General features: G+C 43.9%; 4 protein-coding genes, 2 long non-coding RNA genes and 2 pseudogenes across 19 annotated transcripts; 5 read left to right on the plus strand and 3 right to left on the minus strand.

Moving 5' to 3' along the window:
- Window positions 1–2,716: 2,716 nt before the first annotated feature.
- Window positions 2,717–175,360, minus strand: STRBP (spermatid perinuclear RNA binding protein). Of its 7 annotated transcripts, XR_012516672.1 has the most exons (19): window positions 175,195–175,360; window positions 79,676–79,844; window positions 74,235–74,455; window positions 68,614–68,779; window positions 64,847–64,991; window positions 55,910–56,001; window positions 55,260–55,355; window positions 53,986–54,097; window positions 53,221–53,318; window positions 52,897–53,008; window positions 41,879–41,971; window positions 40,957–41,156; window positions 33,546–33,704; window positions 30,049–30,183; window positions 29,706–29,846; window positions 25,864–25,987; window positions 21,246–21,290; window positions 15,244–16,256; window positions 2,717–14,207 (listed from the first exon to the last, which is right to left on the minus strand). XR_012516672.1 is itself a non-coding variant. In XM_039474645.2 (18 exons), the coding sequence occupies exons 2-18, from the start codon at window positions 79,676–79,678 to the stop codon at window positions 15,373–15,375; spliced, it is 1,947 nt and encodes a 648-aa protein (XP_039330579.1). In that variant the 5' UTR covers window positions 79,679–79,844; window positions 175,195–175,360; the 3' UTR covers window positions 2,717–15,372. The 7 variants fall into 7 exon arrangements, 6 of the variants coding, with proteins under 6 accessions (XP_039330579.1, XP_039330575.1, XP_039330577.1 ...); XM_039474645.2 differs by having other exon boundaries at window positions 2,717–15,377; XM_039474641.2 differs by having other exon boundaries at window positions 2,717–16,256.
- Window positions 175,361–197,142: 21,782 nt separating this feature from the next.
- LOC101030807 (NADH dehydrogenase [ubiquinone] 1 alpha subcomplex assembly factor 2 pseudogene) lies at window positions 197,143–197,790 on the minus strand (annotated as a pseudogene).
- Window positions 197,791–215,488: 17,698 nt separating this feature from the next.
- On the plus strand, window positions 215,489–232,779 carry LOC141583782 (uncharacterized). The gene is made up of 3 exons (XR_012516675.1): window positions 215,489–215,648; window positions 231,541–231,614; window positions 232,017–232,779. It is a non-coding gene; the product is annotated as an uncharacterized LOC141583782 (long non-coding RNA).
- Window positions 232,780–244,046: 11,267 nt separating this feature from the next.
- On the plus strand, window positions 244,047–259,642 carry LOC141583783 (uncharacterized). The gene is made up of 4 exons (XR_012516676.1): window positions 244,047–248,758; window positions 249,704–249,774; window positions 257,690–258,657; window positions 259,349–259,642. It is a non-coding gene; the product is annotated as an uncharacterized LOC141583783 (long non-coding RNA).
- A 687-nt stretch (window positions 259,643–260,329) lies between these two features.
- CRB2 (crumbs cell polarity complex component 2) lies at window positions 260,330–284,748 on the plus strand. 2 transcript variants are annotated; one of them, XM_039474806.2, is made up of 13 exons: window positions 260,330–260,482; window positions 267,445–267,768; window positions 270,416–270,611; window positions 270,730–270,869; window positions 271,812–271,997; window positions 272,187–272,300; window positions 274,694–275,566; window positions 275,656–276,164; window positions 276,751–276,916; window positions 277,707–278,493; window positions 279,332–279,448; window positions 279,971–280,097; window positions 281,550–284,748. In XM_039474806.2, exons 1-13 carry the CDS (start codon window positions 260,371–260,373, stop codon window positions 281,772–281,774), a joined length of 3,876 nt encoding a protein of 1,291 aa, XP_039330740.2. In that variant the 5' UTR covers window positions 260,330–260,370; the 3' UTR covers window positions 281,775–284,748. The 2 variants fall into 2 exon arrangements, with proteins under 2 accessions (XP_039330740.2, XP_074251419.1); XM_074395318.1 differs by having other exon boundaries at window positions 276,751–276,889.
- On the minus strand, window positions 284,123–830,344 carry DENND1A (DENN domain containing 1A). Of its 7 annotated transcripts, XM_039474807.2 has the most exons (24): window positions 830,101–830,186; window positions 773,751–773,821; window positions 683,393–683,436; window positions 659,591–659,640; window positions 647,976–648,095; window positions 571,980–572,049; window positions 566,478–566,558; window positions 562,115–562,168; window positions 546,935–547,045; window positions 526,077–526,177; window positions 505,148–505,193; window positions 479,996–480,097; window positions 455,105–455,230; window positions 360,567–360,671; window positions 360,124–360,211; window positions 357,609–357,649; window positions 355,180–355,251; window positions 353,582–353,638; window positions 342,867–342,998; window positions 314,447–314,500; window positions 307,848–307,936; window positions 292,377–292,505; window positions 288,042–288,300; window positions 284,123–287,039 (listed from the first exon to the last, which is right to left on the minus strand). In XM_039474807.2, the coding sequence occupies exons 1-24, from the start codon at window positions 830,115–830,117 to the stop codon at window positions 285,834–285,836; spliced, it is 3,225 nt and encodes a 1,074-aa protein (XP_039330741.1). In that variant the 5' UTR covers window positions 830,118–830,186; the 3' UTR covers window positions 284,123–285,833. The 7 variants fall into 7 exon arrangements, with proteins under 7 accessions (XP_039330741.1, XP_074251421.1, XP_039330742.1 ...); XM_074395320.1 differs by lacking the exon at window positions 659,591–659,640 and having other exon boundaries at window positions 830,101–830,344; XM_039474808.2 differs by lacking the exon at window positions 314,447–314,500.
- LOC101030491 (phosphatidylinositol-glycan biosynthesis class F protein pseudogene) lies at window positions 737,133–737,775 on the plus strand (annotated as a pseudogene).
- A 77,411-nt stretch (window positions 830,345–907,755) lies between the features above and the next one.
- Window positions 907,756–929,391, plus strand: LHX2 (LIM homeobox 2). The gene is made up of 5 exons (XM_003940644.4): window positions 907,756–908,614; window positions 910,083–910,285; window positions 911,222–911,625; window positions 917,217–917,422; window positions 928,501–929,391. Exons 1-5 carry the CDS (start codon window positions 908,495–908,497, stop codon window positions 928,786–928,788), a joined length of 1,221 nt encoding a protein of 406 aa, XP_003940693.1. The 5' UTR covers window positions 907,756–908,494; the 3' UTR covers window positions 928,789–929,391.
- Window positions 929,392–1,139,717: the final 210,326 nt, after the last annotated feature.

The following is a 1,139,717-nucleotide window of genomic DNA, read 5'->3' on the forward strand; positions in this document are numbered from 1 at the left end:
TGATTGATAGATGGTAGAATAAGGAATGGAGAACAGACTCACTGAAATTTGGTGAGTGAGGACACACACCAGGAGGATAAATTTAGCTGTCCATGTATAGATTTGAAATAGCCTGGGACTTGCGGGTTGGAGACACTGGCAATCTACAGCTGCTCAGTTGTTGGTTTGGCATCTCTAGCGCAGGGTGTCTGGAACTCGACATTGTTGATGGTTTGGCTGGTTGGTAACTTCTGTGCTGTGGGGTTCTGTCCTGTGTAATGCCAGCAGCATCCCTGGCCTCTACCCACTGGGTGCCAGTGCACATAACCCACTCCAGCTGGCACAACCAAAAATGTCTTTAGTTATTTTTTGCCCCTTGAGGGGGCAAAATCACCGTTGGTTGAGAACCATTGCTCAAGCAAGCCAAAGCTAGATAATGCACAGATTAAGCAAGGGCTAGATGGAGGACTAGGAGCCACCATTCAAGGAGCCGTAGAGAAGACATGGAGAATGGAGCACGGACGGCTAGAGAGGAGCAGTAGCTCCCTCAGGGTGGGGATGAGGGCAGGACTGGAAAAGCTTCATTGGATTTGGGAGCTGGAAGGTTGTTAGGAGAGTGGCCACCATAGTAGAGGCTAGAAGGGCAGGAGGCAGGGACAAGCAAGTAGAGAGAGATTTTAGGAAGCCTGGCTGTGAGGGAAGTGGGCAAGCAAGGCCAGTGGTCGGAGGGGACCATGGCAGGAAGAGCAGTTGTGCTGGGCCACTGGGACTGTGGTTCCAACCTTGGGCACCTGTTTTCCCTGACGGTGCCCTCAGGGCTGCTTACAAGGTCTGCAAGCGTGCACCACAGGCTGGGTGGACCTTAGGAGGCCTTGGCCGCAACCCAAGCTGATTGCCAGGGCCTTGGTAATTCTCAGTGGGGAGGCGGTGGCTCAGACCAAATGGCAAGAGCTGTCAGCCGCAAAGTCTCTGCGCCTCTTCTGAAGAAAGTCCCAGGGGCAGGGGCTGAGTAGTAAGAGGAGTGAAGAAGAGCCACAGGCTCCCCGAATAAGCCCAGAACACGACTCCCAGGTCTGCGCTCACTGAACAGTTGTTGTGAAAACCAGAGCCTATGCAAAGGGAAGCTCAGCGGGTGACGTGGGCCCCTTGTGGCCTCGGAGAGCCACTTCACTGCTCAGAGACGTGCCAGACTCCTCTGACACTGGGATTTAAATGCTCTTCTAAGATTCATTTGGGGCGTGATGAAAGAACAGAGCTGGAGCAGACAGACATGAGGACTGGGGCTGCCCAGAAGAGGCACTGAGCCACTCCCAGAACAACAACAGACGTGCACGCTGAGTTCTCTGCCCTCCCCATTTGGTAAGATTTGGTAGGTGAAGATACATGGGCTCGGAGACGGCTGGGATGTCGACTCGTACTTCTGTCAGTCGCCAGCAGGGTGGCTGCTTAAAGATGAGCATGGGAAGCAGCAGGTGGGTATGAACTGGCATAGCACTGTACTGCAAGCAACACACACACATATTCAGGGTGCGAGGCCAGGCCATGCGCTTGGGCGCACATCCATCTCACTCAGCCTTCCTGAGTTGTTCTCCTCATCTGTGCAGTGGATCCAGTGCCTGGCTCACCAAGGCTGCTGAGCTCTCCACTCTTCTGTGTTCTTCTCCCTCCAATTGTCAGAACACCCCCGAGTTAAGTGATGTTATTCCCAGATTTGAAAACGAAGGTGAAAGGCCTGCCCTGACCACACTATTGAGGAGTTCTGTCTTTCCTACCACACACTTTTCACCTTCTCCTCCAGGGCCCAAGGGCAAGAAAAGCAATGTTCCCTCCCTTGCTCTCCCCAGTTCCACCTCAACGACCTGTCTCCCGTGCAGCTGAGCCCTGTGGCAATTGTAAACAAGAAAGCCTGGCTGTCCCTCAAGCTCAGAAAGGCAAGCCTGGGAATGAGGTTGGGAACAGCAGAGGGCTGGCCCAGCCAGCTCTTCAGTCAATTCTTGGTTGTAGATTCGGCCTGATGATACACAGGGAGAAGGCGGAGCCCTGTGTTATAAAGTGAGGCAAAAACAGCGTCATTGCCCACACAGCTCTCCACTTACCTGGAGGCGGCAGCAGCAGCAGCCCCTGGCCTGATTCCCTGCCGGACCACTTTCCTGGGCTGCCGGACCTTTGTCCTCATCTGTCCAAGTGGGCTGGCACTACACTGGTCTTGAGCTCTCAGTTACTAGGGAAGCTCAACTGCAGGGGACCAGGCAGCAGGAGGAAGAGCATCATCTTTGGGTTTCAATGGCTGCCGCCCTCTAGAAGTTCAACACCCTTGGGCAGGGCCCCTTAACCCTGAGGCTCTGTTCCTGGATCTGTATTGTCTGGGTGTTACCACCCCCGGAACAGGTGTGACGATGAAGAGCGAGGTCAGCACTCACTGAGTAGGACATAACTTACCACTCACTGTGCCAGGCTGCCAAGGTCATGTTTCATGTTGAGGAAACTTTTCACACCACAGAGAAACAGGATTTTAAGGACCACAACAGGATCAAGAATTAGGCCCTGGCCCCACCCAAATCACTGTCCACTGTCAGGAGCCATCCACCCCACTTCGAGCATCCTCAGCCCTTCATCCCTTTGCACTGAACTAGAGCCTTATTAAGGGCCAGGAAAAAGCCTGCACTTGAACCTTTCACCAAAGCTGGATCCTTCATTTTACCAGAGTGTGTCCTACAGAGAACAGTCCATTACTGTGTGTGACAGAAGCATTTGTTTTTATTTATCCAAATGGGGAAAATGCAACATGTCAGGGCATTACACACAAACTGCAGCAGCCAGACAAGAGGGTCAGTCTATGGCAGAGTCCAACATACTCAGTGCGAAGGAGCCACAGTGTGGGTGCTGCCTGCAGGACTCGTGGCAGCAGGGTCCCTTTGGATGAAGGCCAGGCATTTCTGGGCGAGGCACTGATGACCATCCACATGTGCAGGCTGCTGCTTCAGTCACGCTGAAGGTTTAAAGTTCAGTCCTACATGTAATAATTGCCTCAGAGGGGAAGAACAGTCCATGGTGGTCACGGTTTCCAGTGTTTTTAAACATGATACACAAAGTTATTGCCAAGGACTTTTGCACTGCAAATTATACTATTTACACTCGAGTATTCAGAAAAACACAGTAAATAGATACATGATAGATATTGTAGATTTCTAAAAACTAACTTGGTCTTCACTAGACCAGAGTGAGCTACAGCCAGGAGTCCAATGTCATGTGTGTAACCGTGCAGTAGGGAAAGGTTTTCTATCCACGACTCTGCTCAGCCGCCTCCTGCCTCCCCCAACCCTTGGGGCTAAGGAAGGGCTGGGCTGAGCAGGGCTACCTTATTCTTTAGCGTGAGGGCTTCAGGTCCAGACTGGCTGCACCTCCCACCTCCTTCCCAGACAGACTTCTCCTTGGAGCATGCAAGAAGCAAGTCCTACAGGCTCCACTCCTGCAGGACCACTACAAGGCAGGTAAGCCAGGACACAAAGGCATGGGGCTGTAGGGCTAATGGCATGATGAACCTGACCCTAGGCCAGCCCCTTCCCAGCACCCCCTGCCACAGCACCCGTGGAAACAGGCCCATCAACCTCACTGTTCTTGAAAGTACAACTGCCCTAATTTATGGTTACCTCAGGAAACCTTTTGAAGAAGTGGCTGGGACCAACCAGCCACTGAGAGAGACCAAAGGTTCAGCACAACAGGCCAGACAGATGGTCTAGGATGAAAGGCCTGCGTCCAAAGATGCTTTGTGGAAAAAGGATAAACACTGCTAAGGGCTAAAGTATACACTGTCTGCCCAAGGAAAGGACAGAAGCAGGGAGCTCCCATGTGGACCAGCTTTCATTTTGCCTCCATAAGCCCCGGTATGCTAGAAAGGGCATCCACCTGGAGGCTGGAGACAGCTTCCCAGAGAGCCAGAGCTACTCTTGATTCCTGGGAGAAGGAGAAAGCAAGGCCCTCTGGTCGGATGCCTACAATTTGGCTCCCCAGTGGAGTTTCTAAAAATGAGCCCTCTTCCCCAGAAAAGGTACTAAATAGTAGCAAAGCATCTCCCACAGCCATGGTAAGTCCCATCCCTGAGAACCTGCCATATTAAGTGAGCTAAGGGAAAAGCAGTGCTCAGTACTAAGAAATGGGGGTGCAGAGTGAACGGAACCTGACTGCAACGCTGGCCTGAGCATGAAAAGTGATTGGGATAGGGAGAGGGGTGCGTCTAACGGCAGCACCTCTGGCCTACTGTCAGGGAAGAGAAGAGGTATTTTTGCAACCAGGCCTTGCCTGGCTACTTCCAAATCATACCTCATGTACTGGCTGCCATCATTACCTTGGGGGTCAGGGCTGCAGCCTGAGGGAGCCAGTGAAGCGGTGTTTGCACACCAGAAGGCTTGGTAAGTGACATCACTGTGCCTTGGAAATGCGTGTATCTGGATTGAGTGTCTTGCCACTGACCCACCACACCAAAATCCCTAAAGTGTGGAAAACAGGAGCTACCCAGAACAGAGGAAAGAGACTGGAAACCTAAAACACAACTTGTAAATTACGGGTGGAAAAGGAACTTCTTACTGCCTCCCTAGCTATCTTCAACTCCTATTCTTGATCCGTATCCATGAACAATTAAAATAATCTGGCTTGCAAAAACAGCAGAAATATTTAGGTTAGAGTCAAGAAAACTTTCTGACCATCATGTTTCCCTAAGCACAGACGGCAAAGCACCTGTGCCCATAGGTGGGGGCAGGGCTGGCTCTGGCAAGGCTCTTGACTGTAAGTAACTCCACTGCCTGACAGACAAGAGCCTTCCTATGAAGCTGCAGCTACTGCCCATGACTGGCTGCCACATGGAAGGCCACACCTGGCACCGCAGCCAGGGACAGCTGCATTCTCTTTACCGGATGTCCATCTGTGCCAGGCTCCAGTTTGTTAACTTTCCCTTCCATAAACCCAGAAACTCCTCTAGAATATACAAGGGGTGCTCCTTAGACCTGAGTAGTTCCACACCTACCATCAGAGCCTGACAGCACTCTATGCTCATAAGAGGAGAACCACGCAGCAAAATCAGAGAGGCACTTCCATATGAGAGGGAGCCCGACAAGTCTAAAGACAGCAGCCACTCCTCCTTCTGTATCCCTCACCTGATTCTCGGAGATGATCAAAACACAACTTCATTGAGAGTAAGTAGCACCCAGTTCCTTAAGTTTTCAGTGGCTTCCTGCCTCTCCAGGGCCTTCCAGGCTGGTCAGAGCACAACACACCTCCCTCCTGCCTTTCCCCACACCTGGCCCGACTGTGCTAGGGCAGCACTGCGGTCCTCACCTCCTGACTCGGTCCCAGAGGTCCAGAAACAAGGTTGGGCCTGTGAAAGGGGGGTCACAGTGCAGAGATGCCAGCCCAGGCCTGCTCCTGCCTCGTCAGCATCATGGGACAGCTGTGAAGCAGGCCACCACCTACCAGCTCAGGCAGGTGGGACAAGGACCTTCCCTTCTCTGAGCTGCATTGATCACCTACCCCACGGGGCTGCTGCAGAGGCACTTGTATAATGGGCCCTGCTTCTCCAGCCCAACCCGCCCCTTGACCACGCCCACTGTGCTGCTGCCACCGCACAGCAACAGTAGCCACTCCCAGCTTTTGTTCGCGTCAAACTGGCAGCAACTCACGTCCCTGACACCTCTCCAATGCTCTGAATGAATGGAAGCTCCCTTTGACGTGCCTAGAAACCCCTCTGAGAGGAAAGACTGGAGAGCAGACAGCACTATAAACATCCGTGGGTTTTTTCATCACCCAGCTACACTGAGCATTCCTCAGTGCAGCCACCATGTCTGATTCATCTCTGTCTCCCTACACCTGACGTCAGGCCCAGCCCAGAACAGCCTACCCCCAGCAGTAGTTGTTTCACCCTCCCTTAGTAGCTGGCAGCCTCTGGAGAGGAGAGGCCAGCATCTCTGAGGCCTGCTGGCCAAGGGCCCAAGGGCCCAAGGGCACGTACAAAGGAAGCAATCTGTTCCATAAAGCGTTCCCACCATGTGACTTGATTCGGAAGCAAGGGGCAGCCTGTCCTTGCCCCTTTACCTTCATATGCTGAGGAGGCCCCAAGCCAAACTTTGGAGACAGAAATGTTTCATTTATCCTGCCCTTGTAAGTGATCTTTAGGATAGCAGGAGAGAAAAAGCCTGAAGAAGGAAGATTCTGTCAAGCTCTGTCAGGTCAAAATAAAGATGGGGCACTCAATGCCCCAGTATAAGCCAGTGGTCAGAAAATCTGCCCAACTCTCTGGGCCTCTCTTTCCCACTTCAGTACCAAAAGTACCTTGACCAAAAAGTCCAGACTAAGCTGAAAGTATAATGTATAACCACAGACACGGTCCTCCACAGCCAGTGACATTTCTAATCAGCATTTGTGATCACATTACCCTCGTGAGCATAACTGTCTGATGGCTCCTTACTGCCCAGAGAATCCAGTCCACCCTCCTGGCCCTTTACCAGCGGACCCCATGTGCCTGTGTAACTATGCAGAAGTTCTCGTTGTCAGACACAGTCTCACCCGCTGCCTGGTCCTGTTTCCCTTCCTGGAGAACGCTGCCTACTCCTCTTCTAGAAGACCCTGCTCCAGAGCTGCCTGCCTTCAGGGCTTTCCTGACTCACCTCAGCCCTTCTCTTGAAGACCCTATCACCTTGGACTTCCCTGAGCCCTGTTCTGTATTATGCTCTTTAGCCACCTGCTCTCCTCTTTCAGTGTCCCACGTGTCACTCAAAACCCAAGTTTCATATGGGCAGGAACTACATTGTCCGGTGCATTGAGCCAGTGCTCACACAGAAGAGATTCTCAGGAAGCCTCTGTGGGGAGGTGGATCATGATGACGCCAAAAGGCAAGTCATCTCTAAGGGATTGGCAAAATACAGCCAGCTTCGGCAAAATGCCTCTTTGCAGGGGTTGGCAAGCTGCGGCCCTGTGTACGTGGAAGTGAAGCTCTATCAGAACACAGCCATGCTATCTATTCACACACTGCCTCTGGCTGCTTTTGTGCTACAATGGCAGGGCTAAGCAGTTGCAGCAGAGACCACATGCTCCATAAAGCCTGAAATGCTTACTATCTGGCCCTTTACAGAAAGGACTTGCAGACACAAGTCCTTTATATTTAAATTCCCATATAGTTTCACCTTTCACCTCTTTAGAGGTGAGATTTGTGTGGCCTGCTGAGTAAGAGTCAAGGCTGCTTGCAGCTAAGAGACACCTGGCCCTGGAGTTCTGGCCACCCAAAGGCTGACTGGATCTGTGTCCATAGCTGCCACCTGAGCCACAGTCCCCAGCAGCACTGTAGAAAACAGGTGCAGGAACCCACACTGGCCTTCAGTTCTCCCCGTCCATTTCGAAGCAAAGGTGGCAACACTGGGACAGACACAAAACAAATCCTCCAATCATCTCACAATTTAATGGTCTTTTCCCTCCCTTAAAAAACTTTGGAAGGAATGTCCACACCTTCACACGGGCTGAAGACTGTGTTCCACAGGTGCTGAATCCAACAAGCTCCAACCCTTGCTTAGCTTACAAATGGATTAACTTTTTGCCAAGCAGAAGGCCTCAGCATAAACGACCACCCGGTACCTGTGACTCCTGGCTGGAGACCCCAGCCCAGTGGAAACTCGGGGAAAGGATGAAGATGCTGACAGGTTACAAGTCCCTCCCCACTCACTGACTGAACAGAGACGCTTGAGCTCTCCAGCACAATGGAGTGTGACCTACAAAGCCCCCATTTCCTAGCCAGGTGGAGATGGCCCTCGCTCCATTCCACCTCCTCTGTGCCCTGTCAGTATCTTCCTCTATTCCCCTGTGCTTCCCCATCCTGGTCAGAGACACCATTGTTCTCTCCATTGCCCACCGAGCAGTGGTCCAGGAGAAGTACCCCAGCAGGTCCCCCTCCCCCAGATGGGCACGGTTGCTCCTTCTCCCAGGGTTGAGGGCCATCATCTTCCTGTCCCTACCCAGTCTGGCCAAGGAACCCAGCCTGTGAGGAGATGCCATTCCTGCCTCACCATCCCTCTGCTGCTGCAATCCATCAGCCTCCCTCATGCCTCGCCTGGCTGATGGCAACAGCATCTTCCTCATCAGTACTCCTGACTCTAGTCCTTGGCTCTCCAGCTGTCCCTATCGGCCCTCCGAACTCTCATCATCATGGACGATGGTAATCACTCAAGGACATAGCACCCAGGGCCTTTCAAGAAATGGCTGCAGATTGTTGTGTCCCACCTGCCACTTCACTCTGCTAACCACTTCAGTTTCCACAGCAAGGCCCTTCATGCTCTCCAAGTGGGCACACTCTCTCTGTGCACACCAGGCCTCTCCTGACTCCCCTCCTGGGCATCCCCCGTCTGTCTCAATGGGAAGCCTGTAACTCTTGGTAAGTTACTCAATAAGCACTTCTGTTCTGAGGCCTGGCTCCTCTCCTGCACTCGGTGGGAGACCTGGGAATGGGCCTGCCAGCCTCCAGCCCAGGGCCAGTAAGGAGCATCCCAAGCAGGGAGGGGGAGACCCACTGAAGCCTTTCTCCCTGCACAGAGGAGGACTCTCATTCTGTCCAAATCCCCTAAGCATCTTTCTCCCTCTCCCTGTACTCTCCATGATTTCACTTTCTACTCAGTTGTCTAAGCTGCAAATTTTGACATTTTCTCCAACTGCTCCTTCTCCCCCAACACAGAGCCTGGTAAAAAGCAGTAGGTGACAGTGAATGTTTTCTCAATAAATCTATGTGCCCAAGAAGGGAGACATGGTCTTGGCAGTGCCACCGACAACATCAGAGTTCATCCAAACTGACATTCCACAGAAGAAATTCCTCTTCGCCATCCACACAACTGGCTTCTTGCTTGAACATGCCCGTAACAGGGAGCTCCCATCACACCTCAGCTGCTCTCCCACGGCCACTTCCTCTGTCATTGCAGGAGGTGTATTTTGGCTCAAATTGCCCAATTGGCATCCCATAATTGTCTTTTACTCTTTGGAACCACATACAACAAATATAATCTCTTAAAAATACCTGACGGGAGTGCCCGTGTTCTCTCCAGGTGTCCTCTTCACCAGCCTCAACCTTCTGGTCCATCTCATTTCAAGGTGCTTTCAGCTTTCCTGAGTTCCCCAGGTGACCACTTCCACAGGTTTTTAACCTCCCAGATGATGCCTATCATATTCATTTAACATAGCCTCTGCAGGAATGAAGGATTTTAGAAAGCTGAGCAGCTTCCAAGACCACCTACATGACAGAAGCATCCTAGGAGATCCCAACACCAGCTTGCCCTGGAAAATGTGCTGCTGTGACGGTGACCCCGTGGGTTAGAGCCCATGTTTGAAGGCCGAGCCAGGAATGGAGGATGGGCAAAACCAAAACGTGGATGAGGCTGAACATAAAACACACACTCCAGCAGCACATCCCCCATCATCCTTCTGACCCCTGAGGAGCTCTCCAAACGGCAATCACTGAATTTGCACTTTATTATAGGGTTCGATTTCAGTATAAAATGATCATCTGTGGAAATTGACCACAACTGTTTCGCTGGCAAAAAAATACAAAACAAAACAAAACAAAAAAACAGGCTGCCTGTCCTAGGGCTGACCGGTTGGTCACCTTACCCAGGAGCACATAACAAAGGAACCAGAAGAAGAATGAGCCCAGAAAATCTGGATTTTGGAGGGCTGAGGAAGGATCAGGGAGATGTGAGTTGGTTTTTGCTTGTTTTGTTTCAAGGCACACAGGGGATAGCCCAGAATCCTGGAGGAAAGGTGAGCAGAACACATCACAGAGAGGAGAAGCCACTGCTGCCACCTGGGCTTGGAAGAGAGAGCAGACATTGGCTGGCACTAGCGACACAAACCACCTGCACAGAGCACAGCCTCAGCCTGCCTGAGCGCTGCCACTTACAGTGCTATAATTTGGGGCAAGTCACTTTAAGCATCTATTTCCTAATCTGTAAAAGGAGAAAATTTCTAATTCTACGGTTGTGGTGAAATTCAAAACTAATTCCTCAGAAAGGGCTACTGTTAACTCTAAAAACAGTCTAAGAAATGTTATTTCTTCTGGTGGTTAAAAACTAATTAGGAGCCACAATGTTTTGCCACAAACCAGCAGGGTGGTTTGGAAAGATCTCTGGGCTCCAGTCTCCCTGTCTGCAGAGTTGGAAAAACAGTCTATGCACCGCTGCTTCTCCAAGACCCACCAGTAAAGCAAGCCATGAAATGACAAGCGGGAAAGGACCTAAGAAAGTGCTGTGTTCTATGAATGCCAGGCGTTCATTCTCCCCGACACAGTCATGCTCTAGAACACAACCACCTCAGTTTTCAAAGGTTCCTTTCTCCCACTGCCTTCCAGGATTACAGGAGGGTGCACAGAAATATTGCCAACTGCCAAGAAAGAAGATGACCTGGGATGGGTGAGGAATACCTTTCCCTAAAAGGATCCTGTAGCCATCCCCACACCACCTCCCCACACCCCCACCCACACCTAAGCAGAGACCCACTTATCATTCATTAGCCAAGGAGATGGTAAAGTGGTTTACAGCAGCAGAATTTTCAGACAAGTTCAGCAGAGTGGTTCACAGGCAGCAATTAGAGACTCCAAAGCCATCCAAGCAGGGCTTACCGTACACAGGTCCAACTTCAAGGGAAGACAATGAACTTCAGGCTGTCAGCCTGCCCTGAGGCCTAATCCAAGGACTCATGGCCATGACAGCCGACCTCTGCAGTCTGCCACTGCCCCGTCTCTGCTGAGTACTTGGCCAGGGACACCTTCTTGCACTTACACCCCAAGCCTGGGCTGCTGCCCCTCTGTGCGCCTCTTCCTCGTACCCAAGTGAGCCAAAGCCTCAGCTGCCTGCCTTCAGAGTCTGGCTTAAGTCGTTGAAGACATCCTCATGACCTAGCTCAGGCCAGGCACAGACAAACACTCAGAAAAGATAAGCTAAGTGAAAAAACATAACCTCAGGATTTCACTGAAATTCAAAGAGAAAAATAAACTTTAAATAAAAATGCTTCCTCTGTTTATACAGATGCAACGCAGTTGTTCAGTCTATCTTTCCAATACATTAAATACTTCTTCACAATCAGTTTAAATGAAAATGTCCCTTTTTTAGGCCGGGTTATCTGATTGGAGTCATCTCAATTCAGATGGCTTGGCTTCCAGCAGAGCCCATCCTGTCAGCCCCAGCCTTTTAATCCATAGCATGATGGAACAGAAAAAGGCTTTAGAACAGAGCTAGGTTCCATTAATGTTTCTAGCACTTAACTTGGAGCATCAGTTTCTTTGGTAAAATAGGGATACTACTACTTCCAAGAAAGTAGTTGGAGAATTCAGAAGGATGTCCAAGTGCCTGGCAAATAAGATGCAAACACCGCTCTCTCTCCTTCCCCTTCCCTTCCTGCTGCTTCAATCTACTGCTGCCCCAAATGACCTAACTGAAGGCTACTATTCACCTCATTACTTGGCACATTTAGCTGACACTTGAAAGGAGAGACCTTTTGTCCAGTGCTGAAACTGCCTGGGCAAACGGCAGCTATCTTCACTCTGCCCACCAGGAGGATGGTACAGTTCATTTGAAGAAATGACAAAGTTCTGCCAAGACAGACCAAGACACTCCTCAGAATGAGTAATTAGAATGTTAACAACTGACCCATCAAAGCAAAGAAAAACAAGTCCTCCCTCAATGCTGGCTGAATGAGGCAAAGATTGCACCAAACAGCCTCCTGTGGGAAGAACGCACTAACTTTTGCCAGGGCATTAGCTATACAAATATTTCTTAGATTTAAGAAAAACGTCTTGACTACAATGCAAATCTTCTTTGCCTCCTTAAAGGTAACACTCAGTCCTTGACCACACACAGTTTGATAAGCTTAGAGCATCTGAGGGCTCAATCTATGTTCCCCACTTAGCTCACCTCTTACCAACAGCCAAGGGTGCATCTGCCCACCTGCAGAGGCTCCTGATCTTTGTAGACACACAAAGTAATGGAAGATGTACACTCTCTATTTAATGCAACAGCATCAGTTTCATCGTGTACCCATTTTCCTCTTATCCAAAAGCAACTTCCTAACTGTGTCCAGATAGGTGGATAAGTAAATGGACAAAGACAAAGATGAATAGATGGACAGACATGTTTTCTCTAAGATTAATAGGCAGAAGGGAGGCCTCATATGGTGACGAATGTAGATATTTTTCCCCTGAAAGTATCAAAGCAAACTAGAAGGGACAAGCTGTAGGAGTGCTTTTCAGAGAAGCATCCTAGTCGACAGTCTTTTAAGCACACCAATCAGTGTCCTCCTTTCCTTTCTGTGCTTTGTAGGAACTTGCTTTCTAACTACGAAACACTGTTAAGTCCCCAAGGTTAGATTCCGGAGACAGCTGTAACAAAACGCCTTTCTTTAAAATTACTGCACTGGGTGGACACTTGGACTCAGCAGGTGAATACTCTATGATCAGCCCTTGCACCCTTTAATCCCCCACAAAAAAACAAGTATTTACAAACCCTTGGCAGCAGTTTGGCTGGTAATTTAACGACTGTAACAGACACATGAGCAATTTCCTTAAGCTTGGATCTGCAACAGCCTCACCACACTAGCTCTCCCCAGGTCTTTGGGGGCTGTTTTTTGTCTAACCCCTAGATACCTGGAGTTCTCTCCCAAAGCCTGGTAGCAGCCAACACCTATCAGCACTAAGGAACCGACACAGCTCCACCCTGAGCCGACTGCACCTGCCTCTCAAACACCTGTCGGCACAGCCTTGCCCTCTCCACATTCATCCGCACCTCGGCCCACCACGGTAAGAACAGTCGACATTTACTGAGTACTCACTATGCACCAGGTACTGTTCAAAACACTTTATGTGTATTAACTCATCTAATTCCTGAGCCCCATGGGAATGTGCTGGAGAGAGAGAAATTCTTTGGCCCAGATTTCCACATGGTTTCTAGTCTCTATTTCTAGCTGTGCTGTAAAGCTTACATAACCTAATTTGCATTATAGTACTATTTTTAAAAACCTCCAAAGATTGCTGCTTCAAAGCATCAATGGAATCTGTTAGCTCCTACCTAAAATGATAATGTGGGAAAGGATATCTATTCTTACAACCAACTTAACTAGAATTCTTGACTTAAAACAGTCTTTCAGGAAGATGCTATTAACAAAGGAAGGGACTCATTCTTATATAAATACTAGCTCAGTGCTCTGTAAATAAGGGCTAGAGAGAAACACATCAACATTGAAACCCACCTCAGCAGTAGTTTCTGGCTCTGCAGTTGTTATTCATTTACCACCCATCCCCTTTCCAGAACTCCTAATAACACTGAGAAGTCTGTGGTCACTAGACAGCGTGGCATCAGACTGCAGAGAGTATGAGTTTGAAAACACACAACATTTCTCATTCTGGATGGTTCAGAGAGAGCCCCCACCCTCTCTCAGGAGGCACCGGCATAAGTTGAATGGGAATTAGGGGAAGACCATTCACAGAGCAGGTTGTTTTCAGCTTTAACTGCTATTAATGTCCCTGGTGTATAGGGCTCTAGAAATCTAATTGCTGGGTGGAGGCAGCGCAGGCAGCGGGGATCTCCTTAGTTCTTTCCCCTAAGTCACCACTGAAGATTTTCCTCCAGTTATTAATGAAATCTTTAAGAAACAGGGAAATAAGAGTGACACCTTCCTCATTTGTCATTAAAAAAATGTACTCAGTGTTTAACCACTTGGTCTGTTGCTATACTATAAAAACTACTTGAAAAGGACCGGAGTATTTGTTATTCATTTCATTACATTCACTTACTGGACAGAGGTCCATGAACATAAACCAGAGTAGGTTTCAGGCTCTCAAAACTGCCAGGGAAATATTTTAAATGAGTGAATTTCCAAGTCACACCTATTTTGATGATATCAGAGGGCCTACATTATTAAATAGTTTATAATTAAACTAATAACTAAGCTAATATTCTTTTTTGCCACAGTTAACAAAATATTTATTTCTCAAAGTAGGATATTTGTAATAGGCCCAATTCCAACAACAAGGAGACTCTCCGAATTAAAATGCTTCCACTGGTCACAGCCTCTGTTCACTCGTACCCAGAAGAGGACCTGGCACCTGATAGGCACCGGGCTGTTTCAGCAGGACTGGATTGTACTCAGTACTAGTCAGCTATGCCTCGTACAACCTTGTAAAGATGCCAAAGCCACATTCAATGTACATACAGATTCTGCATGGAAAAAACAAGAGTTGTTCCAGCAACTTTAAAGTGAGTAATCAAAAGAAACTGCTACTTAGAAACAAATAGGAAACATGAAATTCATTTTAATCTACATATATCATATACAGCCTTAGCACAGAACATCTAACACAATTAAAATGCATTTATGGGACATACCTAAATGAAGCAAATCTTTATTAAAATACCTGGCCTAACCCTCACATCTTTACATGAATGAACTCCATGATGGCTGAATAAGGTGGGAAATAAATAATCTACTACCTAACTTGGAAAAGACAGATGGATTGCTTTGTCTATTTGGTCTCTGTAGACTCGATATTCACCACCCCAAATCTTGCTAAAGATGGTTCTGCAAATAATTAGCTTAACCCAGTCAATTACGTACTTTTCCATAGTTACCATAATATTTTGTTTTTTGTTTTTTTCATTTTCTATTGCTTTTTTTTTATGGCTTCTTGCTGTTGTTGTATTAGGGCATACAACACAGATCAGAGACTTTCATTTCTCAGAGACGTTTCTCTCCTTGAGAAATTGGCACTTTGATCCTCAGCCTGTCTAACAGCTCACACATACTGAGCCTACCAGCACTGTTACCAACCTTGCTGCTTAGGAAATTCCACTGCTTTGGCCAAAAGAGTGCCCTGTCATTAAAATCTTCTTAGAGGAACTGTTCCTGTCACTGAATTCTTATATCTAAACAGGTATGTGTGTGTAATTTACATACATGTTATTCCCTAAGTTTCTACACACACACACACACACACACACACACACACAAAACACACACTCTCTCACTCTCTCTCTCTCTCATTCAGTGTAAGTGAAATGTCTCTGTTGAATAAAAGTAGTTACAAGGGTACTAAAACAAATGTTGAAAAATAACTACTTTACCTTTAGACCATACAATTTTTAAAGGTAATGTGATGACATATGACCTAAGAGATCAAATACATCATATATGATTGTCATATATGCATGTTGTGTTAATTATTTTTCTCTTTAATCAGAAAATAAAAGAGCTTACCTTTGTATACTGAGATCACAGCTTACAGTCACTATATCTCAGCCTATTTTATACAAGTGATATGGCTACGAAGGTCCGAGGAGAACGAGAATAAAGTGAGATAAACGTGCTGAAAACTGCTTAAAAGTATTAACCTGAAATACACAGAGGGTCCAACACCAGTTTTAAAAATACATTAACGAGGTATTCCCAGCTCTTCAATTAATTACGGTGGCTGATTCATGATTTTCAAACATTCACCCAAAATTTTAAAAAAGAAAAGAAAATGCCAATACCAGCAAAATCTATCGTGGTTGGTTCCCCAGGCTAACCATTTGAGAGAGACTACAAACACTCAGGAACTACGTAAACTCAGCTCCTCGCTTCACCACCCATGCACTTCACCTAGTCAGCATGAGGTATGTTGGAAATCTACTGGACCAATTACCTTGCACAAGAGATGGGGTACTCCTGCTGCCTGAAGAAACACAGGCTGCAGGCCACATCCCTGGCTAGGCGCCAGTCCCCATGCAGAGGATATGGCTTCAAGGAGGACCCCTATCTCTGAGAAGTTACAATAGTGCTAACTGACGCAGTCAGGAATGTAACTATTTATGTGCTAAAAAGTGTAAAAACTGTCAGAACATAGCACAGCTCACACACTAATTCTAAGCTCTACATTGATCTGTAAACTCCCTGACAAGAAACTATGCTACAAGGGGTTAAGTACAGATATTGCTAGGTTTCTAAAGGAAAAGTTTTAAAACAGACACCGTGGCTTTGAACAAAGTATTGCTCTTCTTTAAAATGATCAGTCATTGCTTTCAAAAAGAAGGTGTCAGAGTGGTGTATCTGAAAGCTGGATAGCCTCAGGGTGTCACATTACTCTTAAGACCAAGACACAGAAATTGCCATTTCAAGCCAGACAACCTGATGGTTCTAGAAGTCAGAGAAGAAATCTTGAGGGCCCAAGTGAATAATAAATGGTGCGACGCTCAGAGGCTGGCAATAGGGGCTGTCAATGAAAAAACCACCTACAGTGGAGAAAAGAGCAGAGAAGCAAAACTTTATGTTAATTTCAGGCAAATTCGTGAAGCCAAGAGCTTCATTTATATTTCTCTGCTCTTTCAGCTGTAAGTGGAATTTTCATTACAAAATGAAAGGGTGGGAAGGGCAACAGGTGGGGGGGGACACTTAATTCATTACAGAATTTAAACAGTTGAACTTGCATGGTTACCACTTCTAACAAAGGACTGACAGCTCGATTATTTTAGGTAAAGCAGAGAAATGTAAAAGTTTGCAGCAACTGGGCAGGTTTACAACATGGTTAGTAACTTCCAACAAACAACAAAATTTAAAAAAAAAAGACTTGGTAGAAACCATTTGAAATGACTGCCATCATGTTGGAAAACAGCACAGCTCCCTTTTCACCATTACAGAGGGCATGAGTTATGAAGCAGAGTCAGCTACTTCAAAAGAATTTTCTAATGAGAAATCTCTAGAGAGATTCCAACTTGGAATCCAAATTTGATGACCAATTTCAAATAACAATACAGCTGCAGCTGCCAATTAATAGTATTCCAAAGACAATGAAGACTACTGTAAATATTTAATTAATAAAAACTGGACACTACAGCCATGCTTTTTCTTCTCAGTGATGGCTCTGTTTCATCCATAGGTCAGCAAAACGCATCAATGAAACATGAAAACTCCCAGCTGAAATGGGCCCTCTTGTTTATGTCTAGCCACTAATGCACAGGATGAGAATGATAAGTTACAGCTATTTCCAGCAAGTGATGAGGTTTTATTAAAGTATCACCCACCACTAATAAAGACAAAAGACCAAGGACAAGAAACAAACTATGTATCTGAGCAGTGACACTAACATGTGTTGTATATTGCCTGTTTCACCTTTGTTTAGTGGTCCCAAAGAAATTTGGTACACAAATTTGCCGTATTTTGTGAAACCCATTCTCATGGATGGGTCCTGTCCAGTTAGTTCCCAAAAGCAGAATTTAATAGGGAAAAGGAAAGTGAATTCATACTAAAAACAGACATTTTAAAGACATGGTGCCTATAATATTGATAAGGGAGCACACTGTTGCTCCTTCATGGGGGTGAGTACCTTAATGAAACCATTTACCTTCTAGTAACATCATTGGCTTTCCAAACAAGGTGAGAATGCAAGTGGAGGACTTCGGTCTGCACCCTTTACAGAACAGCACAATGTTACTGACTGATCCATTTCCACCAGCATAATCAGGTGTCTTAAAAATAAATGCTGACCCATGGCTGAAACCTGTCACTTTTCACAGCAGCACTCAACAAGAACTGGGACAATTGAAGAGCAAGTTTTTATGGGGACCCTGTTGCTGCTTTAGATTCTGATGTAATTGAAGAGGAAAGGAGACCCTTCAATGAATCCCAGCAAAATTGCTAATCTTCTATCTGCATGAAAAAAGCCAGGGAGTGAACACAATATCTTACAGAGTGAAGAAGGCCACAAGAACAAGAGAGGGTGATTGATTGAGTAATTTATTATTTTTTTTAAAACTTGGAAATTCATAAACTAAAATAATCACATTCTCCTTCCCCATCTCTGGGTAGTGCCATCATTTGAATAAGCAATGCTCAAATAACAGAATAGAACCCTTATCATGGGGATGCCCTTGTACAACAGGAGTACAGAGGGCTTACAGAGTAAGTAGACTGGCTCAAACTAACCATCACCTTTGCTTTGTTTTAGCAGTTTGCTTACGAGTGAATGGGCTTCTAGGGCTAAGTTATTAGTTTTCAATTCCTTTTAATTTGATACCAAAACATATAAAAAATAATAAGCTAAAACAATATTCAAACCCATATTTTATTGGCTTTATTACACACTTCAATATTTACAAAGTTAAAGTTTAACTGAAAAGTCTCTATTGTATTAAAAAAAATAACTACAGCCCAAATTAAAGTGCCCTGGGGCAAATACATATCAATCAACTAAGAATCAGTGACTGCATCAGGAACCAGGCAGTACTCTGTGTTACAACAAAGCAGTTTATTTGTGATCAGTGTTTGAGACTCTATACATCCTTCACAAATTTAATTTTACATAATCTGATACGTCTCTTAAAACTTAAACTTTGAACTGCTAGACTTTTATTTCCCTATAACAGAAGGGCTGGTATAAGTTATTTTCCATAAATGAGGTACCGTTTTCACAGAACTGGTTTCATTTTTTTTTTTTTCAAGTTTTAGAGAACTAAATTTGCATTTGTTAAAATCAAAAAGTAGGAAAGATGTTCTTTACAAATAATTTTGATCAAGTATGTGTTCAAAGAAAGCAGGATAAAAAGGCTTTTTCTCTAACATTCTGTATTGTACGGTATTGTTGTTCAATAGGAATTAGCTTCTGTCATTTGCTAAAAGAATGAGTAGTGGGGAACAGGATATGTTGGAAATTTCATAACGGGCAACAGAACCATTCTCTTGGGTAAACCTACAGAGGAAAGAAACGGAGAGGACTCCAAATAAGTTTAATACTCGAATAAAAATTTCAGATAAAAAAAAATCTTACAGTAATTATCATTAACCTTTTCCAGATTAGTCAGTCAACATTATGCCAGTTTGCAAGAGGCCTGCAAATTGCTCACAGATGTATTTTGAAATTGCTCTTAATATTCTGATAAATAATATTTTTCACTCAAAATCAGATGGCTACATCTAGGAAGCAATTTCATTGAGTGAGCTGCCATGAATTCTAAAAATCAAAAGCAATGCTGTTGACTAATATTCTAAATTAACTGTAGAAATCTATATTAGTTCTCAATTTGGCATATCACATATTACAAGAGAAACAGGAGTTACCAAGATTGAAAGCACAGTTTTCTGTGCAGACCTCAGCTCCAACTGGAGCCATGACCAGGTGTTTTAACTTCTTAATGGCTATTGCCAATATTGGCGTGGCAAATCTGGAAAGATTAATCACTTTCTGAATTTGTAATTAATACGTTCTTGTGGCCTCACAAACTTCTGCATACTCAAACATGATTTGAAATCTGCTTCTATTAACTATTCTAGTATTTAACCTATGGAGAAATCACAAAGCAGCAACAGCAGGTATTCAAGAGCACCAGATGATCAGAGGGAAAATTACCCCACATGCAACAGCTTTACAAAGGCCAAAAGACATATTTACCTTACAGCCAAAATAAAGCATTGTTTTAGTAGGTTTGCATCACAGTAACATTTAAAAACCAAATCTTTTATGTGAAAAATGGGGGCATCAAATTTCACCAGCTTTGGAAGTCAGTTATATGGCACATGGAAGAGAGGAGCTTTCTTATGTGGGAGCTCAGAGACCACAAGGGTGAAAGTATAATGTTAAAGAAGGAAAGGGAGGAACAAGAGAGGAAAAAAAAGACCAAGGAAAAACATGAATGTTATTTAGAATCTAGATATAAAAGTGTTTTAAAAGGAAAATCAAGCTCTAGCAAACCTTTACTGAAGAATCTGAAACTCAGTGTATGTCTAAAGAAAGAGAGACTTAAAAACCTGCCCCAGGTGGCAGACTTTGGCACTTACATAAGACGTAGTACAGTGAGTCTAGTGAGCCAAAATGTATTTGGACAAACTGACCAGACCTAAGTCACAGAAAGGATGAGGTGGTCAAGATACCCAGAAGTCAGCTGAATAGTTAAAAGCAAATGGCCGAACCCAAAGGAACTAGAGAGTTTGAATAAAAAAGGAAATCTGGGCAAGCTTATTATTGCATTAGTCACCAATTCCTAGTTACCCCATATGGCTCCTGCTCAAAATATGGGGAAGCCTTGACCACACCTGAATGTGCCAGAGGACGTAAATGATATAGCTCCAGGCTCTGCACTTTGCTTAAAATAAAATCTGCTCCAAATGTTTGACCCTTGTAGCTTCCGATCTTTCTAGGATATAAACTATTTTAATGGGCAAAGTGGTGAAACTATTCACTTTCTACTTATGTCCACAGTTACGAAATCAGAGGCAGCTTCAGTTTAGCAGTGTTTTAGGAACACAATTTTTATCCAAACAAAAATGGCAAAGCAGATGTGTGAAGAGAAAAAGCACAACGTGAAGGCAGAGGACTTATGTAGAGGACTAATGCCAAAACTGGCAATAGAGGAAGGGCCTTTCCTTTCTGTGTGCATGCACACCCAGCCTAGGGCATGCTGACACACACACTCTTGCACACACACTCTCTCATGCTCTCTTCTTTCAAAGACACATCCTGCAGATGGCTGATTCTGTAACATGTAGCACCTGAGTAGAAAAAATGTCTAAGAGCATATCACTGACTCCAAACCTATTGCCTCCATTGCCACATAAACCTCATTCAAAAGTTATCCAAAGGGCCACTGGGATTCATTTATGCATTTGCTTTTATTTTTTATTTTAGAGGGGAGAAGAGAAACACATACAATATTCTAATATGTACTACAGACTTCCTTCAGTGAGCACTTAAGTAAGACTGCGCTGGTGAAACCCTCTATCACTTCCTCTGTAGGACCAATGATACCCATTTACTTCAACCCAGAAGCAAAGTTATGGAAAAGAATGAAGGTACAAATTTGAAGTGAGCAGTTCCTACTCTTGACTTAAATTACCCACAATTCACATGGTTCCAAACCAGAAACTTAAGTGTAGTGTTATAACTGGTAAGAAGCCAAGCTAGCAACTGGGTATGGCCCTTCAGTAGCCTTTGAATGGAGTGTCAGTTGGCTGTAAGAAGAACTACTTAAAATATTTAATTTCAATATGGTCAGAAACAGGCAATTAGAACAAGCAGTCCTTCAATCAGGCAAAGCAGAGAGAAGAGCAACTCCAACCAAACCAAGAACCACAAGGTTGTGGCATTTTCAAAGAGAATTTAAGTTGGGTCACTAGAATGAATTAAGTCTGAGATCCTCCGATTCATTTACAAAAACCCTATATACAAACTGTGCTTTGGATTGCTGTGACAGAGTCGCTAAGAGGAGATATCAGTAAGATGATGTACATACCATAGGCAGGGGCAGCTGTGCTGTAACCATATGGTGTTCCATAGCCTAGTGCAAAGAAGAAGAAGGCAGATCAGTCCAAGACCCAGGGCAATCATCACTGGCCCAATTCACAAGCACCACTTGCTCAGCATCCTGGGCCCTGAGGACTTCTTCTAGGTGCTGGATGAATGAGAACCACTGACAGAGTAGTGGTCCTAGTCTAGCCACTCACTGTGTGCCTACTTAAGATGTGGAAGCTCCTAACCAGGGCCTACAAGGCTCTCCTAGATATACCAGACTATTCTACATCTCTTTCTCACTGCACTTACCCACCCTCTATTATAACTATCAATTCCTTGTCTGTGTTTCCCACTAGAGTGGCAGAGACCTGGTCAACCTTGTCCATTGTTGCAACATCTGAACCTAGCAGAATGCATGAAATAAAATAGCCACTCACTAAATATTATTTGTTGAAGAAAAGAATGTTTAAAACCACTCCAGCTACCAATTTCTCAAAGTTGGCAAACAGAACTTTCCAAGTCTCGTTAGAAAGTAGTGACAGAGCAGGCTGAGGTCTCAATGGCCATTAAAAAGGGCACATGAGTCAGGTTGTGAGCCCAAGAGCAAGGTCTATGACTTGCTGATATTTCAATTTCCAGCCCAAGTACAGGGTGTCTCTGAAAATGCTTCTCGTGCCTATAAAAAAGGCTCATATTATTAAGTAAAAGCTAGCACAAAGAAGTTTTTATATCACATTAGTTTGGGCACTAATGTCTGATATGTCCTTAGATCCTTAATTTGAGTCACCATTTTCTTGTCTGTGAAGCTGGAAACCACCCAAGCTACTTTATAATGTCACTGTAGGGATTAGAAATATTATCTATGTTAACAGAAGCTGCAATCTTTACTTTCAGTAAAACAGCTTAGAAATAGGTAATATGTATATAAAAATCACTTGGGGCCAGGTGTGGTGGCTCATGCCGGTAATCCCAGCAATTTGGGAGGCTGTGGCGGGAGGACTGCTTGAGCCCAGGAGTTAAGAGACCAGCCTGGGCAATATAGTGAGACCCCATCTCTACCCCAAAAAAAAAAAAAAAAAATTTAGCTGGGCATGGTGATGGTGCATGCCTGTAGTCCCAGCTACTTAGGAGGCTGAGGTGGGAGGATCACTTGAGCCCAGGAGGTGGAGGCTGCAGTGAGCCATGATCACACCACATACTCCAGGCTGGGCAATAGAGAGACCACATCACGTCTCAATAATAATAATAATCACTTTTCATTTATAAATGAAAAAAAAATTTTAAGTAGAAAAAGAGCACAAAATCGCCATGGTAACTTTACACAGTACCCAAAACGAATGGAGCTTTTTCACATGACAACTCCATTTTTTGTAACCATTTCTGCTGTTCAGAATGATTTTGTTCCCTCCTTCGCTAGATGACCAACTGCAACTCACCCTTGAGAATAGGATCAAATACCACCTCCTCTAGGAAGTCTCCCAGGCTTGCTGTTCTCTCTTTTGCCCAAACCATATTACACTTGCATCCTATTGCATTGTGTTTATTCAATTATCTGGTCCTACCCCAAGTAGGGGCAGAGGCTACGTCTTCTTTGAATGCCCAGTTTTAAATCTCCTGTTTGAGACACTGCATTCAAATGTAAGCTGAAGAAGTAAACTGTTTCTAGGAACCAACTGAAACAGTTCTGAGGGATGAAAAATTTTTACTTTTTAATCTATAGTTAAGTCATATAACTCAGTCTGAGTGCTCACTAAGTCATATTCAAGAGGATACAATGTAGCTGAAATAAGCAGTAAGAATAGGAGATAGATCAGGGGCCAATAAATTAATGCTTTAAAAAGGGTAGCTATAAAATTTATTCCAGAAAACAGAAGCTGTTTGCCTAAGGCTGAAGTTCTAGGGATTATACCAAAACCACCTTAGGAGAAATGCGACTATAAGGTATTAACCAGGTCATAAATCAGGCCATTTGAGTTCTAATTCTGACTTCACCTTTTAGTAGCAAGTAATCTATAAATCGCACCTGTTATTTAACCTCTCTAAGCTTCAGCATCTATGTACAGTAACTGAGTTGCCAGGGGAATTTAATTAAATAATACATGTAAATATACTGACAATAGTCCCTGCTACACAGAATGTACTCTGCAAATGGTATATAACCTATTTATAATCTGAAAGGACCTAATCTGAATCTTCTTAGGCCATAAAATAACTTCATTTTTAATGGCTTCAGGAGATAGGCCTTTCAGAGAGGTCAATGCAATGACACAAGAGAGGAGTCACTATAGAGAAAAGCTTGGCAACCAGTAGCCATAAATGGTTCCTTTCATGATTACTGCCACTGGACCATAGCCACTTACCACTCTAGCAGGCAATAAATGGTCTACAGCGACAAGAGATGTGACCAGATTAAGCCCCAATGGAACACATCATCAAAGACAAGAAAGATGGTTCATCCCAATAACCTGCTAATTATTGTGAATGAAAGCTTTCCCCTTCCAATAATATAGTAAATAAGGTTAAAAATATTAAGTTTCAGTAGAAATAGTGAGACATATAGAAGACTGCCTTAATTTTAGACACAAACTATATCACACCATAAGAAATTCACAATCTTTTTCTTTTTCCCCCAAAAGGAAAAATCCTAGGAGTTAAAATATTCTTTAAACATCACTCTTCTTTCTATATATTAAATACATCAATTTTGCTCCCTTAATATTCTTCCCATCTATTCTCTTATCTCCTCCTATCTACTTCCCTGCCTCCAGCAGCAATACTACCAATGTCTCTTGCCTGCGTTAGTGGTCTTCAGTAGCCTTTTTTTAACCAAGGCATAATAGACGTACATAGTCCTGGGGTTTGTATGATAATTTAATGTACCCATGTAATTTATACGGATCAAATCAGTGAACTTAGGACACCCATCATTTTAAGTATTTGTCCTTCCTTTGTACTGGAACCACTTGAATTCTTCTCTTCTAGCTAGCTTGAAATGTACAATACATTACTGAAAGCTATATGCCTTCTAACTGATCTTGTCATGCCCACACCTATCCCTGCAATCTGTTCTTCACACTATAGAGAGACTAACTTTCAGAAATAAAGTCTGATCTTGTCACTGTTCTCCTTAGAACCCATCAAGACTTAAGTTAGGGTTCTAAGACCAAAATCCAAACAATGGCCTCCAGGTCTGAGACTGAGTCATCCATCCAGCTTTAATTCTCATAATTCCCCAGTTTCTCCACTTCTGCTACTCAATGCTCTCCACACTCCACATATTTTGGACTTTTGCTTTTTCAGTTAAGCCAAATTACCCAACAACAGCAACACAGGGTCTCTGCATATGCTGTTCCTTCAGTGTGCAGCACTCTCCCATCCCAGTTTCTTTGAGTTAACACCTATTCATTCTCCAATGCTCAATTCAAATGTCACTTCTGGGAAGTCTCCAGGGACACACTAAACTAGACCAGGTTCCTGTCACATGCTCTAATAGCAACATGTCCTTCTTTTTCATCACACTCATCTCAGTTTATCATTGTTTTTACTTGATTAATCTATGTCTCACCCTTCAGACTATAAGCTGCATGAGAACAAAATCCATGTCTGGTGTGTGCGAAAGCAGGCATACTCCTTGAGCAATTTACCTACTAGATTAGCTTCTAGAAGAATCATTCCAAAGCCACATCATAAAATTTCCCAAATGGCCTTGTCTAATTCTTTCTTAGCGGAAAGCACAAAGTGAACCCTTAGGGATGTTACCTAAAAAATAATGACTGGGTAAGACCCAATCTTCATGACAGTTCCATCTTGATCAGTATCTACAAGTGGTTTACTTGTCCAGTTAAAAGTACTATACTTTCAGTATTGTAAAGAACTTGATTTTTAACAAGACAGCTGGATAAGCTACTGTTAAAATGACCTAAGAATTAGAATGAAAGGCAGAGAGAAGGCATTCCCTCAAATCTTCTTTAAGAATGCAAACACCTACATTCAAATCCTTGCTCTGCTGTTTGTTTAGTGGTTGCTTTACCCCGAGCTAGTTCCTTCCTTGGAAAATAATTCCTACCTGATCAAACACTGTGAAGATCAAAAACAATTAAATAAAATTATTTACATGAAAATATTTAGTATATATAGTAAGCTCTGGATAGGTTTCTTTTTTTTTTTCCTTTCTGTACTTCTTTAGCCTTTGACAGTTCCCAAATATTAAGTTTAACAAACACTCATAATGCCAGGCTTCACCCTAATTAAGTAATCTCTTAGCAGTTTTTCTCTCCTGTTATACCCAACCTGTGATCTATGTCCTCAATGAATACACCCTCAGACATCCAAATTCTCAATCTATGGAACATCCTTTAATTCCCTGTCAAAATACAGTCCTACAACCAAATACAATACTGCTCATCTGTCATTTCCTTCCAGGAAGCCTCTACTCACTCAGCAGATTCCAGGAGAACACCTATGACATTCTGTAAATTCTCTGCTTTTAAATTTCTGTGTACACTCATGCCTGTGTTTTATTTCCAAAAACCCTGTACAACCTTAGAAAATGAAGGAGATGCTATTCTTTGAATTTTGGTCCAGAAAAGGCGGCCAATCTCTTGCAGTTTGTACTATACCTGGAGCTATGTAGCCAGGAGCAGCTGTCGCCCCAACAAAAGCTCCCCTTGTTAGAGTTCCTCTTCCTCTGCCCCGAACAGCTTGGACTGCTGCAGACACAGCTGTATTCACAACACCCTTTGCCTGTTAAAATAACACATTTTCATTACTGAATGAAATAAGAACCAGCTCATTTCTTCTTTCTATCATCTCTTCAATGCACAATTACTATGAGAAACTGTGAGCACGTGACTGAGATCATGAGCTATCTGTGATCTTGAACCTTCAATTTATCATAAGAAAAACAAAAGTGATACCTACCTTACAGAGATGTTCAGAGAATATGCGAAGAGCTTTTCACTTGAGGGTTATCCAGAAAGAGTTAATTTTCTACACCAAATTTCAGTAATCAATTTATATCCAAAGTAATTTTTAGGCCTTACTAAAGTAATAATAGGCACTTGATACCTAGGTTCCAAATCCACTGAATTATCTCCCAACAGGCAGAAAACATCCCAGCAACTAACTACATAGAATTAGCTGTGAATCTGAGTGGGGCTAGTTGGGGGAAAATTAAAGGGCTAAGACAGGAGGATCAAAAATGAGGAAGCCAGTTCCTGCTCTAAGTAACTGTAACCTCAGGAAGGTAGTATGATTTATTTGAGCCTGATTCCTCTGCTGTTTGTGTATGTATGTATCCATAAATATCTTTTCTTTTTTTTTTATTTGAGATGGATATTTGCTCTGTTGCCCAGGCTGGAGTGCAATGGCGCAATCTCAACTTACTGTAACCTCCACTTCCTAGATTCAAGCAATTCTCCTGCCTCAGTCTCCCAAGTAGAAGGGATTGCCAGTGCCCACCACCATGCCTGGCTAATTTTTGTATTTTTAGTAGAGACGGGGTTTTACTATGTTGGCCATGCTGGTCTTGAACTCCTGACCTCAAATGATCCACCCACCTCAGCTTCCCAAAGTGACGGAATTACAGGCATGAGCTGCCAAGTCCAGCCCGTTATTAAATACCACTTTGAAAGCCACTTCTTGACCAGACATAGTGGCTCATGCCTGTAATCCCAACACTTTGGGAGGCTGAGGAGGGGAGATCACCTGAGGTCAGGGGTTTTGAGACCAGCCTGACCAACATGGCAAAACCCGGTCTCTACTAAAAATATAAAAATTAGCCAGGCATGGTGGTGCACACCTGTAATCCCAACCACTGTTGGGGGGCTGAAGCAGGAGAATCACTTGAACCTGAAAGGCAAAGGTTGCACTGAGCCGAGATCACACCACTGCACTCCAGCCTGGGCAACAAAGTGAGACTCTGTCTCAAAAAAAAAAAAAAAGTCCCTTCTTGCTCTAAAATGCCATAGAAATCTTCCCACTAATTATAAAATGTTGAAAATGATACCCCCTTTGTTTTCTTTATATTAGAGTAGAAAGAACCACCGAGAGTTATCAAATGAGAATGATACCCACTTTGTTTTCCTTATTTTAGAGTAGAAGAAAACAACTGAGAGAACAGATACAAAATCATTCTAAAAGTACAACAGATAATACCAGGAGTAAGACTAAACAGGACTATTGAAAAAAATCCTTTCCCAAACTAAAATTTTAAGAAAATCAAAAGGTGTCTAGTTTCAAACTGAATATTACAGAAATGCAACAAAAACTTAAGCTACAAACAATTAAGATTCCCCACTATAACCAAGGTGCAAGGAATGCAGTACAGAGCCTCAAAGCATATGTATGATGAGGTCAACAGTGTCTAAGAAGCTGAAAGAGTCAGAATACACATACATTTATCTCACTTTGAAAAGGCATCATCCTTTATTCTTTCCAGGATAACCTCTATCTCTAGTATCAATGGGCAGGAGACAGTTTTAAGGTCCAATGTGTCATGCACAGGGACTGCCTTTTTTGTTTTTGTCTGAAATAAACCAACCCACATATCCAAAACAGACTGCTTCTTGACTGTTAAGCACACATTGAACACATGAGTTTTATAGATTTTAGTACAGAACATTTCTAAAAATGAGTGAACTTCATGTAGCTGCCTTTCTTTTTTTTATATTTTTTATTTTTGAGACGGAGTTTTGCTCTTGTTACCCAGGCTGGAGTGCAATGGCACAATCTTGGCTCACCGCAACCTCTGCCTCCTGGGTTCAGGCAATTCTCCTGCCTCAGCCTCCTGAGTAGCTGGAACTACAGGCACGCGCCACCACGCCCAGCTAATTTTTTGTATTTTTAGTAGAGACGGGGTTTCACCATGTTGACCAGGATGGTCTCCATCTCTTGACCTCATGATCCACCCGCCTCGGCCTCCCAAAGTGCTGGGATTACAGGCTTGAGCCACCGCGCCCGGCATCTTTCTTTTTTTTAACATGACTTAGTCAAGAGTAGTCAGGAAGCAACAATCTGGCAGTAGCAGAGTGATTCCACAGAAATCTAGCTCATGTCTAGTAGAAACAAACTTAATTGCCTAATAAATATTTGTACATGGGCTTTTTAAACACTAAAATTAACTGACCAAATATAAGGTATAATATGGCAGGAGGGGGAATCCACCATAAAACAGGGTAATAATCATCTTTCAGCTAATTCAGAACATACTTTGTTCTGTATTTACCAGATTTTAGAAAAGAAAATCTACTTGTTCTCAACATATATAGTTTAAAGGCTTTTAAAATTTTTTCATCTCAGTAAAAGTCAATTTTCTCTATCTTTTGGATCCTAGAATTTAAACCATGTTTAGTATAGCAAATACAAGAAATTTAAAAGAATACAAAACAAATTTCAAGATTGATACAATATGCAATAGTAAAATGTCCATAGCCTTTGAAAGAAGAACCTGGTTCTATAAGGAACCCCTACCATCAATTAGCTATGTTACCACAGGCAAGTATTCCAATTTCTTTGGGCCTTGTTTCCTTATCTGTAAAATAAGATCAATTCTACCCCCTTACAAAGGACTCAGCATATATAAAGAAATCTAAATATAATGTTTAATGTAGAATTAAAGAATCTAAGCTTCCTTTTATTAGTTTAAGCATTTTTAATGTGTTTCTATCACATAATATATTCAGATGTTATGTTATTATACCAGTACTCTCCATGAGGCACAATGTGTCTTATATTTACTTATGTAACTCTTTTTCCCTCACTATCAGGCATATGGTGTTTGCTTTTTGAATGCATAAATGAATAGATGGAAGAATTTCTTATCCACAAGCATGTAATTAGGGGGTCATCTTTTCTAAATACCTTGCTAAGATCCTGGACATTCAGGAACACTGACATTCCCAGTGTCAGTTATGAAGAGAAACAATATAGCACCAAATTTTATGTGGTCTGCAAAGGAAACCCAAAATAATACAAAAGGACAAAACTGCAAAGGAACTGAAAGAGCACCTGCAGACTCATGAAAGCAAAGCCCCAGGTACTCTTGGCAGCTTCCCTAAACTAAACTGCTTATACCCCATTAAGGTTCAAATCACCTCAAAACTTTACCTCATCAAGAATGACCTCAACCCTCCAAATAATGCAAATAGCCTCGTATATATTTATACATATACACACACACATATATACATATATATATACACGTATACATATATACACACATATATGTATACACACACACACACACACACACACACACACACACTTTGCTTAGAAAGACCGTAGAACAGGTAACCACTAATCAGATTTATATTATTCATGACCTAACCCAAAGCAAAGGTTGCCAAGTCCAAGGAAAATAAACAACTTCAGAAAAAGCTAAAATGGCACATGGACAGGAAAGAAAATTTAATTTCTGTAACATTTTTCACAGGTTCTGCAAAGGTTTAATGCTTACTCATACCTGAGGGATAATCTTCTTTTTCTTGTTATTTGCCGCATTAGGTCCAGAAAACAGCTTCTCCAAGGCAGCTAAAGCTGCACTCGCCTTGGCCACTTTCTTATTTGGACCTGCGCCTCTGAATTTCTGTCCATCTACTTCTACCTAAAATCAAGAATAACACCTTGCAATTATCCCATGCAATTCCTCTATTCCTTTTAATTTAAAGATATTATGACACAGAAAACACTGAGAATCAAACAGTGCCACAAGAACTAACTCAGTCTAAAACTTTTTAAAATATAAGTTCAGGATACCCTATGTCTTTGAGAAGAAAGATAAGGCTGGCTTGTATCTGGGTACACACCTCCATTACAAAGCGCTTGTCATGGCTTCCACCTGTTTCTGAGATGAGTTCATACTTGAGACCTCTTCTTTTTTCATTGAGCTCCATTACAGGGTTTTTGCCACTTGCTGTAAGAATAGGGCCCTGAGTTCTTACCTATAGGAGAAAGAGAATCTGAAGGTTCAATCAAGTAAGATTTTAGAATATTACATTTCTTATTAATACAATTATGCTAAGGAGGCTCAAAAATTCTACTTTAAAGAATAAGTCACCTCTGTACACGAATGGCAAAATATCATTAAAGCTGTAAAAACTCTACAAGCAGTAAAACACTGCGGTCATCTGGCAGCCTTTCTTCAAACCAGTATTCAAGATCAATGCAGCCTCACCACTATGGGCCACTCCAGGCTCTGCTCTGTAGTGTTCATCTAAGAATAACACTCTAAATTACTAACAAAGTTTAAATTCACATGATGCCTGACGGTTCATCATTTTTCCTCTTCAGGATTAGGAAGAACTAACTCTCAATTTGGGATGTGAGAGGGGGAAATGTTCCTATACACGTCTCAGTCACTCTGAACAGATTTAAGGGGACCTAAGGTGAAAACAGGCTATAGACTATAGATTCTGAAAATTTTAAATAACACTAAAAGCAGTCACTCCCTGCCCTAAAAGAGCTAGAGTGTAGTGGGAGGGACAGATAGCATTACTGCAAAATAATGTATGTTAGAGAGCAGATATACGCTATGGAAACACAGTAAAAAGGATCAGTTTCTAGGGCAATCAGGATAGTTTTCCTAGAAGTGACATGTAAGCCTGACCTTAAAGGGTTAAGTACCAGACCACCATTATGGGGAGGCAAGGGCGAAGGCCTTCTGGACAGAAGCAACAGCAATATAAAGGCCCAAGAGAGGAAAAGCACATTTGGGGAATGGCAAGTTCAGTCCGGCTGTATAAGAAAGTGAGGAGAGGAAGCTAGGGTATTAGAATCTAATTAGAAACACCACTAATGGCGCCAAATCCACACAGTACTTTGTACGCCAAGCAGACAAGCTTTGACTTAATTAGGGACAGTCAAGAGCCACTGGATGAGTTAAACGTGGAAACCATCATGACTAGACGTGTTATAGAAAAACCTCTCTAACAGTGGTAGAAATAACTGACTTGAGGAAGGATAAGACTAGAAGTAGTGAAGTAATTAATATGAGTGTGAAGGTGCAAATGAAAAGAGAGGCTAGCATCAAAAGGAAACAAATAAATCCACAAAATGCTACAACTATAATTTTGAGAAAGAAGAAACCAAAAGATAGAGCACTTTTTCAGATCAGAGATCATGTTTGTAATTCCACCATAGTAATTGCTCAAGAAATGCCGAACACACAAAATGAATGCCCAAAAGTGCTAAAAAATGTTCTTTTTTTGGAAACGGAGGCTTGCTCTGTCACCCAAGCTGGAGTGCAATGGTGCAATCTCGGCTCATTGCAACCTCCACCTCCCAGGTTCAAGCGATTCTCTCTGCCTCAGCCTCGTGAGTAGCTGAGATTACAGGCACCCGCCACCATGCCCAGCTAATTTTTGTATTTTTAGTAGAGATGGTTTTGTCATGTTGACCAGGCTGCTCTCAAACCTCTGACCTCAAGTGATCCACCTGCCTCAGCCTCCCACAGTGTTGGGATTACAGGTTTGAGCCACCACAGCGGCCCAAAGTATTAACTATTACTTATATAAAACTAATGAAAATCAGGATTCTCTTAGCAAAGTACTCTGTGCTGATTGGATAAGCAGTTGATGTTTCAGATGTGAAACATCAAAGGACAATTTTTAAGGAAAATTTTTAAAACATTTCTGGATCTTTGCAGTAAACATCTCTTCTTGATGAGTTTTTATAATTAAATTTCAAGGCAAATTTCTAGTCACTGTCATTAAAAGATGATGACTTTGGAAACTAGGTCTACAGTAATCATTCTATGCTTTCCAAACCTAAAATCATGTCTACAAAAATGAGTCGAGACATAAAAATATCTAAATTTTAATAAATTACTATTATTTTAAATGAAGAAATAAATAAGGGCCTTTCTTTTTTCTCCCTGCTTCCCCCCATTACTATAATGTACAGAAACAATGTATAGATGTAGTCACTATCAAAACTTTGTGTGTCAGTATGGCTGCTACTAGTGCAGCCCACACTGCTCTCTCCCTTCCTAATTATCTTTGTACTTAATGGTTTGGACCTCATAATTAATAAGCCTCTTTTTTCTTTTAGTATATTTATATAAACATTGTCAGCAAAACAACTCTTGACCTGTGACTACCACCTGTGAATGACCAGTACCTCTCAGCTAGCTATTACATCATCTGTCCTCCACAGCATCACACCAAGTGCCAAGTGTGGCTTTCTCGGGCTTCAGCCCCATCAATCCTGTCCATGCTGGCCCACTTGGCACTTCTTCAACATTTACTTTCACAACTTGAAGTCAACATACCTCTCTTCCTTCAGTCTAGAACGCTTTCTCTTCTACACATGGCAAAGCTCATCATCTGAAGCCTTGCGCACAGCGGACTCCGTTTGATTCTATATGATTGTGTAAGTGTATGTTTAAGAGTCTCGCAACCCCTTCATCCTTCAAGATTTGACATTATTATGTTCATTTTGCCATCACAGTGCTTGTCATATTATATTCTCATTTGTTATAAACATCTATTTTTGCCCTGTTAGCCTGGGAGCAGCTCCAGGTTCTGCACACAATTTCTGTAACACTTGGCATTAAGCAGGTATTAAAAGGGATTTATGAACTGAAAAAAACTAGCTTATTAATTAAGTCCTTAATAAATACTTATTCATACAAATGACAAAGTAAACCTTTTTTTTAATGTAAGCTCTTGCTGTTACTTTAAAGCTAATTTCCTTATATAGAATGCAGTAAACATAGAAACACAGGTTCCATGAACTCCCGTACTGTGTATACTCAGTACTTGGATTTCATCCCATTCTATTATATGTGATAAGTTAACAGGTCAGGACTTAATTAGAGTCTGAGGTACATACTGGGTCAGGGTATGCTTCCTTTAGGACTGGACCAACTAAACGATGACTCAGTGCACCCCACAGCTTAGCCCAAACTTCAAATACTCCCAAATTTCCTCCACTAGATCTTGTAGTTTTCCAGCCATCAGTTATAACAATGTTGATAGTCCTGGTGTATTATGAAAGACTGGAAGCAGCTTCCATGGCCAGCAATCAAGAAATACCAGTTAAATTAGGATATATTCATGTGTGGCACAGTTTACAGATATTTTTTAAGTGAAAAAATCAAGATATAAAACTGCATTAAAATATGACTGCCTTCATAAAGATTCATGAAAAAAACTGGATGGAAATAAACCAAAATAATAATGTCTGCCTCTGTAATGTACAGGTTTGTATATGCTTTTGTTTCTTATTTATACTCTTCCACATCTCTCAAATTTCCTACAATACACATATATATTACTTTTTTCTGAGAAAAAAATAAGTATACCTCTAAGGTACTGGAGGTTTCAGTTGTAGAATTTCCAGTATTATTGCTTGAGTTTGAAGACACTGTTTCATTTTTACTTTCATTATCTGATTTTTCATCGGAACTCATACATTCAATATCCGCATCAAAGCCTGTTGGATATCCCATTGCCTGCAATACCTGTTCAAATTACATTAAGATGCAGTTTTATTCAGACATGAGAAACCAGAGAAAAGACAAAATATTGAGAACAAAAGTTTCAAATTCATAGCGTGTGAACCATAAAACACCTTGCAGGAAGAGCAAGATGGTACTAAATCTGTAAGTTCTTTGTTAAATAGGGTATATACCTACCAGGGTAACACCATGGAAAAATGGGAAAACCTCAGGGTAATTGAGTTTAAACACGGATGACAAATATAAACCTGACACTACTCCTAGTTCATTTAATTTGGAGGTGAGAGGTAGAGAAAGTAACGGCACAGCTAGGTTCAAACCAATAGGATAAGGACAGAAGTAGCATACCGTAAAAAGTACAATGGTCTAGAAAGGAAAATATCTGAGAGTCTAATCCTGTATTTCTCCTCTGGCCCTCAACTTTCCAGTCCATAAAACATGAAAACTGCATGGGTTGACTTCAAAATTCTATGACTCAATCCATTAGGAGAAATTGCCCCAGAAATGCAATCAAGAAATTTTATGCCTTTGAACAAACTTGCCTGTCAATTACAAAATAATATCTAAAACTTTCTACTTTGCTTCCAATGTCAAACATAATCAAAACTTAAAAGATTCCGTCTCAGCCAGATGCAGTGGCTCACACCTGTAATCCCAGCACTTTGGGAGGCCAAGGCGGGTGGATCACTTGAGGTCAGGAGTTAGGGAACAGCCTGGCCAATATGGTAAAACCCAGTCTCTACTAAAGATACAAAAATTAGCTGGGTGTGATGGCACACACCTGTAATCCCAGCTACTTGGGATGCTGAGGTAGGAGAATCACTTGAATCTAGGAGGCAGAGATTGCAGTGAGCCGAGATTGCACCACTGCACACCAGCCTGGGCAACAGAGTAAGACTCAGTCTCAAAAAAGGAAAAAAAAAAAATGCAGTCTCTAGGTTTATTCTCTATACTAAGTAAGCCAGGAACAATTTCAGTCTTGTATTTCCATCCCTCTCTCTCAAGGGCTGATTACGGCTACCTCCAATGTTCAAACTTCTTCCACTTCCTATATTTTCACTTGATGTGTAGGATTTTTCTTACTTTTTTGAAATAAAGCTTTCAGAACAATGTGTATGTGTTTGTGTGTGACTGTGCACAGGCATGCTCGCACACCTCCGCACACGTGTGTGCCTTTTAATATCTGTCTGATTATATTGCTTTTCAGATGCTTACAAGAGAATATGTTCACTTTTTGTAAGCCTCTTTCAAAGGGCATTGATATAGCTTTGTCACTTACTAATTAAAGGTTTACATCAGAGGATATAGGGATAGATTCCTAAAGACCCCTGGATTTGTTTCTACTTTTAATTAAGTTGCTGAGATGTGACCGGGCGTGGTGGCTCATGCCTGTAATCCAAGCACTTTGGAGGCCAAGGCGGGCGGATCACCTGAGGTCGCAAGTTCAAGACCAGCCTGACCAACACGGTGAAACCCCGTTTTTATTTTTAAAATATAAAAATAAAAAATAAAAAATAAAAAAAGAAGTTGCTGAGATGTAAAAGCAACATATTTCTTTATAATAACTGTACATAATAAGTGTAAAATGGTTATGGTGGCTACACAAATGACAAGCCAGCCTTTATCAACAATCACATCTTGTATAAAGGATTTGCCAATGTAAGTAAAACTGTTATCCTAAACCAAAAAAACAAACCTACATAGAACTCTGCACCAGGAGAACTTGAAATTAATTCACACAATTCATATGGAGAACTTGGCATTCTTATCATAAATAAATGTCTTGAATTTACTTGGGAGTAAAGCCAAGAACCCTTTTTTAACATCTTAACTTCTAAAAGTGCTCAGGTAATACTTTACACTAAGAACATTAACATCATTTATTTACATCCTTATTAATATTTTATTTAAAAAAACACCTTTTCCACTGTCTGAGTCATGTAAATATGCTGTCCCTGAGAAATCTCATCTCAGATAATAGCTATCATTCCGAATTAACACTAGCTAACATAAGCTGCAAGTTAAAAGCCAAACATCACAAATAAGTTTGTTTATTCCATTAAAACTAAAGACATTCCTCTTTTCTCAACTTCACATAGACAATAAAAATAGTCTAATATAAATACTTAATATCACCTCTCGCCACTCTTTTCTCACATATCAGATTCACTTATTATTACAGTGACATATTTCAATATGTTTATAAATACTTTATATAAATGGTAGATTATATCTCAGGGAATACAGTGTCCAACACAGTGTAACCAAAAAATTAAAATTAAATCATTTTTAAGAACAGATATTCTGAGTATTTACTAGCATATGCTAAGAAGTCAAACAAGCAAACAGCTCTCAAACCTCTGCAACTGATAAAGATTCTCTTCTTAACTAAACTCTAGACAGGATCCTCTGAGCCATGTTTTTACCTAGGCCCCCATCCTTGGGCCTTGTCCTTAAAAGCCAAGTTGTATTAAGAATCCTGCTAAATTGGTTCAGCCAGAATCCCACACCTTCAATATCTAATCACCCTTAATCACCCTTGGTATCTGATCAAATCTTCTCATCCCGCACTGAAATGGTTTTTGTACCCACCCAAACCTCAAATTGTAATCCCCAGTGTTGGAGGTGGGGCCTGGTGGGAGGTGACTGGATCATAGGGGCAGTTTCTAATGGTTTAGCACCATCCCCTTAGTACTATCTCATGACAGAGTTCTACAGAGATCTGGTTGTTTAAAAGTATATGGCACCCCCTTGCGCTTTTCTCTTCCTCCTGCTCCGGCCACATAAGAAATGACTGCTTCCTCTTCCACCATGATTAAGTTTCCTGAAGCCTCCCTGGAAGTCTCTATGCTTCCTGTACAGCCTGCAGAATCGTAAGCCAATTAAACCTATTTCCTTATTACCCAGTCTGAGGTATTTCTTTGTAACAGTGCAAGAATGAACTAATACATCCATCACTGCCTGGATGGTATCTGATCACCCTAGCCTTCTCTGAGCAAAAATCCTAATAGGTCCGTTTAACCAGAAATACCCCTTCATCCTGATGTTTCCTCTTAGTAATTTTCCATCCACTGATCCATCCCTGTTCCTTGGCTACAAATCCTCACTTGTCCATACTGAACTCAGAATTGAGCCCAGTTCTATACTAAGGTCTCTTTCCCCTATTGCAGTAACAGTTCCTGAGTACATACTTTTTTTTACCGTTTAAACTGTCCCACTGTGGTTTTCTTTGACAGAACCAAGTTTGTCTGAAATCCATGTTAATATTAAAAAACTAGTATTCCAAAGAAAAATGAATTTCAAGTATCTGGCAAACAAATACAAACCTAATAAATTCATCAATGGAGCTAAAAAATCACAAGATAACTCATGAAAACAAGGTGACGGGGAAATCATCTGTGTGTAACCAGATCCCTTTCTTCCTGGAAGAGGGCTGAGGTTAAGAAAGGTTGAGACTGAGAAAGATGATACCCTCAAATACTAGGGGCCAAGAGTGAAAAGACAACACATGGCACTCTATATTATGGCTCTCTACTCTAAAAAAACTAACATTCATGGCTTCTGTATGATAGAGATCAGATTTCATCAGATTCTCAGGAAATCTGATGTCTCTAAGAACCTCTCCAAAGAGCCTTCCCTTCATCTTCATCCCCTTCTAGCTGAATTTTTCCCCAAAATGATGAAGATTATTTTCATGTAATATGATTATGACCCTAAAGGTATCCTTTGTGAGGGGTTGCCAGGATAAAAAAGTAGAAGAATAAAGGGAAGACTGGTCACTAATTCTCCATCACTTTAGGGTGCTTGCTGTCCTGCAGCCAGGCCAAGCTCATGTGAAAGGACTGATTTCTTCTTATTTTCTTTTGACTTGATTCTCTGGTGTGATTTGTCATAATAGATACAAAACCCTCACCATGCTATTAAGAACTAAAAGAATTTTGACCTACTTTCAAAAATACGTTAGACACAAAATTCTTTCTCAAACTCATTTATAAACAGAATGCGTAATATGGAATATAACCTTTACGGATAACAATTTGGCAACATATGCCTGGCATGTAATAAGAATTCCAGTGCACTTTTAAACAAATTAATGAATCAATAAAATGTGTTTACTTTTTGACCCAACAATTCCATCTCTAGAATATATCTATCTTAAAGGATCATCAGACAAGTTCAAAAAGATGTAAAGCAATAAAATGGAAGCATCTAAATCTAAAATGATTAGTTATATTATGATAATGTAACAGACCATCTGCTAATAATGAAATGTTAGATCATCACTAAAAATAAGAGCAATCTTTGAGTTAGCTATTTAAAAAATCATGATGAAGAGAGTATAGGCCAGGCACGGTGGCTCATGCCTGTAATCCCAGCACTTTGAGAGGCTGAGGTGGGCGGATTACCTGAGGTCAGGAGTTCGAGACCAGGCTGGCCAACATGGTGAAACCCTGTCTCTACTAAAAATGCAAAAATTAGCAGGGCATGGTGGCGTGTGCCTGTAATCCCAGCTACCCAGGAGACTGAGGCAGGAGAATTGCTGGAACCTGAGAGGCAGAAGCTGCAGTGAGCCAAGATCATGCCACTGCACTCCAGGCTGGGCAACAAAGCAAGACTCTGTCTCAAAAGTATGATCCTATTTTAAGTATATATATATTTTTACAGACATTAAGTAGGTTCACCATTCCTTATCTGAAACCCTTGGTGCCAGGTTGTTTTGAGAATTCATAATTTTTCAATTTTGAGAGCTAATACAATACATATGTCACATATTTTCCAAATTCCCAGTGGATTCTCAGGTGCTATCCCATGTTTATGCAAAAGAACATATAAAATAATAAAGACTAAAACTAGCCCCACATCAATTCAGGTTATGTTTTCCCACCCAGTGAATTTGTATCAAACTAAGGGAAATTTTTTTCATTTGTAATGCTTTCTGAATTTCAGAATCACTGGTTAAATAAGAAGTCTTGGAAGAATACATACCAAAATGTTAATGGTTATTATTTCTAGGTTTCAGAACTATGAACTTTTCCCCCTCATTTTCTAAACCATTTATAGCAAATACACATTATACATTTATAATAAGATTTACAAAGTCAAAAGCAACTTTTAAAAAACAAGACATAAAATAAAAATTCTGTGCAGACCTTAGGGAGAACAATCTGCCTCAAAATAGAAAGCAAGTTTTGGAATAAAGCTATCAAGTCATAAACCTGAGATGTGAGAGGCCTAGAAAAGACTGCAGGCCACTTGAGACTGACAGCTAGTAATAGGTTTTCATATCATAATAGCTGATAAACCAGATAAAGTCAGCAGAGACTTTCGAACCTTCAAAGCTAGTTTACTCCGATTCTTAATTTATTCTACCTGGATGAATCAAAAGTTTCGTTTATCCCATTTTCAAAAAAGGCAAATCTTAACTCTTCACAAATTTCAGATTTACTAGTTACTGCACATTCCACCCAAAATGTCACTCAAGGTAAATAAAAGTATGAAGGCTAACTACTCACCACACAAGTCACAAGAAGCTATTAACAATTTTATCAGATCCAGTGTCATTCACATTGTAACTGACATCTACATTTCTGAGATTTGTCAGGGAGCTTAGCTTAATCCCAAGCTTACACCCTCTCCATGTTTGCCAAAAGCTCAGGTGAATAAAACATAATATTTGGAATTAAAGACAAAAGCATACACAGTCCAACCAAGTTCCATTATATCATAAAAATATATCACTGCATCAAATAAAAACCAAATCTTGTCATACTGCAAAATTTGTCACTCTATTAACTTTCTCAAATTTTACTGAATTGCAATTTGCTATGAGGCCACTAGATTATGTTAAAGGTTATTGTAAGAAACAACCCACAAAATTTATCACTGCATCACAGATGCCTCTAAAGGAAAAAACCGATATCCTTGGTTTGTGAAGATCTACCCAAGGAGAAATGCCCACCTGATCAAAAACCACAACTGTGACTCTTATAACCAAATTCTTTCTGTTCTTAAGACATAGAGAATGAATTGTATATTTTACAAGCTTTTTGTGTCAGTTGCTACAGAACTTAGCTTAGCTCTAAACTTGTGACTCATTCTCAGTGTATGTGGTTATTAAACTATATATTTAGTCTTATTCGTGGATTCACTTTTCCCCTCATTGCTGGTTTTCTTTTTCTGCCTCATTTTAAATTCATATTCTTTCATCATACTTTAGATATACCTTTTTTAATGAAGACAGCATAAGTAATATATAGTGTTTGACATTTTTACAGCTTATTGTTTTCCTGCATGCATTTTCTGATCACTATTTGATGTTTAGATGCTTGTTTGTATATTTGTTGTCTATCTTCCCATCCTATACACACTAGAATGTAAGCTCCATGAGAACAGCAACTTTGTTTCATTAACTGCTATATCGCCAGTATCTAGGATGGTGTTCACATCTACATTAACAATACATATAAAATGGAATGACCATGAAAACAGACCAATTAAATCGTATGCCATACTGTTATATAAAAGAACTTTTCTTAAGTGAATCTCATCTTCAGTCTACATGATCTTTAACATTTTTGCATTAGCCTGCAAGAGGTCAAATGTACTTATAGAGAGATCCCATTACTTGGAAATATTCTACAAACCTACATGCATAATTGGTCCAATCCTGGACACTATTCCCTATGAAAATACTGTAAAAATAAAGAGGAAGCATCATATACAAAGATACTGATCAAATTTATTTATAATAGAAATAATCTGGAATAAGCAAACTATCCAATGATAGGAAAATGTTTAAACAAATAGTATACCCATAGCATATTCATCGAACATTCATTACAAATTATTTATGAAGATTTTCATAATGAGGAAAAACACTAATAAAACATTACATGAAAAAAGTCAGAAGATAAAATTACATATATACTGTGAGCTTATTTTTTTTAAAAAAAAGGCAAAATAGAAAATGATTGGAAATAAACCAATATACTATATATAAATACTAACGGTCTTTGCTTCAAAAATATTCAATTGGCATATTTTAATTTCTTTACTTCTTTCTGTATTTTCCAAATTTTGTATAATTATCACATATTATTTTACAACAAAAAAAAATTTTGTTATCCAGAGTGACAAAAGTCTATATATATTATCACTACTAAAATGTTGAAAAAATAATGTATTATAGGAAAAGAAGCATCTTATTTGGAACACAAAATTAAAAAAACATTGCAAAGTAAAACAAATACTGTACCTTCACTGCTACGTGAAGTTTTGCTGTTTTCTTGGATGGTCCTGAGGCTTCATATGTTGTGCCATCCACATCTACAGACATTGTGAAGACTGGGGCATGAACGGGGCCAGACTGAGATAAGAGCTTATACTGAAGCCCAGGCCTGATCTGATTTAGCCTCATTAGTGCATTCATAAGGTCTATTGCTTTACTATCCAGAACTGTTAAAGAAAGAAGAATGAGGTCAGAAATTAACTAGAAAGTCATTTTGCTTTAACTTCTGCATTTTCGGGGTTCCTAGTAACTAATGTAAATTTACCAGACTTTTAAAAAATGAGTATTTCAAAACACATAGCTTACCCTCATAATGCTAAAATTATTATGTTAACATCACTGTAAAAATAGTATGTATTATTGTAACTATACATTAATTTTCTCTTGTCAATATTAATGTATCATAAGCCAAAAAGCTTGGAAACAAAAAAGTTATTCAAACATCAACTGCTTAGTTAAGATCTAGTCTCAAAACTCTAATTCAAATCAATCAAATTCTTTACTTTTTGGCTGAGCAAGGTGGCTCATGCCTATAATCCCAGCACTTGGGAAGGCCGAGGCAGGTAGATTGCTTAAGCTCAGGAGTTCAAGGCCAGCCTGGGCAACTTGGCGAAATCCTATCTCTACCAAAAATACAAAAACTCAGCAGGGCATGGTGGCACGCACCTGTGATCCCTACTATTTCAGAAGGCTGAGGTTGAAGGATCACCGGAGCCAAGTAGGTGGAGACTGCAGTGAGCTGAGATTATTGTGCCACTGCAGTCCAGTCTGGGTGAGAGTGAGAACCTGTCTCAAAAAAAAAAAAAAAAAAACCTTTGTTTTTAATTTTTCTATCTGAGACTCTAAGTCCTCTCTAGTCTGCATCTGTAAGAATACAGGTTTTACACACTTTTCCTTAAGTTTCGTTTCATCTTCTTATTGGGGTCTTTATCGTCCCCTAATCCATCTTCAAACGGCCTCTTCAGAGCTGAAGACCCAGCACCTAAAAAAAAATTATGAGCAATTCATTATCAGTCAAAACAACAATCCTACTTACTGTACCACATGTATCTAACATGTTCAGGTCGGAAAATCTTAGGAATCACACCAAGGACCATACGACTTTTTCACTGATCAGTTAAATTACGGTATTTACAATCTAGAAAAGCAAATTTTTTTAAAGCAAATCTTGAAACAATATTTCACTTTTTATATTTATTTTTCCCATTAATTCATATATACACATCAAGATCTATGCCTATGCTATGGTCTGAATGTTTTCGTCCCCACCAAATTCAAATACTGAAACTTAATCCCCAGTGCAGTGGGATTAGGAGGGGGACAACTGGAAGGTGATTAGGTTATGAGGGTGGAGCCCTTATTAAATTAGTGCCCTTATAAGAGATGCCTGAAAGAGATTGTTTGTCCTTATAGCAGGCACTATCTATGAGGAATGAGCCCTCACGAGACAGCAAATCTGCTGAAGCCTTGATTTTGGACTTTCAAGCCTCCAGAACTGTGGGCAATAAACTTCTGTTGCTTATAAGTTACCCAGTCTAAGTCTGCTTTGTTATAGCAGCCACAGAGATGACATATATTCACATGTCATATGCATGAACAGAAGAAGTCTAGAAAGCTATATCGTATATCAAAATGTTAAAAAGTAGTTACTTCTGGCAGGATTAATTTTTACTTAATATCATTTCAAACATCTCTAAAATTCAACATTTATGACTTGCATAAACTTTAGAAGTCCCAGTGCTAAATCTTATGCTTAGAAATCTGATTATCAAACTATATTCTTCTGCCTCTTCAAATCCTATTCAAAATTTTATTTACAGTTCACCTCCTCTATAAAAAGTTCTCTCATATCAAAGAGTTTTTATGATATCAGAATGTAAAGTCTTATATCACTGCCTATTTCACATATTCTCGTGTGTCCTCAGTGCTCCTTGAAGGTCAAAGATATTTTCTCCTTGTCTTGTATCTTTCAAACTACCTTAACACAAGACTTAGAAGCAACATAACAGGCACTGAGCAAAAACGAACTAAACTGATTAATAATCAATTTCTTGGATACAGCAGCCAACAGTTTATAATGTTGTCAAGCAAATGACAGGAGCTTTGGGTCCAAGTTAAAAATTATTAGAGAAAAGTTCATCAACCTATCCAAGTACTTTAAAGATCTCTTTATGTCTTCACCTTAAAAATTAGTTGTTTTTCCCAAGGAAAATTATGCTCAAGATATTGATGCCACATGATTTCCCGATACTTCTAGTGAAAGCTTATAATAATAATGAGATTAACTACATATTTTCTGATCAAGATTTACTGTCCCTTGAGGTAAACACTGACTTCAGCATTTGCTTGGGTCAATATTTACCACTCAGGCCAATCAATCTTGATGTTCTCTTCAACAGAAGGCAATATTGGCTGAGTATTATATTTCATTTGTATTACATAAAGCTTTGAGTATGCCAGTCTCCCAGAATGCAGTCTATAAGAGATACAAGTGAAAAAGAACTATGTCTATTCAATCACTCTTCTGCTCATTAAGTTACATTAAAGGCAGCTCCTTGATTACCTGGAAATCACAAGCTAGCTTAAATGCACAGATCTATTCTCTAAATCCTCCAGCTACATAAATAGAGTTCCGTGGATTAAGTGTCATTCTATCATTCCAGCCATTGCAAAGGGGCTGTAAAATGTGGGGCTAATCATAATAAGCAGCCTAAGGGAAAAAATGGGCTTGCTTTACAAAAAACTGGTAGTTTTCAACTTTTATAATATCTAGTAATGTGAAGTGATAACTTCTGAGGCAACAATTTTTTAAAATAATATTTTAGTATTTGCCATATGCCTGACACTGTTAACACCTCACAGGTATTAACTTATTTAATCCTCATGAGCACCCTCATGAAACCATTACCTTTACTGTCCCCTTTATAAAGTCATTCATATATCCATTCAATAATGAACAATAAATATTAATTGAGCAATTTTATGTGCTAGACATATAGCAAGTAACTAAATTATCTCCCTTTTCTCAAAGAGCTTACACATAGTGGCTGAAACTAATTACAACATATACTATAGTAGTGAGTGTAAACAATTTATATGGCGTGCTCATCAGAAAGGTATCACTAATGAGGAGACCTTTTGAATGAAGACCTAAGAAAGTAGAAGACTGAACTATGCAATCATCTGGAGAAAGAATCCCAGGCAGAGAAAAATAAACAGCAATTACAAAAGTTTTTAAGGCAGAAACATGCTAAGAAATGATACAAAGGCCTGAACAGTTGGAGTGAAATGAACAAGAAGGTTCATGAAATGAACAAGAAGAAGGTGAGAAGAGCCTGGTTAGGTGAGGCAGTAGTTCTCAAGTCCCGGTGCCATTAATTGACAAAATATCAAGGGTCCACTTCCAGTATGAGAGAGTAAGTCAAAAAAGGCTTCCTGATTAGAGCAATTTGAAAAACTGGACAAACAAACAATAAATATCTGTTCCTGGACAATGAAGAATTTTAAAATCAAGATCTGGGAGATGAGCCAGGCACGGTGCCAAATGCCTATAGTCCCAGCTACTCCAGAGGCTGAGGCAGGAGGATTCATTGAGTCTAGGAGTTTCAGGCTAAAGTGGACTATGACTGTACCTGCAAATAGCCACTGGACTGCAGCCTGGGCAATATAGACAAGCCCTGTTTTTAAAAAAAAAAAAAAAAAAAAACAGATATGGGAGGTAAAAGAAATTATCTGCATTGTGGATCACATTAACACTAGGGGCATCTTCCGAATCCAGAAGAGGTCACTAAAAACTGAAGAGAGTAAGGTCAACAGGCTCCCAGGTCTCAAGGAGTCCAAAACTAAAGTTCAAGGTCCAAGCAGAGAAGGGATGGTGACCGCCCCCCCACCCCCGCACTCTGGGTTGGGCCTCTGAAATGTTATACTCAGGAAGTAAAATCAACTGGAAATAGCATGGCCCTCACAAGGATGAAAGCCAAGGTTCAAATTATAATTTGTTCTTTTTGAATTGGAGTCCCGCTCTGTTGCCCAGTCTGGAGTGCAATGGCACAATCTTGGCTCACTGCAATCTCTGACTCCCAAGTTGAAGCAAGTCTTTTAACTCAGCCTCCCAAGTAGCTGCAATTACCGGTGACCGCCACCATACCTGGCTAATTTTTTTTGTTGTTTTTAGTAGAGATGGGGTTTTGCCATGTTGGCCAGACTGGTCTTGAACTCCTGCCCTCAGGTGATCCACCCACCTTGGCCTCCCAAAGTGCTGGAATTACAGGCGTGAGCCACCATGCCGGGTCTCAAATTATCTTAATCCCTGACTGCACTCAAATGATCTAGGGCTGTCAATTCTGTTAGCCACCTCCCAGAAACATATAAATCCTCCCTGGAGGAAGATATCATTAATCTAGATTTTAAATTATCTATAATTTTACTTTAAAAATCCAGCACTCATAACCAGGCACATGAGAAGATATCATGATTAGAAATCAAGAGAAAGAGCAGACAATACAAACAGACCCAAAACAGACCCAGATGACAGGCCTTTCAAAAACAAACTTTCTTAAAAATAATTTCAGGCAGAAAATCTGAAACTATAAAAGAGCCAAAAATCCATAAATGAAAAATATAAACTGAAAACTGGCAGGCCTACAAGGGGAAATGGCAAATCCACAACAGATGGGAATTGACAGAGCTCTCTCAGTAATTAATAACAACATCTGAAAAACATACAATGAACAAATGACATGACCTAACATGAAAAAAAACATTATGACCCTAAACTGCAGAATATACATACTTTTTCATAGCAAAAAAAAAGAGCATATGCTGGGCCACAATATACTCAACAAATATCAAAGAACAGAAATCATACAATGCATGGATAGCAGAATAAGTAAAACTTCAAAAACAAAAGAGTTAACTACAAAATCTTCATTTGTCTGCAAATTAAGCAATAGCATCTAAAAATCCAACAGGTAAAAAAAAAATTAGGAATAAAAGAAAGTAAAAAATAGCTTTAACTAAATAAAAATAAAAATGCCCAAAGAATGTGATGTACATAAATCTGTGCTTAAAGAGAAATATACCATCTTAATAGCATATACAATAAGAGGCTGAAAAATCAATGAGGTATTCACCCAACTCATAAAGTTTAAAAACAAGAGCAGCAAATTAAACCCAAAGAAAGTCATAAGGAGGGAAAACTACAGATAAGAGCAGAAAACCAATAAAATAGAATACAAACATATAACAGAAGACAATGAACAAAGCCAAGTTAATTTTCCTGTAAAGATTAATAAAAATAGTAAGTCCCTAGGTGAGAGTCATTCGCAAAAAAAAAAAGGAAGGTACAAAATATAAAAAAGACATTACTACAGATACCACAAACAATAAAATGAGGACCTTATAAATTTTTTATTCCAAAATATTTTAAAATTTAGGTGAAATGGCCGGGCGCGGTGGCTCAAGCCTGTAATCCCAGCACTTTGGGAGGCCGAGGCGGGTGGATCACGAGGTCAAGAGATCGAGACCATCCTGGTCAACATGGTGAAACCCCGTCTCTACTAATGGTGCAAAAAATTAGCTGAGCATGGTGGCGCGTGCCTGTAATCCCAGCTACTCCGGAGGCTGAGGCAGGAGAATTGCCTGAACCCAGGAGGCGGAGGTTGCGGTGAGCCGAGATCGCGCCATTGCACTCCAGCCTGGGTAACAAGAGCGAAACTCCGTCTCAAAAAAAAAAAAAAAAAAATTTAGGTGAAATGGAAAAATTCTTAGAAAAGCACAGCTTACCAAAAGTGTCATAAAAAGATGGAAGTGTCATGCTTATTAAGGGAATCAGATCCATAATTTAAAATATTTCCATAAAGAAAACACATGCCAATGGCTTCACTGATGAATTCTTCCAACAGTTAAAGAAAAACTAACACCAAACATATTCAAACTTTTCCAAACAATAGAAAAAGAAGGAATATGTTGTAACTCACTTTATGAAGCCAGTATAACCTTGAAGTCAAAGCTTAACACAGGAGAATTGCTGGTCAATCTAACACACAAATACCTGCATTTTTGACTTGCCCACAAAAACCTACATGATTTTATACATACATATACACACACACACACACACACACACACACACATATATATATATACATGATTGTTCATAGAAACTTCACCTACAAAAAGCCAAAACTGGAAACTAAATGTCCTATAATAGGTAAATAGTTAAATAAACTTTAGCTCATTCACACCATGGAATAATACTAAACAAGAAGAAAGAACAAACTATTGATATATACAACTTGGATGGACCTTAAGGGCATTATGCTGAGTGGAGAAAAAAAATTGCAAAAGGTTCCTTATTGTAGAACTCCATTTATACAAAATCCCTGAAATGATAACATTATGCAGATAGAGAAATCTTAGTGGTTTCCAGGGATTAGGGATGGCTGAGAAGAGAGAAGCGGGTATGACTATACAGGGGAAGCATGAAGGAGATCTTAATGGTGTTGGAACAGTTCTGTATCTTGATTGTGGTAATGGCTACAGAAATCTACACATGTAATAAAATGGCATAAAACTTATACACACACATTGTATCACTCAGTTTCCTGGTTTTGATACTGTACTATAAAGTTACATAGATGTAGCCAAACGAGACCTCTCCTTATCATCTTAGCAACTACCTAGATGTAGCCAAATGAGACCTCTCCTTACCATCTTAGCAACTACCTATAAATCTGCAAGTATTTTAACATAAAAAGTTGCGGCAGGTGGGTGCGGGGGGGTGGTGTGCTGTTCATCACAAAAAGAATTGCTTCTTTGTGGAGTACAGATAGAGGGGCAAGAACAGAAGCAGGAAGACCAGATAGGTGACTGGAAGAATCCAGGTGAGAGATGATGGCAACTTAGATAAGGATGTTAGCAGTAAAGAACACACTCTTTTGTGTGCGAGATGGAGTTTCACTCTTGTTGCCCAGGCTGGACTGCAATGGCACAATCTCAGCTCACCGCAACCTCCACACCCTGGTTGAAGCAATTCTCCTGGCTCAGCCTCCCAAGTAGCTGGGATTACAGGCATGCGCTACCATGCCTGGCTAATTTTGTATTTTTAGTAGAGTCGGGGTTTCTTCATGCTGGTCAGTCTAGTCCTGAACTCCTGACCTCAGGTGATCCAATTTTTTATTTTTATTTTGAGACAGTCTCTCCCTCTGTCACCCAGGCTGGAGTGCAGTGGTGTGACCTCTGTTCACCATAATCTCTGCCTCCTGGATTCAAGCGATTCTTCTGCCTCAGCCTCCTGAGTAGTGGGGACTACAGGCACATGCCAACACGCCTGGCCAATTTTTGTTTTCAGTAGAGATGGGGTTTCGCCATGTTGGCCAGGTTGGTCTCAAACTCCTGGCCTCAAGTGATCTGCCCACCTCAGCCTCCCAAAGTTCTGGGATTATAGGCATGAGCTACCACCTGGCCTGGACACACTTTAAAAGTAAAAAGAATTTGCTGGTATTTGGGATATGGGTGAATGAAACAGAGGAATCAAGGGCAACCCAAAGAATCCTGGCTTGAGCAGAGAGTTTCCAATGACTGGGATAGAGTTAACTTTAGAAAGAGAAGAGCAAAGGCAGAGTAAGGGCAGAAGCTTAGATCTTAGACAGCTGAAGTTTGAGATGTCTGCTGGACATTCATGTAAAGATATTGAGGAGGCACTTTGATATTTGGGTCTGAGTTCAAGAGCTGGTAATCTGGGATGAAATATAAATTTGGGACAATCTTCAGTATAAAAAGGTATTTGAAGACAAGAGACTAAATGAGATCCCCTAAAACATCCATGTAAGTAAAGAGAAATAGTCTGAGGACTGAACCCAAGGACACTTTAATATTCAGAAGTCAGGAAGATAAGGAAGAACAAAGACAACTGAGGAGATGGCAAGAGAGCTAGAAGAACCAAGGAAGCTGATGACCTGGAAATCAAATGAAAAGTAGTATTTCATTTCAGAAAAAGTAGCAACAGCAAATGTTGCTGAGGATATAGGGAAACAGGAATTTTCACACACTGCTGGTGGGAGCGTAAACTGCTATGTGCGACCATTTACTAGGTTGTTTATGTATACCTTAGGAGGCACGCAGAAGAATGCTCATGGCAACATGGTAAGTAGTTATCAAAAACTAAAGAACCTAAATATCCTTCAAAAGTAGAATGAGCAAACTAGTTTATTCATAATGGGTACTATATACCTATTAAAATGAACTATAGCCATGTGCAACAACATAAATTAATCCCAAAGAATGCTGAACAGAAAGAAGCCAGTCACAAAAGATTAAACTTAGTACCCATTTCTAGAAAGTTCCAGGCAAACGCAAATTATTTAGGAAAGTATATACAGGTGGGAAATTAGTCAAGAAAATCTAGGAAATGATTATCAGAAAGTCAGAAATGGTACTTCTTGGTACAGGAAGGCAATGAGAAAGATAAATGATGGCTTCTGAGGCACTGATAAAGTTGTTTCTTAAACATGGCACTGATTTTATGGGTGTGTAAAAAATATTATTTTTTAAACTGTGTATTTTTTGTACTCTTCTATATATGTTCTACATCTCATTATAAAATAAATATGGGAGAGAAAAGCGTTCCTCTGTGTCAAATGTTGCTGAAAAGCTGGCTCAGATGAGGATTGAAAACTGACCAGTGAATGCAGTAATGTGAAGGTCACAAGAGATACTTCAGGCAACTGGTGAGGAAGAAAACCTGATTAGAACAGGTTCAACAAGAATTAAAAGGAAATGGAGAAAAGATAAAAAAGGCTGCTCTTTCCCAAAGTACTGCTTATAAAGCAGAGTAGAGAAATATAACTGTTGCAGGACCTATAAAATCAAGGGAGAGTTTGTTTTGGCTTTGTCTTTCAGATGGGAGATACTACAGCAGGTTTTTATGTTGATGAAAAGCATTCAGTAGACAGGGAGGAACTGACGCTGGTGAGAGAAGAGGTAATTGCTAGACTAATGTCCAGTGTTAGGCAAGAGGGGATATGATATAGTGGGTAAGTAAAAGGTCAGTCTTAAGAGGCGAGGCAGTTTCTACATAGGCAAGGGAGGGAAAAGCAAAGAATAGGAGTTGATGCAGTGGGGCTTGGAGACAGTGGTGAGTACATGTAGAAATTATCTAATTAATAATTATCTGAGAAAAGAGAAGCAAACAAGTTCATCAGGTGAGTAAACAGAGAATGAAGTGTGAAATGTAAGAAAATGTGAAACAGTTATACAGGAAAACTGGAGAAGTCTCGAACTTACAGGATCGCCAGGCAACACAAATAGTCCCCATTATATTAGTATCACAGACTTAAAGGAAGAATGCTCAAGATGGCTGTCCCTTTTTTTTCTCTCCAGCCATGTTCAGCAATCCAGTACAGACATAGAGAAGGTAGAGAGACAGATTTCCACTAGTTAGAATTTTGCCAGAAACAGAGAATCAAGGAAGTGAAGGTATATGCTAGGGAGTAATAACCAAGGATCATGTAGTACGAGCAGGGTAATGACAGAAGAGAGAACATGGGGAGGATGAAGAACTACACAAAGGTACTGGAATCAATGACAAGATTCGAGAATTGAAATAAGGGTAGGAGACTGAGTAATGACAAGAGATTGGAAAGTGGGATTCTTGAAAACATGATTATGGAAATAATACAGGTACAGTTACTGATGAAGACAAGAACTAGGCTATGTACATAGAATGAGTAATTAAGGTAAGGCAAAAGATAAAATATTTGTGAAAGAGGAAGTCACAGAACTGAGACACTGGAGTATGGAAAGAAATCATCTGAGATGAATATGGAAATCACCAAGAATAACAGGAAGTTAGGTGCTAAAAGTATGAAAGTATTAGAAAGATCATCGTATGGCCAAAACACAAAAAAATGGTAAAGTGACTTGCTCAGGTTATGTAGCTAGTAACTGACAGAACTAGAAAAGAAATATTGGCAGTCTGGTTCTATTTTGTGCTGTCAACTGACAAACCAGCAGTCCCAAACTTTGAGAAAGATCTTTAAAGTTAAAAAAAAAAGTCTAAGTCACATAACAGTAAACATACTTTTACTATCTAGTGAAGGTGAAAATATAAAACCAAAAGAGTGATTATGAATCTGGTGACCAGAATGAAACTTTCTGATACTAATCAAGAATATATATAAAATTTTTATTCAATTGTTCAATTCATAGATAGATGCTTGATGTCACATGGATATGTAAATCCCTTTCAATAATTTCTTCACCACTGAGTAAGCACTACTGGAAGAAAATGGCCTTCATTCCTCAAGTTATATTGAGCATTGGTTTATAATAATCATACAGTAGAATCTGGAGGATTCTTTCCCCTGAGGAGTTCACAGTGTGAGGCAATGATTCTCAAACTTTTTAGCTGAGGAGTACTTTACACTCTTAAAAATTACTGAGCACCCAAAGACTTATGCTTTGTGGGTAATATCTGTCAATATTGAGAATATTAAAAATAAAACAAAAAATATAAACACAAGAATATAGAAAACATTCCATTAGCCATCAGACCAATGATCTCATCACATGTCACATGTAGCCTCTGCAAAACTATACATTTCGGAAAGAAAGAGTGAAAAAGACAAACAAAAAAAACCTTTAATATTATTGTTACTATTAAACATTTTGACTTGTGAGACTCTCTGAAAGTCTTCGTCTAAATAAACAGATTGGACAACTGCACTATTTTTGTGATATACTAATTTCAGTTGTTAGAGGTAGGCGGCATTCCAGGTGAAGAACATCTGGTATTAAATATTCCACTTTCTAGTTTAACAGGAGAGAAAGAGGGGGAAATAAAATATTTTTTGAGGCCTAAAAAAAACAGTAAGTGGATTCACATTTGATTTCAGGCACCAAGTGAGGCACTGTAACCTGACAAGAGCCAATAAAATAAGAAAAAGGGTAATATCCCTAGTAAGAGAGATGAGTAAATTGCTTACAGCCCAAAACTAGAAGTAGTGAGGCAATGACTGGAACCCAGGCCATATTGACCCCCAAACCTACATTCTTTCCACAGAAACTCTGAATTCAACAGACTAATAAAAATGGAGATGATCCTGAATTTTCCAATATGCTTTTCTTCTCCTCTGTATTTTTGTTCTTTCTTTCTCAGGTTAGATAACATTTCCAAGCATGAGAAAGATCATCAAATTGATTAGTGATAGTGATAATGTCTCCTCCTAGCTTATGGTTGATTTCTTCTCCTTAGACCAGGAGTTTTCAAAGTATAGTCCCTGAGTCTATGCAATAATGAAATCTGGCCAAGATAGCCAAATGAATTAGTCACTAATGAGAAAACACGATTATGTTACATCAGCTGATGTTACCTGATGGGAAAAGAAGAGAAGAAAGTCAGTGTATTAGTCTGTTCTAGCTACTGTATTAGTTCATTCTCACGCTACTAATAAAGACATACCTGAGACTGGGTAATTTATAAAGGAAAGAGGTTTAATAGACACACAGTTCCACATGGCTCTCAGAAAACTTACAGTCATGGCAGAAGGGGAAGCAAACATATCCGTCTTCACATGGTAGCAGAAGGGTTGAGCAAAGTTGGACAAAAGCCTCTTATAAAACCATCAGATCCTGTGAGAACTCACTCACTAACATGAGAACACCATGGAAGTAACTGCCCCCATGATTCAATTACCTTCCACCGGGTCAGTCCCACAACATGTGGGTATTATAGGAACTAAATTCAACATGAGATTTGGGTGGGGACACTGCCAACCTGTATCACGGCTTATACATGACTTGGATACACAATTATTACGTTCCCTAAGTTGTAACAAGAGATGCATCCCACGACCATCTATATCAGTGCCAACCCCCAACCCTAGTAAAAAAAGCTTCCACACTCACCTTCTTTATCAGTAACTGACCAGGAATACTTCTGAAAAGGCTTACTAGATGGAAGGGGGTCCATCTCCAGCACTTTATAAATCTGGCCAAAGGCTGATAGTCTGAGTGCATGCTAAAGAACAAAGCATTATATTTAATCACATTTCAATAGCCATTCATAAAGCCCTTAGAACATCTAACTAAAAAGATACTCATAAATTTTGACATTGTAACAGCAGAAGTCCCTAACAACACACAAGAAAAAAAGTGTTGGAACACAATAATTGAGAAAATCAGGTTACATTCTCTTGCTAGGAAGTCAGAGTAATATGTTCAATCTTCTACCTGGGCACTGTGGGTAATATCTTCTTTTTGCTGGATGGTCATATAGCTCAGAGCATCTGTTGGGTCTCTCTCACAAGGATCATGAAGACCAGGACCTCCTTTGGCAAAGGAAAAACACAAGTATCATTTAGAACTGAGTTTAGAATTTGGTAAACTAAAACAAAAAGAGATGGTTGGGGAGAATGAAGAGAAAATAAAAAATAACTGAGGAACTAAGTTAAAAGTCTGCTCAGTTAAGTGGAGTAAAAAGGACACACTCTTATTTTCAACATGTTAGCACTTACATGTCCTTATTTTATACTAGAAGTCACTTGTATATCATCTAAGGCCAAAACTGAGTCTTACTCTGAGAATTTAGAAACAGCACAATGAATCAGCCCAAATCTTAAAAGGGATTACATATGGAAAATAAAACCAAATTTAATTTTTCCAAATTTAAAACCAGACTACAAACAGAATGAACTTTAAAAATTTTAACTAAACACCTGTCATTTCAAATTCAGAGTTCTAGGTAAAGCAAATTCAAAACAGACACAATATATTATTAGTGCCCTTTATGTTAGTACATATAAAACACAAATTATAACTATTGAAAAAGAGTTTTATGGCACTTTTCCAACACGCATTCTAGTTGTCAAAATTCCAAGCAAAAGAATTCCTATGCATCATTCTCCTTTGTAGAGGACAAACTTAGCATGTTATTTAGAAAAATAAACTAAAATGAGAGTTGCTGATCGTTCTGCTTCCAGAGTTTGAAACCCTTACCAGGAAGTAGTATTCCAGATGCCAAACACTCCATTACTCGTCTCAAGGCCTCCCCAGCGCCCAAAGGTCTATTACAAGTACCTATAGACTTTTCACATATAAGTTCTAGTGGCTAGAAGATATTAAATTACAAATTAGTACATGCACCAAGTGTTAAAAGGATTCCAGTTAAATGTGAGCTAACATTTCTATCTACAAGGGAGGCCAAAAAGTGAAACTCAATTTAACATTTAGGGCCCACTTAACATTTTCCCCATGATTATCAACTTTTACCCTGGGTGGAGTTTTTAAACCAAGCATTTAAGATAGTATTTTGAGAAAACATATTTATAACAAAAACTTTATATTTATTTACCCAAGAAGAATCACTAAAGAAACTATGGTCTAATTCATTTAACAAAGATTTAATAAGCCTTCACATAAGTTAGTAACACCTAATAACTAACCAGTGTACAAAACCCAGCTCACCTATCTCCCACTTAGGAAGCACACAAACCACAAATATTTCAAAAATAAGACTTCATTTCAGACAGCCTGCTTCAAAAGTATGACAGTTAGAATAAATAAAGGACCAAATCTTCATGTTCAATAAACTAAGAACTCACAATATTTTGTCAAAGTAATAATCGCTACATTCATTTATAAAATCACCTTTCATGGCTTTATTTAGATTGTTTTATAATGTCCTTAAGTTGTCTTGATTGGAGCAGGTATAAAAATTTCCAAGTCAATTTTCACACACACACACACACACACACACACACAATAAATGATATCCATACAGGGTTAAGTGTACTGCTTGCCTGACTTTTAATTATTAACATGAACTTAAATGTCTCCACTCAAAGAGAAAGCTACAGTGGTATAGGATCCTTATACTGGCCTATTGGGTAATTTTCACTGTAATGTAAGGGGGCACCTAAAGAGAAATGGGTCAGCCAAGGAGGCTTTTGCGAGCAGCAGGTGAGCAATAAGTGATTAACCGCCAGTACACAGTCAAGTGTAAGGACCACTCACTTCTAAAAGGTATAAAACCTTTTTGTCAGAAAAAAAAATTTCACACTCTGTCACATGAATACGATAAGGTAGAAGATACTGGTTATATGCACAAAAGAATTCATTTAAAAAGATGCTTTATTTTTTTGCATGGCAAACATAGGTAACACATGCCTTAGCTAACTTAGGAGATAGCCATTTTAAAGTAAATCTCATTTCTATAGAATTTTCTCTGCTGCACCTTCCAAATTTGCTTTTAGCCATATTTAAGTACTTACCCATCCTTTCAGTGGTGCCCATGTGGGGACTCTGTTGCACAAATCACGCAGAATGCGGAGGACAATTACACATGATTTTAATCCATTTGCCCTTGCCTAAAACAAACAAAATGATTCCAGATATCCCTATTGAGATCTATTATTCATTTTGGGCAGGTTCTTTCAAGTGAGTACGAAGTAGCAAATTATTCATCCGTTATCAAGCAAATGACAACAATAAAAAAAAAATCAAGTAATCAAAAGTAGTAAAATTACAGTTTAAAAAGGCAGATTTAAAAAAAAAAAAAGATTTTTAAAATAAAAGGACCATAATCTTAAAATTGGTTTCACAGTCTTATGGCAACCCCGCTTCAGGCAACTACCTAATTTGACTCTTAGTTTTTCTCACTCATGTTTGATTTTTATAAGCAACCCATCTGAACTTCAGAATACTAAGCTAAAAAGAATTATATGATAATAAAACATCATGAACTATAGTAGAAGCTATACTAGGCACTTATCTAAATTAACTCAGTTATTCCAACAACCAAGGTATGAGCTAGAAAGCATCCCTCATTTTATGTAGTACACGGAAACCAGTAAGTGACAGGTGTTCCAAATGAAACTTGCACAAGGATATAATAACAATAAGATAGTAACAAAAAGCCAACCTGAAACCATTTGGCATGTCGAAGAGACGCCAAGGCGTTCAGGCATTTCTGCCTGTCCAGTAAGTCCGGAGGATCTTTCATGGAAACATTTTCTAATGGTAAAATGGGATAAAGAGAGACAGATACAATTTGACCAAGGGATTCCTATCAAATTATCAAATAAAAAGAGTAACAACATTTGAGTGAACTAATAAGACTCCCAGAAAATTTCCTGATTTGACTGTGTTCTGTGTTGCTTTTTTAAAAAAATTATGTGCACTATGATTATTATTAAGTAAACAGTCATCAGAGTAGTTCTGCACACAAATACAATGAAGCATAAAAAATTCATTCAGTAAACAAATCATTGACAGCTGCCACTTACAATCTGGGATCTTATTAAGCATGTATAACATCACAGGGCACAAAATAAGTACATAGCACTTTTTCCTTTGGCAAGATGCAAAGAAGGGAAATCTGGGACCAATAGCAATGACAACTTTTTTAACAGAAGAAATTTGATCTCTGACTGAGAGATTCCAGGAAAACTGGAAATCTCTTATCTCTTACGTAATCAATGAGATATACTGAGAATATACTGAGCATGACCATTTTTTTTTACACTATAAACTCATTGAATAAAGATAACCATTAACAGAAACTTTATTCCATGATTGAAAATGTAAGTATCACTTCAGAATTCCCTATTCCAAACCAAAATTATTAAAACTAAAAACATAAAGTACAGTGAACTATATTTCAAGTTTTATATGCCTTTTTTAAATAAAAAGCAAACAAAGAATACTTATTATGGCTATTCAGCTTGCCTTAACAGTAATATAACACAGCCCACAAACACTTCTTCCCAGCATTATCATGATAATAACTGATTGGATTATGGTTGTCCATTTGTCTGGGCCAAATAATACAATGTATATATTTCTAAATGGGTGACAAGAGCACTGATACTTTTTGATTTCTTCAGTTATCAGAGGATCCTATTACAGTAATCAATGTTTATTCCTTTTTTTTATGAGACAGGTTCTTCCACTGTCACCCAGGCTGGGATACACTGGCACAATCTCACTGTAACCTCCTCCTCAGGCTCAAGCGATCCTCCCACCTCAGCCTCCTGAGTAGCTGGGACTACAGGCATGTGCCCTCATGCCCAGCTAATTTTTTTATAGATACGGGATCTCAGTATGTTACCCAGGCTGGTCTCAAACTCCTGGACTCAAGCAATCTACCTGCCTTGGCCTCCCAAAGTGCTGGGACTACAGACGTGAGCCACTATGCCCAGCCAGTATTTATTCTAACTGATGAAATGTCATTAACTAAAAAAAGGCATAATGCCAATAGAAAACATATTTACTAAAGGAAAAATTGTGGTTCTCTTTACTGGCCATGACCCTGTAAAGGCTGAAGTGCTACACACTTATTTTCTGACCAGGTGAGCTCTACAGCAGTTATTTGCATTGTAACAAAATCAGAATACATGTTTCATTACTCCCTTTTACCCATAAAATTGGAAGCCTCAAAAGGATTATTACTCTGGATTTATTTATAAACAAATGCACTATGGGTATTTATTTCATAGGTGATAAAGCTCCTGGACTTGCCCAATTTTGTCTTTATAGTGATCCAAGATAGACAAGTAGCACACTTTAATGTTTTTATGTCAAAATGCTTAACTGTGGTCAATACAAGCATCTGTGTAAAGCTCACATATCACATAAAACAAAGTACTGAAAATGAATGTTTAGAATCTCTTCAGAGTTAGACATGACAAAGGTTGACTGACTGCTGAATAATGTAATCCCAATAAACAGTATGGACCATATTTTTTTAAATGTCAATTTTTAAATGAATACAATGGCAAGCTAAATTTTATTCTATCATATTACCAAGCAGGAATGTCAGGAAGAGGAAGACAATGGAAGAGGGAAATGAGGCAGAGGATAGGAAAAGGCAAGGCAAGCCAAAATTCTTCTTGTATTTTCTAATACTTTCATCCAGGGATCAGAGCTTGTAATTAGCATCTTACTCTGATTATAATACATATATTTTTAATGGGAGACAATGGCAAAAAATAATAAATTACGTCATCCCAAAGTCAAATTATAACCACAAACTCTTATTTTAGAAAACTGCAACACCGGCTTGCTACAGACAGTCAACATTTGAAGACAATAGATTCTACGAAAAAGAGATGAAAGGGACAGGCACTGAACAGAAGACCTGCACCAGATTCCCTTTTTCATCATCACCAGAATGACCATGTTTCATCATGCTCTGATAGTCAGAAAGTCAAAAGATCCAAAATGGTTTCAGTATCAGGACGCAGAAAACAGTAGAGGAGATACAATTCATCTCATTTTATCTTTTTCCAAGTTCTTAATCTTAAAACAATATAAATTCATATGGTAATATAGTGCTATTTATAAGCACAGATTATCTATTTCCTTTATATAATTAATAACAAAGTTTTTTTTATATATTTTCATTCCTTTAAAAAAAACTTCACTTAACATGGCAACTGCAAAGCTGCTGCTGGGAAAACACTGCTACTCCTGGTAGCAGAATCTTAAGTTTAATATTTCTAAACTTTTATGAAGGTGTTTAAATTTTGAGGAGGATCAAAACTTGTCTAATAACACATCTTGGAGTTCTCAATTAGCAGCAATAGAACTGTCAGTCATCTCATTTTCTCCGACAGTGACCAGTGAAACAGGTAAGAAAAAGCAAGGGGAGGCAGGGGTTGGGGGGTGACAAAAATGCCAAACGCAAAGAAATATGGCTTTTTTTGTTGTCGTTGAGACAATCTCACTCTGTTGCTCAGCTGGAGAGCAGTGCCATGATCTCGGCTCACTGCAACCTCCACATCCTGGTTCAAGCGATTCTCCTTCCTCAAGCTCCTGAGTAGCTGGGACTACAGGTGCCCACCACCATGCCTGGCTAATTTTTTGTATTTTTAGTAAAGATGGAGTTTCACTATGTTGGCCAGACTGGTCTCAAACTCTGTACCTCAGGTGATCTGCCCGCCTTGGCTTCCCAAAGTGCTGCAATTACAGGCATGGGCCACCGAGCATGGCCAGGAATACAGCTTTTAAGAAAATGTATTATTCAGTAACCTAGCATCAGGGAATGAAGGTACATACAACATTCTGGCAATGAAAGCACTGGAAAGTCTATTATGCCTAACCATGCTCATTTGGTTAGAGGTTAAATCAGTGACCAGAATCACATCATACTGCAGGAAACGTCGGTCAGTTTCTCTCAATGCCTTACATGCAAGCTAACTATCTACCCCTGTTAACAAAACACTAGCCTGGAGATGGGGCCAGCAAACAAAACAAAACATGACGGCATTAAACAGGAGTTACACGTCTGGAACCTGGGCTCTTCAAAGTTAAAATAATTGAGCTCAGTATCATGAGGGGGCTCCTTGACAATCAGGATCAAACTGAGCTACTAAGTCTATGCTGACAGAATTTTCTAATTAGCCTAAGAATATTCTGACAGCCCCTTGTCTCTCAATTCCTTGAAACTTTATGGAGAGAAGACACGTCCCAAGCAAAAAACATGGGCACATAATAATATAAACAGGTAGGCTGGGCCCAGTGGCTCACAACTGTAATCCCAGCAGTTTGGGAGGCTGAGGCGGGTGGATCATGAGGTCAGGAGTTCAAGATCAGCCTGGCCAAGATGGTGAAACCCTGCCTCTACTAAAAATACAAAAATCAGCCAGGCATGGTGGCAAGAGCCTGTAATCCCAGCTACTCAGGAGACTGAGGCAGGGAACTGCTTGAACTCAAGAGATGAAGATTGCAGTGAGCCGAGATCATGCCACTGCACTCCAGCCTGGGTGACAGAATGAGACTCCATCTCAAAAAAAAAAAAAAAATACAGACAGACACACACACACACACACACACAAACAGGTAAGTGTAGCAATAAGGTAAAACAGAGAAAGAACTGTTCTCCTAATTTATGTGACTAATGTCACTTGATACGACTTTTCTTCAGTGGCAGTCAGCCACTGGAAAGACAGCGCCTAAAAGTCTGCCCTGGATTGGCCAGGCGCAGTAGCTCATGACTGTTAATCCCAGAACTTTGGGAGGCCAAGGCGGGAGGATCACAAGATCAAGAGATCAAGACCATCCTGGCCAACGAAGTGAAACCCCATCTCTACTAAAAGTATAAAAATTAGCTAGGTGTGGTGGTGTGCATCTTGTAGTCCCAGCTACTCGGGAGGCTGATGCAGGTAAATCGCTTGAATCCAGGAGGCAGAGGTTGCAGTGAGCCAAGATTGTGCCACTGCACTCCAGCCAGGCAAGAGAATGAGACTCCATCGTAAAAAAACAAACAAAAAAAATAACAATAAGTTTGCCCTGAATAATAAAGATCCAGAAGCTAGTGAAGGCAGGAAAATAAAGCCTCCTGCATCATTATACTCACAGCTGTGATGGCTATCCTGTAAAGCCTACTGCCTTGACCCTAGCAAGATATATGCTAGTGAATTTCTGCCAAGGAGACAGAGCTCACACTGGCACCAATATGAAGGGACTCTGTGAAGCCCTGAAAATCCACCCCATTACTGAGGAGAGAGGTTTGTCTTAAGTCTAAGCCACAGGGTCTCTGTAGTTTCCTTATCCGCCTGGTTTCAAACTGCATTATAAATAAGCAGATAATTTATCATCCACTTTAATAGCAAATATATTTCTAATTTAAAATCACAAGCACCAAAAGAAACTGAGACTGTGTGTGAAGCTCAGAATGACCAGATCAGCTTAACCACTTAGGCAGTAATCCTAGATAATAATGGGAAAGTAGACCACATATTAGAGGTAGAGTCAGGGGAGCTGAATAAAACGTGAGATTTTCCTCATTTACAAAACAGAGCAATTAGCTACCCCATAGGACCATGTGAGGGCTTTTAAGATAAATCATATATGAGGAAGTGCTTATCACATGGTTATAAATATATCTTAACAGAGATTAATCTCCAACATATATGTCTTGAACTATGAGATGCCCATTAATGCTTCTTACACACTGGAGAGTCCTAGTTAATCAGACAATATGATGACTCTGTTAATTCACTTAACAGATTAATAGAACTTTTAAAAAATCATCTACTATATATTAGGTACCCTTAGAGGTGCTAAGGATAAAGAACAGACAAAAAGACACCTGCCCTCAATGAATCATAAGCTATACAATATACCAGGTTTTTATTATTAGCACTGTATAAATCATTATACTGATTATAATACTACAAATCACTCAGTGATTAAGAGTTTAACTGTGCCTGAGTTGACTTCTTTGGACCTACCATGTGCACATTATTTTCACTGTTAAGAGTTTGAGTAGATGGGTTTGTGCTGTCAATCTTCAATAAGTTGACTACTACTATTTACTGAGCAACTACTATGTGCCAGTTATTGTACAAGTCACATTAAATTCTCTCAACCTCAAAACAACTTTCTAAGGTTTTTATAATTCACAATTTAAAATGAGGAAACCTACCCAAGGTCACACAGCAATAGCAACTAACAGAGTTAAGAGTCAAACCAGGCTAGGCTCAGCAGCTCACACCAGTAATCCTAGCAATGTGGGAGGCCAAAGTAGGAAAACTGCCTGAGCTCAAGAGTCTGACACCAGCCTGGGCAACATGGAAAACCTCGTCTCTACTAAGATACAAAAAATTAGCCAAGCATGGTGTCATGCGCCTATAGGCCCAGCTACTCAAAAGGCTGAGGCATGAGAATTGCTTGAACCCAGGAGGCGGAGGTTGCAGTGAGCTGAGATCATACCAGTACACTCCAGCCTGGGCAACAAAGCGAGACTGCCTCCAAAAAAAAACAAAAACAAAAACAAAAAAGCCAAACAAAAGACTGCTACACACCAAGATCTGTGCTTTTTCTCCTATGCCTTCGTTAGCAGGAAACATGTAGTAATGAGGAAATGGTTATTCTACAGGGCCTTCATGTAAGGGGTTAGAAAGCAGAAAGAAGACTGACAGCATAGGAGGAAACTTACCTATGAAACAGTTTGTAATACCAAAGAGATTCACTCTGTATTACGGCAATTTAAAATGTAAACCGTGATATGAAATGAGTAGGTAGTTAGATCCATTCTGCACAATCCTGAGGAAAAAGGTTTCATGCCCCAGTCCTCTGGTTCTGTCTGCTCCCAACCATGCTTTTTTTTTTTTCTTTTTTAGATTTTACTCAAATATGTGGCAAGTTAAGAGAGAGAAACAAAAGATGTGAGGTGTGTATGTATTGTGAACAGTTTGTTTGGGTAGGGGTAGGTGAAAGAAAGTTAAGATACTACAGGAAAATGTCTCCAAGAAAAAAGTTACAGTGGATTTTTTTTAACTTCGAGGAAAAAATGAGTATAAATTAAAAGAAAGAAAAAAGGGATAACTTTCAACCCCAGAAATTTCTGGAACCTGAATGAATCTTGTGCTTTTAACCCATGCAGTTAAGAAGAACTGCATCAAGGGGATGAGCAGCTGTCTAGTGTGAGAAAACAGAATGGTACAGCCCAGGTCTGAAATGCTCAATTATATACTAGATCCTCCAAGTTGCCCAGGAATGTGCAAGCCAGTAGCAAAGATCAAAAATTGTCTTTGACAAAACCCAGGTTAGACAAAATGAGCAAATTAGAAAAGATATCAAATGCGTCAACAGGATTGGGATGTTAAGGACAAGAGCAAAGCAAATCTTTCTGCCATTCAAAAGGAAAGGAAGTAAAACGTGTAAAACATTAGATCAAAGCCGATTCCTTCACCTTACCTGATCCCATATAATAGCTGATGAGAATCAGCTCATAGAGGTCTTTCGATCCTTTAGTAACTCAAACACCTTGAACAGAGACTATGACTCCCTTACTTTATTACAAAATCTATTCTATAATAGTATTCCAGCAAGGGTACAACATACTAAGAATGTTTTCAGCTTCTCTAAACAGAAGTTAAAGTTACAAAGGCAACAGACTAAGTTTAAAGGTATCACTGAAAGCTGTAACAAAATCTCACATAAGTACACAAAACCATAGGAATAAAGAATACTGATGTTCCCTTAATACTTTGAAAAAAGAAATTAAAGGGAGGCTGATAGATATAAGCAAACATGTAATTAACCTAGCCTTTAGCAACTTTAGTCTTTTTCTCATCTCACTATACTCAAATAATTTTTAATAATACCTATAATTACAACACTACTTAGAAATGGTTGGTTTTATACTAGAGGGTCAAGAAGAACACATCTTACCAGAATTAACATTTATGTTGACACTTCAGAAATCATTTTATAGTTCTACAGTTAATGATGAACTGTAAAGCTGTTAAAAAAATTAAGCCATTTAAGATTGGTTCTTCGGAGGTGCTAAAGATACTACATTACAGCAAAAAAAAATTTAATGCATAGGCATAAACTCCATTATAGACTGGATGCCCTCTGATTTTAAAATATGACTCATAAATATGTCTGGTTTGTATCTGCTGGATTATGATATAGCTGATTTTAGTTATCCCAAAAACATTTTTTTTAAAAAAGAGTCTAGCACTTTTATGTCATCCTATGAGTCATGTCTCTCAAAAATTAAAATTCCAATTTCACTGGTACCTTTTTCTCTACCCTTATCACTAAGTTAAAATAAATTAAGAAACTGACCAATATTTCTTGCAGCACAGGTATTTCAGATAAGGCAGTAAGCAATGGGACTTGTTGAAAGTCTAGTGACGAAAAATAGCAACAGAGAGTCTCCACTGGCCCAGAGAGGCTGTAAATTGTCATGACAGAGTGGCCAGTTGGTCAAAGGTTTGACACAGGAGAAATATCACCTGGCAAGTTTCAAGGGAAGGAGAGGCAGAAACAAGCTAACTTGACAGGATAAGAACACCAGAAAAAGCAGCACACCACAACTCCATCATGAACTTCTCAAAACTACTAATAACTGAATAGATTTCTCACTCTACTTTTATGAGGATGACATTGCCAAAGAGCAACTCTTCTTAACTTCAGAAGAAAGTTTAAAGCATGATTCTCACATAAATCATATTCAAAATGTTAACAGGGTCACAAACCCCCTAGAAAAAAATTTACTGAACATTATCCATTAAAAAAATTCAACCTTCCAATTTACATCCCTTACACTATAAAACAAATCTAGACACAGATGAGTACAAATCTTACAAGATAATATAGCTATTAGAAGTCAAGAGCAATATGATGCAAATAATTTTTTTTTTTTTTTTTTTTTTGAGGCAGAGTCTTGTTCTGTCTCCCAGGCTGGAGTGCAGCTCACTGCAACTTCCACTTCCTGGGTTCAAGCAATTCTTGTGTCTCAGCCTCCCAAGTAGATGGGATTAGAGGTACTCACCACTATGCCTGGATAATTTTTTTTGTGTTTCCCATAGAGACGGGGTTTCGCCAAGTTGGCCAGGTTGGTCTCAAACTCCTGGCCTCCAGCAACCCACCCACCACGCCCTCCCAAAGTGCTGAGATTACAGGCATGAGCCACCGTGCCCAGCAAGGATGCAAGTAATTTTGGAACAATGAGCAAATTTGAAAACAATTGTGTTTTGGACCATGTTTAATCCTGAAATCTGACCATTAAGCCAAAATACACAGAATTAAGTTGGCTGATACCAATAACTTAATGCAATACTAGACAAAGTAAAACAGAATACTAAATGACATAAAAATTAAAGCAGAGTTAAAATCAACATGACAAGCACAGGTTTTTGAATTAACATTTTATATTTTGAATTCATACATTTTTGCAAAATATACTAATTATGTAGAAACAAAACCATTTAAAATACTATTAAAGAGTGGCATAAAGCGAATGAAGGTTATTTCCTAAATCCATAAAACAGTTAACAAAGCTTTTATAAAAAGAAAACAAATAACAACAGCAAATATATACATATATACGCATGTGTACCTCCATCCTTCTTCTCCAATTCGTCCCTAATTAGAGGTGAGGTAAGTATCACCTTCAAAGTTAGAGTGGGCTCTTTTGTATTCCGAATTATAATAGATGCCTCATTTACACATTGTTCCACTTGATATTTCTCTTCTGTGAGTTTCTGAAAGTCACCAAAATTTCAAAATCACCCAGTTAGTTAGACTGAAACCGCGAAAGAAAAAAAAAAAAGAATGCCTGTACTAAGTTCTCAAATGTTATTAACTATTAATATTACTGTGCTCAAAAGGCAAAGAAAGCCTCTAACTAGTTCTTTATTGGGGATAACACTTTTCTCTCCTCCCAACTTACAAGAAGATCCTTTCTCCATTCTTTGAAAAGCAACTACAATGTCAACCATCTATGCAATTATGAAACAATATTTAAAACCATTCTAACATTTGAAAGTAAATTGCCAACAGCATCAGTATGTGATGAATGGTAAATTATTGTTCTTAAAATTATTACAGAGAAGTATTATGGTATAGAATAATAAATGGCTGGGACTGCTCTCCAAAACTGTATCTCTTTTAATACAATAGCCTAAACAGGAACTCCTACTTGCAAAAACCTTACAAATATAAGATGATGTAGCTTTTTAAAGATCACCAAATAAGTAGGAGTGAAAAAGTATCTCTGCACAGTCACTCACCAGTAGTAAACGATGAGTATAAACAAGTAACTTCCCCCCTTCTCTGACAACACGTCTCAGAGATCTTCCAATGCGACCTACCATTATGGGACAAGTCATCTGACATCTACAGGAAAATCTACATTGCTTCTTTTAACATACAACTTAAGTAGGGGCCTCCCACAAAATAATCATCTGATCAGATTTATATATTGTTATGCTTAATATATTATTATACATTAAATATAGTTACCAGGGCTTTTTTTCTTAGTAGTGAAATTTAGTATCTATTACCTGACATACAATAGCCAGGCTGAATGGAGACACTACCAGGTCCCTGCTCATCAGTATGTATTAAAAGACTTCAAAGTCACTTACATAAAAATAGCATTTTACCATTAAACAATCACAAAAAATTAGGAAAGGGAAAACTCATTATCCTACTTCTGAACAGAAGATGCCAAGGAAGGGAAAGGCCATACAGTAGATGAAAGAACCAGAATATAAAGAAACTGCAAAAAACAGCTCATATTCATTTTGCCACTAAAAGAGAATTAAAGATGTCTATCAAAGAATAAATCAAACTTCATTTTTCAATTATGCATGCAGATCACCATATGACACACCCAAAATAATAAACTTGACATGCATTTTGTACTAGACTAATTTTAAGTGATTTCTAGTTTTGGTCATCCTCCTCCTCCTTTGCTCAAAGAAGTACTAAAATCATCCTAGGAAAGAATATGAAGAGAAAAGGTGAAGTATAACTTCAGCTAATTAACGTACTTAGATAACTGAAAGATTTGCTATGTTAAGTGCTCAGGAAAAAGATTTTTGATCCGTAAGAAAATAATACCGTATCAGAGACTGGTTTTCCACAAACACCATGAAAACTGGGCAGGGTGGGGGCGAAGGGTGCTGGAGGGGAAAGGTTTAATTGTAAAAATCACACTTAAAATAATTTCATGAATATTATTAGTAACAATACATGTGCACACACGTGTATCTATGTGGGAATGTGTGTACATGTATATAATTTAATCAGAGATTAGTGTACAATCATCATCCCTATTTTACAAGAAAATGTACCTTTACCCAAACACAGATTTATTGTTGGAGAAATCTATTGGCTGTGTTAAACTGAAAGATAGTTCTCATAATATCCACCATTAGTCTTAAGAATTCACACCTCTTTTACCTTCTCTCAGACAGCATTTCAAAGACCTAAAGATATTTATATCATTTTTAGTCTTTTCTAGCCTAAAAAGTTTCAGTCTCCAAAAATTTGAGATGATCTGTATACCCTGTACTCTCTCCAGGGTAAACCCCTTAAATACTTGCTAACTAGACAGAGCCATTTTTAAATGCAGCACTCACAAATAAAGACCCTCACTCAAGAGAGAAACAATGTGGAGTTCACACAGTTGTGATCTGCGCAGAGAAAGCTCTAACAATGACTACAGCTTGGCCCAATCTTCTGTATCTTCAAAACAGGAGAGATGTGATAGATTTCCCGAATAAGATCCCTGATTTACTATAGCACTGGTTCTCAATCACTTTTCAACAATGCAACACCTGAGGATAAGCAATATGACTATTCTCATACGAAACAAGACTCATGAAAGGAACAGAAAGGGGGTGATGTGTGTGAAAAAGCCAGTAACATGTCTGACTCTGATAATTCTAGATTTGAGAGTAACAATGTTTACTATACTAAAAGCCGAAATACAGATTAAATTCTAAAACAACATAAAAATTGAAATGAGAACTTTATTAACATTCTAATAAGCTACCAGTATGGTTAGCCAGAAAGCCGATTAATGAGCTTTCCATTTTGCAAAGCTGTATTCCACATTTAATAGATAAAGCTGTATTTCACGCTCCTTCTCCAAATGATCACAAAAGGATTTTTTTATAAAGGGGGAAAGGTAAATAAATTTAACCCTACAAAAGGCCAGAAAACATTTCTCCATCAAAATCCAAAGTGGAAAAGCCAAGTATGTTCTGTCACTTTAAAAAACATATATTAAGACATATAATAAGACAGAATGGTAAAATAGTGTCCCCAAAATTAATATAGGAGAATGTGCCAATCAGTAACATATATTTGAGCATCAAGAATGGTATCAAAAAATCAGAGATGGTTTTGAGGGTCAGTTGGTGAATACGAAGGAAAATGATCCAGAAACAAAGCTAATAAAAACAAATTTAGAATTCATACATCTTGAAAAACATACCCCTTTTAAGATATACAAATAAAAGAAAGTAATTTTTAAAAAGTGAGTGGTGGTGGGGAGCACTCAACAATTCACAAGTTTGGACCTATAGGCCAACATCTATTTCTGTGGTGTGGATATGAAGACAAACTGATATGAAAGTATCAAAAGCTGTAATCTAATTAGACCACAGACAATATGCATCTGAAACTGAATGATGATCAGGGGTTCCCAATCAGTGATGCAATTAGTCCTTGGGGTAGGCTGGCAGGGGAGGTCCTAGAATGACCAGAATCCCAGAACAGTTACCTTCATCCCTGAGGAGCCTTCTGCCTTCAGCAGCATCCTCCAAGGAACATGCAAACATCAAATTTTTCTAAATGCACCCCAGTGTAAAAAAGGTTTGGAGACAAGGAATTAATAGTGATTTCCCATTAACAGAACAAATAGGTGACAAATTAACTGAGTCTTCAGTTTTAAAATTTCCTATCTATGAAAGTCTCTAGTTGATAAGAAAGTCTCTTAGTCTCTAGAAAGTATCTCGTCTAGGCTGTTTTCAATCATCCAATTATTTTCTGCATTACACCAACCCTTCCAAGAACTTTATAATCTTGAGCCCTAGTCTAGAAAAAATGAAGATTCTCAGCAAGATGTAACAGAAAAATTTAAGATGGTACCTTAATGGCCATCTTAATTTGGTAAATAAATATATCCTGAGTATAAATCACCAGAAGTTTGTTTTAACTGTGATGAATTAGTCATTGACCCAGAGTAGTAGTAGTCATTTTGTCTGTGTTTAGCCTTGCTATTAGCAATTCTTGTTAATAAATCTTTCAAAGTCAATGCCTATTTTCACCTTTTTACAAATTCGCCTAGAGGTGCAGTTAAAATGTACTCACCTGAATCTGAATAGGAAGATTATCTTTGACTGTATTTAACAGGGTCTCTGTGGGTTTGTCTTTGCACATTAAAACCAGCTCCAAGTCCATATCATCTTTAATCAGCAAGCCTTTTGCAACCAGGCCAATCCTCATTACACCACACAATGTCCGACCACCTTGATCCCTAAAAATAAAAGTCTGCATGATTACTTTCACAACCCACTTCCCAAACCATAACTTAATCATCATTTGGCTTCCTGAATATCCTTAAGAATTGATAAGGGAGTATGTAAATCCAGACATCCAAGCATCCACAAAATTAAGTCTCAGATTTGAGGCTTATAAAGTATCTATCTTCCCTCAAGGATTTAATGGGAAACATATTTCAGACTATAGATCTTTTAATTCTTTACTACACTTACATTGTTCAAGAAAATGCAAAAATACTGTATTCTCTTAAGTATTTTTTCAAATTGTTCTTTTTAAATTTCCTTCTGGCCAGGTGCAGTGGCTCATGCCTATAATCTCAACACTTTGGGAGGTAAAGGCAGGAGGATCATTTGAGCCCAGCAGTTGAAGACCAACCTGGGCAACATGGTAAGACCCTGTCACCACAAAAAATTTTTAAAAATTAGCCAAGTGTAGTAGCATGTACCTGTAGTCTCAGGCACTCAGGAAGCCAAGGAGAGAAGACTGTTTGAGCCCAGGACGTCGGGGCTGCACTGAACCATGTTTGCACCACTGCACTCCAGCCTGACTGACAGAATGAGACCCTGTCTCAAAAAATAAAATAAACTTCCTTCTGTTTTAGTAGTAATTAGGGAATTTGTGAGGGACATGAATACAATGGTATATTGAGAAAGAACATCAGTGTATAAATCTAAAATTTATAAGAATTCTACTAGTGGTGCCTGCTGACTCAGTATCCACAACAGTAAAATGACTACTGGATAGATGAGTTTCAAGTTCTTCCCAGCTATATCATTCTAAAGTTCCTCTCATTCTATATTAGCTTATGGGGAAAGCAGAAGAATGTAGTACAGAGCCGAGGAAGGAAAGAAAAACTGCCAGCATATGCATTCCAAATCCAGGAGTAGCTAGAAGAGCAAACACTCAAAGAACATCAAGTCATGAAAGGTGCATAAGAAAAATGCTCATCTATCCTTGGTTTTAATTCTAAAGGTTTCTTAATGGTTCATTTCCCTTAATCACAAGTGAAAATATTAACTAAGCTTAGCAGTCTTTCAACAAATAAGCAAGTGTTTGAGTATGGCAAACACATTACAGGAGTTACAGTCTCTCCTGCTCCTGAGGCTTACTCTGTAGTTAAGCAACAAAAGCAGTAACAGTTTAAGCACCCAGCTTAAAAGGGGAAGAGAAAGTAACATCTGAGCACAAACGGTGTCACATATTCTCATTTAAATCTCACAACAAGCCTCCATTTGGAAGACAAGAAATGTGAACCTCGGAAAAGTTAATTGTTCAAGTTCACCAAGAAAGTAAAATGGCAAAGCCTAGTTTCAAACCAAAGTTGTTTAGAACACTACATTCAGGTCCCTGACATTATATGACTGCTTCCGAAGTTCAGGAAAGGGAGAGGTCATATTAGAGAAGTAAAGCAAGGCAAACTGAAAGTCTAACTTCAGCAGAATCTTGATCTGCCTAGATGGGAAACGGTCATTCAAGCTATAAGCAAAGAATCAGCAGAGTTGGGGAAGAATCAGCATAGTTGAGAATAAAATGGGAAGGGAGAAGGGAGGGAAACAAATTGTGGCAGGGGAAACTAGAAAGGAAATTATAAATAATACAGCCATGAGTTCAGTGCCTGGCACACTTATAAAGACTCAATAAACACTAAGTCAATGAAAAACTATAAAGGTGGTACAAGTATAGAAATAAAAAACATTTTAAAGCAAGTGACCCAAGTGTAGGCAATTGTCTGATATTAACAATAGAGAATCAGTCATCTTTGATTCCTTCTTCCTCTGTATCCTTGTCCTCTTATTTCCAAACCTAATACTATAATGGTTTATAAATTCTCCCTCCATAATCACGATCAAACTATTGCCTGCAAATCAGTTTCTTCAGGCTTTTATTACCTCTCATGTAGACCACCTCAGTAACCTCCTCCTCACTAGCTTTTCTGACTGACCTCTGTCATCTCCAAAGTACTGTATCCAGCAACCAGAATAATCTTCCAAAGATGCTGATTGTATAACACTCTACCTACAATTTCCTCGATGTCCGACTGAACACCTGGACACTTACCATATTGGGAGGCAATTTAGAAAGCAGCATCGCTTCCTGGTTCAAATCCTGGCTCTGCTACTTACTCTGTGACACTGGACAAATTTCAAATAACTTGACTTCTTTTAAGCCTGCTTCCTCATTTGTAAAACAGGAATAATGCCTTTCTCACAGAGTGGTACTGAGAATACATTTAATACAAGTAATAAACTTTGGTCAGAGCCCAACAGATATTAATAGCTCAATAAACAAGTTATTATTCCTTAAACATTTATTATACTTTCTCATACCTATATTGTTGCTGAAATTTATTTTTTTCTTTCACTTTCACCACCTGCCAAAACCCTACCCATCCATCCGCTGAGCCTGTTCCAAGTGCTACCTCCTCGATAAAGCTTTTTCAGACTCCCAGAACCAGCACATCATCTTTGTCTGCTCTGTACTTTCACATTTTATTCACAGGACATTGAAGCATAGATGCTAAAAAAACTGGATCTGGAGTCAGAGAAATTTCAATATGAATCCTGGCTCAACCACACATATTTACTAAGTGGCCTTAAGCAAGTTAAAGTTTATGAATGATTCAGAGTCACTCTTTCTCATAAGCAAGTTTGGAGTACAGGAAATTTCACAAGTAAAACAGAAGTGGAGAAAAGCAGACAATAATATAGACTAGCAGATTTGTTGTAAGATACCAGAAAAAATACTGTGGTACAATAGTTGGCACTCAATAAATAGTAGCTATTATTAGCTCAGTTATTAAATTCTAAATCATAATTATGATATACTTGGTCTTATCAGCCTACAGGTAGAAGATAGCATGATTGCTGGGCGCGGTGGCGCAAGCCTGTAATCCCAGCACTTTGGGAGGCAGAGGCGGGTGGATCACGAGGTCAAGAGATCGAGACCATCCTGGTCAACATGGTGAAACCCCGTCTCTACTAAAAATACTAAAAATTAGCTGGGCATGGTGGCGGGTGCCTGTAATCCCAGCTACTCAGGAGGCTGAGGCAGGAGAATTGCCTGAACCCAGGAGGCGGAGGTTGCAGTGAGCCGAGATCGCGCCATTGCACTCCAGCCTGGGCAACAAGAGCGAAACTCCGTCTCAAAAAAAAAAAAAAAAAAAAAAAAAAAAAAAAAAAGAAGAAGAAGATAGCATGATTGAGCAGAAAATGAATTCCTAATTCAAACAATCATGAATTTGAATTACAAAACTGGAAGATGACAGTTATTGTAAAGCAAGCAACCCAATGTATTTGAATTTACTACATGTGAATTACTTAAAATTAAAAACAGAATTCTAACATTCCTAATAATACAAATTGTGGGACTTTGTATAAGTTATTTGACTTTTGAATCAGTTTTTTAAAAGGTAAAGTATTAAGTTAAAATAAGAGAACATAGGTAAAAGCTGCCTAACAGTGCCTGGCAATAGAAAACACTTAATTGCTTAATAAATACAAGCTACCCCCAACCCATTTCTGTGTCCTTCAGAGTGCTTAACACTCACCAGGCACACAACATATGTCCATTACCAGAACACAACTGGCCTTGGAAGACATGCCTGCCTCTGATGTAAGAAGAGAATCATTCTGTACTCCTTGAGTCCCACTATATGGGAAGGATCATAGGCAAGGGCTCAACCAGAAACTGTTCCACAAAATGGAAAGACTGTATATAAACAACCAAGAGCATCCACACCAGAACCATATTTAAAAATCCAGGCCCGGCATTGTGGCTCATGTCTGTAATCCCAGCACTCTGGGAGGCCAAGGCAGGAGGACTGCTTGAGGCCAGGAGTTTGAGACCAGACTGGGCAATGTGGCAAGACTCTGTGTCTCAAAAAAAAATTTTTTTTAATTAGCCAGGCATGGTGGTACACACCCATAGTCCTAGTTATTCAGGGGGCTAATGTAGCCCAGGATCACTGGAGCCCAGGAGTTCAAGGCTACAATAAGCTATGATCACACCCCTACACTCCAGCCTGGGCAACAGAGCACGCTTTCTCTAAAAAAAAATAAAAATAAAAATAAAACTTCAAACAAAAGTATGGAGCATATTATCCTGTAAAAGTCTTTAAATCACAGACCTCATCCAGTTAAGCAACTCTATAGGAGTGTTTTCCAAAACATTCCAGGCTTGAGAAGAAACAAAATTAGAAATTGTATTAAAAAGAAAATTTCACTGAAATATATACTTTAAACAAAAATAGCAAATCTTATATTACATATTTTACCATAATAAAAAAAGTTTTTAACATGACATAAACATGTAACAAAGTGCAATTTAAATCTGGAATACATGACTATTTAAGTTGCAGAAGAGCTGAGATACACACAGAACTAAATAATTAGATATTACTAATGAACATGAACTCCAAATCTAACAGTAACATTAGTACAGACATCATATATGACAACAATTACATGTCCGAGAACCTTCAAACTGACAAGACTATGACCAGACACAATGTATAAACTGCCTGTAAATAGCTAAAAAATTATTACACTCTTCAGCAATAAAACTGATTATCTTTCACCTGAAGATAAAAAAAGTTTATACTATCTTTCAGTGAAGAAAATCAATTTATCAATACTTTCCTACTGTTATTTATCTACTTACCACATTAATTTAAAAGTTAAAAGCTGAAGAAAAAATTCTGTAACCTCTTCCGTTTGCAAATTGTAGCCAAAGCAATGTTTTTAAATTTATTAATATAGTACAGTCAAACGAGCTCCATCTTTCAAATTTAGACACTTAATCCAATCACAGTGACAAATGCTCAAAACAATAACTTTAAGTTTAGCCTTGCATAAAAAGGTTAGTGATCTAACTCCAGGTACCATTTCAGTTTCACTAACCTATTACTGTCACAGCACTCAGAATATTCTACTATAACTGTTAAAGGGTATGGTTCCCATTAGACCTTTATCCAATCCACAAATATAAAATGAGCAATTACAGTATGCAGGAAACTGCTAAATTCCTGGGAATCGATGAAAATAGTACAGTCAAAAATACCATACAAGGATTTTTAAATGCCTTACAAAAATGATATTTTATGATCTCCCCAGAGACCAAAACACTATTTATTTCAAAATTTAGGAGGCTGAATCAACAAAGTAAAAAGATCATTAAAGGGCTTGGTGTTTTCTCAAAAGGGATCCTAAACAGGTCCATTATCTTTCTCTAGCTCTAATCTTTACTCTTTTCAAGGTTTCCTTTCAAATTTAACTCAGAAAATCTCCACATAACATTTACTTCCTTGGATATAGTCTCATATATGCATAAGACAAAATCCAAAAAACAATGTAACACAAACTCAATCCAGCAGGACCTTAGAGCTTTGCTGTGCACGTAGCACAGCAACCCAGAGGTCAGTCCACACTCACTTGGAATAGTTTTCTCCGGCCTCATCTTTCTTCACTTCTGTCTCACCCTCTGTTTTTGTGCCTTTATTTGTTTCATCCAACCAATCCGAGACATGTTTAAGAGCACATTCAACAGTAGATACCATATTCTGAACAGCTTCAAGTTCCTCCGGAGATGGATAGATTGTTGAATGTTTCACCATAACATGGCGATCATCATTAGCAAAAGATCGAATAGATCTCTGTTAGAAGAAGAATGAAAACAATGACTTCAACACAAGAAATACCACCTAAAAAGGATGATATACAAATATATCTTTAGCCAACCCACAGCACTGATTGTCTACTGTGAAACAGTTAATACTGAAACAACAACAAAAAAAAACGCTCAAGAGTAGGAAGTAAAACCCCATTCTGTTGAACTCTTCACCAGAAAACAAGAGATCTTTCATTCATGTTTTGGTAAGGTTCACCTTGGTCACTCTTGGCATTATTTATAATGTTATATCTTGGCCAGGCACGGTAGCACATGCCTGTAATTCCAGCACTTTGGGAGGCTGAGGTGGGCAGATCACTTGAGGTCAGGAGTTTGAGACCAGCCTGGCTGACATGGTAAAACCCCATCTCTACCAAAAATGCAAAAATTAGCCGGGTGTCATGGCATGCACCTGTAGTCCCAGCAACTGAGGAGGCTGAGGCAGCAGAATCACTTGAACCCAGGAGACAGAGGTGGCAGTGAGCCGAGATCACACCACTGCATCCCAGCCTGGGTGACAGTGGACTCCGTCTCTAAATAAACAAATGAATACAGTTATCTTTTAGCTGAATCTACACATTCTGAATACTACTTCAAAAAATGTCATCCACATCATGCATCATCTGCAAGAATCATACTTCTTAGCTTCCAGAGAGTCCCAGAAACGCAGGATTGTGAGTGACTCATAAACTGTCAAAGACTTCTAACCTTTCCAAACTACCCAAGATTTCTAACCTTAAAAAACTGAGATTTCAGGGCTGGGCATGGTGGCTCATGCTTACAATCCAGCACTTTGGGAAGCTGAGGTGGGAGGATTGCTGGAGGCCAGAAGTTGGGAGACCAGCCTGGGTAATACAGCAAGATCCAATCTCCCCAAAAAAAAAAAAAAAAAATTAGCTGGGCATGGTAGCGTGCACCTGTAGTCTTAGCTACTCAGGAGACTGATGCAGGAGGATCCTTAGAGCCCAGGAGTTCAAGGTTAAGTAAGCTACCATTGTGTCACTGCACTTCAACCTGGGCAACAGAATAAGACCCAGGTCTCTATTTAAATTTTAGAATTTGAGATTTCATAATACAGAATAATACAAAATAAAAAGTTATCTGTGAACACCATTAAGAAAACTATTAAAAACATTGCAATAGTGTTAACTATTTGACATTCAAACCTTTGGTGCAAGGCTTTAATTTTTTAAATAGATTAGTAGGAGACATTCCAAATACAGAGTGGGAAAAATTCACACTGTAAAATGAATCAAGCTAATTGACAAATATGTTCTCAATCAAAATCTCCTCAGGGTTAATTTACTTAAATCTCAACAAAAATCATTTTAAAGCTCATTTGGGAAAAAAAAAAAATCAATGAGAGTATCAAGAAATACTCTATAAAGATGGATGGGTGGTACCATTAACTAAAATGAAGTATCAACAGTGGAACAGACCAGCACCCAGAAAATGAATGAATTTCAAGAAAATTTAACAGAGTAGATCCTATACACTCATGAGTCACACATGAGTCATGATCCTATACACTCTGGAGTCCAAAAACCTTCAAATTTTTCCAAATTTACAAGTATCACAAGGACACTTGTACCAGTACATAGCAAAATGAACAAGAATAACTTAGTGAGTTTTCCATAAAGCCTAAAATATTCCATTTAAAAGCTGGTTATACTGTCTTTACTTACATGAAATTACGTGTTAGTACATGGTAAATATTTTGAAGTCCATCGCAAACTAAAACATTCTCAATTCTTTATGAACAGTCTTGCCTCTTTTTCTTGTTTGAATATCTATGTTTAAAAATCATATTTTTTTGGATAACAGTAAATTAACACTATAGTGTCAATGTCCTCTATAAAGCAAAGAAAACTTTAGTTGAAAAGGTAATGATGTGAAAACCTCAATCATTATATAAATATAGGCTAAAACAGATTCTAAAACCTTCTTTTTCTAAATAAAAATCACCTGTCTAGATTTCTTTCTTGCTCAACATCCACAACCAGTTTTCCAACTGGAGCGGTTTGCCATAAAGAAACAAATGTTTTTAAGCACTTCGTGAGATTTGTTCATATATCCCAAAATAAGTACTAGAAAACAAAAGAGCTGAAAAGTTGGAGATGCTAGGTTGTTTGCTAGGCTTATGTACTTGCTAAATTACCCAGTCCTGCACACTGACCACACCTGAGCAAAACTACATATTGCTACATTACATAAACATTTGTCACTTACCGCACAAATAATACAGACTGCCAATGTTAAATTCAAAAATGTTACATCTAACATTCTACTGGATGTGACAGGATAAGCATTATGAAACAAGAGTGACAGGAAAAATTGAAGAAATAGGTATAACCAAAAATAGAGAGAAATCTTATTTACTCAAATAAGCTCCAAACAGATTTTCTTTAAGTATTAAAAAAACAAATTAGACTCAGTGCTCATGCCTGTAATGCCAGCACTTTGCAAGGCTGAGTCCAAGGCTGGCGGATCATCAGAGGTCAAGCAGTTCAAGACCAGCCTGGCCAACATGGTGAAATCCCGTCTCTCCTAAAAATACAAAAATTAGACAAGTGTGGTGGTGTGTGCCTGTAGTCCCAGCTACTTGGGATGCTGAGGCAGGAGAATCACTTGAACCCAGGAGGTGGAGGTTGCAGTGAACCAAGATAGTGACACTGCACTCCAGCCTGGGCAACAGAGCAAGACTCTGTTTCAAAAATAAGGGCCAAGCACAGTGGCTGACACCTGTAATCCCAACACTTTGGGAGGCTCAGGTGGGCAGATCACAAGGTCAGGAATTCAAGATGACCAGCCTGACCAACATGGTGAAATCCTGTCTCTACTAAACGTACAAAAAAATTAGCCAGGTGTGGTGGCACATGCCTGTAATCCCAGCTACAAAACAGGCTCAGGCAGGAGAACTGCTTGAACCCGGGAGGCAGAGGTTACAGTGAGTCAAGATAGCACCACTACACTCTAGTCGGGGCGACACAGCGAGACTCCATCTTAAGTAAGTAAGTAAATAAATAAATAAATAAATCTGAAGAACTAGGCAGAAAGAGAAAATTCTCATTGCAATTGAAGATCTAAAGACCAAGTAACAAGAGAAACTGGAAAATATTCATCAATTAAATTATATAAAAGCATAAAATTTATACACCAGAAACTCTAAGCTGAATTTTAAAAGAATAAACTAAGGAAGACATCTTCATCCACTTTGATAAATAATAAAGCATTTCTTTTAGTCATAAGAACATGGAGACTATAAAAAATGAGCACAATCAGAGGCAAATAATTCACATGGTAAGATACAAAAGAATCAGTGTGGTTTTTTCACATTTCACCACCTAGCTAAAATGACAGGGAAAATCCCAAGTTAACATTTGTTCCTACCATCTAGATCTAAAATATTAGAATTTCTTCTCTAAGGAGCCAGCTGATTAAGTTATAATCCTTGGCACAAATATCTTAAAAGCAAGTAACATTTAAAGAAATACCAACAGGCTGGACACAGTACCTCATGCCTATGATTCCCAGCACTCTGAGAGGCTAAGGCAGCAGCAGGATTGCTTGAGCCCAGGAGTTCCAGATCAGCCTGGGCAACAAAGCAAAACCCTACCTCTACAAAAATTTAAAAACTTGCCAGATGTGGTGGCATGCGCCTATAGGCCCAGCTACCTGGGAGGCTCAAGCAGGAAGATCCTTTGAACCCAGGAATCGGAGTTTCCAGTGACCTATAATCATGTCACTGCGCTCCAGCCTGGGTGGCAGAGAAGACCCTGTCTCAACAACAACAAAAAAATCATAACACATCACCACCATCAGACTTGCTAAACAATATATTCCAGCCGGGCGCGGTGGCTCACGCCTGTGATTTCAGCACTTTGGAAGGCCGAGGCGGGTGGATCACAAGGTCAAGAGATCGAGACCATCCTGGTCAACATGGTGAAGTCCCGTCTCTACTAAAAATACAAAAAAATTAGCTGGGCATGGTGGCGCGTGCCTGTAATCCCAGCTACTCAGGAGGCTGAGGCAGGAGAATTGCCTGAACCCAGGAGGTGGAGGTTGCGGTGAGCCGAGATCACACCATTGCACTCCAGCCTGGGTTACAAGAGCAAAACTCCATCTCAAAAAAAAAAAAACCAAAAAACAAAACAACAACAAAAGCAATATATTCCAAACATACTGGGCTTTTTCTCTCATTTGTAATGTGTTTTTAAAACCTTGGCCAGCACAGTGGCTCATGCCTATAATCCCAGCAATTTGAGAGGCTGAGGCAGGTGCATCACCTGAGGTCAGGAGATCGAGACCAGCCTGACCAACATGGCAAAACCCTGTCTCTACTAAAAATACAAAAAAATGAACCAGGCATGATGGTAGGCACCTGTTATCCCAGCTACTCAGGAGGCTGAGGCAGGGAGACTCGCTTGCAGTGAGGCAAGGTGGCAATGAGCTGAGATCATGCCATTGTACTCCAGCCTGGGTGACAGGGGAAGACTTTGTCTTAAAAAAAAAAAGAAATGAAATGAAACCTTTTATTGCTTATACTTAGGAGAAAACCTCACACAACACCCTCCAGAACTAATAATACTAAAGGAGAAAAAATCCACACATTTTACCAATTAAAAGCCTAGGCACCAAAGATTATGACTTAATCTAACATCACGAATTCTATTTAAGTCTGACCTCTTCACAAAAAGCAAGGTTTCTTTGATTCTCATTTCAGTGTCCCTACTATACTCAGCACTTGACCCTATTATTTGAAAAATACGCGAAAGAGGTGACTTTTTCAGTTAAACATTTACACATTTTATAAACTTCAACATCATTCCTATTACTAATTAAAGGACTGATTCAGAATTAATTTCCATGAGAAAAAAAAACTGAACTTAAAGTAAAAAAACCTAGCTATTTGTATCAGTTAGCTAACGCCAGTTTTATTAGAAAATATTATTTATGAGCATTCCCTCCTTTGTTTTGATAATTCATGGCCTACAGGCTCATGGGGCCCTACCTTGTGGTTTATAGGGCTTATAATAAATCTGAATTCAGTTGCTTTGCTTAAATAGTAGAGTGCCATCTTTATCTAAAACACTAAAGCAAAAAATTTACACCATTGTTTTTCATTTGCCCTCACTGTTAACATTTCCAATTTTAAATTACTGGAGTCTTTTGTAAATAAATTATGAAAATGTCCACAATAACTTACCATGGTTTTCTATAGTATTTCAGCTTCTTTTTCCGATCCTTTCCCCTCTTTCTTGTCGTCTTCACTAGACACTGTTTTGTGTAACAATACCTCCTCATAAGCCTGAGTCCCCTGACAGCTAAGTGTCAATATAGCAAATATGTTTGAAGACTTGTTCTCTGGAACAAACCTGCAAGAGAAGAGGAAAATAACTTCAAAAATGCTTATTTACTATTAGCTTCCAATCTGAGTGTGTAGCCCATAAACACGTTCTTGATTAAAAACTTAAACTCAAAGAGGAAAATTTTCTCAGTTCAAACAAAAATCTAACATATTTCTTTGAAGGCCTGGGCCCAAGAGCCTAGGAGATATGGCCAGAAAACTAAGCCTCCTGGTAGCTACAATGTGGCAGCTGGCTGACTTGCACTCAGTGAGATAAATACATTTGCAAAGAGACTCAGTCAAGAAGCATAACCTGAAAGAGTAATACTACTACTAGCGGCAAAATGTTGCAATTAATCATCAGGTTTTCAACTAGAAATTGGCATTAGTCAGACCCATGTGAAAATTCAGTAAAGACACCTGAAAATATAACAATATCAATGAATGTTCCATGATGCTTTTACATTTGATACTGCCATTAAAAAGTACATGCTGGCATAATGATGTTCTTTAATTTTTTTTTTTTGGCCTAAAATTCAGATTTTTTTTTTTTTTTGCTTTATCCTTAACTCCCAAAAGACCCTATTTATCCCTGTGCCTGTATGCACTGCTACGCCAGACTCCTGAATATTCACTAAATCCTGACTTCATTACCCCTAGACGTCCCTCACTAAAATTCCACAGTATGTTTCTATCCAGAGGCCAATCATTGTTACCTATTTTGTTCCACCTTTATGAGATTTTATTCCAGAGTAAAAGTAAACTTTTCTGAGCATTGATTAAATACTTAGAAACCCAGCTACAAGAAAAAGAGAAAAAAAAATTTTTTTAAGAAGAGCTAACATCAAAATACAGCACACACTTTACGTGACAAGAGGACATAATTTACATACTACATATCTTATAAACTCACAAAGAAAATAACTTTCTCTTCACCTAAATATCTTTCCTTTAAATCAAATTTCCTTTAATAAGGAAACACCCTCACTACTGTCAATAACAGTTCTTAATATTATCAGTTATGCCAAGTAAGGTGACTCATGCTTGTAATCCCAGTGCTTTGGGAGGCCAAGACAGGAGGATGGCTTAAAGCCAGAAGTTTGAGACAAGACTAGGCAACAAAGCAAGACCTATCTCTTTAAAAATACTACTACCACTACTACTATTTAATAGAACAAGTTCTAATAAATTTTACTTACTTTATGATTACTTGTATCACATTAAGGAAGAAATGCACAAGTGCTACAATTCATGGGATCTTTTTGGACAACCAAAAAACAGGGATTCAAGTACGCTCCCACAGCAAGAGGTATCTCAAAAATGCTCTGGTCACTAAAATTATACCTTCCAAAGACCTTACTATATAAGTAAAGTCTTCAGCATCTCCCATTCCCAACCCTATTCCATTCTAAGGGACTCAACTATTTACTACTTAGCTGTGAATCCAGCAGCCAAAAAGCATTGCTATGTGTTCAGTCAATAACTGAAACAAAGTACACAAGCTTTCTTTGTATAAGTGAAGCCAGTTCATGACCAGCCTGGCCAATATGGTGAAAGCCTGTCTCTACTAAAAATAAAAAGCAGGATGTGGTGGTGGGTCCCTGTAATCCCAGCTACTTGGGAGGCTGAGGCAGGAGAATCGCTTGAACCCAGGAGGTGAAGGTTACAGGGAGCCGAGATCACTGGAATGCCACTGCACTCCAACCTGGGTGACAAAGCGAGACACCGTCTTTAAAAAAAAAAAAAAAAAAAAGTGGTGCCAGCCAGGCACAGTGGCTCATGCCTGTAATCCCAGCACTTTGAAAGCCTGCGGCTAGGAGGATCACTGGAGCCTAGGAGTTGAAGACAAGCCTGGGCAACACAGTGAAGCTCCATCTCTACCAAAATAAATTAGGTGGGCATAGTAGCACATGCCTGTAGTGCCAGCTGCTCAGGAGGCTGAGGTGGGGGGATCACTTGAACCCAGTAGGGTGAGGTTTCAGTAAGCCATGAACAATACACCACTGCACTCCAGCCTGAGTAACAGAGCAAGACCCTGTCTTAAAATAATTGAATAGACTGAAGGCAGAAAAAGAAGGAACAATGCTATGAGACAGCTTCAGATGCTGTGAGGAAATCATGGATCACCAATATAAAAAGTACAGCACTCTGCAGTCGTTTAGCATGGAGGGTAACTACCCTACCATCAAGAACCTCTGGGAACTTCAGAGTATGATAGCATAGTGTAATAACTCATGAAAAACAACAACAGCTCTATCTCTCTTCACTATATATTCTATTGGTGTTAAAAAACAAACTTAAAAATCATCTGACCAACTCTACCCTCATTTTACAAACGAAACAGAATAAAATATTTAAGGTTATATAGCAAAGTAAGGACAAGATATGATTTGGAACCTAAATTATAGACCAGTGCTTTTTCCTATTTATCAATCTGATTGAGAAAAATCCTAATTTATAATATATCTGGTTTACTCTAAACAGATACGGAGAAACTACAATCTTTTTTGAGAGTTTTTCTTTTTTAAAAAGAAAAAAAAAAGGTGAACAGATAAAATTCTGGTCTTAAAATTTTTTAAAAAACTAACTTTGTTCGTTAATAGCTATGTGACTTTAGAAGCTATGTGACTCAGAGAGTCACTTAATTTCCTTGGGTCTCTGTTTCTTTCATTTATAAAATGAGAAATAATTCCATTATTAATTAGTGGAATTACATGTATGGAGCTCAGACTTTGTGCTTGGCCCTGTTCTGTTTCATTTATTAACTCAACCCTCCTAACAATCTCAATTACTGTCTACAATGAACACATAAGGAAACTAAAGCATAAACAGATAACATAACCTAAATAAAATTATCATAAACAGTAAGAGTCAAGATTCATATCTAGACAATCCTCTTTAATATTGTTTTAGCTCTAAAGGACTTACATTTACTTTCAGGGACAAACTTTAGCTATTGCACAAAAAAAAAAAAAAAAAAAAAAAAATCTGTATGAATTACTAGGACCATAGAGCACCCAGGCTTTGGAGTCAAGTACCAGCTTTCCCACTTCCCTTATCTGAGCCACAGTTTTCTCATCCATGCAATGGAGTGATTAGTATCTACTTCAAACTAAATAGACATGTTATACAAAAATACCTAATAATATCTTACAAATAGTATACACTCAATAAATGGCTTCAAGGGGAAAAAAAACACACCTCAAATTTCCTAATGTCAGTAGAAACAATTTCTTTATACATGAGATATATGTATGTTTCTCTGAAAAAGATTAGAAAAATATTAACTATGCTCTCCTTCATAAGAAAATATTAACTATGTACCTCCTTCCTTATGCAGAAGGTAGTATTATATATAAAGGAATGCGTGTCACTTTTTAATTGAGCACCTTTTTTCAATTAATGGATATTATTGTCTAGAGCAGCTTTAGGTTTACAGAAAGGTTGAGTGGAAAGTGGAAAGAACTCCCATATACCTCTTCTCCCCAGCACCCACCACACATAGCTTCTCCTATTATTGACATATTGCCTTAGTGTGGCACATTTATTGCCACTGATAAACCAATGATGATACATTATTATTAAGTTCATCTTTTACATTAGGGTTCACTCTTTATACTGTACATTCTACAGACTTTTACAAATGACATGCATTTACCATTACAGTATCATACAAAACAGTTTAATGGCCCTGGGAATGCCCTGTGCTATTTGACCTATTTGACCCTCCTACCTTCCCCACCCTTGGTAACCACTAATTTTTTTCTCAGTCTATAATTTTACCTTTTTCAGAAATGTCATAGAGTTAGAATTATATATCATATGCAGCCTTTTGAGACTAGCTTCACTTAGCAATATGCATTTAAGGTTTCTCCATCATTTTCATGGCTTGATAGTTCTTTTTTTCTTCTTCTTCTTTTTTCCTTTTTTGAGACGAAGTCTTGCTGTCACCAGGCTGGAACGCAGTGAGCAATCTCGGCTTACTGTAACCTCCACCTCCTGGTTCAAGCAATTCTTCTCCCTCAGCCTCCCAAGTAGCTGAGACTACAGGCACGTGGCACCACGCCCAGCTAATTTTTGTATTTTTAGTAGAGACGGGGTTTCACCACGTTGGTCAGGAAGGTCTAGATCTCCTGACCTCATGATCTACCCGCCTCGGCCTCCCAAAGTGCTGGGATTACAGGCTTGAGACACCTCACCTGGCCGACAGCTCATTTCTTTTTATTGCTGAACAACATTCTATTGTACGGATATACCATAATTTATCCATTCACCTACTGAAGGATATCTTGATTCCAAATTTTGGCAATTACGAATAAATTCTTAAAAGCATTCATGTGCAGGTTTCTGTGTAGACATAAGTTTTCCAAGTTTTTGGGTAAATCTCTAACAACTTTGCTAGCTATATTCAAACTAGGAAACTTAGGTAGATATTTAGGGATTTTTTTTTCTCCTGAAATACAATGAAGAGAATGTAAAAATGCTTTTTTTTTTTTTGAGACAGTCTCTCTCTGTGGCCAGGTGCCAGGCTGGGGTGTAGTGGCGCAACCTTAGCTCACTGCAATCTCCGCCTCCTAGGTTCAAGCAATTCTCCTGCCTCTGCCTCTGCCTCCTGAATAGCTGGGACTACAGGCGTGCACCACCACACCCGGCTAATTTTTGTATTCTAGTAGAGACAGGGTTCCACCATGTTGGCCAGGATGGCCTTGATCTCTTGACTTTGTGATCCGCCTGCCTCAGCCTCCCAAAGTGCTGGGATTATAGGCATGAGCCACCTCACCCAGCAATACTTTAAAAATCCCAAGTAATGTTTTGCAAAGTTTGTCATAGAATCCAGTAAATTTACTCTCACAACAGTAACTGAATAGAAAACCTTCAATTTTGTTAAACTAATATAGGCCACGTCTCTAAAACAAGCTATGTCAAAATAAATAGTTTTTATTTCTTTATGAAAGAAACACCACACATCTACCGTATTAAAGATGGGCAAGAAAAGGTTAGAAAAAGACACCTCACTGGCTCTCCAAGAAGATCACTTTAAGATAAATTATGTGAGAATTACGAGTAAACACTTACTAATTGCCTATTAATTAGCATGTATATGCTGACTAGTATGGAGAATACAAAGAGGAATCAAATCAGAACACACTAAGGGGCCAGGCAAGGTGGCTCATGCCTGTAATCACAGCCCTTTGGTTGGCTGAAGCAGGCAGATCATTTGAGGTCAGGAGATCAAGACCAGCCTGGTCAACATGGTGAAACCTCGTCTCTACTAAAAATACCAAAATTAGCCAAACATGGTGGTGGCGTGACTGTAATCCCAGCCACTCAGGAGGCTGAGGCAGGAGAATCATTTGAACCCAGGAGGCAGAGGTTGCAGTGAGCCAAGATCGTGCCACTGTACTCCACCCTGGGCAACAAGAGAGAGACTTCATCTCAAAAACAAACAAATAACACTAAGGAAAGTAAGAGCAAACAGACATAAATCCAATACTCTCCCCAAATCCCTTCAAATATATTCAATTTTCTCTACATGGTGGCATTATTTCTATGCACTACTAATGTTAAAAGAAAACTGAATTTCAGTATTTTCTTCTGGAAGTTTCCTTTTATATTAATAGGCACATGAAAGAAGGTTAAGCTAATAAGCCTATCAATTACTTATCAATAGCTAATATAAAATTCTCGCCTAGTTCCAAACTCCAGCTATTCCTCCTTACCCAAAAATACCTATCATGATGGAAAAGCTCTACTTTACCATATCACTTGAAGGCTTGTAACAATGGGCAGAGGCCAAAAGGTCTTTTCTCAACTAACAGTATGTACAAAGAAGATGTGATGGCCATAATCTGAATCTAAAATATACTAAATGACCCAGCTAAGTTGAACCAGAATAGTTCCTGAATATTTACTGTCAGTGAGCAAAATGGAAAAGCTCTTATTGAGTAACCAATCAAAAGAGTGGTTAACAGAAAAACACATCCCTTCACTAAAATAAACAGTTATTTGCCCTTCCCAATCAATGGTACCTTATGTGACAAAACAACATTCAGCCAGACAGATGACTCACTTGGTCAATGAACCAAAAATTCAATGCATTTCAACAAGTACTTACTGAACACCTGTAATATCCCAGGCACTGTGCTAGGCACTTTGGCTACCAACAGTGAACAAAACAGACAAAAATCCTTGCCCTTGTGGTCTAAGTCCAAAAGAGGGAAACAATCAAAAAACAATAAACGTGCGCCGGGCGCGGTGGCTCAAGCCTGTAATCCCAGCACTTTGGGAGGCCGAGGCGGGTGGATCACGAGGTCGAGAGATCGAGACCATCCTGGTCAACATGGTGAAACCCCGTCTCTACTAAAAGTGCAAAAAATTAGCTGGGCATGGTGGCGCGTGCCTGTAATCCCAGCTACTCAGGAGGCTGAGGCAGGAGAATTGCCTGAGCCCAGGAGGCGGAGGTTGCGGTGAGCCGAGATCGCGCCATTGCACTCCAGCCTGGGTAACAAGGGCGAAACTCCGTCTCAAAAAAAAAAAAAAAAAAAAAAAAAACAATAAACGTAAAATTAGGGGAATTAAACAATATGTTAGAAGGTGTGAAATGCTTGGAAAAAAGAGCAAGCAAGTTGAGGAGGCAACAGAGTAAGCACAATGCAGTGGCAGTGCAATTTTAAACTGATGATCAAGGCTTCACTGCAAAGGTGGCACCTAAGCAAAGACTTGATAGGATGAACAGTTAGCTATGTAGATATGTATTAATTGAGCACTTCCAGCAGGGGAAAGAGCTAAAGCAGTGGCCCTAAGGGTGTGCCTGTGGAAGTAGAAGAATAGTAATAAGGAATCCAAAGTGGCTGCAGTGGGGTGGGCTGGAGAGGAGGACAGAGAGGACAGAAAGGTGGGGGTGAGGGGGCCAGACCATATATGGCAGAGGCTGGCAAACTTTCTTTTAAGTGCCAGATAGTAAATACATCAGGCTTTTCATGCCATAAGGTCTCTACTACTCAACTCTGCCTTTGTAGTGCAAATGTAGCCATAGGCAATCTGTGAACAAATGGGTGTGGCTCTGTTCCAATAAAACTTAATTACAGACACTGAAATTTCAATTACACATAATTTGCACTCAAAAATATCAATTTTGATATTTTTTAACCATTTAAAAATATAAAAACCATTCGTAGCTCACTGGTCATATAAAAACAGGTAATGGGCCCAATTTGGTCATGGGTCAATTTGTCAAGTCCTAATTGGAGGTCCTTCTGGTCACTTTAAAGACTGTAGCTTTTACTCTTGAGATGGGGAGCCCTTAGAGGGTTTTCAGCACAGAATGACAATATCTAAGTCGTATCTTCAAAAGATCACTATGGTTATTTTGAAATGCACTGTAAAAGAGTAGAAGGAAGGAGACCACTTAAAGAGGTTTAGTGATCATATTCTGGATATATTCTGAAGGTAAAGGCAACGGCATTTCTAGTAGATTGGATTTGGAGTGCGAAGGAATTGGAGGCATCGGGATTGCCTTCAAGGTTATTGGACAGAGCAACTGAGTGAAAGAAGGTGCCAGGGAAAGCAGGTTTTGGGAGTAAGATCAGAAATTCAGCTTTGGACATACTGACATCGAATTTAAGATATTTACTAGATAGCCAAGAAGGAAGCTGGATATGGACATAATGCTCATCAGAGAGGTTTGGATTAGGATATAAATATGGCAGTTTTCAGTAGTATGTGAAGCCACAAAATGGCCAAGGGAGTGGGTGTACCAATGAACACAAAAAAAGCAAAAGGAGAAGCACAACTATACTTAGAGAAGGAGTAACCTGAGAGATTGGAGGAAAATGAGACTGTGCTGTTTGGAAAGTCAAGTAAAGAAAACTTATAAAGGAGGCAAGATGTCTAAATTAAACACAAACTAAGGGCTGCGTGCAGTGGCACATGCCTATAGTCCCAGCTACTCATGAGGCTGAGGTGGGAGGATCATTTGAGCCCAGAAGTTCAGGGCCACACTAGCCAACACAGAGACTCTGTCTCGATTTTTAAAAAAGGAAGGGAAGATACAGCATAGGAACAGGAATCTTGTTTTAATACTACGGATATCTAATCATTTAAGGGTATTTACATATTTGGAAGTCTTGCATACTACTATGCAAAGTTCTTTTTCTATGTTTTACCATTTACGGGGATTTATCCTCTTCTACACTATACTATTTCCATTTCAGCCCATCATTGAGGAAAATTTTACCTTGAGAACATCAGACTCCTCTTCAAAACCTTTGATAACCATTAATTACCTAAGCAACTAGCATTCAGTGGCATCCAAGGTCCTTCACAATTTAACACTATCATAATTCCTGTCATTTCTCTCACCACCACAGCTCCAGTCAATATGGGAATAATGACTCTACCCCAGAACACCTTGCATTGTGCTACTGCTAAGCTTGAAGTTAAACAATTCCCTTACCTAGATTATGGACACCACACCATCATGATTTGTCCTTGTTCTATTCATCAAATGCCCATCTGAAATCTACCCCTCCATGAAGTCGTAATACTTGAGTTTATACAATTTCTTCCTCCTTTGGGCCATCCAGCACTTTTTCAGCTTCCTTTATATTTCTATTACTCAGTTTTAATGAAATGATTTACTATCATCTCCACAGTACCTAGTACATCATGCTGTACTTAGCAGATGCTCAATGTAATTTGAATTCAACCCTAAATTTATCTTTCCTTAGGATGCCATAATCACAGAATCTAAAGAGGTTCCATCCGAAAGGTCACCATCTCTTCCCATGTATTTCCATGGCAGTCATCACCACAGTGACTTACAGGGAATTACTGGCTCGTCCTCCATAAGCACAAATTCCATTACTTATTTGACTTACCCATCTTGGATTAATCTCCCAAACTCTATCCCATTCCTTCAGGACTTTAGTACTATACTTAGCTTACTGACACATACTCAACTTGACTTCTGGCATAAGTATTATAATTTTAATAACTACAGAGATGACCCTTCTAAAAGTCTGGCTTCTCCAGTCCTTGTATTCCTTTCCTCCAGTGTTCTCATCTTCTTTCCTATTTTAGACAAACATGCTCCAGTGGGACCTATAATCACTAAAGCTACCACCTTTCACAGTCCCTTATCCTTTTCCTGCCCTCATTTCTGTCCTTATCCAACTCAAATGATATGATCCATTATTTATCACTCACATCAGCAACTGCTTCTCTTTTCTTCTCCTGGAAAAACTCTAACCCTGTTTAAATCCAACCCTCTTGGCCATACAACACCATTAACCTTATACTATTAAATGTGGCTGAAAGAAAAAAAAAGTATCATATAATCATGCTAATTAGTCCTTTTCATGACTGTTAGCCTTATAAGGCCCAATAATCAATAGTTCTAAGGGAATCTGAAAATGTGAAGTCGAGGTTTTGGGGTTCGAAGAATGACTACTTTTTTTTTCTACTGTATTTGGGCTCGGGGTACATGTGCACATCCTGCATCCTGCAGGATTGTGGCACAGGTACATACATGCCATGGTGATTTGCTGTCTCCATCCCCCTCCACCCCCCATCACCTACATCAGGCATTTCTCTGGGTGTTATACCTCCCCATCCTCCTCACCCCCTCATTGCTGTCCCTCCCCTCCCCTCCCCTCCACTCCCCCACCTAGCCCTGTAAGTGTTGTTCCCTTCCCTGTATTTGTGTTCTTATTGTTCATCACCCACCTATGAGTGAAAACATGCAGTGTTTTGTTTTCTGTTCTTGTGTCAGTTTGCTGGAAATGATGGTTTCTAGATTCATCCATGTCTCTACAAAGGACACACAATTCATCATTTTTTAGTGCATATTATTCCATGGTGCATATCTGCCACATCTTTTTTGTCCAGTCTATCATCGATGGGCATTTGGGTTGGTTCCAGGTCTTTGCTACCGTAAACAGCGCCACAATGAACATATGTGTGCATGTGTCTTTATAATAAAACAATTTATAATCCTTTGGGTATATACCCAGTAATGGAATTGCTGGGTCAAATGGAATTTCTACTTCTAGATCCTTGAGGAATCGCCACACTGTCTTCCATAATGGTTGAACTAATTTACACTGCCACCAACAGTGTGAAAGTGTTCCTTTTTCTCTACATCCTCTCTAGCATCTATTGTCTCCAGATTTTTTAATGACAGCCATTCTAACTGAAGTGAAATGGTATCTCAGTGTGGTTTTCATTTGAATTTCTCTAATGACCAATGATGATGAGCATTTTTTCATGTTTCTTGGCCGCCCATTTGTCTTCTTTTGAAAAGTGTCTATTCATATCCTTTGCCCACTTTTGAATGGGTTGGTTTTTTTTTTTTCTTGTAAATCTACTTTAGTTCTTTGTAGATTCTGGATATTAACCCTTTGTCTGATGGGTAGATTGCAAAAAATTTTTCCCATTCTGTTGGTTGCCCGTTTACTCTAATGATTGTCTCTTTTGCTGTGCAGAAACTCTTAAGTTTAATTAGATCCCATTTATCTATTTTGGCTTTTGTTGCCATTGCTTTTGATGTTTTAGTCATGAAGTCCATTCCTGTGCCTGTGTCCTGAATGGTGTTGTCTAGGTTTTCTTTTAGGGTTTTTATGGTGTTAGTTCTTATGTTTAAATCTTTAATCTATCTGGAATTAATTTTTGCATAAGGTGTAAGGAAGAGGTCCAGTTTCATCTTCCTGCATATGGCTAGCCAGTTTTCTCGATGCCATTTATTAAACAGGGAATCCTTTCCCCATTGCTTCTTTTTGTCCAGTCTGTCAAAGATCAGATGGCTGTAGATGTGTGGTGTTGCTTCCAAGGCTTCTGTTCTATTCCATTGGTCTGTATCTCTGTTTTGGTATCAGTATCATGCTGTTTTGATTACTGTAGCCTTGTAGCATAGTTTGAAGCCAGGCAGCGTGATGTCTCCAACTTTGTTCTTTTTGCTTAGGATTTTCTTGGCTATGCTGGCTCTCTTTTGGTTCCATATGAAGTTTAAAGTGGTGTTCTCCAGTTCTGTGAAGAAAGTCAATGGTAGCTTGATGGGGATAGCATTGAATCTATAAATTACTTTGGGCAGTATGGCCATTTTCACAATATTGATTCTTCCTCACCATGAGCATGGAATGTTTTTCCGTCTGTTTGTGTCTTCCTCTATTTCCTTGATCAGTGGTTTCTAGGTCTCCTTGAAGAGATATTTTATGTCCTTTGTTAGTTGTATTCCTAGGTATTTTATTCTCTTTGCAGCAATTGTAAATGGGAGTTTGCTCATGATTTGGCTGTTTGTCTGTTATTGGTGTATAGGAATGCTTGTGATTTCTGCACACTGATTTTGTATCCCGAGACTTTGTCGAAGTTGCTTACCAGCTTAAGGAGGTTTTGGGCTGAGACAATGGGGTCTTCTAAATACACAATCAGTCATCTGCAAATAGGGACATTATGACTTCTTCTTTTCCTAACTGAATGCCCTTTATTTCTTTTTCTTGCCTAATTGCTCTGGCTAGAATTTCCAATATCATATTGAATAGGAGTGGTGAGAGAGGACATCCTTGTCTAGTGCCAGTTTTTAAAGGGAATGCTTCTAGTTTTTGCCCATTCAGTATGATATTGGCTGTGGGTTTCTCGTAAATAGCTTTTATTGTTTTGAGGTATGTTCCATCGATAGCTAGTTTATTGAAAGTTTTTAGCATAAAGGGCTGTTGAATTTTGTGGAAGGCCTTCGTGTGGTTTTTGTCTTTAGTTCTGTTTATGTGGTGAATCATGTTTATAGATTTGTGTATGTTGAACCAGCCTTGCATCCCTGGGATGAAGCCTACTTGATCATGGTGGATAAGCTTTTTGATGTGCTGTTGGATTCGGTTTGCCAGTATTTTATTGAAGATTTTTGCATCAATGTTCATCATGGCTATTGGCCTATAGTTTTCTTTTTTAGCTGTGTCTCTGACAGATTTTGGTATCAGGATGATGCTGGTCTCATGGAAAGAGTTAGGGAGGATTCCCTCTTTTTGTATTGTTTGGAATAGTTTCAACAGGAATGGTAACAGCTCCTCTTTGTATGTCTGGTAGAATTCGGCTGTGAACCCGTCTAGACCTGGACTTGTTTTGGTTGGTAGGCTATTAATCGCTGCCTCGACTTCAGACCTTGTTATTGGTCCATTCAGGGTTCCAACTTCTTCTTGGCTTAGTCTTGGGAGTGTGTAAGTGTCCAGGAATTTATCCATTTCTTCCACATTTACTGGTTTATGTGCATAGAGCTGTTTGTAGTAATCTCTGACGGTAGTTTGTATTTCCTAGGAATCAGTGGTGATCTCCTCTTTTTTTTTTTTTTATTGCATCTATTTGATTCTTCTCTATTTTGTTCTTTTCAAAAAAACCAGCTCCTGGATTTATTTTTTTTTAAGGTTTTTTTGTGTCTCTATCTCCTTCAGTTCTGTTCTGATCTTAGTTATTTCTTGTCTTCTGCTAGCTTTTGAGTTTTTTTTATCTTGCTCCTCTAGCTCTTTCAATTTTGATGATAGGGTGTTGATTTTAGAACATTTCTTGCTTCTCATGTTCACATTTATTGCTATAAATTTCCCTCTAGGCACTGCCTTAAATGTGTCCCATAGGATCTGGTACATTGTATCTTCATTCTCATTGGTTTCAAAGAACATTTTTATTTCTGCCTTCATTTCATTGTTCATCCATTTGTCATTCAGGAGCAAGTTCTTCAGTTTCCATGTCATTGTGCGGGTGTGAGTACTTTTCTTAATTCTGAGTTATAATTTCATTGCGCTGTGGTCTGAGAGACTGTTATGATTTCCGTTATTCTGCATTTGCTGAGGAGTGATTTACTTCCAATTATGTGGTCAGTTTCGGAGTTAAGTGCAATGTGGTGCTGAGAAGAATGTGTATTCTGTGAATTTGGGGTGGAGTGTCCTGTAAATGTCTATTAGGTTCACTTGCATTCAAGTCCTGGATATCCTTGTTGACTTTCTGTCTTGTTGATCTGTCCAATATTGTCAGTGGAGTGTTAAAGTCTCCCACTATTATTGTGCGGGAGTCTAAGTTTCCTTGCAGGTCATTAAGAACTTGCTTTATGTATCTGGGTGCTCCTGCATTGGGTGCACATATATTTAGGATAGTTAGCACTTCTTGTTGCATTGATCCTTTTACCATTATGTAATGCCCTTCTTTGTCCCTTTTGATCTTTGTTGGTTTAAAGTCCATTTTATCAGAGACTAGGATTGCTACCCCTGCTTTTGCTCTCCATTTGCTTGGTACATCTTCTTCCATCCCTTTATTTTGAGTCTGTGTGAGTCTTTGCATATCAGATGGGTCTCCTGAATACAGCACTCTGATGGGTCTTGACTTTTTATCCAGTTTGCCAGTCTGTGTCTTTTGACTGCAGCATTTAGGCCATTCACATTCAACATTAATACTGTTATGTTCAAATTTGATCCTACCATTTTGTTACTGGCTGGTTGTTTTGCCCATTAGTTGATGTGGCTTCCTCCTTGAGTCATTGTTCTTTACCATTTGATACGTTTTTGCAGTGGCTGGTACTGGTTGTCCCATTGCCTGTTTAGTACTTCCTTAACTCTTGTAAGGCAGGCTTTGTAGTGACAAACTCTCTCAGCAATTGCTTGTCTATAAAAGATTTTATTTCTCCTTCACTTATGAAGCTTAGTTTGGCAGGATATGAAATCCTGGGTTGAAGATTCTTTTCTTTAAGGATGTTGAATATTGGCCCCCACTCCCTTCTAGCTTGTAGGGTTTCTGCCGAGAGATCCGCTGTGACTCTGATGATCTTTCCCTTGTGGGTGACTCGACCTTTCTCTCTGGCTGCCCTTAGGATCTTTTCCTTCATTTCAACCCTGGTGAATCTGACAATTATGTGCCTTGGGGTAGCTCTTCTTGAGTAGTATCTCTGTGGTGTTCTCTGTATTTCCTGGATTTGAATGGTGGCCTGCCTTGTTAGGTTGGAAAAGTTCTCTTGGATAATATCTTCTTGGATTCATTCTCCCTGTCACATTCAGGTATGCTAATCAAGCATAGATTAGTCTTTTCAATAATCCCATCGTTCTTGGAGACTTTGGCCATTTTTTTCACTCTTTTTTCTCTCATCTTGCCTTCTCACTTTATTTTATTGATTTGATCTTCTATCTCTGATATCCTTTCTTCTGCTTGATCAATTTGGCTGCTGAAACTTGTGTATGCCTCACAAAGTTCTCGTACTGTGTTTTTAGCTCCATCAAGGCATTAATGTTCTTCTCTAAGCTGCTTATTCTAGTTAGCATTTCGTCTTTTTTTCAAGGTTCTTAGTTTCTTTGCATTGGGTTAGAAAATGGTCTTTTAACTCAGAGAAGTTTGTTATTACCCATCTTCTGATGCCTACTTCTGTCAATTCGTCAGATTCATTCTCGTTTTCTGTTCCCTTGATGAGGAGTTGTGATCCCTGGGAGGAGGAGAAGTGTTCTGTTCTTTGATAGTTTCATCCTTTTTGTGCTGTTTTTTTCCCATCTTCATGGATTTCTCTCTCTCTCTTTGATCTTTGAAGTTGGTGGTTTCAGGAGTCGTCTCTGAGTGGACTTTTTTTCTATTGAGGTTGGCTGTATCTTTTTTGGCCTGTAGAGGGCGATGCTGGGCTCTCTCAGGTTCAGTCAGGTTGTTGGGTGGGTGGTCCTTCCCTGAAGTTTGTTTGCAGGTGAGATTAGCCCCGCCTTCCCAATGGCTCCTCTCCCAGAGCTCGATCTTCCTGGTTGGGGTCAAACTGGTGGATTTGCTGCCAAGCTCTCTAGTGAGCGTTTCGGTTTGAGTTCTGTGGAAGTGAGACCTGCCAGGCCTTATGGTCTATTTCCCTGCTTTCAACTCTGCCTCCCTCTGTGGGATGGTCTGTCCCACTGGTGTTAGTCCAAACTGCCACCCAGGTCCGTGTGACAACTTGCCACACCCAGCAGGAGCCGCTGTTCATATCTGCATCAACAACCTACAGCGCCCCATGGTCTGGCAGGGCTCTTGTGGACTGTAGATTGTAGGAGGGATGAGGTAAGCACAGGATCTGAATCCGAGCACCAAGGGGGTGAAGTCTCCCGACCCTCCAAGCCGGCTGAACTCAGGTGGGGACATGCCCCCCTTCTTGATTTGCTCCCCCCCTCGGCAGGTCTCACCTGTGGCTTCTTCCCTGGGCTATTTTCAGTGCCCTGTCAGTCCCACAGAAACGAACCTGGCACCTCGTTTGGAATCATGGAGTCCTCTAGCCCTTTTTGTCTCATTCACTGGGAGCTGCATTCAGGTGTTGCCTCCTGACAGCCATCTTGGCACCCTCCCCCACTTACAGTCATTCTTAGGTAACCTGGCATTTGGTACCCTGGGATACTAAATATCCTGCAGTGTCCAAGATCTGTCCCACCTAAAGTGCATGTAGGAGCCTCAGTGAAAAAGTTAAATGTCGATTATCTTCCTCACTCTCCTACTGATTTTCTCATACTTCTCTTGTCTCTTCAAACATCTACATTCCTACCTCCTCACATTCAACAGGTCACCTTGCTTTCTACTTCATGCAAATTGCCAATCTTGCTGCATCTTTAACCATATATTCTTCCTTCCTGTTATTATCAATGAACTGCCCCCATTCCTATCTAATGCAAACTCTACTAGATCCCATCTCCTTTTGCCTCCTCAGGATATCACTCAATAATCATTCCCCCTTCTCTTTCTCCTGTATCATCGATTTTCCCCATTCTACTGGATCATTTCTATCAGCATTCCCAGATGTTGTAATAGCAACCATCTTTAAAAACAAAAAAGGAAAAAAAATTTAAAACCCTCCTTGACCTCTTGCTTTGCTACAGCTACTAGCCCAGTTCTCTGCTCTCATTTTGGAGTATAATTCAATTCACACTTTTGGTTTCCATTTCCTCTCCTTCCATTCTCTCTTAAACCCACCCCAATCAGCCTCTCATCCCAATGCTCCATTAAAACAGCTCTTGTCAAGGTCCCCTAGGATTTCTACGATATTTAACGCTACAAACAATTCTCAGTCCTTATCTTAGTTGATTTCTCAGCAACAGGTGAGAGAGTTGACTGTTCCCGACACTTCACTTCCATTGACTTCCATCCAAGACACCACTCTCTTAGTTCTCCTCTCCTCCTACTTTATAAATTACTCCACTGTAGACTGCAGTGAGCCGAGATCACGTCATTGCACTACAGCCTATGCAACAGTTTGAAACTCTATCTCAACAACTAATAAAAATAAAATAAACTATTCCATTGTATCATTTTCTTCTTTATCTCCACAACCTCTATATGCTTAAATGCCTCAAGACTCAGCCCTCAGACTTCATTTCTTCCATATCTTACCTTCAACATTCCCTTGACAATGTCATCTAGGTTTGAGACTTTAAATACCATCTATATACTGAGGACTCCCAAATTCATATAAACCTGAGTTCCAAATTCACATTCAAGCAAATAATCAACACATCCACTTGGATGTTTAATAAGCATCTTAAACTTAATGTGTCCAAACACACACACACACACACACACACACACACACACACACACACAACTTTGCTCCTCCCAGCCTTCCTTCCCTCAAGAGAAAGCCACTACTTCATCCCTTCGTTGTTCATGCCAAAAATCTGAAAGTCATCCCTAACTCCTTTCTTTCTTTCACACTTCACATCTGATCCAGCATCAAATCCTGTTACCTATACCTCACAACACTATCTAAAATCTGACCACTGGGAAGTCCTAGCTAGAACAATCAAATGAAATAAAGAGATTCAAATTGAAAAGAAGCCAAATTTTCCTTATTTGCACATAATATTACCAAAAAAACTATTCAAACTGATAAACAAATTCAGTAAAGCTGCAGGATATAAAATCAACATACAAAAAATCCGTAGCATTTCTATATGCCAACAGCAAATACTCTGCAAGAAATCAAGAAAATAACCCCATTTATAATGGCTATGAATAAAACTAAATACCTAGGAATAAACTTAACCAAAGAAGTGAAAGATCTCTACAATGAAAACTAGATGCAAGAAATTGAAGAGGACACAAAAAATTGAAAAGATATTCTATGTTCATGGATTGGAAACATCAATACTATTAAAATGTTCATGCCAACCAAAGCAATCTGCAGGTTCAATGTACTCTCTATTAAAATACTAATGACATTCTTCACAGAAACAGAAAAAAATAAAATTCTAACATTTATACAGTAACACAAAAGACCCAAACTAGCGAAAGCTATCCTGAGCAAAAAGAACAGAACTGGAGAAATCACATTATCTGACTTCAAATTATACTACAGAGCTGTTGTAACCAAAACAGGATGGTGCTCGCATAAAAACAAACACATGCTAGTATAAAAACAGACACAAAGACCAATGGAACAGAACAGAGAACCCAGAAGTAAATCTATAAATCTATAGTGAACTCATTTGTGACAAAGGTGCAAAAAACACACACTATGGAAAAAAAACAGTGTCTTCAATTAATGGTGCTGAGAAAATTGGATATCCATATGCAGAAGAATGAAATTAGACCGCTATCTCACATCACATACAAAAATCAAATCAAAGTGGATTAAAGAATTAAATCTAAAGCCTGATACTATGAAACTACTAAAAGGGGGCCGGGCGCGGTGGCTCAAGCCTGTAATCCCAGCACTTTGGGAGGCCGAGGCGGGTGGATCACGACGTCGAGAGATCGAGACCATCCCGGTCAACATGGTGAAACCCCGTCTCTACTAAAAATACAAAAAATTAGCTGGGCATGGTGGTGCATGCCTGTAATCCCAGCTACTCAGGAGGCTGAGGCAGGTGAATTGCCTGAACCCAGGAGGCGAAGGTTGCGGTGAGCCGAGATCACGCCATTGTACTCCAGCCTGGGTAACAAGAGCAAAACTCCGTCTCAAAAAAAAAAAAAAAAGAGGAGAGAGAGAGAGAAAACACTGGGGAAACTATCCAGGACACTGGACTGGGCAACACTGTATTGAGTAAATACCGCACAGCAAAGGCAACCAAGGCAAAAATGGACAAATGAGACCACATCAAGTTAAAAACTTCTGCACAGCAAAGGAAACAATCAACAAAGAGACAACCCAAAGAATGGAAGAAATCTGCAAATTATCCATCTCACCAGGGATTAATAACCAAAATATATAGGGAGCTCAAATAACTCAATAGGAAAAAAATCTAATAACCCAATTAAAGAATGGACCAAAAAAAATCTAAATAGGTATTTCTCAAAAGAAGGCATGCTAATGAGAAACATAAATCTATAGTGAACTCATTTGTGACAAAGGTGCAAAAAACACACACTATGGAAAAAAACAGTGTCTTCAATTAATGGTGCTGAGAAAATTGGTGTATAAAACAGTACTCAACATCACTGATCAGAGAAGTGCAAATCAAAACTATAATGAGATATAATCTTATCCCAGATAAAATGGCTTTTATCCAAAAGACAGGCAATAAGAAATGCTGGCAGGGACACAGAAAAGGAAACCCTTGTATTCTGTTGGTAGGAATGTTAATTAGTACAACCACTATGGAGAACAGTTTGAAGGATCCTAAAAAACTAAAAATGTAACTACCATATGGTTCAGCAATCTCACTGCTAGGTATATACCCAAAAGAAATCAGTAAATTGAAAAGGTAACTACATTCCCATGTTTACTGCAGCATTATTAACCATAGCCAAGATGTGGAAGCCACCTAAATGTCCATGAAGAGACAAATGGATAAAGTAAATGTGGTACATACACATAATGGAATAATATTCTGCCATAAAAAAAGAATGAGATCCTGTTATTTGCAACAGCATGGATGGAACTAGAAGTCACTATATCAAATGAAGTAACTCAGGCAAAGGAAAACAAACTTCAAATGTTCTTATTCATTTGTGGAAGCTAAAAATTAAAACAATTAAACTCAAGAAAATAGAGAGCAGAATGATGGTTATAGGAGACCAAGAGGGTGGGGAAGAAGTGGAGACGATTAATGCGTACAAAAAACATCGTTAAATAGAATGAAAACAATCTAGTATTTGATTAACACAACATGGTCATTACAGTTTTTTTTTTATTTCAATACTTTTTGGGGTACAAGTGGCTTCTGTTACATGGATGAATTATACAATAGTTAATTCTGAAATTTTAGTGCACCCATCACCCAAGTGGTGTTCACTGTACCTAAAGTGTAGTTTTGTTTGTTTTTAAATCCCTGACTGGCTCCCCTCCCACCATCCCCCTTCTGAGTCTTTAAAGTCCATTATATCACTCTGTATGCCTTTGGGTACTCACAGCTCAGCTTTCACTTATGGTTTCTGACTTTCCACTCCTGTGATACTTCACTTAGAATAATGACCTCCAGCTCCATACAAGTTGCTGCAAAACACATTATTTCCTTTTTTTGAATGGCTGGATAGCATTCTATGGTATATACACACCACATTTTATTTATGTATATATCTATGGTATATACACACCACATTAGTCGATGGGCACCTAGGTTGGTTCTACATCTTTGCAATTGTAAACTGTGCTGCTATACACATACACATGCAAGTGTCTTTTTCATATAATGACTTCTTTTCCTTTGGGTAGATACCCAGTATTGGGGTGGCTGGATCAAATGGTAAATCTACTTTTAGCTATTTGAAGAATCTCCATACTGTTTTCCAGAGGTTGTACTAATTTACATTCCCACCAGTAGTGTATAAGCTTCTCTTTTCCCCACAACCACAACATCATCTACTGGTTTGTTTTTTGTTTTTTTTTTGAGATGGAGTCAGTCTCACTCTGTGGCCCAGGCTGGAATGCAGCAGCGCAATCTCAGCTCACTGCAACCTCCACCTCCCAGTTGAAGTGATTCTCCTGCCTAAGCTTCCTGAGTAGCTGTGATTACAGGCACCTGCCACCATGTCCAGCTAATTTTTCTATTTTTAGTAGAGACACGGTTTCACCACGTTGGCCAGGCTTGTCTTGAACTCCTGACCTCAAGTGATTTGCTTGCCTCGGCCTCCGAAAGTGCTGGGATTACAGATGTGAGCCACCGTGCCCCCACCATTTTTTTTTTTTAATAATGACCATTCTAGCAGGAGTAAATTGGTATCTAATTGTGGCTTTAATTTCATGATTAGTGATGCTGGGCATTTTTTTCCTATGTATGCTGACCATTTGTATATTCTCTTTTCAGAAATGTCTATTCATGTCTTTTGCCTACTTTTTATTTTTAATTTTTTCTCAGTCTCACTCTGGCACCCAGGCTGAAGTACAATGGTGTGATCTCAGCACACTGCTATCTCCACTTTCTGGGTTCAAGCAAATCTCTCACCTCAGCCTCCCGAGTAACTGAGATTACAGGCACCCACCATCATGCCCAGCTAATTTTTTTTTTTTTTGTATTTTTTGTAGAGACAGGGTTTCACCATGTTGGCCAGGCTGGTCTTGAGCTCCCGAACTCCAGTGATTCACCTGCCTCAGCCTCCCAAAGTACTGGGACTACAGGTGTGAGCCTCGGCACCACAGCCTTTTGCCTACTTTTTAATGGGAGGTGGTTGATTATTTTTTTTTCCTTAAGTTTCTTATAGATTCCGGATACTTGTCCTTTGTTCGACGTGTAGTTTGCAAATATTTTTTCCTATTCTGTGGGTTGTCTGTTTACTCTTATTTCTTTTGCTGTGCAGAAGCTTTTTAATTTAATTAGGTCCCATTTATTTATTTTCATTTTTGTTGCATTTGCTTTTGGGGTCTTAGCCATTAAGTGTCTAGGCCAATGTCTAGAAGAGTTTTTCCAGCATTATCTTCGAGAATTTTTATGGCTTCAGGTCTTATATTTCAGTCCTTGATCCATCATGATTTTTGTATACAGTGAGAAATATAGTTTAATTCATCTATTACATGTGGCTTGCCAGTTTTCCCAGTATAATTTATTAAATAGTGTCCATTCCCCAATTTATGTTTATATATGCTTTATCAAAGATCAGTTGGCTGTACCTATCTGGCTTTATTTCTGGGTTCTCTATTCTGTTCCATTTGTCTATGTGCCCAGTTTTATACCTGCAACATATACTGTTTTGATAACTGTATCCTTGTAATACAGTTTGAAATTTGGTAATGTGATGCCTCCAGATTTGTTCTTTTTGCTTACAATGGCTTTGACTATGCAGGCTCTTTTTGGGTTCCATATGAATTTTAGGACTTTTTTCTAATTCTGTGAAAAATGATGTTGGTATTTTGATGGGAATTGCAATGAATCTGTAGATTCCTTTGGGAAGTATAGTCATTTTCAGAATAATGATTCTTCCAATCCATGAGCATGGGATGTGTTTCCATTTGTTTGTACAATTTACAATTTCTTTCAACAGTGCTATAGTTCTCCTTGTAGAGATCTTTCACCTCCTTACTTAGGTATATTCCCAGATATTTTATTTTATTTGCAGATGTTGTAAAAGGGACTGAATTACTGATTTGATTCTCAGCTTGATTGATGTTGGTATATAGCAGTGCTACTGATTTGTCTACACTGATTCTGTAACTTGAGACTTTACTGAATTTATCAAATCTAAGAGTCTATGATTTTCTAGGCATACAATCATATCTGCAACAGCAATAATTTGACTCTCTCTTTTCCAATCTGGATACCTTTTCTCTTGCCTAATTGCTCGGCCTAGTGCTTCCAGAACTGTGTTGAATAAGAGGTAAAAGTGAGGCATCCTTGTCTTGTTCCTGTTCTCAGGTGAAATGCTTTCAAATTTTCCCCATTCCATATGATGTTGGCTTTGAGTATGTGTCTAGATGGCTTTTATTATTCTGAGGTAGGTCTCTTCTACTCTCAACAGTTGGTTGACAGTTATCATAAAGTGTGTGCCGGATTTTGCATCTATTGAGATATGTTTTTTGTTTTAAATTCTGTTTATGTGCTGTATCACATTTACTAACTTGCATATGTTAAACCACTCCTGCTAGGTGAGTTTCTTGAAGACAGCAAATATTTGGATTCTGTGTCCGTTCTGCCATGAAACCCACTTGGTCATGACCAATTATCTTTTTGATGTGTTGTTGGATTCACTTAGCTAATATTTTGTTGAGGATTTTTGCATCTGTGTTCATCAGAAAAATTGGTCTGCAGTTTTCTTCTTTTGTTGTATCTTTTACTAGTTTTCTAATTGGGTTGATACTAGTTTTACAGAATGATCTAGGGAGGATTTCTTCCCTCAATCTTTTGGGAATAGTTTCAGTAGGATTGATACCAATTATTTGAATGTCTGGTAGAGTTCAGTTGTGAATCCATCTGGTCCTGGGCTTTTTTGTTGTTGCTGGCAATTTTTTAATTACTGATTCAATCTCACTGCTTGTTACTGGTCTGTTCAAGGTTTTACTTCTTCGTGATTTAATCTAGGAAGGTTGTTTCCAGGAATTTGTCCATTTCCTCTGGTTTTTCTAGTTTGTGCACATAAAGGTGTTCATAGTAGTCTCAAATGATCTCTTGTGTTTCTGTGGTGTCGACTGCAATGTCACCAGTTTCATTTCTAATTGAGTTTATTTGGGCCTTCTCTCTTCTTGATTAATCTAGCTATTGGTCTATTAATCTTATTTTTTCAAAGCAACAGCTTTTTGTTTCACTGATCTTCTGTACTTTTTGTGTGTTTCAATTTCATTTCGTTCTGCTCTGATCTTTGTTACTTCTTTTCTTCTAGCTTTAGGTTTAGTTTGTTCTTGTTTCTACAGTTCTTTGAGGTGTGACATTAGGTTGTCAATTTGTGCTCTTTCAGACTTTTTGATGTAGGCATTTAATGATATAAGCTTTTGTCAGCACTGATTTTGCTGTATCCCAAAGGTTTTGATAACTTGTCTCATTATTACCATTCAATTCAAAGAATTTTTAAATTTCCATTTTGGTTTCATTGTTAACCCAGATATCATTCAGGAGCAGAATATTTAATTCACATGTATTTGTATATTTTGAGGGTTCCTTTTTGAGTTGATTTCTAGTTTTATTCCACTGTGGTCTGCAGAGATATCCGATGTAATTTCGATTTTTTAAAACTTTATTGACATGTGCTTTGTGGCCTATCATGTCATCCATCTTGGACAATGTTCCACATGCTGATAAGTATATTCTGGCCAGGCATGGTGGCTCACATCTGTAATCCCAGTACTTTGTGAGGCCAAGGCAGGTGGATCACGAGATCAGTTCAAGACCAGCCTGGCCAAGATGGCAAAACCCCGCCTCTACTAAAAATACAAAAATTACCTAGGCATGGTGGCAGGCACCTGTAATCCAAGCTACTCAGGAGGCTGAGGCAAAGAACTGATTGAACCCAGGAGGCAGAGGTTGCAGTGAGGCAAGATCTTGCCACTGCACTCCAGCCTGGGTGACAGAGCAAGATTCTGTCTCGAAAAGAAAAAAAAAAGAATGTATATTCTGCAGATCTTAGGTAGAATGTTCTGTAAATATGTCCATTTGTTCTAGCATGTCATTTAAGTCCCTTGTTTCTCTGTTGACATTTAGTCTCAAAGATCTGTCTAGTGTTGCCAGTGGTGTACTGAAGTCTACCACTACTATTGTTTTGCTGTCTACCTCATTTCTTAGGTCCAGTAGTAATGGTTTTACAAATCTGGGAGCTCAGTGTTAGGTGCATTTAATTTTAGGATTGTAGTATCTTGTTGAATTGATCCTTTTATCATTATATTGTGACCATCTTTGTCTTTACGGTTGTTGCTTTGAAGTTTGTTTTGTCTAAGAATAGCTACTCCTGTTTGATTTTGGTTTCCATTTATGTGGAATACCTTTTTCAACTTTTTGAGTCTATATGACTCCTTCTGTGTTAGCTGAGTTTCTTGAAGACAGCAGATAATTGGATTCTGTATCCATTCTGCCATTCTGTATCTGTCAAGTGGAGCATTTAGGCCATTTACATTCAATGCTAACACTGAGATGAAGTATCATTCTCTTCATCATGTTGTTACCTAGTTTGTTTTTATTTTTATTTTTTCATTGTGTAATTGTTTTATAGGTTCTGAGTTTTAAGGTTTCTACTTTGGTGCATATCAGGCTTTTGTTTCAAGTTTTAGAACTCCTTTTAGCATGTCTTGTAGTGCTGGTTTGGTAGACTTCATTTCTCCTTAATTTACAAAACTTAGTTTTTGGGATAAAAAAAATCTTGGCTGATAGTTGTTCTGTTTAAAGAGGTTGAAGACAGGACCACAATCTCTTTTGGCTTTTAAGGTTTCTGCTGAGAAGTCTACTGTTAGTCTGACAGGTGTTCCTTTATAGGTTATCTGATGCTTTTGTCTTACTGGCTTTAGAATTCTTTCCTTCATCAGTCAACAATAATTTACTGTACATTTAAAAAAAAAAAAAGTATACTTGGAATGTGTTACACAAAGAAATGAGAAATGCTTAAAGTGATAGATGTCCCATTTACCCTGTGATTATCTACTGTATATCTATCAAAACATCACATCTACTCCATAAATATATACACCTACTATATATCCTTAAAAACTAAAAACTAAAATTTAAAAATCTAAAAAATAAATATAAATCCTGACCACTTTTAATCACCTCCACTATTATCAACCTGGTTGGAGCAACCACTATCTCTCACCTGGATTATACATTGCCTTCCAACTAGTCATCTTACTTTCTCACCTGAAAATAAACCCTTCCCCAGAGTTTATTCTCAGCAACAGCATCCAGAGTATTCCTGCTAAACTATATTAGCATCCAAGCATGATGGCTCACACCTGCAATCCCAACACTTTGGGAGGCTAAGATGGGAGGACTACTTGAGGCCAGGACTTCAAGACAGCCTGGGCAACATCACAAGACCCTGTCTCTACAAAAAATTTAGCCAGGCATGGTGGCATGAGCCTGTAGTCCTAGCTACTTGGGATGCTGAGGAAGGAGGATCACTGGAGCCCGGGAGTTTGAGGCTGCAGTGAGCTATAATCACTCCATTGCCAGCCTGGGCAACACAGCAAGACCCCATCCCTAAAAAAGAAAAAAATAAAATAAAATTTAATTAGGTAATGGCATTCCTTTGCTCAAAATCTTCCAATAGTTTCCTGTCTCTGAGTAAATACTGCATAATAAATAAAGCTATAAGGCCCTAATAATCTGATTCCCATTAACTTCTTGGCCTCAACCTCTCCCACTATTCCTCACTCACTGTGCAGTATTCACATTGGTATCCTTGCTGGGGCTCCCAGCTCAGAGCCTTTCCACTTGCTAGTTTACCCCCAATATCCACATCATTCCTTCTCTCACTTATTCAGATGTCTACTCAAACATGATCTTTTGAGCCTGTCTCTGACCACCCTACCTAAAATAGCAACCTCAGCCAGGCGCAGTGGCTCATGCCTCTAATCCTAGCACTTTGGGAGGTCAAGTCGGGTGGATCACCTAAGGTCAGGAGTTCATGACCAGACTGACCAATATGGCGAAACCCTTTCTCTACTAAAATTACAACAATTAGCCAGGCGTGGTGGTGTGCACCTGTAGTCCCAGTTACTCGGGAGGCTGAGGTAGGAGAATCACTTGAACCTGGGAGGCAGAGGTTGCACTGAGCCGAGATCGCGCCACTGCACTCTGGCCTGGGCGACAGAGCAAGTTTCTATTTCCAAAAAAAAAAGCAACCTCTCTCACAGCAGTCCCTCCCAAAGCATATCTGCTTTATTTTTCTGCATAGGACTTACCATTGGCACATGGTGTTACTCTGTTTTTCACCCTTAGAACAATGCCTGGCACAAAGGAGAAACACAAACGAATTTCTCAAAATATTTTCTCATACAGGATCCCAATCAATGCTCAAGTGATGATTGTGAAAAGTAGTAAAGAACAGATAAATTTCTTTTATAATCTTTTAAAATGTGAAAGCACAAATATTCAAAGATGTTAAATGATTTGTCTATAATCATACGGTGAAATGCTTGCAGAGCTAACTCTAGAATTGGGTTCCCAGTATCTTTTCCATTTCACATTACTGTCTCCACAAACAAATCAAAGACCAGGTAAATATATGATTTCACACAGTGATCTTTAAAAGCTCAACTTGCCATCTATTCCTTTAAACCACAATCAAACATGAAATAGCACCAGACTGGTACATGACTCCACAGCTATTTATTTTCCTCTCACTAAAAGGGAGTAATAGAGGTCATCAGACTATTTTTAGAATTTACAGATTTTGTGACAATTCTGAGCAAAAGGAAAAAGGGGTAATGTGCCATGAAACAGCTAAGCCAGTAATCCCAGCACTTTGAGAGGCTGAGGCAGGTGGATCACCTGAGGTCAGGAGTTCAAGACCAGCCTGGCCAACATGGCGAAACCTTGTCTCTATTAAAAATACAACAATCAGCCTAGTGTGATGGCAGACACCTATAATCCCAGCTACTCAGAAGGCTGAGGCAGGAGAATTGTTTGAAGCTGGGAGGCAGAGGTTGCAGTGAGCCGAGATCATGCCACTGCACTCCAGCCTGGGCAACAAGAGCAAAACTCCTTCTCAAAAAGAAAAAAAAAAAAGAATTCAAATATCCTCTGTCTTCCTCTGCCCACTGAAGCACACTTAACACTGAAGGGTAAACCAATACCTTGGTAAACAAGCTTAAAACAGTGTCTTTGATTCTCAAAAGACCTTCTGCTGCTGTTCTGTACAACAGAGCATGGCAAAACAAAACGAAACAAAACAAAACCCCTATCTGGAGAGAGAATGGACATTATTATTTCTCTTAATGAGGCAAGTTTGCAAAATGAACTTACAATCTGCAGTCTAGTTATAAGCAAGCAGTACTGTCAACAAATTACCAATTTTAAAACAAAAGTCATTTTGTTTTCACATTGGCAAAATAAACAGGTTTTAACCTTCAAAAATAAAAATACATAGATTCGCCAATATTGTGCCCATACAGGAAAATTTTCTTATATTAATTAAAAGTGCTAACAATTAGTAAGTACATTAGATCCTTCAGTAATATAGTAATTTAATTTCCAGGCTCTCACCAATACTCATTCTTCTCTTTCTGGCATCCTCTGCCACAGTTGGAAACTACATATCTAGGTCAGAAAAGACAAGTAGCTTTTCAGAATAATTCAGTATCTTTGGCTCAAGTGTTGATATTATAATTCAGCCCTTTCACAAATGCCTTTTAAAATAAAACCTGATGTAAATCACAAGATTAGTACTACTGATATTTATTAAAAACCACTGGAAAAAATCATTCTGAGGTAATGGACAAAAGAAGAATCTAAGATAGGCCATCCAATGTAATTGGTGTAAAACCAACAGATTGGGGTCAAAGGATCTGCATTAGAGTTCCAGCTCGACTCCTAACATGCTCGCCAATTGTGAACAAACCTCAATTTTGAGCCTCAATTCCATTGTTTATAAAGGAAAAGGGATGGACTATACCTAGAATACTTTTACTTTTTTAAGTCTACTTAAACAAGATTTTATGATACATGAGAAATCTACAAGTACATTTCGTATTAAATCAATTAAAACTATTCCTTGAAAGTGTATGTTTTTGCAATGTAATCATACTTTAAATATCTTAGATAAAAACTAAAAAATACAACTGGGGAAATTTGGACACTGAATATTTGACACTTGGGGATTATTTCTGGAGTGTGATAATGGCATTGTGTGAGTTTCATTTTGGAATAGGGAAGTCATACATTTTAGAGATATATACCAAACTACTTACAGATGAACCTATGTGAAACCTGAGATTAAAAAAATAGTAATAATCCAGTTGCAGGGTCAGGGAAGTAAAATACAATTGGTCACATGTTGATAAGTACTGAAAATGAATGACTGGGTTCTTTACAGTTCACTGGGGTTCTTGCTACTTATGTATGTCTGAACATTTCCATAAGGAGATTTTTAAAACAGAAATGAATTTATTAAGCATCTAAACAATCAACTTTCCATTGATCTGTAGCAAGATGAGATTTTCATGTCATATTTTCTTCAGGCACAGCATGTCTGCTTTGGAAAGTCCATTATATCTAACTGCATAAAACCAAAGCAGGTGAAACTGTAAAAGAATAAAAAAACAGCTCGAGGACAATTTAATAGTAACTGACAATGTCAAAGATGTGGATACCCTATAATAAACAATCCCACTTCTGGTTACAGCATCTAGAGTAACTTCAACAAAGAAACCCATTAAGACAGACAACACCAATATTTACTGTAGCACTGATGTTGTGCATAATCACAAAATACTGGAAATCTAAATGTCCATCAACAAGAGAATAACAATATACACTGCACAGTTTATGAATGACAGTGATCCATTTCATCATGTCTGAAGTCAAAAACAACGTTTGTTGGTGGGGGGAGCTAGTTGCAGAGTAACATAAAGTGATGCCTTGAATAGATGCTTGAAAAAAAATGTAATATTACATATAATTTATGGAGAGAGAGATAGACATACTGTTTTAGTGTAAAAAACATTCAAAGTAATAACAAAAAATTCTAGAGAGTGGTTACCTTTGGGAAAAGAAGGAACAGAACACATCAGGGAGGGATATACACATAATACATATCTCAGTTACGATTTCTTAGAGAAAAAAAATCTGAAACAAGTTTGGTAAAACATTAGAATATGAGAGAGTTATTTGTGGTGAATACACAGTTGTTTATCATATTCTATTTTGTCTATAAGCTTTTAACAATTTCTAATTTCAAAATATTTTTAAAATTATGTCCATGTGTAAGATATGTAAAAACAAAAGGAACTTTGCTCCTCTTTAGCAAGAAGCTACTTTAGCTTTGGTCTCAGCCTTCCAGTGCTAGCAAAATAAGTATTCAATGCAAACTAAATATTGATATTGAGCAGAATAGATAAGAAAGTGCTCCATCAAAGAAGATTATAAGGGGTTTTTTTGTTTGTTTGTTTTATTTGGTTTTTAAGTAGAATGAGACATATTCCAACACAGAACTATCTAGGGGAGTAAAGAAGACATTCAATGTGTTAGAGGGTGCTGGCTAAAGTCACTGTCACTATTACGAAGGCTGCAAAAAACACAAAAGAAGGTAATACTGCTCCAAACATTCTTTTTTTTTTTTTTTTTTTTGAGATGGGGTTTCGCTCTTGTTACCCAGGCTGGAGTGCAATGGCACGATCTCGGCTCACCGCAACCTCCACCTCCTGGGTTCAAGCAATTCTCCTGCCTCAGCCTTCCTAGTAGCTGGGACTACAGGCGTGCGCCACCATGCGCAGCTAATTTTTGTATTTTTAGTAGAGAAGGGGTTTCACCATGTTGACCAGGATGGTCTCGATCTCCTGACCTCGTGATCCACCCGCCTCGGCCTCCCAAAGTGCTGAGATTACAGGCGTCGGCCACTGCGCCCAGCCTGCTCCAAACATTCTAATTTTAAGTACAGTAATACTTTTGTTAGGACAGATCTATGTAAAGCCCAAGATACTTCCCAAGTCCTGTAACCTGGCAGAACTCAGCCTCCAAGTTCTGCCTTTCCTACGGATTTTGTCAGGATTTGCTCACAGACCTTAGCTAGTGCACAGTTAGTTGTTAGGAGGGTCCTAGAGTAGGACTTACTCTAGAGCAAGAGTCAGCAAACTTTTTCTTAAGGGCAAAGTAATAAACATTGTAGTCCTGTGGGCCACACCGTCTCTGTGGAAACTACTGACCTTTGTCAGAGGAGTACAAAAGCATCCATAAACAATATATACTTGAATGAGTATGACTATGATTTAATAGTAATGCTTATCCCAGCTTTACCACATGGGTTTTTCTAGTGTTTCATCCAGATGCCTGGGAGGTCTCTCAATTGTGGCCGGGACAAAGTTCTAACATCCCTTAGCCACGTTTTTCTAGTATTTGTTCCACTGCCAACCCTGTGGCAGCCACCTAATAAACCCTCCACAATTTTTCTGAATCATGGATAGCCCAACACTCTGAAAGAATTCATGAGAAACTCAAACACAAACATTTGGGAACCTCTCTTGTACAGCTTCCTCTTATCTGGTTCCCTTCCCCAAAGACTTTAGCTCTATCAAGTGTACCAAATTCCAACCTCTGCCTCCTCAGCATAGTTAAAGTGACCACACTCTGCTTGCACTCCAGCTCAGCAAACTGTCCTCAGGCAGAGAAAAGGAGTAATCACTTAGTTCTCATCATCAGTGTCAAGACTGCAATCTTGTGCTGCCTGTTGCCCAAAGCCTGAAAATGTTCACACATATGTTCTGTCGAGTTTCATAGTTGTTTATGGCAAGAAGGCTAGTCTAGAACTAGCTACCCATAATACTTACAAGTCTTAGTCAATAAACATTCTAGTTTCTACTATATATCAAGACCTTAGCTGGGGCACAGTTAAATCTGATGCTATCATGTAATCAAAAGAATATTATGGTGAGCATAACTAGCCATTTATTCATCCATCCAACCAACAAATACTTAATACAACAAATACCAGGAAAGGACTTAACTTTGTGTCTTCAAGCTTCAGTATCAACAACACAGCCTAAAGTGGGATGATAACCTGCCCAGCTAATTACATAGACTTGTGGTAAGAATTAAATAAAAAATGTAAAAGCATTTGATAAAGTACTACACAAATATGCTATTTTTGTGATGGCAACAATCGTACTCTTACTCGTAAAGCACAAGAAGTTCACTATGTATACTTTCCCAAAAGCAGAAACAGCATGTAAAGAGGATGGCTATAAAAGACTATGGGGTGTATGTGTGCATGTATGTGTGCACAGGCGTGCTGGTGAAGGTTTCCAGATTTCAAATCTGCTAGAGAACAGAGTGCATATATGGAAGGAACAAGAGATATGGGTATTTACCATACAAATGTTGATAAGCAGAATGAATAGAGGAACACTTAAGTGAAACACTTTTTTAAAGTTAAAATTAGAGTTTAGAAAAATTCATTTTTAAAACTGTTTTATTACAAAAATGTATATATTTCTTTAGGTTAAGCTTATAATACATGGTTTCATTTCTAATATTTTCAAGTTCAACAATAAAAATCATTTTCAAAATAAATAATAAATTTGTCTAGATAAACAACACAGGTCAGACACATTTTCTCACCAATGGTTGCTGTACCCAAAACCCAAAACACTACACACACACACACACACACACACACACACACACACACACACACATATATATATATATATATATATAGAGAGAGAGAGAGAGAGAGAGAGAGAGCGCGAGCGAGCAAGAGCAAGAGAGTGCGCGCTCAAGCACACCCATGAGCAAGGTTCCAAGAAAGGGTAAATCATTCAAGAAACATACAGGTTGCTGAGACTTTAGGGAAAAGTCATGGTAGCAGATCAGTGAACCTTATTCCGGTACTGGTATTCAAAAAATAAATGTGAATCTACCTTTTAACATAGGCTTATTTTCTATTTGGGGATTGGGAATGAGCAATTTGCAGTTACACATATTGATACATCTGAAATGCTTCCTATTCTTTCATTTTCTTAAACTATCTTATTCCTTTTCATCTATCCTACCATTGCAATCTCAAGCCTTTAAATAAGTGTCAGCTATAGTGTTAACAGACATTGGCCTACAAAATAAGAAAAAGAAAAGTCAATTATTTCTTAAAGACACAAAGTGTAACCATAAAATAAATCTTAGTGTACTAAAATCAAGAACTTTTGGTCATCAGAAAACATTGTGAAAACGGTGAAAAAACAAGTTACAAACAAGTTTTGAAATACATACATCCAACAAAAGACAGGCATCAAGAATATAAAAAGAAGTCTTAAAATCCAAAACAAAAGCACACACGCGTGCGCACACGCACACACACACAAGAAGGGGAAGAAAAAAGGGGAAAAAAAGCAAGAACAAGCATTTCACAGAAGGTAAAACACAAAACCAATAAAAATACAAGAAAAAGTATTATAGAAAATGATCAAGGCAAGCGGCTCAAGCCTGTAATCCCAGCATGTTGGGAGGCCGAGGCGGGTGGATCACGAGGTCAAGAGATCGAGACCATCCTGGTCAACATGGTGAAACCCTCTCTCTACTAAAAATAAAAAAATAAAAAAAATTTAGCTGGGCATGGTGGTGCATGCCTGTAATCCCAGATACTCAGGAGGCTGAGGCAGGAGAATTGCCTGAACCCAGGAGGTGGAGGTTGCGGTGAGCCGAGATCGCGCCATTGCACTCCAGCCTGGGTAACAAGCAAAACTCCGTCTCAAAAAAAAAAAAAAGAAAAGAAAATCATCAAGCAGGCTGGGCACAGGGGCTCACACCTGTAATCCCAGCACTTTGGGAGGTGGAGGCGGGTGGATCAAGGGGTCAGCAATTCAAGACCAGCCTGGCTAAGATGGTGAAACCCCATTTCTACTAAAAATACAAAAGATAGCCAGGTGCAGTGGTGGGTGCCTGTAATCCCAGCTAATTGGGAGGCTAAGGCAGGAGAATCAGTTGAAATGGGAGGCAGAGATTGCGGTGAGCCAAGATAGTGCCACTGCACTCTAGCCTGGGGGACAGAGCAAGACTTCATCTCAAAAAAAAAAAGAAATAAAACTAAAATATCATTTTACATCTATTCAAGTTCCAAAAAAAAATTAGAAGTCTGAAAATACCAAGAACTGGAAAGAATGTGGACCCACAGGGTCTTTTTTATGTATTGACAGTGGAAAAAAATGTTCAGTCTCATTCCACAAACTGAACAGTCCCATAACCTATTATGCAAGGATTTTACTCCTAGGTCTACACCAAGAGAAACTCACACATGTACAAACAAGAGACACATATTAGAATGTTCATAGCAAAACTGTTCACAATAGCAAAAACCTGGAAAAGGTGAAATGTCCATTTGCAGGTAAATGAACAAAGTATGTACATTAAGATAATAAATTATTCGACAAAGTGAATGAATTACAATGACATGCAACAATACGAATAAAATTTAGCATCACATTAAGTAAAAACACTATGCCCCAAAATGGTTAAATCACAGAATAATCTTTTTATAAAAATAAAACCAAAATAAAAAAGTATTCCTTCTAAGAATCCATAAAGATATGATAAAGTTAAAAATAGAAAGCAAGAGGATGACTACGAAATTCAGGCTTGAATTCTGTCAAGGGAAGGCATGGGGATAGGATGGTTGGGGAAACCTAGAGGTCATATATAGGTTATTATAATAAGTACCTACCTTTCCCCACCCCCCAATGGTGGATAAACAAGTGCTTATTGCATTTTTTAAAATAAAATAAAAACAGGCAAATGAGACTATGTCATAAACAAGGATTGTGACTAATCCATTATCTAATTCTGAATACATTAAATCCAATTCTTTAAAAAGCTTCTCAGCCTATATTAAATTTTTACTAAACTAAGTTTTGGTCTTCCCAACTGGAGAATAATTTGTTTAATTTAGGCCAAATCTGTTCAACTATAAACAATTGTTATACTATTTTCCTACTATGGATAACTTCAAAATACTAAATTGCTAATACAGTGTCCTCCTAATTTATCACATCAGAGTATAATTCATAGACTATAATTTGACTCATGGTATGTCCAATCTAACAGTATTAATGAAACTTCAACTTAATAAGTACTCAGCTTGCTACATACTAGAAAGAGAACAAAAACTTCCACAATCTATAGAAAATAATCTTTCTTTTTACAAGATGACTCTCACCTAACCTCTAAAACATAGACACCAACTCAAAAAAGAACCTTCTTACTCATGAATGACACTTTCAATCAACCCTTAGTAATTTTTCCAACCTTTTGCTCATGGAAAAAAAAAACTAAAATGCAAAACTTCTTAATACAGATTTTTCTAAGTTATTAGAAAACTCAACATTAGGATTTTCGTAACAACTAACTCAGCCACTTAATAAATAAATGCATGCATATATACTTAATACTTCAGAAGAAAGTAAGACCATAAAAAGAATTTGTTCTAATGAGTTTCAATTACCGTATTTTGTAATTTCCAATGTGTTACTTATAGAACTTTATATTCACCTACCTATAACAGGGGTTCATGAAGAAAACAGTATATATTACTAATTGATAAGCATTTTTCAAATGATTTTCATATGTAAAAAATGTCTGAATTTTTAGTGGAAAACAAACTTCAAACTTTAAAAAGTTGTGTATTTATTAGCTGCAAGGTTTTAAACTGTCCAACTATCTGGACAATACTGAATCCTCTAATCCTTGCCCCCCCACCCCCCGCGCCAAAAGAGAGAGAGAAAAATGGGACAGAACAACCAACACTAGTAATGATGTGACAAGTGGACTCAGTTTTTTAGTTGTTACTCATCTGTCAAACATTCTCAGATCTCTTTGGCTTTCCCAAGACAGGTCCTTCACATCACTATCAAGAATATTATCCCCAGATGGGCCGGGCGCGGTGGCTCAAGCCTGTAATCCCAGCACTTTGGGAGGCCGAGGCGGGTGGATCACGGAATCAAGAGATCGAGACCATCTTGGTCAACATGGTGAAACCCCGTCTCTACTAAAAAAAAAAAAGAAAAACACAAAAAATTAGCTGGGCATGGTGGCGTGTGCCTGTAATCCCAGCTATTCAGGAGGCTGAGGCAGGAGAATTGCCTGAACCCAGGAGGTGGAGGTTGCGGTGAGCCGAGATCGCGCCATTGCACTCCAGCCTGGGTAACAAGAGCGAAACTCCGTCTCAAAAAAAAAAAAAATATATATATATATATATATATATATATATATATAATCCCCAGATAAGGAGGATAAGAACACTGAAGGCAATCTAGAAATAGAGACATTTCCTACCAGGCAAGACATCAGTAAGTGAATAAATCTGAGTCTTAAATATACAAATACACATTCCCATACAGTGCTATACAAAGCAATTTCTATTAAGAATTAAGCAAAATAAATTATGCATCACAGACATTCCTGTGTGGTTCAAAATCTCAACACTGACAGATGAAGGGGCCAGACTCATAAAGTTAAAAAATTCTTACAAGATCATGCAACTAGCAAAGGCACAGATTAAATGCAAATTCAGGTCGGATGACTAGACTTCAGAGAAAATTGAAGAAAAAAATAGAACTATGTAAGGAGACCAGAGCTACAGTGTTGAAATATCCACTTGGCCATAAAGGTTTTTCCCTGACTCTGCAGATTCTGTTTCCTGAAATGTAATCATCACCTGCCTACGTGCTCCCCAAGGCTACAGTGAGGGTCCACTTACTAACAGTCATGGAAATAGTTCGAAAAGTACAGAGCCTTAAATAAACAGGAAAGATTACCCTTCCAACCTAATCAGTGTACTGAAACTCAAGGGGCAACAATACAATGCCATGAGCTTGTGACTGGTGTTTTCTCAGTCTGCAACAAACTCTGCAATTCAAGAACAATTCTGACTATATCGTAATTATTCAGAGTGTGTAACTGATAAATGGAAAAGTATAATCACCAGGTTTGTTTTTCAAAACTTGGTAACTTTATTCAAGAAGGCGAACAGAATCAACCAAATTCGGTTTCCAAAGGCCTCTCCACCAATCTCTACTAGTAATAACGACCAGGTACTCAGTTACACCTTTACATGAATTACTTCAGTCAATCCTCAAAAACCATCGGTGGAAGATACGATTATACCAACTGGACACAGGAAACAATAGTTTAGAGGAATTAAGTGAGTTACCTGAGATCAAGCAGCTAGTCTACAACAGAGATGGGATTAGAATTAGACTACCTGCACTGGGCATGGTGGTTCACACCTATAATCCCAGCACTTTGGGAAGCTCAGGCAAGTGGGTCACCTGAGGTCAGGAGTTTGAGACCAGCCTGGTAAACATGGTGAAACCCTGTCTCTACTAAATATACAAAAATTAGCCGGGCAGGGTGGTGCACACCTGTAGCCCCAGCTACTCAGGAGGCCAAGGAAGTAGAATTGCTTGAACCTGGGAAGATCTAGTGAGCCAAGATCACACCACTGCATTCCAGTCTGGGCAACAAAGCAAGACTCTGTCTCACCAAAAAAGAATCACTGAAAGTAAAACTACAGTTTGATCCAACAATCACACTACTTGGTATCTACCCAGAGAAAAAGAAGTCATTATATTAAAAAAAAAAAAATACGTGCACATGCATGTTTATAGCAGCACAATTCGCACTGTGGACCAACCCAAATGCCCATCAATCAATGAGTGGATAAACTTTGGTGTATACACACACGTGCGTGCGCATGATGGAATACTACTCAGCCATAAAAAGGAATGAATCAATAACATTCTCAACAACCTGGGACTGGACCATTATTCTAAGTGAAGTAACTGAAGAATGGAAAAACAAACATCACGTGTTCTCACTAGTAAGTGGGAGCTAAGCTATGATGATGCAAAGGCATAAGAATGATACAAATGGCCAGGCACGGTGGCTCAAGCCTGTAATCCCAGCACTTTGGGAGGCCGAGACGGGTGGATCACGAGGTCAAGAGATCGAGACCATCCTGGTCAACATGGTGAAACCCTGTCTCTACTAAAAATATAAAAAATTAGCTGGGCATGGTGGTGCGTGCCTGTAATCCCAGCTACTCAGGAGGCTGAGTCAGGAGAATTGCCCGAACCCAGGAGGCGGAGGTTGCGGTGAGCCGAGATCGTGCCATTGCACTCCAGCCTGGGTAACAAGAGCGAAACTCCGTCTCAAAAAAAAAAAAGAATGATACAAATGACTTTGGGAACTCAGGAAAGGCTGGGAGGGTGGTGAGGGATAAAGACTACAATTTGGGTTCAGTGTACACTGTTTGGGTGATGGGTGCACCAAAATCTTACAAATCACTGCTAAAGAACTCATGTAACCAAATACCACCTGTTACCCAAACATCTAAGGAAATATAAAAAAATTAATTAATAATTGAGAAAAAAAATCAAACCACCCGTCTACAGAGCTAAGACTCTTCATGACTCATTATGCTAACAAAGCTTCTGCAAAAAAATCCCATCCCGTGTAGGCGCGGTGGTTCACACCTGTAATCCCAGCATTTTGGGAGACCGCAGTGAGGAGATGGAGACCATCCTGGCTAATATGGTGAAACCCCGTCTCTACTAAAAATAGAAAAAATTAGCCAGCTGGTGGCGCAGCTGCTCCAGAGGCTGAGGCAGGAGAATCAGTTGAATCCAGTAGGCGGAGGTTGCAGTGGGCCGAGATTGCGCCACTGCACTCCGGCCTGGGCAACACAGCTCCATCTCAAAAAAAGAAAAAAAAAGCCCATCCCTCTCTTGAGAATCAGGTCAAAAGTTACCTCTCAAGAAAGCCTTCCCTCCTCCCATCCCAAGTGTAACATTAATTCTCCCTCCTTTTTGTTCTTAAAACAGTTTTATTTCCTCTTGGACACCTGTACCTACCTATATCATAGTCATACAAGTATGAATGAACAACTACGAAAATCTTAGTATTATGAATCTTCATATTTATGCACGTGTTTATATGTTTATGTGTACATATACGTATAAAATCCTGATTTTTTTAAAACAAAATTTTACTTTAGTCTCTGGGCATTTAAATTGCTTTGCATTATAGTTTCTGGTGTCCACATTTTTGCCCCTCTCATTAATAATCAGAGACCGTGGTACTGATACTGGTTCCACTGTTCCTGGGTTAGTGGTCTAAGGCAAGCATGCAACTAAGTCAGCGGAGCTGCCTCATGTCGAAGCCCAATTTCCTTTTTTATTTGTTTGTTTGTTAAAAGAGATGGGCTCTCACTGTCACCCAGGCTGGAGTGCAGTGACACAATCACAGCTTACTGTAGCCTTGAGCTCCTGGGCTCAAGCGATCCTCCCAACTCAACCTCCCAAAGTAGCTAGGACTACAGGCATGCACCACCATGCCTGGCTAATTGTTTATTTTATTGTAGGGACAGGGTCTCACTCTGTTGCCCAGGCTGGTTTCCAACTCCTGGGCTCAAGCAATCCTCCAGCTGCAGCCTCCCAAAGCACCAGAATTACAGGTATGACCCACTGTGCCCAGCCTGAAGCTCTTTACTTACATAGCCCACCCAATCATTAGAGCCACTGAGATCTAATTTTTTTTTTTTTTTTGAGATGGATTTTTCACTCTTGTTGCCCAGGCTGGAGTGCAATGACGCAATCTCAGCTCACAGCAACCTCCGCCTCCCGGGTTCAAGCGATTCTCCTGCCTCAGACTCCCGAGTAGCTGGGATTACAGGCATGTGTATGTACAGCTAATTTTTTATTTTTAGTAGAATTGGGGTTTCTCCATGTTGATCAGGCTGGTCTCGAACTCCCAACCTCAGGTGATCCTTCCACCTCAGGTTCCCAAATTGCTGGGACTACAGGTATGAGTCACCTCACCCTGCTTGATCTTAATTCTTAAAGCTGGGGTTAGGTTAAAGACCAGAGCCACGCCTATCTCATTTACTATTTGATTAACAAATATTTATCGCACACAAATTATAAAAATTCAATAAGGCCAGGCACACTGGCTCATGCCTGTAATCCCAACACTTTGGGAGGCCGAGGCAGGTGGATCACCTGAGGTCAAGAGTTTAAGACCACATGGCAAACATGATGAAACCCCGTCTCTACTAAAAATACAAAAATTAGCCAGGCATGGTGATGTGTGCCTTTTATTCTAGACAGTGAGGAGGCTGATGCAGGATAATCACTTGAACCCAGGAGGTGGAGGTTGCAGTGAGCCAAGATTGTGTCACTGCACTCCAGCCTGGGAGACAAAATTGAAACTGTGTCTCAATCAATCAATCAATTCAATAAATACAGTGTTGGTAATACCCTAAAACTCCATGAACAAAAAGGCTCTCAGCTTCCAAGTGAGATTCTGGATTCTTATCTTCTCAAAGCACAAAGTTAGGTCTACTCCTAATCGCTGATAACCGTTAAAGAAAGGATTTCAGAAATCTGATTTCCCACTATTCTGTTGAAAATTAGATTCAATCATGCTTACTCCATAACCTACTCACAGAAATAAGACGTTTAACCCTTGTAATGAAATTTTTCAAAATACCATTCTTAACATCTTAAACTTACCTCCACTCTTATCATGCATTCAACTTAAGACAGTGCCTTCTCCCTCAGGAAGCGTCCTCTGATCTTGACCTATATACCTCTACCCCTTCCCAATCCTTTCTCTAGCAGGGACTGAATTAAGCAGTCCTCCCATATCTCCCACTGCACTAGTTTTGCCTTATGTTTTACCACTTACTAGCTCTGTAACTACATGTTCCTAGAAGGCAGATACTGTGTTTTGCTCTCTGCTGTATATTCCTACTATATATCACAATGCCTAGATAGTAAGCTCTCAAATAGTTGTCAAGTGAATAATCAAATGTATAAATGAGTGATGACTCAATTATAATTCCTGGTACTTCCAGATGGGAATATATACAACTCCTCATCATTCGTCATAGTTGTAACACAGCTAGGGTAATAATTTACAACAGACAGTCTTGCAATAGAGATGTCTATCATACTCTATGCAAATATATGCCATGACCACAGTTACTGTGCTTACCACCCCTTAGTCACTGAGAAGCAAATCCAAGCTTATCAGAGGGTATATGAACTGAGGTCCTGACCACAATTCATTCTAAAGATGCTTTATTTCCAGATATTTTAATCCAGGAAACTACTCATATAAATAGCCAACAGTGCTACGGTATCATGTACGATTATATGTCCCATTTCTAAAACTGATTACCTTGGCAAGTGAGCCTTCATTTCTGATCTCCCATGTTCCATAGAGTGTATAAGACACTTCACATTAATTATCTAAATTAATATTTACATCAACTCTACAGGGTAAATGTGATACAATCAGTTTCCAATTTAAGGTTTACAAACTGAAACTCAGTTAAGTAACTTGTCCAAAAGCACACAAGGGCAAATATACAATTTGAATCCAAGTCCGTTAGGTGCCCGAACCTATGGTTCTCTACAATTTTAAGTGCCCTCAAGAAAAAGATACCTGCCTTATGTGCTTCACAAGATGCTATGAATCAACTAAAAAAATTGAGCTACAGTGTCAGGAAGAAATAATCACCCAGTAACTTCAAATCAGGCTTTCCATTTAGTATTATATATAAATAACAAACTCAACCCAAAATATAAAAGGAACTTCAAGAATCAAAACTGCCATAATGAATGAGTTACTGATGTTATCATGTGAAAATTTAAGTCACCATTACAAGTTGGGCTTTTTCAAAATGAAGTTATTCAAAATGATAGGGTAGAAGGATAATATGACCATCTGTTAACCAGGTGGTTAAAGGTTAGGAAAACAAACCAGAAAGAAAAAAAGTATCTTATTCCAAGAATAACAAACCATATGCAAAGATACTCCCTTGCCAATTTATAAGAAACACAAAGAATGTGAAAAAGAAATCAGAAAAACAATGAGACAACATTTAAAGGAATGTCTTTTTTAAGTTGTCAATTAAAACAAGGTACAAATCATTGGTAATTAGACCACAGAAGATCTGAAATACAACCTAAGAAAGAGTGCCATGTGTTTAGTTCCTCTGAAATTAAAAGCATGCCCATTTAAAGGCATATTCTCTCAGGAAATCATTCTGATCAATAGTCACCAGATAAAATTAAAACTCCCTTAAAACTATAATTAGCTACTAGATAGGTTATAGTTTAAAGCTAATTGATTTAATAAATTAGTGAATTATTCTAGTCTTAAACATATAAGTGACATCCATTCTTATTTCCCACTGTTCTTTACCGACAGTATTTGAAGACGCTGGCATTTTAGTATTGCAAATCCACACTGGCTTCTCAGCCACATATGTCTGCTTTTCAACTTCTTAAAGATTAATGAGCCTCCACTTAAACGCATTTCTAGCATGTCAGTCCTGATGCTTCAACAGCTTTATACAATTTCTCTTGGAATAAAATTTTAACAGAGAAGGCAGTCTTTTATTCTTCATACTTATGGTGGAAACTTAGCATCCTCACATTGCAAACAATTTCCTGAAGAAATCAAAACTCAACAATACTCATAGATAATGTTTCCAAATTTAGCACCCAGCACAATTTCTACATCTTTCCTATGGCAGCTTTACAGCTTCTGTCCATGACATACTGTCTTCCCTCTCTTCTTACTTACACACTCTTAACATAGAATGTTTTCTTTACTGTTGTTCACCATTATTTTTATAAATATAATGAGTTAGCTGATGAGTGGACTGAGAATGACATGTAATATGCAATCACAACAATGCAATGACAAAATAACCTAAATGAATTATACAGCTTATTTATACATTAAATATGACTTTTAAAGGACATAAATTTCCTATATGAGATGCAGGGGTGTGAAAATATAGTTTGGTTAGTAATTATCCCATATATATTCTACTGGTGACTGGAATTATGATTAGCCATGTGCCAGGCATGGGGTGAATACTAGCATACACAATCTAATTTAATAACAATAACAATGATAATAATAAAACACTGCCTAACATTTACATAGTGCTACTGTTCTAAGTACATGTCACGTATCATTTCATTTATCCTTGTAACAACCCTATAAAATAAGTACTATTATTTCCAATTCATGGATGAGGAAATAGAAAAATTTAACCCATAGTATAAATGAGGAAGTGACAAAGTCATAATTGAGATTTAGGTTGGAATATAAAATCAAGCCAAGCTCTTGCCCCGTAAATAATCACTGTATCACCCTATCCCTAAACAATTCTACAAGGGCTCCTTATTCCCTAAAAGAGAACAGGAGTTTACAATTTCCATAATGAGACACCACCTCACATACAATCTTATCATCAACAGTATTTATAAGCTTCAGCTGGAGCCAAATCGACCTTGCTGTCATTCCCCAAATCCATCATTCAGTCCCTGAGAAATGTGTCATTAAGCAATGTCATCACTGTGTGACATCACAGAGTATACTTACACAAACCTAGATGGTATAAGCTTCTATACACCTAGGTTATTATAGCCTTTTGCTTCTAGGCTACAAACCTGTACAGCAAGTTACTGTACTTAATACTGCTGTAGGCAGTTGTAACACAATCTAAAGGTATCCGCACACAGAAAAAGTACAGTAAAAATATGGTATTATAATCTCATGGGACCATCATTGTACATGCAGTCTGTCACTGAAACATCATTGTGTAGTGAATGACAATTTAAATTTGTGAGCTTAAATGTATACAATAAAGTATCCAACTAAAATGGCACGTAATTTGAGAAAAGGGTAAAGGAAGTTAAAGTATTCGAAGATGCAAACATTGCCAGTACTACCAGTTACGAATTAACAATAGACTACAACAAGTCAACAATGTATCATTGTATTTTCTAAGAAAACCACTAAAAGGACTGTATAACTAACTTCCAAATACCTAAGGAGAAAGCATGATGCATTTTTTAAAATACCCCAGCACAATGCCACTTCCTCTCAAAGTACGAAGTAGTAACTTTTCAAAAATGAAGAAGCCAAGACTTAGAAGGGTTAAGTGACTTCAAAGTTGTCCAGCTAGTACACAGGACTGGAATGTAAAATCAGGTCTGTCCAGCACCAAAATTTATATTATTTCCATGACATTATGTTAATTATTGGTGGAAAATGCAAAATGACCACGTTGACAATAAAATGGAGATAAGTTTTTCTTTTTTAAGATAGTGGAAAGAATAGAGAAAGAAAATAGCAAAGAATTTTTAAAAAGAGAAGAGGAGGTAAGCTGGGTGAAGTGTTGGGTCTCTCTGTCCTGCCTGTGTTTCAGTTCATAATCTCCTTTACCTTGGCTGTGGCTGGGACCCTCAACATGCTCCTGCTAAGGGGTGCCCGTTTCCTACCATGACTCCAGAGAGTCATTCCTCCCAAAGTCCCTCTGTGTCTCTCTGCCATCCCTCCCACATCCTGCCACTCACATCCTCCATGGGTGGCGGGAAAAGAGAGAACCGACATGCTCTTCACACTCTCTCAGTAACCAGTTAAGGTGTCCTCAGACAAGTCGCCTTGGGTCGCACTTTCCCCATTTGTAAAATGAGGGGTTGGATTAGATAATCTCTTAAGACCCTTCAGAGTCACAATTTATTATCAATTAACTTTTTTTTTTTTTTTTTTGAGACGGAGTTTCACTCTTGTTACCCAGGCTGGAGTGCAATGGCGCGATCTCGGCTCACCGCAACCTCCGCCTCCTGGGTTCAGGCAATTCTCCTGCCTCAGCCTCCTGAGTAGCTGGGATTACAGGCACGTGCCACCACACCCAGCTAATTTTTTGTATTTTTAGTAGAGACAGGGTTTCACCATGTTGACCAGGATGGTCTCGATCTCTCGACCTCGTGATCCACCCGCCTCGGCCTCCCAAAGTGCTGGGATTACAGGCTTGAGCCACCGCGCCCGGCCTCAATTAACTTTTAAAAAGCTACCTTTTATTTTGAAAACATAAAAACCCTCAGGAAAATTTAAAGAATATTACAATTAACACCCATGTACTCTTCACATAGGTTCATCAATAATGTTTTGCTACATTTGCTGTATCTCTGTTTTGTGAAACCATTTGAAAGTAAGTTGCAAACCTCTTGACTTCATCCCTAAATAAATAGTTAAGTGTCTTTAAGAATCTGGGCCAAGTGTTTTATAGAATGTTCCACATTCTGATTTATCTGATTGTTTCTTCATCTTTGGCAATGATTTAATCAAAGGTGATCTTACTGCATCAAGTCAGGGGGTACTTGATGCCAGCTCCTTGATCTTAAGTTTCAATCACTTCATTAAAGTGGTGAATACCAGATCTTCATATTGTAAAATTATTTCACCTTTATTAAGTAGAAAGTAATGTGTAAATCAATACTTTGAGACTGTGTAAATATTCTCTTCTCCCAACAATCTTTCACCTAATATTTATGGCATCCAGTGATCATCCCTACCTGAACCAGATTAGTTATGTGGGGTATACAAAAAGGTGATTTTCTTTTTTTTTTTTTTTTTTTTTTTGAGACGGAGTTTCGCTCTTGTTACCCAGGCTGGAGTGCAATGGCGTGATCTCGGCTCACTGCAACCTCCGCCTTCTGGGTTCAGGCAATTCTCCTGCCTCAGCCTCCTAAGTAGCTGGGATTACAGGCATGCACCACAATGCCCAGCTATTTTTTTTGTATTTTTAGTAGAGACGGGGTTTCACCATGTTGACCAAGATGGTCTCGATCTCTTGACCTCGTGATCCACCCGCCTCGGCCTCCCAAAGTGCTGGGATTACAGGCTTGAGCCACCGCGCCCGGCCTACAAAAAGGTGATTTTCTAAGTACATAATTCCTTTTACATTTATCACCAAGCAATCTTCTGCAAAGAAGATTTCACCTTTCTCTCTTTCTCTTCTCCCTTCCTACCCAACTCCTCCCTCTTTCCTTCTCTTTCTCACTATGGACTCATGGCAGTGTTTTGGGTTTTTTTCCCACTCAATGTCTATTACCATTTTGTAATGTTCAAGTTGTCCCAAATTTGGCCTGTGGTAGCCTTTACAAGTCAGTCCCTGTATTCTTCAGACATGTACCACTAGTCTTCAACAGCTCCCTTGCTTTTTGACATAACATGTTCCAGACTTGGCACTTTTCTGGTCCCACACCTGGAATCAGCCACTTCTCCAAGGTTCCTTTTAGTGACAAATGGAATAAAAAAACAATATATAGGTACTAGATATGCTCACCTCTGCTGGCTGTCATTGCTTCTAGGCCCTTTCAGTCAATGGAGCAAGTAAATATTTTTAAAACCATGAGTTCAACAAATTACTAATATCAGAAATAAAACAGAAGCCATCTCTATTGAACTGTTGGACATTAAAAAGATAATCAAGGAGTACTATGAGCAATTCTATGACCACTGTTTTATAACCTCAGTAAAATGTATCAATTCCTTGGCAAGGCATAATCTTCCCAAGGTCACACTAGAAACACAGATAACCTGAATAAGCCTATGCCTACTAAAGAAGTTGAATTAACATTAAGAATATTCCAAAAGGAGAAGGCACCAAACCCAGATGGTTTCTCTTATGAAATCTACCAAATATTAGGAATCACAACATACTTTTACAATATGATCCAAAAATTGTGCTTAGATATTTACCCAGTTGAGATCAAAAGTTAATATCCATACAAAACCTGCACAGGAATGTTTATGGCAGCTTTATTTATAATCACCAGAACTGGAAGCAAAAAAGACATCTTTCGAGGTGGATAAAAGAAAATCCATATGATAGCAATATTATTCAGTGATTTAATGGAGTTCACCGTCAAAGCATAAAAAAGACATAATGAGCAATTCTCATCTCTGATAAAATAGACTTTAAAGCAACAAAGATCAAAAGAGACAAAGAAGGACATTACATAATGGTAAAAGGATCACTGCAACAAGAAGAGCTAACGATCCTAAATATATACGCACCCAATACAGGAGCACCCAGATACATAAGGCAAGTTCTTAATGACTTACAAAGAGACTTAGACTCCCACACAATAATAGTGGGAGACTTTAACACCCCACTGTCAATATTAGACAGATCATCCAGACAGAAAATCAACAAGGATATCCAGGACCTGAATACAGACCTGGAACAAGCAAACCTAATAGACATTTACAGAACTCTCCACCCCAAATCCACAGAATATACATTCTTCTCAGCACCACATCACATCTACTCTAAAATTGACCACATAATTGGCAATAAATCACTCCTCAGCAAATGCAAAAGAACAGAAATCATAACAAACAGTCTCTCAGACCACAATGCAATCGAGTTAGAACTCAGAATGCAGAAACTAACTCAGAATCACACAGCTTCATGGAAACTGAACAACTTGCTCTTGAATGTTGACTGGATAAACAATGAAATGAAGGCAGAAATAAGGATGTTCTTAGAAACCAATGAGAACGAAGACACAACATACCAGAATCTCTGGGACACATTTAAAGCAGTCTCTAGAGGACAATATATAGCAATGAGTGCCCACATGAGAAGAAAGGAGAGGTCGAAAATTGACACCCTATCATCAAAATTGAAAGAGTTAGAGGAGCAAGATCAAAAAAACTCAAAACCTAGCAGAAGACAGGAAATATCTAAGATCAGAGCAGAACTGAAGGAAATAGAGACACAAAAAACTCTTCAAAAAATCAATAAATCCAGGAGCTGGTTTTTTTAAAAGATCAACAAAATAGACAGACCACTAGCCAGATTAATAAAAAAGAAAAGAGAGAATAACCAAATTGATGCAATAAAAAACGATAAAGGGGATATCACCACAGATTCCACAGAAATCCAAACCATCATCAGAGATTATTACAAACAACTCTATGCACATAAATTAGTAAACCTGGAAGAAATGGATAAATTCCTGGACACCTGCATCCTCCCAAGCCTAAACCTGGAAGAAGCCGAAACCCTGAATAGACCAATAACATGGTCTGAAGTCGAGGCAGCAATAAAGAGCCTACCACCCAAAAAAAGCCCAGGTCCAGATGGGTTCACAGCGGAATTCTACCAGACATACAAAGAGGAGCTGATACCATTCCTTCTGAAACTATTCCAGACAATCCAAAAAGAGGGAATCCTTCCCAAATCATTTTACGAGACAAACATCATCCTGATACCAAAACCCGGCAGAGACTCAACAAGAAAAGAAAATTTCAGGCCAATATCCATGATGAACATAGATGCAAAAATCTTCAATAAAATACTGGCAAACCGATTGCAACAGCATATCAAAAAGCTCATCCACCATGATCAAGTAGGATTCATCCCGGGGATGCAAGGCTGGTTCAACATACGCAAGTCCATAAACGTAATTCACCGCATAAACAGAACCAAAGACAAAAACCACATGATTATCTCAATTGATGCAGAGAAGGCTTTTGACAAAATTCAACAACCCTTTATACTAAAAACCCTCAATAAACTAGGTATTGATGGAACGTATCTCAAAACAATAAAAGCTATTTACGACAAACCCACAGCCAATATCATACTGAATGGGCAAAAACTGGAAGCATTCCCTTTGAAATCTGGCACTAGACAAGGATGCCCTCTCTCACCACTCCTATTCAATATAGTACTGGAAGTTCTAGCCAGAGCAATCAGGCAAGAAAAAGAAATAAAGGGTATTCAAATTGGAAAGGAGGAAATCAAATTGTCTCTATTTGCAGATGACATGATTGTATATCTGGAAGACCCCATCATCTCAGCCCAAAATCTCCTGAAACTGATAAACAACTTCAGCAAAGTCTCAGGATACAAAATCAACGTGCAAAAATCACAAGCATTCCTGTACACCAGTAATAGACTTCAAGAGAGCCAAATCAAGAACGAACTGCCATTCACAATTGCTACAAAGAGAATAAAGTACCTAGGAATACAACTAACAAGGAACGTAAAGGACCTCTTCAAGGAGAACTACAAGCCATTGCTCAATGAAATAAGAGAGGATACAAACAGATGGAGAAACATTCCATGTTCATGGTTAGGAAGAATCAACATCGTGAAAATGGCCATACTGCCCAAAGTAATTTACAGATTCAACGCTATTCCCATCAAGCTACCAATGACCTTCTTCACAGAACTGGAAAAAAACACCTTAAACTTCATATGGAACCAAAAGAGAGCCCGCATAGCCAAGTCAATTCTAAGCAAAAAGAACAAAGCAGGAGGCATCACACTACCGGACTTCAAACTATACTACAAGGCTACAGTAATCAAAACAGCATGGTACTGGTACCAAAACAGAGATATAGACCAATGGAACAGAACAGAGGCCTCACAGGAAATACAACATACCCACAACCATCTGATCTTCGACAAGCCTGACAAAAACAAGCAATGGGGAAAGGACTCCCTGTTTAATAAATGGTGTTGGGAAAACTGGCTAGCCATGTGCAGAAAGCAGAAACAGGACCCCTTCCTGACACCTTACACCAAACTTAACTCCAGATGGATTAAAGACTTAAACATCAGACCTAATACCATAAAAACCTTAGAGGAAAATCTAGGCAAAACCATTCAGGACATAGGTGCAGGCAAGGACTTCATGACCAAAACGCCAAAAGCAATGGCAACAAAAGCCAAAATAGACAAATGGGACCTAATCAAACTCCACAGCTTCTGCACGGCAAAAGAAACAGTCAGTAGAGTGAATCGGCAACCAACAGAATGGGAAAAAATTTTTGCAGCCTACCCATCTGACAAGGGGCTGATATCCAGAATTTACAAAGAACTAAAGCAGATCTACAAGAAAAAAAACAAACAAGCCCATTCAAAAATGGGCAAAGGACATGAACAGATACTTTACAAAAGAAGACATACAGGAGGCCAACAAACATATGAAAAAATGCTCATCATCACTGGTCATCAGAGAAATGCAAATCAAAACCACATTGAGATACCATCTCACACCAGTTAGAATGGCGATCATTAAAAAATCGGGAAACAACAGATGCTGGAGAGGATGTGGAGAAATAGGAACACTTTTACACTGTTGGTGGGAATGTAAATTAGTTCAACCATTGTGGAAGACAGTGTGGCGATTCCTCAAGGACCTAAAAATAGAAATCCCATTTGACCCAGCAATCCCATTACTGGGTATATATCCAAAGGATTATAAATCATTCTACTACAAGGACACGTGCACACGAATGTTCATTGCAGCACTGTTTACAATAGCAAAGACCTGGAACCAACCCAAATGCCCAACGATGATAGACTGGATAGGGAAAATGTGGTACATATACACCATGGAATATTACGCAGCCATCAAAAACGATGAGTTCACGTCCTTTGTAGGGACATGGATGAACCTGGAAACCATCATTCTCAGCAAACTGACACAAGAGCAGAAAATCAAACACCGTATATTCTCACTCATAGGCGGGTGTTGAACAATGAGAACACAAGGACACAGGGAGGGGAGCACTACACACTGGGGTGGGTTGGGGAAAATGGGGGAGGGGCGGGGGGTGGGGAAGTGGGAAGAGATAGCATGGGGAGAAATGACAGATACAGGTGAGGGGACGGAAGGCAGCAAACCACACTGCCATGTGTGTACCTATGCAACAATCTTGCATGTTCATCACATGTACCCCAAAACCTAAAATGCAATAAAATAAAATAAAATTAAATTAAAAAAAAAAAAAGACATAATGAAAGCAGCTCAGATAGGTAAGACAGACAGATGGATGAAATAAGTTCATAGAAGAAAGCTATGTACTATATCATTCCAATTATATGACATTCTGGATATGGCAACACTTAAGACAATAAAAACCAATAGTTGCCAAGATTTCTGGAGAAAGAGGATTAATAAATGAAAAAGGGATTGTTAGAGTATGAAAGTATTCTTTATGAGACCATAATGGTAACCATAACATTATAAATATTTCAAAATTCATACAACTGTATAACAGAGTGAACATTAGCAAATTATACTTTAAATAATAATGTATCAATATTTGCTCATTAATTTTAGCAAATGTGCCAACAGTAACGTAAAATGTTAATAATAGGTGGAATTATGAGGTGGGTGTGAGGAGACAAAATGATATGGGAACTTTGTGTATTACATGCTCAATTTTTATATCAATCTAAAACTCTCTAGTTAAAGAAATACATTAGTTTTTTAAAATAATAATATAGTACCACCATTTCAGGGAGATCTCTTTATGTAATGTTCAACAATCAGGTAATATCTAGACATTAGCTTAAAACATTACTATTAAATGTGAAGCAAAATTGGAACAAAAAAACACAAAAACATGAGTTAATATGGATAATTCTAATTCAATATTACAACTTTTTTATTAACCTCTTGGATTTTTTTTCCTCTTCCACTAAAAATCTTGATTCTTAGTATTTATTTACATTCATGAACGTGCTTTATAATTAACAGAAACTATGGGGAGCAGTTCAACATTTTGTGGGATAAGCTGTCAGAGGCAAGAAGCCACTTTATTAATGGTTTTTTGTTTCTGGCACAAGCAGAACCAATGGTGCTGGGGTAGAACAACAATAAAATAGAAGCAAAGAATAAGTAAGGTGCTCCAGAGATGCTATAGTTAGAAAAATTCCACATGGATTTACACTGGCAGCATCACACTACACAACATGTTTCAAAATTCTGAGTTCCACAAAACTCAAATGCCATAAAACAACACACACAGTAAATAAAAAAGAAAACATCCACCCATATTTATATGTTAGTTCTAATCTTTACAAGATGGAGCCCCATTTTATGAAGAAAATAAAAACTAAGAGATCAAGCTAACCAAATTCACACCCACTTATGCCTTGTCTAATCTGTCTCCTATCATGGGCCAAATCTTTGTTGTAACTATTTCCTAACAGCTGGACACACCTGTAAACAAAAACACAATTTTTCATTCACAGAACAAAACAGCTTTCATTAACGCTCTCCCAGTTCAGGAACTACACAGGTCTACCTATCACCTACTGAATCAGATTCCACCTGATTTAATTTAACCCTATCATCCATTGTTCCTATTACTTCTAATTCCAGTCAGACCAGTGAGTTCTCTGTTCCAAAAAATGCCAAGATTATTCCCACTCACAGACATACTCTTTATTCATCTTTTCACGCAACCTTCACTGAGCATTTACTTTGTGTTCTATGCCTGTACTTCGTACTAAGAGGATAAAGACAAAACATGAAATCCCACCTCAAAGAGTTAATAACATTATAGGAAAGAGATACTTGTAACTGATGAGGTAGACTCAAACAAGAATTATACTGGGGTACAAAATCCTACTGAAAACAGAGTAAGATGTCAAAAAGATGTGACCAATTGGAACTCATATGTACCGCCAGTAGTAGTGGAAAGTGAAAAAAAGATACTTAAGAAAACATTTCAGCAGTCACTCCTAAAGCTGAACATACACAAAATCCATGACCCATTAGTTTCACTCCATGTTACATACCTATAGAAATACATATAAGTGTGTGTGTGTAAACCAGAGGACATGCAAAAATGTTCACAGCAGTACTTACTTGTATTAGCCAAAAACTGGAAATAGCCCATGTATCCATCAATAGTACAATGGATAGTGTTAAACAATGAAACAACAGGAAATCAAAAAAAAAATGGGTTCACAAAAATTGAAAGAATCCATACACACACAATTTTGATTACATAAAGTTTGAAAACAGGTAAAACTAGTCAAAACCAATGATTACCTGGTTGTGCAGTAATGAAGACGAGGAAAGAGGAGAAGTTTCCAGGGTGCTGACAATGTTTTATTTCTTCTTCCGATACTGGTCAAAAGGATGAATTTGCCTCATAAAAATTCATGAAGCTACACACACTTGATTTATGTAGTTTGTTTTATACTTTAACAAAGATTTTACTTAAAAAAGACAGATGGGAAAAAGGAAAACAGAAAAGTAAACTAGCATTTATATTCTAGTAAGTTCCTAGACACCATGAAAATTATTCTATGTAATCACAACTACCTCTGGAGGTTGTGGTATACATGTGTTATTTCCTTTTTCAGCCCCACATCTGAATCCTCTTTCCTACGCTGGGGGAATCCCCTACCTTATGAGGTGGAGCCTACCTCCAGATGGTGATTCAAAAGCAAATGACTCAAAGCTCGGTCCTCAGAAAATCTATTCTGGCAAGTGAAAGCAGCAATCACAGCAACTCAGTCCAGTTTCCAGAGACAGTAATTCTACTTACAGTGTCTAGCACCCCCTGATGGTACTGGCAATTCAACCTCCAGTGTCTGTGCCTAGAATCTTGTTCCTGGATACATAACTTTCAGCCTATTTCTCCAGCCCTCCAATATTCATAAGTTCCTTTCCTAGACTCAATTTCTGTTGCTCGCAACTAAAAGTCTCGACTATTACCCCATTTGATAAATGTGAAAAAAGGCTAATCACTGTGAAAAACAGTATGGTGGTTTTTTTTATAAAGTTAAATTAACTTACCATACAACCCAGCATTCCTACACCCAAGGTATTTGCCCAAAAGAAATAAAAATGTTTACAGCAACTTTACTCATAATGGCCAAAAACTAGAAACAACCCAAAAATCCATCAACTGGTAAATGAATAAACTGTAGTAAATCCATACACTGGAATACTTCTGGGCAATAAAAAGAAATGAAATCCTGATAAATGCAACTATGTGACTGAATGTCAAAAGCATATAGGCTAAACGGAAGAGGTTTGACTAAAAATGAGTCACATTTAATGACTCCACATATATGACATTCTGGAAAAAGCAAAAATAGAAGGATAGAAATCAGATCAATGATTTCCAGAGGCAGAAGGTGAAGGGAGGGAACTGACTCCAAGGCACCGAAAGGAATGTTTTACAGTGATGCAAATGTAACGTGATGGTGATTACATGATTAAGTCTGTCAAAATTCATAGAACTGTGTACCCAAAAAGAATGTATTTCACTATATTCAAAGTATTTATCAATAAAAATGACTTTTGAAAAAGGACTCAAGAATGGCCAGAAATCTTGCTCGAGGTCACATGTATACTAAGAAACAGATTCAATCTCAGGTTCTAATGCAGATGCCCATGCCTTGAAGGTTAAAGAGATCTTGCTAAAGGCACAGAAAAGAGAAGCCTGGGAAAGATAAGAGAAACTAGGTCGTCCTTTTTGTTTATCAAAATTTTTCAAGGCCTGCCTCAGACCCTGACTTCTGCCATATAGCCATCCATTTACTTATTCCACAAATATTTATTGAAAGGTTACTATGTGCCACGCACTGGGACACTTAGGTTACATCTGTAAACAAAACAGAAATCCCTGCCCTCATAGAGCTTCAGTTTAGCGGTGGGGAGAGGGAGGGTCGGTTGGGGAGGAAGAACAATATATTACTGTCTTAGTCCATTGTATGCTATTATAACAGAATATCACAGACTGGGTAATTTATAATGAGTAAAAATATATTTGGCTCATGGTTCTGGAGTATTCAAAATCCAAGACTGAGGGGCCACATCCGGTGAGAGCCTTCTTGCAGTGTCAGAACATGGTGGAAGGCATCACAAGGGCAAGAGAGAACAAGAGATCTAACTCACAGCCTCAAGTTCTTTTATAATCAGCATTAATCCATTTGTGAGGGTAAATTCCTCATAATCTAAACACTTCCCATTAGGTCCCACCTCCCCAAGCTGCTGCATTGGCGATTAAGTTTCCAATACACGCTTTTTGGGGGAGACACTCAAACCATGGCAATCATAAACATAAGTCAATAATGTAGTCAATGTTAAGTGCTATGCAAAAATTTAAAAGAGCAGAAGATGAATCCAGAATGTGGGAAGAGCAAGTTACATAATTAAAGGTAACTAGGGTAAGCTTACTGAATATGGTAAGCTTTGAGGAAATTTGAAAATGGTAAAGAACATTTCCAGCAAAAAGAACATCAAGTGTAAAGGCCCTGAGTCTAACGCACACCTGTTTGAAGAACAGCAAGGAGGTGAATGTAGTGAGCCAAAGGATAACGACAGCAGGTGTGGTCAGAGAGGTAATAGGGTCAGATGAAGTAGGGCCTAGTTTGGCTGTTACTTAGTAAAGGGAGGCAGTGCAGGCTTTTGAGCAGAAAATGCAGATGATGTAACATATTTCTTCTTCTTCTTTTTTTTTTTTTTTTTGAGACAGAGTCTCACTCTGTCCCTCAGGCTGGAATGCAGTGGTGCAATCTCGGCTCACGGCAACCTCCGCCTCCCAGGTTCAAGCTATTCTCAAACCTTGGCCTCCCGAGTAGCTGGGATTACAGGCAGGCACCCCACACCAGGCTAATTTTTCTATTTTTCGTAGAGACAGGGTTTCACGACATTGGCCAGGCTGGTCTCAAACTCCCAACCTCAGGTCATCCACCCACCTTAGCCTCCCGAAGTGCTGGGATTACATGCATGAGCCACTGCATCCGGCCTGATCTGACATATTTCTAAAGGATTATTCTGGCTGTGTTGAGCTAGACTGTTGGAGATAAAGACACAGCAGAGGATCTAATTAGGAATTGATCCCAATGATCCTGGTGAGACATGATAATCACACCAGGATGATGGCAATAGCAGAGGTGGTAAGAAGTATTACAACACTGCAGATACTTTAAGGTGAGGTCAACAAGACTTCCCAACAGACTGGATATGGGATGTGAGAAAAGGTGTGCAAGTTAACTCCATGGGTTTTGGCCTAAACAACTGGAAGATGGTGTTACCTTGATCAGAGATGTAGACCAATGGGTGGCACATATTTTAAAAGAAAGAAAAGGAGTTTGGTTTTAGACATGTTCCATTTAAAATGTCTAACATCCTGGTGAGTAGGCAGCTGGATACATGGCTCAGAAGGACAAAAAGAAGATATCTCAGCTAGAGATATCAACTTGGGAGCCAGTTCAAGGACAGTACTTAAAGATTTCTAAGTCTAGATAAAGATCCCCAATGGACACTCCAATTTTTAAAGGTAACAAAGGAAACTGACAAGGACTGACCAATAAAATGTGGGAGGAGGTGGTGCACACAACATGCAGTATCCTAGAAGCCAAAAGTGAAAAAAGTGTATTAAGGAGGAATGAATAATTAATACTGTCAAATGCTGCACACAGGTCAAACAAAATGAGGACTGAGAACTGTTTAACTTTGGCACTTTGATGTTACCAATGACCTCGTCAAGGGCACTTTCAGTTGAGAAGTTTGAGAAATAGAGGAAAAACCTGATACAAGTTGGCTTAAGACAGAACAAGATGAAGAAACTGGAACTCTGATGGGAATGTAAAATGGTACAGTCATTTTTAAAAAACAACTTGGCAGTTCCTCAAAATGTTAAACACAGGGCTATCATATGACCGAGGAAGTCTACCCAAGACATGTACCCAAGATATCTGAAAAGATACACCCACACAAAAATCTGAACACAAATGTTCACAGTGGCATTTTTTGTAACAGCCAAAATGTAGAACCACATAAATGTCCATCAATTGATGAATGACCAAACAAAATGTGGCATATTCATAAATAGAACACTAGCCATTAAAAGGAATGAAACACTCATACATATTACAATGCATAAACCTTGAAAACATTATGCTAAGGGAAAGAAACTAATCACAAAAGACCACATATTGTATGATTCCATTTACATGAAATGTCCAGAATAGGCAAATTCATACAGACAGAAAGTAGATTAGTAGTTGCCAGGAACTGGAGGAAGACTGAAACAGAGTGATCGCTTAAGGGGTACAGAGTTTGTTTTACAATGATGAAAATGTTCTGGAATTAGACAGTGGTGAGGGATGCACAACTCTGTAAATACACTAAAAGCCACTGAGTTGTACATTTAAAATAGTGAATTTTCATCCATGTGAATTATACCTCAAGAAATACAAGAGGAATTATGGGAGGAAATAAATTAAAAACAGTTGAATATAGACTACTCCATCTGTATGTTTCATTACAAAGAAGGGCAAAGAAATGGAACAGTAGCTAGCAATAAAAGTGAGATCAAGTATTTTTAATGTAGGAAAAATAACATGTTTAAATGCTGATGAATGAGCCAATAAAAGACAAAATATTGATGATGCAAGAAAATCTGTAGGGGGATTCTGAGGGCAATATCCTTGAGTAGTTGATAGAGGATAATATCTAGTACACAAGTGAAGAGCTTGTCTTTGATGGAAGCACATATAGTTCATCTATGGTAAGAGGAATGAGGACAGAATGCACAAGTACATGCTCCAATTTTCTTAGTGAAGTAAGAAGCAAGGTCATCAGTTGAATGGGAGAGACAGTATTATGGATTTTAAAAGGAAAGGGTTGGGGTAACCAACAACTGTAACTAACAGAGTGACAGAGTGAATGGACTAGGTACAAATGATTGCCTAGGAGCATTAAGGATCTATCTGAGGTTCTTACGAATTTTTTTTTTTAAATAAGTAAGCTCATTCAGCATAGGGTACGTGGAAGCACGTGTTTTCCAGCTACATTCAGATGCAGAGATACAGACGCAGATTAGGAGGAGTCTCAGATTTAACCCAGGTTGTAAGTTTTGCCAGGTAAGCATGATTAAAGAGTGGGAACTGAGGTATACACCGAGGAGTTAGCATAATGACTACGAAATTTAAGCTGAGCAAGGAACTTCCAGGATATAAAGGATGATGAAAAAGCAGTAGGATCAACGGATCTAGGGTCCATGATCTGAAAGATGTCCATAGAAAACAAGATCGCTACATGAACAGAGCTCAAGAAAATGGGAGGCCAATGTGTTACAAGAATCATTCTTTATGCTGAAGCCCAAGAAATAATTCCAGTCTCTGAACAGCAACTGATTCTTATAATTATCACATAACTTGACATTCCATTGTCATTTACATAGCCTTCTCCAATTCAAACACTGGCAAACCTATTACAAGTCCCAAGCATTTTTGTCTATTTTATCTAGTACTTAACACATTTCCTAATACACTTCTTGGAAGATAGTAGGTGCTAATAAATACTTATTGACAGATACAGATACAGGACCCTGATGGGTTATAAAGCCAAGCAGTGAGGGAATGAAATGACAGACAAGTAAGCAATTGTCCTTTCCATATCACATATATCAGAGACGGTTGCTCACCATTTACAGTTATCTGCCTTCCAGACCACATCACTCAATTCATTTACCAACCCTGTCTTTCATACTTATTTTTCAGACACTGTAGTTGATAAAGGCAATCTAGGTTTCACTGCAAAAACTATACACCAATAATTAAAACTAGGTAAAACATGGCCATTTCAGGTAATCACAGGAAAGTTTGTTTTAAAGTTGCTTTAACTAAATAGCTTTTATCTTCTATATACTTTTTCAAGAACACATGTGCATCATTATTTTAACATAAAGCGTACATACTTTTTAATTTTTCTGGTATTAATGGAGGAAAGTACAAGGTACAATAATTGTATCCAAAACAAAAAGGTTAAACCTATATTGGGTTCTAAAGCAATTAAAAAATCCTCTTTACAGAACTCTGGTCAGTCACATAATGTAGGCAATAAGTGATCTTTTTGTAACCCAGTGGTTCTTCAATTCTGTATATTACAAGAAAAAGCACAGGGAGCTTTTTAAGCTAGATATGGTGTCCTCACACCCCTAGAAGTCAATGTAATTAATCTGGGGTGGGATCCAAGTTATCAGTATTTTTTTTTAGCTCTACAGTGATTTTAACATACAGTGAGGCTTGAGAACTACAGACCTAATCTAATCCCTTCACCTGTATCAGCAGCCCATACTCCTCTACTGCACTTTGAATTTTACTGCACTTCCAACTGCCTTCTACACATCTCCATATGGAGGGTTGCACGGACACTTCGAATATAAAAGTTGAATCCTAAAGTTAGCATCTTCTTTCCCAAACTTATTTTCTCTTGCTCCTTTTTGGTCTTTTAGATTGTGAAATACAACTTACAAATGGTAAAATGCCTAAAACATATAAACAATTTAATAATCCTTAAATGGTATCCTTGTTGTCATCAGCCAAATCAAGACATATGAGACTGCCAATACCACAGTCTCCCATATTTCTTACCTTGGCTAGTATACTAGTTAATCCAGTTATCCAGGTCAGGAGACCAGGGGACATCATCTTAAGATTCCTCCCCATCCCCTGACATCAAAGAAATCACAAGTACTAAAGATTTTACTACCTAATTATCTTCCCTCCTCTTTTTACTGCCTTTTTTTTTTTTCTAATCCAAAGCATTTTATTGCTTTTCAAAAAGGGAACTATACATGGTCAGTATGATGAGGGGATAGCTTACTCCTCCCTGACCTTGGTCACAGGCCGCCAAAAGGAAGGACTGCTGCAGCCCTCCAGTAGCCACTGCCATCTTCCTCATCACTGTCCTTATCTTTGGAGTCCACAACCCCGAGTGGCTCCTGAGTATAGACTCTGTCAAATTCCACACTGATAGCAACAATGACTGTTGCTATTAACAGTCATTTTCTTAGTCTAAGCTCTCAAAAGATTTTCTGCCTCTGCCCCACTTGCCTCCAGTTCATCTGGTGAAATGATCTCTTAAGGAAACAAATCTTGATTGTCACCTGCCTTCCCTGACTCCCCGTATCTTAACAAGATAGGGTTCTCCATAAACTGGCCTGGATCTGCCTCTCTCTCTGGTCTCTAATGAACCTACCCCACTTCCAAACTTACACAGCAAATGTACCAATCTCCTTACAGTTACCTAAACACACTAAGCCATTTCCTAACTTTCTCCTACTGTTCTTCTATAAGGAATATCCTTCCTTCCCATGGTTGTACTTGAATTCATCTTTCAAAACCCAACTTAGCCAGCCAGGTACAGTGGCTCACATCTGTAATTCCAGTACTTTGGGAGGCTGAGGCAGATGGATCACTTGAGGTCAGGAGTTCAAGACCAGCCTGGCTAACATAGTGAAACCTCATCTCTACTAAAATCACAAAAATTAGCCAGGCTTGGTGACACATGCCTAAAATTCCAGCTATTCGGGAGGCTGAAGCAGGGTAATTGTTTGAACCAGGAGGTGGAAGTTGCAGTGAGCCAAAATTATGCCACTGCACTCCAGCCTGGGTCACAGAGTGAGACTCCATCTCAAAAAAAATAAATAAATAAACAAAAAAAAAACCTTACCTAACAATTTCTCTAGGAAGCGGTCCCTACCCCACACTCCATCTATTTCTATGGCCTGCTCTTGTCTGTATCAGTATTTATCACAATTGTAGTTATAAGCCATTTTCAGTGTCAGCCCAGGTTACAACAGCCCCCTACTTGTTCTGGGAATTGTCTCTTCTCTCCCTCCTACTTCACTCCATCCACAAAAGTAGGCTTCCAGCAGCTCAGTCCTCAAGCAAGCTGAACCAGGGCGGGGCCCATCAGATTCTACTTCCCAGGTAGAAATGAAATTATCAGAGAAAACTAGTATGTCTGTGTGAGAATTATTAGATGTAAAATAAAAGCTCTAGGGACAGCCATGTTCTACCATTTGTACTAAAATGAGGAAAAAGCAGATCTTCAAAGAAAAAGAATGAAGTGGGCAGAATAAAACAGAGTTAGGAAAAAACAGTCCTGTGAGCCTTCTAGTTCTTGGTTCCAGCCGTTCCCAAAGCCCCACTGAAATCCTGCCCTCAGGTTCTGTAAGCAAGAGTTATTATCTGTAGAAGGCAGCTGATTCTTATTTGCAACTAAAAGCTCCAAATAAAACACTACTTTTTTAGACATCTCTTTTATTTCTCCTACTAGCACCAGGAAGGCAGAAACTGTCTTATTCATCTCTCTCTATCTGCAAAGACCCTGAAAACTGCCAGGTGTTCAAATTAATGACTGTCATTCATGGCACTGTAACAGTTATGCATTTTTATGTATGTAAATTTTTCCCTCCTTTTTAAAAACGGGTAAGCCGGGCGCGGGGGCTCATACCTGTAATCCCATCACTTTGAGAGGCCAAGGCGGTGGATCACAAGGTCAGAAGATCGAGACCATCCTGGCTAACAGGTGAAACCCTGTCTCTACTAAAAATACAAAAAATTAGCCGGGCATGGTGGCATGCACCTGTAGTCCCAGCTACTCAGGAAGCTGAGGCAGGACAATCACTTGAACCTGGGAAGCAGAGGTTGCAGTGAGTCCAAGATGGTGTCACTGCACTCCAGCCTGGGCAACAGAGCAAGACTTGTCTCAAAAAAAAAAAAAAAAAAAAAAGATGGGGTCTTGCTCTATCATCCATGCTGGGAGTACAATGGCATGATTATAGCTCGCAGCAGCCTAGTACTCCTGGGCTCAAGTGATCCTCTCACATCAGCTTCCCAAGTAGCTGAACTACAGAGGCACATACCACCACATCTGGCTAATTTATTTTTTTAGAGATGGGGATCTCACTATGTTGCCCAGCTGGTCTCAAACCCCTGGCATCAGGCAATCCTCCCACTTCAGCTACTCAAGAGTCACTAGGGTTACAGGCTTGAGCCACTATGCCTTGCTTAGGTGTATAAATTTTAACTTTCAGAAGCGTTAACAAGTATTGAACTCCAGCTAATTATATGCATGTCAAAATGTTCAGGGGGTAAACTGTAAGGACAGCTGCAGCTTATTTTGAAATGAAGCAAAAAGTAAGATGTAAAGAAGGCTGAATAATGGAGTGAATAGACGGATGTAAGATACAGTCAATAAAAGATCATGTTAACTGCAGAATCTAGGCTGCACTATATGTAGAATATATGGAGTTTCACTATACAAGTCTTTCAACTTTTTTGCATGTTTAAATATTTTCAAAATAAAATGGAGAAAAATGTAACAGCAATACATCTGCATTGACTTACATGGGAAAGTCTACATAAATAAACATGGTCACGTTAGCTCATTTCACTGTCTTCTGTCATGAAATGGGAGTTCAAAGAACTTTAATAATAGTTGACTCTCTTTTCATTGCACAGTATGTTTTCAAAGCGTTTTGTCTTTCCAGTTCACATGCTGCTTTTAAAGTGGCAACAGTGAGGCACAATTCAAATGTAAAACTAAATACTTCCAACTTCATGCCTCCTTTAAAACTAGTTTTAGAAAACATATTACAGTTAGATTGGATAATTCAAACCAGTTTTCTGTTACCAAGACTATTCATAAGACAAAAAAAAAAAAGAGCTGGCAGCTTTAAGACTGTTAAGTTTCTCTTCACAAGACAGAAAAACATGAGAATCACAGACTGCTAAAACTGGTCAAAAAGACTAATACTGTATAGAATTCTTACTTTCCAAAAAGAAAACTAAGACTCAAAGAGGTAAAGTATCCTGCCTAAGATAAGCGAGTAACTTTGTAACAAGGCTCAGACTCAAATCCTGGACTTACCACTAAAAATCCAGTATTCCCCCCATCCTAGTTTGTAGTCTTAAATCTTTTTTTTTTTAAGTAATAGTATATTAAGTGCCTAGTCACAACATAAACATTTTGTATTTGTTCAGACCGGAAGAGGTGTCTCATGCCTCTAATCCCAGCAGTTCGGGAGGCTGAGGGAAGCAGATCACTTGAGGTCAGTAGTTCAAGACCAGCCTGGCCAATATAGTGAAACCTCACCTCTACTAAAAATAAAAAAAATTAACTAGGCATGGGGGTATATGCCTGTGATCCCAGGTACTTGGGAGGCTGAGGCTGAAGACTTGCTTGAACTCAGGGGGCAGAGGTTGCAGTGAGCCTGGACAGACACCAGAGTGAGATTTCATCTCAAAATATATATACATATATATTGTATCTCTTCAACTGGCTTATTTTTTGCAGGGTGTACTGGGCATTTAGGTTATAAATACAAGTGAACACAGGAAACAAATTGCAACCAGTATTCAAATGACATACCTTGTAACTCACTGCAACTGAACTTCACTAAAATGACCTGAAAGTGTTGTTCCATCATTTTAGGCAGATAAAGATGCAATGACAGAATTTTAACAACACATTTGCCAGCATTCCTTGTCTGTGGTAGAAGGCAAAATTTTACATGTAACTTTTCTAAAAAGTAGGCAACACACAGCTACAGAAGCTGAAGGATAAGCCTTTTTTAATTCAGGGTTTGTTTGTTTTTTTCATCTTATATGTATATGTTTTTTCATCAGTATGCATATGTTAAAATAATGGATTACGGAGATACAGATAACTGTATTCTTGCAAAACCATTAAAAGAATGCTAGTCTCAATTAGACTTCACTGAATTTATGATACAGCCTGTTTTATTTCTATTGCTATTGTCAGGCAACTGGAAATCTAAGAATCTGGATGAATTAAGAGCCAATTTCAGCAAAAAAAGAAAACATTATCCCAGAGAAAACTGAAAATCTAGGTACAATCTGAAAGAACTAAGAGACAACTTTAGGGGGGAAAAAAGTTATCCCAGAGAGCTATTGGTCATTAACCACATGCAAAAAGAATGGTACTTCTTTGTCTGATCTCTTACTTTCATAGCAAAACTAAAGCTGTAAAGAATATCTAAAACGTATTTTATGGAAAATTAAATTCAAATCATGTTATTTCTATCTATTAAAATTCAGCTATACTAAAGTCGCTTCTTCTGAAATGATTTAGGAATACAGCACTCAGCAAAATACAGCTCCAAGAAAAATAATCAAAAATAAGAATACCAGAATGAGTTTGCTACCTATTATATTAAAATAGGAATATGTAAAAGGCTCCACCTTACTTTCTGATTAATAATCCATCTGCACAAATACTTATTATTTGCCATAGTGCACAGCTTCCAATCCCTAAAGCAGATAACGACAAACTGCAGCTAAACATGCACTCCCAAGAACATTTCAACATTGATGAAAACACTCAAAATACTGAGGAATGATACTTTACCTTCTGTCAGCAAGGAGAAAGGACTCCTCCAGCTGCTCCAAAGTAGAAATTGCTTCCAATTTCTTGAGTAGCATATAGTATAAAATAGTTTTACCACAGAGTACAGCAAATTATTGGTGAAATTATACGAACACTGTATTTCATAATACATGCTACTTATTTTTAAAAAATTAAGTGCCCCAATATATAATTTCTATTTTTATTTCCTATTTTATTTCTATTTCATTTGCTCACTTTACATGTCATTTTATCTACTGGAAGCCAAAGCTATCAAGTATAATTTCTAAAAAGAGTAAAACCTGTTACCCAGTATTTTATAAACTGATATATCTAAAACATGGTATCATTTATGAACATCATGATGACTGTGAGGCAATACAAGTTCTTAATGTATCTTCTGAATCTTCAAAATGAGATCAAATTATAAATAATTATCATCATATGATAGTAATTTGTCAGTATAGTATACTGGACATTGGTAGTATTAGACACCCTAAGAAAGGATACAAGAGTAGTGACTACAGCAAGTATAAAAACTGTTGGCTAGAATTTTCTACCAAAAAAAAAAAAAAAAGAAAATCAGTGGGCTATACAAACTTCACTGACTCTGAAGCCACAATGCCTGGATTTGAGTCCCAGCTCTTCAACTTTCTAGCTGGTTTCATTCAATGTTTAACCACCTATATCTCAATTTTCTCCTTTACAATGGGAATACCATCACTTACTTTATCTACTTACCTTTATAAGAAGCAACAGTTGGGGCCAGGTGCGGTGGCTCACGCTTGTAATCTCAGCACTTTGGGAGGCTGAGGCGGGCAGATCACTTGAGGTCAGGAGTTCAAGACCAGCCTGGACAACATGGTGAAACCCCGTCTCTACTAAAAATACAAAAATTAGCTAGGTGTGGTGTCACACACCTGTAATCCCAGCTACTAGGGAGGCTGAAGCAGGAGAATCCCTTGAACCCAGGAGGCAGAGGTTGCAGCAGTGAGCCAATATTGCACCACTGGACTCCAGCCTGGGGGACACAGCCAGATGCTGTCTCAAAAAAATTAAAAAAAAGAAGCAAGAGTTGAATGTGTGTAACAATACTTTGCAAACCTTAGCAGGGAGCTATTCTAACATTCCTACTGAAATCTCCAGTGTTACACCTGTGGCAGAGACTGCTAACTACCAAAATCCACTGTGTTTCTTCCAAATAACAGAGTTGTAGCTAGGACAAGGCTCTGACCTTTACATTCTGTAGCTTAAAATGCACTCCCAAGAACATTTCAACACTGATGAAATACTCAAAATAATACAGAATGACACCTTACCTCCCAGTGTCAGCAAAGAGAAAGGATGCTCCAATTCCCAATCCCCTGCAGCTAGATGAGGCAATGAGACTAAGCCTTCAGCAATGGAAGTGAGGAGAAATTGCATCTGTACAACTTTCACCACACTTGCTTAAGATAAAATTTCTTACTCTGTGGTTCCAACAAGAACAACCCTGAAAGCTGTGCATTCGCAATGGTACAGTCACCATTCACCTACATCCCTACATGCCTGCATAAAGGACAGCCACATGCTTATGTGGAACACCTGCCCTCGACCATTATGCACTGAATTCTGGGCTCTAATTCAGCAGCTGGGTTACTTAACTAATAAAATGGCAAACCCTTACATAGGGAGAAGGGTGCAACTATAAAATCCCAAACAGGAACAAGCTCTTAATGCTCTCACACAAGGTAACACATAAAAAATAAAGTCCTCAATAGGACAGAGTGTTCCAGAAAGGTGTTATCTGAGGGGACTGTAAAGCATAGTAGATAAGAGAATAGGACCTGAAGTCAGACCACCTGGGTTCAAATCCCTGCTCCTGTGTAAACCTGGGATTGGAACTTATCCTTTCTGTCTCATCTGTAAAATGAGAATAAAAGCAGGACTCACCTCACTTAATTGTTGTGATGTTTAAATGAAAACTCCACATTTTAAAGCTGCTTAGCAAAGTGCATAGCACACAGCACCCAGTAAATGTTAGCTTTTCTTATTTAAAATCTGGCCAAATGAGGTAGCTCATGCCTGTAATCCCAGCACTTTGGGAGGCCAAGGCAGGATTCCTTGACACCAGGAGTTCAAGACCAGCCTAGGCAACACAGCAAGACTACCGTTTCTAAAAAATACAGTAACACATGATACAGCACAATTTCACTGAGGTGATCATGTATCAATAAGGCTACTAGAATGCTATCAAAGATTCTCTACAACCTACTTAGTGGTGCAGTGTTCTAAAAGATATGTAATTAAACCTAGATTCCCTTAAAGGCAAACTAAGAGCCATCCAACTTTCAGTAACCAAGGAAGACAGCTACATAAAAGCAGCAAGACCTAGGGTTTACCTACATATAAAACCATTATAATGACTAAGAGAGAACAGTACATTGTACTAGGGCGCCCTAATTTCAGCACCGACTGTACAGGAACTCTGATAGCACTGTTTTTCAAAACAAAGAGTCATCCTAACATCCCACATATGCACATGAATTGATAAATAGTTAAGTTTCAAATAAGCTAAGATGAGAAGACGACTACCCAAAGAAATCTCAGAAATTTGCCCTGCCTTTTAACAATAAATCTTACAGCATGAAACAGAGCTTTATTATTTTTACACACAAAAGAGAAAAGTTGTAACAGAATTACAGTTAAGTATATAATAAAAACAACTTCTTTTTTTTTAAAGACACCTTCAAAATAAATTCTACATTAGAATGTCATCTGGGAGCAGGCACAAGTTCAATAAATTGTAGAGCAGGAAGATAAATTTGATTATAACATTACAAAAGTTTCAGAATGAGAATCTTTAAGTATTACTAAAGATTTCCTTCGCAGTGGCAGTAACATTTATGCTTCGCTGTGTCTAAAAATAAACAATACATAAAATAAACATCTTAATATGGAATGCCTATTGGGCTTTCCCTTTGTCTATCCAAATCTTAACCTTTTCTCATGGGCCACATTTAGACTTATTGCCAAAACAAAGGCCTGTCCCTATGACAAGCCTCTGCCGAACTGATTTGTACCTGATACCACAAATTTAGGACCAGGGCACAGAAGGTCTTGCATTTTCCCCAACTTCTTATGAATATGACTTATTACTGACAGCAAAAACTCCTGAAAGGCAAGGACTGTCATCTCTTTTTTCTATGTTATTCTTGTAACAGGAGCAGAGTAACAATATCACCTACAATTTACTAAATGTCTGGCACTAAGCTAGGAACTATACAAGTAAGTTTTAAAGGATAGTTATATTTAATAAATCCAAATTACTCAATGTAACACCAGAATTTATGAAATGTTCCTAAAATGATATCTGCAAACTAGCCCCCGACATAAGAACTAGTATATTACTATTACTGCTGAAACTATAAACAGTCTTATCTTTGTAGAAGACCTGTGAGGCAAGTACAGGAATGCCCCTAAAGGGATACAAGATCAAAGAAGACATGGATTCATCCAAGGCCACAAACTATTGAGTCCTCACTCAAACCAGGTCTTCTGACCAAAAAAGAGCCCATTTTCTTTCCACCATACCTTACTCAATTATGGCATTTGCTCTTCTCCTCTACCCACTAAGTCCTACTTATTCTTCAAGTTCAAACTCCTCCAAGAAATCCTTTCCAACAACCATAGCTTATTCTTTTTTACTTTTCTTTTCATCAAAATTCAATGAAAGCAAGGCCTGTATTTAACATTCCATTTATCTCCTCCAATTTAGCATTATGCTAGACCCGGAGTAGTTACTCAATCACTTAATATACTGTCTATTATGCTTTCTTGATGAAAACCATTAATTACATTGTTATGTATAAAAATGTTATTGTCTGCCCACCACACTAAAATCTACAGATCTTGCATTTTCTTTAATGTTATCAAGTCTATGAATTCAAGGAGGCAAACTAAAAGGAGACAGAAACACAGAGGACATGTTTTACTAACTTTTCACTAAAAGCAAATATCACTAGCTAATTTTCTCACAGAAAGTAGTTTCTATTATTTGTCTCCTCTTATCTTTCAACAGGACTGATATAATCAATGGACATCACAAAATTCTGGTTTCAGTGAAGGCACTGATAGAATTCTTTTTTTCTATATCCTTATCTTTCTATAACTTTAGTCACAAATATAATAAGAACATCAATGGCTACACCTTCCTAGGCTTTGTTGGCTCAGCCTTCGCCTCCTCCAGACCTCATAATGTGCCAGTGCTCCAAGGCTCTGTCCCAGGCCCCCTTCTCTTGTATCACATTGTCTTCTAAGCAGCCTCTCCCAGTTTCATGACTCTCTATAATATCTACATACAAATCACCACACTATGTTGACAATCCTGACCTCCACCTGTACTGCAAACTTGTATATCCAACTGATGGCAGACATCAGTTAAAACATAAAAGTGATTAAAACAGGAGTATCAACCAGGCACAGTCACACATGCCTATAATCTCAGCACTTCGGGAGGCTGAGGCAGGAGAATCCCTTGAGCCTAGGAGTTCAAGACCAGCCTGGGCAACATAGGGAGAACTTATCTCTTAAAAAAAAAAAAAAAAAAAAATATATATATATATATATATATATATATACACACACACACACACACACACACACATATATATATATATATATATATATATATATAATTAATTAGCTGGGTGTGGTGGTGTGCATGCCTATGATCCCAGCTACTCAAAAGGCTGAGGAAGGAGGATCATTTGAGCCCAGGAGCTCGAGGTTGCAGAGAGCCATGATCATGCCACGGCACTTCAGCCTGGGTAACAGAGTGAGACTTTGTCTCACCCCAACAAAAAAAAAATCAATTTTTTTTTCTCCAAAACATATCTTGTTCCTCTCCCAAGTCTTACTGATCTCACTGAATATCAATAATTATCCACCCAAGTTTTAAAAGGAAAAAGAAAATCTAGGCATTATCTTTGATTCCCTTTTCCTGTGGCCATGAAATACAGAACACATCCTGTTGACTCTACCTTGAAAATATATCCTGAATGCTTTTCTAGAATAATCATCTTTCACCTGGTCTGAAATAGCCCCCTAATTCATCTTCCTGCTTTTGTTCTGGCCCCTCTTGATACAGCAACCTTTTCACGCCCCTAATTGAAACATTCCAGTGGCTTCTCATCACCCTCAGAATAAAAATCATACTCCTTACCCTGGCTTACAAAGACCCAGCTGATCTGGCCCCTGCCTACCTCACCAACCTCATTTGTACTATTCTCCCTCTTGCTCATTATACTCCAGACACCCTGTACTCCTTTTTAGTTCCTTCCATACCCACTGTATCCCTAGCTGTTCCAGTAGCTGTTCCCTCTGCCTGGAATAGTCTCCCTTTTCTTCAAAAGTCTGGTTCTTTCTTGACATTCAGATCTCACCACTACAAACAAGATTTCTTCAGAGGCCTTTCCTGATCTAATCCATCAATTAACCACCCCACTATTTCAAGGTCAACCTGTTTCAATTATCTCCATAGCACTTAATTGATGTATATTGTTATTACTCATATATTATCTCTTCATCAGAATGTAAGGTCAATGAGTAGGGATCTTTACCACTGTATTCTGGTGCCTAAAACAGTGTCTGGCCCATAACAGAAATTCATAAAGATGTTAGTGAAAAACGTATGCATAAATGAATAGCCAGGCGTGGTGGCTCATGCCTGTAATCCCAGCACTTTGAGAGGCCAAGGTGGGCAGATCACTTGAGGCCAGGAGTTTGAGACCAGCCTGGCCAACACGGCGAAACCTCGTACTAAAAGTACAAAAATTAGCTGGGCATGGTGGCATGCACCTGTAGTCACAGCTACTTGGGAGGCTGAGGCAGGAGAATAACTTAACTTGGGAGGCAGAGGTTGCAGTGAGCAGGTATCGCACCACTGCTCTCCAACCTGGGTGACAGAGTGAGACACTGTCTGGAATAAACAAATAGAACTGAAATGAAATGAATCAACAGTTTCTTCCACTTCCACAGCTCTACTAAATGATGGTTTTTTAGCACCAAAAAGGGAGGGAGGGCTAAAAAGTTTAACATTTTGCTAATTACAAAGAACTCTCTCCATACAATTTAAGCAATTTTAATATTTTCTCTACAGAACTACTTCTTTCTAATCTCATTCTAATCTATTAAGATCCAATGGTAGATATACTCCATAGACGTCATTCTTCCCAAATTGATCTATAGATTTAACAAAATGTTTACCAAAATTTTTTACAGACATAGCCAAACTTATTCTAAAACTTATATGGAAAGACACAAGACCAAGCAAGAATAGCTAAAACAATTTTTTTAAAGAATAAAATGGGAGAAATCATTTTACCAAATTTAAAGACTAATTATATAGCTATAGTAATAAAGATTGTATGGTATTGGTAGAGAAACAGACACAGAGATCAATAGAGTAGAATAAAGAACCCAAAAATAGATCCACACAAACATGTCCAACTAATTTCTTAGAAAAGTGTATGAGCAATTAAATGGAAGAAGGATAGCCCTTTCAATAAATGCAGCTGGAGGAATTAGACATCCATAAGACCAAAAAAAAGAGCTTTCATCTAAACTTCACTACCAAAACCTGACCTGAAATTAATCACAGACTTAAAACTATAAAACTATGAGGAAAAAAAAAATTGGGGGGGCACAGGGCTAGTTGAAGAGTTCTTGGACTTGACACCAAAAACAAGATCCATAAAAGGAAAACCTGATAAACTGGACTTGATCAAAATTAATTTTGTTCCATGAAAGACACAATTAAGAGAATATAAAGACAAGCTACAGCCTAACTGCAAACCAAATACCCCATAAAGGACTTCCAACCAGAATATACAAAAAATCCTCAAAACTCAACAGCTTAAATAAAAATAAAAAAATAAGCAATCCAATTAGAAAATGGGCAAAAGACATGAATATTTCACTGAAAAGGACGGATGGCAAATAAGCATATGAAAACATGTTCAAAATCATTATCCAGAAACATGCAAAATAAATCACAAAGAAATATCACTACATATGTATCTGAATGGTTAAAATAAAAAATAATTCATTGCTGGGGGAAATATAAATCATACTTGGGAAAAATTTGGAAATTTCTTACAAGGCTAAGTATAATCTTAGTACACAATACAGGAATTGTGCTCCTAGATATTTATCTAAATGATCTGAAAACTTAAATCCATACAAAAGTCCACACAAATATTTATAGCAGCTCTGTTCATAATTTCCAAAATCTGGGAACAACTAAGATGTCTTTCAATAGGTGAATGGATAGCCAAATGTTGATACAATCACAGCTGAATACTGTGGTTCATCCGCTGTAGAATATTATTCAGCAATAAAGAGAGATGAAGGGAGAGCAAGAGACACCAAGCCATGTAAAGACATAGAGAAACCTTAATTGCATATTGCTTAGCAAAAGAAGCCAGTCTGAAAAAGCTAGATACTATATACTTTCAACTATATGACATTCTGGAAAAGGCAAAACTATGTTAATGGTAAAAGGATCAGTGGCTGCCAGGACTTGGGGGAAAAGGAGAGCTGAACAGGTAGATAACAGATTTTTAGGGCAGTAAAACTATTCTGCATGATACTGTAATGGTGGATACATGTCATTATACATTTGTTGTCAAAACCCACAGACCTGTACAAGTCACAGAATCCTAATATAAGCTATAGGCTAGTTAATAATAATGCATTAATATCACATTATTGTTCATCAATTTTCACAAATTTACCATGGTAATAGATATTAATAAAAGGGGAAAGTCATGAGGGAAGAAGGTGTATGGGAACTCTCTGAATTATCTGCCCAATTTTCTGTAAACCTAAAACTGCTCTAATGAAGTCTACCAATTTTTCTCAAAAAGTAGTAATTATGTCAAATGCTGGTAAACATGTAGGGAAACTAAATCACACATACACTGCTGGTGGAAATGTAAAACGATACAGCCACCCAGAAAAAGTACAGCAGTGTCTGAGAAAACTAAAAATGCATTTATCACATAACCCAGCAATTGTACTCTTGGACATTTATCCCAAAGAAATGAAAAATAATGACCACACAAAAGCCCGTCCACAAATGTTCACAGCAGCTTTATAGTAATAGCCAACATGGAAACAATCCAAATGTCCTTTAACAGGTGAATGATTAAACTGTAATACTTACCTACCTACCATGGAATACTACTTAACTATAAAAAGGAACAAACTACTGATACAGTCAACAGCTTAGACAGATCTCAAAGGAATTAGCCTGAGTGAAAAAGCCAAGCTGAAAAGTTTACATACAGTGTTATTTCATTTACATAACATTCTTGAAATGATAAAATTATAGAGATGGATTATTGAGTACATTATTTCCTACAGCAGTATGTGAATCTACAACTACATCAAAATAAAAAGTTTTATAAACTCCAAAGGTAAAGATATATTCTCTTAAATCAAATTATTTCCCCTTGAGTGGGCTAACAAATTTCCCAGAGCAGGAGTTCTCGGCCTCAGATGCACGCTGGAATTACTTCTAAAAATCCAGAGCTTAGGTAGCATACCAAACCAATTAAATGAGAATCCCTCAAGGTGAAATCCAAGCATCTGTATTTCTTTTAACTCTCAGGTAATTCTAATGTTCAATCAAGAATGAGAATCAGTATCCTCCAGAGCTAAAGAGTCTTTTTAAAAGCAAACCTTTACTAACATGCTAATAAGATTATTAACAGTTGTTAAGGATCTGGCTGTTAACAATTCACTAAAAGCCGCAAAAATTATTCCACTGATAAATGGAAACTTTAACCCAAACTTCACTCAGCTTACAGAAATAAAAAAATTTAGCCCAAAAAAGACAATAGTTCATTATGGTTTATTTTTAAATAATGTTCCTACTTGGCAATGGAATTTGAGTCTGAAATTGAATGGTAGGTTCATTTTTATCTGTGAAACTTCTGTAAGTACAAAAATGGAACTACTAATCTGGCTTTCCAAAATCTTTCAAGCAAAAAGGTCACCATACTCCATTTTAGATTTAATCTAAAATCAAAAGGAAAGATTTAAAATAACCTCATAACTTTCACAAATTTACCCACAGACAAATCATGAGAACAAGGTACAAAACATGAAACATTTTGAATGAAGTATTCTTTTCCAACTGCATGTGAAAAGGCGACATGGACAGCATCACAAAAACCTTAATTTAAAACTAAATGTCATACAAGAACACCCATATACACCCAAACAAACCCACATACCACATAATTCAACACATCCAGGCAGCAATAGCTAAATAATGGAATAGCACGAATACTGCAAGGCTTCTGGCAGACCAACGTGGAGTCGCTGACATTTCCTTTGCCTTTAACAGCACCTGTTACATTACTTATGTAGTTTTTGGTTTTTAGGTTTGTTTGGCGTTTCATCGGTGGTTGAGGTTATGAGATTCCAATTATACTGTATAAATTATTAACTTAAAACAGATTCTTGGCCCAGGAAAATTAAGTAAAACAACAATACTATAAAATGATAGACTTTCACAGTTGTGTATTGCTTAAAACATTAACGTGATAAGGCCGTTTTAAAATATGTATAATCTTTTTACAAGTTCAGAAGAACCACAAATTATGAAGCTACAAACCACCAGCTATTCAAAGGAAAATTGTAGCTTATAAAATACTGGCTGAGTGCCAACACAAATGAATTTTTTTCCCCTCAAACAAGTTTTGTAAGCCAAAATACTGTTTCAAAGGTGACTATAACCATTTCATTCAATCAAGTAGTAATGTTATTAAACAGTAAAGGTAAGTCAATTCTTGGTCTAAAACAACCTGTTTCAAAGGTGACTATAACCATTTTATTCAATCAAGTAGTAATGTTATTAAACAGTAAAGGTAAGTCAATTCTTGGTCTAAAACAACCTGTAAAAACCTACAAACTATTTCTCACCAATATAGTAAAATATCACCTTGAATGTGGAAATAGAGATCTCGAAAATGTTAATCCATTACTATTTTACCAAATTTAATCAGGCAAGTAATTAAATAACATCAATAATTTAAAAAAAAAAAAAAACTTTTGGAGTCCCAATACCAATCAATGAATTTATTATAAAAGGGGAGAATAGCCACCACCCAATGCCCCACCTCCCACAAAAGTCTGTCCCTTGAAAAACAGCAAAAACTCCTCCACAATTCAAAAATATTTTTTTTTCAACTTACTGCTCAAATGGAAAGGTAACAGAAGACAGAGAGGTGAATTCAAATCCCAGCTGTACTATTTCATTTTTATTTATTTTTATTTTATTTTTGAGACGGACTTTTGCTCGTCACCCAGGCTGGAGTGCAGTGGTGCGATCTTGGCTCACTACAACCTCCACCTCCTGGGTTCAAGCGATTCTACTGCCTCAGCCTCCTGAGTAGCTGGGGTTACAGGCACCTGCCACCATGTCCAGCTAATTTTTTGTATTTTTAGTAAAGATGGGGTTTTATCATATTAGCCAGGCTGGTCTTGAACTCCTGACCTCAAGTGATCCACCCGCCTCAGCCTCCCAAAGTGCAGGGATTACAGGTGTGAGCCACCGCACCCAGCCTCCCAGCTGTACCTTTAACTAGCAAGCACCTTGGGCAACTAATCAGTCCAGGCCTCAGTTTTCTCATTTATAAAATGGAAACACCATCACTCACCTTATGGTGAAACTGCTGTAAGGATCTAAAGATGGAATGTGTGTAAAATGCATACCACAATACCTGAACAGAGTAATAAGTGTCCCATAAATACAGGCCAGAATAGTTGAATTACTGCATTCAACAAATGGAGAAATCAGAATCTCTAAAATACACAGATTGAAAATTTAGATGTCATACATAAATATACCTAAAATACACAGACTGAGAATTTGGATGTCTTAAGTAACATAAGAGCTGAGTTGAAAAACTTGTAACAACAACGATAATAGTAGTTGCCATATGAGTGCCTTCTACTGTTAGCCACTTTATATTTTTTTTTAATCTTTATAATAATTCAGTAAAGGAACAACTAAGCACAAGGTATAAACAAGGTGTTTCAGGAAGCATTAAAACATTTCTACGAAGTCTTGAGTGGAGATCTTTACTCTGTATATGTATATATTTTTCCCCCAAAGCAAGTTATCTTGAATATTTCTATTCTATTCTAATGAGATATATTCCAATAAATGCAAGTAATATACTCCTATCTATGTGATCTTGGCATATTTAACTTAGTCTTTTCTCATCTATCAAATTAGCAATAACATATTTGTCCTACCCCTATTGTGTTGAATTTTTTTAACGCAAATAAAAGCCTGTGAAAAATACTGGAAACTACACAAACCTATACAAATAGGGTAACAATGTGAGAATAAAAATATAAATTACAACATAATTTTGTAGCCTAACACAATTATTCTATATTAATTCTCCAGTATAACCTGATGTAATATACCTGAATGAGCACTCCAATTTCCCATAATAAAGAATGGTTTCCGGCCGGGCGCGGTGGCTCAAGCCTGTAATCCCAGCACTTTGGGAGGCCGAGGCGGGTGGATCACGAGGTCGAGAGATCGAGACCATCCTGGTCAACATGGTGAAACCCCGTCTCTACTAAAAATACAAAAAATTAGCTGGGCATGGTGGTGCGTGCCTGTAATCCCAGCTACTCAGGAGGCTGAGGCAGGAGAATTGCCTGAACCCAGGAGGCGGAGGTTGCGGTGAGCCGAGATCCCGCCATTGCACTCCAGCCTGGGTAACAAGAGCAAAACTCCGTCTCAAAAAAAAAAAAAAAAAAAAAAAAAAAAATGGTTTCCTCTCTCCTCATATATCACCTTGTTATAGAGAACTTGCATTAGTCATGTTTTTACAAGATTATATGTCTTACTCCTTCAGCCAGACTATAAACTACTAAAGAGAAGGAACCCTTTTTCATAATTCATATCTTTAGCAGTACCTAATACACTGCTTTGTCTACAAAAAGCACTCAAATATTTAATGACCAATTCACCACATTTCAAAATTAGATAGCTCTTTTTTTTTTTTTTTTTTTTTTTATGAGAGGGAGTTTCGCTCTTGTTACCCAGGCTGGAGTGCAATGGCGCGATCTCGGCTCACCGCAACCTCTGCCTCCTGGGTTCAGGCAATTCTCCTGCCTCAGCCTCCTGAGTAGCTGGGATTACAGGCACGCGCCACCATGCCCAGCTAATTTTTTGTATTTTTGGTAGAGACGGGGTTTCACCATGTTGACCAGGATGGTCTCGATCTCTTGACCTCGTGATCCACCCGCCTCGGCCTCCCAAAGTGCTGGGATTACAGGCTTGAGCCACCGCGCCCGGCCTAGATAGCTCTTTACTTCAAGGAATAAGACGGTTTCTAAGACTAAGGCTTATATATAGCAATCCATTCCATAGTAATCTCCAGATTATCTATTATGAAGGCTGTAGACCAAGCCACGTGGCTCTTACCTGTAATCCCAACATTTTGGGAGGCTGAGACAGAAGGATTACTTATACTCAGGCATTCAAGACCACAGGTCACAGTGTGACCCCATCTCCACCCAAAAAATTTTTTTTTTAATTAGCCAGGCATGGTAGTGTGCACCTGTAGTCCCAGCTACTCGGGAGGCTGAGGCAGGAGGATCACTTGAGCCCAGGAGGTCAAGGCTGCAGTGAGCTGTGATCATGCCACGACACCCCAGCCTGGGCAACAGAGTCAGACCCTGTCTCAAAAAAATTCAAATGCACTTTGGAAGGCTGAGGCAAGAGGATCACTTGAAGCCAGGAGCTCGAGACCAGCCAGAGCAACATAGCAAGACTCCATCTGGACAAAAAGTTTAAAAATTAGCCAGGCATGATGGTGCATGCCTGTAGTCCTAGCCACCAAGGAGGCTGAGGTGGGAGGATCACTTGAGCCCAGGAGTTCAAGGCTTTTGCTAGGTATATATCTTCCTATAACTCCCACTATTTGCACCACTGCACTTTAGCCTGGGTGGCATAGCAAGACCCTGTCTCAAAATAAAAATTATTTTTAATTTAAAAAAATAAAGCTATAGTTGGCAAACCTGGTCATTCCTTGTGGTTACCACTTTTTCTAACTTTGCAATTCTCCAAGTGTGGTTTAGGGACCCCTGGAGGTCCTCAAGACCCCTTCAGGGGTCTGCAAAGCCAAAACTATTTTCCAAGTAGTATGAAGGCATTATGTGCCTTTTCCACTCTCATTCTTTGCAGAGTACAGAGTTTCCCAGAGGCTACGTAATGTTGAAGACGGAACATAATGAAATATGTCACATTTGGAAGATCAACATAATTCAATGATCAATATTTTCCAACAACCAATGCTTAATATTATAAAATCACATACAGACAAAAAAATCTAATCAAAATGCACAGGAGACCAATGGATTTTAATGTAACAGGATACAAAATGTTCACTGATCTAGTTTCAGATTCCATTGAGATACTACCCTTTGTCAAGTTCTAGCGTAGTATCAAAGAAGAATATCCAAAATTATCTTAAAAAGCTATTAAAATACTTCTCCCTTTTCCAGCTCTACATGTCTGTGTGAAGTCAGATTTTCTTCTTCATATACTCATCAAGAACATATTGAAACAGACAATGCAGAAGCAGCTATCAGAACCCAGTTGTCTTCTACTAAGCTAGGCATTAATAAGAATTACAAAAATGTAAAATAATGCTAGTCATCTCACTAATATTCTTTTGTCTTAGAAAACACATTTTTCACTAAAAATATATCACTTGGGTTAATATATAATAGGTTATTACCATTTTTAATCAATATTTAATTTATCAGATATAATTTCTGATAAATATAAACAGATACGACTCGCGTAAGTAAGAGATCATTGGGGTCCTCAATAATTTTTAAGATTGTAAAAAGGTCTGGAATTAAAAAAAAAAAAAAAAAAAACTTGAGAACTGCTGGCCTAACTAAATGTAGGTTGATTTGGTGTTCCCCGTGCTAGGTTTTCTATTCATTTCACTAGGAAAATGCAGACATTTCTCAGGAATGAACCATGTCAGCACTGTACAACTTGGAGCAGTGGTCACTAAGCTCTTAACAAATGTTTTGCACTCATCTTGCAGTGACCAATCCTCCTCCAATGAACAACAGATTTTCAGTGAAAGGCTTTGGCAAAAACATCAACCATTCTCTTTGATTCCCATTTCATAACAAGTAATCACTTAAACTATATGATCTGTTTTTAAAAAAAAAAAAAAAAAAAAAAAAAAAAAAAAAAAGCAGGGCTGGCTACAATGGCTAATACCTATAATCCCAGCACTTTGGGAGGCTGAAGCAGGAGGATGGCTTGTGTCCAGGAGTTCAAGACCAGCCTGGGCAAGATAACGAGACCCCATCTCTAAAAAATAAGTTTTTTTTAATTAGCCAGATCTGGTAATCCTGTAATCCTAGCTACTTGTGAGGATGAGGCAGGCAGATCACTTGAACTCTAAGAGTTCAAGGCTGCAGTGAGCCATGATCATACCACTACACTCCAGCCTGGGCAATGTAAAGATCTCTCTTCTCTCTCTCTCTCTCTCTCTCTCTCTCTCTCTCTCTCAGAGGAGGAGAAGAAGAAGAAAAATAGTACAAGAGAACAGACAGCACTTACTTACTGAGCCCATAGTAAATGCCAGGCTCTGTGCTATACTTACATTATTCCATAATCCTCAAGACCCCTCAAACTAACACAGAGCAGGAAACTGACTCGGATTTACTTGCCAAAGGTCACACAGTTAATAAATGGTAGAATCAGGACTCAAAATCAGGCCTGTATGACTCCAAAGTCCAGTGTTTTCTCCCCTTTACCAGGTTGCCTTCACAATACTAGACTGGAAATCAAACCTGTCACTTACTTTCTGTGTCCTTGAGCGAGTCACAACTTCCCTCCTTCAGCCAACTCTCATGTACAAGATACGACGGTTTGTATAGCTGATCTCCAAAGTCCCCTCCATAGCTAATATTCTTATATTACGATTCATCACAACCTCAACCCTACAGTTAGAATGTAAAAGGCCTTTTGTTATGTCTTGCTAAACAGAACAACAGAAACAATGCAATTAATGGGGAAATAATGAGTAAAATTAATAGGCTAAGATACGGCTTTTCATGCTTTAATATTAACAATCATCATCAAATACACTATAAGCATTTAGTAGGCATTATATACTTTTCATTCCATACAACAAATGCTTCCTTCTTTGACATAAGAATGGGCATTCGGCCAGCTGACATTTCTAAGGGTAGTAAGCACCTGTTAGCACACTACACAGGAATACCTAACTGAAAAGGATTGCTATAAGGGAGCATATTAGCTTACATAGCACCATCTATTTTTTAAGCTAAATTATACAATAACCAATAAAGGTATTTGCCAAGGATTTCTGAGAAAAAGGACAAGTTGCAGAAATGGTGAAAACTGACATATGGCACTTGAACATACAAACAAAACACAAATTCAAGAAGAAATGTGCTGATTGCAGGGCAGTATACAGATGAGGTTTTACTGTATTTGCACTGTGTTGATGTTGGCTAGGCTATCAAAATTTAGACTTCTTCCTATAACACCTACCATTTGAACACAATTCACTACGTGCCAGATACTGTGCTGAGCCCTTTGTAGACATCACTTCTAACTCTAGAGAGTTGTGAGATTACATACTCATTTTAAAAGAGGAAAGGTCTTACAGCTAGTAAGTGGCTAAGACTTGAAAACAAATCTGATTAACTCCAAAGCCTGTACTCTTTACAGCCCATTTTTGCTGGTTCCAGAGAGAATAAAATGTCACCTCTAGGTCAAAACAGAAAAGCAATGTGTAGTATTTGAGCCAAATTACAAGGGCATTTTTAAACTTTTAAATAAAAGTTTTTAAAAGCTTAAAATCCATTTGTGGAAGTACCTAGTATTTAAATATTAGCAAAAGTCACAAGGTCACTGTCAAAAATCCATACTTCTTTGGATAATTATCAATACACACACTCAAGACATTTGTAGATGGCTGCTATTGCTATACCTTATATTCTTATGCTCACATAACCTTAAAAAAACTTTGTCCAAAGTAGCCAGACAGCTATATTTTACATGATATCATCCTTTTTACCCAAAGCCAGCATATTGGAGCATATTACCCAGGGCCTATTACTGAAGGGAAGTAACATGATTCAGGCCAAAACACAGTAGAAAAATGACAAGGTTTATGAGGTGACTTACTAGGGGCTTTTAAAGGAATGACTGACAACTGGCCTTCCAAAAGTCATTTCAAGCTTTAAAAAAGTTAAAATAAAGCTTTTTAATAGGGGCAAAAATGTAATTACAGAGATCTTAAATACACACAATTTGAGTTATGCTTCGTTGGACCTGAATCACCACTTTCTAAAAGAATCTTAAAGTGGGAAATCAATTAAGTTCCAATACTGCTAAGACCAATCATTAACCACGCAAGCAAATCAATTTATGAATTTAAAATAAAATCATATAGACTCATTAAAAAAGAAGAAAGAAATGGATAATTTCTAAGAACAACTCTCAGAAGCTACATTTCTTCTAATTGTTTATGATAATGTCCCTAACAAGTTCCAAAGATTATTTCCTATCTTGTTTTTCCTCCACTGCATACAGATCACAGCGGGTCAGGAGGAAGTAGCAACTAACACACAGACACCAACAGGACTAACAAAGTCAAATACCTTTCCCTTACACACTGTACTGCTAAAAGAGTGCTGAATCCCTCAAACAAAATGATTCCTTCCATGTGTGGCTTTTTGCCCACTCATTCCCAAATTTAGTGACGAGAACACCCAACTTTTCAAGCCAAATAGATACGGATTTGAATCCCATATTTGCCACTTATCAGCTAAGTGATTCTAGAATTACTGAACAAGCCTTCATTTTCTCATCAGAAATACAGTAACCACTTTGAAAAGATAGTGTGAAGATTAACAATAATATGCATAATGCATGTCTGCTATCAGCATTATTATTCACTATGTGCCTGACACATTCTTTTTTTGACATTGCTGCTGTTTGTAATATATCACTATTAAACAACATAAGGATTCTCTTTGTTTCTCACTGGCAAATCAGAAGTAGGCAACAAAGTGCTAGGGGGGACCTCTAACACAAACTTGCCCTAGTCGACCTTACTTGTCACAGCAAAGATTTTTGTTTTAATTGCTTAAAAACTTTTCAAACTGCATAATGGGTATGGGATTTTATTTTGAAGTGATGAAAATGTTTTGGAACTACACAAAGTGGTGGTTGCTCAACATTGTGAATGAAATGTCACTGAGCTGTTCAGTTTAAAATGGTTAACTTTAAAAAAAAAAAAAAGTTCTGGGAAAAATGCCAGATATAGGTGAAGGGGAGGAAGGCAGCAAATCACGCTGCTACGTGTGTACCTATGCAACAATCTTCCATGTTCTTCACATGTACCCCAAAACCCCCCCAAAATATATATATTTTTTTTTTAAAGTTTTCAGAAGGAACGAAAGGAAAAAAATCTTAATTATTCCTATTGAACATTATTAGGTGTTAGTAATAACCAGTAACGACCAACCAAGTTGGTTAGTAACCAACTCAGCTACATTTATTAAGGTTTCCTGTTACACATTTCTAAACAGCAGCCTGACATGGAGAGAGCAGCCCAAGATTAAAAGTCAAGAAATCCACCTTTTGCCCAAACTCTGCCACTAGTTGGGTATGTGATTTTCGACTAGTGCCTTAACCTCTCTGGAAAAAAGCAAGACTAAAAGGATCTTGCAGGTTTCTCACAAGGGTAAGACCAAATTATTATTCTTAGCAAACCAATTATGTGAAATAAAATTGCCCAGATTTTTTTAAAAATTAACTACAATATATTACAAATCTGATAAACTAACAGCCATCACACCTCCAATGAGGTGAAAAATATAAATTATCTTAATAGGAAAACTTCTTCATTTCAGGACTGTTGGGTCCTACTGACTCCTTTTTTTTTTTTTGAGGCAGAGTTTCACTCTTGTTATCCAGGCTGGAGTGCAATGGCACGATCTCGGCTCACCACAAGCTCCGCCTCCTGGGTTCAGGCAATTCTCCTGCCTCAGCCTCCTGAGTAGCTGGGATTACAGGCATGCGCCACCATGCCCAGCTAATTTTTTGTATTTTTAGTAGAGACGGGGTTTCACCATGTTGACCAGGATGGTCTCGATCTCTTGACCTCGTGATCCACCTGCCTCGGCCTCCCAAAGTGCTAAGATTACAAGCTTGAGCCACCGCGCCCGGCCTACTGACTCCTATTTAATGGAAAACAAAAGGCTCTATAACGACAGTGCCAAAATCATATTCACTGACAATATTATCTAAGGGCAAAGAAAAAAGACTTAATAAAGATATGACTAATGTAGCAAGCTCAAGGTCACATTTCTAAACCTAGCTGGTGAACTGCAAGTTTTTAACAAACTCATGATGCCTTTTTCAACTATTAGAAATATGCATTAAGTATAAAAATGTAAATATCGGCCGGGCGCGGTGGCTCAAGCCTGTAATCCCAGCACTTTGGGAGGCCGAGGCGGGTGGATCACGAGGTCAAGAGATCGAGACCATCCTGATCAACATGGTGAAACCCCGTGTCTACTAAAAATACAAAACATTAGCTGGGCATGGTGGCGCATGCCTGTAATCCCAGCTACTCAGGAGGCTGAGGCAGGAGAATTGCCTGAACCCAGGAGGCGGAGGTTGTGGTGAGCCGAGATCGTGCCATTGCACTCCAGCCTGGGTAACAAGAGTGAAACTCTGTCTCAAAAAAAAAAAAAAAAAGTAAATATCATACATCATTAGCCTATAAATAAGTGTACACAATTATCAGTATCATTTTGCAAATAATTTCTTTTTATCTATAAATAATCTTTGGGTTAAAAACACCTCCTGCTACAAGGTTCTGAAAATGATATAAATCTAAAAGAATCTTACACTGTTCTTGAATCTGCCTGGCAGAGAAGCTATAGCCTCTGATACCTTCTGGTATTTTGTTAAGCATAGGTTGTTAAGGAAATGTTTTGGCAACTGACACCTTAACTACCATTAATTAGGTTAAAAGGCTTGTCCTCTTCCAATGTGGCTCTAGATCCTATGGGGAAAAACAGGAGTATGGCAAGATCATGCAAACCTTTTAATTCATATAAACACTGCCTTCATCTCAACAAGGTGATCAAGGTTTCTAGTTGGGAATGCTCATCTGCCCACCTGTTGTCTTCAAAGCGGTAAGAAAGGCACTGTGCTTAGATATCCATAGCCAATGAAACAGCAGTAAAGGAGAGTTCAAAGGATAACCTAAAGTTGTATCCTACTGAGAATCCATAGTGTTTTTACAACAAGAGCAACCTCTCTAACAAACTTATTGAAAAGGATTGAGCTACTTACAGAGGAAAAGAAAAATTCAGGTGCTGTACCAAAGTTTTCCAAATCAATTATCCAGATTTTGATGCCAGCAACAGATTTATCAACTGAGCCTTCTCTTTCTGGTAGTCAACAGATGCACATCCCTTCTAAAGAGATTACCAATTTTCTTTTTATCAGAATCATCATCAACTGTATAAAACCATCACACCTGCAAACTTTATATCAAAATTAAATGAACTTTTCCTCCTGATCTCACTTCTCTTGGGTTCCCTAATTATATTCAGGGAACCTCAACCTGCCAATAGGTTTGCCCATTACAAACCTAGTAATGTAAAACCTCTATTCACATGAGAAAACACAGGCTTGAAACCCTGTAGGTGTCAGACTTGTTTCTCAGCCCTCACATCCAGTAGCTACCAAGTTCCAAGAGTTCCAAGGCATCCTTTCTTTTTTTTTTTTTTTTTCTGGCTAGTCTTGCTCTGTTGCCTAGAGTGGAGTACAAGGACATGATCACAGCCCACTACATCTTCAACCTCAGGCCCCCAAGTAACTGGGACTACAGGCAAGCGCCACCACACCCAGCTACTTTTTTGCTGTAAAGACGTGGTCTCATTATGTTGTCCAAGTTGGTGTTGAACTCCTAAGCTCAAGTGATCCTCCTGCCTTGGTGTCCCAAAACGCTGAGATTATATATATACCTACTTCTACTACCTATGCCTATTTCTACTACCTTTATCACTTTTCCCCCAAATAATTACAATAGCATTTTAATCAGTGTACAGTAAGTTGTCACTTAATGTCCTTGATAGGTTCTTGGAAACTGTGACTTTAAGGAAAATAACATATAATAAAACCAATTCATCATAGGCTAATTGATATAAACAAGAGTTAAGGTCTTCTTGTCACAGAAACGTTAACAAACTTCTAAATAAAAACCAAAATGCCTCTAATGTTCAACACTGAAATAAATGTGAGCTATATATACACTTAAGAAAGGTTACTAAAAGACAAGATGACTACTCCATTATGCCAGTTTAAGATTGCAGGTGGCCAGAGCCTATCCTATCAGCTCAGAGCACAAGGTGGTTACCAATCCTGGACAGAACACCATTCCGTCTCAGTGCACGCTCACACACACACCCTCACTCACTCATCTTGGGACCATTTAGACAGACCAATTAACCTAAGCTGCATATCCTTCAGATATGGAGGAAACCAGAGTATCCAGAATAAACCCACACAGACATGGGAGAACATGAAAACTCCACACAGATCGTGGCTCCGGCTGGGAATTTATTTTTTTTCATCAGTTTTATAATAAAGCAGCATTGAATGAAAACATTATTCAAGAACCAGTTGTATTTATTTCAGTCTGTCTTTCCACATAAAATTGTCAAACTCATAAAGATAGTCCTGATAATGTCCTTCACTGGGACTTTCAAACAGAATAAAGCTTGAATTCCCTTATTCCTGCATTCAAATTCTTCGATCAGTAACTCCAACATTCCTCTTCAAAATTACACTCTACCAATTCCTTTCACAAAGCCTATCTTCAACAAAATGAACCACTTGTTATTTCCCAAATTCTGAGCATTCTTATTTTGCTAATGCTATTCCCTCCATATGGAATTCTTTTCCATTTTCTCATAATCCAGTTCTACTTGTTTTCCGTGCCTCATACTACATACTACAAACACCCTTGCTGAAGTTGCTCCATTATTCCCCTCCATTAGAAATAATTTCTTGCTCTTCTGAATTCTGGACCACTCTCTCTTAGGTATTTCCCTTTAAAAAAAATATATCATACTATCGAATGCCCTAATAAGACTGTAAGCTCATAAAAGTATAAAAAGTCAGGGTCTGGTCGGGCACAGTGGCTCAAACCTGTAATCACAGCACTTTGGGAGGCTGAGGCAGGCAGACCACATCAGAAGATCGAGAGCATCCTGGCAAACATGGTGAAACCCCATCTCTAAAATACAAAAAATTAACTGGGTGTGGTGGTGGGTACCTTAAGTCCCAGCTACTCGGGAAGCTGAGGCAGGGGAATTGCTGGAACCCAGGAGGCGGAGATTGCAGTGAGTGGAGATAGCACCACTGTACTCCAGTCTGGCGACAGAGCAAGACCTTGCATCTCAAAAAAAAAAAAAAAAGTCAGGGTCTATGACTGCTTTAGCTCTGGCTGGGCACAGTGGCCCATGCCTGTAATCCCAGGGCTTTGGGATACCCAGGCAGGAGGATGCTGAGCCCAGGCGTTCAAGACCAGTCTGGGCAACATAGCAAGACTCATCTCTACAAAATATTTTTATTTTTCCCGAGACCATCTTGCTCTGTCACCCAGGCTGGAGTGCAGTGGTGCAACCTTGGCTTACTGCAATCTTCACCTCCCAGGTTCACAGAATTCTCCTGCCTCAGCCTCCCGAGTAGCTGGGACTACAGGCGTGTGCCATCATGCCTGGTTAATTTTTGTATTTTTAGTACAGACAGGGTCTCGCTATGTTGGCCAGGCTGCTCTTGAACTCCTGACTTCGTGATCTGCTTGCCTCGGCCTTCCGAAGTGCTGGGATTATAGGTGTGAGCCACAGAGCCTGGCCTAAATTTTTTTTTTAATTAGCCAGGCGTGGTGACACATGTCTGTAGTCCTAGCTACTTAGCAGACTGAGGTGGGAGGATTGGTTGAGCCTAGGAGGTCAAGGCTGCAGTGAGCTCTGATCACGCCACTGTACTCCAGCCTGGGCAACAGAACAAGACCCTGCCTCAAAAAGAAAATTATATATATGTATATAATTTATATATAAAAGATATATATTTTATAATTTTATTTATAAAATTTTATTCATATATAATTATACAATTTATAAGAGTATATACAAACATATGTATATATTTGTATATCCCAATGCAACTAGCACAGTGCTTAATAAGGACTCCAGATGAATAAATTAATAAGGATACTCATGAAGAAAAACAAACACAGCAAAAAGACGACTTTAAGGTGCATAATATTCCAAAGAAAAAACGAAATTAAAACTTTAAAAAATTAAACCTTTTCCAAGTAATGGACTACAATTAATAAATCATTCAACAAATACTAAGGTTCCTACTAAATGCCAGGCACAGTTCTACCAGATGCTTGAAATCTACAGAAAACAAAACCAACAAAATCCTTGCTTTCATGGAGCTTATATCAAGTGGAGAAAAAAGGCAATAAATAATATAAGCAAAATATCACAAGTGAAATGGTTTTAAGTGGTATGTATGGAGCAAAAAAGGACGGGAAAGGCTGGATAGGGAGAACCAGAAATGGAGGAGCTGCCATTTTAATAGAGTGGTAAGAGAAAGCCTCACTGAAAATGAGAAATAAGATGGAGCCAAGCAAATGTCTGAAAAACTGCATTCTGGACAGGATAAACAATTGCAAAGGATCTGAAACAGAAATATGCCTAGTACATTAAAGAATCTGCAAAAAGACCATTGTGGCCAGAATGGAGTAAGCAAAAAGAAGAGTAAGAGAAGATGAGGTCAGACAGCAAAGACTTAGATCATGAAAGGACTTGATAGGACTTTGTGTTTTACGCTGAGCCAGATGGGGAATCACCAGAGGGTTTTAACTAGAGAAGACAAAATCTGACTTATCTTTATGTTACTGCATTAAGAATAGACTATAAGGAGGAAAGGGCAAAAAAAAAAGGTGGGGGAGCTACTGCAATAATTTGGAAACAGTGATGTAGGTTTACACCAGTGGAAGTGATGAGAAGCGGTCAGATTCTTGATATATTTTAAACAAAGCTGGTAAGATTTCCTAAGGGATCAGATGTGATGTGTGAAAACAGTCAAGAATGACTCCAGGTTTTGACCTGAGAAAACAGAAAGATGACGCTGATATTTACTGAGATATGAAAGATTATAAAAGGAGCAAGGGGAAGAGAAGACGGAGTCAGTTCAATTTGAAATAAGGATAAAAGATGTAAGAGGAGATGTCAGGTAGGCAGTAGCATATACAAATCCGGAGTTCCAGACTAGAGGTAAAAAATTGAGTCAGGCAGGCGCGACGGCTCATATCTGTAATCCCAGCACTTTGGGAGGCCAAGACGGGCGGATCACTTGAGGTCAGGAGTTCGAGACCAGCCTGGTGAAACCCCATCTCTACTAAAAACACAAAAAAATTAGCTGGGCATGGTGGCACGCCAGTAATCCCAGCTACTTGGGAGGCTGGGGCAGGAGAATCACTTGAACCCAGAAGGTGGAGGCTCAGTGAGCCAAGACTGTGCCATTGCACTCCAGCCTGGGCAACAAGAACAAAACTCTGACTCAAATAAAGAAAAAAAAAAAAAAAAAAAAAAAAAACAAGAAAATCTGACAGTCATCATCACGTGCATTTAAAGCCATGAAAATCAATGAGAACACCAAGGGAATGAGAATAAGAACAGAGATCCCATAGGGCAGTCTAATACTAAGAGGTAGATGTAATGAGGAAGAACCAAAAAAGAGACTATGAAGCCAAGTAGGTAGAAAAACCAGCAGTGTGGTATCCTAGAAACCAAAGCAGAAAGTGTTTCACTGAAGGAGGCACCCATTTGTGCCAAACGCTGCTAATAGGTCAAATAAGAATTAAACTTCGTAGTTTAGACATATGCAGTTTCAGAAGAGTGATAGGATTAAAAAGCTCACTAGAGTGATTTCAGAAGAGAACATGAGAACTAAAGATGAATAGAAGAAACAACTTTTTCAATAAGTTTTGCAGTAAAGGGGAGCAGAGAAATTGGGTAGCAGCTAAAAAAGGCACTGTGGTCAAGAAATGGTTGTCTAAAAAAAAAAGAGGAAATATAGTATCTATAAGTCAACTGGAATGAGCCAGTAGACAGGGGAATAACGATGCTGCAGGAGAGAGAGAGAGACATCATCTCAGCTGTTAATAGAATTTCACTAGAAGAGTCAAATTGCCCAATGAAGAGAAATTTCACTAGGCTTGTGGGCAATAATTCCAGAGTACTGTTACTCTCTGTGATACTAAAGAAGGGAGGAGAGCAGCCCATAATTCTAATTCACATGTCACAGGAGGCTCAGAAGAGAGGGTGGATCACTTGCCAAGAAACTTTTTGTTAGACATTTTATATGTTATTTCATTTAAGCACAAAATAACTTCATGAGGTATTATCTTTACGTTACAGATAAGAAACCAGAAGCTCAGAGAGAGTAAATAATATGCTTAACTCACAAAGCTGGTAAGTGGTTTTTAAGGGCTATGTTTTAAACCCAAGTCCTTCTGAGTATAAGATAAGGAATTATTGTTAATTTAGGGGGTTAAAATCATGTTGTGGTTATTTGGTTTTTTGGTTCTTATCAGTCAGAAATACATACTGAAGTATTTATGGAGCAAAGTATATGATGTCTAAGACTTGCTGTAAATTCTCTAGCAAAAAAAAAAATAGTAAAATGCAATTGTGAGTGAGGGATGAGCAGCAAAATGCTAATAACAGATGAAGCTGGTTGATGGATATATGGAAATTCATTATACTGTTTCCACTCATATACATCTGAAAAGTCCGTGATGAAAAATGAAAAACAAAAATCCAGGTCCTTTTGAGTCCATCACTTCAAAGCCTGCCCTTAATTTCTGCTCAATCCTTCCTTAAATATATATGTGTGTGTGTGTGTGTGTGTGTGTGTGTGTGTGTGTGTGTGTGTGTGTGTGTGTGTATGAATATATATACATGCTTTATAGCTTCTAAACAATTTTGTTTCTTTAATCTTCAATATAACTCTGTAAATTAGGAGTATTATTCCTGTTTCAGTCTTAAGGAGAGAGAGCTACAACTAGTAAATAGGATCAGATGTCACAGCTAAGTCTTTTAGTAACAAAAGCACTCTTCTAATACAGCAATTAAGGTTGCACACCAGGCACTGTGGGCCTACCCGTACTCCACACAGTACCAGTACTTTTTCTCAGATTCATTACTATCCCATAATCCTGGGACTCTGAGCTTCCTAGGAGGACTAAGCATTATCCCATTCAGTCCACAAAAAGACTCGTACTCAACAGCTTAATTAAAAGAGGCAGATTTCAAATTTGCTCAGCCATCAACCCTCCTTGCCAAATTCAGAAACTAACATGAATTTGACGTACAACTTCTGAGTGACCTGACAGTGTGCCAATTTCTGCTCTAAAGTGAACTACTTGTGCCTCCATTTCTCTAAATGTAATATTCCACCATACACCTACACTATACAGCTGTTACAGGGACCAAAGCTCAGGTATATGAACTCTGAGCTCTAGAAATAAAGGAACAAGAATACTGACCAACTTCGAAAGTCAATTTTGTATAATTCTACGACATTTACCACAAAACTGGCAGAACAAAAAAAAAAATCACAGTTAGTACTTATTTTTAAGATACCATGTTTTTAAAAGCATCATCACTATGTTTGGTATCTGTTCTTCTATGCTAACCTTGCCATTATAAGTTCATTCACAGCCGGGCGCGGTGGCTCAAGCCTGTAATCCCAGCACTTTGGGAGGCCAAGACGGGTGGATCAAAAGGTCAAGAGATCGAGACCATCCTGGTAAACATGGTGAAACACCGTCTCTACTAAAAATATAAAAATTAGCTGGGCATGGTGGCGCATGCCTGTAATCCCAGCTACTCAGGAGGCTGAGGCAGGAGAATTGCCTGAACCCAGGAGGCGGAGGTTGTGGTGAGCCGAGATCGCACCATTGCACTCCAGCCTGGGTAACAAGAGCAAAACTCTGTCTCAAAAAAAAATAAATAAATAAGTTCATTCACAACTTACTTCAAAAACAACCGAAAATATGCATACCAAAGGCTTGAGATGTTTATTCCCTCCAACTTTTAATCATCAAAACTGCAACATCTTTCCCCTCTAGTTCACTAGCTTTGCTGAGTTATTCAGTTATTTAACTAAAAAGTTATCCAGTATCCAAAACTTCACTAGGTTAAAATTTAGTTTGCCTAAGCTGAACAGAAGCCTATGATTAGATGCAGTGTTTAATGAGTTTCAGATTTAGTTGGAATTATAAACATCTTAAACATGAACTGCCAGCCAGGCGCAATGGCTCATACCTGTAATCCCAGCACTTTGGGAGGCTGAGGCGGGCAGATTACAAGGTCAGGAGTTTGAGACCAGCCTGGTCAACATGGTGAAACCTTGTCTCTACTAAAAATACAAAAAATTAGCTGGACGTGGTGGCGCGCGCCTGCAATCCCAGCTACTTGGGAGGCTGACGGAGGAGAATTGCTTAAACCCAGCAAGTGGAGGTTGGGGTGAGTGGAGATTGTGCCACTGCACTCCAGCCCGGGCGACAGAGCAAGACTCTGTCAAAAACAAACAAACAAACAAAAAAAAAAAACCACACCTTTGAGTCTAAATGTCAATTCATGTTTGCTGAATTAACTGGCAAAACAGGCTTAATAATGGCATACTGAAACAACCATGGTAAGAAAAAATCTAAATAGAGCCCTTTAGGACAATTACTAGTCACTATATGTCAACAGTACTACACTGGTTAAATTAAATTCATAAACAAAATGCTGACCTGCCCAATAGGATAGTGTGAAAAATCCTGGCACCTGGAAAACTGCAAAGAACAGGAAATTCTGCAGGTGCAGTAAGAAACTACATCTTACCCATGACCCAGAAATGCCTCAGAATTTATTACACAACCTGCTGCAGAATTCTCACTTTTCAAGTGGAAATGAACCATGAAGTCACACAATGCAAAGCTGTGATTTTATTATTGATGTTATCAACTGTACTCTTTCAAGTTATGCTAAAGTTAACTAAAGAAAGCAGATGTTTTATCAGCGTTAGTTATGTCAGAAGTTAAGAGAATTTGAATACCAAATAAATAAAATTTAGAACTGCTTCATTCACCCAGTCACATACACATATGGAGAGTCTATAGTGACGTAGGCACTATACTTCTCAAACAGGATACACTTAATGGACCCTTAGGACAAGAAACAATTCAAATCAGACATGAAAGTGACAAATCAGACCATTTGGTTACCTCACTATTCAATGCAAGAAGTAAAAGCTATATTAAAGATTAACACACCTCTCAGGCTCAAATCACCAAATTATCTATATCACCATTAATCTGGCCTTATTTACTTTATTTCTATTTTCACTGACACATAAAATAAACTTACATCTCTCAGTAAAGTTTTCTAAAACTAGACTCGATTAGCAAGCCTCTTAAAATTACCAGTCAGAAACAGTTTCTGCAGCTAAACAAATTTTGAAAAACCACCAATCTTTCAATAAAAGGATGTATGCAAAACAAATGAAAACAGAAAAGCAATAAAATGGGTAACAGTGTTCAAACACGTTACATAAGAAAGTGAACTATTAGAGTGGATCACCTCGCAAAGAAAGACCACTAACAGAGCTGGGTATTACCAAGCTCAAGGCAAAAAATGTGTAATAAAGTAACCTATGCTGAGGTAGGAGAATGGCTTAAGCCCCAGGAGTCCAAGTTCAGCCTGGGCAACACAGCAAGACCTGGAGACTTGGTCTGCACTAAAAGTAAAAAAAAAAATAGCCAGATGTGGTGCATGCCTGTAGTCACAGCTACTCAGCCACTCAGAATGCTAAGGCAAAAGGATCACCTGAGCTCAGGAGTTCCAGGTTACAATGAGCTATGACAACACCACTGCACTCCAGCCTGGGCCACAGAGCAAGAAGACCTTGTCTCTTCAAAAAAAAAAAAAAAAAGGCAATTTGCTATTTACCTTTTGCTGTGACAATCATGACCAGCATCTGGAAGGCTCTTTACAACTCATAAACCAAACACAACATTAAGAAAGCATTTAAAAATCATTCCCCCTCAAATAGAGCATAATCTGTCAATGCACATGGAAATACCAAATGATAGGTAATCATCTGATAACTAAAACTTGAAAAAGTATTCAACAAATCAGAACAAGGAAAGCTTGATGTCACTAGCAAACAGGATAGCTCTATTTTTCTGTTCCAGCCACTCAGACAGTAATCCATTTTCTGCAAAATAAATACGAAAATGTATTATCTTTATTATTTCTGATATAAGAATTGAATTCACTGAGCCAAAGAAGTACTCTGTCTCTGGAAATTCCTGCTTAGAAACAATCTTGGGCTATAGCTAGAACCCAGTGTCTCTCACAAGCTTCTGCTCAGGCTGAAGAATTCAAATCAGCACTAACACTTAGCTGAGAAATGGGAAAGGTAAGCAGAGAGCAAAGAATGAACAAATTTCAATTTGCAGACATCTCTGATATTCACGTAAGTTTCATCTCTATTCAACTTTCTCACAACAAATTAATCCACCTAATGGCAAATTATGAAGTACTAATTAATAGTTGACCAGTCTAAAAACCACAGGGGAGAAAAAAGGAACTAAAGAAATAACATCTATCCCCATATTTACGTAATTCTAGTCTTCTCAAAAGACTTAAACTTGTTTTATATAAGCCATCTTGATTCTCATGGGAGATGGATAGAGTCAGGTTTCTGGAGAAGAAACCAGCACAAAGGGATTAAATATCTTGTCCAGCTAGTCACCAGTGAAAACAAAACCAGAACCCAATTATTTAGCCTACAAAGCCTATATAACCTGCTTTTCTTGGTTCATAAACTTAGGATATCCAAAGTGCCTACAAATCATCCCAACTCATAGATCTTCACAGAACAAATATATGTAACACTTTGCTAGAATTGAGTATTCTGAGCAAGAAAGTACTGGGCACCCCAAGTCAGTAACATAAACTCACACAATGGACTTAAAAAATAAAAGGAAGAAACAATGGCTATGTTGGAGAGAATTTTCAAAGTTCACTCTATTCATCTTATATCCTATTGCTCAAATTCTCTGCCAAAAAGCAAATGAGATCAGACATGCTCCCAATAATTACATTGCATACATACATCAAATCTCAAAATACTAGAAGAGTTTCAGTTGAAGGCATATTATACTTTAACAATCTTTCCCTCCAAAAATAAAATCTTACAGCAATGCCTTCAGAGCATTATTTTGCTGCCATGACACACCTCAAATTTGCATTTTACAAATCATTAGCTTCCAGTTTTTTTTAAACATTTATATTTGGCCGGGTGCAGTGGCTCAAGCCTGTAATCCCAGCACTTTGGGAGGCCAAGGTGGGTGGATCACGAGGTCAAGAGATCGAGACCATCCTGGTCAACATGGTGAAACCCCGTCTCTACTAAAAATCCAAAAAAATTAGCTGGGCATGGGGGTGCATGCCTGTAATCCCAGCTACTCAGGAGGCTGAGGCAGGAGAATTGCCTGAACCCAGGGGGCAGAGGTTGCGGTGAGCTGAGATTACGCCATTGCACTCCAGCCTGGGTAACAAGAGCGAAACTCTGTCTCAAAAAAAAAAAAAAAAAAAAAAAAAAAAATTTATATTTACAGATTCTGATTAACGTTTGGTGTTCTGCTCCACCCTCATTATGTTTAGGCAAGATTCCCACTTCCACTCAAACTTATTATTTGAACATACAATGGCCAAAGATACTTCCTAAATTGACAAAAGAAAAACTAACCAACCCAGAAAGCTCCCGAGCTACCAAAGAGGACCTTTGATTTGAATCTACTAGATAACCACACTACAGGTTACGTGAAGCCCACGGAGCGATAACTGAAGTTATTTCTGCAACACAATGAAATTTATTTTTTAGCAAAATCTGTAAGACTTAATTTTCAACTGTCAAAAGGGAAGCTGTTTTCCAGGATTCTAGGAAACCTTGCTTACTGAAGCAGTCTCAAAGTAGTTTGCTTAATCCTTTCAAATCCCAAAGAATCTAACACCAGCCACAGAACACTGAATGAGACTTGCACTGAAATCAATGTCTGTGTTCAAACCCCTAAAGGTTACTTCCCATGTGTTTGGCAAGCTGAAGGCCATATGTCCGCCCAACCCCGTAAGTGTCTTTCCTCAATAAAGCTAACATTACACTCCCCAACTCAAATCAAGAATCCAAAGCCTCCAACTAAATTTTACTTGAACTATTCAGGAGAAAAAGTCAACAATCCAGAATCAGTTATTCATGCCTTTAAACAGTGTTAAGAGTCAAAAAGCTCCAATTCTGCCACTTTTAGGAGCTAGGTGGGCATTACTTCCGTCTGCTGGTAGCATGGGACTCAGATATTACATCACCCCATGCCTGAATACAGGCCCATTACCCAGAAAGCACCAGGGTATCTGAGACATTGCACCAAGGTATCCCTTTCTCCCTCTCTTATACATAGCCCTTGAATGCTACTGGCTGCTGGGCCTGCTCTCTTGCAGTTTCACAAAGACATCTGCCCTGCACCTGCTGCAAACCCATTTCCATTCACTCTCGGTGCACTCCTCACGACCCTGTGGAGCTCTTCTGTCCACTCATCAAACCAATAAGCTAGGATGATACCCACCACACACCTCTTCCAAATTTGGGCATGTGCACTCATTCCTCCTTCCCCCTCCCCGCTTCCTTATTTACTGGGTTCTGAAATTATAAGCAGGCTCGATGTTCTCTCTGACCCTAGGAGTATGAGCTTTCAGATACGACACTGGGTTTAATGTCCTCAATTTTCCATCAACATCATCCCAGGATCCAGGTTCCCCCACCTCACCCCTCAATCTCCATTTTCTCTTAGCATGGAATTTAATCCTTTCCATTTATTTTTCCAACTTCTGCACTCTGCCTGCCCTTCCTTATACTTTCAGTGACCTAAAAATTTTGGCCCCTTTCATCTCTTAATACTCAAGTGTTCCATTCTCTCCCCAGACTCCCACCCCTTGGATCTTCCATACTCTCTTAGGCAACCTGTCTTCCTGGCTCTCTTCAACTTAAACAGTCATTTCCTGCCCTAAACCTGGGTATCCTACTTCCCACCACTACCACCACCCCATTCGAATCCAGCACCTGTGTCTTTCTAGTTACAGACATGTCCACATACATCCCTACCTCGCCCTTCTCTTACTCCACTATAGGTACTAAGCATTCTTCTACATCCTCTACCCCAAAATAGTCTGTCTACTTTCCTTCTTTCTCTCTACCTCCCTTCTCACTATAGCACAAAATTCAGTGCCCCAAACCTGTGCTTCCCTCCCTCCACCTACTGTACTCCAGACCCGTCCACCTTCCCCTCCAGTCTATCCCGTTGTTCCCTTCTACTGATTTCCTTCTCACAGAGTCCCCTCCACCTTCCTCCTCCCCAACCTCTCCACATTTCCTGCCTCAGAAATCTTTCCATTTGTCCCCACACTTTACCTACCACTACAAGAACATTTCCCTTTCCCCACCCCCTTTTGCCCTCTACCTGACACACACTCCACGGCACCCCACACACCTGTCCCTCTCCCCCAGATCCTGCCCCTAATGTCCTCCAACACTTGCCAAGAGCCCCTGACCCTCCGTTCTACCCCAAAGTTCGCTCTCTGGCTGCTCCCACCTTCTTCCATACTGACTGCATGAAAATCCTCCATTTCACTCACTTCTACCGCTACCCCTTAAATGCCCCACACACCTCCAGCTCTTCATCACCAACATCCTTCGGCTGCTATCCCCACCTCTCTCTAAGCCCTCAAACTCAGTCTCTGCCCCCATCAACTTCCCCCTTGCACCCCATACTCCTCTTCCCTGAGCACCAGATACCTGCCTTTTTACCCTCACCTGTCAACCCCCTCCTCCCTCCCTGCGGTCTCCCCTATACACCTGAACACACACTCCCTCACACCCCTCGCAGGTCTTCTGGAGCCCCCAGGCCTACCCTTCATTTTCCCTACCAGCCCAGACACCTAGGCACCCTGCTCCCCTCTCTCCCTTTCAGGCGCTCCCTGCCGGCCCTCACTTCCCCCTGCCCCGACCCCCTCTCCTCCATCGTCCCCCTTCACGGGCGTCCCGGTGGCCTTCCCAACACCCGCCCCACTTCCTGCCCCTGGTACGCAGCGCTCCTTCCAGTCCGGCTCGAGTCCCCAGTCTTCTCCCTCCATTCCCACCCACTCGCCCGTGCCCTCCCCGAAGACCCCCTCACTCCCTCTTGAACTCCACACTATGGTGCCCCCCCACCGGCCGGAACGTCCTCCATCTCGCACGCGCCTGGCCCAGGGGGGCCCCCCAAACCTGCCCAAAGGCTGTCTTCCTCCATTGGGCCGGATCCCTCTGCACCCCTATTTACCCCCAAATGTGCCCACATCCTCCGCCTGCCCCCGAAGCCTCTCCCCCAGCTCCTTCCCTCGATGTCCTCCAACACCTGCCCCGAGCCCCGAGCCCTCCGTCCCGGCAGACCTCCCGGCGCCGCGTCCCCCCGCCCTGCCCACGCCCTCCCCTGCTCGGCCGGGACCCCGTCCCCGCGAAGGTGAGGAAGGCTGCCCGCTGCCCTTGCCCGAAGCGGCCGGGGCACCGCAGCGGCGGCGGCCGCGGCCACAATGCCGGAGCCGCGGGGCCGGGATTGCTCCCCGCTCTCCGCCTCGGCCGCCACCGCCGCCGCCGCCGCTGCTAAGGACGCACAACAAACAATGCGGGGCCCGGGCCGGCTCCGCCAACCGCCTCAACCGCCGCCTTAACCGCCGCCCGCCCGGGACGGCCCGCCGCGCAGGCGCCCGCCCCGCCGCCGGAGCCTACCCGCGCCGCCGCGCTCTGCCCGCGCCCGGTACCCGCTCCCGCTCCGCCGCCGCCGCCACCTCGCCCGCTCGCGTCCCTGGCTCCTCAGCCCAGCGGCGGCGGCTGCGGCGGCTGCTGCCCTGGTGGCGCTCGCGGCTCCGGTCTCCGCTTCGGCGGCGGCAGCGGCGGCGACGAGCACGTGACACCGCCGAGCGCGCCCATTGGCAGGGCTGGGGGGCGGGCCCCGCGGCTGCTGGGGAACGGAAACCCCGCCCCCTCGTTCGCCGCGCTCCCCCTCCACGCGCGCCCTGCCGCACCTGAGAGCTCCAGCCAGCGCCCGCCGCCGCCGTGCCGCGCCGCCGACTGCGCCAACTGCGCACCTGGGAGCGCGCAGGGAGCACTCGCGGCCAGCGGCCGCATGCACCTGCGAGCGGACGCTTACGTAAACTGCGTCCCCGCCTTCCTCCCGGCGCCGGGCCCCCTCCCGCTGCAGCACCTGAGCCCAGCTGCGCTAGCGGCGTAATTGCGGCGGAGCGTAGACGAGCTGCGCGGGGAGGCTAGCGAAATGCACGGAAACTTCGTAACTTCCGAACCTGGGAGCGGCTGCGAGCCGCCCGCCTCGGGACCCGCACCCCAATGCAGAATGCTCTCCAACCCCAGCAGCTACACAAACGGAGTAGGCGCCTCACTGCCTCTCGAGGTGGAAAGGCAGGCCAGTGGGCTTTGATTCGTGCCTCTGCCCACCTATTTGCTAGCTGCGTGACCTTGGCCAAGTTACAGAACCACTCTGAGCCTCAGTTTCCCCATCAGGGAAACTAGGTCAATAATTCCAATTTAGGAGCTGTTGGGGAGATGGCATAAGACAATAGGTGTGAATTCTCCTGGCACATGGCAGTCATTGAACAGAAGCTGCTACAATCACCTTCACACGCCCATAATGAACCTCCCTGGGATTGAGTTTGGGCCCAGGACCTCTCTGACCTCCTTATGGTTGGGTCAGACTTTGGCTGAACACCTACCAGTTCTGTGCCAGGGGAGGCGCTGGGGCAGAAATAAAGGTTCACTTTCTAACCTACAGTCACTGGCTGCCCAGCATTCTGCCGGCGGGTTCAGTCCCTACTGAGTACCTGCTGTATACTGGGTGCAGTGTCCGGTACTGGGATTCACTGGCAAATGAGACAATGCCCTTGCCTTAAGGCAATTCCTAGCCTGGGGCAGAAACGACCTGACCACTCAGTGCTGGGACAAATTGAGGAGGGACCTCCCACAACATCCCCCTTGGGGCCCGTTTCATCTTTTAACACACCAGGCTCAAATATTTTAATAGCTCTGTTTCATTCACAGAATAAAGTGTAAAACCCCAATTTCAACTGAAACCGCCTTGGCGATTTGGCCTTAAGCTTCAAGGGGCACGCCCTTCCCTTTGCCCCTCCTTCAGGCCAATTTGACCCTCCAGCCACACAGAACTACAGAACTGTTGTTTCCAGAGTATGCCCAGATGTGTGGTGGCCCTGAGTCTGCTGAGGCAGATGCCAGGCCACAAATCCCTTTCTGAACCCTCTCCCCACCTCTTACCACCCACATCTTCCTTGACCCTCCTGAAAAAATTGTGGGTATCCTTATCAATCAGCTCAGAGTATATTCTCTGGAGATCCTTGGCTGCCTCAGACACATGGTCTAAGCCAGGTGTCCCCAAACTACGGCCCCGAGGGCCGCATGCGGCCCCCTGAGGCCATTTATCCGGCCCACCTCAGCACTTCAGGAAGGGGCACCTCTTTCATTGGTGGTCAGTGAGAGGAACACAGTATGTGGCGGCCCTCCAGCGGTCTGAGGGACAGTGAACTGGCCCCCTGTGTAAAAAGTTTGGGGACGCCTGGTCTAAGCTCCCTCTGCTTGTACACAGTCCTGTTAAGCCATATGTTTTCTCGTGGCACTAGATTGTAATTGTTTAGCTGTCTGTCTCCTCCCTGGTCTCTAAGTCCCTTGAGGACAGGGTCATCTTCCTGCCTGAGTGTATTAAGGAAAACTACACATGCACACGAGATGAGATCATGGAAGCTGGGTTTTGCAGGATGCCCGTAAGTATCAGAGGGAGAAGAGGCATCCCAGTGTAAAGATCCAGGTTCACTGCACACTAGCTGTGTGATCAGTCTCTCTAGGTCTAAGTTTACTCAACTCTCAAGTGAGACTAATAGTATTGCATATTGTAGGGTTGTTAGAAGGATTCATTGCAACAATATATCTAAGGCACTCAGCAGGGTGTCCAGCACTTGGTTAAATTTTTAATTTTTTTTAAATAGAAGAACAGCATGGCATTAAGGATTCGATAGTATTTCTCGTTTCAATATCTTTATTACCTTTGTAACTCCAAACAGTGCTGACAAAAGCATGGAAATGATATAAAAGGAAAGAAAGTAAAAAGTTAGATCAGACGGGGCTCATTGCTGTAATCACAGCACTTTGGGAGGCCAAGGTGGGTGGATCACCTGAGGTCAGGAGTTCAAGACCAGCCTCGCCAACTGTGGCGAAACCCCATTTCTACTAAAAATACAAAAATTAGCCGGACATGGTGCAATCCCAGCTACTGGAGGGGCTGAGGCAGGAGAATCACTTAAACCCGGGGGTGCGGAGGTTGCAGTGAGCCGAGATCGCTCCATTGCACTCCAGCCTAGGCAACAAGAGCAAAAGTTCGTCTCAAAACAAAACAAAAAGTTAAAGTCCCTCTCCTTTCCTGCCCTTGACTCCACTCCCACTACTTCAATCCCAACTCCCATAATTTTTCATGTCCCACATTACATGTCCAAAGAAAGAAGAAAGTTACAGAAAATTATTTATCTGTAATGTGTTATGTTGGATTTTCCATACAAAAATATCACAAAGAATTAAACACCGCTATTGGTTATGCCTGGAAGATAGAAATTGGGCGTGGGGATGGAGGACTTAAAAATTTCCGCATTGTTTTAACTTTTTAAGAATATATACACAGATTTTAGTTTAGTTTTGTTTTGTTTCTGAGAAGGAGTCTTGCTGTGTCACCCAGGCTAAAGTGCAGTGATTTGATCTTGGCTCACCGCAACCTCTGCCTCCTGGGTTCAAGTGATTCTCCTGCCTCAGCTTCCTGAGTAGCTGAGATTACAGGTGCCCACCACCACACCTGGTTAATTTTTTATTTTAGTAGAGACGAGGGTTCACTATGTTAGTCAGGCTGATAAACTCCTGACCTCAGATGTTCCATCTGCCTCAGCCTCCGAAAGTGCTAGGATTACAGGCATGAGCCACTGTGCCCAGCCTGTTTTGTTTTGAGACAGAGTCTCGATCTGTCACCCAGGCTGGAGTGCAGAGGCACAATCTCATCTCACTGCAATCTCCGCCTCCTGGGTTCAAGCAATTCTCCTGCCCCAAGTTGCTGGGATTACAGGCATGCCCTATTATGCCAGTCTAATTATTTTGTATTTTTAGTAGAAATGGGCCAGGCTGGTCTTGAACTCCTGGTCTCAGGTGATTCTTCCACCTTGGCATCCCAAAGTGCCGAGGTTACAGGCAGGAGCCGCCGAGCGCAGCCCACACATAGATTTTTAACAATTTACTGAGTGGTGCAACATTAACATAAGTCAGTTTTAGAACATTTAGCATACCTTATGGATCCCCCATAAGACCCCTTATGCTCATTGTGTTAATCCCCGTTTCCACCCCTAGCCACAAGCAAACACCAGTCAACTTTCTGTCTCTATTTTTTGCTTTTTCTGTTATATTTGATAATTTTTTTTTTTTTTGAGACAAAGTTTCACTCTGTCACCCAGGCTGGAGGGCAGTGGCTCGAACTTGACTCACTGAAGCCTCCATCTCCCAGGTTCAAGCAATCCTTTCACCTCAGCCTCCCAAGTAGACTATAGGTGTGTGCCACTGTACCAGGTTAACTTTTTGTATTTTTTTTAGTAGAGAATGGGTTTCATCATGTTGCCCAGGCTGGTCTCAAACTCTGGGCTCAAGCAATCCTCCCTCCTCAGCCTCCCAAAGTGCTGCAACTACAGGTGTGAGCCTCCGCATAGGGCCTGGACATTTTTGTAAAAAATCAAATAGACCAGCAGGCTGCAGTGATTCACGCCTGTAATCCCAGCACTTTGGGAGGCTAAGGCAGGGGATCACCTGAGGTCAGAAGCTTGGGACGAGTCTGGCTAACACGGCGAAACCCTGTCCCTACTAAAAACACAAAAATTAGCCAGGTTCAGCCGGGCGCGTTGGCTCACACCTGTAATCCCAGCACTTTGGGAGGCCGAGGCGGGTGGATCAAAAGGTCAAGAGATCGAGACCATCCTGGTCAACATGGTGAAACCCCGTCTCTACTAAAAATACAAAAAATTAGCTGGGCATGGTGGCACATGCCTGTAATCCCAGCTACTCAGGAGGTTGAGGCAGGAGAATTGCCTGAACCCAGGAGGCGGAGGTTACGGTGAGCCAAGATCGCACCATTGCACTCCAGCCTGGGTAACAAGAGCAAAAAAACTCCATCTCAAAAAAAAGAAAAAAATTTAACGGCCGGGTGCGGTGGCTCAAGCCTGTAATCCCAGCACTTTGGGAGGCCGAGGCAGGTGGATCACGAGGTCAAGAGATCGAGACCATCCTGGTCAACATGGTGAAACCCCGTCTCAATTAAAAATACAAAAAATTAGCTGGGCATGGTGGCGCGTGCCTGTAATCCCAGCTACTCAGGAAGCTGAGGCAGGAGAATTGCCTGAACTCAGGAGCAGAGGTTGCGGTGAGCTGAGATCGTGCCATTGCACTCGAGCCTGGGTAACAAGAGTGAAACTCCGTCTCAAAAAAAAAAAAAAAATTAGCCAGGTGCAATGGCACATGCCTATAGTCCCAGCTATTCGGGAGGCTGAGACAGGAGAATCATTTCAACCCAGGAGGCAGTGGTTGCAGTGACCCAAGATCATGCCACTGCCCTCCAGCCTGGGTGACACAGCAAGACTCCATGTCAAAATAAATAAATATAAAATAGACCTTTTTAGCCTGGCACAGTGGTTCACTCCTATAATTCCAGCACTTTTGGATGCCAAGACAGATGGATGTCTTGAGGCCAGAAGTTTGAAACCAGCCTGGCCAACATAGTGAACCCCTGTCTCTTCTGAAAAATACGCAAATTAGCAGGGTTTGGTGGCACATGCCTGTAGTTCCAGCTACTAGGGAGGCTGAGGTGGGAGAATCACTTGAATCTAGGAGACAGAGGTTGAGGGAGCCAAGATCACATCACTGCACTCCAGCCTGGGTAACAGAAATCTCAAAAAGAAAAAAAGAAAAAAGCAAAGACCTTTCAGAAAAAAAGAATAAAGGCCAGGAGCAGTGGCTCATGCCTATAATCCCTGCACTTTGGGAGGCTGAGGCAGGCAGATCACCTGAGGTCAGGAGGTGGAGACCAGCCTGGCCAACACGGTGAAACCCCATCTCTACTAAAAATACAAAAATTAGCCAGGCATGGTGGCAGGCACATGTAATCCCAGCTACTTGGGAGGCTGAGACAAGAGAATCGCTTGAACCCAGGAGTTGGAGGTTGTAGTGAGCCACGAGCACAACATAGCACTCCAGTCTAGGCAACAAGGGCAAAACTCTGTTTCAAAAAAAGAAGAAAAAGAAAAAAGAGAAAAGTGTCACCTCCTAATCCCACCCAGTAATAATAACCCAACCTTTTCCTGTGCTTATATATTGTTCCAGCCTTTTCCTATGCATATATTTTTTACAAAGTGAGATTATTGTATGCCTTCTATTTTGATTATTTTCATTTAACATAAAATGAATGCACTTCTTTTTGTGTAACTAAATATTCTTCTGCATAATGTTGTATTTTAAGAAACATTTAGTTAAACCAAGTACCTATGTTGGGTATTTGGGTCCATTCCACTATTTTCACCGTTGTAAACAGGAGAAGGTAATAGACGTAAAGCTCTTGAGCTCAGTGTGCCTTGAAATCACACCTAAGTTCAAATACCAGCATCCCCTGTTTTATCCATTTATTGCACACATATTTACTGAAAATCTATTACATGCTAGTTCCTAGGAATACAAAAGCAAGCACACAGCTATTCTGCCCCAGCTGAAGGTGGACTCTGGTCTAACTCCCAGTCCAAGCCTCTTGGTCCCAAGCTACACTGCCCTCTATAGACAGCGCTTACCTTTGACTGGGCACGGTGGCTCATGCCTATAATCCCAGCACTTTGGGAGGCTGAGGTGGGTGGATCACCTGAGATCAGGAGTTTGAGACCAGCCTGGTCAAAATGGTGAAACACCATCTCTATTAAAAATAAAAGATTACCCAGGTATGGTAGCACTCTCCTGTAGTCCCAGCTACTCAGGAGGCTAAGGCAGGAGAATTGCTTGAACGCAGGAGGCAGTGAGGCAAGATTGTGCCACTGCACTCCAGCCTGGGCGACAGAGTGACTCCATTTCAAAAAAAAAAAAAAAGAAGAAGAAGGTGCTCCCCTTTAAAGAACTACACTGAAGGCCGGGCACCGTGGCTCACACCTTTAATCCCAGCACTTTGGGAGGCCAAGGTGGGTGGATCACTTGAGGTCCAGAGTTCAAGATCATCCTGGCCAACATGGTGAAACCCTGTCTCTACTAAAAATACAAAAATTTAGCCAGGGGTGGTGGTAGGCATCTGTAATCCCAGCTACTTGGGAGGCTGAGGCAGGAGAATCGCTTGAACCAGGGAGGCAGGTTGCAGTGAGCTGAGATCATGCCATTGCACTCCAGTCTGGGCAAAAAGAGTGAAACTACATCTCAAAAAAAAAAAAAAAAGAAAGAAAGAAAGAAAGAAAGAAACCACACCGAAACAGAGGCAGTAAACATCTGGAACTGTGCTATCCGCCCAACAGACACTAACCGAATATGGCTATTTAAATTTATAATTAATCAACATTTCAATAAAATTTGAAATTCAGCTGCACAAGGCATTTTATATATTCCATAGCTGTGTGTGGCCAGTGGCTATGGTACTGGATGGCACTGATATAAAACATTTTCATCACTGCAGGAAGTCCGATTGGTCAGCACTGACCTAGAGGAACGATAATTATATAGCAAGAGTCACAAAAAGAGTATCTTACCTGCGTATTATTTTCCAAAGCACCTGCCCTGGGATGCATAGACGTTGGTTTATTTATTCCCTACCCCTCCTCGAACTGTAGGCCAACTATATAGAAAGGAGCAGAAGACAAAAAAAATTGGCTAGTTGTGCTGTGGGTGAGGGGTAGTGTCATGGGGGATGTGACATTCCTCAACTTCCTGCCATCATGCCATCATTGCTTTTTTTTTTTTTTTTTTTTTTTTTTGAGACACAGTCTCACTTTGTTGCCCAGGCTAGACTGCTAGACTGCAGTGACACGAGCTCCGCTCACTGCAACCTCCACCTCCCAGGTTCAAGCAGTTCTCACCTAAGCTTCCTGAGTAGCTGGGATTACAGGCACCCGCCACCATGCCTGGCTAATTTATTTTTGTATTTTTAGTAGAGATGGGTTTTCACCACGTTGGCCAGGCTGGTCTTGAACTCCTGACCTCGTGATCCACCTGCCTTGGCCTCCCAAAGTGCTGGGATTACAGGTATGAACCACTGTGCCCAGCCTTCCTGCCATGATTTCTAAATCAACTTTCATCTCCAGTCATTCTGTCCTCCTTCCCTCCTTTTACTAAAACCAGCTCCTCTCAACAAAGGCCAGGTCCCTTCCCCAGTTCCTGGATGGCCTCCTTTCTGGCCCTCCAAGGAACTACACCTCCCAGTTTGTTCCTCTCTGGTATGGCCAGCCTCTCCCTCTCTACTGGATTATTTCTATTATTATTCTAACAGTCTCTTCCATTGTTTAACAAGTAAAAAGAAAGAAACAAGATATCCTGGTGATTCACCTGCACCGTACCATTTGAGAAGCATGGACCCAATTTCAGCAGGTACAGATGCCAATCGGAGCCTCAAATGCCATAGGAGAATTGCTGTTGCTGATCTGATGTTCTGAAATGATGAATAGCTCTTGGTAGGGTCTAAGCAAAACAAGATATAATCTTCATTTACTTTGCATAGTATTTACCTCTCTGGAGTATTAAAATCATGCCAGAATGTACTTTGTGTTTATATTAAAAATGGAGTTAGTTGTTAAGCTCACAAAATATGGGACTTTCACCCATATAAATGTCCAGTGGGACATTAAAAAGTCATGTGATATGAAGCTGGGTGCAGGGGCTCATGCCTGTAATCCCAGCACTTTGAGAGGCTGAGGTGGGTGAATCACTTGAGGTCAGGAGTTAGAGACCAGCCTGGCCAACATGGTGTAACCCTGTCCCTATGAAAAATACAAAAATTAGCAGGGCATGGTGGCCTGTAATCCCAGCTACTCGAGAGGCTGAGACAGGAGAATCGCTTGAACCTAGGAGGTGGAGGTTGCAGTGAGCCGAGATCACGCCACTGCACTTCCGCCTGAGTGACAGAGTGAGACTCCGTCTAAAATAAAATAAAATAAAAAATAAAAATAAGTACAGTAAATCATGCAATGCTGTCCATGCACTACATGATATCTAGCACCTCAGGCTTCTTCTCCCTCAATCAATTACCATTAGGATTACCCAACTCCACCGCAAAGCTCCCAGTGAAAACCATGGCTCTAGACCAGGCGTCCCCAAACTACGGCCCGCAGGCTGCATGCGGCCCCCTGAGGCCATTTATCCGGCCCCCGCCGCACTTCAGGAAGGGGCACCTCTTTCACTGGTGGTCAGTGAGAGGAGCACAGTATGTGGCGGCCCTCCAATGGTCTGAGGAACAGTGAACTGGCCCCCTGTGTAAAAAGTTTGGGGACGCCTGCTCTAGACTCTTATACAACAGCCTACTCAGGATCTACTTGGATGCCACATGCTATCAACTGTCCATAATTACCTAATCTTTCTCCTAAACCCCAAAACCATTTCTCCTACTTTTCCCATTTTCTTTCTTCTTCTTCTTTTTTTTTTTTTTCTGAGACAGAGTCTCACTCTGTCACCAGGCACCAGACTGGAGTGCAGTGACGCAACCTCAGCTCACTGCAACCTCCGCCTCCCGGGTTCAAGCAATTCTCCTGCCTCAGCCTCCCGAGTAGCTGGGACTACAGGCGCACGCCACCACTCCCAGCTAATTTTTTTTGTATTTTTAGTAGAGACAGGGTTTCACCATGTTGGCCAGGATGGTCTCAATCTCTTGACCTCGTGATCCACCTGCCTCCACCTCCCAAAGTGTTGGGATTACAGGTGTGAGCCACTGTGCCCGGCCATCTTTTCCCATTTTCAATTCCCTTATTGAGACTATTACAACTACTGATATTATAGGCTCTATGTGGGTAGAAATTTTTTTTATTTGTTCTTTTTGTATCCCTTAGAATAGTGCTGGGCATATAATAGTCACTTATTATATTTGTTGGATGAATATCCAGCAAAATTTCCCATTCCCCTTCATTGAGTAACAAACCCCAAAGCAATCTGGAAGGGGAGGAATCTACAAGAAGAGAGCACAGACACTTAGGCAGAAGCTCCTGCTTCCTACAGAATTTCTTCTAATATTCTTGATAATTCTATTGGCCCAAGAAATGAAATAGCCCAGAACTACTGCTTAAACTTTCCCACCAAAGTACTCTCACCTGACTGGGAAGACTGAGTCAGCCCCCACTGGAGGTCTGGAAATGAGGCCCAGATTCACCCAACTCAAGCATGAAATTTCTTTGAAGTCTAGCCAGGTGAGGTGGCTCATGCCTATGAATCCCAGCACTTTGGCAGATCACTTGAATCTAGGAGTTCAAGACCAGGCTGGCGAAAATGGCGAAACCCCATCTCTACTAAAAATACAAAAATTAGCTGGGTATGATGGCAATCACCTGTAATCCCATCTACTTGGGAGGCTGAGGCAGGAATAATTGCTTGAACCCAGGAGGCAGAGGTTGCAGTTAGCCAAGATCACACCACTGCGCTCCAGCCTGGGTGACAGATTTAAAAAAAAAAAAAAATCCTTTGAGGTCTCACATTTTATATTTAAAATTCATGCAAAATTTATCTTGTATTCCCATGTTTGTTTTAACATGAAAATAATGTTTTTAATTAGCACCCTTTAGGAGAAAAATTCAAAGCCTGTTTTCCCAACTCTTCAAGTAGAAATTCACACTCCAGGAAGATATTTCTTGTTTCTGCTGTGGCTCTGAGTAATTCCTGGCATACCACCACCTAGCTCTGGTGGTAATTGTACTAACAGCCAACATTTATTAAGCACTTATTATGTGCCAGGCAATATATTAAGCACTTAACATGCATTATGTCTTCAAACCTTGCAACAGTCCTATGAAGTAGGTACAATTTTTATCTTAATTTATAGATGAGAATACTAAGGCTCCAAGAAGGTAAGTAATTTGCACTACATCACTGAGCCGATAAGTGGAAGATGTGGGATTCAGCTCAGTGTTCTCAGTCACTGTGCTGCCGATTCCAGCTTGAACAGCAAGGTCCTAGACTTCTAGAACAAGAAGGGCTTAAGGCAGCAGGAAAGCCCTAAGAAATCATCCAGCCCCAGTATTTCACAGACCAGGCAAAGTGCTGAGGTGCCTATGGATTTCTTGGTGGACATATTTTCAGGGGTCCATGGGTGCTAAGAGAAGTTTCTAAGTGGGCGTCTTTGTTTCAATTACAATCTACAAATAATAATGAGTAGGAATCCCTGAGACAACCACCTCATCAACAATCCCTAGCATCCCAAATTTTAGTGATGATATTTGTGCAGTGATGCCCAGAGTGACAGAGTTTAACAGATGCAGATATCTCAGATTGGAGGCCAAATTTTCAAGGGTCAGTAAGAAATTGTTTCCTTTAAAACAGTGATTCTCGGCCAGGCACGGTGGCTCACGCCTGTAATCCCAGCACTTTGGGAGGCCGGGTCAGGCTTCATGAGGTCAAGAGATCAAGACCATCCTGGCCAACATGGTGAAACCTGCCTCTACTTAAAAATACCAAAATTAGCTGGGTGTGGTGGCATGCACCTATAGTCCCAGCTACTAGGGAGGCAGAGACAGAGAATTGCTTGGACCCAGGAGGTTGCAGTGAGCCAAGATCGCACCACTGCACTGCAGCCTGGCGCCTGACGACAGAGCAAGACTGTCTCAAACAAACAAACAAAAAACAGTGATTCTCAACAAGGTGTGATTTTGACCCCCTCTCACCAGCACATTTGGCAATCTCCAGACATTTTTAGTTGTAACGACTGGCAGCTGGGGGTAGGGGCCAGCAATGCTTCTGATCATCCTGCAATACACAGGACAGCTCCCCACAAAAAAAGGATCATCTGGCATGAAATGTCAATAGTGTGGGTGAAGTTGAAAAACCCAAACTTTAGGCCAGGCATGGTGGCTCACACCTGTAATTCCAGCACTTTGGAAGGCTGAAGCTGGCAGATCACGAGGTCAGGAGTTCGAGACCAGCCTAGCCAACATGTTGAAACCCTGTCTCTATTAAAAGTACAAAAATTAGCCAGGTGTGGTGGCACGTGCCTATAATCCCAGCTACTTTGGTGGCTGAGGCAGGGAATTGCTTGAACCCGGGAGGTGGAGGTTGCAGTGAGCCAAGATTGTGCCACTGCACTCCAGCCTGGGCTAAAGAGCGAGACTCTGTCTAAAAAAAAAAAAAAAAAAAAAAAAACACCTTTTTTAAAATAAGGCTTCTCTGAATGAACCTTGTTAGAGAGCTCTGACTTTGAAATCATGTAAATGATTCATGAAAATGTTTAAATCATTAAGTCATATAAATTTTTAAATAATCCCTACAATGAAAAACAAGCTAAAAACACAGATATATCTTTATATCAGGTTGATAACCTGACCATACAGAAACAAAGAATTACTCTAGTTGACTTTTAAACAAAGTATTTTGGCTCATATATCTTCAGTGGAATATGTTCTAAAGATAAAGGAAAAAAAACAACAAAGAAATCTTAAACTTCTTTCAATAGTCTTATTGCTAGTGCTGTGGTTTAAATATGCCCTGCCAAAAGTTCGCGTGTTAGAAACTTGGTCCTCAATGCAACAGTGTTGAGTAGTGTAACCTTTGGGAGGTGATTGGGTCATGGTGACTCTGCCTTTATGAATGGTGATATGGTTTGGCTGTGTCCCCACCCAAATCTCATCTTGAATTCCCACATGCTGTGGGAGGGACCTGATGAGAGGTAATTGAATCATGGGAGCAAGTCTTTCCCATGCTGTTCTCATGATAGTGAATAAATCTCAGAAGATCTGATGGTTCTATAAGGGGGAGTTTCTCTGCACAAGCTCTCTCTTTAACTGCTGCCATCCATGTAAAACGTGACTTGCTCCTTCTTGCCTTCTGCCACAATTGTGAAGCTTCCCCAGGCACACGGAACTGTAAGTCCATTAAACCCCTTTTTCCTGTATTAATTACCCATTCTTGGGTGTGTCTTTATCAGCAGCATGAAAATGGACTAATACTAATGGATTAACCCATTCATAGATTAATGAATGAATATATTAATGAGTTGTTGAGGAAGTGGGTTAATTATCACAAGAGTGGCTCTATTATAAAAGTCAGTTTGGCTGTCATAAGTCCCTGGCCACAGGATGCCCTTTACCACCTTGGGAATCTGCAGAGTCCCCAATAGTAAGAAGGACTTCAGCAGATACAGCTTCCTCACCTCAGACTTCCCAGCCTCCAGAACTGTAAGAAATAAATTTATCTTCTTTATAAGTTACTCAGTCTCAGGTATTCAGTGATAGCAATAGAAAATGGACCAAGACAGCTAGTAATAGTATTGATACCACTATTTTGAAGTATGTCAATTGTGGGAAAAAAATAATAATTTTATTAATGTTTCTAGGATCCAAGATTGTCAGGACAAGGGATACAAATGTGACCTCAAAGCAGCTAAGCATAAAACTTATCATCTTAAATTTGACTTAGAAATATCAGCACCACTTAGTAATTTTCCCCTTATTAAAAAATATATATATATCTCTAGCTCCATACACTTTAAAGGCCAAGAAGCAATAGCAACCCAGTAGCAATATGTACCCCCAGCAGGCACAGAGTGAAATCTCTAAATGCCATTCCACACAGAAATGGGCCAGGGCTTTTTGGAGAAATAGCTCATTACATATTCTCTTATACATAAAACGTATAAGAAGGCCGGGTGCAGTGTCTCACACCTGTAATTTCAGCACTTGAGGAAGCCAAAGCAGGTGGATTACCTCAGGTCAGGAGTTCGAGACCAGCCTGGCCAGCATGGTGAAACCCCATCTCTACTAAAAATATAAAAGTTAGATGGTCATGGTGGCAGGCACCTGTAATCCCAGCTACTTGGGAGGCTGAGGGAGGAGAATCACTTGAACATGGGAGGCAGAGGTGGCAGTGAGCCATGATCCGACCATTGTACTCCAGCCTGGGCAAAAAGAGTGACACTCTGTCAAAAAAAAAAAAAAAAAAAAAAGGGAAAGCAAGGAATTACCTTAGGAAAGGGCATTTAATACTCTCCTGGAAATTTAATAAAACCTGGAGGGTTTTCTAAGAGAAAAAAAAGTTAAGGATTTATCCCGCCTTCCATTATAAACTGTATTTCAAGGTAATATAGCTAAAACATCCAATGGACCACCTACATGTAGCTTCTTCATATGTCTTGAGCTTCTTACAGCAATAGCTGACAAACTGCTTAAACTAATCCCTAGGACTAGCCCTGTGTCACTTTCCCTAAGTTTTGTTGGTTGAAGTAGTCACAGACTCAGCCCAGATTCAAGGAGGGTAGAGGAACAGACTCAGTGAGGGAGTTCTATGCATGTACAGAAAAGGAAGGAACCGATGGTCCTTACAGAGAGGAGACAAGGTCTATAGACGTGTGGTGACAATTCTGAAGCACAGGGAGTTGCTTTTCCCCCTCTGTTCATTCCGCCTTTTAAACCTCTCTCAAATCTATTCTCTTGTCATCCCTCCCATCATTATCTCAGTCCAACTCCGGGAGAGTGATGTCCTCATCTCCCCTCGTTCTGTTATTGGCTAATTTTTGCAAACTCCCTGAGAGTTTTCCAGAAGGCCAGATAGCCCAGATAAAACGAGCAACTTTGTAAGGTGAAACTGCTCAGAGGCTCACTGAACACTGAAAGGAAAGAATTGCCAGGTCTTCTGATTCTGCTGCTGCTGGTCACTATGCTCCTTTGCAAAGCTCACTTCTTTAAAACAGGTCACAGAAATCGTCCTTGCTGGGTCCCAGTGAGTTTGAATTTCTTTAAAAATAGCTCGTTCTTCAAGTGCAAAAAATAACATCTGAGACGTTTGTTTAAGTGTGAAACACACCTTTGTCATGACTCAGTACAGGCTGAACGGAAGTTTATTAAACTTCCCCAAAAGAAAAATTTTCTCTTGAACTAAGAAGCCTGAGAGATGACAGCTTGGGAAATGGGAGGCAGGGGAGCAGAAAGAAGAAAAGAGGCAGGTGGAGCAGAGAGAAAACATGGAAGGTTCTTTCTCATCTCTGTGGCTTTCACACACTATTCTTTCCACCTTGAATGACCTTCCTCCTCTGGTGACCTTCCTCCTCTACCAAGCTTGATAATGTTCTTGTCTTCCTTGAAGCCTAATTTAAATGTCACCTCTGTGGAGCTTTCTCTGACCCCTCCAGGCAGAGTTTCTCACTGCCTCTTTGTTCTCAAAACACTTTGTACATGTCTTTATTATTAGCGCATCATATTGAAGTTGTCAGTTTGCAGGTCTGTCTCCCTGCCTAGGCTGTGAGCTTCTCACCAGCAGGGACACTGGGTGAGTCATCTGTGAACCCCTCCGCCTGGCACTGGGCCTGGCACAAGGAAAGCATTGGCAAAGGTTGTTGATAAGAGATGGTCTCCAGGCTCAGCGGGAGATGCTTTAAATCCTGAAGCGACTGCTTTCATCTCTCGTTCTACTTTCCAAAAGGTTTCTGACGCTCTCCACACCCTTCTACTGCCAAGTCTTTCAGTCTACCTGCCTCTGAACTCATATGCTGTGCCCTCACTCCTTTACAGTGGAAGAACTGTCCTCACGCTACCTAAGGCCAGCTGCTCCCTGTGTCCACCAGATCCCATGCCCTTTGTTCCTGCATTTGTCCTCCTTTCTCGTCCGTCATTGATAATTTACCCTTTCTATTTCCACCAATGTACAAATACTCTGTGCTTCTCCCAGTTAAACACAAGCACACACACACACACACACACACACACACACACACGAGCCTCATTTGTCTGTAATTATTCTATTCTCTGCTCAACCCACTCTACTCTGCCCACTCATTTAATCTTGTCAAGTTCGCCAGTGATTTCCATGTTGCCACCTCAAAACAGTCAGTTAGGTCTTGGCCTCAGCTTACCTGACTCAGTAGCTGTCAACACCATTAATCCCTCTCTGCTGGAAACAGTTTCTTCCTGGGTAACCAGGACTCCACAGCCCCTCCTCATCCACCTCACCGGCCACGCCTTCTCAGTCTCTGTGGCTGTGAAGGGGTCAGGTGATCCTCCCTGTCATCCCTACCTCTAATGTTGGAGTGCCCCAAGGTTCAGCCCCCAGACAGCCCCACTATCAAACTCACTCTCTGTGATCCATCCAGTCTCATGATTTGATATAACCATCAACAATACTCAAATTTCTATCTGCTTTCCCAATCTGAACTCCAGGCTCAGTGGCTAAGCGCTACTCAGCATCTTAACTTGGAGATCTAAAAAGCATCTCAAACTTGATACCAAACTTGTGATTCACTACTTCTTCACAAGAGTCCTCCATATCTTCGTAAAGGGCACCACAGTTCACCCAGTTGCTCAAGCCAAACGCTTTGAAATTCTCTTTAATCCTTTTTTTTTTTTTTTTTTTTTTTTCTTTTTTTTGAGACAGAGTCTTGCTCTGTTGCCCAGGCTAGAGTGCAGTGGCACGATCTTGGCTCCCTGCAACCTCCGCCTCCCAGGTTCAAGCTATTCTCTAGCTTCCCTGGTACCTGGGGTTATGTGTGTGCGCCACCACGCCAGGCTAATTTTTGTACTTTTAGTAGACATGGGGTTTTACCATGTTGACCAGGCTGGTCTTGAACTCCTGACCTTGGGTGATCTGCCTGCCTCGGCTTCCCAAAGTGCTGGGATTACAGGCATGAACCACCATGACTAGCCTCTTTAATCTTTTCTTCTCCACGCTCTACATTCAGTATTTCAGGAAATTCTACTGGTCTGCCTTCAAAATACACCTAGAATCTAATCTTCACTCACCACTTTCCCTGCTACAACTGTTGCCAAACAATAACCTCTTTTCTTTTCTTTTTTTTTTTTTGAGACAGGCTCTCACTCTGTTGTGCTTAGGCTGGAGTACAGTGGTGTGATCCCAGTTCACTGCAGTCTCGACCTCCTGGGCTCAAGCAATCTTGCCACCTCAGCCTCCTTAGTAGCTAAGACTACAAGCACATGTCACCACACCCAACTAATTTTTGTATCTTTTTGTAGAGATGGGGTTTCATCATGTTACCTGGCTAGTCTCGAACTCCTGACCTCACATGATCCACCCACCTTGGCCTCCCAAAGTGCTAGGATTACAGGCGTGAGCCACTACACTCAGCCTCAAACAATAACCACTTAATTGGTCTCGCTGCTTTCAATATTTTTCAACCCAGTCACTAGAATGTCTTTCAAAAGAAAGGATCAGGAGTGATCCCACAAACAATGTGCCAATGGCTTCTCCCTATAAAATGAAATAAAGTACAGAATCCTTATCATGGTCCCCCCCTGTTTCCTGCCTCTCCCACCTCATCATCTCTTACTCTCTCCCGTTCTCAGTGTGCCCCAACCACATGGAACTCCTTGCTGTTTCTCAAACAGGTGAAGCCCACTCCTGCCTCAGGGCCTTTGTACTTTGTTCTCTTTGCACTGAACATTGTTTTCTACGCAGGACTTTGGAGATTGGGAAAGAATGTTCAGGTCTTCACTCCTTCACTTCATTCAGGTTTTCGCTCAGATTCTACTTACTCAAAGAGGCCTTCGAGTAGAAACACCCCATCTAAAACAGCACTCTCTAATTCCTTAGCCTGCTTCATGTTTCTTCATAAGCATGTATGAATTTCACATTGTATGGTATATTGATTTGCTATTTATTTACTTATTTATTATTTTTGACATGGAGTCTTGCTCTTTCAACCAGGCTGGAGTGCAGTGGCGCCATCTTGGCTCACTGCAACCTCTGCCTCCTGGGTTCAAGAGTTCTCCTGCCTCAGACCCCTGAGTAGCTGGGATTACACGTGCACATCACCACGTGTAATCTGGCTAATTTTTGTATTTTTAGTAGAGACTGGGTTGCATGTTGGCCAAGCTGGCCTTGAACTCCTGACCTCAGGTGATCTGCCTGCCTCAGCCTCCCAAAGTGCTGGGATTATAGGCAAGAGCCACAGCACCCAGCCTTGATTTGCTTCTTATGCGTGTCTCATTCACCTCCTAGATCATTAGTACCACAAGAGCATTGTCATTTACAGCTTTCTCCCCAATGCCTAGAAAAGTGCCTGCTATCCAGGAGTCAATAAATACTTATTGAATGAATGACTACCTGAATATCTGACTGAATGAGTCCATGTCTTTCTTCTGTCCCTGCCCTAGGCCAGGCTTCAGCATCTTCCATCAGTGTAGTAGATCTCAAAATATGGCCAAAAATTCCTCCTACCAAATGCACATCCCTCTGCAATGTGACATTGCCTTACCTCCTATCCTGTAATCGCAACAGTTTGGGAGGCCAAGGCAGGTGGGTCGCTTGAGGCCAGGAGTCCAAGACCAGCCTGGTCAACATGACGAAACCTGTCTCTACTAAAAAAATTTTAAAATTAGCTGGGAGTGGTGGCACATGCCTGTAATCCTAGCTACACGGGAGGCTGAGGCAGGAGAATCGCTTGAACCTGGGAGGCAGAGGTTGCAGTGAGTGGAGATCACACCACTGTACTCCAGCCTGAGCCACAGAGCGAGACTGTCTCAAAAAAAAAGAAGTAGAGCTTATTTCCCTACCTACCCACTGAGTCTGGGCTGATCTTGTGATCTGCTCTAGCCAACAGAATGAAGCAGAAGTGATTATTACATGACTTCCAAGGAAATCCTTACAAATCCTTGGGCCACACCCAATGGCTCACACCTGTAATCTCAATAATTTGGAAAGCTAAGGTGGAAGGATTGCTTGAGCGCAGGAGTTTGAGACCTGCCTGCCCTACAAAAAATATTTAAAGATTAGCCAGGTGCCATATCATGCATCTACGGTCCCAGCTACTTGAGATCACTTGAGCCCAGGAGTTCAAGGCTGCAGTGAGCCATGATCACACCACTGGGCAATAGAGCAAGACCCGGCCTCAAAAATAAATAAGAGGCCAGGTGCAGTGGCTCATGCCTATAATCCCAGCACTTTGGGAGGCCGAGGCAGGTGCATCACTTGAAATCAGGAGTTTGGGACCAGCTTGGCCAGCATGATGAAACCCCATCTCCGCTAAAAACACAAAAATTAGCTGGACATGGTGGCTTGCACCTGTAATCCCAGCTACTTGAGAGGCTGAGGTAGGAGAATTGCTTGAACCCAGGAGGCATGAACCTGGGAGATTGCAGTAAGCTGAGATCATGCCACTGCGCTCTAGCCTAGGCCACAGAATAAGGCTCCATCTCAATTTTTAAAAAATTTAAAAATAAATAAGTAAATAAGAATCCATGCGATTTCTACCTCCTCTCTCTTAGAACACTGTTCTGAGTCCTCCATGCTGAGAAGAAGTCAAAGATGAAAGACTGTGCTTGAGAGGTGCAGCCATTGCCAGTGAGCCCAGCCCCCAGCCACTCCGCCAGCTGAAAGCAGCTGTCTGAGGAGCACAGAAGAGACCTTTAAGAGCTGCCCAGGCATTCCACAGAATGGTGAGAAACAATGAATCATTTTTTAAACCAGTTAGGCTTTGGGGCTGTTTTGTTTCACAGTAAAAATAACTGATACAATCTGGATAGCTGCAGTAGCCCCCACTCTAGCTTTTCTTTCTCCAATCTTACCAACTTCAGTGCACCACCACAGGTCACCAGAATGGTCATTCTAACTTGAACTCTCACTGGATTAAAAATTTTGCTAAAAATCTTCAGTGGCTCTCTTTTTTTTTTTTTTTTTTTTTAATTTTGTTTAGAGACAGGGTCTTGCTCTGTCTCCCAGGCTAGAGTGCAGTGGCGGGATTGGCTGGACTCAAGAAGTTGTTTTTGTTGAAATGGATGTCTCGCTATTTTGCCCAGGCTGAGCTTGAACTCTTGGCCTCAAGTGATTCTCCCACCTCAGCCTCTTGAGTGGCTGGGATTACAGGAAGTAGTTCCACATTTCATGTGATAACAGTGAGCCTCTGAATTGTAATGTATGAAACCTTCTGTGGCCCAGCCCCTGCAGACCTCTTCTGCCTCATCTTCCGTATCATGGTGCCCTCAGTGACTTAGGCCCCTATTGGGAGGAGCAATTTACCTGTGGAGCTTCAGAACATTCCACTTACTGGGCTCCACCCCCAGACACTCATTTAATTGGTCTGAAATGGGACCCGGGCAATGGTATTTTTTAAAAAGCTCCCCAGTGGATGCTAATATATAGCCAGGGTTGAGAACCATTCAGCTAGAGGATCCAAAAGTGTATTTTAAATTTGCTGATCTTGCCTTCAAGGAAATTCAAAAGCTTCAAGGAAAGATTAAATTATGCTGTGTGCCCTTTTAGCATTAAGTAAGCGATATTGTGTTCTAAGTTTTGGGAAATTGGTAATAGACACTATGAGAACATTGAAACATCAATTTATCAATATTTTATTTCCTCAATGTTAGACTCACCCTTTCCATAGTCTCATGTTTCTGAATCAGATTCTACCTTATTATTAAATGTGTGCATATAATGCTTCTTTATTTTATGAAAAACTAGTAATTTCACTAAAGGTGTTTCTTATTGCCAGCAGTGATCACAATTAAAAAAAAAAATCTTTCCGGGATGTGGCATATTTCCATGTGCAAAGTGCTGTAACTGCTTTGATCCCAATTGATCTTCCCATTAACCTGGTGAGGTGGAGCTTTTTCACTTCATTTTATGTACCGTAACTGCTACAACTTATTGAGCACTTACCACTGCTCTAAGTACTTTGCAAATACTACCTCAAAATACTATCTCATTTAAGCTCCACAGCAACCCAAAATGTGATCATATTTTATGCACAGGGAAGCTGAGGCCGAGATGTTAGGTCAGTTGCCTAGGGTCACAGTCACACAGCTGGGAGAGGATAGAGCTGTGTGACCATGGGGAAAGGACACTACCATCCTCAGGGACTCGGAGCATCCCATGGGGTAGTCAGGAGATAGTCCTTTCTTCTTGTTTCCCAGAATAAAGTTCAGATGTCTGTCTTTTTTTTTTTTCTTTTTGAAATGGAGTTTCACTCTGTTGCCAGGCTGAAGTGCAGTGGCATGATCTTGGCTCACTGCAACATCCACCTCCTGGGTTCAAGCAATTCTCCTGCCTCAGCCTCCTGAGTAGCTGGGACTACAGGCACGGGCCACCAGGCCCAGCTAATTTCTTGTATTTTTAGTAGAGACAGGGTTTCACTGTATTGGCCAGGATGGTCTCAATCTCCTGACCTTGTGCTCCGCCTGCCTCAGCCTCCCAAAGTGCTGGAATTACAGGCATGGAAAGTGCAGATGTCTTAAGATGGCATTTGAAGCCTTTTGCAATTCTTCTCAAACTTATATTGCAATGGTAATAAAAAAAAAACTCTGGCTGGGCACTTCAGGAGGCTGAGGCAGGAGAATTGCTGAAATGCGGGTGGCGGAGGTTTCAGTGAGCTGAGATCATGCCACCGCATTCCAGCCTGGTGACAGGGTGACTTCGTACCAAAAAAATAAACAAAAAAACAACAACAAAACCCATAACCCCATAATAAAGAAAGCTGAGAATAAGGATCTGAGTAATTAAGGGCGACGGCATGCCAGGCTCCTTGCACATATTATCTCTAATCCTCCTAACAACATGGTGTGAGGGGATTTGCAGGGGGCCTGGGTTTGTTGTGCTATTAAGCACCCCTCCCCTTCTTCTGGATTCTCTTCCAGGTATCATCCTCCAGGTCCCCATATTTTTGGTCTTAGCAGGGCTGTCAATCAAGGTGCCCTACTGTTCTCTGGGCAAGAGGTGTTTATCACAGTCTTCAGGGATTTGAACCTTGAATAGAACTATACGTCATCAGAAAAAAAAATGGGTAGAGTTGAATTATCCCAGGGACAAAGCCCTGACAATGATGGTAACAATGATATTTATTGGGAATTTACAAGGGTGAGTACCGTAAGTGTTGTACATATATTAATTCATTTCATCCTGCAAACAGTTCTTTCAAGGAGGCCCTGATATACTCCCTGTCTTCCCTATCTAACAGTGGAGCAATCGAGACAACAGAACAAGTTCAGGCAGGTTTATGGGCATAGCCAGATTTGAACATAGCCTGATGCGGAACCACTTGCTTCTGTAGTCACTCCGTGGCTTCTCAGCTAGACTTTTCTGCTGATTCTCTCCCTTGGGCCTTTTCTTTCTGACTCTAGTTCTTATCGTTTGTCCCTTTAATTCGGTCATCTACAACCCAGGCTTGTGATTAATCCCCTTCTTGACTCATGAGCCAGAGTAGGTTTCTGTTGCTGGTGACTATGAAACCCTAAATAATTAAAGTCTTATTATTGCCTGCTTGCAGGTGAGAGGTCTGAAGCTCTGGAGAGGTGAACAGTCAAAAATCACCAGCTACTAATAGTAATGATAAGAGTAATAATAATAATAGCAATGGTAATAATATTCATAACAGATAACTTTTATTTGAGTTACTTAGCTTTTAATGAGTCATTACTACAAGGCAGGCTCTGTGCTAGGGGATTTATATAAATTTTGTCATTTAAACTTCACAACAACCCTAGGAAGTAAAACTTTTCTTTCTTTTTTTTACAAGGCAATTCACTTTTGATTTATTTGTTAAAATAGTTACACTCACATACATGAAAAGATTTGACCATGATGCATTCATTGACTGGGGCTCTTGCCATCTTGTGGCATCCAGGATCCTGGCTGATAGGTTTTACCAGTGCTGCTGGGAGCCACTGAGGGTTCTTCCTTTCCCAAGTATGGAGCAGAGGCATGCCCTTTAATGTGAGTGTCAACTGGTGGAGTCAAGAGTTCTTCATTTGTCTCTTTACTAAGGAGTTTTTCTTTTTCATAAAACTCTTGGCTTTTTATTTTGATTTCTTCTCTGTATTTTTCATTCTTTAGTATTTCCTCCATAGTAGGTGGAGTCTTTCTTTTTCTTCTAATCCAAGCTTCCCATTCTGTTGGAATATCCCCTGATTCATAGTCTACTTCTTGCTTTTTTACTGCTTCTACAATTCTTTTCTCTCGAATAGTTTGTCCTCTCCAGTTCTTGTACCCTGCGATATAATAGTATTTGTTCCCGAACTGGTCCGTGCCCACGTGCTCCTTCACTTCCTTTGACAGCGACCTCCACAAGTAGCGGAACAAATCCTGAGACCAACCCATACCGTCTACCCAGATCCCAGCGCTGTCAGCTGCCGGAACCGCAGTAAGGGTCAGGAGGTAAAACTTTTCTAAATTGAGATATAATTTACTTACTAAAAAATTCACTCTGTGACAGTGGATTTTAGAATATTCACAGGATTGAGTAACCATCACCACTATTTAATTCCAGAATATTTTCATCACCCCATATAGGGCCCCATATAGAAATCCTGTGCCTGTTAATTAGCCTTCATTTTCCATTCTCCCCTCCCCCGACCCCTTGGCAACCATGAATCCACTTTCTGTTTCTATGGATTTGCTTATTCTGAACATTTTATATAAATGGAATTATAAAATACGTGGTCTTTTATGATTGTCCTTTTTCACTCAGAATAATGTTTTCAAGATTCATCCATGTTGTGTGTGTGTGTGTGTGTGTGTGTGTGTGTGTGTGTGTTTTCGAGACAGTCTCTTTCTGTCACCCAGGCTGGAGTGCAGTGGTGCAATGTTGGCTCACTGCAACCTCCCCTTCCCAGGTTCAAGCAATTCCCCTGCCTCTGCCTCCCAAGTAGCTGGGATTAAAGGTGCATGCCACCAACCCTGGTTACTTTTTTTTTTTTCTTTTTTTTCCACTAGAGACAGGGTTTCACTATGTTGGCCAGACTACTGGTCTTGAACTCCTGACCTCAGGCAATCTGCCCGCCTCGGCCTCCCAAAGTGCTGGGATTATAGGCATGAGTCACTGTGCCCAGCCTGTTTTTTTTTTTTTAATTGTAGCAAATTATATGAAGTATTCATCATTTTTACCATTTGTAAGTGTACAATTCTGCAGCATTAAACACATTCAAAATGTTATGTAACCATTACCACTATTCATACCCAAAACTTTTTCATAATCTCTAACATAAACTCGGCAACAATTAAACAGTAACTTCCCATCCCACCCTCCCCACTGCCCCTGGTAACATCTGTTACTATTTTGTGTCTCTAGGAAGTTGCCTATTAGTTTTTGTTTTTGTTTGAGATGGAATTTTGTTCTTTTTGCCCAGGCGGGAGTGCAGTGGCATGATTTTGGCGCACGGCAACCTCCACCTCCGGATTCAAGTGATCCTCCTGCCTCAGCCTCCAGAGTAGCTGGGTTTATAGGCACCCGCCACCATGCCTGGCTAATTTTGTATTTTTAGTAGAGACAGTTTCACCATGTTGGCCAGGCTGGTCTCAAACTCCTGACCTCAGGTGATCTACCCACTTCAGCCTCCCAACATGCTTAGGATTATGGGCATGAGCCACTGCGCCTGGCCAGAAGTTACCTATTTTAGGTACTTCACACAAGTGAAATCATACAATACTTGTATGTTCTTTGGGTTTGGTTTATTTCACTTCATATAATGTTTCAAGTTCTTTCCACATCGTAGCATGTGTCAAAATCTCATTCATTTTCGTGACTGAATAATATTCCATTGCATGCCTATGATGCATTTTGTTTATCCGCTCACCTGCTGACAGATGCATTGGTAATTTCCACATTTTGGCTGTTGTGACTAATGCTGCTGTGAACCACTGGTCACATTTATCTGTTCAGGTCCCTGATTTCTTTTCTTTTTTCTTTTTGAGATGGAGTTTCACTTTGTTGCCCAGGTTGGAGTGCAGTGGCATGATTTCAGCTCACTGCAACCTCTGCCTCCCAGGTTCAAGTGATTCTCCTGCCTCAGCCTCCCAAGTAGCTGGGACTATAGGCATGTACTACCATTCCCGGCTAATTTTTGTATTTTTAGTAGAGACAGGGTTTCACCAAGCTGGCCAGGCTGTTCTCAAACTCGTGACCTCATGATCCTCCCACCTTGGCCTCCCAGAACACTGGGATTACAGGTGTAAACCACCAATCCTGGCCGAGTCCCTGATTTTAATTCTTCTGGATATATGCCTAGGAGTGGAATTGCTGGGTCATATGGTAGCTCTATACTTAACTTCTGGAGGAACTGCCACACCCTCTTGTACAGCGGCTACATCAGTTTACATTCCTACCACCAATGCATGTGGGTTCTGTTTTTTTTTTTTTTTTGAGACTGAGTCTTGCTCTGTCACCCAAGCTGGAGAGCAGTGGTGTAATTGCGGCTCACCACAACTGCCGCTTCCCAGGTTCAAGTGATTCTCCTGCCTTAGCCTCCAGTGTAGCTGGGACTACAGGTGCCTGCCACCATGCCTAGCTTTTTTTTATTTTTATTTTTATTTTTATTTTTTGGGGTATTTTTAGTAGAGACAAGGTTTCATCATGTTGGCCAGGCTGGTCTTGAACTCCTGACCTCAGGTAATCCACCCGCCTCAGCTTCCCAAAGTGCTGGGATTTTAGGCATGAACCACTGCACCCAGCCAGCAATTCTTGTGTCTCAGCCCCCAAGTAGCTGAGACCACAGACACGTGCCACCACTCCTGGCTAATTTTTGTATTTTTTGGTAGAGTTGGGGTTTTACTATGTTGGTCAGGCTGATCTCGAACTCCTGACCTCAAGCAATCCACCTGCCTTGGCCTCCCAAAGTGCTGGGATTACAGGTGTGAGCCACCGTGCCTAGCCCCCATGAGGGTTCTGATTTCTCTACATGCTCACCACTATTTTTCCATTAAAAAAAAAAAATTGTAGCTGGCTAGGCGTGGTGGCTCATGCTTGTAATTCCAGCACCTTGGGAGGTTGAGATGGGCGGATTACAAGGTCAAGAGATTGAGACCATCTTGGCCAACATGGTGAAACCCTGTCTCTACTAAAAATACAAAAATTAGTTGGGTGTGGTGGTGTGTGCCTGTAGTCCCAGCTACTGGGAAGGCTGAGGCAGGAGAATCGCTTGAACCCGGGAGGTGGAGGTTGCAGTGAGCTGAGATCGTGCCACTGCACTCCAGCCTGGTGACAGAGTGAGACTTCGCCTCAAAAAAAAAAAAAAAATTATACCCATACCAATAGGTATAAGGTGGTATCTCATGGTGGTTTAAACAGACTTCATTCATTTTAATGGCTGGATAATATTTCATTGTATGTGTATGCCACATTCTCTTATTCATTCCTCAGTTGGTAGAGATCTGGGCTCTTCCCACCTTTTGGCTACTATAAATGATGCTGCTATTATGAGTGATTCATTTGAGGACAAGTTTTTGTGTGGGCCTGTGTTTTCAATTTTCTTGATACTATAACTAGAAGTAGGATTGCTGGGTCATGTGGTAACTCCATGTTTAACCTTTTGAGGAACTGGTTAGTACCATTTTTATCCTCATGTTTTACCTAAAGAAATGAGGCCCTGAGTAGTTAGGTCGCTCAGAGCTGCACAGCTAAAAAGTGCTCGCTGGGCTTTGAGTCTGGTTGGCTGTCTCAGGTGATCAAAAACAGACAACACAGTCCTCCCTGAGGAAAGCTGCACTTGTTCTAAAAACAATCACTAACAGTGTGGGATTTACCAGCAATTTCGACACCTGAATAATTAATGCTACTGTAACCCTCAGTAAAACAATTTAAAATTAAAACATTTTAATTTTTATTACCTTATAATTATTATTAGCTATTATTTATTGGCTGTCTGCTATGTTCCTAGTATTTTACACACTCTAAACCTTAAAACCTCTCTGAATCAGGGTGCCTGCCCTCTCCAAAAGATGAGACACCCATATTCAAGCTTGACTTCCAACTTTTGACTCCTTCCCTAAACTTGTTCAGATGCCATCTCCAAATTCTCTACAGGGAAGACTGGGGAGGCTTTGCAGTTAGACAGCCTCCAGGTTTGTGTCCTGCTCTGCCACTTAGGCAAGCAATGTAACCTCTCTGAGTCTCAATGTCCTCATGTGGAGACAACAATATTAACTATCTTATAAAGTTATCATTAGGTTACATGAGTCAGCACCATAAGAAATCCACAAATACTACTTTTAACAATAAGCTTGTAAAAACAAACAAAAACAAAAAAACACTACCCCTGCGCACATTTTACAGATGAGAAAACTGATCCTTGGCAGTTGATGTGATCTGTCCGTGGTCCTGAAGACAGAGGTGACAGTGGTGCTTTTTCATCTCTACTGTTTCTGCTACTGACTGGTTCATCCCTTGTTCTGCCCATTCCATTGTGGACAACACAAAACACCTAGGATTTCTCTATCCTATTCTCCTTACGAAAGTTGAGCAAGTACAACCCTCTGGGATCTCTACCAATTCCCTGTTCACATCCCCTTTCTCTCCACATCAGACTGTCTGCATCTCCCAGGACAGAACTCCTGCACCTCCCAGGAGCTCTGGCTGCAGCTTTAACTTTCAATACCTAGCAGCTGGGCATACTCCAGGAAGACACTGATGAATGGAAGCAGAGGCTTTCAGCTCAAATTCTGACCCCATCACTCAGGCAAATAGCTAATCCCCCTGATTGTCAGCTTCCTCAAATGTCAAGTGAGGACAATTGTTATACTTCACAGGATTGCTGTGAAGGTGTGAGAGTGTATGAAAAGTATCTGGTTCAGGTACCTGATGCAACATGGGTGCTCAGTAAATGCTCATTACCCTTTCATAGCCCTGTTCCCCTTGTGGGGTAGCAAGGAGAGTCTGAGGCTTCTGGAAGACAAAGCTCAAAGATGGAGTCCACTGGGCTAGGAAACAGCTTGGCAGCTGGAGTGAGAGCAAGGGAGGATTCAGGGGTGGCAGAGATCAAAGGCTAAATTATGCAGATTATTCCTTTGTTCCTTGTAGTTTGCACTTGCTTTGGTGCCTCCTGGGGTGTGAAGGAAGACAAGCTCACATCATATGCACACAGATACACAAAAGCACACAGGGACAAACATACACATGAACCTAAATGCACATGAAAATAAATGCTACCACAACACACACAAACACACATATGCATGCTCACAAGTGTGTGTATGCACTCTGAATGCAAGTTTATCTGTGTGTTCAGGCTTGAACATGTGTAAATGCACAATCACATGTGTTCATGCAATCACATATGCAAAAACATGTGTTCACAACCACTGGCTCACACAGGCATGCAGAAATGCTCATCCAGATGTGCACACTCCCTTTTCAAATCCCCAACTCTAAATAGAAGCATAAGGTGCAACATATGTGCCTCTCTGTTGTTAAGAGAGAGGAGGCTTTAGAAAGACAGTTTTGCAGAGAATGTAGAGAGATCGACAGGGATTTCATGCATTTCGGGAAAGGTTAAGAGGTGGAGTGTGTCCAATAGCAATAGCTGGAAGAAAGGGTACAGAGGATAAGATGGGTCTATTAGGGCAAGGGGATAACCTAAGCCATCCACTATCAACCTGAATCCACATTAACAAAAGGTTTATACCAAAGGCCACCAACCAACTGATCACCATACTAGTCGCAGTCAAATAAGGCCAATATGAACATGTAGCACCTCCAATAGGTCAAGCACTGTTTGAAGTCCTTTACACATATTAACTTATTTAATCCTCAACAATAATAAGGCATTTTTTTCAATTTTCAGACTGGGGAAACCGAGTCAGGGTACCTGCCCTCTCCAAAAGATGAGACACCCAGATTCAAGCTTGACTTCCAACTTTTGACTCCTTCCTTAAACTTGTTCAGATGCCATCTCCAGATTCTCTCCAGACTGGTCCCCTTCTCACTTCTGGAGTTTATATGGCTCTTTACTTGGTCTGTGACCAAGGGTCATTGTTCTCTGTCCATAGACTGAACATCCTCTGCCCTCACTCATTCATTCATCACCATGCTGTACCTCAATAATTTACCCATTCTCATGATTTATATTAGAGAAGGCTAAGAAGGTTTTGAGGGTTTGTGGATAGGGATAGGGGAGCTCAAGACCTGCCTTACTGGGCAAGTGACTTCTTTATACAGCTTTGTTGAAGTAAAATTAATATGCAATAAACTGCACATATATTGAATGTCTACAGTGTGATTTTTTTTTACATATGTATACATCCATAAAACCATCACCACAATCAAGTTAATAAGTATAACCATCGACCGGGCGCGGTGGCTCAAACCTGTAATCCCAGCACTTTGGGAGGCCGAGGCGGGTGGATCACAAGGTCAAGAGATCGAGACCATCCTGGTCAACATGGTGAAACCCCGTCTCTACTAAAAATACAAAAAATCAGCTGGGCATGGTGGCGTGTGCCTGTAATCCCAGCTACTCAGGAGGCTGAGGCAGGAGAATTGCCTGAACCCAGGAGGCGGAGATTGCGGTGAGCCGAGATCGTGCCATTGCACTCCAGCCTGGGTAACAAGAGTGAAACTCCGTCTCAAATAAATAAATAAATAAATAAATAAGTATAACCATCATCTCCAAGAGTTACTTTTAAGATGAAATATGAAGCAGAAGTGGGCAGGTGAAGGGGGAGCAGAAAAGGAAGACTATTTTAGGGAGAAGGGACCTAAGGCTCTGGGGCAAGAAAATGTAAATTTCAACTGAGAAACTGAAAGAAGCTCTGAATGCTAGAATGCAGTGTTGGGGCGGGGGTGGAACCAGGGAGAAGTGGGCTGAGTGATTTCAATGGGTCCTATCATGCCAGTCTGCACTGGGCCCAGCCCTTAGCCTCAGGCCAGCCCTTGTGGTCTAGGCCTCTTCCAGCCTCCCTATCCTGCTATGGAATAGCTGATCTGGTTGGGCTGGTACCCAGGATGCAGGCAAATGAAGTGTTTTTCCCATGGACCAAGAGAGTAGGGAAATTCTCAGTCATCAGGGAAGCTCTTATAGCCCACTCCTACAGGCGAATTCTGCAAAACCTCTAATAGCACTCACTTCTGAGTACTCAGTCAGCCTGTTAACTGGTGGGTTGCTTTTTTTTTTAAAAAAATCTCTATTTAAATGTTTTTATTGTCTTTTTTTTTTTTTTTTTTTTTTTTTTTTTTTGAGACAGGGTCTCACTTTGTCACGTAGGCTGAAGTGCAGTGGTGTGATCACAGCTTCCTGCAGCCTTGACCTCCAGGGCTCAAGAGATCCTCCCACCTTAGCCTTCCAAGTAGCTGGGACCACAGATGGTGCCACTACACCCAGTTAATTTTAAAAATTTTTTGTAGAGATAGAGTCTCCCTATGTTGCCCAGGCTGGTCTCAAACTCCTGGGCTCAGGCAATCTTCTCACCTCTGACTCCCAAAGTGCTGTGATTATGGGTGTGAGCCACCTTGCCTGTACTGAAATTGGTTTTGAGATGATTATTTTGAAGGCATTTTAAAATAGCAATAATCCTATCTAATCAGATATGACAAATATTAGCACTTAGGTGTATCTTGCAAATCTGTTTTGTATAGCTGATTATTCTCTCTTTCTCTGACTCTATACACATATGTTTATATATGTACCTGCATTTGGTATATATAAAAAAATGAATAGTTTTTAAAGGGATTACACCAAAAGCAAGTTTTTATCTATATTTTAAACTTTACTAATATATTATGCACATACTTACATATCCATAAGTATAATTCTGTAACATCAAACAACTTTTTTTTCCAGTGTATTAAGAAAATGCTGTGATAGATTTTCTTGCTCATATACCTGTACATAATTCCTTAGCTTTTTCCTTAATATATCTGAGGAATAGAATTACGAATCTTTAAAATAAACTTCATTGAGAAATTACACATTTTAATGCATTCTAATATAGATTGCCAAATCGCTTTTCAGAAAGTCTTAACAGAATTATACTCACATTTGCAGTATACAAATTGTTTTCTTACCATATTGTTGCTGGTACATATTGTGTACCAGCAGGTTTTCTTCTTCTAAAGTTCACAGGCTAAAACATAACATCACAACTCTGTTTTAATTTGCATTGTAATAATGAGCAAAGTTGTGCTTTTTTATGTTTTTGTTTTGTTTTGTTTCGTTTTTTTTTGAGACGGAGTTTTGCTCTTGTTACCCAGGCTGGAGTGCGATGGCGCGATCTCGGCTCACCGCAACCTCCGCCTTCTAGGTTCAGGCAATTCTCCTGCCTCAGCCTCCTGAGTAGCTGGGATTACAGGCACGTGCCACCATACCCAGCTAATATTTTTTGTATTTTTAGTAGAGACGGGGTTTCACCATGTTGACCAGGATGGTCTCCATCTCTTGACCTCGTGATCCACCCACCTTGGCCTCCCAAAGTGCTGGGATTACAGGCTTGAGCCACCGCATCCGGCCTCGTGCTTTTTATGTTTAATACCCATTTCTGTCATTTCTACAGTCATGGATTTCCTTTGCGTTTTTTAAACTTAAAAGATAATCTCATTGCTTTGTCTACCTATTAAAACACTGTATGTTCATTGCAGGAAATTTAGAAAATAACAATATAAGAAATAAAATTTAATCAGATACTCAGCCACACTGTAGATTCGTTTTTCAGAAAGAGATATTTAGAAACAGAAACCACATACTTAGAAAGTCAAAACAAGATTATGTTCTTTGTAGCTTTATAGACTGCTTTTAAATTATAGACCACGGCCGGGCGCGGTGGCTCACGCCTGTAATCCCAGCACTTTGGGAGGCCGAGGCGGGTGGATCACGAGGTCAAGAGATCGAGACCATCCTGGTCAACATGGTGAAACCCCATCTCTACTAAAAATACAAAAAACTAGCTGGGCGTGGTGGCGCGTGCCTGTAATCCCAGCTACTCAGGAGGCTGAGGCAGGAGAATTGCCTGAGCCCAGGAGGCGGAGGTTGTGGTGAGCCAAGATCACGCCATTGCACTCCAGCCTGGGTAAGAAGAGCGAAACTCCATCTCATTAAAAAAAAAAAAAAAAAATATATATATATATATATATATATATATATATATATATATATACACACACCAGTTACTTTCCTATGTATGCACAAATGCATTTATATCTTAATTTATGTGATAATTGTCCTAACTTGGGCATGTAGGTTTCTTCCAAGTTTTGCTTTGTTTTTGCCCACAAAAAACAGTAATAAACATCTTTATCCTCAATTTTTTTCATTTTTTACTATTATCCTCAGTAACTTCCTGGAAGTAACATTTCTATATAACAAGTCATGAAGAGGTTTTTCTTGAGGCTTTTGATATATATTGTCATACACTGTTCCAATGTACACAGCCATCACCGATTGGAAAAATGCCTGTTTTGTGGCATTCTTGCCAAGCTGGGTATCAAAATATTAGGTGAATTTGGCACCTCATTGTTATTTTCATGTTTGTTTCTTTGCTTACAATGAGCCTCACCTGTGTTTTCTGTTTCCAATCTAACTTGCAGCAGCAGGGAGTAAAGAAAGTACATTTTCTACGCCTGGCTTTTTGCTCCACCACTTGTCACAGAGCTGGGCAAAACATTTTAAAACCATGTTTGTTAGTTAATTAGAATTTTAAAATAATTTTAGTAAAGTTAATAGCTTTCACTAAAAACCTACCATTCATTTCTGCCTTCAGCTCTGCCCTCTCGTAAGTCACTCTCCACATATCATCAGAGTGATCTTTCCAAAACACGGAACTGATTGTTTCACCCCTCTGCCTACAACCTTCAGTGGCTCACTATCATCTACAGGACAAAATTCAAGCTCATCGTCCTGATATTTGAGGCCCTCGCGGTTTTGCCTCAACCTTCCTTTCCAGCCTCATCTCCTGTGGATGCCCCATACCTCCCCTTCCTGATGCCATGACTAATGTATTAAACACATCACTCCGACTTGCTGTTTTTCTTTCAGATATAAGGCCTTATTCACACTGTGCCCCTTGCCTAAAATACTTCTCTCTTCTTCACCTGGCAAAGGCTTTCTGAGCCTTTGAGATTCAGCTCAATGTCCACTTTTCTGCTTCCCCAAAGAGAGAGCACTTTGGTCCTGTCCCTGTGTCTCATAACACAATGTTCACACCTCGCCATCATTATTTGTGCGTGTTTCCAGCTCCTCCGCTACACTCTGAGTCCTTAAGGGCAGGAACATGGCGCTCACATTTACCTCCCCAGAGCATAGACTAGTGCCTGGCAGAGAGTTGGCACCTTAGAAAGGTTTGTTGTTGGAGAACTGTGTCTCGCAGATAATTTAATATTTGATTATAAAGCTCACACTCTGACACAAAAGCTGTCATTGAAGATGTATAAATTAAAACACAAAATTCCTCATCAAAATGTCTCCCAGGAATGGCTGGGTCAGAGCAGTTGGCTAGCTGCTAAGGTGTTTAATAAAACCCCAGTTAATTAACAAGAAAAAGATTCCTTTGTGGTTTGCCTCACAGTGGAGGGCAGCAAGAAGCTTATGATGAAGACAGGTCTGGGCTTCACTTCAGGTTTCCTTCAGAAATTTTAGGGTTAGAAGAGAAAACGGGAGATAGGGGCTGTTTTTTGACCCAGGCCAAGGCACTGAAGGGCTGCCCTCATTCCCCTGAGTCGGCAGTTCCCAGCCCTCCACACACTCTCGCCCTGATGCTGGGAGAATAAATTAGTGCAATCTCTTTGAAGAGCAATATAATAGTATGACAATGTGTACCCACTTTGACCTAGCATTCTACCGCTAGGAGCCAAGCTACAGAAACACCAGCTCAAATATACAAGGAAATGGGTATGATGATGTGTTGTTACTTCTTTGCTTGGGGTAAGATTAAATAATGCATGCTTATCTGACTACAGAATCCGACTACAGAATGGAAATGATAAAGAATAAGGTAGATTCATATGTTCTGAGATGAAAGACATATTCGAGACAGGATTCCATTTTGTAAAACAACAAAACTTTGTATATAAACACACACACACATACATACACAGTTTGCAAAGCTATCAAGAAAGATCTGGTAGGATACACATCTAACTTCTAGGGAAGACATTGTGAAAGAATCAAAGGAATACTTTGGTCATTTATTCTCACAACTATGGATTGTTTCAATTTTTACAAGCATTTATTAATTTTGAAGTTAAAGAGAAAATAAACAAAGCACTTTATAAAGCTGGTTCCCAACTACCTTATCTTTTCAATCTTGACTCACAAGGCTTCCAAATTGTGTTTTCTTTTTAAGCATATTCTACTATGTGGTTTGATTGTCACAACAGACCCATGATACATACCATTATTATCGTTTCCATTTTACATTTCAGGAACTTTGAATTCATGAATTCTGGTCTTTAATGTATCAAATTCATGATGAGAAAAGACCATAGCCAATGGCAGTACAAATGCTAAGAAAATAGCACCCTATATTCTGCTAGTAAGAGAATAAATCCATACAAGCTTTCTGGGGAGCAATTCGACAATAACGTATTAAGATTCTTTAAAATCTGCATATCCTTTATCCTAACATTCCTTTTCTAGAAATGTATCCCAAGGACATAATTAAGGATGTGCACAGAGTTTCAGCTACAAGGATATTCATTTAAGAAGATGCTTACAATACTGAAAAATTGGAAGCCACTTAAGTATCCAAGAATAGAAAATTACTTAAATAAACTATGTTCCATTCACACGAGAGAATACTATAAAATCATTAAGTAGTGGTGAAAAGGCATATTTAATGGCAGGGAACACAGTTCATGATACATTTTTAAAAGTAGGTCACAAACAGGCCTAGTGCAGTGGCACATGCCTATAATCCTAGTAATTTGGGAGGCCGAGGCAGGAGGATCACTTGAGCCCAGGCGTTTGAGGTTACAGTGAGCTATGATCATGGCACTGCACTCCGGCCTGGGTGATAAAGTAAAACTCTATCTCTGGCAAAAGAAAAAAAAAAGTAGGTCACAAACAGTCACATTATATGAGTCTATTTTTGTTTCTTTAAAAAAAAAAAAAGGCCAAGTGCAGTGACTCACGCCTGCAATCACAACACTTTGGGAGGCCGAGGTGGGCAGATCACTTGAGTTTGGGAGTTCAAGACCAGTCTAGCCAACATGGTGAAAACCTGTCTTTACCAAAAATACAAAAATTAGGCATGGTGGCACGTGTCTGTAATCCCAGCTACTCAGGAGGCTGTGGCAGGAGAATCCCTTGAACCCAGGAGGCAGAGGTTGCAGTGAGCCAAGATCACCCCCCTGCACTCTAGTCTGGGTGACAGAGAGATCCTGTTTCAAAAAAACGAAAACAAAACCAAAGCAAAGCAAGCAAAACAAAACCAAACAAAAAGAAAAACATAAGTAATATGTTTTTTTTAAAACATAGAAGAAAGCACACTCAAATCTTCGTACTAGTTACCCCTAGAGACTGAAAATATAGGAGACTGTTATTTTCATTTTCTCCTTTTCACAACTTCTTACTGTTAAATTTCTTACAATGAAAATGCATCCCTTTGAATAAGACAAAAATTGTATTGATGTTTTCAAGAAGATGCATCTTCTTGCTCCTCCCCCTGAAGCAAGTTTTGTAGTCTTGCCTATGTGCCTCCTTCCCTCTCAAATCAATGACCTACCCATGGCTACCTCAGCATGCTATAAAGCCAGCTCCTCCAGGAAGTCTGCCATGATCTCTGCTGGCTTCTGGGCTTCCTAGCTCACATTCAGCTATCTGTCTGTTTGCACGGTCACGTGATACTTACTGCCAAAGCCTGCTGGGACATGGCTTATCTGCCCAGGAAGCTTAAGGCATCCCCAAAGCGGCTGCTCAGTACGTTTCTTTAAATAGCTCTGGCTGCTTACAAAGCAGGTATTTGAGTGCCTAAAAGCCTTGCAGCCTTCAGAAACCCCTGCCTCTGGCGTTCACTGGAGACTTTCCCACTCAACTGGTTTCACTCTGTTCTTCATACTCAGCTTACAGAAGTGTTGGCTCTGTCCCAATGCTTCCCGCACTCTTGGCTCCCCTTGCCCTGACCACTGGTCTGCATGTGCTTGGAGTTCACTTTCTGGTTGCACTGATGCTCTGGGTGATAATCAAAGCCATCTCCCCCAGGCCCTCAAACCCTGTGCCACTCACCCACAGAAACACAGGGGATGATAAAAACCATAGCTCTTGTGTGCTAAGCACCTGCTATATGGTAGGCACTTTTCATGCCCATCTCCTTCACTCTGTAAAAACAATAACCACAGCTATCATTGAGTCCTTTTGCTGTGCCAGCTGCTGTACTCTTTATATGGGTCTGCATTTCTCAGAGAATGAAAGAGAGGCTCAGAGGGCTAAGTGAGTTGTCCCAGGTCACAGAGCTAGTAAGGAAGTGGTGGTACCTTGTTTCAAATCAACCCTTGTCTGACTGCCAGTCTCATGCCCCTAATTCCCACCCTGTGCTGCTTCTACAACCACCCTATGGGATAGGCAGAAAACATGAGAAAACTGGGTTTCAGCAAGGTTAGGTCTCAGTTCAAGGTCATTTTAACATAGCATCAGAGGGGCCTGAGAGCTTGCAGTGAAAAGATGCTGGTCTGGGTAAGGAACTGGGTGAACATGAAGGTCACAAGAAGGTGAGAGTCTGATGTGGGTGAGGAATGGGGCTAGGTCCTCCCCCTGGGAGGCTGGGATCCAAGGCTGGGCTCTAATTCTGGCAGGAGAAGCGCAGGCTGGGAAGGCAACTTCCCAGGGCTCCCCTCCACCCTAGAAACACTATCCACCCATCTGGGACAGTGTAGCCATTTAAATGATCATATCTGCCATTGTCCTTTGGCCTAGAGCTCAGGGACCACATGGGGTGTGTGTGCCAACAGGGGTGGAGGAGGGGACTCAGGGCCTCTGGTGTCTGGGAGGCTCAGATAGGCCAGGGTGGTCACCATTCATCTGCTGGACACTGGGCTGCCATGCTCAGGGGCAATGCCTCATACCATGTCTCATGTATCCAGAATGTAATTTAAAAAGTCCAGGTGCCTAAGGCAGCAAGGTGAATCTGGGCCCCTAAGTTCTTGGCTTAGGTCCTGGTTTGCCGCTGACTTGCCCTGGGGCTCCAGAGACATCATTTCTGTTTTGGCACTGTAATAGTCCCGCTGGGGCTGTGGAGCAGTGGTGTGTGGGAGTGTTTTGGGAAACAGAGTCAAGAGTAGCTGGTGTCAGCCGGACTTGGTAGCTGTGATCCCAGCACTTTGGGAAGCCATGGCAGGTGAATCACTTGAACCCAGAAGTTTGAGACCAGCGAGAACAACATGGCAAAACCCCATCTCTACAGAAAATACCAAAAATTAGCCAGGCATGTTGGCATGTGCCTATAGTCCCAGCTACTCTGGAGGCTGAGGCTGGAGGATTGCTGGAAGTCAAGAGGTTGAGGCTGCAGTGAGCTGTGATTGTGCCACTGCACACTGCAGCCTGGGTAATAGAGTAAGACCTTGTCTCAAAAAAAAAAAAAAAAAAAAAAAAGTAGGTGTGTGACTTTGGAAAACAGTCTGGCAGCTCATCTAAAAGTTAAACATGATATCACCATATGACCCAGCAGTTACACTCCCAGGTATACACCCAACAGAAATGAAAAGTATGCTCACACAAAAATTTTTACATGAATGTTCATAGCAGTATTATTCATAGAAATCAAAAAGTGGAAATAACCCAAATGACCATTAACCAATGAATTAACAAAACGTGGTATATCCATATACTAGAGTATTATTCAGCAGTAAAAAAAGAATGAAGTACTGATGAGTGTTATGACATGGAAGAATCTTGAAAACAGAAGCTAGGTACAATAGATCACACACTGTATGATTCCATTTTTATGAAATGTCCAGAATAGGTCAATCCATAGAGATGGAAAGTAGGAGCAGGGGAAATTGAGGGAAGGGACAGATAATGGGTACAAGGTTCTTTTGGGCTATTGAAAATGTTCTGGAAATAGTGGTGATGGTGCACAACCTTGCGAATAGAATAAAAACCACTGAATTGTATACTTTAAGGAAGAATTTAAGTGATAGGAGAATGTTTTGTTTTTTGTTTTTGAGACCAAGTCTCACTCTGTCACCCAGGATGGAGTGCAGTGGTGTGATCTCAGCTCACTGCAACCTCCGCCTCCTGGGTTCAAGCGATTCTCTTGCCTTTGTCTCCTGAGTAGCTGGGACTACAGGCACCTGTCACCACACTCGGCTAATTTTTGCATTTTAGTAGAAACAGGATTTCACCATGTTGGCCAAGCTGGTCCCGAACTCCTGACCACAAGTGATCTGCTCGCCTTGGCCTCCCAAAGTACTGGGAGAATGTTTTGTTTTGTTTTTCCCACACATCCCCACTGGGGAACCTGAAAATCCCAATCACAGGAGAATGTTTTTAAAAGAGAGAAGAGTGAGCATTTCCTTCTCCAGATTCCATGCTAAGCACTTCCTGTGTGCCTTATGTAATCCTCACATCAAGCCTAGAAGAGAAGAACTCTCATTTTGGCCTATTTCATAGCCGAGGACACTGAGGCAGGGGGAGGTTCAATAACTTGCCCAAGGTTGCACAGCTCTGATGCTTTGCACATGCAAGGTCAGCGTGGACGGCGTTGCACCTCCACTGAGACCACGTGGTACTTTGTACAAGCTTTTCATGTGGACAGTCTCCTGGTTCATCTCCTCCATCAGGCCATGCGGGCCTGGAGAGCAGATACCTTACTCAGTGACTCCCCATAACACAGCTCAAGGCCTGGCTCATAGAGATCTGTTGAATGGAAGGAGCACCGCACTCTTTGCCCTCTCGGCTGGTTTGCAGAGAAATCGACTTTTCACAAAAGCGCAGCATCCGCTGTGAAATCGTCAAGCTGCCAGAGGCTGCTTCACGCTCACCCTGAGGTTGCTGAGATGAGAGGCAAGAACCACCTCAAATCGAGACAAAATGCATTTGTGGTTTTGAAGGAAAGTCGTTAGAAGACAAAATCTGTCTTCCAAGGCCAAGGTTGCTCCAATTCCGTTTACTTAAAGTAGAAAGAAGACAATCCCTGCCCCGATGGGTCTGCGCTGGCTTGTAGGAAGGAGAGATTTTGCTGAGTATCCAACACTAACCGCAGGAGAGAGCAGAGGGGAGACAGTAGGAGCCAAAGCAAACATTCTGAAGTCAGAGATAATGGGAGAAGGTAAGAGGAAGAATAGGCTTGGAGGCCAAGAAGGAAGTGGGTCTGAAAGGAAGGGTGGGAAGGCAGGAAGTGTCCCAAGCACTTATGAGAAGACAGCCCTCCTGAGTCTGCAGGGGGGAGGTCTTGGAGGAGCCTGGGCTGGCTGAGCCAGGGCTGAGCTGAAGTTACAGAACCAGAGCAGGCCCGGCTGAGACTCCTCCGACAGCCTGTTCCCGGGCCTCCCTGATTTGGGCCTCGCCCTGCCCTGTCATCCTCCATTTGAGCCCAGAGTCCTTCCAACACACCAACTGTTCCTGTCCCAAAACCATTCCATGGCTCCCCACTGAGAAGCAGTCACAAGAGGCACTCCAGGCTTCAGAGTCCAAACGCAGCCTCAGGCCAGGGTGGTGGCACACACCTATAATCCTAGCACTTTGGGAGGCCGAGGCAGGAGAATTACATGAGGCTAAGAGGTCGAGACCTCTGTCTCTACTAAAAATACAAAAATTAGCCTGGCATGGTGGCACAAACCTGTAATCCCAGCTACTTAGGAGGCTGAAGCATGAGTATCACTTGAACCTGGGAGGCAGAGATTGCAGTGAGCCGAGATTACGCCGTTGCTCTCCAGCCGGGGCAACAGAGCGAGACCCTCCATTTGTCCTTTCAGCTTCCACTCCCTACTTCTCTCTGTGGCAATCCCCTAGGATCTCATGCACCAACCTTCTTATTTTTCCCCAAGTGAACTCCATCTTTCCTGTTTTTTCAGTATTTTCTCTTTGTCCCAGATATGTCTTGTCTCCTCCAACAGCTCCTTGTGGGACTATCTTCTCCACTTCTTTGAATCTCAGTGGCTAATCCGGGGCTGCCCATGGATGGATGCTCAGTAACCACCAGAAAAACAAATCCTGTAGCCAGAAGGATGGACTACAGAAGGATCCTGGACAACTGACCTGCCTAGTCCTCGCTTACAGAGCTTGATTTATTAGGCCGGGTTCACAGGTTTGCCCGGAAGCAGATCCTGGAAGAAGGATGGAGTCCAAACAGCCTGTCCCAGTTGGACGTTAACACAGAGTGCGCTCAAGGGTGGCCACGGTGCTGAGCCCCTGGGGCTCCATCCTGCTGGGGTCCTTCGGGAAATGGGAAGAAGCACAGCTTCCAGTTGTCCCACTGGGGGAGCAGAGGATGCTGAAGTATTTACCTCCCGTCTCCCACTCACTTGGCTCAGGGAAGTTCCTGGGGTGTTGACACCTGTGGCCTGCTCCTGGCTCAGGCTGAATGACACCTGCAGCGTGAGAGTCACAGATGCTCCCAGTAGGACCCCATGGGCAGGCTCCAGATGAGTGGGAGGGGATCAGGCAGGCCCTACTCTCCCAGCCTCTGTGCCTTTGCTGTGCTATTCCATCCCAGAACTGCTCTCTTCCAGTCTCTTCCCCACTAGCAGTGAGCTCCTATACCGCCGAGGCCAAACTAAACATTCTCCCTCTGGAAGGCTTCTCCTGACCACCCCAGAAGAGTTAGCGCCTCTCTCCTGCAGACGTCCACCAGAAGAAACAATCCAGTAGCCAGAAGGGTGGAACACAGAAGGATCCTGGGCAACAGACCTGGCTAGTCCATGCTTATAGAGCTTGATGTGTTAGGCTTCTTTTTTGGAAATTTTATTTTACCACTATTATTTTTGAGACAGGGTCTCATTCTGTCATCAGGTTGGAGTGCAGTGGCACCATCTTGGCTCACTGCAACCTCGACTTCCTGGGTTCCAGTGATCCTCCCACCTCACTCTTTTCCTCTTATCACTTTGTGCAGTGACTCTCACAACACCCACCCACTGTTATCACCTTGCAACTGTGGTCTTGTCTGCCTGCCTTCTGGACTAAGAACTCCGCAAGGGTGAGGTCTCCATCTGATTCACTCTGCCCCTAGCTGCAGCAGAGAGGTGTCCTGTGAGTAGCTGCATCGGGAACAGCTGAATGAATAACCAACAATAATACTATCTACTTGCTGGACTCTGAGCTAAGGTCTTCACACGTGACGCTTGTTTACTCTACTCAGACACTTACAAGGTAGGTGCTATTGTCATTGTCGACTTACAGATGAGGCGGTAGAAGCACAGAGGGCGAAAGGAACTTGCCCCAGCACCCCCAGCTCTAAGCAGCCAAGTAACAAATGATGAAGAGGCCCCTCCCAGTCCCGTGGGAGCGCCGTACTCACTGCGTGCAAGTCGAGGATAGGAGACTATCAGCTCTGACCATTGGCTCACGATGGCTCTTCAAAGCTGCTTTGGGCTAGGAAAGGATCTGCTGGATCTGCTGGGAGGATGTAGAGAAAGGAAGGTAAATGGGGCAGCAGAGAGGGAGGGTCCTGGAGCCTGCTCGCCTGTGAGCAGTGAGTCTGAGGAGCTGGGTGTGGGGCCCTGTGAGGAGCAACCAGGGGTGAAGTGTGGGATGAGGGGTGTTGGGCCACAGAGTCCCTTGGAAGGCAGGGGGGACAGTAAACCTTCCCAGCCACACAGCCCCTTCCAGAGTTCTTTTTTTTTTTTTTTTTTTTTTTTGAGACGGAGTCCTACTCTGTCACCCGGGCTGGAACGCGATGGTGTGATCTCGGCTCATTGCAACCGTGAAAAGGGGATAATGATCCTTTTCTCATAAAATGTGTTAAGGATGGAATGAAATATTTTTTTTGAGACAAAGTCTCACTTACTCTGTTGTAATGAACTCCGCCTCCCAGGTTCAAGTGATTCTCCTGCCTCAGCTTCCTGAGTAACTGGGATTACAGGCACCTGCCACCGTGGCTGGCTAATTTTTGTATTTTTACTGGAGACAGGGTTTCACCATGTTGGCCAGGCTGGTTTCAAACTGCTGACCTCAGGTGATCCGCCCACCTCAGCCTCCCAAAGTACTGGGATTACAGGCGTGAGCCACTGCGCCCAGCAGCCTTCCAGATTCCTAAGCAGTTTCTTACCCACAATCCCTTGTGCTGCTCACCTCACCCCAGCCCCAGTGGCATGGGAAGATGTGGATTAGATAAGTCTGTGCAAGCTCACAAGCCAGAGCTAGGACTTCAAATTAGGTCACTTGGTCTGACCCCAAGTGCAGTATTGTTTCCACTGCCTCGTAGCTCTCAGTCCAGCCAGGATGCACCTTGTGGGTCAGATCTTGCTTTCCTGGAGGGACATGTGGGATCATAGGGGAGAGAGAGCTAACATTAGTAGGTACCAGACAAATTTTATTCCATCCTTCCTGGGCGCAGAAGCTCATGCCTAATCCCAGCACTTTGGGAGGCCAAGGTGGGTAGATCACTAGAGGTCCGGAGTTGGAGACCAACCTGGCCAAAATGGTGAAACTCTGTCTCTACTAAAAATGCAAAAATTAGCTGGGCGTGATGATGTAGGCCTGTAATCCCAGCTACTCGGGAGGCTGATGCAGGAGACTCTCTTGAACCCAGGAGGCAGAGGTTGCAGTGAGCTAAGATCATGCCACTGCACTCCAGCCTGGGCAACAGAGTGAGTGAGACTCTGTCTCACCAAAAAAAAAAAAAAAAAATCATTTTGTCCTTACCACACATTATGAGAAAAGGATCATTGTCCCCTTTTAAGTACTTGGAGAACCTGAGGCCCAGAGAGGTTAAGCAACTCAGCCAAAGACACAGCAAGTGATTAGAGGGCAAGGATGGGCACCCAGTTTGAACAGGCCCCAGAGCATACAATCTAACAGGCAGATGGGAGAAGAGGGCATTGGAAGGATTCGTATATTAGGATTTTCCCAGTTGGATTTGGCAACTGCACAGTTTACCTACAATCTACTCACCTTGATGGAGTTCATACCTAGAGATCCCTCACCCTGAAGAACAGGAGACAGACTGCCCGAGAGACCCACAACTCACACAGTTCACCCAGGAGCAGGCATGAGGCACCCAGCCAAGGTCACAAATAAGAGGAGGGTGTCCATTGCTTCTGTGGCCACAGGCAACTAAGTGGACTAGCCACAAACAGTGGTCACCAAGGGTTATACCTTCAAGAGACAGGGAACCTCTGTCAGCTCCCGTTGAGACCCAGGGGTGGACTCAGAGGCTGAGCATGGAGTTCGTTAGCCTCCATCTAGATCCTGACTGTTTTATGAAATTTGATTTGGCCTCTGGGGAGAAACTAGCTGTGATCCAACAAGGGCAAAAGCACAGATGCAGGGGAAAAATACTGTCTCTTAAAATGCAAAAGCCTGAAGGTGCTTTCTGAAGATTGCAGTGAGATAAATTCAGTGGCAAAAGAGACATCCGTTCAGAAAGGAGAAAAAATTTGCAGGAATCACAGGGCAGGTTTAGGGAAGATGTTTTTGTAAGTAATATGAGACTAAGCTTGCAGGGACTGCTGAAGTTAGCTTGTAAGGAGAAGTGGAATTTTCCTTATTACATTGGGAAGATTTGGAATGAATAGAGAATCCACCATGCAGTTAGAGCGGAAGGCACATAGCAAGTACCAAAGGTATTTACAAATTAAAAACCAAAAGCTACAATTGTTTATGTCTTTGCAGTGTTTTCTAAACACATTCGTTTCCATGATATCATGTGATCTGTATGAACCGATTATGACAAAAGAATAGTAAACATTGCAACTTGTTTTAAAAAAGCGGCTTTAATGAGATATAATTCACAGACCATACAGTTCAACCATTCGAAGTGTGTAATTCACCAGATGTGGTGGCTCACACCTTTAATCCCAGCACTTTGGGAGGCCGAGGCAGGAGGATCACTTGAGGTCAGGAGTTTGAGACCAGCCTGGCCAACATAGTGAAACCCCATCTCTACTAAAAATGTAAAAATTAGCTGGGCGCCGGGCGCGGTGGCTCACACCTGTAATCCCAGCACTTTGGGAGGCCGAGGCGGGTGGATCACGAGGTCAAGAGATCGAGACCATCCTGGTCAACATGGCGAAACCCCGTCTCTATTAAAAATCCAAAAAAATTAGCTGGGCATGGTGGCACGTGCCTGTAATCCCAGCTACTCAGGAGGCTGAGGCAGGAGAATTGCCTGAACCCAGGAGGCGGAGGTTGCAGTGAGCCGAGATCGCGCCATTGCACTCCAGCCTGGGTAACAAGAGTGAAACTCCATCTCAAAAAAAAAAAAAAAAAAAAAAAAAATAGCTGGGCGTGGTAGCTGGTGCCTGTAATCCCAGCCACTCAGGAGCCTGAGGCAGGAAAATCGCTTGAGTCCGGAAGACAGAGGTTGCAGTGAGTCAAGATTGGGCCACTGCACTCCAGCCTGGGTGACAGAGCAAGACTCCATCTCTAAAACAAAACAAAACAAACAAACAAACAAAAAACAGTGTGTAAATTATTGAATTTTGGTATCACAATTCCCTCTTATCTATGGGGAATATATTCCAAGACCCTCAGTGTATGACTGAAACTGTAGCTAGCACTAGACTTACTGGTTCTGTTTTTTCCTCTATATACCTACCTAGACAAAGTTTAATTTCTCAATTAGGGATGGCAAGAGATGAATGACAGTAACTAATAATGAAAGAGAACAATTTTAACAATAAGCCAGCATCATTACCCTTGCACTTTGGTGGCATTATTAAGTAAAATAAGAGGTTACTTAAACACAAGCCCCACAGTATCCACACAGGCACTAAGAACTAAGGTGGTTATTAAGTGCCTTACAGGTGGGTGTTCAGACAGTATGAAGATGCTGGACAAAGGGATGAGTTGCATGCCAGGCGGAAGGGACTGAGAAGACACAGGATTTCATCATGCCACTCAGAATGGAATACAATTTAAAACTTAGGAATTGTTATTTTCTTTTTTTTTCTTTTTGAGATGGAATCTTGCTCTGTCACCCAGGCTGGAGTGCAGTGGTGCAATCTCAGCTCACTGCAACCTCCATCTCCTGGGTTCAAGGGATTCTCCTGCCTCAGCCTCCCGAGTACCTGGGCGCCTGCCACCACGCCCAGCTAATTTTTGTATTTTTAGTAGAGATAGGGTTTCACCTTATTGGTCAGGCTGGTCTTGAATTCCTCACCTCAGGTGACCCACCCACCTCGGCCTCCCAAAATGCTGGGATTACAGGTGTGAACCACCATGCCTGGCTGGAATTTTCTGTTTAATATTTTTGGGCCACAGGTGACTATGGGTAACTGAAACCACACAAAATAAGGTCACTTTCCTTGTTTTGTGTTTTCTTACACTCTTATTGCTCTTTGAGTATTTTTTTGTGGTGGCGGTGGGGGTGGACAGGATCTCCCTCTTTTACCCAGGCTGGAGTGCAGTGGTGCAATCACGACTCATGGCAGCCTCAACTTCCCAGGGTTAAGCAATCCTCCCACCTCAGCCTCCTGAGTAGCTGGGACTACAGGCAGGCACCACCAAACTCAACTAATTTAAAATTTTTTTTGTACAGATGGGGGTCTCACTTTGTTACCCAGGCTGGTCTCAAACTCCTGGCCTCAAGTGATCCTCCCACCTCAGCTTCCCGAAGTGCTGTGATTACAGATGTGAGCCACCATGCCCAGCCTCCCTGAACGTATTTTGTGTATATATTGTTTACTTGCCTATCTTAGGGGTTTACTTGCCAGACTGTGTTCACATCGTTGTTCTAATTTTGGAACATTTTCAAAAATGAACTCCGTACCCATTCGCAGTCATTCCCAATTTCCGCTTTTTCCCAGTGGCTGGCAAGCACAAATCTTCATTCTGTCTCTCTGGATTCACCTATTCTGGACATATTATATAAATGGAATCTTACAACATGTGGTATTATGGGTTGAATCGTGCCTCCCCCACCCCCACCAAATTTATAAATTGAAGTCTTAATGCCAGTATCTCGGAATGTGGTATTATTTGAAAACAGGGTTATCGCACATGCAATTAGTTGAAGAGAAGGTCATTAGAGTGAGCCTTAATCCAGCATGACTGGTGTCCTTATGCAAAGGGGAAACTTAGATACGAAGATACACACACAGGGAGAACATCATGTGAAGATGAAGGCAGAGACTGAGGTGATGCTTCTCTACGCCAAGGAATGCCAAAGATTGCCAGCAAACCACCAGATACCAGGCGTGAGTCATAGCACAGATTCTTGCTCACAGGCCTCAGGAGGAAGCAACTCTGTGGATACCTTGATCTTAGACTTCCAGCCTCCAGAACTGTGAGACAATAAATTTCTGCTGTTTGAGCCGCCCAGTTTGTGCTACTTTGTTATGGCAGCCCTAGGAAACTGATACATAATGTCTTTTGTGTCTGGCTTTTTTCAGTTAGCATAATGTTTTTTGTTTTACTTTTTTCTTTTCTTTTCTTTTTTTTTTTTTTTTTGTTTGAGATGCAGTCTTGCTCTGTGGCCCAGGCTGGAGTGTAGTGGTGCAATCTCAGCTCACTGCAACCTTCACCTCCCAGGTTCAAATGATTCTCCTGCCTCAGCCTCCTAAATAGCTGAGACTACAGGTATGCACCACCATGCCTGGCTAATTTTTGTATTTTTAGTAGAGACAGGGTTTTACAACATTGGTCAAGCCGGTCTTGAACTCCTGACCTCAGGTGATCAGCCCACCTCAGCTTCCCAAAGTGCTGGGATTACAGGCGTGAGCCACTGTGGCCAGCTGGCATAATGTTTGCAAGGCTCTTTTTCACTTAGCATAATGTTGTATCCTGTATTAGCACTTCATCCCTTTTTATAAAGGAATAATATTCCGTAACACCTTTTATGTATCCATTCATCTGTTAATGAACATTTAATTGGTTTCAGTTTTGGTTGATAATTTTAAAAGCCAGTTGTGCATGGTGGCTCATGCCCGTAATCCCAACACTTTGAGAGGTCGAGGCAGGAGGATTGCTTAAGCCCAGGAGTTCGAGGCTGCAGTGAGCTATGATTACATTATTGCACTCCAGCCTACACTCCCGCCTGGGTGACAGAGAGAGACCCTACTCTTCCCCCCAGAAAAAAAAGCTGCCGTGAACATTCACGTACAAGTGTTTTTTTTTTTTTTTTTGAGATGGAGTTTCGCTCTTGTTACCCAGGCTGGAGTGCAATGGCACGATCTCGGCTCACCGCAACCTCCGCCTCCTGGGTTCAGGCAATTCTCCTGCCTCAGCCTCCTGAGTAGCTGGGATTATAGGCACACGCCACCACGCCCAGCTAATTTTTTGTATTTTTAGTAGAGACGGGGTTTCACCATGTTGACCAGGATGGTCTCGATCTCTTGACCTCGTGATCCACCCGCCTCGGCCTCCCAAAGTGCTGGGATTACAGGCTTGAGCCACCGCGCCTGGCCACAAGTGTTTAAAAATTATTAGGGACAGGGTCTTGCTATGTTGTCCAGGCTGCTCTCATACTCCTAAGCTTAAGTAAGTGATCCTCCTGTTTAATCCCAGCCAAAGTGCTGGGATTACAGGTGAGAGCCACTGCACTTGGGCCACGTACAAGTTTTTGTTGTACATACATACGTTTACATGTCTCTTGGATATATACCCAAATTTTTGCTTTATAGGTGTGGAAACTGAGGCCCCAAGAGGTCACTTGCTCAAAGTTAGCACCTAGAACTTAAAAGAACTGTCCCTCTAACCTAAACGTGTTTGATTTTGAACTCAGAGGCCTTTCAACTATATCACACACACACACACACACACACACAGAGAGAGACACACACACTCATGTGCACACACATACACCAGCACCGTACAACCAACCCTCCTTAGAGCCCACTGCTTTGTCCAGAGTGCAAAAGTTCAAGAGAGGCAAACAGAAGTGGCATGATGCTAAGAGAGATAAACGAGGCTTCCAAAGAATAAATAAGTCAGAACATTGATTTGAATATTACCAAGGGATAGAGCAGAAACATTTAACGGAGTATAAAGAGGTTAGTGAAGAGCGCATGGCCCTAGCTTGGCCTAAGGAGCACGCACACCACTCCTATCGATTGCGATGAGATTTCTGGAAGTGAATGCACTTTACCAGAAAAATAGTACGCAAGTCAAAGCCATTGCTGTGGAGAGAGTTGCACTGGAAATCAGGACGTATCCCTGCTCACGGAAGGCTGTGACCACCCAGTTATTTACTCACGGGGGGTGGGGCAGCTTACATCAGGAAAGTTGCTTACTGTCAGGGTTAATACAGGAAGATTTGATTTCACCATTTCTGTGAGTGAGCCAGATCAGAAGCTATTCTGAGTGGCCTCAAAGGAAAAGCGCCAGAAATCATAAATAAAGAAGTCAAGCGCATCCATGGCCATATCAAATGTGACATTCCCGAAGAATGTGTGAACATGCTATCTTTCAGGCTGCTGATTCTTAAAAAGGGAAAAAGTCGAAAATACCTAAGTCCCAGGGAACAAGAGAAGCCTCTAGAGTGAAAACCTAAGCCGAGACAATGTAATTCAGGACGGAGAGAGAAGAGCAGTGTTTATCAAAGTGCGAGACTCAGACGTTCCTTGAACATGTCTTTATTTTTGACGGTCTCTGCGCCAGTCACTCTGTTTCCACGGTTTTCCAGCCCCTTGCTCTGCTTCAGTTTTTCTTACAGTCATATTTCGTACATGCTTATTGTCCCCCAGACACATTGTATACGTGTATTGTTTACTTGCATATTGTTTATCTCCTAGGCAGCAACTAAAACTTCTAGGACAAACCTGTTTCTTCTCGCTCACCTCACTTCCAGACGATGGTTCCAAGCTCCCAATTCCCCACCCTGGCTCTCCTTTGGGCTCTTTCCAATCCATTTTCCTGAAGCCAGGCATGTCATTTTCCTGTTCAAAGTCTTCAGGGTGTCCCCTGGCCTTTGGGACCTAGAGGGTGGCATGCTGAAAAGGGTCTGGGCTCCCCATTCTTGACTACCTGACATCAGGAGGTTCCAGATGAAAACATTTTTGACCCCCCTCTCTGGCTTAGGGGATTTGACATTTTTCCAGGAGATCTTACCGCTCAGGGTTGCTCTCCTGATTGCAGCATGACTCCCCTGGGTGAGAATGAAAGAAGGAAGGGAGGAAGGTAGGAAGGAAAGAAGGGAGGAAGGGAGGAAGGGAGGGAGGGAGGGAGGGAGGGAGGGAGAGAGCAATGGTTGAGGGGTAACTCTGGGCCAAGCAGACGCCACTGATGAGTTCCTTTACAGCAAGGAAGCTGGTGCACACCAGAGGGCTTGGGGCCGGCTGCAGTGACATGCTGCCACTAGATCTCTCCCAGCGCCTTGGGTTTTCTCTGCTTCTGTGGAGCTCACAGCTCACAGCTCACAGCAAGACCTAGGAGACAATATTCCATGGAATGGAATTCCCCACGAAATATTCATGTCATGAGGCATTTACCCAGCTCAAACGATGCCACAGAATGGTTGCATGTTATGCTCAAGGTCAGAATCAGTTTCCCTCTGGCATCACGGTGTGCTTGGTGAGGATATTAAAGAAAGCCTAAGCAAAACAGCTCCCAGGACCTGTTGCCACAGGTGATAGTTTCCTTTAGAGCCACTCCCCCGGTTCCAGGTGCTGGCCTTGTGCTCAGTCAGGGTTTGGTTGGTTATAAAATAGAAATTCACTGAACTCCCTGGGAGTGATCATCTGTTGTTTTTTGTCTATTTGGATTCTTTCCCCATCGTTCTGAAAATGGCCCTCTGATTTCTTTTTTTAAAGGATTCTTCACCCTATCTTGGCCTGTTTGGCTTAGGTGGGCCTGACCCCAGTCCTCAGATACAGGGGTAAATACAGGGATTGCATTAAGTCAAGGGGGGGTCACGTGACCCAGTCTGGGCCAATGACAGTCATCCCTGGGACCTTTTCTAGATGAGCCAATGAGTCAGCAGAAACCCTGGTCTGCAGAAGTGAGAAAAAGGAGAGCAGAAGTGGGAGATTGTATGGAGGAAGAGGAAGAGAGAGAGAAAGAGAGAGAGAAATGGAGGTAGAAGCAACCTTCTCATTCCTGTGACTTCTGGTTATTCTTTCTGTAGTAGGAGGCCATGACTTTCCTCTCTGCTTTATAATAACCTCCATTTTTACTTGAAATTCTCTATTAGTCAAGATTCATTCAATTTTTACATGACAGGAACTCAGATTAAATTAGTTTAAACAAGAAAAGGGGAACATATTGGTTCGTGTAATTGGAAAACTCAAGGGATGAATTCAGGTAAGGCTGGATCTAAGGCTTCAAATGATATCGCCAAGCTATTGTCTTTTAGCTGAATGCCATGGTGGCTCATGCCTGTAGTTCCAGGTACTTGGGAGACTGAGGCAGGGGGGTCACTTGAGCCCAGGAGTTCGAGGCTGAAAAGAGCTATGCTCTTACCACTGCACTCCAGTGTGAGCGACAGAGTGAGACCCTATCTAAAAACAAACAACAGCAACAAAGAAAGACACTTCTTTTTCTTTCTCTTTGTGTTGGCTTCATTATTTGTTAGGTTTTTCCCATGAGATAGAAAAGATGGTCTGCAGTAACCCCAGGCTTACCTAAAAACCCCTAAAAGACAGCATCTCTTTCCTAATAGTTTGGCAAAATCCAGGCTGAGTCCCCTGCTGTTGGTCATGGTTGTTTGATTTCAACCCTGTGGAGATGGGGGTTGGAAGGTAGAGAGAAAGAGGAAGGAAGGGCATGACATTTTTTTAGTGTCTACCAGTGTGAAGTCCCTGTCAAGCCCATTTACATGTGACAGAGCCCTTTTATAACCTCAATGAGGAGGGACAGTCCTGTGCAGTGAAACCTCCTGCCTCTGAGCTCTTCATGGGCTTTTAAAAAATAATATATATAAACTGGGCACGGGGGCACGGTGGCTCATGCCTGTAATCCCAGCACTGTGGGAGGCTGAGGTGGGTGGATCACAAGGTCAGGAATTCAAGACCAGCCTGGTTGACATGGTGAAACCCCGTCTCTGCTAAAAATACAAAAAATTAGCTGGGCGTGGTAGTGTGTGCCTATAATCCCAGCTGCTAGGGAGGCTGAGGCAGGAGAATCACTTGAACCTGGGAGCAGAGGTTGCGGTGAGCCAAGATCATGCCATTGCACTCCAGCCTGGGCAACAAGAGTGAAACTCTGTCTCAAAAAAATATATAGATAGATACATGTATACATATGAGATAAAATTATATATCCATAATATATAATTACTATATATATATATATATATATATATATATATATATATATAGAGAGAGAGAGAGAGAGAGAGAGAGAGAGAGAGGCAGGTCTCTCAATGTTGTCTAGGCTGGTCTCAAACTCCTGGCCTGAAGTGATTCTCCTGCCTTGGCCTCAAAAAGTGCTGGGATTACAGGTGTGAGTCACCACACCCTGCGTCTTCATGGGTTTGAATAGGCAAAGATGGGCAGGCCTTGGGAAAGGGTGTGGGAAGAATCTGGAGGGGTGAACTACACCAACAACAGCAGCCAACATGATGGAGCTGGCGCCCTGCTCAGTGTTCCTGTAGCTGTTTCATGAAATCCTCACCGCCAACCCTATTATCTTCAACTTTTATTATCCTCACTTGCAGATGCAATTAAGGTTCAGATAAGTTAGATATCTCTCCTTTGGTCACACAGCTGATAAAATGCAGAGTCAGGCTCTCAGTCAGGCCATGTGGGAGCAGACCCCCTGCCTTTGCTCTGGCACTGTCTTGCGTCTTGAGGGAGAAAGACGCACAAAAAAGAATGAAGGAAAAAGCCGAGTGGGCTGGGAGTTGTGGCCCCGTGGGAGGGGAAGGTGCCAGGGAAAACTTTCTGATGGGTGGGTTGACAAAATAACTTTATTTATTTATTTATTTTTTGAGATGGAGTCTCGCTCTGTCGCCCAGGCTGGAGTGCAGTGGTGCTATCTCGGTTCACTGCAACCTCTGCCTCCTGGGTTCAAACGATTCTCCTGCCTCCGCCTCCTGAGTAGCTGGGATTACAGGCACCCACCACAATGCCCAGCTCAGTTTTGTATTTTTAGTGGAGATGGGGTTTTTTTCATGTTAGCCCGGCTGGTCTCAAACTCCTGACCTCAGGTGATCTGCCCATGTTGGCCTCCTAAAGTGCTGGGATTACAGGTGTGGGCCACTATGCCCGGCCACAGAAGAACTTTTAAGTACAGGATTGGCCAGTGTTTGTTGGAAGGTATATAAATTGCAGCACTTGAAACCATCCCTCTGACCTTCCTAAATCTCTCTTTGCCTGCTTTATACACAAATACCTTCTGCTATGGGTTTCTGGTGGAATAGAGGATTGTGCTGGCTGAGTTCCACGTCTCAGAGCTGTGTCAAAATGAAACAGCAAGCCTGGGTCAGTGGCCCAAGCCAGACACTAAACGAATTTAGCAGAAGCCACAGCTCTGATGCAGAGGGGGGTGTGAAAATGAAAGCCATTCCAGAACTCTCTGAAATATTGGGGACAGTGTTTCACTTTCCACCGAGTGTGAAAAATGTATTTCAACTAGTATTTTTGAAATTGTCAAGGAAGGGAGGCCCCAGCTGACAAATAGATTACACAAAGATGCCAAACTGAGGCCCCAGACCCTGGGAACATCAGCTACCCCTCTACATCCCCATGCCTCCCCTTGGGCTGGAGTTGCAGGATAAAGACTCTAGGGTATGTTTGGCATTGGGTGGGCTGATGACGTATGTAAGAAAGAGGCCAGAGAGGGGCTTGGAGCCTTTGGATCTGTCTCTGACCCAGAGCAAAAACCTTCTGATCAGTACTGGGAAATGAGGACCGTCAGATGAACTTCTAAGGGAGAGTCCTTGATGCTGGCTCCCAGATCCTGGGCTGGCTTTGCTGCTGTGGGTGGAAGGGTCCCAGGACTTGGCGTGGAGCTTACTCTGAAGACAGGCCTCAACTGGCTCCTGTTCTAAGGAGAAGGGAAGAGAAGGGCCGGGAGCCAGGCAGAACTTGGCAAGGGACAGGCAGAAGGGAATGAGACCAGGCTGGTAAACTCTGATGAGGAGAAAGTCTGGAATGCTGGGCCTGGAATGGGAGGGTGGCACGGGCCTGGAGGGGCTGCCTCAGAGGTGGCTGGAGCAGCAGCCAGAGCCGGGAACAGGGAGACGGCAGGAAGCAGGGAGGTAAACTTGTCCCGCAGCCCACCTGGGCAGACTCAAAAGTCATTAGGTTCTCAGAGCAGCAGGCTTGGCGAGAGATGCATCTTGTCTGCTGCCGGAGGAGGGGTCTGGCCAGGAAGGCAGCCAGGAGCCTGATCTGGCAGCTGCGGGGCTCCTAGGTGAGTTCCTCGTTTTCCTCGCTTGCCTCGGTGTTGGCTTCTCCAAGGCTCTGTTTGTTCTCCTTGCTGCCGCTTCTCTCCCTCCCAGGCTTGAGGTGTCACCTGCATCCTGACAACTCCCAGAGTTCCAGCTTCTTCCCTGAGTTCTCTCCTGGGAGCCCTGATCTGGCATCCTTCACCCCGTGCTATGCCACAGACCCTCAAATTCAGGGGGTCCCAAACTAAGTTCTTCTGCCACCCTGGGGATAGGGAGCAAGAGGTGACAGGTGCTCCTTTCTTCATCCCCTACCCCCAACCCGCAAAGAGGAGAGCTACTCCCTAGGCCTCAAGCCCATGCCAAGCCAGTTTCCCAGGAATCCGACCCCACCCTTGGCCTCTTGCCTCCCTGCCTCCTGCACTCCTTCCTTTCTATCCAATCCAGGCTCTCCCTCTCAGCCGCCTTAGCCTCTCAGTGCTGTGAAGGCCAAGGCCCCTGCTCCCCAGGAAAACGCATTTGCAACCTCACTGCTTCAGGCCTGGCCCACGCAGCTGATGGAAGGTGAAGGGATCCTGAGATTTATTTGGCCTTGGAGGGAGAGGCCACCTCGAGCTTTAAGCCACCTAGGGAAGGCTTGACATGGGGCAGAGGACAGAAACCCAAACAACAGCACAGTGACCTGTTTCCTTCAGGACTCTCTTCCCTGCAGAAGTGGCTCCCTGGGGACTGCTCCAGGGGGAGCTGTGTCACTCTGGGGGCACAGAGTCTCAGGTGGCTCTCACTGGTGACCTCTGGAACAGAAGATTCCTATCAGGACCTCCCACGGTGCCTTTACACCAGCCTTGCCCACAGCATCTTCTCAGACACAGGGCTAGACATCCAGAAGTCAGGGAGTCATCCTAACTGTCCTCTCCTTTTTCCTGCCCCTCAACGTCTCCTCGATCACCAGACCTACTTCTCTGCTCCTGGTTCAGGTTCAGGTTCATGGCCTGGATATCAGCACAGGCCTCACTGGTTTCCCTGCCCTAGTTCTACCCTCCATGGGTGGTGACCTTCCAAAGCCTTAGTCTTAGTTTCACCACTCTCCTTCACATCTGACAGCTCCCTATTACCCAGAGAATCATATTCCAACTTCGTACACATCAAATTTTCTTGATGTGGTCTCCAGCTAAGTACACACAATGTGACAGTTAGTAGTGACTGGTCTCAGAGCCTGGTATTGAGGGCTGTGAGGCTGAATTAGGGTTCAGTGGAAAGGAGAATGCAGTGATCGATTAGTGATGCCTGCTATGGACACAGGGGTTGCAGAACTGCAAGGTTTTTGTCACCCTGTGCTAGTCACATTAAACTGTCTACATTTTCCCACCTGGAATCCAGCTGGAATCCTTCTACCCTTTCTCCATGGCTCAGGATTGAGGTATAAAGACCCATGTCTAAGGTTATTGCCACCATGAACTCACCATTCTCCCCCAAACTTGCCAAATATTTATACACGCTGTTCCCCCCACCAAGACTCCCTTCCACCTGTCCTCCACTGGTCAAATATCTCCTCATTTTTCTGTCCTTCTGATCACCTTGGGTGACCCCGTTTCTCAGTTGCCTGGGCTTGCACTGTGGTGCTAGCATTGCTAATAATCAATAATTATTAATAGCATCCCTTTCACTTTCACACAAGTCTCAGTTTGCACCCTAAACCATCCACACTTACCTGGATTCTAGCACACCCGATGCCAAAGACCCTCGTGTCATTTTCAGGTCTGTCTTGTCAGCACTCAGCCCAGTGTCTGGCACAGATGGGGTCATTGGAGTGGAGAGGAATTGAGCTGACAGGAAGAAAGAGAGAAAGCAGGCAGAAGGGTGAGGTGGGGAGACCCAGGGGCCCCAGCCAGGAGAGTGGAATAGTCAATGACAACGTCAGAGAAGAAACCAGGGCTTCCAATCAGGCCTGCAGATCACGCCTGGGAGCAGAGGGGCCGTGATAGAGACGCCGATGGGGTAGAACATAAACAATCTGATGAGGAAAGCCCAGACCTTGCTGGCCCACTCATGGCATCGGAAAGTAAGAGATCTAAAAATAAACCTGGCAGACAGAGAGGAAGTGGGCCCAGCCCGGGAGCAGCCCCATGCAGCCGCCTGCTAGCTCCCTGGGACCAGGCTCCGAGGGGGTCCTGGTGACGGGCCTGAAGCCTCAGGGTTTCCACACTTGCGGTTCTCACAGCGTGGAATGCACCTTTCCTGGGCACTTCCCCCAGCAAACTCCTCCTCCTGAAGACTTCAGCTTAAAGGACCCTTCTGGAAATCCTTCTCTGACTCTCATCCCCTCCCACCACCCACATCCTGGATGGCTCAGTCTTCCCTGTTATACTTCTTTCTTCCATGGTTCTGTCATTAGATCTTATGTGATCATCTGTCTAACGTTTACTGACCTCCTTTACACGACTTTGAGCAGAGGCTAAGAGCAGGGGCTTGAAATCCGATGCCGGGGCTCAAATTCTGCTCGGTTTACACAGGCTTTGAGACCTTGGACACCTCTTTGTACCTCTCTGTGCGTCATCTGTAAAATCTTTCCTTGTGTAAAGTGGAGATAACAGTCCAGGCACAGTGGCTCACACCTGTAATCCCAGCACTTTGGGAGGCCGAGGCAGACAGATCACTTGAGCCCAGGAGTTCAAGACCAGCCTGGGCAACCTGGTGAAACCCCATCTGTACTGAAAATTACAAAAATTAGCCAGACGTGATGGCACGTATCTGTGGTCCCAGCTACTCAGGAGGCTGAGGCTGGAGGATCACTTGAGACTGGGAGGTCAGTGCTGCAGTGAGTCATGACTGCATCACAGCACTCCAGCCTGGGCTACAGAGTGAGACCTCGTCTCAAAAAACTAATGGAGACAATGCCAGCAGCTGCCTGTCAGGGTTGTTGTAAGGACAGTGTGTGTTGAAGCACATGGGGTATTTAGAACCTGCCATCCCTGACACGCGGCAGGCCCTTTACTATCGGTGTTCAGTACTGCTATCACCTGAGCCCAGGGGCAAATCCATATTCTTAGACTGTCAAATGAATATGTCTTTATTTAGGCACTGCCTTGTTCCAAAAAAGACTTGAGGCCACAAGATGACATATGTCATTAAAAGCATTGTGTTTTTTTTTTTTTTTGAGACAGGGTCTTGCTCTGTCACCCAGGCTGGAGTGCAGTGGCACAATCATAGCTCACTTCAGCCTCAACCTCCTGGGCTCAAGTGATCCTCTCGCCTCAGCCTCCAGGTAGCTGGGACCACAGTCATGTGCCACCACATCCAGCTAATTTTAAAATATTTTTATAGAGATGGGGTCTTGCTATATTGCCGAGGCTAGTCTTGAACTCTTGAGCTCAAGCCATCCACCCACCTCAGCCTCCCAAAGTATGGGGATTACAGGCGTGAGCCACAATGCCCCGCTAGCACTGTGAATTGCAAAGCACATTTAAAAATCTAGTTGTTACCATCAACAGCCCTTGACTCTCCCCATGGATAGAGAGCCCTCCTCAGGATAGTCCGCCCTGACTGACACACACCTGTGTGGATGACTAGCTCCCTGCCTCCCAGAGTGTCTGTTTTTGTCTGGTGATAAGAAAAGTCTGAGTCTCAACTGCTGAGTCTCAACTGCTCAGGAGGCTGAGGCAGGAGAATAGCTTGAGCCTGGGAGATCGTGCCACTGCACTCCAGCCTGGGGAACAGAGACTCTGTCTCGAATTAAAAAAAAGAAAAAGAAAAGAAGCCTGGGTCTTGCAGAATGGGACTGGAACCCATCTGCCTCAGGTAATTTCCGGTGGCTGGTCCCCATTCTGCCCTCAGGGTCTCAGCCCTCTCAGCCCAGGATCTCCTCCAAGGGATTTGAGGACCAGGAGGCTCCAGACTTGGACTGATCTGTGAGTTGGGAAGGGGAGCGAGGGGCTGGGGCAGATGTGTGCGTGGCTGCTGGGGGGGTGCCCTGGCTGTCCGCCCCCGCCCAGGCTTCTGAGGGAAAGTTGGGGGTGTGAGGACAATGGGGCTGTGTTTTAGTTAAACCGTGGCTCTTGGTGAAATCCCAGGGAACCTGAATAATTGACAGTGTGGTCAGCAGCTGACCACTGACTTCCAGGCGTGGCAGAAATCGATCTGGTCAACATTGACTGCCCTGGCCCCGGGAGGCCTGGGGGTCAGAGGTGAAAAGTATTGCCCCATCCTGAGTTCTAATCAAACGGTGTGGTGCTGGAATTAGGTGGACTCACCTGTGCGACTCGAAGCTGCCCTGCTCCGAGCCTATTTTCTTCTGTCTTTTGCGTGGCTAGGAATCCGGTCCTCAGGAGGAGGCTGAATGGGAAAGAGCTGTGTGCATCGTAATGAGGGGAAGAGGATGAAGCTGGTTTGGGATGTGTCCGTGTCTAAGGGCCCACGGGGAAGCCTGGAGGCGAAGGTCCAGCCACTGGATAGCTGGGTCTGGAGCTGACAGGAAGCAGGTTAGGAATCCCATCTCTAAGTGGTCCCTGAAGCCACAGGAGTGAAGCTGTGCAGCATGGATGTAGAGCCAGGAGAGGACCCAGCACAGACACTGGGAGGCCGCCAAATTCTAAGGTACAGTTGCGGGCCCAGGAAGGGGAGACACACAGAGGGACAGAGGAGCCACTGGGAAGGAACAGTGTGGGTCAAAGTCAGAAGGTGGAAGGCAGCAGAAAGGTCAGGGAGAATCAGGACTGAAAAGGGTTGGCTGGACCCAGTCTTGGGGGGCTTCTCAGCAAGCCCCATGAGGGCAGTTTCAGGAGAGTTGTTGGGAGTATGGGAGGAGAACCGGGTGTTATCAATTGCAGGATTTCTAGGGGTGAGGAGACACAGGGAGCTTACAGGAACCCACATCTTCACTCCCATGGATGACACCCTGCATGAAGCTCTGGCCATTTTTTTGTTTTGTGCTTTTGAAACTGAGTCTTGCTCTGTTGCCCAGGCTGGAGTGCAGTGGCATGATCTCGGCTCACTGCAACGTCTGCCTCCCAGGTTCAAGCAATTCTCCTACCTCAGCCGCCTGAGTAGCTCAGATTACAGGCACCTGCCATCACATGCGGCTTTTTTTTTTTTTTTTGGAGATGGAGTTTCACTCTTGTTGCCCAGGCTGGAGTGCAACGGCGTGATCTCGGCTCACTGCAACCTCCGCCTTCTGGGTTCGAGCAATTCTGCCTCAGCCTCCTGGCTAACTGGGATTACAGGCGAGCACCACCACGCCCAGCTACTTTTGTATTTTTAGTAGAGGTTTCTCCATGTTGGTCAGGCTGGTCTCAAACTCCTGACCTCAGGTGATCTGCCTCCCTCGGCCTCCCAAAGTGCTGGGATTATAGGTGTGAGTCACCGCGCCCAGCCTCTTAGATCATATACATATTTGTAAGTTTAAAGAATATCTTTATGGCCCAAAGTGAATCTGCCAAGCTTTTTAGGCCACTCTGTCTGAATTTTGGTTGTTTCCCCAAAGGAGAATCTCCCCCACCACAACAGACAAAGTCTTACTCTGTCGCTCAGGCTAGAGTGCAGTGGCGTGATCTCGGCTCACTGCAACCTCTGCCTCCCAGGTTGAAGCAATTCTTTTGCTTCAGCCACCCCATTAGCTGGAATTACAAGTGCCTGCCACCATGCCCAGCTAATTTTTTTATTTTTAGTAGAGATGGGGTTTCACCATGTTGGCCAGGCTGGTCTTGAACTCCTGCCCTCATGATCCGCCCACCTCAGCCTCCCCAAGTGCTGGGATTACGGGTGTGAGCCACTGTGCCCAGCCTAGATCATATTTTTAAATGTATCAAATAAAATATCTAGCATCACATAGTAAACCAGTTACATTGGTTCTGTCCATAGTCCTCTTGAGGACTTTGAATATCGAAGGAGTGTGAAAAGACAGGCTAATTAGAGATTTGCTCAGACATCTCCTGGAGGAAGGTGGTGGGAGCAGGGACGGGGGGGCCTTTCCCTTGAGGGTGGAAGGTGTTGGACCTGTCTGGGTCTGGGGTGGCCCTGGGGGAAGCTGGTAGTGAAGGGAATGGGAGTGGGTTAGCTGCAAGACAAAGGTGATACCTGTCAGGGAGCTTGGCTGCTGGTCCGAAGCGGAGGCTCCAGCTAACCTGAAGGAGTGGTTTGGAAAAGTACCAGGTAGCTCATGCAATTGACCGAGAAACTGGAGAAACAGGCTTGACGAGAACCTAGAGGTGCCACCTGGGAGCTGGCTACCAGCCAGCTGGTCACTGTGGCCCCATCTGACACCTCCAGCCATGGAGATGACGGCCTTACAGTACTAGATATCCTTCTATGGCGGCAGCCTTTAAATGTCAGACTGACTCTGTGCCTCGATGTCACTCTACAAAGTCCTGGGAGGGCATGTCCAGCTGGCCAGACTAGGGGCTGCATGTCCATATTCTAGTCCCTGGACGCACAGATCTGTCCCAGGCAACTTCTGTGGAAAGAAGAGGGGGGTCCTTCCACAATCTTGGGATTCCCCTAATAGATGCTGGTCAGCCAAAGGGGTGAATGTCTGATGGTTGGTTCTGGGGTGTGTGTGTGTGTGTTTGTGTGTGTGTGAGAGAGAATGGGGGGGGGTATGTGTGTATACGTGTATATAGAGCCACGAGGGCTGACTCAGGCCTGTAATCCAAGCCAGGAGTTCGAACCAGCCTGGATGATATGGCAAAAACCCATTTCTACTAAAAATACAAAAATGAGCCAGGCGTGGCGGTGCATGCCTGTAATCCCAGCTACTTGGGTGGGTAAGGCATGAGAATCTCTTGAACCTGGGAGGTGGAGGTTGCAGTGAACCAAGATTGTGCTACTGCACTCTAGCCAGCCTAGGTGACAGAGTGAGACTCTGTCTAAAAAAAAAAACGTGTACATGTGTGTATGTGTGTGTGTGTGAACTAAGCTACGTCCTCTCTTGAGTGCCATTCTGTTGGGAGCCTAGGCCTATGGCATTATCTAATGACACAAAACTGAGGAGAGAGGCTCCCACCCTTCCCCTCAAAAAGGAAATACTGCTGGGCTTGAGACAGCGAATAGGAAGAATAGGACCTTTCAGGAATACAGGCAGTGCTCGACTTACAACCACGTCGGGACCGTCGTAACACGATTTGGTTGTAAGTTGAGTTGGCTATATGTACAGTTGAAATGGTGCACGCGGAGATGGTATTGCTGCCAGAAGCTGGTCCACACTGTCATACGCCCAGCTGGGCAACATTTTGCGCTGCCAGACGCGGAGCAGTCGTGGCTAGTGATTGTGGTCGTAAAGTCGAATGGTCGTAAGTTGCATACGTCATAAGTCGATCAATACCTGTAAAGCAGAACTTCCAGCTTGTTCTCTGCTGTCTTTTAGAAAACAGGACTGCTGGCTTCCTTTGGACTGACTTAGGAGGGACACTGGGAGTCTTGAACTCGTCCTGGCATGGGAGTTCTCTCTTGTGAGAAGCCAGTGGACTTCTGGTGATCAGTGGGATGGGGGTGTAGAAGATGATCCTTATTCTGAACCTCAAGTCGGGGGCATAAGTGACCGGTGTTTGCTGCTGCTCCCTCACCCCTACCTCCCACCACTGGACTGTGAGCTCTGGGAGGGCAGGCCTACAGTCTCATTCATCTCTGTCCATGCAGCTTCCAGCCCAGGCACTGAGACCTGGCCAGCTGTTCACCAGCCTTTCTCTTCCTCCTGGGCACACAGCCAGGCAACACCTCCTGGCTTCCTTGTGGCTTGGTATGACATGTGACTGAGGCTTTGACAAGTGGGATATGGACAGAGTCCATGGACCACTTCCGGGGCTGGCCCATAAAACCTTCAGTGTACAATCCTCCGAATTCTTCCCTCATCCAGACGAAAGCAGATGATTCTGAGTTCTAGGAAAAAGTGTCACCACAATAAGGAGGGAGCCTAGGTCCCTGAGTTACCTAGTGGAAGGCTCATTCACCAACCAGAAACTCTGTCCTATGAACAAGAAAAGTCTATCATGTCACTGGAATGAGGGTGTTTATCAGAGCAGCTAAGGTGATACTAATACACTCTGAAAATAGTTGCTGAACTGAGTTGTTTTATGATCCTGGATAAAGCACTGCCCTGTGTGGGCCTCAGTTTCCTCAATTATATGAGGCTAGACCAGGTAATCCCTAGGCATCTTTGCTCCTGGGAAAAGGAAGGATTTTAGCTGCACACACACACACTCACTCTCTCTCTCTCTCTCTCTCTCTCTCTCTCTCTCTCTCTCTCTCTCATACATACTCATGCTCTCACACACACTCCTGCAGTGGGGCTGTTTCCATAGGGACAGGTCCTGAAATGCCTTTCTGGATACAATTTCTCATGAGCACCCAAACAAGGACAGCGTTCTAGAACCTCGTTTCTAACAAATGTCAGTAAAACAAAAACACACGCTACAGACCCATAAAATGTGAAGACCAACTCCAGTGATAAAATATGTTCGTTTATACGTGTTTTTATAGCTTCCCAAATAATAAGAGCAACTGCGTTCTAATCGGATGCTTTTGTTAAATCGGTGTGCAGCGCCTCTACCTCCTTTTCATGCACAGAGCGCTGCAGGGAGAGAGGAAGTGGCAGGTTTTGTTATCATCTTGGGATCCTCTGGGACCAAAGGTCATCCTTGTTGCTGTTTTCCCAACTCCTTCAGGAATGCTGGAAAGAAGCATGCATCAGGGAAGGTAGGAACAGAAGAAGTTGTCAAAGACGCCGCTTCCCTGGCTTCTAGGACAGTTTCTCTTCGTATTCTAATGGGGGGAGAGATACCAGGGTGGCTGCAGAGAGGGGCTGGGGCTTAGTCAGGTAGGCTCTGGGATCACAGCAGGGGTTCACACATACGTGCCAGGCTCTGTTCTGGATGCTTTGGATATATAATACTGATATGAAAGAAAGAACTTCAGCTTTTATTTTAGATTCAGGAGGTACATGTGCAGGTTTGTTGCATGGGTATATTGACTAACTTGCCTAAACTTCATGATAACCTTTTCGTAGGTCCTCATTTTGCAGAGAGGGAAACTGAGGCATAGGGAGGTTGAGAACTTGGCCAAGGTCACACAGCCAGTGCAGAGCCACATTGGTGTTCTCACTTGGCCAGCTTTGTCTCCAGGTCTGCCTCTCTAGGCTAAGAGAAGGGTTGTTTTGTTTCGTTTGCTTGTTTTTTTGAGATGGAATCTCACTCTGTCACCCAGGCTGGAGTGCACTGGTGCAATCTCAGGTCACTGCAACCTCTGTCTCCTGGGTTCAATTGATTCTCCTGCCTCTGTCTCCTGAGTAGCTGGGATTACAGGCACACACCACCATGCCCAGCTAATTTGTTTAAAATATATTTTTTAATTAGAGATGAGGTTTTGCCATGTTGTCCAGGCTGGTCTCAAATTTCTGACCTTAGGTGATTCGCCCACCTCCGCCTCCCAAAGTGTTGAGATTAGAGGTGTAAGCCACCATGCCTGGCCTAAGAGAAGGGTTTAATCCATATCCTAAAAGCAGGAAGAGAGCAGCAAAGTGAACACAGACTGTATAGCTGTGGTCTGTGATTTTGCCCCACAGGTGACATTGGGCAACATCTGGAGACATGCTTGGTTGTCCCAAGTGGGGATGAGGTGCTACAGGCATCTGGTATATAGAGGCCAGGGATGCCACTAAATACCACACACTGCACAGAACAGCCCCCAGCACAAAGAATGCTCCAGCTCCACATGTCAATAACACAAGGTTGAGAAACTCTGCTCAGAGAGACCTGCAACCTCTGCCACTCTCCAGCTGTGTGACCCTGGGCAACTGCCCCACCTCTCTGAGCATCAGTGACTTTAGGAGAACATTGGGTATGGCAATCACGAGACAAAGCATGACACATAGGAAGCCCCCAATAAATACCAATAATGACTGTGTTGCTCTGATTCTTCCCTGACCTTCCTTATCTGTCACTCTGTCCCAGGCCCTGTCACATTGCTTGACCAAAAAAACAGAACCAAGCTCTTAACAGTGAACTTGGGAGAATTATGAGTTTATATTCCCCTGCTCCCTTCTAGCTGTGCCGACGTCTTCAGCTCCTCTAATTACTTATTTAAAGACTATCGATTCCTTGGGCTGCTGCTGGGAGGCCTCGCAGAATTGCATGTCTCACAAATAGCAAGAGAGCCATGGCCTAGCGACTGGGGCTGCAGCCTGACATAACCAGGCAGGGGGTTATTTTCGCCCGGGATGCTTGTGAAATATTCATGTGCTGATTTAAATACCGAGGATGTCAGAGCTGGAAAGGGCCAGAGAGAGCATATCGGCAGAGCTTGCCCTCATTGGGGTGGAGGCAGCTAGATGTGGGGAGGGCGCCTGGCAGAAGCAGGTTCAAGACGGATACCAAGGCCTCAGACTCAGTGTGTTGTGACCTTGGGCAGGTCACTTGCTCTTTCTGGGCCGTTGATTCCTCATCTGTAGTGAAAGGGGGTTGTGAGGCTGAAATGGGATGGATAGATAAGAATAACTCAGTATAGAGTGGGCCTGGAAAATGTAATTGCATTTGAAGTCAGCAAGCCTATCTGAGCCTGAATTTCCTCCTCTGGAAACTTCCTGGGGCTGATAAAGTTATATAAGATGACAGATGTGAACACTTTATACCAGGCGAAGTGATGGCTGACAAATGTTAAATGTGTTTAATTAGCATGTGTTTGTGCCCACCACGTTGCAGGTGTTGTGCTAAGTGCTTAAAAAAAAAAAAAAAAAAAAAAACAGGCAATAGCTTTCTGAAACTGGCAACATGCATGATGGGAGGTATTGTTATCTGAGTTCCAGTGGTGTGCTGGTAAACTGCTAGGGGGCAGGTGAGGGAGGGATTCCTGATTTGTAATGTTTGCCAATTTCCTTGGTGTAAATACTCCCACTATGGTTGATTTCAAGCTACCAATATGGTATCACTGAACACAGAATTGTGAAGAACCTGCACCAAAGGATCTCTGTCTTACAGAGGAGAAAATTGAGGTCTGAAGAGGTAGGCTGAGTACCTTGGCCCAGATAACTGGCTGAACCAGGTCTATCTGCCCCTAAGGCTCAACTCTTAACTACCTCCTAGGGTTGAGTCAAATGGGGTCGCTGAAGCTCAGAGATGGGAGTGACTTGGCCAAGGTCACACCTCAGGGTCGGCTAGAACTAGGAGAGGGCCACACCTACTTTCTCCCAGTTCGGTGTTCTTCCCATCAAGGGCTCAGGCCAATGTGGGGGCCACACATGCTCTCCCCTCCTACCCCAAGCTTGCTCGGGAAGGCAACGGAACCGCACTTTATAAAGCACCAACCCTAGGCTGGGCCCTGTGCCAGATAATTACATGACTTTCACTGATTACTTCCAGCCAACCCATGAGGCAGGAATTCTGATTGCTAATTAATGGAGGAAGAAGCCCAGGCTCAAATTGGTGAAGTGACTTTCCCAAGGCCACAGAGCGAGGACATGGTAAAATTCAAACCCACGTCTACAGTCACCCAAAGCCTCCACGCTATCCTCTGCACCGTCCAGCGCGCCCTCACCCCACCCACAGACTGCCTGACTCACAGAGGGCTTCAGGTGGAAAGCCTGCAGGCATTCATAGACCCATTTTTAAAAAAAACAAACAAAACCGTATCGTCCTCTGCCTCAGCATTAGTGATTTATTATTTATTTATTTGTTTGTTTGTTTGTTTAGAGCTAGCGTCTTGCTCTGTCACCCAGGCTGGAGTGCAGTGGCACAATCTCGGCTCACTGCAACCTCCGCCTCCTGGGTTCAAACAATTCTCTTGCCTCAGCCTCCTGAGTAGCTGAGATTACAGGCACACGCCACCATGCTTGGCTAATTTTTGTATTTTTAGTAGAGACGGGGTTTCACCATGTTAGCCAGGCTGGTCTCGAACCCCTGGCCCCAGGTAATCCACCTGCCTTGGCCTCCCAAAGTGCTGGGATTACAGGCATGAGCCACTGCACTCAGCCCTCAGTGATATATTTTAGAATCAACTATGATTTTTAAATAAATCAGTGATCAGGCCCCATACCATACCATTTGAACCAGAATCTCAGGGGAATCTGACCTCCAAGTGGCTCTGATATTCCAAAGCTTCCCAGGGGCTTCTGATGTGCAGCTGGTTTGGAGAACCACTGTCCTGTGTCCTACTCACCCTTGGTGACAATTGCCGATGGGAAAGCATCAGACTTGAGGGTGAAGAAGGATCCCCAAGTCCTAGTATGCACATGACCCTTGACAAGGCCAAAAATGTATTGGGTAGGTGGTCATTTCTGAGGCCTGAAATGGATACACATTAGTATTAGCCTCTTCCTAACTGTAAGCGGGGACCAAATCAGTTCCCTTGCCCAGAACTGACCTGAGCGCTGAGGGCACTGGACAACCACACGACTCTCCCCCAGCTCAAGAGTGTCTTTCCCTGTCATTTATCAATTGACTCACTGCGTGTTTCAGATCTGCCTCCTGGGGACCCTATACTGTATTGCATGGGTGTTGGGGAGGCACATAGCTGCCTCCCTCACGGGATGTACAGACTCATGGTTGTAACTAGACAAAGATTACTGTGCTCACCACAATTCCTGGGAAGAGAGGCTGCAGTGTAGACCCTCTCCCGTCTATGAAATCTATAGCAGAGGGTGCATTGCTCATGCCTGGTTTGTGATGGGCTCAAGGAGGAGTTGAGTTTTACACTGAGGTCAACATCTCACAGACAGAGACATGCATAGAGGAGAGTGTGGAAAACGGGTCTCAGGGGGTTTGCAGAAACAGCAGGGTTGGCAGGCTCTGGCTGGGTCCAGAGGCTTTTAATCTAGTCCTTGCAAGCATGAGGAAGCACCGGAAGGAGCTGTGTGTGGTATGATGGAGTACAATGAGGCTGTCAATGATTCCCTCGCCTGGGGAGGTGGGGGAATCATCGTGACCATTCATTGAGCTGTGCTCATGTGCCAGATTTTGTACCACGCAAGCCATATGCGTCATGTCTCAAGTCCTGGTAAACATTTTACAGTTTAAGAGACCATTATGCTCATTCTAGGGGTTAAGGAAATAGAGGCTCAGAGAGGTAGTGTGACCTCCCTAAAGACACACAGCTGGTATGTTGCACAGCCAGAAGTTTTTGTTTTGGGGGGTTTTTTTTGAGACAGGTTCTCACTCTGTAACCCAGGCTGGAATGCAGTGGTGTGATCTTGGCTCACAGCAACCTTCGTCTCCTGGGCTCAAGTGATCCTCCTGCCTTAGCCTCCAGAGTGGCTGGGACTATAGGAGCGTGCCACCATGCCCAACTAATTTTTAAATTCTTTTATAGAGACAGGGTTTTGCCATGTTGGCCAGGCTAGTCTTGAACTCCTGGGCTTAAGTGATCTGATCTGCCCGTCTCAGCCTCCCCAGATGCTGGGATTACAGGCGTAAGCCACCATGCCTGGCCAGAGCCAGGATTTGAACCCAAGTTTTTATGATTTGAAAACTCAGGCTCGTAGCCCCTACACTGTAGAAGCTGCCTTGGTGACTATTTCTCCCTTACTAGAAGGCCCTTATGCCTGCGGTTAGAGGAAGGGACAGAACTTGTGTGCGCACCAGGCCACCTAACAATGACATACACACAAGATGAGCATTCTCAACCCCACGTTATGGTGGAGGGACAGAAGTAAAGGAACTTGCCCAAGGTCATGGATGAGAAATAGCAGAACCGGGACTGGAGCCCAGGCTCTTTACAGCCCAGGGTCTTTGCCTGGCCTCACCTGCCTTCTGCCCCTGCTACTCCTTCCATGATGGGGGAGCAGACATCCCAGGCTGGGTCTCCAGAGCAGGCCCAAGTCTGGGCCTCAGGGCAAGGTCATTGGGAAGCCAAAGAGGGAAATCTTTAAATAGTGTCAGGTTAATTGCCTTTGCGGCAGAAGGAAGAATAAAAGGAAAGGCACGGAAGCAAGGAAGATGGAGCTGATTCCTGCTTAACTCACACCCTCCAGTTCGGCTGAGTCAGCGATGCAGGGAGGCCTCCCTGGCCTCAGCACAGAATTGCAGGAATCTGCAGATCTGCTGGAATTTCTCTGTACTGGCTGGCACGGGAGGTGCCGAGAGCAGAGGAAAACGACTGTTGTTTTTATCCTCCGGGGCTGGTTTCTTTCTCTTTCTCTCCCCGCTCCCACCCGGCTTCTTGCTCGTGTCTTTGAAAGGCCACTTGTCTCTGACTTGCGCAACACTCAACAGTCTAGAAAGCCCCTACAAAGAGCTCTTCGGTCCCCAAAGTGATTTATGATTTTGAAGTGCTTTTTGGATTATAAAAGGCTAACCTACAATAGCCTCCTTACTGCGGCAACATTTACAAAGTGCTTTGCAAGTCACAGTGCATTTTAGAGTTTGCAGCCTCCTTTGCAGCCAAAAGGTGTGCTTACCTCTCCAGAGGGGACTTCGGAGTTTGCAAACCAGGGTCACACCTCTTACTTTATTTAAACTGCAGAACAGCTCTGTGATAAAGGCTGATAATACCTACCACTCATATGGCACTCACAGTGTCCTAGATATTCTTATGAGCGCTTTACATATGTTCCCCCTTTCCATTGGTTCAACAACCCTGTAACGTTGCCGCTATTGTGATACTCATTTACAAACAAGGATGTTGAGGCACAGCCAGGTAAACCTTCTTGCCCAAGATCACTGGGCTGTTAAGGAATGTGTCACCATGCCTAGCTATTTTTTTTTCTTTTCTTCTTCTTTTTTTTTTTTTTTTTAATAGAGATGGAGTCTCCCTATGTGGCCCAGGCTGGTCTCAAACTTATTTACAGTAAGTGGAGCTTGGATTTGAGGCACTGATGTATGATAACATGAAGGCACGTTTTGTAACCATTTTTCAGATGAGAAAAACAGGCCTAGGGCCGTAGCCAGCTCTGTCCTGCTCCATGTGTGACCTCAGACTGGTCTTGACATGTCTCTTGGTCTCTTTTTTCCTTCTCTGCAGAATTGGAAGGATAAGCCCTGCCCTGCTCTCTTCTCAACTCTGAATAAATGTGAGGTGTGGGGGTGGTGATGGTGGCTGGAGGAGGCCAAGCCTGAGCACCTACCTTGGTCTTGCTGCCTGTGCCAAGGTCACTGTGTGTCAGGAGCCTTGCCTCAGTTTCCCCCTCTGGGGTCTGGCTCCACTCTGTACACAAGGGCACCTGGAGGCCTCCCCTGTGACGTCCCGTCTTACAGGTAGAGGGAGAGTAGGGAGATGGGGTGGTATGGAGCAAGGAACTTCTCAGAGGGCCCAGCTCTCATCTTCTGGGTACCTCTAGTGAGAGCCCAGAAAAGTCCAACTCCCCCAGCCACTGCTCAGATGGAGAAACTGAGACCCCAAAAGTGGAGGTGCTCACAGTCACTCAGAGAAGTGGAAGCAGAGGTGGGGCTAGAATTCATTTCCATGCCCTTCCTATGGCCTGTGCTGGGAGCGTGGATTCAGATCTGAGAAGATCTTAGACCACTTGTTCATCCTTTCATTCATTTGTTCATTCATTCACTCTTTCATTCAGCCAGTCAGTCAACAAACATTTCCTGAGTGTACACTCTGTGCCAGATGCTAGATTTAATAATTGTGGGTCTGACTGTGGTTCTTGCCCTCATGGAGTTTATAGTCTAGTACATGTGGCTGTTGAGCACTCGAAATGTAGCTACCCAAACTGAGATGTGTTACAAGTATGAAATACATGCTAGATTTTGAAGACTTAGTGTGGAAAAAAATTAAGATATCTCAACGTTTTTTTTGTTTGTTTGTTTGTTTGTTTTTTTGAGATGGAGCCTCGTTCTGTTGCTCAGGCTGGAGTGCAGCAGCACAATCTTGGCTCACTGCAGACTCTGCCTCCTAGGTTCAAGCAATTCTCTTGTCTCAGCCCCTGAGTAGCTGGGACTACAGGCACGTGCCACCAAACCCGGCTAATTTTGTATTTTTAGTAGAGATGGGGTTTTGCCACATTGGTTAGGCTGGTCTCGAACTCCTGACCTCAGGTGATCCACCCACCTTGGCCTCTCAAAATACTGGGATTACAGACATGAGCTACAGCGCCCAGCTATTGATAGTTTTCTATCTTGATTACATGTAGGAATATTTGGAGTATATTGGGTTAAACAAAACACTAGATTAATTTCTTCTGCATCTTTTTGCTTTCTTAAACATTGGTTACAGAGCATGGTGGTTCATGTCTATAATCCCAGCACTTTGAGAGGCTGAGGCAGGAGGATTGCTTGAGCCCAGGAGTTTGAGACAAACCTGGGCTACATAGGAAGACTCCATCTCTACTAAAAAAAAAAAAAAAATAAATAAATATATATATATATATATATATATATATATATATATATATACAAAAAATTAGGTGTGGTGGCAGATGACTGTAATCACAGCTACTCGGGAGGCTGAGGTGGGAGGATCACTTAAGCTGGGGAGTTTGAGACTGCAGTGAGCGGTGATTGTGCCACTGTACTCTAGCCCTGCTCATTCCTCCGAGAGGAGGTACCTTCTTCCTCTTGCCAGTGAGGAGGCCTCTCTGGGCCTGCCTGAGTAGACAAGTACTTTGGGGCACCACTCTGTGACTGTACCACCTGCACCAGGTCCTGATTCTGCCACACACCAGCTATGACCTGCCACCCACAATGACCCACATGACTACAACTGTGCTATGGGTCTTTTTTTTTTGGACACAGGGTCTTGCTCTGTCACCCAGGCTGGAGTGCAGTGGTACGATCACAGCTCACTGCAGCCTTGAAATCCTGGGCCCCAGCCATCCCCACACCTTAGGCTCCTGAGTATCTGGGACTATAGGTATGCTCCACTAAGCCCGGCTAATTTTTAAAACAATAGAGACAAGGTCTCACTTTGTTGCCCAGGCTGGTCTTGAACTCCTGGGCTGAAGCAGTCCTCCTGCCTCAGCCTTCCAAAGTGCTGGGATTACAGGCATGAGCCACTGTGCCAGCCTGTGCTGAGTTTTGCAGGGAGAGCCCTTGAGCGCATTAATGGCAGCATACAGCTAGCTAGTGGAGGAGGTGGCATTTGAGTGGAGGCCCCCAGGGTAAGGAGAAGCAGCTAGAGGGTAACAGCATGCGGGACAAAGGGAGCAGCAGATGCAGAGATCGGCCCTGCAGAGGCCCCGAGAGAAGTGGGTCAGCATGGCTGAGGCTCAGAGATCTGGGGCAATGGCAGGAGGTAGGCCCTGGTGGTGGGCAGAGGCCAGATCACAGGACCTCAAGGGCCACACTGAGGAGTTTGTTCTTTATCTGGAGGGCAGCTGGGAGCCATGGGAGGTGTGTAAGCAGAGGAGTGCCCGGAAGCCTCAAGCACTCTCTGGCCTTGCATAAGGATTGAGAGAGGCAGAGCCTGAAGCTGACTTTCTCTTCCTCCAAAGAGGTGGCCCCTGGCAGGGCTTGAACTCTCACCAGGTGGAGCTTGCTGGAACTCCAGCTCCACTGCTCCTTCCTTGTGTGGCTGTGTGACCTCGGCCAGATGACCTGCCTCTCTCTGCTTCGGTTTCCTTATCGGTAAAACAGGGATAACGGTAGTGATTCACTCGAGGGTTCTGGGAAGACTCAGTGACGTAACGCTTGCAAAGTGCTTGGCACAGAGTAGGTCCACGAATAGTCCCTTTTCCTTTTCCCTTCCCCACCCCACCTGTCAAACACCATGCCCCCGCTCCTCAGGCGGCAGGAAGCAGGATCGGAGGAACGTTTCTGCACCCGTCAGAGTATTTATAGCTGTATGCTGTCAGCCCGATGTTGTTTTTCGGTTGCATATATATTTTTACATTTTCCACCGTCACACATGGCTTCTCAGTGTGGTTGAGAAGCAGCGGGGGTGGAGGGTGGGGTGGATGGATGCAGAGAGTGGAGAGTGTGGGAGGTGGAGCCAGATGGCCCAGGACAGCACCGAGGGGCGGCTTGGGTCACTCCTCTCTCAGCTCAGAAGCCATCAATGGCTCCCTATTACCCTCTACCCACAGCCCAGGCTCTTTTGCTGTGGGTCCAGGCCCTCCCGAGAAGGCCCCTGCACGCCATAGCTGCCTTTCTCGCCACTATGGGTGTGCTCTACTAAGCCAGGCGAATTTTTTTAAAAATGGAGACAGGGTCTCACTTTGTTGCCCAGGCTGGTCTCGAACCCCTGGGCTTGAGCAGTCCGCCTGCCTTGGCCTCCCAAAGGGGCTCTCTTCACTCCCCGCATTCAGCCACTTTCTTCTCTGAGTGCATAATCCGGGGAAGGTGAACTGCTACTCACCAGCTGTGTGACCTCAAGCAAGTTTCTTTACCTTTCCGAGCCGAGATTTCCTTTCCTGTGAGATGGGAGCACTAATTCCAGCGTCCTGGAGCTGCCGCGAGGACTCAATGTACAAGCGCCTGCCAATGAATACATGGTAGCTATTATTAGGTGTGTTTCAGTTGCCTGTCTCCAGGCCTTTGCACAGGCTGTTCCCTCTGCCAGGAATCCCCAGGCCCCCTCTTCAGGGAGTCCTCCAGGCCCACTGCTCCCCCGCACCTCATCCCATCCTTTCTGGGAGGGGACTAGGAGAGTTCTTTGTACCAAAATTCTTTCTCCTCTAAAAATAGATTTCACACTCTTTGCTTATAAAAATAATCTGCACCCTCCCAGTACCAAGCCTGCCCGTGTTCCTGCTCTATCCTCACACAGTTCCCCGGGAAGTGGGGACCATGTCTTCATTCTACAGGTGTGGAAGTGGATTGGGGAAGGGAAGTGACTCATCCCAGATCTACCCTAAGCCAGACTTCAGACTCAAGGCCCCGCGGTTATTGCTACAGGCAGCCTGACATGGCCTCCCTCCGCTACACAAGGCAGGGTTCCCTTCAGAATCTGTCACATGGGCGATCACGCAACCCCACGGGCTGTTGTGAGGAAGCAGAGGGGCCCTGAACTAGATCCCATGGCTTGGTGCCCAGGGTACAGTCCCTTTACTCTTGGGTCACCGCTTCCAGTCTCAGAGGCCACCTAGACTCCTCTCTGCTCTCTGACCACCTCCTTCCAACTTGAGAGCCCAGGGTCCCCCATTCCCTGCCTGCCAGGGGCCAGGCCCTCGGAGCTGACAGTGTACCCCTACCCTGGCGCCTGAAGTGGGTGGAGCTGGCTATAGAGGTTACTGTTGCCAGGCAACCGTCTGGCAAAAAGTATCTGGCTCCCTGAGAGGAAAGAAAAAGGGGCCTTTCCCTGGGAGCTGGAGGGGAGCAAGGTAGCGATGGAAAGAAGGGTCTCCACGTCTTCTCCACCCGCCGGGGCCTACACCTCATCTTCATCCCTCCATCCCACTTCAACCTCTCACTTATGTATTTATTTAAGATGGAGTTTCGCTCTTGTTGCCCAGGCTGGAGTGCAGTGGCACAATCTCAGCTCACTGCAAACTCCACCTTCCAGGTTCAAGCAGTTTTTCTGCCTCAGCCTCCCAAGTAGCCGGGATTACCGGCACATGCCCCTATGGCTGCCTTATGTTTTGTAGTTAGTAGAGACAGGGTTTCACCATGTTGGTCAGGCTGGTCTCAAACTCCTGACCTTGGGTGATCCACTTGCCTCGGCCTCCCGAAGTGCTGGAATTACAGGCGTGAGCCACTGTGCCCGGCCTCGAGCACTCACTTATTTACTCACCTCTACTCTCATTCATACATTCATCCATTTCATCACTACGCTCACTTACTCCTTAATTAGCTTGTTAATTTATTTACCTGCTGCCTGGTGAATCACAGCTTGACCACTTACTAGCCTAGCCGCAGTTACCCATCTGTGAAATGGGAATAATGACCATACAGACCTCACAGGGCTGTGGTTGCACCACCATGGTGAGCACATTCTAAGTGTGTGTTCTCATGATGATGAGTTATTCTCAATATTTCCCAAGCACCAGTTCTGTGCCTGGTGTCACACGGGGCTCTGCAGTGAGGGAGGTAAATGAGGCCTCAGCTCAGGAGGAGAGACGGATGAGAGCACAGGTGCAGCCGGCATGGGCCTTGCCCATCACCTCCAGATTTCCTCCAATTGTTTCGTGGGCACATAGGGGAGTGTTCAGGGAGGGGGCTGTGGAGCCGGGCACATGGAATTGTATGCTGACCCTTTACTTGCTAATGCTGCACCCTCGGGTGACAGATTTAAACCCCTCTGACTTTGGTTTTTCCATCTTCAAAATGGGACCTGGGAGTAACCATCTTCCTGGATCTGGAGAGGATGCACTGAGTTCATGTCTGACCGTTCTGGGCACAGGTCAGCTTGCAATAGGGCAGCGATTATGGTTCCTGGGGCACAGTGGGAACTGAGCCTCCGCAGGGTGCCGTGAAATCCCTGAGGGCCGGGACCCAGTTTCTCCTCCTCGTTCTGTCTTTGCTCCACCTTCCTGGGTCTGCCTACTGCTATCCACCTCCAGCCGTATGCTCATGCCGTTCCGTCTTCCTGAAATAATCTTTCTCGTTATTTCTCCTAAAGCTCTAATATAGTTCTTGGAGGCTTCAGGCCCCAGCTGGGACGTCTCACAGAGTGAAACTGGGGTAGATTTTTAATAAACTCCTCATTTATCTCATGCTGCAGCCAAGGCCCCAAGACCCCGTCTCCTTTGAGGAGCCAAGTGGGCTGGCTGCAGCCTCCACAAGCGAGCTGACTCCTTAGGGGGCAGAATTTACCCTTTCTCACAGCCTCTGTCCCCTGAGGCCAAGCTTGTAGGGCCCATCTCTGCACATATTCTGCCCACGAGTGCCCTGGAGCCCAGATGACACTCCCAAGAGAGACAGTCCTTGCCACACCACTCATGACATTGAAGGCTGCTGCTCCCCAGTGCTTAGCGCATGGAGATGCATTCATTTTCTGTGAGCACGTTTATTTACTGTGTGGCTCCCCTGGCAGCCTGAACACTCTGCAAGGCCAGGCTCTGGCTCTGGTTTCCCACTCAGTCCCCAGCACCCAGCCCAGACCTGGTGCATAGGAGATGCTTGCCACACAGCTGCTGTGTGGGTGGACGGACGGATGCATGAAGAATCAGCGGTGTGGAGCACATGGGAAATCGCCTTTGTGCTTCCACAGGGAACAGCAGAGGCTGGGAGACCAAGAATCAGAAATTCTGGAGGTGAGTCTCAGCTCCATCAGCCCCGATCAGTGGGGACCCCTTTTTGGGGCTCAGTTTCCTCACTTTTGCCATGCCTACATAATAGTGCCTATCTTAAGGAGATGAGCATGAGCATCCAATGATATGAATTGGGAGACCACGAGGGGAATGATGGACTGCAGGAGGTTGGGGACGGGGCTGATCAGTTGCGCAGATTCGTGCACCACTCACTACCTTTCCCTTGACACCCCTGCTTCCCTAGGCAAGATGTAGGAACTTGGTGAACAGCTTGCTCAGGTGACAGAGGGGCCTGGACGCTCCTGATGGGTCTCTCTTTGGGAGGCGAGCCTCTGACTGATCCTGGATCCTATAGAAGTGCAGTATGGGCCAGAGGGCAAGTCACGTATGCCTCTGAGTCTTGACTTCCTAGTCTATAAAATGAGCGGGAATATAGGATGAGTGTGGTGGCTTATACCTGTAACCCTAGCACTTTGGGAGGCCAAGGTGGGAGGATCGCTTGAGCCTGGGAGTTTGAGAACAGCCTGGGACACATAGCGAGACCCTGTCTCTACAAAAAGTAATAAAACTGGTGCTGTGCGGTGGCTCATGCCTGTGTTCCCAGATACTCATGGGGCTGAGGCGGGAGGATCGCTTGAGCCTGGGAGTTAGAAGTTGCAGTGAACTGTGATCGCACCACTGCACTCCAGCCTGGGCAACGGAGCAAGACCCTGTCTCAAATACAATGTAACACAACACAATAATAAAGCACTGAAATATAATGAAATGGGTGATAATAGAACTCTATGGGGTGGTCCCAAGGAAACAGAGGGACCGGGAAGTAGACGCCATGGCTTGGTGCCCACAGCTATTACGATTTTTCTTGTCAGTCTTGGTAGACTTTGTTTCTTCCATAAAGAGGAACTATTTAGCTGTTTTTTTTTGTTTGTTTTTTTTTTTTTTTTAAAGAACTCTCTGTGAACCAAGACTCCGAGACTCGGACTTCCTGGCTGGCGGGTGATTCTGGCTTAGTTCTCAGTGTAAGTCAACCTTCTACCTCCCACGCAGCATCTCTTCATTCTGTGTCAAATGGCCTGCTGCTTTCCATGGGAGACCTGGGCTCAGCCTATGATCAGGATCAGGGCTCTGTCTGGGACGAGGATCTGAGCTTAGACTGGGACAGAAACGAGGCTCCGTCTATAAGTAATATTGAGGTTCAGTCTGCCTGGGAATGAAGAATCTGCGGATGGCCTGGGGTGGGCCTCATTCAGTGCCAGGATTGGACTCTGTGACAAGTATTTCAGCCTGGGTTCCTGGAAACAGACTCTGGACGCATGTGTGTTTCTTGGGGCATGCCCTTGGGAGATCCACCTGGAAGGAAGGAGCCAGGCTGGCTGGGCAGAAGGAGACTGAACCACCATGAGGCTGCAACTGAGGTTCCTATGAGGATCCCTGAGCTGATGATCCTCTGGAGTTTCCTAGTTGAGAAGGAGCCCCGGTTCTGCAGCCTCACATGGGTCTGGCACTGGCCACGGGCTGTCCCAGGCATGGGGCATAACCCAGTGAGGTAAGAGCAGTTCCAGCAGCTTGGCCCAAAGAGGGGCTCTGGAGCACAGAGTAGCCCCCACAACCCACCCCAGGCCTCGGGCTCACACTGAGGTCTCAGTCGGAAACTGATGTCCCCACAGGACAGGATCTTTGTCCCCAGCATCCAGCACAGGGCCTAGAGGGGCAGCATAAGCCTTCAACCTGCAAAGCGAGGAAGAAGAGGCAGTGTGAAATGGATCCCCATGCCCCATTGTGTGGGCCAGCCGCTTAGCCCCCCACCCAGGAGTTCAGAGAAGGCTGGCCACCTGCTTAAGGTCACACAGCTGCTCAGGGCAGAGCCAGGATTAGAACCCAGGACTGGCTGGGCCCAGAGCATATGGTCTCTCAGCAACACCGGACAGTGAGCTTATTAGAAAGCAAGAGCTGGGGGAAAGGAAAAGAAAGCCCCTCCTCCCAGTTCCCAGAGTGAAGCCCTGGAGCTGGGCCCACCAACTCTGGCCACCTCTGGCTAGCCCGCCAGGACCCACGCCCAGGGGAGGGAGCGGCATCTTGCGGGCGGGCAGCCTTTCTTGGGTAATGAGGCCCAGCCGGCGGTTTGCAGGCCTTACCATGTGAATAATTCATTTGCAACCAAGTCTGGGAATTAGAAACCCTTACTGGATGATTTATTTAACAGGGGCTGCTGCTGAGGAGAGGGGAGGAGGATTTTGAACCATAAAAGGGAAGTGCATGTCTTGTAGATTGATTCAGAGAGGCCCACAGACCCAGGTTTCAGTCCAGTTCTGCCTCCTACCAGCTGTGTGACCTTGAATAAGTGACTGGGCCTCTCTGTGCCTCTGTTTCCTTTGTTGCAAAATGGGGATAATAGAGTTGTTAAAAGGATTAAATGAGTTAGAACTTGGAGAGCACTTAGAATCATGCCTGGCTCATACTAAGTGGTCAGTAAATGTTTGTTGTATGAATAAATGAAAGCTTATATAAACAGGAGCTTAACGGAGCATGTACTTTGTAGCAGGCCCTGTTCTAAGAGCTTAACATGCATTTTCTCATAGCACTCATGTAAATTGGATATTATTATTACATCTATATTAGAGATGAGAAAATAGAAGCTCGAGCTGGAGCTCAGACAGCTGGTCCTGGCAAAGCAGGGATCTGAACCCAGCCAGGCCTCCCTGACTGCAGGGCCCATGCAGTTACCCATGCTCGCATATCACAGATCTGGTGTGCTGCCTAATACACACCTGGCTCTTATTTTAAGAAAAATGTCCCTTTCCCCCAAAGCGTTGCCACCTTCATCGTGGCATTTGATTCTATTAACAAACTGGACAGGTGGTCAGGGAGCGCGTGTCTCTCAGCTCAGGAAGCTGAGGCTCAGAGAAGGATGTGAATTGCTCAGTGTCCCACAGCCCCAGGTGGAAGCCAGGTCTCCCTGAGGCCTCCTAGCAATAATCACAATGTGTCTTATAAGAGCTCAACCCCGGGCGTGTCTGCTCACCCCGAGACTATACTCCTAAAAGGCAGGGGTGGTGTCTCAGTTTTGCCTGATTCACTAAAGGTCCTTATTAAATAGCAGAGGAAGGAAAGAAGGAAGGAAGGAAGAGAGGAAGGAAAAAGAGGAAGGAGGGAGAGAGGGAGGGAAGGAGGCGGGCTAATATAGCAGGTAAACTGTCTCTTTTCAGCTTTATGCTGCTCCTGCCATAGCAGCTCACACCCCCCAGTGGAACACGTGCTCACACACGCCTGTCTGGGGTGAGGTCAGTGTGCCCCCAAGCTGGGCTGCCTGGCACTTGCTGCGAATCGACCCTGGCTCTTCTGAAGGGCCAGGTGTCCTTGGCCTCCCACAGGAGGTGGCACCTCACCAGCTCAGCTTCCCAGACCTTTGCAGAGGGGGTGGTGGGTTCGCCAAGCCTCTTCCTGGATGTGAGCCCAGGGACATGGCAGTTCTGCCCCGTCTGCAGGCTGGTGGGCCTCCTGGGCTGTGAGGTGTGCTGCGTACACACGTGTTTGGGTGTTGGTGATTGCATAGGGGTCTGTGTGTCTGTGGATGTGGGACTGGTGTGTTTGTAGATGTGTACTAAGGATATTTTTGAGTCTTGTAGGTGTGTTGTGTATCTCTGCACATATTTGCATTTGTGTGTGGGGGGGTGTTCTGTGCGGGTGTCTGTAGATGGGCATTTAGATTTGGAGTGATCGGATAGGTGTGTGACTGTGTGTGTGTGTGTGAATGTGAATAAGTTTGTGTGTATCAGGGTGCTCTGGGGGGATTGTGGGGATGTACACACACATCTATCCAGACAAGCTTATGTCTGTGTGAGCTAGTCTGTGTGTGTTTATAGAATCTTGTATGTATGCAGATATTTGCATAATTGAGTTTGGGGAGCATTTCCTGTATGTGGTGTGTGTGTGTGTACTATGTGATGGGTGATGTGTGTGTGGTATGTGATGTGTGGTGTCTGTGGGAGTATGTGTGATACCTGTGGTTTGTATGGTATGTGATGTGTATGAATGATACGTATGTTGTGTATGATATGTATGATATGTAGGGATTGTGTGATATGTGTTGTGTATGTGTCCTGTGATGTGTGTAGCATGTGACCTATGTGCTTATATGATATGTGTGGTGTGTGATGTGTGAGGGTTGCATTGTGTGGTGTGCATATGTGGTGTGTGATGTGTGGGTATTCTGTGTTGATATATGTGTACATTGATGTGTGAGTCATGATGTGTGCAAGTGTGTATGTTGTGTATGTTAGGTGTGTGTTGTATGTGTATGGTGTGTGTGTGGGTTGTATGTAGTGTGTTGTGTATTGTATGTTATGTGTGTATTGGGGTGTGTATGAGGGTGTGTGGTGTGATGTGCGTAGGTGTGTGGCATATGATGTGCCTGTGTGGGTGTGCTGTGCTGTGTGCAGGTGTGTATATGATGTATGTCATATATGTTATGTGTATGTTGATGCATGTGTGTGTGATGTGTGATGTGTGGAGGGTGTGGTGTGTGCGTTGTATGTCATGTGATGTATGTGATGTGTTATGTATAATTGTGTGGTGTGATATGTGTGTGAGGGTGTGTTGCATATTATGTATATGTTGGTGTATGAGTGTGTAGTGTGTGGGTATATGTACATGATGTGTGTGCATTGTGTGATATGTGTATTGTGATGTGTACAGGTGTATGGTGTGTGATGTGTCTGTGGGTGTGTGTATGATATGCGCAGATGTGTGTTATGTGTGTGTTGTATGATGTATGTGTGTGTGATTGTGTTATATGTGTGGGTATATAATGCATAGGTGTGATACATGCGTGTGTGTGTTATGTGTTTTGTGTATGTGGTGTGATGTGTGGGGGTTGTATGTGTGCAGTGTGTGTATATTGTGTGATGTGTGTGTAGTGTATGTTGTGATGGTGTGTGCATGATGTATGTGTGATGTGTGTGTTGTGATGTATGTGGGTGTATAATGTGTAGGCGTGTGTGGCAACATGTACATGTGTGTGTTATGTGCGTATAATGTGTAGGCGTGTGTGGCAACATGTACATGTGTGTGTTATGTGCGTTTTGTGTGTGATGTGTGGGGGCTGTATGTGTGTAGTGTGTGTGTTGTGATGTATGTGTGTGGTGTGTGGTGTGTGTGGGAGTCTTGTGATATATGCAGGTGTGATATGTGTTGTATGTTATGTGTGGTATGTGATGTGCAGGGGTTGCATGTGTGTGGTATGTGTGTTGTGATGTATGTGGATGGTGGTGGTGGGGGAGGTGTGGACAGGCACGGCGTGTAGAGAGAGTGGTCCAAGCATGAAGATCGGAATCTTTGCCATGTGATGTCAGTCCGTGCCCCTCTCAAGCCTCAGTTTCCCTGTCTGGGCAGTGAGAGCCATGTTGGTCAAGGGGGCTTCCAGTTCGGGGCACTCAGCCCCACGGAGGAGGCAGCTTTCAGAGGGCTCTGCCAGCGTCTCGGGCATGTCTCCTGCAGGTTGTGAAGTCCTTTTGGCAGAATCTGGGCTTGGGCTTGCTATTTCCATCAGATTTAATAGGAAAAGGGTTTCCTGTTTCGGTGTCTCCATTTGTTATTCATTTCTTGTTTTTATAAAATGTTAAAAGATGGTGCCATTTGGACTCAAGTAGAAATGCCAGTCACTTTCTCTAAAATTGTCATCCTGCCGCTCCCTGCTCTGCAGCTGGGGTGATCCTTCCCAAGTGCCGAGCTGCCTGGACACCACCCTGCAGGGGTTCTTCCGAGGCTCCCCTGCTCTCCGGTGGTGGGGGACTCCCAGCAGCCCCTCCTCTCCAGCTGCTTCCCTGCTCTCTGCCCAGCAGCCACGCAGCTCTCCGTTCCCTTCCATGTCCCTGCCAGCCACCCCTGCCTCCAGGCCTTTGCCCAGGGACACTCCCTTGGCCTGGAATGCTGCTCTTCTCACTCCTGTCTCTCCCCTCATTTCCTCTGGCCAACTCCTCTCCATCCTTCCCCCCAGGATGCTCTGGGGAGGATCAGGCTGGAATTCCCTGTTCCCTGTCTGACTGTGAGCTCCCCAAAGATGGGGAATCTGGTTCTCCTAGTAACCCAGCACCTACCATGTTGCCCAGAGCACAGGAGGTAAAGAAACACTTGGCGAGTGAATGACTGTCTGAATGAATGGATGACATCCTGTCCAGCGTTAGCTCCTGTGGCTGGAAGACTGGAACCCAGAGGGTGATGGACTTTCCCAGTTCACCTTTAATCCTGCCGGATGTGTCTCCCATTCATACAGCAGGGAGCTGAGGCTGGAGGATCTCTTGAACCTGGGAGGTTGAACCTGCAGTGAGCCAAGATCGTGCCACTGCACTCCAGCTTGGGTGACAGCAAATACCCTGTTTCTAAAGAAAATTAAAAATTAAAAAATGTGGCAGCCATTCATGCTCTGGCCCCACCCACTAAGCTGCTTTACTCCCAACCCCCAACATTCCTGTAGTGGGGAGGGGAAGGTGTCTCAGGGTTATGCGGGGTTGGGGGGCGGCTCATGGGAAACCCCCCTTACCTCGGTTTTTGTAGGGAGGCTCAGGAAGGGGTTTGGAAGCGCTGCTGGTGCTCTTTCAGCTCAAAGTCCATTCTGTCCCACCTGGGGTGCTCTGGTCCCTGCGACCTTGGGTGCGTCGCTCCCCTTCTCTGTAGGGGCCGGGGGCAGGGGCAGGGTTAGAAGGGCACAGGCTGTCTGTACTTCTTGTCTGCAGCCCTAACTTCTGCCTCCACCTGCTCCCACCTCCAAAGGGCTCCTCTCCACTGCCAATTCGATGGCTGCAGGATGAGGTGGCCCAGAGACAGTGAAGACACTGAATTTGGGCCAGGCTCCAAGAGGAGCCCCAGGACCTACATCTGAAAGGTGCGCTGGGTTCTGTCCCCTTCCGGAGCGGGTGGAAACAGCTGGTTGGAAAGGGGAGCCTGCGCTTATCCTGGAGCTCCCTCTAGTGTCTGTAGAGGACCCTGCAGCCTGGTCTTCAGCCAGGGAAGACTGGGTTTGTCCTGGCCGCCCTCCCCAAGCCGTCTTGCCACTCCCACTCTACCCTCACTCCTGGGGGTTCCCCAAGCTGAGATCCTGGGGGCACACTATGGCTGTTTCCCGTTTTTTTCAACCAAATTCTACTGTTCCTAATGCTCAAATGCCCACTCCTGTTCTTCATCACTCCAGCCAACCCTGTCCTGATGTAGGCTTCCTGGCCTTTACCTGGATGATTTCCACGCGTGCACTTCTGCAGCGCAGCTCTCACACTCTTCACAGAGGGAACTTGGCCACATTCAAACCTGGCCCTGTCATTCCTCTGCTTTCACCTCTTCTATGGTTCCCCAGTGCCCTGAGGACACAGTCCGAATCCTCAGCACCTTACAAAGGCTGGGTCATCTGTCCTCTGCTGACCCACCAGCATCCTGACCCTGGGTAATGATGACCTGGCTGCATTTCCTGAAGGTACAGTGGGCTTTCTCACACCTGACTTTGGCCCGTGCTTGGTTTTTAGCCAGGTATGCTTTCTGCCTCTTCTCTACTGGGAAACTTTTTTTTTTTTTTTTTTTTTTTTTTTTTGAGACAGTCTTGCTGTCATCCAGGCTGGAGGGCAGTGGCATGATCCCAGCTCACTGCAACCTCTTCCTCCTGGGTTCAAGCGATTTTCCTGCCTCAGCCTCCACGAGTAGCTGGGACTACAGGTGCCTGCCACCACGCCAGGCTAGGCTATTTTTTTGGTATTTTTAGTAGAGAGGGGGTTTCACTGTGTTAGTCAGGATGGTCTCGATCTCCTGACCTTGTGATCCACCCACCTTGGCCTCCCAAAGTGTGGGATTACAGGCCTGAGCCGCTGCGCATGGCAGGAAACTCCTATTCTTACTCCACAGTGCTACCTGCCCTGGGCAATTGCCTTTTTGCAGCTGGCCTTCTTTTGGGGCTCCCACTGGGCTCTGAGCCAGCCCCTCCCTGCCTTGTCCTCAAGTCTGTCTATTCCTCTAGACATGAGCTCCCCAAGGGTAAGGGCTGAGTGATTCTCATCTGTGTGCTAATCACCTCCCATATGCCTGCCTTGCAATGGGTACAGATGTCTACACTGGTGACTAGAATAGGGCAGGATCAGTGCTGGGGGCATGAAGGGAAGCCCAAGGGTCTGTGAGAGCCTAAGCCTGGGGGTGGGGTGAGGAGCAGAGAAGTCTCTCTGAGGAAGTGATGCCATGGCTGGAGTCTTAAAGGATCAGTGTGGTGTCAAGAAGCATTCAATCAGGTGGGGGTGGGGCAGTCATTCCCGGAAGCAGACCCTGGGATCAAAGACTTGTCCGCAAAACCCAGCCACTGGCTGTGTGTGTGTGTGTGTGTGTGTGTGTGTGTGTGTGTGTGTGTGTCTGCTGTCTGTCTGTCTGTCTGTCTGTGTGTTTAGTAGGGGAAGAAGGAGAGACGCTGAGCGGTAGAGAGAGGCAGGCAGAGGAGCTGGGGACTGAGGATATTGATCTGTGTTTGTGCCGAGGGTTGAGTTATGAAGGGCTCTGGACATGAGCCTCAGGAATTGAGACTTGGCCTTTGTGCAACTGGGCGTCAACAGCTAAGAGACACCATTCGAGGTTTGAAAGAAATCCTTCTGGCAGTTGGTGTAGAGCCCAGGGTCTCCTGGGCATTGTTCTGGGCATTTGTGGAGGTGCTTTCAGTGATTATGATGATGGGGGGTGGCACTAATAGCAGTGAGTGGGTGGGGCCTGGGATGCCAGATGTCCCGTGATGTTGGGGACACTCCACATAGTGAAGGGTTGGCTCATGTGCCACTTGACTTTTGCATTTCCTGCCAGGCACATGTGCAGAGGGAAAACACCTGTTTGAAATTGTCCAAGATCAGAGCACATGTCTGGTTTGCATAGAAATAAAGAGCGTCTTTGCATGTTTTTTTTTTTTTTTTTTTTATAAAGACCGGATTTGCCAGAACTACACCTTCCATGCACATCGTAGGAAGATGGCACCTTATCTTGTTTGGAGCCTGACTCAGATTGGCCACCATTTTGAAAAACTACGAACTTCATGGCAAATCTTCTCATGGGACTTGAGAGGTGCACACTTCTCGTTGTTTTATTGTGTCTGCTAGCATAGTGTTGTCAACAGGAGTATTTACAATTTGAGATAATGAGTGGTGGCTCACACCTGTAGTCCCAGCACTTTGGAAGGCGGAGACAGGCATATCACGAAGTCAGGAGATCAAGACCATTCTGCCCAACATGGTGAAACCTCATCTCTACTAAAAATACAAAAATTAGCCAAGCATGGCGGTTCACGGCTGTAGTCCCAGCTACTCGGGAGGCTGAGGCAGGAGAATTGCTTGAATCCGGGAGATGGAGGTTGCAGTAAGCCGAGATTGCGGCACTGTAATCCAGCCTGGCGACAGAGAGAGACTCCATCTTAAAAAAAAAAAAAAAAAAAAAATCACTTTAAATTACTTTGGTTATGCATTAATTATTATTATTTTTTGAGACAACGTCTCACTCTGTCACCCAGGCTGGAGTGCGGTGGTGTGATCTCGGTTCACTGCAGCCTCTGCCTACTGGGTTCAAGGGGTTCTGCCTCAGGCTCCTGAGTAGCTGGGATTACAGGCACCCACCACGGCCCCCCTTCCATGCCCCCGGAAGTCGCAGGACACTTCTAGATCTGGCCACAAGGTGGAGCATGCAGCTGCAGGACTGCTGGGGGCCCGGCTGCTGAGGAGCGTGGACCTGGACCCAGTGACGTGTCTGTGCATCTAGAGACCCAGAGGGCTTCGGTTGACTTGCAGTGCTGCCCCCAGCCCCACACTGGGATTGCCTGGGTCTCTCAGGGATCACTGAGAAGCTGGATAAAGAGAGCTGGGACTGCCACGTCAGCCCACTGAAGCCTCTCTGTTTTACAGGTGAGGAGACTGAGGCCCAGAGAAGGAAGTCATGTGCTGAGGTCACTGACTAATCAGTGGCTGAGCTGGGCTTGAACCCAGATTTTTTGAGCTCTGGGGCCTCTGCTTTTCCTGTGGAGTAGAGAGGGGCTTCCACCTGGGGAGAGGGCCGTGTTGTATAGGAGAGGCAGGTGATTAAAGATGAACTGGGCAAGGTTAGGATCCCAGAAACCAAGGGGCAACCCCTGTCCCCGAGGGAATACGCCTTGAGGGCGGGGATGGGGCAGGGGCAGTGGATGAGGGGTCTCCCCAGGGCTTCTTCATTCCTTCCTGGGGTCCCTGGGGACTCAGGGCTGCAGCACATGCCCCGGGCTAGGGTATGGGCCAGGACCCTCATGATGTCCACTGCTCCCTCCCCTGCACTGTGGAGACCTTGCCCACCCCAGATCTCCTCAATGGCTCCTGCTGTCTTTCTAGGCTGTGCCCTCCCATGTCAGGGACACGTCCCAGAGCCCAGGACCTGGGTGGGCTGTTTCCACAGTGACTGAATAGGGAGGGACAATCAGACATGCATTGGCAGGGGCTGTTGGCTCATCTCAGGAAAGTCCCTTCTGCAAGAGGGTTCTCCCCCCACCGGAGCTGAGGGCAGTAGAAGAAAGGAATGTTGTTTTATGTGGTAGTGTCTCTGAGATGACCTGGATTCCTGAACCAGGTCCCTCTGAAGAACTCCTCCAGTCCACTCCAACAAGAGGCCGGCTGGAGAGCAAGCAAACATCGAGTGCAGCAGGAGACTCTAAAGTTAGACAACAAGAAGGACTTCCTGGCAGGGGACAGCCATGCTTGCTTGGTTAGAGCTGCTGTTCAGTGCAGTGAAGTTTCTGGAGTTGCAAGCAGCAGAGCCAGAGATCGAGGTCAAGTGGAAGAAAGCTGGGAAATGTTCCGTTTGGCTGCTGAGGGCTGGAGAGGGTTGGAGGGAGGCAGCGACCACGAGGTGCAGGGCTGAGGTGCCCAGGTCTGATCCTGAGGCCGATGGTGGGAGGAGCTGTGTTTGGCAGGGTGGGGCGGTGGAGGGGAGGGAACTGCAGGAGACACTGAGAGAGTGGCACGGACAGGAGCAGGAGGCCGGGGAGTGGGGAGGAGGCGTGGGGCTGCAGGCTGGGAGGTGCCTTGGTTCTGGGGGAATCCCTGGGGAGCAGCAGGTGGGTGAACATGCTGGATGGGAGGGGCTGCAGCTTCCCAGCAGAGCTGGAGTCTGGGAGGTGACTGGACTTGAAGGCCTGCTAGGGAGAGAGGCTGGGCTGGAGAGGTGGGGAGGGGGCAGTGGGGGGAGGAGATGACTACGGACTTGGGAGTAGCTGGCGTCACCTGGTGAGAAGACAGTCCTGAACAGCCCGTCAGAACAGAAATGGCTCCAAGGGGGCTGAGTGTGGGAGGAGAGTGGGGCTGGAGGTCAGGAGGGAGAGGCTGGGGGGTGCCCAGACCAGGTCGACCTCACAGGCTGAGGGGCTTGTGGACTTGGGGCTGAAGTCTAGGGACATCCACGAGGTGGAGCAGCCCAGGAGGCCTGGGTGGGAGGAGGAGGAGGAGGAGGAGGAGGAGTCGGCGGCAGTGGGGAGGGGAGGGAGGGGCCGGGCCTCTGTCCATGGCATTAGTGCTGGTTGGAGGGACGAGGGGGGTGCAGAGCCAGCCAGGCCGCCCGCCCGTTCCCACAGCGGCCGAGCGAAGCAGGCTGCCATGGCGCTGGCCAGGCCTGGGCCCCCGGCCCCCCAGCTCCTGGCCCCCCGGCCCCCGGCCCCTGTCCTGCTGCTGCTGCTGCTCTGGGTCCCTGCCCTTGCCCTCCTGGCTGGTGAGTTGGGGCCCACATCTGGGGGTGCTGGGGGAGGGTCTGTCCCCCAAGGCAGACACCCCAGGCCTTGGCTGCAGGAGCAGAGGGTGCGCTGGTCCGCGTGGGTGCAGGCCTGAGCTGTGGGGTGCACAGGAGTGCGTGGCTGTGGCCCCCAGACCGTGTGGAGCCCTATGGAGGTGAGCGTGTTCTGGGCTGTTTTGTGTTGAGGGGGATTGTAAGGTTTGGGGGTTGGGGACCGGGGCTGGATGTGATTTGCGGGAGCTGTTGCTGGTGAGGGATGGGGGTGTGTGTTTTGGAGGTGCTGGGTTGCATCCCGTAAAGGGCTGGGGCTGGGGGACTTCTGGGTTTCTAGGGGCTGAGTTTGGGGATTTGTAGATGGCGTAAGCCTCACCCCAGAGCCTGTTGTGAGTCCTGTGTTGGGTTGCGGGGCACAGGTGGTGGGTGTGTTGAAGTTGGGAGGTGGATGAGCTGTCTGTGGTGAGCTGGGAGTTGTGTCTGGGGAGCTGGGTGTAATGAGCTGTGTCCCATGCATGCTGTAGGGTATAAGTTGTGCAGGGTGGCTGAACTGGTCTTTGCTCTCAATATGAGGGGAGTGGGGTGGGGGTAGCAGATCCCAGCTCAGGTGACGAGGTGGAGAAGCGGGAGGGAGGCCCAGGGAGCTGGGTGCGGTGGCTTTGCTGCACTGGGGGCCGCTGGGATGCTCTGGGTCCTTGTGGGCTGCTGGGGCTTTGGGAACAAGCATGTGTCCCCTGCTGCCCCCTCCCCAGCATTCCAAAGCCAATCTGAAAGGGCTCCCTAAAGCCAGACCCCTTTCACCAAGCCCTTTTTACTTTTGTCCAAGCTCTCGGAGACTGGAATTCCTCCTGGGGGGTCTAAGGGAACGCTTGGTGTTAGTCACTATAGTTACGGGGGCGGGCCTGGGAGGTCCCCCGCCCCCACCTCCACAGGCTGGGGAGGGAGCCAAGGAGGGCCAGGGCTCCCCTGAGGCTGAGGGAGCCCTCCCTGCCCCAGAGCTCCTCAGGCTGCAGAGTGTGGGGGGACCAAGCCTCTCCTAGTCCCACCTGAGGCCCCTTGTGGTTCCCGCGCTTGCAAAGCTTTCATTTCCTGTCCTGTCTACGGGGCCCTGGGGAGGATGAGGACCCCATTTTCTAGTGAAGGAAACCAAGGCTCAGAGAGGGATGGGGAGTTATGAGCTGAGCTCCGCCGCCGACAGGTGACTTGGGCTCTGTGCGGGGGGGCAGTGGCGGAGGGGGTGGTGGCTGCTCCTCTCCGTTCTCTGCAAGCAAAACGTGTGAGATGGACCCGGGCTGTGTCCCCCACCCTGTGATACTCACACACCCACACTCCACACACCTGTGTGGCATGCCCAAGGGCACATGATGACAAAGGAACAGGTGCCACAGACACATGTGGATCTACCAGCACATGTACCTACACACACGCGCGCACACAAGGCATGTTCGTGCACACCGGTGTGCACGCCCATTGCGCGCATGTGTGGACATGTTGCATTCACACTCAGTGTGCAGCCACATGGGACTGGGAGGCACAGCGTGGATGTGGGCGGGGGGGGTGGGGGAGCTGTCTGGACACTGGCGTGTATGCTCATCCCATCAGCCCTGCTGGGGCATCCAGGACAGCCTTTCCTCTGCCACTTATGTGCTGGGGGCCCCATCCCTGGGGATTCCTAAACGCTGGCAGGAGCACTGCCTACATGACCATTTCTGCATGCTAGTGCCCTAGCCTGCCTGCCGGGAGGGGAGGGACCAGAGATTTTGTTACTTGAAAACCAATTTCCATCCCAGGGGGGATGGGGGCTTCTGGAGGCCCTGGGCCCCTGGCTCTGATGCCCTCCCCTGCCAGGCCCTGAGCTGGGCCCCTCCATCCCAGGCCCAACTTGCCACAAAGGCGCGGCTGGTTGCCATGGAGAGGACCAAGCATGCTGAAGGACAATGGGGCGTGTTGGGCTCTCATATCCACCCTCCCCTCCCCGAACACCCAGGGAGCCTGGCAGACAAAGAGGCAGTGAGTCCAGGCCCCAGGTCCGCCCCGTCCTCCAGCCAGAAAGGGGTGGGGGCCTGTGGGACAGGGACAGGCAGAGACAACCCAATGTCAGGATCTTTCGGACAGTGGGTGTTTGCCTCAAGTAAAGAACTGTTGGTAGATATGATCGGCCACTCCATGGCAGGCACTGTGCTACTAACAAGGTCTAACTGAATTCTCCCAGCAGCCTGTGAAGTCGGCTCTGATACCCTCGGTTTACACAGGAGGTAAATGAGGCCCAGAGACAGAGCCAGTCAGTCCCCGAGCCAGTGCTGCGATTTTGCAGTGTACTGTGCTGCTAGCCTAGGGAAAATCACGTCTCTTCTCTGTCTCTGTAAAACGAGGACAGAGGCCGGGCAAGGTGGCTCATGCCTGTATTCCCAGCACTTTGGGAGGCCAAGGTGGGTAGATCACCAGGTCAGGAGTTGGAGACTAGTCTGGCCAAGATGGTGAAACCCCGTCTCTACTAAAAATACAAAAATTAGCCAGGCGTGGTGGCAGGTGTGCCTGTAATCCCAGCTACTCGGGAGGCTGAGGCAGGAGAATTGCTTGAACCCAGGTGGCAGAGGTTTCAGTGAGCCGAGATTGCACCACTGCACTCTAGCCTGGGCGATAGAGGGAGACTGTCTCAAAAAACAAAAAAAAAACGAGGACAGACTGACTCACTCTGAGCTCAGGTACAAGGATTCCAAGAGAATGCAGCGAGTGGTCCCACACCAGGTTTTGGCATGGAAGCCCCAATTTCAAGGGAAATTTTAGATGGAAGCCCATTCATAGTGAGTAGTAAAATTTTTTTTTTTTTTTTTTTTTGAGATGGAGTTTCGCTCTTGTTACCCAGGCTGGAGTGCAATGGTGCGATCTCGGCTCACCGCAACCTCCACCTCCTGGGTTCAAGCAATTCTCCTGCCTCAGCCTCCTGACTAGCTGGGATTACAGGCAAGCGCCACCATGCCCAGCTACTTTTTTGTGTTTTTAGTAGAGACGGGGTTTCACCATGTTGACCAGGATGGTCTCCATCTCTCGACCTCGTGATCCACCCGCCTCGGCCTCCCAAAGTGCTGGGATAACAGGCGTGAGCCACCGCGCCCGGCTAAAATTGTTAAAAGTGTCCCGTTTGGGTGGCAGGTGGGGAACCCCCACCCCCCGCCTCCCCCTCACTCCAGGAGGTAACTCCCTGGAACTGTGCTCTGAGCCTGAGCTCAAGGGATCGTCAGCGCCAGGCACAGGGGAGGTGCTCCATCCCTGACAGCTATTGTTGCAATTGCTGTTATCAAAATTATGCCTTTTAACCTCAGAAGGTAAACATTTTTGAAAAACAGCATTCCAAATTTTTCTGCCTGAAAGAGTATTTTACCCTTTCCTGACGACTGAGTGTTTGCAAAGCCCCATCGTGTCTGTTATTCAGCCCTACCCATGTTGGGGGTAGAGCTTTGGGGCCCAGGGATCTTAGATGAAGAATTTCTTCCCTACGCTAGACACTCCCACACCTTATGAGAGCTTAGGTCGCTTCTCAGAAATATTTTCTTGATTTGCTGGGACAGGAAGCTTCCCCAGTAAAACGTTTTTTTGGTTGTTGTTGTTTGTGGTTTTTGTTTGTTTTTCATTTTTTTTTTTGAGAAAGGGTCACACTCAGTTGCCCTGGCTGGGGTGCAGTTGCAAAATCATAGCTCACTGTAGCCTCAACATCCTGGGCTCAAGTCTTCCTCCCACCTCAGCCTCCCAAGCAGCTGGGACTACAGGGTCCACCCCATGCTCGGCTTAGTTTTTTGTTTTGGTTTTTGTTTTTTTGTAGAGACGGAGTCTCACTCTGTCTGCCAGGTTGGTCTCGAGCGCCTGGCCTGAAGTGATCCTCCCACTTCAGCTTCCCAAAGTGCTGGGATTACAGGTGTGAGCTACCACACCTGGCTTTAGTAAAACACTTCTCCTCAGTTGTTGGCTGTTATAACCAGGCCCATTATAAGTGCATGAAAAGTAGGAGTTAGTAATCCCTGCGTGAGGCCCGAGACTCGTGGATTGCTAACAGCTGGGTTCTGGACAGACGGGGAAGACAGCCTGCTCTGCCCAGTCTGATATTGGAAACTGTATTCTTGTGAAAACCTTTAGAGATTTTTTTCCTGGGTGAGGCAGCTGAAATGTACTAAAATGACAATATGTGGGTGGCAATTTAGAGTTTGCAAAGTGGAGAAGTGTACCTCTGGGAAGTGGACATCAGGAGCTGATCTGATTGTTTGTTTCAACTTGGGCAAAATTATCAACCTCTTTGAGTTACAAAAACAGAAATTTTCTTAACAGTCGGCACCTTTTCTGATCTCAATCGAGTATAACAATGTAATAATAGGACGCGCAGCCCCAAGCACATAGTACACACTCAGTAAACAGCTGTGTCCTCCTGCCCTCCCCAGGACAGGGCACCAGGTCGAAGGGGAGGGGTGAGCGTCCGTTAATCCCTCCCTGCCAGGTCGGCCTAGGCAGCCTGAGGTCAGGAGGGATTTGTAAAGATAAGCACAGGCCCCTCGTTGCCCTGGCAACAGGCCCCGCCCCTCCAGCCTGGCCCAGAGACAGCCCCTCCTCCACCCTGCGGCCCTCCACACCCCACCCCTCCTTGCCTCTCCTGTCTGCCCTGGGCTATTCTGGCCTCCCAGGCTCACCCCTGGAAGACAGCGACAACCTGAGGTCAGCGGTTCCCACACCTAAAAGTGAAAGGAGTCCCCCAGGGACCTGGCTGCAATACAGATTGTCAGGCTCGGGGCCAGTGGTTCAAAATTTTGGGTCTGGAGTGGGCCCCAGGAATCTGTATTGTTCATATGGCCCCCAGTGATTCTGGGAAGCTTGGAGTGAGGCCCTGGGTTTGGATTCCAGCCTCCCTCGGGCTGTGGACTGTGAGGCTGCCTTTCCTGAGCTGTAAAACAGGGATCATAGTCCTATCCACCTTGGAGGGTAAATGCCAAGATCCGCTAGATGATGTAAGAAATACTGCTGTCCCTCCCAGGCAGGCCTGTGGCACTATTGCCTGCACCCCAGGACGGGCCGCTCCTTCTCTTCCTGTCTGGCTCTGAGTGGAGAGATTCCTTCCTCCTGTGGGGTTGGACTCTGTCTCCTGAGCTCTGTCATTTAGGGCCCATCTGTTCCCTGTTCCTGGGAACATCCCCTGTGACAAGGTGACTTCCCTGCCCCCAGTATCCTTTCCCGGGTGCTGCCTCCCTGGCGTGGTCCCAGCTGCTCTGAGATGGGGGGCAAAGCTTCAGATTGGATTGGGGCATCCCTCACACTGCACAGGTGAGGGGCAGTGCTCTATGGGGATTAAGTGAGGGGCCTGTTGGCACAGGCGCTGGCAGCCCGGGCCCTTTACCATGGGTTATGATTGCTGCGCCCTCCTGAGCAGTGCTGGCCACACTCAGTGCCAGCGCTGTGCCCGCATCACCTTGGTGGATCCTCTCAACACCTCCGTGAGGCGGGCACTTTTTGCATCCCAGATACAAACCAGGACTGCCTGATGCCTCAAACCTGTGCCCCTTCCTGAGGGAGCTGGAAGGATGCAGGTCGGGACGCAGGACAGCCCTGCCTGGAATGCAGATGACGCCTGAGAGGCTGCCAGCCTTATCTGGGGGGCTTCACCAGGGTGGGGGAGGGAAGGGTGTAGGGCCTGAGCTGTTCTGGGATCTGGTGAGTGTCTGGATGACAACCTGGGTGGGGGAGGGGCACACCTCTGAGAGCTCCAGGTGGGGGTGGGGGGAGAAACGGGGGCTGTACCTTCTCGAGGTTCTCCTCCCCCATCCCTACGGAATTCCTACCAAAAGCAGCCCTTGACTGCAGCCCTGAGGGGTTGAATCATTCAGCATTTGATTAGGGGGTTCTATTATCCCATTTTCAGACATAGTAACTTTCTGAGATGGAATTGAACTCAGGGCCGTTTCACTTCAAAGCCCAAGTTCTCACTCGGGCACTGTAGCGACAAGGCTCTCAGGAAGGCAGGAGGAGAGGAAGGGGGATGAGGATCTCTGGGCTTGGCTTCCAAGCCAGTTGGTGAGCCTCTGTCAGAGGGAGCTCCCATGCGGGACGCATCACAGCGTGTGGGAGAGGGGGCAGGTGTCCGTGAGCCACCTCAATACCTGCTCTGTACCACGTGACCTCAGCCAGGGTGGCCACTCAGGTGTTTGCTGATGGGGGATGAAATGAGGGCTGGGGGCCCTCTAGAAGTTCCCAGGCCAGTGGCTGGCAGGGAGTGGGTAGTGAGGTGGAGAAGGGGTAGGGATGAGACCAGCAGAACACATGATCCCTGCCTTTGAAGTTGTCCATCCGTCCTCCGGAGGTTGAGGTTGGGGCCATCTCCAGTTTCACCCAGGGATGGAGTTACAAGACCCCTGGCAGAAGAGGTGGAGGGGGCAGTGGGAGGAGCCTCACCATTTTGGGCCTCCTGGGATGGATGGGGCCTGCAGAAGGCAAACGCCAGGGGAGACCCTCTCCCAGGTGAAGCTGAAATAACCCAGACAGACCGTGAAGTCTGTCCCAGAGAACACCAACTGTGACCTCAGCAAGCCTTCACTTTCTTTCCTGGGCCTCCTTCTGCTGTCTGGTGCAGTGGGCATGACAGACCCCTTCTCAAAGGGGCACTGCAGGGATGAGACAGTGGAGGGACGCTCATGGGGTCAGGAGCCTCTGCCTGCTGATCCTGCCCAGCAGCCAGGCATCCCTGGTCCTATTTCTCTGCTATGTAGACTCTCCTAAAATTGCTCCCAGTTCTGGGTATAGACGTGTGCAGCTTACTGGGATCTGGCTTGCAGACCCCTGGCCCTCTGTCCATCCTGCAAATGGAGACACCTATGTTGCTTTAGGGGTCTGGGCTGGGCCTGAGAGGGGGGGGAGGAGATTGTCATTGTAACGTTTGCCCATCCTGCCCAGCCAGTTTCTTCTTTCCACAGGGACGGTGCCTTCAGAGCCCCCCAGTGCCTGTGCCTCAGACCCGTGCGCTCCAGGGACCGAGTGCCAGGCTACCGAAAGTGGTGGCTACACCTGTGGGCCCACAGAGCCCCGGGGCTGTGCCACCCAGCCATGCCACCATGGCGCTCTGTGTGTGCCCCAGGGTCCAGATCCTGATGGCTTCCGCTGCTACTGCGTGCCGGGTTTCCAGGGCCCACGCTGTGAGCTGGACATCGATGAGTGTGCATCTCGGCCATGCCACCACGGGGCCACCTGCCACAACCTGGCCGATCGCTATGAGTGCCATTGCCCCCTTGGCTATGCAGGTAACAGCCTGGGCTGCCATGGGAGTAGGTCTGTAATGTGGATCCGCCAGCTGCTCAGAGTGTAAACATCATGGCTTCAGCTTTGACTTAATGTAGGGACACCCCCAGGCATCCTGGCAGCTCTGGGGTATATTCACTCAGTCTGACTACAGAATTGATGCTTCGTGGGTTTACCTGGCAGCTTTGGGTGAGAGTATATAGGTGCGGGTGCTGGCACGGTGTGTGGCACATCTCAGGCACTCGATGTTATTTCAGTTCAGCCTAGAGTTCAGCTTGGCTCAGGGGGTGGAGGTACCCCTCAGGCATCTCTGGCAGTGTGGACTTGCCTGGTGTGGCTTTAATGTGGATGCCCAGATAGTCTTTCTAGCATTTACTGCAGGCCTGTGCCAAGCTGTCATGTAGACACATGACTGGCACCGTCAGCTCATTTGAACACTCCTGATGTGGTCTGGGATGCAATGTGGACCCCTGGCATCTGGTTTGGGGGAGAGTCTCCCCCAGAGTTCTAGCATAGAGACACCCACAGTCTCATACAAACTGTAGTGCAGATGCACCCCACGGATCACTGCTGTCTGGAGTGGGATAATATATATGTAAGTGCTCAGAAAAGTGAGCGGCATTGAGGGCCTTTTCCAGAGTATGGCCCATCCCAGGCCTACCCATGGCATGGTCTGAGCCGAGAGCATCCTGGAGCGCCTTCCTAGAGAGGCCTGAAGTCGGGAAGGAGGCTGCAGCTGGGGACAGGTCTGGGAGTGCAGCTAAGTCCAGGGCAGTCTAGACTCTGCAGTGTAGATACTCTGGATTCTACTTCAATCCTGAATTCAGACAACTGTACTCTGAGGGTAGAGGGCAGTTTGAAGTCACTTCAGAGCAAGGGGTACAGATTGGGGGGCTGAGTTCCAGGGCAGGGGCCTATAGTGAAGAAATGGCAGCTGAGGAAGAGATTTGGGAAGCCGGTCGCATGCATCCTTCTCCTCGTTCTGGTGTCTCAGTGTCTGGTCTGGGTGTATTAGCGTACATGCCAGTGCGGGCCACGTCCGTCCGTGTTTCCTAGTTTGAAGATCTGTTTTGCATCCGTAAAGATCTGCGGGTACCTGGGGCGCCTCTGCTGAGTGCATGCGTGAGGAACGTGTGGGTGTGGGGAATGTGTGTGTGTGAGCAGTGGGCTGTGTACCCGATGTGTGGCACTCGCATACTTCGGGGAACTCTTTCTGCGTAAGTTGTGGATGTGAGTTGGGGCAGCATCTGCCATGACTCATTCTCTCCTCTTTCCATTCCAAGCTGGGTGGGGGAGTTTGGGATTTCCAGCCGAGCCCTGACTCCCCCTGACACAGCGGGTGGGAGTGGGGATGGGGCGGGAGGAGGGAAGAGTCATGGGAAGGTGGGGTCCTGTTTTGTGCTCAATGAACTGAGAAGGGGGAGGATTCCAGCTGGTCTGCTGGGCCTCTGGGCCTGCCCTTGACCCAACCCACTTAGGGGGCAGGGCCCACTGGAGTCTACAGTGACCCTGAGCTCCAGGATGATCTCAGGTGGTGTATCTGAAACGCTGGGACTCCAGCTCCCTTCCTCTCCACCCTCACCCTGGGAGAGCCACTCAGCGGTCTTGACTTGCTGAGTGGTTCCCGGGACTCAGTACTTTCAGTTCTAAAACTAGGACAGTTCAGGGACACAAGGAGGAGTGATTAACCTCCTCCAGCATCTCTGGCCTCTCGAGGGTCTCAAAGCCATCAGCGTGGGCCTTTGAAAATGTAGGTAGGTCCAGGTGCGGTAGCTCATGCCTGTAATCCCAGCAATTTGTGAGGCCAAGGCGGGTGGATTGCTTGAGGCCAAGAGTTAAAGACCAGCCTGGCCAACATGGCAAAACCCCTTCTCTACAAAAAAAAAAAAAAAAAAAAAAAAAAAGAGCCGAGTGAGGTGGTGGGCACCTGTAATGTAATCCCAGCTGCTCTGGAGGCTGAGGCACAAGAATTGCTTGAACCTGCGAGGCGGAGATTGCATCACTGCACTCCCGCCGGGGAGACAGAACAAGACTCTGTCTCAAGAAAACAAAACAAACAAATAAAATGTAGGTAGGACCAAGTCACTCATCTGTCTGAAACTTTCAGGATGGACCCAGAGGTTACCTAGTCCTCAAGGCACTAACACCTCCCACTCGACTGGCCGCCTCTACCCTCTCCCTTGCTTCCCACCCTCCTAGCACCCCACCCTAGGGCATCGTAGCCCTTCCCTGAGCAGAACTTGCCTCCGGCTGCCTGCCGTCAGCTGCTGCCCACAGTCCCCTTTCTGAATCCTTCAAAAGCCTCTTCTTCCAGGAAGCCTTCCTTGAACAGAGCAGACCCCAGCTATTGCTTTCTCAGGACCCAACTCTTTTCCTTGTTGAACTTGGCAACTTCAAAACCCAGCTCATATATGTAATTACTGGCCCAATCCCCCCCATCTCCTGGCCTAGACTGCTGTGAGCCCCCTGAGGGCAGGGCTGTCGGTCTCATTTCTCTCCCTGCGGTGGCTAGCGCGACCCCGCCCCCACCACGCCCGGCGCTGAATGAATGAACCCACAAGTCTCTCTCTCCCAGTGGGCCTGGCTCCGCCTCTTCCGCCCTGCTCCAGGTGTCCATCCCACGCCCTGTGTGTCTCCGGCCCTGTCCAGGCGTGACCTGCGAGACGGAGGTGGACGAGTGCGCCTCGGCGCCCTGCCTGCACGGGGGCTCGTGTCTGGACGGTGTGGGCTCCTTCCGCTGTGTGTGCGCGCCAGGCTACGGGGGCGCCCGCTGCCACCTGGACCTCGATGAGTGCCAGAGCCAGCCGTGCGCGCACGGGGGCACGTGCCACGACCTGGTCAATGGGTGAGCGAGCGGCCGGGCAGGGGACTGGGGCGCCAGGTACCCGAGGGCGGGGAGGGCCGGAGGGCGTGGGGCTGAAGGGGCGTGTGCGCGCTCAGCTCCAGCCGCGTGCCCTCCTCAGGTTCCAGTGCGACTGCGCAGGCACCGGCTACGAGGGCGCGCACTGCGAGCAGGAGGTGCTGGAGTGCGCATCGGCGCCCTGCGCGCACAACGCTTCCTGTCTTGAGGGCCTCGGGAGCTTCCGCTGCCTCTGTTGGCCAGGTGTGTGCGTGCGCATGGCGGCGAGGCAGGTGTGTGTGTGCGTGGCCTGGGGTGGCGGGGAAGGTGTGTGCGCGCGCGCATGTGCATGGCCTGGGCCGGTGGGGTAGGTATTGCGTACATGTAGGTGGCCTGAGGTGGAGGAGAAGGCATGTGCGTGCGCGTGCATGGCCTGGGGTGGAGGGGAAGGTGTATGCGTGCGCGTGCGTGGCCTGGGGTGGAGGGGAAGGTGTGTGCGTGCACGTGCGTGGCCTGGGGTGGAAGGGAGGGTGTGTGCGTGCGCGTGCGTGGCCTGGGGTGGAGGGGAAGGTGTGTGCGTGTGCGGCCTGGGGTGGAGGGGAAGGTGTTTGCGTGCGCATGCGTGGCCTGGGGTGGAGGAAAGGTGTGTGCGTGCGCGTGGCGGAGAGGCAGGTGTGCGCGTGCGTGGCCTGGGGCGGAGGGAAGGTGTGTGCGTGCGCGTGCATGGCCTCAGGCAGCGGGTAGGTGTGTGCGTGCGCATGTGCGGCCTGGGGTGGCGCAGGTGTGCGGCTGTGCGCATGCGCGAGTGCCCGCTGGGCCCTTGGGACTAGAGTGTGTGTGACTGCAACCTGTCGGAGCCTCAGTTTCTTGATCTACAAAATAGGGCTGATTGTGGCGCCCGCTCCTAGGGTTGCTGCGGGGAGAGCGAAGGTGCAGTGCATGGGAAGCCCTTGGCACGGGCCTAACAGCTCCGAAGGGCTCAGTAACTAATACTAGTCACAGTAGTAAGACTAGTGATAGCAGCAGTAGGCCGCTGCTGTCGAAGGCTGCCATGGTCATCCCTGCCGCCCTCAGTGCGTCTCTCCCTCGCATTTGGTGGCTTATTCCGAGCTGTGGTCCCTAACTGGCCCCAGCTAGCCATGTGACAGTGAAGAGGTGCTGCCCGGTGACCCTGTGAGACCTGATGCCACGTATGTGTGCCCCCAGGCTACAGCGGTGAGCGATGCGAAGTGGACGAGGACGAGTGTGCAGCGAGCCCCTGCCGCCACGGGGGCCAGTGCCTGCAGCGCTCCGACCCGGCTCTCTACGGGGGCGTCCAGCCCGCCTTCCCTGGCGAATTCAGCTTCCGCCATGCCGCGGGCTTCCTCTGCCTCTGCCCTCCTGGCTTTGAGGGTGAGCCCCTGCTGGGGAAGCGGTCAGCCCGTGTTCAGGTGCCCCGGGAGGGATCTTGTTCCCCCTGCCATCCCACGCCCGACTCTGCCCTCTCTCTCGGCCTCAGTCTCCCTCACTATAGAATGGACCCTCTCAGCCCCTGCCTGGCTCTGAGGGTGCAGGTGGGACCCACAGCTGGGCCTCTTGCAGGAGCTGACTGCAGCGTGGAGGTGGACGAGTGTGCCTCACAGCCATGCCTCAATGGAGGCCGCTGCCAGGACCTGCCCAACGGCTTCCAGTGTCACTGCCCAGATGGCTATGCAGGTGTCTGGGGGTGGGGCGGACCCTGAGACTGTCAGAATTGGTGGTTCTTGGGCGAGAAGGTCCCTTCTGTCTGATGTGTGGATCGATGAGGTCAAGGAGATCAGGGAGGAGGAGGGCGTGGGGGCCCAGGTGACTGCTGAAGGTGGCTGAACTGGGACTCGCTTTGGAGGTGAGACTGGGGATCAGCAGTGTAGTCCTGGCAGCTGGGGCCTCAGTGGGCTGAGGTTGTCCTGGAGAATGTGGGGCAGGGGATGGGCAGAGAACCCTGCACACCTTCAGGGAAGATGAGGCGGTTTGGCCAGGACAGAGAAGGAAAGGGGAGCTACTGCAGAGAGTTGGGGGGCAGCATCCGTAAGAGGAGGACCCTGACTTTGGGAAGCTGGGGCCTGTCAGGCCCTGCCGTGGGCACATGCAGATGCACAGACACAGGACACTGGTGACTGTCCAACCGAGTGTCCCTGGCCCCTCTGGAATGCCTGTGATACCTCCTCCACATCTGCCCACATTCCTGCTGGGGCACACTGCCTCCTTTTCCTGGCAGGCTCCTGGGCACAGGCTCCTCCACCAAGGGAAAGAGTTGCTGATGATGCATCTTGCCCACCCTCACTCACCTAAAGATGGCGGGACTCAGTGTCCCCCATCCCTGAATGGCCGACACTCCTGGGTGTCCTGAAGGCCCATCCGCTGCCCCCATGGGCTGAGGTTCTCCAAGTCCCGCTCCAAGAACCACAGCCTCCTTGGTACCTAGTGCACGGAGGGTTCACATAGCATGCCTGGCCTCTGGGAAGCATTTGCTGTGCGTTTCATTTCTTCCTTGCCGCAGCCCCATGAGGCAGGGGTTTAAAACTCCATCTTACAGCTGAGAGCATGGGGGGTTGGGGGGGGGCGTCATCCCCTGGGTTCACCAGTGTCAGTGGGAACCCGGCTCACTTCCCAGTTGAGCTCAGCTGTTGGGTGACTGGGAGGGCAGACCTCTGAGGTCAGAGCCAGGGAGGGGGGACCCCAGCTGCAGGGCTGGGCTCTTTGCCCATCCTCCCTCCCTTTGGGCCCTGCTGGCCGTGGGGGAGGCCAGTGCCTGGCATTCCTGAGCCGGCTTTGAAGGAGGCAGCTGGGCCAGGCAGGGAGCTCTGCCCCCACGCCCAGCCTCAGTGCCCTCGCAGCACTCTCAACCTGTCTGGGGGCATGGCAATAGGGCTGGGGACTCTGTGGATCTTCCTGGGCCATCTGTGGCTCCTGGCAGGTATGGAGGATGGGGCCCTGGGCATGGAGAGGTTGGTGGGTGGCGACTCCTAGGAGGAGGTGTGTTTGTGAGCTGGTCAGGCTGGGCTTCAAACCCCGGTAGCCCCTCTGGGCCTGGGTTCCTCCAGCTGGAATGCAGCTCAAGCTGAACTATAGTTGGGCTATGGCTTCTTGACCCAAGGCGGGGCCTGAGCACCTGGAGGGAGGATGAGGCAGCCCCTTCACAGCCAGTGTGGGGGCCCTGGAGCCGAGGGACTGAGGGGTTGAGCCTGGGGTGGGGGGCTGCTCAGAGTGCCTCGGGTGTGTGCACCACCCCACCAGCTCCTCCATTTCATCACTCTGCCCATAAAAGCCATCCCATGCCCTTTGCTGGACACCAAGGACATATTCAGGTCACTGAAGGAGATCTCAGCTGAGTAAACAGATAGTTTTAATACGGGGTTCTGGGGAGTTGTGTCTGAGAGTGGAGAGTGATACTATAGTTTGAGGTTGGGAGTTAGGGGAAGCCTCTGGGCCCTTTGAGTTTGGGCTTTGCAGGATGAATAGGAGTCTGAAAGGAAGGGTAAGGGAGAGTGAAGCATTCCAAGGAGACAGAACAGTATGAACAAAGCCCCAGAGGCAGGACTTTCCAGGAAATGCTTGGAGGAAGGGGAAGTTCAAGGTCTTGGGAAGCAGGATTGAGGCTTGAGAGCCTGGTAGAACGCAGCCCATTTTGGGGTCTTAAATGTCAGGGTATGTGATGGGGCCTTAAGCAGTAGAGGAACCTAGCCAGGCGATGCTTTAGAAAGAGACCTCTGGCTACTGGTGGAGATGGATGGGAGAGGGCTTCTGAAGGGTGACAGACTGGAGGAGACGGGATGGGACGGTAGCCCAGAGAGCTGGTAAGGCTGGAGATGAGGGGAGGGGCGGAGAAAGGGGGCATTGGAGGATGTTTAGGAGATTAAATCCACAGGACCTGGGGACTCACCAGACATAGGAAGGGGCATCTTGGATTCTGGCCTACGGAGAACCTCAGGGGACTGTGAGAAATCCTTTGGGAATTGGTTTGGTTGATAGGTACTGAGGTCCCTATCATAAGAGGTATGTAAGTTCTGGGTCAATACTGTGGTTCTGGCCCCAGACATTGCTGAACCTTGGCTTGGTCTCCCCCGAAGGGCCAACATGTCAGGAAGATGTGGATGAATGCCTGTCGGATCCCTGCCTCCACGGCGGAACCTGCAGTGACACTGTGGCAGGCTATATCTGCTGGTGCCCAGAGACCTGGGGTGGGCGCGACTGTTCTGTGCAGCTCACTGGCTGCCAGGACCACACCTGCCCACTGGCTGCCACCTGCATCCCTATCTTTGAGTCTGGGGTCCACAGTTATGTCTGCAACTGCCCACCTGGTACCCATGGACCTTTCTGTGGCCAGAATACCACCTTCTCTGTGATGGCTGGGAGCCTCATTCGGGCATCCGTGCCAGCTGGTGGCCCCTTGGGTCTGGCACTGAGGTTTCGCACCACACTGCCCGCTGGTATCTTGGCTACTCGCAATGACACCAAGGAAAGCTTGGAGTTGGCATTGGTGGCAGCCACACTTCAGGCCACACTCTGGAGCCATGGCACCAATGTGCTTGTCCTGAGACTGCCGGACCTGGCCTTAAACGATGGGCATTGGCACCAGGTGGAGGTGGCGCTCCGCCCAGGGACCCTGGAGCTGCGACTCTGGCATGAGGGCTGCCCTGCTCGGCTCTGTGTGGCCTCTGGTCCTGTGGCCCTGGCTCCCACGGCTTCGGCAACCCCGCTGCCTGCCAGGATCTCCTCTGCCCGGCTGGGGGACGTGGCATTTGCAGGCTGCCTCCAGGACGTGCATGTGGATGGGCACCTCCTGCTGCCTGAGGATCTTGGCGAGAACGTCCTCCTGGGCTGCAAGCGCCGAGAGCAGTGCCAGCCTTTGCCTTGTGTCCACGGAGGGGCCTGCGTGGATCTGTGGACTCATTTCCGTTGCGACTGTCCACGGCCCTATAGGGGTCCCACATGTGGTGATGGTGAGGAGTGAGCCAGGTTGGGAAGGCAGCACCCAAAATCTGGCTCCCTCAGCCTGCAGGCCTCACACCGGCACCTTCTCTCCCTGTAGAGATTCCTGCCGCCACCTTTGGCTTGGGAGGCACCCCGAGCTCTGCCTCGTTTCTGCTTCAAGAGCTGCCAGGCCCCAACCTCACAGTGTCTTTCCTTCTCCGCACCCGGGAGCCTGCTGGCCTGTTGCTCCAGTTTGCCAATGACTCCACAGCTGGCCTGACAGTATTCCTGAGCGAGGGTCGGATCCGGGCCGAGGTGCCAGGCAGTCCTGCCATAGTGCTTCCTGGGCGCTGGGATGATGGGCTCCGCCACCTGGTGACGCTCAGCTTCGGGCCTGACCAGCTGCAGGACCTGGGGCAGCAGGTGCATGTGGGTGGGAGGCTCCTCGCTGCCGACAGCCAACCCTGGGGTGGGCCCTTCCGAGGCTGCCTCCAGGACCTGCAACTCGATGGCCACCGCCTCCCCTTCCTTCCTCTGCCACTGGACAACGTCAGCCAGCCCAGTGAGCTCGGTGGCAGGCAGTCCTGGAACCTCACTGCGGGCTGCGTCTCTGAGGACACATGCAGTGTAAGCGTCTAGGGGCGGGTCCTTTTCCCAGGATCTGTTCTGCGTCACCAGGGGTGCGTCTTTGCTGATGAGGAAACTGAGGCTTAAGAGGTGAAGTGACCTGCACAGGGTCCCACTACAGGAGGGTGGCAGGGCAGGATTTGCATTCACCCCCTCTCCAGCCCAGCTGCTCCTACCCTCTGGTGGTCCCCATGCCTCCTTCAGCCAGTCCTGGTCTGAGAGAGACACCCTGACCGAGATCGAGGGCTGCCTGAGCCTTTCTGCAAGAGTGTACTTGCGGGGACGGGGCCAATTCGGTTCCGTTTGATCAGGAACAGAATTCCACCAGCCCTGGGGTTGGAACAGCATGGGCAGGAACTCTGGTTCCTCTCTTTACTGGCTGGGTGACTCAGGCAAGTGGCTTTGCCTCACTGAGCCTCAGCTTTCTCATCTATAAAATGGGGATGCTAGTGACTTTCTCTCCACTCGTTTGTGAGGAGATACCACGTCTGTAGTAGGTGCTCAGTGGAGAAGCACTGCGAGGCTGGCTATGGTGGGTGATGCCAGCCGCAGTCCTGAGCCACCTCCCACCCTGCCTCTCCCACAGCCTGACCCCTGTTTCAATGGTGGGACTTGCCTTGTCACCTGGAATGACTTCTACTGTACCTGCCCTGCCAACTTCACAGGGCCCACATGTGCCCAGCAGCTGTGGTGTCCCGGCCAGCCCTGTCTCCCACCTGCCACGTGTGAGGAGGTCCCCGATGGCTTTGTGTGTGAGTGTGTGTCCTGGGCTGCTCCCGTGCTGGGCGGTGGACACCCAAGCTGGTTAGATGCCATCTGCACGCTCAGGGCTTGTCAGATATTAGTGGACCAGACATGCCAAGCCCCAGGGCAGTGTGACAGGGTCCCCAGAATGCAGAGGGACAGAGTACCTGCAGGAGGCAAGCCAGTGCTGGGCTTCAAGGCCAGACTCTGAGAGCCATGGGCAGGAAGGACGTTTCACTGAGGGGGCACAGCATGTGCAAAGTCCCTGAGATCAGCAAGAACAGCAGAAGTGCAAGGGGGCGAGCAGGAACGGGGGTGGGAAAGTTGACAGAGGCCGAGTGAGGCAGCTCTGACTTTATCGCCAAGGGCAGCGGGGAGCCTCCCAGGGTTTTCAGGAGAGGGGCATGACCAGATGTGCATTTTACAAAGATGACTTGGCTGCAGTGAAGGGCGAGCCTCCGTCCTGAGGTGGGGCAGCTTCACGGAGGAGGGAAGGGGCCAGATTCTGCCGGGAGTTGCTGTTGCTGGGCCTGTGGCCTGGAGGGTCGCCTGAGCATCGCGCCCTCCCTGGAATTGCCCCTCCGGGGGTAGGAAATACATTTGGGGTAGAAGTGAGGGTGGCGGGGGCGGCTGCAGTTTCCAGGATCCAGGATTACATGATAGGTGGGTGCGTGTGCCCCGACCCCCATGATGGGCCCCCAGTAAGTGGCTCGTCTGTCAATCGCTGGGGGAAGTGGAGAGGTAACGTTTGTGGAGAAGGTTGCGTGGGCGATTCCCTGAGGTTCCCTTTCTCCGCAGGTGTGGCCCAGACCACGTTCCGGGAGGGTCCCCCCGCCACGTTCAGCGGGCACAACGTGTCGTCGGGGCGTTCGCTTGGCAGCCTGTCGCTGGCCTTCCGCACGCGCGACCCCGAAGCCTGGCTGCTGCGCGCCGCAGCGGGCAACACGGCTGGATTGTGGTTGGCAGTGCGCAACGGCTCGCTGGTGGGCGGCGTCCGTGGAGGCCGCAGCCTGCCAGGCGCTGTGCTGCCCATGCCTGGGCTGCGCGTGGCCGACGGCGCTTGGCACCGTGTGCACCTGGCCATGGAGCGCCCGGCGGCCGCTGCCTCACGCTGGCTGCTGTGGCTGGACGGCGCGGCCACGCCGGTAGCACTGCGCGGCCTGGCAGGCGACCTGGGCTTCTTGCAGGGTCCAGGTGCCGCGCGTGTCTTGCTGGCTGAGAACTTCACCGGCTGCCTGGGCCGCGTGGCGCTGGGTGGCTTCCCCTTGCCCTTGGCGCGGCCCCGGCCAGGCGCAGCCCCCGGTGCCCGAGAGCACTTCATGGCCTGGCCTGGGGCTCCGGCCCCGATCCCTGGCTGCCGTGGCGCGCCGGTGTGTGCGCCCTCGCCCTGCCTGCACGGCGGCGCCTGCCGCGACCTCTTCGACGCCTTCGCCTGCGCCTGCGGCCCGGGCTGGGAGGGCCCACGCTGCGAGGCCCATGTCGACCCCTGTCACTCTGCGCCCTGCGCCCGCGGCCGCTGTCACACGCACTCTGACGGCCGTTTCGAGTGCCGCTGCCCGCCAGGCTTCGGGGGCCCTCGCTGCAGGTGGGACGGCGGGGCAGGAGGGCGGGCCCGCCGGTGACCAGGGCTGGGGTGGGCTGGGAACTCCCCCTGAGGCTGTGGAGGGGAAGAGAAGTCGCCAGGTCTGTGGAAGAGTCACTTCCCTTCCCTGATCCTCATGCCCTTATCTGTGACATGAGGAAGATGGTTTGATTTCATAAATTTCCCTATAAAACACAGATCAAAACACACCCAGTTAGCTTGGAATTTCAGATAAACAGCACTGTGGTCTGGGGCTGGGAGCTGCCTGCCTTACACGGAGGTTCATTCCTGTTGGTCTCGGGTTAGGGAACAGGGAAGGGGAGTCAGGCTGGAGGCAGGGGCCGTGCTGGAGGGAGGGGTCAGGCAGGAGGGTGGGGGGCCGTGTTGGAGGGCGGGGTGGGGGCAGGCTGGGGGGGAGGGGGTCAGACTGGAGGGGAGGGGCCAGGCTCGTGGGGAGGGGGTCAGGCTGGAAGGAGCCTGTCAGACTTTGGTGCTTCCCTTATTCACCTCATGGTGGCTCTCTGGGGAGCTCAGCGTGTGAAAGGGGATCTGGCTGGCCAGACCCCTCCCTCTCCCCTCAAGAATGTCCAGGTGTTGTGTTTAGGAGCTGCTTTTGTTCAGTCCTTGAATTTTGTCCTCAGAGTCCTCTGAGTCTCTGGAAAGTGAGTGACAGCCTTGTGTCCCTTCCCTCCCACCAGGGACCCCAATCCCATGACTGATAGAGGAGGGCCCTGAATTCCATGCCTGAGAACACAGGCTCAGGTGGCTCATGATCGCAGCAGCTGGGAGGGCAGGTCCCAGGCCTCCTGCACCCCACGCCAGCCTCTTACTCCCTCTCCAGGTTGCCTGTCCCATCCAAGGAGTGCAGCCTGAACGTCACCTGCCTCAACAGCAGCCAGTGTGAGGGTGGGTCTCCTGCTGCCAACTGCAGCTGCCTGGAGGGTCTTGCTGACCAGAGGTGGGTCTGGGGGCCTGGGAACTATGAGGCGGTCCAATGGGTGTGGAGGGCTGTTCCACCAGCCAGGGCGGGGCAGGGATCCTCGCCTACCCCCTCACCCCTCTCTGGGTATCACAGTCACCACTGTCACTTGAGTTTCCTTCCGTGTCTTCCAAGAGCATCCTTTATGATAGACCGCTGCTGGGCAGTGGTGATCTGGTGGCGGTTCTGTGTCGCACAGCCTCAACCCGCCTGTGGGACACTGTAAAAGTGCAGGTTCTGGGTCCTGCACACAGTGGCATCAGCTCCTGGGTACCTGCCTTCACACAGGCTTCCCCAGCACCCCGATGGGGTGTGAGTTCCTCTCAGTCACGGCTGCTCATGTGGCCACCTGGCAGGGCCCAGCTGGGCCGGAGTAGCATGTGGGGACAGTGGATGGATAAGCGCTGACGCTTGCTGAGGGTGGGGTGGGCAGCAGAGCAGCTGGGAGCACAAGAGGCAGCCATGGGGGGAGCCGCTTTCTCAGCCCCCTTCCCTCTCCAGGTGTCGGGTCCCCACCCTTCCCTGTGAAGCCAACCCCTGCTTGAATGGGGGCACCTGCCGAGCAGCTGGAGGGGCATCTGAATGTATCTGCAGCGCCAGGTTCTCCGGCCAGTTCTGTGAAGTGGTGGTGAGTGATGCCAGGGGTGATGGGCCATGGAAGTGACCCGCTGGGCCCTTGTCAAGATGCTGTGGGGAGCGGGGACACTGTAGCACCGTGGGACTATTCCTGGGCCACTGTTATGGAGGAGGCAGTGACAGGAGCCTCGGATCCCTTCCACACTCCCCACACAGGAGGTATTTCCACTCCAGGGAGAGCTTTGGGGGCTGCCACTATTGGTTGGTGAGAGCACAGAGCTCCTGGCCGGGTCAGGGGCTTCCCCAGAGTGCCCAGGGCAGTGGCAGTGAGGACAGATGGTCTCTGCCGATCCAACCAGGATTAAGGGCCCAGAGGATGTAGGCATTCTGGGACTTAGGTTGGTGAATCCAGGAGACTCTCATCTCCGGGGGTTTCTGAGCCAGTGTCCTGAGTGGGAAGGCACGGAGGGGCCTGGGAGTCTACTCCAGAGTAGGCTTGGCTGCTGTGCAGGCTGCCCCCGACTCCAGGGGCTCAGCCCAGGAGGGGCCTTGACAGACCAAGGCGGCAGGCTGTGAACCTCCCCACCACACCCCTTCCTGGGCTTGGAAGGGAAGCCTGGGGAGCAGCCTTGATCTCCACAGGCTTCTGGCAGCCTGGGTCATAAAACACAAATCCCCTCCACTTACTGGGAATGTTTCCTTTCAAGTTGAACTTTTACAGTCTCTGGCTTCCCCACCCAGCTACCTTCCAGGGCAGGGGGAGGAAATGGCTTTACAGCTCCTCCCCCAAAATGCCCAGGGGTGGAGGCTGGCAGGACCCACTCAGGACCAAGAGGAACTTTCCTCTCTAGTTTTGGAACCCAGGTCACAGCAGGATGAGAGGCCTGGAGGTACAGAGGGAGGCTGGTGAGTCTGAGACCCCATGTGCCTCCCGTGCCTCTGGAATCCTTAGATCCTGGGACTTCAGAGTCCCAGGCATGTAGAGGTTTTGATGGGGTGTCCTGGGAGCCTGTGACTGGAGACAGCAAGGAGGTTTGCTGCCCCCTCTCCCCAAGCTTGGGTTGAGGCTCGCAGGGACAAGCTGTCAGAGCAGCACCCCCCATCCCCCTGCCACCCCGAAGCAGCAGGCCAGCCCGGATTCTGACCTTGTTATTGTGGCAGGGGGGCCGCTCAGCCCACCCCTGCTCCTGTTTGTCAGACCTTTGCAGGCTTCTGTGAAACCCACGCACCATGCTTAGCTCCTGCTGGGTGTTCAGTAAATGTCTGTCTCTGTCCTTCTAGCCACAACTCCTTTGTTGTACAGGACTCCCCGAAGCAGTGGCTCTGACAGGTGGTTTCTGGCACTTGCCTGCATACTCCCGGGGCTGGGGGTCTCACCCCTCCCGGGGCAGCCTGCTCCTTGCTCTGATTTTCTCTGAACAATCCTTTTGGTGCCCTTTCTGCTCTGTAGCCCTGGGGCCTCCCCTTCTCTGTGACTTAGGCTTCGATGTTGTGTCTTTTGCAGAAAGGCCTGCCCCTGCCACTGCCATTCCCACTGCTGGAGGTGGCTGTGCCTGCAGCCTGTGCCTGCCTCCTCCTCCTCCTCCTGGGCCTCCTTTCAGGGATCCTTGCAGCCCGAAAGCGCCGCCAGTCCGAGGGCACCTATAGCCCAAGCCAGCAGGAGGTGGCCGGGGCCCGGCTGGAGATGGACAGTGTCCTCAAGGTGCCACCAGAGGAGAGGCTCATCTAGGCCAGCCTGGCGGCCGGTGCCAGCACCTGGAGATCCTGGATGGTTTCTACCAGGAGACCCAAGGAAGCTGCTTCCAGGGCTCGGGACATTGCTATGGAGCCTCCGCCTCTGCCCCGTCGTGGAGGGAGGACAAGTGGAGCAACTCAGGGAAGCAGAAGCCTAGAGAGGCCGTGGACTCCTCCCTCCCACCCACGGGGTGCCGCCTCGGCAGGTGTACGGCTGTGTGGGAGGGCACACGTGAGTGCACAGTGTGTTCAGGAGTGTATCCGGAGGAGTGTGTGTGTGTCTGGAGGAGTGTGTATCTGGAGGAGTGTATCTGGAGGAGTGTGTTCAGGAGTGTGTGCGTGTATCTGGAGGAGTGTGTGTGTGTGTCTGGAGGAGTGTGTACCTGGGCATGTTTGTCTGCAGATGCTAGTGTGCATCCTGACGGCTCCAGGTCATGTCTGCTGCTTTTGCTGTGTGTCCATGACTGTGTGATGGGCGTAGCTGGTCCCAGGTAGAGGCGGCTGCAGCATGGGGACAGCCATTCCAGCCCCGGGGCAGGGGCAGCTAAAGCTGCAGGTTCTCTAGGAAGGCAGGCCAGGGCTCCCGCCTCTTCCCCCGCCTCTGGGAGCTGCTCCTGCCGTGGAGGCAGCTGGAAGGTCAGGGAGGCCATAAGCAGAGGCCGATTGGGCTTCTGGCTCCTAGAACAAATATCCCCTCAGGCAGGTGTGTCTGCTAGAGCCAGAGCCAGTCATGCAAGGGAAGCACAGACCCACCCGCCCCCATGGCCAGGGCAGCACGAGGGAGCAGAGGAGGGGCTGCCCTGAGCTTCCCACCCTGCTGTGGTCATTTGTGACATGGGGAAGAAGCCACCCCCTGCCTACCTCACAGGGCTGTTGTGAGGATCAGAGACGATGGCAATGGGGAAAGAATGGACGTTGTCCCTCCCGTCTGATGGGAAGGACCTCCGGGTGTCTGTTTAGGTGTCTGAAGTGTCATCTCCCTGGCCAGAGTTGCGGGAAAGAGTGGATATGGGGCCTACTTGGGGTTTGGCAAGAAGGCTGGAGCCAGGGCTTAAGAATGACAGAGCAACGTTTCTTCACCAAGCAAGCCCCCCGCCGGCTCACCCGCCTACCTCTGGCTCTCCAGCCCTGGTCCTCCCTAGTGGCCTGGTGAGCTCATTCCTTCCTGTGATGACTGACTGCCTCTACACAGATTCTGTGAGAGGACTCAAAGGAAACCCTGGATTGCCTGCCGAGTAGAGGAGCTCAGCAAACACTGGCGCTGCCTCTGTGTCAGAGGCAGACCCAGGGGAGACTCTGCTGCTTGCTCCCAGCCCCTTCCCTGGCAATGCCCATCACATCGTGACCTCTGATCCCAGAAGGGCACCTGCCTGAGGGCCTGGCGCCTTCCAGCCTCGTGGACCTGGAGATGTGCCCTTTCGTCCTTCCTGCTTCCCAGGCAGGAGATCCGTTTACACTTTTGGGTCAACAGTCAGCTTTTCCTTTCAGTTTCAGCTGGTCCCAGAGGCATGGATGGCCAAGGTGGAGCCACGTGACCACTTGGGGGCACTGGGACATGGGACTGGGGAGTCAGCAGAGGCTGGGATGGAGAGGGGTTTGCCTGGTCCTTATCCCTGTAGGAGGTGGGACTGCCTTTCCCTGAACTTTCTCTATTACCCTTGGGAACCTGGGGAGGAAGCATCCGGTTCCGTGGCCTCAGCTAGTTCCTGGGTCAGTTATTGAGTCAGGGATTTGGAAAACCTGTGTCAGCTGCAACTCCTAGGATATGTAATGTGGTGGTCCACCATGCAGATGAAAACCAGCTGCCCCCTGTCCCCTTCCTAGCTCCTTTGGGTTCGGGTGCCTGTCGTTTTCGAGGGCAGTTCTGTGAAGAGGAGCGTGGTCAGATGATGGGCAAGTGGGGGAGGTGTGAGACTGGGTGTGTCCAGCCTCACTGGGGGGGGGTCGACTGCTCCACATCCCCCTCCACACACCAGCATTCAACAGAGGCACATTCCCAGGCTGTTCTCTTGCTAATGAGACCTGTGGGGCAACTGGCCAGGTGTCCCCTAGAAGTCTTTCCTGGCTCCTGGGTGCGCTCAACACCGTTGCAGGCCTGCAGCCTGTTCCGTGGCCCCAGCAGGGCTGAGCAGGCCTGTTGCCAGCCCAACCCCATGCCTGGTCTGTGAGGGGCAGGGCATGAGCTGGCTTGGAGCCCCAAGTGGGCACCGGGAGTTGGCTCCTTCCCTAACTAACTGCTCTGCGCCTGCCCCCGGCCTCTACGGGAGTGGGTGGCAAACATGGCTCAGGGCCCTTGTGGAGCCTTCCCTCCCCAAGAGCTTGAAGGACACGGGGATGCCAGCCTTTCCCCAAGATGATTTTATTGAATGCGCACACAAAGTTCATCCTTGGGTTTGCAAAGTCAGTCCCACAAGTGAAGAGAGTAGTGCTCGTGTGAACGTGGGGCACTCACCCTCAGGCTCCACCCTCCTTCCCGGGGGCCACCAGCACCTCTCCTCCTCCTCCTCCTCTGTCCTGTCCCGGATGAGGCCTAGGGAGTCTGCCCAGGGAGTGAAACTGGAATCTGTGCTGAAGTACCCAAGTGCCTGGGAGGTGCTGCCATGGCCCAGGAGTGACATGGCTTCCCCAGCAGCCAGAGCCCACCCCTGCGCCAGACAGGTTGTAGGTGACCCAGGATGGCCGCCAAGCCTCACCGACCATGTGCAGCAGTGGTGGCCTCTCACAGAGGGGGTCCCTGGGTGACAGAGACCTCCAGAGACCCCTCAGACACCCCTGGGGAGACTGTCTGACCCTTCAAAAATAGGAAATGAGAGCTTGGGTGGAAATGCTCACAATTTCCTGCATGTCTCAGATGGTTGTTTTCTTACATAGTCGGGCCGTACTTTAACTTGGTTTATGGAAATGAATCAATTTCATGATTCATCAAATCAATAAGGTAAAAAGGAAAAATAATAAAACATTCAATCTGACTTTGGTGACGTTGGCCTCAGGAATTTCTGCGCTGGCCTAGAGCTCTGCTCAGGTGGGGAGGGGCTGGCTTCCAGCCCTCCTCCTGGTTCCAGGAGGCAGAGGCCAAGTGTGTCCTTTCTCCCTGGTGAAGGGGCTTATGGCCACTGCCCAGTTCCAACCTAGGAAGGCGAGGCAGCTGTGCCTTCCACCTCAGTCTGAGGCATTGAGCTTGACCTTCGAGTTGAAATCTGGGTCACAGCTACCCAGCTTTGCCCACAAAGCCCCAGATGACAAGAGGCCGAGCCCCCAGCTTTGACAGTGATAGAGACCAGGAGAACCTGGAGGTACCAGAGTACCAGAGAGCTGGACAAGGGCTGGGGCTCCTTAAACACTAGGGTTCTTGGTTTCCTTCTACAAATCCAAGTTGCTGGTGCTCGCAGCCACCATGCAGGGTGGCTGGGGCTGTGTTTGGCCATCACAAGGCAGCCCAAGACTTCCTGGTCCCCAGATCCTACCAGGTCAGAATCAACAAGTTTTGGGGTGAAGACACAGGAAAGCACAAGTGTATATATTGCTAGAACAGTCTGGAAGTGCCCCACCAGTAAACCCTCCAGCTCGGGGGGAGTCCTACCTCCAACCCTGCAGTCGCCTGTATCTCGTGCAGATGAGCTCACACTGGAGCGTAACCCTGCCACCTGTGTCCGAGGAGGTGGGCATGCAGGGCCTGGTTGTGGTGGGGACAGGAGAGCTGGTCTTCGGAGCCTCTCGGGACACTTCCAGAGGGAAGGTGGGTAGGACTTGGTCTGGGGCAATGACTGGCCCAGCTGACCTCTTTAGTGCAAAACCCAATCAAGGGTGCCGAGGAGGGGCAACCGTGGGGTGGGATGGGCACCCAGGAACTGGGTGGATGCCCAGGCTGGAGCTGGTGCCATTCCCCAGGGCCAGACCTCAGAGTTGGGCAGTGTGGAGGGGAGAAGGGGGCAGCAGAGAGGGGTCCCATCTCTTCCCATCAGCAGAACCTGGGCAGAGAGTGGTGGGGAAGCCTCAGAAGTGCAGCTGTGGACGGACGTTCGGGCCTCGGCACATCCCCACCTCAGGGCCTGGCTCACTCGAAGGTCTCCCACTGCTTCCTGAGCTGCTCCACCGAGCCTGGGGCTGGGGCTGGGGCTGGACTCGGGCTCACGTCTTGCTTGGTTTTCAGTAACAGATCCTCAAAGGGGTCTCTGGCCTGCTGAGGAGCAGAGGGCCGCAATGCTGGCTCCAGACCTTGGGGAGGCCTGGGAGGCAGAAGTGGGGGGTCTCCAGGCCTCAGGGCCAGCCCCTGCTTGGCCTCAGCAGCCCTGGCACTTGAGCGGGCCAGGGGCAACGTTCGAATCCTTGATGGGGGGACTGCTGGAGGGCCCAGCGGCTGTAGGGGGCTGGTGTGCGTGCCCATGGGCATCTGGCCAAAGAGGTTGGGCATGGAGAGGGCGGAGAGGTTGGGCTGAGACCTGTGAGGGGCACAGAAGCCAGCACTGGACAGCAGGAGGCCAGATGCAAAAGCCGGCCCCAGGGAAGCCGGAGGGGCCCCGAAAGGCCCGGCTGGTGTGGAGACCAGGGGCAGGGTGGGTGGGGCCGCTGGCATGGATGGGACAAAGGGGTTGAGTGGTGGCTGTGGGAATGGATTGGGTGTCCCCGCAGGGGGGAAGGTGAATTGGGCGGTGAATGGGGTGGCTACATTCGGGGCAGTATGGCGTGGCGGGAGGGTGCTGCCTGACCAGGCTGTGCTCAGTGGGTCCAGGAGGGCAAGCAGCGCGTCACTGCTAGTGCCTGCAGCTCCGGGGCCGGGGCTGAGCGGCTGGAGCAGTTCAGTGGGGCCTTGGGGGACAACACGAGGGAGGAGCCCTGGGAACATGGCAGGGCTCAGGGCAGCTCGCCTGTCCCGATCTGTATGCAGCTGTTCTGAGAAGTCACCAAGTTCGGTGCCGGCAGCCTGGAGCTTGGCTGGGCGGGCAACAGGTGGTGGAGGCACAATACCCAGCTCTGGGGTCTTCCTGCCTTGGGGCCGGGGAATAGTGATGCTGCCCAGAGTAGGGGTGGGCACCTCCTCCTTGTCACTGGGGTTCAGGATGCTGTCCTGGTTCTGGGGCCTTCGAGGCAGGGCCAGGGAGTTCCCGAGTAGAGCCAAGGGCTTCTCAGGTGAGGCAGCTGGGGGCTTGCTGGGGATGGCCATGTCGTCCTGGCCCAGGCTCCAGAGCTTGTTGTACGGGTGGGCAAGCTTCAAGGCCACCGCCATCCCACGGCTCCTCTCGCTCCCGCCCAGGTCCAGCCTCTGTTGGGAGGGAAGGAAGTGGGCAGTGACCACAGGCTGAGTTGGGACATTTGTGTGCCCATTCCTATACCCTTCCTGTGTGCTGGGCCAAGACGTGTGACCCGTTAGCTCCTCAGACTTGGAGCAGCTGGGGGCACTCCCACATGTCACCAGCAGGGAACCCAGGTGTGCTGGAACTCCAAGCCCAGGCTCCTCACTGTGTGGCACAAAGGAACTCAAGAGGAAGCTCTCATCCCTTTACGCCAGTGGTGGTTGCCAAGGGGTTTTAGGAAAGGGACTCCAGCTACTGGCTGGCCCTTTTCACTTTTCAGATCACAGGCACCTGTGACCACCGGTAAGCTTGGGAGGGCAAGTGAGACTCAGGGCCTGGTAGAAGGCACCCTGGCTGGGGAGAAAGGAGGAGGCTGCGTTTGAGTCCTGGCTCTGCCACTTCCAAGCTGCACGGCCTGGGCGCCACTCCCCTTCTCTTGGCCCAGGGTCCTCGTTCCCAGCAGGCAACACTCATGAGTGACTGGAGCTCTGTGAACCCCACAGTGTGACCCAGTGATGCAAAGTTGAGAGCCCCCACTTGCAACTGAGAAACCTGAGGCATGGAGAGGGGATGTGACGGATTGGAAGTCATGCTGGAACTGGCACACTGACTTGCATTCGTAATGCAGAACCAAGAACTTTGATCCAAAGGCTGTGCCAAGGAGCTGTGGCAGGGATGGACCTAGTCCTAGTTCCAGCAGGGCTGCGGGGAGGGTGGCTGGCAGCACCTACCCCCTGTATGCTGCACAGAGTGGGGCAGGTTTCCATCTGGCTCCAGCGTCTTCTCCTACCATCACTGCTAGGGTGGTGTGGGCCCCGGCACCCGGGGAGGGCTTTGCAGTCAGACTGACCCTGAGCGTTGGCCAACGGCCTTGGAAAGTCACTGTTTCTCTGTTAGTCTTTTCCACTGTCACATGGGGGTCCCACCTCGAGTATAGACAGTGCCATCCCCCTCTCTTGCCCATGCCATACCTGATAGTCAAAGGTCCCTGGCTGCTCACTCAGGTCTTTGGGGGCACGAAGGTCCTCCAAGCTCTTGGCCTGGCCCAGTGGCTGCAGTGGGGCCTCCATATCCAGGTTGCTGAAGACGTCTTCCAGAAGGTCAATGCTGGCAGCCCGGTCAGGGGGAGCTGGGACAGGGCCCACGGGCTTCCGCACACGCTGTTCTGGACTCTCTGCCTCATCGCCTTCCGCACTGTCTGACTCCTTGAGTGTCCTATACGGCTGCGGCCTGCGGGGAGAGACAGCAGTCTGGCCCCTCCCATCCAGGCCTTCGGGGAGGAGCAGGCAGCCTCCAGCCCAAGCACATGGAGGCCTTGAGGGGTGCAGGGAGGAGCCTTCAGGACAGGAGAGTGTCCCAGGGTCTCCTTGAGGGCAGGAGTCTGGGAGGGTGCAAGGGTGCAAGCTGGGCATGCCAGTGGGCCTGGGGTTGGGAACAGGGGCATCGCTTTGGCTCTCAATTGCACTGAGGGGACTCATTTAGTGGCCCCCAAACTACTTTTCATAAAACTGGCTAGTGAGCTTGTGAGACATGCAGACAAGGTGGGAGGAACAGGCAGGACGGAGGGGGCTCCCGGGCTGGTGGATGGGCTTCTCTGTCTCCCACACCACTCCCCTGTGTGGTGACCTATCCATAGCCCCAGCTGGGCTCTGTGAACAGCTCATGGGGAACAGAGCTGGGGAAACTCCCCGGGGGGTAGCTGCCTACAGTGTCCCAGGGGGAACTTGTCTGGGCCTGAGCTTGTCCTGATAGCCTTAGTTTCAGCACTGGTCATGCCATTTCTTGCTGTGGGACCTATGGCAGGTCATTTAACTCTCTGAGCCTCAGGCACTCAGGGGTTGGTGGTGGTTACATGAGTGAATGCAGTGCCCAGCACACAGCAGACACGCAGAGGCTGGTGACAGCATCAATTGCCCTCCAGTGAGCATGGCTGTCACACAGGTTCTGTGCTAGCAGCTTTCTGTACTTTTACACATCAAAACCTTTCAGCCATTGGCCCGGCGTGGTGGCTTATGCCTGTAATCCCAGTGCTTTGGGAGGCAGAGGCAGGTGAATCACCTGAGGCCAGGAGTTCAAGACCAGCCTGGCCAACATGGTGAAACCCTGTCTCTACTAAAAATACAAAAATTAATGAGGTGTGGTGGTGCATGCCTGTAGTCCCAGCTACTCGGGAGGCTGAGGCAGGAGAATCACTTGAACTTGGGAGGCAGAGGGTGCAGTGAGTCCAGATCGCATCACTGCACTCCAGCCTGGGTGACAGGTGACAGAGCGAGACCTTGTTTGAAAACAAAAACAAAACAAAACAAAACAAAAAAGCACACCACTACCTTGCAGCTGATCCAAGCACAGGTCACAAAGGGTTCCACTTGCCTTCGGTCCCATGGACCTGAGTCCCAGGGCACCACTAGGTACATGGAGAGGCAGCGCCTGGGTCAACTCTGACCTGTAGTGGAGCCCCAGTCGGAGCTGCATCTTGCCTCTTCTAACCACAAGGCTGGGGCTGGTGGTGGCCCCAGGCCAGGCAGAGAAGGCGCCCATGGCACTGGTAAAGTAGGGCAAGGGCACCACCTGGCGGTCAAGAGTAGGCTCACACTGAAGGCTCACTGAAGAAACCAGGGTGGGGGACACAGGGGAGACTCATCAAACAGTCCCAGCGATGGGCAGGGACTCCATCAGAGTACTGTCTCGCTGAAGCAATGCAAGCAGTTCAGAAAGTAGGACTTGCACCCTACTTTATGGATGAGGACTGGAAGCTCAGAGCGTTACGTAACTCACCTATTCACACAGCACCCACAAGAGGTGGGAATGAAAGCCAACTTTGAGAGACTTCAGACGTCCCTCGCTCACCCTGACCAAGGAATTAGAGATGCTTTCATCAAGCTGAGCACAACCAAAAGGGTTAAGGTCAGTGTGCTTCTTGAACTGAAGGAAACAGTGTTCTTTTTAACCCATTTTGAGTTAGGATGGGCCAGTTTCTTTTCAAATACACACACACACACACACACACACACACACACACACACACACACACACACAGGCCTGTCCAGACCTCTGAGGTCATGGGCTATGGAAATAAGCTCTCACCATTATTTAAATAATTAAGGCATCGGTTAGTTCAAAGAGAATATGATGGAGCTGGGCCTTGGACTTGAACTGGTGGGCTCCTGGCTGGGAGCAGGGTGCCTTTTCCTAAAAGGTATTTTATGTTGACACATGGGTAGACATTTCTTATGCCAATGGTTCTACTTTTGTTTTAATTAGCAACAGAAATAATAACTAATACATTAAGACTATGATATCATAGACATTATTGCTTAGAAGACTAATTTTTAAAATGTTTAAAAAAATAGAAACAGATTTGATATACATCAAAAGTGACATGGAGGTGGGTGGATCACAAGGTCAAGAGATCGAGACCATCCTGGCCAACATGGTGAAACTCAATCTCTACTAAAAATACAAAAATTAGCTGGGCATGGTGTCCCAGCTACTCGGGAGGCTGAGGCCGGAGAATTGCTTGAACCTGGGAGGTGGAGGTTGCAGCAAGCCAAGATCATGCCACTGTACTCCAGCCTGGCACCTGGCAACAAAGCAAGACGTCTCAAAAAAAAAAAAAAAAAAAAGGGATGAGTGATGCTTGGATGTTGGATGACACCAGCTTAGGCCACTACTTTCTTCTTCTTTTTTTTTTTTTTTGAGACAGAGTTTCGCTCTTGTTACCCAAGCTGGAGTGCAATGGCGTGATCTCGGCTCACCGCAACCTCTGCCTCCTGGGTTCAGGCAATTCTCCTATGTCAGCCTCCTGAGTAGCTGGGATTACAGGCACACGCCACCATGCCCAGCTAATTTTTAGTATTTTTAGTAGAGACGGGGTTTCACCATGTTGACCAGGATGGTCTCGATCTCTTGACCTCGTGATCCACCCGCCTCGGCCTCCCAAAGTGCTGGGATTACAGGCTTGAGCCACCGCGCCTGGCTTTTTTTTTTTTTTTTTTTTTTTTTTTTTTAAGGCAGAGTCTCGCTCTGTCGCCCAGGCTGGAGTGCAGCAGAACAATCTGAGCTCACTGCAACCTTCACCTCCTGGGTTTAAATGATTCTCATGTCTCAGCCTCCTGAGTAGCTGAGATTACAGTGCATGCCACCACACCCAGCTAATTTTTGTATTTTCTTTTAGAGATGGGTTTGGCCAAGCTGGTCTCAAACTCCTAGCCTCAAGCGATCTGCCTGCCTCGGCCTCCCAAGTGCTGGGATTACAGGAGTGAGCCACTGCGCCCAGCAAGGCCGCTACTTTCCAAGTGAGGACATGGGAAAGAGAGTGATTTGCCTGGGTCCCCAGTGACCTGGTGACAGGAAAGGCTCAGGACCCTCTGACCCTGTGGGGTTGATGACAGGAGGCCAAGCAGTCTGGGGATTATAAGGTCCCCAGAGGAACCCACGAGTCACCCCAGGGAGAGGGACCTGATGCTGGGGTTTAGGAATGGAGAGGGTGCAGGGGACACAAGGGTGAGGTTGGGAAAGGCATCTCCTGTGCAGTGACCAAAATGATTGACATGCTCCCTGGAAGGTTGCTGTGGGCACCGTGGGCATCCAGCAAAGGGCAGTTTCCCTTCCCTTAAAGGCTCCCACTAAAAACACACAACCGTGTTAACAAGGGAGACAGACAAAAGCTCTCTCTCTGCTCAATCCCAGCTCTGAAACACTTGTGGGTGGAGGGGCAAGAGCGGATAAAGAAGGGAGGGCGGCAGCAGCTTAATTTTAGGGGTGCCTGGATGGTGGGTGAAGCTTTTAAAATCACTACTTGTATTTGGTATGAAGCTTAGGCTATAAATAATAATGATTAAAATTATCTTTTAAAAAGCCAGGCACATCAGAACACTTGGATATGCTGGCATTAATATACACATTTCATGAGGAACGTTTTCTTTCTTAACTTAGACTCTGACTCCCATCTCCATGGCTTTGCAAGACATGCTGAGCTAGAGACGGACTTGGAGATCAACAACCAGGCTAACTGCAGCCAGCAGTCCCAGCAGCAGCCAAGCACATTTTCCCCCTAAGGAAAGGGGACCAGTGCTCCCCTATCACCTCATCACTTCATTCTACTGTCACAGCCCCAGTAGGGTTGGCAGAACGGACACCCTGAGAGGTGGAGGTGGCTTCTACCCTGCATGTTGGCACCGGCAGGCAGCAGCTCCAGGTACCCCCACCCGACACAAAGGCAAGCAGCACCAGCCCCCCGCTTTCCCCATGCAGCCCCGCAGAGTCACCAAGCTGAGGTCAGGGAAATGGAAGAAGGAAGGAGAGACCATTCAAAGGGAGCGGAGAAGAAAAAGCTCTCGGTGAAGCCAGAGCTCGGGCCCTCTTCCCGCTGGCATTCATCGTCAGAGGAGTCTTCGGAGAGGAAGACCGCATAGTGTCGCAAGGGCTTTACCAGGCTGGGGCAGAAGAAGACAAAAGAGAAGAGAACAGGCAGTTAGGGGTGCCCTCAGAACTTCATGTGCAGGTGGGAAGCAGGGCTCTGGGCTCCACGCCTGGCCCTGCCTCCCTCTGCCAGCCTGAGGTGGGGGCTCCCATGTGAGGGCCTGATGGGTCCCCAGGAGAGCAAGCTGGTTTTAGACAGAAAAGAAACTAAATTTGCCATGTGTCCAGAGCCTTAAACTCATGATCCATCACATGGGTCCTAGTAATTCCACTTCCATTTGGTTAATCCTCAAAGTTAGCAAGGAGTCACAGCTGAAGATGTTCATCACTGCTGTTTATAATATTAAAACATGGAACACCCTACATTTTCAGCAACCACCATCTGACATAGGGGCTGCTTCTTGTCCTCCCATGAAAAGTAATGTTTATGAAGACAAAGGTAAAATGAGGCAGAACTGCAATCATGCCGCATTCGGTGTCATTGGCTGATGGAAAAACTCCCAGAAAAAAAACTGGAAAGGTACATGGTTAAATGTCAGTAACAGCCAGTGGAATTACGGGTGATTTCTTTCCCTCCTGCTTCTTTTTATTTTTCTGTGACTTACACAGTTTCTACAATGAGCATATCTACTTCAATAATCAGGAAGAAATAAAAAATAAAAAAGTTCAAGAAAAAAGTGAGCCATGTGGAAGCGCACTGGCGAGAAGGCCCTTTTCTGATTAGCGGCTACTCTCTGGAGCTTCCCTCAGATGTCTCTTCAGAGAGTCTTTTTCATCTGTGATGTGGAAATTAAATATTCATTGTTATAAAAAATGCATCTCCCTTGTCAGCCACCTGTGAGCCCTACCTCTATAAACACAAACACATACACAGCCTGGAGAAACGCCACGCCGGCCTCCTATGAATTATATACTGACCAAGGCCCACCAGAGGCTGTGTGCTCAGCAGAGGCGAGCTGGACCAGGCAAACCTGGGTTCAAATCCTGGCCTGTGTGCTGGAGAGTAGGTGTCTCTGTGCATCCCACCAAGAAGCGCTTTGAACCTGCTGGTATGAGCAGACCCAGGGGTGTTCCACGCCCCTGCCCCATTCTATGGGCTGGCTTGCTCTGAGTCAAGTGAAGTTTGGGGAGAATGCGGGGTGGTGGGGGGGGCTGGCGTGGCTACCTCCTCTCCCCTCATCCGCAGCCAAAACTGTCTCCCTTCTCTGCTTTCCGTCCTGGAATTCTTTTGAGGTTTTATTTCAGGAAAGGGCAATGTGCCCAAGGACATGAGAGCCACAGCAAGAGAGTGAATGGGAGACGGGGGCTGTGCGGGGGGGATGGGGCGAGTGACCTGTGCCTGGGCTTTGCTGCAATCTGCAGGGCTGGTACCAATCCCAGCAATTTCACATCAGAACCCCAACTTCCTCCCACCGACCTCAGAGGCTAGCCCGGCAAAGACTTTTGTCCTGGAACTGCAGTGGAGGTCGGGGCTCTGGAGGGGAGGCCACGAGCTCAGGCTTACACACAGGAGGAGGTGTGTCGCAGCACTGGGCTCTTCTCTGCTCCCAGGCTGCCCTGCTGGCTGTCAGGGGCAAGACACAACTCAGCCCTTCTGGGACTAGAGAGGGCTCTGGTCCGGGGGCATCTTCCCACCTCAGTGGAGAGGCCAGGAAGACCTGACTTGCAGGAATCTCAGGTCCAGGGCACCTGGCTCCTGCCACCTCCACAGCGAATAAGACAGAGCAGAAAGGCCACCCTCCACATGGCCACCAGTCTCTGAATCACAAACCCACAGTTGTTACTCTCCTGCTAAAACCTACAAATCTGTCATTCTGAATGGTGATCTTGCTGCAATTGGTGGCATGGTGAGTAAATCAACCTGCGGAGCAAAGGGTTAGGAACGATAATACGCAGGTATTTGCAGGGACTTGTTTCAAAGTTAGGGGGCGCCCACTCTCACTCTGTAGCACTGACTGTTCTCCTGAGCAGGTGAGAGGCTGAGGGTGGGCAGGCCGTGGGCTTCCGCCACACTCTGGGGAGCTGGTGGGATGCGCTGCTGAGTGGCCGTGCCAAGCCTGAGCTCCGAGCAGGGCAGTCTCCATGCTCTATGTCGGCCTCCCCTGCACTTGGGCTGTGCATAACATCTCTGCACACCAGGCCCTGAATATTCCACCCTCCCTGTCACCTTTGCTTGGAGCACTGACTGCTCTTCGGTGGTGAAGACTCAGTTTGATGGGTCTTTGAGGAAGCTCACTGGAGATCCAGCAGAGCTCTCTGGCTGTGCAGCTTAGCCCTTCACAGACACCGTTTAACCTCTTGCCATTCTGTTTCTGGGTCGAGTTCATCAAGGAAAGGGCCTGGCTTCTTGTTCTCTTTCTCCCCACCTGGGCTAGGGCATGAATGCCAGGGAGGTTTGCAAATGAATGAAAGCCAGCCTGCTGGGGGACCCCCACTTTACCATCTTCCTGGACTATACCACACTGTCTCCTTTCCCCAGACTGTGGCTGTTGCATAAAAGTGTTCTCTCTCTGGGCTCCCATCTGTGCTGAGATGCTAAGAGGTGAAGAATGGGACGATGTTTGAGGGTGAGCGTGTCGGGTGGGTAGGGGGAGGCAGGAAGTGTTTAAGACGATAATCAACAAGCAGGCACTGTGCTTTATAGAGGCCATTTCTACCCCTCACAAGAGCCTAAGAGGTGTCGCCATACTGATTTTCTAGAGGACGAGGCCTTCATGAGTCCACCCATCCATCTGTCCATCTGTGCACCCAACCAAGAGGCACTCAGAGCCTGGCTGTCGTGAGCAGACCCAGGCTAGCTGTGTACTGGGGCTTCACTGGTGAAGTGGTGAGTGGGGATTGCAGCCTGGACTGGCCACCCCCAGGGCCCTCGCCCTCCTATGAGTGGGGCTTGGCGTAGACACACAAGAGGGAACACCAGCCCCTGCTTGGGCCCAACTGAGGGAGCCTCTCATGCCCACCTTGAATGCCTTTCTGATGCCTATCCAAGCACGGGCCCCCGCCTCTGGATATGACGAGAACGCACAGATCACAGTTTGGCACGTTGGTCAAACGCCACTCAACCTGCCAGGAATTTCTGGTTTCACACCTAGGAGCGCAGAGCCTCTGTGCTGGGCTGCACCTTGGCTTCGTTAAATCGGGCTGCTGCAGTTCCGGCCACCGTCAGCATCCAGTGCCTCCCGCACTGCTGTGATGGTGGAGGGGGCTGGGAGTCCCCACCCTGGCAAGACTGTGGCAGGTGGGGGAAGAGAGGGAACCACAGTTTCCAGCTCACAAGCCACTTTCCTTCTCTACTTGGATGTACTGGCCAGGCCAGGCTGGTTGGGCAGTGGTTTTCCACAGGAGGCCCAGCTGTCTCCAGAATATACCACCTGTCTCTTGAAAGGGGTGGGGTGCACCCAGGTGAGAAGTTTGCCGTCTGATGTGGTCAGATCAGAGCTTTGTCAAGTCCAGGCCACATGGGATGATAACACTAGCAGTACTTACAAACCTTGGGCAAAATGCTGTCCATACATTTCTCATGAATTCTTTACTGCAACCCCATTTTGCAGACAAAGTAGCTAAGGCTCAGAGAAGGGGAGTCACTTGCCCGGGGTCACACAGCAGCTAAAGGTACAGCTGAGAAATGAATCTGGATTTGCCGACTTTCAACCACTATGGGATCTTTTCTCTTCAGTTTCCTGGGTAGGAAACAATGAAATAAGAGGTAAGGTATTTCCCCTTTGACTTTTAATGAAAGGTGAGGTTTCAAAATAAACTTATTTAAACTCAGCTGCCCATGTTCTCCCATGAAACATACAGTCAGATTATTTGCCGGAGATAAAGGATGAACCTTCGAAAACGTCCAGGCTTAAAGTTTTTGTTAGCTTAAGGCAGAATATGAAAAAAAAAAAAAAAAAAAAAAAAAAAGTACCTTTTCCCTCATTAACCCAATTCAGCTACTCCCCTGCAGTCTGCCACCCACCACTTGCCTGGATTTTATCACACACAAAGAGCTGTCTGTGAAAAGGCAGGTTGCCGTAAACTTGGCTGCCCGGCGAGGGCTGCTGGAGTCTTGGCACGGAAGAAAGGCTGGCCATCCGTCACAGATCAGACCCCATCATCCCCCATGGCTGCTCCCGCCTCTGCCCATCTCGTCTTGGCGCAGAGTTCCCATGCAGATGACTTCCCGAACCCCTTCTAATGTTTGGTTTAACGTGTCGCCGGTTAGCACGCGCATGTGACAGTGGTGACAGGCGAGGCTGTTCCTTTTTAAATACCATGTCAGAGACACGGTGTCAGGAAGTGGGGACGTGCTCCGTGCTCTCTGCCGTGCCGGGATCGCGCCGGCTTATTTTTTAATGAGGAAGATCTGCATCTCGGGAGTTTTTTTCATGTGTCACATCGCGTGGACAAATCAGCAGCACGTCACGCTGTCCCAAAATGAAATGCTGACAAATGTAGATATTTCAAATTTAATTGACATTTAAATGTACTTGAGATAAAGACGGGGAAAAATCAGCAAGGACTTGGTCTCCGGAGGTGGTGAAGGGGAGCTGGCGATTATTTTTGAAAGGATCACTTCACTCAGGCACAAAGGATCTTCACTTTGTAAATGTCTTGGCTGTCCCTGCGTCCCTCTGTCACGTGGCTCCGGGTGCTGATGAGCAGGGACAGGCCCCAGGGTGAGGCCAGGTCCTGCCTGTCCCCTGGCTGCCAGTTTGTCTAACCACCCACTACCCTTCCCTTTCCTAGACAGGCCAGCTTGGAAAAGTCCCTTCACCTCCCTGAACCTAACTTGCTTTTTTGTTTTTAAATTTTCTATTTCCTTAGGTTTTTGGGGAACAGGTGGTGTTTGGTTACATGAGTGAGTTCTTTGGTGGTGATCTGGGAGATTTTGGTGCACCCATCACCCGAGCAGGGTATACACGGAACTCAGTTTGTAGTCTTCTAGTCCTCATCCGCTTCCTACCCTTTCCCCCTGAAGCCTGACAGTCCGTTGTGTCATTCTTATGCCTTTGCATCCTCACAGCTTAGCTTCCACTTATGAGTGAGAACATATGATGTTTGGTTTTCCATTCCTGAGCTACTTCATTGAAAATAAGAGTCTCCAATCTGATACAGGTGGCTGTGAATGCCATTAATTCATTCCTTTTTACGGCTGAGTAGTATTCCATCGTATAGCTATACCACGGTTTGTCTACTTGCTGACTGATGGGCATTTGGGCTTTTTCCACATTTTTGCAACCTTATTTTCTTATCTGTAAAATGGAGAGTCTACAGCCCTCCTGAGAGTCTTATGGGAAAAGTTAAATGCAACTATTTGTAAAGGGCTTTGCATGGTGCTGAGCACATAGTGAATAATCCACTATTGTCCACATGCCACGTTCACCTGCTAACCAATAGATGATGGGCATCTGTATCCTGTGCAGGGTCTTTCCTAGGTGTTCAAGAATGAATAAGGCAGTCCCTACCTTCCCAGAACTTTCCAGGTATGGCGAGTGGTCCTCAGTTGGTCATAGCTCAGCACATTAGAATCATCTGGGAACCCTCACTCTCCTGCCAGAGATTCTACAACACAGAAATCTCTGTAGTTCCAGCGACTCAAGAGGCTGAGGTGGGAGGATCGCTTCAGCCTGGGAGTTCCAGGCCACCCTGGGCAACACAGCTAGACCATTTCTTAAAAAAAAAAAATAGAAGGTGGTTCTGAACCAAGACTGTGGGATCTCTGGGGTAAATAAGAGTGGTGCAGGCACCACAGAGGAAACTCTGGAATTGGACTGGAGCTTTTCTCTGAGTGACCCACGGTAAGAGCTAGGACTGTTCTCAGGGAGGAAGAACTGGCGACAGAGGAAGCTGCTGTAGGCAGGAACCTGTATGCTCAGTTGCAGGTGAGTATCTGCTTAAAAGCAACAACGATGAGAAGAATGACGATCCCCAGGGTGCTCTGCCTGTTCTGGCTGTCCAGTGAGTTGGTTTAGGGGAGGTGGGGGAGATGGGTGAGTGTGGACACCAGACCCTTCCTGCCCCACTGGGACTTGCTCTGCCAGAGGACAGCAGTAGGGATGTGCCTGGCTCAAGGGCTCTTGGACAAGGCTCCACTTGGGAGGTGATGTGGGAGCCGGACATTTTTTTTTTTTTTTTTTTTGAGGCGGAGTTTCGCTCTTGTTACCCAGGCTGGAGTGCAATGGCGCGATCTCGGCTCACCGCAACCTCCGCCTCCTGGGTTCAGGCAATTCTCCTGCCTCAGCCTCCTGAGTAGCTGGGATTACAGGCATGTGCCACCATGCCCAGCTAATTTTTTGTATTTTTAGTAGAGATGGGGTTTCACCATGTTGACCAGGATGGTCTCGATCTCTCAACCTCGTGATCCACCCGCCTCGGCCTCCCAAAGTGCTGGGATTACAGGCTTGAGCCACCGCGCCCGGCCCGAGCCGGACTTTTTATTATTTATTTATTTTTGGAGACAGTCTCACTCTGTCGCCCACGCTGGAGTGCAATGGTGTGATCTCGGCTCACTGCAACCTCCACCTCATGTGTTCATGTGATTCTTGTGCCTCAGCCTCCAGAGTAGCTGGGACTATAGGTTGTGCTGTCATGTCTGGGTAATTTTTTTTAATTTTAGTAGAGATAGGGTTTCACCATGTTGCCCAGGCTGGTCTTGAACTCCTGAACTCAGGCAATCCATCTGCCTTGGCCTCCCAAAGTGCAAGGATTACAGGCGTGAGCCACTGGCTGGAGCTGCAGGTTTAATCCTGAGTGTGGGAGAGGCGGCATGACCTGGAGGCATCTCTGAGAGGGGCAGGCACAGGGAACTTGATGTCGGGTGGGGAGTTCAGAGAAGAAGCTGAAGGTTGGCAGGGACCAGGCTGTGGAGGCCCCGGAGCCAGTGCAAGGATGAGAGGCAACATGCAAGTTTGGGGGTGGTGCAAAGCTTTGGAGTGGCAGCAGTCAAGCAGGAAGCATGCCTGGCTGCCCATCCCCCTCTCTTGGGTTGTGCCCTTCGCTTTTCCAGCCTCTATTCGTGCATCTATTTAATTACTTCTCAGTCTGTAGGTTCACTCCTTCCTGCTTTCAAAAATCATGAATGCCAATTTCACACATCCATACCCATGCCCCAGCATGCCCCAAGAAGCCCTTCCACGGCTGCTGGGTGGACAGTCACATAGGCATAGGCCTGAGCACAGGACGTGGGCTTCAGGCTCTGCGGTGGAGGGAAGATGGGGCTGGAGGTACCGCAGGGGCACTTTCCTCTGCAGGGAAGACACACTGTGCAGAACCCCTGCCGCTCATCCTGAGGACGGCCTCTGCATCCCAGAGCCCAGATCTAGAGACTGACTTCTGGGAACCGTGGCAGCAGTGGTGGAGAAGAAAGCAGTGGCTGTGGGACCTGGCTGCCCTGGGTGTACATCCTGGACTGAGGGCACATCATTCCACTGGGTACAGCTGTGGCTCCCTCATGGTTGAATGACCAGGCTACGAAGATTTTTGGGGGAGCAGAGAGTTCAACCAAAACAACACTTGTGAAATTAGTGGGCACAAAACAGGCACTGGAGAAATGGCAATGTGGCATCTGGAAGAGGCAGAGGTCTTGGGTGGGATGGTAAAGTCCTTCAGGGGTGACTGAAATCAGTCATGTCTTGAGGACGAGGCCCCTGTTCCTAAAGCATCCCCAAGGCTCAGTTTTCCAGCTGGAATTAACTCCCCCTGTGGTGACAGCTCCTGGGAAAAGTCCTTCCTTCCTAGTTGCCAGGCAGAAGTGGTGACATAGAAATGGGCCGTGTTGCTACAGATCCTTGGGGGATCCTGGGGACAGAGATGAGGTCTCCTTGGCACGTCCCGTTTTTCCGGGCTACGTTCAGGCTCCATGGCGGGCTTCAGGCTTGGTTTTGTCTCCAGGGCCCAGAATCCACTGTGTGTGGGGGGCTAGAGGAAGGGTCAGGCCAGAAGGCTCTAGCCCTGCTAATTGGGTCTGTGACCTTCTGCTCATGTGTTTGGACTGCTGGCTGCTCAGGGAGTGGGCCCTGGCAGCCTGCCAGGGGGTAGAGCCCAGACAGCTGCCCCTACCCCCTGGGGCCGAGGGCTCAGCTGGCATCTTGGAAACTGGCTCCTGGGGCTGAGCACAGTTCCTGGCTCTTAGATGGCTGGGGCTGCACTGGCAGCTTCATACGCACGTCCTAATCACACCCGGCACACAGTAGGTATTCTGTTTGCGGTTGTTACTGGACGCCCCTCCCCCGCTTCTCGGGTTCCTGACTGCAAACCACTCTGCCTTCACAGATTCCTTTGCTCATTCACCCAGGAAACATCTCTGAGCAGAGGTCTGGGCTTGGCTCTGGTCTGGGAGTTGGAGAGTCAAAGCGGAGGAGGAGCTCACAGACTACTGGTGTGCCTGGTGTGCGTGAGATGAAGAGAAAACTACAACATGGCAGGTCACTGCCAGATCAGGAGAAGTGCAAGGGACTGTGGGCATGGGAGGGAGGAGAGGGGGCCGGTCATGGCGGTGTCGGGGGTGTTGTAGTGCTGAGGCTTTGGCAGCCACCTCAGCAGGTAAGGCCGGACGGGAGGCCACACACCCGGCTCACTCAGGATGCCAGTGCCTCCTGTGGGCATTTTCCCCAGCCTTGCTCCTGGAGATGTTAACAGGCATCGTGGTAAGCGAAGAGGGCCAGGAGACATACCCAGAGCGTCCGGGCTGGTGCCTGGTGGGCCAGGACGCTGACTCAGGCCTGCTGGATGCCAAAGCTCTGCCCATGCACTAGGCCACCATCCAAGCGATGGGCCCACGCCTGCAGGGCAGCTGTGAGGCTGTGCAGGACGAACTGTGCTCTGCCCCTGTGTGAGCCACAGCTGGGAGCGACTGAACTGCTCAGGCTGTGCTGAGTCCGGGCCTGAGGAGGGCGAGGCCGCTGAATGGGCACAAGCCGCATGCCAGCTTCTGCCGGAGCATGGGTGCAAGCGTCCAAAGAGTCAACTGCAAAGTGTTCTGAGACCTGGGCTTCGGGAGGGGTTTTCTCACTAAATGCTTCTGGCAGCTTCTTCTGATCTTAATCTTCTGGGGCTTTGGTGCTGGGGTCACACAGTGTAATTCAGAGGATCAGACACTCCAATTCCTAGGCACCATGGGCTGGCCATTTGGGGCACACACTGTTTACGTAGCTGGCATGGCCTGCGGAAGTTTTTCTTGTCCAGAAGGAATTGGAGACATGTTTGAATGCCAGTCACGTGTTCCTCTCGGTCCCTCAGAACCAGATTTCTCGGAGTCCCGTTCTGGTGAGAGTACAAGGTGGTAGAATTCTTTTAGAAAGTTATTCAGCAATATGGAGCAGAAATCTGCTTATGTCTGGTTAAGGGTAAAGGCTTCTGGCATTAGAGAGGCATGTTTGAGGCTCAGCTCTGCTACTAACTAGCCGTGTGACCAAGGGCAGTGACAACCTCTTGAAGTCTCAGCTATTTCTATAAAATGGATCTCACAAGAGCTACCCCTACATGTTTCTTGTGAGGGTTAAATGAAATGGTGAATGTAAAGTGCTCAGCGTATTCCTTGTTAATGAGAGTTGTCGACAGTTCCATTTACTTCTCCGTTTTAAGACTCTCACTCTGTTGCCCAGGCTGGAGTACAGTGGCACGATCTCTGCTCCCTGGAACCTCTGTCTCCTGGGTTCAAGTGATTCTCCTGCCTCAGCCTCCCGAGTAGCTGAGATGACAAGTGTGTGCAACCATACATGGCTAATTTTTCTATGTTTAGTAGAGACGGGGTTTTGCCATGTTGGCCAGGCTGGTCTCGAACTCCTGACCTCAAGTGATCCATCCACTTCGGCCTTCCAAAGTGCTGGATACAAGCATGAGCCACCGTGCCTGGCCTAGAATAAGGATATTTACCCTGGCATTTTTCATATGAATGAAAAGCTGGAAAGAATCTAAAGATCCAGTATGAGGGCAATGGGTAAGCAGACATGAACATACACACAATGAGATCCTGTGCAGTCACAGACCACAGGTGTTACAGAGACACACGGAACACGTCCAAATGCCGGCATACCACAAGGAAGCTGCAGCTCTGTCAAAGACATGGAGGATGAAGACTGGGCGGGGAGCTACAGGAGCGCTAGGAAGCAGTGGAACGAGCTAATGGGATTCAGAACGAATGTGTCTCTTTCTCCTAGCCTTCCAGATTGTCTATCAGGCTACTGGGTAATTTTTACAAACCAAAAATTACCCAAAAAGAGCAGATTTTGCATGGATCTGGCCAGAGAGGTGAGCTGGGCGACAGCCGTGGGCCCTGGTGGCTGAGTCTGGACCCTTCTTACTTAGTACAGTGGAAGTTCAAATAACCAGGATGCAGCCATTCTAGACCCTCGTGTGACTGGAGGGTGTTCAGTGTCTCACCAGTTAGGAGGCAAGGCATGCATTGGAAAGAACCTGGCGCGGCACGCAGGTGGTCAGGAGGGGCCCCTCAGATCCACAACCACTGCAAGCCCCTCCCCCTGAAGACTCAGAAGACACCCTACATTTGGGCTGTGGAGATTAAACAGGAGGCACATGCATAGAACGGTCTCCTGCATACTCTCAGCAACTCTGTGAGGGCCAGTGCTCCAGCCCCTACTGCCGCCACCCAGAGGGAACAAATGACGCGCTGCCTGGCAGAGAGAAGAGCCCGGGGCTCAGTGTGTCACTCCCTGCCTTGGCTTTAGTCTGCACACAGCGTGCCATCCTGAGAGGCCCGGGGGCTCAGACCACAGTGCTGCCTTTCAGAGCCTGACATCAGCTCTTTATAAGCATCCAGTTGGATGGGCAATTCCCCTATACCTGGAAGGCCAGAAGGAAAATAACTTGGGGCCTGGCAGACATGTACACCCCGTGGAAACCGCCACGGCCCACTTTTTTGTTTCTTCTTTTTTTTTTGAGACAGGGTCTAGCTCTGTCCCCCAGGCTGGAGTGCAGCAGCATGATCTAGGCTCACTGAAAGCTCCACCTCCTGAGTTCAAGTGATTCTCCTGCCTCAGCCTCCCTGCTAACTGGAATTACAAGCATGAGCTACCACACCCAGCAATATTTTTGTATTTTTAGTAGAGATGGGATTTCACCATGTTGGCCAAGCTGGTCTTGAACTCCTGACCTCAAGTGATCCACCTGCCTTGGCCTCCCAAGGTGCTGGGATTACAGCTATGAGCCACCATGCCCGGCATTAATTAGGTTCTTAACGAAAAGCTTAGATAGCAGAGAAGAATGGACTAGGCCTCTGTCATCAGACAGCTGATCCTACCATTTTCGTGTCCTGAGAAACCCTGGGCAAATTATGGAAAGTCTCTCTGAGCCTCAGTTTCTCTATCTGTTCAATGGGAAAGTTACCACCTACCTTTGACAATCTTTTTTTTATTTTATTTTTTGAGATAGGGTCTTGCTCTGAGGCCCAGGCTGGAGTGCAGTGGCATGATCTCAGCTCACGGCAACCTTCAACTCCCCAGGCTCAAGGAACTCTCCTGCCTCAGCCTCCTGAGTAGCTGGGACTACAGGCGCACACTACCATGCCCAGCTAAGACCTTTGACAGTCTTAAGGGATGTTCAGTAAACGTCATTTCTCTCTTCTTCCTCAAGAAGGAACGCTCAGGCACCAGTTCACACAATTTCTTTGGCAGTAAGAAGACTGAATAGATCCAGTTCCCAATTCCGGCCTTCAGGGAGCCAGAGAGGAAGGCTGGCCTGATGGGCAGGCATCTCCATTTAGGATGTGGAGCTGTCTCTCTGGGCAAAACCAGACTAAAGATGGACCTTGAAGGGCTCCATTCCAAGGACAGCATCAGAGTGGCATGCAGAGAAGGAAATCAAGAATTCTGAATGCTGGCCTGGCCACTTTTCAACTGGGTGACCTTGGGAAGACTGGTCAAATTCCTGTTCTGAGCCTGAGCTCCCACTCTGGAAGAAGAAATGACTCGAGGCCCAAGAGGGTCTAGAAATCAATGGGTGCTCCACCGCGCCCCCTGCTGACTGGTGTCTAACCCACAGCCTCTCCTGTGGGATCCCTCCTACCCGGAGAGAAGCCACAGAGAAGCCCGGAGGTGTCCCATCAGCTGTGCTCTCAATAGTGATGGAAGTAGCCAGTACTTCCTGAAGAGATTTAGTAACTGAGTATTAGCTAAGTAATGTTACCTGAAAAGTAGAGGGAATATTTTCCCCAGAAACTGCTAACAGTCAGTTTTAAGGGGCTAGGAAACCCACTGTTAATCCAAAAAGAAAATTTGACATAGGAAAATTTCATTTTGGGAAAATGCAAGTCAATGCAAGAGTCAGCATGGGAAATCCCTTTTAAGGCCTCCTTTACAAAAATCTCACGTAGCTTCCGCCTAGTAGGTTTTCAAAGATATTTGCTGAATGCATGAATGGACAGATGGAACGACGGAGGGATGGACATCGGCTGGGAAGGAAGAAATGAACTTCACGGGTGGACTGGCCAGAGAGCTGCTGGCTGGTGCTTCTGGGCCCTGATGAGTCCCAGGATGCTCAGTGGCCCCAGGAGACAATCTAGCTCTTAATCAGCCCCATCTTGCTGCCCACAAAGCTGGTTATTTTATTTTATTTTTGAGACAGGGTCTCACCCTGCTGCTCAGGCTGAAGTGCAGTGGTGCGGTCTCAGCTCATGGCAGCCTCTGCCTCTGGGTTCAAGTGATTCTTCTGCTTCAGCCTCCCGAGTGTCTGAGATTACAGGGGTGCGCCACCACCCCCTGCTAATTTTTCTATTTTTAATAGAGACAGGGTTTCATCATGTTGTCCAGGCTGCTCTTGAATCCCTGACCTCAGGTGATCTGCCTGCCTTGGCTCCCTAAAGTGCTAGAATTACAGGCATGAGCCACCCCGCCTGGCCAAAGCTGGTTATTTAATGTGCAATTACAAGTGAGAGTTGAGGCAAGAAGTCTGGAGGACTGAATCTCTCCCCTCCACTTCAGACATCCTGCATCCCCTTCCGCCGCCCTGATCCTCTAAGTTTCTGAAGCACTTTGATATTCCCAGTGGAGATGAAGATCTGTGATTCAAGAAGACCCAGGCCAGATTAAAGGGCCAGGCACCAAGTCTGTGTGCCCAACACAGAATCACCACCCAACAAAGGCCCATTAGGATTGGGCCCCTGCTGCCGGCCTGTCTTCTCACATCTCTCAATACAATGCCAACAGATTGGTGGAGACGGTTTCCTCCCCCTCCCCCAAACAATATTTTATGAGGAGTCTGTTTTATTAAAATATTTTCCGCTGGATGCTTCCTGTGTTTCAAGAAGTTGGTCCTGCCAGCTGGAGCTGATGACAGTTAAGAAAAACACATCCAAGTGCTGTTGCGACATGGCATTTGGAAGGGGAGGAGCACCGTGGGGGGGTGGGGGAGGCAGCATGGGAAGAGACAGAGAAAAACAGTGGGTTGCACCAGAAATGCCACTGGCATTAAGGGAGAACAACCTCCCCTTCCTCGTTAAACAAATGTGAACAGAAACCCTTGGAATGATGTCCTGAAACCTGTCCCTCTATCTCCTTGTGGGCTGAGCTGCTGTGACGTACGGTCACAGAAAACCTGTCATTTGTTTTCTATTGCTGTTAGTTTGCCAACCACCAAACTGGCTCCCATGCTCCTGCTGGTTTATTTCAACCCCAAATATTTCCCAACAGAAGTAGAAAACAGGACATACTGAAACAAACAACAAACCAATCAACCCAACCAACAAACCTAAAAGCGATACTGACACAGTTCAGGTGATAAGTAGGAAAATGGGATTATCAGATACAGGCTCTTTGGCACACACTGTGGAGTCGGTTCCTCTGCCCAGCAGGGAAAAGCAACATTGTGAGTCAATGTGATGAGGAGTCCAGCCTCTCATCGGGAAATTGGCCACAAAATCGGTAATGCTTTTCTGTAGCATGTGGAGTATAGCTGCTGTTGAAATGGTGATTTTGTGTAATGCAGGAATGTTCTGGCTTACATCTCAATAACAACAGGCCTGTGACCCTGTATCCTGGTTCAGTGTCTAAAAGGTTTAGTCCAGTTTTAAAGAGGTGACTTTAAAGAAATGTGATAAATTTCATCCCCTTAAGGAGGCACTCAGGTGCCATGTAGCATTCTCTCCACAAGGGGGCAATCATAATCCATCCCTCAATGTTCCCACCAGGCTATTGTGCAGAGCAAAAGTTTAAAACTTACACCCAACTTCAGGAGTCCTCTCTTCCAAATATCTCATAACTGAGCATCCCTGTGTGCCATCACGTGCACACATACCACACACACAATTCCACGACTTTCTGGGCAAAGTCTGAGGGCTGTCTGGGTGGGCTGGTTCCTCAAAGACTGTATACCCTTATCAACCAGAGAATCCCAGAGCGCTGAAGTGAACTACAACTTAGGTTAGGCCCAGCTTGGCATTTGGAATCATTTTTTCCCTTCTCGTTCCAGTTCTGGCTAGGACCTGCCATGTCCCTTACGTTCTTTCCCTTAGACATTTTCTGAGAGCCAGCCAGACACGGGGGCCCTTTCCACCCAAAGAACTTCAGGATCCCTGGGGTGATTTTTCTGACTCCTCCAGCAATCCTAGACCAAGATGAACTCATGCATTTTTTCTAGGCATCACAGGAAGCCAGCGTGTCGCCACTGAGTTGCCTGGATAGAGATCAAGGGCTGCATGCCTTGCAGACAAAGGGGAGCAGCGCTACCGTCCGCAGATGGCTGTGGTCGGGACTCAGGGCTGTCGGCAGCCTTCTACCTCACTCTCTGCAGGCAGCTATATCTCAGGCCACTGCTTGTCTTTCTGCCTCATTCACCTCTTCTACCCCACACCTCCTGGGCAGGTGACTCTAGGCCAGTCCTACGGGAGGTGCTGGGCATAACACCCAGGGAGTTCCGTGCTGCAGGGAGGTGGGTAAGAAAAACCACAGTAACAAATGCTGCGGCACAGGTGGGCAAAGGGTCCTGGTGGGGCTTGGGCAGTGGATAAGGGCAGTCGTACACAGATCTCGGCCGTGGAGGCCTAGGAAGGTGGGTGGACCCAGTTCAACACTCGGCCTTCTTGACCAGGTTCTAACCCTCACCTAGTGACTCGGCTTCTTCAGCACAAGAGGCTTAGGACCTTCTTCTGAACCCAGCAAAGTACCCTTTGGACCCCAACACTCGAAATCCAGCCCAAGTGCCTCGCTCCCTGGACTCTGGGGCCTCCTGCTGGTGTGACAACCAGACCGAGTAAAAGATCAAGCCCTGCTCCCTGAATGACCCCTTTGTGAAACACCCGCTGGGGGCCCCAGGGAAGCCTCACAAAGGCCGGGGCTCCATGCTTGGGCTCCACAAAGTGCTGGCCCTGCAGACAGAGGGTTCTCGCAAACAGAGGGGGAGCGCAATGGGGCACTCACTGCTCAGGGCTGGGCACAGACGTCCTCCGGCCTTCCACTGTGATGTTGCTCTTTGGTCTCTTAACGACATGTGGACGAGGTGGGCGCACCTAGAGGGAGTACAGGGGGAGGCCCCCAAGAAGAAGTGAGTTGGAAAAGCCACACAGGAACATTCCGAAGACTTGAATAAACGTCACCCCCCCACAAAATGTTTAGGGATTTTCAAAGCTACAGGCTATACAAGGCTAGCCTATCATAGAAACATCACCATCTAATGGGCAGCAGATAGACGCATTAACTTTCCAGTTACTTCTGTGGCCTATTCAAATCAGAAAGGTGCTCCTGGAAAGCTCGGTTCTTCATCTGCAAGATGAGGATAGTTCCACTAGTCTCCTCAGAGGGCTGCAGTGAGGGTCCAATGACATGATGTCAACATAGGACCCGGAACAAAGAGGCCCCTTATCAGTGACAATTCCCTCCCATCTTCCTCTGACACCATAAGCTGGTTTTGTAGAAAGAAAGGGTTTCACTCAGACTAGTTTTTAGGGTACACATGCTTTGTTTGCTCTTTTTACAGCAGAATCACAGGGTGCTTATTTTCCTCTCTAAGAGAGGCATGAGAGAGTGGCAATACAAATCATCTCTCCGCCTCCCAGGCCGTCCCTGTGCCGCTCCTCCCGGCGGGGTTCAGCCTGGATGCTGCATATCTCATGTGGCCGTGCGCACTGTGGAGACCCACTGGGAGGTCTGCAGTGGGCACACCAGGAGGGACACAGCTTCCTAACCTCACAGCTGCTGCTGCAGAGGCGACATGGGTTTTTCTGACCTGCTGCCTCTGAAACCAAGATGAGGGCCCACAGAAAAAGATGCCTTCATCCCTCGATCCCCTGCCAGAACCTGTGATAGGGGTTAGGCTGCCCTTAGAAGGACACTCATTTGGTCCAATCAACATTACATGGCTTTAAATTTGGCACGGCCATCTCTGTACACTCCCAGTGCCAGAGAGGGACGGGTTGAGAAGCTACACTGAGAAAGTCTATTTCTGAATTTCAGTGCCAACAAAACCAACCAAGCCTACCAGGGCAGGGGGCTTGCTTTCTCTACGGATGGGATGCCACAATTGCTGACTTTCCAGGACAGACAGGGAAGGAGAGCAGTGCACACTCCATTTCCCGCCTGCCCTTTTTCCTGAACATCAAACCCCTCGCCCCCCAGAAGCTTGTGGGCGACACAGCACAGTGGCTTAGGAACACAGATTACAGAGCTGGCTGCATGAAAGGCAAGTCTTTATGCAGTCTCATCAAGCCCTCAGGTCTGCGCATGCCTGATCTAACCAAAGTTTTTCTTGTGGAGTGGCCAGTCTGATCTCAGACTGGTTTGGCAGATCAGGGATGTGGTAAACACCAAATGCATTCCACCAAACTGGCTGTCTTCGTCTATGGGGTGATTGTGAAGACCAGATACAGGGAGAGCCCTGCATGGGGTCCGGTACATAGTGGGGGCTCAATAAATGCGCATCCTGCTCCTCTGTGACCTGCGTGTCCCTTCCTATCAACAACAAAAGGAAGACGAGGCGGGGGTGTCTCTGGATTAGAAGATGAGTTTCAGGATTCTCGTCCCTGCCTAGCATTCTGCGGACTGCCTGGTGTGTCGCGGTCGCTCAGCAAGATTTTCAGAAACAAACGAATGCTGCTGCTTGGAATCTGAGAAGCGCGTAATGACGTTGCTAGTATCATCATTATTAGAACCGGGCCTGCTACACACTCGCATTTAGTCAACATGGGCTGAATAAACAAGTGGGTATCCCCGTACCCCCTCTAACTCTCAACTGCTTTCCCCAGCTCTGGCAGCTGGTAAGCAGGGTCACCTGGCTGGAATGATCCCCACCCCCAACTTCTCCCCACAAAAGGAGGGAGTGTGGGTTAGGGTGAAGGGGCAGTTCTGCCCCTGCCCCAGGGGCCCTGGGGCAGAGCTTTCAGGAAAGGTCAGACTTTAAGGTCTGTCAGCTCATCTTCGCACAGGGCTGCTCCTCGCTACAATAAAGGCGGGTTAAGAATGTGAACTTGTGGCTGAAATGGGGGGATTAAGTTTGTGGCAACTTCAACTGAACTTGCAACGTGGTGAAACATGGGGAAAAAGAACAACAGAGCTAATTAGACGAGCTGAGCTGTCAGAGTGCCGCTGAATGGCTCAGCGCCAACAAACAAAAGGAATGGGTTGGCAATCAGCGGGATCGGTGGAGGAGACTGCTTCATTAGGGATGATAAAACAGACAGAGCAGGGGGGGAGGGGCGGGGGTAGGGAGCACCGGAGCCACGGAGGCTGGGGAGGGAGAGAAAGACACGCCAGACCCAGAGGCGGTGGGTCACCAGCGCGGCTGCCGACCCTCCCGGAGTTACACACACCTGACTGGTGTGGACAAAGCCGGACATAAAATTACACTTGCAGACAGGACCATCCCGAGATACATTGAGGCCTCCAGACTTCCACGTACACAAATCTCACAAATACACACTCACAGAGGCACGCGCAAGAGGTGAAGGCACATGTATGAATCACACACGCGTACGCACACACACTCACACGGTGGCGGACCACAACCAGGCACATATACACACAGACAGAATGGTTTAATTAAGCCCAAATCACAGATGATACAGACAAGTCTCGTCAGATTTCAGCAACCACACCTGTCTTTCCGGGGTGCTTGGGAAGGGTGGGCACTGGGGATGAAGAACCCTGCAGGCACACAACAGTGACTGGCCCCACCGGCGTGAGGGTCCCAGCCGCGCCAGGGGAGAAAATGCTAAACAGAGATTTCCAGCTCTGTTCAAGGGGGACTGGAGGGGAAACTTGGGAAGCCAGCCAATTCCCCACTGGATTTAAAACCTGAGAAATCTAAGTCGGCAGGGTTAAATGTGTATTGAATACAAAAGCACTGAGTACATTTGATTTTAATGGTGAGCAAGAAATAATAAATACAGAGCTTATAAAGCGCTTCACAAGCAGGCTGACAGCAGCCTGCCTCTCCCTGGCAGGCCCCAACCCATGCCCCTTCGTCCATGAGACACTTGCATGGTTTTCTTCTGCTCTTTCCTTTTGCTTCTTTTTAAAAAGAAAACCCAAACCCTCGGGTAACATCTGAACTCCAGCCACAGGCGCCGGGCTACAAAGCTCCTTCCAGAAAGTCTGAATGGCTAGACCCTTCCCCACCCCTGCTACTCTGGGCCAACGGCTGCACTTCTGTATGGAACATTTGTGACTAAGGGACCCAGCAAAGGGTCCATGCTGGTGGCTGATGGCCCCTGACATGGGAAGTTGGTAGGCTGTACTCTTTGAGGCCCTCGCGCGCTTCCATATGCCAAGTCTCCCCAGTTCCCACCTAGTGTGTGGCAGTGTGCATTGGAAATGCTTGCCCCAGTGCGTGGAGAATCAGTGGTCCCTAGTGGCCCAGAAAGTACCAACCTTCTGTGACTCCCAAATTGGTCTCTTAGTGGTGTGGCTTGGCAGAAGAAGTTTGGGGAACATGCCAAGGACTGTGGTAGGCACTGTACATATACAACCTCATTACCCTTACCAGGTGGTACTGTTAAACCCATTTTACAGATGATGAAACTAAAGCTCAGAGAAGGTGAGGATCCTGCCTAAGGTCACATAGCCAGGAAGTGGCCAAGCTGTAATTCAAACCAGGGCAGGCCTCTCAGACTTCCAAGCCTAGGAGAGCTGGTCCTCCTAGGCCCCCCTGCCTCTTCAGCATGCCATCAAACCAGCAGGTCCAGCCATAGCTAGTGCCAGGCTAGTCACCTCCTGCATTAGCTCAGTGCCTGAGGCCACTGCTGCTCAGTGTCTCACAGCGTGTCTCCCCAAGTCCCCGGTTGCCAACGGATATGGCTGTCCACCCCTCCATCTGCACAGATCCCCCCACGAGTAAGACAACACGGAGTCCACTGTAGCTGTCTCCAATACTTGAATTTTTCTAAGGGGACTGATGCTTCCCTGAATCATGACTTCCAAAAGATTCCTTGCCTGCCTAGGATCCTGAGGCTCTGAGGGGAATTCTAAGGGCTATCTGCTGCTGACTTTGGCTTAAGGGCAGGCTGTTTGCTAGAAAACAAAGACAGACAGTGGAGAGAGGCAAGCTGGGCTCAAAGGCAGGACTGTCATCAGGCCTATCATCATCCCTGTGGTGTTGGCCATAAATTAGGGAGATAGCATCTGCCTGCTCTGGGCTGGACAAATGAGATAATCATCACACAAGTACCCAGCACAGTCCTAGGCACCATGAATGGTGCTCAATGAATATTCATTCTCTTCTCTTCTGTGTCTCTGCCAGACCTAATGTGGCACTGGAGATTCCACAGACATCTCAGCTGCTGCTGGTTATTTTTTTTCTTGACTGATTTTTTTTCTCCCCCAGCATTTTATATAGGTTGAACATCCCTAATCTGAAAATCCAAAATCTGAAACCCTCCAAAATCCCGGATTTTTTGAGCCCCAACATGATGCTCAAAGGAAATGGTCACTGGAGTATTCTGGATTTTGGATTAGGGGCAAATAACCAGGATGTAGCATGCAAATATTCCAAAATCCGAAACAAACTGAAACCTGAAACTTTTCTGGTCCCAATCAGAAGATGGAAGATCCAGAGAGCTTGGAATGCTGGCAAGACCATAGGTTCTAGAGTCCCGATGACCTTATTTGCACTTGAGGAACTTGGATTAAGTTACCAAGCATCAGTTTTCTCATTGCTAAACTGAGTGGTGACGATGCCTGCTTCACTGAACTATTGTGAGGCTCAGCTGGGATGAGGTACCTAAGAATGATTTGCGGACTGTAAAATCCTAGGCAAATGGTAGTTATTAATAAACTGGGCCATTCCTTAGAAGCTGTAGGATGTAAAAAAACCTGTTAAGAATAAGAACTGCTACTGTGTGCCAGGCACTGTGTGTGCTCTACAAATGTCATCCATTTTCCTTTTCACAAAACCCCTCTAGGAATGAGGGCACAGCCCAGGAGGTGAAATGAGACTCGGAGAGCTTCAGTGCTTGCCAGATGACACGACTTCAGCATTCAAGCCTACCTCTGTGGGCCTCCCAAATACGTGCTGTTCAGGACTGTACTGAAACTCTCACTAGTCACACAAGGTTCAGCCTAGAAGGGGCCTCCTGCCCCACAAAGCAGTTTCTTTTTGCTGCTTGTATCTTCCTTCCAGAGACAGTGAGCAGACATATTCTAGCTCCTTGCCAGCTGTGCTGATGGGGGTTTGGGCCAACCGCACTTTGATGGGGGATATGGGATGGATCCACTGTCATGTGTGGCTGGGAGTGTAGACTCACAGTGGTCATAGGGGAAGGCATCTAAGTCCCCCCAGCCTCCCTCCTAGCCCTCTAAGTCCCACCCACAGTAGGGAGAGGAGGGAAGGGGAAGGGGAAGGGAAACAGTGCCATGGAATGGCCAACATGCACCCAGAGAACAGCTACCCAGTGGATGCTGGGTGCATCTCCCAAGGTGAACAGACGCAGTTCACCTGGTCACCTACATGCCCCGGCCTCCTTGCCTTCACAAGATGGATTTGGATACGTGCACTGCAGAGGGCGGGAGGTTAGGACACTGGGTTGTAGGGTGCTCTTTGGTTGGCCACAGAGTGGTGGTCACACTGAACGGTAGATGGAGAAACTTCTCCCTTGGTAAACAGCCCTCACCAAAAGGTCCTGGCAGGTTTCCCACTTTCAAGGCACCTGCTAAAGTCCACATCCCTCAGCATGGCAGAAGTCTGACCTGCCAAGGAACATGACTCCACTGATGCTTAACATGGGACCCAGACCCAGTATTTTTCCATGGACGGATCTCTTTTTAAAAAACCATGGACGAATCTCTTGCCCTCCCACCCCATTCCCAATTGGTGGTGGGTTTATATTTTTTCCTGCTTCCTCATCCTTTTTTTTTTCTTTTCCCCTTTAAAGAGACAGGGTCTTGCTCTGTCACCCAGGCTGGAATGCAGTGGTACAATCATAACTCACCGTAGCCTCAACTTCCTGGGCTCAAGTGATCCTCCAATTTTAGCCTCCTGAGTAGCTAGGACTACAGGCGTGCACCACCACGCCCCTTACTTGGCACTTTACATGGGAAGGCGGATCTCCAAGGAAGGCCTGGCAGGGGAGCAGTACCTGTCTCCATAAGAGCTGCATACTCTCTGGACATAGCCTCCACCCGCAGGAAGGTACAAATGCATTTCCAGACCAAGATCTGGCAGGAAGGAGACCCCTGCCCCCAGACTTCTGCTTCCTTTGTGAGGAACAGGTGAGTGGAGGAAGGCTTTGAACCCCTTGCTCACCCTGTGAGACCTGCTCAGATGATGCACACGGCACACACACCACACAGTGGCCCCTTGCTACCTACAGCTCTGATCTGCAAGTCACCAAACTTATTCAGAAAAAAAGCGAGAGAAGCCCAGAAAATGCAAGCTCAAGTTCATGCCACACAGACAGGGAAGCTGAAAAACCCAATTCCCCGTTCTCTTTTGCCAGGCAGGAGGGTCCAAACTCCGGAGATTTAGTCAGGGTGAGGGAGGACGGCTCAGGCAGTGTTAGGTGGGGAGTGCGGAACCGCTGGCTACTCACGGGCCTCGAGCGCTGTATCTTGGGAGGCAGTCGGGTGGGACGGAGTCTCTGCAGCTGCATTAAAGTGGAAACTTAAAACATCAGGATACACTGAGAAGACTCAATGCATTTCCACACACTGCCTGGGGAAGGCACCCAGTCACCCGAGCCAGAGCCAGAGGGCCATCCTCGATGCCTCCCGCCTTGCCCCCACTGTCCACCTCTGAGGCCGGCTCCTCTGCCCATTCTTTCTTTCTAGCCTGTCTTCAGCCTACTGCAATCATCTCCTGACAAGGCCCCCAGCTCTGCCCTCCACCATGCTCCACACAGGCCGGGGGGCCTTCCCAGGTGCAATACGGCCACCCACAGCCTCTCTAGACCTCTCACGCCCCCTCCTGTCCTTGGGTGCCTGCTCAAGGCTTGGGGCTGACGCTGCATGTCCCTCAAGACCGGGACCCCACTGTGTCCCACACAGACCTTTCTCAACCTTCACCCATGCCCGCCCTGGGCAGACCCTTTAAGTAGCACTGGGCTCTCATGCCTTGTTTCCTGCCGCCCTCCGGGTGGAACGAGCTGCTCCAGCAGGACTGTGCGTGTCCTTCAAGAGCCGGTCAGGTTGGGTGCTGCCTTGACTTGCACTGCCTCCTTGTCTCCTGCTATGTGGGACTCAGCGTGGGGTCCCTCACCTGCTACCCCCACGGGACCTTTTACATGGCGGTCTCCAAGGGGGTTCATCCCTGTGCCTGCAGGCTGCGTGGGACTTGGGAAAAAATCTGCTCAATAACATCTGATGAACAAGTAAAATTTGTACAAAATGATTGGTTTTTGAAATCAGGATTTGAATCAAAACCTGTAGAGCACAGACTTCTCAGCTCTACGCTCAAACCCTTTATCTTGAAAGCCCAGCAGTGTCCTTTCAACAGCCTGCCCGTCTCCATGCTCTTGCAGGTGTGAGAGACAGGGAGGCCGAGTAAGGAGAGTAGAAATTCACGCGAGACCCAGGCCACGGGCCCGTAGCCATCCCCGGGAGGCTTCCGCTTGTTTCCTTCCCATTCCGTCACTCAGGTCACAGAGATACATCTTTAACTGGACAAAATCCAGACCTGCCCTGGCCAATATAAGAGCCAATGTCCCCAGCAGCCAGTCCATGCTAAGATGTGCTCTAAATCACAGTACTTTCGGAGGCCAAAGCAGGCAGATCACCTGAGGTCAGGAGTTCAAGACCAGCCTGGCCAACATGGTGAAATCCTGTCCCTAAAAAAATACAAAAATCAGCTGGGCATGACATGGGTGCCTGTAATCCCAGCTACTTGGGAGGTTGAGGCAGAAGACTCACGTAAACCTGGGAGATGGAGGTTGCAGTGAGTCAAGACTGTGCCATTGCACTCCAGCCTGGGCGACAGAGTAAGACTCCATTTCAAAAAAAAAAAAAAAAAAAAGTGCTCTAGGTGCAAAACACTGGACTTCAGAGACTTAGCACAAGGAGAGACTGTCAAATGCCACGGTAATAACTTTTAGATTACATGTTGAAATAATATTTTGGATATACTGGGTTAATTATATTAAAATCAATTTCATCTGTTTATGTTTCATATTCAGAATTCCACAGGTGACTCCTATAGGAAGCTCCCATGATGTTTTCCTCGGACAGTGCTGATTTAGGGCTTTACTGAGTGGGAGTGATACTTCAGATCTCAAATCTGCCTTATAACTTGCTTTCTGAACCTGCCCCACTGCTCCTGGAGGATAGGGCCTGTGTCCCAGTTGTCCGTGGGTCCCTGGGTCCCTGCACGGAACTTGCTGGGGCAGCCTGAGGGGAAAGCTGGCCTGGGGACTTGGTGGAGGGTTCCCTGGTGGCACATGGAGAACACGCAGGATAAAAATACACCCCGGCTTCTCAGATCCTATGTCATTAGCTGGGTGTGAGGGCCGACCCTCGCTTGGTGACCCTTCTTCAGCTGGCGGCTACCTGGGAGTTGGGGATGCTGCCTGGGAATGGGTAAGGCCGCCATGTTTTTCCCCTTCATGGCTTACAGGAAGTGTGTGAGGTAAAGGGGAACAGGCCCTCCTACCCATTCACACTGCTCATCAAGAGGAAGAGATGATGAGGGAAAGGGAAGCCCACACCCTCACAGGCACACAGGCTGCTATCCTCTGTTTGGACACCCCAATCTCCTATACTACTCTCCCCAGTACTGCTTCTCTTATGCTTGGTCTTTCTACTTCGGGGGACCAATTTCTCCAGTCCCACTGTCCTCACTGCTTGTCACCTCTGGCCTGGGCAATTTCCGCTCCTGCTAGGTGGCAGAGCAGCAGCGTGCTCATGAGGTGGCCTCTGGGGTCGGACGCTTTGGACAGAACCCCAGTTCTCCCATTAACTCCCTGGGTTACTCCAGGCCCACGATTTGACCATTCTGAGCCTTACTGTCCTTATCTGTAAAGTGCAGGTAACAGCAGCGCCTCCCCAGGTGGGCCGTTAGGAAGATTCAGTGAGCTGTGCACAGGGCCGCCACAGACATCAGCAACCATTCCCATCAGCAGGTTTCCGTGCCTCCAGCCTCTCCCTCTCCCATATTTGTTTCCAGAATGGACTTTAAAAATGCCCACGAATGCCCACCCAATCATGCCACTTGCCAGCTTAAATCACCTCAGTGGAAGGCTGGCATCTCGCAGGGTATCTGCTGAGAGACACCATCCTGGGAGACACTTTGTATGAAGGGAAAAAGGGAGGTTCCCCAGCCAGGCAAATCTGAGAAATGCCGTCTTCTTTCTCCTTTTGGGGATTCACAATGCCTGTTAGCATAGCAAGGGCTGGCGAGTCTTGTGAGAAAAGCACCCCCCCAAACCAGGCAAAAACCTATTAACTCTTTTATAAAAGTCCTATTTCCCAAATTTATGTGAACATAGACTTGCTTTCCCTATAACACCCATGAATGGAAGATGCCGTCTGGTGTTCAAAGCCCTCCAGAATCAGGGCCCCACATCCACCTCTGCAATCTCATCTCTGGTGAAACCCTGCCTCAGATCCACAGCACACCGACTCTTCGTTATCAGCTCGCACGTCTCTATTTGTCGTAGGGTCTAGTAGAGTACTTGATACCTAATAGGTGCCCAGCAAATTATTTTTGGCTTAAACTTCCTGGTACATGTAAAAACACACCAGAAGTCAGTTCTCCAGATTCTTCAACTAACTGATTTTCTTTTGGTTGTCGTTGGGAAGTGCTGGTTTTTTTTGCAACTGAATTGATAAATGGTGGGAAGAAAGCAGCCTCTGGACCACACCCAGCCTAGAAGCTAACAGAGTCAGCCGGGGGATGTAAAGATGCCAAGAAAGAGGAATGTGGTACAGATGTCCTGGCACGACCAGACAGAGAAAACAAAACCCAACCACAGCAACCAAGAGCAGGAAGACACGCTGCCCCTTCTGACGCTCGGGGAGGTTTCCCTGCGGGTTGTTGGCACGAAGGGACCCTGTCATTAGAGGAATCACACAGGGACAGAGGGCTGCACTCACGAATCCTGGGCTTGTTCTGATGCTGGAGCGTATCATGGGGACACCTGTGGGGTGGCTGCCAGCAAGAGAAAGGTGAACTCCCAGGGGATGTGCATTAAAGACTCCCCACCCCGGGACCTGGGGGAGGGCTGCACTAATTATCAGGATGCCCTGCCAGGAGTGTGCAGGCCCTGGGGACCAGAGCTGAGGCTGGGGACAGGTGAGCACCTGGATTGTCACCAGCAGATTAGATAGTGACCCCATGGGAAGCAGTCTCAGATTTTGGACGCTAGAGCATCTGATGTGTGCAGTGTCCTTCTGCTCCCACCACAGAGGCTCCAGGACCAGCTGGTTTGCTGAGTGACTTTGACAAGCAAGTGACTTCCCTGGGCCTCAGTGTCCTCATCTGTGAGCCCAGTTACCAGGACCCTGCTGCAGGGCCAGGGACACAGTGGACACACTGCCGGGGAGGCCTCTGCTTCCTAGACAGGGTGTAGCCATTGACCATGGTGGATGCACTTCAAACAAGCTGGGGTATCCCAAGCTGATGGAGGAAGAGGACTCTGGAGACCATTAAGCAGGCCTTAGTGGGTGAGTGGTGATAATTTGGGTGGGAAGATGGGGTAAGAAGATGAGTTAGGAAAGGATGAACTCAGAAAAGCACACCCTCTTCCAGAGAGTGGCCCCGGTGCTCCAGAAGCTGAAGCTGTCACTAGCTGAACATGGGGACCACAACAGTGTTGGGTGAGGCCTGAGAAGATGGCAGAGCTGGCCAGGACTCATGAAAGTTGTTTTGAGCCTGGAGCGGTTCGTCTCCCATCTGACTCGCTCTGCTTTTCTGCTTCCCCAGCACACAGCGTAGCGGTGGGCCCCTGAGCCTGCTCCTGTTTTACCCTGGTGCCCCTGGCCTCGCTAAGCGTCCTAGTGGCCACAGACAAGGGAACAGATTGGAGGGAGGTAAAGCGATCTGCTCAACGCCCCCAGCTGGTAATGGGCAGGGCTGGGAGCAGGTCTCAGGCTTCTTGACTGTGAATCCAGTGCTCTTTCCACCGTTGAAGGAAGCAAAGGTAAAACAGGAAAAACTTTAAAGTAGACGCAGCAGAGAATCCAAGAGATCTGGGCATCTTTGCATCGAGGTCACATTATATGTGATCCTCTGTCCCCTGGCCAGGTTGAAATGTGGCTACACAGACTGCTGTTTCTTAAGTCAGTTAAAAAAGACTGGGTCTTTGGCGATCTTTTGCTAAGGAGAGTTCAATTAGACAGTTCCTCTGGCACTTCCCGAGCTGCGGCATGGCAGGAGGGGTGGGAGGGCCAGCAGAGGCGGGAGAGGGCTGGAGGTTTCTTCAATGGTCAATGCAAAGTACCTGCCTTCCTGAAAAACAAGTCTGGTGGGGAAGCAGATTGACTCACAGAGTGGAAGGATTCCTCCTGTGTGTGTTTATGGAGCAAGCATTCGGGGGCCAGGACCAGGGGATTCAGAGTAAGAAACAGTCCTTGTCCTTAAGAACTGCATAGTCTGGTGGGATTCGACCTACACCACGGGAAAATATCTTTCTTAAGGAGAAAGAAATATTGGTGAGGTAAATCCCAAGAAACAGACTTTGGGTTAGAAATACATGGGTTCACTGACAGAACTGGCTCTGTCACTTTCTAGTTGAGTTCAGTATGGGCTCTGCCACTTAGGCGAGTTATTTAACCTCTGAAGTCTCAGTGAACTCTTCTGTAAAATGGAAATAACTCCCAGGTTACAAGCGCTGGTGTGAGGATGAGATGAGAGTACAGTGACAGCCGCATGAGGTTCTGGTCCGATATCCGGAGGATGAAATGGAACCACTCAATCTTCCCCATGGGACCCACAGGTCTTTCCACAAAAGTCCTGTGGACGTGAGGACCCTGCTTTTCCAAAGCTGTGGGCTGTCAGCAAGGTTCTGTTGAATGAGACTGGATTTTAATAATAATCTCTTCTATTTATATAATGTATTTTCCTTTCAAAGCATTTTAACTTCTCCTCTTTCTTTTGAACCTCACACTCCCTGGTGAGGCAAGTTAGAGAAGGATTATTTCCCTGTTACACAGCCAGGAAACAGGAGGCCCAGAGAGGTTAAGAGACTAGTATGAGGTCACACAGCTAGTAGCAAGAACTAAAACAAGCAGGTATTCTTAGCCCATTGTGCTATCCTTGTCAACTAAAATTTCCAAAGTCACCTGGAAGCCTTTCTGACATGTTTTTTCTAATCCTTGTTCCTTCTGAAGTTAGAATCTGTTGTTAGAGATCTGTGCTGTAGAGAAAAGGCTGATGACAGAGTAGCTGACACCTTCTCCTTCTTTCCTTATTTGAGCATCTCTCTGTGGTACCTTCCAAAGGAGGAATGTGATTTCATTTGTCCATTCATTTAACAAACAGTGTGTGGCGTCCCAGGCACAGGGGCGCGTGTCTGAACCAGACTCTGGTAGAGGGTGCTGTCACGCAAGTGGGACAGATGAAGGGCTCTTCCATGGGTTGGGGGTGGTAGGGAGTGAGGGAACAGCAGACAGGGATCCACAGTGGTCCAGCCAGCCAAGAGTAAGGCTAAATATGAGGACGGGGTCGGCCAGGACCTGGGAGGGGCTGGGGGAAGGTCAGATAATAGAGGGCCTTGAATGTCAGGCTGAGAATTGTGGATTTTCTTCTGAGCTCAGTGGGAAGGATATAATCAGAGACACAATAAGAGAAACCTTGACGTCCTTGGTATAGAAAACGCATTGGAGGAGCATGGGTGGGCTTCTAAGAACAGACACTCCCCTCCAATCACAGGAGCCTGCCCAGGCCTCCATATTGTCAACCCACTGGCCCCGGCCACAGCAGTGCTGGGAGATGTGAACACAAGAGAGGGTAAGACCGAACGCGTGATTGACACAGAAGTCCCAGAGAAGAGGGGACCTCTTTGGCCTTTGTTGGTCTCCGCCTGGCCCTCGGCATCTCTATCTGTCAGCTGTGTGGGCCAGGTGAGTATGCTCATTGGATATGAAACCGGGATTTATGAGGGCAGCATCTGATTTGCAGTTAATTTGTTGATGCAGCAAAACACATTGTTTCCAAAAGGTCAGGAGGGGAAGGCGTGTTGGAATATCAATTTAATTACCTGGGTGGCATGGCTGAGTGGGCGCTCTGCACGGGGATGTACGGTGGAAAATGCTCAACTGCCAGGTGGTGACTTGGGGGCAGACAGCGCAGTGTCTAGGGGAGGGGAGGTGGTGTCCCTGCTGCCTGGGAGCCAGCCTGCCTGTGCTGTGGGCAGAGCCAAGACACTTCCTGCTGCTGGCACTTCCAGGGCCGAGCAACTGCTGCAGACTCGCCAGTGCAAGCTTCCTCTGCAGGGAATGAGGGTTGCTACCCATTTCACAGATGAGAGGAAGCAAGAACTTGCCCAGGGTTGCAAAGGGCCGGTGGACGGCAGGCCTTTAGAAGAGGGCGAGCTCGTCTTGAGTGAGTTATGGGCTGGGGCAGGGGTACTTTGATGTTTGTGTACAGGGGCGAGGGCAGGCATTTGTTTTGGGAACGGACCCATGGATTCACTCAGACCCCAGTGAAGGGGATATCTGGAACTATCCCTTCAACATCCTTGTGCCGTCAGAATTAGCATCCCCACTTCACTGCTGGGACAGCAGGGCCACACAGAAGGTGAAACGGCAAAGTTGGCAGGAGACAGGCCAGATCCCAATCTGGGCATGAGATAGGTGAGGAGGTATAAGAGAACAGATGCTGGAGGCCACAGGGCCCAACCAGATTCGCTAAAGGCTCAGGGCTGTGCCTGCAAAGATCGGAGTGGGTGTGCCTGATGGCAGCTGGTGCATGACAGAACTAGCCTCTGAAGCTGGCCCGAAAGGGGGTCTCAGATTCTTTGTGTGAAATGTGCACTCTGAATTGTCTCTTCCCTGCCGGGTTCCTACCTGCCTCAATAGAGGAGGCCTCATCCCAGAGGGGGAAGCTGGATAGACCCTGGCATTTCTCAGTTCGTCCCAGTCAGATACACAGCTAGGGAATGGAGAGGGGAGAGAGCAAATTCACAATTAAACCCTGTTGCTGTTTAACAAGGAAAGTGTTCACCTGGTTAATTTCCTGGCTAGTAGCCACATCAATGCTCTGACCTGTGCATGAAAAAGACCCAGTTGGGAGGGGAAGACAAAGCTTTCTGTAGCTTTACAAAGGGCCTCTGGGCCGAGAGCAAGGCTCCTCTACTCTTTGGGACTGGAAATCTGCTATTATGCAAGGCATGGAAATAAAAGAGGGCTTCTTTTGATATGCCTCCAAAAAAGAGTGCATTGAAGCGTTATTTTTGTGGAGTGTCTCCTTTGAGATGCCCAATAAGCTCTCTCGCAGGCACAGCTCTTGCCTAGCCCCCAGCTCCCATGGCTGTCTCCGCTCCTCTCCGTCCACCCTGGACGAGGGCTGTGCTGCTTGTTGGGGAGGATCAAATGCCTGTCTCTGCTTCAGAGCTCCAGCCAGGGCAGCTGGAGAAGACCAGGCCCCGATGTCAGTAGTGTACAGCATGCTTCTTGCCTGAGCCACTCAGTGGGGCACTCAGAGGGGATGTGGCGACCCTGAGGCCTGAAGCATTTGCAGAGGTAGCAAGCTGTCACTCTAAAGGGATGTTCCTTGCAAGACGCTGCACAGGAAGCACTTCCACATTACGGCTGAGGAAGAGGTTTCCACGTGGTGAGAATCTACTCACATAGGGCGACAAGGACGTGTTACTTCAGGGAAAGGAAGGGAGGATGGGAGGGGCCGGGGGAATACTCAGGATATCCTAGTGGTCCTGCAGAGTCTCAGACAGAGGCTCCATTACGGGCGCCGTTCTGCAGGCAGGGAAATGGAGGCCTCTCGCCTAAAGGCACAGCACATTGGTAGGACGCACAGAGGTGGGGCTGGGCTTCACTCTCTGAATGGTGGGCTTCACTCTCGGGATGGTGGACTCCACAGTGAGGTTTCTGAGTGCCTCATGACTTGCCCTCTGGAGGTGCCACCTGTGAGGGGGATGAGGGGTGCTCAGGATCGAAGGGGGTCCTGGAAGAAAAGCCGCAGTACCTGCCGCAGCGTCTCACAGAGATGGTCTCCTGAGAGGGTGCGCTCAGGATTCAGGGGCTCACCAGTCCTGTCAACCACTCTCTCCGGCTGGGTTCGGGCACTCTCTTTGCTGTGAGTGAGTGCTGAGCTGAAAGACGTCTCAGACTGGTCCTGAAGAGCAGTGCATTCTTCCCCGATGTTGACAGGAGTAGTATTTTGTAGTGGTGCTGGTTAATTTGTAGTGGCATTTGTGGTTTGAAGCCTTGTCAAGATCCCTGATTACTTCCCGTGCAAGGAGCTTGGCTGACGGGGAAGTTCACATGCTGAACAAAGGCAGCGAGGCAGCTGTGAGGGAAGGCTGCGTGGGGGCCGGGTGACCCTAGCCGCTTGGGGGACAGAGGCGGGGGAGGGAGGAGGGCCAGCAGTGGGGCAGGGGGAGGGGAGCCCTTTGTTTTTAGTCGGGTGCAGGTGCACGGTCTGAATAGGTGGCATCCCATTGACGGCTGGAGGTCGGGTACCAGATGCGGCCGGTGCCTGGGCAGGGGCAGGGACCTTGCTGACATATGCCATTCTTTGCCCAGACAGAAGCAGGAGGCAGGGGCTTTGCTGCTGGGATGCATCTAGGATGGCATCGAGGTGCCTGGGTGACATTTCCAGGAGGTGGGGGACACGTGGTTAGATTAGAGGAGTGGCTTCCAGATGCTGGGGAGAGGGGCTCCTCTCTGGGGCCACTGTTTTCTGGCACTTGCTATGTACCAGGACCTGTGCTAGGAGATCTACATGCAAGGTCTCTATTGATCTCAGAAACCTGCAAGAAGGTGGAAGATGAAGAAACTGAGGCCATGTCACTCAGTGACTTGCCCAGGCCAGGCCTGACAGCTAACTGGTGGCAGAACCAGGAATGAAGCCCAAGTATGCCTGACTCCAAAGAAACCCATGCTCCTCCCATGAGACCTGACATACAAACAGCAGAAGGAAGATGTTAAAACACATCCCCTTGGGGTCGAGGAGTCTCTTCTCACTCCCTGGGGAGTCTACCCTCTGACGTCCTTTGAGTTTTTTGTCCTGCCAACTCTGTTCTGACCACACAGAAAGGGTTGTCTTTGCAGCCGCCTGTATTTCACGAGGCCCGTGTCCCTACTCGATGAGAATTTGCTCAGTACATTTAAGGGCCAGGGCCAGCTCAGCAAAACCAGGCTAATTTATCATCTCTGGAATGATGTCCACCCCAACAGGATGCAACAAGAAAATCAGAATCATTCTCCTGATTTTGCAGAGGTCCAGATAGGAGTGCGCAGCACCCTTTAGAAACGGAGGCTAGGACTCCTCTCCTAGGCCAGGCCGCCACGAGCCTCCAACTGTTCTCCCTGCCACTGGCAGCCCAGGGGAGCTGCTCCCGCCCCTGTCCGCAGCAGGCCATTCAAGACACGGTCCTTCCCCAAGTAAACCCCACCACAAACAGCCCTTTCTTTCCAGCCGGCCCCCATGGGCCATGGCCCTTCACAACACACGTGCTGAGCCTATAAGCCCTTCCCTCACTCGCCCACCTGACTGATTCCTGTTCATCCCTCGTGACTCTGTTCCCTTCCCCGAGAAGTCTTTCTCTTCCTGGCTCACAAAAATTGGGCACTCCAACCTCTGTCCCTCCCCTAAGAGGATGAGTCCTGAGGGTTCACATGTGGCTCCTGGCACAAGGCCTGGCATGTGGTCAAGTGTGAAGTAAAAGCCTGCTCAAGAGTGGGGAAGCAGCATCAAACTATCAGTGAAGCCACTGCCCAGTGTCTGAATAATGCCAGACCAGCCAGTCTTCCTCGTCCCCATCATTTGAGTTACTCTGTCCACAAGACTGGCAACATTTCTGCCATGCTTCTGAGCGGGAAAAACTCTCTACTTAAGAGGTTTCCTAGCCTAATGGGTTAAGCCCCAGGGCCATCCCCAAAAGCAAGAGACTTTTCGAGTGGAATGCAAACATGGAAGCAACGGGAAGCTTAGATATGAAATATCCCAAAATTTCCCTAGTGTGTCTGTTAAAGAAAGACAGTCAGGTTCACTAGACAGAGGGGGCTTTTTTTCCCCCTTCCCTCAGAACAAATGGATGGAGAACCTGGTTTTAAAATTCCTGGACCTTGGAATACATTTCTATCTGTGTCAAAGTCTACCCATCCACCGCCTCAGCAGAGTTTAAAATCCTAGCTAATAGGTTAACAACTGTTTTTCTTCAGCTTCAAATGAAGAATATCAGAAGGCTGGGGGAATATGCGGCTCTCCAATTTGTACGGACTGCACACAGCTCCCTGCAATGTGTGTTTGACAGGACTGACATTTTGTACCGCTGTGAGATGGGAAAACGTGTGACATTTTTATTCATGGTGGCGTACGCCCTTGTAATGATCAGCTCTGGTCGATGTGCTTACCGCAGCAGCCCCTGAGCCCTCGGAGAACAAACAGGAACCCAAGGTGCCAGCAGTTCGACTGCCTTATTAAACACCGCCAGGATCCTAACGAAGACCAACTGCTGGAAAATCTCACTGTCAAATCCTCAAGGACATTGTCAGCGCACAGCTAACTGCATATATTTTTCATTTAAAATACTGAAATCCAGCATTGTGCCATTACAACCGAGGGGAGGGGCGCCCACTCCAGCGGCCATTCTGTCAGCTGCTTCTTTGGCGCTCCAGATGCTAGAGCCAGATGCCCGGTGGAGTTCAGAGCTCAAAAAGGGGCGGCAGAGACAGGGCACTGACTTCCAGAAAGCCCAGCCTTGCCTTCAGGGTGAATGGCTGAAAGTTACAGGGCTCGGGTAAGAGTCCCCTGGAAAGGCAACTCACTGGCTCCCTTCGCAAGCCTAAGTCAATCTGCATAACGAGATCTCTTCCTCCCCCAGCCAGCCCTCTTCCTGGAGGTGCAACCCATTACGTCCTGCAACTTGGCGCTAATCAGCCTTCTGCTTGGCGGTAGACCTTAAGACATCTGCAGGAACACATGGCTGCGGTAGGTTTCACACCTTGGCAGAAAAGCTGTGTGTCAGGGTGCCCACCTGCAATCTCACCACTTGCCTCAGTTCAAAGGCCTCAAGGTCAGCGTGCAGGAGGACCCCCTCCCTGCGATGGTCATTTCTAATGCGGGTGCACACTGATGGATGGAAGCCAATCACTTGGCAGACCCTCGAAGCTTTCCGTGGTTGTTAAGCTAGGTGCTTTGGTTATGGCCGCACACACTTATGTATGGGATATATTTATTTTGTAAATATGCATTATTTATACAGTACCTCTATTTCCATACTCCAGCCCTGATGCGCCAAGACACACACTACTATTTATTTAGGGGTCCTTGGCATAACAGGCCTAACAAGAGGCCCGTGTGTGGTTCTTGCAAGTTTGCAACAAACCGTAAGTGGTTGGCTAAACAACGGGATGTTCTCCATCCATCACAGGCACAGGCTTGCATTTTAAGGGGCTGCCCATAAAGTTGGTTTAGCATAATATTGTACATCATCCTTGGTGGAAATGACCTGGGGGCTGAAGAGCTGGCAACCTGGAGGGAAGGAGCCATAACATTCCATACCCTAGGCTGAGGAGAGGGGGTGCAGTAAGTTATGGGTATTTTGGTGCTTACAGCACCCTCGGAGAGTATAAAAAGGAAGGTGGTTGGTAGACAGCCCCGGGGAAAATGCAAGCACAGTGAGGGTCGGGGGAGCTGTACCATCTTTTCTTCAAGCAGGCTGTTCTGCCCCTGAGGAGAAACTTCTACTCTGGGCTGCTGAAGGAGGTGTCCATCAACCCTGCAAACCCCAAGGGACATCCCTTCCTCATGGACTGCACTTCAAGCCTCACTGGAGAATGCCGGCTGGATGAAGAGAAACCGCCTGCGTCCAGCCCCGTGCCATTCTATGATGAACTCCATCGCTCCCATGCAGGAAAGCCGGCTACCTGCTGAGTTCTGTCCTTTGAGTCTCCTAAATGCCTCTCGGATCATTTTCTCATCTTCCCGCCATAAGCAGTGTCCCAGATCAGGCTCCTACCAGACCCGGCCTGAGCAATGTTCTTGGCATCATCAGTGGTCTCTTTGCCTCAACTACTTCCATTCCTTTCCACAGTGATCCAGCATAAATGTTCCCAGCTGCCATTTCCCTCAATACAACCTCTCATTGGCTCCAAGGCACCTGTGGGATAAAATTCAAGCTCCCCTACCCCTGAGAAGAGTCGGGAGAGCCCAGGTTCCAGCATCAGATAGGCCTGGTTTTTAATTCTTGCTCTGCCACTTACTGTGTGACCTTGGGCAAGGTGCTTAACCTCTCTGAGCATCAGCTATCTTGGGATCATCATAAATGCATCAGTCTTAGAGGGCTGTTGAGAAGATTAAGTGAGACAACACTTGTGAAGGGGCTTGGCTGAGACATAGGTGGTCTACATTGTAACGAAAACCCCTCAGTCCATCGAACCCCTTTTTACTCTCCATCTCTTGGTTAGTCCTTGCCCTCTCGTCCTCTGGGCACGGCCAGATTAATAATTTCCTTAGCCTGAAGGCACTGCCGGCTCTGCCAGGGCTAGGGACTGATGGTGGATGTGTGCGACAAGCAGCCTCTGGCACAGCACTCCTGCGGCCATGGGGCGGGGACTCCCCGCGCAGCCACAGACACAGAGCTGACTCTCTCAGAGGATGTTGCTTGTGGGATATAATTTATTTTCAATATTTTATGTTTTATTTCCTCTTCCCTACTGCGATAAACTCCCTACCTTTGGCACAGAAAATTCTAATCTGAGAAAATGTCTCCTCTGGCCTCGCTGAATCCAATTTCCTGCTCTTATCCTGTTGGGCTCAATATCTCCCTGGCAGGGAGCTGGATTCTGAGCAGCTCCGACACAGACCTTTAAAGAAGTGCTGTTTGTAGGCTCTGGTCAGCCCTTTGGCAGAGAAGCCCCGCTGTCACACTGCTGACGGAGGATCCTCGGGGGACTTAGGATCCTGTCTCTCACAACCCAGTGCCGCGTGCAGGGATTCTAAAGTGTGTGCAGGCGCCGCAGAACAAGAGCCACTGCCTTGCGCTGGGTTTCTTCTGCTCTGCTGACTGACTGGCTGGCCAAGGGCACAGGGAGTGAGCGGACCCAGCCTTGCCTCTTCCCCACTTCACTGCCTTTCCTGCCTGCACTCACTTACCACTTGGTCACTCCGTAAACTCATGGGGCAGCCTGTCTGTGCCAGGCCCTGTGAGGGTGCCAAGGATACAGAGAGGAGGCCAGTTCTGTCCTTTTCTGGGCACAGAGTGTAAACGTACCCCCAGCAAGTCAGCACAGGGACAGTGCTGACTCATATCAGCAAGGGAATGACAGGGCTTGGAGAAGTTGCGGGAGGGGTGGCTTGTCTAGGGAAGGGGGTGCTTGAGCAGGGCCCTGAAGGGTTGGGAGGATTTTGTCAGGTGGAATAGAGGAGGAAAATCACTCCTGGTCGCGGAGATGGTAGGGGCTGATTCATCTCTGGGTCCCCCAGTGCAGATGCCCATGAAGAGATGGTGAACAAATAAATATGAGGTACCAGGGACTAGAGAAGAAGGGACCCTGCCCAGGGCAGGGGCACTTGGCACAGTCTTGCAGGGTGAGCTGGAACTGCCAGGATTGGAGGATGGCAGGAATCTCCAGCCCAGAAGGCTCAGCTGTGGTCAGGGCGGGCTTGGTAGGGGGAAGATGGGGATTTCTGGCAGGGAGGGTCCTGGAGCCTGGGTATGGCCTCTTGATGATACAGGCAAACCAGTGATCAGGGAGAGAATCCTGGAGAGGCATCCACATTTGGGAGGCTGCAGGGCCAGCCTATCTCAACATGCACTGATGTTTTCTGATGCCCCCTGTGCCTCACAGACCAGTCGAGAAGAGAGACACCGGACCCCAGGGATATGAGGAATGTATGGGTACAGAGGGGTTGACACCTTGGTGGAACTGGGGTGCAGCTGGTTTGGGAAGTCCAAGGGCTGACTAAGACAGTCTAGCAGCTGAAGCTTGTGAAACAGGAGTGAGCTAGAAACAGAAACCTGGAGCTCCCAGAACAAAGGTACTGCTAGAAACCACAGGTAGAGCGCCTTGTGCCTCCTAAGGGAGTGTAGAGTTAGAGGCAGGGCAGAGCCAGGGAGGAGCTCCATCTAAGGGAAGGGAGGACTAAACATGCATCCTAGGTGCAAAGCCTAGCGCACACCTTCCTCTCTGGCTGGACTCTATACTTCAATCAATCAGCTGTGTTGCAGCCAGCCTAGTTTCTGTTCCTCTTCGTGTATTTTAGTTGAGCCTTTCTGGAGACCATAACTTGTGCCAAAGAAATGACTTAAAAGGTGAGAAATGTCTATTGCAACTAGCTTGAGAAAGCAAGTGGGGACTGCCTGGACCAGGCGCAGACCCTTAACATGAAATCAGCTGCCACCTCATGGCAGGACAGCCTGGAACAGCCACCTTGTTTAGCTTCTGTGATTTGGTTCTCTCTCCGCATCTTAGAAAGAAAAGCTCTCTGCCGAGTCTTTGAAGCAAGGGTGTTAACAGAACATTCCCTCTATTTTACGGTGATCTCCAGCAAGCTGGCCGCGAGGAGGTGACGGACACCTCCTGAGAATGCTGGTGGGGAGACCACCCCGAGGACCAAACTCGTTGGAGTTTAGAACAAACAAAAAGCGGACTTGGAGATGCCCTACTACATGTTCACACAAGCACAAATCTGGGCCTTTCAACACTACCAGATGGATTCTGTCCATCAGGATTAAGTTGAACCACTCACCACGAGAAAGTCAGAGCCCTCAAGTCAGGAACCGTGTCATTGCCATCTCTGCTTTCACAGATGTGGCACAGAGCAGGCATCAGTGATGATTTGCTGAATGAATGACCCAGGTTCTCAGTTTCTACCCTTCTCCTCTTTTAGCCCAGGGATTGCAGTGGACATTGTCACACTTGAGTCTCCAGAAGCTATCACAGGCAGCTGCAGACAGCTGTGCCCACCCCTATACCCTGGATCCTGCCTCCTTGGTCTGCCATGCACTAACCTGCCATTTCTCTTCTGTCCCTCCTCTAGCTGGTGCTCTGGTTCAGGTCTGACCTTGACTCTTAGCCCTGCATGCTCTCTTGGTTTTAGAATCCCCACAGCTCTGAGTATGAACCATTCTCTGCTGTGAGACAAGTGGATAAAGAGCTGAGACAGTGTCTCCTGTTTGGCTTCTATGCACATTATCAACTTGATCTGCTCTCCCTTCTTTTGGTAATGGCCCCAATTTCCTTTTCAGGAATGACCCCTGAGGTATGTGCTTCAGGTAGGGCCCTACCTGAGGCACACAGAAACCCTTGGCCTCAATAATTGGTTCCGATGGACTTATGATCAAAGTCCAGCAAGTAAATGCCATGCCTTGCGTGGGATTTACTAGGAAGTCACAGTCACTTTCCTGTTGGTCTTGCACCTGGAAGGATTGCAGGCCATAGCAGAAGAGGCAAGGCAATAAACAAAGCAGAAAACCGGGGTCTAGGCTGGGCACAGTGGCTCATGCCTATAATCCCAGCACTTTGGAAGGCTGAGGAAGGCGGATCACTTGAGCTCAGGAGTTCGAGACCAGCCTGGACAACATGGCAAAACCCTGTTTCTACAAAAAATACAAAAATTAACCAGGCCAAACTGAATCCAGCAGCACTTCAAAAACCTATCCAACCCAATCAATGTGGCTTCATCCCCAGGAAGCAAGGTTGGTTCAACATATATAAATCAGTCAATGTGATGAATCACATAAACAGAACTAAAGACAAAAACCACATGATTATCTCAAAAGATGCAGAAAAGGCCTTTGATGAAGTTCAACATTTCTTCTTGTTAAAAACTCCTGGCTGGGCGCGGTGGCTCACTCCTGTAATCCCAGCACTTTGGGAGGCTGAGGTGGGTGGATCACGAGGTCAGGAGTCCGAGACCATCCTGACCAACAAGGTCAAACCCTGTCTCTACTAAAAATATAAAAATTAGCTCGGTGTGGCGGCATGTTCCTGTAATCTCAGCTACTCAGGAGGCTGAGGCAGGAGAATAGCTTGAACCTGGGAGGCAGAGGTTGCAGTGAGCTCAGATCCTGCCACTGAATTCCAGCCTGGTGACCGAGCTATCTCTAGACTCTGTCTCAATAACAACAGCAAAAACCACAACTCCCAATAAACTAGGTATTGAAAAATATACTTCAAAATAATAAGAGCCATATATGACAAACCCACAGCCACTATCATACTGAATGGGCAAAATCTGGAAGCATTCCCCTTGAAAACTGGCACAAGACAAAGATGCCGTCTCTCACCATTCCTATTCAACATAGCATTGGAAGTTCTAGCCAAGGTAATCAGGCAAGAGAAAGAGATAAAGGTATTCAAATAGAAAGAGAGGAAGTCAAATTATCTTTGCAGATGACATGATCCTATATGTAGAAAACCCCATTGTCTCAGCCCAAAAGCTTCTTAAGCTGACAAGCAACTTCAGCAAAGTCTCAGGATAGAAAATCAATGTGCAAAAATAGCTAGCATTCCTATACACAAAGCAGAGAGCCAAATCATGAATGAACTCCCATTCACGATTGCTACAAAAAGAATAAAATACATAGGGATACAGCTATCAAGGGAAGTGAAGGACCTCTTCAAGGAGAACTACAAACCACTACCCAAGGAAATTAGAGAGGATACAAGCAAATGGAAAAACATTCCATGCTCATGAAAAGAAAGAATCAGTGTCGTGAAAGTGGCCATACCGCCCAAAGTAATTTACAGATTCAATGCTATTCCCATTAAACTACCATTGACCTTCTTCACATAATTAGAAAAAACTATTTTAAAATTCATAGGAACCAAAAAAGAGCCCAAATAGCCAAGACAATCTTAAGCAAAAAGAACAAAGCTGGAGGCATCATGCTACTTGACTTCAAACTAGATTACAAGACTACAGTAACCAAAACAGCATGGTACTGGTACAAAAACAGATATTGAACAATGGCACAGAATAGAAAACTCAAAAATAAAACTGCACAACTACAACCATCTGATCTTCAACAAACCTGACAAAAACAAGCAATGGGGGTTGGGCATGGTAGCTTGCACCTGTAATCCCAGCACTTTTGGAGGCAGGGGAGGGTGGACCACTTGAGGATGGGAGTTCAAGACCAGTCTGGCTAAGATGGTGAAACCCCATCTCTACTAAAAATTATAAAAATTAGCTGGGTATGGTGGCATGCATCTATAATACCAAATACTTGGGAGGCTCAGGCATGAGAATTGCTTGAACTTGGGAAGTGGAGGTTGCAGTAAGCCAAGATTGTGCCACTGCCCTCTAACCTGGGCGACAGAGCAATACTCTGTCTCAACAAACAAACAAACAAACAAACAAACAAACAAAAAACATGCAAAGGGTAAAGAATTCCCTATTTACCAAATGATGCTGGGAGAGGTGGTGAGCCATATGCAGAAAACTGAAAGTGAATCTCTTCCTTACGCCACATACAAAGAGTAACTCAAGATGGATTAGAGACTTAGTTGTATAATACGAAACTATAAAAGCCCTAGAAGAAAATCTGGGCAATACCATTCAGGACATAGGCATGGGCAAAGATTTCATGATGAAAATGCAAAAGCAATTGCAACAAAAGCAAAAATGGACAAATGGGATCTAGTTAAACTAAAGAGCTTCTGCACAGCAAAATAAATTATCATCTGAGTACACAGACAACCTACAGAATGGGAGAAAATCCTGATAAGGAACTTGAACAAATTTACAAGGAAAAAACTAACTCCGCTAAACAGTAGGTAAAGGACATGAACAGATACTTCTCAAAGTAAGACATTCACGTGGCCAATGAACATATGAAAAAAAGTTCAACATCACTACTCACTACAGAAATGAAAATCAAAACCACAATGAGATACCATCTCATGCCAGTCAGAATGGTGATTATTAAAAAGTCAAAAAACAACAGATGCTGGAGAGGTTGCAGAGAAAAAGGAACGCTTTTACATGGCTGGTGGGGGTGTAAATTAGTTCAACTATTGTGGAAGACAGTACGGTGATTCCATAAAGATCTAATGCATAAATACCATCTGACCCAGCAATCCATTAATAGTTACATACCCAAAGGAATATAAATTATTCTACTATAAAGATATATGCACATGCATGTTCACTGTAGCACTATTCACAACAGCAAAGACATGGAATCAACCTAATGCCCATCAGTGACAGACTGGATGAAGAAAATGTGGTAAATATACACCATGGAATACTATGCAGCCATAAAAAGAAAAGAGGTCATGTCCTTTGCAGGGACATGGATGGAGCTGGAGGCCATTATCCTCAACAAACTAGTGCAGGAACAGAAAACCAAACGCCGCACATTTTCACTTACAAGTGGGAGCTGAATGGTAAGAACATACAGACACACTGGGGGAATAACACACACTGAGCCCTGTCAGTGGGGGACAGTGAGGGGTGCCAGAGCATCAGGAAGAATAGTTAAGGGATGCGGGGCTAAATACCTAGGTGAAGGGTTGATCTGTGCAGCAAACCACCATGGCACACATTTACCTGTGTAATAAGCCTGCACATCCTGCACACGTACCCTGGAACTTAAAGGAAAAGTTGAAGAAAAAAAATTAGCCAGGTGTGGTGGTGTGTGCCTGTAGTCTCAGAAACTTAGGGGGCTGTGGTGGGAGGACAGCTTGAGCCTGGAAGGTTGAGGCTGCAGTGAGCTGAGATCATGCCACTGTGCTGTAGCCTGGGTGACAGAGTGAGACACTGTCTCAAAAAAACAAAGCAAAACAAACAAAAACAGAAGCAAAAACCAAAAAACAAAAAACTGGAGTGTGATGAACATGACTGGATACCAAGCCATACCTGAAGCTGGTATAAGCCAACAATTTCTCTTTCGGGTCTAACTAAATGTAGACCCTGCTAAATGTATAGGTTGATGCCAAAGTAACTGTGGGTTTGGGGCTAGACTGGCACCTGGTACTCCGGTGCTGACTCCCACACATGCCCAGTTTTTATCCTGCATTCTACTCTCTCACACACACCAGAAAATCATCCAGTGTGCCTTTGGGGTCTGGGGGTGAGTTTGATGCATGCAGCCTACGCCAGGTGCAGGATACCAGCTTAGTTGTCTTGGTTCCAACTGAGGCCCAGAAACATTAAGGACGGCCTGATATCTGTTAGGACACCAGGAACAGCCTCACTTGTGGTCCACCCTCCTGGGATCCTGGGACCTCTGCCCAGGCGGCTGCAATGGCCCTCTCACTACAACCTAGGAAACTGCCATGTTTTCAGCAGAGCGCTGGGCAAGAACTTGAGCTTTAGAATAAACAATGTGGTTTTGAATCCTGTTGCTTCTGACCTCTGTAGCCTTGACTGACCTTCTCTGCAAGGGAGGATACCACCCGAGACCCTCATAGGATGGCTGGGGGGATTCAGTAGGCTAATCTTCTGCAATGGCCTAGCACGATCCCTGGAGCTGGAACAGAGACCCAATTCCTCCAGGTCTCAGGGTGGAGCTTGGTGGGAGGTAAGCAATTCATCTCCATGCCTTTCCCACACTGCTCTTAGACCATCCCAACACCTAGCACATATGGGATGCTCAAATTGACCTTATGGTGCTCAAGTTCTGGAAGGTGGGATGGTATGGAAGGTCTGGAGAAGCGGACTGAGCTTGGCTCCTAGCCCTTCTGCAGCCTACCTTAACTTGGGCTGCACCAAGGTGGTGTAGCTTAGACAGCAAATTACTATTTTGCACCTGGATTTCCACTCGGCTGCTGACATTTCTCAGTTCTTCCACAGCGCATCAGGAGCCCTGGCCTCACTGCACAGCTCTCTGGTCTTCTCCAGCTCTCTATAACGAGAGGAATACCACCTGAGAAGGCCACCCTGAATGCCGAATTACACGGCTCCTGAATGTTCAACTCAATCATTATGAATTTCCAGAATCTGATTTCTCTTTTTTGATTGGCAAGTTTTTCCTACCAAAATTGGTTATGTCTGTTCAAAGGAGCAAACCCCAGCCTCGTTAACCTTTCATTAGAAAGCTATCTTTGGGCCAGCCTGGCCTCTGAAAAGGTGGGTGCGTGTGGAAAGACAGGCCCAGCCAGTCACCCTCGTCAGGGAGACTTGACAGATGCACCACCGATTAGGGGCCACACTGCTCTTGGTCATGGCAGTGAATGAGTTCCAACAACTCTGGACAGCCACTCCACCAGGACGGAAGGCAGGGTAGCGTCACAGTCACCCTACAGTGGGCACAGAGGCTGGATCAGAGCAGAAGGAGCTGGAGGGAGCAGAGTGGGGAGATCACCACCGTAGCTCTGCTCTCTCACACAAAGACATGGATGAGAGGGGAAGAAACAGGGGCAGTGGAAAAGGAGAAATATGCTTTGGAAACAACAGGGTTTGAAAGAGAGGTGTGCAGGGTGTGCTGCCTCATGGACTGTGGGCATGTGGCTGGGATGGGTTGAAAAGATGACTCTGCATTGTAGATTGCAATGCTCACCACCTGGTACCTTCTTCCCCAACCTGCCCCATGGCCCCCGTCTTTCCACATGTTCGACTCAGACTTGGGCAGCATTATCTGCTCTTGCTGCTGCCAGTTACCAGCCTTCTCCCTCTGCCTGGTGACTCTGGGCTTAGGTTTTGCCTCTCCCACCCAGAGGTGTAGGGATGCAGGTCAGCTGCCATGTGTGCATGCAGAGGGCTGCCCCTGAAGGAGTGCGTGTTCTGAGAGCCTAGGTGAAGGCCAAGCAGTGAGTAGACAGGGCTGGGTGGGAGGCAGTGTCAGCAAATGACTGACAGCCAGCTCTACTCCTGCGTGTTGGGGAAAGAGACTGATATTTACCAGTGGTCTGTGTGCCAGCGCTGAGCTAGGTACTAAAGGCAGTATCTCATTTAATCCTTATAGCAATCTGTGATGTGGACTCCTCTATAGATGAGGAAACTGAATTTCACTGAGGCTAAGTAACTTACTGAAGGTCACCAGTTAGTGGGTGGCACAGCTGAAACTAAAGTCCAGAACTGCCCGATTCTAAAACCTGTGCTTCATCCACTCTACCTCACTGTATCCGGCAACTAACCTACATTTGCCTCTGAGCAGGTACATCTTGGGGAAGATTATATTAGCTTTCTGTCTTCTCTACAAACGGATCTTAGGTATGTGTGAGGCTATGTGTGTACATGATGTGTAATGTTTTTACAAATACCATTTGAAAGTAAGTTTCAAGTCTCATGTTACTTCGCCCCTTAGACTTCAGCCTGCATCTCCAAGGAATAAAGATAAACCCCTATGAACCAATTACACTAACATTAATCCCATATCATCATCTAAATATTCCAGTCTATCTTCTAATTTTCCAACTTTCCCAAGAAAAGTCTTTAAAGCTTTTTTTTTTTTTTTTAAAGAATAACCCACGTTAGGGTCACACTTTGCACTTGGTAATGTATCCTAGTCTCTTTCACAGATAAAATCTTTACGCCTCATTTATCCTGTTGCTTGCCTCACTTGATGTGACTCAAGGGATGACGGGCCCTTCCCTTCTGACCGCTTTCTCCACTGTGCTGCTCCTGCACAGCTCTGCCTATCCTTGGGATACAGAAAAAGGGAGGGTCCCAGTCTCCTGCCTCATTCCTCTCCATTCCCTTCCTGGGGCACATATGGGGAGTGCCTCAGGACTGACCTGAGGAACTCATCAAAACAAAATAAAATGAGAGGATCTAAATTTCTACAATACAAGGCTGTTTCTATTTGGAAACAAAATTCTATTTTTTTTTTTTTTTTTTTTTTTTTTGAGATGGAGTCTGTCGCCCAGGCTGGAATACAGTGGCATGATCTTGGCTTACTGCAACCTCCACCTCCCAGGTTCAAGCGACTCTTCTGCCTCAGCCTTCTGAGTAGCTGGGACTATAGGAATGTGCTACCACACTTGGCTAATTTTTGTATTTTTAGTAGAGACAGGGTTTCACTATGTTGGCCAGGCTGGTGTTGAACTCCTGACCTCAGGTGATCCACCTGCCTTAGCCTCCCAAAGTGTTGGGATTCCAGATGTGAGCCACCATGCCCAGCCTCACTTCAAAATCCTTCTTTACGGAAAGTGAATTTGGAAATAGTGACCACTAAAGGAATGTTCATTTTTCTTCTTCAAATGAATTAGAAGTAAAAGCATAGCAACAGAAATGAAACAAAATAACTTGCTGAACGTACAGTGAGTGCTTCAACAACAATCAATTATTCCTTAATTTAAATATCCACACCAATAATAAAACCCCAGGAAGTGTACTGACTGCCAGCTCAGTGCCAGGCCCTGCAGTGGACTTTCTGGTAGGAAGATAAGCATCAAAGAAACAATTGTGAGGCTGTGTGACAAGCGGTATGTGCAAAGTTCTGGGGTAGCACGAAGACAGGAGTAACTAACTCTTCCTAGGGGAGTTGGAAGAATTTCCTGGGAGGTCTGCTTTGGGGTTGAACAGACAGGTCACGAAGCGGGCTCGAGGGTGAAGATGGAGTCTTTAGGAGAGTCTGGGAGCAGGTGTGAGGCGGCCACTAGTGCATGCTGACAGTGGACCCCAGCAAGGCCACATGGGGACTACAGGGAGTGTCAGTTAGGGGTGTGTGAAACCGTCTAGGTGAGCGATTATGCTGCCTGTACCACAGCTGTGGCAAAGGTGAGAGAGAGGAGAGGATGAAGCAGTATTCAGGGGGCAGAAGGAGAGGATCTGGGAAGAGGGAGGGTGGAGCCTGGCTCTGGATGGCCAGCTGTGTCATTCACTGGGGCGGGAGATGGAGGAGTGAGCTTGGTGGGGAGTGTATGTTCAGACCAGAGGCCTGGGCTGTGCAGTATCCTGAGAACATGGGAGCACCTGCTGGAAGTGGTGGGGAGGCAGTGGCTGAACTGAAGGGAATCGTGTGAGGCTTCCAAGCTCAATGGTGCAGGAGTAATCTCTCAGGGAACTCAGAGCCAAGGGTGCTGAGAAGGCATTTGCTGGCTCGGCATCTTCTCCAGTCTAGCATGGGATTGGCACTAAATGATCTGGCTCATGCCCCTGATGCCAGAATTCTCCATACGCACGGACAAGCTGGCAACCACATCCCAAGAGCTATTCGTGGGGCTGCTATCCAGACCTCTCTGCTCCAGTTCCCTGGAAGCCACAGTGGTGCTTGGTTTTGATTTTGGTTTAACCAGCTTTTCAAACTTTACATTAAAGAGGTTTAGAATCCTTTCCTCAGATGGGTGAAGAATAGAGGCAGCACCTTTTAATACATGCTTTTTGGAATCTATCAGATCGGAAGGCAGATTGGAAGATCCTACTTTGTTTGCAGGATCAATCATTTGGGGGAAACATAAGAAGGGGCCCTGGAAGGGGTTTGCTGTGATATTGTTAGGGAAGCCTCAGTCATGGCACCTTAGACTAAGGCCCAGTATCAATGAACTCACACAATCAGGCCATTCTCCCGGATAGGAGGGAGAGCTGCACATGGCCAAGAGAAGCAGAGGTGCTGCTGTTGCTGGCTTTGGAGTAGGAATTAGCTACTTATTCCAGCAACGCTGTCCCAGCGTGCCTCCTCATGTGCACCATGAGTCAAACACCTTCTTCCTCGCCCGCTGATGGCAAAGTCTCAAGTCAGTGCCCACGGGTTTGAAAGCATCTATGACTTGCCCATCTTATTAAATGTAGGGAGCAGAGGAGTTTCCACAGGGGGTCTCGGGAGGGAAGAGGGTCAAGGCCAGCTCTTACAACCAAGGGGTGCCCAGGGCTGCTGGGGAAGACACCACTCCCTCACTCCTTCTATAGCCCTGGGAAGGAGGGAGCTTCCATTTCCTCCCTGAGGAGAGAAAACCAGGGGGGAATCCTTTACTTGGCCTAGCACCCTCTTGCTCAGTCCTGCCCAGAGGAAGAGGAGAAGGAATGCCTTCCCGGGAAGTCTGGGAGAAGGAACTGAGCTCCATCACCCCTTCCAGCTCCCTCCTGGGGAGCAGCCAGTGCAAGGCCCTCTCTCAGCTCCTCCTTGCTAGGAGTTTATGGGTAGCTCCACCCTGGCGAGACCTGCCTAGAGAAACGCAGTCTTCACATTTTCAGGTGACGCTTTTGCAACATTTGGCCTCAGGTCTGATGCAATATTCTCCTTTTAGGCTTATCAATAAACACAGCTGGCACTTTTATCTCATTTGACTGTCCCCTGGGCTTTGTTTCCCCAATGACACTAAACTTGATTGGGGAAAATAGTAATTGAAAGCCTCTCTAAACTGCAACATCTTCCAAGGCAGGAACAAGCATTCTCAAGTTGATACTTCTGCATTCTTAAAGAAACTACAGTGATCAGGAGGCAGACGCTAACTAAAAATCTATTTACTTTCCTCCTTACAAGCTGAGTGACCTAAAATACGTCTGCTTTAGAAAACAAACGAATTATTAGGGAGTTCAGTTTGTTGACAAAATAGCTTTTTTGTTTTGAGACAAGGTCTCGCTCTGTTGCCCAGGCGGGAGTTCAGTGGTGCGATCTCAGCTCTCTGCAACCTCTGCCTCCTGGGTTCAAGCGATTCTCCTGCCTGCTGGTATTACAGGTACACGCTACGACACCCAGCTAATTTTCGTATTTTTAGTAGAGACGGGGTTTCACCATGTTGGTCAGGCTATTGACAAAATATCTTTTAATTATGGTCCGACTTGGGACTCTGAAGTGGACTAACTATGACTATGCAGCGGACCTGGAGAAAGAGGGAGGGGCCCTGGGAGCGGGGCCCTGGGAGCGCCTGGAGCCCACTTCCCTCATTGTCTTTATCGCTCCAACTGGGCCTGTCCATCTGCTGGTCTGTCTTATCATTATGTCCCGCAATGGTGGGGACTGAGAACTTATTTATCTTATACATGGTAGGTCTCAATAGATAGATGAACGGATTCATGCCGAAATGGAGGAATGGTCACAGCCTGCAAGGAGGAACTCCACTCGGACAGAGGGCAAGGCAGCACAGGCACCGGCTTTGCAAGGTGGAGAAATGAAGGCAACAGTCTCAACGGTCTCCATCCCCACTGGCAAGCTAAGTGTTCTTAAAGAATGAAATCCACAGAAACACAGATCCAAGGCAAGAATTTTTTTGAGGTTAAAATAGGTGCTCTCTCTGACTGGTTAAGATGATTTTGCCCAGGGTGGGGTACAGCAGCTTTATAATAGGTGTATCACATGGCTGCAGTTCCTGCTTGGTTTGAGAGCTGGTGTGGACTTCAGGTGGGCTGTCCGGGCTTGGGGTTCTAAGCTGGTGAAGTGGCCTGGGCAGGTTCCTTCATGATTCTGACTCCAGCTCAGTAAAATGGGGCTAATGGTCCCTTCCTCAAAGGGATATGGTGGAGACAACAAAAAAAGATACTGAGGAGTCTGTTGGTTCCAAAAAGAGGGAATATACACCACTAGGGCTACATGAGTGCTTTAGGTGATCCACAGGTGAGTACTTAAAATTGTTTCGTATGTTAGAATAAACTTGGACTAGTATATCAAACCTGTAATTTTACCAATGGCATCTCTGAAGATGAGGCTAAGATTGGTGTAGATGTCTGGTCTGAGTCTTGTTTACAGAAAACTATCAAGTAAAAATAACAGTATAGATGGTAACAGAATGTGGTAAAAATTTTTGAAATGAAACTCAAAGCTGTTCTTTGGGAAGAATATCAAGTCCTTACAACTCATGCCTGCCGGTAGCAGGTGCTCTAGAAACGCTACCTGTTACGGTCAACAGTCCATCAAACCAGGGACCCAGGAAAAGACTCAAGGACAACCTACCATGAAGGCAAAGCTGCAAAGAGTTAAAAGAAAGGGGTCCGTGGTTTCCCTGGCACAACCCCCACTCCCCCTGCAGCTAATCTGTCACCTAATGAAGAAGGGGCCGGCACAACTGAGCTAGCTGGCAGTTCACTTACAGCAAACTGATTAAGAATGTTCAACCAACAGCAGACTGTAGACCTTTCCAGAGAAAATAAATAGAGTGTAGACTGTATGCAAATGTGTTTGTCACTTTGACAGCACGTCTCAATTAAGGCATCTCGCGGCTGTGGGTAGGCTCTGCGGCTGCAGCTGGAAGGGAGAGCCCGCTGCATGGCTGATACTAGGGGCTTGACCTTAATCCGCATGCATGCATTAAAAAAAAAAATCCTGCCTTCCTGTACACTTGCATAATGCTGGCAGCCACGTGAGGGAAGTGACAAACGGGGAAAAAAAGCCACTTTCATCCTCTCCAGTTTGCAGACCTGTGAAGGCACAGACAGCTCTTATTTCAACAGAGTTTGGGGTGGCTTTTTTAATTGTTTATCCCCCACCCGTGCGCACACACATACTCTTATTCTGCATTTAGCTGGGAATAACATTAAAGAATCTCTACTTCTGGCTGAAATGGAAAGAAGGTCTTTCTCCATTTCAAATAGGGCCTCCTTTTTTTGTGTGTTTCGAAAATGGAATGTTTAACACCATGAAATCCCTCTCCCCCGCCCCCTCTTTCTCTGTAATGGGCTCCAAACTCCAGTGAGGGGCTCCTTTCATGGGAAGGTTAGTGTGTGCAGGAATGAGGACAAAGGAAAGCAGGAAGCTGACTCTGGAATGCCACGCTGGCGACAACCAGGGGCTGTGCTTTCAGCAAACACAGCCAGGGAACTGGGGTGCGGATTTCTCCAACAGGGCCTGAGCCTGGGGCTGGGGGAGGCGACTCTTCAGGGGTGCGGACACAGTGCAATTTGAAAATACTCATTAACTAAATGAGTATCACCCTGTGGATTCTTCTTTCTTGCATTTCATTTCAATTTTTATAACATTCTTTTAAGTATAAAATCAGAAAAGGGGTGAACCTCCCCAAGTTAAAGATGTATAAACGTATATTATCTGAAAATATTGATTAGAGAAGGGTGACTTTTATGTTCCAACCAACTCGCCCCTTACGGTAATAACCTATAGCAAGAATTTTGTCAGTTCCCTTCATTTCTGAATAGCTCAATGGCTGGTGCATAGTAGGCCCCTGATAAAGGTCTGTTCAAAACAGGAACGTAGGCTTCTAGGTTCTTTACAGGTGGTGAAATAGCGATCACATTTAAGATAAAAACCATAAAGACTTTGAATCATGTATCATCTAATAAATGGCTACAGAACCAGGTGATTTAAAAATAAATAACCCTGCAAATTCCTGCTACAGCCACATCTTGCTAAAAGAGCCATTTCTCATAAATCCCTCCAAATGACGACTTTCACTAACCAAAAGTCAATTCAAGAGATGCAGGAAAGGGTACACAATCCTTTTCAACCAAAAATATAACTACAAGTAGGAAGGGGATGAAAAATTTTAGTTTCTATACAGAGTGCAATGTTTTACTAAAGGGAAAAAAACAGATAATTTTTCAAACGCTCAGGTTGTTGAAAACAGTTATTTAAAGAATTGAATGTGTAGAATTGTAGCACGAGTGTTTACTCTCAGAAGCACAACTCCTGATATTGATTTTCAGGAAGTACATTAATAAAGAACTCCTAATTGATTTCTTTTTTAAGACTTCGCTTGTTGCCTTTTATTTGAAGGTGCAAAGAAGGGCCCGGGATGCTAAAGTGTTCTAATGAGATGCTTAGCTAACAGAGGCACCTTAGGCAGAGTGCCTTGGCGTAGGGGAGGCATCAGTGCATCTAATGACTTCATTCAACATCCAGCTCATTTATGACCTCAGCCATGCTGTCTCCTCCAAGTTTTAAAAATTTGCCTCCAAAATGTGTTTACATCAAATAAACATTTAAAGATGTGAAAACCTCCATGGAGCCGCACTGCCAGAGAGAACTGAAATGCGAAACTGACTGCTGCATGTGCTACAGCTGCTGCTAAAAACGAAATCCGAAAAACCAAAATGGACACCTAGGAGGGCATGGTACACACCTGTCCAAAGTGGACTGTGATTGGCCGCCGGTCTTCTCGGAGCTTGGGGTCCTTGGCCTCCACCAGTGGGGAAGGTGCAGTCTTCGGCAGCTGCTCTTCGGGAGTCGGGGCGCAGCCATTCTCGGCAATATCCTGCAGGGAGAAGGATGGTCCGAGGTTGGCCGTGGAGTTCTGGCACCTGTGCTCCCTCTCACCCCACAATGGAGAGGCCTGACATGCAACTCTCTCCGTGACATTCTGAGCCTGTCCTCCTGATGAACATGGAGGGAATGGATGACTAACTTGGCTCTTTGACTTTTAAGAACTAGAGAAACCAACACCATCCACGTTAAATTATAAAGATTAACATAATAATTCACAACAGTGAGGAAAACAATTATTATGGCTCATCCTACTCTCTTACACGGCTATTTTCATTTTTATATATTCATTTTGTCCACATGCAGACATTTAAAAATTACTTGCAATCACAGCTCGTACATAATTTTATATCCTGCTTTTTCCTAATATATTATAAGCATTCTCATGTTGCTACAAAGTCATCACAAAAATTTTACTGAATGCATATATCATTGAGCAGATATACAATAATTTAATACACCACGAATTCAATATTCCACTACTATTGGGCATTTAGGATTCTTTCTATTCTTTTTCATTGTTTTTTAACTTTTGAAATACCAGTGATAAATACTGCAGTTTTTCTTTCTTTCGTATTATTTTTTTATGGAAATTCCCAGGAATGAAATTACTAAGTCAACAGATATAAACATTTTCAAGGCTTTTTATTCATTCTATCAAATTGCTTTCCAATTTACACCAACTACCAGCAATGGATGCATTACCAGTTTCACGGGACTTGTAAGCGGTATCATTTTTAAAATGTATCGCTAATTTGAGAGGTGAAAAATTAGACCTCATTGTTGCTTTAATTTGCATTACTTTAATTATTTGTGACTATGGACACTTTTTCCACATTTGTTTACTGATGATGTTGCTGTTTGTGAATAAGATGTGTTCGTTCCTACCCTTTCCTACCCCTAATCTTTATCTTCAGGAAAAAAAAGGTTGAAGTCTGAATCAGGACTCTGACTTGGGAAACATTTAGGGACCAAAGAAATCTTTTTAAATCCAGAAATTTACATTTAATTTGTGTTTCTGATGAATGAAGTCAAATTACCAGGAAAAGAAAAACCCCAATATGCAAAAGGCAGGTCATGGCTCTGGTAGCTGAAGCTGGCAGCTGACTGTACACATGGGTTATTGGAAACATGGATGAGCTCACTCAAGCAATAAGGATCACGTGTTTTATTGAAGTGAAGGAAATTGCTTAAATCTTCATTGGAACACAGCAGAAAATATGTGTACAAATAAATACCATTTAAATAATCATTTTTCTTACCAAATAAAAATATCTCACAGCCAGAATTAAATAATAAAAGCAAGATACACATTTTGGTCAAAAAAGCATATACTCTTAATACTCATTAAATTCTGCACATGAGAGACTTGATGCTTGCTTGCTTCTAACTTCTCAGCTAAGACAGAATGGTGGGACATGGAGGAAAGTGGCCCCTTATTGAAAAATAATACATGAAAGAAGAAACATGTATACATCTCTGAGCCTCGGTTTCCTCATCTGTGAAATGGGGCTACAGTAGCACGAAGATTAAAGGAGACAGATAATGTAACCTAAGTGTCAAGAACATTATTAGCTATTCAGTAAATTATAGGAATTATACAACCCAGCCCCCCACCACCAGTATTTGACCTCACACATCCAGCCTCATACCAGCTGGCCTCCTTTCCTACGGAATCAAGGCTGCATGGAAAGGGGAAGTCTTCCCAGTCCTGGGGAAGTCTCTAATGCTTGGTAAATGACAAAGGGAGATGATGACCTCTTGGCTTTACAGGGAGGGCTTGGATCAAGTGGCCCACATTTGATCAGCCAGTCTCAGGCATAGTGATGAAAGAGGTTGTCGACAGCCAAACAGAAATAGCTCTTTTGGAAAGGGGCTGTCCTGAGGTGCTCAGGCCAGATGGAAAAAGAGGGGGAGGGGTTCCGTCTGTGCTAGAAAGCAACAATGGGCAAAAGGGGCATTCTGGACCCAGGTGAAGATCCTCCAGGATAGATATGAGAGAGTGGATAAGGTCAAACATGAACAAATTCACTTTTGGTTTAGGGAAAATTTTGTGTGCAGGTATGTGTGTCTGTTTGTGTTTGGCTGACAACATAATGAAGCTGCAAGGTAACATGGTAAGAAAATATTGGTATTAATAGAAAACTCTAAGGCGGGCGTCCCCAGACTACCGCCCGCGGGCCGCATGCGGCCCCCTGAGGCCATTTATCTGGCCCCCCCGCCGCACTTCAGGAAGGGGTGCCTCTTTCATTGGTGGTCAGTGAGAGGAGCACAGTATGTGGCGGCCCTCCAGCGGTCTGAGGGACAGTGAACTGGCCCCCTGTGTAAAAAGTTTGGGGACACCTGCTCTAAGGTAATAGCTATTTAGAAAAAAATACGCCGGGTGCAGTGGCTCATACCTGTAATCCCAGCATTTTGGGAGGCTGAGGTGGGCGAATCCCCTGAGGTTGGGGGTTCGAGACCAGCCTGACCATCATGGAGAAACCCTGTCTCTACTAAAAATACAAAATTAGCCAGGTGTGGTGGCATGCCCCTGTAATACCAGCTACTCAGGAAGCTGAGACAGGAGAATCGCTTGAACCATGGAGACGGAGGTTGTGGTGAGCTGAGATCGTGCCATTACACTCCAGCCTGGGTAATAAAAGTGAAACTGTCTTTTTTTTTTTTTTTTTTTTTGAGATGGAGTTTCACACTTGTTACCCAGGCTGGAGTGCAATGGGTGTGATCTCAGCTCACCGCAACCTCCGCCTCCTGGGTTCAGGCAATTCTCCTGCCTCAGCCTCCAGAGTAGCTGGGATTACAGACACGCACCACCATGCCCAGCTGATTTTTTGTATTTTTAGTAGAGACGGGGTTTCACCATGTTGACCAGGATGGTCTCGATCTCTTGACCTCGTGACCCACCTGCCTTGGCCTCCCAAAGTGCTGGGATTACAGGCGTGAGCCACCGTGCCCGGCAGAAACTCTGTCTTAAAAACAAAAAAACAATATGGCTGGACACGGTGGCTCACGCCTGTAATCCCAGTACTTTGGGAGGCTGAGGTGGGTGGATCACGAGGTTAGGAGTTCAAGACCAGCCTGGCTAAGATGTTGAAACCCCGTGTCTACTAGAAATACAAAAATTAGCTGGGTGTGGTGGCAGCCACCTGTAATCCCAGCTACCTGGGAGGCTAAGGCAGGAGAATCGCTTGAACCTGGGAGGCAGAGGTTACAGTGAGCCCAGATTGCGCGCCACTGCACTCCAGCCTGGGTGACAGAGTGAGACTCCGTCTCAAAAAAAATAAATAAATAAATGAAAATAAGAAAAAAAGAACAATTCATGTAGTTGTTTTGGAAAACGCGTCCTAGTTCACACTTGTAAGTAAAAATACCATCTTTTAGTTTTTGTTTTTCCCATTAACTAGTTGTCTAATCTTTCCAATTCCCTCAACCTCTCTGCACCTATGGCTTTATTTTTGCAATGGGAGACTACTACCTGCTTGGCAAACATCAAAGCTACTGGGAGAATGGGTGAAATGAGATATGAGGAAGCTTTGAAAAACGTCACAGCACTGTGCAAATTGAACCTCAGACCCTTACCCCCTGCAAAATGGAGAGGGCACCTGCTAAAAAGAAGCGCTTCCCTGTGTGGACGGCCTACCCCTGCGCTTCTCCAGACCCTTGACCTTTATTCTCACATTGAGTTCCCACAATGATCACAGGTAAATGAGATTATCCTGCTTTTACAGGTGAGGAAATAGGGCTCAGAAGAGGTAATTTACCCAAAGCCACATAGTTAGAAGGCGGAGGAACCCAGAGCTATGTGAGTCCTGGTGCTTTCATGCCACATCAGCCCGTAACGACAGCACAAGTGAAGGTATTCTGAATTGAGGAGCTGCTCAGCAAGTCCTCTGATGTAAGCTTCTCCTCAGAAGCCCCTGGTTACACTGATCACAGGCTGCCATGCTTTGCACTATCTTATTTTTGTATCCCTATCAACTGTAAGTTTGTTGGGGTTTGAATTCTCTAACCTAGAGCCTTGAATCTAGTACATGCTGGCAAATAAATCTTTGTTAAACATTTGGAAGGGCAATGTGTCCAATATACAGATGTACCTATGTGTCAAAAAGCAGTGCTGTACCTTCGTTTAGCAGAAGATCCAAAGACATAAAAGGTTTCTTATAAAGCCCTGTGGTACACACCACCGATTTATTAGTCTCTTTACTATTTCCTCCACCTGGGGAAGGACAACAGCTTCCTCCCAGGATGTCACAGACAGCAGAACAGGAGGAGCCCAGGTCAAGAAAGAAATAGAGGTCGGTGTGGAGGCTCACACCGGTAATCCCAGCACTTTAAAAGGAGGCTGAGGTGGAAGGATCCCTTGAGCTCAGGAGTTCAAGACCAGCCTGCACAACACGGGGAAACCCCACATCTGCAAAAAAATAAAAGAAAAATTAGCTGGATGCAGCAGTGTATGCCTGTATTCCCAGCTACTTGGGAGGTTGAGATGGGAGGAGCATATGAGCCTGGGGAGGTTGAGGCTACAGTGAGCTGTGATCACGCCACTGTACTACAGCCTGGGCAACAAAGTGAGAAAAAAACAAGGCGGTGGGGGACATTCAAATTCTCTGCTCTATCTCCTGGTAGAGATCTTACACATAGTAGGGAGCTATATGTAAGATCAGCAACTTTTGATACTCATGATTAAAGAAACTGTGGCCTAAGAACTAATGTAGCTGTCAGCAAAGGGCATGGGAAACAAGTACTCTCATACCCTTCTCATGGGAATAGAAATTGGCAATTTATATAAAAAACCCAAAAGATCTACATGCCCTTTGGCCCATGGATCCCATTTTTAGTTATCCTAATGAAATAATAAGAATTTCTCCTAAGTCTTACCTATAAGGATATTTGCCTAGAAAAAATTGGAACTTATGTAAGGGCCAACAATGGGACTATTAAATAATGTATATATGTTCATTAGATAAAATCTGATATAGCCATTTAAAATAATGACATGGGGGCCGGGCACAGTGGCTCACACCTGTAATCCCAGCACTTTGGGAGGCCAAGGCACGAGGATCACCTGAGGTCAGGAGTTCGAGACCAGCCTGGCCAACATGGTGAAACCCTGTCTCTACCTACAAAAATTAGCTGGGTGTGGTGGCGGGCACCCGTAATCCCAGCTACTTGAGAGGCTGAGGCAAGACAATAGCATGAACCAGGGAGGTGGAGGTCGCAGTGAGCTGAGATCGTGCCACTATACTCCAGCCTGGGTGACAGAGCAAGACTCTGTCTCAAAAAACAAAACAAAGACATGTGGAAGAAATATTTAGTGGTCATCATATTCCTATCATTTTCCTTCAGCATTTACTAGAATCACAAATCGTGGCTATGATCTAACCTCCGCTCTTCTGAGGAGAAGGCAGGCATGGCATACAATAGGTCTCTGGACATGAGTCTCCATGAGAAATCGGGGAGGTAAGGACCCAGGGTCTCAGGAGACTAGAGGACAAAGAGGGTTCTGAGTAGTCTTCAGTAGGGGTTGGGCTGGGAGCCAAGAAAAGGACTTACGAGGCAGTGAGGAGACAGTAGAGCACTGGGCCCAGGGAGGCAGACAGCAGGGCATGCTGTGGTCCAGTAGCCGGGGCATTCCACCCCTGGGCCGCCCCCAGGCAAGGTGGTGGAAGGTTGGAAAGGTCCGAAATGTTCTAACCAAGGGAGTGACTTGGTCAGTGCTGGGTCCTACAAAGATTCCTCTGGTGGCCGTGTGGACAACCTCAAGGGCGGTCATCCACTCACCCTGGACATGGTCTCCAGGTGTGCACGTGTGGGTATTTGGGCAGACTGGCTGTTCCAGATTTGGGACATAAGAAGACAGGGAGGGACAGACACAGTGGCTCATGCCTGTAATCCCAGCACGTTGGGAGGCCGAGGCAGGAGAATCACATGAGGTCAGGAGTTCGAGACCAGCCTGGCTAACATGGCAAAGCCCTGTCTTTATAAAAATATAAAAATTAGCCAGGTATGGTGGTGGGTGCCTGTAATCCCAGCTACTCGGGTGGCTGAGGCAGCAGAATCACTTGAACCTGGGAGGCAGAGGTTGCAGTGAGCCAAGATCACACCACTGCACTCCAGCCTGGGCAACAAAGCAAGACTCTGGAAAGAAAAAAAAAAAATACAGACAAAAGGGAAACTCTCACTTATTGAATGGCTACTAAGTATTGCTGTTTCAACATATTATCTCTTCTACTCCTTCCAACGATCCAGTAGTTTACAGATGAGAAAAGCTAGGTTCACAGAGGTCTAGTAACTTACCCAATGTCACACAGTTAATATCCTACACAACTCGCACTGAGCCCTGCTCGCCTGCCTCAGAAGCCCAAACACCACACCACCATGTGGAGGAACTGAAAGGCCCCTATGGGCGTGAGGCAGAGGCCTTCCCATCTGACTCACGCTAGGGGTGTGAGAACTCCCGTTTCCATTTTCAGACTCGTGCTGCACCCTTCTTTTCCCAGGCCACCTCACAGCACAGCAAATGCAAATTAAAAATATGAATATTGACATCAAAATAGTAACCAAAGTTGGAATTTCAGTGATTGAGGCTGCAGCGTATTTTAATGTGTCGGGAGACAGGGAGCTGACAGTTGTGTGATAAGGTGTGAAAGCATCTGTTCTACAAGAGTCTACCTAGCTCTCCCTGCCCCACGCACACTTACTCACTCCCTTCAATGGGAACTGTTTGGCCAGAAATTCAAGCCTCTGTGAAACCAACTGTGAATTTGCTCCTTTCAACCACAGAGACTCTAAATCAACAAGCTCAATTTGTCTTTTAAAGATCAAAGATTTGTAATCCCAGCACTTTAAGAGGCCTAGGAGGGAGGATCGCTTGAGCCCAGGAGTGTGAGACCAGTATGGGCAACACAGCAAAACTCTGTCTCTAAAAAAAAAATTAGCCAGGCATGGTAGTGCATGCCTGTCGTCCTAGCTACTCCAGAGGTTGAGGCAGGAGGATCCCTTGAGCTTGGGAGCTCAAGGCTGCAGTGACTGCACCACTGCACTCCAGCGTGTAAGACCCTGTTTCAAAAAAAGAAAAAAAGAAAATAAAAAGACAAAAGATTCAGAAACTTTACAAAGGGCTGTGAAATGGGCCCATTTGGCTAACTCATTTTGATATTGAAGAAAAAGAAAAATTTCAGGGGTTCCTCAATAGGCAAAAGAGGACATCCCATGTGAATATCTTAACATTGCCTGAGGGTGAGGAGAAATGTATTTGCACCACTGCTTTTAAAGCAGGGCATTCTCGTGCCAGCCCCGCCTGGTGCTGCAGTGGAATGCAATTTGTTGACAGTCACGAGCCCACCCAGGAGGCATTCTTCTGCAGGGAGACACTCCAGATGAAAGCACTACACTCTTCCTTAGAAAGCGATGGCTGGGTAGCATCTTTGCCATTTCTTCTTTTTCCTAATTTTGAGCAAGTCACACTTCAAAGGAGGCCAAGCTATGGAAGAACCTGACCACCTCGCTCCATTTATCTAGAGAAATATGTTATCCATCCTTCTTTTTTTGTTGTTGGGTTGAAGCAGAGCAGGTATGGAATAAAGCCACACCACTGGATCTATTAACAATTATTTGCCAATGGTTACACGAATATCCTGAAAGCTCTGATTTCAGATGCTTTGAAAATGTGCGGCACAAATGAACAAGGGATGGAGAAGGGGCCCAGCTCAGTCATATTAGAGATGGACCCTCCACACACCATGGTGACCTCTCCACAGGTCGGCCCCACATTTTCTATTTGCAATTCAAACCCAAGGCAAGGGTGAAGAGGGCAAGCTTGGGTTCTTGATTATATCTGCGAGGTCACCATTGCTATGCAGAGTTAGAGGAGGCCAGGTGGCAACCCAGCACATTTGAAAATTGGATCTTTGTTGGGAATTGCCTCGATTTCGTGGCAGAAACCAAACTTGAGATGTCTATATTAGAGGCATCTGGGGTACATTCACGAGGTACATTTGTTGCCTGATGAAGGGGAGGGAGCAGAGGGGAGAAGGACAAAAACAGCCAAGGAAATATTTTCTACTGCTATGTGAGGTCAGGTGCAGCCAAATCCTAAATTAGCTCAAGAAAAGGAGCTGGAGAGTGCTGGAGCCCCAAGTCCCGTAGATGCGAGCAATGCTAGAGTTTCAATTACAAAATAGCTCTCTTCCAAGAACAACTGCAAAATATCAAGTCTGTAGAAATCTGTACGACCGAAGGGGGGAAAAGTGAAAATTGAAAAGGGTGCACTAATAGATCTGTCAACAGTCCGATGGTGACAAGCCACATTTCTATAAAATGCCTTCACCATTTGTGTCACCTGAAATGTACTGACACTCTCTATAGAACATTATCTCCTGAAGCTATTCTTGAAAAGACTGGCAGGGGGAAGGGAAGGGGAGGGAGACATCTGCTTTAGATACTATCAAGGAACAGAAAGGGAGATAGTGTGTAAGGAAAGTGATCTAGATTGTTTAAACAAACCTTTGAAGAACCACACTTAAAAATCTGAGCTTAACTGGTTATTTGCAGAAATGTTACATATCATAAGAAGGGGATTTTCCTAAGGCCAGAGGCTTGTACATACAAGTAGGGAGGTAAGGTGATGTCTGTAGCTTAATGGTCTGCAGAGAGGGCAACTGCCCAATGAGGGTGCATGGGGCCTCTTCCTGAGGAGGGACCACTTTCTTTGCTTACTTCAGGGGATATTCTAATACCAACCAGAACCTACCATCCAGGCATCAAGGAGGGAAAACTCACTGCTCCCTGCCACTACGTTTTATATCTGCAGTCCAATCAGCTACATGCAACTGGGATGGGAGATAAAAAGGTATATTTAGGGACTTAAATAATATCCAAGTAAAGAATGCCACCTGCCAGTCTCTGGCAGGGTGCAAACAGACTACAGTTTAAGGTCTATCTGGATTTACATTACAGAGCTTTTATTTCAGGATGTGAATCTCAGCTGCTAAAAATCCACTCTCAGCTGAAACTAAGGATTTAAATGCTTAGTCAGAGCAAATTATTTTCCAATTAAAAGAAAGGAATCAATTCCTTCGACCCTTTCAAGTTAATTAGAGGTCCTTTCTGACTTCAGAAAATTAAAACTGCTTTCAATTTTTTAAAAACTGCAGAGATAGACAAAGGCCCTTATTAGTGTGGTGCATTTGGGGGCACAGGGATAATGAAGTAGGGGATCCCAAACATCTTTTGGAAAACAAAACACTTGTTTGAGGAAGGCAGTGTGCATGTGGTAGTGGTAAGAACGCACAGCCGCCACAAGGTGACGGAGCTGGAATCCAATCCCGACTCTGCTAGGCTCAGGGTGGCCTTTGGCAATGACTTCACCTCTGAATTGCAGTCTGTTTACTTGTGAAATCGGAACAATACTCCATTGGGCTGTTCTGAGAACTAAGTGAGAAAGCTCCTAGCCTGGACCATCCTTAACAGAAGCTTAAAGAAGGGTGGCAACATAATAATATTAAAAAGTCTCTGTTAGAGTCACCTCACTGTCTCAAGTCTTGAAATTCAGGCTGGGGGCATAAAAAGGAATGACTTAATGGCATTCGCAGCAACCTGGATGGGATAGGAGATGCTTATTCTCAGTGAAGTAACTCAAGAATGGAAAACCAAACACTGTATGTTCTTAGTAACAGTAGGAGCTAAGCTATGAGAATGCAAAGGCATAAGAATGATACAACAGACTTCGGGGACTCAGGGGGAAAGGCTAGGAAGTGGGTGAGGGAATGAAAGATTACAAATTGGGTTCAGTGTATACTGCTCAGGTGATAGGTGCACCAGAATCTCACAAATCACCACTAAAGAACTTACTCATGTAACCAAACACCATCTGTTCCCCCAAAAGCTTACAGAAATAAAAACATTAAAATAAAATAAAATATAAAAAAGTCAGATTAAAGAAAACAAGAGATTCAGGCTGGGGCAGTCTTAGCCAGGACATAGTTGGGATGATAGCCCAGTTTTACCGGTGGCAGGTGAAGACAATCAGAGCCCTCTCCTTCCCACTCAGAGTCTCAACAGTGCCCACTGGGTTCTGCTCACTTAAGTCCCCCAGGGCAAGGTAAGCCCATGGCATTCTACTCAGCCCCACCTGCTGTGCTGTGCCTGCATGGTGGCATGTGCTGGACCATGGCAATCATTCCCTGGAGATGCTTCTTGGTTTTGGTTACCACCAGCCCTCGGGCAGACGTCGGCCTTAGGGGGTGGGCAGGTGCCAGATGGCGATGCCAAGCCAATTTCTACAGACGCCTGTGAACCCAGGCCTGGTGGGGTGGGCAAGGGACAGCCCGACAGTGGTAGCTCTGAACTTGCTTGCCTTTGTGGGTTTAAGCCAGAGTCTTAATGTTATTTGAAGACAGTTTTTTGTCTGTGAATATTTATAACAGTGTGAAAACTCCCGGACAGCTGGTAATGCATTTTGAAGTGTGTTAACAACACTGTATCAAACAGCCCTCTATTGATCCCATCATACTTTTTTGTGGCCATGCATTTCATACACGGTGCTTATACATTTTGAATAAGAACTTCAAGTACCTTTTGCTTCAAGCGGTTTTTCACCTCTTTTATTCCCATTTTTGCATGATCTTTTGCCTGCATGAAAAATTAATTTAAGTTAAGATTCCCTTTCTGTTTCCAGCAGGGACTATGCTTGATTTCAGTCCGCCGAGAATCACCTTCTCTGATTACTAGAAAAAGGAAGGAAAAATGGGATCATCAAGTCGAAAACATAATGGCTATGAAAACAAATACAACGGTAAAAGGTTTAAAAAAAAAAAACCTTAAAGAGGCTGCAGAGATTTTACTTTCTGCATTTTGATGGCACAGATTTTTTTTTTTCTTTTCCTTCCAAAGCCCTTCTTCTGCTCTCTATAATTATTTATCTCGGCAGCCTGGTGACAGCTACTAGTAAGAGTACAGCAGCCACGTTTCTGGCTGCAAGATTCAGAATATCCATTCTATGTCACCAGTGCAGGGCCCCAGGACCGATTTTCTGCCCAGGCTGAATGGCCGGAACAGACACGTTGCTGGGTTTCTACCATGTCATTTCCTAAACCTCATTTCGGCAGATACCCTGGCTTTGATTTCGGGTCATATTAGACCTGTGTGGTTCTGCTGGCAGCCACCAACCCTGCTAAAATAACTACAGTTTAAGCACAGAGAGCACTAACAAAATTAAAAATGGAAATAAAGTAGAACCACCCCACTTCAGTGGCTCACGGTCAAATTAGCAAGGAAGAGAAGTCACAAGAAAAAATACTTGATGCTTGTGAAAGATGGAGTGCCAGGAACAGATGTGCTCTCCTATTTCCACTTGGCTGTGGACATGAGTCTTACAAATAATGCATTACCTATAGGGCAGTGATCAGAGAGATGAAGAAGAATTTGGGACAAAAATTAAGCGGTGTATCCCACCACAAACACTCTTCAGTCACCTGCAAAGGAGCTGCTTTTGACCCAATACGGGGGATGCCTGCAGGAAGGCTTTGCCAGACACCAGACAGACCATGCTTCTGGGTCTCGGAAACAGAGGCAGGGTGCAGCCTGAATTGCAGCCATCTAGTTTACATTTTAAAAGCTAAAACCAGTAGCCTCCCATTTCTCTACTGTGGCAAATGTGAGCAGCAACACTATATATTAAAAATGTCACTGAACTGGTTATAAAATCTGCTAAATAATTTGGAGAACACTGAGACCTTTAGGAAAGAGCTCAGCAGCCTGAGTCATCTTGGCAATAGAGGACCAGGTACACTTAAGAGTTTCATTGCTTGGCCAGATGCAGCAGCTCATGCCGGTAACCGCAGCACTTTGGGAGGCCAAGGCAAGAGGACTGCTTGAGCCTAGAAGTTCAAGACCAGCCTGGGTAACATAGTGAAACCTGTCTCTACCGGAAAAAAAAAAAAAAAAAAAAGCTAGGCATGGTGGTGTACACCTGTAGTTATAGTTACTCGGGAGGCTGAGGTGGGAAGACTGCTTGAACCTTGATGGTCAAGGCCGCAGTGAGCTGTGATCATGCCATTACACTCCAGCCTAGGCAACAGAGAAAGACCCTGTCTCAAAAATAAGTAAATAAAGAGTATCATTATGCTAAGGGACTGATTTGTTTGGCTCCTGAGAGCAAGACCAGTACTTACAAACTTGTAGACAGTCTTCATGGCTGGGTTTGCTTTTGTCTTTACAGTATTGAGAATTGCTCCACTTCCTTTCTACAATAAAAATGTCAATTAGCAATTTGGGCTGATGACAGAGTCATCTAACACCAACAAAGACTGCTTCTCTTCAATCAAGTTAAGCAACATTTCAAAGGTATGTAAATTCACATCAAGAAACAGGCCTGGATGATAACTGGTCGCAGCCAGTTAGTGATGGTCATGGCGGAGCAGCTCTGGGTGGGTGTGTGTGGGCTGGGGCTGCAGAGTGTGATTCCTTGTAGAGGGGGACTCTGGGCTCCATGTTCTGCTTGGCACCTGTTCCCTGACTGGAGGGAAGTGGATCACAGGCTGCCTAGGGCAAGGGCTTCCCTATGGGCATGTGTGGCTTTTCAAGAAATTCCAGTTACCACGGATGACACTCAGGTAAGTTTAATAACTGTGGACTCCACAGCTGACACCAAGCCGGGACAGAAAGCGGGGCCCTGATCAGCCAGGATAGTTGGAAAATACACTGCCCTCACCGTGCAACTTCCTTTTCTTGCCTTGGTTTTCTGTGTTGTTTTTTTAAAATCTCTCTGGTAGGCTGCCTTCCTTAACATCTAAATCTTGAGAAAAGGAAAGAATGAATAGCCACAAATGTTCACCATGGCTTTAGTTGAATCCAACACAGCAATTTCCTGTCCACTTTCTTTAGGAGCAAAAGTGGGAGGAAGGAGGAGGGAAGGCTTTCCCGCAGTGGAAGGACCTGAAGTGCATAGGGGACGTTTTCATAGCTGTCCGTGAATCCATTTCTCAGTCTCATCCCTGCTGACACATCGTGAGGGTTCTGAATGCAGTAGGCCAAGGGAGGCCTGGTCTCTGCCTTCTAAAACATCCAGTTGGAGAGGCAAGACAGCGCAGTAAATAACCACAACAGCAGGTGATGGTGGCTGCAGTGGCTGTGTGCAGAGGGAGTGTGCAGACCTGGAAGATCAGGGAAGGCCTTGGAGGATGAGACATTTGACCTGGCCCATGAAGGATAAATAGGAGTTGATGTAGGAGACGGGAGGAGAACATTTTAGGGACAGGAAATAGCACATAAAAAAAGTGCAGAAGCTGAAAAGCCATGGTTTATGCTGTGACAAGTGGCTACTGTACTGTACCATGATACACTCCCATGAGTATATCATGAGAAAAGCAGTAAGCGAGGCTGGGAAGCCAGTTAGGGCCAGCTCATGAAGGGCCTGGAATGCCAGGCTAAGGGGTCTACAGTGTGGAGTATTTTAAATCAAATTCATCACAGAATCAGGTCTGTGGTAGTTTAAAAAAACCGATTCGGATGGAGAGAGGCTGGAACCAGTGGGTACCTAAGAGAATAAGACATAGTAATGTAATTATTGGCCTTAACTTTTAGCACAATTTTTGGTGACTGCCCACGTTAGACATTTTGCGCTTTAATTAAAAACATTACAATTTGACCTAGAAAGCATTCTATGTTGTAGGACAATAGGAAATTTTCACCCACTCATTTATTCCATACTGCTTTCCAAAATTACTCAGTATCCCATTTAAATGGTCCTTTGGAGTATTGAAACTCCCTTTATCAATCAATCAACAAGTCCTTATTACTCCTCTCTGATTTGCCAAGTGCTGTGTTTAGCCATACAAGAGGAACAAAGGGAGTCTTTCATGGAGGAATTGCTTACTCTCCGCCAACTGCAGCCACTTCCAAGGGACTCGCCTGGCAGCAGTGCGCTGGCGCATAAGCAGGAGGGAACACTTATCACTTAATGCTGGCGTTGCCTGCTACGTGCCCGCCTCTCCAGCAAAACAGGGAGCTCCCCCAGGGAGGGCCTGTACCCTGCTCCCTGCGGCATCCCCAGGATGCAGCATGGTGCCTGGCACACAGTAGGCCTTCAGGACACCTCAATTATAAGCTGATGGAAGGGAAAGGCAAGATTTCAAATTCTTTAGCGGCTTCAGAAGCCCTATGCACCCGGCTCCTGACATAACAAGACACTGTTCACAACAACAGTCAACCTCCCAGTGATGTGTTCTCCATCTTCCCAGGAGAAGAGGTTACACAGCAGCAAGGGGGATGCAGGTTTGGTTTGCCCGCAATCATGACAATTGCTCTGGCCCTAGAAGGAGACCCGCAACTAAATGCTCTAAGACAACAACATTCCATTCAGCTTTCCTTGGCTGGCTTCCTGCAGAGGAGGAAGCCTCTCATGCCTTTTTCTGCCCCTACCAAGTGATGGCTTTGGACAGTTCCATCCTTCTAGTCTCCATCTGGCATGAAAGGAGCCTAGCTTTACAAAGAAAGGCATCTCCAGCAGAGGGAATGGAGTGCTCTGGGCTGCACAGGGAAGCGGAAGGCTGCCAGGAAGCCAAGGAAGGAGTCCAGGGGGCTCAGAACTGGATGCACTTACCCGGACAGTGGAGAGCCACTGATGGTATAGTTTGTCACTGCCTGGGAAAAGAGAATTCAGAGAAGCTGTTACTTAAAGAGGTGATTTGCCCTTGGGAGGTCTTGAAATTGCTTTTTTTTTTTTGAGATGGAGTCTTACTCTGTCACCCAGAATGGAGTGGAGTGGCGTGATCTCAGCTGCTGGGTTCAAGCAATTCTCCTGCCTCAGTCTCCTGAATTACAGGTACCCGCCACCATACCTGGCTAATTTTTCTATTTTTAGTAGAGACAGGGTTTCATCACGTTGGCCAGGCTGGTCTTGAACTGATAACTCAGGTGATCCGCCTGCCTCAGCCTCCCAAAGTGCTGGGATAGCAAGTGTGAGCCACCACGACCAGTCAAAATTGCTTTCAGCGTTCAGGTCTCAGAGAATTCTGTGGAGGGTCCCATGTCCTGTTCTTAAAGGAGGCGGCAGTGAGTCACTGCCATAGTTTCCTTCTCCAACAGAGCTGGTCATGCAGCGCCCTGACTGCAAGCCCTCAGCAGCTGCCCCACTGCCTGCTGGCTGGACGTCAGGCTCCGAAGCAGACCCGCCGCTCTCCTCCAGTTGTGCCTCGCGGCCTCTCCATCCTGTGCTGCTGTGACGCTACACCGCCTTATGTCCCACCACGGGAAACTACTAATGGGCCCTTAAGCCAGCAACCTCGCAGGCTTCCAGGCCCTTGCAAATACTGCCCCCTTGCCTGGTCACCATACCCTACTCTCTCTGCTTAGTAAACCTGACCACTTGTTCAGATGTGACGTCCTTTGAACAGCCCTCTGGAATAGTTAACAGCCACTGAGACATCCATATTCTGGGAAGTACTGTGAAGGGCACCAGAGCAGGAACCCTCAGAGCTGTGTGTCCCACTCAAAGGACCCTGCTGGACACATGCTGAACCCTCGGAGAGTGAGAGGGAAAGAAAACAGAGGTGGTGTTGTTGAACTCTATTCATTTTAAATGGTGGGTCCTAACCCAGTGAATAAGTGAACTTGGTTTAGCAACACCTAAAGCCTGTCTTCTCAGAATTCACACCCAAGTGTGAGAACACAACCCCAGCCAGGCCTCCTTTGTCAAGCCCTTACATTACCCAGTGAGGATTAACAGAGCCCTATTCTAACTGCACCCAAATCTGCTTCTACTCCTTTTCCTGCATTGGTTTAATTTTTGCTTGTCTTTAGTTATGCATTTCTCTCTCCTTCCTGACTAACACTATTTGAGGGCAGAACTGGGTCCTCCATTTGTTCTCCATGGGGCTCTGGACATAGCAGGTGTTCAGGAAATGATTATCAATGACTTGCTATTGCCGTTCCTAGACTTCATGGTGGTTTTCTTGACTACGCTCTCCAAGCAGCACAGGCTGGGAGGGCCTGCAACATTTACAGGCGGACACTGTGTCTTGCTCTGTGAGCTTACAAATCACAGTAGTCCAGACCAGACACACACACAGCAACAAGGGGGCCAGCAGCATGGGTGTTATTTTGCATCTGGTTTTGCCTTCGTTGCCAAAGACTGAGGTGATAGGATTTAGAAAGAAGGTCATATTGGGATTCAGGAGGCAGACTCAGCCACCAATACCTCTCTGGGCCTCAGATGCCTCCTCTGAAAAATGAGAAAATAAGCCCTTCAGTTCTTCAGATCTACAGAAACCAGGCACTCAGCAGTAATTTGTCATATTTTAAAGAATCAGGGCCAGGTGTGGTGGTTGACACCTATGATCCCAGCACTTTGAGAGGCTGAGGCAAGTGGATCATTTGAGGTGGGGAGTTTGAGACCAGCCTGGCCAACATGGTGAAACCTTCTGTCTACTAAAAACACAAAAATTAGCTGGGCGTGGTGACACGTGCCTGTAATCACAGCTTCTCAGGAGGCTGAGGCAGGAGAATCGCTTAAACCTGGGAGGCAGAGGTTGCGGCCGTGAGCCATGATCATGCCACGCACTCCAGCCTGGACAACAGAGCAAGACTATCTATCTCAAGAAAAAAAAGAGAAAAGAAACACTTACTGCACACAGCCCTCATGCCAGGGACTGTCCTGGATGACTGCACAAACCTTTCCTCATGTATTCTGATTTAATCTCAACAGCAATGCTGTGAGGTGGAACATGGTACTCTCAGGGCGTGGATAGGAACTTTAGCTAAAGGAGGGGCAATGACTCATGCAGGGTCTCGCAGCTTGTGAGGAGGCAGAGCCCTGACTTGAATCCAAGCCTCCTAACTGAATACTGTGTGTGCTTCCCAGTGGACCACGCTGGGCACTACTTTAACTGGACTTTGTCTACACAGGGGAAGCATCTGACCCTCGGCTGGGGGATTTCACATGGGCCAGTGCACTTTATCAGAAAAAGAAGAGGAATTCTTCAAACATTTCAAAGCCACACTGAAATCTCTCTTCCTAAGCCCCAATAAAGGAAGGGCAAGTCATTGCCACTCCTTGTCAAACACACGCTAAATGACAGCAGCCTGAAGCCCTGAAAGGAAAATGAGATGCTTCTCACCAGCGTACTCGCCCATGTTGATTTCCTCTTCAAAAACATCACTGAAACCTTCGCCGGAATTGAGAAGGTCTAATCGACCATCAATAAACTATAGAAAGAAAGAACAAAAACACAACAGCTCGTACAAAGAAAAGGGGGAAAAACCATTCAGCTGGGCACCTTACTGCATCCAAGACAGGAGAGGTCCTTTGAAATGGAGTTTTCACAAAGTGAGGTTCAACAAGAAAGTTACTTTCTAAAAAACTGGCTACATGTTTATGATAACTTGGAAAACCGCATGGCAGATTTGCAAAGGGTCTGTCTGGTCAGTGATTGCCCTCTTCACCCAATCCCCCTTCCCTGAGCCTCTTTAGCCTGTGGCCTCAGTGCTCAGACTGGAGACAGCTGTAGAAATAAATCCCCACTAGGCAGCCAGACCCAGGCCAGACCAGGGAGGGTGGCACCTGCTTGAAGAGCTGCAGCTGCGTGGCGTTTTGCAGGAACTGCCTCATGGCTCCAGAGCGGTAGTGGGACACGAAGGCTTCCTCACAGAAAGTGATCGGCTCCTCCTGGGAAGTGCAGAGGGGAGAGGAGGGTCAGAGGCACAGTGTGAGAGCCACCAGTCCTTAAATTCCTATATGCAGAGCTTCCCCATCTGCTAATGTTTTTTGTTTTTGTTTCTTTTTTTTTTTGGAGATGGAGTCTCACTCTGTCACCCAGGCTGGAGTGCAGTGGTGCTCTCTCAGTTCAGTGCCTCTGAGCTGACAGGGTCTCACCTCTGCCTCCCGGGTTTAAGCCATTCTCTTGCCTCAGCCTCCTGGGTAGCTGGGATTATAGGTGCCCACCACCACGAGAGGCTAATTTTTGTAGTTTTAGCAGAGACAGCATTTTACCATGTTGGTCAGGCTGGTCTCGAACTCCTGAGCTCAAGTGATCCACCTACCTTGGCCTCCCAAAGTGCTGGGATTACATGGGTGAGCCACCGCACCTGGCTCCCATCTGCTAATTTTTCTAACCCTCATTAGTGAAGTAGCTATTATAAAGGAATTTGTTTTCCTTTATGGATGAGGAAGCTGTTTCAGAGAGGAAGAGTCATCCCGCAAAGTTACAGAGAGGGTGGGAGGCAGAACAGGAACCAACGGATTCTACTTCCTACCTCCTCTTCCATACCCCGAGGGCTATTTAGCGGAACATGCCCTCTAACGTGAAGATGTCCAAACTTTTCACTTTTAGCAGTGGAATCCGTTATTCAGATAGGATTTTATGCAGAAGCAGCCCTGCTAGGCCAGGCATGGTGGCTCATGCCTGTAATCCCAGCACTTTGGGAGGGTGAGGTAGGAAGATTACCTGAGGTCAGAAGTTTGAGACCAGCCTGGCCAACATGGTGAAACCCTGCCTCTGCCTCTATTAAAAATACAAAATGTCCCAAGTGTGTTGGCAGGCGCCTGTAATCCCAGCTACTTGGGATGCTGAGGAAGGAGAATTGCTTGAACCTGCGAGGCAGAGGTTGCAATGAACTGAGATGGCATCACTGCACTCCAGCCTGGGAAACTGAGTGCGACTCCATTTAAAAAAAAAAAGGATTTTATACAGAAGGAGCCCTGTTACCTGAGCTCCACAATGCACAGCTTGGCTGCTGTGGGGGGCCTGGGAGTAGAGCAGAGGAGGTGGCTGGGCTCTCCAGGCTTGGACACCTTCTCATCCCCCCACATCCCAGGCATCTTTGCAGTACCTAGGCCACTGGCTGTGGGACATATTTTGAAAACCGTTTACACAGTGATCTTAACCAATAGCAACCTGAAATTTAAAAATAATTATTTTAAAGAATAGGGATGATAAAAAATAAAATACACTATCTAATCGATTTTGTGCTTATGCTGTTTGATAAGTAAGTTGGCTTTTACCAAACCATATGAGTCAAAAAGATGATATCCTGAGTTAAAAAAAAAAAAATCCTATCTGTATAGAGTTAACACCTTAATCTTTCTTTGAACACGTCTGGAGTGCTTATCTACACAGACAAGCCTTTAATTTCAGCGGTGTATTCTCAATTCTGAAAGATCAGACTTTCATATCTTGAGCTGAATTAAGGGTAACACCCCACCCCCCCAGCCTCGGTAGCAAACACAGAGATGTTTGAAGCTCCACTTTTATCCTATTTTAATGAGTTGTGTGAGTGTTAAATTTACTGTCGAGCTTCCCTAAGTTCTAAGAGTTCCTCCTGCTTAAATCTAGCCAATATTAACTCAGAAACCAGGCAGCCTTATTGCACAAGGGCTGTGAGGATGACCCAAAAATATTAGGGTAAGGAGAATACTTATTTTTATACAGTTACACCCTACCTAATTTTACAAAGGATCTGAGGCAGCTTATATGAGCATCTAAAGCAACAAAGAAAAACATCAGGGCTGCAAAATACATAGATATATAAAAGTATTTATTTGGGAAAAAAAATATGGGTATGTAGGTCCTGTGTGGTTTCTAAGTTAAGTTACAAAATTAGCTCTGAGCTTCCTGGCTGCTAGAGCAAGAAGGAAAACGACACAAACTTTACTTTGTGTACAAGAAAAAAAACAAAACAAAAACAAAAAAAACAAAAACACAGTAGTTCCTTCGGAAAAATAGCTTTATGTGCCATTTATTACTTTGGCATGGATTTACATCTTCCTTGCTCAACAGCTGAGAAACCCGCTAGTGATAACTAACAGAAGCCCAGCTAGAATTTTACCCGTGGTTCGAAGTTTTGGTCTCACTCTTGGGACCACAGCAGGGGAAGCAATTCTGTCTCCAGGTGATCTCATCCATGCACATAGCATCACTCACACACTGATGATTGCTGACAAATCCTGGCAGCTCAGACACCTTTCCGAAGCTCTAGACCCATCATCTCAACCTCCACCTGATGATCTGCTGGTGTCTCAAGCTCAAAATAGCCCCAAACTTCCAATTACTATCCCATCAAGACTGCACCCCAAATGTATTTTTGTTTTTTTCTTAGCTGTCATTATCCATGGTTACATGCAGTGGACCTATCAAACTTCCCAAGCCCTTCCTATTTTATGTGTGAAGTGTCTCACGCTCACCCCTGGCTTTCCAGTCCACTCCCTTGGCATAGGCCTGGACAGGCATAAACCACAGCCGAGGTTTAACGCCACATCTCTGTCCTGTTTCATCCCTCCCGTTCTCCTCCAGCTCTTCCGGCTAGAGTGCTTTCTAAAACACAAATCAAACCATGTCACTATCCTACTCAGGAACTCTGCACAGATGTTACCTTTGTGTGAATATTTGACTAATATTCGTCTCTTTTTCCACTAGACTATATGCTCCACACAGGCCAGAATGGCATCTGTGTTGTTCAATGTTGTGCACCTAGCAACATGTGTGGCACACACAAGGGCCCGATATAGGTGAGGAAAGGAAAAGTTCCTTAACCAGCAAACGGACCCCCCAAAGCTGAGCCTGGCTTGCTTTCCTAGAGTCCTTCTGTGTCACTTTGCCTCTGGTCTTCCGCATACCTCATGCTCCAAACACATCCTGTGATCATGTGCCACATCCTTCCTTCCCCAACTTCTTCCTTGCTTTTGCCATTCTATTCCTTCTGCTTGGCCCGTCCTCCTGACACACGCAGGCCTCTGTGTGGCAGTCACTCATCCCTGCTCGCTGCTCCCATGGTGCCACATGCACTCCTGGGTTCTGGGGCAGTTTTCGCTGGTATCCCCTCTCACCAGGAGCTTCAGGGGCCAGAGGCTGAACCCATCGCTGCGCTCCCCGGGCAGACCCCGACTCCTAATTAGAAGCTCAGGGATGTTGGTTAAAGAACCATAAAATGAGCTGAGCCCTGCTTCCAGCCACCGGAGCCTTGTGGTATCAGTGAGTCTCTGACACTGCTTGGCCTGATGCCAAAGAGATCTCAGAGCACGATGCCATGCGAGTGCCACCGTGCACGGGGAGTTGAGCTGCTCCGAGGAAATGCTCACTGACGTTGTTGGCATCCACTCCTGGAGCTTTGGCCCAGGGTTGCCAGGAAGAAGTCTGCTGAGGGCCCTATATATTCAAGGGAGTTTGAGACCAGATTTGTAAAGGAGGGTAGCCGGCGGCAGAATTTAGCTGCAGGAGAGCAGAAAGAATCTCACCTTTGGGGAGACATGAACATTTTTGGCCTTCTGTCTACTCACAGGAGGTGATATCTCCTTGGACCAGATGTCTGTGCCATAAAAACACAACTGGACATGGCCATGGATGGGAAAGATTCAGGGGAAATGTGACAAGGGGCTTTTTCTGAAAAGACCTTAAAGAACAGCATCAGATGTGTGAATAAGACATGGGAAGAAAGACTACCACAGTGTAGTGTTGCCAGGGTGGGGTAGAGGGAAGTGTCCACAGGAGTCCAAAGAGGAAAAGGCTAATCCTCCCAGGGCGGCAGGTCAGAAACCACGGTTAAGTGGACACTTTGGCTGGGCCTGCAAGGATGAATAGGAGTTAGGTGAGCAAAATGTCTGTTCAGGGCCAAACTCTTCTATCTTAATCCTGCCGCAAGGCAGTGACGCTGTCACCCAGAACCACGCATAGAGGTCTAAACGGCACCAGGCACAGAAGGCTCTTTTCCCTGGAGCAACTCGCCTTGTGAGACAAAGGCAATAATTATAGTTTAACTCTGTGGGAGGCACAGTGAAATGCACTTCACAACTCTTTTTAACATTCTGGAAATTTTCATGAAGTCGAAATTACACTCAACTTTTACAGAGGAATAAATGAGGTAAAGACATCTGCCCAGGTGACAGGGTTCAGATGTGGCAGAGTCAGGATTAAAAGCTAGTGGCTCCCAGGCCCAGGTGTGCAGCATGCATGTGGCTTCTCCCTGTGGCCTCAGTCCTAACTGCTTGCCCTCAGACCTCCCTGGACAAGCGAGTTCTCTTTAAAACTGCAACCCTGGCCAGGCGCCGTGGCTCATGCCTATAATCCCCGCACTTTGGGAGGCTGAGGCGAGTGGATTACCCGAGGTCAGGAGTTTGAGACCGCCTTGACCAACATGGAGAAACCTGTCTCTACTAAAAATACAAAAATTCGCCAGGCATGGTGGTACACTCCTGTAACCCAGCTACTCGGGAGGCTGAGGCAGGAGAATCGCTTGAACCTGGGAGGTGGAGGTTGCGGTGAGCCGAGATCACGCCATTGCACTCCAGCCTGGGCAACAAGAGCGAAACTCCATCACAAAAAACAAACAAACAAAAAAAATAAAATGGGAACCCTTTAGGTTCTCGTAGACACAGAAAGCACCAGCCCTTCAGAGACAGACAGCTCATGGGAGTAAACAAACCACTGTGAAGACTCTTTCTGCCATAGGCCCACGGCGAGATGCCGAGCCACTCCCAGCAGCTTATCCACCTGTGCCCTGCAGTGGAAATGGCGGCCCCCCGCTCCACTGTGCATGGAGAAGAGTAAGGCAAGGTGTCTCGTTATTCTCCCCTTTGTAAGAAGGGCTGATTTAGCTCTCCAAGAGGCTGATTAAGCCCTTTGTCTTAGGTGACACTCTAGGCGCTGGGGCTAGTGGCTGATAGCAATGTTAATTCAGGGAATTCAGGCCGTGAGTGTTCAAGCTTAGACCGCATTAGTGGAGTTTTCCAAGTATGACCGGAAGGACAGTAAAACATAGCTGCTTAACCCTGTCAAAAACTTTGTTACAAAAAGACAAGTTACAATCCTGGATTATCTTCTTGACATATGGAATCTATTGGAAACGCTATCGTTAATGAGTTGAATCTTTGTTAACAGGTAAAACTGATGATCCAGAGGTTTCTGATACATCCAGAAATAAATGACTCTATCCACAACATGGCTGATTTTTATTGGCATAAAAATAAAACCTCTCATCAGATTTTTCAGCAAGTTTCGTTGTTCTGCGGACCTATACTTAGAGTATTATATTCTTCCTTTACTGATTTAATTTTTAATCAAAATTTTATGTGCCCATTTATGAGATTCTTATGAAAAATGGAAAGAATCTCAGACCTCTTTAGAGACCTTGCTTAACATTTAAAAGAACTAATGTCAGCTGGGCACGGTGGCTCACGCCTGTAATCCCAGTACTCTTGGGAGGCTGAGGTCTCCATAACAGGTGGAGTTTGAGTTGAAAGACCTGTATTTGAACCTTGACTCTGACTGTACTAGCTACGTGTTCTTAGGTGACTTAACTTGTCCCTCCTCATCTGTGACAATTATACAATCCCGACCTACTCACAGGATTGCTGTGAAGATTGAAATAGATTATAACAAACAGATTCTTCCACAATAGACTTTCAACAAATAACTGTTTTCCCTGAGGGTGGAGATTAGATCTTACCAAGGCTGGCAACATAATTTACAGGACCAAGTACAAAATAAATATGCAGGAAAAAGTGCTGTTAAAATATAAAAGTGCCTAATTAAAATATAAAGCTTTTGTCTTTTACGGTGTCTTTTTAGATCAGGATGCTTTTAAGTTTACTGTTTATTGTCATTCTAAGAAAAAAGAAAAACGTAAACTATATTTGCACGAACTTTGTCATTCAGCTTGACCTTGTGCAATGCCAGTTTTAAATGCTAACTCATATGTAGAACTGTATTTTATAGCTTGTACATGCATTTGTATTTTATTCTTACCAGACAGTGGAAACACTGCACAAAACTAACTCCATTGTTTTTATTTATTTATTTATAAGACAGAGTCTAGCTCTTTCTCCCAGGCTGGAGAGCAGTGGTATGATCTTGACTCACTGCAAACTCTGCCTCCTGGGTTCAAGAGATTCTCCTGCCTCAGCCTCCTGAGTAGCTGGGATTACAGGCACCTGCTACTCACACTCGGCTAATATGCATTTTTCCTAGAGATGGGCTTTCATCATGTTGGCCAGGCTGGTCTCAAACTCTTGACCTCAAGTGATCCACCTGTCTTGGCCTCTCAAAGTGCGGGGATGACAGGTATGAGCCACCGCGCCCGGCCTATTTCACTTCTTGCTATCAGCACATTCTCTGTCTCCAACTTACTGATGAGAAAGGAACATAAACCATGGTTGTTTTATCTTTTCCTTTCCTTCTATGTCATCATTTTTGGGATAAATGGTTGGCTAAGTACAGAGTAACGTAAACAAGAAATATGATAGGTTTCCCTGGTCATTCATATTTCTTAGAACATCACAGGCTGAGGGGAGAGGATCTCTTGAGACCAGGAGTTTGAGACCAGCCTGGGCAACACAGAGAGAGCCTGTCTAGAACCCATCTCTACACACACACACACACACACACACACACACACACACACACACACAAACACTCTTAGCTGGGCATGGATGGTGGTTCAAGCCTATCAACCCAGCTACTAAGGAGGCTGAGGCAGGAAGAAGTTTTAGCCCAGGGGTCAGGGTTGCAGTGAGCCATGATCGTACCACTGCACTCCAGCCTGGATGACAGAGCAAGACCTTGTATCAGAAAAAAATAAAATCAAATAAAAATAAAAAAGAACATTATTGCCTTCTTTCTGTATTTGAAGTAAATTCTGGTTCTAATGGAAAGTGTGGCCTCTTGGGGCTGTCTGACATGGACCTGCTTACTTTGTGAGCACTTAAGAGTCCTGCTGAATGCCCCTGCGTCCTGGGTCCACTGGAATTGGGTGCTGCAGGCACTGGAAAGCTGCCTGGGGTTGGGATGATGAGGCCCCATGGAGACACATGTTCTGTGCATGTCTCTTTTGCTAACATCCATACTGTACTGTCCTATTTATTAAACACCAGTTCAAAGGTGAAAATGTTAGGAATTTCAGGATGGTAACAGCAGAGCATTAAGCCATGCCTGCGGCCCTGTGTGACTGCAAAGGTCCGTGCAGGTGGGGCCAGCCCGGCTCCTGAGCATGACACTCAAGGCTCTATGTGATGCTCTCCAGCTGTCTGTCTTGCTTATGACACCCCGTCCATCTCACTCACACACACATCTCCTCCAGATGTTCTGCACTGTTCACCACACCCTGACCACTTTGTGCACTCTCACTCCTGGCTGTCTTCTTCATGGTACCCCTCCTTGGAATAACCTTACTAGATATGTTCAGATGAAGAGGACCCCATTTCCCCCTACAACGTCTCCACCCAAATACCACCTGTGCCAGGCAGACGTGTCCCCAGTGCACTGCAAGTTCCTAGAAGGCAGGCTCTAATTCATGCAGGGCGGGGCACACAGCTGGGTTCCAGTCCCAGCTCTGCTCCTTGCTGCCCCTGGTGCCACCTTGGGGAAGTGACTAGACCTCTCAGATCCTCATCCTTATCACATGTAAGGAGAGCCACCTGCTTCCGGGGACTGCTGGGGGATTAAGCAGGGATCAATGAGATGGTGGAGGTTTACAGTTCTCATCTTTGGCTATGCACTAAAATTACCTGGGTGCTTTTAATCCCCAATACCACAGTCACAGATTTTGAAATTCCCCAACAGAGTCCAGTGTAGCTAAGGCTGACAACCCCTGGTATAGGTGAAAGTGACCGGCACAGAGCCTGGACCCACTTGACAGTCCTTTTAAAAACTTAAGAATAAAGCAAGCTAGGCAATTTGGCCGCATTTCTCACCAGCAGTCCCATCTCAGTTGCATTTTGTTTAAATGCCTCCAAGTTCCCTGCTGGGGTCACAGCACTTCTCCCACAGCTGGGAGAAGGCTGTGCTGGTCTGAGGGCTTCTTACAGGGTCAGCTGTGGCAGCTGCCAAGGAGCCAGGGGGAGGTCCCAGCCAACACAGAAAATGTCAATGTGGTGGCTGGCCTAAAGAATGCCAAGCCCTTGTTTACCAGAAGGAGAGTGGGGCTAGCAGCCTTAGATGACAATGACTTCAGGTTAGCCAGACACTGGCATGAGTGTGGGGAGAAGGCAGCCAGTGTCTGCTGAGCTCTCGTTTGGGACCAGATGACCTGCATTCTTCCACTCACTGGATCCTTGCCAGAACAGAGATTCCTCTTAAATGACTTCCACTTCATGGCTAAGGAAGGGATGCCCACACAGATGAAGCACATTGCCTAAGGGCACAGGGCTCATGGTCTAATGACTACCCAGCTCATTCCTTCCCCCGCCCTCAGAGGGCCTGGGTTACCAGGGATCCCAGGACCACCAGGTGCATTTGGGAAGGTGGGTTGCTGCATGGCTATAGTCAGATGACTCTGGCTGGGCTGGGCTGGGCCATGCCACATTTTGGGGTGACAGGACCAAGACAGCTTTCTGAACCATTTGCATGGCAGCCGAGGCACGCCAGAAACAGACTCCCAGCCTGGGCCCCTGTCACCATAACAAGCCCTAAACAAAGAATCAATGTCTCATCGTGAAGCCAGCTCACTGTTCAGATGATTTCAGTTAGGGGAAATGTGGGCTTCAGCCCAGAGCCACTCTGATGATTTGCAGGGGCAGTGATGGCCAGGGTGCCGGTATTTGCCCATTCTGGCCGGCCGCTCTGGTATTGACAGAAGCCCCCACACACGCTTGCTAGATTACAGTAAAGACATTCAAATCACAGGCGTGTCAGCCCACGCCTCGGCTCCTCTGTGCCAGCAGCCCCTTCCTTCTGCATTAACTGAGACAAACAGGGAGAAGTCAGGAAATTCTGATTAGCGCAGGAACGGCAGATGAGCTGGGAGGCCTGTGGAAGCTGAGGAGACACAATGAAGGTGGTCTTCATGCATACTAGCGTAAGATTTTCTTCCCATAAGAAATGCAGATGGGAATCGGCTCTAAGAGGAAAGCAGGTGCAGTGATTAGAAACAGCTACCGCTTGCTGAGCCCTAAACCTGCACTGGGTGGTTTTACATGTATTAGCTCTGTTACTCCTCACAGCATTGTGTGAGGTAGGTAGGAAGATGATCTCCATTTTACAGATAAAGAAATCAAGGCTGTGAAAGGGGAGTCACTTGTCTGAGGGTGCAGGGCTGGGCAATGACAGGGCCAGAGTTTGAAGCGACGTCTGTCTGGCCCTCAGGCTCATGCACCACAGTATTATTTATGTTTGATTAAGAGAGGTCATCATAAGAATATATCTGATATATTAGTGGCCACTCACGGCTGCTCTAGTAGCAATTCAAAGACACAGATTATAAGGTGGTGTTGAACAGAATGGGCTTTGGAGAAATGAGGTGGGTTTCGGCTGCACTCTATGCCTGCCGTAGCCACCTCAGCGCCTGGAGCCTCTGTTTCTTACAGATATAATGGAAATAACAGCTATGTCATGCTCTATGCATTCAATCCCATTACGTAGGGTAAGTCCACAGGGCAGTGGTGGCGCAAGGTGACAGCTGACATGAGCGAGATGGTGATGACCCCTGTGCTGCTGCAGAGCAACAGCTCTCTCCCTGGCATGGAAACCAAATGGGGACACACTGAAATCTCAACCTCAAACACCTGCTGGCTCAACCACGTGGCCTGCGCCAGGGCTTGCCTCACTGTCAGGGGGGAACAGTCCCCGTGTTAACACAATGACACTTGCATCCAAAGTCCCAAGAAAGGAAGTGCCAAGCTGACTGGAGATTTCCGTTTCCTGAGTGAGGAGAACACAGTTTGAGGGAATGTGCTGGAGACAGGAAAGGAGTCAGGGACCTGACAGGTCCCTGAGAAACAGAAATCTACCTGAAACTCAGTCAGCAGCAGAACCAATGTTAGCTGCAGCAATGGGACTAGAGACTCAAGGATCTCAAGGTGAAAAAGGACATGGTGATTAGACAGAAGAGGCACAAATTCGTCTCTACAAATGAAAAGTCCTGACCCCTCACTAAGTAAGGAGACAGACCTCCTGAAAATGTGCTGCCCACCAGTCGCTTGGTGACATAGTCCTCTGGGGGATGCTTTGCAGCACTGTCCGCATGAAGAATTGTCAGAGTTATTTATTAGGCCCATGACGCCCTTATTTATTATCACCCCTCCTCTGAATGTCACTCATCCAGGGCTGAGTTTCTGGCGTTAGAAGGGGCCTGGAGCACAGGAAGCTTCGGTTGGATGTTTCTAGTTGTGAGCACACGGCAGCATCGGGAGTGGAAAGAGCACCCGGGGAGTCAAACACCTGACTTGGCCTGGATTCCTTTTCCTTATCTAGGCCTCGGTTTCTTCCTCTGTAAAATAGGAAGCTTGGAAAATCTCCAAGGTGCTTTCTAATGCGAATGTGTTGTTCCTAGACACAAAAAAGGCTTTTCTTTACGAGGTCTGCCACAACCTCTCACAGAGAAATGTGTCACGATGCACAATGCTTGATGTAGAGTCGCAAACAGTGAAAGAAGCTGCGTGGGAATGTAGGCTCTGCCATTTAACGTGTCTGGAACGTGGGGCAAGTCCCTAACCTCTCAGAGACCGCTTTCTCACCAGTCCAATGGGGGAGCTACTTCCGACTTCACAGGGCTGTGTGAGGATGGACAGTTGATTCATGGAAAGCGCCGAGTGGAGCATTTGACTCTTACCGGAGGGGCTAAAAAAGGATCCATTTTCCACCCAAATTAGCACGGTTCCCACTGTTTCAGTGCATGTGACACGCGCTACTTGAGCAGGACAAGCAATAGGGCAGTGGAGGAGACCACAACGTACAGCAAGAAGAAAAGGAGCCTTCACAAGCTGCCTGCCAGGGCTGGGACACCGCGGGACACAGCAGCTCTCTGTGGCTGCATGTTGACTTCTCATAAGAACCCTATAAAGAGAGGCTCCTGAGCCTCATCTTACAGAGGAAGGGGCTGTGACTTGCCCAAGGCCACAGAGCCAGAAGAACTACCGCTGAACTTGGAAATCAGTTCTCTGACCCCAAAGCCCAGGGTCCTCCCACAACATCCTGGAGATCTGAGCACACTCAGTTACCCAAACATGGTTTTCCTCGGGACTTCCAGGAAATCCAAGATATGGCAGACTATTTTCTACACAAAAATGTCCTTTTCCAAATACTGCAGCTGCAATCCCAGGCAGAGGAATCCAGAGTCCGAGTCTCTCGATGGGGATTTTGTACAGCCCAGGAGCTCCAAAGAAATGGAGAAGCAGTGAATTTCCCTGAGTTGTTTCCTCAGCTATAAATTAGGGCAACTACCTACTTCATATTATGAGGTTTAAAGTGATACAATGCGAGTCAAGCTGCCCATACTGCGTAGCACACAGCAGGTGCTCAGGGTAGATCAATGTCTTTTGTGGCTCTTTTGAGATGCCCTTTGCGAGCTGGGCATCATGCCTTGGATGCAGCCTTCTGTACCTGTCATTCCACAAATATGTGTGACTGAGGTGACTGTCCAGGTGGGCTGGGGTCCAAGAAAGGCCCCTGGAGGGATGGGGAGGTATAAAAACCAAGGGCAAGGAAGAAGCAGGTGCTCCCTAAATGGAAAACAGGTGGAGGGCCTGGTGGAGCAGCCAGCTAGGGGTTTGCAGAAAGGACCCGTCACGGGGGCTAGTGGGCACGTCATGGACAGGGTGAGCGAGGGAGTTGCTGGTTCCCCTCTTCCTCATTTGGGGGCATCTTCCCTGAGAACCAGATATCTGAGATGTGGTAGGTGCCAGACCCTCAAAATACACACAAAAAAATCGCTCCTCAGCACTCTGGCACACCCACCTAGCCCTGAGCAGCACCTCGAGTGTATAGGGCAGGACTGTATCAGAGGGAAATGCGCCCAGGAGGCTTCACTGAGTCTCTTGCCCCGCCGAGGCAGCCACTGAGTCGCTAAGTGCTTGCCTGGCTTCCAGTGCCTGCAGAAGCAGGCAGAGTACAGAGTTGGAGAGAAGACCCTCAAGGCATGACCCTGCCCACCTTGCCCACTGAGGCTCCTCATTCCCCAAACATCCTGTGTTCATGGAGCCAGCCACAGTTCTCCAGGTGGGTAAGTCTCCTGTCTTTGTATGTGCTGGGCCCTCTGCAGGGAGGCCACCCCATCCCTTGCTTCCTCAGGCTGGGGAGTCCCTCTTGCCCTTCACCATTGGAGAATTAACCCAGGGCCAACTGCCCTGGGACACATCCTCCCCACTCGAGGCTGGGTCAGTGGCCCTCCTCTGGGCTCTGCAGCCCTATGCTCACCTCTGCTGCAGCATTTATCGCCACGCATTACATTGCCTGGCCGCCTGTCAGTTCCTCACTAGATGGTGACCTCCTCGGGGGCACAGGCTGTGTCTGACTCGCCTTTGCACCTCCAGCTTCTAGCCCTGTGCCTGGGTCAGAGCAGGCGCCCTGACGCTTGTTGCATGAATTATTCTACTGCAGATCAGGCAACAGGAACATTTCTGAAGAGGCACCCAGGGTGGAGAGTCAGACAGACTGACTGAGGATGCGAGGAGGAGGGGTGCAAGAAGGGAAAAGAGAGAATGTATGTGTGTGCTGGGGGGAGGCGGGCAGGAGGGCGGAGGGAGGCAGGGAACACCGTCTAATTAGACCACATGTGCAGAGCAGCATCTGGCTCCAAGCGCAGCAGTTTACACCGCTCCTGGAGTTGTCGTGGAGACAACCACATGACCAGCCTGGAGCCGAGACTCAGGGGCAGCAATCCAGATGCACCCCTAACATATTCTGACAGAGAGCAGATGGGCAGCTATTTGCAGGGCCAAAAAATGCCAACTCTGCTCCTCTCCAGACCTGTGTGCCCTCACTGATCATTTTCATCTTGTAAAGTCATTCTTATCTGCCCTGGAATCACCGTTCCTCTTGTGTAGGAAGCAGTGTGAGGGCAGCTATTTTTGTAGTTCTCTGACCACCACAACTTCCGGCCTGTTTCCCTGGGTGAGGAGATGTTACCACCTATAATGAGGGGGTCCTCCAGGGCCAGGCTCCCCTGCTGGCTCCCCATCCCAGTCTCTTTCGTCACTAAAAGCACCTGAATCTCTCACTGTTTCGGCACCACCTAACAGACCCAGGCCTCGGAGTAACACTGCACCAGCACAGGGAGGACGTGGGCTTCAGTGACAGAGCTCCCCATCTGCTGGTACTGGCCATGGGTTTGCACTCAGCCTCTCCAAGCTCAGTTTTCCACTCTGTAAAATGAGGTTTGTAACATTCACTTTCTTTCTTTCTTTTTTTTTTTTTTGATACGGAGTCTCGCTCTGTGGCCCAGGCTAGAGTGCAGTGGTGCAGTCTTGGCCAACTGCAACCTCTCCCTCCTGGGTCCAAGCGCTTCTCCTGCCTCAGCCTCCTGAGCAGCTAGGATTATAGGCGTGCAAAACTATGCCCAGTCAATTTTTGTATTTTTAGTAGAGATAGGTTTTCACCATGTTGGTCAGGCTGGTCTTGAACTCCAGACAGTAGGTGATCCATCTACCTCGGCCTCTCAAAGAGCTGGGATTACAGGGTGTGAGCCACCGTGCCTGGCAGGTTACATTTACTTTCACGGCATTATTTTAAGGATCAAATAATTGCAGAAGAACCCTGACAATTATAAAATTCTCTCCAACCATTAGCTGTTATTACCATGGTAGTTTTTGACTGGGATAAAGATTTTTAAGCAAAAAGTTTAAAATTTTAAGCAAAAGTTTTAAGCAAAAAAAATTTTAGGCAAGAAGCTCATTCAGAATAGTAGGAGACAAGAAAATCCTACGGTCTATATAGTGATGCTTTTTTAGTCACATGTATGGCAAATATCTCTCATTAGTATTTTTGATAAGGTGAGAAAAGGATCAGGCTGGGGTTTGAACTCTGGCTCTTAAGCTTAATAGCAGTGTGATGGTGAGCAAGTGACTTCAAACTCTCTAGAGCCTTGGTTTCTTCCTCTGTAAAATGGGAATCATTGTTCTTAGCGCCCATGAGCTTATTCCAGGTGTGAGAAATAACTGGGGCAATGTATGTAAACTGCCTAGCACACACACCTGCACTCCGTTCCTTTAACGGAATTGAAAAAGACTGAGGCTGAGGAAGAGGACAGTGAAAAGCATGAGTTCAACTAGGCTAGGTCAGATTCTCACTTGCTCACTGCATGACCCTGGAGAGCCACTCATCTTTTCTGAGCCTCAGTTTCCTTTTCTGGAAAAGCAGGATAAAAACAGGACCTACTTTGTCAAACTGCTGTATGGGTTGTTTTTTTTTTTCTTTTAAGACAGAGTCTTGCTCTGTCACCCAGGATGGAGTACAGTGGCCTGATCTCAGCTCACTACAGCCTCTGCCTCCTGTGTTCAAGTGATTCTCCTGCCTTGGCCTCTTGAGTAGCTGGAATTACAGGCCCACACCAACATGCCTGGCTAATTTTGTATTTTTAGTAGAGACAGGGTTTTGCCACGTTGGCGAAGCTGGTCTCAAACTCCTGGCCTCAAGTGATCCACCCGCCTCAGCCTCATGCCTGTAATCCCCACACTTTGGGGTTGTGGGGATTACAGGCATGAGCCACTGCACCTGGTCTGTTGTGCGGTTTAAAAGAAACAACGAACATAAATAAGTTATTAATAGCATCCGATAAATGGTTGTTACTATGATCCTCTCTCCCTTACTGAAGAAATCCTCAACCATTTCAGGAAAAATCATACCTTTTCTGTGGGTCTAGCCTTGGGTAGATGCCACACTGTATCGAGGGAAAGGAGTTTCATTTTGGATGTTTGGGAAAAAAGCAAAGTGTGGACACCCACTGAAGTGTGGGCTGCTCCGGGTGCATGTTGGGACCCCAGCTGAGGCCCCCCTGGCTCGCTGCCTGAGTGGTCCAGGTGCAGGCAGGCTCATTTATAAAGCACCACGGGGGTTCCTGCTGCTGCACACTCGCCTGCCACCGCAGGTGTGGGGAAGGCCTGGCTAAAAATATTGCTAACGTGGGCTTCATGTGGCTCAGCAGAGACTAATGATTGTTTTAAGTAAATATTAATTATAAGCGTTGCCCAGATAGAATGCCAGAGTGGCATGCATACTCCTCCTTCTATATATGTAGGTGAGGTGATCATTCGAGGAGACAGCTTCTTATATGCCTCCTCTGAAGAGTTTAAATGTTTGGGTGGGCTGGGCATGGTGGCTCACGCCTGCAATCCCAGCACAAGGCCGAGACGGGCGGATCACTTAAAGTCAGGAGTTCAAGACCAGCCTGGCCAATATGGTGAAACACTGTCTCTACCAAAGCTACCAAAATTAGCTGGGTGTGGTGGTGCATTCCTGTAATAGGCTGAGGCAAGAGAATTGCTTGAACTTGGGAGGTGGAGGTTGTAGTGAGCTGAGATGGCACGACTGTACTCCTGTCTGGGTGACAGAGAGAGACTATATCTCAAAAAAAAAAAAAGTTTGGGGAGATTCCTGATTACAATATTTGGTAAGTGCCTTCATATTGAGATATAGGGATTTTCTTATATGAAAGATGATCTTCTCCAGAAGATTATGACCAAATAGCTTATAAAGGGGTCACGATGGTGTAGAGAAGCCAGGTTTGGTTCAAGGCCCAGCAGGCTGGGCTGGCTGATCTCAGGAAAGTGCTCACCCAAAAGCCTAGATGTGGGAATCTCCAGGCTTCCACGGTGTTCCAGTTCTACCACTTCCTAGCTGTCTTCCTGAGCATGTTCCTTCCCTTTGAGTTTCAGCTTCCTCACCTGTGTTTTGGAACCTAACATTTGTTGTTCATTTGATCAGTGGTTTCTAGAGCCGGTAGCACATGGAGATTTCCCTAAGGAGGTTCTTTTAAATGCCCATTCCTGGGCCATGGGTGAGTCCTTTACAAATCTGCTCAGATGATTCTAATGCATTTGAAACCAGGGGTGGGAGGTGGTAGTGGTGGTCTAGTAGTACTAGGGTAATAGACACTTGTTTGCGCTTACCATGTGCCAGGTACCTTTCTAGTATTTTACATGTATTCACTCATTTAATTCTCTTAACAACCCCATGAGTTAGATATTGTTGCTGTGTCCACTTTACAATCGGGAAACTGAGCCACAGAAATGTGATGTAACTTCTCTAGATTCACATGGGCAAGATTTGAACCCAGGTGGCCATGTTCGGTTCTGTGCCTGACCCAGATGGTAGCACAAGAGAGCGGTGGCTCTACTTCTCTTCCTCATCACTGCATCTCCAATGCCCAGGTAGAACCTTCCAGAGTATGTGGTCAATACGCCAATGAAACCGTTAGGCCCCTTGGCACAGGCTCTAACTCACCACACCCCAAGGAAGCTGGTCTCACTACCCTCCATTTTCAGACGAAGAAACTGAGGGCAGGGTATTCCATTAGCAGCTGAATCACTTCAATAGTGAGTGATGGGACTGGAATTTGAGGCCAAGCCTGGCTTGCTCCTTTATCTCCTGATACAACCTAATGGGACATGAGAGCAAATTCCTGCTCTAGAAGATGGATGTAGATTAAATGTGGCCGGTACAGTGGCTTACACCGGTGATCCCAGTGCTGTGGGAGGCCAAGGTAGGACTGCGTGAAGCAAAGGTGGGGGAATTGCTTTAGGCCAGGAGTTTGAGACCAGCTTGGGCAACAGAGTGAGATCCCATCTCTATAAATTTTTTTTTTTTAATTAGCTGGGTATGGTGGCATGTCCCTGTAGTTCCAGCTACTTAGGAGGCTAAGGCAGGGGATCACTTGAGCCTGGGAGGTTGAGGCTGCAGTGAGCTGTGATCATGCCACTGCACTCTACCAGCCTGCGTGATAAAACACGGACACAGGGAGGAGAACAACACACTCTGGGGCCTGTCAGGGGAGGAAGGGGGCTGAGGGATCGCATTAAGGAAAAGAACAAATGGATGCTGGGCTTAGTATCTAGGTGATGGGTTGATAGGTGCAGCAAACCACCATGGCATGCATTTACCTATGTAACAAACACATCCTGTACATATACCATGAAACTTCAAAAATAAAATAATACTTAAAAAAAAAAAAAAGATTAAATGAGCATGAGCACCTCCCCCTCCCTCTCCCCCTGCCCTTTTTAAATGAAATTGCTTTCCAAATCCTGCTTGGGGACTGCCTTAGTTTCTCCCAAGGTTGTTAACTTCAAAGGCAAGGGTGCTCAAGGGTATTTGTTGACAGAATGTGAACACATGAATTGAGATGATGGCTCCACATGGTTCCTGGAAAACTGCAAGTTCTCAGAGGGGTCTGTTCACCCCTGGACTCTACACTGGGACACGTGGAAAATAGCAGTCCTACACAAGGCCAAGGCACTTGATGGTCAGGGCTCCAGATTCTGAGTTTCTAGAACCTAGATTTATGATCTCCTAGTCTCTGTGTTCCTTTTGTGATAGGCAATGCTGAGAGAAGAGAGTTGGAACTGCATCTGGCCAAGTAGGACCTGACAGGGAGTAAATCCAGATAATCAAACTCCACCGTGCTCTGCAGAAATCTCTAAGAATCCCAACCTCTCTTGTTCCAATCACATTATTAAGTCTTCAAAAGACTTTTGGAGGTTGTTAGGGGGAATGAGCTTCCAGGGGATGGAGCTGAAGTCTGTGCCTGGGGGCACCACGGTAGCTGTCATTCCCAGCCATTTCCCTGCCCGAGGCTAGCCTGTGAAATGAGCAGTCTGGTTCCTGGGAAATGGTGGCTCTTCCCTACACTGGCTAGCAAGTGTCTTGCTTTGGGAAGATTGAATTGCCATGACTTTCCCTCTCTCCTTTCCAGTAATCGTAACAGCAGTGAACATTTACTGAGTGCCTATTACTCATGTTCAAACAGTATTTACTCTAGTTATTGATAGACATGCAGAGTTGTTTAGGGGAAAGTGTACTGATATCTGTGATTTACTCAGCAATGCATCAAATATGAGGTACGTTGATAGATGCATAGAGGGACAGATATGGGATAAAGCAAGTCTAGTAAAATGTTAATGGTACAACCTAGATGGTAGGTATGCAGGTATTCACCATAAAATTCTTTCCACTTTTCCGTATGTTTGTAAATTTTTATAACAAAATGTTGAGGAAAGACCCACAAGGGGACATGAAGAACCAGAACCTCAAGAGGCGCAGGTGGTAGCCGGCTGTGTTGTTATTCTACAACTGCCACCAAACAAGACATAGTGTTAATCCAGTTTACTGCTGATGCAGTGACAGGGAGGTATTAAAAGTGAGTGATAAATGAAAACCAAACTATTTATTGCACACCTACTACAGACTAGGCACTCTTTAAGTACCAGAATAGTAATGAATAAACCAGCCAGAGTCCCTCCCCTCAGAGAGGGAGGGGAGGTCACATAAACAAGCAAATAAATATGTGACAGGCATGGTAAGGCAACTACCATCTTTTCACAGATCGGGAAATAATGCTCTGAAAAGCCAAGCGACTTGCCCAAGTCCACATGACAAGCAGCTGGGGCCAGGTTCACGTAAGACCTGTCTGAGTCTAAAGGCTGAGTTCTTTCCTCTGTCACCTGGCACCTTTCAAAAGGTCACCAACATGATCACCTCTCATTTGCTCTTGATGAGAGGAGCTACAAGGAAAAGTGACATCCCAGGATCACTCCTGAGCTCCATTATAGCCATGCTTTTCAGCCCTGCTTCTTGGCAGAATGAGACTGAGAACACTGGCAAATGGCTGGCTGCTGTTGAAATTCTTTTCACTTGGGAAACCTTTCAGCTTTTCAGGTGGCTTCCCAATCACTACAGCATTTAACCTGCACACAGCCCTGAAAGATGGCCTGGAATCCCTGTAGTTTTCAGCCCATTTGACCTGTGAGGCCTCAAGTGACAGGCTGTTTGCCCAGCCCTCTGCTCTCCTCTGTCCCAGGGCTAGTGAAACATGTAGGGACTGGTTAGTTGAGTGAAAAGAAAAGAGAAGTGGCCCTAAGAGAGCACCTGGATGCCAGAGTTTTGACTAGATAGTACCATGCCTTTTGCTCTCTGCCCACTTGGCCTGTCTGCCCCTGCAAGACCCCAAATGCCTTTTGCCAAAACCTCTCTACAAGGATCGAACGAATCTCCCTCTTGCTCAGGCAGTATTATACACTGGGAGCCTCTTGCTTCTTGCTTCCTTTAGACGCTAACTGCAGGGTGATTTGCGGTTCTGGCCAGGGGACTGTCATAAGACCATTCCAAGAAACTCAGAAAAGAGCTTTCATTTAGTCATGATGAATGGGGAACGCAAATGTCAGCTGAATTCATTTTAACTAGCAACATACTCCCTCGTGTCAGGGCAGACCTCCCACGCCCAAGTAGGAGCTCATGGTCTGAAGTACTCAGGAACAAGGTTGTTTTGGGAGATACAAAATAAGAGACCCTCTGCCCAGGGGCTAGTTTACCTTCTAAATGTTCTTATGCCCTGAGCCCTCCATCTGACACTGTGAGGGTTCCCAGGCCTCCCCAACTTCTGCCTGGACAGTGGCAACTGCCTCCTCCCAGGGTCCCTGCTTCCAGACTCTCTCCACCCAATCCTGCATCTCATCACTCCCGAGAGACCGCCCCAAGGCACCACTCTGGACATATGATCACCCCAGCCCTGCAGAAGCATTGCACTGCCCTTGTGAAAGGCTTCAAGGCTCTTCTTTGCTTGGCATGCCAGCTCCCCAAGGCCCCTCCAGCCACACCTCTTGACCCTAGCCCTGCAAACCAGAAGTCTCAATCATTGCCAAGGGCCTGGAACCTCCCATATGCTGTGCTTTCAAAGTTCCCTGCTTTTACTCACGGTGTTCCCTCTGCCTAGAATAGAATGCCTCTTCCTCCATTCTTTGTTAGGCTTAACATCTCCTTATCCTACAAGCCATGCTCAGGTGCCATGGCTCCAGGAAGCTGTCCCTGCCCCCACAGCCATCCCTTTGGGGTCTTCCTCTGGGCTCCCATAGCACTTTAAGCTTACCTCTATCCTATTACATACAAGTCACCTGCTTATCCACCAGCCCCTCCTTTGAGGATATGAATCCTCCACAGACAGGGAGGGAACTGTCTTCCGAGATCAGACGAGATTGGGCGCGTTCAGGGTGATGTGGCTGTAGACGGGGAGGGAACTGTCTTAATGAACTATATATAGTGACCTCACCAAGCACACAGCCTGGCACACAATGGCACACTGAACACAGGTGTGCCGAATGAATGAATATGCTACACTGTTGTATGGGAGTGAGTCCCATGAAATGAAGCTGCTTTCCGAAAAGTAAAAGAATCCCAAGATAGTTCGAAACAGACATACACTGTCCCAGAATTCTTCCTGAAGCAGACGGCGTCACAGCAAGGCTGCAATTATAGACATGCGCACACATTGTTTAAAAAAATTCATAGAATGCGCTTCACACTGACTTTTTTTTCTTATTGGAAACCTGTTTACAATCTTGTCCACTGTCAGTCTTAAATGTCACTTTTCAGAAAGCTGGCTGCTGCCAGCAGAAATTTATTTTCAACTTGAATCACAGCATGTTCATGCAGAGAAGCGCCTCTTTTGAATCTCCAAATTGGAGGGAATTCAGGGAGGAGAAAGTGAGGTGATTAGAATCTGCAGAGGCCGGCTCAGGAAGAAAAATTATCAGGCTAAAATATGCATGTGTGAGCTAAACAGCAGCTATTAGTTGGTGGAGGTGGCAATGGTGGGGATGGCAACTACCTAGAAACCTACCAGGACGGTGAGGCTGCATAGCAACACGTGGAAGCAAGAAAGGGGGAGCAGGAGGAAGAAATGATGAGGGAAGCCAGGCACCAGGAAGGACACGTGCATTTATAATAGCCTGCCCTCCTGCACCAGGCGCTGCAGAAGATGCCATCCCTTGCTCAGCCTTTGCCCAGCAGCTATCATTATTCCCATTTTAAAAGTGAAGAAACTGAGGTTCTGAGAGATTAAGAAACCCAAATAAGGAGTGGTGGGGTCAGGTCCTACCAGCCACCAGACATCAGCTAGTCACTAAGTAGAGGTCTGCAGCAGGCATCATTGCCCCTGCTATTTAAAGGTGGGGTGATCAGGGAAGACTCCCTGGAAGGGGAACACTTGAACTGAATTTGATGCTTCTTTGTGCCTATCCAGAAAAGCGCTGTCAGCTTTTAGGAAAGTTGCAATTCAATATGGATACTGTCTGTTTTTTTTTTTTTTTTTTGAAACAGAGTCTTGCTCTGTCACCCAGGCTGGAGTGCAGTGGTGTGATCTCGGCTCACTGCAACCTCTCTGCCTTCCAGGTTCAGGTGATTCTCATGTATCAGCTACCTGAGTAGCTGGGATTACAGGCATGCACCACTATGTATGGCTAATTTTTTTGGTATTTTTAATAAAGATGGGGTTTGGCCATGTTGGTCAGGCTGGTCTCTAACTCCTGGTCTCAAGTGATATACCTGCCTCGGCCTCTCAAAGTGTTGGGATTACAGGCGTGAGCCATTGCACCTGGTCTTTTTTCTTTTTCAGACAGACTCTCGCTCTGTCAACTAGGCTGGAGTGCAGTGGTGCAATCTCCACTCACTGCAACCTCCACCTTCCAGATTCAAGTGATTCTTGTGCCTCAGCCTCCCAAGTAGCTGGGATTATAGGCGTGCACCACCATGAATGGCTAATTTTTGTATTTTTAGTGGATGGGGTTTTGTGATGTTAGCCAGGCTGGTCTTGAACTCCTGGCCTCAAGTGATCTGCCTGCCTCCCAAAGTGCTGGGATTACAGGCGTGAGCCACCGCACCCGGCCGGCCCATTATTTTTTAACACAAACACACACGTGGTCAAATCAGACACCTTTTGCCTATCATTCCCTTGGCAAACATGGACTCAGGACCCAACTCAAAGAACTCTGCCTATGGGAAGCCTTTCCCAAATTTGTGACAAAGGGTGGTTGTCCTTGCCTTTCATTCAGTGAGTAGTTGTTGAGAGCCCACTGGGTTTCGGTCTCTGGAGCAGGCGTCCCCAAACTATGGCCCGCGGGCCACATGCGGCCCCTGAGGCCATTTATCCGGCCCCCCGCCGCACTTCAGGAAGGGGCACCTCTTTCATTGGTGGTCAGTGAGAGGAGCACAGTATGTGGTGGCCCTCCAACGGTCTGAGGGACAGTGAACTGGTCCCCTGTGTAAAAAGTTTGGGGACACCTGCTCTGGAGCTATCACAGTCAGTTACCTGAGGATGGTCAAGCAGCCCTATAAAGGAACAATTACCTCCTGGGACAATGGCCTTGAAGCAGAGGTTCCAGAGGTGCAGAGAACAAAGAACAAGGGCCAAGAAGAGACCTGGAGGCAGCAGAAGACATTCCTGGGAAAGTAACAAGTGTGCTCAGAGGGAAAGGTGAGCAGAAGCCCCAGGCCTCTGTGAATGGAGGAGTGCCAGGGGAACTCAGAGAGGCTGGAACAGGGACAGCGGAGGGGGAAGAGCATGCACCAAGCCTGGGCAGGGATCATGCAGGTCTTTTCAGGACATGTTGTCCTAAAGCAACAGGGAACCCTAAAACTTGGGTGGCTGGAGGAAAGGACTGTAGATATCTGCACTTCAAAAGGATCATTCTGATCTCAGTGTGGCCAGGGGTCTGCCAAGGAAGCACAGTGAAGCACTGTGCCCACTGAGGCAGATCCTGGGTAGGAATGGAAAGGGAGGAATTTAAGAGAGACTTCAGGAGACAAGAGTGGACTCAGTTGCAAGAGTTGATGGATCTGGCCGACTGACCATCTCCCCCCACTACACTAAGTGCCTTGGAGAGGCAGGTAGGACTAGGTAGGATTTGCCAGGGTCTCCTCCCTCCTAAAAGTCCAGCAGAGGCCCCAGGCGGGGACTATGTTTTGAGTACCTTGGAATCCCAACCCCAAGAGCAGGGCCTGGCACGCAGATGGTGCTCCAGAGATGCTGGGGGGCCGTGCTATGGCTGCCACTCCACTCTTCCCCTGGCTGCTAGATAACCCCCGCCATGGTAGCCTCCAAGTACTCAGGAAACAAATCCCAAGCAGAACAATGCCTGGGTCTTTCAGGCCAGCCTCTGTGTGCAGACAGTCTCTATCCAGAACACACAGGCTTCCCAGGCCTAGGCACTCGCTGGGTTCCCCAGCTCTGGGCTGACCAGACGCATGCACACACCGTGTCTGGCCCCTGTTCTGGGCTCCATTTGTTGTGATGGATGTCTTGTGCTGGATGGCTTCCGAGGGACAGTGTGTCCTGGGGCAGCTCCAGCTCTGCAGTGGGACAGGCTGGGCTGAGACTCCTGGCTCTGTCGCTCATTATCCATGTGACTGTGGAAAAGTCTTTAGTTTCCCAAGTTGTAGTTCATTTGTAAAATGGGGATAATTCATCTACCTCCCAGAGTTGCTGTGAGGCACAGATAGAGTTTACATAAAATAACTGCCCCAGGGCCAGATGTGTAAGACAAACTCAGTTGTGGGTAGCTGTTCCGTCTTTGTTTGAAACACAGCTTTGTTTAAAAAAAAAAAAAACAAAAAAAAAACATTTTTAGTTCTCCTAGGGCTTGTAGCAAATAGATTAGTGTCTTCTGGTCATCGGTGCCATGCTGTACATGCTATTAAATATTACATAGGTTCATTAAAAAATGTCTAAATCTGGTCAGAGGGACTTGGTTGTGTCTGAGCTGCACTGGTGTTTTGGAAGCCTGTGCTCCTATTCTCAAAGTTTCTTATTCAGAATCCTAGCAGCCCAGGCTGGGAAACTCTTGTCTTTCTGTTCCAAGCCATTTAGTATATTATCTTCTATCTAGCTGGACACAAGGTGAAGGAGACAGAGTTGTGTTTTTGCAGACACAAAGATCTGGGTTTAATCGCACCTTTACCACTGAGCAACTAGATGGCCTAGTGCGGACCTCTCAAGTGGGGCAAAGGGCTCTGGTGAGGACTTTGCCCTTGAATCTCAGTGTTCAGAGAATAAGCCACCCAGAGATTCTTCCAGACAGCCCTCTGGTACTGACTCTCCCCAGCCTTAAATTCTTCAGTGGTTATCCTGCTTTTAGCCTGGCTGTCTCTCCATTTATCAATATGAACTGATTACCTGCTAGGTACTGGGTTCTATGCTAGGTACTGGGGAGGGTGTAGCAGACAGGAAGTCCAAGGTCTTTCTCCTGCATTTAGAGCCCTGCTCTGGCCCCTGCCTGCCCTTCCTGCCTTGTTGCCCCTTGCTCCGCACCCCATAGTGCACCTTCCAGCCACAATGTGAATGCACTCCCCTGAGTATGCTCTCCCCTGAGCCTCTGCTCCCGTTCCTTCTGCCTGGACGGTTGTTACTCATATAGTCCTGTTTCCTCCTAACCTCACCACATCCTGCAGTGATTTCACTATGGCCCTCAGTGCAGTCTGGCATGCAAGGGAGGTTCTGGCAAGAGTGGGGTACACACTGGCCATGGAGGCCAGCAGACCTGACCTCTCTCCGCTCACACCCTCCCTAACTGTGGCACCTGGGGCAAGTGACACCTTCCCTCTGTGCCCCTCTCCTCTTCTGTACCATGGAGGTAGTAACATCTGTCTCAAAGTTTTATTTTGAGAGCTATAGGAGACCTGATGCAGAAAGTGGTGAGTGCTAGCCACTGTAATTGTCTATGTAGTTTCTAGCCTGTGCACTCCCTCAGGGTAGCGCTGCACTTCTGCTTTCTCAGGATCCCCAGTGTTGAGGGGTAGAGCCTGGCGTGCTTGCGTGAAATGAGCATGTGTGATGATGTCTTAGGGAAACATGTCTCTTGAAATCAGAAGCTTTGGCACTGAAAGAGTTAAAATCTACTCATGATTATAAACAAGCTCCATTTCAGCTCAGCACTATCACTAGGTGTGAGTCACAAGGCTTAGCAGGTGTGGGCAATAATTAAAGGCTTCAGCAATCTACCTGGGCAAGGTATTTTTGCCTCTTATTCCAAAGAGGAAACTCTCTCTATGGAGAGCAGAGGAGCTCATTAATGAGAGTAATTAGGTGTAAAGGGGGTAGGGGCTGGCATCAGCTGCAGCTTGGAGGAGCTAATCATTAAGCTCTGTAATCTCCTCTGCTGAACAAGAGCAGATCAGGTTCGGGGCTGCGAGCAGGGCTCCCCAACCTGAGTACCTGACCGTGGCTTTGGAGAGGCTGAAAGACCTTACTTCTGCCTTTGCCAGCCTCCGCCAGGAGACACCCAGTGCGCGTGTATATACACACACACACACACACACATACACACACAGCCACACACAGCGTGGGGTCAGCTGCCGGAGAAAGAAGCCAGAGCATCCGAGAAGATGCTTTGCTCTTAGTGTGCACTCACCTTTGAAGAGTATGTGCTGGTTTTACAACAAGGTTTCCTAGATATAAGGAACGGATCAAAGACTCTGTTTTTGGCCTCCACATGTGGAGGATAAAACTCTCAGGCCTAGACTTCTGGATTTTTCTAGCCATTGCTAATATTTAGCTAGCACTGCAGCAGATTACATTTTCTGAATCCATCTCCTCCCTGGCCTGTGGGCTCTGTGACCTGGGAACAAGGGGGCTGATTCCCTGATCCCCTGGTGGGATGCATGGGGGCAGGTGGGAAGAGAAGAGATCGATGGATTTTGGCATTGCCACTTTTCTCAGTTGTGTGGCTTTGGCCAAGTCACAACCTCTCTGAGTCCTAACTTCCTTCTCTGTAAAAGAAGCTCAATTGTAATTATTATGTTTAAAATTTCAGTAAAAGTGAGGAGAGCTGGAATATCAGGGAAGTGGGCAAGTAATTCCAATGCAGGCCCCACCCTGAACTTCAGCTAGTAGAGGGCAACGTGTCCCAAGTCAAGGCTACAGGACCAGAGGCTCATCCCTGGAACACTGTGCTCTCAGACGCCAGCGCTGTGGGGTGTCTCTGCCCTGTTCTCAGACAGCGTCACCTTGGCTCTGAGCTCTGCCACCAGCCCCAGAGCCACTAGCCCAGCCCTGGAATCTTTCTGCCTCAGCTTCACACACCCCAAGACTTCTGGGAGGCCAGGAAGGAGGCAGCTGGCTCCTGCCTCCCCAGTAAGTCCCACTCCATAAAGCACCCCTTCCATCTTCTAACCTGCAGCCATGGTCAACGGGAGCCCCTTGGAAAGTCAGCACCAACTTAAACTGCATGTGTCCAGCCAGCAAACCTTGAGCATGAGTGTGCAGGCGTCATCCTCCTTGTCCTTAGAGCTCAGTGCCGGTGCAAGCACCTTGGTGAAGCCATCCCTGATATCCAACTCCTCACCCCACCCCACATGTTAGCTTCCATACCTTCCATGGTCCCTCAACCTTCTGGGCACCTTCCATCCTACTACTGACCACAAATTTGCCTCTTCCAGTCCTCTGGGAATAGGTAATAAAACTCTTTTCCCTTTGGGGCTGGTACTGCCAACCCCCTGCCCAGCCAGAGGGGTGAACATATGACCCTGGGAGCTAACTGGAGGACTCCATTCTCTGGTCACAGCAATGGGTTCAGGGTACCCCAGAAGTGACGGACACTGGCTTAAGCAGTCTCCCCGAGAGTTGCTGCACAGACACTGGAGGTGAGAGGGACTCACTTCAAGCTAGAAGGACCACAGAGGCCCCTCTATGTCTATAGCAAAGCAATAGAATGTTTGAAAATAAAACCAATAGGTAACGAAAAGCAAAGCCAAACAGGTCTGAGAACCTAGACATCATCTGAGCTCCTGGATCCAGCCATGCTGGTAGCAAGACAAGCCCTGCATGTCTCAGTTCTATAAGCCAAGACATTGTCCCTCTTACCCTTTTTGCTCAAGTTAGTTAAAGTTGGGCTTCTACCATCTACAATCAAGAAAAGCAAAACCAGCGTTTAACTGAGTCTAGGGCCCAGTCAGCCGGCAGGTTTGTTTACTTGCCTCCTCCCCACCAATCTTATTGCTGGTAACTAGAGCAGGGTCTTTATAATCATTTTCTATCTGTGTCTTTCAGTTACGAGCCAAGGTCACAGTTCGTGGTCTTCTCCCTAAACCATGAGCAAAGATACGGCAGGACCTGAGGCTCTTCTCAGACCCACACGTATGGCCCCAAATGGCTCTCCCGCACATCTCCTGTGGACGCTTTCTTGTCCCGCATGCTCCTTAGAAAGACCCCTGTTTCTCAAAGGTCCTTCTTGAGATCTCTTTGAATCTTTTCTACCATTTTCCTAGTCTGGACAACAGAGACCACAGAAATATAAACATACACAATGTCCTGCAAAATCATTAGTTAAAAAGAAGGGGGCTGGGGAAACAAAAGACTTGCTTCCATCAAATGTAAGTGCCAAGCACTCTGAAAGGGGACTGCTGATATTTCTGGAGCCCTTATGTTTGACGTACTACTCCCATTTTACAGAGGAAGACAGTGAGGGTCAGAGATTAATTTACTTTTCAACACAGAGCTTGGTAAATGCCTCCCCCTCTTCCTTCAAGGCCCCACAAGTGTTGTCTCCTGTGTGAGCTGAAGCCTCCTTCCTGGAAGCACTGGCAGAGTACCCACAGACATCTAGCCAGCAGTTTCCATAGGGTGTCCTCCTGCTGGCTATGGAGCAGCCTCTGCCAGTAGACGGGATCTCAAGGCAGACACCGTTACTCTTTCACCTTCAGATCCCATCCACCAGCACAAGGCTTGGCCCGGGCAGGGCTGCAATGAATGCTTGCTGGAGTAAGCACACGGACAATGGAGTGATGATTTGAACCCTGCTTGCTCAGTTGTGAGATGGTGCATCCCCCTCCCCCAGACGCCTCTGAGCCTCCCTCTTGTTCTCCCTGGAGGGAGTCAGGCTGGGTAGCAGAAGTGGTTACAAGACCAGAGGGAGCACGGACAATGGTAATAAATATGTAAAATCCAGAATTCATTATATCCAGCTAATTCTAAATGCAAAAGACACGACATCCTCTGAGACAGATCCCAATGAAGGAGTCTGATTTGTAACTGACAATTTGAAAAGTAGACCAGAATCCTTTGGTCCGAATCATGAAATCATTCTCTTCTTGGTGGGCAAGATTACTCAATATACATCCTCTACTAATTTGGGGCTCAAGTGCTCATCCCCGAGCCTGCCTTAGTTTTAGTTTTGTAAGAGACCCTCTGTGAGGTCCTTAGGGGGCCTCCCCGCTTCACGGCCCCGGACTAGAGACCCTCTGGACATGAATCTAAAAATCTCTAATGCAGAGGATGCGGCTTTCTTAAGGAGACAGCATTAAAGTGAGATGTTAACACTACATAAAGTAAACTCTGTCCTCTGGGGGAGAGATGCTCCACAAACCAGAGATAAAGTGAGTATCCCTCATGCAGTGCGCTTGAAAACAGGCACCTTCGCGTGGTGCCTGCCTTCATCTATCATCCCCAAAGAAAGGGAGAGAGGGCCTGCCGAGCCACCCGGGAAAGACAGCTAATGCTTACAATTCGGCCAGGCAGGAGGTCTGCAAATGCTCCCCTCTAGCCTCCCACACTCAAAACATTTCCTATAGCGAAGGCTTCAAAGGTAGAGAAGCGAATAAAGATTTCCCCTCTGCCCTATGCCAGCTGAGAGAGTATCTTCCTCTTCCCTCTGTTACACACACACACACACACACACACACACACACACACACGTCCCAGACATGCACACACACAGCTGCAGGCGAGAACTAAAACCATAGACCTAGCTAGAATGGAGGGGACTATGTTTGAGACCACAGATAAAGGTCATGCCAAAAGCAAGTGATCTGAAGTTAGAAGTTCTATTCCTATTCCCAAAACTTACTCTGATGAAAGGAGAGTTAAGAGAGAGGGAGCTTAGGTGAGGCGCTCCATGTGAACTGCTAGCACAGCAGTGGCACACACAGGAAATGCTTCCATCCATGAATGCTGGCACTTAGGAGATGATCCTGACGGGGTCTCCACTACCAGCTGCAGGAAGGCGCATCCTTCAGCAACAGCCATGAGAAATGGCCTGAAGGGCACTGATCTTTTTCCTCGCCTAAGTCCCCCAACTTTTTCTCTTATTAACTTTGCCTCAGTGGTGGCATGAACTCCAAATAAATTTCTTCTTCTGCCTGTGGTATTGAAGGCCCCATTTAGAGCTTGTTGTTGTTTCACATGAAAGTCAAGTTTGACTCTTATCAGTCACTAACATTTTAATGAAAATTAGTCCATTCATTTGGTATCTAAAATGAAGAGCAAATTTCTTTTACTAATAGGAGGTCAGGTGGCTTGGGAGTGGGGCTCGAGTTCAGGAGTATGAGGCTACTTTAGACACAGCATAGGCTGGTGTCAGTGAGACATCTGGAGAAACTCAGTCTCCTTACGGGCAAAATGGAAAAACATGGGCTGAACAGCCACAGCTAGATGGTAGTTAGTAGTTACTGTCCACACTGCTGGTGGAGGTGCTCTGTTTGCCCCCTGCATGTTCTTATCCCAACCAGCATCAGCAGCAGTCATCTAGGTTAAAACAGAGAAAATGCTAAGAAAATCTGTAAAGGAACTGGTGTCAAAAAGGAACAGAAAAATTCTCAGGAGACTAGAACAACAGACTGAAACTAACAAGTTGAGGTGTATTTGGGACAAGTGTAAATTCCTATACTTTGGTTTAAAAAAAACAACAACAACTTTGGAAGTACTAGTTAAGGCTGTCCTGTTTTGAAAGCAATTTCCATGTAGGTGTAAAAGATGCAAATTTTTATGTTCAATATATGTTCAGGAATGGCCAATATAGGATATAGAGCAAACAAAAGAATAATGTGACCTACTACATTCACAGAAGTAGAAAATCTTGAGCTGCACTCAAGTGCGATGGAGTCCAATAGAAACAGGAAGGCGAGGTGGCTCATGCCTGTAATCCTAGCACTGTCAGAGGCTGAGGTGGGCAGATCACCTGAGGTCAGGAGCTCGAGACCAGCCTGGCCAACATGGTGAAATCTCTTACTAAAAATACAAAAAAATTAGCCAGGGGTGGTGGCAGGTAATCCCAGCTACTGGTGAGGCTGAGGCAGAAGAATTGCTTGAACCCAGGAGGCAGAGGTTGCAGTGAGCCAAGATTGCGCCACGGGACTCCAGCCTGGGTGACAGCGCGAGACTCAAAAAACAAACAAACAAAAAATAGGAATATAATGTGAGTCATGTATATAATTTTCAATTGCCTAGTAGCACATTTAAAAAGGAAAAAGAAACAAGGTAAATTAATCTAATAATGTATTTTATTTTATACAATATATGCTATACTTTCAATATTTAATCGATATAGAAAATTATTAATGAGTGTTACATTGTTTTTTCATCCTAAGTCACAGGAAACTGCTGTGTATTCCACCCTTATGCACATCTCCATTTGGGTGAGCCACATTTCAACTGCTCTGCAGCCACACGTAGCCAGAGGCTACTGTGCTGGATGTGACGAGGCTGCAGTAGGGGTGGGGATAAGTCCAATGCACTCTGTTCTCAACAGAACCACATCCAAAATATCTGGTATTTCAGCCCTTTTAGGAGGGACAATGATAAACCAGAGCCTGCAAAGCCTATCTGAAGGACTGGGAGTGAGAATGCTTAGTGGGAAAGAACTGGAATCTTCTAGCACTAGTGGGAAAGTCACCAGCAATGATCCAGTGTTATGTGGCTGCAGAGCACAAAACTAGAACGAGTGCACGAAACCCACAATGATGACATTTGGGCCCTTTTTAGAACGAGGTTCCGTAACACCAGAGGGAGCTGTGTAGGCCAAGGCCAGACCACCTGCAAGAGGATATCTGCATGGACAGGAAGTTGACATCCTCTCTGATTTGAGGCTTTGAGATGCTAAGTACGACATGAAGGAAAATAACTGTCTGTCTAGCCACCAACCGGAATGTACACACCCAAAGACATTTCCTCCTTCAGGTGGTCTTCTTGGTAGATCAAGGCTTGTTCTGGCCAGCCTTACAGGTAATTCCAGTGGCTGGATATCAGCATTGTGGGGCCTTACTTTGCACAGCTACTGCCTTCAATGAGCTTATGAGTGGAAGGTCTGCCATGAACGCTCTAGTATAATGTCAGCTCACAGGGTCTCAGCTGACTAGTGAACAGAAAGAACTACAGGAAAGGTCTCTGAGCTCCTCCCCACTTACAGACCTTGTGTGACTGCTCTTCCTGCATCTCACAGAAAAAGAATATTTCCAGTTGCTCTCATGGACTTCAAGGCTAGAGGCCCTCCAGCCCATCCTGGAGCCTGGGAGCCCTAGATCTCTCTTGCACTCTCCTTTGGACATCTCACTATCTACTTATCACTTCTACCTGAATGTGCTGTGTCAACATCAACATGTCCCAAACTAAATTCCTTATCTCCTGTCCTCACCCTCCAACCTGTTCCTCTGCAGCCCTAGACTTGGGTGGGAGGGGAGTTTGCTACTGGGCCAACTGGTTTTGTCTTTGATCCCTGGGTGCTGGCTCTTGACTACCTTATGGGAGAGGGACACGTAACTTTAATAGAAAGAACCAGATAGAAGAGAAGACTTCCAAGGGACTCCCTTGGAGCAAGAGAGGAAGACAGAGACGAATTCTACATAGAAAGCCTGAGAAGGCCTCTGAGAGGTGGCTTCCTTGCCCTCCCTAGATGTTCACAGGGTTAACTGTGAGTCAGGCTCTGTGCTGGACACCAGGGGCCACGAAGGACTCCAGTGTGGCTTCTGTTACTGAGGTGCTTTCAGCCTTGTGGGAGAGACAGGCACACGAAGGCACTGCCGGGCCCAGGTGTCAGGACAGAGGCTTGCTGGATATAAAGGGGGTGCAAAAAAAGAGAAGGGGTGGTTCCCAGGCATGCATTGAGGAAGAGTTTCACAGAGGACCAGACAGGGAGGGAAGCGTGTGCTGAGCCTTGACAGCCAGGCTGGGCAGACCACAGAAGGTGTTCTGGGCAAAGAGAGGGCAGGTGGGAACAGCCCCAGGCATTCAGGTACACAGCTGCGTACTTGAAGGGGACTTGGAGTGGCGGGAGGAGAATGTGAAGGGAATTGAAAGGTGGAGATCACGGGCCAGGTTGTGAAAGTCTTGGATGCCAGGCCAAGGAGTAAGATGCTATTGTACAGGGACTGGGGGACACAGGAGGGTTTTAGGAATGAGATGTGTCAGGAGTAATTGTACACTTTTTTAAAGATAAGAATTTTTCTTGCTCTGCCTTCATTTTAGTAAAAATGAATCATCATGGAGCTGGCAAATCATCTCTGCATCCCAAAGACAGTGCGACATGTGATAATGACTGCGAAGCGCAGCTAAGCCCGTTAGCTGGAATGACCAAGGAGTGAGAGGCAGCGCTGGTGCGTCACCCTCCAACATCCTCTCTTTGTTTGAGGATCATTAGGAAAGGAGCCATTAGAAAAACACTAGCGCGGTAATAGGAGGGAAATGGGTCTTGGCAGGGCTGTGTTACCCACTGAGAAATTAGCAAATAAAATTCAGGGAAGAAAGCAGAGGCTTCTGTGCTTACCCAGTGAGGCTCTGGGGGAATAATGACACATGGTTACCACCTGAGGAAGGCCTGCTGAAGCATCTGACTTGCCCAGTGGTCTAATACAGGCTCAGGTGAGCAGAAGGGTCCTTCCCAGGAGGGGCAGTGATGCTCACGCAGGGCTGGGATGCTCAGGCTCCTTGCAAGAGCTGATCCTCACCTCTGAACCACTTCTCAGGCACTGTGTCATGTACCAGGGATGGCACCATGAGGAAGACACAGCTTCACCCTCAGGAAGCTGACACTCCCTGACATGGTGGCATTGGAGCCTTGAGGGAGGCAGGACAGACCTCCTCATCCCCATTCCACATCTGTGGGCAACCAGGGAGGTTGCGGGGAGACTGTTTCTTTGTGAATTGATTCTCTGTTACTTTGCTTAGCATCAAGTTTCTCTTGTTATGGCAATCACTCAGAACACCAAGAGGGTGAAAGAGGACAGGTGGTGTAATGGGTCCGGATGAAAACTCGGTGGGGTGGGAACTGCCATGATGCCAACTGACGGTGCTCAATGAGTGGGGCCATCACACCAGAAATGCCTGCTCCACTGCCAGTTCTCTTAGGTGTCAGATATTCCTTCATCCAGAAGACATCCATGGAGTGTCTGTTACAGGGAGTCCCTGCCCTAAGCTGTTCCATCCAGTCTGGTGAACCTCTAATCCCCAAATGAATTTGGCTTGGATCAGGGATCTGATTTCTGGGGGTCAAAGTTGGACATTTTGGCCCTAGTGGTACCTAAGAACAGCCCGAGAAGCCCAGCTGTGGGTGACAAACTGTCATTCTCAGGGACTACGTGTGGAGGCTGCCAGGGCAGAGGGCACGCAGGCTGCAGCACCAGGGGGCCATTGTTTGGATCCCCCATCACTTCACCAACAGCTTCCGGCTCTCTTTCCTGAGAGCAACTGGAAAGAAAAGCAGACATCTCAGGAGAGGCTGGGATGATCTGTCTCTAGGACTCTAAAAACACTGTGCAGAGGTTTCTGGGGGGAAATTCTCTGCACCAGGGGTGCTACATCCCAGGGAAATAGAGGTCCAGGCAGGTAGCCAGAGGCCCTCTACATTTCCTAGGGGAATGGCAGAGCACATTGCTTTGAGTGGGCAGGGCTCTGTGACTCTGAAATGACAGCTGCTTCAGTGCTAGGCGTTTTCATGTAACTGCACTGCTGAAGAGGTGCCAAAGATAAGGCTGGATCCCCTAGAGCTTCCTACTTGCTAATAAGACCGACTTTTTACACTGGCTGTCCAAAGGAACCTGGAGTAATGCGAAGCACATGGGCCCTGGAGGTGGCCTAATCTGAGTTTAACTCCTGGTTTTGCCACTCCCCAGAAGTCTGGGGGTCCTGGGAATACACTTGCACCCTCCTGGATCAAACCTGGGCCATCTATGAAGCTGGCATGGTTGGGGATACGTCAATTTCATAGATGAGACAACTGAGGCCAAATGACTTTTAGGGGACTCATGCAGCTTTTAAGGAACAGACCGAGGACTAGAAACCAGGACTCCTGATACTAGTTCAAAATCTTTCCAGAGCCCCTCAGGAGCCTTGGTCAGAGGTGGCTCAAGGTTGCAGAACACACCTTTAATCGTACAGCTAAGAATACGATTTCCGTCTGGTCCTCAGATGGATCTTTAAGCTAGATTCTCCCTTTTAAAGGAAACAGTCTGATGATCCCATTTCCTGGCCTCTGCACAGCTGCTCACTCTGCCTAGAAGCCTCACCCTACCTTCTAACTATTCAGTAAGCTCCTATTCATCTTTTAGGACTTGCCTCATTTGTTATCTCCTCCACTCAGAAGCCTTCAGGCTTCCTTCTTTTTGTACTTCTCTATTCCCCCCTCACCTTTTTTTTTTTTTTTTGAGACAGAGTGTCACTCTGTCACCCAGGCTGGGGTGCAGTGGTGAGATCTTGGCTCACTGCAACCTCTGCCTCCCAGGTTCAAGTGATTCTCAGGTCTCACCTTCCTGAGTAGCTGGGATTACAGGTATGCGCCATCATGCCTGGTTAATTTTTCTATTTTTAGTAGAGACGGGGTTTTACCACGTTGCCCAGGCTGGTCTTGAACTCTTGACTTCAGGTGATCCGCCCGCCTCGGCCTCTCAAAGTGCTGAGAATACAGGGGTGAACCAACATGCCCGGCCTTTTGTACTTCTCTTATACGTCTACTATTATGACCCATCATTGTCTGTCTGCCTGCCTGCCTGTCTCTCTCTCTTTTAATGTCTGTTTCCCTCACAGGGCTTGAGGAGTTCGGGGACAAGGAGCCATGCCTTATTCACCTCTTCATCACTAGTAGTCAGTAGTGCTGGGCACTGGAAGCCAAATGAACGTGTTGAACGCATGGTCTCAGTAAATCCAGGAACTCTGAGAGCTATTAGGAATAGCTCTGAGAGGATGAGCTTTCATTAACACATGCAGCTCTTCCCACCTTGGGTAGACATTCAAATGGCCCATGTGGCTGAGTCACAATACCACAAATCAAAGGCCCACTTTCCTCCTCAAAGGAAACATATAATAAATCGTGGGTGTTACAAATGGCCACTTTCTCCAGGATGAAAGACATCTGGGGGAGAAGCGGGTAGGCAAAGAGGAGTGAGCAAAATATCAGTTCTGTGTGGTCACACCCCATGATACTTCCACATCTTGAGAGAACCCACAGATCAATATTAAGCAAGTGATTTCTCAATTCCTTTAGAAGGATAGTAGGTTGGATTGTCACATTCTTTTAAAGACAAGCAAGAATCCTGCTGTTACAGACTTCTCCAGTTCTTGTCCATCTCTTTTCTCCTAACTTCCCACACTCAGCTATCTTCGTGGCCCACGACATGTACAGAAAGTAACTATCCAAGTATCTTAAAGGACTATTTTTCTATTGTTATAATGGCCCCAATAAGGGCACCATTGTTCCTTAGCGGTATACACGCTTCATTCTAGTAATTAGCTGTCAGAGAGGACCCGACAGCAGCCTAATGTTGTCCGCTCAAATCATATTAATGAAATGCAATCCACTCAAATGTCCTGAATGCATATCTGTAATTGCATTAAGCAGAGAGGCTGGGGACATCAGGATCAAACTTCAGTCTCTGAACAGAGCGTTACGATCAAGCACATTAATCCATTATTTCTTCAGAATCTGACAGCCAATTAATATACCAGGCCTTCATACACCAGGCAAAGGATTGATGTCCCTGTCATGATTTTGTTTTTAAAAAAACCATTAAAATGACTGTTTGTACTTAGGGATGTCAAAGTAAATGCTGGGTGTAATGTTTCTAATAAAAATCAATTGTTCAAAGGTGCAAAGGTAAGAAACAAACTTCGGAGGAGCATTGTCATCGCTTCCAAAAAAGGAGATTTAAAGATCTTAAAGTCTCACTGCTTTTCCTGGCGCTTTTAACAAACAAGTAGCTAAAATTAAGTACTAGTCAGAGTTCAAATCACTCGGTTCTGGCAAGTGATTTTGAACAGGACATGCATGGTATGGGTTTTTATTTTTAACACAGATAGGTCTTCATTTCAAAGATTTCACTGGTATTTACAACTAAGCATATAAATACCCAAAGCGAGACTCCCCAGTCCTGAGTTTCCCTGCTTCCCTTCACAGAACACACTTTGTTAATTACCAAAGCTGCCGTCCACAAATTAGAACTTCTGCTGGACTAGGAAGGCAGAAATGAGAGTAAATATCTCTTCAAATCTGCAGAACTGCACAAATGTCCTGTGAATCGGACCCACTTGGAAGAGTGCATGGGTCAGCGGTGCATTCAGGACTGTGATAAAATTTAATTAGAAGCTGCTTTTAGGACACTGTTATTGATACGCTGGTGCACGTAGGGCAAAAACCGCAGCCTGTGTGCTGCGAGTGCCCTCGGTGGGCACTGTCTTCATGGGGCTGCTTGCACAGTGCTGAAATCAAACTTGCTGGTGAGGCTACCCACTGGACCAGAATGTGCATTTACCTGGGCTTCCCAAAATCTGGACCCTGTCTGTTCCTCCAGCGCTGTCTCCTACCACTCCCTATGTCCCCTGGTACGTTCCAGCCACACAACACCACTGCTGCTTACCTCTGTGACTGGGTCCCTCCATGGATTTTCTTTTATTGACAACTGTTAACACGAGTCCAGGTGTCCCTGTCTCAGGCTGAGTTTGATGTCTTCCGTGGGGCTCCGCAACCCCCACTAGGGCAGCACTAACTACGCTGTTGGAAGTGTCTGCATCTAGAGCCGACCTCCTTTACTCCAGTGTGCACATTTAGAACTTAGGGATGACTGCCCGACACAGGGCCAGGTACAGGGTGGTGGCTCAGGAAATGCTTCCTGAAGCTGACAGAGCATGAACAACTGTAAGGCTCTCTCTCTCTCTCTCTTTTTTTTTTTTTTTTAAGAGATGAGGTCCCACTCTCTCACCCAGGCTGCTAGAGTATAGTGTGGCATGATCATGAATTGCTGAAGCCTCAAACTACTGGGCTCAAGGGATCCTCCTAGCTCCGCTCCCCAAGTAGTTGGGACTACAGATGTACACCACCATGTCCAGCTAACTTTTTCTTTTTAATTTTTATAGAGATGGGGGGGTCTCATTATGTTGACCAGGGTGGTATCGAACTCCGGGCCTCAAGCTATCCTTCTGCCTCAGCTTCCCAAAGTCCTGGGATAGAACGGCATGAGTCTCTGCCTGGCCATTTCTAAGACTCTTGACGTAAACTGCTAAGTGACTTCAACACTCCTATCAGTAGCACAGAAGAGCCTTATGGGCGTTATTTCAACTCAGACAACTACGTTAGATCTATATTCATCCATCTTCTACGTTTCACCATAGAAATACGGGCTATTTCTAGTTTTATTTCCACAGTCCAATCTCTCTTCCTCCTAAACAAAAAAAAAAAAATCCATCATTCTATTCCTCAAGTAAGGCTCAAGCCTTAGGAAATGGGACACTGATTTTATAAGCAAAGCCACAAAAGTAGCAGTTGCTTCATCAACCCAGACCCCATGCTAGGAGAGAGAAAGGTTGTAATTACTGTGCAAGGAGCCTTACGAGTGTGTGTGGAGATGCACAAGGGAGGAAGAAAGATATGCGCAATTTTAGGGCTCATGTCAGAAAGACACTTGTAATAGAAGAATTTCCATGCTGACAACTAAAAGATAGCTTAAATATGTAAAGCCTTGGGTGAAATAGCCACTGGGGAATTCTAATTATAAAGAAGAGTTCTGTACAACACAGGAGGGTGGGAAAAACGGAGGGACACTTCACATTTACAGGGTCCCTATTATGTGCACTTGGCACAGACTAGCTCTATACACATTCTCTCATTTAGTCTTCATGACCATCCTGTGGGAAAGGAATTCGTATTTCTGTCTTACTGAGGAGGCCCAGGGCAGTAAAGTAACTTGTATGAAGAGCAGAGCTTGTCCGAGATTACCAGCGTGCTGACCAACAGAAGAGCCTGTCCAAGATCACCAATTAACCACCAAACCCACGCACTTAACCACCATTTTCTCCTGCTTATGGGGGATGGTTATGATAGCGGTGGTGATGTTGGCAATTTTGGCAATTCAGCCTTCAAGGCTCAGCTCAAGCATCTTTCAGGGAAGTGCTGCTGAGCAACTTCTCCTGGCTGCTCCCCGAGCTCTTCTGGCTTACAGCAAATACTCCTGACTCCTCTGCCTGTCTATGAGCACCTGGCAAGCAGGATCTGGTCCTCCCCTCTCTGTACCCTGGGCACCCAGCACAGCGAGCATCCTGTCACTGCCGAATAAATAGATGAGCAAGGAAGCGTGGGCTCCCTTCACACACGGCAAAGGAAAGCCCCATACTCCTTTGCGCCACTCAGTCTACATGGGGTTTAATGACTACCTAAACGATAACTAGTGAGTACTGGGCTTAATACCTGGGTGATGAAATCAGCTGTGCAACAAACTTTCACAGGTACCCCCGAATCTAAAATAGAAGTCTAAAAATTCACTTATTTTTCCCCCAGGTTCCATCATTTGAATTATTCTAAATGAAGCAGACCACCTGGATAGACCATGATCTTTGTCTCAAAATAAACAAATATTTGTAAATGCCATTCAGAGATGACAGACACAAAAGCCCTTCATAGACCACCACGTCTCAGGATTCCAATCACATCAGCTTGGCAGATAGGGTGGAATTAGATTTTTCTTAAAAGTAAACCTAGGCAACAAGGGTACCAATTTCAAGTTCTTAATGTGTTCTGCTATTGTTCTGAAGTGAATCATCAATATTCAGTCCAGAGAAGAAAAATGAACTTGTCAGACGTCTTCCCCCTTCATTGTTTCTTCTATAAACTCCTACTCATCCCTGAAAACCTGCGTTGACATATCACCTGTGAAGCCTATCCTGATCTCTCAAGTGGAGTTAATCTCTCCCTCTTCTGGGTCACTTGAACAGGCTTCTATTTGCACTTAACACACTGCATTGAGAGTTCTCCACATGCCTCTCCCACTTAACATGAAGGGCAAAGACAGTGTTCTGTTCATCTGCGTTTCCAGCTCAGTGCCAGGGTGAGCGTAGGGGCTAACACACAATGAATTTAATGCAAAAATGCTGTCACACAAAGACAGAACCATACTCAAATCTGGGTGTCCTATCTCCAGTGTTGAGGGCAGGAGGTAACCAGTGGGTTCAACTTAGCTCACAGCAAGCAATGCTAGAGGGTTGCTGCATCAAAAATAACGTCTACTGGCAGGGCACAGTGGCTCACACCTGTAATCCCAGCACTTTGGGAGGCTGAGGTGGGTGGATTGCCTAAGGATAGGAGTTTGAGACCAGCCTGGCCAACATAGTGAAACCCCATCTCTATTAAAAATACAAAAAATTAGCTGGGTGTGGTGGTGGGCACCTGTAATCCCAGCTACTCGGGAGGCTGATGCAGTTGAACCCGGAAGGTGGAATTTGCGGTGAGCCGAGATCACGCCATCGCACTCCAGCCTGGACAACAAGAGCGAGACTCCATTAAAAAAAAAAAAAAAAAAAAAAAGTCTACCCACTTTATTTTTTTTGTCTACTTTTTAAACTGTGTTAAGATACATACAACATAAAATTTACTACCTACTATTTTTAAGTGTATGGGCAGTTCAGTGGTATTACATACATTCATACTGTTGTGTAACCATCATCACCTTCTATCTCCAGAACGCTTTTCATCTTGCAAAACAGAAATTTTGTCTGCATGAAATAATAACTCTCCATTTCCCTCTCCTCCCAGCACCTGGCAAGCACCAATCCACTGCCTGTCTCTATGATTTTGACTAAGTTCCTCATACACGTAGAATCATACACTGTTTGTCCTTTTGTGAGTGGCTAAACTGATTTAGCATAATGTCCTCCAGGTTCATCCATGGTGTAGGATGTGCCAGAATTTCCTCTTTTTAAGGCTATGTAATATTCCATTATTTGCATATACCACATTTTGTTACCCACTCATCTCTAGATGGCACCTCAGTTGCTTCTGCATTTTAGCTACTGTGAATAGTTGTCTTTGAACATGGGTACCAAATATAACATGTGCATACAGATATCTCTTTGAGACCCTGCTTTCAGTTCCTTTGGGTATATACTTAGTAGTGAAACTGCAGGATCATATGGTGACTGTATTTTTTCTTCTTTGAGGAACCATCATACTGTTTTCCACAGCAGCCGTACAATTTTACATTCTCGTCAACAGTACCAACAATATGCAGAGGTCCTGTGATGGTTAATACTGAGTGTCAACTTGACTGAATTCAAGGATGCAAAGTGTTGATCCTGTGTGTCTGTGGGGGTGTTATCAAAAGAGATTAACATTTGAGTCAGTGGGCTGGGGAAGGCAGATCCACCCTTAATCTGGTGGGCATAATCTAATCGGCTGCCAATGAACATAAAGCAGGCAGGAAACCGTGAAAAGGAGAGATGGACCTAGCCTCCCAGCCTACATCTTTCTCCCATGCTGGATGCTTCCTGCCCTTGAATGTCAGACTCCAAGTTCTTCAGTGTTGGGACTTGGACTGGCTCTCCTCGCTCCTCAGCTTGTAAACAGTCTATTGTGGGACGTTGCGATAATGTAAGTTAATACTTAATAACCCCCCCATATATATCTCTCCTATTAGTTCTGTCCTACTAGAGAACACTGACTAATACACGTTCCAATTTCTTTGAGTCCTTGTTAACACTTGTTATTTTTTTAACAGTAGCCATCTTAATGGGTATGAGATGGCATCTCATTGTCATTTTGATTTGATCTCCTGAATGACTAGTGACGAACATCTTTTTATGTGCCTCTTGGCCAACTGTACATTTTCTCTGGAGAAATATCAATTCACGTCTTTTGCCTATTTATTTTCTTGTCTAATTTTTAAACTGTGTTAAGATACATACAACATCAAATTTACTCCCTCCTATTTTTAAGTGTATGGGCAGTTCAGTGGTGTTACATACACTCAAACTGTTGTGTAGCCATCATCACCTTCTATCTCCAGAACCCTTTTCATCTTGCAAAACAGAAATTCTGTATGCATGAAATTAAATCGGGTTGTTTGTTCCTCTGTTGTTTTTTCTCTCTATATAGTCTGGATATTAATCCCTTACCAGATATATGATTTACAAACATTTTCTTCAGTTCTGTGGGTTACCTTTTTATGCTGTTGACATTGTCTTTTGACAGATAATTTTTTAAAGTTTTCATGAAGTACAATTTGTCTACTTTTCCTTTTGCTGCTGTGCCTTTGGTGTCATAGCCAAGAACTCACTGCTAAAACCAGTGTCGTGAAATTTTTGCCCAATGTTTTCTTTCACAAGTTTTCATAGTTTTAGGTCTTAAATTTAGGTCTTGATTCATTTTGAGACCACTAACTTTCTAACATGGTTACAGAGAAACACTTCTGAGCAGCATAAACAACCTTCTCAAAATTATTTAGGGGGAGTAGTGAGCAGACAGACTAAAGCTGAGTTCCTAGCTTTGCAACATCTAGCTGTGACCATGACTGCTTGATGAAGCCTTAGTTTGCTCATCATTTAGGTAGGGATAATACCACTCACCTCACAGGCCTTTTGGGGAGAGCACATTAAATAACGTTATGCCAGGAGCTTCACATAATAGCTGGCAGATGGTCAGTGCTCTGAGATGGAGATTATCTATGGCAGGCTAACTAGAGAAGCACAGTGTTAAGATGTTGGACTTAGGAGTTAGATGGATTTGAAACCTGAATATCAGCCATGTGACCTTGGGATAGTCAACTACTCTCTTTATGCCTCTGTCTCCTTACTCATCAAAGTGGAACAACAGCGGTATCTTTTTAGATGGTTTCAACGAATAGCTGGGAGTGTATATAAGAGCACTTTGCACAGCCCCCGGCACTGGTAGGCCCTCAACAAATGGCTTCAAAGAGCCATAGAAACCTCTAACAACAGTCTTCATCTTCTGCCTGCAACTTCTTAATACTGAGCGCATTTCTGTATTAGCCACCAATGTTATCTATGAGCTCTTGAAAGGCTGCCAGGCAGATGACTTTTTTTTTTTTTTTTTTTTTTTTTTGAGATAGAGTCTCACTCTGTTGCCCAGGGTAGAGTGCAATGGCGTGATCTTGGCTCACTCTGCCTCCTGCGTTCAAGCGATTCTTGTGCCTCAGCCTCTTGAGTAGCTGAGACTACAGGCGTGTGCCACCATGCCTGGCTAATTTTTTGTATATTTAGTAAAGACGGGGTTTCATTGTGTTAGCCAGGATGGTCTCAATCTCCTGAACTTGTGATCTGCTTGCCTCGGCTTGCTTCCCAAAGTGCTGGGATTACGGGCGTGAGCCACTGCACATGGTCCAGATGACTTTAAATAGCAGCATCTGCCCAGTCTTGAGCTCATCAGACTCATGTAAAACTTATTTATCAGCATTGAGAAGGTATAGATTATATTCAGAGAAGATTCTCCTTGAAATATATCCTAAAAAACTTAAAGTGCAACCAGATGTCTAATGTCTGACACTTTCTGATATTATGACATCCTCCCTTCCCATTTCCCGCCTCCTACAGGCCAGAGTAATCTTTCTAAAATGCTGATTGGATCCTGTGTTTCTAATGACTAGAGCTCCAGTGCATCTCCCCATCACCGACAGGTCTTCTGCCTCAGGAGGGCTTGATGGTCAATGAGTCTGAGACACACTGGGTTAAACCAAGTTCAGTCTGGGCAATGGCTGAGGGACCTGTAGGGTCTTTATTGTTCCCTGTGTACCTCTAAGAGGGGAACTGAGTCTTCTATACTTCCAGAATCTTGGCTCTCTTTAGTCAAATAATACCCATTTCTACCAGTTTGAAAAACATCGGCCATATTCCTTTGAAAGGAACTTCTATGATTCTAAGGTTTCTCACAAGCCTTCCTTTCTGGTTGCATTGTTCTTTCTGCTTCTTTCTTAGCCCACTTCCATGCTGCAAGAGCACAGAAATCATTGCTTTGCCTCAATAGGCTGTGCTCTTTATTCTTGAGCATTTCAGTCTGGAATGAGTTGCCCTTGCCATCTGGTTAAACTGCACTCACCCCTCAAAGTCCAGCCAAAATAGTCCCTCCTCCAGGACACCTGCCCCTCACCTCATCTCACCTACCCTACCTTGTTAGACTTTAACAACAAGGGATGACTTCTTGACTCTCTTTTCACCCCTGCTGGGAGTTAAGCTCCTAGAAGGCAGGGCCATGAATGGTTTGTCTTTGTATACCTGGCACTAGGCCTGCACAGGACAGGTGCTTATGACACTGACCAAATGCTCACAAAACGTCAGAAGGAGCCACTGGAAAATGACAGGGTGTTTTAAACTCTCATTTCAGTGTTATAGGTTTTATACACTTAAAGATTTTTCATTTCTTAGAATATAAATCCTTAGCATCTGACTACAAATTCTTAGTGGACTTCAGAACATCATGTACTTTATGCTCTACTGAGTACAGAATCTGAGGGAGGCAGAGCCATAGGCCTTCAGAAACCTGCTGACCCCGTGCTGTCATTTTAAAGAGGAAAAAACCTGAAACCCAGAGAAGGGAGGGGCTCAGGAAAGGTCAGCACTCCTGATGCCCAGGCCACTGGTTCCCTGCAGCTCCATGGACTACCCAGGTGACACCTTAGAGGCATGGAGGTGACCGATCAGGGCCTCACAATCCAACCACCTCCCCATGCCTAGCTGAGCTGAAGAGAACTCCATAATGACACCAAAATGTTCTGCTTGGTAATTAGGGACTCAAGAGTCACGAGGAATTGTGGCACATACAGAAAAGGCTACAAGAAAGTGGCAACAGCATGACACAAGGACCTATCCCCCTTGCAAAAGAAGAGTTTCGCAGGCGTTCACTCTTAATGTTAAATGATGAGTCTTTAGACAGTCACATATTTTTGCAAGACAACTCTGAAGGAACTCCGTGATAATTTGGCATCAATATCCAACTTATGTTACCTAACATATTTTAGCGGCTACAACTCCCTGTGTGAGATATTCTTTATGGACAGATCTATGGTGATTGGTAAATTACAATATGCACAAGTACAAATGCTTCTAGGAAATGGGGCTTTCTGTAAATATGTGATGTTTTGTACAGAGTCTATGCTGCTTACCTACATACACAGGTTGCTATAGTGGAGATGTAAACAGATACACTTTGGAGAAGATAATGTTTATCTTTAAAATGACCTGGGCTTACTTCTTTAAACAATGGATTGTGAAGTGAGATTCGCGAGCAACCTCTACATCTTGAGGTATGTAGGCAACATAGCTTTAAAAGAGTTAACATATCCCGACCAGAAGTCCTAACAAATTGAATCTTATTTAATTAGATATTGTATTTTGGGGGAAAATGAAATAAAATTCTTTCATTAACTAAACCAAACTCCCTTAAAGGCAACAATATGTTCCTCTCTGTCAGGACAGAATGGAATGAAATCTTTATTTTAATTGGGGTCAGATGAGGAGCCATTTGGCTTCAGATGCTTTGTTTATCAGCCCTGAGCTTTATGGCTGAACCGGAACGTGAAATATTCCATTACACAACCGTTCCACTTAAAAGCCCACTTTCCCAACGATTTTTCATATGTTAAATGCTGTAAATATAGCCCAAACTAGCTTTGAAATTTAGAAATAGAATATTTAAAGATCCCCCAGTGACATGAGGCTCTTGGATGGCCTTGGGTCAGAGATGCTATTTCTTCTCTCCAACAACGTGGCCTCCCTTAGACAAGCGCCCTGTGATCAAGAGGAAAAGGCTAGGAATGCCATCCTCTATGCCGCTGCTCCTCAACGTCAGTGAGTGTGCCTCCTTCATGCACCTGAGTCAAAAGTTGCCAGAGATGACAAGCATTCACCAGGCACCTCCTAAAGCCCACACACTATGGTAGTTAAGAGCAAGGACTTTGGGGCTAGACATTTTGCCTTAGAATTCTGACCTTAACACTTCCTAGCTGTGTTACCCTGGGCAAATCACTTAACTTTTCTGTGCCTTAGTTTTTTCATCTGCGCAATAGAAGAAACAATAGTACTGATGTCACAGGGTGGTTGTGAGTATTAAATGAGTAATATGTATAAAGCGCTTTAATTAGTTCCCAGCACAGAGTAAGCACTATTTAAGAATTATTGTTACTATGATTATTAATAAGTGTTTCCTGCATTTATCCTCATAACTTACAGAGATCAGAGTAATCACAAACTATTTCACAAATGAGGAAATAGGCTCAGAAAGGTTAAGTTACCTGTACAGGGTCACATAGCCAGAAAGGCACAGAAGTGGGGTTGAACCCAGGTTTGTCTTAAGTCCAGAGTTCTTTCCACTAAAAGATGTTGCTTTGAGGGCAAACAGAATCAACACATATTCAAGCTTTAGGACCCAGAGATGGCTCAAAATTTCCATATGTTCCTTCAAAAAAAGGCTGGGCGCGGTGGCTCACGCCTATAATCCCAGCACTTTGTGACACGGAGGCAGGCAGATCACTTGAGGTCAGGAGTTTGAGACCAGCCTGGCCAACATGGTAAAAAACCGTTTCTACTTAAAAAAAAAAAAAAAAAAAAAATTAGCTGGGCATGGCAGCACGTGCCTGTCTGTAATCGCAGCTACTCAGGAGGCTGAGACATGAGAATGTCTTGAACCTGGGGGATGGTGGTTGCAGTGAGCTGAAACCGCACCACTGCACTCCAGCCTGGGCAACAGACTCCGTCTCAAAAAATAAAAATAAAAGAAAGAAATGAAACACAGTATTTTTACACGGGTAACTGCACTAAGAGGAACAAATTTGCAACCACTACTGTTTTTCTTATGAGATCTAGAACTTCTGTCCAAAAGGGAATTCTAAATAGATCTTATTATCTACAAAGGGATGACCTAAGTCATCTCAGGTAGTAAAAGATCTGAATTTTGAAATTTGCGTCTTTATTGTCACTGAGAATAACAATAGTTACAATTAGCAGACTAACTCATTCATTAGACGGTTATGTACAAGGTTTTAGGCTGAGAGCAATTTGAAATATGTGAGATTACAAGTTCTCCCTTCCATGTGGATTAAAGCAGAAAATATTAACATAAAAATTAATTTTTGCCAGGCAGAGTGGCTTACACCTGTAATCCCAGAACTTTGGGAGGCCAAGACGGGTGGATCACTTGAAATCGAGAGTTTGAGACCAGTTCGGGCAACACAGTGAGACTCTCATCTCTACCAAAAAAAAAAAAAAAAAAATTAGCCAGGCATGGTTGTTGCAGACTCCTGCAGTCCTCAGCTACTTGGGAGGCTGAGGCTGTAGTGAACCATGATCATGCCACCGCACTGCAGCCTGGGTAACAGGAGTGACAACCTGTCTCAAAAAAATAAAAATAAAAATAAAGTAAAAATTTTTGTCTTAAAACTACTGGTGTTCAGAGTCAAAAGACAGTTTCTATTGCTACTGTGAAGCTTTATTTGGTTTTATTCAGTTTCTCTTAAAACGCATTGACTCAGAAACAACTTGCTTTTTATCTTTCAAGTTCTAGCATCAAAATCCATCTAGAGTTTCAGTATTATTTTTCAAGCACATCGGCAATGGGTTAATGATGACATTATCTGACAGCTCCCAAATAACAGAGGCAAAGAGAGACTGAACTAATCAAGAAAACACCGCCTCAGCTAGATTTAGTAAGTCCAGAGCCTATGTTATACCAGACAAGCCTCCTAAAAATACAACTGGAAAAGTAACAGAAGTTTTAGCAAAAACCACGTTTTTGACTTGCATTTTTGGTGATGACAATGGGATCATATTGCCTGCACCTGACAGGACAGAGTCAAACTCCACTATGTCTTTGCAATTTGTGTTCATACATGCTTACAGAAGTATAGCCATTTTAAATTAAATGCATTATTTATGGTTCGTAAATTCTAAGACAACACTCAGGAAGATTTCTCTATGCATTTTCCCATCTTCTGTGAAATGCTCTGGTCTAGAAACTGTAATAAAATGAGCTGTTTCTGCAACTTCACAGCAGGTATTTTGATCTGATGACAATCGCTTTTCTTTACAATATGCTTATAATTGTGCCATGATCTTTTGACAAATAAAAAAAGACAAGTGGACATCCACATGTATGTACTTTGCTAATTGCACATCTTCAGTGAGGAAAAACGCTTGTTTTAAAAGTTATTGATTCTCGTAACCACAGAGTTCAAAGTGAAGGTGGCATGAACATCTAAATAAATATCAAGGAAGTGTCAAAGGTAACTGAGGAGAGATCAGGTAAAGTGTGAAGTGTTAATTGTATCTAAAAAAAAGTATAAAAGAATAGAGGAAAAAGACAGATATACTGAACTTCCAATTATCATAATGTTGTCTTTTTCCTAACACATTTTCAAACTTGAAAAGAACATTGAAGCCAGAGGAATTCAGAGCAGAGTACCCCCGGCTGTGTCCTCCAAATATCTCACACTCTGTGTGCACACAGTTTATTTAAATACAAAATAAAATTATGGCTTACAAAATGCACATTTACGTCACAATACATAATCAGCCTCCAGAAGGCACCGTGAAGTAAAGGAACATGAAATGAAGAAGGAAGGAAAGAGAGGGGAAGAGACCCTTGTGTATCTGCTTGATCTGATACAGGGGAACTGTCTTAAAGGGATGGCTCACCTAATCATCCTCACACTCAAATGCAAGCCAGCACATACAGAGCATCTGCAAAATTAAGATGGGTCACGGATAATGAACGTACTGCGGACAAATTTTGGCTCTGAGGGCAGAGAAGTGAGGCGAATGAGACTCTGCAGAAGAGGTTCTCACCAATAGAAAGCACAAGATGGGACACCTGGCTTTCCTGGACATTTGGGGAGTCAGACAGGTCTGTCTTCTAAATTGCCACCTGCTAACTGACTAAGCCTATCTGAACCTCCGGTTCAGGAAGGTAGGCGGAAAAATACTGGGAAGGGCTGCTGGGAGCTTTAGGGGGTCACGTAGCACAGTGTCTTACACCGGGGAGGTGCTCTTGCACCATCTTCCTTTATGGCCTTATTTCTGAGCCTTCTCTTCAGTTGCAGATGGATGGCACACCCCCATTGAACATGTAAGAAAGTTCCCTTGCATTTTCAGTTCTTTACCACTCTTGGGTGGCACCAAGCAAGTCCCTCCAATTACAGAAGAGCCAACATGAGATGACAGCTTTCCAACTCTCCAGCTCCAGGCCAGACTGTCCTCCTAAACTGCAAGACCTGTTCTGTTGGTTGCATGCCGGATGCCTACACTTAGGGACCCACGTTTCTCAAACTCCACACTCCAATCCTGAACCCTCTTTCGCCCACCCTTCAGCCTGCTGCATTCTTGACCTTAGGTAAGGAAATCTCCACTCACTGACTTGTTGGATTCTATGACCAGGGTCAACTCCAATGCCTCTATCTCCCCCTTACTTCTGAGAAGTTGTCTATCTCATATGAACCTGAACCTACCTGTAAGGTGTCAATAGCCATCCCTGTCTCCTCATGCCTTATCATTCCTCTCCTGGACCAGTAAAGTTGTCCCCTTCAAAGACTTGACTCAAAAATACAGAGTAATGTCGTCTGACTGTACGGCCCACCATAGCCCCAGCAGTGCTGCCTGCCCTGTGAGTCACACCTTCTCACCTCTCTGCTGTAGCCCGGGAAAACACTGTTGCCACACAACCTCCTCCTCATCTCTCACCACCCTGAAGCTCCTCAAAGGCAGAGATGACCTCTTATTGATCCTCGTGGTCCCTGTATTACCCCAGAGCCAGACCCGGAGTGGGTGTCCAGGCAAGTGGATTCAACTTGTTGACTACATCTTTATATATGTTATGCAGTCACATGAACTCAACTGATAAAGGGAAATAAAGGGAATGGTCAGTGGTGAGTGCACTTGGACACATCCCTATCTGTGTCCCATCACAACAGGATACGGAGGGGAAACGTTTGTGTGGTGTTCTCCATTTTAAGCAGCCATGTATGCACCTGCCATTTTTTGTGAATGGCAGTCATGTGAGATGGGCAGAGTAGGAACTGGTATATCCATTCTACAGGTGAGGAAGTCTGGAGGAGGAAAGTGACCTGTATGAGGGCACACAGCAAAACTGGTAGAGTGAGATGTGATCCAGGCCTTTTGGGCTCCATACTGCAGGCCATCCCCTGCCACACCACTCTCCAACTAGAAATGCAAGAAGCCTCAGTTCCTGCTCACAGTTCAGCCAAAGGTACCCACTGCTTCCAAGGATAGGAGATGTGGCCCTGAGGCTTTCCTAACATGGAAGGGTGGGGGAGAAGACAGGGGATGCTTCACACTAAAATAGAAAGAGATTCCTAAAAACAGGAGCATTTTAAAGATGGAACAGGTTGCCTCAGAAGGAAGCAATCTCCCTGGCACCAGAGGTATGTAAGAGAAGCTGGAAAGCCTCATGGGAAGATGTTGTGGGGGAGACTCGGGCATGCAACAGGCAATAAGGCCATACAATTCTTCCAGTCTTGGGATTCTCAGATGCAAAATATTGCTTAGGAAAACACTGTGACCTCAGACAGGCCCAGAAGCACGCTGTGCAGAGGGCCGGCTACATTCCTCTCCTTCTGATTGCCAAACCCCTACACGTCCCTCAAAGCTGCAAATATCCTCACTCCTAGGAAGCCTTCCCAGAGGCCCCCTCTGGATGGGGACTTCTGCCATGTTTCCACAGTCCTATGCAGGTGACTCTTCAGTTTAAGAGCTGAGCTGTCTGAGGCTGTCGAACCTGGGCTCCAGGCCTGGCTCTGGCATCAGAAGGGTGGCTTTGGGGAAGCTACTTCACTGTCTTGAGCCCAGGTTATAATGAGGAACTGGGGGCAAATACAGGCGAAGTGCTAGGCACCACGTCAGGCACAGTCAGTGCTCCGGAAGTACCAGCTGCCGCAGTGTACACTGCAGCTGCGTGCTGCACAGGACTAGACAGTGCTGGGAACAAGAAGCATGTCCGATTCAACTCGGAATTCCTGTCTCATACCCAGCACAAGGCCAGGGACAGAGCAGCTGCTCGGTCAATGCTGGCTGAGGATGGGTGAAGTCAGCAGTCAACTGACTACCTAGCAGCAGCGCAGTAGAGCTTCTGGGTAGGCCCTGCTTCTGGTCCCAGCTCCGGCACTTATGAGCTCTGAACGTCAGGCAAATCATCTCATATTTCCACGCCCCAGTTTCTCCGACTGAAAAATGTGACTGATGCTAGTATTTGCACCCCCGCTCCCTTCCAGTTTGTGGTGAGCATTACAGAAGGCTTTGTGAACCACAGAGTGCCAAGCCAACAACGGCTCCTGCAGGTTGCAGGGCAAGGCTGGAGTGGGGACAGGAGAGACGGAGAGCTGCGGCCCAGCTTGGCTGGGGCGGGGAGCGGGGGGGAGGTGCTGTCTGTGGTCCAGTGTCCCTTGGCTCCCAAAACAAAACCCAGCAGTTATCAGGGTCTTGTGACTTGAGGGTCTCCACTCTGCTTACATGTGGAAGCCGTGTGCGGTCAATCAAAAGGGGAACCAAAATCAGAGAGGAAAATGACAAAGGGAGAGAGGGAGAAGAATACAGAGGATCGAGTAGGTCACCGTGTTCCTGGAAACTAAAAGCTCCAAACAAGAACCAGCAGAATGGCAAAAAGGCAAACAGGCGATCAAAGGCAAGAGAACAAAATGCAGGCCAGGAAGTCAGTGCCAAAGAATTGATTAGTCAAACATATGAATCTCTCATGCTGCAGCGGAAATATCACAGCCCTGGCTCCTCACTGTGGAGCCCTCTCCTCATAATGGGAGATATGAAGAGGCCGGGGAATAAAGCAACTTTCATTTTTCCTCCATGAACGCAGAGGGCCAGGCCCCATGAGGACCTCGCCTTGTGCTAGCTTCGAGGGGGAGCGTGGCCCCTGGCCATGGGAGTGGGGTGCGACTGAATGGGCTGGCACTCGGCTCACTTCACTTGAAAGCTCTGAGGCCTCTATAGATGCAGGTCTCGGGCAAGAATAGCATCCTGGGACTTGGACTTGGAGATTCAAATGAGGAGAGGTGAGTGTCCTCCTCGGCATCGTGGGGACTAGAGTTCCTTCGCGGCGCTTTTCAGTGTTCCTTCCTGCTGCACGGTCCCACTGGCTACTCCGCAGCCAGCACTGACAGAGCGTCGCAGACCTCCCCAAAGCAGGAGCTGGAAGCCTAGCAGCATGGATGCAACTGGAAGGTTCCCAAAGGTGGGGGGTGAGGCGTGCATAAGTTTGGCTGGCCACCTTAAAGAACTGCAGGTGACTTGGGACAGTGAAGGAGGAGCAGATTTGGAGTCAGCAGACACTGGTTCACTAGTTTTGTCATTAACAGTTGTGTGATCTTGGCCAAATTCATCTACCTCTCTGAGTCTCAGTTTCCTAAGCTGGAAAATGGAGATAATAATACACGCCCTTAAGGGCTGCTGTGAGGATTAAATTAAATGAGATGTGAGGGTATCTGAAAGCATGTCTGCCTCACAGATGTGCAGCTTAGGTAAAAGACATCTTACCATATCTTAAAACAGTCTCAGAATTCTGGAAGCCAGAAAAAGAGATCTATAACCTCTAGTTCTTCTCTGAATGTCCTACAGAAATGTGGATCCTTCAAGTTTATTATTACTGAAATGTCATTCACGGCCTGTTTCCTGGCCCTTCTTCTCTGGAGTCCTGTGATGTGGCTGTGGCCTGACCTTTGGGAGCAAGGGCTCCTGTGTTGACTCTGATTCTCAGGGCAGCCTGGTCCTCTTTGTTCACCCCACATCTGCATGAGAATCAGCCTGGCACGCTGAAAGGAGCTCAGGCTTCAGAGCCAGACACTGAGATTGGAAGCCCCAGCCCCCCAATGACTCACTGTGATAAAAGATCTGTTTCTAAGACCTCTCTATACATCAGATGCATGCTACTCAAATTTTCAAGTAGGAAACACTTTTTAGGGTGGGTCCCAGAGGACAGGCGAGATCCCACAGAACCGAGACACTGGAATTTTCTCTACAGACTTGAGTGCGATCCTTTAATTGTTTTGGTTGAGACTGGCACCTCTTTCCCTGGTTGCTAAGTGGGCCAACGGAGGCCCAGGGTCTGAGGACGTCAGAGCGGGAGGAGCCCTGGGCGTTATCCAGTCCATCTCTTCCTTTCCCTGTTGGAGGCACTGAGGACCAAAAGAGGGACTGGAAGCACTGCTTTGGGTTGATGCTGCCCTGTTCTGGGCCCAAAGACAGCATCATACCAAACCTTGCCTTCTATGACTGACAGGAAGCAGCTAACCGGACAGGCTAGGATGGTCAATCCAGCTGGACTAACCGCAACTAACAGAAAATGACTGCAGGACAGTGTGACATACCATTGTTGAGCATGTCCTGCACTGCCCACTAGGACGTCTGCTTGAGGTAGATCTTAAATGAGAACTTAAAACCTTTCCCCCCGCCTCACTGGAGCCTGCCCAACATGGATCCCCAAAGGCTTAACTGTTTGTCAGGTGCTGGTCACCAGATTATTAAAAACAGAATTTTTCTCCCCAATCCTAAAAGTCATTGGAAAGGCTGGGGAAGGTAGACTTCTATTTTGAGAGGGGTGTGTGTGTGTGTGTGTGTGTGTGTGTGTGTGTGTGTGTGTATGTGTGTGACCATGACACCTAGCATGCAGTGTCTCAGCCTAAGGTGGGTGACTAAGGTACCTGTTTGGGTCATGGACCCATCGTGCTTATCAGACGTTGAATGGTGCACTGAGGATTTCTAAATATCACTCTTTTAAAGTCTTAAAAGACCAACACATAACAAAAAGCAAGAGAGGCTATCCTACATGGAAGGTTACGAAAGAGACATAATAACCAAAGGTAACATGTGATCCTCGATTTCAGCCCAAGTATATTAAAAAAGAAAGATGATTAGAAAAGTTATTTAGGAGTCAACTGGGGAAAAGGAATGTAGATTACAGATTATCTATTAGATTGGTGCAAAAGTAATTGCGTTTTTTACATTAAAAGCAATATTTTCATTAGATAATAGTATTGTATCAATGTCAAATATCTTGAGAATGATAATGGCTTTATGATCAGGATAGAAAATGTTTTGTCTTCTTAGAAGATACAGGCTGAAATATTTAGGAGTGAAGTGTCATAACTTACTTTAAAATGCTTCTGTAAAAATAAACAAAACGAAAATAAAAACAAAAGGCATAGTGTGCATAATATAATGCACGTATGTAAAAAATTAATTATCAGTGAACATAGGTGAAGGGTAAATAGGTATTCTTTGTATTATTCTTTTAACTTTTCCACAGGTTTGAATTTTTTTTTAATGAAAAGTTGGAGGAAAAATAAAATGTTACATTTTTTTTAGAGACGCTTACTAATATAACTTAAGGATGAAATGAAATACCTAAATTGTTCTTAAAATATTCCAGCAAAAAAAGTGAGGAGTGGCCAGGTGTGGTAGCTCATTCTTGTACTACCAGCCCTTCGGGAGGTTGAGGTGGGTGAATCCCTTGAGCCCAGGAGTGAGGTGGGTAGATCCCTTGAGCCCAGGAGCTTGAGGCCAGCCTGGACAACATGGGGGAACCCTGTCTCTACAAAAAAATACAAAGATCAGCCAGGCGTGGTGGTGCACACCTATAGTCCCAGCTACCTGGGAGGCTGAGGTGGGAGGATGAGGATCACCGGAGCCTGGGAGGTGGAGGTTGCAGTGAGCCATGATCGCACCACTGCCCTCCAGCCTGGGAGACAGAGCAAGTCTCTGTCTCAGTTTTATATATATGTTGGGGGAGAGGAGGGTAGAAAACAAATTAAACAAATATGACAAAATGTCAATGGCTGAAGCTGTGTGAGGTGTAGGCGGGAGGCGGGGGTATACTCTACTTCTGTGTGTATTTGGGCATGGGTGGGGAATCCCAATCCAGAAAAATATATTTGCCACAATTTTATAAGAAGGTTAATACTAAAAAAAATATAAAGAGTTTATGTAAATAAAAATAAAAAAACATTGAGAGCCCAGTAGAGAAGTGTCAGGGTTCATAATGAAAAAACAAACACCTGGTAAATAAACGTGAACAACAGTTCAATGTCACTAGTAATCAATAAAATGAAAATTAAAATATAATTCACTTCTCTTTGCCCATTAAATTAGCAAATATAAAAAAATAAAAATTCCTAGTTGTAGCCCAGGGTGGCCATTCATGGAATGTGGATAAGAATGGAAAATAGTAGGCCAGGGGCCGTGGCTCATGCCTGTATTCCCAGCACTTTGGGAGGCCGAGATGGGCAGATCTCAGGGTCAGGAGATCGAGAGATCCTGGCCAACATGGTGAAACCCCGTCTCTACTAAAAACACAAAAAGTAGCTGGGCGTGGTGGTGTGCGTCTATAGTCCCATCTACTTGGGAGGCTGAGGCAGGAGACTCGCTTGAACCTGGGAGGTGGAGGTTGCAGTGAGCTGAAAACGGGCCACTGTATTCCAGCCTGGGCAACAAAGCAAGGCTCTGTTCCTCCAACCCCAACAACAACAAAAAAGAATGGACAATAGTAAAACATTTATGAAATGTAACTTGTCAAGTGTCTCAAGGATCTTAAAAATAAGCATATCCTTTAATCCAGAACTGGAATTGCTGGGAATTTAGTTTAAGAAAAACTCTAAAATCCAGTGAATCTTTAAGTATAAAACTGTTCACATCACAACAACAAAAATTTAAACAGGAGGGGTGGGTCAGCTGTGGTGGCTCACTCCTATAATCCCAGCACTCTGGGAGGTTGAGATGGGTGGATCACTTCAGGTCAGGAGTTTAAGACCAGCCTGGCCAGTATGGTGAAAACCTGTCTCTACTAAAAATACAAAAAGTTAGCCAGGTATGGTGGTGTGCCTGTAATCCCAGTTATTTGGGAGGCTGAGACAGGAGAATTGCTTGAAACCAGGAGGTGGAGATTGCAGTGAGCTGAGATTGTGTGCCACTGCATTTCAGCCTGGGTGACAGAGCAAGACCCTGTCTCAAAAAAAAAAAAAAAAAAGCAAAACAAACAAACAAAACAACCACCAAGAGGGATGCAGTTAAATAAAGTGTGGTACAGTAAGGCAAATTCAAGCAGAGGAATTATGTAACCATTTATAACTGATTATTTATACATAATATCTCACAGTGTGAGAAAAGTCCATATAAATGCATGAAAAAAGGAAGAAAAATGATATTGACTGTATGAACTCAATTATTTAAGAAGGCATAAAAAACACTTGTAAAGAAAAGCAGCAAAACTGAATGCGGGATGTCTCTGGGTGTAAGAAACGCGAGCCACCTTTCTTTATGCCTTTCTGTCTTTTCCAAATTTTCTGCAATGAAAATGTTATTTTTATAATCAGAAAAATATACATATTATTTTTTAGGTGTTGCCTCAAGCTGACCCCTTTTTCCTGGTGTAAATTTTCATGACTACTCTTGTCAATACAAGAAGGGAAACTTCCTAAGTGACCGAGTAGCCCTGAGTGGCATTAGGGATTCACCTACATGGGGTACATTTTAACTGGCACAAAGGACCCTATAAGAAGGAATATTCAAAGGCAATTAGCTGGTAACAGTATTATAAATAGAAAGGGAGCCAAATAAATGTTTCCTGGACATCATTAATTTAGCTGTAAAACAGATTCAGAGTTACTCTGATAACCCCATATAAAGAAGGCACTCATTATAAAGACAGCCATGTGTTAAACAAGAAAATGTAGATGCAGAGATGGCTTTGCTGTACACAACTAAGATATTCCCACAGAGACAGCACTTCTCAAAATATCACCCTCAAAAACAAAAGCTTCATCGAGGAAAACAATCCCAGTGAAATGCTAATTGAGTTGGTCCTGCCCACTCACCCCAGAATCCAGCTGTCCTGCTCCTCCCTACTCTGGCTCAGCTAAATGCTGGGCCCCAGTGCAGCTCACTCCTCAGAACTTTCTTATGCTGAGGGGATATAATAGTTTATTTAAAAAAAAAAAAAAAAAAAAGACTGTCAAGGTGTATAGAGAAGACTGGACAAGAGAGGCCATGGGAATGGAGCTAGCACATACCTGGCAAGTCCTACTGATCCCATCTCCACAAAAGCTCTTTCCTCTCCATTTCCACTGACACCAGAGTCCATGCCACCTGCACCTGTCTAGGTGATATAGGTGATCATCACAGTGACCTCCCAATTGTTCTGTGTGCTTTCACAAAGCCATCCTCTGAGCAGCCAGCAGGACTTTTAAAAAATATAACATTAACTGTGTCACACCCATTTCAAAAAGCCCTACACCGGCTTTCCACTGATTCTGAATAAAACCCAAACTCCTGTCTGTGGCCTCTAAAACCTTGCATGACTTGACTCTGCCTAAATCTCTAACTTCAACTCAAGCCACTCACCTTGCTTGCTACTTCCTGGGCTCCCCCATTCCCTTCAGTACCTCCTGTCCCTCCGATGGACTGTGTTGCCTCCCTTTTCTGCCTGGAACACATTCTCCCTTCTACCCAACATGGTTGGCTGATGTCAGCTCCAAGAGGACTCCCTGACGCACCATCTGAAAGAGGCACCAAACTCTGCTTCCCTCCTGTACAGCTCCGATGGAAGTGTAAATGGTACATTGGTCTGTCTCCTTGTTTACTATTCTGTTTCCCTAGAGTGTAAGCTCCTTGAAGGAGGGGCCCATCTGTCTCCAGTCACTATTGTTGGCTGCCCACCCAGCATTCCCTCCTATCTCTGTCCTAACAGAACACCCAATTTGTTCATGCCTCCCTCCTCCTCCATGAGGATGACTGTTTCAGGTCCCATCCCCTGAGCTTGGCTGGGTCCTCACATTTTAAAAAAAATTTTTTTGAGACAGAGTCTCACTCTGTCGCCCAGGCTGGAGTGTGGTGGCACGATCTCAGCTCACTGCAACCTCCACCTCCCAGGTTCAAGCGATCCTTGCGTCTCAGCCTCCCGAGTGACTGAGACTACAGGCTAATTTTTGTATTTTTAGTAGAGACAAGGTTTTGTCATGTTGGGCAGGCTGGTTTTGAACTCCTGGCCTTAAGTGATCTGCCCGCCTCGGCCTATCAAAGTGCTCTGATTACAGATGTGAGCCACCGCACCTGGCCTGGATCCTCATATCTATGTCAACCTGGTGGCCTCAATTCCTTGCCAGTAATGGACTGGAGCAGAGGCATGGCGTGTGACTCAATTCTGTCAGTGGCACTGGAGGAGAAGTCACCAGAAGAGCACCTGGGAAAACTCTTAGGAATCTTAAGAAACACCTAGGCTGGACACCTTGGCTCATGCCTGTCATCTCAGTACTTTGGGAGGCTGAGGCCTGTGGATTACTTGAGCCCTGGAGTTTGAAACCAGCCTGGGTGATGAAGTGAGACCTTGTCTCTAAAAAAAATTTAAAAATTAGCTGGGTATGGTGGTGTACGCCTGTGGTCCCAGCTACATGGGCAGCGGAGGTAGGAGGATCGCTTGAGCTCAGGAGGCTGCAGACTCCTAAGTTATGACTACAACTTTACTCCAGCCCGGACGAAAGAGCAAGATCCTGTCTCAAAAAGAAAAAAAAAATGGCCAGTCATGGTGGCTCATGCCTGTAACCCCAGCACTTTGGGAGGCTAAGGCAGGTGGATCACCTGAGGTCAGGAGTTGAGACCAGCCTGGCCAACATGGTGAAACCCTGTATCTACTAAAAATACCAAAAAAAAAAAAAAAAAATTAGCCAAACATGGTGGCAGGCACCTGTAATCCCAGCTACTTGGGAGGCTGAGGCAGGAGAATTGCTGGAAGCCAGGAGGCAGAGGTTGCAGGGAGCTGAGATTGAGCCATTGCACTCCAGCCCAGGCTGACAAAAGCGAGAGTCTGTCTCAAAAAAAAAAAAGAAAAAAAGAAATAGGAAGAAAGGTCTTTTTGCTGCCTTTGGAAACTGTGGTGAGGATGTAAGGCCCACAACAGCTGCCACCCTGAGATCACGAGTAAAGCCTGCCTGGTGGCGTGGAGGCTGAGGCTGGCAGACTCAAGAATGAAAAGATGGGAAAGTCAGATTTCTTGAGAGTCAGATTTGGATTTGAATCCTGGCTCTAATACTGCGTCAGTGAGTTGCTCAACCAGCCAATCACTGAACTGCCTACCTCTGAGTTGCTCAACCAGCCAATCACTGAACTGCCTACCTCTGACCTTCCGATGATGGATGATCAAATTCATAATCATTTCAGCCAGATTTGTTACCCACAAGTGAATGCTTTCCAGTACCCGACTCTGTTCCCACCATATACAGTGGTATCTGGAACACAGTAGGCATTTAGAAACACTTGTTTAAATTAATTCATCAGGGTTTAATATAGATCATTATGAAAAAAATCTTGCTGCTAGAGTAGGTTCACTTCTATGAGAACAGTGTCTGGTTTTTGTTTCTTTTTCCTCTCACCTTTTTACCATACAGACTACATTAAAATGAAAAGGAAGAAAAAAGGGAAAAACAAGAAATTTCGAACACAACTCTACGCTCCTAATGTATGACAGGACTGATCTGTTGGAGCACAGGTTCTTACTGTAAACACAGATCCTCACACCGAGGCACATTACCAAGACGCACTTCCCCAGGTGAAATTTCATCAAGCTCCCTTGTGTGCCAATGCTACGCTTCTGCCTTTAGGTGCCAGTGCACTGGGTAAGTTTAATTTTACAAACATCTTACGAATAGGAAGACAATTTTTCTGTTGGCTATTAGGATTCTCGGAGTATTGTCATGAAATGTTTCAAATACATGTGCAGCACCCATGCTCAAATAAACCTGTGGGAGGCAGCCTAGTGGTTAAGGGGCTTGAGAGTCCGATTTGAATTTTTACCCTGGTTCTGCCATCCCTACTGCTACAACTTTGGGCAAGTCATTTACCTTCTTTGGGCCTCAACTTCCCCATTTGTAAAAAACAAGATTAAGTAAGATAACCATATGGCATTTGGCTTGGAGCATGGTATAGTGTCAGTGTTCAAAACAAGCTATAGTTACGATGAAATTGTTCATCAGATAATCCTTAAGTTTCATGATTCCTTAAAGAAGAGCCTTCCATTCAGAAGGACATGGGAGCAGGCTAAAATGCCAGTCCCCTGAAATCTGGCTTCTCTGTGTCACCAAAGGCTGGCCTCCTTCCTGGAAGAAAGTGTGGCCCAATGAAAGAGCATGGGTCTCAAAACCAGTCAGACTGATTATAAGACTAGGATCAGACTGGGATCTAATCCGAGCCATGTACTCACTGGCTGTGACCATTGGCTCCATACTAAATCTCTGCCCTTCAGCTTCCTCATCTGTAACAGGGATCCTACTATCCCCGACCCATCCCTACCCACTGCCCAGCGCATTTGTGTAAGAAGTGGCAACACATGGGAAGGAAGTATCCAATACACTGCCTGGCACACAGGAGGGACACCGTGGATGCCGGCTCCCTTCCATTTCTTCTAATATCGGTTCTCCCCAATAACATCCAGGTTAAAACCAGAAGTTCTCAGTATACAATGAGTGGGGTCCTCATGGCAGGAGGGCGCAGGAATGGTATGGTTGGCTTTAAAAAGATGACTAAATTGCCCAACAATGGCAAATACATATAATAAACCTACCCCACAAATGTTTTATTTGGTTTCAAGGGCCTGCTGAGCCTGCATCCTGCTACCCCCTTGAACATGGGTTCTGCATTGCTCACTCACACAGGGAAAATTGGCGGACCCCTCTCTCCCATCTGGAGCTGCTTCTTGTGCCCTCTGCCCGAGAATGGCAATGTCACAAGAGCAAGGGAGCTGCACAATGCCCAGAGATTTATGAAAATACGCATCTGAAAAAGGGAACGCTGTGCAGAGAGTGGTCGTGTGGGCAGGCCTGGTGCATGGGAGCAATTAGAGCTGGTTTGCAACAACTCAGTGCTGTTCTATTCAATTGCTTAAAGAATTGCCATAGCAACAGCAGCCACACATAGTAAAGTGGCAGCAAGATGGAGCAAACACTTGAAAAAGACCCTCTTCTGCTAACCCTCCTCCCTTCCCCAAAATGAATAAAGGGCCATTTTGTTTCTCTGAAATAGTCTTCCAATCAATGTCCATACTTCACACCAAAGTGGGTGACCAGATGCCCATCTTTATTTTCTTCTTCTTGGTGTTAATGATTATAACTGCAGCTCAGCTACCTTTTAATGAGCCCCTACTATGTCCTGGGCCCTGGGCTGATGAAAATATCACTAAATAATTCCTTGAGCTGGCACTGACTGGGAGCACACTATATCTGCATTGTAGACACGAGATGTCCTGGAGGCTGTTGCAGCCTTGCAAGAAGCTTGAAGTCTAGAGAGGTGGAGCCACAAGCAGATTGGCTTTTGAGAAGTGGCAGCATCTGGGCCAAGTCTTGAACAAACACTCTAGGAGACCCCACTATGTGCTAGGGACACAGAGGTGAAGAAGAACTGAACTCTCTGTTCCTTCCAAAAGCTCGCAGTCTAGTGGGGGAGAGAAACATGGAGGTAAAGCATTAATGTGAGGCCACATCTAATTGCTAACATATGGGAGTTAGGAGACCGCATTTGGTAACATACGTAACAAACCAAAACAGATTTCAGGATGGGTAAAGGAGGGAGGGTTAAATGTTTGGAAACTGTTGCCTCCGATCAGTCCATGGGCTAGGTCTGTTAGCTGTGTTATGGATGAACAATACTCTAACCTCCTTACGTGTGACAGCAACAGGATGGAGACCACTTAGGCTAACCCCCAACCGCATGCCATGTGCTCCGCTCAGCGCTTCACAGTCCTCCTCTTGTGGAGGCCTGCCCCACGAGAACCGTGGGAGGTGGTAACTCTTATTCCATGTGCACAAGAAGATACAGACCCACAGCTCAAATCATTGTGACTTGCTTGTAGGGATACACAGTTAATAAGATACGGAGTTAGATATCCGAACTCAGGTCATCCCGATTAAGAAACCTGTAGTGTTTGTTTGTTAGGCCATACATTCAGATAGATGGGTCACCAGGTGAAAAGCTCACAGCTTGTTCTTGGAATATTAGAGTTGAAATTGAAAAACTGTACTTCCATACTGTAAGACTAACCTATTTCTCATGAAAAGTAAAACTAGCCAAAAACTTACAGTGGCAGCTTGCTGAAGAGCGAAGGCCAGAAATGTTGGTGGCTCGGTGCAAAGGGCTCTGCAACTCCATCTACTTTGACTTGGAAATGAGAATATGGTTCCAAGTCAGGGTTTACAATCAATTGGCCTGAAAGTATTCAATGTATAGACTATATGCAGAAACCACCTGGGTCTGCTCTTTGGATCAATATCACAGTTGATAGCCATGAAAACTCTTCTAGTCCAGAAGCTTGAGTTTCTATGAGGTGATCACTGGCAGAGGATCTGAAACTCCCTCAACAACTAGAAACTCTCTAACAATTAAGGAAATAAAAGAACAGGCCCTTTAGTGCCTGCTGAAACAACATGATGATGGAGGGGATGACTGGAGCATGTGGTATTAGAGAAAAGGAATGGAGAATCTGGTGGCATGTCAGGGATGAAAAATATATGTAAACCGGGGTGCTGCCTTGGTACTGAATGCCAGGTCTTTATTAGAATTACTCAGGGGAAACTTTACTCCTTCCTGCTGTCTATGGAGAAGAGGCCACTTGATGGGACATCTTCTGGATGCTCAGAGATACTGAGAATAGGGTATAATATATGGCACAGAGTAGGCACTCAGTAAACAGTCTTCGGATAATAAACAAATCACACTGTCAACAATATGCTTCAGTAAACACAATAAAAGGATTCAAAATCTCTTTCAATGATATCTGTGGGTTGGATGGTCTGGCTTACTACAGGAATAAGTCCAGGGTGGATCTAGAAAGAAAGGCTGCAAACACAAAAGCCTTCATGGATCCACAAGGAATAGAAATGAGTGAAGGGGGCAAGGTGTCAGACAACAGTGAGTGGTGGCCAACGCCGATGAGCCATGTCCTGTCTCCAAATATTTAGAAGCATCCAATTAAAAAAAGGTTAAAAACACAGCACTTGACAAACCAAACACATTTAAGTGCTGAATTTGCTGAATCTGGCCTGCGGACTGCCAGTTTGACCTCTGGTAAAGTGGCAAATGAACCAGGGCGGTCTTCCCAACTGGAATCTCTTCACAGACAATGTCTCAGGCTGCCCACTGATGGAGGCCGGGCAGGAACAGTTGAGGGCTATCTTTCAAGAGGGGGTCACTCTGTCCCATGGACTCAACATTTGTACCTTTATGTTCTTTACTGATTGGTAAGCAGACAGTGATGCGTGCTCTCGTTACAGAAACTGGGGAAGGTAACCAAATGCCTACTTCCAACTTAGCTACCTTGCAGAAGGAGATGGGAAGAATTTCAACCTAAACTGTTTCACACCTGGAAAGCCAGAAAATTGCATTTTAATAACTGAAAAATGAGGAAAGGACAAGGAGTAGACAGGCACTGCATACCTCTTATTGCTAGGCGTTCCATATCCATTGGCTCATTAGCTTCTCTGCCCACCTTGGGAAACAGGCATACTCACTCTGCTTGACAGATAAGAACTCTGAGGCTCAGAAAAGGAAGAGACATGTTTGAGGTCACACTGCAAGTAAGCAGCAGAGCTGGGATCTGAAACCAGGCAAGCTGTCCTTCTAAACACACCTTCTATTTCTATGGAAAGGCTGAATGGGAACCAGGACGCAGGGAGCAGTCCTCTTCAGAGAGAAAGTTCTATGCTAACTTTCAGGGCCTGCTTTAGGTAAAACCTGGCCTGCTGGGTTAAATTTACCCTCGTTGGGGGGAAGTGGGAAGATGACTACAAGGAAGGAACACAGCAAGAATCCCAGGCTCCTTTTTCAAGGGCATCTCTGAAAAACATGCTAACCATCAAAACTCCAAGAGAGAAGACACCGTTTGAGTTAGCCTCAATCACCTGTGTACTAATGTAGGTAGCAGATAAAATGCCACAAGCCAGAAGGACAGAGAGAAGACAGCTTTAACCGGATCCCCTTCTCACTGATCAATAACTCACTGAACAAGACTGGCTGGCACTATGACCCTGCTCTATAGGAGCTAAAGGGGAAAATAAGAACACACTCCAAACACAGGAAAAAAAAAAACAAGACAGCTGGAGGAAAGTCCACTTCCTCCTCACAAATGGGTAAATCCCCTAGCATTAGGGTCAAAGAAAACAATAAACCTAGGTTCACCCAGCTAGTGCACTCTACCACTTTTTTTTTTTTTTTTTCCCTGAGATAGGGTCTTGCTCTGTTACCTAGGCTGGAGTGCAGTGGTGTGATTATGATTCACTGCAGCCTCACCAGTGATTCTCCCACCTCAGCTCCCTGAGTTGCTGGGACTATAGGTACATACCATCATACCAGCTAATTAAAAAAAATTTTTTTTTTGTAGAGACAGGGTCTATGTCACGCAGGTTGGTCTCAAACTCCTGGGCTCAGCTGATCCTCCCACCTTGGCCTCCCAAAGTGCTGGGATTACAGATGTGAGCCATTGCACCCAGCGACTCCACCATTCTTCTCCAGTCTCCCTTCTCCAGTCTCCCCACACCAATCAAACCTTCTCCAGTCTCCCCACACCACTGACCCCATCCCTTTATGCCCAATCACTGCCTAACACTTGCACACACATGCACACACTCATGCACGTGCACACACACGTACAAGCACCCCCATGCCTGCTGTCAGATGGAAACTCCCCTGACTCCTCATCCTTTCCCTGGATCTGGTCTCTTCTAGTTTCCTTTCCCACTGGTACTAGAGAGCCTACATTCTCAGTCCCACAGCCAATCCACCCACCTGGCTTTGCCATACCCTTCTATCCCAGGGCCCTGGTTCCGGCGAATACCCTTATCTTCCTGGTGCTCTCTCACCAGCATTTCCATGTTCTCAAGTCTCTTCCAAAGTTAACACAACCAACAAACACTAGAACCCCCACATCTTCCCTCTCATCATTCTTCTTCTCCCTGCTCACAGCCACACTGACCCAAGGGCTTGTCTGGACTCTACCTCCACCACCTTGACATTGAAACTGGTATCACCCAAGTTCCCCAAGACTTTCTAATGGCTAAAACACACAGGGGACTTTCTGTCTTTATATAACTAAGCTCTCTTTGGGGGACCTAGACACTCTCATCCCTTGGTTTTGAGTTATTATCCTGGATTTACTCTCACCTTTCTGAAGATTCCTTTCTTGGCTTCTTTGCCAGCTCCTCTTTATTTGGTAGTCTCTTAAATATGCATTAGCTGTTCTCTGGTTTATGTTCTTCTTGCTTTGTACCTTTTTCCAAGCTAATTACCTTCTACATGTTGATATATCTCAAATCCATATCTTCATCTTGCTCTTCCCCTCTGATCTCCTGGATTCTCATTCAAAGCTGCCCAAGTGGACATCTTTTGGCTGTACACTGACATGTCAAACTCAACATGAATAAACTTGAAGTCATATTCCCTCCCAAACTGGTTCTTCTCCCTTCATCCCAGTGAATGGGAATAGCCTCAATCGGTCACCTCAGTTGGTCTTGTTTTACTTTTCTCTCTCTTCTCTATTCACTCAAATCCTACGCCCTTTGGATCCTGCCCCTTCTCATTTCCCAAGCCCATCACTTCTCTCCATCTCTACAGTCACTTCCCCAGTCCAGGCCTCCATCTTCTTTCTGCTGGATTATGGTGACAGCCTCCTTGGTGGCTTCTTCCTCTGAGCTTACCTACTGTTATCATTTCTCTTTTCACACTACTACCATAGCCACCTTAAAAAATACACAGCCTCCTTTCCTGTGTATTCATAGAACTTCCCTCCCTTACAAACTCTTCCTCAATAGCTGCCCACTGGCCTAAGGATTCATTTTAAGCTTCTTGATGTAGCTTGTAAGGTCCTCTCTGAACTCGTCGAAGACTACCTTTTCGGGTTCATCTCTTGCCACACCCTCCCTTATGTCTGCTTCTCCTTCTGCCTGGAGGATGTCCCCTTTCACCTTTCCCTGGCTACTCTGCGCATTTATTCTTCATCTCTCAGCTTGAATATCACTTCCTCCAGGGCACTTTGCTGAGCCCCAATTCCTAGTTGGGTACCCCGCTTGGATCTCCCACATCATCCGGAGCACTCATTAACCTGTATTATAGCTGCCTCTATGCTTGTCATTCTCTGCACTTGTCTGACTCATTCCCTGCCGTCAACCCAGTGTCCAGTCAGGTTACTGCACTAACACACAAGAAGAGCTATGTATGATTAAAACAATGAATAGATGAATAAACAAAAATCTCAAAGAAAGACAAATGCTAGAAAAGAGTAGTCAGCTTCTAACCTGATTGTGCAACTAACTTGTGTTGTGCCCTGGGACTGATTGTTTAATGTCTCAGAATCTAAGTTTCTCATCTGTAAAACTGATGTTGCTATCTATCTCTCAGGTTGCTGTATTAAATGAGATGACATGTGAATGCACCTGCCATCACACATGATTCATAATAGGCATCAGAAATGTTTTTAAAATTAAGTGAAAAGTCTAATTATTCAAAGAGAACATTTTGAGAAGCATGAGGATAGAGCTGGCTAGTAAGACACATGACCAGCACTCCATCTGCAATGATGAAAGAAAGCTAAAGGCAGGAGTCATGAACTCAATATCAAAGCTATTCTCTGCAAAGGAGCCGATTCCTCCAAAGACATTAAATTAGAAGAACTAAGTTTTGAAATCTTATTCTCATTACTTTCCTCACAAGCCACTGAGAAAGTGAAGACATTTCTTCTTGGGCAGCTTCTCCAGATACTGTTCTTGGGAAAAACCAATATTCTTTATTTCCTCCAGGACTGGGAGTTGCTTGACAGAAACGGAGATAAAAAGAGAAATATTTGCCATATATTTACTGCTTGAGGCTTATGGTGTGAAAAAAATCTCCACGTGGTTCCCCAAGCTAGAATTTTAGAAGTTATCCTAGACCACCCCCTTTCCCTCCAGCACATTTTTTGACTGACTGATTTTCTTCAGTTTCCCTCAGATGTGTTCTTCTCATTCATTTCCACTGCTTAGAATTTTGAGCTGGTTTTGCTTCTCAGAGCTAATATAATGGCCTTCTCACTGGCCTCAGCCATGCTATCATCTTCTTCCAACCTGCTTTCTCCCTGCCTCCAGAAAGGCAAATGCTCCCTGTTTTCAACCCTTGAGTGGCTTTACTAACCACAAGGACACTCATGCTTCTGGGTGGAGGCTGGTGAGGCACTCAAAGAATTCCACAAACTAGCCCTCTTAGTGTCATCTTTCAAAGACACACTTTATAATCCAGCCATGGAGAACAACTTGGGTTTTTCCTAGATGTTTATCCATGCCGTTCCCTCTATTTGAAGTAACTCTTTGCTTCTAGAAACTCCTCCTTCAAGACCCATTTCAAGTGAGCATCTCCTCCTCTGGGAAAATGCCCATGACTTATTCTGGAAGAATTAATCACATCCTCATTGTGTCCCTCTCTTATCTAGCCGTTTCTTCCCTTATAGTCTTCATCATATTGCAATTTAAACACTGCAACTGTTTTCTTGTTTGTTTTCCTTATGGGCCTGTGAGTTCACCTGTGAAATAACATATGACCAATGCAATATATTTTTTTAAAAAATGAATCAATGACAAAGTAATGTATGTGTCACCGTCATCTTTGGCTATAATGCCCAAGCTGGGTGGTATGAGGGCCTAAAAGATATTACTGAACTACTTGAGACAAACAATAGATACAATATTAAAAACAAATTATGAGAAACATGATTCACAAACAAACAATCTGTGTGAGCTTGGACCCTTTCTCCCCCGACTACAGTGATACTCAGCACCCAGCACTCTATGGGCGCCTAACAAATGTTGAATAACAACAATAGACTTTTTTTGTATTTATAGACTAGTGTTGTAAACATTTCATCACTTCCCTGTTGCTGAAAAATTCTAAGTTTAACAACATCTGCCCAATAAAACAAAACCAAAATTCTGCTACCGAGAAGAGACAAGTGGTATACAAACAAACCTTGGTAAACAGTCTATTTAGACAGCCAAAAGAACGAGAAAGATGGAAATTTTGCGCATCATAAAAGATAAAAAGGAACTAAAGTTTTCTTTCTCATAAATAAGTTAAATGAAAATGGAAAAGAGGCCAGATATAACTCTTGACACTTCTCAGGTCTTCTGGCACATGGTACCCCACAGTCTGGGTCTGAAGTCACATTCATCTTCCCAATTCATCCATCCACATGATTGAATAATGCAGTGATGTGAAGCTACTTCACTATTGAAGGGTTTTAACTTTAAGGAGGAACTCATGAATTCACAAAAGACAGAATACAGGTCAGGGGTTAGGCAGACATGGATTCAAATCCAGGCTCTATCTCTTACTAGCTATTTTACCCTAGGCAAAAGCCAATCTGAAACTTTTCTTGTTTGCTTGTTTTTAAACCAGAAAATTAGGACACTATCACCTATGCTGAAAGATAATACTAAAGAGTTCACCAGAACACGAGAGTCAAGAGTAAAGGAAGATGAAAGAACAGCTAAGAGCATGGCTAATAAACTGGGAAATGCCAACGTGTTTTTATAGAATAAAAAATAAAGAATAAAACAAACAAACAAACAAAAACCTAGCCTTGGCAGAGAAGTAGTATTTGAAGAGATAATACCTGAGAATATTTCAGAATTGAAGAAAGACATGAGCACTAGGTATCAAGTAAGATAAATAAATACACCTTAGATATATGAGGGTAAAATCATAGAATACAAGGTAAAAGAGAAAATCTTAATAGTTTCTGGAGAGAAAAGATGAATTTTCACAAAAGATTGACAATTGGATTGATAACAGGCTGTTTGCCAATAAAAACAGATGAGAGAAGACAAATCTTCACGGGCAAAAGGAAAATAATTGTCAATGTATAGTTTCATACCCAGATAAACTATCCTTCAGGCATTATAGCAAAATAAAGACATTTTCAGACATAGAAATACAAAAGGAATTTGTAGAGTCTCACTAAAAGAAATATGAAAAGACATAATTTAGCAAGAAGAAAAGTAAACCCATGGGAAAATGATGGTGAACACAGATGTTGGTCATTGTACAACTAACTACTATCAATATTTTGTTTGCATGTTTTTTTAAAAAGTGAAGATAACACTGTAATAACACTAAGATTTATACATGTGAGTGTCCAATAAGTAAAGCTCTTTATCTGCAGGGCATATGTTCCATGACCCTCAGTGTATACCTGAAAGTGTAGCTAGTATCAAATCCTAAATATACTATGTTTTTCTTACAAATACATACCTATGATAAAGTTTAATTTATAAATTAGGCACAGTAAGAGATTAACAATAATTAATAAAATAAATAGAAACTTTAATAATATATGGTAATAAAAGTTATATAAATACGGTCTTTTTCTCTCTTTCCAGATTTCTTAATGTACCTAATATTTTTATGGTTGACCTTGGTAACTGAAGTCATGGCAAGTGAAACTGCAGATAAGTGGGAACTACTGTATATCAAAGTCTTTGTATTGTTAGGAAGAGATAATGATATTAAATACATTTAGAATTGTTAATTTACATGATTTCCATATATGTGGGTCTATTCTGTTTTTTACTATTCTGGGTTAGACTTCCAAAAAAATCTTTCTGGGAAAGCAAAATGTTTCTTTCCCATTTTGTAGCTGTAGTATTCTTATGATATTTTACAAACAGCTTGCATCAAACTAAACTCATGTTCTAATCCACTCCGTAGAAGGTTTGTTTAAGATCCTCTCTCCCACTCTGCTTTGGTTATTTTCCCAGCTGAATCATTTTCCCTTTCCTTTTGCCTTCCTTAGTTTTTTACATTTGGACTTCATTTAAAAAAAAATATTTCCATTCCCTTACTGTTTTTCTTCCTTTCACCTTTTTATTATGAAATAGTTCCAGATTTACAGAAAAGTTGTAAGACTAGTAGAAAGAATTACCACTGACCCTTCATCCAGATTACCTAACATGTTAACAGTTTACCACATTGGCTTTATCCTTCTCTTCCTCCCCACCCACCCCCAATACACTGCAATTATATTTGTTTTACATACAAAATATTTTCCTAAAACACTTGAGAAAAAAATTGCAGACATGATATCCTTTTACCCTCAGACACTTAAGCATTCCTAAAAATGATCACATTTTCACCACGCTCAAACACTTCAGTGACATGTTAGAAATAAGAAACTTAAAAAAGGTAGCATACTTTTAAATATAGCAAACAGTTAAGAAATATATAAATTCTATAATAGGTATGTCATTTTACCTACAGTTTGTGGAAGGGGCAGAGTGTTGCAGCTTGTAAGTATATGGCAAAGTGGCAAGAAGAGGACAGAATATCATAGCACCAGACATGGGCAGGACAGATGTGGCTCCTAACACGTGATGAATGGAGGTAAATGGAGATATCTGAAGGGTTTGCATGTGTGTTTTATGCATGTGCATCTTGGCTAAGCTGGGTGCAATTTTCTGCATTCACTTAGAATTTTTCATGGATGAAACCCTGTACAATCAAATGAATCAAATGAAATGAAATTCACATTATGCTCAAATTGCTCTCTGACATGCTAATGGCATTAGAATAACACTGTGTCATCAAAACAGGCATTATAACAAACTTACTATATTTCCTAAAATCAAGAATGTTCTCTTACATAACCATGGTACAGTGATCAAAATTAGAAAATTAACACTGATACAACATAAATCTAAAATTCAGACTTTATTCAGAATTCACCAACTGTCCTAATAATGTCTTTTTGTACCAAAAGAAAATCCTGGATCTCACACTGCGTTCCGTTGTCCTGTCCTTTAGCCTCTTTTAATCTAGAATAGTTCTTGGGTCGTCCTTTGTTGCAAGACATTAACATTTTGAAGAGTATGGGCCAGCTATTTTGTAGAATGTTCCTCCATTCAGGTCAAACCCTCTAGTCTTACCTCAATCTGTCACTGTTAGTGAAAGCACTGTTAATGACTGAAATTTTCCTGAAAGTGATTCAAGTGTGAAGGTAGGCTCTATATCTTTTATCAAAGCACCCTTTGAAAAATCAAGCGAAATCTACATTGGGAAACCTAGAAAATGGCAGTCACCCAACTGCATTAAAAATAAAAATCCCTTCTTTTAAGAGAATTAAAAACTAAAAAATGCACAGAAAACCCATCCACCACAGAAAGTAAACTGGCTTCCTATACCCCCAAAGTATAGGAAGTACCTATCACTCACCAGACAGTTGTTTTTAGAGGTCTCACTATATCTTCTAAGAGGTGCAATGTGTATTAATCAACAAAAAGAAACTAATAAGGCTGCAGGCCAGAGCCCAGCATGAATCAAAGAAGCTGCCTCTTAAAACTGGATAAATAGTGCAGATGGTAGCTTCACCCGGAGTTGGCACTCACAAACAACAGTCAAGCACACAAGTACACATAGGACGTTTTATGTAGGAAATGCAGGGTTACAGCTTAATGTATATCAAAATGAGAAAAAAAGGTCTCAGTCTCTGCTGTTGAATCGTATCTCCTGCAAAAGGAAACTCACATTTTCTACAGAATCAAGTCCTGTCTCTGAATCCTAATTCTACCACTTATTAGCCATGTGGGTGAAGAGTTGGAGAGTACCTAGCTCTGTACCAAGAACACAGAAGGTGTTCAAGATATGTTTCAGAACACATTTTGAGAATGCTTTTACTTATTTTAATGGTGGTTTTTTTTTTTTTCCCACCTGGATTTTTATCTTGATTTAAAAAAAGAGGCACAATTTCCCTTGCTCACTCTCTTTAGCACAAGAAAAACATGGCTGTGGAATCCATGGGACGATTCCACTATCTTTGGGCATTCTGAGTTTTAGAATAGGAGAGGAAGAAATGGCACTGCACTCGAGCCTGGCTTTCTCAGAGCCCAGAGCTGACCTGCCATCTGCTGTGCATCCATGGACTTCAGAAAAGCAGACCTCTTGGATTTTGGAGGTTGGTGTCTGGTGTCTGTGTACTTGTCTTGTGCAATGTCTGAAGTGCTGGGAACTGGAGGAAGAGTCTTCCAACCAGTCAGGTTGGTGGAGAATGCTGGATGCTGGCACTACAGAGGGAGACCCGTTGCAGATTCTCTGTTCAAAGCTGCAAGAAGCAATTTACTTGTCCAATAGAGTTGGTGAATTCTTTCTAGAAAGGTCAGTAAAGGATAAAGGCTGTGAGTTGTATTTCCTGTGTTTAGTTACTAAAAATGTGGGAAAGAATGTTTACCTACATTCAAGGTGAGCCATCCCCTCTCCTCCACGGCCATCGTGGAAACCCAGAACCTCAATATATGGGATCAAGTCGTATTTCAATATCCTTGGAAAGTGAGAAATGTGTTACACTAGAAGGGTCCAGACCTTAAATCCCTAGCTGTATTTTAAACATAATATTATAAAAGGCAGAATTTGGAAATTATTAATACTTCATCTGTTTTGTAATTTCATTGAGTTCCATTTAATTTATCACACAATTTTATATGTGAAAGAATATCTGGAACTTGTATTAAGCAACATAGCATAAAGAGATAAGCATCTGCGAAACTATCCTCCTAAATAAACAGACATTTAAATCTTCCTCACATTGTCTTAAGAGTTTTTCTACTGTCTCCTCTTTGCCTCTTTCTGTTGACCCACTAAGCCTTATTCTCAATTCTGTTTCTGAGAATTTCAAAGTTTTACCCCATACATGTATGAAGCCCAAATGTTTAGTTTTTTTTTTTTTTTTTTTTTTTTTTTTTTTTTTTTTGAGACGGAGTTTCGCTCTTGTTACCCAGGCTGGAGTGCAATGGCACGATCTCGGCTCACTGCAACCTCCGCCTCCTGGGCTCAGGCAATTCTCCTGCCTCAGCCTCCTAAGTAGCTGGGATTACAGGCACGCGCCACCACGCCCAGCTAGTTTTTTGTATTTTTTTTTAGTAGAGATGGGGTTTTACAATGTTAACCAGGATGGTCTCGATCTCTCGACCTCGTGATCCACCCACCTCGGCCTCCCAAAGTGCTAGGATTACAGGCTTGAGCCACCGCGCCCGGCCCAAATGTTTAGTTTTGCTTACTGTTGGGCCTTAAAAACCAGTATCATGCTGTGTTTCTAAGATTTATTCATGTTGTTGCTTATAGCTTAAACTAGTTTTCATGGCTGCATAATATTTCATTGCATAAATATTATCTATCTACTATCTTTCAACATTTATTTGGATTGCTTCCAGTTTTTTGCTGATAAGAACATTTTTTTGTATACGTTTCCTATTGTTTTCCAAAATTCTGGTACCAATTTATACTGCTGTCAGCAAAATGAAACTTTTTGTTGCTCCACATACCTCACCAATGTAAGTATGACTTCCTGAGTTTTGCTAATTGAAGGTGTGCAAAACAAAACACTGCCTTGGTCCTGGTCTAGTTTCCTTGATTATTAGTCAAGCATATTTTCCTAAGTTTATAAACCATTCATGTTGACTCTCCTGTGAAATATCTGATCAGATCTTTCCCCTGTTTTAGTCTTCATTGATTCATAGAAATACTTTGTATGACCTTGGACACCCAGTCTTTTTTGTCAGCTAAAGTTGCAAGTATCATCCTCCTGTCTGTGGCTTGTCCCCCCAACCCCCCCGCCCACCACTTGCTTTATAGTGACTATTTATTTAGGACTAAGGTTCTACCTGGCCTTAAGATTCAAAAAGACAAAAAAATCGGAGACAGATCAAGAACCGAGAAGACATCCTTAATCCTTCCCTTTCCCTTAACTAGCACGTCAGCAAATCCTGTCACCTTCATCCAAATAACACCCCAAATCTGACCACTTCTCACCATTTCCATCGACCACACTGATCTCTCCCTAGACCCTTGACTGCTATCTGACGTTCACTCTGTTGTGCCTACAGCCCTTTTCCCAAACAGCAGCCAAAATAAATGTCATAAAACTGAAGCTGGATCATGCTGCCCTTCTGCTTAAAGTTACTCCGATGGTTTCCACTGCACTTAGATTAAAATCCAGACTCTTAGAACTGGGCATGGTGGCGTGTACCTGTAGTTCCAGCTACTTGGGAGGCCGAGGTGGAAGGATCACTTATGTCCAGGAGTTTGAGGCTGTGATGAGCTACTACTGTGCCATTGCACTTCAGCCTGGGTGACACAGTGAAACCCTGTCTCAAAAAAACCCCAACAATCGAAACTCTCTTCCCTAGCCCACGAGGCCCTTCATGATCTGGCCCCTGCCTGTCTCTTGGCCTCTGTCTCCTACCTTTCTCTCTGTGTTCACTCTGCTTTAACCATGCTGCCTTGTTTTCCATCCCTGAAATAGGTCAAACTCATGTCTACCCTGGGTTTCTGTACTTGCTGTGTGTTCTGCCTAGAATGCTCAGATCCCAGTTATTTGAATTCCTGCGACTTCTCATCATTCAGGTGTCAGTTCAGGTATCACCTCTTTGGAGGACAGTACCAAATAAACACCTCCCCAGCTTTACTACCCCTTTCCAGTGGTTTTTCTTCACAGCATGCATCACTATATAAACTCATCGTCTATTTTTTTTGTTCATGTGTATTCTCTGTCTTCCTCCACTAGAATGTAAGTTCCAAGAGGGAACTTACTATACTTGTGAAAGATATTTTACCTTTCCTAGGATTTCTAAGGAAAAAATGGGAAAACAGAAAAGGGGGATTCTGGGAGTCTGGCAGTGGTGGCAGCAGTGGTTGTATAGTTGTTTAACCTCGTCAAACCTCCACATAAAAAAGGCAAGCTGACTATACAACAAAACTTCAAATATGTGCAATAGTTACGACAAAACCAGGTGAACAATAAACCCCCAAATGTAAGCAGGCAAGTACAAACCACCAACAAACCGGCTTCGTGTTGGTATTTGTACTGACAGACTTCAGAAAAAGTAAACCTCAAAACACTGGCCAGGCGTGGCAGCTCACACCTGTAATACCAGCACTTTGGGAGGCCGAGGCAGGTGGCTCACTTGACAAGGTCAGAAGTTTAAGACCAGCCTGCCCAACATGGTGAAACCCTGCCTCTACAAAAAATACAAAAATTAGCCAGGCATGGTGGTGTGTGCCTGTAGTTCCAGCTATTCAGAAGGCTTAGGCAGGAGAATTGCTTGAACCTGGGAGGTGGAGGTTGCAGTGAGCCGAGATTATACCACTGTGCTCCAGCCTGGCAACAGAGTGAGACTCTGTTTCAAAAAAAGAAAGAAAGAAAAAAAGAAAAGCCATCAGCGACTTGCAGAAAGCTCAGTGAGCCCATTTGAGAACAGCTGCTACAAGTGGAAGTGTTTTGGCTTCTGCAACAGCAGGTGAGTGTGAGGGGACTGTGGTAAGAAGGACTGAAGGGGATCGAGCCATCCAGCCCCTGCAAACCCTAGGAGTTCCTAGGAACTCCTGAGAAAACGAATAAGGACCTCCTTCCAGGATAGGGGTCCACAACAGAGAGAAATTGCTGTGAAGGGAACCAAGACTGGGCAGAACAGAGACAAGAGAGAGAGGATGGGAAGTGGAGGTCTAGATCAAAGTGGGAGAAGGAAATGCACAAGACCCCAGAAAGCAGCTGTCACATTATTGACCATCACCAAAAACAACAGAAGAGCTAACTCTTTTAAGTCAGAAAAGCTTTCTTGAACTTCAACTCATTCTAAAGTCAGAAAATCTAATTTCACATAAAAATGAACAACAACAAAAATAAAACACTGAAATCAAATTCCACACAAGGTTACTATAGGAAAAATAAAAAGATATAGAGTAAAACCTCTGTACACAATGACAGCATGCCTGAAAGGTATCTCCAGAAAACAGATTAAAGCTATACAGCCTACAGTGTCAAAATGAGCTAAAGACACTAAGAAAATGGCCCAAAGCATGAAAAACCAACATAAATCTGAATTATAAAAACCTAAAAATGAGGAGATAGAACTCAGGAAAGTCCAGGCACGGTGGTTCATGCCTGTAATCTCAGTACTTTCAGAGGCCGGCACAGGTGGATCATGAGGTCAGGAGTTCAAGACCATCTCTACTAAAAATACAAAAATTAGCTGGAAGTGGTGGTGGGTGCCTGTAATCCCAGCTATTCGGGAGGCTGAGGCAGGAGAATCGCCTGAACCCATGAGGCAGAGGTTGCAGTGAGCTGAGATAGTGCCTTTGCACTCTAGTTTGGTTGACAAGAGTAAGACTCCATCTAAAAATCATCATCATCAACAACAACAACAACAACTCAGGAAAAGATTAGAAATAAAAACTCTTTTCAGAAATGAGAACTAAACTAGATGGAATATAAGAACCAATCAACTCAAAAGACAATACCTTAACAAAAACAAAAGAAAACCAGAAAACTTCAAAATTAAAAAATACAGCAAAAGGAATCACATCTCAATAATATAAAATATTTTAAAAGAGGTAAAAAAATATTTTTAAAAAGGTGAAAAACATTGAAAATAGGCAAAGAAGATTGAATATATGGCTAACTGGAGTACCTGAAGAAGAAAAGCAAAGCGATAATCAAAACCAATGCTGATTCAAGAAAATTTTCCTGAAATTAAAAAAAAGAAGTATGAAATTGCGTATTTCAAATATGTCAAAAGACCACATAATATTCCTGTTCTACAGAACTAGAAGGACTACCAAAGACAATCTAATAAAATTACTGAACTTTAAAGCAAACAACAACAACAATTCTTGGGCATATAGTAAAAAAAACAAAACAAAACAAAAAGCAAAACAAAAAAAAAACGTATTAACAAAAGAAAATTGAGATTATCATTAGACTTTGACAGCAACACTTTGCCAGAAGAAAGTGAAGTAACACATTCAAGATACTCAAAATAGAATGTATGAGCCAGGGATCTTACACTCAGCAAAACTGACTTTCATGTTTAAAGGACAAAGAAAAGCGATTATCAACTTTTAACAATGGAGGGAATATTATTCCCAGGAACCTTCCTAGGGAATTTACCAGGGAGCAAGTGTCAGGCAATAAAGAACGACTCCAGAGACTCCACTAGGACTGGTGGTAAGAGACAGTCACCCAAAGACTGAGAGGGAGAGAGTATCTTACGTAATGGCTGCATGCTCTAGCAATGTAAATACAGCCAAGCTAGTCAAAAATAGGAGGAAAGAACATATAAAAAAACAGTTAAAAGGTCTTCTGTGATTATGTTCCTGGTAGTATTTCTATCATTTTTGGAGAATATGAAACCAAATTAGTAATTTTGGAGTATTCTATTATTCCTTGTGCCCTTGAGAACCAGAATTTTCATATGGGAGAAAGGAAATACAAATGTAATAGAGAAGAGGTTAAGTAAAAGCTCTGTAGTCTTGAATTTTAATTGGAAGTATCAATATAAATGGCAAGAGATTTACATATATAAGCATGTTTCCTAGCTCTGTTCCCTGAAGGCCTAGAAACAATGGCCAACCCAGTAGCAATGAGTATCCTAAGCCAGGTTTTGGTCTTGAGATGTAATTTCTCACTAAAAGAAACCAGTGCTTCCTGAAGAAATGTCTGATTCCAGGTTTGGAGGCAGGAAATGTACAAGATGAGCCTGGAACTTTTTGTAATATCAGATAGCAAGAGAGCTATCAAAGACTGCTAGGTTCATGTAGAAAAAAGTACTCAAGTGTGAACCTGAAGTATTTCTCACTGACCGAAGATGGGAGGTTTTGGGTTTAATAATTATTTTAATAATTAAATTTAAAAAATTAAATATAAATAATAATTACAATGAACCAAAATGCATCAAACCAATTTAAATTCACAAGCAATTATGTATGAATGTGTGTGTGTGTGTGTGTGTGTGTGTATGAATCTAAAGGTGACAACTCATATATGAGTTCATATACATATAGATATATGAGTTCATATATATATATATATACATACACACAGACACACACACACACACACACACACACACACACACACATATAATTGTCACCTTTGGAGGATGATAGGGAACAACAATTCATTATATTAAAAGTGGTAAATAAAGAGAGTCAAACATTTATTTTGCTTTGGCTTGTATGAACACTAACACTGGTAAATATTAAATGGGAGAAACTGTCTCTTTATAAAAATATTCCAACCAATAAATGAAAAATAAGTTATAAACTTAGAATATTACCATTTTCCAACTCCCAGTGAATAAATAGATACAGATATTAACCACATTGGCTACTAAGATCGCTAAAAGAGACACAACCAGACCTGGTATGTCTCCTGCAGTCTTGTAAAAGGGACTGAACCTCAGTCTATCCAATCTCTGGATCGACTGTCAACTAGCAAGAAATACAGGGGACAGAGTAACATGGTGAGCTGCACCAGGATTATGCCACCAGCAAAACTCACACACTAGGAAATCTCCACAGGCTTGGGTTCATCAACAAATAAACTGTAAGTAAATGAACGGGGTGAAGGAGGAACCCGTAAGTTGAAAGACAATTAAAAGTCATATCTTTTTAAAACAGAAAAACTCACCTATAGTTTCTAGGCATAAACATTTGGGTAATAAAACTATTTTTTTTTTAAATGCAAGGAAGTGATTACCATGAAAGTCAAGATAGTGGTTACTTATGGAGGAAAGGAAAGAGTTGGGATCAAAGGGAATTCCAGGATGGGTAGAAAAGTTCTGTTTCTTGTTTTAGAAAGTATTGGTCTTGCCGGGTGCGGTGGCTCAAGCCTGTAATTCCAGCACTTTGGGAGACTGAGGCGGGTGGGTCACGAGGTCAAGAGATCGAGACCATCCTGGTCAACATGGTGAAACCCCGTCTCTACTAAAAATACAAAAAATTAGCTGGGTATGGTGGCGCGTGCCTGTAATCCCAGCTACTCAGGAGGCTGAGGCAGGAGAATTGCCTGAACCCAGGAGGCAGAGGTTGCGGTGAGCCGAGATCACGCCATTGCACTCCAGCCTGGGTAACAAGAGCAAAACTCTCTCAAAAAAAAAAAAGAAAGAAAAGAAAAGAAAGTATTGGTCTTATAAAAATTCATTACATCATCCATTCGATTAAGGCAGTTTTCTTTATCTGTTTTATTTAAAAGCAAATAGATTTTTAAAGGTGTAATGGTACCTATCTAGCGGGAAATAATATAAAGATTGAATGCCAACATTTCTTTTAAACAGTGTCAACATGATGAGGATTATTACTATACTTTCCACTAAAATACATACACTTGGAGAAAGAAAATCTAGTATCTACTCAACTGTTTCCTCATAGGACAAAATGTAGAGAAAACTCAGCTATAAATTAAATGGTTACTTTGGTATATTTTAAAAACTAATATTAAGGTCTTATCAAGAGCCAGGTACCATGCTGTATTACCTAAGTTAATCTTCACACCAATCCTATGAGGCAGATTACATTGTCTCCCCATTTTACAGATGACAAAGCTGAAGCCAAGGAGTTAAGTAACTTGCCCAGAATTACGTAAATAAAAAAGTGGTACCTGGAAGCCAGGTCTAGCTGACTCCTATAAGTAGATTCCATCTCCTTTCTTCAGTGCCTGCCACTGGGCCTCGTATAGAGTAGGTGCCAGCATTTTAAAAAAAAGATAGAATTAGACTGTCATGCTGAGTCCTAAAGATCAGTAAACAGATATTAAGACGACATAAGCTACTCCCTGGAGCACCGCTTTTTGGAAAAAGAGAAAAAAAGAAGTGATGAGTTCCTTTGAGCCCAGCAGTCACAGAGACCCTCCTCTAGGACAGACTGGTCTCCTCAGCACTAGGGCTCGAGTCCAAGCTGGCAAGATGCTTTCTGCATCAAGATTAAATGTGTCTGGGAAACCAGAGAGACGAAAGAAACAGCTACATGCTGCTGACAGCAGGGAGTACAGGCAAAAATGTTTTCTGTACCCCAGGAATGCAAAGTCACCACCCTGACACATTGAATTATCAGCTTTATACTAAGAAGCAAGATGCTAGAGGAGTTCATGTTTCCTCCCTAGATGCTGGAAACCATCACCAAAGAGGATCAGAAGCAGCATGGGACCAGTGGAAAAACCATGAGTTCTAGAGGCAGACAGACCTGGCTCTACTCCGACTCTTTCTTCTTGGCACCTACCTCCCCCAGGAGCTCTCTCTATCCTCTTCCTTAGCTTTCTTTCTCTGCATAACACTTATTACCATCAGACATATTATATGTTGATTTTCATCTTTGTTGACTATCTGTGTCTTCCTAAAGTAGAAGAGATTTGAAGACTGGGACTTAATTTTGTTCACTGCTGCAACTCCAAGCATCTAGAACGGTGCCTGGTTTAGCAGGCTCTCAGTAAACATTTGAGCAAAGTTGTTGCATTAAGTTATTTAATTCTCTCTGCTTTAAGTTTCGTATTTAGCAAGTTAGGGATAATACTGTGCACATGTAACCAAGAAAATATACATAAAGGGCAAGAAGTAGGAGTTCAATAAGTACCAGGCTTTTCCCTCCTCTACCTCTTTCGCATAAATACTTATCAACCAAGGATAAAACTAATCAACTTGGGATAAAAGTTTCCCTTCAGAAAATAGATAATGACCTTTTAAGCTGTCAGCTGACTTGCTCAAGACAACCTCAAAACCTCCAGACCATTTTTATTGCGAAGACGAGAGTGAACATGCCTCGCAGTAGGAATATGAGCAAAGAAAAGTCTCAAGCAACTGGCTTATGAATAATGCCAGTGAGCTGTGACTGATGGAAACAGGGTTGAGTGGAGACCTGCCAGGTCACATCACTAACAGGGACCAGCAAGCCAAACATAAATAATCTCCAGTTAAAGGCTTTCCAAAAATCCTGCCACGCCTCCATGGAATGTGACTGCTGGTGAATTGGGCATTCGCTGGATAAAAAGTTTGCTGTAGAGGGCAGGAAAGATGCACAGAGGACGAGTACTTCCCATCTGCCATTGCATTTAATTCTAAAAACAGTGTTATAAGGGTGGCATTTTTATCCCTACTTAACAAATGAGAAACCTGCGGTTCAGGGAGGAGGGAAGGCTTCCCAAAGTTCTGTAGCTCTTAAGTAAGTAGCTTTCCTGGAATCTCAACCTTCTTTAGCCTGTACCAAACTACAGTGCACACACAGTGCCTCTCCAACACTCAGATATTACATCAAACACTTCGCAAGCTTTCCTCTACCTATGTGCCCCCAAAAAGAGAATATATTAAGAAATTAGATATCTACTAGATAATAATTGCTAGCTAATAGAACTTCAGCAAATTCACTGAAGTCTGGATGGTAGTCAATCAACATATGTGAATTTCTGACATTCCTGTTAGCTCCAGGCTAAGCCCATAAAAGTTTTAAATACCTCGTTCTTATTTCATTATAAAACAGAAACCAGCCAGACACATGTCAAGGAAAGTCTGTGAAGGTATCATTCAAGTAGAGATTCTCTTGCCTATTTTATAGTTGAGGTAATAGGGTTCAGAAAGGTATAACAACTTGTATAGAGTCACACAGCTTAGACAAGGCAGAATCCAGGTTAGCATCAAGTCTAACTTCAAGTCAAAGGGCCTTTCACTTCACTATGCTATTTACTTGCCTGGAGAAGGGATTGGGGGTGGGTCACCAAATAGCCTTACTCTCTGGGATCTGGCAGTGCAGGTTCTCAGCCTGCTTGACCTCAGACTCACCCCCACTTTTCTGCTCTGCTCTCTACAGACGAGAGGGTGACCTTTGCACACTGAGTTCCCCGGGCTCCCAGATCAGCTGGTTTCCGCTTGGTTTGGCCCATGCAAGGCACCAGTAAGAGATTAGGAGGAGGAGAATGGAAGGGAAAAAGCTTGAGTATCTCTTCACGCTCTCTCTGCTTGGGTGGGCTGTCTAGCTATGGTTCACCTCCTCCCTGACTCAAGCACCCACTGCACAGACCCACAGGACCAGCTGTGGTCAAGCGACCCTGGCCTCTGGCCTCAGGAACACCACCTCTGCTGTTACTAATCTCTGGATTGCCTCCCTGTCTTCTTTTGAATCTCAGCTCCTCCATCTCGTGTGTAATCACTTCCTTGCATTACTTCCCCTCTGTTGTAAACATCTGAAGTCGTCTCTGTTGTCCTGCTTAGATCCTGACTGACATACTGATTAAGTTGCTGGACGAAGAGGGCCAAGTAGCAGCCTGTGGTCCTGAGCTGGGAAAGCTGAATGATGGCTCGGCTCTGTGTCTCAAGACCACCTGTTGGCCCAAAACCTCTGTCTGTCCAGACAAGAAATGCTTTGGAAAAATAATGTGTGTTTCTGTTTTTGAGATTCACAGCCACGGAACTGGTAAAATGAACACAGCTGGTATCCTAATTCCATGGTCTTAGAGCAAGAAAAATTAACCATCAACCATTAGCTCTAGCAGTGCTTCCTAAACTGTTGTGAGGAGTACTAGGTGCAAGGAATGCTAATAGGTATTTTGTGGAAAGGGACTTCTAAAAATGCTGGGTCAAACAAAGTGAACTCGATTTCTTTACAGCTAGACTTAAGTAGTGTACACTGTTAATACATTTAAAAACTTACAGTAGGTGTAAAATGCAACAATTCCAAATTTTATGGGATCAGAAAATATGCCAACATCTTTGGGTCTAATATTTCAAGGAACAGGGTTCTGGAAATGCTGGCTTATGATATTAGTGCTGAATCCTGCAGTGGCCAACATGGTCTCTCAGGGCCTGGAAACTGACCTCTCCTCGGCTTGATCCTCAGCCACACCCCTTCTGTCTGTGTTCCAGCCACAGGAGCACTCACAGTACCCAACCATGCCACATGCCTTCAAGGCTGCTTGCCTCTGCTCGTGCCACTTCCTGCCCCCTGCTCCTGGGGAGCTCCAATTCCTCCTGTAAAGCCTCATTCCAGACACATCCATCCCTGGGAAGCTTCCCGTCAGCAACCAGTCTGCAGTGATTAGCCCTGCATTTAAATGCCTACCAGCCTGTGCATTCTACTACAGCGCCCACCCCTTCCTGCAGCTCTCTGCTTCCTTTCCTCCTCTGCCTTTCACTGTCTTTAACAGTGGCCAGGGCTTATTTGTCAGTGTGTGCAAGTCAGTGCCTTGGCCCGGTCTGCAGTGAGGGCCACTATTGCAAGATTTCAAATGCCTGTTCCATGTTCTGCTAATAAGGCTTGATGATAACATATTTACAATTCACTATAACTCAAAAAGTTCCATTGTTAATACAATCACTGATAAATAAATCTTATTATGAATGTGGCTACTTTTATTAGGATGTCAATAATTTGCTTTTGTAAAATCCTAACATCAACTGAAAAACCACCGTCAAGAAATACAGATTAACACCTGCTGTGAGAAAGCTAGCCACTAGGTGTCAGCCCAGGAAAAGAGGAGGAAGGGCTCCACTTCCCAGCGTTTTAGGTTTTCATCCAATTATCACTACAACTATCAAATATTTAAACAACAAAATATTAGGCAATTAGAATTATCTATTAAAGGAATGTTTTTAAAAAGACATATAAAATTTTGACATTTCATCCTTGAAAAATAGTTTATAAATGGTGTTAGTTTAATCTGTATTTGTCAAGAAACACCTGTATAGATTAGAGAAATTGACTCCTAAGAGGCTACCAGCTCAGTTGTCTTCTGAAATGCCCTCAATCGCATGTAATATGAACCATATGGTAATCACCGCTGTGGAGTACGGTCAGAGAAAAGAGCATGGTCACTAGAACCAGCAAGATGGAGGGGCCAATCCAGGCGCTGCCAGTTCTTAAAAAGTGACATAATCTTTCCTAGCCTCAGTTTCTCATCAACAAAATGGGACTGTACCATGCTCTCGGGAGGGGGACTATAAAAAGGAAAATATATAAAAAGAGCACAGCATATAACAAATCCTGTTCTTTTCTTTAAAACTTCAGGTCTTAATGATTTATTTAGCAAAGCTGTTTCATAGCTTCCAAACAACTAAGGGCATTATAGTTAATAACTATGATAATTTCATTCATTCAGATCCTACTGAGCACCTTCTATGTGTCAGGCTCTGTGTCAAGGATACATGAGTAAGGAGGACACTCCACTGCCTTCTAGAGAAGGCTTCAATTTTTTTGTGGAAGGGTAGTGTAAGACTGAATGTGATGCAGTCATATATTTCAGAGAATGTAACCACGCCCCACAGAAAATCAGTGTAGATATATATCCAAGAACTGGGGACGGGAGGAAATCAACATAACTGTATCCTCTAATCATCATAGATATCATAATATTATATACAGAACAAATCCACCATTCCTCTATCTTATGTTACTGAGCCTTGACTCTGTGCTGGGGGCATAAGAATAAGATCTGTTCTTAAGAAGCTCATAGTCTAGCTATGCATATGAAGTCACTTAGCACCATTTTCAGGCTGCAAATTGTCAAATGTTATCATTGTTTGAAAATGGATCAGAAAGATTTCCTTTTCAGAGTCTCACTGAAAAAGTAAAAGAGCCCAAAATGACAACATCTGACTTTAAAACACCAGTAGCAGGAACCATTTCTCTTTGCCACTGCTTTCACAAAGACAGAGTATTTAAAAATGCCATAGTGGCTTCCGCTTAATCCATGAGTATAGTCTTCTCTTGCGTGTTTCTAACTAGAAGAGAATATTTACTGGACATGACAATTCTGGAAGAGATGATCCTCCCTAACTCTAAATGCCTGTGGTTAGCCACCATGCAGCTGCGGGGCTGTGCCTTCGCTTTACATTTACACATTTGTGATATGGTGTTTGTGTGGCTTATTCCTCTGAGGTTCTATGATAAAGTTGCAGCTGATACGTTTTAAAACTAAGTATCTATATTATGCAACACTGAAACACGACCACCAGCCTTTCTAATGTATAGCATGGGGACACAGATATCAGTCATTCATTTGTTCATCCAGTCAGTCAACAAACATTTAATGAGCACCTACTAGTATCAGATTATGTGAGGGACATCAACGTGTATAAAACATGGCCCCATGCTTTAAAGGAGCAAAGTAAGAAAGGAGCCAGGATTATTAAATGAGATCAAGTTAAAGCCTAGAATTCCTCCAGGATAGTGTATGATATAGTAGCTGTGTTTTATTTTTCAAGTATTTCAGAACATATGGGAATTTCGTTTTGATCATATTCAGTGATGCTCTTTGAAATCATTCAGTTGAGATTGATCACGGTGTTTAAGTGGCTCTCCTGCCAGTTCCCATCTTCTCTCACTTAGAGAGCTACTTTTTACTTGGGGAATCTACTTCTAGAACAATGGTTCCCAGTTCATTGTTCATTTATTGTGAAACTCCAAGGTAACAAGACTCTCAAACTGGGTTCTGAGCAACATCAGCGTCCCTGTGACATTGACAGTGGAGATTTGGTGCCAATATTGAACAATGGTCTTCTTTTCTCAAGAGGCAACAAATATTTTGATGAAATAAGCCCCAATTAGATTTTCTCTAATGCATTTAAAAAACTAATTTTTTAAATGACTCTAATTTTCAACCCTTGGTACCTACCACCCCTATTTGTCTATAAGTGCAGGTGAGAAATAAAATGAATCAGTAAATAACAAATACATATTAAAGGAAATAGTTAAAGATGTGATTTATTTCAAATCCCTTATATATCATTTGAGGTTAAAAAAAAAAAAAAACCATACTTCCACAATTAGTTCAAAAGGAAGGATTACATGAGCCAGAATTTCAGTGTGTTTTGCATGGCTTCAGGTTCTTGGACACTTGCTGGACAAGTATGGACACCACTATTCTAGAATGTGACAGTTTCATCTACTTTCTCTTCCTCCTTTACTTTGTCACCCAGGGATGGTCACTATCATTTAGCTAACATCAACTATCAGCAAGGCACTATGTTGGTGTTTGATGCATATTATCGCTATTTTTCTCAACAGTCCTACTAGGTAGCCATTATTTATGTTTTACAAATGAGAAAAGTGAGGCTCAGGGTGGTAAAGTGACTTCCAGAGTCATCTTCTAGATGATAGAGCCAGAATTAAAACCCAGGTGATTCCAAAGGACATATACTTTCCAACACATTTGGTGGCCTCCTTAGCCACTTAGAGCCACGGAGCTATAGTGATGGTCCCTGAAGTCCTGGGGCAGAAGCACCTCCCCTCATCCTTGATTCATTCCCAGGACATGAACTTGACTTTGGATGACCATTAAAATGGGGAAAAAAAATTAACTAGTAAGTTACCAGCCCCTTCTGCAGTCCACTTTACACACCCCATCAATGCATCTGCTTTGCGCGGGCTTGTAGGTTTTGGCTGTAATTCCCTATGCATTTGTCTAAAGTATACTGGAAAGTAAAACAAATCTTTCACAAACTTTTCCTACAGATACTCCTGAGTCCATATTTATGCTTCCCAGAGATACCACTACCCACTTACCAAAAGCATGGGCTCTGTGTGAAAAACAGTTTGCATGGAGGTTTCTCAAAAAGTTACATGTAGAATTACCAGATGACCCACAATTGCACTCCTAGGTATATAACCAAACAACTTGCAAGCAGGTGTTCAAACTGTTACTTATATACACATTCACAGTAGCATTATTTAAGACAACCAAAACACAGCAACAACCCAGGTGGCCATGAACAGATGAGTGGATAAACAAATACGGTATATACAGATAGTGGAATATTATGCAGTCTTAAACAGGGCTGAAGTTCTGACACAATGCTATAACATGGATGAACCTGGTAAACAGGATGCTACCGAAATAAGCCAGACAAAGGACAAATACTGAATGATTCCACTGCTATGAACTATCTTAGAATAGGCAAATTCATAGAGACAGAAAGTAGACTACAGGTTACTAACGGCTGGGGGAAAGGGAAATGAGAAGTTACTGGCTGATGACTACAGAAGTTCTGTTAGGAGTGATGAAAAATTTTGCAAATAGATGGTGGTGATGTTTGCACAACATTGTAAATGCCATTAATGCCACTGAACTGTACACTTAACAATGGTTAAAATAGCACATTTTATGTTGTATGTATTTTTTACCACATTTTTTCCCCCTTAAAGCATGGGCTCTTTAGACAGACCTGGGTGTGATGGGGTGAGTCCCAGCTCTACCACTCCCAACCTGTGTGGAGGACCACAGAGCCTTGCGCAGACACACAGCTGCATACACACTAGTCCCTTCCAGGCGTCACACAGTTTCCTCTTTCCCCTGGTTTCCTCGCTTCCTTATCTCTCATCTTGCTGTACTGTACACAGTGTCTTAAGGTTCCTCAAACCTATTTTTAGCACAAGATGGAGGCAGAGACAAATTAGTCACATCCCTTATGTGTGTTCTGGGAATCCTCTGCTCATCTGCGTGGAGGGCAGGGAGTACGCACCCTCCCACCCATCAAGGATTCTTGATTCTTTTTCCATCTTGAGCCACTTTGAGGCTGAGTCAACCAAAATCTGCTTCCCTGCAACGCTGTGACAAGTTGGCCCCCACAGTCAGGCTACTGCTCACAGACTCAGTTCTCCCACTCAGAAGGCTTTGAAATACAGCACTTCAAAGCTTTACTCACAAAGATGGTTAGTGGAGTATTTCTTGTAATATCAAAAGACTGGAAACAACCTAAATATCCAACATGGGAGAGTGGCTATGGAAATTATGGTAGTTAAACTTGATGGAATATTCTGCAGCTAGGTAAAAATGCATATGGTACCTTGTTAAATGGGAGGAAAACTAACTTTTAACTGAGATTTGGTTGCAGCTATGTAAACCCTTTGCATAATGAAAAAATAAAGAGTAAATAAAAAAGGCATCAGCAGGACTATGGTGCTGTTTTGATTTTACTACTTTAAAAGTATTTTTCTATTTTCCATTATACCAAAAACACATCAGAAAACAGTTTTTTTTTTTTCCCCCAAAAACAACATGAGATCAACAGGGTTACTCAACCAGGACACAGATATATGTGGTGTTTTTCCAATCTGCTCCAACATAACCTGGTGCATTCATCCTTGAAAGCCAGGCTATCAATCTGCTTTTATCTTAACTTCTGCATCCTCAAGGGGTTTTAGGTGGATAAATATGACACAGCAGAATCACATGCAAAATCATGGGCTATAAGGTGGATGATGCCAGTGTACCCACAGCTGTATCTGGAAGTTGGCCTCTTGGGACGAACTACGCAAGTGGGACCAGAGTGAGTCGGCCACTGCTTGTTTAAGCAGTTTGTTTACTGCCCCCACCCAGAACTCGCTCCTGCAGGCAGTAGCTCTGTTCCCTTTATCCTGGGGGAAGCCCAGATAGCAGGCTGGCCCAGAGAGGGCCACACAATCTAGTTAAATAAACAGCTCCTATAGTGCTCCATTTACACTGGCCTTTCCACAGACACTGGCACAGAAGACACAACGCATCTTCAAACGCCAATACCCATGGGTTTTGCTCTTTAACCTAACATTTACCAAGGACCTGCAGTGGGCCAGATATGGGGAGAGGCACCCTCACAGGCACCGTCACACAGCATGAACTATGAAATAAGAAACTCTAAGCAGAAAAGTGGATGAAATGAAAGCACACACATCTATCTGCAAAAGTTCTTTAAAACTGAGACCACTGTGTGTGAAATGTGTTTCAAAGGGGGTGGATTAACCTTATTCAGATTTCATGATGATATAATTTTAAACAAAGGGGTGAGGTAAAAGACTCTTTAAAAGATTCTTCTGTTCTCTCTAGGAAGGAGAAAGGGGAACATTCAAGGCAAATTCTAGAACCATACTGCTATACATATCCTCCAAAAGTTGCAATATTCTACTATGTAGAGAAAGGGCCCATGGCCTAGCAATTAAACTCATTTGTCTTTTATCCCCTTCTTGCCAAAAAGGACCCCAGCCCTAACTAGTTAATCCCTAACACACACTGCTACTCCCAGAGTTGCCTGGCAACTGCTAGGAGGCGTGTCAGAGAGCAAGAAAGGCCTAAATAAATGAGCTGGAGCCTGGGCTGCTGCTTGACACGTATAAAGGGGGTTTCTCTGGATGGGGCTGCCTGGCTGCTTGTGGCTCTGTCATTTAAGTCGAGAAGGACAAGTTGGTTTGGTGGTTATTGTTAAATATCTTGGGCTATGCATCTGATTTTCTCCAGGTGACTGAAAAATGGGTCGCATGCCCTTGTGATTTGCAGACACCCTCCCCTCTATCAGGAAGCAGCAACCTCTGAAGCCTAAAGCCAGGACAGGATGCAATGTGTATGCACCAGAGACTGGGGGCAGCCCCCCTGCCTCAAATGCTTCCCTGTTCCCTAATTTCCTTCACCCATTCTCCCATTTATTATTCCAAATTCTACTCACAACCTACACATGGTGCCAAGACCTGTGCCTGGCCCTGGAAATGCAGAGTTACTAACACGGAACGTGTGGAGACTAGAACAAAGACAGGCGGGAGGACGTGGTGGAAGGAACCTGGTGTGGAGTCTGTCTGCTGGCTCTGCTGCTTCCTAGGAATCACTGCGGCCTCCACTCTATCCCCCGTGTGTAAAGGACTGGTGAGGGCCAGGATGGGGAATTACTGAGAGCACTCATGGGAAGCAACACAGAGTTGAACTGAGCTCTGACCTCGTGGGAGGCCACTGAGGAGGTGAACTTGGCAGTGGCTGGACACCCCGGGTTCTCAGTTTCTAACCCTGAGAGTCCTTTGGAATAATTCTCCCGACCCTGAAGACACACCACCAGGGAGCCAACACGCGCCCTCCCCGCCCTGGGCTGGGCACCGAGCCTCCCCAGCAGACCCCGGAAGGCACAGATGGGGAGGAGCAGCGCAGCTCCTGGCGCAGGGCTGGGCCTCAGCAAGCAGCCCCCTTCCTCCTTCCTTCTGGACCCGGTAAACAAAACAAAGCTCAGGAGTGCCCTGGCCAGCCACATTCTGAATTTCTTCCATTAGGAAAGAAAGAGAGAGAGAGAGAGAGAAAAGGCCAAGGTGTTAAAAATCTCAAGGGAGCTCTGAGCCAAGGAAAGGGTCTTCAGACGAGACTGCAGAGGAGGAGATGCCCACCTCTGCTTCTCAGGCCAGAGCTCGATCCCTCCTCACAGAGCCAGGCAGGGCACGGAGTACATGCAGCTGTCCCCCAACAGGCTCCAGGCTGGCAGGGGCCTCCTTAGAGGGAGGAGATGGGTGAGGGCCAGGGCCGTGCCCATCTTCCTAGGGCTGTCAGGACAAGCACTGTGCTGGGCTTATTTAAGCCTCACTCTACTACTGCAAGGACGGATTACACATCCACTGTATGGAAGGGGAACTAAGGATCGGAGAGGTGAATAACTGCTCAGGGTCCTGGCAGGCAGAAGCAGAGCAGACAGGAGCCCACTTAGGCCAGTGAGTTTCCTGTTTCCAACAAAATGCAACATTGTGACTCTGCAGTAACCTGACAGCCATGACCCTACCTCTACCTCCCCGACCTGTGTGGGCAGGACCCCAGCATCCCACGTGGTGAGCGCTGCTGAGGAAACACTAGGAAGCAGTGAGCACAGCGAGCCAGAGGGGCTGGGAGCTGCTGCAGCTGGGCTGCCCTGCATGGGTCCCACATACCTGGCTTTGTACCCTGCAGGTTCACTCCGCCCTCAGCCCCCTACTGTTCTCAGGCTCTGAGCTGCTACCTGCCTCAGGGGCCTTCCCTGCAGACATCCCCCTGTGTCTGGTCACCAGCCTTCTCTCACCTTATATGCCAAAGGCCTTAAATGGACTCACATCTGTTGACCCAGTAAATCTATGTCAAGGAATCTGCCTAAGAACATAATTCAGACCAAGCATGAAGATTTATATAAAGATGTTTAGCACAGTGAGGTTTAAAATCATGAAACATTACTGACAATCAAAAAGACCAGCATGCTGGGCATGGTGTCTCATGCCTGTAATCCCAGCACTTTGGGAGTCTGAGGCTGGAGGATCACTTGAACCCAGGAGTTGGAAACCAGCTGGGCAACATAGCCAGACCCTCTCTTCACAAAAATTAAAAATAAATTAGCTGAGTTTAGTGGTATGTACCTGCAGTCCCAGCTACCTGGGAGGCTGATGTGGGAGGATCACTTCAGCCCAGGAGGTTGAGGCTGCCATGAGCCATGATTGTCCCACTCCAGCCTAGGCAACAGAGAGAGATCCTGTCTTAAAAAAAATAAAATAGTAAAATAATTTTTTAAAAGACCAGCACTAGGAAAACATGGTGGGCCTTGGCTCTGACTTCAGATCATAGGAACTGGAGAGAAATCTCTGAGGGGGCCTGGACATTAGCCTTTTCAATAGCTCCCCCCCCATCCCTGCCCGTGATTCTGATCGCAGGCCAGGGTTGAGAACCACGAGGATCACCTGATAGGCTCTGCTCAGCCACTGTCAATCATGTCTAAGAAGAGATTCTACGTGATATTAAAAATTCTTACACAAACTAAAAGGCAAAAAAAAATTATTAATAATTGGGATAAGGGATTGCTTTCTCAGGCATATCTCATCTGCCTAAAGAAAGTTAAAAAACCAAAACCCAAAAATGGAAAAACAAAAGAAACAAAAAATTCTAGAACCAAGATGGAAACCTGCCACCGCTGTATCTTACCCCCTGATGACAGGATTATGGGTGGTGCTTTCTCATGTCTAGTCCAGTTACTTTAAACTTTTTTTTTTTTTTTTTTTTTTTTTAACAAAGAGTAGGTTTTTTTTTTTGAGACTGAGTCTTGCTCTGTCACCAGGCTTGAGCGCAGTGGTGTGATCTTGGCTCACTGCAACCTCCGCCTCCCGGGTTCAAGCAATTCTCCTGCCTCAGCCTCCTGAGTAACTGGGATTACAAGTGTGGGCAACCATTCCCAGCTAATTTTTGTATTTTCAGTAGAGACGGGGTTTCACCATGTTGTCCAGGATGGTCTCAATCTCCTGACTTCATGATCAGCCAACCTTGGCCTCCCAAAGTGCTGAGATTATAGGTATGAGCCACCATGCCCGGCCTGCAAAGAGCAGGTTCTATTTTTATAACCAGATAAACAACTAAAAGTGACCATGGGGAGGGCCTCAGCACCATGTTGCCTGTACCCTGGCAGGCTCACTCAAGGCACCACCCTCCCACCAACCCCACATGCAGCCAATGCCTCCTCCTATTTCTTGGACTCACATTTACTTTGGAGTCATTATTTTAAAATAATCCCGTAAACTTTTTTTTTTTTTCTTTTTTTTTTTAAGAGACAGGGTTTCACTATGTTGCTCAGGCTGGAGGGCAGTGGCACAATCCTGGCTTAATGTAGCCTCAAACTTCTGGGCTGAAACGATCCTCCTGTCTCAGCCTCCCAAGTAGCTGGGACCACAGGCACATAATACCATACCCAGCTGACTTATTTTTTGTAGAGATGAGGTCTCCCTGTGTTGCCCAAGCTGGTCTTGAATGTTCCACCATACCTGGCTGCCCCAAGCAATCTTAAATGGGGAATGTTGTTATCTCATATTTTAGAAGAGGAGAATTTACCAAAATTAAATCTATAGTTTAAAAACCATCTAGGTGACATGGTGATGACCCTGGCTTGAAGTTTGGTTGGAAAATTCCAGGCCTTCTGTTTCCTTCTCCAGCTTACAGAAGAAAGCCATTGCAGTGCAGATGAATGAGACTGAAAGCCTGACAGGTCTGCCATATTTCATTGATTCTAAGACGAAAATTACTTCCCATCATAACATTTCTGAAATCTGGATATGTCTTTTAATTGGTAGCATCCTTCAATTATAATTGGCACCACTCTTTTCCCTTTCTTAATGGTACATAAACTAATAGTACCTCTTCTAATGAATGAACGGCAGCTTACATTCAAGGACAAGTGCCATGTCTCCATCTAAACCCATCATGTTAACTCGAAGGTGACAGTTTTAATGGCTATGTAATATCCTATTGTAAGATGGACTTTAATTTATTTCACCAGTTACCTAATATGGATATTTAGTATACTCCAGTGTTTTACCATTAGGAATGCTGCTACTGTGAAGACCTTGGCATGAAGCATTCCATTTTGCTACTAGGAGCGTCTTCATCTTCTCCTAGGCTTCAAATCTTGGGAGACATTTTGGCACTTCTTTCTGTTCATCTCCATATTTCATCTATTGCTGAGTCTTGTTACTTCTTCCTTCATGGCCTCTGTTCCTGGTGGAGCCACCCAGGGCTCTCCTCTGAGTTCTCACGACACTCCTCTCACTGGTTTCTCTGCCTCCAACTCTCCTTTCAGTCCATCACTGTACTACTGCTCAAAGGTAACTTCAGTCATGTCACATTTCTGCTCAAAATCTTACACTCCTCACAGCGTAGGGTTCACTCTCTGCCAAATTTGGCTCTATCCTCTCTTGCAGCCCCACCTCCCCACCCAATCGCTCCAGACAAAATGGCCTGCTCACTGGCCACGAGGGGCCCTGCCTCCAGCACTTTGCTTCCTCAGTCACCTCTGCCTCCTACTCTAGGAAGGAATGTTTCTTTCTTTCTTTTTCTAAACCTCACTCATCACATCCAGTTCAAGTTTCATCTTCCTTATGAATGTTATGGCTCAACTGATCCTTAGGAAGGATAGGCAGGCTTATTCTTATTTCACAGGTGAAGAAACTACAGTTTAATGGATTAAGTGGCTTGCTTAACTTCGAGACAGCTAAGAAATGCAGAGCCAGGCTTTAAACTCCAGAGCTTCTGTCCTTAAACCCAGTGCCTTCAGGAGCCATGTGTAAGTACAATGAGAAACTCCCCCCATGGAGGAAACTGTGCTCAGATCCTACAGCCAGCAATCTGTCCCAAGCCTCAACTGCCTTTGATTCCAGATGCACACACATGCCAACAGGGAGATCACTGCAATAGTGAAAATACTTCAAGTCTGTCTGTCCCCAGCAACGCAAGCAAAGGATTGGGCCAGCTGTCCTATTTATTCCCATTTTAAAGAGGGGAAGACAACAGTATTTTCCTTGAATTGTGCCAGCTATCACTGCTTTGAACCTGATTGGTTTGGCTGGACCCAAGATCACGACAGGTAATCAGAGCCATGTCACTTTGAAACTAGCAGGACGCTAGTAAGAACTGGCTTTAACCTGAAGGGCTTTCGAGAAACCTAAGGGAAATGCTTCTCAGGAAGCAAACAAAGAGTGTGCAACCCTTCTGCTATGTGACCACACAGTGACGATGACACTGTCCAAAGCTCAGGCAGCCTAAAGAGTAAGGCCTAAGTGCCAGATGGATAAAAAGGAGGAGGGGGTGGTGTAGCACGCTGTTCGCTGAGCACCCACTGCCCTGGCCACTTCACACAGAGCAGGCCCTGGGTGACAGGAAACAAGGTGCTTGCTGTTACTCTTTGTGTTTTGCTTGAATACATGATGGAGTTAGAGCAGTAAAGACACTTACCAATGTGTAATTGCAGCTTATGAGGAAGTGTGACCCCTGCTCACACTCAGAATTTCTACAGACCATGAATCTCCTCACATCCCCTCATCTTTTGTCATTTGATATAATTAAATGCTACGGGTTAAAGTAAAAATAGAAACAAACAGCCCCCACCTGTGGGCAGTGCAGCCAGAGCGGTCCCTCACACCTGACTCCGACTCTGACTAGGCTGGGTGTGACAGTGTCACTGACCCGCTCAAGAAGGAGGCAGCCCTGCGCTCCTGGGAGAACAGGCCTGTCAGCAAGTTTGCCCTCCAACGTTCTCCCCTCTACAGGGTGACCCAGGTCCCTAGGCCAATTCCTGCATTCTCCTTAGCCAGAAGGCCAAGAGGCTGAGGAGAGAAACGGCAAAGAAGAACTTCTCTCGGAAGCTAAGAGGACTGCTCCTGTCCTAGGGTTCAGAGAAGACTGGTGTCTTCACATCCTTGCAATCACGAGTCAACTCATGAGACAGGCGGGGGACACGAATGAATCAACAAGGCCCAGAAAGGGGGAAGGGTCAGAGGTGGGCAGTGTCACTTCCTGGTCCTCACTGTGGTCACTTACAACAAGACCACTTGCAGGAGCCATCAGGTGTGAAGCCCAGGAAGCTCTGCTTTCTCAGGCACGGAGGAGAGGCCCCTTGAAAGAACAGGGGCGGCGAGGTCCAGTAGGAAAGCAAGGGCTCTGGGACCATCTGGCTCTTCTGTGCTACATCGTTTCTCTTCCCTGAGTCTTGGTTTCCTCATTTGTAAAGTGGAACTGACCATCGCGATTGCACAGGTGCACCGTGAAGCCCCAGTGACGGCAGGTGAGTGTGAGGGGCCTGGCGCTGTATCTGACAGGCGGTTGGGGCTTACTGTCCAGGGTGGCGCACGGGGCAAGGCCTTAACAGCCACCAGAGCAGCGAGAGTCTCACACACGATAGCACAGCCTCCTTGTGCTTAGAGGTATGGCAATGGGAGTACACCGTCCCCCACCACCAACACACACAATCTCTTCTAGGTGAGCCCGAAAAGCAGAATAATCATGGCATTTCTTGTGTCCCCCGAGGTATGCTTCTCAGCCCTGACCAAACACAGGTTCTCTGACACGCCGAGGCTACTCACCGGCTCGATTTTCAGAGCATTTCGGTAGCTACCGAAGAAAGCGGCCTGGGCCTTGAGGAACGCTCTGGCCACACCATCCCCAGTGGTTGTGGAGACCTTCTTCAGCCTGTTCTTCAGTGAAGAGATCTGGTGATGAAGAGAAAGAAAACACAGGTTGAGGACAAGGTCAAAGAGGGGTAGCTGACTAAGCCCAGTACATATGGAGCCCTGGAAAATCCTACAAATGGCAGGATCCATTTGATAGCTCGGTTACTGGGAGGACAAAAACATGTTCACGCTGCGTGCAGTGGTGCGTGCCTGCAATCCCAGCTACCTGGGAGGCTGAGGCACGAGAATCTCTTGGACCTGGGAAGCGGAGGCTGCAGTGAGAGATCGCACCACTGCGCTCTAGCCTGGGTGACGGAACGAGACTCAGTCTCAAAAAAAAATCTGTTCAAAATTAGGGCATGTTTTTGAAATTTAAACAAATGTTGTTCCTATTAGAACACGTCTAATAAAAACAAAAACAATTTTTAATGACTTACTCCATGCCAGGTAAGCACTTTTGCATTCATTTTACAATTTAGTGACTTTAACAATCTGGTGAGGAAGGGATTAATGCTTCCATCTTACAAGGGTGAAACAGCCTCAGGGAGGTTAGGCTACATACCTAGGAACAAACTCAAGACATGGCCGCATTTCCGTCAGTCTTGTAGTCTGAGCCCAAACTCAGTGAGTTCCCATTTTATCCCTCTTAGAACTACTTACAAACATTAGAATAAAGGCTTATTTACATTTCTCACACATCATACTCTAAAGGAAGTGTGGCAGCTTCTATTAATAGACACATACTCAAGAGGTTAAAACAAAGACAAGGAGGTGATGGTAATGGGAAAAGAAGCAGGTAACAGATTTGGTATATAAATGTGAGCCATAAGGTCTTATATGGTGGCTAAAAATGGGCTTGAATTTGACTTAAAAGTCTCCTAGCAGCCAAAGCAAAGGGGGAAATCTGAAGGTTGTGAGATTTTACAGGTCCATATACTACAAAGGAACCAGCTAGGAAAGACAAAACTGGGGATAAAATAGAAAATTAGATTTAGGTGGTCCATGAATCCTTTGCAGATTTTTAGTATGAATGAGTGTGAGTAAAGATTATTTTTCTGGGCACAGAATCCACTGCGTACTAAGTATGGGGAATGGTATGCAAAGGCCCTGCAGCAAAGAGTTCAGGGAACAGAAAGAACCCTGGCTTCAGTGGAGAAAATGAGGGGAATATGGCTTGAAATGAGGCTGGAGAGAAAGGCAGGGGCTCGAAGGGATTTTTTTGCTTCATCTTGAGAGAGAAACAGAAAACTAATGATTGGTTTTAAGCATGCAGGTAACATATTAAGAGCACATTTCACGGAAACTAATTCTGTGAGAGACCAGCTACTGGTATGACACTATTTAAAGACAAAACTTGGGATAAAATAGAAAATTAGATTTAGGTGGTCCAGGAATCCTTTGCAGATTTTTAGTGTGAATGAGTGTGAGTAAAGATTACTTTTCTGGGCACAGGATCCACAGCTTTCCTCAGATTCTTAAAGGTGCCTATGACGCTAGAAATATTAAGAATCACTTGCTGAGAAGCCTGGGGCAAAAAATCTTATCTGGGAAGGACTAGATATACTTTAGAAATGATCCATGCACATTATGTCTTGTTTCCAAGCTTCTGATAAGAAAAATTTTTGATAGCTTATTGAGATTTATTTCACATATAAAATTCATTCATTTAAAGTATATAGTTTGGTGGTTTTTAGTAGTCACAAGATTGTACAACTAACTACTGCTAACTTCAGAACACTTTTATCATCCCCAAAAGAAACCTCATACTCATTAGCTGTCACTCGCCATTCCCTGCCAATCCTACCTCACACCAGACCCCAGCAACCACTCACCTTCCTTCTGTTTCTACAGGTTTGTCTACTCTGGGTATTTCATACAAATGGAATTGACAATAAGTAGTCTTTTGCCATCAGATTATTTCCCTCAGCACAGTGCTTTACGAACAAGGTTCATCCATGTTGAAGCATGTGTCAGGACTTCATACTTTTTATGGCTAAATAATATCCCACTGTATGGACAGACCACATTTTATCGATCTGTTCATCAGCAGATAGCCATTTGGGCTGTTTCTACTCTCGGCTGCTATGAAGATTCATGTATAAGCTTTAGTGTGGAGACAACAGAGATTCTGAAGTGACAATATGAAAAGCAAAAATCCTCTGCCAAACATTATGCAATGAAAACAAGCTGGAAGGATACACAAAGTCACCAAGCACAGTGCTCAGTGCATAGGAAGCCATTAATAAATATGAACTGAGTACAGGGAAAAAATTCTATACTGTTGGTAAAGGGCATGCCTCACGTTTGGACAGTAAGCTGTGTAAAGATGGGACTGATGTCCTCCTCTGTTAAGTCAGAAGCCATGGGGACGTGCCCAGCACTTTGGGAGGCCATGGCAGGAGGATCGCTTGAGGCCAGGAGTTCAAGACCATCCTGGGCAACACAGTGAGATCCCATCTCTATAAAAAATATAAGAAGATCTAGGCAGCCATGGTGACACATGTCTGTAGTCTCAGCTACTTAGAAAGCTGATATGGGAGGATTGATTAAGCTCAGTAGTTTGAGGTTGCAATGAGCTATGATTGCATCATGGCATTGCATCCTGGGTAACAAAGCAAGACCCTATCTCTAAAAATAAAAAGCCCTGGGAACACACACTGAAGGAGTAGCTACCCCACCTCTACTCCAAGAGGGAACCATGGAAAACCATCTCCCTTTGGAAGCAGTTTGAAGTCTATCTCAACATCTGGGTATCTATAACTGGTTTATACAACCTTTCCTCATCAGGGACACGTGAGCCCCAGCCCCACAGTGGTGAGAGCCCCTGAGGAGCAAGGTCACTGAGCACCCAGGCTGACTGCCATGGACTTTCAACTCCAAAGAGAAGTATGAAAAAGAAGCATCCTCTATTAAAATGCTAAAAATACTACCTACTCTCTGCCCCTGCCCCCAAAATAATAATAAAAATCCTGCCCCTCCCAGGGACTGCAGTGACATTTCCATCCTTTGAAATGGTGCAAGCCACTGTCGCTCTCCTTCTGGCTCCTCAAAGGCCTTGGGCCACCTGTGCCGCAGATTATTCCTCACTTAACCTTCCCTGGCCTTTCTCTTTCATTCGGGAGGTGTTTAATTACCTTGGATTCACAACGCTGCACTTCAGGTGAGCCTCTCCTAATGGCCTCATTACCATTTTACACAAAGAGGGAGTCGCTGATTGTAACTGAGCAAATACGAGTGTATTCCTTCCTGCCTGCCCCAGCTGGTCTGAAACTAGCCAAGTGGTCCTGGGCTCCTGATGCCCCTGTGACCACTCGGGCCAGGACTTCTGAAGACCTCCTCTCACCCTGCAACATGGAGAAGCTTTTCTCTTGACCTGCCAGCACCTCAAAACTTTGAAACCGCAAGTATCTGCGCATCTCATCGCTGGGGGGTAGCATTTGTCCTTTAAATAAAAGTGAGGGAAGAAAATTTAAGGATTGAATAACAGAGTCATATATCTAAAGCTGAACTTGCCCTCAGTACCCCTAGGGATGCTGGTCAAATCATTAACACTGGGGTTCATCAGGGGTAATTTGGGTGTGTTGTAAGTGCTGGTGAGGATGGCTTCCTTCTCTAATCAGGTGTCACAGGAGGAAGACAAAGCAAAGAGAGGACAAAACTGAACTCGCCAGTTCCTGTCTAAAGTGCCCTTTCCCCTCTGTTGCCATCTTGGTTACTGCAGCATCATCCAGCCAGTCTCCTGGGCCAGATGTCAGATGTCAGATTCTCTACTTCTCCCTCCTTTCCCACGAATATTCTCCTCATCTCATCACCACCAACTCAGGTAGGTCCTGAATCTGGCCTTTCCTCTCAGTGACATGATGTTCAACTCCATCACCCTCTCTGGCCCAGACTAGTGGAACAGTTTCCTCGGTGGGCTTTCCTCTGCTTTCAGTTTCTCCTTGATGCCATCCACCCGTATCTGTCCCAGTAATCTTGGAAAAATCCAAATCTAATCGCTTTGATCCTCCATCAAAACCCTTCAGTGCCCCCGGCTCTTCACCATCATTGCCTTCAAAAAACATCTAAACTTCCACGAGTGTTGTCCTCAGTCAGCCTTGCTTCCATCCACTTAATGTTAAACTTGGATATCCAGAAGCACAGGCTACTCTCCAGCCCGTTCCCACCTCAGTAACTCAGTCCTGGTTGTCTCTTGCCCCTTTCTGTCCTGCTTGTGAACATCTATTCAACTTTTGAAAGACCATCCAAGTCTCCATCAATGGCGGCCTCTGAAATACACTATCCCACATCCTCACCAGGAAATATCGCGTAGCTGCTAAAAAGGACACGGCGGTACTCTACCAACTGACACAAAAAGATGTCCATGAAATACTGTCGAGTGGGGAAAAAACATGCAAGTTTCAGAGTAACACGTACAGCATGAATCATTTAAAACTATATATAAATATATATGCAGTAAAAATCTAAAATGCTACATTACCAAACTTGAACCATGCATGGATGCTTTCACTTTCTATTTTACACACTTGATTGTTTTGATTATCCTTTATAAAAAAGCATATGTTACTTTTATAATAAAGAATTAAAATGAGGTATTTTTCTTTAATAGTCAAATTACCCACTGCCTTGGGTTAAGGGAAAGAGGGAATCCAGATGTCCCCCAATCTGTGAAGCATGCCCTGACCACTAAGTCTGGGCCTCCTTGGACTGAGCAGGTGGTTCCATGGTGAGCTGCAGTTTCTACCTCCTTTCCTGATGGACTGAGTTCCCCGCAGGGCCAGCCGCCAGCACAGTTCTTGGCTCAGTGTACTCATGCAGCACTTTCTGCTGAATGAAAGAATGAATGAGCAAGTGTTTGACATTGTGAAAGGCATTTTCAGAATGGCTGAGCCTCTCTGCTTGGAGGAAAGTCTAGGATCACATTCTTTAGTGATAGATCATTAGAAGAAACTGGTCTCTGCTGGAAAGGATGGGAGGAGAAAGTGATATTCATTCCCCTTTTGCAGAAAGTCATTGCTAAGACACAACCACAATGGCAGGAGAAATGAACATCTGCATGCTGAATGAGTTAAAGGGAACAATGAGACCGATCTTATACAGCCACAAACTTACCACATCCAGTAGCACACACATTGCCCCTGACCCTTCCTTGACCTGACTCTGTACCTGTTCCTCCTTTCAGTGGTCACTGTTCCCAACCTCTCAGGTCCCTGGGCTTCATTTACTCCTCTGTCTCCACTGTACTTCTCAGGCAGTAGAGCATAGAGTTTGAATCATAGAAACCTAGGTCTAAGATCGAAACCCTGGCTTCCCTACTTTCTTAACCTTTCTGAGCTTTAGTTCTTTGGCTGTAAAATGAAGCATGTACAACATGTATACACTGTGAGGAGTAAAATATAATGAATATAAAATGAAGAATGGATGCAGCAGAGTGCCTAGCTTTTTTTTTTTTTTTTTGGTTTAGATTCATCTTTTACCAGTACTATTGTAACAATATTTGAGCTGGTGTCTCTTCCTCTATTTTCTTTCTAGTCTAATCCATCCTTTGCATTGAATTACCTTCTTAAAACAAGAGGTTATATCATGTCATTCCCTCTAAAATGTTTAGTGGCTCCCTACTGCGAATATGATAAAGTCTGAATTCCTTAGCACAATACTGAAGGCCTGTTATGGGCTTGGCTCAAGCTCAATTTGTACCTTTGTCTTCTACTTGATTTCAAAGGCCTCAAAACCCATTCCTAAACCTAGGATATTCTTTATAGTATTCTCTAACAAAATCTTTGTATTAAAAAATAGAAGCTTCCAACTTTGTCGGAACAAATAGCTCAATAGCTCTTTCTCAGGGCATGATGGCCTAATCCTTTGTTGACTCCTAATATCTTTGCAGGTCCCATACTGCAGATGTGCTGGGAATGGCACTGCAGAGGAGGGAGGGCCTGACTCCCAAGGACTTCCGGTTTAGCTCCTACAAATCGGCTACAAGTTAGCTTATTACTACTTCGAAAGGGGTTCTCACACTGTATAAACCATCATTCTATTCTTTAGCCCTTTATATTCCAGCAGTTTACATGTCTTTCTCCCCAGGAGAATGAAAATAACCCTTTTAATACATACTAGTCCTCAACAAGTAGAGTTTTCTTCCTTTATCACTTGGTTGCAATTTCTGGGGACTGGGAGTGGAGGGGTAAATGATGGCATACTATTAAGTGTCCACCTCTAAGACAATCCTATCTATCTCTTTCCACCAATGCTGACACCTTAAGATTTCTCAGCTAGTCTCCACTGCTCTGAAGAAAAAGACTAAAGCCCTAGCCTGGCCTGCAAGGCCCTATTTAATTTGGCCGCAGTGTCTTTTAGATGAGAGGCTCTTGAGTCCTCCTTTGTGGCTTCAGCCACCCCACCGGGCTCCAGTCCCACGGGCTTCCCCCTTACCCCAGGACCTTTACATAGGTTATTTTCAGTGTGGAGTGCTCTCACCCACCATTGCCCCCACTCCCCACCGTCCCTGCTCTGCCCTACTTGTCTAGAATTCTGCATTGTCCAACAGAACTTTTTGCAAGGATGGAAATAATCTATCTTCTGTCCAATGCCATCCAATATGCTAGCTACTACTGAGCACTTGAAATGTGGCTAGTGTGACTGAGAAACTGAAACTTTTATTCCATTTAATTTCAATCAATTTAAATAGCCACGTGTGAATAGTGGCTACCATACCGGACAACACAGGGCCCTAGGTTGACTATTACTCATCCTTTAGGTCTCAGCTCAAATATCACTTCCTCAGTTGAACCGCAGAGACTACACTGAGGTTCCCCTATTATGCACCCTCACTGTGTCTTTCCTAAATTTAGGGACACAACAATGCATAATGATGCATTCTGCAAGAATCCAATTAATGTCTGTCTCTTTTTTTTTTGAGACGGAGTCTCATTCCGTTGCCCAGGCTGGAGTGCAGTGGTGCCATCTTGGCTCACTGCAACCTCTGCTTCCTGGGTTCAAGCAATTCTCCTGCCTCAGCCTCCTAAGTAGCTGGGATTACAGACACGCACCACCATGCCCAGTTAATTTTTGTATTTTTAGTAGAAACAGGGTTTCACCACGTTGGCCAGGCTGGTCTCCAACTCGTGACCTCAAGTGATCCATCCCCACTGGCCTCCCAAAGTGCTGAGAGCTCTTTAGCTCTTACAGGCATGAGCCACCACGCCCAGCCTAACGTCTGTCTCTTCTATTAGACCGACCAGTCTAGGAAGGTCCACGTCCATCCTCAGTGCTGGCACACCTCAACCAGAGGTATAGTTCTGAAAGTCTGGCAGGGGGTCCTGCTTCTCTTTCCTGGGAGTTGCATTAACTGCTGGGTGTCACAGATGGAGTTGAAAGATTTTTTTTTTTTTTTTCAATTATAAATTAAACACCCAGCCGCAGGTGTGGAGGGGCAGGCCGTAGAGTCACATTTTCCTCCCCGCTTTAAGGACTAAGGCAAGTTGATTAATTCTTCCTTACCTGAACAAACTAGGCATCAAGGCTTTGTTCTAAAATCCCATAGGGAATGTGTGGGTCTGGAGAGGGGAGAAGGGGTTAGTTTTTTCCCATCCTCAGAGGTACATAAACATTGGCTTCCTCTGCCACTTTCACATTGGCAATGAGAAATGGCAAACTGTCATTTCTATTACATATGTGTATCTACCTATGCCTTCCTTAGTTCTTGTCTCAAATTCAAAACAAAAAGTCTTAATATGTGAAGGCAATAACACCCTCGTCTCTTTCCCAGTAAGAACAAGAAATTTGTCAGGAGAAACAAACAGAAACTAGTATTTATCAAGCACCCTACTGGTTCCCAAATACCATGACAAGTATTTTCATATCCAGCATTGTATTAAAATTTCAGAATAAATGGTCTACATAGACACAGCTATCCCCACTACACAGATGAGGAAACTGAGACCCAGCTCCACGTCACACTGACAGTAAGGCAAGGGCAGAAGTCAAAATCAAGTCCAAGTCTTTCTTACTCTAGAGTCTGTGCCAGTCCACTGATTCTCACTGTTGCCAGGGTTTCTTAGACCAGCAAATTAGATACGTCCACGAAACTGGTTTATTTTTCCCTGACTTAATACATCTCCATTATTGTTTCCCCTCATCCCTTGCTTTTCCGTTTCTTTCTTGCGAATATGGTTGTACCTTGACCTCAGTTGGCTTTGTTTCTTCTGCAACCCATTTTCCCCTCAAAGATCCTGGTTCTCCATGGAGGAGTGAGGGCTGTGCTATTTATGTGGAGCTCTAAGCTGGAGCTGGCTATGACCCTACCAGCCCAGGTCTCTGCTCCCTCCCTCTCTCCTGACAACTTGTGGGCTGTGTATATGTCAGAAAGTTAGTGGCGAGAGTTAGAATTCTTGGCAGCTTTTGTCAGACAAAAGGATCCATTTTCTTTATGTGAATGGCTACTTCGTTATGTGCTGTAGTGGCTTTGCTGAGCATCCCATGAATAAGCTATTGAATCCTCAGAATGACATCCTTGGAGGAAAAAAGTGCGATTTTAAAACAAAACCAAAAAAGGCCCGTTTCCACTATCTGCCAAATAAAGCTCAGGAGGAGTCTTGCCCACACATGTGCACTCCAGCCCCTCCCCATGAGTTTTAATTTGAGTATCTCACCATTTGAAACTGAAACACACAGTAGCAAAGACTTTTACGTTTTTCTATTTGTAAATCTTAACTTCCTCCAAATACTTTTTTTCTTTTTTGGCCTAGAGTAAGTGAAATTATCTTTGTTTTCCTTATACAACAATTTAGCTTTAAACTACACATGCGTGCGCGCGCGCACACACACACACACACACAATTAATGTAGCTAGAAAATCCTACCCAAGCTACAGGAAGCCACAAGATCTGAGCTCAAAGCAAATGTGTATTTATATTATTAGGTGGTCATTCAATAAAAAGATTGCTTCTAACCAAATATGTGCATGCATGTATGCATACACATACACACACATATATCTATCCGGGGAGTCTTTTCAAAGAAGGGTTTTCTCCCCATACTTCTGGCAGTTCAGGTTTAAAGGTCAGATTTAAACTATCACCATGTTTCACAATGCAATCTGTGCAGTGCCGCGTAATGAAATGGTTCAGTAAAGGTGCTCATGGAAATTCTTTTAATTAGGTCTAAGGCTTTTCAGTTGTCAACATGAATAAACCAAGAAGCATTCTCTTGCAAACACAACACACAAAATTAAAGTGTAAGTTACCTTTGAAAAAACTGATACGCACTTGTAAAAGGAAGCTTAATATGTTTTTTACAACACGACATCCACCGCTTTAAAAAAAAGACCAGTATCTTTCAACAACAAAAATGAACTGCAAACTAAAAATAAAAGGATTGCTCTATTTCTAATGAACCAGAACACTAATGCCTTTTCTAACGAAAAGTATATGGAGGAAGACGAAAGTTAATCATAATTAAAAATGTTTACAGAGAGACTAACGACTTTCTTCATGAGCAAAAGCCACCTTTCCATTTAACTATAATTAATTCTACAGATCAGCAGTATCTCAGTCACACTTGTGAATGTCCCACAATGACTCTGGCAAATTGAATGACATCTATTAAAAAGGAACCAAAATGCACTTCTGCCCTCAGAGCCACTATCTCAGGCCCAAAAGACGAGCACATCACAGCAGGAACATCGTCAAGATGCCTGCTTTCCAAAGTCTTGTTAACAAACTAAACCACATAGGTTTAGAAATTTTAACCATCAGAGCTAGAAATGGAAATTCAAAAAACTACAAGAAAACAGTAGGTTGCTCAGGGGAGTTGGGCTGTAGTTGCCCTGAGCTTTGAAAGAAAAGCAAAAGTAAATCTACTCCAGTCATCACCAGGAGTTCAGATTTAGATAAATACAAAGGTGTTCACAAATGCCAAATAAACTTCAGACTTGACTGGGAATGAGACAACTCAGATGGAGCAATGGCAGCATGTCATAAACATGCGTAATAATTCAATGTCTTGGTTGATCAACCAATGAATGTATGCCTAGTGAATTCTAGGAGAGAGAGGACCACACTCCACAATGTATTGATTTACTCTGAGCTCAGACAGACCTGAGTTCAAATTCTGACTCTGCTCCTGGCTATTATCTGGATGCCTCTAGGCAAGTTACTTAGCCCCTTTTCTTCATCTATCAAAGGGGGATAAAGCACTTTCCCCTCCTTTTTTTTGCAGGATTGTTATGTAGATTAAATGTCAAGATTTTCAAAGCCCCTAGCACAGTGCCTGGCACACAGTAGGAGCCTAATCGATGGTGACTATTCTTTTGCACTAGCTCAACTCCAAAGCCAAAAACTACCCAAGCCTTTATTTTAGCATCGAAAAGAACCATGGGTTCACAATTAACATTTTCTAGGGCATCAATTACTGAAATGTCACTCATTATGCTGAGCCTAGTGGATTTATTTAGTGACCCAAAATTGGTGTGTATTTGGGAGTTAATGAAGAGCTTGGTGTTTACAAAGATAAAAGTGGGGTTTGTCTCAGCCACAATCCTGGGCTGAATGGATATAGATTTCCCTGCTTAGGGATGTGGCCAGGCTGGATTCATGGTGGATCACATGGATACATCCACACAGAGCGAGCTATCTCCCAAGGGGATCCGGGCATCTCCACCTCCTCAGGGGAGGAAAAAAAAAAAAAAAAAACAAAACAAAACAGGAAGGGGGGTGGGAAGTGTGTATAATAGATGTGTTTCACAGTGTCCCTGCTGTGATGAACAACTTGATCCACTCACAGTTCCAAACACATGATGCATAAAAGAGCTGACAGAAATTCAATTCTTGCAAAGAAAAGCATCTGCTCTCTAGTGGGAACGGCCAAATATTAAGCAGTTTTAAGGCAGGGCAAAGACCTAGAGCAGCACACTTCATTATCTAGATAGCTAGAGTAAAGAAATGCAGAGGATTACAAACGAACGAAAAAGTAGCCAAGATTCCAAGCATTAATTACCCGGAGTAAAATGATTCAAGTTAAATCTTTGTTACGACAAATATTAAACCCAGCTGTGTTTATGTAGCAGTTGTGAAAAAGAAGAAAAAAAAGAAATTCGTGTACAATATCTGTGAGCTCTGCAGTTAATTGAATTCGCTGGCAGCACTTCCTCCACCACGAGCCAAACATCCTCAAAGATAAAATGTAGCTTTTAAACAGACCTGGGAAAAACAGAATCAAGAAATTTCAACCAATAAAACACAACTCTTTACTGGTATAAAAGTAAAGTAAAATTCAGTAATGAAAGGAAGGAAGTCTCTTAAACATTTACTGCATTCCAAAGCTTGGAATTGCGGTTTATTGCTGAGGTCTCTTCTGATGTCCCACAGTGCTCCTGCTCCAGCATCTTTAATGAAGTCCCATAAACTCCCATAAAATCCTCGATTGTTGACAAATCATACACACACATGCTCAGGGCAAGGCTCACTGAATCACGATGCTCCCTTCCTGAATGAATGAAATTTACAAGTCATGGTGTGGACACTATTGCCGAGCGGCCCAAGACAGAACAGGGATGGACAAACAACTCCTTAAAAGCATGTGGGATAAATGACTGGACGCAGGTCACAGGTCATACTGAGAATTCTCTCTAGCACACTATCCCCTTACCCCAAGTCCAATATCAGTAGATGTCGAGTGAGGAAAAGCTTTGGTCAGATTCTAGGCACCAGAAAAGCTGCAAGAGATGGAATCCAACACTTGACCCTCAGTGTAGGACTCCTGGTAGCATAAATTTTACCACATCATTCTTTGGATTAACTATCTTAGTGGATGCCCCATTGCCCCAAACTTAAAGTCCAAACTTGTTTTTGTGACAATTCCCAAGCTTGTCCCTCCTGTCTGCTACTTGGGTTTCATATTTTGTCCTTCTCAACCATACACCCTTTGTTCTAGCCGTAGGAAACTGTTAATTCCTGGTTCACACCTTCAGCCTCCATGCATTCAATTATCAGCCCCAAGTGTGCTTATCATTCCTTTCCAAAAACGATGACTGTTTCTTAAATGTCTCCATGTCCCCATGGCTCAATACACTGAGCATATACCCAGAAAACTTTGGCTAGGCTAAATGAATGAAAGATAATCTCCATTCCTGAACTGGCTGTAGATCTGCCCATTTGGGACACTGAACTAGAAACATCCAGTCTCCTGTGTATGGAAGCAAAGTTGCCAGTAGAAAGTACCAATGGGTAGAAGAGCAGGGGCAAGAGACGAGGTAAGAGAGATGAGCAGAAAGTGGATTATAAAGGGCCATATTATGGAGCCTGAATTTCACCAAGAGAAAGATAAGGCGCTACTAAACGGTTTTCAGTTGGGGTGTGGTCTCCATGCTCTGTAATATGCCTTTGTGTATAGCCTGGAGGATGGACCAGGACTGGTGAAGTGGGGACAAGACTGGTAGTCCTGCCTGCAATCACTCTTTTACTAACCAGCCTGGGACCTCATTGAGAGTAAAGACCATGTCTCAATCACCTCCATACTCATTACATCCAATATAAAGCCTAGCCCATAGTAGGTGCTGAGGAAATGACTGCTGAATGAATAAACATTCTATCAGAAAATACTAGCACAAATGCATGAACATGGTAGAATGATCAAGTCCACAAAAAGGCCTAGTCCCTTGCTTCTGTATCAAATGCATTGCTGACTCACAAGGGTAAGATAGCACAGCAGTTCCTACCAGCCCTGCAGAACATCTCGAGAGTCTGAGGGTTCTGGGCCTTTGAAGAAATATGACATTGAGAAGGCCAGGGCTTGAGATAAACATGAAGTCTGTAAATAGGCCTTTAGATCTAAAAGATGGAGTATTCTTGCCATATTTTTCCCCCAAAAGCCACAGCTCAGGAACAATGCAATATTGTCAGTGAAAACACTACATTAGCAACTTTCATGAAACATAGCAAGGTATAAGGCATTGACCTTGCCAACCTCTTTTTTTTAGGGTAAAAAAAGCTAACTCAGACAAGATTATAAATTTGAGACTAAATTGTCTAGGCATCTAGCACAAAGCCAGAGCCATTCCACCTCCAAAGTTACCCTTTGCTCATGTACATAAATCATCTGAAATCAGCAGAGCTGTTCTGAAAGCTACTCAATATTGGAATCCTACCTTTAAAATTAATTTCCAAGGCTGCTTTTAAAAATTAACTTTAAGTCATAACTGATATATAATAGAATGCATACATTTAAAAAGCACAGTCCAATGAGTTTTGACTAATGTCTACATGTGTGTAACCACCTCCACAATCAAGAGACAGAACAGTTCCTTTACCACAAAAGATTGGTTGGTGCCCCTTGGCAGTCAGGCCCTGCCTCCTCCATCCTAGCCCAAGGCAAACACTAATCTGCTTTCACCCACTATAGACTGGCTTTCTCGCTTCTATTTTACATAAATTAAGTCCAATAGTGCTGTGTGTCTAGCTTCTTTTGCTCAGTGTGAATTAAGATTCATTCATGTTGCTTGGTGTATCAAAAATTTGTTATTATGGAATAATAAGTAAATAATTTTAAAAAAGGGATTATAATACATTGTTTATCCATCTATCACTTGATAAACATTCTGGTTACTTTCAGTTATTGTTCTCTACAAATAGAGCTGCCACAAACATTCATATACAAACCTCTTTGGACATAGTTTCATTTCTCTTAGGTGAAGGGACAGTATGGGATTGTTGGGTTGTATCGTAGGCATTAAGTTTAACTTCACAGGATACTGCCAATCTGTCTTCCAAAGTGGTTGCACCATATTATACTCCCATTAGCAGTGATGAGAGTACCACATAAGTGCTTCCGCATCTTGGACAATACTTAGTGTTGCCAGAGTTTAAATAATTTTAAAGTCAGGTTTACTGAGGTATGATTTATACATACTAAGATTCACCATTTTAGTGAATAATTTTATGAATTTTAAAAGATGCATATAGTCACAAATCTATCACCACAATCAAGATACAGACGGTCCATCATCTCCCAAATTTCCCTTATGCCACTTTTAGTCCTGGCAACCACTCAGCTGTTTCCAGCTTTATATATAGTTATGCCTGTTCCAGAATGTCAAATAAATGGATTCTGCCCCTTATCATAACGTATTTGAGATTCATCCATTTTGTGGAATGGATCAGTAGATAGTTTCTTCTTATTGATTGTTGAGTAGCCTTCTATTTTATGAGTGTACCACTGATTGTTTATATATTAACCAGTTGAGGGACATCCGTATTGTTTTCAGTTTGGGTTGCTAAAAACATACACATACTTAAGTTCTCATTTTCTTGGGCAAATTCCCAAGGGTGGGATCACTTGGCCATATAGTAAACATATGTTTAAGATATAAATTTTAAGAAATTCAGTCTTTTTATTTTAGCCATACCAGTGGGTATGCAGAAGAACCTTGTTGTGACACTAATTTGTACCCTCATGACTAATGATGCCGAGTATCTTTTTATGTGGATATTGGCTATTTGAATATCTTTTTGTGATGTGCTGCTTCAAATATTTTAATCATTTTAATTGAGCGATCTTCTTGTTACTCAGTTTCGGAATTTTAAAATATTTTTTGGATAAAAGTCCTTTTTTAGCTATAACTATTGAGAATATTTTATCTCATTTTTGTCCATAGCTTTCCTCTTCATTTTTTAAATGATGCTTTTGGGGATAAGTTTTTACCTCTTATGAGGTCCAGTTTATCACTTTTTAATTTATGATGTGTGCTTTTTATGTCCTAAGAAAATTTTACCTACCCCCAATTCATGAGGATTTATTTTTTTTCTAGTCATTTGATTGTTTTTGCTTCTATTTTTAGGTCTATAATCTATTTTGAGCTAATATTTGCATGAGGTAAAAGTCAAGGCTTCTTTTTTTCAATATGGATATCTAGTGGTTCCGGCATATTTATTAAATAAAAAGATCCCTTTTCTTTCCCTTTTGAATTACTTTGGTATATTTGTTGAAACATCAATTGACCACTTACATGTACCTCTAATTCTGAACTTTTAATTTTGTTCTATTGATTTGTATGTCTTTCTACACTGTCTTGATTACTGTAACTTTATAGTAAGTCTTGCAAACAGGTAATATAAGTCCTATAACTTTTTTCTTCTCTTTTAACATTGTTTTGGCTATTCTAGATCTTTTGCATATTCATATACATTTTAGAATCAGCTTGTCAAGTTTACGAAAAAAAAAGCCATCTGGAATTTGGGTTGGGATTATATTGAATCTATAGATCAACTTAGGGAAAATTAACATCTCAAAAATATTGAGTAAAAAAAATATTGAGTCTTCCAATCCAAAACATGGAATATCTCTCCATTTATTTAGGTCTTTTAAATTTTTTCTCAGAAATGTTTTATAGCTTTCGGGATACAAATCTTCAACATATTTTCTTAAATTTATTCCTAAGTATTTTGTGTTTTATATGCTATTTTAAATGGTACTTTAAAAAAAAATCTCATTTTCAATTGCTTGTTACTAGTACATAGAAATACATTTAATTTTTTGTATACTCACTTTATCTGCACCCTTGCTAAATTCATTTGTGAGAATCCTTAGAATTTTCCATATACATGATCAAATTGTCTGAATAGAGAATTTTACTTCTTTCTAATCGTTAGGGCTTTACCTCTTTTTCCTGTCTTAGTGAACTGGTGGGAACCTCCAGTACAATGCTCAACAGAAAAAAAGGCAGGTACCTTTTTTTCCATTCTCAGGGGGAAAGAAATCAGCCTTTGGCCATTAAATATGATATGAGCCATAGTTCTTTTCTAGATACTATCACAATGAGGATACTTAGTTTTCTAGGAGTTGTTATCAAGAATGGTGTTGAATTTTTCCTAATTTTTTTTTGCATATATCTTATTACTTTCCTTTTCAGTTTATTGATATGATAGATTACATGGTTTTTCAAATATTTAGCCAACCTGCATTCACATCCTTAAAAAACATTATTATCCTTTTTTATATATTGCTGGATTCAATTTGATAATATTTTGTTAGAGATTTTGCATTTATATTGGTTATGTATATTGGTCTGTAGTTACCTTTTTTTGTAAATTATTTGTCTGGTTTTCAAGCCAAGGTAAACTGACCTCATAAGGTGAGACATCTTTCTTTTACCTCTGTTTTTTGAAAAAGTTGGTGTTAAGATTGTTTTAGTTCTTCTTAAATACATGATATAATTAACCAGGGAGGCTCTCTGGGCCTAGAGTTTTCTTTGTGGGAAAGTTTTAATTACAGACTAAAAATTCTTTAATAGAAATAGTGCTATTTTTCTATTCCTTCTTGAGTCACTTTCTATATATAGTTCAATGAATTTGTTCATTTTACCTAATTTGTCAAAATTGTAGACATAAAGTTATTCATAATAGTCCTTCCTCTCTTCTTGTAAAACAAACTTTTATTTTGGAATATTTTTTAGATTTACAGGTAAGTTACAAAGATAGTGCAAAGAGGACCATATTCTCCTTACGCAGTTTCAGTTTCCCCTGAACAGGGGTGTCCAAGGGAGAGAATTCTGTCATGTGTTCTTAGTTCCTTTCTAGTTGGGCCAGTAAAGCCCCTTCCTCAGCCCTCTTTTCCACTTACCACTAGACAAAGAAACTAAAAGCTACGGCTTCAGGCTGCTAAATCCCTAAAACAAAACAGAACAGCAACAACAAAGTGGGGCAGGTTGGACAAGCTTGCATACCTTATATTACCATCACACATTTGTCAAAACTAGCTATGGCACATTAGTATTAACTGAACTCCAGACTGCACTGTAATTTCACCAGTTTTCCATTCATGACCTTTTTCTAGCCTAGAATCCAATCCAGGATACCACATTGCATGTAGTTGTCAGGTGCCCTTAGATCTCCTCTGGTTTATAACAGTTTTTTTTTCTTTCCTTTGTTATGTCCTTGATGGAGAAATGCTATTTTGTAGAATGGCAGTCCCCAACCTTCGGCACCAGGGATCAGTTTTGTGGCAGACAATCTTTTCACGGACCAGTGGGCTGGTGGGGAAGTGCGAGGGAGGATAGTTTTGGGATGAAACTGTTCTACCTCAGGTCATCAGGCATTAGATTCTCATCAGGAGCACGCAACCTACATCCCTTGCATATGTAGTTCACAATAGGGTTCACGCTCTTATGAGAACCTAATGCCACTGCTGATCTGACAGGAGGTGGAGCTCAAGTAATAGTTTGCTCTCTGCTCACATCCTACTGTGCGGCCCGGTTCCTAACAGGCCATGAACTGGTACCAATCCACAGCCCAGGGGTTGGAGATCCCTGTTGTAGAATGTTCACAAATTTGAGTTTCTCAGAAGTTTCTGCCATGATTAGAGTGGATTTTTGGAAAAAATATCACAGAGGTGAAGTATCCTCATTACATTACATCAATGATTATATGGTATCCATATGACATCACTGGTGATGTTAAAAATGATCGTTTGGTTAACGTAGTGTCTGCCAGTTTCTCCACTAAAGTTACTCTTTTTCTCTTTACATACACTCTTTTTTAAGGAATAAATAATTAAAGTCTAGCTCACACCCAAGTAGGGGGTCAAGAGGAGATTAAGTCCCTTTTTGTGTCCAGAACAGTATTTACAAATATTATTTGGTATATATCTATAAGGATGATTTGTTTCTCTGCCTCCCCCAACTCTACTGATTAGCATTTGACTGGTATATCTTTTCCATCTTTCATCTATTTGACTTTTCATATTTAAAGCAGAATTCTTATAGAAAACATACAATTGTGTCTTGCTTTTTTATATAATAACCTCTGTAAACTGGAGCATCTAGACAATGTATGTTTAATGTAATAACCAACATAGTTGAATAAATCTACCATCTTGCTAACTTTTCTATTTGTTCCATCTGTGTTGTCATGTTTATTCTTTCCCCAAAAAGTGTTTTGGACCTTTGATATTGGTTTATTATCTATATATCTGTCTTATTTTTTTCTCCCTTAGTGGCCCTTGTAAGGTTTACAACATAAATCTTTAACTTAATAAGTCTACCTTCAAATAATATTATGCCAGTTTTCATACACAGGTAACACAAGAGCCTTTAAACAGCAAACTTCTATTCTCCACCTGGTACTGGTATTACCACCAGTAGAATATTTCCACTGGTATTAGTTTTACTTGAAATACTCAATTAACCTTTTTAGAAATTAAAGATGAGAAAGTAAGTTTCTTACATGTATCCGTATATTTACTACTTTCTGGTTCTCTTCACTCTCTTACAGTTCAAATTTCCCTGTAATATTTTTTCCCCCATAAAGAACTTCTTTCTACATTTCTTACAGTGCAGGTCTGCTGACAATGATTTCTCCCATTTTTTATTTGTCCAAAAAAGTCATAGTTTTGTCTTTTTTTTTTTTTTTTTTTTTAGATGGAGTCTTGCTCTGTCACTCAGACTGGAATGCAGTGGTACAATCTTGGCTCACTGCAACCTCTACCTCCCGGGCTCAAGCGATTCTCCCATCCCAGCCTCCTGAGTAGCTGGGATTACAGGCACTCACCATCATGCCTGGCTAATTTTTGTATTTTTGTAGACATGGGGTTTCACCACATTGGCCAAGCTGGTCTTGAACTCGTAACATAAGGTGATCTGCCCATCTCAGTGCTTTCATTTTTGAAGGATATTTTCATTGGATATAGGATTCCAGGTTGATAAAAATTATCTTTCATTACTATAAAAATGCCATTCCATTGTCTTCTGCCTTAAATGGTTTCTGGCAATAAGTCTCCTATCATTACTTCTCCTATCTTTTTCTCTGTGGCTAATTTTAAGCTTTTTTTTTTTTTTGGTTTTCAGCAATTAATCAAAATGTATCTTTGTGTGGTTTTGTTTGGGTCCATTGTGTTTCAGGTTTGATCATGGAGCTCTGAGTATTATTTCATCAAAACTGAAAAAAAATCAGCTATAATCTTTTACAATATTTTTTCCATCTTTCCTCACCTTCCTTACCTTCTGGGACTCCAACTTCATGTATGTTAGCCCACTTAATACTGTGCTATAGGTTCACTAAGTTTTCAAGACTGTTTCCAGTCTTCTTCCTTTTTCGGCTTCATATTGAGGAGTTTTTACCACTATATCTTCAAATTCACTGATGTTTTATTTAGTGATATCTCATCTCCTCTTAATCCCGTAAGTGATTTTTTTTTTCATTCCAGGTATACTTGTTGCCTATAGATGTTCTCCTTCATTTTTTTTTTTTTTTTTAAATATCTTCCATCTCTCCCTTTATTTAATCAGGTCTTCCTTTAAATTCATGAACATACTTATAATCTTCATCATATCTACTCTAAAGTCTTTATTTGCTATTTTATTGTATCTGTCACTTCTGAGTTTGTGTCTATTGACTAATTTTCCTCTTGTTAGGGGTGACATTTTCCTCATTCTCAACATGTCTTGCACTTTTTAAATAAGATGTTTGATACTGTGAATGATCTGTTATTGAATATCGGATTTTGATGCCTTCTTTTAAAGAGGGTTGAAGTTTATTTTGACACCAGGTTAGATTTCTTGCACATCAGTTTGATCTTTTAAAGTCTTCTTAAAAAAGAAGTAAGTTTGTTTAAAACTTTTTATTGAAGTTTAACACATACACATAAAAATGCATACAACATTGGTGCTCAGCTTGACAAATTCTTCCCCACATAACTGGCACTCAGATTAAAATCCAGCACATTACAGGACTTCTAAAGGTCTCTCTTGTGCCTCTCAAAGCTTAATTTTAAGCTCTTTCAGGGCAGGGCTAAAATCCAGCACATTATAGGACCTCTAAAGCCCTCTCTTGTGTGCCTCTCAAAGCTGAATTTTAAGCTCTTTCAGGACAGGGCTAAAATTATCTTTTTAGCTTGTTTAGATGTACTGTCAAGTCATGCCCTATTGGTGTCTCTTATCATTGTCCTGAATGATCAACAAGATCTCTGACTCTGCTTAGTCAGAACGTGAAGGATTCCTCGACTTGTGTGAGCTCTGGTAACTGTTCACCTTATAGTTTTCCGTCAGAGTTTCACCCTACGTATGGGCAGATTAGTCTTTGTCAGGTTTGTCAATTAGGGTTTCTGGAGCTCTTAGGCTGAGTAGCTCCCTCATATCTGATACTCTCACCTGCAAATTTAAACCATTTTCTCTTTAAACTGTTCTTTAACCTTTCAGCTCTCCAAGACTGTTGTGCTTTGCTGGGGATTCCCCTTCTAGTACCAGTATACAGAAATGCCTCAAGCAGAAAGCCAGTGGGCCTCACCTCACTGGCTTCCTTTGACTCAGGGATCACAATCTTGTCTTGTCTGTTGTCCAATATGTGAAAACAGCTGTTTTCATATTTGTCCAGAGTTTTAATTGTTAATTGTGGGAGGATTAATCCAGTTCCAATTATTCTATTATGGCTGGAGAGCAGTGGTGCAATCACAGCTCACTGTAAACTTGAATTCTTGGCCTCAAGCAATCCTCCCACCTCAGACTCCCAAAATGCTGGGATTATAGGTATGAGCCACCATGTCTGGCCCAAAGCCTCTTTTAATAAAGTTTCCAGCATAGATGTTTTACCAGATTTCATCTACCATAATAACCCAATCCATATGTGCCTTCCATCCTTCCACCTATCTATTCAGTGGCTGCTAGGTCCTTGGAAAACAAAGATACATAAAACTCAATTACTGCGCCCCCCAGAAACTCACAAGTAAAAGGGAAACGGGTAATAAATTAGTACAATTACACAAGGTACACAAGGGGGTGTAGGGACATAGAGAAAGATACGGTCTAATCTATGTGTAGGTCAGGAAAGATGCTGTGTGTGCACGTGCATGTGTGTGTGATTAACTACTTGAGAGCAGATCTTGAAGAATGAGTAAGAGATTAACAGATGAGGTTAAGACATTTGGGACAAAAGAAACTCTGTACACAAAGTATGAAGTTATGAAATAACATGTAAATTTGGGACAACTACTACAAGTTCTGAAAACTTACAGTACAGAGTTTAAAGCAGGGAGGGGAGAGAACTAAAACTATGGAAAAATAGAAACAGGAGGATATCATGAGGGGGCCTGAACGCCATGCTGATCACAATTCACATCTGTAATTCATCATTATCAGCTACTATCTATTGTGCTGATAGGATATATGTTTTAAATATATTATCTACATTACGTTTAATTCTCAAACAACCTTATATGGAAATTAGGGCTTAGAGAGCTTAAGTAATTTTGTCCAACATCACATGGACACTAAGTGAGGAAGCAAGGATGTGAAAACAGGTCTGTTTGATTTCAAAGGGAACTTGCCTTGAATCTCTAGGTAATGGGAAGTTATAGGAGAATTGTCTATGTCTGTAAATGTTTTTCTGAAAAATTACATTCACTGATGGAACACTTTTAGGTAGGCAGGAGATAGTCTATGCTTTTAGAACGGTCACTTTGGAGCATGAGGAAGGATTGGAGGGATGAGGCTGGAGTCAGATGAGCCAGCTGGTAATAATGCAGAAGGAAAAGAAAAGCGTAGATTAGGTGGTGTTTAGGAGGGATGGGGAAGAGGATGTGGATCTGCCAAATGTTTAAGAAGCAGAATCTGTCAGAGTAAACACATAGCTTCAGCAAAATGGTAGATTTTGAGGTCAATGATGGCTAGGCTGAGACACTAAAATTACCAGGTCCGATGCTAAATGCAGGGGACACAGAGATGGGCAGGGCATGATTTCTCCTCTGGATAGCGCATGTCGCATCACAGAATCAAAGCTGTGAATTCCATCGAAATACAATAAATACCTTACAGACCACATCTCCCTCCATTACAGCCTTCAGAATCCTTAATGAGTATAGAGGCCCAAGCTGGAAACCACTGCTGTAGAACATTCTCAACCCTGTTACAAACCAGCTTGCATATAGGAGGTCCCATTTGTGCAGGCTGAGACTGTCAGGACATGGAGGTTATTAACTGTCCCCCAACCTTGCCTATAATTATCAGCAACAATTTTATTAAAAACAAATGCAGGTACCATTTCTTGAATGCTGACAACATACAAGTACTGTGCCAAGCATTTGATAATCATTACCGTAAGTATTTGCCACAATAATCCTCAGAGCAGGCCTGGTACTCCTCTTTTAATGTGGAAAACTGAGGCTCAAAGAGGGAAAATAACTCACCCAAGTTACTTTGGTTCCCTGAGGCTACCTCATTTATCATTTAAAAGGCATCTTGGAATCTGCCATCTTCAGAAAGACTCCATTATCCTCCCCAAATTTTGTTACTCTCTCTCCTAGGCCCTTCTGTGCCCGATTCCTATTTCCCTGTGGTCCCTATTATGCTATACTGTAATAGATATGTAATTGACATATCTGTTTCCCTTACTGACATATAATCTTTGAAGATCTGCTTTCTCTTTGCTGCTCAGTGGCAGCACAGGGTCAGAACAGTGCAGGTGGGACCAGTCAGTCCACTCCATGGTTTCTGACCTGCCAGTCATTCATCTCATGCTCCCCAGGGCCCTTGGCCATTTCCTGTACCTAACAGACCTCAGGTTCACTTCCCACATTCACTAGGCAGTTGTCAAGTTCATATCTAAGATATCCGTGGCTTCGAGAGGTATTTGCCCACTGAAAGGAAACAGGGATGACAGCCTCAGATTCCTTGGACCAAAAGAACTCAAATTATATCTAGTAGGCCCTAGGGTATCAACCATGTACCCTGTCCTGACATGATGCTTATACCTCACAGGTCCTCATGTCTGTCTGACACTTTAATTTTTCCAAGTTCTGTCATCTCTTGCTGCCTCAGAGGGAGGCAGGATACACAGCGTAGAGGCAGCATAGACTGGAGGTTCGATCTCAGCTGTGCCCCTTATCACCTATAGGATTTAAGGAAAGGCACATGCTCTCTGAGGTTCTCTCCTCTCTGTAGAAAGGAGAGATCACCTGTTCCACAGGGCTACAAAACTAACTGAATGACATCCTGAATGTGGAAGACACCTAGTAGGGCAGAGGGGCCACGTGGCTCTCTGGACCCACAAGGTTGAGTTCATGCCTTGGCCCCACCTCTCTCTAGCTCTGTGGGTCAAGTGCGAGTATGGGAAAAGACCATCCTCAGAGTGGCATGAAGAGTAAATGAGAGGTCAATGACAGGAGCTCAGTGCAGTAAGCCAGCAAATGGCAGCCACTGCTGAATTATAAGTGGAGCACTGCTGTAGAACACAAATGACTCCCCCAGAATCTCACAGTGGGTTAGGTGTAGAGAAGTTTGAAATCTTGTTATGGCTGGGCACAGTGGATCATGCATGTAATCCCAGCACTTTGGGAAGCTGAGATGGGCAGACCGCTTGAGCCCAGGAGTATGAGACCAACTTGGGCAACACAGCAAGACCCCATCTCTACAAAAAGTAGCTGAGCGTGGTGGCATGCGCCTATAGTCCCAGCTACTCGGGAGGCTGAGGTAGGGGGATTGATTGAGCCCAGGAGGCAGAGATTACAGTGAGCTAAGATAGTGTCACTGTACTCCAGCCTGGGCGACAGAGCCAGAAGCTGTCAAAAAAAAAAGTAAAGAAATTCTCCTTCAAGACATTCATCACCAAACACCAATCCTTTCAGAACAGCTACCCACAGGGTGCCACTGGGGCTCCTGGCAGTGATGGTGCACCAGTGCCCACCAGGTAGAACACTCCCCTGACCAGGACGCCAATCCTGGCCCCATATGAGCACCACATGGCCAGGAACAATGACCCCTTTCATTCTGGAAGTCAGGATTACTCTACAGATCTTCTTGCAGGCAGAGCCATGGAGGCCAAAGCAGAAACAGCAAAACCACCCTTGCCTGTGAGGCCCAGTCCTCATTAGCATGGACAAGGGGAGAATGGGTCTACCTCACACAGCTGCCTACAGGGCAGCTCTAAGTAGGAATGGAAGACAGGCATGGAGGCACATGTTAGTGTGGCAGATGTGGCAGCCAGTTACTTTTTGCTCAATAGAACCCACATTCTGTGTAGGCCTGAGGCAGCAAAGTGCACTGTGGAGGACACAGCCATGCCGACAGCACTGGTACCTGGCACTCCATGCGGGGAAAAGGCTGTTTGAAGACGGTCTAGGAAAAAAATATAGGTCTGAAGTACCCCAAATTGTTCACACTGAAAACCCCACCAGTTGCCTTCTTGACATTACGTGGAAGAAGCGGTCCTGGTGTCTAGAGGTGGCAATGTGCTGGGGAGAGGTGGCAAGACCCTCAGATTCCCACAGAAAGAGGAGAGGTCTAAGCACAAAGGTCACTTCACAGTCTTTCTGATGAAAATGAAAGAGCAAAATTAGAGTAAAAAAATAAACCACCTTCTAACTTTTTTTTTTTTGAGATGGAGTCTCGCTCTGTCGCCCAGGCTGGAGTGCAGTGGTGCGGTCTTAGCTCACTGCAACCTCCACCTCCCGGGTTCAAGCGACTGTCCTGCCTTGGTCTCCAAGTAACTGGGATTACAGGCAAGCACCACCATGCCTGGCTAATTTTTGTGTTTTTAGTAGAGATGGGGTTTCACCATGTTGGCCAGGCTGGTCTTGAACTTCTGATCTTAGGTGATCCACCCACCTCGGCCTCCCAAAGTGCTGGGATTACAGGTGTGAGCCACCGCACACGGCCACTTTCTGACTTTCTACACTGAGATAAAGGTTTCAGTGGAGAAACAAACTGCAGTTCTCAGGTCACAGGAAAACCTTGGCTATCTCCCCTCCTTCCCTATTCCTCAAAGGCACATTGATTTCCTTTGCAGGAGCTCACAGAAGTCAGATCCTCATGAGCTCATTACCTACCACGTCATTTGGGAGACTCTGGAGGTCATCAAAGGGGGTTTCCAGGGTGTTGGTGTCCACATTCAGGATCACGACATCATCCAGGGCCATGTTTCTGACTTTCTGCAAGGAGAAAACAACCAGAAGAGAAGGTCATTGAGGTGCCATCAAGACACGCTTCCCCTGCCTTCTCTGGGGAAGAGGAATACAGAAGAAAAGTGACATTTGACAAAGGCTCACTCTGCAACAGACCTAATGGTAGGAAGTTCACAGCTGTGAGCTCACTGAACTCTCATAAAACCTCTGTGGGCTTGCAGGATTATCCCCAAGTCCCAGAAGTGAAAAGGGTTCACAGAGCCAGATAGTACACTCCATCATCATTTCCCCCCTATATATTTAACAGATGCTGAGGCCAAAAGTTCTAGTCCCAGGAACGCTGATATACGGCTATGTTCTTAGACATCCCCATTCAATCCAGCCTCCTAATTTACCAAAGGCTACTTGCCCATCTCTCGTTTGGATCCTGTCATTCTTGGGTATGGAATATTGTGTGTGGCCTACTGTTAACACTTCTGTTAAATGCTAAGTAGGAAGGTCACACTTTCAGTTTGGTTCTATTTTCCACAGATATCCAGCTAGTAATGGCTCAGAAGCTCTGGCCATAAGCCATTATTCTATTGGCACAGTAATAGAAAAGATGAGGGAAACTCATGCCTACAAGGTTTTCATGCTTGGTGACAGGAGAAGGGATGAACGGACAATATGGAGAAAAGAAGAATCCCACCCCCCCCAATCTGGCAGCAATTCCACATAGCCTGTGTGAGTCCAAGACAGGGTGTAGCCTGAGTCTTAAATTTTTAATCACGCTGTTTATCCACTACTAAGATCCATCTTTGTTTCTCTCCTGCCTACCCGTCCCATTCAATTCTCCTTCCCCGTCACGTATCAAGCATATTCCTTTCGAGTCAGAGGCTTTAGAACTACTGTCTTTACTTTATTTTGTGTAGAAAGATCCTATCACTTGCTGTCTAAACTGGGACACATGTGGATGTGAAAGACCTCAGCTTACACCAGGGCAACAGGCACATGACGGGGCCTGTGGTCACTGCATATAAAGGATCAGTTCCATTACTGGTCAACCTCTGGGCACGCTGCATGTGGCTGTGCAGGTATGCACTCCTCAGATGCCAACCACCTAAGCTAGGGCTGAAATCTGTCAACCGAGTGGCACCAGTCAGGGAAGCGGGACAGATGTCTTTTCCTAATGCACACCAGAGTACGGTATAGGCTGGCAATGGAGGCAGACATCCAGCGGCTGCTCAAGCTCCAGTTTTCCAGTGCCTTGGAAATGGGTAAGTAATTAGAAGCTTCCTACCTTTTTCTCTGTGCTTTCCTCACCTTATTTCATTTAATTCTTATCAACCCCTGCAAGGTGGATGTGACTGTCCTCAATGTTCGAACCTCGAGGAAGATGAGGTTCAGAGCACTGAGATAAAAGGCAGAGGCAACCAGAGGCCCAGCTCCCTCCCCAGGCCACACTCTCTGCACTGTACCATCCATCTCCGCATCATCAGGCATCTGCAGGGAGACTGACCTCTGCACAGCCCTTGTCACTCTGAGCCCCAGCACCTCTCTGCCTGCCTGCCTCCCCTGCTGGGGTATGAGCTCCTTCAGGGGCACATCTGTTTGGCTCACAACTACAAAATAACCAGCCCCTGACAACATGACTGGCACCCGGTAAGTGCAAACTAATACTGGTTGACGTTCACTCTCTTAAACCCCAGCCTCTAGGGCAGAACTTGGTACCTAAGTAAACATTTCAAGATTATTCCCAGCAGGAGGGTGGAGCCATGCTGGTCACAAGCCTTGTAGGGTTGAAAAAACACTCCTAGGCCTCAGAAATCCTGGAACCTTTCCACTTAACACCACGGGACCCTCCTATCCATCAATTCCTAAATATTTACTAAGTGCTTACTATGGGCTGAGAACCACAGAGGACAGACAAAATTGTCAATGTCGGAGTTTATTCTTTCCTCCAAACCCCAACACTTGTCATTACCTGCTGCCTTATTTATAAGGTAAAAAGATAGCAGCAAATGAATTTTGATCACATTAGGTTGGTGCAAAAGTAACTGCCGTTTTTGCCAAAGTAATGGCAAAGACCATAATTACTTTTGCAGCAAGCTAAGAATACGAAAAACAAGTTCATCTTGTACAGCGCTTTTGTCACACTTCAGGCTCACACAGCACTGGTACACAGATGCTTTCATTCCATCAATGGGGCTGGAGGTGAGATATCATCATCCCCATTTCAGAGATGAGAAACCGAGGCTCCAAGAAGTAGCTGGCCCAGGGTTACGTGTCTACTAATTGACTTCATCCGTAAAATTAAAATGGTAACGGTGGCCACCCTACTTCTCTCACTTCTTACAGGGCTGCTACGATGAGAGCAAACACACCCACAATGCTGGTCAAACAGTAGGCGGTAATAAATAGTGGCTATTTTTATTACTTTGATAATACACACAATAGCTACAGCCAGTCTGAAAGGCTGTAGTGGCAATGGCCTGAGGGCAAAAGTCCATGAGGCCCCTTCTTGCTTGGTCTCTCACTTCAAAGTCTGTGCACAGTCACAGGAAACAGAATCAGAGAAAGGCTCACAACATCCTGGAGGACGCTATGCCTCTAGGACGGAGCAGGGGGCCGCGAACCCCAGAATCACCTACTTTGCCTCATCTGACCTTCCACATAGCCCCAAATAGAAGGGAGCAGCAGGCATGGCCATTGGAGAGAAGCCTCCAGGGCTGAAAGGCCCTGTGAATGGGATGTTGATTCTGGACCAGAATCGGGCCTTGTTTCTGCGTTCCCACTGGGGCCCAGTACACAGACCAGCCCTTGTAGGCTCTCCACGCCTGGGCTGGAATAGGCTTTTGATTTCTTCCCACTCCTGGCTGGAGGACTTGCCGGCTAAGCTGTGTGGAGTGTTTACTTTTTCAACAATGGCAGCAGGCTGAAGAATAGGGAAAAACCTGGCCCCTTTTTCTAACTTAGCAGGCCAGGGTCCCCTTAGTAACCAAAATGCCCCAAGCATCAGGCTCCAGGCAGGAGCTGGGGCGGCACAGTTTCCTCTCAAAAGACAATGCTGTCCTCCTGATGGCAAGACCTCTTCCAAAAGGGCTGGCATGGACTCAAGGGCTTTCCTGAAGCTCACTGTTCCCAAGGAAAGAACTGGAGCCCAGCTCCCCGGATGGTGCCCGGTCCTCCAAAGATCAAGGCAACCAGGGGAATGAAGAAAGGCAAGAAAACTCAAACTGGGGGTGGGGATGGGAAGCGCTGATGGAGAAGGAAGCCAGACCTTTGCCAGGTCCCAGGACCTCTCATCTTAAACATGCTATCAGGGACACTAGCATCTCTGTGTGAGAACAAAGTGGAGGCTCAGAGAGGTCAAACAAGCTGCCCAAAGTCAGAGCTAGGGAGCAGCAGAGTCAACTTCTGAATGCAGTCTGACCCCAAAGCTGACTTTCTTCTGAATAAAGTCCTAATCCAATCGCTCAGATTTCAGAATTAGTATCTGTCTGTTAGGACGCACAGTTGTATGAATATGCTCAGGGCCTACTTTCTCTTACATAAAATACTACTTTCCTTTTGTATCATAAAAATTATAGATGCCTACTTTTTAAAAAATGGGAAAGGCCAGGAGTAGTGGCTCACGCCTGTAATCTCAGTACTTTGGGAAGCTGAGGTGGGTGGATCACCTGAAGTCAGGAGTTCGAGACCAGCCTGGCCAACATGGCCAAACCCTGTCTCTACAAAAAATACAGAAAATTAGCCGGGCATCGTGGCAGGCACCTGTGATCCTAGCTACTCAGGAGGCTGAGACAGGAGAATCGCTTGAACTTGGGAGGAGGAGGTAGCAGTGAGCTGAGTTTGAGCCATTGCACTCCAGCCTAGGTGACAAGAGTGAAACTCCATCTCAAAAAAAAAAAAAAAGGGAAAAGCAGAAAAATTTAAAAATGAAAACTGCAGTTACTCCAGTCCCAGTCCCTACATTTGGAGACAATGTTTTGGTCTACTTCCTTTCATATTCTCCCCTTCCTTCATGTTAAAGCAAAGCTGAAATAATTCTTAATGCTCCTGATTTTCTCACTGATTCTAATATAAGCAGTGATCCACTTCATTAAAAACTTTGTGTAGCTCATTACTAATTGCGACAGTGTCCTACTACATGGAAACAAACTCAGCCGAGCCCCTTTTGTAGGATGTTCCTTCCAGTTTTGAAGAAATTACCATATATAATATTGCCATGAAATCTATAGGCATGAAGCTTTGTGCTTTAGGATGCATTCCTAGAAGTGGAATTTAGTTTCCACTTCTTAAAAAGTGTCCCTCTCAAATTCGACTTTGAGAGAGATATCTTTACTTCCAATTATTTTAAAGTCATTTTATCCACAGCTTGTGTTTCCTACTCTAAGTGAAGAAAAATCAGCAAAGACACGAGCAGATGTCAAAATAGTCCTCCAAAAACCCTACCCAATTAAAACACTTACTAGTACCGCGGCACACCGAGACAGCTCTCCGGTGGCTTGTCCCACCAACACATTCCCTCTCTTTTTAGTTACAGCATATGCCAAAGCTCCTGCCAGCTGCAAACCCTTCCCCCACCAGACTCTATAGGCTTTTTCTCAGAATGAAGGAAAAAAAAAAAAAAAAACTGACATGCACACTGGCTTTCCAAATGGCATTTCTTACATAGAGAAACACACACAAAAAATGGCACTTTCCCATATATATTGTTAATGAAGAATGTCTTCCTCTTTATGCTTTGTCACAGACAGTCTGAACTTGACCCCTGCCTATCAGGCCAGGGAAGGGAAAACCTGTAGTATGGGGGGTGGTCAGGGGTAGCTGAGAGGACACTGACTCTAATACTTTCACCTCTGGCTTGTCCCCCAACCAGAGGGCTTACTGTAGGCAATTGACTTGACTGCATAAATTCTCCAGGTTGTCATCTGTAGAATGGAGATCATGACACCACCTACCTCACAAGCTACTGTATGTAAAAGATTCAGCATAATTCCCAGAACAGCCCTAACAGGCACACATCAGTAGTTTTCTTGCTTGCCTATCCCCTCTCCTCCGATGGTTCCTAGACCTCAGCCATGCCTGGCTGGAGAGACTGAGGTAGTGGCAAGTGTTCCATGACCTGTGCTCCCTTCTGGTTTATCTGCACAATTAGAATAATGTTTTGATTGCGAGTTAAGTAGGTATCTGATTCCTTCCCTAGTCTATGGGCTTTTGCGGATTGGGAGTCAGATTTCTCTATTCTCAGCTCCTGCCTCAATATTTGCCCAACAGTAGACAATTCATGAATGAATGAATGAATGAATGAGAGGCAGCAGAGCCCAGAGGTGAAGAATATAGATCCAAAGCCAGTCTGAGTTCTCATTAATCTCTACCATCCACCAGCTGTGCCAACTTGGACATGTCACTTAATCTTTCTGTGCCTCAGTTTCCCCCTTGATAAATGGGGGACAAGAGTACCTACCCCACAGACTTGTTGTGAGGATTCAATGGGTTAATATTTTAAAGTAGTTGGAGTAGTGCCTGGCACATGGGAAGTGCAAGGTAAGTGTTTGTTAAATAAAAACAAATGATCTTTTCAGGGTGATGAAAATATTCTATATCTTTATTGTGGTTTCACTGATCACATAAAACTGTCAAAATGCATTGGACCATATACTTTAAATGGATGAGTTGTGCTAAATATATACCAATGAAGGTATTCATTGAACCATTTACTTTAAATGGTTGGGTTGTAATAAATTATACCTCAATGAAGTTGATAAACACATTAGCACTCTCTCCAGAACACAGAATAAAATCACAGCCAACCATACAAGAGCATGTGAACAATGGTGAATGAACACCACGATACAAGGCACCTCTTCCCAGGGCCACCACTGAGTGTACATTCTGATCTGTGGCTGTGTTTGGCTCCCTGTCCCCTTCCTTTTTCATCTAGACCAGGATTTTTTTTTTTTTTAACTTTTTCAGCTCATGCCCTCTTAGGATAAACACACAAAGCCTATGTCCCTGGAGATTCTGATATACTTCCTTATACAAAGCTAGGGGTGGGGGTGGGGGGTCTATTTGATAAACACTCTGTCTTTGGTGTCTTTCCCATAGCCAAGATGGTATTGAGTCTTACTTTCTAGAGTTGGATGTATGAAAATAGGATTTTCTCCCTAAAATATAAAATAGTATCAGCTACACTAATTAAAATCACACCAGCTCCGGACACAGATTTGTGGGGGGAGCGGGGAGAGTCTCCTGCCTGTCCAGGGAGGGAATTGGGCAGCTAGTGACAAAAGGTAGTACTTAGAAGCAAGTCACAAGATGAAGGGCAAGGGTGTGCACTGGCAACGTCACCCAGGGGATCCAGAGAGTGGCCAGGAGCATATAGCACTCAGCCGGCTTGGGAGCGCCGAGCTGGACACTGAGAAGCAGGGGCTCAGTTCTGTCTCTGCGACTCCGACAGCTGTGCAGCAAGATACAGCACCCTCTCCAGAATGGAGGTTGTGCGGTTCAGTGAGGTGACACGCATAAACTGGCCAGCAATGAGTGAATCTTCTCTGCTGTCCTTAGACCAGGACCATCTCCAGGGCAGAGCTGTGTCTTATTTGTCTGTGCCCAGCACAGTGCCTGACATAAGGCAAGAGTGCTCATTAACCTGGGAATGAGAAATGACTGTGGCTAGATCCACTCTACTGGGAGGTCTGCCTCGCAGCAGATGTCAACATAAGCCCAAACGGACAATGGCAGCTCCACAAAAGCAAATCAGTCTGCTCAAGAAAGCGCAATGGGAATAATAATAATGATGGCAATGATAACAATCATGTAAAATTAGCATGATTAATTAGTGTAGAATTAATTCACAGTGGACACAGAAAGCAACATAGGAGTTAACACAGCGATTAAGACGGTGGGCCTGGAACAAGACAGCCAGATTCAAGCCTTGCTTCTGTACTGGGTAAACTTCAGCAAGTACTTCACTTCTGAGCCTTAGTTTTCTTATCAACAAAATGGGGTAACACTGCACAACTGTGTTGCGAGGATTTAGTCAGATAATACATATGAAGAATTTAACACAATGCCTGATTTCAATTAGTGATCAATAAATGTGGGGCTACTAGATGCAAGTTTCTATCCTTGCAATTTGCAAGTTATGTCAATAAAATGGATTAGAGTTTTAAGACTAAGGATTTAAACAGCTGATTGTCAGAACAAAGGAAAAAGTGAGTAAGTCTCTATTATACTTTCGTGCTATTAAAAATTAAACTACCACCAAGCTATTGTTTTCTTCTTGGCTACATAAAATAAGAATGCATTCTCTGGAGCCAGACTGCCTGAGTCTGAATCCTAACTCTGCCAATTAAAACTGTGCTACCTTGGGCAAATCATTTACCCTTTCTGAGTCTCAGTTTCCCTATCTGTATAATGAGATGTAAACAGCAATGACATCCACGACAGTGGTCATCCTTGCATTGAAGGGAAACTGACTAGAACAGGGTAAAAGAGGAATTTCTGAGGGGGGCGGTTATATTTTGTTTCAATATCTGGGTGGTTACATGTGTATGTTCACTGTGTAAAAACTCAACTTGCTGTACATTTAGTGGGTTTTTTGTGTTGGTCTGGTTTTTGAGAGATGAGGTCTTGCTATGTTGCCCTGGCTGGACTTGAACTCCGGCTCAAGTGATCCCCCACCTCAGCCTCCTGAGCAGGTGGCACTACGGATGCATGACACTGTGCCTGGCTCTAACTGTACATTTAGGATGGGTGCATCTTTCCCTCACACTTCAAGACAATATTTACAAAAAAAAAAATGGACTTCATCAGATAGTTTTGGCAGTTAAATGAGTTAATATATGTGTAATACCTAGGATAATGTCTGGCATATCATAAGCACTAGGTATTAGTTATTATTGTAAAAAATCAAGATAGCAACAATTCTATAAAAAAAAAAAAAAGTGACTCAACTGAGATTGTATTTCCCTGTCAGAAAATGTATTTGTAAAGGCAGACAGCTCCAGGACACACCTGCTTCTCAGTCTGCACTGCCTCCCTCCAGGGACGAGCAAAGCCGCAACATTATTGGGGTCCTTCTGAGATGTTTCTGCAGTCCTGAAGAGGAGCAAGAGTCAGGTAGACTGGGCTTGGAATTTTATCTTCCTCAACTCCTAGTTACACGACCCAGGATAAATGATTTAATACTAACCGAACCTCAATTTCTTCATCCATAAAATGAGTCTATAACCATTTGTTACACAGGGTTGTGAGAGGATTAAGTAAAAAACTCCCTTGTGGGGTGATGCCCAAAGCCAGTAAGCATCATCTATTCTCTTATGGACACTTTGCTCTGAGAATGCACAGTGTCCTCATGAGTTTATTATCAGGCTCACAACATGCTTTACATTTGTTCAAACTAAGTCTGGTATAAGTTGATCCCTCTGTGAGGGGGTCACAACTGATGTGGCTCCTGACATTATACTATCGATCCCCTATACATATGACTTCTTGGCAGCTTTTTTTTTTTGAGACCGAGTCTCACTCTGTTGCCCAGGCTAGAGTGCAGTGGCATGACCTTGGCTCACTGCAACCTCTGCCTCCAGGGTTCAAGTGATTCTCCTGCCTCAGCCTCCCGAGCAGCTGGGACTATAGGTGTGTACCACCATGCTCAGCTATTTTTTAAATTTTTAATAGAGATGGGGTTTCACCTTATTGGCCAGGCTGGTCTCAAACTCCAGGGAGAGAATATGGCTAAAACTAAACCAAAAATTACATCTAAAAAGCTTCTTAATCAAAACTTTATTCTAAATGACTGTGGCTGGGTTCCAGGCAGGTGCCTTGATACGGTTAGGCTCTGTGTTCCCACCCAAATCTCATGTCCTGTTGTAATTCCCAGTGTTGGAGGAGGGGCTTGGTGGGAGGTGACTGGATCATGGGGGCTGATTTCCCCCTTGCTGTTCTTGTGATGGTGAGCGAGTTCTCACAAGACCTGGTTGTTTGAAAGTGTATAGCATTTCCCTCTCTCTTCTTCCTGCCAGCCATGTAGGATGTGCCAGCTTCCCCTTCACCTTCCACTATGGTTGTAAGTTTCTTGGGGCCTACCCAGCCATGCTTCCTGTACAGTCTGCAGAACCAGGAGCCAATTAAACCTCTTTTCTTTATAAATTGCCCAGTCTCACGCAGTTCTTCATAGCAGTATGAGAATGGACTAATACATGCCTCTCTTCCAACTGCACTCCTATGGCTACATATCAGTCCAAGCCATAGCCAATGGTAACGAGGCCTGTGTGTTTCAGGAACTGTGTGGCATGCTCTGCATCCATTATCTTACTGACGCATGCAACAACAAAATTATAGCCACTAGCTGTTGTGTTCTTCCCACAGCCCAAGTCTTTACATGTATCATTTAATGTAATCCCCATGAAGTCCCTGTGGAGAGGGATGGATACTGAGGGCCAGAGGGGTAAATAATTCATTCAGAGTCACATGGCTAAGACGCACTGGCTCTAGGCATTGAGATGAACAGCAATATCTCTGTACTACCCAAGGCATGGCATTATTTGCTCTGACCCATTGTTTCAATCAAGAAACATACTGAGCAACTAACATAACAGGCATATACTAGACAAATCATTTGTTAGGCACATACTAGATGAATCAAGCCCTTAAGTGTTTTGATGCCTGGTCCAGACTCCACTAAAATTCCCAGGGAGAGGAGAGTTTCCTACAGAATCATACCCATTTGATGGATGAGGAAACTGGGGCTAGAGATTAAATAATGTGCCTGGGTTCTTACAACTGGATGCATCAGAGAAAGGATCTGAATCTGGGTTCCATGAGCCAGTGTTCTTTCCACTACACAGCATGCACAAAATGTGCCCAAATGCATGCGCATATATATGAGTATATAACAAAGAACAGCATGGGAAGCTGGTGGCCTCCTAGGAGGAAAGGAAAGAGAAATAAGAGGGAAAGTGGATAGGACAGGAAAGGCAAGGCAAACATTCAGGTATTCTAAACTCTTTATTCCCTCCTGAAATCTCAGATACACACAGAGGGAAGAGTGACATTTTCCTTCCCTTCCTCATGCCCCAAAGGTCACCAAGCTGCCAAGCAGTTGATGAACGTAGTGGCTTTTCTTTGGAGCCAAGAGTCACTGATTTGCTCTTTCCTGCTCCACAAAATTAAAAATCTAAGCCTGACAGTTCAGAGGAGCCCTGAAAACGCTGCTGGAATTTCCCAGTGTGCTTTAAACAGAAACAGAAGCTTGGCAGGGGAGGGAAGTGGTTTAAGCACCTCCCAGGTCAGGCCAAATCCACCCCTCACAAGGTAATAGGCACTGACTCTCATTAACAAGTCCAGAGATTCTCAAGCCAGGTCAGCAAAGGGGTCCTTTCTTCAATGGCCCCTTTCCTGGCCATCGATCCACTGGACGTTCATTCACTCACCCATTTGGTGCATCATGTATGGGGCAGTCATTCATGTCAACTTTATGTTAGGTCTTAGGGACACAGAGACGATTAAACCATGATCTCTGAACTCCAGCGGCTCCCTGCCTCTCGTTGTGGATGGGCTGTGGGTAGATCTGATAAAGGGCATGGTAGTATGCAGCAGAAGAGACTTCTCTCCAGTGGACCATCCCCACTCACCCAGCAGCCCCATTCTCTCCCCTACATGGTCCTGGGTCCAGGGTCAGAAAGTCTCCAGGCTGGGGTCCTGGCCTTTTCACTTAACAGGTAGGCAGCTTCAGGCAAGGCACTCAGCCTTCTCTAGCATCAGTTTCCCTTGCTGTGAGCCAGAGTCATGCTCCTTACCTTTAGGGTTGTTGGAAAGACTAGGGGAGACACTGGGAACACGTGTTTCATACAGAGTCCACTACTGAGCAGAAGCTTGGTCAGTGCCAGCTGGCCTGAATCTGGGAGCTGAGTTCTGCCACTTCTCCTAGGAGTTCACTCTAGAAGTCCACCCCAATACAAAACCTCCATCCAGCCTGGCCTCCGCTCCGCCATCCAGAACGGAGGGGTGAACCCACTCGCACTCTGACTGCTGGTGTTTTGTTTCAAACTGAAGCAGGCTTCTTACTGCTGCAGACTCAGTTTCCTCATGTGTAAAAAGAGGACAAAAAAGGTGTCAACACCTTTCCCCCACAGCGGCAAAGCACAAGCATGCGATGGGACAACAGAGCCCTCCAAAAGACAGGAAACAAGGCCCAGATATAGCTTGCCACGTTACTGCCACCCCACCAGATCCTGCTCTTCTAGAAAACCCTCCTGACTACTCCTATCCCGTCTCAAGTTGTCATCTCTAAATCCCAAGCCAAGGACAGTAGACAACAGATTCTTGGGCTTGCAATTAAAGTGTGTTCAGTGATATTTCCTGTGTGTATCACTTTTCCCTTAAAATAACTGCTTTAACCTTACACTATTCACATACACTGCAGTAACGATTACCACTTACAGGTACCAACGGTTGGTACCTGTAAAACACTGTGGAGTTTTTAAACATACTATAATTTATATTTTACTATATTTTAGAATATATTATTTTAAAATATCCTCAAAGCAACCTCTTGAAATGAGCGTTATTACTGATGTTTTATATGAAGCTCCAAGAGGTACAGTAACTTGCCGCAGGTCCAAGAGTAACAGAGGTAAGATTTGAGTGTGGGACCGCCTGACCCCGAAGCCTGGTGCCTTTCTCCTCACTGTGCAGCCTCCTCCACCAGGCATAGAGCTGGTGCTGAGCAAGTGCTGAGGACAGTGGCCACGTCACACATCTCTTGTGATGTCCCTGTACAGACTTACCAGAGGGCTGAAACACAGTGGCAAGCAAGCCCTAAAAATAGGCCCAGTATAATAGTTTTCTTTTGTACACACTAAACTGATTCACGCTATGAAAAAACTGTGTTTCAATCACACTCCTCCTAATTATTAGCGGTGTGACTTTGTACAAGTTACTTAACCACTCTGTGCCTATATTTCATCATCTGTAAAACAGGAGCCCCACTACCAGAGCGCAGATGCATTACGAAAATTAAATAATAAGTGTAAGGTATCTGGCCATAGTTCAAAATAGTATCCATACAAATTGAAACAATAGAAGTTGAATTTAAGAGTTTCACTGGGAGTGTAAGGGGATGCTGATTTCCTAGTCCCCAAATGGTTTGGGGTCACCTTATCATAAAATAGGACCTCATTTCTCCTACACAACTGCCGCTTGCCATCATTCATTCATCACTAAGCACCGCAAAGCCCAGCTCCCATCTCCACCTGCCTTTTATTTGAAATGTCAATTTTTAAAGAGTGGAGAGGTTGGAAACCCAATTTAACAAGCACGCTGAAACATTGTTTATTGCCCCCATAAACATGGCTTAGTGAGAATTACGGACTTAATCAGAGTGAACTTATCTTGCGGTGAAAAGGAACACTTTAAATTTCAGAAATGGCACCTTCACTGTGAAAATCTCTTAACTTTTCAAACAAACTACAGGGGGTCTTAAACATATGGGCAGTAAAGGGGCAGCCATTACTTTGATTTGTCCTACCCAAGAGCCAAAGAGCCCTCACAGTCCTTAACAACTTTAGGATCTAGGAAAAATATTTGGAAAATCATATTCAGGAGACATGTCTCTAAAAGGACCCAAAAGGTCTGCAGAGTGAGAAGTGAGACCTGTATAGTTGTTCTCGGGGTTGTCCAAAAGGATGGGCCCTGGGGTCATTAGAACAGGGACTATTTAAAAAGCAGCAGCAGTGAAAAAGTGCACCCCTCCACCTATGAGTAAGATTAAACATTAAGCAATAGGTAATATTTTCAGAAGAGAGGTGCTACACAAATCCAGAAGGCTGCTAAATGGTTTGTGTGGGTCTTCTTTATTTATAAACCCCCTCCCCACCGCTGAGGATGAGGTCCTGTGAACCCCAGCTTCCCAATCTGAGGCTTCATTAATGCTGCTCTGATCATTCCAGGGAAGGTTTTCATAAAGACGCCCCCATCTTGCAGAGAACGGGCTGCCAGAGGCAGGAAAGGCAATAGATATAAAATTTTATTATTTCAATGCCCCAGTAGCAGCCAGGAGGACTTAATGAAATTGCCAAGATTTACAATCTGAAATAGCTATTGCACAGACAGATACGGTTAAGGGAGCTGTGCCCTCTGACCTTTCAACCCTTTGATCTTCACTCGGCAGGTGGCCTGGAGCCCCCTCCTGGGCATCTTCCCTCTCTTCCGACACTGCCCAACCTTGATGTGCAATAAGCCTGACCCTACACAGGTGACTCTCCCAGTGCTTATCACCAGCAGCTGCTGCTAATGGCACCGCCAAAATCACTCTGAGGCGGGGGAGGGGAATATGCTGTGCAATGTCCAAATGGTGCTGGAACAAGGCTCAATAATTCAGCCCCAAGTCCAGTTGGGCAGCAGTGCGTAATGATGTCATTACCCAAAACTGTCCTTAGAAAATGGAACTCTGGTCTCCTCTGATTTATACTTTGAGTTGGAAAAGGAAAAAAAAAAAAAAATCACCTTTTAAAACTCAATCACAAATCTCAAAAAAAAAAAAAAGAAAAAAAAAAATCCAACCCCAAAGTCCCAAATGCATCTCTCAGAACTTCCCCAAAACCATGTGCAGCAAATTTATACCAGCGAAAATCTAAACAATTTTTGGAAACCTAAAATTGACTGTTTTCAGTTCCATGAAATTTCATTTAAAAAACCCCATATGCCAAAATGTCCAAATTCTCTTATTTTTAAAAATTGGGATGACATCCAAAAATCATAGCTATCTTTTTCTTTCTTTTTTTTTCCCCCCTTCTTCTAAAGCTAGGGATGGGTAGTGTGCATATGTACTTATCAAGCTTCATAATTTAACCCATTCGGTCAGCACAAAATATTTGCAGTCAAATGCTGAAGAGAGAGGATATAAATTTACTACCACGGGATATTTTGAAACAATTGACTCCTAGGTACCAAGGTTTAACAGACATTTTATTTGGCTAAGGAAGTATCCAGGAGTCTAGGCACAACTCCAGTCTGCACCTTTTAACTTTTGTCAATATTCAGATTTATGGAGGAAAGGATTTTAGGCAGGACACATAAACCACCCTCAGGGATGCTGCAAACTTCCACCCACAAAACAAAACTCTAGTGTCACTGTTCATCATACTTCAGAAAAGCCCAGAGCCAATGCCTTTGTTTCTAAACAAACATAGAATGGTGGTCCCAAGCTTTACCTGCAAAGGCCTGAACTTAGATTATAAATGCATGAATCCTGTGTGCGGTGGCTCACGCCTGTAATCCTAGCACATTGGGAGGCGGAGGCAGGCAGATCACCAGATCGGGAGATAGAGATCATCCTGTCTAACATATTGAAACCTCGTCTCTACCAAAAATACAAAAAATTAACTGGGTATGGTGGCACACACCTGTAGTCTCAGCTACTTGGGAGGCTGACGCAGAAGAATCACTTGAACCTGGGAGTCAGAGGTTGCAGTGAGCTAAGATTGCGCCACTGCACTCCAGCCTGGGTGACAGAATAAGATGCCGTCTCAAAAAAAAAAAAAAAAAAAAAAAAAAAAAAAAGTCTGAATCCAATAACCCAAGAAAAAACCTACTTCTTTTGTAGCCTAAACAGGGTATATCTTAAATATCCAACTTTAAGTTCATCTTGAAATCAGCTGAGAATCAAATATTATGTAAAGAGAGATCTATAGACCCCATTTTAAATCACACTTTTCTCTCTGGATGTTTAACTTTAGTACAGAGAATAGTGTGTGGAGCAATTAGTTTTGCAGGGGGAAAAAAAGGTATACTACATCACAGTTTGACCACTTTGTACAAACCTATTGATAAGCTATCTTCTTGAGATGCCTATTGGAAATATTTTATTAACAATAATAGCTACTAGTGGGTGATGGCCTAGTAATGTTCATGGCACTTTGGTCATGTTATTTCTAATTGTCATCACTTTATGGTAGGTGCCCTCATTTTGCTGACAGGGATGTTAAGGCACACACCCACAGACGTTAAGTGACTTGCACAAATTAGAGAGAGAGAAATGGCAGAGCTGGGATTCAAACTCAGGTTCACTGCCTGCTCAAAAAGCCCAGGGTCCAGCCACATTGTCCCCAACAAAAGCAACACAAAAACAAACAGAACAACAACATGCATTAATTTGTGCAGAAAATGCCGGATTTCAGCTTGCTTACACATTACCCTGGCCCATTTAACAGCCTTCCAAATCAATTATTTTAGGTCATTAAGAGGAAGTTTAATTTGGTTGACAAACACCCCTACTGTGGTGACCTCACATATCAACAACAAATGTCTCCTGGTTGCAAACCCATACCATGAGTCGGCTGAGCATGGTGTTAAACAAAACCACATGCACCTATATTTCAAGTTGGATTTGTCTAGGCCAAGGGTATGGCTCTTCAATCATCATACTGCTGGTCTCTGAGCTCCCACAATGGCCCTGCTCCTAATCACTTGCAAGGAGTTTATGAAGTCAACAGTCTTACGTCACTGGGCTCAGTTAAAAAGTAAGTTTAAGCTAATATCCGTTTAGAAAAAGTCACTCATTAGAAAAATAAAAACACAGGCTGAAAAAGGAGGGCAGAGTCAATCTTAGGTAGGTAAGTCTTTTAGCTTTCTTTGTAAGGAGAGTGTATCAATTCTACACCTATATAATACTGATAATCACTTCCATTTATTTGGCACCCACTATGTGTCAGGCACCAATCTGAGTGTTTTCATGTACTTTCTTATTTACTCTTCACTGAAAACTCCTATGAAAAGGGGTCTCTACCTACTTTACCAGTGAGGAGTCTGGGGCTCCATGAAGCACCTTAACATACCCATCTGCAAAACAGGGGCACCTCCCTCAAAGTGGTGGCAATTAGAAATTACATGGCCAAAGTGCCATGCACATTAGTACTAGACCCTCATTCAATGGTCAAGATTATTATGCCTATTTCCAACAGGCATTTCTTAAGAGGATAGCATAACAGCAGTTTTGTGCAAACCGGTCAACTGAGTGATGTAGTAACTACATCCTCTTCCCTCCTTTTTTTTTTTTTTTTTGAGATGGATTCTCACTCTGTCACCCAGGCTGGAGTGTAGTAGCATGATCTCAGCTCACTGCAACCTCTGCCTCACAGGTTCAAGTGATTCTCGTGCCTCAGCCTCCAGAGTAGCTGGGACTACAGGTGCATGCCACCACGCCCGACTAATTTTTGTATTTTTAGTAGAGACAGGGTTTCACCATGTTGGCCAGGCTGGTCTCAAACTCCTGACCTCAGGTGATCCACCTGCCTCGGCCTCCCAAAGGGCTGGCATTACAGGAGTAGCCATTGTGCCCGGCCAACCATACCCTTTTCACCTGAGAAACTGATTTCCAATTTAAACAAAGGAGTTTGTTTAGGTTGGGCACGGTGGTGCATGCCTGTAGTCCCAGCTACTCAGAACGCCGAGGCAGAAGAATCACTCTTGCACCCAGGAGGCGGAGGATGCAGTGAGCTGAGATGGCACCACTGCACTCCAGCCTGGGTAACAAAGTGAGAATCTGTCACCTCCCCCCCACCAAAAAAAAAAAAAAAAAAAAAAGGAGCTTGTTTGAAGTGACCTAATAGTGGTGAAACTAGAATATGAACCCAGGTGCAGACTCTAGTGCCCAAGACTCTGTTACACATTCCCGCTGCTTGCTGCCCACTGCTCCTTACCTCAATCTGGCAAGAATTTGACTCATTAAAGCTTCTCTTGGTAACAACTTAGAAACTTTTAAGTTTTCTCTGAAGCCAGTGTTTACATTGCTAAATGCAACCTATATATAATGACATAAATCATGATAGGAAAATACAAAAACGAAAGCATCAATGATGGTTTCACATTTTCTACTGGGATTCTACTCATTACTGAGTTTTTCTCATCTGTAACAGAGGGCTATTCCATCTCACATGAGAATGTTTCCATCATGACAAATTAGATTGAAAATGTACTGAGTACAAGAGATACTTAACTCAGCCAGAAGTACTTGTTCCCTTTCATTACATAAATTACTACTAAAGCTTTAAATTGTTTCATATTAACTAATTCCAACATTAGGATAAATGGCATTTGAGATTCATGCTCATTTTAAAAGCAAATGCTTACTGTGAAGAGGAGACAGTTTCTAAGGGAAATCCATCCACTCAACCCAGGGCTTTCCTCAAGGCCTAAGGTGAGCAGAGCCTGCTACATTTGCAATATGAACCTTCTGGATGGAACCAGACTTATACGTGATGACTGTACGTGAGAACAAACAGCATGCTAAGAAAACTCCAGGGCCAAGCTACTGTTCAATTACCTTTTTCTTTACAAAATAAAGCAATCTCCATCCAGGGTTTCACTGATTTAAACTATGCCTCTTATTTTTATACTACTAACAAGGAAGATGAATGTTTGGCACAGTAGTTTTAAAAAGCTCTTCATGTTTGATTTAATTTAAGAAACTTTATCAGTTAATTCTCAAAACTCTTTGATATGGATTGTATCAATTTAATTTTACAGTTAAAAGAGTGGAGACTGACCAGGCCAAGTAACCAGGTCCCAGTCACAAGTATATTCACCGCTTGCCTCTGGAGGAGGAGTATGGAGGAGTACGGGGCCGCCAGCTGCAAGCCCTCCTTTCCCCTTCTCACCACAATCCCCAGTGCACAGCACTGAGAAGGAAAAGCCCAGGACAGGTGGGGAACTCTGCCCAGGAGTGGGATAGCACAGGCATAATCTACATGGCCTGATGAGAGGGTACACAGAGCAGAGGCTCTGGGGGCTGATAAATCCCTTATAACTGAAGCCCTGAGTACAAATTACAGTCATCCCTCAGTATCTGAAGGGGATTGGTTCCAGTGCGTCTATGGATACCACTATCTGCAGATGCTCAAGTCTCTGATATAAAATGGTATAATGTTTGCATATAACCAATGCACATACTCCTGTATACTTTAAATTGTCTCTAGATAACTTATAATACCGAATACAATGTAAATGTTAAATAGTTGTGATACTGTATATAACCACTATTATGAAACAATTATACAAATATTATACAAGAGCCAATACTATATTGGCTTTTTAATTTATATTCTTTTATACATTTTTTTCTGAAATATTTTTGATCTGTGGTTGGCTGAATCTGTGCACATGGAAACTGTGCATGCAGAAGGCTGACTATATTTTACCTCTCAGAGCCTCAGCTTCCCCATCTGCAAGTATGGATATCTACTACTTCACAGGGAGTCTGAGGAATGCTCAAATATGAAAACAGGTCAAGACCTCAGCACAGTGGTTGGCAAGTACTCAAAAGATGTTCAAGTCTCCTCCAAACTTTTCCCTTTCTTGCCATGAACCTATGAATGAAACTACCAGGTGAGATTTATCATGCAAATATCACCTTTTATTTCATGTTATTGTGAGACAGGGTCTTTCTCTGTCACCCAGACTGGAATGCAATGGTGCAATTATGGCTCACTGCAGCCTCGAACTCCTGGGCGTGGCTTGAGTGATCCTCTTGCCTCAGCCTTCTAAGTAGCTGGGACTACAGCTGCATGTCACCATACCTGGATAATTTTTTTTTTTTTTAATTTTATGTAGAGATGAGGTCTCATGGTGTTGCCCAGGCTGTTTTTTAATAAAGCAAGAATATGATCACTTGGCACTAACAAATGTCACATGGAACATGTCTATTCCTGTGATGACACATACACAAGTCACCATTTATACCTGGATGTAACTATGGCTCAGAATTTTTGCATCAATTGTAGCACTAACAAATGTGAACTACATCTTACTTCTGTCTACATGTGGAGTCCTGCAAAGAAGCAAAATGGTACAATGGTAAACAAGAAACACTCTTCTTCATTCTGTTTAAAAATAAATATTAAAAAAAAAAGAGAGAGAGAGAGAGAGAAAGGAACAAAGCATGAAAGACTTTCTATGCCAGGGGAAAAAATGAAAAGAAAAAAACGTTAAAATAGTCCAACTCAATTGACAGAAATTCCAGTTCTTTGAAATGCAAAGGAAAAAAAATACCCATTACTTTCCCTTGCCTGTAAATAAGTAAATCCTATTATTTTGTGTAAAAGCTCCAGAATTAAATCGGGAACCTCACTGCAGACACAGATAAATGTGGCCTCTGGATCCCAGAGACCAAGAGGAGCTTTGATTTGGCACCTGGATGCTTTCCTCCGAATGGTGGCTTAGTGCTGTTTTAAGCACTTGTATATTTGCAAAACTAGGCTTCTAGGGACCCATGGCTGAGCCTTCCTAGACAAATGATGGTGAAAGGAGAATGCCAGGAGCTCCCCATGCGCCCATCACATGCCTCTTGAAATTCCACGGGAGGGGAGAAGCAGTTGGGGGCCTGCCAGCTGGCCCCTGGGTCTCACTGCCCCTGCTCCTACTGCCTTGAACTACCACTTAGTATATAAAATAAATTCATACCCTTAAACTGAGGTGTAGAAAGAAAAGCTAATTCATAAAATGTACTTGAAAACAGAGAAGAAAAGACACAATCTAGTAAAAGTGGTGCTTAAAACTTTGAAGAAAGCCATCACTCCCAACGCCTCTGTCACAGCTTGGTAGCAAAGGAACCATTTAGAAGCTCAAATTTGGGATACTGACCCATCTGAATTTTATGTACATGTTTTCAGTGTGCAATTTCCTTAAGAATTACCTTGATCTTTGCAAATATCAATTTACTTTATTAACGTGGTTAAGTGGTTTCCAAGCATTTTATATGGAAGGACTGTGTTTCTAGTGGCCCAGAAGGAGAAGGCCTGACCATGTCCCTCCTCTATTTACACCCTTCAATGGCTCTCCATTGCCCTATAAAGCTCAGACTCTTTACTGCAGCTTCCAAAGCCGTGGATGGGCTGGCCTCGGCCTGCCTACCTCAGCTCAAGCTCCTATCAGAGGCTGAACTACTCATACCTCCTGGAAAGCCCCCTTTGCCTACACCTAAGTCTTTGCAGATGCTGCTCTCTATTTCCTGGTTTACTTAATTCTTGTATTTATCTGCTAGGTTTCAGTGTGGGCATTCTCTTCCCTGAGAAGCATTATTCTCAAGGCTAGTGTCAGCGTCTCTCCTCCCAGAGCTTACAGCATCCCAAATTCACGACAATCGCGTTATATTTTTCTGTATCTGGTCTAGACAAAACCCTGTGAAGGTGGAGATTATATCACATTCACCATTTTTATACAGAGCACCTAGTATAAACACGGTGCCTGGTTCACAGAAGGCTCTCAGAACTCTGTTGTGGAAAGGAACGTATGCTGTGTCCCTACCAAATGCCAGACACTGGGATATGCTGTCCATATACAGGACTCCGCTCTCAGAGAGGTAGAAGGTAAGATACGGAAAGACGAAGTATCATGGCTGGAGTTAGCACAGCAGGGAAGCGGTCAAGTAGGGGTGTGGAAGTACATTTGTCAAATTCTACAGAAGTGTCACTCCCAAGCCTGGTACATGCCTCTGCATTGCAGACCAGGAGAAAACGAGGCAGGCACAAACCAACTGTGTTGAAACTGTCTTTCCCTAGGATACGAGGATGATGATCCTGGGAACCCAAGAGCTCCTAAAACACAGTTTCAAAGCCATCAGCTTAACAATAGAAGTCGCTTGAAGGCCACTGAAGAAGTAAAACCAGCAAGGATTACTGACCTTTGTTGAGCTCTTTATGTGCAGGTACTATGCTGGGCATCTGATAGGCACTATCTCCCTGGATCCTCCCAATGATCCCATAAGTGGGACACAGCCATTATCCTCAGTTTTCAGGTGAAAAAACGGAGACTCAAAGGTCAATTACCTTGTCCATGATCACGTGAGCAGGAAGTAGGGGTGCCACATTCTAACTGCTCTACTTCACTGCCCCGTGCATGGGTGAAGCTTCATTTATAAGCCACCTGAGCCTCTGTCTGGAAATGTCACTGATGTCACCTTTCCCTTCTCATTCCTGACCATCCCACCATGGAGAATGATAGAAAATACCTTCTGGATACATCCTTCATGTCACTCTGAGGTCTGTACACAAAGCATTGTTTGTGTACAGGTCTTCAATTATCAAACAGGAGAAGCACCATCAACCAGACATGACCTGGCACCTGCTACCAGAGATGGCACAGAAGAGGGGCTGCATAAATGTCTTTTGAGCTAAATTGAGATCGCTTGAATGAAAGGACAGTCACTGTGGAATCTGGCCGTGTTTTGGGATTTCCTAGCTGCCAGCTAACACGATCATTCTCTCCAAGAAGAAACTAGGTCTATGCCAATACCCTTGGCTATTCTGCTAACATGCCACTAGCCTCAGATTGCTTAAATGAGAGAGAGACTATAAACAGGCAGAAGGAGAGAGAAGAATGGTGATCAGGTATACATTTGTCACTTTGGGAGGAAGGTGGACTCTGTAAGGCGACTAGGTTACCTTATGGCATCCTGCAAGAGCATGAACCAGAATTAGGTCTTTCCCCAAAATAACCTTTTTAAAAATAAGAATGCAAGTTTGTAATTTATATTTCTTTTTGTGCAACGAATTTGAGTGTCATAAAAATGGTTAAAAAGTCTTCCTATGGTAGCTTTTTCTAAACTTTTATGAACATCTGCCACATTCATTTGAAGTTTAAAAAATTCTGGCACATATGCAAAGGCATAATAAGGTGCCTATAGCTTTCAAGAAAAAATAACAAGACAGTCAAAAATAAGCCTTTTGCTGAATTGCCAGTAAGAAAACTAGTGTAGCAAGAAGAGATAGGCCTTCCTGAGTACCTTCCTTAAAGAGCTTTCCTTTGGCCCCAAGTCTGAGCTGGAGGTTCCTGCAGGAACTGAAAGCGAAGCATCCCTTTACCTGAAGGGTACAACCGAACTAGATAAACCCCATCAGAAAGCACAACTAGGGCACGGGGAATCTCAGCTGAAATTCAAGAGAGGAAGTCAGGAGACTGAATTCTAAGATTTAGTAGTCCACGGCTGCCCTACACACCCAGGAAACACTTCTTTGTTCAGAAAGTGTCTCGGCTGGTTTCAAGAGTGGGGCAATTCCCATTTTTGTTTTTTTGTGCTGACTACACAGGAGTTCAGCACAGCAAACTCCTCCCCTGTCAATCAATGGGGCTAAGATCTATCTTGGCCAGTGCTTCCTGAGCCTTCTCCCTTAACGCCCTTCAAAGGCTCAGCAGAAGAGACCTGCACCCATTCATGTAAGTGCAAAACTCTGTCTCAAGTTTCAGCTGCAAAATGTATGCATATTTTATACTGCATGTTTTACTACAAAAGGCCTTATTTTAAATTACTTACAATTATATAAAAAGTAAAAAATTTACTTCCCGCACCTGTAAGTAAAATTATGGCATTGGGTTGCCTGAAAACAGTGATGCCTATTAGAGGGCTTCTAAATGTGCTCCAGATCACAGCTTTCCAAGCATTCACTCAGCACTTCTTTTCAGAAAGCATGTGCTCAGAGAATACCACCTGTGTGGCATCCAGATAGGTGCTGAAGATACCACAGTGAATGAATGATGCACAGTCCTTGTTCCCTAAGAACTCATGCTCCCGAGGATGATGGAGAGGGACAAGGAAGTAAACAGCTATTATTCAGAGAAGAGACACCATAAGTGAGAGGAGACAACAAAACAGGAGGGCTTCTTGGAATGGTGGAGAAGGGCAGGGCTGATGCATGCAAAGTGGTGGGAATGTGGATATGTTTAGGGATCAGCAAGAGCATGGGCTAACATGGGACAGTGATCGGGCAGAAGGCTTGACAGCAACGGAAAGACTGTGCAGAACCCAGGGACGTGCAGGGGAGGCTGGAAGGCTCCTTCCCAAGTATTATGTGGCCCATGATTATCCAGTGACTGGCTGGAGGGCAACCCATGCAACATTATGACTATGCACTGAGCTTTCTATTCTTCCTCATACCTCCAGGACCTAGCAAAATGCTTGGAACATAAAAGGCCCTCGTGTTGTTTATCAAATGAATAAGGCTTTTGCAAGAATCCAAGAAAGTAAAGTGTCAATGAAGGCAGTGAGGAAAGAACAGGGAGAGAGACATTTCAGAGCTTCGTGAGTATTTAGAGAGGACAAGGAAGAAGAGCATTCAGCCATGTCAGCCATGATCAGTGTGTCCCACTTTGTTGCTGTTGAAGGCAGTGGTACCATTCACAGGGACCAGGAACACAGGAAGGGGAGTGGAGTTGCTTAGAGACAGAGAGAGTGTGTTTGTGTGAGTGAGTGTATGTGTAATAAATTGTTTGGGGGAGACATCGGTAGTACATCTAGGTGAAATCCAATTGGCACTTGAAACTTGGGACCTGAAGTTCAGAGACAGGCAGACCAGTGCTGGAATCCCAGCTGAGTCACTGACATTGACCAGGTAGCGGAAGCAAAAGGCCTTAAAGAGGGTGACTAGAGGGCATGTAGTAAAGAAAAGAAAGACACAACTAGAAACTCGGAGAATGCTGAGGCGTTGGGACATAAAAAGGAGTCTGAAAAAGCCTGTGCTGGAGCAGTCTGCAAGGCAGGAGGAGAGGCAGGCGGGAGGGAACTGTGGACTCTGATAGACCAAATAGTCGTTATATTAGTGTTTCAAACTCTACAGCAATTGGCACTAACAGTTCATTGGAAAGCATTCACTTTGAATTTCAATTTTTCATACGGGAGCTTTGAATAGACCCCCCCAAACTTGACAAATAAAGGTAAAACACAGAAGAAATCTCTTCAATCTGATCTAAATACATCATCCCAGATAGTCCATAAACTGTGTACTGTATGTGCTTAGGGCTGGGTGATGACAAGGAGGAACTGTTAACAGAATGTAGGAGCCACATGGCCGGCCTGTCAAATTAGAAATTTGAGCAGATTTCTGTGGTCTATTTTGATCAAGATTCTCAATGTCAAACAAACAGGTTTTTCGATAACCAACTTCTTTCATTTTCGTAAGCACAATAGCACAGTGTGCAACAGTTAGTGAAGCAGGTGGTCCTCGTCGACGTGAAATGAAGGGAACAGAAGAAGAGAAGTAGCACTTCCTTCAAGACATGCAAAGCACCACCGCAGACGGACATGGCTGTAGATTTTCCCTCTGAGAGCTTATCTCCTGTGCAACACAGGCAAACCCCCTCCCCATGCCTCCTTTTGCTCTAGCACAAATTAAAGCTCTCTCCTGAGGAGGAAAGGGCTTAGGGGTACTTGTCTACAAACTAATGACACTTACAAAAGCACAGAAAAGTGCTTTAAAAGAATTGCTATCTAATTGGTACAGCCATACAGAAAGCAATCTGGCATCCGATGCATAGCTTTGACCAAGCATTTCTACTTTAGGGGTTCTATGCTAAGGAAATGAGGCAAAATGCAGATAAAGCCTTATGCATAAAGATGTTCGCTGAAATGCTATTTATAATAGTGAAAAATTATAAACAATCTCAGCGTCCAACAGTAGGAAAATGGTTACATTGCGGTATATCCAAATAGTGGGAATGATAGGTGGCAAATTAAAAATTATTACTGAGAGTAGAGAAAAACATGTAGAAATTCCCAAGCCATGGGAATTAAAATTAAAGTCATAAAATTATAAAGCATATCAATTATGCATATTTATACAAAACAAATATTTAGGGAATAAAGACTAAAGGGAGACTAGTAAGATGCTAACAATGGTTCAATCTGGAATAATGGTATCACGGATAATTTAATTTCCTTCCTCATGATTCTATATACATTTTATATCACATTTACTGCCATGAAGAATGCAATATTGCTATAGTGATTAGAATAAACATTTTGAAATGCAAATCATCTTCCTTCCCTCATTCAAACCCTTAAAGAACCCTTTCCTCCTGCATCCTTGACTCTCACTCCCTCAACCCATGAAAATCCACAGTCTCTGGGCAAAGTGGGAAAACCCTGGAAACAAGAGCCCAGTAAAAAGTGTCCAAGCTAAACGCCCAGCTCTGTGCACCTGGGAGGTGCTGCGTCAGCAAGCCCCCATGTGCAGAGCTGTGATTCCTGAGACTGGTCTCTCCACCGCCACACAATGAAACAAAGCCCCAGGTAGAGCCAACTGGGGAGGAAAGAAGCCAACTTACCTCCATTAAACTTAAATGGATTCCTATGAGGTAGGGCATGGGAGCACTGTGAAGAGAAACAGAGACACACAGCTGCTTTAATGTCTGTTGCTTCTGACAGAAAATTACAGATGGTTCACTATTTGGAGAAAAACTGTTTTAATAAACGTATGCACAGTTACATTTCCTTTCACAACAAAATCCTAATATGACATTTTGTTCCCAAGCCTAGAAACTTCAGAAGAATTTCAAAACGTGGGCAGCACTGGAAACAGCATGGGTAGCAGGAAGAGCATCAACCTTGGTATCAGCCCCTAAAGAGCAACTCAGCAACTGCACAGCCTCAGTTGCCTTATCTTTAAAATGGAATCCTGGATTTGAGCCAGCATGTTGTTAATAGAATCAAAGAAAATATATGTTAAGTGATCAGCAGAGTTCTAATACAAATGGGAACGATTATTGCCATGATTACAACAGAAAAAGCAGTTAAGGTTGGATGAAGGGCATAATGTGTTTCACAGAAGAATATTTTGTATTTGCTGCTTCCTCTGTCATCAAGATGTGATCTAACTGTCCATTCTGATTGGACAAAGTGTTTGGAAAGGTGCCAGCAAGCATCTCCTCCCAGTTGTACACATGCCATCCCGTGACACTATAATTCAGAAAGCCTCTGCCAACTGCTTCATTCACAGAGCCGTGGGTTCCCTAAGTCAGTGACTGAGCAAAAGCATAATAACTCAACTCCAGTGGGTTTAAAACCTGGGCATTTTGGATACACTGGTCCTGTCTTTGGTTTTAGGGGTCAGAGTGTGTGTGTGTGTGTGTGTGTATATATATATATATATATACATGTTATCATTAATGTTACCTACCAATAACAAATGTGCTAGACGTTACATGAGGAACTTTAAATTCTTCTATTCTAATCCACATAACAACCACACAAGGTAGATACAAAACCCATTTTACAGAGAAGGGACTAGGCCTGAAGAGGTTACATCACTTACCAAATACTCCAGAACAAAGTCAGTGGTAGACCTGGGATCTGACTCTGAAGTATGCATTCCTTCTCTTGTGCCACACTGACTTAGTGATATAGAACCTGAAATCCCCAAGCTCACTTCCCATGTAATGTTTTCCTCTGGGTTAGGGGAGGGAGGTCAAAGAATAGAAAGGAAGGGTGTGACTGGCAACTTTTCCATCTGTCTCTCCAGTAGGGGATATATCCTATGAAATGTGCAGATGGTATTTTGTGAACCTAGAGAAAAGATACTTGACTCAGACTGGGGTGACCAGATACTTTTCTTCTGGGGAAGCTGGTAGAGTAGAGGCAGTTGGACAGTGATGACTCTTTGGGGGGAAAAAAAAGTGGAGAAACAAGGAGTGGTGACTAATGAGATAGGAGAGATTTGCTTTCAACTGAATACTAAGGAGTTCAGGCTTTATCCTGAAAGCAATGGATAGGCAAGGAAGGTTTCTAAACATCACACGTACATTTTAAAATTGCTCAAACATTTAAAAATAAGAAAGGGCACAATTCCTTCATTTCCATTCAACAAATAAAATTCAGGCAAAAATCCTTCCTTCCCCCAGAATATAAAATGTCCTGCTTACCACAGATCTCAGCAGTAATATAGTATGTCTTGGGAACATGTAAAACAGACTTGAATATTAGCAGCTCAGTTTGCTAACTATTCTAGAAGGTTTTTGTATTTGATAATAGCTAAAGAAAGAACTATACACACAACTGCAGTGAAAGTGGAGTTGTCTTTTCTTTCTTCCTCTTCTTTTCTCATTTTTATTTTTTTTTCCTTTTAAAGGTATCTGCTGTGCACAGTCAGCTTCTCTTCACTTCTAGGGGCAAAGAAATGCCCTGTGATTTTTTCCCCCCCTTAAACTGTAAACCATTAGTTTAGCTGCCAGCTACACAAATGCTCAAACTTCCCAGTGCGCACACAAATGCTCAAACTTCCCAGTGTGCCTGGCTCTGCTGTCCAAGCTTTTTCCAGTGTACACTGAAATGAATGTGTTTCTAATTAAGTAGCTTCAGGAACACGACAGCTTCAATGTCAAAAATACAAAGTCTGAACCCTGGCAGGAAGTCTTAAGACTGCAAATGTCTCATCTAGTGGAACCTTGCCTAATGTAATGAAAGGAAGCAGGAAGAGTACAAATTCCAGAAAAACGGCCACTTATTAATGTGACCAGAAGCACAGCCTAACACATAGAAGGGAGAAAGCTCAAATCCATAATGTTTAACTAAATCTTATCACCTCTCCCATCTCCTACATTTAATCATGCAATTGACCAATGATCATGAGTTTTAACCAGAACTGTAGAACTGAAATTCCAACAAATAAGTTAATACACAGAAAAAGACATTCAAATGGCTGAAAATAAGTATGTACAGCAAAAGCCCTTTGTATAACTTAACCATAGGATCTTACGTATGTAGACTTTAATGCCATGCCCTTTTGTCCTACAATAAAAACCAATGATACCCTGAAAGGAAAAAGGGGCCTCACAGAAGAGACTGAAGATGCAAGAAAGGGCAAAATGGAACTCATTCTTCAACTATCTTTAGATAGGAATTTCTTAAAGCCCAATAATTTTCCAAAGAGTAATTATGGCCTATCGTAGAAATGTAGTTTTCTTAGCCAAGTATTGTTAGAACTGCAACAGCTCTGTATTTAGAAAATATTTTAAACACATTTATTCTAAAATCATAGCAGTTCCATGTTTTGTATGAATGCAAATTTGGACAAATACCTTTTACACTGTCATCATTTACTTACAAAGCCTCAGATACTCCCCTGAATCTACTGCATGTTTGCTCTGCAAATACATAATTATGAATTCAAAGTGTTGAGAGAAAAGAAAATGAAATCCAGAATTTCCTGAACATCTCAATGTGGTACTTGTGCAATTGGGTAATTCTAGGTATGCTCTGAAAATTATTTCTATTCTCAATATACCTCAATAGTGATTGTAGCTACTGACTCAGTTTCTTGGAAACCTCTTCTTTGTCATTTTATTTTTAAAGTAAATGTCTGGGGAGAAAAACATCTACCTGTGACATGTTATCCTAACACAATTACTTTTTCTTTTGGATTCCTTTCTAATACTACTGACTCAAATAAAAAGCTTTCTATCTTTGAAATTATAAAGTGCATACATTGTATTGTTTTCTCATTGGCTACATGAACATTTCCCAGATTGTTCTATAATCTTTGTGACTATTAAAGACTATAATGTTCCACCAAGTATGGATGTATTGTAATTTATCAAATGTTATCTCTAGAGTAGACATTAAGCTGCTTCCAACTTTTCACTATTAAAGTTACACTGTGATAAAAATGAACACCTTCATGTGCACAAATTCCCAGACATGGAATTACTAAAAATTAAAGGACAGGGCTGTTTCTTATCTTTTGTTATATTCTAGCAAACGTTTCCTAAAAAGGCAGTATCTAGCCTAGTGGAATCTTTCAGGATTGTTGTAGAGATTAGAGACAACCTCTGAGGTACCCAGCACAAGAGCAGCACACAGTAGGGTTCTCTCTGAGCAACTGGCATGGCTGGCACCATTGGACCCATTCTCCTATTACCCACAGAATGGTTTCTTGTTCCAGCCCTGGTTCGGTAGGATACTCGCTCTAGAATATCTGCCAAACTGCTAGCAAGAATGCTCAAGATGCCAGGATGAATGGGAGATGCTTACATGTACATGTCCTCTCCACATGGATTTCTGACTCCCAAGCATACTCTTGTCACCTGTATACTCTACTGAGTTCAGCAGGGTTGCTTTTTCCTTTCTTCAGGGAGGGTGCCTTTCCTTTCTAATGTACCATCAAGAATGGAAAAACTATCAAGGAAACAATGGTTCATGACTTTCTGATCACTTGGACAAATTTTTAAAAACCTTTTATCACTCTTGGGCATATATTAAAAATAAAGCATAGCAAAATAAATTGGGTAAGCTATTTCCAAAAAAACTTCTTCATATTCAGAATCCAACTCATCTGAATCCTTTTCTGATTCAGAGGCATAAACGTCCATGTTTTTCCAAGGGTACCTCAGTTACAAAACAAAACAAAAATCCATCTACTAGAAGTGATCTTCCTGTTTAGGTCCAAGAAAGCACTTATTTGTTGCTGTTCTAGAAAATATAAATGGGAATATCTGCTTCACTAACAGCAAATGTATATACTCTGCTTCTCTGCTCCGGCACCTTTCAACATTCACAGTGACTTTACATTTCAATGCTGAATCATAGTGCAGTTTTGAAGACATTTTAAATGGCAATTAAACATGTGCAGACTCAACAATGCACATAATTAAATTAAAGCAGTGATAATATTAACAGTTACTACCAAATTTATGCACAGGCAGGTAATGACAACCCTGTCACAACTGCTGTATGGCTGACAGCGATTGTAGGATGCTACTGTACCTCTTGGTATAGCAGAATGAGGTAGTCCTGTATGAAGCTTTTGTTCTCTGGGAATTACTGCACTAACTGATTTCATCAGTTACATATAGGAGAGTAAAAGTGACTCTTTCTTCCTTTTCCCCTGAAAAGGGAAAGGGTTCTGTTGCTGGTCTTGAGACAGACACAATAGAATCATCTTTAACCGGAATAAATCTTTAGTCTGAATCCTCTTAAGAGGAAAAGGAACTTTTATTGAGGTACTATAATTCAGTCACTTTTATGCATTACATACATAATTCTCAAGGGAACTCTGCAAGGTGGTGCTATCATCCACATTTTCGTTACGAAACAGGCTCAGAAAGATAAAAGTCACATTTTCGTTACGAAACAGGCTCAGAAAGATAAAAGTAATGTGCCAGGATCACACAGCTAGGCAGTGGTCAAGCCGTACTTCAGACGCAGGGCTGCTGAACAGAGAGCCCAAGCTCTGTGCAAGATGTCACACAGCACATACTCAGTACTTAAGCTGAAAAGAAAAGAGCACCGGGGTACCAAAAGGACTATTCAGCAGTCCTCCTGGTTCCAGGTCTGTGAGGCCAAGTGCTACTCTGACAGGTAAGTTCTATATAGCATGAGCTAATTCCCAGCAAGGAAAAAGCAAGAATATGGAAACTGCAGACTTACTATCAATCTTGTAGTCCTCATTCATTATTATAGCACTTTCACAATTTAATTCTTTTCCCCCAGATAACCAGAGCCCTCTTAAATCATGTTCCCCTGAGGCGAGCAGCTACTAACTGGAAATGAGTCCAGTAAAATAAAGAATACTGGCTGCTCAAAAAAAAAAAAAAAAAAAAATACAGCTTCCCAAGATGAAGCGAGAGGAGACAGGAAAATAAGGGAGAGGTAGGAGCGCCCTCCACCCCCAGGTGGGCAACGCCTCTGCCATCATGAAGGAACATAGCTTAGGACAGCCCAGGGATCTGGAAAGATCACTGCTTTTCTGTTTTTCACATAAACACATAGGTATCCACATCACAATCTACATATCACAGTGCCACCTTACCTCTCAGAGGCCCAACACCTTCTTAACCAAATACTCTGATCAGGCAAAGGAGATCCCACAGGCAGAAAGAAAAAATCTGAAGGAGGTCTTATGTGAACTTTGCTTGCTTTCTTTTTTTTTTGTAAAAGACACAAATGTACAAACATAGATTGTCTTGTGGTTTTAAATTCTGCTAGAAATAATGAGCCTGGCTTTGTTAGAGAGGTTAAAGGAGAAAAGAATGGGAAAAAGAACAAGAACAAACACCAGAGAACATATCTTGTTGGAGAAGGCGAATGATCATAGTTTTGGACTTAAGAGCGACAAGATAAATGCTCTTCAGGCTAATGGTACGGCCAGTGTTGGACAAGAATCCAGCAAGAGCAGCCACCACTGAGCAAATTTGCCAAGAGCCAGCACTAGGCTAAGGCTTGACAAGCATTTTCTCATTAGATTCTCACCACAGTAGAATAAGGCAGGTATTATCAGAAATACCATTTCACAGATGGAAAAACTAAGATTGGAGAAGTTAAATAATTCCTCTGACGTCACACAGCTAGTAATTGGCAGAACTGGGACTAGAACCCAAGCCCATGATGTGGGGATAAAATGAGCTTCTTAGTTCCTGGAGACCAGCACTCCCACAGGCTGCAGAGGAAGGTGGTTAGATGGTTTTCTCTAACCTGCTCCCCTAGCCAGCAGCTGTGACAAGACCTAGGACCTTCCACATTCTGTCTAGCTCCTCCTCCCCTGCTACCTTTTCCATCACAGGAAGCTTCTAGTCCCATAAGTGCCTCTGAGCTCCCAGTCACATGGTGGTCCCGCAGGCCTCAGCTTCACTTTTCCTTCAAGTCCTGCTGAAGCCATGCTGCCCGTCTCTCAGATGGCTCGCCCAGTAGTGGCTAACACCCTCTTGGGAGGGGCTTTTGTCTGGGTTACCCACTTGCCATAAAGCATGTGCTGATTTGAAGGGTGATTCTACATTGTCAATCACAGAAGCACAGAATACTGTTTCCCAGAGCCTCCTGTGGTGCCATGTGCAGAGCAGGAAAGACAAAGACAGTCAAGCTGCTACTTATTGAGCACACACCACACCCCAAGGGCTGCACTGGAGGCTCTAGTCACCTTATCTCATTTAATCCTCAAATAATCAAATTTATACCACCCATTTTATAGATTTTTTTTTTCTTGAGACAGACAGAGCCTTGTTCTGTCGCCCAGGCTGGAATGCAGTGGTGCGATCTCAGCCCACCGCAACCTCCACCTCCTGGGTTCAAGCAATATTCCTGCCTCTACCTCCTGAGTAGCTGAAATTACAGGTGTGTGCCACCATGCCTGGCTAATATTTGTATTTTCAGTAGAGATGGGGTTTCACCATGTTGCCCAGACTGGTCTTGAACTCCCAACCTTGGGTGATCCACCTGCCTTGACCTTCCAAAGTGCTGGGATTATGGGTGTGAGCCACTGTGCCTGGCCATTTTACAGACTTAAAAAGGCATTCTCGAAAATTGCCCATAGTCACCCTGTTAATGGTGATTCCAGCCCAGATTCTCCTACTTCCAATCTCTTACACTACTCTTACTTGCCAGTGACTTCTCTTAACCATTATGCTACACTTGACAAAAACCAGTTATTTGATAATTATAGTTTAAAAAGTAAAACAGCTAGTGGGTTCATAGCCAGAATAAAACTATATTTGCCTTACTAGCTGGAATTGACTGATATTCTTTTCTGTTCTAAACAGGATTTAAGGCAATTATATGAATATTTTCAACATAGCAACAAAAGTATGAAAAGAAATAGGAGCCAAAGGGGAAAGAAAAGGAAGCTGTGGTGAGCTTAGGTTTCCATTTCATGCTGGGACACCTGCTGGGATGGTCACAGGTTTGGGTCTGAACTTTCTGCCACCAACCCAAAGAGGGAAACAAGGTTGTGAGGTGTTTCATGGTGTCCACAGGAGAAAAACAGCCACTCAGGAGCTTGAATTTTGAAAAGGCTCCTGGGGAGGGAAAAGTGTTTTCCACAGGCCAGTCAGTCAGCTAGTCAGTCAACAGGTATCACTAATATCAGGCACCAGGCTGGGCTGGGGCAAGAGGAGAGAAAAATAGATCTGGTCCCCACGTGAAGCTCACAGTTAATGGCAGATCAAATAAGCACATTACTGTACATGCGCAGACCACTACAAGGAGATGCATAGGGTGTCATCAGGTACACAATGGAAGCGCCTGAGATGACCTCATCTCATCTCTGCAGCAATCTTGAAAGGTGGGTGTCCATAATTCACAGAGGAACCCATGGCTCAAAGAGGTTAAGTGACTAGACAAAGGTCACAGCTGCTGAGAAGCAGAAAGTATGGCTGGATGGGGAATAAGAAAGTATGGGGTGACTGACATGAGGTAGGCAAGTTTTCTTTTTTCCCCCTCCAGAGGAAAAAGTGTTTAATGTCTTTCCTGGTATCCAACCCAGCCCTCCCTGATTGATGAGCAAAGAGGAGGAGAATCTATGAGGAGACCAGGAACAATTTTGGATTAGGAGAAAAGCAAGAGATGGCCTAGTTTCCATTTGTGGTTTCGGCAGCGAGAGCACGGGGCCCCGCCGCAGCAGAGGTGAGCTCAGTGTGCACCAGTGTCCAGTGGGCACTGAGGATGGTTTGCTAATGCAAGACACGTGTATCACTGGACCTGATCAGTGACTGGGAGAGGGAGGACAATGCCCTTCTGAGTGTGGTTCTGTGGCTTCCTGGGGTAACCTACATGGATGCGTGCAGCGGAGAAGCATTCTAGAGACCCAAGCCACTGGATCCAACAGAAATGAACACAAGAGTTACAAAGATAATGCCTGGACAAAAATCTGGAGAGGTCAACATCAAAGCCTGGGGTAGCCCGCCCTTTTGTGCCTCCCCGGCCTACCGGAAGGCGACAGACTTGGAAAACATCAGGAAGGGCTCCATGGCTAAGACCACGGCGGCAGGAGAAGTTAATCACAGAGAAAAGGTCAGGAGACAGGGCTCTCTGCTGCCACAGAGAATTCAATGAGAACCATAACAGCTAAAGTCAGCTGCGGAAAGGAAGTCTCAAGTTGTGAGCCACCAGCAGCCCATGAGAGCCAGTGGAAACAAAGGAATGAATGAGGTATAAAACAAATAAAGGAAAGAAAGAGGTTTATGAAGATAGAAATGAAGAGAAAGTAACAGAAAAAATGTATTAAAAAATAGTGCAACTGGTAATAACAGGAGAAGACTTTCTCTTGCTGTTTTTCTAGGACTCATCCCATGTGCACAGCATCCAATTCCCTTTTCAGCCTTGCCTTTCCATCCATCATGGTTTAAGGGGAAGATGAACCCACACTTGTTGAGAGATCACTCAGAGCCTATCACTGTGCTGGTGCTGCACATACTGTACCTGGTGCCAGCACCTGAAAGAGGCAGGCACATTATCTCCAGAAGCCCTGCCATGAGGTCACTTGACATACTGCTGAAGCTTCCTGTAACTCTGACATTACTCAGTCTGTGGCCCCCATCTTACAAGTGATCTATGGCCCCCAGGAACATATCTAGAGTGTTGTTGCTACAGAGCCCCCTATACTGTGCCCCAGAACTTAGAACTTCCAGAGTTTTCTAAGTGTTGGGTTCAAGTCAGGCTCCAAATCGGGGGGCGGGCGGGGAGTGAGGAATGTGTCACTCACATACAGAACGTGTCGTGAGAAATGGAAAACCAGGCCAATGCTCAGGCAGGTAAGCAGGAGTCAGGGCCAGCCACGTTGCATGGAGGCCAGCTGAAACTCGGGCAGGGGAGGCAGGCTGTTACCTCTCCTAACACCAGGCAGCAGGAGGGGGCTGGGGAAGGTGGGAGCACAGGCAGGTCCAGATGCTCAGAGGCAGATACAGCAGTCAGGAGGTAGTTAGGCTGTGGTTCAGACAGCTCCCCAAAGCATGGGTGGCTGAGCCAACAAGCACCATTCTCCCAATCCGGGAAGTCACTCCTGTGTTAAAGGGACACCTTGCTTTCTTTAACCCTTCGAGTCTCAGTCTTGCTGGGAGTGACACTGCTGAGGCCAGATGAGAGCGGTCCCGCTGCACTCCTGGCACTGGTGCCTTCTGGGGGACAGGGCTAAAGGTCAAATGGCAAACATCTACACAGACTACCCGCTTTTTACAGAACTTTTGCTTTTTGCTATATGTACTGTGAAAGGTTTAAAAAGTTTTTATTTTATTTTATTATTATTTATTTTGAGACGGAGTCTCTCTCTGTGTCACCCAGGCTGGAGTGCAGTGGGGTGCGATCTCGGCTCACTGCAACCTCCGCCTCTTGGGTTCAAGTGATTCTCCTGCTTCAGCCTCCGAAGTAGCTGGGATTGTAGGTGCACACCACCATGCTTGACTAATTTTTGTATTTTTAAGGGATGGAATCTCAGTATGTTGGCCAGGCTGGTCTCGAACTCTTAATCTCAAGTGATCCACCTGACTCAGCCTCCCAAAGTGCTGGGATTACAGGCGCGAACCACTACACCCAGCCTAAAAAAGTTCTTTATAATAAGAATGTATTACTTTACTAACAATATAGAATGTATTAAAAACCTAATGTATCTAAAATTAGTGGTGATATTCGTTAGGTTAGAGATACCTAAATATCTATTAGATAGATAGTGAATTAGATAGTTGGAATATAAAACAAACGACTGATCTGTATACATTTATTTATCTATTTTCGAGACAGGGTCTCTCTTGTCGACCAGGTTGGAGTGCAATGGCATGATCACAATTCATTGCAGCCTTTACTTCCCAGGTTCAGGTGACTTTCCCACTTGAGCCTCACAAGGAGCTGGAACTACAGGCACACACCACCACACCTAGCTAATTTTTGTATTGATTTATTTTAGAGACACGGTTTTGCCATGTTACCCAGGACTGGTCTTGAACTCCTGGGCTCAAGCAATCTGCCCAGGAGTGCTGGGATTACAGGTGTGAGCCACCGCAGTTCTGGCCAGAACTGTATACTTTTAAAAGGGTGAATTTTGTTGTATGTGAATTATATTTCAATTTTTAAAAATCCAGCAGAGAACTTGAAAAGACAGTTTCCCTATAGAGTTTATAGTACTGATAGATATAGATTCCCACAGAATCTGTAACACAGATAATACAAAGTGCCCAGTCTCTTCTCTACCTCATTTTCCACTTGGAAAATAGTTTACATCAAAAATGTCCAGTCTGGGTATGGTGGCCAACACTCTGGGAGGCCAAGGCAGGCAGTTCATTTGAGGTCAGGAGTTTGAGACCAGTCTGACCAACACAGTGAAACCCCTTCTCTACTAAAAATACAGAACATTAGCTGGGTGTGGTGGTGCATGTCTGTAATATCAGCTACTCGGGGGGCTGAGGCAAGAGAATTGTCTGAACCCAGGAGGTGGAGGTTGCAGTGAGCTGAGATCACACTGCTGCACTCCAGCCTGGGGGACACAGCAAGACTCCATTTCAAAAAAAAAAAAAAAATTGTACAAGGCTCTTGACACATTTGGTTGTGGGTGCTGCTCAAGGAAATGAAGGTGCATCTCAACACAGGACTCTTACCTGTTATCACCTAACATTTTTCCAGTTGCCTCCTTGGTGCCAGGCTCTTCATGTAAAGCAATGCTTTTAGCTATCTCCCTGGCAATGGCTTCACAAATGAAGATACTGCGTCTTAGGCAGAAGATGTGACTCACTCAAAGTCACATCTTTAGTAGGACCAGAGCCTAGGATTTGGACCCCAAGACTTTGACTTCCAAATCTGAACTGTTTTATCTCACTCAGCCTCTCTGTTCAAGCCTCAGGGTCAAGTTTGGTCAAATCTCAGTTGAGGAATTACCTAACTAGCAATCTATGATTTCTGATCATTAAACCAACACAAATGTGTGTGTGTGTGTGTGTGTGTGTGTGTGTGTGTGTGTGTGTGCATGCATGCATTTCCTAACCATCGGTCCTACCACAGAGCCCAACCTCCCTCTTCTGTCTGAAACTAAATTCCCGGTCCTTAGCCCCTCCAGCTCCTCCCAGATGAGCTGTCACAATGGCACCATTCCACTCTTGGCACATTGCTGCTTCTCAGCTTAAAAAAAAAAAAAATCTCTGATCTCTCAGTCTTAACTGGATATTTGAGTTCTTTGGTGAAGCAGTGTTTCCCCAGATCCAGAACTATCTGTGAGCACCTATCTTCCTATACCCACTGACTGCCAGGAACATAGTAAGTACATAAGTACTTGCTGCAAAATGGCAATGACACATAGCTTTTGCTTACTTATTGGAACCCACTCTTTAACTAAAGCTAGAAAGCCCAGAGTCTGGCATATATAAGAGAATATTGGCCACAGCAGTCTATCTATTCCACTTCTATCCTGTCTGTTAAGTCTATATATTTAGATGATGCAAAAATATTCAGTTGAAATTTTTTTTCCAAAACAGGGTCTTGCTCTATTACCCAGGCCGGAGTGCAGTGACATGATCTTGGCTCACTGCAACCACCACCACCCAGGTTCAAGCAATTCTTGTGCCTCAGCCTCCCAAGCAGCTGAGATTACAGACATGTACTACCATGCCTAGCTATTTTTTTCTATTTTTAGTAGAGATGGGGTTTCACTATGCTGCCCAAGCTGGTCTTGAACTCCTGGCCTCAAGTGATCCACCCCTCAGCCTCCCAAAGTCCTGGGATTACTTTGGGAGTCACCATGCCTGGTCTCAGGTGAAATTCTTAGCACCCACAGATATGTTAATATATATTGACTACTTATCAGCTATGAATAATATATAGTATTTACTATTTACGGAGCATCTACTTTGTGTCAGGAGTAACCACTTTTCACTTCCAACTGAAAACGTTGGCTCAGTGACCTCAAATCTAGTAAATGGGGAAGGCAGGTGAGGGCCAGACTTCCCTGTTTCTGCTGCACCACATTTCCATTTGATTTCTGCCTCTGCCACCAAGAATATCAACAACTCCACTTAATCTAGCATTGATCTATTTCCTATGCAAAACTTTGTGGCATTGATGAAGATAGTGATAGTGATTGGAATGGGTGCAGATCTGATTAACTGGATGCCACTTCAGGGCTGTGCCCAGACTGCTGCTCCATCACCTATATGGACTGTGCACCTTTTGCTGAAAATCCCACATGGAATATGTGAGGTAGCATGTGGGGGTTGATTCAGAACCCTACATACAGCAAACAAAGGGACTGAAACTAGCATCTCTCAGAGATAATTTGAGCATCTCCATTCTGAGAGGAAGAATGGCTTCCAGAGTCATCTGGAAATCCCAAGAAATACGAGGCATTTTGCAAAGTCAAATGCAAAATCCAAACCTTCACTGTATATATCCTATTTGACTTCTCAGTTCAATGATGCCCTCAAAAAGCATCAGGAGCTAGCTACTAACTTTGTTTTTGACCTGACTGTCTTTTAGGGAAAAGCATGAACTTGTCTTGATCTGCTTTGAAAATATTTTATCACAAATGTGTGTTAATAAGTGCCTAGAATAAACCAAATATACAATTCAAGTTGGGAATTGATTTGCGGTCCCTATTTAAGACTACTTCTGAAGAAGGAAGGGGGAAAAGAAATTTACATGAGAAATACCATATGGCTTCTACTGGGACCTTTTATTAGCAAAATTTAATTAGCATAGTGCCTGGTACATAATAAGTGCTCTATAAATATTTGCTGAATAAATGAATAATTAATGAATGACAACATACGTCTACAATTAGCAAGTCATCAAGAAGAATGAAGAATTTTTTCACAAAATCTTGGTGATGGGTACAATTTATTCTCTAACACTTTGGAGGATATTAGCAAGGAGAGCTTTAATATCAGATGGCCTTGGATTTCAAGTGCAGGCTCTACTATTTCTTGGCTGTGTGAGAGTAGGTAAGTCACTAAACCTCTCTGAGCTTCAATTTCCTAATATACATGGAGCTAATAATATTTACCTTGCAGCTTGATTTTGAAGATTTGCAATGATGTTTATAAAGAGCTTGTCATATACATAGTATTCAGTGGATGGTGATTATTATGAAAGGGAATGCTGACTCTCATTAGCAAGTTAATCATTTTGTCCCAGAAATAGGAAGGCTTTCCTATCACTGGCCAAGGTCAAGGCCACCATCAGCTAAGGTAGGGAACATTCTCGTTTTCACTTTCAAAGTCAGGGGAATGGCACAGATCTAAAGTAGAGAGGAACCAGCAGCACATGTTTTTAAATATTCATAAGGGCTGGAAATGTCTTACTCCTTTCGTTTTCTCTGCCATCTGCTTTTGTTTCTTTTCTTTTCATTCTTATGCCACAGCTGCAAATGAAAACAACCATACAATAACTCAAGTTAAATTAAAAAAAAAACAAAAAAAAAAACAACAAAATAAAAACAATCTGAGGGATAGAAAGAGAAGATGAATTATAAAGTTTTCCCCTGAGCTCTCAAGGCAGAAGTAAAAATAATGTTTAATGTGAGTTAAACCTTCTGGAAGCCAAAATCCATGCCCCATATTTATAATAATGGTGACAAAATCACCCCAGGTGCCACTTGACTAACATCTCTAATTGTTAGAGACAGTCTTCAAAGGAGGTAAGTTATACCCATTTTACAGAAAAAGAAATTGCAGATCAGAGAGATAAAACAGATTTTTAATGGTTACACAGCATGTAAGAGATAAGACTAAGATTTGAATCCAGGTCTGCCTGAATCCAAAACCTAGGCACTTTCCACTCCAAAAATAGGAAGGGACACATAAAAAATAATTTGAGAAATATTTAGGGCAGCTCATTTGTACTAAACTGATTTTTTTTCCAGATAATTAAAATCTGTGATTATAGCTCTAATTAAAGTTAACTCAGATGATTGTTTGTTGTATTTGTGAATGTGCAATTAGAATCTTCCACATAATTGCAGGGTTTTCAGCATCCTACTTTTCATTTATTAGCTGCATGCAAACTAGAGCTTTGCTGTCATGGCCTCTTGTCTACTAAAGGGTGCAATACAGCTTTTGGGGTTTCTGGACTCAACAACTGTGAACTGCGGTATCAACAGCAGGGTCTGGGCTCAGCCCTACTTAACATGTCTTTGTCCAGAAGTCAATGAAGACTTCATCTTCAGGCGCCATGTAAAAAGCTCTTACGGCCTACACTGTTGTCCTGAAAACTCCTAGCAGCATGTACCTGAAGAAAAACTGGCAGCAGCGGTCATCATGTGTTAATTACACTTGTGAAGTCTATTATGCATAGAAAGGGCACCTGCTGGCAGTGAAAATGACTAGAATCCGCCCTTCCTGTGCAGTGAGTAAATTGAGAGTTCATTTCTACAGGAGATAATAGTTTTCAGATTCCATTTTGTGTATCCCCTGCATGGGAACATACTTAACATTTAAATCATCTGCAGAGGAGCAAACCTCCTTCAAATTTACATGTTTCAGACTCCTACTACTTCACTTAAAATGCTGGTTATCCCTGCTGGCTCTTACCACCAAGGATTAAACTCAATGGTGGTGAAAGTTACTGAGCACAATAGAATGAAATTATTAGCATTGACTCAAATTTCATGACATTTGTTGTCTCTGACCAAAGCAGTGGCAGCAGACTGAAGGTGATCAAATCAACCCTTCATTATGGAGGATCTGTTTTTTCTCTTGGAGTCTTTCCTTTCATCATTCTTACATCTTTTTTTTTTTTTTTGAGACGGAGTTTTGCTCTTGTCACCCAGGCTGGAGTGCAATGGCGCGATCTCGGCTCACCGCAACCTCCGCCTTCTGGGTTCAGGCAATTCTCCTGCCTCAGCCTCCTGAGTAGTTGGGATTACAGGCACGCGCCACCATGCCCAGCTAATTTTTTGTATTTTTAGTAGAGACGGGGTTTCACCATGTTGACCAGGATGGTCTCGATCTCTCGACCTTGTGATCCACCCGCCTCGGCCTCCCAAAGTGCTGGGATTACAGGCTTGAGCCACCGCGCCCGGCCCATTCTTACATCTTATAGTTAACAAACAGACACCAGTCCCCACTGGCCCGCAATCATCCTTTGGTCATACGTCAAAAAGTTGTTTCACAGAAACAAGAGACCAGGAGAAAGACTGCTATTACACAAACAGAAACTTCCAAGATGGTGCCTCCTCTCAAAACCCACTCAGGCACCAGTGAATACAAGTCTCAACTCTGATTTTCTGGAGTGGAAATTTAGGATGACAAGGACTTAGCAGCCTTCCTTGCCAAGTCTTCTCTTCTAAGTTAGACCTGCCAACATCATTGCCCTTGGTCAGGCTGGTAACAGTTTTTCAGAGTGCTAGAGTTAGAGAGAGTTGAAAAAAGGATCTTGGATCAGTTTTGACAGGAAAATACATCTAATGTGTCTCAAAAAAAAAAAAAAAAAACATGAAGAGAGAAATGGCAGCTGGAAAAAACAATTGGCTAGAATAAACACTGATTTGTGAAAATAAAGCTTTAAATTATAAAAACCATCCTTTTTTATTGTAGAAATATTTGAAAACATGGAAAATAAGAAGCATGCAGAAATTCTCTCCTGCCACCCTGTCACAAGTCTCTGTTAAACATTTTGGTGTATTTCTTTCCAAATTTCTGCCTCTCTATATGTATACATATATACATCCAATTTTTTTGTGTGTTATGTGAACATATAATTGTCTTAATAAAAATTTAATTATAGAGTATAATACATAATGTCTATATCAGTTAAAGTTAGTAAAGCTCTTTGGGCCTTGGTGTACTAATAACCTGTGAAACGGAGCTAACAGTATCTGCCTTGCAGGGTTGTTGGAAGAATTCAATGCCATCACATGTAAAGGAGATGACCCAGTGTTCAACAATGGCAGCTATCTTAGTCACTGATGTTTCTGAGAGAGCAATTTCTCCTCCACAGTTCTGGAAAGGTAAGTAGCCCATTTTAAACTATTAAATTTAGCTAACAATTTAGCTAAAACTTTCCAAATACTAGAAAGCTAAAGTTGGGCCATGCACACTGGCTCACACCTGTAATCCCAGCACTTTGGGAAGATGAGGCAGGTGGGTCATGTGAGGTCAGGAGTTCAAGATCAGCCTGGTCAACATGGCAAAAACCCCATCTCTACTAAAAATACAAAAATTAGCTGGGCGTGGTGGTGTGCACCTGTGATTCCAGCTACTAGAGAGGCTGAGGCCAGAGAACTGCTTGAACTTGGAAGACTGAGGTTTCAGTGAGCTGAAACTGGGCCACTCACTGCATTTCAGTCTGGGCAACAAAGCGAGACCTTGTCTCACATAAATAATTAAATTAAGTTAAACTGTACTGCTACTTGGCAGAAGAACTATATTGATTCTTCCAGCTCCACCTATCTCTGAAGAAGCCCTGGGTATTCCTGACTGAATAACGGCATGAAAACCCACTGGTGAATCTCTTCTAGGGGAAACTGTGAGACAGAGTTTTACTCTGTCACCCAGACTGGAGGGCAGTGGCTCACTGCAGCCTCAATCTCCTGGGCTCAAGCAATCCTCTCACCTCAACCTCCTGTGTACCTGGGACTACAGTTGTGTGCCACTATGCCTGGTTAATTAAAAAAACTTTTTTGTGTGTGGAGATGGGGATCTCATGATGTTGCTCAGTCTGGTCTCAAACTCCTGGGTTCAAGTGATCCTCCTGCCTTGGCCTCCCAAAGTGCTGGGATTATAGGCATAAGCCATCGCATCTGGCCTGAGGCTACCTTTTAGGGCACACATCTGGTGTGTGGTGTCTGATGGGGGGGTGTTTCTACCTGTGGAAGACCCTGAGGCATACATCTGTGGGAAAGGGAGCTATGTCTATGAAGGCGGATGTGTCTGTGTGGGGGTCTATGCTTGTGAGCATATTGTGTGTCTGGGGAAAGAGGGTGTGGCAACAGGTTCTATATGCTAAGGGGGCTGGATGTCACTCCAGGACTCTGTCTCGGGGGACATGTGTCTCCTTTTACCTCTTCCTGCTTTTTCTTGCTCTCTCTCTCCCTTCCATCTTCCTTGGGTGTGTGTTTTGTTCCTTCTCCTCCCCTCTAGTTCCCCTCATCTTCTTCCTCTATGAGCAGCACTCTCTGCCTCTGCCCAGCCCCTCAAGTGTTCATTTGAACAACAACATTACTGGATAGTAAAACAGTGTTCTTTTGGTCCTTTCCTTGGAGATATACGGCACTGAGAAGAAACCAAGAGAGTTAGCTCAGAAGCTCAAGCCCAGGAAGTTTAAGCAAAGGTTGACTCTGAGGAATGGGGCACCTAAGCACATGTATAGGGAGAGGAAGGAGGCAGCAGAAAGAGGAGTTTAATGATACTCAAGAGAACAGAGGTCTAGATGGGTCCCAGAGAATCCTCAACAGACAGCAGTCCGGCCCAGGTGAAGTGGCTTTGGACAGATTGCTCTTCCTCCTTCAGGAGTGGTAGGAGAGGAAGAGGCAGGCAGGCAGCAAGTAACCAGCCTTGGGAGAGAAGGAAGGCAGTTGTGGGAACACAGACCCTATGACCCCCTCTTCTTGCCAGACATGACAATGCATCCCCATCCCTGAGCCTGCTGCATGGTGGGGAGAGTGAGGGCTCAGGGTGACTGCAGAGGAGGAGGGCAAGCTAAGGTGACAGAGCAATTTCTCCTCCACAGTTAGCCCCACTCTCTAGCACGTCCTCTCTGCAATGGCTCTCAGACTTTCATCAGCAGTATCTTCCAGACAAGAAGCAGATAAGAAAACGGAAGGGGAGCCTAGGGTCAGCAGTAAGACCAGGGAAGAAACAGCCTGTAGGGAACTGGTGAAAAACCACGGAGCAGTTCTGGCCTGTTTGTGTGCCTACATCTTCTACACCCAATTGTTTGTGCCCCTTCTGCTGGACACTGACTCTCATCCCTGTCTTCAAAGCACTTAGCACAGTGCCTGAGACACGACCAGCATCTGGAAACATCTGCTCTACTCAAAAAGCTCATGAAGGTCCAGAGCAAGGAGGCCAGCAAGAAACCAGAGGGGGCTGAGTGAGCTTCAGATGGTAAATGACACAGATGTCACCCTGCTGGGTGGCTGATAGTGCTTCCGGTCTATCAAGTACATTTGCACATACGTTTTATATTTAATACTAGAAAGTTTAAAGAACAAGTTGCGGTATTTTCAGCCCTCTACAGAGAAGAGATTCAGAGAGGCAAAGGCTCTTGCTCTAAGCTACACAGCCAGACAACCATGGAGATGAGGCAGGGACTCAGACATCCTCCTCTTAGCCCTGACCTATCCTTGTCTGTGCTACTCCATGGCCTCTCCAAGGGAGGAAAGTAACCTCGCTATAGATGACAAAACACTGCAAGTGTGAGCTCAGTGGGAATAAGGGGAGGCCAGTAGTGTGGATTCTAAAGCTACTGAAGACAGCAGGAAATAAGATGGGAAGGAGATGTGGACATCTAAACAAATGGGTGATGAAGATCCCAGAGACAAGCAGCTGACAGTGACACGGCGGGAGGAAAGTTCTGGGGGCTGTGCTCAAAGTCAGATGACAGGGTGGAGCTCGCACCAGACCATGGCAGCGGGGACAGGGGTTAACAGTCTCCCCACTGTAGAGTCCAGTAGTAGTAGGAGCAGCCTCACTCAGGCAGAGTCCAGCACTCCCTAGAGTCTCCAACAAAAGGAGAGATGGTGGCGATCTGGATACAGGGGAGGGTCTGGGATGGGCCCCAGGGCTTGAAAACACTTCTCAAGGAACAGAGCAAACCCAAATATTCAATGTCACGTGGTGAATATGTTATAAGGGGTTAATATCTTTATCCTTTCCTATCTGCAAACATTACTTTATCTCCTACCCACTTCAGAAGGGATGAACACAAAAATCTAGACCAGCAGTACCTGTACATCATCAACTGAAAATAGCTTCCAAAAGAAACCAAAGTATGAAGAGACATAGTGAAAACATGTGGGGTTCTGCCATCGAGGAATCAAGAAGAAACTTAAAATTAGCCAAGATTCCATACTCCTCATGGTAGAAAATACATTACCCCTTAATCTAATAAGAGGTGGGAGAAAGGCACGGATAAGATGACTCATCTTGATAAGAAAGACGTACAATAAAGAGAGAATCAGGCCCATTCACTTACTACTATGCATGAGAGAGGGCCACTGATTTTCATATGATGGCCCTGAGTTACATCCTTGTTATCCCTATGGCTTCGGGCCCAGCACGTTCTACTTAGAAGTGACTGTGGAATGCCTTCATGCTCCTTGGACAACCTGGCTACCTGGGTGAGCTTTTCCAGTGAGATGACTGCAAAATGGACTGGAGATCCCAGCAAAAGTACGATTGACCTGGACTCAATCACTCTGAACCAGTGGTCAGCATCCTTTGTCATCAAGCAACAGGGCTATGACCCTCAAATGGGTTCCCCTTTCCTGAAGCTCTCAATATCCGGCCTGCAGTTAGTGCCTTGCCCTCCATATGTACCATGCTTCCTTATAGACTTTTGTTGACTTCAGCTGTTTGGAGACAATGTCTTTAACTGCATTACACTAGAGAAAGAAATTACTCATGAGGAAAAGAGATCAAATCGGTCACACAGACAATCACTTTGGGTAATCTATTGAAGACAGGTAGCGAGGATGATGATATGCCTGTGGAAACATTTTCTGAGCACCTACCATGAGCCAGCTTTTTACATGGGGTCCTTTCATATTCTATCTTGTTTGATCTCTACATGATTATGTATTGAACAACTTCCTTTCACAGATAAGAAAACAAAGTCTTAAAGTCAAGTGGCTTGTCCAAGACGGTAGGGCTGTCGCCAAAACCTTTGTTTCTTCCTTCCACTGAAGTTGGTTTCACCGAACAGTGAAATGCTCAAATACTTCGGATGGTTCCGTGCGTCTGGCTTGTGCCCCCAAACCACAGTGAGTACAAGTCTTAAGGAATGTGTCAGGGCATGGCTGAGACTTGAAGACCTTGGGGATCTCAACTGTTTCTGTCCCCAGTTTACAACTTGTCTTGGGAAAAAACAAACAAACATGCAACCTCTTGGTGCACTGCCTTCCCCAAATTGAGAAACGGGAAAAGTTACTCTCTGGTACTCTTCAGAATGTCGTAACATATAAGAAAACTGGAAACAAAAGGGTCATGCGACCAGGTGGTCTGAAATCCATGCCATTTTGAAGTTACCATTTTTATTTATTTTGAGACAGGGTCTCACTCTGTTGCCCAGGATGGAGTGCAGCGGCACAATAATAGCTCGCTATAGCCTTGACCTCTCTGGCTCAAATGATCCTCTCACCTCAGTCTCCTGACTAACTGGGACTACAGGTTTGCGCCGCCATGCCTGGTTCCTTTTTTTTTTTTTTTTTGTACAGATGGATTCTCACTATTGTGTCCAGGCTGGTTGAAGTTAATATTTTTAATGTAGAGTCACCAACTGCATTAACAAGTGACACATCTAACATGTCCGGTCAGTTCAGGGCAAAGGAGAAGCAGAGGACAGGGCCAGCCACCTTACCAGCAGTAGTCCAGCAGATGCGGTGGCAACACGGGGATGTACACGTGCTGCCAGTACATGGGGTAGAGCATCGCCGCCGACCCGTGGATGCAGGCAGTCAGCTGGAACAGAGCAAAGCAGAGGTCGATGAACAAATCCAAGGGAAGAGACACCGCCATTTGATTACAGCAATACAATTCTATAATTCTTCAACATGTTTACATGATAAGCCAAAAAACCTGGAGAAATCATTCTATGTTAACTCAATCACCCTAATTCAAATTTAGTAAGAGCTTTCTTTTCAAAAAATCTTTTTTTCTGATTATAAAGTTAATATATGACTTACGGTAGAAAACTGTAAAAGCGGAGAAAGGTATTAAAAAAACCCACCACCATCGGAAGATTTAATATTGTGGATTATTACACACACAAGCATATGTATTTCCTTTTTAAATACAATTAGGATGACTATACAGTATTCTTTTGTGTTTCTTAAAAGTGAATGTTATTTGATGCCATTTTTCTTTAAATAATCTTAGAAAAAGGTATCTCTTAATGATGCTTTAAAAGCACAAATCCAGAATATTCTTTAAATATTTTTAGAAAACAATATATTTGAATGATACTCGATGATTTCCCAGGCTATTATATATTTAACTACTCTTCTACTATTAAGTAATATAATCATATCAGGTCAATAATTGGTATATATGGTTTCTAAATATAGAATTCAGAGACAAAGGTTATAAGTATTTCAAGGTACTTAATAAATACATATCTCATAAATGTGTTAGGATAATGAACAGATGAAGGATGGAGGCTCCTTACACCCCCCCATCCCCAGCCATACACCACCATTCTGGCCTTCCTGCCCCTCACTAGCACTACTCCTTGTAGTCAAGTTAATAGCCTTAAAATTGTATCTATCTTACTTTTACTTTTATTCTGATCATGACTAAGGATGAACATTTTGTCATGTTTCTTGACTATACTTATATAATAGACAAATGGTCTGTTCATATTCTTAGCCCACTTTAAAAATTAGTATTAGTTATTTTTACTACTTTATAAGCAATCACTGATGATATACAAAGAATACCCAGATTTTGTAATGTTTTTGAAGATAATTTATCCTTAATTTTCTTTGGATTTCTGGGCAAAAAGAAGGTTTAAGTAATTACATAGACAAATATTTTCTTCCATTATGATTTCTACCACTTTATCCTACAAAAGTCTTCCAGATTTTTCCACAGCATTTAACTCTTCCATCCATCTGGAATTACTTTAGGTTTAAGGACTGAGGTGAGAATTTATTTTTTCCACATTGGTAATCAATTGCTCTGGCACTGTTTACTGACTAATCCTTCCTCTCCACAGTCTTTTGACTTGCCACTATTTTATATTACTTTTTTTTCCTAAGAGCTAGAGACATCATACAATCAGTATTTGATACTTAAAAATTTAGGAAGCAAAGATAATACAAAGGGATACAATTGCTACAAAATTCAATATAGTGAAAAGAAAGAAAAAAGTCAACCTTTGGAGATACAGCTATGAAGTGACAAAAGCCAACAACACACTTCTTTCTGTCTTTTTCTCTTTAATGTTTCTTTGGTTTCAGGGAAGCCTGTTCCCATGAGGACTTTGCTCCTTTTTGGAAGCTGTTAACTGGCCTTTGCTGACAGAAGGACATTTACGTGGCAAAAGAGTGACGTGCCAAGGCCCAGTTAAAAGAATCCCAGAGGTTAGTGTAACATGAACAGCTTTAAATTGGATATTCTGCTGATGTTTCACAGTTGTGAGAGCTGTGTGTTAAAGCCAGGGCTGCTACTCCCTACCCCTGCCTGCTTGGACACTTTCCTCCAGACCCTGTTCTTGAAGCCAGGTACATGCCATGAACCGGATCTGATTCAGCAGGCACCCAAGAAATGTCCCCAGAGACCCTGCCAAGGTTCGCAGGTTTAATTCATTCCTTCCCGTTCTATTTCCATAGGTTCCCATATAAAAAAGGCTGTCATTCATGTGTGTGTGTGTATGACTAATCCCTTCAGGGCCTCTTAGAGATGAAAACTCCTTGCTGGTGTTGAGTGGAGAATGAACCGACCTGACCTGATTCCACCCTGAAGTCGGCTGGAGGGTTCCACTCTTTCTGCCCTCCTCAAGTGCAGGTTCCGTCGTATCAATTCCTACTCAGAAGTCTTTGGGGCATGCCTGGCTCAGGATGGCTCCACCAGCCCACGTCTAGCTTTACAGCAGCCAACTGTAGCCACATTCTGTACTGTCTTCTCCAAGTCTGTCCTTGGAATATATCACTTGCAGGCTTAGATAGGGTCATGTATTCCTTTTCCTTCCCTCCCTTTCCACCTGTCGCCCAAACTGGCCAGGATTTGTGCCTCTAGCAAACTCCTTCCTCAGGTCTGTGTGTAAGCACTTCCTCTTCAAAGCCTTCCCTTGCTCCGCATGCATAGACACCGGAGCATTATTCATAATATTATTAGTACTATTAATGTTATTACTAATGCTAATATTATTACGAACATTACTATTATTATTACTAATTTTTGAGACAAAGTCTCAAAATTAACGGGAACCTATGGAAATAGAATGAGAAGGGATGGATTAAACCTGTGAGCCTTGGTGGGGTCACCCAGGCTGGAGTGCAATGGCGTGATCTCCACTCACCACAACCTCCGCCTCCTGGATTCAAGCAATTCTCCTGCCTCAGCCTCCTGAGTAGCTGGGACTACAGGCATATGCCACCATGCCAGCTAATTTTTGTAGAGACGGGGCTTTGCCATGTTGGTCAGGCTGGTCTTGAACTTCTGAACTCAAGTGACCCACCCACCTCAGCCTTGGGATTACAGACACGAGCCACTGTGCCCAGCCCGTAGGCACTCATTATTAACTGGACCATAACTGTCTGCATGTTTGTCTCCTGACTTATAAAGTACAGAAGATGTCATCTCCATGTTCTCAGTGGCACAGAATACACACACACACACACACACACACACACACACACACACACGTGTGCACTAGTTAATGGGATGTGTCCTGAATAAATAAAAAATAATTTTTACTTAGAGTATACTCACAATCCAAAGATAGTTTAGTAGTTTGGCTTTTAACAGTATTATACGAACATTTTCATGAGTCTCACAGAATAAGGTACATGACTCAAAGTCTAAAACAGGCCGGGTGCAGTGGCTTACTCCTGTAATCCCAGCACTTTGGGAGGCCGAGGTGGGCGAATCACTTGAAGTCAGGAGTTTGGGACTAGCCTGGCCAACATGATGAAATCTCATCTCTACTAAAAATACAAAAAAATTAGCCAGGCATGGTGGCGCATGCTTGTAGTCCCAGCTACTCAAGAGGCTAAAGCAGGAGAATTGCTTGAACCCGAGAGGCGGAAGTTGCAGTGAGCCAAGATCACACCACTGTATTCCAGCCTGGGCGATGGAGTGAGACTCCATCTCAAAAAAAAAAAAAAAAAAAAAAAAAAAAAAAAAAAAAAAAAAAAAAAAAAAAAGTGTAAAACAACAACAGCAAGATTAGACACACAAGCATGGCACTTTTGAAAAACCAAGTCATTCAACCATTCACCCATTTGTTCAATCGCATGCCTATGCTATAACTCCGCAACACATAAATAAATAAAAGCATTTCAAAATCTGTAAGGTCCCATACAAATATAAGGTAACAATATCACATGAATTGATTTGTGATTCCCTTTGAAAAAGTCATTTAATAGAATGAATCTGGTTCAGACAGAACTTGATTATGTGACTCTTTTTAGGTTAACCTGGTTTGGGTCAAAAGCCTATTTTAACTGATAAAGTAGCAGAGATCTCATCTTCAGATAATGTTCTTTTCATGTCTTCTTAACCTCAAAAGCAAACCTACCAGCCTCAACATCAAGATTTTAAAATTACTTATCCTTCATTAAAAAAAAAAAAAAAATCAAGGTTTTAAGGTGTTTGATCATTTCATTAGTGGGTTTTCTAAGGGCCAAATCTCTGCAATTGGGATAAAATGCATTGCTCATTTGATTAAGAACACAAACAAACAAAACAGGGAATTGTTTGGCTGTTTTCCAAAATACTAAATGACATAAACTATGTGCATCATTACTTAAGAAAGGTAAGTTGATTACAAGAAAAGTCCTACTATATATCTGTATTCAATAATGCACTCTGTTCTATAAAGTATTGCTTGACACTTAAAAAATAACTCTAAATCCTGTTTCTAAAAATAAAAGTCCTAAAGGCCTATGTTCATTCCTTACAGAATGCAAACTTTAAAAGTAATGAAAGTACATAATTTGGAGTGTAATCAACAAAGGGGTATTGTGAATATATAACTGAAGTGCAAGCTGAAGAAAATGATCCTATCAAAATCTCACTCAGTGGGAGAATGGAAAGATAGTATGTGTAAAATTTGCCCAGAGTCATTAGTCACAATGAATATTCATCAGAAGCCAATTATCAATCCCATTTAATGACACCCCAAAAGATTTTTCCCTGAAGCAGTTGAATAGTCTAAGACTCCAGACAAAACTAGACAAATTATACAGCCAACAGCCAGTCTAGCCAGGACACAGACTGTAAAGTAAACCACTGGTGGGTTTTTGGATGCACTTTAGCAAATTCTGTCCTCAATTAAAGGTGCACAAGGTCAGTTATATCTCAGAGATTTCTATATGGCTCCATTAGTTTTCTTTGAGGCAAAGGGAGAAGGGGAGAAGGGGATGTGGGTAGGACATGAATGGAGAGTGATCAATGATGGAGTTGGAAAAATCACAAGGACACCTTTTTTGCCCAGTCATTTCTCAGAGATAAAGCCCAGACTGTCACAATCTTAGATTCCAATGCCTCTGCTGAATCCTAATAACATCGCTGCAATTTAACATAAAATAAAAATAAGAATGGCCCCTGAAAAGACAAAACCACAGTATGTGCCAGGTACCATGGTGGGGTTTAGACCCTTGCAAAATATTGTTTTAAAGGAAAATGTGTGTGCATTGATACACATATACACTCATCACCATGTTTCACAGATAAGGAGACAGTTTCCGAGGTGAAATAACTTGCCCAAGGCCACATCGACAGTAAGTGACAGAACTGGGACTCACAGCCAGGTCTGTCAGAATATGATGGCCACTGATTTCCACAACGCATAATTAACTAAAAAAGTATTTGAGTGCATACCCTGTGCCATCCACTGTGCAGAGGACTCTGAAATAGATGAGGTATTGTCCCTGTTGACATTGTTAAATGACACAGACATGCATTTGCCTTGCTGCTAGATGTCCAAATATATAGGACAAAATACCAATGACAGAAAATAATCATTTTTAAAACAAACACAGGTCTGATCATTTCCTGGGGATTACTTAAATTTAACTAAGGTGTTGTAGTGTCTTTAATCCAGAGGAAATTCTAGACAATGAAATAATTATGATCAAAGGTTTACATTCCATTTTGAGTACATATATCTGAGAGTCTGGCTTGAAAATGTTGGAAAGTCCTGCTTTGTCATGTTCCCTTTCATATACTTGCTCAGAATCTTCTGCTAACTTTTTTTTTTTGACCTGGGCAAGCCACTTCCTTTCCTAGGTCTCAATATGCCCTATATGTAAAACAAAAGACTAGACTACAGGATTTCTGTGTTCCTTTCCAGGTTTGACAACTTACAGTTCTAGAGGAATTGCTATCCTTTGATGTGAAGAAGGCCCCTCCTATGCCCGTTTATCTTCATCAGCTGTGCTAGGCCTAAGCAAATCAGGGTCTGTCGGTCTGTCTTTAAGCTGGTTTTGCTTTTTCATCTCTGCAGCTCCAAGGCCCAGCTGGAATTCATGAGCTATGCAGAAACCGCCACCTTTCAGCCACCCCATCTCTATCACCTGATGAGGGCACAGCTGCCGTCTTTGCTTGGCCCCCGATGCTCTGAAGAACTCAGAGGTAGATGACTTCAGGCAACCAGGAACACGAGGCTACAGGTCTGAGCTCTTCAAGGACTGAGACCACATCAGAATCCTTTTTTCTTTTTTTTTTTTTTTTGCGATGGAGTCTTGCTCTGTAACTCAGGCAGTGCAGTGGTGGGACCTTGGCTCACTGCTACCTCCGCCTCCCAGGTTCAAGCTATTCTCCTGCCTCAGCTTCCTGAGTAGCTGGGATTACAGGCACCTGCCACCACACCCAGTTAATGTTTGTATTTTTAGTAGACATGGGGTTTTGCCAAATTGGCCAGGCTTGTCTCAAACTCCTGACCTCAGGTGATCTGCCTGCCTTGGCCTCCCAAAGATGATGATTCTTACCTCCTGCTATGCTTGACACAGAGTCGGTGCTGGGTAAATGTTTGGGGAATGGAGAATGCCTCCAGATTCACATCATGAGGAAGAGTAGGCAAGATTACCACACATTTAACAAATTGCAATTGCCTAATAAATTACAACTAGAGGCTGTACATTTTTGAAAAAGTATTAAGATTCCAAGCTCTAAAAGCTGGCAGAGGAAAACAATCAGATGGTTACAGTCATTCTTCCCGTCCTAGAACTCAGAATGTTAAATAATCAAACCAACACCGGCTTCACGGGGTTAGAGGCATTTGGATTTCCCCTCTGAACCTAAACACAAAGAAATGAATAAAATGACAAATATAGAAAGGATACCAGATTACTGACTTTAAAGGGAGGTCATTCTTAAGTTTGTTCATTTTGACCAGGGATCATCTTATTTAGAGCAGTTACAGAAAAAGCTGTGTGTCTTGGGAAGTTGTTCCCTTTCTCAGTTTGAGAACTTGATTCGTTTAATTAAAAAACATCTTCGTATCATGGTGTCATGATTCAAACACTGCTGTGGTTTTTGTTTGTTTTGATTATGATTTATTCTCAAATGAAAAATCCTCTCTAAAATCATCAAAACAGTTTAAGCAAAACCCACAGGGACTCTGTGAAGTTAACCTATTTCAACCCTTCCATGGGTATGAGAAAAACCTTTAATTATAAAGGGTTCAGCTATGTTCAAATTGCATTTACTGATTTACTGTATTTAGTGGGGGAAGAGTAGGCTTTTAAGAAACTATCAAAGATACTCCAGCAGAAAGGCAACTTAGAACATCTCAGAAATCAAAGAACCTTCAGCTAGTATAGGCAGATGCCCGACCTGTGAGTAGAAGGAAAAGTGCAAACAATGTCTCCCTTTACTCAGCAGCTGAAATGCAGAGCTGCTTTTAGTGGGTAATGGGAACAATCGTTACTCCAGTAGTTTCATTTTCAGTTTGGCAGAACTCATCTTCTTCCTTCTCCGTTATTTTTTGGGAAAAGGGAAGGAATAAACGTGCGTGCGCGTGCACACACACACACACACACACCCCCCAACAAAAACACCCAACAAGAAGTGAAGCAAAGTGTCTTCCTCCAACAGCAATATCACCCAGTCAGGAGGAAGCTTACACGGGCAATCAACCGCCGGCTTAATCACTTCTCTCCATTTTTTTTTTTTAAAGCTATCTGCTAGCTAGAGTAATTAGAGTAAGTTATTAACCGGGGCAACAAGCTTTCGTGCCAAGATTTGACACTTTAAAACATCAAAGCAACTAAAACTGCCAGAGAAAAGCTTCAGCTACCAAAGCAGAGGCAGAAACTATGGCGTGGTAAACTACACTGTAAATAAGCCCACAGCACCACGAATGAGGAAAGAACTTTCTTTTCATCTTTAAGATGAAAAAGGCAAGGTTACATGGGGGACTGATAACAATTTATTCAATCCAGGGACAGCCAACATGCTGCCACTCCTCCATGCTGTGTCCGTGACAGACATTACTAACTGATCACAGAGTCGGGATGTGGTCTAAAAATCTTTCCTCGCATCTACTTTTTTTTTTTTTTTTTTGGATCCAGAATATCGTTCTGTTGCCCAGGCTGGTGTTGCAGTGGTGCAATCTCCACCTCCCAAGTTCAAGCGATTCTCCTGCCTCAGCCTCCCGAGTAGCTGGGACTACAGGTGCATACCACCATGCCCAGCTAATTTTTGTTATTTTTAGTAGAGACTGGATTTTACCATGATGGCCACGCTGGTCTCCAACTCCTGACCTCAAGTGATCTGCCCACCTCGGCCTCCCACACTGCTGAGATTATAGGGATGAGCTACCACACCGGCCTCACAATGGATCAAAGTAGGCACTCAAAAAGAAACCAATTTGCCACCTCAAATCTAGTATAAGTGGATATTTATATTCTTTGAAAATATAAATCATAAGTTTAGCTAATGGATCTATACTATTGGTTTAATAAAGAATCATACTTTTAATGCATGCCTGTAGTCCCAGCTACTCGGGAGGCTGAGGCATGGGAATCACTTGAACCCAGGAGGTGAATGTTGCAGAGCTGAGATTGAGTCACTGCATCCCAGTCTGGGTGACAGAGCGAGACTCCATCTCAAAAAAACAAAAAACAAAACTCAGAAAAAAGATTCAACCTATAAAACATCTACCAGCATGACCACTGAATTCACATTACTATCTGCCAATCACTGAGAACAGTGCTTCACGACATTTAATTTTCACAACAGCCCTATCAAGTAGGTAGCATTTGATAGATGAGGAAACTAAGGCTCCTGGGTGTTGAGGAACTTGTGTCAGGTCACAGCTACTGGCAGAACTAGGATATGAACCTAGAGAAGTTGAGCTCTGGATTTTGTGCTCTTAGCTCCCTTGAAACTGCTTCTGTGCTCTGATCTGTATTAATCCAACAATTACTGAGTATCCACTATGTGTACATGCTATGCCCTCAAGCAATTTAAAATAGAGAGAGAAAGATCAAAATGCAAACTATCAACTTTAACACAAAAGCATTATGAAAGAGGTACAATAATAGAGGTTCAAATGTGTTAGCATATAAAGAAAGAATCATTAATTCTGCCTGGGGCAAGAATCAGGCCTGCTTCACAGAGACAGAGACTTCAGAGCCCACAAGGTTGAAGACAGAGAAGCTGCTAGTCCTCCTCCCTGCTAGAGGCCAGGCAGGTGGTAAGGGTGGGTCAAGGGAACATAGTAGCCTATCAGGCCACTCCAGCTCTGTGGGGACTTGAACGAGAAATGACCATTTAGTCAAATGACTAAATGACTAGTAAGAAGTGGTCAGCTGGCAAAACCTCATGGGAGTTGCCGAGATTATTCTGCTTTGCTTGGATTCACTCCCTATCCGCTATCACGGCAATCCTAAATTCCGAACTCTCCCAGGATCTTTATCACTCTCCTTGCTTCTGAAAGTCACATTGGGGTTTATTGCCTGCACAGATGAGATTCAGCCTCAAGTAACATTACTGAGTGAATAGTGTGCCCAGTGCTGGGCTCTGTGCTTTCATGTCTGGATGGTCACTGGATCTTTTTAAACACCTTGAGGTAGGTGTGAATACTATCCCCATTTTCACAGAAGAGGACAGAGGCACTCAGAGAGGTCAAGTAACTTGCCCAAGGCCAAGAAAGTGGCACAGGGAGGATTAAATACAAGGCAGAGGCAGAAGTGAAACAAAACCATCCTGACTTGCAGTCTGATACTCTCTCCTCCACTCCTGCTGTCTTTTTTCTTAGGAAAAGATACCTCCAGCAGGGCTGTCTGACACATCTAGCTAGTAGACTCTGTGTAGCTATCAAGGTAGCAGGAAAGAACAAATGTCAATGTGCTCTGTGTCTGTACTGGCCATGCATGGTCTAACCTCATATCATACTAATTTGGTTCACCAAAGTGACCACACTTTCAGTCTGCAGAAACAACACAGGAAATTATGAGTCCTTGCTCCCAGTGTCTTAAGCACCTAGTAGGTGCTCAAATTTCCTTAACAATAGCCATGTCTGCCAAAGTGGGTGTCATTTAGGGCTTAAAAAAAAAAGATTAAAATGCCAATGACTTAAATATTATCCATTAATGTTTTGATTCATAAGAGTCATGTAAGAAGTAAGCTATCAGTCCTGCAATCTAAGGAAGATACAATTGATTCCATGACTTGACCACATTACTAAAATAATAAAATGTTCTGCCATGGCAGAAATAGGATGAATTTAATGAAATGGCAAAAAAAAAAAAAAAAAAAAGAAACATCACCTATTTATACACACGTACCCTAAATTACACTGGTGGACTGCATTGGTATTCCACAAAATTACTGAGAGCCTGAATAGCTTATACTTAGCTATGGTCCTTTTCTAGTCTAGCCAAGGCCCCAATCAAAGCTCTCCCAAAGAGAATATGGAAACAAAGAGCTTTTTAAGTGCCAGTCGGTACTCATAAACATCTTCTAAATGAACTTGATCAGTCTCTATTATGTCATCTCAACATGAAAATGAGTCTAACGATGCAAAATAATAGCCACCAAAGAATAAATATTGTTTTTGTCTTAGAGAACTGTCTATTCACTGGTTCCAAATCATGGTGTATATCAATCATCCTGGGAACCTTAAAAAAACATTCCATGGTTCCATGCTAGACTTTCTGACACAGAATGTCTGGAGATGGGGCCCAAGAACCTGCATTTTTACAAGTTTTCTGGGTGGTTCTAACATAATGCTAATACATGGATCAGAATTGGGGAATCACTGACAATCTGAATCCTGTGCCTCATCCAAAGCAGGTGCTTGATGTTTGCTGAAGCAATAAGAGAAGAGGCAGGAGAGGAAGGTAAGAGCTAGCAGAGAGACCATGGCTGGCTGAAGTCACATCAAAGTGTCACAAATTAACCTGTTGATACTCTATATTATATTACAGAGTCTCTATGGTATCTCAAGGTTCTTCATTCCAATTAGAGTTTAACATGAATAAGAGAAAACCAATTCACACATAATTAAATGAAGAATATAGTTCAACAAGCAATTAATTATATATACATTTTAAAGCCAGAGAGTACCTGCATAAGTAAAACCCACCAATCTTTTCTCCTACTTTCTGTAGGAAGTTCCTTTCATTTATCTTTAACAGTTTTTAATATTCTCTGAACCATAATAAAATTGCATATAATGGAGATTAGAGAGGTTATGTTATTTGAAAGTTTGGCTGCAAAGCCTGTATTCCAGGCCACTTCATTATAGTTTCTTAAGGATTTCCCCCTTCACCAAAAGGATTAGTTTTCTTCTCACTGCTTTGAATACTCTTCTCAGGTTGTTAGTGTGAACTAGGTTACTCTCTTTCTTTTTTAACATATAAAAGATAAATAAACAAAATATTCGATTTTTATTTTTTAAATAGAATACTGAATTTAGTCTTAGAATTCTCTGTTTGGTAAGTTTCCAGTTGCAAGGTCTTGGCTTCCCTTGAGCACAGTTTGAAACAAAATAATGCAGTTTGTTCCTATGGCTGGAACATGCAGAGTGGAGTGTGCAGGCAAAGAGGCCTTGGCTCTGCTCCAGGATTTCAAACTTCCTTCAACTGACACTCTCATCTCTGCTTCAAGGGCTGCAGATAAGCAAACAGGATTAGTGTTTTCTAGTCCAGAAGAGCTAGGAAAGCTTTACACACATCATTCAGGTGCCCAGCTCATCACATAGGCTGGCATGGACATGACAAGGTGGCATTCATCAGGAAAGTAGTAAAAACGAAGCCAAATCTAAAAAGCTGCCCAGTCCACAAACTGGGCCTTTCTTAGGTCTCAAGACCAGATGGTACTCAGACAACGGATGATGCCGGTGGGAGTGGTGGGACAGGACTGAGGCAAGGCTGGAAAAGTCTCCACGCTCCACTCGCATATCGAGGCATCTCCTAAGGGCCATACTGTGTGCTGATGAGGAGATGGAAGTATCACCTACCACTCCTTAGGCCACAGGGTGCCCGGTTCTGCCCAGGTCCCACATGCCCTGGGATTAATTGTTGTTTATGTAGTTAGGAAGAAACTGACAGGGAGAGGATGCCAGGTTACTTTTTTTTTCTTCCCTAAATGAGGTTCCATCAGAAAAATAATAATAGTTTTCAGTTATGGCTGTGGAGGTTCAATTAACTAGTTGTGGGCTTGCTACTATACAGTATTGACTTCTGAAAAGCATCCACTGGATAAAACAAATAGATGTTTCTCAGGAAAGTAAATATACCTTTGTCGTTATTTAACTGGATATTCTTAGTTGTCCAAATTTCTTTCAGGATCCCTAAATTATACAGGGGGTGATTAGGACAAAGATACACAGCTGGCAGGAACTGCATATGAACCCTGAAAAGTTCTTTATTCTTTACTGCATAGGACAAAGATACATAGCTGGAAGGAACTGCAATATATGACCCCTGAATCCACAGTGAGTTAGAGAAGATATGCCCCGGGCTCACCAAGGCCGTGCTCATGGAAGGAGAAGGGTGCAGGAGCTGCTGGGAAACAGCCAAGTCTAAGAAGGCATGGTCGGAGTGAAGGGAATCTGAAGCATTTAAGGAAATGGAGCTTTGGCTAACAGAATGGGTGTGTCCATTGGAATTCACAGATCCGCCTCCCATTTCCTGGTGCCTAGAGTAGTGTCAGGCACACAGACAGGGCTTGCAGAATCTGAAGTGAAAAGCTTAGGTGCTTGTTCAAAGGTGACAACCAGGCAGAGGTTCTTTATGTTATTTTAGCTCCATGGCCAACAGGGTCATGCTAAGAATATTTCTCTGAGTACAAGTGTCACAGGGAACTCATTACAATGGAGAGCTGCCAAGGGGGTAGTATGAGGTAGCAAGGATGCTGGCCTGGTTTTAATTCCATCTCTGCTGCTCATCTGAGACAAGGTACATCAACTTTTGGGGGTGCCAATATTCCCATCTGCAAAGGGAGAAGAAAACCAACAAGCTCCTAGGGTTGCTACAAGAATGAATAAAAAAAAGTGATCACATATATGATTAGCATAGTGCCTGGCACACAGGAAGGGGGGGTGGCTCAAAACGTTAAAAGAACTTTAAAAGGGTGGGGAAGAACTGGGGGGCTCCCATATAAAGTACTGAGTACGAATCTACTTAAGGATGTTCTTACACCTTTATTCTGTGAATGCTTTTTGGTGGTCTTGGACAAGCTACACAAAAAACTCTTAAGTACTATAAAATTAGGTCTCATTTTTCACCCAAACCAATAGCACCCAGCTCCACTAGTTACCTTATCCACCAGATTTGGCTCACGGTATCTTTTAGGCTCTTTATAAGAATTTTCAAATTCCTTCAGTGGGGTGGCTATTCCTAACATGCCTCTGGCTCTTGTGACAGTTCCCACACAAAGGATTTGAAAATGGTGTAAATAATGGCACCCAATAGACATAACCTGGTTCTCAGGCATGCGCTTAGAAGGGGCTGAGATTAGCCTGCGTGTAATCCCTGGATGTCTCTCTGTTTCCAGAAGCCAAAGCCTCCTTCCCCTGACACTACATCATAATGACCTCTATTCACGGCCATCTCTCCCACTACTAGGACATGGCCTTGAACAAGTAATTCCACCTTTCCAAATGGACTGGCTGTTCTGTGAAATGGGAATAATATCTATCTTCTAAGAATGCTGATGGAATTCTATTATCTCTATCAAGCTCTTCGACTGACTTGCTATCCGGAGTTTCAAAAAGCATTATGAGTTAAACTCAGATATGAAAATACGGAAGAAAAATGAGGCCTTTGTGCTACAAGGAATCACACAGAAGTATTTACATTAGAGAACAAGATTTAGTTAAGCCTTCCCTATTTATCATTTATAAAGGAAAACAATCAATATACATTAACTGAGCAAAGAGAACAAAAACTTACATTTTTCTTATACAGAATATCACAATGTTATTGACCGAGAAACCCTGAAATGCATATTACCTGCCTCTGAACTCAGTATTGTTGGGTTTGTCTCTATTGACACAGTCATTTTTATAGAAGACAGCACATGAGTGCTTGACAGCTTTTATCTTTCACATGCTTGGTGGCTCTGAGGAGCATTAAGCCTCCATCACATCAAACACAATTCAGAAAAATGTGGTTTGTCAAGTATTGCAGGCCATATCAGGATCGTCAAGAGAGGGTCCTCAGAAAATCTCAGGCTGAGATGGCTTTTGCATTTTTCCCTCCACATCAGCCCCCATCTAAAAGATAATAAAAAGCCACTCTAAAGGAATAAAAGGCAACAATTAGAAAACTTTTAAATTCTGAATTCGAAGAGGTCCAAAGGCGTGAATACAACTGAAGTCTGCTCAGCTATGTCATCCCCAGAGAAACTCCGCAGAACCACTCAGGATTCTGCCGAGTACACGTGAGATACGAGGAGAACCCCACCTCCCCCAGAGAGGCTTCCACCAGCAATCCGTCAAATTTTGAACCCAGTTAAGAATCAACTCTTTGTTAAGAAAAGCCTTTTAAAAGTCAAGGTAATACATGTTCATAGCTTTCAAAACAAAACAAAAAGTAGTCAAGGCTTATCATGAAAAGTAACAGTCCACTCCACCATTCTCCTTACACTCTTCACTCCAAGTCATCACACTCAACACAGGATTTATCTCATTTCCAAATCATGAATTCTTGGTTTCACATTTTCAACATTAAAACTTGGATTCTGCCTTCTCTTTGCAAATGATCTGTTATCCTCTCAGAGGCCAGTCACCTCGCTTATCCAGTTGGCTTCATTCCACAAATATTTATCGTGGTGTTTCCTGGGGACACAGCAGTGAATGAAACAGACAACATGTCTTCATGAAGTTTACATTGTAGTAGAGTAGGCCCTTAATAAACTGGACGTTAAAATTTGGTTTCCCATTACAGAATTTATTAATTTATTATAAATGTCTGCACAGGCTACATACCAGACCTATTCTGAGAGCTATGCAATATTAACTCATTTTAATTTTACTTCAAAGGAGGTAACTGGTGACTGGAAAAAGACACTAAAGTCCACCTAATTTAGTGAACAGGTGGGGACTGGATCCTAATAGAAGACTGAGGCAAGGAGGAGGCAAGAAGAATAAGTAAAGCGGTAACTCTCTTGAGGAATTCTGTTCTGAAAGGAAGACTAGAAATGCAATAAAGGGGATATGGGTCAAGAAAGTTTTGTTTTGAAGTCTGGGAGCTTCTATAGCACGTTGGTGTGCTCCTAAGAAAATAATCATGGATGCAGGAGAACAGAGCTGCTTGTTTACTGTGGGAGCAATTTCCTTCACGGAAACCACAGGGTCACCTTTCCTGTTGGCATTCCGAGGCCATCTATCTAAAACTGCAATGCCTGCCACTCACTACTCCCCATCCTTTCTCTTCGGCTTTATTTTACTCCTTAGTACTTAACATTTCCTATAGTTCAGGATATTTAACTCCTCTGGCTTACTGACAGCCTACGATACTAGAATGCAAGCTTCATGAGGACAGGATTGATGCCTGTTTTGTTCACTGCTATATCCCCAGTGCCTATGACAATGTCACCATAAATATTTGCAGAATGAAGTAAGTTGGACAAGCAGAGTGATTGGTCCCAGAGAGGACAGACAGTTCATCTGCAAAAGGAAGGCAGAATCCAGAAGTACAGGCCTCAGGAGGCTGAGCAATATGGTGTGGGTTCCTGACACTCTCTCCTGAGGGCTTCCATTAGATGGGTATAGATTTCTAGGTTAGAAGTCATTTTCCCTTAGAAGGTCAAGACACTGCTTCACTGTCTTCTGGTTTTCATAACTGCCACTGCCAAATCTCAGGCAATGTTGATTCTTAATCTTTGTACAAGAACTACTTTATCTCTATCCCTGATATTCTAAAATATCATAAAGGAGTTTTGCATCTTTATAGACCTCTAAAAATTTTTGAAATATATTAAGTATGTATGTCATATAAACAACTTTAAAAAAAAAAAAGTTAAGAACCCCAAACCTGCCACCTGGCTCAGGAGTTGGCAAACTACAGTGAAAAGGCCACGCCTGGCCTGCTGCCTGTTTTTGGCAATAAAGCTTTGTTGGCACACAAACCACACCCATTAGTTTACCTCAGGTCAACTACAAGGTTGGAGCCCAGCAGTTGCAACAAAGACCATATGACCCACAAAGGCATATTTATTATTTGACCTTTTATAGCAAAATGTGTTGGTTCCTCCCCTGGCTTAAGACAAAAAGCAAAACTTTTGATGTTCCTGGTACGACTCTTCCCAACCAGTCTTTTCTCCCTGTGAGGAAACCATTACCTAAATTTTGTGTTATTTCTTTTTACCTTTGTAGTTTGTATGTATTCCTAAACAAAAAGCCATTTAGTTTTTCTAACTTGAACTCTGTATTAATAAAATCATACTGTACAGTATGTCCTTGTGTGACCCAGTTCTTCACTCAGCTTCTAGATCAGAGGCATAATCATATTGATAGTGCAGTTCATTTTCATTGATCCGATCAATATTTCATTGTGTGACTACATCAGTCTATCAGTTGTTGATAGTCATGAGAACTACTTCCAGGATTTACATAAAACAAACAAAAAGCCACTGTGAACATTTTTGTACATAAATCCCACCATATGTGACCAAGGAGTATGTGTATATATACAAAATGTCACCTAGGAGTAGAATTGCTGAGCGATGGCATATGTAAATAGTTTTGTAGCACATACCATTCAAACAATAGTAAATAACATTCTCAAATACATTTTCAATATGACACCTGGCTTTGTCAACCACCAATTTCTTTGCAAACCTAGTGTTTCAATCACTTTAGGTTTTGTTTGTTTTTTAGAGACAAGGTCTCACTCTGTTGTCCAGGCTGGAGTGAAGTGGTATGATCATAATTTACTGCAAAGCCATGATCCTGGGCTCAAGGGATCTTCCTGCCTCAGCATCCCAAGTAGCTAGGACTACAGGCATGTGCTACCATGATAATTTTTAATTTTCTTTGTAGAGACAGGGGTCTCACTATATTGCGCAGGCAAGTCTTAAACTCCTGGCCTTAAGCGATCCTCCCACCTTGGCCTCCCAAAATGTTGGGATTACAGGTATAAGTCACTGTGCCCAGCCATAATCACTGTAGTTTTAATGTGCTTTTCTATGATTACTAATGTGGTTGAGTATCTTTCCATATAGTTCTTGGCCATCTGTATTTCTTCTGTGAAATGCTCATTCATGCCTTTTGCCAATTTTTCCCTTGACGGGCTTGTCTTCTTTCTAATTGTTGTAGTTCTGTACTTATTTCTGATATTAATTTTGTCAGTTTGTTATACCGCAAATCTCAGCTTGTGACTTTTCAGCCACCGAACAATATCTTTTAATGAATGAAAGTTGACAATTTTAGTATTTTCTTTTATACAGTGTGTATTATGGATCATCTTTAAATAGGCCGTTCTCTACTCCAAAAATCATTGAGGATGATTCTACTTTGTCTTCTAAATGTTTTAAAATTTTGCCTTTCACATTTAAGTTCTTGACCCATTTGGAATTTAGTTTTGTGTGTACAATAGAAACTGTCTTCCTTTTCTTTTCCATGTAGACAGCCAATGATTAAAAAGTCCATTGATTCCCCACAGATTCTACAATGCCACCATTTACAATATAAAGAACCCATATACATGTGATCTGTTTTGGGGCTCTCTATTCTGTTCCAACAGCCTATATGTGTACCCTCATCCACTACTAGCATCTTAATTACTACAGCTTTATAGAAAGCTTTGACAGCTGGTAAAGCAAGCTTTCACAACCCATTCTTTTTTGTCAAGTATGTTGTGGCTCTTTCTCTGGCTTTTCCATATTAGTTTTAGAATCAGCTTGTCAGGTACTATGTAAAACCCTATTGGGGTTTTGAATAGAATTGTGTACAATTTATACATCATTTTGAAATGAAATAACATCTTCAAGATATTTTCTTATTCATGAACACAGTAGTGCTTTCTGTCCCCTCTACTGAGGACCATAAAAGTTTTCCAGTTTATTATGTTAATATTTAAGTTATATTAATAGATTTCCTAGTATCATCAGTCATTTGTTTCCTATTTGAAGATTTTTACCCCTACGTTAATGAGTGACATTGGCTGCTAATTTTTCTTTCTTGTGCTGTCTTTGTGTTGAATGTCAAGGTTATACAAGTGTCACAGGAAAAGCTGGGTTTCATTCCCTCTTGTTCTAGACTCTTAAGGAGTTTGTCTAAGATTGAAATAATCTTTTCCTTGAGATGTTTGATAAAACACACTTGTAAAACCACCTGGGATGAGTGTTTATCTGGAAAAATATGTAAAGATATTGATTCAATTTCTGTAAGTTAAATAACCTATTCAATTTTTCTATTTCTTCTTGAGTCAGCTTTGCTAAATTACTTTTCTTCTATTTTGCCTTAGTTTTGAAATACTGGCATAAAGTTGCTAACGGTATTTTCTTACTATTTTAAAAATTTCTGCTGCATCTGTTCTTTGTGTTTGTAGATTTATTCCTTTATTTCATTTTAGTTTTGGGAGGAAGCAGAGATAACTCTGTGTGTTAAATCCATTACATTTATGAGAGCAAAATCACACAGAAGATTCATTCTTCCCTATCTATAAGACAGAGGCAATTACAGAACCCCCAAGGCTGTTGTAGTAAGAATTAAATGAATTAATATCTGCAAAGTGCTTAAGACAGTGTTTGGCACATAGTAAGGAATCAAAAATATCATGATTAAACGATAGAGAATTCAGTTCCACTGAGATGATGTCTTGTTCTTGTTGACTGAAGTTTAATAATCTAAAGCAATAGTAACTGGTTATGGATTAGACTCTTTCAAAGAGGTTATAATAGATATGGTTGACAATATACTCATTCTGAAATTCAGTCTGGGTGTCTGTGCCCTGAAATTATGAACTGCACATATGGTGTAAAATAAAATGTAAAACAAAGCAAGAGGTCTAGTATAGGCTATTCTTAACACATAGTGGGCAATACAAAAACTGAGTTCTTGATGAGCAATCAAGAACCAAAGAAAAAATAAAATAATGAAGAAAAAATAAAATATAATAAAAACCATAAGGAAAACTCTAGTAGTCTCAGACAGTTTTCATTATTAGGCAGCTTTTATTCATAGGTAAACACATAACTGATTTTATCCATAGGTCCTTCATTAGGGAACTCTCCGCTTACAAGATTTTTCTACCCTATCTAACACAGGGATACCTATTAGGCATTCTACTCCTAGTCAATTTCTGTACATAAGTTTTGTCTACAAACAAAAACAAAAACAGCAATAAACCCAGCAAACAGATATTGACTTATTCAGGGGAAAGTAAAGTGATACCTGTGATTTACTTTGAAATGCATAAAAAATAAGATGGATATCCTGTAATCCCAGGACTTTGGGAGGCCAAGGTGGGTGGATTACTTGAGGTCAGGAATTCGAGACCAGACTCGCCACCATGGCAAAAGCTCATCTCTACTAAAAATACACAAAGTAGCTGGGTGTGGTGGTGCATGCGTGTAATCTCAACTACTTGCATGACTGAGGCACAAGAATCACTTGAACCTGGGAGGCAGACGTTGCAGTGAGCCGAGATAGTGCCACTGCACTCCAGCCTGGGTGACAGAATAAGACTCTGTCTCAAAAAAAAAAAAAAAAAAAAAAAGATGGATCAATGGATGGTATGGAAGATGAACAGTTGAATAAATACATGACAAAGATCTATACAATGTCACTAGTAGAATTTAAAAGGAAGTAGATCAGCATTCACTGTAAAATTATTTCAACTTTCTATAATGGCTTCAGAATTTTCATAAAACAACATTGGGGAAAATGTAAATTCTTATACTTAGCAAGTGAAAAACTGAAATAAAAGGAATATAAAAATATTTAAATTATACACACACCAAAAGCTATATAGAAAGTTCATTATAATTTATTTATTTATTTATTTATTTATTTATTTTGAGATGGAGTTTCGCTCTTGTTACCCAGGCAATCTCGGCTCACCACAACCTCTGCCTCCTGGGTTCAGGCAATTCTCCTGCCTCAGCCTCCCGAGTAGCTGGGACTACAGGCATGTGTTACCATGCCCAGTTAATTTTTGTATTTTTAGTAGAGACGGGGTTTCACCATGTTGACCAGGATGGTCTCGATCTCTTGACCTCGTGATTCACCCGTCTCGGCCTCCCAAAGTGCTGGGATTACAGGCGTGAGCCACCGCACCCGGCCTTCATTATAATTTATAAGAAAAACATCAAGACACCTATAAAATAAATGTGAAAGGATATTAACAAAATACAAATAAAAAATAAACCCATGGAAAATATTCAGTTACCTCTAACCAAAGAGGTAATTTTAAAATTAAAGCAAACCTGAAACACCACTGCACATCTACTTTCTTAGCTGAATTAAAACATTTGAGTGCGCACGCGTGCATGCACGCACGCACACACACACACACACACTCTCTATTTCCTGGCAAAGCTGCAGTGAAAATGGCATACTCATCTACAGCTGGCAGCCTTCACTGTAAACAAGTACCGCCTGTTTGGGAAGCAATTTGGCAGTCCCTAAGTCATAGTGCTTATCACGTCCTTTGACCTGGCACCCCACTCCTTAGAAGGTAACTGTTAACAGTCAAAAGATGTTCATTGCAGTATTATCTACTAAAATGATTAAATAATAATAAACAACCTAAATCGTCATCAAAAGAAGATTGAGTAAATAATGACACATCTGTATCACAAAATATGTAGATATTAAAAATATGAGAACACTTGAAGCTCATGCAGAAAACTGCAAAATGTTCATAACACATAATCGAATGGAAAGCTATTTATAATTGACTGTAAGACTACAGGAATAAATGAAATGTGCACTGGCACTGTAAAAAACACGAATAATTAATGAAAATGACATGTTGCCAAATAAAGGGATTGTAGCTGACTCCTTTTTCTAAAATTTTCTTTCATCTTGTTGATGTATCTTTCAATTAAAATTAAATCATTAAAAAGCCAGTCTTAAGACTGTCTACTCACAGTGCTGAGTTTGCTGCAAATGATGAGTATCCGGCGTTCGTAGAGCATACTGGCGTACAGATGCAACATGTTGTTGACATCCACAGCCACAAAATATTCTGTCAGATTTCTCTAGGAGAAAGAAGAAGGCACGGGTTGTAGGTTATTTTGTTTGTTCTTATTACAACAGTATCTAATAAGAGCATAAGAAACAGAAAATAATCAAAAAGTATACTCTCTTCTTCCCCCTGTCCTTTTCTTTCTGTCTGGGAAGCCAAATCCCCATCATGTATAAAATCATGAACCATCATGTTGGAAGAGCCCTTAGAGAGGAAGGAGCCTGAGCAATTACATCTTTGTGTCGTGATTACAGTTTACAACTGTGAGGTCACATCCAGCACTGCATTTGTGCCTTAGGTCAGTTTGTAAAGGTGAGCAGAACAGGAATTCTACTTATCTTACAAATGAAGAAATCAAGACTCAGAGAGATTCTCCAAGATGGAACAATCTAATAAGCAATGAAGACAGGACTGCTGCTCAAATCTTTGGGCCCCAGACCCTAGAACCTTTCTGATGTGCTGTGCCATACGCCTAAGCAAAAGAAAGTACCCAGGGACGAAAATGCTCCTGGCACAGAGCCCGTTTCTGTGCAGGAGATGCCACCCACGAAGGCCAGGCAAGCGCCTCTCCTGTCATCACTGCTGGTATCCCCTCCTTCACAGTTTACATTCGCTAAAATGGCTCAGCTGGAATTAAGGTAATTTCGAACATTTACAATTTCCAGGTATTTCACTCAAAAGGGGGAAAAAATAGAAGACAAACAGCAGCAAGTTGTGACAAAGCAGTGTTTTAACTAGCCTTCCCACCCACCCCACGGCCGCCCCCTGTAGCCTGGGCTTCATTCTTTTAATTAATACTATAGATTGGTACTCTTCAGATTTCAGAAAAAAAATGGAGTGTGTTTCATTTATACAATGCTTTCTATACCCACCTGACTTAATAATATACATGAATATGCTAATTTCTTCAATGTTACAGGTTTTCAATGCCACACAATATAATCCTCTGAAAATGAAAGGGGTTAGGGAGGGAAGAACGCTATTGCCAGGGATTGCAGTTTATAATGATTAAAGATCTGTAACCCATAAATTGAAATAAACCAGGTGGATTTTGCATGCAAAATAGCATAAAGTGATTTTCAACAATATTATGGGCTGGGAGTAAAAATGGGTACTTATCTTATAATTTATTATTGTTTGACTGAAGTACCAGGTTAACTGTCAACCTTTATAAATACAGAGCAAGTGAATTAATAGCTCTATATACTAACTAGCTATCAAGTGCCAGTCACTGTGCCAGACACTGTGGATGTGTAATTGTGCGGTCTTCACAAAAGTCCAGTAGGTGTTATTCTTTCCAGTATAAAGAAGTCTGGGAGAGGTCAGTAACTGGTGAAATCAGATCTGACTCCACAGCCTATAAGCTTTCCCTTATACCACACTGTCCCTCTTACGCACGTCCACTGTGTGCAAGGTTTACATTTATTACTACACATTTCACTTAATCTTCAAACTACTCCTTGAAACAAGTATTATTATCCCTCTATAAAGATGAGAAAACAGTGGTACAGAGAAATTGTATAGTTTGGCAAAGGTCACGCGGTAAGTGGGTGTGACATGATTCAGTCCTAAGAGGGTCTAAATCCGTGCTCTTTTCATATAACACTAAATTGTAGGTAAAAATCATATTTGGAAAAAGAAACAGAACAAGATCAAGTATGCCTAAAGAAAGGGAAATGCTTCTGTTAAAAATGACTGTTACCCCATTCACGGAGTGATCCATATGTGGCAGGCAACAGGTGCTTTTCCTGTGTTCATTCCAGTTTTCCCAACAACCCTGAGACAGGCAGTATCACCTCCACTTTATAGATGAGAACAAAACTGAGGCTTGGGAAGTCTCAGTAGACTTCTAAAGGTCACCAAGCTAGAAAGGGCAGAGCCATGTTTCGAAATCAGATCTCCTCAATCCAAAACGCATACCCTAACCACCACACCAACTTGCCTCCTAACAAACTCAGGGAAAAACAAAACAGCAAACACAAAAGGCAGATGGAAGGGATTGACCAGCGTATCTTGGTTCCTCTACTGGACGGAGGAATGCAGAGCTAATGATGTAAGGGTGGGGTTTGCTCTGAAGACGGTGACATGGCACAGCTCTCCTCACAAACAAAAATATGAGGCCCTTCACTGAGCATTTCAGTAAAAAGCTTAACTGCTGATGAATTACATGAATTTTTCTTTTAGGAGAGGATGGAAGTAAAAAGAAAATAGAAATGAGGAGCTTAAAGAAGGCCAGAAAGCCCATTAGCACTTCTGACAGATCCAAAGATAACTCTGAAGCCACCAAAACGTGGCCTCAAGAGTCTGCCAAGAAGCTTCACGCTGGGGAGAAATATGTTACACAGCTTGCCGTCCAAATAGGGAGACACAGCGTCAGAGACAAATCCTGCGCCTTATTTTGGTGGGAGAAAAAAAAAAAATCACACGGATACTTTTGTGGATGGGGAAGGGAACATTTCTGCAATAAAAACACCATTTGATTGAGGCATGTCCCCCATCTCCAATCAGATTCTTAGTGACTCAGGTGCTGGTTCCAAAAACTCTACACAGGTATGTTAAAAATACGTAACATTTAGCCAAATTCTCTCTAAACTGTCATGTACTTTTTTTGGTATTTCTCATCCCATCTGTGCTGATTACCAAGATATTTGTGTCTAAACAGAAGCTGTCTTTCTTATCTGCTTCCTCCCCTGCCTCTTTCCTTCTGGGATGCCACCCGCCTGAGCGGGTGGGAGTGGGTGGGAGTGCCAACAGCCCTGGGAACCTCGCTCAGCCATGGGAGCACCTGTGGGGCAGAGTGGGGCCCCGGGAGCAGCTGCAGGGAGCACTCACAGTTCCACCAAGCCTCAGCTCAGAAGCAGGCCCCACGGAGTCAGGAACCTCCCTCCCCCAGCCACACCAATCCTCACTCTCTCAGGCCTGCCATGCCTTTTCATACCCACAGGCCTTTACTTCTGCTGTGTCCTCTGCCTTGAATGTCCTGCTCTTCCTTGAGGGCACCTGCTTACTTTTCAAGACCCAGCTCTGATGTCATCTCTTCCCAGGAGACTTCCCCAACTCATCATTTGTCAAGCTCCCCCGTATGCTTCCATGGTCCCTACCTTACAGTAACTCAGTTTTAAGTATGTTTTTGCCACGAGACTGAGGTCCTGTTGGGTGAAGCTACTTCTCCCATCATCCAGCAGTTTGATAAGAGCAAGCTCGGTGCATGGAGGGAGCAATGGCTGAGTCCCTTGCTCAGGCGAGAGCAGTGCAGTGAGGAACACACCAGCCCGGAAGAGGAACCAGGTGGGACATTAGGAAGAATGTAGCATGTGACTCCAGAAAACCTGGCTCTGAGTCAAAGGAAGCAACTGATCACTCAGTAATGGTGAAGAACCCACAGAAAAAGAACTGACACTGGAAACTGCACAGAGGCAGGTAAGTAGCTGCGGATGGTGGAGGGAGGGAGGGGATGACTTTTCATGGTATCTGTGGCTGCATTTATTAAAAATGTGAATAAATTAGTGGTTTATCAGGTAACTAGGGTGAGGGCTGTACACAGAAGCAGGTAATCATTTTACAGCCAGGTCAACCATAGTTCTCCAATGGATAGATCAGAGGATAGGAAAAGGGAGGGCGTCCACACTAGGCTGTCTTTAGTCAAGACTATAGCCAGAACATATTATAAGCCTCTGCTGATAAAAGATAAGCCACTCTCCCAGTACTTTGTTTCTGTGGACTAAGTCCTCAACCTCCCATTTCTGTCGCCTATAATCAGGCAATGAACACACACTTACTTATTTAATTCCTACTATGTGCCTAGCACCCTCCTAGGAGCTAGGCTTGCAAAGATAAACTAACTGTGACCTCCATTTTCCTGCTTCGTCTGGGGTGGGAGGAACATCAGACTTAGAAATCTAGTATGCAATGTACTGTGGTTGAGGCTACACTCCAGGCACGGCTGACGAGCCTCAACCCCCTGGGTGGATATGCAGGGAAAGGCTAGAGAAGGTGTGATGGAGAAGACAATTGGTCTGGGCCTCCAAATGGGTTCACTCAGTGGACAAGGAAAGAAGCATATTCCAGGCAGAGGCAAAGACAAGGTGGGGAGAGGAGCCACAGGCAGGGAGGAGAGTGAGGGGCAGGGCAGGGCAGGGCAGGGCGGGGCGGGGTGGGAGAGCAGTGGGCAGTGGAGTTAGGTTTCTGTCCTGTGGGAGCCTACGCCTTGCCCCACAGGGAATAGGGCAGTGCTGAAGAATCCTGACATGATCCTATTTGTGTTTCAGCAAGAGCTTCCCAGAGGCTCTGTGGAGGACCGGTAAGAGGGCAAACAGGAGGCAGGACAGTCAACTAAGAGTCTGCTGCCATATTCTGGGAAAGAAATGATTAAAATATACATTAAAAAACCAATTCAGACAAAAGCTTTGGGTATGGATGTGACAGATACCTCTAAAGTAGAACCATAGGATTTGATGAATTAGACTTAGGGAAGGAGGAAAAAAATCTCAGATGACGCCTGGACTTCCAGATTACTATGCGCCATACTTGTCCACTTGCCCAAATAGTTTTTTAAAGGGAGAGTCCATTCATTTAGTAAAGGATAAATCCTCCTTCTAAAGTCCAATAATTCCTGTCAAACATGGTGTCCCTGGCCACCTAGTCCTAGGCCTAGTGTCCTGGGCTGTATTGCTACCATGCCTGAGCCTAAGTGACCACACTCTCTTCATTCTCTGCCAATTACTTCTCTGTGTGACTCACCTACTTGGAAAGGAAACCCTTGCTTCGAGGGCTAATTCCCAGTTTCTGTGCTTAAAAGGTCTCAGTTTTCTTAGTGGCAGTATGTTTTCAGGCTTGAGGATATTCCTTTCCCACTCATGGAGCTTAAGCGTTATTTCAGTTACACATATATTTATATCCTCAGGAGCAATGCCTCTCCACCTAGCACCTCTTCTGGCCATACTCTCTAGGGCTGGGTAGCACAGCTGCAAAGCTAACCACCACCAAGGTTGGAAAGGGCTCAAATATGAGCAAGGTCTCTGGACAGAGCAGCCTGCAAGTTGCATTTCAGAAGAGGCCTGCAATGCACAAGCTCCTTAGACTCTTTAGACTTCCACTTCTCATCTCTGCAAAGAAACATTGATAAGCGTCAGGTCTAGCGCAAACCCCCTGTGGTTCTAAATCCAGACAAAGAGAAAGGGAATGGCACCTGGCAAAACCCTCGTTCTCCCAGGAGAAGCCTCATAATGGCTACTCTCTTTTAGCTGTCCCTGCTGGCTCCTGCCCCAATCCAGGTGGCTGGGGACTTGAGGCTCACTGTGATCCCTGCCTGAGGTTAGGAAACAGGTGGGGGTGGTGGCAATGGGGGGAGTTGGAGTGGGGTGGGCATGGAAGGGGATACAGTGGGGCTTAGAGAGAAAGCGTCTTAGGTTCAATACCTTAGGGAAATGAGATAATCCTCAAACCAAAGAACTGACTCTAAGCTGGGTACTCCTTGGAGCCTTCGAAACAGATGCCAGTCCGCCCCACTGTCTGTCATTTTATTAGTCTTTGTGACTTTCCACTTCATACATGGTACACATGATAAAGACCTACTGTCTTGTGTCTGGAGGCAGCTTCCAAGGAAAGAAGCTTGGTTTTGTCAGTGGGTCTTGTTTACTGAAATAACTTCTTTTTAAATTATTTTACCATAATATAAATTTTTAAAACCCTAAACTTTTTTGTATTTTTTAAGGATTTAGGTAACCTTAGTTGTGAGCGATTCTTCAAAGGGAATTATAAATTTGGATTCTAAAACAATCTGCCTAAGAAAGAATCCCACGAATTCACATAATCAAATCAGAGAAGTGTATTATAGGAGGGAAAGCAGAGTTTACCCAGAGGTCAACTTCCATCCCTCCATGAGAATGGAAAATCCATTAGAATAAACAATTACCTGACAACGCTTAAGAGCAACAATGGAATTCTCTATAATCGCAGTTCTTGATAATAGGTCTTCTACTACCACTTTAACTTTGTTTATGTTTGAAAGTCACGATGAGTTCATAAATCTTTTCTGTATCATGGCGCATCTTTTGACAAACTGGAGTCTGGGCAATGTTATATGTAACTGTCCATTCTAACTGCTTTCCTCGCATCATTAACCACTTAGTATGACACCAACTAGATAATTAAGACAGGTTGTTTAATATTCCAAATGAAAGTCTATATGATTATCCATTAATCAAAAGTAAACTTCAAAACCTGGACACTAAAAAAAAATCCCTTATACAGCTAGTTTACAATGTAATTATTACTACATAGCTGTTCACGATCTCTTGACTTTTTTTAAATGCAGGTCAACTGTTTAAAATTTATAAAAATTTATGCTCATTTAATTATTGCCTGCATAAAATTCACTCCTACATGTGTTATCTTGATAGACACAGAAAACCCTGATGAGCAATTATAGAGTGATAGTTTTTCAGTGAAAAGAAAGAAACTGTAGAAATAATGAGAATTAACTTCAATGGGGATCTGAAAGGGGAAAGAATTAATTTTTCACATTTGCTTTTCATTAATGTCTTGCAGACAAATTGGCCCAAAAGCCAACTGAAAGGAATTGTTGTTTTTTTTTTTCTTCTCCTGGGGGTGGCTACTTGTTAATTCATTCATTCAGTCATTCAGTCAGTCATTGATTCAGTCAGTAAATATATACTGGGTATCTATTTTGTTCTGAGTATAGTGCTACACTGAAAAAAATACTGATCCTTGTCCTTAGAGAAGGAGAGAGAACATTTAGCCAAACATTCATACAATTAATTATATAACTTACACGTATGATGACCAGTTTCTTAGATGGGTAGAGGGAGCCATGGAACCAGGGCCCAGACACAGCAGCATCTCAATGCTTGGATCCTACCAACCGAGGTGGGAATCCTGGTTTTAGCACTTTCTGGTTCAGCAAGTTACCTCACTTCTCTGGGCTTCATTTCCTCTCCAGAATAGGGAAATAGGGATAACAAGCATATTTTAAGGCTGTCTGAAGATTTCATATCCACAGTGGATGCTCAGTAAATACCAGCTCCTTCTTTTTTTTACACTAACACAGGCATCCCCAAACTTTTTACAGAGGGGGCCAGTTCACTGTCCCTCAGACCGTTGGAGGGCCGCCACATACTGTGCTCCTCTCACTGACCACCAATGAAAGAGGTGCTCCTTCCTGAAGTGCGGCGGGGGGCCGGATAAATGGCCTCAGGGGGCTGCATGCAGCCCGCAGGCCGGGCCGTAGTTTGGGGACACCTGCACTAACACTTCCCTGAAGCTGTCTAAGAGAATGGGATTATCTGGATAGAATGGGATAGACCATTATGAAGTTCCATATCCCAAAGCCTATTTATCCTTTTTGTTGCTTATGTTCCTTAGAGAAGATAATAAAAAAATATTTACAAACCATCTGCTATATTACTGGCAGTGGAGCCCTGGGCTCAATTTGCTCCATCAACTCCAAGCTTCAGACATTCTGATGTCAAAAGGGCCTGCTAAGACATTTTTGAGGCTCCATGAAATATATGCCCCATGAAAGGAAAAGCATTAATCTCCATAACTATGAATATGAGCAAAAACCTAGAAAAGATATGCTCCAGAAGTAATGTTCTTCAGTGCTAAGCCACAACTCAGATCTCAAGGGAAGTTAAGACTAGAATTCTGGGAGAGGCAAGAAAAGGAGAAGAAACACACCATTGAAAGCAGCATCTCCGGGCTGGGTGCAGTAACTCATGCCTATAATCCCAGCACTTTGGGAGGCCGAGGTGGGAGGAACACAAGGTGATCCTCCTGGGCTGGCCAACATGGTGAAACCCCGTCTCTACTTAAAAAAAAAAAAAAAAAAAAAAAATTAGTTGGGCCTGGTGGTGCACACCTATAGTCCCAGCTGCTCAGGAGGCTGAAGCAGAACAATTGCTTGAACCCAGTAGATGGAGGCTGCAGTAAGACAAGATCCTGCCACTGCACTCCAGACTGGGCGACAGAGCAAGACTCCATCTCAAAACAAAACAAAAAAAGGCAGCAACTCCATCACACCAGATATTGTCCTTGGAACTCTACATTTAATACTTCATTTGTTTCTCACATTTTCCTTTTAAAGATAAGGACCTAGAGGCTCCAGGAGTGTAAGTAAATTGCTCCAAGGTCCCAGGATAATGAAGCCCAGAGTCTGGCTGTCTCTAAAGTTCATACTCTTCTGCTACACCAGATCATAAAGGATTAACAACCCCAAAGTTACTGCTTGTTTCAATCTGCAATGCAGCAATTTAGTAATTTGAAATTAATCCTTGAAAAATTATCAAGAGATTAATATGCAAATTTCAACATGGCTAAAGCTCAATAGTGATTCTACGCCAAAAATCACACAAATTGGTCCTACAAAAGTTCAGATTCTCTTTAGAGGAAAGGCTTTCCTGCTTCATTTTGTAATTTGCTATATTTTTTAAAAAACTGTTTCTTTTCCTTTTTGTCCTCATGAATAGAACACATCAAGTCCAGAGAGGCAGTGGGGTACAATAGGAACAAAACCTTACAAACCTGTGTCGCTACACCGTGCTTAGGAGCAGACCTTTCACCTCAGCTCTGTGAGCTCTGGGCTTCCTGTCTAAAATGGGGCTCACATCTACCCTTCTCAGAGTAGCTCTAAGGATTAAATGGAATCATGTACGTTAGGAGTCTGGCAGATTGGTATTATCATTCTGCTTAGAAACAAACAAGGCTAGCCTTTTACTGGTTTGCAAAGGAGGATTTAGGGACAATGGGTCATATGCATGAAATTGGTTCATTAGTGGCAAAACCAGCAGAAGAAATGTAAATTTTAAAAATAGTTGGGGCAGGAGAGGTAGCATGTAGTGCAGACAGGCTTTGGAGGTAAGGCTATGAGAAGAAGACTTGAAAAAAAAAAACAAAAACCTTCCTAATCTCAATTGTGGTTTAGAAAAATTACAAATGATCAGAATTTTTAGGTACCTTAAAATCAAGTTCCTAAGTAATTTTTCATTCTCAGAAGAAAAAAATGGTTTTTAATGTACCTAACCTAGGCAATCATTTTTATTATAACATTATTTATAATAGAAAATATAAATGTTTATTAGTAGAGAAAGCATAGCTAAAACAGTTAAATACAGTGGATTAAACATATATTTATCTTTTCTCTCTCCTGATACCACCCTCCCAGAAAAAGTCACAGTAAAACATTTTTAAAAGGCACAAACACCAAAAAACAGGAGAAGAGATAGTAATGGAAGAGAGAGATCAAATTTTTGAAAGACGAAAAACAGACGTGACTAAAGAAGTGGTTTTCAACCTGGGGCCATTAGTCCCCCGGGGATATTTGGCAATGCCTGTGGACATTTTTGGTTGTCACAGCTGGAGGGGAGTGTGCTACCATCATATGGTGAGTAGAGCCCAGGGATGCTTGCTAAATATCCTATGATGTATAAAACAGCCCCATTCAGTAAAGAATAATCTGGTCCAAGCTGACAAGCATGTGACTGAGGTTGAGAAGAAAAGCTGAAAGCTATGGATAAGGTGGGCAGGCACAGCATCGAACATTCAGCCCAACTCATAGCACAAAAAGAATTCCAAAAAGGAACTGGAGACACCCAGAATCTCTGAAGGCTAGGGGAAGGAGTGCAAATAAAAATAGGAGTAATTCAATCCCAAGGATCTTCTCTCCCAGCTCATTGAGCTAGTCAACAGACTTTCCTGCACCTCTGCAGAGGAATATGTGTTTCCCTTCTAGAAGAACTGAACCAGAAATGCCTGGGACAGCAGGTATAGCTGAGGACAGGAAATAAAGCCTTATACTAAAAATGAGGAACAAATGAAGGTACACATATTAGATGTTGACATGTCATAACTTACCATTCCTACTCAGCTTCTGGAACACTAGTAATAAAGCATACACTCCCTAGGCAAAGAAAACAGACCAATTCAAAAGAAAAGATTCTGATACTGATATTTGAGAGTCCCCCTGTCCCTCAAAATAGGCACACTGGTTCTAAGCTCCAGAAACTCTGATCTATCCCCCACAATAAAAGCCCACCAGGTAACAAGCTCTATTCACGAGGACGGAGCATCCAGTCAGCTTTTTAGTGCCTCACTCTTAAATGTAACGGCGCAGCCATTTGAGGAAAGGCTCTACAGTGAAAGTTATGGAACAAAACAAAGAGAAGATAGGAATGATGAGCACGAAGACAGGAATGATGGGCAAGAAGATAATCCAAGAAGAAGAACAATTTTTAAAATCTATAAATACAGTCTCACAGATGAGTGAAAATATCAATATAATGACAGAAGAAAGCAGAGAGAAAACTCAAAGAGAGAGATGGTAAATGGGAGAGAAAAAACAAGAAAATTAGAGGATCAATACAGGAGATTTAATATTCTGTCATAGAGGCCCCAGAGAAAGTAAGAAAAATGAAGAGTATTTTTTCAAAGATACAATGTGAGAAAAGTCCTCAGCTCTAAAGGACATGAGTTTCCAGATTAAATGGAACCACCAAGTGCCCAGCACAGTAGATGAAAACAGGCCCACAGCAAGGTACATCACTGCAATTTCAGGATACCAGGAGGGACCATCAAAGGATGGTTACAATAAATAAATCATAGGAATCAGAATGCCTGAGACTTCTTAGTTGCAACAGGAAAGCTAGAAGTTAGTGGAGAAACATCTTCAAAGTTTTAAAGAGAGAGTGATTTCCAACCTAGAGTTCTATACCCAGTCAAACTATCAAAAGAAGAATAAAATGGCTGCGTGTGGTGACTCAGGCTTGTAATTCCAGCACTTTGGGAAGCTGAGGCAGGCAGATCACTTGAGGTCAGGAGTTCGTCAACATGGTAAAACCCTATCTCTATTAAAAAATACAAAAATTAGCCTGCCATGGTGCTGTGTACCTGTAGCCATGCCTATTCAGGAGGCTAAGGCAGGAGAATCACTTGAGCCCAAGAGGTGGAGTGTGCAGTGAGCCAAGATCGTGCCACTGTACTCCAGGCTGGACAACAGAGCAAGATTCTGCCTCAAAAAAAGAAGAAGAAAGTTATTTTTAGTCATGCTAGGTCTAAAAATGTCGCCTCTAACAGAGTACTTTCTGAAGAAAACTACCAGCACATGTTTCACCAAAATGAGGGAATAAAATCAAGAATGAAAAAGATGTGAAACACAAGAACACTTATGTGACAAAAAGTTGTATAAGAAAGAAAAGGTAATCTACTCTCTGTGTCAGCATGCTCATTAAAATGTAAACATTAACTTCTGATTTAATGTAAAAATTTTTTAAAGATACAGGAAGAATGGGAGATGGAAAATATGTAACTGGGAGAATGTTATTTTGTGTGTTTCAGGGTGGGGATGGTCAGGGGTGGTAAAAGACCAAAAAATTAAGATACAACAACATGAATAGGTTATTCAAAAATACGAAGGGAAGCACAGCTGCTAAAATCTTGAAAGTAGGTGGGCAACTTGGAAATTGCTCATTTTCATCAACTATGTGGTACTACATGATTTTTTAAGCCATTAATATGCATTACTTTCATAAGAATAAAAATACCACTGAATAAGTATATCATTAAAAAGGATGAAGGAGGTAGATAGAAACACTTTTTAGAATACATTAAACAAAAAAATGAGTTGCCAAACAAGTATGAATAGCATCATATTTATGTTTAAAAACCGTCTACAACACATACACAGGTACTCACACATATAATACTAAATTCATAGAGAAAGGTTTCATCAAACACTGGAGGGATAGTAGGATTGGGGTTTGGCAGGGATGGTGGTAATGGCGGGGAGCCTTTCATTTTTTTCTCTATATGTTGGTATTAATTTTTTACAACAAAATATTTGTAAAGAGTTTTTAATAACACAGGTAAACGTTCATAGTATATTGCTACAAGAAAAACAGATATAAAGTATGTATATTTTGTATGCATTTAATGTTAAGTTTCTAAACTTAACAAAAAAAATAGAACACTTTCATCTCAAACAAAGTATTACTCAACTCCCAATTTAAGCAGTGGAAATTAATTTGCTCTGAATAAAACAGGAGCAGGGATCCAGTTCTCTGGTCAGTTAGTCACCTACCTCAGTGAGGCCTTCCAGGGCTCCCAAAGCAACACTGGAGGTCCTAGTAGCACAGTGTGAAAAACTACCATGCCATAAAAGAGACTGAAGAAAAATCTCAGGAACAGATTTCTGAGATAGGGGACTATGCTTGATTTTTCTTTTGCTGTTGCATGATACACATACACACATCCCTTTTCTATGATTTGATACTGTTTAAGTAATAATTATCTTCTCCAGTAACACCTATATAACCACCTAAACCTGACATATTTTTAGAAGGATGGAATTGCAATAGAGCTTTATTAATCTTTTAAAGTTACAATTCTATACTCATATTGCCTATTTCTCAGGCCAACTATCGTTTGTATTTTTCCAGAAATTTTTCTGTTTTCACAATTTTTAAATTTATTGAATAAGTTTAAAATTTTATTCTTTTCATAAATTCAGTTTTTTAACTACTATTTTTCAATTTTACTTCAGCAATATTCCCTAATAAATTACATTATAATTCCTTTTTCTAGTTTTGGTTATTTTTTATTACTATCCTTTTTTTTTTTTTTAGTTCCTTGAAAGTCAGGTTCATTGTTTTTTAAATTTCTTATTTATATAAAAGCATTCAAAGCTATAAATTATCCCCTGAGTATGGTTTTAGCCACACCCCTAAGGTACTTGTTTAGTGTCCTCATTGTCATTAATTTCTAAATAACATCTAACTTTAATTTTTATCATCTTTGATTCAACTGCTCTTTCAAATAGATGAACATTTTTAAATCTTTAATTAATTTATTATTATAGTTTTAGTTCACTGCCATAAAAGTCACTGACCTGTAAGAGTTTAGTTCTCTACTTTGAAATTCTTGGTGTGATTTAGTACATGATCAATTCTTATAAATGCCCAATTTAAAAATAATCCTTCAGTAGCCTCCTTCATAGTCAGAGTATGCCTCTGCTTCTGCTCTTCCTGCACTATTTTTCACTTCCTTTTGGATGTCTCCACTGTCTATGCTGAACTGACTGCAACTATCAGTCATCATCTCCTTTATGTTACGTAAATTCCCAAACTTTCTGGCTCATGGTGTCTTCCTCTGACATTAGGGAAATATTTTTCTCCTTTCTTTCGTAATTTCAATTGAATTTTCTGAGAGCTCAAAGGGACAAATCATGGGCTCAAAGTGACCAATATTTGAATTCTGATTTTAACATTTATTTGCTGTAGGATCTTGAATATGTTACTTAATTTTCAGAGCTTTTCTTTCCTTATATTAAATGAGAATAATTAAGATAGCTACCACGTAAGTTTGTTGAGAGAGGTAAGTGAGGAAATGGAGAAAAGCACCAAATATGTCATTTGACAAGCAGTAGTTCTCAACAAACTTTAGCTACTCTTGTTGAAATGCAAACTCTGGTCTGAATTTTTTTTAGTTAATGTCAAACAAAAAGGATGTAATATTTTCTACCATAGCCTGATCATACAGATAATATACTGTGTGGCTATGCTTGATAATCCTAACTTAGCAAGACTGTTACCTAATCAGAATACTACAGCCAAACTTCATTCATTACATTTGATCACCTGACATTTGTAATCTGTTCTATAGAAAACACTTAGAAAAATTTCTTTTCTGTGAATCTACAGTAGTTATGAAAAGATATACCACTTATTCCAGTACTTTTCTAATCAAATATTCAAATATACACTCAAAAGATTTAAAAGCAGAGACTCAAACAAGTATTTGTACACCAGCATTCAAAGCAGTATTATTAATAGTAGCCAAACGGTGAAAACAGTATCTACTAATCTAAGTATCTATTGACGGATGAACAGATAGGCAAAATGTGGTCTACACATACAATGGAATATCATTCGACCTTAAAAAGGCAGGCTATTCTGACACATGCTTCAACGCAGATGGACTCTGAAGGCATTAGGCTAAGTGAAATAACTCAGACACAAAAGGACAAATACTGTATTATTTCATTACGTGAAGTACTATATTGAGTAGTCAAATTCATAGAGACAGAAAGCAGACTGATAGTTGCCAGGCGTTGGGGAGACAGGAGAATGGGGAATTGTTTAATGAATACAGAGCTTCAGTTTCATTAAGATACAAAGAGTTCTGGACACTGAATGTATGAAATATGAATATATTTAAAATTACCAAGCTGTACACTTAAAAATATGTAAGATGGTGAATTTTATGTTACGTATTTGTTACAATTTTTAAAAAGTAATCAAGTGTCTAAGTGGTAGACATCTTTATCTGATTCTACATAGTACTATTTATAATCACAGTAAAACATTTTGAAAACATGTCATGCAGTAGACTAGATATGTCATTCAGCTTGTTCAGAGGGCAAACACCAACCTTCTGCTCTCTCACACTCTAGTTCACTGCTCCTACATCCTTCAGAGGTAGGGATGGGTGCCCTCATACTTTACCCACAAATACTTTATTTTATTCTCTGAAAGCTATATATACAAGAATAAGAAGTAGAAGTGTAATCCTGCTTGAACAAATCTACCCTAATAAACCTCTATTTGGAAAATTCTTTATATAGAAACATTTCACTTAAAATAGCAGAAATGAGAAGTAATCTAAATGTTCTACAGTGAGAGAATGGCTAAATACACTACACAGCAAATGGAATATTACATAGGTGACAAAATTAACTTATGGATGAAAATGGAAAAGATGTTTTTATAATAGGTGATTTAACTATTTAAAAATACATTCTAAAAAGAGGGAATCAAATATCATGTTAACACATAATTACTCTTGAGAAGGAGGAATAACAATCCCTCCTTGTCTTTATACTTTCTATGCTTTGCAAATATTCTGTTTTTGTTTTCATAATGCATTTCAGTTCTTATATTTTTGTTTTTACAATGTGTTCTTTTTAAAAATCTTATTTTTTATAATTATACCTTAAATCACATCCTTTATTTATTAAAATAAATAAGCAGAAAACAGAGAGTAAAAATTTAATTTTTTCTTCCCAAGTACTCACATTCTCAGGTATGCTGGGAAGTTCTCTGGTATCAGGCACAGTAAAATAAGAATGCTAGAAAAGAAAAGCAAAAGTGATTTATTTCTGCCAAAATGTATAACAATCACATTACTCAGAATTCAGGTTAATGATTGGAAGATATTTCCCTACTCAGATAAGGAAATGGCTTCACTCATAAGAAACAACCATATAATATTTTCTTTGGGTATTTTCATATTGAACCAGATGCATTAAATCATCACTTTGGTAGATGGAGTTCTTTTCTATGAGAGGAGAACTTCCTTGTGAGATAGAAAGGATGAGCTCAGGCCAGGAGTAGTGGCTCATACCTGTAATCTCAGCACTTTGGGAGGCCAAGACAGGCAGATCACATGAAGTCAGGAGTTCAAGACCAGCCTGGCTAACATGGTGAAACCACATCTACACTAAACATACAAATTAGCGAGGCATGGTGGCAGACACATGTAATCCCAGCTCCTTGAGAAGCTGAGGCAGGAGAGTCGCTTGAACCTGGGAGGTGGAGATTGCAGTGAACTGAGATCAAGCCACTGCACTGCAGCCTGGGCAACAAGAACGAAATTCCGCGATAGATAGATAGATAGATAGATAGATAGATCAATAGATAGAGAGTTTGTTCAAAGAGTTTAAAAGGCTAAATTCCTATATGAATTTTGCAGGTTTCTAAACACATGAAAGCTGTTGGTTTCATAATTTAGTGTTGAATCAGGCAAGCGTATTCTAGGGACAAAATATCACCAGATTCACTCAGTGATGATTTTTACCAACAAAACTTGCCATCTTGTTTCAGCATCTGAGATTATATTCATCTACAAAATGTGGCCAAAATGTGCCCCAAAGGCCTAAGTGATGTTAAGAAGAGTTCCAGTTGCTGGAGCACTGAAGCTGGGACCACTGCAGATGACCAAGAGTGGAGAAATTCTGCCCTCGAAGCCCACTCCATCATAAACCTCCTGACTGGAAACTCAGTGGAGTTGAAAAAATCTACCTCTTCAAAGAACTTCCAATGAGTCATCTCCATATGCAACAAGCATGCATCCCTGAGTTAAATAAGAGCAGGCTGAACTGATGACACCTCCTTTGCCGCTATTAAAGACTCAGAGGACAATGGCAAGCAGGAATAGAAAGAGCTTGGTGCCGGCCAATTAAAGATGGGATTGTGCAAAGGCCAGGAAAGGTCACATGCAGAGAAGGTCAGCTTAGCCATGGCCTAAGTTCAAACCTGAACCCCCAAGTGACATTTCAGGAAGTTGTCCACTGCAACCTCGACTCTTGGGTGACTGCAAAATAAGTGAGTCTCTAGAAGAATGAGTTGTATAGGCTTTCTGAAATGAAAGGCCCTGGGGACAATTTTAATGATGATGACAACAATAATAGTATAAGGTACTTGTCTAATATTCAACAGATATTTGTTGAATAGAATACCTGATATATGAAAGGCATTATGTCTAATACTCTAAATGTTAGCTCTAATTACCATAATAAATTTTGAGATAGATATTATCTCCAAATTACAAATGGGTAAATTAATGATCACAGAGGTCAAGTACTCAAAGATTACGCAGGTAGTAGGCAGCAGAAAAAGGACCAAAACCAAATCTGTGTAACTAGAGCCATGCTCTTTCCACTATAACAGACTGTTGTATCTGTCCTTTTTATGTGCAAATGACAGCTAAAGGGACTTGAATGAAAATAAGAAAAAAGTAAAAAATAAAAATTATAAAAAAGATAACTTTAAAAAAAGCCTTCTTTGATGGATTATTCCAAAATCTGTGTGTATGTCAAAATACTACCTATGAAGTATTACAGGAGAGATGGTGTAGTGTGGAAACTAGTAAATGATTAATTCAACAACGAAGATTAAAACAGGAAAAGTAAAATACAGGGTTCAGATATGACTCAATGAGACACCAACTTCTATACCAAAGGGCTAGAAGTTTAGTTCAGTAACAGGCCATGTGGTGACAGAGTCACCAAGTAATAGTTTGGCATGATGAAAAGGAAAGAGCTCAGACCAAAGAACCAGCCACTTAATAGCTATGTAGCTTAGCAAATTCACTTAATAGCACAGAACCTCAGTTTTTGAATCTGTAAATGGGAATCATATTATCTACTTCAAAATTGTTGAAGAATAAATGTGATATATATGAAGTGTCTACTGTTCAATAAATGGTATTTTAATATAAAATTAATATTGCTCTGAACTGCTAATTCACATTACTATTTTTATCAATTACTCATATCAGATACATAGAAATATTCTCTTGCAGAGAGCGACTGGAGACAAAAAGTTCAGAATTACCATTTTATCAGCATTTCAGGATGTATTACCTAGGTGAGAGTAGTCCTTCAAAATCAGAAATGCAATATGGAGAGAGGAATCCCCAGTGAAAAGGAAAGAAAAAAATATCTGCCTTTACAGATACGATGGATAGTAAATAGTAAGCCAACACAATTCTAAAACCAAGTAGTCCCCAGGCTGTCCTTTGAGATTCTGTCTTGCTCCATTGCCCATGAAATGCTGGGGACCAGGAGAGGTCAGAAACATTCCTAGAAACCACTGGCATGAAACAGCTGCGCCACCCCAGCAGTTCCTGCTGCCCCTGAGATGGCTTGTCCTTGAGGCCTGGCATGCACTCTGCCTGAGCAGCCATTCGAGGGAAGGAGTGGACCTTCCTCCCCAGCAGCTGGTGACCCAGCTGGGCTACTCCACAGCTACCTGTCGGATGTTATTACAGACTGAAGTGGTGAGATCAAGCTGCAGAGACAAAGGCAGGGTTGCTTAGCTATACAGCAAGGACTAGGGCAGCTTTAAAGCTCATTTGCTCATCTTTTCCAGACGGTCTTCCCTGCCATATAAGAATTTTTGTAGCAAGGTTTCTTTCCTTCCTATGCTCTATTAAAATGAGCAAAAATCTTTGTAAATTCATTTTTTTTTTCGTTCCTTCCTTCCTTCTCTTCTTCTCCTTCAACACATATGGCACAGTGGAAAGAACACAGGCTTGAAGTTAGCCCTGGCTTTGAAAACTCAAGTCTTATCTCTTATTAATCACATGATTTTGGAAGGGCAGGTATCTTTTCCTCTTGTAACCTCATCCATAACATGAGAATGTTAATATCTATTTTTGTAGAGTTGTACTGAATATTAGAGATACATATTTAATATAAATTAGGAACTTAAAATAGATTATTAATTACTGGTAGTAACACTGTTTTCAATTTTATCGTCATTCTGAAAAAACCTATAAGGAATTAATTTTCTTTAGGAGGGAAGATACCTTTCCACCACTGAATACCAACACTATGCCTGGTTCTAATGAAGATGAAAGACAAAACTCTTAAAACTTTCAGGCCCCATGACTTAACCCCTGGATAATAATCAATACCTGGTCAAAGTATGTCTGTCTGAGAATTCTGATGAAGGTAGTGACAAGGGCTTGAGGGTTTGACCTGGGGAATTAGAGAATTCCTGGAACCAAAATATGAAAAAGATCTCCTATGCCTCTTCTGATGTCTTATCTGACCAATGAGGAAACTGAAGCCGACAAGGTTAAAGGTCCTGATTAAGGTCACTCAAGTCATTGGCAAGACAATGACTAGGATGGAAATCTTCCAATTGGTAGTTCAGAGCATGCTGCAGAAAATGTGGTAGCAGTACATATTTACAGGCATTCAAAGAAACTATTACTGAAGGCCAGGAACAAGACTAAACACTCTCCCTCTCTGTCCTCAAGGGACACACAGTCCAGTGAGGGGGACAGGAAAAGGGATCATTCCAATAGGGTGTAACTAAGTACTGCAAAGTGTGTAAGATGCTTGGGGCAAAGGAGGTGATCTTAGCTAAACCTCCGAGGTATCAAGGGAGGATTTCTCTGGAAATAAAATCAGAGCTGAGTTCTGAAGGATGAATATCTGCTACCCTGGCACACAGGGGAGAGGAAATGTTGAAAGCTGAGGGTGCAGGATGGGCTTCAGCAAAGGGACACGCACAGCAGTGCTGGGGAGCGAGGGTGATGCAGGGAGGCCGGGACAGGGACTCAGAAAGTAGGCGGGGCCCGCTGTCCTATTTCACCCCAGCATCTGTGATCCAGGAGATGCTAGTGATGCCAGGGATGATGGCCACAGAGGAGCCTGAAGACATTTAAGACCTGTCTACTTCTTATAGAATCTCAGAAAAAGGAAGAAATTCAACTCCCTAGCCTACCTTGAGCCCAGAGGTGTAAAAGTGTTTGGGGATGGGGGAGGGGAGGTACAGATGACAAAATACAATACTCTTCAGCTAACTCCTCTTACTGTCAGTTATGAAATGGGTTCTCAGTAATGGCTAATACTCTTCCCCACTTACCACACTGAGATGAACAGACACTCCTGGGTCAGGGATGGGAAGTTTGTGCAGAGTTTCAAGGAGCTCATTCCACTGATTTTCCTGAAAGAAATAAAAGGCCTAAGTAACAAAAGCAAGGCTGAGCCCTTAGTAAGATACCTGCAGGGAGGTCTGGGCACACACAAGTAAGGGGCTTGGGGAGATGCTGGCCCCAGCACAGAAATAAGTTTGATATTCATGTAGGGTTTGACAAAAGACACTGCGTATGCCTCAAACATAAGAGCCAAATAGATCCTCCTACACCAAGTTTGACATTTTCTACTCAGTGAGACACCTACCATGACCGCCTTTTATGGATCATATACCATAAGCTCTCAGCAAATCTATCCCCTCAACTCCATAGCAACAACTTTTAAATGCAAACAATCCTAGCTTACAGGGTGGGGGTGGCTGGGAGAAATGACGACGACAGTATAGATCTTGTCTTCATCATCATTACCCTCAATTAATTTTACTGAGCATTCCGTGAGTACACATGGCAGCCTCCAATTATGGAAAGTAAGAAATGAACTAAGTACAACAGCATGCAATATAGGACGGTAGCTATGCATTTTAAGTCATGAAATTGAGCAACATAATGACATACAAAGCAATATAAATTATTTGATTGAAAATGAATTCACCTCTAAAATGCTCAAAAGAACAAGAACACTGCTCACAGAATTATCCAAATGCCATTTCTCCCACCCTGTGGAATTCTCTGTACTAATATAATACTGCTAAGTGTATATCTGTATCCACTCATCCTCTGTTTGACCCTCCCAACTACCCACTTCACAGATGTGAAAACGGAGGCTCCAAAAGGTGAAGTAACTTGTCTCAAATTAGCCTGTTAATAACTTGCACAGCTAAGGGGTGACATGCAGGCCTGAGCCCTTCTTGCTTCACTACAGCTGTCTATTTAAGTAGTGAATTTAAGGAAAGGAAAAAGAAGATGCACCCAGACTACAAGCTTGTTTCAATCTGAGCTCTGACAAATCAAACAAGCTTCTCAGAGAGATGAACTTGAGGGCATGTGTTTGCATGTATTTAGTTTTGCTCTGAAACAATCTCAAACTTACTGAACAGTTATTTCCTGAACTATTTGAGAATGAGTTGTCAAGATTATGCCCCATGATACATAGATACAAACTTTCTCCTAAATTATCACAATTAATCATTCTTGTGGTTTGAATGTTTCCCCCAAAAGTTCATGTGTTGACGATTTGTCACTGTAACAGTATCAGGAGGCAGAACCTTTAAGACGATTATGCTATGGATTAATGTGAGTTTCTGATAAAAGTTTGACCTCCAACTTGTGTCTCTTGTCTCGAGTGCGGCATGTTATGACCCAGCAAGGTCCTCACAAGATGCCAGCACCAGGCTCTTGGACTTCCCAGCCTCCAGAACTGTGAGCCAAATAGATCTGCTTTCTTTATAAATTACCTATTCTGGGGTGTTCTGTTATAGCAGCAGAAAACAAACTAAGAGAATCACAATAATCAGGAAATTAACACTGATGCAGAATTATCATCTCATCCTCAGATCCTGTCATGTTTTGCCAGCTGTGCCAATAATATCCTTGACAGCAAACAATCCGGTTCAGAATCACATGTTGCAGTTAGTAGTGATAACTACTCTCTACTCATCCTGAGTCTGGAACAGCTCCTCAGTCTTTCCTAAATTTGTATGACCTTGACAATGAGACCACCCATTTTGTAGAAAAACTTTCAATTGTCTAATGTTTTGTCTAATGTCTGATTCAATTTGTCCCTTCACTGATGATGTTTGCTTTCATCATTTGATTAATTCATTTGATATCTCTACAGTAACACTACTCTTTCTCTTTGGAGTAAATAACCATTTTATGGATTGACACTTTAAGTAAATATCCTATTCATCAAACTTTCAATGTATCCGTTTACTTACTTATATTACCATGGGTCCATAGTTTCCTGTTTTATTCAGTGTGCTATAATCCTTTACTATCCTCATTTGTTTTGATGCTCAAATTGTTCCAGATATGACTAGTGGGAGCCCTCTTACTGCTTTTGTGTCCTTCTGACGTGTTCCCACCACATTTTTAGCTATTCCTTACTTTTTAGCACAAAAGATATTTCAGATTCATCTTATACTTTCTCTGCCTCAGCCCCAGAATCAGGTGACTTCTTCAATGAGTCCTGGTTTCTATTAGTAGGAAATGGTATTTAGAAACCAACATCTGGGCAACATGTGTGCTCACTGCTCCCTAGTGTTGCACATTCCAGGCCCTTTCCATCAATGGAGCCAGGGAATGCATCACACACACATGGAACCACAAAAGGCACATCACATCTCTTATTTATTTCTATATCCATCTTCCCATATTGAAAGTCATGGTTCACACTGATGGCTCCTATTCTAATCCAACATAGGAATTATTCTAGTTTTCTCCCTTTATATATCTGTGACTTCATTCTATGCAAGTGAAAAACCTTGCCTGTATTTTCTTTATATATTTGCTTATTTGTATGGAAGCACTCTTCTATTGCCATCCTTGCCTCCTTCTCCACCCAGATGCCCTCCCTGATACTGGCATCCAGTGCTGGGCCTCTACTGTCCACCCCCTCACAAAAATGCCTTCCTTACCTCAGGATCCAACACACCAGCATTGGGCCATTGCTGCTGCCTCCCTTCTCACATGTATTCTTCTACATTCTATTTGAGTTCTGACATCCCATGCTGAGCCTCCACCACCAGGCTCCCACATAAACATCCTTCTCTCCCTTAGTCTTCCACACCACAGAGACAGAGATACATACACACACACACACACACACACACACACACACACACACACACACAGGCTCGAAGCCTATCTTGCTTCCCAACCTCCCAGTGACTTTTGTATGGGAGAAGGTTTTGGCCCTGGGGCAGAAGGTGGATTCTGTTTCTTTAAATAGAAACTCTCTTTCTGTTCTAATCTAGTGACTAACACTTTGCAAACAAAATTGTAGACAGATTTCCTATCATATGTGTCATAATTCTTTTAACCAAAGTGGGAAAAAGAAAGAGTCCTGGGTTCAGGGGACATAGACTCCAACTAAAACATGTTACTGATCTCAGTCTCTGACATCCCAAGAGGCAGAGTCCTGCTGGAGCAATGGCCCAGGAAAAAGGTTCACTAATTTTACAGGGTAATGATCCAGTCTCCCATATGTGTAGATTGTATCTATGCTTTTATAATCTTTCCTGAATCACTTGTCTTAAAAAGTGTACTAAGTTCTTTGTTTTGCTGACTTTCTCTTTTTTTTGGACTGGAGCATATGGAGGAAAAAAAATGTGAGTCAATCTCCAATTCAAACCTGTGAAGAGCCTACATACTATACAATTCTATTTATTAAAGACACCTTTCAAATTTGAGTGAAAACTTGAATGTTTGACTAAAGATAACTGGGAATCAGAAATCGATGAACAGACCCAAGGTGACCTCCTAACTCATTCATCAAAGAGTAAATCACTTCTTTTATGACAGAATCCCCTGACATCTAAGCTTCTTTTCACAGTGAGTGTAGTGATCAAGGGAACTGTTTCTATTAGTTATTCCTTCCATTTACTGTGACCTCTGGAATACACTTGCCAGTAAGTAAATCTGCCTCTAAAAAAAAATGATTTAGTCATTATAAACACAATTCCCCACCTTTCCTCCAAAACAGCATTTCCAAAAGTGTGTTCCAGGAAATAATGCTATCTAAGAATGCTGATATTTATCATTGAATGAAAGCGGTTTAGGGTAAAAGGAGATGGAAGCACAGGTGACACAGGTTTCTCCAATGCAGGACTTCCTAGAGCTTACATTAAATGAATCTTAAGGAGATGAAAACAAAAAACAGCTTTCTCTCCCCTGGACCCCAGTGTGAATGAACTGGTACCCTTTTCATGGACCATTTCTTTTTTTCTTTTTCTTTTTTTTTTTTTTTTTTGAGACAGAGTTTCGCTCTTGTTACCCAGGCTGGAGTGCAATGGCACGATCTCGGCTCACTACAACCTCAACCTCCTGGGTTCAGGCAATTCTCCTGCCTCAGCCTCCTGAGTAGCTGCGATTATAGGCACGTGCCACCATGCCCAGCTAATTTTTTGTATTTTTAGTAGAGATGGGGTTTCACCATGTCGACCAGGATGGTCTTGATCTCCTGACCTCGTGATCCACCTGCCTCGGCCTCCCACAGTGCTAGGATTACAGGCATGACCCACCATGCCCGGCTTCATGGACCATTTCTAAGAACTAACACTCAAATTCCTCAGAACACTCAACAAAAAAATATTAAGGAAAAATTTTCCTTAACATTTAATAATAATGGATCACTTTAAAAATATTAGGCCATTTACAAAAAGGAAAATATAAGACATTAGATATATAGACAAATATTCAACTCATTAATAATCAAAGAAATGCAATTAAAACAATGAGACTTTTTTACTTGTCAAATAAACAATGAATTCAATGAATGATACTGATGAGAGTATTGTGACCTAGGCACTGTCTCACATTGCTGGTAAAGGGTATCCTTTAAGAAAATGGCAGAATTCTGGAAAGCAGTTTGGCAAATGTTTTAAAAATGTATATGTCCACTGACCTTACAATGGCCCATCTGGGATTCTCCTTTTAAGGAAACAATCCAAAATGAAGAAAATGCTTTACCCTCAAAGATGTGAATGGTTATACTTCTTATAACAGTAGAAAAATCTCAAGCAATTAACAATTCCCAGTAATAAAAAATGCTTCAGTAAATCAAGGTACATGATAAAATATTACACAGCCATCAAAAATATTTATAACATTTTTAACAGTATTGGAGGCATGCTCATTATAATGATATCTAAAAATGAGGGCTACAAAAATCTACATAAAGCTCCAACTGGCCTTGACATCCACAGAAGATGCTTTACCTTACCACTTCTTCCAAAAGTACAGCAAAGTACAGATGTATTTTTAACATAATTTTCAGGCCCTTACAAAAGGTACTATAAAAGCACCACAAAGCTTTACTGAAATGGGAACTCAGGACAGCTGGGTAGGTCACTTGTCAGTTAAGTGTGTTACTTGCAAACCCCAGATTTGCAGAATGACAAGCAACTGAAATTTGTGCCTCAGCAAAATTATAATTTTATACATGTCATGAACTTCCAACGCTGCTTGGGAATATTAGACATTGTGTACCTTAACTCTGTGAATGTTAAGGATCTAGATATCATTTCTTTAATGCAAAGAAAAACTTAAGGAAGAAAACAACCCAAAATGCTAGCAATATTTATTTTCGGGAAGGGAACAGGGGCAAATTAGGAGTGATGATTTTTTTCCTTCCTATTATTTTCTGAATTTCCCACACTTTCTAAAATAGGACTGCATTACTTTTTTGGTTAAAATGTAAGGCATGTTTTACTTTGTCATCATAAAAATTAAAGCTTATTTGTTAAAAAGAATTATTTTTAAAAGGCAAATACCTGTCTTTTTGTCGTGTAATCTGCCAGGATGTTAAGTAGCTTATAAAATACCTCGAACCAGGGGAGATAGCTGGAGGAAGAAGAGGAAACACATGAAATATTAGTATGCAGGTCAAAAACTTTAACCAGGATCTAATTCAAGACTGATACATTTCAGTTTTGCTCTATGTCCTAAAAGAGTTCCTGTCCAAGACTGCTGGAAACACAGACTGGCGAAATGCTAATTATTTCTGAGAGTTTAAAAAACTGCCTGTGTAAGGCAGAGGATTGAATGTCCATTATAAATTATTCCCATGCCTCTGAGCTAGAACAGTTCAAGAGAAGAAATTCAAAGCAGACTCCACAATCAGGCACCATCTCTGAGTAGCCCCCTGGCCTCTCCCAGCACACCCACCCTTCCCAGGAAAGCTTCTATTCAATTTCTCGTGATGGTACAGGGACAGGAACAGACACAGACACACACACACAGCATTCCCACTGCAGGCATCCGCAAAGGGTCGTCCCAAAGGCCCCATGAGCCCAAAGCCATCCATGTTACTGCAACAGACATTCTACCCATCACACGCTATCTTTCTACCTACTTTAGCATGAGTTCCACTTCACCGTCCCCACTGTCCTCCACCAGGTCCTGACCATTGCTCCCTTCACTCTGAGAGCAGCCTGGCTGCTGACCTCAGTCCTGCAATCCACTCTGTGTGGCCTTTTTTTTCCCCTTGAGATGGAGTCTTGCTCTGTTGCCCAGGATGGAGTGCAGTGGCAAAATCTTAGCTCACTGCAACCTCTGCCTCCCAGGTTCAAGTGATTCTCCTGCCTCAGTCTCCCGAGTAGCTGGGACTACAGGCATGCACACCACTATGCCTGAGTAATTTTTGTAGAGTCTGAGTCTTGCTCTGTTGCCAGCCTGGAGTGCAGTGGTGTGATCTCAGCTCACAGCAATCTCCGTTTCCTGGGTTCAAGTAATTCTCCTGCCTCAGCCTCCCAAGTGGCTGGGACTACAGGCATGCGCCACCATAGCTGGATAATTTTTGTAGTCAGAGGTTCGCTCTGTCACCAAGCTGGAGTGCAGTGGCGTGATCTCAGCTCACTGCAACCTCTGCCTCCCAGGTTCAAGTGATTCTCCTGACTCAGCCTCTTGAGTAGCTGGGACTACAGGTGTTCACCACCATGCCTGGCTAATTTTTTTATTTTAAGTAGAGATGGGGTTTCACCATGTTGGTTGGTCTCAAACTCCTGACCTCAAGTGATCTGCCCACCTCAGACTCTCAAAGTGCTGGGATTATAGGTGTGAGCCACCTGGTCATCAGTTTTAGAACGGTTTTTCTAAAATACAAATCTTCATCGCACATTGTACTTAATCCCTGCAATGATGCTCCATCACTCCAGGATCAAGTCCACATTTGTTAGGATGAACTCTCAGGGCTCTATACTGCCAAGACCCTTGCCCACTGCTGTGGCTGTCCTCTCTCTACTTCCCCAAACACATGCTCCCCTCACTCCTTTCATGCCGGGAATGTGCTGGCATCTTCGAGCCTGCCTGGGCTTACATACGCTGGGCCCTTTTATCCCTGATCTTTGTGGTCTAGTCTAGTTGATTTCTACTCATCCTCCTAACGGTCCCCCACCCCCACCCCATCCTCACTTCATGTGCCCTAATTCTCTCTTTTCTGTGCTGCCCTGGTCATGAGAATGCTGTGGTTGTAACATTCCCCACACAACGCAGTCCTCAATGGCATGTCTGTTTTCTCAACAGACCACATGCCAACAGAGAGGAAGGAGCCTATCTTTCTTTACTTTGTCTTCCCAGTGCCAAGAACGGCACCTGGCACACCGTCAGTGCTCAGCGTTTACTGGGCATATAAAACCAGATAAAGACTGACGGCAAGGGCACACGCATCCTATGGGATTGTTGAAAAGTATCCACACCCCCAAGAAGTTTTGCCGCTTACTTTCAATGGCTTTGTTCTCTATAAGGAAATTTTCCAAAGTGACATCAAACAGCAAAGCGAGAAAAACGTCGTACTAAGCGCTTGCCGGCCTAGTCACATCCACCCTGCTGTGCTAACAGAGTCCATTACAGACAGAGATGGACACAAGGTAGCGCACAGATGTCATATCCTTCCAGGGAGAGGGGAATCAGCACCCTGTACAGATTACCGGCTGCGCCACTGAGGGTAATAAATGAAGTGAGAGGCAACAAAGAGAACAGATAAAGTGCACAGTCCTCTGTCATTAACGTCTGTCTAAAGCCAGCACATGCTACTGTAAAATTTAAGTAGCTTATCAAAATATACCGATAAGCAACTTAACTTTTCACTTCTATGACAGTATTATCACTGACGTTAATATGTTTCAATCAGCCCTGGCAGCTGCATATTGACTACTACACAGCAAATGACTGCTGCCACTTTGCACAGCATTTACTTTGGCAGAGTAATGTAAACATTCAAGAGGGATTAGGGAGGAGATAAGTTTCTCCCTTCCTATTCTGTTAAATAAACCTCGGCCGAATTAAAAGCCATTATAGTAGGAACAAGAAATCCCTTCAGAAGAAAACTCTTGCACAGATTAGACGACTCTTAGTAAACAAATTGGACCAAGGATTACAGTATTTTTTTTTTTTCCTGAAAGCAAAATACCACTAGTTAATGCTAGCCGCTGAAAGTCAGAGGGGGTTGGGGGGAAGGCAAGAAGGGGAAATATATTCTTACAAGAAAATTGTGACTTCAAGTCAACAAGAGAAAAATGGAATTGTTTTAGAAATATTAGATTAAGTGATATGGGGCAGGCTGGATGCTCTGACAGTTTAGGACTACAGTATCCATCAAAGCAGTTTTGGATGGCTAGATTCAACTGACCAACATGGCTTGGGCACAGAGGCTCCAGCCTCCACGTCACCTGCTGTGAGGATTAAGGAGGGGACGTGGGAAGGAGCTCTTAGCCCACTATAGATGGCACCCTGGTTCTCACACAGAGCCTCAGCCTCACAAATCAATTCATTTGGCTATGCTAAGCAGAACCACTGGCCACAAGAAATTTTGCAGTTACCCTGGAAATCAGCCATTTCTTTCTCCCTTCGGCCTGACTGGACACAACTGTTCCCCACATGTTGTCCCCTGTGCACTGACAGATGAATATCTAGTGATGGCAGTGTTAAGGTTTTGAAACCAAAACCCAGCTGTCTTCTTCTTCAAAGGGCCCCTGTTTTTCCCTGTTGGGAGGCCAGGGTTCACAGCAGAGCTCTATCCAGCGGCGTTTCCTGTCCTGCTTCATTAGAGCCGCCACAACAGCTTGCGCAGTCTGCCAGGCTGCAGGTGAGGCTGCAGGGACCCTGCACTCCAGTCTGCGTGTGTCTGTCATCGTTGAATAAACAATCCTTCCTAGACCAATGACAGGAAACAAACACTCTAGCCCGCTGCTCCGCCCTGGACTCTAACAGGGTGCAAACATCTCTGGTCCGCCTCTGCTTGCTGCCTTTGTGTAATGGCTTAAGTCCCCACTGTGGAGTATCACAGTGGGGACTGTGGCGGGCTCCATCCAAGGCTATGGCACAAAAGGTCCTGCACTCAAGAAGGCTATGGTCCTCATTGGAAAGAGACACACACAGCAGAGTAACAGTTTGGTTGGAAGGAGCTAGAAGTCTTTCCCAAGTGCTTTATTTAGTTTATTTAGTTTAGGCTTTTGAACTGTAGAAGGTGATCATGAAGCACCGTCATGACCCAATCAGAAGACAGCGAAAAGCGAAAAGGGAACAGCCTGCTCCCCAGACACCTGCCTAGATCCAGGCTTCTCTCCCTTCTTACCCACTCTGGCCCAGGTAACTCTGTCCCAGGCTCTGCCCACATTCCCAGGCACGAGAGTCAAATAGAGAGGCTTGTATTTCACGTGACGTTATAGAAAGTTTTAAACTTGAGAAGTGTTCTCCACCTACTGCCTTCCTGACCTAGGGCCCCACAGGTCCTTGTAAGAAGGGCAAGGGGAGATTCTAAAGACAGCACTTACGGTAGCAACAGGCCATAGTCAAAATCACCTTGAAAAAGCCCTTCAATTGCCCTCAAAATATGGTGGACATGGTCTGTGTAAACACAAAGTAGTTAGCCTGAGTTGTGGGGTCAGGTTGAATGAGAGCATCCTACGTCTAAATCTGTTAGCTGGTGAGCTGCTGGCTCTTGAACTGAACTAAGGGCATGGACTTCCTTTTTAAATCTCACTTCACTTGGGACAATAATCACTCCAACTGGTGAGTTTGTGTACACATGGATGACTGGTCTTATGTAAGTTCAGCATGAATATAAAGGGATTCCACTTTGCCGTAAGTATTAAAATGGAAAACCATTAAAAATTTTAAGAGTTCTCCAAATTCTCTTTTAGTTCAGTTCAAAGTCTTGAGACGGGAGCAGGCAAAATCAGTATGGGAGAGAGCAAGGGGCAGGGATGGTGGGAAAGGCTCACCAAGTGTAGGAAGGCAGCAGCCACCTGGGAGAATGGTAGTCCACAACAGGACGACAGACTCAGGTGAGGAGAGGAGGCTGTCCTGGAGGGGCAACCTGGTACAAGGTGTTAGAGTCCAAGTGGGAGGAGAAGGGTATCCCACTGAGGGGTGATCGGGCATGGTGTGCTGGGGACCAAGCAGGGTGAGGGTCCTGGTAACGGAAAGCCAGCATCTGAGCAAGATGAGGAGGGAATCTCCATGGGGGGGAGGCCTGCTTGGAGTTTCATGACTTAGTGGGGCAAGGAGGGGTTGAGCCTGGCATGGGGTAATGACAGTATCCATGTGGAGTAGAGAGGCTGACCAGCAATGGTATTAGAACCCAGAAGAGTACAAAGAACATCTGGAAGGCAGTTCAGTGTGGGATGTCAGAGCCTGAGGGGTGGGAGGGCTTCCACGAAGGGCATGGGGGCAGCAAGGCAGAGTCCATGTGGTTGAGAATGCTGGCCATGATAGGAACGGGCAGCAGCAGCTCTGCCTAAGGTGCCACAGTCCAAACAGGGTGAGGAGGGTAGCACTGTGTGGGAAGGGGGCTGAAGCAGAGGGCCACTGGTTACAAACGGGGAACAGATCAAGACTGACCGAGCAGGTAAATATATAATGGGAACCAGATATCTTACTATCAGAGAAGAGAGTTACAAATATGGTTTGGGAAAGAATGAGAATGAACTCTGTGGTGTCAAACTGGAACTGGATGTAACTGTGGGAAATCATGGTGTTCAACAGATAGGTATGAAAATAGAGGCGGATAAAATAAATAGAAATACAAATCTATGTACATACATATATATTCTCTAGTTTTAGCCACTGAGAAGGCCTGGAAGCAGGAATAGCCCAATTATAATGAGCAAACTAAATGCCCAGATATTGGTTTCTAAATACTATTCTCCAGTAAAAGGACCCTGGGCTCCTTGAAAAATGTCTGATTCCAGGGCTGGGCCTGGGAAATGGCCCTGTTGGATTACAAGGAGGGGGAAAAAAAAAAAAAAAAAAAAGCAATGCTCAGTACATGAACAAGACATATCAACAGGACAGGAAAGCCAGTGAGGAGGAGCTCCCACTGACAAAATCTGCATGACAGGCAGACAAAAGTGTATGAGAACCAGGTGGGAAGTAATTCTTTCCCTTCATCTTGACCTCAGTAGAACCCAGTGGATTTCAGCCTTATCAGAACTAGAGTCTGCTTTGCTATCCTAAAAACAAAATCTTAATGTACTCTAGCCATTCACGAAACCAAAATAATGCTCTGGCTCTCCAACAAAAGAGAAATAAGAATAAAAGTAATTTACAATAAAATTTTAGAATGTGACACTCAGACACCATTAAAATAGATGATACAATAAAGAACTGCCTCCCTGGAGAAGACTGTAGCAGGGCCACTTTTGTGCATGTTGGGACTGATGAGTTTAAGAAAAGTAACATGACATTGGGTCTTTCATTTGTTTTTGGTGACTTTCTACTGTCTGAGGAGCTCCTGGCATTCCATCTTGAATACTTGAAGAGAGGCATCCCTTTCTGTCAGCAGATTTTGCCAACATGTATCCAATGGCAAAGCATTCCTTGGTTAAACCTGCTAGGCACTCAGTATTTAAAGCTTTCCTATTAAAAAAAAAAAAAAACAAAACCAACTTTCTCCCCCAGTATTAAAAAGCAGAGCAGCATGGCATATGCTGGGGAGAACACAGGCTTGAATCTAGTAATCCTGAGTTCGAATCTCAGTTCTGTTCCTTTCTAGATGTGACACCTTGGGAAAGCAGTCTTCCAAAAGCTCAGTTTCTTCCTCTATGAAGATATACACCACCTGCTAATGTACCCGATGGACATGAGAGCCACCAATCCAGAACACTCTTCCTGTCCCTCCCTGTCTGACCCCCTTGCCGATCTCAGCTTTGGGATCTCAGCTTTGGGAAGCTCTCTTTGATTCCTGGTGTCTGGGTCAGAGGCTCCTCCGGAACTCTACAAGAATTCCTCATACTGTGCAGTCAACCAGAATGGACAAGAAAACAGAAGCTGTTATAAGAGGAAAATACTCACCAACAATGTGACTGCTTCAAACAACACATCCCTTCTCTATCCTTTCAGTTTCCAGACAATATGTCCCATCTTTACCCTTCCAATTTCACCCAGCATCTATCTCTGCCCTGTCTGTTTATCTCAGTTAAATATCTATAATAAAATGCACACTAGCCACAAAGTAAAACTACAACTCTTGCAAAGGATGATGGATTTTATGAAGCCCATGTTGGACATGCTGGATACCCACTCAGAGTTGAGGCAAAGTCATCAACAAATGAAGACCTGGCTGTATTAGACCACTTAACAAGTCATGAAGAGAAAAATCAAGAAAAACAAGGATAGTAAAGCAACAGTCACATCAAAAGAAAATAATTTCAACATCAAAGGATAAAAGAGACCTTTGGGAAACTGAAGTCCTCAAATACTTTTGGAAAAAGTGACTCCTTTTATGATTATGCTGTGAAAGTCAACTATGAAGTGTTATTAAGTCAGAAAAATTATAACCTCCTCTCCCCCACAATACTTGATGTATTATTCTTTCTAAGAATTAACACAATGTTGGAATTAAAAGACAGATTTTGTTCAGGTAAATTTATTTTCCAAATTCTAGGTTCACTTTTTTTAGATAAAATCCTAACCTTTTCCTCATTTTTACTATGAACTTTTGGTCCCCATTTAAACAGATGCATTTTATTCCCAGAACATGAAGACCTCCTGGGCTTTCTCTACATTCAAACTCACCATTGTTTATAATACAGGCTTTTCTGTCTTCTCCATTGGTGTCAACTCCATGGAAGCAAAGATGGTGACTGTGTATTGACTGTTTAACCCCTAATTATTCCTGGCACATGTGAGACATTCAGTAAATCATAGCTTCCCTTGACAGGCATAACTCTTCTCTATAGGTTCTATTAGGGCCATTAAATACTACTAGAGCTATAGAGCAGGCGTCCCTAAACTACAGCCGGCGGGCCGCATGCGGCCCCCTGAGGCCATTTATCCGGCCCCCCCGCCTCACTTCAGGAAGGGGTACCTCTTTCATTGGTGGTCAGTGAGAGAAGCATAGTATGTGGCGGCCCTCCAATTGTCTGAGGGACAGTGAACTGGCCCCCTGTGTAAAAAGTTTGGGGACACCTGCTATAGAGTAACAGTCAACCAACTCTAGCTGGGAGGTGGGGATCTAAATTTAGCAGGCAGCATTTGGGTTTGGAAAATGACCCAGTTTTCAAAAAACGATTCCTGCCAATGTCCTGCTGGAGTCTGGAATAAATAATGAGTATAGAGCAAGTGAATATTCAAAGTAGACTAAGGAATACTTACAAACAAGATTCCTCGCCCCTTGCCCATCTCCCCAACACAAGGAAACTCTACCATCTACTCTTCTTGTTCCCATTTCAATTGCTATGGAGAAATGTCACAAAACCAGGCTGATCACAATCATCCGAACACCTAATTTTTCAAGCGCACGTGAGCCCTTAAAATTGTTCAAGAATCCTCTAATCTGTAGTGCATCAGGGCTCCTGTTGCCCAGCCCCTCCAGTCTGCTCCAAACATTTTTCTTCTTCTGTCCCTAACCGGTTTGTCCCACTCTTCAGAAGCTCCTCTTCTCCCCAGACTTACCAAAGAGAAAAAGCTTTCACATGAGCTCTTCCACTCCTATACTTCTCATTCCTTCCCCTCTCCCTCCTAATACAAGATAGGAAGGAAGGAAGACCTAGCTCCTAACTGCACTGCTTTCTATAAGACATTATCTTCTTCCCTGTTATACTCAGCCAATAATCACTCCCACTTTTAAGCACAGAAACCACTCATGTGTGCTGGTCTACGATTCTCAAACCACAACCTTAGCAGCAAGGTTATGCATGGTTCCTCCTTAAGGGAAAAGCACACCTCACCTTCCTGAGATAACCACATTTAGCTTTGATTAACATTTCTACGGAATTTAAAATTGAGAAAATGTTTCCAGTCTGAACACTGCATTCATTTCTAGATCATTCATTTTTCAGATGTTGCATCAATGGCATCTACCCACATATTCTCACATGGCTTTTCTTTTTTTTTTTTTCTTTTTTTTTTTTTTTTGAGAAGGAGTCTTGCACTGTCACCCAGGCTGTAGAGTGTAGTGGCGCAATCTTGGCTCACTGCAATCTCCACCTCCTGGGTTCAAGCAATTCTCCTGCCTCAGCTGGAGACTACAGGTGTGCAAAACCACATCCAGCTAATATTTTTTGTACTTTTAGTAGAGAGGGAGGTTCACTATGTTGGCCAGGATGGTCTCCATCACTTGACCTTGTGATCCACCCACCTTGGCGTCCCAAAATGCTGGGATTACAGGAGTGAGCCACCACGCCTGGCCATTCTCCCATGCTTATTAAGACCCACCAGTATATGCCTGGCCCTCTGCTAGGTACATAGGGGAGTAAGGCCCACATCTCAGAATCTGGGGAGCTCAGAGTCTAAAGAAGAAAGCAGACACACTGCCAGATAATTGTCAGCAGCAAAGGGTCAGTGCTCTGATAAGAGTTTCACAAAGGGAAGAGAGAAGAGGTTCTGGAAAGTCTTCCAAGAGGAAGCAACACCTCACTGATCAACTTTATACTGCAAAGTCAGGAGACGCACCTGGGTTTGAGTACCAGCTCTGTTACTTACTGGCTGTGGCCTGAGCCATGTTATTTCTTCCCTATACGTGAAATGGAGATATAATATCTACCCTCACGTGGTTCTTTTGAGGCTGAAACATATGTAAATGCACCTACCACATTGCTTGGAACTGAGTACAATTTGTTTCACCCTGATAATACCATACTCTTTGATAAGATCAAGAGTCAAGGGAACCTAAATAAGAGAAAATCACAATCCCCTTTGGGAGCTCTAAGCCAGTCTCGCCCAGTCTGGGCATTCTGCTTCGCTCACAGCTGCTAATCCCAAACTGTAAATTGATTATGATATTCAGCTAAGCTAAAGAATCCCTGATTTATGTCCATAATTAACATCCCATTGTGATACCTATTATATCCATGCAGGAAAATATATTGTATGTACTGAATGAGTAGAAATATTAATTTGCATTATGAAAAAACACCAAAAACTCCCATAAAACATCTGTGCTTATATAAATCTACCCAAACATACACTTGGATTTGATTTTGGAAACAGGGCTCTTTTCTTTCTTGATGGGTATTCAATAATTGTTGCTTTTAGAGAGTGGATTTGTTATCTTTTTTTCTATGACAGCATTACTTTGATTGAAGGAGATTGCTCAGGAGGAAAGCACAAAGGCACTTTTCTGTTATCACTGGTGAAGTGTTGGTAACACGAGATCTTTGGAATAATGGCACCTGCACTGACAATTCAGTGTAATTCTCAATATTTTCCACTGAGCCCAGACAGGGTGAGCACACAGGCCTTTCATCATTTTCCTAAGAGAGTTTATGATGCTGCCTACTCCTGTATTCACACACCTGCAAGACTTTCCCCATTCAGAGTATCTTATTTTATGGCTTAAATTACTACTGTAATATAATGTAACGGGTTAGCGAGGTTCTAACCTACTAAGCCCATCCTACTGAAGTGTTCATAGCCTAAGAAATACACTGTCTCTACCAGAAAAAAAAAAACAACAACAACAAAAGGAAGAAATGGCTATACAAGGAGCCCTGTCCTACTTGCAGTAATAAACAAAAAATCAATTATTCCAGTCAGATGCTATTTGATATTAATCTCATTTTAGGGCCAGGGAGTAGAAGCTAATACAGTAAGGGGGGAAACTATGCATCAGGTGTTAGGTGCTTTGAAATATTACTCTAAATAACTCTGTGAGATGAACAATTATCCCATTTTACAGATGAGAAAATTGAGTCTCAGTGAAGTGATTTCCCTAACATGACACAGCTACTAAAACCACAGATCAGACACAAAACCAGTCCAGTACGATTTCTAAGTCTGATGTGCTCTAAACAATACAATAAAATATACAATGATCAATCCTGAGATTAGGATACAAAATCCTTACCTTGTGGTTCTCACTGTAGTGCTTGGTAAGATAAAGGAAAACTCGCCTCCAAAAGCCCCTCGGCTCCAAGTGTTCTGAGCAATCTAACTCTGGCTGCCTCCCAACAATTCAGCGTGTTTTCTTACTTTGCCAGCTCCAGGGACACTAGTCATGTGTCAGCTCTTTATTGCTTCAGGAATTAGTGTACATGTTATATTCAGAAACACAAATATAAATAGCTCAATTTAAAATGTTTTAATCAAACACGGCAGAATAGTATTTTAAGTTTCCAGTGCTTCGTGTCAAGACCCAATACCTCTGCTATACCCTAAATGCATATTTTTAAGAACTTTTTCTAGAAAAACTATGGCCTATGTCTTAGATTCTTAAACAGACTGTGTTGCCTTTTTTAATTTAAAGTATAAAGCTTTAAATGTATGCTTATGGTGACAATTAAGGAAATGCTAGATTAGACAGGGCATCAGCTTTCCACAAATAGTACTCATTTAAGTTCATTTCCACCCCAGATCTCTGCTTGAATGTTATATCATTCAATCGCAAATCTCTCTATAAAAGTGTCTGGCTGTCTCTTAAACCCATTTACGCTCTATGCTTCAATGCCTTTCCTTGGCAACTTTTTCCATATGCTTAACTTCTTTCAGGGAAGCAGTTCTGTCTCAATTCACAGAACAGCACACCAATCAACACAAGCAGGCAGGCAGGTAAAGAAAGGAAGGAGGAGAGACAGGCACACAGAGAAAGTAGGATATGAATGAAGCTAGTCCAATAAAAGAAATGTTTTAAAAGGCAGATTTTTTAGGCCAAAATAAAATGAACCTCACACCTACCCCCAAGCAATCAGAGAGCTCTGAACTTGAATTTATAACCCAAACACTCTGTACCATATGCAACTTGAGACACACAACTGGTGGCACTACTGGGGATTTATGACTTATGACTTGTTCATATTTAATTTGTAACCAAACACTTCCCCTTCCTCTTAGCTACCTTAGAACTCTTGATTAACTCTTGTTTTCACAGGTCAGAGGTTAAATAAAGGAAGGGAAGCATTCTGGGGTGAGATTGCCCAGAGCACCACATCCAAGAATGACCCTGTGCAAGGAACATTAAAATAAGCGATAAGGCCAGAGATTGTTCCAGACAGCTGATGTTCAAAGCCTCCTTGGGATACGAAGTAGAAGCTTTCAACTAGAGAGCTGGCAACAAAGACAGACCGGAAACTGGTCTGCTCTCAAGTTACCTTTAGTGACGAAGCAACTCTTTCACCGAGTTTTTCCCAAAATGTTTCTGAAAATGAAACTGAGGGGTTTGAGGGAGGTAAAGCAAGAGACTGTGCAAGACAAGCAGCCTTTCTTCTTGCTTCATTCTGCCGCAGGATTCTGTCTGGCCCACCAGATTCTCCTACTCTGAGGAAAACCTCCACGACTATTTAATTTTGCAGCAGACCTGGGTCAGGCTGAGGGAAGCAAAATTCTTTCTTTGTACACAGTTAATCACATGGAAGTTCAGCAACCCTGAAGAAGATTTAATCCATTCAAAATTATAACTACAAGATCCACCCAGGTCTAAGCACATTGACTGTTGTGCACCAAACTGATCAAAGTATTAGAAGTAGAGTGGCAAATATTCTAAGGGTGTTAGAGACCACTCTTTATTCCGGAATTACCAAATGCCAGGAGCTTTACATGCCTTTGCTTATTTGCTCATTGTAATTCTAAGTAGGTACCATTATATCCCCAGATACCAAATGGCAAAACTGATGCAAAGAAAGGCTAAGTAACTTGCTCAGAGGCATACAGCCACAAAGTAGATCAGGGTCAAATCCAGTTCTCTGTGACTTCCCATACCAGGTAAGTACTTTCTGAAAAAACTCTCTGGGAATGGTTTCAGTAAAGTGTATGTTAGACAGTGCTTATACTTTACATTTGATTAGATGTTGTCACAATGAGATAACTAAGTTCATTTGTTTTATAGATAGCAGTCATTCACTCATTCATTCTCTAAGCCAAAGTGAGATAATAATTAAGTTCATTTGTTTTATAGACAGCATTCATTCACTCATTCATTGCCTAATATATATAAGTCAGGCACTGAGTAGAGAGTTGAATGTGGCATTACTTCCACTAAAGTTGGTCCCTGGTTAAGATTTGTATAAGAAATCGTTACGCCGTTAGGAATGATGTGATAGAGGCAACAAGCAAGCGCAGCACTTGGAAAATGTGATAAGTAATGACTGGGCTGCCCTGAAAAGAGGTATGGTGTGCATTCCTTCTGCACTAAAACCACACAGCAGCCACACCATGAAACAGGCAGGTTCCTCAAATGAGCCTTTCAACAGAACAGAGGATCTCAAACACAGGCAGGCTGAAGAGCTGGGAATCTGTGACAAGGCGCCCAAAGCTACAACATAAAATGCCATTGGTCATTCTCTGTTGAAACCCTGATGGAACTCCTATCCTCAGCCACTCCCAATTTTTAAAATAACCTTTGTACAGATTGCATTGCTTTACTGTAAGCCAACGGAAGAGTCCATAATGTTACAAAAGCCTAAATTTGTTGTTTAAGAACTCCCTCAAAATATAGCTATATTTATAATTTTCAAAACAGGAATCCTAAAAACTAAACTTTAGAGAAAAGATGCTCAGTCAGCAAACCTCCTGGCAGAAATACATTTCTCTGATGTAAATTCTTTTTTATTTTTTCTCAAGACAGTATCTTGCTCTGTTTCCCAGGCTGGAGTATAGTGGCGTGATCTTGGCTCACTGCAACCTCCGCCTCCCAGGTTAAAGCGATCCTCCCACCTCAGCCTCCCAAGTAGCTGGGATCACAGGCGCAGGCCACCATGCCCAGCTAATTTTTGTATTTTTAGTAGAGACAGTGTTTCGTCATGTTGGCCAGGCTGGTCTCGAACTTTTGATCTCAAGTGATCCATCTGCCCTGGCCTCCCAAAGTGCTGGGATTACAGGTATGAGCCACCACACCTGACCTCTAATATAAATTCATAAACTCACATAGCATTGAAAGAGTGCAGGGGTGGGTGCAGTGGGTCACACCTGTAATCCCAACACTTTGGGAGGCCGAGGCTGGTGGATTATGAGGTCAGGCATTCAAGACCAGCCTGGTCAACACAGTGAAACCTTGTCTCTACTAAAAATACAAAAATTAGCTGGGGATGGTGGCAGGTGCCTGTAATCCCAGCTACTTGAGAGGCTGAGGCAGGATATTTGCTAACCTGGGAGGCAGAGGTTGCAGTGAGCCAAGATGACACAACTGCACTCCAGTCCGGGCAACAGTGCAAGACTCCATCTCAAAAAAAAGAAAGAAAGAAAGAAAGAGTGCACAAAGCTTGCCTTTTAATGAGTTACTACGAAAAGTAGAAAAATAAAACTAAGTCTGGAAAAATGTATGCATTAATCATTTTTACTACATTTTTACCAGTATTAAATACTGTGACTTTTTTTCATAATATATTTTCAATGGTAGTTCTTTTATTACTTATAATAGCACAACACATACAGTTTTCTAAACATGTGCTAAGAGAATGGCGAGGTAGATTACAGCAAATCCAGGCAACAGAAAATTGTATTTTAAATTATTTTTAAGCATATGAGAAAATGTCCATAAAGTAACACAGATTGAAAAGAATGGCCAGGCGTGGTGGCTCATGCCTGTAAACCCAGCACTTTCAGAAGCCAACATGGGTAGGTCACTTGAGCCCAGGAGTTCCAGACCAGCCTAGGCAACATGGGGAAACCCTGTCACTACATAAAATACAAAAATTAGCTGGGTGTGGTTGCTCACACCTGTAGTCATTGTAGTCTTGTATGTCTCAGCTACTCAGGGGGCTGAGTTAGGAGCATGGCTTGAGTCTAAGAGGTGGAGGTTCCAGTGAGACAAGATCATACCACTGTACTTCAGCCTGGGTGACAGAGCAAGAGTCTGTGCCAAAAAAGAAGAGGAAAAAGAGAAGGGAAAGGAGAGAAGGAAGGAGGGAGGGAGGAAAAGAAGAGAGAAAAAGGAGTGAGGGATGGAAGGAGGAAGAGGGAGGGAAAGAGGAAGAGGAAGGAGGAAGAGGAGGGAGGAAGAGGAGGGAGGGAGGGAGGGAAGGAGGGGGAGAGAGAGGGAGGGAGGGAGGAAAAGATGAAAAAGAAGAAAAAACAAAGGGTATACACCACTATGTATCATATACAATCATATATGCTCCTAGAAAGACTAGAAGAAAAGATAAATCACGGTTATTTCTAGATTATGGGATTGTAGATAATCTTTTTCTTCTGTATTCTTTTCTGTGTTTTCTACAGTTTATTGAGCATGCGGCGTCTTAAAATTTAAGAAAAAAGTTGCCTGTTAAGTACTCTGTTATTCGTAATTAAAATACTCCAAAGCAACCTAAATATATAATAGAATGATTACAATATATTATGAACTATCAAAACGATGAAATATTATATATTCATTAAAATCAGACTATAGAAAAATATTTAACATGGAAAAACGTTTGCAATATATTTAGATATAAAAGCAGGCTCTATAATAGATACAAATGACTTTTTCATTTTTTTGTGTTTTCCTATATTCTCCCAACGTTCTACACACACATGCACACACACACTGTATTATTCTTATTAACTCTTAATAAAACTCTCCCCCTCCTTTGCTTTCTTTAAAAAACAAACAGCCACAGGTATGATTCTCCCCTGCCTACCAACATCCAAGTGGTCTTGCCGAACGGCTAGGGAGGTGGATTGGTCAGGGAGAACAGAATGAAGAAGCAACAGCCTTCCTGCTTCTGTAAGTGAGCTTAATAACTGTGATGACCTAGTTCCAAAATGGGCTCTCTGGATGAAGAGGAAGTTTGTACTCTTTAACAAACTGGTCACATCAGAGCCTCATGCTCTTCCTCCTGCGCCATGCTTATCATGGATCTCAGTTCCAGGGCAAGGGTGGTGAGCTAATAAGGTTTTCAGTGACCTTTCCTTAATGTGGGTACAGTCAGCCTAACTAAACCCTGGCAGGCTCAGGAAGAAAGAGACCCTCCCTTATCTAAGGTCACTCTTAGTTGAGAGGGAATAAAAGAGAGGTCAGAATCCATTTTTTTCCCTGTTAGATTTTAAGGCCAAATCTGCAAGACTGGATCATTCATACAAACATTTAGTAAGCATAGATGCATACCAGTCCTGTCCTGGACAGCTAGGATAAATAAATGAACAAGACACGGTGCTGTCTGTCCTCAAGGAACTCTAAGTTTCTTGGGAAAGAGACCTGTAAAGGATGGATCACAATGCTACGTGAGGACGCTGCAACACAGGTCGGCAAAGAGCTGTGGCAGCACCGAGGAAGGACATCTCAACCAGACTGCGATCTCAACTAAGCAAGGAAGAGGAACTGGATGAAAGCGAGGCACACCTCCGTCTGGAGGAAACCAAAAATTACAGAGGTAAAGAAACAAAGAACTGCAAATGGCTCAGGGTGGTTGGGTCCAGAGTAAGGGTAGAGCAGGGTGTTTCTTTGCGTGATTTTTTTTTTTTTTTTTTTTTTTTGAGGTGGGGCTGCGTGGAGAAAGGATCTTTGGCAGTAGCAGAGATGAAACTAGAGCAGTCCAAAGAGCCTGGCTTGTAAGAAATTTACATGCTGGACCATGGAGTTTAACTCTTGTCTTGAAATCAAAGAAGGGTTTTCAGCAGAGAACAGGCCTGATCGGTTTTGTCTTTGTAAAAGAACGCTTTAGAAGGAGGAGAGTCTGGAACCAGATAAACTAAAAAATTTTAAACCAGTGTAGCTGGTGAAAGTCCTCAAGGAAGAATGAGGTTCCAAAAATGAGGGCCTCTGTCAGTGCTCTTTTACTTACTAAATACAATTTTTAAAACAGATTTGACTCTGGGAGAAGAGAGCTAACCAAGGAGCTCCTGTCAGGCAGAAGGTTGGCCTGGACATGTTAGGCAGAAGGTTGCCTGCTTCCTTCAGAAGCAGTGTCCATCATGAGACACGGCAGCAGAGGAGGGGAGCTGGACCATCCGGAGCAGCAGGTGTGGCTCTCCCCTGATGAGCAGGCTCCCCTGAGAGCTGTTCCTTCCACTCTCCAAGGCTACCTTCCTCTGCAAAAGGGCCATATTTCCTGTTTACCTAACAAGGTGGCAGTAAACCTAACAAGGAACCTAACAAGGTTTACCTAACAAGGAACAAATTAAGCAAAATAACACAAAGTGCTTATCACAGTTCACAAAACATACTAGACACTCAAAAATAGCTTCTGTTATGATTGTTAGGTAGATGTCTACTCTCTTCAGGAGAAAGAATGGTTCTCAACCACATTTTGAATGATTTTAAAATGTTGACTGCCACAAACACACAGATTTTCTTTCCAATTACTTTTAAGATTGCGTCAGTCACAAAAGAGTGGGCTGGGCCAACAGGGATTTCTAAAATTAATATTTATTCACTTAACACAAGATAAAGATTTCATTTCAAAGACAGAATGAAAGCAAATTAAAAAAAAGATGGGGATCATAAACGTGTAACTAGTACTTTTTCACCCCATTCCTCAATGAATGACTCTTTCCGAGTTAACGCTACAAGTACTTCCTTGTGCCTTCCTGACTGAAGGAACAGTGTATATTATTCTTAGTTAAATAATTAAGTAAGACTTAACCCTAGAAGATTTAGCATGCTATAGTGATATAAAAGACAGCAATACTAATAAGATTCTAAGAGCTATTATTAAACAAACATATGGATGTTAACATTTTTACCTTTCGCAAATGTCTGAACTTAACTTTTATTATGACTCTAAAATAGGGCAGCTTCAGTCAATTTAAAGACCAGTTCTGTGCTCTGAGCCATTTATGGGATGAAAATGAAAATTTCTGGTACCTTAGTTCCGTCAGGCATTGTTTCTATTTCTCACCTCAGCTATGTGAGATGGGTATTTTCAGCTATAATGTACAGACGAGGAAACTCTGGCTCAGAGACATGAAGTGAATTGCTCAAGATCACCAAGCAAGTAAAGAAATGGTCAAGATTTGAAGTAAGATCTCTCTGATTCCAAAGCTCACCTTTCTTTTTTTTAACATCAACTTTGAATTATAGTTTATATAAAATAAAATTCACCCATTCTCTGTGTACATTTAGATGAATTTTGTAACTGCACACAGCTGTGTAACCACCACCCACAATGAATATATACAACATGTCCAGGGCCCCCAAATGTTTGTTTGTGCCCCATCCAACTGAATCCCCCTTACCAAGTATCTATTACCACACTATACTGAGATCATCTGTTTTCCACCTGTCCTTTCCACCATCTCTTTTAAAAATTCACTTCTTAAACATTCAGTAAAAGTCACTCTTTTGACAAACACCCACATTGGTGTAACAACCACAGACAAGTTATAGAACACTTCCATCACAGCCCACCCAGCTTGCCTGTGTTGCCTCCTTTGTGGTGAACCTTGCCTCCCCAAATCTCTGCCCTGGGAAACCACTGATCTGTTTCCTATTCCCATAGTTCTTTTTTTTTCCAGAACATCATAGAAATGGAATAATACAGTACATAGCCTTTTGAGTCTGGCTTCTATGATGATCTTTGAAGCCACAATGTATATTTTAGCTTTTTTCCCTGACTGCTGACCAATGAAGGGCAAGTTTTAACGGTAACAAAGTTCCATGGGCATGCCCATGTATCACAACTCCGTGGTGCTAGCTGCCACTCCATGTCAAGTGAGGGGTATTATAGGAATGCCTCCAGTCCACCTAATGTATCAAAACAGTGTATCATCCACAAATTTCATTAGCTATATTATGTAATACTAACAAATTATTTGTGAAACATCTCACAAATGAGTGAAATAAACCAAGTCTGTCTATGTATGCTGGGGTTGAGAACCTCCAGATTATGCCAAGTTCTCTCCCTAGCTAAGAAATCATGCCCACCCCAGAGGTCTGGCCATAACACCATGAGTGGTGCTAAGGGTTTGCTCCTTGAACAGAAAAGGTAGAACCCAAGCTCTTTGTCACCTAGCCCAACCAGGTGAGGCAAAGGAAGTGGGAGAGCCAGTTGCTCTACGTGTTCAGCCCTCTCGTTTTGTGGCAGAAGAAAGATGAGCTCAGAGAATATAAGGACTTACCTAGAGCCACACATCTGCAGAGGCTAAAGGACATCCCAACAAACCCAGAAGTACATCTTTCTGTGCCCAGTGAAGGGCAATCTCCCAATATTACTGTCCTTTCCTCTTCTGCCCTATCTCCTACCAAAAGCACATGATTTCTCTTGTCTGAATGTATACTAGTGCAGTTGCTGTTTTTAATATCTAGAACTGTCCTAAAACATCAACATCTCAATTGCATTCCATAAGCAATTCCCAGTCTCTTACTCAACCAGGATTTGAAATTATGTCTGTTTAGCTCCAAAGCTTGATGATCTTTTTGTCTGCTGCACATTTTGGTATCTACACCAACACCTATTTGGCTTAGCATTTGTAATGGTTAATACTGTCAACTTGACTGAACTGAAGGATACAAAATACTGATCCTGGGTATGTCTGTGAGGGTGTTGCCAAAAGAGATTAACATCTGAGTCAGTGGGCTGAGGAAGGCTGAAGAAGGCAGATCCACCCTTAATCTGGTGGGCACAATCTAATCAGCTGCCAATGAATATAAAGCAGGCAGGAAACCGTGAAAAGGAGAGGGAGATTGGCCTACCCTCCCATTTTACATCTTTCTCCCCTGCTGGATACTTTCTGCCCTTGAACATCGGACTCTAAATTCCTCAGTTTTGGGACTCTGACTAGCTTTCCTTGCTCCTCAGTTTGCAGACAGCCTACTGTGGGACCTAGTAAAAACTCATATATGTATTACTATATATATATATGTATGTGTATATATGTGTGTGAGTGTGTGTGTGTGTGTGTGTGTGTGTGTGTGTCTCCTATTAGTTTCTCCCTCTAGAGAACCCTAATACAGCATTCTATAGCTCACCGGTCATGACCCACGGACTGACTGTGAGGTCCTCTGCTGGGTCCTGGGGCTAACAGGTGAATCTGATACAATCTCTAGTTTCAAGAAGCTCAGTGTCTAGTGGGGAATTCCAACTTGTAAATCAACAAGTGTAATACTAAGATGAACGCTATGAGAGAAGTATGCATAGGCAATAACTCTCTCTCACACTAGTATGGGCACACATCCGTGGCAGACTACCAATCCCAGCCAACATGACAGAATTTCTTTCAGCCCTACCAGAGGCAGTTAATAATTCTAAAATTAAATAGAAATGGTCACATTACAAGATGCTTTATTTTATAGAAGGGCAGTTGAATAAAGGTTACTGGAACACAGAATCCAATAGTGATGCCCAGAAAAGGCAACCTGATTTTTATGCACAATTTTCTTCTTCCTTTTTCTGTTAATACACACGAAAAAACCTGGCACCTTTGTCTGGGTCCGGAATGTAAAATCAGGAAATAAAATGGCAAGTCTTACAACTGTGAACTTCAATCAGCTCATTACAAACCCAAGAGACATATTTGAATGCATGTTGCTACATTCATTTACCTATTCTGCCAAGCCATTCAATTACACGATTTCAGATTTTGTATAAAAAAAATACAGCCATGTTTCTTTCAAAAGCTGGTATTTGGAGAAAAGTGATTAGAACAGCATGCTATGATACGTTAATACAGTGGTTTCATTTAATGGACAATGGCAGTTTCTGAAATGCTGCCTGTACTTTAAATTACTGCACTTAGAATTCATGACTACAAGGTGTCTCAACTTTTTTCTTTGCTGCTATACAATACACTCCACTGCCACTGTGAATGCAAACAAAACACATTATCAGAAGAGTTCTGTTAGGATTTATAATCTTAAGGAAAGTCATTTTTAAAGGTGGGGAGCAGGTACAGTAGGTTGTGCAAATCCTATGAATACTGAGAATAAAGTATTACAACTGGAGAAAGAAAGAGTGAGAGAGAAAAAGCGAAAGAGAAAGTCTTAAACCAAAATTTAACATCCTTTTGGAGAGACAGGGGACCAAAGAGGAGACAGAGTGGATTCTAACCAGAAGCAGCTGTTGCTGTTCGAATTAGGAAGCATTCCTAATGAATCAGCAGTTCTCATAATAAATATACTCCCCTTTGAAATGTGAGGATTCTGCAATGAGAATTTCTTTTGATATATTTTTTACATGAACTCATTAGACAGCGAAGAGGCAGGGACAGAGCGTGTTCCTTTCTAAATTACTATGGTAATCTGATCCACATCATGTCCTCTCAAGCTTAGCTGGGTCGGACATAGGAAAACAAAGAAATAAGAACCACACAACTAAAAAGGTCTCTACTCACCAGTATCCTGTGTTGATCACTCAAAATAAACTTTGTGAGGTGCTATGTATCAGCCACATCTTACAAAATACCTGCCACTAGTGCCAGTTAAATTTGAATGGAAATGAGAGGTATATAAACCATAAAAGGGGCCATTTCTTTTGCATTAAGAGTAATCCCCAAATTCCAACATGGTGAAGATCCATTTGCAGAGTGTATCTGTTCCCCAGATACCTTGCTTGCCATTTTAAGAGGAGAAAAGAAAAAAAAAATGCACACATGCATATTTATTTCATCCCAACCTAGGTTCCATACTCCACTTTTTCCCTGCATTAAAAAAACCACATTTTAAACAAAAGTTTCTATAGGCAAAAATCAGTGTGTCTTTAGTCATACAAGACAAAGTTAATTTAAAAGTACATCTTCCCATATTATTCTACCCATGAGCTACCTTTCTCCAATTTTTTTTTTTTTGCTCTAGAACTTTATTTATTTTTTATATTTTCCACAAGTTATTGGGGTACAGGTGGTATTTGGTTACAGGAGCAAGTTCTTTAGAGGTAATTTGTGAGCTTTTGGTGCACGCATCGCCCAAGCAGTCTACACTGAACCCTATTTGCAGTCTTTTATCTCTTGTCCCATCCCATTCTTCCCCCCAAGTCCCCAACGTCCACTGTATCATTCTTATGCCTTTTCGACCTCATACCTTAGCTCCCAAATATCAGTGAGAACATACGATACTTGGTTTTCCATTCTTGAGTTACTTCACAGTCTCGCTCTTCCTTCCTTCCTCCCTCTCCCCTTCTGTAGTGAGTTTCCAGGGTTCCTGAAACCTCAGTGTGAAAAACCAGGAACCCCAGAAGTCGGGGAGTTACACGAGGTGTACTGGAGAGACTATCAGAGCTGCTGTGCTTTTTTGTTGTTGTTGTTCATCCTAACACTAATGGTACATAAGCCTTAAGTGAAAAAAAATTCTAAATATAAACACAATCTTTAGGCTATTTAAAAACAACTCTTTACAAATTTAGACATGACCTCCTATCTCACTTAGGCCACTTTTGCTGTCAGTAACAGGTAAAGACAATGCAGAGGATAGGCAGACCTGCAGATAACAGAAGTTAAGAACCAAATAGATGTAACTCTATCATTACCGTATCATAAGGAATAAGCAGAAATAAGTTGCTCATTAGAGGAAAGAAGCCTTAGATCATATCGGGGGTGTGAAGAAGTAGAGGACCCTGATTCTTCTACAAAATCACAGCCCAAATAAGGTGGGGAAACATCCAAAGAACAAATCAAGGAGTCATGAGAAGAGATTCCTTGCTTACAGATAAGTGTGTGCTTGTTTTATATTTCAAATAATTAGAAAACCAGAGCTCAAAAAGACTCAGGAAATTTGTCTGAAATCATTTGATAAACTATACGTGGTTTAGAGCTATAGTTGAACCTAATTCTCTCTAGTTTCATAGCTATACCACCAGTGTAGTACTGACCCCTTAGTGACTTTCCAAATCATCACTAGATATGATTTTGCTTACTGGGCAACACTAACTTTTTAGGGCATTTTACTCAGTGACAAAGCTCTAACTTAGCGCTCTTCTCTCAGATGGAAAAAGCAAGGCAGAGGAGAATTAAGCCTGTGGACCAACATTATATAATCTCATTTAAAAATGTCCTAAGGTACAGACTACTAAAGTTGTTTCTCCTGTGTTTTATGACAAGAGTCTAACAACCAAAAAGTTAGCTCTGCAGATCCCTTAGCCTCGCTCCCCAGCAGATCTGCATTTCTACAGAAATGCCCATCCTGGCCTGGTGCTAGTTGGCTCAGGCCACCAGCAACCAAAGGAACAGCTTGGCAGTTTGTGCACTGCTTTGCCCTGCATGCGACACTGCACACCTACACTGGTTTTGAAAATATCTCATTCAGTGAAGATGGATCAAACATATAAAGGATTAGTAGAAGAAAAGAAGTTCAGATGTCTAAAATGCAGACAATAATTTCTACACAAAGATATCTGCCTCAGAATTTACGGTAGCAAAAAGCTATAAAGGGCCTAACAAATGGCAGTATATTTTTCTCAGGTATTGGAATAAAAAACAATTAATTATAAATCCAAGTTTCACACATTAGAGATAGGCAAGTGACTTAACCCTTGGTTCCTCCTGCTTTTTTTTTTTTTTTTTTTTTTTTTTTTTAATGGAGCCAACTAACTGAAAGAGCTGTCATAAGGAGTAAATAATACAATCCACATAACCTGCTTAGCATAGTTTCCGAGTAGAAAATAACCAAGAAATGGCAGCTATTACTATTAATTCCAACAGGAGAGAGTCATTAGGTAACATATGGAACACCTTTATGACTCAGTATCAGAGGGTCATACAAATGTCCTTCACATAGAAAGCTGTGATGTTATAACAACATGTAAAAAGCAAATCCAGTAAAAAGGTTGATTTCAAACATGTAAATTTAAAAATTTATGTTATCTATACATTACATATAAGACAATGTCTAAGAGAAAACATCACAATATCTATCATTGGATGATGAAATTAAAGGTAATTATTTTTGACCTCTTCCTCAAGCTCACCCTGCCCCCATCTTCCAGGTTACCCCTCACCCTGGCTCCCTGTGCCCATCTCTGAAATAATAAAGATAATTATTTTCTCCTTCTGTATTGGACAAAGTAATTTCATCCAAAAATCAGTTCTTTTTTTTTTTTTTCCCCTGTGGATATCCAACTGCTCCATCAACATTTTTTAGTAGACTACCCTTTCATTTTTTTCTTTTTTTGGAGACAGTCTTGCTCTGTCACCCAGGCTAGAGTACAGTGGCATGATCTCAGCTTATTGCAACCTATGCCTCCCTGGTTCAAACAATTCTCCTGCCTCAGCCTCCCAAGTAGCTGGGATTATTGGCATGTACCACCATACTCAGCTAAATTTTATATTTTTAGTAGAGACAGGGTTTCTCCATGTTGGCCAAGCTGGTCTCAAACTCCGAACCTCAGGTGATCCACCCGCGTCGGCCTCCCAAAGTGCTGGGATTACAGGTGTGAGCCACCATGCCTGTCCTACCCTTTCATTTTTTTAATAGACTACCCTTTGAATTACCTTAGCACCTTTCTAAAATTTAATATGTATATATCAGATGAGTCTCTATTCTTTTCTGGTAACCTATATGGTCCACCCTTGTGCCAACAGCACAATGTCTCAATTACTGTAGCTTTACAATAAAACTTGAGATCAGGTAATATGTGTCCATCAACTTTATTCTTCTTTTAAAAAATTATTTTGTCTACATCCTTTGTTACAAAAATCTTTCTCAAGGAAAAACTTTCTGAAGGAAAAAAAGGCCTGGTGGCATTGCATTAACTCTATAGATTAATTTGGGGAGAACTGACATCTGTATCAGTAACAGTTTTCTAGAGAAACAGAATCAACTGTGTTGTGTGTGTGTGTGTGTGTGTGTGTGTGTGTGTGTGTGTGTAAAGAGATTTATGTTAAGAAATTGTTGAGGCAAGTTTGAAATCTGTAAGACTGGCCAGTGGGCTGGAAACAGGTAACAACTGATGTTGCAGTCTTGAGTCCAAAATCTGTAGGGCAGGCCAGCAAGCTGGGAACCCAAGAAGGATTTTTACACTACAGTCTTGAAGCAGAATTCCTTCTATGGAAAACTTGTTTCTGCGCCAAAGGCTTTAAACTGATTGGATGAGGACCACCAACATTATGGAGGGTAATCTCCTTTACTAAAAGTCAATGATTGTAAATGTTAGATCACATCTAAAAATACCTTCACAGTACCATCTATACTAGTGTTTGACCAAATAATTGGGCCCCACGGCCTAGATAAGTTGACACACAAAATTAACCAACACAGCATCCTGACAACATCGAATCCTTGAATCCATCAGTCCAGTATATCTCTTTACTGAGATCTTCTTAAAAAGACATATCTTAGTAATGTTTTGTGTGTTTCAGTGCACAGGTCAGGCAAATATGTTGTTCAGTGTATCCCTCAGTATTTCATATTTTGATGCAATTATAAAAGCCATTATTTTATTAATTTGAACTTAAAATTTTAATACCAATTTCCTTATTTCACACTACATACAAAAATTTATAGAAAAGGACTGAAGACCTAAATACAAAAGATAAACTTACAAAATGTCTATAGGACAATATAGGAGAAAATCTTTGTGATCTTAGGTTATGCAGAGATTTCAGAAAACACAAAAAGCATGAACTCAGAAGTAAAAACTGACAGAAGGTAGAGCAAAATGGCAGAAATGGACTCTCCAAAGATCATTCCCACACAGAAACATCAATTTAAACAGTTATCTATGCACAAAAATACCCTCACAAGAGCTAAAGAAACCAGGTAACAGATCATGGTGCCTGGTTACAGCACAATAATAAGAAAGACACATCAAAGAGGGTAGAAAGGACAATTGTGCATTACCCATGTCATCCCTTCCCCTTACCTCTGGCAGTGGAAAGAGTTACCAACTGCCAGGGGGAAAAGAGAGAAATGAGTGTAACACTTTGCCTAGGTCCCCAATACTGGGCCTGCCACCGTAAAACCCAGCATCAGGCAGACCCGTATGGCCTATGACTCCAGGCTGATACCTGTGAACTAAACTTCCTAGACCCACTCCAGCACCAGACAGAAACCTGTAGTCCCTATGACACAGATTTGAGTTCTGGCCTGCATCACTGCCAGCTGACTACAGTGGCCTTAAGCTATGAATAACCCACAGCAACAGGCAGGCTCTCAGCAGCCAAGGGTGTCAGGTACATCCCAGTGCTGCACCAGCCTTTGTAGCCACGGATTTAGCATGCTAAGCTACCCTAGTGTGGTAGCACTGGGGTACCCATGTTAAAGTACCCTCTGACAGCCACAGCAATCAGAGAATTAGGGAGCAGACCAGACAACCTGCCTAGAAACTCTGAACAGGCTTACTTTTGAAGCAGGTTCCAAACCAAAGCCACAAAGGTTTGCTTCTTCAATGTACAGAGGGTGATGCATGACTACAGGGATCAGGGAAACATGTTGTCACTAAGCAGACAAAATAAGGTACTGGTGACTGATCCTAAAGAGATGAAGATATATGTAATGCCTGATAATCCAAAATAGTTAAAGATGCTCAATAAACTTCAAGAAGATAAACAATTCAATGAAATGAGAAAAACAGTAAGTGACCAGAATTAGAAATTTAACAGAGAGCCTAAAATAATTTTTAAAAACATTTTTGAGGAGTTGAAAAACACATAAAACAAAAATAAAATGCAACAGAGAACACCAACAGTAGACCTGATTAAGCAGAAGAAAAAAAAAAATCTGGGAAGTCTAAGACAGGTTATTTGCAAATATACAATCAGAGGAGAAAAAAGAAAAATGGAATAAAGAAAGTTTATGGGCTTTATGGAATGGTATCAAAAGAGCAAATGTATGAGTTGCTGGTATTCAAGGAGGAGTAGAGAAAGATAAAGAAGTATGAAAGCTTATTTAGATAAATAGCAGAAAACATTACAAATCTACAAAAAGATACAAATATCCAGGTACAGAAAGGACAAAAGGTTCCAATCAGATTCAATTCAAATAGGACTATCCCAAGATATAATCTAATCAAACTGTCAAAGATCAAAGAGAACATTTTGAAAGCAGCAAGACAAAAGAAGCAAATAACACATAAGGGAGTTTTGACACCCAGCAGCAAACTTCTGAGCAGAAACATTATAAGCCAGGAAGGACTGGGATAACACATTAATAGTGCTGAAGGAAAAACACTGCCAACCAAGAGTACTGTACCAAGCAAATCTGTCCTTCAGAAATGAAGGAGAAATAAAGACTCTTCCAGACAAACCAAAGCTAAGGGAGTTCACTATCACCTGATCTGTCTTATGAGCAGTGCCAAAGGGAGCTCCTTAAGCTGAAACGAAAGGATGTTAATGAATAACATAAAACATCTGAAAGTATAAAACTCACCAGTAAAAGTATGTATACAGTCAAATTTAAAAAGCTCTAATGCTGTAATGGTGGTATGTAAGTCCTTTATTTATATCATAAGTATGAAGGTTAAAAAACAAAACTATTTTAAAAAATAACTACAATCATTTTTTTTTCTTTTGAGACACAGTCTTGCCCTGTAGCCCATGGAGTGTAGTGGCGCGATCTCAGCTCATGGCAACCTCCGCTTCCTGGGGGCGATTCTCCTGCCTAAGCCTTCCAAGTAACTGGGACCACAGGCATGCACCACCACACATGGCTAATATATATATATATATATATATTTGTATTTTTAGTAGAGATGAGATTTCACTATATTGCCCAGGTTGGTCTCGAACTCCTGGACTCATGTGATCCATCCACCTAGGATTACAGGTGTGAGCCACCACACTCAGCCTAAAAAAATAACTATGATAATTTGTCATGGGATATACATTATAAAAAGATGTAAATTATAACATCAAATTTCAAAATGTTAGGGGAGAAGATGGAGTTAAAGTACAGAGTTTTTTGGTCTCCAAGTGATTAAAGTTAAGTTGTTACCAACTTAAAATAACCTGTTGTAGTTATGTTTTATTATATGCTTCATAGTAACTACAAAGCAAAAAACTATAATAGATATACTGAAAATAAAAAGCAAAGAATCAAAACATATTACTACAGAAAATCAGTCAACCACAAAGGAAAATAGAGAGGAAGAAAGAAGGGACCTATAAAACAATTAAAATGGTAGTAATAAATCCTTACCAAAAAGAACAAGCTACTCATATATTAATAACATGAATCTCAAAAATGTTATGTTGAGCAAAAGAAGCTAAACACAAAGGAGTACATACTGTACTCCATATATTATTCATAATATGTTCTAAACAGACAAAAAGAAGAGACAATTGAAAAAAGAAAATAAGCAACAGGAAAGAGTGAAAAAGCCTAATGTATTCTAATCAAACTTCCAGAAGGATATAATAAGAAAAAGAAGCATCAAAAGTCAAAGAAATAGTGGTTAAGAATGTTTCAGAATTGCTGAAATCCCATGCAAGATGAGGTTTTTTTAAAAAACCACATCAGAGACATTGTGAAGACAGCAAAAGCAAATAAATGAATTAAAGAGCAGCAATTAGACATACCCATTTGAGGCAAGTAAGTAAAACAAATAAGAGCCAAAAAGAATCTCCTTAATCTAAGAAAGAATACCTAAGACTCACTGGAGAAATGCTAATATACTTTCTTTCTTTCTTTTGAGATGAAGTCTCACTTTTGTCGCTCAGGTTAGAGTGCAATGGCACTATCTCAGGTCACTGTGACATCTGCCTCCTGGATTCAACCGATTCTCCTGACTCAGCCTCCTGAGTAGCTGGGAACACAGGCACACACCATCATGCCCGGCTAATTTTTGTATTTTTAGGAGAGACAGGGCTTCACCATGTTGGCCAGGCTGGTCTTGAACTACTGACCTCAAGTGATCCGCCCACCTCGGCCTCTCGAAGTGCTGGGATTACAGGCATTGGGCTGCCACGCCTGGCCTATACTTTCTTTAAAATGAAGAATGATAAAAGTATATTCATTTTCTCTACTTTTATTCAACATTGTACTGAAGACACTAGGCAGCACAGCTGGACAAGAAAAGGAAATAAAGAATATAAAGAATAGGAAAGCGGGAAAAAGTTAAGTGGTTATTTATAAATTATATAATTTTCTATCTGAAATCCAAAAGGATATGTAATAAACTACTGGCATTAGGTAGCTGGGAAAAAGATCAATATTCAGAAATCGACTGAGTTTCCAAATAACACAAGAACAGAAAAATGTAATTAAAAATATATGCCATTTATAGAACCCACAAAACATAAGTCCTTAGGGAAAAAATGAAGCAAAGATATGTAGGATCATTATGGAAGAAATTTTGAAGTATTTTTAAAAGATATTAAAATCTAAATAAACTGACACCATGTTCAAGAATTGGGTAGGAAAACTCATTAACATAAAGGTGCCAATTGACTCCAGACTTATCTGTATTCAGTGAAAATTTCAACCTGGTTTTTATGAGACTTGATAATATTACTGAGTCTAAAATTTACAATGGAAAGGGATAGTACCAGGAAAAGCAGGACATCCTTGAAGAAAAGTAGAGAACTAGATAGATATTAAGACTGTAGTAATCGACACAGCAAGAATGGTATATACCATCCTTGGGAAAAATGAGAAAACAGTGCCATTCAAATCCTGTTTTGTGTTCTGGGATCAGACGAGAAATGCAGTATGAGAAAAGTTGCATCTAGGAGGCTAAGATTAGAAACAGGGAAACCAGTTCTACCAATGCAGCAAGAAATGGTGTTAGCTTGGACCAGGGTAGCAGCGGTGGAGATGGAGCTACATCATCAGATACCAGATATTTTTCAATATAAGATACAGCTGAATTTGTGGATGACTTGGATACAGAGTATGTGGACAAAAGAGAGAAGAGTCAAGAACAACTCCAAGGTTTTTGGCATTATCAAATGGAAAAATGATATTGCCCTTAACCGAGATGGGGAAGACTAATAATAGATTTGAGGAGAAAAATCGAAGCTGAAATTTGGATGTGTTATATAAAAATGCCTATCAGGTAGCCAAGAGAACATGTAGGCAGCTGGAGTTCAAGGGGAAAGTCTAGGTTTGAGATTGATACTTAATTCTGGGAGCTGTCAGAAGGTATTAAGAGACATGACGTGACACTGGGTGCAATCTAGGGAGTAAATATATTTAAAGAAAAGAAGCCCAAGGATTGAGCCCTGGAACGAAGCACTGTTTAACACTTTGGGGAGGTATGGAATAATCAGCAAAGGAGAGAGAAGGAAAAACCAAGGAAGTAGTAGGAAAATAGGGTTCCCTGGAGGTCATACAAGGAAAATGTATCAAAGAGGAGGCAGTGATTGTGTCAAACAAATCAAGAAAGAGGAGAACTGAGAATTAATCAAATTTTTGGTCACTGATAACCATGACAAGAGCAGATTGAGAGGAGTGGTGGGAGTGGAAGCCTGATTGGCACGGCTTCAGTGAAGAAGATGGAAAGAAACTGAAGACAACAAATTTGGCAACTTTTTAAAGGAATTCTGCTGTAGAGGAAGAGGAAACTGAGACCTAATGGGAAAGCAATATTAGTTCAAGAAGATGTTTTCCTACTCCTACCCACTAAGATAGGAGAAACAGCTACATGCTTCCACAATGAGGGGAAGATCCAACAGAGAGGGGAAAAAAATTCACAATGGGAAGAGTAGAACTGATGGAATCATGTCCTGAGTAGATGAAAGGGGATGGAATCTAGTGTGTGGATGTGTGGTTGTGCTCTTGCTAGTCCACGATAACAGAGGAGAAGGTAGCATATATGGGTAAACTTACAGGTGGTAGCAGATTGCAGAATTTCTTTTCTAAGGCTTCATAATAGCGGTGTTATAGGAAAAATAAATAAATAAAGTAAAAGAAAAAAATTGGAAACGACCCATGTGGTCCACCAACAGGAGCAGTTTTAATGTTACTGGTCATATTCTTAGGTTGGGCAATAGACTCTCAGGTGTTTATCATTACCTTAAATATATGCTATATAATTAGATGCATATGAAAAAATATACATAATTATGTATTAAGAGTTCTGTTTTGGATAGAGGACTGGAATTGAAAGGTGGTCAAAGGAAACTTACATTATACCTATATTAATTATTTATGTTATTTTAATTATTTACAAGGAAAATATTGATGCATTGCTTGCACAATATTTCTGGAAGCCTAAATTCTCTGGGTAGATGGAATTTTGGGCCATTTTCTTCAATTTTTTAGCATGTTGCACATTTACTTCAGAGTCTAAGTATATTCATAACCAGAAAAATAAAATAAATTTTAAGTAACCAGATATAAAATATTATAAGTATATAAAAAAATAAAAGAATATGTCATCATTGTTGCATGCAGATGGTAGGGTTATGTGGGGTTTTTTTCTTCTTCTATTTTGTTATAGCACCTTCAGTTTGGCAGGGGAGTAGGATGAGCAATGAGCATGTATTGATTACATAATTGGGAATTTTTAAAAACAAAAAAAAAGACTACCAGAGCCTTCTGTTTTCCACCTCTTTTAGCATTCTCAGTACCTAAGACTTGAATTTTGTTTTTAACTGAATTCTAACCTCTTAATAAAACACCACTTGATTTCTTCAGGAGGGGTATTGGCTTTGACTTTACTGTTACGTATGATACACTAAATAGATGACCACGTGTTAAACATACTTGAATTTTATTTACAATATTGGGATAACTCCCCCTGCCTCAGCCCCTTTTGGCTATCAGTAGCCTGTCTACCATTCCCCTAGAATTGACCTTGAGCCAGCTGGTCAGCATATCAAGAGCTGTCACTCTACAACCCAGCAGGACTAAAAGTGGTCAAGTCTGTTCTATGTCTAAAAAGTGGAGATGCCAGCATTTCTGCAACACTATCAGGAAGAAGGCCTAAATGGAGCAGACAGATCCCCTGCCAGCTTAGCAGACCCTCTAACTAAGCCCTCCTCTGTTCCCAGGACTTCTCTTTCCCAATCCTACTCCCAACCCATGCCCCTCTATGAGCTTCAGTGCCCCAGTTTCCAGGTGAGAAGGCATGTTCTTTGTTGTGCCTTTTGGATAGAATTCTCGTAATGATCAAGCACTGATTCTTATAATGAGATCAACTTTGCTCTAACACATTCTCTTGCCTCATTTTCCCCATACTAAATTCCCCTTGAGTCTCTATGCTTGGCTTGGCACTCTGATTCTGCTTTGCCACAGACTGAACGTGACCCAAGAGAATGAATGTCACAGGCCTCTTGCCTTCCACCCCTGATTTCTTACTTCCCTATATCCCTGTAAGTTTTCTGTAGATCCTGCCTTCCTCTAGCATCCTAGCTTGCTTCTGCCTTGCTATATGGCCTGCTGCTCACTGATGGTCCACCCATACACCCTAACCTCTGCAGGGGCCAACTCCAGCAGATATAATGCACCTGCATTATAAACTATGCTGCTGACAGTCCCTACTGAACTTTCTCCTAAAAACTAGCCACACTCATGAAAGCTTGAAAATATATGGCAGTTTCTATTTGGAATGTCTAAGAAACTTGAAAAACTAAAATTTCCTCAAGACAAAATGATCCAAAATTCACTTGAATGATGGGAAGAGGGGTACTGGAAAGGAAAAATTAGTATTTGTTCGGGAACCACTGTGTGCCATATATTTATCTACCCTACTCACAACTCAGTGAATTAAGAATTATCACTAGAGATGAAGAATCCAACACTCTGAGCTTTTTGTTTGTTTATTTTTTGTTTTCTTTGAAACAGAGTCTTGTTCTGTCACCCAGGCTGGAGTATAGTGGCGTGATACTGGCTCACTGCAATCTGTCTCCTGGGTTCAAGCGATTCTCTTGCCTCATCCTCCTGAGTAGCTGCGACCACAGGCACATGCCACCATGCCCAGTTAATTTTTGTATTTTTAGTAGAGATGCGGTTTCACCATTTTGGCCAGGATGGTCTTGATCTCTTGACCTTGTGATCCACCTGCCCTGGCCTCCCAAAGTGCTAGGATTACAGGCATGAGCCACCGCGCCTGGCCTCAGAGTTTAGTAACTTTCTCACAATAGCCAAGTGGTAGCAAGAGGTAGAACTAGTATTTAAACTAGGTCTTTCTGCTTTCAAAGTTAATACTCTTCATCACATCATGACGACATCCAAATTTCTAACACAGCTAAGAACTACAAAAGCATTTCCAAATTCTCTACCTAGCTCTAAATAATCCTTTGATTCATACCATTGTTTTTTACTAATTTTAAAAGTGTGCACACCTAAAGCTATTAAATCTAAAAAAGGTAATAATAGAGTGTTGTGATACAAGGGCTTTTGTTTCTGTGTCCCATTTTGTCTTTTTATACCATAAACCAAATTTTGCGAAAAGGCACCATGTAGTTAAGAGTTTTGAAAGCCTTTTGTTTAGTTACAGGCAACAATCAACTGGGAAATCCCTACTGGAGTTTGAATGCTGAATTCTGAAGGCTAAGTTCAATAAAACTACCACTCTAGGGAATCCTTTCTAGCCACTGACCAACCAAGAAAAGACAACTTGAGTGCAATACTGCTGAGTCATTTACAAAGTCTCATTTTAAAAAAGCAAAAATCAAAAAAAAAAAACTTCGGCATCATACAAATTTGGTTTGAGCTTTTTAAAAAATTCCAATAATTTTTAAATGTTGTTAGGGACAAGCTGTACCCCCAAAGATTATAATTAAACTAAAAATCTTGGAGATATCTTTTTTTTTTTTTTTTTTTGTTTGAGACAGAGTCTCACTCTTGTTGCCCACGCTGGAGTGCAGTGGTGCGATCTCGGCTCACTGCAACCTCTACCTCCCGTGTTCAAGTAATTCTCCTACCTCGGCCTCCTAAGCAGCTGAAATTACAGGTGCACGCCACCATGCCAGGCTAATTTTTGTATTTTTAGTAGAGACAGGGTTTTGCCATGTTGGCCAGGCTAGTCTCAAACTCCTGACCTCACATGATCGGCATCTCAATGTGCTGGGACTACAGGCATGAGCCACTGCGCCCGGCCGGAGGAAATATTTTTAATGCATCTCCCCCATCTATCTTGGATGAGTAATGTGTATTTGAGAATATTTACATAAAAAGGAGTAAACAAATATGCATTATATTCATGTTAAATAGCTTGATTTAGCCATTTTACAATATATACATGTATCAAAACATCATGCTATACAGCATAAATATATAGAGTATTTGTCTGTTAAAAAATACATACATGAATATTTATATATAAATTCAACAAAGTAATGTCTTTAAAGCCCACTGCTACTGTGACATCCTACCTACTGCATACCCAAAGCACAACTATCCATTTGCATAGCTGATGGGGGCAGTGTGCACCTGGATCATTCAACACCCTGGATCTCAGGTGCTTCAATGATCTCATCATTCTGACCTCCTTCTTTATTGCATCCCAGCCACCCCCTCTTTAGTCTCCCATTAACCTTTCCATTACCAAACCTGCTCTGCCTCTAAAATCACTAATTAAGACCTCCCAATTCTGAAACTAGTTTTTTATCCTTGGCGTTTGTTCATCTTACAACTCATGTTTTACCTGTTCTTAACCTTCATCACTAATGGTCTCTTCATTCTCCTCAAGTATGAGACTCTCCTTTCATCACTACTGGCTTAGCCAGCTCACTTCTACGGTCCATCATATACAGACCCTAAAGGAATATGTTTCTTTTCCTTTCATCCCTGATGCATGGAAATGCCTTATCCCTGAATGAATGCAACTATTTACCTTCTCTGTGCCTACGTTAGGCTGATGTGCATAGCTAGGGAAAAATTCCACACGAACATATTATACCTCTAAGAATTCTACATTTATAAAACCTACAACATCAACTAAGCTTTCAACACCATCCAGCCTTTACCACTAGTTAGCTTATATAACTATTTTAAGTCTTCTCCATATTTACTCAAATCTCTAATCTTCATACTCTCTCTTCCTTATCCTCAGTATCTGATCTTACCACCTACTTCATCAAGAAAATGAAGTTCAGACAGGAGTTGCCTCAATTTTCCAACAACACAGCCATTCCTTCAGTACACATTTGTTAAATACTTCTGGAAGTCTGGGCTGGAACCAGATCGCCAGTGTTCTTATTCCAGCTCTATCCCTTGGGTAAATTACTTAACCTCTTTGTGCTTCTGTTCATTCATTTCTAAATTGGAGATAACAGTAGTACCAACTTCGCAGGATTGTGATAGAGATTTAAAAAGACAAGTATACTGGGACATTTAGAATAGTGCCTGGCACAGAGTAAGCATGTCATAAACATTAGCTGTTACTACCACCATAAAGACAACGACACCGACCAGGCACCAGATGTATGTATCGAAATCTATATCCATTAGTTCCTCCCCGCTGTCTCTGTTACAACAGTAGAAACGTTGGCTTCTTTTAACTGGGTTTAGGAGAGAAGTTAATTAATTAATTAATTAGCCAAACAGGCTAATGTGAAAAGACTAAGTAACTAGCCCAAGGTCAAAAGAATATTAAAATGTAGAGCTGGCATTAGAAATCAAGTTCAACTCTGTAACTACAACATTCTGCCTTCAGTATTTCCAACAGATTTAATCTGGCAGAAAGTTCTACCTAAATACCTCAGCTCCTGCTACACAAGTGAAGCTCAGGTTGGACAAAGGAGAATGTCCCCCAAAGTAAAAATGGGCCTTTAAAGCCTGAAACTACAACTATGCATAAAACACTCTAAATGATGGAAGAGGGAGTACTGAACTCTGAAGGTAGTCAGGGAAAACTTCACCGCCTATACGATGCCAACGAGAATATTTTGAAGAGAAGTATGCAGAAAATCCCTGACCGAGAGTTAACAAGGGGCAGAGAATGCCTTGATGGTGAGAAAAAGTTATAGCTGCTACCAGCAGGAAATCTCTTGGACATGACAAAACCTGTTTAATAAAAAAGGAGAACATATTAAAACTATTTGGCATGTGGGCCCGAATCAAACGGTACAGCATGAAAGTCTGGAGATCACCTGAGGACTAAAAGCAGAGTCCCTTCAAGTAGGGAGTTAGAGTTCCAACAGCTGTCAAGAAATCTCGATCCTTCAAATACTATTAAAGAGGTAATATAAAAGAACTTTAAGGAGTAACTGTGGATGTGGCAGATAAGAGATTTTGCTATGTTCAGAACACCTGGAATCACTTAAGAGACATCTGTTATCATCTGGGAATCAGAGATTAGAGCACAGGACCACTGCTTAGGTCAGTTCAGAATAGCATTTCCATGTCTCCACAGCAACTGCTCATAGGAGTGGGACCACGGGACTTGGGGCTTTTCATCATACCTTTCCACATAGTCCTTATGATGGCACTGAAACCTACACGGTTTTCCACAAGTTGGGGTAAATAACAATGAATACATTTTAAAATAAAGATAAAGACATTTTTTTAAAAAGCTAGACTCTCCTGAAATTCACACTGTGTCGATAATTCTTAGATACATTATATTTAATTTTGACAATGAGAATATTACCAGTAACATTATTATCACTGTTTCATCAATAGGAACACTGAAATTCAGAGAGGTGAAATCTCTTGCCCAAGGTCATACAGTTTATAAAAGACAGGGCTGAGATCTGACTCTAGATCTGTCTGACTTTGCCAATATACTTTTACATATGGAGAGAAGACTAAAAAAAAATTGCAAGGGATGCCATGATACCCCTTATAAAAGCCATCTAAGCCATCAAAAAAATGGAACTTACTTTTAACAGTCCTTAAAAATTAGTGTGTACAATTAGAAGCATGCTTGCCTAGCAGGCATATTAGAATTGACTGAGTAAAGGAAAGACAAAGCAGTGGCATTTTATGCTCAAGAAAGGATGGTCAGCAGGGTCAGCCTGGGTGATGACCAGCACTCACCCTCGGCAGTTTCATGTGAACACTCCAAATAAATCATTCTGGTGGGCTGGGACCAGCGTCTTCCCACATTGCAGCTGACCTTGTTTCAGTCACGGATACCAGCCCTAGCAGTGGAGAATGCTGAGAAAGTGTGCAGGTAGCTCTTGCCAGGCGACCTTGTCTACCACCAGGTTGTGGGGACAAAAACTCTCAGAGGCAGCCAGGAGCAATGGCTCATGCCTGTAATCCCAGAACTTTGAGAGGCCAAGTCGGGTGGCTCACGTAAGGTCAGGAGTTCGAGACCAGGCTGGCCAACATGGTGAAACCTCATCTTCATTAAAAATACAAAAATTAGCTGGGTGTGGTGGTGCATTCCTGTCCTGCTACCAGAGAGGCTGAAGCAGGAGCATCACTTGAACCCAGGAGGTGGAGGTTGCAGTGAGCTAAGATCACGCCACTGCTCTCCAGCATAGGCGACAGAGTGAGACTTCGTCTCAAAAAAACCAAACCAAACCAAAACGAAAAAACCACAACAACTCTCAGAATCAGCCCCACTTTAAGAGAACCAGAAGTGCTCTAGCGTGAGAAAAGCAGCACAGTTTCACATACATTCATGAACCTTTATATTACCGTAACTATAAAACAATGGAGGAAGTAGGGGAACAGACAACTGAAAATTGATTCCAACCTAGGTTCTTCTCTGAGTCCTCCACAGGTTGTTTGCCAGAAACATACTTCTCCATAATCAGGTTTCATTGACTTTTTAAAAATTATTTTTTTACTAACTTCTAAAATATGTTTTGTTTACAGCCAGGCGTGGTAGCTCATCCCTGTAATTCCAGTACTTTGGGAGGCTGAGGCAGGCAGATCACCTGAGGTCAGGAGTTTGAGACCGGCCTAGCCAACACAGTGAAATCCCGTCTCTTCTAAAAAATACAAAAATTAGCCAAGTATGATGGTGGGCACCCATAACCCAGATACTTAGGAGGCTGAGAGAGGGAGAATTGCTTGAACCTGGGAGGTGGTGGCTGCAGTGCACTGAGATTGCACCACTGCCCTTCAGCCTGGGCAACAGAGACTCCACCTCAAAAAAAAAATCATAATAAAAATAAATATGTTTTGTTTACAACTTAACTTTCTGGATTGGCAAGATAAATGAGAATACTCAATTCTTACCAAAAAGTAACTATGACTTACAGACCCTCGGTTAGCAATATACCCCACTGGCATAAGGTTCTAAAATTCACTCACATAAAAACAGCCTTGGTCAGATCATCTTACCAGAGACTGTGAGCTGCCTGAAAACAGAAAATATAACTCTCATTCATTCATTGACTCAAATGAAATTTCCTTTCTTCATTCATTCACCTATATCAATGCCCAAAGGAGGTACTTAACACCTACTTCATTAATGAGTGAGTAAAGTTATTTAGCAAAGTACCTAGAGTTGGTTTGCAGATGTTAAACAGCAAACCTACAGATTCAAACTCAACTTAACTTAACCTAAAGTACTCAGACTCCAGGATCACCTACTGTATGTCTAGAGCTCAGAGAAATTAATGCTATAGGCACTGGATCTGTTTTTTACTGTTGTTGTTTTTTTTTTTTTTGAGACAGCATCTCACTCCCATGGCCCAGGCTGGAGTGCAGTGTTGCAACCTCAGCTCACTGCAGGCTTGATCTCCTGAGCTCCAGTGATCCTTTCAACTCAGCCTACTGAGTAGATGGGATGAGAGGCACATGCCATCACATCTGACGAATTTTTGTATTTTGAGTAGAGACAGGGTTTCACCATGTTGCCCAGCCTGGTCTCAAACGCCTGGTCTCAAGCAATCTGCCACCTCGGCCTCCCGAAGTGCTGGGATTACAGGTATGGACCACCTCACCTGGGTAGGCATTGGATCTTAAATCCACAACAAGTGCCCTTTAAGAGCATGACTTGTGCTGCTCTGGGGCACTCCAGGGAGCAGCCTCTTTTAGGATACATGTGATCCTGGCCACTACCAAAAGATGGCAAGAAAAACAAATTTTCACCTGTTCCTTTCACAAAGGTACTGTAAGCAATTCTAGAGGATGGTAGAAAGGCACAGCATAAGAACAAGGGAAATTACTTCTTCTGCAATCACGGTTTTTCAGTTAGCATCTTCACAGATCTCTAATCCTGGGTCAAATTAGATCTGATCAAGTAGAGAGTAGACCTATGGACAACACTTACCTTCAAAGAGGAAAGAATACTTAGGATGCCCATTTGCTTTTAAAAGTTCCATATAGTAACAGTATTAAGCTCTCATTTTCAGCATTAGCTAAAAGAGTGTTCAAAGCTTTAAAAGGGAGAAGGGGGGGAACCGAGGGAGCCTGTGGAGCCATCACAGCTGCCTTGAAAGCTGGAAGACCGCTGTAGTCACAGTCCATCAGTTTCATGCCTGTGGTTTCCTTTCATTCTCAGAGTCAATTTAAATTACTAATAATAAGGAAACCTACATGAAAAGACATCCATTAAAGACAACTACTAATAAAATCAAAACTAAATATCAAATCGGATCATGGTACTGCTGGCTCTTGGGTTATAATTTAAGCTTGCATAAAGTGCAAACGAATGCAGTAGAGGCACTGCTCTGAAGAACAAAATTAATTGCCTTTGTGACTTCTCCTAACTCTCAAAACTCCTTCAGGGAAGTTACTGCTTTTTTAACAAACAGTAGCCACTTTAAATCCCAGACGCTTTTAGTATCACGTACATGCTTGACGGGGCAGAGGCAAGGAAGAGTAAATTTTTATTTAAACTCCTCAGTAAACAATGCCAATATTTTTAGCAGGGCCCACCTTACTATAACTACATGAACCATAAGTGCAAATGACTAATCTAGTTTTTAAATCTGATACTAATAACTTCGACTAGTTGAGTAATTATGGTTACTTTTAAACTTACTTTTCCTTTTGCTTTCTAAAGTTACCACTGAAAATACATTGAGAAGGAGTAAATACATAGTCACGGCACAACCCAAGACACTTAGCAGCATTATATTATTTGAGAGACCAACAAACCTGTAGCCAGGTGACCCGGATACTACTGACAGATCTGGTCAGGTATGTTGGCAAGTGACACCTTCTCTGGGCATCGTTGGTAAACTGAGGGACAAAGGGGATCTGATACTAAGCTTGACGGTAAAATCATGAGTGGAGAGGTTCTTGATCACCACTGTAGTCCTGTTTGTTGAAAGAATTAATGGGGTCTATACCATGAGCCATGCTTTAACTAAGAGGTATGTATAATAAATATAACTCATTTATCCTTGTAACAATACTCTGAAGGGGAATGATTATCCCCGATTCACAGATTAGGAAAGAGAGATCAAAAAGAAAGGCAGCTGTACAAGACCACCCAGTTACTGGGTAGAGTGAAGATTCAAACCTAGGTTTGTCTGATGCCAAAACCTATTTCCTGCTTTCTTTCACTAAGAGAAAAATTAATATTTCTGGGAAATGGAATTATTCCACTTATACTACACGTCTCAAATCATTTTGGATCGTTATAGAAAAGATACACTTCCATTTTAAGTTCCTAAGCCCTATTTTAATGTAAGGCTTTTACATCTTGTTTACATTTCTGTAACCCAGTGGGCAGAAATTGTAGGAGCCCTTGACAGTCTCCCAGAGGATGCCCTGTGTCCACTGCATTTCCTCACAGACTTTGCCAGAGTACACAGTTTGTTCCCCACCACTCTAATCAGTGGCTGAAATGCTAAACAGTGTGTAGTTGGAATAGCCCCTATCCCTCCAGCATGCATGGTCCAAATTTTTGCAAAGCAGCTACAAAGGCAATTTTGGAAACACAACTCTTAACAACTCTCCCATCTGGTTTTCACACCAGCTCCTTCCTCCATAAGCCCACAGAAGTCACAGTCAGCTTCTGTTTTCTGGGAAACTAGCTGTCTTTTCATCTTGCTGGGTGTATGTTATGTCTGTCTGTCAGCAAATTGGGAAATGGCCTCCATCCTGACAGATACATTTTGTAAAGCCTCAAAAGCACATACACTAATGTGAAGAAAAAAAAAAGAACTTTTTCTGTTTTGGACTCTGGCTATTTGCTCTTTATAGCTGAAATGTCAAGGGAATGGGATTTCCCAGGTAGATGTACTAATGTAAAATGCATTAGTGTTAAGGTGGGGGCTCCCAATCCACCCAGGGCCAAAGGGTTAATACAAAATGACAGAATTTAATGACTGCTATTATGGTTGCCAAGCAACCAAGAGAAGGTGTGCCATAAAGGCCTAATTAATGAATGAGGTAGCAAGAGTTTCTGTTAAGTTGGTAAGCAGTTCACAGTTCACCATTGCCTTGCTTTGCCCAGATGGTAATACTCTTAAGCTTTCTTAGCTCCACTGAGCAGCAGCAAAATAATGTGATTATAGTTGCAGCTCTGGCTAAAGTTCTGACATCCTTTCCATACTCAGTGAAATTTCTTAAGTCAGTTGAAACAACAGCCTCCTTCAGATTCACAATGAGGACTGTATGCTTGCATTTTGTTACCATATGAGATCCAGGTCCAGAGGAACACAGGAATGATTCTCTTCTGAATTCTCGGCTGCAGGAACATTAAGATTCGTCAAAATTTGGGACTAAAACTGAACTGCCACTGGAATGAGAGGCTCTGTTGGGAAAATGTTCTTTTCAAAGGAAAGCCCAGACAACAGTAACAAAGGACTACACCCTGAGTGTCCACAACTTGCTAAGCTCTGTACAAGTGGTAATAAGGTTTGGCTATGTCCTCACTCAAATCTCATTTTGAAATGTAGCTCCCATAATTCCCACATGTTGTGGGAAGGACCCAGTGGGAAATAACTGAATCACGGAGTCAGTTTCCCCCATACTGTTCTCATGGCAGTAAGTCTCACGAGATCTGATGGGGAAACCCCTTTCACTTGGTTCTCATTTTTCCTCTTGTGTGCTGCCACATAGGAAGTGCCTTTCACCTTCCACCATGATTGTGAGGTCTCCCCAGCCATGTGGAACTGTGGGCCCATTAAACCTCTTTGTCTTTATAAATTACCCAGTCTCGGGTATGTCTTTATAAGCAGTGTGAAAATTGACTAATATGGTGATTACATTATTCCTAGTTTTCATAGCACTGTAAGGTAAGAATTATGACTCCCATTTGATAAGCTAATGCTCAGAGGTACCTTGCTCAGTATCACAAATACTGCTAAAGTGCAGCTGAGCCAGGATTCAAACCCTGTTCTAACTCCTGAGACTATTCTCTCCCCACTGCGTTATGGCTGCCACTATCATGGATGACAATCACGAAGACAACTGTCCGCCTGGGAATGCTCTCTAGCTATCACACACAAAGCTGGCACTTAGACATCTATTATCTTGTTTTATTGTCATCCTTGTAACAACTCAAACACTGATGCTATTATTAATCCTCATTTTAAAGACAGTGGATACCAGGCTCAGTTAATTCACAGACTGAGTTGTCTTGTCCGAAATGCTTGGGACCGAAAGTGTTTGGGGTTTTCAGATTTTTGAATTTTGAAGTGCTTGCATATACAGAGCAAGATAATCCTGAGGATGGGACCCAAGTCTAAACATAAAATTCATTTATGTTTCATATACACCTCGTAACACATAGCCTGAATGTACTTCTATTGAATATTTTTAATCATTTTGTGTAAGAAACAAAGTTTTGATTACATTTCGATGGTAACCCATCACATCACTTCACATCACTCAGGTGTGGAATTTCCCACTTGTGGTGTCATGTCCCTCAAACAGTTTCCAACTCTAGAATATTTTGGATTTCGAATTTTCACATAAAGGATGCTCAACCCGTAGTAAATGAAGATAGCAATACTTGAACACAAGTCTGTGGCTTCAAAGCCTGCTCTCCTTTAACGGAGCCACACTGCCTCAGTAACAACCACAAGTCATAATTAAAGGCTTGCTCCGATTTAATTTCCATACTGAAAATGGGCAATATACTCAATTACCCTGTTCCCTCCATGCCAACATAATCAATTAAATATGTAAGCTCTTCTTTCAAGAGTGAAACCTCTACAACTGAATGTAGCTCAAAATCACGACATATTCAAACAGGGAGGGCCCCTGAGAGCAGGTGTAATGGATTGGCTACCACCAGCTAAGTCTTGAAGATAACAAGAGGTGGGGAATGACAGAAGAGGCAGCTGTCTCAGCCTGGGATCCCAGAGAAAATGCTCTTGTTCTTTAATGGAGGAAGGTCTGTGCGAGCTGGAGGGCAAAAGAGGGGCCCCAAATGAACAAAGGAAAAGAGAAGAGGCAGAAAGATTGATCCAAGACCAGTTAAAGTGTTCTCATTAATAGGCCTGCAACTTCGAATGTAATCAAAGTAGAGGACTCAGCTCAGCCTAGCAAAGGATCAAAACATTTGCCTCTCTGATCCTTTCATTCACCAAAACACAATCTCTTTCCTAGGCCCAGCAACTGGTACAGACACACGTTTACTCTTCGATCAAGGCTACTCAAAATACATTCAAACTCTTTTCAGACTAATCTTAGTAGAGTTAACTTTCTCATTGTTAACACTGTCTCTTATGGGTTAAGCCATGATTATTTGCAGCTGACTCTCTCTTACCTATGGCAATTTCTAAAATCCAAGATTGGCTTCCTGCTGCCATCCCGATGTGTGGGCTGCCTCAATCTTGCTGGGAGTGAACACTTGGGGAACACAAACAACTCAAGGCTAGTTTAGGCAAAATCAAATTAGAAGATTAAACCAGTCTTTACCTAAAAGAAATGGCATTCATGCATTCATTTATCAAACATCCCATGATCATTTAAAAAGCAGAATGCTAGGGATTTAAGCATAAAACCCAGAACTTTCAGATTATAAATGATACTACTTCCAAGTGTCTGACTCAGAACTATCTTCTGCCTTAGAGGGCAACCTCACCTGCTTGCTCATTCACTCTCCACACCAACTCTTCCCCTCCCTCTGTGCCCTAATGTAGATCCCCACAACTTCTTACCTCACCTGCAAGTGGTTCCTCCACACTAGAGCCAAAATGACTTTCTAATACACAGATCTGATTATGTCATCCCTTTACTTAAGATTCTCCAAGTCACTCTTCACTGACTTCAGGATCAAGTTCAAAAGCAATCACATGCATGGCCTGTGAGGTCCTTGCTCTCTGGTCCTTCCAGCCTCACTTCCTGCTGGTTCCTCTCTGCTCCAGGCACACTGAATGCTCTGCCAATCCACAGAAGCACTGTGCTCCCTTGGTCCAGGGCCTCTGCCCTCTCTCCCATTCCTGTCCCAGCTCCCCACCCACCTGGGTAACATTCTTAGTTGCTCTTCAGGTTCCATCCCATTTCCCATCTTCACCAACTTAAGTGAGCTACCTCGTGATATGGTTTGGTTGTGTCCTCACCCAAATCTCATCTTTAATTGTAACTCCCACAATTCCCATGTGTTGTGGGAGCAACCCAGGGGGAGGGGATTGAACTGTGGGAGCAGGTCTTTCCCATGCTATTCTGATGATAATAAACAAATCTCATGAGATCTCATAGCTATAAAAATGAAAGTTTCCCTGCATCAGATCTCTTGGCCTGCTGCCATCCATGTAAGACGTGACTTGTTCCTCCTTGCCTTCTGCCATGATTGTGAAGCCTTCCCAGCCATGTGGAATGGTATTAAGCCTCTTTTTCTTCCCAGTCTTGGGTATGTCTTTATTGGCAGTGTGAAAACAGACTAATACAGTAAATTGGTACCAGTAGAGAGGGGAGTTGCTGAAAAGATACCTGAAAATGTGGAAGCAACTTTGGAACTGGGTAACAGGCAGAGATTGGAACAGTTTGGAGGGCTCAGAAGAAGACAGGAAAATGTGGAAAAGTTTGGAACTCCCTAGAGACTTGTTGAATGGCTTTGACAAAAAAGCTGATAGCATATGAACAACAAGATTCAGGCTGAGGTGGTCTCAAGTGAAGATTGAGACTTGTTGGGAACTGGGGCAAAGGCAACTCTTGCTATGTTTTAGCAAAGAGACTGGCAGCATTTTGCCCCTGCTTTAGAGATTTGTGGAACTTTGAACTTGAGAAAGATGATTTAGGGTATCTGCCAAAAGGAATTTCTAAGTAGCAATCTTTCAAGAGGTGACTTGAGTGCTGTTAAAGGCATTCAGTTTTAAAAGGGAAACAAAGCATAAAAGTTTGGAAAATTTGCAGCCTGACAATGTGATAGAAAAGAAAATCCCATTTTTCTGAGGAGAAATTCAAGCCAGCCACAGAAATCTGCATAAATGAGGAACTGAATGTTAATCCCCAAGACAATGGGGAAAATGTCTCCAAGGCATGTCAGAGGTCTTTGCAGCAGCCCCTCCCATCACAGGCCCAGAGGTTCAGGAGGAAAAAATGGTTTCATGAGTTGGGCCCAGGGTCCCTCAACTGTGTGCAGTCTAGGGACTTGGTGACATGTGTCCCAACCACTCCAGCTGTGACTAAGAGGGTCCAAGGTACAGCTCGGGCTGTTGCTTCAGAGGGTGGAAACCCCAAGCCTTGGCAGCTTCCATATGGTGTTAAGCCTGCAGGTGCACAGAAGTCAAGAACTCAGGTTTGGGAACCTCTACCTAGATTTCAGAGTATGTATGGAAACACCTGGATGCCCAGGCAGAAGTCTGCAATAGAACCTCATGGAGAACCTCTGCTATGGCAGTGAAGAAGGGAAACGTGTGGTTGGAACTGCTATACAGAGTCCCTACTGGGGCAGTGGCACTGCCTAATGGAGCTGTGAGAAAAGGGCCACTATCCTCCAGACCCCATAATGGTAGATGCACTGACAGCTTGCACTGTGTGTCTCGAAAAGCTGAAGACACTCAATGCCAGTCCATGAAAGCAGCAGGAGGGAGGAGGGAGGCTGTATCCTGCAAAGCCACAGAGGCAGAGCTGCCCAAGACCATGGGAACCCACCTCTTGCATCAGTGTGACCTGGATGTGAAACCAGGAGACCATTTTGGAACTTTAGGATTTGACTGCCCTGCTGGATTTTAGACTTGCATGGGGCCTATAACCCCATTGTTTTGGCCAATCTCTGTGATTCAGAATGGCTGTATTTACCCAATTCCTGTACCCACATTGTATCTAGGAAGTAACTAACTTCCTTTTGATTTTACAGGTTCATAGGCAGAAGGAACTTGCCTTGTCTAACATGAGACTTTGGAATGTGGACTTTTGAGTTAATGCTGAAATAAGTTAAGACTTTGGGGGACTGCTGGGAAGGCATGATTGGTTTTGAAATGTGAATACATGAGATTTGGGAGGGGCCAGAGGTAAAATGGTGTGGTCTGGCTGTGTCCCCACCCAAATCTCATCTTTAATTGTAACTCCCACAGTTCCCACGTGTTGTGGGAGTAACTCAGTGGGAGGTAATTGAATCATGGGTGCAATCTTTTCCTGTGCTGCTCTCATGATAATGAGTAAGTCTCACAAAATCCGATGACTTTAAAAATGGGAGTTTCCCTGTAACCGCTCTATTTGCCTGCTGTCATCCATGTAAGACGTGACTTGCTCCTCCTTGTGTTCTGCCATGATTGTGAGGCCTCCCCAGCCATGTGAAACTGTAAGTCCATTAAACTTCTTTTACTTCCCAGTCTCAGGTATGTTTTTATCAGCAGGGTGAAAACAAACTAATGCACCTCCCTCAGGGCTTAACACTTTTATACACTTACCACATCGAGGCTTTTAGTCTGACTATCTCTCCCATAAGGACATGTCATCTCTGTCTCCAGTGTTAACTACACTGCTTGGTTCATAGTAGAATGCAGTATATGTTGACTAAATCAATATTTATTGAATGAATGAACAGATGATACCTAACACCCACCATATTCCAGTGTGATTTTTATTTGCTGCCCAGTTTGTTAAACAAGAACAGCCAAATTCCCCTCCCTTCTTCCCTTCCCTCCCCAAAAGCACTGAACTAGTATAACCTTTGTAGTCTGAGCACTTGGTACTCACTCCCCTTCTTAAAGTCAATTGGGTTGCTCCAATTAACCTGCATTTCTCATCCTAACCCCAGACTTCGAAAATTGAGAGCCACAATAGAAAACAAGCACAACTCATCACAGGAGGCTGAAAGAAGGGAGGATCCAGGAGATCACATCTGTAAAGCATCTAATTGGCTTCTAAAACCACACATATCTAAATTTCCTAATGAGACATCAGCATAAATTTCAACCTTTAGAGGTACTGAAAAATAAACACACTGAATTCTCGACCTTGGCTCCAGGCCAAATCTGACTTCAGCTTTGGCACAAAGAGTTAACCACCTGGAGTGAAGGGGGAGGAGAGGGGAGGAGAAGAGAGAAAGAAAAGAGAGGACAGAGAAGCATAAAATTCAAAGAAAAAAAAAGTCATTGAGCAGACTTCTGAAGAAAGCCTGCTTGATTGAAAATGAAAGCTAGGATGCAGACAGGAGGTGGCAGCATGGACTTGAGGTCTGAGCATCAAAATGCCTGGCCCAGCTTCCCCAGCTTCAAGGCTGTGCCGCGGAAGCCACATCATAACCTCTCTGAGCACAGGTCACCTTCCAAAAAGGGAGAAGCAACTCGCCTTTCTTAGAGCAAGTGATATTCTGAAAATAATGATTAAGAAGAATAGCAATTCTCAAATGAATCAAGCTGTAAAAAACACAAATCATCCCCAAGTGCTTTGATAGCTGATAGAAAAATTTTCCAAATCTGAACTTGCATTCTAATTTTGACGAATATTCTAAATTGGCTTTTAATGACATAAAAAACGTGAGATAGCTTTATTGCATACCACTTCAATCTGGCTCAAAACCATTAACAAATGCATTTTCAGGAAAATTCTCAGCAAAGAGAAATTTAAAAGCAACTCTTAGCCATTTTTGAAATGTTTCAATGAGTTCTAAATTTATAGTAAAACACCTCTCCAATTGTAATGCCATTCAGAGCACAATGACACCAATTATGCCCAAGCCTCACTAATTGTTAAAGCTTTAGATATAGCTAAAGATTTAGAAGTTGAATATGAAACATTCTTGTGACCCTCATTATATTTTTGCTCAGAAATGTTCAATATCAGTAGCGGAACTGCAAGTTAAATGCTAAAATTCAATGACAGTGAGGGAAGGAATTTATAAAACCTTTTAAAACACTTAAAAGCTGAATGGTTCAGGTCTTTGATGTGACTGAGTGCTTTGCAAACCAACTTGAGAAAAGTTTCCTTCTGTCCTATATGCAAAGGCAGATTCCTGGGACTACAGGTTCTAGAGTGCAATTTGGAACCATTTCAGCATCACACTCCCCATAATTCAAACCCTGGTTTGTGTCTGTCTTTATAGGTCATTGTTGGCCAGCTGGAAAATATTAAGGAAAAGATACTGCAGCTAAACCAGTAGGCTGTGGTACACAGTTGCAAGGCTGCGGTTAACCATGAGAACTGCAGGCGGGCTTTGCTCAGCTGCAAGCAAAGCTCTGGTGCATCCTCTGCCCAGCAGCAGGAGGGCCCCCGGCCAGCCGAGAGCAGCCACTATGCCAAACAAACTGTACGGGCCTCACTGCTCAGATGCTTCCAGAGAAAGGAGGAGAATCGATGGGCTCCTTTGTAAACAACTTCTTGTGTTTTCAGGCTGTGATCGACTTCAAAGTTGGCGTAACTTAATCTGGTCACAAATTATGCCATGGAAATCTTGAGGAAGCTATCTTCCTGAGGAAATACCTACGTGGCCCCTTACAAACAAAATTCTGATAGGTAAATAACAAACAACAAAAGAAAAACATGTCAGCTTTTAGCAAGTAAGAAAAACTGCACAACCTGATAAGATTTCTACTATTTAAAGCAATTTTTAGTAAAATCTGATTGGGCATTAGTGAATGCAGACCTTAAATATCAAAGTTTGTGTTACACTATAACACGACTTTATACATCCGTCTCTATTAACAGGACCTGACTCACAGCATTAACTTCCCTCTCAAATATTTGTTGACTAAAATGTTTTCATTGTTAATAATGGGTAACCTTTATTAATGGCTTAGTCTGCAATGAGTATTCTTCTTAGGACTTTACATGTATTTAATTTTCAGAAAAAGTCATTTTCACCAAGAAAAGCTCTCATTTGGAAATGATGTAAGGTAAACGTTAGCACCATTAGTCCCTTTACAAAAAGGCCCTTCAGATAGTTCAATAGTAACATGTCTCACATTGAATCCAAGCCCAAGTATGAATCCAGATTCTTCCACCACACTCCATGCTGCATCTGTTGATCACATGAACATACTTCAGCCATTCCAAACATGACCATTTCCAAAATGCACTAGAGCATGAAGTCCTTGAGGACAGGGACGGTGCTTTATTCATAGCCACATCCCCAGTATGCAGCATAGAGCATAAAAGAATGAATGAAGAGAAAGAAGAGCCTCTGGTTTTTACCAGTTGCTCACATACAACCACCCACAATATGCAGTGTGAAATTTGTTACCTGGTATCACAGAAGAAGTATACAGTACTTGGGTAATTCTTAGTAATGGGGGAAAAAAACAGCAAGTAAAGAAGATATCTTGAATACGGATTTTTAGCCTATGATCTAGTGAACACAGAAGGGGTTCTGTGAAAACCTGTAATATCTACAGAACTTTTTAAGGAAATCCACATAAACATTTTTTGGAGACAGTTCTTGGAGCTTTCAGCAGATTTGCAAAGGTATCCTATCCTCCCAAAAAGTTTGCCTTCTAAGAGTCTTCTCCAATTTTATTGCCATAGGACTGAGTGGGAAAGGCCAGTGACTCTGTGGTAGACGGCTTATGTTCACGTTATGTCCTCCAAGCAGCCATAGGACCTTGGTCAGGTGAGTCTGAAGCTCAGTATTCTCATGTGTAATTTATTCAGTTGTCACAAGATCTAAATGGGATGATCAGCATTAAATGTATTCAGCAGGATACCTTCTCTCTACTTGGCTATACTCAAAGTGTGTAAAGTATACAACAACAAAATATGAACAGAAGATGGTACAGAACCACTGAAAGAAATATAATGAGAGTACCAGCTGCTCTTCTTTTCCCTGGAAATGTTTTCTTGTTTAGTCATCTAAGAGAAAGGAGCCAGAAAACATCCACTCTTCCTGGAATGTCCACTAACAGCTTCATTTATAACAAGCTAAAACTTAGTATCAAGCTAAAAGTCAAATTTAATACTTTAAACTAGATTTTCTGAAGTAAAAGAAATTGAATGATAGTCTCATATATAAAACAAAAGAAATTCTAAAACACCTATGACATTCAAGGAAAGAAACATGGATTCTGTCTCAAATCTACCCAACCTATCCAGAGAAGAGCACTTTTCAGATCCTCCAGATGTATCCTTTGAAGCTACTTGCTTTGACATCATAATTATAAAATGGTGCAAGGGCTTTGAAATCATAAACAGATGATGACTCAAAGAACAAACATCAAGAAACAATCTTTTACTTGCTAAAGACCTTAAATCATAGGAAAACACCTTCAGAAAGCAAAGAATGAAAGTATTTGATTTTTAACTATACCATTCATATTAGCACCAACAAAAGAAAGAAAAAAAAAACAGGAAAGGAAAGAAATATTTAGGTATAAATCTAACAATACAGGTGTAGGAACTATATGCTGAAAAACACAAAACACCAAACCAAGAAATCAAAGAATCCCTAAATCAATGGAGAGATGTACTATGTTCATGGACTGAAAGACCCAAAATACTGTTAAGAGGTCATCTTTCCAGCCAGGCGCAGTGGCTCACATCTGTAATTCCAGCACTTTAGGAGGCCAAGGTGGGCAGATCACCTGAGGTCAGGAGTTTGAGACCACCCAGACCAATGTGGAAAAACCCTGCCTCTACTAAAAATACAAAATTAGCGGTCATGGTGGTGTATGCCTATAATACCTGCTACTTGGGAGGCTGAGGCAGGAGAATTGCTTGAACCAAGGAGGCAGAGGTTGTGGTGAGCCAAGATCACTCCATTGCACTCCAGCCTGGGCAACAAGAGTGAAACTTGGTCTCAAAAAAAAAAGGAGGGAGGGTCATCTTTCCCCAAGTCAATTTATATATTCAATCCAATGTCAAACCAAACCACAGTGGGATTTTCTATAGCAATTAAAGGTCAAGAAACTAAAGGAGAAAAATTTATGTAGAAAGGCAAAGAAACTAGGCTAGCTAAGACAATTTTAAAAATGAAAAACACAGCTGGAAGATTAATGCTATCTGATTTCAAGACTTACTATGAAGCCACAATCAAGACAGTAAAGTACTGATAGATATACAGAACACTGGAACAAAATAGAGTCCAGAAAGAGACCCATACAAATATTGTGCAGTCAATTAATTTTTGTGAAGGCACAAGGATGACTCAATTGAGAAAAGATGATCTTTTCAACAAATGGTGCTGGAACAACTAGATAGATGCTCATGTGAAAAAAAAAAAAAAAACACCCTACAAAAAAATTCAACCTATACCTCATACCTTAAAAATAATTAACTTAAATGGATCAGAGACCTACAGGTAAGGCATTAAACTATACAACTTTCAGAATACAGGAGAAAATCTTTGTGACCTTGGGATAGGCAGAGCTCCTAGATATGATATCAAAAACATGATCCATAAAAGATAAGATTGATGTGTTATGACTTTATCAAAATTAAACAATTTGTTCTGTGAAAAATCACTGTTAAGAAAATGAAAAGACAAATCACAGGCTGGGACAAAATGTGATTTGCAAATCATATATCTGAAAAAAGATTTATATCAAGAATACTTAAAGAACTCTTAATACCTAACAATAAGGAAATGAATCAATTTTTTAATGGGCAAAAGATTTGAATACTTTACCACAGAAGATATACAAATGGCAAATAAGCACAACATGTCCCAAATTATTATGGAAATGCACATTAAAAATCACAATAGATCCTACTACACATGTAGAATAGCGAAATGCTCGTGAATATGTGGGACAGTTGGAACTCTCATGCCCTGCTCGTGGGAATGCAAAATGATACAATCACCACTTTGGAAAACAGGCAGTTTCTTACAAAATTGAACATATACTTGGCAACATACACCCAGCAATTCCACTCTTAGGTATTCATCCAAAAGAAACAAAAACTTGTGTTCATATCAAAATCTGTATGCAAATGTTTATAACAGTTTTACTCATAATCATAAAACCCACAAACAACCTAAATGTCCTTCAATAGCGTATAAACAAACTATGAACACATTTATACAGTGGAATACCTTTCAATAATAAAAGGGAACAAATCACAGATACACACATCAACATGGATGGATCTCAGCTGGGTTTTGCTATGTGAAAGATGAGAGTCTCCAAAAGGTAATACCATATGATCACATTTTGTTAAAAAAAAAAAAAAAAAAAAAAAGGCAAAACTACAGAGATGGAGAAGAGGGGTTAAGAGCAGGAGGGTTTGACTACAAAGGGGCAACACAAGAGAATTGGAGTGGGGAATGACAGAAGTGCTCATAGTGGTTATGGTGGTAGATATATGACTATGCATTTGTCAAAACTTATTAAACTGTACAAAATGAGTAAATTTTACTGTATATAAATTAAAAATAAAAATAGAAATTAAAAGTCTCACCAAATCTACAAATTTTGAAAAATGAATACATTGGAACTCTTCTAATACACTTATCTGATTGAATTTAGTTAGGAATGGAGGCTCTGTAATGAGAATTGCCAAGTTTTAGCTGTATCACTTTTGGCAATTTACTTAATCTGTCCAAACATCAGTTTCTTCATCTGTATAATGGGGGGCCACAGTGCCTTCTCAAAGGGTTTTTAAGGAGGATTAAATGAGAGAATGTATGGAAAGCACTAAACAAATAGTAAGCATTCAATAAATGAGTCGTTATTAAGTTTGTTTGTATTTTAAAGACAGGATCTGGCTCTGTTGCCCAGGTTTGAATACAATAGTGTGATCAAAGGTTTCTGCAGCCTCAAATTTCTGGGCTTAAGTGATCCTACCATCTCAACCTCCTAAGTAATTAGGACTACAAGCATGTGCCACCACACCCAGCTAATTTTTACATGTTTTATTTTTAGTAGAGCTAGGATCTCATTATGTTGGCCAGGCTGGTCTCAAACTCCTGGCCTCAAGCAATCGTCACAGCTTGGCCTCCGAAAGCATGAAGATTACAGGCAGGAGCCATCACATCTAGCCTTGCTTTCACTTTCTTAATGTTCCTTTTTTTATTTCTGAGTATTACTTTTTATAGAATCATATTCTTGTTTGGTTGTTTTCAAGAGAGAGTCCTACTCTGTTGCCCAGGCTAGAGTACAGAGGCACAATCATAGTTGACTGTAGCCTCGAACTCCTGGGCTCAAGTGATCTTCCCACCTCAGTCTCCCAAGCAGCTCAGACTACAGGTGTCTGCTACCAAGCCCAGGTAACTCTTATGTAAAGGAAGAGTCATTATTAAGTTTTTGTTCATATTTTAGCAAGGTAAGTTTAAGTCATGGAAATACAGGATGTTACATTCACCACAAAAGCAGAACTACTACTTTAAGATTATGTGATATCCTGAAACCAACAGAAGTCACCTATTTAGAGGAAATTGCCTGTTTAAAAAACACACAGATGACTCATTTACATAATAATTTAACTTTCTTTATCAGGGTTCAATATTGCAACTAACTGTTTGATTATATGTCTGCCTTCAGATCCTGGGCCATGTGAAAGTGGGGAAAGTGGATGTCTTGGATATCACTGCATCCTTAGTGTCTACAGTGGAGTATCTGACACCTACAGACACCCAATACATGTTTCCTTAACCTAAGTCGAATAAAGCACAAAGTTTGGGGTGGGGGCAACACAAACTAATAGGAGGAACACAGACTTCAGAGTCAAATAGCACTAGGTTCAAAAACTGACATTATCAGTTAATAACTATTCTCCAAGGTTCCTTTTCCTCTTCTATACAACGAGGATAATTCTTCTTCTGCAGAACTGCTATGAAGCCTGGTGGAGAGAATGCATGGGAATGCTCAGGGCACTTGGTCTAGATGCATGATGAGCACATATTACAGCATGTTTTTGCCTCATCCTCTCACATGAGCACATCCCAAGAGAGGGCTTTGGAACATATTTTTTTTTTTTTTTTTTTTTTTTAAAGAAAGCCATATTAGCTTTCAAGTTGTCTCTAGGTAAAACTTGTATAGGAACCAGTTACTACTACCAGGCAGCATCATATGTTACTATTTCATCCTCGTTACAATCATCTGAGGACTTATGACGGCCCTCATTATGTAGATAGGGAAAGAGAAGCCAGAAAAGTTGGATATGCTCATGGAGATGTTGCTAGGAAAACAGGAGCTGGGATTTTAACCTTCTGAGTTTATATTCTGGGCTTTTTTTCCCCCAAGAAAATCAAGGAAGATATCAAAGGGCACATCCATCGAAAGGCTCAGTGAACTTCCCAATATTAACCAGTTAATAAAAATTAAAATACCATTTTCACTACGACCATTTCTAGATATTCTAAACCAGCTCATCCAGGGAGGAATGAGTTCATGGAGTCCCCACTATATATCAGGCACTCTGCTTAATAATTTGCATACACACTGTCTCTCACACAAATCGTTGAGGTTGCTCCTTATCTCTGAATGTCAAAGATGCCAAAAACAAGTTGCAAGAGGTTAGGTAAGAAGATCATAGGTAGGCAAGAGCTAGTAGGCAAATGCGAACCCATCTATCTCCACAGCTCACACTCTCTGCACTACCCCATGGCACTCACTTTCAGAGACTTCATGATGCTCCCATGATCTCCGAAATCCCAGTCAAAAAAAGCCAGCATCATGATTTCCTCAGGTCATCTGTGACACATACACCACACTCAAGTGTTTGAAATCCTAGAAATTGTCCTCTTATGAGTAACAAAACAGTAAGTGGCGAGATGTTTCCTTTTTTAAAGTTTTTATTATTAACCAAGAATTCTGAATTCCCAAAACAACAGTTACCTTTTAGGAAAAAAAAAAAAAACAAAAAAAAACAAACAAAAAAAAACACTGAAGCTTGGCTGGGCGTGGTGGCTCACACCTATAATCCCAGCACTTTGGGAGGCCAATATGGGTGAATCACTTGAGGTAAGAAGTTCGAGAACAACTTGGCCAACATGGTGAAACCCCATCTCTACCGATAACAGAAAAATTAGCCAGCCCACCACAGAAGGCTGTGGTGGGAGAGTTGCTTGAACCTGGGAGGCAAAGGTTGCAGTAAGTCAAGATCATGCCACTGTCACGGCACTCCACACTGGGTGACAGAGTAAGACTCTGTCTCCAAAAAAATGAAAAAAGAAAAATCACTGAATCTAGCTAGTTAGACTGCACCTTCTCTACAAATGTACTCATAGGTGGATAAGTAGTTCTGATGAGAACTAAAAATCCTTCTAACTATATACATCAATAGCAGTTTTGTCTTTATCAAGGCTAAAGGCACAAATAAGCAAAAAGAAGGTCTTCAGTGAGTGTATGAGAACACATGACCGGTAAGAGCTATGTTGTAAGCTCAGAAGGGCTAACGTTATTATTTCCATTTTCCGGAAGGAGAGAAGCCCAGAATCATACCCAAAGTCACAGAGTCCATCAGGCTCTAAGCAGAGTCTAGATTGAGGCTCTGCCAACCTAGTGGTTCTTTTCTTACTACATCAGAATTGCAGGCCAGGTCATGCTATAATATCACAAGGAAAAAGTCCCTTGCCCTCTGTCTTAGCTTCCCCAGGAGAGCTGTTAGGGAAGAGAAGATAACAGCATAGAGTTACTGATCCTACCTACTTTAAGGAATAAATGAGGTCTCATATTTAATGTCCTATTTAAAAGTGATGACAATGCTAATAAGATGCAATTACATTTTTTCAGAAATACTGCCATGCATTAGCAAGACTGCGCTAAAACTTCTGTAATCCCTCTGATCACACATCTCAAACACATTCATGGGATTAAGAAAACAATCGTCAAAAAACATGAATTATGGCAATAAAGCCCTAATGAGCTTGCTGGAATTTAATAAGATTATTCTGATTTGAATTTTTTTTGAATCACAGAATATTTCAGTCTTAAGGGACACTGACAACTATCTAATCCAACTCTCTCATTTTTCAGATGAGGCCCGTGCAGGTCAGGCATCTTTCCCAATGTCACTGGGCCTATTGGTAGTACATACAGGACTTGAATCCAGGTCCTAAAACTCCTCATCTTTCTGCTGTCTTACACTGCTGCCCATGAAGATTACCTTAATGGACTAACTGCCAATGCTGTGAGGTTACTGATCTTGAAGTTACAGAATGTCAATATAATTTATTCAGTATTTTTTAAGACAAAAATTCCATTGAAGTCAATGAGGTGAGCTAATGGAGTATAGCAGTTAATCCAGCCTGGGTTAGAATTATTATTGTGCTAGGTTCAAATTAATATTGGCATCTCATATGGAATATATTTAAAATGTTTAATTTAACCTTTAATTCAACTCGGTTTTTGTTGTTGTTGTTGTACTTATTTATTTTTAAGAGACAGGATCTCACTCTGTCGCTCACACTAGAGTGCAGTGGCTCTATCATAGCTCACTGCATCCTTGAACTCCCGGGGCTCAAGCAATCTTCCTGCCTCAGCCTCCCAAGTAGCTGGGACTACAGGTGTGCACTACCATGTTCGGCTAATTTTTTTGTAAAGATGGGGTCTGAGTATGTTGCCCAGGCTGTTCTCAAACTCCTGGGTTCAGGTAAAACTCCTCCTACCTTGGCCTCCCAAAGCACTGGGATTAGAGATGTGAGCCATCACACCCAGCCTGAACTCAGTTTTTAAAGGGTAACTCACTAAACAACTGAGTAGTTCCAATTAAATTTACTAAGAAAAATCAGTTGTGTTTGAAAAAAACATAACAGAAGATTTTTTGTATACATTCTTCGATCTTTAAGATAGTATTATATAGCAACAGTACTCCCTGCTCCTCCCATCCCCAAAAGGAAATTTCAAAATCTACTCTCTCTAGGGGTCTTAGCAGCCATCAGCAGCACTTTAAAGGGGATAGACAAGAGACAGGTATATATCATGAGCCATGCTCATCTTTCAAAGTATTTTGAAAACAATACTGTTAAAACAAAGACACCTGAATTCCAAGACAATTAATCCCCTCAAATATGAGTAAATGGACTACCATTTGGCAGCTGTTACTGAAGTTTTGCCACTTACATTCTAAGCCATTTTGTAACTCCAAAAACTGATATCCTTCTGGAAAATTTATATGAGAAAATTCTTTTAAACACCATTTAAAAGAGCCCACTAGTTTAACAGTCTTAGCTGAGAAAACTTCCTAGAAGAATGAGAAACTGAAATAAGAGGAATGCTATCCCAAATGTAAAGCACTGAACATATCAACATCTATCAAGGGACTCATAACCAGCATTTGTTAAAGAGGATTTTAAGATTAATAGCTAAAATGAAATTAAATTTAAAACCTATTTAAACTAATATATATGTTTGTTACATATACAAAATGTCAAAAACAGTCATTAAATACAGCTTATGATCCTAAACAATTGTTGGTGGATTATCCTTTTACAAAATAAAAACCTGAAGATAAATAATCATCACAAGGCTGCACATTGCTGACATCTGGGCCAGATTACATCAAACATTGCCTTCCTGTTCAACACAGCATAAGAGGAAAAAAAAAAATTTCCCAATTTAAACTTGTCCCTAGAGCCATAAAGAATGAAAAACTGCCGCGTGAACAGCTTCTGTGTTGTGTGTGTGTGTGTGTGTGTGTGTGTGTGTGTGTGTGTGTCTGTATTTAGTGATGTTTTTGTTTATTTGCTTTTCATTTTTTATTTCATGGATTTTCAATATAGCTACATACTTTTCACTTCCCTCTTTCACCATTCATTGGCTATGTAATGTTCCAAAAGCTGGCACTCTGATGGAACAAGCCTCATATCTTAAAGTGCCAAAAGAATTGGCTACTGGTACGAAACCATTTCAAAGATACCAGCAACTTTTGTTAAGACTATTGTTTTAGAGTTAAATGCCATTCAGAGCAACTTGAACTGGACCTTCCTACTATCAAAGAGAGTAATTCACTGGGTTGCCTGGGATTTGGCTGGCAGGCCATCCTAATATTTATCTGGGGACAACTTTCACCTTTGGCTAGAAAATGCTAACACAGAGCTTGAAATTGACCAAAGTAAGAAAAGTAAATAAATACTATGGAAAAGAATTGGGATTTGGTGTGGCTATTACTCAAACGATGGAACCTGCAACACTTTGCAATAACTTGTTCACAAGCATGCATATGTACACATAGACACAAAAGGAGCTAAAAAACACTTTAGTCTGGTTTTTAGCTAGAATGTCACATTCCAGCCTTTACTGTGACCTAGAATTTTTTTCAAAAATAAAATCTAAAGACATAATCATTGTTCTCTACACTCTCAAGAAATCTGTTCAACCACTCTGATTTCAGGGTTGCTTTTCATTAGCAAAAGTTAGGAAGAGGAGGATTTGTGGAGTTTTCAGAGCTGACTTATGAAGTTTCAAATAATTACCTTATAGACACTGGAGAAGGCAGTGCAGTGAGAGGGTATTAATAAGGCCTTGCACAAAAAGTGTGCAGCAGGACAGAGAGGGAAAATAACAAGCAGACCCTGGGCTTTCTTCCTAAGTTTCCAGAGTCCTGATTTTCTTATTAAAAATGTTAAAATATTTATCTTTCCTGAGCTCGACAACTAACTTTGTATTCTGAATAAAGATAGTTTTCAGTTATAAATAAAACTAAGGGAGAAAGTCAGATTTTAAAGCATCTGGGAGTGACAAATTGAGAAAAGAAATGTGGTAACCCATAGAAAAATCTCAGTCCAGCTTAGATAGGACTTGCAGCTGAAAGTTATCTCAGGTTTTCAGGTCCTACTCTTCTGAGATGATGAACTCATACTATCTTTTAATGAGAGACTCATATCTGCCTTTGATGTGTGAAAGACACTCCCAGCTGGAGGAGAGTACAAGAAAGATCTAAAATATTTGCTTCAGCTGCAAAGAGCTATTAATGAAAGTTTAGAAAATGAGGTAGCATTAGGGGGAAAATCTTTAGAAAAAAGATGACATACTCTCATCTTGGGAAATCCTAAGGGAATATATTCCAGTAAAATAAAATCTAATAAAAAAAATTCTTCCCTCTTCTACACACCAGAGTTCTTCATCCTTGTCCAGGATACATTCTTAATTCCTTGGGTGCGTAAGAGACAGAGGAAAAAAAAATAAAAGGCTTCATATCATTTGCTATTCACATAAAACACCAAGGTTGAGACTCACGCAGAGGTTATAAGACCACATGGATTTATCCGCTTACACTGGGGAGAGTTTTAGAATTAATTCTTACAAAACCACCTTTAAGAGTGTTTAAGAAGGGGAGCTCTTACTGTGCAACCCTGTGGAAGACGTTTACCTGTAACAACCGTGCACATCCTGCACATGTGCCCCTCAAAATAAAAGTTGGGAATTTAAAAAAAGAAAGAAAAAAGAAATCCTGTGCAAAAGGGAACTTAAGTTCAGATAATTCTCCATAATTCTCTAGGCTGCTTAATGTTCTGAGATTATCTTTTTGTCAGAAAAGCAAGCAAAAATAGAAATCTAGTTTTCTTAATCATCTGTCTAAATATATTTTCTAACAATCTAATCTACTCTCAGCATAGTGCACAGGTACAGAAGATAAGCATTAAACACTCACATAGGTTATTAGAAATTAGAGTCTGGGACACTTTCAATTACTCTTAGCTGGTCTACGCAGTAACTACTTTTCCCTGAATGAGCAGGGAGATCTGTAGAGGTAGCATAGTCTTGGAGACCTTTTCCTATTATTCCCTTTGATAGAGAGCAAGAGAAAAGCTTAAGCGGGAAAAAAATACTAAATTCCTTCCTAGAAAAAAAAATTCTGTTGCTAACTCCTAAATTAAGCATCTTATATAACATATTTACACATATGTTAACAACTTCACAAAGTAGTCCTCATTATCTTTATTTTACAGATGTGGGAAACAGGTATCAGACGACTCAAGTGATATTATTTCTCACATGACTCATAAGTCAGAATATCAATCTAGGTCTCAATCTACAAGCTTTGCTTTAGAATGTTACGTAATTAAACATGATGGCATCACCTACTTTCTGTGGAAGAAGTAAATGTTCTAAGGTAAAGAAAGACAATTGAGAAAGGGGAAGTGAGTGAGAGAGAGAGAAAGAGAGAGAGAGAGAGAGAGAGAATATGGACAGGCAAGTATCAGGGCTAGAAAATAGTTATTTCAGCAACTTCCATTCGTTCAGTAAATATTTACGTGGAATCTACTAAGAGTTAGGTACTCTTAGAGTTCTCTCAGTGGCATCTAAATTCTTGTACCCTCTCTAGGAAATTATATAATTTCTTCCTTCAAAGTTTCCATATTCCTAGGCCAATGTGACATTCCTTTTTACTCCTCACACATGCCTGGCTGAAATCACGCCAAACCTCAGCAGCTTTTAGAAGTGATAAGTCTGCTAGAGTATTTATGTTCAAAACAATTTCAACAGCATAACTGGAAATAAATATTAAACTCCAAGAACCAAAATTTTACAAGTGGTTAAGTGGAAAGATCTATGAGCTGATATGATCGGCTATCTCAGAATGACAACCCATAACTCGGCTAGCTTCCCTACCCACCATCAACATGTCCGTGATGTCAAAGAAAACTTGGTAAGCAGAATAACTACTACTTCTTTTTAGCCTGATCAATTTATCCATTTCTCAAAATTTCAGATATTTCAGACAATGAAGTCTTTCGGATTAAAGACAAGAACCGGGGAAGATATCAATTTCTAGCTCAGTTACTATGCTGGTTTACAGAGGCAGCATTGTAATTATTTCAGACTTTTCTTAGGGTTCCTTTTGATAGGAAGAGAGAAGAAATAGCTTAACCTCCTCATTGCTCAGTCTCCTCAAGAAGTAAAATAGAGAGATATCCTGGTTACCCCTTTACCTTGATAGGAAACTAAACTTAAATAAAGCTCCAAAGTGGGTGGGTGCTGAATGTCATTCAACAAATGATAATTCCCCAATCCGAGTTTCAAGTTCTCATTTTATATTTGAGCAACATAGCACAATGCTGACAAAAAGAGGATTATATCAAGGATTCTGAGCAGAGAGGGGAAAGGCCATGGTTATCCCTATCAAAAAAGAAAGGGGAGTTATTTTCTCTTTTCTTTCCTTTAAAAAGAAAGTACTGAGAGATAATTCTGATGTGTCTATCCCAGCAGAACATTCGAAAGACGTGTCCAATTCAGGCCAGAGCGTTGCTCTCAGAGCGAAGGGTATCACCATGCTCTAGAGTTCAGTCTTCTTTGCACATACATAAACACAAGTGCATAGCGCCCCAACGCTGTTTGTCCCCTCGGCCTCACAGCTCTGCCAGTTGGCAAACCCAAGCCAGGAAGTTGTCAATTCCAATTGCGTTTAGGCCATGTAGTCCTATTAAAGAAGGCCTGCTGGTTAAGGGGCGTCCTCTGTTTCCAAAGCATGGGAAAAAAAAAAAAAAAAAGGCTATGCTTAGATTGGAGCTGGCAACTTTCACTGACTAGAGTTTTCAAGGAGCTATGAATGAGTTTAACAAAGGAGGTCTGTGGCTAGTTTCTGGCTGAAGTCCATGTCAACAGTTTTTAAGGTCACAGGCCACACTAACTAACATTTATTCCCAGCAGACCCTGTTCTAAACACAAGCTGTAAGTAGTACAAATTTGGAATTTTTCTGTAATCCCTTGAGATATTCCTGATCCTTCCACATGTTTCTGCTCAATTAAAAACAATTCTCACTTTGCACCACAAGAGAGGCCATGCTCAGCAATCTAGTTCATCCTTAGGGTAGATGAACAAAAACCTGGCAAATCAAAGGGCCTGAGTGGGGAAGGGAAGGAATTCAGCTGGATCACACTGAAAAGTGCAGACAGCTCCCCAGGGGCTCAGTTTGTGAAAGCATAAAACGGGTTATGACAGAGATCCTGAGGCCATAAAAAGCAGATTTGAGGCACACATTGGGAATAGGTTCCTAGTCATTTTACAGAAATAAGATAAAAATTTCTGAGAAAATTAAAAGGTCAAGTAGGTGAGTAGAGAATGGTGATAATGCATAGGACAGATGCTAAATATCCGACTTTGAAATTAATACTAACATTTCTCAATTAAGAGAAACTCCTTTAACATTTCTGAAATCAAAATGTGTTTTGGGATCAAACTAAAAATTTAACACAGTAATTCCACTCCCACTCCCGAAAAATATTTTTACATCAATGGTGTAGTGTATAACTGATGGTACTTTTAAGTCTCAGCAGACAACATGGGAATAACTGCCTTGGACTGAGCACTGTAGATGTGCTATGCACTGTGCGTGGTACGTCCATTTAAAAAAATCTCTCAGGCCGGGCGCAGTGGCTCATGCCTATAACGTCAGCACTTTGGGAGGCCGAGGCAGGTGGATCACCAGGTCAAGAGATTGAGACTATCCTGGTCAACACGGAAAAATCTCGTCTCCCTAAAAATACAAAAATTAGCTGGGCATGGTGGCATGTGCCTGTAGTCCCAGCTACCTCCATCTCAAAAAGAAAAAAAAAAAAATCTCTCCTGAGCCAGGCATGGTGGCTCACACCCGTAATCCCAGCACTTTGGGAAGTCGAGGCAGGCAGATCACTTGAGGTCAGGAGTTCAAGACCAGCCTGGCCAACATAAAGAAACCCCGTCTCTACTAAAAGTAAAAAAAAATTAGCTGGGTGTGGTGTTGGGCACCTGTAATCCCAGGTACTTGGGAGGCTGAGATGGGAGAATCACTTGGACTCAGGAGGCAGAGGCTGCAGTGAGCTGAGATCATGCCACTGCACTCCAGCCTGGGTGATGGAGTGGGACTCCATCCCAAAAATAAAAAAAAAAAAATCTCTCGTAATCTTCAAGGATACCATGAGACATACTTTCTATTTTACAGATAAGGAAGAGACTCATAAAGGTGACATGACTTGCTCATGTCCTCCTTAGATACATTAAGGGGTAGAATCAAAATTTGAACACAGGTCTGATTTCAGAGCTCAAGTCTGTTCCCCAAAGTTAGCAGGGAAACACATACTAGAGTATCAGTTACTATTTTGGTAGCTAAAGCACTGCCATTTGTGGCATTCTATATTTGAAATCATGATATAGATACATGAAGGTAGTTGTAATTTTTCCAAATTAAAAAATATGTAAATTATTATGCAGTGAATATTTGGATTGGGCTTGATAGAACAGCCAGGATAACCACTTCATTAAAAAGAAGAAAATTTAAAACACTCACATGACCTCATTACCTAACTATTCTCATTAATACTTTGGGATCCGATCACCCACATCATTTTTTTCTGTGTATTTCTTACAAAATAGAGATCATATCACATATAAAAATTTGTCTCTTGCTCTTCTTGTATAACATTAAGTACTAGATATTTTCCATGTCATCAAATAATCACCAAAACCAATATTAATGTCTACATGGTATTTAATTAAATTAACTATCCCCTACTTTTAGGCCTTAAAATTGTTTCTAACTTTTCACCCTACATGTTAAATGTCCTTGTCCATATATTGTACTTATTTCTGAGTTTTCAGTAAAACAGATTCTCCAAAGTGGAAACAATTTTAAAGATTTTGAATATATACTGCTGTTTTCCAAGAACGTTGGACCATTTTACAACCTGATCGACAGTGTTTAAGTATGCCTACCTCATTGCCACCAAGTGTCATCTGCAAGCTGACATAACCTAGGCTCATGTATACTTTGTTACATGCATGCTTACATACATCTCACCTATTACAACTGTTCTACCTTTCGATATCTACTACACTAGGCGATATGGTGAAATGCCCATGACTATTTTGCCAACATTCTTTACTTGTTTATCTCAACTTTTTTCTTTTTCTGAGACAGAGTCTTGCTCCTGTCACCCAGGCTGGAGTGCAATGGTGTGATCTTGGCTCATTGCAACCTCCGCCTCCCAGGTTCAAGCAATTCTTCTGCCTCAGCATTTCGAGTATCTGGGATTACATGTACACACCACCATGCCTAACTAATTTTTATATTTTTAGTAGAGACGAGGCTGGTTTCAAATTCCTGACCTCAGGTGATCATCCAGCTTGGCCTGCCAAAGTGCCGGGTTTATAGGTGTCAGCCACTGTGCCCTGCCTACTTACATTATCTCTAATCTTCACCGAAAAAGTAGATATAAGGAAATAAAGGCTCAGACACAGTAAATGGAGTAGTCAGACGCTCAATTCCAGATCAGGAGGACTGGAATGCAGGCCCTGGTCTGACACTAGACCATACTTTTATGCCATGCCACCTTGTAACTCATTTTACCTTCCAGATAATGATCAGCTTTTCTCTCACAACTCCAGGGACTGTCTCTTTCTCTAGCAATATGTCTGCAAACAATGGGACCAGATTAATGTTTGGAGAAGTAAACAACCGCAATAATACCTAGATCTCATGGGCTTTGAGAAAAATGAAGTATATGCTGGCTTGTCTTCTTTAAAAAGCAAGGAGCAAGTGGCAGCAGTGTGGCGCATGGAATGCTCATACACAGCTTGCAGAAGCATAAAACGGAGAAACCACTTAAGGAAACAATTTGGCATTATCCCAATAAAGTTGATTGGGCTTAATAGAATAAAATTGTCCAATTTGGCATTTATCCCAATAAAGTCAGCAATATACACATCCTATGACACAACTATTCAACTCCTTAGGTACATACAGCACACAGCTATATGCACCAGTATGGCTGTTCAAGAATGTTCATAAAAGTCACAAGTTAGAACAGTCCAAATGGCCACCTACAGTTACATGCATAAACAACCTGCGGTCTCGTCATACAACACAGAACACTAGACAGCAAAGAAAATAAACTACAACCGTAAGCAACAACGTGGGTACATCTCAAAGGTTAAGCAAAACTGAAAAAATTCTGAATTGTATAATGCAACTTACAGAGGTCAAAACCAAACAAAGCTAGACTGTATATTTAGGGATGTATACATAGGTGAAAAAATATCGGAGTGCTAGTAATTTCTTAACTTCGATGGTGATTACATGGGTATTTGCTATTTATGTTTACGTGTGTGTGTGTGTGTGTGTGTGTGTGTACTTTTGATGCCCTTTTCTGTTTGTAGGTTATATTTAACAATTTGCAAAAGGGCAAAGCATAGGGCTGTGATAAAACATTTACACAACAGATATAATACACAAGGAACTTTATCAAGTATTTACAGTTTTATTTAATCTTTAGAACAATATTCTGCATTAGTATTGTCCATAATTTGCCACTGAAATAACCGAAGCAAAGAATAAATGATAGCCAAGTAAAAATATTTTTATTATAAATCCATTTTTTAAAAAGATTAAAGAAAACAAAATCAAAGTATAGCACCAATGTTTCTTCCACTATAATATAAAGTATCCCTTAACCGAAACATTTGGGACTAGAAATGATTCACATTTTAGATTTTTTTGGATTTTAGAATATTTGCTGAATATGTACCAGTTGAGCACTGCTAATTTGAAAATCCAAAAATCCAGAATCTCTGATGAACATTTCATTTGAGCATCACGTTGGTACTCAAAAAGCTTTCAGAGCATTTTGAATTTTGGATGTTCAGATTAGGAATACTGAGTACACTAAATCTGAGTTCATAGAAGTCCTTGAAAGTTAAACTATCCCTTCAAATAAAAAGACCTAGAATTACAATGTCTGGAAAATGTTAACAAAGAGTACAATGAAAAGATATTTAAACGAGTTTTGTTTTCAGTGGCCAGGAGACAATAGTTATCTTTACTCAGTGAGGATGATTAATACTGGGTATATTTTCATATGCTAATAAAAAAGAAAAAGCACAAACTGAAGTTTCCCAAAAATTGGTATCCAAAATTACAAAATGTACAAAAGTGACAGTAAAAATCCTAGCTGAGCAGAGAACACTATACTAGCACACATACATTCTTCAGAGTCATTTTTGGCTTGTAGTGGTTTTTGTTTTTTAAGCGCTTTAAAACTTGTTTTCCAATGGGACCAGAATTTTAAAATTAAATAATTTAAAAAAAAAAAAGTCATCACAAGGAGCTTAGACAACAAACTGCAGGACACTGAATTTCACCGAACTTCTTTGTCCATCACACCCTTATATCATTTTTTTTTAATATAAAATTTTTCAAGCCAAGCATTTTTGCTGCATTTTGGGTCCATTAATTCACATAAAGAGCTAATTTTAAAATACCAGACTGTATAAGTGAACAAAGGGACAATTAACCCCACATGCAAAACTCCACCACTTTACTTCAAAGGCATCTGAACTAGAATGGATTAGAAACCATAAATGATGCCTCTCAGAATTAATTCTGTAATAAATATTGCTTTGTATTACAGATAAGGTATTAAAAATCTCCATGTGGTAGTCTAACACTTATGAACTGAGCTAAAAAACAACAATTGCCCTTGGTTTTGGGTAAGATCACTGGTAGTTTCAAGTCCCATGAATAGGAAATAAAAACCTATTTAAATTTCCACTGCATACTACACTATATAGAATTTAATTTTCTCTACAATGTTTAAAAATTCCATAAGTTTACATAAAGTTTTAAGATATATGTAATTTGCTTTCATTCAGAATGTAATATATTCTAATTTCAAAATGATCTTGTTATCTAACTTTAAAAGTGTTCCCTTAATGTTACAATTTGCATTTTACGATACAACTCATGCTAATAAAAATTACTTACTCTGAAGATGTAAATACATAAAATAAAATATGGAAAAGTAAACTCAACACATTATTTGCTACTTAATTTTAACCAAGACTTTTGATACTATTTCCATACTCTTATATTCATTGTTTCAGAAGCTAGTAACTATTCTTCATTGTCAAGAATCAGGTAATAGCTCAAATGTTAAGATTTAAAAAAAAACAGTTGGGTGTTTCTTAAATAAAAAAAGATTAAAAAAAAAAACAAACCCAAAGTAGTTAGCTGAATGACAAATAACATTATAGCAAATGTGTTTTTAAAAAGCAGATAAGCCTTAGGAAGAAATACTCTTTCAGATTATTAAGAGCTTCTTTCCTTGTATTGTTAATCAATCTCACACAAATAAACTATGTAGTTAAAAACATTCTGAGGAAAGAATATTTAATAATACGTAAAATGCTTACAATTTAGTAAGTGAAAAAGCTAGATACAAAGTAACACTCTTTGTCATTATCAGCATGGTGGGGTAAGAGATTTCTTTTCTGCAGTTTTCTAAATTTCTCTAATGGGGAAGTATATCTTTATAATCTTAAAAAAATCCTAAAAATAATGTGGCTCATAATTGATTGCTAGAATTGTGGGGCCTTCAAACTTCAATCACGGCACCATGATTTTTCTGTAAAGAAGTACACTATTATTGCAGTTTTACGGGGCCTCTCTATGACAGAGAGATGTTAGGCTTCCTACTGCTTCTAAAACTGATTCCTGAAAGGGCCAGACAACTTAAATTCAGACTCCTGTATTCACAAATCTGTTTTGCTCTTAAGAGTGTAGCTTAGAAGCAAAGAGCAATTTTAGGTGTGAGGTGTATTTTGAGTCTTTTTCTTTTCTACCTCCCACCCAGTGAAAAACAAAGATCAGGCTCAGATAAATGCTTTCTGCTTGTTGCTGTTGAAGGAGTGGCTGGCTTGCAGGGTCCAAGAAAAACTGTTGGTCCTTAAACTCAACCAAAAAGCACCAAGGAGCCTCTCCTGTAGAATGCTTTTCCATCTCCCAAAAAGGGTCTCTCATGTGGAATTCTGAGATTCTTTCAAAAGACAGGCTCTATTTTACTGGTTTTTCATTCAGCCATACCTTGCATTACATTTAAACAGAACTATCATTTTGTTCACTCTATAATCACATAGTTCAATTATTCACGTTGGTCATAATGATGCTAGCCAAAATTTGACGCCTTGACAGTAATCAAGGGCTACTGAGTCTTGAAAAAACATTAGTTCCAGCTGGCCTGCGGGTTCATTCTCCTGAGTTGGAAGAATCATTGCCATATCACGGGGAAAACCCTGGGTTGAAGGTCAGAAGACTGTCGTTCACCAGCCAAAGAGCGTGGAACAAAAATCTTCCTGTCTCATTCATGTTTCATTTTCAGATGAGGGTGAACTGTAGTACCTTATTTCTAAAAGCTCTTTAAGCTCACCTCTGAGCTCATTCTGCAAGGGCAAAGTACCCATTATGTCTTTTTAAACTAAATATATATGTACACAAAGAGAGGATGAATAACCTTTTGAAAGCAGTAAGAGTTGCTTTGGTGGCAGGAAGATAGAAATTGCAATTTGAGAGTATAAATTTTGGATTAGATTTTAGATTCCAAACCAGATTCCTTAACTTTCTCCTCATAAGATCTTGGGCAAGTCACTGTATCTCTCTCAGCCTCAACCATTTTATCTCTACAACAGAGATAATTTCATAAGCCCGTGATACAAATAAATGAAAATTACGTAAACCAGCTGGCATATTAAATAAATGCTGAAAAACGCTAATTCCTCCCTGCCACTACAAATCCTCTGTAGTGAGTTATTCAGTTAGTCTTTCCATGTCTAAAATGATATAGTAACAGTAGCCATCAGCAGCAATCACTAGAGGTAGCAAGATTATTAAAGAATGGGTGGGAAAAAGTAAAAAAGCAGAACTGTACTCCTGGAATTCTTCAGGTGGTTTCACTTCCTGCCCTGTACTAAGCTTCATTAGCCTTATGACAAGGAAGTGCTCTGTTTCTAAAACAGAGTGAGAAAATATCACAGCTCTTGTAAGGTTTAGAACTCATTTCGTCTCAAAAATAAAAAATCTCTTTCAGCCAAAGTCTTAGTGTTTCAAATATCCTACAACCCTGGGGTCAGGTTGCTTGAGGGAAGGCTGTGCCAGGATGGTGTCCTTTGAAAAGGACCAGGAGGAGAGAGGGAGCTTCCTCCTGCAGTGGACAGCCTGAGGTTGGCTCCTGGTTCCAGCCCCACAGCCACTGCAGAAGACACACCTGTCCTTCCAACTGCGCAGCTTCCCAGCCCTCAAATCAACCTCCAACAGCAGGCCGCTAAGAGAGCAAGGGCAGTTTTAGTTATTCCTCTTTTCTTCTCTTCAAAGGTGATTTTCTTTAAACTGTACAGCTTGTTACTATTGTTGAGTTGTGGCTCCCCAGAGGATAATATATGTTTCTAAGTATGAAGGCATCTGTATGGCAATAAAACACGCAACATTCCCCAACCATTTCATTTTTTCAATTCAGAAAAAATAGTTATAACCTTCCACAAAGTGATGTTGAGGAGCACTCTGTGCCCTGCACCTACATAATCCTTTCAATATACTGAGGAACTCAGAAGGGTCCTGGGCCACGGAAATAGCAGCCTCCCTGGCCCATCCTCTGTGTTCAGCTTCTGACAGAAGCCATGTCCTGAGACTCACAGTCGGTAAAATTATCAATCTGCCTTAGCAGTGGGGCCTTCTCCCAAATGACCATCCAGAGAATAACAAGAACAACACAGTACCCAGCTTACTTTTAAGGAGAGGAATTAAAAAGAAATCAAACAGTTCCAGAGAGACGGAAACACTCAAAAGGCAAAGGAAAGTCCTCTGTTAAACGGTATGAAAGACCCAGGTTTCCAGAATGGCATTTAAGGCACTGGGAAGAAAGGCTGATTTCTCCCAGAGGGGCCCCGGCTTTGATGCCCAACTGCCCTCAAACATCAGGCTGTGCATTTTTGTATAGCAGGGTACCCTCGGGCGAGACAACCATAAATAGCTTAAAACAAGAATAGGAGATTCCATCTGTTTCTGGAATATTTCAGCAGCACCTGCTTTCAAGGTAAAAATCTGGGAGTTGTCTCCACAGCCTTCCTCCCCACCTCCCTCCCCCACCTCCCAAACACTTATTTTAAACGAAAGCAGCTAACACACAATCCTAAAGGGCTTCTGCCACCGCACCTGCCTGAGGAAACAGAGTCCTTTGATTTTATTCCTGAACTGTATGAGTTGTTTAAAAACACTGGAACAGACAGCAAGGGAAGCCAAAGTTTTTAAAACCGGACTCCTTTATTACTTCTAGCTTCTTTTTCGCTCTGTGGAAATAGAGCTTTTCTGGGTTTTGAGTGAAAATGAATGCAACACAGCTGAGAATGGAGGCAATGGTCGTTCCAGTCATGAGATCAGAAAGTGCTCCAGAAGGAAGAAGGTTCTCACTGAACACTACTCAGGTTTAAACTCCAGTCCATATGCCAACTAGCATGGAAGGAAGGATCGCTCTCCTTGTTTTTTAACAAAACAAAACAAAAACCCTCTAGTTGAGTTTTGAAAAACCCAGTCTAAATCTGGATACTACTCCCAAAGTGACATGCAACATCCCTTCAAACAATAACCAGAAAAACCCAAGCACATTTCATGTTCAAAGAATCACTTTCTCCTAGGTAACAAATGTCAGCATCGCTAATGTCTACCCCAAACCAGCTGACAGCATTCCATTTGCCACGGGATAAATCTAAAATCTTGAGCACACCCCACAAGCACTCACAATTGAGCCCAGACTTCCACGGCATCATGTCTTGCATTGCTCTCATTTCATTCTCAACATCCTTTCATCTTGCTCTATCTTTCACTTCTTAGGACCTTTACATATTGGTTCGCACTGCCTAGAGAGGTTTTCTTCCATTTTCCTCCAGGCAAGCCTCCACTCATTCTGCAAGACCCAGTTTAACTGATCTGCAATACTTTCCCTTATTCTCAAGTTAGAGATGGACACTGCCTAATCTGTGACCCTGAAGAACCTCACACATATATATGTTTTTTCTTAAAACAACACTGATCACATTATATTTTAATTACTTGTTTACATATTCCCATCCCAAAGATTAAGCAGTTCCTACAAGAATGAGGGCAGCAGAAGTGCAGTGGGAGGCAGATATCAAAATCAGAGGTGGTCCATGAACACTGTGCCTAGAAGCATATTCAATTTTATATTTGGTAAATGACAAGAAGCACTTACTTTTTTTTTCTTTTTTTTTTAAGAGAAAGGGTGAGAGAGAACAGGAGTCTTGCTCTATTGCCCAGGCTGGAATGCAATCTAAAAATAGTATTAAAAACCTCTTTTATGTCGATAACTGTGCTTAACAGCGGAGACAGGAAGGAATAAGGGAAGTTTTTTTTCATTTTGTACTACCAAGTTCAGAAAGTTAAGCTCGTCAAAATCTTGGATGAATGTGACATGTGAAGAGTTTGCAAATGGAGATCGGGGTAGACCTCTGTGTACATTTTAAGGGGCCTTGAGATAAGTGAAGGCCCGAGACCAAGTGTTATGTTATGTGTTGCTCCTTCCAGGTGTATACTGGGTACTCAGATACTTTTTTTTTTTTTTTTTTTTTTTTTTTTTTGAGACAGAGTCTCACTCTGTCACCAGGCTGGAGTGCAGTGGTGTGATCTCGGCTCACTGCAACCTCCACCTTTCAAGGCATTCTCCAGCCTCAGCCTCCCGAGTAGCTGGGACTAAAGGCGTGCACCACCATGCCAGCTCATTTTTGTATTTTTAGTAGAGATGAGGTTTCACCATGTTGGCCATGATCATCTCGATCTCTTGACCTCATGATCCGCCTGCCTTGGCCTCCCAAAGTGCTGGGATTACAGGCGTGAGTCGCTGCACCCGGACTCGGATACTTTTCAATTGAATAAAAATTTAAAAAGTTAAACTAAAAAAAATTTACATAGCATCTAGAGGAAAAAAGTTTTTTTCTTCCGAAAATGTGCAATAGGTTCTGAAGAGTTTTACTTGTGTTTAAGGACAGTTACTCAAGCTTTCTCAAAAGTGTCAATAACATCCCAATGGAAGGAGAAAACTGTAGGGCAAATATTTGTGTAGTTCCTTTATAAAAGACAAAAGATATTTAATTACTGTATAACACATCTCTCAACCCTCAAACAACAAATTTAAAGCTTTGAATTCTTCCATTCCTTCTGTTGATTCAGAACTAGAAGTTGGTTAGAAATAGCATCTTTCATTACAGTTTTGGCCTTGATGGAGTCCCACTGGGGTGAATCAAATATCAAATGTCATAACAAAATTTCAATTCTAGGTCACTTTGTTTTATAATATTTAAAGATGTCAGAGGTAAATGCATATATCGCCCCAGACACAGATGGTGCAAGCTGAAAATGCCAAAACGCTCTCATATCCCTGTGTTTATGATGAAGAGTAACTAACTCATAACTACTGTTCTCCTAGCTGGTGTTTTAAATTTATTATCAACTCCCGTCCAGGAACTTGTTAAATAATGTGGCAGATCTAAAGGAAAAGTAAAATCCTTTAATGGCAGAAACTAGTCAACCATAGGAGGAAATAATACATTTGATTTACAGTGGCATTTGTGTTAATGGGACTTGTTTGGTACGACTAGATTTCTGCCAAGGTTAGCTGGTAACAAGAGTTCAAACCAACTTTTCTTAAAAAGGGTTTTTTGTTTTTTTAAATAAACATGGGTCTATTTCCCCTTTCATTCCTTTATAAAACAAGTGCTAGCTAAGTCCCTGTCCTTGAGGAGTTCCTAGATTAGCTGGGAGTGCCAGCTATGTGCCAGAATTTCTTCAATAAACTTCAAATGTATCTGCTGGAGGAGAAAAAAAAAAAAACATAAAAATTCCCAGTCTTCATGGAGCTCATACCCTAGCGGGCAGGAACAGAAAATAAAAAGGAACCTAATAAGTAGGTTACAGTGCATAAAGGATGTCTAAGAACCTTTCATTGTGAAATTAAGTTTAAATTTTAAAATACAGATGGCTTAACCCTTCATGGACAAAATGCCTATCACTCAATATTGAACCTCCACTGTGAGATTAAAAGACGCATCTCTTAAACAACTAGCATGAAATGCATTTGGGAATGTGAACCACACTTCTTCCAACAACTATTTCATATTTCCTCCTGGAATGCATGTCCCATGACGCCTGTCCTCTCATTCAAAGTCTTTGGTGCCCTGCCCTCCCATTCTTGATGCATTTCCCTTTCTCTGAACACAATGTACACAACATCCTGGTCGAGCACTACACTAAGTGCTGGAGATACATAGTTAAGATACAGCATTTACCCCTAATGAGTTGACCTTCTAATAGGAGGAAAACAAAGGAAGACCAAGGCTTATGAGTGTATAACTGAAGAATGCAAAGTACGCTGGGTGTGCCAGAGAGGGAATGATTACCTCTACCTGGGGAAGGCTACTCTGAGGAGGTGTCTGGGAAGATGGGTAAACACGTGAAAGCAGAGACTGTTGAGTGGTTCATATGGGCCAGAAAGCATAGAAGACGGGGCAGGGAAGAAGTGAAGCTAAATCCTGGAACTGCAGGGGCTATGTCTGCACAGATGCCATAACTGGGAGCTACATCCCTCGAGAGAAGAAATGGAAAGCAAAAGCAGAGGTGGTTTATGAGCAGACTTGAACCATTGCCCTGAGCACACTGTGACAGGTGATTGGACCTCAAGGCACAGGTTAACTAAAGAAAGAGTATCTAAAGAAAGCAAGGAGACTAAGCAGCAGAAGAGGACAATGGCAACAGCATAAGCTAGACCCAAAGTGAGCCCTCATTCTCTTGGCAGACCTCTCCATTCCCCATTGGATACACGGCCAACCAGTCATCCAGGTTTACCAGTAAACCCTTCCATTTACACGCTAGTCTCAGCCTAGCAATGTTCCCAAACCCAACACAGGGAAAGTGTCACTGGGTGTGCCCTTTATATCCACACAAGCTGGAAAAGATAGAGAGCTTCTCTGCTCTCAGATTAAATACTCATAAAATTCATGTTCCAGAATTCATGTAGGACTCTTTTATTTGGAGCCACATCACTATCCTCTCGTGCTAGAAAAGAAAGAGTAAGAAGACACTATGCCTTGGGATCATTCTATGTATTATATACAGCATACAGTAGGGTGATCATCTCCCCAGCTAGTCTAGGAACTCCTCAAGGACAGGGATTAGCTAATAGTAGGCATTTAATTAAGAAATGACAAACAAATGAATTAACCCACCGAATTTTTCTCTATAGTTCTAACCATATATTATAACAGATTAAAACAAAAAACACCAGTTGCTGCTATTTTTCATTCTAAGGATGACAGCATGAAGACTATCCAACCAACTTCTCACAAACACAAAATCTATGGCCCTACCTGTATAAGGCACACAAAGTCACACATCAGAATCACAGACAGGCAAGTTTAGATGTACATCTTCAAATACTTTCCTGTTCTCCAAATTTGCGGAGTGGTATTACCAGTTTAGAGTATACATACACATACACACACAGCTTGGAAAGAAACATTGTAACCCCAAAATATTATGTGGAAAGACCATTTTGCAAAACTATAAGAACTCAGTTGAAGCCTCACCACCTCCAAAATGAATACATAGTTGACCTTGGACAACAGGGGCTTGAGGTGCTCAGGTCCAGTTATACAAAGATTTTTTTTTTTTTTTCTTGAGACAGAATCTCACTCTGTTGCCCAGGCTGGAGTGAAGAGGCATGATCTCAGCTCACTGCAACCTCCGACTCCTGGGTTCAAGCAATTCTTGTGCCTCCGCCTCCCAACTAGTTGGGATTACAGGAGCCTGCCACAACTCCGGCTAATTTTTCTATTTTTTTCAGTAGAGATGGGGTTTCGACATGTTAGCCAGGCTGGTCTCGAATGCCTGACCTCAGGTGATCTGCCCACCTCAGCCTCCCGAAGTACTGGGATTACAGGAGTAAGCCCCAGTGTCTGGCAGATGTGTGGATTTTTTTAAAGCAAAAGTTACACCTGCCTCTCCTGCCTCCCTTCGGCCTCTTCCCCCTCTTCTACCTCTGCCACCCCTGAGACAGCAAGGCCAACCCCTCCTCTTTTTCTTCAGCATGAAGATAATGAGGATGAAGGCCTTTAGGATAATCCACTTCCGCTTAATAAACAGTACATATATTTTCTCTTTCTTATGATTTTTAGTACTATTTTCCCTACCTTACGGTACTGTGAGAATCAGTATATAATACATGCAACATACAAATATGTGTTAGTCAACTGTTGATGTTACTGGTAAAGCTTCCAGTCAACAGTAGGATATGGATTAGTAGTTAAGTTTTTGAGGAATCAAAGTTATATGTGGATTTTCACCTGTGCAGGAGTATCAATGCCCTTAACCCCACATTGTTCAAGGGTCAACTGTATGAATATGCAGTAGCCTGGCCAGGGCTGAAGTATAACAGACAAAACTGAAAGAGAAATTTTTCTTTAAAAAGAAAAAGACCACACTGTTAAATTCAAATGTAAATACTCATTTACATCAAAGTCTAATACTCTGGGCAGGTAATTCTTGGGCCTGGCTACTGAGGTGTGCTTGAGAACAACTGAACACACAGAATCTCCCAAAGCAGCCTCCTTCCTAAAGCCTCTCCAGCAGTCACTCTCTCACGCCCAGATTACAGACACTATGCTTGGTGCAGAAGAGAGTAGACTTCACTGATTAAAAGCACTAATGATACTAAGATTTGTGTAGAGAAATGCAAACATATAGCAGTTCAGATTGACAGTTAGTGAGCATGGGAACTTCCAAAGTCAGCCCCTCCTCCCCTATGGTGTAAGGGTGTGTGGGTTTGGGGGACAGGGGTCGGTAGGGGAGTCTTTTCTTGATGAGAAGAAGAAAGTGCAGAGACTAGTGCCGCAGAGAACTACCCTTTCTGGAATCCATAGAGGGTCTGGCCTTTTATCCCCAGACCCAGGCCCAACCCAAGCCTGGGGGCCCGGGTTTTGTCATGGGCACCTCCTGCTGCCATGCCCTGGCTGTTCCACACGAGCAGAGAGAGACAGGAGGCAGGCCCTTCTGACACCTACTTAACCGAGGCAGATGGAGAGGGGAGCATGGGGGATGCCTTTACTTCCCCCTCAGGAGGCGCCCAGCAGGAGCCCACAGAGCCAGCAACTCCAAAATCGGATTTCCACACATCCTCCCACCCCAGAGCATGCCTCACCCCTCTGGCAGGAGGAAACAGAGCCTTAAGCAAGTGTGGCTCTGGTGTATGAGGGGCTTTTAGAAGACCTGAAGAAGGCTTCTTATATGATCCTGCACTTTTTTCAAAACTTTACAGAGGTAGCCAAGTTGGGACACAGTTATTCATTTACTGACGCAAAGGGGGCAAGGGTGTTATTTTAAGGCGGACACAGTCCGTGTCTGCAAGATGTCCTGCGCTACAGACACATACTTTATTAACAATCTTACATACACAAAATGTCCAAGAGACAGTCTAACAGGCTAATTTCTGACAGCTCCAGATAACAGCAGAAGGCACTGAAGCCACACTGACTCTCTGGCTTCCACAAACTACTCAGAAGAGATGGTCCCTTTTCCCACCCAAGGGATATGATACAAATAAATAAATACAATTATCTGCAGAACTTAGAGTGCAAGAACAACATTGTGAAGTCCTTCTCCCCAAATGCAGTGACTTGTGGGAAACAGATAGGAAAATGAAACGAACAGCTGGAAGATTTAATTACAGAAGAACAACTCAGAAGCTGACATTGCTTCAGAGAAGGAGCCAACAGCTCAAGCCTTCTCCCTTACCTTAAGATACAGAAGCAGCTCTTCGCTCCTGAAGATAAGCGGCAGAACCCGAATCTCTGTTTGCTGTCAATGTCAGTGAGCACGAACGTGAAGTTCTGGCCAACTTGGCTAACTGTGAGGCTGCAGCAAAGGCAGAATAAAGGGGAAAGTGAATGTGCAGTAAGTTTCTTGATAAAGTATCTAATCACAATGAGTCATTGAACTTATAACATTTCCTCTCTCAGTGGAACTCTTAAAATTTACACACTTCAAGGGAACAGACTGTAAGCAAGTTAAAAAAAAAAAAAAAAAAAAAAAAAAAAAAAAAGACAGGCTGCAGCCCATTCTAATGACCACCTCAGAAAACAAATAATCAGGGCTATCATACCTTCTCCTTATTGAGTTCAGTCTCTGAGGCAGCTCTGTCAGTCAGCCTATCAATCCTGAAAGGTGCCCTCTATTAACTTCATTTTGCTGATAAAGAAACAGTCTAGAGAGGCATTGCCTAAGGTCAGCTGATCAGTAGCAAAAGGCTGGATTTTAACCCTAGCTCTGATTCCAAAGGCCACTCTATCAGCTTGCTGTTAACAATCCCCACCTAAGACTCCCCTAGTTCAGAAAATAAGAGTGCCTGCCAGAGCAGAAGGTAAATGTTACTATGTGCCAGCCACAAAGTTAGACACCATATATGCGTAGACCATCTCACTGACTCTCATGACAACCATGGAATTCAGAGGATGTTCCCATTTCACAGAAAAGGAAACTATGGAACAAAATAGGTAAGTAACTGAAACAAGTTCACACGGCTAACAAAAGGGAGGAGCTGAAACTGGAAAAGAGGGCAAGCTTAGATGTAACTTTCCTAAATTCCTGTATCTTTCATAATTTCTGAATTTAAGAGAAACATATTTCCTATTTTAGAGGACAAAAATAACCAAAACGTCTAGCATTGCATGATGTCTTCTAAGAAATAGAAACTTTTGCTATTTTTTTTGAGACGGAATCTCGCTCTGTAGCCCAGGCTGGAGTGCAGTGGCGCGATCTCGACTCACTGCAATCTCTGCCTTCCGGGTCCCAGTTCAGCAATTCTCCTGCCTCAGCCTCCCAAGTAGCTGGGATTACAGGCACGCGCCTCCATGCTCAGCTAATTTTTGTATTTTTAGTAGAGATGGGGTTTCAGCATGTTGCCAAGCTGGTCTTGAACTCCTGACCTCGTGATCTGCCCACCTCAGCCTCCCAAAGTGCTGGGATTACAGGCGTGAGCCACCGCGCCTGGCCAGGAAGAAATACAATTAAATTAGAGCAGATTTCGCTAAGTGGAAATAATATAACAATGCCAGTTCCTGTCAGAGAAGAACCTGAAGAGTGAATGGGTTTCCCTACCTTATGCTAGATTCAGTTTTGTCTTATAGTGGCAACAAAATAGAATTTTCTTTTTACCTTTAAATGTTTAGATCCTATAAAACTAAATTTTCCATTAAGAGGAAATGCTTTGAAGATGTATATCCATTTTTGTAAGTTACTGTAATTATCTCAGAAAAAGAAGATTTTTTTTCTCTGAAGATTTAAATATTTTTGGTTAAAAAATTCAAATTCTAATACATGAATTTATACTAACATAATATGCTAGAATTTGACACTGAGCTATTCAAAGGGACTCATCAACTCACTGTATTTTACAATATTCAAATTGGTAAAATATTCAAATCTATGCTACCAGCTATCAATTACTTTATGAATTATCAGAAGAAATTTAAAACTCATGGTTTACCAAGCTTTTTCCAAAGGCAGAATTCTTATTGAGTCTTTGGATATGATACGAATTAAGCTTTCAAAGGCAGGGTAGACTTTCTAAAACTCCCTTATACAGCCACATAAATAATGAAAATTAAGGGAATTTCAAGGTATTCCAATACAAAGGTCAATGGATTCTGCCTGTTCATATTTAAGGACACAACTCCATCCCTTAGAGAGTAATTAGAGTGTACAAGAAAATAATTCAGAAAGAAAAGGTGTTCCACTCTCCTTATTTAACTGGGAAGGTGAACAAAAACAAGGTGGCAATTTAAAAGCAACGTGGTCATAAAGCAGGTGTAAGTAATGCTATCCCTCCACCTTACACAGCCAGGAGAAGGAACACATTTCTATAAAAGTTATAGAGCCGTCAAGGGGACACCAAATGCTACCTTCTTATGGCTGTTATGTTTTATCTATAAAGCTTGGATACTGTGTTACTATGGTGATTTAATACTATGTTTTAAAGGGGGATTATATGATTAATTTTAACAAGGTTGAGAACTGAAGATGTGTGAGAAACAGCATTCTAGCTCACATAATTAAAGTGACTGGGGAGAAAAGTGGGCCTCAATGGGGGAGGGGAAATCCTGTTTTATTAAAATATTTAAAGCAACAGGTCTTGATGATTCTAAGTTACAAATAAGGTTGTGCTTTAAGAAACACTACTACGTGATCATACAAAATACAATTATTCGGTGTTTTAACTCAGGTTTCTATTTCACTTCTAGAATGTTTAAAATGAATACTCTCTGTAAGTATCATCATTCTAGAAAGGAAGGCTATTGATAGGACTGGATGAAAAGAAAACACCCAGGATCTCCAGAAAAAAGAGAATGAATGCACCTGATTTGTGAATTGCATGTCATTAATTTCCTACTTTCTTTTTTACTCCCATTAAAAATGCTGAAAATGTGTTCACACCACAGACTCAAAGAATCATTACTCATTTACCTGGTTCAAATCCCAACTCAATCACTGACTAAATGGGCCTTAATTTAGCAAGTTACTTCAAACCTTTAAGCACCTCAGTTTCTTCACCTGGAATAACAATGAGCTACTACCATCCAACCCATAGGATGATTTAAGAATAAATGGAAAAGAACTTAGTATAAAGGCCAGTCCAGAGTAGGAACAATTAAAAAGAGGGATGCAAGCTGTTGCCAACTGTGAAAACTAAAATTCACATTAAAAGCCAGGAATTTACTTAGAATCCTCCTGATTCAGCTTTATAATATCTGTGAGTAGAGGAAGAAGTCTGTATTCTCATTCTCTCTCTCTCCCTCTCTCTCTTTCTCTCTCTCTCTCTCTCTCTTTCCCCCCTCCCTTTCTCTCTCCCTCCCCGCCCACCTCATCTGTTGTGTATTTTTCAGGAAAGAGTAATCCTCCGGGTGACTAAGTGACTGATGTTTTCATTACAGTGAAAAAGATTCTTTTTCTGGGTGCCACAGCTTACAAGGAGGTACTTATTCTCAATTGATTGACTTTTTAAATTCCTGGTAGGGTGAAGTCAACAAAAGCCCAAAATCAGTGGATTCTAAAAGATTGTTTCCTTGGACAATTTCCAATAAACTAAAGGTCTGGCAAGGGAAGTCAAACAGCGTAACTTAAAGGGTTCTCAATCTCCAAAGAATTTATCATTCTCCCTCTCCTACTTGCTGGGGTAGTCTATGGGAGTGTTCACTATTTCTCCATAAAAATGACTCCAGGGAAAGGGTCTGCTTCCTGAAAATCTGCAGTTTTGCCTTTACCTCAGTATCCATAATTTCCACAGGAATCAGAGATTTCAGGATGATGGAAGCTAGGAGAAACCTTAGAAACCATCTCACACAATTTTCTTGTTTCACAGGTGGGAAAACTGCTATTTAGGGTTTTCTTTCATTTTGTTTTCCAAGGTAATCAGGACTAGAACAAAAATCCAAGCCAACTTCTGGTTCAAAGTCCTTTCCGTTCTGCCACGCTGCACCAAACACAATGAAAATCCTCCCTGGGAAGCTTTCAACTCAGTTTAAGGAACTAAGGAATGCGAGGAATTCAGATAGTTGTCTTAGCAAAAAACCGTATTTTTTACTAAGGTAGGGAGACCACATTGGAGGATCTCCAGAAATAAACCCAGGAGACCAGGGCCACGACCAGCCTTAGATGTGTTTCTCGTAGCATCCCGTGCCTAGGAATATGAAAAACAAGGAAGAAAAGCAGTGACTATTTGAGCCATAGACTTAAACCTTCATGCTGCCTTTTAAATGCCTGTCAGCCATTCAGAGCCTCTCCAGCAGCATTCTGCTTCATCTTCAAGTTGTTTACAGGTCCAGTGCATGAATGGTATGAAGCCTGAGGATGAACAGTTTGATTCTAGTCTCCCAGTGAGAAACTTTTACATGTGAGCTTCACTTTAGGTTTCATTATCCATTTTGCAAATTGAGCCTACAACTACACTGGGCACTGTAACAAGTTCTGGATATATAACACTGAACAATATAGACAGGGCCCCTGCCTTCACAGGCTTTCTGTCTAGTTAGCGAGAAATGATAAACAAGTATACCAAAAAACCTACAGTTTCTAATAGTGCTGTTACAAAACCAAAGAAGGAATAAAAACATTAGAAAATGGAAGAGAAAGCCCTACTGAGATAATGTGGTCAGAGGCAGTTCTCAAGGGATGGCAACAATATTGACCAAAAGATGAGATGGAGCAGCCATTCAAGAAACAGGGCACTGGGCTGTTTCAGGCAAAGAAAAGAGCTATGCAGAGATCAAGGAACCAAAAGGACAGGAGTACTGCTAGTGCACAGGAGACAAAAGGGAAGTGGCATCACACGAAGCTGCTAGATAAAGCAAGCTCCAAATCACACAGAGTCCCACAGGTCACGGTAAATAATTCAGATATTTTTTGGGGTGGGGGCGAGGCAATGGAATGTCATTGAATGATTTTGATTAAGAGAAAAACACAGTCTGGTTTATAACTTCAAATACTTCAAATATTTGATCTGACTTACATGGAGAGCAGTTTGGAAGAAGGTATAAGTAGGAGAAAATAATCAGGAAGCAATTGCAGTAGTCCAGGTGAGATTGGGTGGTGGCTTAACTTATGTAGGGAGAGTAGAAATGGAGAGGGATGGATAGTTCAAGTTATAGATAGCAGATATGAATGACAGGTTTGCAGATGGACTGGGAATTGGGGAGCAAAAAGGCAGAATATTACCATTTGATGATAGGAAAGACTAACAAGTTTGGGGGAAGATCCAAGAGTTCCATTTGGGATATGTTAAGTCTGAGAAGCCTGTAAAACATCTAAATAGAAATGTCAAGTACAGAGCTGAACACACTAGTTAGGAAATCAGAGGAAACGTTTGGATTGAAGCTATAAATTTGGAAGTCATCTACACACAGATGGTATTTAACACCATGGTAAAGACTGGGATCACTTAGGGAGGGAGTTCAGAGAAACAAAAGAGGATCCAGGACTAATTTATAGAAACACCAATTTAGAATATGGGTGAAGAAGAGACCAAAGAAAGGAGAACAGCCACGCAGAATAAACAAGAGGGAGTGGTCAACTGTATTGATGCATCAAAGATGAGAAGAGGAAAAAGCAATGTTTTACTGAATTAAGCAATATGGACGTTTCAGATGACCCTGATAAAACAGCTCTAGTAGAACGACAGAAGCAGAAGACAGGATGAAGAAGGCTGAGGGATAAGGGAAGTGTGTAGATAACTCATTCAAAATAGAGAATCAGAAAGCAACTGAGTGTTGTTATTATTTTTAGGATGAACACCAGAACTTGTTTTTAAGCTGTTGGAAATGATTCAGCAGAGGCAAAGATGTACAATGCAGGACAGAAGAGAAAACATTCAGGCCTGGACCTTACATCAGAGTCCCAGATATGTTACTCACAAGTTATGTGGGCATAGGCAAGTTACTATACTTCTCTGACCTCATCTGTAAATCATCAGATAATCACATCACTTTCCAGAGTGGTTTTGAGGATTAGAGATAATGTATACAAGATAACTAGCATATAGTAGGTACACAACATAAATGATCATTACTAGTTTTTTTTTTGTTTTTTTTTTTGAGACGGAGTTTCGCTCTTGTTACCCAGGCTGCAGTGCAATGGCGTGATCTCGGCTCACCGCAACCTCCGCCTCCTGGGTTCAGGCAATTCTCCTGCCTCAGCCTCCCGAGTAGCTGGGATTACAGGTACGCCCCACCATGCCCAGCTAATTTTTTGTATTTTTAATAGAGATGTGGTTTCACCATGTTGACCAGGATGGTCTCGATCTCTTGACCTTGTGATCCACCTGCCTCGGCCTCCCAAAGTGCTGGGATTACAGGCTTGAGCCACCGTGCCTGGCTACTACTTTTAAGCAATTACAAAATTCAGGAGATGGAACTGAAACATTTTGTCCCCTTCTATTCATTATAGCTCACTGACAATGATCTGTTGTCCATGGCAGGGCACGTAACTGCCACTTCTTCTTTCCTTTAGTGCACATGAAGCATAGGGCAGGAATGAAGCTTCATCAAACCACATCTCCCAGCCTTTAGTTCCATGAGCCTCGAAGCTTTCTTCCACAAACCCTCCTTACATCTGCCTAGGCCTCAAGTTTCTCACATTCCCTGCTCAGAGATCCAAGTGGTGGGAATGACACAGACCCAAAATATGAGGGGACCAACAATAAGTGACATACTTGGAGACAGAAGGCGATGCCTACCTGCTCGAGAAACTCACCAGATGATTCTAAGAACAGAGTTCTGTCCACTCCCTCTACATGAGCCTGGCAAAGTCAACATGAAGCATAACTGTAGAATTAAAAAGCATCAAAACCTGAAGGAACAGCAGAGATTGATGGAATCCAATTCCCTCATTTTAACCATGAAAAAATGAAGAACTTTAGGGAAGAAGTCACTTGCCTCACAGCACAGAACAGAGCAGTGGTAAAGGCAAAACTAAAACCCAGATCTCCTGTTGCTGCCCACCACATTGTCCATTAAGGCCCAACTGCTTCATCGTCATCAACACTGTAGAAAATAATCATGGGGCACAGCTGAACCTATAGTGTAAGCTAAACCAAGGGACTACAGTGGGCCAAGTGAGTTGAGGTTTGGAAGGTAGAGCGGGGTGAATCTACAGAGGAGAGGTCTGGGAAGATAAGATGTTAATGCACTATTCCTATGTCTGTGTGGGCTTCATTTTCTTCTTTCTCTCAATTTCCTACTTCTCTACAGTAAGTATACATTGCTTTATTGCCTTTGAAATAAATAAAACCGTTTGTTAGGTTACTTATGCTGTGATGTATCTTATGGAGGCAGTATGGGAAAACAGGGAAGGTATGGTGGAGTTGGAGGTCAGGCAAATGAGGGTTCTGCAAGCATCTCCACCACTAACTGGTAGTGGGACCTTGTATAAGTTATTGAGCCTGAGCCTCTGTTTCCTCCTGGGTGGCATGAGGATAACGGTAACCTTGCAAATTTGTAACCTTTTATTACAGGAAAAGAACACAGGACAACACCTGGAACATAAGAGATACCCAATAAAATGGTAAGTAGCATTTGTGCCACTTTTGCATCTGGGGTTACATCCTGACCATTAAATGATGCCTCTGCCCCTGAAGAGATTATTTCATTGCATTTCACTATGATGTCATTTGTGTGTGCCAGTATAATTCACAGGAAAACAGAATGGTAGCTGACTTTCCAGGTTCTGAAAGAGGATAAACACAAAAATGGAAGAGAATAGCTCTTCCATCATCCAATGCATCTCTCAAGTGCTTTGACTAACTGAAGCTGGTTGTCAGCTATCAAGGACAAGCAAATAGCAAACATGATATGGAATGGTACAAGTCTTCTTCTTTTTTTTAAGAGACCACTTTCATTACTAATGAGTTTTTGAGAGTGATACAGGGATCTCAACACTGACACTTGACTACTCCCTCCCACCAACAGCTTCATGTACAGTGTAGGGTAGAAATAACACTGGATTAGGAATAAGAGTACTGGTGCCTTTCCCAGCCCTGTAAATTACATAATTGTGACCATAAGTAAGTCATTTCACCTCTGTGGATCATGGTTTTCCTTTTATAAAATGGGGAGTTTGAACCAGATGAATTTCAGTTTTAAAATCCTGTGGTCTTGTTCCCACACATTTTCAAAGCCTCCTGTGGCCAGAGCCCAGGTTCTCAGTCATCCTCTTCCCAGCAGGCTCCATTTGCTCTGGATGTACAAGCTCTAGGCTCATTGGGGCTTCTCCTCTGCTTTGCTGTTCAGTGCAGATGGGGTGTTACACTCTCCTTTCCACTTACCCACTTCTTCCTGTCCTGGCAGACTCAACACAATTCTCCGCAATCGTTAAGAATTTTTCTCTGACCATTTTGGTCCTCTCTAACCTCACTATCCTTTGGGTTACTGTTTAAAATATCTTTGTAATACTTCCTGGACTAGACTGGGAGGGCAGGGCTCCAAGTCTGAGACCATTTCTGTTATCCCCGATACTACCCAACACAACGCTCTACATCCTGAATCTTCCTTTGCTCTTTTGTAAAAAAGATGCCATCATCTATCTCCTAGAGCTTCTGGGAAGAATAAATGATAGAGTGATGTGGCAGCCCCCAGCATTTTGACGAGAATCGATAAGGAAATCAAATCCTAGTTTCCTTCCTTTCCTCCCTCTCTATATATTTGGTGCCTGGTCTTCCCTGCAAGGTGGTCTACTGAAAAATGTATTTGTCTGGTTGTGCTAAGAGAACCTTGGGCAAGTCCCAATTTCTCTGCAGCTTAGATTTTGTTCAAATGAAGATAATGGCACCTGCTCCTATCTCTTATGATAGGAGGATAAAATGAGTTAATATATGAAGAAGCACATTCTTTTGAAAAGCTGCCGGCTTTATTATATTTCCTAAGTCTAGCTTCAAAATGAAAAATCTTAAAACAACACAAGAGACAGCAAGACGTCAATGTTAACAGGTGATTTGATGATGACTGTGAAAATCTCACTCTTGATATAGACTAGAAACGTCAGAAAGTTTTATTACTGTTCCTTGGGGTAGAAAAGCAGAGATACTGAAAAGATTAGGAAGCTTTCTTTTTTGAAAGAAATCACCTGGGGCATTACTTGTCTCCCAAGCTGGCATATTTTCTAAGTCAAACAATATCATAAACACATGTAGGGGGCTTTGTGGGACTCAGAATCTGGAGATATCCATTTGACAGTGCTAACTGTAAACTAATAAAAAGCTGAGACATTGAAACCCTTATGTTTCTTATAAATACACTTTATTCATTATTATTATTTCTTCCGTATTAAAGTATACCAAGGTTAAAGGTGAGAGAACAGCAAGAAAATATATAGTCCCCAAATAAAGTGGTTTTTTGGTATCAATAAAAGTTATTAACACCCATAGGGTATATAATACAATGTAAGAAAAACTATTGTACATATTAAGGAATAAAATATCCAAAAAGAAACATTTCCATCCTCAAATCCTTTTATTAAAAAAAAAAAAAAAAAGGAAACGGATTAGGGGAACATAATTTGGAGAGAGGGATTCTGGAAGAAAAATATATTTCTAACAACAACAAAAGGGCATCAGATATTATTGGTAACAAAAAAGACTTTAGAATTATCAGTTAAAGACTCAGCTTTTCTGCCATTTCAGAATGTAATCACTCAGACAGGTAGGGAAGTAGAAGTGTATGTGTGGTATAAATCAGAGAAAAAGAAATATAAGTGTGTGTACGTGTGTATGCATGCACATGTGTGCTGGTGGGGAAGATAGAGATTTAATCTCTAGCATTTCTTATAAGTTTACAAAGTCAATTAAGAAACACCTGGCCGGGCGCGGTGGCTCAAGCCTGTAATCCCAGCACTTTGGGAGGCCGAGGCGGGTGGATCACAAGGTCAAGAGATCGAGACCATCCTGGTCAACATGGTGAAACCCCGTCTCTACTAAAAATACAAAAAATTAGCTGGGCATAGTGGTGCGTGCCTGTAATCCCAGCTACTCAGGAGGCTGAGGCAGGAGAATTGCCTGAACCCAGGAGGCGGAGGTTGCGGTGAGCCGAGATTGCGCCATTGCACTCCAACCTGGGTAACAAGAGCGAAACTCCGTCTCAAAAAAAAAAAAAGAAAAAGAAAAAGAAACACCTATACAAAACAAATCAACTCTAACAAGAAGTCATGTAAAAATGTTTTCTCTTATTTTTCTTTGTTAAATACCTAACTATATTTTTTAAACATTTCAGCTTTATTACTTTTTATAAATATGTCTTTGCCATAATTTGTCATATATTTTATAAGTGGCTGGAGGAGATTTCATGCATTGCTAATTCATACATATAAAATGTGAAATCTGCATTAAATATCTTTAAATGAAACCCTACTTTCTTGCTATTTTTAAGAGGAATAGGCTGAAGAAGAGACAAGAGGACTCTCATTACAAAGATTGACCCTCTTAGAATTAAGGCTATTCTTTTTTGAGCATCAACCTGCTACTAAAACATTCCTGGTACCAGGATTTACAAGGTCTGAGTCTGGAAATACTACAATGGTTGATCGGCTTAAGAAAAAATAAAATGTTAGAACTAGAGAGAGCAGCGATTAGAAGTGGCTGGCAACATTCCAGAGTTGCTTTTTAGTACCCTTTTAAACTCCTTTGGCTACTAATTCTCATCTCATACCATCTTTAGGTTTATGTCAAATAAACCAGGACAGTGATATTACAACGTGTAGGAAAGATCCAAGCAGCATACTACCCACATATACTCTAAATTACTGACATCTTACAGGCTTTGCATTGTTTCGGTACACTAAAATACATGATTGAATCTTCCTGAAGAGAAGCACAAATTTTACAGCTTTCTTGGACTATATTATGGCATTTCTTACTTACAAAGTTATTTTCTACAACCTCTGTCAATAAAAGTGGATTTTTAAAGATGTAATGTATGTACAGTTTCATAGTTCAAATTTCCATTAAGAGAAACCTGAAGAGACAACAATCAAGTGGGCAAATAAATGAATGTAAAAAAATAATGCTTAACTGTAATGAAAAAGAGTAGACATTTCTTGAAAACAAAATAATTGTTGTCATTTTATTAATATAGTTAATAAATTAGTTTTATAAAGTAAAAAAAAAAAAAAAGCTCTTCAAAATTTTCATTAACCAGCGACTCAAAAAGAAAATAAAACCCTCAGACTATTTTAATTGTCTTAGAGTTCTTATATTTGCTCCTAAGAAACTGTTTATCACAATGTAAATACTAAGGAGATGTTTAGGCAGTTTTATACTTTTTAGTCTCGAAATCTATAGAAACTCCTTTTTTCCCCAGAGATACCATTCTTAGCCACCTAAACAAAATATAAAACACTATTTAGCAATAATCTCTTTAAATAGCTGAATACCATTAAACAAGATAGGGCTAGGCTGATTTAAATTATAAGTTGAAGTCTGGGAAAAACAAAGTCTATATAATACAAAACTTTGGAGTCAAGTAATATTACATGTTTAAGACAAATATATTCATATTTAAATAACAATTAAATAGCATCAGACTAAACACTAACCATTCTTAATCACAGTTTAAGTCTGATAACCAAAATCAAAAATTTAATGCCATACAAAATACATCTCACAAACTAACCAATGCAAAGTCTAAGCTTTAAACTTTTTGATAGTGTCAATAAAAACCCCAGGAAGGGAGAATATTGCAACTCTCTTTGGAACACAGGTATCTTAAATCATGGTTAAACAGACAGAATGTTAAGAATGGTATGGTTTTTATTTTCTATAGCAGGTTTATTGACACTTTTTTTTCTAGTAAAGTTTGAAAATCTGACACTACCTGTCAACATAGAAGGGGAAACAAAACTTGGTCAAAGTCTGTAGAACTTCCTGTGGAGAGAAAGAGAGATAATTTATACATCTAATGGGACCAATAAATCTAACATTAACCACAGCACACAATCTAGCAACTTTACCCTAAAGAAAGAGGAGACAGATGAAGAAATATGGGCTTTATCAATTACATGGGAGGAGTACCAGGCAGTCAATCATGAGAAATAATAAACATGATCAAACTTCATTAAAAATGAAAAATTAATCAAGAATCACACATGGGCAAGCAGCAGGAGCCATGCAGGAAAACTCTGAAGGGAGGGAAGCGGTTGGGTTGCTGAGTGTTAACACCCCTCCAGGGAACATCTCCAGCCTGACCATATGGATCAGAGTGAATAACACCGAGCCACATGGGTTTGGCCTGGCAGGGCCGCTGTTGCTGGCACCGTTTTTGCCTGTTACCTAGGAACAGAGGGGGCCGGGATTAGACAACGCTTCCCAACATCAATAGGCCAAATCACAGCAGAATGGAAAGCCAACTTGAAGATAATTGTCCCTGAACATCATCAGCTACATTTTTTAGAGTTTAAAACTTCATTTACTTACTTTATAAAGAAGTTGCCATTTTTGGCATACACTTATTTTGGAACCAACTGTAACAATTTTAAGTACATACTATTCTTATTGAAATATCACCATAATTGAACATACTCACCTGCTTGTAATTTATTAAAATCTAAAGCAAACTACCAGTTTAAATGTCTTTAAAAAAAAAAGAAAAAAAAAAAAAAAAAATATATATATATATATATATACACATACATATATAAGTACATAAAGCCAGGCACATTATTCAGGATTAGGGTACACAAAATAAGGTGACATCTCAACAACTTATTCATAAAATAAATTCTTACTATAACAACAACAACAACAACAAAAGTACATGACACACAATATACAGTGGTGTGTGACTTTCCCTAAAAGACACATTTCATATATATAGCACATATACACATAGCTAACCACATAGACAGGTAGTTAGTTACTATTTCCTTCATAGAATTTTCCTTAGCTTGACTTAATTTAACTGCAGACTTGGACAGCCCACAGTTGGTGCTTATCATAAGTTCACAGACCAATGTTATAAATTTTAAAAAAGTATTCCTTTCATGCATTTGATTTGCTTTTTAACTATTTAAAATCCCAACTTCAAGACGAAATGAAGAACACATTTTTCAGTCATTGAGAAGCTGGTTCAAATTAAAACAAACCTGCCCATTGCAAACCCTAATCCAAGTGATAAATTAAAGATCAGTTTACAAATGTAGCACTTTTCTAACCAATAATAATGAATTATCAATGCTAACTGAATTGATGCTTCTCGCTTCATTTATTTTTAAAACCACTTCTATCATTCAAGAAATAAACCACATCAATCTAATAACCCACTCAATGAAGCAGAAAGCACACTTACTTGCTTTGCCAGAGCATGTTCCGCCTACATAATTCAATTGAGCATATCCTATTTTTTAATATCATCTTGGACTGGCACTATGTATATCACAGCACTGTTAAGGCATGTCATGAAATAATATAATAAATGAATAGGAAACTAAGAAGTGAAAAAGTGGATGAGAACACCTCAGCATATCCTAAGAAACATTATTTATAAATTAGTTAATTTATAATGTGGCACTCAGGCATATACATTGTTTATAAACTAATCACGCTTAGATAAACTGCAATAGGTAATACAGAATCAGAACAAAGGCAATTTTTCAGTGCATAATGTTATTATCAGGCAAAGATAGGAAAAGAGATCACATAAAACATTTAATGCCTGCAGTTTTAATTAATTATAAAATATACTATAATTTATATAAACAAAATCCTTATGATTTACACAAAAATTCCTTACAAATTTCCTTCCACTTCCAGTTTTGACTAGTAATGGAAAGCATCTCTTAACTTCAGTATATAAATCTGCAATTCTTTAAAACTCAGTATTCACTGCTCACTCATTGACAATATCAGCTACAAAGACAGCTATCCTTTACCACTCAAAAGTTACAGGTGCAGAAAGTACTTCTCTACTCTATGCTGGAGTTGCACTGGCAAAAGGCCTCAAAGATTTTTGAAAGAAAGGACCCCCATGGCTATGAGAAGGCATTGTGCTCTACAGCAGAGTCAAAGGAATCTAATATGCCCAACTTATTACTCACTACAATATAGAAACTTCTTACCACTCTCTAATGTCAATAGTAATAACCAACCCTGAACTTGTCTGTCAGATAACATTAGAACAAATACCAAAATACCCAACGTAAGCTGAGTGTAACCACCCACCAGCTTTCCTTTTTACCAAAGCAAACAGCAATAAATCTAATTAAGCAATGGGGCAGGGGGAGGGGAGAGAGAAGGGAATATAGGCAAATGTCGGCACATGTTGGTACATTACAATATGTTTCTTCATGTTTGTGATATTACAAGAGCTTGATATTCCAATTTAAGTCAAACAAGATGGTGGTGTGCTGTCAGAAGAAAAAACAAAAGTGAGCATCTACTCTGTGTTCGGCATATTCACACATTATCGAATTCAGACCTGAGATATCTACTTCTTAATTTGGGAAGGGGAGGACAGGAAGAGGGAGGGAAAAACAAACAATGTTCTCTGTAAATAAAAACTGCAATAAACCAATTTAATAAACAAGTTACATAAACTCATTTTCTTAATACTGATGTTTTCCTTACATATAAACATTCATGCCTTATCCTCTTTTCCCAAAGAAAAATACAATTATTTGAATATGAAAAATACTAATCTCTGAGAAAGGGGAACTTTAAAATCCTGATTTAAATATATTTGGAGCAGCACATTCATGGCAGTGTCCCACAGTCTTCCAATACTAACTTTATTGGGACATCAGTCATTAACCAGTTACCAACCTCTTTTTCTCGCTAGAACTTGTATCTTTGGCTAGGGCACCTTCTTTGTAGATGGTTAATTTGTTGTTCCCGTTCCCGTTTCTCTTGCCTACACAAGCTCTTTTAGACAACCAGCCTCAGTGCAACTTCAATGACTGCCACATAAATCGGGTCTTGGGGAAGCAGCACAGCTGATGAAATGTAAATGACCTCATTGCTAAGGCAGGGGGGTGGGGAGGATTGTGTGCCAGCTCTCCAGATCAATTCCCAAGTTTATATTTTCACAAATCTTTTTATGTACAGTTTGATTTTTTAACATTTTAATGAGCAAAAAAGTGAATCTATAGTAGCCAGTCACCACAGTTAAAGTGCAGGGCATGAACTGGATCCCAGGAGGAAACCAGTCCACCATGTCACCACTGGCTTTAGGACATTTGCCACCTGGTTCCATGTCCCCAGGTTCCAACTCTTTTCATAATCAAAACACTGCTGACATTATAAACCCCAGACGGGTCTTCTAAAATCCCTCCCAATCAATATATCCAACACATAACTTATTGGAGACAACAGTGAGCTCATTGATTAAGGTGAGTTCAGTAGCAAAGTTTTCAAAATAAATGAGACAAGAATACAGCATTCAACCCCTTTGTGTCACCAGACAATTTATGAAATAGGCAATTCCAAAAGGGCTTTTCTTCCTAACAAAATATATGATACTTCATGTGGGAAGAAATAAAAGCAGAGGGGGCAGGGAGGAAGTGTGTTAGAGAGGCAGTTGCACAGATCTTTCAGTTATGCATACTTGAAGTAGCAGATTGCATAGTGTAGTAGAAAAGCAACATCTACAAAGCTCTCCCAACAAGAAGATACCAAGCCTTTTGACCCAAAATACGAAATTAACACACGTAATGCTGGACACACTTGCAAATGAAATTCAGAAATGAACTCAAGATTCATTTCAGTCTAGATTCACTTCATCCAATTCTAATTCTCATCTGGTCAGAAGGCCCAAATTTACTCCCATCTGGAGAAATTAGATTATACTCAGTTGACACTGAACCTAAGAACCCAGTAAACTTTTAAATGTATAATTATAGAATCCTATCTGGAAGCAAAACTTTGAAGACTAAATTCAATGAAGTTAACTGGGATTATTAATGAGAAGGCTAGACTAATTCACTCTGACCTTGGGGTGCTAAGTAAACGGGTATAGGAAATCCTGCAACAACCAACATTCCAGATGTCAAATACTTTGTTTTCATTGCTTCATTGAAACCTATAAACAAAAATTAGTTTTATTTGGCAGATGAAAACAACTGACAGTTAGACACAGACATACATACCCCATAAATAAATGCCATCTGAAAGATAAAAGTGCAGGATGATTATAGTGTCCACTGGAGTTACAGAACATAAGAAGATGAGGCATATTCTCAATAGTTCAAAGGGAAAAAAATGTGTGCAGAAAAAGATTTAAATAAAGAGAAGAAATAGCTTGAATAAATGAATGTATTTTAAAATACGTAAAGCCACAATTAGCCTCTTTGTGACTTGCTGAAAGCTGATGTAGCAGTTGATAATTTACCTTTGTCCAAAAACGAGAGTGAAAGAGGGAGAGGAAGGGAAACTGTGGGAGAACATTTCCTGGGTTTCTTATATCTAATTTATTTGTTCATTTCAAAATGTAGGTGTGTGATGAAAGGATCAGCAGAGCTCAAATTCCTAAAATACTCCCTATGTTTAAATTTTTTTTAATAGCATGAGGGAGATGCTGACCCTCTAAGTCCTGCAATTGTGAGCAGTGCCACTGACTTAAAAGCCTCTGATTGATGATCTTAAAACTCAAGTTGAAAGTTAAAAACAGAACACACACAAAATCCAAACATACAAAAAAGCCAACAAAATTTCTACCTTAAGCCATTTCAAGTTAAAACCAGGGACTCCCAATGAACGTTAACAAAGGTTTTAAATGCTGATGATTAAGAAGGGTAAAGCAGTTGTTCTTGGATGCTTAATTAGCACCAAGTTCAAGAATGTTGATCAGAAATTTCCTTAACGTGAACACAGGAAATAAAATTTTTCTCCTTCACTATAAGTGTCAAATTAAATCCAAGACCCATAGTGTAATTACAACGAAATTTTAATATTTTTCAGTGGGAAAAAGAAGCCTGGACTAAGGGGTTTTACAGAAAGGCCTTTCAACACCCAAACATAAAAGCCGGGTCAAATTTCTAACAACGCTGCTCAAGTGCTACAGAGCCTGCCTCCTTTCTTTGGTATACTTCAATATCTACCCATAGTTTACTTTTTATAAACTTCAGTTAATTCTGAGTCATAATTTTGCTAATTTGTGATATCCAATATGTAGTTTCAATGTTGTAATTCAAAGATAAAATTATAATAAATCATCATACTCTATAAACATACATTATATAAACTGAGCACCTAAATTATCAAGGACAGTAAGTGCAGAAAAAGGCGGCTTTCGACAGCAAAAGAGACCCCTCCGAAACTACTTTTAAGTATAAACCTTCATGGCCTTTGAAGTCTGAAGCAAAAATACGGAATCTTATTTTTAAAACAATTACTTTATCCTTTTGCATCCTCCCCTTTCTTCGAACTTTTCTAAAACAAAGTTGTTCCATGATCATATAATATCCTCCATTCCAAGATTCCCTTTTATTAATTTTAAATCTTACATAAAGTGGTTGAAAATGAGAGAGCTGTATTTATAAGGTCAGCATGAAATGGCAACAAAATTCTTCACACTTGCTTCAAATGCCGTACTTCCAAAATGAACAAATTATTTGGTTATGATCTCTTAACAATTAGCATTCAGTGGCATCAGAATTCACTGGTAATTTCAGAGTAATATGATCACTCTAAAATATTTTCTCTTGCTCATTTTCTTAAGCATTTTAATTCCTGTTATCTGAATATTTATGTTATCAATATTTCCAAAAGGAAGGGGGGAGGAGGGGACACAAGTCAGAACATACCAAAGGAATAGGGGTCCCAATAGTAAAACTGTAAACATGATTTCACTGAAGACGCAACTTGCCCTTAGGAAGATACTATTTAAAAAGAAAAGAAAAAAAAAAAAGAGCACTGATAGAAATACTATTTTGTAAGCATATTAAAAGCTGTCAGCCTTTAAATATTTTAAATGCACACAAAAATGTGCACAGATGGGCAACTTTTCTGCTCACATTAGTCTAGAGAAAAATCTTTCATTATCAAGCTCAAAGTCCTTGAATTTTTTAAACTTAATTGTGCCTCTATTTCTTAGAATTCACACCCCAAGGCCAAAGCTTTCCTGCCACCAGTCCTTCAAATCTGACTTGGACATTACACGGGAGGAGGCTCCAAGCCTCCCTGAGGTCTCACTCCTTTTACAACACACGAAAAAGCAGTCGATAATGGGCCCATGCTGAATTCACTGCTCTCGACGTCTCCTCTTGGGACACAAGCCTAGCAGATGTGATAAAAACTGTGTCAGAGAAGTGGCTCTAGTTTGTGCCTTAATGACAACTTAAACCTCTAAACCAATACAACCAAAGGACTAACAGAACTGGCTGTTACCTCTCTCTCCTGCCAATCTTCAAATATCTCTGAACTAAATTAGCACCTCTACCCACAACTTCCCCTGCCACCCCACAAAATCCATTCTAATTTTAAAAGATAAACGAATTCAGCAAACACCCATCAGTGGCATAAGTGTCTGGGCGCTGTGTGTGTGTGTCCTGTAATTAAGCCCTAACACATATTTCATGTAGTTTATATTTTCTCAAGGTATGACTGAGCATTCAAATATCTTAAAGGACTGCCTATTAAATTCCCTCTGATCACCACCCCAGTAACCATATTAACACATACAACTGGTAGAGTTACAGTTTCCAAAAAGTACCTAAAGGTCTAAAAATTATTTTTAAATATGTTCAAACATAGGGAAGAAAAGTGATATACTGAGTTACTGAAACATTCTAATTATTAAAATTTGTACAGGAGAATTTTTTAAACCATGGGTGGCTATACTTTTAACTCGTAAGAATGCTTTGTCTTACCTAATGATATGGTACCAAAAAATAGATTTAAATGTGTACTTCTGATAACATTTTCTAAATTCTATAATTCAGCCTTCAGATGATAGGTCTTTTTACTCAGAATCTTGAAAGCCTATTCAGTCACAATTGCATACCCACTTAATCAGCAATCATTGTTCTGGATGCAGGACTTTGTTGTCAAGACAAGCACCAAAACCTTAAAATTTTTTTTTTCAGAACTGGCATAAGAAAAAAGTGATCTTTGTCAGACAAGGACAAATTTATGCAAATCTTTTATAAACATTCACAAACATTTATTTAGCTTTTGAAATGTTGGCCTCATTTGAGAGCATGAAAATGAGGGGGAAGTAGGAAAACGCAAAGGACAGCTTAGAAGCTGGCACACTACATAAATATTCAGAAGGAAGATTATAGGATTCATGTTAGGCTGTCTTAGGCTTCTCCAAAGTCCACACAGAATAGCAAAGAACAAAACTAACGAGAAGTACAGCAGATGTTAGACAATGCATCAGCCTCTTTTCCTCTCTCACTTGGCTATACTTGGACGCTTTTATATTTTCTTTCAATATGGTTAGGTCATTCAAGGATTCTCCTATAGACTCTGTATTGTGGCTACAGATCTATAAGCTGAAGGTCTGTCAGCTTTCCAAAAGTTTCCAATGAAAAGGCATTATGCAAATTCTACCTCTCTTACCCTCTTTCAGGGGGGAAAAAGGCCTCCAGTATGCAGTCATCGGAGTATTGGAAGCCCCAGCCTTCATTTCTGTATAGCTGTGTTTGCCTCAGGGCCACGCTGCTTGTTTTGACAGTGGATCCCCCTAGATAGTTGGGATTAGTCGAGCTTGTTTAGATAAACTTGAAATCAAGGCCTTCTCTAGGTAGACAGCTAGATGTAGCTACTGAGTTTCCAGCTGCCTCTTCCTTTCATCCCAAAACAACTGCAGATTCACAGTAGCTATCACAGCCACAGGCTATGTCACATACCTAAGTACAAAATTAAAGGCTGCTAAAAGAAGCCTTTGTAAGTCTTAGTGCTAAAATAAGGAATCTGTACTGCTTGGTTTATACAAATTATTCTAGCACTACCAGTATGGAACTGAAATCATCAGTTAACAAGGCATATTAATCAAGGTTCCTGGATTCTTCTGATAGACAGGACCACAGTTTGGTAATACATCTGACCTTCTGCTTATTAGCTCTTGTATGAGAATAATAGCCTAAAATGTTGAAAAGGAAATAGGCTTTATTTATCCAGTGGCAGGGAATGTCAGACACCGTCAACAAACACTGTGAGCAGAATATGAAAATCAAAATGTAAATATCAAATCTGCTTTTGAGAGAGAATTATTTAGCAACTGATTAGACAGAGTCTCACTAAACAGTCATCTGTTTAGTGTTACAGAACTGTTTCAAATCAACTTTTATATCCTACAACTTGCAGAATCTGATAGAATAGGAAGATACAAGGAGGATTCAAGACTGAAAAAAATTATGCTCAGAACAGATTGATAACATCTCATTACAAAGACAGAAGGAGGTGATATGAACCACTACTGAAATAAAGAAATTACATAATTCAAAAAGTTTCTAACATCTCACACTCAAGGATTTTAATTTTTTGCAACTAGAAAAAAAAGTCTCTTCAGAGGACCAGCAAAATACAATAAAATAATACAATCTCACCTATATATTTGATTTTACTTTGCATATCTTGCTGCAACATACAAATTCTAGTGTTTACTTGAGGCTGTCTGGGATAAATTAAACACAACAATGGTACCAGAATATGTTCAGACACTTTCCAGAACTATTCTGAAATATCATACAATACAGAAGTCCCTTTACCCTCTGCTGTACTGTCAAGGCACAGTACAAGGCACTCTTTCGATTAAGTCTTCATTTCACCACCAAAAATGTGTTCTCCTGATTCAACAGGTAAGTCACTCTTCAAAATGTTAAGACATTCAAGACATTCTGGAATTGAAGTCATCACTTTGAGCTTTTCCTATGAAATTTTGGATTCCTTTCATGTACAACTTATGACCTAAGAAAGGAGCCAGCAAACTTTTCTCCAAAGGGCCAGATTGTAAACATTTTAGGTTTTGTGGGCCACTTATGGTCTCTGTCATGTGTTCTTGTTTGTTTATTTTTTTATTATCTTTAACAAGGGTAAAAAACCATCTTACCTCACAGGCCATACAAAATCCAGCCCCAGGCAGGATGTGACCAGCTGGCTGTAGGCTGTAGCCTGTCAACCCCGATCTAGAGTGTAAAGGAGCCTGGCCACACAACATAACCCAAACAAACTCACCAACACCCAAAAACTCAAATTCAGAAATCCCAAAAGCTAAAATGGCAATGACAATCACGTTGGTTCTTTGGTAATTCAACAATTCACACGTGATTGTTGCCAAAATGACCAAATGCCTATTGCACACAAATGTGCTATTTAAAAAAAAATGTTTAAAGTATAAAGAATTAAAAATAAAACATGTTTCCACCACCCAGAATTCACAACTGTTTTTGAGGCATGGACTCTTCATAGAAATAATTCTTAGATCAATATAGTTCATTTCTTCAGGTAAGGTCCATGGGTTTTCTTGACAGATAAATGAATTCATGCTCTACGGATAATTGAGAGCTCTTCAATTTGAGGTTTGTTTGGCTTAGAATATTTTGAAAGCAATATTAAAAGAGGAGAAATCCTTTTCTGGTTCTCTACTCCCCACTCACTCAAAACACACTACTTGTCCAATGATGCTTTTTAGATGAAGAATACAGAGGGGCCTCCTCCTGCCTCTCTCAATGCTCTATTTCTGGGCCCCTTCTCAACTCCCTTCCATGATTTTATCTTTCTCCTTCTCTCTCTGCATCTTCCTCTATTAGCACTTTGCCTACACTTTAGTTTCAACTATCAGCACAAGGTAAATGACTCTCAAATTCAGGTGTTCAATTCTGAACTACATTTCCAGCTCCAGGTTCCTATTCTTTTTTGTTTTGTTTTTTATTTTTGACACGGGGTCTCACTGTTTTGCCCAGGCTGAAGGGGAGTGGTGCAACCTTGGCTCACTGCAACCTCTGCTTCCTGGGCTCAAGCAATCCTCTCACCTCAGCCTCCTGAGTAGCTGAGACCATAGGAACACACCACCATACTCGGCTGATTTTTGATTTTTGGTAAAGATGGGGTTTTGCCATGTTGCTCGGGCTGGTCTCAAACTCCTGAACTCAAGTGATTCAAGCTAAAGTGATTCACTTTAGCTTCCCAAAGTGCTGGTATTACAGGCTTGAGGCACTGCATCTGGCCTCCAGGCTCCTATTCGAATGGTCTGTTGGCCATTTCTTCCCCACATCCCACAGATACTTTAAGCTCAACATGTCTGAAATCCAGACTTGTCATCAAGGTTCCTGGTATACTGCTGCTTGCTAATCCCTTTCCCCCATCAAAAGAAGAAGGATCTCAGGCCACCCTTAATACTGGCTGGGAATTCTGGCTGGGGGACAGATGATCCATCTGTGTGACTGAGATTCAAATATTTGCCATGGTTGTTGAATTTCAAGATAACTCAAAAAAAAAAAAAAAAAACCATCTGAGGCTTTAAAACCTTTCCGAGTGTTAGGAAACAAGACAGGAGACAAAGAAGCCTCTGAAATCAAGTACTATACTTCAAAGCCATCAGAGAAAAGAAAATAAATTATTTCCCTAAGCATAATAAGATACTTAGTACCAGACAATGTGCTAGAGGCCAGCAATAAAGCACAGACCAGGCAAGATGTGGTTCCATCTACATGGGGCTTATGATCTAGTTGGAAATAGAGATGCTATCAAAATGTACACATGCACACCCAATTCAAACTGCCCAGGAGCTGTGACAGTAAAGAGCAGAGTGCTCAAGACAGAATGCCAGGGGCCTGAATTTAGATAGAAGGAACAAGAAACGTTTCTCAGGAAGCAACATTTGGAGCTGAGACTTGAGGAAAGAATAGGTATTCACCAGGCAAAGACGGGGAGCGGCAACAGCGACATCAGAGCAAGGGCAGCGGAACAGGAGCCCTTGGCGCATTCAAGGAACTGAAAAGCAGCTTGGCAGGCTGGAACAGAGGAGACTGGACAAGTTGGCAGGGGTCAAAGCATGGAGTGGATCCTTTTGCATTCCACTTGCATAAGACTTTGTGTGTGGGGTGACGGGAGGGTGGTAGGGGGGACGAAGTCTCGCCCTATCACCCAAGCTGGAGTGCAGTGGCGAGAGCTCAGCTTGTTGCAACCTCCAACCTCCCAGGTTCAAGCGATTCTCCTGCCTCAGCCTCCCAAGTAGCTAGAATTACAGGTGCCCTCCCAACACGCCAGTTAATTTTTGTATTTTTAGTAGAGATGGGGTTTTGCCATGTTGGCCAGGCTGGTCTCGAACTCCTGATGTCAAGTGATCTGCCTTCCTCAGCCTTCTGAAGTGCTGGGATTACAGGCATGAGCCACCAGGCCTTGCACGAGACTTTCTAACCCTCCATCTACCCCTACGTCTTCCAGACCCCAGGAGGACTCAGAGGCTATTCTCAGTGAGCTTCTCGCCTCTCCCAAGTTGCCCCCTCGAATCCTGTCCTATGGCTATCATTCATATCATCAACTTGACCATTATCTCTAGACTGAGTTAAGAAGGATGGGGGTTATACCCATTGCCAGTGTCCAGCAAAGTGTCTGGTACAGAGGCAACATTCAGTGAATGATGATGCTGAAAAAAAAAATAATAATTGGGTGATAGTCTGTACTAAGAAAGTAAGAAAGAGCATTGATTGAGCACTTACTATTGCCATGCACTGTGCTAAAGACCACATGCCTTCATGTTTAATCCTCATAGGAAGCAGTGAGACCACATGCGCCAAAGCACAGACTTGAATTGATGAGAGAATCAAACTTTAATGTTTATTCTTGACGTTGAAAATGAAAGGCTATATAGGGAAGACTAAAGTTTGTATAAATGTAGTATCACATTTTTGTCAAAGGTTTGCCATTTTTGCCTATGAATTATATATATAAAGTATTTAAATTTACCTATAGAAGTTTACTCGGATTGTGGAACTAACCTATTTGACTTTATTTTGTTCCTCATCTATCAATGGTTATCTTTTCTTGGTTGGGGGGAGGGGTTTAAGTGACAAGTGGAAAGGGACTGATAAAGCAACTACTGTGTGTCAGGTCTTGCTAGAAGTGTTACATATGCTCAGTGATCCTACCACTAATCTTATGCAGATATTATCACCCCACTATTTATGGACTGCACCTTGAAAACAGTAAAATTAGTTTCAGGTAGACTGGTGAAGTAACTGGTCTATCTCTCTACTCAAGAGACAGAGTCTCAATCTCCATCCTTGTTTGATTAGCATTCTGTCTCCAGGATCATAAGCATTCACACAGCTAAGATTTTGGGCAGTATTAGCCCTCCATGTTGAACGCAGATAAAGCCTCTCTCCAAGCTCACTTCCAACTGCAGCAGTAGAGTGAAAGGTTTGTGTTGTCCTGTTAAGGGGCCTTAGGGAAGGGTAACCTCACCTGCCAGTTTGCCCAGGACATCTCAGTTATGCCTGTGATTTCTATGAAGTCACAGTGCTCTCTTTCAGTCTCAAAAGTATCCTGGATTAGATGATATAATCACCAGAATATTTGAGGGGAAACCATGTCTTGTCTGGAGGGCAATAAAATAATAAATAGTTGTTTCAGCTGCCTTGTGATGAGAAATTGGGGAGTGGTTCTACAATAGTGAGGGTTTATCATTCAACTTTGGGTCCTTCTATCTACAGGAAGGACTTATTTACATTCTGGGACTTAATACAGTATCAAACATCATCAGTTACATAGAAGCATCAAACTGTTTTTCCTCATACTACAACAGAAAACATTTACTGAACTAGATGAATTCAGGTATTATGTATACATTATGGCTACTTTTCCTGCCAATTCTACAAAGTTAGTATTATTTTCATTTAACAGATGTAAAAGATGAAGCCAAAAAATGTAGTCTTTTCCCAAAGTGTCATATTCAAAGTCAAATCTCATATAACATGGGGATATATGCCTCCTAACTTTTAAGTTAAACATTAAAAAAAAAAAAAGGCTGGGCACAGTGGCTCATACCTATAATCCCAGCATTCCGGGAGGCCAAGGTGGGTGAATCACCTTCACCTGAGGTCAGGAATACAAGACCAGTCTGGGCAACATGGCAAAACCCCATCTCTACTAAAAATACAAAAATTAGCCAGGCGTGGTGACACATGCCTGTAGTCCCAGCTACGTGGGAGGATGAGGCAGAAGAACTGCTTGAATCTGGGAGACAGAGGTTGAAGTGCGTCAAGATTGCATGACTGCATTTCAGCCTGGGTGACAGAGTGAGACTCTGTCTTAAAAAATAAAAATAAGAATTTAATATTTTAAGGGGTAGGGGAATATTTCTTAAGACATAAATAATACATGAATAATAAAAAGTATTTCTAGCTGCATTTAATCTGTTTATTATAACAGATATATTCTAAAAATCCAAAACTGTTTCTCAATTTGCTAGGGGTTTAGATCTCCAGAAATGGTAAGTATATGACAGGTTGGAACAGTGCTCTGATAAAAAATGTTCTCAACACTTTACAGGTTATACCTCTAAAACTAGATACTGCACAAAGAAGCATCATGTTCGATATACACTCAAATATGAGAATCCTAAACACATCTGCTTAAGTCTCTGCTAGGTAAGATGGGATTTAATAAGGGTATGTCTTGGATTGTCCTACCTAGCTGAAATTCTGAGCCCAAAGATTACAGTATGAGGACTATTCAATCGCTTATTATATATTAGATGCGTGGCCTCCTAACAGCCATGCACAGTACCAGGTCCTAGAGATCTGGACATGAAGCTGGCAAGAATCTCTGACTTCCTGCCTGGGAAAGGGAGAGGACAGTAAATAAGTATAAAGTGATTTAGGTTTTCTGATAGAAGGCTTCCTGGGGTATGTAAAAGACTCCTTAAAGGAGACAGCATTTAAAATTTGAAAAACGAATTAGTATCTTCTAGACAAACAGCCTAGATAAGAATATTCCAGGGAAAAAGCACTGTGAAACAACACTGTATCACATAATTTATGTAAATAATCTTTGATAAGATCAATCTCCTCTCTCTCTCTCTCTCTCTCTCTCTCTCTCTCTCTCTCTCTGGCTCACAGTCCAGGCATGTTATACCACATTTGAAATCTGAAACTGATCGAAGTTACACAGTTTGAAATTATGATAGCCAGAGGAATCTTTACTATACTGTATATAAGTATTTTTAAAATGAAAGCTACCACAGTAATACAAAATACTAGATACAACCAAAAGGGCTCATTTACAAGGACAGTAGTCCCATTACTAAATTTCTGAAGTTTTGAACATGGGAATCTCAACATATAGATTTCACAGTTGGAATAAAAAAATAAAAAGTAATTATTTGAAACCCCTTCATCAACATTTAAAGAGTTTTTATGTTTTCAGTACATTTTAGAATATAAATATTCAGAAATTGTTTCTACCTCTTCTTCCATATTCACTTTTACCTTTGTGACTTCTCTATATTTTGTCCTGAAACAGTGTGGGTTTAGAAAGGGAAGTATTTCCTTCTTGGGATTGGTCTGAAATTCTAGAGGCAAACGTTATCATACACAATCCTAACACCTGACAAAGGCACCAAAACAGGATTACCTTGCTCCTTATTTAAATCTTCGCCCAATAATAGGATAGACATAATTATTGGTAATGATTTGGTGCCAGCTGTTACTCTAAGCACTTGACACACTTTAAATCACAACACCCTCACAGTTACCCTAAAAGGTAGTTACCATGACTATCTGTACTTCTCGATGAGAAAATCAAATCCTTAAGTGCTAAAGTCCTGTAAGTTGCAAAGCCAGTATTCAGACCCTGGCAGACTTGCTCCAAAGTCCAAGCTCTTAATCATCACCATCATTCCTCTGCACTCTCCTCTCTAGAAGCTTAACTCTAGCAATTACATCTCTGTATCACATACCTCATATCGTTCACTGAGCCCCTCATCTGTCCTAGCTGCTCAAAGAGGTCTCTAACATTGGCCATAGCCATGTCTACATTTGAAGAGTGACAATGACACAGACATACAAGCAAGATGATGTAGAAGTGGATGCTCCCATTGCTCCCTAAGAGCTGAGGCTGAATTGACCAGAGAAGGTAACACAAGGAGTAGAAACAGAAGTAGACTGGGGTGGGAGCAGCAGGACAACAAGGAGGAAACTATTCCAACCAAAAGTTTGGACAAAAATAAACAAACAGACAGACAGACAAAAACAGGAGGGGAAAAGCCAAGGAAGCTGGGAAATAATGAGGCATCCTATGTCTGGACTGTAAAGGCAGATGGCAGGCGACAAGACTAAGGGCTGGGTCAAAGTCAGACTGTAACCAGTCTTAAATCCAAGTTAAGAGATTTAGAGTTGATCTTGAAGGCACCAGGGAACCATCAAGAGTTTTGACTAAAGAGAAATTATGTGATTTGATTTAGGTTTTAGAAAGTCATCTCAGGCCATCTTAGAGTGGGTGGTGATTGCAGGGTCACTGGGTTGTAGACCATTAGGAAAAGTCCATGTGAGAGAAGCTTTGAGTGTGAAAGCAGAGGGAAACAGATGAATAGAACAGACTAGAGAGCAGTTTAGAAAGAATAATGAGCAGGACTTGCAGGTGCATCCAAGGAGCAACCAGGACTGATTCTATGAGGCTAAGAGAAGAGAGAGACTGCAGCTCTCAAAAGCAGACATGGACCATTTCATCATAATCATAGCATAACTTACTAGAAACAAGACCATCCAATAGTACTCAAAGACAAAAATTTAGTGGGGCTTTTTGGGAGCCTGAATAAACCCAAGAGAACATTCTCATAAGAATGTGTAAGTAAGGATTGCATAATTACCATTTCCTGGAGTCAGATTCAAATAAGTAGTAGTACAACATAGCTGAATAGCTTGGCGTGCTTTCAGAAAGAATGGCTCAAAAAGAATTTGTCTTTTTAATGAGTTCCTTCTACATAACTGTAACAGCTGGGGAGTGACCAAATTGGGAAGAAATCTTCAACTTAAAAGAAGAGCCTTAAGTCAGAAAATGTCTCAATTTTTCAATTGAGTTTGGCTAAATGTTTAAGGTTGAAATATACTTTCATTAAGATGTCAATTCAACCCCATCCCATTCTTAAATTCACCCTTCTCTGGAAATAGAGAAAAACTCAGCATATGGGTATTACAGAATAGCACCTCTTACATACAAAGAGGTTTTTCTGAGGTAGCTCATACCCATAATCCCAGCACTTTGGGAGGCTGAGGGAAGAGGACTGCTTGAGGCCAGGAGTTTAAGGTCAGCCTGGGCAACATAGTAGGACCCCCAGCTCTTAAAAAAATTAATTAGACAGGCATGGTGGTGCACACCCTGAAGTCTCAGCTACTCAGAAGGCTGAGGTAGGAGTACTGACTAAGACGAAATGTTTGAGGATACAGTGAGCTATAATCACACCACTGCACTCTAGCCTGGGCGACAGACTGAGATGAGACCCCCAACTCCAAAAAATCAAACCAAACAAAAAAGTGTTGTTTCTTCAGCAAACACTTTTAAAAGCACTTTGACATCTGTCCAAGGTGATGTATTTTACTTGTAACAACATACGGAAAAATAAGAGGCAACCTGTGATAGATTACTTTTTTATCCATTTGTGTACCTATACTTAGAAAACATTTAAACCAGCCAATTGGCAACAATTTTAAACATATACGAACAAGCAGATGTTTAAGCTGGGATGCATTTCTACATCTGCAATCTATCAATGAACCTCAGAAATCTGTAATGCAGTCCTTCAGAATAGCTACATTTGGTGGCATTCATGAATGCTGATATCCACTTCAAGAAACCCACTTCAGCAGAGCACGCTGTGGCTATCACGCTAACAATCAGCTCTTAGGTCCAAAGGTCTAAAGAAATTGAGTGTTTATACCTGCAGATGAGAAAATTACATTTCCACCTACATTTCCAGACTGCCAAGTTACTAAGAAATATAGAAAGTGAGCTTTTTGAGCAAGAGGTTGAAAAATCCATGAACCGACAGTGGCTCTTAGAAAAGCACACATCTGGCTGGGCATGGTGGCTTACACCTGTAATCTCAGCACTTCAGGAAGCTAAGGTGTTAGGATCACCTGAGGTCAGGAGATGGAGACCAGCCTGGCCAACATGATGAAACCCCATCTTTACTAAAAATACAAAAATTAGCCGGGCGTGTTGGTGCATACTTGGAATTTCAGCTACTCGGAGGTGGCAGTTGTGGTGAGCCGAAATCCTGCTATTGCACTCCAGCCTAGGCAACAGAGCAAGACTGTTTCAAAAAAAAAAAAAAAAAGAAAAGAAAAGCATATATCTAAAACAAGCCTAAAAGATTGTCTTTAAGGGCACCTCCAAGACTTTCCATTTGCTTCTCTGTATCATTTAACTCTACTAAATTCTATGGCTTCACGTCACAAAGAACAAGAAATTGCAGGAATGCGATCATGGTGGCACCGCCACCCAACAGTTCGAGTTTTCAGAGACATTCCCACTTTCTTGTGGCCATGCCATTATTCCACAAAACATCTTAGACACGCATTACTCTATAGCCCACTAGGCAGTAAGTTTCTGCAAGGGAGAGATGGAATCCACTTCTCTCCTCCTCTTTACCTGTTACGGTGTCTGGCTCAAAGTCTGCATATAATATGCTAATCAATCTCTCAATTAATACATAGAATCAAACTCAGTCTCCCAGACTGTTTCTGCTGCCAAAAATAGGCATGATAGGAAAAGAATCAGAAAATATAGTCACTTGTAACCATAAGTTGCTCTTTTTAAGATCAGATTGTGGAACCATTTTAAAATGTGATCCATTTGACCCTAATAAAAGTCCTTTGGATGAAAGTCAAATGAATTCACAAATTCTGTTCCATGGTATATCATGTCATTAGAAAGTTTCCAAGATCAAAGTTGATCTCACCATTTAAAGTGGATCTAGTTTGAATAGAACCTGTGAGTAGGCTGGAAGCATGACAGCAACCACTTTGGAAAAAAATAAATAAATAAATAAATAAGAAAGCTCAAAAGTTTCCAAGAGAAATGGGATGCACCCAAGTTCAATTCCATCCTTTGTGAGCTTGGTGAATACAGGGCCCCAAGGACCACAAACCCAAAACCCCAATTCCAATTTGAAGACATGGTTTAAACAAGTCACTGTCGAAAGACTGGCAGAACCTTTGTGGAATCAATGTCACATTTTAAACAGGCACACTGCTGCTTATGTTTCTCTGCCTAATGATATGGAAAAAAAACAAAATTTATCATTTGTTTTATACTTTCTGTAAATATTATACATGTGTGTCATAGTATACAATGTTGGTATAATGTGCTTTTCTTTCATAGTAACAAAAATTTAGGAAATGGATTATATCTATAATTTTCTTTTGAAATACTATTCTTTCAATGAATCAGGGCACGAATTAAGTTTTACAATAGAAATGTTTTGTCTCTAGCTTATCAAAATTTTGAAGAAAATAGCATGAAAGTTTTCATACACAGGAGTTCTCACCAAAAGAACGAGGCAATCTTCAACATACAAGTTGCAAGTCTTGTTTAAATACTATCTCTACTGTCTCTCTAATCAGAATCTTCCAAATGATTTACATTGGTTTATATTGTAAATAACTGTGAGCTTAAGAAATGTTTTCTATGGAGCATACCTCAAGCATGAACAGATGAAAACTCCATATTTAAGCAATTACATGCAACTCAGAAATGCCAATTTCCATCACAATTAGCCTGAGTTATGCAACATATTTTTGTTCCTTTTTAGTATATAGTTGGTATATGTTTTTATAATTTGTTTAACTGCCTATAGTGAAATTTTGAAATCACACAGGCAATATAAAACCTTAAGAGAAAGGGCAGCTTTTAATTTTTCCCAACGTGCCATGTTTCTACTTTGCTTATAGAGCTTGTACAAGAAACACTGTTAGTTTCTATATAAAGATTTCCATAAAATTTTTATAGTTTCTATAAATGCATAAAGATTGTTGGTTTCACTATAACACTCTGTTTCCGCACCAGTGGAAAGAAAAATTACCTGCAACTCTAAACAGCAATCTACATACACAGAGGTGGGTAACTGTGCCTGGATCACTTTTTAAAGAGCTCTAAGAGGCTCACTGTATTCCATCAAAGTGTGGATGAGCACATTGGAGAAGTAACTTTTAGCACACTCAACTCTAATTGCCACTCTTAGTAAAAACAGGCTCTGAAAGTACAATTGTGAGGGCAAATTATTAACTCTACATGTTTTAGTATAAGAAGTAATCATATTACAACAAATACATTTCAAAATGGTAAGTGTAATATCTACTATACTTGATACATTACAAGACTATTTACGGAAATCTCTCCAATAGGCTAGTCTCTCTAATTTCAAACCACCCCATACTAAACATTATAATTACTAAAGGCTCATGTTTTTTATTCCGAAAAAAAAAAAAAAAATCATATAATGTTTTGAGACCAAAGATGGGATTTTGATGAGAATGGTGACAATAATTTGCTAACATGTTAATTTAACTATTCTTTTCTCCTTTAATTAAATTAGTATTAATTAAAACTGAACTAATCACAATAAGTAAAGTTTTACCAATTATTTCCATAATTATGAAGACAGTAAACATAATAGAATAATTATAAACCCACTTAATTAACTACCAGGCTATTTTCAGTAGGGAAAGATATTCGTTTTTTATCTTATTTTTAATGTCTGATTGATATGTTGATATATTTGAAAAAACAATTTCTAGAAATGAAAGAAATACATTATTGTTGTGCTTCAGTCCTTTAACAAAATTTTCCAATTGGCTTTTATTAAGAGCCACATTACCTAAAGTTATAGTAAGAGACTGAAAAGCATCTAGTCTAAGCTACACAAACCCAAAGTAACTAAAAAATTACATCTGTAATTTAGTAATCTTAACCCTAAAAAGAAATTCTAGACTACTTTATATTATAGTTAAGGGAGACACAATTTAAGAAAATTTCATAAGCTGTTATTAATTATTTTTTTAAATACAGAATTATTTTCAACTCAGGATCCTACCAATGGTGACGTTTTAGTATTTAAACTAGCTAAGCATTAAACAAAAGCAGATGAATAAATAATATGAACTCTGAAAAAACCCCGATTTTGCCTTGCTTTTTTTTTTCTTTCAAAAAATACAGGCAATGCATGTCTTTCAGGAATTAACAAAGCCTGTATTTCCAGGTTTAAAGATAGCAGGCTTACCAGATTTTAAATGAAATATTGAGTGCTACAGTGATTTAATGGTTTTAAACCATAGATGTCATTGTGGTCTGAGGGTGTCACAGACAACTTAAGGAGGAAAAAAAAATGGGGCACAGAGAAATCACTTTGTCAGTAATTACAATCAGGCTGCTCATTACTTCTTCCTTCTGTATCAAGACCCTTATTTACATTTCAGATTACATTTTTTATGAAACGGTAAGATCTATCAGAGCTGAGAGGACTGAAATAATGAGGGGAAAACATTTTAATAAAACGTGTTGGGTCTGCATTACTTCCGTGACAGAAAGAAAGGCTTCTTCTGTAGTGATGGATCATTTATTCTGCTTCTAAACGAGAAGCAAAAAGATGAAACTGATGAACTTTTACTGCCCATTTGTCTTTAGCAGACAATTAAGACAGAGAAGATCAAAATGGATTATCATACTACGCAGACAACTGGCCCAACAGTAATACATCTCCGGGACCACAGATTTGTAACTCTCTTTTATCCCTCCCCTTTCTTCTTACTTCTTTTTCCACTCTAAAGGCAGTGCTAGCTTTGTGGCTCAAGGAGAGCCAAAAGGCTGGTCATCATTATTCAGTCACAGATGTCAATCTAACCTCCCTTTTTTCTCAGTTTCTAAAGCAGTGAGCCACAATAATTTGTGACAGATTCTTTTACTGTAAGGTACAAAGAACACACAGAATAAAACATCTAGCAGCAGCAAGCGTCTCTGATCAATGTGCTGGTACATGGGAAATACACTATATGTAAAAACAAGCACTGGTAGTTTAAGCGAATGAGAAGAAAAACTGGGTGGGGGGAGTAAGAGAGTGAGAGTGAGAGTGAGTGAGTGAGAGAGAGAGAGAGAGAGAGAGAGTGTGTGTGTGTGTGTGTGGGGGGGGTAATAAGCGCTATACTTTGTGGTGAATTATCTCAAATATCCCTTAAGGATTACATCATAAATGTTTTAATACTAGAAATGTTGTCTAGATTAAGTGCATATTCAGCATTTAAGGTTTGTATATAATAGAAATATTTCTAAGAATTCCTTTATAATAGTTATACTGTGGGAAAAGATAATTTAACAAATGTGAAAAAGAAAAAACAAACATTAGAAACTCAATGATAAAAACATAAATTAAAAAACATGCAGTTCTCACTCTCTTTCCCAGTAAATATAACTCTCAAATAAATTTCTGGGAATTTGGAGGTAATGTCTCCAAAACAAAGTAGATCCTTCATTAATCATTTCTTGGGTTATAGAAGGCAAAAAAACAAAATCATATGTGTCAAGTTGGAAAAGATAAATAAATCTCTGCTAAATGAGGCCAAGATGTGTGCACTCTTATAAGTCTATCTCTGATCCATGAGGACCATTCTTCAAATTTCAAAATGATGTCACTGATCTAAACAAAGAAAACAAATACTACTATACTATGTGCACCTTTAAAATACCTAAAGCTATCATTATTTTTTAGGTTCCTACTATAATTCTAATTATTCCAACTTCAATCTATGAAATACTTGTAACACCATCTAAAGCAAAGACAACTACATTCATAACATAATATCTAATCAGTCAACTGAGCTCCGTATACAATGATGGAATTGATAATAGCCTATATTTCTCTCAGTACACACATATGCATGAATAGTACATGTATGCATATACACACATATATACTCTCCTCAAACACACAAACTTATATGTGTACTCAAGGAAATAAACATGGAAAGATAAATACCAAATTGTTACAGCGGTTACCCCTGTGTGGTAAAATAACTAATGATTTGTATTTTCTTTTCTTTTTTTTTTTTTTTGCTTTATTTTTGCTTTATCTAGTTTCTACATGTTTTGTCATGAACATATTACCCATGCAGTTTTTTAAAGTTATACTAAAAAAGAAATCATGTTGTTCAAAAACTTTCAGATATAGTAAGAAACTATGCTGAAAGGAATAGACCCAGATGGTAACTATGCTATTTTAAGTTTTCTCCTATAAAATTCCCTCTCACTGAGTAATTCAGATCATGGGACTACAAAGGTTATTTACCTATACACAAGATTTTAGAACAATAATTTTGTTAAAATCTATGGACTTAAGTGTATTCTAAATAATACTTAAAGATTTTCCAGCCTTTATATACTGTTTAAAGAAAGGAAATTTAAAGACAGGAAATTCACTAATGAAAATGTCCTATAATCTTTGGATTGTGTAGTTTAAATCTAAAGAGCCCAATCTCATAGAAATTTAAGATAAAATAAAAATTTAACTGTCCTGGTAGAAGATGAAGCAAGAGACAAAGTCAGAAGATTTTAATATTTTTTAAAATCTTATTTAAAAGTCTTGAGATCAAACACAAAGCAAACCATACCAGTTCTCTTGGGTTCTTGTACTATAAGACCTCATTACAAAGCATCTCATTATACTGATTATCCAGTTCTATTCCTAGTCACATTATGTCCCCTTTATTCATAAAGATGTATCAGATACCTGGCTCTCTATACAAGACAAAGGTGTTACTACCACTGCATTGGGTATTTCTAGTCTGTTGTACTTATCCTCATTCAAAGATGTTTAATTAAAAAAAAAAAAAAATTAAATAGAAGTACCTAAGCAACATGCTTTTACTGTATATTTCACATGTGAAAGGTTTTATAAAGTTGTCTTATTCGGTGTAATCAAGAATGCTTTTATTTCAAAACTGCTTTAAAAAGTATACCAAATTGCATATTTGAACTAAAAATGTAAGGTGCCCTAAAAAAGCTACAAAACATCTCCAATATTTCTCAAGATAGAAACTAGAATCCTGAATGTATAACCTAGAACTAATTATAAAGTATACAGCAACATCAGAACTTCAGCATTATCTTGTGAGTAAAATCGTTCCCCATGGTATGCTTGCAGAATGCTGTCAATTCAAGATGGTAGAGCCAACTGGCCAACCTTAACTCACTACCATCATCAGCACCACCCTCACCCTGAAGTCCATTTCTGCATGTGCAGTTTCTCCTTCTAGTACGACCGTAACACTTAATTTCATCATCTATTTCAAATTCCAGGCAATGTTATAAACTTCCCTCCTCCCCGTTTTTTGTTATACTGCTTCTTGACTCCTGAAATAGCATTTTTTTTTTAAAAGTTCACAGGCAATCCAAAAAGGATTTCCTAAAGAAGTACAGACTGTAGCATTCCTCAAAGTAAAAAGTAAAATTTGTGGCAGGTTTTCTTCTTTGTTTTATGTACATTTTCTCCCTGAAGGTAAACACCCCAAATCTAGCAGCAATATTTTCAGTCCTACTTCAATGTTTTACTTTTTGTCTTTGGTTCCTAATTACTGCTTTTCTTCCCTTCTAAAAATTCATTTATCTCTTTCGGTAAAAAGAACAGTAATAATATGTTGAACAACTCTGAAATAAATTTTGTCATGTAAAAAATTAATTACGCATTCCGAACCTGGTCACTGTAGTCCTCCGGGAATTGCCTCTGCACCTCAGGATCTGTAAATAATTGACAGATAATATTAATTGGCTTTGGATTAGTGAGCAAGCAGAGGATCACACATTAATATTTGATCAGAAGATGATAGCAGCCCTGGCAGGGGATCCAAGGGGGGCAGCTGAGGCTGCTATGTTGATGAGCACAAGGAAGGACTCAGCAAGGCACTCCCATTACCCTCCTCCAGAAATATAAAAAAGAAAAATTTTAAAGACCTGATGCTACTGTTAACTTTAGACTATTACCTAATGTAGAAATCTTGCCAGCTGCAAATTGCCCTCAATATATTTTTCCAGAGAAAATGAGTCTTAAACCTGCTTGACTTTTCTTCTCTAATCAGAAGCCTCCTTTGCATAGTTAGAGATGTGGGCTTGATAAACCACCTTAAGCACTGGTTTCAGATTGGGGAAAAAGGGAGAGTGAGAGAATTCTTTCAAGGAATAAATGCAAACCTCATCACTTTAAAAAATGAAATATATCCTTCTCAAAATGCTTATACACTGTTATGAAATGCAGATAAAACTAGATGAAATTTTCTTCAAAACTAATGCTTTCAGCTTGTCAGTGTAAACAAAATATCATGAAAAATTATGTTCCAGCTGACATAATTAAACTTGCTCAGAAACTATAAAAAGAAAACACATGGGGGAAAATATCTTTTATGACCACCTATTTAAAATAGAGTTACCAAAGGGATCACTTCATTCTTAAATCATAAGCAAAATGATCCAATGTCATCTTCTGTAAGTCAATACAGAAGTGAACAAATGAAAAGCTATTAGCATTCCATTTATTATCGATTAGAAAAACATTCAATCATTTGTAATAAGGAAAAGATATGATTCCTCAGAGACATGTTAAGGGAAATGATCAGAGGTCAGAATAGTATCTATTTGAGAAATCATGAATCAATTCAAAGGCTTATGGAAAATCATAGATTTGAGGGGTCTCCTGTCTAACAGTGATCACAATATATACTACCCATGGCTACCTTTAACCACCACACTAAAACACTAATTTACATCTCTGTGAAAGTTAATCTGTGTAAAAGTTAACTATGGTTCATTTATTCAGTGAAGATTCAAGAAGGGAAAAAACTAAGGGCTTATTCACAAACTACTAGGATCCTAGGAATACCAGTTTTCAAGTTATTAAAGCCATTTTGTATAATTTTCTAAAACCCAAGACTAACAACAAAAGCAGGAATATTCAAAGCATTATGCCAAAAGTAGAGCTCTAAAAATGAATGGTGAAAAAAAAGTTGAAACTATCTGCAAGTCATTTCAACTCTTGATGTGTCTTCTGGTTGGCTTAAAAGCTGGGAATCAATTTCTTTCTTCACCCTCACCTTCAACTACTGGGAAGGAATCAATGATGTGTCTAGATTAACTAGAGAACTCTGGAGAAATGCCCCTACAGTACCAATTCAGGGCTTCCCTGATAGGCAGCAGCTACTTCACTTGACCTGTCTTTGGCCAAAAGGACTGAAACTGCCCAAGGACACAGCCCTCGTGAGAGGAGGCCAGTGGGCACCAAGAGTGTGGCAGGAAAAGGACTAGGCCGGTGGAGAATTTGCCAGCAGGTGACAAAGGGGCAGCCTGTTGCCTAACAATCCTCTACCAGTGTGCAGTGAGGGGAAAGGGAGGTGAGCAAAGGAGAATAAGGGGCCTAAAAAAGAGGGCAGTGGCTATAATTCCTAAAACATACATAAATAACTTAAATTTGGTCCAGAGACCCAAAAATAAACGCAGCTCTAAGCCACTGAGGGAAATAATAAAACAGAGGTTGGGGAAGCCACTAAATCATCTAAGGCTTATTCTTTTTCTTCCAATTGACATGTGGTTTAATACTTACTCTTCAACTACCAAACTTCATACAAAAATTACTCTCATGCCAATTGTTAATATCATGTCTTTCTTGCTAGTTTGCGCTTCTTGGGAACTACAAAATACCCATGAAAATAAAACCAAAGACTACTTTTCTATCACCATTTTGTGAAAGCCTATATGTCAGAAACAAAAATTTGCAGTATATTCTTCAATTTTTAGAAATGCCACTCTTATTCATAGGTAGCAGATGGTTCTTAAATATTTTCAGTCAACTATATTAATAAGAAACCATAATAAAACACTCATTTTAAAAATATTTTTTATTAATATATACATCATAGAATGGAAAAAAGCATGGGAAAAATGAAAAGAAAAAAATAAAGCTATCTTAAGACACTGAAGATAAGATGACCATGGAATGCCAAGATGGAGGCCATTCATACTGTCTCAGTGGAAGGCAACATAAACACCGTCAATTAAATTCCTTCAATTGTCCTAAGACTCTCTAAAATAAGATTGTCGGGTTTTAACAGAATAACATTCCAAGATAATACATGCATTATTAGTTAAAATGATTCAAGCATACAACTTTTGGTTTCATTAGGGCCCCTAACTTTTACAAAAAACAAACTTCACGGGTCCTTAACACTCACCAAAACAATACAGTACTTTTTTAAAAAGAAAGAAAAGCAAGCTTTTTAAAACCAAGTCAACCTATAAAGTTCCATTCAATTAGCTCAAAGATTCAGTCCAATAGTTCATAAAACTACGAAAGCCATTTTGGAAAGATTAACACAAAAACTGCAAATAATTTATTTGAATTTTCTTAAAATGTCTATTTAACACCGGAGGCTGAAATCTTTTTTCACATTGAGTCAATCACAATGCCATAATGTCACCAAAATATCGACATTGGAAACATCTGAGTTAAAAAGGCCCAAATACAATCTGCTTTTCTCAAGCAACACAACACCCGCCTTACTAACAGTTTCAGCATGGCACATGTACAAAACCTAGCACCCTGCAGTTAAGCAAACCGCCTTTAAATTTTCTGTCTGGCAGCAATCCACTTGCGTGTCTGTATGTTTTTACAAGTACTCTATGTATTTCATTGCGTCAGCTGCATTTCTTTGAGTTTTAAATGGTCTGGGAATATTTTATGAAATGTTCTATATCTTTATATGGAAAATAACATACACTGGAAAACTGTGCATCGGTCTAATATTTATATATCTATTTATCCACCATTCAATCTATAATTGCTAATGTTCCAAAACACCTTCTTATATTCATAAGTTTACCATCAAATGCAATGTCACCAAACAGCTAACTTTTAACACAAAAATCTGCAGGGAAGCATACTACCAGGGAAGAAAGTAACATAATTTGATTAGGCAACTGGCAGTAAGAATACAGTTACCAGCATATGTCGAGCTTTTTCCTCATCAATTGTCCCATTGACAGAAAATTAAGAATCTAGTGGTACACAGCACACCCTTCTTTCCTTATCCTTTTCTCTTAACAACTTTCTCCTGGTTTAAGCAACAGATACTTACAAACTTAAAAATGTCATCAACTCCCAGGAAAAGACTTTTCAACAGGAAAAAAACATTGTATTTAAAATATCTTGCCAACAATACAACAAAATATTGTATTTAAAATAGCTTACAACAAATATTGTATTTAAAATGTCTTGTACACCAATGTGCACTCTGACAGAGTCCATGCATCTCTTAACCAAAGAGGCAGGTGGCTCTCAGACAAGGTTTCCTATCATGTCGATGTGATGTCCCAGCACCATGGCCATAAAACAGGCTGTCCCCACAGAAACATGTGCATCGCTTCCACTGAAGGCCACAAGAAGCATTTCCATATTTAAACATAGACATTTCATAGTATAGAACTCCCAAAACCACAATCTCACTCAGGCACAGGACATGACCATGCTTAAAACGCTGTCTTCACAGCAGGAAAAAAACTGATCTACCAAACAAACATTGTCTAATTTTTTTTTCTTTTAAGAAAGGCAATTTTCCCCCCATCTCAATAGTCTGTTTTCTAGTCTTCTACTATACATACTTTTAAATCTTTAAGATATACCAGACTACCACAGAATGTTTAATTAATAGAATAAGAGTGTGGGCAAGACTTACTGGAAAGGTGCTATAAATTATTTTACACAGGCTCCAAAACCCTGAGTTCTGCCTTAGGCTTAAAGTTCCTAGAAAACGTGGTAGACAGATCTTTTACAACAGAAATGCAAAATAATTCATAAAAGTACTGTGGTTATGTATGAGGGCTCATTTGTACATTGGTAACTCATATGTGTACACACACGTACACACACACACACACACACACACACAGACACACACACACAAACCCCTCTTAACTAATTATTTTCCTGTTTCCCTCTGTCATATCAATGACTCCATTTAAAGAGTCAAGGCATGACATATTTTTAAACTGATTATTAAAAAATACACCAATTTCATTTTGTACAAAACACATAACAACTGCATACTAACTAAACGCCATTATCTTCTATAAGAGGATCTCTTTTAGGACATTTAAGAGAAACTGCAAATGCAGCAGTTAACACTGGAATCTACATTGCTTTCACTTTTAACATGTTAGGTACTCAAGGCAGAAAACATTCCATTTAATGCCCACTGAATTTACCCAATCATTGTCTCTGGGATATTTCAGTCAGTAAGAGACAAAATATTGAACATATTTAAAGCTTACAATTACAAAATCTGCCCTTTAAGAAGCAGAACTTTAACATTAGATATAAACCATATAATCTCATTGTTCAATTTCATGGAGTTTGAGATACCATCTTCCTCTTCCCACAACCATAAATGTTAATCCAAGCTGTAATCAGATTTAATTTTCCAGATGAGAAGATGGGAATATGCTGCAAACAGGATAATAGTCCACTACACTGCTCTTTCACTAATGACACTTCCAAATTTTATACACTAAAAATGTAGACTTCCAGAAAATAGTCTAAGAAGTTGTACAATTTAAGAACAAGCTCAAATCTTCCCCAAAATACACCCAGAAATAAGCTTTCTTTTAATGCTCAAGAAGAAATTTTTTTGTATTATGCATAATTAAAGTTTCTTGATGAGATGACTGCAAACTGGACTGCATTAAATATAGCATTCCAAGGACATTGCTAAACTTACTAAAGCTACAAAAATTCGCTTCATTTATTTTACATTGTAGAATACCTGACTCATTAAGGTTAGCATTTTATAATATATAAACACAATTAGTCTAGTAAATTCTTGTTTGATTGTCAAAATTTACTTATTACAAATAATATATTTTTGAAGAGAATGTTTGAAATGTTTTACAGAGTTTAAAAATCACCATGTTTTCCTTTTTTTGACAATGAAACAAAAAGGTTTAAGTTGTTTTTCCTTTTAAATTTTTTTAATGAAAAATTACTTTTCAAAAGAGATACTGATTCTAAAATGCAGATTTGACTAAAATTTGAAAGAAGTCTAATTTACAAATTAGAGGAAAAAAATCATTTTTAAGTACTATAAAATGCATTTATTTGGATTTCATGTATAAATGAAATTTGTTACTTCATATATAGAGAATATATATTCTATATAGAAAATATATATATATATTTTTCTAGGTATAACTTTTTGCTTTAGCACATGAGGACTGTAAGACATAAAAACTTTAAACATCCTAATTTTTTAATCATGAGTCTAGTCTAGCATTTTCCCCCAACACTGGCATTTAAAATATAACCAAATGTAATTTCACAGCAGTCAGCCCGATAACATAGGAACAGCGAACCATAAACATCCATAATAAAAACGTAAATAATATTATTCAAGGAAAGAGAGCAAAACCCACCTCAGTATGGCAAGTAATGGAACCATTCACATGCCAGATTCCTCCTCAGACTAACATATTCTGCCTTTCAGACATATCCTGCTCCGATGTGACTATTTATGCATAAACAGCAGACACTGACCTATTGTTTTCAGTTGTTGAAGTTATGAATGTAGTACAGTTACCAATTAAGTGAATCAACAAGTCCTAAATGCATCAGCTGTTGTACAAATAATAAGTCCATTGACATTATACAGTAAAATCTAGGGAGTTTCATCTTTCTTTCTAAAGAATAGGGATGGATTTTAACCAGCAAATGCCACTACTTACTGATAATTTGAAATATTTTTCATAACTTCATCTACAAAAGGATTATTAGTCTGATCCTTAACCAAACTTAAGCTATGTGAATCCAAAAATCAAACGTAAGTGAAATTCCAAAGGGAGCTTTAAAATACAAAAGCAAGGGCAGGGTGTGCTGCAGGCAAAAAACAAAAACAAAAACAAAAAAAGGACATATTCACTTACATCTAGCTTTTTCTCTACTCAATATCTCAGTTTTCAACTTTCATTATTACTTAAATTTAAATATTTGGATTTTTAAAAAATCACTTCAAAATTATTGGAACCAATTCCTAAAATCTATCGAATTGATAATTATAGATGAAGTTTTTTTAATGATTATAATCTCAGGCTTCCACGTAATTTTTCTATGAATTAAGGTTCATTTTATCCCACTTTTTTGAATGAGTAACCTGAAGTGTCACATTTTTATGCCAATATGAATAATTGCTTTATACTTTGCCTAAACGACAGCTGTGCCCTTTGTGTATTACAAATATGACATCACTGCATATGGTCTTGATAAATAGATATATCTGTCAAATTTGGTGAAAAGAGATAACTTATTTATTCAAATATTTAAAAACTATTGATGAAAAACACTATTAGTCAGGCACTGTGATAGGTATTTTAATGAAAATTTCTGATTTTACCTCCCTGACAAAGCTATGCTATAGAGCAGGCGTCCCCAGACTTTTTACACAGGGGGCCAGTTCACTGTCCCTCAGACCGTCGGAGGGCCGCCACATACTGTGCTCCTCTCACTGACCACCAATGAAAGAGGTGCGCCTTCCTGAAGTTCGGTGGTGGGGCGGATAAATGGCCTCAGGGGACCGCATGCAGCCCGCTGGCCATAGTTTGGGGACGCCTGCTATAGAGACTATCAAGTCAATTTTATCATTGTTAAAGAAAGCAATAGGTTATCACTTGTCCAAAGTTAGAAAATTACTAGTCACTCGTGGAACAAATGCTCTGACATGGCTGGCCCTGTTAATAAGTAAGACACAGTCCTCACCCTCCAGGAGTTTACAGTCTAGCCCTAATGGAGAACACAAAGAATTAAACAAGCAGGTACCATGGGGCTTCATAAGTATGATGCTAGGAATTAATCAGCATAGGGCAACTGGCCTTGTCCTAAGGGGGACAGAAAAAGCTTCCAAGAAGTAGTAGAGCCAGGGGTAGAGTCCAGGACAATATCAAGGCTCATCCCATGACACTACACGCCCACTTCTGAAGAGTATACTACACAGTGAATAGGTCTGTTGTGAGGCTGAGTCCCATGTCTGTCTTAACTTTGTCTCCTACAAAATGTCTTTAACTGTTATAAATACTCCACCAATATTTGGAGTGTAATAGAATTAGTAGAACAAAATAAACTCCTTAAACACCCTGTCTCTCCAAGGGGATAAAAGGCCAGTTTCCAAACATCCAAATGAAAACAAGCCTTTGAATGCTACAGACTTCCTAAAGATCACATTGGCATGTCGTAAGCACACAATAAATATTAGTTGTTATATTATTAACCCCAATGGAGAAATAAGCAAGCGCTATAAATTGGATGACTACAGATGTATAGGTGTTCCTCAAATTGGAAATACATGTGTTTCTGAAATAAACTTTTATAAACCCAATTAAAATTTTCCCACCACCTTCTGCTTACTTAGAAACATTATAACTTTATCAGAAATTAATTTTTCTCTACATTGTCAGCAGTTCCAAAATCTTTAAGCTACAGTTTATTTGCCTCCTGGCATCTGTTTTGCTAATGATCTGTAAACATCAAATACACTAGGGACTCTCCCAGATTTACAGAAACCCTGAGGTGAATCTGTATAAACTGAAGGACCCTTCTGCTAATTCTTTTGCTTTCTAAGTTTGCACATTGGGTTTCAGAAACAGAGTTCCACTAAATATTTTTGCAGTAACAATTATACCACCAGCTACCACTTATTGAATGCTTAGGTATACAAACCATTGCCATAGGTGGCTTAATTTATTATCCTATTTAATCATAACGATTCTTCCAGGTAAGTAGATATATCTCTATTTAATAAATAAGAAGAGTGAGGCTCATAATGAACAAATTCACAGAGTTAAGTAACAGAGCTGGGATTCAGCCTGAATCCATCAGACTCCAAAGAATTCAACATGGGCTTTCCTTTTTGGCTTTATTTATTTACGTCCTCCTGTTGATCCGTCTTCTAGTCATTACTGTGACTCAACAATAAGAATACATCTGGACAAATAACTAAAACATGTTGTCATAAAACAGGCCTTAGCAGATTATGAATGAGAGCTTTCCAATTTCTTTATTTATAGTGCTTTGCCAAGTTCAGGATATAAATAAAATGACTCCAAAGTAACTAGCACTCTATTCAACTAGAAAATACAATATTTAAAATATGAATCCATATTTAAAACTTAGAATAAATTTGAAAGCTAGAGTTATCCTTGTCTCATCTATGAAAAAAAAATCTTGCTAAACAAATAGAGCAAATAAGGACACAGAGAAAATGTTTTCCTACTTAAGGAAACCTGTTTCCAAGTACCTCTAAACCACAATGAGAACCCCAATGCTGGAGTTCCCATTTCATACAGGATAGATAACGTGGACACCTCTGCAGGGGAAGCACATGCCCAGCAAACAGAGCCTTCCTTATACCAAAATCCTGCCTCCCCTACCCCACCCTGCTTCCAGGGAACAAATCACTGCTACCTAGCCCTTATCTGTACCATCAGAGAAGCAATGCCTATGTCCTTTGAGACTTTTTTTGTTGTAGTAAGATAAACATACAGTTGACTATTTTGACCATCTTTATGTGTACCATGTTGTGACATTAAGTACATTTGCATTGTTGTGCCACAATCACTACCATCCATTTACAGAAATTTTTCATCTTTGAACTTTGAACCCATTAAACACCAACTCTTCATTATCCCCTTCTCCCAGTCCCTGGCAACCACCAATCTACTTTCTGTCTCTATGAATGTGACTACTCTAGTTACCTGATATAAGTGGAATCACTTTAGCATAATGTCTTCAGGGTTCATTCATGATGCAGCATGCATCATAATTTCCTTCCTTTTCCCAGATGAATAACATTAGTTGTATGTACATACTACATTGCTTATTATTCCATCAATGGACACATGGGTTACTTCTACCTTTCAGCTACTGTGAAAAATGCTGCTATGAACATGTGTGTACAAATACCTATCGAGTCCCTGCTTTCACTTCTTTTGGGTATATATCCACAAGTCAGATTACTGGATCATATAATAATTCTACATTAATTTTTTTGAGGACTTATACCATTTTTAGTGTTTCAAGAGCTTTATGTTGTAAAACTACTGTAACAGCCTACGATCCTTAGTGTAGACATTAAGGCCAACCCAGCCAATTTCATCTCTATGTCTTAAATATAAAGACCTAAACCTGGCCAGCTTAATCATTTAACTTTTCCCACAAAGCTTGACATGCTCTGTTCACTTGTCTCTTCTTCCCACTGTCCAAATCAGGTCCTTTCAAAAGATGCATTTAGACATCACTCTTATAAATGTGCCCAATTGTATATTCTTATATGAATGACACTTCTTCAAACTTCAAAAGACAAAGAACTACGTCCTCCATCAAAAGTGCACTGAATTTTTAATGAGGTTGCCACAGGAATAGCAAAACCGGCACACTCACATCCCTGGCTCCCAAACACACGAAACTCACTTGCTTTTAGCACTCCTGGTCAGCCAGAAGCAAAACTTGCAACCTCTTCTAAGTTCCCTTCACATCTTTACTCTCTTAGTGCAACCGAATGCTCGCTTCCTCTGGGGTCCTTTCAAGAGTGGGATGTTTCTTCCCTACCTCCCCTCCCACTGTCCTGGAGGTGGGATAGATGGCCTCTGTTCCTTAGAGCCGCTTCCAGACCATTCACCTTCCTTACTCTCCAAAACCCTAGATTTTAATCTCTGGTCACCAGACCATGCCCTCCTCCCTACCACCACCACCACTCTGCTTTGTTGTCATCTACTAATCCCAGAGTTACTCCTCACCCTTGAATCTCGTGGCTCATACTGCATTGCCACTCACTTTAACCACCCCCACCACAGTCTTCCTGAATTCGCTATTCACACAAATGATCCTTCCAAATCCCTGAACTATTGATTCCTAGGCCACTCCCTGCCAACAGTCTCATCCTCTACTCCTATGGTCACAGCCTAAACTCTACCACTACCAATAACTGAAACCCCCTTAGTAATCGCAAATTTCAAGCATCTCGGTCTCCAACCATGATCCACTTCCTCTCTTTCCATTCATCCCCTGTAGTACTCTTCTTTCTTCTATCCCACAGGGATAGAGAAATAAGAACAAGAAATAAGGTATCCATCTTTCTACTACCTTTTATCCATGTCAGGTCTAAACCATTCTCCTTACAGAGCTTAAATTCCATTGTTCTGTTCTGAGGCACAAGTCTCAACTCCCTTGTGCCTCTCCGTCATCATCTCTTGGCAGACTCCAGTCCTTGTGAAATCCAACTATCTGCCTGCATCCACATAACTGACAGGGGGTCCATTTTCATAGCTGTTCTATGTATACTTGGAAACTCCTGACACCTTATAGTTTAAGGTATGTGGCTCGAGAAAAACACACAGCTATGCTGATTAATCTCACCTTAAATCTGTGATTATTAACCGTAAGTGAGCTGTAATACAACTCAGTAATTATACCACATTTTCCTTCATTCATTCACACCTTCTCTCTCCCTCTCTCCATGGTGCCTATTTTACATTTTCTCTTCTTCCCTCAAACCTTCGCTAACCTCAACTGCCACTGATTCCCTTACTTGCCACTTCCCTGAGAAAACAGAGGAATCAGAAAAGAACTCCCACAAGCCCCACTACCACCTCTATTCTCTCACCACCTCTGCCCCAGACTCTACCTTTGTCTTATTACATATGCCCCTTGCAAAGGTCCTTTGCCACTTGTGAAGGAGGACCCCATCCCTCTTGCCAACTCAGACACAGCTCTACCAATTCTCCTGTTTTATTAATTTTACTTCTCTATAGGACCTTTCCCATCAGCATAGAAACATGCTGTTATTTCTGCAAATAGTTTTTAAAAGGTCAAGCCCACTCTCCAACAGCTACCACCCATTTCTCTTCTTCTCTTTGTAACTATATTCTTTAAAACAGTGTCTATACAAACAGTCACCATGTTGTCTCCTCCTTTCTTGGGACCATGACAACCAGGCTTTCATCTCACCTCTTCTCCAAAACTTCCACATACCAACAGCCACACCAATGACCTCTTTTACTGCTAGTATCAATTATCAATCTTTAGTCTTGATCTACAAGCACCATTTCACACCCACAATTGCTTCCTCCTTGATATGGTCTGGCTGTATCCCCACCCAAATCTCATTTTGAATTTTAACGGCCACAATTCCCACATGTTATGGGAGGAACCTGGTGGAAGGTGATTGAATTATGGGGGTGGGTCTTTCCTGCACTGTTGTGATAGTGAATGAGTCTCATGAGATCTGACGGTTTTAAAACTGGGAATTTCCATGCACAAGCTCTGTCTTTGCCATCCATGTAATATGTGACTTGCTCCTCCTTGCCTTCCACCATGATTGTGAGGCATCCTCAGGCATGTGGAACTGTAAGTCTCACTAAACCTCTTTCTTTTGTAAACTGCCCAGTCACAGGTATGTCTTTAACAGCAGCATGAAAAGGACTGATAATACTCCTGGAGTCATTTTCTTTCTTCAGGTAGCTTCCAGGGCATCCCACTCTCCTGACTCACTGGCTTCTGCGGGCTTCTTGCTGATCTCTCCCTATTGAAGGGTCCTAGAACTCAGTCCTTGGACTCGACTTTCTTTCCTTTGCTGATGCTCTTTCCATTCCATCACTTCAAATATGCACTATCAGCTTTAAATTTATTTCTCCAGCACCTATCTCTTCCAATTCCAGACTCATTAATCTGTCTATTCAACACCTCCATTTGACATCTCTAATTTAACATGTCCAAAACAGAACTCCTGATCTTTCTCTCACATCCCAGAGCCAATGTGTCAGCCACTTCTGCCAACTAAATCTTCAAAATGTATTCAAATTCTGACCATTTCACTCCATCTCCACCACTAGCACCCTGATTTAAGCTACCACCATTTTCCACCTGAATTAACTACCAATAGCCTCCTAACAGGTTTTCCTGCTTCTGGTTCCCATTTCCTATAGTCTGTTCTCAAATAGCAGCTAGAGGAATCCTGTAAACCTCAGTTCAGGGCCTCCTCTGCAATGTCCCCCCCTTCACCAGCACACCTCTGAACTCACTTCCTACTAACGCTCCTCTCCTAACTTTATTCCAGCTTTGCTGGTCTACTTGCTGCTCCTCAAACATGTCTGCCATGCTTCCACTTCATGTCCTATACCCTCACAATTCACTCTGTCTGATAAAATATCAAGGAATAAGGCATGTGCTATCAGATTTTATTCACAAGTTAGTTTCCCACTGCGGCCTTCCCCAACCGCCTTATTTAAAATTATAATTTTCCTATCCCCACCATTCCTCATTCCATTTTCTTGGGTTATGTTTCTCTTTGGTGCATTTCACCATGCAACTTATTATATACAGGTTGAGTATCTTCTCTTTTCTAAAATGCTTGGGACTAGAAGTGTTTTGGACTTCAAATTTGTTTCAGATTTTGTAATATTTCATATACATAATAAGATATCTTGGGGATGGGTCCCAAGTCTAAATGCAAAATTTATATGTCATATATACCTTATACACACAGCCTGAAGGTAATTTATACAATTTTTTAATTAAAAAATTTTTTTTTCAAGACAGAGTCTTGTTCTATCCCAGGCTGGAATGCAATGGCATAATCTCAGCTCACTGCAACCTCTACCTCCCGGGTTCAAGTGATATTCTTTTGCCTCAGTCTCCCAGGTAGTTGGGGTTACAGGCACACGCCACCATGCCTGGATATTTTTTTTTTTTTTTTTTTTTTTTTTTGAGACAGAGTTTCGCTCTTGTTACCCAGGCTGGAGTGCAATGGCGCGATCTCGGCTCACCGCAACCTCCGCCTCCTGGGTTCAGGCAATTCTCCTGCCTCAGCCTCCTGAGTAGCTGGGATTACAGGTATGTGCCACCATGCCCAGCTAATTTTTTTGTATTTTTAGTAGAGACAGGGTTTCACCATGTTGACCAGGATGGTCTCGATCTCTTGACCTCGTGATCCACCCGCCTCGGCCTCCCAAAGTGCTGGGATTACAGGCTTGAGCCACCGAGCCCAGCCAATAATTTTTATATTACTAGTAGAGTCGGGGTTTCATCGTGTTGGCCAGGTTGGTCTCGAACTTCTGACCTCAAGTGATCTGCCCACCTCGGCCTCCCAAAGTGCTGGGATTATAGGCGGGAGCCACCGCACCGGCCTATACAATATTTAAATAATTTTGTGCATGAAACAAAGTTTGTGTACAATGAACCATCAGATAGCAAAGATGTCACTGTCTTAGCCACCTATGTGTACAATCTGTGGTTTGGCATCACCATCACTCCCGACTGTGAATTTATATGCTACCAATAAGCAATTATTTTCTTGTACCTATCTACATTTAAGTACTTAACAGGAAAAAAGGTGACATACTGTTTTGGGGGGTTTTTTTTGTTTTATTGTTTTGAGACAGAGTCTCACTCTATCACCCCGGCTAGAGTGTAGTGGCGCAATCTCTCCTCACTGCAACCTCTGCCTTCTGGGTTCAAGTGATTCTCCTGACTCAGCCTCCCAAGTAGCTGGGATTACAAGAATCTGCCACCATGCCTGGCTAATTTTTGTATTTTTGATAGAGACAGGGTTTCGCCATGTTGGCCAGGCTGGTCTCAAACTTCTGACCTCAGTTGATCCGCCCACCTCAGCCTCTCAAAGTGCTGGGATTACTGCACCCAACCCCAACATACTGTTAATACAGTGAAAAAATAACATGTTCAGAGTAACTTATGACATTACATCAGCACTCAGCAAGTTTCAGATTTTGGAGCATTTTGGATTTTCAGATTAGAGATGCTTAACCTGAACTTATTATCTGTTTTCCCCTAGCAGATTATATGCTTTATAAAGACAAGGATCTTTGCTTGTTTTGTTCACTTCTATATCCCCAACATCTGGAAAAAGGCCTAGCATATAAATACTGAATGAACAAAAGAAGGAATGAAGGAATAAAGGGAGTAATACCCTTTCTTCTCAAATACCTCTTTTGGCAACATGTCCCAAAAGCATTATCAATGTCCACACTCTACACCCTAGTAATTCCACACCTCAATATCTATCCAAAGGAAATAGTCTTAAGTGTAGGTATTTAAAAAAAATTTTTTTCAAACATGGCAAAAATTCAAGGAGTATTAGAATATTAATAAGCTCAAGTGATGCAATATTTCTATCACCATTAAAATCAGGTGATACCTGTAACAATATGGGGAAATACTAACATCATTGTATTATGAAGAATTAACTCAAAATACAAAGATTTATCATACTATAATAGCAATTATCATTTTTTAACGTTTTAAATCCGGACTAAAAGTTAACTCATCAAAATCTCTGACCACCCAGGTGTACAATCTGTGGTCTGTTCTTTGAGTCTTTGAGTTGTAGGATTACTGGTGATTTTTTTGGCCTTATCTTCTGAATTTTCTATATTTGTATTAAGATTCATAATTTTTTTAAATGAACTTTGTCACAGATATGTTCCTGGGAAATTAGATTTACATTACAACAGTTTATAATGTCCCCATCTGCCTCTTCCAGGAATCCACCCAACTACATCAGCCCACACTTAACTGGTCTTCTCCCTAAGCTTCTGTAATATTTGCTATTTTGGCAGCATAATAAATGACTAAGCACTTGATTATTCACCTAATCATTTCCTATCTTAGACTGTTAATTCTTTCATTTAAGTACTTGTCTCTTCAATAAGTAAAATAAGCCACTCCAATGACCAGAACCCACGTCTCTTTACCACCTGTGATCTTCCCACAGATAAAAGCACCACAGACTTCAAGCACAGTGCACAACACAGAATAGGTTGCCTTCCATACATGCTTGCTGAACTAAATTCTACTCTGAACTGCCCTTATTAAATTTCCTGGGGTAGATTAATTCAGGGGTACTTTTAGCCAACTCTCCTCCAAAAGACTTCATGGAATGCCTACTCTGTGTCAAACACTGTGATAAGCATAGACCATATCAGGTCACTTAAGCTTCCCAATTCTATAAGTTAAGTATTGTTATCCCCAGAAGATCAGGAAAGATGAAATTCCTGGCTCATAATCACACCAATGTTAAATGCAAAAGCTAAGATTCAAACTCAGATTTAACTCTAAAACCTATACACTTGGCCGGGCATGGTGGCTCATATCTGTAATCCCGGGACTTTGGGAGACCAAGGTATGGATCCCTTAAGAGTGGATCCCTTAAGGTCAGGAGTTCAAGACCAGCCTGGCCAATATGGTGAAACCACATCTCTAATAAAAATACAAATTTAGCCAGGTGTGGTGGTGGGCACTCCCAGCTACTCGATGGGAGGCTGAGGCAGGAGAATCACTTGAACTCAAGAGGCAGAGATTACAATGAGCTGAGATCATGCCACTGCACTCCAGCCTGGGTGATAACAGCAAAACTCCATCTCCAAAAAAAACAACAGCAACACCACCACCACAACAAAAAATCCTATACCTTTTTTTTTTTTTTTTTTGAGACGGAGTTTCACTCTTGTTACCCAGGCTGGAATGCAATGGCGTGATCTCGGCTCACTGCACCTCCACCTCCTGGGTTCAGGCAATTCTCCTGCCTCAGCCTCCTGAGTAGCTGGGATTACAGGCACGCACCACCATGCCCAGCTGATTTTTTGTATTTTTAGTAGAGATGGGGTTTCACCATGTGACCAGGATGGTCTCGATCTCCTGACCTCGTGATCCACCCGCCTCGGCCTCCCAAAGTGCTGGGATTACAGGCGTGAGCCACTGCGCCCGGCCTAAAATCCTATACTCTTAATCATTATGCTTACATGGCAGAGGTTATCAGCCTCCAGCATGTCAGTTTCTGTTTCAGTAAGTCTTTAAAATAGTGCCTAATAATTTGCTTTTCTTTTTGAGACAGTCTCATTCTGTCACCCAGGCTGGAATGTAAGTGGCAGGATCACAGTTCACTGCATCCTTGACCTCTGGGTTCAAGAGATCCTCCCATCTCAGCCTCTGAAGTAGCTGGAACTACAGGCAAACACCACCATGCCTGGCTAATATATGTATTTTTTTTCTGTAGAAACGGAGTTTTGCCAAGTTGCCCAGGCTGGTCTCAAACACCTGAAATAAAGTAATCTGCCTGCCTAATTTGCATTTCTAACAAGTTCCCAGGTGATGCTGATGCTGCTATTCTGGGGAACTACACTTTGAGAATTACTGTTACACAGACTTGATTAAAAAAAAAAAAAATGCCGGGCATGCTAGCTCACGCCAATAATCCCAGCACTTTGGGAGGCCCAGGCAGGTGGATCACGAGGTCAAGAGATCGAGACCATCCTAGCCAACATGGTGAAACCCCGTCTCTACTAAAAATACAAAAATTAGCTGGGCATGGTGGCGCATGCCTGTAGTCCCAGCTATCTGGGAGGCTGAGGCAGGAGAATTGCTTAAACTCAGGAGGCGGAGGTTGCAGTGAGCCGAGATCATGCCATTGCACTCCACCCTCGGTAATAAGAGCGAAGTTCCATCTTAAAAAAAAAAAACAACAAAAAAAAAACCTAGCAATAGGAATCCACTCATCACAGTTCCGTAGAAAAGGTAAGACATCTTCAACTCTATCCTTCTAGTCTCAGCTCAGGTTCTATAATACTTACCAGTGATGGTTCTCAAGCCAAACTCCCCACACTGGCAGGTACAGTGCCCTGCCTATGTGTTAACCCTAAGCATTCTGCAGAGCAGCTCACTCTTGTCTCTCTCATAGCATTCCGTAGGCCCTACAGCATCACAGAAGCTGGAAAGCTAAAAACTATTTCCCAAAAGCCCCTGCGACTAAGATCCCGTGTGTGATTAGGCTCTTCCAATCAGATCTACCTAGTGAGACTTGAAAGCTCAGGGAGGTGGAGAGACAGGAGACAACAGGAGGAATCCATTTTTCTGATAGAAAACCTAGAAGGAACAGCACGATGGTTTCTATTATCTTCAGCTGGAGTGCGATGGATACACACCCTGCATGTTCCTCTGAGTACTTATTTATCTTCCTATCCGCTAGGCCTGGAACAATAATGGACTAAGAGCACAAAATCATTTTTGGCAAGCTTTTAGACAATCACAATAGCCATTGTAATATTTAAAAGATTTGGCATGAATCTTAAAATGTTGAACTGGAATCAGCAGGCCTAGATTCTGCCATTATCTGATCTTAAATACATTTCTGAACCTGAATTCTCTCACATATAAACTAAAAATGTTGACTGAGTTTTTCTTGACTCTAAAACTCTTATCATTTTATGATCTAAAAGCCTGAGACAACTCATTGCTTTGGTAAAACATCAATGCCTCTAAGTATCCTATAAAGGAAAATGGCCCTGAGGAAAAGTACTTCTTTCTGGTTTTCTGTGTAACCAACCACTCCGTAGCGTTAACAAGCCTCTCAGAAAAGACAGAAAACAATATTAAAGTCCTTTCAATGAAGAAAAATTCTAAGTGTAAGCAGCAGTGGCTACTTAAATGCCATTCAATTTATGTCTTCTTAAATTAAGACCTTAGAAAGTCTCAACACTGAAATAAGCATTTCCCAGTAAGAAGTAATTAGCTGGATAATTGTCCTCAACTAGGCCTACACACCTGACCTAACTGAATTTTTAATTTTTTTGGTCTTGAGATGGAGTCTCTCTCTGTCGCCCAGGCTGGAGTGCAGTGGCACAATCTCGGATCACTGCAACCTCTGCCCCCTGGGTTCTAACAATTTTCGTCCCTCAGACTCCAGAGTAGCTGGGATTATAGGCGTGTACCATCATGCCCAACTAATTTCTGTATTTTTACTAGAGATGGGGTTTCACCATGTTGGCCAGGCTGGTCTCGAAATCCTGAGCTAAATAATCCGCCTACCTTGGCCTCCCAAAGTGCTGGGATTATAGGCGTGAGCCACAGCGCAGGCCAACCATGAGACTTTTAAAGGTTCCTTTTGTCATCTGTGCCTGACTTTGTTTCATGACTTTCACTTCATTATCTGGAGTGGTTCCCTCCCTCTTGCCATTAATCTAAAACCTGCATTTCTGTAAAGGCCTCCATTTCAAGGACCAATAAAACCTTTATGGAATAACTCTTTATGGAATGAGTACTGGCTGGGAGTAATTGTAAAAGACCTCTCCTCCACAATTCGCATTTCCTTCATCACCTCATGTTTTGGCGTCATGGTGTTGGACATCATATCTGTCTTTCACATCACAAGGCAACTCTTTTCTGGGTGGAACTTCTTGGGCTGTCTCTTGCCTCTGAACTCTGTGTCCATGCTGATTGACAGGTGAGATGCAAGGGCCTGAGAAGCAGATCACAAAGGAAACGTGGGGTGCTGGGGAAGGCAGATAGATACACAAAGTTTTTAAAAAGAGAAAGAAAAGGCTAGGAATGGTGGCTCACACTTGTAATCCCAGCACTTTGGGAGGCCAAGGCGGGAGGATCAGTTGAGGTCAAGAGTTCGAGACCAGCCTGAGCAACATGGCAAAACCATGTCTACCAAAAAAATACACTAACGAAAGATGATGAGTTAACGGAAAAAAAGAAACTATTAATGTTTACAAATTCATGTTAAACCGCATTCAAAGCCATCCTGGGCCACATACAGCCCCAGGCCATGGTTCAGACAAGCTTGATCTAGAATGACCCAGGAAGCCAGTATTTCAATTTGAACTTAAAGCCTTGAATCTTTTTATCCATATTGCTTGAAGCCTGGACTAGACTCTGTTAAGCATTCAACCTGGCCTCTCCTACTCACAGTCTCCAAAGTTGAGCACATGTCTCAAAAGGATGGGACACCAGACCCAACACTTTATCACCTTGAAAGACGCCAAAAAAGGGATGCAAATATGTGTTCCAGTTTTATAATCCCATAACTCATCTCATTTTCCCCCATAAGACTAGCAAAGGTTAGAAGTGTGGGAAACATCTGGAGACTGAAGAATCTGGGGAAATAAGCCCTCTCCTACAATTGATAACTAAGAGCTAAGAGTACGGTTGGATGTAAAGTAATTTGGTACAATTTTCTGAAGCACAAATAGAATGAATTTTAAATTTCCATGCCTTGTAATCCACCAATTTTACTTCTAAGAAAGCATCCACAGAACTCAGGAATGTCACGGTCTTCTACAAAGAAGTTCATTATAGTGTTGTTCAAAGCAGTGAAAATATGAAACCATCTAAATTTCAATCAACAAGGCAATAGTCAAGTAAATTATGATAAATCCATACAAGAGAATATTAGTCATTAGGAGTGATTCAGGAGGATGTGAAACTGGAATTCTCATACACTGCTAGAGGAAAAATAAATTGGTATAGCCATTTTAGGAAACCAATTGATGGTGTCTAATAAAATTAAATATACATCCACCTTGTGACCCAATATTTCCACTCTTGGGTATATACCCAAGAGAAATAAGTGCATATGTTTACCAAAAGACAGGTACAAAAATCTTCATTATAGTCTTATTGAAAATAGCAAAACAAAAGCGCTGCTCTAAAGAAGGATGAATAAATTGTGCCACATTCATACAGCGGAATACTATGTAGCAATTAGAAAGAACACATGCAACAACATGAATAAATTTCACAGACATATTTTTGAATAAAAGAAACTAAATGACCCCATTTAAATGAAGTTCAAGAACAACTAAAATGAATATATGGTGATAACAATCAAAACAGTCATGACCTCTCCGGAGACAGGAAGAGGGGGATAGGATACTAACTAGGAGGGAGAACAAGATAGCCTTCTGGGGTGGAACAAATGATCTTGTCTGGGTAGGGGTTACACACATGTATACATTCAAGGCGTACCTTTAAGATTTATGGGTCTACCTCTTTACCAAACATGCATCAATATATTTTTAAAAATAAAGTGATTTAGTACTATAAATGACATGGAAAGCTGTCCTTTTTAATGATTTGTAATTAGACCTCTGAAATACAGTCATGTGTCACTGAACAATGAGGATGCACCCTGAGAAATGCATCATTAGGCAATGCTGTCATTGTGTGAATATCACAGAGTGTACTTAAGAAGCTTAGAATGATCTAGTCTGCTACATCAACACTATATTGTATAGCTACAGCACCACCTTCCACCCCTTATCCCGTTTTCCTCCTCCTTCCCTTTTTAGAAGTAACCATTTTTTAAGGTTGGTGTGCAGTCTTTCCAATCACACTGCTATACTTCTAATATATACAAATGCACCCATGATAAAACAGAGTTGTTTTGTATTTTTAGCATTTATATATCTGACATTTTGCAGATAGTATTTTTAGCCTCTTTTTCTAATTCACAACTATGTTTTTGAGAATTACTAGTGTTGTTTCAGGTAGATTGGATCCATTCCTTTTAATTGCTATATAATTCTTCTATTCAGCCAGGTAATCCTTTACATTAATAAGTCATAATTTATCCATTTTTTTCCCTATTGATGATCATTTAGGTTTTCAGGATTTTTCAGTTATCCAAAAAAACAAAAACAAAAACAAAAACAAAAAAACATGCAGCCAGGCATGGTGGCTCACACCTGTAATCCCAGCACTTTGGGAGGCTGAGGTGGGCGGATCACAAGGTCAAGAGATCGAGACCATCCTGGCCAACATGGTGAGACCCTGTCTCTTCTAAAAAATACAAAAATTAGCTGGGCGTTGTGGCGTTTGCCTGTAGTCCCAGCTACTTGGGAGGCTGAGGCAGGAGAATCACTTGAACCCAGGAGGCGGAGGTTGCAGTGAGCCACGATCATACTACTGCACTCCAGCCTGGTGACAGAGCAAGACTCCGTCTAAATATATATATATATATAGAGAGAGAGAGAGAGAGAGATTTGGGCCAGGCACAGTGGCTCTTGCTTATAATCCCAGAAGCTACGAACATTCTTGATTATGTCACTTTGTACACAATGAGAATTTCACTGCAATATACAGTGAGTGGAATGAGTGGTTCCTAGGATGGGAGCACCCTCCACCTTCACTAGATATTATCAAAGCACATAAGAGTTTTTGCTCTTCCACATGCTTATCAATACTGGTACTAGTCAACTTTTGATATTTTCTGCCACTCTCATGTATAAAATAGTAGCTCATGATTTTAATTTATATTTCCTTCATTTTAGTGGTATAATAATAATCTTTTTATATGGCTTTTAACTATTTGGATTTATTATTTCATGATTTCATCTAATATTTTTTGCCTATGTAAAAAATTTCTTTCTTTCAAGTTCCTTATGTATTCTGGATCCTAAGCCTTGCAAAAATTTTCAAACTAATTTGTTTGTTAATAGTTATTTTTTTAATTTGTTAATAGTTTGGCCATACCAAAGTTTTAAATTATAGTGTACTCAAATCAAGAGTTAAGTCTTTTTCATCATGGTTTGTGATATCTGTATTTCTTTGGAAAGGGTCTCAATCTGTCACCCAGGCTGGAGGGCAGTGGCACAATCACAGCTCACTGTACCCTTGACTTCCAGACTCGAGGGATCCTCCCACTTTAGCCTTCCCAGTAGCTGGGACCACAGGCGCACACCACCACATGCACCTGTGGTCTCAGCTAATTTTGGGGTTTTCTGTAGAGACAAGGGTCTCACTATGTTGTCCAGGCTGGCCTTGAACACCTGGGCTCAAGCAATCTTCTTGTCTCAGCCTCCCAATATGTGGGATTACAAGCGTGAGCCACTGTGTCCAGGTTTGTTTGTGCTTTTTCATATCTTATTCAAGGAATTCTTTCCTACCTAAGACTTCTAAAAATATTTTCCCATTTTCTATGAACTTCTGTTTTTTAAAGTAGGTCTTTAATCCAGTTCTAATTTATTTTTATCAAGGCTGTGAGTAGGACTTTTTTTTTTTTTCCAAATGAAAACCACTTTTCTCTCAAATAGAGGGACTGCCTAGTGATAACCCTTTTATTCCTAACTCCTAAGGGCAGTTGGCAAAGCCCTTCTATCATTTAAAAAAAAAAGTTTAAGGAAAAGGTGTACTATTTAATATTTAAATATGACAAGTCATAGCTAGTGATATTTGGTAGGACAGAACATACAAGAATATACTGGGTCAATTTTACTTAGACCCAGAAAAAAAGACCCAAATTCACCATTTTCCAACAGAAAAGCACGATGAATCTAAACAGATACTGGATTGTCTAACAAGTAAAAAATATTGGGCAAAAGAAAATAGACATGTCTACCAGGTTTTATAATACTCATAAGATACCAAGTTTTAAGAGAGTTTTGTGGGGACACATGAACAAACTTTTTATGTAGCCCTCAAAATTCACAATCTCACACCAGTTTTCCACTTCTTTCCAAAGCTTAGATTTAGAAAAAGGCCACTTAGGAAAATGCTTATCTCAACAGTTCCAGCATTAAGAAGAGAAATAACTGATACTACTGCAATCATCACTAAATTTGATTGTGATATTCTTGCATAAACTAACAAAAATTATTTCACTGGTATAAATCCTGTATAACTACTTACAGATTTTTACATAATTTACATAATGTAACTAGTATCAAGCAGCTAAATTTGAATTCTTTGTTTTCTTGAAAAAGAGCACCATTTTAAGTTAATAATATGTTTCTGACTATGAGACTATAAGGTATTCTTAAGGGGGCATGTAACACGGATATTAATAATTTACCAAATAAATTCATTGTGATCAATTCTATTATAAAAATTCATAGGAACCCTTAATAAAGGCAAATGTTAATTTAATATTTTTACCCCTTCCTCATCCAGCCATCTATTAGAACCTAACTTATTGAGAATATCATTTTAACAGTATTTCTTTACAAATGTTATACTGCAACTGCTGTATAATTATCTTTCAGGCTGCAAATTTTCAGCATTCTACATATTTTATAGCATATTTTATATATACTTTAAAACATAAACTCAATGGTCAAGTAAACAAAAAAGGTACTCTTTAGTTCAAAAAATTCATTAAGCATAATAAATTCAATTAGACACAGTATGAGGTTTTCCTCAAAGCCATACAATAATAATACAAGTATTGTATTGTTCAAATATTCTCATTGTTATATAGGTTGTCACATTTCACTTTTAATAGGAACTGACTCAAAGAGACCTTGGAACAAAAGTATCCCAACCAAGTAGCAGTTCTCAAAGTGTCATGCTAAAAAAACATTACTCTCCAATTCACACAATCCAAACAATCAAATCAGAGAACAACCACTTCTTTATTAACAGAAAAATACACTCTAGTTTCCTGTGTCCAAGTGATGCTACCTAAAAAACCATTAAACAAGGAAGGCTAAAGATGCAATCACTGGAATAGCATCAATACTAATAAAATGTTTTTAGAACTGATCAATTGGGTGTTATTTATTGAATGATAGTTTTGAGAGTTTAACAATAATTCTAACATTTGCTGAAAGCAAATGAAATTAAACAAATTCTTAATGCTGACAATCTTCTTCATTAAAATATAAAACTAAAAACAATTCAACCTACAAAGACAAAATCCCACTAGAAAAAAAAAATGATGTGGTTAGGTGGGAAATTAAATCTTACTCAAACTGCGGGTCAAAATAAAACAGTACCTTCATAATAAAGATATCACAAACAGCTGTATTCTTCACAATTATTTGTTCAAGATATAATTTGCTCTCCTGCAGCGTCAGATGCTAATGCTAATGCAACTGAATTTACACAATCTAAGCACTGTCTACAGATGCACCTTTTGTTTTTAAATCAGCAGGAACCACTGACCAGCAGACACAGTATTCCTAACTAGATAATCAGCAAATGTGTAAAGTCTGACATCTCCCCGCAAAATACACATTTAATCATATAACTGTCTCAATAAATTCATATGACCACAAACAACTTTAACACACTAAACAAATTCAACTAAAAAACGATCAGAAAGTCAGTCATTGCAAACAACTGCTGTGCTTCAGACCAGAAATAACCTCTAATAAGCCCCCCTCAAAAAATTTGCAGTCTTGAAGATAATTATATAGCACTTACAGTATAACATTTGCAAAGAAATGCTGTTAAAAATGATGTTCTCAATCAGTTAAGTTCTAATAGATAGCTGGGAAAGGAAGGGGTAAAAATGTTAAATTAACATTTGATTTATTAAATAATTTTAGTGTATTAAAATCACATTTTCTAAGAAAATTCCTAAAGGTACACATTATGATCTATGTAATTGTCCATACTGACCATATTCTTCTCCTTTATTGTATAACATTCTACAATGTGAGCAGGCTAAAACATAACCATAATTTGTTATTTCAGGACAAATCTAAAAGTCTGTACAAAATACAACCCAACTGGTGTAATAACTCAATAAGAACAAAAAACTTACAGCTACCTGTTCAAAGAGGGTAAGCAGGAAAAGAAAAAACAATTATCAAGAACCTATTTGGCAATGGGCCCCCAAAGTGAATTTTTTTTTTTTTTTTTTTTTTGAGATGGTCTCACTCTGTCACCCAAGCTGGAGTGCAATGACACAATCCTGGCTCACTGCAGCCTTGACCTCCTGGGCTCAAGCGGTCCTCCCACTACACACTCCTGAGTAGCTGGGGCCAAAGGCTTGCGCCAACACGCCTAATTTTTCTATTTTTTTGTAGAGATGGGGTTTCACCATGTTTTTCAGGCTAGTCTCAAACTCCTGGGTTCAATGATCTGGTCTTGGCATCCCAAAGTCGTGGGTTTACAGGTATGAGCCACTGTGCCCAGCTGAAACCAAATCTCACAAGTTCAGTGATTTTTCCAAGGTCACACATCTATTAAGTGTCAGAGCCAAGATTTAGTCTCAGGTTTGTATGATTCCAAAGTTCAAACTTTCATTTGCACCAAGCTCTCCCCACAATAAAATGCGTGATACAGACTTCATGGTCTAGCCAGCAAAGTTAAATGCTATTGGATGAAGTTCTAAGGGAGGTTTATAAATACACTTCTAAATAGTGTTTTACAAACTTTATATAATATGATCCTTTCTTAAATTGGGAATGTTTGAAACAATACAAATCTGTGAGTTCACTAACATATATCAGAACACAATTTGGAAAAATAATTATCTGGGTCTCTCACACTACCCTTGAGAGCCACTGTGTAAGTCATTTCAGTAGTGCCTTGAATAGGACCAAATGCCACATTATGTTGAATTCACAAAACTGTACAACTTTCCAAACTCTTTCACATTCTTCAGAATTCATAAAGTCCTCCAAAACCTCCATTGAAAGGGTTAAAGGAACATAGAGGATACATAAAAGAGATCAATAGAGAAGTACTATAAATGCAGACAGTAGTACCTATCAGTCCCAGGGATAATTCCATCCCTATACCTTCTAAGGAGCAAAAATATTGCCACTAAAAGGTAAAGACCGGTAGACAGCTACCTAGTCTCTTATCTGCAGTCCTTCCTCAAGGCCAGAGGGATCAGGTCACTTCCTGGCAGAATTCCATAGGCTCCAAAAAGGAACTAGTACTCTGTTCCAGTAATACCCAACCTCTCTATAACAACCCCAGGTTATTAGCATCATTTCAAAGATGGTAAAATTAAGGTTTAAGGCCTAGATGATCTCCAAGGTCAAAAAACAAGTGAAAAGGGACAAGATTTATATCCATTCTTTGTCCCTCAAGATCAGAGATTATTACCTTCCCTAGAACTGCTTTGAGCCCTATGAAAAATGACTCATCTTTATACCAAATTTACCAAATTACAATAGGCAATGTAAAATTACAGTGGGATTTACTGTAGAAAGTTATAAACAATAAAAGTGTTGGTCCATATGTTGGGGGCTTTAAGGAAAAATAGACACCTTTATCTGAACACTTAAAATGTTAATCATCCATATGCAAGGCATAACTGTAAGAGAAGGCAACCAACTTTTAATATATTAGAATTTTTACAGGCAAATGAGTATTGCCCTCACAAGATAATAACCTTAATGAGCCAATGCAAATATTTCAACGTTAAATTATCTTGCGAGTCCCCTTTTGAACTTCCCTCAGAGACTTCAGAATGTTAACCTAAATTTCTCATGTTTTCCCAGTCAGAATATAAAGAATACAGCCCTAGGTATTACATTATAAATGTGTTAAAAATGTGTCCCAAACTTTTGACCACGTAATTCAACTTCTAGAAGTATGCTGTAACAGTCGAGCATGGTGGCTCACACCTGTAATCCTAGCACTTTGGGAGGCCGAGGTGGGTGGATTGCCTGAGCTCTGGAGTTCGAGACCAGCCTAAGCAACATGGTGAAACCCGTCTCTACTAAAATACAAAAAAAGTAGCTGGGCCTGGTGGCATGTGCCTGTAATCCCAGTTACTTGGGAGGCTGACACAGGAGAAATGCTTAAACCTGGGAGGCAGAGGTTGCAGTGAGCCTAGATCACACCACTGCACTCCAGCCTGGGCAACAGAGCAAGACTCCATCTCAAAAAAAAAAAAAAAAAAAAAAAAAAAAGCAAGCAAGAAAGAAAAGAAATATACTATAAGAAAATGCAAACAAATATGCACAACTTATTGGTCATTTTAGTATGTTAATATAGGTTGAGTATCCCTTATCCGAAATGCCTGAGATCAGAAGTGATTCAGATTACAGATATTTTTTGGATTTTGGAATATTTGCATATATATAATGAGATCTTGGAATGGTATCCAAGTCTAAACATGAAATTCATTTATGTTTCATATATACCTTACACACATAGCCTGAAGGTAATCTCACATATTTTTAATAATTTTGTACATGAAACAAAGTTTAAGTACTTATGTGTGGAATTGTTCACCTGTGGCATCATGTCAGCACCATAAGTTTTCAGTTTCTGCAGGATTTGGATTTCAAATTTTTAGATTAGGGATGTTCAACCTGTAATAATGTAACTATTTGACTACTCAGTGTCTTACAATGGACTGATTAAATGAATTATGACACATTTATGTGATAAAGCACAATAAGGTCATATCCTAGAACAGAAGTTCTCAAAGTGTGGTCCCTTGGCTAGCAAGTCAGCATCACCTATAGACATTAAAAATACAAATTCTTAGGCCCACACCGGATCTACTTAATCCAGCTGTGGGCATGGGGTCCAAAAAGCTGGGCTTCAACAAGCTCTTCAGGTGATTATCATGCACAGCAAAGTTTTGGAACATTGCAGAGTATTTAACAGCAATCTACTGAGACCGTTTTCCATTCTAAATTTTTAAAAGGAATGTTACTATATAATACTCTACCTCCTTTTCTTAACATTACATGCCATACAAACACATGCACACACACTAAGGTATCCTTCACTATCCAAACTCTCACCATCCTAACAGTCAAATAAATGTCTGGCTGAATCCCTCACAAATCTGAGTTCTTGCTATGTATAATCCAAAATTCAGAAACTGAATATTATAGATCCAAATAATGTGATAGCCCTTGCCACTTAAAGAGATTCAGAGAACAGATCTACGATATGAATTTGGGGTGGGTGCAGGGGTATTAAGATATCCCAGAATATTACCAATGATTATATCTTAAAGATTGGAATTATGTTTTATTTTATTTTATTTTTTTTTGAGACAGCATCTCACTCTGTTGCCCAGGCTAGAGTTCAGTGGTGCAACCTTGGCTCACTGAAACCTCCGCCTCCTAGGTTCAAGCAATTCTCCTGCTATGGCCTCCCAAGTAGCTAGGTACATGCCACCATGCCTGGTAATTTTTGTATTTTTAGTAGATAGGGTTTCATCATATTGACCAGGCTGGTCTCTAACTCCTGGCCTCAGGTGATCAGCCCGCCTCAGATCCTAGAGTGTTGGGAATGCAGGTGTGAGCCACCGTGCCTAGCTTGGATTGGAAGACATTTTAATTTTTCTCTTTTACTTTACTGAATTTTATCAATAATCTTCAAATATGTAATTATTCTAAATTGAAACTTGAAATTTTGAGAAATAAATTCATAACGGTTATGTATAACTAAATGACATTATTTAGAGATACCTACATATATGGAAAGGAAAAAAATGATGAAACAATATTAGGAGGAAAAACATATTGAGAAAGGACAGTGATGACAGGAGATAAAAATGAGGGAGAAAAGGAGGGCAGAAAGGCGCACACAGAGGGCTTTAGGCTTAGTAATGTTCTGTGTAAGCTAGTATGATAAATTGCCTTCGAAAATGTCATCAACATTAGTCCCATGTCTATGTCACATGCCAATTTTCCCATCAAGCCATGCATGGAGTCTGTTTCCAATCTCTTTCAAGGAGGCTGACTTCGTGACTTGCTTTGAACCATAGAATACAGCAGGAATTATTTGGAGTCATTTTTGGGCATAGGCCTTTAGAGACTTGGCAGCTTTACCTGTCATCCTTTTAGGGTCTGGCTGCTGTGTGTCTCAGGCTGGACTTCTGATGGAGAGAGGCCACATGGACAACAAAAGGCCCAGACCAGAGTCCTACTGTTCCAACCACCCAGGTGAAGTATGAGACGTGCGAGTTAAATCCATCTTGGACGTGCAAGCTCCCTGCTGATGACTGACCCCAGCTTACATCTCAGAATGTAATGTAATTGGATGTGAGCTTGGGTGAGTAGAACCACTCAAGGTAGCCCAGTCAATCAACAGAAGCATGAGAGATAATAAATCATTGTTTTGTTAAGTCACTGAGTTTTGGGGTGCTTTTTTCTTTTTAGTTACTGATAACTAAAATTAAAAATTTTTTAGCATTATTTTCCATATCTCACATGTGATCTTTTGTAGGATTAAAGTTTTAATTTATGTCATTTTTATCCATAGCAAATAATGTAGTAGCAATTGTTCATATGCTCAAAACACACAAAATTGATTTTCTTGTGGAACTTCAAAAAAAATCACTGAAGCAATAGCATGGTCACTGCTTCTCCATGTCAGTTCCCTTGTCATAATTAAGACTGGCCTGCACTTTCTTTTTTGTCTTACTTCTTGCCTTAACATTTTCATATTTGGTTTACAACTTAGTAAAATGAAGAAGCATATCATTGAAAAAAATATTTTAGAACAGTTTGAATAGCACAGGCATTATCTACAAAGATGTGAATACTGACAAGCTAAACCATCTGGAACTGGCAACTTTTAAGGAATACTGTTTTGACAACTTGATCAAATTCCTCCATGAATATTGTTCCAGGTAAATGTTTTTAAATCTCTTTCTGAGTTAACTTGACTAATGTGTATTTTCCCTAAAAATCTTCACTTCATCTCAAATTCATCAGAAAAAAATATGCAGTATTCTCTTACGTATAAATAGACAGTAGACTGAAATATGCATAATAAACAGGAAATATTTGAGTGTTGGAAAATTATATATATCTTACATTTTTTATTTTCTAAATTTTCCAAAATAAATGTCACTTTCAAAATGAAAAAAAAAATACATATAAAGGATAAACAAGAAACCATTGTGTAGCTTCTGTTCTAAGAATACAACAGTATCTAGCTTACTAGTCTGCCATGGCTAACAAAAACCAGTTACAAGGAAATGTGAAAAATGAATTATGTGACTTGACCACAATCTTTCCTTATGGTGGATTAGAGGTAACAATTTATATTATTTGAACATTTGCCACTAATGTCTACAAAACAAATTAACTGTAAGAAAGGATAGGACCTAAGCTTTCATGAGAATTCACAAGAGCCCAGAATAATGTTACTCCATCAACTCTAACAGTTTGAAACAGACCACTTAACAGGACTGCTTTCTGATGCTGTTTATAATGCATTGTTGTCTCTAGCTTTGTGGAGGGGCAGGATCTAGTTCCTCAGCCCAACAATATGCAGAGGACAAGCACACAAATACCATCCCTGCGGACACAATAATGCAGCAGCAACCACCCGGCTCCAGCCCTCCCCTTGTTGCCATTATCATAATTTATGCATCCTTGGAGACTGGAGTATAAAACAATGATTAATGCTGAGAAAGTCAACAGCATCAAAGGTTTTGAACTGACCACTGGCCTTAAAGAATAAATTCATAGTTCAGTAACACAAATGTTTACCAACCTGATATAAAGAATACACTGAAAAATGAAATAACTTACCACGATCCTACAATCATAACTACGATTGTCTTAATCCTTACATGCTTTGGCTTCCTTTTGTCTGGGTCTTGCTTTCTATGTTCCTATGTATAATCCGAGTTTTAATATATCTGTATAGCACTGGCTTTCTATCAGACTGATAATACTAAAGCCTATAAAGTCACTAAAGCAATAAAATTTAATAAGAGCAATAATTTGAGCTATCAGAGAATTTCATTATGACAAACACAATATAATGTTATTACCATCACTATATACTTTATATAAGACAGGTGTCCCAATACTAAATATTAACAATATTGAAGATACCTTTTTGACATTGTGGAAAAAGCCATGATATACAACACATCAAAGTAAAAATTACTTTGAAAATACACAGGTTAGAAATAGATACAGCCTCTAAAGAAGGGGGAAATTAATAATCACAGAAGCTTTTGTAGATGGCATAGGATTCTAGGACCATGAACCTTTTACTAAGTCAGCAAAAGTGGAACTGCATTTCTTTAAAACTGGGATATATCCTCATTTAGCTGCGCTAACTCAAACACAGGATTGCCTAAAGGCTACATGACACTGAGCTATTTGTTACAATGGTAACTTTCAAACTTTTTTATACATTGCCCACATTAAGACATATGTGACACCTACTACATAAACATATTGGTACACAGAAAGTTTCAGAAAACTATACTTGTCATTACTATATGTTATTTTCTCTGATAATTGCTATTTTATTCCATTTCATTTTTAAAAATCCACTTCACGAACCACGAAACTGATTTTATTACCGACCAGCAGGTCACAACCTATTGTTCGGCAACTACTCGTGGGCCTTTCATAATGCTTAGGATATGGGAGTTGGGGGAGAAAAGAGAAGAAAAGAATATTACAAACCAACTATGTGCTATACAATATATAGTAAGATACCTTTTGTGTCCCAATTTAATTCTCACATCAACCCTATGAGGCAAGTAATGCTCATTTATGTATTCATCCTTTCAACAAATACTTACTGAGTACTTAGTATGTGTCAGGTACTGTGCTAAACTCTGGAAACAACTGAGCAGAGAATAAAACACAGTCCATATCCTCAAAACACTAGAGTGTATGGAAGGAAAACATTTAAATGGGAGGTAAATGCAAAAAAAAAGAAAGAAAGAAAGAAAAAGCACAGCATGCTTTATAAAAAATACATAATAAAGAGACTCAACTTTGAGAAGAATTAAAAGGCTTCCCCAGGAATTATCCCACGAGTAGTCCTGATGGATGCAAAGGAATTGGACAGGCAAAAGTAGGGAAAAGCAAAGTGGTCTGGGCAGATGGAACAGCACTGACTACAGGCAGACTTGAGGCAGGAAGGAATGTGCGTCCAAAGACGAAAGAACAGAAGGCCAATATGCCGATCACTGAGCACAAGGGAGCCAGGGGTAAGAAATGAAGCCAAGTCACATGGGATCTCATGGGGCAAGCTAAGGACTGAGAATGAATTCGGGTATAAAAGAAATCCCCTGAGAAGTTTTAAGCAAAAGGAGTGGGAGGTAGGGAAAAGATCCCATGTGTCTTCCAAAGATAACTCTAGCTGTTCTGTGGAGAATGGACTGGAATTAGGCAACATGAAATATAAGATTAGTTAGGTAGCCACAGTAGCCTGAGTGGGAAATGGTGCAAAACTTGATGCAGGTGACAGCCCAGGAGCTGAAGGAAGTTAGCCCACTTGCAATAAGATGGCAGAACTGAATGGGAAAGGTGAGTGAGTACCTGAGACAGAAGAGAAACCAAGAGACAGGGAGGAAGAAGAGAGTAATATCCAGGTTTCTGGAACAAGAAACCCTAAGAGGGAAATCCTGTAGAATAAGCAAAATTGGGAAAATGATCCTAAGTTCAATTTGAGATGTCTATGAAAAGAACGTCAAGAAGAGCCATTGAGTGGACAGTGTGGTATCATGCACCTAATAAATGTCAAACTGAAATCTGGCCAGGTCTATTTGACATGAAAATCAAAGTTCTCTCACAACGCTGAAATGAAGATAAGAATTATGATGGTGATAATGATGAATGCAGCACAGCATTAGCTAACATTTACTGAAATTTACAATGTGCTAGGTATTCACAGTAACCTTACTGAAGAAACTGAGGCTCAGAGAGGTAAAGTAGGAAGAATTTGACAAAGGAGCAGAACCAGGACTTAATTTCAGATCTAGACACACTCCAAAATTTATGCTCTTAAACCCAGAGGGAAGATAACAAGACCTTTAACTTGCAATCACTTGCCAACAATAGACTGAAAGTTGAAGGCAGGGCAGTGGTACTTTATTCATCTTTGTAAATTCTAATGTAATATATCTCAGTAGTTGTTTGCTGAATGCAATGTGAATAAATTATGCATGGTACTTGCTGGTAGATCAATTTTTGATTTGGAAAATCACCAATGGACTATATACTATTAACTTTTTTTAACAATATATCTAATTTAAATTCAAAATACATTGGTAGCTTCAAAACTGAGAAGGCCAAAAAGTGAAGAAAAGAAAGATGTCAAAACGCCTTTTTTCTAGATGGTGCTTATAGATTTCATCTGATTTTTTAAATAATACCAGCATACCTCCCAGTCTATATGTAAAGTACTACTGTAAACTGTCATTTTATTGGGGGAAAAAAAAAAGCTTTTGCTATCTATTTTAGTGTAAGATTAAATGATTAGAAAATAAAATAAAACCTATCTCCTTACCAAAAGTCTACTCTTTTGGAGAAAAAGGTGAACTTCACAATGTGGTACCAAACAATAGAATACAACTTCATTTCAAGAACATAGGTTTTACCTATCTCTTATAAATTTCATTTAAAGCTAGAATGAGTCAAGTTAGTTCAAAGTTCATCTTAAAATACTTCCTATAAGAAAGCCTTCTAAGAAAGAAATCTTGGCTCCATTTAGCCAATAAATAATGAAGATTTTTTTAAGTGTGCAAGAAGAAAGAGACCATATTTCAGCGTCTAAATGCTACGGAGAGTAAAATGCACCATTAGTCATGAAACACCAAAACAAAAAGAAGAGAGAGCAATTAAAGTTTGGTACCATGGTTTCTTGACATGTAAAATTAACTTACACTTACTGGTACAGTTCTTCAGATTTTTTATATACTACTACTATACATACATAAAAAGTAAAATATAAGCACAATTAGTAAAAGTACTCATAAAACTTCTTTACAATCAGAGACCACTCTTTTAAATCACTTTTCAACTCACAGCCCTCCAACCAAATTTTTCCATACAATATCATCCTCTGTGCTACTGGGAACACTGATGACACAGCTTTTCTTAAAAAAAGAAGAAGAAAGAAGAAAAGCACCACTATTGCCTCGGAGATTTTTTTCTCAAGCTAGTGACACCCATATTGGAATGGATGCTGATTTTACTAGGGGGTGTAGACAGAAAATTTTCAAATGAAAATCAGGACTCATATTCCTTTGTCAAATGATCCGAAAATGTCAATGGTTGCAGGTGTCCAATCCTACCACCAGGACTAGCAGCCAAGTTCTCTCATGCCTACGCAATGACATCACAACAGCTGCCCGGCTTGCAGTGATTATAAGACCCCATCTACTTTAAGAGGCATCAGGATTTCAGACCTTAACTCTGGAAGAAAATACGTATCTTAAAAGCCAATATAAAATGGTAAATTGTATCTAATTCCGTAAGATTGTATATTATCACATGTAAAGTCTCATCTAGAAAGGAAGATGTGGTTGACTGTCCAATTTTTCACCCCTCTTTCCTGGAGAGAATTATACACCCTTGCCTTCTGGCATGTGACTTAGAGTTCCCTTCTCTGTGAAAGCAGTGGCCAAAGAAATGTGAATGCAAGTGACCTGTGCCAACTTGCAGCTAAAGCTTTACGAGCTATCACATGGTTCTATGATTTTTCTTTTGCTTCTGCCATGAGAAAAGCATATCCCAGATGAGGGCTGCTCTTTCAGCTAGGATACATGAATTAAAGTCAAAGCTGACCCTAGCGCAGAGCTATAACCAAAATGTACTGTAGAAAAGTAAGAAATTTTTGTTTTTCTTAGCCCCCTGAGATTTCTGGGGTCCTTTTCGTTAATTTCTTAAGGCAGCATAACCTAGGGGAAGTTAACTAATACAGAAGATCCTTGATGTGAACTATGGGCTCTAAAAATTACTTACACAGCCTGGGCAACATAGTGAGACCCCCATCTCTACAAAAACCACAATTATTAGCCAGGTGCAGTGGTTTGCACCTGTAGTCCCAGCTTCTCAGGAGGCTGAGGTCAGAGGATTGCTTGAGCCTGGAAGGTGGAGGCTGCAGTAAACTGCGATCACTCCACTGCACTACAGCACAATAACAGAGTGAGACCCTATCTCTATAAAAATAAAAATTATTTCCTAATGTCCTGGGCCAGAAAGACTCCTATACGCCACCGTGTTCTCCTCCATGCCCCTCCAGCCACTGCTGCAATACACATTTCCTTTCCTCCACCTTACTTCCAAAATACTTGTATCAAACCATTCCTCACATCATACTCCATGCTACCCTTGATTCTCTTGGCTGAGCTTCTCAATATTAGCTCTCCCCTTTTCACCTTTTCCTTCAGACTTATTTAAGATACCATCTTCACTTGGCTTCCCATCTAATTGTATCTGTTATCTACTCTGTCCCATCTGCCATGTTCCCAAAACCTGCAAATTCTGCACAGCCCTGTGGACAAGCATTTATCAGGTATGAGGATTAAACACCAACTAGATGCTCTTAGGTGGGGGCCTATTAAAAGGCATTAAATTCCTCTTTTAAAATTCCTCTTTTAAACTGATGATGATACAAAGCACTATAGAAACAGACAAGGAAATAAAAAGTATGATGCTAGAAATAAATAATAATATAAACCTAATTTAAAGCTGGAAAATAACTTTTATAATTCCAACAAACTCATGATTAATTATATAATGTGGATTTAAAAGTATACATCTATATGTAGAGACCTTAAAAAAAAAATCAAAGCTTGTAATATATGACAAATTCTCGAAAAAATATTTTTTCATTGAAAAAGAGCGCAATACAACTCAACTAATTATGTGGGAGGATTCATATGCAATTATTCATGCACATAAAATTAATTATAGGTTTTCTGTAGTCTACATTACACATATACATGTGCATCCTATTGCACATTACACATGCACCCTATTTGGTCTCTTTTCTCTATCATTTATATTTCCTGTATACCTGCCTTATAACGTCAGAGTGCTCGTTAGCCTAAAGTGCTAAGTCTGAAAGAAGAGAACTAGAATAAGATTATTTAGTGCTTCAGGAAAAAGATTTTGTTGTGACTTTGAATAATTTCATTAACGGATTTAGGCATTAGTTACCTCACAAGAAAAATGGGGATAATACTATCTTCCTCACAGAATAAATGTTATGTTTAGGAGATGTTATAACAAACATAGACCACTGCCTGAATAGAGGGCTCTTTCATAAAAAGGCTTGCCGGATTCCCCCATTTCCAGTAAAGGTGAACTAGAGTTCACTGTTCACATTTTTAAGAAATAGAACAAATAAAATTAAAAAGACTTTTCAAAAGCATCAAAGTATTAGACTCCACCCTGAAAATATATGTACACACACACACACACACACACACACACACACACACAGAATTACACAGAATAATAAATGTTCCCCGAAAAAAATTCAGGCCGGGTACAGTGGCTCACACTTATAATCCCAGCATTTTGAGAGGCCAAGATGGGCAGATCGCCTAAGCCCAGGAGTTCAAGACCCACCTGGGCAACATGGTAACATCCCATCTCTATTAGAAAATATGAAAATTAGCTGGGTGGGGTGGCATGCGCCTATAGTCCTAACTACTCAGGAGGCTGAGGTGGGAGGAACACCTGACCCCGGGAAGTTGAGGCTGCAACTGATGCAGTGAGCCATGATCACGCCACTGCACTCCAGCCTGGGCAACAAGAATAAGACCCTGTCACACACACACACGCACACACACGCAAAAATTCTAGCTTTTAAGAACATGTTTCTCCCAAGGATATGGGCTGATTACTGAAAAGGCAATTAGGAAGCTCAAAGATGATCAGAGGTTTCAAATCCCCGACAGGATGAAGAAGACAAAACTGTAATTTTTTGTAAGGACTACAAAAGAGAAGAGGTCCCAGTAAGTGCTTTAAACTTTGGGCTGGATCCCAAATAATTATACCTTATAAGAAGGGTAAAAAGGAAATAGATGAATCATCAGAGAGTAAGCCCATATTCAAATCACCTAAACTCATTGGGAAGGAAGGAAGGATGGAACAAGGGGATGAGACAATTGCTAGCATGACTAGCCTTAAAAAACCAAACTAATATAAATCCTCTCTGGAGGAGAACAGTATTACTCTAGGCCTTAAAATATATCTATAGTTTTGAAAATACAACAATTGGGACTCAATAAAAAACAACCAAGAAAACAGGAACAAAAGTAAGGTGACAACAGAGGTTCAGACCCAGAAGGGATTCAAATAATACTGGCCTCAGACACTGACACTGAAATAACTTTGCTCAATATGAGAAAGCAAGAAAGGTAACTGGGAAAGAGAGAGAGGGAGGGAGATAAGATGGAAGACAGGGAGGGGAAGAAAGTTTGAAAAGATTGAATATTATGCATAAAATTAAAAATGATAAATTAAGATTTTAGAACTAAAAAATAACTAATTAATAACTCTGGACAGGTTTAACAGAAAATTAGATTAGTTGAAGAAAAAAACTAGTGAACAGATAGGTCAGAAAAAAATATCCAGATTAAGCCCAAAGACAGAACACTGAAAAACAGAAGGGAGAGTAAGTTGTATATGAACTACTGTGACTAGGTCTAACATGCATGTCATTGGAGTCCCAGAAAAAAAAATAAAAAAAGAACTGGCTTATAAGAAATAGTAAGTAATGGTTAAGAAATACCCAAAATTAATACCAAAAAAAAATCAGATCTCAGATTCAAGAAACACTCTAAACCTCAAGCAGGACAAATGCAAAGGCATCAACATCTAGACAAATCACAGTGCAACTGGTAAAAATAAAAAATGAAAAGAAAAACTTCAAAGTAGCAAGCAAGAAAAAAAAGTACCATGGAAAGAACAACCGTAAGACTTACAGACGACTTTTCAGCAGAAGCAATGTAAGCCAGAAGACTATGAGATGATATTTTAAAGATCCTGAAAGAAAATAAATGCCAAGCTGGATTTCCATACCCAATGAAAACATCAAAAATCAGAGAGAGATTCTCATAAGAAGGTTGCAGAACTGTCATATCGTTTCTAAAACTGAGTTTCCAAAGATAGGGATGAGGACCTACAGTGAAATAAAATTTCTGGAAGTAGAATCGAAATTGAACAGTATAAAACTATAGAATGGAAGTCAAGAAAAAGTTCAGGTAAAGGTGGAAGAAGGGAATAGAGCCAGGAAAGATTAGGTAGCAAATTATATGCTTTTAAGCACCATGGGAAAACTTCACAAGAGATAGCTCAGTGAAGTATAACAGGTACCTAACCACTTCTCCTCCTAAATGTTCAGGAAAACTGATTTCACATTTATTGCTCATTTATGAGCAATAAATGAGTGTTAATGTAAGATCCTATAGGAAGTTATAAGAAAAATCAGAGTAAGATTCAGACTAATGTCCCTAGAGACAATGAAAGTATAATATACAAACATCAGCACAAAATAAAAACTGTAACCTTCCTTTCAAATTAAAGTACATTAAGAAAATTACACGACATGAAATAATACACAAATAAGAATTATAAAAATCTAGAAATGAGGTGATGAACTCATGAAAAAAATTCAAACTTTAAAGAAAAAAGTCATTTCCAATATGAAAAACCATTAGAGAAAACACAGTAACAAGAGCAGCAAAAACCACAACAGACAATGCCCGAAGAGGAAGAAAAGGTAAAAGGAGATAAATGCAAAAAAATCCTGAGGAAATAAATCGGCTTCAAAAGAAAGTGACAAATATTGAAGATAGGAAAAGAAAATCCAACAGATGGATAATAAAGGACAAAAGAAGAAAACAAAAAGAAGGAAAACACATATTTAAAAAAACTGATACAATAAGAAATAGAAAACCTGAATAGGTATCATAACTATTAAACAAAGGGAACATATAATTAAGACATTTTTAATGAAGAAAACTACAAGCTCTAATGGCTTCATTAGTGAGTTCTTTCAATCTCTTAAGGAAGAACCCACATCAGTATCGCAGCAAATTTTCCAGAGGCCAGTAAAGCTTTGATACTAAAATCTAAGGACAATGCAAGAAAGGAAATTTATCCCTCATTTAAACATTGATCTGAAAATTCTAAACAAAATTTTAGCAAAAGGAATCCAGCAATATATTAAAGGATAATACATGACAACCAAGTAGAGTTTAGTCCAATAACACAAAGGAGATGCCTTAATCTGATAAACGGTATCTATTTTTAAAAACTGTGTCTCATCTGAATGCTTAGATCATGGATACGCAAACTGTAGTGTTTATAAAATGGAATACTATTGACCAATAAAAAGAATAAACTGGTGATAGGTGAAGCAATATGGATGATTCTAAACAAATCTTTATGTTGAGTGAAAGAAGCCAGAATCAAGAGAATTCCATTTCTATAAGGAAATGCTATAGAATCCCATTTCTATAAGGTTTAAGAAAAGCAAAACTAATCTATGGTAACATATATCAGAATAGTTGTTGCCTCTGGTGGGGTAAAGGAATTGGAAAAAACTGGAAGAGGATATATGGAAAACTGATCTACATCTTGTTTGGAGTATTAATTACACAGGTATATACATGTTTCAAAATTCAAACTGTATGCTTAAGGTGTGTTCATTTTACTATAAGTGGGTGATAAATCAATTTTTAAAAACTCAATTAAAAAAAAAAAAACTATAGCCAGCATTGTACTCAAAGGTGAAATGTTGAAAGTTTTCCCTTCAAAGCAGAAAAAAGAGGGCAGGGCATGGTGGCTCACACCTGTAATCCCAGCACTCTGTGAGGCTGAGGCAGGCGGATCACTGCAGATCAGGACTTTGAAACCAGCCTGGCCAACATGGTGAAACCCCATCTCTACTAAAAATACAAAAAAAACTAGCTGGGCATGGTGGTGGCACCTGTAATCCCAGCTACTCAGGAGGCTGTGACAGAAGAATCACTTGAACCCGGGAGGTGGAGGTTGCAGTGTACAGAGATTGCACCACTGCGCTCCAGCCTAGGTGACAAGAGTGAAATTCCATCTCAAAAATGAAAAGAAAAAAAAAAAAAAAACAGAGAAAAGAATAGGAATGCCTGCCATCATCAACCTCATCAACTATTATGCTGCTGGTCCTCAGCCCATGTAATAAGAACAAGACTGAAAGGCATAAGGATTAAAAGAGGAGATACAACTATTATTTGCAGACAACAAGACTGTATTTGGAAAAAAATACAAGATCTACAGATAAATTATTGGAATCAATAAGACAGCTTAGCAAATGCGCTGGATACATCAGATTTCAAAATTTAACTGTATTTCAACACATCCATAAATATTTAGACTACGAAATTCAAAGATACCATTTACAATAGCAGAGAACACCAAATACTCAGAAACAAATATAATGAAAATAAGCAAGACTTGTACATGAGTATCTATAATAACTGAAAGAAATGACAAGAAGACCTAAACTACATAAAGGGATCTGTCATGTTCATTATATAATCTTCATGTGAAGACTAAATACGTAAATAATCAAATCTCCTCACATTTATATTAATTCAATGAAATCCCAATAAAAATCTTAGCAAATCAATTCAAAAATTATATGAAACTACAAAGACCAATAATAACCAAGAAAAAACTTTTAACAATAACAAAATGGGAAGACTTAGTCTACTAGATATTAGAACTTATTATAAACCTTCAACAATTCATTCAGTTGGGAGTGGTACAATAGATAAACAGACCAAGAAGAAACCCATGCATACACAAACATTTGATTAGCGAAAGTGGCAACACAGAAAAGTAGAGAAAGGATGATCTTTGCAATAAATAGTGCCATGTCTACCGAAGATTCATATGGCAAAATAGTAATAATGCCCTATTAATAAAGCCTTATACTATACAAAAAGAAATCATTTCCAAGTGCATTTTAGAGCTGCACATGAAAGTCAAAATTAAATGTCAGAACTTGGCTGGGCATGGTGCCTCATGTCCATAATCACAGCACTTTGGGAGGCCAAGGTGGGCAGATCACCTGAGATCAGGTGTTCGAGACCAGCCTGGCCAACATGGAGAAACCCCATCTCTAACATAACTACAAAAAATTAGCCGGGCATCACAGCAGGTGCTTATCTTCCCAGCTACTCAGGAGGCTAAAGCAGGAGAATCGCTTGAACCCAGGAGAAGGAGGTTGCAGTGAGCCGAGATCATGCCAATGCACTCCAGCCTGGGTGACAGAGCAAGACTCCATCACCAAATAAAGAAGAAAAATGTCAGAACTTAACAGAATCCTTGGTATAGAGAAAAGTTTTCAAAATAGAACACAAAAAACACTAAGCATAAAGAAAATTATTAATAGACTATATAAAAAGTAAAACTTTTTGAGCAAAAAAAAAAAAAAGACTAAGCAAAAAGAACAAATCTGGAAGTACCACACTGCCTGATTTCAAACTATATTATAAAGCCATGGTCACTACAACAGCACAGTACTGGTATACAAACACGCACATAAACCAATGGAACAGAACAGAGAACCCAGAAATAAACCCAAACACGTACAGCCAGCCAACTGATCTTTGACAAAGCAAACAAAAACATACAGTGGGGAAAGGACACCCTTTTCAACAAATGGTACCAGGATAACTGGCTAGCCACATGTAGGAGAATGAAACTGGATCCTCATCTCTCACCTTATACAAAAATCAACTCAAGATAGATTAAGGACTTAAATCTAAGACCTAAAACTATAAGAATTCTAGAAGATAACACTGGAAAAACCATTTAGACATTTGCTTAGGCAAAGGTTTCATGACCAACAACCCAAAAGCAAATGCAATAAAAATAAAGATAAATCGTTGGGACCTAATTAAACTAAAGAGTTTTTGCATGGCAAAGGGACCAGTCAGCAGAGTAAACAGACAACTCACGGAGTTGGAGAAAATCTTCACAATCTATACATCTGACTAAAGACTAATATCCAGAATCTACAACGAACTCAAACAAATCAGTAAGAAAAAAACAATCTCATCAAAAAGTGGGCTAAGGACATGAACAGGCACTTTCAAAAGAAGACATATAAATGGCAAAAAAACATGAAAAAGTGCTCAACATCACTAATGATCAGGGAAATGCAAATCAAAACCACAGTGCGATATCACCTGACTCCTGCAAGAATGGCCATAATCATAACCAACAAATTAAAAAAAAAAAACAGTAGATATTGGTACAGATGTGATCAGGGAACACTTCTACACCGCTGGTGGGAACATAAACTAGTATAGCCACTATGGAAAACAGTGTAGAGATTCCTTAAAGAACTAAAAGCAGAACTACCATTTGATCCAGCAATCCCACTACTAGGTATCTACCCACAGAAAAAAAAGTCATTATATGAAAAAGATACTTGCACACGCATGTTTATAGCAGGGATAAAAGACTACAAATAGGGTGCAGTGTATACTGCTCAGTGGTGGGTATATCAAAATCTCACATATCACCACTTAAGAACTTACTCATGTAACCCAATACCACCTGTACCCTAATAACCTATGGAAAATCTAAATTAAAAAAGAAAGAAAAAAAGATGGGTATGGTGGTGCATGCCTGTAGACCTAGCTATTCAGGAGGCTGAGGGGCTGAGGCGAGAGGATCCCTCAGAAGTTCAAGACCAGCCTGGGCAATATAGCAAGACCCTGTCTCTTACATTTTAAAAAAAAAGTGTGGGGGGGGGGGGAGACAGAGACTAGAAAGACATGTTCATTGCAGCATTATTTACAATAGCCAAGATATGAAAACAACCTAAGTGAACCTAAGTGTTCATCAACAGATGAATGGATAAAGAAAATGTATATATCCACAATGAAATACTATTAAGCTTTAGAAAAGAAGAAAATTCTGTCATTTGTGACACCATGGATGAAACTAGAAGAAATTATGAGAAGTGAAATAAGCCAGGCAGAGCAAGACAAATACCACATCCCACTTATACATGCAATCTAAAAAAGGTGAACTCATAGAACACAGAAGTACAGAGTGAATGGTGGTTATCAGAAGCTGGTAGAGAAGAAAGCTGCAAAGGGCATTTGTTGGTCAAAGTGTGAGTTTCAGGCAGATGGGAGAATAAATTTTGAAAACTACTGCACAGCAGGAAAACTACAGTCAAAAGTAATGTATTATATATTTTAAAATAAGTAAATTTCATCACAAAAAATAAGTGAAGTTATGGACATGCTGATTCACTTTATTTAATCATTCTACCTTATATACGTATCAAAACATCACATTATAAATATTAAAAATTATGTCAATTAAAAATATTAATTTTTAAAAGAGTGGAAAGGCACAGAGTAGAAGATAAATTATAACACATGACCAAAAAAACTGAATCTAGAATATATAAAGAATTACTTAAAAATAACAAAACAACATAACCAAAATAACCAGCAGATATATTAAAAGATGTTCAACTTCACTGGTAATCAGAAAAATGCAAATTAAAACCAGAACAAAATACACTACACATCCACTCAAAATGGCTAAAATTGAAAAGACTTTTAATAGTAAGTGTTGGTGATGATATGGAGTAAGAGGAACTCAACAGAAAATGAGAATGCAAATCAGTTCCACCACATTAGAAAACTGCTTGGCATTTTATGCTAAACATACACATACACTATGACCCAGAAATTTCACTTCTCTGTACACACCAAACAATAGTGGGAGTATATAAACACCAGATATAGTCACTATAATGTCATAGCTGCATTATTTGAAATAACCAAAACCAAAGGGGAAACATAAATGCCTACACACAGTAGAATGATCAATTGTGGCATATTCATATTCATATTATGGAGCACTGTATAGCAATGAAAAGGAGAAAACCACAGGTGCACACACAAGGATAATCTCACAAATATAATTGTTGAGCAAAAGAAACCAAGTGAAATATTAAATACACTCTTGACTCCATCCATATCACTCCATGTATATATGTTCAACAACAAGAAAAAATGATAAATGCTATTAGAAGTTAAGATAATGGTTTTAGCTGGGCACATTGGCTCACACCTTTAATGCTATTAGAAGTTAAGATAATGGTTTTAGCTGGGCACACTGGCTCACACAGCTACTAAGGTTGAAGAAGGAAGATCATTTGAGCCCAGGTGTTCAAGACTAGCTGGGCAGCATTGCAGGAAATCAGCTGGTGGAGGGGAGTGGTACATGCCTGTAGTCACAACTACTCAGGAGGCCGAAGCAGGAGGGTCCTTTGAGCCTGGGAGTTTGAGGCTACAGTGTGCCATGATTGTGCCACTGAACTCTAGCCTGAACAACAATGAGACCTCATCTCTTTAAAAAAAAAAAAAAAAAAAAAAAAAAGGTTATAGCTCTCTAATTGAAGGGGTGGCGTTTGGAAGGACACATAAGGATGGCTGGCAAGATGCTTACTAATGTTCTATGTCTTGACCCTGGACATTTTAACTTTGTGATAATCCATCAAGCTGTTAACTTATATTTCTGCATTTTCCTATCTGTTTGTTCCTGTTTTTTATGTTATAAAAATTTCCTAAACATAAAAACAAAAACGAATAGCTGGAAAAAAAAATAGAATGTTACATTATTTTGGCACAGCCAATTTTTTTTCTCCACATATTCCTTGGGGCAGGGGGCGGAATGTGAAATTTCCTATAATGATTAAATGAGGACCCTAACAATTCCTAATCCCCAGGACACACTTTGAGCTTTTTAAGGCATAACATACAAATTTCAGAAATGGGTTAGTAAAAAAAAAAAGTCATCATGAGCTTCATTAGCAGTAAATATTCCTGAATTTGCCTCCATATTTAATTATTTAACTTGGAAAAAGAAATAACCTATATATTTTTCTGCACCTAAGCTTTCTAGTAAGCAAGTGAGAGATATTCACCTTTTAGACTTTAGAAAGATCTTTTGTATTGATAACTCACATCAATGGGTCTTAAAACCAGGCTCAAATGGAATACAGCTGTCTATTTTTTGTTATCACTACTGTTAAATGAACAAATGCTTGATTTTTAAATCCTTGATACAAATTGAGACATTTGATATATCTTTACCAAAAGAGAAATAGATAAAAGGAATCTACTTCCTCCAAAATTCAGCAAACACCAAAACAGGTTAATTTATTCAACACATAGGGTTCACAACAGAATAATAAAACAAGTCATCATTCACTGAGCTTTACGTGTTCTGGACACTTGCTTAGTGTTTAAGAAACTCTTTATCCTCACAAAAATACTATGAGGAGGAATAAATTATTTTCTCCCATTTTACAGATGAGGAAATTGAGGCTTAGACACATCAAATAATTTGCACAATTAACACAGCAAGTAGCAGAGGGAGCCTTCAATCAGTTCACCGGTTTGGTGTGAAATATCTGATTTCTATTTTCTACTTTTGTCTTTTTTTATTTTAAAATTTTGAGCCTAAGGACTATGAAATGCAGAGGACATACATATAGACACACACATAGGAGTTTTAAAGGCCCCAAAGTACTCACACATCATAAGCCCTGTATGTAGCATTGCACCAGAACAGAGCTTAGGTTTGCTCCAAGAAACAAAACGGACTTCTCAATGATAGACGAGCAAGCCAAAGCACTGCATATAGTAAGTCTACAAAGCATTAACTGGATTAATTAGCAAGGGATTTGAGAAGCAGCTTGGAGCTAGGAAACCAAAACACTAAATTGTTTAAATACTTTGGCAAAAGATCAAGGTTTCTAGGCAGCACTGGGTCTCCTTCCATCCTTTCGTTCCATGTTTTAACACATTTAACCTGTCTGAGGTAGTTTTTCATGAGATATGAATGACATTGTCAAAATACCAAAAAGAAATGAGAATTTAAAAAATACTGCAAGCTGTTACCGATTCTGCCAACAGGCAAGAGCCCAGGCAACATTAATTACAAATCAATCGCTTAGGACATAAACAGCTCTTATCACTGGTAAACTCTCCCTCTAAAATAACTTGCTTTAGAGAAAAAAAAAAAAAAAAAAGCAAATGTCTTTCCCATTATACTTGGTGAACTAATCAGGACAAAGAAACAAAATAAAACAGGAAAAAATGCACCAAATAGCAAACGTTGAAAAAGGAATCCTAGCTAGATGAACGCCTGGAATGCTACTGGAATAGCACCGTCATTTAGAAATAATGAAGAGGAAGTGGTCAGGGTAGGGACACTAGCTGAATGGGTTTCTGGTTTCCAGGAAGTAAGAATTTTTACAATGCAGCTGATTATCACAAACACATATGGCAGCAAAATGATAAAAGAAGGCTTTCAACTATACAATCATGGGAGAGGTGGGGGGAATCTGTGTTCCTCTAGTAACGAAGGTAGTTTTATAATGGTCAAGCACACATATCACAACCCTCACCACTACCACGCACACAACTATCCAATCATAATAATACACTTCAAAAATCAAAGGATCCTTCCAGAAGTCTAATTCATCTAGACCCTAACCACAAACTACTATTATTTTCCCTAACTCTTTATCTTGGACATCTGAATTTTCCTCTTTATTTCCAGGGGGAAAAAAAAAAAAAAAAAAACAGCAAAAACCTAAGTACCTTTCTACTGCAAAAACTCTAAAAACACACTCCTCCACCACATACTTCACTCATTCTGACAGAGAAAAAATTAGTAGAAAAGAATCACTAACTTTCCATCAAAATACATTCTGACTTCTGCTAGGTCCTTTAAGGTTCCTGAGGATATGGTAAAAAGTGGTATATACGCTATATAAAAGAGGGAAGAGCTATGAAGTCTGGCAAAGTGGAATGGTTAGGGGTCGTTTTCTTAACCTCCCTCAACAAAATGAGGAAGAAGGGCTATCTTGGAGTTTGAGGATGAAAGATCTATGTGTAAAGAATCCAGCAGAGTGTCTGACACACAGTAGGTGTTTGGCAGTTACTATTATTATTTCTCCTTGGTTCCAAAGACATGGCATGTTAAGTTTCAGGATAACAAAAATTCTTTCCTAAACCAGAAATTTTATTGACAATTATATAAACAAATTGCTGGCAGATTATGGTAAGGTGCTATCTGTTAATCTGGAACAAAATTTACCTCAGTATGTCCAGGGCACTGTCTCCAAAGGTTTCACAACACTCTCATATCAATTGTGCACTTTTACAAAATAACTAAGAGGAAAGGCTAATAGTTAATAAAACCTCTGGGTTCACATATGAATTAACAAGACTGAAGGAAATCAGGGAGTTAACAGTGCAGCCAAGCTCACATAAATTTCTTGACTATGGGTGTTTTATTCACCAGACTTGGCTTACTATGAGAGAAAAAATAACATAAGTTCATTTCTTCAATAAAATTATAGAGGGGAAAAATATGGTTAAAAAGAAAAACACTACTATAGTTTTTTACAAAAATAAAAAGGAGAGGATATATAAAATACCAAAAGAAAGGCAGTCCAAAAGGTGGCTAGGTAAAATATAGTTTGAGTCTAAGATTTTAATATTTCATATTATAGAATTTTTAAGTGACTTAATATCACATGCTATTCATTTCCAATTTGAGGAAATACTAAAATGTTACTGCATATAACAAATTTCTATACAGAAAAATGTATGCAGGTATACATTTTTATAAATTTTAATGTTGTCTTACAAGTGAAAGTTGTTTATTCACATTACAAAATTTACCAGCCTTTTCAAAAGAAGTTCATTCCCTTTCTATTTCATTATAATTTATAAAAATAATATAAAAGGTTTTGGAATATCTATTGCATAAAATAAGCTACAACTACATTTCTATAATCTTCTATAGTTCCCTTACTAAACATATACTGAATGCCTACTATGAGGAAAGTACTCTGAATATCTCATATCATTACATTTCTTATGCCATTAAATTCTGAAGATAATAAAATAGGCAGAGAATAGTAACTCCATATTACCGATAAGAATATTGAGATCCAAAAAGGTCAAGTGCCTTGTCCAAGTCAGTTTACTGGCCAAGAAAGGGTCAGGATTTAAAGTCTTCCCAACTGAGGATAAAGCCTGTGCATCTTATGTTTTTGCATGCTGCTTTCCTATGTTCCCACATTCTCATAATTGGAATAATCAAAGGGATCCCACCATTCCGCCACATTCACAGACACCAGTGCCTCATCACTCAACAAAGATACTTCACAATTAGCAATCCCTTGGCTGCTCCCAAAAGGATCGAGCATCTTTCAACAAACCAGGTCAAGTTAAAGCAGAAAACACAACTTCAAAATAGTCCTGTTGCATCAGCACCAACCCAGAAACAACCTGACACTCCTATCCAGGGGTAAGGTATGGGATACAAACACTATATATATGTAGTTTTTCCGAAAACTGAAAAACCAAACTATTTTTAAATTACTGTTTAAAACTATATAAAGGAAGGCTAAAAGCACAATTTGGGAGCCCTGACTCTATCAACGGCAATTTCAACCTAAACCTCAAGGTCAGAACCTCTTTTCCCAAAGAAAAGGCAAAAATTAAGAAAGTTAAGAACCTGCCCAAATGTAAAGACCAAGAAAAACAGTGCTAGCTACTTTGACTTCAGTTAATGCAACCTGGTGGCATAAAACATACAAACCAATGCAATGTTTTCATTATTCTGACACTGTTCCTTACATGTTGTGGCAAAAAGACTGTACCATTTCTTTTATTCCTCCTATGAAACCTCTATGATGGGACCAATTAATAATCCCATTTTACAAATTAAAAATGTGAAACAACTAACTTGTACATCCTATCACCACACTGCTTATAAACTGGCTGTACCTGAACCAGAACTTATGCTTTTAGCCAAGCCATGCAGATGTAAAACGTTGTTCCAACAGAGAAGTTGGGCACTCCAGAAACACAACCTAACCATTCACCTTAAGCAGAGCTATCATAGACACAGGAAGCACAGTACAGGCCTAAAATTGAATCAACAATTCACTACTTACTAATTGTATTACCTTAAGGCAAGTTACTTCATCTTTCTGTTCCTTGGTTTCTAACACTTATAAAGTGAGGACAATAAGTAATCTCTTATGGGCTCCAGAAAGAATAAGAAAAAATACACACACACATACTTGTTCATCTGTGTACATTTGTGTATGTATATATGGGTGTATATATGTGTGTGTATATAACATATATATATATATATATATATATATATATACATATATATAAAGCAAACAGAAGCTTAACAAATGTTAAGTTACAACCAGGAGCTTTGCTCCATTTCAATACTCAGCTATAAGAAAAATAATGCTTGAGGAGCACTTGCAGAATCTGCTAGCACTTTAACTGAATCCTTAGAAAAGTGAAATATGGACAAGCAAAAAAAAAAAAAAAAAAAGCCATATCAAGAACCATTAGCCACAATAGATTAGACCCAAAGATTCCCAAGTGTCCTTAAATTGCATTAGATATGTTGGCCAATCATTCAAGATGGTACCTGGAAAGAAAACCTAACTAAGAAAATTTGTTTTTCCTTCTACATTCAGTTTCCTTGTACAGTTCCAAGTAGGATCCAATTATGGATTTAGACCCTCAGGAAGCCCTACCTAGGAAAAACCTCATTCTAAAAGAAAATCATTTCACCCTCCCTGAGTGGCATTGCCCAAACTCTCCCACTGTTTCCTCAGTTTGCAAATACCACAGATAACTAAAATATTTTATGTATAAGGAAGTCCATAGCACATTTAAGTAGAAATAATCTTTTTAGGTGTATTATCATCTCCACAAAAAGCCACACATGTGCAAGAGCCACATCTTTTCCATCCAGACATGTTTCACTCTGCTCATGCAGAAGGGGCAGTGCAGCAGAGCACCTAGAGACCACAGGGACCATCCAGGTCTGGGCTGAGCCACATGCTTGAACTGACCTTGGGCACAGACAAAAAGTGTCTGTTAGCGGTGGGAAGCCAAGCTTAAAAGATCATATAGACCACTTTGAACCATAACCAAGATAAGTGGTGAACAAAGGAAGCAAGCAGAAGCAAAGCCATGATGAAAGAGATGAAGCCACCCTGGTGCATGACTTTCCGGTTCCAGTTGGTCCTCATGAAGCCCAGCTGGTTTTGCTTCCTGTTCTTCACTGTACAACAGACCTCTCCACCTCCATCCCTGCCCTTCCTGAGCTAGTTTTAGTGAAACTCCACCCCCTGTATTCAAAAACACCTTAACAAGGACATTAGGCCATTGCGTCGCACACAGAAGGGATTCAATTAAACACATTTAAAAAGCAGGAGTGCAAACCTAATAAAATACTTGATGTTAGATGGGGCATTCTCATAATTACAGTTTCCTCAACAGACAGGCTGATTTCTCTTAATCCACTTACCCAATAATTGTTAAAGAAATAACCAATATTTGACACAACATGACACTTTATTCCAATTTATCTAATAATAATTAAGCATTCAAAGCTTACAATGAAAACACAGTTCCGCAGTTCATATTGTTCTTTTAAATTGAATAATTTGGAATCCTGTGAAGAGTTCCACCTTACAGCAGATTCCCTCATTCTTGTGCAAATACAATCTGTCTATCAGCATATTAGCATTTCAATCACCCTTGTTTTTTTCATAACTGGGAGAAGCTGTCTTCATTTATTCCTATTGAGCATCTACCACCTATGAATTATTTCTGAAGCTAAGCAGTAAAATTGAATTTAAATCCAAGTAAATGAGAAACTGAAACTATTTTCAAAAATAAATGTAGGACACTGGTTCCAGTTGCATACTCCCAAATATTATAAATATGTTCTTTAATGATTAATTTACTTTGAGCTGAAAGTAATTTCTTTTGAATTAAATTGTTATAATAGTTAGAAATGGAACACCAACCCCATGTTTCAAGGGTTTTTGTCTTTTTTTTTTTTTTTTAAATAATTCTGGATCAATTTATATTCCTGCAGTAAATACATCCACCACTCAAAAAAAAAAAAATTTAAGTCCCCTTTAAGCATTCCTTTAAGGTACTGACCATAAATGGTGTAATTTGCCCTGGACATCATTAAAATGTAAAGTTAATGAGGATTCAGCTGAAAACAGAAGGAATGTAACCTATTTTCAGGCAAAAGTTCTAACACAGCAATCAGAGGAAAAAGCTCTTTGATGTTTCTTTGTCTCTTCTCATTAATTTTTTTTGTCTCAAAAAAAAAAAAAAAAAAAAAGAGAGAGACTACTTAAACTTTAAAAAAGCACCAAAGTTTAAACATGATAATTATAACAGAACTCCAATGAGGTCGTTAGAATTTTTTATGAGATAAACAAGAATCAGTCATATATACATGGAGATAACACCACCTACCTGGCAGAGTTATTATAAGGTTTACAAATATTTTAAGTAAAATGTATAGCAGGATAGCTGACATGAAAGGTACTCACTTATATTCTCTCCCTCTTTGTCACAGTCTGTCCCCAAGGGCCTAGCACAGTGGTGGTATAAAAATAGTAATCAAAGAGTCACCATTATTATCATACATGCTGTATTTTTTTTTCCCCTACTTAAGAACTATGTGAACCCTAACCTTCTTTCCAAGATTTATGCAAGACTCAGCACCACCCATCACTAGGCAGGTGGAGCGTTATCCAAATAACCAGCAGGGAGTAAACAGTCCCATGTGACATTTTATCATATGAAGTGCCTACACAGGTATAAATATTATATCTTTTCTGGTTTTATTGCCTCATTTTACAATTATGCTACTAAAGAGCAAAATAGCAGGCAGAATGTTAAGTGGCATTCTGCTGCTTGGAATTTCATCCCAAGGCTCCATTCAGAATAACAAATGTGGGAACTATTTCATCTCTGCTCTATTGTGAAGAAAGTCATCACCTTTACTTGAATATATACAAGGGGTTAGACTTTCTGCGACCCATTTTGTGCTAAGTGAAATCTTAAACCAAATGTGATAATTACCAAGGTGATGTCATTTATGAAGTAATATAGTGCTTTCTGGAGAGACTCGACTCTACACTTTGTAATTGTTATACCAATTCCATAATCCCAGTAAACAAAGCCTAATAAGCAGTAAGTGGATCTATCCAAGATGACCCACCCTTAATACCATGAGAATTTATAGCTTCTCTTCACCCAAACAAAAAATTACAAATTCAACAAACTAATCACAGTTATTTTAAATGTTAAAAGATCATTGAAATAATGTTTCTCCAGCAATTTTCATTTTAAAGCCATTGCCACATAAATTACCTAATTTTCAGTGGTTTGTTCATTCCATAAATATTCACTGAATCTTCTCAATATTGAGATCTGATCATACAGCGATGAAGAAAATATTGGATGATCTCTACCTTCAAAGAGTTTAAGGTCCAGTAAAGAACCTCAGACAAACTAATAATCACACAAGCAACATAATTATAAGCTATGGTAAATGCCGCAAGACCATACAATAAGAACAAGCTTACTTTGGGAATCTGAAAAGGTTTCCCTAAGGATGATTTAATGTCTGAGGTGAGACCTGAAGGAATGGAAGAACAAGGTTGTTTTGGAGGGGTGGTGAGAAAGAGGTTTAAGATGATGATAGTTGGGAAATAATACCTAGTTTTCAAAGACATTTAGGTAAATCAACAAAATTTTTCTGATACATTGAATACAGAGGGTGAGCAGGCAGGCAGGTGACCAGGATAAAGGCAGTAGGTTTTTAGGTTGCATACCGGATTTTTCAAATGTGCTGCTCAGTGGAAGGGGACCAAGCTTCATTCAGTTTAATGAGCAGATAATGAGTTAGAATTCAGACATTTTGAATTTCAGATACTTTTCAGGCATCCAAACAGGTTGAGAGTTCAGAAGAAACGTTTCATACCTCGTTCATTTATTCAACGTGAAATTTCCAAGAAACAATTTATATTAAGTCCCATGTTTCTCCTTAGGGAAAAGAAGGTGAACAGGCTGCTCAGCTGCCCTTTGAAACAAACAAGTGGCCGGGAGTGGTGGCTCACGCCTGTAATCCCAGCACTTTAAGAAGCCAAGGTGGGCAGATCACTTGAGGGCAGGAGTTTGAGACCAGCCTGGCCAACATGGTGAAACCCCGTCTCTACTAAAAATACAAAAAGCAGCCAGGAGTGCTGTCACATGCCTGTAATCCCAGCTACTTGGGAGGCTGAAGCAGGAGAATTGCTTGGCAGGAGGCGGAGGCTGCACTGAGCAGAGATCATGCCACTGCACTCCAGCCTGGGTGGCAGAGTGAGACAAGGCAGGAAAGGCAGAGAGAAAGAGAAAAGAGAGAAAAGAAAGAGAGGGAAGGAAGGAAGGGAGGGAATAAATTATCTTGAAAATAAATGCCAATTCCTCTAATGGAAAAAGAGAAAAGACATTTCAGACAAACAGCATCTGAAAATAACAATTAGTTTGCAGCGGTTGCAAGTACAATGTATGAGAGGTGAGAAATTAAAGAAAAAACCATGAGGACCAAATTTGCAGAAATACAGAGGACTAAGAGAATATTAATATTACAGTTATTTCAGAATTTATCTAGGTTTTCAGGTTTACCAGAAAAAAAAGAGAGAATGCTATGAACAAATGTATGCCAAGAAATTAGATATATGAAATGGGCAAATCACTCGAAAAATACAAACTACCAAAACTCATTCAAGAAGGAAAAGAAAATCTGAATAGACCTATAGCAAGAGATTGAATTACTAATTTTAAAACTTCCCACCAAAACAGACAAACTCAGATGACTTTACTAGAGAATTCTACCAAACATTTAAAGAAGAACTAATACCAATTCTTTATAAATGCTTTCAAAAACTAAAATAGGAAAAAAAAAACTTCCCAATTATTCTCTAAGGCCAGTATATACTGATACCCAAAGCAAACAAATATACTATAAGATAACTAAAAATGCAAAAATACTCAATATATTAATACTAGCAAACCAAATCTAGCAACAAAAGAAAAAGGATTACACACCATGACCAAGTAAGATTTATCCTAAGAATTCAAGGTTGGTACCTGCATTAGGGCCAGGACAGCCCTTCCCACATGATAGTAGAACACAGCAGTTCCCCAACCCCCTTCCCTTCAAGAGAGAGAGAGAGAGCCACTCAAGAAAACACCATGAAAGACACTGGCATCAAAAAACTACCTTATCCATGTTTTATGCATATTTTCAATTATCCTTAGTGTCTTCATTCTATCATTCTTCTTGGAGAACTTCTCAATATTGTAAACATACTTGACATGGTTGTACATATGTTCTTGTTTTGTAGTTGCTATCAACCTAGTATCATATTTAGTATGAAACCAAATGCATCCTCTAAAAAGTACATTATCAAATAAGGTAACTTGATTTTTTAAATCCTGTAACGACATTCTTTTGTCCTGTTTCTTCTTTCAGGTAATTTTTGTTTTATATGGAGCTAATAGAGCTGGTGTTGGAAACATTTTTATTTGCAGTCATTTTGTCTACTTTTACCACTGTGTCTTGTTTGTTAGGACCAAATCTAAAGCATGGCTTTGAGTTTTCAGCAGAAATGGAATTGCAGCCATTTGGGAAAATAGTCTCCAGAGCATTACAATTTGTAGTTTTGTAGAAGCACAGCTTGAAGCACTGCCAATATCACTGAGTGGGAAAAAACCATGGCAGTTATGGCCCATCTCCTATATGCTTAGAGCGAGCTTCAGCCACATAGTTGGCCTTGTTATTTCACCATTCTGGATATACTGGAATATAAAGCAATTTCTATACAAGAACAATTAATTGGAATGAAGGGAGAAAATATTCCTTTACATAGATTCCATAGAGCTATGTAAAATGTATATAATCAAAGTCAAGTAGTTCCATTACAGCACTGTGTTTTATGTAGTTACAACGTGATGTTAATTGCAGCTTTTTAAATCATGAAACTCCTTGGAGATAGTATCTTCTAGTTAAAATAAAGTACTTACAGAATTTTTTAAAACAAGAATGCAAGGTTGGTTAACATTCAAAAATAGATTAATGTAATAAGCCATACCTAGAGTATGATGAACAAAAATCACAAGATCATCTCAAAAGACACAGAAATAGCACCTGAAAAATCTAACATCCTTTCATGACTTAAAAAAAAAAAAAAAAAAAAGAACACTCAACAAACTAGAAACAAAAGGTAACTTCATCAAGATGATAAAGGGCATCTACAAAAATCTATAGTTAATATCATAATGATGGTAAAAGACTAAATGTTTCTCTTTAAGATGAGGACAAAGAAAAGAATATTCATTTCTGCCACTTCTATTCAACATTGTATTGGAGGTTCTAGCCAGGGCAATTAGGTATGAAAAAGAAATAAACATCAAGAATAGAAAGAAAGAAATAGCACTACCTTGATTTGTACATTACATAATCTTACACAAAGAAAATCCTAAGAAATTCACTCAGAAACTATTCGAACTAATAAACTAGTTCATCAAATCTGCAGGGTAATAGATCAGTGTTTTTAAAAGTCAATTCTGTTTCTATACACTAACAAAGAACAATATAAAAATGAAATTCAAAATTTCCATTTACAATAACATCAAAAAGATTAAGAAAAATAGGAGTAAATTTAACAAGAGAATTATAAAACTTATACCCTGAAAACTACAAAACATTGTGGGGAAAAAACTCTGAACGTTACCTTAATAAATGGAAAAATATCCTACATTCAGGGATTGGAATGCAATACTGTTAAAATGACAATGCTCCCCAAATGAATCTATAGATTCAATTAAATCCCTATCAAAATCCCAGCTGGGCTTTTTGCAGAAATTGATAAGCTAATACTAAAATTCATATGGAGATGCAAAGGACCCAGAATAGTCAAACAATCTTTAAAAAGAAAAATATTGGAGGACTCAAACTTCTCAATTTTAAAATCTACAGTAATAAAGATAGTGTAGTCCTTATCATAAGGATATGAATGGGATGGAAAGCCCAGAAATAAATATCTGCAATTGACAATTATAATTATCAATTAATTTTCAATAAGGGGCCGGGCATGGTGGCTTATACCTATCATCCCAGTGCTCTGGGAGGCTGAGGTGAGCAGATCACTTCAAGCCAGGAGTTTGAAACCAGCCTGGCCAACATGGGGAAACCCCACCTCCATTCAAAATAAAAAAATTAGTTAGGCATGGTAGTGCACATCTGTAGTCTCAGCCACTTGGGAGGCTGAGACACGAGAATCTCTTGAACCTGGGAGGTGGAGGTTGCAGTAAGCCAAGATTGTGGCACTACATTCCAGCCTGGGCAACAGAGTGAGCCTGTCTCAAAAAAAAAAAAATTCAACAAAGGAAACCAAAACAACTCAATGGAGAATTAATACTTTTCAACAGAAGGTACAGAAGTAAATGACTATCTATATTTGAAATAATAAGGATAGAATCCTTCCTTATAAGCATACATAAAAATCAACTCAATTTGGATTATAGCCTGGGGATAGTGGCTCACGCCTTTAATCCCAGAACTTTGGGAAGATGAGCTGAAGAATCGCTTGAGCCAGGAATTCAAGACCAGCCTGGGCAACATAGCAAAACCTTATCTCTCCCTACCCACCCCCCAAAAATTAGGTGGGTTTGGTGGCATACACCTGCAGTCCCAGCTACTTGCAGAGATTGTTTGAGCCTGGAAAGCTGAGGCTGCAGTTAGCAACCTCTGTATCATGCCACTATATTCCAGCCTAGGTGATCAAGTGAAAACCTGTATCAAAAAAAAGGAATGGATTATAGACCCAAATGTAAGAGCTAAAATCTTTAATAGAAAAAAAAAAAAAAAAGGAAGAAGAAGAAAGAAGAAAAAAGAAAGAAGACGACGGCGACGAAGACACAGAAATAAACCATCATAACTTTAGGATGTCATTGTAACTTTAGGATGGGCAATGGTTTCTTAGATACCATAACAAAGCACAAACATGAAAAGAAACATTAGATAAACAGGACTTCACTGAAATAAAAAACTTCCGTGTTTCAGATGACACTATCAAGAAACAGAAAAGCTCTTAGACACAGGGACGGGAGCACTACACACTGGGGTCCATTGGGGGGAAATGGGGGATGGACGGGGGGGTGGGGAGGTGGGAAGAGATAGCATGGGGAGAAATGACAGATACAGGTGAGGGGAAGGAAGGCAGCAAACCACACTGCCATGTGTGTACCTATGCAACAATCTTGCATGATCTTCACATGTACCCCAAAACCTAAAATGCAATTTAAAAAATTTAAGAAAAAAAAGAAAGAAAGAGAAAAGCTGACCTACAAAGTGGGAGAAAGTACTTGCAAGTCATATATCTGATAAGAGACTAGTATCTAGAACATATAAAGAACACTTATATAACCCAGTAAGTTTTTAAAAGACCCTGTCACTGAATAGATGTTTCTCCACAGAAAATATACAAGAAGCACACTAAAAGATGCTCAATATCATTAGGAATTAGGGAAAGGCAAATTAAAATAACAATGGCATATCACTTCACACCCACTAGAATGGCTATAATAAAAAAGATGGACAACAGTATATCCACTGACAAGAATGTGGAGAAATTGGAACCTCACACATTGCTATTAGCTATATAAAATGGTGCAAGCTGTTATGGAAAACAGCTTGGCAGTTTCTCAAAAAGCTAAAAATAGAATTACTATATGATCCAGCAATGCCATTCCTAGGTATGTACTCAAAGGAAGTGAAAGCAGAAATGCAAACAGACACCAACAATGAATGACATTGTGGATTGCAGCATTATTCACAATTGCCAAAAGGTGGAGACAACCAAATTGTCCATCAGATAAATGAATAAACAACATGGAGTATATACATCTAATGGATAAGTATTCAGCCATAAAGAGGAATGAAGCTCTGATACACACTACAGTATCTTGAAAACATTAGGGTAAGTGAAACAAACCAGACACAGGACAAATATCATATGATTCCACTTATATGAGAAACCTGGAATAGGCAAACTCATAGAGACAGAAAGTAGGTTAGAGATTACCAAAGGCTGAAAAGAAGGGGAAAATGGGAAATTATACTGTTAATGATTACAAAGTTTTTATGTGGGGTGATGAAAAGATTTTAATAACAGATAGTGGTGATGGCTGCACAACAGTATGAATATAATACCACTGAATTTATACTTAAAAATTGTTAAAATGGAAAATTTTGTTTTATATATACACATACACCTCCACAATTTAAATAATATACCAAAAATATTAATTATATCTTTTATCAATGGGCAAATTGTGTGGTACGTGAATTATATCTCAAGAAACCTATTGAAAATAATTAAAATTAAACAATAAATCAATGGCTTATTGTTTATTTACATTTTTGTAGAGACAGGATCTCACTATTTGCCCAGGCTGATCTCAAATTCCTGGCCTCAAGCAATCCTTTCACCTTGGCCTCCCAAACTGCCAGGATTACAGGGATGTGCCACTGTGCCAGGCCATAAATTGATGGTTTTAACAGCAATTAGACACAGCTGAAGAGAGAACTAGTAAACTGGAAGAAAGACTTGAAAAAGTTATTGAATGTATGAAAGAGAAACAGATTGAAAACACACACAAAAAATGTTTAAAAACTGTAAAGGACAAAAAGACAATGTTAAACACATGTGTAATCAAAGCTCCAAAAGAAGAGGAAGTTCTAAATCCTCAGATTCAAACAGCTGGTCCTCATCAAGATATAAAAGAAGAAAACTCCACTGCTAGACACATATCATTGATAAACTGGAAAACAAAAAACAAAAATATTAATTATAATGGAAAGAGACTTCAACAGCAACATTCAGAAGCCAGAAGACAATGAAATGACAACTCCAATATGAGGTTAGAATAAGGACATTTTCAGATAAACAAAACTAAGATATTTGCCATTAACAAAGAATGTGATTCAAGCAAGAAGATTAGCCCAGAAGGAAAAACTCCGAAATGCAAGAAGACATAATGAACAAAGAAAATGGCTGCGTACAGTAGCTCACGCCTGTAATCAGCACTTTGGGAGGCCAAAGTGGCCAGATCACTTCAGGGCAGGAGTTTGAGATGAGCCTGGCCAATATGGCAAAACCCTGTCTCTACTAAAAATACAGAAATTAGCTGGACATGGTGGCATGCACCTGTAATCCCAGTACTAAGGAAGCTGAGGCAGGAGACTCATTTGAACCGGGAAGCATAGTCTGCAGTAAGCCAAGATCACACCACTGTACTCCAGCCTGGATGACAGAGCGAGACTTCCTCTCAAAAAAAAAAAAAGAAAGAAAGAAAATAGAATATACACAGATAAATCTAAACAAGCATTGGTTATATAAAAAAATCAATAATGCCTTACAGGTTTAAAGTAAAACACAACAATAAAAACATATAAACAGAGAGGGGAATGATTTAAGTTAAAACAATTTACATCCTCATGTTGTCTAGGAGGAGGGTAAAGATGCCAATTAAAGTTATATAAGCATGCAAAAATTTCTCAGAAACTGTTGATTTGTATGGGCATACTTTGTTTTATTGCACTTTATTGATACCGCTTTTTTTTTAAAAAACAAATTGAAAGTGTCTGACAGCCCTAGATAGAGCAAGTCATTTTATGTCTCTGTGTCACATTTTGGTAATTTTTACAATATTTCAAACTTCTAAAATTATTATATCTGTGACAGTGATCTGTGATCAGTGATCTTTGATATTACTGTTGTAACTGTTTTGGGGTGCTACAAATCATGCCCAAATAAGATGGCAAATTTCGTCAATAAATGTGTGTGCTCTGACTGTTCCACCAACCAGCCATTCTATCATCTTTCTCTTCCTTGAACCTCCCTAAGCTTAGTAGTGAGGAAGGCATGTTGAAAGTCAAAATAGGTTCAAAACTAGTCTTCTTGTACCAAACAGCCCAATTGCAAATGCAAAGGAAAGGTTCTTGAAGGAAATGAAAAGTACTACTTCAGTGAACACATGAATGATAACAAAGCAAAACAGCCTGACTGCTGATACATGAAAGTTTTAGTGGTCTCGACAGATCAAACCAGCCGCAACATTCCCTTACACAAAAGCCTGATCCACAGCAAGGCCCTGACTCTTCAATTCTATGAAGGCTGAGGGAAGTGTGGAAACTGCAGAAGAGTCTGAAACTAGCAGAGCTTGGTTCATGAGGTTTAAGGAAAAAAGCCATCTCCATAACAAAAAAGTGCCAAGTGAAGCTGCAAATCCTGATGTAGAAGCTGCAACAAGTTATTGAGAAGTTCAAGCTAAGAGCATTGAAAAAGGTGGCTACACTAACAACAGATTTTCAATGTAGATGAAACCACCTTGTATTAGAAAATGCCATCTAGGACTTTCATAGCTAGAGAGGAGATGTCAATATCAGCTTCAAAGGAAAGGATGAATCTTTTGTTAGGGCTAATGCAGCTGGTGACTTTAAATTGAAACCAATACTGATCGACCACTCTGAAAATCCTAGGGTTCTTATGAGCCTGTATTCTATAATTGGAACAACAAAGCTTGGAAGACAGCACATCTTTTTACAGCATATATTTACTATTTAGGTTGGTGCAAAAATAATTCTGCTTTTTGCCACTGAGTAACGGCATAAACCACAATTACTTTTGTACCAACATAATAAATAGTTTAAACCCACTGTTGAAACCTACTGCTCAGAAAAAAAGACAATGTGCCTGGTCATCCAAGAGCTCTGATGGAGATATACAAGGAGATGAAGGTTGTTGTTATGCCTGCTAACACAACATCCATTCTGCAGCCCCTGGATCAAGGAGTAATTTTGACTTTGATGTCTAAGAAATACATAAAGCTATGGCTGCAATAGACAGTAATTCCTCTGATGGGTTTGGGCAAAGCACATTGAAAACCTTCTGTAAAAAAATCACCATTCTAGGTGCCACTAAGAACATTTGTGATTTGTGAGAGATCAAAATATCAACATTATAAAGAGTTTGGAAGAAGCCGATTCCAGCCCTCACGGATGATGTGGAGGTATTTAAGACTTCAGTGGAGGAAGTAACTGCAGATGTAGTAGAAGCTGCAAGAGAACCAGAACTAAAAGCATAACCTGAAAATGGGACTGAATAGCTGCTATCTCATAATAAAACTTGAATGAATGAGAAGTCCCTTCTTACAAATGAGCAAATAATATCTTTTCTTGTCCTACTCTTGGTGAAAATGTTGTAAACATTGTTGAAATGACAAGAAAGGATTTATAATGTTATATAAACCTGGTTGATAAACCAGTAGTAGCATTTGAGAGGTTACCAATTCTGAAGACAGTTCGATTGGGGGTAAAATGCTATCAAAAGAGCATCACATTCTACTGAGAAATCTTTCATGAAAGGAAGAGTCAATCCATGCAGGAAACTTTATTGCTGTCTTATTTTTTAAAACTGCCACAGCCATCCCAGCCTTCAGCAACCACCGTCCTGATTAGTCAATACCCATCAACATTTAGACAACATTCTCTGCAAGCAAAAAGATTACAAGTTGACCAGTAGCAATTTTCAGCAATAAAATATTTTAAATCATGATATGTACCTTTTTAAACATAATGCTATTGTACAATTAGTAGACAATAATAGAGTATAAATATAACTTTTCATGCATTGGGAAACCAAAAAAATTTGTGTGACTCACTTTATTGCACTATTCATTTTACTGTAGTCTGTAACTAAACCTGAACCTGCAATATCTCTGAGGCACGTGTATATTAGTTAACATTATGGACACTGAAAGCACATGACCTGGGTTCAAATCCAGCTCTACCGTTTGATAGCTCTATGGCCTTGGACAGATTACATAAGCTCGCCACACCATGGTTTCCCCATTTGTAAAACTGAGACAGTAACAGTATCTATCCCATAGGGTTTTTGTGAGGATTAAATGAATTAATATAGGTAAAGCATATAAAACAGTGACTCGTATATAATAAGTTTTACTAAGTCAAAGCCACCATTATTTTCAGTGTATCAGTTAAAGGCACAGAAATAGTATTTAAGTTCCAAATTATAAAAGGGAAAAAAAATGGAATGATGAAAATGCTTAAGTAATCCAAAGGAAAGGAAGAAAGAAAATGAAGCATAAAAAGCATTTTCAGGCCGGGCGCGGTGGCTCAAGCCTGTAATCCCAGCACTTTGGGAGGCTGAGGCGGGTGGATCACGAGGTCAAGAAATCGAGACCATCCTGGTCAACATAGTGAAACCCCGTCTATACTAAAAATACAAAAAATTAGCTGGGCATGGTGGCATATGCCTGTAATCCCAGCTACTCAGGAGGCTGAGGCAGGAGAATTGCCTGAACCCAGGAGGCGGAGGTTGCGGTGAGCCGAGATCGCGCCATTGCACTCCAGCCTGGGTAACAAGAGCGAAACTCCGTCTCAAAAAAAAAAAAAAAAAAAAAAAAAAAGCATTTTCAGTAAAAAATACAGGTAAGATGACTGGATTTTAAAAGATTCAACTATGTATTGCTTCCAAGAGACACATCTTCAACACAAGAATGAAAAAAATAAGAAAACACAAGCATGGAAGTGTATAATTTGATGAGTTTTGACATATGTGTACATCCATTAGACCATCGCCACAATCAATCAACCCCTAAAGTTTTTTGTGCTCCTCCATAATCTATTCCTCCTGCTGTACTCCCTACCATCCATCCCTACGGAACCACTGGTGTGCTTTCTGTCACTATAGATTAGTTTGCACTTTCTAGGATTTTATATAAATGGAATCAGAAAGTATGTGCTCTTCTTACCTGGCTTCTTTCACTCAAGATAATTATGTTGAGATCCATCCATGTTGTTGAGTATAGCAATACTTTGTTCCTTTTTATTACTATTATTCTATGTATAGAACTCAATTTGTTTACTCATTTCTAGCCTCTCCAGACAACAAATGATGTTAAAAGTAAGAAATGGCCCCTGGGTAAAGATCAAATCCCCAGTACTCTCAGGATAAGAAAAAGCTAAGGGGGTGATTTTAAAACTCTTTTTAAGACCTCCAAAAGATCTAAGGTGGTACCATAGAGAACCATTCAGCTAAACAACAGTGCTTCTAAGAAGCTTATAACTGTTATTCCTCAGTGGTCTCACTAGAAAACCAAAGTAGAAAAGGAGGGCTTATCTCAAAGACATTTGTGGGTATGAATATTACATTAAGGAGTAAACTCCAACAGATTCACAGGACAACAAAGGAGTTTTTAAGAGGCTCCTATGGGGAGAAACATAGCCAGCTTGGACTGAAAGGAACAAAGAAAATACAAATGAAAAAAATAGGCCGGTGAATCACTAAACTTTACAGACCAGAAGCAGACTGAGGAAACTACTGAGTTGCAGACACAGGTTCTCTTTTATTTAAAGAAGGATGATTCAGAATCCAAAAGCACAGAAGGTAGAACTAAGAGGCATGCTGAGCCACTCTCAGGCCCGAGCAGGACTGAGTCTCCATCAGGAAACTTCCAACATTTGCCCAGCCATATTTCATAACTGCTACGGCGCAGGACCTTCCCTGTGCTCCAACATGCCTCCTGCTGGCCTCCTTTTAGATGATCAGCACCTACAGCAGTTACCTTCTGCCCATCCTGCCATTACACTCTGGGGAAGAGCAGTGGTGGTAGGGGCTGGACAGCAGATAACTTTTCTATTTAGTTTACAAATTGAGAGGGCCTGTATTTGAGAAGTCATACTTAAGAAGTCGTATCTAAGGTGTCTCATCCTCACCTAAGCCTGATTTAGTTCAGGAGATTGAGGGGTCTGAGCTGCTGATGTAAGGATGAGACTTTAGGGTGCCTTGGGAGAGGCTAAGTATACATAGATTTCCATAGCAACTGGGTATAAAACTGTTTGCTCCCTGCTCCCTCTGCTGAGCTGCCACAACACTTTGTGCCTGTCTCTATTTATCCCAAATAACGTATGGCTACTGGTTGACTACTTACTTCCCTCATCAGATGTAAACTCCTTAAAAAGAAAGTGTTTTATTTATATCCACAGCATTAAGTAGTCCCTCAAAGACTTGTTTGAATTTATGAATAATTATAGAAATAAGTATAAGCCAGTCTGTCATGGACTCAGGCCATCCAAAGCCATGCTAATGAATGTAACAGCACATTCCCAGTGCACTTATGAGACAGGCTTCAGTTAAACATTTAGGAAACTAAAGCAATTAAAAATAAGAATGCTCACCTTATCTACCACAGCAGCATAGGGAATACTGAAACTCAGGACTGATTCTCAGGAACATCCTGAAAACACCACCCTATAAACCTGCATTTTAATAGCATGACACAGATCAAAAGCATTGGCTGATAAGGGTACATTTTAAAAAGAAGAAAAAAAAAAAAAAAAACCTTCCAAAGATATTTTTTTTTTCATTTTAAGTTTTATTATAAATAACCAGTGATCAGTTATCAACAAGGCAGTGTAGGTTGAATCCACAGCTGTTGTGCAAAAGAATAGAAGTGGGGGGAATATTTCATTTGCAACACTTTTGTAAAAAGCCCCTAAATGGTGGACATTGAAATTATGAACTCTAGGCCAGGCATGGTGGCTCCCGCCTATAATCCCAGCACTTTGGGAGGCTGAGGTGGGCAGATCACTTGAGGTCAGGAGTTCGAGACCAGCCTGGCCAACATGGTGAAATCCCATCTCAACTAAAAATACAGAAATTAGCCAGGCATAGTGGCAGGTGCCTGTAATCAATCCAGCTACTTAGGAGGCTGAGGCATGAGAATCACTTGAACCCAGGAGACGGAGGTTGCAGTGAGCCAAGATCGCACCCCTATACTCTAGCCTGAGTGAGACTCTGTCTCAAAAAAAAAAAAAAAAAAAAAAAATGAGCTCTAGCTAGCGCTCAGATTTTAGAAAACAAATCTTTCTGTGAGAGCCTCCAAGAGATTCATTTCTTGGCACAATAAGGACTCAATGACAGAGTAAAGAAACTATTCAGTAGCACTCCAGGGCAATACTAAGAGACATCTTTCTATCCTAAGATGCCAGTCTCTCAAAAAAGCTAATTGTTCTTCTCAATGGGCTGGAAAATTTCACAGATTAAGAAGCATTTCTTTTAGGTAATTTATAATACACCTACTTCTAAGATATTTTCAGGGGAAAAAATTTATATATATATCACCTTTAGAATAATAGTATATATCATCACCTTTAGAGAGTCATTCACACTGTACATCTAATTTGCAAGAAAAGAAAAACCATGGGTGAAACGAGTATTACACAGCAATAACTGAGGCAGATTAAAGTATTGACAAATCCATTTTGATCCACTGCATTATCTCATTTTGAGCAAGATCATTCTTAGTACATTTCTGCTGGCAAAATGTACTAAGCCCTCCTGGTCTCTCAACACAAATAGCAACACTCATCCTAGCCCTCAGCTGACTCTCCTGCCCAGGAACTTCAGACTGTTCCTTGATCCCAATCACAATGTTTGTAAAGAACTTCTACATATAATAGGACCCAGATGTTGTATATTTTGTCTCAGATTTTAAAATAAAACTCAAAATGACCCAGAAAGCAAAGTAAAACAAAAAATGAAGCCACTGATTTAATCAATTTAAGCAAATAGTTAACAGTTCAAATGAAGTTTCTCTCTCCTCTTCTGTCTCTTGGTCAAATATTATCTTTATCTTATCAGCTACTGAGACAGTACAGACAAAGGCAACAGCCTACCACATACAAAGTAGTAATAAATGCAGTAGATGGGAAATAGAAGATAATGAACCAATCCTTGAAATACTCTAAATCTTTTTTCTACCTTGCTAAGAAAAACAAGATAAATCCCTGGAGATACTCTAGAAGTAAATGTAACCATAGATAAAACCCCACTCTAAAAAATACAATTATAATGTCCAGTTCTATGTAAATGGAGCTGTTTCAAAAAGCCTCATCAACAACTGATACTAACATTGCCTTGCTTATTTGGACATAACAAATTCCACTAAATGAGATATTTTTAAATATCTCTTCATTTAGCTAGCTACCTACTGAATAGGATTATTCTTCAAGGGACAATTCAAGCAAGAAGTTTCCTGCCCTCAAGAATAACAGAAAAGACAATTATAATACAATATGCAGGGTGTCAAGAGGGAGGGCATCTATCTAAGTCTGTGAATGGTGGCACAGGGGGGAAGTAAGGGTAAACAGAAAAAAATGGAGAATTAGAGAAGGCCTCCTGAAAGAGATGGTACCTTGTCTAAGTTATAAAGGACAACGGAAATAAACCGGGAAAATAGGAAGAAAGAGATTGTACAGAAAAGAGAAAGACTGGATGCTAAGGTATGGAAGAAAATAGACTAAAGTGACTCAGCTCATGCACAGGTCAATGACAGGGAGTGGTGAGGGACAATGAAGGAGAGTTCAGCCAAGTCATGAGTAGCCTTATGTGCCATGCAAAGACCTGACTATTATAAGGTTTAAGCAGAAGACTGGCATGATTATATTTGTTTAACACACATATTATGATGACATTAGGACAGAAGAAGAGAGGTTGGAAGGGATAAGATTCCAGCTAAGAATATCAATTAAGCAATTGGGCACATTTGTTGGCTCACAACTGTAATCACAGCACTTTGGGAGGTCGAGGCAGGAGATCACCTGAAGTCGGGAGTTTGAGACAGCCCGGCCAGCACAGAGAAACCCCATTTGTACCAAAAATACAAAATAAGCGTGGCGTGGTAGCGCATGCCTGTAATCCCAGCTACTCGGGAGGCTGAGGCAGGAGAATTGCTTGAACCCAGGAGGCAGAGGTTGCAGTGAGCCAAAATTGGGCCATTGCACTCCAGCCTGGGCAACGAGAGCAAAACTCCATCTCAAACAAAACAAACCAATAACAATTGACAGTAATCCAAAAAAAGAATAAGGCAGGCCAGAACTAAGTCAACGGCAATGAATTGGATAACAAGGAAGAAAAAAAGATAGGAAAAATATCAAGAAATTAAACTTTACTTTCTCTTCCTAATTGACAATTTAATCCTTAAGTCGAAGTACACATCCATTCTTGGTGAGAAGTAGCCACAGTGGTCCAGAGTGGGTAAGGACAGCACCCACATAGGATGCTTGCCCAATATTGGGACTCAGAGTTCAAGCAGTGTGAGAAGGGTGCCCACAGTGTCTGGGGCAACCTAGCATAGGGTGCCAGAACCTTATTGTGACAGGGTGCCCACAGAAGAGAGTGAAATAAAGCCCAGGCAGGGATACGCAGTCAACCACAGGGAACAGCTGCATGGCAGGGGATGTCAGTGTCAATGCAGTTTGAGAAGTGTGTCCATGTTAAGTCAGAGCACCTGAGCAGGGGAAGGAACTTTCCACTCAGGGGCCACCTGGTAGTGTCAGATCCCAAGGAGGATAAGGCAGGAAACAACATGGAAGGGCATGGCAGCCATGCACAGGGTGTCAAAATCCAAAGTGAAGAAGGCATCCATACAGAAGGACCAGCCTGGCATGGGTTGTCAAAGACCAAGGTGGATGAGGTGGACATCTAGGCAGAAGAGGCAGAGCAACACAGGGTATCAGAGTCGCAGCTGGGTTAAGAAGGACATCCACACTGGGTAGGCATTGGTAGCAGTCATATGACAGAGTTATCATGTATAAGGGATTAATCAAATAAGTAAATATATTAATGATAACAAGAACCAGGCTTCTCACTGCTGAAGAAGGAAGTTACAAAAATGAAAAGGGAGAAAACGAATGAATCCGTGATATTGGTTGAAATTATAAGTACTGGTATGGACTCACACTTTTCAATAAACACAGATAGATACAGAAATATATACAGATGTACTCTCTGACCCTGACCACTAAGAAGGCCTAGAAGCAGCAACACCACCACAGCAATGTGAATACACATAAAATCCAAATTTTGGCTTTTAAATAGCATTCTCCACCAAAAAGAACCTTGGGAAAATGGCAGATTTCAGGCTGAGGAAAACACAAGATGAGCATAGAACATCTTGTGCCAGAAAGCAATGAAGGACACTGGTCCAGAGAATGATGAGCACTGGTCAAAAGAAAGCAGGAACCCTTCAAGCTGGCTCCTACTGATCAAAGCTGGAATCAATTGAATAATTGAATTCACTCAAATAATTTCAACAATTCAGTAACAACGTGAATAAGAAAGGAGAAGCCCAAGGTCAAATAAATAAACTGAAAGTTTCATGAGAAATGGAGTATTTACATAATTTTAAAGTACCTTCCCCCAAAACAATTATTAATTACAAAGGAGTAAGTAAGGAGTAACTTTTCAGTAGAGAAGCTTGGCAAATGCTATTTAATCAAGTAATCAAGAGTTCATCACCAGTAAAGGGCCAAATCAAAATTGTGCATTATGTCATTTAACAAGAAGGGTACTGCATCACTTCTATATTTCCGCTCAAGAAGCTTAACCTAAATCTAATCATAAGGAAACATCAGACAAACCCAAATTGAGGCTTGTAACTTTCAAATGTCAAGGTCACGAAAGTCAAGGAAAGACTGACAATCTTTCCTGACTGAGGGAGACTAAAGAAACATTAAACCAAAACAATTTTGATGCTGAACTGAATCCTTTTGCTTTAAAGAACATTACTGGGACAAGCGCCAAAACTCAGAGAATTAGATGGTAGAACAATACCAATGTTAATTTCCTCACTTTGATACCACATTACGGTTGTTCAAGAGAATCACCTTGTTTGCAGTAAAAAAAAAAACTCACTGACGTATTCAAGGTTGAGAATAGCAACTTACTCCCAAATGGTGCAGAAGAAAAAATTATTTGCAGTGGAATTACAAATTTTCTGTAATTTTGATATTGTTTAAAATCTTTCTAAAGCTTTTTTTAAAACTTTAGCCTGTTGCTGTAGCTCATTCCTGTAATCCCAGCTCTTAGGGAGGCATAGGCAGGAGGATAGATTGAAGCCAACAGTTTGAGACTTGCCTGGGCAATATTGTGAGACTGTGTTCTCCACAAAAAGGAAAAAAAACAAAAAGACATTAACAAAAAAAAAAAAAAAACTTTAAAAAATACTCAGGTTTAATTGGATGTAGGATGAGAGTCTAGGATGACTTTCAGGCTTCTGGCATGAATAAGTGAGTGAGAACAAATGCCCTTCAACAAGACCCTGGACAGAAGGAACAGTTTAGGATTAGGACCAACGTTTCCATTTCGTTTTGCTGGGTGACTGGCAGTGCAGGGGAAGTCTGGTCAGCGGGAGGAGGTTAAATTCAATTTGAGATGCCCATGGAGGATAGAGAAACAGCTGTAGACAGAGAGCGGAGGACCCAGGTCTGGCACTCCAGAGTCAGGGCCAAAGATACAGGCTGAGAAACGATCAGTCTGTAGGCGATAGTAGAAACCAAGGTGTGACTAAGATCTTACTGGGAGAATTTATAATCCACCATATTCCATAAACAGTTTGAGATGACTTGCAAAAATACTTATAGTTAAAAGATTAAAAATATACACATAAACCAAGGGAGTAAGGACAAAGGAAAAATAAAAGGAGGAAAGATTATGCCAGGGATTATAACAGCATACAAAAATGCATACCCAAAAAATGCATACAAAAATAATAACATACTAAAATAGTCATGTGTAGTTTACAGAGCTAAAAGGCAAATATACCCCCAAGGTTCTTGAGCGCCAACCCAGGAAGAATGCAGAGCAAAAAGGAACTTCTAAACACTGCATTTGAACATCCATCTACCAAACACTATGCATTCTCCTTTGTTAGCATTTACTAACAAACCTGACATTTTCTTTATGAAAGGAAACAAGAGTATACAGCTTTCTGTAGGCTAACAAAATAGGCTTACACCTTAAGCTTACATATATAAAACAGTTCTGATGTCCTTTTAGTCATTAAATCAATCAATCTATATCCATGAACACTTTTTCTTCATTTACAGAACTTGGAATAAATTAAGAATATTAGCAACAGTAACTAATATTTGCATGGGGTTTACATTTTGAATGCTATTTTTATTTACTACACATTACTTCATTATTTTACTATATAGTATGACAAACAAGACAGGTATAGACCTAATTTTACAGATTAGAAAATAGGTTCAGAGACATTAAATTACCTATTCAAAACTACATGGTTAGTAAGAATTTAGACTGTAACTCCAGTTTTCTGACTCCACAGAGTACTCATTCATTTACTCATCCCTCCATTCAAATACCTACCAAGCATCTCCCAGAAAACATTGCCCATTCTGCCTCATTGCTGTGAAGATTAAATAAAAGAACATGGAAAGACTTACAAAGTGTGAAGCCTATACAAATGCTAGCAATTCTCAAAGCCATCATCATTAGATTTCCCATTTTAAAGATATCAGCCCTTCTTACATTTGGGGGAAGCTAAATATGATATGGAAATTAAAAATATATATGAAATTTCGTTGGGACATATTAGGAAATGCGTTTTTAGAAGGAGAGGAGAGGAGTGGGCTAAGATGAAGCGGCATAGAGAAAGGATGGTACAAGGAAGACCTCATTTGCCCTGCTAACCAGCTTGACTTTAGCTTGAGGTGATAGAGGACCAAAGAAAGGTGTTACAAGGGGAATGCTATCGTCTCAGCTGTGTTTTTAAAAGATCGCTCAGATGACAGCATTAAATATGGATGTAAAGGAAAGCATAAAGGCCAGTTAGGAGGTCACCGTAATCAGTTAGGAAAGAGAAGGTGCACGCTTGAGCTAAGTGAGGGTGGCCACTTAACTTTACGCTCATTTTAATCTGCAACACTACGTTGCCTCTGGTCTCTAAATACTTTAGGGAAACTAAGGCAGGCCAATAAGCCCTTAGAACAAATTTTAGACAACCTAAACAAATATACCATGGAAAACTGAAAAACTAAAACAGAATCACCCCTGACATTTCTTTTTGTTACATAGTCTAATTCCTATTCTTACTTTATTCTATTCTTCTACAGGGAGCCTTAATCCTTAAATCAAAGTCACGTCCATACTTGGTGAGAAACATTCATTCATTGTTTCTTTTTAATCTGAATGATTCCCAGTAACTAAAATTTCTATCAGTTACAGAATTCTCCATAGTGAGCTAGAACAGCTGACATCAGATGCCTTATGCTTTAAGCAAAAACTGACACTCATTAACAAGATTATCTATTGTGATTAAATAAATACAAACTGTTTGCAAATTTGTAAATAAGTACAACAGCACAAAAGTAAGACTTGACCACTGTGCACAAACCTTATTTTCTTAACTTTTCAAGCCCATGGAACAGACGAGGCAATCCCTCATTTTTCACAGCTTCCCATTTCCCCCGCAGCATTGCCTAATGAACACCTATACTTCATCTCTGTTGCTTTAGCTCACTCAGTTGAATCTGCTAATAATGCCTAAGCATGTGGAACAAAACAGCAGTACATGAAAGAAAGCCTATGTCCTCCGCTTTACAGTGGTTGGCACCACACAAGAGAGTTTCTCATAATGTACTGGGCCAAAGTTGTACATATTGTGAAATCTCAAGATGGGTATCTTTTTGTAATTAATGTTTTGTGGAAAACATCAATAACACTTACAAAAAGCTCTTAAATCTTTAGTAAAGGCTGCAATTAATTTATGAAGCCATGAAGAGTCTACAAAGGGTATCAGTGATAAGACTACAGAAGGGAAAGAGTTTCATCTGGCCTTAAACTGCAAAGTTCACGTCTAATTTGACTGGTAAGAGTCAGACCACATTCTCTTTATTAAACTTGGAAGGGACCTTAAGGTAGTCCAGTCCAATGCCTATTTTTCCCCAATCCCCTTCCAGGATAAAAATCCCATGTAAGACCCTGACCAGTGCTTATAAGGCCTATTCTGCCATCTCAATTTATTTAAGGAAAATTCTCCTTCAAATATTCAAGTTTCAATTTGGCAGTTAATTTCAGTCTTCAGTTAAAAGGCACTAGCTGTCAGTCAGATCTCTCACCCAGTTCCCTCCTGAAAAGAAAAACTGACAGATCACAGGAGCTTTCTTTTGTAAACCAATTCTGGAACTTTCATGCTTCTTATTTGTTAGGTTAAAGGTTAAATTGCTGACCTGTGCCCTCCTGCTTAGCGGCCTTCCCCTTTTTCTGTAAAGCTTTATTTTGGGGCTGTATTTACATGGATTAGTCCCTTTTCACGCTAAGAAGGAATCTGTTCACAGCCAAAGCCTTAGTTCTGGTTGTACAAAAAGCAGCCACAATTATTCACCACCAGACAATGACCATATTGTGGATTTACAAAAAACCCACCCCAGCCATGGAAAGATCTGTTCTTGCTGCACAAAACAATAGAAGAAAAATCTTATCAAGCATTCAAGAGAAAGCAAACAAAGCAAGCCCACTGTGAACTTGATGAAGATGTCAAGCTCCTTTAAAATATATATATATAAATCAACAAAGAGGGGTTTTTCTTGTAAAGTCTTGGGAGTGAGACTTTTTCTACTCTGAGTTTCCCTTTCTGGTTAAACACAGTTAGGAGCAGCAAGACATTGACAGCCAAGACCAGCAAATGCTGCCATTTTCTAAGCACACTTAGAGACACTTTTTTAAATGCACAACACAAAGCGGCTTTCCTTTCCAAATATGCCCAGTGCAAATGCCAGGCAAATCATTTTAAGCTAGTACCACACAGGCTCTTTCAGCAAAAGCTAAATTCTTGTCCCAACCTCTAAGGAATGAACATAAACTACTTCCAAGCTCTAATTTACTAACTCCTAATAAAAAATAATAATAATTCTTAAAGGCCACTGGGTTTCATTAAACCATAGCTCCAATAAGAGTTCTTCATCTGACACCCATGAAGTATCATACATACCCCGTTTCTTTGGGATGGCTTTCAATAATGGTCCCTAGTCACAGAAATAAACTTCCAGCAGGAACATTTTATGTTTGTAAGGTGAGGACCTCACAGCTGCTACAAAAGCAAAATCCAGTCCTGAGTCTGGGACACAGCTGTCTAACAAGATATCAGAGAGCAAATACAAATAATTTCTCCCATCAAGTCTTTAGGTAGACGTTTTTTGTTTTCTTTGGGCTAATGTGACCTAAATCACCCATGAGAAGAATGTTCTTCAAGTAAAATTAAAAAGCAAAACACAGAAGCAGGTATTTAAAGAACCTAAAGATCCACAAATACGGCTTTTTAAAAAGTAATGATGCTTTCATTCATTGCAGAGCAAAACACTAATACAAGTTTACACATTTTTGATCTCAGAAAATGGCTCACTTTAAGGTTTCTTGCAGATTTTGGACTTCGAAAAAAGCATTTCCATCTGTAACATAGTTTATCTTTGGCAGAGTCAGCCCCTCTCTGTTCCTCTACCTTCCTTCCCATCAGCCACCCCTCACCGCCACATAGAAAGACAATACCAAAGATTTGGCCACAGAAGTCCACAAAGTTGAGAGTAGTATTCACTGGTCTTATTTTAAAGGAGCTGATTTATATGTATAACAATCAGGAGCTGGTTGATCAAACTATAAAACTCTGATGTAGCCATCAAAAGCTGATGAAAATGTTTATGGTCAAAATTAAGATCTTGCCTTCTCTCATTTAAACTGTACTCCAAATACAACTACATCAAATGGGAATATTCCAAACTTGAAAATAGGATGGATGAGGTGCTTATATTTTATCTCTTTTTCAAATTTTTTTTAGTATTTGGACTTTTTTATAGCATTTTTAGTGTGGTAGTCAGTGCCATAACAATGAGACAATTCTGGCCAATGGCCCTACTTAGAGAACTGTGACAACTACAGAAACTATTTCCATGCATAGCCAAGGGACCATGTCCAGTTTGCTTACTTTGAATTACAAAATGTATGATCCCCAGGAAAATTAGGATGGCACTACAAGGACCAGAACACAAAGTAGGAAGTACTTAAACTCCTCACCAACATCTAGGAGGAATAAGATTAGGGCACAAGCTACACTCAGAGTTGATTCAAATGTAAATGCTCTGCTTCCTCTCAAACAATGATAAACTCCCTCAGAGTTAATAGTTTCTCCCTAAGAGATTCATCTCTCTTTTCAACTTAGAGGTATGTTTTGGAGAAAAGGAAGAAACACATGTGGGGCTTAGAGCAAAACCTTTTAAATTCTTTGTCATAAAAGCTGCAGAGTAAACTACATTTCCTTTACTAATCCTCCCAACACTTGTTAAACTCGAGTGTGCTGACAAATTTGCCACTGCAATCACATTTTGGTTTCTAACAAGTTAAAAAAAAAACTTTGGTTGTACTAAATTGTATTACCATCTTCCCTGAACACCAAGTGAGAATTTATGCTGCCTTCGCAAACTGTTGAAAGAGGCACTCCCTAGGGAGAAATAACTTTTGGCACATTGCATAGCAAAGCTAAAGTTACAAAAGCAGGCTAAAATATCTTTCACCACACATATATTTTTCTCTCTCTCCCCAAAGCTTCAACATGCTATGTCCTCTATAGGAAGTCGAGTATGGGCAGAAGAACTGTCTCAGAAGATCCTGACTTTAGGTTCATAGTCCGGAAAACTTTTAAATTAAGTATATGAAGTTTTTTTTTAAGGACTGTTTCCATGTCATTGAAAATATATTAACAAAACTCCATATTGATTCACTAAAACACACACACACACACACACACACAGAGAAAGAGAGAGAAAATCATTATTAAGAGTTTCAAAGACTCTATAGTCCTCCACACTATGAAAAATAATATAGCTGTCCTTTTGTGTCAAGAGGCTGAAAGAGTGGAAAACAATGATTTGATGTGACAGGAGAAGAAAGAAAACTAACCAGGCACTGTTAATTATTTTATGGTCAGTATTTTATTTAATCCTCCCAGCAAATCTAAAAGATAAGCATTATCTAAGTTTTATTTGCAAATGAGAAAATTCAATCAAAAAAAAAAAAGATGAATAATTTCCCCAAGGTCAGAACACTATTAGTTGCAGACCCATAATTAAAACCCAAGTCCAAAGCTCTTCCTGCTATATACACACACTGCTTCTACTAGAGGAGAGGGTGGGGAAACAGCTTTTAGTGACACAAATTCCCATGATTCCAGACCACAGGGCAGTTTCCCAGGGGTGGCAGAAAAAGCCTAAAATGTAAAAAGTACAGGCCGACACTGAGGCCCGGGGTAAATGCCTCATTGTACTGTGGGAAGTCTGATGGACACTTGGTAAATGGGGAGGAAAAGGCATTCCTTGCCTAGGGAGACGAATGTGAGAGCGCCTTCCTTTAAACTTTTCATCCTAAGTACATCTGCTCATAGAAAAAAGCAGAATAATATCTTCCAGAAAAATCGCACGAGAGAAAACCACAGCAGAACTCCTGTTGCTAATATAAATGCCCTCCCCCTAGATCTACCCACGAATTTCCGTTAAAAAAACAATACAGCAAATGGAGCAGCCATTCAACCCACTGAAAAAGAGGTATCTATCAACAATAAAACTGCGGAGACTAATCAAAATATCTAGGTTCTCTGCAATCAGTTGGAATTGTGTCAACTCATTTACTGGTCCAACAAATACAAACGGAGTGCCTGCTACGTTCCAGTCACTGTTCTAGGTGCTGAGGACACATGAATGAACCAAGTAAATGAAGATCCTTGCCACCTTGGAGCTGATATTCTTAGACCGACCGTGATTGCACAGAATCCTTTCATGCTAATCACAATGTAAAAGTCATATTTTTTATTAATGAAAAGAAAATCAAATATCCCTCCATAGCTTTGCAGATGCTTTTCCTTCTGCTAAAACATCCTCACCTATCCCTAGCACCCTTCACACTTGTAATAAATATGGCTGAATAAACTCCGTAATTAATCTTTCAAAACAAGAAGGGGAAAATGTAGCAGTGGTCAGCTCTAAATCTAAATCTCAACTTCAACTGGGTCTAGACTTGAGCTTTGATCCTGCAGCAGGCCCAGAGAAGCCCAAATAAAACCCAAGTCAACTCAATCTCCATTCATCAAAAACAAGAGAAATTAAGTCAGCTTGTTCCAGGGTCCACCCCAGGGATTAAAAACTTTTTTAAAGCCTAAACTGGACTTTCTGGGGCTTTTGGAGGAAGAAAGAAACCTAAAGAAGCATTCCCAAGGCCCTGGGCCTGTAACTGCCTTAGGACTGGTCCCAGGGACACCACCACCACTACCACCACCACCACCAGCACCCTCCCACCGCCACCAAGTGTTCAGAATGAGAGCTCAGGACAGGATCCCGGGATGTCCCCACAGGGCGGACTCCTGATGATCCTCAATTTCCAGTTTGAAGGATCAAAACAAACAAATCCAACTTGTTTGTCTTCATGATAGTTCAAAACTCTGTGCCATGTCCACAGCATGTCCTGTGCTTAATTCTTTAAATGCTGTTTTTCTGAATCCTTGAATATTGTGAGATAATATCATCAATCCCCATTCATCCCCATTTTACAACATAGGGAACTAAAACAAGGAAGGAAATTAAATAATTTGCCCAAAATCACACAGGGATACGTCCTAAGTAGGAGAGCCAGAATTTTGACCTGCATCACCTGACTCTAGAAACCACCCTCTAAACCAGATTTCTCTAACTATATATTGGGGGCATGTTGTGGGGATGTATTTCTGTTAACCAAAATACTAGAAAGAGGAAATGAATGTTCCACTTAGCACTTAGCTGATTTTCTACTTCAGTGAGGGCCATGATGAAAATACTTTTCATTTCAGTCAGTGTAGAAAATCTTTCCCAAATACTTTTGTCACTTTTCTTTTCATGGTAAGCACAACCTAACAAACTAATTGAAAATGTGCTTTATGTTCAAGAAATCAATTCTATCATTCTGAGTATCAGGATCATTACTGCTGAGGACAGAAAACTGGGCTAAATACACACAAACTTTAGACCATATTCCAGAAATGGGTTAATAAATTTCTGACCCTAGCTTATTTTCTCAGCCTCTGGCACTTTCTCACAAGTAGACAGTTTAAATAAAGACTCTGGTAGCTGAAGATTGATCATTGGGTTCTTGTTAAAGTTTAACTGTGACACGTAAGTGGAAGAAAAAAACATATAGGTTGAATTATTCATGTGCCCAAAATGTGTTTTTCTGGGAACAACTCAGAATTAATTCTACATTTTCTGAAAAAGAAAATTAGTCAGTTCAAGCAGTGTTCTTTTTATCAAGTTGTCACATCTTTCATATAGTAATAATTACCATGATTCTAATATTTGAATCCCTTCAAAAAAGAATGTAAATAAACTCTATCACAAAGAAAATGTCATCTCTTAATGACATCACAATTTCAGGAAGTTGTGTTGTTTGATTTTGATTTGGAGTCCGGGGTTTTTACGTTTTTAACTTAAGGATGACATCACCACAAGAATGTCTAGTTTATACCATTTCCTGTGTTAAGCATTTTAATACATATTATCTCTAATTTACAAAACCTGCCAAGTAGATATAAGTCCCATGTAAACAATGAGCAAAGTAGAATTTATTTTAAATAACTTTCCCAAGGTCAAACAATTCATAAGTGGCAAAAAAAAAAAAATCTGAACCTAAGTCTGATTTCAAAGCCTAAAGACTTGTCATTATACTGTTTTTATTACAAATTATTCAAAGATGCTTAAAGACATCGTTATAATCTAGACAGCAATTTATCTGCCATCTATTTTCTCCTCAAATAAGACTTCATGATAGCAGAAAAGCATAATGTCTAAGAACATATTAAAGGTAAGAAAACCATCTTTAAATTGAGCAACTTATTAAAGTCTCCTGCTGGGTAAAGTGAGCTCATAGTGATATCTTCAGTAAAACTTTCTTTTTTCCAATGAAAACCTTTGAGCAGACTGCATGTTTTCAATGTAACATAAAGAAGGAAATGCAAAATGTGTTGTGAAATAATACCAAAAGAAGTTCAAAAGCTAGAATATAACCTCCAACTTCCTAAAAGTTTTTTTTAAAAAAAAAAGTCTTCTAAGCATTTAAAACATGAGGTCCAGTTCCTGTTTTATAGGGCTAACACTCCACTCTCTACACAGTCTAGCACAAAGAATAAGTGATTAATGAATTAGATGTGGGATAATAAGACCTCAGGCATGTAGACTTCTGGGGAAATCAGTCTTACACAGCAGTTTTCAAGAAACCTGAAGATAGAATTTTTTTTTGAAACCGGAGTCTTGCTCTGCCACCCAGGTAGAGTGCAGTAGTAAGATCTCGGCTCACTGCAACCTCCGCCTCCCTGATTCAAGCAATTCTCCTGCCTCTGCCTCCTGAGTAGCTAGAATTACAGGTACCCGCCTCTGTACCTAATTTTTAATATTTTTAGCAGAAACAAGGTTTCACCATCTTGGACAGGCTAGTCTTGAACTCCTGACCTCGTGATCCACCCGCCTCGGCCTCCCAAAGTGTTAGGATTACAGGCGTGAGCCATTGCGCATTGAAACTTTATTTAAGTCATTTTAGTTACAAATGTTTCCAAGCTTCATTACTATCTCACTGCTTTTTTGGACAGAATATTTTGAATCGAACATTTTCTTGATGGCTGCTATGGATATCTGTTTTGGCGGTCTAGCATCCCTTCTCCCTTCCTCCCGTAGCAGCACTAGATTTTCCTCTGAGGAACTACCCTGCCCCATTCTCAGGCTATAGGATCCAGGTGGTCCTGAATAGCTCCCCCTATTTCTACCAACCCCTGGCCCCGCCGCTCCCCCAACACACTCCCTTATCCTCCAGTCAACAACTCAAAAGTCATGGTCATTGGTTTATGAATGGGTACATGATCCAAACACAGCCTATTAAGAGTCAGCCTTGGGACTATGGCTCAAAATATTGAAAGACACTCTTTTTCTATTTGGGTAGTTAAACTGAAGGAACACAAGCTTGGATTTGTTCACAACCATCTTTGCCATTGTATAGGGAGCACCTGCCCAGAAATGAACCCAACACAGAAGACAGAGAATCAACAGATATAGAAAATTTCTGAAAACATGAGTAGAAGACCTAGATCCAGCAAAACCCAAAGCCAGTTTTACCACTGAACTTCTCAGTGTTAAGAACCAGTAAATTACTTTTATTTCAAGTCAGATTCATTGGGTTTCTGCCACTTCCAGTGAAACGGATCCTAATATAATGATTGATGTCACTGACACAATCAGTAACTGCTGAGCAATACTGCACAGAGAAATCTTCTGGGCATACTAAAGTACTCAGGGCATAAGCTGAGGGTTTTTCTATGAATAAAGAACTTATGCTTTATTAGATGAACTCAGAGAAATCTACTTTGTCTAGTTACTTTTACTTTCTGTTTTTCAGCTATGTCAATTTTGATAACAGCTGCTGAGTAGCAAAGTTCCACACAGATATAAACTCTTGCCTTAAGCAAAAATAAGTTAAGATAATAGCTCCCATTTATAAAGAACTTCCCATGTCCCATTCACAGTGCATTCCCATTTAATCTTTCAATTAAAATAGGTACTATTAGCACTCCATTTTAGAGTTGAGAAAATGAAGCTCTGAGATTGGCATGTGGAGGGAATTTTAAAAATTCAACAAACTCACTGCTCAAAAGGATTTCAAAGTTTAGTAAATCAATGAATTCCTGGTCCACCATAGAAGGCCTGAGGCCTAATAATGTGAACCACTAACGGAGCAAGAACCACACTGTCATGAATAAATCAAAAATTGTAAGGCTCCCCTATATAATAATTTATACCCAGATGGCCCCTAAATTGCACACTTTAGGAAAAAGAAGAAATCTGGGATCTGCTTCAAATAAGCATTAAGAAAAGAAAATATACAGCTCACTTTCTGTTACTTCCTAAGAACAGCAATTCAAACTCATTCTATATAACCAATTTAGAGCATCAGCATAGTATATAAAAAGCACAAGCTTCAAGCAGGGATATACAATTAACGTAAAATTCAAAATGTGATCTCAGTAGAGAAAGGCAAATTGAGGAGGCATAAATGGAGTATTCAAAGATACAGAATGTTCTGTTTCCTAAGTTGAGTGGTGGATATGTGCATTTTCATTTATTCTTTAACTGTATACATATGTATTATATGATTTGTGTGATAGTTTTCATAAATTTCTTTAAAGAATACTGTCATACTAGACTTCAAATCCCAACTCTGTCCTTTGTACAAGTTGCTTCCTGTCTCTAAGATTTAATCCTTCAATACTTGAGGGCCTACTGTATGCCAGGCACCCTTCTAGCTCCTGAAATATACAAGAACAAGCAAAACATAATGTCTGTGCTTATGGAGCCATCTTTTTCTTACCTATATAATTAGAATACTTCTTACTTCATTAGGTGGTTGGCAAAAGTTTTATTATAATGAGTTCTCATTAGACTCACCTCTAGTTTAAAGAAATAATCATTACTACAGCAATCTTGAGAAAAAGAGACAAGTCATATTACAAGCTCATAGTGATATCTTCAGTAAAACTTTCTTTTACTAAAAACGTCAGCTATCCCTGACTTTAAAATCAGCTGAAAAAAGTACAGTTAGATGAAGTTCCACATCTCTATCACAAACAAAGATTTTTTCTAACTAGCACATCAAGTACTTAGAGCCAGAACAATTTACAAAAAACAATTTTTTTTTTTTTTGAGATGGGAGTCTCGCTCTGTAGCCCAGGCTGGAGTGCAGTGGTACAATCTCAGGTCACTACAACCTCTGCCTCCCAGGTTCCGGTTCAAGAAATTCTCCTACCTCAGCCTCCCAAGTAGCTGGGATTACAGGCATGAGCCACCATGCCCAGCTGATGTTTTGGGTTTTTTTTTTTTTTTTTTTTAGTAGAGACAGGGTTTCACCATGTTGGCCATCTGGTCTTTTAACTCCTGGCCTAGTCATCTGCCGGCCTCAGCCTCTCAAAGTGCTGGGATTACAAGCATGAGCCACCACACCTGGCCACAAAAAATGTTTTTAATAATCCATGTCTTTTGAGTGAGTAGCAATTTGTCCCAACTATACTACCAAGAATCAGGGTCCAGGCCAGGTGCGGTAGCTCACACCTATAATCCCAACACTTTGGGAGGCCTAAGTGGGAGGATCGCTTGAGCCCAGGAGTTCAAGACCAACCTGGGCAACATGGCAAGACCCTATCTCTACCAAAAAAAATACAGAAATTAGCTGAGTGTGGTGGCATGCATCTGTAGTCCCAACTATTCGGGAGGCTAAGGTGGGAGGATCGCCTAAGCCTGGAAGGTCAAAGCTGCAGTGAACCATGATCATGCCACTGCACTCTGGCCTGGGTGAAGAGAGTGAGACCCTGTCTCAAAAAATAAACAAATAAATAATTTAAAAAATCAGGACCCAGACCTTGTACTCCCTAAGATGGATTCACTTTCACTGGAAAATTCAAGATAAAAAAAATATAGAATAGCTGAAATAATAGTGCTGACTTAAAAACAACCACAAGAATCCCTTGTATAGTTCATGAATAAAACCACATCTCCGCTGATTTTCTGTACAATCCTGATTTCTCTGCCCCCACATTAACTTTATCTGACTGTTGTAACCACTGCATGTGCAGGAAATATTAACCAGCTATTTTTTCGTGGTTCTACAATTTTGTGGTTGTCCAACCTAAACAAATAAACCTCTTTGAGCCTGTTTCTTCAAACTGAGCCATCTTAGAGAGTTGTTCAAGCTTTAAGAAAGTAATATTAAGAAAAGTGCCTGGGGCATAGTAAGAACTCAAGAAAAGTTAGCTATTCTATTACCATTCTTCAAACTTGCTGTCGTTCACTGTCATTATTATTGAAAAAATAAGACAAACAATTAATATCTCTCTAGAACATTTTAATCTGGAGTAAAAGAGCTCCCTCCGCCATACCACTTCTCAAGAGACAGCAAGGTGTTTTTAATTTTATTAATTATTATTATTATTATTATTATTATTGAGACAGGGTCTAGCTTTGTTGCCTGGGCTGGATGGAGTGCAGTGGTGCAATCTTGGCTCCCTCCAACATCTAACTCCTGGACTCAAGCGATCCTCCCACTTCAGCCTCCCGAGTAACTGGGACCACAGGTGTGTACCACCATACCCAGCTATGTTTTTCTATGTTTAGTAGAGGTAGCATTTCATCATGTTTCCCAGGCTGGTCTTGAACTCCTGAGCTCAAGCAATCCACCTGCCTCAGCCGTCCAAAGTGCTGGAATTACAGGCATGAGACACTGTGCCCAGCCAGCATTGTGTTTTTTAAATCAGCATTTTTTAAATGTCTAATAATTTTGAGTATCCATTGTGACCAGAGATATTCAGGTAAAGTTCCTAGACCACAATTTACAGTCCTATAAAATGAAAGTTAAATTTCAGAATAACAAATCTGGCTTTCAGTATTTTAAGTCAGCAAAAACTCAGTTTTCTTCATGATACTGCTAATATAAAAATGTGCATAGTTAGTTAAGAAATTCTAAGCAAAGATTTTTTTTTTAGGTTGCTGCTTAACACCCACGTATCTGAGAAACTCAGCAACCAAAACACCATGTTTTAGGCATTCCTTTCAGAGATCCCCCAACGGTTTCTCAACCTAAACACCCCATTCTTTTTAAAAAGTGGCCACTGGGCTAATGCACTGAAAATGCTAGGGGCTGGGGTGGGGGAATGTGGGGTGGACACAGGAGGAAGCTGTTCTGCCAATCAGCTCTAAAGAACCTGACGCTGCCACTCTCCCAGTGCTAAGCATCTGCCCAAGAAGAGTGCCCACAGCAAGCTAAGATGCCAGCTGTAATGAGACACTTGTGTTTGAAATGCACTCCAGAGTTTTTGCATGGCCAGTGCCATCTGATCATGGGACCCTGCAGGCTGATCTCTCTTACAAGAGCACCCTCTTCTGAGACCTTTGGTCGCACAGGCTAAATTCAGACTTCAGAGCCTTTGCAATCTGAGCTAACTATCTTGGTTTTCTAGAATCCCTATGTAAAGGTGGGTTCTTGAACAAATACACCAATTAGAGTCACAAAATGAAGTGTGGCAAAAAAGAAAATAATAAGCACAAAAAAATTAAGAACAAAGTAAATCAAAGATCTCCTCAAAATGATGCAACATTTTTTAAGCATTTAAATCACATATCTAAATTGACAAGCATTATATACAAAGATGTTCACTGACGTCATTTATAACAGGAAAACCTCGGAAACAATATAAAGATTCCATTATAAGTAAATGTAGCCCATGAACATGACATAATAATTCATAGCAACTAAAATGATTTCTACAAATCTACATTAATAATTTTAGGGAAAGCTTAATAATTGGAGAAAGTGAGAAAAACACATAGCTGAGAGTTCAGAAAAAAAGTTTTTATATTTTATTTACATATACACACACACAAGAAAACTATAAGGAAATATACTGAAACATTAACAGTAATTATTGAGTGATAATTTTTCTCTTGTTCATCGTTTTTCAAGACGTTTTAAATTTATACATATTCAATAACTAATCAGAAAACAAGCTACTAAACATTTAAAGACAAACGGAAAAAAAAAAACACACACACACCAGGATAATCTGTCAATATGCATTAAATAACAAGAAATATTTGAGTATATGTACTTTAATTTACAATGAGAACATAACATACCACAGTATAAGAAAAACTGTAAGAATGAAACTCCCACATAAGTTTATAGAACAAAATGTATACTAAATCCTCCAATTAAAGACCCATAAAGTAGTTTCAGTGCTTTCTAACCCACCTTCTCACAGCAGGGAATTAATCCCTCTAGGGGGATGCAAACAAACTTCAAAGAGAAGATTACGCCCAGACACTAGTACTGTACAGAGTAAGGTTTATATCTAAGTTTTTTAGATACTTTGGCACAGATCAGAGACACAGCTCCCAAGAACAAAGACTAATCTTAAGACAGATTCTTTGTACTTATCTAAAATGGCAAAAATAATGCACTAAATATTAGAAAAAGGCAAACATAAGTTGTATTAAAAACAAATAAAGTTGTAGACGCAGACAAAAGGTACCTGAAATCAAATATTAAGTGACCGTTTATTCACTGGTAACTAGTAACTGAAAAATCTTACAAATTCCCAAAACACAGGAAGTTCAGTTTGTGTACTCAAATTTTATTTGTACAATCTTTGGGAAGTGTTCAAATTCAGTGTTATGGGTCTCAATGCAATTTCTAAGTAGAACTGACAGATCACATGTCCCTTCCACAGATGTCATGAGACGCTCTTCAGAGCACACAACACCTGAGGGACAGTTTACAATACATGACTTCTCCAATGTAGACATTAAAAGGAATCAAAGGAAAAAAGAACTGTCCTTAAAGTTTACCATTTCTTACCTTACATCTTTCTATCATTAGGTAATGTTTCAGGTACGATTTGAAACACCTGATCACTTTATAAAATGTTTGGAGTACAGGCATAGTATATTGTAGTAAATTAGCTTTATTTAGTTTCTCAATTTTTAAAAATCACAGATGAGGAATCAAAGTTAGAGTTTAACTTTTCTGGCTATTAATCATCAAATAGAAAACCAAAATCCTTGGTAGATTAAAGACCTAAAAGTGAAAGGCAAAACTATCTATCTCTTAAAAGAAAATATGGTCCTGGAGAGGTGGCTAATACTCATAATCCAAATACTTTGGAGGCTGAGGTGGGAAGATCGCTTCATCCAGGAGTTTGATACCAGCCTGGGCAACAGAGTAAGAGCCCATCTCTACATAAAATTTAAAAAGTAAAAAAGGCTGGGCATGGTGGCTCAAGCCTGTAATCCAAGCACTTTGGAGGCCAAGGCAGGCAGATCATCTGAGGTCGGGAGTTCAAGACCAGCCTGACTAACATGGTGAAACCCCGTCTTTCAAAAAAAAAAAAGAAAGAAAGAAAGAAAAAAGGAAATGTTGGAAAATCTATCTGTAGAGTAGGAAAATATTGATAAATTATACTATATTAAAACCAAAGTTTTGATCAAAGATACCATCAAGTGAAAGACAAACCATAGAAGATATCTGTAACACATAAAACCAGGTAATTAATATCCATAGTATATAAATAATTTCTTATAAACCAATGAGGAAAAGGTAGAAAACTCAATTTTAAAACCGAGCAAGTAGCATGAATGGGCACTTTATAAAAGAAGGTATTTGGCCAGGCATGGTGGCTCACACTTGTAATCCCAGCACTTTGGGAGGCCAAGGTGGGTGGATAATGAGGTCAGGAGTTCAAGACCAGCCTGGCCAACACAGTGAAACCCCGTCTCTACTAAAAATACAAAAATTAGCTGGGCACGGTGGCAGGCGCCTATAATCCCAGCTACTTGGGAGGCTGAGGCAGGAGAATCGCTTGAACCCGGGAGGTGGAGGTTGTAGTGAGTGGAGATCACACCACTGCACTCCAGACTGGGCGACAGAGCCAGACTCCATCTCAAAAAAAATAAACAGAAAAAGAAAAGAAAAAGAAAATATTCAAGAGGCCAATAAGCCTACAGTACCAGCTACTAAGGAGGCTGAAGTGAGAGGAACACCTGAGCCCAGGAGTTCGAGGCTACAGTGAACTATGATTGCACCACTGCACTTCAGCTGGGCAAGGAAGCACGACCTTGTCTCTAATTGATAAACAAATAAATAAGAAGCCAATAAGCAAATAAGAAGGGGTTCCGTTTCATTAGTCTTCAGCAACATGCAAATAAAAACAAGGAGATACCACTACATGACCATCAGCCCTATACCAAAGGTTGATAAAGTTGTAGAGCAGTAAGTGTAAACTATTAAACATTGCAGGTCAAAGTATAGACTAGTACAATCCATTTTGTAAAACTATGGTGTGATTCCGTAATCAAGTATGTTCTATATGAAAATATACGTTTATATGTGCCAGGATTCATATGTAAGAAAGATCACAGCAACGTGGCTTATAGTACCAAAAACTGCAGAAACTTCAAAGGTCAACAGTAGAACGGATAACTAAATTCTGAAATAATTCTGTGGTATACTACACAACAATGAAATTCAATGACTGCAGTTACATACAACATGAAAGACCCTTTCAGACATAACTGAGTAAAAAGCAGCAGAACTACATACAGAATAATTCTATTTCTATAAAATTTATAAGGCAGCACAATTAAATTATATTTTTCAAGGAGGTATACTTACATAGCAAAACTATGAAGAAAAACCTAGAGATGATTACCATTAAAGTCAGAATAGTAGTTAACTCTGAAGGGAGGGAGTGAGGGGCCTCTGGGGTACTGGTCAACCCCACCTCTAACATTTACAGGGCCTAGGCAAGAGTTCAAAATAGAGATCTACAGACCATTCATCTGAGTATTTAAATCTTTAAAACTTATAAAACAAGCATACAAACCTAGGTATTCTCTATCCTCCTGCCCTAATAAATATACCTTTATAACTCACTAGAAGACCAGGTTCATATTGAGTTTTTGTATTTTGGATTCCATGGAGAAAAGCAGTGGTGGCACAAAAGCTGGCCACTGGCTCTCTATCCTTTGCCCCCTCTCTATCCTCCACTGCAAGGGACCTCACACACAAGCATGCAGTTACCCCGTTCACAAGTTTAAGCTCTATCCCATCCCCTACTCCTCACTGACAGCTATCCTTAGGCCACCCCTTAGACCAAGGGGTGTATGCAGCATAGTCCACTCCCAGCAGAACGGACTCCAGGGCAAAGACTCACACAGGCTCCAGAAACAAGCTCAGGGTCATTTGGGCAAAAAGTTCTGAGATGCTGGGTGCTCAAAGCATGGTCTACGATGGAAGGTTCAGGCTCCAAGGGAGCATGTTCCAAAGGCCCTGGAGACTCCTTGTTCTGTGGAAAGGGCACTGGTAGAGGAGGGACAAAGCAGAGCCCTCCAAAGCAACAGGCCAAGGCAGGGGTCCCTCTTGCAGGCCCAGTATTTCTGTAGAACTGGGCAACACTGTGTCTCTTAACCTGAATCTTAATAACATGCTTACTCACTTTATAATTATTTGTTAAACTATAGGTATGTTTTATGTACTTTTTCACAAATAATGGGACAGATCTCATATGCCTGCTTACTGAATGCACTAAAGTATCACTTCTGAGATACTTCTACCAAAAACCCATAACCTGAATCTAATCATAAAGATCCAATCAGACATATACTAATCCAGGAACTTTCTACAAAACAACAGACCCAAATTTTTCAAAAACATGTTTAAAAAGACAAACAAGCCGGGCGCGGTGGCTCAAGCCTGTAATCCCAGCACTTTGGGAGGCTGAGGCGGGTGGATCACGAGGTCAAGAGATCGAGACCATCTCGATCAACATGGTGAAACCCCATCTCTACTAAAAATACAAAAAAATTAGCTGGGCATGGTGGCGCATGCCTGTAATCCCAGCTACTCAGGAGGCTGAGGCAGGAGAGTTGCCTGAACCCAGGAGGTGGAGGTTGCAGTGGGCCGAGATCGCGCCATTGCACTCCAGCCTGGGTAACAAGAGTGAAACTCCGTCTCAAAAAAAAAAAAAAAAAAAAAAAAAAAAAAAAAGACAAACAAAGGCTGTAAAAATCATTCTAGGCTGAAAGGAAGTAAACCAACATAAAATCTAAATGGCCTGCATGATTCTGGATTGGATTCTGGGTCACAGGGGAAACGCTATAAAGGACATGATATAACAATTGATTAAATTTAAATATGGACAACTGACATTATATCAACATTACATTTTCTGATTTCAATCATTATACTAGGGGTATATAAGAATATGTCTTTATTCTTAGGAGATATACCCAGAATATCTCCTGGGTATGCAGGGATGAAGCGTCATAATGTCTGCAACTTACTCTTAAATGATTCAACAAAAATTCTGTGTGTTTATATGCACACGTACACATATGTACTGTGTATGTGTTGGGGGTGGTGATAAAGCAAATGCAGCAAAACAGTAACAACTGGCGAATCTAAGGAAAGGGCATATGCACTGGACTGGTCTTGTAACTCTTACAATAGTCTCAAAACAATTCATTTGATCCAGTAATCCCATTACCGAGTAATACCCAAAGGAAAATAAATCATATTAAAAAGATACCTGCACTCATAGGTTTATTGAAGCACTATTTGCAATAGCGAAGATAAAGAATCAATGTAAGTGTCCACAAATGGACAACTGAATAAAGAAAATGTGGACTACTAACTCAGCCATAAAAAAGAATGGAATGATGTCTTGCCAGAACATGCGTGGAACTGGAGGCCATTATTTTATGAGAAATAGAAATTCAAATACAGCATGTTCTCACTTATAAGTGGGAACTAAATGATGTGTACACATGGCTATAGTGTGTGGAGTAATAGGCACTGGAGATTCAGAAGGCAGAGAGGGGCTAAGGGATAAGAAATTACTTAATGGGTACAATGTACACTATTCAGGTTATAGGTACACTAAAAGCCCAGACTTCACCACTATGCAATATATGCACATAACAAAAATGCTCATGTAACCCCTAAATTTATACTAATTAAAAAATAAGGGCCAAGTAAGGTGGCTTATGTCTGTAATTCCAGCACTTTGGGAGGCTGAGGCAGGCAGATCACAAGGTCAGGAGTTCGAGACCAGCCTGGCCAACACAGTGAATCCCATCTCTACTAAAAATACAAAAAATTTAGCTGGGTGTGGTGGCAGGAGCCTGTAATCCCAGCTACTCAGGAGGCTGAGGCAGGAGAATTGCTTGAACTCAGGAAACAGAGGTTTCAGTGAGCCAAGATCATACCACTGCACTCCAGCCTGGGTGACAGTGTGAGAGTCCTTCTCAAAAATAATAATAATAAAATTAAATACATACTTGCAAAATAAAAAGTTAAAAAAAAAGAACAGGTCAGGTAAAGTGGCTCACGCCTGTAATCCCAGCACTTTGGGAGGCCGAGGTGGGTAGATCACCTGAGGTCAGGAGCTCGAGACCAGCCTAGCCAACATGGTGAAACCCCATCTCTACTAAAAATATAAAAATAGCTGGGCGTGGAGGCCTGTAATCCCAGTTACTTGGGAGGCGGAGGCAGGACAATCACATGACCCAGGAGGCAGAGGCTGCAGTGAGCCAAGATCATATCATTGTACTCCAGCCTGGGTGACAAGAATGAAATTCCATCTCAAAAAAATAAATACATAAAAGTTCAAAAAATTAACTGTAAACAAGAAAGGCATTGTCTATGGGGAGAGGAATTAGATGGCTGAAATAGGAAGTAGTATAAAGGCTATTCACTTTGTTAATTTTTCCATCTCATTTGTACCTTTCAGATTTTGTTCATATTAAAAAATTAATTTTAACTTTGGCAACAAAATCCTAGAGCACTGAAAGGGGAAAACATTAGCAACTGTAGAAATAAGAAAATGCTTTGTCCTTAAGTTTATCTGTCAAATCACAGCCACTGTCGAATGGTAACGCTGTAAAGTCAGACTATGAAGTGCTCCTACATATACAAACCGGGGAACTGAGAATTCCCTTTGAAACCCAATGGTCTCCACGTACAATAAGATGCATACCTTAACAAAGATGATACAGTTCTACTTCCAGGACAATAATAAATTTGTAATGTGTTTCTTAGCCTTCATTCAATAATCCAAACGGTAGAGCACAGTTATTAACGTTTGCTATAAAGGAAAACTCACCCATTTTCATCAACTACTGGTGGCATTATGCAAATTCCCTGCAGATGACATGGAGAGATCTGTACAGCATGGTCATCACCCTCAAGGAGTCAACTTAGCAGAGCAAAGAGGACTTAAGACAAAAATCCTGGCTACTGCACTGTAGCTACATGATTTTGGTAAGTTACTTCACCTCCCTGGGATTTTACTTTCTCATGAGGCTACCACCCAACTACTTTAAAGGTTGCATTATAATGACTGACATTATATCCAGCATGTGGAATAACAACAACAGGTATACAATGAATGGTAGCTATGTTTATAATTATTACAATATAATTAAAATAAAAGACAATATTCTCAAGGTTATAAAGCCAATTGAGAGCCTACCACTGGAATCCTGATTACTCAAGTTTCTAATCCAAGAAAATGCATCGTCTCTACCCACCAAATAATAATAATATATGCAGGTGTTTTTGTGTGTGGACCAAGAGTCCTCAACATACCTTTGGCAAAATGTATCACTCTCTTAGGCACCAAGAAAAAGAACACTAGATCATAAGGTTATTTTTCTCATTAACCAAGAAAGATTTTAGGTCAAGAAGTGATACATGCTGCCTGCACAAGACACCCTGGTCTTACCTAGGACCCTCTTGTCAAGGAATACATATCCAAATTAGCCAAAAAGCTAAAGCCAGTGGAAGTGTTTCCTCCAACTAATTTCCAACCTTCTTTGCCAGCAGGCATTAAATTTACTAAATTAAGTCCAAGCATCTCCTTCTAGATTAGTGGCAGAGAATTTTCTTTATATTATTTTGTATCCTATACCCTAATTCTACCGTTAGAATGGTAGACAAGAGGGGAAGCCTTGCTCGTTAGCAAGATGACAATATTTCACACTAAATAGTTGACTTCCAGGCACTTGTGAAAGATGCACACCAAGACCCAATAATTACAGTGAGTAAGGCCATACTTCAAGCCTATTATACTTGAACTCTTAATTCAAACTATTCACTGTGTTCTCATCCTCCATTCTTCCTAGGATAATGTGGGCATGCAAAAAAGGAAAAAGGCACTTATACTTAAAGACAACAGTTTACTCATATTCACATATTATCTCATGTGCATGGCTATGTTAAACAATAAGTAACACACCATATCATAATCAAACATGCAAAGTACCTGAAAGAGTGCCACCTGTCCTGGGATAGGCCACTTCAACATATACTTCAAATGTGGTCTCTGGATTCTGCCTACAAAAGAAACAGATCATGATTACTGACAAGGATCACGGCAGCATGGTATAGAACATGTGGCCTGTGGTATTAAACAGATCTTCATTAAAATCATTAGCTTACAGTTTAATGGCTGTGGAACTTTGGACAAGCTAATCTATTTCTCTGAGCTCATGCCTTCCTAAACTACAAAATGAAAACACCTAACCATAAGAATTACTGTAAAACGAGAGAATGCTGGGAAGATGGCCGCCTAAGAACAGCTCAGGACTTCAGCTCCCAGTGAAGGTGCAGAGGAGGCAGACAACAGGTGGATAAACCCACAAAAATGGGAAGAAACCAGCGCAAAAAGGATGAAAACTCCCGAAACCAGAACACCTCTCCTCCTAAAAGGGATCACAACTCCTCACCAGCAAGGGAACCAGACCGGATGGAGAAGGAGGGTGATGAAATGACAGAATCAGACTTCAGAAGGTGGGTAGTAAGAAACTACAGTGAGCTAAAAGAACATGTTCTAACCCAACGCAAAGAAAATAGGAACCTTGAAAAAAGATTGGACGAACTGCTGACGAGAATGGACAGCATAGAGAGGAGTATAAGTGAATTGATGGAGCTGAAAAACGCAACACGAGAACTTCGTGAAGCATGCACAAGCTTCAACAGCCGAATTGACCAAGCAGAAGAAAGGATATCAGAGGTCGAAGATCAACTCAATGAAATAAAAAGAGAAGGCAAGAACAGAGAAAAAAGCACAAAAAGGAATGAACAAAATCTTCAAGAAATGTGGGACTATGTGAAAAGACCTAATCTACGTCTGATAGGTGTACCTGAATGTGATGAAGAGAATGAATCCAAGCTGGAAAATACTCTTCAGGATATTATCCAGGAAAACTTCCCCAACCTAGCAAGGCAGACCAATATTCAAATCCAGGAAATACAGAGAACACCACAAAGATATTCCTCAAGAAGAGCAACTCCAAGGCACATAATCGTCAGATTCACCAGGGTTGAAATGAAAGAGAAAATGCTAAGGGCAGCCAGAGAGAAAGGTCGGGTTACCCACAAAGGGAAGCCCATTAGACTCACAGCAGATCTCTCAGCAGAAACCCTACAAGCCAGAAGAGATTGGGGGCCAATATTCAACATCCTTAAAGAAAAGAACTTTCAACCCAGAATCTCCTATCCAGCCAAACTAAGCTTCATAAGTGAAGGAAAAATAAAATCCTTTGTGAACAAGCAAGCACTCAGAGATTTCATCACCACCAAACCTGCTCTACAAGAACTCCTGAAAGAGGCTCTACACATATAAAGGAACAACCAGTACCAGCCACTCCAAAAACACACCAAATGGTAAAAGAGCATCAACACAATCAAGAATCTGCATCAACTAACCAACAAAACAGCCAGGTAGCATCAAAATGACAGTATCAAATTCACACATAACAATACTATCCCTAAATGTCAATGGACTAAATGCCCCAATCAAAAGACACAGACTGGCAAATTGGATAAAAAGCCAAAACCCATCAGTGTGCTGTATCCCGGAAACCCATCTTACATGCAAGGATACACAAAGGCTCAAAATAAAGGGATGGAGGAAGATCTACCAAGCAAATGGAGAGCAAAAAAAGGCAGGAGTTGCAATTCTCATCTCTGATAAAATAGACTTTAAAGCAACAAAGATCAAAAGAGACAAAGAAGGACATTACATAATGGTAAAAGGATCACTGCAACAAGAAGAGCTAACGATCCTAAATATATACGCACCCAATACAGGAGCACCCAGATACATAAGGCAAGTTCTTAATGACTTACAAAGAGACTTAGACTCCCACACAATAATAGTGGGAGACTTTAACACCCCATTGTCAATATTAGACAGATCATCCAGACAGAAAATCAACAAGGATATCCAGGACCTGCATACAGACCCGGAACAAGCAAACCTAATAGACATTTACAGAACTCTCCACCCCAAATCCACAGAATATACATTCTTCTCAGCACCACATCACACCTACTCTAAAATTGACCACATAATTGGCAATAAATCACTCCTCAGCAAATGCAAAAGAACAGAAATCATAACAAACAGTCTCTCAGACCACAGTGCAATCAAGTTAGAACTCAGAATGCAGAAACTAACTCAGAACCGCACAGCTTCATGGAAACTCAACAACTTGCTCTTGAATGTTGACTGGATAAACAATGAAATGAAGGCAGAAATAAAGATGTTCTTCGAAACCAATGAGAACGAAGACACAACATACCAGAATCTCTGGGACACATTTAAAGCAGTCTCTAGAGGAAAATATATAGCAATGAGTGCCCACATGAGAAGAAAGGAGAGGTCTAAAATTGACACCCTATCATCAAAATTGAAAGAGCTAGAGGAGCAAGATCAAAAAAACTCAAAACCTAGCAGAAGACAGGAAATAACTAAGATCAGAGCAGAACTGAAGGAAATAGAGACACAAAAAACTCTTCAAAAAATCAATAAATCCAGGAGCTGGTTCTTTGAAAAGATCAACAAAATAGACAGACCACTAGCCAGATTAATAAAAAAGAAAAGAGAGAATAACCAAATTGATGCAATAAAAAACGATAAAGGGGATATCACCACAGATTCCACAGAAATCCAAACCATCATCAGAGATTATTACAAACAACTCTATGCACATAAACTAGTAAACCTGGAAGAAATGGATAAATTCCTGGAAACCTGCATCCTCCCAAGCCTAAACCTGGAAGAAGCCGAAACCCTGAATTGACCAATAACATGGTCTGAAGTTGAGGCAGCAAGAAAGAGCCTACCACCCAAATAAAGCCCAGGTCCAGATGGGTTCACAGCTGAATTCTACCAGACATACAAAGAGGAGCTGATACCATTCCTTCTGAAACTATTCCAGACAATCCAAAAAGAGGGAATTCTTCCCAAATCATTTTACGAGACAAACATCATCCTGATACCAAAACCCGGCAGAGACTCAACAAGAAAAGAAAATTTCAGGCCAATATCCATGATGAACATAGATGCAAAAATCTTCAATAAAATACTGGCAAACCGATTGCAACAGCATATCAAAAAGCTCATCCACCATGATCAAGTAGGATTCATCCCGGGAATGCAAGGCTGGTTCAACATACGCAAGTCCATAAACGTAATTCACCGCATAAACAGAACCAAAGACAAAAACCACATGATTATCTCAATTGATGCAGAGAAGGCTTTTGACAAAATTCAACAACCCTTTATGCTAAAAACCCTCAATAAACTAGGTATTGACGGAACGTATCTCAAAACAATAAAAGCTATTTACGACAAACCAACAGCCAATATCATACTGAATGGGCAAAAACTGGAAGCATTCCCTTTGAAATCTGGCACTAGACAAGGGTGCCCTCTCTCACCGCTCCTATTCAATATAGTACTGGAAGTTCTAGCCAGAGCAATCAGGCAAGAAAAAGAAATAAAGGGTATCCAAATTGGAAAGGAGGAAATCAAATTGTCTCTATTTGCAGATGACATGATTGTATATCTGGAAGACCCCATCATCTCAGCCCAAAATCTCCTGAAACTGATAAACAACTTCAGCAAAGTCTCAGGATACAAAATCAACGTGCAAAAATCACAAGCATTCCTATACACCAGTAATAGACTTCAAGAGAGCCAAATCAAGAACGAACTGCCATTCACAATTGCTGCAAAGCGAATAAAGTACCTAGGAATACAACTAACAAGGGACATAAAGGACCTCTTCAAGGAGAACTACAAGCCATTGCTCAACGAAATAAGAGAGGATACAAACAGATGGAGAAACATTCCATGTTCATGGTTAGGAAGAATCAACATCGTGAAAATGGCCATACTGCCCAAAGTAATTTACAGATTCAACGCTATTCCCATCAAGCTACCAATGACCTTCTTCACAGAACTGGAAAAAAACACCTTAAACTTCATATGGAACCAAAAGAGAGCCCGCATAGCCAAGTCAATTCTAAGCAAAAAGAACAAAGCAGGAGGCATCACACTACCGGACTTCAAACTATACTACAAGGCTACAGTAATCAAAACAGCATGGTACTGGTACCAAAACAGAGATATAGACCAATGGAACAGAACAGAGGTCTCAGAGGAAATACAACATACCCACAACCATCTGATCTTCGACAAACCTGACAAAAACAAGCAATGGGGAAAGGACTCCTTGTTTAATAAATGGTTGTTGGGAAAACTGGCTAGCCATGTGCAGAAAGCAGAAACAGGACCCCTTCCTGACACCTTACACCAAAATTAACTCCAGATGGATTAAAGACTTAAACATCAGACCTAATACCATAAAAACCTTAGAAGAAAATCTAGGCAAAACCATTCAGGACATAGGTGTAGGCAAGGACTTCATGACCAAAACGCCAAAAGCAATGGCAACAAAAGCCAAAATAGACCTAATCAAACTCCACAGCTTCTGCACGGCAAAAGAAACAGTCAGTAGAGTGAATCGGCAACCAACAGAATGGGAAAAAATTTTTGCAGCCTACCCATCTGACAAGGGGCTGATATCCAGAATTTACAAAGAACTAAAGCAGATCTACAAGAAAAAACCAAACAAGCCTATTCAAAAATGGGCGAAGGATATGAACAGATACTTTACAAAAGAAGACATACAGGAGGCCAACAAACATATGAAAAAATGCTCATCATCACTGGTCATCAGAGAAATGCAAATCAAAACCACATTGAGATACCATCTCACACCAATTAGAATGGCGATCATTAAAAAATCGGGAAACAACAGATGCTGGAGAGGACGTGGAGAAATAGGAACACTTTTACACTGTTGGTGGGAATGTAAATTAATTCAACCATTGTGGAAGACAGTGTGGCGATTCCTCAAGGACCTAAAAATAGAAATCCCATTTGACCCAGCAATCCCATTACTGGGTATATATCCAAAGGACTATAAATCATTCTACTACAAGGACACGTGCACACGAATGTTCATTGCAGCACTGTTTACAATAGCAAAAACCTGGAACCAACCCAAATGCCCAACGATGATAGACTGGGTAGGGAAAATGTGGTACATATACACCATGGAATATTACGCAGCCATCAAAAACGACGAGTTCTCGTCCTTTGTAGGGACATGGATGAACCTGGAAACCATCATTCTCAGCAAACTGACACAAGAGCAGAAAATCAAACACCTTATATTCTCACTCATAGGAGGATGTTGAACAATGAGAACACATGGACACAGGGAGGGGAGCACTACACACTGGGGTCCGTTGGGGGGAAATGGGGGAGGGGTGGGGGGTGGGGAGGTGGGAAGAGATAGCATGGGGAGAAATGACAGATACAGGTGAGGGGACGGAAGGCAGCAAACCACACTGCCAAGTGTGTACCTATGCAACAATCTTGCATGTTCATCACATGTACCCCAAAACCTAAAATGCAATAAAAAAAAAAGAAAGAAAAAAAAAGAATTACTGTAAAACTTAAAATATATATATGTATGTACACAGGTCAGGTGCAGTCGCTTTATGTCTGCAATCCTAGCACTTTGGGAGGCCAAGGTGGGAGGATCACTTGAGGCCACGAGTTCGAGACCACGCCGGGCAACATAACAAAAACCCTGTCTCTACAAAAAATACAAAAATTAGCTAGGCATCGTGGTGCACACCTGTAATGCAAATTACTTGTAGCCTCCCTACTTGGGAGGCTGAGGTGGGAGGATCACTTGAGCCTGGGAGGTGGAGGTTACAATGAGCTAAGATGACACCACTGCACTCCAGCCTGGGTAATAGAGTGAGACATTGTCTCAAAAATGAGTAATAAAATAAAATTACACACACACACACACACACACACACACACACATTTGTCTAGGCATGATGTCTGGCACATAATAAGCTAGCCATTACTATGGTTTTACAGACGTCTTATTTCCAATTTCCAGAGCTGGATCACCAAACCCAAAGGTAGAAATCTGAGGAAACTCAGATCAAGGCAACACCAGCACAAAGTAGCCCTTTCCTCAGTATATTCCAGTATAAAACACGAATATGACAAAACTCACCTGTGTATTTACAGGTTTTAAAGACTTAAACAAGAGGAACAGTGTGCCTCACTAAACTACTGTGAAGGTAAGATGCCAATCTAAATGTAAGATACTGTTTTCATATAGTTACATAACCTTGGGACGTTCACGATGTTCAGGATTCCAATGGGCCTTCACCCGTATTGGCAATGGTTAAGTATATGCATTTTCATTATTATACTCTTACTTTATTTCATAATAGTTTATAAGTTAGTTTGTTTATTTATTTAGAGACAGAGTCTCACTCTGTTGTCCAGGCTGGAATCAATGGCACAATCTTGAACCCAGCAGCCTCCCAGGTTCAAGCAATTCTCCTGCCTCAGCCTCACAAGCAGCTTGGATTATAGGCACACACACACCACCATGCCCAGCTAATTTTTCGTATTTTAGCAGAGACAGGGTTTCACCATATTGGCCAGGCTGGTCTTGAACTCCTGACCTCAAGTGATCTACCTGCCTCAGCCTCCCAAAGTGCTGGAATTATAGGTGTGAGCCACCACACCTAGTCAACAGTTCATAAATTTTTAAAAGACCACAGAACAGAATGTTAATGGTTAATTCCAGATAATAAGAGTACTGTGGTCATATTATTTTTATATTTTCTCTTTTATTTCAAAACTACCATAAAAAGATGTTTCCAGATGAAATAAAAATCATTTAGCAGAAGAAAATGTTATACTTTCAAATATGTGTAATTTAATTCTATTTTAAATCTGACAACAAGGATGAGGTAAGAAACTTTGAGTTGCCTAATCATGTCTAAGGAGTTATTTATATGAAATAAATACTTCTAATATGCCCAGTGGCATCTACTTTTCAAAATAGCAATCTCAGTTCTCTCATTTCATTGTCGTCATAATCATGCGAAATAGCTGTGTCAGGCATTACTCTAACCATACAAATGAGCAACCTCGGGCAAAGGGAGTCTACAGGACTTGTCTAGAAACATGGCCAGGACCAGAACTCACACCTCCTATTCTCAAATCCTGTTTGACTTAATTATAAGATCAATTTTTCCCCCACATTTTCACATCTCTTATGACCAATAGCATTTTACAATTCTAAGAGGCAGCATTTTTTTCTAATACCTTAAATAATGGTTTATATTATAAATAATGGCATCTTTCAATAAAAAAAAAAATGGTAATACTCCCTCTACTTCCTTAGGAGGAGAAAGAAAAATGTGTGTTTTGCGAATCAGGGAACTACTTATTTTGGGGGTGAAGGACTGTCATTTTTTTCCTGAAGAGAAATAGGGGCTTTTGCTTTCAAGTGCCTGTAGCAAAGAGCCGGCTGCTCTAAAATCCAAGGTATTTAAATATACCTTGTCAAACGGAGTTATTTTTAAAATCAGACATTAAATCAGAGTATCTTACTTAAAAAAAAAAAAAGGAAACTGAAGTTTCAAGAGGACCTTTAAAACAGTTATGCTCTTTTTTCCCTGCAAGAGGGTACAAAATGACCTTGGCATCTTTGGCACCAAATATTTGTGGAAAATACTGTATACAAACATCCCTTTCATTCAGAAGATGTCAAGGTAGAACAATCTGATGACAGAAAGGGAAGTTCTAAGGTCATCTTTCATGAGTAATAGGCAGTATAATGTGAGAGCATCAGAAAGATTCTTTCTGAAACCTCAAAATGTCTCTCTTAAGCCTAGTTTGCAACTGGCTGAATTTCATCTCAGAATTTCATTTCTTTGGATTAATATAACAGCAAAATGTGTTCTTTAAGACCCTAGGACTTCATGGAGGTTCTTTAGAGCTTCCCACATTTTTACTCAAGTTTCCATTTTAAATTTATTTTTATGCATTTTTAAAATTGAAATAAAATAAGCATGCAAAGGTATTATATCCAAACTTTAAGACACAGAGATAGCAACACATTACCCTGTGACACAGGGTGTTTTGTACAGCCCTGCTACCTAAGTGAAAAAGGCCTAATGGTATATACACTCATTGTTTTTGCTGCTCCTTCCTTTCTCTATCACACTCCAAACAAGATTCTAAACCCACCACATCACTGAAACAACCTGGTCAAAGTAACCACAGATCTCTCCACTACTAAAATGTATTTAAATGCTCAACTCCCAGTGCTCATCTTACTCAGCCTCTCAGGAGCATTTGATAGTTGATCCACTTACCCTCCTCCTTGAAAGACTTTCTTCCCTTGCCTTCCAGGATGCTGCTCTCTGTTGATCCTCTTTCTACGTCACTGGCTACTCCTCTGCTAATTCCTTCTCAGGTTAGCTCTCCTACTGTCTCTGTCTCCACTCACGACAGATGAGCTGATTCAGTCTCCGGGCTTTCATTACCATGCAGACAAGCCCCAAAGTCATGTCTCCAACCTGACTACTTTTTCCCTGACTCCAGACTCCCTTATCCAGCTGCCTACTCAACATCCCAACTTTGCCAGGCATGGTGGGGGATTCGCAGCTCTGGAGAGGCCGATACAGGAGGACTGTGTGAGGCCAGGAGTTTAAAACCAGCCTGAGCAATATAGCAAAACCCTGTCTCATTTAAAAAAAAAAAAAAAAAAAACCTCTTTGAACATCTAAGAAGCATTTCTAATTTCTAATTTAACGTACCATATTTTTCTCCATCAAACCTGCATCTCTGGAACTCTGCTAGTTGCTGAAACTAACAAAACTTAATGTCATAATTGACTCCCCTGTTTCATATGCCACAGTCAAACCAGTCAGCAAATTCTACTGATTCTACCATCAAAATACATCAGAATCTCAATGCTTCTCAGCACCCCCAAATACAACCATTCTCAACAGATCACCATCATAGCACCTTGATTACTGTAACACCATCCTGACGGGTCTCCCTGCTTTCTTCCTTGCCTCTCTAGAGTCAGATCTCAAATTTAACAGCCAGTAATCCTTTTATTCTGAAGTTCAGGTTATGTCACTTCTTTGCTCAAATCTCCTAAAAGCTCCCCTCATCATTGAAAGTCAAGTCAAAGTTGTAGTCCTAGAACTGGACACTGGTAATGGTTGCCCCACAATACGAATGTACTTAATACCATTGAACTGTACATTTGAACCGTGGTTAAGATGGGAGTCTTATGTGAATTTTGCCACAATTTAAACAAACATACAAACAACAACAACAATAAAAGAGGGTGGCAGTCCTTAGCAGCATCTACAAGGTCCTACATGACCTGGCCTCTGCCTACCTGTCCAACTTCATTTCATACCTCTCTCCCCTCGCCCAATGAACTCCGCAATGACCTTCTTCCTGCTCCTCAAACACACCAAAGTTCCACCTTATAGTCCTTTATATTGACCTTCATACAGGTGGCCCTTCTTGGCATTCAAAACTCAGCTTATAAGTGACCTCCTCAGGAAGGCCTTCCCCAACACACACTCTATCACCTTATTTTAATTCTCCGTATTATACCCGTCACAATATTGGTTTATAATCAGTTTCCTTTCTCTAAATGTAAGCTGCTAAAGAGCAGGGATCTTGTCTATCATGTCAAGGAGTGTTTCCCTGGTGACTGGCATACAGCCAGTGCCACCTAAATATTGGGGAGAAGGAATGAAGAGTTGCCTTCCTGAGGTCTAAAAGATTTCAATAAATGATGGGTGTGATCATCTGGTTCCAAGATTCTCAAACTTCACCATGTACTATAATCACCTGGAGGGCTTAACTAAAAGATTTCTATCCCCATCCCCAGAGTGTCTCAGGTAGGACCCAAGAATTAGTATTTCTAACTAGTCTCCAAGTCATCCTGATGCTGCTGGCCCCATGATCATACTTTAAGAACTACCAGTTAAGGGGAAATTCTTCCAAATAATTTAGAATATACATCATAAGCGTAGGGGATACCACAATAATCCATTATTTCAATAGTGCTTTTGCAATAAAAGATAAATTTCAAAGAAAAAAGGCATTTGTAGAAACAAGGAAAGTTATTCCTTTCTTCTACCACCATCCATAGTTACTGCCTCACTCTAATGAGTCATAATAAAGCCACCTTAGATTCTTACTTAGTTCGAACAACTGGCAGAGTTCTGTTCTGTTCTGTTACATGGAGCCAAGGATGATTATGACAGTCTCAAAAAAAAAAAAAAAGCTGACTAGAATGCTAAAAACAAACTGGTCTATAATTGTAAGTTATGGTCATGCTTATCCATGATCATTTCCATGTTGCCTTATAGAAGAAGTGGTGACTAACGTTGTGACAAGTTATGTAACACACCAACAAATATACATAAGTTATTTTAAGGGCCAGGGAAGCCAACGCAGATAAAAGCATTCTCTATTTCTCTGCAAATAAAATAAAAATAAAAAGTGCCTTGTCTAAATGCAAATAGCCAAGCAACCCTTACTTAGTATTTTCATTAAGCCTATAAACAAGACTATAACAATTTCCAGAGGCTCTCTGGAACCACCGTGAGACTGCTTATCCCTCCATTATTCTTCAAGATGCTTATGTTTTCAACTTCTTGGCTAAAGGAACTGAAAATCCTATTTCTGTCCTATTAATACTCACTGCTAATTTGGTACATGTAATGATACTGAGAATGCCACATTCAGAGCCAATTTTCCAATATGGACCCAAGTTTTCCCAGAACACTTCATGATACATCTTAAGATATTACCATGGAAATGTCCTGGTTCTGCCATGATATCCCATTATTAATTGCCTCATTCTCCTGTAGACGTCTACCTTACATGCCAAGCAGTTTTTTTTTGCCTCCCACCCCTCATCTTCTGCAGTCTTGCACCCTACAATCCAGCCATACAGAACTACTTGTAGCTCTCCAAGCAAACCATGCATGCATGCCCCAATTCTATGACAATTGTACCATTTCCATATGGCTAACACCACTTACTGCTTCCTAGGTGCCAGGCATGATCCTAAGCACTTCACACGTATTACCTTAGTTGGTCTTCAATAATCCTGCAGGTAATATTACTCCCAGTTTACAGATGAGGACATTGAAGCTCATAGAGGATAAATTAGCCAAAGACAAAGTGACCAAGCAGAAGAATCAGCATGGAACTAACTCCAAAGACAATAATCACTTTATTATTCTACATTATTCAATTGCTCTTTCGCCAAGAACAGTCTTTCCAGCCTTTTCTACTTGATAAACTCATCCACCAAGCCTCAGCTCAGGCACTTCCTCCTAAGAAATATTATTGTTCAACAACCTTCCCACCTCCCCATGAAACTAACTCTCTCTCTCTCTCTCTCTCTCTCTCTCTCTCACACACACACACACACACACACACACACACACACACACAAAACCTAGACTGGGTTAAGTACCTACCCCTATGCTCCTAAGGCACCTTGTGCCCTGGGCTTCCAACTCTCCAGGTTCTCATGATATTCAACCCTGGTACAATTACAGTTACCAGGGGGGCTTTTAAAAATCCTGCCCAGTCTATCTGGTAGACCAATTAAATCAGAATCTCCAGGCACTGATATTTTTTAACTCCTACACATATTCCAAAGTACAGCCAAGCTTGAGAACCACTGGTGTGTCTCAGATAAAATGTAATATTTTCTTCCCCACTAGACTGGCAGCTCCTTGAGGATACCAACTGTGTCTTCTCCTAACCCCAGTCTGTCACCTGGCACAATAAATGTTTCATGAATGAGTTTTCCTCTAACGTCTGACATGTTACCAGCTCCCACTAATCACTTCTCTTTCTTTGACAAGAGGTAATTTACAGAATACACATTGCTTACACCTATTACTCTGTAAAGATGTTTTCCTTTGGAGTTAAAGGTCTCAATAAGTCACACCTGCTGACAACAGTCTCCGCTCTTAAATACAGAAAAATGACAAATGCAAACAGCTAAAACATTTTTGAAAGAAGGGAGGTCTGCTCAGTTTTTGATTCTGGGAGAATGAAGGCGGAGAGTAAACCAACAGAGCATTTCTATTCAAGATCTCACTGCTGAACACAGTTCTCAGTGATTCACCAGAAGGGCCATGCTCAGTGCTCATGTTTTATTTTTTTTTATTTTTTTATTTTAAGATGGAGTCTCACTGTCACCCAGGCTGGAGAGCATTGGCATAATGTCAGCTCACTGCAACCTCCACCTCACAGGTTCAAGTGATTATCCTGCCTCAGCCTCCTGAGTAGCTGAGATTACAGGCATCCACCACCATGTCTGGGATTTTTGCAATTTTAGGAGAGACAGGATTTCGTCATGTTGCCTAGGTTGGTCTTGAACTCTTAACCTCAAGTGATCTGCCCGCCTCAGCCTCCCAAAGTTCTGGGATTACAGGTGTGAGCCATCACACCCAGCCAGGACCATGTTCTCAAAATGACAGTACCCTCAGCTTGAAGCCATGAAACAGACAAAGGTTTTGACAATATCTGGACAGCAGCAAAGATTAATGGCGTTTTTTTGTTTTGTTTTTTTAAGGCATCATGCTATTGATCATTCTGCTGGATCATCAGCTTTTAATTAGGATCTACTTTTCTTCAATTACAATATATGAGATTAGGAGAAGAATGTAACATTAACTCCTCATAAAATGAATCTGTGCTGCATATGGTAACCATGCCACAATGGTAGGCCCTAGTCTTTTAAAGGGTAAATTTAGAGCTACAGACCAAAGCAAAACAGTTATTAGTTATTCTTACTCATTTCACAGCCTCCAAAACTTCAAACCAGCTTCAGCACAGTGTTTCCTTAGTTACAAACCTACTTGCTGAAGGGACTGAGGTATAGTGTTTCAAAATTCATACCAGTTGAACTGTCTTAAAGGTGACAACATGGTCAAAAGAAACTGTATAGACTTCAGAACACACTAGTGAACATCACCTAATAAACACTGATTCCTTTGAGCTAGACAAACAAGCAAAAAGGTAGTATTAAAATTTCCAACAAGTCTCCATTTGTTTCACTGAACTCTGAAATTCAAGCCTTTTTTTCCAGGCTGAAAACATTATATCAAAGGGTGCTTTCTAACTCATAACAAGTTAACACTTCCATAGGAGAATGTGGTCATTGTTGAGACGTGTTAGAAAATTAACTTAGTTGTATAATTACACAAACAAGGTGGAAAAGTAACTTAGTTGTGTAATTACACGAGCAAGTCATTTCAAGACTACACTTCATTTCTAATAATGTTCTTAGGATCGGATTAATGAAGATATGCAGATATTGCTATGAAAAGAGTCACAAAAGTTTATCCTCCATATATCCCTACAGGAAGATTCTTAAGCTTCTAAGTATAAGCAAGGTAACTGGAGGAGGGTTAGCTGCATTCCAAGCAGAGACACAAAGCCTGATCACCCCTCAGCAAGGTGCAGTACAACCCAGTGTTAATAAATTGTCTCATATGCTGGGCTGCAGTGTAAAATCTAGGCTTTAACCATTAATGGCATTTGCAAAGGCAATATCTATCTCATTTTCAATAAACATTTTTGACCTTCAAGAAATGTAAAAACTTCCCTTTCTGAACAACTTAGTCCTAAACCTGTTAGGCAGGCAAAGTGAGGTAGATGTTCATGCTGGTAGCAGCCTAGTGTGAGATGTCAGAGTCTGGGCAGGGCAAGGGAGGTGCCCCTATGAAAGGGCAATGTCTGTGCTGAGGGATGGCCTGGCATAAGATATACCATCCAACTGGATGAGGAAGGCATCTACTCAGAGAACAACATGGCATGAGAAGTCAGAACCTGAGCAGGGTGGAAGGGTACTCAGGCACAGGACAGCCAGGCCTGGGGTGTTTGAAGCACAGGCAGAATGAGGGGGTACCCATGTGAAGGTAGCCCAACACAGGGTGTCAGAGCTGCAAAGGGTGAGGAACATGTCTAAGCATTAGGGCCCCCAAGAGTGGAGACCAGTGCCCAAGCAGGCATGAGGAGACTGTCTATGCAGGGTAAGAGGAGGCTGCCCAGAATGAGGGGGAATAAGAGTCCAAGCAGGGCAGTAGGGTGGGAGGGGTGGAGAACTAGCAGCAAGGCTTTGCAATGCCAAGAAAGCAAGGAGAAGGAGGAAGCGAGCATGGCATGCACATGGGGTGGGGGTAAAGGGGCCGCATGCCTAATCTGAACCCAAGGCTATTTGGAGGACATGGGAAAGGCTGGTTTCATACAGTTGAAGTTAACAGAAAACTAACATGACTTCTACAAAGTTGGATTTGAATTCAGGATAATGTACACTCAAGGTTTTTAACATACATATATATACACACACACACACACACACACACATACATACATACACACAGAGTCACAGGTGATGAGGCATATATATAACCTGATAGAAAAATAAAGTGTAAAGGTAACCCGACTTTTCACACGCACATGTATTTCCTAGCTCTGTCTACTGGGAGCAGCAACATCCCAAAAGCAATGAGCACACTTAAATCCCAGGCCTTGGCTTCTAAATACAATTCTCCTCTAAAAGGAACCAGGGCTCCTTGGAGAAATAGCTGATTCTAACACTAGGACAGAGAAAGTGCTAGATGAACTTGGAACATTTTTTGGGGCCAGGAAGCAAAGAAGTGCTCAAAGAATGATGGGGATACGTTGAAGGGACATGGGAGCAAGCCTGAAAGGGCTTTCTTTCCACTGGCCAAATCTGGGGCAATCTGAGCATCCAAATCAATAAGGATATTAAGAGATTTGGACCCATCAAATAAAACAGGAAACCATGAGTTCACATGGATATAAATAAGGAAATAAATTGAAAGTTTAATGATAAATGAGATATTTACACAGTTTCAAAGAACCTCCCCTCAAAATACTGAATACAAGGGAGAAGAGAGTAACTTTCAATGTAGAAGTCTGGCAAAAACCTAGTCAAATCAAAGTGATCACCATCAGTAATGGAAGAAACTGCTAGACTGCAAAGAGTAGGGCACAGCATTACTGCTGTGATATTCCTGTCGGAGATGCTACACCTGAGGAAACATCAGACAAAACCAAGTGGAAGGACCTTCTAGAAAATATCTGGCCTTAATCTTCAAAAGTGTCAAGGTCATGAAAATCAAGGAAAGGCTGAAAATCTCTTCCAGACTAAAGGAAACTAAACGGACATGACAACTAAATGCAATGTGTGATTCTTTTGCTGTAAAGGATGTTATTAGGACCACTAGTGAAACCTGAATGCAGTGTTAGGATTAGACATAGTAACAAATTGACATTAACTTGCTGATTTTGATGTTTGCATTGCATGAGAAGGGAGAATAACCTTGTTTGTAAGAAAAACACACTGAAATAGTCAAGGGTGACGAGGCACCAGGTCAATACCGTGCTTTAAACTGTGTGTGTGTGTGTGTGTGTGTGTGTGTAAGTTCTTTACTTGTACTGCCAACTTTTCTATAAGATTCTAGTTTCTGGAAAAATAATTTTTAAAATCATTCATTAAATACCAATTTCCCTGACCAAGACTTTCTCACAGTAATGACATGTGTTCTATGGAAAGAAACCCAAAGTAAACATCAGAAGGCTTGGGTTCAAATCCCAGGTAGATCCCTTACTTGTTATGGGATTAAAAAAAGCCATTTAACCTTTCAGCTTCCTCTTCTGTCAAGATATATACCTGCCCTGCTCATCTCAAAAGTTGTTTCAGGGATCAACTGAGAGAAAAACGAGAAAGTGCTTTGTAAACTAAAAGGTGTTAAACTAATGTAAAGAGTATTATCACATATCATATAAAAATAAAATGGCTTTACCTTAGCAATAATAGTCTTTATAAGTAATCCACATATTACTGTGTATTTCAAAGACTCAAAACGATTAAGCTTTCAAATACCATCACTAAAAGCAATCCAGAAAATAGGGAACTATCCAAATAGAAACATTAGGGAATAAATAAAGGGATTTTAAGAACAAGGGATCAATTATGCAGTCAGAAAGAAATTCACATTTCCAAAACTGAAGAAGTCTCTCTTCTACAGAGGAAAACAATACTGAATAAATGCAATGTATAAAAATCAAGAGAGTCCAGGTGTGGTAGCTCACACCTGTAATTCCAGCACTTTGGGAGGTTGAGGCAGGTGGATCACTGAGGTCAGAAGTTCGAGACCAGCCTGGTCAACATGGCAAAACCCCATCTCTACTAAAAATACAAAAATTAGCTGGGCATGGTGGCACATGCCTGAAATCCCAACTACTTGGGAAGCTGAGGCAGGAGAATCACTTGAATCTGGGAGGCGATGGTTGTAGTGAGCCAAGACTGCGCATTGCACTCCAGGCTGGGCAACGAGAGCCAAACTCTGTCTCAAAAAAAAAAACAAAACAAAACAAAACAAAAGACTCCATGGATGTACAGCTTATGCCCCTCAGTCAGTAATAAGGTGAACATCTGTAAAATACTTTATGGTTACTTTGGAACTCACATATATTTCTGGAGCTGATTGTCAAAACCTTGTCAGATAATGAGATGGTGGAATTTTCCTTGTTTTACAGTAAGGGAAACTAAGGCCAGGAAGTGGTAGAACTCCAACTGAACCCTGTTTTTCAGATTCCAAAACCCAGGCCTTTTCCACCACACCATGTTGCCTATCCAAAGATTACTCACACCTGTTTAGAGTAGCTGGGGACATGGTGGGCCACAGACTTCTCTGAGGAGGTCATGAAAAGCTTCTCCACCTTTCCAGAAAAATGTGCTTAAACAGAATTCTTTTTACATAAAATTTTCAAGAGGTTCATGAAGCTATTTATGGAGAAATACGCAACAAGAACCCCTTGTTTCACTGATGCATTTATGTTCTTATTTAACCCTCCTGCCAAACCTGTGAGAGGAAGGTTATTACCATTACCCCACTTAATAAAAGTAGACATTCTGCAGAAGACAAGTCGTTTCTAAACCTTGTTAACATGTACTAAACACTTAACTATGTGTCAGATATTTTTCTAAGCACTTTTCATGTATTATTTCACTTAACTTTCCCAGTAACTACTATGAAAGAACTACTATTCTTTCATAGAACTCCTATTGCCATCATTCCCATTTTACAGATAAGGAAACTGAAATACAAGTTCAGAAGCTTGTCCAAGTTCGTACATTGTAAGAGATAGAGCTGGAATTTAAACCCAGAGAGTGTGGCTCGAGTCTATATTCTTGAATTTTTAAAATCAACTTTATGCCTCCAACATATAATTGTATCCACACAATTACATATATGCTAATATACATACACTAAAATCCACCCATTATAAGTGTATAGTTCAATGAATATGGGTAACTGCATAAACCCATGTAATCCCTATTCCACTGATTTTTTTTTTTAATGAATCTTATTATAGGCCCAATTGTTTTTCTCCTCCACACACCCTTTAAAAATGATAGTGTCTGGCTGTTGTGTTAGCACCTAAGGGCAAATGAAAATGCCTTCAGAACAGTGAGCTCAGGTTCTCAGCACTCCACGAGTAGTCCTTTCAGCCATCCAGAGAGCGCATAACCTGATTTCAGGAAGATTCAGAATTAGAGTGGTGCCTTCCCAATGTCTCCCAGAAGAACTGAACTCCTCTCTCCTTCATGGTCCTGAGTTCCCTTTTCTGATAAGAACTTGCCTCCCGCTCTGCCACTGCTCCATTCGGACCTTAGTGAGTTGTCATCATAGATCAGAGTCACCATGTAACTTGTGCTCTTAACAACGTAATGTACCCTATACTGACTTGGAATCTCAAATCACCTAGGAAGTTTTTTAAATCAGATTCCTGGGTTCTACCACTGGAGACTGATTCACTAGGTGGGAAATAAAGCCCAGGTATCTATTTTCTGAAAACTAATTTGAATAATCTATTGATCTATGAATCTATTTTCCCAAGTGATTCTGATCAGCTGGATTTTGGAACTACTGTAAAAGAACAGTAGCTCTTCTCTATGTGCCAAGATGGAAGACAACCTAGAAATTGTGACACTCTTTAGAAGACCTTGAAATATACACTTTAATAATAAAGCATAAAATAGTACTAAATCAGATCCCATCTTATACACACAGTAGCAGGTTATCAAAAATTTAAATAATTGTATAACAAATTTACTGGAATCTCACTTCCAGCAGAGATGGAGTAACATGGACCACATTTACCCTTCCATCAGAAACAATCAAAATTCAACTGATCCATCCATCCTTCTATCAAACAATGTTTTTCAAGAGATTAGAGATGAGACAACAAAGCACAGTGATCCCTGAGAGAAGGAAAAAAGTGAGCTGAGCCCTCCTATGCCCCAGCTCACCACTTCCAGTGTTTCCAGACTGTTGAGCAAGGAGAGGGAACCTCAGCAAACCAGCAAACACCTGGAGCTGAGAGACAGAGGTAAGCATTCAGGGAAACCAAGGCAGTTGAGTTTGCAGCATAGAGTGCTAGATTGAAGACAGCTGCACAGAGAAAGAACTCAAGAGATCTGCAAGGGCCCCCTCAAGAATATAGCTAAGAACTGATTAGCAGGTGTATGTGAGGAAATTACTTGGGTCTGCACAAAGAACCAGCAGAAAAGATTAGAGGTAGCAATGGCTGGCACTCACACAGGGTTAGAAATAACGTCTGTTCCCCCAACCAAGGTGGAAAACTCAGTTCATGGTACATTGGATACAGTGAACAGTAGAGTATTACCTGAGAAATGGGGAATAAAATTCTAGGTTGCCTAGTCTAGCCCTAGACTGAGCACAACTCCAATCCCACTTAACGAACCTTAAAAAGCAAGATTTGGCAGGAACTCATTATTTCCAAGCAACACGGACAAAAAATACGAAACAATCATTTTCAAGACATCAGGCAACAAAGTGCAGCAATGCCTTGAAAGATGGAAAAGAATGAAGTAAGCCTATGACTGCCTCAGATTACTCCCCTGAGAAAACCCAGGAATATTTATAAGAACACAAAAACAGAGGGAGAGCATCAGAATAAATAGCTAATGCATGCAGGGCTTAATACCTACGTGATGGGTTGACAGGTGCAGCAAACCACCATGGCACACATTTACCTATGTAACAAACCTGCATATGTATCCCAGAAGGTAAAATAAAATAATAAAAATAAGTGCTGGGCACAGTGACTCACCACTATAATCCCAGCACTTTTGGAGGCCGAGACAGGCAGATCACTTGAGGTCAGGAGTTCAAGACCAGCCTGGCCAACATGGTGAAACTCTGTCTCTACTAAAAATACAAAAATTAGCCTGGTGTGGTGGTACCTATAACCCCAGCTACTCGAGAGGCTGAGGCAGGAGAATTGCTTGAACCCGAGAGGAAGAGGTTGCTGTGAGCCAGAATCACACCACTGCACTCCAGCCTGGGTGACAGAGTAACAGTCTGTCTCAAAAATAACAATAATAATAAAGAATAAGAATAAAGAATGGGCCAGGCATGGTGGCTCATGGCCCATGGCCATGGGCATGGTGGCCTGTAATATCAGGACTTTGGGAGGCTGAGGTACACAGATCACTTGAGGTCAGGAATTCAAGAGCAGCCTGGCCAACATAGCAAAACCCCGTCTCTATTAAAAATACAAAAATTAACCAGGCATGGTGGCAAGTGCCTGTAAACCCAGATACTTAGGAGGCTGAGGTAGGAGAATTAGTTGAACCCAGGAGGCAGAGGTTGCAGTGAGCCAAAATTATGTCACTGCACTCCAGCCTAGGTAGAGAGAGTGAGACTCTGTCTCAAAAAAAAAAAAAAAAAAAAAAAAAAAAAACACCCAGCACCCAACAAAGTAAAATATACAATGTCTGCAATGTCTGGCATTCAATCAAAACTTATCAAGCATGCAAAGAATCAGGAAAATACAACCCATAATGAGAAAAAAAGATAAATTAATTGTAGCTAACCCAGAAGTGACATAGATGTTTGATTAGCAGAAAGGACATGCAAACAGTTATTATACCTGTATTCCATGTGTTCAAAAAGTTAGAGACATGAAAGCTTCAAAAATGACCCACACTGAATTTCTAGAAATTAAATATGACATGAGACGAAAAAAACACTACATGGGATTAACAGCAGATTAAACACTGCAGAAGGAAAAAATTAGTGAACTTGAAGACAATAATACAAACAATCCAAGGCAAAATAGAAAGAGGAAAAAAACCTCAAAAGCAAAACAAAACAGAACATCACTGACCTGTGGGACAACTTCAAGCAGTCTAACATGTTGGTAATTGGAATCTCCAAATAAGGAAGTAGGGGCACATTAGAAAACTAGAAATCAACGGAACCTTCCTCAATCTGATAAAGGACATCTACAAAATACTTGAAGGAAATAATGATCAAACCTTTCTAAATTTGATGAAAACAATAAATGCACAGGTCCAAAAGCTCAACGAACCCCAAGCACAAGAAATGTGAAAGAAAATGACACATCATAAACAAATTGCTCAAAGCCAAGAATAAGAAGAACATCTTAAAAGCATCCAAGAAAGTATTTAAAAGGTCACATTTGGAGGAAAGAAGATTAGAATGACAGCAGATTCCTTGTCCAAAATAAAGCAGATGAGAGCATCTTTTAATCACTGAAGGAAAAAACAGCCTAGAATTTTATTTCCAGAAAATATTTCAAAAGTGAAGGCAAAACAGTAAAGATGTTTTCAGATATTACAAACTCTGAAAGAACTATCACCATCAGACCCGCACTGTAAGTGTTTAAAAAAAAAAAAAAAAAAAAAGTCCTGTCAGATGTGGTGGCTCATGCCTATAATCCCAGCACTTTGGGAGGCTGAGGCAGGCAGATCACAAGGTCAAGAGATCAAGACTAACCTGGCCAACAACCCCGTCTCTACTAAAAACACAAAAATTAGCTGGGCATGGTGGCACATGCCTGTAGTCCCAGCTACTCAGGAGGCTGAAATAGAAGAATTGCTTAAACCCGGGAGGCAGAGGTTGCAGTGAGACAAGATTGCACCACTGCACTCCAGCCTGGCAACAGAGCAAGACTCCATCTCAAAAAAAAAAAGTGGGGGGTGGGGGGCATGGCAAAAGAAAATGATGGCAGATGGAAAGATTGATCTATACTAAGGAAGAAAGAGCATCAGAACTGGTAACTACATGAACTAAAGAAGAAAGTCTAATGATCATCTCAAAGATGCAGATGATTCATGAAGAATTTTACTAAACATTTAAGTAAGAATTAACACCAGTTCTACAAAATATCTTCCAGGAAACAGAATAGGATAAAATACTTCCCAACTCCTTTTACAAGACCTTTTTACCTGATAACAAAACCAAAGACAGTACAAAAAAGATGGATACAGGTATACACTACAGACAAGTATCTCTCACAAATATAGACACAAAAGTTCTTAACAAAATATCAGCAGACAGAATTCAACAATGTTTACAATAACTCAGGTTTATTCCAGGGATGTAAGATTGGCTCAGTATTTGCAAACCCATCAATATAATCTACCATATTAACAGGATAAAGAAAAATCACAATTACGTCAACTGATGAAGAAAAAAAGCATCTGATAAAGTTCATGACAGAAACTTAGAAAACTAGAAATCAAAGGGATCTTCCTCAATCTGATAAAGGACATCTACAAAAAACCCTACAGTTAACATCATACTTAATGGTGAAAGACTGAATACTTTCCTTCTAGTATTGGGAAAAAGGCAAGGGAACTCACCACACCTAATCACACTGGAGAGCCTAGCCCGGGCAATAAGGCAAAAAAAAAAGGAAATAAAGGGAATATGGATTGAAAAAGAAGAAACAAAATTGTCTCTATTTACAGACAACATGACTGTCTATGTAGAAAAGTCCTTGGAATTAAAACTGAGGTTATTTCATTCTCTTTCATCTGTCTACAATTCTTTCATTTCCAAAGAATATCCTTCTGGGAATTTCTCCTTGGACTGCTTCCCTAATGGCATCCTAAGCCTAAACCATAGATTGGATTGCTAAGGACATATGAGACCTAAAAAGCACAGGCATTATGTGAAAACTGATAAGATTTAATTACATCAAAATTAGGAAGATCTGTTCAAAGGAAAACTTTGCCTAAAATTGAAATATTCTGTTCAATTATTTTTTTCTGTGATTTGGGAAAAATCATCCAGCAGTATTTAATTTTAACATCAACTCAGAGAACACCAATGTTTTTGAGGAACATAGCATGAGAATTGCTACAAAGCCTCCACAGCTAATATGCAAAATAGAAGAACCTGTCTGCCCAAAAAAAAAAAAAAAAAAAAAGGAAAGAGAAAAAGAAGACCAGGAATATACATCTGGCAAACTGAGTCAATCAGAATCCAGAACCGAGTCATAGAGCTGGAGTCAGTCATCTGGCTGGTTCTAGAGCTCAGGTCTATAAACTCTTTCATCAAAATCACCTGAAGAACTTCCTTGAAAATACAAAAACAGGTCCTAAGATTCTGATTTGGAGGGTCTGGGGTGGAGACAGGAAAAAAAATTAAGTTCCCTGAGTGATTCTGGTGCCTAACTAGCCAGGTTTGGAAACCACCTAGTTAAGTAATATTGCTTGAAACTAAAAAGGGGTCATGTACAAACATCAAGAGCCCTTTGAGAGAAGGGAGGAAGACAGGGAAGAGCCAGCATGAGTCTGCATGGCTGATCCCTGAGAGCCTAGCAGAGTCTAGAGGCTGTGGGGTGCTTGAGAGACTGAGTGTGCAACCTCAGTTCCCGGGTGTTCAGATCCAGGCTCTAGGTGACCTGCCATGGATGCCCATTCAAGTGTCTGCTCTCTCCTTAATACAAAGATTGCTAACTAACAGGAAAGGCCGACCTTAATGTTCCTTAAGATTTTCAGCTATGGTAGGTCTGCTTACTCACTCAAGTAAACAGTAAAATGCCCATTTCTAATTCAGAACATCTTTACTTTCCACATACTTTACCCCTGCTCTAGCTTTACCAATAGACGATATTAACAACAGCTATTAAAACCTATCACTAAAGGAAAGGCATCTCAGAATACCTAATCCATCCAAATCCAGGCCCTCAGTTGCTCTCAGAGAGCTTCAAGCCCAAGTGGAGGAACAAAAAACAATCCACAGATGCACCCAGTAACCCTTCAGAGCAGAGTCAACATTAAAGCTACGAAAATATACTGTAAAACAGCAAGAGGTATAGCTGAAGAAGCATGAGATCTGGAATGGTGAAAACTGCTTGCCCTGGTTCTGGCACTAAGCTGGCTGTGTACCTTTGAGCAAGAAAGGAGAGACAACGGTGGGCTGGGAGGTCTGAAACACAGGCACAGGTTGACTGGAGCGTAGCTTTAAAGATTTCCCTCTCTAGGACCCAATTTATTCATCTAAACAGATCAGTATGAAAGGTCTCCCCAGTTCCCACATCCTGTGGCTCTATCCTTCTAAATCTTTCTCCCCACTTGTAAAATACCAAGTCAGATTGTAAGGATTAATATGAAGGTTCACGATTCCTGCATCAAAACATTAACTTAGGGCCAGGCGCAGTGGCTCACACCTGTAATGCCAGCACTTTGGGAGGCGAAGGCAGGGGAATTACCTGAGGTCAGGAGTTTGAGACTGGGCAATATGGTGAAACCCCATCTCTACTAAAAATATAAAAATTGACCGGGTGCGGTGGCACACACCTGTAATCCCAGCTACTCGGGAGGCTGAGGCAGGAAAATTGCTTGAACCCGGGAGATGGAGGTTGCAGTGAATCGAGATCATGCCACTGCACTCTACCCTGGCTGACAGGGCAAGACTCTGTCTCCAAAAAAAAAAAAAAAAATTAACTTAGATAGGCCAGCACAGTGGCTCATGCCTATAATCCCAGCATTTTGGGAGGCTGAGATGGGCCGATCACCTGAAGTTGGGAGTTTGAGACCAGCGTGACCAACATGGAGAAACCCCACCTCTACTAAAAATACAAAATTAGCCAGGTGTAGCAGCTCACACCTGTAATCCCAGCTACTCGGGAGGCTGAGGCAGGAGAATGGCTTGAACCCAGGAGGCAGAGGTTCAGTGAGCCAAGATCACGCCATTGCACTCCAGCCTGGGGAACAAGAGTGAAACTTCGTCTCAAAAATAAAGAAATAAATAAAACTTTAACTTAGATCAATACAAATGCTAACCATCCAAGTTACAAATGGTAAGTTATGTGTCCTGAACGTCAATTCAACAAGTAACTTAAGTGCACACCTGCAGTCCCAGCTACTTGGGTGGCTGAGATGGGAGGGTCACTTGAACCAATGAGTTTGGGGTCATACTGCCCTGTGATGGTGATGGCACCTGTGAAATGCCACTGCACTCCAGCGTGAGCAACATAGCAAGACTCTATCTTCAAAGAAACAAAAACAAATAAATGAAGACATTCAGTCACTTGCTCTAGGGCAGTAGTTCTTAGTGTTGGGCTACTATGTCTCAGAGGCCTTGCAAGGAGGGAAGGGAAATGAAAGTAGCCTACCAGATAGACCTATTTTTAGTGTTTTATATGTCCACATTTCAAATAAGATTCCCTACAACAAAAGTTTCCAAAGCTTTAAAAACAAACATGATTCAAAGAACACTATATGTACAGGATTATATGTTTAACCAAAGGTGATTCAAAGAGCATTATACAAACAAAACAAGATAAACATTTAAGATAGGTATAATTATCATCTAGTTTACCAATGAAGAAACTAAGGAACAGATCAGTTAAAGTCAAATATTTAGGAAGTGAGGCATCTGGGACTAAAACCCAGGCAGTTTGGCTCCAGAGTCCATGTTCCAAACTACTATGCTACAGCTCAGCATGCCACTGCAGAGTTTAAAAAATAAAGACAAAAACACAACATAAACCCCCAAAGCTCCCAAATGCATTCAGGAGTAAAAAGATAATCATTAGCATGACATGCAATACAAGACTATTTGCAATTTAGCCTCGGTGAGACCAGACCCATCAGCTTCATCTGCCCACCACCACCTACCAACCCACATGCCCCCCACATTTTAGTCATGTTAAGCTTATCATCAGGCCTTAATCACTTACATGCCTTGCATATACATTTGTCACTTACTGCGCTATTGCAGAGGGGCCAGGCACTGTACTAAGCTTAATTTATATATAGCACCTCGTTTTACCCATATGACACACTGTGAGAGAGGGAGGATCTATAGCACTTTACAAAAGTAAGAATCTTCTAGAAATTGAATTGCTTACCAAAGACAAATATCTAGTAAGTGGCAGTGTATCAACTCAAACCCAGGTCTGTTCTTACCTCAAAGGGCATGCTCTTGATCATAATTTCCCCACCTAAAATGTGTTCCAGCTCCTAACAATGTCCTATTTATTCAAGATGCATCTAGAACAGTGCTTGGCAAGTACTAGGCACTTAAAGAGATATTTGCTGAATGAATGCAAAGTGAATGAACAAATGCTTCCTCCTCTCTGGAGGCTTCTCTCACCCCCTTACAAAGCTCAGTTGCTCTCTGGACACTGTCACAAAACTGGTTTCAAAGCTCTATTATAAGGCTTCCCAGGTGGTATTCTATGCTTTCTACTTAAATGTGCGTATTACCTACTATACTGGGAAATTTGTTTCACTTCACCTCTGTATTCCCAGACCCCTAACAAAAGGACTGGTTTTTAAACAAGCCTCAGTAAATTTGTTAACTGAATGAAATTCCCTGAGGAGAGATGAGTAAGTGACTCATGATTCACATTAAAACTTTCTTTTTCCTCCAGAAGTAAACAATGTTAAGAACTGTGATATACTCAAATGTGTGCTCTATAAATATTTCTAGGTTTCAAATATCATCCGAGGCATCTAAATTTAACTCATTCAACACATATTTATGAGTAATCTAAATACATACAGATAATGGCTCCTAAGAAGCTTACAACCTAGTCAAGGAGACAGAACATAAAATGTAAACAGTCAAACATAGGCTGTTTGAAGTCAACAGAAATAAATGACTGGCTGCCACGAACTGATAAAAGAAAAAGCTATGGGTTTGCAAATTGAAGAAATTATTCTGAGCTAAGGGTGTGGTCCTGATTATCAGTGGATAGAATGCAATGAGGCAGTAGCAAAATGAGAAAAACAGGGACAATACAGTGTGTTTTCCATATAAAGTTAATTCAATTATAAAAACTGTCCTTAATTGGAAATCATATTCTTCCTGCCTTTTAGATATAAAAAATGTAATTTCTTTTCAAAAATAACAGTGACTATTTTTACAGAACACAAAAAAATTTGTAACTCTGTACTTTAAAACGTTCCAAACATTTGGGAACCAGTGACCTACAGCATTCAAGAGAAGCACTATGAAGACATGAAACTTGACTGTTCATATTGCAGAATGAATTGGGTTTGGCTCAGTGGAGAGGGGAGAGGGGATTTTTAGCAGGGGACACATTCTGAGCAAAATACAGAGGTAGGAATGCTCACACAGAGGCTGGAGAATGCTAGCAAAATCAGCCTGATTGAAACTCAAAACATTGCATATGCAAGTTCCTTCCTTTTTTGTTAAGAGATAAGATCTTGCCATATTGCCTGGGCTGGAGTTCAGTGACTATTCACAAGCATGATCATTGCACACTGCAGCTTTGAACTGCCAACCTCAAGCAATCTTCCCACTTCAGCCTCCCAAGTTGCTGGGACCATAGCTGCATGCCACTTGCAAATCCCATATGTGGCCATATGCCATACTAACTAAGTACCCTTCGGATCCTCCACTGAAAACAATTATAAATAATGGGGTTTTCTTCCATCTTCTCAAATAAATACATTGATGAGTTTGCAAGAAAATAACAAAGATTCGGCCAAGTGCAGTGGCTAACATCTGTAACCCCAGCACTTTGGGAGCCCAAGGTGGATGGATCACTTGAGGGCAGGAGTTCAAGATCAGCCTAGTCAACATAGTAAAACTCCATCTCTACTAAAAACACAAAAAATTAGCCAGGCATGGTAACGTGTTCCTGTAAACCCAGTTACTTGGGAGGCTGAGGCAGGAGAATTGCTTGAACCCAGGAGGTGAAGGTTGTAGTGAGCCGAGATTGTGCCATTGCAGTCCAGCCTGGGTGACAAAGTGAGACACTGACTCAAAAAAAAAAAGAAAGAAAAAGAAAAAGAAAATAGAAACAACAAAGAATCAGACAAAGAACTAAGTGAAGACAGAAACCTAACAGGGTTACCAAAACACAAAAACACTTTCTCCTTGAAGACATTTATACAGACCAGTGCAAGATTCATCCTCCCAATACAAGGGGCTCAAAGAATTAAAGATAAAACTAACATTCAGCCTAAGGAGAAAAGCGTAACAGACATCCCTCTCCAACCATTTAAACTAGGATGATCAAGATGAAGAAGAAAGAAATCCATCCACACACGTACACATCTCAGAAACTGTCATAAAAACCTCTAGCCTCAAAACTCAGCACTGAGACTGAAAGGCACATTTTTCCCAAGTTCAATCACAAGCAGGCCCTCACAAGGGATTGCTACTGAGTGGTCAAATAATCTCAAGCTGTTGGGCATGGTGGATCACATCTGTAATCCCAGCACTTGGGTAGGCTGAGCCCAGGAGTATGAGACCAGCCTGGTTAACACAGCAAGACCCCATCTCCATTTAAAAAAAAAAAAAGGTAAAATTAGCAGGGCATGGTGGTGCACACCTGTAGTCTCTGCTACTTGGAAGGCTGAGGCAGGATGATAGCTTGAGCCCAGGAGTTTGAGGCTGCAGTGAGCCAGGATCCTGCCACTGCAGTCCACCCTGGGCAACACAGTGAGACTCTCTAAAAACAAACAAAACACAAAAACCCTCAACCCCAGAATTTAAATTGAATTGGTCCCAAACTAAGAGTGGCTGCAGGACACTAACAAAAGATTATGGGGCCGGACGCGGTGGCTCACGCCTGTAATCCCAGCACTTCGGGAGGCCGAGGAGGGTGGATCACGAGGTCAAGAGATTGAGACCATCTTGGCCAACATGGTGAAACCCCGTCTCTACTAAAAATACAAAAAAAATTAGCCGGACATGGTGGCACATGCCTGTAACCCCAGCTACTTGGGAGGCTGAGACAGGAGAATTGCTTGAACCCAGGAGGCGGAGATTGCGGTGGGCCGAGAATGCACCATTGCACTCCATCCTGGGCAACAACAGTGAAACTCCATCTCAAAAAAAAAAAAAAGATTATGTAAATCTTCTCTGGAAAAATCCACTTTAAACTCAGCTTCAAAATTTTTCTCATGGAAAGCTGCAATAAATATGAGCTCACTGGCAAAAATCAGAAAACCGTGAGAAAATGAGGTCCATAAATAAGAACCTCAGAAATAAAAGATGGCAGGGTCAGACCTTCAAAGACTTCAGGCATTCAAATTATGAGAGTCAGAATATGGACTATTTAATAAGCTTAAAGAAACTTTTACAAGATTAAAAATGAGTAATGAGTAAGAAACTATGACATGACCAAGCGCAGTGGCTCACACCTGTAATCCCAACACTCTGGTAGGCCAAGGTGGGCGAATCACCTGAGGTCAGGAGTTCAAGGCTGGCCTGGCCAACAATACAAAAAATTAGCTGGGCATGGTGGTTGGTGCCTGTAATCCCAGCTACTCAGGAGGCTAAGGCAGAAGAATCGCTTCAACCGGGAGGTAAAGGCTGCAGTGAGCCGAGATCACGCCATTGCACTCCAGCCTGGGCAACAAGAGCAAAACAATGTCTCAAAAAAAAAAAAAAAATGAAAGAAATTATGACATGACCAAGCAAAACTGAAAAAGAACAAAGTATTTCTCAAAATAAGAACGAATAACTCAACAGATGACTTAAGAGCAGAAAAGATACAATCAGGGAGAGAACTCATGAACTTAAAGAAATCATGCAAAATGGAGTTCAGAAAGTTTTCAGAAAAACAAAAAAAGAAAACAAAAGCTACACAAGATAGATGCAGAAAGTAAAACTTTAAGACAAATCAATACTCTGGAAGAGAAGAGATTGAGACACAGCCAACAGCTTGTTTTAATATCCTAGTTATCTTTTAAGATTTCCACCTTAACTGCATTCTTGGTCTGAAAATACCTGAGAACTTTCCAGAACCAACGGATCCACATTCACACATTTAAAAGGTCCAATGACTGTATAGCAAAATAAATTAAAAACAATTCTAAAAGTTCTGGCTCCCAATAACAGGCACACTCCACCCTGACTCTCTACAACAATAAAATGCCTCTATAAAACCAGGGCAGAATTCATGGAGCACCTATTTGAGGAACCTAGAAAGTAGAGTAGCAGATGAACTAGGATAGAAGATTCGAATTAAAAGTACCACCATACCAGTGGTGTGTTTGAGTTTTTTCTTCCATTAGCACTCAGCAGAGACTCAAGGCAGCCCAAATACTAGAAGTGGACATTAGCATGAATAACTTCCAAGAGAAGCCACCTAGTTCAGCCTCAAAGAGTTGAAAAGAGGTAGCTGCCTACAGGTACCTAAAGCATTGAGTGAGGGAAGGAACCTTTCCCTCCAATCAGAGGAAGTATGGCCTTAAGAGGATGCGGCAAACCCCTATTACTTTCTTTTCTACTCTGTCCTCTCACTGCAAAGCCCAGACTACAAACACAGTCATGGGAAGTACACAGCAGAGCAGGGTGAAACAAAGGGAGCCCAAGGGCACTGAGAAGACAGTAGAGCAAGAGGAGTTCAAGAAAATGACCTCAGAAAGCTGGTTTTGAACTCCAGGGCTCACCTCAGAGCCTACCAGCAATGCAGAAAGGTCCAGCCCGGCGCAGCGGCTCACACCTGTAAACTCAACACTTTGGGAGGCCAAGGGAGAGGATCGCTTGAGGCCAGGAGTTCAAGACCAGCCTGGAGAGCATAGTAAGACCCAGTCTCCACAAAAGTTAAAAAAAGTTAGCCAGGTGTGGTGGTATGCACAGCTACTTAAGAGGATCGCTTGAGCCCAGGAGTTTAAGGCTGCAGTGAGCTATGGCTGTGCCACTACACTACACTCTAGGCAACAGAGCAAGACCCTATCTCAAGAAAAGAAAAAAAAAAAAGGTCCACAGGTCCTCTTCTTCTATATACATACATCCTAGTCAACATCTGAAAATTGTCTTTATTTATTTATTTATTTAAAGATGGAGTCTCAAAGTCCTGTATCCTTGAGCAATCCTCCCACCTAAGTGTAGGCCCTGAGCCCAGCCCAGTCTTTGTAATTTTAGTCATTCTGTTGGGAATACAGCAGCTTTCTCATTACAGTTTTAATTTGCATTTTCCTAATGCCTAAAATGATGCTGAGCATTTTTTCTTGCACTTATTTTCCATTTGTATATCTTCTTTGATATTCTATTTGAATCTTTTGTCCATTTTTATTGGATTGTCTTACTGAGTTGTAAGAGTCTCATATGTACATATATATGATATGTTTTAATTTTATTTTTTGAGACAGGGTCTCACTATGCAGCCCAGGCTGGAGTGCAATGGCATGATCACTACTTACTGTAGCCTCAACCTCCTGGCTCAAGCAGTCCTTCCCCCTCAGCCTCCCAAGTAGCTGGGACTACAGTCATGCACCACCACACCCAGCTTTTTTTTTTCTTTTGTAAAAATGGGGTCTCCCTATATTGCCCAGGCTGGTCTCAAACTCCTAGACCCATGCAATCCTCCCACCTCAGCCTCCCAAAGTGCTGGGATTACAGGCATGAGCCAACATGCCCAGCTGATACATGCTTTACCTGAAGGTGGCAATGGAAATAGAAAGAACTGGTCGAATGTATGTGCTTTTAGAAGTCTGTGGTTTGTCTTTTCATTTTCTTAATGACAACTTTTAAACAGTAAAAGATTTTAATTTTTATAAAGTTCAGTTTATTCTTTTACAATGTGCTCTTTGTGTCCTACTTAAGAAGGTAAACTTGAAAGCACCTTATCAACAGATTAGAGGGATAAAATGGCATGGAAGGTATCAAAGATAATTCCTAGATTTCAGCTTTAGATGAATGAATAAGTGCAACACCTTACTGAGACTGTGTCTCCTCAGAGGCCATCCATAACCCACCATTAAACCAAATCATCCTTTCTGGATTTCCACTTCCACTGACTTCCCAACAGCATTCTACAATGCTTAACTATGTCTATTCTATTTCCCTAGGCTCAAACCTTGAAACTCACTTCGCTATATTCAGCCTGAAAACAATTCTTATCATCCATGCCAATAATTTCCAAATCTCTACACTCTCCTCCTGGTGATAGATGGTAGCCAGTAATTATTGAGAACCATGCTAGGTGACAGGCACTGTGCTTCTCTTGTCTACTGTCTCTGTCTTCTCAGCCTATCATTAGTTTACACTCAACCAAATTCATCCTTCTTGACCTCAGTGCCACTTCTCCCTCCTAACTCACCAGTGTCTATGAAGGGTATGAGTCCCAAATTGGAAACCTTGATATCATCACCTTTCATTTCAGGTTCTCCTCTCTCCCCCATATTCAATTAATTTAATGGTTCTCCAACTACACTACCTGAAACGCTGGAGGTTTGGAAGTTAGACAAAGGTGCCAAAAATGGCCTTTTCCCAATTTGCATGAAAAAATAAAGTAATGTAATTTTAAGTTTTCTTACCACAAATTTTTCTTAAACCTTTCTCACCCGCTACTCCCTATCTATTCTGGAATGTAATATAAAATAGTATCTGATTTAGGGAAAAAATGTATTTTAAAGTTTAATATATAAATATTTCATAGTATTCCACAGAATACCATGACTTTTAGGTACTTCATCACCTGAACATGCTTGAGCACCACTGAACTAATAATTTGCAACTTATATTCCTGCTAAATTGTTCTTTCCTATGCAATGTGAAACTTTTCCTATGAGGAAGTCAGACCAAGGTAGGAAAGGTCAGACCAATTTGCCTGAGAAAATATTAAAAAGTAGGCCATCGGGACACTATAAATTTTTTTCTCCTCAATTCCAGGCTATAACTACTTATCCTTGGTACCAAAGAGAATAACCAGCTTATAGGTGGAATAGGAATAACTTTCAATGATCACTGCAAGAATAACTGACTTTGTATTCCAGTCACAGCAAGTGAGACAGCCTAGGCTACATTCACCAGTTAAACCAGCACGGTTTGGCTTGCCATCTCTTCTGGTAATCATTATTTACACCACAGGTAAAGCACAACATTAGCCTAAGAAAAATAACAGAAATATAATACTCTCAAAGGGGACTGCTAAAGCCCCATGATTTGGGGATTATTAGTTATTTGGAACCATCACAAACATAAATACTGGGAGTTAAACATATAAATAGACTACTGATTATATTCTTTTAAGAATGAAACCCAGTCAACGCCAAACTGCGTCACTGAGTTAAACATTTATGTAATTACCCAACATACAGCAACCTAGTGCTGCTATGTGCCACATACAGTGCAAGTCACTCAAGGTTTAACAGTGAGCAACATGCTCACAGTACTCGACTTCATGAAGCTCACACACTGTAAGAAAGACAATCAAAGAACACTGACAGCCAGTGCTGATAACAAAGTGCCTTTAAGTGCAGCAGGAAGAGTAAAGGGGATGCTCGCTGAAGGTTTCTCAGCCAGAGCTCTAATTGAGCCGAAACCTAAAGAATGAGCAAACTTAACCCGGGGTATCTACACGTGTGCTTTAGGTGAGAGGTGAGGGGTGCTATGAATGAGGCTGCGGTCAGACTAGCATGGAAGACAAAACACACTCAGAGTCACATCGATTTGGGCTCCAGTACCAGCTCCACCACACAAACAGCCTAACATCTCTGACTTCAGTCATTTCATTTGTAAAGGGCAGTAATAACAATACTAACCTCATAGGATTATGGACAGGATTAAATAATATAATTATATAAAGTTATTTGCTACCCAGTTGATAGCTATGTGATCTGGCACAACTGGAAACCTCTCTGTGTCTTCCTCATCTGTAAAACTGGAATCTAACACTACCTTCTCCATAAGGTTGTTAATAAGGATAAAGAATAAATGTGAAGATTTAACAAAACAACAAATATAAACTATTTGGAATAAGTTTTTTGGTTTTTGTTTGTTTTTTGTTTTTTGATACAGAATTTCGCTCTTATTACCCAGGCTGGAGCGCAATGGTGCGATCTCGGCTCACCGCAACCTCCGCTTCCTGGGTTCAGGCAATTCTCCTGTCTCAGCCTCCTGAGTAGCTGGGATTACAGGCACGCACCACCATGCCCAGCTAATTTTTTGTATTTTTAGTAGAGACGGGGTTTCACCATGTTGACCAGGATGGTCTTGATCTCTTGACCTCGTGATCCACCCGTCTCGGCCTCCCAAAGTGCTGGGATTACAAGCTTGAGCCACCGCGCCCAACTGGAATAAGTTTTAATGTTCAAAAGAGTTCAATAAATTTTGGTTATTGGATTTCTGTTATTTTTATACTAACAGACAGAGTTGAGATCTCAAAAGGCCTTAAAGCCATGTTCGGTACATGGATTTTAGAGAGCAGTTGAAGGATTTTAGGCAATCAATTAACATGATCAGATTGGTCTTCTGGAAGGCTCACGCTGGATACTATACAGAGAATGGATTGGAAGAGTCAAAGTGCGAGAAAGAGCCCAGTCAGGAGGAATTACAGCCATTAAGAAAGGAGAGAGGATGGTTCCCTGGACCAAGGGGACGTCACCCGAGAGATGAAGCAACAGGCTAGATATTTGCATTTAGGATGTGAGATGTCCCCAACATCTTACAGACTCGTTCCTCTCTCCTGCCCTCTACTCTCCTATTAAAAAGTCATGAAGTTTCTTCCATTCTCACTATCACCACACTCTGCAATTCCCAAACTATAATTTTAGTTCCCACATGTCATGAGCTTCATTCAAGTCTAAATGTCACCTGCCCCTGGAAAGCTCCTCACACTTAATATAACCCAAATCAAAGCAATCATTTAATTCCCCCAGAAATAAATCTCAATTTCTCCATTTTTAATCCTAGTTCTGCCACATTTTTCTTTCAGTCACCCAGGCTACAAACTGTAGAGTCCCCATCATGTGGTTGTGAAGACCTTCTAATCTTCTGATGCTACTTCTTAACAATTCTCAATGATACCTGGACTCTTAAAATATAGGCAATAACATATAAAGCAAAAGAAAATATCCAAATGCTGGCTCTCATGACTTCTCTTCTATCGTAATAGGTTCGTCTTCCACCTTCAGTCATTTTACCCTTCATTCCTGGTTATACTCATGGGTCACACACGCATGCACACAGGTGCACACATATACGAGAGAGAGACTAACGGGCAGGAGGAGCTACCTAATCTCTTAAATTAAAATTAGTTACATTGGTTATAATAATTATATACAAAAAGTTCAGTGAAAACAGAGACAGGAACAGTTCTAACAGAATGCACTCTAGAAATTTCAGTTTATTTTGTAAGGCAATAAACTTCTACCTTTGTAATGCAAATGCCTGCTAGTCACTAGGAATTCAACTGGGAACAATGAACATAAACCAGTTCTTCGGCCACAGATCTGAGAAGGGAATCTGACCATCAACCACACGCACAAAGAACAATGCCCATGGTAACACATCCAACCACCTGTGGCAAAACAGCAACTCTAGATAGAGCTCTCCTTGCTCAAGAGAGTAAATGAAAAATAAAAGCTCAGTCAAAACATATTACAAATGACAAAAAAGCATCATCATCTCTGGGAAGAACATATTTCTGAAAAAGATTAAGAAATATGCTTCAGGAAACTGACATCCTTAAATAGAACAGAAAAAAACACCACCTCTACAAAACAGGAACAAAAACCCGCACGGAAGAGAACAGGAGAACAAGATAAGTAACAAGAGCATTTTTTAAAAAAACAAACAAAAAAGGCCAATGCAACCTTGATATCAAAATCTGACAAGATCATTACAAAAAAGAAAAATTGTAGCCATGATCTCTCACAAATATAGATGTAAACACAAAATAAACAAAATGTTAGTAAATGGAATACAATAATATAAAAAAAATAGTATAACATGACCAAGTGGGTTTATCCCAGGAATGCAAGGCTGGTTTAACACTGGAAAATAAATGTAATTCACTACATAAAACCAGAAAAAAGGAAAAATCATAATCATCTCAAGAGATGCAGAAAAGGCATTTGGTAAAATTCAACATCCATTCATGACAAAAACTCTCAGCAACCTAAAAACCAAAAGAAACTTCTCAAACTGATCAAGGGCATCTAAGAAAAATAGATATCAACATACTGGTTGACACTGAAGAAATGATAAGCTATTGAGCACTTTCCTCTAAATTCAGGTATAAGACCACTATCTCTGTACTCATTGAACCTATTCATCGTATCAGAGGTTTTACCCAGTGAAATAAGGCAAGAAATACAAAGATCAAAAACTAGGAAGTAAAATTGTCATTCACAGAAAACCTGACTGTATACATAGAAAATAAAAATAACCTAAAAACATTAGAATTAAGTAAATTTAGCAAGGTTTCTGGATACAGTGTCAACATACAAGAGAAATCTATTGTATTTCTATATGCTAGTAGCAATTAGAAAATAACATTTAAAAAGCAATGTCATTTGGCAAAAGTATGGAAAAAAAAAAATCAAAGACCTACAAATAACTCTAACAAAAGATGTTCAGGACCCTGCACAAAAAACTACAAAATGCTGCTGAAAGAAATTAAAGATATAAGGTGAGATATGTCATCTTCATTAACCAGAAGACTCAATATTGTTAATATCAACTCTCTACAAATTATGGATGCAATGTAATTCCATCAAAAATGTGGAATTTCACAAGCTGATTATAAAATGTATATGGTCATGCAAAGGATCTAGAATAGTAATATCAATCTGAACAACAAAATCGAAAGAATTTCACTATTAAATAACAAGACTTACTGTGAAGGCACAGTAATTAAGATAACATGGTATTAATGCAATGGAAAGAACAGAGTCTAGAAACATAAACATATACATGATTTACAAGAAACATGGCATCAAAATTCAGTGGGAAAAGAATGCTCTTCTCCATAAACATTTAAGTCAATTGGACAACCACATGGGGAAGAAAAGGAATTAACTAACCTTGATATATAACTTACATCATACATAAAACTTCATATAAAATGGATCACATCACAGAACTAAAATTAAAATGTAAAGCAAAGCTTCTAGAATAAAACAAAAGCACATTTATGGCCTTTGGTTGGGTAAAGATTTCTTAAACAGAACACATGAAAAAGTAGAGAGAAAAGGATCAATAAAATAGACAAGATCTCTTGTTAATCAAAAAGCACATTAACTGGCCAGGCCGGTGGCTCACGCCTGTAATCCCAGCACTTTGGGAGGCTTAGGCGGGCAGATCATTTGAGGTCAGGAGTTCGAGACCAGCCTGAAGAACATGGTGAAACCCTGTCTCTACTAAAAATACAAGAATTACCTAGGTGTGGTGGCACACACTTGTAATCTCAGCTACTTGGGAGGTTGACACATGAGAATCACTTGAACCTTGTGAGGCAGAGGTTGCAGTGAGCCGAGATGAAGCCACTGCATTCTAGCCCAGGCAACAGAGCAAGATTCCATCTCAAAAAAAAAAAAAAAAAAAAAAAGGCCGGGCGCGGTGGCTCAAGCCTGTAATCTCAGCACTTTGGGAGGCTGAGGCGGGTGGATCACAAAGTCAAGAGATCGAGACCATCCTGGTCAACATGGTGAAACCCCGTCTCTACTAAAAATACAAAAAATTAGCTGGGCATGGTGGCGCGTGCCTGCAATCCCAGCTACTCAGGAAGCTGAGGCAGGAGAATTGCCTGAACCCAGGAGGCAGAGGTTGCGGTGAGCCGAGATCGCGCCATTGCACTCCAGCCTGGGTAACAAGAGCAAAACTCTGTCTCAAAAAAAAAAAAGAAAGAAAGAAAAAAAGGCACTATTAAGTGTAAAAGGGCAAGCTGCAGATTGCAGAAAGATGTTTGTAATACTTAACGTCTGACAAAGTACTCACATTCAGTAATATAAAGAATACCTACCAATCAGTAAGAAAAGGACAGACAGCACAGTGAAAAACAGGAAAAGACCCAAATAGGTACCTCACAAAAGAAGATATCCAAATTGCCAACAAGCATATGAAAAGGTGCTCAACATGAGTAGTCAATCATCAGGGAAATACAGATTAAAACTACAGAGCTATGAAAACATGACATTAACGGCTAATAATATGGCTAAAAAAAAGACTAATAATACAAAGTGTTGGATATGAAACAAGTGGAACTGTCATATAATAGCTGATGAGGTATGAACTGGCATACAATTTGGAAAACTATCAACACGTACTAAACATATTTATAAATTTTGAATAAGCAGTTTCAATCCTGGGTATAAACCTAACAGAAAGGAACATTTTTGTTAACTGTAAGACATGTATAAGAATATTCATAACAACTTTATTCATAATGGCCAAAAATGGGAATCAACTTAAATACCTATTGATAATACAATGGATAATAAAGGTATATTGGCATAATGGAGTACTATGCAGCAATGAAAAACAATGAATTACAGTTAACGTACAACAACACAGATGAATTCTACCAACAAAATGTAGAGCAGAAGAAGCCAGACAAGCCAGACACATGAGTATATACTGCAAGATTCCATTTATATGCAGTTCAAGAATGGGCAAAATTACTAGTGACAGAAATCAGAAAAGTGATTATTTTTTAATAGGTATTGACTGGAAAGGGCCATGAAGAGCCTTATACTATACTAGAGATACATTATCTTGATCTGGATGGTGATTGTATGAGTATATAACCATTAAAAATTAATCAGGTGGTTAAAAATCTTAAAAATCTGTATACTTTACTGTGTGTAAATGAATACCACAATTTAAAAAAAAAGAAAGAAAAAAGAAAAAAGTTTAAAAATATGTATAGGCTGGGCACGGTGGCTCACGCCTATAATCCCAGCACTTTGGGAGGCCGAGGCGGGTGGATCACAAGGTCAAGAGATTGAGACCATCCTGGTCAACATGGTGAAACCCCGTCTCTACTAAAAATAAAAATAAAATAAAAAATACAAAAATTAGCTGGGCATGGTGGCACGACCTGTAGTCCCAGCTACTCGGGAGGCTGAGGTAGAATTGCTTCAACCCAGGAGGCGGAGGTTGCAGTGAGCCGAGATTGCGCCTGGGTAACAAGAGCAAAACTCTGTCTCAAAAAAAAAAAAAAATGTGTGTATATATATATATATATACACATATATTATGTGTGTGTGTGTGTATATATATATGAAGAAGAAAAATCTACATTAGAAATAACCCAAAAAATTGCACATTACATATAAGACAAATATAAGATGGTTTTCTTAAAGGCAGAGAGAGAAACAGAACAGCTAGCGACCTCAGGACCCAAGGAGTGAGCAGAAGTGAGTTCCCTGGGTTTTTCCTTGCCTCATATGTCACATTGTTGGAGCCAGAGAAGTCAGCAACCTGGAATTACCAATTGATGCAGACCCAAGCTCTCTCTAGCCAAAGGACCAAAATGGACAGCTATTAAGACAGAAGATTTTTTAGAAAATACTCACCAAACACCACAGAAAACCCTGTGGTGCCACTCTCACCCAAATCCACAAAGGACAAGCAGAAAGCCTAGGTTTCCGGCTGTGATGAGGAACCCCACCCTGCCCACTCCTGCCAGGGTAGTGCTACAGAAACCTAAGGAGGGAGCTGGGAATTACATCATCCCCCACAAGGCAGTAAGAATGACCCCATCAATGTGGTTTCAGTGGAGTAACGTTGTTTCACCTGGCAGTAACAAGGCTCCCCTTCCCACGTCCTGTAGGATGGTATCAAGGAAGCCTAGTAGAGACTAAGGATTTTCATCACCTTCCAGTGACAATATGGGGCAAGACCATTCCCCTCCACCCCATGGTGTCTGCTGAGTCCCCCGTGAGAGCAAGAATAAGGCATTACTCCACCCAGCCAGGGAGGTTTCAGCGGAGGCCTACTAGGGAGCCAGAACTCTCACCCTACAGTAACAGGGAATCCCTCAACTTGAATGTCAGCAAAAGCAGAGTAGGGAACCTGAATGTACATCCCAATCTTGCAAAAGCAAGGAAGAGCATCCTCGTTCCCTTCCAGAGCAGTGTCAGAGGAAGCCAGACAGAAGACAGTAAAAAATATACCTTCCAAGTTCAGCAGGAAAATTTTGTCAACCTAGAACTCCATGCCCATACAAACTATTAATCCCCTGTGAGAAAGCAGATATTTTTCAGACATGCAAGAACTCAGTTTACTTTGTATGCACCCTTTCTGTAAGTGTGCTACTGTGGCTGTCTCCTTTAAAAATCTGAATATGTACTCCAGCATAAAAATTAAAATAAAATGATCACACAGGGCCAGGAAATAATCAAATCAACCCTGAAAACTGATGAGGGGACATTCCAGGATTATAACAATAAAGCCAATTTTATAAAGATTTTACAGGAAGATGGGAGGGAACCATCAGGGGAACAGGAAAGCCTGGACAAAACTGCAAGTATAATTTTAAGGGTAAAAAAATTAAGGATACAATAAAAGCAAATAATGCAAGAGGGTCAAGATTTAAGAAACTCTGGAAAAGGGGAAAGAAGAGAAAGACTACTACTTTAAAAATCAAAATCCAGATAGAGACCTTTATTTTCCAGTCTCAGGCACTTTCTGCACTGCAGGCAGCAGTGCAGACATGGCCAAGTCCAAGAACCATACCACACATAACCAGTTCCAAAATGACACAAAAATGCCATCGATGGGCCCTGATCATAAAGAGATCCTTTAAGGGAGTAGAACCTTAGTTACTAAGGATCATGCACTTTGCCAAGAAACACAAAAAGGGTCAAAAACACAGGTCAACAGAAGGTCGTGAGGGGCACCCATGTTGGTCTGTTCCTGCTGTTGCTATAAAGAAATACCTGAGACTGAGTAATTGATAAAGGAAAGAGGTTTAATTGGCTCCTAGTTCTGTAGGCTCACAGTGCTGTCATCTGGAGAGGCCTCAGGAAGCTTACAATCATGGTGGAAGGTGACAGGAAGCCAGTGTGTCACATAGTGAGAGTGGAAGCAAGGGAGGAAAGGTGAAGAGCCATACCCTTTTAAACAACCACATCATGAACTACTAGAGCAAGAACTCAGTCATCATCAAGGGGATGATGCCAAGCCATTCATGAGGGACCATCCCCACGATCCAATCGCCTCCTACCAGGCCCCACCTCCACCACTGGGAATCACATTTCCACATGGGATTTGGAGGCCACAAAAATCTAAATCATCTCAGCCTCAGTCCCAAGCTCAGGAGGCATGCTGATTCTGACATCATCAGATGCCACATTCTGCTAGCCAAAAACTACCACCCAGGCCAAGGCCCCACAAAGATGGCAAAGTAGAGGTTTCCATCTTGCCAACATGAGGATGAAAGCACTTTCATGTTTGTATGATCTCCTGGGCTGCTCTCTCTACAGGGCTAGTGTACAAATAATTTGCTGTTTTGTACAAATAAATTCAAAACTTTTTATATACATTTATGATGCCAGACATTTAGCATAATTTTCAATTCGGGATGGACTGTAAGAAAAAAATTACTGTAACCCTGATGTTAACATTCTCCTTCAAATGGGAAGAAAATGTTATTTTAGCATCCTACTCAATCTAGTGGAGTTAAATACTTATATTTAAATACTCATAATAACATTCCATTTCTAGAATTAACCTAAAGACAAATCATGGAAGACTTGAATTTGGTCATGGATCAAAATTTAAATGACCATATAAATGTAAAAGTACCACTTTGAGAAGGCGGAAGGAAGAGCTAGGGTACTATCCTTCCCCTCACAAAGTGTGAAATCAAAAGAGAGTGTTAGAGGCCGGGCACGGTGGCTCAAGCCTGTAATCCCAGCACTTTGGGAGGCCGAGGCGGGTGGATCACGAGGTCAAGAGATCAAGACCATCCTGGTCAACCTGGTGAAACCCCGTCTCTACTAAAAATACAAAAAATTGGCTGGGCATGGTGGCGCGTGCCTGTAATCCCAGCTACTCAGGAGGCTGAGACAGGAGAATTGCCTGAACCCAGGAGGCGGAGGTTGCGGTGAGCCGAGATCGCGCCATTGCACTCCAGCCTGGGTAACAAGAGCGAAACTCCGTCTCAAAAAAAAAAAAAAGAGAGAGTGTTGAGGGTTAATGGAACAATAACGAGATCTAAGTTAATAACTATTATAAAAATCAAAGCAATATAAAATAAAGTATCAGATGAGAAGAGAGAAGTACTATAAAGTTACTTATCTCTCATTTCAAGGAGTCAGCAGATACTGTCTAAAGTTGAGAGAGAGATTTATTAAATCTATTGCTATGAGTTAACCACCAGAAAAACTAAAAACAGGATTAGTTAATAAGAGTTAGTCTCCAAAGAATGGGACTGGGGAAGAACAGGGTAGAGGACTGTTGCTCATCACAGGCTCTTATGAACTATTTGATTTGTTACCATATATGCTTATAACTTTGCATGCATTTTAACTGATAAAAATAATGTTTAGTGTGACAAACACACTCTGTTGATAAAGCCATATGACAACAAGCACTCTCATGTGTGGGAATAAGAGCTGGCACAACTTCTATGGAGTGGAATTGGACAATATCTAGCAAAATTACATATAAAATTATCCTTTTGACCCAGAGATCCCACTTGGAAAAATCTATCACAATGTTATAATGGTAAAAATACAAAAAGGTGCGTACACAAGACTATTCATTACTGCACCATTTCTAATAATAAAAGACCAGAAGCAACCTAAAAGCCCATCATTATGAGACAGACTGAATAAACCACAGTCCATCCATCCAATGGAGTACTATTGCTGTCCTACAGAGAAAGGAGGAAGATTCCTCTATTTTCCCAAGAGAGATCTCTTTATAGGATATTTTATAAAATGAGAAAAGTTAAAGGGAGAATAGTACACATGGAATGCCATCATTTATCTGAGGGCCTGACAACAGGAGGTATGAATATATCTATATATTTTCCCTTTTTTTTAATGGAAGAACAGATGAAAATATAAACATTAACTCAGTACCTATGACAGGGAAGGAACAAGGTGGCAAGCAGGGATAGAAGTTAAACCTATGAATATATCTGTTTTGTAGCTTTGGCTTTGAAACAATACACTTTAAGTAATCGTTTTAAAAATCAAATTATTTTTAAACAGTAATCCGAACAGATTATAAGAAAAAATTATAAAAACCTAACTATGCGCTAGGGGTGGTGGCTCCTGCCTGTAATCCCAGCACTTTGGGAGGCCGAAGTGGGCAGATCACTTGAGGTCAGGAGACCAGCTTGGCCAACAAAGTGAAACCCTGTCTCTACTAAAAATACAAACATTAGCTGGGCGTGGTGGGCAGGGAGCTCCTGTAGTCCCAGCTACTCAAGAGGCTGAGGCAGGAGAATCACTGGAACTCAGGAGGCAGAGATTGCAGTGAGCCAGAGATCGTGCCACTGCACTCCATCCTGGGCAACAGAGCAAAACTCCATCTCAAAAAAAACACAACAACAATAAAAATATACACCTAACTATGTACTAAGTTGATGACACAACCACAGGGAAAAAAAACATATTTCTCTGGCTTTAAAAAACAGTAATTTGACCACAGTCCTAGTAAAATATATCCTAAGGATCAAAAGAACTGCCAAGTTGTAAAAAGCCAAAAACATAAGTATTTTCAGTAATCACATCGTTCTTGGTAACGTTGGTGCTGCTGTTGAGTTGTCTAGGTATTGTGGGATAAAGCAAAATAGTAAATATATTGGTGTTGTTGGAAATCAAGACTTTGATATAGATATAGGAGATTCAGATGTAAATGTGATGAGGTTAAATCTGCTACGGTCTAGAACTAGAAAAAGCAGTATGAGCATATAATGCAATTTACCTTTAAAAATACACACACATATTTCCAAAATCTGACCCCTGGAGAAGCCAAGAAATTATAACTGACCTGGTAGCAAACCCACCCCATCCCCAAAAGTCCTAAATCCCAGGCTGTGATTTATAATATTATTTGACACCAAAAGGAACCAAGACTCCTTAGAGAAACACTGGGTCTGGAGCAGGAAACACAGAAGATGAGCCTGGAATACCTTGTCATAACAAAAGGCAAGGGAGCTATTAGGAACTACTAGGATCTTGTCAAGAGGACTTCAGAGTTCACTTGAAATTCCCACTGGACAAAGATAGGACAAATTAAACATCAATGAGGACAATAACTACAGTAGACTGAAATATAGCAAGTAAGTTTAAAATACATGCATTTAAAGTGACATTCCCCTCTCTCAAAAATTAGTTACCTTTGAAAAATGTTTACAAAATTAACAAAATCAACCATTTACCCTGCCTTTCCTATATGAACTGCATCTCAGAGCAACCAAGTGGTTGATATGGACAAGTTTTCTTTTTACAAGTATCCCAGCTAGTGTGAAGAAGAAGTGATAGAAACAAAATATCAGTATTTTACAACCCCCAATGACAGATCAAAAAGAGAGATGACCAGACATAATGTACCTCCTGATAGAAGTACCTATCACCATTTTTAAAACATTCTTGCCAAGAAAGTGAACTTGAATCTCATCAAGTCACTTAATCCAACTACTAATTTTTAGGAAATAAAGGGGACAGAAGAATGCATTAAACAAACCTCAAGGATGCAACGGAAATCATATAGGACAAGTAACCTACTTCTTCAAAAACTAAACTGCATGGGGGGAAAAGACAGCAAATATTAACCAACTGCAATGTATGAACTCACCGATTCAAACAAATCCACTGTTTTTTTTTTTAAATTGATATAACCGAAAAACTTCGAACACTGACTAGATATCTAATAACATTAAAATTTTTTGACCAGGCACAGTGGCTCACACCTGTAATCCCAAAACTTTGGGAGGCCTAGGTGGGTAGATTGCTTGAGGTCAGGAGTTTGAAACTAGACTGACCAACACAGTGAAACCCCGTCTCTACTAAAAATATAAAAATTAGCTGGGTGAGGTGGTGCACACCTGCAATCCCAGCTACTCAGAAAGTTGAGGCAGGAGAATTGCTTGAATCCGAGAAGCAGAAGTTGCAGTGAGTCAAGATCACACCACTGCACTCCAGCCTGGACGATAAAGTACAACTTGACCTTCAAAAAAAAAATCACATCTTTTTGGTTAATTTTTTAGGTGTGAAAATGTGACTTCTTTTAAAAAGAAAATCTACCTTTTAGAGACACAAATGGAAGTACTTAAGAACGATATGACATCTGGGGCCTGGCACAGTGGCTCATGCCTGTAATCCCAGCACTTTGGGAGGTAGAGGCAGGGAGATCACTTGAGGTCAGGAGTTCGAGACCAGCCTGGCCAAAATGGTGAAGTCTCGTCTCTACTAAAAATACAAAAATTAGCTAGGCGTGATGGCGCGCACCTGTAATCCCAACTACTGGGGAGGTTGAGGTACAAGAATCTCTTGAACCTGGGAGGTGGAGGATGCAGTAAGCCGAGACTGCACCGCTTTATTCCAGCGTGGGCAACAGAGTGAGACTCTGCCTCAAAAAAAAATAATAAGGATAATATGACATCATCCGGGATTTGCTTCAAAATAATCCAGCAGGAGAGGGAGTTATGGTCAGTTATCTATAAATAAAACGAGGTAAAACATAAGTATTGAAACTGGTTGGTGGGAATTTGGGGGATCATTATACTATTCTACTTTTATAGATATTTAAAATTTTCCAAAATAAAAAGTTTAAAAATAGGTTCCAGCACCAAGAAAAAAATGAATTAAAAAAATCACTTTAAAAAGACTGAACAGGGCCAGACGCAGTGGCTCAAGCCTGTAATCCCAGACTTTGGGAGGCTGAGGCGGGTGGATCACGAGGTCAGTCAAGACCATCCTGGTCAACATGGTGAAACCCCGTCTCTACTAAAATACAAAAAATTAGCTGGGCATGGTGGTGCGTGCCTGTAATCCCAGCTACTCAGGAGGCTGAGGCAGGAGGATTGCCTGAATCGAGGAGGCGGAGGTTGCGGTGAGCAAGATCATGCCATTGCACTCCAGCCTGCGTAACAACAGCGAAACTCTGTCTCAAAAAATAAAATAAAATAAAATAAAAAGACTGAACAGAGGTCTCAGAAATAATGCCACACATCTACACCCATGTGATCTTTGACAAACCTGACAAAAACAAGCAATGGGGAAAGGATTCCTTATTTAATCAATGATGTTGGGAAAACTGGCTAGCGATATGCAGAAAACTGAAACTGGACCCCTTCCTTACACCTTATGCAAAAATTAACTCAAGATGGATTAAAGACTTAAACATAAGACCTAAAACCATAAAACCCTAGAAGAAAACCTAGGCAATACCATTCAGGACATAGGCATGGGCAAAGACTTCATGACTAAAACACGAAAAGCAATGCCAACAAAAGCCAAAATTGACAATGGGATCTAATTAAACCAAAGAGCTTCTGCACAGCAAAAGAAACTATCATGAGTGAACAGGCAACCTACAGAATGGGAGAAAATTTTTGCAATCTACCCATCTGACAAAGGGCTAATATCCAGAACCTACAAGGAACTTAAACAAATTTACATGAAAAAAGCAACCCCAACAAAAAGTGGGTGAAGGGCCAGGCACAGTAACTTAGGCCTGTAATACCAGCACTTTGGGAGGCCAAGGCAGGCAGATCACCTGAGGTCAGGAATTCGAGACCAGCCTGACCAAAAAGGAAAAACCCTGTCTCTACTAAAAATACAAAATTAGCCAGTGTGGAGGCAGATGCCTGTAATCCCAGCTACTCGGGAGACTGAGGCAGGAGAATCACTTGAACCCCGGAGGCAGAAGTTGCGGTGAGCCAAGAGCCATTGCACTCAGGCACTGGAGTGCAAGAGCCATTGTACTCCAGCCTGAACAACAAAAGTGAAACTCTGTCTCAAAAAAAAAAAAAAAAAAAGAGGGCAAAAGATATGAACAGACACTTCTCAAAAGAAAACATTTTTGTGGCCAACAAACAAGAAAAAAGCTCATAATCACTGCTCATTAGAGAGAAGCATATCAAAACCACAATGAGATTCCATCTCATGCCAGTTAGCACTGTGATCAATGAAAAGTCAGGAAACAACAGATGCTGGAGAGGATGTGGAGAAATAGGAATGCTTTTACACTGTTGGTGGGAGTGCAAATTAGTTCAACCATTGCGGAAGACAGTGTGGCAATTCCTCAAATCTGGAACCAGAAATACTATTTGACCCAGCAATCCCATTACTGGGTATATACCCAAAGGATTATAAATCATTCTAATATAAAGACACATGTACATTTATGTTTTTTTGCAGCACTATTCACGACAGCAAAGACTTGGAACCAACCCAAATACCCATCAATGATAAACTGAATAAAGAAAATACAGCACATATACACACCACGGAATACTATGCAGTCATAAAAAAGGATGAGTTCATGTCCTTTGCAGGGACATCGATGAAGATGGAAACCATCATTCTCAGCAAACTAACACAGGAACAATGGGAATGAATATATGGACACAGGGAGGGGAACATCACACATCAGGGCCTGTCAGAGGTGTGGGGGCTAGGGGAGGGATACCATTAGGAGAAATACCTAATGTAGATGATGGGTTGATGGGTGCAGCAAACCACCATGGCACATGTATACCTATGTAACAAACCTGCATGTTGTGCACGTGTCCCAGAACTTAAATAAAAATTAAAATAAAAAAGACTGAACAGTAGAACCAGTTAAACAGAGATAAAGTATTTGTATAAACCTTTTATAAAACTGAAAAAATTTCCAATATTTATGATAAGCAGAACATTAAGTGGTTTTGTTTGTTTTTTACTTCAAGACAGGGTCTTGCCCTTTTGCCCAGGCTGGAGTGCAGTGGCTCAATCTTGGCTCACTGCAACCTCCGCCTCCCAGGTTCAGGCAATTCTCACGCCTCAGCCTCCCAAGTAGCCGACACTACAGTCGTGCGTCACCATGCCCAGCTAATTTTTGTAATTTTTTTTCTTTTTTTTTTTTTTTAAGTAGAGACTGTGTTTCGCCATGTTGGCCTAGCTGATCTCGGACTCCTGACCTGAAATGATCCATCTGTCTCCCAAAGTGCTGAGATTACAGGTATGTGCCACCAGGCCTGGCTGGGGGCATAAGTGTTCTTAAATGTTATTCATTCTAATTGTTTGCATGCTCATCTTATCTGTCTTAGTAGACTACAGGCTTCCTTTCTTCCTAACCAACAAGAGCAATAGTGATTTGTATATATCAGCATCTCAATCTTTCAAATAAATTTAGTAAAAAACGCTACACGTCATCCTAACATTCCTACTGAAAGGAAGCAAATACTTTGGTTTTTAAAAACAAAAACAAAAAAACTGTAATACTATAAAAAAGAACATACTTACTGTCTTTTAACTTATTTTTAACTCCAGGTTGTTCAGGCAACTGTGTTTTATCCTCTCCAAGCAATATCAATGATAGCTGGCATTTACTAAACAGTTACCTCCATTGAGAACTAGGCACATGATCTCTTTTAATTATCACAACAACCCTCTAGGCGAATTTATTAGCTTCCTTCCATTTATAATTTTTTTTTTAAACCTGAAGCTCAGAAATTTAGAACTCAGAGGAAGAATGTATAGTTCTGGGGTCTCAAAATTCCAATGCTCACATACCTCTGGCTCCTCTCACACCCTGGAGTATAAGAACTGCCAGCATGGAGTCAAACTTCATCTTCTCTAGACTGGTTTCCTTCCTTCCTTCCATTTATTTATACAGTGTAGGCAAGATCAGTGCAACACTCCTGAAACCTTTCCTGTGGCTAAAGTGATTTCAAAAGGTATTTTTATCCCCCGTCTCTAAATCTACCATGAACAGATTGCCCTTCAGCAATCTGGTCCAGTCCACTTTAAGTCTTACTTATTTAATAAAGCATACACATTCACTATAGATCCCTCAAAGATTCCTTCCTTTCTCACTGCAGACTAAAATGCCTTATCCCAATTATAACTTTTCACTTTTCCTCAGAAAAGCAAACATTACATAACTAGTCCTCACCTGACAAATACTCCATTTGTAACATAACTCTGATAACCTGGGCACATCATTTTTGATTCTTCTTCTGTCTCTTACATGTAATTTGTCACCAAGTCTTGTCATTTCTACTTAAAATCTCTCAAATCCATCTTTTTTTTTTCTTTAGACAGGGTCTCATTCTGTCACCCAGGCTTGAATGCAGTGGCACGATCCTGCCTCACTGTAACCTGTCTCCTGAGCTCTGTGGGAGGTCAAGTGATCCTCCCACCTCAGCCTCCCAAGTAGGTGGGACCACAGATACACGCAACCACACCTAGCTAATTGCTGTTTTTTTTTTGTAGAGAGAGTTTCACCATACTGCCCATGCTGGTCTCAAATTCCTGGACTCAAGCCATCCACCCCCCTGGGCCTCTCATAGTGCTGGCATTACGGGCATGAGCCACCATGCCAGCCCATCATTCCTTTCCTTTACACTGCCAAAACCTTACTCTGGTCCTTGAACTTCAGCAGTAAAAACTATTATACAGTTCCACAATCCAGTGGCCTCCCATTTTTTTTAATGAGTTCTTTCTATCAGTAAAAAAGTGAGCATAGATCTGACAAATATCCATAAATTATAATGCCTTACTATACTAATACATACATTAAAAATACAAAAACAACTTTGAAGGTTGATTTAAAAATAAATGCAATTTCTAATATAGTCTTCTCACGTTCCAATGGATCATCTTGTACAAGCCAGAGATATCCCTGCTCTAAACTGCTGCTGCCAGTTTAGAGATTATCTGCTGCCAGATAATCTACCTAAAACCCAAATCCGATCACATCACATCCCCAGTTCAACCCTTCAGTGGCATCATATCCCACTGGCACATGCCTACTTCTTCAGCTTCCTCTCCTATAATCTTTATCCTCATATCCTATATTTCAGCTTTACCTTTTATCTCCCCATGACTTTCGCATACACAGTTCCCTCTACCTGGAATGCCCTTGCCCTCAACAGTCACTGATTTGTACATAACAGTATCTCTAAGCGGAAAACACATTCTAAATGCCATAACGAACTTAGAAGTGAACTTTTGGAATGACACCTTTCTTTTCTATAGGAATATATGTATGTATGTATGTGTATGTGTATGTGTGTGTGTGTGTGTGTGTGTGTGTGTATAGACACACACACATTTTTTAATGTATCTTTTCTTATTTTATTTGGCTGTTTTCAAGTCCTGAATACTTAGAAAGAATGGGTACTAATTTCAATAAAAGTAGAGAACAAAACAACTTCATTTTGTTTATTTTGCTTCCTCATCTTTCCATGTCCCCACAAAGCCCTTTTAAGCAAAAAGGACTTTATGAAGCCAGAGGTTAGTTCTCCCTAGGGCCAGGAAAAAGGCTGGGCCTTTGCAACTGCAACCGGAACTCCAACCAGGAACTTACACAGATTTAGTAACTGAATGCAAACATACTTTCCTAGAGCAATCCTCCAGGTCTTACCTCCTGTTTCCACCTTCCTATCTGCTATACAATCCCCTCTAAGTTTACTACAATGGCTAAGAGAAGAATAATGGAGTAGCAGCAATATATTTTCCAGAAAAGTCATGAAAATTCAAGTGGCTGACTGAACACTAATAATGGAAAGCTTGGTCTTCCAAGAGACTTTTATTCCACCACTCTAAGTCTTTCTACATTCACCTTTGGAGACTGGGAAGACAGCACCGGTGGAGAAAGGGAAGAGGGGAAGAGGCAGTAGAGGGAGAAGGCCTGGAAAGGAAGTCACTTCCAACTCTTGGTCTCATCACAAACCAGAGATAAGTCAACTGCGCTATACGACAAGCCTCAAGAAAAAGCAACCCTCTTGCACATTTTGGCAATGAGATCCTTTAAAGAACAGTCAAAACAGACTAGAGTAGAGCTATCATAAGCTGAGATCGCTCCTCTATACTGAAACGAGACGGGTTTATCCTCATTTCTAAGTCATATAACTTCCACTCTTCTTCCTTTGGTAATCCCTCTCCATTCTCCAAATCTCCCCTTTCTAGCAATTCAAATTCCAACCTCTTCTGAGAAACCTACCTCCATCTACTCTGACCTTTTCTATGTAACTCATTTGGGCCAAATCAAAACCACTATAAAATACCACTTTACACAAAGTGGTACAGTTGCTTTGGAAAACAATTTATAAACATGTTATGCAGAGTTACCATACAATCCAGCAATTCTACTCCTAAGTATATACCCAAGAGAAATAAAAATGTATGTTCACACAAAATGTTCACAGCAACATCATTCACAATGATGAAAAAGGGAAACAACTCAAATACCTAACAACTGACAAATGGCTGGGTAAAATGTGGTATATTCATACAATGGAATATTACCTAGCAGTAAAAGTAATGAAATACTCATACATGCTCCAACATGGATAAATGATGCTAAGTGAAAGAAGCCATGCACAAATGGTTACATATGATTCTATTTATTAATATATGAAATGTCCATAATAGGTAAATCTATAGCAAGTAGATTAGTGATTGACTAGGACTGAAGGGTTTGGGGAAATGAGGGGTGTCTTAACAGGCATGGAGTTTCTTTCCAGGGTGATGAAAAAGTTCTGGAATTATTTGTAATCAATCACACTTGTGAATATACTTTAAACCATTTAAAAAGTAAATTTTAGGGCTGGGCTCATGCCTGTCATCCCAGCACTTTGGGAGGCCAAGGTGGACAGATCATCAGGAGTTTGTGACCAGCCTGGCCAACATGGTGAAAACCAGTCTCTACTAAAAATACAAAAACTAGCCGGGCATGGTGGTAGGCACCTGCAGTCCCAGCTACCCGAGAGGCTGAGGCACGAGAATCACTTGAACCAGGGAGGCGGAGAATATAGTGAGCCGAGATGGTGCCACTGCACTCCAGCCTGGACAAGAGTGAAACTGTGTCTCCAAAAAAAAAAAACAAAAAAAAAAAGCAAACCTTATAGTATGTGAATCTTATGCTATAAGCTTAACATACTATAAAATTTCATATCTTCAAGTTTTCCGATTACCACAACCTACAAGGCCCTGCCCATGCTCTCTTCCTCTGACCTCACCACAAGCCTCTCTGCCGTCAGTCACTACTCAAACCCACTGGCCTTCTGTCTGTTCCTGAAATATGCCTAGGGTTTTCTTGCCTCAAGGGCTTTGGGAATGTTCTATCCTTTGCCTGGAATAAAAAGACTTGCCTAGTCTCTTTAGATGACTAATACCTCCTCATCCTTTAAGTCTCAGCTCAAATGTCGTCTCCACGGTGAGGCCTTCCCTCGCCACTCTATCTAAAATAGGACAGTCACTCCAATCACTCTCTCTCAGAGGCATCGTGTGCTTCCAAACATCCACATAAGCTTTCTGTGAATTCACTTGGTTTTTTCATGTCAGGTCCACAAGACTGTACGCACCATGAGGAATGAATGTGTATTGTTCACCATTGTAATTCTCAGTCTAACACAATTCCTGGCATTTAAGTGCCTAACAAATGATCCTATTTTTATTTCCCTAATATGCCACGTCCTCATACGTACTGTTTCCTCTGCTGATACCACCACCAGCACTACTGCCTCCACTCCCTCTGCTAACCACCCACCCCTACCCATGTCTCAGCTGAAACATGATCTCTTGGTGAAGCCTTCCTTTCCCGATCCACCCTCTTCCCCAGAAGACAGTCTCTTCTTCACCTACTCACCTATTCATCACCAGTGGCATCTCCACCATTGCAATTAACTTATACCGTATTATACTTGTTTTTGTTTTTGTTTTTCTTTTTGGTAGGGAGGGAGTCTGAAGGGGGTTGTTTTTGTTTTACATTTGTTTCCACTACTTTAGAAAGCTTAAAGAAAAATATTTTTCATGTTTGTGTCCCTAATAATTAGCACACTGCTAGGCACAGTATTACTACTAATTATGGTAATAATGGCTGACATGTTGGCTTAATATTCTTAGTTTATTTTTAGTATTTTAAATATTCTTAATATTTAATAAATGCTTAATATTCTTAGTTCTACAGTAGGTGAATGGATGAATAAATGGATAAATTTCTTGGTTACTAACCTCAGAGGTCACAGTTTGACAGGGACAGAAGACAGGTACACAGGCTAATGGGAATAATCACTACCACAAGGCCAAATTAGTTGCCCTGCCCTGTTCCTATGCCTCCAAATCTTAGAATATGCTTTTCTCTGAGTCCATAAATGTCAGGTTTCTTCAAACTCACTTAGAAAACTTCCTTCGATTACTTACAACCCACTTCCTGCACTTGGTGCCTGGAAGCAATTTCTAGGATGTCACCACAAGCAATATTAAACTGCCACATAGTTTCCTGCTGTGTGTCTGCATTATCAGTTAAATTGCTTCATAGTAACCACATTCCAGTCCACTGGGATCATTCAAACAGTAAATAAGATTTAAACATACCTGTCGAAGATTGTCAGTTACCACTGCTCTATTTATTCTTCTAGATAAATGTCCACAAAGGTTTAAGATTTAGGTTTCCAGGGTGCTACCTGCATACTGGTGACCTTCTTTTTTTGTCCATTAGCTGTTGATTTGAGGCAAGACAATGTTCCTTTATTAACATGAACATGAGGCAGGGTGTGGTGGCTCCTGCCTATAATACCAGCACTTTGGGAGGCTGAGGTGGGCAGATCACCTGAGGTCGGGAGTTGGGAGACCAGCCTGACCAACATGGAGAAACCCTGTCTCTACTAAAAATAGAAAATCAGCCAGGCATGGTGGGACATGCCTGTAATCCCATCTACTTGGGAGGCTGAGGCAGAAGAATCACTTGAACCCGGGAGGTGGAGGTTGCAGTGAGCCAAGATTAAGCCATTGCACTCCAGCCTGGGCAACAAGAGCAAAATTCCCTCTCATCTCAAAAAAAAAAAAAGAGAGAAGAACATGAACTAAATACTCTACTAAAAGGAAAGGCCTGCCTAAACCAGTACAATTTGCCTTAAAAATTTATAAAATACAAAACTCTTCTTCCTCAAAGGTTTAAATTTTTTTAACTCAATGTATGCTCAACTCAGAGAACTCAGAGTCTTAATTAGGATCTTAATGTAGATCCTAACATATTTCTTAAATGCATTCCATGAACTCTTCTTAAACAAGCACGTGCCAGGCATTGAGTTTGATACAGGGAACTCAAAGACAGTCCCTGCTCTCAAGAAGTTTATGTCCTGCATGGTATGGGAGACAGAAAAGAAACGAGATTTAGCACTGTGACTGCGATAAACACAAGGGGCCACAGAAACAGAGGAAGGGCATCTGGCCTAGACTGGAATAGGAGGGGGTGGGGGTGGCAACAGGAAACTGGCATCAAGGCAGGCTTCCGGGGGATGGCATCTGATCTTAGGCCTATAAACTCCCATTCTCTCATTTGAAAAATGTGGTTAATAAATAGCATCACCACCACTGGACAGTAGTGAGAGTTTCATGAAATGGTTCACACTAAGGATTTCCATGGTACCTGACAGAGATTGTGTTCAACCAGGCTTAAGCTTGAAAGAGAAGTCTGATCAAACACTAAATCTCAACACCTGTGCCTAGCAACTCACATGCTTTACCACTGATCACACAACAGACATCAGCTTCACAACTGCACACAATATTGTTTTTAATCAACTTTTATTTTTTAATAATGAGACAATGTTAAGCCCTACTCTGCATGTTAACAGTCTAATTCCTCGATCATGAAAATTTTCTTTTCCATTACCTTAAACATACCTTTCTCTGACATTTCTCATATACAGTAATGTTCTTAGTCTTTTGATACAGAAGATAAAAAAAGAAAAAAATCTAACAATTACTGAGTTTTTAATATCGACCTGGCATTTATATCGATACTGTGTTCATTGCTCATAATAACCCTATAACCTGGACACAGTCCTCCCCATTTTACCTTCAGGGAAACTGAGTTTGAAAAGGCGGTCTATGTGAAGTTTCATAATTAGCATTAAAAAGAGCTGGAATTTGAACCTAGATCTGATTCCACCTAGTCAACTGACTTGCTACATCAGAGATAAGCAAGACAAAACAAAGGCAACCCCTCCCCCTTACCCCTGCTTCCAAGACTGTCTTATTCAATGAAACCTGCACCCTTAGTTTCACCACAGCCAGGAGAACACCTTGAATGCCCTGCCAGGAGAGAATAGCCTACCACTAGTAACCAAAGCTCTGTTTTCTCCAACAACTAGAGGAGCACTTAGGTGGGCAATTTCCTCTCCAACCCCATTCCTAGCTACAAGCAGAAGTTGCATAATCAACAGTCACTATAAATCACAACTGCTTTTCATAACTTCTCTCTTCATCTTTTTCGGTTTCACCACAAGCTAACATATTTCCCAAGTCTAAGTTTTTATCACAGCATAGTCTACTTTCAAGATCAATAAGGCTATTCTTCATACTCATTTTACACTTAATACAATTCCATGCCTTTTACAATACAATTCCCTCGTCCAAGTGCTCAGAATTAGTGATGGGTTCCACAAAACACACTTGAGAAATCTTTGTCATCCCGATACCTTGGAGAGCAACAGAAAGATCTGACGGGCTAGCCATCTGAACTTTTACCCGCTGGATTTTAACGCTGGTTTAGATATTCACTGCCTCGTGTTAGGCAAGTTTCTGAACTTTTCTGTAACAAGAAGGGTAAGTGTCCTCACGCATACTCTGCAACTCTAAGATGGCTTCTGGAAAGTGTTTCTAAGTGCTATTGAAATCCAAGTTTACAACTCTTACTTGGAAGCAGGAACTACACTTGAGTGCCTCTTTAATCCCAATGTTTTACAAACTACATCTTTTACCTCCCAAGCCTCTCAAGCTCTTGTTTGGAGCATGTTTCTAACTTTTTCCTCATTTCCACAAAAATAAAGATTTAACAAAGTGCTCATGCAACTCTTTCATTTTTGTTATCATAAGCAAACTTTCCTAGTTTCATTTAGCAGATGTCTCAGGGCTGCTGAAGCTATCTCATACATGTTTTGTAAATGAGACATCTAATCACACAGCTGACTGCACAGCTGGGCAAGGGTCACACTGCACGGGCATCACCTGGACATGAGATGCAATGTTTGAATAATTATTAGATTTCGCCCTTAAGGCCCTTCTTTCAAACTTCCCTAGTACAATTCTCAAAACGCTGAAATAAACACATTCCACAGATTTTCCTGTAAGAGGGTTTAAAGTGTACTAGGAAAGTTGTTTTACAGAAAAGCCTATGCTGTCAACCTGTTTTTTAATGCCCTTAAACAATTCTATTAGTCACAGAGAAAAAGTGAACATTTGTTAGTAATTAGAGATAAAACATCTCAAGTTCTGGGGCAGAAGAAGGGAGAGGCCACATGAGGACCTGACTGGAAGGGGAGATAGAGTCCAAAGCCACACACCCAAATTGGACCGCTTAAGAGTTGAACTTTCCAAAGTCAACTTCTAAGTCTCTACAAGGAGGGCAACAATGTTTCAGGGGATTCTCAAGTTAGATGTATTAACAATTTCCCTGGAAAGCTAAGCCTCCACCGGGAACTCCAGGTGAATGAATGAGTGAGGGAATTCGCCAGATTGAGTTACAAAGCCTTTCCAACGATTATCAAGATCAGGTGCTCGGTTACAACACAGAGGTATCCTCCTTTACAGCCTTTGGACCTTGCTGCGTGGAGATTTTCACAGATAAGCGGGGGGAAATAACAGAAACGGGCCTTCCTCCCCGACCATCCACATCTTAAGTCCATAAATGGCCCCTCCCTCTGAGAATCTCAGGCGCCTTCTGTGGGGGCCGCAGGCCTCAAGCGGCCAGGCTGCAACCTCTCGGGACCTGCCAACTCTCAGGGGAGCCCCAAACATGCCCATTCGGTGAGGTGCTTCTGGGGCTTTCCCACTCCCCCTACCCACAGTTGAAGGACCATTTTCAGGGGCTCTCCGTAAACCCGGAGTGGGGGCCGCCCTGTAATCTCAGGTGTTCCGGCCCCCAGGTGAGGAGGGGACACCTGGCCCCCGGCGCTTTGCCACCCTGTGCGCACCCCGCCCCCGCGCCTCCCTGGATCGCCATGGCAACCGTCCCCCTCCCCGCGTGACGCTGGCACGCGGGGCGCCCCTCCGGTCCCGGCAACAAGTCCCCCGCGCGGCCCGCGGCCTGCAGCCAGCCCTGGCCCGGCCTCGCCGCCCCGCGCCCGGCCCGGCTCCGCCCGGCCCGGCCGCACTCACTTGATCCTGGAGCCCATGGTCCCCGGGCCTCCTCATGGGCCCGCGGGCCCCGCTCGGCGCTGCGCTGCCCGCCCGCCCGTGGCCGACCGGCCTCCCTCTGGCGCTCTCCCCGCCCCTTCCTCCCTTCCCTCAGGCTGGGGCCCGCCCGCTCGAGGCTCGCTCCCTCGCCGCCGCCGCCGCCGCCGCCTCCAGGGGTTAATGTACTCGCTCCAGCCCGGCGAACGCCATGGTCGCCGGCGCGCGTACCCGGCGCGCGCCGCCCCCTCCGCCTCTCACCGCCGCCCTTCCCGCCCGCGCTGCCGCCGCCGCCGCCCCGCGGAGGCTGCTGGGAAGTGTAGTCCGCTCGCATGGGCTGGGCGGCGGAGCCGCGGTGGGCGAGGGCGAGGGCGAGGGCGAGGGCGAGGGCGAGGGCGAGGGCGAGGGCGAGGGCGAGGGTGGGGCGGGAGCGCGGTCACCCGCACGTCTCTCCCGGCGCCGGCGCCGTCGGAGGACTCTGGCGTACCGACCTGTGCAGGCCCTTACACAGCTCCACAGCAGCGTGCTTCTCTGGAAACCTCCACTCACAGCCGCCATGAAGAGACCCTAATCCTCCCATGGAGACCGTTAAAGAAACTGTCACCCATCCTCTCCTTGGAGGCGTCTCACCTAGCCCTTCTCACAGAAAGCTGATGTCTCCCACCCAGGCCTCCATGAAAGCATGTTTTCCCTTTAACATCCCGCACCTTCCAGTAAGTTCCGTGCAGAACCTCTTCTGCATCATACTGTCCGCTTCCCCACCTGAAGGTCTTTCCTCTTCCTTTCCCGTTAGACCTTGAAGGAGACCCCACATACCTACAGAAAAGCCATCTGGGGGCTTCGTGGCCCCACGTGGTGGCTCAGCTCTGACCTCCCCTTGAAGACCTCTGCCTCCCTTTATCAGCCACTTAGGGGACTGCAATATGGAAGACTCCTGTTACCACAACAAAAGGATTTGAGAGCGTAGATCACCAACCTGCTCCCCACCCCTGCTCCCCCTTAGGGTTCACTTCCATGAACACCTCAATTTCATTCCCCTCAGGGCTCACTTCCATGAGCACCTCAATTTCATCCCCTCTAGGCCCAGAGGAATCATAAAGAAAGCGCTAATGACAGCTCCATTAGCCACATTTAGTGGTAGCTTTAAATGTGAGCAAGTGCCCTCTGAATCAGATACAGTATATCTGCGCATCAGTAGTAACAATCCTCATAATAATCCTATGTTCATCCCTGTTTTACAAAGAGGAAACTGAGGCACATTCCCAAGGTCACATAACTAGCAACTGGTGAAGCCAAGATTAGTGTTCATACTGAATAATTACAGACACGTGTGACATAGTTAGGCTTTAGGGTGGTGCCTTTGGCCACAAGTCCAAAGACAGAGACTTTTAATATTAGACTTTTCTTTTCCTTTTTTTTTTTTGCAATTTTCTGTCCTGAAATGCCATTCATCCCTTCTGCCATTTCAGTTTTTATAAATGCGTGGAGTGCCTCCCCACCGTACCACCACCCCATAGCCACTACGTAACTGGTCCTGCATCCTACGTCCTGGCCAGGCTGGAAGCAAAGAAAGCAAAGAGGTAAGTCATAGAAAAGACTTCTGTTGGAGTCACCTTCTGGATAAAGATAGTTTCTCTCTTTTGTCTCTGCCTTGAGGTTATTGAAGGCAAAGGGTAAACTTTGTAAAATTAAAACCAAAAAAAAAAAGTGAAAATGTCCAAACTGCCATTTTGAATTCAAAGTCTTATGCACCCAGACACCATGCCAACTTGTAAACACCCCTAGGAGCAAAGCTCTGCTAGACAGACAGGAGCTCTGTGGTGTTTATTCACCTTGTTTCCTGTGAAACCTCTCCAAGGAACAGTTGTTATCAAGATCTTCCCTGGAATGAGCAGCCAGTTCAAAAGCTCTGAGCAGGAGACTATAAATAAAACAAAGTTACTGGTGGAGGGCAAAGCTGGCTGCTTTTCAAAGGAGGTTGTAGCCATCCTGGCCACAAAAATGTCTGAGTGCCTGCTGGATGGGGTGTGTGTGTGTGTGTGTGTGAGAGAGAGAGAGAGAGAGAGAGAGAGAGAGAGAGAGAAAGAGAGGTAGAAGGTGGGGATTCTGTGTCTGCCCAGGTGGCCTCAGAAACAGCAGGGTGGTCTGAGGAGAGAGCACTGGACTGGGAGTTAGGAATCTGGCTTCTAATTCTGACTTCAGCATTGGCTAGCAGATTTTATGCAAATGATCAGACACGTATATCTTTCGGTTTCCTCCTCAGTAAAATGGGTATAGAGGCTGATGAGAAGCTTCCATCATAAGTGCGAGTGTAACATAGGAGCAAAGAGCACAGGCTCTGGAACCAGACTGCCAGGGTTTAAATCTCAGCTCTACTTCTTACTAAATATGTGACCTTGGGTGAATTATTCTTTCTCTGTGTGTCTCAGGTTCTTTGTCTATAAAATGGAACTGATGATAATAATAGACATATTTTAATGACTTGACGTGAGGATTAAATGAGTTAGTGACATTTATAAAGTTTTAAAGAGTGACTATCACATATTAAGGACTCAAAAATTACCAGCAACTATTGTATATAAAACACTCAGCACAGTTTGGCTTTTATTATTAAAATTAATAAGGTAACCAATGGCCAGTCATGGTGGCTCATGCCTGTAATCCCAGCACTTTGGGAGGCCAAGGCGGGTGGATCACTTGAGGTCAGGAGTTCAAGACCAGCTGACCACCAACATGGTGAAAACCCAACTCTACTAAAAATGCAAAAAAATTACCCGGGCGTGGTGATGGGTGCCTGTGGTCCCAGCTACTTGAGAGGCTGAGGCAGAAGAATCTCTTAAACCCAAAAGGCAGAAGTTGTAGTGAGCTGAGATCATGCTGCCGCACTCCAGCCTAGGCAACAGACAGAGTGAGACTCTGTCTCAAAAAAAAAAAAAAAAGGAGTAAGGTACTCCAGCTCTGTGGCTTGTTCCCATAGTCCTAGCTACTCAGGAGGCTGAGCCCAGGAGTTTAGTGAGACTGCATCTCACTATGATCATGCCCATGAATAGCCACTACACTCCAACCTGGGCAACATAGTAAGGTCCCATCTCTGAAATAAATAAATACATTCTGTAAAAGTGATAAACATAATAATAAATAGTACCATGCTTGGATTCAGGAGACCCGAGTTCTCAATTTGACTTGTTTGTTCACATTCTATATCAGTTAGAATTCAATTCAACTGTAAATGATAGAGAATTGAAATAACAATTGTTGAAAAAAGTAGAATTTTATTTCTCTTTCACATAAAGTCTGGCAATTAACATTCCAGAGCTGGTATGAACAATTCTATAATTATCAGAGACCCAGAATTCTTATTGCTCTTCCATTATTCAAGTAGAACTTCCACCTCATAGTCCAGGATGGCTGCTTAAACTCTAGCTATCAAATCTGCAGCCCAGCCTGCAGGAAGGAAGAAGGATATGCCCCATGTCAAATCCTGACCTTTAAGTGTGCTTCCCAGGAATTACTCATACCACTCTCATTTATTTCCCACTGGCCAGAATTTAGTCATGTATTCACACCTCACTAGGAAATATAGCTTTTATTCCAAAAAACTAGATAGTAATGTCCACAGCTGAAAGGTAGAGGGAAGAGAGTGGCATTTCCAAGAAAGAAGGGGAGGATTGATATTGCAAGACAGCCAGAAGTCTCAGCCATGCTTGGCTAAGTGATTTTGAGCAAGCCACAGATTTAACCAAAATAAGAGAATCAGGTCAGATGACCTCCCTCCAAAGTCCTTTTGGGTTCTTAATTCTACAATTCAGTGGCTTGTTGATTTTATAGTTTTTTTAAACCCAGGTGAATCTGATGTCATTCAAATGAAATGAGACCCTGTGCCAAGTACGTGCCATGATCCATTGCTGGAATGTAAACTTTCCGGTGAAGAGAAATAATTTAGGAACTTTGCCTTCTTGACTGTTGTCAAAATAGGCTAAGCAGATCTAGCAGATAAAAGTCGAACAGTAGGGTCGATACCACCTGCATTGACACTTTGATGGTCCACAGTTTCCAAGCTTGCTCTTGCTCTTTCATACCTGTTTGGTTTTTCTGCTTAGAATTTAGGAAACTGCATTTATTGAGGGGAAGACAGCAACCCCAAGGAGCTCTATTGCCCCCCTAATTATACAGTATAAAATGGCGGAACAAATGGTCTGTGTGCCAGGACCCAGTGGTCTGTTATTCCTAATACATTAAATTGTGATTATTTTTATTGAACTGTAGTTCACCTACCCTAAAATTTACCACTTTAAATGTGTATATTTCAATGGTTTTAGCTGATGTACGTTTGGACTGTTTTCTGTTTGGTTATTATGACTCTGGAGCCAGATGGGCCCAGGTTGCTAGTTGAGTGAACTTGGAGAATGTTATTTAAATTCTCTGAGCCTCGGTTTCCTCTTCCTTAATAAGAGAATAATAATACCAACCTCACAAGCATAAAATAAAATAAAGAATGTAAGGTTTTTGCCCTATATTTGGTTTTCAATGAAGGGGAATATTATTCTGCTAAATTGTCAAATTGATAAAGACAGGAACCACATCAAGTTTGTCCATACCTGGTTCTGAACATCTAGTACAGAGCCTACCAGGCAGGCAGTGACCAATAAGTATTTTTTGAAAAAATAACTAGGTCGGGCATGATGACTCACGCCTGTAATCCCAGCACTTTGGGAGGCTGAGGCAGACAGATCACCTAAGCTCAAGAGTTTGAGACCAGTGTGGCCAATATGGTGAAACCCGTTTCTACAAAAAATATAAAAAATTAGCCAGGCGTAGTTGTGGGCACCTGTAATCCCAGCTGCTCAGGAGGCTGAGGCAGGAGAATCACTTGAACCCAGGAGGCAGAGGTTGCAGTGAGCTGAGATTGTGCCATTGCTCTCCAGCCTGGGCAACAAGAGCAAAATTCTGTCTAAAAAAAACACTAAACAACCACAAAATCCTTATTTTGAGGCACATTCTTCAAGAATAATAAGCCACGGGACAAGATTTGGAAAGTGCTGTCTTAAATTTGAACTTAGTATATTCCATTAGTGTGTTTGTTCACTTTCTAGTTTTTGTACATTTTTTAAAAATTGTAAAATATGCATAACAAAAACTTGACCACTGCAACCATTTTTAAGTGTACAGTTCAGTGGCATTGAGTACATTCACATTGTTATACAACCATCACCACCATCCTTTTTCATCTTCCCAAACTGAAACTTCATATCCATTAAACAGCATGATAACCCCCCTCCCATCCTCCCTTTCCCTCCAATCATCACTGGCAACCACTATTCTCGTTTCTGTCTATGAATTTGACCACTCTCATATAACCTCATATACGTGGAATTGTACATTATTTGTTTGTTTGTGACTGGCCTATTTCACTTAGCATAACGTCTTCAATGTTCATTCAAGTTAAAGTATATGTCAGAATTTCCTTCCTTTTTAAGGAATCGTAGTTCCTGGTATGTATATGTCACATTGTGTTTCTCCATTCATCTTCCAATGGATGCTTGGGTTGTTTCTGCCTTTTGGCTTTTGTGAATAACACTGCTATGAACCTGAGTGTACAAATATCTATTCAAGACCTTGCTTTCATTTCTTTTGGATAGTACCCATAAGTGGAATTCCTGGATCATATGGTGATTTTTAATGTTTTTGTGAGGAACTATCTTACATAGCAGTTGCCCCATTTTACTTTTCCATCAGCGGTGCACCAGAGTTCCAATTTCTCCACTTCCTCACCAACACTTGTTATTTTGGGGTTTGAGGTTTCTGTTTTTCTTTTTTTCCTGATAGCTAGCCTAATGGGTATGAGGTGGTATCTCATTGTGGTTTTAATTTGCATTTCTCTAATGATTAGTGATTGGAGCATCTTTTCATGTGCTTGTTGTCCATTTGTATATCTTCTTTGGGGATATGTCTATTCAAATCTTTTGCCCATTTTGCAATCAGATTGGGTTTTTCGTTATTAAGTTGTAGGAGTTATTGATATATGCTGGATATTAATTCGTTATCAGATACATAATTGGCAATATTTTCTCCCATTCAGTGTATTGCTTTTTTACTCTGTTGATAGTGTCCTTTGATGCAGAAAGCCTTTTAATTTTGATGTAGTTCAACTTATTTTTTCTTTTGTTATGTGTGCCTTTGGTGTCATATCCAAGAAATCACTGCCAAATCCATCGTCATGAAGTCTCTTCCTTTTCTCCTAACAATTTTATCATTTTAGCTCTTATATTTAGGTATTTGATCCATTTTGGGTAAATTTTTGAGTATGGGATAAGGTAAGAATTGTTACCTCCTTTTGAGAACTAGGAATGAGTGCCTGAGCCTTTCCTTATATGTGATTAGTAATCCCAGCCTGGACACTCACCTGTTTTCTGGATGTATATTCATTATTTTATCATTGTTAATAATACTATTGTATTAGCCTGTTCTCATGCTGCTGATACAGACATGCCTGAGACTGGGCAATTTACAAAAAAAAAAAAAAAAAAAAAAAAGAGGGTTTTTTTTTGTTGTGGTTTTTGGTTTTTGGTTTTGGTTTTGGTTTTTGAGACAGAGTCTTGCTCTGTCACCCAGGCTGGAGTGCAATGGCACAATCTCAGCTCACTGCAGCCTCCACCTCACAGGTTCAAGCAATTCTCCTGCCTCAGCCTCCCAAGTAGCTGGGACTACAGGAGATAGGGTTTTACCATGTTGGCCAGGCTAGTCTCGATCTCCTGACCTCGTCATCTGCTTGCCTTGGCTCCCCAGTATGCAGGGATTACAGGCGTGAGCCACCGTGCCCGGCCTAAAAAAGAAGTTTAGTGGACTTGCAGTTCCACGTGGCTGGGGAAGCCTCACAATCATAGCGGAAAGCAGGGAGGAGCAAGTCACATCTTATATGAGTGGCAGCAAGCAAAGAGAGCTTGTACAGGAAAATTCCCCCTTTTAAAACCATCAGATCTTGTGAGACTTATTCACTATCACAAGAATAGCTGGGAAAGATGTGCCTCCATTGTTCAGTTACCTCCCACAGGGTCCCTCCCACAACACATGGGCATTCAGATGAGATTTGGGTGGGGACACAGCCAAACCATATCAACTACCTTGCAAATACTTAATAGTTTATATTTTCCCAACTGCTCAATAATCAGGGAGAGCAATTGTCCTTGATTTAACAGCGAAGATGCTGGCCAGGAATGCTGCCTCATACCTGTAATCCCAGTGCTTTGGAAGGCCAAGGTGAAGAGCTTGCTCTAGGCCAAGAGTTCGAGACCAGCCTGGGCAAAAGAGCAGGAACTCATCTTTTGATTAAAGACATAATTAAAAAGAAAATTAGCCAGGCATGGTGGTGCACAACTGTAGTCCCAGCTACTCTCTCCAGCTTGGGCAACAGGCAGAATAGAATAGAACAGAACAGAACAGAATAGTAGAATAGAATACTAATATACAGCAGGCTTGAATGATTTACCTGAAATCAAATGGCCAGCAAGCCACCAAAACTTAACTCAGATTCCCTAAGTCCTAATTCTGGGATCATTTGTTAGTTCTCTAAGACATAGTGTTTTATCTTGTTGTGGTTTTCCTTCACTGATTTATTCATTAATTCATCAAATATTAGTTTTCTGAATAATAACTATATTGTTAAAAAATACAAAACAAGAATAAATAAATAGATAGCACGTGCAATTCCTTTACAGTCCCCTCCTCTCCTGGCTATGTATAGTCTTATTTTTATTTTTATTTTTTGAGACAAAGTCTTACTCTGTCATCCGGGCATGAGTGCAGTGGCGTGATCTCAGCTCACTGCAACCTCCATCTCCCGGGTTCAAGCAATTCACGTGCCTCAACCTCCTGGGTAGCTGGAATTACCAACTTCTTTTTATTAGAGATGGGGCTGCCTCATGTTGGCCAGCCTGGACTGAAACTCCTGACTTCAGGTGATCTGCCCACCTCAGCCTCCCAAGGTGCTGAGATTACAGGTGTGAGCCACCACGTCTGGCCTATACATGGATTTATGTTTCAATTGTTAGCAGAAATTTTAGTTGTTTGAATTCTAAAGCTTTTTTATTCTTTTTTTTTTGATATGGAATCTCACTCTGTTGCCTAGACTGGAGTGCAGTGGTACATTCTTGGCTCACTGCAACCTTCATCTCCTAGGTTCAAGTGGTACTCCAGCCTCAGCCTCCCAAGTAGCTGGAATTACAGGCACTTGCCACCATGCCAGGCTAATTTTTGTATTTTTAGTAGAATGAGGTTTTACCATGTTGGCCAGGCTGGTCTTGAACTCCTGACCTCAAGTAATCCACCCACTTCAGCCTCCCAAAGTGCTAGGGTTACAGACATGAGCCACTTGCACCCAGTGAATTCTAAAGCTTTTATCCCAGTATTTCTCCCATGTCACAAATCAAGGCACACAAAATGAATGACAGTGATGACTTACCTTAGCATCTCAGTGGAGATTAGGAGCCCATTACTTTTAATGGCAAAATCTGCAATTATCTTTGCACCAACCTAGTTCTTCATGGGATGGTGGGGAGGATAAAATGATTATATCTGTAAACACTGAGGGCCCAGCAATAATAAATATTTGATAAATGAATAATTATCATAGGTATAGCTGATGACTACTGACTATGTGTTTTACTCACATTATCTTCAATCTTGACACTACTGGAAGGTTGGTGCTGTGATACACACTTCGAGAAGAGAGATGATCTTACCAGAAGTGGTAAGAGCTGAGGCTTGTGCTAAGGCCTGATTCCCAAGCTGTCTCTTCTCCTTCCAAAATAATTTCTACCAAGCTCTCCTCTCTCTTTCTCTCTCTCTGTCTCTCTGTCTCTCTCTCTCTCTCTCTCAGCTCAGCTAAAAATATCCCGAACAGCATCCTCATTAGCTAATATGCATAAATTATTTTTTGCTTTTTGAGAATAATTGGCTCATTCAAAGGAAAGGCTTCCACCTACATGAAGGAAGGAGCTGAGCTGCTCTGTGAAGACTGTTCTGAATTCAGCGAAGGCAGCTGTCTGTGGAAGCTCCCTTTGCTTCTGGGCCCGTGCTGCTAGCTAGACGGCAGTGTAGCAGAGTGGAAAACCAAGTCCTGTCACATACCTGCTGCATTGGAGCTGGGGGACTTTGGGTAAGTCCCTTCCAGGTTCCCAAGCATCAGCCTCCTCAGCTGTTACATTGGGATCATAGCAGTGCTTGCTTTATAGGGTTGTGGTGAGGATTAAACGAGATCATCTGTGGGTCCCAACATGTAATATATGGCCCCTCAAAAGCTGGGAGCTCCCATGATGTAGCATATGAAGTAAACCACAGACATTTGCAGGTGAGGCAGGATATCCCAGTGGTTAAGCGCTTAAGGTTTGGAGCTGGAAAGTTTGTGGCTCAAACCCCAGCATGTACCATGCTCTGGTTCTGTGACAGCCTCCTTCTCTCTCCAAGACTCTGGTAGTAAAAAAGATATAATACATATAAGGAGCTCCATAACGAAGAGTGGCTGCGTTCATAGCAAGCCTCCCCAACAAGATCATCCCTCTAACAGCCGTTGGAGTAATTGATTTCTGCTTCTAGGGCAAATGCACACAGACACCATCGAGTGTTCTTCTTGGGGCAGAGCACATGTGCTCCAGGGCAGCTAAAGCCAAACTGTCTGCCCCGACTTCTCCTGCTGATTATGTGGCCAATGACAGCTTAATGGACTCTTTACCCTTGAATGCTAAGGGGAAAATAACTCATGGCATTATAACATATGAATATGATGTGGGTTTTTTTCTTGAGCAATGCAGAGAGAGAGCCAGAAACATATGTAGACTTGAACCTCCCTTTTCCTGGCCCTGTCTATATGGGAGACAGATTTAGCCATTGCAATTACCCATATCATTCATGGTTGTAAAATATAGCCACATCCGTGTGTGTGTGTGTGTGTGTGTGTGTGTGTGTGTTTTCCTGAATGATCTGAGGCTAACAAAACAGAGTATGTAGTCAGTTTATTATGTGAGGACTGTGAATGCCTCTAAATTATTGATTTTTCCAGGGACAAGCCGTTCCTCTTGGAATGAATGGATGTTTGCGCACACACACACAGATGCACACACACACAGACTTTGTTGTCATTAGGAAACTAGTCAAAGATCTACCTGCGCAACTTTTAGAAAGCTGCTCAGGCGCAGTGGCTCACACCTGTAATCCCAGCACTTTGAGAGGCTGAGGTGGGTGGATCACTTGAGGTCAGAAGTTTAAGACCAGCCTGGCTAACAGGGGGAAACCCCGTCTCTACTGAAAATACAAAATGATTAGCCAGATGTGGTGATGTGTGCCTGTGGTCCCAGATACTAGGGAGGCTGCAGCATGAGAATCACTTGAGCCCAGGAGGCGGAGGTTGCAGTGAGTTAAGGTTGCACCACTGAACTCCAGCCTGGCCAACAAAGGAAGACTCTGTTTCAAAAAAAGAAAAGAAAAGAAAAAAAGAAAGAAAAGAAAGCTATGCTGTCCTTCCTGGCCAGACAGGCAGAAAATCTCCTCTGTGGAAATGTGAAAATGCCCTCACAATCTGAGGGAAGAGACAGTGAGTGGCAGCCACAGGGGCCTCCAAGAGACTGAGAGGGGATGGGGACAAAGGGAATGGGTGACACCATAGACTTGAGAAGTCAGGCTGAACTGACCTGGGTTCGGATCCACCATCCTGGAGCCTCTTCCTCATCTTAGAGCCTCCATTTCCCCAGCTGTGACATGTGCCTTGTGTGGTGATTTGCAGACTGATGATAAACCAGGCTCAGGCCTGTCAAGACATGAGGCACAGTGCCAGGCCCAGGGCAGTGCTGGGTACAAAGTGGCTCTTCTCCCTTGGGTGGAGATCCAGGCCACGCAGGAGGGGTGCAGCATCCCAGGTCCCAGGCAGTGCCAGGAATGTCCGCTGTAGCCACCCAGAGCCTTGTCAAATAGGAAGTGTGCCGAAGCGCGCGGCTCTCCATCTGGTTAATGTTCGCTTGTGTTTCCTACTAGAGAGCATCACTTTTTTCACCTCACCTGGTTTGTTTACCCAAACAAGCTGCTCATTAACAACACGAATTGCATTTTCTGCAATTCTGTTGACAGCACAAATGTCTGCAGTCAGCTTGGGAGTTTGGTGGGAACTGTCTCTGGATTTCGCCTGGCCCAGCCAGCACAGCTTCTGAAGAAAGAAATCAAGGCCACGCTGGGGTCTGGGGGAGGAGCATGGGGGCCTGGCTGGGGTCTTCTGGCAAGTCCGGCCCCAGGTCTCCAGCCTCTGAATGGAGACAGGGCCCTGGGCCCTCTCAGGAAAGGTAGGCACTTAGCAGAAAACAAAGTCAGACAGGAGATATTCAAGTGTGGGGCATAGAGGTGGGAATGGAGAGTGGGGATGGACACAGATGTGACAGAGATCAAACCCTAGACAGAGGTGCAGACCTGGGGAGGCCCAGCCTCCTGCAGAGAGACACTGAGGGGCTTTCCTTGTGGCCTGACAAAGCCTACATTCAGCTGCCTTCAGCACCCCCCAGCAACAAGAAGTAGATGAGAAAAATAATATCCTGGACGGGTACAGTGGCTCATGCCTGTAATTCCAACACTTTGGGAGGCCGAGCAGGCAGATAGCTTGGGCTCAGGAGTTTGAGACCACCCTGAGTAAAATGGCAAAACCCCATCTCTACAAAAAAAAAAAAAAATTAGCTGAGTGTAGTGGTACACACCTGTGGTCCCAGCTACTCAGGAGGCTGAGTTGGGAGGATTGCTTGAGCCCAGGAGGTTAAGGCTGCAATGAGCTGAGATTATACTACTGCACTCCAGCCCGGGTGACTAGATAATAAATTATTCCCCCTTATTAATGTTATTTATTTTCTTGGTTTTGCCCCAAAAGGTTGAGCTCAACCTGATTTGGCAAAGTTCTGTCCTCTCATCTCAGCTGCTCAAAAAGAGAAGGCCTGGTGCAATGGCTCATATTTGTAGTTCCAACACTGGGAGACCAAGGCAGGAGGATTGCTTGAGGCTAGGAATTCAAGACAAATCTGGGCAACACAGCAAGACCCTGTCTCTACAAAACAAACAAACACATTGTTCTAATTATCTGGGTGTGGTGTTGCATACCTGTAGTCCTAGCTACTGGGGAGGCTGAGGTGGTCTATGATTGTGCTACTGTACTCCAGACTGGGCAAGAGGAAGAAAAGAAAAGAGAAGAGAAGAGAAAAGGAGGGAAGGGGGGGAGGAAAGGGAAGGGAGAGGAAGGCAGAAAGGAGGAGGGAGGGAGGGAGTTGGGAAGGAGGAAGGAAGGAGGGAAGGAAGAAAGGAAGAAAGGAAGGAGTTTTTAATGCATGTGTTCATTTATTTTACATTCTTGCCCTCAGAATGCTCTTTCTTCTACCTGTTTTCTCATTCAGTACATTTCTACTGAAGGCTAATTGCATAGCAATGGGAGCTGAGGGATATTAAAGTGAAAAAACATACACCCTCCCCTCATGATATTTATAGTCTAGCGGAAGGGGTGATATTAAATCGTGTAACAAATAATCACAGTTGCAAGTCCTGATGACTCAGAGGAGAGAGAAGTCCAGGATATGAAGGAAATTCATAACAGGGGGCCTGACTTCTGGCAGTGGTTGTCAATGGTGTAGGAGAGAAAAGATAGATCTTTCCTTCCCAGCGCCAAGTTCATGGCTGAGGCACCTATAACAAAAGACAGATTAAATAAAGAAAAGGACACAAATGGATTTAATATGTTTTAGGCAACACTGAGGCCTTCATAACAAAACAGAGACTCAAAGAAACAGATAGACATGTATTTGTACGCTGAGGTTTGATGAAGAGTGGACACCTGAGAAGAAGCACGGTTGGAGAACAAGCATACGATCTCATGGTAGTCACTGGAGGAATCTGAGCAAGGCCTGTTTGTTCAGATTCTTCTTGGTATCTCTGTGTCTTTAGAGATAAACACGTTCCTTTCTTCCGCTGCAGGGAAGGCACTCCTGAATGAGGCTTTTATGGCTTGCTTCGGGAGAAAATGGTGAGGGGAAGGGGAGAGCAATATTCCTGCCTTTGCTGCTCTCTCAAATGCCAAGGTGTGGGGTTAGTGTGTCCTGAAGCCCCATCAGTGTCTTCAAGAAAAGGTGAGGTTTAAGCTGACACCTTAATAAAGAGAATTTATCTAGCCAAAGAGCGGCAAAGGAAAATGGATCCATGTGTTTGGCTTCAGATTTCATAAAGACATCAGAGAAAGTCTGTGTCCCTCTTCTGTCTGGAGGGTGGCGTTTATGGAACCTAGAAAATGGATAGTACTGACCTTGTTGTTTGTTCCAGGAGGTAGGGCCCAGCCACCACCACGTGCCTGGTGTATGGTAAATCCTCAATATATAGACATACTTGTTCATTGAAAATGAAAGGAGCACGAGTGGGGGTGGAGATTCCATGCAGGGAACAGCATATGCAAAAATGAAATACGTGCCCACCCCTCTCCTCCTTTGGGCCTGAATATTAACAATCAACCAACAAATAATACTTAACATGTACCTACAATGGCTAATGGCTATACAGACACACACACACACACACACACACACACACACACACACACACACACTTTTTTTCAGAGTTCAGACTCACAGCTAGGAAGAACTAAATTCAGAATTCTGCTCTTCCATGATGTTAACTGACAATGTGCTCATGTCCCACCACTCCCCACCCCACCTCGTCCTGAGAGGCCAGGTTCTTAACACAGCCCTTATCTCAAAAATGAGCCGGGCGGGCGGGCCAGGTGCCTTATGCCTGTAATCTCAGCACTTTGGGAGGCAAAGGAGGGTGGATTGCTTGAGGCCAGGAGTTCCAGACCAGTCTGAGCAACATGGAATAACCCTGTCTCTACAAAAAAATACAAAAAAAATTAGCTGGGTGTGATGGCACACATGTGTAGTCCCACTAACTTGGGAGGCTGAGGTGGGAGGATCACCTGAGCCCAGGGAGGTTGAGGCTCCAGTGAGCTGTGATTGTGCCACTGCACTCCAGCCTGAGGGACAGAGGGACTGTATCCAAAAAAAAAAAAAAAAAAGAGTAAGTGATCCCATTCCTCAGATTTTTTTTTTTTCTTTTGAGATGGAATCTCACTCTGTCACCCAGGCTGGAATGCAGTGGCACAATCTCAAGTCACTACAACCTCTGCCTCCCAGGTTCAAGCGATTCTCATGCGTCAGCCTCCAGAGTAGCTAGGATTACAGGTGCTCACCACCACACCCATATAATTTTTTTGTATTTTTAGTAGAGACAGCATTTCATCATGTTGGCCAGGCTGGTCTCAAACTCTTGACCTCAAGTGATCCACCCGCCTTGGCCTTCCAAAGTTCTGGAATTACAGGTACGATCCACTGTGCCCAGCCTGGTTGTCAGATTTTATTAACTCATTTAATCTTCACACGCAGCCCATGAGGAAGACACTTGATCATCTCCCCTTTACTAAAAGGAAACTGAGGCACCAAGCTATTAAGTGACTGGTGGACAATACCCATCAAACCTCCTTCACTCTTGGCCCTTCTCAATTCTTTCTGGTGGCGGGTCAGCGATTGTTGATACCTTCTATGCACCAGGCACTGTACACACGTTGTTTCACTTAATCCTCACATGGACCACCAGGTGGGCAGTGGTTCTTATCCTCATTTTACAGAGGGGAAAACTGAAGCTCAGAGAGAGAAATGACTCATCCCAGGCTTCTGGGTTACAGAAGATTTTGAACCCAGGTCTGCATGATTCCAAAGCCAATGCACTTACCCCGGCTGCCAAGTCAGACCAGATTCTGGTGCTGCAAAGAACACAGAATTGGCCAGGTGCAGTGGCTCATGCCTGTAATCCCAGCACTTTGGGAAGCTGAGGCAGGCCGATCACGAGGTCAGGAGTTTGACACCAGCCTGGCCAACATGGTGAAACCCCATCTCTACTAAAAATACAAAAATTAGCCAGTCGTGGTGGCCCATACCTGTAATCCCAGCTACTCAGGAGGCTGAGGCAGGAGAATCACTTGAACCCAGGAGGCAGAGGTTGCAGTGAGCTGAGATCACATCACTGTACTCCAGCTTGGGTGACAGAGCAAGACTCCATCTCAAAAACAAAACAAAACAAAAACCACCACACAGAATTCAGGAAAAAAATTCCCAGCTCCCCCCTTCTTGTCTCCCATTTGCCTATTCTGCTATCTCTTGCAATCCTTACCCAAGTATATATACATACATATATTATGTCTATAGTTGTATTATCACCCTCCATATAGCTGAGAAATGCTAAGAAAATTGGACGAAAGAGTATTCACCTAGCCTTAAGCCCCTGACTAGAAAATGGAGATAAATGCCAGGCGCAGTGGCTCACACCTCTAATCCCAGCACTCTGGGAGGCTGAGGTGGGCCTATCACAAGGTCAGGGGTTCAAGACCAGCCTGGCCAATATGGTGAAATCCCGTCTCTACTAAAAATACAAGAATTAGCTGGGTGTGATGGTGCATGCCTACAGTCCCAGCTACTCAGGAGGCTGAGGCAGGAGAATCGCTTGAACCCAGGAGGTGGAGGTTGCAGTGAGCCAAGATTGCGCCACTATACTCCAGCCTGAGCAGACAGAACAAGACTGTCTCAAAAAAAAAAAAAAAAAAAAAAAAAAAAGAAAAGAAAATGGAGATAAAAATCTCCAAATCCCAGGATTAGGCTGGGCATCATGGCTTATGCCTGTATCCCAGCACTTTGGGAGGCTGAGGCACACAGATCACTTGAGGTCCCGAGTTCGAGACCAGCCTGGCCAACATGATGAAGCTCTGTACTAAAAATACAAAAAAAGTTAGCTGAAGGTGGTGGTGCATAATCCTAGCTATAATCCTAGCTACTTGGGAAGCTGAGTTGGGAGGACCACTTGAACCTGGTAGGTGAAGGTTACAGTGAGCCAAGATTGCACCACTGCACTCCAGCCTGGGTGACAGAGCAAGATTCCACTTAAAAAAAAAAAGCAAAAAAAAAAAAAAAAAAAAAGTCCGAGGATTATCTTGCAGATTAAATGAGAGATCATTGAGATCATGTCTGTGTAATACTGAGCACATGGAAGCACTTTGAAAATCCTTCTCTCCCTTTTCCCAACTCATTCTTTCCACTCAGTCAGACCTTCTTTCGGTGGGCAGAAATTCCCACCAGGAGTCAATGCAGGATGTCCCTGGAGGGCAGAAACATTGATCTCTGTCCCAGCCATCTCCCGGCATTGTAAGGTGCTGTGTACACCTATGGCCTCGTACAAATAATCACTAATAGCAGTAATAAACCCTCCAGCGTTCATTTGCTGCCAAGCATGGCACATTCTAACATGTCTCCCTAGAAAGGCAAGCCTGTGGCTGCACAGACATGGAAAGTCATTTTCCAAATGAGTATTTTCTTCAGAAGAAACTAATTTAGCTTCATTTCCAGCAGGCTGCATTCCTGAAGCCTGTAAGCACAGAGGGGCCGACTGGCTGGGATTTATCCAGGACTCAAGTAGGGGGTCGGTGTTCGAGAGAAAAGAGACCCTCAACTGCAAGAAGCATACATTGGCTGGAAAGTGTCATAACAGGTGGGGAAACAGAGACCCAGAGATGAGGAAAACAAAGCAACAATATCATAGCTACCTAGCTAGAGACGCCTTACCTAGATAGAGATGATGGCAGAGATATTTTTGGAAGACAGTTTCCTCAAACAGGAAGCAGTCAGCCAGCGGTTAGAATGAGCTAAATAAGCCCAAACATTCTCAAGTCTGATAATGAACATTTTGCAGCCTTTTCAGAAAGCAATATATGTGTCAAAAGCCTTTAAAAAGTGCACGCTCTTTGACATAGCCATTTTCCCCTCCAGAATCTGTCTGACATTAACAGTCAACAATGTGAACAAAATAAATGTACAAAGATGGCCACTGCAGCATTACTTATATATGACACTTTTTTCTTGAACACCTGCTATGTGCCAGCAGGTGGTCCATAGCACTGTCCTGAGATAGTTTAGACCTTAGCAGCCCAGGGCTGTTCTATTCCTTTTCTTTCTTGGGGAGGTGATATGACAGGATAAAGGAGGCCTAACAATTGAAAATACCTGGATTTTTATATTCATTTCTTCTTCTTTTTTTTTTTTTGGAGATGGAGTCTCACTCTGTCGCCCAGACTGGAGTGCAGTGGTGGGATCTTGGCTCACTGCAACGTCTGCCTCCTGGGTTCAAGCAATTCTCCTGCCTCAACCTCTGGAGTAGCTGGGATTACAGGCGCGCCACCACCATGTCTGGCTAATTTTTGTATTATTAGTAGAGATGGGGTTTCACCATGTCGGTTGGTCAGACTGATCTCAAACTCCTGACCTCAGGTGATCCACCCACCTTGACCTCCGAAAGTGCTGGGATGACAGGTGTGAGCCACTGTGCCCGGCAAATTCATTTATTCTCTTTTACTTACTTGTTCATTCATTCCACAAATATTTATTAAAAGCCTCTATATTAGTCAGGCACCATGGCCCATGCCTTTAATCCCAGCACTTTGGGAAGCCGAGGCAGAAGGATCCTAGAGGTCAGGAATTTGAGACCAGCCGGGGTGACATAATGAGAGTCTACAAAAATAAAAAATTAGCTGGACATGGTGGTGTGCACCTGTAGTTCCAGCTACTCATGAGGCTGAGGCAGGAGAATAGCTTGAGCCCAGGGTTCAAGGTTGCGGTGAGCCATAATTGTGCCACTGCATTCTAGCCTGGTTGACAGAGCAAGAACCTGTCTCTCAAAAAATAATAACAATAAAACAAATGTTCTTATAAAATACAAATGTTTTATTATATTGTTTGTTCTATGTTCTACATGTAAACATAGAATTACCATATGACCTCACAATTCTACTCCCAGATATATACTCAAAGTAATTCGGAACAGGTATTCAAACCAGTATTTATACACCTTTTTTAGTTTAGTAGCAGAGGTTTAATAGGCAGAAGAAAAGAGAAGAAAAAGAAAGGAAAACTCTCTCACTAGAGAGAGAGGGGACTTTCGAGAGGAAAAGGCCCAAATAGTTATACACAATGTTCATATCAGCATTATTTATGATAGCCAAAAAGTGGAAACATCCTATCCATCAACAGATGAATGGGCCAGGCTCCATGGCTAACACCCATAATCCCAGTACTTTGGGAGGCTGAGGCAGGGGGATTGCTTGAGCTCAGGAGTTCGAGATCAGCCTGGGTGGCATGGCACAAACCCCATCTCTACACAAAATACAAAAATTAACCAGGTGTGGTAGTGTGCAACTGTAGTTCCAGCTACTTGGGAGGCTGAGGTGGGAGGATCGCTTGAGCCTGGGAGATTGAGACTGCAGTGAGCCAAGATGGTACCACTTCTCTCCACCTGGGGGACAGAGTGAGACCCTGCCTCAAAACAAAAACAACAAAACAGATGAATGGATAAATAAAATGTGGTACATGTGTATTAAAAATATTGTATAGCCATAGAAAGGAATGAAGCCTGTAATCCCAGCACTTTGGGAGGCGGAGGCAGGTGGATCACCTGAGGTCGGGAGTTCAAGACCAGACTGACCAACATGGAGAAACCCTGTCTCTACTAAAAATACAAAATTAGCCGGGTGTGGTGGTGCCTGCTTGTAACCCCAGCTACTCAGGAGGCTGAAGCAGGAGAATTGCTTGAACCTGGGAGGCAGAGATTGTGGCGAGCCAAGATTGTACCATTGCATTCCAGCCTGGGCAACAAGAGCAAAACTCCATTTCAAAAAAAAAAAGGAAAGAAGTACTGATCTATGCTCCAATGTGGATGAGCCCTAAAACATGCTATGTGAAAGAAGCCAGACACAAAAGGCCACATAGTTTATGCTTCCATTCATAGGAAATGCCCAGAAAAGGTAAATCCATAAAGGGAGAAAGCGGATTGGTGATTCCCAGGGGCTGAGGGAGGAGGGAATGGGGAGTGACTACTTAATGGGGACAGGGTTTCCTTTTGGGCGATGAAAATGTTTTGGAACCAGATAGAGGTGATAATTGAACAACATTGTGAATGTACTAAATGTCACTGCGTCGTACACTTTCAGATGGTTAATTTTATGTTAGGTGAATTTTGTCTGTTTGTGAAAAACTTCCATGTGCTGGGAATATGTTCTAAAAGTGAGACAAAATCCCTGCCTCCATGGAGCCTGGGCAGGCAGTCAATAAGTAAGTAAACAAACAATAAAAACAAGATAATTTCAGCTTGTGATGAGGATAACACAGGGTAAGGAACTAGAAAAGGCTGTGCGCTCTGGGGAGGGCTCTCTGAAGAGGTGGCATTTAACGAAGATCTAAATGAGGAGAGAAAGGGAATAATGTAGATATCTAGTGGGGAGAACGTTCCAGGCAGGGGGAAGAGCAGGCACAAAGGTGGCACAAGCATGAGCTTGGCAAGTTCCAGCTAAGCAAAGAAGCTGGAGCTGCCGTGGTAGGAGCAGAGGGAATGAGGGAGGCCCTGGAAGGGGAAGGGCTTCTAGCCCTCCTAGGATGCCTTCTCTGAATGGAATCCTCATTTGTAAAATTGGTACCAGAAGGTCAGCTGCAAGGATAAGAAAAGGTCCCAGACTTCACCTCCTGTGAGAACAAGTGCATGGCTACCCAAAATCTGGTGGATTTGAGTCTTCTCTTTCTTGATTCCAAAAGCCCAGACTTCCACAGTCCCGAGCAATTCTGGGGTTCTCAGGGGGTGCTTACATGTGTCCCTGTCACAGACCTGGACCTTGCTGACTCCTCTGGACAGGCTAGGTAGGATTCCACATCTGTATAGACAGGCACTTCAGGTGGGCCCCTGGGCCTGCAGCTTGGGCCACAATCTAGGGGTCAGGGGACCTGGAAAGCCAGAAGCTCCCTCGTCACCCCTGTGAAGTGAGAATACTCCTCCTCTGCTATGCTGGATTGGTGGGGATGGTCCCCACAACAAGGCAGTTTGAGCCTGAACGTCACAGAATTCGGTGAGGTACTTAGGTTCTTTCTCTGTTTTTTTTGTTTGTTTGTTTGTTTTGAGACAGTCTCACTCTGTCGCCAAGGCTGGAGTACAGTGGCAATCTCAGCTCTCAGCAACCTCCGCTTCCCAGGTTCCAGCGATTGTCCCGCCTCAGTCTCCTGAGTAGCTGGGACTACAGGCGGGCAGCACCACAGCTCGCTACTTTTTTTGGATTTTTAGTAAAGATGGGTTTTTGCCATATTAGCCAGGATGGTCTCAAATTCCTAACCTCAAGTGATCCACCCGCCCTGGCCTCCCAAAGTGCTGGGATTATAGGCATGAGCCACCGTGCCTGGCCTGTTTAGGTTCTTTCAATGCAAGGACAGAGCCCTTTGCTCCCTGGGGCACGGTGGTGGGTCCCAGGATGAATTTCGCTCGTGCCTTATTGTGGATCCCAAACCATGGATCCCCCGAGAGCTCACCCTCATTGTTAAGTCTCCCTCATGAGGCCAGAAACTCAATGGTAAATTCTTTCAGGGCCTTTCTCCTTCAGCCTGCAGTGTCACTCTTGCAGGGTCTTCACCACCCTCACCCATCTTGCCGGGGTGTGTCCAGACCTCAGTGGTGGCCAGGCTTCAGTGTGAGACGGATGTTCCCCATTTACTCCCAGGGGGCCAGGCTCCCTGACTGCTGGCTGAGTGCAGTCAATGCGCAGGACCAGCAGAAGACCAGAGGGGTGTTGGTAGGGGAGAGAGGACGTAAATCCCAGCTCACTGTGGCTTGGCAGAGGCTGCTTTCTCCCTATGGCCACAGCTCTCATTGGTGGCACCTGTTCTTAGCTACCACTCTCATCAAATTCCAGTATCCTCCCCTTCTCCTTGCCTTTTCACATCTAAGAATAGTAATGGCTCCCTGCTGTTGCTCATTCTGGGGTGCTTCACCATCCCTTAACCCTGCCCACTCTGGAAACTGTCTTTCATGAAACTCTTCAAGTGTCTTCTTTGGAACGTGTCCTGATGGATGCACAGTCTTGTTCCCAGGAGCCCCTTGGCTCCTGTGCAGTCAGTGACTGTAAGCCAACAACTTACCAACTCAAGCCCCATTTTCAGTCCAGACAAGCAGCCATGCTACTTGCAGAAATGAAGAGTGAGTGCTTTTGGAAGCAGGTTAGAGATGAAGAAAGGCTAAGAATAAGCACTTGGAAAGACATCTGAGGCTGAGCTCCTTTCAAAGCAAGCAAGGCTTTGGAATGATGGTGAATGTTGTTATGACTGGGGAAAGCAGGGCTGGAGCACAGCTCACAGACATCTCAGCCTGGCTTCTCAGCCCTCTAGTTCCAACTTGCACAGACGTTCTGTGCAGGAGGAAAGGCTAGAATGACTGCAGCTAAAATCCCAGATCTGACTGGGGAAAAGATGACAGAATAGTAGCAAGTTGGAAAGGTCCAAGTTAAATAGTTTGATTTCTCTCAGCTTTTCAAAGAGAAAAGAGAAGCAAAGGTGAGATGTTTATTTTCAAAGCAAGCAACATATTTCTTATGACAATATCTCCATTTAATGGCCCTGTCATGTCTAATAACTTAAGAGATAAAATACGTTTCTTTGATCTTAGCTAGTCAAGAAGAGTGACAGCTGGCACTCTGCACAAAAATTTAGTGCCTTGTCTAATTGTGTTGATTTCTCATTATTGGAAAGTCTCACAACCAGCAAAGGATTTAACTTTATCAAACTGTTAACCATTGCCTAGCTTCACCCCCCAACCCACCCATTTGGAACTAAAAAATGTTCAGGAGTAGAATCAAAGTTGAGCATGACTTGGCTGCAGGCTGCAACTTACATCAGGGGCTCTAGGGAGCTTTGCTGACCAAGAAGTGAGTCCTCCACATTACTGCATGCATCTTCTCTTCCGGATTGGGGTGGTAATGCCCATTTGATGAGAGCATTCACTGGGTTGATTTTTAATTGATGTTTCTGGTTTATATTTAGCCAGCAGAGGTCACAGAGCATTTGTTGCATGTCAGGCTTGATACTAAAGTCTGAACAATAGAAATACGTAAGTCTTGGTCTTTGCTGAGAAGGACTCACCAACTAGCAGGAAGGACAGGCACAAAAACAATTGCAGTGCTGTGCGATTAGAATCCTAACTTAGTTGGCCAGGCATGGTGGCTCATGCCTGTAATCCCAGCACTTTGGGAGGCCGAGGTGGGCAGATCACCTGAGGTCAGGAGTTCAAGATCAGCCTGACCCACATGGAGAAACCCCATCTCTACTAAAAATACAAAATTAGGCCGGGCGCGGTGGCTCAAGCCTGTAATCCCAGCACTTTGGGAGGCCGAGGCGGGTGGATCACGAGGTCAAGAGAGCGAGACCATCCTGGTCAACATAGTGAAACCCCGTCTCTACTAAAAATACAAAAAATTAGCTGGGCATGGTGGCGCGGGCCTGTAATCCCAGCTACTCAGGAGGCCGAGACAGGAGAATTGCCTGAGCCCAGGAGGCGGAGGTTGCGGTGAGCCGAGATCGCGCCATTGCACTCCAGCCTGGGTAACAAGAGCGAAACTCCGTCTCAAAAAAAAAAATACAAAATTAGCTGGGCGTGGTGGCACATGCCTGTGATCCCAGTTACTGGGGAGGCTGAGGCAGGAGAATCACTTGAACCCGGGAGGCAGAAGTTGCGGTGAGCTGAGATCATGCCATTGCACTTCAGCCTGGGCAATAAGAGTGAAACGCCATCTCAAAAAAGAAAAAAAAAAAAAAGTATCCTAACTCAGTTGGCCGGGCATGGTGGCTCAGGCCTGTAATCCCAGCACTTTGGGAGGCTGAGATGGGTGAATCACCTGAGGTCAGGAGTTTGAGACCATCCTGGCCAACATGATGAAACCCCATCTCTACTAAATATACAAAAATTAACTGGGTGTGGTGGCTGGCACGATAATCCTAGCTACTCTGGAGGCTGAGGCAGGAGAATCGCTTGAACTCCGGAGATGGAGGTTGCAGTGAGCCAAGATCATGCCATTGCACTTCAGCTTGGGCGACAGATCAAGAGACTGTCTCAAAAATAAATAAATAAATAAAAATAAAAGACTTCAGTCACTTTCTCCCTGGGTGATCTTGGGGGTGTCACTTTCTGTCTCGGTGCCTCAGTTTCCCCAAAGCAAAATCAGTCTCCTTACACAGCGAGTGTTCGTAAACTTTAGATTACATTAAAATCTTCTGGAGGTCATTGTAAAAACACAGGTTGCTGAGCCACAGAATCTGGAATTCAGTAGGTCTGGGGTGAGCCTGAGAATCTGCATTTCAAACAAGCTCCCAGAAGCTGTGGATGCTGGTGGGAGGATCACACTTTGAGAACCGCTCTCATAGACTGATGGGGAGGACTGTATGTGCTAAGGTGAGTAAAGGGCCCAAGGGCAGCCCCTGCCTGGGTTCTGCTCAGTACCTTTCCTGTAGAAACTGCTGACCTACAGGACGCAGTGGGAGCCCACAGAGCTCAGGGAGAAGAGGTCTTCTTAGAGGAGGTGATTCGGCAACAGAAGCCTGAAGGAAGAAGTGGATGGCACGGTTCATCTAGGGGCCAGCCAGCCTTCTGCTGAGGAAAACTGTTTAGCATTTGTCTCTTGAGGCGGTGGCTCTCAACATCTTTACTGTGAACCCCCTGGAAGAAACATGTTTCACATCATGACCCTGAATGCACACATGCCCATGTGTTATAACGGAAACACAAAACAGGACTCTTCCTTACTCGGAGACACACTCTAAGATGTCTGTGTTATTTGGCTTTAAGAATATTGACTGCGCAACTGAGATTAGCTAACTTAAATTCTGTGATATATTACACACAGGGTGCATCTCAGTTGGAATTAGAGAGGTGTTTAAATCAGAACTGGGGTCGGGGAGCGAGGAGGCAGGGAAGATTTCTTATAATAACTAACTCTGTGAAATGCTCACTGAGTTGGGATCAGTTATAAAGTCAAGCTAAGTTCCAGATGAATAGATTCACACACACACACACATACACACACACGTGCATTTGTACATTTGACTCATTTATTCCTCACACCAACTCTCTGAGATAGAAATCATCATCATCTCCAGCCCTGTTTTACAGATGAAGTTAAGGGACCTGCTCAAGGTCATATAGTAAGTAGGTGGCAGAGCTCTGACTATAACTTGAGAACCCCAGCCCAGGCTCTGTGCCCTCAGCCACTATGGTGCTCTGACTCTCTGCTGATAGACTGCAACCCACAGACTAGAAATCTTTCCACAGAGAATCTACTCATGGCCCATCTGTTGGGTCAACAAACATTTAGAGCGTTCCCAAGTGCCAGAGTCCTCCATGTTGGCCCAGATCTAAATAAATTGATTAATTTCTGGCCAGGCATGGTGTCTTAAGTCTGTAAGAGTTTGGGAGGCCAAAGCAGGAGGATTGCTTGAGGCCTCAGGAGTTTGAGATCAGCCTGGGTAACATGGGAGACCCCATTTCTATTTTTAAAAAAAAATTAGACAGGCGTGGTGGCACACACCTGTAGTCCCAGCTACTCAGGAAGCTGAAGTGGGAGGATCACTTGAGCCCAGGAGGCCAAGGCTGCAGTGAGCTATGATCATGCCACTGCACTCCAGCCTGGGTGACAGAGTAAGACCTTGCCTCTAAAATATTTTTAAAAAATAAAAAAAAAATAATTTGTTTTTAAATTTTTATTTATTTATTTATTTATTTATTTATTGAGACAGAGTCTCACTCTGTCGCCTAGGCTGGAGTGCAGTGGCACAGTCTCTGCTCACTGCAACCTCCATCTCCTGGGTTCAAGTGATTCTCCTGCCTCAGTCTCCCAAGTAGCTGGGATTACAGGCATGCACCACCATGTCTGGCTAATTTTTGTTATTTTCAGTAGAGGGTGTTTTACCATGTTGGCCAGGCTGGTCTCGAACTCCTGACCTCAGGTGATCCACCCACCTTGGCTTGCCAAAGTGCTGGGATTCCAGGCGTGAGCCACCCAACTCTCCTTGTCTCTCTCTCTCTCTCTTTTTTTTTTTTTTTTTTTTTTTTTTTTTTTTTTGAGACAGAGTCTCACTTTGTTGCCCAGGCTAGAGTGCAGTAACACCGATCTCAGCTCACTGCAACCTTTGCCTCCTGGGTTCAAGCTATTCTCCTGCCTCAGCCTCCTGAGTCACTGGAACTACAGGTGTGTGCCACCATGCTTAACTAATTTTTGTACTTTTGGTAGAGATAGGATTTCCCCATGTTGCTCAGGCTGGTCTTAAACTCCTGACCTCAAGTGACCCACCTGCCTTGGCCTTCCAAAGTGCTGGGGTTACAGGCGTAGGCCACCACACCCAGCCAAATTAATTAATTTCTTACTGGAGTACATGTAAATTAGTTAAATTCGTTAATTCACTTGGTCACGCACTCAACATATAGTCACCAGCACCTGCTCTGTGGCTGGCCCTGGGCTGCATCAGCCATACCTGAACTTGACACCCAGGGTTTGGGAGTCCGGGCGGGATCAGTGGCCCTCTTTAAATTTTGCATGCACTGACTGGCTGATCTGTCTAGATCCTTTCCTTTTCCCCAAAGAGATGGAACACCGGGACTCCCTCTACTTGTTTCTTCCTCCCTGGAGCTTGGACACATAAAATGGTAGGCAAGCAGAGATGATGTATATGGAAGGTCATTTTGTGACTGGTTTGGTTGCAGCTGTCCCACTGTGTGTTCTCCGGCCAGAGGAAGCCACCAAGAAACACCTGTTAGGTGATTTCTGTGGTCCTGTCTTTGGCCCCCATCCTGCTGACTCCGCACCTCTCTAATGCTCTGCTCTGCTGCAGGCTTTGCTGCCAGGGAGCGGGCACTCTAGTCTGACCATGTGGAGAATCCCCTCTGCGGTGTCTAAGCCAGAGCTTAGCTTGATCCCTTCATGAGACTCCCAAGGTGCACGCTTACCAGCCTGAGTCTCTACCTCGTGGAACTGATTGCCTGGACTTTGACTGTGGCTTGAGTAGATCATGCTGAGTTAGTATTCTGGAGCTGTAAAGCCACTTCTCCATGCTTTCGTCGTCCCCCCAACCCCGCCGAGCTCTTTATTCTCTGTGTGCTGATCTGATTCAGAACACTGGATTTCTTTCCCATGATTTCTTTATGAATGGTAAAGACTTGGGCTTTGGGTCAGACAGACCTGGAGTTGAATTCTAACTCTACCGCCTACTGGCTGTGTGACCTCAGTCATGTGAGCCTCAGTTTCCTTAACAGAAAATGATGAGAGTGTGTGTAAAGATCAACACATGCTAAGAAGACATGGTGATTAAATACAATGCTGCATCCTGGATTGAATCACGGAAAAGAAAAAGCACATTGGTGAGAAAATGGATGAAATGTGAATGAGGTCTGTAGTTTACTTACTGGTATCATACCAATATTAATTTCTTAGTTTTGACCAATGTACTTTGCTTATGCCAGTTAACTTTAGGGGGAGCTAGCTGGAGTCTATTCAGGGGGTCTCTGTGCTATCTTTCCAATTTTTTTGTAGTCCTAAAATTATTCCAGAATGAAATCAGGCCAAGTATGGTGGCTCATGCCTGTAATCCCAGCATTTTAGGAGGCTGAACTGAGCAAATTGCTTGAGCTCAAGAGTTTGAGGCCAACTTGGGCAACATAACAAGAACCCTTCTCTACAAAAACAAAACAAAACAAAACAACCCAACCAACCAAACAAAAATTAGCTGGGCGTGGTGGTGTGCACCTGTAGCCCCAGCTACTCTGGAGGCTGAGGTGGAAGGATTGCTTGAACTCAAGAGGCAGAGATTGCAGTGAGCTGTGATGGTGCTACTGCATTCCAGCCTGGGTGACAGAGTGAGACCTTGTCTCAAAAAAAAAAAAAAGGAAGAGGCTGGGGAGACAAGAATGCTTATTAAGTTCTGAGCTTAGCTCAATATCTGGACGAAGTATATTCTTTAAAAATGTGACTTATGATGATGATGATCCACTTATGCCTCAAAACAACCCTATGAAGTAGGCTCTATGTTGCAGATTTGGAAACAGAGGCACAAAGGGGGGAAATATTATCCAAGGTCACACAGCTTGGAATTGGCAGCTCCCAGATTCAATCTAGTTCTGCCAGCCATGCTCTTACCCCTCTGCCTCCCACTCTGCAGTGCTATCGTTATAATAAATGCAGGTAAGTGATGAGGCGGAGATGGGTATCAGGGTTTGAAACAAATAGAGTTTAGACTGAGAAAGACCTGGGTTCAAGGGCTACCTCTGTTGTGGACCCTGGGCAAGTTCTCTAACCTCTCTGAGCCCCTGATCCTTCGTCATTCACATAGAAATCAACTCTTGGCCGGGCGCAGTGGCTCATGCCTGTAATCCCAGCATTTTGGGAGGCCGAGGCGGCAGATCAAGAGGTCAGGAGTTGGAGACCATCCGGGCCAACATGGTGAAACCCCGTCTCTACTAAAAATACAAAAAAATTAGCTGGGTGTGGCGGTGCACACCTGTAGTCCCAGCTACTCAGGAGGCTGAGGCAGGAGAATTGCTTGAACCCAGGAAGCTGAGATTGCAGTGAGCTGAGATCGTGCCACCGCACTACAGCCTGGGTGGCAGAGCAAGACTCTGTCTCAAAAAAAAAAAAAAAAAAAGAAAAAAATCAATTTTTATGCATAACTGAGATGGTAGAAAAGGGACCAATACACAGGAGGAGCTCAGTTAATACTAGTTTCTGTTCCAGCAGCGTATTTGATTACCTCATTTGCACAGCTCAGTGAGATGAAGAGGGGTTCTCACCTGGCTACTAGACCATGCCACTTACTCATTGTACAGCCTTGGGCAAGTTGCTTCACATCTCTGAGTGCCAGGTTGCTCAAGTATAAACCGAAGATAAAAGTCCCTGCTTCAGAGGATTGTGGCAGGCATTAAGGGATCCATCAGAAAAGCCCTCTTTACGATGCCTGGCGCTGCACTGCTAAGTGCTCAGTGACTGGTAGACACCACTTGACACATATTTCTGAATCTTTCCTCCTCCTAGGCTCACAGCAGTTGTCCTTCTTGGCCCCCATGTGGTTGGGAGGAGTTGTGTGACATGTTCTGGCCCATGAATTGTGAGCAAAAAGTGACATGGGTCACTTCCAAGCCAGAGCACATACTTATCACTTGGAAACCGTCCAAATTCCTCCTTCCCACTGGACACAGTGATCATAAACAAGATGGTGGCTGTTATCAGTCTGGGCCCCTGGGTGACCACAGTGAAAAGCATCTCCTTGTTAAACCACGATGGACCTGGAATGGGAGTGAGAAGTCACCATTTTTGTGTGTTAAGCCACTGAAATTTAGGTTGCTTATTGTTAGAGCAAAACCTTGCTTATACTGACCCATATAACAATTATATTAAAGAACTATTATCATTCTTCCTAGAATTCTAAAAAGGAGGTAAGAAAGTAACACATTTCATCATCCCAACAAGCCTGTGGTTTATCTCCATTTTACAAACACAGACATGACGTCAAAGACACTCATCCAGGGTCACACAGCTGGAAGGAAACTGAGCCTGGACTTGAACCTGGCTTCAAATCTTCAAATCTGCCTATTTATAGCAGGGTTTCTTGCCAGAAGTTGTACCATTCAAGATGAAGTTAGGTTGGAAACTTGGATCCTTGAGAGATTTCTGGGAAGGGAACTGTGGTAAAGAGAGGTGGTGACAAGGTTGAGCTTTACTTTGTTCTCTTTCCATCTCTGCCTCTCACATCTTGCATTGCTCTTTCATAATTTTAATATCTGAAACCTCACACCGACTGTGGAAGTGATGTGAATGTTTTCAGAAAACATGTGCTGGGCATATGATTTCACTTTAAACTCTAGTGCTTTGTAATATCTATATTTTTTCAACCAGACAGATGCTCCTCTGCCCTGCAACTCCAGCGGGTGTTTTGTCTTCTCTATGAATTTTTTTTAGACTCTTATCCAAGCCTCTTACTCTTTCTATGACCCCAGATAAGTTAATCACCTCTGCAAACTTTGTCTGTGAAGTGGGCTGATAAAACCTACCTCCCATGTCTAATGTGAAAGGTGGGCGTTGGTGAAAAGCATTTTGCAATTTCTGTGGAGCGCTGTACGTGGGTTGGTGATTATCTAGCACATTATTTATTCAACAGCAAACATTTATTGAGCACCTACTCTATATTGTGCTGTGGGGTGGGAGAAATGAATGAGATTCTGTGCATGTCCTCAAGGAGGCAGTGTGTCGTCATCGTTAAGAGTACCGGTGGTGGAGTCGGAAAAACCTGGGTTCCATTTCTTACTCTGGCACCGCATGTGCCCTGAGTCTTTTCTCCTCAACTGCAAAATGGTGATGATGTTAATATTTACCTCAAAGCACTGTTGCAAAGTTCAAATGAGATGATGCATGGGAGGTGTAGTTTCTGATGGGTGGTGAACATCAAATAGGGCCATTGTAATGAATCTACGTTTGAGGACATCGTAGGAGCTCTGTGAATGTTTGTGAAGGAAAAAATGGAGAGATGCAAAGGAATAAGCAAAAGTCCTGGTTTCCATTGAAGGATGTGGCCAAGCTGACCTTGAAATGAGCCAAAGTGAGGCCCCTGGGCCTAGACCCAAGGGAAGACTCTGCAGCCTTGAGCCTCCCCAACTGTTGAAGCACTGGGTGTCAGGAGCCCTGAAGCTTCCAGGATGTTTTTGGCCCCACCTAATATGTAAGAAAACACACGTGTAGCCAGCATCCCCCACTTGGGTAAGCAAGTGTTAACATCACCAGGAAATGAGAAGCAAACATATGGAATGGCAATGTTGTGCAGAAATGTGGGGTTAACTCCATGGCATGGGAGGTCCACCTTCCAGCTCCTGTTAGAAAGAGCTCCCTCTTTCTCTCTCTGCTTGGGTTGAACATGACTGCAGCTTCTGGTTTTAGAAAACAAGCTTCTAGCCCCGGTGCGGTGACTCACACCTATAATCCCAGCACTTTGGTAGGCCGAGATGAGTGGATCACCTGAGGTCAGGAGTGAGAGACCGGCCTGACCAACGTGGAGAAACCCCATCTTTACTAAAAAATACAAAATTAGCTGGGTGTGGTGGTGCATGTCTGTTATCCCAGCTATTCAGGAGGCTGAGGCAGGAGAATCTCGTGAACCCTGGAGGTTGAGGTGAGTTGAGATCACACCATTATACTCCAGCCTGAGCAACAAGAGCAAAACACCATCTCTAAATAAATAAATAAAAGAAAGAAAGAAAGAAAGAAAACAAGCTTCTATCTAGAGTGGATGGCACATGTGGGTGACTAGGGATTTGGGGGCACGCAGATCCAGGTTTGAATCCTGGCACACTACTTTCCTTCTGAAAGATCATGGCAGGACATGCCAGCCCTCTGAGGCTTGGACTCTTTATGAAGCGACAAGGATACCACCTCTTTCACTGGGTTTGGTTGTGCTGTTATTAATAGCTAACATTTATTGAGTACTTTTAATGTGCATTTCTTGCGTCCACTCAACTAATCTTGACGATAACCCTGAGAGTGATTATGATTATCCTTGATTGACTGATTGAGAAACTGAGGCTCAAAGAAGTTACATAACTTGCCCATAGCTAGAGAGGGGCTGAGCGGGCATCTGAACTCAGGTCTGTCTGACCCTAATGCTTTCTCCATTGAACACACTTAGCTCATATTTCTTCCACTTTGAATAACTCTAAATCTGGGAAAACATGGGGGGAAGAAACCCAATTTTTTAAACCAATTTGAATAATTAAATTTGGCAGCAAAAAGCTCAGTCCCGGAAATACATTTCACCACCCCATTGCTGAATCTGTTTAATGTATTTTAAACCAGCTTAGCTCCACGAGTCAGGAGATGGAGCAATGGAGCAAGCATTTAAATTTTAAAACCAGCAGCGAGGAGTCCATCTCTGTGGTGTTAGAGGAAGTCTGCACTAAACCTTTGCTTCCCACAAGAGTTGTGGTGAGGTCACCCTCACCTCTGAACTAAGACAAGAACATCCAGAGAGAAGACATGAAGGTAGCGAAGACTTCGCGTCTCAAGCCGTTTATTTCCATAACAAGCATGTTTCATCTTCAAAGCCCTTTACAAGCCATAATTAATCTTCCCCACACCTTAGTGAGCTGGCTGTGGGTGCATAGCATTACCTGGGTTTTATAGGCCCATGTGGCCCAGGGAGGCCTCTGGACAGCGAGTGACTCCTGGATACCAGCCACAAGAGGAACGATTAGGCCACCCCACCTCAGCCTGGTAGGCCCATTCCCGTATTACCTGATCCACTCAATCTCTAGATGTTTCTTGAGGTGTAGGAAGATGGGTAGAAAGGGGAAGAGGCAGAAGAACTAGAAACATATGTGAAATGTATAGCCTGGTGCTGGTGCGACTTAATACGTTGGATTTTATCAAAATTATGAATTAAGTTTAAATAACTATTAGTAATAACTCATATTTGTATATGCATGTTTAGCATTTTCAAGACCCTTTTACATATGGGATCCTTTGCAACAGTCATGTTGTTGTTTCCCTCTCTCTATATATATGTATATTTTATTTATTTATTTATTGAGACACAGTGTCACTCTGTCACCCAGGCTGGAGTGCAGTGGCACAATCTAGGCTCACTGCAACCTCTACTTCCTGGGTTCAAGCGATTCTCTCACTTCAACCTCCTGAGTAGCTGAGATTACAGGCATGCACCACGATGCCAGGCTAATTTTTGTATTTTTAGTAGAGACGGGGTTTCACCACATTGGCCAGGCTGGTCTTGAACTGCTGACCTCAAGTGATCCGCCTGCCTTGGCTTCCCAAAATGGTGGGTTTATAGGTGTGAGACACCGCTCCCGGCCTCCGTGTATATTTGAGCTCCTACTTTGTGCTAGGGTGGGTGTGAGGGCTGAGGATAGAGAGGGAAGAAGGCAGACAAGGGCCTGCTCTCACTGGGTGTGCAGTCTAGTGTGGAAGCCTACCTATAAGATAGGGTCCTTATTCCCTGCCCACCCCACTTTCTTTTAACAGATGACAGAACAGAGGTTTGAGGTCACACAATGAGCAGGTGATGAAAGCTGAACTCAATTCCAGGTTCAGTTGATTATGAAGTTTGGGTTCTAGCCAAGTACAAAGATGTTCAGTGCAATATTATTTAAAATGACCAAGTATATCCATTGGTAGAGACATGAATACATGAAACACAGGAAAGGCATGAGATGAAATATACCAGTCAAAGGGAATGACTTTCATCTACTTACAAGATGCCGCCTGAGGTCAGAAGTGGAATTAGATGAATAACATGATCTCACTTCCACAGATTTTTAAATGCACACTCGAAGTGATGCTATATATTTACATATATATAAGGATATTTGGCCAGGTGTGGTGGCTCATGCCTGTAATCCCAGCACTTTTGGAGGCTGAGGCAGGTGGATCACTTGAGATCAGGAGTTCAAGACCAGCCTGGTCAACCTGATGAAGCCCTAAATACAAAAAATTAGCCAGATGTGGTAGTGTGTGCCTGTAATCCCACTTACTCAGGAGGCTGAGGCAGGAGAATTCCTTGAACCTGGGAGGCGGTGGTTGCAGTGAGCTGAGATCGCACCACTACACTCCAGCCTGGGTGACAGAGCGAGATACTGTCTCAAAACAAAACAAAATTTACATATATAAGGATACAGATGATGGATTGAAATGCCACACTTAGGTACATAAAAGTGGATGGCTTGGGGGTAGAGACGGGGTTATGAATTAAGGGCAGGAAGCCATTAATTTGGTGGCAGGTTGGGGGGCTCATGCTAGATGAGAATAATGAGGTTCCACAAACCCAGGACCTGGCTGGTGGATCAGTTCATCTGTGCACCTTCCCAGGGCCCCTCTAAAACTAATGACAGCACAAAGCGTACACATCCTCTGCTCTTTTACAGGCTACATTCTCGCCCTTCAATCTCAGTGTTGAAATTGCCTGTCGAACTTGAACCAGCCAAAAAATCTAAATGAAAAACAGGAACAAAAAGAGCAAAATTTGAAACCAACTTGAGAAGTGAACAGTGTCTGTTTGGGCTGCACACGGGTGCTGTCGAGCGTGTGTGACAGCCCTTGTGGATCACAGACCGAGAGCAGCTGAGCTGTGAGCCCTTCCTCGGCCCCGCCTGCCTTGTGGGCCAGGTCAGCCGTGATGCCTCAGAAGCCACAGGGCGGTGGTAGAAATCGTGGTTGGAGGTTGCCCACAGAACCTTGCTTCCCGACTTCTCAAAGCCACACTCGCCTGTTTCTTTGTTGGTTTCCTGCCACGACATGATCGATTACAGATACATTTTTCTAGAAGTTGAGTTGTGCCAGGCAAACTATGCCAACACAGCCTCATTTCCATGTGTGGTCTGGGAAGATGCGGGGAGGCTGTAGGCAGAGCAATACTGGATTTCAGCTATGCACTTAGAAGAGCATCTCGTGTTTAAGTTCTCCCTAAAACACAAATCTGACCTGGTCGCTCCCTTGCTAAAACCGACAACTCCATCTTGCCTGCCAGATAGACTGGGAACTCCTTAGCTGTACACACAAGGACTTCAGTGTACCTGGTCTCTGCCAAACCTCCCAGTTCCCCACCCTGGTGCTCTCCCATCAGCCTCTCTTCGCCAGCTAGGCAGAACTACTGCAGACCTGCGATACAGTTCCCAATTTTTTTTTTTTTTTTTTTTTTTTTAGATGGAGTCTCGCTCTGTTGCCCAGGCTGGAGTGCAGTGGCATGATCTCAGCTCACTGCAACCTCTGACTCCCTGGTTCAAGAAATTCTCCTGCCTTGGCCTCCCAAGTAGCTAGGATTACAGGCACACACCACCATGCCCAGCTAATTTTTGTATTTTTAGTAGAGATGAGGTTTCACCTGTTGGCCAGGATGGTCTCTATCTCCTGATCTCGTGACCTGATCACTGCAGACTCCCAAAGTGCTGGGATTACAGGTGTGAGCCACCGCACCTGGCCCTACAGTCCCCATTTTTATTCCTCTGAGTTCTGCATAAGCTGCCACTGCCAGCCAGAATGCCTTTCCTTGCCTTGGCCCCACAGTTAATCTTTACTGAGCTTCCAGACGCAGCTGAACCATCACGTCCCCATGAAACATCTCAGACTTTCCCCCTTCTTCTGCCCCAACCAACCAGGAAGAATTAGCACATGGACTGAATAAGTTACGACATGCAAAGTGTTTATGATGGTAACTTGGGGCTATATATGGCTTGAAAGTCAGGATTTTTCAGATTTTATAAAAGAAAGTTCATATACCATATTTTATGAAAGCTTGAGCAGAATATGGAGCAGGTCTCCATCACAAAGCTCATTAATGTTTCTGCAGGAAATGCATGAATAGTCACACTCTAGATGAAGACTATAAATTGTTTCAGTTAGGTTAGGTAGGATTTGCCACTGAATTTGTGAAAGAAAATGTTGGTGGTGTTTTTCAGGCCATTTAGAATTTTGCGATTGTGGGCCTGTATTATTATTATTATTATTAAGTCTGTCCTTTGTTCTACTAATGTAATAATAATTCTTAGGATGAAGGCAAGCACTTACTATTCACTAAGATTATGCAAGGCAACTGGCATGAATAATCTGATTCTTTTTTTCTTTTGTTTTTTTTTTTTGAGACAGAGTTTCGCTCTGTCACCCAGGCCAGAGTGCAGGGGAACAGATGATCATGGCTCGCTGTAGCCTTGACCTCCTGAGCTCAAGCAATGCACCTGCCTCAGCCCCCCGTAGTAGCTGGGACTACAGGTGCACCCCACCACATCTGACTTTTTTATTTTCTGTAGAGATGGGGTTTCACCATGTTGCCCAGGCTGGTCTCTAACTCCTGGGTCCAAGACATAAGCCCATCTTGGCCTCCCAAAGTGCTGGGATTATAGACGTGAGCCACCGCACCCAGCCTCTGATCTCACTCTTATGCTATCGTGAGGTACAAAGCAATAACTTGCCCAATAAGTGGGAGACCTGGGACTTGAACTCACAGCTTTTCTGATGCCGAAGTCCGCACCCGTAGCCGTGACCCCATACTGCAGTCCCTCACTCACTTTGTACATCTCGGCACTTATTTCCTTTGGCTGTGATTCATTCATTAGGAGTTTGTCTCCCCAGCTTGGTGGTGAGTTCTCAGTTATGGGGACCCAAGCTGAACCATCTCTTTTTTTTTTTTTTTAAGATGGAGTTTCGCTCTTGTTACCCAGGCTGGAGTGCAATGGCGCGATCTCGGCTCACCGCAACCTCCGCCTCCTGGGCTCAGGCAATTCTCCTGCCTCAGCCTCCTGTGTAGCTGGGATTACAGGCACGCGCCGCCATGCCCAGCTAATTTTTTGTATTTTTTTTTAGTAGAGACGGGGTTTCACCATGTTGACCAGGATGGTCTCGATCTCTTGACCTCGTGATCCACCCGCCTCAGCCTCCCAAAGTGCTGGGATTACAGGCTTGAGCCACCGCGCCCGGCCTCCAAGCTGAACCATCTCTACCTGTGAATGAATAAATGAAGTTCACTTGCACAGGATGGTGAATAGTTGTGTGCTTAATAGGACTGTCATGGCTGTGCATCATGTGTCAATGAGTAGACTGATATCAATACATGTTCATGCACCAACATTAATTGCACAACTGCCTGCTAAGCACCCTAGAGGCAGGCAGAGAAGTCAAGCCAGATTCCCTGTCCTCAAGGGGTCCACGGTCTAGGAGGAGAGATAGGACACATCTCCAGGCCACAGTAACATGAGGCTAAAGTAAGCAAAAGAACTGTCTACAGGCCGGGCGTGGTGGCTCACGCCTGTAATCCCAGCACTTTGGGAGGCCAAGGCAGGCAGATCACAAGGTCAGAAGTTCGAGACCAGCCTGGCCAATAAGGTGAAACCCCGACTTTACTAAAAATATAAAAATTAGCTGGGGTGGTGACGCATGCTTGTAGTTCCAGCTACTTGGGAGGCTAAGGCAGAAGAATCGCTTGAACCCAGGAGATGGAGGTTGCAGTGAGCCAAGATTGGACATCTGTACTCCAGCTTGGGTGACAGAGTGAGACTCCATCTTAAAAAAAAAAAAAGGAACTGGCTACATAATGCTTGGAAACTGAAGGGAGGTGAGCCAGTCCTCCAGGGAATCACAGAGGATTTCTAGATACAGCCATTCGTTCTTGCTATAGAATACCATCCCAAGATGTAGTGGCTTAAAATAACAAGTTCTTTAACTCCTGAATCTCCAGGTTAGCTAGGCAGTTCTGCTGTCCCAGGCCAGGCTTGGCTGATCTTTGCTGGGCTCACTCAGGCATCTGTGGTCAGTTCGTGGATGGGCTGGTGCTGGCTGGTCTAGGATGACCTTGGCTGGACAACTCAGCAGTCCTCCAGGGGTGCCTCCTCCAGCGGGCTAGTCCCAGCTGTGCACATGGCAGAAGCAGGGGAGGAGGAGGCAATAGAGACTGAAGAATATGCAGGGCTCCGTGAGGCCCAAATTCCTATCTTGGGCCAGCTGGGAGGACTAACTGAGCTGATGTAGGAAAGGTGTCAGGCAGGCACAAACAGAATCGACTCTCAGTGGGCATAAGGGCCACTATGAGCCCCTGGCAATGAGGTTAGCTTTTTTCTTTTTTGGAGAAATATAACAAGTATATGAATTAGAAGATTCAAAATTATATCAATTTTCCCCAAATTAATCATCTATTGACTCAATGTAATCATGATAAAAAAAATAGTTTAAGTTGTTGAACTTGGTAAAGTGATTCTAAAGTTTATATGGAACTGGAAAGGTTCAAGAAAGTTGAGACCCCTATTTAAAAAAAAGTTGTGGTAAGTCCAGGCGTGGTGGCTTATGCCTGTAATCCCAGCACTTTGGGAGGTCGAGGTGGGTAGATCACTTGAGGTCAGAGTTTGAGATCAGACTGGCCAATGTGGTGAAAACTGTCTCTACCAAAAATACAAAAATTAGCTGGACATGGTGACGAATGCCTGTAATCCCAACCACTCAGGAGGCTGAGGTAGGAGAATCGCTTGAACCTGGGATGTGGAGGTTGCAGTGACCAAGATCACACCACTGCACTCCAGCCTGGGTGATACAGCAAGACTCCATCAAAAAAAAAAAAAATTGTGATAAAATAGACATAAAATTTGCTAGTTTAACCATTTTTAAGCATACAGTTCAATGGCATTAAGTACATTCACATTGTTGTGTATCCAGAACTCTCTAGAATTCTTTTCATCTTGCAAAACTAAAACTCTGTCCCCATTAAACAATAACTCCCCATTCCCCTCCTTCCAGCTCCTGGCAACTACCATTCTGCTTTTTATGAATTTGACTACTCCAGGTACCTCACATATTTGAATACAGTATTTGTCTTTTTGTGCCTGGCTTATTTCATTTAGGATAATGCCCTCAAGGTTCATTGATGTTGAGGCTTGTGTCAGAATTTCCTTCCTTTTTAGGGCTGAATAACATTCCATTGTGTATTTAGACCACATTTTGTTTATTAGTCACTCTATGGACACTTGACTTATTTCTACCTTTCTGCTATTATGAATAATGCTGTTATAAACATGGGTGTACAAGTAGCTCTTTCTTTTCTTTTCGTTTTTTTGTTTTTTTTTTTGTTTTTTTGAGATGGAGTTTTGCTTAGTTGCCCAGGCTGGCGTGCAGTGGCATGATCTCAGCTCACTGCAACCTCCGCCTCCCAAGTTCAAGCCATTTTTCTGCCTCAGCCTCTCAAGTAGCTGGGATTACAGATGTATGTCACCATGCCCAGCTAATTTTTGTATTTTCAATAGAGATGGGGTTTCACCATTTTAGCCAGGCTGGTCTCAAACTCCTGACTTCAGGTAATCCACCAGCCTTGGCCTCCCAAAGTGCTGGGATTACAGATGTGAGCCACTGCACCCAGCCCTCTCTTTCTTTCTCTCTCTCTCTCTCTCTCTTCCCTTCTTTCTTCCTTTCTCTCTCTCTCTCTCTCTCTCTCTCTCTCCCTCCCTCCCTTCTTCCCTTCCTTCTCTCTCTCTCTCTCTTTCTTTTTGAGACAGTCTCTGTTACCCCAGGCTGGAGTGCAGTGGTATGATCTCGGCTCATTGTAACCTCCACCTCCCAGGTTCAAGCAATTCTCGTACCTCAGCATCCTGAGTAACTGGAACTATAGATGTACGCCACCATGCCGGACTAATTTTGGTATTTTTAGTAGAGATGGGGTTTTACCATATTGGCCAAGCTGGTCTTGAACTCCTGGCCTCAATTGATCCACCCGCCTTGACCTCCCAAAGTGCTGGAATTACAGGCATGAGCCACCATACTCAGCCCAAATATCTTTTCAAGACCCTGCTTTTTCTTTTGGATATGCAGTGTACCCAAAAGTGGAATTGCTGGAACATATGGCAAGTCTATAATTAAGTTTTTGAGAAACTGCCATACTATTTTCCGTAGCAGCTGCACCATTTTACATTCTTATGAGCAGGGTACCAGGGTTCCAGTTGCTCCACAGCCTCACCAGCACTTGTTATTTTCTGTCTTTCTGAAGGTACCGAGCCTCGTGGGTGTGAGGTGGTATTTCACTGTGGTTTTGATTTGTATTTCCCTAATAATTAGTGACATTGAGAATCTTCCCATGTGCTTGTTGGCCATTTGTCTATCCTTTTTGGAGGATAGTCTGTTCAAGTCCTTTGCTCATTTTGCAATTTGGTTTTTTTTTTTTTTTTTCTAACTAAACTTTTCATTAAAGTGTCACATACCTACAGAAAAATGCACAAATCACCAATCATAAGCCTGGTGAATTTTCTCTGTGTGAACATTCTCAGGTAACCATCACTCATATCAAGATTACCAGCATGCAGCCTGGCGCGGTGGCTCACACCTGTAATCCCAGCACTTTGAGAGGCTGAGGCTGGCAGATTACCTGAGGTCATGAGTTCGAGACCAGCATGGCTAACATGGTGAAACCCCCATCTCTACTAAAAATATAAAATTAACCAGGTATGGTGGTGCACACTTGTAATCCCAGATACTCAGGAGGCTGAGGGAGGAGGTTGAGAGGCAGAGACTGCAGTGAGCCGAGATTGTGCCATGGCACTCTAGCCTGGGTGACAGAGTGAGACTCTGTCTCAAAAAAAAAAAAAAGATTACCAGCATGCCAAAGCACCCCGTGCTGCTCTTTGCCTCCTTCCCAGGGCCACCATTTTTCTGACCTGTAACACCATGAACTCATTCTGTTTGTTTTGCAACTTTATGTAAATAGAATCAAATAGCATTACATCTGGCATCTTTCACCAACATTGTAGTTGTAGAATTTATTTATGTTGTTGCTTGTGGCAATGATTTATTCTCATTGCTATATGACAGTGCATTATATAAATTTATTATTATTTATTCATTCTACTCTTAATGGATATTTGGATCACTTCCATTTGTGCAAATATGAAAAAAGTTGCCATGGACATGCTTTTTCTTTCATTGTTGCAAAACATATGTAAGATAAAATTATCATTTCAGCCATTTTAAAGCGTACCGTTCAGCTGCATGAAGCACATTCCCATTGTGCTACTCTCACCACTACACATCTCCAGAAATTGTCATTATTCCAAACTGAAACTCTTTACCCATTAAATAATATTAATAACTCCGCGTTCTCATCTGCCTCAGCCCCTTGTAACCACTACTCTGCCTTCTGTCTCTATGAGTCTTTGAACATTCTTGTCCATACCTTTTGGTGCATACGTGCCCACTTTTCTTTTTTTTTTTTTTTTTTTTGAGATGGAGTTTCACTCTTGTTGCCCTGGCTGGAGTGCAATGGTGCGATCTCAACTCACTGCAGCCTCTGCCTCCCCAGGTTCAAGCGATTCTCCTGCCTCAGCCTCCTAAGTAGCTGAGACTACAGGCGCATGCCACCACACCCAGCTAATTTTTGTATTTTTAGTAGAGACAGGGTTTTACCATGTTGGCCAGGCTGGTCTTGAACTCCTGACCGCAGATGATCCACTAGCCTCAGCCTCCCAAAGTGCTGGGATTACAGACGTGAGCCACCGTGCCCGGCCCAGTGTTTCACTGTTTCATCTTCTAGATCTGAGTAAATCATCTTCCCCTGTGAATTTGCTGACACCCCCTGAGCCCAGCCCCCCTGTTTCTAATATTCAAAGCACTGTGATGTCCATTGCCTTTCTTTCTTATGCTGTGCAGTTGGTGACGGGGAAGGTCCATCTTCCTCTCAGAACTTGGATTTGTAGGCAAAGTGGGCGCGTGCAGCCCATTCAGGGCTGGGATCCTCTCGAGGGAGAGCCTAAGGCTGGTTTTCCTTAAAGACGCACCCCATCCCCACTCCAACCTGGCTTATCCAAGGGTGTGGTCAGGGCTCCTCCTAGGGTGTGCAGGGCCTGCATAGATGCAATTGTTGAAGCTCCTCAGGGCATTTGGTTAAGGTGGTAAAGTCCATGCAGATCACACCTGAGTTCAGGGTGCCCTATCTAGATGGCACAGGCTGTCTAACCAGTCCCAGCCACGGGAGGGGGCTTAGGATAAGTCATGGGCTCCACTGAGGAGCCGGGTCTAAGGATGGTTCTGGCAATGGTCATGCCAGGGTGTGATCAGGGTATCAGGGTGCCCTGAGAGGCCTTCACTGATCAAGCCTTATACCTCGGTTTCCTGTCTTGTCTCCTTCTCCTGCTCTTCTTCCTGTGGGTTCTGTGTTACCTGGAAGTTCCACTATCTGGCTGAATTCTCAGTCTGTGGCTTTTCAGCTTCTAGCTGTGCTGCATAGTCACAGCCTCATTTCCATTCCTCCTCTGGATGAATGGTACCTCCTCTCTTCCCCTCCCCTCCCCTGCCTTCTACTCCTCTCCCTTCTTTCTCCATCTCCATCTCACCTTCTTCTAGTGACTCCTCTCTTTCATTCTCTGTCCCTCTCTTTCACCTTCCTTCTTTCCTCCCCCATTCATCTCTCTTCCTTTCCCTCGATTCTCCTCCCTCTCTGGCCCACCATATGCACACACACACATGCACGTGGACATGCACTCACACCCTCACACACACCCTTCGAGCCCTGAAGCCCCCAGAGCCCTCTCAGCTCAGCCCCTCTCCCAGGTAGGCGGCGGGGGAGGGGGGGCGGGCATTCAGACCGTATGTGATGCCAGGAACAAGCAGGAACCTGGCGGATGTGGTGTGGCAGCCTGGTAACCATTTGTTTCCACCTGGTCGTCACGCTGCTAACATGCTGGAGCATCTCCACGCTTTAACCCTCTTGCTGCCAGCTGCATGGTCCTGAAGGAAGAGATGGGAGGAGAAGAGTGAGGGAGAGGCTCTGGGGTTCCGTTGTTTGTCCGTCCAGTCACTCAGCCACCATTGACTGCACCCTTACCTGTCCTCAGTGGGCTGGGCTGGGCTCGGGGGAGGCACAGGTGAGGCAGGCTTGGTCAGCCTGAGCGGAGAAGCTCCTAGTTTAGTGAGGGACGCACAGCAACCCAGTTCTGATACAGCCTGATGGAGCAGCGATGGAGGGAGGAAGCAAAGCTGGAGCATCCAGTAGGGCACCTAATCCAGCATCGGGGCAGGCGAGGCTTGGCCAGGAAGTGTTGCCAGAGCTGAGCTGTGAAGTAAACATGAAGGTCAGGTAGGAGCTGGCTGGGCAAAGCAGAGGTTCAGAACATTCTAGGGAAAGGGAGCAGCAGGTGGAAAGACATAGACGCTTAAGGGAGCCTGATGTAGCCAGGAAACCGTATTCAAGTGGCTGTGGCAGTGTGTGTGAATGTGAGAGAGTGTGTGTGAGTGCAAGTGCAACCGCACGTGTGTGAGTGTGAGAATGTGAGTGTGAGCGCAGGTGAGTGTGGGTATGACTATATGTCAATGTGTGAGTGAATGTGAGTGCTACTGTGAATGTGTGTGTTAGTGTGTGTGAGAGAATAGTGTGAGTGAATGTGAGTGCATGTGAGTTTGTGACCCACTCTGCCATGTGAGTGGGTGAATGTGAATGTGTGTGAGTGTGTGTGTGTGTGTGAATGTGTGAGTGTGGTGTGGGTGTGGGTATGTGTGTTTGGAGGAGGGGTGGAGGATGTGATAGGAAATGAGGCTAGAGAGGAGGCTGAGGGCCAGGTGACACTCGGGACCTTGAATGCCAGGTGAATAGCCAGGACTTTATCCCCAAAGGCCATTAATCAGAAAGCGATAGAGTCCGATTTGTGTTTAGAAAGAGCCCATGACTTCAGAGTAGAAAGGAATGGGAAGGGGAGGGGTGAGTGGCAGGGGACCCTAAAGGAGTCCCAGTCTCTCTCTAACGTCCCTGCCCTCTACAGTGGGGATCATGAGAGCCCCTCCCATCAGCCTCTACCTGCACTCAGGCTTGATGTGCCTGGGACCAGCTGATGACTGGGTACCTACGTTCCCATTGCCATGAAGGCAACCCCGGAGGGGCAGCCCCAAGCTGGGCTCTCCTGGCTGCTAACTGCAGCCTCCACCTGCTAGGTTTCTGGGCCGGCCCTGACCAGGGTGGGCGGGGCAGGAATTGAGCAGCAGCCCCACCCCTTCGGCAGGTGGGGTCCAGGGATAGCCTTGCAGTCTCCCATCTGGTACCTGCATGTCTGGGGGAAGCTCTAGCGCCCCAGGTCCCTGCTGTGCTCACCTTGCGAGCTGCTGGCTGAGACTGAGCTTGGGAGGATTCAGATGAAAAGCAGGACATGGCTGCTGTCCTACACTGTCGACTTCTCCTGCATGTGCTTAGGCAAACCACTGCACCTCTGGGCCGCTTTCCTTCCCTGTGAAATGAGATTCGATTGTTTACCTTGAAGACTCGGGGGGGTTCACAGGAGAAGGTTTTGGCCTGTTGCACAAAGCCAGTCCCCTGTGGGCACTCAGTGGATGGGGCTGTGACTGCCATCCTCATATTCTCTGATGGTCCTTGCTGGAGTCCTTACAAATTGTGTGACCTTGGGCAAGTTACCCTCCTTGGGCAAGTTACCCTCAGTTTCTTCACTTCTAAAATGGCAACAACACCAGCATGTATTGTGGGTAATTGTGAGTTAATTCAGGTAAATGGCTTACAACAGTGCCTGATACATAGTAAATACACAATCACAGATTCTTGAGTTTCTCACAAGAATTGTCTTTTCTCTGATTTGGAGTTCACCACGGAAGCCAGAACCCCTAAAATAGTGCCCTGAGAACCAGCTTAGGCCCAAGAAGCCCCCAGCCTCTATACAATACAACAATTTTGATGATACAAAATGCTAGCAAATGCTGGGTGTGGTGGTTCATGTAATCCCACAACTTTGGGAGGCCGAGGTGGGAGGATCGCTTGAGCTCGGGAGTTCAAGATGAGCCTGAGCAACATGGCAAAACCCTGTCTCTATAAAAAATTGTCCAGGCATGGTGGCACACGCTTATAGTCCCAGCTACTCAGGAGGCTGAGGTGGGAGGATCACTTGAGCCTGGGAGGTCAAGGCTGCAGTGGGCTGTGGTAGAGCCACAGCACCCAGCCTGGGCAACACAGGGAGACCCTGTCTTGAGACGCTGCAACTATCAGTTGAAGAGTTACTATGTGCTGATCCTGAGCTTTACAAATTAGCTGGGGCTCTGCTATGGATAAACTGGCCACATCATCTCCTGCTTCCATAGCCGGCCAGCTTCAATGAATGCTGCGCCTCCCTCTCCCAAAAATTGATGACTGCTTGAACCAAGCTTCAGCACACAGCTCTGAGCACTGGGCACTGGTACTCAGGATACCTCTTCAGATGTCCCCAGCCCTCTTGCTTCCCCACTATCCTGGTCCTGAGGTCCCAGCATGGCTTGACCCAAACCCCCAGTGTGCCTGGGAAAGTCGTGGAAAGTGTCTGAGGACCGAGGTCGGCCGTGCCCACTTAACTTTCCCCGTCTTGCGCCTCAAGGCCAGGGCTTTCTCCAGCTTTCACTTCCCACTCTTTTCTTCAAGCCAGAGCCCTGGACATTATCTCAGTTGGTTTTAACCGGTCCATAGCTTAAGCCAGCCTCACTGCCTTCTTCCTTACCACAAGGCATTAGTGCCTGGTGGATTTCACAGTCAATTATACTAAGATGATTTGGGAAGGGAGATGTGGATTTTGTTCAGTGAATTGTTCAGCTGAGCTTCACACCTGGTGACAGCCATAAGCCACTTCTAGGTAGGAGTAGGCCATTCATTTATTCAGTTGCCAAACTCTGATACCTTCTCTGTGCCAGAGGGGGATGCCGAGGGAAGCACACTGAAATTACTGCTTCTTATTGACAAGCAGACATGTTACTGAATTTTCTTAGGTAGACGATGTAAGCAAACTTCATTTCTCTGCAGGAAGAGCCAAGAGCAAAATTATTTCTCCTCTTCCAACAATTCCATATGATGCTTCCAGGTCTGGCAAAAGCATTCCCTCTGTTTAGAACCACCGAGTAGTAGCTTTCCAAGAGAATTCTAATGTCGCATTTCATTTAATCAGCAAACACTCCTATCAGAAACAGATCATTGTGTCTCTCCTACAGGTGAGGAAACAGGCCTGTGAACCTACCCAGATCACCAGCTAGAGAATGGCAGAGCTGAGATTAGGCCCACCCCCTCCCAGCGTTGAAGTTCACACTCCATTCACTGCTCCATGCTGACCTCTAAGAATGCCTCTGCTCCCTAATTACTGTGATTCTTTCCTATTTGAGAGTCTAGCCCCTGATGGAAGAAACTTTGTCTTCAAGAAGGAAGATTTGGCTCTTGGAACAGCCTTGATTCCAGATGGCTGAATAGTCTCAAAAATAATCAGCATCAGTTTTTTACCCCAAATCTTTTTTTTCTTTTCACTAAGGTAATGCATGTCTATTTTTAACAATTCAAACATTATTGAAATGTTTTCAAAATGAGAGTCACAGGTATTCCCCTCCCCCAAAAATAGCAGCTGTTGACAATATGGGACATATTCTTCCAGTCTTCTCTCATGCAAATATTAATAACACACATACAAATCATAATAATTGTTAGAATTACAAAAATCAAATATGCTATATACCGTTCTAAAAAATTAACACTGGCCGGGTGCTGTGGCTCATGCCTGTAATCCCAGCACTTTGGGAGGCCAAGGCAGTTGGATCACTTGAACCCAGGAGCTCGAGACCAGCCTGGCCAGCATGGTAAAACCCTGCCTCTGTGAAAAATGAGGAGGGCTTGGTGGTGCATGCCTGTAGTTCTAGCTACTCTGGAGGCTCAGGTAGGGGGATTGCTTGAGCCTGGAAAGTCAAGGCTGCCATGAGCTGTGATTGCACCGCTACACTCCAGCCTGGGGGACAGAGCAAGACCCTGTCTCAAATACAAATACAAATACAAATTTAACCCTATACTGAGGATATCTTTCACTGTTGATTCATATAATCTGCCTTCTTTTTCTTCTTCTTCTTTTGAGACAAGATCTCCCTCTGTCACCCAGGCTGGAGTGCAGTGGTGCAATCTCGGCTCACTGCAACCTCTGCCTCCCAGGCTCAAGTCACCCTCCGACCTCAGCCTCCCAAGTAGCTGGGACCACAGGCACATGCCATCACACCTGGCTAATTTTTGTATTTTTTTTGTAGAGATGGAGTTTTGCCTTGTTGCCCAGGCTAGTCTTGAACTCCTGAGCTCCAGCGATCTGCCCGCCTCAGCCTCCCAAAGTGCTGAGATTGTAAGTGTGAGCCACTGTGCTTGGCCTACCTCCTTTGAAATAAGTAGAGGTCAAGAGATTGAGACCATCCTGGTCAACATGGTGAAACCCCGTCTCTACTAAAAATACAAAAAATTAGCTGGGCATGGTGGCGCGTGCCTGTAATCCCAGCTACTCAGGAGGCTGAGGCAGGAGAATTGCCTGAACCCCGGAGGCGGAGGTTGCGGTGAGCCGAGATCACGCCATTGCACTCCAGCCTGGGTAACAAGAGCGAAACTCCGTCTCAAAAAAAAAAAAAAAAAGAAAGAAGTAAATGGTAAAGCAAAGTATGGGTACACCACAATTTTCCGTGCTACTCTCCTGGGGACAGATATTTGGGCTGCTGCCTTTTTTTTCACTTGCCTAAAACATTTTCAGAAGAGTTTGTGACCCTTGTCCCACCATACCATGTGCTCCTCACTTGAAGTACTTTGCATAATTTCACTAAGGATTTCCATGAATGCTCGTTCAATGGCTCTCCTCTATGAAGTTCTGTGATTTCTAAGGGAACTCAAGGGATCACATCTGTGTGTTCAGGGAAATATATCAGGACCTGGTTCAGTGCCTGGTACTCAGTAGATCTCAAGAGATTATTTTGCATGAACAACTGAAAGAACCAGTTACTGAAAAGATGCGTGTGTGCTCATGTTCATGTCTGCATAGCATGGCCCTGTAAGGAGAAACACTGGGCCAAAAAGTGTACATATTGGAAGTGTTTCCAGACTGCAAAGTTGCCTTCTGAAAAGAGCGAAGCAGGCCAGGTGCGGTGGCTCACGTCTATAATCCCAGCACTTTGGGAGTCCAAGGCTGGTGGATCACAAGGTCAGGAGTTTGAGACCAGCCTGACCAACATGGTGAAACCCAGTCTCTACAAAAAATACAAAAACTAGCTGGCCATGGTGGCATGCACCTGTAATCCCAGCTACTCAGGAGGCTGAGGCAGGAGAATCGCTTGAATGTGGGAGGCAGAGGTTGTGTGAGCCAAGATTGCGCCACTACACTCCAGCCTGGGTGACAGACTGAGACTCCATTAAAAAAAAAAAAAAAAAAAAAAAAAGAACGAAGCAATGTGAAGGAATGAGAGGGCAAGGAAGACACTTTTAGGGCACATGAGAGTGCAGAGTCATATTCCATTTGGTCTCATCAAGATACTGGAGGCCCAGTGGGAGATCTTCCCACCCTGCCCTTGAGGAGCTCTTACCTGCTACAGGAGGGAAGAGAAAAAGGAGAGAGGAACGTGCTTTGCCCCAGCAGGGGAGAGAGCTCCTCCCCAATCCCAGCAGGTGCTGCCTGTTCCCGGCTGGGCCCCACCCTACCTCCAGCCCCTTGGCCTCCCAGCTGCCTTGTGACCAGCAGTCAAAGATGAAGCCTTTGAAGTCTGTGTCTGCCCTGCCAGCCTTCGAATGGCTGCCCCGTGCCCTATCCTCAAAGGCAGAACAGAAGCAACACTCAGGCCAGCTTTTAAAACTGATGATTACGCCACAGCTGCAGGAGCCTGGAAGCTCAGGCATTGAACAGGGCTTAGGTGCCTGGAACCAGCAGTCAGGTGAGCAAAGAGATGGCTCTGCAGGCCCCGTCTGCGCCCGTAGCGAGTGCTGTCTTCTGACCTAAGGATGGCTCCATGGGTTTCTATGGGTTTCCATGTGCATGTGTGCATTGAGAACAGGAGTGTCCTGGAGGTACAGATGTCTCACAGCCTGCTCTGTAGACGTTCACCCCCAACCTTTAGGGAAGTCACAAGAAGGGCAAGAAGCTTGAGGCCTATGGCTTGGTCAATGGACAGGAAAGAGCTGAATCTCCCCTCATTTAGGCTGCACTCGTCGTAGGTGATAGTCACATCTAACTTTTCACTCATTCATTCAACAGCTGTGCACTGAGCATCTGCTATGTGCCAGGGTTCCAGCAATAGCACTGTGAGCAGGCCAGGTGGGGGCTGTGTATAAAGCTCTCATGAACTTTACATTTAAGAAGAGGCACACTATTGGCACGTGAGCAAGATGCATGAGTGAAGTCAGATGGAAAGTGCTTTGACTAGAATAAAACAGGCAGCGCAGTAAAGAGAACAGTGCAGAGCTCCTTTTGACTGGAAGGCCTCCCCAAGGAGGTAGCATTTGAGCTGGGGCTAGAATGAGGGGAGGAGCCAGCCCAGGGATGAACTGGAACAGAATGTTCCAGGAGGAGGGCACGACAGGTGCAAAGGCCCTGACGCAAGAATGAAGTTGGTGCCTTTGATGAACTGAACGAGGACCAGAACTGGAACACGACGGGTAGGAGCCAGATCAGGCAGGGCCACGTAGACTGTGGGAAAGAGTTTGGACTTTTTTTTTTTTTTTCTTGTGGAGATGGAGTCTCACTCTGTCATCCAGGCTGGAGTGCAGTGGCACAATCTGGGCTCACTGCAACTCCTGCCTCCCAGGTGCGAGCGATTCTCATGCCTCAGCCACCCAAGTAGCTGGAATTACAGGTGCACACCACCACACCTGGCTAATTTTTGTATTTTTAGTAGAGATGGGGTTTCACTGTGTTGCACAGGCTGGTCTCGAACTCCTGACCTCAGGCAATCCACCTGCCTGGGCCTCCCAAAGTGCTGGGATTACAGGCGTGAGCCACTGTGCCTGACCAATAATTTGGACTTTGAAGTACAGCAGTAGACCCATTGGCCACCCTGTGTGCCAGTTACTATGGGATATCCAAATTTGCTCACTTGGTCACTCAGTCAATCAGTCAGCTCATCAGTGAACAATCCTTTTCTGAGCACAAGTACAGGGACTGGGGACGTAGAGATGAATGAGACACAGTCCCCAGCCCTCAAAAGGCTCAAAGTTAGTGTGGACACACACACTTGAAACCCAAAATGACAAGCAGAGGGACGTTCAAGATGCCGGGAATCAGACCAGGAAGCCTTTGTTTCTAAGCGAGAGGACCAGAGAAGGCCTTCAAAACTACATGATATTTGTGCTGGATCTCGAAACACCAAGCACTGTGCTCACACATCAAGGTGCTTAGTAAATATTTGTTAAATGAAAGAAGCAAGGGAGGGAGGAAGAGAAGGAAGAAGGAAAGATGGGAATTTGCCAAGAGCTGAAGCGTTTTGGTGACATGAGACAGTGTGGAGAAGGAGTAACTGATCCTGTCTGGAGTCAGAGGAGGCTTCCCAGAGGTGACATGTGAGCAGAACATGTCCCACCTCCTGCTCTGGGTCTCCTACTCTGCAAGGCACATAGTAGCTGCACACTAAATATTGAGAGGTGTGGTGGTATTCCATGCTATTTCCTCAACATTTTTATCTGTCTGTTTTCCAGGTGCTTGTTAAGCTTGTACTTCTCTGCCACTTGTAAAGTTAGGTATGGTCACATGACTTGCCTTGGCCTGTGACATATGAGCAAAAGTGACATGGGTCACCACTGAACTTGTTTTGAGAGCTAGTGAGCACTTTACCATGTTCCCTTTGGAGGCTAATATAGGGAAGACGTTCCCTGCCAATCTTCAGTGGGCATACAGGAGGAGCCACTGGACTCTGGGTTGGTTGTTACTGCAGCAGAATCTGTCCTATCTCGACTTACAGAATGAGTGAGTCAGTGGGGCCCCAGGAGGATTTCTGAGTTATGGCAGGAGCATGAGGCCCCTTTGGAAGTCACAGGTGTGGTGAGGCTGTCAAGGAATGAGTCATCCTGAAGCCCATTAAAAATATTTCTTGGGAGAAGAATCTTGGGGCCCCAGTCTTTGTTCAGCCAATCAAAGGGAGCTGGAGTGCCCCTCCGGCATGCTGAGCTCTCCCACAGCCCCTTGCCCTCTTCTTTCCCAGGGGCAGTGTTTTGAGCCTCCTATTATTACATCTGTAGCCCTTGTTCATTCCCCTGGGTCATTCATTCATTCCCAAACATTTCTCATGACCTGCTCTGTGCTGGACCTTGTGCTTGGTGCTGGGGAGACCAGGTGTGGATGAAACTGGACACCAGGTCTCAGGAAGCTCAGAGCTTAGAGGACAACACAGATATAGAAACAAATGCACTGCAATACAAATGGGGGGACACTGTGTGCATGCACACGCACACAGACACACAGAGGTGCCCAAGTAGGAGAGCTTGAGTTGGTTTGTCTGATGTTTGAGCTAGCTGCTAATGACTGGCTGGAGTTTGCCAAATGGGAAAGGCAGGAAGGATGCTCCCAGCTGCACGGTCAATGTGTACAGCTGTGTAGGGTTATGCAAGAGAAGCGAGGCTGGGTGCGACAGCTCAGGCCTGTAATCCCAGCACTTTGGGAGGCCAAGGTGGGTGGATCACTTGAGGTCAGGAGTTCAAGACCAGCCTGGCCAACATGGTGAAACCCTGTCTCTACCACAAATTACAAAAATTAGCCAGGTGTGGTGGCATGCACCTATAATTCCAGCCACTTGAGAGGCAGAGATTTCAGTGAGCCGAGATTGTACCATTGCACTCCAGCCTGGGTGATGGAGTGAGACCTTGTCTCAAAAAAAAAAGGGAGAAGTGATACTCTTAGGTGGACTGAGTGGCAAATGTGGAGCTAGAGGATTAGGTGTGGAGAGCTCATGAAGGGCCTAGGGTGCCAGGCTGAGGGATCTGGACTTGGTCCTAATGTCAGCAGGGAGCCAGCAAATGCCTTTGGGTAGAGGAGGGCCTGGGTGAGAGCTGAGCTTTGGCTGTAGGAAATACCAGGCCCCCAGTCTCCAGCTGGATGACTTCGCAAGTGATGTAACTTCTGTGTGCCTCAGTTTCTTTACCTGTAAAATGGAGCTGAGAAGTGTATATACCTCATAATGTAGGAAAGGGGCATATTCCAAGGAAAGCCTTTGGCAAGGTGCCTGGCACAGCGTAAGGGTCAGCAAATGGTAGCTGTGATTATTATTAGCAAAATGTAACATCCTGGGAAACAAGAGTGGCATTGAAGGGTGCTGGGAGGGAGGAGATGTCACATTTATCCAGTCACCTTGCAACTCTTTGGGCCCTTACAGCTTGCATCCTGTATGCCTTTCATCTTTGCGAAGGCTGTCATCTCCCTGTGTCCTGGACAGTGGACTAGCCAGGTGGATGGAAGGTTTGCAGCAGGGACGTCTCCATGAGCACAAGGTCTTGGGTCTGTGTCACTGTGGTGATAAACCCTGGGACCAGGGATGGGCAGCTTTGATGTGCAGCTACAAAGGCCCAGCTGCCCCTGTGGAGATGCCAGGTCTGCACAGGTGGTGACACCCCACCCATTTTGAAGGATGTCTTTAATAAGGGTTGTTGGAGAGGCCAGGGTGTGCTCCAGAAGGTCCCAGAGCCTGCTTCTGGAATAGGTCTGGTTAATACGGGCACAGAACAGACAGAGCATTAGTTACACCCAAATCCTTCAGATAACTGGGATAAAGTTTCCCTTAGGCCCAAAGAGGAAGGACATTAGCTCCAGTTGTGTGCCTACTTTGTGCTAGGACTTGCACACCTAGACTCTCACCAAATCCTCTAGTGCCCTTGCAAGTTGGTCTTACTGTCCCTGACCTGCAGATGAGCATTCGAGGTTCTGAAGGGCCAGCCACTTGTCACAGTCTAAGGAGAAGAGTCAGGTAGGAAGCAAATTCTACCTGACCCTGAAACCCAATGACTCTTGTTTCTGTGGACTCAGTGGGGAAATGTGTTGTGGGGTGTGTGTGTGTTTTGGCTTTATGTAAAAACATAAATAAAAATTAAAAGGCAGCTTCTCACTCTGTCCTGCAGGATTCTCCCGCCACCCAAATATCTGCCTGGGAAACGCTTACTTTTCCTGTTTGGCAAAGCTCAAGTATCACCTGTCTGAGAAGCTCCCCTGGGGTCTCCCCACCAGAGTCCTAGCTACTCTCTGCTGTGGCTCACTTGGGGCCTTCCTTTCCCGTTGGCTGTAAAGTCCTTGAAGACAAAAATGTTTATGTGCCTCCAACTTCTAGTTCAGGAGACTTACAGATTTCCTAAGCAGATACTCGCCTCTGCACATATTTTCCTCAGTATGAGAGGCTTGAGGGGTAAGGCCAGGGCACCTGCATCCAGGTAGTAATAGGACCTGCCTAAGGTCCACTAAAGCCCCCACCATGACCCAGGTGCAGTGCTAGGCATGCGACATAGATTCTCTCATGGACTCCAAACACCTTGTGAGGAAGGTTTTTTTTGTGTGTTTTTTTTTTTTTTGAGACAGAGTCTCGCTCTTGTTGCCCAGGCTGGTCTGCAATGGTGGGATCTTGGCTCACCACAACCTCTGCCTCCCGGTTCAAGTGATTCTCCTGCCTCAGCCTCCCGAGTAGCTGGGATTACAGGCATGCATCACCATGCTCGGCTAATTTTGTAATTTTTTTTTAGTGGAGACGGGGTTTCTCCATGTTGATCAGGCTGGTCTTGAACTCCCGACCTCAGGTGATTCGACTACCTTGGCCTCCCAAAGTGCTGGGATTACAGGCATGAACCACTTTGCCTGGCAAAGGTTCTTTATGATACCCATTTTGCCCATGAGAAATCTGAGTCGTGGGGAGACCAAGGCCTTTTCAGCTGCTTAGTGGCAAGTCTCTGATTGCTAACTGAATCTGAATGTATTTTTATGGATTTATTCAATCAGTCAAAATGTCTTTGGGGTCTGCCCTGTACCAGGTGCTGTTTTAGGCACTGGGGATGCAGCCATGAATAGAATAGGTGAGGTCTGTGTGAGCGTGTGGGTGTGTGTGTGAGTGTGTGTGAGTGTGGTAGAGGGGGCTGGAGGTGAACAGACTGAGGATCAGTAAAGGCTTCCAGGAGAAGGTTAAGCTGAGACCCAAAGAATCAACTGGGGTTAGGTCAGCAAAGGTGGGTGGGGTGGAAAAGCCAGAGGAGCGGAGCAGCAGAGACAAGGCCTGAATGAGAGGGAGCACAGGGGCTGGGAAGAGTTGGAGGAGGGGGTTGGGCAGGGGATGGCGAGAGAAGGGGCTGAAGAGCGAGGTGCACTCAGATCAGATCCAGAAGGCCTTCCTGAGAAGGGTCATCTACACAGGTTGTTAATGACCCAGCGATCCAGTGCCCTTCAGGGCAGGAAAAAAGGTATTCTGCATATATGATGTTATGGAGATTTCCTGTGCCCACAGCCCTGCCACGTAATATCTCCACGAGAAGACAGAGAAGGCGTCCTCCTAGGTGGGGAGGGAGGCAATCCCGGCTCTCAGAACGCTCTGCAGTGGAGTATCTGCTGGGTTCTTCAGCCAGAAGCCAGACACCCTGTGGTTTTTTTGTTTGTTTGTTTTGTTTTGTTTCTGTTATTGTTGTATTTTTTGAGAGTGAGTTTTGCTCTTGTTGCCCAGGCTGGAGTGCAATGGTACAATCTCAGCCCACTGCAACCTCCACCTCCCAGGTTCAAGCGATTCTCTTGCCTCAGCCTCCCGGGTAGCTGGGATTACAGGCATGCACCACCACGCCTAGCTAATTTTGTGTTTTTAGTAGAGATGGGGTTCTCCATGTTGGTCAGGCTGGTCTTGAACTCCTTACCTTGTGATCCACCAGCCTTGGCCTTCCAAAGTGCTGTGATTACAGGTGTGAGCCACCACACCCAGCCACCCTGGGTTTTTTTAGGCCTGTGTGAGTGTGTGGGTGTGAGTGTGAGTGTGTGTGAGTTCCAACCTGCTGTGTGGGCCTGGGCAAGCTGCTTTGCCTCTCTGAACCAAAAATTATTCTATGTGAAATGAAGAGACAAATCCCTATGTGTCTTAGAATCACTTGCCCCTTCATTTTCTCCTGGAGAAAGGAGCTTATTTTGCCCAAGAGGACCAGCTCAGGGTAGAATAAAACATTTATTGGATATGCTCGGATTCCTTGCAACTCCCAGCAGGCAGTTAAATGCAGGGCGGAGAAGCTGTCCCAGGGACTTTCTAAGATGAAAGCATGTCCTCTGTAAGGACAGCTCCCCACTGGCCCTCTTTGCCAGCCTCCAGGCTGCCTCTCCACTCTGCACAGAGGTCAAGCATGCCAAGGGCTTTGGTTTTTTCCTACTTCTCCACTCCGCCTCTGTGCCAAGGAGAGTCTGACAAGCCCGGTGCTGCTTACCTGTCTCTGGATGTGTGTTTCTGAGCCAGTCACATCCCTGGCTGAGCACAGTGGTTAAGGGCATGGATTCAAGCCACTTCCTAGCTGTAAGATTTGTGGGGAGTATCTGTGAGGCTCAGTTTCCTCATCTGGAAAAGGGAGAAATAATGACCCCTGTTACAGATGACGAATAAAGATTAAAAAATCATGGAGCAGCTGAATACAGTGGTTCACACCTGTAATCCCAGCACTTTGGAAGGCTGAGGTGGGTGGATCAGGAGGTCAGGAGTTCGACAGCAGCCTGGCCACGATGGTGAAACCCCATCTTTACTAAAAATACAAAAATTAGCCAGGTGTGGTGGCGGGCATCTGTAATCCCAGCTACTCGGGAGGCTGAGGCAGGGGAATCACTTGAACCTGGAAGGCGGAGGTTGCAGTGAGCCGAGACATGCCATTGGCACTCCAGCCTGGGTGAACAAAACAAATAAAAAATCATGGAACATGGGTTTTTTGTTTTTGTTTTTTTAGTCTAGGAAGAATTTTTATTAGAAGTAGGAAAAAATGTCAAGTTCTTTTATTGTGGGGAAAAACACACATAACATGAAACTAACTGGCTTAACCATTTTTAAATGTACATTTCAGGGATGCTAAGTACATTCACATGTGCAGTCGTCATCACCATCCATCTCTAAAACTTTTTCATCTCCCCAAACTGAACCTCTAACCCAATAAACAATAACTTCTTGTTCCTCCCTTTCCTTTAGTCCACGTCACCCACCATTCTATCTTCTGTTTCTATGAATTTAGCTATTCTAGGTGTCTCACATAAGTGAAATCATACAGTATTTACCTTCTTGTGACTAGCTTATTTGACTTAGCATGATGTCCTCAGGGTTTGCCCATGATGTAGCATGTGTCAGAATTTCCTTCCCTTCTAAGGCTGAATGATACTCCCTTGTATGTATAGACCACATCATTTTTCTCTATTCATCCATCAGTGAACACTTGAGCTGCTTCCACTTTTGGGCTACTGTGAATAACGCTGCTATGAACATAGCATAGCAACTTCCTAATCATCTTTGAATCCAATCCAAAAAGGAGCACTCAAGGAAAAGGGAGTGAGCAAATAGCTGTTTGAGTCTCTGCTTTCTGTCCTTTCGGATAAATGTCTACAGGTGAAATTGCTGGCTCATATGGTGACTCTGGGTATAATTTTTACATTACTGATGTAGTAAGTTTTAAAGTCTCCACTTTTTCAACTTAAAGAGGGGCTCATGGCAAATGGGGACTTCTCCGTCATCGTTCCTCCCCTGCCCAGCATGGAGTCAATACAGGCTCTGCCCACCTCTAGACTGTGGCGCCTAACCCAAGGCTCCTCTGAGCTATGCTGGCCTCCATGGTGGTGGGTGTCGTTGGTGTGTTTCTGGCCCGGTGCAGACACACAGCATCTGGCCATCTGCTGGATGGGGCAGCTCCTGCCTCTGGTTCCCCTTTGACAAAGAATCCAGGTACCACCTCCTGTTTCATGGAGCTGTCTGGATAAAGCGCCACTTCCTGGGAGCACTTCTACCTCGGAGCAGTACCACATGGAAGAATCACCTCTGCCTGCTGTCAGCCCGGGGACCCAGCCCTAGGCTATCATTGTCTTTGTAGCCTCACTGACCTTTCACAGTCTGCACCCAGGCAGATTGGTGTCCTGGTTACAAGGACTTTGGGATCAGATGGATCTAGGCTTGAGACCAGGCTCTGGCAGTTGTCACTTGTGTGAGTTTGAGAAAGCCACAACTCTCCTCTAAGTGTATTTCCTAAGGTACACAAGGGGATAGTAGCTGACTCTGTTAACAGGAAAATTAAGCAAATGCATGGAAATCCCTGAGCCCTCTGTTGGGCATAGAGCCTACAGTCAGTGATTGGAGCTGTCAAGACCATGTCATTACCTCTTTAGGCACAAGAGTGAAGGAGGCAGAGCTTCCAGGGCTGAGGGTGGGCGTTGAGATGGTGAGATGCTTCTGAGCAGGGTTTTCAAGGTCCTAGCTGAGGACACTTGGAAGAAGATTCTGGGTCAGCCAAGCCAAACTCCTCCCCTCCCCACGGCTCTACCTTCATCGAAATTTTCTTTCCTTACTGTGAGTTAAAGGAAAGAAGCGCACATTTGTGAAGTATTGTTGTGTGCTTTGTGATGTCTCATGGAAAAAAAATGTTAGTCATTACAGCTTAATTAATCGTTTCATAATTGAATAGAAGAATGTCTGAGAAAATTGTTTTCTCATACTGTTTTTTGCCACTAAAATATTACTAAAAGGCATGTCCATGAAGCAGCAATGTGGAGGTTACTTCTTATATCTTCCTTTAAACCCTTGTATTTGAACAGGGCTTTAAGGTTCACACAATTTTTTCACATGGTACATTGATCATCTCGACCCACTTTACAGATGGGGAAACTGAAGCTCTGAGAAGTGAGAAGCGTGCCATAGAGAACTGCAGTTGTTCTGTAGCTTTTTCTCTTTTAGGCAATCCTCACTGAGAAACTCAAGTTTCCCCCATGATGTTCTCGTGACAGTGACTGAGTTCTCACGAGATCTGATGGTTTTATAAGAGCCTTTCCCCCTTTGCTCAGCACGTCTCCTTCCTGCCGCCATGTAAAGAAGCACGTGTTTGCTTACCCCTCTGCTGTGATTGTACATATCCTGCGGACTCCCTAGCTGTGAGGAACTAGTCAATCAAACCTCTTTCCTTTATAAATTGCCCAGTCTCAGGCAGTTCTTTGTAGCAGCATTAGAATGGCCGAATACACTATGCTTGCAAGATTTCTTTTGTCCTTGGCCTAGGAGTAGGTAAATTTTTCAGCAAGGTCGGCTGCACTGCCTCCCACACTGTTTCTACCCCACATGCTGCTCTAGAGTGATTCCTAAGGCTCCTAAGTCATGGTCAGCTGCAGCTTGGCCTGGGGTGAGGCCGGTGAGCCCTTTGCTGCCTCCCTCATGGCCATCCCCACAGCAATCTTTGCCTTTCTGCTTGTCACCTTGTAAAACAGGATGATTCCAGAACTCTTTCTATTCCTGCCTCGAATTGCGCGTAGCATCTTATCACATCCTACCCCACTATCAAATCCTCCCCTTTGCTGCTCTGCATGGCTGAAAGGCTACATGTTAAATTCGAGTGTAGATCAGCCCTCCACACTTGGCAGGGTGCATGTCCCCTCACACACTGCTGCCCTCTCCACTCCAACCACTACTGACCCAGATCTCCCTTCTTCCTGAGGTGACGCTGTTGGTTTTTTAGAACCAGGGACAGGCTCCTCTCATTTTGGAAACCCTCTCATCTTGGAAACCCATCCTGCCAGGGTCATTTGAGATGCTCATTACACTGAATGTGCTTGTCTGGTTCCCCTACAGAATAGTAAGTTCCATGAGAGTGGGTACACCTCTCTCTCTCTGTCTTATTCACCATTATTCTGCCAGAGCCAATCTCAGTGCCTGGCAGAGTGAGCACTCAAGGAAAAAGGAGCTCTATTTTCCAACATATGTATGGTATTTTCTCCCTCAAACCATCTGCCAATTGGACAAGGGGGTCTTCCACTGTTTACCATTATCTCCTTTAACTTGGATGGGCAGAACAGGATCTAGCACAGGACCTCAGGCACCTCACTACAGGAGACGGAGACCTAGCAGTCAATTCCCTTCTCTTATGAGCAGTCAACTTCCTAATCATCTTTCAATCCATCACACATTTTCTCTGTCCTGTTTACAAGAAGACTACAACAAGCTGACCTCGTTCTGATCACTCATCACGCCATCCCTAAGCCTATTCATCCAGTGACCCTAACAAAGAAAGAAATGGGGCTGACCTGCCATGACTTGTTCTTAAGGAATCAGTGTGGGGTCCTGGGAATTACTTTCCTTCCTAGATGCTCTCCAAGCCCCGAGTTTTCTGGAACCTTGCCCAGAGTGATGTTAAGCTCACCAACCCATGTAGTTGCAGAATCTCTTGGCTTCCAGATTTTGAAAATGCAAAGCACACTTGTCCATTCTTTAGGCTCTTAGCTCTCTCTGGTTCTCCTGGATTCCCCAGGGAATCCTGTGCACAAGTTCTTCTGATGCCCTAAAATGGACTCTTCCTAGCCCAGATGTTTCAATTTCTGTGCCTCCCATTGCCCTCTTAGCATTGCCTCGCCTCCCCTGGCCTACTGTTCCCTTTCATAATATTCACTCTAGTCTTTTGGTCTGGTGGCTATTTTCCTTGCTAGTTGTGGTGGGTTGAATGGCGATCCCCAAAAAGATATGTCAGTGTCCTGGAATCTGTGAATGTAACCTCATTTAGAAAAAAGAGTCTTTGCAGAAGTAATTAAGGGTTTTGAGATGAGATCCTCCTGGATTACACAGGCAGGACCAAAATCCGATAACAATTGTTCTTACAAGAGACAGACAAGGAGAAAACTCAAGACACAGAAGAGATGAAAGCCACATGAAAGGTGGAAGCCGACTTGGAGGGCTGCAGCTGCGAGCCAGTGAACACATGGAGCCATCAGAAGCTGGACCAGGAATTCTTTGTTGAGAATTCTCTCTTACCAGGCCAGGTGTGGTGGCTCATGCCTGTAATCCCAGCACTTTGGGAGGCTGAAGCAGGCGGATCACTTGAGCTCAGGAGTTTAAGACCAGCTTTGGCAACATGGTAAAACCCTGTCTCTACTAAAAGTACAAAAATAAAAATAAAAATTAGCCAGATGTGGTGGTGGGCACCTGTAATCCCAGCTGCTTGAGAAACTGAGTCAGGAGAATCACCTGAACCCAGTAGGTGGAGGTTGCAGTAAGCTGAGATCACACCGCTACACTTCAGCCTGGGCAACAGAATAAAGCTCTGTCTCAGAAATGAATGAATGAATTCTCCCTCACAGTCTTTGAAGGAAGGCTCTACTGACACACTGATTTTGGACTGTGGGCCTCCAGAACCATGAGAAAATAAATTTCTGTTGTTTTCAGCCACCCAATTTATAGCAACTTGTTATGGCAGCCTAAGGAAGCGACTCCAGTGGCCGAGACTGGTGCTCCTGGCTCTGCCTCCTGTTGATCACGAGCCTTCTTTGGGATGAGTACGTTGGCCTCCACACTGGCGTGGCTGCCTCCACCCTCACTCCCTCGAGTCCCTCTGCTGCACCACGGCTGCCAGAGTGACATTACTAAAGTACGTGCCGGTGTCACATTCCTGTTCGAAACGTGTGTCAGCTAGAACGCCTTCTGTTCCAAGTGACAGAAAACCCAACCTAAACTGGCTTAAACAAAAAGGAGTTTATTGGCTCATAAATCCAAAAAGGCCAGGGACTCGGGCTGGCTTCATCTTGGCTGGATTTGGGGCTCAAACGATGTCTCTGGAACTCATTTCGCTCCACCGTGCTGCCTTCTGCTGTGTTGGCTTCGGTCTCAGAAGCCCCATGGTTGTGAGGTGGTGACTGCGGGCCCAGCCCCTACATCCTGTCAGATTAGAGACCAGCAGAAGGGATCAAAGACCTCTCCCAGGTGGTCAAGCCAAAGCCCAGGATGGGCTCCCATGGGGCCCGGATTGCCCGTCCCTCAGCCAATCCCCATGGCCACAGCAGTGTAATGCACGGATCGGCTTAGGTTTGGGTCACATGCCGCTTCCCCTGGAGTCCTGGGGGAACTACTTATACCAGAACCACTGGACTGGGAGGAAAGAAGGGGAGGAAAGGAGTAAGATGCAACCCCCAAAGTCCCACCCTAAATATAGTAAATTCATTCAGAGCAGCCAGGAAAAAACCCAGCATGTCCCTCCAAATGCTCTTCCATCTTGCCTGCCAAGGCTCATCAAAATCTAAGTCCCTGGTCTTCAGCCTCACCTCCAACTTACTTGACAGCCCCAGGCATATCCTGTCATTTCCTGCCTATGTGCCTTTGCTCACATGCTCCCCTTTGCCTGGACCACTCTTTCCCCCTTCCCCAGCCCGGATCTGACTAGTTTCTATTCCTCCTGCCCCGCTAGAGGCTTTCACTCCACTTTGGACCCCAGAACATCCTTAATCCCTTCAACAGAACCTGACTGCTAATGAGTCTGTCTCCTCGACTGAACTCTGCATTCCATAAGGGCAGAAACGTATTTTATTTTTATTTTTAAACAAACACATAAAGCTCTTTCCAAGCGTCAACCACGATTTAAGCTCTTCACAAGTATTAACTCATTTAATTCTCATCATAAAAGTAAGTTCTGTTATTAACCTTACTTTTAAAGATAAGGAAACTGAGTACAGAAAGGCCATATCTGATTTATCTGTGTATTTCTTTTTTTATTTTTATTTTTATTTTTATTTATTTATTTATTTATTTTTTTGAGACGGAGTTTCGCTCTTGTTACCCAGGCTGGAGTGCAATGGCGCGATCTCGGCTCACCGAAACCTCCGCCTCCTGGGTTCAGGCAATTCTCCTGCCTCAGCCTCCTGAGTAGCTGGGATTACAGGCACGCACCACCATGCCCAGCTAATTTTTTTTGTATTTTTGGTAGAGACGGGGTTTCACTATGTTGACCAGTATGGTCTCGATCTCTTGACCTCGTGATCCACCCGCCTCGGCCTCCCAAAGTGCTGGGATTACAGGCTTGAGCCACCGCGCCCGGCCTCTTATTTTATTTTATTTTATTTTTGACAGAGTCTCTCTTGCTCTGTCACCCAGGCTTGAGTGGAATGTAGTGGTATGATCACAGCTCACTGTAACCTCAAACTCCTGGGCTCGAGTGATCCTCCCACCTCAGCCTCCCCAGTAGCTGGGACTACAGGGTGATCTTTGTATTTCCCATGTCCAGCCCACTAAGTGCCTGGAAGGTATTATAAAAATATTTGCTTTTCAGATTGTCTCTCCTGGTCTCTGTCCCCCAGTACTACTAGTATGGTTGTATCTTCTGATTTCCCCATTTCTCGAAGTTGCCCACATTCTGGATCTTCCCAGACTGGAAAGGGAGTGTTGCTGAGGCAGCCTCAGCTGGAGCAACTCTGGCTCAGCATCTGGTGTCCAGGCCAGTGACCTAAGGGCTGGCACAGAGGCCTGTGACATGAGGAAGGAGCTCCATCTGGACCCTTTAGGTCTATGAAAGCCCTGTGGTGGGAGGATGAGCCCAGGTGCCCCTCAGGTGGCCCTCTGCCTCGGTATCCATGATCACTACCCCTGTGTTCCTGAGCTCAGACCAGGAATCCCATTCTGACAGTCACTTACCTGCACAGACTGCTGAGGTCCGCTGTGTCCCCAGAATCGTAACCTGAAAGCTCCTGAGCTTCAAGTGACTCCAAATGAAAATGTGCATGTATAGTTCTCATGGGGGCGATGACTGAATGATGACCTACAGCCTCCACTTCTGCGGGTCGGCCTGGTTCTCTCTTCTGCCTCCCTCTCCTCACTCAGCTGGTTCCCCTCTCCTCCATCACTGTCAGAGCAGCCTCACTTTCCTCCCTCAGCAGCTTCTTTCTCTGTCCTTCCCTGTCCGATTGTCCATCTCTGGCCTTGGCCAGTCTCCCCTCTCTCACTTCTCTTCTGCCTGTCTCTTTCTCCTTCTCTCTCTTTCTCTATTTTTAATTTTTATTTTTTTGAGATAGAGTTTCGCTCTGTCACCCAGGCTGGAGTGTAGTGGTGCGATCTCAGATCACTGCAACCTCTACCTCCCAGGTTCAAGCAATTCTCCTGCTTCAGCCTCCTGAGTAGCTGGGAATACAGGTGTGCACCACCACTCCCGGCTAATTTTTGTAGTTTTAGTACAGACAGGTTCTTGCCATGTTGGCCAGGCTGGTCTCGAACACCTAAGCTCAAGGGATACACATGCCTTGGGCTCCCAAAGTGTTAGGATTACAGGTGTGAGCCACCGTGCCCAACTTTCCTTGTTTCTCTCTCTCTCTCTCTCTCTCTCTCTCTTTCAGATGGAATCTCACTTTGTCCCCCAGGCTGGAGTGCAATGGTGCGCTCTCGGCTCACCGAAACCTCACCTCCTGGGTTCCAGCAAGTGTCCTGCCTCAGCCTCCCAAGTAGCTGGGGTTACAGGTGTGCACCACCACACCTGGCTAATTTTTATATTTTTAAGTAAAGACCAGGTTTCACCATGTTGGTCAGGCTGGTCTCGAACCCCTGACCTCGTGATCCATCTGCCTCAGCCTCCCAAAGTGCTGAGATTACAGGCGTGAGCCACCACACCAGCTTCTCCTTGTCTCTTAATTCTTGACTCTTCTCTACTGTGTCCCCTGTTGTGCGTCTGCCTGTTTATGCTCCCTGGATATTGGGCCATCTGTCTGTCTTCCAGCTGCCTTCACTCCATCCTTAGTTACCTGGGCTGTCCAGTATGGAGCCTGGGACCTCTTTCCCATCAGAGTGAGAGGACTCCTCTGTAGCAGGGCAGCCTCAGAGACCCCCATCCATGGCTCTCTCCCATTCTCCGAGCCTCCTCCCGGATCCCTTTACTCCTTGGGGTCCCTCTGCCTACCCCAGGAGGCTGGAACCCTCAGAGCCACATGGGCAGGGTGGCTGTCTGCTGCCCCAAGGACCAGGTCCCAACAGCCTCCCTTAATGAGCACGCCTTGGGTGACACATTCATTATTCCTGTTCGGTTGCTTTGAGTCAAAACTGATTAGTTACACTTACTGCCGCAAAGATGTAATGATTTTATTGTTTATCTTCAATTTATTTTGATTAACATCTCCGTTCATTTCATTGCAAGTGCAATTAGGTGCAATCTAACAGCGACTACTTTAATTTTGTTGAAATTAAGATGAATAAGTGACGGCTTATGGTGCTTTGTTTAACAAATAAATCATAGTTAAGAGGAGTGTATTAGTAATAAATGAAAAAAGACAGCTTAATTAAAATGCATGGAGCCAGCCTCTTGATGTACATCCAAAATCCAAATCTGAATTCCAAAAATCAGAGGGAGCTGAGGGTTAGGAAGATCCTCACTGCCTCTCGAAATAGCGATCAGAGGACACTGACAGCGTGGCTCAGCGAGGAGTACCACCACGATCCTCATGAGGTGGCCACATCTTGTCCACAAAAGCCACAAGGAACCCAGGTAGAAACAGACTTGGGTGGATACAGGAAGAGAGACCTTATCCCCCCAAGGGGAACTGGCTACCAAGCCCACACCCTGAGTTCTCTCTGGGAACCGGCTTTGGGCAGGGGACAGGGTCCCCCACCCCTACATCTGAGGATCAGCCCATTTGTCCTATTGAGAAGCCCAGTGCCAAGCCCAAAACCCTAGGGCAAGTCTCACAGTGCGATCTCCTCCCCGCTGGGCTGAGAGGGACTTCCCCATCTCTTGATTTGGAAACAAAGTGCAAAAAGTCAGCCCTGGAAAGTTTCCCCTGTGAAGTTTAAAAGCGCCTGTGCTGAAGAGGCCGGCTTTGAAGCAGCTCGCCGGGGCCCCTCGGCAGGCTCCTGCGAGTCAGAGGGCCGCACTCGCCTCAGATCCGCCGCGCCTGCCTCCGCAGGGCTGGGAAATGGGAATTGTTTTTAAGTTGAAAAATTACTCGTGGAGCTCACTCCTTTGCCACTGCTCTTCTTTGTTCTCAGTCATTGCCTTCCTCTGCCTTCTCCTCCTCTTTTGCTTTCTCCTTTTAGTAAAGAGGAGCAGGTGGACCGGGGTTCAAATCCGGGTGCAGGCTCTTACTGGCTGTGTGGCTATGTGATCTCAGGCCTGTGACGCAACGCCTCTGGACCCTAGAGCTTTAACAGAAAAGTGGGGCCAATGGTGCCCTTGAGGCGGGGTGCTACCGAGGCTGGCCCAGGGAACTGCACAGAAGTGCCCAGAACCCACCTGGCAGGGAGGAGGAGCCCCAGAAGCACCAGCTCCCTCCCGCTCCGAGCCCTTTGCCTCCTCCTCCTCACAGAGCTTCAGAGGCAGGTCTCCTCCCCCTTTCCCTTGGCTCACTGAACTACTGAGCCTTCATCCTTCTGCGTTTAAACTCCACTTTTCTTTTTCATCCTCCAAATATGTGTTTTGGAGTGTCTGCTTTGGTGCCAGGCACAGTGCCACACCCTGATGACGGTGCCAGGTGAGCAAATGCGGGATGGACCTGCCCTCCAAGAGCTTCCAGCCCTATGCCTCAGGTCCCCCATGGGACTCCTTCATCATAGTCATCACAGCCTATGTGCTCAAAAGTGACTTCCCAGAAGGAGTGCTTTGTGAGGACAGGGGCCATGCCCAGCACAGCGCCTGGCATAAAGCAGGGGCGCAGAGGCCGAGGAGGATGCCTCCTGTGGGCCTGACCTTAAGGGCACAGAGAGAAGCCAAGCCTGGGTGTGTGCTTCCAGGGAGGCCACCCTCAAGTGAAGGCATGTATGTCATAGTAGGCAATGGCACTTTTGGATGCACTGTGCTGGGACATAGCATAGGAGGGGACAAGAGATGGCAGCCCCCAAGAATAACCAAAGGCAGAGGATGAGTCTGCATGCTGGGCCTGGCTTCTTCCCTCCCACTCAGAAAAGGGGAATCAGGGACTCATGTGGTTGAGGGTTCAAGAGAGCAGTTTCTCTGCGCTGAGGCCAGGACTTCCCAGCACAATCTTTGAGACACCGTGTGCCCACGCCTGGCCCCGCCCACCTCTGCAGGCTCATCCCGCTCTCCTCGCCCCACCAGCCACACTGGCTTTCCTGCTGGCCTTGCTCCCTCCTGCCAGGAACACTCTCCCTCTACCATCCCTTTTAGCCCCCCTGCCTACTTCCTACCAACCGAAATCCTGGTGCCCCAACCTGAGACTTCAGGTCTCAGCTTCGATGTCATCTCACTTTGGGAAAGCCCTTCCTGAGCCCCAGGCCAGGTCAGTTTCCCTGGATATCTGGTCTCATCGTGCTCTCCACATTCCATGGCACTTATCTAACTGCCATGAAATGATATGATTGCTGTCCAGTCTGTCTCCCACCTAGAATGCAAGTTGCATGAAGGCAGAGACCCTGACTGCCTTGTGAATTGCTTGAAGCAAAGCAGGACAGAATAAATAGCCTATGGGCTGGGCACTTTATGGATACCACGAATGATGCTAATGGCAATCCTGAAACGGAGGTGGTTATTGCTCCTATTTCACAGATGAAGAAATTGAAACGGTACGGTGTGACTTGCCCTAAGCAAGTGGTCTTGAACTCACATCTGTCTGACTGTGAAGCCACACTCAGTCTGGGAAACATCCTTGAAGCATAAAAGCCAATCACTTTGTGGTGGGAACCGGGAGGGAAGGAGGGAGGATAGATTTTTCTCGTGCTTGGGTCTAAGGACAGGGAGGGAAGCATTGCCCCTCTGCTTGGTGTCAACCAGGAAGGAACCAGCAGGTGACAGGGCCCATCAGCTCCAGCTCCCAGTCGTGCCCAGTCAAAACCTGGGAACAGGGGGAAACCACAGCCACTTATCAGAAGGGGCTATAGGGACCCTGGAGGAAACCACCATTGACTTTTCCCCGGAACCTGGACTCTGGTGCTTGTCCTCAAGGCTGAGGAAAGGTGTTTGGTGGGGCACACATGGCACCCAGAGAGCTCTGGTCGCCAGGCAGAGCCACAGTGACCGCTGCATTTGAGGAGGCTTGAACGTCACCAGGGGACCAGAGGCAGGGGGCAACTCCTGCGTCCCCCACCCCCAACCTACCTAGAGCCGCTCATCAACTCCTTTAGACATAAGGAAACTGCAGCCCCTGCAGGGAGTGACCCGTCCGAGGTCTCAGAGCAGGGATATGGCTTCAGCTGCATTCTGGGGGCCGCTGTTCCTTGGAGAGACAGAGAAAGAGATAGCGAGTCCCCCTGAGCAAGGCAAAAAAGGGGGGAGAGTGAGGGGAGTAGAAGGAAGCTGGAGAGGGAGGGAGGAAGTGGTGAGAGCAGCCGAGGAGAGAGGGGTAAGAGAGAAAAAGAGAGGCAGTGAGGAAGAGAGCCGGGGACAGCCGGAGAGGCCCGGAGAGGCGAGGAAGGAGGCAGAGAAACACCGAAGAGACCGGGAGATGGAAAGAGACTGGGGGGGGCAGGCGGGGACGGCCAGGGGGACAGGCCGCCGAAGCTGGTGACAGCCACGGAGCGGGGGGCGGGGGGCGCCGAGCGCGAGCGGGCGCGGGACGGCGGCGGGCGGGGCGGGGAGGCCGGGGACGCGGGGGACGCGGGGGACGCCGCGCCGCCCCCTCCCGGCGCTCGCCGCCGCCCCCGCCCCCGCCCCCGGCAGCACGCGCCCGCAGCCTAATGACCGCAGCCAGCCCGCGCCGCGGCCCGCGCCCACTCCAGGCGGCCGGCAGCTGGCAGTGCGGGGCGAGCTGGGAGCCGCGCGCCGCAGCCCGGGTGGCAGCTCCCGGCGCCCGGCCGGCCTTGATTGATTTGTCAGCCGAGGGGAGAAAACGGCCCCTCTGATCCTCGCGCCCCGTCCTCGGCTGCCCGGGCGCCGGGCCTCCCTCCCGCGCGCTTTGCCCGGCTCCCCCGCAGGCTGGAGCGCCCCGCCCGCCCCAGGAGGGAGCCCCCCGCCCCCCGGCCCGGGCCCCGGCGCCCCTCCCCAGCCCCGCACGCCGCGCACCTCCTCCGGCTCGGCCCGGCCCGCCCGCTGGCCCTGGGGCTCCCGACGCCCCCCTCGCCCCCGCTGGGCACCGTGCCCGCGCCCCCAGCCCTCACCCTGCCGCTCCCCCCTAGCCCGGCACCCCCGCCCCCAGCCCCCCGGCCCTGGCCCGGGGCAGCCCGCAGAGCCGGCCACACCCGCTGCGGAGGACTCGCCAAGGTAAGGAGGCGCCTCGGCGCGCCCCGGGGGCCTGGAGGGCCGCGCGGGGTGCGGGCAGGGCCATGATAGGCACCCGCGGACCCGGACCTGGAACGGCCGCTGCCTCCGAATCGGAAGCACGCGAGGGCCCCGTCGGGGCCTGGAGGGCTTTGGGCGAGTTGGGCTTGTCAAAGGGAGGATCCGGTGGGAAGTGGCGGGCAGTTGCCGCTCTGTCCGGAGCGTGGGGGAGTCTCGATCTCAGGTACAGAGATCTTCTGTGTAGATGTTTTCTCTTTTTAGGAATTCTCTTCCTCTGTCACTATCCTCTCCGAATCCCTAAAAATTTATAGTCATCATTTTCCTGTGTCTCTTTGGAGGAATCACCTCTTTGCCTCCCTTCTTCTCAAACAGGAGTCTTTTTCCCTTTCCTCTTCCCCAATTAAGCACATCCTCTACCTCCTCCAATTGAGAAGGCTTTCTTCCTCTTTCTCACTCCCCAGTTTAAAAGAAAATTCTCTGTCCCCACAATCTGCAACCACCTTCTGTGGCTCACTTTCCAGTTTCCAAGGCTAGACCCATTCCTGTGCTGCCCTTCGCCCCCGTAATCCTGGCTGTGCAGATCAAGTTGTCTACAGCTGGAAGGGTCTACCTTGTGTTTTTCTAGTGCAGGGGCCAGCTATGGGGACTCCTCACCCAAAGCGGGGTACCAGCAATCCCTAGCAGCCCGCAGGAAGGGGGCAGCTGCCCAGCCGCAGCCCAGGTGCATGGGGCATTTTTTCCATGGGGCAAGGAGGGAAGACTTTACCCTGAAACAAAGAATTGAGACCAACCGAGACTGTCCCAGCCTCTTCGAAGACAGAGGAATCCCAGCTTCTGGACTGAGGGGCTACATCTATCCCCCTCCCCCATCTCTTTAACTTTAAAATAGTTTAATGAACACAGAGAGAGAAATCATTTTTTTTTTTCTGCGTGGTGAGCAGTCTACAAAGAGAAATGGGAAAGGAGGGAGAGAGCTTTAACTCTGATCCCCGCAATTAGTTCCCTGGGATTGTTGAGTGGGGGGGCAACCCGGGAGCCTCAGTTCTTCAGATACAAAAGCATTTAGATCGCTTTAGACCGGTTAATCCTGAGTCTGGCTCGGGTCTCTTTTGTTTCCCAACTCCATTGTGGGTTTTGTGCAGTTTCTCTCTGTTCGAGTGATTGACTAGCCAATAGATGGTAATTATCCAAATGTCCCCTCTGTCCTTTGACTGACTTCTCTGTATTATGGGCAACTGTCATGCATTCTGTCATTCCATATCATATTACACATATTATCATATGAAGTCTTCCCCCACCTTTTAAAGGAAGGAGCCTCAGCCCAGATGCTGCTGCTTTTAGAAGGAAGGGCCCCGAATAATTTGTGCGGGGCACAGTTGGGAATACAGAGCAGGGGACTCCCGAGATGGGAGGTTCTGCAGGTAATTTGTTTTGCTGGCTGGGGGGTAGGGGAGGTCTCTGAGTTTGGGGTTATAAGGACTGTGCTGGGGGCTTAGAGCAGGCTTGTGCCAGCTTGTATTCCTCTGGTCAGGATCTTAGAGTAGTTTGGGTGGATCTGGGATCCCTTCTGGAGAAACTTGGAATTCGTTTTTTTGACCCCAGAATATCAGGAAAATCTGTAGGATCGGGTCCTTTGGGGGTAATTAGATCTTAGCGACACATGCCCAAGACAACCCCAAAATATCTCTTCTACCTGTGGCCCTTCACAGGATATGTCCTTTGGACTCTTGCCCCGGTTTGCTGCCAAGCAGGCTGGGGATGGAGGAGTCAGCTGTGTCTGTTTCAAACCCCCACAAGCTGATGCTGAAGCTCTGAGAAGGGACAGGCTTTTCCAGCTATGCTTTTGCACAGATAAACTTAGTGCCCCTTGGTGCAATTGTGCTTGCCATCACTTAAGAGGGAGGCAGGATTTATAACAAGGAGGCTTTGCAGACAGAGACTCTGGGGTCCTCTGAATCTGTGGGCAGGACTAGTCTTTTCTTCTGCTAAAATGTGAAAAAAGTGTTTTATTATTGCTATGGATATGAAGTGCCGCCCAGATGTACAGCCTCGAAGGCAGTTAATTACCTTGTTCTTCATCAAATATATGAGCAATAAATTCTCCAGGAAGGGTGGGGGGAGAGAGAGAGAGAGAGAATCTCTGTGTGTGTATGTGTGTGTGTGTGTGTGTGTGTGTGTGTGTGTGTGTGTAGATAAATAGATGGATAGATAGATAAATGCAGGAGAGAGAAAAACTCACACTCTTTTAAGACCACAGAAAGAGACAGACTATTTTATGGGAAGCTTGATACATTGCTGCAAGATGCTTTGAATTTTTCAATGATCAAATATACATGATCAAGCTGTGCATGTTAGGGTGTGAGGTGCACGGATGGTCAATGGCTATTGATCAGGCTGTTAAGTATTTCTGTTCAGTTTTATAAATATAGATGGATCCCAGATGATTTAAACAATTGGATAGTTAAGAAACTAGCTTTCTACCTTTCTTTGGAGAAGGGCAAATGGCTGGTCAGTTACATAAACCCCAACCATTGTTCACCCCCATACTTCCTCCCTCCCACCAAAATACCTTGGAAAATTCGAAGCTCATTTTCAAGAGTGTTCAAAAATAGAGTAAAAATATTCCAAATGTTTTGTTTGGGGTCTTCCAATAATAGTCCCCTTACCTGAGCTTGGCCTCATTCACAGGCTGGGAGTTTACTTCTCTCTCTCTCTTTCTCTGACACACACACACACACACACACACACACACACACACACACACACAATTTAGACCCAGACTGCCAGAGAGATGGAGAGGGTGCCATTTCTAGGAGTGGGATCTAAGGTCCCTAAAACCCTTCTAGTTAGGAACCTGGTAAACCAACCACATGACCCTTCCCAATGAACTAATTTCTCACTAATCTAAAGATCTATTTAGAAAGGTGTGGAGGGGTGAAGGATGGAGATTTAAAGGTAACGTCTAATTGGTCTGGAAAAATTCAGCTGATGACACCTTGAAAATCTCTCTGTTCCTTTTCATTCTCCCTCCTCCTCTTTTCTATTTTTCTCTAATATTACCTTCTAGAAATTAAAAGTAGATTTGAAAGAAAAGGGCAAGGAAAAACAGTAGGGGGAGGAGAGAAAGCTAACTTTTTATTTTTATTTTTTGTGGTGCATGGCAATTAATTGTAACCACCGAATTAGCTATTTTGTATTTTGTAAAAGGATTCAAGAAATCAGCCTTCTCTCAGATCGGTAAAACTTAAGCATACAGACAATTGATAGTTATGTTTTGTTTCCACATCTTAAAAAAAAAAAAAAAGTGTAGGTTTTAGATTTTTCTATCTGCAGACCAGTCTTTTCCAGCTAAGTGCCCCTCTCCCAAGGAGCTGAGGCGTCCCTATTGATAAAAACCCCTGGAAGTTGAACCAAAATTGGCAACCCTCAAAAAAGTTGATCCACCTAGAAACGGATGAATCAGTCCTGATTGGGTGGACATGCCCTTTCACCTCATTGTGTCTGACCTATCACTTAATTAATCTCTCCCAGAGCAGAGCTGATGACAATACCAAAGATAAGCGGTATTTTGAACAAAGCAGGAAGCTTTTAAAAGAACAAGCCACAGTGAGGTTTGAGGCTCTTAAAAATGTATCCTCAGCATTAGGATGTAGAGTTCCTTTATCATGTAGCTGAAGCTCAGAGATGATCCCATCTTTTTACTAGAAACTTTCTGTGCCTTTCTTTAGCCACCGTCTTTAAACATGTATATTCTGCCTCTCCCTTCTGCTGTTGGTTCCTTTTCTCCTGTCTTTCCCTTTCTCTGGATTCATACTATCCATGGCTACTTTCCTGAAAATTGTCCTCTGCTTTCCAGCCTTGCCTTTGGCTCTTCAGATCCTTTTTATAGTGTTAGGACTATCAAGGTAGTCAGCTTGGAAGGCTTTGGGAGACAAAATATTGACCGCATCTGCTGGTACCTATGAAGCAGGACATTTGTGCTGAAGGCACCTTGGTGACGTAGAGGGAATCGTTCATTAATTAAAAGACTTGCTAATTGCTGCTTGAATTGCTGTACGGAAATAATGAAATGAGTTTGTAAAAGATGACAATTTGGGGAATGCATTTTTTTTTTGTTTAAAATATTTTTATAAACAGGTTCTAGAAAATGGGTTGCTTTTACTCTTGACTGTATCGTCAACAATTCAATTGAGCTTCAGTTAATGATAATATATGGTCTGGGATCCTTAGCTGGGCCCGACTGATGGAAGAGCTTTGTTGAATTTGGTGCAGGTGGCACTGTTTAATAAGCACAGGAAAGAGTGAATAATGTAGTGCTTGCAAAGAGAAGTAAATGCAAAATAGATTGCTCTAATTATGGCAGCCCCCAGAAATGGAGACGCAAGCTGAAATGGCCAAGTAGCTGGGAAATTCCAAATAGTGTTGATTGCCCCCTGCCTTTTCACTTTCGGGGGCTGACACGGTAGCTTAAAAGTACATTTGGATGAGCTCATCTGACTCAACACAAGCACACATTCAAAACCTGAGTGTGATGACCTATCAGTGTTTGCCTTCACTGCCTAGAATCCTTTACCAGATAGTAAAATTCAGCACTAAAACAGTGCCATCTGAACATTTCTTTCTGCAAGAGATCAGCTCAAGCTCATTACAACTAGCCTTCATATTTTATTGCAAAGTGTCAGCAGATTTTGTTTTTGGTTTTGTTTTGTTTGAATTTCTTTAAGCCTGAGAAGAATTAGTCTACAGGAAATCAAAGTGTGAATACTTAAGCAAACAGAATTTCTCATATACCTGCAAGGGCTTGTAATGATTTTCATTCATGCAAAGATAATCAATGGGACATTAGTTGTTTTAATTAATGGAAGAATAAAAATGTTGGGGAGGGGTGCCAAGGGACTGGGCTTCAGCTGAAGCATGTGTGAGAAATGACTCATTCCTCACCTAAAGAGACAATGCCAACTTCCCAAATAGCAGTAGAGATTTGCTAATCAAACCAGTGGAAAGTTGGACTCGGGCACAGGAGGCGTCCTGTTGAAACTGCAGGGAGAGAGATGGTGGCCACACTGGGCGTTTTTCCTCCCCTGCAACCTCACTGTTCTCCGAAAAGTACCACATCCTACATCACCTAGGAGAGAAATGGTCTGACATCCTAGGAAGGTGCATTTTGTGCTGGGAGCCTTGCATGCTTTGTGATGGTAAAATAGTGCCAGTGGCTGAGAAGCTCAAATCCACATTCTGTAGCCTGGACCCAGGAGAGGCTGGGGCTGAATGGGCGTGCTAGACCTGGGGTGATCTGTAAAGCAGTAGCTCCCTTGAGTGAGTTAGAGAGCCTTATCCCTGATTGAGGGCCCTGGGAGGAGCCAAGTCCAGCATCTTTAGCTAAAAACTCCTTTTTGATATGTAGAAATGTTTACCAAACCCACCTCCCGTCTAGCCAGTGCTGGGTGGGAACTCCAGTCCATGGGTATTATTGTATGGGAAGCTCCTAAAAGGTTTGTGGGGAAACCTGTGCTTAGAAATGGAGTTTAGGGGTGTCCTGCTGTCAGAGAAGGATGGCAGAGATGCCTTTGAATAAGGGCTGTGATAGGAAAAACTGTCAATCTGAAATGCATGGAAATGTGAGTTGTCAGCCAGTCAAGAGTTCATCTGCTTCCTCCTCCTACCCCTGTCCCACTTTTTCCATACAAAATCTTTTGGGTTCTCCTTTAAGTGGAATGTGGTTTCCTGTGTGAGAAAATTTGTTGCTGTTTTTTGTTTTTGTTTCTGTTTTTGTACTTCAACCTGAAAGGCTTGCAGAGCAACCAGCTTAGCAAAATGGCCCTTCCAGGACTGGATATTATTCTTAGCTAGATTAAAAAGAAATGACTGTCAAGAAATGACTGTAGTTATACCAGTTGGGGAAAAAATGGCATCTTTTTGCAACATTTACTTTTTTTTTTTTCTTTTTTTTGGTTTTGCTTCCAGGGCAATTTACATCCTTGCATGGAAATCAGCTGTGAGGGGATGCAATTAGCTATTGTGTATTTTGTTACAATTGTTCTTTAAGAAAAATCTGATCTGACAGATTTATATTGTTGACAATGTGATTTAAGCAGGGCCTAGATACAAACTTTCACCACCCTAATCAATAATGGTAAATCCTTTTGCTGAGGTGAACAATCTTTGACCTAGTATTCATATTTCTTTTACCAATTCCCTGTAATAAAATTGAACATTTTGTCACCACTTTGAGAAACACTGCCAAACACCTTAAAACACATGTCACACGCCAGCAGCCCCTCATTTTCCTCCTCTGGGAGCTTCTACATCTGGAATCATAATCACAGATAAAAACCTTGACAAAATTGCATCTGAGCACATTCCTCTCTGCAGCCTTTACTTTCTCATAACATTTAATACAATATTAATACCTGCTACCGAAAAGCAGGAGGGAGGAAAAGGGCTGCCAACCTCCACGTTTCCTGATGCATCATGTTCAAACCTGAAATTCACACTTCGTGTTTCATTTTAAGTTCAGTGCATTTAACAGGGCCCTAGAGAGAGAGCCCTGGTTAGTTCCCCAACCTGCTCAGCTGACGCCCAGGGAGGCGGTTTCAGAATTGTTCAGATCGCTGCAGGGAGAAGAGGAGGAGGAATTGGGCTCCTCTCTGCCTGCAACAGGCCAAGCCACTTATCTATTCTAGTGTCACAGACTCGGGGTTTCTCTTCGGAAACAACTAAGGCTCCACTAATTTTTATTGTCGATAGCAGTGATAAGCAGATTTTCTGTATAGTGTGACCAAGGCAATGAGCTGATTTCAGAAAGAAAGAGATATGCCTGAACTGATTTGCTGCTGACTGACAGCCTCTCACACCAATATAAAACACTCCCTGCTTTGCTGAATGAGGCCCACAAGCCTGGGAAAGGTGCGGGGGGCCGGGGGGGTGTCCTCGTTGAAGATACAGAGCTTTTCTGCTCTCCCTGTGTCTCAGCCTCACCCCACCCTTTCTTGGAGATAACCGTAACCCCGCATTCCTGTGCAGTGGCAGGGAGTCACCCTTCCTCTGCCTTACAAACAGGAGACAGAGGTTAGAGAGAAGGGGAAAGTGCAGCAAGCATACACATTGGGGGTTTCCTGGGGGCATGCACTATACCCTGGAGATGGACTTCCCCATGTTGGTGGCTTTGTTCAGTCCCTGCCACTGTAACTAGAATTGGGGTTGAGACGGACCAGGAGTGTCCCCTTCCTTTACAAAATGTAAACCTCCAGGTTTTTGGAAGTGTTACATGGTAACCTCTCTAACAGCAGCCACAGTGTAGAGGGGACACACACACACACACACACACACACACACACACACACACTTCCCTGAGCATTCCCACTGTGGTGAGGAAAGAGTATAATTTGCTGAATGGTGCAAGCAAGCCAGGAAGACAGAAGATGCTACACTTTACTCAGGGAATAGAGGCGGGCAACTGGCCCTGTGACTGCAGCCAACAGCTTTAAGAACACAGTCCTTTCTGCTTCAAGGTGGGGCGGGGGACATTCTCGCCTCTTTCTTCTTTGCAGTTATTATTCAAGAGTCTTCCCCAGTCCCCAGCACCGTCCTCAGAGCTTCAGGCCATACATTGGCAATGCGCAAAGGGGGCCCCAGGCAGGGGGGTCTGGGGCCAAGGAGGGCGGCTCCCCTGCGCGGAATCCTTCCCTGGCGGCTCCCAAATCCGGCGTTTTCTCTGCCGCCTCTCCCTCGGGGAAGACTCGGAAAGGCTGCAAAAATCTGGGCGCCCGCTCGCTCGCTTGTCAAGAAGCAAACTGTCTTCACATTCTCCAAGAGCAACATCCCTGCCTAGGAAGAGGAAGGAAGAGGCAAAATAAATAAAACCAGTTAATGTTGTAGTTAACTTGCAAATCAAGTAAATCTGTTGGTGCCGTATTTGAGAAATAAACCATCACAGCGTCACAGCAAACACACACTTCTGAACGTCTTCATTTTGATTTAATGGTATATCAGCGTCAACTATCGCTTCCTCTGCTGGTACACACGGCCTGATGCCGCGGGAGGAGGGTGCCCATGTTTATCACCGAGTGAGATGACTAATTACACCTTGTCAATCACCGGCTATGAAGACATAAAACCAGCGCGCACAATGAAGTAGTTGCCTGCAGCGTCAATTAGTTGGCGATTCTGAGGTTATTGCGTGGCCCTGCTTTGGCCGCCTCTAATAACGGGACAGAGCGCCGGGAACCGCGCACTGATCAATCACCCTCCTTCCGCGGCCGCTCCGCTCGCTCCCCTCTCCCCCCGCCCGGCCAGGCCTCACTTTCTCCGGGCGGCTTGCGATTCCTCCCTCCGCGGCCCCGGCTCCCTGGCGCCGGCAGCCCCGGGAGCTCCGGGAAGTTTGCGCGCGGCAGCTCCGCAGCCGGCAGCCGGGAGCCCCGCAGCCTTCGGGGAGCGCCGGGGCTGGTGGCCCCTTTGTTGGAGGAGGCGTGGAGTCAGCGCTTTTGTTCTGAGTTAGTCACGGTGGCCGGCTGGAGGCTGCTACCTCATTATGCGCGGGGTCTGCTTGTCTGCGAGGAAGCAGATGGTGGGGAGGTAGGCAGCGGCGAGAATGGCCAGACCTGAATTCCGTTCACCTGTCACCTCCCACAAAAGACAGGTTCGGGGGCCTTAGGGATTCGTGGCCCCTTTCGGGGGGAGAGGGAGGTCGAGGGGCCGCCGTTTCCGGCGCCTGCGAGGGTTCCGTACCTGTCGGTGCCCACTCCCCCCACCCCCTGCCTTTCCCTTGGCTGCGGCTTCTCGCACCGCGTAAATGTCACTCACGTGTCAGGATGTGTGTTTACAGCCTGTTCCTCTCCTTGTTTAGTCTCCGTGGACAGGGCTCAGCGGTTGCGCGACGTCTCCCGCCGCTGGGGGAGATTAGCAAAGTTACCGGCCTCTGGACCCCGGGGCTCGGGCGCCCAGATCCCGCCCCGCGGCGGGAGATGCGTTTGAGCCTCTCACAGATGGAGCGCGTCCCAGCCTTACGCAGAGGGATGAATAGAAAAGCGCACCGGGCGGGAATCCTGACTGCCTGGGAATCTGAGGTCGGCCCAGCGTTGGACGTGGGCTGCTGGTCCGAGAGGTGGCGACGGAATCGCGTGCCTATATGTACGGGGGTGTGGAAAGTCTCAGGGTGTGTTTCCACGTTTCTAGAGCCGCCCGCGGCAAGAGTTGCTGAGTACCCCACCCCCCGCCCCCAGATCCTAAGGCAGCCCCTCGAGCTTTCGAAACGTATCGTGTCCAGCCCTCCCGGGAACGGAGTTGCACCAAGGACAAGCACTCTAGCGTCGTTATAAATTTTTTCTACCCCTTGGGCGACCTCCAGATGAACCCTGATGACTCTCAGATTGCATTTTTATTCCCTACTTTCTTTGAAATAAAGTGCCCCAGATGCGTCAGTAACACATGCCTATGTATTCGTGTAGGCGTCCGCGTGCCTGCGCGCCGGCCTTGTGCAGGCGCCGAAGCACACGTCTGTGCGAACACACGGGCACGCGCGTTTTGGGTTTAATGGTCCTTCCCTCGCGTTGGGGCATCTGTGCACATGCAGCATATACACACATACTTGTAACTTCAAGTTTTTTCAAATATGCAAAACGGCCTCGTAGAAGCACTCGCAGTGATTTCAGTAGAATGGCCTGAGCACGCGAGTGCAGGTATAACGTGCGATTTACCATTTTGCAATTGAACTCTCCTTCCCCTCTCTGGACACTTATGCACGACGCAAATTTGTAAACCCTAGGTCTATAGTGCTGCTGGCTGTGATTTTGCCAACAGAGAGAAAATTCGTGCTGGCCGTGTTTTTACCAACAGAGATGAACATGTGTATTTGCACACATGAACCCGAGTTCATGTGATTGGGCATTACACGCACACATATATTTGTGCACACAGATATTTATGTGTGAAAGTAACCTGCACATGTGAAAAATATGATTTAGTGCTTCAACTCTGTATGCTGTGTGGTAAACCGCAGTTCCTGGCTATCCCCTTACCTGATCTGGCGAACAAGTCATTTCAGACTAACACCCACCTTGTCCCCATTAGACGGAGCCAAACCTGCCTCCGAAGCAGACCCAGATGGAACTCTGACGTGCTTATTCAGTTTTTGTCTACGATCATTTTATTTCCTAAATTCCTCCCCACCAGACACCTGGATATTTCCCTCCAGTCCCCAGGACACTCTAGGGTGAGCCTGAAACCTGGAGGCTGGGGTGGCAGTGGGGATTTACCCGGCACACTAGGTTGTTGGCCCCTGACGAAGTGGTGCAGCCAGACAGATAAGATGGACTCCACCTTCAGCCAGCCGGGTCTGAGGCATGGTGTGCCCAGTGGGCAGGAATGGGCCTGTGGATTTTAAGAACCTCACTGTTATCAAATGTATCTCGGAGTGAGAAAGTTTTTAATGGAAGAGGAGAAAGAGGGAATGATGAAATAATTTGTTAAGTGCCTACTATGTTCCAGGCATTTTACATCCATAGTCTCTTTCGTTCATCACATCCATTTGGAGACCTCGTCTCCCACTATAAAGGTCAGAAACAGGTTAAGTGAGGATAAGTCACTGTCTAAGGTTACAGTGTATGTAAATGGCAGCGCTAGGATTCGAACCCTGGCCTTTCTTAGTTCCTAAAGCCATTCTCGCCCCTACTCTTCCAGGCTGGGGAGGCACCGGGAAGAGCGAGAAGCTCCACGCTGGGCTGCAGATTGCGCCCTAGCGGGCTTGGAGCGTGGATATGCCGCCTGGCCCCCCTTCCCGGGAGTCACAGCTCTCGCTGGTCTCGCCTCTCAGGCTCAGCCGGGTCCCCAGGAGGGCCTGCACGGCCGCCTGCAGCCCTCTGTGCAGAGCCCGGGCCGAAGGCGGAGCTCGATGGGAAGCGGCCGAAGGCTCTTGCAACTCTGCCCCAGGCCTGCCTTCCCGGGCCTCCCAGGCGGGTGCCTGAGGCCGCAGTTCCAGGCCGAGGGGAGACCGCAGTGAGACCTCCTCGAGCATCCCCTGGCTGCGCCTTCTTAGGATAGAGGGTTTAATGTTCCTTTCTGAAGATATCGCAGGAAGCTGTTCGTATCTTAAAAACTCCAAACCCCGCGCTCTCCCTCCTGCCTGCCTCCCCCCTCTTCTCCGCCCTCCAGCCTCGCCCACCAGCTCCCACCATCTCGACTCCACTCTGCTCCTCTTGCCTCTCCCCTCCCTCTCGGGTCTCCCGCCTTCCCAGAGCACGCGCTGCCAGGGCCTGGGGCGCCGAGCGGCCAATGGCGCGGCGGCAGGACGTGATGTCAGGCGCGGCTGTAGAAAAGGCGCGGAGGCTTGCGCTGGCGCGGACTGCAGAGCCGGGGCTGGGCTAGGCGCGCGCTTGGAGAGCATTGCGCGCGGCTGGGCCCGCGGCCGGCGGCTCCTCCTCCCACTCTGCTCCTCCTCTTTTTTCTCCTCCTCCACCTCCTCCTCCGCCTCCTCCTCCTCCTCTTCCTCCTCCTCTTCAATTCTCCCGGTGGCTCGGCTCGGCTCGCTGGCTTCGGAGAAACCCCTACTCCAGTCGGCGACTCAGCGCCCAAGAGGGTTGCCTTGGGCTGGGGGAGCACCCTAGGGAGGGGTCCAGGCAGCTGGGCTGTCGCGGGCACCTAGCGTCTTCTGGGTGAACCCCGACTGCAGCCGTCGCCGCCTCGGGCAGAGTTTGCGCCCCTGCTTTGCGCCCCGAGCGCCGAAGCCGGGCGGGCGATGCCCGCGGCGTGAAAGCGCCCGCGGCGGGCGCCGACCTCTGCCCTCTTCTCCAGCTCCCCCCTCTTGCCCCGTGACCTTGTGACCCTGGCTTTGGCGCCGTCGCTCAGGCGCCCCGCAATGTAGCTCCCCCCGAGCCTCGTCGGGAGGCGTCCTGGCCCGCAGGCGCCCGGGGCCCGGAGCCCGGCCTGGGGGCGCAGCCGAGCTCGGGCGGGGCCGGGGCCGCGGTGGCGATGCACCGGGCCCGTTAGCGCCAGGAGCGCCAGGCAGCTGAGGCGGGGGGCAAGCCCTCCCTCGGAGGAGCCGCGCCCCCGGCCCCGCCGGTTCTGCCGCGATGCTGTTCCACAGTCTGTCGGGCCCCGAGGTGCACGGGGTCATCGACGAGATGGACCGCAGGGCCAAGAGCGAGGCTCCCGCCATCAGCTCCGCCATCGACCGCGGCGACACTGAGACGGTAGGCACGCGGCTGTGGGGTCGGAGCTGAGAACTGGGATGGGGCCGGGCCAGTCAGCACCTCTGTCCCTGAAGTTTGGGGAGCGTCCTTCGTGCCGCACGGGACTGGGTGCCGGGGATCTTCGGTCTGAATGCAAGGCCGGTGGCTCCCGGCTCCGGGGAAACCCGGCTGCTGGGGCGAGAAGGGAAACAAGGTTGAAACCGAAATCTCGGCCCCCGGGAGTGGAGGAGAGCGTTTCTACCGAAGTGGAAGCGAAGTCCCATCCGCGGTCCGGGGCGGCGGCTCCCTTCTCACCTTGCCGGGCGCCGGGGTCGACAGCCCTGCGCTCTCCTCCACCTCTCGGCTCCGGTTGCTGGCCGCGCCGCGGGCGGCTCCAGGGAAGGACGAACTAGCCGGGAGCACTGGGGCTCCAGCCGGCTTGGGCCGCTCCCAGCTTCCCGACAATCGGGGATCCCCCTCGACCCTCAGCGCAGTTTCAGAGGCCGAAGTGTCTGGCCAACATTTGTCGTTGATCGCGTTCCCGCAACCCTTGACTGATCAGACTTAGCCAGGCCAGGGCTCGGAGTTTAGGCTCCGGCCTGGCCCTGGCCGAAGGAGACTCTGTTCAGATCTCTACACCTGGCTCTGCGGGCCCAGCTCCAAATAGCCAGTTCCTTGCCTCGGACCTCCCTGGGGGCTAGACGAGCAGACACTGCCCGAGCAGCAGGCCTAGAAGTGACCTTTAGGAGGCCGCGGAGGTGGGGAGCACGGAAGAAGCTTCTCTGCTCCGGGAGTAGGAGCAGCGGCCTCAGTGGCCTCCGGGCCTCCGAGCCCTTCTTCCTGGGTTAGATCTTCCCTGCTGGTCACTTTGGATAGGGGAGGATTTGGGTCGAACCCGCCCTGCACCCAGAGACATTGAGGGTGTTTCTGCACACCACTTACCATATTCCTGGACCCAAGCGGGCCCCAGCCCGGGCGGCAGAGGAGCCAGAAGTTGCCTGACTTGTCCTGGCCTTACTGGAGCTGGGGCCCAGGAACTCTCCTGTCTCTCCAAAGAGGATTCTGTGTGGAGGGTGATTTAATGGTCACTTTACCCCCCGGGTGGCTCATTTAAGAAGCAGTTTGGGGAAAGCTCTTGGAGGACTTGACTGGAGTAGCTGTCCCGGTCCCTAAACACTGTCTGAGGATTTTGGGGGAAAGGACAGGGAGGACTGGAAGGGAGAGAGGTTAGCAGGAGAGACTTTTAGGCCAGGAGCCCGGCCTGGGCCAGTGGCCTGTTAGCGCTGCACAGGCGGGCCTGGATTCTGAGCTGCCAGGAAATGGAAATGGGCTTTTTGGGGTGGGGGAAGTGCACTGCACACCCTGGCAGCCCCCTCCGCCGTTCTGGGCAACCGAGGCCACAGAGGGAGCTGTGGGTGCCGGTTTCCCGGCGGCGGTGGGGCACTGGCTGACGCAGGCGCTGCCGTCTTCCGCCTCCCTCCCTTCGTAGACCATGCCGTCCATCAGCAGTGACCGTGCTGCGCTGTGCGCTGGCTGCGGGGGCAAGATCTCGGACCGCTACTACCTGCTGGCAGTGGACAAGCAGTGGCACATGCGCTGCCTCAAGTGCTGCGAGTGCAAGCTCAACCTGGAGTCGGAGCTCACCTGTTTCAGCAAGGACGGCAGCATCTACTGCAAGGAAGACTACTACAGGTAGCCCCCACCCAGCTCCCCCCCAGGACCCCTCCCCCCACTCTCAGGCACAATCTTATAGTTTGGCCTTCTCCTTTCCCTTTAGTCCCAGCAGAGGGTTCACTACTCAGGACTGCCCCCGCCCCAACTTCTCCAAGCCAGAACCAGCTGGGTGATAGCCTTTTAAAGCAGCAATTTGGGGAGCCCTTGGAAAGGTCTACAAAGTATGGGAACCAGAAAAAAGCAGAAGCTGCCCTCCCTCTTGGAGCTTACACCATAAAAAAGCTTGGGTTGGGATTTTTGCTCCTCTCTTTGAAGTTTTTTGAGTTAATCTGAGGTTGTAGAAACAGGCACCTCCAAACCTAGGCAGCCCAAGCCGGTGTGAAACTGTTGGAAGGAGAGCTGTGGCAGTGGGTGCATTTCCGGGTCTTTTGAGAAAATGGGAGTGAAAGCTGGCCAAGATCAAAGAACCAGAATCACTAGCAGACTCCGAGTTCCCTGTTTCTCCTTCTCCCCAGTTTTGGGCTTAGGGTCTATGTATATTCTCTCTATCTCTGTCTCTGCTGCTGTCTCTCTCTCTTTCCCTGTCTCTGTGTTTCTTCCAAATTACAAGTCAGTGGGATTCCCAGATGCTGCTTTGGAGGGAGGAGTAAAGGCTGAGGAAGGGGTAGGTGGTAAGTTTCTTCCTCCACCTCTAGGGAAGGGCTTTCTTAGGGCTTGTGGAGACTTTCGGTGAAGTAGAAGCCTTTGTAGGCACGAGTGTGTTAAGAGAAACTATTTCAGGACAGGACCAGGCCTGTGTCAAAATCTAGTTCCCTCTTCCCCCATCCTCCAAATAAAGGCCAGGTTGTCCATCTTGAGGGGATTGACCCCCGCAGCAGCAGTGGCACCTGGAGGAGGAAAAGGGGGGTTCCCAACCGTATGTCCCCACAGCCCCTCCCTCCATGGTCCCTACAGGCGGTTCTCTGTGCAGCGCTGTGCCCGCTGCCACTTGGGCATCTCAGCTTCGGAGATGGTGATGCGTGCTCGGGACTTGGTTTATCACCTCAACTGCTTCACATGCACCACGTGTAACAAGATGCTGACCACAGGCGACCACTTCGGCATGAAAGACAGCCTGGTCTACTGCCGCTTGCACTTCGAGGCGCTGCTGCAGGGCGAGTACCCCGCACACTTCAACCACGCCGACGTGGCAGCTGCGGCTGCTGCAGCTGCAGCAGCCAAGAGCGCAGGGCTGGGCGCAGCAGGGGCCAACCCTCTGGGTCTTCCTTACTACAATGGTGTGGGCACTGTGCAGAAGGGGCGGCCGAGGAAGCGCAAGAGCCCAGGCCCCGGTGCGGATCTGGCGGCCTACAACGCTGGTGAGTGTGCAGCGCGCTGAGCGCCCCCGTCGGGTTGGGGAAAAGTGCGAGGCAGCGACGGCTGGGAGCTGAAGTGAATCTCTGTGTGCTGGGCAAATAGCTAGCCTGACATACCGGACGGCCTCGCCGAAGGGACATTAGCCCCCTGGGCTTCCCGCCTGTGCGTCCTTGTCCTCGGCTGGAGCGGTAGGAGAGGGTGTAGTCCTCCCTTGCTGCCCGGGTGCAGGGCCTTGTCGCTGAGAAATTGTTTTTTTGGAGATAGCTTTTTGGTTTGGGCCTTTGCCCTACTTTGCTGGGCAGAAAGTGCAGGGATGGAGAAAGCAGGGCGGCGCCGACACCAAAGAGGCTCTGGGGTTGGCGCGGCTGAGGGCGGGGAGCTGGGGCGGCGGAGAAACAAGGCAGGGATGCGAGGGTCCTAAGAGAAAGGGCTGGCGGTGGCCAGCGGCGTGCAGCCCGACCGCCTGAAATGTCCCAAAGGACGGCAGGCTTGGGGAATGCGGGCTTGGGGAACTCAGAAAAGCAAAGGCAGCGGGTTCTTTTGCTCTGCCTGATCCGCCTTTAGGCCGGTCTCAGTTTTCCCCTGCTCCTTCCTCCGAGTTTCTGGCGCCTGCTGGGGTGAGGGCCGCCACCGTTGGAAGTGGGCGTCCAGGCAGGGACCAGACCCAAGCAGGCCTGGCCTCGCGCAGGGGTTGGGTGGGGTGGGGAGAGGTGGGGGTACTTGGTTCGGATTTCCGGCATCTTTGAACCCCGGGCCATTCCCGGAGTAGCTCTGCCCCCTCCCGTGTCCCTCCCTGCTCAGGACAGCTGCAGAGGTTCTGAGTCCCAGCAACTGAGCCGTCAACATCTGCCCGAAGTCTGCAAGGCTGGGAAAGGTTTATGACTCTCCGGGCTTCCGAACTAGAGTTTATTTGCAATTATTTTCTTTCTTTCGTTTGCAACAGAATCAGATTTGGCGATTTTGAGTTCTTCCTCCTTTTCCCTTTAGTCTAATGCACAAGTGGAAAAACAAAACCAAACAAAAAACCAAACAACAACAACAAAAAAACCCCAAGACCGTGCAGACGGGGCTGTGGCGAGGAAGAAGTCAGTTATTTTAATCTTAAAGAATCTGAGTTAAATAGAGAGGGAAATGAAGGGCGGGTGGGGGTGTCCCCTGTTCGCTCCAACGAAATCACGGGTTGGGGATCATGGGGCCTGCGTCTCGGTGTGCAGAACTGGGGGGGGGGGGAAACGCATCCCCCAGTTTGGTAAATGGTGAAGCAGCAGTAGGCCGGTCGGTGGCGCGGATTTAAGATTTGCTGAAGGCACTACCACAGATGTGGCTCTCTGGAACTTCCGTCCCTCATCTCCTACCACCCCGAAAATAAATCGAGTTTGGACTCGCTCCCCCTAAACCAGGCCGATTCTATTTATCAAGTGGGGTCAAATTCCAGTCGGAAGCACCTCTCAGGGCTAGGCTCTGGGGCACCTGGTAGCTGGGGAACGGTATTGTTTTCCTGGGCATGCAGGTTCCGCGCCAGGTTTAGAATTGTGTGAAAAGAGAGTAGAAGATACAGAGATTTATTTGTGCTTTTTGCTGCTCAGCCGTTTCCCCCAGCGAGATGGGCTGGAGGCTGAATTTCAAGCCCTGTTGAACCTCTCTACAAGAGACACCCCGCACTCAGCCATCTCACTTTCTCTTGGGCTCCCCTCTGTTTTTCTCCTTTCTGCTATCCGTCCTTTCTATCTCTTTCACTGTGGGTGTGTGTCCCTGTTTGTTCCCCTGCCCTCCTCCGGCCTGAGCCGGGGCTCCTAGTCCTGGGAGAAATGTTGTTCAATGCATGGGTGGTGGCTGTGCGGCCGGCTCCTTCGGGGCTCCCGGGACTAGGTCGGGGGATGAGAGCAATTCACCCGCCTTTCGGGGCCCAGCCCGGCCTTCCCAGGTCTGGCGTCCGCCCTTCCCTTCCCTCGCCTCCAGCACTGGCAGGAGAGATATGGCTGCGGTGTGGGCCGCTGGGCAGCTAGGGCTAGAAAGTGGGGACCCTGGAGGGTGCGATCGCGGACAGGGTGTACGGGCGCTGGTCGTGTGCATGTGCGTGCAGGGTTCCAACCGCGGGGGTACAAGCTTGTTTGTGACAGTGTCCCACATCCAAGGGCCCAGCCACGCCGACCCGTTGCAAAGCCTCTTGCTCTAGGGACAGTCCCTCCCAGGCGCGGCGGCACCTTCCAGAAGGGAGGGCGAGCTGGGGGAAGAATGGGGAGGGGGCGCCGTCGGGGTGCCGAGCACCCGGCTTAGGGCAAAGCCGTGGGTCGGAAAGTCCTTCCGGGGCGGGGCCGCAGCGGCCTCTTCCCGCAGCCCCTCGGCCCCGGCCCCGGGGGAACAGAAACCTCCCGCCACCCCCGCGGCGCTGCCAGCGGGCTGGGGGCGCGGGAACAGAGGCGGGAGCAGGCTAGGGGCCCGGGCCGCGCTCTTTGCGCCGGGGTTTGCGCGCCGCGGCCGCTGGAGTCCCGCGCGGACCGGCCGGACGCCCGGCCTCCCCCAGCCCCAGCTTTTTGTGTGTGTGTGCCTGGCGGCGTAATTACTGATTTGATTCCAATCCATTATTTAGACAATTGAACCTACAATCTCGTCTTTAGTAAAATGAGGCGAAGTCAGATTTGATTACAGGTTCAGTCCCAGCGACAAGAGCTCGAAACCCGATGGGTTAATAACAGATCACGAGTAAATTATTCATGATTTTACGAGCTCTTTAGCTCCATTGAATCGGCCTAATTGAGAGGAAAAAAAAAAAAAGGAGAGAGAAAGCCCGGGTCCTCCCCCTCCCCTCGGCCCCTCGCTCCTCCCCGGATCCGATCCTGGGGAATCTCGACCCGGCCCGGGCACTGGGGGCGGGAGTGAGGGGGTTCGGGGCGCCGGCCAAACCTGGGCCCCACGGCTGCCTCCCCCGCCGCCGCCTCCTGCCCTCGCCTCTGGCCAGCCTCGGCCTCACTACCTAGGGACGGCTCCTTTCCTTTTTTCTCCATTCCCCTTCTTTCCTCTTTTCACCAACTCCCCCACCAGTCACGGCTTCGGAAAAGGCCTCCCCCGCAAGGACAGGGTCTGCTGGAGCCCCGGGATTCAGCTCGGCCACCGGACCCTCGCCACAGGCTGCCCCTGTTTCCGGACTCGCTTTCCCCTCGGCTCTCACTGTCTGTTTCTTGCTGCCTTTGTAGCTGTCTCTCTGGTTTCCCCCGCTCCTTCGCTTTCTTTTCCTCTGCCTCTCCTCTCTTTTTCCTGTCCATCTTCCCTCCCTACTCCCTCTCTCTTTCTCTCTCTCCATTCTGCCTTTCAATGTCTGTCTTTTTCTCTCCTTTCTCTGCCCTTTCTGTTCCCCTCCCCCGCACCACTTCCCCCACCTAGGCGGCACTCGGGGCAGGTCCCTTGGGTCCAAGGGGGCGTCGGGATCCCCACGGAGCTCATTAACAGCAGCCAAGCCCAGGCGGGGGCTGGGTGGAGGGATGGGGCCAAAGATCCCCCGTGGGGAGGCCTGCCCCACCCCCAGTGGAGCTGGGAACTGGGGGAAAGAAAAGGGTTGCTCACCTCCGCGGGTTCCAAGCAGTTCTGGTGGATCAGGTTCGGAGGCATCCTCTGATCCCCTTTAAATTGCAGGATCCCGGCTATTCACTCCGGGAGCGCTCTCTGTAGGAGTGCAGCCCCGAGGGTGAGGGGATCTGGAGGCGAGTGGAGAGGCCTTTCGGAGGTGTAGCCCCTAGCTAACAGCTCCAAAGTCCTGGGCAAGACCAGTGTCTTGCAAATTCTCTCTGCAAGGGGCTATTCCTCACCTGGGCGGGGGAAGGGGGAGGTCACCAGCAGAGTAAAAGTTCGTTGGAGGTAGTGTGGCCAGATAAAATGGAGGACCCCTAGTTAAATTTGAATTTTGGGTAAATAACAAATACATTTTTTAGTGTAAGTGTCCTGAGCAATATTTACCTTTTGGATAAATAACGAATAAATTTGAAATTTGTAGTATAAGTGTCCCGTGTAATATTTGAATTTCAGATAAATGACAGTATTTTAGTGTAGCTATGTCACCTGTAGTATTTGAATTTTAGGTAAACAACAAGTACGTTTTTAGTATAGGTATGTCCCGTGTAATATTTAGGGCACGCTTATACTTAAAAAATCATTGATTATTTATCTGAAATTTGTATTTAACTGGGCAGACTGTATTTTCATTTACTAAATCTAGAACTCTGTTATAGATACATGATAAGGGCACAAGGTGTCTTCTCAGTTCCCCACTTTAGGCAGACTACATGTGTGCCTCTTATGAGTCTTACTCCAAGGCAAGACCGTAAGCGTTGGTGCCCATGTCTCCAGAGGTTAGGAGGGGATCTTGGGAGGGGTCCTGCATGACCCCATCAGCTTCCAGGTGGCCGAGCAATTTTCTGAGCCCCACATTTCACCCATATTCCCCAACCCCAATGCCAGCTAGGTATTGGCAGCCTGGTCCCCGTGAGGCCCCTTGTGGGTAGGGACAGGCTCCCTCCTCCCTTTGTGGTGTAGTGGAAGAAAACGAGGAGGACTCCAGTGCTGAATCCAGGCTCAATCGATTAAGATCACTATAGTCGGTTACAGGTGGTGAGGCTGTGGGCTGGTGGCTTCATTTTCCTTAGCTTTAGTTTCCGTAGCTCTAAAATGGGAAGAGTCACAGCCAACTCTTCGAGTGATAATGATGTACAGCGACATTTGTAAAGCCAAACGCATACCATAGGTGTCTACTGCATGTTTATTTCTTCCTTGGACTTCCTTCTCCTTCCACTCTGCCACTCTGGGGACTGCAGCAGGTCTCTGAACTTCCCTGCCTAGTTTGCTCCATTTGTTCCACGGGGAAACAACTTTCTCACAGGGTAGTGATGAGGATTAAACTGCAAAACACAATTTCCAACCTTTGGCCCAGTGGTGGGGGTGCAGGGGTCCTTCAGTACTTTTGGGTGTGTTGAAATGAAAGTGAGTCTCTTTCTCAGCAGTTTCTAGTGCCAGTCCCAGACACGGTAGGGGGAGATGGCAGAGAGCACTCATCCTTAGCAGTGCCTTGGGAAACAGGCGGAGTGCAGGCCCAGAGACCTTGTCCTGCAGTGTCCGAAGTCAAGAGACTTCCCTTGCTGAGCCTCGGTTTCAACATCTGTAAAAAGGGGGAAATAATACCTGGTGCTCTTTGGATTGTTTCCCAATGAAAATGTGCCTGGGAAGCCTTTTAACACATCATCTGGAGTCCAATCAGCCATCAACAAGTTGTAGCTGTTATGGTTGTTACTGCTGCTGCTGCTGCTGCTATTGTTTTTATTATCATAACATAATGGCTCAGAATGCTTTGGGGATTCTCCCAGAGTTGGGATTCAGTGCTGCAGTTCCTAGCAGAGTGATCCTGGGCGATTGCGCTGTCTGAGCCTCAGTGTCTCCATCTATAAAGTGGGGATAATGTCCCCAGTTCGTTGTGGCTCAGACGTGCGGCAGGGTTAAGGATAGAAGTGTTTGGCAGCAGGTGGGGAGAGTGTGGATTTGGCATGGGGGTGGGTCAGGAAGTTCACCACAGCTGACGGCCGCCGCCGGCTGTGTGTCTCCTCCCTAGCGCTGAGCTGCAACGAAAACGACGCAGAGCACCTGGACCGCGACCAGCCCTACCCGAGCAGCCAGAAGACCAAGCGCATGCGCACGTCCTTCAAGCACCACCAGCTTCGGACCATGAAGTCTTACTTTGCCATTAACCACAACCCCGACGCCAAGGACTTGAAGCAGCTCGCGCAAAAGACGGGCCTCACCAAGCGGGTCCTCCAGGTCAGCCGGGGCCAGGGGTGGGGGTGGGGGGAACGACCGGGGACTGGGCTGGAACCCTGCACCCCCCACCGTGGGCCTTGGAAGGCTTCCACCCTGTGTCTGCTTCTCAGTTTATCTTTCTCATTCTCTTTCTTCGCCTCTCCCGATCTGTATTTCAGGTTTTTTCCCTCACTTTGTCTTTCTCTTTTTCAGTTTTTGCCTCTCTGTTTTTCTGTTTGTGTATCCCTCCACGCTCTTGTCTCCATATTTTGGTCTCTTCTCTTTCTTATAAACAATGCTTAGTTTCTGTTTATTATTCAAGTGACACTCATTTTACACATGTTCGTGTCATAAGAAGTTCAAACATGTCAGACAAATCTAGAGGCCGCCCACCCCTTCCCAGGACGTCCACCCAAGGTGACTGTTAGCGCCTGCTTCTTGCTTCTCATCCACTCTAGTTTCTCTTCTCTTGCTGTCTGCCTCTGTCTCCCTTCCAGCTCTCTCTTCCTTCAGGCATCTCTCTAGATTTATCTTCTGCCTCCCAGACTCCTGGAAGCAAGGTTTAGTGGTGGGAGTGTGTGTGGGCAGATTCCCTGGGTGGGTGGGGGGGGGGCGGGCAGGGCTCACTTAGCTGGGTCTGCCCAGAGGACATGGTGGGGTGGCAGAGTGGCTGGGTACCTGTGAAGCAGCAGAACTGCACTTACATGTCAGGGTACTTTTTAAACAGAGGAGATCCAGAACTTTCACCCGATTTCCATAGAGATGTTAAGAACCCTAGTCTGAGGGCACAGGGGGAGGTCCCAGGCTCCTGCATGACCCAAAGTTGTGGTAGAGCCTTGGGCCACAACTCAAACTGTCAGCTCCTCCTTTTACTCATTTTAGGGTCTTAGGCAAGTCACTTAACTTTTTGGAGCCTCAGTTTCCTCATACATGAAATGGATACAATAAATTATGCCTCGGGGTTATCCGAGGAGCCACTGAAATGATATGATTATGGCGTGACCTGACACGTGCTCAGTGGATAGTGGCCAATAATAGCATTAACTACTTTCATTAGCTGGCATGCATCCATTAGTATGAGCAATTATTCTGGTAGCTGGACCTCAGTTTCCCCATTCGTACAAAGAGAAGGCAAGACGGTGCCTCCCTTTATAGCAAGTTTAAGCAAAGCAAGTTTAACCAATTTATTCTTCAGAGCGTATGGTTATAGTGACAGTGACACACATTTTGAGGGAAGGAAACCGAGGGATGAAGTGACCGGACAGTCTCAGCAGGAGGGGAGGTGGTGGGATTCGAGTCCAGGCCAGTCTGACCCACCCTCCAACCCCAGGTCTCCGGGACTGAGGGCTGGGAGGTGACCTAGAGGGGATGATGGAGAGGAGGGCTGCACAGCGGCCCTATGAAAGTTCTTGCGAGTTTGTCAGAAATTACAAAAAAGAAAAAAAAGAAAAAAAAAGCCTTTCATGGGGCGGGTTGAGACTATGTCACGGCGCAATCGCAGCTGCAGCTGCCGGAGGCGCTGGGAGTTGGGGACTCTAGGCTGCCCAGGCGTCCCTGAGCAGCGCTGCTCAGGGGGAGCGGGCGAGGGGCTGCGGGGCGAGGGAGGACTGGGTGAAGTAGCCGTGGTAGGGAGCGCTGGCCAATGGGACGCCGATGCGCCTCTCTGGGCCCGCCCCTCCCTCGGGTCCGTTTTGCAGGCAGCTTCGAGTCCCACTGGCCTGGGCTCCTGGTGCGGTGGACGACACGGCTACACCCGCTGGGGTAGCAGGCCCCGCTCGCGTTTCCTTCGTTCTTTGCCTTCTTGGGGTTAGGACCCTCTGTGGTGTCCCCTCCCTTCAGCCGTGGGTGAGTTCTGAGGACTTGGGGTTGGGCGGCCTCTTCTCCGGTTGGTAGGACCCTTCCTCCCTCACCAACCCACATCTTCTGTGGCAGGGATGTCCAATCTTTTGGCTTCCCTGGACCACATTAGAAGAAGAAGAACTGTTCTGGGTCACATGTAAAATACACTAACGTGAACAATAGTTGTTGAGCTAAAAAACAAAACCTCATAATGTTTTAAGAAAGTTTATCAATTTGTGTTAGGCTACATTCAAAGCCCTCCGGGGCATAGATGAGCTTGCTCTATGGAGTGGGGTTGGGGGAGTTCTATGAATTAATGCTTGAGCTGGCGACAGAACTGGGTTCATCCCTGGGCTGGGTTCACTGGCTGTGTGTCTTGGACAAATTAGTTAGCCTCTCTGAGCCATAGATTTCTCATCTGTGGAAAAGGCACCATTAGGGCACAAACCTCTCTTAGTTATCCAGATTAAATGAAATGAAGAGCAAGTACCCATAGTTGAATCAGAATCTCCAGTGAAGAGCCAGTGTCTGTTGACCTTAGGGAGGTGGGAGGCTTGGTCATCTGGCTTAGGAACAAATCAGATTTCCAGGAGAGTTACCTCTTGTTCTTTTTTTTTTTTTTTTTTTTTTGAGACGGAGTTTCTCTCTTGTTTCCCAGGCTGGAGTGCAATGGCGCGATCTCGGCTCACCGTAACCTCCGCCTCCTGGGTTCAGGCAATTCTCCTGCCTCAGCCTCCTGAGTAGCTGGGATTACAGGCACGTGCCACCATGCCCAGCTAATTTTTCGTATTTTTAGTAGAGACGGGGTTTCACCATGTTGACCAGGATGGTCTCGGTCTCTTGACCTCGTGATCCACCCGCCTCGGCCTCCCAAAGTGCTGGGATTACAGGCTTGAGCCACCGCGCCCAGCCCTCTTGTTCTTTAATCTGACGAAATACGCAGGCCCTGGGGACACAGAGTTGAACAAACCACAGTCCTGGCCCTGAGGAAATTCACCTGTTAGCTATAGAGACAGACCCATGTATAGTGTCCTCATGGTATGATCAGTTGGGGCACATACTGAGGGACCCCAGAGGAGGGACCAGCCGCTCTGTGTGCCAGGCATCATGATCCCTCTTCCCCACTGTCCAGAGAACATGGAGTCTTCTTCTTCTTCTCCACTTGCCCCAAATCACACTTTGCTAGTTAGCTGCAGAGCTAGTTCCAAATTCAGGCCTGTCTGATCAACGGACATAGTTCTTTCTTCTTTGAGCCAATCTGGCAATGACTGTCTGAGTGTGAGCATCATTTAGGATCTGTATGTTGGGGGCAGGCATACCTGTAGCACTGTTCTCCCTTTTTCCCAGACCACATTTTTACAAATTCCAAATATTCCCTACTGTACATGATGATACAGCAGTTTACAAAGCATTATCTTTCCAGCCACCTAGCTGGCTTACTTAATATTTTTTCTGCCCATTTTACAGATGAGAAGCTTAAGACCTAGTAAGATGAGGTGATTTGCTGCTGGCTACAGGAGCCAGGCATTGGCAGTGTGGGGCTCGGTCCCAGGTGCCCTGACTGCCTATGGGGAATCTGGGGGACATGGGATGGGAGCAGTTTTAGGTGAGGCAATTAGTGGTATGGCTTTGAAAGGTAACAGACTGGTTTGAATTCTCTCTGACTTACCAGCAGTGAGATTTGGATGCTTTAACCTCTCCTCTCTGAGCCTGATTCCTTATCTGTGAGATGGGGATGAGAATGCTGTCTTACTGGTGGTTGCATGGAGGAAATGAGATGACATACAGTATAATTTACAAAGCATAGAGTCAGGACCCAGCCATGCTCATCTCATGCCCTCATTTACCCAGCATTGTTCAGTCTGCAACCGTCTTTGCACACATCTTAAAAATGCAATTATCTTCATTTTGCAGATGATGAAACTGAGGTTCTGAGAGTCTAGGACCCTGGCCCTGAGTCTCACAGCTTGTAAGTGATGAAGCCAGGAGCCAAGTGCAGATTGGTCGGATTCCAAAGCTCTTTCCAATATTGCACATGTAGGGATTGTGACTTTTCTCCCTGTGGGTCTGGCTGCGAATGCAGCAGTATAGTGGGAGAGGAGGGAAGGCATAGGTCATAGATGCCATGTCTTGGTAGGAAAGCAGAAACCTCTAGTAAAGCGCTGATCACATAAAAGGGGCTCACATTTGTCAGCAGCAGCAGCATGACAACTACAATACTCTATCAGTGGGCAAGGTGACTAGGAGACAGAAGGGCCCCTTGGAAAGAGGTCTGTTAAGACTTTTAGCTTTACAAATGCTTGGAGATCATTTCTCAGCACATAGGAATTGCTTTTCTTCCTTCCCGTGGAAGCACCAGGGAGGTAGAATATTAAGATGCCTCAAGCTTGGGGAAACGGGTGATGAGCTGATTGATTTGGGTGGGTGAAGGTCTCCATAGGGGTTCCCTGATGTGACTTTGGAAGAAAATACATTTTAACCACCAACAGTTTAAAAACTATCTTTTAGGCTGGGTGAGGAGGCTCACTCCTGTAATCCCAGCACTTTGGGAGGCTGAGGTGGGCAGATCAGTTGAGGCTGGGGATTCGAACCAGCCTGGCCAACATGGTGAAACCCCTGTCTCTACTAGAAATCCAAAAATTAGCCAGGCATGGTGGTGCGCTCCTGTAATCCCAGCCACTCATGAGGCTGAGGCAGGAGAATCGCTTGAACCTGGGAGGTGGAGGTTGCAGTGAGCTGAGATCGTATCACTGCACTCCAGCCTGGGCAACAGAGCAAGACTCTCTGCAAAATAAATAAATAACTAGCATCTTTTAGGTGACTAGTTAGTTGTTAGTAACCTGTGTGAGAGTTTACGAGCTGAGAACTCTAGCTTTCCTCTGGCCACTCACCTGTTTGGCAGACACACTGATCTACCATGTGCCAGGGAGGGCTGGAGGCACTGAGGATTCAGTGTGGAACAAGACAGTGAAAAAGGCCCCCAGGGACGTCCAGCCCAGAAGCCATGTGGAGCAAGATGTGGGATAAACACTTGACATCATGCTAAGATTAATCTCTGTATTTTTTTTTAAGTGATTCTAAGATCAAATTGATTAGGGAAAGGCTCAAGGTTGACTAGGTCTTTGTCTTGGAGACCAGAGCCTGTTAGCATTAATACAGGCATTGAGAAATCTGAGAGACTCAACTTAGTCTAATCTAGCATTTCCCAAATTTTATTTGGCCATAGAATTCTTATTTAACTCTTGAAATAAAATCGAAGATGTGCTAGGTATGAAAAATACAAGGGTACAATGAGAGCATATAACACAGAGGCCTGACCTGCTGAAGGAAGTAATCAGGGAAGGCTTCCCTGAGGAAGAGGTGCACTTTATACCAGGGCAGGTCACTTCATTTCTTGGAACCTCCATTTCCCCACCTGTAAAGTGGGCTTTGTCCTGCCTGTCCACCACCCAGGGCAGTGATGACTGTCCTGGATGGTCTAAGCTGTGTGAAGTTTCACAGGCAATTTGGCCCGAACCTCTCATTTCAGAGGAGAGGAAGTTCAGTTACGGAGGTGGTGTGACTCTCCCGAGAACCACAGCAAAGTAGTTAGAACCCTGGGGCTGGAAACAAGGGTTTCTGATTTCTAGTTCAGTGCTTATTACTTTTGGTTCTTTAAAGAAAACTTCTTTAAAAGTTTACAAAATACTAGAACTGCTATACTGACAGTTTAGAAAAATAGAAAAGAAAAAAAACAAACCCAAAACTTACCCTTCTAAGAGCACAGGAGCCCAATAACTAAAGTGTGTTATTTAGCGGTTAAGTAGTAGCTGAAGGCATGGAACCAGTCTGTTGAAATTCATATCTCAATTCTGCCTCTTACTGGCTGTGCAGTAAGAGGCACACAGTCTGCACCCGCAAATTGGCAGCAATACTCACATCTACCGCATAGGGTTATTATAAGGAGCAAATGAGTTAATGTGTAAAATGCTTGGGACTTTGCTTATAAAATGCCTGGCACTGGATGGTGTGGTGGCTCCTGCCTGTAATCCCAGCACTTTGGGAGACAGAGGTGGGCGGATCGCTTGAGCCCAGGAGTTTGAGACCAGCATGGGCAACATAGTGAGACTCTGTCTCTACAAAAAAAAAAATACAAGAAGTAGCCAGGCATGGTGGCATGTTCCTGTAATTCCAGCTACTCAGGAGGCTGAGGTGGGAGGTGGAAGCTGCAGTGAGCTCTAATCGCACCACACTGCACTCCAGCCTGGTCAACAGAGGGAGATCCTGTCTCAAAAAAAGAAAAGAAAATAGGCCGGGTGCGGTGGTTCCCACTTATAATCCCAGCACTTTGAGAGATTGAGGCAGGTGGATCACCTGAGGTCAGGAGTTTGAGACCAGCATGGCCAACATGGTGAAACCTCATCTCTACTAAAAATACAAAAATTAATTGAGCGTGATGGCGAGTGCCTGTAATTCCAGCTACTCAGGAGGCTGAGGCAGGGGAATCGCTTGAACCCGGGAGGTGGAGATTGCAGTGAGCCAGATCGTGCCATTGCACTCGGCTGGGGCAACAGAGATAGACTCTGTCTCCAAAAAAAAAAAAAGGAAAAAGAAGATGCCTGGGGCTTCATGGGGAATACTGTTCATCGTCATTATTTTCTTTGTGAAGGTACACCACCAGAGGACATAATTTCTTTATCCTTTGTTTTTCACCTATCAGCCATCACATTTCCCCTGTGGCGTAGTGGAGTGGCTGTGTCATGACTCCCACTTGCCACATCTGAGTGGACACTTTGCATGCAGCCAGTAGTTTGATGTTATGAACAATGCCATGATGGGCATGAAGCTTTCATTTTTTGGGTGATTTCCTTAGCATCCCAGGTGGGGATTTGCTGGGGGCAAAATGGATTTCCCACTGGCCCTCCTGGCTTTCTTGATGAAAGAATTCTGGAGAAGGCGGTGCGGGAGGCAGAGCACAGCTTGCAGGGCCAGTGAGTGCCTGGGGAGGGGGCAAGAAGCAACGGAGGGGGCTTCTTCATCCACCCAGGACTTACTGGAGGTCTGCTGGGCACCAGGCTGGGGCAACCCTAGCCTGCTGTTAGTTGTGTCCTGATGATTCTCTGTCTGAACTTGGCCTTGTTGTGCCAGACACACAGTGCAGGGAACAGGAGGCACTTGAAACTAGAGTGCTGTCAGTTTCAGGAGGTGGGTGGGCGGGGCAGATCACCTCCTTGTTGCTTGCAGCTGCCCAAGAATCCCAGCCTGTCAGAACCCTGAGAGCCATAAAGATCATGTGATGTGGTGTAACCCTTGTGTTGTAAAAGTGAGGAAACTGAGGCAGGTCCAGAGGTGGGGGACAACCTGAGGTCACGTGGCAGTTCTGGGACTGGAAGCTGCTCTTTCCACTGTACCATTATTACTTCTCTGCTTATTCATTCATTTATTCACTCATTCATAGCCTTGCTGCTTCCCTCAGGTAGCAAGACCTTTTTAGGGCAAAAGGATTCCAGTCTCAGGTTGCCTCTGTGTGACCTCTGGCAAGTGGCTTCACCACTCTGACCCTCTCTGGTTTTTAAATCTATACAGTGGAGCCAGGTGTGGTGGCTCACGCCTATAATCCCAGGGCTTTGGGAGGCTGAGGTGGGCGGATCACCTGAGGTCAGGAGTTTGAGACTAGCCTGGCCAACATGGTGAAACTCCGTCTCGACTAAAAATACAAAAAATGATCTGGGTATGGTGGCAGGTGCCTGTAATCCCAGCTATTTGGGAGGCTGAGGCAGGAGAATCGCTTGAACTCAGGAGGTAGAGATTGCTGTGAGTAGAGATACCATGCCACTGCACTCCAGCTCGGGAGTGACAGAGCAAGACTTCGTCTCAAAAATAAAAAATAAAAATTAGCCAGGTATGGTGGTATGCACCTGTAATCCCAGCTACTCAGGAGACTGAGGCAGGAGAATCCCTCAAACCCAGGAGACAGAGGTTGCAATGAGCCGAGATCTCGCCTCTGTACTCCGGCCTGGGCGACAGAGCCAGACTCTGTCTCAAAATAAATGAATAAATAATAAATAAAACTATAAAATGAAAATAATAATAATCGAACCCACCTACTTGGCTTTTCATGAGAATAGCCTGTGACAGTGCACGCTGGAAGGTGGCGTGGGGCCTGGCACGTAGTGAAAGGTGCATACATGTCCGCCATTCCTATGAATACGTATTACTGATTCTGAATCTCTGCCATGTCCCAGGGGACATGAAGATAGCATAGACAGGGTCCCTGCGCCCATCAACCTCTCAGGAGTGGACTTTCTGAAATACTTGGGAGAGAATTCTAGTGAAGCATGCCTTAAGGTGAAGAGCAAACCCCACACAACCTCAGTGCAGCCTGGCTTAAATGAAGTTGTTGAATTTCCATCCACCGGATTCCCAGCGCCTCAGTTCCGGAAAGCAGAGCAGGCAGTTGTGGACGATGGTGTCATTGTTTACAAGCTCACTGTTAGGGGCAACAGCCTGAGAAATAGCAAACAGCCGGCAGCTAGCCGGGTCCAGCCCTGCCCAAGGTCTTGGAGCCCCGGATGGATGAGCAAATGAGCACCCAGCAAGGCACCCTCCACCCCCGTCCCAGGCTCCCTGCTCCAGCTACCTCGTGGAGACTCAGATGCACAGAGCACAGGCTGCTCCCGGGTCGCACGCACACAGGCAGGCCAAGACAGTGGCAAGGCGGCAGCACCAAGACTCCAGCCTTCTCTGCCCTGATCTGCGTGGCTTTGGGGAAGTCACTTCCTCTCTCTCAGGGCCTCTGGGGGCTTCCTCCATCCATTTTCTTCTTCAGCTATTCCTCAGGCTACCAGGACACAGTCTCACCCCTGCAGATTTCTGCTGGCCCAGAAAGGGAAGTACCCACCTGACCCCAGGGAGTGCATGTCGGGGTGGCCAGAGAAGCACTGCGCTTATCTGCCAGCCCCTAGAAGACGACGGGCTTTCATTGGACAGAGAGCCAGAGAAAGCTGCTGCCTTCCTGGGAAGATCCAGCGCTGGGGAGGGGGGCTTGGTTACTTCACTTCACAGGGTCAGGATCTCCCACTTTACTCCAAGACTCTTGTGGCTGTGCTTTTAATTGAGCCCAAATTGTGTCAGACCACCAGAAAGGGGGGTTTGAGGCCACAGGCCCCTGCAGCCGGGGTGGTCCCGAGGGGTGGGTGGGGCCAGGAGCCAGCCCTCCCCCTCCTGCAGGAGACACTGGGAAGACAGGCAGATGCAGGACATCTGGAAATCCGCAACTGGACACCCCAGAATCTGCAGAGTGCCCCAAGGCCCTTTGTTTTATGGGGATGCTTCTGGCGGGTGTTTTCCTCACGCAAAGGGAAGTGAAGGGGCCCTGCCTTGAAGGCCTTTTTTCCTTGGAAGGTTCAACCCCGTCCCCTCCCGTCCTCCCCCCACCCGCCACAGTGGCCTAGATTTCCTAAGCCCCTCCCAAAGTACTGCTTGGACCTCTGGGTACAGCGGGTCTCTATGTTTGTGCTGTTACATGGGCGGTTGTAGTTGAGGGCCGGCTGTGTAGATGAGTCTCTCTCTTTTTTTTTTTTTTTTTTTTTGAGGCAGTCTCGCTGGAGCGCAGTGGTGGGATCTTGGCTCACTGCAACCTCCGCCTCCTGGGTTTAAGCTAATTCTCAGCCTCCTGAGTAGCTGGGGTTACAGGAACGCACCACGAAGCCCAGCTAATTTTTTATAATTTTAGTAGAGATGGGGTTTCACCATGTTGGCCAGGCTGGTCTCGAACTCCTGACCTAAGTGATCCACCTACCTCAGCCTCTCAAAGTGCTGAGATTACAGGTGTGAGCCATCGTGCCTGGCCTTAGATGAATTTCTGTGTGTCTTCCTGAATGCATACAGGCGTGTGTGCAAAGGCATGGGTGTTGATGTGTGTGTCTGTGCCCAAGAAAAAAATGAAAGTAAGCCCATGTTTTTTCACTGACATTCTTTTCACACCGAGCTCAGTCGCAGTGCTGTGTCCTGACGCGTGTCCCTCATAAGCTGATGTGGGATGCAGCAGGTCAGTGGGGAGACGGCAGGTTTCAAATTCCCTGGACTCACTTTGATCTGGCTGCTGTTCCCACTCTGCCCAGCTCCACCCACCTCCACCCTGAGACCTGATGCCCAGTGGCCCAGGGTACCTGGTGGCTTCTCCAACCGATGATGGGGAATAGGATCCGTGCCTTTCACTTCCTCTTAGTGACTCATTATTATTGCCTGATTCTCATGTATTCTTTATCCCATTCCCAGACTTACGGACCATGAAACATTTAAAAATTTTTACCAACAAGAACTTGTGGGGTTTATTGTCTGCTGAAAGGCAACTGCCAAAAAAGGAACCACAGAAAAGGGGATGTCTCAAACAACCATTCGGAAAAGGATCAAGATTTGTCCAGTGTGTGTGTTTGGTATAGAAATGCAACATGAGCCACGCATTTAATTTTAAATTTTAAATGTTCTGGTAGCCCTCCTTGAAGAAGAGATGAGTAAAATTCATTTTAATAATGTATTTTGTTTAACCCAGGATAGCCAAACTATCATTTCGACATGTAATCAATATAAAAACTATTGAGATATTCAACCTGCTTTTTTCATACTCAGCCTTCAGATAGGTTGTGTGTTTTCACCTGCAGACTGGTGGCATTTAGTCTGGTGCCATTTTAAGTGCTCAGCGACCATATGTGACTCCCAAATTCCGGAGTGCAGCTCAGCTCTGGAACCTCCTATCAGAAAGAGAAGCCCAGCCATAGCCCAGTAAAGAAAGTGAAAGTTTTGTTTTATTTTATTAAGAGCAAAATATTGGATGGGTGCAGTGGCTCATACCTGTAATCCCAACCCTTTAGGAGGCTGAGGCAGGAGGATCACTTGAAGCCTGGAGTTTGAGACCAGCCTGGGCAACGTTGCGAGACCCCATCTCCACAAAAAATAAAAAGTGGGGACCGGTGGTGCTCACCTGTAGCCCCAGCTACCCAGGAGGCAGAGGCAGGAGGATGGCTTGAGCCCAGGAGTTTGAAGCTGCAGTGAGCTGAGATTGTGCCACTGCACTTCAGCCTGGGGGACAGAGCCAGACCCTGTCTCCAAAAAAAAAAAAAAAACCCGAAAAAGTAAAATACTGCCAACCTGACTTTTTTGGATCCTCTTGGCAAAACGCAGATTAGTGTCCCCAGAGACAGCAGAGCTCCGAGTGAAGCAGTCGGCGGGATGCCCCACCTGCCTCCTGCTAACCAGCCCTTCCCTGTCATCCCCCGCAGGTCTGGTTCCAGAATGCCCGAGCCAAGTTCAGGCGCAACCTTTTACGGCAGGAAAACACGGGCGTGGACAAGTCGGCGGACGCGGCGCTGCAGACAGGGACACCGTCGGGCCCAGCCTCGGAGCTCTCCAACGCCTCGCTCAGCCCCTCCAGCACGCCCACCACCCTGACAGACTTGACTAGCCCCACCCTGCCAACTGTGACGTCCGTCTTAACTTCTGTGCCTGGCAACCTGGAGGGCCACGAGCCCCACAGCCCCTCACAAACGACTCTTACCAACCTTTTCTAATGACTCGCATACCCCAACCCCACAATTTCTTTAAAAAAGAAATTATCTTTAGTTGAATTCCAAGTGTATTTTAAAATAGAGGCTTTGAGCAACTAACTAACCACATTTTAGGATCTCGCCTGGAAACAGAGGAAAAAAAAAAAAGAAGTGTGTGCCCGGCTAACATAGCGATCTGGACCGAGGAACAACTTGGAAGAATTACCTGCAACACAACATTTGTGTCACTGTACAGTTTTGTGGACTGACTGAGCGAGGAAAAACAACAAATAATTTAAGTTGGCTAGAGCTTCTGTATTTTCAAAGACTGCCACGTGCCTTAGGAATACTGTTTTATCTCCATACTTTGGATGACTTGTTCATTTTTCTCTCCCTCTTTTTCTCTCTGTATATTTATGACCAGAGCAAAAATGTAAAAAACAAAAAACAACAAAAAAAGTTTGTTACTTTGAATAGTCCTAAAAAGGAAAAAAAAAAAAAAAAAAAAAGGAAAAATCAAACCCCCTCCAACGGTCGCTTTGTTGTTTTAGAATTTTAAGGTGGAAGTCTGTTCGAATATCAGAATTTGTAAAATCTAACCAGTAATAAAACCACTTATCGAAACTACTTGGTGCTGCTGCCATTTGGTTGGGTGTGAAATTCACAGGGCCTAAGAGTTTTACTGAGGTCCAGGGATAAATTCTAGGTCTTCATGTATTCATCGGATACTCCTGGGGCCCCTGTCTTGTGCCAGGCTTTGGACGGATTACCGAGATCCAGAGACAAAGATCCAGTTCCTGCTCTCAAGGAATTCAGGGTGGTGACACACGGCAGACAAAAGATATCTTAACAGGGTGTGTTAAGTGCTCAAGTGGAGGATGTGCAAACAAAGTCCCTTTCCATCCCTTCCCTCCCTCCCTCCCTCCTTCCTCCTTCCCTCCTTCCTACCTTCCCTGGTATAAACTGCACCTCCTCCTGAGGGAAGCCTTCCCTGACTACCTCCTTTAGCAGATCAGGTCTCTGTGTTACATGCTCTCATTGTACCCTTGTATTTTTTTCCTTCTTTCCTTCCTTCCTTCCTTCCATCCTTCCTTTCATCCTTCCTTTCCCCCTTTCCTTCTTTATTTCAGCACACCTTGCCAGATGCTTGCCATGCAGCAGTCAGAGGCCCTTTTCTGCTTCTGGCTGGGCTGGAAGGCAAGTCAGGCAATCAGGGAGGCCTCCTGAAAAACCTGCACCTTTTCTCTATTAGGAGGGAACACAGTGACCAAAAGCCAGCTTAAGCTCCATTTTCCTAATGACACAAAATTTAAAAATCTCCAGAGAGGGCAAAAGCAAATGAATTCCATTCCTTTCCTGATGTTTCAGGGAACCTGAGAAACCCAGAGAAAAGACACACCCAGAGAGGGTGGAGGGTCGCAGCCAGGCAGAATGAGGTTGGAATTTCTAGTATCGAGCAGGGTGAGCTGAAGGAAGTCACTTCCTTCTTTAGGCGTGAGTTTCCTCAGCTATGAGATGAAGATAATGAATGACCCTCTGCATGGCAGTTGTGTTGGGGGCAAGGTAAGATGTGCTGAAGGGCCAAGCATAGGCCTGGCTTAGGGTAGGGCTCGATGCATTGCACTGAATGACAGGCAGGTGATGTGAGGACTCGGCAGGTGGAGAGCAGGAATGTGTGTATCCAGCCAGCCATCCTCTGGCATTGCTGAATGACCAAGCAGGTGTGGTGTCTGTCCCCTGGACATATGACACCCCTCATTTCTCTGAGCCCTGCTTCAGAGTACTCTGCTACCAGCTTTGTTAGATGTCAGCAGTTACCAACCCAAATGCCCCCGAATGGCTCACCAACTTGATCATCCAGATGGAAAATCATGGCCACCTTGAAAAGGAAACAGCCAGGCAAGATTGGGCAGAGGAACCATCCAGCCCAGGACTGAGGTCTTTCCTCCTCCCTGTGCCCTCCTTGTTGGGACAGAGTGGAGGGAGGGAGTGGAGCAGGATTGGGCTGAGTGTGCTTCAAGCCCAGACTGACTCAGTTTCTGAAATGTTTCTTAAAAACCCTGAGGACGTTGCACACACACACATACATACATACACACACACATACACACACACACACACACACGCACAGAGACACACTTCCCACTATTGTTATTACTATAATGTCTGGCAAACAGTAGGCGCCCAATAACATTTTTGTAGACTTTTATATTGCAGTAGACAGTGACACACATCTGTAACGAACAGCCTGATTAATGTCTTTCAAATGAACATACATCCATTTAACTAGCACCCAAATCAAGGTATCACTTTGAGCACCCAGAAGGCTCCCTTAGGCCACCTTCCTTCAACCCCTCCCAAGATAGCCCCTGTTTTTAAAAATCTGTTTTTGAGCGATACATTTTTTTGCTGAATGAATTCAGATTTAGCAAGATTTGCCAACTTAACAGCTAGTGGTGGAAGAGCCAGGATTTGAGCCAGGTCTGTGCCCCCAGATCCAGGCTCTTACCCTCCAGCAGATACACGTTCGTAGTCACACATTCAAGCAAAGGGGATAAGAACCTCAACTTTCCCACCTGCCAAATGGGGTCATGAAGTCTGTCTTCCACTGACGACTCTGTGAGGGAATGCAAGCAGAGGGCCTGGACTGCAGACAGACACACAGACACCGTGGCGCCAGTTACTCCCAGCAACTCACACGGATGCCCGCAGACACACACACACACGCATGCGCATTCTTAAGGCACTCATGGATGGATAGACCCACAGGCTAAGGTCCTCACACCCAGACAGCACCACACAAAGCCACACACACACACAGATGCTCGCAGACAGACGTAAACAGGCCCAGACGCTCACCAATCTACCTAGACGACGCCCGGACCACCCCACAGGAGACCCGCTCATAACCCAGGTGTACACACATGCAGACGTTCACAGGCACCCAGACGCCCCCGCGCAGCCCGCTGTGCCCCTTGCTCAGGCCCCAACAGAGCGGAGTCTGATCCCTATCTCGTCTGTCAGCGCTGGCACCCAGTTGGAGAGGGCCCTGGAATGATGCCCGGGGGTCCCCCACCCCTGCATGAGAGCAGGTTGAGAAGCCAGGGCTGCTGCTGGGCCAGAGGTGGGGGCGCCGTGGAGGAAGGATTGTTCTCCCCAGGCTCAGAGACTAAGACACACACAGACTGGGGAAGATAGGAAGAGAGACAGGGACAGAGACTGGGAGACAGAGACAGAAAGGCACAGGGACAGGACACACACACAGGCAGAGAGAGGCGGGCAGAGCGAGAGGCAGAAAGGCAATAGGGAGAGAGGAAAAGAATAAAACAGCAACACAGATAGCCGCGCAGAGACACAGTGATGGAGACAGAGATGAAGAGACAGGGTCAGAGACACGTGAGAGAGAAAGGTTGACACTGAGAAGGGAAGACTTGGTAAAGGGAGACCCTGGGACAGACTCAGAGCCTGAGAGAGGCCAAGACAGAGACAGCAGGAGAAGCAGAGATGGCTCCTCAGGCTGGGAAGGAGAGACGCCGAGTGAGGGAGAGCTGAGCTCAAAAGCCAGAGAAGTCAGCAGCGACTCAGACTGAGTGACAGCGGGTGATGGGAGAAAGGCACTGAGGCTGGCAGGCCAGCTCTGCCCACCACGACAGAAGCGAGGGAGACGGCGCTGTCACCACAGCCCCCTGCAGCTCTGGGGACCTATCCGAACCTCCCCGCATGCTGACTGCAGTGGGGATCGGGGGCCACCCAACCCTCTGCGAATATGGAGATGCCTTGTTCTTGGGACCTACACCCAGGCCTGGGATTAGGTGGTCTTCAGAGGCTGTGGTGTCCACCCTGGCCCTACCCACCCTGCCAAGTCTCCCTTCCTCCAGAGTGGGCAGGTCTGGGGCAGATGGATGAGACCTTCACAGTCTTCTCTGCTCTGAGAAAGTTTTGGCAAGGCACTCAGCCACTCTGAATCTCAGTCTCTTCATCTGTAAAATGGGACCAATGGTGTTCATTTGCAGGGGTGCGGTGGGATTCAGGGAGAGCCTATGGACCTGCTTTATTCATGTGTGACACACTCCCGGGGGGCCACAGTGATGGTGTGAGGAACTGTCTCAAAGATGAAAGAGACTCAAAGGAGGAGACACTTGGGTTGGGCTCTTGAATGAACAAAAGGTGACCAGATGGAGAAGGGAGCCAGGGAGGATTCCTGGCTGAGGAGCAGGCCGGAACACAGGCAAGAGGACACGGCACAGCCTCAGGAGTGGAGGCCAGCTTCCCGGCTGGGGGTGCCCTGGAGAGGCTGGTGAAGTGCAGCTCCAAGGGGGCTTATCTAAGGCTGGGGGATGTGATGAAGTCAGAGGCCCGGAGGTCCGGCAGGACTCCCCTGCTCCTCCTTAGGTGACAGGACCCCACCCCTCCCTGTACTCATGCTGGAGTCCCACATGGCAGCCCCGGCTTCCTGGAGAGCAGTGTTTGCTGCTGTGGACTGAGTGACCTGCTGGCAAGGATGGACAGCTCCAGGCTACACCTGCTAGCCGCTGCCCAAGGGAGGGCCACTGTGGGCTCTTTGGCTCCTGGGGACTCTGTGCGGCATGACCTTGGCTCACTGAAACCTCTGCCTCCCGGGTTCAAGGAATTCTCCTGTCTCAGCCTCCCAAGTAGCTGAGATTGCAGACATGCGCCACCACACCTGGCTAATTTCTGTATTTTTGGTAGAGACGAAGTTTCACTATTTTGGCTGGGCTGGTCTTGAACTCCTGACTTCAAGTGATCTGCCTCCCTCGGCCTCCCAAAGTGTTGGGATCACAGGCATGAGCAACTGTGCCCAGCCTGCCAGCAGGCCCTTTATACCTTCCTTCTTACCCTTTGTCCCTCCCTCCGTCCTCAACCCAGTGCTGGGCACCTGAGACTGGTGACGTGGGGAGGATTTGGCCAACAGCCCTTCCCTCTGGCTCCAAGGCCCTCTGGAAGGCAGAGGTACGATAGCCAGCTGCTGTCCGGCAGGAAGGAAGCCTGGGAGTTATGGGAGCCCACGGTTGGAGAGTCTCATTCCGCAAGTGGTAAAAGTCCTATGTAACACTCTGCAACCTGCGATGCCTTCTTACAGTCATTATCTCACTGAATCCTTGCCGCAGCTCTGGGAGGCAGGGGTGATCATTTCCTTTCACACAGAAGGAAGCCAAGGAGAAGCCACTTGCCCAGGGTCGCACACTTCAGGGGCCACAAAGACATTTTCATGGCAATTCAATTGAATTCAGCCAGCATGAGTCAATCCCTCCCTGGTGCCAGGCATGGTGGCTAGCAGTACCTAGGCGATCACGATCCTTGCTAGGGGCTGGTGGAAGCAGACCAGGTGTGAGGACAACTGGGACTGGGCGTTCAAGAAGTCAAGGAGCCCAGAAGAGGCCGCCAACACAGACTGGGCTTTCGGGGGACTATTGAGTTGGAAGAGCAGACAACTGATCTAGAAGTGTTTGAGTCGGGGGGAGGGACTGGGGGGAAGGCAGAAGCACTTGCTCAGGGTGTAGTATTTTTCCACTAGTGAACAGCCCCCTTGTGCACCAGAGAAAGAGAATCGCTGCCAATTCTTTGGAGCTGGAAGCAGCCTAGAAGAGCCTCTGGCCAGAGCTGCTCATCAGAACCACTCTAGCGGCGCTTCCACATCCCCCTGCTGGCCCGTCACCACTTCCTGGGGAGGAGCCCAGGCTGGTGTGTCTTATAAAAAACTTGTTATTGTGGAAAATATCAGACATATTCAAAGTAAACAGAAGGGTACAATGAACCTCCGTGTACTCCCTGCTTAGCTTCCACAGTTACCAACACTCCCTCACTCTTGTAACCTCTATACCTGCACCCACTCCCCGCTCCCAACTTGATGATGATGATTGATGATGATGCCCTGTGCATTTTTAAAAAGTCCCTCAGGGATTCTGACAGGCACATCCTTCATCTTAGGGATGATCAGGGTAAGCTCAAAGCAGGGAAGGGGCTTGCCTAAGGGCACCTAGCCAGGATGCAGCAGAGAGGGGGTTGTCTGGCTGAAGGACACTTAGTGGGTGCCAGGACCTCTGCTGGGCAGTGGGGTCATGAGGGAATACGATGGTCCCCGCCTTCGTGGAGCTCAGAGTCTACTAAGGGAGACGAATGCCAAACAACCTCAAAAGTACTTAATGATGTCTGTGATGAGGCCTATGTGAGATCGTGAGAGTGTATACATGAGCAAGGAAAAGGAGAGTTTCTTGGAGAAAATTATCAGTAAGACACCAGATAAGTATATGGAAATTAACTTGCAAGTGGGAAGAGGGGAGAAAGGAGTACTAGCATGTGCAAAGGCCCTGGGGCCCAGAGGTCCACAGCACTAGAAGGCGGCCAGTGTGGCCGGAGCTCTCAGAGCAAGCGCCAAGGTGGTGGGAGGCAGGGCTCAGGACACAGCCAGGGGCTTTCCAGGCAGCATGTCTGGGTCTCAATTCCAAGAGCACCAGGAAGCCAGGAATGAAGACAGGGGAGGAGAGGGGAGGGGGTGGATGTGAGGAGCCTCTTAAAGCTGCCAGGTGGACCAGCTGTAGGGGGAGGGAGAGCCAGGAGGGATCAGGATCATGACCAGGCGGAGGCCATGGCCCTTCACTGCAATGAGGAAAGTCATCAGGAAGAGGAGAGGGGAAGATGATTGGGGAATTGTGGTTTAGATTTGCTGAGTTTTTGATGGCTTTGAGACATCCAAATGCTGGCCTGGTCTTTCCCCTCAAGGGAAACCCAGTCCGATGGAGGAGGCGTGAAAGGGACCCGGGACATTTACCCAGTGCTTCTCTCCTTTGAATTTCCCAGCCATCCTGAGCAAGTGTGTCCTCAAGCTGGTATTTGAGGCATGGTCACAAGTTAATCCCTACCCACTTCTCTGGTGCAGGACTTGGGACCTACCCACCTCTGGGCTTAAAGCCAGCCACGTGCACCAAACTCATCAATGCTTCGCCTGCGGGGTGGGCTCTGTGCCTGGAGGTCTTCTCAACAACTCCTGCTCAAATGTCCCCTCCTCTCTGGAACCTTCTCTCATGTCACTTCCATCCTTCTCACCACGCAGGGCTGGATGTGAGGGGGCTCCTAAAGCTGCCAGGTAGTGGGACATCTGGCTAGGTGGAGGCAGAGGGAAGAAACCAGCTGTGCTTGTCTATTCTCCCCCTATCCATGCCCCCACGGGCCACATCAGGCTGGCCTGTGACTGCCTGGTTTGGTATGAATCTGTGGGTGCATGTTTGGAAAATATTTCACCCGCTCTTTCCTGCTACTGTAAGCTCCACCACTCAGCCTCTCTCCCCACCTTCATGTTACTCCCAGCACGGTGCCTGGCTGGGGTGGGTCCCTCCTGAATAGTTCCTAAGTCCTGGAGAGGGTACATGTGAGCATGCGCATTCACTATGGTTGAGTCAAGTCCTTAGGGACTGGGTGCTGGACTCCGTCCTGCCACTTACTGCTGTGGCATCCTGGGCAAAGTACTGAACCTCTCTGAGCTTCCAGGATTTGTCGTCGGTAAAACGGGGGCAGTGATGACACCTACTTCTTAGGGTTTGAATGGTGTAACTCACGCAGCCATAGCGTTTAGCTGAGTGCCTGGCTCATCGCAGAGCTCTGTTCCTGGGAGCTGTTGCTGTTTATTCAGCTCAGTCTTTCCATTCAGGCCCCTCTAGCGTGTTTGCCCCTCGAAAGGAGGCGAGGGAGGCCCCCACTCTGGGAGGGCAGCAGTGGTTCTCAGAGCCTGGGGTGGGGGTGGGCTTGGGGCGGTTCCGGGCAGGGGGTGGCGGCGGGCCTGGAGCAGTCAGTCAGGGGAGGTCCCTGGGGACTGGGGAGGGGGCGGAAACCGGAGCCGAGGTCGGATCCGGCGGGATGGGGAGAGCAGACATCCTGCGGGGGCGCCCGCCACCCGGGCCGAGGCACGGTCCCGGGGGAGCCGGCCTGGGCACGGCGGCCATCGGAGCGGGACTCCGGGTCTGGGGCGACAGAGCCGCGGCAGGGACCGGACGAGGCGCCCCCTGGCGGGGCACCGCGGCATCGCCCCGGGTCTCTCCTTGCCCTCACCAGGCTGAGTGGGGTCTGCGCCGAGGAAATTCCCCGCAGGGAGGAGTGTCGGGGACTCCAGAGAGCTGTTTCGGGGGCCCCCGGACGTTTTCTTCTGCTGCAAAACTGGGAGCGACGTTTTTGAGCCCTCACGTGTGCCACGCACTGCGTTAGGCAGATGGCAGCTCACGACACAGGGATTGGCACGCAGTGGGTCCCCCAGGGTCCTCCTCTCCTTCGGCCTCATTCCTCGGGCCTCTGGACAGGGGTACTGGGCTCAAGCCTGAGAGATCCTCAGGTATGGAAGGGGTGAGGGTTGTGTAGTTCTAGGCCCCCATCCTGGGTGCCCCCAGGGCTCACTCTGCCCCGCAGGAACCCCAGGACTGGAGCTTGCGTGTGGTGTATGATGAGTGGGGGTGGGGCTGGGTGGAGGTCTGTGGCGTGTGCTGCTGTCAGTGAATCTGAGTGTGGCTGTGCTGCAGTGAGGGTTAGCCAGGGAACGTCTGTATGTGTTGAGACGTGTGTGGATGTGTTTAGGGGGATGTGTACAAGTATATCTATGACTGGGAGTGTGTCTATGATCAGCTGTGTGTGTGTGTGTAACTAGATGTGTGTGTACTCAGATGTGTGTGTCTGTGTTCAGAGGTGCACGTGAGTCCGTGTGATGAGTGTTCAGGTGTACACAGCTGCTCAGGGTGGCTTCTGCTCGTGTGATGCTTGTTCCGCTGTGTGTTGGGGCTGAGGGGTCAGCTGGGCCTGTCTGAGGAGGGAGTGAAAGCCCTAATCAACAGAAGGGTGTCGGGCCGTGTCTTGTCCCCTCCCCTCAGCCCCATCAGGACTGGCATTTTCCTTTCCTATCTCCCCTGACCCCTATCTGCACCTCAGGCCAGCTCCTTATGCCTCGTTTTAGAGACAAGGACGCCAGGCTGAGTGCAGGGGCACTGGCCCAAGGACACTCGGCCAGAAAGCGGTGGAGCCAGTGGCTTGGCTGGACTCCTGACTCCAGCCTGAATTCTTTCCTCTCCCAGGAGGGCCCTGTGCACCCTTCACCCAGCCCGAGGCTGAGGTGAGGATGGCTTTCTGGGCTGGGCTGCGTGGGGAGCAGGACACAAAAGGCCCAGTGTCTGCCCCTGCTTCCCCCAGCTGGCCCTGCCCTGCTCCAGGAGCTGGGTGGGTGTCCAACGCCACACTGGGCAAAGAGGGGCACGTGATACTCATGCTCATGCGAGCACCCAGCCCCAGCTCTGGACCCACCTGCCTCCCCCGCCCCACCGTCCCATGGGCTGGCTCTGGTTGGGTGTGACGAGGAAACAAAGCTCTGGCCGCATTTTGGGCTCCTGGCGCCAGCTGTTAGCTGGCAGCCACCGGGCCTCAAAGCGCTCCAGCTTGCCCTGCTCTGAGAAGGGATCGGTGAGTAATTAAGATCATGATGATATCAACACAGCATATGAAAAGAAACAGAATGATTGCTACTGTTTGCTGAGGCCTGACTATGTGCTGTTGCTAGGTTCTGGGGAGGCAGTGATGCAGGCTGGTTAGCACCTTGGACCAAAGTGCCAGCCAGAGCCAGGATTATTTCCCAGCAACGCTGTGTTACCTCCCGCAAGTTGCTTAAGGTCTCTGCTTCAATTTCCCCACTGGAAAATGACAGGAGGTGAGGGGGTGTGTGTGTGTGTGTGTGTGTGTGTGACACACACATTATGTATACATACATATATATACACATACACACATATATACACTTTAATATGTATTTTATATGTGTATATATACATAGATACACACACACACACACACACACACACACACACATATATACACACTTTAAAACCCTTCCTGCCATTGAATAAGTGCAGCAAGTATTTGCTCTTATTTTTATGATCTTCTTGGCTCCCTGTGGTGGCCTAAGAGGTAAGTATTGTTATCCCCACTCTACAGATGAGAAAATTGAGGCTGAGCCATTTGCTATAGGTCACAAAACAAGGGGTGTCCAGGCTGCATTCTGATGCCAGGTCCTGTATTCCAGGCTGTATTCTCCCACTGACATTGATAGGTTAGGCCATTGCTGATAGTATTAAGCCTCTAATGGTCCAGAATGTGCTTCCACATGTGCTGACTTTGATGCTCATCAGAGTCTTAAGAGGGATATTTAATATTAGCATCTCCCTTGCATGAATGGAGAAATTGAGGCCCAGAAAGAGACAGTGCTTTGTCCAAGGTTACACAGCTAGTAAATGGCAGAGTCGGCATTCTAGGTCTTTCCATTAATAAATAGTATGATTTTAGGTAATTATGGTTTGTGGGAATGCCTACTGTGTGTCGGGCTGCTTGCTAACGCTGGGCCCATGTGATCCTTTGTGATTCTCATAACGTCCTCTGGTCATTCAAATTCTACTGGGTTTCTTCATTGGTCCTTGCTCTGTGTATACAAGTATCTCTACCCCTCTGAACTTGGACCCCTAGAGGACCAGACCAAAATGTGGTTTACCACCAAGTGGCCAGGGCCGGCCCTGGGCCTGGCACAAAGTAGGTGCCTGGGCTAGTGGGGAACACATGGTTCCACAGGTGAGGGAGGTTATCAAGAGAAGTGGGCTGATGGGGGGCTGGGTGTGGCGGCTCACACCTGTAAGCCCAGCGTTTTGGGAGGTCAAGGTAGGAGGATCACTTGCAGGAATTTGAGGCTGCAAGGAGTTATGATTATACCACTGCACTCTAGCCTGGAGGCAGATTGAGACTTGGTCTCTAAAAATGAAAAAGAAGAAAAGAGGGTGTTGATGGGAACTGGTGAGGGAATATAACCAGACCACTGGACCCAAGATGGGAGGGTCATGAGGCCACCCTGGAAGGCACATATCCGTGCTGTGATGGAAAGGGCAGATGGCTGTAACACACTTACATCCACAGCAACGTGGTCCTGTGGGATATTTTGTGCCAGACATTAGTTATGATTTAAGCATTTAGTATTTGTCTCTTTTAATCCTCAAAATGCCTCACTTAATTCTCAAAACTTGAGATAGGCACAAGTATTAGTCCCTTTTTACAGATAAAGAGATTTAGGTGTAAGGTGATGAGGTTATACGGCTGGCTGAGTTGGGATTTGAACCCTGGCCATCCGCCTCCCTCCAGGCAAAGATGGGTGTGGGGTGGGGGTAAGATGCACTCAGTTGTCTCATTCGTCCCACAATTCTGGGAAGGTCTGCTTTAGCTGTCCTTTTAATTTTAATTTTTCTTTTTTTGAGACGGAGTCTTGCTTTGTCACCCAGGCTGGAGTGCAGTGGAGCAATCCCGACTCACTGCAGCTTCGGCCTCCCGGGTTCCAGCGATCCTCCCACCTCAGCCTCCTGAGTAGCTAGCTCCCCTTAACTTTAAATGAGGAAAGCAGGCTCCGTGTGTAGAAGGGTTCCCCACTAATTTTCTCTTAGCACAGGCCCAGTCAGCGGTTCCTTCCTGGTTCCCATCCCTCCCTCACCGCCGCCCCAGAGCAGGGCTGGGCACGCAGCAGGCGTTCACGGAGTGCTGCTGATGGATGCCTGGACCAGGTCCCCTGGGCTCTGGGCCCGGGGCGGGGGTGGGGCCAGAGCCGGCCTGGAGGTTTGGGAGGGTGCGGAGGGGAGGGGGGCAGGGGTGCGGGTTGGGAGTGCGCAGGGGGTGCTGGCAGGAGAGGGGTTAAGAGCAAGCACTCAGTAACTGCCTCCTGCTTGGTGTGCCCACGTGCAGGGTGGCCTGAGCTTAGGGTGGGGGAGCCTCTGGGTGGCCCCCTGAGAGCCGGTCTTCCAACACTTGGGACCCCCGGAGTTCAGCCCGAGCCCCCGGGGAGCTGTCAGGACGGGTCCTCTCTGGGGTAAGCCAGTGTCTGGGGCCTGCGGCTCCCCGTGAGCAGGCCGAGCAGGCCGGGAAACGCCTGTTGCTGCATTTATTTTTCCATCAACAACCGGCCTTACGTAAACTCCTCGCCTGTCTGGGCTGCCAGCGCTGGGGAGGCGGCCTTATCTGATAGGGGCTGTGCCAGGGCCGGGGTTCCCTGCGTGTCCGGGCACAGGCTCCACGTGGTGGGTGGGGGTGGAGATTGGCACCCCTGGGGGGTCCCGTCCCCCAGTTCCAGAGGGGACAGCTGGGTCCTCTCTCTGCAAGACGTAACCAGGGGCAGTGGTCCTCAACCTCCGACCTGCAGGTGTCCAGCAGGGAAAGGACCCTCTTCACCGGCGCCCACGGAAAGGGGTAAGGGGCTTGCAGTGACGCTGGGGTGGCCTGGTCACCAGGGTCACCTGGCTTCCAACGCAAGCTTTGTGCCAGGCTGGTGGTGCTGAGAGTACAATGTGCTTGGAGAAAAAGGTTCACCAGCCTCACCTGGGGTGGGGTCCAGGAATCAGCCGGCGGAGGAGGAGTTGAGGGGGAGCACAAAACTTTTTGTTTTGAAAATTTTCAAAATTCCAGAAATATGCAATAGTGCAATGAACTCACAGTGCCCTTCCCAGATTCATGAAGTCTTTCTTAACCTTCTGACATGTTTGCACGCTCTCTCTTTGTCCCCTCCCCACATATATCCTTGAGGTGAACCATATTTTTTTTTTCTATTTTACAGGAAGGGAAGCTGAGGTTTAGACAGCAGATATAACTTATCCAAGGAGGTAGTGAGGCTGACATTTAATCTTAGATCTCAGATGGAAACTTTTACTCTTTTGCTTTCTTTGTGAGTTTTCTGAGTTATATATATTTCCTTTTCTCTCTCTCTCTCTCTTTTTTTTTTTTGAGGGGTTACCACATACGCATAGTATATATAAAGAATGCAGTTTCCCTAACCTAGCATCCTAGTTCCTCACTTAAAAGCAGGCTCTGTTATCTGTTTCTTGCCCATCTTTCCAGAGATGTTCTATGAAGACATGTCCATAAAACATTTTTTTACAAAATGATATTTTTGGGTTTTTTGTTTGTTTGTTTTTGTTTGTTTTATTTTTTGAGACAGGGCCTCTCTCTGTTGCCCAGGCTGGAGTACAGTGACATGATCATGGCTCACTGTAGCCTTGACCTTCCAGGCACCAGACGATCCTCCCACCTCAGCCTCCCTAGTAGCTGGGACCACAGAGGACAGAGGGCAGCACCATGTCTGGCTAATTTTTCTATTTTTTATAGAGACGGGTTTTCGCCATGCTTGTCAGGCTGGTCTTGAACTCCTGGGCTCAAGCGATCCTCCTGCCTCCGCCTCCCAAAGTGCTGGGATTACAGGTGTGAACCACCGTAGCCAACCTTGCAAAATAGTATTGCACCAGACACATTTTTCTGCAGTCTGCTTCCCCGCTCCCTGCCCGTTAACTATCATATCACAGAGACCTCTCCATACTGGAAATATAAAACGCTCCCTTCTTTTAAACCAGCGCATAGTGTTCCACCGAACAGGTGTTCCATGATTGATTTCACTGTCCCCTATGGATAGGAAATTAGGCCGTTTCCAATCTATTGTTACTATAAGCAAAACTGCAACACATATCTGCATTCATACATCGATTTGCATGTGTGCAAGTATATTTATATGGTAAATTCCTAGAAATGGAAATGCTGGGTTAAAGGGTATGTGGATTTTAAATTTACTTAGATATTGCCAAATCGCTCTTCAGGGAGGTGGCACCAATTTGCCCTCCCACTCGCAATGAATGAGAATGTCTGTTTCCCACACCCTTGCCAACACAGCATGTTATCGACCCTTTTTATCTTTGTCAATCTGTTAGATGTAAAATAATATCTCGTAGCTGTAATCTCACTTCTCCTCCTACAAGAGAGGTTGACCATGTTTTCATATGACTAAGAGTCATTTACATTTCCTTTCCTGGGAACTGTTTGTTTATATCCTTTGCCTATCTTTTAATTAGGTTGTTTTCTTTCTTCCTGATATGTAGGAACTCTTAACAAGAGTATCAGCCCTTTGTTGATAACATATGATATGTCTATATTATGTTTCTTTTGACTTTATTTATATTATTTGTATGCAGAATTAAAAATAATTTTATGTGGCTAAATTTATCAATCTTTTTATTGCTTGATTTAGTTTTTTTAAATCCATACTTTAAAAGGCCTTCTTTGCTGTACAAATGTAAAGTACCCCTGGGTTTTCTTCATTCTAGAATGTGTTTTTGTGGAAGATGTGAGGTAGGGATTCTGCCCTTTCTCTCTGGGTGACTCTAGTTGTGCCAACACTATTGATTGAATGAATAATCTATTGTTTTGTCATTGATTAGCAATGCCTCTTTTGTCATATACTGAATTCCTATAATCTATGTAGCATTTGGTGCTTTAGCAGTTTCCCTGGGTGGTCCCTAACACATTCCCATAAACTGGGTAGCTTAAAACAACATAAATGTATTCTCTCGAAGTTCAGGAGGCTGGAAGTCTAAATTAAGGTGTCTGCAGGGCTACATTGCTCCTGGGGATGCTGGTGGCCAGACCATGCCATGCGTTTCTCCTAGCATCCTGTGGTTGCTGGCGTTCCTAAGGTTGTGGCAGCTTCACTCTAATCTCTGCCTGTGTCTTCACAAGGCCTCCACTCTGTGATTATGTCTACGTTCATATTTCACTCATTTTGTGAGCATAACAACCATTGGATTAGGGTCTAATCCAATATGACCTTCATCCAGTAATCCAGTATGGCCTCACTGTAATTTAATTACATCTACAATGATTCTGTTTTTGGTTAAGGGCATGTTTGCAGTACTAGAGGTTAGGACTTTAATGGATTTTTTATTGGAGGGGCACAATTCTACCCACTACAAGTATACATTCAGTTTTCTTTCCTTCTTTTTTTTTTTGGAGATGGAGTCTTGCTCTGTTGCCCAGTGATGCCATCTCAGCTCACTGCAACCTCCAACCCCCAGGTTCAAGCGATTTTCCTGCCTCAGCCTCCTCAGTGGCTGGGATTACAGGCATGCTCTACTATGCCTGACTAATTTTGGTATTTTTAGTAGAGATGGGGTTTCACCATGTTGGCCAGGCTGGTCTCCAACTTCCAACCTCAGGTGATCTGCCTGCCTCAGCCTCCCAAAGTGCTGGGATTACAGAAGTGAGCTGCACCCAGCCACATTCAATTTTTCTATTCTGTTCTATTGATCCATCTGTCTAAAATGCACCAATACCGCAGTGTTTAAAATATCATAGATTGATCCTATGTTCTAATATGTGTTAGACTAGTACCCACTCATTACTCTCTTCTTTCAGAATTTTCTTGTTTATATTTTCCTTGTTTGTATCATATGCCTTGTTTATATGGAGTTTAGAGTCAACGTATTGGCTTGCTTATTTTTAAAAATCCTACTGGCGTTTTTATCAGAACACACATACACACACACACACACACACACACACACACACACATGCACACACACATTTTACATCCTCAAGTTTTCATTTGTGCCCCTCAGCAATTTATTAATGTTTACTGCCAATAAATCTCGTACATTTTATTTTTGTTACATTGATTTATAAATGTTTTATCTTTTTGGCTGCTATTGTAACAGGAACTTCTCTTTCACTATCTCTTCTAACTGGTTCTTTATCTTGATGAGGACTATTAATTCCAATATACTAATTTTGCAATCAAAACTCTACTGAGTTCTTGTATTATAATGATATTTTTTTAAGACAGGGTCTCACTCTATTGCCCAGGCTGCAGTGTAACCACATGGTCCCTGCAGCCATGAACTCCTGGGCTCAAGCAATCCTCCTGCCTCAGCCTCCTGAGTAGCTGGGAATATGGGCATGTGCCACCATGCCTGGCTAATTGTTAAATTATTTGTGGAGATAGGGTCTTGCTATATTGCTCAGGCTGGCCTTGAACTCCAGGCCTCAAGCAATCCTTCCACCTTGGCCTCCCAAAGCTCTGGGATTATAGGCAGGAACCACCATGCCAGGCCTCTTATACTATTTATAATGGCTTTTCAGTTGATTCGTAAATAATAACCCATTTTTTCCCTCCTTTCTAATTCTCATACTTCTCATTTCTTTTTCTTGTCTAATTGTGTAGGCTGTTACTTTGTCAGAACAATGTTAAATGAAGGTGTTAGAAACAGACACACTCTTCCTCTTGATCATAATGGGAATGACGTCAGTGTTTCCTCTTTAAGCATGATGCTGACTTTTGGGTTGAAATCGATATGTTTTATGGTGTTTAAACAGTTTTCTATTTTGTTAAGAAAGAAGAGCTCTTTCTAAACATTCTAAGCTGTTCCCTTCTCTGGCCTCCTCCATGTGCAGCTCAGACCCTGCAGTACTGGGTTAGTCATTCACCTCCCGAGTGCGGCGTATTGTATAAGGCATTCTAGCCATTGCCACTGCTAGTCTCCCTTCATGGAATACCCTGCCCCCAAACTTCTCTCAGGCAAGGCCCGGGAAAATATCATCTCCTCTGGGAAGCTTCCTAGTCAATTCTTCCCTCGACTTTCTCTCCCGCAAGCCCTTCTCCTGATGAACTGTATATAATTGCCTGTGTTCCTCTCTGCTCTCCACAGCAGCCTGTGAGCCTTCTGGGCATGGGGGTGACATGTCTGAGTTACTTCTGTGTGCTTGGACTAGGGCCCAAATAGAGTATATACATGATAAATGTGGTTTTGGACAAATGAATACTAAATAAAAGCTAACATTTACCAAGTACTTACTCAGTGCCAGGCCTCAGGTTAAACACTTCCTATCTCATTTAATACAACCCAGTGAGGTAGCGGTATATTGTCTCCACCTTGAGATGAGCAAATGAAACCTCAGAGAGGTTAAGTAACATATGCAAAGTCACACAGTCAGGAAGTGAATCCAGGTTGGCCTGACTCCAGGGCTCGGGCTTTAAGCCTCTAGGCCATTCTGGATGGCTATCAGTACAGTAACTGTATTAATGAACAAATGCTACGCAATGAGGCCGGGTGACAGGGGAGGTGGTGCTGGGCTTGGATATGGCACCTACAGACAGGAGCACTGAGATGGTGATTCTTTTTTATTTTATTTATTTTTATTTTTATTTATTTCATTTATTTATTTTTAAAGATGGAGTTTCACCATGTTGGTCAGGCTGGTCTTGAACTCCCGACCTCAGGTGATCTGTCCGCCTTGGCCTCCAAAGTGCTTGGATTATAGGCATGAGCACCATGCCCAGCCTATTTTTTTATTTTTTAAATACAACTCCTTTTGTCAGGGGCTGACTTTCAGAGTGCAGTGAGGGAGCTATGTACAAAACCGTGATGAGATGATGATTCGTTTTTTTTTTTTTTTGAAATGGCGTCTCGTTGTGTCACCTGGGCTGGAGTGCAGTGGTATGATCTCAGCTCACTGCAGCCTCTGCCTCCCGGGTTCAAGCGATTTTCCTGCCTCAGCCTCCTGAGTAGCTGGGACTATAGGCGTGCACCACCACGCCTGGCTGATTTTTGTATTTTTAGTTTCACCATGTTGGCCAGGATGCTCTCGATTTCTTAATATCTTGATTCACCTGCGTTGGCCTCCCAAAGTGCTGGGTTTACAGACGTGGGCCACCTCGCCTAGCCAAGATGAGGATTCTTAAGTGACCCAGAGGGTGGAGCTAGGAGTGGGGGCAGGGTGGGATAATGGGACTACCTGTTCTGGTTTGCTCAGGACTGAGGGTTTTCCTGGAATACTGGACTTTCAGTGCTAAAGTCAGAAAAGCCCTGCCCAAACCTGAATGAGCTGGGCACCCTAGAGGTGGAGCCATAAGCCAGATTTCCTCTCTGTGTGAGCAAAGGATTCTCATGGTGAGGACTAGCTAGGGAGGGGAGAGGCAGTCCTAGTAGAGAGTGAGCGCCCCGTCATACGAGGCATAAAAGCAAGAGAAGGGACACTTTCCCTTTCTTATTTCTCTCCCCATCTCTTTGGGATTCCTGGGTGATGGGCTCCCAGAATGGTTCTGCTTTGTCCCAAGCTGTAGGGTTCCTGGAAAGGATGGAGATAGGCTGAAGGCGCAGCTCACTGTTTGATGGCTGAATGCTTCTCCGGATGGCTTAGGAGGTTTGTAAGTGGGCAGAGCTGACAACATGTGTCACGTGAACCTCCTCCTAATAGCCCTGCTGGGGAAAGGACCCAGGGAAGGGGGACAGAAAACTGGGACTTGGAGGGGTGAATGAGGAGATGGGGTGAGCTGGGGAGCAGGAGCTTCAGTCGCCCACCTCCATCAATTGAGTGGTGGATACCTGGGGGCAGGAGCCACTCCAAGAGAGGAAAACCCACCTGGTCCATCCCCCAGGATCCGGAGTGGACTTTAAGCTCAGCAGAGCCCCCAGTGCAGGCCCTGGAACTCTCCTGGTGGAGGTCACAGCAGCAGGATCAGCCAGTCTCGCAGGGGAGGGCTGGTGGGGAGGCAGATCCCCAGCAGGGTGTCTCTTCAGGGCCCGAAGTTTCTCCAGGTTGCAGCTGGGCATGGACACATAGGGATAAGAGAGAGAAATGGCTGGTGTTGTGGGTGGGGAGAGCTGGAATTTATTTAAAGGCCTCTGTACTTGTTGACTAACAGCGAGCTTGTATTTTTGTTTGTTGGTTGTTTTTTGGGGGGCTGATATATACTTTAAAACACTATTTTTGAAAGTGGCATAAAACATGCATACAGCAAAGTATACTCATGTGTATAGTTTGATGATTTTTTACATATGTATGTACAACCACGTACCACACCCAGATCAAGGTATAGATATTTCCCGTGTCCTGGGAAGTTCCTTTTTGCCTTTTCCCAGGCTGTATCTGCCCTCAGAGGTAACTATGGTCCTTTTTTTAATCATCCTGAATAGTTTTGCCTGTTCTTGAACTTCATGGACACGAAATAATACAGTAAATGCTGTCTTGTGCCTGGCGTCTTTGACTCCGTGTTATTGATAGTGACAGGAGGTAGCCAAATGTCTAGGCAGATAGGGGTGGGTCCATGGTGAAACCTGACCTTCAAGCCAGAGACAGTCCTGGGTAAATCATCAGACCAGATTGATAACCCATCTTTCCATTTGGCATGCTTTCCTCTGATTGATCCCAATCCTTCACCTATTTTACATATATCTACCCTTTCCTAATTGGTTTTCTACGCTGTCGTACCCACCGTTGAGTGGTGTCTTTGCTTGAACTTTTTGCATACTCACAAACCAGTCAGCATGCACTCCCTATTCTGATACCATAAAAAGCCCTGGGTTCAGCCATATTTGGGACTTTCCCACCTTCAGGTAGGAGAACCACCCCTCATGTCCCTCTTTTTGCTGAGATCTTTCCTTTCACTTAATAAATTCTACTCCATTCACTCTCTGGTGTCAGCATGCCTAATTCTTCCTGGTCGTGAGACAAAAACCCAGACCTAGCTGAGCTAGGGAGCAGAAAGACAGCATCACTATAATGGTGTGAATTCACCCATGGTGTTGCATGTGTCAGTGGTTTGCTCCTCTTTTACTGCTGTGTAAGTCCTCTGTTGCAGAAATGTATCACGAATCATTGATCCAGTCTCCTGCTGATGGGCATTTGGGTTGTTTCCAGTTTGGGGCCATTATGAACAAGGCTGCTATGAACCTGTCTGTCAGGCATTTTGGTGGCACTCACATCTTGAGTGTATACCCAGGAGTGGAATTGCTGGGTCATAGCTGAAGTGTGTGTTCAACAAAGCCTGTACTTTTGTTATAAGAGAAACCTGGAAAAATCAACAAGTGATTTGTTATAACTGTAAAAGGAGTACATAGAAAAAGTTGTTTGGGAGGTGAGCCCAGAACTCTCTGGGGCCCCAGTGGCAGCTTCTGGAGTATGTGGCTTAGATTCCCAAGGGGAAGGTCAAGTTGGGCATGGGGCAGGGAGGGAATGGGCTGTTTCTGTGCCCTGTCAGGCCCCTCCCAGGGAAGGGAGAATAAGGTCTTCCAGGATGCGATCACCAGGGGCAGATCTGATAGGTGCTCCTATAAAGAGTCTGACTGGGGACCTCACTCTCTCTACCTGTGCAGTGGGCTAGAGCATGGTGGACTCAGTGGCTTCTGAGCCTCTGAGTCCAAAGACTTGGGCATCTGCCTGGGAGCCTCCTCTTTCAGTCCCTACAGTATTGCCCATGGCAATACCAACTCTGCCAGGTTTTAAACATTGGGGGAAGGTCCCTGAAACCCAAAGCTTCTGCCAGGGTGAACCCTGTGGATCAAGGCCTCAGAGGCCTCCTCCTGCCCCCAGCCCGGCCCCAGCTGTGCCCAAGTCTCTCTGGGAACTGAGGAGAGACAAGGGGAGCCAGGCTCAGCTTTTTTTTCATGAAGCCGGAGCAGCTGCTGCCTAGAGTTTGGGAAGTTGTTGTTCTGCCAGTGGGGTTCCCCAAGGGAACTACCAGTGCCAGGGCCCTGAGCATGGGCGGGTGATCCAATCACCCCCGAGGAGCTCAGGGCTTGCCCCCATGCCTAGCAGCTGAGCAGAAGCACTTAGCAGCCCAGTCAAACACTTCTCAGTCTGCTGAAAATGCTCAGCAGTGTGTTTAAATGACTCAGCAGCCCAGTGGCAGTGCTGAGGGCCAGCAGAGTTACTCACTGAAACTAGAGTAATGCTTATCAGTCAACGGTAGCATTCATTCATTTGGGGGAAAAACCCTGAAAACTAAACCAATAACCACAAAATGGTTCTGAGTCTATATCCTGGCCCTGGGCCCTCTTGGCTGTGGTTTCTTTGTAGGGATGTCCACTCCCTTTGCGGTTTGCTGGGATAAGTCAATGTGCTAATGTCTAGAAAGGGCTTCTCATAGCCATTGGCACACAGTGGGCTTTTGGCGATATTTATGGAGGGCCTGCTGTAAGCCAGATCCTACTGTTGCAATTGCCAGTGGGGCCCTTGAAGAGGCAGTCCTGGGAGGCGGAGCTTTGGGCAGGGACAGTTTCTATGAACAAAATGCATGAGCTTTAGTCATGGCTTGAAACATTATGTGAGGCTTCAGAATTCTTTATTCATTTATTCATTTATTTATTTATGTACTTTTTTGATACAGAGTCTTGCTCTGTCACCCAGACTGGAGTGCAATGGCGTGATCTCGGCTCACTGCAACCTCCGACTCCCAGGTTCAAGCAATTCTCCCTGCCTCAGCCTCCTGAGTAGCTGGGATTACAGGCACCTACCACCATGCCCAGCTAATTTTTGTATTTTTAGTAGAGACGGGTTTTTTGCCATGTTGGCCAGGCTGGTCTCAAACTCCCAATCTCAGGTGATCCACCTGCCCTGGCCTCCCAAAGTGCTGGGAGTACAGGTGTGAGCCACTGCACCCAGCACAGAATCCTTTTAGAGTGTTCTCTCTGTTCTCTATTAGCTGTGTTTTAGAAAGCCCTGACTCACAGCCAGGTCCATTCCTCCTGCCTTCCCACTCTCCCTTATCATCCTAACCAAATGTCAAGTTCTCTTCTGGATACTGGGCTTCAGAAATGTTGGACTTGAGCCTTGTGAAAACAGGTGATTAGAACACATTAGAAGGTGTAGTAAATCTACTGATAATATCAGTACAGTTGAGTTTCTGTCTGCGCATTTGCCTGGTTCCACATCATGAGCATAGCTATAGGAATTACTTGAAGGGTATGTTTGGTTTGATCTGACTTGGTGGCTCATGATATAGGGGCAGAGGACCAAATAGATGGGCAGGGATCCTCCAGAGTTTCTCAAATGGATGACTGATGACAGGCTATTTATTTGCTGGTTGTGAGGCCGTGTGTATTAAAATGGCATAGACAGAGAAGACAAATGGGTTTTAAATGTGAGCTCCAAATCGGCAGATGATACGTGTGTTAATTTGTGATCAAGCTGCTGATTACTGGCAACTCCAGATAGCTTCTTAATAATGAATAGAAGTAGGTATTGATATCTTTTACTATGGATAATTATCTCCCCAGCTATGCAGGAGAAGCCAGGTAGTAGCAATTACAAGAACCAGCATCAATTAAACACTTTCTTTGTGCGACGCACCAGGCTAGGCACTTGAGTGCATTTTGTCTCCCTGACTCCTCATCATAACCCGGGGGTGGGAGTGCTTATTAATTCAGAGATGTTAAGTAACTTATCCACCTAGTAAGTGGCAGATCCAGGATTCAAACCCAGGTTTACCTGTCAGATGGCAAAGTCCATGCTCTAAATACCTTGTCTACACTGCATTCTGCCTTGGGACCCTGTGCACTGATCAAATTCAAAACTCCCTCTCCTTCTGTTTGAAACTAGAAAGTGAGGAAAGTAGGGTTTCTAGATATGAAATCAATCTAGAAAATCCACATTGCGCTACCAGCAATGACCAATTAGAAGATGTAAATGTAACAGAAAGATGATTTGAAAACTACAAGGGCAGAGCAATCAACAATTCTATGGATAAAATACAAAGTATTATTGAATAACACACACAGTCAAGAATAAGTGAAGGTATGTACCATGTTCATGGAAAAGAAGACTCAATATCATCAAATATACTTTATTTTTTCCCAAATTGATGCATAAAATCAGTGCAATCTCAACTAAAATTCCAATAAGATTTGTCATCAAACTTGTTAAGCTGATCTAAAATTCACACAGACGGATAAAAGTGCAAGAATAGTGAAGGCCAATCTGAGATAGAACAAGGTAGGGGTTTTGCCCTAACCAATATTCTAATTTATGATGAAGCTTTGATAATAAACACATTCTGGTTGTTAACACGGGGCTGAGCAAATAAATCAGTGGAACAGAAAAGAGAACCCAGAAATTGATCCAAGTTATGTGGAACCTTGGTGTTTGATCAAAAGGCATTACAAATCTGTGGAGGGGAAGGAGAGACTGTTCAAAAATGAGGTTTAGAAAAGTAGCTATCCCTATGGAAAAATTAACCTTAGATCCTGTCTCACGTCATACACGAAAACAAACTTGAGATGAATTAATGACCTAAATGTGAAAAACAGCTTACAGAGGAAAAGCTGGAAAATTTCCTTATGTGTTGGGATAGAGAAGGAGCCCTTAAGTCACAAAAGTGAGGCATCATAAAGGAAAATATGAAGTTCAAGTTTGACCAAATCAAATATTTCTGTACAATAGATAAAGAATCCACTTGCAAAGTTAAAATTCCAACAGTAGTCTATATGAAGGCATTTGCAGCCTGTATAACAGATACAGGATTAACATCCAAAAGATATAAAGAACTCTTAGAAATCAATAAGAAAAAGACAAACAACCCAAAAGAAAAATGGGCAGAGGACTTGAATACAAAAAAGGGAACAGGGATAGTGAATAAGCATAATAATCAAAGATGCTTAACCTCTCTGTGTTGTTACAAAGAGAGGCCAGGCGAGGTGGCCCAACACTTTGGGAAGCCAAAGTGGGAGGATCACTTGAGCCCAGGAGTTTGAGACTAGCCTGAGCAACACAGTGAGATCCTGTCTCCAAAAAAAATTTAAAAAGTAGGCAGATACGGGGTCGCATGCCTGTAGTTTCAGCTACACGGGAGGATGGCTTGAGCCCAGGAGGCTGAGACTGTACTGAGCCGAGACCGTGCCACTGCACTCTAGCCCGGATGATAGAGTGAAAGAAATCCTGTCTCAAAACAACCAAACCAAAAAAACATGCAAAAGACAACGAGATTCTGTTTTATACCCCTCAGATTCACAAAAGTTGGAAGGTTTGACACTGTTAAGTCGGTGAAGATGCTGGGAAATGTGACCTCTCAGATACTACAATTTGACAATACCTATAGAGGTCGGAAATACGCATGCTGTGTGACTCATAGTTCTGCTGCTAAGAATGAACTCTGAAGAAACCCTGGCACACTGGTCAAGGAAACATTATGGACGTTAAACTTGGAATAACTCACATGTCTATCTACAGGGGAATTAAATCAATCTGTGTTACCTATTTATTTATTTTTAATTTTACTTTTCTTTTGAGACAGAGTTTTACTCTGTCGCCCAGGCTGCAGTGTGGTGGCATGATCTCAGCTCATTGTGAACTCTGCCTCCTAGGTTCAAGCAATTCTCCTGCCTCAGCATCCCAAATAGCTAGGATTACAGGTGGGCATCACTATGCCCAGCTAATTTTTGTATTTTTTTAGTAGAGAGAGAGTTTCACCATGTTGGCCAGGCTGGTCTTGAACTCCTGACCTCAGGCGAAACACCTGCCTCAGCCTCCCAAAGTGCTGGGATTACAGGCGTGAGCAACTGCACCTGGCCTGTGTTACCTATTTTAAAGTAGAATACCATGCAGTAAACTAAATTGAACTACATATTGAGTTTTGTAGTTGAGTTACATATTTGAACACTGGTTAATTATCAAAAAGTATAATTTTGATTATTAAAAGTGTTATTGGTTGAATGGTGTTCTTTATAAAGGCATGTTAGAGTCCTAATCCCAAGTACCTGGAAATGTGGCCTTATGTGGAAAGAAGGTCTTATCAGATGTATCCAAGTGAAGAGGAGGTCGTTGGATTAGATCCTAATCCAGTGACTGATATCCTCATAAGAAGAGAGATGTTTAGACACAGACACACACAGACAGGAGAAAGCTATGTGATGGCAAAAGGAAGGACTGGAGTTATGCCACTCCAAGCTGGGGGATGATGAGGATTGCCAGGCGCCACCAGAAGTTAGAAGAGGCAAGGAGGGACTTTACCCAGCGTCTCAGAGAGCACATGGCCCCGGCGACATCTTGCCTTCAGAATTCTAGCTCCTAGAACTGGGACAGGATAAATTTCTGTTATTTGAAGCCACCTGGTTTGTGATACTGTGTTACCGCAGCCCTAAGAAACGAATACAAAAGTAAGTTGAAAGATCATGAATATGATGCTGTATTCGTCTGTTTTCACATTGGCATAAGGAAAAACCCCAAACTGGGTAATTTATAAAGAAAATAGGTTTAATTGACCCACATGTCTGTGGGTGGGGGGGGGGCATCAGGAAACTTTCGGTGAGGGAGGAAGGTGGAGGGGAAGCAAGGCACTTTCTTCACAAGGCAGCAGGAAGAAGTGTCAAATGATGCAGGAAAAAGCCCTTTATAAAACCACTGGATTTCATAATAATGCATTCACTATCATGAGAACAACATGGCGGAAGCACCCCCATGATTCAATTATCTCCACCTGGTCTTTCCTTTGACACGTGGGGATTATGGGGATTACAATTCAAGATGAGATTTGGGTGAGAACACAAAACGTAACCATACCAGACACCATGTATGTAAAATATTAAAGCATACAAATAGCAGTACTATATATTGTTTACGGTTTTAATGAACTCAGAGGCTGCGTGTGTGGCTCACGCCTGTAATCCCAACACTTTGGGAGGCCAAGGTGGGAGGATTACTTGAGTCCAGGAGTTCAAGAGTAGCCTGGACAACATAGCAAGAGTCCTCTCTCTACAAAAAATTAAAAAACTAGCCAGGTGTTGTGGTTTGTGCCTGTGGTCCCAGCTACTTGGGAGGTTGAGGCAGGAGGATCTCTTGAGCCCAGGAAGTTGAGGCTGCAGTGAGCCACGATTGCACCACGGCACTCTAGCCTGGGTGAAAGAGCGAGACCCTGTCTCAAAAAAAAAGTAAATAAATAAACTGGGAGGATACACACCAAATTCCTGTTGATAGCTGCCTCTGCCTCTGTGTAGAAAAGGGAGATGAAACGGGAGGGGGATTAAAAGGACTTCAGTTAAATTATCTTCAGCTGGGCGTGGTGGCTCACGCCTGCAATTCTAGCACTTTGGGAGGCTGGGCAGGTGGATCACCTGAGGTCAGGAGTTTAACAACAGCCAGGTCAACACGGTGAAACCCCGTCTCTACTAAAAATACAAAAATTAGCTGGACACAGTGGCATGCGCCTGTAGTCCCAGCTACTTAGGGGGCTGAGGCAGGAGGATCAGTTGAACCCAGGAGGCAGAGGTTGCAGTGAGCCGAGACTGCACTATGGCACTCCAGCCTGGGCAGCAGAGAGAGACTCTTCTCAAAAACAAAACACAAACAAAAAAACCACTTCAACATCTGTTTCTTTTATTTAAAAATGTCTAAAACAAAACTAACAAATTGTTAACATGTGCTAACTGGGGTGGCGGACATGGGCAATTTGTTACACTCTATTCTTGGATTCTCTGTTACTGTCAAGTGTGTATCTGTGACCATATAGGTATCTGAGTACAAAAGTGAGTTTCCAATATTTGCTCAATGGGTGTGTGCATCTGTGTGTATTTCCCACGTTCCTGCTGGCTCTGCAGTCTTGCTGGTATCTGCTGCATAAACTTCAGTGGTTCCCCAGGTGAGCGGGGAGCAGCCTTGTTGGGTCTGCACCCAGAGACAGTGCGGTGGGGGAGTACAGCTAGCCCCCTCTCCCTCGGGCAGCTCTTGAGTTTCCTGGATAGCACAAATACCACAGTGAGAGGCTATGGGGGCAGTGGCAAGGCCAGAGGCTGCCTCCCACAGATCAACTCCTCAGTCCTCTCCAAATGACTTGCTTCCTAGCAGCCAGGACCATCAATAGCAGAAGACACACCAAGTTAAGAAAGCAGAAGCGATCCATGGGCAGGTGGGGCGGGGGGCGGGGGAGAGCTGGGCTGAGCAGGGCAGTGCTGAACGCTGTCTCCTTTGAGACCATGGGCAAGTGGCTCTGGTCTCAAAGCCACCCACTAGGTCAGGCGGATGACAGGGGACAGGTTGACCAAAGTCACATGTCACCACGTCACACTCCTGCATCTGTGGAAGGCGTCGCCCAGCAATCACAGGGCGTTTTCTGCCTGAGGTTCCGTGCAGCCAACCTCTCTGCCCTTCTGCAGCAGGTCTCAGATACCCGCCCCACTGCCTCAGGGAAGAGGAAATCTTTCTAGCGCTCATGGTCTTTCTGACTTGAATGCTCTTCTACTCCAACCTCCCGGGGGTAGTAAAATACCCTTGAAGCCCTCAGTTAACTTCATCTGGAAGATGAGGATGAGGCTCCTCTGTGCCTTCTGACGTCACTGTTAGACTAAAAGAGGGAGGAGCTGCAAAACACGCTCTCAGCCGGTGGCACTGAGCCCACGGGAGGGACGCCCTTGTAGAGGCGGGCACAGTGACTGGGAGGGTCCCAGGTCTGTCCTCATTGTGTCTTCCCTGCCTTCTCCGCAAGGCTGGAAGGGGCAGCCAAGATGTCCTGGGCTCGCTCAGACACTACTGGATCCGTTCGTGTCATGCTCACTAGAACCCTGCAAGGTAAAAACTAATAATAATAAGAACAAGAGTAATAACAAACACAGAGCCCTCCCACCTCCTGTGGGCATGCATCGTCTGAGGATTTAATATATATGAACTCATTTAACCTTCATAGGTACCTTAAGAAGCAGATACTGGGCCAGGCACAGTGGCTCACACCTGTAATCCCAGCACTTTGGGAGACTGAGGTGGGCAGATCACCTGAGGTTGGGGGTTCGAGACCAGCCTGCAGCCTGACCAAAATGGAGAAACCCCATCTCTACTAAAAATACAAAATTAGCTGAGCACGGTGGCACATGCCTGTAATCCCACCTACTTGGGAGGCTGAGGCAGGAGAATCGCTTGAACCCGGGAGGCGGAGGTTGCAGTGAGCCGAGATTGCGCCACTGCACTCCAGCCTGGGTGATGAGAGCGAAAACTCCGTCTCAAAAAAAAAAAAAAAAAAAAAAAAGTAAATACTATTAGTTCCCTATTTGGTGATTTTGTGGCTGAGAAAGCAGAAAGGGTGAGTCACTTGCCTGAACTCACACAGCTAGCAAATGTCAGAATGAAGGTTTGAACCCAGGCAGCCCTGAGTGTAAGCCTTTCCTGCCTTTCATAAGGCCAGTGTTGCCACTCCCATTTCACAGATGAGGAGTTTGAGCCTTGGAGAGGACAATCGCCCATGTCTCCCAAGCCACGAGCAGGCAGTGGTAAGTTCAACCTTGCCTGCCTTTCCCCTGGCACCATCCCAATTTGCCCTGGAAGAGTAGAAGTGTCTGGGGGGGCCCATGTGGGCAGCCTTTTGGGGGCTGAGGCAGAAACAGGGGCTGAAATTGCTGATTTGGCTGGGCCCCGCCTTAGGGCCTGGCAGGGCTGACCACTCTTGCCCTCTTGGGCCAGGAGAGCAGGTGAGGCGGGGTGATTTCTCGGCTGTGTCCTGTCTATTCACAAGCCTCCTCCTTGGACCCCAGATCTCTGCAGCTTCTCCCACAGGGTTATTTAGAACTGTCTGCACAGAACAGGTGCCACAGGGCCACGGGGATGGTGGACGTGCTGATGGGACCAGGACTGGCTTCGGAGTCTCATATGTACTCCCCAACCTCTAAACTCAGACACGCTCTCATGCAGTCACTCACAGACACTCGGTCACCACAGGACGGGCACACCCTCACACTCAGTCTTGGGCTCACACTCATAAAGCCACTATTAGAGGCCACTCCTGGGGCAGGAAGATCCTGGCTCAGGAGCCACCCAGGCCAGCTGGGGTTCAACACAAGGACTTCTCAGCTACGTGACCTTGGACAAGACACTTGATCTCTCTCAGCCTTATTCTCCTCATCTGTAAAATGGGCATAATGAGGCCAGCTGCAGTGGCTCACACCTATATCCCAGCACTTTGGGAGGCTGAGGTGGGTATCACCTGAGATCAGGAGTTTGAGACCATCCTGGCCAACATGGTGAAACCCCATCTCTACTAAAAATTAGAAGAAAAAAAAAAAGTTAGCTGGATGTGGTGGCCCATGCCTGTAATCCCAGCTACTCAGGAGGCTGAGGCAGGAGAATCGCTTGAATCTGGAAGGCAGAGGTTGCAATGTGCCAAGATTGTGCCACTGCACTCCAGCATGGAGACAGAATGAGATTCCATATCAAAAAATAAGTGTGTGGGGGTGCATAACGACCCACGAGAAACCTCTCAGCAAACCTGATTTGTTCCAAGTCATTGGTAAGGTAATCAGGAGGTTGGCAAAGAAGGTGGCCGGGCACATGGCTCACACCTGTAATCCCAGCACTTTGGGAGGGAGGCTGAGGTGAGCAGATCACTTGAGGTCAGGAGTTCCAGACCAGCCTGGCCAACATGGTGAAACCTCATCTCTACTAAAAATACAAAAATTAGCTGGGCGTGGTGGCAGGTGCCTGTAATCCTAGCTACTTGGGAGGCTGAGGTGAGATAATTGCTTGAACCCGGGAGGCAGAGGTTGCGGTGAACCAAGATCGCACCACTGCACTCCAGCCTGGGTGACAGAGCAAGACTCGGTCTTAAAAAAAAAAAGAGAGAGAGAGAGAATCTTAAAAAACAGATTCACAAATACCTTAACTGTTTGGTGTAACAGGAAACAATCCGTGCAGGCCATAGCTGGTGCTGAGTTCAGGTGTCCTGGCTGGGATTCTGCCTTCTTTGTTTTGACTGCACCCGTTGCTGCTAACGATTTTCAGTCTTTTTAAAAATGATTTGCAAGTGGAATGCAAGGACACTGGCGAAGCAATCTGAATTTGGAATTCTGCATTGTTATTATCCCCCTCCCACCTCGAATCTCTCCCAAAACTAAACCAACGGATTTATTTTTAGCCACGCATCTCTAGTGCATATTGCCAGAGCATTAGATTTAGTTTTTCTCAAAACATTACTTTCTTTTGCAGTCAGATTTCATTACTTTTTGTTTGTTTAGCTAAATATAATTACGACAATAGATACAAATTAGCCAAAGCTTTAGAGTACAAACTTTCCTGATTCTGGGAGCTGACAGCTGAACCAGTGGGAGGAGAGCTTGGGTGGGGTTGAGAATGCTCTAGAAGCTTAAGCCATCAGTATTTCTGGGCAGCATCCATGTGTCTTGGCAGGGGGATGGAGGGCAGTCATCGGTCCATCGAGTTTGTTACTATCACCCACTGGACCCACCTCACAAGGCTACTGGGAGGATCAGAAACAACTCAGGTGTCACCCAGCACTGAGGACTTGCAATGACCTGCATGCAGCTCAGGCCACCACCAGGCACCCCAGGCCCCTTGTACATCTTGTCATAGCACTTGTCACCCTGGCCTGGGAGGGCTTCTTGAGGGCAGAGACAAGATGTCCTTCCTCTCTGTGTCCTCAGGGCCGAGTGCCGGGGTCTGCTGTGGGGTCCGGTGCCTTACCAGACACCGTGGGCTGCACACCTGCACAGGCAGGGGAGGGGCGAGGCACTGGCCAATGCCGGGCACCCTTTCGGAGACCAGGGAAGGACCCTGCCTTCCACATCCCATGCTCAGTTCTCCTGTGAGTGCCTGCATGCTTCCGCCTGCACCCAGGTTGGGCTTAGGCAGCTGTGGGCTGAGCCAACCTCATGTCCCAGCCCTGAACAGAGGGAGGGAAGCAGGTGGGCCAGACCCTCCATCTGGTACCCAACAGTGATCCCCAGGGTTCATGCCTTTCTGCGACCTTCCAAGTTGACATGCACTGGGTCCCTATTGGGTGGACCTGGGCAGATACCCAGCAGGAAGAGATGGTCTGGGGCAGGGCAGAGGGTCCCATCGTATTCAGCAGTCCAGCCTCCAGGGTCCCTTTGCTGCGGAACAGGTGCTGGTATTGTTCCCTCCTCCTGCCCCAGACAGATGGAGGTGTTTGCCCATTGGGAGTGAGGTAGGGAGGGGGAGGCGGGGAAAGGGCAGGGAGAGTTTTCACTCATTTGAGAGGGCTGGTTACTCATTTGACCCCTTATTTTATGTATGTATATTTTCCTCATTATAAAAGTAAAATACAGTCGATAAGTACACGAGAAGATGCTCTACATCATTTGTCATTTGAGAAATGCAAATTAAAACCACCTGGAGAAGCTGGGCATGGTGCTCAGGCCTATAATCCCAACACTTTGGGAGACTGAGGCGGGCAGATCCTCAAGTGACACTTGAGGTCAGGAGTTCAAGACCGGCCTGGCCAACATGGTGGCCGTTAACCCTGTCTCTATTAAAAATACAAAAATTAGTCGGGTGTCGTGGCGAGCACCTGTAATCCTAGCTACTCGGGAGGCAGAGGCAGGAGAACCGTTTGAACCTGGGAGGCAGAGGCTACAGTGAGCCGAAATCGCACAACTGCACTCTGGCCTGGGCAACAGAGCGAGACCCTATCTCAAAAAAACAAAACGACAACAAAAAAACCACCGTGAGATAATGCACACCCACTAGAATGGTATAATAAAGAAAACAGGAGCCAGGCCTGGTAGCTCACACCTTTAATCCCAGCACTTTGGGAGGCTGAGATAGGTGGATTACTTGAGTTCAGGAGTTCGAGACCAGCCTGGCCAACACAGCGAAACCTTGTATCTACTACAAATACAAAAATTAGGCAGGCCTGGTGGTGAGCGCCTGTAATCCCAGCTCTTTGGGAGACTGAGGCAGGAGAATCACTTGAACCTGGGAAGCAGAGGTTGTAGTGAGCTGAGATTGCGCCATTGCACTCCAGTCTGGGGGACCAGAGTGAGATTCCATCTCAAAAACAAAACAAAACAAAACAAAACAAAAGCAAAAGCAAATAAATAAGACAGGCAGTATTAGGGGGGATGTGGAGAGGCAGGAACCCTTACGCATTACTAGGGGGAATGTATAAACGGAAGCAGCCACTTTGGAAAGCAAGTTGAGAATTTCTGAAAAAACATAAAACTACCATACAACCCACCAGGTCCACTCTGAGGAGTCTTCTACCCAAGCGGAGTGAAGACATGTTCACAAAGAGACTAACATGTGAACATTCATAGCAGCATTGCTCATAGCAGCCCCAAACTGGAAAGAATCTAAATGCCCATCAACTGGCGAATGGGGATAGACAAAACTTGGTATAGCCACTATCCACACAATGGAATATTACTCAGCAATTAAGGAGAGCAAACCGCTGACTCATGCAAGGGCAGGACAAGCCTCTAGAAAGATGCCAGATACCAGAGATCACGTATTGTGTGACTCCATTTCTATGGAATGTCTGGAATTGGCAAATCCATAGAGACAGGAAGCAGATTAGTGGTCATGCGTGGCTGGAGGTGGTGGGAATGGAGAGTAACAGCCAACAGGCCAGAGGGGCCTTATAGGGGAATAAAAATGTTCTAAAACTAGGCCGGAGGCAGTGGCTCACTCCTGTAGGCCCCCGCTTTGGTAGGCTGAGGTGGGCAGATTACAAGATCGGGAGTTTGAGACCAGCCTGGCCAACATGGTGAAAACCCATGTCTACTAAAAATACCAAAATTAACCAGACGCAGTGGCGGGTACCTGTAATCCCAGGAGCTCAGGAGGCTGAGGCAGGAGAATTGCTTGAGCCCGGGAGGCGGAGGTTGCAGTGAGCCGAGATCGTGCCACTGCACTTCAGCCTGGGAGACAGAGCAAGACTCTGTCTCAAACAAAACAAAACAAAAGAAGTTCTAAAACTGATTTATGATGGTTGTACTGCCAGGCAAAGTTACCAGAGCCATTGGATTGCATATTTGAAATGTGTGAATTTTATGTTATGTAAAATGTATCTCAATAAAGTCGTTTCAAAAGATGAAGTGCATATTTATACTAAAAATGTAGACGCACAATGAAGCATATACTAGCCAACATGTGTTGGGTACCTACCCCATGCCAGGCGCTACAGCTTAGAAGGTAGTTGTATTAATAAGAAGTTATAGTAAGGGAGTTTAATTAATCCCTATTTTATGGATGATGAATCTGAGATACAGAGAGCTTAAGTGACTTGCCTAACCATTTGATAACTACCTGCCTCCATTTCCTCTTCTGCCAAGTGGAAGTAATAATAATTATCTCAGGGAGTAATGAGGGTTAAATGAGATGGTGGAATAAGAGGTTGCAGAATATAGAGGTGCTCCTCATGCCAGCTCAGCCACCAGGCGCAGCAAAATTATCCTTGCTGTTCCCTGAAGGTGTCCAAACTGCCCTCTAACCTATAGGGGAGAAATGGGAACCAGGGGTAGGTAAGATTCCTCCTTCCCCGACTCTAGGATTCTGGGTCACTCTTTGTCTGACGAGCCCAGAAGCAGCACTACCCCGGCCTAGGGCCTTGTTGAATCAATCCAAATCCCAGTTCCTTCAGCCTCTGGGCCTATCTCTCTCCCATAGGCATCTGTAGAAGACAGGAGGGTTGCCCCTGACTCTTCACTCGCTCCGTGTATAATCAGACTGCACAATCACACCCTTTGCCACGAGACTTTGCAGTGCCTCCCAGCAGAGCAGGCGGCATCTGTTGCCACTTGATGTGGGATTTGGCCCTGTGACCTGCTTCAGCCGAGGAAAAGTTAGCAGTTACGATGCACCCAGAGCTTTAAAAGTACTTGTGTTGTTTGCTTGGCCTCCTGGGCATCTTACATTGGTCATGAGAAGAGTATGCCCAGGGTAGCCTCTGTCCCCAAAATGAGAGCCATGTGGAGCAGACTTGAACCTGACCTGAAGCCTGGAGCCAAATCCAGTCAATCCTGGAAAATCCTGTAGCACAGCCACAGCCTCATGAGTAAAAAGCAAGACTTCTGATTTGCCATTGAGCTTGGGAACTGTTACGTAGTCAGTAGCTGACTAGTGCATGACTCAAAACCGTCCCTTTCACCACCAAGTCTTTGTACCTTCACAATCCCCTCTCTAGGCTCTTCTACATCCAAAATAACTTCTGGCCAGGTGTAGTGGCTCGCCCCTGTAATGCCAGCACTTTGGGAGGCTTGAGGCAGGTGGATCACCTGAGGTCAGGAGTTTGAGACCAGCCTGGTCAATATGGGAAAACCCTATCTTCACTAAAAATACAAAAAATTAGCCGGGCATGGTGGCAGGCGCCTGTAATTCCAGCTACCGGGAGGCTGAGGCAGAATTGCTTGAACCTGGGAGGTGGAGGTTGCAGTGAGCCGAGATCGCGCCACGGCGCTCCAGCCTGGGCGAAAGAGCAACACTCTGTCTCAAAAGCCAAAAACAAAACCAAAAACAAACAAGGCAAAAAATAACTTCTTATTCAACAATCATGAATCCAATACGAAAACTTCCACTATTTCTAACTCATGCTCAAGATGCCCAGTTTAGCAGTTTCACAACCAAACAGACTCTAATTTCTGCTTTGGGCTTAGCTGTTCTACAGAATAATAGCAATGACTATTCTTCTTCAGGACTTTCCGGAATAAAAAGCCCTTTTCCAGCCATAATGACCATTGATGTTCACAAACAGCCTCACGAGGCAGGTCTTATCATCTCCGTCTTAAAGGTTAGAAAATTGAGATGACTTGATCAGGGCTCCGGGTGGTGCCGTGCAGGGTCTCTGAGAAGCGGTGGACGCTATGTCTTCTTCATTAAACCATCCGTCCTGTACATGCATTCTTCTCAATTCCATCTACGTTCTCTCTCTATCGCCCACCTAGGTCGTTAAGGAAGCTGTGTCTTATCCAAGCCTCTTTTTTCCTTTCTATGCTGCAGGCAAATGGAGTCTTTCTCTCCCCTCTGCTTGGTTTTATCTTGCTCACCTCCATGACTTTCTCAACATGTTCTCTCTGCCTGGAATTTACTTCTTCCCCATGCCCATATGTCTAAATCCTGCCCATTCTTTTTTATTTTGGTAAAATATATATAACATAAAATTTACCATCTTAACCTTTTTTTTTTTGAGATGGAGTCTCTCTGTCTCCCAGGCTGCAGTGCAGTAGCAGAGTCTCAGCTCACTGCAACCTCCCCCTCCCGGGTTCAAGCAGTTCTCTGCCTCAGCCCCCCCAGTAGCTGGGATTACAGGCATGTGCCACCTCGCCCAGCTAATTTTGTATTTTTAGTAGAGACAGGGTTTCTCCACGTTGGTCAGGCTGGTCTTGAACTCCCAACCTCAGGTGATCTGCCCGCCTCAGCCTCCCAAAATGCTGGGATTACAGGCGTGAGCCACCACACCCAGCAAATTTATCTGCTTAATCTTTTTTTTTTTTTTTGAGACAGAGTCTTGCTCTGTCTCCCAGGCTGGAATGCAGTGGTGCGATCTCAGCTCACTGCAATGTCCAACTCCCGGGTTCAAGCAATTCCTGTCTCAGCCTCCCTAGTAGCTGGCATTACAGATGCCCACCACCACAGCTGGGTAATTTTCGTATTTTTAGTAAAGACAGGGTTTCACCATCTTGGCTAGGCTGGTCTTGAACTCCTGACCTTGTGATCCGCCCACCTCGGCATCCTAAAGTACTGGGATTACAGGCATGAGCCACCATGGCCGGCCCATCTTAACCACTTTTTTTTTTTTTTTTTTTTTTTTTTTGAGACAGAGTTTCGCTCTTGTTACCCAGGCTGGAGTGCAATGGCACGATCTCAGCTCACCGCAACCTCTGCCTCCTGGAGTCAAGCAATTCTCCTGCCTCAGCCTCCTGAGTAGCTGGAACTACAGGCATGCGCCACCATGCCCAGCTAATTTTTTGTATTTTTAGTAGAGACGGGGTTCCACCATGTTGACCAGGATGGTCTCGATCTCTTGACCTCGTGATCCACCCGCCTCGGCCTCCCAAAATGCTGGGATTACAGGCTTGAGCCACTGCGCCCGGCCTTAACCATTTTTTAAGTGTATAGTTCAGTAATGTTAAGTACATTCACATTGTTGTGCAGCCGATCTCTTGCAAAACTGAACCTCTTTTCATTTTGTAAAACTGAACCCTCTGTCGACGCTAAACAGCTCCCCATTCTCCCCTCCCCTAGATCCTGGCAAGCACCATTTTACTTTCTGTCCCTGTATGTGAGTACTCTAGGTACCTCATGTAAGTAGGATCATCCAGTATTTGTTTTTTCACGACTGTTTCCCATAGCAGAATATCCTCTAAGTTCACCCATGTTGTAGCACGTGTCAGAGGTTCCTTCATTTTTATTTTTATTTTTATTTTTTGAGACAAAAAATAAACCCAAGCCGGAGTGCAGTGGCTTGAAGACACCTCACTGCAGCCTTGATCTCCCAGGCTCCGGTGATCTTCCCACCTCAGCCTCCCGAGTAGCTGGGAGGTCAGGTGTGCACCATCATGCCTGGCTAATTTTTGCATTTTTCTTGGAGAAAGGGTTTCACCATGTTGCCCAGGCTGATCCCACACTCCTGGGCTTAAGCAATCCACCCACCTAGGCCCTCCCAAAGTGCTGAGACTACAGACAGGCCGGAGGCACGGTGCCTGGCTCCCTTCATTTTTACGGCTGAATAATATTCCTATTGTATGTTTATACCACATTTTGTTTAGCCATTCAACTGTTGGTGGATGCTTGGGTTGTTTTCACATTTTGGTTTTGTGAATAATACTGCTGTGAACATGAGTATTCAGGTATCTTTTTGAGACCCTGCTTTTAATTCTTTTAGGTACATACCAAGAAGGGGAATCACCAGATCGTATGATATTCTGTTACTAGTTTCTGAGGAACTGCTGTACTCTTTCCATTGTGGCTATGCCGTTTTACATGACCAGCAGCAGCGCACAAGTGTTCCACATCCTTGCCAACATGTGTTATTTTGTTTCATTTTTTATTTTATTTTATTTTATTTTATTTTATTTTTTTTGAGACAGAGTTTCCCTCTTGTTACCCAGGCTGGAGTGCAATGGCGCCATCTCGGCTCACCACAACCTCTGCCTCCTGGGTTCAGGCAATTCTCCTGCCTCATTCTCCTGAGTGGGTGGGATTACAGGCACGCGCCACCATGCCTAGCTAATTTTTTCTTAGTATTTTTAGTAGAGACGGGGTTTCACCATGTTGACCAGGATGGTCTCGATCTCTCGACCTCGTGATCCACCCGCCTCGGCCTCCCAAAGTGCTGGGATTACAGGCTTGAGCCACCGCGCCCGGCCTATTTTGTTTCATTTTGAGTGGGGTTTTTTTTTTTTTTTGATAGTAGTCATTCTAATGGGTGTGAGTCATCCTAATGGGTCGTTGTGGGCTTTGTTTTGTTTTGTTTTGTTTTTCAAGACGGAGTTTCACTCTTGTCACCCATTCTGGAGTGCAATGGCCCAATCTCAGCTCACTGCAACCTCCGCCTCCTGGGGTCAAGTGATTCTCCTGTCTCAGCCTCCTGAGTAGCTGGGATTGCAGGCACCCACCACCAGTAATCGCCCAGCTAATTTTTGTATTTTTAGTAGAGACGGGGTTTCACCATGTTGAAAAGGGTGGTCTGGAACTCCTGACCTCAAGTAATCCACCCACCTCAGCCTCCCAAAGTGCTGGGATTACAGGCATGAGCCACCTCACCCGGCCCCCATTGTGGTTTTGATTTGCATTTCCCTAATGAATCCTACCTCTTATTCAAAGCCCAGTCCAGATGTTCCCTCCTCCATATAGTTCTACCGTATCTTCCTGCCCTCATATGATTCCTCTAAGACTGTGATATACACGTGTATGCTCATTCTCCTTCTTCCTGTCTCTCTCCTTCCTCCCCTCTTCCTCCTCTTCCTCTCTTCCCTCCCCCTCCTTCTCCTTCTTCCTCCCTTCCCCTTGTTCTTTTTCTTCCTCCCTTTCTTCTCTTCTTTATCTTCCTCCCCACTCCTCTCCTCTTCTAGTGTCTATGTTCAGCATCTCTTTGAAGATCCTGGTGATTTACGTTTTCTCCTGGAGTCATTCTTGACTATGCCTGTCTCCCCCACCAGACCGTCAGCTCTGAGAGGGCAGGAATCTTAACTGAGTCACCTCTGGGTCTCCAGAATCCAACAGTGTCTTGCTCAGACTGGGTTAAAAGAGTATTTTGAGTAATTGAATAAATGAATGGATGGGATACATGCCTGGCTGGGCGGTAGGAGAGGGAAGCATGAATGAGTGGGTGGATGGAAGGGTGGATGAATAAGAAGGATGGAAGATAGAAGTGTGAATGATAAGAGGCTGTCTGGCTCCTCTCTGCCAAATTCTTGGGCCAAAAATGCTCTCCTGTCACTTCCAGACACTGAGAGACTTCATGATTCTACTTGTGGGAGCTCCAAAAACAGACCCTACGAGGAGCTCTCCTACTTCCTGTTGAACCTTCAAACCACACTTTTTTTTCTCTTCTGATTCACGTCCCTGCTCAATGTTGCCAAGTGAGGAGGAAAAGAGCACCTGAAAGCCAGCTGTCACTCTGCTGACTGAGCTGCTCACCCTGCTAAGAGCTTCAGCCATCACCAGGACGGAGGGCCCTTCCCTTTACACCCACTATGCAACTGTGGCCGAGCTTAGAGTGCTGCAAGGGCCCAGAGGGGTGCCTTTTCGTGGATGGGGAGAAGACACTCATTAGGAAATAGGTGGCTCCCTCCCTAAAGCTTCTCCCTTTCTGCCCTATTCCTGTCATTCCCTTCATCTCCCTCTTCCTCCCGCTCCTAGCCATTTCCTCTTCCTTTCTTCACTCTTCCCCTTTGCTATTTGACTTGCTGAAAAGACTCAGGACTTTGGATCTAGAAAGGCTTGAATTGTAAGCCAGCCGTGTCTGTGATCAAGTCACCGCACCTCTCTGAGTCCCGGTTTCCCCGTCTGTAAAATGGAGCTAACAGTTCCCACCATCAGGGTTGTCATGTGAATCAAACGACGTCATGTGTTCAAAGCGCCTGGTAGCTATTGATTTGATCAACACTACAGTCACCATCGGCTTTCCTGACCATTTACAAAATCTTGCAATGTCGGCAAAGAAATATAGAAGCTGCAATTCCTATCATGATGCACACCTCTTATGTGTCTACTGCGTTCCTTCTGCCCGTTTCTGGGAGCCCCTCTTCTCCATCTTTTTTTTTTTAATTGAACCTTTAACCTTACACACGTATCTGTTAAATAAAATGCCAGACGCAGGCCCATGGTAGTCTCATCTAAAAAAAAAAAAAGTCTTGGCTAGGCGTGGTGGCTCATGCCTGTAATCCCAGAACTTTCGGAGGCTGAGGCAGGTGGATCATGAGGTCAAGAGATCGAGAACATCCTGGCTAACATGGTGACATCCCGTTTCTACTAAAAATACAAAAAAATTAGCTGGGCATGGTGGCGCACGCCTGTAGTCCCAGCTACTTGGCAGGCTGAGGCAGGAGAATTGCTTGAACCCAGGAAGTGGAGATTGCAGTGAGCTGACATCGCGCCACTGCACTACCATCTGGGCAACAGCGCAAGACTAAGTCTGAAAAAAGATGTCTTTCAGCTCTAAATGCTTCATATCACTTCACTCAACCAACATGGGTTGCTATTGTGAGAACACCACGATCCATTCTTTCTTTCTCAATGGGGTGCGGAGAAGGGGGTCAGCCCGCTCGCAATGTCACTGTAAGAGTTATTGCCGAGTTTAAAATGAGGAAACTGAGGCCAGTATAAGAAAATTAAATGCCGATTTATTCAGCTCCCAGGCAAGGTTCTATGGTCCAGGGAAAGGGAGCCAGAGAAGTCACGCTGACTTCCTGGGGTGTGGAGTTTTTGTGGCTATGGGTAACGAGCAACAGCTGGGTGCTCTGACTGGCTCTAGGGGAGGGGGATTGGAACGGGGCAGGCCGCTATTGGTTGGCTGGTTGTTGGGTGGGTTTTTCTAGTACAATGGGTTGGGCCGGGTTACATCACCCGGAGCCTTCCAGGGGAGCCATACAGCAGAGCTAGGTGCCGAGTGCAGAGCCAGGTGCCGGGTGCCGGGTGCCGGGTGCCGGGTGCCGGGTGCCGGGTGCCGGGTGCCGGGTGCAGAGGTGGGTGTGTCCGGCCTCCCGGTGAGGCAACCGACCTTACATTCCGACCCTTTTGATGATATGGGACGCTGCTGCTTTCTGGCTAATTTTTGCTGAATAGAGGCGGAGTGAGGGAGAAGGGTCAGGTGGCTGGTGCCTCGGTCGGGAGTCGGACATAGGGGTGAAGTAGCATCTGGTTTACAGCCACTTTGGAAATTTCCCTCATGCAGGCTTATAAAAACCCGCTAGCTGCAGGGTTACCCTGGGCTCAGCAAGAGTGATGGGGGTCTTCGAGTCCGGGCTGTGTCAGTCGGCCAGAAGGCCGAGAAGTTCAAGTGATGCGATTGCTTTCTGCGGACTGGCCTGCCCTCCACATTGAGGTGTGGAGGGTGGGCCTGTAGTCCGGGAGTGGCAATCACCGTGCCAATGTCCAAGCTGCTTGCAGTCTGGGCAGGGCTTGGTAGATGGTTGGGGACATGGACACTGACGTGCCCAGTGTCCCTCCTGACTGCACTTGAAACAGGGCCCAGGCGGAATGCCTCCGGAGTTCTTGGCGGGTTTTGATGGACCCCCCCAACCAGGCGCCTGGTGGGTTGCCGGCCTCAGGGCTGCCATAAGAGCTTGGGTTTGGAGGCTTACCTCTTGCTGTAGACAGGGCTGGCGGGTGGCCTCAGCCTTTTCCTCTCGGCCATTAAAAGCTTTAAATGCCGTGTTTGCCAGGTCTCATATGGGAGTTTGGAGGCCCTCCTCAACCTTTTTAGGTTTCTTTCTAATGTCAGTCGCTGACTGAGAGATAAAATGGGTGGCTAGAACTGTAGCCCCCGCTAAAGAGGCTGGGTCCAGCCAGGTATGAAGGATCATAGCAATAGTTAATCGGTCAAGCAAGGCAGCTGGGTTTTCAGTAGGACCCTGAGTTATTTCCCTTAACTTATCATAATTAACTACCTTTCGGGCTGTGCTTTGCATGCCCGCTAGGAGGCACTGTAGCGTTCGGTCCCGGCGGCAGCGGCCATCTTGACCAGTTTGATAGTTCCAATTAGGGTCGGCCTCTGGGACTGCTGCTCATCTGGAGTAAGGGTGGAGGACAGAATTACATAGGTATCATGCCAGGTGAGGTCGTCAAGCCTGGGTGAGGTAGCGGAATTCTTTGGTGTAAGCAATAGGATTGGTGGAGAATGACCCTAGGCGTTTCTCAATGGCTGACAGATCCGAGAGGGAGAAGGGAACATGCACTTGGACAATGCCTTGTGCTCCGGTGACCTCAAGAAGGGGGCAAAGGAGGGAGGTTTCATCGTCAGGAGCACAGCGCGAGCGAGTGTGAGCACTAACAGGAGAGGCCAGGTTGGAACCAGGAAGAGGAGGAGCCGGAGGGGGTTGAGGTTCCGCATATGGCGGAGAATTAGTGGGTCGGGTGGGTGGAAAGGAGAGTTCTTCTGGCGGGTCGGGGTCAGAAAAGGAGGAGGATGGTGGAGGGGCCGAGGGCGGTGACGGAGTTTCCTTGGCCAGGAGCACCTGAGCGATGGTGCAGGAGGAACAGAGGGTGGGACGGGAGCGAAGATACCAGAAGGCTTGAACGTAGGGAACCTGCGACCATTTACCATTTTTTTTTTTTTGACAGAAATTGTCTAAATCGGTTAGAATGTCAAGATTGAAAGTTCCCTCTGGTGGCCACTTGAACTGGTTGTCCAGAGGATACTGGGGCCAGGCCACGGTGGAGAGGAAAAGCAGCCTTTTCTTTTTTACAGAGAGGCCCAGCTTGGGTAAATTTTGGACTAGACATCCCAATGGCGACTTGGGGTCTAGGCGGGACTCCTGATTACCCATAGTTCCCTCTCTGTCGCCGGATAGTCAGGAGTGAGGAACGGCGTCCCGGATCTCAACACCCGACTACCGACTACCAGAGGTTACGGGGAAGGACAGGAGTATAGGGACGTCTGCACAATATTCCTGTCTTCCGTAACAGGCGAGCAGGGGCACCGGGACGTCTTCGTGAGGTCCACAGCTGGAGACGGGAAGGAGTCCCTGACGCTGCAGCGATTACGGACAGGGTCTCCTCGGATTGCAGCAGAGGATGGGGTTATGGGCAATAGGAGTCTTACCGAGTGATGGCTGCAGAGGATCGGAGAGGCGGCGGCTCCCTGGTTCAGCTGATGGTAGAGGAGTCAGTTTCCCCCAGGAGGGGTCTTGAACTCCTCCCAGGTTTCGGCGTCACTTGTAAGGGTTATTGCTGAGTTTAAAATGAGGAAACTGAGGCCAGTATAAGAAAATTAAATGCCAAGTTATTCAGCTCCCAGGCAAGGTTCTATGGTCCTGGGAAAGGGGGCCAGCGCTGACTTCCTGGGGTGTGGGGTTTTTGTGGCTATGGGTAACGAGCAACAGCTGGGTGCTCTGATTGGCTCCAGGGGAGCGGAATTGGGATCGGGCAGGCCGCTATCGGTTGGCAGGTGGTTGGGCGGTTTTTGTAGTACAAGGGCTGGCCAGGGTTGCATCAGCTGGAGCCTTCCAGGCGAGCCATGCAGCAGAGCTAGGTGCTGAGTGCAGAGGTGTGTGTGTCTGGCCTCCCTGCAAGGCAACCAATGAGGGCAAGGCTTGCGTTGATCGTTAGTATCTGTGCCTTCAGTGCCCAAGACAGGGTCTGGCACAGAGGTTACTCCTACAAGGATTTGTTGAATGTGAGAGGTGTGGCCACAGGGCTGCAGCACACGCGGTGGGCACCCTGCTTCTCTCTTTAAGCTAACCCCAAGATCACCTTCGATAGCTCCCTATAAGCAGGGGGCTTCCTGAGTCTCCCCACCTGTGGGAGCTCTCTGGGCATGCTCTGCCCACCTGTGAGCAGTTGGGAGTGCTGGAGAGTTACTTTCCTAGAACAGTCCTCAAAAATGAAGGACAAGGTTGGATGCAGTGGCTCGTGCTTGTAATTCCAGCAATTTGGGAGGCCGCGACAGGGGGATCACTTAAGGCCAGGAGTTCGAGACCAGCCTGGGCAACATAGAGAGACCCCCCCCCCCACCCACCATTTCTACAAAAAATAAATGAATAATCTGGGCATGGTAACCTGTGCCTGTAGTCCCCGCTACTCGGGAGGCTGAGGTGGGAGGATTGCTTGAGCCCGGGAGGTTGAGGCTGCAGGGAGCAGTGACTGTGCTGCTGCACTCGCTGAGCGACAAAGTAAGACCCTGTCTTAAAAAGAACAGGAACTAGTGAACAAATAGCCCAGCTTCCTTGCTCATCAGCTGGACACTTTCAAGGTGTGTTCTATGCAGCCTCTTGCTCAGTGGTCTTAAGCCCCAGCTGTCCACAGTGGTCGCCCTGAATCACCACGTCCTGTCGACTTTGTTCCTTTCCCAATCTCACTTCTCTTTCTCACCATGTTTCCTGACACCTTCTCTCAGACAAATCAATGGAACCCAAATCACTGTCTTGAGGAGTCCACGCTAAGACAAATGACATGAACGTCATGTTTTTAACACACGGATCACTCAATGTAGGAAGTCGATTTGTTTGAGTGGTTAGGAATCAGATCATGGTTCTAGGAGACAAAAGTAGTTATGATGATTTAACCTGACATTTGCAATGTCTCCACACTCTCTAAATGCACTAGAATTTCCTTGTATATAAATTTCTAGGCTGGGTGAGGTGGCTTACACCGGTAGTCCCAGCACTTTGGGAGGCTAAGGCGGGCGGATCACGAGGTCAGTAGTTCCAGACCAGGCTGACCAACATGGAGATACCCCCTCCCTACTAAAAATACAAAAATTAACTGGGCGTGGTGGTGGACGCCTGTAATCCCAGCTACTTGGAAGGCTGACACAGGAGAATCGCCTGAACCTAGGAGGTGGAGGTTGCAGTGAGCCACAACCACGCCATTGCACTCCAGCCTGGGCAACAGAGCAAGACTCTGTCTCAAAAAAAAAAAAAAAAAAAAAAAAAAAAAGATTTCTAAATTGACCTGACTCCAATTGTTAAGCACATTTCAAATAAATAACACAGGATGACATGAGACCTGTATGGATGGATACACTTATTCAGTCACCACAGAATGGCCTGAAGAAGGCAAGTTCTACCGTCAGATCAGCCATTTCCTCTTCATTCTTCCTCTTTGCTATTTGCCAGTTGAGCTCCTCCCAGTAGGGCCTTGGGCAAAGACATTACACCTCTCTGAGCCTCAGTATCCCTGCCTATTCAGAAAGAATGCAAATAATTTCAACCTCTCCAGGCTGTTGTGATCATCAGAGCAGATAACGGAAGTGAAAGCCTTTTGAAAGCTGCAAAGCAGCATTCCTGCATTTGTTCCAATGATTCTTGAATGTCCAAAATGATTCTTGAAAAAACAAAAAGTGGAGAGCAGTGGGAAAGAACATGGGCTTTGAAATCAGCAGAATTCAAATCTGGGTTTGCCATCCACTGGTTGAGAGACTGATGAAAAGTCGCTTTGCCTCCCTGAACCTCAGCTTCTCTGTTTGTAAAATGGAGGTAATTGGCTAGGCGTGGTAGCTCATGCCTATAATCCCGGCACTTTGGGAGGCTGAGGTGAGCGAGTCGCAAGCTCAGGAGTTTGAGACTAGACTGGCCAATATGGTGAAATCCCCGTCTCTACTAAAAATAAACTTAGCTGGGCGTGGTGGCAGGTGCCTGTAGTCCCAGCTACTCTGGAGGCTGAGGGAGGAGAATTGCTTGAACCCAGGAGGTGCATGTTGCTATGAGACGAGATCAGGCCACTGCACTGCAGCCTGGTGACAGAACGGACTCCATCTCAAAAAAATGTTTTTTAATGGAGATAATTACCATATTCAGTGGATCTCAAACATTTGGTCTCTGAACCCCTTTACACTCATAAAATTTATTATAGGTCAAAGAGTTTTTATTCATGTCATATATATTTATTGATATTTACTGTATTAACAATTAAAACCAAAAAACTTTATGTGTTTATTGGCTGAGTATGGTGACTCACCACTGTAATCCTAGCACTTTAGGAGGCCAAGGTGGGCAGATCACTTGAGGGAAGGAGTTCGAGATCAGCCTGGCCAACATGGTGAAACCCCATCTCAGTTAAAAATACAAAAAACTAGCCAGGCGTGGTGGCACCTATAGTCCTGGCTACTTGGGAGGCTGAGGCAGGAGAATTGCTTGAAACAAGGAAGCGGAGTTGCAGTGAACCAAGACTGCACCATTGCACTCTAGCCTGGGTGATGGAGGGAGACTCTGTCTCAAAAAAAAAAAAAAGTATTTATTTATTTATTGAAAAAGAACAATCCATTACCTGCTAACATAAAAAGCCTAATTCTTATGAAAAATAACATTTTCCAAAACAAAAGTTTGGTGAGAAATGTGACATTGTTTTACGTTTTTGCAAATCTCTCTAATGTTTTGCTTAATAGAAGAAAACTTGATTTTTACATTTGCTATGCCGTTCAGTCTGTTGTGATATGTTGTTTTGATTGAGGTATATGGAAAAAAATCTGGTCTCATGCAAATAGGTAGTTGGAAAAGGGAAGAGTATTTTCCTAGTTTTTAAAGATAATTATGGATATGATTTTTTGATAGTACACCAATATTTGACAAGCCTTTTCAACGTTAGTTGCAATGTAGACTCTGAATCCTCTCAATAAACTTTTCATACTGTTCATGAAATCACTTGCTCTACCTGAATGGATCTTTTACCTATGCATGATTTCGTAACATTGCGAATTGTCATTTGGAAAATATTTATGCAGATGTTCCAAATATCGATACAACCCAGTAGACAATATTTAAAAAAATCACACTTGACAATATCTCATCAGTCTTTTAAGTATAAGGAAGCTATCAACTCAGTTTTCACTTGAAACCTTAAATGTTATTGTTGGCAATGAATACCAGGAGTTGATTTCCTTAAAGGGACACACTCACTTCTTTGACTTTTGAGAAAATGTCTGCCAAGTACCCAAGTCTGATTAACCCAAATTTATCTGTTAGTCATTCTTTCAAGTACAGGCCTTGTTCTATGAAAGAGGTGGGTGGTTCAGCTATAATTCACATAATCACACAAGTGCTTTTTATTGAGACAACTATTGTACTGAAATCTGCAGCAGAAGGGCTTTATGTGCTACTTTCCATTAAAGGAAAAATGTCTAGGATTTAATAATATTAATATTTATCAATTCATCAGGACTTTTTTTTTAAACCACCATGTTAAAAGTGTGTGGTGGTGAAGGAGGCAATGATTGTTAGTGCAGTTTGGTGCCACTGCCTGACTCTGCGTAATCACCATTGTTTGTGCACCATCAGTGTACATGTCAAACCGAGAAAAAAGCAAAGAACTTTTTTTTTTTTTTAGAGGGAGTCTCACCCTGTTACCCAGGCTGGAGTGCAATGGCGCCATCTTAGCTCACTGCAAGCTCCGCCTCCCCAGTTTAAGTGATTCTCCTGCCTCAGCCTCCCAAGTAACTGGAATTACAAGCATGTGCCATCATGCTCAGCTAATTTTTGTATTTTTAGTGGAGAAAAGGTTTCACCATGTTGGCCAGGCTGGTCTCAAACTCCTGACGTCAGGTGATCCACTCATCGTGGCCTCTCAAAGTGCTGAGATTACAGGCATGAACCACAGGGTCCAGCCCTGCCTGTGCTATGCTTTCAATATATCTAAAGTGAAATAAATACAATGTATATTTTCAATAAGGTAAACGTAAGCATCTGAATTTTACATATCAACAAAGCTGGTTTCTATCAGAATGATAGCAAATAACAGGAATATGCTAAAGCAGTTAGAGTGACAGAGTAACGGAACCACAGGGAATTCATTATGCATATTTTGGGCCATTTAAAGAGTTTTGTTTGAACAGGGTCTCGCTCTGTCACCCTGGCTGGAGTGCAATGATGCAATCTCAGCTCACTGCAACCTCTGCCTCCAGGGTTCAAGCGATTCTCCTGCCTCAGCCTCCCGAGTAGCTGGGATTACAGGCGCTGGCCACCACATTTGTATTTTTAGTAGAGACAGGGTTTTACCATGTTGGCCAGGCTGGTCTCAAACTCCTAACCTCAAGTGATCTGCCCACCTCAGCCTCCCAAAGTGCTCGGATTACAGGTGTGAGCCACTGCACCCAGCCTCAAAGGTGGGTAAACATTAGGAAAGTGCTTTTTGTCTGAGTTCACTTCCAATTCTGCTTCATTTATTTATTTATTTATTTATTCTTGAGACAAAGTCGCACTCTGTCATCCAGTCTGGAGTGCAATGGCATGGTCTCAGCTCACTGCAACCTCTGCCTCTCAGGTTCAAGCGATTCTTCTGCCTCAGCCTCCCAAGTAGCTGGGACTACAGGCATGCGCCACCACGCACGCAACTAATTTTTTTTTTTTTTTTTTTTTTTTTTAGTAGAAACAGGGTTTCACTGTGTTGGCCAGGCTGGTCTCAAACTCCTGACCTTGCGATCCTCCTGCCTCAGCCTCCCAAAGTGCTGGGATTACAGGCGTGAGCCACCACGTCTGGCCTGCTTTATTGTTAAATCTTATTATTAACAATATTTCTCAACTCCTTCCTTCTCTCCTTCTTGTTTTTTTGCAGACATCCCTAAGAAAGTTGGATGGCATATGAGTCCTTCACATGTCATTATGAACATCTTTAATCAGATTGCTTTCCCAACATCCAAGACAATCGGTCTCAATCAGAGTGAGGGAATTTCTCTGGCAGTTAAGGGAGAAATAAGTTATTCTAGAGCCTTGGGCCACCAAGAGAGAGCAAGCCTGTGGCATCAGAGAGGCATCAGAGAGGCAGCAGGCCTGAGTGTGATAGTGGGAGGGTGAGGTGGCCAAGAAAGGGTGGAGCTAAGATCTTAAAGACAAACTTGACTGAAGTTTATGAATTACTAGAAGTTGGCTTCTAATTAGGCCTGGAACTCAATGCTATGCTGGTGTCATTCTTTCCTTTTGCTTCTTGGGGACAGGCTGGTCTTCTGGGACAGGGCCCATTAGTGAGTCACTGTGCAGGGCATTCATTCAATAAACATTTCTTCAGAACCTGTTCTGTTTCAGGTTCTTAGTTGGATGCTGGGGATACAGACATTGCTCAGCCTCTGTTCCTGCCACTAGTGAGCTCTTGATCTCGTAAGAGAATCACATCATCAGTTTTAACTTACTAGACCAAGAGGTGTCCAAGAGTCTGTGAGGCCCAAATTAGTTACTCTGTTTCAGAGAGGGACTGATAACAGAGTGGGGTCTTGAAGGACGAATAGGAGTTTGACAAGCAGAGAATTGTCCTTCTAGGCAAAAGCACATGCAAAAGTATAAGGAGTTGTGAAAGAATATAGCTGACTCAGGGAGAGTGAGACATTGCAAGACCACTGGTTGATGGAACCAGATGGGGGATGAGCAAGAAAAGGTAGAAAGAGGCAGAATGATGCAAAGCCTTAAATGTCACTGTTAGAAGTTTGGACAAGGTAGAGAGATCAGCTAGAGAGTGGGAGTCAAACTTAGGCCTCAGTTCCCTCAACCCTCAAGGCACCAACGTGAGAAGTTAGAAGAGTCAGGAGGCCCCTTCTCTGACCAGGAGCAACTTACATAATTCCTGCTGGAGTCGAAACCAATTCCAGCCTGGGGGAAGCCCCCACAGCGGCTGGATGGGGCAGACACATGGCCTCCTGGCTCTGAAGGGCAGGGAGGAGGATGGAACAATTCAGTGCACTTCTAAGTAATCCAAAGCAATGTGAGTCACTTAACAAATATTTGTTTAGCTCCTACTGTATGCAAGACAGAGACTGTCAGTGTGTTCAAGCCAAAGATCAAATACCCATGCCTCAGACCTGCTTCAGATCCCAGCTCTGCCACTGATTTTCTGCATGGACATGGGCACATTGCTTCTCCTTTCTGGGCCCAAGTTTCTCCATTGGTACAGTATGGGGTTAGAGCTGAAGATTTTGATCATGACGTCCTGATCTCATAGTCTTTGATTCTGACTTGCTCTCTGATCCTGGGCCAGCTCCTGCCCCTGTCTTGGCCTCAGTTTCCTCATCTGTAAAATGGAAGATAGGAATAGATTCAGCTCAAGATACATGGAGCCTGTATCTTGGTCACCCAAGCCTTCCCCAGCCCCCAGCCCAGGGTCCTGAGCCACTCTCCCCACCCCCAGCACACTCTAGCTTCCTCTACATTTCTCATCAAGATGCAACATACTTTAAATAGCATCTGCATGACTGGCTGGTTTTTTCCTTCCCTGAGAAGCTCTCTACAAAGTGTGCCAAGTGGCAGCTGTCAGGGCCGAGGTGGCATTTCCCTCAGTGATGCTGACAGCAGCTGTCCCGGCGCAGGCTGAATGGAATGGAAATGACATCATGTTTATTCAGGAAAGATGTTCCCAGACCCAGATCAGTGTCAGCAAGATGCTGGGATGCTCGAGGAGGGAAAACACGCTTGAGACCAGGCACCGGGTCTCCTCTCCTGGAACGCACACTGCGCCATACGCCACCCATCTCACACACACGCCCACACAGCCACACCACTCACACAGACAGGCCTCCATATATACCACACCCTCTCACACACACACACAAACACAGACGAACACGTGCCACCCGCTATACATGCTCCCCCCCCCACACAATCACACCACAGGTACATATCAATATACGCCACCATGACAGCACACGCGTACACCACATGCTCACAGATACAAAGACACCCAGAGAGACATAGACAGACGGCCGCATGTCACATATGCATTCAGGTAGGGGTGCAGCTATTGGGGTGGAGGGCAAGCTTCGGGCCCCCATGTATAAAATCGGACTTTCCTCTTCTCTGGCTCTGTTTCTTCTCTGAAATGGGTGTTGTGTCATCCATCCCTAGCTATCCCAAAGACTAAACAGTAGAGGCAATATCTTGCTCTCATAAGACAGCAGGTTTAAAAAAAAACTATTTTATTTTTTATTTTTATTGAGATAGGGTCTTGCTCTGTCTCCCAGGCTGTAGTGCAGTGACACAATCTTGGCTCACTGCAACCTCTGCCTCCTGGGCTCAAGCAATTCTCCCACCTCAGCCTCCCAAGTAACTGGGGCTACAGGTGTGCACCACCACGCTCGGCTAATTTTCAGATTTTTTTTTTTTGGTAGAGACAGGGTTTCGTTATATTGCCCAGGCTGGTTTCAAACTCCTAGGCTCAAGCAATACTCCCACCTTGGCATCTCAAAATGCTGCAATTACAGGCATGAGCCCCCTCGCCCAGACAACCCCAGGTTCTGAAGTCAGGCAGGCCTTACCTGGTTAATCCTGCCAGTAGCAAAAATAAAGGAAAAAGAGAAGAAGTTAGGCAGACTTTGAACTGAATCCAGATTCCATCAATCCTAGCTATGACCCTGGGCATATTATTTACATACTGTGAGCCTCTGTTTTCACATCATTAAAATGGGATGTCTTGGATACCTATTGCTGCATAACAACCAGCCCCCAAATTTATGCTTTAAAAAGTAGGTATTTTCTATTTCTCATTATATTATGGGTTGACTAGGTAATAATCCTGCTCCACATAGTGAAAGCTGGGGTCCTAGGAGGCGTGGGCTGTCCAAAATCACCTCCCTTACAGAGCTGACAGTAGATGCACCTGGAATCTTTGCCTGAGCTTTAGGCCAGGGACCTCTGTTTTCTTCCACATGGACCTCTCCACATAGCTACTTGAGCTTCCTCACAGTATGGTGGCTGGATTCCAAGGAGGGACATTTCAAGAAGTGAAGGTGGAAGCTGCAGATCTCTTAAGGCTTAGGATGGGAAATCACAAAACGTCATTTCTACTGCATTCTATTTATGAGTCAAAGTAAGCCTCAGGGTCAGGCACATAGTGACCTAGATCATGGCAGCCATTATTTATAGTCATTATTATTCCAGAACCAGGGCAGAAATGGAGTCTGGGATAGGGACATTCTGGATTTCCAGTGCTGGGGTTTTACAGTCACTGAGACACTAAAGAAGGGATAAGGTATGAGGCTGGGCGCAGTGGCTTACACCTGGAATCCCAGCACTTTGGGAGGCTGAGGCAGGCAGATCACCTGAGGTCAGGAGTTTGAGACCAGCCTGGGCAACATGGTGAAACCCTGTCTCTATTAAAAATATAAATATTAGCCAGTTGTGGTAGTGCATGCCTATAATTCCAGCTACTTGGGAGGCTGAGGCAGGAGAATCACTTGAACTCGGGAGGCAGAAGTTGCAGTGAGTCAAGATCACGCCATTGCACTCCAGCCTGGGTGACAGAGCGAGACTCCATCTAAAAAAAAAAGGGACAAGGTCTCTGAACTTCTAAAGAGGCTCCACCCCAACCAAATAGGCTCCTTGCAGATGCATCTGGCTCTCCCTACTCTGCCTACCCCCCACCCCACCCTAAATGCTGCAGTTAGATTTACCTGCAGATTCATCCAAAAAGTCAATATGACTTTTCTATTGTTAAAAAAAAAAGAGGTAATTGCTACCATTTACAGAGCGCCTATCGTGCGCCAAGCATTTTTCATTAATTGTATTCTTGAAACCCAACAATGATTTGATGAGTTAGTCTTATTCCCATCTGACACAGGAGAAACCTGAAGTTAAGAGAGAGACAGTGACCTGCCCAAGGTCACAGTCAGCTGTAGCAGAACACCCACTTCAGGCTCTCCATCCTGGCACAGGCAGCTCTTAGCTTCCCTGGTTCAGCACTCATTCCAAGATGAGTCAACCAGCTCCATTTCTGGCAAGGGGGGATGGCAAGAGGCACAGTATTGGGATTGGGGAGAATGTGGTGAGAATATGGGAGCATCCTTCTTTATCCTTCTTTTGCAAGCAGCTGAGGCTAATGTAAAGACACAGAGTCTGGGCCAGGCATGGTGGCTCACACCTATAATCCCAGCACTTTGGGAGGTCAAGGCAGGCAGATCACCTGAGGTCAGGAGTTTGAGACTAGCCTGGCCAACATGGTGAAGCCCTCTCTCTACTAAAAAGAAAAGAAACAAAAACTAGCCAGGTGTGGTGGTACATGCCTGTAATCCCAACTACTGGAGAGGCTGAGGCATGAGAATTGCATGAACGTGGGAGGCAGAGGTTGTGGTGAGCTGTGACTGCACCACTGCACTCCAGTCCGGGCGGCAGAGCAAAGCTGTCTCAAACAACACAACGACAGCAACAGCAACAAAACCCGGCATCTGGAATCAAAGGGTCTTGAGTTTGAATTTCAGCATTGCTGCCTCCTTAGGGAAGTAACCTTATCTCTCTGAGTCTCAGTGTTCTCATCTGAAAAATGGGGTTAAGGGGAGGACTCACCTCATGGGCTTGTTCTAAGGCTTCCACAAGATCACGTATGTAAGCACAGAGCTGAGCATGTGGTGCTATGGGCTGCATACATGAAACGATATTAGGAAAACATTGATAGCTGTTGAAGCTGGGCATGGGTACATGGTGGGGTGGGGGTCATTAGACCATCCTGTCTACTTTTGTGTGTGTTTAAAATTTTCTGTAATTAAAAATATATACTGGCCTAGTGTGGTAGCTCACACCTGTAATCCCAGCACTTTTGGGAGGCTGAGGTGGGAGGATCCCTTGAGGCCAGGAGTCTGAGGCCAGCCTAGGCAATGTAAGGAGACCATATCTCTACAAAACACAACAATAAAAAATTAGCAGGGCATGGTGGTGCATGCCTGTGGTCCCAGATACTTGGGAGGCTGAAGTGGGAGGATTGCTTGAGCCCAGGAGGTCAAGGCTGTAGTGAACTGTGATTGAGCCACTGCACTCCAGCCTGGATGATAGAACGAGATCCTGTCTCAAAAACAAACACAATTTGTTAAGAGTTTATCCCAGTGCCTGCCACGATTGTTAGCTGTTATTATAAGTGGACCCTGACTGGGTGCAGTGGCTCACGCCTGTAATCCCAGCACTTTGGGAGGCCGAGGCAAGCAGATCACTTGAGGTCAGGAGTTCAAGACCAGCCTGGCCAACATGGCAAAACCAGTCTCTACTAAAAATACGAATTAGCTGGGTATGGTGGCTCATGTCTGTAATGTAATGCTAGCTATTCGGGAGGCTGAGGCAGGAGAATCCCTTGAACCCGGGAGAGGGAGTTTACAGTGAGCTGAGATTGTGTCACTGCATTGCAGCCGGGGTGACAGAGCAAGACTCCATCTCAAAAAAAAAAAAAAAAAAAAAAAATGTAGCCTGCTCTTGGGAGGTAGGGGTGGGTGAGGGTGGCAGGAGCTTTCCCAGGAGAAGACCACATCCTGCCCCAGCCTAGGGGGAGGCAGGCACAGCTACCATAATGCAAAGGTTACTGCCACTCTAAGTCAGGTGCAGCCAGCCGAAGGATGCGGGTAACTGTCAAAATGATTCACCCACTTGTCCTCTTGGTCTTGTCTCTTCCTTGTGCAGCCACCTCCCTACTCCTGACAAGGACTCTCTTGTCCCCACTCCTACCTCAGCTGGCCCCAGTTCTCCCCTCTCCATCCATCCCATCACTGAGCCACGACCATGATATTCCGGCTTCACTACCGCTTTTTATTCCCATCTAGTTTTCCTCTTTCTTTTCTTTTAAAAACCAAATTGATTGAAATAGAATTAACGTACTGGCCGTTGTGTACCTTCTTTGAAGAAATGTCTGTTTAGATCCTTTGCCCAGTTTTTAATTTTTCTTAAGACAGGGTCTCATTCTGTTGCCCAGGCTGGAGTGCAGTACCTCTATCTTGGCTCACTGCAGCCTCAACCTTCCAGGCTCAAGTGATCCTCCCACCTCAGCCCCCCGAGTAGCTGGGACTGTAGGTTTGTGCCACCCTGCCCGGCTAATTTTTATATTTTTTGTAGAGACAGGGTTTTGCTGTGTTTCTCAGGCTGATCTTTGACTCCTGGGCTCAAGCAATCTGCCAGCCTTGGCCTCCCAAAGTGCTGGGATTACAGGTGAAAGCCATTGTGCCTGGCCCTTTGCCCAGTTTTTAATCGAGTTGTTTGTCTTTTTAACATTGAGTTGTAGAGATTTTTAAAACATATTTTGGATACAAATTTATTATGAAATATATGGCTTACAAATATTTTCTCCTGTTTATAGGTCCAGACCCTCTTAAATTGAAGTTTGTCTTCTGGATTCTACCCTGACCTCAGCCCTGCTAAATCCTGGAAACTTACCTGGGAGATGCTCCTTCCTGACTGTGTGTCCCTGAGCAAGTAATTCAGTCTCTCTCGTCTTCCAATTTCTCATCTGCAAAAAGTCGGCAGTGATTCACTGGGTCATTGTGAGAGGTGACTGTGGTAAGGAATTCAAAGTCATCTTTTAAATGTAGTTCCCAGCAGCCATTAGAATTTAGAACCGACTTTAAATCTATTTAAATTTTGTAAAGGCATTGTCATTTAGTGGAAAGTCATTTGCTTCGTGTAAATTGTATGGTTTTAAGTTACCTTATACAAAATGACTTTATTTTCATGTAAACTCATTACTATTTAAAAGCTGTGAAATGAGGTGCCCACCAGTCACTGCTGTTGGAATCCAGGCCTTCAGCACTCCCAGTTCAAGGTGGCCCAGCAGGCCCAGGCTTTGTCTCCCATTGCTCCTGACACACCACCAAAATAAAAGTGGAGAAGTTAAAAAAGGAATAAGTCCCCAGGAACAAATGTGGGGGATGGTGGTTTCACCATCTTTCTCTTGAAACAAGAGATTTCAGCAAATGTGTGAAAGGTAGAAAACAGATGGGAGTGGGCTGCTGATGGAATGGGCCCAGGCTAGAATTCGCTCCAGGAGGGTCGCAGGGGAGGTGGGAGTAGAGGCCCACGGGGAGATTCTGCCCTAGAGCTGGCAGCTTTGCTGGAGTGCAGAAGAGAAGGAGGGGCTGAGGACAGGGCGTTACCTACAGGTCTGTACATGGGGTTAGGACTGTCTCTCTAACCCCATCCGTTATCTTGTGTTGGAAGCAGGCTGCAGTTTTTACTCCAGGTTCAGAAAGCAGAAAGCTCTTCTCTAAAGAGAGTGAGCAAGTTGCTGGGGAAAGCGAAGGCTCCTAGCATGCATTTTCATGATTCAGAATGAAGGTCTCCGCTTTCTGGCATTTGGGGGACCTGATATACAGCTGGGTTTTTGGCACTCTTGCCTTCAAATGAAGCCTGTCCGTTGCTCTGCTCATCCCACCCAACACAGACCAGACAGTCAAAATCTTCAGTTGGTGAGAGGCCTAGTAGAAAACGAATCCTCTTTACAAAACAGCAGAGGAAACCCACATGAGATGCCCAGTTCTTTTGTAAATACAAACAGACACCCAAAGAGCTGCAGGCACGTGAAGGGAATCCATAACGTGAAATAGAAAGATCAAGCTCAGCAGAAAAATTGACCTGGGAGGAAATAGAACTAACTCAGAGTGCAGAAGATTATATTAGAAAACGTTATAGCCATAAAACAAAGACAGGTTTTCATGAAAAGTGATCAGGAGACGAGGATTCAATTTTGAAGGATTAAAGCTATGATTGTGAAAAAGACGTTGGAAAGCCTGAAACAAAGTTGAAAATGTCATACTGAATATAGGTCACAATGTCAAAGATGAGCTCTACATGGACCATCCTGAGCCCTAGAAAGAGTGAACAGACAATAGCAAAGACTTGGAACCAACCCAAATGCCCATCAATGATAGACTGGATAAAGAAAATGTGGCACATACACACCGTGGAATGACTGCCACATAAAAGGATGAGTCCATGTCCTTCGCAGGGACGTGGATGAAGCTGAAAACCTAATTCTCAGCAAACTAACACAGGAACAGAAAACCAAATACTGCATGTTCTCACTCCTAAGTGGGAGCTGAACAATGAGAACACATGGACACAGGGAGGGGAACATCACACACTGGGGCCTGTTGGGGGCTGGGAGGCAAGGGAAGGGATAGCATTAGGAGAAATACCTAATGTAGATGATGGGGTGATGAGTGCAGCAAACCACCATGGCACGTGTGTACCTATGTAACAAACCTGCACGTTCTGCACACGTACCCCAGAACTTAAAGTATAATAAAAATAATAAAGAAAGAGTCAATAGGAAACGGAGAGGAGGAAATAGCCAAGGAACCGGCAAGAGAATTCACCAGAGCTAAAAGACAGTCTTTCCATAGAAAAGACCCACCAGGTACCCAGCACGATGGATGAGAATACATCTTCACCTGTACACATCTTCATGAAATATCAGGGCAAAGAGGAAATCCTAAAAATTTTCAAAGACAGAAGAAATCAACCAACCAAAGAATTGAGTCAGACTAGCTATAGCCACCCCAGAAACACTGGGTTCTAAAAGATGGAGAATGAATACTTTTAACGTTCTTAGGGAAAATGATTTTCAACTTAGATTCTTTACCCATCACCATCAGTCAAACGTGAGGGAGAGAATATTTTCAAGCATGCAGTGAGAGAGAAAATTTACTTTTCAGGTACCTCTGTTTAAGAGCTTATCTGAAATGGTATTCTAGCAAAATAAAGCAGTATGCTAAGAAAGAGGAAGACACAGGATTTAGCAATATTGAGTCCAACCCAAGACCGCAATGATGGAAAATCCCAAAATGACAGTGAGATTGCAGGGTTAGAAAACAGCCTGTCCAGGAGGGAGTAAGAGAATGGATGGGTCAGAAAGGGAAGTGTCCAAGGAAATGGGAGACATGATTAAACAGTAGAGTCACAGAAAATTTGAAAAATTCGAAGATACAATAAAGTGTAAGAAAAAGAAAAGATGGCCAGGCATGGTGGTTCACACCTGTAATCCCAGCACTTTGGGAGGTTGAAGCGGGCAGATCAGTTGAGATCAGGTGTTGGAGACCAGCCTGATCAACATGGTGAAAGCCTGACTCTACTAAAAATTATCAAAATTAGCCGCGCATGGTGGTGGATGCCTGTAATCCCAGCTACTCGGGAGGCTGAGGCAGGAGAATCTCTTGAACCCCAGAGATGGAGGTTGCAGTGAGCCAAGATCACACCACTGCCACTGCACTCCGGGCTGGATGACAGAGCAAGACTCTGTCTCCAAAAAAAAAAAAAAAAAAGCGTAAGAAGGAAAAGAAAGGCAATTAGAAACTCCAGGAAAAGTGAAAGTGTACAAGAAAGTCCAAACACAGGTCCAAATACAAAGCAAAGTAAATGTGGCAATGTTTTGAGTGTGTGTTTGGTAAAGCATAAGGAAGGAGGATCAATTTGACCACAATGCTAGGAAGAGTTTCTTATCAGTCACTCAGGGGTCCTGACATTTGATTTTGAGAGAAGAAATAGAATCCTAAGGTATTACTTGAACCAGCAATGGTAATATTTAGACAGTCATAATAACATAAACTTTTGGTGTCAAACTATGGACAAAGCACAGAGATGTTGGTTGTGGCTGATAATCAGAATGCAAATACTAGTGACATGCATGATGTAAAATAAATGCAGCTGACAGAAAGACCAAAGGGTAAGGGTGCAAAAATCCTCACTTTCAAAATGGGGAGTCAAGACTTTTTTTTTTTTTTTTTTTGAGATGGGAGTTTTGCTTTTGTTGCCCATGCCAGAACGCAATAGTGTGATCTCGGCTCACGGCAACTTCCACCTCCTGGGTTTGAGGAGTTGTGAACAAGAAACAATAGTTTAAGTAAATCATTTATCTATCACTTAAAATTTTGAAAGTAACAAATATTTAAAACTAATTATTTATCCCAGTGGCTGAGGTGGGAGGACTGCTTGACCCCAGGAGGTCGAGGCTGCGGGGAACCGAGATCATGCCACCTGCACTCCACCCTGAGCAACAGTGAGATCCTGTCTCAAAAAATGAATAAATAAACAAATAAAAATAATTGTATGCTTCAAACATTGGGAGGAAAAGAAGAAAGGTAGACTGAGCTATATTCCCATTTTTCAGATCATGGAGTTGATATGATACAGAGATGATAAACCAAGAAATAGAACAGCGAATTAACTAGCACTATAGTTACCCACCAGAGAGTTAGAGAGGCAAACAACATTTTTTTTCTTGTTTTTGAGAAAAGTTCCCACTCTGTCACCCAGTCTGGAGTGCAGTGGTGTGATCATGGGTCATTGCAGCCTCTGTCTCCCCAGGCTCAGGTGATCCTCCTTGCACAGCCTCCCAAGAAGCTGGGACCACAAGTGGACACACCACCATGCCCAGCTAATTTTTGTATTTATTTATTTGTTATTTATTTGTAGATACAGGGTTTCACCGTGTTGCCCAGGCTGGTCTTCAACTCCTGGGCTCAAGCGACCCTCCTGCCTCAGTCTCCCAAAGTGCTGGGATTACAGATGTGAGCCCCTGTGCCTGGCTTTTTCCTTTCTTAAGTTGCTTTTTCCAGGTTGGATGGGCATAGGGTGGAGCGGGATGAGAACAATGTGTTTTGATCACAACCTTTTGTGTACTATTTGAGTTGTCACTAGGTACATAAAATGCTATGACTCCAAAGATATTATGTAACAGGAAAAAGAAGGACTCTAGGTATCCCAAAAGAAACAAATCAGGAGAGTATCAAGATGCCCTGTCAACCATATCAATTTCGCCTTCTGTTGAAATCTCATCTTGCTGGTTTTTTTTTTTTTTTTTTTTTTTTTTTTTTTTTTTTTTTTTTTGAGACAGTCTCTCTGTTGCCCAGGCTGGAACGGTGCAATGGCCTGATCTTGGCTCACTGCAGCCTCCGCCTCCCAGGTTCAAGTGATTCTCATGCCTCAGCCTCCCGAGTCACTGGGATTACAGGTGTGCAGCACCATGTCCAGCTTATTTTTGTGTTTTTAGTAGAAATGGGGTTTCATCATTTTGACCAGGCTGGTTTCGAACTCCTGGACTCAAGTAATCCACCTGCCTCGGCCTCCCAAAGTGCTGGGATTATAGGTGTGAGCCTCTGTGCCTGGCCTCATCCGTGCCTTCTGACAGCTCTTTGATTTGAGCATGTCACTTTTTTCAGCCTCAATTTTATCCCCTGCGAAAAGGGGACGCGATCTCTACCCATGTAGGTTTTGGTACAGATTACATGATAATATATAAGCATCCCAGCGCCTCCCTTCTTCCCTCGCTGCCTTTCTACCCCCTCTCTCCATTCTCGGGGGTGTTTGGAACCTGAGGTGTAAGACTGGCTTAAAAAATTTGATAGGAAAAAAAAGGCCTCAGTTCCCAAGAAACGTTCTTTGCAGCACAGCGGTGAACGGATGTTTTGCCTCGGTGCTGCTCCTGCCTTCCAAGGAACGATCTGGACCAGCTGGTGTGTGCCTGCATGTGTGTGTGCGTGTGCGTGTGTGTGTATCACAGCCTAGTGGTCCCTATTTAATACTTGGGAAGGGGGTGTCAGCTGGAGTCTGCTGTGTTGCAAGCTTCTCACTGAAAACGGAGGGCAAGGGGGTGACTGCTTAATGACTAGATGTTAAATGTTCCAAACAATTTATACATTTAGAATCCTAAGTTTTCAAAACTCAGCCCGCCGCGCGTTTCTGCAGATCTTGTTTATAACACATTCGGCTAAAATTATCCCAGTGCACGCTGCACCTCCTATGGCACAGATGCTCCGGAACCTGCGGCTCTGTTTTGATTCCAGATATTCGTGCTAAAGCTATTTGTGTTCGCCGTAAATGAAACATGAAACCGAGGAACGGTAGCTCTGGTGATTTTTATAAATATATGCCTAATCTTCACAGCGGGCACTGGGGTTCAAGTTTTATTTATGTGTGTTTTGCCTCCCGGTGCCCCAAGGGGCTTGTTTTCCCAGGCGCCTACAGGGGCTTCTGCCTGTTCAGGGAGGAGGAGCCAGGATGGAGCTGAGTCTCGCTCCTGAGGACTCTGTCCTTGTCCAGGGAGGCAGCTCAGAGCAGGACAAAGGACACAGGCTTTGAACTCTGCCACTTACTTTCTGCAATTCTTCCTCCGTTTGAGCCTTACCTTCCCCCATCTGTGAAATGGGAATGATATTAGTTCACACTCACAGGATGGTTGTTCGGATTATATGAAATTCTCAAGACATATAGTCTCATTTACTCAATGGGTATTTATTTACCAAGCACTAGACTAGTGGTCCCTAGTGGTCCCATGCATTAGGATGGCATGGAGAGCTTTAAAATAATCCAGACATGCAGGCCCTTCCCCAGGTCAAATGCATCAGAATCTTTGGGGGTGGGACCCAGGCATCAGTAGTTCTAAAAATTCCCCAGGTGATTTCAATGTTCAAACAAGTTTGAGAACCACTGACCTAGATAAGTGCTTCTCAGATTTATGTGTACACAAGTCCCCTGGGATTTGTTTAAAAAAAAAAACACACACACACAACACAACAGATTATAGCAGAGTAGATAGGAGGGGGTGCCTGGTTGCTAGGAGCTGCATTTCTTTCTTTCTTTCTTGTTTTCTGAGACAAAGTTTCACTCTTGTTGCCCAGGCTGGAGTGCAATGGTGCCATCTCGGCTCACTGCAACCTCTGTCTCCTGGGTTCAAGTAATTATCCTGCCTCAGCCTCCTGAGTATCTGAGATCATAGGCACCCTACCATGCTCGGCTAATTTTGTAGTTTTAGTAAAGACAGGGTTTCGCCATGTTGGTCAGGCTGGTCTCGAACTCCCAAGCTCAGGTGATCTGCCTGCCTCGGCTTCCCAAAGTCATGCTGGGATTACAGGCATGAGCCACCATGCCCTGCCCAGAGGCTGCATTTCTAATGGCACCGCCTGTGATGCTGCTAGGGCTGGTGGTCCACAGGCTGCATTTTGAATAATGAGGTTCTAGGCACTCTAGTAGGTCCTGCGGGTACCAAGTTAGTCTGATCAGAGGCAGTTGCTGCCTATATAGACCTTATGAGGACTACAGACAGTTTAACAGATGATGACAATGATCAGTGTTTGACAGGAGAAGTGCATGGCCCTATGGATTGGCCTTTGGGGGTGCAGGTGGGAGGGTGTCAGGACCGACTTCCTGGAGGAAGCTGAGTGTTAGCCTGAAGAAAGGGGAGGGTGCTGGGGAGAGGATGCTGGCAGAAGGGATAGCATATGCAAAGGCTCAGAGGCAAGGGATGGGAGCCAGGGCTAGTAATTCAGGGTAGCTGGAGTTTCCAGGTAAAGCTGGAGCTGTGGGAAGGGCACAGGTCAGAAAACAACTGACTGATCCTTAAGGTTATGGCGCTTGACCTTGACCTTTATCCCAGGGTAAATGGATGGGGAAAGTAGTGAAAAGTTTAAAGGGGGAGAGATGCAATCAGCTTTGCCTTGTAGGATTACCACTCATTCTATTTGTCCCTTCTGCTCACCACACTGCCATCACAAAAGCATACCTGCAGAATACAACTGGGTCACCAGCAATGCATGAGAAGGGCAGGTAAAACCCCTACTATGTGCAGCGCTCAGTCAGGGAGGCAGACACACAGATCTCTTGAAGGTACAATTGTGTGGGTGCATGGTAGATCTTGGGAGAGCAAGATCTGGGTGTGGCGGTAGGAATAAAAGTGGCAGAGGGAGGGTCCACATGGACTGGGGGGTCTGAGGTTTCTGACGAGAGGACAAGTTTTATGGCCTGTTGACTTTTTGTTGTTGTTTTGTTTTGTTTTTGAGATGGAATTTCGCTCTTGTTACCCAGGCTGGAGTGCAATGGCACCATCATCTTGGTTCATAGCAACCTCTGCCTCCTGGGTTCAAGTGATTCTCCTGCCTCAGACTCCTGAGTAGCTGGGATTACAGGCATGTGCCACTATGCCTGGCTAATTTCATATTTTTAGTAGAGACGGGGTTTCACCTTGTTGGTCAGGCTGGCCTCAAACTCCTGACCTCAGGTGATCAGCCCACCTCAGCCTCCCAAAGTGCTGGGATTACAGGCGTGAGCCACCACACCTGGCTTTGTTTTGTTTTTTGAGACACACTCTCTGTCACCCAGAATGGAGTGCAATGGTGCAATCTCAATTCACTGCAACCTCTGCCTCCATGGTTCAAGTGATTCTCCTGCCTCAGCCTCCCAAGTAGCTGGGATTACAGGTGCCCACCACCATGCCCTGCTAGTATTTGATATTTTTAGTAGAGACCAAATTTCACCATGTTGGCCAGGCTGGTCTGGAACTCCTGTCCTCAAGTGATCCACCCACCCACTTCAACGTCCGAAAATGCTGGGATTACAGGTGTGAGCCATTTGGGGCCTGGTGACTTTAACTGGTCAGAGAAGGAAAGGATATCCCAGAGGGAATGGCCTCACTTGGGGGGCATACTGAGAGAATGGTGACCAGACCAGCACAGCTGCATGAAGGATGCAGAAGGCAGAGACCAGTGCCATCTTCAACATCACTGATGCCCCAGCACCTGGCACAGAATTGGTACTCCTAGATGTTTGAGTCAATGTTGAATGTAGGTGGTACTATGGACTGAATGTTCGTGTCCTCTGAAATTCATATGTAGAAGTTCTAATCCCCAATATGATGATATTTGGAGATGAAGATTTTGGAAGATATTAGGGTTTGATGAGGTCATGAGGGTGGGGCCCTCATGATGGGATTAATGCCCTTATTAAAAGTCTCTCTCTCTATATATATACCATGTGAGAACACAGCAAGAAGAAGGCTGTCTGTAAGCCGGGAAGAGAGCCCTCACCAGGAACCAAATTGACTGTCACTCTGATCTTGGAGTTCCCAGCCTCCAGAGCTGATGTACCAGGTGCAAATCAGGTACACAGGCAAAGCTTGTGAAAAATGTTTAGAGCAATGAGAAAATTAAGTTCTGTAGGTTAAGCTCCCAAGCCTATGGTATTCTGTTACAGCAGCCCAGGTGGACCACTGCAGGAGGAGCCAGAGTGTGACGGCCTGGGTCGTGTAGGTCAGTTCTGCTGGCAATCAGGGCTCATTTCAACTGGCGTCTTCTTAAGATATACAACACTTCAGTTCAGTTGGTACATAAGTTGCTGGCCTAAGTCCCTGGAGAGTTCACTACTGCCACCCCTGATACCAGGCCACCGGGGCCTTCCCCTGTGATGTTTGGACCTCTCTATTCACCGACTAAAAGGTTAATGACCTGAGCACGAGGAGACCTTTGGGACCTTACCCAGGGCCAGTGACACTGATTGTCAGGGCTACAGACTCAACTGTTAAACACTGGACATCTCACCCCTGGCTGCTACCAGAAGTCATAGGAGCCACCTCTGGGAAGCTCCAGTCCAAGTGGAGGTGAGGCAAAGAATGCAGCTGGCTCACTGAGGACAAGCCTGGTGCTGGAGCTCGCAGACTCTAGCCCATGCTCTGCCTCTCTCCAGGCTCCCACTTCCCCTCTGATACCTGGCTTTTTCTTCTCCTGGGTCCACATGGTAGAACACAGCCAACAAGGCCACTCAAGTTTGCATGTCCTAAGAGCCAGCTATCCAGAGAGCCTAGTCTCTCATTTCAGTGCCAGATCCAAAGCTCCAGGGAACGCCTCTGACTGATCTGGCTTGAGTCCTTGTCCAGCCTTGGGCCAACCAACTGTGGCTCAGAGTGGGGTTGTGTTGACCATCAAGGTTGCTCAGGCCACCATCTTGGATGGAATGATGAGTGCGAGTATGTGTGTGTGTGTGTGTGTGTGTGTGTGTGTGTGTGTGTGTTGGAAGAGGAAATTAAGGAGACGTTTCTAGGAGGACAGGAGTCTCAGAAATGGGAGGAGACTGGCAGCTAAGTAGTAATCCAAGGAGTATGGGTTTTACAAACAGGCCATGGGGAGCCAAGGAAGGTTTTGGAGGCATGGCATGACTGGATTTAGGGGAGATTATTCCAGTAGTGAGGTAGAGGAAGAATGGAGGTGACAGGGAGAACCAGTGGTGGGCACTGTGGTTGTCCAGGAAAGGAGTGATGAGGACCTGCATTAGGGTCATGAAGCTGCAGGAGAAGCAAGGGATGCAGGGAAATGACGGACGTGAGATGGGAGGAGGCCATGCCGGTTCCATCTGTGGTCTTGGTGGTGTGGGTCCCATTTGTTATTTTGGACTCATTACTCTGTATGGTGATGCGAATGACCCCTGGAGAAGGCCAACCGTTCAGATTTAGAGTCCACCTGAATCCCTTCATTGCTAGGGTGGCTGAATGGGGAAGAGAGTCTGAGATGAATTCTCACTGCCAGGAGGAAGCAGGTGCTATGATTTTGTTAATATCACAAAAGTATTCTGGGCCTGCTGTTTACGTGGCACCAAGAGACTCAAGGGGTGTCTCAAAGCCTGGGCTAGCTCCGTGTCGGGGGCCGGCAAACCAAGCCTGTCTTGTCAATAATGACACGGTAGTTTTATTAGAGCACAACCCCACCTGTTCGTGTAAAGGTTGTTTTGTTAGCAAAGCCCAAAATATTTACCATCTGGTCTTTTATAGAGAAAAATTTGCTGACCCCTGTTCCACATCAACTGATCCCAGCTTTGCTCCTGTTGTCACTGTCATCTGGCCCCAGAGTCAAGGGACTGTAAGTCTCTTCTTCCACCAGGTGGAACTTGAACAGCTTTCATCTCCTTTTTTTTCTTTCTTTCTTTTTTGAGATGGAGTCTCGGTCTGTGGCCCAGGCTGAGGTGCAGTAGTACAGTCCCCACTCACTGCCATCTCCACCTCCTGGGTTCCAGCGATTCTCTTGCCGCAGTCTCCTGAGTAGCTGGGATTACGGGTACCCACCAACACACCGGGCTAATTTTTGTATTTTTAGTAGTGACAGGGTTTCCGCATGTTGGCCAGGCTGGTCTTGAACTCATGACCTCAGGTTACTCACCCACTTCAGCCTCTGAAAGTACTGGGACTACAGGCATGAGCCACTGTGCCTGGCCTCATCCTTTTTTTTTTTTTTTTTTTTTTAGACGGAGTTTTGCTCTTGTTACCCAGGCTGGAGTGCAATGGCGCGATCTCGGCTCACCGCAACCTCCGCCTCCTGGGTTCAGGCAATTCTCCTGCCTCAGCCTCCTGAGTAGCTAGGATTACAGGCACGTGCCACCATGCCCAGCTAATTTTTTGTATTTTTAGTAGAGACGGGGTTTCACCATGTTGACCAGGATGGTCTTGATCTCTCGACCTCGTGATCCACCCGCCTCGGCCTTCCAAAGTGCTGGGATTACAGGCTTGAGCCACCGCGCCCGGCCGCCTCATCCATTTTTAATTCAAATGTGTGAGTCCTGGTATCAGGCCTGCTGGTCAGCTCCAAAGTCATTACTGGTTTTATCCCCTGACGCCTGGTGAGCCCACTGCTACACAGGTGCCTAGATGTCCCTTCATCTCTGGCAGCGTCTGGGTCTGCCTGCTCTCACATTTCTTGGGAGAGTTGATGTCAGAGAATCCACAGGAAAGCAGAGGCTGACGGTGAAGTTGCAGAATGCAGGGGAGAGCAAAGTCTCAGAGAGGAAATTCTGACAATCCAACTGTGAGGGACTGACGAGGACGGAAGGGACATCCGGAGACTATGAATGCCCGGAGCTTTCGTAGGATGGAGGAGCATAATTAGGAAGGATTCCCGAGGAGCAGGGGAGGGTCGGAATGAGGGTTTGAAGGTTTAACGGCTGGGGAAAAGGCAAAGCTTGTGAAAAATGTTTAGAGCCAAAGCAAAGATGCTTCGTGGTGTGTCTGCGGGGAGAGACAACCTGGAGACCCCTGCTTGGTGCGAGGCGATGCCAGCACAAGACGGAGCCTTCTGGTTTCCTTCCTGCCCCCTCTTGAAGCAGAACGTTCTTCAGAAAGGAGAAGAAAAAAGCTAGGCTTGACGGAGTGGCTATGAAATACCAGGTGCAAATCAGGTAGGAGTTGTTACTTCAATAATTAAAAAAACAAAATTCTTTTGTTATTTTGGAATTTTTTTTGAATTATTGAAGTAATAACTCAATAATAAAAGTAATAACTTTTATTATTGAAGTAAAACCCAGAAAAGTGCACAAATCCTAGGTGCACAGCTCAGTGACTTTTCTCTAATTGAACACATTCTATAACTTGCACCCCTGTGTCCCCTTCCCAGTCACCATCTCCCCAAGAGTGGCTGCTACCCTGACTTATTTTTTTTTTTTTTTTGAGACAGAGTCTCACTCTGTCATGGAGTGCAGTGGCGCGATCTCGGCTCACTGCAACCTTCACCTCCCGGATTCAAGCAATTCTCCTGTCTCAGTCTCCCAAGTAGCTGGGACTACAGATGCACACCCCCACATCTGGCTAATTTTTTGTATTTTAGTAGAAACAGGATTTCACCGTGTTCTCCAGGCTGGTCTTGAACTCCTGAGCTCAGGAAATCCGCCTGCCTCGGCCTCCCAAAGTGCTAAGTGGGAGCCACTGTGCCCAGCCAACTTTTTTTTTTTTTTTTTAAAGACAGGGTCTCATTTTGTCACCCAGCCTGGAATATAGTAGTGTGATCATAGCTCACTGCAGCCTCAGCCTCCCAGGCTCAAGGGATCCTCCCATCTCAGCCTCCTAATTAGCTGGGACAACAGGTGTGCCACCAGGCCTGGCTATTTATTTTTTTATTTTTTGGCAGAGATGGATGTTTCACCATTTTGCCTAGGCTGGCCTTGAGTCCCTGGGCTCTAGCAGTCTGCCCACCTCAGCCTCCTGAAGTGCTGGGATTACAGGCATGAGTCACTGTGCGTGGCTTACCACCCTGACTTCTAACACCATGGCCTGGCTTTGCCTATTTTGAACGCCCTCTGAATGGAATCACAGTGTGTGTTCTGTTTCATATAAGGCCTCTTACCCTCAGCATGGTGAGATCACCCATGTTGTCCCACATGGGAAATCCATTCTTTGTTGCTGGATGGAGTGAATGTTCCACAATGTGTGTATCCATTCTGTTCGGAAGGACATGTGTTTGGCATTCAGTTTGGGACTGTTATGAATAGTCCTGCCATGAACATTCTAGAGCTGTGCTTTGATGGACACATCTGTGCATTTCTGTGGTGATACTTAGAAGTGAAGCTGTCAAGTCACAGGAAGGTGTATGTTTAGTTTTATTGATACTGATTAGGCATAATTCTTATTCACATCTTATCAACAAGGGGACTGCTTCCTAGAGAAATGACTTGCCCAAAGACACTCAGGTTCCCGGGGCTCCAAAACCTCTGCCGTATCCTCCCATGAGATGAGCATTGTTTTTTTGTTTTTGTTTTTGTTTTGAGACAAGATCTTGGCCTGTTGTTCAGGCTGGAATGCAGTGGTACCATCTCAGCTCACTGCAGCCTCAACCTCCGGGGTCTATCAATCCTCCCATCTCAAGACTCCCTCCCACCCCCAGTAGCTGGGACTACAAGCACAAACCACCACATCCAGCCATATATATATATATATATATATATATATATATATATATTTTTTTTTTTTTTTTTTTTTTTTTTTGTAGAGACAGAGTTTCAATATGTTTCTCTGGCTGGTCTTCAACTCCTGGGCTCAAGGGATCCTCCTGCCTTGGCCTCCCAAAGTGCATGCTGAGATTACAGGCATGAGCCACCATGCCCGGCTGACCCTGCATTGTTCATCAACATTTTTAATAATGGAATAAACTTGTCAAAGACACAAAAAACCAGATCTGTGCTGAAGCTACGGGGGATGGTGCCAGTGCTGAAAATTTACTCAGTGTTATGAATTTTACTTTAACAGGAAGAGCCAGTCCCACTAGGTTGGGTCCAGGCTGTGATGGGACCCAGCAGGGACTCTGTGGGGCCAGGGCTGGGAGTGGGAGTGGACATCAGATTCAGTCTAGGACCAGGGGTGGAGTTGAGGGACAAAGCCCACGTGGATGCCGGGACTGTGAGCAGAAGGCAGAGGAGAGGTGAGGATGGGGCAGACCCTGGGAGAGGACCTGGAGGTGGAAGTCAGAAAAGGCTGCAAGTGGTGGTGACAGGGGCAGAGGGCTTGAGGCAGTGGCTTGGCTTGGTTTTGGGGGGCGTCTAGCCCACGAGGTATTTTTACTGTCAGGGGCTTCCCTGTCTGTGGAGGCTCCGTGGAACCTTCAAGGGTGGCCCAAAGACTGCTGAGTGTGTGGACCGGGGCTGGTGAAAGGGTTGGCACATGAGCTGCTGTGGCACATGATCTTCAAGTGTGTGCATCCGAGGTGTGATCCAAGCACGGGAGCTGCTGTTGCAGACAGACCAAGGGTGGCACTGGCATTCACACCTGTATAATCTCTGCCTTTGAGTGTGTGTGGACCTCTGACTTCTAACCAAGAGAATATGGTAAAGGTGACTAGGCTACCACACACACATGCACACACACATATCTACATACCTATGTACACACACATACATGTATATACACGACACTGTCTTGCTGGCATGTGCTAGAGAAATTCTCCTGGCTGGAGAAGCTACTGGCCACATTGAAGAAGCCCAAGGGGTCAGGAAATTCAGGTGGTTTTCAGCCAACAGCCAACAAAACAATGTGGCTGTGAGCCATGCAACCACAAAGACATCAATTCTCCAACAGCCTGAGTGAGTTGGGAAGGGAAGATTTCCCCAGTGGAGCCTCCAGATTAAATGCAGCCCACCCATTTCCTCGACTGCAGCCAACATGACCCCTGGGGAGAGGACTCAGCTTAGCCACACTCAGACTCCCGACCCGCAAAAACCGTGAGATGAGAAATAGGTGTGATTGGAAGCCATGAAGTTTGTGGTACTCTGCGATGTAGCAGTAGAAAGCCGATGCAGTCGGGGTATATGGGGCTGTGCTAGGTGTGTGGTCACCCTGAGGCTTATGTGGCGGTGGGTGTGGATTTGGATGGCATGCGCTCGAATGTGTTTGTGTGTTTGAGCATGTGTCTGGGCGTGTGGATGTTTGGGAATGTGTGTGTGTGTGTGACAGTGTGTGTTGGAGTGGCCAACGGGTGTGAATGGGTGTGCCAATTACTGGTGCGTGTACAGTGCACATGTCTATGCGTGAGCAAGTGTGTGCACACACGTGTGTGCAGCGCCCCTCCTGCCCCATCCGCTTTTATTACTTCCTCCCTGGGTTTGATGTTGTGGGTGAATAAAATTTAAAGAGCTCTAAATTTTTTTTAAAGAGCCCTAAAGGGAGTGGAGCTTTTTGTATGTGAGTCATTACCAGGAACACCTGTGAACTGTTGGTTTTAATTGGGCCACAGCTGTCAGGTTGCAGCGGGGGAGGGATGGGTCCCTCGGCTCATCTATCCCCAGCCCTCACCTCCTGTTGGATCTTTGGGTAGGCGGAAGGGGCGGGAGGCAGGACGGCCCCTGGAACCAGGATGGCCCTTGGTGCCCCTGGAAGGCAGTGGAGAGGAACCGGGCCTGGGTCTAGCGCCAGCTGCTCCAGCTTTGGCTTTATGCTTACCTCAGGCCTCAGGGTTCTCATCCTTCAGTGTCTGACTTCCCCGTCCCAGGAATCATCCCCCTGAGACTGGGCACTCGCACTCCTACAAGGGGGTTCGACATACATGCTCATCTATGCAGGCTCACACGTCAGTAATGACAATGGCAAATGTTCACCGAGCGCTTACCACGTGTCAGGCAGTACTCCAAGTGCTCTGCATGCACAGTCACATGGAATCCTCACCACACCCTATGAGGTGGGTACTCATGATCCCCCTTACCAATGAGGAAACTGGGGCACAGAGGGGTTAAGTAACTTGTTCAAGGTCTCACAGTCAGCAATGCATAGTCACAGCTGCACTAACCACACACACACACACACACACACACACACAGACTTGTATACTCATGCGCCCTCCAATTATACCCTACGCACTCACATTTAAGGATGTTCACACACATTTGACAAAAATATCTGAATTATCACCCGCCCTCATGACCAGTGCTCACATGCTCTGCTAGGCACCCCCTCTGCACACACACAAAATGTGACTTCCAGCACACAGGTGTATCTACCACCCATGTGTCAGCACGCCTGGCCCACTCACCCTCCCATAAACACACCACATCCCTCCTTGAACAACCTCACAATACACACCCAGCACTCTCACTAACCACAAACAGGGTGTTGTGTGTGTGCCCTTACACAATGGCAATCACAGAACCTCTCTCAGCCCGGCAGTCTTACCTTTCTCAAAACCAGAGTGCACCCCCCACAGATCTATCTACACCCCCACAGAAATGCACACCCACACACAGACCTGCTGGTCTTCATATCCCCAATCTTTATACCTCTCGAACGTGCACACCACGCCAGCCACTCCCCCAGCGCAGGGAGTTTGCTTCTTTGTGGTCTCGAGGCGTGCAGCACCAATACCCATGGTGAGCGAGATTTGTTACTCTCACAACTGCTGGTCTGCAGGGGCTGGACGAATAGGTGCCTCAGGGCCCCGGGAGATGGCAGAACCCTGTCCATGGTCCACACCAGTCTGGTCTGCTGTCTATGTCCCTGCCTATGAGATAGGACCTTTTTTCCCACTGTCAAATACGTGATCCATGGCATGACACAGGAACCTGGCACATGCAGGCCTGGCTGAAATGTTACTCCTTTTCCTCCACTACTCAAGAGACCAAACAGAAAGCAAGTGAGTAGGAATGATGTCATCACAGAGGTCACCCTAAATCATCTGACAGGTGACATTATTAGTGCTACCCATGGGCCTCCAATGCTTTCATGATTTGGGGGTCACCATCACCCTTAATATCTAAAGACCGCCCCCCTGGCCTATGAACAGCAGGACCTAGCCTCTCTCCTGCTTCTGCCCCACATTGGCCCTGCCCCTCGAGGTCACCTTCTCACTTTTCTTCGCTCTATTTGGAGAAGGGGGTCGCCTCAAGCCCACATTACACCCACTTCTCCCATGGCTCCAAATCTTTACCACCCAGCTCCCTACGAGGCCACCATGCCCCAGGCTGCTGGGCACAGCCTGGCACCCTGCAAGGCTATCTCTCCTTCATGCCCTACTCAACAACTCACTCAAGGCTGCTGAGTGTAACAAAGAAGAGAACAGTGAGGAATCCCCAAGTCAAGCAGGGAGCAACTTTTCGTGGAAGTCAGCCCTGCTCCCTCCTGAATACATGTCAGACCCTCCCATCATGGAGGACTCCCCGACTGCCTCTACAAAGCCTCCTGGCTGCAGTGGGTCTCCCGTTGCGTCTTTCTCCTCTTCCAGAACGCTCCTTCTCAGTGCCCATGGGTGACTCTGAACTCCCTTTATGGGCAGGGCCATTTGACTCTTAGCTGTCTGAATTCCTTCCCCCGGTCGGGGAGGAACTGGGACGTGAACCCACACCACTACCCATAGGAAGGGCAAACAAGTCTTGCCCAGTGAGAGACCCATCTGATTACAGAGGAAAATTAATGCTGACAATTACATCACGGTTACTGTCACAAAGAGAAGGACTCGTCTCTCCCTCTCATCTGATGATCAACTCCATTCATTCATTCATTCATTCATTTACTCAACAAACTTTCAGAGACTCCTCTGCACCAGGAAAAGGGGACAGAGAAGAATCAGAGCGGGAAGCCGGTGGGCAAGCAGCACACATAGTGAGAGGCATGCAGTGAGGGAGAGAGAAGGGGCTGTGGGCACTGGATGTATACAGAGGAAAAAGCCAGGAAGGCTCCCCAGAGGAGGCATGCAGGCTGAGCAAGGAGTGATGTGCATCCAGAAGATTTATGCAAAGTGCTTGGCACTGCCTTAAAGCCCTTCTTTCTCCTCTGCTCAAGAAATCACATAGAAGCCAGGTGTGCTGTGGTCCCAGATACTCAGGAGGCCAAGGTAGGAGAATTGCTTGAGCCCAGTTCAAGGCTGCAGTGAGCTGTGATTGTGCTACTGCACTCCAGCGCAGGCAACAGGGCAAGACCCTCAAAAACAAACAAACAAACAAACAAACAAACAAACAAACAAACAAACAGATCACAGAAAGGGCAAGTGGGAGGGAAACTCATAAACTTTGGCACAAATGTCTCCGGGTCTCTTGCAAGTTCTGGGCTGATGTGTCTAAGGGCAAAGTGGACCTTTCCTGCATTGGTGACACAGAACAGCGGCCCCCAACAGCCAACATTGAATTCTGCACCGTCCTCTAAACCTGCTTGTCCTGCGGGTCTCCCATTTCCAAGAAACGTGTTGTGGGGGTCATGCGTGAGTGACTCTCTGGTGAATTTGGAAAGAATACACTGAGCTCGGCACTGCCTACAGGAAGTGGGATTCCCCTTTGCTCCTTTGCACCACTGGACTTTCCTGGGCAGGATCCCAGGGGGTATGTGTGTCCTCTGCTGGGGTTCAGCCATGGGCCCATTTGCCTCTCATCCAAACATATCCAAACCTACATCCTACCCCTGGCCTGGATCAAGAACTAGGGTGACATTGGCTTTCTTTTCTTTCCTTCCTTCCTTCTTTCCTTCCTTCACTTTGTTCCTTCCTTCTTTCCTCCTTCCTTTCTTTCCTTCTGGATGGAGTCTCGCTGTGTTGCCCAGGCTGGAGTGCAATGGCAAGATCTTGGCTCACTGCAACCTCCGCCTCCCAGGTTCAAGCGATTCTCCCGCCTCAGCCTCCCAAGTAGCTGGGATTACAGGTGTGCACACTATGCCTGGCGAATTTTTGTATTTTTAGTAGAGATGGGGTTTGACTATGTCGGTCAGGCTGGTCTCAAAATCCTAACCTCGCAATCTGCTGGCCCTAGCCTCCCAAAGTGCTGGGATTACAGGCGTGAGCCACTGTGCCTGGCGACATTGGCTTTCATAAGTCTTGGTTTTGTTTCTTAAATTGATCAGGACTCAAGTGGGGAACAGAGTGATTCTTTCTTGGAGTTTTTCAAGGACACCAACAAAGTTCCTGTCATCCACCCTTCCCTTCAATAAGAAGACCTCTGGCCTCTTCCCTCCCCTCCATGCCCACATTTACCAATGTCTGGCAGTGCCAGCTCACCTCTTTCCTCAGCTTTAACCACCTCCCTCATCACCACACTCCCTCTCTTGTCTGGGCACTTCCAGCTTCCAGGCAGGCACAGCCTGCCCACTGCACCCCCTGCTTCCTGCTTGCCTGCCCCCTGTCCCCTGCTCTCCTGGACACAGGGAGGTCGGCCTCCGTCCATGCACTCACTCACCGCTTGAAGAAGCATCCACATTCTATTCCAAGGGGAACACGCCTCATTTCTCCCCCTCCTTTTTTTCTCACTTTCTCTCTGGACAAGGAGTCTATTTTTATTTTATTTCATGGAATTTGTCTTTTGAAATAATTAACCACCTTCTTGCAGCATTTTTTCTTCACCCAGGAATGCAAAATCACATAACACATTGGAATATTTTTTAACACCGCTTTAAATTATGCAGTTGCTGTATTGTGATAAATATGTAGATGGGGGAAGTTGGGGGGAATGTGTCCTGGGCCTGGAGCTGGGTTCCGCCCATCCCAGTTCACAGAGGAGGATGGCTCAGGGAAGGTGGGGCCCAGCCAAGCTCCCCAGTGGAGCAAAGCAAGAGCCATTCTGGGGTTTTCCTTTCTCTGCAAATCCCAGAGGCCCAGAACACAGCTGAGCCAGCCCCAGCCCCTTCAGTAGGCAGATGGTTTGGGTGCCCTACTCCATGCTCCCAATAACTCGAAAAGTAGGATTAGGACTCCAAGTTCACAGATGTGCAAACTGAGGTTCAAAGTGGCCAAGAAACTTACCCAGGATACTTTGGCTAGGAAGTGGCCTCTTTACACCACCCGCTACTCAGAAAGCTTTCTGGCCAAAATGACTCTTCTATGACAGCCAGATGATTATTGTATACCTTTATCTTTCTCTTCAGATGTCTCTCTTCTCTCCTCCTCATGCTCAGGTGCTAACCTTATCTTCCTTTTTTTCTTTTTGAGGCAGGGTCTCACACTGTTACCCAGGCTGAAGTACAGTGACACAATCATAGCTCACTGCAGCCTCCACCTCTGGGGCTCAAATGAGTCTCCCACCTCAGTCTCTGGAGAAACTGGGACTGTAGGCACATACCAGCATGCCCAGTTAATTAAAAACATTTTTTTCTTTTGTAAAGACAGGATCTCCCTACATTGATCAGGCTGGTCTCACCCTTTTGGGCTCAGGCGATCCTCCTGCTTCAGCCTTCCAAAGTGCTGGAATTACAGACCTGAGCCACTGCACCTGGCTCATCTTCTTACTTCACTGAGAACATGGATGTTAACAACTGGCTTAGGCTGGGTGCAATGGCTTATGCCTGTAACCCCAGCACTTTGGGAGGCCAAGGTGGGAGGATTGATTGAGCACAGGAGTTTAAGACCAGCCTGGGCAACATGGTAAAACCCCATCTCTACAAAAAAAAAAAAAAAAACCCACAAAAATTATCTGGGAATGGCGGCATACACCTGTAGTCCCAGCTACTTGGGAGGCTGAGGTGGGAGGACTGATTGAGCCTGGGAAGGTGAGGCTGCGGTGAGCCATGATCATGCCACTGCACTCCAGCCTGGGTGACAAACAAAGAAAACAACAGGCTTTTCCAAGAATTTTTGCTGAGGCTGGCGCAGTAGCTCACACCTGTAATGCTGGCACTTTGGGAACTGTGGCTCCTGGTTCTTTGGCTTCAGTTCTCTGGAAGGGGCTGGATAGCAGCTCTGAGCCTGTCCTTCCCTCCCTCTCTCCCTCCCTCCCTCCCTCTCTCCCTCCCTCCCTCCCTCTCTCCCTCCCTCCCTCCCTCTCTCCCTCTCTTCCTTCCTTCTTTCCTTCTTTCCTTCCTTCCTTCCTTCCTTCCTTCCTTCCTTCCTTTTTCTTCGCTAGGCTCACTGCAACCTCCACCTCCCAGACTCTCAAATGATTCTCCTGCCTCAGCCTCCCAAGTAGCTGGGACTACAGGCATGTGCTGCCATGCCTGGCTAATTTTTTTGTATTTTAGTAGAGTGAAGGTTTCACCACGTTGCCCAGGCTGGTCTCGAACTCTTGAGCTCAAGAGCAATCAACCTGTCTCAGCTTCCCAAAGTACTAGAATTACAGGAATGAGCCACTGCACCTGGCCTCCTCTGGCTTTTTCTAGAGGCAACTCACTGTGTCTTGGGAAACAGAGGCACGGAGACCCATTGAAGTTCATTCTGGCTGTGTTGACCAGCTGGCTTTGTGAGCCTGGTTTGCAGGTTCCTTCACTATAAGCATTCATTTCCCTAAGGCAAATGGCCACCATAGCCCCTGCCCTGTTATGGGGACCAGATAAAACAATGAGTGGCTACATGCTTTGAAAAAACTCTGTTCTGTTCTGACGAAGGGAGTCTATGATGTCATGTTATTGTTACAGAATTTGAAATGGTGACATAGAAATTATTTCCCTTGAGTATAGTGCATATTGCTGCTAAATAATAGAACGTTCCTGATTTGGTGAGGGGGGTTGTTTGTGAATTAGTGCTAAGTCAGAATTATGAGACATTGCAAAAATTTCATTGCTTTCAAATTAATGCAGAGTAATGACTAACCCTGTATTGTTGAGACGTAGTCCCTTAGGAGAGTTGCTTTAATGAACAGATAAGAATCACCGGTGATTATGCACTTGCTGTAAACAAGGGGGTTCAAACCAAGTGGTTTTAAAAGTCCTGGAAAACTTTTTATTTTAAAAACTAATCATCTTTTCAGTATTGTTCATGTGCTTGGACAACATTTTCACAATCCCTCACCTGAGTCAGGTTGTGGGAAATTCTGAGCAAGCAGGATCTGGAATCACTGAAGCATGGTTATTCCTAAAATGACAGGTGGGGGTGCTGCTCGGAGTGGCAGGTGCTAGCAGTCAGCAACCTCTTGAATTGCCTGGGACCCCCAAGCCTGCAGATGGCTGAATAGTTGGCATCCTGTCCAACAGCTGCACCCCACCACACACACACACACACAGCTGCACACACACAACCATTTCTCATTTGCACAAATTCTCACATGTTCACTTTCATGAAAGTCATAGTCATGTGACACACCTATTCCCACACTCACAGGCATACATGCACACAATCTTACACTTCCCACACTCACAGAAATACATGCACATAAGCTTACACACACACACACACACTCACACACACACACACATACACACACACACACACACCCCATAACAATGACAACCGCAGAGGCTGAACATTCCACTGAGGATTCCAACCTAAGATATGAGATAAAGACTCCCAGAAGCCTGGCCCCAGCATCCACAGGACATGCTCCCTGTGTGTCTTCCCCCTACACTTGGGATACACTAGGTGGACTCCAAACACAGGTGTTTACTCTGCTTCCAAAGAGGGCACAGTAGCTTGAGGTATGACTCTCTAATCTCCAGCTTGTCAGAGAGGAGGCAAAGCATCCCTAGAAAAAGACAGCGGAAATAAAAATCAGGAAACTGAGAACAACAATAATGGCTAATCAGTGATGGGTATTTGCCATTGCATCTGTGCTGAGACCTTTCCCCCTGCAACAGCCTCACAGGGATTGGGATAACATCATCACCATTTTACTGATGAGAAAACTAAAACTAGAGAGGTCAAATGACATGCTGGAAGTGCCGCAGCGAGTCAGTGCTGATCCAGCATTCAACCCCAAACTCTATGAGATTCAGAAGAGCTGGCCTCAAGCCAAACCAGAGTTACTGAGGTACAACAGTCCATGGGAGTGGGAAAGAAGCCAGGCCTCATGGGAGAGCCCCCCCAACATTAAGGAGCCTGCAGCTGACTTTATAGGAAGACACAAAATGGTTGGTGTCTCCTTTCTGAGAGGCTCAGATGCCTGGAATAATAATAGCTACCACTTTATGGAGCATTTACTGAGATATTGTTGAATACTTTAGGAGCAACATCTCCTCTGGTTCTTCTGATAGCCCTCTAGATGAGGTACAATTATTAACCTCACTATATAGGTGAGAAAACTGAGGCTCAAAGAAGTTGCTGAAGTCATTGAACTAGGGAGTGACAGATCTGGGATTCAAATACAGAGAGTCAAGTCCAACTGGGATTCAAATCCCATGCTAAATTCCATGCTCCTTTTCTGTCATATGTGTACCTGACTCGTCCTGCTGGAAGATGTGCTGAGAATCATCGCAGCTCTGACCACCTCCCTGCCTGGAGTAATGGGTAGGAGCTGAAAGATGTAGGAACCCTGTTGCTTATCCCATCCCTTCCTGCCACAGATTACCGGAAATGAAAAGGAAGACGAGGAAGCAAGAATTTTTCACGTGTCGACAACACCTAGATTTCTGGACAATGGTTTATGAGACTGGAGTGATGGGAGGGCTTGATTAACAATAAGTGGTCAATAAATATCATTGTGTTTTGTCCTTGTTTTTAGCATAACTATGCTTATTAAGCTCAGCCTCTTGGATCCAACACAAAGGCCATTCAGTGAAATATACAGGAGGAAAAAGAACCGGATCTACCCACCACAGGAACGATAGCCTTCATTCTACAGCTGTATTTTGAGCCTACTGAAAAACGTCTAAGAGAAAATTGTGAAAGTAGCATGCACACCACCCCCTTGATCTCTGAGACCTCTGAGAATGTTACCGAGGCTGATGAACTTGCGGGCAAGGGGGAGAATGGTAGTGATTGTAATCTTTTATCAGCACCACGGACAGCAGCCAGGCAGGGACCGGGGAGCTGTCCTGGGTGCTAGTGCTAACAGCTGGGAGAGGCAGACATTTATCAAGCGTGCCTGCTGTATGCCAGGCACCATTCCAAAACTGTGCATATATCATCTCATTTAGTGTGCCCAGTGACCTTGCAACGTAGGCATCCCTTACCCCATTGATAGGGTTTGGTTTGGCTGTGTCCCCACACAAATCTCATCTTGAATTGTAGCTCCCAGAATTCCCATGTGTCATGGGAGGGGACACAATGGGAGGTAACTGAATCATGGGGTCAGGTCTTTCCCGTGCTGTTTTTATGATAGCGAATGAGTCTCATGAGACCTGATGGTTTTATAAAGGGGAGTTCCCCTACACAAGCTCTCTCTCTTTGCCTGCTGCCATGTAAGATGTTGCTTTGCTCTCCCTTGCCTTCTGCCATAATTGGGAGACCTCCCCAGCCGTGTGGAGCTGTGAGTCAATTAAACCTCTTCCTTTCTTTCTTTCTTTTTTTCCTTGAGACAGAGTTTCACTCTCGTTACCCAGGCTGAGTGCAATGGTGTGATCTTGGCTCACTGCAACCTCCACCTCCAGGTTCAAGCCATTCTCCTGCCTCAGCCTCTGGAGTAGCTGGGATTACAAGCATGCACCACCACACTTGGCTAACTTTGTATTTTTAGTAGAGATGGGATTTGTCCATGTTGACCAGGCTGGTCTCAAACTCCTGACCTCAGGTAATCTGCCTGCCTAGGCCTCCCAAAGTGTTGGGATTACAGTTGTGAGCCACCATACCTAGCTCTCTTTCTTTTACAAATTACCCAGTCTCTGGTATGCTTTATTAGCAGCATGAAAATGGACTAATACACACACTTTATAGATGCAGAGACTGAGGATTGGTGGTAGAGAGCATCTTGCTCAAGTGCACATGGCAGTAGAGCTGGAACTTGAAGCTGGAATTATCTGGCTAGTGATCTAGCTCTTCTTCCATGCTGTCTCCACACATCTTCAAAGTTGTCCCACCTCACATTCTCAGCAGGATGAGGAATCTACCCAGGATCTCTCCAGGACAATAATTAAACACAAGTGATATTGAACCAAGTCCAGTGACGGGCCGATGTGTGGGTCTCTGTCAGTACTGGGAGTAGGGAACTGGAAAATGGAGTGTCCTGTTAACTTTCAGCCACATCCCTGCCTTCAAAGTATGGCCAAGGCTTTGGTTGGGGGAGATGGTGGCAGCCCTCGCTGATAAAAAGGAGGAGGTGTCTTACAGGCTACCTAAGAGTTCTCCACCCACAGGCACTGGTTGCCTATCCTGGAGCCCTTTCAGAGCAGCACAGGTTATGGGGGATCAGCGGCCTCCATCCCCCTCCTCCGGGGATGCTGCCCAATTGACGTCTAGCAGCACCTGCTCCCTGGGCTCACTGCTGAGCCCACCCCCTGCTGTGGGCAAGATGGGTCTGAAGAGTGCAGCTGAGGCCTGATTTAGAAGATCCTTGAATTGTAAACCAAAGAATTTATATATTTTTTTCCCACAGAAAATATGGAACTACCTAAATCATTATCCATTTTTAGAGCCTTTACTAAGAGCCAAGCATGGTGCTTGGCCATTTCCATCCATTTTCTCATTTCGTCTCTATTACAACCTCATTACTGCCTTGGGGTGGTTACACCATCCCATTCTGACATGTGAAGACCCAGATAGCCCAGATAAGGGAAGGGACTTATCCAAGGCCACAGAGCTGGTAATGGGGCAGAGCCAGGATGAAAACCTGGTCTGTATAATCCCTGATCCTGTACTCATTCTCTCCTTACCAGAGGTCTTTCACCCCTTGGAGGGTCAAGGATCTAGGGCTCAGGTGAAGGCCTGAGCTGGAGGCTGGGCAGAAGCCCATCAGGGAGTTCTCTTTGTTCATTAAGAGTGGAGTCACCATGCTTGTAGCCATAAACCTGCCTCACAGGGAAATTATTTGGGACTCACAAAACTCAGTGGCATTTTCTGGAATTCTGAGATTTATTTGGGCTGTCTACATGGAAATAGGAGACTCTGGACTCTCTGGAAGGGGAAGAAGTCTGGAGCTGAGAGTGGCATGAAGCAAAGTGAAGAGTGCCATAGAGCTCAGAGGAGCAGATTTTCACTCCCACTCAAGGGAATCCGGCCTCTAAGTCTTTGAGTCTCCCTTTCCCAGGCCCCTAAGTCTCCCTAGTTCACCCTGCCTCTCCCAGGTCTTGGGACCATCTCTGCCACGCTACTTTTCCAGTTACTTCCAGAGGAATGTTTTGTAGTCAGCTCTGGATGGATCATATCCTTGTTTTAAAGTCTTCTCTGCACATCTTGATTTCTTCATTTGAAGAATGGGATTAGTAATAGCCAACCAGCAGTGCCATTGGCCTGGCTCATGAGGGGTCAAGCATGGTTAGGGAGTTGGCTGAACAAGGCTGGGCTGCCCAGAGGCCCTGGAGTAGTGAGCCAGTGTCTTGAGGTCTGAGACAGCATCGGTGGCTGTGCTTCGTGGTCTGGTGGCTGCTGTGGCAGCTGCCTTGGGCTTTTGTAGTTCTGAGCCCACCCCTCCCCCCAAGAAATGCCCAGTCTTGCAGAGCACAAAGCAGCCCCTAACCAAGAGTTCTGATCACTCTACAACCCTTTTTGTTCCCCTTCAATCACAATAAATCAATTGCAAGTCTCCAAAGATGTTATTGTCTCTCACTTCTGGGACTTGGAACATGCAGCCCTCTGGCTACAGCTCGCTTCCTCTCTGCATTGCCTGAATAATTCCTACGTTACCTTCAGGTTAAGAGTCCAGTAGAGACACCCCTTCCCTCAGGAAGCCTTCCTTGACCCCTAGGCTGGAGAAGTAGGGATTGTTCCTCTGTGCCCATGTGCACTGTGGTGTGGGATACCGTGGGGAGATAAATGGAAGATGAGGCAGGGGTGGGGGGCGGTCACTGTCTCTATAATCCACACCTGTGGCTGGAGAGGGAGCTAGGAGTAGAAGCAGCAGGAGGCATGAACCAGGGCTGGGGCGTGCCACCGTGCTGGCCTCCTGGAGGTTTCCTGAGCTCAGCCTCTCCTAGAAGGGGCCCAGGTGTGGTGCTTTGTGATACTGGCCCCGAGGGTGGCTCCACATACCTGCTGCATGGGAGCTGGAGGAAGCAGCTGGTCCCTGGAGGATCTCAGCCATCAGCTGGCAGGGATCAACACAGCACTGCCCAACTCCAAGCTCTTACCTGCTAAGAGGGGGCAGGACAGGCAGAGAGGGGAGGGACATCTGTGCCAAGACTCACTCTAAGTCTAGAACCTAGCTCTGCACATTCACATCAGTAAACCCAGTGTGTGCAACTGCATGTAGTCTACATTACTACATATGTCTCTGAGTCTGCTAACATCAGACTATGTGTTTCTGTGTATATATGTGTCTTTATGTCTCTGGGCACAAGTATGCCATCGGAGGTGTCTTTGCATCCACGTGCCTACACATGTATATCGATGTCAGTACATGTGATTGCTGTGTAAATTCACATGCACGTGATATATGCAATTGTGTGTTAACAAATAGTGTATGCACACTGGTTCTCTACTTACCCCTCACTGGGGTTCAAATCCCAGCTCAGCCACTTCCCAACTCTTTGGGCTTGGGCAACTCACTTCACTTTGCTGAGCCTTATGTTCCTCATCTGTGAAATGGGCATGAAAATGATAATGCCCATCTTGACTGATTTTTGTAAAAGGATTAAGTAGAGCAATGCACTGTATTTAGAGTACTTAACACAGTGCCTGGTCCATCAGAAACTATCAATATCAGCATTTATGATTTATTTTGTGTGTGTTGGTGGGTATGCAGTTGTCTATGGGTTTATATGCCTATCTAAGATGGGTTTCTGTGCCAATGTGGGTTAAGTGCATAGTCTGCTGTGTTTATGCATAAACACGTGTGTGTCAGCATGGGCATATGTCTTTATTTCAGCTTTTCTTTTTTTTTTAAACTTTTCACCATCCCTTGGAAGCTCAAGGTCCTGAGCAACCATGACAAATGAGATCAAAGCTCCCAACATTCTTTAAAACCTCCTCTCCTGATTCCTGGTCTTTGAAAAGAGACAATTACTCTCTCTCTCAAAAAAAAAAATCAAAATTGGAGTTATCTGGCACACAGACACACATATACCAACTGCCCCTGCCCACCCAGGTAACCTATAAGTGGTGCACATGCATGCACGTATATATGAACACACATATTGGCACCGTGACATCCATGGCTCACTTGTGTATCCCCAGGCCTCAGCCCAGGAGCCAATGCAAAGTGAGTAAACATTTAGTTCTTCTTGACTGAGTCACTCTATCTTGACCTTGGAAGAGGGTGGAAGTTTCTGCAAGAATCCTGAGCATGATGGCTAGAGAGGGGCAGACCCTGCATCCTGCCTTTAACTCAGAAGCTAGCAACAAGGGGGCTATGGCTACTGCATGTACCTTCCAGCGAGGAGCAGGGATTTGGAGTCACACAGATGTGGGTTCCAGGCCTCCTCCATGACTGTCCCATTGGACACAGGAGGATTACATTTGATTGTATGTTCTCTAAGCCCCTTACTTGGGCCTGATCCCAACCCCGAGGCTGCAAACAGAGGAGACTGAGCTAGGCCAACCCCTGGGAGCTCCAGTTTGCAAGCAGGCCCCACACAGCAGAGTGTGGCACAGCCCAGGGAAGTGTAGAGTGAGACGGGAGAGGGGAGTAAATCCAGTCTGTGGGTTCAGGAGAGGTAGATTCTGGCTAGCCCAGGGACCGGGCCAGCTGTTATTTGAAAGTCAGACCAGGGACGTGGATAGCAAAATTAAGAGTAAGTGCTTAGCAAATTAACAAGGTAATTTGATGTTTGTTGAATCTAATAATTTTTAAAATATGGGGCTTGTATTCATACACCAGTGTTCATAGCAGTATTATTCACAATAACTAACAGGCAGAAACAATTCAACTATCCCTTGACAGATGAAGGCATAAACCAAATATGGTATATGCGTACAGTGGAATATTATTCAGCCTTAGAAAAGAACAAAATACTGTCACATGCTACAACATGGATGGACCTGGAAAACACGAAGCTAAGTGAAAGAAACCAGCCACAAAAGGGCATACTATATGGTTACATGCACGTGAGGTTCCTAGAACAGTCACATTCATAGAGACAGAAAACAGAGTGTGGTTACCAGGGGCTGGAGGGAGGGGGAAATGGGGAATTAGTGTTTAATGGGGACAGCGTTTCGGTTTAGGATGATGGAAAAGCATGGGTGATGGCTGCACAACAATGTGAGTGTACTTGAGGCCACTGAATTGTACACTTAAAAGAGGTTAACATTGCAAATGTATTAGTTCAACCATGGTGGGAAGCAGTGTGGCGATTCCTCAAAGAACTAAAAGTGGAACTACCACTCGACCCAGCAATCCCATTACTGGGTATATAACCAGAGGAATATACATTGTTCTACCATGAAGACACATGTGTGCATATGTTCATTGCAGCACTGTTCACAATAGTAAAGACATGGAGTCAACCTAAATCCCCATCAGTGACAGATTGGAGAAAGAAAATGTGGTACACATACACCAGGAAACATTATGCAGCCATAAAAAGGAATGAGATCGTCTTTTGCCAGAACATGGATGGAGCTGGGGGCCATTATCTTTAGCAAAGTAACACAGGAACAGAAAATCAAATACCACATGTTCTCACTTGTGAGTGGGAGCTAAATGATTAGAACACATAGAAGGGACTGACAGACACTGGAGCCTACTCTAGATGGGAGGGTGGGAGGAGGGAGAGGAGCAAGAAAGATAGCTATTGGGTACTGAGCTTAATACCTGGGTGATGAAATAATCTGTACAACAAACACCCATGGCAAGAGTTTACCTATGTAACAAATCTTTACATGTACCCCTGAGCCTAAAATAAAAGTTTAAAAAAATGGAAAATGTATGTTTGTATATATTACCACAATTAAAAAGAGGCTTTCATTTGTATTTTTTAAAGTCAGATTTATTGGAATATAATTTACATGCAGTAAAATTCACCCTTTGGAGTGTGTAGTTCGATTAATGGTGACAACCTTGTACAGTCATGTGACCCCCAGCACAACCAAGACACAGAACAGCCCGATGTTTCCCAAAGTTCCTCGTGCTCCCTTGCCATTATTTCCCCCCTCTCCTCAAATAAGCCCCTGGCAACCACCGATCTGTTTTCTGTCCCTCTTGTTTTTTGTTTTTTTCCCCCAAAATGTCATCATACAGAATATAATCTCTTGAGTCTTGCTGCCTTCACCTAGCATAATGTGTCTGAGAGCCATCCATGTTGCATGTATCAATCGTTCTTCCCTTTTCATTGCTGAATAGTATTCCCTTGTATGGATGTACCACAGTTTGCTTAACCATTTGCTACTGAAGACAGTTGAGTTGCTTCCAGGTTTTGGCAATTTTAAATAAAATCACTGAAAATATTCACATACAGGCTTTTCCATGAACATGTGTTTTCATTTCTCTTGCTGGGTCATATGGTAAGTGAATGCTTAACTTTGTAAGAAACTACTAAGCTATTATCCAAGATTATAACTCACTTTGTTTTTTAATTTCTTTTTTGTTTTTGAGACAAAGTCTCACTCTGTCACCAGGCTGGAGTACAGTGGTGCCATCTCAGCTCACTGCAACTTCTGCCTCCCGGGTTCAAGCAATTCTCTTGCCTCAGCCTCCCGAGTAGCTAGGATTATAGGTGCACACCACCACACCCAGCTGATTTTTGTATTTTTAGTAGAGAGAGGGTTTTACCATGTTGGCCAGGATGGTCTCGATCTCTTGACCTCCTGATCTGCCTGCTTCGGCCTCCCAAAGTGTTGGGATTACAGGCGTGAGCCACTGCACCCAGCCTTTAATTTCTTTCTTTCTTTTTTTTTTTCAGTAGCTCATTTTTATTGCTGTTCTACAAAAACATAAATCCCCAGTGGATTGTAATTAGAAACAACCTGGTCCTACCCTACAGTGCGTTTAAGGAGCTCTAGTTTGCAGAGTCAGTAGATGAAACCACTGGGGAAGGGGCTTCTCAGCAAAGAAAGCAACACATGCAAAGGCCGGGGGACACCTAGAGGACGAAGAGCTTGGAATGGAGCGGGAGGCTGGTGAACAGGGAGGCTGGGGATGGGTTCAGGGACCAGATGGTGCAAGATTCTGGGGGCTAAGCTGGGACTTTATCTGGAGGAGTGTTTGGAAAGCCATTGAAAGCTCTTAAGCAGAAGAAAATGATTTGATTTACATTTCAGAAAGGTCCTTCTGGCTGAGAGTGGCAGCTCCCTGGGACTCCCGCAGGCCTCCAGACCAAAGAGGAGACCCAGACTGGGATGTTGGCAGCAGTGGGCTTAGAAAGTACAACGGATAGAATTTGGGGGTGCACTAGATGGGGGTAGGGAGCAAGGTTTTGAATGGAGTCCCTTTGAAAGGGACCCAGCTGCTCTGGCTTAAGCTGGATGCCCCTTTAGGAGAGTCAGTGGGATCAAGAAGGGCCTGTGCGGGGTGGGAGTCAGCCAAAGATGGAGACCTCCCAGCTCTGCCTCCAGGAGTGCCTGCCCCGCCCAGTCTGGATTCAATTCCACTGTCATTCAGGCAGGCCTCTGAAGCATCCAAGAAGAGCCAGTGATTTGTGCAGGCCTGGCCAGCCCGTTGTTTCGCTGGGATGTGGTCTTTGCCAAGAGTAACAAAGGGTTTAGCAAAAAGCTGGCTCTGGGGGTGGTGGGGGGCATGGGAGAAGGTGGCCAGGGGGAGGGGGCTCATCTCAGGCCCTGCCTTCACTGGTGGAGGGTGTTGACTTCAGCTTTCCCCTTAAGCATACGTGGGCCTCTGGGCTTTTGACCTTGTGTGCACCCAGTTCTCAATTACATGTAGGCGATTCAGTGTGCAGGTGGGTATGTGTGCATCGGGCATCTGTCTCGGGGTGCCTGCATCACTGTGCACTGATGGGCATCTCCATATGTGCAGGGGTGTCTTCTCTGTCTGCCCCTCCAGATCTACCCTCTGCCCTGCTCTGTGCCCCAAAGGAGGCTGACGCTGCAGCACATCAGCCAGGCTCCTGGTCGTCTGGGTTCAACCAATGGGAGGCTTGGCCAGGAGATCAGAGAGCAGGGAGGGATGGGACGGCTTGGCTCCTTCCCCATGGGTCTGTGGCTCGGGTGGCATCTCTCTCCCATAGCCACAATTTTCACTGGACAATCCTCTCCAAAGCCACAGCTCTTACCAGCTCCTGCAATTGCTCACTCCCTGGACCCTTCAGGCCTGGCTCTCTCTGCTTTGACCAGCCCCCAGGTGCTTCATGGTGGCTTTGGGGTCTCCCTCAGCCCTGCCCTCACCTTTGTAAACAGCCCCTTGATAGAATTTTCCTCACCTTGTTTGTGCTGATGGTTCCCTGCTGGGGTCCTGGCCAAGATGGCCTGTGTGCACATGTGGGTGCGTGTGCACGTGTGCATACTGCATCTCCTGAATGGGCCTGCACACATATCTGAGTGTATTTGTGCACACATGGGCATGTGCGTTGTCCACGTGGGCATCCTTAAACGTGCACCTGTAACTATTTGAGACGTGTATGCATGTATGCCCATGTGGGTGTGTGCATTGTTTAGCGCGATTCACATGTTCATGCTTTGGGGTGGAAAAGGTTGCATGTGGCTGTGAGTGTTTGCTGCCAAAGCCAGAATGCAGGCTGAGACAGACAGTTGCAGGTACAGGCAGCTCCTCCGACAGGCTCCTGGGCAGCCAAGTATCACAGGGCTGCTCCTCTCAGGTTCCCCCATGGGGCCTCTTAAGAAGCTTTGCCCCTCCAAAGGGAAGTACTCCCAGGAGTTCAGCTTGTTTTGTTCAAAAAGTATCACTGGAGGCCCCTGCTGCCTCCATCATTACCCTCTGAGAGCCTCCCCTTCCCCCATGCCGGGTGGCCTCCTTCGACTGCCGTCTCAGGACCTCAAATCCCCTGCAGCATCAGATGATGTTCAGAGAGCAAGACCCACCTTTCCTAAAAGGGTTATTATCTTTGCTCCAGAACAGGCTCTTGCAAGAACTCAGACGTTATCAAGAAAATCCAACTCAGCCAGGTGCGGTGGTTCATGCCTGTAACCTCAGCACTTTGGGAGGCTGAGGAGGGTGGATTGCTTGAGGACGGGAATTCAAGATCAGCCTGGACAACATGCTGAAACCCCGTTTCTACTAAAAATACAAACGTAGTAGCCAGGTACAGTGATGTATGCCTGTAAACCCAGCTACTCAGGAGGCTAAGGTGGGAGAATCACTTGAACCCAGGAGGCAGAGGTTGTAGTGAGCTGAGATCACGCCACTGCACTCTAGCCTAGGTGACAGAGCAAGACTCTGTCTCAAAAGAAAGAAAAAGAAAGAAAGAAAGAAAGAAAGAAAGAAAGAAAGAAAGAAAATCCAACTTTATAAAAAACAAAAGATTTACGTGCAGTGAAAGAAATCAAATAAAATTATAAGACAAATAAACTTACTGGAAATCATTATCTATAATTTATATTACAGACCAAGAGTAATATCTATGATATGTAAAGAGTTCCTGCAAACAAATAAGAAAATAATAGCAACCTGCTAGTAAATGGGCTAGACATATGGTCAAGCATTTAAAAAAGAAATATCACCAAAGGCGAGTAAATAGATGAAGAAAGCTTAAATCATCCAGTAACAATGAAAATTAAAATGTGTGATATGATCACTTTTTGCCCAACAGATTTACTAAACTAAAAAATGTAATAGTCAATGGCAAAGAGGGTGTGGGGAACTGAGCACACTCAAGTGCTGTTGGAGGGAATATAAACTGATATCACTGGACAGGCGTGGTGGCTTATGTGTGTAATCCTAGCACTTTGGGAGGCCAAGGTGGGCAGATCACCTGAGGTTGGGAGTTCGAGACCAGCCTGGCTAACATGGAGAAATCCCACCTCTACTAAAAACACAAAATTAGCCAGGTGTGGTGGCACATGCCTGTAATCCCAGCTACACGGGAGGCTGAGGCAGGAGAATCACTTAACTCAGGGAGCAGAGGCTGTGGTGAGCAGAGATCACACCATTGCACTCCAGCCTGGGCAACAAGAGTGAAACTCTGTCTCAAATAAAATAAAATAAAATAATAAATCGATATCACCTAGAGGGTTATTTAGTAATACCTGTCAAAATTGAAAGTGTGCACATCCTCTACCCAAGCAATTTCACTTGTGAAAACCTATTTTGCAAAATCGCTGGCACATGCATGCAAAGATTTGCCTGTAAGGTTATTCCCTAAAGAATAACCAGTAATGTTTAAAAAAAAATTATGTTGGTGCAAAAGTAATGGCAAAAACCGCAATTACTTTTGCACCAACATAATATTTAGAAACTTAAATGTTGTTCAGAGGAAATATGGATGACTACATTTTGGTATATCTATGTTCTGGAATACTACAGCACTATTTTTAAAAAATGAATTAGGCCAGGTGCAGTGGTTCACGTTCATAATCCCAGCACTTTGGGAGGCCGAGGCAGGTAGATCACTTGAGGTCAGGAGTTTGAGACCAGCCTGGCCAACATGATGAAATCCGAGCTCTACTTAAAATACAAAAATTAGCCAGGCATGGTGGTACATGCCTGTAATCCAAGCTACTCAGGAGGCTAAGGCAGGAGGATTGATTGAACCCTGGAGGCAGAGGTTGTGGTGAACTGAGATCGCGCCATTGCACTCCAGCCTGGGCAATAGAGTGAGATTCTGTCAAAAAAAAAAAAAAAAGAATGAAGCAGATATGTAGTATGGACAGAGAATCTATAGAATTCATAATGCATTTTCTAATTTAAAAAGGAAAATTGAAAACAATATGTTATTAACTCTTAGTAGTTTAAGGTAGCAGGTTAAAAAAACAAAACAAAACAATGTGTTAGACAACCTCATTTTTGTTTCTGAAAAAAAACTGTGTGTAAATGGGCTTAATATTTTGAAAATTATTAGTGTGGTTGTAAAAACCATTTCTGAATATGCAGTAATGGGTCAAGGAACCATCCATCTGCCTTGAAAAGACAGTCCAGAGAAAGGGTAGTCATGCCTCACTCACGAGTCATGCCAGAATGTGAGTACTCTGTCTCAGTCTGTTTGAGCTGCCATAGCAAAGCATCATAGACTGGGTGGCATAAAAAACACAACTTTATCTCTCACAATGCTGGAGGCTGTTAGTTCAAGATCAAGGTGCCAGACAATTTGGTTGCTGGTGAGGGCTCTCTTCCTGGCTTGCAGACGGCCACCATCTCACTGTGTCCTTACATGGTGGGAAGAGAGAATGAGAGGGAGATTGCTTCTTCTTAAGTCCACCAATCTGGTTGGATTAGGGCCCCACCCTTCTGATCTCATTTCACCCTAATGACCTCCAGAAATCCCTGCCTTCAAACACAGTCACCTTGGGGGTTAGAACTCCAACATATGAATTTGGGGGGACATAATTAAATCTATAGCAAGCTTCATGGGGAATTGTGTTCCGACAAGATCTACGCAAGAAGGTGACCAGTAATGACCATCATGGAACCTGGCTACCACAGCCCAGGTTTTGTGGCATCTTTTGATAATTTCTTCCTGATGCCAACAGCCTTGGAAGATAGGCAGACTCTCCCTCTAGAGTCAAAAGCAGGCATGCTCACTGCCCTTTAGAGAAGGCTTGGGCTTCCTAAACTCAGGGTTCCTCTCCTGTAACACAGTCCACAGTGTGTACCCAGCATTTCTAGGCCTCTTCATGTTCATCTGTGGGAATTTAGGCTTAGAAGCCAATGAGAAAATGCTGATACTCCGGCTGCTGCTATTGCTGTGAGTCTGTCTTTTGTGTTAGACAGGGGAGTCTCATGTCTTCTACTAGCATCCATGAAGCTGTGGCAGGCTAACTTGTTGGCTTGCAAGTAGGGTAAAATCTCACACCCTAGACAGTTCTTGACAGTCCTCTCCTACACTGAGTCAGGGTTCATCTTGTGGCCAGAATATGGTAGACCTCAAGACTATGTCATAAGGATAACGTAGCTTCTGCCTGGTTCTCTTAGGATGCTCACACTTGGTTCCCAGACACCATGCTGTGAGGAAGCTCAAGTTGCTCTGTGGAGAGGCCCCCATAGAGAGGAGCTGATAGTCCACACCAGCTTGCCAGAAATATGAGGGAGCCAACTTAAAGTGGATCCTCCAGCCCCAGTCCAACCTGCAGGTCATTTGCAGCCCTGCTGACATCTTACTAAAATCTCAGGAGCAACTCTGCCAGGACTGCCCAGCCAACTCCCTGTCACCAAATTCTCAACTCAGAGGAATCAGGAGAGCTATTACATGATTACTGCTGTTTGATGCCATTACATTTTGGGTTGATTTATTATGTCCCATAACACATGGGACACTGGGCTCAGCCCCTTAGTGGCAGTGGCAGCCAGCAGAGGGAGACTCGAAGCTTTCCTGTGTTGTTCAGAGGAAATATGGATGACTAAATTGCGGTATATCTATACTTTGGAATACAGTAGCACTATCAAAAAAATGAAGAAGGCCAGGTGCAGTGGCTCATGCCCATAATCTCAGCACTTTGGGAGACTGAAGTTTTCCTGTGTGGCGTAGAGGCTGCGGTAAGAGCCAGCAGACCCACTACAGGGCCAGCGCGAGGCACGAGAGAGGGACCTCAGGCCAGAGGGAAGCTAAGTGGGGCTTTTGGGCTATGGCTCGGGTGGAAAATGAGAAATTACAGCAGCCTCAGCCTTCAGTCTGAACACTTGTAGGGCACATGGTAATCAGGGAAAGGGACACAGTTCCAGAGGCCAGAGAAGGCAGATGGTAGCTCTGAGCCTATAGCCCCAGCTCTCCTTCCTTCACACAAGGCCACTGATAGGTTTTGGCTGTGTCCCCACTCAAATCTCATCTTGAATTGTAATTCCCACAACTCCCAAGTGTCATGGGAGAGACCTGGTGGAAGGTAATTGAATGATGGAAGTGATGGTTTTTATAAGTGGCTTTTCCTCTCTTCACTCGGCTCTCATTCTCTCTCCTGCTGTCTTGTGAAGAGGTGCCTTCCACCATGACTGTAAGTTTCCTGAGGCCTCCCAGCCATGTGGAACTGTGAGTCAATTAAACCTCTTTTCTTGATAAATTACCTAGTCTCGGATATTTCTTCATAGCAGCATGAAGACAGACTAATAGAGCCACCGAAGCCACATCTTCCCCCGAGCATCCAGGCACAACCGCGGGAGAGAAGCGAGACAAGGAAGCTACCCGTGGAGACCAGGAACCACACGAAGGACAGTTTGGATGATTGGATTGGACAAATAGAACCCATACATGGGGGAAAGCGTTCTGTTGTTTCTACTGGCCAATGGTTGTGGGGCTCAGGAAGACAAAATAAAGAAACAGCATTTATTCGCATTTCCAAGTTGTAATGTGAATAGCATTTGTGATGCTGCAAGTTACACACACACACACACACACACACACACACACACACAAGTGGAACATGTCTGAAAGGATCTATGATCCATTGATCACACTGATTACTCCTGGAGAGAGATTTTTTTACTCTATTGGTTTTTATTTTTATTTTAAAAAATGTATTTATTTATCTTTTTTTACTAAAAGCATTGAAGAGGGAGAGAGAAGGAGAAAGTATCAGGTGGTGGGGGAATAATATGTCTGAACATTATCATTGTGTAGGTAGGTCTGGATTAGGAATCCTGGGTCCACCACTTACCAGCTGTGTGCTGGAGGGCAAGTTAATAAATCCTTCTGAGCTTCAGTTTCCCATCTATAAAGTGGGGGACGGCAATAGGACCTCCTTCCTAGGACGATGGTAAATATTCAATGAAACAACCCACGTAATGCATTCAGCACAGCACCCGACACAAAGTCAGTGTTAACTCTTGTGTATAACAAATTCTATCATCAGCATGTTTTGCTTTTGTTAATTATTTCGAAAGGTTAGAAATTCAGAAACATCAAGAGAATATATAATCACCACACTTTGTCATACCACCTAGATTCACAGCAAGTATACAGATATGTGTTCTCCCTTTTAAAAATGAACCCGACATTACCGATGAAGCTGCGGACCTCCTGGTCACCCCCAGCCCCCGCTCTGGCCTCCTTTCTCCGGGGCAGGTCCTAGCAGGAGTGTGGCGGGTGCTTTTGCTCCGGTTCTTCTCTTAACTACAGCTCCCATGCCGGGTGGCGGGAGGCCTTATCCCCTGAACCCGATGGTGCAGAGAGGGACACCTAGAGATACAGGTGGCCGGTGAGCAGCAGGTGAGGCAGGAGGAGCCATCCAAGGGAGAACCCAATTAGCTGCCCCAGAGAAGGGAGGTGAGAAGGGGGTGGGGAAACTGTTGCAGGCACTTGACGGGCCCTGGGAGTTGCCAGTTTCCTGACATTTGCTTAGTCATGATCATCAGCATACAGTCCCAGGGCCACTCACGATGTCACCTGCACAGTTAGCCCCACCTTCCAGTGTTACCAATACAGTCACAGAGTCACACAGAGTGTCCCCTGTGCCGCCAGCCCCATCACCCCATGTCAATCCAACACGTACAACGTCCCCTGCCCATTAGCGAGTCTCACTATGAACAGCCGACACTCACTCGTGCTGTCGCCTGCACAGCCACGCGTCACTCACGACCTCACCTGCTCACGCCCAGTCCCATCGCTCAGAGTCACAGGCACAGTTGTGCAGTTTCCACAGCAGCACCCACACAGTCCCTCGTGGTGTCACCTGCATGCAGCCACACAGTGTCCCAGGCTCAGACACATACAGTCCCACAGAGTCACCTGCCTACAACCAGCCACGCACTGCCATTTGCCATCCCAAGCTCCATCAGCCTTGCCAGGGGTCTGACATCACACACAGTTTTACATGCAGACCCCTCCCCCACAGGGCCCTGCCCACAGATCCCACAGCCCACCGTGTGCCCGTCGGTCAGCCTGGGCTGGGGCGGCCCGGCTCAGAGGCCTGTGCCTGCCTCTGCCCTCAAGCCAGCTCTTTAAGAGTGGCCTGGGTTCCATGGGAGCCCCAAGGTTGAGGCTGGGGCCCAAGCCTGCTGTTGCTGGAAACAGAGCCAATGCAAAGAAAAGCCTTTGTTCTTGGTGGGTCGGTCATTAAGAGGAGCCCGAATCCCTCTGCCCAGCCCTCCCCTCCAACAAAGGAACAGAAGAGCAGCTATTTTTAGACTTGTGTCAAACTCCCGCTCAGACCCTGGGTGGGGAGTCCTGGGAGAGGGGCATCTGTGAGGGTCCTAATGAGCCGGCAGGCCCCGCTCTCCAGGCAGCTGGCCCCCGGCTCTGCTCTGCCAGGGGAGAAGCCAGTCCCGGATGTTCCTGAGACAAAGAGAGGCCCAGACAATGAGAACAATGCCCGGGGCCCCAGGATGCCCACTTCCAGGGAGCAACCCCCACTCTTTGGAAGGAGGTCCCCCTGGGCAAAGGGCAAGGGCATCAGGACATTCCCTACCTTGTCTAACCTTGCAGGCACCTCACTGGCTCCATGTCCCAGAGGAGGCAAGTGACTTGCTTGGAGGGGCAGGTGCTTTCTGCTAGGTGAACCTTTTGTAATGGCACATTCTGGAGTAGCCCAGATTCAAGTCTGATGGTCCAGATCCCAGCTTTGCCCCTTACACTTGTGTGGCCTCAGGCCTCAGTTTCCCCACCTGTAAAATGGAGATTAGGCTGGGTGAGGTGGCTCACACCTGTGATCCCAGCACTTTGGGAGGCCAAGGTGGGCAGATCACCTGAGGTCAGGAGTTTCAGATCAGCCTGGCCAACATGGTGAAACCCTGTCTCTACTAAAAATACAAAATTAGCCAGGCGTGGTGGCGCACGCCTATAATACCAGCTACTCAGGAGGCTGAGGCAGGAGAATTGCTCGAACCCAGGAGGCAGAAGTTGCAGTGAGCTGAGATCACACCACTGCTCTCCAGCCTGGGTAACAGAGTGAGATTCAGTCTCAAAAAATAAAATAAAATGAATAAAATGGAGATGATAATTTTCACCTCCACATTTACTTTGAAGAATCTGGGAGATAAGACCCGGGCACTTAGTAGGTCCTCAGCCAGTCTGAGAGCCCTGGATTGTGTGGGCTCCTTGCCAAGCAAGAGTTTTATCTTGTTCAAAGCTGGATCCAAGGGCTCAACACACTGCCGGGCACATAGTAGGTGCTCAATAAATATTCGCTCAAGAGGTTAATGAAGGGTCCTCACCAGCCTTCAGCCTTACAGGCTTGCCCCAATTTAAGCCATCTTCTTCCCAAGCGCTGCTCCCCAGCCTCCTCTTGGAAAGAAACTTGCTGGCTAGGATAGAGCCCTGACTGTAGGTGAGAAGCTGCCTCCCTAGGCTGGAAGCCCCGTGCTGCAATGACAGAGTGCTGACACCAGGGGGCGCGGTCTCTTAAGGTTTCCGCAGCAGCTGGGTCCTTCCCGCGGGGGCCTGGAGGGCCGGAGAGGATTCGGCCCACCCGGCGGGGCACCTGCCTACCCCCATTAGCGGAGATCTGCGGGGTCGCTCTAAAACTCAGTGGAGCAGCAGCACAACCAAGTCATCATCCCTCAATGCTTAGAAAGAAGCGTTTTTTTCAGGTCTCGCCTGCTCCTCTACTGACTTTAAGCCACGTTCCAGTGCCCTGTTCTCAGACTATGGATGGTGAACCCTTGCTTCCCAATTCTTGCCCCACCAGACTTCAAGATTCCTTGTTCTGTCATCCTCCTGCTCCCCCAGCCGGAGAAGCCCAGGCCAGCAGAACCGGAAAGGCCCTCCAAGTTGATCTCATGGTCTTCCAGCCCATTCTACAGACGGGAACGCTGAGGACCACAGAACAGAACCACATCCTCCAGGATACACGGTGAGGAGGAGGCAGCTAAGACCCCAGTCCAGGCTCTCTTTTTCACCTGGCACCGTTTTGCTCACAGATTGTTTTACTGTTATTCTAGGGAAAGGGAGAGTGGAAAAGGGGGGAGAAGTAGGAAGAAAGACGCTGAGTCTTTTTATTCTGTTCCAGAGTCTAGATGTTCTTCTTCAACCACAGCATTACGTGGAGTCCTCTACAACCCCTTGAAAAACAACTGATGATTATCTCCACTGATGAATGAGGAAAGTGAGGCCAGGTGAGGTTGCCCTAATTTCACAGCTAACAAATGACAGTATCAGTATTTCTCCCAGGCCTGTCTCATCCTCGAATTTTATATGGTTCTATCTAATACAGCAAAAAGAAATTCCCACATTCTTTCTGCTATATTAGGTTGAAATGTATAAAGTTGCCGTTCCCACGGCCAGGCATGGTGGTTCATGCCTGTAATCCCAGCACTTTAAGAGGCCGAGGCAGGTGGATCACTTGAGGTTAGGAGTTCGAGACCAGCCTGGCCAACATGGTGAAATCCTGTCTCTACTAAAAATTAGCCAGGTGTGGTGGTGCACGCCTATAATCCTAGTTACTTGGGAGGCTGAGCAGGAGAATCCCTTGAACCTGGGGAAGTGGAGGCTGCAGTGAGCTGAGATCACCCCACTGCACTCCAGCCTGGGCGATAGAGCGAGACTCCATCTCAAAAAAAAAAAAAAAAAAGTAAAAAATAAGCTGGGTGCCGTGGCTCACGCCTGTAATTTCAGCACTTTGGGAGGCCGAGGTGGGCAGATCACCTGAAATCAGGAGTTCAAGACGAGCCTGGCCAACATGGTGAACCCTCGTCTCTACTTAAAATACAAAATTAACCGGTGTGGTAGCAGGCCCCTGTTATCCCAGCTACTCGGGAGGCTGAGGTCGAAGAATCGTTGGAACCCAGGAGGCAGAGGTTGCTGTGAGCCAAGATTGTGCCACTGCACTTTGGCCTGGGCAACAAGAATGAAACTCCTCAAAAAGAAAAGTAAAATATAAAATAAAATTGCCGTTCTTATAGGTCAAAAATTTTCAACTATCTGGTATGCTTAAACTCATCACTATGCCACGGGGACCCCTTATGCTGAAGGTAAGAGCCTTTTATTGGAATACTCTGGCAATGGGAGAGGGGAGAGCCTATTTCTTTAGGTCCAAAACACCTGGGGAGACTGCTGTTGTGGGAGAAGTTCCCTCCACCCCAACCCCAAAGCCCAGATCAAGATGCTGGAGTGGGGACCTGGCCCTGGAGGCCCAAGTTCAAGAACTTCTGATCACAGAGGGGTCACACAGCATAGGTAGGAGAAGCTTTAGGGTAAGGAGTCCTGGGGCGGGATGTGGCTTCTCCAATGATACCAGGGAGGCCCCTCAGAAGAGAGACAAATCCACATGGTGTAAATTTGGAATGTCACAGCATGCCACAGAATATCATGGCTAGAATGTCACAGAGTGCTATAGAATGTCCGAGAATGTCGTAGAATGCTGTGGAATGTCAAGGAATGTCACAGGGTATTGTGAATTCTTGTAAATGTCCATGGGCGTCACAGATTGCTGCAGATTGTTGTAAATGTCATGGAATGTCAAGGCCACCTTCTGACATCATCAGAGAGTGCTGCTGATAGCTGCAAATGTCATGGAGTGACTTAGAACATCATCCGAGACCGTTGTAGGGGGTTGCAGAATGCCAGCACCACAGAATGTCATGGAAACTTTGAGCCAGCTGGAAAGGACTTTGGTGATCATCCAGGTTCACCTGTTCATTTTGCAGATGGGAAAACTGAGGCCCAGAGAGGGAAAGGGCCTGATCTAGTGAAGCTCACGCAGATGGTCACTGGCAAATGCAGATTCAAAATCTGGGTCTCTGGACTTTCCGCCCAGAGCAGCCTCCCTCGGCTCGAGGCTCCTGGGGACTAATTAACCCTGTCATGGAAACAATGGTGCCTCGTGGGTATTAAGCAAAACTCCCAGTTCTGGCTGGCACTAGCCTTAAGTCAGAATGGGGAATTAACTCCACAGGTGGGGCTTGCTGGTTTGGAAAGTAAAATAATGAGTTATTTGCACTGAAATCAACAACATTTCTTTTCTGAAGCAAAAAGAGTGTGGGTGTGTTGGGGGAGCCCTCAGAGGCCGCTTCCCAGGCCCTGTGCCAGAAAAGGTGCCCCCTGGCTTTCTCGGAGACACTCCTTGCACAGACAAGGGCTCCAAGGTGCCCAATCTTGTCAACAACTCCTGGCAGAGGCCCATGGGCCCAGGAGGCTGAGAGGTGAGGGAGGAAGAAAGGGACCCTGGATGGGAACACCTGATGTCACATTGGGTCTTTCCAGCCAGATGTCAGCCAGCCAGGAAGAACGTTGAGTGGATGGAAGTTAGTGGGAAGCATTGGAGGAACCCTTTGGCTGTCTTAGCAAGTTTATAAGTGAGGGATGATAGAGGCAGGAATAAGAGGGCAAGATGGACTGGATTCGGTGGCTCATACCTGTAATCCCAGCATTTTAGGAGGCTGAGGTGGGTGGATCACTTGAGGTCAGGAGTTCAAGACCAGACTGGCCAACATGGTGAAACCCCATCTCTCCTACAAATACAAAAAAAATTAGCCGGGCATGGTGGCATGCACCTGTAATCCCAACTATTTGGGAGATTGATGCAGGAGAATCTTTTGAACTCAGGAAGCGGAGGTTGCAGTGAGTTGAGGATCATGTCCAGCCTGGGAGCAGAGTGAGACCCTGTCTCAAAAAAAAAAAAAAAAAAAAAGAGGGCAAAATGAACATGGCTCTAGGAGGTGATCTTCCCTGGCCTCTGCAGCTGACAGGAGACTCCACCATCATGAGACATGCTCTGCTTCTCTCCTTTTGTTCCCAAGCCCCAAGTCCCCCCTGTCCCTCCCTCTCCCTCATGCCAAGAGCTCCAGGACTAGCCCCTCTCCCTCCAGCCTCCTGGATAAGCCCCCTGGTCACATGACCCACCCTGCAAGTCCTCTGATCCTTACAGATGAACAAAGCTCTGAAGCTGCCTGCCCTAAAGAGAGATGCCAAATAGGGAGAATTTCAGAAACTGCCCCCATTACTGACACAGAATCCCCTCCCACTGGCTGCTGGCCTGTGGACCTTTCTGGGTTCAGAGCCCAGAGCCAGCCCAGGGTGTTCCTGGCCATGAGGGGAGACTGGACAGTGGCACTGAACCACCTTGCCAGGAAGGTCCCTCGGGCAGCCCCCAGGCTGGTCCTGGCTGACCAGAGCCACCATCGAAGCTGGACTGGGGAAACCTTGTCCCTCGGGATCTGGGCTGGCAGTGGCTCAGGGCATTACACACCTTCCGTCTTAGCAAAGCCATCCCTTCTCTCCAAGAGTTTGCTCCCTGAAGCTGTAAAAATAACAAGGTCCCTGCAGAGCCTGGTGGCAGAGCTGAGTTCAGGAAAGGGCAAAGATAAGGCTGCGGTGCAGGAGGGAGAGGGTGGAGGGGCTTGGGGGGTGGGCAGGCTGCAGTGCAGGAGGGTAGGGAAGGCCAGAGGTCATGGAGGACCACATTGGGAGCTGTGGGGTGGCGCTCCTTTTCCTTTTCTGCACGAGTGAAGCTTTTCTCATGGGGCTCATGCCTGTGTGTTGCTGGATACTGTTTGTGTGTGGACACTTGTGGCCGGGTGCATGTGCTTGTGTGTACACGCACCTCCGGGGTCATTCTGTGTGCTGGAGTCTATGCAGGATTGCTGCAAGAGCTGAGGATCAATATGGTAATGATATGCAAACCGTGTATGAGACTTGGGAATAAGAGAGTAACAGAAGGCAGTGCTGGATGCTCCTGGATCAGTCAGTCCTCTATGTGCAGGTTGGGCGCCATATTTATTCGAGTGCTGATGTCATGCATATTCCCTACCCTGCCCCCCGCATCCACCCTTTGGTGCCCGGGCTCCCACCTCCTGACTTTCGATGAATTGGGAGAAAGGCATAGAGAGGCAGGAGCCCAGAGAGGGAGGGAAGGGGAGAGGCAAGAGGAGAGAGGCTAAGAGCAACACGATGAAGAACTAAGATAAAGGAAGAAGAAAGAGGAAAGCAGCAAGGGAAGGGGGAACGTGGGGATTCCACGCGTGAAAGGTGTTGGGCAGCTGTGGGGTGAGAGATGGGGAAGCAGAAGAGAGCCGGGAAAGGCACGGTGGTGAGTTCTAACCTCGACCCTTGTTAACGATCTTGAAATTCAAGTAAAGACTGAGTTTTTTTTTTTTTTTTTTTTTTTTTTTTTGACATAGTTTCAGTCTGTTGCCCAGGCTGGAATGCAGCGATGCAATCTCGGCTCACTGCAGCCTCTGTCCCTGTGTTCAAGCTATTCTCCTGCCTCAGCCTCCCAAGTAGCTGGGATTCCAGGCACGCTGTATCACGCCTGGCTAATTTGTGTGTGTGTGTGTGTGTGTGTGTGTGTGTGTGTGTGTGTTTAGTGGAGACAGAGTGGCACCATGTTGGTGGGGCTTGTGTCAAACTCCTGACCTCAAGTGATCTACCTGGCTTGGCCTCCCAAGGTGCTGAGATTACAGGCTTAGGCCACCATGCCTGGCCTGAGATTCTTTCAGAGTTATTGCGTGATGGCTGGGTTTTGTACCTTTGTGATTCTATCCTGAGACTAGGTCATTGTGGGGGTGGGGAGGGCACCACCTATAGTCTCATCAGCTGTGTCCAGGGGAGATGGTTTGCATCTGGGTGAGAAAGCAGTTTTGAGAGAAGGAGGCCTTGTGAGCTCGACAGATGCTGCCCAGAGTGTCTTCCAATTAGGGGCACTCCCAACCTTGGTGCCAGGGCTTCCTCTTCTGAGCACGTGCTTCTCTGTCCCCAGGCCTCCCAGGCAGACAGAAAGGCTAGAGAGCATCTAGGGGCCCTGGGCACAGGGCCACTTGGGACTTCGAACCTCATTTGCATATGGTCTCAGCCTCAAAGAGCTTATATTCTTTTTTCTTTTCTTTTCTTTTCTTTTTTGAGACGGAGTCTTGCTCTGTTACCCAGGCTGGAGTGCAGTGGCATGATCTCCGCTCACTGTACCCTTCACCTCCTGGGTTCAAGCAATTCTGACTCAATCTCCCGAGTAGCTGGGATTACAAGCAGAATGAGACCCAGTCTCAAAGAGAGAGAGAGAGAGAGAGAGAGAGAAGTACAGTGGCTCACACCTATAATCCCAGCACTTTGGGAGGCCGAGGTGGGCAGATCACCTGAGGTCAGGAGTTCTAGACCAGACTGACCAACATGGAGAAACCCTGTTTCTACTAAAAATGCAAAATTAGCTGGACGTGGTGGCTCATGCCTGTTATCCCAGCTACTTGGGAGACAGAGGCAGGAGAATCACTTGAAGCCGGGAGGTGGAGGTTATGATGAGCTGAGATTGCACCAATGCAACAGGAGCGACAAAAAAGATAGAGAGAGAGATGGGGAAAATGTCCTAAGGCCATGCAGCTCACCGGTGGCTCCTGTGAGAGCCAAGCCCAGACTCTGTCTGATTCCGGATCCCTCATTTTCTGTCTCCAAGCCTGGGGTGGAGCCTTTGGGCTCTGGATCCAGGCTGCCTGTGTTTGAGTCCTGTCTCCATCGCTAATGTCACTGTGGCATTGGGCAATTGACAGGTGAGCTCTGGGTCTCAGAGTTTTCCTCTGGAAAATGGGTCCTAATAGCATCCACTTCACGTGGTGTGAGGGAGGGTGGGAAGGGATAACACGGGGAGAAATGCCAGACATAGTATGCACCTAAAGTAAAATTTAAAAAAATATATTTTCAAATCTAAAAAAAGAAAGGAAAAGCGTTGATATGGGCAAAGCACTCAGCACCGTGCCTGGAGGCGATGAACATGTGCTGTCAGGATCCCTAGGGGGCACACCATGTCTGTTCTGGAACAGCCACAGCAGTGAGCATCAGCCGAGGGTTGACAGCTGAATAGGAAAAGTAGCTTGGAGGCAGGGCACCATGGCTCACCCTGTAATCTCAGCACTTTGGAAGGCTGAGGTGGGAGGACTGCCTAAGGCCAAAAGTTCCAGACCAGTCTGGACAACATAGTGAGACCCCATCTCTCAAAAAAAAAAAAAAAGAAAATTTAAGAAGTTAGCCAGATGTGGTGGCTCGTGCTGTTATCCCACCTACTCGGGAGGCTGGTAGGATCACTTGAGCCCCGGAGTGGGAGGTTGCAGTGAGCTGAGATCGTGTCACTGTACTCCAGCCTGGCTGACAGAGCAAGACCCTGTCTCAAAAAATAAACAACAACAACGAAAAGCAGCTTGGGATGGAGACAAATGGGAGACCCTGAGAGATGGGAGTGGCATGGATGGGATGCTGGGAAAGAGAAGGGAAGGACGAGTCAAGAATGTGTCCCAACTCTGGCCTGGGGTCTTGGGCTGGCAATGCTGTTCACTCAGCCCAGCAGGCCTCAGAGGATGAGCAGGTGCAGGGCAGGAAGCTGGGCTGCCCTGGGGGTGATGAGGTTGCAGCTCCTGAGGCACTCCCTCTCTCTACTTCCTCTTAGCCAGGGAAGAAACCCACCCACTGGGTTTCCTCCATTCATCTACCTACCTACCTGTCTGCCCATCCATCCATCCACCCACCCACCCATTTACCTACCTACCTGACTGTCCATCCATCCATCCATCATCCACCTACCTACCTACCTACCTACCTGTCTGCCCATCCATCTATCCATCCATCCATCCATCCATCCACCTACCTACCTACCTGACTGTCCATCCATCCATCATCCATCCATCCATCCATCCATCCATCCATCCATCCATTCACCTACTGACCTACCTGACTGTTCATCCATCTATCCATCCATCCATCCATCCATCCATCCATCCATCCATCCATCCATCCACAAAGTGGCATCCTCCCCTACTCTGACCAGCAAAAGGCCTCCTCTGACCAGAGTCCCCAAGGAGTCCTGCATCCCTGACAGAGTCAAAGGTGGACCCAGTCTCACCACACCCGGTCAGGTCTTTGATCCAGCCTCAGGGATACTCCCAGGTGCCTGCTGGATTCTGGCATCAATCTGTGCTGAATGCGCCTTGGACCCTGCCAGGGCCAAGCACACTTAGAGTACCATGGCATTTTCTATGCGTGATTTATTTCAATGTTCTCTCCTGAATCAACATTAATACCACTACCAAAAAAGCCAGACCTTTTTAAAAATGAGGGGTCTACTCTTAGCTCATAATTCTGAGAGTAATTGGGGGTATGAAAGCCTTTTCAGTGTGTCAGGGGAACAATGGCTGTAAGAGTGAGGAAGAAGGTTGTGCACCTGCTGCTTTCTTCTGAGTGCTCCAACTGCCTTTGCCCCTTCCCTCCCCTCCCTTCCCTTCCCCTCCCCTTCCTTCCTTTCCTTTCCTTTTTCCTCTCTTTTCTCTTTTCTTTTCTTTCTTTTCGAGACTCAGTCTCACTCTGTCGCCCAGGCTGGAGCACAGTGGCGCAATCTTGGCCCACTGCAACCTCTTGATGGAGGTCGCCATTCTCCTGCCACAGCCTCCTGAGTAGCCGGGACTACAGGCACACACCACTATGCCTGGCTAATTTGTATTTTTAGTAGAGATGGGGTTTTGCCATGTTGGCCATGTTGCCCAGGCTGATCTCACACTCCTGGCCTCAGGTGATCGTCCACCTTGCCCTCCCAAAGTTCTGGGATTACAGAAGTGAGCCACTGTGCCCAGCCCCAAGTGGCATTTTTTAAAGATTAAAATAAATAAAAGTAACATTTATTTAAATGATCCATGAGAATCAAAAATATTCACTGTACAAGATTCACATGGCACAGAATGGTAAAAGAAAACTAAAGTCAGAAAAAGCCTACTTCCAAACGTGAGCTGCTAGTAACACCTTGGTGTATTTTCCTCCACAATATTTTTACATCTGTCTGTCTGTCTGTCTATCTGTCTATATCATCCATCCATCTGTCTACCTACCTGTCTGCCCATCCATCCATACATCCATCCATCCATCCATCCATCTATCCATCCACAAAGTGGCATCATAGTATACTTAATTATTTTCAATCTGCCTTTTCCCATAATATGTACAAGCATTTTTCATGTTGTTTAACATTGTTCTGTAACATCTTTCCCTATTTTAATTTTATCTCCTAAAATAAATGTTAGCTTTATGAACTGTAATAAACAAACACTCTTGTAACCTCTACCTAGCTCAATATTGAGAATTTCCACAGCCTCCTGAAAACCTCCCTGTTTCCCGCCTAGTCACCATGGCTCCCCACTCACTCCCCAAAAAATAACCCACTGTTCTGACATTTGTGCCAATTGCTTCTTTGTATTTCTTAGTAGCTTTATCACTCAAGTGGACATACTTAGACACTATAGTTTAGTTGTGGCCATTTAAAAAAATTGGGATGTCTTTTAAATTCTTTTATTCTACAGGTTCTCCCTCCAAAAATTCTTTTCCTTAAAAGCAGCCTGTGGCCAGGCATGGTGGCTCACGTCTGTAATCCCAACACTTTGGGAAGCCGAGGTGGGTGAATCACCTGAGGTCAGGAGTTTGAGACCAGCCTGGCCAACATGGGGAAATCCTGTGTCTACTAAAAATACAAAAATCAGCCAGGCATGGTGGCGGAAGCCTGTAATCCCAGCTACTTGAGAGGCCGAGGCAGGATTGCTTGAACCCAGGAGGCAGAGGTTGCAGTGAGCCGAGATCATGCCATTGCACTCCAGCCTGGGTGACAGAGCGAGACTCCATCTCGAAAGAAAAAAAAAAGGCAGCCTGTAGGGGACACTGGTCAATGCCACTTGACTGGCAGAATTTCCCACAGCCTGGGTTTCACCAATTCAGTTCCAGAAATGCTCTGTCTTCAGTAATTACTGCAAATGACTCTTTTTAATGGTCACACCATGATGTGTAACCAATGCCTTACAATTGCCCAGCTTACAGTTCTGAATCGCTGGAATAGTTACCACTGAGACGAACACCCTTATGTATATATTTTTGTGTGTTTGTGGACGCCTTGTTCTCATGGGGCACGTCACCCTCCCCTCTCCGATGCCCCTGGGTTGGGAACACTGTGGTCTCCCCTTCAAGTTAGCCTGCACAGCCCTTTAAAGCTAGACCAGCATCCTTGCTTCCCCTGCAGCCAGGGCCACTGCTGGTCAAGTCATTCCATTCCCTCACACTCTGTGTCCCAAGCCCATCTGAGCTTGACACACTCTGCCACCTGGAGACTTCTTCCCTTGTGGGCCAGCTTCTAGCCCTTCCTTCCCCATACCCCGTATTTCTGAGGTCCCAGATTACTTCGGGCATGAATCTACCCAAAATACAACATGTACGTTTGTCTTATTATGTGGCTGAGGTATTTACATATTAAAAAATACAGTGCAACCAATGCTATTTCTGGCACACACCAGACCTGCTTGACCCACTTCTAATTTCGACTGCAGCTGGGGTGGACACTTAGGGTTTTTCCAAGACAACTGGAAAGTCCGGAGAGTTGACTGTCTTGTGGTCAACTTTTCAGCCAGCAAAGGTGTTGAGGAACCAGTGGACAAATGTCTCTCTCTCTCTGTTGTCCTTTAGAGACTGTGGAGGCCAAGGGAAAAGTTCCCCTTCCCCCATTTGAAAGCTCACTGAAAAATCAACTCAGAAAAGTCAGATTAATTGGAGAAAAGCCACACAAATTTTATTAACAGGTACATGGAGCCTTCAGAATGAAGACCCAAGTATACAAGCGAATTGTCCATTTTTATGCTTAAGTTCAACCAGGTATGGTCAGCCATGATTGGACAGAAATGGAATGACTGGATGCTAACAGATGGAGTTGGGAAAGGCAGCAGGGGCTGTCTGTCTAGATTCTTCTTGGCCTCTCTGAACAGCGTTCCTTTCTTCTGAGTATGGGACAGGACCCCCTCTGGAAAGGGAATCATATGACCTACAACCAAACAAAGTAGGCCATAAAGAAATGACCTCACTGATCTTACCAGTCAGATCATTTCTTTTTTTTTTTTTTTGAGACGGAGTTTCACTCTTGTTATCCAGGCTGGTGTGCAATGGCGCGATCTCGGCTCACCGCAACCTCTGTCTCCTGGGTTTGAGCAATTCTCCTGCCTCAGCCTCCCGAGTAGCTGGGACTACAGGTGTGCACCACCATGCCCAGCTAATTTTTGTATTTTTAGTAGAGACGGGGTTTCACCATGTTGACCAGGGTGGTCTCGATCTCTTGACCTCGTGATCCACCCGCCTCGGCCTCCCAAAGTGCTGGGATGACAGGCTTGAGCCACCGCACCTGGCTTCAGATCATTTCTTTATGGCCAGTTTTCACATAGAAAGCAGAGGGAAAGTTGGAGGAATATTTTTAAGGTTTTATGGTTGACTTTGGGGGAAAGGAGTTCTGGTTTCTATGAACTACTGTAGGGAAGGAAGAAGGATTCTAGTTTCTGTGGCTAGCCCTGGGGGAGAATGGGACTTAGAGACAGAAGGGGAGGGGAAAGCCAGAGAAAAATTTTTGTGGTGGTGGCTCATGCCTGGAATCCCAGCACTTTGGGAGGCCAAGGCAGGAGGATCACCTGAGGTCAGGAGTTTGAGACCAGCCTGGCCAACATGGTGAAACCCTGTCTCTACCAAAAATACAAAAATTAGTCAGGCGTGGTGGTGACATCTGCAATCCCAGCAACTCAGGAGGCTGAGGCACGAGAATTGCTTGAACCCCGGAGGTGGAGGCTGCAGTGAGCCACCCAGATCCTGCCGCTGCACACCAACCTGGGAGTAGAGTGAGACTTCGTCTCAAAAAAAAAAGGAAAAATGTTTGCTTCTGAGGCCTTCATTTTGGACTATTGTTTTCTGATCCCAGCAGGACACTTCTCAGGTGCATTCTATAAAGTTCCTTGGGCCAGGTGTGTGGCTTATGCCTGTAATCCCAGATCTTAGGGAGGCAGAGGTGGGAGGATAGCTTGAGCCTAGGAGTTTGAGTCCTGCCTGGCCAATATAGTGAGACCCCGTTTTCCACAAAAAGGAAAAAAAAAAGACAAAAAATAAAAGAAAGTTCCTTGGGGAGTCTTCAGCGAAGGTTGACCCTTATTTGCCCAGTCCAATATCACCCCCTTTCCTGGCACTGCTCCCCACCTGACTCATCCCTCCTGCCCCCTTGCTCCAGTTTCCTGGTGTAACTAAACTCTCAGTCCCCATGTATTTGTCTCAGCTCTGTTTTAGGGAAAGCTCAAACTAAGACATGAAGGGTGGTATCTGGTGAAATCACAGCCTGCTGACTGAGCTAACCAGAATCCTCCAGCAGTGGGCAGCTGACAGATTGACCCAAACGGGGCCAAACCTCACCGACATCTAGAGTCAGGAGATCTATTCTTGGAAAACAGGCTGCCAGAGAGCTGCCTGTCTCCTGCCCTCTGAACGCAGGATTTGAACCTGAGATGGGGGACTTGTCATTGGTTGGAGAACATAGAATTATACTTATTTTAACTGCTCCCAGGTGATGACACATAAAATTGCCTGGGGGAGACCTCGAACTGCAGGAAACAGACCAAGAGACCAAGGAACAGCACCTGTGAGTCTACCTGGCGTGGGTAGGCAGAGGAGAGGGGCCTGAAAACATGAGGCTCAGGGAAGTTGGTCCTTTTTTTTTTTGAGATGGAGTCTCACTGTGTTGCCCAGGCTGGAATGCAATGGCATGATCTCGGCTCACCACAACCTCTGCCTCCTGGGTTCAAGCGATTCTCCAGCCTCAGCCTCCGGAGAAGCTGGGACTACAGGTGTGCATCACCATGCCCAACTAATTTTTATATTTTTAGTAGAGATGGGGTTTCACTATGCTGGCCAGGCTGGTCTCAAACTCCTGACCTCATGATCTGCCTGCCTTGGTCTTCCAAAGTGCCAGGATTACAGGTGTGAGTCACCACGTCAGCCGGAAGTTGGTCTTTTTAAGTGCTTTGTTTGTTTATTGTTGTTGTTTGTGTTTTTTGTTTTTGAGATGGAGTCTCACTCTTGTCATCCAGGCTGAAGTACAATGGTGGGATCTTGGCTCACTGCAACCTCAGCCTCCTGGGTTCAAGCGATTTTCCAGTCTCAGCCTCCTGAGTAGCTGGGATTACAGGCGCTCACCACCATGCCCAGCTAATTTTTGTATTTTTAGTAGAGACAGGGTTTCACCATGTTGACCAGGCTGGTCTCGAACTCCTGACCTCAGGTGATCCACCCTCCTCGGCCTCCCAAAGTGCTGGGGTTACAGGTGTGAGCCACAACACCCAGCCTATTCCTTTACTTTCTTAATAAACTTGATTTTGCTTTCCTCTATGGTCTCGTCCCAAATTCTTTCTTGTGCAAGTTTCAAGAACCCTCTCTTGGGGTCTAGATTAGAAGTATGTAACAAAAGGATGTTTAATTCTTTCTAGTAGGCAAAAAGGCAAAGTAGGCCAGGAGCAGTGGCTCACACCTGTAATCCCAGCACTTTGGGAGACTGAGGAGGGTGGATCACCTGAGGTCAGGAGTTCGAGCCCAGCCTGGTCAACATGGTGAAACCCTGACTCTACTAAAACTACAGAAATTAGCTGGGTGTGGTGGCCAGTACCTGTAATCCCAGCCACTTGGGAGGCTGAGTCAGGAGAATCACTTGAACCTGGGGGCCGGAGATTGCAGTGAGCCTAGATGGTGCCACTGTACTCCAGGCTGGGTGACAGAGTGAGACTCTGTCTCAAAAAAGAAAAGGCAAAATAGTATGTCAAAATACTATCTTTTGCCTATCAAACTTGCAATGATTTTAAAATGTTAGTGCCCAGCACAGTGTGACAGATTGCTATTACTATTATCATCATTATCATTTTAAGAAATGGGGTCTAGCTATATTGCCCGGGCTAGACTCTGGGTTCAAGTAGTCCTCCTACCTCAGTCTTTGAGTAGCTGCGACTACAGGTGTGTACCACAGCACCCAACTCACACTGCCATTTATTTCCTCAAATACATTCTATCTTCTGTAGTAACAGAATTTTCGGAGGTGTAAGAATTCTCAGATAAAGATTGTATTTCCCAAACTACTCATAGCAGGAGTCATGTGGTCATTTGACTAAGCTCTCACCAATGGAATGTGGCAGGAGTGGTTTGTTTCATTTTAGGTTCATTTGTGCTAGTAGGGGTCTCAGCAGGAAAGAGATGATACCCTCAAATTGAGTAATTTGAGGAGAATTAAATAAAAGGAAAATTTACAAAGGTGTGGACAGTTTATAATAAATAATTTGTTGGCCCGGGAGGTCAAGGCTGCAGTGAGTCATGATTGCACCACTGTTCTCCAACCTGAGTGGCAAAGCAAGACCCTTTCTCTTTTTTTTTTTTTAGAGACCGAGTCTCACTCTGTCACCCAGGCTGGAGTGCAGTGGCACCATCTCGGCTCACTGCAGCCTCTGCCTCCCAGGTTGAAGCGATTCTGCCGCCTCAGCCTCCGGAGTATCTGGGATTATAAGCATGTGCCACCATGCAAATTTTTGTATTTTTTAGTAGAGACGGGACTTAACCATGTTGGCTTCAAGTGATCCACCTGCCTCAGCCTCCCAAAGTGCTGGGATTACAGGGATGAGCTACCTCAAAGTTACAAGACTCTCTCAAAACAAACAAAAAGAATTTGCTGGCCTCTGTTCCTGGTTCCTGGGGGGTAATCTTCAAATCCCTGGAACTTCCTGAGTGAAACAAGTATCTTTATTATTCATATGGGCCCCATGAGCCACACCTGATAATTTAGGTGACTAATGGTTCCTAGGAAGTTTACCCTAATCGGAAGACAAGGTAGGGTCAGGGTGGAGGCGAACTATGCCAGAAAGTCCAACTATGTGATAAAATGGCTTGGGCTTTGAGTCACCTGATCTCTGGGGACAGCTGGGGGACTAAAGGTTGAGTCCAACCCTGTGGCCAGTGATTTAATCAACCATGCCTATGAAATAAAGCCCCAATAGAAAGTCTGGACATGGTCATTTAAGTGAGTTTCCCTGGTTGTTTACACTATGCATATTGATGTGCTGGGAGGGTACCAGCTCCCTGAGGATGATGGAAGCTTGATGTTTGGGACCCTTCCAGACTGTGCCCTATGCATCTCTTCCTTTGCCGGTTCTGATTTGTATCTTCCTGCTAATCACATGTATGGTGCTATCCTGAATTCTGTTGAGTTGTTGAAACTGCCTTTGCAAAATTATGATTGACACAGCGAAAGAGACCTAACTTAATCGACTCCATCTTGCTGCCTTTCTTTTTTTTTTTTTTTTTTGAGACAGAATCTCTCACTGTCACCCAGCCTGGAGTACAGTGGTATAATCTTGGCTCACCGAAACCTCCATCTCCCAGGTTCAAGCGATCCTCCTGCCTCAGCATCCCAAGTAGCTGGGACTGCAGGCACACACCACCACGCTTGCCTAATCTTTTGTATTTTTAGTAAAGATGGGGTTTCGCCATGTTATCCAAGTGGGTCTGGAACTCTTGACCTCAGGTGATCTGCCCACCTCGGCCTCCCAAAGTGCTGGGATTACAGGCGTGAGCCACTGCTTCCAACCTCCGAACTATCCTTCTTCATTGCTGGGCACAGGCTGAACTAACTTTGGGAGAAATCCAGCTGATAGTTTGTAGTTTAAAACAAAGACAATAACAGCCCTTTCCCAAAGCAGATCTTCTCGCCTGGAGACTAGATCGCCTTTGTAAGACTAACAGTAGCCACAAGGTTAGAAATTATGGTTTAGGAGTCATGCAGCTGGAGACTGCAAGATTCTGACCATCCCTAGACTGCTCCTAAGATCAGTGCTTGAGATATTTTGCAGATGCTGCACTTGTTGGATCAGCTGGCAACACCCAGACTGATAAACTGGCTCATCTGATCTTATGGCCAGTACCCAGGAACTGACTCAGCACAAGAAGGCAGCTTCCACTCCCTATGACTTCATCCCCGACCAATCAGCACTCCTGGCTCACTGGCTTCCCCCGACCCACCAAGTTGTCCTTAAAACTGCTGATCCCTGAATGCTCAGAGAGACTGATTTGAGTAATAATACAGCTCCAGTCTCCCACACAGCTGGCTCTGTGTGAATTACTCTTTCTCTACTGCAATTCCCCTGTCTTGAGCAATCAGCTGTGTCTAGGCAGCAGGGAAGGTGAACCCATTGCACAGTTAGATTATTCTAGAATGACTGAACCTGAGGGAGTGGTGAGGCTCCCTAGATTTGTAGTCAGCTGGTTAGAAGTGGGGCTACTCTGGGAAACCACAAACTTGCAGCTGGTGTCTGAAGTGAGCTCGTAACCTTGTGAAGTTTGGCCAGACTCTGAGCAGCTGGTGTCAAAAGTCACTGCAGGCAGGGTTTAGGAAAAGTAACAGGAGGTGATGCAGCATCTCTTGGCTGGCAACAACAGGGAGCTATTATCCTCTCCAGGCCTTAGGGATAGGAAAAGGGAGCAAACAGAAGCCCAGAGAGAATGACATGAAGCAGAACATCTGGCAGGAACTATGGCTTTCTTTACTTTCTTTCCCTTTTTTTTTTTTGAGATGGAGTTTCACTCTTTCACCCAGACTGGAGAGAAGTGGTGCGATCTCAGCTCACTGCAACCTCCACCCGCTGGGTCCAAGAGATTCTCTTGCCTCAGCCTCCCGAGTAGCTGGGATTACAGATGTCTGCCACCACGCCTGGCAAATTTTTGTAGCGACAGGGTTTTACCACGTTGGCCAGGCTGGTCTCGAACTCCTGACCTCAGATGATCCACCCACCTTGGCCTCCCAATGTACTAGGATTACAGGCATGAGCCACTGTGTCTGGCAAGGAGCTATGGCTTTCAATAAAGGGACACAGGCAACTCCCAGCAAGAAGTGAGCCAGAGAACTTGGCGCCCTGATCTCTTGACTCTGTCCTCTGATCTTTTACTGGTGGCTTCCATTGGCTGAACTAAACTGGAAGCTGGAGGATGAGGAAATCTATAGAGGTCAGCTCCAAGGCACAGAGCGGAACAGAGCATGGATCAGGAGAGGCTAATAGCCAGTTCATTTGCCCCAAACAAAATCATCCGCTCTTTACCGCCTTTCCCTCTGCTTTCTTGCAGAATAAAATCAAATGAGGACCTGGAGGGCCTTTGATCATAGAGTTGGAGACAGTCCCCCAGGGGATGGCAGAAGAAGATGTAAGGAACTACAGTCCCAGAATGTTTTCAGTGAGAACTGCCTCCTCAGCTTGGGGCTTCTTACCTTTAGATTGTTATATGAAGAAGAAAGAACTGTCCAGCTTGCTTGAGTAACTGTTTTCTGATCTTTCTGCTATGGCCATTTAGCCTATGTCCTAACTGATGCCGTTGGTGTGGAAGTGATAATCCATGCTCTCTGCTATATTGAAGAGAGGGTAAATGGGTACAATATCTCTCAAAGACAATTGAACAAGGTGTGTCAGGAGCTTCAAAAGTTTAGATCCATGTTACTGGATGGAAAGTAAAAAAGGTTAAAAAGTTTAGATCCTTTAGTTCATGATTCTATTTCTTGGAGTTTAAGAAAATAGAAATATTGGCCAGGCACAGTGGCTCACGCCTATAATCCCAGCACTTTGGGAGGCCAAGGCAGGTGGATCATGAGGTCAAGAAATCGAGACCATACGGGTCAACATGGTGAAACCCCATCTCTACTAAAAATATAAAATTAGCTGGGCATGGTGGTGCACGCCTGTAGTCCCAGCTACTCGGGAGGCTGAGGCAGGAGAATTGCTTGAACCCAGGGGGCGGAGGTTGCGGTGAGCCAAAATCGCGCCATTGCCCTCCAGCCTGGGTAACAAGAGTGAAACTCCGCCTCAAAAAAAAAAAAAAAAGGAAATAGAAATATTGGCACAGGTATATTCAATTACATACCATTGATGTGATTTTCTTAAAAATTAAAGAATAGAAGCAACCTAAAAATATATACACTAATAAGAGAACAATTAATAGACTATGGCCCAGCCTGGCCAACATGGCAAAACCCTGTCTCTGCTAAAATTAAAAGAAAAAAACCAATTAGCTAGACATGGTGGCACACACCTATAATCCCAGCTACTCAGGAGGCTAAGGCAGGAGAATCACTTGAGTCTGGGAAGCAGAGGTTGCAATGAGCCGAGATTGTGTCACTGTACTCCAGCCTGGGTGACAGAGTGAGACTCTGTCTCAAAAAATAAAAATAGATTATGGTTCATCCATACATGATGCCATGCGATACAACCAGTGCAAATACTTATTTATTATTTTATTTTATTTTATTTATTTTGAGACAGAGACTCGCTCTGTCAGGCTGGAGTGCAGTATGTGATGTCAGCTCACTGCAACCTCTGCCTCCTGAGTTCAAGCAATTCTCCTTCTTCAGCCTCCTGGGACCACAGGCACATGCCACCACCCCTGGCTAACTTTTGTATTTCTAGTGGAGTGGGGTTTCACCATGTTGGCCAGGCTGGTATCGAACTCCTGACCTCAGGTGATCTCTCTGCCTTAGCCTCCTAAAGTACTGGGATTACAGGCATGAACCACTGTGCCTGGCCATTTGTTCATTTATTTTAGAGACAGGATCTCACTCTCTAAAGAGGTGCCAGCTCAGGCTGGAGTGCAATGGCACCATCATAGCTTACTGTAACCACGAATCCCTGGGCTCAAGCCATCCTCCTGCCTCAGCCTTCCAAGTATATAGAACTACAAGCATGCACCAACAACCACTCCCCAATAATTTTTAAATATATGTTTGCTTAGAGATGGAGTCTTTTTATGTTGTTCAAGCTGGTCTCAAACTCCTGGGCTTAAATGTTTCTCCCACCTTGACCTTCCTACATGCTGGGATTATAGGGGCAAATCACTGCACCTGGCCACAAATGATTTGTATATATTTTTAAAGATAAGAAGATGTTAATAACATAATGTTAAGTGAAAAATTGGGCTGTAAAAGTATCATCTCAATTATGTCAATATTCAAGGAAAAAAGATGAATTAAATATGCCAGAATGACAACAGTGATTGTCTCTGGATTGTGGGCAAGATCTTTCTCCCTATTTCTACTTTTGTTTTCTTCCCAGTGTTTCTACAATAACTGTATATTATTTTTTAAAATAAGATAAAATGTCCTGTTAAAAAGTATCCATGAATAAATAAGTATCCATGAACCAGGAAAAAACCTGTCCAGTAAAAACTAAATCATCAATGTCCATGTATCTTAGTTCCTTCAGAATACCATGGACTGGGTGGCTTATAAATAACAGAAACCTATTTCTTACAGTTCTCGGGGCTGGGAAGTCCAAGATCAAGGCACCAGCAGAGTTGGTGTCTGGTAAGAACATGCCTACTGTTCCATAGATGGCATCTTCCAGCTATTCCCTTACATGGTGGAAGGGGCAAGGGGGCTCTCTGGAGTCTCCTTTTTATAGAGGCATTAATCTAATTCATGAGGCTCCATCCTCGTGACTTAATCATCTACCAAAGGCCCCACCTCTTTTTTTTTTTTTGAGATGGAGTTTCGCTCTTGTTACCCAGGCTGGAGTGCAATGGCGCGATCTCGGCTCACCGCAACCTCCGCCTCCTGGGTTCAAGCAATTCTCCTGCCTCAGCCTCCTGAGTAGCTGGGATTACAGGCATGTGCCACCATGCCCAGCTAATTTTTGTATTTTTAGTAGAGACGGGGTTTCACCATGTTGACCAGGATGGTCTCGATCTCTCGACCTCGTGATCCACCAGCCTCAGCCTCCCAAAGTGCTGGGATTACAGGCTTGAGCTCGGCCCCACCTCTTAATGCCATTACATTGGGGATTACAATTTCAACATATGAATTTAGGGGGACACAAACATTAAGTCTTTGGCACCGTGTGCTTCTGTCTAACTTGCCTTTCCTAGTGCCTGAATTTTATTCTGATTTCCTATCTCTGAGACCTGCCCCATCTTCATTCTGTCCTAGTTGTGCTATAGGTTGTTAACCTTGAATTTTCTTCTCAACTTCACTCGTGATTTGAAGGATGTTCTAGTGCTCACCCATAGCTTCTCTGATATGGACTCCCACAGTTACCTAGGTGCTGACCTTGTTAGAGCCTACCTCCTAACAACTCCCAACATATGCCTTTCAGGATCATTTACTCACAAATGGTTCCTTTTCACCTCTCAGAAGTCTGAGTTATGTTTATTTACAAGGTGCATCTCTGGCTACTATGGAAAGTTTGATCCATATCAACAATGGTGGCAGGGTGGGGAGTGGCAGTATCCCAGGATCTGTAGGGAAATGCAGACCAATTTTCAGCACCAAGGAGAGTTCTGAGGGAGCTGTCTCTGAGATGATCTCCTCATGACAGAATCCTTTTACCCTAGGGAGCTCATAAATACCCTGCAGGTCATATCCACAGGGAAGAATTGTGTACTGTATCCCTAGGGTATCAGATGATTTTATCTTCCTATGTTAACTATAATTGACGGTTAGTGCCTTCCCAAAGAGCTCTCTTGGGGAGAACAGTAAAATCTTGTATATGTTTAACAGGAAATTGTTCCAAGATTGATTAATGACTAATTAATTAATTTCCATACGTGGAAAATGAGTAAGCCATGAAATTGTTGCTAGGCATTTGCTGATGCTAGTCTAACCCTTAGAGTATCCTGATTCTTAGCTGAATAAAGTAATCCTATCCTTCAAAAATCCTAATTCTTCTTATTTGTTATTTGGCAAAAATCTTGCTGCAGGCTTGAGCTTGTGCTTCCTTTATTGAGAGTTTTCTCTCTTATCTTCCACTAGATGACTGAGTGTCTGCCTCACTTTTTCTATTCAGTACTCTGGCTCCCTGAACCCTAATCCACCAAGCTGAGATCTTGGACTTCCACTTTGGCTTTGATATCCTCCCAGGTGTCTGCCATTATCTATGACTATCTATGTCCCAAGACTGGTCTTATTTCAACCCAGATGGACTTTTATTCCATTCACCAGAAGTGGGACGCCTCTTTGCATGCCTGTTTATGTCAATCAAGGGATCAACCCTGGGAATATCAATTCCATCCAAAGCCAGGAGCAAGCACCTAGGCACCATGGGGCTCTTTGATTTGATCTCTTTTCCTTGTGCTTTTCTTTTCCATTTGTCCTTCCAGTCCTGACCATGCTGAATGCTAGCATCATCCTGCCTACTATTCTCTATTTTCCCTGAATACTGAGGAGCTCCAATTTAGAAAAGATACATTCAGAGCATGTTTCAACCCCCGATCACCATCTCACCTATCTCCTATCTGGACTCCGGACAGGATGCTCAGACTGCAAACACAAATATAGACCTCTGTGCCTGGCACAAGTCGTTGATCTCATGGTTCTGAGCACCATTTCTTGTTCCCCCCTGGGTATCTATGCTCAGGACTCCCCGACAGCCTTCTCAGTCCCGTTCACTTGAGAGACCCTCAAGGATCAAAGACCAGGGATGCTTCCCTATAGAAAGGAGGAAGAGAGCATGCTGAAATGGGTCTCTGGTATCTCCTACCCATCTTGGAAGCATCTTCCTTTCATATATAGTCAGAGACTCTGACATTGTTTTGGCTTCAGTATTATAATAGGCAGGCTAGGCTGTTGGTCAGAATGGAGGGACTTGGGCCCTGTGGGAATCTGGGTACAATGATCAGCAGGATCCTGAGGGAGCATCTGAGCACAGAGTTGCACTGTTGCCCATAGGTTCAACTTCCACAATCTTTTTACTCTTTCTCTTTTTTCTGCCTCTCTCAAAACTCCAGGCTTCATGTCTTTCCTTTCTCCTTTTCTTATGCCTCCCTCTGTTTTCTTCTGCTGTTCTTCCCTGAAAATAACTTTTAATGAATCTTATTCTTATTTTAAATAATCTTTTTATTTGGAAATACAATAAAACATCAATAAGTGATAATCCCATCATCCAGAGGCATCCACTGTTACCACCCTGCCATATTCTTCTAGTCTCTTTCCTTTCCTTTTCTTTTTTTTTTAACAGAATGATTTCCAATTTGTTTATTATACACAACAATAAACGGTCCCATCTTGGTTGTCAAATATTTAAACAATAGAAATGTGGACAGTAAAATTGAAGTGTTCCCTTTATACTCCTCCAACTTCAACTCCTCAGAGGTAACTACTACAATCTTTTGGGTTGTATATATTCTGGGTACTTAAGTTTTACATGTTTACATATTAATTAGAAATTGTGTTTAGCCTCTTGAAAGAGACTGAAGTAGAAATGGAAACAGAGAAGCTTATTATTTTCTCATGGAAAAGCAGTCTGAAGGTAGGTACCACAGCAGCTTCATGGTTGTCAGGGAGCTGGACTCCTCTGAACTTTCTGCTCTTCTATTCTTAACGTTGGCTTCTATGGCCTCATGGTCTAAGATGGCTGCAGGAATTCCAGCCATCATATTCTTATTCAGACAGAAGGAAGGGCCAGGTGTGGTAGCTCCTGCCAGTAATTCCTACACTTTGGAAGGGCAAGGCAAGAGGATTGCTTGAGCCTAGGAATTCAAGACCAATTCAAAACCAACATAGAAAGACCCCATCTCTACCCACCCCAAAAAAATAAATAAATAAAAATAGATGGGCACGGTGGTGTGCACCACTGTAGTCCTAGCTACTTGGGAGGCTGAAGCAGGAGGATTGTTTGAGCCTAGGAATTCAAGGCTGCAATGAGCCATGATTATACCACTGCCCTCCAGCTTGGGCAACAGAGTGAGACCCTATCTCAAGAAAAAAAAAGACAGAGGCGAGAAGGAAAGGTGGAATGACAAAGGTAGAGTGACTTGGCTGTCAGTTTTCCTTTTAACGAGCCTTCCCAGAAGACTGTCCTAGTGACTTCTGTTTATATACTATTGGAGAGGGCTTAGTCATATAGCCATCCCTAGCTACAAAGGCAGCTGGGATCTGTGGTCTTTTCACTAGTTACGTTGTACTTCTATTACTAAGGAAGAAAGGAAAATGACACCAGCTAAATAGTGACATCTTTCTGTCACAACGTATATTTTTTGTTTTGACATAAATGTGATTATATCATATTTATATATTTTCAGCTTCATTTCTTCACCTTCAATATACCTTGAGAACGTGTTCAACGTCACAATGCATAGTTCTCTCGCAGTCTTTTAAACTGACATCTAGCATTTCATCCGTTTATATTATAATTTATTTAGCAGCTCCTCCATTGACAACAATTGAAGTGCAGACACTTTGTGCAATGATCCCACAGAATAGATTCCTGAAAAAAGTTTGCTCAAAGAGTATGTATGTTTAAATTTTGGATCGATACTGTCACATTGTCATCCAAAAATGCTTTATAAATTTACAGATCTGCCAACCATACATAAAAGGCCTTTTCCTCATATTATCTCCATCCCTGAATATCATTATTTTATTTATTAATAAATTAATTTGGAGGAAATTTGGAGGTTTATTAATTTGGAGGTAAGATGTCATTGAATATTATTTTGATTTCTAGTTTCTATGATTATTTAAAGTTTAGGCAAATTTTACATTTGTTCATTATTTGTATTTCTTCCTTTTGAATTTACTCTTCAGTATTTTTTTTTTTTTTTTTTTTTTTTTTTTTTTTTTTATTGTGATCTCGGCTCACCGCAACCTCCACCTCCTGGGTTCTGGCAATTCTCCTTCCTCAGCCTCCTGAGTAGCTGGGATTACAGGCACGCGCCACCATGCCCAGCTAATTTTTTGTGTTTTTAGTAGAGACGGGGTTTCACCACGTTGACCAGGATGGTCTCGATCTCTTGACCTTGTGATCCACCCGTCTCGGCCTCCCAAAGTGCTGGGATTACAGGCTTGAGCCACCGCGCCCAGCCTACTCTTCAGTATTTTTGCCCATTTTTTATTGTTTCTGACAGATTTGTAGTAGTTCTTCATATATACTGAGTATTGATCTTTTATCTGTTATGTATATTACACATATTTCTTATTCTATTGGTTTTCTCTTAATATTATTTATGTGATATTTCATTATGCAGAAGTTTTATATGTTTTGTCATATCTGATTATCTTTTTCATATAAGCTTATTGTCTTTTTAATGGAGATTTTCCTACCATGAAATTATGAAAATATTTCTCATGGAAGTTTTTCTGCCAAAAGACTGTAAAAATATTCTTCTGTTTTTTCTTCTTAAATTTTTATATTTATTTTTAAAATTCCATATGTTTCATTGGTCCACTCATATCTTCTCTCATCAATACCAGAAAGTGTTAATAACTGTAATATTGTACTTTGGTAGCTCATAGTGAAAGTCTTCATTATTGTTCTCTTTTTAAACTTTCTTGGATATTCTTATTCATTTCCTCCTGCAAAAAGTTTAGAATCATGAATCAGTAATAAAAAAATGTCCCAACACACACACAAAAGGCCATGACAGCTATCTTCACAGCCAGATTCTACCAGATGTACAAAGAACTGGTACCAAGCCTATTGAAACTGTTTGAAAAGATCAAGGCGGAAGGAATCTTCCCTAATGCATTCTACAAAGCCAGTATCACCCTGATACCAAGGCTAGGCAAGAACACAGCAAAAAAGAAAACTACAGTCCAATATCCCTGATGAACACAGCTGCAAAAATCCTCAACAAATCAAAAAGATAATATACGATGATCAAGCGGGCTTTATTCCAGGGATGCAAGGATGGTTTAACATATGCAAATCAATAAATGTGACTCACCACATAAATAGAATTAAAAACAAAACAAAAAAATGATCATCTCAACAGATGCAGAAAAAACACTCAGTAAAATTCAGCATTCCTTCATAATAAAAATCCTCAACAAAGTAGGCATAGAATAAATATACCTCAAAATAGTAAAAGCCACATATGACAAACCCATAGCCAATGGCATCCTGAATGGGAAAAAGTTAAAAGCATTTCCCTTAAAGAACTGGAATAAGACAAAGATGCCCACTTTCATGACTCCCATTCAATGTAGTACTGGAAGTCCTAGCTAGAGCAATCAGGCAAGAGAAAGAATAAAAGGCATCTGCCAGGTATGGTGGCTCATGCTTGTAATCCCAGCACTTTGGGTGGCCCAGGCAGGAGGATCACTTGAGGTCAGGAGTTTGAGACCAGCCTGGTCAATGTGGAGGAACCCTGACTCTACTAAAAATAGGAAATTTAGCTGAGCATGATGGTACCTATAATCCCAGCTACTCGGGAGGCTGAGGCATGAGAATGGCTTGAACCAAGGAGGCAGAGGTTGTAATGAGCCAAGATCACGCCACTGCACTCCAGCCTGGGCAACAGAGTGAGACTCTGTCTAAAAATAAATAAATAAATAAATAAATAAATAAAATTAAAAGCATCCAAATTGGAAAAGAAGAAATCAAATTATCTCTGTTCAATGATTGTATGATCTTATACCCAGAAAACCCTAAAGATTCCTCCAAAGGATTCCTAGATTTAATAAACATTTTCAGGATGCAAAAACAACATACAAAGATCAGAAAGATCAGTAGCATTTCTATACACCAATACCAAGTTAAGAGCCAAATCAAAAGCTCAATCCCATTTATAATAGTTTTTAAAAAACACGTAGTAATACATTTAACCAAAGAGGTGAGGATCTCTACAAAATACTAATGAAAGAAATCATAGATGATATAAACAAATGGCAAAACATCGCATACTTATGGATTGGAAGAATCAATATCATAAATGATGATATTGCCCAACACAATCTACAGATTCAATGCCCTTCCTATCAAATTGCCAATGTCATTTTTCACAGAAGAAAAAACAATTCTAAAATTCATATGAGGCTAGGTCAGTGGCTCACGCCTATAATCGCAGCACTTTGGGAGGCTGAGCCAGGTGGAACACTTGAGGTCAGGAGTTTGAGATCAGCCTGGCCAACATGGTGAAATCCCATCTTTACTAAAAACACAAAAATTAGCCAGGTATGGTAATGTACCCTTGTAGTCTCAGCTACTGGGGAGACTGAGGCAGGAGGATTGTTTGAACCCAGGAGGCAGAGTTTGCAGTGAGCTGAGATCACACCACTGCACTCCAGCTTGGGAGACAGAACAAGACTCTGTTTCAAAAAATAAAATAATTTCATATGGAACCAAAAATAGCCAAAGCAGTCCTAAGCAAAAAGAACAAAGTTGGAGACATCACGTTACCTGACCTCAAATTATATGACAAGGGTATATTAACTAAAACAGCATGGTACTGGTATAAAAATAGTCACATAGCTCAATGGAACAGAAGAGAGCACCCAGAAATAAAGCCAAATACCTACAACCAACTGATTTTCGGCAAAGCCAACAAAAATATAACTTGAGAAAGGATACCCTATTCAATAAAGAGTGCTGGAAAAATTGGCTAGTAGCATGCAGAAGAATAAAATTGGACCCATATCTCTCACCATATACAAAAAGTAACTCAAGATTAATTAAAGACCTAAATGTAACACCTGAAACTATAAAAATCCTAGAAGAATACCTAGGAAGAAGTCTTTTGGACATTGGCCTAGGCAAATAATTTATGACTAAGACCTCAAAAGCACAAACAACAAAAACAAAAATAAACAAATGGGACTCAATTAAACTAAAAAGCTCCTTGCACAGCAAAACAAATAATCAAGAGAGTAAACAGACAACCTAAAGAATGGGTGAAAATGTTTTCAAACTCTGCATCCAACAAAGGACCAATATCCCGAATCTACAAGGAACTCAACTCTGCAAGAAAAAACCAAATAACCCCATTAAAAAGTAGGCAAAAAGACCATGAACAGACGTTCTTGAAAGAAGTCATACAAGTGGCCAATAAACATGTGAAAAAATGTTCAACGTCATGCATTGTCAGAGAAATGCACATTAAAACCACAATGAGGGCCAGGTGCGGTGAGGGACAGATGTTGTGGCTTATGCCTATAATCCCAACACTTTGGGAGGTCAGGGTGGGTGGATCACTTGAGGCCATGAGTTCGAGACCAGCCTGGCCAGCATGGTGAAACCCTATCTTTACTTATAATATAAAAATTAGTCAGGCATGTTGGTGCATGTTTGTAATCCTAGCTGTTTGAGAGGCTAGGACATGAGAATAGCTTGAACCTGGGAGGCGGAGGTTGGAGTAAGTTGAGACCATGCACTGCACTCCAGCCTGGGTGACAGAGTGAGACTCTGTTTCAGAAAAATAAATAAATAAATAAATAAATAAATAAAAACAAAAGCAAAACAAAACACAGTGAGGGACATCTTACACCAGTCGGAATGGCTGTTACTAAAAAGTCAGAAAACAGATGTTAGCAAGGATGCGGAGAAAAGGAAATACACTCATACACTGTTGGTGGGAATGTAAATGAGCACAATTTCTATGGAAAACAGTATGGATATTTCTGAAAGAGCTAAAAATATAACTACCATTTGATCTAGCAATTCCACTACTGGCTATCTACCTAAAGGAAAAGAACTCATTATATCAAAAGACACATGCACTCGTATGTTTATCATAGTACTATTCACAATGGCAAAGTCATGGAATTAATCTAAGTATCCATCGACAGGTGATTGGATAAAGAAAATGTGAAAAAAAAAATGAAATTGTGTCTTTTGCAGCAACAGGGATGGAACTGGAGGTCATTATTCTAAGTGAAATTACTCAGAAGCAGAAAGTCAAATATCACATGTTCTCACTTATAAATGGGCCCTAAACAATGTGTACATGTAGACATATAAAGTAGAATAATAAACACTGGAGACTCCAAAAGATGGGAAGGTGGGCAAGGAGGGAAAGATGAAAAGTTAGCTATTGGGTATAATGTACACTACGCAAGTGATGCATATGCTAAACGCCCAGACTTCATTACTATGCAATATATCCATGTAGCAACACCTGTACCTATATAAAATAAATTTTTATTTTAAATCTATTTAAAATAAATCTATTTAAAATAAATTTTTAAAAACTCTAGAATCAGCTTGACATGTTCCACTATAATTTTAATTGGGATTGCATTGAATTAATAAATTAATTTAAAGATTTATTTATTTATTTATTTTACAAATAAAGTCTCCTTCAGGAATGTAGAGTCTTTCCTGGAGCCATTCTTTATTTGTATTAATACAGTTGTATATTTTTCTTTTATAGGCCTTATACATTTCTAGTTAAGTTTGTTTCTCAACATTTTTATGTTTTGATACTATTGTGAGTGGGAATTCACTGCAAAAAGGTATAATGGGTTAGTACTAATGGTTGGGAATTGAATTTTGTATGTTGATCTTAGATCCAGCCTCTTTACTGAATTCTCTCATTTGTTTCCTCTTGGATTTTCTAATCTTTATTGTCTTCAAAGAGTGAAGGCTGGTATTCCATTGTCAAAATTAATATTCAATCCTCAATCTATCTTATGTTTTATGGTTTCAAAGTAAATTTCAGGCATCAGTACACACTTCACCCTTAAGCACTTCAGCTTGATATCCTTATCTATTGTTCTATACTTGTTTATTCTTTTTTCTTCTGAAAAAAGAAACATAGTATACCTCAAAATAGAAATCTTAAGTACAACTTGCCATGAATTTTGATCATTGCACGTATCTGTGAAACCTAAACCCCTAGCAAGATAGAGAATGTTACTAACATCCAAGAAAGTCTTCTTACGGCCCTTCCCAGTCAATCCCCTGCTTTTACCCCTTTCAGTGGCAGAGCTCTGACTTTTTCACAATAGACTACCTTACTTATTCTGGGATTTCACATAATTGGAATATGTGAATAGGATGTACTCTTGTATATTGGCTTCTTTCACTTAAAATCATGTTTTTTAAAAAAATTCACTCATGTTACCTTAATTTGTTCCTTTTTATTACTAAATAGTACTTTGTTTTCTGAATAAATGATGCTTTATGGACTTATTGATGAACACCTTTCCAGTTTTTGACTATTAGGAATAAATTTTCTATGAACATTTTTGTAGATTTATTTTTTGTGGATTTGCATTTTCTTTCTTCCATAAATACCCAGAAGTGAAACTGCTGAGTCATAAGGCAGGTGTATGATAAGTTTTATAAGAAACTGTCAGAACTTTTCTTAAATGATTTTTAAATACTTTTTTTTTTTTTTTTTGTAGAAAGTCTTACTCTGTCTGGCCCAGGCTTGAGTGCAATGGTGTGAATCTCGGCTTACTGCAGTTTCTGCCTTCCGGGTTCAAGCAATTCTCCTGCCTCAGCCTCCCAAGTAGCTGGGACTACAGGCATCTGCCACCACACCTGGCTAATTTTGTATTTTTAGTAGCTATGCTATTTCACCCCAAGCTGGTCTCGAACTCCTGACCTTAGGCGATCCACCCACCTCAGCTTCCCAAAGTGCTAGGATTACAGGTGTGAGCCACTGTGTCTGGCCAAGACTTAATTTTTTTAGAGCTGTTTTAAGTTCACAGCAAAATTGAGAGGAAGGTACAGAGATTTCCCATATATCCCCTGCCCTCCACATACACAGCAACCCCCACCATCAACATCTCATACCAGAGTGGTCCATTTGTTACGACCAACAAACCCTATACTGAGACATCATTCTCACTCAGTCCATAGTTCAGCTCAGGATTCATTCTTGGTGTTGTACATTCCATGGGTTTGGACAAGTGTGTAATGGCATATATCCACCATTATAGTATCATATAGCGTATTTTCACTGCCCCAAAATACTCTGTGTTCTGCCTATTCCTCCATTCCCACCTCTAACTCTGATCTTTTTACGGCCTCCATAGTTTTAAAGTAATTTGACATTTTACACTACCACCACCAACATATGAGAGTTTCAGTTGCTCTACGTATTTTCCTCTGCAAGCTTTATAGTTTTAACTTTCATGTTTAGGGTTTTTTGTTTTTGTTTTAGAGACGGGATCTTGCTCCGTTGCCGAGACTAGAGTGCAGTGATACCACCATAGGTCACTCCAGTGCTCAATGCCCAGGTTTAAGCAATCTTCCCACATCAGCCTCCTGAGTAGCTGGGATCGCAGGTATGAATCACTGTACCCAGCTATGCTTAGGTTTTTAAAAATATATGTTTCAGGTCAATTTTTGTGTATAATGTGAAATGGGTAAAGGTTTATTTTTCCACATGGATATTCAGTTGTCCTAGTTCCATTTGTTGACAAGACTTACCTTTCCCCATTGGATTACTTTGGGCTCATTTAAAATTAAGTATCTGAGCTCTCTATTTTGTTCCATTGATACATTGTTGCCCTTATAATTACTTGAGGTTAGGTAAGAAAACCTTCCAAATTTATCTTCTGGACTTCTTTGCATATTCTAAGTCATTTGCATTTCTAAATAACTGTCTTTCTTCTTTTTTTTTTTCTTTTTTGAGACAAAGTCTCACTCTATTGGCCAGGCTACGGTACAATGGTGCAATTTTGGCTCACCACAACCTCCACCTCCTGAGTTCAAGCGATTCTCGTGCCTCAGCCTTCCAAGTAGCTGGGACTACAGGCATGCAACATCACATCCAGCTAATTATTTATATTTTTAGTAGAGACGGGGTTTCGTTATGTTGGCCAGGCTGGTCTCAAACTCCTGACCTCAGGTGATCTGCCTCAAAGTGCTGGGATTACAGGCATGAGCAACCACGACTCGCCTCCAGATAACTTTCTTTTTTGTTGATAAATTGCTACCAAATAATCTTTGTGGGATTATAACTGAGATTAAGTTAAATTTATAGATCAATTTGGAGAGAATTGATAGTTTAATATTTATGTATCTTTCAATTCGTGAACATCTTATCTATTTCCATTTATTTAGGACTTCAATTTCATTCAGAAATGTTTTATAGTTTTGAATATAAATATCTTGTATGATTTTTGTTAAATTTATTCCTATGATTATATGTATTTTAATTCTTTTGTAATTCAATTTGTTTTTTAGACTTCATTTTCCAATTGTTTTATACCAGTATATAAATATCGAATTAATTTTGTTTATTACCCTTGTGTATGTGACCTCACTAATTTCATGTGTTAGTTCCCGTAGTTGTTTTATAGCTTCCCTGAAATTTTCTCCCTAATTATGTTATTAATCCGCAAATAGAGAATATTTTATTTATTTTTATTGCCTTATTTCAAAGCTTAGGATCTTTGGGACCCTATTGATTAGAACTGGGTGAGTGTGCCCTTATCTTGGTCGGTTTGGATAAATATAGCAAATATATCATAGACAGGATGGCTCAAATAAAAAGCATTTATTTCTCACAGTTCTGAAGGATGGTAGGCCCGAGATCAGGTGCCAGCAGATCCCACGTGCGATGAAAGACCACTTGTCTCCTTCTCCTTCTTTTCCTCCTCTTCCTCCTCCTCCTCCCCCCTTCCTCCTCCCCCTTCCTCCTCCTCCTCCTCTTCCTCCTCCTCCTCCTCTTCCTCCTCTTCCTCCTCTTCCTCCTCTTCCTCCTCCTCCCCCTCTTCCACCCCCTCCTCCTCCCCCTCCTTCTTCTACTTCTCTCTTTTTGTCTTTTAATTTTTTGAGATGGGGTTTCACTCTGTTGCCCAGGGCTGGAGTGCAATGGTGAGATCTTGGCTCACTGCAACCTCTGCCCCCAAGGTTCAAGCAATTCTCCTGCCTCCGCCTACGACATAGCTGGGATTACAGGCATCTGCCACCATGCCCAGCTAATTTTTTTGTATTTTTAGTAGAGACGGTTTCACCATGTTGGCCAGACTGGTCTCAAACTCCTGACCTCCAGTTATCTGCCCACCTTGGCCTCCCAAAGTGCTGGGATTACAGGCATGAACCACAGCTCCCAGCCCTTCTTTTTTCTAAGACAGACCCTCACTGCATTTGTCCAGGCTGGAGAGAAGAGGCAGGCTCACGGCTCACTGCAGCCTCAACTTCCCAGGCTCAAGTGAGCCTCTCACCTCAGCCTCCTGAGTAACTGGGACTACAGGAACATGTCACCATGCCTGGCTAATTTTTTCTTTTTAGATTTTTTTTGTAGAGACGAGGTTTTACTATGTTGCCCAGGCTGGTCTCAGACTCCTGGGCTCAAGCAGTCCTCCTGCCTCAGCCTCCCAAAGTGCTGGGATTACAGGAATGAGCCACTGCACCTGGCCTCTGGATGTCTTCTTATGTCCTTACATGGAGGAGAAAGCAAGCAAGTTCTCTTGGGTTTTTCCTTTAAGATGCATTTATCTAACTCATGAGGGCTCTGCCCTTAGGACCTATGTACCTACTGGAGGCCCCATCTCTAAGTACCATGGAACTGGGGGTTAGTCTTTACCACAGAATGTTGAGGATCCACATTCAGTTAATAGCTGCATCCTTGCATTGTTTCTGATGTTGGAGGGAACGTGTTTAATTTTCCTCACTAAGTATTATGTTAGCAGTATGATTGTCTTAGATGCCCTTTATAAGATGAAGAAAGTTGACTTCTATTTGTAGTTTGAGTGGTCTTTTATTTTTATTTTTGAGGCAGGGTTTCACCATGTTGCTCAGGCTGGTCTTGAACTCTTGCCCTCAAGCAATCCTCCCAACTCAACCACCCAGAGTGCTAGGATTACAGGCCTGAGCCACCATGCCCAGCGTGAGCGTTGTTGTTGTTGTTGTTGTTGTTGTTTTTTTTTTTGGAGGCAGTTTCGCTCTTTTGCCCAGGCTGGAGGGCAGTGGCACAATCTCCGTTCACTGCAACCTCTGCCTTCCAATTTCAAGTGATTCTCCTGCCTCAGCCTCCCAAGTAGCTGAGATTACAGGCACACGCCACCACGCCTGGCTGATTTTTGTATTTTTAGTAGAGACTGGGTTTCACCATGTTGGCCAGGCTGGTCTTGAACTCCTTACCTCATGATCCGCCCTCCTTGGCCTCTCAAAGTGCTGGCATTACAGGTGTGAAGCCACTGCACCTGGCCCTGAGTGTTCTTTTTAAAAATCCTGAATGGGTGCTGGGTTTTGTCAAATGCTTTTTCTGCATCTGTTGAAAATGATCGTATGGGTTTTTTATTTTTCTTTCTAGTCTGTGAATTAGTGAATTATACCGACTGATTTTCGAATGCTAAACCAACCTTGTATTCCTGAGATAAACCACAATTGGTCATGATGCATGGCTCTTCTCAAACATATAACTGAATTTTATGTGCTAATGTTTTGTAGTTTTTTGGTTTGTGTTCACGGGAGATGTGGCTCTGCAATTTTCTCTTTTTTCTCATAATGGGTCAGGTTTTGGTAATCGGATTGTGATGGCCTTATAAAATAATTTGGCAAGTTTTCTCACCTCCCTTGTTTTCTGCAAAAGTTGCATGAGGTTGGTATTATCTTTTCCTTAAAGAAAGCTAGGAGTCACTCATGAAATTATTTGGGCCCGGAACTTTCCTTGTGGAAAGGTTTTCAATAACAAATTCAATGTCTTTAATATGTATAAGGATATTTATACTTTCTGTCTCACTTTGGGTCATTTTTGATAATTAGACTTTCAAGGAATTCATACATTTTATTTAAATTGTTGAACTGATTGACAAAGTTATTCTTAATATTCTCACTCTTTTTTCTTCAATGTTTGTGGCATTTGTAGTGCTAACTCCCCTTTCATTGCTGATATTTGATAATTTACGGGGTTTTTCTCTTTTTTCCTTGATATCTGACTAGAGGGTTATCAATTTTTTAAAATCTCTTAAGGCCGGCACAATGGCTCATGCCTATGTTTCCAGCACTTTGGGAAGCCAATCACAGGGGATAGTTTGAGCCCAGGAGTTTGAGACCTCACAAGATGGGAAGATCTCATCGCTATGAAAATTTAAAAATTACTCAGGTGTGGTGATGTGCACTATAGTCTTAGCTACTCAGAAGGCTGAGGCAGGAGGGTCACTTAAGCCCAGGAATTTGAGGCTGTATTGAGTTATGATTGTACCACTGTACTCCAGCCTAAATGACAGTAAGACTCTGTCTCTAAAAAAGAAAATATTTTATAAGATTTAACTCTTTACTTTGCTCATTTTCTCTGTTGTATGTTTTCTGCAGCATTGATTTCCACTTTTAGTTTTATTATTTCCTTCCTCTAATTAATTTGGTTTGCTTTCCTTAGATTCTTTGTTTGTTTGTTTGAGACGGAATCTTACTGTGTCACCTAGGCTGGAATGTAGTGACGTGATCTCAGCTCACTGCTACCTCTATCTCTTGGGTTCAAGCGATTCTTGTGCCTCGGCCTCCTAAGTAGCTAGGATTACAGGCACCCACCATCATGCCTGGCTAATTTTTGTATGTTTAGCAGAGATGGGAGTTTCACCGTGTTGGCCAGGCTGGTATTGAACTCCTGGCCTCAAGTGATCTGCCTGCCTTGGCCTCTCAAAGTGCTGGGATTACAGGCATGAGCCACCATGCCTGGCCTCTTTTCTTAGCTTCTTAATGTTAAACCATAAGTAATTAATTTTAAATCTTTCTTTTTTTCTATTATACACATTCAAACTTTCTTCTTTTCTAATATAAGTGTTTAAACTACAATTTTGCCCCTAAGGACTGCTTTGGCTGCATCTCACAGATCCTTATATGGTACATTTTTAATTATTCAATATAAAATATTATATAATTTTTAAAAATTTAATTAATTTTTTAATTGCATTTTGGGTTTGGGGGTACATGTGAAGAACATGCAAGATTGTTGCATAGGTACACACGTGGCAGTGTGATTTGCTGCCTTCCTCCCCATCACCTATATCATCCCCAACTCCCCACCCCAGCTGTCCCTCCCCTATTTCCCCCTGACAGACCCCAGTGTGTAGTGCTCCCCTCCCTGTGTCCATGTGTTCTCATTGTTCAACACCCACCTATGAGTGAGAACATGCGGCGTTTGATTTTCTGTTCTTGTGTCAGTTTGCTGAGAATGATGGTTTCCAGGTTCATCCATGTCCCTACAAAGGACATGAACTCATCATTTTTGATGGCTGCATAGTATTCCATGGTGTATATGTGCTACATTTTCCCTGTCCAGTCTATCATCGATGGGCATTTGGGTTGGTTCCAGGTCTTTGCTATTGTAAACTGTGCTGCAATGAACATTCGTGTGCATGTGCCCTTATAGTAGAATGATTTATAATCCTTTGGATATATACCCAGTAATGGGATTGCTGGGTCAAATGGAATTTCTATTTCTAGGTCCTTGAGGAATCGCCACACTGTCTTCCACAATGGTTGAACTAATTTATACTCCCACCAACAGTGTAAAATGTTCCTATTTCTCCACACCCTCTCCAGCATCTGTTGTCTCCAGATTTTTTAATGATCGCCATTCTAACTGGCATGAGATGGTATCTCAATGTAGTTTTGATTTGCATTTCTCTAATGACCAGTGATGATGAGCATTTTTTCGTATGTTTGCTAGCCTCATGAATGTCTTCTTTTGTAAAGTGTCTGTTCATATCCTTCACCCACTTTTGAATGGGCTTGTTTTTTTCTTGTAAATCTGTTTTAGTTCTTTGTAGATTCTGGATAATATTATATAATTTATTTTGGGTTTTATTCTCTGACTCATGGACTATTTAGAAGTATATTGTTTGGGCCGGGTGCAGTGGTTCATGCCTGTAATCCCAACACTTTGGGAGGCTGAGGTGGGTGGATCACCTGAGGTCAGGAGTTCAAGATCAGTCTGGCCAATATGGTGAAAGCCTGTTTCTACTAAAAATACAAAAATGAGCTGGGCGTGGTGACAGGGGTCTGTAATCCCAGCTACTCGGGAGGCTGAGGCAGGAGAATCTCTTGAACTTGGGAGGCGGAGGTTGCAGTGAGCCCAGATCTTACCATTGCGCTCCAGCCTGGGCAACAAGAGCAAAACTCCGTCTCGGGGGAAAAAAAAAAAAAGTATATTGTTTAATTGCTGAATATCTTATTTTTATTGATTCTCAATAAAATTTCTATTGTGGTCAGAAAACATATTCTGTGTAACTTTAATTCTTTAAAATGCACGGAGACTTGCTTTATGGTCTGGCATATGATATGTACTGGTGAATATGTTATGAGCATTTGAAAAGTTCTATGTCTATTCTGTAATTATTAGATGTAGTACATAAATATTACATTTTTATTGGTTTATTTTTGGTCTAATTGTTCTATTAAGTGCTGAAAGAGGGGTGTAAAAATCTTCAAATATGATTATGATATTGTCTCCTTTTTCCTTGAATTTTATGAATTTTTGCTTGATGTACCTCAGAGCTTTATTCTTAGAAACATACATATATATGATTTTTACCCCCATGTAATAATGAAATGATTCCTTTATCTCTGGAAATATTCTTTTTCTTGAGGTCTACTTGACATTAATGTAACCGCTCCAGCTTTCTTATACATAATTTTCACATGGTATAACTTTTTCTTCTATTTACTTTCAACCTATATTTAAAGTGGGTCTCTTGTAGATGGCATATTATGGGCTTTTTAATCCATTAGGGCAATATGACTTTTAATTATAGTGTTTAGTGTGTTAACACTAATGTAAATATTGATATGGTTAGACTTGGGAATAGCATTTTATGCCTTGATTTTTTTTGTTGTTTGAAGAGTTTCCTTTCATGCAGTACAAAACCTATTTGTGATATTTTCTCTCCTTTAAAAAAATATGAATCTACCTTTATTTTATATTTACTGTCAAAGGATATTTTCACTATGTAAATATTCTAGGTTGCTAGAATTTTTTAAAGCATTTTTTCTTTTCTTTCGTTCTTTTTTTTTTTTTTGAGACGGAGTCTCCTTCAATCAACCTGGCTGGAGTACAGTGGCTTGATCTTGGCTCACTGACACCTCCGCCTCCCAGGTTCAAGTGATTCTCCTTCCTCAGTCTCCCAAGTAGCTGGGATTACAGGCACCTGCCGCCAACCCCAGCTAATTTTTGTATTTTGAATAGAAACAGCGTTTCACCATGTTGGCCAGGCTGGTTTTGAACTCCTGGCCTCAGGTGATCTGCCTACCTTGGCCCCCAAAAGTGTTGGAATTACAGGCATGAGCCACTGCGCCTGGCCTAAAGCATTTTTTCTTTAAGCAAAATTTTAAAGCATTTTTGACTTCTGTAGTCGCTAATAAAAGAATTCAGTGGCCAAGTGCAGTGGCTCACACCTGTAATCCCAGCACTTTGGGAGGCTGAGGCAGGCAGATCATGAGGTCAGGAGTCCAAGACCAGCCTGGCCAACATGATGAAACCCTGTCTCTACTAAAAATACAAAAAGTAGCCTGGTGTGATAGTGTGCATTTGTAATCCCAGCTGCTCAGGAGGCTGAGGTAGGAGAATCACTTGAACCCAAAAGGTAGAAGTTGCAGTGAGCAGAGACCACACCATTATACTCCAGCCTGGGCAGCAAGAGCAAAACTCTGTCTCAAAAAAAAAAAAAAAAAAAGAAGAAGAATTCACTGGTCATTAAAACAATTGTTCCCTTATATGTAATATATTCGTTTTTCTTGCTCCTTTTAAGATTTTTTTCTTTATTTTTGGTTCTTAGCAGGTTGATAACGATATGCTTGAGAGTGGTTTATCGTATTCATTTTGCTTGGTATTTACTGAGGTCCTTGAATTCATAAATTTGGTTTTTAAAAAAATTAGGTAGCTTTTTTTTTTTTTTTTTTTTTTTTTTTTTTTGAGACGGAGTTTCGCCCTTGTTACCCAGGCTGGAGTGCAATGGCGCGATCTCGGCTCACCGCAACCTCCGCCTCCTGGGCTCAGGCAATTCTTCTGCCTCAGCCTCCTGAGTAGCTGGGATTACAGGCACGTGCCACCATGCCCAGCTAATTTTTTGCACTTTTAGTAGAGACGGGGTTTCACCATGTTGACCAGGATGGTCTCGATCTCTCGACCTCGTGATCCACCTGCCTCGGCCTCCCAAAGTGCTGGGATTACAGGCTTGAGCCACCGCGCCCGGCTTCTAAATTTGGTAGCTTTTAAACCATCTTTCTTTCTTTCTTTCTTTGAGACAGGGTCTTGCTCAGTTGCCCAGGATGGAATGCACTGGTGAAAGCAAGGCTCATTGCAACCTTGACCTCCCGAGCTCACACAATCCTCCTGCCTCAGCCTCCTGAGTAGCTGGGACCACAGGTATGCACCACCACACACAGCTTTGATTGATTGATTGGTTGATTGATTGAGATGGGGTCTTTCCATGTTGCCCAGGCTGGTCTTAAATTCCAGGGCTCAAGTGATCCTCCTTTCTTGGCCTCCCAAAGTGTTGGGTTTATAGGCATGAACCACTGCACCCAGCACCATTTTTTCTTCAAATATGTTTTCTGCCCTCATCCTACCTCTCTCCTTCTAGTATTCCATTTACATGGATGTTAACCTTTCTGATATGATCTCTTGGGTACCTGAGGCTCTGTTCTTCAGCCTGGATAATTCCCATTGATTTATCTTCAGATTCACTGACTTTTCTCTCATCTTCAATAAGTCCACAGCACATTTTCTACTTCAGATATTGTGTTTTTCAGTTATCCAACTTCTATTTTGTTCTTTTTTTTTTTTTTTTTTTTTTTTTGAGACAGAATCTCACTGTGTCACCTAGGCTGGAGTGCAGTGGTGTGATCTCAGCCCTCCGCCACCCTGGTTCAAGTGATCCTCATGCCTCACCCTCCCAAGTAGCTGGGCTACCAGCATGCACCATCATGCCCAGCTAAATTTTGTATTTCCCCATGTTGGCCAGGAGGGTCTCAAGCCCCTGGTCTCAAGTGATTCAGGTACCTCAGACTCCCAGAGTGTCGGGATTATAGGTATGAGCCACCACACCTAGCCTATTTCCTATATTTTCTTAATTAAGTGTATTTTCCCTTATATTCTGGAGCACAGTTTAAAATAGCTATCTTAAAACACTTGTCTGCTGATTCTAACATCCGAGTCATCTTAAGGGCATTCTCCATGAATTATTTTTTCTCCTAAAAATGGTTCATGTTTTCCTGTTTCTTATACGTCAAGTAGCTTTGGATTATATCCTGGACATTGTGAGTGATAAACTGTAGAAACTTTGGATTCTGGTATGCTCCTCTTAAAAGCGCTGTTTTCATTGTTTCGTATTTTTTTTAAACAATTGCCTTGGCTGAACCCAAACTGTAAATTCTGTCTCCTCTGTGGTGGGTGGCAGCTGAAATGCCAGTTCAGTTCCTTGAGTCTTGGATGTGTTGCTTGGAACCAGGCCAATGGATGCTGGTTCAGGGGTCATCCAGAGACTTGGGCATAGTTTACACATAGAATTTAGGGCTCCCCCTACCTAGTTCTCTTCTTTCTGGGAGTTATTCCCTCAATTTCCAGCTGAAGTAGAAACTCTGTCTTTTGATTCTTATGTAAGACTAGATTTTCTTTTCTTTCCTTTCTCTTCTTGACACAGAGTCTCTTTCTGTCACCCAGGCTAGAGTACAATGACAAGATGTCAGCTCATTGCAACCTCTGCCCCCAGGTACAAGCAATTCTCCTACCTTAGCCTCCTGAGTAGCTAGGATTCAGGTTAGCACTCAGCTGAGTAGCTGAGTAGCTGTGCCACCATGCCCAGCTAATTTTTTGTATTTTTATTAGAGACAGGATTTCACCATGTTGGACAGGCTGATCTCGAACTCCTGATCTCAAGTGATCCGCCCACCTTGGCCTCCCAAAGTGCTGGGATTACAGGCGTGAGTCATCACGCCCAGCCAAGACTGGATTTTCTCTCCAAGTTCTAGTAACTCCACAGAGGCCAGACTGTGCTTTTATGCTTTTCTTATCTCTTGTGCAAAGAACTGTCGAAATGTGCAGATCACCCAGTGCCTTTGCCTTCTTTCAAATGTCATTTTCCTACAGTTTCTGCCTGCTTGTTGGTTGCGTGCTATGGATTTCAGATAGTTGTTTATCATATTTTGCAAGAGTCTATGGTTGTCATCTGAGGCAGAATTGGTTTGATAGAGATTCAAACTACTCGGCTGTTGGCAAAAGTCGAACCCATTTTACCTAATTTTTATTCTCTTGGTTTTCAATCAAAGCATATCTTCTGTGGACCTGGTTTTTATTGATTGAGTGCTGGGCATTGTGTATGAAAAAATTATAGAGATAATTTGAAGCTCTGGATGATGTGATCTTTCTCCAGAGAGGATGTTCTTTTGCTTTTGGCAGATGGATAAGCTCGAGGCAGCTCATCTTATTCCAATTGGGGAGAAATTGAGATGATTCAAAGTTGGACTTCATCCTTGTGAGGGTTGATCTATTTCCAGGGTTCATTCAAAGAAGGCTGGGAATGTTTACCTGGTTCCCCACCTTCCACACACCCTCAACTCCAATTTTTGTCCCCTAGCCTCTGAGACTGCTGAAATTTCTGCTCAGCTTCTTGGCCTCCAAACTGTTACTTCAGTTTTTAAATTAGCAAGTCCCTTGAGTGGAAATTTGCTGCCAAATACTGGGCTCACCTATCTTATGTTTCCTCCCACTCCAGATCTTGGCCCCAAACTTACACTGTCTTGGTAGCTCTCCAATGCCTTCAAATGTAGTTTTTAATCCAGATTTTTGGGTTGTTTTTTCTCAGTGGGAGGGCTGATCCAAAACAAGCTATTCAGACTTTGCTGGATGTGGAATGCTAGCACTCACTTCTAAATATTGCTATTTTGTAAACAGTTTCATTTTTAAAAAAATTCTGCACTAAGAGTTAATTTTGATGTTGTTTATTTCTACTTCCATCTCATCAAACTCAGAGGAAGTGACCTATATAATTTATGAAATGTGTTAAGATTTATTTTAAGGGATAATACAGTCAGCATTTTGTGTTTCATGGATAGTTGAAAAGTATATCTATTTTCTTTTTGATGGGGAGAAAATGATATCTATCATCTATCTAATAAATTACACTCATTTATTGTGCCATTCAACTCCCTGTATCCTTATTTACTTTATATTTGCTTATTTTAAATTTATTTTATTTTTGATGTCATTTTCTGAGAGAGGTGGATACTAAAGCTTACCATCACCTTTGTGGATTTATTTATTTCTCATTTCTACTCAATCAGTATTTGCTTTGTATATTTTTAAGCCATGCTGAAATTACATAGAAGTTTTATTTTTCTGGTGGTTTGTCATATTTTTTCTTTTAATATGTTTTACCTAAATTGATTTTCTACATTTGTGCAAATACTATCTCCTAATTGTTATCATTGATGTGGTAGAGTTTCCAAATATGGTTGCCAACAATTCTTCCTGTCCCTGTGAGTGCATGTGGTGGAGTCTAATTCCCTTGACCTGAAATCCAGGCTGGCCTTGTGACTTGCTTTGGCTGACAGAATGTGGCAGAAGTGACATAGTGCCAATTCCTTGCCTGGCCCTTAAGCAGTTCCAGCAGCTTTCAACGTTGTGCTCTGGCAACTCTACCGCCATGAAGTATAGACATTCACACAAGACTGAATAATGGGACGTGGTGTGGAGAAAGCCTTTGAGCAGGTGTCAGATGTAAGCAAAGCTTCTTGGAGCTTCCAGCCCAGCCACGTACTTAATACAACCAAGTGAGGGTCCCCAGATGAGACCACATGGAGCAGAAGGACCGCCTAGCCCAGCCCTGACAGAAATCTTGACCCATACAATACTGAGAAGTAATAAGTCATTACTGTTTTGCATTCCTGCATGTTTGGGAGCCATTTGGTACTCAGCGATAAAGAGCTGAAACAATTCGTTTGGTATATTTTCTCCCATCTATTCAAATCTTGAGCCCATATTTTTATTAGGTTGTGTGTTTTCTCATTGTTAAATTTTGGGAGTTTCTTCTTATCCTGGATGCAAATCCTTTATTGGATATACAAGTTGAAAATATTTTCTTTCAGTCTGTGGTTTGTCTTCTCATTCTTTCAATAGTGTCTTTAGGCTGGGCACGGTGGCTCACACCTCTAATCCCAGTACTTTGAGAGGCTAAGGTGGGTGAATTACCTGAGGTCAGGAGTTCAAAACCATCCTGGCCAACACGGTGAAACCCTGTCTCTACTAAAACTATAAAAATTAGCCAGGCTTGGTGGTACACACCTGTAGTCCCAGCTACTGGGGAGGCTGAGGCAGGAGAACTGCTTGAACCTGGCTGAGGTTGCAGTGAGCCAAGATCTTGCCACTGCACTCCAGCCTAGGCTACAGAGTGAGACCTTGTCTCAAAAAACAAACAAACAAACAAACAAACAAAACCAAAAAACAATAGTGTCTTTTAAAAAGGAGGAGTTCTTAATTTTCGTGAAATCCAATTTATTGTTTTTTGTTTCTCTCATGCTTTTGGTGTCATGTTTGAGAAATCTTTGTTCATCCAAGGTAACAAAGATTTCTACATATGTTTTCTTCTAGAAGTGTTACCGTATCAGGTTTTACACTTAGGTCTATGACTCGTTTTGAGTATGGTGAAAAGTATGGTTGAGGTTCATTTTTTTCCATACGGATATGCAATGGTTGAACTAATTTATACTCCCACCAACAGTGTATAAGGGTCCCCTTTTCTCCACAACTTCATCGGCATGTTACTTCTTGACTTTTTAGTAATAGCCACTCTAGGCCAGGCATGGTGGCTCATGCCTGTTACCCCAGCACTTTGAGAGACCAAGGCGGGCGGATCACAAGGTCAGGAGTTCGAGACCATCCTAGTCAACATGGTGAAACTCCATCTCTATTAAAAATACAAAAATTAGTGGGGTGTGGTGGCACATGCCTGTAATCCCATTGGGAGGCTGAGGCAGGAGAATCACTTGAACCAGGGAGTCAGAGGTTGCAGTGAGCTGAGATCACGCCTGGCACTCCAGTCTGGTGACAGAATGAGACTCCATTTCAAAAAAAGAAACAAGCAAACAAACACTATTATAATAGCCACTCTGACTTGTGTGAGATGGTGTCTCACTGTGATTTTGATTTGCATTTCTCAAGTGATCAGTGATATTGAGCTTTTTTTCATATTCTTGTCGGCTGCATGTGTCTATTCATGTTCTTTGCCCACTTTTTAATGTTTTTTTTTTTCTTGTAAATTTGTTTAAGTTCCTTACAGATGCTGGATATTAGAACTTTGTCAGATGCTTAGTTTGCAAATATTTTCTCCTATTCTGAATGTTGTCTGTTTACTCTGTCGATAGTTTATTTTGATGTGCAGAAGGTTTTACATTTCATTAGATCCCATTTGTCAAGGTTTGCTTTTGTTGTGATTGCTTTTGGCATCTTTGTCATGAAATCTTTGTCCCCTTCTATGTCCAAGATGGTATTGTCTAGGTCCCTATTCTTATATATTATGGAACAGTTTGTATGTAATTGGTGTTAGTTCTTCCTTAAGTATTAGGCATAATTCTCCAATAAAGCTAACTGGGCTTGAAGTTATCTTTGCTGTAAGTTTTAACACTGTAACTATGAACTCAATTTCCTTAATAGATATAGGACTAATCCGTTTATTTCTTCTTTAGTGGGCTTTGATAGTTGATACTTTTCAAGGAATTTGTCTATTTCATCTAAGTGGTTGAATTTATGAAGATAGCATTGTTTGTCAAATTTTTTCTTTTCTTTTCTTTTCTTTTCTTTTCTTTCTTTCTTTCTTTTCTTTTTTTTTTTTTTTTTTTTTTGACAGAGCAAGACTCTGTCTCCCAGGCTAGAGTGCAATGGCACAATCTCAGCTCACTGCAACTTCCACCTCCTGGGTTCAAGTGATTCTCCTGCCTCAGCCTCCTGAGTAGCTGGGATTACAGGGGTGTGCCACCACACCTGGCTAATTTTTGTATTTTTAGTAGAGACGGGGTTTCACCATGTTGGTCAGGCTGGTCTCAAACTCCTGACCTCGTGATCTGCCTGCCTCGGCCTCCCAAAGTGCTAGGATTACAGGCATGAGGCACCGCACCCGGCCTGTCAAATTATTTTATTATTTCTATAATGTCTGTAGCATCTAAAGTCATACTCTAGCTTTCATTTCTAATATTTGTAACATGTCTTCTCTTCCTTTATTCTTGGCCAGGTTGATTAGAGATTTATGAATGCTAGTAATATTTTTAATGACAAGCTAATTGTTTAATTTGATCACTTTTCTACTCTCAATTTAATTCATTTCTGCTCATACCCTTATGATTGATTTTCTTCTATTTGATTTGTGTTTAATTTGATCTGCTTTTTCTGATTTATTGACTTAGGAGTTTAGATAATTGATCTGAAACTTTCTTCTTTACTGATACAAATATTTGATGCTATACATTTTCTCTAAATACTGCTTTAGCTGCATCCAATAAATTCTGATATACTGTATTTTCATTTTTATTTTGTTATGTTGTATTTTCATTTTATTCAATTTAGAATATTTTCTTATTTCCCTTGTGACTTATTTTTTGACCCAGGGGTCATCTATAAATGTATGGTTTCATTTCCAACCATTTCCAGTTATCTTTCTGTTATCGATCTTTTCTTTTTTGTATTTTATTTTTTCCTAGCCTATTACTGATCTTCAGTTCAATTCCATTACATATGATAACAAACTTTGTGTAAATTCAGTTATTTTCCATTTGTTATTTTTTTGGCTCAGAATATAGTCCATCTTGATGAATGTTTCATGTGCACCCAAACAGAACATATATTCTTCTATTGCTGAACAGGATATTCTTTAAAATTTAAAAAGGTGAAGCTTCATGAGATTTTGTCTATAATTTTTCTGTTTTTTATCTACTTATTATTTTTATTACTAGAGGAAAATGTTGAAATCTCCAACTATAATTGTGGATTTGTCCATTTCTTCTTTCACTTCTACCAGATTTTGCTTTATGTATTTTTGAATCTCTGTTGTTATATGTTATTATGTCTTCTTGGTGAATTGACTCTTTTATTGTTAGGTAATTTCCTTCTTTATCCACAGTAATATTCCTTGTTCTGATGTCTAGTCTGTCTGATATTAATACAGTCACTCTAATTTTCATTTCCTTTTGTTTGGAAGGTCTATCTTTTCTCACTCTTATTTTTACCCTGTCTAAGCTTTTATATTTAAGTGGGTTTCTTGTAGACAGAATATAGTTGGGTCTTGCTATTTTTTAAAAATTCAACCTACAATATTTTTCTTTATTTGGTGTATTTAGACTATGTGTCTTAATAAAATCATTGAAATGGCCAAAGGAAAATATAACATTTTGCTAGCTCTTATTTGTTCCATCTGTTCTGTTTCTTCCCCCCACCCCCCACTTCTTTTGGATTGATGTTTTTATGATGCTCACTAGTGGCTTATTATTTATACATCTTCAAAAATATTTTGGTAGTTGTCCTATGGTTTATTATGTACATATATGATTGATATCAGTCTACTTTCAAATAATAGTATACTGTTTCATGTGTAGTGTAAGGATCACAGAATCGTATACTTCTGATTTCTCTGTCCCATCCTTTATGCTATTTTAACATACATTTTACTTTTACATATACTATAATCCCACAATACATTGAATTTTATAGTTAATTTAGGCTATTTCCATCACTTCATTTCTTAGTACAGATCCAAGCTGCTATCTGGTTTTGTGTTAGTCCATTTTGCATTGCTGTAAAGGAATACCTGAGACTGGTAAGGGAATACCTGAGACTGGTAACATGTAAAGAAAAGAGATTTGATTGGCTCACAGTTCTGCAGGCTGTACAGGAAGCATGGTGCCAGAGTCTGCTTCTGGGGAGGCCCTCAGCAAGCATGCAATGATGGCAGAAGGCAAAGAGGCAGCAGGCAAATCATATGATGAGATAGGGAACAAGAGAGAGAAGAGAGAGGTGCCACATTATTAAACAACCAGACCTCCTGTGAGCTGCCAGAGTGAGAACTCACTCATCACCAAGGGGGTGGTGCTAAGCCATTCATTAGGGATCCTCCCCCATGATCCAAACACCTTTCAGCAGGCCCAGCTCCAACACTGGGGACTACATTTCAACATGAGATTTTCAGGGAACTAACATCCAATCTTACTCCTTCTACCTAAAAAAGTTATTTTAACATGTCTTCAGTGAGGATCTGCCAGTAATAAATATTGTCAGCTTTTGTTGGTCTAAAAAGTTCTTATTTCTCCTAAGTTCTTTGAAATATATTCTTACTAGGTAGAAAATTCAAGGTTGACAGTATTTTATCTTTCAATGCTTTAATGATGTTACTTTAAGAACTTCTGAACTGGTGTAGTTTCCACTGAGAGATCTGCTGTAGTTCCCATCTTTGTGCCTTTGAATGTAATGTGCCTTTTATTTCTGGCTGCCTGTAAGATTCAAGATTTTCTCTTAAATTTTCAGGAGTTTGAATATGATATAATTTTCTCTTTAAAAAGTTATCCTCCTTGGCATTCTCTGAGCTTCTTGGAGCCGTGATTTGTTATTTGTTGTCTTTCATTAATTTTAGGGAAATTGTCAGTCATCGTGTCTTCAAATATTTATTCTGACCTGTTTCTTCTCTCTCTCTTCTACTTGTGGGATTCCAATTGCAGGTATATTAGACCATTTGCTGTTATCCCACATCTGTAGGTATTAACCTGGTCCTTTTACCATTTCCTAAATGATGCAGTTTCCTGAAGTGAATAATTTAACTCCATTTACCTCTTTGTGATCTTTGTAATATTGTTATCATATCACTTTACTTTCATATACGTTATAAACCTCACAATACGTTTTTATCATTGTTACAAACAGTTTTAAAATATTTACCCTGGTATTTGTCTATATTCCTCATTCTTTCCTGAAGTTCCGTACATCCAGCTGGACTCATTTTCCGGATCTGAAGAAGTCTTCTTTAGTCTGTGAAGCTTCTGACAATAAATTTTTCAACTTTGTTTATTTGAAATATTATTGTTTCACCTTCAGTATTTTTTTTTTATTTTTGGAGAAACATTAAGAGGACATCACCTTCAGTTTTGAAGGTATTTTGTTGTGTGTAGCATTCTAAGTTGCCAGAATTTTCCCTTCTGTACAAAATCTTCCCAATTTTGTTAACGCTGTGTCCTGACTTCTGTGATTTCCATTGAAAAGTCAGCTTTACATCTTACTGTCTTTGAAGATGTGGTAATACGTCTTTTTCCTCTCTGTGTCTCTTTCTGTTTTAAGATAATCTCTCTCTCTCTTTTGTTTTCAATAATTTATCTATAATGCCCTTAGATGTGGTTTTCCCTATTTTTAACCTCCTGGGTTTGCTGAACTTCCTGTATTTTTTGGTTACTCCCTTTTTGCAGTTTTGAAAAATTCTCAGTCATTATCTCTTCAAATGTTTTTCTACTCCCTTTTCTTTCTTCTCTATTTCTGGAACCACAATTATACAATGATAATAGAGGAAAGAGAGGAAGGCTTTTTTTTTTTTTCACTGTATCACCTATGTCTTTGTCTTTTTTCTGTATTTTCCATTCATTTGCCTTTTTCCATGTTTCTGATCTATCGAAATATTTTCTTTGGACCTATTTCCCTCTTCACTAATTAACTTTTCAGCTGTATCTAAACTACAGTTAAGCTCATTTAATGAGTTTTTTAGTTTTGATATTCTTATTTTAGAATGTTCCCTTGATTATGTTTGTACATTTCAAATATCTGTTGATATTCTCCATCTTTGCATTCTTTCAGTCCATCTTTTCCACAATTTTATTTAACACAGTAATTGTAGTTATTTTAAAGCCCTTGCCTGATAACTCCAGTATCTAGTTTATTTATGGCTTTGCTTCTGTTGTTTTTTCTTCTACTGATTATTGGTCACATTTTCCTGTCACTATACATCGTAACTAACAATTTAAAATATTATGCCACACATTGTGCATAAAAGAATCATAGAGGCTCCAGATGAAGATTTCCCCATTCCTCTGTTAAGTAGATAGGATGGAGGAGCTGATCACCTCAGTACAATCAGGGATTGAGGTAGGTCAAGGCAGAGGGGCACTTTTAGTCTCAGCCTGTCTCTGATTCACTCCTGTTCTTGGGGTCTGGTTCCCCTGGGCTTCTGCTTGAGAGACTGGAAGATCTCTATCTTGTCAGCTCTAAATGATGGTGAGAGATTCAGATCCTCCCTGTGGTGGTTTGAGCTTAGTTGTTTAGTCTCTTGATGGGGGGGAATCCCTGTGTTTGTGGCAGTCTCCTTCCTTCTGGTGGGACTAAGCACAGTGAAATCACCGGAGATTTCACTCCACTTTCCAGAAGTTTTGGCTCAGCCACTCAGCCTTCACACAGCCCCAGAACTGAAAAAATGTTTTGCAAGAAACACCGGCCACATACATTGGGAATGCCTTGAGTTTTCACCCATCACATGGGCACTGTAAGAAAGCCACCAAAAGCTTTTTTGGCTTCTCTTTTCTTCAGCAGAACCTCTCAGCCTGAACTAAGCAAGATCTTCAGTCCAAGCTTAGAATTGGGAAGTGCTACCAGAGAGGAAAACAGTTATTGTAACCCCACAAGGCGTTCACCTTGCCTGCTGCCTAGACAGAGCAGATTTAGCAAGACAGGGAGATTGCAATAGAGAAAGAGTAATTCACGCAGAGCTGGCTGTGCGGGAGATTGGATTTTTATTGTTACTCAAATCAGTCTCCCCAAGCATTCGGGGAAACAGAGTTTTTAAGGACAACTTGGTGGGTAGGGGGAAGCCAGTGAGCCAGGAGTGCTGATTGGTCAGGGATGAAATAATAGGGAGTCGAAGCTGCCTTCTTGTGCTGAGTCAGTTCCTGGGTGGGGGCCACAGGATCAGATGAGCCAGTTTATTGATCTAGGTGGTGCCAGCTGATCCATCAAGTGCAGCATCTGCAAAATATCTCAAGCACTGATCTCAGGAGCAGTCTAGGGATGGTCAGAATCTTGCAGTCTCCAGCTGCATGACTCCTAAACCATAATTTCTAATCTTGTGGCTACTGTTAGTATTACAAAGGTGATCTAGTCTCCAGGTGAAGAGGAGGTCTGCTTTGGGAAAAAACTTTGTTTTAAACTATAAACTAAGTTTTTCTCAAAGTTAGTTCAGCCTATACCCAAGAATGAACGAGGACAGCTTGGAGGTTAGAAGCAAGATGGAGTCGATTAAGATCGAGCTCTTTTACTGTCTCAGTCATAATTTTGCAAGGGCAGTTTCGTGATCACCAAGTCACCTAGGAAGGATTCTTCCTTCTCTGGATTTTAGTTCACCTTGTCCTCATTACTATAGCTCAGCGATGCCTTTAATGACTGCAATTTATTTCCGCTTTACCTAATTAATGAAGTGAGAGGACTGACCAGCCATAACCTACCATATCCTACCAAGAAACAGAAATCTCTTTCCAGTAAATGTTTAAGACATATTTAAACTTGGTTTTTCTACGTATGTCTAGAGTTCCTCCGTGTTTCTGTCATTTCCTTGAAGAAGTTAATGGCACTTTCCCTCCTCATCCTTACTCCTGAATCTATTCCGCGTTGAAATTCTCTGGGATTTTAGTTCCTCTGTGGTTACCATCACCATTGCCATTGCTGCTGCTGTTGCTGTTATGTTAGTCACCAAATATTAGACTTAGCTAGAAAATCTTACTGTTTTTTTTTTTTTAAATCACTATTACCTGTTCTCTATGTCTTTTTTGGTCTCGTATTCACTTTCTTTTTCTTGAATACAGTCTCCAGCAGTTTCTTTAGAATCTGTGAGTAATGAATTTGTTCAGATAGAATCTGTCCAAAACATCTTCATTTCCCTCTCCATTTTTTTTTTTTTTTTAAATTGAGACAGAGTCTGTCTCTGTTGCCCAGGCTGGACTGCAGTGGTGTGATCTCAGCTCAGGGAAACCTCTGCTGCCCGAGTTCAAGCAATTCTCACGCCTCAGCCTTCCCATTAGCTGGGACTACAGGCACGTGCCACCATGCCTGGCTAATTTTTTTTGTATTTTTACTGGACACAGGATTTTGCCATATTGGCCAGGCTGATCTCGAATTCCTCGAACCTCAGGTGATTTGCCTGCCTCAGCCTCCCAAAGTGCTGAGATTACAGCTGTAAGCCATCTGCCTGGACTCCTCTTACTTTTGAAGTCTAGTTAGGTTAGGTATATAATCTTAGGATCAAAATAATTTCCAAAGAAATTTGAATCTCTTTTTCCATTGTCTTCCAATATTGTTAAAGAAAAGTCATTTGCCAATCTGCTTCTTATTTCTCGGAGAATAAGCAGTTTCATTCTGTCTCTCTCTCAAGATTTTTCTCACTAAAATTTTACCTGTGTCCAGGAATCCCTGTACCCCAGACCCCTGCCTCAACAAGTTCTCTTACTTAGCACCTGATTGATCCTCTCAATCTAAAGATTCTTGCTCTTTTTTTCACTTGGAGGGAATGTCCTCAATTGATTGATTGATTGATGATCTTTTCTCCATTTTCTCCTTGCGGGAACTTCTACTAAGTACTGGATAAGTATGGAAACTTCTATGTGTAGTCTCCATGCCATTTAATTGTCTGGGGTTTTTGCACTACAGTCTGAGAGAATCCCTTGGCTTATTTTAAACTAATTCGTTCTTTCAAGAGCAGTTTTGAAATATTTCCACAATTCAGAAAAATATAAAGAATAAGTAATATACTAAACACACTAGTACATATCACCCAACCTTGTCAGATTGTAACATTTCCCCATATTTGATTCTGATCTTTATTTTTAAGAAACAAAATATTATCACGACAGCTACAGCTCTGTTTTCCTCCCTGTTCTATCCCCCTTCTTCCTTCTCCACAGGTAACAACTACGTTGAATTTGGTCTTTGTGATATTTATTTATTTAGAGACAAGGTCTCACTCTGTCATCCAGGCTGGAGTGCAGTGGTGCAATCTCGGCTCACTGCAACCTCAACCTCCCGGGTTCAAGCGATTCTCCTGCCTCAGCCTCCTGAGTAGCTGGGATTACAGGCACCTGCCACCATGCCCAGCTAATGTTTATATTTTTTATTAGAGGTGGGGTTTCACCATGTTGGCCAGGCTGGTCTGGAACTCCTGACCTCAAGTGATCCGCCTGCCTCAGCCTCCCAAAGGTCTGGGATTACAGGCATGAGCCATTACGCCCAGCCTGGTCTTTGCAATTTCCAATTACCTTTTTCGTCAAATGGTACACTTAAAATAAGTGAGTCCTATCATTGTATAGGACAGGACTCACTCACTACAAATTAAGGGATTACTTGTATACAATAGACCTCACTTATTTTTTAGTACCATATGGTGACTTTGATCATTGTGTGAAATTCTGTAACCACAAGCACAATCAAGATATAAAACAATTCTGCCACCCAAAAAAGTTTCCTACTATCTCTTTGCAATCAAGCCCCTAGCCCCGCCCTGGCCCTAGACAACAACCACTTTCTGTCAATATCGTTTTGCCTTTTCTGGCATTTCCTGTAAATGAAATCATGCAGTACAGTCTTTTGTGTTTGATTTCTTTTACTTAGCATAATATTTGTGAGATTCAGCCATGTCTTTGCATGTGTTATAAATGGTTCATACTTTTTATTGCTGAGTAGTATTCCCAAGTATGGATAATACAATTCATTTATCCATTTACTAGTTGACAAACATTTGAGTTGCTTCCAGTTTAGGGCTATTCTGAATAATACAATTATGAATATCTGTGTGCATTTTTTTTTTCTGAGATGGAGTCTTGCTCTGTCTCCCAGGCTGGAGTGCAGTGGTATGATCTTCGCTCACTGCAACCTTCGCCTCTGGGGCTCAAGCAATTCCGCTGGCTCAGCCTCCAAAGCAGCTGGGATTACAGGCTCATGCCACCATGCCCAGCTAATTTTTTTGTATTTTTAGTAGAGATGGAGTTTCGCCATGTTGGCCAGGCTGGTCTTGAACTCCTGACCTCAAGTGATCTGTCCCCCTTGGCCTCCCAAAGTGTGGGATTACTGGTGTAAGCCACCATGCTTGGCCAAATATCTGTGTATTAATCTTTGTATGAACATATATTTTAATTTATCTTTGGTAAATACTTGGAAGTAGAATTGCTGTGTTATAGGATAAGTTTATGTTTAACTTTATAAGCTTAACTTTAAAGTAAAGTTATGTTTAACTTTAGAGGATGATAACATACTGTTTTCCAAAGTGAATGTGCCCTTTTGCATTTCCACCAGCAATCCATGAGAGTCCCAGTTGCCCATATCCTTACCAACACTTGGTAATGCCAGTTGTTTTTTTTTTAAGTTTAGTGTGTAGTGGTACTTTGTTATTATTTTAGTTTCATTTTTCTAAGGACTAGAGGAGTATCTTTTCATGTAATTATTCTCATTCATGTATCTTCTTTTGTGAAATTTCTGTTCAAATCTTTCTCCATCTTTGCCTTACCACATTGTAAGAATGCTTTATGTATTTTAAACTCTCCATATATGTTTTTGTCTTTGTTTTGAGAGGGAGTCTCACTTTATCACCCAGGCTGGATTGCAGTGGTGCGATCTCGGCTCACTACAACCTCTGCCTCCCCAGTTCAAGCATTTCTTCCACCTCAGCCTCCCAAGTAACTGGGATTACAGGCCTGCACCACCCTACCTGGCTAATTTTTGTATTTTAGTAGAGATGGGGTTTCACCACATTAGCCAGGCGGGTCTCAAACTCCTCACCTCAGGTGATCTGCTCACCTTGGCTTCCCAAAGTGCAAGGATTACAGGTATGAGCCAACTTTTGTTTTTGTTTTGAGACAGGTCTTGCTATGTTGCCCAGGCTGGTTTTGACGTTCTGGGCTTAAGTGATCCTCCTGCCTCAGCCTCCTGTGTAGCTGGGACTAGAGGTGTATCACTAGTCCTGGCTCCGTGTATGTTTTTTAATTTAAATTTTACTGGAGTATAATCATCCATGTTATACTGACAGCATCAAAAAAGGTATATAGTGGGCTGGGTGTGGTGGCTCATGCCTGTAATCCCAGCACTTTGGGAGGCCAACAGAGGTGGATCACCTGAGGTCTGGAGTTCGATACCAGCCTGGCCAACATGGTGAAACCCCGTCTCTACTAAAAGTACACAAATTAGCTGGGTGTGATGGCATGTGCCTGTAGTCCCAGCTACTAGGGAGGCTGAAGCAGGAGAACTGCTTGAACTCAGGAGGCGGAGGTTGCAGTGAGCCGAAAGCACACCATTACACTCCAGCCTGGATAAAAGACAACAGAGCAAAACTCCATCTCTTAAAAAAAAAAAAAAAAAAAGAAGAAGGCATATAGTAAAATCTGTCATTTTGCAATTGCCCATCTCCCCCCACCAGGCATCATATTTTTAAAATGTATTCGTGTGGATACATGTTGCTCCGGGTCATTCCTTTTCCCTGTTGTGCAGGATTCCGTGATGGGATCAGAACATGATTTATTTATCCATTCTTATCCGTTCTCTGTTGAATGATAGGTTGCTTCCAACTTTTTCTATTTCAAACAGTTCTGCAGTGAACACTTTTGTACATATTTCCGTACGCACATGAGGGCTTCTCTAAGTGAACACCTAGACGAGGCATAGGGGCTGCATGTCTTTAAGTTGATTCCAATTTTCTCTTTAGCTGTATTTATGCTACTATTCAGCCAACCTACTGAGTTTCGTATTTGAACAATTATTTTAAATTTCCAAGATCTTTTAGTGATTCATTTTAGGAACAACCTGTCCTCAGTTCATGAATATGTGATCTTCTCCCCTCTCCCTCGGGATCGTAATTGCACACTTTAAGGTGTTCTTTGGCTTGTGTTTGCTCTTTCAGGCTGTTTGCCTGGGTCTCAGCTCTCCTCTTTGTGAAGCCTGATGCCTCTCTTTCGGGGTCGACTTTGCTCGCATCCTTGGGGATTCTTGGTTTTCCCCTCACCTTTGCTTTGGGAATTCCTGCCTGCCTGCCGCTGAAGCGTGGTGTTGACCTCAAGGGCTTGCCTCTGATACTCACCGTGAAGGAGTGCTACTAGCGGTCTGCGACGGAAGTTGATGTGTTTCTCATTTCCCAGTATGCCATTAGATACTCCAGGGCAGGGGTCCCCAACCCCCAGGCCGAGGGACCTGAGTTGGTTTGTGGCCTGTCAGGAACTGAGCTGCACAGCAGGAGGTGAGTGGCAGGCAGCAAGCATTACCACCTGAGCTCCACCCCGTGTTAGGTCAGCGGCTGCGTTAGAGCACAAACCCTACTGTGAACAGAGGGTGCAAGGATGTAGGTTGTGCTTTCCTTATGAGAATCTAATGCCTGATGATCTGAGGTGGATCAGTTTCACCCCAAAACCATTCTTCCCCCACACCCCCTCCATGGAAAGGTTGCCTCCCATCAAACTGGTCCCTGATGCCAAAAAGTTTGGGGGCCGCTGCTTGAGGGCATGTTCTGACTCTCAGATCTAAATATTCCCTTGCGCAGCTCTGGCTAGCGGGCACATTCCTCTGCTGCTGGCTGCTTAGCATGAGTGACAGGTGGAATGGGGTTGCTGGGGGCAGTCGGGCAGTGAGGGCTGGCCAGCCTGGCTGCCTCTAAATGCCCTCAATCACTAACTCTCATGACTGCCCCAGGCTCTCCCGCCGGTCCGAGTATTCCTCGGTTCTGCCAGCGTTGAGCTTGGAGCACTCCTGGAGCCGGCCCCGCCTTGCTCAGCAGGTCTCTCCTCCTGTGGCAGAGACGCTGTGAACCCCTCTGTCAATCCAAGCCTATCTACTGTCCATCTTTCCGGAGCTCCAGAGTTTCTGGTCCACTGAGGATTCTCTTTCTTGTTACAGATAGTATACATGTATTTGAATATATACATGTATATATTTCTGACAACTGACCATTTAGAGACAGAACTTGTGCCCAGTCTGTCCCTTTTGCTCACTCTCCTGTACTTCTTCTCTTCCTTATTTTTATTTATTTATTTTGAGAAGGTGGCTTGCTCCTGTCACCTGGGCTGGAGTGCAGTGGCACCATCTTGGCTCACTGCAACCTCTGCCTTCCAGTTTCAAGTAATTTTCCTGCCTCCGCCTGCTGAGTAGCTGGGACTACAGGCATGCGCCACCACGCCCAGCTTAGTTTTGTATTTTTAGTAGAGACAGGGTTTCATCATGTTGGCCAGGCTGGTCTCAAACTCCTGACCTCAAGTGATCCACCCTCCTCGGCCTCCCAAGATGCTGGGATTACAGGCGTGAGCCACCACGCCCAGTCGTTATCTGTTTTAAATTCAGTTTTCTCTCAGTCTTCATTGGATCTCTCTGACCACATGTCTCTGGGTTTCTCTCTGGTTGTGTGTGTCTCTTTAAGTCTCTGTTACTGGCTGTTCTGTTTCCATGTCTCTCTCTGTGGCTCCATCTCAGTTCTGATGATCTCTACTCATGCTTGTCTCCCTCTTCCTGGTCCTCTGAGCCCCTCTGCCTCATCAGGTCCCTTATCTCGGTGGCTGCTCCCCATCAGCGCGAGGCTCTGGTCCCCAGGGCTGGCTGGCTCTGGAGCAGTTTGTGGGTGGGGGAGCCCCAGATTGCTGCAACATGGGACAAGGATTTCCAACACATGCTCCCCCTGGCAGCCTGCCACCACAGCTCGCTGCCTGCCAACATCACACTTCAACTTAAAGAGGGAAAACTGCCAGACCAATGTTTTAGCTACAGCCCTGTGTCAGGGTTGCATGGGGAATCTCGCAGCAGCCCCTGCCAGGAGCTGGAGCTGATAGGGGATTAGGGAAGGGGCTCTGGGCGGCTGGGTGGTGATGGGGGTCCTGGCTGGCACCCTCCTCGGCCTCCCTGGTTCTGGGTACCAGAAAGTTTTCCTGGAATCCACTCTGGGGTCTTGGCTGATCTGAGTTTCTCTGGGCTCTCCCCAGGATGGGGGTTTCCCTCATAGTCCCCTCCTGGACAGGTACAGGTCACCAGTGGTCCTGCTTCTTTCGTCATTGTGTCTCCCTGCCCCCACAGTGTAGCTGCCTCTTCCATCTATAGGCAGGTGGCCCTATGCTCGGAGCCAAGCAGCCCTACATACAAGGAATGTTCTGAAACAGAGGACACATCAGTGGGATCACTCTGGTTTACTGGTCAAGAGTTAAGAAATGTGCCAGGCAGGTGTGGTGGCTCATGCCTGTAATCCCAGCACTTTGGGAGGCCAAGCAGGCAGATCACCTGAGGTTGGGAGTTCAAGACCAGCCTGGCCAACATGGTGAAACCCTGTCTCTACTAAAAATACAAAATTAGGCAGGCGTGGTGGCGCACGCCTGTAATCCCAGCTACTTGGGAGGCTGAGGCATGAGAATTGCTTGAACCCAGGAGGCAGAGGTTGCAGTGAGCCAAGATCATGCCACTGCACTCCAGCCTGGGTGACAGAGCAAGACTCTGTCTCAGAAACAGTTAGGAAATGGCAGATACCGGTGTAGAAGCACACATCCCCACTGATGAAGAAATGCCCATCCCTTTCAGCGCAAAATTCCGTATTTTTCTAGGACTTAACCCCTGCCAGTACAGATGTGCCCATCCTTGCCAGCGTGGGCATGCCCATCTACAGAAACATGAATTCTAGCAAATGTCAAGATTTCCATTTATGCGAGTGTAGGAAAGTGCCCATCTATACCTGTATAGAACACGCTTCCCTGCTGGTGTAGACTCACCAGTTCCTTCAGAAGAATCAACTCATTACTGTCCCTGTGGACACTCCCAGCTCAACCACTGTAGATGCCTTTGTTCCCATCAGTATAGAAGCAGCCACACCTGTGAGCTCTAGCTCTTTCTTCTTTTTTTTTTTGAGATGGAGTCTTGCTCTTGTTGCCCAGGCTGGAGTGCAATGGGGTAATTTTGGCTCACCGCAACCTCCACCTCCCGGGTTCAAGCGATTCTCCTGCCTCAGCCCACTGAGTAGCTGGGATTACAGGCATGCGCCACCAAGCCCGGATAATTTTTGTATTTTTAGTAGAGACCGGGTTTCTCCATGTTGGTCTCGAACTCTGGACCTCAGGTGATCTGCCCACCTTGGCCTCCCAAAGTGCTAGGATCACTTACAGGCATGAGCCACCGCGCCTGGCCGAGCTCTATTTCTATCACTGTAGAAGTTGCCCTCTTGCTGATTCCCACCAGGATTCTCCCTAGACGTCCCTTCTCCCAGGCAGCCTTCCCATTCTTCTGGGGAAGATTCCTCCTCCCTCCCATCATTCAGGGCAAAGGAGAAGCATGCTTATTTCTACTGTATAGAAGCGCCTGACATGCTTGGTGCACTATTTAGTATTCCTTCTGCTGGGAATGTGCCCAGTGGTCCAGCACGAATAGAATAAGCCCATGCCAGAACAGGGGCAATGCCTCTTTTAGGAGTACAGTGGCTCCTAGAGCAGCAAATGTAAGCACGTGCATGTGTGTAAGCATAGACATCATCATTCTAACTAGTATAGAAACACCCATCCTTGGCTGGGCTCAGTGGCTCACACCTGTAATCCCAGCACTTTGGGAGGCCAAGGTGGGCAGATCACCTGAGGTCAGGAGTTTGAGACTAGCCTGGCCAACATGGTGAAACCCTATCTTTACTAAAAATACAAAAATTAGCCGGAGGTGGTGATGGATGCCTGTAATCCCAGCCTTGGGAAGCTGAGGCAGGAGAATCGCTTGAACTCGGGAGGTGGAGGCTGCAGTGAGCCGAGACAGCACCATTGCACTGCCTGGGCAACAAGAGTGAAACTCTGTCTCAAAAAAAAAAAAAAAAAAAAAAAAAAACCACCACCAACAACAAATCCACCATCCTTAAGAACATAGAGGCTGCCAATCCCACCAGCGTAGAAGTGTCCAGCAATATGGAGCCATTTACTAGTGGGAGTATAGAAGCTTCCAGCTCTGCCATTATAGATGCACCCATCTGCTATCAGAGCCCGAAAGGCCCCTTGAGACACCTGGCACACCCAGGAAGAGTTAGGAATCAATGAGGAAGGGCAGCAGGGAGGGGTGGGGCAGGGAGGAGCCACCTGATCAAACTTCCAGCCTGCGGAAGTACCAGCTGCCAATATAAACAGATAAGCACTAATAATCACTCTTTCTTAAGAGCCCCACTTGTATGTCCCATTTCCTGAGGACGCCACCTGCACAGCTGCTCCTAATCAAGGACCATTTAATTCGTTCCCAGATCATTGTCTGCACTAATTGTCTTAAACAAACCGAAGTTCATTTCACCTTATTCCCCAAGGGCCTGGAGGGCTTCTAATTACCTGTAGGTGGTTCTCCACGCAGCCCAGCTTCATTAAAGATCACAATATGTTCCTCTAATAGGTTTCCCATTAAAATCCAATGGGTTCCCATCAAAATGAGTTATGTCCCAGAAAAAAAAATCCACTAAAATATATTTTAATTAAAGTGAATTAAATATTGCATATGTCTGTTTCTGCCAACAGGTTGCACTTGAGACTGATATTAGCAGAAAACGGAGGGGGCAGGTGGGAAAAAGAGGAAAGGGGAGGGAACAAGAAAGCTCAGTTGTGAGGTGAAGAGCTTTGGGATCAGATGGTGGCTGTGCAGCTCCTGGCAGGGTGACTTTGGGAAAGCTCTCTTTGAGCCTCAGTTTCCTCATCTCCAAAGTGGCAATAGGAATCCCGAGCTTGCAGTTTATTTTTGCTAAGATTAGAGACTCTATACATATATATGTATAAAGTGCTTCATACGTAAAAAGTACTCAAGAGCTGTCACGATGGTTAATAATATTATAACTAAATGTTGTATTAGTCAGCTGTGCCGTGTAACAAACATCTTCCCCACTAAATCTCAATGGCTTACAGCAACAAATCTTTATTTCTCACAAGGTCTGCAGGTTAGCTCTACCCCATGTGTTTTCTTGTTCTTGGACCCAGGCTGAAAGCACAGCCCTGCTCTGGGACACGTCACTCTCAGGATAGAGAGTAGAAGTGCAGGTGAGGAAGGTGAACCATGCAACTGCACTTAAAGCTTGTACTAGACATGCACAGGTCATGTTGCTCCCTTGCCAATGGTCAGAGGAACTCACTGCCAAGCCTGGCAAAGGGGCAGAGAGCTGCACTCCCGCCTACCAGGAGGCAGGGCAAGGGTGGGGCTGGATAATCTTCTTACAAAGAAGGGAATGAACTTTATTGTCAACAATAAAACCATGTACCACAATCCTATCATTAGGTATTATAGCAGTGTTCCTAAGCTGGCCTGATGATAAGGATCTCGGGGGGAGGGGCCGAGGAGGGAGGAGGAAGAATATAGAGACTGGCTCCCACCTCAGGGCTACTAAGTCAGGTTCCTCAGGGGAGGGTCCTAGGAATCTGTATTTTTAAACAAGTATCAGAATATCTGTTTTTCTTTTTCTTTCTTTTTTTTCTTTTTGAGACAGAATCTCTCTCTGTTGCCTCCCAGGTTCAAGCAAGTCTCCCACCTCAGCCTCCAAAATAGCTAGGATTATAGGCGCCCACCACCTGCCTGCCTGGCTATTTTTTGTATTTTTAATAGAGACAGTTTCACCATGTTGACCAGGCTGGTCTCGAACTCCTGACCTCAGGTGATCCACCCACCTCAGCCTCCCAAACTGCTAGGATTACAGGCATGAGCCACCGTGCCCGGCCAGATCATCTTTATCATTAGAAACATTTGAAAAACACAGTTTTAGAGAATAGTGGATAGGCACGTGGGCTTTGAAATAGATCTGAGATTGCAAACTGTCTCTACCACATATTAGCTATGTAATCATGAGACAGCTTTTTAAATCTCCGATTCTCAGTTTCTTCATTTGTGGAATAAGATAATGCAAGCAAAGCACATAGCACAGTGTCTGGTACAAGGCAAGCCCTCCGTAAACATTAGCTCTTCTTATTTTTTTTTAAGATCTTATTTTTTGAGAGCTGCTTTAGGTTAACAGGAAAAATGAGAGGAAAAGTATAAAGAGTTCCCATATGCCCTCTGCCCCCAAATAGTCACAGCCTCCCCCACCAGCCACATCCCCACAAGAGTGGTCCTTTTGTTACAATTGACGAACCTGTATTGAGACATCATTATCACTGAGTCCATAGTTTAGCTCAGGGTTCATTCTTGGGGTTGTACATTCCATGGCTTTGGACAAATGTATAATGACATTTCCCACCGTTATAGTACTGTACAGAGTGTTTCCACTGCCCTAAAAATCCTCTGTGCTCCACCTACCCATCCTTCCAAGAGCTCTCCCTATTTTTAAAGTAACGATAGCAGTGGTGATAATGAATATAAAGTACCCAGCTCAATGCATTGCAATAAATGATAAACTCTAAGAACAATTGTGTTCCATTATGAAAATGATCAGAATAAAATGCATAATAGAAATACATAATAATATCCACGTAAGGATTAAACAGGAAGAGCTATCTGCAGCAACTAACACACACTAATTTAAGCTCTGAATACCTTAGTCATAGTCCTTAACCTTGGCTATGCATTGGAATTACCTGTGGAACTTAAGAAATTCCCAGTGTCTTAGCCCCACCCCTGGGGATTCCGAGTTAATTAGTCTGGGATACGGTCCATGCTGGCCATGTACTCTAGGTGTTTCTTCTATGCAGCCAAATTTGAAACTCATGGCCTTGGAGCTTGCTACTCAAGGTATGAGCCTCCCACCAGCTGCAGCAGCAGAGCCTGGGAGCTTGTCAGAAATGTGCCGTCTCAGCTGGGTTATCCCAGCACTTTGGTAAACCAAGGTGGGTGAATCATGAGGTCATGAGATCAAGACCATCCTGCCCAACGTAGTGAAACCCCATCTCTACTAAAAATACAAAAATTACCTGGGCATGGTGGTTCAAGCCTGTAGTCTCAGCTACTCAGGAGGCTGAGGAAGGAGAATCGCTTGAACCCAGGAGGTGGAGGTTGCAGTGAGCTGAGATCGTGCTAATGGACTCCAGCCTGGCAACAGAGCAAGACTCTGTCTCAAAAAAAAAAAAAAAAGAAATAAAGAAAAGAAAAAAGAAATGAGTAGCCTCAGGCCTTGGACCTAAGGAATTAGAATTTACAGTTTCAAAAGACCCCTAGGTGATTTTGTGCACATTACAATCTGAGCAATGGCCACGTGTGGTGGCTCAAGCCTGTAATCCCAGCACTTTGGGAAGACAAGGTGGATGGATTGCATGAGTCTGGGGCAACGTGGTGAAACCCTGTCTCTACAAAAAAAAAAAAAAAAACACACACACAAAAAAGCCACGGGGTGGTGGTACGCACCTATAGACCCAGCTACTCGGGAAGCTGAGGTGGGAGGATTGTTTGAGCTCAGGAGTTTGAGACCAGGCTGTGCAACATTGGGAGACCCCATATCTACAAAAATAAAAATAAAATGAGCCAGGCATGGTGGCACATGCCTGTAGTCAAAGCTACTCTGGAGGCTGAGGCAGGAGGATTGCTTGAACTGAGGAGTTTGAGGCTGCAGTGAGCTGTAATCCCACCACTGCACTCCAGGCTGGGCAACAGAGTGAGACTCTCCTAAATAATAATAGTATAATTATCACAACATCTGAGCAGCACTGCCACAGGCATGTCATCACCCACCCCCAGCCCACCATGGCCCCTGTCCAGTGGTCGTGTTCCTCAGCCTCTCGGCAGCTCGCCACGCTGAGCAGTTTTTCTTTTTCTTTTTCTTTTTTCTTTCTTTCTTTTTCTTTTTTTTTTTTTTTTTTTTTTTTTTGAGATGGAGTCTCACTCTGTCGCTTAGGCTGGAGTGCAGTGGCGAGATCTCAGCTCACTACCACCTTCACGTCCCAGGTTCAAGCGATTTTCCTGCCTCAGCCTCTCGAGTAGCTGGGACTATGGGCACGTGCCATGACCGGCTAATTTTTTGTGTTCTTAGTAGAGACAGGGTTTCACCATGTTAGCCAGGATGCTCTCAAATCTCCTGATCTTGTGATCTGCCTGCCTCAGTCTCCCAAAGTGCTAGGATTACAGGCGTGAGCAACCGTGCTGGGTGCCGAGCAATTTTGCAATCATTTTCCCCTCTCAGCTTCCAGGACACCACACCTTTCTGCGTTGACTCATTTCTAGCTCCTTTGGATTTTTTTCCTTGACTCCTCTCATCTATTGACCTCTAAAGGCTTGAATGCCCAAGGTTGGTATTGGGTCCTCTCCTTCGCTGTCACCTTCTATCCTTGGGTATCCCCACTTGAATCCATAGTTTTAGATACCATGTATTTCAGTGTCATTCTGTGGCTCTGAGCTGAGAGTGTTGGGACAGTAAATGCCTGTATCAGGGCCAACTTCAGAGACAGGTGGCCTGTGTAGCCTCTCATTTGGTTCAATGCTCTGTGGTCACCGTCTTGAAATTTTTTTTCTTTTTTTTTCCCCCCGGGTGTCTTGCATTGGAAACCATCTTGAAATTTGCAAGTGTTTTTGAACAAGGGGCTGTGTATTTCCATTTTGCAGGGGATTTGCATTTGCAATTTGCATAATTTGCCCTGCAAATGATGTCGCTTGTCCTGACCTCTGCTCTACCAAGACTCCTGGGATGGGGAGCTCCCTGAAGGAGCCAAGAAGTTTGGAGTCAAGAAGGCACAGCATCCTCATGATGAGCTTCCCCCACCCCAACTTATTTCTCTTTCAGGTTTCCCCTTTTTGGCAAATGGCACCCCCAATATTCCACTTTTCAAGCCAATAATCCTTGATCACTGTTTGCTCAACTCCACATGTATCCATGAACCTCTGAAATACATTTTGACCCTGTCCCCTCCTCTCCAGCTTAAGCCCCCCTTGTCTCATGCTGGGCCATTTGTACCTGGTTCCCTTGCCTCCTCCTGCCTCCAGAGCAGCCAGAATGACCTTGGTGGGAAGGCGGGAGGAGGGTGACAGACAAGAGTAAAAACTCCATGTCAAAAAAAATCAAGAGTATGGTGCTTCTAACTTTGGTTTTCTTTCTCAATATTTCTTTGGTTATTTAGAGGTTTTTGTAGTTTCATATGAATTTTAAGATTCTTTCTTCTATTTCTGTGAAAATGCCATTGGAATTTTGATAGAGATTTGGGTATGGACATTTTGGATAACCTAGAGGAAATGGATAAATTCCTAGAAAAAATATAACCGACCAAGATTGAATTGGAGGAAATAGGAAGCTTGAACAGACTAATAACAAATAAAGGGATTGAACAAGCGTATTAAGCCATTTTCGCATTGCTATGAAGAAATATCTGAGACTGGGTAATTTATAAGAACAGAGGTTCCATTGGCTCATGGCTCTGCAGGCTTTACAGGAAGCATAATGTTGGCATATCTTCCGGGGAGACCTCAGGAAACTTAAATCATGGTGAAGGTGAAGGGGGAGACAGGCTGCTCACATGGTGGGAGCAGGAGCAAGAGGGGTTGGGGAGAAAGGCCACAGACTTTAAAATGACCAGATCTCAGGAGAACTCACTTACTTTACCAAGGGCAGCATCAAAGGGATGGTACTAAGCCATTCATAAAAAATCCATCCTTATGATCCAATCACCTCCCACCAGGCCACACCTCCAACACTGGGGATTACATTTCAACATGAGATTTGGGTGGGAAAACATCCAAACTATGTCAAAAAGTAATTTAAAATCTTCCAACAGGCACACCTGTAATCCCAGCACTTTGGGAGGCTGAGGTGGGTGAATCGTGAGGTCAGGAGGTCAAGACCCTCCTGGATAGCATGGTGAAACTCCATCTCCACTAAAAATACAAAAAATTGGCCAGGTGTGGTGGCACATGCCTATAGTCCCAGCGACTCGGAAGGCTGAGGCAGGAAAATTATAAGTTTAAAAAAACAACAACAAGTCTTCGAAATAGCTCAAAAAGAGAAGGGGGTTTACTAAAACAGGAGGATCCCAGAGCTCCAAGCCTGGGCATGTAGCAGCCTCAGGAAGATAGGAGTAGGGACCCAGAAAGTTGTCAGGAGACCTGGAGGTAGCATCTTAGGCTCCTTGTGACTGTTTCTCTTTTTATCTCGGTCTCTCTCCTTATTTTCCTTCCTCTCTCTCCTTCTCCCCCTCACCGCCTTATCTCACTACCTCTCCTGCATGATTGCCTTTTTCTGTCTTATCTCTGCCTGTCTCTGTCACTCTCTCCCATAACTGTACTTCAACCTTTCCATGATCAAGTCTTCTCTGCCATTCTATGAGCTTTTGGCCAAATACAGCCAGCCCAGCCCAGCTTTAGGACTCCTTTCAAATAACCAGCCAAGAAGGCAACCCAGTAGCTCTGATTCTCAAGGCCAAAGTCACAGCAGAAAGAAGCTGATTGGCTCCTCTTGAATCAACCTCCTCCTCTGGTCCAATCAGCTGTCGCCAGGGGAGCAGAGAGGTATAAATATGGCCCCTGAGGCTCTACCTGGGGCAGAGGAGGGTCTAGGAAAAGGGAGTCCAAGGACTGCCCGGGAGCACAGATGCCCACCACACCTGCCTGCCCAGTTGGACCCTCTCACAGATGGGTTTTGACCCGAATCGAGCTTTGATCCTCTAGGCCCCTTGGCCACGGTCTTGTAGACTGCTAGCTGAGCTCCGTTCCCTTCATCTCTGCCGGTGGGTACTTCCCTTCTCTGAGCCTCTGCTTCCTCATTTGTGAAATGATAGTAACAGCCCCTCCCAGTGGGGTGGTTGCAAATCCCACATGAGGTCCTGTGGGCAGAGGGCCCAAGGCCCTGCCGGCCACAGTGACCGTGACACGTCTGAATTTCCTAAAGCCCTGCAGTACCCCTGGTCCTCTCCTGCCTGCCTCACTCCTCCCTTCTGTCCCCACCATCTTCCCCCACTGCCAGTACGGCCCCAGGATGCTTGTGGTTACACCCGCTGACATCCACCTCCCTCCACCACCACCCACATATTACTAATTTGGGACACACACCAGGGTGCCTGGATTTAGCTGTTGAACCACACATTCTGACCATTCTCTCAGTCTACCGAGCCTCCCTGCTCAGCCTGCCTGAGCTCTTTGTGGGTCAGACGTTGTTCTGCAGTCCCAGGTCTAAAATCAGGTAGGGGACACCAGGCAGCAGAGGGAAGGAAACCCCAGTGCCTATAGGATATCAGACACCACAGACACCCCAGCGCTGTCCTGGAATGCTGCCCTACACACTGTGGACAGACGCAGCTGCTAATGTCCTTTCTTTTTTTTTAAATTTGAGACGGAGTCTTGCTCTGTCACCAAGGCTGGAGTACAGTGGTGCGATCTCAGCTCACTGCAACCTCCACTTCCCAGGTTCAAGTGATTCTCCTGCCTCAGTCTCCTGAGAAGCTAAGACTATAGGTGTGTGCCACCACTCCCAGCTAATTTTTGTGTTTTTGGTAGAGATGGGGTTTCACTATGTTGACGAGGCTGGTCTCGAACTCCTGACCTCAAGTGATCCAGCTGCGTCAGCCTCCCAAATCGCTGAGATTACAGGCACGAGCCACCACGCCCGGCATGGTTCTTCTTATTTTGTTGTTTTCTTATTTATTGAGCCAGTGTTGCCCGCTGCCTACTCTCTTCTTACTGGAGGCGGGGCACTGGGGACTTCAGTATCTACAGAAGATGAGGGTGTTGAACTCGAAAACCTCAGGCCATGATGTAAGGCTTAACAGGCCTCACCATCCTGTGGGTGCAGAAAGATCACATGGAGAGGCACATCCAGCACCCAGCCCCAAGGCCTACCTCCTTGTCCCAGAACCCTAGTCCACCACAAACCTTTCGCCTTCTGTCCTCACATGAGAGTTTGGGGTGTTCCCAAGTGGAGTCTTCTATGCACCTGTGAATCCGAGATGGATTCACACGGACCATGTGAGCCGAGATTGCACAGGCCTGTCGGCCTCCGACGCCCTGGTTGTGCTGTGGGCCTCTCCAAGCCCTGCTGGGCACCTCAGCTGCCTTCTGAACCTTCTTTTTTCTTTCTTTTTTTTTGAGATGGAGTCTTGCTCTGTCACCCAGGCTGGAGTGCAGTGGCATAATCTTGGCTCACTGTAGCCACTGCCTCCCAGGCCCAAGCGATTCTCCCACCTCAGCCGCCCGAGTAGCCGGACTTACACGTGCCCACTGCCACACCTGGCTAATTTTTGTATTTTTAGTAGAGCTGGGGTAGTTCACACTGTTGACCAGGCTGATCCTCCTGCCTTGGTCTCCCAAAGTGCTGGGATTACAGGCATGAGCCACCATGCCCGGCCCCTGGGCTCTGAACCTTTGCTGCACCAGCCTGCGTTCCACACAGACCTTGCCTGTGCCTTGACCCAGCACCAAACGCTTCCTGACAGCTCCAGCCATTAAGAAGCTGGCAGCTCCTGTGACAGAATGCTTTAGGCTCACTCAGGAGGTTCCTACCTGGAGGGGCTTAAGTCCCAAAGTGACACAGAAGTTGATGAAGCTGCTTTCTAAGTTCAAAAACCCACAACTAGCTTTTCCCTTGGGTACAGCACACATCTCAGCAGGAGAGTGGGGTTGGGGGTTCGAATCCCAGCCACCACCTCAAGTCTGGAACTCTCCTTTTTGTTCAGGCCCTATTACTTACTCCAGAGTCCATATTTTCTCATGGTACCTTCTCCCTAGGAGGTCCTGCAGCCACCCACCCCAACCCACAACTCCACTGCCATCTCGGCGGCAGGTAGCAAAACCCTAACTTGACTGATAGCTATTCCTGTCTCACAGAGGAGAAAACTGAAGGCCAGCAGGGCCGCTCCTGGGTCAGTTATGTCTGTGGCTGCATGATAGGTTGGGGTATTGGTCTGCAAATATTCACAGGCCTCCCTGAGCCCTGGGTGAGTATACATCCTGAACCGTGCACTGGGCTTGGTCATGTGACTCTCAGCCACTGGAACGTGAGCCAAGTTTTTTTTTTTTTGCTTTTTTGAGAAAGGGTCTTGCTCTGTTGACTAGGGTGGTGTGCAGTAGGACAATCATAGTTCACTGTAGCCTCAAACTCCTGGGCTCAAGTGATCCTCCCACCTCAGCCTCCCAAGTAGCTGAAAATACAGGTGCCCACCACCATGCCCAGCAATTTTTAAAATTTTTTGTAGAGATGGGGTCTCACTATGTTGCCTGGGCTGGTCCTAAACTCTTGGGCTCAAGCAGTCCACCTGCCTAGGCCTCCCAAAGTGCTGGGATTAAAGGCATGAGCCACCATGCCTGGTCATCCAAAGGCTTAAATGTGCTCATGTGAGTATTGGCTCAGCCCCTGGCACTCCTGAGAACTGCATGAGAAGAATTCATCCCAGCCTGGCACGGTGGCTCATGCCTATAATCCTAGCACTTTGGGAGGCCAAGGCAGGAGGATCATGAGGTCAAGAGATTGAGACCATTCTAGCCGATATAGTGAAACCCTGTCTCTACTAAAAATGCAAAAATTATCTGGGCATGGGGGTATGCACCTGTAGTCCCAGCTAGAGCTAGTTGGGAGGCTGAGGCAGGACAATCGCTTGAACCTGGGAGGTGGAGGTTGCAGTGAGCCAAGATTGTGCCACCGCACTCCAGCCTGGGCAATAGATCGAGACTCCTCCACCACAAAAAAAAAAAAAAAAAAAAAGAGAGAGAGAGTTCAGCCCGGTTCCCAAAATAAACACATTGTGGGGAAGACCGAAGCCCAGCCAGCAGCCTGACACACGGTGGCCCAGCCCATTCTAGGTTAGCTAAGCCACATCAACTTGCTCGCCTGTGACCTGGGAGCCTGAGACAAGACTGCATCAGTCACTGGGTTTGCGGGAGGGTTGTTTGCAGCATTATGGTAATAATAGCTGACTAGTCCATATGTTTATGACAAGTTCACTTTGTCCTCAGGACCGTCCCCAAAGGTGGGGGCTGCTGCAGGGCCAAGAGTTATGTCTGCAGTCACACAGAGAGGCAAGAGAAGGGGGCAGCTTTTCCTCTTGCCCTGTATGTTTTCGTTTGTTTGTTTGCTAGACTGGAGTGCTGGAGAGCAGTAGCGTGATCTTGGCTTACAACCTCAGCCTCCCAGGCTCAGGCGGTTCTCCTGCCTCAGCCTCCCATGTAGCTGGGATCACAGGTATGTGCCACTGCCACCCAGCTAATTTTTTTGTAGGTTTTAGTAGCGACGGGGTTTCACCATGTTGGCCAGCCTGGACTCGTGACCTCAAGTGATCCACCCATCTCAGCCTCCCAAAGTGTTGGGAATATGGCATGAGCCACCATGCCCAGCCCTTATCTTCCTTAAATTCAGTCCTATCTTTTATTTTTTGATCAAAGGGAATGTTTCCCTCTTTCTAATGGAGATCACCTCCTGTCTAAGGAGCAGAATCCTGTCCCGGGCGTGTAGCCCAGGCCCTGCTGGATCACGGGCAAGAGGGATGGAATCATGGCAATCGGTTCACCCTGGTGCCCATTTCCTCGCGCCTTGTGGCCAGAAAGGGGGCCCACAAATCACAGGGGCAGCCAGTGGTCAACCCGAATCAGATTTCCGTCCGTTAGGATGCAAGTGGAGCAGGGCAATTGAGTGGGAACCCACAGGGCTGGCCACAGACTCCTGCTGCCCCACGAAACTGATGATCAAATGTCAGACATGTGAAGCACGCGTCAGATGCGTGAGTGGGAAAACCGCACTGTGGTTCTCGTTTTCCTGCAGTTCCAGTAGGTCCTCCCTGCATCTGCATCTCGAAGGCGGTGGGGGACTGCCAGTTGTCCTTCACGGGACTGTTTTTATTTTATTTTTTGAGACAGAGTCTCACTCTTTCATCCAGGCTGGAGTGCAGTGGCACGATCTTGGCTCACTGTAACCTCCACCTCCCAGGTTCAAGCAGTTCTCCTGCCTCAGCCTCCCAAGTAGCTGGGATTACAAGCGCCTGCCCCCATGCCTGGCTAATTTTTGTATTATTAGTAGAGACCGGGTTTCACCATGTTGGCCAGGCTTGTCTTGAACTCCCGACCTCAGGTGATCCACCGCCTCAGCCTCCCAAAGAACTAGGATTACAGGCGTGAGCCACTGTGCCCGGCCTCACGGGACCATTTTGAAAAACAACATATAAAATGGATAAAGTCAGAGACACTCTGGTTCCTAGGGGATGCTAGGGAAGATGGGGGAGGAGAAGCCCAATTTTCTCTGCCTTCTTCTTCACTCTTTCTTACTCAGGACCCCTGAGACATGGTCAAAAAACCCAGGATTCTGTCAAAGTCAGGAAACTATTGGAAAGCAGAAACAGAGCTCACATTTACTAAGTATCTATGACATTCTAGGCAACTGGGCACAGATTGGCTCAGATAATATCCTTTATGCTCATTTTAAGAAGAAATGAATCATTGTCTGAAGCCCTACATAGCAGTAGAGCCAGGATTAGAAACCAGATGTCTACCTCCAAAATCCAGCTTTGGTCTCAGTCACAGAGCAGTGACCCCCACCCAAGCTGAGGGCTGGTCTTGGGACGGTCCCCAGCCTGGGCGTTTTGGAAACAGCGCCCACTGTGGAGCCGTGTGGTGAGTGATTCTGGAGAGGCCTGGGTTTGAGCTCCAGCAGTGAGTATAACTTGCTGCATGGCCTTGGGCAAGACTCTTCACCTCTTTCATTCTTGGTTTCCTTATCTGCAAAATGAGATGTTGGGTCTTTACATCTGTGACATCCCATGACCTAAATGTAGCCCACCCCAGTTGGCCTGGATTGAGAGCTGCTAGGGAAGCCCTCCCACCACGAGGAGGCAGGAACAGCATTGAAGGGCCTGGGCCTCCCAGAGAGGAAGTGAAACTGAAGGCCTGTGCCTTCTTCCATCCCCTCTCCGCCCTCAAACGCTGCCACCTTCTGAACTGATTGAAACCCAGCCAGAGTGGGCCCCCGCCAGTGACTCAGCCCCTGGCCCTATCTGATTGTTACAGTCAATTCCTAGAAGTTGAAGAGAAGTCAGTTCTCTTCCGCCATTGCCACCACCTCCCACTGCAAGGCGAGTTCTAATTCTGTCCTTCAACCGCAGTCAGGAGGAAGGCAGTGAAGACCCAAGGGGCTTTCAGGGGAAAGTCTGGATTTGATGTGTGGAGGCCAGGCAGTGCTGGAAGGGGGGAGGGAGGCAGAGGACTGTCCTCCTCATGGTTGGAACCATGATGTGTACAGCTGGGGGCACGGGGGTGAGCAAGATCTCAGCTCGCCACTTATCAGCTGTGTGACCTTGGACACGTTCCATCATCTCTCTTGGCCTCAGTTGTACATGAAATATGCAGGAGATCCCTTCTTCCCAATTTCACTTCTCAGAAATAACCACCGCTAATGGTTCAGGGTTGCAGTTACCGATCCAGAAGAGATAGAGTCGGAGATGGGAATTGAGATGGAAAGTAGGTAAGACGGGCAGAGAGCTGCTGACTCCACGCACAACGCTGGGGTACACTGCGCTGGAAGGTGGTTCAGGACAAGGGGAAGAGTGCAGGCTCCACTCTGAAGAACTTGGCTTTGAAGAATTTCCTGTCTCCTTCACTGAACTCCAAGAGAACATAAACCCAACAAGAGCAGGAGCTCTGCCTGTCTTGCTCAGCAAGATACCCCCAGCACCTGGTCTTGTGCCTGGCACACAGGCACTTGGACAGAGGAATGGCAGGAGGCCTGGAGAGCTGGCTGCTGCCCCTTGACTCCAAGGCAAGCCAGCAGGTACCGGACAACAGCAGCTGGTACCACGCACCCAGTTTCTAGCACAAAAGGCACGTGTCTGCTGCTTCACTTCCGTCTTCTAAATCTCACTCAAAATGCCTTTTTTTTTGTTTTTGAGACAGAGTTTTGCTCTTGTTGCCCAGACTGGAGTGCAATGGCCTGATCTCGGCTCACTGCAACCTCCGTCTCCCAGGTTCAAGCGATTCTCCTGCCTCAGCCTCCCGAGTAGCTGGGATTACAGGCATGTGCCACCATACCCAGCTAATTTTGTATTTTTAGCAGAGATGGAGTTTCTCCATGTTGGTCAGGCTGGTCTCAAACTCCTGACCTTAGGTGATCCACCAGCCTCGGCCTCCCAAAGTGCTGGAATTACAGGTGTGAGCCACCACGCCTGGCCCCAAATGCCTTTTTTTTTTTTTTAGTTTGAGATGGAGTCCTGCTCTGTTACCCAGGCTGTAGTGCAGTGGCACAATCTCGGCTCACTGCAACGTTTACCTCCGGGTTTCAAGCGATTCTGAGGTAGCTAGGATTACAAGTGCCTGCCACTACCTCTGGCTAATTTTTGTATTTTTGGTAGAGATAGGGTTTCACCATGTTGGCCAGGCTGATCCGCCCACCATGGCCTCCCAAAGTGCTGGGATTACAGGCATGAGCCACCGCATCCAGCCTCAAAATGTCTTATGAGCCACACTACCCCAGAACTATGGAGGGAAGGGAATCTAGGAAATATAGCTTCAGTTTAGTCAAGTTGTCAACAATACAAAGCCACCTCAGTTCAGATTATCAAGATGACTTCAGACTGTACTGTGGCAGAGAACAGGAGGGTTTAGCATCACCTGGGGTTTAGACGGTGAATGTGGACTGATGTCTGCCCCATGTGAATATGCGCTTCTCTGACCCATCTTTCTGATGGGTATAGAAAAGAATACACTCTCCAGATCAATAGCCACATACTAAGTGCCAGAGGTGATGACACTCTGTTCAGTTAAGATGCCGCATCTGGCATAGCAGCTGTGATGGGTCCTACCACGTAGTTATATTTGCAGTGATTCACCCTCTTCTGCCATGATCCCCCAGGTGTTTAAAAGGCTCTCTTGGTGACCTAAATCGGGGTATGATAGGAACCCCCACTCCTGCATCCTTTAAGTCTGAGGATGGCTCTCATCTCTGCAATTGCTTCTAATATGCTGTATCGCTTCTGATTTACTATCTTAGCAAGGCTGGAGCAGTTCATTCTAACATGCCCACCTCTATGAACCGCCCCCCATTTTTTTTTGACAAGGTCTCACTCTGTTACCCAGTCTGGAGTATAGTGGCACAGTCACGGTTCACTGCAGCCTCAACCTCCTGAGCTCAAGCAATCCTCCCACGTCAGCCTTCTGAGTAGTTGGGACTACAGGTGTGCACCACCACACCTGGCTAACTTTTCTCTTTTTTTTTTGTAGAGATGAGGTCTCACTATGTTGTCCAGATGGTCTTGAGCTCCTGGACTCAAGCAATCCTCTCACTTCAGCCTCCCAATGCGCTGGGATGGCAGGCGTGTGCCACTGTGCCTGGCCAGCTTGTTTATTCTTTCCTTGAAACTTTGCCATGGCAGTTCTGGCAGCTCCATCTCATTTGCTGTAGGCTCACTTCATGTCCAAGCCTCAAGCCGTAGTCCCAGCAGCATTATAGAATGGGAACAGGGCTCCAGAGTCACAGGAGAGTGTCCCGTATAGCCTCACATCCGAATCACCTTATATGCTCTGTCCACTAATATCAAATCAACAACAGCTAATATCAAATCAAGAACACCAGGGGTGTTCTCCTAGTTCCTACCAGTACACATGAGCCTGCTCCTGCATAATTCATCTCTTCCTACTAAAGAAAGTCTAGATTACGCTAAGACCTGACCCTAGTTGTTGGTCTGAATGGCAGTTGGGAAAAATTGAGGCTGTTATGGAAGAATCCACATTATCTTGAGAAGCAAAGGATTCACCTCAGGTGAGGCTTTGCTTCGCCCCCACCAAGCGGAGGCTGCTCTTCTCTAGCAAAGGGGATGGCGGTCCACTTCTACCAGTGTAGACTTTCAGGAGAATCTGAAGGTCTGGTTTAATAGGAATACCCCCCACAAATGTTCCCCTTCTAGGTCTCAGGGTTCTAGTCTTTCCCTGTGGGCTCTCTGATTTGAGCACAGAAGTCTTTCTGGGGTTGTGCATTGAGCCCCCTGTGTCCTGCCACTACTCTTTCAATCAGATCTTAGGTCTAATTTTCAGCACACTCTGCCCTCTGGCTTCAGGAGTTAATCGTCTATTTCAGCAGTCCCTTTGAGCAGCACCCTGTAAGCCTTCTGGTTTTTGCACCGGGATATAAATTGATAGTTGGCTAACCTGAGCTGTCATTTTCTTTATTTAGGGCCTTCATTGCAGTTAACTTCAGACAAACAACTCACAACTCTGCAATCCTTAGAGTTACCATCGCCCCCACCCCCATTCCTCAAACGCTAGAGATATGCCACTGTGCTTTCTTCCACCTACAGATCTTTCCAATCCGATCAGTTGAGAGCCTTAGCAAGGGCGAAGCTACAGCACATCAGGGGTTACCGCCACTCCGCTTACTACCAGCAATGTGGTTTTTATTGCCACTTGATTGTGAGTGATTGCATCTCAGAAGCCCATCTTGTGAACCTACTTCCTAAGACCATTTGCAATACAAACGGTCTTAGGTTATGTTCTCCTAAAGGCAGATCCTGAGATCAGCTTTAAAATAAACTAGCTGCTTACACTTAATCCTCATCTCAGGATCTGCTTCTAGGGGAATATAACCTCGGACAGTTGGTGTTGCAAATGGTCCTAGGAAGTAGATTCTCAAGAAGGGCTTCTGAGATGTAATAGGGAAACGGGGAAGCAACACAAAGAAGGAAAGCATGCGTTAATTACTAGGCTCCCGCTACGGGCAACTGAGGCTCAATCTCACTGGGGAACTGACGGAGTGGAACATGTCCTCGAGCTGTCCTATTCAAGGGGGAAGGAAGCAGGTATATTTATCCTCTCGCTCCTATGCACCCTTGGCTGAATGCTATCCCTGAGGGTGTTAACAACCCCAAACTTCTGGCCTCAGCCAACCAACTCTGCAATATGGTGAGGAGGAAGCACTCAGGCAGAAAATCAATCACAGGTGCTTATGCAGGACACCATCTGCATGTACCGGAAAATCAAGTACCCAGGGGATCTGGGTGGGGCACTGACGGCAGCAACAGGTCTGTTGAGTGTACAAGATATACACGCATTGAAATTATTAAAGAATAAAAATAGACCGGGCTCGGTGGCTCATGCCTGTAATTCCAGCACTTTGGGAGGCCAAGGCAGGTGGATCACTTGAGGTCAGGAGTTTGAGAGCAACCTGGTCAACATGGGGAAACCCCATCTCTACTAAAAATATAAAAAATTAGCGGGGCGTGGTGGCACGTGCCTATAATCCCAGCTACTCGGGAGGCTGAGGCAGCAGAATCACTTGAACCCGGGAGGCGGAGGTTGCAGTGAGCTGAGATCAAGTCACTGCACTCCAGCCTAGGTGACACAGTGAGACTCCGTCTCAAAAAAAAAAAAGAATAAAAATAGCGAGGTTACTGAAAGCTTACTATGTGTAAGCATTTTACATGCTGTTAACTTCTTTCATCTTCATAGTAACCCTGTTAGTTTTCTAATGTTAGGATCCCCATTTTACGGATGAGGAAACTCAGACATGGAGATACTAAGGCAGAGATACTTGCCCAACATCCCACGGTAAGTAAATCACTATTCTTCAAGCTCCATGAGGGCTGTTGACTGTTCACCAATGTCTATTTAACAGACATTTGATGTATCTTTGCCATGTAAAATGTATGTTTACAATGTATATTTAATGGATTAAATGAATGAGACAATGTCGTATGGATGTGCAGTGAGTTCCTCGAGGACTGGAACTGGATCTTTCGGTCTTGGTATTCAGCGCACCAAGCACTCAATGAGAATTTATTGAATAGATGAGTGAATGACGTAGGAAGAGGCTAAGAACTGGAAGTGTCTTCCTCTGCCACAAATAACTGTGGGAGCTTGGCTAAGCCACCTCCCTGGCTTGGCTTCAGTTCCCCATTCTAGAAACACCCCACACCAACACTGGCCTCCTAGCCTTGCAGACCCTTGCTCAAGTACCACCACTGCCATACTTCTTCAGTGCTCATGGGGGCTGCCAGTCCACTGGCCCTGCCTCTTCTCACTATCCATTGGTCCCCTCCTGGCTTCCTTCGTCTACTTGATTGACTCAATTTCACCTCAACATCTTCCCTCGGTGTGTGGGTTTCCTAGGGCAGATGTAACAAATTACCAGAAACTGGATGGCTTGAAGCAAAAGTCTATTCTCTTCCTGCTCTTGAGGCCAGAAGTCTGAAATCAAGGTGGCAGCGGGGCCGAACTCCCTCTGAAATCTCTAGAGAGCCTTCTTCATCTCTTCCAACGTCTTGCCCCAGGTGTACCTTGGCTTGGGGCTGCGTAACTCCAGTCTCTCTTCCATCTTTACACGACCTTTGCTTCCTGTGTGTGTCTTGTCTTCTGGCTTTTATAATCCAATCTGTTATTGGATTCAGAGTCTACTGGAATAATCCAGGATTATCTCATCCTGAGATCTTTAATTACATCCCCATAATTTAATTACATCTCCAAAGACTGCCCCCACCCTTTTTATTCTGAGACAGAGTCTTGCTTTGTCACCCAGGCTGGAGTGTGATGGTGCAATCCCAGCTCACTGCAACTTCGCCTCCCAGGTTCAAGTGATTCTCCTGCCTCGGACTCCTGAGTAGCTGGGTTTACAGATGCACACCACCACGCTGGGGTCATTTTTTTGTGTGTTTTTAGTAGAGACAGGGTTTCACCATGTTGGCCAGGCAGGTCTCGAACTCCTGACCTCAAGTGATCCACCCGCCTTGGCCTCCCAAAGTGCTGGGACTACAGTCATGAGCCAACATGCCCGGCCCAAAGACCCTTTTTCTGATTAAGGCTACATTCCCAGGTTCTGAGGGGGTTGGCTATGGACATATCTCTCTGAGGCACCATTCAATGTACCACACCCAGTGACTTCCTGACTCTGTGTGCCTGTGCCATTGGAGAAAATCACACAACTAAGCCGTCGGGTTTCACTCTAAATTCATGACCACAGACCTCAAATGGGCACCTCAAGCTGCCCCCCCGAGCCTTCTGTGTTTCTCTTTTCTGGAGCAGGTATGTCCTATCTTTTCACTTTTCAAATGTCTCACGCCCTTGCCACCTCATCTCTCCCAATAGGTAACCATGCCCCAGACACCACCGACGGAACAGATACCCAAGAGGCGTGGCTGCCTTCTCAGTCTCGCCCCGTCCCTGTGAACCTCTCAAATCCTTGGTCTTCGAGTCCTCTCTCCTGGCACCCAGAGGCCATGTCCCTTCTCTTCCCAGAGGCCAATGCCATGACTTGTGCTCTGAATCCCATTCCTTCCCACCATTTTTGGTTTGGTTTTGTTTGAGACAGAATCACTCTGTCACCCACACCTCTGTCATGCAGTGGCATGATCTCAGCTCACTTCAGCCTCTGCCTTCTGGGTTCAAGCGATTCTCCGGCGTCAACCTCCCAAGTAGCTGGGTCCACAGGCACATGCCACCACATCTGGCCAATTTTTATATTTTCAGTAGAGACAGAGATTCACCATATTGGCCAGACTGGTCTCAAAGTCCTGACCTGAAGCGATCCACCTACCTTGGCTTCCTAACCTGCTGGGATTACAGGCGTGAGGCATTGCGTCTGGTCCCCCTTCTCACCTTTTCAAGGGCTTGAATCACTGTCACCCAGGCTGGAGTGTGGTGGTGCAACCCTGGCTCACTGCAACTCCACCTCCCAGGTTCAAGTGATTCTCCTGCCTCAGCTTCCCGAGTAGCTAGGATTACAGGTGCACACCACCACACCCGGCTAATTTTTGAATTTTTAGTAGAGACAGTGTTTCACCATGTTGGCCAGGCTAGTCTCAGACTCCTGACCTCAGGTGATCCGCCTGCCTTGGCCTCCCAAAGTTCTGGGATTCCAGACGTGAGCCACTGTGCTTTGGCCCATTTAATTTTTGTACTATTAATTTTGAGAGCGTTCATTTTTCATTTTTCACTTTAATTTTTATTTTTTTAACACTTCACTTTTTAGAACAGTTTTATGTTTACAGGTAAAGAAGCAGAAAGTACAGATAATTCCCATATACCCCACCATCTCCAACCCCACTACTTCCCCATTACAAACATCTTGAATTACTGTGGTATATTTGTTAGAATTGATGAGCAATATTAGCACATTATCATTAACTAAAATCCATAGTTCACACTGAGATTCACTGTAGAACGTGTGACACAAATGTATAATACATGATGACTCATGTATACCAATGTAATGTACAATGACTCACATATAATGACAAGCACCCACTGTGACAGCGTCATGCAAAATAGATTCACTGCCCCAAAAATCCCCTGTGCTCCTCCTTGTCACCTCCCCTACCGCCATCCCTAACTTCTGGCAATTACCAATTTTTTTTTAAACTGTTTTAACAGTTTTGCCTTTTCCAGAGTGTCTTATTGTTGAAATCATATAATACGTTGCCTTTTCAGACTGGCTTCTTTCACCCGGTAATATGCATTTAAGGCTCCTCCGTGCCTTCTCATGACCTAATAGTTCATTTCTTTTTTTAAATTGTGGTAAAATATATATATAACATAAAATTTTTCATTTTAACCATTTTTTTTTTGAGATGGTGTCTGGCTCTGTGGCCCAGGCTGGAGTGGAATGGCGTGATCTCAGCTCACTGCAACCTCTGCCTCCCAGGTTCGAGTGATTCTCCTGCCAAGTAGCTGGGATTACAGGCACCTGCCATCACACCCAGCTAATTTTTGTATTTTTAGTAGAGACAGGGTTTCACTGTGTTGGCCAGACTGATCTCAAACTCCTGACCTCAAGTGATCCACTTGCCTCGGCCTCCCAAAATGCTGGGATTACAGGCGTGAGCCACCATGCCCAGCCTCATTTTAACTTTTTTTTTTTTTTTTTTTTTTTTTTTTTGAGACAGATTCTCACTCTGTCACCCAGGCTGGAGTGCAGTGGCACGATCTCAGCTCACTGCAACCTCCACCTCCCAAGTTCGAGCGATTCTTCTGCCTCAGCCTCCCAAGTAGCTGGAACTACAGGCATGAGCTACTACGCTTAGCTAATTCTTTTGTTTTGTTTATTTTTTAGACAGAATTTTGCTCTGTTACCCAGGCTGGAGTGCAGTGGCATGATCTCGGCTCACTGCAACATTCACCTCCCAGGTTCAAGCGATTCTCCTGCCTCAGCCTCCTGAGTAGCTGGGATTACAGGTGTTGCCACCACATCACACTAATTTTTTTGTATTTTTAGCAGAGACAGGGTTTTACCGTCAGTCAGGCTGGTCTCGAACTCACGACCTCGTGATCCGCCCACCTCGGCCTCCCAAAGTGCTGGGATTACAGGCTTGAGCCACTGGGCCTGGGCTTTTTAAAATTTTTTTTTAGTAAAGATGGGGTTTCACCATATTGGCCAGGCTGATCTCAAACTCCTGACCTTATGATCCATTCGCCTTGGCTTCCCAAAATGCTAGGATTATAAGCGTGAGCCACTGCACCTGGTCCATTTTAACAATTTTTAAGTGGCATTAAGTACATTCAAATTTTCATGCCACCATCACCGCAATCCATCTCCCAAATCGAAATCCATTACCCTCTAAATCAGGCGTCCCCAAACGACAGCCCGCGGGCCGCATGCGGCCCCCTGAGGCCATTTATCCGCCCCCCTCCACCCCGCACTTCAGGAAGGGGCACCTGTTTCATTGGTGGTCAGTGAAAGGAGCACAGTATGTGGCGGCCCTCCAACGGTCTGAGGAACAGTGAACTGGCCCCCTGTGTAAAAAGTTTGGGGACGCCTGCTCTAAATGGTCACTCCTCATTCCTACAGCCCGTTTCTTTTCATTACGGGATAATATTCCACGGTCTGGATGGGCCACAGTTTGTTTATCCACTCACCTATTGAAGGACATCTTGGTTCTTCCCACATCTTGCCAATTATAAATAAAGCTGCTATAAGTATTTGTGTGCAGGTTTTTGTGTGCACATAAGTTTTCAAGTCATTTGGGTAGACACAAAGGAGTGTGATTGCTGGGCCTCTGGCTGACTTTATTTCATCAACCATATTGAGCACCTGGAGTGCGGCAGGAGCCAGGCCCAATACTCTATGTGTGTTACCTTGTTTAATAACAACCCACAATACAGCTGTGTGCGGTGGCTCACACTTGTAATTCCAGCACTTTGAGAGGCTGAGGCGGGTGGATCACCTGAGGTCAGGAGTTCGAGACCAGCCTGACCAACATGCTGAAACCCCCCCCATCTCTACTAAAAATTCAAAAAATTAGCCAGGCATGGTGGCACAAGCTTGCAGCCCCAGCTACTCCAGAGGCTGAGGCAGGAGAATCTCTTGAACCCAGGAGATGGAGGTTCCAGGGAGCCGAGGTGGTGCCACTGCACTCCAGCCTGGGTGACAGAGCAAGACTCGTGAAAAAAAGAAAAGAAAAAAAAACCAAACCCACAATAACCCTGAAAACAGATGCCGTCATCCCCAAATTACCGAGGAGCAAACTGAGGCTTGAGGAAGTGAAAAACACTTGCCCGTGTTCACATATCTGTGAACTGGCATGGCCAGGACACCAATCCAAGCTTTCAGATTTGGAGACCCGTGCATGACTGAGTTGGGGGCAGAGTGATTATTTCCAGCTTTCTTTTCTAATCTGTTTCTTTTCTCCTTTTGACAAAACAAACAAGTTCGTTTTCGGATCTGATTGTTCTCAAAGGAATGTCCTTTCCTTCTCGGTTACTCTCGGTTTAATTGGAGCTGTCCTCTGACTTACGAATGACCCATTTTTGGTAAGGAAGGGACCTCTCCACCTCCACAAACGCTGTCTTCTGAATCCCCTTCCCCACCCAGCGGCATCCCTGGACTCGCTTGGAAACAACTCCTGGTTGTGGAAAACCGAACATCTTCAAGTGGGTAAATCCCTTTCTCTTATGAGACCTTCTTCCGTGTGTGTCCTGTGATTGTGGGGTCCCTGGGGACCAGGAGCGGGGCAGGCAAGTAGGGAGGTGTTGACGGCAGCAACCTCCATGGTGGTTTTCTTTATGGTCCACAGTGTGCGTGAGTAATAGAGGTGAAGTTCGCGAGGTCACATCACCCTGGACCCGGAGGAAAACACAACCAGAAAAAAAGACTGGGCCCACCCATGCCAACAGCTCAGCCAGGCCCAGCCAGCAGCCCCCAGTGGCCTCCCCTTCCTTCCCCACCCCGGCCCATTCCCTCCATCTCCAAGCCCCCTTAAGTACCAATAATGGAAGTGCTTACCAGGCCCTGCAACAATTCACCCTTATCTTTTATTTATAGCTGACAAAGCTCCAAGCAGGAAAAATATAATCACACTTTAAATAATGGAAGTTGTAGGTATTAGAGCTACACGGGCAGTTACCGGGGTTGCGGCGATGTCTCCCTGCAGACCTGATGGGGCGCATGCCGACTGCATTTTTAATTTTTAAAACATATTTCTTCCCAAATTATTCTGCGTTACCGAGGAGTCACATTTATGGAGGTGATAAATTACTGTAATAAAGTGCCTCTTCCTCAAATATATAGGAGGAAGCCGCGTTGCGCACAGCCCAGCACAGGCAGCCCCGAGAGAGCGGCGAGAAGTCCCACTGCCTCGCTCCTCGCTTTAATTATTTGGCCGATGCGTCCTACATTTTTAATACAGTCACAAGTTTTCTTTAAGCAAAGAATTCGAACCAGGCACTAATTTGTATTTGTGTGTGCCAGTGCCTGGGAAGACATACGTATGTGAGTCTCTGTGTGTGTGCCCTTGGGCGGTGAGACATGCGTGATTGCAAACCTGTGTAATGTGCATGTGTGTGTGAGCATGTCTGTGATAGGCATGCATGTTTACATGTGCAAGTGTAGGCGACAGCCAGAGAGGAGCCACACGTGGGTGCGTGGGAGTATGAACAGATCCCTGGCTCTATTGGGCGTGCATGTATGAACACATTTACATGGATATAGGTGCATCAACTAAACGCATTTTTGCGTAGACCTGTGCGCGCACTATGCATACGTGCATGGATTTGCGCAGGTCAGAGCACGCCAGCGTGGATGGATGTGTTCAGGCAGGGTTTTCTGGGCTGATCTACCTTCTTGTGGACTTGTGTGTGCATTCGAACCTTTTCTTCTGCATTAAACCACCTCCCCTTATCTTCCCTCCTTCCCCAAACTTATACCTGGAGCAATGCTTGGCACTAGGGAAGCGTCGGACACGTGTTATTTTCATCAAGGTGGTTCCAAATGGACTTAGAAAGCAGTGCTGGCTTCTGTGGGCACCTACAACTGCCCTGTCAGCCCACTTTACAGATGAGGATACTGAGGCCCAGGAAGGATCACACAGCTAGATGGGGCAGAGCCAGGACCTGCATCCAGGTCTGTGGCCACAGTGCCTGCATCCTCTCCTGCACCGTGCTACTGTGGGCCTTTCTCTGTCTCTCTGTCTCTTACTCTGTCTCTCTGTCTCTCTGTCTCTCTTTCTCTGTCTCTCTGTCTCTCTGTCTCTTTCTCTGTCTCTCTGTCTCTCTCGGTCTCTCTTTCCGCCTAATGTTCTCCAGCCAGGTGCAGCTCTCCAGAGGCCGACGCAGGTAGTGGATGAAATGGGGACACTGATTTTTAACAAACGTGGGTTCAAATCCCGGTCTGCCATTTGCCAGCTCTGTGACTGTGCTGGGCCTGTGGCATCGTTCCCTGAGCCTCAGTTTCCCCACCATCTCCTGGGGACTTTGGGGACACTTGTTGAGAAATGCTGAGTGTATGTTAAAGTGTATTGTTTGCTACCAACAGTGGCGAGGCAAACCTGGCCGCACCCCCCGCCCCCAGTGGAAAACTACCTGGGGCATTCTAAAGTAGCAAAATTGTATATGTTTATCATGCACCGGTTAAAATAATTCTCTAAGCACAGGATGTGTGCCCGTGCCCCCGGGACTCCCTCGTGGAGAACACTTTCTGGTTTGTTTTTGATCAATGGTAGGCAGGCAGCAGCTGTCTCCTTAGTTTATCTGGGTTCTATGAGAGGACACAGAACACCTGTTTGTGAATAAAAATCACCTGTTCAGAGAATAACTGCGTGGTCAGAGTCTGCTCGAGGCCCTTCGCCCAGAATGCTGTCAGGCCCTTGAGGCTGTCAGCTCGGACGGCTGCTGGCCCTCGGAGAGTCCCACTTTGCCGTTCTATCTGGGTGTCTGCTTCGTCACGCCTTCAGCGCCACCCGGGTGGGGGTCTCTAAGGCCGAGCTGGACTCTGTACTAACTGGGCAGGTTCGCCGTAACACTCCAAAAGCTTCAGCTTTGGGGCTCCTTGCTTGCACAGGCCCATTTGGAATACAAATTCACTTTCACAGGTAAGTTTGAACGCCATTCTTTTATCCTCAGGCTTCCCCACTTCAGTCTGTCCCAGGACTGACTCTCAGATCCTTCCAGCTGGGACGGAAGAGCAGGGGCAGGTGGCAGAGCATCCGCGTTCACCCCACTCCCGTACTCTGCCCAGAGGTCGGGGCCTGCCCAGTGTCCGTTCTCCTACCACAGATGGGGACGCAGGGGCCTGGCAGGGTGCAGGGACTTCAGGACACCATACGGTAAGTTAGTATCACAGCCGGTCTCCCAGCTTCAAGGCCAGGGCTCCCTATTCTGCTGTGGGTAAGGGGTGCACAGCGCTGGCCAGGGGCCAGGGCCTCCTCTTCACTTATGAGTGCCGTGGGCTGGGGCTCAGAGTGATGTGGTGCCTCGCAAGGGGGCTGGGGCAGCTGTGGGTGGGGGCGTCCAGGGCTAGCTGCTAAAGTTAGTAGCGGCTTCCTCCTAAACGCCTCTGTGGTCTGTGGAGGGGAAGGAAGTGGAGGCCCGGAAACGGGAGGGGGCAGCGGGCTGAGGCTGAAACTTAGAGCAGAGACCAAGCCGGGCACCCCCCTCCCACCCAGACACAACATTTGGCCTCAGCCAAGCTGCAGCCTTGGGGCTGCAAACCAGGATGGCCTGGGAAGCTCAGGCCCAGCCTTAATATGGCCACCCAGAAGCTAGAGAATCCCTCCAGGTCTCTCCTGGCTGGGCTTCTTCCCCTCGTCAAGGCAGCGGCCACTTCAGGTGCCATTCCCTTTGCCTGGAATGACCCTCCACATTTTCCTTTAGTATCCAACGCCAGTGTCACCTCTTCTGGGAAGCTTTCCCTGACCGCCTGCTGCACACACACACACACACACACACACACACACACAGAGGCAGGACAGCCACAGACCTCCATCATGAATAGCAGCATTCACTCTGATGGCGGCATTCATCCGGTGCTTCGTGTTTACTGACCGCTCTGCATGGATGATCTCACTGAATGTTTACAAAAACACAATATGTGGCTCTATCAATAGCCTCGTGTTACAGATGAGTGAACCAAGGCTCAGATGAGCAACTTCCCCACGGTGGCATAGGCAGAAAACAGCCTAGTGGGGAGTGTGACTGAGGTCTGACTCCACAGCTGGGTCATTTATCCAGGCGCCCTCCTCTTAGACTGGGATGGGAACAGTGTTGTGCCTCACACCGGCTCCAAGGAGACTACGATGTGACACTAGCTAAGCTTCATTTTCAGCCTTGCCCTTCCCAGCACCCCCCAAATAGCTGGGAGCTATAGAGTACTCTAGGGGGAGAGGGAAGCCAGCCTGTAATGAGGAAGCATTTTCATGTAAATATTTCTGGTAAACCGTGTGAAGAGATCTCAGAAGTATCTCCAAGCCCTCGATGCTGTCTTGGGTTTTGTTTTCTCCTTCTAAATAAATGCTTTTGAATCTAATTTTGTATTCTGTTTCTAAAGATGGGGCTTCCAAAATGGAAACGCTTCAGATTCCACAAATCCAAGGTCCCTCCTGCAGTGCCCTGTAACTTCACCACTGCACTGCCTGGACCCACCCAGTTCTCTCCACGACCGCTCTCACTGTGCGGGGGTTTTCTGTTGATGGATCAGCCCCACTACCTGCCACTCCCACAACCCCCACCCATAGATGGCCTGTGAGATCCTCGTGGGCAGAGGGCAAGCCCTGGTTTCTTGGTACCCTAGAGACAGCTTGGTACATAAAAGCCTAGGACAGATTTGTTACGTAAGCGAATAAATGAATAAGTCAATGAATGGATATGGTCCCTTCAATGCCATCAGGAAATATGACAGGTATAACTCCAGCTTTAAAACTCCAGGTCAGCTGGGCACAGTGGCTCATGCTTTTAATCTCAATACTTTTGGAGGCTGGGGTGGGCAGATCGCCTGAGCCTAGGAGTTCAAGACCAGCCTGGGCAACATGACAAAACCACATCTCTGCAAAAATTACAAAAAGTAGTCGGGTGTGGTATCATGCACCTGTAATCCCAGCTACTCTGGAGGCTGAAGTGGGATAATTGCTTAAGCCCCGTTAGTCAAGACTGCAGTGAGCTGTGATCGTACCAGGCTGGGCAAGAGTAAGACCCTGTCTCAAAAAAAAAAAAAAAAAAAAAAGTCTACAGCTATACCACCCTGAACACACTTGATCCCATCTGATCTCTGAAGCTAAGCAGGGTCATGCCTGGTTAGTCCTTGGAGACTGCCTAGGGATACCGGGTGCTGTAGGCTGGGCCAGGCACGGTGGTTCATGCCTGTGATCCCAGCACTTTGGGAAGCCAAGGCAGTGGATCACAAAGTCAGGAGTTCGAGACCAGACTGGCCAAGAAGGTAAAACCCCATCTCTACTAAAAATACAAAAATGAGCTGGGTGCTGTGGTGGGGGCCTGCAGCGCTCCCTGCTACTCGGGAGGCTGAGGCAAGAGAATCACTTGAACCCAGGAGGCAGAGGTTACGGTGAGCCAAGATTGCACCACTGCACTCTAGCCTGGGTGACAGAGTGAGACTCTGTCTCACACTCAAGGTCCATCTCCCTGTGTGCCACCCCTGCGTGGCTGTGGATGGCAAGTGACTATGCACAGGGCTCAGCTGAAGCCAGTCTCTAGCAAGGAGGCCCAGAGCCCCTCTGACCACCTGCTCCTTACAGAGGCAGCACTCCAGCCCCCAGGCCTGGACCTCACGCCTGCAGCAGGGCCCATGGCTGCACCCCATCACCTTGGAAGCCCCTGAGGAAGAGGCTCTTGAGTGCAGCTGCAGCCGGTCAGACGCTGCCTCTGGAGAAGAAGGAAGTGAAAGCTGTGGTGGGTGAGTCATCGGAGGGTCCCCCAGGAAGGACTGGTGCCATGAGTGGCATAATGGGGACAGGCTGAGTGGGATGAGACACCAGGGTTAGGAGCCCTTTCAGTGTCCTCTGGGAAGGCCCCACCTCACCTCCTGGCCCCTCCCAGACACTGGGGTCTTCAGCTTAGAGAAGAGATTGCTTTGGACACACCATCTCTGTGCTAGTCTCTGAAAGGGGTAGAAATTAGACACGGTCCACTGCAGAGGGGACAGATGGAGCCAGATGGGGAGGTCACAGAGGCTAACTAGTTGCCACTAGGGCAGGGCTCTGGTATGCTGGCCACTGCCTGGCAGTAATGATGGCCCACAGCAAGTAGGTTGGTCCCCTGCTGTGGTCAGGGTATGAATTCTGGATTTGAACCTCATGTCCTCAAACCCCGGCTGTGCTCCTCACTAGCTGCAGGATCCCAGGCAAGTGGCTTCTCTTCACACCATCTCCTTCCTCTGCTGTAGAGCGGGATCATAGTACTTAATGGGTAGAATGAGCAGGACACGTCTGGATACATGAACGTACGTGAAGTGCATAGAAGAGTGTCTGTTCCCAGGAAACCCATGATAAACGATGACTATCGTATCACCGTTTATTCAGTGTCTTATCAGGAAAACTGAAATGCCCTGGGTTTGAACAGAAGGAATTGAATACAGGGGCTTGTCTGCCAAGGGAAGGACTGAGAAAACAGGAAGTGCTGCAGCCTCCCTGGGATAGGACTTTGCAGTCAGATTCTACTTCCGACTGATGCCATCCTCAATCTAGTTGCTTTAGTTCTCAGGGCCTCAATATTTTCACGTGTAAAAAAGCCTCCCTAGTAGTTGAGATTACAGGCATGCTACCACACCTGGCTAATTTTTGTATTTTTAGTAGAGACAGGCATGTTAGCCAGGCTGGTCTTGAACTTCTGACCTCAGGTGGTTCACCTGTTTCAGCCTCCCAAAGTCCTGGGATTACAGGTATGAGCCACTGCACCCAGCCCATATTTTTTTTAAATTATTTTTTGAGACAGAGTCTCAAATTTCTGCCTGGGCTGGAGTGCAATGGCACAATCTCAGCTCATTGCAACCCCTGCCTCCTGTGTTCAAGCAATTCTCCTGCCTCGACCTCCTGAGTAGCTGAGATTACAGGCATGCACCACCATGCACAACTAATTTTTTGTACTGTCAGTAGAGACAGGGTTGTGGCATGTTGGCCAGGCTGGTCTTGAACTTCTGACCTCAGGCGATCCACCCATCTCGGCCTCCCAAAGTGCTGAGATTACAGGCGTGAGCCACCACACCCAGCCCATATTTTGTTTTTAAGAATGAAATAGGATACTGTAGGGAAAGTGGTAGAGTTCTGGCTCAGTGTGAGGACTCAATGATCCTAGCAATTGCTTCCACCACACCCTAGTTCTCATGACAGTTCTATGAAGCAAGTACTGTGATCACTATTACTCCCATTTGACAGAAGAGAGAACGGAGGCATGGTGAGATCAAGTCATGGGACTAGTAAGTGGCAGAGCTGATCTGAACCAAACTGTTGGGCTCCGGTTCCACCCTTATCCATTACACCCTTCCTGTTTTACCATCAACAGCTCTCTCTCCAGCCCGCCTCACCCAAACTCAACGCCTCTCTCCTTCTCAGAATTTTACCCAGGGTCTCCCACTGAGTTTAATAACCAGCATCTGCTCCCAAGGGTAACACCTGACACCTAACTTCTCACCTTTTTCCCAGGCCTGGGGCTCTGCAGTCACCAGGGTTTGAGCCCTGACTGCCCGTCTTCCAGCCGTGGAGCTTGTAGAAGCCACTTCCCTTCCTAAAGCTTCCATTTCCTCAACGGTGGCCTGGGGAGGGTGGCTTCGAGTTGTCCCTGTGGTTGGGCTGTGGCAGGGGCAACTTGAAGCCACGCTCAGGGAGTGCATTGCACTAGTAGCATCTGTGTTCAGTGTGCTCCCTGGAAGTGTATGTATGTTCAGTCCATGAAACTGATCAACAGTTAATCATATCCACAGAGTCCTGGGGAGGCTGCCAAGTATTTCTCTGCTTTTCCCAGCACGTTCTCAGCCCCTGCGGTGTGCATCCTGGGCAAGTGTGCTGGGCAGTCCTGCGTGCTTGCCCCTCTCCTGCAAACTGCTTTTCCCAGTTTCCGTTGCCAACTGGCTTCCTGCTAGGTTGGGCCAAGGGGAAGCACTGGCAGGAGATGGGAGCGGGGGAGGGGACAATCTGGGTATTTCTCCCTCCCTCTGCTTAGGGAGGGAGTGGGGGTCTCGTTTCCCAAGCACAGGCTGCTCTCGTCTGTGCCATTGCTTCTAGAGAACACCCACTCATCTGCAGTTCCAAATCCCCAGGTGGCTCTGAGGGTTCAAATTGCCCCTGGGCAGTGTCACTGCCTGTTCCTTTTGTCTCTCCAGCCCTAAGTGGCTGTACCTTTTGCCATTGTGGGACAAGCAGTTGCCTCACCATTTGCTGTTTGGCTTTTTGATTCTTCCCTCTTCCAGGCAACCAATTCCCTGTATTAAATTTCCTCCTTTGGAAATACCTAAAGTGGTTTCTGTTTTTCTGGCTGGCCCGGACTTTTACAATGGGCATCATCTGCCCAAGAATTGCCTCCCTCTTTTCCAGTGCCAGAGTTTTTATCCTAGATGGGCAGCGTCAGACCCCTGAGGTCATGTCATAGGCGGGGCTGATGGAAGAGGCTCTAGCTCCTTCTAGCTCTTCCCAGTAAACCTCACGAGACAGCAAAGCTTTCTCATGCTACCACTGACTGTCTCTTGTGGCAAAGGTGGAGTGGCATTGCGCTATTGTGTTATCTCGTTTCCTTCCTAAAGACTCACTGCACAAAGTGTAGGTGGAGCTATTGAGAGTCAGGGGAGAGAAGAAAGTGGTGAAGGGGGCCAAGAACCCACTCCTGCCACACTAGCAAAGTGCCTGGTACAGTGCAGGCATTCAGCAGGGTATCCATTCCCCCGCCTTCAGCATCCACTGAGACTCAGGCTGGAGCCTCAAATATTGGAGCCAGCCCTAAGGGGAATGAAGGCTCATTCCATGCCAAGACAGCTGCCCCAGGGTTCCATTCCTTAAGGAGCAAAGGAGTGGGGACAGACTCCTTTCTGTGAGTAGTGGGGTGGTACTGCCTCCCACCCAGTGTCACTGGGACTCCTTTTGGAGGCTGCTCAGAGGTCCTCCCACCTTGGCCTCCCCATTCCCATCTGCCCTTCCAGGTTCCTGGGCAGAGGCACACCAGTCAGTCCCCTCCCTCCAGCCCATGCTGGTGGCTGGCCAGATGGAAGGCAGTGGTCCCTCAGGCCCTTGCTGGGCCTGCCCTATCCCAGGATCTGGGTCCCTGGCTTCACCTGTCACTTCAAAGCTTCCTGCCCCTCAGCCAGGGACCGAGGTAAATTCTAGGCATTCTGAGTTCTCAGTGTCCTCATATTTGCATGTTCTTGGCAACGTGGTATCCAACCTGCTGCAGAGGTAGGAAGAGCCAGAGAACTCATCCAGTCCGACCCCCTCCTCTGCGGTTCAGATGGGGAAACTGAGGTTCAGAATAGAAACTTGCTGGAAGCATGAAATTCATTGACAGGTTAGTAGGGACTAGGGAGTGAAGCATGTGACGAGCTGGGCCAAGCCTCCAGGGACATGGGTCCAACACTGGCCCTTGCATGGACATCCACGTCACCTGTACTCATTTGTAGTAAAGAGGTCATGCATGTTTACAAACCATAGGACCACCCTAGAGACCACAGGACCCACTGCTGGGGCTAACACATGCATGCACATGCACATACATGTGTATCTCTAATGGTAAACACGCCCACCCGCCATTGTGCACACAGACGTGTATTTACACCCACATGCACCTTCATCGGCACACAATCAGAGCCACACACCTGCATGGGGTCTCACAAATCCACACTCTGCCACGGGCCCCATTACATACATGCATGCAAACATACACACATCAGTCACCAGGATGCCTCACACATGAGGACACACATTAGACCGCCAGAGACTCGTGCGTGTACCACCCCACAGGCACAAAGCAGCATCCAGCATCTGACAGCCTGCTGGCATCACTCCCCTGAGAGTAACCGTGGCTCCATGCACAGGCAGAGGCAACTCAGCTCACAGGTGCCACATGTCCACGTGCAGACACAGACACACAGGCTCGCCTGCACACACACACCCCTCCCCCTTGGCCACCTTCCTCCACCGACCCCCGACAGCCAGGTGCTCGGACAGCCTCCTTGGTGGAACCCTCTCTCTTCAAGGGGCCCAGAGCCACCTGGCTATCCTTGGAACTAGGCGAGCACTCTGCCCGCCCTGCCCACCCCCAGCCTTGTCCCCTAAACTGGGTGGCTTAGTGGAGAGAAGGCTACCCAGAGTTCAAAGTCCAGGGGCCAATATCTTGTTTGTGGGCGCTGGTGAAAGTTGCACAACCTGCCAGCCGGATGGCTCAGGTTTACTGTCTCCGAGTTCCCCTTGGCTGCAGGCCCAGGCTCAGCCAGTGACCTGTTTCTCTGGAGGAGGGTGAGGAAGGTGGTTCCTCCCTCCCCTGCCTGGGGAACTGGTGGCCCAAGAGGACTCCGCCGGTGCCCAGCTATGTATGCAACACACCTGACACTGAGAGGCACAGAACTCAGGATCCCACCTGTCCTTTCCCGATGGGAAACTGACGCTCAGGGAAGGAAAGGTGTGCCCAGGGTCAGCCAGCAAGCAGAAGGCCCAGCAGGACTGGCACTCGGGCTCAATTTCCTTTCTTGTCTTTTCTTTTTTTTTTTCCTGAGATAGAGTCTCACCCTGTCACACAGGCTGGAGTGCAATGGCGCGATCTCGGCTCACCGCAACCTCCACCTCCTGGTTTCAAACGATTCTCCTGCCTCAGCTTCCTGAGTAGCTGGGATTACAGGCACGCGCCACCACACCCAGCTAATTTTTTATATTTTTAGTAGAGACAGGGTTTCACCATGTTAGTCAGGCTGGTCTTGAACTCCTACCTAGGTGATCCGTCCACCTCAGCCCCACAAAGTGCTGGGATTACAGGTGTGAGCCACCATACCCAGCTCAATTTTCTTTCGAACTTTTTCTCAAAAGAAATATTATCCAAAGCCAGAGAGTCCTAATGTAAATAAGCAGAGCTACTCTGGATACAAAAGGAAGGGACCCCATATCACCAGATCATTGAGCTTAACAAACCTATACCGACTTAAAACATTTTATTTATTTTGAGACAGGGTCTTGTTCTTGTCACCCAGGCTGGAGTGCAGTGGTGAGATCTCAGCTCACTGCAGCCTCGACTTCCCAGACTCAACCCATCCACCTGCCTCAGTCTGCCAAGTAGCTGGGACCACAGGCATGCACCACCACGCCTGGCTAAGTTTTGTATTTTTTGTAGAAATGGGGTTTTGCCATGTTGCCCAGGTTAGTCTCAGACTTTCGCCTCAAGTAATCTGCTCACTGTATCCTTCCAAAGTGGTAGGACTACAGGCGTGAGTGACCACACTGGGCTTTTTTTTTTTTTTTTTTCATTTTGTTTTAATTTGAAAATTTTTGCAGTGTGTGTGTGAAATGAATTCGCAAGGCCAATATGGCTATGGGGAGTCAGGACCTGGGGCCTCCAGATCCCTCCCACCTCTGGGACCTGCAGCCCAGACTAGGCTTAGATCTCAATTCTGTCCCCCTCCAGTGGCAGCATCAGGGATGTGGGCCAGAGACAAACTGAACATTCCCGCAAAGCCGCCTAAAGCTTTACAAACCCATCCTGTGCCTACCTGCCTTTTCTCTCTCCCTTTCACTACCTCCCTCCATCTTTCCCTTCTTTCCCTTCCTCCTCCTACCTGCCTGCCTTTCTCAGGGCATCTGGTCAAAATCATGAGGCCCGAAGATGACAGTGACTGTGGACCTTGTGAAGCTAGGCCTAGGCGGCAGCCTGCTAAAATAAAAAATAAGTTTACACAGGGGTGGAGCCGAAGTATAGCTTAGCATGGACGAGAGGATTCAGGTTTCTCCTGATGAGGCAGGGGGACACAGATCCAGAAAGGAGGGGACCGGCTGGGTGTGGTGGCTCATGCCTGTCATCTCAGCACTTTGGGAGGCCAAGGCATGCGGATCACCTGAGGTCAGGAGTTCGAGACTAGCCTGGCCAACATGGCAAAACCCTGTGTCTACTACAAATACAAAAATTAGCTCAGCAAGGTGGCAGAAACCAGCATGGTGGCGGGCAGGGGTCCTTCAATGAGCTTTTGGAGAACTGCCTTTTGTCCAGTTGGGCTTTGAAGCTGTGGCAGCTTTCCCTACACCTGAAGGAGGTCCCACCCCAGGACACAGGCCCTGGCCTTGGGCATGGCCAGCCAGTCTCCCCCAGACCCATCCCAACCCCACTTGGCAGCCTCCCAGCAGCAGGGGACTCACACTCCTCACAACAGCCCTTTGTAGTGTAAATACATAACCCCATTTTGCAGATGAGAAAATGGAGGCTTGAAGCAATGAATTGACTTGCCCAATGCCTCATAATCAAAAAGCAACCAAACTGGATTTGGCACACAGGTTGACAAACTCCAAGGCCAGGCTTCTCTCCTTGCTCCCTCTCCCCTTGCATCTCCCACCTGCTGACCCCAGACCGAATTGGGTGCTCTGCTGGCCCCTGAGGTGGGTTGGGAGGCAGGTGTGTCATTAGAGCGTGGGATTCTGGGAGCTCCTGCCATGGGTCATTATGTCTGATTACATGAGTTCAGGCTTCTGTGTGGGCTGGTGGAGCCAGAGCGTCTCCGTGCCCAGATAGCCAGGGAACTTCTGCAGCCAAGAAGTGGGTAAGAGGCTGCGGAAGGGTTCCCCACGTCTCCTGGAGAAAGCCGACTGCCAGGCCTCTCCCTGAGCTGTGGGTTGGCCCCGATGGGGAGTTGCCATCTCAACGTGCTTCTCTGGGCGCACTTAACCAGACTCCCACCGGGGTGAGGACTAGAGTAGAAGGAAATGGCTGCACAAGGATCACCGTCCCCTCATCCAGCCCCAGACAGACAGACACACTCACAAGCATACACACACACGAAACAGTAACATGGTGTTGGAAGAAATATCTAGACTTTTTTCTTTTTTCTTTTTTCTTTTTTTTTTTTTTTTTTAGATGGAGTCTTGCTCTGTCACCCAGGCTGGAGTGCAATGGCATGATCTTGGCTCACTGTAACCTCCATCCCCCTGAGTTCAAGCGATTCTCCTGCCTCAGCCTACCAAGTAGCTGGGATTACAGGTGCATGCCGCCATGCCCGGCTAACTTTTGTATTTTTAGTAGAGATGGAGTTTCTTTTAATTATTATTATTTTAGAGATGGGTTTCTTTTTATTGTTATTATTATTTTTTTAGAGACAGAGTTTCTCCATGTTGGTCAGGCTGGTCTCAAACCCCTGACCTCAGGTGGTCCACCCACCTCGGCCTCCCAAAGTGCTGGGATTACAGGCTTGAGCGACCGTGCCTGGCCTAGAGATGGGGTTTCACCATGTTGGCCAGGCTTTTCTCCAACTCTGACCTCAGGTGATCTGACCACCTTGGCCTCTCAAAGTGCTGGGAGTACAGGCAGGAGCCACAGTACCCAGCTAAATATCTGGACCTTTGAGTAAAGACCTGCTTACACTCTTTACTCATCAGTTCCACTGGGTGTTCACTTTAGGGGAAGGGCAAGTGAGAAGGAAAGCAGAACAGGGACAGAAAAGTGTGATCTCTGTCCTTCCTAGGTAGACATGGGTGAGGGAGGCAATATTTGCACATGCTCATTTTATAAGCAGGTATTGGCCAGTGCGGCAGCTCATGCCTGTAATCCCAGCACTTTAGGAGCCTAAGGCAGGTAAATCACAAGGTCAGGAGTTCAAGACCAGCCTGGCCAAGATGGTGAAACCCCATCTCTACTAAAAATACAAAACTTAGCCGGGCATGGTGGTGGGCACCTGTAATCCCAGCTACTCGGGAGGCTGAGGCAGAGAATTACTTGACCCCAGGAGGCGGAGGTTGCAGTGAGCCAAGATCGCACCATTGCACTCCAGCCTGGGCGGCAGAGGGAGACTGTCTAAAAAAACCAAAATAATAATAATAATAAATCCTGAGTATTGAGTGACTTCCGTGTGCTAGGCACTGGGGTTATAAATAAAGTCCCTGTTTTCAAGGAGAGAGAGACTATAACCATACACTAAATATGTAATGTACCAGGTAATGACAAGCAGACTGAGGGCGAGGGGCCACTGCTCAGGGATGATGATCTGGCTGAAGAAATAGTCCAACCTTTCCCCACTGACTTCCCAAACCCAGAGGATACATGGAGAAACAACTTGGGGAACAGAAAAAAGGACCCATCACCCCAGGTGCTGCCACCGCCACCGCCTCTTCTACTCCCTCTCCTCTGAGTACATGAGTTCAGGCTTCTGTGTGGGCTGGTGGAGCCAGAGCGTCTCTGTGCCCAGATAGCCAGGGAACTTCTGCAGCCAAGAAGTGGGTAAGAGGCTGCGGAAGGGTTCCCCACGTCTCCTGGAGAAAGCCGACTGCCAGGCCTCTCCCTGAGCTGTGGGTTTTTCCTTTAAAAGTTACTTAGACCAGGTGCAGTGGCTCACATCTAATCCCAGCACTTTGGGAGGCCAAGCTGGGAGGATCACTTGAGGCCAGAAGTTTGAGACCAGCCTGGGCAACGTGGTGAAAACCCATCTGTACTAAATATACAAAAATTAGCCAGGCAGAGATGTGCACCTGTAATCCTGGCTGCTTCGGAGGCTGAGGCTCAAGAATCGCTTGATCCCAGGAGGTGGAGGTTGCAGTGAGCTGAGATCAGGCCACTGCACTCCAGCCTAGGTGACAGAGTGAGATTTTGTCTCAAAAAAATATAAAAAGCCGGGCGCGGTGGCTCACGCCTGTAATCCCAGCACTTTGGGAGGCCGAGGCGGGTGGATCACGAGGTCAAGAGATCGAGACCATCCCGGTCAACATGGTGAAACCCCGTCTCTACTAAAAAATACAAAAAATTAGCTGGGCATGGTGGCGCGTGCCTGTAATCCCAGCTACTCAGGAGGCTGAGGCAGGAGAATTGCCTGAACCCAGGAGGCAGAGGTTGCGGTGAGCCGAGATCGCGCCATTGCACTCCAGCCTGGGTAACAAGAGCGAAACTCCGTCTCAAAAAAATAAAAATAAAAATAAAAATAAAATAAAAATAAAAATACATTTTTTAAAAATTACTTAAAACATACAGAAGGGGTAGAAAATTATATGGCAAATACTCATGGACCTGCTACCCATGTTAAAAAATGAAACATTAGGTTTTTACAGAAACAAAAACATACAAATATCGTCAAAGGCCCCCGTGTTAGCCAGGAAAGACTAGGGTATGCTGTAGTAGCAAACCCCAAATCTCAATAGCTTTAAACAACAAAGATCTGTTTCTATTGCATTCTCAATCCTGTGAGGGTAGGCTAGATTGGGCTATATTCATTGCAGTCTCTTAGGAACCCCGACTGAGGGACGCTCCACTATTTTATGATGCTGTGATCGCAGCAAAAGTCTTCAAGTTTCACCAGGTAAGGAAGGGAGCAGAAAGACTCAGGCGCTGGCTCTTAGATGTTTCCATTTGAAAGTGGCATACGTCAGTTCTCCTCGCGTTTCATTGGCTAAAGCAAGTCATCTGTCCATGTCCAACTTCAAACGGGAAGTGAAGTAAAATCCTCTCGTGCTCAGAAAAGACCTGAAATGGTGGTGAGCATCGTTATTATCTATCACTTTTCTTATCCCACTTTTATCTACCCTTCACTCCCAGGAATAAGACCCATCTAGAAGTAGTTGTATGTCCTTTTCACCTGTGGATTTAAAAAATTTTTTAGCGTGCCTGTATATATCAATAAAGAATATATAGAAAGAAATCTGCCAGGCACGGTGCTTATACAGCCAGTGCTCGACTTACGACCACGATTGGTTCCGACAGACCGGTCGTAACACGATTTGGTCGTAAGTTGTGTAGGCTATATGTACAGTACAGTACTGTGAAATGATGTTATAAAAATCTTTAAGTCATATTTTATCATAATTTTCTTTCATTATTATATATCATAATTTTCTTTATTCATTTTATGCCATTTGTACCATCTCTACACAATTTTGTTTCTTATTTTTACATTCATCAGGTTTAAGTAAAACACTGCATTACCAGTACAACTGGTTTAATATTTGCAAAACATACAAAATTACAAAATACAGGCGTAAAAAATACCATAGGAAACATTTTCCCAATTGCAAAACATACCAAAATATATAAACATGTACGAAACATTTTATTGGCCGCTGGTGCTTGGCTGCGGATCGTTGATGTCGTCATCTGAGGCAGCAGTTGGGGTTACCGGAGTTGTTTTTTTCATAAACATGGTGAGCTTTGCTGAATTGTATGTTTCTTTTTTTCTTCATAAATTTCACGATACAGATGAAACACATCGTGTGCCATCCGTTCAATCCTTGCAAATCGTTCGATGTTTGGGTCCATTGCTTCAAAATGTATAAGAAGTTTATTCAGTAAAGATAAACCATCTGATAATCCCTTAGTGGTGAACTTTCTTTCTGGCTCCTCCTCTTCTTTCTCTGCTTCTCTTCTTTCTTCTTCTGCCACTCTTTCTTCTTCCAGTTCAATTAGCTCTTCATTTGTTTTTGTTGTTTTTTTTTTTTTTTTTTGAGACGGAGTTTCGCTCTTGTTACCCAGGCTGGAGTGCAATGGCGCGATCTCGGCTCACCGCAACCTCCGCCTCCTGGGTTCAGGCAATTCTCCTGCCTCAGCCTCCCGAGTAGCTGGGATTACAGGCACGCGCCACCATGCCCAGCTCATTTTTTGCATTTTTAGTAGAGACGGGGTTTCACCATGTTGACCAGGATGGTCTCGATCTCCTGACCTCGTGATCCACCCGCCTCGGCCTCCCAAAGTGCTGGGATTACAGGCGTGAGCCACGGCGCCCGGCAGCTCTTCATTTGTAAGTTCGTCAACATTGAAAATCTGTTCTGCTAGATATCCCTCATCTGTAATGAATTCATCCAGACTATCAACAAACTCACGTGCTCCTTCCTCATCCGCACTCACTGCTTCTCCAGTCACTTGAACACTATGCATTTGGAATCTTTTCTTGAATCTCTGGAACCAGCCAGTGCTTGCTACAAATTCTTGCCTGTAATCTTCTCCAGCATGCTCCTTCAGAGTCTGAAAAAGAATTCTCGCCTTCATCTGCACAGTAAAAAGACAATGATGTCCGTTTTTGAAATTGATCTTCCATCCAAATATATAGCAATTTCTCCATTTCGTGGATGGGCCCACTTCGTTGCTTTGTTATAACTGTTGATCGTATGGGTGCAGAACCTTTCACAGCTTCATGAATTCTTTCTTTATCTTTCAAAATCGTCGACACAGTCGAGTGTGATAACTTCGTATCACGTGCGATCACATTCACTATCTTTCCTCCTTCGTACTGCTTAATTACCTTCATTTTCGTGTGGAGATCGACGGCCTTTCTTTCCTTCTTGGCAGGCTGAGGCGTAGACAAAGACAATTTCCTCTTGGTAGACATCTTGGGAGGGGTTTGATGAAAAATATCCAAGACGCAAAACACAAATTGCTGTACCGAGTCTGGGATAACAGTTGAAATGGTGCACGCGGAGGTGGTAGTGCTGCCAGAAGCTGGTCCGCACTGTCGTACGCCCAGCTGGGCAACGTTTGCGCTGCCAGACGCGGAGCAGTCATGGCTAGCGATTGTGGTCGTAAAGTCGAATGGTCGTAAGTCGCATAGGTCGTTAAGTCGATCAATACCTGTACCTGTAATCCCAGCAATTTGGGAGGCTGAGGCAGGCAGATCACTTGATGTCAGGAGTTCAAGATCACCCTGGCCAACCTGGTGAAACCCTGTCTCTACCAAAAATACAAAAAATTAGCTGGGCATGGTGGCGCGTACCTGTAATCCCAGCTACTCAGGAGGCTGAGGCAGGAGAATTGCCTGAACCCAGGAGGTGGAGCTGAGATTGCGGTGAGCTGAGATCACACCATTGCACTCCAGCCTGGGTAACATGAGCGAAACTCTGTCTAAAAAAAAAAAAAAAAAAAAAAAATCAGCTGGGTGTGGTGGCACACGCCTGTAATCTCAGCAACTCAGGAGGCTGAGGCATGAGAATTGCTTAAACCTAGGAGGCGTACCACTGAATTCCCAGCCTGATCAATAGAGCAAGACTCAGTCTCAAAAAAAAAAAATATATATATATATATATATATATATATATATATATATATATATAGAAATAAATCACAAAATTAGAAAATATTCTGAGCTGAATAGCAATGAAAATGTAACATATCAAAGCCTGTGTGATATAGCTAAAGCAGTACGATAAAGTTATAAAATTAAATTGCTTTATTCGAAAGGAAAAAAGTCCCAAAATAAATTTGCTAAGCTTCTACCTTAAGAAACTAGACAAAGAAGAGCAAATTAAACCCAAAGCAGGTAGAAAGAAAGAAATAATAAAGACTGGAAATCAATGACTAAAAAACAGAAAAATGAGAGAAAAAAAAGGAAACCACAAGCAGGCTGATTGTGTTGAAAACATCAACAAAATCGATAAACCTCATCTTTAATCAGTAAAAAAAAAGAAGAAAGACACAAATTACCAACAAGAAAAATGAAAGGCTGGGTGTAGCGGCTCTGCCTCTAATCCCAACACTTTGAGAGTCTCAGGCAAGAGGATCACTTGAAGCCAGGAATTCAAAACCAGCCTGGGCAACCCAGCGAGATGCTGTCTCTACAAAAATTAAAAAATTCGCTGGGTGTGGTGGCTCATGTTTGTAGTCTTAGCTACTTGGGAGACAGGTGGGAGAATCTCTTGAGTCCGGGAGGGAGAGGCTGCAGTGGGCTATGAGATAGCACCACTACACTCCAGCCTGGGTGACAGAGCAAGACCCTGTCTCCAAAAAAAATAAAGAAGGAAAAGAAAAAGAAGGGCATCCCTGCATATCCTATGAACATTAAAAAGATAACCAGGGAATATCGTGCCCAACTTATGACCTTAAATTTGACAAATTAGATGGATACATTTCTTGAAAGACACAAACCAGCAAAGTTCTCAAGAAGAAACAGAGAAGCAGAAAAGATAACTATTGGATACTGGGCTTAATACCTGAGTGATAAAGTAATCTGTACAACAAATACCCAATACCTGTTTACCTATGTAACAAACCTTCATATGTACCCAAACCTAAAATACAAGTTTAAAAAAAGAGGGAAAAAATTACTTTTTCAGCTTGAGAAACCAGCAGTTAAAATTTTATTATGTCAGTGTATATGCTATTTCATGTTAGCATATATGTATCAAAACCAACAAAACTGTCATCAGCACTAAAATCTAAAAAAAATAAAATGTGCTGGCTTTTTTTTTTTTTTTTTTTTTCCCGAGACAGAGTCTAGCTCTGTCACTCAGGCTGGAGTGCAGTGGCGCAATCTGAGTTCACTGCAGCCTTCACCTTGCCAGTTCAATCTATTCTCCTGACTCAGCCTCCCAAGTAGCTGGGATTACAGGCATGTAACACCACACCCAGCAATTTTTGTATTTTTAGTAGAGACAGGATTTCGCCATATTGGCCAGGCTGGTCTCAAACTCCCAACCTCAAGTGATCTGTCCACCTTAGCCTCCCCCAAAGTGCTGGGATTACAGGTGTGAGCCACCATGCCAGGTTTTTTTGTTTGTTTGTTTTTGTTTTGTTTTGTTTTGACAGGGTTTCACTCTGTTGCCCAGGCTGGAGCACAGTGGTGTAATCTTGGCTCACTGCAACCTCTACTTCCTGGGTTCAAGCAATTATCCTGCCTCAGCATCCCGAATAGCTGGGATTACAGGCGTGTGACACCACACTTAGCTAATTTTTGTATTTTTAGTAGAGATGGGGTTTCACCATGTTGGTCAGGCTGGTCTTAAACTCCTGACCTCAAGTGATCTTCCCTATTTGGCCTCCCAAAGTGCTGGGATGACAGGCATGAGCCACTGTGCCCCGCCATAATGTGTTTGGCTTTGAGTACACTTTAAATGAAGCAACACCTAAGGGTATCACTGGGAGGTCTGAAGTACTAAAGTAAAGTACTAAACTAGGCTGAAGTACTAAAAACCAAGCAAAAATAGTAAGAAAAGACAAGAAAAAAACACGGAAAGGAAGAGAAATAGGAGTGAGAAAAGGTTGTCAGTGTAGTGCCTCACTCAGAAAATGTCTTTCGTGCTGTCTAGTGATATTCTTGGTTAAAAATTTCTAAAAGTTGTGGAAAGCAAGTCAAATTTTGTTCTAGCCTTCTGCTGTGAAAAAATGAGGTAACAAATATGCCTCAAATCTATCGTTTTCCAAAATATGGTGTTCATGCTTGAAATGTGCTATTGCCAAAGTTGATTTTTGAAATAATAAAAAAAAAAGAAACAGAAAACCCAAATAGTCCTATATATCAATTAAAGAATAGAAATTCATAGTAAATACTTTCCCATGAAAAAATTTCCCAGCCCGGCCAGGTGCGGTGGCTCACACCTATAATCCCAGCATTTTGGAAAGCCAAGGAGGGTGGATCACAAGGCCAGGGGTTTAAGACCAGCCTGGGCAAGATGGTGAAACCCCATCTCTATTCAAAATACAAAAATTAGCCGAGTGTGGTCGTGGAGCCTGTAATCCCAGCTACTCAGGAGGCTGAGGCAGGAGGAACGCTTGGACATGGGAGGCGGAGGTTGCAGTGAGCCAAGATTGTGCCACCGCACTCTAGCCTGAGCAACAGAGCAAGACTCTCTCAGAAAAACAACAGCAACAACAACAACAACAACAAAACCATCCCCAGCCCAGATGGCTTCACTGGTGAATTTTACCAGTTAAATTTATTTAAAAAGAGATGTTAATCCCACAGAACAAAGAAGGGGAGAGCAAAATTCCTAACTAATTCTGTGAGCTCAGAATTACCCTAATACTAAAGCATGACAAAGAGATAAAAAAAAGAAAGCTATAGGCCTATATCCCTAATGAATACAGATACAAAAATCTTTAGCAAAACATTAGCAATTCAAATCTAGTAACATACGAAAAGGATAATATATCAAGACCAAGTGGTGTTTATCTCAGGAATGCAAGATTTGTCCAACATTCAAAAAGAAATCAATGTAACTCAACATATCAATAGATATAAAAAGAAAAACTATATGATCATCTTAATAGATGCAGAAAAAGCATTTGATAAAAATTTACTCATGATTTTTACAAAAGAAATTTTCAGCAAACTAGGAATAGAAAGGAACTTCCACAATCTGATAAATAACATCTACAATAAGACCTACAGCTAACACTATACTTATTAATGAAAGATTGCTTTCCCACTGAGATTGGGAGCAATGCAAGGATCTCTACTGCTGCCACTTCTATTCAACATTGTACTAGATATCCTAGATAGTACAGTACAACAAATAAGCAAATAAATACATAAATAAATGGCAAACAGATTGGAAAGGATTAAGTAAAACTGTGTTTGTAGAGAACATAGTATCTACATAGAAAAATATACTACAAAGCTAATAGAAATAATATGTGAATTTAGCAAGGTTGTAAGATACAGGGCCAATTTGCAAAAGTCAATTGTATTTCTACATAATGGTAATTTTTAAATTTAATACTGAAATTAACATCACTTACAACAGTATTAAAAATATGAAAAGTTAAGGGACAAATATGAAATAGAATTTGTGCACTGAAAACAGAAAATCATTACCAACAGAAATAAAAAAAGATCTAAATAAAAGGAGAGATATACCATGTTCATGGATGAGAAGACTCACTCCTTTAACGAAATATTAACACTTCCGAAGAATTATGTTAGTACTTTCCTAATTGAAATTTTGATTTATAGTTGTTGCAATTTCAGTCAAAATCCCAGTAGGCTTTTCTTCTGGTAGATATTGACAAGCTGATTTTAAATTATGCATGGAAATGCAAAGGACCTAGAATAGCCAAAACAATTCTGAAAAAGAAGGATGAAATTGGAGAACTCACATTGCTCTATTTCAATACTTACTATAAAGCTACTATAAGCAAGACAGTGTGGTGATAGCATAAGATAAAACCTGTGGATCAATGGAACAGAAATGAGTCCAGATATAGACCAATATACATTTGGTCAATTGATTTTTGACCAAGAAATCAAGGTAATTTCAATGGAGAAAGAATAGTCTTTTTAACAAATGGTACAGGAACAATTAGATACCATATCCAAAAAAAACAACAACAACAAAAAAACCTCAACTCTTACCTCTCATACCACATAAAACTTCAAATGGATCGTAGACTTAAATATAAAATGTAAACCTTCAAAGAGATAATAATGGAAAACATCTTTATGACCTTGATAAAGATTATTTAAGCAGGATGCAAATAGCATAAACCTTAAAGTCAAAAATTGAAAAATTAGCCTTCAAAATTAAAAACTTTTCCTTTATGAAAGTCACTGTTAAGAAAATGAAAAGACAAGCCAAAGACTGGGGGAAAATGTCTGATAAGTAGCTGGCATCCAAAATTTTAAAACAGCTTCCAACTCAATGATTAGAAGAAAAACTAACAAATAATAAAATAATGAAGAGCTTTGAAGAGGCACTCCTTCAAAGACATGAATGGCAAATAAGTACATAAAGTTCAACATCATTATTCATTAGGTAAATGCAAAATAAAGCCACAATGACCTAGTGCTACATACTTACAGAACGGCTAATTTTTTTTTTTTTGAGACAGTCTCGCTGTTGTCAGCCTGGGCTGGAGTGCAATGGTGTGATCTCAGCTTGCTGCACCCTCTGCCTCCTGAGTTCCAGCAATTCTCCTGTCTCAGCCTCCCAAGTAGCTGAGATTACAGGCACCTGCCACCACGCTTGACTAATTTTTGTATTTTTAGTGCACCTGGCACCATGTTGGCCAGGTTGGGTCTCGAACTTCTGACCTCAAGTGATCCACCACCTTGGACTCCCAAAGTGCTGGGATTACAGGCGTGAGACACTACACCTGGCCTTAGAATGGCTAAAAATTTTAATACTAAAAATAGGAAGTGCTGGTAAGGATGTAGAGCAACTAGAATAAATATTGCTGTCAGGGATACAAAATTTGACAACTATACTGAGAAATAGTTTGACAGGTTTTTATTTAGTTAATAGATGAACCTTGAAAACATTATGCTAAGTGGAAGAAGTCAGTCACAAAAGATATATTATCTGATTCAATTTTCTGAAATTTCCAGAATGGGTAAATCCAGGGAGATAGAAAGTCAATTAGTGGTTACTTGATGCTAAGTGGGGAAGGGATGATCTCTCCTTTAGTGAAGAAAACATCCTAAAACTTACCATGGCAATGGCTGCACATATCTGTGACTGTACAACAAACATGGAATTGTACTCTTTAAATGGATGAAGTGGATTTTATGCTAATTATAGCTCAATGAAGCTGTTTCTTTAAAAAAATTAAAAGATCGAGCCAGGTGATTCTTCACATTTCTCCCACTCTCCATTTCCTATCTTCATAGCTTTTCTTTTTTCCAACAAGTATTTCTTGGCAGCTCCCAAGCAATTCTTGTTTCCAGTTCTCTCTGGAAGAGAATGAATGGCCAAAGAAAGGATTCTCCTGGGGAGTGGTGGATTCAGGAGAAGCCACAAGGCAAACACAGAATTCTCCCTCTCCATGGGGCAGGCCTTGGCCCCAGGACCGGGATTGGGGTAAAGTGAACAAGGTACCCAGGACACAAGATCAAAAGAGGTGCTCACCCAGTGGATGTAAGTGAAGGTCGGCTCCTGAGAATGGACGCTTCCTTACATCTTTTTTTTTTTTTTTTTTTTTGTAGTAAAACACACATAACAAAATTTGCTGGTTCAATCACTTCAAAGTGTATAATCAGTGGTTTTCAGTACATTCACAATGTTGTGGAACCATCACAATAATCTAATTCAAGACATTTTCTTTTTTCTTTTCTTTTCTTCTTGGTTTTGATTGTGTTTTGTTTTGTGACAGGTTCTCCCTCTGTCACTCAGGCTGCCGCTCGTTGCAGCCTCAACCTCCCAGGCTCAGGCAATCCTCCCACCTCAGCTTCCTGAATAGGTGAAACCACAGGTGTGCGCCACCACACCCTGCTAATGTTTAAATTATCTGGAGAGATGGAGCCTCACTATGTTGCCCAGGCTGCCCTCAAACTCCTGGGCTCAACTGATCTGTCTGCCTTGGCCTCCTAAAGTGCTGGGATTATAAGCATGACCCGCTGTTCCCCGTCCCAAGACAGTTTTATTGCCCTAAAAGAAAACCCTCCAGTCATACGTATGGTTCCGGGTGTGAGCTGGATTTTCGATCTGTGGAGCTGGGGGTAGAAGCTTCCGTTTGAAATGTCTGCTCAAGTGGGTGCTGGAGCGTGGCAGGGCTTCAGGAGACTATGCCTTAGTTGGCTCTAGAGCGGCATGTAAGAAGGTAATCAGGATTTTAAGTTCTATTAAAGGAGACCCATTTACAATACACACAAGGGAGCTGATTATTGAATGGGAGCCAGCAATGAATCTTTAGGCATGCCTTTTGTGTTGAATACATTGGAATTTTCATAGATCAGGTTTGCAGCTTGACCAAGTTCTGAAAAGTGTGAGTCCAAGCCGCACAGAGGTAAAGGAAGGACTCAAGTTTCTCTGGTTTTCAGGGTACAGGGACTTTCTCCTGGGCAATCATCTCATCTAAGAGAAGCCCAGGGCCTCCCACGTGGGCTTGCAGGGAGAAGGTTCCAGACTACAGAGAAAAGGGGAAACTGTGTTTTCCCCACCCACAGAGATTGAAGGTCAGACCAGATCATGTTAAAGCAAGACGATGTGGTACTCTTCCCTGGGGAATTTGTAGGTTACCAAGACTGGCAGAGAAGGGGAGGAGAGACTTTCTCTGGAGGACCAGGGATGTTCTAGACTGTCACTCAGTCCCCATGTACCGAGGGAACATTAACCCTGTGTCGTGCACTTGGCACTGGGTACTTATTATTCCATTCAATTTCCCCAACAATCCCTTCACTTACAGACGAGCCTGCAAAGGATCGACAAGGTAAAGTGGCTGACCAAGGCCACAGAGCAAGTTAAGCCCTGGGGCTAGGATTGGAACCCAGATCTCATGGCTCAAGTCTCGAGGCCAGCTCCGCCAAGCCTCTGTGAAGTCCCCCTGTGAGCAACTGAGAGCCGGGCACACGGTGGTCATGGGGTCGGGGCGGGTGTTCGCAGTGGGCAGTGCTAATGTGACCCTGTGGGAGGGACATTCCTGCCTTCTCCTTTTGGTCTGTCCTGGAAAGTCCCGCATCTTTTGCAGAACTGTGTTCCTAGTATCCCTATCTGGAATTTACGCCAAGGGCAGCCAAAGGCCGAGATTGGCTTAGAAGCCTGAGAAGCGGGGCTCAGAGCAGAGGGTTCATCCCTCCTGTGTGGCCCTCCCAGCTTGGGCCCCTGTGAGTCAATGGAGGAAATCAGTGTTCATCTTTCCCCTAACCCCATCCTAAGCAGGGGTCTGGGGGCCCTGGAAAAGTCCCCTGAGCTAAGACTAACCTTGCTTGCCCAAACATAGCTGCCTGGGATTCAAAGAGACCGCAAAGGAAGAGCAGGAACTACAGATTCAGACCTGGGTTCAAATCCCGGTTCCATAACTTACTTGCTGTGTGACCTTGGCCAATGTCCCTCACCTCTCTGTGCCTTGGCTTCTCTGTCTGTAAAGTGGGACCAATCCTCATCCTAGGGAAGGGGCTAGCCCATAGGAAGCACCTCTCATTGAGGAATGGGAGCTGGTATGAGGTTTCCCAGCATTTCCCCAGCTTCTGGAAGCCCCCTTCCAAGGCGTAGAACCCGTGCCTAGAGTCCCAGTGATCTGGCCTGGGCACTGACTTGGCCCTGAGGAGCTAGCATGATGGACCAGTTATGGTCCCTGCCCTTCAGGAGCTCGAAGTCTAGGGAGGGGGCAGAGCCACACATGGGATAGGGCTGCATACAGGGCTCCGAAAGGGAAGGGGGATCCCCACTGAGGTCAGGGAAGACTCCACAGGGTCAGAGGCTGGGGGCAAAAGTCTAAACTTTTTTTTTTTTTTTTTTTTTTTTAGATGGAGTCTCACTCTATTGCTAGGCTGGAGTGCAGTGGCATGATCTCAGCTTGCTGCAACCTCTGACTCCCAGGTTCAAGCGATCCTTCTGCCTCCACCTCCCGAGTAGCTGGGACTACAGGCACGTGCCACCACACTCAGCTAATTTTTTGTATTTTTAGTAAAGATGGGGTTTCACCATGTTGGCCAGGATGATCTCTATCTTTTGACCTTGTGATCCACCTGCCTCAGCCTCCCAAAGTGCTGGGATTACAGGCCTGAGCCACCGCGCCTGGCTAAGTCTAAATCTTTAATAACCTGTCTGTCACAGTCACTGACCAATCAGAAAGGACACTGGCTGTCAGCAATCCACAGGCCCCATCGGTGTCTACCAGCTGATTATTAATGCCCTGGGAGGGGGCATTGATTGGGGTGCTGACGGATGAATAAGAGTTCTTTCAACGGGTGGGAGGAAAGGGCGCTCCAGGCAGAGGGAACAGTACATGCTCAAGCCTGGTGAGGGGGAAAAGCATGGCTGGAGCATAGGATGCGTTGGGGGACAGTGGGGGATGAGAGCACAGAGGGTCTCGGATGCCGCTAAGTTTGGGAGACATCGTTAGGACTTCTCTGAGGTGGCGTTCCACACTGGTGACTCAGATAGCAGGCACTGCAGCAGGAGTTTTCAGGGTCTGGACACGCCTCTTCTCCCAGGCCCACGACATCACCATGGGGCAGAGCTCTTACTAGGGGTCCAGGCTCAGGCTCCATTCTCATGGGAGGGGGGGCTCAGTCAGGAGGGCTCTAGAGAGCCTGTTGAGTGGGGAAACTGAGGCCAATGCTCAGATGTATCGGTGGGATCAAAACAGTGCAAGGTGGAGACACTGGTGACCTGAGCTTCCCTGGATTTGAGTCCTGCCCCTAGAGTGGCCCTGAGGCCTCCTGTTTGCCCAGGAAAAACTCAGGGACGTTTAGAGAGTCAGGTCCTAGCACCAGCTCTGCTGTGACCTTGAGTAAGGTACAGACCCCTCTGGGCACGAGGGACCCTGTTGATAGCTTCCTTAGAAAGGGAAGGTGTCCCAGGCTGATCCTGTTCTGCCAGCCTCCCTGACCTGGCATCATGGAGAAAACGAGGGCTTTGGACTCAGGCAGAGCTGAGTTTGAATCTCCACTTTGGAAATGGACTGAATGTTTGATTTGGACCAAGTGCTAAGCTCTGGGCCTTCATTTCCTCATCTACCAAACAAGGAATTGACTGGTGAGGTCAGTTGTTGAATGGAACGAATTTAAAACTCTGGGGGGCTGGGCACAGCGGCTCAAGCCTCTAATCCCAGAACTTTGGGAGACTGAGGTGGGCGGATCACCTGAGGTCAGGAGTTCAAGACCAGCCTGGGCAACACGGCGAAAACCCTTGTCTACTAAAAATACAAAACTTAGCTGGGCATGATGGTGGACACCTGTAATCCCAACTACTCATGAGGCTGAGGCAGGAGAATCACTTGAACCTGGGAGGCGAAGTCGCAGTGAGCCGAGACTGTGCCATTGCACTCCAGTCTGGGCAACAAGAGCGAAACTCCTGGAAAGAGAAAGAAAGAAAAAGAGAGAGAGAGGGAAGGAGGGAAGGGAGGAAGGAAGGAAAGGAAGGGATGGAGGGAGAAAGGGAGGGAGGGAAAGAGAAAGAAAAAAAGAAAAAGCTCTGGGGGACTGGAGACAAAATGGTAAAAGGAGGTGACAGAGAGCCTTGCCTCCTCCCTTACCTCCTATGAGGTGTCCTCTGCTTGCAGAATCCCTCAACCTCGGGGCTTTTGCAGAAGCTGCAGGTCAGTGGTGAATGAGGAGGGAGGCTGTGTCCTTGATTGTTCTCCCAGAACACTTTGAGCACGAAAGGGGCGCCGTTAGTAATAAACAGCCATAAACCTGGGCTATCCCAAGGAAACCAGAGTTTATGACGCCCCTGGTAATGGGCGGAGACTCAGATTGAAACGAAGAGGCTGAAACGGGGACACACGATTGAGGAGAGATGCGAGCAGGTGCCAGGAGGAGCCGCCTTTGGAGAGAGGGCGTGGTGCTCAAGCAGGCTTTGGGAGGCTCTTCTGTGGGAGGTACCGCACGCACCCTGACCCCGCACGAGGTCCCAGGTGAACTCCAGGAAAGAGCTACTTTGCTTGGCAGCAGTTTGGGAGCTGGCCCGGGGCTGGAGAAGTCTGGTAACCCTACGCCTCTGCTCGCTGGTTGGCTGCTTCACTTTTTCTTGGTTGCAACTTCCTGCAGAGACTGGTCTTGGGCTGGGAGCAGGAAGGCCCCCTTCGAGTTGGGTTAGGAAAGTGAAGCGGCTTTTCCGATGCCTGGAAGGCAGTAGCTGCTCAGTAAATTTCATCCCCTGCCATCTTCACCAGCAAGCGCCTTTGCTCTGGGACCCTGGTCCACTGTTGCTTCGAGCCCCCAGAGGAACCGTTGCCTTCCTACTCCCCCAGATGGCCTTGGCCCTCCTGCCTCCCAGCCCTCCCACGCACGAATGCTGGGCCTAGGCATGCAGGAAGTCCGCTGAGAGCCTGCTGGATCGCTTTCCTTTCCCTGCCTGTCCGGTGGGGGCTGGGATGCAGCTGGCGGAGTTGGGGGAGGGGGTCTCCCCTAGACTGCTTCCTTGCACAGCCCCTTTAAAGCGTCACTCGCAGCCCTGCATACCTTCATCCTTCATGCCTCCTCTGGGAACACAGGCTTCCAGAAACCTGAGATGAGCAACCAGCCGGTGCAGGCCAGAGGGAGAAGGGCCCAGACAGTGAGGGGCAGAGTGAGGGGCTTGGCTTCTGCCTTTGCTGAAAGCAGAAACTGCCGGCCTCCCTCTCCGCTCTCAGCTTCTGGGACTTCTAGACCAGGGAGCAAAAAGCACTGGCTCTTTGCCAGTCCCACTTAGGGAGACAGAAAAGGAGAGACGGCATGGAAGTGTGTAAAGGTGGAAGAACTTTTGTCACATACACCAGGTACAAAGACTTTCATACTGGGGACCCTTTAGGCTTCCAGAACAATAGGGCAGACTACTAGCAGGATCAACAACAGAGAGGTGAACTAGGATTAAGTAATGGGTCTCAATAACTGCCTTGCAACCCCCAAATATTTAATAAGCAGCTCTGATTTAAGAATCAGCTGCTGGTTGGGCTTGGTGGCTCACAACTGTAATCCCAGCACTTTGGGAGGCTGAGGCGGGAGGATCACTAGGTCAGGAGATCGAGAGCATCCTGGCTAACATGGTGAAACCATGTCTTTACTAAAAATACAAAAAATTAGCCAGGTGTGGTGGTGGGCGCCTGTAGTCCCAGCTACTCAGGAGGCCGAGGCAGGAGAATCTCTTGAACTTGGGAGGCGGAGGTTGCAGTGAGCCGAGAACACACCACTGCGCTCCAGCCTGGGTGATAGAGCGAGACTCTGTCTCAAAATAAATAAATAAATAAATCAGCTCCTGCCAGCCAATGCACACCAGCTCTAGCATGCCACTGGTCCTATCTCTTCCTGTCTCAGGCCTCGATCACCTGAGATTAGGAGTTCGAGACCATCCTGGCCAACATGGTGAAACCCTGTCTCTACTTAAAATACAAAAATTAGCTGGGTGTGGTGGCAAGTGCCTGCAATCCCAGCTATTCAGGAGGCTGAAGCAGGAAAATTGCTTGAACCCAGAAGGCGGAGGTTGCAATGAGCCAAGATTGTGCCGCTGTACTTCAGCCTGGGCAACAGAGCAAGACTCCATCTCAGGAAAAAAAAAAAAAAAAAAGATTCCTGGCCACACAGCCAGGAAGTAGAGGGACCAAGGTTCAAACCCAGGTTGGTTTCACAGCATCACACTGTCTCCAAGTACATATGCCTGGGGATAGCTGGAAGCATCCTCCTCCTCCACACCCCTCCCTGGTTAACTAATGAAATTCCCCCCTTGGGGATTTTATTCATTCCATTGATGTATGCCCATCCTCACCTCACTACACTCTTGGAATCTTAAAATTATGGCTCATTAGGCCCAAAAGGATCTTTAGAAATTAATTTGTCCAATTCTTTTCCCTATACATGGGGAAACTGAGGTACAGAAAGAAGACAGGACTTGCTTGTGTCAGCACTAGATCTCCTGAGACTCAGAGTGCGTCAGCAAGGGTCTTATCAGACAGACCTGGCTCGAGTCCCGCCTCTGACATCCACTTTCTGGGCCGCCTTTGCTAGCAGACGTCACTTTGCTGTTGCTGTTCTTTGGGTTTCTTTGAGACAAGGTCTTTGTCACCCAGGCTGGAGTGCAGTGGCATGATCACAGCTCACTGCAGCCTCCATCTCCTGGGCTCAAGCAATCCTCCCACCTCAGCCTCCTGAGTAGCAAGAACTATAGGTGTGCACGCCCACGCCTGGCTCATTTTTATGTTTTTTGTAGAGATGGGGCTTCGTTATGTTGCCCAGGCTGGTCTCAAACTACTGGGCTCAAGTGATCCTCCCACCTTGGCCTCCTCTAAAAGCGCTGGGATTACAGGTCTGAGCCACCATACTCAGTCAAAGTCACTTTTTAATTTTTATTATTTATTTATTTATTTTTGATGGAGTGTCTCTGTTGCCCAGACTGGAGTGCAGTGGCACAACCTCGGCTCATGACAACCTCTGCCTCCCAGGTTCAAGCAGATCTCCTGCCTCAGCCTCCTGAGTAGCTGGGATCACAGCCACCTGCCACCACACCCAGCTAATTTTTGTATTTTTAGTAGAGACGGGGTTTTGTCATGTTGGCCAGGCTGGTCTCAAACTCCTGGCCTCAGGTGATATGCCCGCCTCGGCCTCCCAAAGTGCTGGGATTACAGGCGTGAGTTACCAAGCCTAGCCTATGCGACTTTTTTGAGCCTCCGTTTCCTTATCTATTAAGTGGAGATCATGATACCTTCACCGACAGGTTGTTAAAAGATTCAAGGAGGTCCCAGGTTGGGATGCGGCGGCCTCATTCCTGGCACACAGTGGGTGCTCAGTGCAGGCAGCCTGCCTTCTCCACAGCAAAGGAAAATAGAATCTTAAGGCTCTGAGACCAGGGTCACCCCTTATAGGGCCTCCCAGGGGGATAGATGGAACCAGTGGGATGCTAGATTTGGTGTGCATTGACTGCGGGAGCTGATTACTAAATAAGAGCTGCTTATTAAACATTTGGGAGCTGCAAGGCAGTCACTGGGAGCTTTATTTCAGCCATGGTAGGAGTATTTTACAACACAGAAATCCGTAAAGTCTACGAATGAAGGAGTTTATTTTTTATGTATTTTATTTATTTATTTATATTTAAGACAGAGTCTTGCTGCCTAGGCTGGAGTGCAGTGGTACAGTATTGGCTCACTGCAACCTCCAGCTCCCAGATTCAAGCGATTCTCTTGCCTCAGCCTCCCAAGTAGCTGGGACTACAGGTATGCACCACCACACCTGGCTAATTTTTGTGTTTTATTCTTTTTTCAGTAGAGACAGGGTTTCACCGTGTTGGCCAGGCTCGTCTGGAACTCCTGACCTCAAGTGATGGTTTTTGTTTTTTTAATAAAGGCTATATGGCTGAGCATGGTGGCTCACACACCTGTAATCCCAGCACTCTGGGATTACAGAGGGTGGATCACTTAAGGCCAGCAGTTTGAGAGCAGACTGGCTAACATGGCGAAACCTTGTCTCTACTAAAAATACAAAAATTAGCTGAGTGTGGTGGTGCACACCTGTAATTGCAGCTACTAGGGAGGCTGAAACGAGAGAATCACTTGAACCCGGGAGGTGGAGGTTTCAGTGAGCTGAAATGGCACCACTACACTTCAGCCTGGGTGATGAAGCGAGATTCTAAATAAATAAATAAATAAATAAATAAAAATGAAGCACTGTAGTATAGGATTTTTCAGTGGTAGGAAATAACTGATAGGGTCATTATGATCATCAACCAAACAACAACAACAAAAAAACCCACAATGTATAAATTTGAAAAAGAGAGGAGACTTTGTTTCTTATAAAGGGTCTTGAACTCCTGGCTGCAAGCCATCCCCCTACCTCGGCCTCCCAGAGCACTGCATTGCGGGGGTTCATTTTTTTGCATTATACAAAACAGGAGCATCTTATCTGTGGGGCCCTTTGCCACATACTGATGTCTGCGTGTCCCACGAAGAACTTCCAGGAGAGTTTAAGCAGTTGAGTCACATTTTCAGGAGCAGCAAACCCTGCTGGCTGCAGAAGGAGTTGGGACCCTCTTCACCTACTCCCCAGCCCTGCCATCACTCCCTGTGTGACCCCAGGCCAGTTTCTGCCTAGCACAATGGGGGGATGGGTCTCCAAGAGTCCTGTCAACCTTGACCTTCTAAGATTTCCTATTAGCTGATGATCCTGGGGAGTTTTGGTCAGGATTGGGATGCAGGAAACATCATACCATCATATGGCTCACGAGTCACACCATGAATCCTGGGTCTTCCCTATGCCAGGCTCTGGGCAGCTGCTGGAAGCCAAAATGTACCCATCACCACTCCAGCTTCATGGGAGGAGAGAGACGAAGCCAGCGACAGATTGGCCTGTTCAGCTCAGTATCAGGAGAGAACAGGTGCCAGAAAGCAAGCAGGGATACAGTCCCAGTGTACTGTGAGCTTACAAAACGCCTTCAAAGGCCAAAATCACCCCCCTCAATACCCCACTGTCATGTCTGCCTCTCAGCAGCCAGAAACTCCTTCTCTCTTCCTGAGGAGCACAATGATTTTGAGGGTTTCTATGGGGGGCTGACATTGCACCAACTCCTTTGTGATTTTAGTATTCATGATCTCTGCGTCTGTCTCCTCATAGGTACAACGGGCAACGATCGGTACCTCAGAGTGTAGCTTAGTGTATCAAGTAAGGGAACAGACAGGAAATGCAGTTCGTGGTGCTCGCTGCAGGCAGGAGGATTTGAGTCTGCTAGTCGAAACAGCCGGTGTCAGGCCGGGCGCAGTGGCTCACGCCTGTAATCCCAACACTTTGGGAGGCCGAGGGGGATGGATCACCTGAGGTCGGGAGTTTAAGACCAGCCTGACCAACATGAAGAACCCCATCTGTACTGAAAATACAACATTAGCTGGGCATGGTGGTACATGCCTGTAATCCCAGCTGCTTGGGAGGCTGAGGCAGGAGAATTGCTTGAACCCAGGAGGTAGAGGTTTCAGTGAGCCAAGATTATGCCATTGCACTCCAGCCTGGGCAACAAGAGTGAAACTCAGGAAGGAAGGAAGGAGGGAGGGAAGGAGGGAAGGGAGGGAAGAAGGAAAGGCAGGTGTTAGAGCAGGTGGTGGAGGGAAGTTCAGGGAGGTGCAGGGAGGTGGGAAATCACGAGAGCTGATGCCTTTTGGCCTCTTGATGGCTGCATGCCTTTGAGCAAGTCCCATCTGTAAAGTGAGGGTGGGAATGATAATCCCTGAATACTTCTGTTTTTTCCACATTCCGGAAACCACCTGGAAGTGGGGTCTCCAACTTGTCCGGTGAGGACTGAGTTGGCAGCAGTCACTGCCAAAGGCGGGAGGAGATAACCAGTTAGGAGGCCCTGTCACCAGATCAGCAATGCAAAAAAGACAAAGCGCTTTCCTGCAGCAGCGGGAAGAGCTGAGGACACCCTGGCTGAAGGTGTTCCTCCAAGCCCCGCCTCGTTCTCCCCAGATTCTCTAGCCTTGGAGCACAACCTTTAATTCATCACTGAGCATTTTCAGAAGTACATCTCAGGTGACTACCCCAATCCTGCAAGAGAGGCTGACTGCCCCCCTTTGACAGATGAGGAAACTGAGGCCCAGACTGGGGAAGTAGGTAGCAGGAATTAAATTGCAAAGGAGTGGCAGACTGAGTTTTCAAGTGTCATAAGAACCTATGTCTGGGCTCTTAGCTCTACAGTTGCCTGGAGCAGAGAGATTTAAAAATTAGCTCTGCCCGGTGCAGTGGCTCACGCCTGTGGTCCCAGCACTTTGGGAGGCCGAGGCAGGCGGATCACCTGAGGTCAGGAGTTCGAGACCAGCCTGAACAGCATGAAGAAATCCTGTCTCTACTAAAAATGAAGTTAGCTGGGCATGAGGGTGCATGCCTGCAATCTCAGCTACCAGGAGGCTGAGGCAGGGGAATCACTTGAACCTGGGAGGTGGAGGTTGTGGTGAGCCAAGAGTACACCATTGCAATCCAGCCTGGGCAACAAGAGCGAAACTCCACCTAAAAAAAAAAAAAAAAAAAATAGCTCTAGAGCTAACCTGGCAAACAGGCATGGGGACCCGTGGAGAGATTGCTCTTCTTTTCTCCTCCAATGTGCCTGTCCCAACCAGACCATAAAATCTTGAGAGCAGGGGCCACGGCTGAAACTTCTGTCCCCTCCCACAATTATTTAGAACAGTATACAGAGTCAGTGTTTGGTCTATGTGGATTACACAGAGCAGATGCTTGAGCTATGTGGATAATTTTCTTTTCTTTTTGAGACAGAGTCTCACTCTGTCACCCATGCTGGAGTGCAGTGGTGCGGTCTCGGCCCCCTGCAACCTCCGCCTCCCAGGTTCAAGCAATTCTTCTGCCTCAGCCTCCCGAGTAGCTGGGATTACAGGCGCCTGCCACCACACCCAGCTAATTTTTGTGTTTTTAGTAGAGACAGGGTTTCACCATGTTGGCCAGGCTGGTCTCCTGGCCTTAGGTGATCCACTCACCTTGGCCTCCCAAAGTGCTGGGATTATAGCGTGAGCCACGGTGCCCAGCTTCTATGTGAATTAAATGCAAATCTTTTGGAATCCCACGCAGTCATATAAAAAGAAGCAGTTTTTCTGGAGTTAATGTGAAATGGTTTCCAAGAAGTGAAGAAAACATAAGATATACAATAGTGTAGACCGTATGCTATTATATGAGCAAAAAATAAGAAATATATACACATACACATACACGTGACCATACACACATGCATACATATATACACACCCACACAAAGCACACTGCCTGGTAACAGCTATGTTTGGCAACAATGGTTCCCTCCAGGGATAAGAACCAGGTGGCTGGGAGGTAGGGCTAGAAAGCACACTTTTCACTTTGTCCCCTTCTGTGCCTTTTGAATTTTGAACTGTAGGCAAGTATTATCTATTCAGGAAACAAATTAAACATTTTTAAAGTTAAATAACCAAAAATGAGCCTGCTACTTTATAAAGTGAGCCATATGATGGTGTGATGTTTCTCGCATCCTGACCAAAACTCCCCAGGGTCATCGGGTAACAGGAAATCTTGGAAGGTCAAGGGTGACAGGACTCTTGGAGTCACATTCCCCCATTGTGCTAGGCAGGAACTGGCCCGGGGTCACACAGGGAGTGATGGCAGAGCTGGGGAGGTGGAGAGGGTCCCAACTCCTTCTGCAGCCAGGAGGATTTGCTGCTCCTGAAAATGTGACTCAACTGTTTAAACCCTCCTGAAAGTTCTTGGCAGGATGCTCAGACATCAGTATGTGGCAGAGATGCCCCCATTTTGTATGATATACATAATGAACCCCCCAATGCAGTGACCTTTGCAGACAATCAAAATGACCCTAAAGTTGATCATCCAAAGCAAGACACTTGCAGAGGGAAAGGGGCTGCTGTTAATAATCACACCTGGATGACGAGAACAATGAATACTTCTGGGAAATCTGGAACTTTCTGCCCTCAAAATATCCCATCGCCAGGAAGCTGGCAAGAAGGTGTTTTGTAACAAAGGGACTTCAAAGAACATGGCCTGATTCTAAGTTCTTCTTGCTCTCCTCTCACCCCACTACCCTCTTCCCCGATACTGACAACAGTATAGGACCCAAGTTAACCTGGATTCAAATCCTGGCTGTTTCCCGACCCCTGGTTTCTTCATCTACAAAATATAACTCAGACCCCTATTCAAGGCGTGCTATGAGAATTAAATATCTTACACAGAGCTAGGTGCCGAGAAGGTGGCCAGCAAACAGTAGTTTCTCTTCCCTTCATGCAGAGAAATAATGAAACAACACACCCTGAATCCTGAAACTCTTGGGGGTGAATGGAGAGAGACTTTCTCCCAGACCAGATGAACGCCTCCGTGGGTGGAAGTGTGGGGCGCCGTGTACAGGGAGCTGCTCATTTTCATTCTGGGTGTCATTTTGCAAAGCACCGCTTCACGATGACTCATTTTGGGGCTCCCTAAAAACTCCTTTGAGTTAAAAACAGAAGTTGGGTGGGGTTCAGGTTGTACTGTGCCTTATCACTCCACTGTGCTCTCCTCAGGGTAGCAGGGGACTGCAGGGAACTCCAGGATCCCTGAGCAGGCGGAACCTGATGCTTCCCCCATCGCATCACCAGGAGACACAGGGCCCAGGACAAAGGGAAGGAAATGGTGTGAGGGATGGAGGAGAAGGAGGAAGGGCAGGAAAATGGGGTGCACAGGACTTCTCCCTCCGCTCCCGCCCCTCCCATCCCTGAATTATACTCCAAGGGGTGTGGGATCCCTGATGCAAAAGCACTCCTGGGTCCTCCTACCCACTCCTGCTTTATTTCTGCACCAAACTTTTTTTTTTTTTTTTTTTTTTTTGAGACAGTCTCACTCCGTCGCCCAGGCTGGAGTGCAATGGTGCGATCTCAGCTCACTGAAACTTTGGCCTCCCAGGTTCAACCGATTCTCCAGCCTCAGCCTCCCGAGTAGCTGGGATTACAGGGACATGCCATCATGCTCAGCTAATTTTTGTATTTTTGGTAGAGACAGGGTTTCGCCATATTGCCCAGGCTGATCTCGAACCCCTGACCTCAGGTGATCTGCCCCGCTAGGCTTCCCAAAGTGCTGGGATTACAGGGTGAGCCACCGAGCCTGGCCTCCACCAAACTTCATATCTTTGAAGTGTCAGACATTCACAGTGTCTTCCTCCCATCCCTCTCTCCCACCTTGGCTGAAGCCCCAAGAAAGTTGGCTATATTTTGTTCACTCCTATATCCCAGGATAAGCCTTCTTTATTCCTCTAACACTTAGCCTGCCTGCAGCCAGACCTACCTCTGTTGATTACCACTGGCCGTGTGACCTGGGACAAGTTGCTTAACCTCTCTGAGCTTCAGTTTCCTAACTGGAAAATGAGGACATCACAAGTGTCTGTCACAGGGGTTCTATGAAACTGGGGGAAGGGCTTTGCGAACAGTAAAGTCTTACACAGATATTGTGTGTGGTGGTGGGGGGCACTCTTTCTCCTCCCAGTGGCCTGGTGCTGCTCCCAAAGTTTCCTTTGAAAGGGAATCTCTGGTTCTTGCTCTGTAGCTTAACTGAATAGCTGCCAGAGCAGGGGACCTCCCATCACACAGTGGGTCCCTGCTGACTTTTCCCATGTCCTCATTCAGGCCTCCATTCAGATGTCGCTTCATCAGAAAGGCCTTCTTCTAGCACCCCCTATGAAAAAGCACCCCTCGATCCTCCTACCCTTCCCTGTGATATTTCTCCACTAAACTTTTTGTTGTTGTTGTTCTTTTGCTCGTTGCCCAGGCTGGAGGGCAATGGCGCAATCTCGGCTCACCGCAATCTCCGCCTCCTGGGTTCAAGCCATTCTCCTGTCTCAGCCTCCCGAGTAGCTGGGATTAAAGGTATGCGCCACCATGCCCGGCTGATTTTATATTTTTAGTAGAGACGGGGTTTCACCATGTTGGTCAGGCTGATCTCGAACTCCTGACCTCAGGTGATCCACCCACCTCGGCCTCCCAAAGCGCTGGGATGACAGGGGTGAGCCACCACGCCCAGCTCTCCACCAAACTTCTTATCCTTGAAATGTCAGACATTCACAGTGTCTTCCTCCCACCCATCCCTCCCCCTTGATTAAAGCCCTAAGAAAGTCAGGGCTATATTTTGTTTGATCCTGTGTCCCAGTGCCTAGAAAAGTACCTGGTCCCTGGAGGGTGCTCATAGATGTGTCGGGTGAACTAACGAATGAATTAAGCTTTGCTGCACGCATATGGCCAGTAACGCGAATCCTCTAGTAACACTGAAATACACCAGCTCAGAATTTCTACTTCTTCCTATGATTTGTAGCAGTGTTTATTTCTTCTATTTAACTTTTCGATCTGTCTGACATTTATTGTGGTGTATACCATGTGAGGCAAGGCTGCAAACAGATCTCTAGCTAAACGGCTAAACAATTTGCAGGACGACCCATATCCTCCTGGTTGGTTTGTGATGTCTGCATTTTCATCCCCAAGAGCTGGGACCAGGCCGGCTCCTGTCGGCCAGCTGCTGCCTTAGCCGCCCTCTTGTTCCAGCAGCCCGGGGCCTAGTGATTGGACACACGGGCACTGGAATTAGACAATCTGGCATCCACCTTCCAGCACAACCGCTTACCATCTGGGAGACTTTAAACAAAAGAACTTGCTTTTTATTGTTGTTGTCTAGGCTGGAGTGTGGTGGTGCTTTCATAGCTCACTGTGGCCGCAAACTCCTGTGCTCAAAATATCCTCCTGCCTCAGCCTACTGGGTAGCTGGGACTGCAGGCAGGCACCAACACACCTAGCTAATTCTTAAATTATTTTGTAGACATGGGATCTTGCTATATTGCCCAGGCTGGTCTCAAACTCCTGGCCTCAAGGCATCCTCCCACCTCAGCCTCCCAAAGCACTGAGATTATTGGTGTAAGCCACCACACCAGCCTGAAATTTCATTTTTTTTTTTTTTTTTTAATTTGTGGAGACAGAGTCTTGCTCTGTCACCCAGGCTAGAGTACAGTAGTGTGATCTAAGCTCACTGCAACTTCCGCCACCCAGGTTCAAACAATTCTCCTGTCTCAGCCTCCCAAGTAGCTGGGATTACAGGTGGCCAGCACCTTGCCCAGCTAGTTTTTGCATTTTTTAAAATAGAGACGGGGTTTCACCATGTTGGCCAGCCTGGTCTCGAACTCCTGACTTCTGGTGATGCTCCTGCCTCGCCCTCCCAAAGTACTAGGATTACAGGTGTGAGGCACTGCACCCGGCTTGAAATTTCATTTCTAGGCCTCATTAGGCCCGTCTGTAAAATGGGCACAAGGGTAAGGTTGGCACACACGGTGGACGCCCAGTTGGTGTCATTATTATAGAACACGGCCAGTCCAAGAACCTCCACTCATTTGGCAAACAGAAGCCCGACAGGCATTCACCCTGTGTCCAGTACAGCACTGTGCTCAAGCTGGGTGTCCAGCAGGCAGTCAGTGTCCCTGGCTCCAGCCCTCCTGGGATGCAGCACAGTTCTGAATGTGAAGGGGAGGCAGCAGGGGTGGAAACCAGGAGCGGCTACTCTTGGTGCAGGGAGGAGGTGAAGTGATTACTGAGCTGCTGCCTTTTGGTTCCATGGAGACTCTGACTTCTAAAGGGGGCGTTCAGCATTCTTTAGATGGGACGTTTACTACTTCCAGAAACCTTTGCACATTGGCTCTTGATGGTCCCTGGGGCCACAGGAAGTGAGAGCTCCAGGTGGAGAGTCGCCGGCACTTTAAGGGCGGGGAGGGGGGCGGGGGCGGCAGGGCCTTCCCCACGTGGGAATACTCTTGGAGCCTACTTCAGTGCCTGCATTCAGCTGGTGCACATAAGTGCTTGTTACTATGCCAATTTCAGCCTGATTAGGACTGTGGCAGGAGCAATGCTAGGCGATGGGGGATCCGATGATGCACAGGAGTCGTCCCTGGGTCGGCTGACTGCAGACCCTC

The sequence above is a fragment of the Saimiri boliviensis genome, chromosome 2 (genome assembly GCF_048565385.1).
Source record: "Saimiri boliviensis isolate mSaiBol1 chromosome 2, mSaiBol1.pri, whole genome shotgun sequence".
Lineage (NCBI taxonomy): Eukaryota > Metazoa > Chordata > Mammalia > Primates > Cebidae > Saimiri > Saimiri boliviensis.

What these genes read in the sequence shown, in the direction of transcription:
- STRBP (XM_039474641.2), bottom strand. An exon ending in GCCGGAGAAAACTATTCCAA is followed by an intron (nt 68,780 to 74,234) that starts GTGAGTGTGGAC and finishes TTTTATTTTTAG; the next exon opens with GGATCAAGGTGGTCGGACAT. An exon ending in AACTTCACGTAGCAGTGAAG is followed by an intron (nt 33,705 to 40,956) that starts GTACAGTATTTG and finishes TAATTTGAACAG; the next exon opens with GTATTGCAGGCAATGGGATA.
- CRB2 (XM_039474806.2), top strand. Translation starts at nt 260,371, where the DNA reads ATGGCGCTGGCCAGGCCTGGGCCCCCGGCCCCCCAGCTCCTGGCCCCC. An exon ending in GGGTCCCACATGTGGTGATG is followed by an intron (nt 275,567 to 275,655) that starts GTGAGGAGTGAG and finishes CTCTCCCTGTAG; the next exon opens with AGATTCCTGCCGCCACCTTT. An exon ending in TCTCTGAGGACACATGCAGT is followed by an intron (nt 276,165 to 276,750) that starts GTAAGCGTCTAG and finishes CCTCTCCCACAG; the next exon opens with CCTGACCCCTGTTTCAATGG.
- DENND1A (XM_039474807.2), bottom strand. An exon ending in TTCCCCTTCTATGTTGACAG is followed by an intron (nt 648,096 to 659,590) that starts GTAGTGTCAGAT and finishes CCTTTGCTGCAG; the next exon opens with CCTCACAGTTAGCCAAGTTG. An exon ending in CAACATGGGCGAGTACGCTG is followed by an intron (nt 357,650 to 360,123) that starts GTGAGAAGCATC and finishes CTCTTTTCCCAG; the next exon opens with GCAGTGACAAACTATACCAT.
- LHX2 (XM_003940644.4), top strand. Translation starts at nt 908,495, where the DNA reads ATGCTGTTCCACAGTCTGTCGGGCCCCGAGGTGCACGGGGTCATCGAC. An exon ending in ACCGCGGCGACACTGAGACG is followed by an intron (nt 908,615 to 910,082) that starts GTAGGCACGCGG and finishes CTCCCTTCGTAG; the next exon opens with ACCATGCCGTCCATCAGCAG. An exon ending in TGCAAGGAAGACTACTACAG is followed by an intron (nt 910,286 to 911,221) that starts GTAGCCCCCACC and finishes TGGTCCCTACAG; the next exon opens with GCGGTTCTCTGTGCAGCGCT.